Source organism: Lissotriton helveticus, chromosome 5_1 (genome assembly GCF_964261635.1).
Source record: "Lissotriton helveticus chromosome 5_1, aLisHel1.1, whole genome shotgun sequence".
NCBI lineage: Eukaryota > Metazoa > Chordata > Amphibia > Caudata > Salamandridae > Lissotriton > Lissotriton helveticus.
The window spans coordinates 1,225,898,675-1,227,052,107 of NC_136065.1; the positions used below are offsets into that span (position 1 = coordinate 1,225,898,675).

At 46.0% G+C, this 1,153,433-nt stretch overlaps 2 protein-coding genes and 1 long non-coding RNA gene across 6 annotated transcripts; 2 read left to right on the forward strand and 1 right to left on the reverse strand.

Moving 5' to 3' along the window:
• Positions 1-16,825: 16,825 nt before the first annotated feature.
• PLEKHA1 (pleckstrin homology domain containing A1) lies at positions 16,826-503,273 on the forward strand. 4 transcript variants are annotated; one of them, XM_078643949.1, is made up of 13 exons: positions 16,826-16,962; positions 132,725-132,885; positions 152,410-152,466; positions 184,158-184,203; positions 214,445-214,542; positions 244,091-244,219; positions 245,555-245,695; positions 281,732-281,800; positions 306,757-306,821; positions 365,246-365,309; positions 412,072-412,161; positions 447,188-447,258; positions 499,914-500,273. In XM_078643949.1, the coding sequence occupies exons 2-13, from the start codon at positions 132,745-132,747 to the stop codon at positions 500,122-500,124; spliced, it is 1,182 nt and encodes a 393-aa protein (XP_078500075.1). In that variant the 5' UTR covers positions 16,826-16,962; positions 132,725-132,744; the 3' UTR covers positions 500,125-500,273. The 4 variants fall into 4 exon arrangements, with proteins under 4 accessions (XP_078500075.1, XP_078500076.1, XP_078500073.1 ...); XM_078643950.1 differs by lacking the exon at positions 499,914-500,273 and adding an exon at positions 499,836-499,869; XM_078643947.1 differs by lacking the exon at positions 447,188-447,258 and having other exon boundaries at positions 499,914-503,273.
• On the reverse strand, positions 111,003-115,525 carry LOC144753556 (uncharacterized). The gene is made up of 2 exons (XR_013594410.1): positions 115,077-115,525; positions 111,003-113,470 (listed from the first exon to the last, which is right to left on the reverse strand). It is a non-coding gene; the product is annotated as an uncharacterized LOC144753556 (long non-coding RNA).
• Positions 503,274-765,004: 261,731 nt separating the features above from the next.
• On the forward strand, positions 765,005-1,090,354 carry HTRA1 (HtrA serine peptidase 1). The gene is made up of 9 exons (XM_078643951.1): positions 765,005-766,165; positions 880,168-880,267; positions 887,563-887,779; positions 1,000,734-1,000,928; positions 1,002,584-1,002,616; positions 1,012,002-1,012,116; positions 1,017,116-1,017,173; positions 1,025,051-1,025,146; positions 1,089,441-1,090,354. The coding sequence occupies exons 1-9, from the start codon at positions 765,718-765,720 to the stop codon at positions 1,089,607-1,089,609; spliced, it is 1,431 nt and encodes a 476-aa protein (XP_078500077.1). The 5' UTR covers positions 765,005-765,717; the 3' UTR covers positions 1,089,610-1,090,354.
• Positions 1,090,355-1,153,433: the final 63,079 nt, after the last annotated feature.

The following is a 1,153,433-nucleotide window of genomic DNA, read 5'->3' on the forward strand; positions in this document are numbered from 1 at the left end:
GTGCTTTTCACACAGACCCCTTTTCCCGTAAAAACTCCAATAGATGTCTGGAGTGGGTAAAAGGTTAATATCCGCCGGAACTTAGTAGGAAGAGATTCCCATGTATTAGTTTTTGGTTTAGTCAACGTTGAAGGATACAGTGTTCCAAAATATTGTGCACCTAATCTTTGTTTCCTTGAAACTTGCTCTGCAACAAAAAACTTTGTGTCAGTAAAATGGGGGAAAGTGAAGATGAAAGGGAGAGAGCTAGAATAGCAGCTCAACTTCTAGCGGATGACACAAGTCTCCACAATGAAGACCCGAATGCTATAATCATTCCGGTAAATGTAAGAAAAACTATAACTATTAAACTTATAGAAAATGGAGTATCATCAAGAGGTGGTACAGTCATATTTGTGGTAGAGGCCCACGAATATCGGCACACAGAGGTATTCTATTCATGGATACATTTTCCTGAAGCAAATCCGATAACACACGATTATTACTATTACAAAATAGAGGAATCTCCAGAGGAATACGCCCCTTTCGAGGATGTTGAAATTCCACTAACATACCAGGAGCACCTGCTCTGGTTTAATGGCGCCCTAAAACATCAAAATCACATTACCAGGCTCGGTCCACTAGCTAGACCAGGAGCCACATGGCCGGTTCTAGCCAGCTACACACCACATCCCGACATTGAAAAAATGTCAGACCGAGAAATTTTAGCTCAGCTAAAACAACTAATTAAAATACATAGACAATTGGTCCAATATGTCATGCGGACTTCAACAGTCCAACCAGCAATAAGAATTCCACAACACACCCCTCACCAGTGGAACACAAATAAAATTACACCACAGAACATACAATCATGTCTTGGTAAAGTACCCGCAAAACGGGAACAAATCCATTCTGGTTAGCTCAGAAAATCCTTCAAATAGAGGCAGTATTTCCTGATACTACACATCATGACAAACACAGCATTCTGACTATCTGTCTTCCAATGAGGATTGCACCACATGTGAAGGACTGTGACACTTGGGGCACAGTCTTTGCTTCGATTTACACAAAAACACATGGTGTTCCGTCTATGGCGGTTATACCAGATATACTAAGACAGATTCAAAACGAATACGGTCCAGAACCTGCTTTAACTCTAGGTATGAAATTACTGAAAGACTGTAAGCAAGTCTCGGCTATACTACTAGCCAACATAAAAGGAGAAGCAGCATCTGTGGCGATCCGCCAGAAATTGAAAGAAACAGATATAGGAGAACAACCTTTTGAACTTGCCAGAATCATAGAAAAATCCTAGGAAGAACTAGGTAGAGATAGTTTGGGTGGGAAACCACTAAAACCCCAACTAACTGAAAATCCTGAAAAAACCTTTATTAAAAATAATCTCAATACTCCAAAAAAGAGGTGGGAGGGTAATAAACAAACCACTCCCAATGAAAAACAGTTTCAGTCCAGAGGAAAGTCTCCTCAACGAAGAGATAGATCTCCAGAACGAGGAGGCAAGTCTCCCCACAGGGAGCCCTCTGAAAAAAGATATAACTTTAGAAATAGGGACAATTTGAGAAAACCTGATAGATATCAAGATATTGATACACGTCCCTCTCGATCTTTTCAGACTTCCTCACAGAAATCGGAAAGAAGAGGACGGTCAGAACACAAAGAAGAGCACGTCAAGTCCAAAGACAAGGAACCTGCTCATCAAAGTAAAAAATTACAATATCCAAAAAAGAAGGTAGCTAGTATTAAAATAAAACATGCCAAGGATTCTGAGGACACAACTGAAAAACGGAGAATGGGCCCAGACAATGCTAGACAGCGCAGCAGAAGTGACCATAGCTCGCAAGATCCTGATGAATCTTCTGGAGACAGTGGACACGAATGAATACATTCAAGTGGAAACTGCAGACACCAGAGTTAGCATACCCCATGAATTATATGAAATAACATTGCGTATAGAGAGGGACTAGACTAGGAAAATAAGGGGTCTCTTTTGGGATAACCTTTCGAAAGGCTATGATATCCTTCTAGCAGAAAAAGACTGGTCACCAGAGTTTGTCAGGGAGTGCCCACATGGCGAAGAAATGATTATGCCTGCCTTCTCAAATCAAATTCCAATTCATAAAAAATACACATTTGCTAGAAAATGGGCAGTAGCTCAAGCCCCTGCATTATATAAAAATCATGTAGGATGGGATGAGGATTCTCCTCACCATAAAATTCAGTTAAAAAATCAACCTACTGCACAGAGGCAGTATCTTGTTAAGCAAGAAGCTAAAAAGCAAGTCAGGGAGATCTTAGATCAACTTGAATACCATGGGGTGATTGAAACATGCACCTCACAAATGAACAATCCTTTGTTTCCTGTCTCCAAGCCAGACGATTCATATCGTCTAGTTTTGGACTACAGACACCTAAACTCCTGCTGCAAAACATTTGCAGTACAAAACTCACACAGTGCAGCACTAATGAATAACATTGTGCACAAAAAATATAAAACAACATTAGATATTTCAAATGGTTTCTTTTGTCAAAACATAGCACCTGAAAGCAGGTATTTGACCGTTTTCTCAACAATGGGGGCACAAAAACAATTTTGCCGTCTCCCACAGGGATTCAAGAATAGCCCAGGATTATTCTCAGCCAGGGTAACAGAGTTACTACAAATATATGATGATGAGGCATTATCTTATGTCGATGACATCTATCTTACAGACGACGACCTGGAGACACACTTGAAAAGAGTGAACACCATAATACTTGGGTTCGTAGCAGAAAGGTACAAATTCAACTTTAAAAAGTCAGGAATTACCCATCTAACTGTCCTATTTTTAGGATATGAATTATCAAGTGAAAGCAAAAGCCTAGCAGACAACTTCTTAGAGAAGTGTGCAGTACTCCAAGCTCCAAAAACGCTGAAGAACTTACAATCAATACTAGGTTTCCTGAATTTCGGAAGAACATACATTCTAAATTATGCAGAGAGGGTTAAACCTCTCTATGAATTAATAAAACCTGATTTCAAACCAATTAATTGGACTCAGAAACACACAGAAATTTTAAGATCATTACAAACAGACATGTTAAGTTAAACAAAACTGCAAACACGCGTAAACGTACGCAACCTTGTAATACGAGTCATCCCAGGAAGATGCGGATTCACGTACCTGACCTCTAATGAGGGAGAAATGGTACCAATAGCTTACAAATCACACTTGTACACACAAGCTGAAATGAAATTCAGTTCAACTGAAAAAATTCTAACTGCGGTTCAAACTGCTGTAGCAAAAGAAAGAGCCCGCGCACAAGGTAAACGAATAATAATCGTTACACGGTACCTGCCCTAGAAGCAGTAACAAGAGCAAGCATTCTGAATGCTAAGGCTTTACATCCGAGATGGATACAATGGGTTAATTCTCTTGCTGCATCGGACGTAGTATACGAATTTGATCCTAACTTGAAAACACAAGAATTTCTCCAATACGAATATGAATGTCCTCTGCCGACCGAAATCCTGCCTCTCGAACATTACGGCTGTATAATATATACAGACGTTCAGCACAACCCGCAGTTGGGGGTAAACAAGCATACAGTGCTGCGTGCGCGATTGTTAAAGGCCGTTGGCTCGAAGGAAAATTCAGACCACTGGTCACTAAAACTCAATCTCTGGGAGATTGTACAGCTCAGCGAGCTGAACTACAGGCTTTTAAGATGGCGCTTGAAAATACCGATCGCGAATTCCCCACACTAATAGTGTGTGATTCATATTATTGCGTCTAGTCTTACAACGAATACTTGCAGAACTGGGTTCAAAACGGTTTCAAAGATGCAAAAGGTGGCACAATCAAGCATGCTTTGGGAACAAGTAGTTCTTTTACAGAAAGAACTACAAAAGACTCACGTGATACATACACTGAGTCATCAACGTGATGGCGTTCACGTTGCAGGGAATTCATTGGCTGATGAGGCCGCGAAGGCTACTGTGCAAACGGCTTCCGTAGCTGCCATCACCCTGTCAAAAACAAAAATAGACAGCGAGATAATGCAGGCTGTCCGTGCTTCAGTAAAAGACAGTGGTACGACACTCCCAAAAGGCTTTCCAGTAAAGTACTCATACATAACTGATGCGAATAATGTTCCTTTTGCTCGAATCCCTGGAGTGGGGGATAGGGCAATTCCAAACATGGAACACAGGTTAGGACTAATTTTAGCGGCACATGAAGGGCTCGCTTCTGCACATGCTGGTGTTTCCGCCACAGTATCATTATTAAAACAGAGATATTGGTGGCCGCGCAGGAGAAAACAAACTAGGAACTATGTTCTAGAATGTGAAATATGCCAAAGAATGAAAGTATCAACAGTGAAAGGACCAGCACAGACGCCCCTTCCAATCTCAGATAAACCGTTAGGGTGTGTTTACCTGGACCACTGTGGTCCCTTACAAAGGGATGGCAACTATAAATATATCATGGTCGCAGTGGATTCCTGCACAAGATTCATTTGGATGTGGCCCCAGCGCTCGGCTGACGCCAGAACTGTTATAAAAGATTTGCGAGCACATACGCAATTGGCATGCTACATTCTGACCAGGGTCCTGCGTTTAGCTCTCGGGCTTACAAAGAGGCCACGACCAGCATGGGCATTGCATTGCGGTACTCTAGTCCATTCCATCCCGAGGGAAATGCGGTAGTGGAAAGAAAAAACTGTGACATAAAACAATCTATAACAGCGAGGGTATTAGGTTCGGGTGACGGGTGGGTCAAACATCTAATAAGTGTCCAACGTAGTCTTAATAATCTGCCAAGAAATTCTCTGGGAGGTATCACTCCATACGAACTTTTGTTTGGTACTAGAATGATCATCCAGGACCTAGATTGTCAGACTTCAGAGGTGAAACAAAATACCTTTGATATCAAAGATAGTTTGGCTGTTTTACAGGACTTAAATGAAACAAGAAGAAGTCTAAGTAACATAAAGCTAAAGCCAACGACCACTGAAGAAAAACTAACTGTCCCAGCAAGACCTGTCTGGATTCCAAAGATTGGGGATCTGGTCAGAGAAAAGATCGCGGTGAAGAAGGAATTTGGGCCTTCTTACAGAAAAGCAGTACCTGTCTTAGCTGTCAGCGGAACAAGATCAGTAGTACTACCGCCCCTTGCTGGTAAAAAGGAGAACAGAGTTGTATCCATCGACCTGGTAAAACCACAATCATGTGAACAATAATAAGTAGTAGGCCCAGTGGACTCCCAAGAAATAGCAGAAGACCAAATCTTGCTACAATCCAAGAGGTTCAAACTGAGAGACTAATCACATTTGATAAACCTGCAGTGAATAAAAAAGGACTATGCAACAAAGCCATGGAACTTGTGCCTCTTGAAACCCAAATTGCAACAGTTCGTCAAGAAAAACCTGTCTACAACGATGTAGCCTCGGACTATGCTAATGAAACAAAGAAAGATCCAAAGAGTAATAAAAATCCGGAAGCGATTCCTACAATTGACAGAACTGCATCTGGCTACTTCATCAATTTCGATGACTTTTCTGATGATCCAAGTGAACATGAAGAAACACCAGCAACAAAAACTTTCAAAGAAAAAATGACTGAACTCTTTCATCAACTCAAAGAAACATATCTGATTTCACCATGGATTGAATTATGGATTGTGTTAGGTGTACTTTTCCTCCTGCTGTGGCTCATCATGATTTTAAGTTTGGGTAGATTTATTGATGGAAAATATAGTACAATGGACACAGCAAGTCAGAACATCAACTTGGTCCTAAAGCCTCACAGATCTTCACACATCGAAAAAAGAGAACTGTCATCAGTGAACATCACAGCCAATCCTATACCTGGGGGTGTAGCATGGGACAAAACTGATTACGAAATCTATGGCCCGATTGAGCTCTTGAAATATCCACATTTGTGACACCAAGTACTTTCTCTGATGATTGGGACTGACAATATTAATAATATGATGTCAGATTTAGAAATGTCAGCAAAATTCACAGAACATGATTATTTGCAGGGTTCATCAAACTATGAAGAAATGTACTGTTTTAACCACTATGATCATCACTATTTGCATAAATTTACTAATCCTAGAAATGTTTTACTTTTAACCAATGGGAACATTGTCCAACACCGCCAAAATGCAGCTCGAAAACATTTTATGAGAAATTTCCATACTTCTCAGGTTTTAATAACAGTGACCCAGAAACGTTTTATTTTAGAATGTTAAATAAGACAGGAATGAAAAACATGTTGACAAATACTAAATTGATTTATTCTGAAAAATGTTATGAAAAAATGTCTACATTTGGTTTTGAATTTTGGAAAAACAACATTGAGACAAAAACCATCTGGGGTACAAAAGACTGGCAGGTACAAGGTCTAGAATCATTATTTAGAGCCTGCATGATCCCAGAACAGATCATATTCCTGAATGACACCATTCAACAGACAACCTGTCTTGGCCTAGCCAAGATAAAAGACTTAAACAAACCGTCTATTCCAAAGCCCATGCCTGATAGTAATAGCACTACAGAGGTGGAGATAGACGTATCCCATATTTTACACCAAAACAGAACAAATCCTGATTGGAAAAAATTGTTGATTTGGCCCACAGACACTAATAACTGTCAAGATAGATTCCTGAACAAAACACAGGGGTTCAAACAGACCAGGCCAGACCCAAGATATTCCCGGAGACAACATCCAGGGATAGTTACAACATATAGTGTAGGAAAACTATGCCTCGAGTGGCTACAGAAATCCACACTGCCTGAAATTAAGCAACACTTAACTTTCCTTAAAGAAGGTGCTGACTTGCGAGTTTTCATACTGGGACCTCGCAAACAGCGTCAAAAACGTTTCATATACGCCGGTATATACGCTGCTTACAACGAAGCTTGGAAAGTGACGCAAATCAAAACTGCAGAAAAAATACGAGAAATTGATCGTATTCATTTGGAAAAATCACTGTCTGTAGTGGACAATGGGTTAACGACTCTGTCCTCCAGAATGTATTCACTGGACAGCATTGTATCATCTGCTATTGATATAATAGATCAGGACTTGCTAATGTTACAACATGGCCAGTCCCAATTGCGTTCTATTGTACAGCTAGGCTGGACGTTGCAAAACCTGCGTTCAGGCTACGTGCCATGGCGTCTAATCAACATAACGTCATTATTTTCTATCTTTAACCTTACTGATAAACAAATCAGTTTGGCACAAAAAGGAGCAGACTATACGATTCTGAGCATTGAAAAACTTGAGAGATTACCATTGACAATGTCAGAGAGACCTGTCATTGAATGGATAATACATGGAACAATTACAATTCCGATAACAACTTTTCAGTTTTAGTATTGCCAAAAGTATATACCAGCAGGCCTGTATGAAAGGTTGGGTAAAGGATACATCAAGTCAACCTGGAATTTACCTTATACACATAAATGTTATAGTGAAGGGAAAAAAGAAGTATTTCTTAGTGGTAACAACTGTAAAAATTCACTAAGCGGTACACTTCTGTGTCAAGGTATTAACTTGCATGGAGCCTGCGAAGGTTCATCAAATAACCTTTCATGTCACCTGCACAGCACCCCTGCAACACAGATAGAGCCTTTTTTCAGACAGCTTTCCAACGGCAGCTATGTTATAATAAGTGACCACAGCTGTTGTGGCTGGTGCCAGGAATAGCCTATCTCGTGAGTGTTACTTCCAGGGTCATTTTCTGTATGCAAGTATTGTATCCAAACAGCAAACCAGACAAGGAGGCAGCAATATGGCCTTCTCTGAATATCTCTTCTATTCAAATTGATACTTTAAGCAGAATGAAGTGAATGAATGAATGAATGAGTACGCTCTTGTATAGCGCATGGCTACCCTGAGGCATCCCAGCGCTGCAAGACCACGGACAGAAGAAGACAATCAGTGGAACAAAAATGTCTTCAATCGCTTCCTGAATACGAGATGATTCATTTCCAGCCTGATGTTATCTGGGAGTTTATTCCAGCCCTTGGCTACATGGAAGGAAAGCTGGCGGCCACCCATACGGGCTCGCTTCTCTCTGGGTACCACCAGCAAATTTCGCTGATTAGATCTCAAGGATCTGGCGGCATGATGCCAGCAAAACAAGGGCTGGAGGATGGTAGGACCAACATTACTTATAGACTAGTGCGCCATACAGAACGTTTTAAACAAGATCCTTTCCTGGATCGGGAGCCAGTGAAGTGACCGAAGTGCCGCCTTCGCCGAACAGCGTCTGGGGAGATTCATAAGCAGCCGAGCTGCACAGTTTTGTACTGATTGAAGAATTTGGATAGAACCAACTGGAACTCCCAGATTAACAGCATTTGCATAATCCAGACGCGATAAATTCAGCAACTGGACCAGCACGCGTCTGGCCTCAAAAGGTAGGAAGGACAGGACTTTCCTGAGGACCCTAAGCAGTCCATAACAGATCGCCGCCACCTTCTTGGCCTGGACCTGAAACCCCAAGGTGGTGTCTAGCCAGACCGCCAGGCTCTTTATTTGGGTCTTTGGAGTGGGAGGGGGGCCCAGACAATGCGGCCACATTGGGTCGAGGTTGATGGGAGCTTTATAGCCCAGGAGCATGATTTCAGTTTTGGCCCCATTTAGCTTTAAAAACGACGTCGTCATCCACTTCAGAACCTTGGTGAGACAGGGGGTCAAGTTGTTACTCCCCTGATCCCCGGCGTCATCCCTTGCCAGGGAGACGACCAACTGCGAATCATCGGCATAGGTGATAAGCTGAATTCCCCAGGGAAGCACGACCTCAGCCAGTGGACTCATGTAGATGTTAAACAAGGTTGGACTGAGAGAGGAGGCCTGGGGAACACCGTGATAAAGTTGCAGTTGGTCGGATGACACCTACTCCTCAAAGACGGAGAAAGATCTCTCTGCCAGAAAGGACTGTAGCCATTTAAGGGCCATTCCTGAGATCCTTGCCCGATGGAGGCGCTGAAGCAAAAGTGGATGATTTACAGTGTCGAAGGCTGCTCTGAGGTCCAAGAGGACCACTGCAGCGCAGCCCCCGGAATCCACTATACTCCTAGTCGCCTCCACCACCGCCACCAGGGCAGTCTCCGTACCCTGTATGGCTCTAAATCCCGTCTGAGAGGAATGGAGGGCGCCTGAGGTCTCAGCAAACGAGGAGAGGATCTGATTGACGTATTTTTCAGCAATCTTACTCAGACCCGGAAGCAGCGAGATAGGTCTATAGTTAGCTAGATCTTCTGGGTCCAAGTTTTTTCTTTTTAGGAGGGCTTTCACTTTTGCCATCTTCCAAATAGGGGGTACCACACCTGACTCCAGGGACAAACTAATCACCTGCATGATAGCAGGGCACACCGTCCTTGAAACCTGTTTAAGAGCTGCAGGAGGTGCAGCATCCAGGGGTGAACCCGATTTGAGGCCATCAAGGAGTCTTTCCACAGTGGCCAGGCCAAGTGGTGGAAAGGCGTCGAGACTTTCGGAGGCATCAAAAGGAACCTCTTCTAGAATCCCAGCCAAGCTTTCCGTAGGGTCAGAAGCCTGTCCGGCTGACTCAAAGCCTGCATAGATGTCAGACACCTTGGCAGCAAAAAAAGCGGCCAAATCATCACATCTTTTCTGGGGGTCAGGGGAGGCCATAGTGGCCAAGAGGGGGGTGACCAGGGCTTGGAATATTTTAGAGATTTCTCTTGGCCTGTTAGCTGCTTCTGCAATTTTGACCTGAAAATACGCCGACTGAGCAATTTTTAGTTGTTTTTTATAAGCCCTTAGCTCTAACCTATATTCATTTTTGGAGGAAGTTGCAAAATCTTTCCTCCACTTCCTCTCCGCTCTTTTACAGCGCTGTTTTTGCTCCTTGAGTTCCCTAGAGTACCAAGGCTGTTTGTTGGGGCCAGTCCTGTGTTGGACCACTTTTTTTGGGAGAGTGGCATCTAATTTTGAGGTAAGCCACTCATTAAAGGCTTTGTTGGCGACAACGGGGTTATCGTGAGGGGCCGGGGGGGACCTCAACAAGGCAGCCCCCCAGTCCTCCACTGAAAGCCTCGACCAAGTTCGGCTGACTTTATTTGATAGACTAGCTATAGGATGATTTTGGTCTCTAGGAGCCCAGACAAAAGGGAGCAGGGCATGATCTGACCATGGGACAAAACTAGGATGGTCATACCTAATGTTGCTAAGGTTGGTGAAAAAATGATCTAATAAGTGCCCTGCTATATGAGTATGGCCAGTCACAATTTGCTCCAGGTGCACTACTCCCAAAGTGTCCAGGAGATACACTGCGAAGCAGCGTCATCCACCTCATCAAGATGTATATTGAGGTCGCCCAGGATTGAAAAATTGGGTGAGCTACTAATGGAAACTGAAATCTTGTCCAGTAGATTGTTGCAAAAGCCACGGTAGTCGCCCGGCGGCCTGTAGACCAAGATGCCTCACATAGTACAGGAGGGAGAGAAGGCAATTGAAAAGCCCAGGCTCTCGCAATCCAGAAGTGGACTTTCAGATGTTCTACATATAACAGCGTTTTTAAAGATTATGGCCACTCCTCCTCCACGACCAATTTGGCGGTCCTGCCTAATGATTGAGTAGCTAGGCGGTAGGGCCCTGACGACATCCAAATCTGATGCCTCAGTAAGCCACATCTCTGTCAAAAACAGGGCATCTAGATCTCGTTCCTCCAAAAGCATGCGAATTTCCACTGCACGTCTCGGGAGGGAGTGACAATTTAGTAATGCAAAACAGTGATGTTTCGCATTAACAACTGCAGGCCTTATCTGTTTGCAGAGTGGGCACGGAATCCCTACCTCCTTTGAAGGGGAACTGACAGGGCAGCTGATGATAGCGCTGCCTCTAATTGCCCTCAGCTTCCTCCCACTATAGCGTAGGGTATCCATAAGGGGAGGTATCACCAATTAGTGCCCCTGGCCTCGACCTGGCCCGTCCTGGCATGGACAGGCACAGACGGGCTTTCCTTGGGCGCTCCTTCGGCGCGATGAGGTGCGTCCGCTGTCGCATTCACTGCGCGAAGAGAAGACCTCCCAATTTATGGGCTTGAGCGCGGGATCGGCGCTTCCTGCCCCAACGACTGCAGCATCAACCTGCCTCCTCCCAATATGGCCGCTCTGCCTAGCCGGCCACCTCCAACCCCTGACCCCAATTCAGCTCCTAAATCGGCTGAAATGAGGGTAAAACAGTTGACAAATGCGGCGCTAGTAAGTGTGGCTAAAATCACGAAGTATATCTAAACAACAGAAGAGTACCTTAATAATACAGGAGACAGAAAAGAGATAAACTCTCATTTGCCACCACCAATAGTTTAGGAAAATAGAAGGAATAAAGTGGGGTTTAGACAAAATCAAGAGAAAGAAGAACCCTCAGGCACCAACAAAAGTCGCTTGCCAGTTGTCTTCATTGGGTTCTTTTGGTGAGTACGTGAAAAACTACGTAGTAAAGGAAAAAGTGCATAGTTAAAAAGAGTATTGGCTACTCCCCAAACCAGAATTTTAATGTGGGGGTAGTCCTAACTCTAATAAAAACAGTAGTGCAGAAAAGAGGACATGTGTATGGTTAAGTTAATTCGAACCAAATGTCCTGATTAAAATCACGAAGTGCAATCAATTTTTATTAAAATAAGTGGCAAGGTAAAATGTTTTTTAAAAATGTGCAAGTAAATCGCTCTAGCTCCCGGCTTCCACCTCAGGAGTGAAATACTGTCCCTAGGTCTATTCTTTTACAGACAACTGTGCCTTTAACCTCGTCCAAAGAGACGTATGATCTGCAAGTTGCAAGGACAGCAGCAGAGATACATACCCTATTATCGACAAATTGCCCTGTGCATTTCGTAGAAATGTTAAGCCAAATTCTAAACATGTCTGATACCAGTGGCATCGCACATGTATTTAAGACAATTTTTTCGGGACTGTTAGCACCCTTTGAAACAGTTCTGGGCATCTTCCCGAATTTTGTGCATTCTGTATTCGGCGGCCTGCCTCTTCTTTTGGGACTCTTAGCAGGAATTTTATTTTTGTTCCTTCTGCTCCGATATGGCAAGTCAAGCCACAGACAAAACTCAGGCTACAATGGAAGAAACGATCCTGGCTATAAGTTACCGAGAACGGATCACTAAAGTCCTCGGCTTTGCCCGGCTAAGAGATCTGAGTACTACCTGGTTTCTTTCATTCAGACCAATCTGGCAAGATTGCATCTTACCTGTGCTTCGATGTCTGCTATGCGGAGAAGAATGTGTGTTGGACGTCTGTCTTACACTACCATCAGCAGTACCTATGGATATCGATACTTTGCTTGGTTCGGTAACGGCTCATGCAACGTGTTGTCCCCAGCGGCTACCTATTCTGATGACAGCATTCGTTGAGACTTCATCATTACGATTAGGTAGCGGTGAAGTACGAGATGAAAGCAGCACCACACAGGTACAACCTTCTGTGAGCATTGCTGATCCAGACATCGATGATGGCAATGATTCTCACATTTGCACTATTTCAGCTTTTTCGAACTTGGTCGAACTTTCACCTACTGTTGTAGACCAATTTTTCGCAAGCCCGTCTGATTTAATGTTCTCTCCTAACAACGAGAATAACTTTTGAAACAACGAGCACACAGCGTTCCCTGAACTCTGAATTCGGCCTTCAGTTTTTGATAAACAACACTTCTGAAAACAATTGGAACTATTTTTTCCCCTGTAAGCGAAATTATTTTTCCATTTCCAAAATATTTACCTTTTTTCTGGCACATGGTACTCTGCTTAAAGTAGAACTATTCTTAAAGAACAGAACTTCTATTTTTAGAGACTCTAGAGACAATATTTTGACTTAGCCTCTAGCACATGTACAGTATTGTATAAATATGTGATGAAATGGTCTCGACCTTCTCTTCTGCATTAAGAGCCATTTCATAAATGTAATTTTCGCAATTCATTCAGCCGATATTTATATATGCATTATCTGAATGATACCACTACTTGAACGACGTACAGTATAAATACTCATTTTCGTGTATATACCATATACCATTTCAAATGCAATTTATGTAATTTGGGGTGGGTTGGAAAACACATGCATCGTTATATGTTTAGTATTGCTTAGCATTTAGTAATGATGTACATTATACGTGGAGTGGGTGTTGTAAACGTATCTAGGACCCTAATTAAATATTCCAGATTCATGCCCTTATGTGGTTATAACAAATAATATCCTTATAAAGGCATAAGAATCATATCCATATTTAGTCATAGCCAATGCAGTCCAAATACGGCAAGGCTACTCCCATAGACTCCTAGAAAGTACAACGCGTTCTTTAAACAAACCAAGCCTCCAGCAGCCCGGGAATTCCCCCTGTTTTTGTTTTGATTTGTGCAGGAACTCCTGGAGTCCAGAAAGAACTGTAAGTTCTTGGTGACGTCTTATGTCCAACCTTACGTCAAACTCAGCACCTTCAGGTATAAATATACCAGCATTTGCCTTAAGCAAACACACGGTGGTTTGGAGCAGAGCGGCTATCTACTTGCCTGACGCCCAGCTGATGCGAGTGCTGAAGGAAGCCGACCCTCCCATTTGACGCACTGAGAGAGGCGCTGTCTTTTCTCCTGCCGAGAAATCCAGCTCCAGTGTTTCCAGTCACCATTGCGGGTTGCTGGGAGATCGAGTCCTGAGAGAGAGATACAAGACCTCCTTCATTCTATAAACAAGGTACGGAGCTGATTAGATCCTTAGAGAATTCTTGATGCAGATTCTTGGCAAAACTATCTTAACTTACTTACTCCTTCCCACGTATTAGGCTTAGGTCAGGTACACCGGGGTAGGCGTATTTTAGAAACACCAGTTGAGCACGTTTAGTCAACTTTTATAATTATATGTATTTTATGTATTTTATCCGTTTTAAGTATCATATGCTCCGAAACCATATCAATGCTTTTACAGTATTATTTCATAATACTCCTTTTACTGTACGCACTTTATTTTATAACAAGTATTGCAATTGTAGCAATTCACTTCTCTTGCATGAGAAAGAGGACTGCTCAATAAATAACAACTTTTATTGAAAACGACCGTCTCTCTATTTCTCTGCACTCTGGTGAAACTAAGCATGCACGATGATTGACTGAGTGAAATAGCTGTCTATTGTTTTCACACGACTCTGGAGATATACTCCTTATTCTGGAGGGAGCAAAGTTGTCATGTTTATGCGGTTGTCAGAAACTGATCCCTTCTTGTCTATTCAGGAAAGTTAACACCTTCTTGTTTACTCGAGAAAGTTTCTAGTGACCTCTGAGCTAGCTGGCATTCATAATTAAGTCTAACATATTCAATAGAGACCTAGTCGACCTCAGTCCTACGTCTAAACTATCGTTTATGTTATTCCAATGCACAGCGCCTATTGGGAATATAGGAACTACACTACAACCCCCCTCCTGAAAGACCTACACTGGCTCCCCGTCAACAAGAGGATCACCTTCAAGCTCCTCACCCACGCACACAAAGCACTCCACAACGCCGGACCAGCCTACCTTAACAGCAGACTCAGCTTCTACACCCCCACCTGCCAGCTCCGCTCCGCCAGCCTCGCCCTCGCCGCTGTCCCCCGCATCCAAAGAACGACCTCCTGCGGCAGATCCTTCTCCTACCTCCCTGCCAAGACCTGGAACACCCTCCCTACCCACATACGGCAGACCCAAGACCTACTCGCCCTTAGAAGACTCCTCAAGACCTGGCTCTTCGAGCAGTAGCAGCACCCCCTCCCCTCCGCGCCTTGAGACCCTCACGGGTAAGTAGTGCGCTCTACAAGTACTTTGATTGATTGATTGACCTCTCTCAACCTCTCTCTACCCCTCTCTCTACCCCCTCTCTCTCTACCTCTCTCTCTCTCTACCTCTCTACCCCTCTACCGCTCTACCTCTCTCTCTACCTCTCTCCACCTCTCTCTCTACCCCTCTCTCTCTACCCACCTCTCTCTATCCACCTCTCTCTATCCACCTCTCTCTACACACCTCTCTCTTCCCACCTCTCTCTCTCTACACACCTCTCTCTCTCTCTCTCTCTCTACACACCTCTCTCTCTCTCTACACACCTCTCTCTCTACACACCTCTCTCTCTACACACACCTCTCTCCCTCTACCTCTAAGTGGCAGCCGGAGCCTGATAGCAAAGCTTGCCCTTAAAAAATAAATAAAAAAAGCGTTGGCATAGCCAATAGGTCGCTCCTTTGGGGCTTTATAAGTGTTTAACCATGCAACAGTTAATGTTGTTGCACCAAGGATATTGTGCTGCATAACTAAATACTTATAAGGTCCCAAAAGCGAGACCTATTGGCTATGCCAATGCTTGTTATAAACAGTACACAATCACAAAAACTATTGCAGGGTTAGCCACGAATGTCAGAAATCGTTCGTACAGTGATGCCTATGTAGTTACCACTTACTGCTTATACTTTATGTGTCTTTTTTAGTCTACTCTGCTTCATTTGATATGATACATTGTACAATACCCTGGCTAAAGCTCTCTGAATTGGGAAATGCTTACTCCCTCCTAAAGCTATCCAAATGCTACACTGGAAAACATGAGTTTTTGTCAAGTTCGGCGATGATTAAAGTCACTAAGAGGATCCCAATCATGCCTTACACAGGAGTGCAATACTTGTCCCTTTATTACCCATTTTATACAACGTCTGGAATTGAATCATCAGGGCTTAAAACATTTCCTTCCAAAAAACAGGCGATCAGCACGTCCCTCTCCAATTGTATACGGATGGTATAGTCATTTTAGATCGTATTCCCGTTGGACTATAAAGATCATTATGTGCTATTCACGCCTATTGACGTACAAATAGCAAATGTGACTAAGATCAAAGTGATAGAATAGTATGAAATCAAATGTTCACGTCAAGGCTGGGAAACGTTCAATTAACATACTCAGTTGAGTTATCTACAAGTCTAAAAAGTGCTAATCTATGGCCGTGTTTTACGGTGACACGGCCAAAATAAAACAAATAATGCAAATGAAGATATGTTTTGGAATAGAAGGAAGCTAGGCGAATAACGGCCTTCAATTAATGGCGTTTATTTTCTGCGACTTTTTGGACAGCTCCCAGGAGTGTATGCGTTTTGGTTTGCATGAGTGTTATTTTTATACTGCTTAGGATGGTTTAAATAATCTACAGTAAAGCATGTTGTTATTAGTAGTGCATGAAATGAAAGTTAATGTATGTAACGCACACTACAAAACTCAGTTGATTGCCCCCTTCTGTCTTGAATTGGTAACACACGCTAAATCACTTCCGGGTCATTAAAGTTATTTAAGCTCTGCGGCTCGTTTCCTGGTTCCACTTATATATCTGGATCACTTATTTCAATTCCTGACCTGGCTTTGTAACACAACTTGCCCCCCTTTTTTGTCGGTGACAGGCTCAGCCAACTAATCGTTATACGGGAGAGCGCCGTGAAATACAGTTCTTTGCGTGCTTGAACGCGACCCAAATAACCGCCCCACTGTAATTTACTTCGACCATCCCAAGTTATTTTCCGCTTCGTAGATGGTACTTTTCTGTACTCCTACCTGTTATCCCATTTTCTTTAACTGGACAAGAGCCAACCTGAATGAATATTAGATAGTTGAATCCCGAGTGGGAGTAATAAAAAGTCGGAACAATAACATCAGTATACAAAGAATGGTTCCTCGAAAATAGGCAAGGCAGTCTAGTGTAAGGTCGTGGTGTCGAAAAATGTATAAAGCTGTTACTTATAAGAATGTAAATGTTAGGACATTTACATTGGTAATTAACACATTGTAAAATGCAGAACATCTACACTAAAAGATGGCCGCCACGCTTTACGATGGTTGCAGCGAAATGTTTCCCAGCAGGCAAAGGTGAAAACGGCAAAGGAGGGGCTGAAGGAAAAATGTACGATGGAATGAGAGTGCTGGACGACGAAAGTGGTAAGAAGAGGTACGGGGGAAGGGGAGGTGCGCCAGAGTTGGGAAAAGTTTAATGCCATGTCAAAGGAGGCAAGCGCATTGCACGTTTGCCGGTGAAGTTGCCTCTGCCCACCAAGAATGGTGGTTTGAAGGCGAACGGGGCTGGTGCAAGGGACAAGGATACTAGTTCACCGCCCCATTATTAAAGCTACAAAATAAAAGGGACATAATAGGGGAAAGCATAAAGGAGGGAAGCAGTAGGGTGGTCGGGGGTGTTCACCTTCTAAACATACACACAAGGAAACGCACAGCGACCGGAGTTTTAGAGAAGAAGGAAAAAAGTAAAATCCAATCCCAAAAATATAAGCAGCAGTGATATAGATGCAAAAATGTATTTTGTTTATCACAACTATTGCCTTAACATATATGGAAATGTGTGATAGACATGAACAGCGATCAACTTGGAGTGATTACTTTTTTTATTACTTGTATGTTTTCGATTTAAATGTTTGTGTGCAACCGTGATCCCCTTGACGCAGAAACATTTCTGTCTTCCAAACTTGCTGACTTGCATCACAACTATCAGAATGTTCTTCATATAACTACAGCACTTCAGCTCTCTTGCAAATTTTTATTCTACATTATAATGAGTGGCTTTTATGGGATTTTCCCTAAGTTTCACAGTAGGTGACGGCTTGCGTTCTTTTGCATCAGTGTCGCTTTGATTCCTTCCTGCACTCGGTGTAATTGACACTGACGTCGAGCTCCCATACTCGTGAAAACCAAAGTCTGTGGAAATGTGTCCTCCTTTCTTAGCCCAGAAATAGCTTTTTCTTTGACTCTTTCTCTCCCTTCCTTTCTAAATTCTTTCTTTTCCCCTTTCTGTTTCTTCCTTCCCTTTCTCTCTTCCCTTCCTCTTTACCCCCCCCCCCCTCTTTCCTCTCCTCCCTCCTCTTTTACCCTTCTTATACCAGTGGGATGAAAAAGTGGATGGGATCTCTAAAAAGAGGTGGGTGCCAATGTCGTTAAGGGTGTCTCTCTTTAGACTACATTTCTGTGGTTTCAATAGCGTGTCATTCACCCAACTGGTATTTTTGGTACCCCTCTGAGCTTTTTGTTACTGCACCATATGTATAGCACAATAAGTGACATACATATAAAACCTGCCAGGACTATTGTCTTTGTCAGTGGCTGTAGCGGTCTACGATAAATTAGAAACAATGATTTTCTTGTAAATAATATTGAAAATGTTTCAATTCTGAAATTGAAACTGAATGAAACATTACCTAGGCCTGTTGAAGGTGTTGTGATCTTCAGAGTCTCAATCACTCACATGTTTTTGTTTAAACTGTATTTGTTGATTTTTTTTTCAAGCATTGGCACTGCAACATTTCCAAATGTACTTTGTCAGCCTAGATGTTGGTGGTGTTACACATTGATGGAGCATACCATCGATTCAATTATACATCTCTGCTTGTCCGTTCAGAGCTTTATAATCATAGCATGTAAACAATGTCATAACCTTGATATCTATTGCACCTTCGTGCTTCTAGATAGTTCTCATTTGCTGTTCGTCCTTCTTTCCTTCCACCTCCCTTAGACTCTAGTACAACGCCTAATACTACGAGTGTTGCTAATAAGCTGACATAGAAGATGTGCTGATGGAGCTGAGTAATTCACCCATGGGCCCATATACCCTTCCTGCCTTGGTCACATAGCGGTCTAAACCCTCAGCTGCTCCCCAGTTTCTTTATTCAGGAAGCTGTCAATACTTCCAACCAGAGTTCAGCAATGGTCTTTTTGCGGAATCCCCTTTGCTCTTTTGCAGAGCTGCCCCTTCCACAACAGCCCAGTTTTCCATGTCCTCAGTCGACTTCCAATGTAATGCTATATCCCTCCAGGCTACAGAATGGGCCAAGATTGTATTTCTCACATTCTTTTGCTTTTTCTGGCCGGTGCAGACATAAGCCATGAGACATATTTCCACTTGGAGTACATTTTGTCTGTTGAGTGTGCACTCTACCGCCTCTACCACTTAGAACCCAAATCTCTCTATCAATGGTCAGGTTCACACGAGAGGCACACATTCGCCATCTAACTGCACAGCGGGACATCGTATCAGCTTGTTTCATTATATTTAATCTGAGGGGGAGGTATGCTATGAGTAAATAATTAAACTGCGTATACTTGTATCTGGTGTTCCGATAGACTTTGTGTACTTGTTCTAAAGTTTGTTACCAGTTTTTTTTACCTGGAATTCCCTTTTGAGCTGTCCCTCCCATCTGTCGCGGAGCATTGTCAGTTCAGGGAGAGCCACAAACACAGCCATTTTGTAAAGCAAATATATTAATCTACTTCCCTCTCGAAAAGTGAGCAGTGTCTGTAATAAATCATCCGTCTGTGGTTCAGAAGGGGGAGATCCCCCACATCTGAGATATCGTTCTCCTTAGCATAGGTCAGAATTGCGTTTGGGGTAAGCCATCCTCCTCCATCATAGTCTCCATATTGCGGAGTCCCTGCCCACTCCCTCATTCTTTGTTTGGTGAAGAAACCCCTTTGGAGATAGGAAGGCTTTTCAATGGAAGTGAAGGTGCATAAAGCTTTATCAAGCTTATCCTGCCAAGTTTTTAAGGTCTTGGCTAGGCAGCGCTCATGCGTTGCTCTAGGAGATGACCTTTAGAAATTGGTCAGCTCTTTTTCGAATACTCGAGCTTGTGCTGGCATCCACCTTGCGGGAGCGAGCAGCGGTACGTACGCTAATTGAAAACAGATGGCCCGTGTGCCGCTGCTCGCACCCGCAATGTGGATGCAAGCACAAGTGCTTGAAAAGAGCTGTTAGCGACCTTGTGACGAGGGCTCTCAACTCCTCCCCTAGCTCTTGGATCGCTGCAAGGCACAGAGGGCTTGATCGTATGACGAGGGCTGTCCACTCCTCCTCTCCCACGCGGATTGCTGCAATGCCCTTAGGGCTTGATTGCGTGATGACGGCTCTCGACTCCTCCCCTAGCTCCGGGATCGCTTCAAGTTTCTTAGAGCTTGTTATTTAATTGTTTGTCTTCCTCGGCCCGGCGCACACGCCCCCTGTGCTGTGTGCGGAGCTCAGCGTTTCAAGAAAACCAGCGCTGGCGTTCATGCAGGGCAGCGGATTATGGGCTCATTGCCTTGATGTGGAGTTGCACACATTGTGTAAGACAGGACACAGTTTAACTCCTGATGCTGTAATCTGGGGCTGCGATTGAAGCAATTTCGGGTGCCTTGAATTTCCGGTGCACCTGGCTGGTGTGCAGCTTTAAATAATTCCTGAGACATTTCCATTTTAGTCTGACCTGTTGCCAAGTGGTGTGAAAGATTTATACAAGGCCTGCCTGTGAGCCAGGGTGCTGTAGTTGGAAAGGAGGGGTGCATTTACCATGCTGCTTCCTGCAAGTATCCGGCCCAGTTTGATTCTCGGATGGACCTCAGCATCAAGAGGCCGTACCAGAAACATACTGTGTGCTAAATTAGGAAATATACTGAATTCGAAAATATACCAGCATCCATTAAGAATATGCTTTTTTGTGTGTTTCTTTCAGAATATTCCTATAGTGCACGTCAGACCTTAGTGACTGATCACCAAAGATCTCAAACAGCTTAGCAGCCAAAACAAGAATTCGTGGAAGTAGCTCTAAGTGTATTAAGGGGTTTGCCTTAGCAAAGACTGTGGTTGTTTGAATGTATTCTGTGATGCCAGTGTTTACAAACTCTATTTGAGTCTTTTTATGAATGGGATTTCGAGGGGGGGAATAATAATATTCCGACTTGTATAGAATTGACTCTTCTTTGTAAGTGCACTTGATGGGCGTGTGGAGTTTGCAAGTTTATGCCTACGTGCACTTTTAGACTTCCTGCTTGGTTGTCCTGTGTTGGTTTGTGCTATATTTTTAGGATGTCCACATTAGATTCATTTGTGTATTAGTGAGTTTAAATAGTTGAGCACCCTAGAGCAATGTCTCTCTTCCCAGAAGAAGGGGATATCCAAGCTATGAGCACGATATGGTAACAGTTAATAGAAAGGATATTGCCGTGAAGTCTTCTTGCATTCGCCCGTAGCCTGTCACCTTTAGTGAAAGTGCCTTTTTAGCTGCGGAACTAAATCGCAAAAGGACTTCTTGCTTAATGTTGGGTGAGTGCGGGTACCTTACTGAAAGAATAAAGGATGTATGGAGAAACCAACATATGCTCCCATACTCGTTTGTCAGCCGAGACACTGGCCTGGTCTGTCTTGGGAAAACCCCTTAAGGATAGTGGCTCGCACTAGCCATGCTGGTGCAAGGAGGGGGTCACCCAAGGGTAAGTGATGGCTTTTCATCCTTTTAAAATAGGCTTATCTATTCATCCTCTATTCTTTCTACTTAACTATCTTTCAGCAAGGAGCACTTTTGTTACTTAGTTACTGTTTGAAGGATGTTGTTCATCTTTACTTTATTTCCCTCCACGCTACTGTTGTGTGGCCAAGGATGGCTTTGAGTTTGGGAGGCCGTGAGGAGTGCTTTGTCTCACTTAGTTTTAGAGGACAGTGGTGTCTGAACAACACAACGGAATGTGTTACATTGAATGCATGTGCTTGACCTACAGTAGAAGAAAGTAGATCATGTAACCATTTTGATTTCATAATCAAACTCTAGGGCTTTCCAAGCGTGATGCCTCTGGAATTGCATTCTTTCCATTTTTTTTAGATGTAATATGTTATTGGACCTTTCTACATGTGGAATTCTATAGAGCTGGCATTTGAAGATGAGTGGAGAGATGGAAATTATTTGCGCCGACCAGCATCTGGACACTTACTGGATTGTTCACTGTTGTTTACAGCTCAACAAGCACTTTTCTCCACAAAAATCGTGTTAAGCCGGCAGCTATGTTACTAAGACCCTTGGAAAGTCGAAGTCAGTGCTTACCTATAAAGTAATTAATGGAAGACCCCTTCTCGATCGCAAGTGTGTGTGCCACATTCTGCATATAAATACTTTTTTGGGTGACAAGCTTTGCAAACAGGTTTTCAATATTGTTTTAGTTCGTGGACACATAGCCACATCAATTTAACTTGAATCCTCTTCATGTCAGTGGGTGTTAAAATCATGTTTATGAGTGTCCTGTCTTTGTTTATTTATTTTTTAGGCTAAGCCTAGCGGTACATTACAAAGCATGTTTCTGTCAATGACACACAGGGATCACGTCCTTAAACATCATAGGGCGTAAAATTGTGTGGCCGGATTATTAACAGGATGATGTGCTGCATGGCTAAACACTTATAAGATCCAGAAGGCGAGACCTATTGGCTATGCCAATGCTTGTTTTAAAAGCTGCTTTCCAGCAATGAGACGGTATAGTGAACGATATGGGATGACCTACATGTTTCAGCTTCACTCCAAGAAGCATTGCAGTGATATCCACCATCTTTGGGGGGGGGGGGAGTCCCCTGCATCCCCCAGTTCTTTCCTGTTTAGGCCCACAGGCACTTGTGTCCGCCAGTGCAGTTGGGTAGACAAGAATATGTCTTGAAGTCTTGGGCTCCCAAGCCCTCCAACGCTGTTGGGCGCTGCAATACTTCGAGGGAAACCTGATGCCGACCTCCATATAATATCAGCTGTTGGAGCAAAGTGTTTAGTTCCCTAAGCCATAACCTGGGAACCCAAATTGGTAAGTTTGCAAAGTAATAGAGAACTCTCGGTAACATCACAATTTTCGATAAAGTAACCTGTTCCATGATTGGTAGTTTCAGTGATAGTCAAAATTGGACATTCCCATTCAGAGCCTTCAGCACAGCTCCCAAATTCCATTCCCTGATGTCTGTTGCATCATGGTAGATGTTAACTCTCAGCTACCGAAGTACTCAATACTCATTACTGTGCCAGAGTTTCCTGCATCACCCTAAACAGTCACATGAAGTTATGGGATGTGTTGTGCTGAGGCATGAAGTCTCCTTGATCCAGATGAATTAATGTTGTCTAATGTGGTTGTATGCAGTTGGCCAGTATTTTACTCAGGGTTATAGTCTAAATTAAGCATGGACAAGGGTCAATAGGCAGTTTCAGGCAGTGCTTCTCCCTGGGGCTTAGGGATGGACATTAGAAATGCCCTGGTAGTGTATGGCAGCTAAGGGGGGCCACATGGTCCACTTATGTTTGGTAAAGCCCGCTGACTAGCCATCTGTCCCAGGCGCCTTGCTGCATGCTAGCTCTTTACTTGTCTCTTTAACCCCTCCCATGCTGGTGACGAACCCCAGCCGTCACGCCCCACGGTGGGCGTGTGCTGATGACGGCTGGGGTTCGTCACGGCCCCGCCCTGTTCGTGTGTTTACAGCACACAGGGGAAATCGCGGCCGCAGCGAAGGGGTTAATTTCCGGTACTGTGATCTGTCCATCCAGTCACTCAAGTTATGTTTACTTAATGTTAGACCCTCTTTTTCTCAACACATCTCATCCATCGCATCTCCTCTGTTTCCTTTTCCTCTTTTCACTCTCTCATGAATGCATTACCTCGCATCTCCTTCACTTTCAGTCCCCAAGCACACAACACACTCACCTGAAGCACTATTTTTTTTTAATTTTCGTCCCTACAACTGTGTACCTCCTTTACACACATTTGTACGGAATTTCAACTGCAACATGGGACCATTGCTCTGAGCTCTTTGCAGAGAGGCCAAGGATGTATGAGGATATATTCTGAACACCTTTTGACCCACTAACAACACTGTGAGAAACTCACTGGCTTCAGCTTCAATTCCCGAGCTCTCAAACGTGGCCCATTATAAGCACCTGTAGGCAGCTTAGTTCAAAGTATGCACTGTATAACAGCAGTATGCTACACGACAGAAAATACGGAAATATAACATCATGGAAATATTTTACTTAATCTTGCATTCCCTGAAGGGTTAAACATGTGAAATATAAACAGGAAGTAAATCGGTGATATGGATTACCTTAACATTTATTTCTTTAATTTTTCAGAAATCGATCACAGTTTTTGCTAGTAAATATAGGGCCCAAAAGGGACCAATTTCATTGTCTGTATTTGAATACTAACTGATCTGAGATTTGGAGGGACCTGGGCCGCCTAAAGCCCTGCCAGTGTCACTTGCTTCAGGCTGCTTTAAATCAGTCCACAAAAAATCATGAACTGAAAGTCACTCAAACTACCACTCATGCTAAAGTTCTAAACATCTGTGCACCTAAAACCGAAGAGATACTTCCAGATGGTCATTATGGCTCTCTCCTCAGCCTTTGACACACAGCCATAACTGATCACCAGACTGTAGTTTTGCCTGTGAGTCGGTTTCTCAAAGACAAATGAGAAAGGTGAGTGGCTTTTGTTATTCCTTTCTCTATCTCGAAACAGGGATGTTAGTGGTAATAACAGGCTTCTTGCACATCCGACCTAAAATCTACGGCAAGTACTGATACCACAGGAATAATATGTGCTACAATGGACCAACACTATGCCACCTCAATAGTGTACACAAATATGTGAAAATCCATACATTAACAAATTATTAAGAAATCCAGGCACTACTCAAGTATTGTATTTTTGGTCTGCCAGTAAAAACAGATCCGACTTTTAATTTTCAAATCCAAAATCTGTTGACACGAAGATCAGTATCAGATGAAAGACACCCGACATGTGTTTCGTCGAAAGGACAACTTTTTCAAGGCTGTTAATTTAAAAGGCAATCATTACATATTTGTATAAACACCTCAAACTATTTTCTTTACATTATCATAAAAAGTATACAATGCTTATAGCCCAAAAGAATACATGGGGAGACATTCCTCCATGCTTGTAAAAGCTCTTTCCACGTGTGGATACAAGAACATCATATCATAGTTACACAGCAAGGAAACATGCAAAATAGTTGTATGCGTTTCCTGTAGCTGGGAAACATGAGGATTCTCTACCCTCCAAACTGACCTCTTTTAAAAAAAAATATTTTTTTATAACTATGCAGGATGTGGATCGGTTCAAAAACCGAGCAATCAAGTGACGGGCTGGCTCCTTTGGAGGAGGCCTGGGGCTACGAGAGCAAGCTCACAGTTCAATCAGGAACGGTAAAGATGGAATTCTTTGAACCAAAGGCCAGATGTATGACCATTGGCATTTGCGACTCGCAAATTGCAAGTCTCAATTGCCAATGTACAACAGTGTCTGAGAGACAGTTTGCGATTCCCAATGGGGTCGCAAATTGCATGCCTCATGCATATTAATGAGGATGTCGCAATTTGCGACCCCATTGGGAATGGCTGGCACTCCCAGGGATGGTGTCCTGCTGGGGTCAGCAGACCTCCATGTCTGGGACTCCTTTTAAAGAAAGAAGTTTTTTAGGTCCAGCCTGAGCCAGGCGCATGTGCTGCTCTGCGAGGCTTCTTGTGGCTTCTCCGGCTTTCTCTGTGTGGGTCTGACTCCTCCCACACATTGTATTGGCCTTTGCTTGTGTATTTCAATAATGAAAGCACACAAATGGCCAAAGGCGGGTGCATGTCCCACCTCTTCTCCAAAGGTTCACTCCACCTGCGTTTTTCTCCCGGGAGCGAGCAGCGGCGTACAGGGTGGCAGCTGCATTCCTGGTGGGTCAGGTTACACGAAACTCGCCGTGCTTTTGCTTATTCCAGTTTCCTCCTTGCGTCCACTACTTTGTGAGACTCCCCCTTTGTGGTGGCTTATCTGCATTGCCAAGGATCTCATTGAATGCTTAAGAAGCAAGCTTTACGTGGTTTATTTAACATTTCATTTACTCCTTTGGGTTTTATTGTTATTTTCATCTGTTGCCATTTTATGACTGTAGAAGGAATTTTGGTCTATCGTTGGAATTATCTGTTTGTTTTACTTTTCCTGGTATTTATTGTTCAGGTGCGGCCTCCACTCGTCTGTTTGAGCGAGCCGTCTCAGCTTTCATTTCCTCCTTTATGCTTCTTTTGACTTCAGTAACAGGATGCATTCTTGTGATCACGGCATAGATTCCTTTGCAGCGACTTAGTCAGGGGATTTCACCCCAAAATCAAGACGGAAGGAGCCGTTTTTGCTGTTCACGTTTTCACCAAGGGTCTCGCGCACGCCCTCAGAATGTTACGTCATACGCATCTGTAACCAGGCAGGCATTTATTTATCCAATATGTGCAGGAAGCACAACCGGGCTTCGCAGTTCATTTTAACATTGTTTGCTGGTTCACTTTTTAACTAGCCCCCTTGTTTGTTTTTTCCCTCCCTCATCATCTGTTCCTGTTTGTCACGCTTTGCTTCCGTACCCTAATCTTCTATCTCTTTACAACAATGGAGGTAACTTTATTTTAGCAGTTTTTCTCAAAATTGTTTTGCACCTTTTCGGTCTAATCTAACAGTCAACAGTTTTCCCATTTTTACGCCTTCATTTTGCTTTGACCTAGATTACGCCAGCCCTCTACACCCATTGGGTTCAAGTGCTGTTCACATTTTGCTTCTCCTCACCATAGCATGGGGCAGTGGGTCAGTGTACAGCTCACTCCAGCCTCACTGAGTGACAGCATTTTGGTCTTTCGCATGACCTCTTCCACATCTGATGAGTAGTTGCCTAATTTCTGCTTTCACGCTTTTTGCATGGTTGATTTTATACTTGCTGTTTTTAGAGTATTTTTTGTGTGAACATGCAGAACACTTGCAGAATAAGCACATTTAAAAATGGAAAGCTTGTTAGTGCCGAACTTAAAGGCTTTGCCAATGCTTTTTTTTATTTCGGTTTTCTGGTCTTATATTGGTGCCTGACTCAATTCAATTCAAAGATAGCTTTATTCGATTTAAGAATAAATCATAAAAGCACAAATATAGCACATTCTTAAAATCATTTGCAGACAATTACATATGAGCTTTAAATAAGTATATCAGATCCACATCATTAAAAAACAGGATTCCAGTTCCACATTAACTTTCTGGATTTAGTGACATACTTAACATGTAAGCTTTAGATAAGCACATCAAATCTGCATGATTAGGTACCAGAATTACAGTTCCACATTGATTTCCTAAAATTAATGACATTTAAAAAAAAAAAGAATAGACTGCATAAACATTTCATTATCCAGAGTTTGTAGTGCCAAAAATGCTATACGACATTGTCTTCGTCCCAATATTTCCAAAATGGGCTTTGTAAACCTTTTTCTAGGGATTGAATACAATTGACAAAATAAAAGAATATGCAGCGTGGATTGACATGATACATCATCACATGGGCAGGCATCCAATTTGCGAGACCAGTCATTTGTGACTGGTAAGGTAGTGAGTCTGTGAAAAAACCCCAGACGAAAACGAGTCAAAAGCATTCTATCGTAGCTTCCTAACACCTGAACTAAGTAAAGCTGGAAGCCGTCACATGTTAACATCAACTGATTGTCCATGACTGTTGGTTTAACTCTCTGCTTAAAATATCTAATTGATTGTAAGTGAGCAAGACAATCTGCTTTCAGTGTCATTCTCAGAATAGATACCATGCTATCAGGCCTTTCAAAGTATTCAGGATGTCCAATGTCGCTCATTACTTGTTTGATGTATCTAAACCAAGGAATAGATGAAACCTTATCTAACTTTAGGCAATCATTGATGATGTCCCGGTCAAAACTGGTCTCATTGGTCCCCCCTCCCTCCCCCCCTCCCAGCTTCCATTAAGACTATCGGCATTTAGATAATATTATTGACTAAGTCTCCGTCAACCAACTGACGCATAGTCCCAACATGCAGTGAGTGTGTAGGTCCTCCACCAGAGTCCCCGGTCACTGTGTCAATCAAGGTGTCTCTCTAACCATTATGGTCTGGATGTCTGTGGAGGGTTGATCTTTGTCCTCTGGCTCCAATAGCACCTGGGTCATGACATCCCGAGAAAGCATAGCATCAGCTACCTTTGCTTCTCTCCGAGTTCTCCGTATGTATGCCTCCTCTGCTGCCGCCCACTCTAATCCATCTCTCTCCCATGCCACCCTTGTGGAGGGCTTCATCACCAGCCAACTCATAGCTATATGTCTTTTAGCCGCTATGACGCCCAACATTGTAAATCATTTGCTCAGCTTCCATCTAGGGTTGTGAGGTAGGAGCCCCTATAAACATTGGTTAATTGTATACAATACTTCCCACCCAGATGCATGGCGGAGTTGTGGCAACACTTGATATTTGCAGCCACCTTCACACTCCAAGGACCTCTGTGGTCCCTACTGGGGTATATGGCATGTAGTCTCTTGGGTGTGAGTTAAGCCTTGTGGATTATGTTGAATTGTATCTGTTTAAATCCGGCACAGGCTGCCTGTCTGGATGCTTATGTGGTGAGCAGGATGACATCTGTAGAGGAAAGGGAGATCAACAGTGGCTCTCTAGGACCAACCAGATGTGATTGTGGCATCTCTGGTGGGTCTGCCACAGCAGCCAGTGGCTTGGTGATCTTACTTAGTTTCCCCTGTTTGGAGGCAGGTCAGAATTTACCTTTGGCCATGGAGGCACAGCTTTCCAAACTTTTCATATTGGTGACAAACTTTTTAGAAATGAAACATTTTGCGACATGGTAATGCAAGCAAGCGCAGCGAGCGCACCCGAACCAACTACGAAGGGTTGGGGGGGAGGGCGTTTCTCCCCACAAGAACATTTTGAAAAAAGAGTGGGTAAATGGTGCATTTTCAAGCAAATTTGAGAAAGCAGGAAGGTTAATAAAGCAATTGAGAATCTGTTCTGACAAAGACAGTGACTGGCAAAACTGTCTATCCATTGCTTGTTCTTCCTTCTGGAACTACATGATCCGCATTAATGGAAAAGTATCTTCTGAAATTTGTAGTAGCCTGGTCAGCCCCAGGTCTGTTAGTGTTTGTTAGGCATAAATGTGCAAGATTTATAGATGAGTTTCTGTGAAGCACTATGAATCTCAAAAATGTTCAATCGGTTGAAGATAAGAAGGATGACTAATCCCAGCAATGACTGTGCATCTGTTTAAAAAAACATAATATTCTATGGATCTTTACTTTTATCTTTTCACTCTTCTGTAACTATACTTTTCAATCACAGTTCAAGTTGGCAAATGATAACGACAGATACAATGAAGGAACATAATGCAGAGTCGTCACAGGCTTTGAACTTGGAACACAAGCATTTTAATAACTGAGGTAGAAGTACATTAAGCAACATAATATTAGCCCTGGGTCTATGACGCCACTTCTTTTATTAACAGATGGGATCTCAGAACTAGAGCCCTGCAAGTTTTTTGGAACACAAACCTTTTACCACTCAGTTCTGATACTAATTGGGTGATTAGCATTCATGCATTCAAGAATCCGAGTTAAGACTTTCAGAACACAAGCAAGCTAGAATTAACAAAGGCATGCATAATAGGAACACCTACACAAGCCAATTATTAGGGCTTAGAATTCTAGAACACTGGAATATTATATCTCACCTCAAATTCCGGTATAGCAGTTATTCAGTTCTGCTAAACTTTGAGGTTTCTTCAAATATCATTATAGGTCTTTTTGCCTCTGAATAATTACTGTATTTTCAAGTTGATAATGTAACATACTCTCACTGTTTGTGTACCCAGCTCTACAAGCCCACACACTGTGAACACAGAGGTACACTTCTGGCGCCACAAACAGTAGTAAGCATCTGACACTTAAGCATACTGATCATTGCCCCACACATCGCAAGATGTCAGTCCATGCTCAACAAATCTGCATTTTGCCCTATCAAAATAACACAACCACATCAAACCGAGACACAGCTACTGACATTGTACACCACAATTGTGATCCCTTAGTTAAGCATGTCATTTTAACACTTCTGAACAGACTTTACCTTATATAGCCCACCTACAGCAGGTCGGTCAGGCAGGCCTGGACCTCCTGGTGGTGGGAGCGCCCGGGTGTCTCCGTGCTCCACGGCACTAACAGACAGCATAGCCCGGCTCCCCCCAGCAGTCTCCGGGCAGTGCTTTCCCGACGTTATTCCTCGTCTCCGGGCTGCCTCCACTATTAAAAGTGCGCCATACCGGGCACCTGGGATGGGGAGCAGAGGCGGCTCCGTGGACTCACTGCGCATTCAACGTTCAACGCGTGCGGCATAGGGAATCGAGGCCGTGACCACACGCTCGCCTAACGCCTCTCCTTCCTCCACATCACTGACATGCGCAGACCGTGCTGCTAATAAAATGAATTCACGAAATGCAAACATCTAAGAGCATTCTCCCTAGTCTGCCCGCAGACTTCATCGTCGTGCGACACTCCCACACATGGCAGGCGACACAGGTCCGTGTCACGACACAGAGTTTGGAAAGCTCTGCATGGAGGGAATCTGTTCAATGAGCATTCTTTAGTAAATAGCAACTATCAAGTGCACAGGAAGGTCACTCGGCAAGGTGAAACAGTTACTCACTATGTACTTTTGCTTAGCAGTAAGCACCATCTGTGTGTACTATAATTAATAAAATTTCTGACTTGGCAGTCTCACTGTGGTGAGTGGCATTTTCAGTCAGTAGTAAATATGCTGTCTTCCGTGAGTCCTGCTGTACATGTTTCAGGACCCTGATAAGGGCCTTCTGTCATTTGCTGTCCTCTTATGTGTGACTCTTGACATACCCTGTGGAGGAGTACCTGCTGCAGTGTTCTCACACAGATAGTGGCAGTGTACCTTGGTCATAGGGCGCTTTTGGGGGTCGCGCAGTTCCACATGTAGGGCCCGGTCTCTTATTTACATGCCTTCGAGCTGTCAGCAATTCCTTCTAGTACCATATCAATCTGCAGTGTTCATTATCCAATATTCATCATATCCTGTTTCACAGTGGGTCAAGATTTGTGGCTGTGTTGTTGGCCCCTGGGTGCCGCAATGAGGGCCCCTAAGTAGGAAAGAGATGAATTTGACTAAATGATACCTGCAGCACCACACCGGTGTCCAACCGGCTGAATCTCTTTGCCACCACTTCCCTTGCAGCCAATCAGGGCTCTAATTACTGGATGGGGTGAGGCACGGGACTATGGATTTTGTCAGGCTCCCGCTATATTCAAGATTGCTTTGCCCCACCTGTAGATTGTCATATGGGCAGTGTGCCTTGGCACCCACTGCGGAGTCTTCTAAATTTCTGGACACCCACTGACTCCCCCCAACAGCAGCTACGGGATGGGCACTGTCGCTGCCTCCCGGGATGGAATTCTGACTGAATCTCGGTTTTCCAAAGGAGCAGTCGCCACCACTTCAAGGCCGCTGTCTGGCCTCTGCATGGGTGTTTCCAGTACTTCATTCCTGCTTCCAGATCCGTTCTCTGTTCCATCTGAGGTCTCATTCCCAGGCCAGCTTCATGGGCCTAAGTCTAGCACAGGATCTGCACGACATGTCCAATAGCTCTGTTGGAAATAATACCATCGGAGTACCTTGCCAGGCATTCATCATGCTAAATCACTGTAAACAAGAGAGCATGAGCCACTATATTCTTTAGTCTCTCAATGTGCCTTGCCCTGACCTTAATGTTTCTGAACATGAACATCTCTCATTTGCCTTCCCAACTGTCCTTTTAAAATGAGTGCAGTGGCGTAACATTAGCCCCTTCGACTCTGCGGTGCAGGGGTTGAGGGAGGGCAAGAGCTCCAGGGGGCCCCCTCAGCAAAAGTGGTAGGTCGTGGGCTGGTGAAGTGGGCCCTCTCAATGTACTTTGTAGGGGCCCCCCAAGTTTCGTTTTGCCACTGACTGAGCAGGTACTAATTTAGCACCTAATAGCCGTTATATGAGAACATTGTCTTATATGTTGATCGAGTGGGCTCCCATACAGACAATATAACCACGATTGAGGAACTTTTCCAGCCCAGTGATATTTCCAGTTCTTTTTCCTGCTTAATATACTGAATCACTCGTGCACACATCACTCCTAATCGAGAATGTTTCTTAAATCATCCCTAACAGATGGGTCTGTTTTCATCTGCTAGTGGTGACGTTTCAAGCTTGGGACTTGTATAGCAGTGCACCATTAAATGCTTCCCTTGTGTGAGCAAAGTGCCCTAATTCCTTCATACCAAAATTTAGGAAAATGGTTGTTAAAGTGTGACACATATACTTGCAAGTAAGAATTTCATCCCTGCCAGGATTTGGTGAGCAGAAACGTTCTGGTAACATAACATCTTCTTCCTCTGGTAATTTGATCATTTTGCTAACCATGCACATGCATTGGTTTTAAAATCCAGCATGTTGTCCACAGGCAGCAGCAAGGTCCTCCCCATGAAGTTCAACTTAGTTCCCGGACAGGAGGAACAAGTGTAGAGGCCATCCTTGGTTATCTTGGTGATTCAAGGTATGTGTCCTGACAAGAAAGGTCCAGAAAGAAGCAGCACTGTGGACCTCCCACTAGTAGCGCAGGGCTTGATTTCTTATCCCATTAACAAAGCCCAGGTGCTGTTAGCCCGTTGTCCATGGAGTCAGCCTACGATGGACTACTATTAACCATATAGCAGATATAGGTACCATTCTTCTGTCAATCATTGACCAGACCTTCATCCTTTGATATCTCAGGTAAGGGCTTGACCCTTGTAATGCCCATTTCGTTAGGTCTGGGCGAGGCTTTAGGGGTATCACGCTCTGTTCTTTGAACATCCACTCCTTGCATGACTCTTCTCACCCCTGGCACTGTTATCTTTTTGCTTTCTACCTGTTACTGGCAATGCTTGGGACCCGTATTTTACCAGCTGTGGACCGATATGCTGCTGGATACTGTTTAGGCCTCCACTCACACTCCTCGTGGGTCAGTGTTAGGAAGGAGCTTTCCATTCAAAGATTGATTGGGTAGAAACCTTGCAGTTGATGTGTGGTATCAGTCTGTGATATTTTGAGCCTTTGGTAGTTGGCTCTCTAGGTTGAGTGTGCGATGTCATATGTTTCCTTTGGTGGTCCACTTTTCCAGTTTCTGGTCATCCAATATGTTTAATTTTTTAAACACTTTCAAAGCACCTTTCCGCCATTTGTATGGTTCAGTTGCCGGGGTGTCTATAATTGTTCTGGGATTCCTACTGGCAAGAGTCAGTTGTCTGCATCAGGACACAATGCTATATCACTAGAGTTTTATTTGGGCTTACCCGTATGTCAATCTGGGCCGCAGTTTGTTTGGAATTTGTTCTCCAGTGACAAGCATAGTCAGTTAAATGACACGGTCTCAGAGCAAGGATGACTCCACCAGGATCCCAAAATTTTCATATTTGGCATGAAATTAGGGTACATGAAGGGAGAGTAAGAAAAATTAGGGTATTACACCTAAACATGTACCTCTTTAATTTGAACATTTGAAAATCCTGGGCAAACGCGGATCATACAATGTATTCTAAATTAATTCCCACACTAATCTTAGAACCATATACTGTTGAGCAGATTAAGAAGAGCTCTCCTCAAGGAAAATTGTTAGCAGAGAGAAAGAGAGCGAGCAGGAATATTTGTTTGGCACGTCTGTAATCACAGTGAGGTACAAATTCCAGAGATTTGTGCTATACCCAATCCTTGAGATAGGACATATATAGCAATGTGCAATGTTATTTGCAGATGATGTCATTACTGTCATGCAGCCCTAATTCACGTTGTTTTGGTCCAGTTTTGGATAAGGAGCATGAAACACTGTACTTTTAAAAGTAGTAGTGCTGGGTTCATCCACTTGCTAGATGTGACATACAGTTTATACCAAGATTTGCCAGATTATTATCAGGCGCTAAAACGTCTCACCTGTGTTAAGGTGGAGTAAACACATTGCGATGAACTACGCTTGTTTGGGAAATGTCACTGTCTTGGGCTAGCGTTTTTTTTAAAGCATTGTCAGCGGCACATAGATTGTTTTTCTGCATTTTTTCATTTTTGTTTTGATAAACACAATTTTATTGGTTTGACAAAAGATAACAGCCATTCATTACGACACCAAGAAAATACTGGAGCATAGTCAACTGTTCGATTGTACCATATTACAGAGACGGAAGGATACAATGCTAAATACATGTGGACATTCCCTGTGAGTCTATACCATTCCCCCATGCCATTTCCCCCAAACGCTTCGATAGTTTTTAGGACAACCTCATGCTCATACATGTTTTTTTCTTGTGTGGGACACCAGTCGTCCCGGTCCGCCAGCGTCCAACGCTAGGGGGATGAGGGCACTTCCAAGAAGCCGCTATGTCCCTCTTAGCCACTACCATTGCCGTAGTAAAAACAATTTTTCGTTTCTGGACCCATCCAGCCTATCAGTAATGCAGAGAATTGTGTGTCGTGGAACTTCCCACCCCAGTATGTCTGTGAGTTCCTCCTCAATGTCGCCCCAGAACCGTGTCAGATGGGGGCATGGCCATACCATATGGAAGAAGTCAGCTGGTTCATGGCCGCACCTTGTGCAAGCGGGGGTCGAGCAAAACGTGCCCGATGAAGGCGCACCAGGGTCAGGTAGGGTGCATGTAAATAGTATAGTTGAACCATAAGCAGCCTGTCAGAGGCGGTAACCGTCCTGGGGGGCCATAAGAGCTTCGCTTCAGTCTTCCTACTCCAGTGTGCCCACCCATTCCTCCCATTGATTGCGGAGTCGATCTAGTGACGTTGGGGTGTTATTGACCAATGTCCGATAAATGCGGGAGAGGCCACCCTTCTCCAGGTCTCCCAGCATAATCTGTGCCTCAGGCGGGCTGTGGTCAGGGAGCTGCGTGCCTACTGTGAGGTGTGCATGGAGAGCGTGGCGCAGTTGTAGATATCTGTAAAATTGACACTGATGCAGGGAGTGTCTGGCTTGGAGGTCCTTGAAGGAAAGCATGTGGTTGCATGCCCACACATCTCCCAACTGTGAGATCCGTATAAGGTCCCAGGTTCGGAATCCCTGTAGCCCACTAACCTCTCTGAGCCAAGTTTTTGTGTCCACCTAGTGTGTCGCAGTGCAGCCCGCCAGGCCTACAGCGCGGGACGGAATAGGATCCCCATACAGCATAGGTTGGACTCTGGTCAGACCCAACTCACTTAGCTCAAGCCTATAGGCCGGGTCGGACCAGCCCCATTGAACCAGTCGTGTATGGATAGCAGGCATGTGGCTAAATTATACAGATATAAAGGGTCATCCCTGGGCCCCCATCAAATGAAGGAACCCTCCAGATGTTTATAGCCATGTAAGCCCTCCCTTTTCCCCAGAGAAACTAGAGGCCATACTATCCAGTTCTCAAAACCAGGCCCTCGGGAAGCAGAGGGGGGTGTTTTGAAGAACATAAAGGAACCTGGAGAGAATCAATATTTTAAATAGGGCGACTCGCCCGATAGGGTTCAGGGGCAACGTCTGCCATTTCTGGAGACCTGCCTTAGCCTTCTTCACTAGAGGAGTAACATTGAGGGCCCCGTTGAGCTCAGGGAGCAGTCTCACCTATATCCCCAGATATTTAAACGATTGGCGACGGAGCGGTATGTTGGACTGCCATTCATAGCATTCTCTAGTCAGGTGGAGAGGGACCAGGACCGACATATCTGGGTTCAGCCGGAGGCCAGAAGCTTGTTCAAAAGATTGTAGAATTTGGAGGCATTGAGGGCCGGATCGGGCGGGGTCCGCTAGGTAAATGAGGACATCGTCCGCGTAAAAAGCGATCTTGTCACCCTCCGCATTGGGCCAGTCCCAACCCTGCACATTTCCGTCCGACCGTATCTGACCGCCAGGGGTTTGCATTTTTTCATTTTTATTATGTCGCAGCCTACAAGACAGCACAGCTGTCTGGTATGCGAAAGACATCCTGGGGAGTTCCTGAAAGTAGACCTGGGAATAAATTCTACTCATTGCTTGCCATTGACTTTGTGGTATGGAACTCGCATTTTCTTGCTTTCCATTTGATGGCATAGGCTCTCCAGGTTCACTTTGTCCCTACTGATGCCAAAACCTTATTTACCAGTATCCTTCCAAGAGCTCCCTTTCTGTAAACCAGACCTAATCTCATCGCATTTGCTGTGCATTCAAAGACAGAGGTCAAATGTCAAGCTGTGTCTTCGAGAGAGCCTAGTGTCTACTTTGCTTTTGGCTGACTTCAAGTGAGAGCGTTTATAGGAAAGAGGAATGCAGATTGCTCTCCCCATGGAGTAGGGGTGTCATGGTTATTTAAGCCCCTTAGCTGCTGAGCCGCCACCTGTGCTTAGCCCTTTTTTGGCTATTTGGGATAGTTCTCGCTTAGGGTTCCCTAACTTTTTTTTTTTCTCACTGTGGTACCCACACTAAATTTGTCTCCCGACCCCCCAAACATCCTTGGGAGTCAAAAGGTACCCACGGTTTGTGGATTCCCCTGAAGGGGACTGAGAAATTAACCAAAATAGAGCAGCATTTTGGGCTTTTTTTTGCGGTTCTAAAATTGCAATCTTCATAGCTTTCAGGAATAGGAGACTAGAATTAGAAAACCAATTTTTTGGGCATTATACTGAAAGAAGCCCATTTTCCTATTTTTTGTGTGCTTTGAACCTCCTCCTAGTTTGTGGTGGAAACGGGTGTGAAACCCATTGTGGATGCTGGAAAGCTATACATTTCTCACCGATCTGCCCTTCGTTTCTGGCTCGAGGAACTGCTCCCCTGCTCACGTATCTCACCGCATTCCCTGTGGCTGAGGTCGGCTGGTGGGAGCGTTACTGCATTCGGCGGTAATCCACCTCGCTCTCAGCGCGACCCGCCCAGGTTGTAGTGCAAAGGTTGTGCCCTGGAAAAGCCTACCGGGGGACTGCGAGGCCCAGAAACCACCGCTCCTTGCAGCAGGCGCCTCTTCCCCCGGCGGCCACGCCCATTGATCTGACCAGCGCCTACAAAACCTTTCGCGACACCCGCTGCGCGGGTGCCGCTCACCGATCTGCCCTTCGTTTCTGGCTCGAGGAACTGCTCCCCTGCTCACGTATCTCACCGCATTCCCTGTGGCTGAGGTCGGCTGGTGGGAGCGTTACTGCATTCGGCGGTAATCCACCTCGCTCTCAGCGCGACCCGCCCAGGTTGTAGTGCAAAGGTTGTGCCCTGGAAAAGCCTACCGGGGGACTGCGAGGCCCAGAAACCACCGCTCCTTGCAGCAGGCGCCTCTTCCCCCGGCGGCCACGCCCATTGATCTGACCAGCGCCTACAAAACCTTTCGCGACACCCGCTGCGCGGGTGCCGCTCACCGATCTGCCCTTCGTTTCTGGCTCGAGGAACTGCTCCCCTGCTCACGTATCTCACCGCATTGCCTGTGGCTGAGGTCGGCTGGTGGGAGCGTTACTGCATTCGGCGGTAATCCACCTCGCTCTCAGCGCGACCCGCCCAGGTTGTAGTGCAAAGGTTGTGCCCTGGAAAAGCCTACCGGGGGACTGCGAGGCCCAGAAACCACCGCTCCTTGCAGCAGGCGCCTCTTCCCCCGGCGGCCACGCCCATTGATCTGACCAGCGCCTACAAAACCTTTCGCGACACCCGCTGCGCGGGTGCCGCTCACCGATCTGCCCTTCGTTTCTGGCTCGAGGAACTGCTCCCCTGCTCACGTATCTCACCGCATTCCCTGTGGCTGAGGTCGGCTGGTGGGAGCGTTACTGCATTCGGCGGTAATCCACCTCGCTCTCAGCGCGACCCGCCCAGGTTGTAGTGCAAAGGTTGTGCCCTGGAAAAGCCTACCGGGGGACTGCGAGGCCCAGAAACCACCGCTCCTTGCAGCAGGCGCCTCTTCCCCCGGCGGCCACGCCCCTATTTCATCCTTTATAATTAGCCAGCCTCCAAGCGCCGCGGGTCGCAGCCCGGGGCGAAGACCGGGGCGAAGACCGGGCAAAGACCGGGCAAAGACTGGGCCGTTTTAGGCCGTTTTAGGCCGTTTTAGGCCGTTTTAGGCCGTTTTAGGCCGTTTTAGGCCGTTAGAGGCTGGTAGAGACTGGACTGGGCCACCCCTCTGACATCTGTACCCGGACTTCCCCCATTATTCCACAAGCGAATCCAACAAGGACAATAATGGTTCTTACGAGGGGAACTAAAATCAAAACCAAAGCCCCCAGCTCCGTGGGTAAATTGCTTGGCCCTATGGACGACTTCCTAGCGAAGGCCAACACACTCATCGATGAAAGCATCTTAATGATAGAAGAAAGGGTCTCCTTAGATCTGGCATTCGCCAAAAGATCCTCATTAGGTATCTTGGCGGAAGCCAGATCCCCAGCACTGGGAGCCCCAAATGCTGTGATACTGCCAACACGTGAGAGACGCAGTTTGCCAAATACTGTTGATCTGTCAGTATCCCAGTTTGCGGACTCTCAGATCAGCTCTGACTTAGAAAAACCCCCAGAATTGCTTCCGACAACACCTTCACAAATTACCTCCACAGATAAAAGAATAGAAAGGGGCAGGAGGGAGGGAGCAATTAGTAAGAAAAGGGCGCCCACAAATCCCTTTACACCGGAAAGTTTGGTGTTACCATCTAGCACCCTGCAAAACCATGGTGATAGGTCAGTACAAATAGAGATTCTAGCGTCAGCCCATCAGACAGAGAAGGAACCAGCCCCCCCGAAAGCCTCGGACCGTCACTCCAGTGAACAAGCCCAAGTGGACTTGAACGTTACGGAGGCTCAGGAACTAACCCTCACCAGCATAGCGGATATAGTTAAACAGGCAATACAACCCCTAGAACATCGATTATTAACTATAGAGTCACAAATCTCCAAACTCCTAAAAAACCAACAGCTAATTCTTCCATCATGCTTACAAAAAACAGGAGAAAATAATATTAAAAAACCAACCTCTACTAATATAGCTAGTGCTAATCCATCTTTGCCCAACCTACAACAAAAGACTCTCCGGATAACTACACCAAATGCCCCCATTAACAAAAACACGTTAAATCCAACCAAAATAGCAAACACTGCAATAGCCTTGCCTACCACCAATAACTCACTGCAGACAATTACTCCAACCTCTCCACGAGTGGCATCCACAATTGCCGCCACCCCGGCAGCACCAAGTAGCTCCGCCAATAAAACTTCAGGCGAGAATGCAAACAAACCAACAACAAAAACTTCCTTACCTCCACCCCCACCACCAAAAACCCCTTCGGACAGGCCCAAGAGAAATGCCGCCAGGAATCCTGGTCCCCCAAGACCACCAGCAGATTTCCCTCCTGAGGCCTCGCCCTATGTGGTGGTTATGGCTGGAGTACCTGAACTAACAGACCTTACTTCAGAACCGAGCTGGTCCTTAATAAATAAGGCCCAGCACTGGCTCCAGACCAACCGCCCGATTCCATCTTCCTGGCGCGGAAGAATTAGATCTGCTGTCAGGGTGCCGTGGGTGGGCAGCACGAGAAAAACCATTCCCGGGGATTGCATCACAATTACATTTGAGGACCCACGAATAGCACACTGTCTCCGCATGGGAAGATATCACTCCAAATGGAGGAATTAAGATCAAGCCTCTTTCCTTCTTTTATCCTTTTAGGCAGGCGGGTGGCTTTATACAGGAGCAGGAGCCTCCCTGGTCTGCCCCATTCCCCAGGCAGGACGACTTATCAATTCCCAGTTACCACGGCCCCCCTAACTTATATGAGCCAGATTATCCCTGGCACATAGTAAGACAACGCCATCAGGGTGGACGATGGGATGACAGAAGGCCCTATACTCAACGGCCCCCTCACAGAGACGAATCTCGGTGGGACCCATGGTACAACATCCCGTTACACAATAGGTACAGTGGCCTAGAAATGGTCGACTGACCATCAACAGAAACTTCCTTAAGCGAGCTTCATGTATCTCCCTCTCCACAACCTCTCATAACCTCTCCAGTTCCCAGAAATAAGGAACTTACAATCCCAATAAAAGAATCTAATGATGACTCCTCAATAATCGCAGTACTTTCTTGGAACACCGCAGGCCTCCGAAATAAAATCGAGGATGGTTCCGCGCAGGAGTTCCTAAATTCATACCAAGTAATTTGTCTCCAGGAGACATGGTCCGTAGAAGAATTACACCTACAAGGTTACAAAACCTATTCTGTTCCAGCACTAACTAGCCCAATGGGCAGACCAAAAGGTGGGCTATCAACTTATATCTCAAATACTCTACCTCTTAATAAAGTGGCCACACTTTCCCAGGATCCTAACCATCAAATCCTTTCACTAACCCTTGCAAATAAAGAAATAATCATTCTGACTAATATTTATAATAACCTATCGGAAGAAAACTTCATAATTCTTCTTACCACCCTATGTGACAAATTAAAACAGATTCATCACCGGAGATCCGCAAATAAGGTAACCCATCTAATCTGGGGCGGGGACTTCAATCTCCACCCCTGCACAGCCTCCAACTTACTGTGCTGCGGGATAGTGGACGAATTTAACGCCCCAGTAGCGCATTTTGCCCACAATAAACTAGGAAATCTTATTAACACAGTCCTATCGGACTTGGATCTCCACATCGTAAACCACCAGCAGGCAGATCCAAATAAATTTACTCCGACATACGTGGGAAGAGGGCATCAAACCACAGTAGACTTCATATTCCTTTCTCCAAGTCTTATGAATAAAGTTAAAGATTTTAGGGTCATTGTCACTCCCCTCAGTGATCATTCCGCTTTAACAATAAAAATAACTATGCCATCCAACTCCTCTCATAAGTTGGAGATGGCGACCACTCTCACACAAAACAAGATCCAGGTTGGTAAACACAATGGCTTCACAATCAAGTGGGCAAAAATTAATCCATCTGAAATACTGAAAAAATTAATAACTCGGACCTACCCTAATATTGTGAAGTGCCTGGATCTAGCATCAAGTCATAAGGAAGTCCTGACAAACTTTATATTAATTTTGCACTCTATAAAGGACCTACTTACCTCAAAACCTAACCGAAACCGTTCGACAAAACCGAAATGGTTTAACCATGATTGCACTGCTGCTTTAACAAAACTAAAATCCGCACTTCAAAAGAAACCGCGGGACGCAGCCCAGATCCAACTTTTAAGGTGCCAATACATAGGGGAAAGAAAGCTGAGAACTGCCCAACTCAAGCAAAAACTATGGGAAGATCTTCATAAAGGTGCAGTCTTAAAAAACAGTGAGCTTTTCTGGCGTACAGTCAGAACCCCTTATCTTACTCCTAAAGGCACCCCAAAAATAGAAGTTGCAATTGATGAACACACATGGGTCTCCCATTTCGAAGAGATCTTTAAAAACACATCATTAACAGAATCTTTGTCTCCAAAGCCTCATTATCCCATTTTGGTTCCTTTTGATATCCCAGATCTCATGGATGCACTCCAGAGTAGTAAATCAGGCAAGGCACCAGGACCGGACGGGGTCCCAGTGGACTTCTTTAAAAACAACCTAGACCTCTGGGCCCCCATCCTAACTAGAGTCTGCACAGCGGCAGTGAATGAGGGAATCCTAACATCCTGGACTAAATCAATAATGGTCCCCATTTTTAAAAAGGGGGACCGTCAAGATGCAAAATGCTACCGGCCCATATCACTGCTGGACTCGCTCGGTAAAGTAGTGGGGAGAGTGATCCTAGAGCGTCTCCAGCAGTGGAGCGAGAACCGGGGCATAATCTCCGATATTCAATTTGGCTTCCGCGAGGGCTTTGGCACTTTAGAGCAAGCCCTAAATCTCACCTTAATAATGGGTAAATACACCCAGGCTACCCCCACTAAGATATATATGGTCTTTGTCGACCTATCCGCAGCCTTTGATTGCGTTTCGCACGCAAAGCTGTGGAAGGTCTAAGCTCAACTGGGAATAGATTTACCCCTTTTAGACCTTCTATACCGGAGCAACAGCCAGAGTGCGTTTTGGTGTAAACGTAGAGCTGACGTCGCCGTTTGGGATAGGGCGTGGGGTCAGGCAGGGATGTGTCCTGGCCCCCTTCCTCTTCTCACTCTACACTAACGGTTTGGAGGAGGAGATGTTGAGGGGGGCCCAGGACCTCCCGCGCATAAACCGCCGCCTGATCCCAGCCCTGCTCTACGCGGACGACGCTGTAATCCTCGCAAGAACTCCCCGAGAACTCCAGAAAGCACTAACCAGGTACACTTCATTCATGGGCAATCTTGACTTAAAGGTGAATGTAAAAAAAACTTTTGTAATGATAGTTGGCAGAGGCCAAAAAAGAATAAATCCCATACTCCTCAATAATCAAAAGCTTGAAGCTACCCCTCAGTACCCTTATCTAGGGGTCATGATAGATGATCAACTTAGCTGGAAGCCAGCAGTGAACACAAGGGCACATCTATTCAGGAGGGCAATTGCCGCCCTAACAACTTTTTCCCAGAGACTAGGCAAAAGACCACCAGTAGAGCTCCTCAAGATTTACAACGCCAAATGTCAGGCAATCGCAACATATGGCGCGGGAGTTTGGGGCTATACTGAAATTAGTCCCATCCAGAAAGCTGAAAACGCCTTTTTAAGATTTTTGCTAGCCACCCCCAAAGGCACCTCCTACCTATGCAATGCATCTAGAATTAGCCATACCTTATATAGAGGACCTAATTAAAATAGAACCGCTGATGCTGTGGCGCCGCATTTGGAACTCAGACAAAAATGCCCTCACACAAGCCATTATTTCAGATTCAATGAACTTGGACAACTCCACAAAAATAAAATGGCTTTTTTATGTTAGAAATTTTTTTAACGATCTAGGCGCTGAGAACTACTATTTGGACCCGGTGTCAATAACAGACATCTCGAAAAAAGATCTTAAACAGAAAGCATTAAGACACCTGGAATCTCTAAGACTTGCATCCATTCCCTCAAAAACGGCAGTTATCCACGCAAACATGATACAAGTAGCCTTTGACATTCACCCGTATTTGGCACTTCAAATAACAACCTACGAGAGAATGCTAATCACAAGATTCAGGCTAAATACCTTTTTTAGAATGGTTACTTTTCCATCACAAAACTGTTGGAATCCTACACTCCCCCCGTGTCCATGTGACGGTCTGTCAACGCAGTCTAACTTGCATGTGATCCTGCTTTGTAAATACCATCAAGCCCACAGAAAGATCTGGCTTTTACCGATATTAAGAACGTGGGGGCTGAGACAATGCAGACCCGCTCTCTTAAGATTGCAAATGCTGGAAACGGAAAATGTCTGTTATTTTGTTAGTAGTTTTCTAAAATGTATTATGAAACATAGAAAGAATCTCTAAAATCCCCGTTAGTCTTAATTTGAGCGGCTCTCTGTACATTCTTGTATATTTTTGATTAATTTTTTTACTGTGAAATGAATTTTATATGAAATTTTATGTAATATATGTATTTTTGCATTGTACGATATTTTCTGCTCTTTTATGGTTTTTCCACTGCGAATAAGCCGAATAAAGAATTTATTATTATTATTATACATTTCTGAAACCTAGGCAAAAGTCTGAATTCAGCAAGTGGTCATTTGTGTAGATCCTTCAAGGTTTTCCTATAAAAAGTAACAGTTGTAATTAAAAAAATATGAAATAGTTACAAAAACAGCCATTTCTTAATATTGTGGCAGATTTTCTAAAGCATTATACCACTGCGTCTGCTGGACCCTTCTGGTTGCGGGAATATATAGGGCTTGTAAGTTATCCAAGAACCCGAGGTATCCAGAGCCAGCAACAGAGCTGTACCGAACAATGGTTTTTCATTGTACACTGACTATAAAGCAATTTTTATGGTAAATTATAAAGAATGAAAAAAGGGTATGAAGGAAAACTTTGTATTTCTGAAATGTACACCAGATACTGAATTTACATTTGAAAAGCACAAACCTAGAGCCATTCAATTGGTTATAACGAATGTACTACTATTATCTATTCCCACATGTCTTCCAATAAAAATGGTATCTCACTTGTATAGCTGGGCCTTGCGCCTGCGACACAAAACACCCCAAAATGTGACTTAGGAGACATTGTTTCGCCCAGCAGAAGCTATGTATTTTAACAATGTGGCCACTTTGGATTTTGGGCCCCAGCACAGACGGCACCTAGGGAAACCTACCAAACCAGCACATCTTTGAAAACTAGACACCCAGTGGAGTCCAGGGTGGGTTTACTTTCGTAGCTCTCAGCAGGTCTTTTTTTCACCCAGGATTCTGTGCAAAGCGCAAATTTGGCTTAAAAAACATTTTTCTTGCATTTCTGTGAGCAAAAATCTTGGAATCTGCAGGCAGTCGCAAATTTCCTACCACCCAGTGTACTCACAAGAAAACGGTGGGTAGGCCAAGTGGCATAGTATTTTCATCGTGACAATTAGGGGAACACTGGGTGGTAGGGATTATGTGGATCCATGCACATTCCTGTAGTTTATGTCACAGAAATGCACGTAAAATTTGTGTTTTTATTCAATGTACATCTTTGGAGGGTATTCTGGGTAAGAAAATGTTGGGTGATCCATGCAAGCCACACCTTCCTGGGCTCCCCCGGGTGTATATAATCAATATATATAATCCATAATCAACGCCTCCCTCCAACAGGGCTCTATTCCTGACTCACTCAAAGCTGGCCAATTTGTTCCTATACTAAAAAAACCTACCTTGGACCCTGCTTCCGCTGAGAATTACAGACTCATATCCAACATCCCACTCCTTGCGAAAGTTCTAGAAAAATGTGTACAACAGCAGCTGAGCCTACACCTTAATAACTTCCACCTGCTAGATGACTTCCAATCTGGTTTCAGACCTGGACACAGCACAGAAACCACCCGTATCCACATCGTGGATGACGCCCTCCAAGCCCTCGACCAAGGCAAAACCTGTCTCCTAATCCTCTTAGACCTATCTTCTGCCTTTGATACGGTTAACCACGAAATCCTCCTTGAACGACTCAAACTCAGGATGGGGTTAGGTGGCACAGATTTTGAATGGTTTAAATCCTTCCTCAAAAACCGCTCTCAGAGAGTCCTCATCAACGGCAATTTTTCCGCCCCCTCTACGGTCCCGGTTGGAGTTCCCCACGGATCAACCCTCTCCCTTACTCTCTTCAATCTTTACCTCGAACCACTAACCGAGGTGTTACGTTCCGCCAATATCTCCTACCTTATGTACGCAGACCATACACAGATCTATATCAAAATCTCCTCTGAGGACATTCGCTCCCTGAATGAGGCACTAAAGCGGACAGGCCATTGGCTCACCGCCAACCAGATGAAACTCAATGCAAACAAAACTGAATTTCTCCTAATCGCCCCATGCAAAACCAACCCGGAGATCCAGGAATGGATCAAGAGCATCACAACACTAAATTGCCCTCCCACCATTGTAGACTCTGCGAAATCCCTTGGAATAACCCGCAACAGCAACCTGAACATGCGCAACCATATAAACTCGATGGCCAAGACGGCCAGATTCCACCTGAGCTACCTAAGAAACCTAAAACCCTTCCTTGAGGTTTCCGACCTCAAAACGGCAACCCAGGCTCTAGTCCTTTCCAGACTAGAATATGGATGCTCCACTCTCGCAGGGCTACCCAAGAACTCCCTGGCCCCACTGAAAGCCTGCCTCAACACCACCGCCAGACTCCTAACTTGCTCAAAGAAATTTGACCACATTTCTCCCCACCTCAAAACTCTGAACTGGCTTCCCCTAGAGGCCAGAATCAAATTCAAACTGGCCTGCATCACTCACAAAGCTCTCTACTCCAATTGCCCTGCTTTTCTCGCCCATAAACTTGTGATATCAGGAGGAGTCAGAAACTCCCGATCCGCCAAAGACCTATTGCTGCAACTAGCCCGCTTCTGCAAGAAAAAAACCTACAATCTGGCCTTCTCTGGGGCCGCTCCAAGAATCTGGAACTCCCTCCCACCCGCAATTAGAAGACTTCCATCCCTGGCACATTTTAAAAAGGAAACCAAAATCTTCTTAATGGGCAAATACCTCGTCTGATGACTATATCGCAATCACCGGAGCGACTTCTTACCACCCTCCACCTTGACATCATTCACTGCTCTGCAAAGGACTCCTATGACTGCACCCCTGGATATCCCTCCTAAGAGTTGAGACTGCCGGCCTTATGTCCTAAGTGTCTTACTATTGCTATCTTTTTATCCTGATTGTAACCTGAAATTTAAACTGCTTACTTTTTTTGCACAGTGTATAATGTATCCCCATCTTACCTTAAACTGTGCCCTTTTCTTGTATAATGTATCCCCCAACTTACCCTACTGTTTCCCCTCCCTTCCCTTCTAACGCTTTGTATGCCCATCTCAACCTGTAAAGCGCTCTGATACCCTCACGGGTCTGGTTTGCGCATTATAAAACCTTAAAATAAATAAATAAATAATAAATAGAAAGGTCTGGGTTTAATAGGTTTCCCTAGATGGTCATCGAGCCCGGGATCCAAACACAGGTGTCCCCCTTGCAAAACCAGGTCGTTTTGTGATAGATAATTTTAACGCCTCCTCAATATGTTTTGGGCCCTTCCTTGTCACGGGCACTTGGCCCACCCACACAAATGAGGTAGCATTTTTATCGGGAGATCTGAGGAAATGCTGAGTGGTAGGAAATTTGTGCCAGCCCGGTCATCCCACAACTCTCCCACACAGAAATGTGAGGAAAAAATATGTTTTTGTTTATGAATCAAATTTACAAGGAACTCTGGGTAAGTAAACATTGTGGGTTCCACACAAAACTTACCACATACTTTTCCCTTGGTGACCTGCTTCCAAAAAGATGTGTGGGCCGAAGGTGTTCACTACAGAGAGAGTATTCACTGACGGTAAAAAGCAGGAAAAAACACCTAAAGATTATTGCACATGCATCCACTAGTCAATGACTGCTTTACTGGTTGGATTTGGCACAAGGGTAATTAAATGGTTCATAAAAAAACTTTATTCACCAATGACTTCACGAAACAAAATCAACAAAAGTCATTGTTAATTATTTCAACATCATATCATAGAACCACTGACTGGGCTGTAAAGCCACAGCAAGGCATCAACTGCTTTACACTCCATTCACACGCCTTTCATGCGTTACACACAGAAAACCATTCACACTGCCAGCTGCAGTCCCCACTCAATACAACACTTATATTTACAAGCAGCTCCATTCTCGGGGCCATCACTCTCATAAGGCAATAGGACTAACAAACCAGTCACACCTCAAGCAAGACAATACACATACTGGTTACAAGCCAACACACCGCCAGTCTACGCACACCACCAGCTAAGCACCAGTCCATGCACACTGCAAGCCAAGCGCTAGTCCACGCACGCCGCCAGCCAAGCGCTAGTCCACGCACGCCGCCAGCCAAGCGCTAGTCCACGCACGCCGCCAGCCAAGCGCTAGTCCACGCACGCCGCCAGCCAAGCTTTAGTCCACGCACGCTGCCAGCCAAGTGCTAGTCCACGCCGCCAGCCAAGCGCTAGTCCCTGCATGCCGCCTTCCAAGCGCCAGTCCACACACGCCACCAGCCAAGCGCCAGTCCACACACGCTGCCAGCCAGGTGCCAGTCCACGCACAGTCATCTCCTAAAGAAAACTCAAACCAATTTGGAGAAGATGAAAAACTAAATGTGACTACCAACACAACAGGTCTCACTAAATACATCAAACGACTGCCAAGAAGCACTAGTGTTTGGGGCGGGGATCACCTTCTTGGTGAACGAGCTGACCCCCTGTTGGGCCCTTATTGTTTTTTGGGGAATGTTTTTTTCCTTTGGTGCGCCCCTGAAAAGGGTGTGTGTGTGTGTGTGTGTGTGTGGATGTGTGTGTGTGTGGATGTGTGTATGACTGTGTGTATGGATGTGTGTATGTATATCTATCTGGATATCCTATGGAAAAGCAGACCTAATTATACCTACCTAGAGGGGACTGCCACACACATACACCAAGTGACGGTCGCCTCTAGTTGGTTATAGTTAGATCTGCTGTTCAATAAAAAACACAAACACATCCTCAGGGCCCCTGTTGGTGGCCACCTTTGTGTCTTAAGCTTCAGAACTGTGGGCTGTGAAAGGCAAATGTCTTGAGAGATACAAGTGGCTGCCATTATTCTGAAATCCAGACCATTCAGGCAGGAAAGTACACACATTAGTTGAGGAACTTCACTAGAGCAGAGGAACATTGTGTTTTAGAAGCCATCACTTACTTTCTAAGGAATCTAACATGCTGTGATGAATACTTACTGGTAATAGCATTACTCTGAGTCCTTCTCTCACAGTGATGACTCACTCAGTGAAGCCCCTTTGTCTCCAATCACAATCCTTTCTCACAGATAAAAATCCCTCTCACCCTCCATACTTCCTGTTCCGTACCAAAGCACCACAAGTAATTACAGTATTACCCCTTCGTCCCTCTCGCCGTGATGATTCGCTCAATGAGATGTACCAAAGCCAAAATGTGGCCAGGACAATCTCACAGAAAATGCAAAGTGAGGCCAAGCCACAGGCAAAACCAAGGACACGACGGAAGCCAGCACCGTGGAACCCAATAACCCGCACCCACCAGACGCAAAACCACCCCCAACAAGGAGACACGAGGCAGCCCCAAAAGGCAATCCAACAGAGTGCCAGCAAGAAGCAGAAGAAAACAAAAGAAAAGGAGACACCACAAGAACAAGCTTAGGCACCACCAAGAACAAACCAGGCCACAAACACCAGCAGTCGGGAAATAGAAAAGACAAAGAACCAAGAGCAGTCCGCCTGCAACCAAAATAGCACCAGCAGGGTGACAAGACAGGCCTCACAGACCCCAAAGGCGGGAACTAAAGAGGCCTCAAACCAAGATGCAAAGCCCACGAACACAGCACTAGAGAAGACGGAGACCCGAAAAACCTCCCCACAAACCAGGCCCGGAAAGACCACCAGATCCCTGCAAGGGGACTGGAATCCAGAAAGGCCCCGACGGAGGAACTCCGCTCCGGAGGCAGAGAAACAACAATCGGCACCCCACTCGAACGTGCATAGCACACCAGGATGACACAGAAAACCCAGCACTGTCAGCACAAGGGACATGGCATTGGAGAAGAAGCCCCCGTGGACAAACAGCCGACAAGAACAGGCAAATGGAATGCACCACAGAAGAACAGCCAGCAGAGAAGCCAACCCACAGGCACCAAACCGGAGACTGGGATACAGGCCGTACGGCAGGAATAGGAAATAGCAAAGCATGACTCAACAGCGAAAACACAGAAGTGCTGAAGACCAGGACACATGGGCAGTAGCAGAAACTCTAGCAGGCAAGGCCCAGTGAGACAGTTGGTTGCCAGAGAAGACCGGAGGACAGATGACCGCAGTCAACCAACCACCAGGCGAACCACGAGACCCAAAGGCAAACAACCCCCAGGAGAGAACGATGTCCAGCCAAGAATATGAGCCAAAAGAAAACAACCCTAGAGAAGGAGGCAACAGCAAAACCCCAACTTCCCAAGCAGAGGACAGCTGAAGAAAGTGGGGACCCTGGAGGCTATTGAACAGCGTGGCGCCCCCAAAGGCAACTGAGGACGGGCAGCCAGAGTCTTCTAGCTGGCCACAACCAGAGAAAACGACAGGAGAAGGGGATGTTACAGACACCCGAACAAGAACAGCAGGTACCAATCCAGGAACCCATCATGATGCGACAAATGTACGTGGACATCCGACACACATGCCCCACCGGCACAGCCTGAGGCAAAAAATGCTGACCCAAGAAGCAAGCCGTCAAAGCCCCACATGAGGAAGACCGGGCACAAAACCAGACTCCAAGAATAAGACCGACAGGCCACCACCCACAGGCGAACCACCGGTTCTGAAGGCAAAAAGCCCCAGCAAGAACGAGCAGCAGTCCACGGGTGGGTCAATGAAGGAACAACCAAGTATGAAAGTGGCAACAGAGGCACCCCTCTGATCAGCGAACAGGGGAAGCCGAAGACATAGACCATCACCCTACCAAAGTGGGAGAAACCCCACAATGGAGAAGCCACCAGAGACGTGCAACAGCCCAAACAAACACCGATGCACTGAACAGGGACCCTGCCTCGAGTGCAGTAGCCCACAGAGACACCCACCACCACAACCCCTGTGAAGCTAAAAACCGCGGAAGCGCATAAACGCAGGTGAAGGGCAGACATGAGACACTGCCCAGCATCCACCACAGGAGCGCCACAACCTGTGGACGCCAAAAGCTGCTACCAACATCCTGTTGCACCTCGACCAGGAAAAGAGATGCATCACCGTACCAGTCCATTGGAAACGGTGACGGCGCACAGGCACCTCAATGCAGAGGCGCAAACTGCACAAACAGGTAGCCGTTGCATCAGGAATGACTGCCCAGGAACATGCACATGCAGCACGTCGACCAGCCAGGGCGATTAACGGCAGGAAATGAAAAGGACCGAGCAGCACAGCGGAACACCGGAGCCCACACCTCTAGAGGACGGGGAGCACGGCACCAAAAACGGGATGGGAGGACAGCAGGCCACCAGGACCCCCAAGCAACGCCAGCGGGGACACCAGAGGATGGAGCCGCCAGCAACACCTGAAAAGTAGGCATGTCAACAAACTGCAGAGGTGCAGCAGACTAAACACAGGTCTTTCACGTCACAAAGCGGATCTGAACCCCAGTAGGCCTGAAACACATCAGGCAGGCAGGAAGAGACCCAGCAGAAGAGAGGACAGGACCGGAGGCCTGCATCCATGAGAAAGGACACACGGAACCAACAGAGCCCGAAGTCCCCAACCGGCAACAACCCAGACCACAGACTGAGAGCGCAAGCCCAAAAGCACAGGCATCATGAACCAGACCATCCAAAAGACCAAACATGGAAAAGGTCGGCAGTAGGCCAATGACGCACAGGCAGGACACCCAGCCCAATGCAGCAGAGGGCACTACAGCACACCAGAGGCACAAGGAGATGCACGACCAATCCAGAAGCCAAATAACAAAGAGGTAGAGGACGCCGTAGACATGCACAAGCTCCAAGCCAAAGCTGCACACCGGACACAAAGGAGTGCCCGAGACCCAAGGAGAAGCAGGAGCGAAATGCAACCGCAAAGCCGGCACCAACCAGCGCACAGCAGCCAGACACATACCCAGCCAGCCGGAAGGAGGCACCGCACTCCCACACCCATAAAAGGAAAAACCAGGAGGAAAGCCCAAGCCCGCGGCACAGCAAGCAGGCAGCCGGACAAGGAACCGGGCACGTAGCCCACTACAAAGACACCCACACACTCTGAGGCCCCAAAGGTAACAAGCCAGGAGCAGAGCCCGCCAGACAACCAGGCCCATGGTAAGCAGCCTCCCAGCCAACAAGCCCATAGACGCGGCGGCAGAGCAAAGGCCAAGAAGGGAAAAAAAACAGACAGCAGAGGAAGAGGCATGAGAAGGAAAATCGACACATAATCCTGCCCCACAGCAACATGCGGGCATGCAAGAAAACAGAGCTTGCAGCCCCCCAGACTGACCCCCACAAATGGAGGCCAAAAGCGGCCTCAGCCAAAAGGCAAGCAACGCGTTCACCACCTGCCAACGCATGCAACATTCGGGAAGGCAGCCACGTGTTAAGTGGTGTGCCGAAAATTTAAGTATACCCCGGCCGGATAGAAAGCACCACAGATCTCCGACCGGGCAATCCATGGCACATAGCCACGCCCACCCTAGCCGTGGGGAAGCAAAACAGGACTCTGGCTGGGTGGCCCAACTCCGAAAGTCCAACAGCAACCCCAGCTGGATCAAAGCCCTGCAGACCTCTCGGATGGGCAACCCAGCAGGACACCGCCTACGTGGAACCCGCTGAACCGGGAGCAGGAACAGACACAACTTGGAAGCCGGGGAGAAACGGAATACCCAGGCCTCAGCACACCCACAGAACACTCACAAGGAGAGAAGTGGAGCACTAAATTCGTAAGGGGAGTAACTCCCAACCCGCTACATCCAGAATAGCACTTCATGATTCTCGAATTTGCAACACGAAAAGATTAACCTCTGCAGGCCCCGTCGATGTGGAACGACAGTACCCTATCTCCCCATCATCATGAAAACAACACCATGTTTACCCATCACAGTATCCTGCATCGAAGGTAGTACAGGACGCCCTGTCTGGCCACTACTGCAGACACAGAGCGGAGTGGAACCTGAAAGCCCCCCGCGGTGGGTGATAATCAGGGGGAGTAAAATTAACTGTACATCACAGTCCGCAGAGCCGCACATTAACGATGTAAACTCAGACTGATTAGTAAGAGTGGAGAGTCACCTTACAGCTTGTGACGTTTACAAGTAATGGCAAAAAGAAACGGGAGTTCAAAGTAAAAACTTCAAGCAAAATACACCATGTTAATGAGGAGTACTCCCAAGGAAAAAGCATTTCAACTATCCCTGCTTCACAGACAGTTGAATCCATTAAACAGGAAGAGCCGAACCAGACTGCAACGCCACGGCTAGCAGAAGCAGGCACAGCCACAAGCAAGCAGGCCAGGGAGACACCGTCTCCCCAGCAACCACCCCACACCCCCAGCCAGCCGGAGGCAAACACCGCAGACCTCCGGTCCGGCCCAAAAATTTAACGTACGGGCGGGGGGAGAAGGCACAGACAACTGGAGGGTGTGCAGGGGGGGAGAAGGCACGGACAATGGGAGGAGGGGGAGAAGGCACTGACAACGGGACAGGGGGGAAGAAGGCACCAAAGCATGTTGTGCCTGCGGTCGGAGAACCTCATTAACGAAAAGAGTGCTCAGTCTAAATAACACGTACTGTATAACAACCGAAGTAAAGGGGCCAGTCGCCATGGGAGGTGACAAATGAAGAGGAGGCGGTACTAAGGAAGGACTAACACGGCTGTTGACGAATCAAAAGCCAGTATTTAGGACAGACAATGACACAAGCCAATGGCAAATATTGGCGGAGAGTGGGCGGGGCTTCTATTCCCTATTCCTCTACAGCAGAGTTCTTCAACCTGTGGGGCGCGACCCCCAGGGGGGCCATGGAGTCCTGAGAAGAGGGTCGCGCATTTTCAGGCATAACTGCTTCCTGGAATACAAAACATGTGCTCTTCCTTTTGAACTAAGACGACCACGATCGTTAAAATGCTTCAGCTGAAGTAAATTGAGCCTCATGTGCTGTAAAACCGAGAGGGCCAGCAGACAGGTAAAACAATTCTTCAAACAAGCCTTCATGCCAGGGTGCCTGCTTGCCTGAATGAAATGCAAATGTGCGCTGAGAGTTAATCTGAAAATGTAAGGATGATTGGGAGCGGTTCTGGCTTTAATTGCTCGAATCACTCCAAGCATTGTGATGGCAAATATGTTGATTTCTTTTTGTTACTTGGTGGTTAACAACTAGGATGTGAAGTGTGGGCTTTTAATCATAACTGTATTTATAAAGCGCTTAGTACCGCTGAGGAGTGGAGGGACAGCTATGGAAAAAAAATGCATTACTTACGTTCAAATATTACTCAAATCTACATTTTGGAAGCTACATTTTATCCTAAAACTATTTGCACAGTTTGCAGCAGTCTATCTTAAAATGTTTATAATGCAAGAATAAAATAATACCTTACACAGTCACAGTGCTTTCTGTCACAGGCTGTGACCTCATAGCACTAAAAATACACAACTCCCTATTCTCCAATGCCCCAACCAAATATAATTATGTGGCTCTCTGGTTATACACAGACCTCTGCAGTGCATTAAGTAAAAGAGGTTTCATAATGTACTATATGGTGCATTTCCCACTGAGTAACAACTTTTTACATTTATTTTTCATTTAAGCTACCCATTATTTTATATGTACCTGATGGTGAAAGATCTAAAAAACGAACAAAATATTTTGGGGCTGATTTATGAGATGCTTGTGCCCGCCGGACCGTCACTTTTTTTTAAAGCTTTGGCGTCTCAAGCTTCTCAATCATATCTATGAGGCGAGGCAAAGTCGCCCTGTGTGGCTTTACATGGCCTCATAGATATGAAGTAAGGTAAGGCAGCGCAAGTCGCTGGGCTCCCTTACTCTAAGTCAAGTTGGCGTTTCATAGGCATTGCAGTGGGTGTTCCCATGCACACCCAAGGATTTTGACGCTGCCCCATATTTGAAAACCATGTAAACCTGGGCAGCGCCAAAACCTTATGCCTCCCCACAGCAGGCGTAACGAGGAAAAATGTTTCATTTCTCCTCTTTCTTTTCTCTTTCTATGTGTGCGCACACATAGAAAGAGATAACCCCCTCTCAGGATTGTTTTTGCGCAGGAAGGTGCGTCTTCCTGCACAAAAACAATCCTGCCTATGTTAGCGCTTGGCAGCAATTTTTGCGGCAACTCAGAGGGAAAGGACAGGAATGCACCATATTTCATAAATAAGGTGCATTCCTGCTCTTTCAGATTGGCGTAGGGCAGCTCAGCAAGAAGACTTGCGGCACTGCCCTACACGAATGTTTCATAAATGAGGCGCATTGTTTTTAGCTAAACCTTTGACCACGCCCACTGACCTTCGGTTTTCTAAACATTGTTACATTTATTTCCCCAATGTAATAATGATTTGGTGTGGGAATGACAACATTTATGGTTGTCGATAGTTGATAATGATGATGAGGACCAAGTTCTAGAATTTTTTGTTAGGAGGGGGTCCTTACACCTAAAATCTTTTGACAGGAGGGTCTCGGCATCAAAAAGTTTGAAGACCTATGCTCTACAGTAAGTCTCGCAGAGCAGCGCGTGTGCGCTGGCTCTAGGTTCAACCTAAAAAGAAACAGAAGTATGTGGCGCGATTTTTGTCTATGGTAAAGGAGTGTGATTGGAGGCGCAGGGGCCTCATTGAGCGAGTCATCACGGCGAGAGAGATGAAGGTGTAATGTTGTTCTTAAAACTTTATCAGATAGCAATGCAGTTGTTACTTATTTGCACACCCCATGAATGTGTGTTAGACTTGTTAATACCTAGTTGGTAATATTTAACTAACTTTCGCTTGAACACTTTTTGTGCAGTTTTTTTAATAGTGCAAACCTGACTGTTTGTTATGTGATTAATAGTGCAAACCTAACTATGTTATGTGATTGTGATTTGCACAGAATAGGAGTTCGAACCTGGTAACCCATGTTCCAAACTCAACAGTCCTGCCATTGGGCCACATCTCCTGCTATATGTTCAGAAATGTATAAAACTTCAATATGAATTCACAGTACAAATGTACATGATGATCACAATGTTTCAGAAAAAGATAGACCTCTAACACTATGAAATCAAGGCAGGCTATTAAACAAAAAATGTTCTACAGTTGATACCATGCTTATGCAGAATTGCAGTTTTTTATTTTGTATATGTCCATAATAATGTATTTACTTTCTCAATGTCCAATAACAACTTTATACAATTATACACTAAAGTTTGCACAAAATTGGTCAGCATTTTTCAAAACCTCTTTCACATAAAGTATTGCAAACAACCATTGGCAAAGCCAGCAGCTTGCTCTGTACCTGCATATTAAAAGCAAGACCTATTGGCTTTGCTGGTGCTTGTTTTAAAACTCCTCTTTCTGTGTATGTCACAGAAGTAGGCAACGGCTGACTAATGTCATGCATGTGAGCTCTAGAGATCATATTCTAGGGCAGGGTTAGCTCTTGACTGTCGCCCGGCTTGCAGAGGCATGTTGGAAACCGCTTCTTACCTCAGTTTTCGCCGGTTCATGTCACAGCTCGAGTGTGGTAGGTGCTTCACGATTCGTAGACTATGAATGCTTTGCCTACAGTCCTTCAAACATGGTACGCAGGATCGTAGGGTTGAAATGCCCTAAAGCTCAGGTTGTCATTATTGGGGAATGCGGTCTGTGCTGTCATTTCGGCGGTATCGACTATTGTCTTTAAAAAGCATTTCTCCTGCTCCTGCTTATCAGTAAGTTGAAAGTGCCAGGGAACCGTGCTGTAGGCATTTGCAAATGTCTTTATTTGCTTAAAGCAGGATTCTAGTAGGCTATAATTACTAATTTTAGCATTTATGTTTTTGGGTGTGCAAGAGCCGCGACTTCTCTGCGCATGGGTTGTGTTTAGAAACTTTACGACGAGGGAGTTATATTTCATGCTCTGGTCGTCATTGTGTAGGTTAGTACCGAGCCTTTGTTCGCTCCGCCGTGTAGTAGACGCAACCTGAAAGTGTGCAGGTGAGACTGGTGATGACGTGTGTGTGTGTTTCCGCTGTTATTATTTTAATTGATTTGTCTTGGTGTAATTGTTTTCCACGGTATGCGAATGTTTGGAAACATGCTTTAGGTCGATTTTCCTTTTTGTGGTTGTTATGCCTTTTTACACATTGTTGTGGTGCTTTTGAACTCCTTGGGATTAACGTATAGGAGTAGTATTACAAGAAGCGGACCACATAGAAGGACGTAGCTGAATACCCCGCATATCACTGCTTTGCCATTATTCATTATATATTACTTCCGTAGATTCAACAGGGGCGGCTATCTACAGTCCTGTAAGTGCGATGAAAAAGGTGGGATCTCTTAAATGGGTGTGGCCAAAGAACCGTGAGTCCTTTCTAACAGGCGTGACTTAATACAAGAGCTAGAAATATTGACCAACGCGTAATGGTATTTGGGAACCTCGACCTCTTTCTGTAACTCTGATGGTGCATCCAAAAACATCACACATCAAACATATGACCGTAAATCAAGACCGACCTTTTGACGTTACAGCACTTTTGGCCGTTTGTTGTTGTTTTTTAATTCATCATTACCTACATGAGTAACAAGTCCAATTGTTTCCCCCTTAACATCACGTTCCTCTCTAATCTCCCTCTCTGCATGTTCCGTTTTTCTCCACGCATCGTTCTCGTCTGCCTGTCTCACCCACATCATCTATTTCCTATTCATCGCGTTTTATTTACTCTCCTTCATGTAGTTCCTTTCATCTCCCCAGTTCACGGCCCTCCTCTCTCTCTCACACACACACACACACGCGCTGTATTTTCTTTTCCTTTGATGCTGTCCATATTTCTACAGCTTTATCCTCCTTTCACATTGAATCACAATTACAGGTTGCACGTATATGACCGTTGTTCCCTGCAGAGAGACTTTAGATGAGCCATTATTCAAAAAACCTTTGACAGATACTTGCGCTGCTTTAAGCCTTCACTCCAGAACTCTCATTCGTGCCTAGTCACAAACACCCATCTATACCTAGAGGCAACTCTAAACTCTTGTTTCTCGTAAAAACAAAGATACAGACACATATTTGGGAAAATGAAATCCTGACAGGAAATAGGTACATACCAATCATCAGGAAGTAAAACGTATTAAATGTAATAGAGGGTGCATCACTGACTTGGAATCTCCTTAAGATTTTTGCATCTCTGTCCAAAAAGAATGAAAAATGTCCTAGCTATCGTAACAGAAAGTTTCAATTCTATTAAGGACTCGGAGGCGAGGATTATGCCTCCTCTCTTAGCTTTTATTTAACAGCAGCCATCAGTAAACCACAATATAAAACTACGTTTCCCATTTACACTTGGGACAAATGTAGTAGCAAAAACAATGTACAAAAGTAAACAGTTCTATAACAACCAATCAGGGGCCCATCAGCCCGCCACATAACCTGTACAAAGAGGAAAAACGGAGGGCAAACGAGACGCGGGAACACTGCGCAACAATACAAGGGCAATACAACCTGTAAAAGAAAACTTTTTAGACCAAAGGAAAAGAAAGCAACGCGAGAGAGCCGTGTCCATAAAGCAGCATAATTTTTAGCAAATGAAGGAAAGCACAACACAAGGTAAGCGCCACAGCCTGCTAGAACCCCAAAATCATCATAGAAGATAGTATGAGGTACTTATCTCGGCTGCGCAGCAGCGAAGAAAGAGAGTGAAGGGCCAGTGAATGAGGACTATGTTGGGGCTGATGGACCCCCCTCATTGGTTGTTATGGAACTGTTCCCTATTGGACATTGTTTCTGCTACTGGATTTTTCCCAAGTGTTAATGGGAAACGTAGTTTATGTTGTGTTTTAATGATGGCTGCTGTTGAATAACAGCGAAGAGAGAAGGCATAATCCTCGCCTCCAGTCCTGACATAGTATTCAGTATTTTCGCTTGTAATTAAAAAGAAAATGTTTATGAAAACTTTTATTATACTTTTTTCCATAAACATAGACTGATACAATCAGGTAAAACTTGGTAATGAGCCACTATAGCAAGTATCACAATGCATCCTTTCTATTACATGTTGACTATCATATCCGTAATTTATTTTGATTATTTTGTATTCCGCTATCTTAATGCTTAGATATTTATACTATATCTATCAAATACGAGCACCATATTTGTCGGTGGGGGGTTATTGAAATGCATGTGTGTTTCCCAGGTGGGGAGCGGGTAATCTAGCTGATGCATTTGTCTTACTATCCTGATAAGAGGTGGCGGTGTTTACCCTATTTAGAACCAGGTAATGTCTCAAGGGATCCCAAAAATCATGTGATCTGGCAATTAGATGAGTTGACATGGAGTGGGCATATATTTGATCATTACAGTGTCTACCAAGCAGTCTTTGTGTTGTGGTATACCACCGCCCATCCATTTCATTGTGACTCTTCTTTTAGCTAGGATTGCGCCATTGCTACAGATCTTATGTTTTTCTTAGATATGTCTGATGTATACCCCCGAAGGATAGATACAGGTGTTATAGGTATATTCATAAGTCATGAATGAAGGTCCAGTAAAATTTTCCAATATTGTTTAACTGTATTGCCGTTTCAGACTAGGTGCAAACATTCTGCACCAGCTTTCCGACAGCCGGAAATTATCTACTTGTAAAGTTAAGGAGATGATTATGGAGCATGCTGGGGACCCGTTTCAGTGTCTGAGCACTGGCAGGAGCCCTCCTACTTAAATCCCTCTCATTGATAACTTTTATGTTGAAGGAAACTCTGCTAGCTTTGAACACAATTTGCTGCTTTGCCTAAATTTAAATGTTCATTTGGTTCTGGTCTAGTCTTTCTTCTGTTTCAAGTATTGTGATAGAATGTTTGCACTAATATTACGCGTGTTGTTCCTATTTTTTAAGTGTGCGTGTGTAAGCATGCACTCCTTCAGTCTTTTTATTGGGGCCACTGAATTATGTGATTATGCGGCTCCTGCGTTTCTCGCATAATTACAGATCTGCCATATAATCCATCTGCTGCATAATCTGCAGATTTTAACAAACAAAATTGTTTTAAAGTTATTAAAGTTATTAAAAATGCAGCAACACTTGTTGATGCGCAGTGGAAGATACTTTGCAAAGGTTGACTTGTTGCATTTCTGTGGCCTTTTGGTGTGTTTGGGTGTTAAACTGGTACTAATTAAGTACAACCTGTGCCCAGACAGTGTTACCAAGAGTTAAAATGACAAAATAATGGAGTAATACCATCAGAAAATGTGTTATAGTGCGCAGCATAATTTGCCTTTTCTTGCTGCACAATTTAGTTACCCTGCTGCATAATTAGTCCCTCCATTGCTGCATAATTCCATTGGCCCTGCCTTTTATTTATCATCATTATGTCTTCCTAAAGTCCTAGTGAGTAGAATAGGCTAGTAAGCGGTAGAAGGAAGAAGAAAAATACCAAGATAATGCATTTAAAAAGCTGGTTCATCTGCTATAAATCTTTGGGAAGGGATTCCATAGAGCACATGCAACGAACGGAAGCAATATTTTTTGAGTTGTGTGATGGAACCAAAAGAATTTCTTAGCTGACCTCCAATGTGCTTGCCTGGCGATACAAAAGCATTGCTTTGTATTTCATGGTGCAGTGCAGAGGATTTATTGGTTAGCATTAGAGCTGGTAATCCGTTCATCTCTCCTAGATGTTGGGAAATACGTGCCTTCTTAGACATATAGAGAACTTCACTTGCTTCAAAATTCAGCACCGCCTGCAGATTGTTTACATTTACTTTTGAAGTTCCTGCAACTAGATTGCATCCATAGTATACTTTTGCTCCAGTTACAGCTCTGGATGTGCATGATCTGCTTTCCTGTGGTAACGGAAATCATGATTTACATGGAGACATGAGAATATATTTGGAAAACTCAATCACCTGGTTTATCTGTACTTTAATCAGTGATGATTCCCAGGGTCTTAACCTTACTTTTGACTTGCATTTCAGACTCGTAGTGTTTGGAAGGAGCTCTGACCAGAATTCTTAGTTGCTAACAAGTAGAGTGTCTACAAATAGGAACCAAGTGTTAGCTGCATTAAGCACCAACCTTCTCTCCTCCACTTTTGATTGGTAAAGAAGAATCAACAACTTTAAGAAGATCTACATCAGGATCACCAGGGAGATGTAGCACAATCTTTGTGTCCTCTGCGTAATTTTGAAAATCAATACCCAGATTAATGAATGGGTCATGCAGTGGCTGGACATGCATATCAAATGGGAAAGGGGAAAAGGCAAGAATTCTGAGGTAAAATATATTGAGTTGAGATGGTCTTAATAGTTTTCTGTCCTATCAAAAATGATAAAATCTTCACAAAGAGGTCCCTGACATCCCACCATCTTAGCCAGTTTTATTTTGTAGTGTGTAGTGATCAAGGTTGTCAAAAGCTGTGGACGGGTCCCAAAACAAAACAAGTGCATGGTTCCCTGAATATAGCATGCCCAGAAATGAGGAATGACGGATTAACAGGGCTAGTTCTGTTACTGCATGTGGACAGAAGTAAGGCTTTTTGTCTCCAGGGATATTATTCTAATAGATAAACACTTCCAGCTGTATTGTGGCTGTTTTCCCCCACAAATGTTAGAAGCAGTGATGGAATGTTGTAAATTGGTTCGTAGTTTTTCAGTTACAATATATCAAGCCCAGGTTTTTATTTAGAATATCCCTTTTAAAGGGAGTCAACAACTCAAAAACCCTTGACTAATTTTGCATGGCAGAGGTCACCCATACAAGATGTACGTTTATGGTCCTCATGATTGAGATATTTCCCTAATGGAAACCGTTTCAGAGTATAAACCTTTGACAGTGCAGTTTGAAAAGGGCCATATGCAAATTAGATTCTGGTGGTACATCAGTTGTTTTGATTGACCACCTAATCACATCTACTTTATCTTGAAAGTGATCCTGCATGGTGTTAAACCAATTGGGGAAATGACGAGCAACCATTTGAGAAGTAAGGCTGGCTATTTCTTTAAGGTTTTAAAGAGTGCCGTCATAGAGCTAGATGGTACCCTTATATGTTTACTAAATCACCCCATTTTGACTTAAAGAATTACATTGTACAGTTTCCTAGTTTTTGCTAACTGGCTGTGAATTATTAGAACTTTTGTGCTTGGCCTGGTGCAAATTCTTCAACCAGTGGCTGAGTGGATCTGTTTAGCACATTTTCCTGCTGTCAGTGTGTAGTGTGACATGGTACACCTTGCCTGCCTGTGTTGAACATCGCTGGGAGCAGCTCCCTACATGTCCAGGATTTTGTGTGAGCTGCACGGGGCGAGCTGCTGTCACGCATTGCCACTGGTTACTCCATCACCCACAACCCCCTGCAGGACCATCAGCTGTCTCCAAATAACGTTACTTAAGGGCCTCACTGTCCCACTGCGCAGGACGAGCCCTGGCCAAGGGCGGGTCCGTCCTGCGCCCATCAGTGCCAGGAGGAGATGGGGATGGGGATTGTTTTTGTGCCGCAATGATTTGACTACCAGCGGTAAGACATTTTGTTTCCTGCTCATTGCAAACTCCCTGGACTAACTTTGCCTTTATTACCGTGTTTGTTTGGGCTTAGGGAACGGCCTTAAATTGGTGCTCGCAGCACGTTTCCTTTCCAAGCGTAGAATTTTGTTTCTTCCTATCTTTTGTCCATATCTGCGTAGCCCTACATTTTTTTGCAATATCTTTGTGAACCCTGTATGACATCAACTGTCAGCATAGCGACTACCTCGGCCAAAAATGGGTAAGTGCAAAGCAACGGAAACTCACCAGGGGAAAAAGGGTCCAAAATCATAAATGTGCTGAGCCCCCTGCACTGATGACCCAACAGACAACTTAATCTTTAGGGATATAGACAAACTTCTAGAAGAAGTTGAAAATCTTCTGGGATGAGGTGACCCCCACGTAACACTCAGCTGAGGCAAACCCCGAAGAAACTACTGTCTATCTTTTTAAAAGAAGCGGAAGGCTAGTGCAACTCAGGTTCCACAGGCTCATTCAATTCAATTCAAGAAAAACTTTATTTAGTTATCACAACCATAAAGCATTATACTAAAGATACATTTTTTGTTTTAAAATCAATTTCCATAATTTAAAACTAAGTTCATTAAAAAACACTTTAAAATTAAAGTTTTTTACAGTTCATCCATATTGCCAACTCATTTATAGCCTAGTTCATTTTGTTCTATCTTCTTTACATAAGAGGTTGTTAATCAAAGTAAGAAATGTAACCCTTCGGCAAATAAGAATAGTTGATGCGCCCCCCAACCAACTAGTCACAGTTTCTCTACAGGTGCGGATGTTAAGATCCATTAAGATTGGTTTTAAAAGTCTCATTCTTGCTTCCTTAAAAGAGGGACAAACGCACATCAGGTGACATAAAGATTTGGTGTGGTATCCACATAAACAGTAGTGTTCATTTGGGAATTTTCCTTTCCATGATTGTCGCAGATCCTTTATTTCATATTCTCCAAACCGATACTTCATAAAGCTGTTTTTTAAAAACAAGCGAAAATGAGCCTCCAAATAAGCTTGCGGTTTTAGTTTGAGATAACTGTCCAGGAATGTTTGGGTTTTACCAAGGCTCTTGTATCTTCAACAAGGGACAGATTTTTTGCAGCACAATTACACGTTTTATTAAAAGCTGCCCTTTCCATCTTAGCCCTAGCCCTGCCTCTGCTCAGACTTCAACAATGGCCGAAGTGCGTGAAAGTGACCCAGTTACCATTTTGCCGAAATCTGTAGTTAATGACAATGTATCTGTGCCTGTGCCACTTTATCCTCTGAAAACGTGTGTAATAGATTGTTGCCCCTTGCAAGCTCAATCTCGACCCTGGGCTCCTTAGAGGGCCTTTCAAAATTAGATGGGACTCTCCCTCCACCTTCCTCGCACACATCCCCCTTGTATGCGGCTATAATGGCAGATAATGTAAGGTGGGAGTTGGGCCTTGCAGATGTAGATTGCATGTTGCAAAACCTTCAGCAGAGGTGGTTGACCTGAGATCTAAGATCACCCTACTAATGACAGAAATTGGGGAGCACGGAGCTCTTGCCAAGCCACCCTGTTCTACAGTCCTCGCCCAAGGGGCTGCTAGTCGTGATCATACCTCACTGATTGACTCAAACAAATTGTAAGAAAAATCACAGCATCATGAAACAGTGTGTATCTAGTTCCATTCCCCCCCTTAAAAACCCATCTCCCACTGGCTTCTTGCGCCTGAGCCGACGTATGTATGTGGGTGGATTGTCCTCTTCTCATAAAAGCCAGGACAGTAGGGCCCCCTATGGTTCTGATCTAAAGGGGGGTTGAGTGGTGCCTAATCATAAACCAACAATGCCGCAGTCACTAGACAACCCACCTCTGTTCTATAAGTTAGAGATCCCCTTGTTGCCAAAACAAGCTTTGAAGATGAAGTCACTAATAAATAAATGTACACACCCTATACTGTCAGTCTATAACTGTCTTTCTGGTATTCCATCACATATGTTGCATGCAAAATGCTTTCCTGACCCCTCTGACCCTGCAGGATGCTTTGATTAGGTCAGCCTAGAGTTGAAGGGAAAGTCACTAGTGGAAGGTTTAATCAACCGAGGTATGCACAGAGATTTATCATCTATCTCATTGATTAGATTTAAACCAACTCTTCCATCCCCCTGTGACTTACCAGCTAAACGGGATGAGATATCTCTGTCCACGATCTACTAGCTAAACGAGAGGTGACACCTTGTAACCAGGCAGGAGACCCGAACACCTCCATGGTAGATTGACTAGATACAAAACAACAATAGGAGAGGCAGGGAGATTAAGGAACACTCTCTTAGTCCCCGGTTAAATGCAAATAAACAAGAGAAGAGAGGTTAAATAGGTCTCAAGAAGCCACAGAAACGGAGCGAAGCAACTGGGGGATCACACACCCACTTTGGGTGGAAAAGAAAGCCCTCACACACCGACCTGGTCAGTGTCATGCTTCATCATAGGGCCCCACCAAAGAGGCCGAATGCCTCTTTGGTGTGCTACGACGCCAGAAGACTGCGGAGCTGGTTGTGTGAAAAGGGCGTGCTGTGAGGTTTAAAATTAAAGGTGCCTAAAGGGTATCTACAAAAATGTTTAATGGTTGATCCCTAAGACACGAATAAAAGGGTTATGTGTCTGAATTTACTGCCAAAGGTAATGGATTGGTTAATTCAGAATATACATTAGCAGTCAACATGTATCAGCCTTATCAGTGGTTTAAATTTACCTAGGCATTCATCAGGACAGAATTAAACCCCGGCGGTATGGACTCTCTAATCGTCCACCCTGACCTGGGGGCGTGAAAGTGAAAAAAATCAAAAAAGTGATAAAGTGCATAAAAAAGGTGGTGGAAGAGCAGGTTGCTCATTCCAAAAATACTCCTAATTGCGGAGTGTTTCTGCACCTGTAAAGCAAATAACACAGACAAACACAGAAGACATACACACAATTAGTTGTGAATATAGGTCATTGCGTTTGTCCAGGGTGCTCCATAGTTGTGGCATAAATTGTGTTCCCAAATAAACACTAGAATTAACACCATCCATATAGCCCTATAGGGATGATACCACTAACTCTGGGAAGTGAAGTGGAAAAAGGTGTTTAAAACACACAAATTAGCTAGAAAGGGGTTAAAAACACGACACAAGTACTCCATAGGAGGGATCAATGGACCAAAGGTCTGTGACCCCACTGAAAGGTTCATAAATTCAAATCATATCTCACTTTAGAATATGGCGTTAACTGCACCATGGGTCTCGGGAGGGGGGTTGGAGCGTACCTGGCACATCCTGAAATTAGAAAGCAGAGGCTTGAAATACACAGGATCGGGTTTTACTTAGCTCGATCTTGTCGAAATAGGCAGATCGTGGTGGTGGTGTGACTCACGCCCTCAACGCTCTCAGCCCGCTTATGCACCTCGCATAGCCTCAAAACCGGACCCCGACGATGGAGAGCGGGGCCGGTAAATGGGTTTAAAAAGCGTTTCTTCGTTCTTCCGCACCCTTCCGAGTGGGCGTGTCCCGTGCAAAAGCGAGGCTTGGAGCGCGCCGGCCCTGGTTGGAGGGGCGCGGCGTGTATCCAAACCGAGGTATGAATGTCATAACCAATAGGGAGGCCCAGCGGATTGAATGTAGGTAGAAAGCTTTATGCGATCATAACACTGTTCAAACACAATGCAAGAAACGATGCGTGGGTATAAGCAGCCATAGGGGCGAAGCTGCGAGTCATCAAATGCTAAGAATTGCATAAGTCTAAACACTGGGTGGCACGGAGTCCAAAAGTGCAGACCTTGTGAAAATAAAAGCTATTGGTGAAAATAACCCCGAGTGTCAAAAACGCTCAGAATTGCCAAGAGAATGAGTATGAACAAGGGGTGTGCAGATAATAAAGCTGCGTGGGAGATAGGAGTTTTCGCAACCATTGATGTCAAAGTGCATTATACCATAAATACATTGTGGGGCAAGGCTGCCTAGACTGTTCAAAGCTGGTGGGGGTTTTCAAGACAATGGTCATAGATATGCACACATTATGACAAAGGGCGCGAGTATGCAGACATTGTGACAATAAGGCTACACAATGGTGGGGATGTCATTCGTTTAGAGAGTGACCATTTGGATGGAAAAAGAGTACTGTGTTTAGTTTGCAGATATAGCTGTACAAGAGCATAAATAGAGACTATATGGTAGTTGAGACTATCTTGTTAACCCAGAACCGTATTCCACGGGATGTCATCATTCAGCCCAACGGTGTTGGTGCCTAAACGGTACACCCAGCGCTGCTCCTTTTCAAAAAACCTGCTTGTTACATTAGTGGTACCAGCGATTGCCTCAATAATTGTCCATTTCATGTCATTGGTGGTATGATTGGAATCCAGAAAGTGACGACTCAACTTTGTTGTTGCTTTTCTGCACCTGATATTACTACGGTGTTCACAGATACGCTGTTTCACTTTGCGTGTCGTCATGCCAACATAACGTAAGGCACAGGGACATGTGATTAAATACACCACATTCATTGAATTGCAGTTAGTGTGTGCAATCTGTGTCCAGGTTTTTCCTTGTTCCAACGAGAGTGTTTTTGAAGCCTCCGTTAGGTGGCATACGCTGCAGTCTGAACAGGGGTAGTGCCCTATGACTTGAGGCAAACCCCATACCGCTGTGACTGTAGGGATTTTGGGGGGTGTCTTTTCTTTTGGACGGGTGTGGACTAAGGCATCCTTCAGACTACGACCCTTCTTGAAAGAGAAGAGAGGCTTTTCCCAATCCTCTTTGGAGGATGTTATGATACTCCAATGTTTGTTTATTGTCTTCTTCATGAGGTTAGATAGGCTGTTATATGTGGTTACACATGAGTGGTACTGCTTCTTGGTTATTGATTTTTTTCTTCCAGCAGGGCCTCTCTCGGCTGGTTTCTTGCTCTCTTGAAACCCTTGCTAAGGGTTGATACTGGGTACCCCCTATCTCTCAGTTTCTCAGTTAGTCCAGAGGACTGTTCTTTGAAGTCTGTCAGTGTACTGCAATTTCTTCTCAGTCTTAAGTGCTGCCCATAAGGAAGATTCTCCTTCAGAGGGCGGGGATGAAAGCTGCTGAACTCTAGTAGATTATTTTTAGCTGTTGGCCTGTGATGAGTTTTTGTAGTTAGACACGTGCCGGAAACAGAAATTACTACATCGAGAAAGACAATGTCAGTTTTGCTGGTGGTGTTAGTAAACCTAAGGTTATGGTCAAGGGTGTTGATCCACAACAGGAATGACTCAAGGTCACTATCACTGCCTGTCCATAGGAGCAAAATATCGTCAATGTAGCGCTTCCATAAAAGCATGGAAGGCGAGAATTCTGCGGTTGGCGGCAAGATGTATTTGGCTACAAAATCTGCTACATAGAGTCCGGCCACACTAGGGGCAAAGGTGCTGCCCATAGATGTACCTGAGCATTGGAGGAACAGCTTGTTCTTGAAGGAGAAACAATTCTCTTTGAGTGCTATAGTAGCACACTCGATGATAAATTCCTTGGGTGTCTGATAACTCCACTCAATTGAGTTGAGTGACTCACCCAGGACTTTGATGGTGTCGTCCTGGGGGATGCTAGTATAGAGACTTTCAACATCCAGTGTCACCAGAGTGACTGAGTTTTCTTCGAAGGTGATACCTGACGGGAGCCGTAATAGGCTCTTGGTGTCTTTAAGATAGGTCGGGTTGACTGCACCAAAGGCTTTAAGAATTGGTCACAGAATCGTGAAAGAAGCTCCAAGAGGGAGCCTATCCCTGACACTATGGGACGCCCAGGTGGTGGCAACCGATTTTTGTGCATCTTTGGCAGTGTGTAAAAATATGGTATGACATCACTGTTGCTGTTCAGAAAATCTGCTTCATTTTTGGACAGGTGTCCTCTTTCTTCCGCCTGTCTTACTAGGGTAGTGATCTTTTTGGTTAGGTCAGCAGTTGTATCTTTAGTCAGTGGAGTGTAGTTCCTATTGTCTCCTAATAGATACTCACAGGTTTTATCATAGTCTATGGTATTTTGTATGACAATCCCTCCACCTTTATCCGCCGGCTTGATGGTTATTGCGGTGTCGCTCTGCAATTGTTGGAGTGCTTGGTATTCAGCAGTGGTGAAATTGCCAAACGTTTTTTGGTTCTGGCAGGACTCCAGGTCTTTAAATACTGCCTGTTCAAAGGCGGTAATAGCCGCTGGTACAGTATGTGGAGGCGGGGTGAAAGTCGAGTTGGGTCTCAACCCGGTATCACCTTTCCGAACACAGTACTCTTTTTCCATCCAAATGGTCACTCTCTAAACGAATGACATCCCCACCATCCCCACCATTGTGTAGCCTTATTGTCACAATGTCTGCATACTCGCGCCCTTTGTCATAATGTGTGCATATCTATGACCATTGTCTTGAAAACCCCCACCAGCTTTGAACAGTCTAGGCAGCTTGCCCCACAATGTATTTATGGTATAATGCACTTTGACATCAATGATTGTGAAAACTCCTATCTCCCACGCAGCTTTATTATCTGCACACCCCTTGTTCATACTCATTCTCTTGGCAATTCTGAGCGTTTTTGACACTCGGGGTTATTTTCACCAATAGCTTTTATTTTCACAAGGTCTGCACTTTTGGACTCCGTGCCACCCAGTGTTTAGACTTATGCAATTCTTAGCATTTGATGACTCGCAGCTTCGCCCCTATGGCTGCTTATACCCACGCATCGTTTCTTTGATTGTGTTTGAACAGTGTTATGATCGCATAAAGCTTTCTACCTACATTCAATCCGCTGGGCCTCACTATTGGTTATGACATTCATACCTCGGTTTGGATACACGCCGCGCCCCTCCAACCAGGCCCGGCGCGCTTCAAGCCTCGCTTTTGCACGGGACACGCCCACCCGGAAGAGCGCGGAAGAACGAAGAAACGCTGAAACGCTTTTTAAACCCATTTACCGGCCCACTCCGTCGTCGGGGTCCGGTTTTGAGGCTATGCGAGGTGCATAAGCGGGCTGAGAGCGTTGAGGGCGTGAGTCACACCACCACCACGATCTGCCTATTTCGACAAGATCGAGCTAAGTAAAACCCGATCCTGTGTATTTCAAGCCTCTGCTTTCTAATTTCAGGATGTGCCAGGTACGCTCCAACCCCCCTCCCGAGACCCATGGTGCAGTTAGCGCCATATTCTAAACTGAGATATGATTTGAATTTATGAACCTTTCAGTGGGGTCACAGACCTTTGGTCCATTGATCCCTCCTATGGAGTACTTGTGTCGTGTTTTTAACCCCTTTCTAGCTAATTTGTGTGTTTTAAACACCTTTTTCCACTTCACTTCCCAGAGTTGGTGGTATCATCCCTATAGGGCTATATGGATGGTGTTAATTCTAGTGTTTATTTGGGAACACAATTTATGCCACAACTATGGAGCACCCTGGACAAACGCAATGACCTATATTCACAACTAATTGTGTGTATGTCTTCTGTGTTTGTGTTATTTGCTTTACAGGTGCAGAAACACTCCGCAATTAGGAGTATTTTTGGAATGAGCAACCTGCTCTTCCACCACCTTTTTTATGCACTTTATCACTTTTTTGATTTTATTCACTTTCACGCCCCCAGGTCAGGGTGGACGATTAGAGAGTCCATACCGCCGGGGTTTAATTCTGTCCTGATGAATGCCTAGGTAAATTTAAACCACTGATAAGGCTGAAACATGTTGACTGACTAATGTATATTCTGAATTAACCAATCCATTACCTGTGGCAGTAAATTCAGACACATAACCCTTTTATTCGTGTCCTAGGGATCAACCATTAAACATTTTTGTAGATACCCTTTAGGCACCTTTAATTTTAAACCTCACAGCACGCCCTTTTCACACAACCAGCTCCGCAGTCTTCTGGCGTCGTAGCACACCAAAGAGGCATTGGGCCTCTTTGGTGGGGCCCTATGATGAAGCATGACACTGACCAGGTCGGTGTGTGAGGGCTTTCTTTTCCACCCAAAGTGGGTGTGTGATTCCCCCAGTTGCTTCGCTCCGTCTCTGTGGCTTCTCGAGATTGACTAGATTGACTAGATAGCCAAGAGCAGACATCTATAAATAGTGATAGGGCACGTTTTCTCCCATTCCTATAGGGAATCCCTATCACTGATACTGTATCTCTGGTTTCAAATGTTGAGGCCCTTTCTAGATCTGCCCCCTTATTAATATCCTGTCATGGAATAAACTAATCCTTTATGGGTTCCGGAGAAGTCTGCTACTCGCCAGAAAAGTGCTTCAACACCCCATCAGGGGTAACAGGCGCTATATGAATGCAAACCTTTCTTTCCCTTCTATCCCTCCGCTATCCTTCTCACTCCAAATTACTGTCCACTAATCCTTTATGGGTTTCCAGAGTAGCGTGCTACTCGCCCAAAAAAATGCTTCAACACCCCATCAGGGGTTAGAAGCACTATATAAATACAAATCTTCTTTCCTCTTCTATCCTTCTGCTATCCTTCGGAATCCAAATAATTGACTAACATATCCATCACTTAAAATTTACTTGCATGTTTCACTATAATAATTCAACACTCATCCTCTATGGGTCCCGGAGTAGCGTGCTACTCGCCGAAAAAGCGCTTCAACGCCTTGTATGGGGTAGTAAGCGCTATACAAATGCAATTACAATACAATACAATAAGCCATAGCCTGAAATTTGAAATCTGTCTTTGAAGACAAAGCTAATATGCCAAGATAAAAACAAGTGTAAAGGGCTCTTTACTGCTCATTCACTTTCTGAATTGCAGCATGGTCACAGGCATACGACTGACAGAATAGTAAGGCCAGAGAAAAGTGGAATCAGTAATGCAGAAAGAAAAATCTATGAGATACAGAGAGCTGGTAGAGACAAGATGGCGCCTCTGTGAAAGACCACAGCAGTCACTTTCCCGTTCTCCCGCTGATCGAGGCTCTTGTTGGGGAGCGGAGCATTTAGGCGGTGTTGCGCCCTCTGAAAGAAAGCTTGCTGTTGTCTGCTGATTACTTACCTGGAATTTGGAACCGGCATCGCTGGCTCCGCTGTCCGAGTAGTTACCGGAGTATGGGCAGTCCCTCGGAGCTGCTGTCGGATTCCAGGCTGTGCGAGTTGGCCCGCCGGCCCTGGCAGCACACGGCCTCGAAGTGCATCAAAACTTCCTCCCAAGTCATTCCGCTCCGTTGAAGAACGGAGAGGCGAAGTGGGGCAGGCTGGGCTGGCTGTGGTTGCCGCTGGCCCATGCCCCCCCAACGTACTAAGGAGGCAAAGACGGCCCCCTTGGAGGAAACTAGATTGCTCTTAGGGGAAAGAAGGGCTCAGAGGCCGCCTTCTTTAAGAATGCCGCAAATGAGGATAAAGAGGTGCCGGGACAAAAAACAGTCTCACCTCAGCAGCAACTGATCACAGAGTTACCCCCCACCCCCACCCCCACCCTCGACAACGGCGGCACTTGGAGTATTGCAGTTGACCTTCACCAATGAGGTACGAGGAGGGGGGGGGATCATCGGTCTTCAAACCAAGGCGAAGACATGATCTCCAATGACTCTGCCAACCCTGTGGGGAGTGATCCTGGTTCAGCGCAAGTGAGACACAAATTACCTGAGGAGACACTTCCGGAGGCCCTAACATGATGATTCACAGGTAGGACAGGAGTGGGGATCATAGATCACAGTAAGGTCACGCCAGAGGTATGGGTCCCCCCCACCCTGTAATGGGGTAAATCTCTAAACAAAGGCTCTAATAAAGATGGTCGTAGGTCTCAGGACTCTATAGGATTCTCTGGATTTAGGGGGTAAATTATTCTCCTCGACTGATGGTTCTGATAGGAGTGCAGCAGAATCCGAGGGTGCAAGTGTGTCGCTGTCCTCTAGTTCTGGTCCCAGCAGCCAGTATGATGGTCCTGATACAGTGGTTTGTAGGAAGAAAAGGTGAAGCAAACAGGGTGCCCCTCAGGTTCAGGATAAGGATGGTTCGAAGAAACAAGCAAATGTTGCTCTAAAATGGGATTATACAGCCACGAAAAACCATTTGAAGAGTCCAATACGGAGGTTAAAAAGGGACAAAGTAATCAAGAACCTAAGGAACCAACCCTGAAATTGATATACAACTTGATTAAACAGCATCAAGAAGAGATGTGGTTGGATGGCAAAAAAACCCGCCTGGCGACAAAAAAGCTTCAAGGGGCTGTCAGAAAGGTGGCGAAAGCCTGTACTCAGATTGGTGAGAGATTAACTGCAGTAAATGAACGAACAGCAGGCCTAAAGAGAACGAGGTGGCTAGAGGCCAAAGACAGACAGAGGCTGAATGAGCACAAATATAGGACATACAGTGGAAACTCAAAGATTTTGAAAACCGCCTAAGACGCAATAACCTGAGGATTTTAAGCATAGAGGACGGCATAGAAGGGGGTAACATAAGAGCCTATGTCTTAAAGCTGTTAAAAGGGGCTTTTCCAAAGGTCCAACACTGGAACTGGGGCATGGAAATTCAGCTGGTTCATTGTCACCCTCTTATGCTTAAAAACCCCATGCATGCCCACCCTCGAGATATGCAGCAGTCAAGAGCCATTACAGTGTACTTTGTTCCATCAAGCTCGCTCCGATTCCAAGCAGACCTACGAGGAGCAATCATTTTTCACTCTGCCTGCTTTCTGCCATGTAAAGGTGGAAATACAATGGCACCTAAGGCAATTGATTCAGCCATGTCAAGCACAAGGTGCAGAGGCATACTTGTTAAATTCAGCTTGCCTCAAAATAATCCATAATAACAAAATGAGAGTTTTCACATTAGAAATAAAGGAATATTTGGAAGAGATATGGAAATAGAGATTGATCAAGAATAATGAACTGAATCTGTCATTTGTGATAACAGGATACATTGGGGGTGGTAAAGCAGTACTCAGTCCGATGCTCCCTGACGCATGGATTGGCTAGCATAAGTATGGGCACTGAACAGTGGGGGTGAACAAAGTCTCCATCGCCCAGACCTCACTTGTCTGTTTGTCTCACTGTATGGGTGGAGGGGTGGAAGGTAAAAGGGGAGGGGGAGGGCTTCGGGGGAGTGAGGGTTGGGTTGGGAGTAGAGGGAGAAAATGGGGCACAATAAGAACCAGGAGATTTCATGACAGAGTAGTTGTTAAATGCAGGAGGAAGAGGAGCGGAGCATTCAATAAAGGGGAAGGTATAACTGGAAGGCAGAAATAGGCCTACCATGATTAATTTACGAATAGCGTCAGTAAATATTTGTGGCTTAAATGATCCTGGTAAACGACGCAAGGTGGCAGAGGATTTAAAAATGTTACGTTACGATATTGTTTGCCTCCAGGAAACACATTGTGAGTACAGATAAAAGAATACTAGAGCAGCTGAGGTAGAACCGCATAGCCCCCACCACAAAAGGTACTAGAACAAGAGGGGCGGCCATTTTAACTCGGGAGAAGGTGATTATATGTAAAAGGCAGCTGACTGAAAAATACGGATGCTGGGCTATTACAGAGCTATATAATACTACATTTTCCTTCACTTTGTGCTCATTATACGGGCCAACGGGGGACAATCCCGAGTTTTTTGACTTCATGAATTAGTAGGCGGGTAAACCTCGATTATAATGTGCGGGTACTTGAATATTAATGGGATCGGTGTGTCATAGGGTGATAGCTCAGGATTGTAATCAGCTCGCAAGCCCAGGGTGTACAGAGCTCTCACTCATTTGTTTGAGGGTAATGGGCTTTTAGACGCATGCATTTAAAGGTGGCAGATTCCGACTAGGGAATCACCTTTTTCTCAGCCCCATATAAAACAATTGCCCAATTGGATTACTTTTTTGTTTCTCAAGGTATAATGAGGAATTGCTGTATTGAAAAATATACCTGCGTAATGTCAGACCATAACCCCCTTGTACTAGTAATAATATATATGGGGGAGAAAGTATACAACAAAATTGGACCTTTGAAAGGGGGTAGCTGGCTGGTGAGGGCTATATTACCTACATGAAGAAATAGATAGAGGACTTCTTGGGAAAGAATAGAGGCAGTGCCCGAATTGCTATGGTTTGGGACGCCTTTAAGGCAGGCATTCGCGGGGAGACATTGAGTTTTAGTTTGTACCATATTAAAAATCAACTTCAGCAGCCAAGCGATCTGTACCAAAAACTAAGGGCAATAGAAGAGGAATTAGTTGGAACAACAGAGGCAGGGAAGAGTATAACGGGGAGGCTCGCCCTAGCCAATAGGGAACGTAACCATAACAAAGGTGACTGAGAAATACATCATACAGCGTGCAGAATGCTAAGAGTTCGGCTAGGGCACACACTAGCAGTGCGTACTAGGAAGAAAAATGTGCATAGTGAGATAACAGCAATACAAACTGAGAGAGGGAACTTGGTAACCACAGCTTCGGGAATCCGAAAGGAAGTTCATGGGTTCTACAGGAAATTATATGACTCAGAGGAAGTGGAGGAGAATGCAATAAGAGAGTATCTAGTCTCCAACAGTGAAGAGAAATTCTCCACGGAGGACTGAGAAGCCATGGAAGCCCCTTTTACATCGGAGGAAATAATTAGGGAGCTTAGTGAACTCTCAGTAGGTAAGGCGGCAGGACCGGACCGATTCCTGCTTGAGCTTTATACGTTCTTTTGGTCATGCCTTGGGGCAGATTTTATCAGTACCCTCGGCCAGGTTCAGATGGCGGAGTCTTGGGCACAGGACAACATTGTCATATTTTTTAAGAAAACGATGCCGGACACAGATTCAGGGTCATACCGCCCAATTACTCATGAATATGGACGCAAAAATATATTCTAAGGTTTTAGCAAACTGGTTGAGCCCGGTTATCGGGCAAGTCAACTTGCCTAGGCAGTACAGATTCATTACCTGGCAGGGGGACTACGAACCATGCAAGAAGGGTCATTACACTTTTTGATGCCGCCTCGGGCACATGAGACCCTATGGCACTCATACTATTAGATGCAGAAAAAGCATTTTATAGGGTCTCCGGGGACTTCCTGTGGGCCTCTCTTGAAAGGCTAGGGGTTGGAATGGGCTTTATTAAGGCATTGTGTGTGCTGTATGCATCGTCCACAGCTATACTTCTAATAATGGGAGGGCAAACAGAGGAAATCAAGAGGGACCAGGCAGGGCTGTGCGTGCTCTCCATTACTGTTTGCCTGTTCCATCGTTGCTCTAATACGCAGAATTGATGCTAATCCAGGTATAAATTCCATATGCTGTCAAAGGTTTGAAATTAAGATTTTAGGGTATGCAGACGACCTAGCGGTCGTTACACCGCTCCCGGGGGTGGCACTGCTAAAAATCACAAAAGAAAATCTGGCTTTCAGGAAAATTTCAGGGTATTTACCCAATTATCATAAAACCCAAATCTTAATCAATGAACACCTTGGACTAGCTGACCCCAGGGTTGTTCAATCGGCAACCTATCTAGGGATAAATATATCATCCAACACAGAACAAATTGTAGAAATGAATTTAGCTCCCGTTATATAGAAAGGGTTGTAGGACTTACACAGGTTGAATAACCTTAGTTTGTCACTAATCAGCTGCCGCAATGTTGTTAAAATGATCTTTCTTCCCAAAGTCCTTTCCTTGTTTAGATCAATACCTCTGGTATTTAAGATATAATGGGATAACAAGTTAGAGGGGATGGTCAATAGATTTAATTGGAGATATGGAAAGTCAAGGCGGTCCTTGAAATTTATGACTCTCCCTAGGGAGGCAGCAGGATGGGCTGTTCCTGATTTTAGATTATACCATCTCGCATCGGCCCTACAATATGTGTGTGGACTAATTGGGGAAATCCCTTGGATACCTGGAACTGGGGTAGGGTGCCGGATATTTATGAGTTATTGGTAAGGAAAGATGCTAAAAACCTCTTTTTGAGATTTACCGAGCCTAGCTATTACAAAAAGGTAAGGTTTAAAACTCTTGTTGGGTATGACGGATTTTTCACGATGGCACAATGAAACGGTGGAGGGACTTAGGGATGGAGAGGCTCGGGGACATGTTCAGTATAATCGGAGTCTAGTCATTCACCGATATTCAAGACAGCTATGGGGTCGACAGGAAAGATTTCTTTAAATACCTACAGAAACGTAGTTTCCTTGTAAAGAAAACTGGGGGTCCAAAAGGGATAAGAAGTCATTATGGATAGGATGAGGGATGTAGAATGTTGTACTATTAGTCGAATCTACAGCGAGTTGATCACCATGCGGCCAGATGATATCAAGAGGCAGGTGGATAAATAGGATTAAAGGCTTGGGTTAAAGGGATCGGGGCTTCCTTGATTGTCTAAACAAGGCACAGACTATATTGTGCTCATCAAAGCTACAGGAAGAGCATTTGAAGACAATTTTAGATCTTTATTATACATCAGGAAAAATAGCAAAATGGGGCGGGTTAGTGGAAAGCCATCTTGGCAGTTGCCATCGCTGCCAAGCCCCTAGGGCAGACGTGGTTCACATGTTCTCAACTTGCCAACAGCTTAATAACTTGAAGAAAGATATAGAGACATTTCTAGAGCTTTCTCTGAAAGTGAAAGTAGTCAACGCCTGAATTAATGCTGCTGGGGGTTAGTAGCTCAGGATCAGACGGAGCCCAACCATATTTTAGGTTTTGGCCATGGCAGTGACTAGAATCTGCATTTCTACAGCCTGGTTGGATCCCATGCCCCCCTCCTTTTCTCAATGGCTTGCCTGACTCCTTTACATTTTTAATTTGGAGAAAGGAATTTATGAACGAAGAGGCACAAAGGCCCAAAACTGGGGAAAACTATCTGGGCATCAATTTATCAGTGGAAGGCTGAGGTCGGGGGATTCTGAGGCAGTATGGAATGGTTTTATTGTACATGAAATCAATGGTGTTTTATCAACATGCAAAAGCTTTTAAATGTTCTATTCCTATGAAATCTCTTTTCGAAACTATTTATGTATGAAGTAATTTATGTGCCCCTCTCTATAATTTTTCAATCAAAATATTTGAGAAAAAAGAGAAACAGAGAGCTGCTTGACACAAGAATGCGGACAGAAACTTCCAGTGGCCTGTCATGAGTGGTGGGTTTAATATTATGGATATTAGATCACCCTTGTTGCCAAAAGTGTAGCAACACACATAGGATGTAGGAAACCTTTTCTTATCAATACAGTACACGTATTCCAACCCACCGAGCTGCAGCAACTGCTCCATGAACTAGCATACAAGGGAAACAGCTGACAACACAAGCCCTCTCAAGTAGTGCCTCACAAAAAAAGTTCCCGGAAAGCAAGCACTCGTGGAAGAAAACAAGGAGCCAGTCAGCGAGGTGGTAAAGAGGGCTAGTCCCATGGAAGAGATGAAGACATGGACAGCCTAAAATAAATAAAGCCAGCGAACAGAACGCAAGCAAATGCAGGTTACAAAACACAAAGCAAATGGTAAGGAATGGGAGGAATGCATTCCTAGGTAAGCTTTCAACATGTCGCATAAAAGGTCTGACACCTCCACGGAGTCCAGATACCCTCTATGTTAAGTGCTTTTGTTAACCAGGGCTACCCAGATGTTCTGGGTACAAATATGCCTTGATGAAAGCTTGACATCTGCCCCAAAACATTAATTTGGGATCCCATATTTCCTAAATACTTGGATAATTTACTGTCTATGAAAACTTGGGTGGGAAAGGGCTCTGGCAATGATCTACTCCTTGCCAGCATGGACTCTCATTATATTATCAAATATTCAGATTGTATCATGCAGAGAGGCAAGGTGTGGGTCTTGCAGTAGTGTTTTATAAAAAAATATCAGCCTCACACCCATTATGCTCCTATTAAGACATCTTCTGAATACCCTATTTTTCAGTTTTATTTCACCTATTGAGTCCATGATGATGATACTTTATTGATAACCTAAGGCTGGTCCAAAGTTTGACTACACGTTTATCGACATGCACCTACTACTGTTTCATCCCAATTCTAAAATGGTCACTACCTGAGATTGTTATTTATGATATGGCAAGCGGTTGAATAATGTGTTGACCAGCTTACATTTACACTGGAAGAGTTTGGTATTCAACGGGCCTTAGGGCTACATACAACGAAGACTATATCTTAAGAGAGGTTGTTTAACTTGAGATTGGCTGTTACAATGGAGTTAATTGATCAGACCATTTCCTTCTTTTGTTTCTTGTAGGAACAGGTAGAAGGAAAAGAAGCAAGCCAAATTGAATCTCTTATCATAATTATAAAGCCTTATTCTTGGAATAACTAAATCAAATTAGGTCAATGAAAACCTGTAATCGGCCTCACCGTGGTAATAGCTGGTATGATGGTACATTATCCATCATCTTATTTTATTCGGTATTTTTTTAGCCATAAAAGTACAAAACACATATATAGGTACAGAAAAATAACATTCACAAAAAGACTCTAGCAGCGAGTCTCAACACGGGTTATAATTTCTGACCTGTAAAAGAATGTATAAATTCACGGAATAAAAATTCTCGTGCTTAGTCTCAAAAATAGGTTAACTAGGACCCATATCTGCAGATAAATGAGAACTTTGAGTATCATAAAACAGGGTCTCCATAAGTCAAGAAGGAACAACAGTTTATAAAAGTAAAAACTGTATATGTAAAATTGAGAAAAGCCATGATTACTCATTACTGATAGTTAATTGGGAATCGAGACTCTAGGTATTTACGTTTTTACCTTTGGAAAGGTTCATGCCATCACTCTGCATCTAATGCACCAGTTCTAATACAAATATTTGGACACTGTCCAGAAAATAGTCTGCTTACACTTTGCAGAAGCCATAGTGCATCCTGGTGCAGTCTGCAGCCAAGCTGTTTACATACTGGAATAATCCAGGTTTTTCTGGGCCAAGCATAATAGGGGGCAAAGGACAATATGTGCCAGGGATTGCTTGGCCTTCCGACATGTTGGACATATGGTGCTCGGACAGCAGCGGGGATTCCATTTTGCTTGAGTTGACAGCAATGTCATACGGAACCTAGGATATATTTTCCTAACTGCTGGCGGGTTTATATAGACCAGAAAGGACCCAAAGGCTATATCAATCTTAAAGTCTAAGAAATTGCCAACAAGAGTCCCCTCAGGGACATTACTTATTTTGGCAATGTGCATTCACTGCCAAAATGGCTTCTTGAGAGTGGCCCTGGAAAGCTGATTCGCAGTAGGAGGGGAGAACCAGAATTCACCTTGAGCAAGTTGGTATAAGAAATGTTTAACATTAGACAGCCACTTGATTTTACCAGACATGTCATAAGAGGCTTCATCCTGAAAGGAACTGTAGTAGTTCTTCAGGTCTGTCAAATACTTAAGCCATCGCCAGAACAGGAATGGTCTAAGTTGAACTTTATGAGTCATGGGCTCTACACCTAGGTCTCGTCTAAGGAATCAGTGGGGTGTTTTGGGGGAGATTGGGTAGGGTGCTTAAAAGCGTATTCTCAGCCACCCCCAGCGGGGCCAGGTTTGCGCCTGACTCGCCCTATAAAGTTTTAAAATGGCAGCAGAGTGTTGGGTGAGATTCAAACTACTCCTCTCCACCTGGGGCAACCAAGACATCGAACTAGTTAGCTTGATACCCAAGTAGATTATCTCAGTGACCCTATCCAGCGGTCTGCTTTCCAGATTTATTGAACACCTAAAAGACTTACACTGACTGATTACCAAATACTTTGTTTTGTAATGGTTGATCACCAATCCTCGCTGCAGAAAGTCCACTATAAAAGTTGGAGGCCACTCAGAGTCTTTGAAATCATAAGAGTATCATAAACGAATAATAAAATGAGGAATCTTGTGATCGGTCAGACGAGGGCATCGTTTTGGATGTCTCTAAATGAAGTACGTCATTTAAGTATAAAGAGGATAGGACCCTTGGCGGACTCTTTTTTAAATAGGTATTTGTTCAAGCTCCCCGTCCCCATTTAACATGAGCATATGTATCTTCGTGTGGGTGTACTAGAACATCCAGGAGGTCGTATGGAAGCCCTTTGTTCTTGAGGGCCTCCCAAAGCTTTCCTCGCAGGACTAGGTCGAATATAGAATTTAGGCCTACAAAAGACCAGATAAAGGTGCGCTTTTTGGAGGAGAACTGCCTTCCCATAAATTAATAGAAATCTGAAAACCTGGTCAATTGTACGCACCCCTTTTCTAAACCCCGCCTGCGAGGGGGAGAGGGCCTGGAGGTCCTCAATCCAACCTTCCAAGTTCCCTAGGATTTGCCTCCTGAAGACCTTTTGGGCAACATCGATAAGGCTAATCGGCCTGTGGCTAAGAGGAGAGTCTCGTAGGACCGGATTATGAATGGGGACAATTCCAGCTACAGGGAATACTAGCACAAGGGAAGATGCAACTGGATAACATATTAAAATAAGAAGCCCACCCATTAATGTCTGCAAGAAAGAAATCGACTGGGTCACCGTCAGGCAATGCCACTTTACCCATTGCAATGGCTTTTATTGTAGAAACGGTCTCAATCCGCTCCAAGTTAAGGAGCCCAGATGGAGATAAATTGCCCACCCTTGGTTCAAACTTTCTATCAGCATCCAACCCCTATTTATAAAGGTCCAAAAAGTGGGAATGCCATAACTCAGGAGAGATGGAGTCCACCAAAAGCTTAGCTGGTCGTTGATCACCATTGGCAACTAATGTCCAAAACTTTCTGTTGTCATTACGAGCCGCAGCTTCATATGAGTTTTCCCATGTTTGTTTCTCCAAGTCATGATGTGTGCTTATTTGGATCAGCTAGTAGTACTCTTTCCTTTTTACCCATATTAAATTAGGGTCACCACAGGCAAATGCTTGACAAAGCTAGTCTTTCTTGTCACTACAAGCCTTGGTACACCAAGTGCACTCTGGCGAGGGTTGGGCAGGACCATAAAGGTGCAAAAAGCACTCGCCAAGCATCTTAAAGAGGTCCCCATTGAGTTTTCCAATGTATAACCGCCAGGATTAATTCCTGGTCTGAGCCGAGATTTAATTTTCTAATTGGGATTCGGCATGGCCTAGGGCTTAGTCATGTGGTCTTTGATGCCTATGTGGGAAACGTCGTTTACAACGCGGTGTTTACACCGCACGACCTTTTCCCCGCAGCTATTACAACGCAAGTCGTTACTACGACTTGCGCTGGATGGCGCTGTGGGATAAGGAATGTTTTAATTTTATAGTCCAACACCTTCCCTACTGTTACGGGGACTGGTGTTGGAATATAAAATTAAAAAATTCCTAAATCCGCGCCCTCCAACGCAAGTCGTTGTAACGACTTGCGTTGTAAAACCTGCGATGTCAAGTACCGCGATCTAAAAGATCGCGTTGTACTGACATACATCCTGCCTATGTTAGCTGCTACTTTGTCCCATTTAATTCTGCACTTGTCATTTGAAGGCACCATGTTTGTGCTTAGAGACACTGAACCTTCACCATGAAGTTAAACAGATCTTTTAGAGAACAATGAAAGGCACTGTGATCGCTGTCCTACCTAGTACCTTCAGATCGACTAGATTACCCCAGAGGTGCAAGAAGATTAAAAAAATAATCAATTCTACTTGTAAGACCAGGGCGGTATGGAGGTCCAAAACTGTGCGGCCATTACAGGTCCTCAAACCACATGATAGGGTAAATGACATAAGCTGATAAGCAGCACCTGTCCAGCATTTGACTGGATTAATATTAGCTGTAGTAATTCCCCACGTATCATCTTCCTCGCTAATAGAGGACCCACACCCCAAATCCATCGGATCGCATGTAGTATTAAAGTCACCAGCAATGATGAGTGAGTTGTGTAGGTCAAGAGCGGCCCAATGGGGCCGGGGATCGCGTAGTACCAAGGTCTCTCTCCCTCCCTCCCAGTTACACGATTTTAGACGCTCTGTATATATAGTAGGTACAAGCATCTGCCCTGGCAATAGATGTTTTTAAGAAGATGTGTGAGATACAAGGCTGCGCAGATATTTTAACATCAAAGGACAGTTTGATCCAGATAAGGAGACCACCAGACGGGAGGCTCCCTACAGAGGTGGCTGGTATGTTATGAAGCCTGATCTGTGCAATGGATCACATGACCATATTTCCAGCAAGAGGAAAAGATCAAATTCATCAATGAAATTCCCCCATTTCGGATCACCTAGTTTGGACTTAAACACTGGATTAGTGTTGAAAATTAGTATAGTGAAATATGAAGTAACTTGAGTGGTGGATATGTTAGTCAGTTATTTGGATTGAAAAAGGTTGGGGAGGGGTAAAAAAGGAAAAAAGGTTTGCATTTATATAGCGCTTGTAGCCCTGATGAGGTGTTGAAAAACGCTTTGTTGGCGAGTAGCACGCTACTCTAGAACCCATAAAGGATTAGTGGTGAATTAGTATAGTGGAATATGGAATTAGAGAAGTGAACATGCTTGTCTGTTATTTTGATTGAAAAGGATAGTGGAGGGCTAGAAGAGTGAAGGATTTCTTTTTTTAGGTCATAGCAGTAGGAGGAGGCTTTTGGATGAGTAAAAAGCGTTTTTGGAGGCGAAGAGTCAGACGGAAGAGTTTAGAAAGGTTTGTATTGGGGATCTGTATAGTAAAAGAGGTATCAGATGATGCAAGGAGGGGTAGAGTAGAAGAGAGTCCAGAAAGGGTTATTTTGGGGAACATAATAGTGGTATGGGGTTTGGGATAAATGAGAGAGTGGGTGATGGATGTATAGGGTGAGAGATAGGGTTGTGAATTGGAAAGATTAGTAGAAAGAAGTTTGAGATGAGTCAGAAAGTTGGGTTAGAAGATATATTGAGATAAGTATAGTCTGAGAAATAGGGTAGTGCATTGGAAATGCTAAATTAGAAGAAAGTAATAAATATATAGATCCATAAGTATATTAAAAGTATATAGATGTATAAAGGAGGTAAGTATATGCAGATTAAACATATTGATAGAGGTAGCACATGAGAAATAGGGTAGTGCATTGGATATGCTTTTTCAGGAGAAAAGTAACAGACACACAGATCCAAGTACATGGAGGTACATAGATGCACAATGGAAGCAAGTACATGTAGACCAAAGATGATTTTTTTTGTTTTTTGTTTTTATAAAACAATAAATAAGAGAGAGGGGTCCTACTCTGCCAAAGGGACAGGACACCAACTATAGACACTTCTGTAAAACGTAAGGATCCCTTTGGACTCTTTATAAAGCATACAACAATATCTTGCTCACATCCACTCATAAGCCTCTTGACAGCATCAAATAGAAGCCAAAAACATAATATAAAAATATTTTTATATTATATTTTTGGCTTCTATTTGGTGCTGTCAGGAGGCTTTTGAGTGAATTTGAGCAAGATATTGCTCTTGCATGCTTTATAAAGAGTCCAAAGGGATCCTTACTTTTTACAGAAGTGTCTTTGTTTTTATAACAACATTGATTTATTTCTTTTGTTTGTTTTTATAACAACATAATTATTGTACATGTTTAAACAAAGCAATACACAAAGATAGGCACATATCTATAATGAAAATAAATGCTTATATACAGAGGGACAAATATATAGGGTGGGTATTAATGAATGGGAAAATGGGCAGCATTCCTGGCCCCAGCAAGTCTTGAACCATCTCAAATTAGCACTCATCCTTGTCCTCGACACCCAGGCTGAGACGCCCTAAGCCTTGGCCGTTCATAGCCCTACTAGTCAGGTGACCCCTTTATCCAATGGGAACCCTAGCCCTAACACTATCCAATCACAGCACTAGCCCTAAAATCTAGAACCAATAGGAGACGAGGACCTTACAGCCGCTCTTAGCCCTTGTCCAATCACCCAATCAGTTTCAAAAACCTTGATCTCTATGTCCAATAGAGGCCCTAGCCCTACCAGTAGTCTCAACCCTAGTCCAAGCAACCACTGGCACAGGAAACCGTAGTCCCTACTTCCAATAGGAAACCTGACCCTACTCTTAGTCCCACACCTAGTCCAGCAACCAATCACACACCATAAACCCTAATCGTTATTTCCAATTAAAGGCCTAACCCCAGCCCTAGTCCCAACAACCAATACCACAGGAAGGCCTAGTCCCTAATTCCAATAGAAATCCTAGCCCTAGTCCCAACCCTAAATTGATTAAATCACAGACCCAGAAACCAATCGGAACCCTCAAATACCCAACCAATGAGGACACTTACCCTAATCCAATAGAAAGATCAGATACAACCACCAGTCAGTGTACACATGTACCAAACAATATCAGAGTATATAAGGTCCCAGCTACCTCAGACAAGGTTTGCTGGCCAGGGAGTTGGAAGCTGCTGCTCTATTCAGAAAGCAGCTAGGAGGCAGACCGGCTCAATCCCCAGTTTTAACTTCTGCAGGTAAGTCCCCAACAAACTTTTCCTGTAACAACACTATTTGTGTAAAACTTTACTCCCTCTCCTGGCCAAAAAACGAAGTGCACAGTCCCTATTAAACATAATTTAAATAGTTTACAGGAGATTACTGCTGCCTCAGGAGGGAAAGGGGGGGCTGGTTTCACAGACTTGTTAACACAAAATGGTCGCTGGGGGTGCACTGCTTAACATACAGGTGTTAGCACAGAGCAAAGGAGACATTTGGAGGGAAAAACTGATAGTGACTGGGAATGAGAGGAAAAAACTACAGAGTTTGGACTGCAAATCCCACAATTCAACTGGTTAAATGGAAGCAGTCACAGGCAGGAAAAACCACAAGTTTAAACACAAGAACATGGGATACATTATGCAAACACTGGTGGGTTAAAACTACAATTTTAAACTGTAACAACCACAGGCAAAGGCAGTTCAAGAAATTTAAAAAGAAAAAAATAAGATAATGCAATCACAGGTAGGGAAAATCGTTTTTTAAACTTTTTTAGGAAAGAGACAGCACTAGTCTGCCTCCTTACCACTTCCTGGACTCTGCTCACTGCAATCTGAGGCACAGGTAGGCTGTAACTCACAAGATGGAGGAGAATTATTTGGGGTGTACCCAGCAAAACCTTAACGGGCCTGGGCAGTTGTGAGAGGAGGGCTCAGATTTGCTTGGAGCTGGGGAAAAACCAATAGCAATCCTAGGTCTGCTGGCCTGGGGGTGGGGGTGGGGCTGGGACTGGGACTTGGGAGCTACTCTATTCACAGATCTCCTAGGAGACAGACAAATTCCTGTTTATTTTTTTGAAAGAAAGTTTGGTGTTTACTTTTGTTTCTCTGACAGCAAAACAAGAGGGTTTTCTAAAGTGAACTAAGTGACAATCTTCCTGTATGAAAGAAGTGTGAAAGGAAAACCTACAGGGGGTCCTTTTGTTCTAGCACACCGCAAAATTTAAATACTTGTAAATGAACAATACAAATATATCCGAATATATTAGCACTTACACGAAAGCACAAATAAAGCACATTTTTTGTAAATCTGAATTGTGGTGGAAACAAAGATTTTAGTAGGAACAAAACAAATCCATGCATTTGGTGATGCTCAAATGAAATATTTGCAGAAGCCCAATTGTCGTTTGTGCGCCATTTTACCAGTAAAACCGTATGTCTGTGCAAGTTTAGTGGTAATTCCAAAATTCCAAAATGTACCAGGAGCTACATATAAACCCATACCACTCTCCTACTGAATTGATTTGCTAGACTTGTTGTTTGTGTGACACGTGGATTTTTCCCAATCCCTATGTCTTCACTGATGTAACATTAATGGCAGCATCCCCATTCCAAAAACTGTTCCAATACCATTCTTGCATGAATCCTTGGTGGTACACTTGTCAACAATCCTGTTTCTATGCAAGTTTTGAAGTAAGCGGCGTACTGTAATTTAAATAACATTTAGTCAAATATCTGGCACGCGCTTCTCAGCTTTTACTTCAGTAGGAAGTATTAACATACAAGTGCTGAAAGACTAGTTTTGATCAAGGAAGCCTGTACAGAGATTAATATATTAAAATCTGTAATCCACATATCAGCAAAGCAATATAGCAGATGTTAATAGGACCAGCTGAAAACAGTGCAGAGACACATTCAAAGGACTTTGCACCAGAATCTAAAAATACACTGTGATATAATCATAAGCAATAAAGGACGTTTGCATGAGCATTACAAAGAACAATCATTAGAACCACCCTGTATACTCCATTTATCAGCAACATTTGTAGGGCAAGTTTCGACAATGAAAGAGGGTTAAGGAGGTTTTAAAGCACTTGCCACCTTAACTGAGCCCGTTTCCAAGAATTTCTACGTTTTAAAGACCGAGACTAAAGGAGTAAGGAGATTGTGACGGTTAAGATATTATTTCATTCCAATTCAGTAATCAAGTTACTTCCTTTGCATAATTGGCTCACTAAAGGTAGCGATAGCAAACAGAGAAGGCCTACCATACTTTTTTGGTCCCTGGGAAAATGTTTGCAAGTTCTCATTGTGTGCAGTAACACTAAAGAAAATTGGCAAAGCCAATATATCCCGTAAGCGAGACCTATTGACTTTACCAGCGCTTGTTTGTAAATGGCATGAGTGGCTAGTTATTAATGCTTTATTGGTATTGCACAGCAGCGGTATGGGAGCCATATCTGGAGGGACATAAGAGGTTAAGGTTGCTGCTTTAATGGTATTGTACTGTCCAAAGAACTCAAAAATTTTCAAATATTAATTTATAATGTGCCTTAACCTATTAGGGCGAGAAAGCAAAAGACACACAATTGATGAACGGAATGCTGATCAAATCAAAACATTCACCCCCAGTCAAGAGATCTGGGTTAAATCCATCATTCTTTTGCTCACATGCCACCCCAGTGTAGACCTGACCATATGCAAATCAGCCTTTTACCCTGTGCCTCATGGGAACAGTCCAGCCCGAACTGCCAAGCCAGGTCCTCCCTGGACCGGAAGCAAGCATCCTAGGACCGGTTTCGGGCTTTCAGCCCTCAGCAGCCATGATAGCTTGATTCCAGTGGCACAGTGAGCCCGGGACCCATGTCTAGGCATACCCGGCGCACTTAGGGGGAGAAAGCAAAAGACACACAATTGATGGACGTAATGCTGAACAAATCAAAATATTCACCCCCAGTCAAGAGATCTGGGTTAAATCCATCATTCTTCTGCATACCATGCCACCCCAGTTTAGACCTGACCATATGCAAATCAGCCTTGACCCTGTGCCTCATGGGAACAGTCCAGCCCGAACTGCCAAGCCAGGTCCTCCCAGGACCGGAAACAAGCACCCTAGGACCGGTTTCAGGCTTACCTTAAATGACGTGAGCAAAAAAAGATGAATTTAGGCCCAGATCTCTGTACTGGGGTGAATGTATGACAATGTTCTACATTCTGTCCATCAATTATTGTTTTTGTATTTGTCACCCCGAGTGGGACGGGTATGCCCAGATGTGGGTCACGTGCTCTCCATGCCACTGGAGTCAAGCTATCCTGGCTGATGAGGGCTGAAAGCCCGAAACAGGTCCTATGATGCTTGTTTCCAGTTCAAGGAGGACCTGGCTTGGCAGTTCGGGCTGGACTGTTCCCATGAGGCACAGGGTCAAGACTGATTTGCATATGGCTGGGTCCAAACTGGAATGGCATGGTGAGCAAAAAATACAATGGATTTAGGCCCAGATCTCTGTATTGGGATGAATGTATGACATTGTTCTGCATTCTGTCCATCAATTTTTGTTGTTTTAACCGATTAGGCATCTCCATGGAACAATTGTTCACCACGCCTAATGACACAAAAATGTAGATAGTCAAAACTTGGCTCTGTAAATTATTGGTAAACCTTTTAATTTTAAATGACTGCACATTGAGTCCCTTTTCTCTAGGCCCTGCACTTCTGTCGTTCTATGCAACCTTGCCCACATAGGCCCAAACATGTGCACGTATAGGCGCTGCACTGCCTCTTTGTTGCACCCGTCTCATCTGGGTGGTGCAATACGCATCCTGATGTATGGGTATGAGGACCAGGAGACTAGTGCTGGGCATTGCAGGAGTGACCTAGGGCTCTCTCTAAGCAGACACATCCCAGAAATGATGGGGAGCACACATGAACCAACTCAAGGTGCAGGGCCTGTGGACTCCAACAGATGCGATCAAGCACATCAACTACCTGCAACTAAAGACCGTGTTCCTCACCCTAAAAGCCTTCCAGAAACAACTTTATGGGCAAAGAATGTTGATACAAATTTGCCTACGCTTTTCCCCCCGATACCACTGATCCACAGGGTAATCCGCAAATGCAGAACCAGCAACATGACGCTGATTCTGGTGACACCACAGTGGGCCAGGCAGTCATGGTTCTCACAAATAGTGGAGATGGCGCAGGAACCACCTCACAAGTTCGGGAAAAGAAAGGACTTACTCTCCATGCAAAACGGAGAGGTATTCCACCCAGAGCCAGGGATCCTCTGCCTAGCAGCATAGCTCCTGAAGACATAGAGTTGCACACCTGAAACTGCCGGAGAGCACACTGCGGGTGCTACGAGAGGCAAGGAGACCTACCACGCGGAGGTGCTATGTGGCAAAATGGAAAAGATTCACACAATGGTGTATCAAGAAAAAACTTCACGAGAAGATGACAAAGGAATCAACGGTGCTAAAATATTTAACACACCTGCTAAAATCAAACCTAAGTTCTACCTCTCTGAGCGTACACCTAGCAGCGATAGTACCCTACACAAGAGGATAGACAGGAAAGAGCTTCTTTACATCACAAGTAGTAAAAAGATTTCTGGAAGGGGCTAAAAGGATAGCACCACCCAAAAGGATGCCGCCACCGGCATGGAACCTTAATTTAGTCCTAACAGAGCTTATGAAGGCGCCTTTTGAACCCATCCATAAGGCCTCACTACAAATGCTCACGATGAAGACAGCCTTTCTAGTGGCAGTCACCTCGCTACGCAGGCTAAGCGAACTGCAAGCACTAACGCTACAAGAACCTTACATCCAAATACACAGGGTGGTGATGAGAACGGACCCACACTTTATGAAAAAGGCGGTGTCAAAGTTTCACATGAACTAGACAATACAATACAAATACCAAGCTTCTTTCAGAAACCATCCACAAGCGCAGAGAGGGCGCTGCACACTCTGGACGCTAGAAGAGCAGTAATGCATTACATGAAAGAACTAAAGAGCACAGGAAAACAAAGCAGTTGTTTGTGTTCTTCGCATGCAGTTTCCGGGGTAGACCAGTAACAAAGGGCACCATAGCACGACAGATCGCACAAATTATACAATTCTGCCTCAAGCAGGCAGGTCAAGAACTAACAGAGGGGGCACACGCCCACTCTACCAGGAAAAAGGGAGCAACAATAGCCTTCCTGGCTAACACACCCATTCAAGACATATGCCTGGCGGCAACATGGGCTTCAGTGCACACGTTCACTAAGCACCTCTGCGTGGATATACAAATGAACAAGGAAGCACAAGTAGGACAGAAAGTGCTTCAACATGTATTCAACAACCAACGCTCATCTTCCACCCAGCCGCCACAAACATAACAAACCGCTACAAAGTCTATGCACAGCATAGTGAATCCAGAAAGCTTCACGCTACAAAACGAATAGTTTCTTACCTGTCGGTGTAGTTTTGCAGCTTGAAGATCATTCTCGATTCACTAGCAAACCCACCCACCTCCGCCAGAAAGAGGAGGCAGGAGAAGAAGGTGGAAATACAAGGACAATATACAAACAGATACCTTAAGAGACAAAGTGGAAATTCATTTACTTTCAAGGAAGAACTTTAAAACATCGCAAAAGGATTCACGAACATAACACAAAAACAAGAAAAAAAAATCCGAAGATGGCGCCCAAAGGTGGGAACTTCCGCTGGAAGCGTGCCGATGTCACAGGAAGGACACCAAAAGGTGGGACGTCGACGCCCACCTGGGCTACGGAAAAAAAAAAGAGAAAAGACTACGATTCCGGACCCAACCACTAGACCGCGGAATAATGCACAGCATAGTGAATCCAGAAAGATCTTCAAGCTGCAAAACTACACCGACAGGTAAGAAACTATTTGTTACTCCAGCCAGTGTCCATGTGAAAAATGATGAAATTGTTGTCTCCATAAATTTTTCTCTAAAAGTTTTTTTTTTCTTATTCACTCTGCACATGAGCACTTTTTTTTAACCCTTTTACAGTAACTGATGATTGATATATTGTTGATATTTATATGTATTACCTATTTGCTATTCACAAAATAAGAGAATGTATAGGTGATTTTTCTCTAAAAATAAGCGTTTGTGTCTTTCTCTCTCTGGTGTATAAAGAAGAATATATTTTCTCTCTTGTATTACAATTACTTTGTTTAAACTACTCAGTGACCGACTCAATAGATTTGGGGGTCATTGTCTTTTTGGTCTATCCAAGAAGGGCCATCAAGAGCATCCTTTATCTTTATCACTTTATACCCAGGTCCTTTGGCGTTTTGTGGGTTACCCCATTAGTTTGTAATGGTTAGATAGCCTCTGGGAGAAAGAGCACTACCGATGATAAGTAACTTGTTCTTTTATACCAAGAAAGGGATGGTTCTTTTTCAAATGTTTCTCAAACCTCCTTTGCTCTTACTGTTTATGTTTTTGAGAAAGAACACACTGCTGTGCTCTACCTTTTCTTTGTGTTTGAGGGAAACTTGCAGCACCACTACTACTATATGTTCTTTCTGGAATGGAAGTTACCTGTTGGACTATTGCACCTGTGTTGTGTGTTAGACGAGCTTCATAGCACCTGTGAAACTGGAAGATTTTGAGTATGTTACCTGTTTGTTTCTAAAGCTCCTGCATGAAAGGAAACCTTTCTGTGCATTACCTCCTCTACCCTATGCCCCTAAAGCGAAAGGGGCACTTTTCAACTTGTTTGTCGAAGAGGTTTGAAGTTCTAACTAGTGATTTTTAGCAAGATCGGTCTAAAAACATTAGGAAATCTCACAGGACTTTCATTCCTGTGGAGGGAAATCCCTTGGCAGGCTGACTTTTCATTTTAGTGTAGTGTCTTGCATCGCTAATAGATACTTAGTGTGGGTGACCCTCATTTCAAAGAGTAACATGCTCTCATATTCATTTGCTTTTCCAACTCCATTGCCTATTAATTTAAACTGCTGGTAAAGGTTCTTGATTTAACAGGAGGGACAATCCCTTTATCGATGCCGAATTTGTGTCTGTTTGAGATTGCAATGTTGTACGTCTTCCCATCTCTCGCTTGAGAGTGCAGATCATTATTTCTAAAACACAGATTTTTGGGCTGGTAGATGTGAGTGAGTGAGGGAAAAAGCGGACTGTGTTTTTGTTTGACTCAATGCAATATTGACAGGATCAGCGTTGTCAATATCTGATCTAGTATTGCGTCACCGCAGCCTTGCTTGAGAGTTTCTTGGAGGCTCTTGTCTTGGATCATTGTAGTTCCACTGTTCTCAGGATTCTTGGACTGCGGGTACTCCGTTACCATGGCTTTTGGGGAAAAGGCGTACAGGACCTTTTCAGCCTTTATTTGGCAAATCTATATTATAAATTTGACTTTCTCACTTCAAGTCCAAATGACCATGACTTGCCTCATATCATTCCACATTATTTTGTACCTAGGAATGTAATTGTAATTGCATTTATGTAGCGCTTACTACCCCTAAAAAGCCGTTGAGGAGCTTTTCAGCGAGTAGCACACTACTCCAGAACCCAAAAAGGATTAGTGGTAAATTAGTACAGGGAATTATGAAATCTATTTGAGCAGTGGACATACTAGTCTGTTATTTGGATTGAAAAGGATAGTTTAGGGCTAGAAGAGGGAAGGGTTTGCATTTATATAGTGCTAGGTGAGCACTATATAAATGCGTGAGGTTTTTGAAGCGCTTTTCGGCGGGTAGCACGCTACTCCGGAACCCAAACAGGATTAATGGAGAAATAGTATAGGAAAATATTAAATGAATTTGAGCATTGGACATGTTGGTCTGGTATTTTGATTGAAAAGGATAGTGTCGGAAAAGAAAAACGAAGGGTCTATAAAGTTTTTTTCGGCCTCTGGTTACTGTCACCTTTACGTAGTCTCACTCTAGGTCGGATTGCTTTGTGAACTTCGTATTGCATGTAAACATTCAGACAACAATCCACTTGCATTTTGCTGACCCCAAAAGATACTCCGAATGGTACACCTAGTCCATTCACATTGCAACATCATCCTTACTGTTTGGCCCACCCGAACTCTGATCCTAATGCAGGCGAAGAATCTGGATAGGGAGAAATGCTCTTAATAAAGTGAAAATCTCCATTCACTGATGTATTTTTTTCTTTAGATGACTAGTGCGTTAGCCAGCGGAGCGGTTTCCTTTTATAGCGGGTCCTTTACCCACAGTGCTGACATTGGTGGCCAGCCAGAGGTCCGCTACTCTAGTGCAGAAGGATGTTCTCAAGTAGGCGACTAAGATATGCCACTAATTCCAATTCATTGGATCTCTCCACATGAAGGTGTAGTAAAATCTTCCTAGAATCAATCCCTAGATTAATGCAGACAAGGGTTTAAGCATGTAGAGTTGTAAATGCAGAATACAATTCGATATTTCAAAATGAAATTCCTCCCAAAACGGATAAGACAAATAGTTGTGATAACCTTGCATGTTAGTTTTGTTTCGCCTTAGGGTTGGTGTGACTCATGTGGATACATCAAGCAAAGTCTCCTGGTTCCAACACCCCCGTTTTGTTTTCGGGGTGGAGATGGAAGTTATGGCTTTTTGCTGTTCTGTCTACCTTTCCTTTTCCCCTATTCAGTTTTATTTTCTAGCTTATCTACTCCTCCATCTTACTCATTTCAGTAGAGAACTCTAGCAGTGTAAAACAGTATATGATAGTCTTCTGATAAAGGTTTGCAGCCACTCGGCACAGTATTGTATTCCTATACATTAATGTACTTTTTGTTGAATTTGTGTTAGCCTCTTGCTCATACTTGGATGGCTTTCGTGTATATGTTGGTACCCTATGCCTTACTCAATGGCTTTCCTCCCTATTCTTGTGTTTATCCCACCCTGAAGTATTTCTTCTTCACCATAATTTCCAATTGGATGAATTATATGCTTCAATTGCTGTTGAGAGGGAAAAAATGTCGCATACTTTTGACACTCCATGGGAGCGCATTGTTTTCCTTGCTCTCTGCCTAGTCTCTGCCTTAACCCTGCTCTCTCTTTCTGCTCACTCCTCCACACAATTCCTCAACTCTGGCTTTGATGCTTTCCACACTTGTCTTGCTTAGTTTTAAAATTAAATATTGCAAGCCCTCGTCTGCTGCACAGTGCTACTCTTCTACCCCATTCCATCTATTACGCGTGAATGGTAAAGGAAGTTTATAAAGCATGACAAAAATATTTAAGATGGCCGCTGGTGCGCCAGCAAGCGTGCCCACGCGTTTATCCTGGAATGCTTTTTCTTTAAGGAAAAATCTCCAAGATGGCTGTCAATAAATATGCATGTGTGCTGAGGCACCAATGACCACCTTATAATTGTTTTTATTATAGAACATTCCATGATGCCACTTGTGTGCTGTATAATTTAAAAAAATATTTTTTGCAATGCCAAAATAAAGAAGCAGTGGCAAAATAGTAACTCTGAGCTTGCTTATTATACATGCCAATTCTTGTTTGATTTGTCGTTCCAGTAGGTTCTAGAGATAGTTTTCTAGTGCAATAAAATATCACCCGTGGATCTAATGATGGGCAAAATAGTCAACATACAATTTATTTAGAATATTCTTTTTCTGAACTTCAATGCGGACCAAAGTAATCCCTTTTCTTTATTATAGTGTCAAAGAAAAAATAAATTATTTCTTTCTGTAACTCAGGATAAAATAAACCGATAAATCAAATATTTGATTTTATTCTAATATTGAGAAACTGTTCTGGCCATCTGCCTGTTGCAGACTCCTACTTGTCCAGAATGCTGCTGGTATGATCTCTGGATCGTGAGGCTTGGATTCTGTCTCATATTCTTGCTACGTTGGCTGCTCATTAAAATTAGCTTCTTGTTTAAAGCTTTAGGTATTGTTCATCGGGTTATATTTATTCATAGCTCTGCTTCCTTCTTTGTGACTTCAAAGTTCCATATTCACACTCCGCAACGTGTTCTGCTGGCCAGTTTCTGCTCGACATTTTCAATTTTAGGGCTGCCTGCTTTTGGAACCTGGATTTCTCCGTGCCAGCATTGAGAAAATGCAATAAGCTTCGCATTGATTTTTCATGCTCTGTTCTCTCACAATATTTAGGAAAAGACTGAAAACCTTACATAATAAAACTGCATTCAAATTTTCCGAAAAGTCAAATGTATTTTGCATGTTTTTATGTAACGTTCACTCTTTGTCCTCTGATTACCTATATCGGTGTATGTGTGCTTAAGAAACGAACTATACCCCAACATAAAGTTTGCACTGCTGCATTCCATACTCAATCCTAAATGTGGTGTTAGCTCGCACTACGGCTGCTTGTATTGTAAATGTTGTCTAAGCTGGCGAAGAGATGGCTTTCATATAATGTTCTATATTACTATGATGATCGCATTCCTTTGCTGCCTGCGTTCTGGGTTTTGACAACGCTTGAGAAAACAAACGTTGTGTCTGTGCTTGTTTCAGTTGCATTTTTTGGGCTAGTGGATAGATAAGAGGATAGTGGATACCCTGTAATAAGAAGAAGGCCCGAGGCAGTGAGTGTTGCAGAGTGCATTCCATATGTACAGCCAACAGAATTCTTATAGACTGGTCTCAAATAACGTCTGCACAACGAAGGAAGACCTGCATGGGAACCAATAAACTTTTTCAGCAGCACAGAAATTGCTTTCTGACAGTATATGCTCCTTTCCAACCGTGGGAACATCGAGAGCTAGAAACAATGTGCAGACGAGTAAGCAGCGCTCAGCACATCTTTAGTTCCCTCCCCCCCACCCCCCGAGTTTGCATACGGTTGTCCCTGCTTAGTCTTGGTGCTAAATTTAAGAAGAAAGTGTGACCCTGCAATCACTGGGTAAAAATTTCCCAGCCGCGCCCTTTCATCCCCCTGACTGACATATATTGTTCTTCCGTCTCTTCCTATCCATGCTAGCTGAAGTAAACTCACTTCTAGAACCTCTGATCCTCAAAAAATTTAATGTGCCCTCTTAAAGTCTCAATGGTCATTGCCGCTCCGCCATTTAATGAAGTGTATGTTCTGTGAAAATGTGCAATGAAGCATAGCCTGTATTTTCATACTACAGAATAAAAAATATTGTGGCTCGATTATAATAACATGAGAAAATAGTGTTGCACTATAACATGCGCAGTAATGTAGCCCCCTGAAAAACGACAACCGTATTACCCAAAGTCCAGCTCTTTATTGGGGGAGCTCACCCCCAGAATCAAATCGTAGTCAGACCGTGTAGTTATATAGTCTTGTATTAGCTCATCCATGTTACAACTTCAGAAATTATTTTTTTTCCTTTGAGTGAGGTATGAATAGGTAACTCAGCAGGCGGCTGACCTTCGTAGCATAGATCCCGGTGGGAGGTGGTGCCTATAGTCACACTTGCGTCATGGTCTACCGCCTGCTGGGTTACCTACTCATACGTAGCATAGATCCCGGTGGGAGACGGTGCCATAGTCACACTTGGGTCCAGGTCAGCTGCCTGCTGAGTTACCTACTCATACCCCGAGTGAGGTATGAGTAGGCAACTCAGCAGGTGGCTGACCTTGACGCAAGTGTGACTATAGGCACCGCCTCCCACCGGGGTATAGGCTATTACAAATATTTGTGCTTTAAAACTTACCACATCCACTGGGGAAACTCCTTAAGTTACGCACCTTAAAAATCTATGCACACCTTAGCGTGTGTCCATAGTTAATGTATGTTCAGGGTTTGCCCTGAGCCGCAGGTCCTGAAGAAAGCCAATCAATTGGACACTCATTGGCTGAAACATGTAGACCACTTCACTTGGAACACAATTTTTTCACATCCTTGAAGAGACGTGTGAGATCATACTCTCTTGTTCACTTACAAATATCTAGTTTTTAACCCTACCTTAGGGACCACATAATAAAGAATTTGGTACCATGGAGGTAGTTTTAACTTCTCAATCTCACGGCATTCACTACTCACTTAAACCGAAACCCATTAAAAAGAAACGCTCCGCTGTAATCAGGCGTCGAAGCACACCTAAGAGGCACTCTGTTTCCTGGGTGGGAACCCAATGCTGGAGCATGCCGCCAACTAGGTTGGTGGGTGAGGGTTCTTCTACAAATCTAATGGGTTCCCTGCAAGGGAGACTGTTTTTCTGATGCCCCTGATGACTGGATTATTTGAAGTTTAGTTTTGAGGTCGTTCTCTTTGTTTGTTGGTTTGGATTCAAACATCATCCCTTTGAAGGCTGGGAAAGTGGTCTTAAAATGAATGAGGATTAAAAAATCGCCTTTAAAAATATTTCTACTTTTGTATTCAAGCCTCTTGAGCTGGGTGTGCCAGTATGGAGTCAGATTGTGTCTGCTGGATGTGCCGCGCCTTGTGGATTCCCTAATGTGCGGCACTTTGTTGTTCCCCCAGATGGATTGATCTGGGTGTGTATTCGCGAACCCCATGGGGTCTAAGTTTGTTGTTCGTTGTGTTGAAGGTGACCTTAAGTGCCCATTTAGTGGCTAGTTGAGGCAGTTGTAGGTGATATTTCCTCGGATTTCATTTGTGATGTTCTCTCTCCTTTGTTTCTTCTGATAAAATGAATTAGGTGTATGATCAGTGGGGTTTCTGAGGCCAGTGTTGTGGTTGTATTTCTAACTAAACCTAACGCTGGCTGTAGTGTGTGTTTAAGCTGAGCTGTTTAGTACCAAACATCTTGGAATTCGGTGAAGTAATCATGGAGCTGTGGAACTCTTAGAGACACGCTACATGCACTCAGTATGACTTCACTGTGCAAATATAATGTCTAAGAATGGACTTGGACACTGTAGGGGCATATCTGCTCATGCAGTTATGCCCTGACATGAGGTATAGTGCAACCTGCCTTAGAGCTGTAAGGCCTGCTGTATGGGTGACTTACCTATGCCTCCTGCAGTGCTGTTAGGCCTGGCACACAGGGATGTGTGCCAGGTCGACTCTTCACTTTTATCTGCACTAAAACACACAGGCTGAAGTGGCAGTAGGCCTGTGTTGGCAAGAGGACTCTTATGGGTGACACAATATATGTTGTGGTCATTAGAGACCCTCTCTGGTCACACGGCCCTTGGTACCACTGGTTCCGTTTACAAGGGACTTATATGTGAGCCAGAGATGTGCCAATTGTGGAAACAAAGGTACAGTTTTGGGAAAGAACACAGGCCCAGGGAACGTGCTTAGCAGGAACCCTGTGCACCCTCTGTCGAAGGTGCATCAGATTCAGACATAAAGTGGGGGGTAACCATGCCAAAAGGGGTACTTTCCTACAATTGCCATTCACATTCATGTACACACACTACCAGAGTTAATGTGTCTCGAGTTTGCCATACAATTAACCCTGATTTGTATGTATCCTCAGGAAATCCATGCCACGTAGTCAATCCTCTGTTTTAAGCATACCATATTCTCAATTATATACAGGCTTTTGAAGTCTTTTGGGGAGAACATGTTACTTTTCTTCCCAGAAGAAAATCATTAAATGCCCTGTCTACAGAATATTTGTTGAGGATTCATGCTCAGGATATACAATACCTTAGCCAGTACATTTATTTATATAACATTGATTTCCCCCCTTTTACCCATATTCACTGTAGACCACCTGCTCTCCTCTGAATCTGCATTACATTTTCCAATTTCCATGGCATATTAAATCTCGGATAAATTAACAGACTTTTGACTTGCTCTGCATTCTAATTATAATTTTAAATTTCAACAATTAACACAATGACATGGGACTGTTCTGTTTTCATTGATAAGATAACAATTGTAGGAATGTAAGATTCACGACGATTAGTTACTACTAGTGACATCCCAGCGCATACAATTACTGTGCGCTTTTGCTCAGTGACTACTAGTCCCTGAGTGACGTTATCACTTCCTAGAATGTCATCTAAGACCCTATTAGTGGTTATTCTATTGTAACATTCTCAGGCGATGCTCTTGTACTAATCTTCTGGTAGTGTAGGTCTGCTATTGAAAATTCAATCCATAAATATGAATGGATCTCCTATAGACATATTTCCTTTGCTTACAAACTGGTGGGCCTACATTGCATTATCAAGTGCCCTCTCTGCCAAATTGCCCCTCTTTGAAATCTCGCACTGAGAGGCTAGTCATTGCAGTCTTGTATTATCTTGTGGTTTCTTCCCTCTCAGGAGTTCCTACTTGTTAATCAGGACTTTGACATTTTTTCTTAGTCTCAGTCCCAATTTTTCTAAATATCCCCACATCAGCTCCGGCTTTAGAAATTTCAAATGCAAGCTCTGACTAAAGTTCCATTCTGCAGGTGTTTCTTTCAGCCACAACATTAGAATGTAGAAATCCAAGTGTGCAACACTCCCTGCCTGGCTTATCCTCTTATATTACCTCTGCTGACATTGTCACTATTCTACGTGTATGTGCACCAGATGCTTACTGATGTTGCCTACTTGTCTTTTGAATGTATGCTTTTTTGTCTTTTTTAAACACAGAGATTTATTCAAAAAGCCCTTCAGATGATAATGTATTAACATGAGGGTCTAATTCGAATTAAAACCACATTGACAAATGCACAGCAATCGTAACTTCTCCCTGCAACCCTTATTAAACCATTTCTAGCCAGCAATAAGCCACTTTTACATAAGTTTATTCCCTCTAGTTCATGGATATTCTAGAATTCTAGTAGTGTGGATTCGGACAGGCCTCTGAGGACTGTCATGTTTATTCACTCCAGTAGCCCAGTACTCTGGATCATGTGTTGAACACCAGGAGCTCATGGATTCCTTAGGGCCACCCCATCCACACCTCCATGCCATGTATTGTATTCATTTTCTGTAGAACTTTCTTTCACTGTTGTAGTGGCGCCTTTTGTACGTTCTTGGTCTCCCCTGGAGCGGTGCTTGGTGATTGAATATCCTGCTTTGCATTGGTGATGTAATTGGGTGACCCTCTCTTGCTGGGTGACTCATTCCCATGCATGACTCAATCTATGGTCTTGAAATGTATCCCTCGGTAATGCTCCAGATGCAGTATGGCTTCCAGATTATCCGTAGATCAGTTGCTCATGGATTTGGCTAGTGTTCGTTTTTGGGTGCAAAAAGTGAACTCTCTATAACTTCTAAGTGTACCCTGCAATGCCCAACACGCTTGTAGGTGTTTTCAGTCTACTGTCCTCCGCGCCGGAGGCGAGAAACCTCCTACTTATGTGAATGTTGCTGTCCATTCCCCATGACACCTTGCACTCTCTTTATCTATGTTGCTGTTGTCCCTCCTTGCTGACTGCAATAACATTGGCTGCTTCTTTGACAGCATTTTCTTATGCGTAGTGTTTTACCTTTTGTCTTTCGTCTGAGCTTCTGCATCAAACAACTTTTCATTTTACTTTGTTCACGCTATAGTATGCTTTTCTTTCTCCCCCATTTCTGGAGCTTTGCTGTTATACTTCCCACGCTACCCCATGTTTTTTGACAGAGACTTTAAGCCGAGACCATTATGTGGTCAGAGACTTCTTGAAATATGTTAGGTGCATTTTATTCCATCGTCTCTTGAGTTGATCTAACTTAAGATAAGGTTTGTGTGCTGTTGACATTTTAGTGGTGTGCATCTAATTTGGAAGGATGTGTTAAAATGAAAGTCGTTTTTCCTTGGCTGTTACATTGTGTGCTATTGTCTTTGTGCCCCAACATTCTGTTGAGATGTCACATATATACTTGTACTGTTGGGCGATTGCATGTTTGCGATTGCTTGGTTAGTCAGTGCAACGTATAGAAAAATAGTGCCAGATATTACTAACCACTGGCCACGACTGTGCTGCAGTCTTTTTACAGACTACCTTGTTTACCAGAACTGCAGTTTATTTTTGGAGAGGTCGGGTTTATAGTCAAAATGATGCCATTTGCCTCATGTTTTTAAATCTGAAAAAAATGGCCAATTTCAAACATATAAAGCTGTTCAATTGTTAATATTTCATCTTAGAAACGGCTAATGCTATGTAGAAGGCAGCCTTTCATATCACGCATGGCGACAACTAATGCTCAAAAGTAGCAATATAAGGAGGGAATGATGCGTTAATGTAGTACAATCAATATAAGTAGATTGGTCTCATTGGACAAGCATGAATTCTGAATGGTCTCCCATGCAATAAATGTGTTACAGTGGCAGGCGGCCCTGTGAATGTGACTGGATGCTGAAGATTCTACTCAAGCACGTTTAACCAGTTATGTGGATCAAGCATTTCTTTCCCTTGTGATACCAACCTGTTCGGGGTTTCTGTGCATGCCCATTATCATGTCCAATTGTCACCTTTTTTAGGTCTCACCTAGGTAGCCGTTGTGCTGTCTCTTCGGAGACATGCAGTATTTAGTGTATGGGCATTAAGCTCCTCCTATGTTCCACTCCTCTTTCCAATTGGCTCCTCTTCCTGTCCTTTGTAAATGATGGGTTTATATTTGTCAGTAGGCTTAGTAGTCCCTCCTTAGTACCTCCGTTTCTCATGTTACCTCCCATAAGGACAGACCCTCTTACATGTGTCCTTACTCTGTTGCTTTCATTAGCGTGGTTCGAGAGAACTATTTACTTAATTAATGTACAAAGCTATTGGGTCTGCCAGCTTAAGCAATGGCGGACGCTTATTGTTTTGGTTGACTTTTCTTTTTCCGTCTAACAGACTTGGCATTTGCGTTTCTTGCTCATCAGACGCATTTTAATGGTTCCTGTGCGTTAACTTCCCCTCCTGTGTTTTTGTTTAATTTGTGGTTGGCTTGTTTTCTTTGAATTGCTCAGATTCCGTATGATACAGATTTGCCACTCTTTAAATTTATTTGTTAGGAGTTTTAATTTTATTTATTGGAATTGGCATGTTATTTGTAGAGCCGACGCAGATACTCTAATCCGGTTTCCCAGGCACAAGGTCGGTAGCTCTATAAGCTATGCCACATCGGTAGCGTGAAAAGCAACCTTTTTTTGTACTTATCGAGAACTCGGCAGCTCACAAGACGTTTTTGTATTCAAAGCTCTCAATTGAAAATGGTGACTGTAGTGTTGCTCATTGTCTCATGAGACTACGGGATCTGCTGACACTTTCCTTCAGTTTATTTCTGTTTTGGTAAACATTCCAAATAGGAGGGGCTGCCTATATTCGGCTTAGGGTGACCAACTGTCCGTAAATTTCACAGACCGTCAGTCATTTTGGAGTGATGTCCGTTGTCCGTAATCATTCCTTTTACGGGATGCCTTTTGTCCGTAATTTTGGAGACTAGTTACAGCGAGCTGTGCTGGTCCCCTGCGAGAAGCCCCAAGAGATTAAAAGTTCTCAAGGGCCCGCTCGCACTTCTCTGTTGAATGCCAGAGGCTGCTGCAGCCCCTCACTGAGCTCGCACAGACTGAGATAGACCATTGTCATTCTGACTGAGGTTGATTATCCTCTTTCGAATGACAGTGCGTATATCATGTGAGAGTGAGTGCCTTGGAGGCCAGTGACCCACTTGGAGACAATAGATCGTAGCTGGTGATTACAGAGGAGCTTTCCCCAAAGAGTACTGTGGGAAACTTGCGGCCTTGTGTAATTTGTCAATGTTGTTCGCTGAGAGTGATAGGGCTGGAGCGGTGACAGGGCAGTAGAAGTGAAGGGGGCCAGAGCGGTGAAGGGGGCCAGAGCGGTGCGGTGAAGGGGGCCAGAGCGGTGAAGGGGGCCAGAGCGGTGAAGGGGGCCAGAGCGGTGAAGGGGGCCAGAGCGGTGAAGGGGGCCGGAGCGGTGAAGGGGGCCGGAGCGGTGAAGGGGGCCGGAGCGGTGATGGGACAGGAGAAGTGATGTGGCAGGTGCTGTGGTCAGGCATGAGCAGGAGCGGTGACAGGGCAGGTGCTGTGATCAGGCAGGAGCGGTGACGGGGCAGGTGCTGTGATCAGGCATGAGCAGGAGCGGTGACGGGGCAGGTGCTGTGATCAGGCAGGAGCGGTGACTGGGCAGGTGCTGTGATCAGGCAGGAGCAGTGACCAGGCAGGGGAAATGACAGGGAAGGAGCGGTAACTGGGCATGGGAAATGACAGGGAAGGAGCGGTGACTGGGCAGGAGCAGTGCCTGGGCAGGAGCAGTGACGGTACAGGGGAAATGACAGGGAAGGAGCAGTGACTGGGCAGGAGCAGAGACCGGGCAGGAGAAAGTTACCGGGCGGGAGAAAGTGACTGGGCGGGAGAAGTACTTGTATTGCATTGGATATGCTTTTTCAGGAGAAAAGTAACAGACACACAGATCCAAGTACATGGAGGTACATTGATGCACAATGGAAGCAAGTACATGTAGACCAAAGATGATTGTTTTTTTGTTTTTGTTTTTATAACATAATTATTGTACATGTTTATCAAATCAATACACAAAGCTAGGCACATATCTATAGTTAAAATAAATGCTTATATACAGAGGGACAAATACATAGGGTGGGTATTAATGAATGGGAAAATGGGCAGCATTCCTGGCCCTGGTCCCGCCCAGTCCTGAACAGGCTCAAACTGGCACTCACCCTTGTCCTCTCCACCCTTAACAGGCTCAAACAGTCACTCACCCTTGTCCTCTCCACCCTTAACAGGCTCAAGCAGGCACTCACCCTTGTCCTCTCCACCCTTAACAGGCTCAAACAGGCACTCACCCTTGTCCTCTCCAACCTTAGCTTCGACGCCCGGGCTGAGACACCCTAAGCGGTATACAACCTTTACAACGCAACTTTTACAACGACCTACCATTACCACGCATTTTTTACAACGCAGGATCCATTACAACGCATACCATTACCACGCATGTATTTACAACGCAGGTACCTTTACAACGCATACCATTACAACGTAAGTATTGGTAAGTATATTATTTTATTAAAAATATTATAAGTTTGCGTTTTTGGGTAAAGGGGTATTTTTAGGGTTCAGGGTCAGTTTTGGGTTTTTGGGTAAAGGGGTATTTTTAGGGTTCAGGGTCAGTTTTGGGTTTTTGGGTAAAGGGGTATTTTTAGGGTTCAGGGTCAGTTTTGGGTTTTTGGGCAAAGGGGTATTTTTAGGGTTTAGGGTCAGTTTTCAGTTTTTGGGTAAAGGGTATTTTTAGGGTTCAGGGTCAGTTTTCAGTTTTTGGGTAAAGGGGTATTTTTAGGGTTCAGGGTCAGTTTTCAGTTTTTGAGTAAAGGGGTATTTTTAGGGTTCAGGGTCAGTTTTCAGTTTTTGGGTAAAGGGGTATTTTTAGGGTTCAGGGTCAGTTTTCAGTTTTTGGGTAAAGGGGTATTTTTAGGGTTCAGGGTCAGTTTTCAGTTTTTGGGTAAAGGGGTATTTTTAGGGTTCAGGGTCAGTTTTCAGTTTTTGGGTAAAGGGGTATTTTTAGGGTTCAGGGTCAGTTTTCAGTTTTTGGGTAAAGGGGTATTTTTAGGGTTCAGGGTCAGTTTTGGGTTTTTGGGTAAAGGTGTATTTTTAGGGTTCAGGGTCAGTTTTGGGTTTTTGGGTAAAGGGGTATTTTTAGGGTTTAGGGTCAGTTTTGAGTTTTTGGGTAAAGGGGTATTTGTAGGGTTCAGGGTCAGTTTGGGGTTTTTGGGTAAAGGGGTATTTTTAGGGTTCCGGGTCAGTTTTGGGTTTTTGGGTAAAAGGGTACAAGGTAAAAATTAAATATAATTAAATTTAAATTACATTAAATTAAATTGATTAAATTAAATTAAATTAAATTAAATTAAATTATATTATATTAATTTTAATTAAATTAAATATTAAAAAATATTATATACTTACCAATACTTACGTTGTAATTGTATGCGTTGTAAAGGTATATGCGTTGTAAATACATGCGTGGTAATGGTATGCGTTGTAATGGATCCTGCGTTGTAAAAAATGCGTGGTAATGGTAGGCGTGGTAAAAGTATGCGTTGTAACGTCATACATCCCCCTAAGCCTTGGCCGTTTATAACCCTCATAGTCAGGTGACCCCTTCAGCCAATGGGAACCCTAGCCCTAACACTATCCAATCACAACACTATCCCTATTAGTTTCAAAAACCCTGATCTCTATGTCCAATAGAAGCCCTAGCCCTACCAGTAGTCTCAACCCTAGTCCAACCAACCAATAGCACATGAAGCGCTAGTCCCTACTTCCAATCGAAAGCCTAATCCTACTCTTTGTCCCACACCTAGTCCAGCAACCAATCACACTAGAAGCCCTAATCGCTACTTCCAATTAAAGGCCTAGCCCAACTCGAGTCCCAACAACCAATAGCACAGGAAGCCCTAGTCCATACTTCCAATAGAAATCCTAACCCTAGCCCTAACCCTACATTGATGGAATCACAGACCCAGAAACCAATCAGAACCCTCAAATACCCAACCAATGAGGACACTAACCCTAATCCAATAGAAACATCAGATACAACCACCAATCAGTGTACACATGTACCAAACAATATCAGACTATATAAGATCCCCGCTACCTCAGACAATGTTTGCTGGCCAGTTAGTTGGAAGCTGCTCCTCTATTCAGAAATCTCATAGGAGACAGACGGGCTCCATCCACAACTAGGACTTCTGCAGGTAAGGCCCTAACAAACTTGTCCTCTAACACTATTTGTATAAAACGTTACCCCCTCTCCTAGCCAAAAAAAAGAAGTGCACAGTCCCTATTATACACAGTTTAAACAGCTTATAGCAGATTACTGCTGTCTCAGGGGGGAAGGGGGGTGCTGGTTTCACTGACTTGTTAACACAAAATGGTCGCTGGGGTGCACTGCTTAACATACAGGTCTTCGCACAGAGCAAAGGAGACATTTGGAGGGAAATACTGATGGTCACGGGGAATGAGAGGGAAAAACTACAAAGTTTGGACTGCAAATCTCACAATTCAACAGGTTAAATGGAAGCAGTCACGGGCAGGAAAAACCACAAGTTTAAACACAAAAACAGAGGATAAATTATGCAATCACAGGCAGGTTAAAATTACAATTTTAAACTGTAACAACCACAGGCAAAGACAGTTAAAGAAATGTAAAAAAAAAATAGGATGATGCAACCACAGGTATGGAAAATCGTTTTTTAGACTTTTTTAGGAAAGAGACAGCACTAGTCTGCCTCTTTACCACTTCCTGGACTCTGCTCACTGCAATCTGAGGCACAGGAAGGCTACAACTCACAAGATGGAGGATAATGATTTGGGGCGCACCCAGCAAATCCTTAAGGGCCTGGGCAGGTGTAAGAGGAGGGCTCCGATTTCCTTGGAGCTGGGGAAAACCAATAGCAGGCCTAGGTCTGCTGGCCGGGGGTGGGGGTGGGGCAGGGACTGGGACTGGGACTGGGACTGGGACTGGGACTGGGACTGGGACTGGGACTGGGGAGCTGCTCTATTCAGAGATCTCCTAGGAGACAGACAGGCGCAATCCACACTTTGGTAAGGCATACCTTTTGTCCCCAATTTTTGTCCTGAATTTTCACCCCCTGGTCTGAATTTTTACACTTGCTGTCCTGAAATTCCACCCATGCCAGTTGGCCACCTTACTTCGGCTGCTTACAGCGAGCTTTGCCTGTCCCTTGTTATAACCAATGATCGCCGAAAAAGTGCGGACGCCGGTAAACTTTGGGTAGCCTGAGTTGGGTAGCCTACATTTACTTATTGTTGTTTGCATTGGATTAACTGAACTGAAATATTATGTTTGTTTTGTGCCAAGTCTAAATACATTTGTGTGATGTAAGCTCAGCTCCCCCAGTGGGAACGCCTTTGGAAGCCACGCCCACTTCCAGAGGAACCACATAGTGTTTGTTTTAACACCTTCCGTGCGGGGCTGTTTCCCCGCGCTGTGCTGGGGGGCGGGGGGGGGCGGGGGGACGAGTACACCGCCCCAGTGCTCATGACGAGGTCAGCTCGTCATGAGCCACGGCGCTCTGGTGCTCATGACCAGCTGAGCTCGTCATGGCCTCACCCGTTCCCATGGAACGCTCAGCACAGCAGGGGAATCAACCCAGCCTGCGAGCTTTCCACGGAACGGGCGCGGTCATTGCGAGCTCAGCTCGTCATGAGCACCGGAGCACCGGAGCGCCGTGGCTCATGACGAGCTGACCTCGTCATGAGCACCCAAGGGGTAATAAGCACAGGTTGTTTGTGTCACCATACAGGGACCTCTAGTGGAGGATATTAGCCTGACGTGGTGCTGGCAGCCTCCTCTGTGGCCTCTATGTATCAGCAGCGGCAGGAGTAGAACCAAAACCAGACAACGGGGAGTGTTGCATTCCCACAGGGCATATTACAGGCAGTTATGAAGGGGAACGCCTGAAGTATTTCAACATTTTAGGGTCTTCAGACTACCATGATGCAATGTTGTCAGTGCCGGAAACAAAACGAGCCGCGCACAGCACTTCAGGTATTGGTAAATGTAAAAATCAGTTACTGCCTGACAGAATAGGTTCGAATGAACAAAAATGTCCCTCGAAAATTATGTGAGAAAAAAGTACAAAAAGTGATGCACGGGAGTCTTGAATTAATCTCGGCTACTGGTAATTACTGTGCACAGTATCCCAGTAAATTTTTCCTGCCTTTGCCCCTACGGACAGAGGACCAAGCATTCCATTTATTATTGTGTTTCTTTTTCTAATGTAAAATTATATTCATGGAAAATGGCATCTATATGAACTACTGTACCAAGACACTGATGGGCTGAGAGAAAATAAAAAGACCGTGCCATTTTCTGTTCAGGAAAACACAATGCCATCAGCATTGATGTTGTTGCCCTCTGACGCAGCTATGACATTGCAGGGTACGTCCGATTTATATTTTAGCATTGGTCAAATAATAAACAATGAACTATGTCAGTCAATTGCTTAAGTATTCAAGTGTGCTGCTGATATCTATGTGCCAGCATGCCAAGGTGCTGCTCAAAAGTATATCCGCCTCCTTGAGTGATCACTGGAGTGCAAACAAATTAGCAGGGTTTGATGTGCCAGACATCTGTTTACTGGGTCAGGGCCAGTAGCCTAGCCATTGTGTCATGGGCCCTAGTGCAAGGAAAGAAATGGACCCCTGGCTGCAATTTAAATGTTAAAAGACAGTAATAATCTGGGTTCAATCGGCCCCTGTTGCACCAATGGACGTTACACCCCCCTGGCCATGGCACTGCTCATTGTGCCAGAACTGGTGCAGGTTTCCTTTTCGCTCTCTGGATATCAATCATACCAGGTCTTGCCTCAGACAGCAGAGCCTTTAATCATCTTGCCGATTCTGACACGATACAAGTGTACACATAGCCCCAGGTGTAACCCACATGTTGGTGTGCCAGTTTCAAAACTGCCTGGTATGCGAAATAAATATTACCTTGTGAGGCTGACATTGTGTACAGAAGAACAGGGCGGGCGGATACCCAGGGCACCAAGACCGAGAGAGCTGTACAGAGCCTCAAATCAAGTTCGAGAGAGCCCTGCATTAGTTCCTCATGACTTCCTGGCTTATCATACACACCACCATTCTGTTAATCCTTACAACACTTACTTCTCCTCCCCCACTCACCCTCACGATCTTTACGCTCAGAAAGGCACGATTGTCACAAAGTAGGAATAGTGGCGCTATTTTCCGGGCCCCTCATTTACATTTCTATGCCTGGCTATGCACAGCGTTACTGTATCTCTGAGTTTTTGTAACCAAACAAAACAAGCATTTGCAGTACAATAGGTCTCGCATTACTGAAAGTTTGAGCTATTAGTGTTGCAAATTATATTTGACATAAAAAATATTTAACAAACATTATTCGCATCGCCGATAGCTCAAACGTTCAGCAATACGAGACCTATTACATTACAAATGCTTGTTATTAAAATGTTGTGTGTTTTAGGGTATGGACACCAATATGAAAATATATCTTGCACTCTGCGGACCACTTTTAATCATTATTGGCATGATCACACGAGTTGTTATAGCACAGTGTCTGCGAACAAGGTGGAGTTTCTGGTATTGTACAGCAGTATATTATTTGTTTGGGGATAGAGGTAAGCACACATTATGTCTGAAAGCAAATGTGGTGTCTCTTAGAGTTGTACCGCCCTGAATAATGTGCTCAGGCACAGATGTTGGAGCATGTTGTGCCTAAGAACTTGCTGTTAAATGTAAGTGTGCATGACACGTGAATGTGTGTAAAAACAGGATCTTTTTAGCAAATTAGATGTTTGCAGTTCATTATGAGTAAGAGAAGGAGGTGTAGTCCCAATCTGTAACACCTCCCTGGCCTGCCCTGAATCTCTAGTTTTACAAATCTTTATGGGAGTGATAGATTTACCTGAAGCCGGAAACACTACCTGCCACCTATTTCAACTTATTTTGAAATTGACTGCTCGAAACCTAAACTTCACAAGGTTGCAGTTTTGGCCCGTTCCTTCTCTGTAAGATATGCCTGCCTGCACAAGTGGGGTAACTTTTTGTATTGAAAGAAAGACAGAAACGGATGACAGTTCAATGTTTAGTGACTATAGTGAATTCTGTTTTTTACTTCAAACGTGTAGGCATTGTAGGGGGGCTTTAGTTTTAGTTTAATGTTTGTAGGGCACTTCGGTAAAATAAATGTAATCCACACACTTCACAGCACACTGGCTTCCATTGGATATTGGGTCATTCCTTCTTTTTTAGCACTAGGCACAGCCACATGTGAGGTACCATTTTAGGTCTCACTTAAACAGTGCATGCGCTGTGCTTGTAGATGTATTGTTTACAATTCAAGGGGCTTGCAACCCGGCTACAGAGTGCCATTAGGTGTTTTCATTGTCACACTCATTTGCTTTCTCTCAACTGTTTAGCTCAGGATGCTTCCCTTCCTTTCTTTTGTTAGTCCCTCCCTGGAACATTTACCAAGAACATGTGTTCTTCGTCTTTTTGCAAACGCACTATTTATTTTTTATTTCATAAGCGGTTTGGTATTATTCCTGGACGTGCAATGTGCTTTCCACCTTTTAACATAGGCATACAGCTTCTTATTTATGTTGCTTATACTCATATTTGCTGTCTCTATTGACACTTCAATTTCATACACCCACACTGTTCTACGCTATGCCACTCCACTCAATGCCACTCCACAGCACTCTACTCCACTCTGTTTGAAGCCACTCCACTGTAAACCTCTATACTCTCTTCTATGCCCCTCCATGCCACTCCACTAGGTCCTACGCTCTACTCTTTGGCGCTCTACTCTTTGGCGCTCTACTCTTTGGCGCTCTACTCTTTGGCGCTCTACTCTGTGGCGCTCTACTCTGTGGCGCTCTACTCTGTGGCGCTCTACTCTGTGGCGCTCTACTCTGTGGCGCTCTACTCTGTGGCGCTCTACTCTGTGGCGCTCTACTCTGTGGCGCTCTACTCTGTGGCGCTCTACTCTGTGCCGCTCTACTCTACTGTCTTTCTGCTCCACTCTACTCTATGCCACTCCATTCCTCACAGTGCTGCTTTATGCCATCCTACGCCACCCTATTCTACGCCACTCTTCTCTATGCCACCCCACGCCATTCTACTCCACCCCACTCTATGCCACTGTACTCTACCGATCTACTCTACTCCAGTCTGTGCCACTCCACAGTGTCACTCTGCTCCACTCTACCCCGTTCCACTGTACACTACGTTACGCCATTCCACTGTATGCCACGCTGTAATCCACTGTACTCTATGCACTCTGTGCGGCTATACTATACACCACTCTATTTATTGGCAATCTACGTTACACCATTCTACTTTGTCGCTGTACTATATGGCACACTGCGCCACTAGTGTACACCAGTCAATTCTATGCCATGCCACTCTCCTCAACTCTGTTGTACGCCTCTCTATTCCATTCTCCTCTACACCACTCTATTCCATTCTCCTCTACGCCACTATCCTCTTTGCCACTCTACATCATGCCACTAACCTTTAGCCATGCTGAACAGCAGCCCTGCTGCTGTACAACAATAGCTCTCCCATAGGTGAGACCAATTGACATTTCAAATGCTTGTTTAACAGGGGAGGAGAGGTTTGAGGCAGTGCAGATTGATGAGACATTTGCTGTCATTTAGTTTATACATTAGTTTAGAGTTACTACTATAAGTAACTCTAATTTTAAAAGCAATCTTCAACTGCCTTCTAGTCTTATGTCATTATGAGAAGGGCCAATTAAAAGTCAGAGACACAGATATTTCAGCTGTAAACTTCAGATTTCGTGGCCTTACTGATTTTAGACATTTAACAATTTTTTCCCTGAGTCTTTGAAAAATTTCTGTTGCTTCATATGTTTGTAGCAGGCCTAAAGTATGCAGTAACATAATAAAGGAATGACTAAGGACTTGAAACTGTACTGGTATCAATTAACATAGACTAGCAACACTGCAGGCAGTGACTGCGGTACTCATAGATTATAGTAGCTATTGAGCTGGTTTGCACGTTGGGATGAGCAGTGGCATGGTTTTTTATATTACCACATCCCCTGCCATTCCATCGCCTGTGATATTACATCTGGGGTGGAGGGCTGTGCTTTAAATGGGCAGGTACTGTCTGGTACTCAGTACCTGCACTTCTTTAAATTAAAAGGGAGAGTACCAGCTCTTCTCAGTGGCAAGCGGGTCCTTTGGAGAAGAGCGTATCTGCACTTTTCTATTAACATTTAAAGCTGTGGTTGAGGGAGGTGTATAGAATTCCTGACCCATCCATCTTTTTTAACATTTAATTTACTCATAACCTATTCTAATAAAATAACCCTTACCCTTTTTATAAAACCTACCTTTTGACGTCGTGTAGAAGGTGTGTTAGTGGGGATGCACCATGGATACTTGCATAGTGGGTCTTTGCAGTGAGTTTGTGCTTCCCAAGTCACGTAGTCACACAGCGACTCTGATACTCTTTAATTGTTTGCAGGAAGTATGTGCACACTGCAATGTGTAAAATATATAAAAGGAGTCCCAAGAAAGAGTGCGTGAGTGTTACTACTCTGTTATCAGGAAGGAAGAAGGTTGTGGAGAGAGGTGTGTCTGGTATAAGTGTGAGGTAGATGACGATCTTGACACCAAAACTCACAAATGGTATTTGGAGAGGACAGAGAAACTGCTCAATGTGGTTGCATAGTTGCAGGTTTACACATTTCTCTAGTAGCTTTTAGTAGCTTTGCTAGTTATCAGTATGTTGGCAATTGGCCGGAAATTGTTGAGGTCGGACAGGTCAGCGTTTGTGTATTGTTTTTTAGAATTGGTATGACCTGTTGTGGTGATGTTACTGGAAGAACATAGAAAGCAGTGACATCAATAAAATGTCTGATGTGGGTCTTGGAGAGGTTGACTCTGGCCATTCACGATAGCAGCAGTTTAGACCACATCATCACCAATGACCTAGCTGCCGTCATTGCTCAGCCTAAATTTCCCTGCAGTACATAGTTAGGGTCCTTGTGTGGAAGTGGGCTTATTATCTTTTTCAAATCTTCCACTTAGATACGAAAGAAACCCAGAAGTCTGAGGCTATTGAATATACAAAACACTATTTATTTTGCTCGAGCATGTGCACCACTTCACAGCACCAAGATGGCCATCAAAGAGTGAACCATGTACAAAGGCTTCACAAGTTACTCATATATTTACCCCAGACTGAGTGCATGTATTACGAGACCAGAGGTTAATCATAGGAGCCTGGGGTTTACAAAGCAGACACTGACAACACATTGCTCATTATGCAGATAAAACATTTGCAGCCGCAAGGCAGGTCACAGATCACGAGGAACATTTCTCGGTAATTAATTCTTGTCACACAAACATGAACAACAGTCAGCAAGAATAAATGGGTGAAATGTCCCAGCTTGTTCCAACAAAGCAAAATGTCGGTTTAAAGGACAAAATGACAGAACTGATGTAAATTTTAAAATGCAATTTTCCACAAACGACCCTTGGGACATAAGTTCAACATTTTGTTCCAGAATTTGCGATATAATAAACAAACTTTATACATTCCATTGGGCAGCATGTGGTGTTTGATCACTAAGGACCTTCATAAGATAATATTCTCTCATCTATCTGCGTTAATTTATCTTTCTCCTATTTCTGCACCATTGCTGCATTAGTCTGATGTATGGATGTTGGGGTGGGGCAGCAAGCAAAAGCTAACATGCTGCAGCATATGGATTAGCACTGTAAACATAGACAACAAGCCAATATGCTACCACCTATTACAGCCGCTATAATTATTAATTTCTAGCCCCATTGGGTAAATATTCCCCAAACCCATCCTGAACTGGTCCATTTATCCTGATTAATTTCAGATTACACTTTATGCAACTTCTGTAATGCTAACTTTACATTAGGTGCATTACCGGGTATATAAGCACAGCAGGAGGTACCTATCATGCGACACATTCCTCCTTTTTCAGCTAACATATCTAAAGCCATGTGATGCTGCAAAGTCATAAGTCTGTTGGCTTGCATTTCCACTGCTATATTAGGTAACGCTCCTACAGTTTCATTTATTACAGCTTCCACCACCCTAGTCTGTCTTAACTCCCAGCTATTTATGCTAGATCCCTGAAATGGTATTAAACCCTTCAATGCATCCACAAACTGTTGCCTAGAAGTATCAGTTTGGTCGTACTCCCTTTAGTCAAATGGTGGTCAGAAGGTGCAAGAAAACTGGTGGCAATATGAAAGCTACATAAATCGTCTGGACCACCCGATGGGCAACCATACATAAGCATCTTGGCCACAAACGAAATAAGTATTTGATGAGGCAGTGAACAATGGGCTGAAGGACGTATTCAATTTTACTACTTTTTCACAGGTACTATTTCCAGATGTCACCATCCCTTGAGCACAACGGGAAGCGGGAATGGTAACATTCTAATGGCCAGACCATTGTCTTTGGTGCCATTCCTCTTTCTAAAAACCTTTGTCTTTGAGGAGGTTTTGAAATGCCTAAACTCATACGCTTACTTCTCTGTTCCTTCAGACCTGCTGCTCTGCCAGCAAACTGTGGTCTTTGTTAGATTACGGGGGTTTACCAGATTGTGGAAAGGCCTCACAAGGTAAAATCCGGTTTTGTCAATATCAGTGCCAATTAGTGTCCCCCAATATTTCCAGCATTGTTTGAAGCAGTCTGAGAAAATGGCAAGGGAACTAAAGGCATACTATGTTGTACAGCTGTTGGTAATAATCAGCAGATCGTTCTGTTAGTTCCCTGGTGAGTTTCATGCAAAGTCTGAACAAAAGTGTTTTCGTGGAAGGTTATTCTATGGGATAAATGTGATGAGTATAAGGTAAAATGGAAGTGCTTTGGCACAGGCGTAGTTTTGGGTATTATAGAATGTACAGTGTAATTTCCTTTAAAATACCATGTTAAAGCAAAATCATAATTGAAATAACTAATACAACAAAAATAATTAATAGTCTTCTCTTTCCCCTCACAGCATTATTTACCGGTAGTAAAACGTGTATTTCTTCCCTCTCAGCAGGGGTCGTAGGGTGGCCAAAGGGATGGAGCTCCATTCTTGCAGTTGATAGTCTGCAATGTCCTTATTTTACTAACCTTACTGCACAAGTTAGTCCATTAAAGGTGGCACTCTTGAGTGCCTGGCAGTTTGTGCTTGTTCCGTCCTAAGCACTTTCCTATCTAATCCTTCAAATTCCTTGGTCGTAAGGTATACCGTTGCGCAGTTGGTTGTGGGTCAAATCTTTTTGCAGTGGGCACTCAACAGTTATGACTCAAGCTGTCTCCTTCCGAAGGTTACTCAGGCCAAAACGGTGGGGCTCTTTTGACGTTGGACAAATGAATCCAGTTCTTATGACTATCGCACCACACTGCAATTTGTGTAACCAACAATATTTGTACCGGCCCTTTCCATCTGGGCTGGAGACTTTTTCTTCACAAAATTCTTGGTGAGCACTCAGTCCCCTGGCCTTATATTGTGTACTTCTCCTTCCAAAGGCAGGACCCAAATGTCTCTGACCTGTTGATAAATAGCAGAGAGGCATTGGTCAGTTCCTTACAGTATTCCAACAATGCAGAGTAAGACCAGTTACGAAACTTAGATGGAAATGCAATCCCATGTACGTTGGCTGGTCTACCCATTACCATCTCTAAGGGAGATAACCTATTCTTTATTTTCACTGTATTTCTCATTGTGCTAAAGGTAAAGCAGCCACCCAACTCAATTTACTAGATGCACATATTTTTGTCAATTTACTCCTCAAAGTGGCATTATATCTTTCCAGTAAGCCTGCTGCTTTTGCATGATATATTGAATGAAACGTTTGTCTAATGCCTAAACCTTGGCACACTAATTCCATTATTTCATTTGAGAAAGGTGCCCTGTTCTCACTCCAAAGGCTTCTGGGCAATCAGAATCTCGGAAAATATCCCTTCAACAATACTTTTGTGGTTTTCATAGCTGCACCAACCTCCCTAAATTGTGGGCCACTCTGAAAGCATACTGGATATCAGTATATATATTAACTCAATCCCTCTGGCAATTCGCATGCGCTGGTCAGTGCTATTGATTCGGCAGCCTAATACCTTTGAAAGTGTGACGAACGTTTTTCTTATTTTGGGGCCCGTTGTCCATCTATGTGTGTCCCATGTTCTTATTAGAACATTGTAATGTTGGAAGCTCCATTGAAAACAATGGAGTAGCTCCGGGCTTAAAGTGGCTGGTATAAGCCCGGAGCTTCAGCCTTCCAATGCTACTTTCTCACGCACATCTAATTAAGCTCTAGAAATTATTTGATGATCCATTTCGCATGACAACCTCTTAGTCTGGTATTTCCCTCTTTCGAGGAATATTTTTGGGGGCACAGGGTAGGCGAGAACCCCCCTTTGGGGAGGGAATGTTGAGGACGGTCCTCATGTTGCACTGGAAGGAGTATAGTTTGGGGTACTAGATCCAGACTGTGATGCAAAGGGTGTATGGGCAGTAGACAAATTCTGCACTAGGGGTGTCGAATTGGTCGGTACGGGTAGTGGTACCTGAGGTGGTTGTTGTGCAGGTACTGCTCCTGGGAGCATATTAAGCATGGGTGGTGGATGCTGCGCAGTATTATACGGGGGCTGTTGGTCAAGCAGTTTGTCCAATTATGGGTCTCCCTCCTTATTTTCACATTTCTTTTTGGGATACAAAACATTTATCTGTTCCATACCTTCTTGTATTTTTTTACCATCATATTCTGATGCCTTAGCCTACAAATTTTAAAAACCACAGACATTGAAGGGGAAACCTTTTTGTGCATGACACATTCTTGCAAATACTGTAATTTCCCAAGATCACAAGTTCAATTTATGGGAAATTGCAACTCTTTATTTGCCTTGGTATATTTATTCCGTAAGTAGTTGTATACGTTCATAATTACTCCTTTTTTTTTTTTTACCATCAAATCCAGCCTGGGCTGTCTTCAGCAGGATTCGGTACAGCTTCATCTAAACTCTTCCCTGAGCCTACACAACAACAACATTTTTTAATGCATTTTTTCATCTTGGTACTAATCATTCCCCATTTATATTATCTATATTCCTCTAAATTAGCAATCATTCAAAAGAAAAATGCACAAATACAATCTCACCAATATATAGTCTGCCTTTATCGTCTGACTCAAGCTGGGAAAATGCCTTTTCCCCCAAAAAAACTCAGCTCGGGGTCCTTTCCCAGGGAAATCCTGTTGTCGTGAGGCCTGAGTGGGACTTCAGATGGCAGCTGCAGAGAAACTTTGTCTCCTTGATGCACAGCGCCCCTCAATCAGTTGGTCCCAGGTCGCTTCTCCACGACAAATCTCAAAGCTGGTGGATGTCCATCAGAGTGGTCCCATCTTGAGTGCCAGTTGTGGAAGTGTGCTCATTATCGTTTCCAAATCTTCCACTTAAATTTGAAAGAAATCCAGCTGTCAGAGGCAACTGAAGATACAAAATGCTATTTATTTTGCTCGAGCAGGTGCACCACTTCAGAGACTAAGATGGCCATGAAAGAATGAACCACTACAAAGGCTTCTCAAGTTACTTAGACATTTACACTATACTGAGTGAGTGTAGACCAAGTCCAAAGGTTAATTATAGGCGCACCTTGGGTTTGCAAAGCAGACGCTGACAAACACATTACTCATTATGCGGATAAGAACATTTGGAGCCACGAGGCAACTCACAGATCCTGAGAAACATTTCTAAGTAGATAATTTAGAGTCACACGAACATGGCAAACATCACCTAGAATACATGGGTGAAAGGTTACAGCTTGTTCCGATTAAGCAAAACGTTGGTTTAAAGGACAAAATGACCGAACAGATGTTAATTTTAAAATACAATTTTCCACACTTGTTTATTATTCTAACCCCTAGATATCTAAACGCCAGTGGTGCTAACTTCCGTGCCTGCAATGCCATCAGATCTATTCTCTCTGCTCCCTTTGAGTTGGTAGGAAGAGGCACGACTTGGCCATGCTTATTCAGAGACCTGATTGTTCCCCCGAAGCCGTGTAGTTTATTTACAGTAGTGGCAGGCTCTCCCTGCATTCTGTCACATAGAGTAGAATGTAGTCTACATATAAAGAGATGGCGTGGGTAAAGCCATATATCGACCAGCCATCCTGTTTTCCCAACCTGGTCATATGACACACCAGAGGTTTCATTGTCCACGCAGAGTGCAGGTGAGAAAAAGGACTTCTCTTGCAGGGGATACTCATCAATAGTCCTACGCACTGAATAATCCTGTCCCATGTGCGGAGACCCCGGAGCATTTATAAAATTATATGCATATAAATATATATATTCATGCATGTTTTACCAAATCTAAGGACTAGTCTGGTGTTAAACATATATATATATTTATATAATGCATAAATACATATGTATACATACACATATAAACGTGCAGGCTAAAACACCAAATCATGCTTAAATATGCCAATATTGCATTGTATTACATTTAAAATAAAACATACATTACAACATTTCCATGACATAGAGAAATGTACTCTTAACTTGTTTGAACATAGCCTTTATTTTTAAGGGCATAGGCAAGGAAATATCAGGCAGATTAGCCCAGAAGGCTGCATATAGAACACTCATCAAAAACTGGCGCTGCGCCTTAAAGACCTCCAGGCTCCCATCGTGCCCTACAGGTGACAGTTAGGTCAGTTCTTTTTTCTGGCGCCTTCTGTGAGTATCCTGGAGCATTGAGCTTGTCAGTTAGTGGATTTCTCTCACTAATTGTTTTTGTGAAGCTGAATTCTTTTACTTCATTTGACATTTTATAGTACTAGCAGTACTATTCCACCTTTTTCTGACTTTACTGGGTTTTTTTTTGTCAGAAATTCAATTAATGTGTCACCATATCACCTTGGTGACATCCCTGTGTTTTGGGCACACCTTTGATACTTGAACAAGCAAGCTTCTACAACAAAGATGATTATCGTAGTTTATTTGAGTGTCATCATTAGTTTCATGATGTAGAAAATCTTTTTTCATGCATTAATTTTCATCGTTTTTCCATGTTACATATTTCGAAACTGCTCCAATGCATTTCGGGTAGTGTACCCTTCGTCCGGGAGCTCTGTGGGTAATAAAAGATATAGCACTAAGTATTGGGGTCGTGTTTTAGGATATCGTTAGCGTAGCATGCAGGTGGGGGTCAGTGAGGTGTGTTTATCAGGGTGACCGGCATCTATAAGAGTGCAACGAAAAGTGTGGTGGAAGTGACATGATGTTGAAACAATAATGTGTTTGTTGGTATTTTAAGTCCCTAAGTACGAGTGGCAGTTAAAAAGGCGTCAAAAAAAACAAAAATATATACCAGTGATGTATATAAAAAAAATATAATAACGAATTTGTTTTATTTTATTTTTTATATTTTTTTATATATATATATTTTTATATATATATATATTTTTATATATATTTATTTTATATATTATATATTTTTTTATATACATAACTGGTATATATTTTTGTTGTTTGTTGTTAGCTCAGGATACATTTGCTCGTGAATACTCAGTTCCCACCCCACTACCATAAAGAGCACACACGTTCACCCACACTTCACTGGTATTCACCCAACATGGCCGCCATATTATAGTCCTATCTTTCTATCTATTACACCTTCTCCTCCTTCCATATATCCCCTTCCGGGTTAACACCAGAATCACGGACGCCGGAGAGATGTCTAACAGCCACGGAGCACACTAACAATCTAGTAAGTCAGCAATAGTATGCCGCTGCCTATTTAACTTATGTATAAACGCGCATCTAACTTATGTTTAAACGCGCATTGCCAAACGAATGCGGGCAAAGTGGACCTTAACGCATTCTCTTACAACTCCTTATGTTTAGATAACCCGAACGTCGGATGACACGTGAGTGTTCAAGACGCCTTTCTAACTCCCACTCGTACTTAGGCACTTAAAATACCACCGAACACATTATTGTTTCAACATCATTTCACTTCCACCACACTTTTCGTTGCACTCTTTTAGATGCCGGTCACCCTGATAAACATACCTCACTGACCCCCACCTGCATGCTACGCTAACAATATCCTAAAACATGACCCCAATACTTAGTGCTATATCTTTTATTACCCACAGAGCTCCCGGACGAAGGGTACACTACCCGAAATGCATTGGAGCAGTTTTGAAATATGTAATATGTAACATGGAAAAACGATGAAAATGAATGCATGAAAAAAAGATTTTCTACATCATGAAACTAATGATGACACTCAAATAAACTACGATAATCATCTTTGTTGTAGAAGCTTGCTTGTTCAAGTATCAAAGGTGTGCCCAAAACACAGGGATGTCACCAAGGTGATATGGTGACACATTAATTGAATTTATTGCATAGACGTGTGCCAGGACGGACACGCCACCTGTTTAGTGCACCCAACCTCCGAATACAGATTTCTTCCAATTCACAAACAGACTTTGCCAAGCCAGCTGTGCGTCCCCCACCTATTTTTTCTAGTTTTTGTCAGAAATGCCAGCCTTGTTTAATAAGTGACCTTCTTGTGGGAAGAAAATGGCAAAATCCGACCCACACTCTGTCTGGATTGTGTGCTTGCCATCCTCACACAGACCTGACAAGTGTTACTACTGCCAGCAGTTCTCCAGAATGACCCTTTGTGGAAGGGAGAAGATCAAACTGCATGCCATGCAGGAGAGAGTAAAGGCATCTGCAAGTGGCCTGGAAAGACATCCTCCTAAAGAGCCCTCCTCTCAAGTAAGGTTTGAGCATAAGAAAAACGGGGAAAAAAGGAAACATCGGTCAGATTCATCATTGACAGGGAAAAGATTGCAGTCGAAGGTACCCTTATGCTCGCCGTTGGCTTCTAAGTCGTTGACAGGAAGACCTTTATCAGAGTCGACGCCGAAAGAACAATTGCCATCAAAGCGCACAACGCCAGGATTGGCAAGTAAGTCTAAGCCTAGACAGGCGTCAGTGATTCACCGGCCAATGTTGACTTTCTCTTCGACGGTCTAGGTCCACTTCACATACGATGGTGGAGAGCGCAGACGCTCGACGTTGAAGACGCACCAACATGGGCGGTCGCCGTCGAGGTCTCCAGTGCCGACGTCTAGGACACCTCAGAGGTCGAAAACGCCACTGACATTGAAGACTCCGACGTCGAAGACTCCACCGACTGCAAGCCTTGATCAGACGCTCGGCTGCACCGTCACTGAAGGCAGGGCGAGTTCGATCAACGTAGAGGACATCGCTGCGAGAAGAGCAACATTGAGACCTCTGTCCTCCCATACGTCTCCACCAGCTAAGAGGCAGATAATGACTTGATCACCTGTACCGGCGCCAAGAGATCCTTCGACTTTGAGGGAGATTCAAGAGGTGGAACCTCAGGATTCAACGTCTAAAAGGTTGACGTCCAAGAGTGTTCATCCTCCCCAGGCTTGAGAATTGTTTAAATTACTATGGAGCGCTCTCCGGTTCGAGAGCAGCATTCACCTTCGATCAACCTATCCCTGAGATGGATGAGGAGTGTGAAGGAGTAGAGAGTGCCAAGACGTAGTCCATGGTATGATTACTCTCAAATATAATCTCCATCTCGTACTTCTGAGGTGCACCCACCGACACCAACCACAAGGTCGCCTTGGATACAACAATCTCCAACTGCAAGGAGATGTCGATCGCAAGATTGCCTCTTAAGCGCTCCCAATCTAGATCTCGACTGTCTCATTCACCAAGACCTCAAGACTATAGACGCAGGTCTCCATCAGGGTCTACCAACTCCTCCAGATCTTCCTTGTCGTCCACTCCTCCCACCAGAGTAGAACCAGTGGATGATATCATGACGTTCAATGAGGTCCTTTGTGGGGGGGGCTGCAAAACTCAACATTGAGATGCCTTCCACGACTCCCTCGGCTTCTGTCATATTCGAAACCCTCCATCACAGGTCTCCCACTAGACCTCTGCTCCCTTTGGTTCCTCGACTTCTAGAACCAGCACTTCACACCTTTCTCACTCTTGCGTCAATTGGAGCAGTGCCACCATGCATAATCAAGAAATGCAGAGCTCCAGAATAGGATCCACTGTTTTGAGGTGCGACCCACCACCGGACTTGGTCATGGTATCCGCAGCAAGGAAAGCGCTCGTAGGGGCTTCCTCCTCTGCAGTCTCTAGTGATAAAGACAGCAAATCCATGGTCTCTAGGGAAGAGGATGTGTAACACCTCAGCCTCTTACATTAAAGTTGCTAGCGCTATCCCTCTCTTGGGACGATATGACCGTTCATTATGGGACTCTCTCTCAAGGTTTGCTGACAAATTGCCAAAAGAAGATCAAAAGGATTTTCAAGAGATCCTGCATGAAGGAGGGCTCGTAGCAAACCAGATCATAAGCGCAGCAGCCGATGCATCAGATCTGACAACTCATGGCTATTCATATGGCATCTGCGCTAGGCGATCTTCCTGGCTGAGACTCAGGGGCCTAAAACTGAAGGCCCAACACAGAATTCTCAACCTTTCTTTCAATGGAACTTCTCTTTTTGGCTCTCATGCAGATGATATGTCCAGAATGAAGTCAGAACTTGACACCTTGAAGGCAGCAGGGCTGGAGAAAAGGAAGGACTTCAGATGTCTATATCGTCCTTATTGCCGTGAATAGCAACAGAGGGTTCAAACCCCTCACTGGTCATCGCTGCAACATCTTGCTAGATTGCATTATCACCAGCTCTGACCTGGAGAAGGATGAGGGGCCTCCAGGCAAACAACCCCTTCGGCAAAACAGCAGCAGAAACAGTGATTGCTTGTTTCCCCTAACACTCTTGTAACATTGCTTGTTACGGGAAACGAGCACTCACTGTTACCCAATTGGGGGGGTGGGGGGGGGGGAGTATAATGTTTCACTTGGGCGAGTGGCTCAAAAAAACAAAGGACTATTGGATTCTCAATATTCTGAGGAATGGGTACTCAAACCGATTCAAATCCCCACCAGCTGCCATACCCCCTCGTAGATCTTCAGTACATCAGCTCAAGCTGATTCGAGCAGAGGTCTCCATCTTGTTACAATAACACACCATCAAAAAAGTTTCCTGGCTACAACCTTGACAGGGGATTTATTCCTGTTACTTCTTGGTCCCAAAGATATGTCTACCCAAGGACTACAGGCCGATACTCGAGCTCAGACTCTTAAATAAATTCGTTCTCAAAGGAAGATTCAGGATGTTGGTACTACACCAAATTGTTCAACAAATCCATCAAGGAGACTGGTGCTCCATAGACCTTCAGGACGCTTATTTTCATATCCCAATGTCTCGTAAGCACCGGAAATTTTTACGATTCAAGATAGTCCGAGCACTTCCAGTACAAAGTCCTTGCTTTCGGACTCAAATCAGCCCCCGCACCTTTTCAAAATGCATGGTGGTTGTAGCAGCTTTCCTGCGAAAGCAAAAGATTTTAGTCTTTCCTTATCTAGACGACTGGCTGTTCAAGAGTGCCTTTCTCAGTTGGGTCTGTGCGTCAATTACAAGAAGTCTATTCTCAATCCAACTCAGAGAATCCACTACTTGGTCGCGACCCTAGACTCCGCAAACACAAGAGTGTTTCCTTCAAAGAAGAGACTATCCTCAATTCTTCCTCATGCAGTAAAGGTCTCACTATGATAGTGGATGCAGAGTCCTCTTTTGTTGAAAGGAGTCCTGTTCCACCAGGAGGTCCCCAAACTTGTCACAGATCCAAGGCTGGGGAGCTCACATGGGACTTTTGCAGATTCAAGGGATGTGGTCGTAAAAGAAGAAAACGTACCACATCAACATGTTGGGACTCAGACCTGTACATCTAGCGCTCAAAGCGTTCTTTCCCTCCATAAGGACCCGTTCCCTGTTGGTTCAGACGGACAATAGCACAACTATGTTCTACCTGAACAAACAGGGAGGGACCAGGTCCAGACCACTATCTCTGGAGACTCAAGCCATTTGGAAATGGCTACTGGCGGGGAACCTGTCCATATCAGCTATTCACCTCCCAGGTACCCTCAATGTGCACGCGGATGATCTAAGCTGCAGCTTCGTCGAAGTGCACGACTGGGTGCTAAAAGACGAGGTAACACATGACATTTTTCGGAGATGATGTTACCCAGAAATCGATCTATGTGCAATGCGGCAAACTCAAAATGCCGCACCATCGCATCCAGGTACCCTCAACAAGGCTCCAGAGGGAATGCACTTTTGATTGATTGGTCAGAGAAATTACTCTACACTTTTCCACCAGCCCCTCTCATACCACTGGTGATCAACAAACTCCGGGACCAAGATGATTCTGATTGCGCCAGAGTGGCATCGCCATTGGTGGTATCTGGACCTTCTACATCTTTCTAAGATGTCACACAGGAGATTACCATGCCATCTGGATCTGTTAACCCAGTTTGGAGGGAAGGTCTGTCATCCCAACCGTCCATCACTGAGATTGACAGCATGGCTTCTGAGTTCCTCCAATATGGTCATCTAGGCCTCTCGCAGGACTGCATGCAGATTTTGAATAAGCGAGAAGGCCATCTCCGAGGAAATCATACGCTTTCAAATAGAAGCGTTACTATCTGTGGTGTACAGCCAACGGACATAATCCCATTCTTGGCAAAGGACAGGTGATTCTATCATTCCTTTTGTACTTGGCTAAAGCAAAGATTCAGGCCCTATGTTCTACAGAGCCTTAACTCGTTTTCCATGCTTTATAAGTGTTCAGCCATGCAACAGTTGATGTTGCACCAATGATATTGTGCTGCATAATTAAATACTTATAAGGTGCCAAAGGCGAGACATATTGGCTATGCCTATGCTTGTTTGTAAAGCCCCTTTGTTGAAAGGTCACCTCAAAACACTACAAATTGATATTAGAAATAGCAGGTCTGATCTGCATAGGCATGGCCCGACATAGTCCTGCTCCAAGAAACACATCTAATAAGGAATCATTATAAGATCCTTAATAGATTTGGTTATACGCTGAGGGCGCATGCCGGCTTTACCACAGGCTCGAGAGGTGCTGGGATACTAATTAAAAATTCCCTTCCACTGGTGATCAGACAACATTGGGTGGATCGCCTAGGGCGCTATGCAGCTATCACTGGACAATGGGAGGGCCTGACCCTTAATATTTTTTCACTCTATGTTCCCCCACGATTACATGGTACTGCCCTTCCCGATATTGGGAAATTGCTCCTAGACATGCCGGCGGGCATCCTGCTTCTGGGGGGAGACATGAATGAGGTTATGGCAGAGGACATGGATAGGTCATCGGGTTCGGCATCCAGAGGGAGGGTGGGTCATCTCAGAGATTTTGTGCAGGCGATGGGCCTGGTTGGACCTCTGAAGGGCACACAACCCCCACACTCACTATACACACATATCTGCGGCGCATGGGTCGGGTTCTAGGCTAGATTACCTATTCACACAGGTTTGGGGTATGAACTCCTTTCACGGTGGGAGCCATAAGGCCAGAGGCATCTCGGACCACTCCCCAGTGGAGGTACAGCTACTGGGCCCTGGGAGGGATTGGAGTGCTCCCCCTAGACTCAACACTTTCATGTTCAAAGATCAAGAGTCTATGGGGTAATACAGATGACGTCGGCCCGACCGAACGTCCCTGCGGCCCTACTGTCGCTTGACGCTCATATGGCATTCGATAGTATAGAATGGCACTATATCAACGCGGTCTTGGCCAGGATGGGGCTTGGGGACAAATTCCGAGCGTGGGTACGATTGTTATACACCGAACCACTGGCGAGGGTCAGAGTGAATGGATCCTTGTCTAAGGAGTTTCAGTTAGAGCGAGGCAGGGCTGCCCGCTCTCCCCGACCCTCTTCGCCTTGACCCTGGAGCCTTTGGCGACCTGGGTGCGGGCGGACCCACTGGTGTGGGGAATAGACCTGGGGGGCGGTTGGGAAGAGCGTATTTCATTATACGCTGACGATGTCCTGCTGTACGTCCAACGTCCTGAGGCTTCAATCCGGAGACTGTTGGAGATTCTCCATAGGTTTGGCGCCTTCTCAGGCTACCAGATCAACTGGGGTAAATCCCTGGGTCATGTACTGGCAGGCCCTACGCCGTGCATGACGGGTGAGTGCGGCGGGCTTGTATGGAAAGAGGTGTTTCGGTATCTGGGGATCTGGATATCGAAGACAGAGGCGGAATATATGCGCCTGAATGTGACGGCTCAATTGGAGCATCTGCCTGGCGATGGTGTACACTGGAAGACCCTCCCGCTGTCCCTAATGGGCCGCACGGTCTTATTCAAGATGATGGCCCTCCCTCGTCTGCTCTATGCGTTGCAGAGCGCGCCGTTCATGGTGCCAGAGCAGTTCTTTCGAGCAATTGAATCGGAATAGCGTTCTCTGTTGTGGAGCGGGGGCTGTCCTAGGTTAGCTCTCAAGAAGTTACAGAAAGGGGTGTATGAGGGGCGGCTCGCGGTCCCAGACGTCCGCCTGTATTACTGGGCATCCCAGCTAGTAAATATTAATGGTTGGGTGTTCGCATCTGTGGAGGAACCGGCGTACAGGGTGGACCGCATGGTCTTTGGAGACGCGACCTACCTGGCTGTCCTCTACCATAGAGGAAGATGCCGTAGGACTCTCCCGCCTCAGACGAATGCAGTGGTGGAGGTGTGGAAGAGAGCGACGAAATTGCTGGGATGGGGAGCGAAATTAACTGCCCAGACCCCCGAATGGTCCAGGAACTTTCTCCCGGCAGTGGCCAAACTGAAAGGCCTTCGCTCATGGAACCTTATCGGCATTGATAGACTAGGGGACATTTGGAAGAGAGGAGACATGATGGCATTTGCATCCCTACAGACGGAATTTCAGATGGGAACTGGGGAGTTCCTGCATTACCAGCAGCTTAGACATGCCATCCTGGGGCATTTGCGGTCGGGGGACCACCTTCCGGAATATGCCCCGCATGAGGACCGGTTGTTGATGGATCCAATGATAGATAAAGCAATCTCCCTCACTTATAAAAAACTGATCAATAATCTGACTGACCCCCTGGGCCCTCTGAGGGAGAAGTGGGAGACAGACGTAGGGCTACTGGAAGAAGACGACTGGAGAGAAGCATTGCAAGGCCCAAGGGAGGTGGCGATTCGGGTTCGGTTCAGGCTGGTCCAGCTTCGTATATTACATCGCTCTTACACCCCACGCACGACACAACACCGGATAGGCTACGCAGATTCAAAGTTTTGCCTCCGGTATAGTTACCAGTACATCTGGTAACTATACATTGCCTTCCATGTCACCTCGCTTTTAGGTTACAACTAGGATTGGCGGGTCATCGTGCTCGCATCCGTGAAGAGTGGTAGGTAGGAACCCCACCACGTGTAGATGGTTTTGCACTTAGGTCCTGATGCAATGCAATGGATCAGTATTGGGCGTGATGCATGAAACATGTCGACCACATTGTAAGAGTTGAGCTTTGCTCCACTGCACCATTAAGCCAGAGAGCAGCCACTCCACTTCTCTTTTAATAAGGTGGATAACCACCCTAATAAAAAGTTTACTCGGGTTATCCATCCTCATTTAACACCACTCACCACCCCACATCTACACTGTCTACTAGGGCCCTCACACCACCATACAGCAAGGAACAAAAGATCTCCGCCAAGGAGCCCCTTTATGGGTGTCCGTCGGGTATTGCAGCACCGACCTGACGAGGAGCAAGTCCATATGATGAAGCATGACACCTAGCTTGCTGGGTGTGTGAGGACTCTAGTTCCGAAAAGGAGATTCCCTTCCTCCTGCCTCTTGAACACTTTGTCCACATATTCTTTGGGGAACAGCATACTCTTTATGTAACGTATTGATGAGTAATCCCTGGAAGAGAAGGATAATTTACTTACCTGTAATCCTAGTTCTCTTCCAGGGGTATACTCATCAAAGTCATAAGCAACCCGCCCTCCACCCCAGACGAATACCATGTTTATAGCAGCACTCTATTTCATGATGATCACTATACAATATAATATGCTGTTAAAAAGATCTGAACTTACAGTCACCTGTGGGGCATGATGGGAGCCCTGGAGGTCCTTGAGGTCTTAAAGGCACTGCGCCAGTTTTTGATTGTTTTTTATGCAGCCTTCTGGGCTAATCTGCCTGATATTACCTAGCCTTATCCCTTAAAAATAAAGGCTATGTTCAAACAAGTTAAGAGTACATGTGTATGTATATATATATATTGATGTATGTTTACACAGGACTATTCCTTAGATTTGGGTAAACATGCATTAACATGTATATATATGCATATAATTTTATAAATGCTCCGTTGTCCCCTCACATTGGCGGGACTATTCAGTGCTTATGACTTTGATAAGATCCCCTGACCTTTAAGTAAAAATTAACAAGCATTGGCATAGCCAATAGGTCTCGCTTGTGGGACCTTATAAGTATTTATTTTTGCAGCACAATATCCTTGGTGCAAGAAGGATATTGTGCTGCAAAACTAAATACTTATAAGGTCCCACAAGCGAGACCTATTGGCTATGCCAATGCTTGTTTTAAATTGGGTAAGCACAGTGATTGCAACAGTCCTAGTGTTCAAAGGGAAGATGTTTACGCATGGAAACATGAAGGCAGGAAAGTTAGAGAAAGAGGGGTGAGGGGTGGCGAGGTCTGGCAGGGAACAGATGGCCTGGCCGTGAAGCAGGGGGCGGGGCAGTGCTGGGGAAGCATGTGGGACGGTGATTGATGCCTTTGATGTGGGGAGGGAGGAGAGCCTTTTGCGAGCAGATGTCTGGGAGGTGTGGGATGAGTGCCTGATGCGCGTTCACGTGGTTCACGTGAACTGCATGAAAACGCCATGAAAACGCCAGCAAAAAGCTGGTGGTTTCATGATGTTTTCGCTACTTGAATTCTCGCTCCGCTCGATGCGCATGCGCGCATCGATAGGTCGCGAGACCTAAAAACTGATCTTTTTGTGTAGTGATAATCAGTTAACCCCTCTTGACTCCTCGGAGTAGCTGGGCACTTTATAAAAATAAATAACATAACATAAGTATACCCCTGGAAGGGAACTAGGATTACAGGTAACGTATCCATCCCTGTCCCATCCTCTCTGAATAGGCCAAGAATTTAAAATCACCCTGACTAATTTAATATGGACCGTGTGCGATGAATTTAGCAATTTTATCCATTTCGTGATAGTCTCTCTAAAGCCCATAAAATGCATTAGCAGCCACAGATAATCCCATTCCAAGGAGTCATTAGCCTTCTCTAGGTGTATGGAGGTACCTGGTGCTCTCAGCCAGTCAGGATGGACACTGCGGATAACATGGAACAGCGTATGTAAATTGGGGTTTTCCCAGACAGGAGCAAGAATCTACTTACCGTTTTACAGTTGGGGTTTAGTAATGAGAGCTGGCTATATGATCCCATTTCAAGGGGGCCACGGTCCTCTTTGTGGAGCACTACTGTAACTGCTTTCTTAATGGTAGGAGAAAGTATACCCCTCGTTAGCACTGCAAGATAGGGGTCCTGAAAAATATTATGAAACTCCAGGGGAAACCCATCACTCGCTGGCGTTTTGCCCGTAGGCAACTACAGTGGGGCCAATTTTATTTAATCTAATGAATTTTATATTTCCAGGTCCTCCACCTGTTGTGGTACCAGCCTGGGCAGGCCGGCTTCCTCAGTTCAGCACTCCGTCTCATTGTGTTGTTTAGTGTGTTTAGGATATTGATGCTGGTAGTAGACTGTAAACGAGGCAATTATGTCTGCTTGGCATAGTGCAATCTGTCAGTTGGTACAATGGATCACTGTCTTGTCATGGGAATGCTGCACGAAACATTATCTCCAACCTGTGTTCTGTTTTATCCTCTTCTGATTGTCTTTGTGCCAATTATTCCTTGTAATCAAAGAGAGCCAGCCACTCCCAAAAGTCCCTCTGTTTTGCTGTCAGTCTTTCGAGACTCTCCGGTTGACCCATCACGGGGTGTTCCAGTAATATTAATTTATAATCGGGATTATTAGGCTTTTATTTAGAGTATTTCTTAATCCAACCATGTTAATAATTTTTATCCCCCTCCTTAAAATCTTTTTAGGTGTCCCAGATCACCAGCGGGTCATTAATTGAGCCTGAGTTTGTGGTGAAAGGCTGACTAATTTCTTCACTTAAGGTGTGGCTGAATACTGTGTTGTATAGCATAATTGGCTGAAGCGCTGCATGGGGATCCACACCGGAGCGTTTCTGAACTGCAAAGTGGCCTTTAGTGGATGGTGGTCAAATATCGATTTTGCCAAATACTCCGATCTGAGCAATTTAGTCTTTACCCCCAACATATAAGAGAAAAATTACGTCCGTTTGATTTCGAAATGAAAAGTTATGAAAGCCTTAATGTGAGAATCAAGAGTTGTCCCAGTTGTCAAAAAGGGCTTAGCTCTGACTGGGGGACCTTGAAGACTTAAGAGTTTAATAGAGGATTGAATACATGAACATCTGGTACGAAGTGTGTGTATGTGTAACTGGAAACCCAGTTGCAAACTTTTTGTTAATGGTAGGACAAGCACCCCTTTTGAGGAGCAAGGATTTAATGTTTCTCAGATTAGAATTTCTGGATTATTAATTTTGAGCCTAAATCGGTACAGTTTTAACTATCAACTGATTGTATTGAGGATTGTCCTTCGATTGACTGTGTTTTTGTAGTCTCGATCTACATGGAGTCTGATCTGCGTAAGGTGGGTGTGAATTTTGAAACCGGTGGTTTGATGTATATGGTGAACAGCTTCTGGTTTATAGATCCTTGTGGACATTGCTTGTTTATATTATTTTGTTTTTTTGTTGTAAAGAGGAGCAGGTTGGTATGGATAGTTATTGGAAATAATGATTGAGCATATGCTCAAGCAATAGGTTAGCTACGCCTTTAAGTTGATTTGCTGAAGGCATTAGAGTACGACATCATAGTCAACTCTGTCAAATGCTGCAGTGAGTTAAGCAATCATTAACATTTTGACATACTTACGATCTCTTGATTTGCCTATAGTAACAGAGGAAAACAGAGCTGGTTTGGTTCCTTATTAGGGATCCTGTCTCTTGTTCTAGACTCTTATTTTCAATTGAGTTGTTCAGTATTTTAAAACAATTCATTTGATAAATTCCTTGGAACCTCTACCATTCGCCGCTAAACAATGCACTATCATTTTCATTGAGCTTGCATTCCATGTCCTCTGGATGTAGCTGGTTCCAATATTACTACGTGGAAGTATATTTTTGTTATTTTTCAAACCTTTAAATCGTACATCAACTCTTAAACCAATTTTCTTTAAATCTATTGTTTAATTTCCTCAATTCTTCATTATTGCATTTGCAGTTTGTTTGCCTAACCCCTCCTATTTGGTCTGACATTGTGCGTTGGGACATTTTCATGAAATAAGAAATAAAGCAATTTGTTCTTGAGAATCCAGAAATGTACATTTTGAGGAAAAATCAAGAATCATTACTTGTTGAAGACCTTGCTAGGCATTCCCAACACTCACAGACCACGCAAGAAATCTAGGATTCATCCTAGATGACATGCTCAACATGACTGCTCAAGTCAATGCTGTGTGCACCTCCTTCTTACACATTCTACTCATGGTACGAAAGATCTTCAAATAATTGCCTCTGAACACTAGCCAGGCCATAACACAAGCACTCCTCACCAGCAGACTGGACTCCGCCAACAGTCTCTACGCCAGAATTTCCACACAACTCCTACAAAGACTAAGACCATCCACCGCCGCAAGACTCTTAATCGACCACCCACGTCACACTGCACCTCAGGAAGCTCCATTAGCTCCCCATTCAAATGCGCAGCCAATTCAGTCTTCTCATGCACACATACATAATCTTACACAGCACACGACCAGAATACCTGAACAGCCACATAAACTTTCACCAACCCTCTAGACACCTACGCTCTCCCTCACACTCGTTTGCACACATTCCCGCATCCACAAAAGCAAAATTGGAGGTTGCTCATTCTGCTAAATCGCACCCAAGACACGGAATAACCTCCCTCATCAGAGCTTCCTCCTCATTTTTTGAGTTCTGCAAGAAGCTGAAGTTCTGGCGCTTTGTATAAGCACCTTGGGGACCCCACACCTATACTCCTGCGCAAGCGCCTTGATGCCCTCTCAGGTGATTAGTCCGCTATACAAATTAATTTAGCATAACATTACATACCTCAACTTCTAACCTATTTAGAAACTATTCCGCTTTTTACATGTATCTGGGTGCCAACAGTCAGGCGGGCAACTAGAGCCAAATTTCGGGCGGGGACTGACCAATATTTCGGGGGCGGGGCTAATTCTAAGAGTGGGTGTAAGAAGGGCTGAAAACATAAGAAAAGTCTAATTTACATGTAAATTGTCGTTTATTGACCTGTTAACTACTCGGGTGCGGCTGCAAACAGACGGTGGCCAGCCCGCAAAGCTGTGTCAGCCCGGGCTAACACACACACGACGGGGGGGCTGAAGCCCGGTGAGCCCAATGGGTGTTGCGCGCCTGCCAACAGTGTGCTTTTGGATGGGCATTCCATTGCGTATGTTCAGCCCAACCACTAGTGATGGGAACCCACTGTGTTCCCTATAATGTTCTGATTGAAGTGTGAAAAGGACTTAGTCGAAATTCTCCATGGTGATAGTTTGAGGAAGGATAGAAGCCAAACCAGCATCCCACACCGCGTTCCCATTGCTCTGGTGTGAGATAACCCAAGGAAGTTGTATCTTTTGGTGTCCACTAACAGGGAGATGTTCTTTTTTTCCAATGTATCAGGAACACCTCTCAGCGCTTGTTCTGTAGGTGTTTTATTGCTAAAACAAACAGTGGCAAAGCCAATAGGTCTAGCATTGGCTACAAACTTTTAGCTTTGTCAATGCTTGTTTTTTGTGTGGTGTTTTTGTAATCGGTAGGTGCATGTTTTTTCATAAACATTTTCCTCCTAAATGAGGATTTCGATTGACAAATGCTGAAATGAAGCACCTACATCGAATGGTGCTTAAGTATGGAAATAGCTTTACCAGACGGCATTAGAGCCTAACGTTTTGATTGAACTGCTGCCTCCAGAACCTCAAGCAGCGGATGGCCTAGTCTGCCCCCCTCTTTACCCACCCCTGACTGCAGAGAGGGGCCACCTGTTGGAATAGCGATCGCCCCATGACTTAAGAGCTCTAGTTCAGCAGCACTTAGCAGTTTTGTGATGTCTGGGCTCCCCGTGGCTTCTGTGATGTGTTGCCCCGATAATAGCTAATAATGTTGCAGCTACGAACCTTGCATTGCTCTCGTATTGTGACTACCCGCCCCCCATCCTGCCTCTCAGGTTGAGGTTTCACTGAGGGAAGCGGTACAAGTATCCGAGTCATCCGCTGAGGCTGCACCGAGCCCTGCGTGGTTCTCGTGCTGTGGTGACACTGGAATGTTTCACGGAGCCCATATTGCAGATTTTGTCATCCAGGTTAGAGTTGGAATTCTGCATTCTATTAACAGCTTCTGTGCGAATCGGAGAACACATCGTAGGGTGCCAACCTTTGGAATTCCGGGTACGGGGGGTGAGGTAGTTACAGATTGATTTTTCCACGTTCCAAGGGTGGCGATTATCCCAGTGGTGCTTGTAGGCTTGAGACAAGACACGTCTGTCTGCAGGAGCAGCGTGGTTGAAACACATAATAGAGTGGTTGTTTTGAGAAGACAAGGGCAGTACAGTGTGCACTAGGAGTCGAGTAGTGTCGCAGATTCGCAGCACAGACAGTGCCAGGACTGGAGAAAGGCCTCGTGTGAGTGCCTCATTGGAATAGTCCCGGTTGGTGGCCTCCGTTAATTTGTGAGCTAGAGCCTGGGCTCATATTTTAGCCCAAGGCAGTAAAAGCTAGATACGTGCGATTCTGGGTGCAGATGCCCTTGGGAGCAAACGCTATAAACTTTCATCATGGCATCGTTGGCACGGTTGCTAAATTTCACAATAGACAGGTTGCGCTGAGTGTAAATGGCCTCTGAGAGAGTGATGATAGTCTCAGTGGCAAAATCTAAGAAGGCGTTCCGACGTCTCTGTGTTCATTAATCTAAGAAGTCTTGCCTGACATATGGACAGCCCATACAGGCGAGGCAGTACATGAAGATTCTAGGAGTTGAATTTTGAAATAACTAGTGAGTAAATCACGCCTAGATTCGGAAAAAAAATGTTAGTTTGGAAATAGTTCAGAAAAGTCAACTATATTGACTTGGACAGTATGTCTTCAGGTTACAGTAATTCAAAACCATAAGTGCCTTTTCTTTAATCAAATGAGAATCTCATTTGCTGTGATGTGCATTAATCTAAAACGGTTTCTATAGTATAGTTTTGTAGTTTAGTATAGTTTCCAAGTACACTTGCCTGCTAGGGAGCATCTTTTGTATTAAAATTATATGTAATGGTTAATCCTTTTCCAAGCATTTGCCTGTCATGTTATTTCTTTCAGCTGCGTATTTGTTCCCTTATTCATTTTGTGGCCTTCGTTTGATATAAAAAAAAATGTAAAACACAATATATAACCATCGTAGTAGCTTTCTATGGCTCGACCTGTTCACTTTGCAGTGCTTGTTCTTAAGTCCTAGATCCCTATGAAGTAGGGTAGAACCAGATTTTCAGGACGTTCTTTTACTTGCATAGTGGAGGCTTGCAAATCTTGAATAGTAGTGGTCGAGGGTAGAGCCCGTTCGTTTACTCCCAAGCAGACTCCTGTATCTTTTCACAGCCTCTTAAGTTATCTTTTTTGCCCCTGCAGGGTGATGTTCGAACTCTGCAATGCCTTACACGGATCGTCATGGACGGATCTGTGGATTTCTGGATATCGAGGAGCATGAGAGCAGTGGAAAATTTCTGCGGCGATATTTCATCCTGGATACACGGGTAGAAAGTCTTGTCTGGTATATGGATAACCCACAGGTGAGGCAGTACATGAAGATTCTCGGAGTTATTTTTGAGGGAACTAGTGAGTAAAACACACCTAATTTAAAACAAAAAATGTTAGTTTGAAAAAGGTTAAAAATGTTAACTACATTGATTGACTTGGATAGTTTGTCAAATCATTTGGTATGAAACTTTTTATTTTCAACCCTATCATTGAGTGTAATCTTTTCTCCTATCCTAACCCTAAACTTCTTGTCCCTAACTGTAGTTCTCTCCAACCCTAACCCATAGTTTAACACTAATTTGATGCCTAATCCTAATTTTTCCTTAAATTAAACATAGCTCTACCTCTGACGTAAGCCACACTGTAATTATAAACCCATCTACTTTTGTTTTCATACTTTTCTGTTCTCGCTGTTAATATTCTCACTAATTGCCTGTTCAAGTCATTGCCTTTGAACTACATATAATTCAATCTATTGATCAAACTTATTGCTAAACACAGTAAACAGCTATAGCAAGTGTATTGGTGCTAGTCTTATGGTATGCATCCCTTTGCTGGCATTAAAACAGCCCTTGTGGATTTTGGTGGGTGTCCCTCCCGGTGTTGGGCAGCATCTGATGGCAGGAAGGCCTTGAGTTAGTCCTTTAGCAGCAGCAGCCTTGTAGGTGAGGGCTCTTTGGAGCTTGGAAACTCAAACGTAGCACCAACTGACATGTGACCTGCTGTTGGAGGTAGGTCTCCTGATAGCAGATTGGCCTTAAATGGCTCATGACCCGAGGTAATCTAGCTGCAGAGGCAAGCCTGTCGAGGTAGAAGGCCAAATGACATCTGCAGCCCTTTTGTGATAGCTGGTACAGTTTTGGTCAGAGGAACTTCTTTTTCAAAGGCAAGCCAGCTGAAAGTGGCTGCTATATTATGGCAGAGGGAAACACCCCGAGGTAGTTCTCTGGCACTGGTTCCCCCAGAAAGGTTTTGAAGTAACTATTTGTTGCCCTGAAGATAGGCTTCAGATGTACTGGGTTGATTGCCTTTGGGACTGTGATGATGGAGGTTTTGAGAGGAGGATGCAAGGATACCCGAGCACAATGGCTCATTTTGGATAAGGACTGGTCACAATTAAGTACTCAACATATTTTTCCTCTGTCTTGGTTATCCCACTTGCATGCTGTGTGTGATAGGTGTGAATACTGCTTCTTCGTGTGTTATGTCCAATGTGCTGGCTCATTTACAAGCAAGGACTCAACAAGAAATTTCCAAACTTATTAAAATCACAGCCCAATTTTTAGAATGGCAAACTATTGCGACCCATCTAGCTTTAATGGATAAGGGAGGCCTATTTTCTTACCGTAAAAGAAGCAATTGTTTGTGATCCCCGCATCCTTGACTATACCATTTGATATCATACTGTTGCCAAGATAATGATCTGCCTATAAAAGTGGCAGATTGTGAACTAGCCTGGAGCTTGAACACTTTTCAGAGTGGGGTACTGGCCTTTGGCGTTGGTTCACTAAAATCACAAGGTTTCTGAAAAATCTTGTTGACACCAGTGAATTAGAAAATTTGAGAAACCCTTACTGCAGCAGAGCACTGTATTCATTGCTCTGAAAAATGTACTTTACATTGTATGATAACCGGCATCTTATCTCGTAGGATACTGGTTCTTAACCACCTGACCACAACAGTTGTTTTTACTGGCTCAGGTAGCACGCGGGAGTATCGATGGATCATCAAGCACTATAAAGACGTGTCGCGAACGTCGGATACACGGAGGGTAATCCGTGTTACTTCAGCGGGTATGCTGAGGTGGCTCACAGTAGTAACGCTGGGTGAGCAGGCACTGTGGCGGAGTGCCACGAGCGTAGACTGCACGGAGGATGGCCCGTGTCTCTTAAAGAGGGTACACTGTAGTGTTGCACGGCCTGAGTGCTTGAGGTGTCTCCTGGGATACCTGCTGAAGTAACACTGATTACCCTCTGTGTAGCCGACGTTCATGGCACGTCTTTATAGTGCTTGATAGTCCTTCGATACTGCTGCGTGCGACCTCAGCATACACGCTGTAGATCCACACGTCCTGCTAGGAACTCACGGCTACTTTTTCACAAAATTTTGACTGGATTTGCTACAATCTGATATAACTGTACGGGTTATATCCTTCACACTCTTTCACGTGAAGGATAACGTTAGCAGCCAGGTTGGAATTATCACCGGCAGCTCGTATAAACTAAGACTAACATTGCTACATTCAGATATCGTAAATTTGTTCGGATATCAGTCAGTCTCACTTAAAAGACGCCATTACCAGCCGGGTTGGAATTATCACCGGCAGAGTGTTTATACAAAGACTACAGACCTACAGCCCTGAGGAAGTCGCGGGATTACTCCCATTGGCGACGAAACACGTGTCGTGTCGGCTGGTTTTCTTTTTTTCGTTTTGAATAATAAAATCAAGAATCAATTTACTGGAGATGAACATTGACATTACTTTGAGAAATCCATTTTGTCATTTGACTAATACCTTGTTCACGTGTGCCCAGGACTTGTTTCTATAGTAAATTGTGTAGGGCCTTTCCCTGCACACACTTAGGGGTTTAGGAATATCCCCTTACCTGGTAACACCGTACATCAACCACATGTGCAATAACTAGAAGTAGACGTTTACATAGCAGAGCGCCTATATTCCTGAGTCACTAACAAGCCCTCAGACATAGCAAAGCATATTTCTTTTGGCAGAACATCTTCCAGGAGTACACAATCACATTTCGGGTCTGCAAAGTCATCAGACACAGCAGATACACAAATGGAAACTTCATCCTCAAGGTCTTCAACCATTTTTCAAACGGTGGGGCCACCCAGACATAGATCTGTTTGCCACACAAACGCAAAATGCCCAACCTTCACCGCCAGGTTTCCACATCCGTTGACCAAGGGCAATGAGATATAGATGAACTGGTCAGGCAGATTTGCGTACGCTTTTCCTCCACTCCCACTCATTCCGCTAGTAGTACGCAAGCTCAAACAACAGTCTCTCAAAATGATCCTAGTTTCTCCAACATGGGTCTGGCAACCATGGTTCACAACACTTCTGGAACTCTCAATAGTTCCACACCAAAAGCTACTGCTCTCCCCAAACCTGCTTACGCAGAACCATGGAGAGATACAGCATCCAGATCCAAACCAACTGAATCTAGCAATCTGCCTCCTAAAGTTCTAGAGTTCGATTACATCAACCTCCCACCAGACTGTATGAACATTATTAAAGAAGCCAGACGCCCTACTACTAGAGCGTGCTATGCAGCCAAATGGAAAAGATGTAACAAAATTGACCCACTGGATGCTTCAATTCAGAACATTATTGGTTACTTGCTGCATCTACAAAGATGTTATCTAGCATACACATCTATAAGATTATATCTTGCTGCCCTTGTCGATTACCTGCAAAACAGACAACATTTGCCATTGTTCAGGGTACCTGCTATCAAAGCGTTCGTGGAAGGCCTTAAAAGAATAATTCCTCCCACAAAACTACCGTCTTCATTGTGGAATTTGAACATTCTTACTAGGCTCATGGGACCTCCATTTGAACCTCTACACAAATGCGAACTGCAATTCCTTACATGGAAAGTAGCTTTACTTGTTGCAATCACCTCTCTCAGGAGAGTAAATGAGATCCAGGCTTTTTTTTTTAATAAAATCTTTATTTTTTGATTTCAAGAATATAAAACAGATACAAAGAAACAAGATCATGAGTGACACCCCAGGAATGGAGATTATATGTGGGCACAGCAATGCAGTGGGTAAGCACCAGGCAGGTCCAAAGGTCATGTCCAGAAGGCGATCAAGGAGGGTAGCCGGAGCGATAGCAGGCAGAAGCACGCCTCGACCGCTGGATCTTTTTCGTGCGTACCAAGGGTGTCATAACCCAGGATCAACCAACAAAGAACCCCCCCCCCACCCATCCCACCCCCGTGGTGATGACAGCCATTCATACATACACACAAACCATCTGCACAGTTAGAGTTGAAACACGTGGAGCGCACGCACTGAAGAAGGGCAGACCGCTGATGGCAACCCCCGTGAAAGAAATTTAACAAGTGGGCCCCAGCGGAAGATGAAATTTTTAAAGTTGCCCAGGAAGATGTCCGCAACCCGCTCCACACTCAGTAACCTCCACAATCGAGCGTGCCATAGAGAAATCGCACGGGCATCAGGTTTCTTCCAAGCTGCCGCTAAGGTGAGTTTAGCCGCTCCTAGACAGAGCCAGAGTATTTGCTTGTCGGCTCTCGTCTGGTGTTCGAGACCGGGGTCACGAAGCCCGAGGAGGACATGTTCTAGAGAAGCAGAGACTGGATAGCCTAGTATGTCTTTGAGGTGGAACAAAATCTCTTCCCAGTAGGGGCGAATGACCGGGCAATCCCACCAAATGTGGCGGAAATCCCCCAAGAAACCACAGCCCCTCCAGCAGCGGTCAGACGAGGTCGGGAAGATACGGTGTAGCTTGGATGGGTAGAGGTACCAATCCATCATGGTTTTGAGATGGGCCTTTCCGAAGAGCCACCGAGCGGTTGTGGGCCGTGATGTCTCGCCAAAGGCCCGCCCATTCCGCATCAGGGATGTCTCTGCCGAGCAGCTCCTCCCAGTGTCCCATATACCGCGGGCGGGGCGACACTGCCGTAGTGAGCAGTAATTTATAGAGAAAGGAGATGGCTCCCTTTATGGTGGCAGTTCGTAGGAGAAAGGCCTCGAAGACAGACGGCGATCTCGTGGCCGCATCCCCCACTCCGGGGGAGGCAGCCCAGTGGAGGAGCTGTAGATGGTGATACCGTTCAGATGGAGGGACCCCATAGTCTCTCATGCAGTTAGCGAAGGTAAGCGGGACGGTTCCGTGAAAAAGGTGAGTGAGTGCTCTACAGCCGCCCTCTCGCCACAGGCGGAAGGGGCCGTCCTGCAACGCCGGGGGAAAGGCCGGGTTGAAATGAATGGGGGTGAAGGGCGACGGGAACGTCGTCCAGCGGTCGTCGCCCGAGACCGTGTCCCATACTTTCAGCACCGTGCTGGTGGGGGTACTGACGTAGGCATTCCTGGGCCTATCACCCTTGGGTTTCCAAGCTAGGTCCCAAACTGACCGGCCCGCGATACTCATGTCCATATGCAGCCAGTGTTTTTCTGAGAGTTGCTGGGACCATTCCACCAGGACTCGCAGTTGTGCTGCCTTATAGTAGAGGTGCATATCAGGAAGACCTACTCCCCCCTCCGATCTCGAGCGGCGCAGTGTAAAAAAGTAGAAACGGGCTCGCCCGCCTTGCCAAATGAAGCGAAGCATCAAAGTTTTAAGGCGCCTAAAGAAATCCAAATCTAGGGGGATGGGAAGGGCTTGAAAAAGATAAAGAAACTTGGGGAGGAGCACCATCTTGATGGCATGTATCCTGCCGAGCCACGAGATGTATTTGGGCTTCCAGCGGGCTAAATCAGCTCGCATGGACGTCGGCATCGGAGGGAAATTGGCTGTGAACAGGCCACCCACCTTAGGAGTCAAGTGTACCCCTAAATACAAGATGGAGCCGGTCGCCCAGGATAGGGGGGGTCAGAAGCCGTACCTGATCCGCTTCAGTCGGAGACAGTGTAAGGTTAAGGATGTAGGACTTCCCAAAGTTAACCCTAAAGCCGGCAACCGTTTCAAAGTCGGACAGAACCTTCTGGATATTTGGAAGCGAGCTGGCTGGATCTCCAACCGACAGGAGAACGTCGTCCGCAAAGAGCGAGATCTTGTGTTGTTCCCCTGTAAAGGGGAGGCCCTGGATCCCCTCATGCTCCCTCACCACCAACGCTAGCGGTTCAATGCTCAGCGCGAAGAGCAGAGGGGAAAGGGGACAGCCCTGCCTGGTCCCGCGAGAGTGGGAGAAAAAGGGGGACAAGTGGCCGTTAACCGACACCCTGGAGCGGGGTGTACCGTAGTTCGCTCGAATCATCGTGATAAATTTTTCCGAGAAACCAAAGGCCGCCAGGGTGCGGAACAAAAATCCCCAGTCCACACGATCAAAAGCCTTCTCCGCATCCAGGACCACTAGGACTGCTGGGATGCGGAATCGGTTGGCCTTTTCAATCAGATGGATCACCCTCCTTAGATTGTCATGGGTCTGTCTGCCCGTGATAAAACCTGACTGGTCGGGGTGTATGAGGATCGGCATGAGATCCTGGAGGCGTCGCGCAATGATAGCGGAGTACAATTTCGCATCAATATTCAAGAGGGAAATCGGCCGGTAAGAGGAGCAACTGGAGGGATCCTTCCCGGGCTTAGGAATGACAGAGATCACTGCCTCGGCCATCGTGCCCGATATGCCTCCCGTCTCAGCCATCGCATTAAAAAGCCCAACCAGATAGTCACAGAGGTCGGCAGAGAAGGTCTGGTAAAAGAGGGCGGTGTACCCATCCGGCCCAGGCGCCTTGTGAGGTTTCAAGGCCTTGATGGCGTCCAGAACTTCCTCCCGGGTGAAGGGGGCCGTCAAAAGGTTGTTTCGGGCCGCAGTGACCTGGGGTAGAGACAGGTTTGCGAGATAACGCTGTTGCACCTCCGAGTCGAGGACATCACTGCTATAAAGGTCCGCGTAGAAACGGCCAAACAGGGCCGCCTTTTCCTCGTCCCGATGAAGCGGGTCACCCGCTTCACCGCGCATGCCTCCAATATATTCCCTCTCGCGCTTGTCCCGAAGCTGACGGGCCAGATGCCGCCCTACCTTGTCTCCCTGCGCGTATGCGGTATGGCGCAGCCGCAGGAGCATAAATTCCGCCCTATTGTTATAGTGGGCCCTCAGTTTCCCCCGAACCGCCGTAAGAGGGCGAAGAGTAAGGCGGGAGGGGTTCAATCTATGCGCGGCTTCCAGGGAGGCAAGCTCCACCTCAAGCTTCTCCCGCTCCTCTCGGCGCTGTTTGTTAAGATTGGCGTTTAAGGAGAGGCACGTGCCTCTCAAGGAGGCCTTGCAGGCATCCCAAGTATTGAAAATGGAGGTATCGGAGATGGGGTTCAGGGCCATGAAGTCCCGGATGGCCGTCCGCAGAGCTTTACACGAAGCATCATCCCGAAGCAGAGCAGCTGGGAAATACCATTTGCGCAGCCCGTCACCTTTCGCCGTCCAGCGTAACTCAAGCACCAATAAGCTGTGGTCTGAGACCGAGAGTGGGAATATGCTCGAGTCGCGGACATCCCCCCGCAGGGCCTGGCTGAGGAAAATGTGATCAAGTCGGGAGTAGGAGTGATGGACTGTGGAGAAAAAAGTGTAGTCTCGGGAGTGGGGGTGCAGCGCGCGCCAGCAATCAATCAAACCCAGGTCACCAATCATACTCTGTGTGGCAGAAGAAAATAAGCCGGCATCGGCCCTAAGAGTACCCGAACTATCCAGAGTTCTATCCCACACCAAATTAAAGTCCCCTAAGAAGATCAGATGACCTTCAACAAAGTTCTCAACTCTACGGAGCAGGCCCTGGAGGAAACTATTTTGCCCTGAGTTAGGAGCATACACCACCACAAACGTACAGAGCCTTTCGTGCAATAACCCCTTGACCATCAGCCACCAGCCTTCTCTGTCACTCTGCATTCCCAGCGGCTGAAAATGGAGGGCCGCTCGAAACAGAAGGGCCACTCCCTTATGTTTGGTGGGGGCCGAGGACCTATAAATAAGAGGGAAGTGCCTATGTTTAAGGCGAAGCTCATCCTTACGCGCCAAGTGGGTTTCCTGTAGGCCCACCACGTCTAACTGATGGTCAATCAGATACTGCCAAATTTTCGGGCGCTTCTGCGGAGAATTCAGGCCCTTCACGTTCCAAGTAGCAATATTAAGTGGCATTGAACCAAAGTAGTCCCCCCCGCCGTGCAATCATCTCATTCACTCGACCACTCACAACAGTCAGCCCATCAGCCCAATTCTCCCAGCTCCTCCACAACTCGGCAACATACATAACAGCCCAATCATTCCTGTCATCACCACCCCCTCGAACAGCCCGCCCAACCACCCCAACCCCCCACCCCGGTTCCCCCACTTCAACACCCCCGGAGGAATCCACCCCACTCCCACTCCAACCGCCCCCCACCCCACCTCCTCTCCCATAGTCCCCCCCCCCCCCACCCCAACACACCAAAACACCCATAGCACAAACAGTAAATGTCCCAAGGAAGTAGAACAGTCCGAAGGACTTCTTAGGGGACGGGGACCCTCCATAGGGCCTCCCAGGACCAAGGACCGGGGTGTCTTCTCAAAAAGTACTAACATACCCTCGGTACCTGAGTTCAAGGGCCCCTCCGACACCAGAAGGCCAGCAAGAAAGTTCAGGCCGCCCCGGAGCTCTGCTGGGAGGACATCTCCGTTACCGAGGCCACGGACGCCACCGCAGCCCCTCTCTCCTGCAGGCTAGTCGAGTGATCCGAACGTCTGCGGTTCGCCTCCGAGCCCACTCTGTGCCAAGAGGAAGATCGGCGCCGTCGTTGCGAAGGCGGGCTACTAGTCCCGGGTGCCGGGGACTCGTCTGCTATTCCCAGAAGCTCCTTTGCCTCCTGGAGAGAGCGAATCTGTGCCAGTCTGTTTTGCCATCGGAAGACAATGCGGAAGGGATGGCCCCAAGAGTAGGAGATGTTATGTTCCCGCAGGTATGCGGTCACCGGTCGGAAGTCGCGTCTCTTTTGGAGCGTCGTGGCCGCCAGGTCCTGATACAGCTGAGGTCGATGCTCCCGGAATTGCAGGGAAGGAAGGTCCCGCGCCTTCCTCAATATTCGTTCCTTCAGCTGGAAATCATGGACGCACACTAAGATGTCCGGGGGCGGACCGCCCCCACGTCTAGGCAATCCCACCCTGTGCACTCTATCCATTCTGATCTCTTGCAGGTCCTCCTCGTCCAGAATCTGCAAGAAGAGTGCCTGCACATATCCTCGAAGGTCGCCCGCCTCGCCATCCCATGGGACCGCTCGTATCCGGATGTTGTTCCTTCTTGAACGGTTCTCCAAGTCCTCCGCGTGGGCTTGCAGGTCCAGGTTCTGCTCCATAAGGCGCAGCACATCCTGCTGCAGAAGGTGAACATCATTCGCCATGCTCAAGTCGTGGTCCTCTAATGTAGCCACACGTTCTCCGATACTATCGACATCTCTGCGCACTTCGCGTAGATCTGACGCTAGCTGAGAGCGAAGCTCCGATATATCTTCCTTGATAGAGGCGAAGAGCTCCGTCATGAAGGCCTTGGTGGCAAGAGTCTCATCGTCCTTCTGCCCTTGCGAGGCACTAGGGCCAGGAGATGCCGGTGGCTGGGATCCCTTAAGCTGGCTCTCCTTCCCGGGTTTCCCTTTGCGCTGTGAGACAGACATCGTCGCTATGCCCTTGCCCACGGCAAGGCAGGCAGGCAGCACTATGCACCCACGGGGACCCCGTGAAGATGGCCGCCCCCGGGTGCAAGGGAGGGCGACGCTCCCCCGACCTCCAATGGCGACAAAACCCCCGCAGCAGAAGCGGAGGATCCAGGCGGGGCGTGCCGTCCCCCGTTCGTGGGCCCAAGACGTAGATCGCCCAAAGCTGGAGGGACAGGGCGCCCCCCTATCAGGTACTGCTCAGCAGGTCAGCCCGCTCGGTGGATACCAGACGCTAAGGCAGGACGGCACGGAACGGGTAGAACCCACTGATCTCTCCAGAGTCTTCAACACAAGGTCTGGGACAGGCTGTCCAGTGACACCACAAGTAGCTATTGTCTCTACAGCTGCTCTGGGGCCTCTCCCCCTAGTCGCTGCTACTCCACCTCCGGGCAGGGCACATGCGGGAAGCAGGGGGGGGGGGACAGGCGGCTCCTCGATGGTAAAGCGCTCTCACTTCACTGGGGGGAACCCCCAGGCACTTACGATTCAAGCCGCCGTTCTGCTGCACCTCCGCGCGGCCCCTCGTCCGTCCTCGGCCATCCAGACGCGGCCGGCCTCTCAGCGGGTGCACTCAATCCCACGTGGTCTGCTCCGTGGTTCGTGGGGACAGCTCTAGGCACCTCCAATTCACCGCAGTTGTGCTGGGGGCCCAGGAGCCCGGCCACACCCGGCTAATTCACGTTGCCTCCAGGGCACCGCACCCCGCTCTGATGATCGTGCCCCCGGAGTCAAACGTGTCCTTACTGCGGCCTGAGTGCTGAGCCGGGCCGCAGCGCACCGGCAACTGCAGCGTCTCCAACGCGGGCTCAAGCTGCGCGGCTCCGCATCCACGCCTAGGCCTCAAGCCCCGGACTTGCCTGCACTGCAGTCCGGGGGCGGCTCTCCACACGCCACCGCTCTTGCTCCGCCCCAGGTCCGGAGGCCGCCGTTCCCTCGATCCGGCAGAGGGGGGGGGTCGCCTCTCCACCGCAGGGGACCCCGAGGTCCGCTTCGCCCCCGAAAGTTGCCGCAGCGCACAGACGCTCTCCCCGTGGGCGGCGCTCCCCGGGGCCGCTCGAAGTCGCAGAGCGGCCGCCTGCGAATCCGCCGCAAGCTCTGCTCCGTCGCTAGGCTTCGTCGCGTCCGCTCCGGCCAGGGACCAGCCACTGCTCTCAGGGGGACTCCAGGGCACTCAGGAGGTCAAGAAAGAGCCCGGGGCAGAAGCTGGACAACGCTAAGCAGGGCCCGGCGCCGGAGGGATGAAAAATACGTCTTACTCCGCCGCCATCTTGGCCACGCCCCCGAGATCCAGGCTTTAACCATACAAGAGCCATTCTTACAGATACATCGTAACAAGTTGGTTCTGAGAACAAATCCAAAATTCTTTCCCAAAGTAATCTCTGCTTTTCATCTTAATCAATCTGTAGAGTTACCCGTTCTTTTCCCATTCCCAGATTCCGTAGCAGAGAGCTCTTCACACACTTGATGTTAAAAGAGCTATACTTTATTACATCAACAGAACTAAATCTTTTAGAAAGACAAACCAACTGTTTGTAGCTTTCTCTCCACCTCATAAAGGAAACCCCATATCCAAAGCTGGAATTGCCAGGTGGATAGTTAAATGCATTCAAATATTCCACCAAAAGGCAAAATGCACATTACCAATTCCCCCTAGAGCGCGCTCAACACGCAAACTAGGGGCTTCCATGGCATTCTTAGGGAACATTCCCTTAGATGTCATTTGTAAAGCAGCAACATGGGCTATGCCACACACCTTCATCAAACACTATTGTGTAGACGTTCAGGCTAAACAGGCTTCGGTAGACCAGGCTGTTTTTAAAACACTTTTTCAAACCCCTGCAACAGATTCAGGTGACCATCGCTATGGGAGAGCACTGCTGTACAGTTTATGCAAAAGTATGAATTCTGCAGTTCATAAGCCTCGAACGGAATATTCTACTTACGAGTATGCATCTGTTATAGGTATGTAGAGCTGCAGAATAACATACGCCCACCCGCCTCCCCGGTACCTGTATCTGTTCCAGTGTTATCTTACTTAGATACACTCACATGGACATTTTTTCTGTTTCTACCAAACTCCATCATTTCCCATCATGGCGAAAAACAATCTGAGGATGGAGTCAATGCCCATGCGCACTAACGTCCAAGGGAGGAGTCACCTAACTCGTGACTACAAAGACTTCTTCCAAGACAACAAAAAACTGCAATCATCCAAGCCCAACACAAGATGGTGATCTATGCTAAAGTATGATATTCTGCAGCTCTGCATGCCAAGAACAGATGCATACTGGCAAGTAGCATTTTCCTTACATATTTATTATTTGTTAAAGATAACACATTTTAGTGCCAGGTCTTTGACATTTGTGGTTCATGAATCATGTAGACTCTTTACACCACCACCGAGCATCAGGCCATAGCAGAAAACCATCTCAACACCATAAAACACCACTTCAAGACTTACAAACTCAGTGAATGCCAGACCAGTGAATGTCAGAGGACTACCTTAAATGTAACTCCTCCAAACCACAAATAATGTCTTATATCAACATTAACACATAATACCTATCTGCATTGGAAGTTCGGACTCCCACAACCTTATTGACTGAAATAAGAAGGTATTCACTTATTGGACACAGTGTTAACAGTACAATGTATCTTCCCTTAAACCCTTTTAAGTGCCCACATCCCTTTCTAGTCCTAGTGATACAGTGTCATAATTATGCAAGGGGACTTCCTAGGTATAAATTGTCAAACTACAATGAATCCTGAACACTGCAACCAGACACTGGTTGCCAGCTTCCTCAATATCCCTCCGCTTTACACCCTGCCAGTCTGTAGAACAGGGCTAGTCTTATCAAAAGCTATCAAGATTGGACGCACCTTTAATATAAATAAAAAAGAATTCATCAGTAGGAGTCCTTTTTCCATAAAGACATGCACGTTCTGGATCATGCTGCAAAATGAATAATAGATCATCCAGAGCAATCTAGAATTCAAAAATGGAGTAAAGTCCTGGCTGCTCCAAAAATCAGGACTCAAGTGACTCTCTGGGTACCAATCGCTCTGGTTTGCATATGGAAATGTATAAAGCTATCCCTCACACTACCTTAGCATGCCACTCTGTGCTGCTACATTTTGTGGTGCATTCTTTGAGCCACATGCAAGACACAGAGACAACACTTAGAAATGACACTTCAAGCAATGACTCTACCACCTGCATCTTTGACAATAGGCTGATGTTTAACAGCCTAGTCAACCAAGTAACCACCTACGCCTTCTACACACTAAAAATAATAAAAAAAATCTTCCCTTTATCCCTTCCAATCTCCCAAAAACAATTCTTTTCCAAATTAGACTATTGCAATGCGCTGGACATCAATATGCAACAAAAACTTCTGACCAAACTACAGACTTAACAAAATACTGCAGCGCGTCTCATGTTTGGACTCCCAAGCTACAAATCAGCATCCTGTGCTTTTAAACAGCTGGCCTGGTTACCTGTTAGAAAAGCAATAGCCTTCAAGGCTTTGTGCATTTCCTTCAAGGCATTATACAATATAGACCCTGAATACCTTAGTCAAAAATTCTCTTGTTAAGTTCCAAACAGGTCATTACGCTCCTCAACATCAAAAACGTAACTGTCAGAAAGTTTACAAAAACTCTTTGAGAAAAAAAAAGGTTTGTAGTTGGAACAGCCAAACTGTGTAATACCCTTCTACAGGATTTGAAAAATGTGTCCATTCTACTGCACTTTAAAAGGCCCTCAAAACATGGCTTTTTACCCAAAACACCTAGCCTGTATTTCACCTATGTATTCCAAGCTATACCGTTTCTCGCCCTCCTTTGTTCAAGGCAGCGCAGACAAACCTATGTGTATACGAATACTCTATAAAAAATAAATACCTTAACCCTGCCTCTACCTCATACCTGTTCCCGGCCATACATCTCTCTGCATTTACTTCTAACGGCTTTCGCGCTCATTGCTCCTTGTATGCACAGTTATTTGCTTTGCGCTTGTTTTCCTGAACGCTTTTTATTACTGTGACACCGCAAGAGCGTTCTCGCTCCTACGCGGTGTGTGCTGGTGTTCTTACTCGGCGCCGGGGACCTCTCGCCGCTAGGAGGCGAGAGAGGAGGCGCGGAGTGCAACGGAAAGCTTGCATTACTCGCAATCTTGGTAATTCAAGCATTGCACATGCATTCCTGAAGCAATCCGGTCTGAGGGAGAAGCCCGGCTGGGTCCGTAAGCGGCCGGGATGCTATTAATAGCTTAAAGCTGCCGACTGCTTGGTTTTGAACTTGACGCTCGGTTCCCTGTGATTAGTTAACGTGGGGGCCGGAGTCTGTACTTTATATTTACTTTAAACCTTCTGGGTTTGTATTAGACCTGAAGGCCTTATGTGGTACACTACCCAGACCGGCTCCCTTGCTATAGGGACGATTTCGCCCAATATATATTTCCTTTCACCAGCATTCTTGTGTCCCTCGGGCTAGAACCCCATTGAATTCGCAGAAAATCTGCATAAACATTTTAGGCTGACACCCAGCCCCCCAAAGATTCGGGGCCCTGTTGTGAGGCCAGGTGAGCTGATAACTAGACACCTTTAAATTAGGTCCCAGACCTCCAATAAGTAGATTATGAAATATCACGAGGATTGTCAAGTGGAGGGCCCTCTGGCTGACCTTCCCAAGGGTGATGCCTTCTATGAGGCTGTCGACACCTCCATCTATCGAGCAGTGGAGGAAGCCATGACTCCTGTAGAAGAAAGGCTCTCCCGTCAGATCGCTCAGGCCTTTGACAGGCTTATACCTCGAGTCCCTACCACGCCAGCTGCCACAGAGGGTCCAGGAACCCAGGGCTCACCGCCATCTAAGCGATCCCGAGATTCTGGGGTGGATCTGGACGCTTTGCCAGATTGAAAGAAGCTTTTCTGGATAGTCAACCCACCCTCCCAGCAGGGAATTCCCTCCCTCCTGGGCCAGTTGACCTAACACTAATCCTAAGGTGGCAGGAGGCGCAGAAGAGGAACTGTGTCTTTCCAGAACCTGGCTTCCAGCCTGTTCTTCTCAGGCCCCTCAAAGCACGTCAGACATGCTCGACCCCGACAATATCGTCCACCCACGCTCCTCAGAGGGAGCTCCGGCCAATAAGGTGGCTAGCTATGTGGCGGGGTGCATCCGTAGACCGCTTGAGAAAGAGACCCGCAATTGCCTCCAGGCGGAGTGCCCTTGCCCGTCCCTGGATGAGAAAGTGGCCCTTACCCCAGATATTAAGGGATCGACAGGTCATGGAGGGCATGTCAGGATAAGCTCCTGGATGCCCTGGGCCCTATTTGGACATGGACGAAGAGGCCTAAGAATCCAGCTCAATGATTTCCCCAGAAACCCTCTCAGGATGCCTAGAGGGCCCATCTTATTTTTTGAGGCAATGCAAATTCTGCCCTTTCAACTCAACGCCACTGTTTCCTGCTAACTAAGGTTGACCCGAAATTGGGGGATCTGGTGGACTCGGAGGCAGACGATGTTGCCCAGGGAGGTCTCTTTGGCGAGCCTTTTGTTAAAGAGCTCGGTACATTTGTTAATACTTTCATATCATTAGGTAAGGCTCAGGCCACAATAAAAATAGTGTTCCCTCACGTTTTTCACAGGGCTGGCAGAGGCAGGAGTAGCTCGGCCGGTCGTCATCCCCACCAAGGTGCGCAAAGGGGACAAGGCTCCAGGCAGTACCAGGATCAGTCCAGTTTCGGGAATTTCTACCCAACGAGAGGCAGTCATGGCAAGGTAGATGCTTCAGAGGAGTAGCAACCACCTCAAGTCCCAGTGAGTGTTCTCCCTTCTTCCCAACTAAAAATAGGGCCTGGATTTCAATCACGCGCGCCTTGTGGGTACTGCAGCCGGTGCAAGGGTTCCGCATAGAGTATATAAAAGAACCAGTTCAGCTTTCCAGGCCCATTCAATTTTCGCTTCAAGAGGCCGTCCTTGTGGACGAAGAAGTTGCATCCCTCCTCCACAAGGGTGCCATCTCCCTTTCCTCTCCTCACCCAAGGGGCTTCTTAAGCAACATATTTTTGGTCAACAAGACCGACGGGGGCCGGAGGCCAGTCATAAATCTAAGCAAATTCAACGAGTGGTTGGTTTACCGCCATTTCAAGATGGAGGGCATCCATCTTCTCCGGGATGTCTTGCGGCCTCTAGATTGGATGGTTCAGTTAGATCTCAAGGGTGCTTACCTGATAATCCCAATCTTTCCTCCACACAGGCACTTCCTCCAGTTTTTCTGGCGCCATCAAACTTACGAGTTCTCCGCTCTTCCATTTGGCCTTTCCTCAGCTCCCTGGTGTTTCACCAAGGTCCTCAAGCCATTGGCGTAGTTCCTGACAGCTCGACGCATTCGGATGATCGTGTTCCTGGACGATCTCGTACTAATAGACTCTTGCCCTCGTCAGCTATCAGCCCATCTTCAGATGGCGGTGGACTTGCTTTAGAGTTTAGGCTTTGTGGTGAACGAGAAGAAATCTCTGTTAGTGCCTGCTCAGTCCATTACCTTCCTAGGATTCGTAATAGACTCCGCTTCATCCACCCCGAGCCTTCCCTCCAGGAAAGTGACCAAGATTCGGCTCAAACTGAGACGTTTACTTTCCAAACAGGTGTCTCTCAGACAGCTAGCTCGGGTGGTGGGCCTTTTTTGGGCGTCAATCCAAGCCATCTTCCCGAGCCCGCTCCATTACCGGACTCTTCAGCGCCTAAAGGCTTATTTCCTACGCAAGGGTAACCCTTACTCTTGCAAGGTCTCCCTGTCCAACGACGCCCGGGAGGAGACCCAGTGGTGACTGGACCACATGGAGGCCTGGAACGGCAGCGCGATTTTCGGCTCTGCACCAGATCTGATTATGGAACCCGACGCCAGCAGAATAGGCTGGGGCGCCAGGTGCGGAGACCTCTCTACGGGAGGATTGTGGTCTCACGACGAACAGAAGTTGCATATCAATTGTTTGGAACTTCTGGCAGGATCCTTTGCTGTCCGCTGTTGGACAGTCATATGTCCTTCTCAAGATGGAGAACATCTCGACAGTCTGGTATATAAACCACCTAGGAGGGCCAAGATCCAAAGCCGTCTCTGACCTAGCTGTAAGTTTCTGGCAGTACTGCCTGGACAGCCAAGTTTCAGTCACAGTGGAGTACTTACCAGGGCGCGACAATCAGGTGGCGGATTTTCACTCACGAAATTTCAGAGATTCCAGTCTCCGGTTGCTCGACCAGGGCATTTTTGCAATGTTGAACGACCGCTGCGGTCCCTTCTAAGTGGACCTGTTCGCCTCGAGATTGGACCACCAGCTGGCCCGCTTTTTCAGCTGGAGCCCGGATCCCTTGGCGGTAGCCACAGATGCCTTCCTCCAGGACTGGAGCTTGAAGACTGGATACGCTTCCCTCCCTTCGCGATGATCACGAGACAGTGGCCCATATCCGCAGACAGTCCGCGGAACCCATTCTGATAACCCCCCTCTGGAGATCGCAAATCTGGTTTCCAGTTCTTCTAGAACTTTTGTGGGATTTTCCAATCCTACTCTCCCACTTTCCGACCCGCCTCTTGAGTCCAGACAAAGTTCCACATCCTCTGGTGTTGCCAAACTCGCTGTGACTCGGGGCGTGGCGGATTTCAGGGGACAATGGGAAGTCCAAGGCATTTTGCAGGAAGCACAAACCTTCATCCCCAAGACTTGGGCAGATAGCACTGTCAAGAGGTACAGATCCGCTTGGGGCAGATAGTTCTATTGGTGCTTGCGACAAGGTTTTGATCCCCTGGTCGCAGACCTTGTAACTGGCCGCTAATGTCATGGCATACGGGTCAATAAACACTTTTCGTTCTGCCATTTCGTCTGGGCATGTGCCAATTAATGACATGGCTATTGGTGAACACCCAATGGTTTGCAGATTGCTACGTGGCATTCAACTCTTTTTACCCCCTGAGCCTTGTTACTCAGCACTTTGGAATGTGAACCAAGTCCTCAACCTATTCCTGTGTTGGTAACTGAATAGTTCTCTCCAGAAAGGAGATTTCCGCAAAATGAGCCATGCTCCTCTGCTTCATATCCTGCAGGCGTGTTTCAGACGTCAGGGCTTCGGTCATTACTAGTAGGATGTTTACTCCTGATGGATTGACTTTAATCCTTCTCAGACGAACAAAGGGCCTGATTCACAGAACTAACTTTAGACAAAGTCCTAAACTTACTACCATGTTGGTATTCACAGAAGGCACTTACTCATTTCGGTATTCACAGAAGTTAGGAGTCCTAACTTTAGGACTCCTAAATGCCTTCTGTGAATACCAAAAGTCTTAAAGTTAGGATTTTTCTCAGTTTAGGAGTCCTAAAGTTAGGAGTCCTATCTTCACTACTCCTAAACTGATAAAAATCCTAACTTTAAGACTTTCAGTATTCACAGAAGTCATTTAGGAGTCCTTAAGTTAGGAGTCCTAACTTTACTACTCCTAAACCGAGAAAAATCCTAACTTTAAGACTTTCGGTATTCACAGAAGGCATTTAGGAGTCCTAAACTTAGGACTCCTAACTTCTGTGAATACCGAAATGAGTAAGTGCCTTCTGTGAATACCAAAACCAGGAAGTGCCTTCTGTGAATACCAAAATGGTTGTAGGTTTAGGATTTTGTCTTCAGTTAGTTCTGTGAATTGGGCCCAAAAAGTCATACCAGAGTGATTTCTTACCCCAAATTTCCGGATTCTCCAATATTGTGTGTTGTCAGATGCCTTAAGGCATATGAAGAGATGACAGACGAGTTCCGTCCTCCTGGAGAAAGCCAATTGCTCATTGCACTTAGGAAGCCCTTTAAGGCGGTGTTGTCGTAGACTATTGGTAGATGGGTGATGCAGGAGGCAGGCATCAACCTTCGGCAATTCGTAGCTCATTTAGCTGGAGGAGCAATGGCCTCTAAAACATTAGGCTTGGGTGCCCGCTTAGAAGATAACTTCAATGCAGCAGACTGGCCTTCGGACTCCACGTTTAAGAGATTCCATTTCAAGCCGGTGCTGAACATGGCTCACCTCATTGGGAGCAAGCTTTGAACTAGCATAATCCTCTCCTTCAGTCGGGACTTAGAATGAAAAACTTCCTAGCTAACGTAATGGAAAGTTTCAATTCTATTAAGGACTCGGAGGCGAGGATTATCCTACCCTAGGGTCCAAGAGACAACCCTCACCGTACTGCAGTAAGTAATCTTGTTTACATATGTGGGGTTGCATTGGTTACTTTGGCCTGTTGTGCTATAACTGCTTTGCTGCTTTTTTGCAGGCTGTGCAAGTTGAGGCGCAAGTGTTAATATATCTGTCTTAACAGGATCTGATGCTAACAAACAGGATGCATGAAGGTGATCCCATGGCTGACTTTGCGCGACGAAAGAGGGCGAAGGGACTCTGACAGAGGACTATGTTGGACTTTAAGGGCCCCTGATTGGACAGTGTTACTTGGACTTGATTGTCTGTTGCTATGCGTTTTTCTTTACTACCTTTCCCTAGGGGTTCATGGGAAATCTAGTAACTTTTTAAAGAGCTGCTATTAAATAAAAGTGAAGAAAGAGGCATAATCCTCTCCTCCGAGTTCTTAATATAATTGAAACTTTCTGTTACGTTAGCTAGGACATTTTTCATTCAGTATTGGACCACGATCAACTCGCTATCCAGCTGTTAAGCATGCACACCATCAAGGGACTATTGAAAAAGGGGCTTTGAGAGTCCTACTCCAGTTCATTTAGGTCTGTCTTTTACAGCTCAACCTGAAGTGGGCATATCAATTTAGTTTGATTTCTTTAAAGCCCCGGCATACTCCCTACTCTACTGGCTATAAAACTCCCTTGTAATATAAACCTGTGGCTAAAACTGTATAGAACAGGTTTTAATGTAATAGAGAATCAAACCGAGTTCTTGCACACTGGATAGAAAGTTTTTTGCAACTGACTGTGTAAGCTAAAGCTCAGACGTGACTCCTAGGAAGGAAGACCGCATGAGAGATGTAAATATGTCCTGGTATTCTGCAATGAATCCACCAGTGCTTGTTGTACGAGAAGGGATGTCTTCAAATGTCATGCGGGTTTGATTGTTAATGAGGCTTTGCAATTGTAATTTAATTATTTTCCTCTTTTACCCTTCTGCTGTGTTTAGAACCTTCCTGAAGGATCACCTCCAGTCGGGTCCCTTAAACTCACTTACATTTCCAAGGTAAGCACTCCTCGATCTTCTAGAGGACATTAGAGTAAGGCAACTTGATAATATTAATGAAGGCAATTGATTAATAACGATTCATGATGACACCCTTTTTTTGCACTAACACAATTCGGATTGCATTATTTCCCAAAAGAGTGATGCTCATTTTATGAATTTGTTTAATGACAAGTTGCAAACTAGGCCCCCACCAGAATTTAAATGTTTGAAATGCAATCGAGATTGAAGTGATGATAGATTACTTTGAACCCAGTATCTAGCTGTTGCCTACAAAGCAGGCTTCAGATTTTTTTTTTTTTAACCCTGTTTATTTTTTGGAGTTTTATGTAGCTCAAACATGGCTCAAGGGCATTTAAGAGCTTTACATGAAATCCAGGCTTCAGTGCAGGTTCTTTTTAACATGAGATTAAGGGCCTGATTAAAGATTCGCTGAAAGGATACTCCTTAACAAACGTAATTGCTTTATTACAAGTGCCAAGGATGTAATGCACTTCTATTAATGCGAACAGAATATCTGTAACGTTTGTGACCATGTAACTCGTCCGCCAAACTCCAAATCATGACGTAAGTGGCTTCCCTAGCATTACAGGTTGTTGAGCTGGGACTCAAACCTGGTTCCCTGTTTCCAAGTCGACCACTCTGACCATTAGGGCACATCTGAGCTCTCCAATATTTCTATTCTGGCCACTAATGGAACTTATAAACAACTTGTGTGTGTATAGTAGCTCTTCCTGAGCAAAGGAAGCTGTCACATACTGGTAAAGAATCTTGCAACTTTAGGGAGTATCTCAGCATATATTGTCTTTTTGTATTGATCTTAATTCTTTTCCCTTTTTCATTGCGCATGCAACCACCTAATTATTTGTATGTCTTCCCTCTACATGGGCCATCTAATTTCTAATGCTTTCACACTTGATTCCCTGATGGCTAAACATCTTTAGTCCTTGGCCACTTCTTGAACCTTGCCTCCGGACAGTCTTTTCCTTATTGACTGGAGTGTTTTTCTTATTTTACAATACCAATTTTTCTCACATTTTTCCCCACAGTGTCTACCTTTTTACTGATAGACAAAGGTGTTCTCATGTTTAGCATCCTTTAAAGTGATGGTCTTTTAAAAGTTATTGTCTGCATCTGTTGTAGATACTGTATCATCGAGCCATAAAGTAAAATTACATGAGCATTGCTACTGTATTAAGCCCAAACGTTTTTGTTGAGAAAGGTAGATCACCACGATCCTCAGCAACTAGTAGTTCCTTTGATTGAGCTATCACTGCAGAGGTATTCTAGAAAAAAATGACAATATTCAAGAATATGAGCCCAGATCTGACTCTTCCCTAGTTGTACAAATTTGAGATGATTGGAGAATTGGCACACCTTGTGGAATATTTCTGTCATACATTTCTGTAAAGCTAGTCTAGTGTTTTTGTGTGGCTTACCCCAAAGCCAGCTGATGGTAACTCCTTTAACAATCAGTTAAAGAAAAAAACTTGTTATTATAACTTTGTTGACTGATCAGCTTTTTCCTACAAGCTAGATATTCTTTGTTCTGATCAAATTATTGCCACAGATCATTCTTTCCCAAACTTGCTGACCGCGTCTATTGCAAGATGCAGGTGTACAATCCATACTGTTTTCACCCGTATTTCTCCGTATAGCAGTAGATGATGAAGTAATTTTTAAAATAAACACAAAAATTTATTTTCTAAACAAGAAAAAAGTAGATTGGAATTCTTTGAATATTTTTTTAAAAAAAGACTAGTAATGTAGAAAATGAGCAAATGAACAGTTTGTTTCACAGGCATCCCTTTTCTTTTTCTGCCTGAACCCCAAAGAAGAAGTACTGGCAAATCAAAAAGGTATCACTGTTATATTGCGAGTGTCGAGCTTTTGGCTTTGCCATTGTTTGTCTATAACGTAGTGTTAAAAAAACAAAGTAAAAGAAAAGCATTAAAAAAATACTGAAGGAAAAGCAAACCCATATCTTAATGTATTTAAAAACTGTACACAGAGTTCAACATTTTCAGTCTTTATAAATGGCATGGTTTATTTTTCAAATATTTTTTAAATATTGTTCACTCAGGAAACTGAACAGAATTAAAAAAGAATAAGAAAGTGTCCAATGTAAAATGAAACGTTTGCCAAGGCCTAATTTATCTACCATAGGTTTTGTCATTTTGGTCCTCATTGGTTCAGGGAGCAGGTTTATGGGCCTCAAGGAGAAGTGTCATGCCTTGTGCCTTCAGACACCAGCTTAGTGAGTACCTCACATGGTCCATTTTCCTCAGCACCATAAAAGCCTTTATGTACCAAAGCTTGTGCTTTCATGCAATATGTGGCATGCAGACGATACAAGAAAAGCAAACCTCAAAGTATACTCTGCAGCAATACACCCACATCAATACCTATGTTACTGTGCTTTTACAGATAAACTGTGTGGGGTGGGGATCAATATAGAACAAAGCTGAGTACTTTGTGGTCAAGGGAGGGGAAACACACAAGGGAGAGAACTTAAAAACATGTGCCTTCATGGAGTGCTGCATGAAAAAAGCAGTTCCTTAAATGTGAGCAATGGAAGAATACAAGTCAGTCAGAGGCATGGTAAAGAGGCTATGCTCCAGGGTAGAGACAAACACAAGATAAGGAAAGCAATCTATCTAATAAGAAACTAACACATGTCAGTGGGTAGGCTGTAAGCCCACTAATAGTTCACAATAGGTCTTTCGTAGCCAAGCAGCTTGAGTCCTAAAAATGAAGAAACATCGATAGCATTTTACAGCAAAAGAAAAAAGCATTTGCAATGCAATAGGTCTTGCATTTGTTAAAGTTAGAACTGTTGGCGTTGAAAATAACAATGTTTTTTACTTTTTTTTTTATTTGGAGTGGAGTTCATATATTTGCATAGCACTATTGCCAATGGTATAAAAAAGAAGCAAAAGTAAAAAACATTGTCATTTTCTACGCCAACAGCTCTAACTAATGCGAGACCTATTGCATTGGAAATGCAATCGGTCTTGCATTTGTTGGAGGTATTGGCATTCTAATTGCCAATGTTTTTTACCAAGCCATGTTGCAGGGTGCAGTACCATATGTGGTCAAAGAGGTCCCTTTTGACCACATATGGTACTGCACCCTTAAGAAGATATGGCAAATTCAACTTATCCATAGTGCATTGCATGCAAGACAGTAACACGAGTACATTCAAATATATATGTCCTTGTATACAATTAGTAGTTTGAAATGTGACAAAAGAATTATTATATCAATTCCGGATTAGGTTGTATTCTGGGTGGAGCTGATGAATGGAACGACCAAGCGCGTGTTCTTCCTGAAGCCCTTTGAGAAAATAGTGCTCCGAGGCTGTAATGAAAACCTAGGGAGTAACAACACATGTAACGGTGGGTGTCGTCAGGGGAGTTTATAAAAAGAGACTAGGGTTTACTAAGGAGGGACTACTCAGCCTATTGACCAATGAAAAGCCAACAATTACAAAGGACAGAAGCCAATTAAAAAGATGGGTCGGAGCTTTGTGCCCGTATCCTGAATACAGCGTGTCTCGAAGAGACAGCAGAAGCGCTGCCTATGCGAGGCCTAAAAAGGTAATGAAAAAGGGCAGTGAAACATCAGCTTACCTTGCCTTTGTGTTTAGAAGGTGGGGTGTCGGTTAGCATTAAGAGCTGAGTGAAGTTTCTGACCACAACATAGAGCAGTTTCCATTCTGAAAAAAGTGTGGTACAAAATGGATGTTCTGAAAAGATTTCGTCCGTTAGGATCACACTTCTGAACTGAAAGCATACATTCTTCTCTTATATCACAAAAGTATTAGAGGGTCAGAATCTAAAAGGTGATTACCAAGAACAGGGGTGGTTACCAAAAAGCCAATCAGTGAGAACTATAGCAACCAGGTCAGGTTTGTGTCCGATCTCTGGCACCCATCAGTCACCACTCGGAACCGCCCTTCATCATTTGGGGCTCCGAGGACAAACACCATACCTATTATTTGCTCCGACAGAGAAGGACTGGCCCTCCTGTGGGGCAAGGATGGTTGATGTGAGTTAGAAAGATATATACTCACAACGTGGCTGCTGGGGTAAAAGAGTGCAGTGCTAGGGATAAGTAATACCAAGAGTGATAAGGAAAGTGAGTAAAATTGGTTTGAGGAGCAAAAAATATTTTATTAAAGTACAGCTCCTGACACCAAGGTTAAAAAATAGCCAAGACAGGGGAATTAATAAACTGTCTAGCGGTGGAACGTGGTCGACATGTTTCAGCAATTGTTGGCCCTTCGGCCTTGCTTTCTTCAGGACCTAAATTTTAACGCTACTGCAAACAAAAAACCCCCTAAAGTGAGATAATGTGTTCTATACAAGAAAAGAAGAATACTGGAACGATTTCATTGTTAATTTTAAATGTCACCTGAGCCTTCTAGGTGTACTCGTTCCGATACTTCTTACCAATTCAGTAATTGACTGAAAAAGAAAGACATGGCATAAATACAGCAACCACCACCTGTCCACCACAGTAAACTACCTTATACACCATCGTACATTCTTAACGTAGGTGAGATCTGTATCCAAGACATTCAATCATTACACACTGTATTGTACTAGTATCATCCATTTAGATAGAATGTGAAAAAGTTGTGTACAAATTTCACGGACTACTTCTTACCTGATTCGTAAGAAGTAAAGACCTCACCCCACCTGGCTGCGGCTCAGGACAAAGGTGAAGCACCGCTCTGAAAAAGGTGAATAAATCCAAAAGCTGAATCACTCACCAAAGTGTCAACAAAAGATTCAATAGGACGTCGCCGAGACCCAATGTCATAGTATTAGGCTGGGGCACACAAGAGTATGGTAATGTGCTAGTGTGACCCTGCTGAACGGTATACTCGTTGTCATGCCCATTCACAGCCCGTTCAGTCAAGTGTCCATAAAAATGTCCACTCATAAACATGGGATAATTCCTCAGTTTACCGCCAGCTCTCAACAGACTAAGTATTATTAGGTTAATTAATCCTACTGCCAAATGTGTTTACCACGGCAGTGATGCCACATAAATGCATACATGCAGTCGCAATAACTCCTTCGTTGTTTGTAAGAATGCCAAGAGTTTAGCGGTGCAAGCTAATATGCAATGGACCCATTATGCCAGAGAACTCGCTCAGTGTCAGTCGGCAGCCCGAAGTGCTAAACCCTGTCATCAAGCGCCGATTCAGTCGGCAAAACAGAATATTGTGCCCCTTAGTAAAGCGAAAGCCAGTGGCATAACGAAGGAAAATACTCTCGCGTTCACCTTACCTAACCGTCGGTATTCCAACGCGGCATCTGTGCCGTCTGGGGAGGTGCCGGCAGAGTGTTTACACGCTCTATTTGATTCCTGGCAGTGGATTGGCCGAATCCGCCCACGTGATGTGGGGAAGGGATGCGTCATGCGTCGGTTGTAACAGACGCGCTGTGGTTGGTTGGACGCTCCATGGAGCAAAACTCTAGCGTGCAGGGATAGGGTCGACGCTGTGGGCAACCGACCAATCTATGGCACTCCCCGCGTTGTTATGGGAATACTAGGTAAATAAAGGTAAATAAACACCGAGCTGTGGTGTTGGCCTGAGGCCAAGATAGTAGGAGTCCCCCTGAGATCAGAACATCACCAGAGCAGTAGCAAAGTGCCCTGTGATCTAGGATTACCTCTGATCTCAGGGGGACTCCTACTATCTTTGCAAGTCACAGAGGGACGATGGCTGGCTCCCGTTAAATACTATACAGACTTCCAGCCAGGTAAACACTGCAGTTCGGTGGTTGTTTATCTTCAACGTTCTGGTCAGCGCTGTACTTACTTGCCATCCGGTAGAGTTTTGCAGCGCTTGACCGCATTTCTGAGTGGCAGTAGGCATGTTCTTTTACGAACATCGCATTGACCTGCCTCAGGCCAACATCACAGCTCGGTGTTTATTTACCTTTATTTACCTAGTATTCCCATAACAACGCGGGGACTGCCATAGATTGGTCGGTTGCCCACAGCGTCGACCCTATCCCTGCATGCTAGAGTTTTGCTCCATGGAGCGTCCAACCAACCACAGCGCGTCTGTTACCACCGACGCATGACGCATCCCTTCCCCACATCACGTGGGCGGATTTGGCCAATCCACTGCCAGGAATCAAATAGAGCGTGTAAACACTCTGCCGGCACCTCCCCAGACGGCACAGATGCCGCGTTGGAGTACCGACGGTTAGGTAAGGTGAACGCGAGAGTATTTTCCTTCGTTATGCCACTGGCTTTCGCTTTACTATGGGCACAATATTCTGTTTTGCCGACTGAATCGGCGCTTGATGACAGGGTTTAGCACTTCGGGCTGCCGACTGACACTGAGCGAGTTCTCTGGCATAATGGGTCCATTGCATATTAGCTTGCACCGCTAAACTCTTGGCATTCTTACAAACAACGAAGGAGTTATTGCGACTGCATGTATGCATTTATGTGGCATCACTGCCGTGGTAAACACATTTGGCAGTAGGATTAATTAACCTAATAATACTTAGTCTGTTGAGAGCTGGCGGTAAACTGAGGAATTATCCCATGTTTATGAGTGGACATTTTTATGGACACTTGACTGAACGGGCTGTGAATGGGCATGACAACGAGTATACCGTTCAGCAGGGTCACACTAGCACATTACCATACTCTTGTGTGCCCCAGCCTAATACTATGACATTGGGTCTCGGCGACGTCCTATTGAATCTTTTGTTGACACTTTGGTGAGTGATTCAGCTTTTGGATTTATTCACCTTTTTCAGAGCGGTGCTTCACCTTTGTCCTGAGCCGCAGCCAGGTGGGGTGAGGTCTTTACTTCTTACGAATCAGGTAAGAAGTAGTCCGTGAAATTTGTACACAACTTTTTCACATTCTATCTAAATGGATGATACTAGTACAATACAGTGTGTAATGATTGAATGTCTTGGATATAGATCTCACCTACGTTAAGAATGTACGATGGTGTATAAGGTAGTTTACTGTGGTGGACAGGTGGTGGTTGCTGTATTTATGCCATGTCTTTCTTTTTCAGTCAATTACTGAATTGGTAAGAAGTATCGGAACGAGTACACCTAGAAGGCTCAGGTGACATTTAAAATTAACAATGAAATCGTTCCAGTATTCTTCTTTTCTTGTATAGAAAACATTATCTCACTTTAGGGTTTTTTTTGTTTGCAGTAGCGTTAAAATTTAGGTCCTGAAGAAAGCAAGGCCGAAGGGCCAACAATTGCTGAAACATGTCGACCACGTTCCACCGCTAGACAGTTTATTAATTCCCCTGTCTTGGCTATTTTTTAACCTTGGTGTCAGGAGCTGTACTTTAATAAAATATTTTTTGCTCCTCAAACCAATTTTACTCACTTTCCTTATCACTCTTGGTATTACTTATCCCTAGCACTGCACTCTTTTTTACCCCAGCAGCCACGTTGTGAGTATATATCTTTCTAACTCACATCAACCATCCTTGCCCCACAGGAGGGCCAGTCCTTCTCTGTCGGAGCAAATAATAGGTATGGTGTTTGTCCTCGGAGCCCCAAATGATGAAGGGCGGTTCCGAGTGGTGACTGATGGGTGCCAGAGATCGGACACAAACCTGACCTGGTTGCTATAGTTCTCACTGATTGGCTTTTTGGTAACCACCCCTGTTCTTGGTAATCACCTTTTAGATTCTGACCCTCTAATACTTTTGTGATATATGTAATTGGGGCGTGTATTTAGAGCTGGTCAATAAATTGCCCTTGGGTCCCCCTTAATTATATTTGTTGTTGATGTACATTCTTCTCTTGACATATGTTTATTACTTTGGTGTACATTAACAGTGTTACGAAAATGACCACTTAATGAGTCGTACGTATAACTGGAAATCTATACTTAATTTCGATACTGCATCGAAAATTGAGAATAGAATGCAGATACATTAGTTTAGTGCTATAATTTGTCCTTAATAATAATGAAAGCAATACCAATAGTAGATGTATTCATATCTTATCTTAAGGGGATTTTCTATAGCGCTCTGACACCATAAGTTTCCTGTCGCGAGGAAGTCATCACCTCCAAATTAGGAACCTAAATGCAAGGACCAAGTTTGTTTATTGATCTGACACTTGTGCAGGTAACTGTAGGTGGGTTTAACGAAATTCTGAGTAGGTAACACATCAGTAGATTATTCATCTTTTTCTGGTCCTGATGAATTCCATTGATTCTGTTAGGGACGAGAAAGGCAAAAAACAGGTTGACCATATATTTGTAAATTTTGGAAACATCATTATCGTAACTGTCCTCACTTATTTTTAACCCTTAAAAAAGGCCCCTGTAATATTAAGGTACTTTGGGACCCTTTTGTTAATTTTATGCCCACCCCATCCCCCATCCCCCTCTGTCTAATCTACCCTTCACATATCCTTCCTCCTTTGCTTTCTAAATTCTGAGGGCATTAGTCTAGAACTCCAGACCTCTAGGCAGAAGAAATAGATCTCCGGCAAAGAGCCCATTTGTGGGGCCCATCAAACTTTTGCAGGGCCAGCCCGATGGGGAGCACAGTCCATTTATGAAGCATGTCATCTTCATGTTGGTAAAGGCTTGTCCTTCCTACAGAGGATACCTTTGATGACCTTAGTTGGTCCTACTTCCAGAATTAAATTAACTGGACTATCACTTTGGAACTGCAAGCTCATGTTCGAATATGTATTTCTAGAGAGGACGTGCCCTGGACCGGAATTCCTCTCCTTCCCCCTAAGCCCCAATTTTTGGAATATATCTATGATCAGAGTCGGCCAGCTTTCGGGGATGACAGCAGAGATGATGGGGATTATGACACCCTACCTGGATTTGCTGGGGGCCAGTGGGTTGGATGCTTCCCTGGACAGGGTGTTGTTTTCTACCTCTGGACCATCATTGGAAGAGAGGGCTTCCTTTGCTGTGGTGATAATATGGACAGCAGAGATATTAGACTAACAGTTGCCATTTATGGAAGTTAGGATGAATATGTTAACAGAAGATGTGCAATGTGGGATAAATTCTTCTGAGCCTTTACTGTTATTAAGTGAAGCCCTGATAGATAACTTAATTGGCACCTGGTTTAAACCTTGTTCCTGTCCACTGCTGAACTGGCATGTTTAAGGTGCCACATGAAGTGTCGTGGTTCAGGCTTCCACCAGCAAGGTGAACGCCAACTCATTCCCTTTGAAACCCCAGACAGATAGTCATATCTTGGTGGTCGAAAAGTGGGGCCTTGAGGTGGGGTGGTGTTAGGGCATATGTTTATCTAATTCATGTCCCAAACTCCTGTTCGGTTCATGGGAATATAAGGAGTCCCTGATGAATAAAATCAGTTACTGGTTCCGTGAAAAAAGACTTCTATTCAATCATCAGGAGCTATATTTTAAATGTAGAAAGGCTTGCAAGCCCAGATGGTATGCAATATCTAATTTGGGTTTCTTTTGTAATTAATGACCTAGTGGAGGGACATCTGGCAATTGAAGCCCATGCAATCCCTAAGGCACATACTTCTGTACCACTCACATTTTGTGCCCTGACAGATCCCCTGAAACCTCATTGTGCGTGTGACGAGATTAGTGGAGTTAGCAGGGACTCCCAGTGACTGGAGCCCACGATTCCGAGCAGTATGTATGCTGGTGCTGTGATGTGGGGAGAGAGTTTGAAGACACTTCACTCCCAAGATGAGAAAGATCTTAAGGTTAGGGAGATAGATCCAGGGCCATAGGCAGGAATTGACAATGGTAATCAAATCCCATTCTGAGTCTACTGATATACACTTTTATGCTAACTATATACCGTTGGTTGCTGAATTGACATCGGAAATGCTGGAAAGGATTGCCTCATAGAATGTAGCAGGAATAGTTAAACTACTGCCTCACGCCGAGTGGGGTAAATTAGTTGACGCCTTTGATATTTGCCTATTTCAGGAAACGTGGTTTCTTACACCTTTCTATAGAAATGGGTTTACAACCTTTGTGTTGAGGCAACTAAGACTGCAAAGGGAAGGCCCTGAGGGGGGATTGGGCATTTGGATTAAAACCACATTTCGATGCATTATTAGCATTGTACCCTGTGACTCCAAATATATCCTAGCACTAGACGTTTGTTTCCTTCTGGCCTCTCTCTAAAAGTATACAATGTATACAAAAGAAGTAGAGGGTGGAAATGAAGAAACAACCACAAATTACCAACTGGAGCAATTGCTTTTTAAACACAGGCTAAAGATCTTACCTTGTTTGCAGGGGATCTTAACTCAACTTTCGAACCAATGGCTGCTTCCCCACATGATCTAATTGGTGAGATAGACAACCAATGGGGGTATACCTCACTTGGCACTACCTAAAGTAAGATGGACCCCAAAGGCAGGCCAGTTGCTGGCATTGACACTCAACTATGATCTTACAGCCATTAATGGTACACGTCCCTCGTATTGCCAGGGCAAATTTACTTTTAATAGACTGAGCCATTGCAGAAGAATAGACTCTTTTTTTGGTACAAGTTGAGCTTTGGCCTGCTATTAAGGATATGGAAGTGATTGATTGAGCAGATAGCAACCACAACACCCTTAGTTTGACACTATGTATTAAAACAACTTTACACCAGGGGGGGGAGAACTTCAGCCCACCAGTAACCTTAGATATATCAGGTGGGATTGGGTTGTTAAAAACCCCACTGCCCTCAATATCATCAAGGAAAACGTTATTGCAGAATATGAATATCGGTCTAAACTTCCTAGTGAACTGAGAAATGATGCGATGATAAAAACTCATGATAAACTAGGGGTGAAAATAAGGGATGTCTTGGGAAACCCAAGAAGAAAAGAGAAACTGTACCGAAAATCCGAATCTTGGTATAATGATGCCTTTAGACGGGCCAAAGGTGAGCTTCTTGCCTCTATTAAAACCAGATCACAAGTAGAGATTGCCAAATGAAAAGAGGGAGTGGGAAGACCTGCTATGGCTGACCCTGCATGAGGCTCTGGGTAATAAGAACACCAAAGTATTTTGGAAAGTAGCAACGTTGGCCTCAAGTGGGAACAAAGCAATGCTCGACTTCTGTATCCAACCAGAAAAGTGGGTAATACATTTTAGCCAACTATAACAAGGCCAGCATGGCGAATGACCGTGGCATCTCATTAGATAGTTAGGTTTTGTTTAAGCCCAACATTTTGGAATTTTCGCTAAATGAGACTGTAAAGCATATCAATTCCGGTGCAACCGGACGTGCCCCAGGGCCTGATAGGATAGCCACTGACCTATAGAGAGAAAACCTTGAAATTTAGGGTCTATATATTAATTTGCTCTCTAATTGTATTCTTTTACTCATGAAAATCCCCCCATTCATGGAAACTAGCAGAAATAGTTACCATCTTCAAGAAGGGGGATTGTGCACTCCCAGCAAACTACAGGCCTATCAGCCTCATAGATTCTCGGCAGAATTTCTTTTGCAAACAGGTGCTCGATCATCTCCAGGATTGGATTTGTGAGAGGAATATCATTTCAGAGTGGCAGGCAGGTTTTAAATAACAAGTGAGCACCACAGATCCGATTATCCGTTTTATTTGTATTTACTGGAGGGAAGTGATTGTCAACAACGGCAACCTATACGTGCCTTTGTTGATCTTGATCGTGCAGCCTTTGATATGTTCCCGAGAGAGAAGCTATGGGAAGTCCTATAAGGAATGGGAGTCCCAGCCCCCCTCTCGATTATTTTAAAGAGGCTGCATACTGACACCTTGGCCCAAGTGAGGTGAGGGGAGGACGGGGTACTAACTGAAACAATCCATATTGACAAAGGATTAAGACAGGGGTGCGTATTAGCGCCCACTTTGTTTACCCTATATATAAATTGTTATAAACTTTTTGAGCAGAGATGGTTGTGACGCACCAAAAATAGGAGGACAGTGGGTCCCTGCTCTCCTCTTTGCAGATGACACATTGCTTATCTCCAAGTCGCCACAGGGGCTCCAACAGCTGTTGAACGACTTTCAGGCATTTTGCCTGGAGTGGGGTTTGGCGCTCAATAGCTCCAAAACCAAATGTATGTTCTTTTCCGCGAGATCAATGACAAAGTGCAAGAAGCAGTTGTATGTGGGTGGTGCCCCTATAGAAGTAGTGGCTGAGTTTGATTATGTTGGTTTGAAAGTCACAAAGAATGTATGTTGGTTACCACAGATGGAAAGGGTACCCCTGATACAGCGAATACAGTAAAAATCCATAGGAAAACTGTATCCAGAAAGATGGGACCGGTGCTAGATATTTATAATGTAAAGTCTCTAGGAACAGTATTATATGGTGCTGAGTTATGGGAGCTCAAAACCTAGTAGCTTGTCAGTAATTGAACATACATTTTTTAGATCTCTGCTAAACCTTCCTGTGAGTACTCCGCGGATTCCACACTACTTAGATCTGGCCCAGGAAACAATTATTCACAAAATCACGTCCAGAGTGCTTATGTTTTGGCATCAGCTATGGTCTACTGCACCACTTGAGTTGTATGGGGTGGGCTTCCGGGAATTAATGACATCAACATGTGTGAGCAAGATCTTGTGGTTGCATACTCTTAAGAAGCTGCTACACAGGTCAAATCTGAAATAAACAGGTTAGTGTTAAATTCCTTACCTTAGAATATCCCCAGGCATCAGGCTGGATCCGGAAAGTTTTCGTCAACAGTACCCCTGCGCGTCGCTAGGCGTCGTCTGCAGCTCCGCGTCCGTCGTCGTGAAGGCCGGAATTATGTCGTCGGAGTACTTAGACGCCGCCCTCGCTCGCTGACGTCAGTTCTTCTTTTCTTCGTGCCAGCAAGCGCAGATCCGGGAAGAGCAGTACTCTAGTCAATCTTTGACTGTTTTGATCTCGTTTGATCACTTTTCGAGTCGACTTCGACTCGTGGTGCCGCTAGGGATGCCTGGTTTTAAACCTTGCGAGGCCTGTCACTGCCTGATGTCGGTGACCGACTCCCACCGTCGGTGCCTTTACTGCCTCGGGGCCGAGCACGATGACAAGTCGTGCCCCGACTGCAGGACCTTGACCTCGAAGGCTAGACTGGAGCGGTCCCGTAAGCTGCTCGAGATCCGGCAGTCGGCTCCGTGCCACTCGAGGTCCCGGTCAAGTAAAAAGTCGAGGGACCGGTCTTGGAGCCGCAGTCCTCGCCGCTAGTCGAGTCACCACCACTCCTCGGGCTCCAAGTACTCCGGTAAGTCGAGGCATTCGAAAAAAAAAGTCGAAGAGGCGTCATCGCTCTACCGACTCCCCCTGACACTAGCGCGACATGGCCAGGGGTTCGGGTGACACCGTCCGCGCGGCTCCTCCGGAGCTGCGTCCAGCTCCATACCCGCCGGTCCCTGGGCTGCACGGGACGCTGGAGGAGATACGTGATTTCCTCATGGCCATGAGGACTCCCTTCCCCAAGTTGGACCCTCTCGAGGTGCCTTCGGGCCCCGCGGGTCCGACTGGGAGCTCTTGCGGATGGGCGGCTTCGGCCCCGGTGCCGTCGGGTGCTTCGCCCCTGGTGCCGTCGGGTGCTTCGTCCCCGGCGCCGTTGTCCACTCCGGTCCCTACACCGCAGGGCACCACAGGATCCAGGCCTGGATCCGGGTCGTCGCGAGTCGACCTCACGACTCCTCCGCTTTGTCCAACCCCGAGGGTGTCGCTCCCGGTGTGGTCTTCGGACGACACCGGCCCGGTTTCAGTCCCGGTCCGGGAGCGGCGCCGTCTCCGACGCCGATGGGTGATCACTTCACCTGCGACTCGGCTCCATCATTTTTGCCTGGTTTCCAGGAGATGGAAGACGAGGAGGACTGGGAGGGGTCTGAGGACGACAGTGCCAGTTAAGCCAGGACTGGGCAGATGAGCTGGGGGAGGCCAGTGGTCTGGACACTTCGCCTGACACTGGATTAATCTCTCCTCCCTCCGTGGCTTTGGAGGAGGGGGCTATTTATAGTGTGGTGTTGAACAGGACGGCCAAGGCCTTGGCTCTTGAGCTCCCTGTCGTGGCCCTGAGGACTCAACTCCTCACTGAGGTGCTCAAAGCGTAGGCAAGCTCCTCGGAGCCTCTACTGCCCTTTAACGGGGCCATAACGGACGTTCTGATGGGCACCTGGTCCAGGCCCTCTACAGGCCTCCCTGTGGATCGGAACGTGGCCAGACTCCACCACCTGGCTCCGGGCGACCCCTGCTTTCTGTCCGTTCACCCCACCCCCGAGAGCCTGGTGATCCAGGCCTCTACGTCCCAGACCACATTCCCGACCGCTCCTCCGGATCGGGAATCCAAAAGGTATGATCAGTTTGGGAAGAAACTGTTCTCCACTCTGAGTCTGTCAACACCGCCTGCCTTTTGGGGCGTTACACCCACTCACTGTGGGATACGGTTGCGGACGTGCTGTCACAGTGTCCGGAGGAGGCCCGGACACGGCTCGCCCAAGCCCTGGCGGAGGGGTGGGATGCAGCACGGTACTCCATTAGATGTGGACTCGACACCACGGAGTAGCTGGGCAGAGCGATTTCCACGACGGTGGCGATTCGTCGCCACGTCTGACTACGGTCTGCCAACTTCTCGGGGGATGTCCAGGCCACGCTCATGGATATGCCCTTCGATGGCTGTCGGCTTTATGGCGACAAAGCGGACAGTGCGCTAGAGCGTTTTAAGGACTCCAGGGCTACGGCCAAGTCCTTGGGCCTAGGCCAGCGCCAGCAAACCTCCGCTTTTCGCCCCTTTTGTGGCAAAGGAGGGGGCACCCCCACACGTCCAGCCAGCCACAGGCCGCAAAACCAGTCTCAACGCGGTCGCGAACGTGGTTACCGCCGTGTCGGTGCTGGGGAACAACAGCAGGGTCAGTCCACATCCGCCCCCGCAGCATCTGCCTCTAAGCCTTCCTACTTCGGCATTTCAGGCCCATTCGCCGCCAGTGGAGGGCAGGGTTCGCCATCACCTCCTCCACTGGCGTACCATCACGTCGGACAGGTGGGTGCTGCAAATCGTCTGGAGGGGCTACTCCCTCACCTTCGAGGCGACCCCTCCAGCCATGCCACTCCAGTACCACCGCATGTCGGGGGATCACTTGCAACTTCTGCAGTAGGAAGTTATGGCCCTCTTGGCCAAGGGGGCCATCAAGCGCGTTCCTAGGCCAGAAGTAGGACGTGGTTTCTATTCCCTCTACTTTCTGAATCCCAAGAAGGGCAACCCCTCAAGCCATGCCACAGCAGTACCACCGCATGTCGGGGGATCACTTGCAACTTCTGCAAGAGGAAGTTATGGCCCTCTTGGCCGAGGGGTCCATCGAGCGCGTTCCTGGGCCAGAAGTAGGACGTGGTTGCTATTCCCACTACTTTCTGGTTCCCAAGAAGGGCAAAGGAGGCCTACGCCCTATCTTGGACCTCTGGAGCGTCAACGGCTTCCTCCGGAAGGAGAAGTTCAAGATGCTGACTTTGGCTCATGTCCTAGCTGCCCTAGACCCTGGATGGTAGCGTTGGACTTGCAGGACGCGTATTTCCACATCCCCGTCCTCCTGGCCCACCGGCGCTACCTGCGGTTCACGGTAGGTCATGAGCACTTTAAGTTTACCGTGCTCCCCTTCGGCCTCACCAATGCCCCTTGGGTGTTCACGAAAGTAATGGCGGTGGTCGCAGCTCATCTGTGCAGAACAGGGGTTCCCGTCTTCCCCTATCTCGACGACTGGCTGTTGAAGGCGGGCTCGCCCCAGACAGTCATCTCCCACCTCCAGACTACGGCCGACCTCCTGCACCAGCTGGGGTTCTCCATCAACGTGCCAAAGTCACACCTGTGTCCCTCTCAGAAGCTCCACTTCATCGGAGCGGTTCTGGACTCTGCGCAGTTTGGGGTTTATCCTCCTGAACAGCGGGTTCGGGATATTCAGGCTCTGATTCCGATCTTTCAGCCTTTATCCCGGGTCTCGGTCAGGTTGACGTTGCGGCTTTTGGGGCTGATGGCTTCCTGCATCCTGCTGGTGCATCTCGCCAGGTGGCGGATGCAGGCTCTGCAGTGGGACCTGAAGTTTCAGTGCGCCCAGCATCAGGGCAACCTGTCAGACCACGTCCTGATCTCTGAGGGCACTGCGAGACTGCAGTTGGTGGCTCATGGACCGCAATTGGGTCAGCGGCAGATCCCTCTCCCTACCCCAACCGGAGTGCGTAGGGATGGGGGGCCACATCAGAGAGGCGGAGATCAGAGGCCTCTGGTCTCGGGCATTGTCCTGGCTCTGTATCAACCCTCTGGAGCTGCGGGCGATCCGGCATTCCTTGCCTCTGTCGTAGTGTAGTGCAGGTGTTCACGGACAACACCACCGCAATGTGGTATTGCAACAAACAGGGCCGGGTGGGGTCGTGGACCTCTGCGCCTCTGGACATGGCTGGAACATCAGGGCATCACCCTGGTGGTTCAACACCTGGCAGATTCCCTGAACACCAGGGCGGACGAACTCAGCCGCCGGTGTATGATGGATCACAAATGGCGTCTAAACTCTGGCGTGGCGCAAGGTCTCTTTCAGCAGTGGGGAGTGCGTTGGTTAGATCTATTCGCCACCGAAGAGAACGCGCAATGTCATCAGTTCTGCGCGTTGGAATTTCCAAGGCGGCACTCGCTCGTTGCGAGTGGAGCTGCGGTCTGTTGTACGCCTTTCCGCCTATACCACTTCTGCCTAGAGTGCTGATGAAGATCAGGCGAGACCAGGCCCAAGTCATCCTTGTGGCTCCGGACGGAGTACGAAGATACTGGTATCCCGAGCTCTTCAGGAGGACCTTCTGTTGTAGCAGCAGGGGACAGTCCTCCACCCGAACCTGTCCAGTCTCCACCGTGGAGATTGAGCGGCGACAGATGAGGCCATTTGACTTGCCTCCTGATGTCTGTGATGTGATTCTTAGAGCCAGGCATCCCTCCACAAAATCGGTATACGCCTGCTGGTGGAACAAATTTGTGGCATGGCGCACAGCAAAGGCTGTGGATCTACTTTCTGCCCCTCTTTCAGAGGTTCTCCTCTTCCTTCTTTCTCTTGCCCAGCAGGGCTCTGCTCTGGGCACTATCAAAGGCTATCTCTCGCCCATTTCAGCCTTCTTAAGGCTTTCTTGATCAGCCTTCTCTTTTCAAGTCCCCTGTTGTAAATAGATTCTTGAAAGGCATCACACACATGTTCACTCCTGTTCCTTTCGTGATGTCACAGTGGGACTTGAACCTTGTACTGACTTATCTGATGTGCTCTCCCTTCGAGCCACAACTGTCCTCTTCGTCTTCTGACTCTTAAAACTGCATTCCTGGTTGCCATCACCTCTGCCAGGAGAGTGAGTGAGCTACAGACTCTATCTTCTAAACCTCCTTTCCTCTCTGTCCATCCGGACATGGTTGTTCTGAGGACTCGTCCTTTTTTCCTGCACAAGGTGGTTACAGCCTTTCATATCGGGCAGTCCATCACCTTGCCCACCTTCTTTCCGCCTCCGCATTCCTCGAAAGAGGAAGAGAGGCTCCACCGTCTGGACCCAATACATGCGCTCTCATTCTATATGGTCCGCACATGCCAGTTCCGGGTGGACGACCAGCTCTTTGTTGGTTACGTGGGCGCTAAGAAGGGACGGGCGGTGCACAAGCGGACCATCTCTCGGTGGGTCGTGTTGTGCATCATGGTCTGTTACTCCTTGGCGAAAAAGGAGTCTCCTGTTGGGCTGAGGGCCCATTCCACTTTGGCCACGGCGGCTACTACTGCCCTGGGTAGGGGAGTCCCCTTGCAGGACATCTGTCAGGCAGCTATGTGGGCCTCGCTGCACATGTTAGCTAAGCACAACTGCCTGGACAGTCAAGTCCGGAGAGATTGCTTTTTCGGCTGTTCCGTTCTCCAGGACTTTCTGGTGTGATCTTGGTTCTCAGACCCACCATCGGGGTTGGTATTGCTGGGGTATCTATTCTAAGGTAAGGAATCTAACACTAACTGTTTCTTTCAGATGCACAAGTTACTTACCTTCGGTAACCATATATCTGTAAGAAATAGTAGTTAGTGTTAGATTCCTTACCGCCCCACCCATTCTCCCCGTTCTGCGAATCGATATCTAGGGTTAAGGTCATCCCTTTCAGGGCCCTAGTTTTATGGCACCAGTGTCGGTTTCTATCATGGCTCTGCGTTCCTGGCGTGGAAAGCTATGTACAGAACTGACGTCAGCGCGCGAGGGCGCCGCCGAAGGTAAGTAACTTGTGCGTCTCGACATATGTTGGGGCCAACCAGACACCCTGTGTCAGTTCCATAAAACTAGCCTGAAAGCTGCTTATTGGGCTATTGCTGACCCTGACCTCATATTAAACTGCAAAGGGTCGCATAGGGCTGATTTTATCAATTTTAAACCAACACTGTTATTTGAGGATACTATAGATTAAATGAACCTCCTTTAGCAAGGAAGCTATACCTACAGTTTAGGTATGGGTGTCTACCGGTAAAAACTCTTAAAAGGAAATGGTGTAAAATAGGGGACATGGTGGATGAAAACTGCACCTGCTGTCAAGGTGGACCAGAGTCAATTGAGCATGTTTTATTTTTTTGTACTTTGTACAGTCAGTCTCGAGCTAAATGGCTTGTTCCTCTTTACAGAAAGCTGGGAGTAAGAAAGCACAAGGAGGCGTACAGAATTCTGCAGTCGGATACATCTCGTTTTATCATATTTTGTACAGCCACGTTTTTAATGGCAATGTGGATTAGGCATGCCAAATGTTCCCTTGATAGTTTTTAGGATGCCACTCATTGAAGGGTCCCTCCAAATGGTATTATGTCACCTGGACTATTCCCGGCGGACTATATCTTCATATATTATCATAGATATTTATTATATTGGATTGTTTTTAACGTATTTTTATGATGAATTTCTCTGGTCTCTTTAAATGAAACTTTAATTGCTTAATTGTGCTGCTAAGGTAATGCACCGGAAATAAGTATTTTAAATGTTTCATGTCGTTATTTGTACTTGTTAGTGTCTTATTCTATGTTCCACTTTTCTGATCTATAGAGATCGAAATAGTCTTCTGAACCAAACGAATAGTCAAAAAGAATTGGGGTGTCAAAGTACTGATGTTTCTGTCGTCCAGTCTCACCCTCCGGTCAGTCAGTTCGAACTGTTTGCTGGGAGATATTCCTACCCTTTATGGGACATGGTGTGAGATCTTGTCGGCACTCCCTGAGTAATTTACAAGATGGTAAGGATGTAGCCAGATGCATTATCTGTTCTAGACTGGACCGAAGATACTGCTTGGGCAGAGCAGTCAACACTAGTGTGGTGCTTCGGCATCAAACATGGATGATCTCCACAGGCTTCTCTGGGGACGTGCAAGCCTCCCTGATAGATATACAGTTCAACGGACTTCACCTTTTTGGCGAGATGGCAGATTCTGCACTGGAACACTTCAAAGAAAGCCGGCCCATGACAGGTGCCTTAGGCCTCTTGACCCCTGCAAGACAATACCCACAAAAGGTCTGTCTCTTTAGAGGCTCACCACCTATGCAATAGGCACTTTTGGGGTTTGCAGTTCAAGCATACTACATCCAGGTCACCTAGGGCAGTGAACTTCCCAGTTCCCACTCCTGCGGCAGTAGCTTCCAAACAGCTTTAGTTTGCCCTGAGCGGCACATGACAACCCTGTGGTAGGCAGGATTAGACATTTCCTGCAACCGTGGCAAAATGTAACTTCCGTCAAGAGGGCCCGTCATCCTGTATAACAAGATTATGTATGCCCTGCCATTCTTTTTCTTCTTGCCGCATCTTTTGCCCATATCTCTTTTTTTTTTTTTTTGGGTTACAAACTTTTATTCATTGTTCAAATGCAGTACACCGCTATTCAGCCAACAACCCGGAGGCAGGCAGCATCTTTAGTTTCTTGTTGACCATATCTTGCGGTCCAGTACCATTATCATATGCAAGGATCATGTCAGTAACTTTTCAAGTAACCTATACAACCAAACCAACAACGCTTTGCCATTTGTCATAAATTATTTGTCAACATAAAGGGCATTTTTGACACTGTTATTAGGGCGATTTTCAAGTAGTTAACATCAAAGAAGTCGTAGGGGGAATACGTGCATGCGGTGAACAGTCTCACTTGTGAGGGGGGAACTGCGCAGCACCCGAACTATTCAATTCAATCAGTCCAGTTGCACTCACATAGTCATACGTTCGATTACCATTTTTATACAGCCAAAATCTTAGTAATGTTCCTCTAGTGAAATCTCACGCCATGCGTGTCCAAACACCATGCACCCCTCATCCATCGCTATCAGGCATCTCCAGCCTCTCACACCCAGTGTCACTCGTCTATCTCTGCTCCAGCCAGCCAGGTCGTAAGGGGCAGCCATATATCAGTAGGTCTAGACCGCGGTGGTTGGAGCTCCCAGTATGTAGTCAGTTGATCTCGACAGTATAGGGCCGAATTTATCCACCCTGTCGTCTTCGGAGCAGTTTTCCTTTTCCAATGTAGTGCAATTTGCCTTTTCGCCAGTAGGAGTAACAAAGCAGCTAATTTCCTTGAGGCACTGGGTATGCCAGCGACATATCCCAGTAGAGCCACCATTGGGTCAGGAAGCAGTGTTTCTCCTAGTATCTGCCCTAATTTCGAAAAAACCTCCACCCAATAGTGCTGTATCGGCGTGCATCTCCATGTGAGGTGAAAGAAGTCCGCCTCTCCAGCCCCGCATCTCCAACAGCGAGAGTCAGGCAGTAATCCTATTTTAAAGAGTTGCGTAGGCGTGCGATACGTTTTATGTAGGAAATTAAAGTGTATCAATCGCAGCCTATAGTTAGGTGATAGGTTCTCTAACTGGTCACAGCAGAATTGCCATTGTTTATCAGTTATGTTTATTCCCGCCTCCGTCTCCCATTGCGATTTCGAGGTAGGCCGCACCCATGGCGTCGTGTCTTGCGTTATTTTATAGATCCGGGTGATCAGCTTTCTCGGAGAGCTATTGGTTAGTACGTTCTCCAGCGCCGGAAGCGAAGGCGGCACTGCCGGGAACATCGGGTATCTGGCCCTACATGCCGCTCGTAATTGATAGTATAGCAGCAATTCAGAGGCCATAGGGACTTCTGATTCGCAGATGTCCCTCAATTCCACAAATGTGTCGTCTGGGTATAGGTCACTCGCCACCACCAGACCACGCTGTCGCGCCCTCTCAGAAATCGCCGCATCTGTCAGAGGACCCAGCAAGGGGTTGCCGCTCAGCGGCATGGATGGGGCATACAGCTCAGAGATGTCTGCCCGGTTTGCGATGCCCTGCCAGGCCCATCGCACTGTTTCCACCGTGTTTACGTCATCCGGCGATCGTTTGTATTTGTGATAGAGCGTCGTTTTTAAAGGGGTGGGTGCCGACACATCTATTTCGATCGCCACGTGGGGCTGATATGGGATCGGGTGGTGCCAGAAGTGTAGATATTGAGCCTGGGCGCAGTAGGCATATAACTCGGAAGTCAGGAGCCGCCAGACCACCCTGACTAAAAGGGAGCGTCAATACTTTCCATTGCACTCTAGGCTGTCTGCCCGCCCACACTAGCTCCAGTAGGGCCGAGCGTACGCGTTTGAAAAAGGATTGCGTAAGTGGCAGGGGCACATTTGCAAATAGATACAAGAACTTTGGCAGTACAATCATTTTTGTTATGGCTATACGCCCTGTCAGTGACAACGGCAGAGTAATCCATTTTTTCACCTTTGTCTCAAGCCATTCCACTGTGGTGCCATAGTTTAAAAGCCATAGGTCCTGTATCGAGCGGCTTATATGTATACCCAGGTATTTCACCTCACCGTCTACCCAAGTGATGGGGAATTCGGTAGGGCAATGTGTCGTACCGTCAGTCAATGGCAAAAGCGCGGACTTGGACCAGTTGACGTTAATGCCGGTCAACCCGCTGTATCGCACTAATTCCCTCATCAGGGGGCCAAAATTGTCAACCGGGTTTTGCATAAAGATTGTTATATCGTCCGCATACATGGACACTAATAAACCCCTGGAGGTGAATCCTATGCTTCTCTGGGTGTTATGTTGTCTCAATCTCGCCGCTAACGGCTCTGTGGCGATGGCAAAAAGCAGCGGCGATAACGGGCATCCCTGCCTAGTCCCCCTAGTGATCCTTATAGGCTGTGAGACTTTTCCGTTAACTTTCACTCTCGCCGTGGGGTCACTGTACAGGACGCAAATTTTTTGGATAAACAACTTGCTGAACCCCATTCTAGTGAAGAGCGCCTGTAGGAACTTCCACTCAAGAGAGTCGAATGCCTTAGTTGCGCCCAACAAGGCAGCCGCGGCCTGGACTTTTGGGTCTAGGTAGTGAAGCAGACCAAATATCGTGCGTAGGTTGTGCGACGTGGATCTGCCCGTAACGAATCCGGACTGATCCGAGAGCGCTATTTGGGGTATCATTGGTTTCAGACGTTCCGCCAGTAGCTTAGCATAGATCTTGGCATCTAGGTTGATCAGGGACAGCGGCCTATACGAATCCGGGCACGTGGGATCCTTGCCCGGCTTTAGAAGTGTAATTATCATGGCCTCTCGGAGTGACTGGGGAAGGCTCCCAGTCTCAATCGCTTCCATGTATACCTTGTGCAGCCGTGGAACCAAGATGTCTGCATATTCTTTGTAGAATGCAGCCGTTAGGCCGTCAGGTCCAGGCGCCTTACCCAAGGGCATGCCGGCGATGGTCAAACGTATGTCTTCCTGCGTCAGCGGCAAATCCATATATTCGCGTGATCCGTTATTGAACCACGCTAGCGCCACCGTATCTAGGTAATCTGTTATCATATCATCACTCGGCCGCATTTTGGAGGCGTACAGGTTCCCATAGTATTCTTCCATAGTGTGCAAGATATCACTCGGCGTCCGAGCTATCTCGCCAGTTTCGGTGGCCAGTTCCAAAATATAATCCGCTCCTCTAGGTTTTCTGAGCATTGCGGCCAACGACCTCCCAGGGCGGTCTCCCTCCCCATATCTACGGGCCTGAGCGTATTTATGTATGAATTTCACCTCCCTCTCTGTTTCTTCCTGATACTGAGTCAGCTTCGCCCTGAAGGCAGCCCGGGCCTTATCTGTAGGCGATCCCGTAATCTCGGCTTCCAGCGTCGCTAGTTCTTTTTCGAGCGTATCTAGTCTGCTTCTAATAGATCGCAGTACTCCAGTCTTTAGCGCCATACAGTGCCCCCTAGTCACCACTTTACAGGATTCCCAGAGTGTGCCTGGCGAATCCACAGTTCCTTCATTGAGCTCAAAGAACTCCTCTATCTTTTGCCCATATCTGAGGAAGAGATCAGGACTCTGGTCTCTGGTGGAGACTTGTCTACACATCAGCCTGTTGGAGATGTAGGCCGTTTGCCTGGTCTTGAACGTCTTCCTACCATTCATCAAAGGGAGACTGGTTCAGATTCTCACAGACATCACCACATCCATGTGGTACTGCGGCAATGCAGGGTGTGGGTGGTTGTCTTCGGTCCTGTGCCAAGAGGCACTTTGTTTCTGAAACTGTCTGAAGGGTCCGGACAGTTCCCTGGTCGTGAACCACCTTGTGGGATCTTCGAATGCCAAGGCAGCTGGGCCCAATTCATTCTAGTGGTTTTGGATTGGGCGGGGAGAGTGTGGTAATTGGAACTTTTGGGCATGAGCATCTGTCCTCTGAACAGTCTCCTGTTGCAGCATCACGTCCGAGCCCAGCAACCTAACCTACGCAGTCTGCACCTCCATGTGTGGAAATTGATCAGCTGCAGTTTACTGCTTTCAAGCTTTCTCCAGAAGTTGTGAATGTCTTTCTTGCTGCCATGCGTCCCTCTACTAAGTTTGTCTATGCTGGGACAAGCTTGTGGACTGGTGAGGCACCTTTAGTATGGACATGTTGAGGAAAAAACAGCCCAAATTACAACCGATGCCCAGGCTGCTGGCACAAGACGCCTCTTAGTTCCCATTTTGATCAGTTACCAAATAAAGAGACGGGCGCTGGAAGCGGGAGTGCAAGAACAGATTTTTATTTCTCATGAGGAGAGCCTGTCATTTCGGACACGCGCACAATGTCTTCAAGAGGTGCTCTAACAAGTTTCTCTGAGGCTCCGTCTTTTATACACAGGTTTATGATGCACAAACATTCCTTATTGCAATAAAGAAAGCTTGAAGTACGAAAAGGCAGTTTGGAATCCCAGCTTCAGGCCTATTCCCACGCCTGTCGCTCGGATGTCGTTTCCCCTCCCAAATGTAACATGTGATTGTAATCTTGCAGCCGGACATTCCAACAGGACACGAGGGCAAGAGGGGGTGGTCAGATCTAACGTTGGGCAGGCGATAAGATCGGGCACTTCGGTTGGTGTATCACGTTTTGCTATGCGGGGCCAGGGGGGGTACATCCATGAGGCTTTGTTTTATGACTTGGGACCGGGTCGAGAGGCCAGGTGTAGCCGGGGGGGGGTTATCAGAAGAGGGGAAGGGTGTTTCTGGGAGGAATGCAGGGGGTGTCGGTCAGGCAGGGGTGTCACTTTTAGAGTAGGGTCGCGCAGAGGGAGAGGGTTTTATGGCCTATGCATGAGAGAGCGGGGGTGTTCAACGGGGGGGGGGGGTGCTGGGGATTTAACAAACGGGCAGAGAGGCCTTGGTGCCTAAAATGGCTGTCGTGTACGTGCGTGCATGGGCCTATGCTGGCGGGATGATGCGGTCAATGCTTCGCGGTATTCGTTCTGCTTACAGCGAGGGGTATGGTGAACACAAATAAACGCCGCTTATGTACATATACATTGTCATTTTCCACAATGTTGTATGCAAAATTGTGAGAAGTCTTGTTTCTTTTATCTGTAGTCCAGCAAGGACTTGCAGGGAATGGTTCTTTCGGCCTTTTTGAGTCCGTCCGACCAACCATCCTTGTTCAAATCATCTGTTGTGGTTAGATTTATGAAATGTTTAACATGGGTTTACATCCTAAAACTTTGATTCCACTGTGGGAGCTCAGTGTACCCCGTTCAACCCAGTACAGAGCTGTCCACTACGATTCCTGACTCTAAAGACTCTATTTCTGGTCATAATAACTTCAGCTTTTTGAGAGTGAATTCCAAGCTCTGTCAGTGCATACGTCTTACAACTGCCTTTTTTTCAACGGTCCCAGCTCCTTTTCACATTTGGCAATCCATCATTCTTCCAACACGCTTTGCTCCGCCTCACCCCTCAAAAGAGGAGGAGAGCAAGAACGCTTCCGCCGACTCCTTTGACCTAAAAAATTATCCCTGCTCCCTACCCAGCCAAGTACTTGAGAAAGCCATCAACCAGCAGCTCATCAAATTCATGGAACACATCCACCTATTGGACTCCTCATAATAAGGATTCTGGGCAAACCACAGCACAGAGACTGCTCTGGTTGCTGCCACCGATGACATCAGATTACTCCTAGTCCTTGGAGAAATGGTGGCCCTGATCCTCCTTGACCTCTCTGCGGCATTCAACACCATCTCCCACAACACTCATCAACAGACTCCACAACATAGGCATACAGCAAAACACCATTGAGTGGATTGCCTCTTTCCTCACAGAACGCACACAGAGCATCGGATGGCCTCCCTTTCCCTCCTCACCCAAAAACATCATATTCTGCGTACCTTAAGGATCATCCTTCAGCCCCACCCTGTTTAACATCTACATGATCCCCCTCATAGACGTCGTCAAAGTCCACAGACTCAACATAATTTCCTACGACACTCAACTGATCCTCTCGCTTTCCGATGATTCTCCAATGCCAAACCAACTTCTGCAACTCCATGACCGACATAGCCAAATGGATGAGAGACAACTGCTTCAACCTCCACTCCAACAAAACTGAAGTTCTGATGTTCGGGAAGAACATCTCTGCATGGGACCACAGCTGGTGGCCTGCAGAACTCGGACCCACACCCACCGACCATGCACCCACAACTGACCATGAAACAGCATGGTAATGCAGTCGTCTCCTTCTACCACACACTTCGCATGCCCCGCAGAATCTTCAAATCCAACCAACACCAGAAAGACCGACATTACGGCCCTCGTCACCAACCGCCTCGACTATGGCAATGCCCTCTACGCTGGCATCCCCCCTCAGCTCCGCAGAAGACTCCAGCCCATACAGAACACCACAGCCAGACTCCTCCTGGACCTCCCCCAAACAAACCCACCTGCCTACATCAACCATCTACTAAGCCTCCACCAACCCTCCAGACACCTGCACTCATCACTCGATCTCACCCCCCTCCCCTCGCATCTGTCGCAGCCGCCACAGTGTCGGCTCCTTTTTTTCCTACATCGATGCCAAGACCGGGAGCGGCCTTCCCTTCCAGCTCCGTACAGCCGTCTCCATGGCAGACTTCAGAAAAAGACTCACACCCTGTTTCTTCAACACAGCGCCCAGATTCCCCAGGGGTGACGGTGTACGCTTTACAAATACTTGATTATTTGATTGAGAGACTTCATCGGCTGTACCCCAAAAGATCCTTGAGCTTTTACATCAATCTCGCCAAAGACCATCTGGTGGACGATCAGCTTTGTGTTGGGTTCTTTGGGGCACAGAAAGGTAAGACAGTGCAGAAAAGGACTTTGTCTAGGTGGATGATCCTTAGCAGGAAAACCTTCTACACATTGGCCAAGAAGTTTCCTCTAGAAGGATTGACGGCCCATTTCACCAGGTCCAAGGCTGCTAAGACTGCGAGGATACATGGCTTGCCTGTTGTTCTCTATCAGGCCTCGACGTTAGCATCAGTGCACTTGTTCATGAAGCAACACTGCCTTGACAGTCGTGTCCTGCAAGACTTATTAATCTGAGCCATTCCACAGAATCACCACCTTGGGAGGTTCTGCTTTGTCAGCTATTCTACAGGTGAGGAATCGATGGTTAGCCGTATTTCTCAGATATACAAGTTACATACCTATGGTAATTCTCTCTGGTGGATACTCTGTTTACCTGCAGATTCCTCCCACCCTCTCTCCTCCCTCTTCTGTGAAATGGTCTCTTCCATGTAAAAAGTTCCAAAATTAGAGATTTGAACACTGGCACCTCTGAATATTGTTATGCTCTGCGACAGAGGGTATAGGAAGCTGGCTCTCTAAATAGTGCACCAAAATATGGTACACTGTGCAGAGAGTCCAGGCGACCATTATTGGTTTACGGGGGTTAATATAACACTTCCTTTTGTGGTAGTGTAGGCGAGCAGTTTAGGCTTATGAAAGGATAGTGTTAAGCATTTTTTGCAGTCACAAACTCAGTAAGCGAGACACACACAATAAAGAAATCGGACACCAATTTATACAAATAACACAAATTTTTATATGAAGTTAGACACCAAGATCATCGTAATCAAGTAAGTACTTTATGAGATGGTGATTTTTTTAAGATTTAGAAAATGCACTTTATTTTTAAAATGTTAATGTTATCCTATGGGGGGAAAACATATACTGCATTTGGTAACACTTACAGGCCTGTTCTGCTGGACTTAAGGTAAGTATGGAGCAAGGTCCATGGCAGCACCAACAGGTCACCTTGGTCAGCTCTGGGGAGTCCAGGTGCTAGGGTGCTTTTCGGTGTCGGGTGTCCCGTTAAAATCAAAGGGAGGCGTTCCTGTTGAAAAGATGCTGCAAGCAGGAACTAGGGGACTGGGGGGTGGGGGAGTCTGGTTGAATCCACGGGGGCTTATGTCTTGAGGGTCTTGGGCACACAGGGACATTGTCATCCACACTTTGTCTGGCAGGTTTGTGCTGTTGAAAACTCTCCTGGTTCTCTGTGCTTGCAGAAAGAGGCTGCAGGCGGCAACTGGGGGACCAGTCTGGCTAAACTCAAGGGTAGGCTTAGCTCCTAAGGGTCTCAGGACAACGTTTGCACTGTTGCCTCCCTCGGACTCGGGCTGTGGAGTGTGGGTGCAGGGGTGCTTTGAGACATCAGGTTGCAATTGTTCAGAGGCTCTTTTTGTGTCTTTGGGACCTTGTCAAGAGGGGAAAAAGGGCAGCAGGGCTACCTTCGTTGTTGACCTTGTGGATCCTGATGTCTCTCGATGGTAGGTCCTGCTTTGTGTTGTTGGAGTCCTGACAGGACTACCACCAAACCTTGGTTGCTGAACTGCTCCGGTACTCTGGGTATTGGTGCTGGGCAGCTCCTAGGGGATGTGGCATCTCCAATCTTGGCAAGGAGACGAATCTGACCTCCTGGAGCACGAATACCTTTCTGCTGTTGCGCTGCTCCTTCGTAGAGCCAATGGCTAGCATTACGGTGGACCGTCAGATGCTTTGTGGTGCCTGCAGAGGAGCAGCTCCCCTTCTCCAAGGAAGATCTTTCATGGTTGTTGAGGGGCTGGGCAGTCCTCCAAGGGTTTTTGGAGGGTGGGGAGGGAGTTTTATATAGCGCGAACTAGACCTAATTAATCGGGTATCAGAGCGCTTTACATAGCACCAGTTTCGTTTCACAAGGACACATAAATTTTTTCTTAGGCACGGGGAGATTAAGTGATTTACCCAGAATCACAGGGTGTTGAGCATCGTAGCCGAGACTCGAACCCGGTTCCCCAGCTTCGACGTCGACCGCTCTAGCCGCAAGGCTCTTTGCGAAGTTGGTCCAAGTGATAATCGAAGTGCAAGCAGCATGGCATGATTTTGTGCAAATTTAGGTGCAGGTTTTAAGTACTCGCTCGCTTTGGTCCTTCTTCTTTCATCCTTGGTTCCTAGTCGTTGAATCTGGTGTGAGGGGGCAACCTAAATACTCAATTTCAGGGTGTTAAGGGGAGTGAAGGGTAGTAGCCAATGGGCTACCTACCCCTGGGGTCACTATACCCCCTGAATGACCACTTCCTGAGGGGAGTGGGCAGCACCCTGTCTCAGAGTTCCTAATTCCACCACACACAAGCTAGTGTAATTCTCTCTTTCGTTTTCACTTCAGGCTGCCCACCTTAGGGGTGCGTCTAGCCTGGAGGGGAAACATGCCACCTTGCATAGCTAATTTACCACCTGTCCTTGTGTCAAATGGGCCTCAGCGCAGGGGGTGGCATCTTCCAGGTCTGGGGAAGCAAGGCTCCCATATCAAAGGTTGTTTGCTCTTTGAAGCTCCCTACCTTGAAATGCTAATTTACTTGACATCCTGTTGGTGGAGGAGTTAACACCTCCTGCCTGAGTTGGCATTATTTCTGACCTGAAAGCGGGACTCTCACCTCCTAGAGGGTCAGAAACTCATCTGTGGTGGCAAGCTGGACAGGACCAGTCAGACCGCACACTAGAGGTCTAGTAGGGTCCATGGGGTACCTCTTGAGTACCCTATGGATGCATGTATTAATAATTCATAAATTCATCACTGAAATCAGTCTGGGTTTATTATGATACCAAACACCATAGGTTTCAGTGAAGCCATTGTGTAGCTGGGAAACTTGTTTTGACCAGTGCCCAGTACATACCTTAAGATGGCTTTCCTACTCAGTTGTAATTTCCAGCAATGGAACTAGACATTACAGGGGCGTATGTGCTCATGCAGCTATGTCCTCACATGTGCTATACTGCACCCTGCCTTAGGCCTGCTGTAGTGGTGACTTACATATAGCCCATGCTGTCTTTGGCATGGCACACAGGAATGTGACATGTCGTGTTTTCAAACATGGTTTGCACCATGTCACGCAGCCTGCAATGCCAGTCTGTGTGGAATTTGTGCCTGGGTCCCATAGGGAGGCATAAGATTTGCTGCACCCCTTAGGTACCCCCTTTAGTACCCATGCCCTATTTACAACAGTACCATTTACTAGGGACTTACGGGGTGCTAAACGCCTTGGCCAATTTTAAAACAATCTGACATCACTCAGTTTTAAGGAAGGAGCACTGGCACTGAGGTCTGGTTAGCAGGCCTCAGTGTACTGTCAGAGTCTCAAATCAGTTTCCAGTGGCTATAAAGGTGGCAAAAAGTGGGGGGACAACTGCAACAAAGACCCAGCTTCCTACAGAGGTCGTGGCCAGAGGCAAGAAAGAAACTGACTTTGAAGCGCAGGGGAGGCTCATACATGCAACAGCATTGTTCTTTCCGAGGCAGAGTGAAGTCAATGCGAAGCTGCACAGCATCATCTGACACACAGCTGTCAAGGCTTCTGATTGCTATGTGTGACATTTTCATAATTTCAGCCTAATTATGAGTGACAATTCAACGACTACGAGTGACACTTTCTCGTGGGGAAAATCTAGCAATGAAGAGTTCTTGGGCTCGCTCCAGCCCCTGCTGCAGACTGCACTGGGCATGTGCAAGCCTCAGGAGAGTAAGGCTGAGGCACACACAGTTCTTAAATTAAAAGAAAATTGTGTGTGCTCATGGTCATAAAGTCTATTGCCCGTTATTTTGTGTAAATAATAGAAGCTGCCCTCAGTGCAGACACGTGGGACACTTGAATGAACTGGTTTTAATTGTTCAAATCAACTAGAATATTGAAGTCACTGCTCCCTTCTACCACCACTCCTTTCATCATTCATGCACTGCGCTAATTCATAGGTACTGGCAGGCTCTGACCAAATACATTTTGCAGATGACCGTTCATACATGCACTTAATCTGTCTGCACACAACACCGGAGAAGAGGTCGACTGTAGCTGCAGCACACAAGTGCATGTATCTGAAGTGAAGTGAAGTCTGTGTGTGGTTGCAAGTGCATGTGTGAGTGGAACCTACTTAGAGGAAAGCTGAAGCGCATAATTTGGAACTTTTTTAACGCAACTAACTTGAGCGTATAATGATTTTAATGCACCTGGCCTGATTTAGACTCTGCCTAGGCACACACTTACTTGCTTGTATTTGTGACTGCGCCGGCAGCCAGGTCAGTGAGAGCAGCTGCATTTAGTCTCTGTGTGCCTGCTGCTCACATCAGGCTTGCTCAAGCTAGCTCTCATCTGCAGTAGTCCCAATCATGATTACTGTAGCGCCACCAGCTCAGGATGCAGCCTTCTGAACTGCCACCTGCCCACTCCGTGGAAGGGTGGCAGCTTTTGTAACGACCCATAACTGTGAGTCTGACAGAATTCACTGTCTGACTCTTGACCTCACCCATGTTTCGGATGCACCCATTGACAGGCACTGACTTTGACGTCTGTCAAATATGCCGCGCCGTGGTGATTGAATGGGAATCCAGTGTTACATTGTAGTGAGGCGAGCCCAGCCCCACCCCACCCAAGAAGTCTGTGCTACCTGCGTGTGTCACTGACTTGGTGTTATAACAACAACCAGGGATCGGGCCAGCAGCGCATGACAGTCAGTCACAGGGGCTAATATGCGTGACCTTGCATTTTAGTAGTTATGCGGACCACCACACTGAAATGCGTCAGTCTAACGCCTGATGAGTGGCACTTGGCAGGGCTGCTACCAGTGCTGGACAAATGCTGTTCAAATCTTCTAGGACCAGTCTGGCTCCTGGGGGTATTTTTTTTTTTACTAAAACAGATCAAATTTCTCCAGATTTGTAATTTGTCTGGCATCTACTGGGCTGTATCGCTGTATTTCAAGAGCTGCCATCTTCTGTAGTATAATATTAGAGCTTCTGGTTGCTGTCTTCCATGAACTTAAGTAAATGTTGGTTTTACGTCCCATTCATTCACAATTGCCTGTATGCACTAAATATATGTACGAAGTCTTTTAAAGCACACCCCTGATCTGTTAGACATTTTTTTTAAATCATCCTTTTTATCATTTCCTACAGGTTAGTGATGCCACCAAACTGAGGCCAAAGGCAGAGTTTTGTTTTGGTAAGATACACACATTCCAAAGATTTAATAAACAAGTTTGTTGGATTTAGGGTGTCATTTTGCCCATGTCACAGAATAAAGCACTCTCTTAGAAGTTTACCACATGAACATTTAATGGCAGAGTTGTCACGTTCGTCACGTGATAAATGGGTTTTCTTGTTTGTAAGCAGTGTTTTCATAGTAGAAATAAGTAGACTCTCAGGGGCAGATTTACAAGCCCATTGCGCCACTTTTGCGTCATTTTTAACATGGGAAAAGTGACGCAAAAGGGACGCAAGGGGCTTGTAAATTTGCCCCTAAATCTTCTTACTTTTCAATCTGCAATTTAAAAAATAAAATGATGCTGACCTCCTGGTTGACGCTGTAAGCGAAACTAGATCTCCTTTTACACACCAAATAGAATTAGCATTCACCCAGGAGCTGTTCCCCATAATGTACTGATAGTAAATGTTGAGATTGGAAGCAGTGGAACTATTCTTTGTTAAGTAGAATTTAAAATTCTCAATGTGTTCGATGCTTTGTTACAGATGTATTAAAAGTACACACCTTAGCTTATATATTTAATGCTACATGGATAAGTGCCTAAACCATATCTATATCCCTAGTAATGGTTGTCTTACTAGTTGCCATTCAAAAGCATAATTTTACTTCTAATTACATCTTTGTGAAACAGAAAAAGATGAAGGAGCACACTGCTTTTGTGCTGGATTCTTCTAATTCTCCAGTTTATATATCTATACATACATCTAATCAAAGAGCATCCTGCTTGTCTCGTTCTTTTTTAATTGTTGTTCCAGAAATGAGAGTAAATCCAGTCTTTACCGAACAAAGTGCAAAAGAAAAAAAAAACTAAATTTTCCCACACCTAGTCTTTTCTAGCCTAACTTTATAGTTTGGTACAGTAGTATATCAGTTTCAAGAAAGACTAACTTTGTTTTGTATGTTAGAATATTGATCTCCAAAATAATCAACTTATAGATTAGAGTCGAGTTGAATGTAGATTGTCTATTTTTACTGTGATAATATTTCGGGTGTTAATGTTATTGTTAAGATAGATCTGTAGGTTCCACCAATTTACCTGCATTACCCACCACTGTGAGCTTCTCAGTGTGCCCACACGTCAAAGCTTTTCAAACAGAATACCTGTGCAGGTTCTTTCCAATGCCCGCCAGTTTATCATCAGCTTTATTTCGTTTAATAGAATTAACTATAAAAGCATAAAATGCAAAATTAAAAAAACAGGTCATCATAAAATCCTTATTAGATTGTAAATACAATCATAAAAGCACATAAAACCATAAATTTATCTTCAGCATAAAATACTTATTAAAAATGTAACTACCGTAATATACAGATGAAAAAAGTAGCGTTAAAACCCTAACCCCATTAATCGGGCCTGGAACACCTAGATCTTACAACATCATGCAAAAAAAAAGTCTAGGAACCTGGAAGCACCCAGTCTCCCCATAGTCAATCTCAACGCTGCAATGCAGCATTTTGATTGGCAACCCTAAGCAACACTGCCATGCAGCTTTGTGACTGGTCTGATCACCGTGGTTCGGTGCTGAGATGGGGACTTGCGGCCTGGGCATGTTCCCCGCAAGGCTATGTAATGCAGCCTGGTGGGGAACATGCTAAGTGCGCAGACCCAGACGGCCGGCCAAGCTTACATATGCAATTAGTGTGCACAAACCACTCCTACCCCTGTGCCTCCAGCTCGCCACACCTTAACCGAGCCCGCAACTGCGAAAAATAAAATGATAATTACTACGTTGTCCGTTTATTTTTCATGCTCTAAGAGCAGCAGGGCGACGCTCCTCCGCCTTAGCAGAGGATCGTCCCTGGTAAATACATGAAAAGGCTTGGGCAAAATCCATAGCTTTCAGAATTGGTAAAAGAAACAGTTTCTTAGGAATGCTAAAATATTTAAACAGCAATACAAAATGGAGGGTACCCTGTGGAAACATATTGTCGCAGCCACAGGGCTCTAATGTGCTTGGCTAACCCAGCCACTCAGAGAGGCTAACTGGTGATGTAACAAATGAGACACCATTGCCTTGGAAAATACTGGGACCCCTGTGTATAGGATGAAATTAACCATAACAAGGAATATATAGACTGAAAAAACACACCTGGGCAAGGTATTTAAACTATTTATGCGGGCGAAAAGATCTAGAACATGTTGCAGACACTTACAGTTGTTATATAGGAAAATAAACAACATTGACTGATATCATTCAATTATTTATTTATCATTTTGTTATGTATCAAAAAGATTTTTCACTTTGGATAGAAACGTTTTTTTATAAAAGAAATTGTCAATTTTCGTTAAATAAGTTTGTTGGTTCTCATACATGTCCGTGAATACATGAAAAATTTGTTCATGGATAATGCATTCATACAAAAAAAGCACTAGATGTTTATAAAAGCTTCTATAAAAGTTAGCACATCGATTAAGAATGCATGATCATTGATTGTTGATAATACACAGTACAAGTATCGAAGAGATGTGAAGAAACTGGCGGTTTGTTGACAAATGAGACACAACAAATCTATCTCTATCGTTGGATAACTGGGAGAGATAATGTTCTATGCCCTGCACCTACTTTAATAATAAATGCTCTCGGACCATAGGTTTCCCAATTCCAGCTGTTCACGTTGCATGGAGGCACGTGCAAAGAATAGATCCATTAGCCGTTTTTTCTCCACTGGAGCACAAGGAATAATGATTATAAAGCACGTCTGCCCTCCCAAGGCTAGTTAAAGTAGCCTTTACATACGCTAGGCAGGCGATTTTATGCATTTGGTCAAGAGATAAACAGTCCAACAAAAATGACCTGTTAAGCTGTAAGCCTTCGCCAATCCATATCTTAACCCAACAAAGCAGTGGCCTAAGAGCTATAAGATCACTAATGTATCTGATACCCAGCTCCTCGTGCACCTAGAATGCTTGGGTGCTTTGCAGCACCTGCAAGATAGGCCTCAAAAAGGTTTTTCCGCTATTTGAAACCTGTCCACCTATCTGTGGCCTCGAACATCACTTCCACCTTGTAGATGCACTTGGTTTAATTAAGGTACCCAATGGCTACGAGCCCAAATCCTCTGGGCAAAGCTGGCAACCGCACCAGTGATCTGTGTCAAATCACAGATCTTGCCTTCCACTAGAGGATTCCGGATCATCTTGGCATCAAATAATACCCCCAGGTAAGGAAACGCTGCAACCTTAGCTTGAGTATGAATCACAACCCTTAAGGTTTTAGAACCTGTGGACCAAGGGACCATTACTAAGACATATGACTTTGAAAAATTAACGGTCAGGTCCAAACTATCCATATATGTGGTGTACTTGTCCAACAAGGACATCAAACCCACCGCTGTGCATGCCATAAGCACTGCATCGTCGGTATATAACAATACCGGCAATGGTCTTGTACCTACTCTTGGGCAGTCCACCTGTGCTGACACCAAGGCTTGTTCCAGCCCATTAATATAAAGGGTGAACAAAAGAGGTGTGAATATTCAACCCTGGCGAACACCCCTATTGGTGACAAAAGACTGTATGCTCCATCCCGGAGAGGACCTTACCGCAACGGAGGTGCCTGCATGGAGATTTGAGAGGAGAGAAACAAATTCTGGGTCCACCCTTATCGATAGCAGCAGATCCCAGAGCTTACTGCAATTTACCCTGTTGAATGTGAACGTGAGGCCCATGAATGCTAAATGCAACAAACTGGGTTGAGCAACAGTGTATTTGTTTATAAGTAGGTATAGGCTGACACGCTGAATAGTGGTCAACCTACCCAGCTGAAAATCATATTAGATTTGGTCTGTCCACGAGAGGAGCCCGTTTAATAGGATTCTCCCCAGCACTTTAACAATAGCATCTATGAGCGATATTGGACAGTAGCACTGTGGATTATCCTTGGCCCCCTTTTTAAAAATCGGTACAGTGATGGCAGATGACCACAAAAATGGAGCTCCCGCCCTTATTGCAGCATTTAAAACCAAGGTTAAAACAGGCCCGCAGACATCAATATCTCAAAATAGATCAGGGACTATCATCATGGCCTGGGGCTTTATTGCAGGATAGGGCCAAGGTACCCTGAGAATCTTCATCCAGGGTAAAGACCAGGTTAGCGCTTCCCAACGCAAAGCGTGTTTGTTCTGCTATACCATCTTGGAGGCCTACATTATATAATCCCTTAAAGTGAACCACCCACTGCTGGTCCCAAATATGATGGCACAAAGCAGGACCTGATGGCTCAGTAAAACCAGGCTTATTGATCACCCTCCAGAAGAGAGTGTTGTCTTTCAATTTGCACACCTGGGCTAAGTCCTCCCAAGCAGGTTTACATAAAATCTGTTTACGATATTAGAGCCATCTTATAGTCATTCGGACATTTAACAACAAGCTCCTTTTCTCTAGGAGACTGTTTAAGAGCATCTTTCAGGAGGCGAAGGCTCTTAGAACAGGCTTGGTCAAACCATCTAGGGTGTTCAGAGTTACTTGCCTGCTGGAACCATGAGCAGGACTGAGACCTTCGGTGCAATCCCTTTAAAATCTCCTCATCCAAGACACCCAGATCCGGACAAGTGGCGATCTCCTGCCGGCATTAGCTAAAGCGTGCCTAGAGGTCCACAAGAGACCAGTTTAGCCTTTTCCCTTCATCTACGATGCTGCACGCAGCCTGTGTTGCTGGTATTGGGTTGACCCTCCACTTAACACCCTCAATGCATAAAACCAAACGATTATGATCACTGAAGGGGCTGTGCATTATATCAAAACTTGAAATGAACAAAAAAAAGAGGAGTTGAAACACAAACGAAATCTATAATTGACACACAACCCCTCTCTTTGAATGCTGGGGTAATATGGGGGTTATTTGAGTTTACCAGCTTTTCTAGGGCAAAGACCAAATTATGTGTATGTAAAAAAAGTATTAAGTGCACTGCCTTCGGGTGTATGTGCCATATGGAGACCCTCAATCGTGGATCTCCAACTCACATTGCCAGGATCTAACGGCTACCACATAGGTGACAACTAAAATCACCTACCAATACTAGCTTCTCCAGTCCCAAACCCCACCCATCCAGAGAATTAATTGCCGAACATAGGCTATGGAGATTAAATAACCCACTTGATGTTGACTTTGCGTTATAGAAATTAATCCAAATAGTCGGAATAGATCCCGTAACAAACATTTTGAGGGCCTGAAATAAATGAGTCCCATTTTAAATCATTAACATATCCACAGAGTTCTAATATCACAAAGATAACCAAACCGCCCTTTGCCCTCCTCAATGTTGACGCTACTTCTGCAACACAAAAAGTTTTATATCCTTCAAGAATGAAATAGTTATCTAGTTCAAACGTTTCCTGTAAACGAATCACCTGGTATGTCTTAACAAACGGAACCCAATTTTTATCGTCAAACTTTGTGGACAAGCCCACAATGTTCCAGGACAGCAACCCCAATGCCTCATGATTTTGACCATTGTTATACTGATCAGCGGGCAGAGGCGCAGCCAGGTCTGGGTGAATCGCAATAGCTGGATGTCAATCACAGGAATCTTAATGACTCAAGGGAGCAAACCTGTTCTTAAAAGGCACGGAGAAAGGGCCCATTGAGCACTGTATGGAAGGAAAAGGACCCCTTGAACCACATTTTTTGTGACCCATGGGGTGTTGCGTATAATATTTGGCTTACAGACAACACGTAAGTGGAGCGCTTTGATTTCTGTCTGGGTGGGAGACTTGCTAAAATCAACAGTGATTAGAATGCGATAGAGGATTATTAAAGTGTACCAATATGCAGTCACCTGCCCATCTCTTTATTTATTTATTTTATTTATTTATTTTATTTATTTATTTATTTAAACTTATAAGGCGCGCAGCAACCCACAGTGGGTTTCCCGGCGCCAAGGGATAGACTAAAGAAGGAAAGAACTGCCAAATAAGCTTGCTAAAAGCACTGCTCTAATCACTGCTGAAAAAGCCAGCTTTTTAGTCCCTTGCGGAAGGTAAAGAGATCCGTTTCCGTCTTTAGAGTCACAGGCAAGGCATTCCAGGATTTAGGACCTAGATGAGAAAAAGATCGACCGCCCATCTTTACTAGCTTAAATCTAGGAATGATGAAATCGCCATTACCTGAGGATCTCAAGGAGCGCCTGGGCTTGTAGGCCTGAATGAGACCCTGTAGGTACTTAGGGGCTGTGCCTTGTTTGATCTTAAAAACTTGGCATAGAGCCTAGAATTTAATTCGGCTCGTGATCCTAAGCCAATGAAGATCGTGAAGTGCTTGAGAAGCAGATATTCTCCGAGGAATGTCACGAAGAAGCCGTGCAGCCACGTTCTGAACGACTTGAAGTTTATTTACTGTTGTCAAGTCAGCTCCAAGGTAGAGGACGTTACCGTAGTCCAGGCAGGAAGCAACCAGTGCCTGGACTACAGTCCTCTGTGTTGAAGTAGGGAGCGTCCACGGGATTTTTTGAAGCCATCTTAAGGTGGCAAAACAAATGGAGGCCTCCTTTACTGCCTGCTGCCGCATCGTGAGCTTTTCATCAATGAGGAATCCGAGATTGCGGACCTGAGCAACGGGTTGGGGGGTAGGGCCCATACCCTTATGCCAATGTTGAGGACCCCATAGATCTTTACCCTTGCCCAGGATCACAACCTCGGTCTTATCCCCATTTAGCTTGAGGAAATTGCTCCGCATCCACTCGGAAACACGAGTCAGGCCCTGCTTCAGAGCCGAGATTTTATTACCTTCCACATTAGAAAGGGAAAAAATAATTTGCGTATCATCGGCGTAAGAAAATAATGTAAGACCGGCTTCCTCCACAATAGTGGCCAGGGGTCTAACATAGATGTTAAATAGTAGTGGGCTGAGGATAGACCCCTGGGGAACGCAATACGCCGATGGATGGATTATAGAGGATGCTTTAGCGGAGAAGACTTGGAAAGTGCGACCGCTTAACAAGGAAGCTATCCAAGCTAAAGCAGGGCCCTCAACTCCTAGGGACCAAAGAGTTGCGAGAAGGATGGAATGTGACACGGTATCGAACGCCTAATCGAGAAGAATGAGTGCAGATGTTTCACTGCGATCGATACCATGGCGCAATCTCTCGGTAACTCCTAAAAGTGTGGTTTCAGTGGAATGGTGCGCTCTAAAGCCTGATTGAGACGGATGCAGGAAGCCTGAACTCTCTACAAAGTGAGTCAACTGTGTGTTAATATGTCTTTCCAAGATCTAAGAAAAAATGGGCAGCAGCGAGATAGGCCTAAAGTTGGATAAATTAGAAGCATCAGCTCCAACCTTTTTCAGAAGAGGAATAATCATCGCATGTTTCCACTCCTGTGGAACATGTGACTCTGTCAGGGAGGAGTTAAGGAGTTTCATCACCACACGGCGGGAATCCAAGTCAAGTTGCTTCAGGATCTTAGCCGGTAAAGGGTCACGTGGGGAGCCAGATTTGATACTTTCCAGACAGTGAGCAAAAGAAACATCGTCAAAAAGTGACCAATCAGTCAGTTGGACTACCAGGGAGGGCAGACTGTTATGGGCAGACACTGACATAAGAGGTAATTCCTCATCGGAGGTTGAAGGGCTCAGAGAATCATAGATACGTTCCACCTTAGCTATGAAATTTTCTGGAGTGGAATTACATTGTGACTCGTCCAAAACAGGGGGGGGCAGGGATCGAATCTGCTCCTGTCAGCTTTTTTACCACAGAAAAAAGTGTGCGGGGGCAGTTCTGGGCATGTATTACAGTATTGGCAATATAAGCAGCTCTGGCCATTTTACACTGTTTGTGATAGTCTCTAAGGGCTTCCTTATAGGCCACTTTGCAAGACAAAGAGTAAGAGCGTCTCCATTTCCTCTCGAGAGCCTTGCATTGAGACTTCATGGTCTTTAAATTTTCCGAGAACCATGCCGCGGGGGGACGGTGGTGCAAGGAGTGCTTAGGTACCAATGGAAGAAACTTATCTACGGCAGCACTCAACCATTTGGAAACTGCAGCATCTAGGTCAGATAGGGACGAGTCAACATCTGGTAAGGTATCAGACAGGTGCAAGTTAAAATTTGTGATGTTAAGTTTGCCCCAACGTCGTAAACTCTCTTCCATGTCACCGATACCAGTGGCCATAGTCTTAGTACAATGCAGAGTGAATTGAACAGCGAAATGATCAGACCACTCCAAAGGGCGGGCAGCTGGTTCGCAGTCATGTGGAAGGTTGGAAAGGACAGGATCTAATAGGTCCGAGAGGTATGGGCCTGATGTGGGAGGGGGAATTGCTAGCCGTAGAAATTATAGGGATGCAGATACCAAAGACCTGGCCGAATGTAACGGTAAGGCAGCAGCCTGTACCTGCATCATTTCAGGGCAATGAAGCCTTGCTGCATCATCTGTCCAAAATCCTTATGATGAACATCAAGGACCTTTAATTGATCTCCCAGCTGCCCAATACTTGCTTCAATTTATTCCAATCTCCGGTAAATAGAGTCTAGCTGCGGGTCCCTGACGGTTGATTACCCCAATATTGGCATCCGGCCCCCGGATAACCTGATCCGTCAGATGCGTACATTTCAAAAGTTCTGCTGAACCCCAACAGTAACTGAAATAACGTTTGATTTGGAAACCGCATTCTTCCTTCTGCACTTACCCCATGGCTAATAGTTGGGCTGACAGCAATAAAAGAGTCCAACAAACACCCCTCGCTAATGGTATATCCTGTTATAGCACAGGAATCATTATGGAACATTCCCTCACCATGCCCCGACTACAAGCAATCGACACAGTATGTGAATCCAAAGATGAGATCACACTGTCACCCCTTTGATCCCTGCAGTGAGAGAAACCAGAGGGTACTCTTCCCCCGTCATGGAAAGTCTTCTCCCTGCTAATTCAATCTCTTTAGAAACAACCTTCACAGCCACCCCCCCTCCTCCTTTTCTCTTCTTCATCTCTGAAAAATGTGGGCAGAACTCAACAAGATGATCAGAAACCTAGTAACACTCTTTAAAATTGTAAGCAACAGCTGGTCCCACCAAAAAACAGATTAGTGGTGTGTCCCACAGGTTGGCAGGATGACACTGCTTGTGTTCCTTGAACCAGTCACCCTCCTTCTCCGTACCAAAGATGCACCAAATCATAAGGGGGCACCACAGAAGGACACAAAGGTTGTTTAGGCTTGGCGAAAGGTCCGTGTCAGCTAAATGACATTTTAAATAAGTCTACTAAGGGCTACTAGCATCGCCATGGCGTGGGTGGGTACATTTCACGTACCCGATACAGAGCACCAGAACACATCAGGTAGATGTTTCCCCCAATATCGGCCTCCTGGGTCCAGGGGGTGGCCCCACCCTGTCTATTCCTGGCGATGACGAGCAGAAACCTGCATGCTGCGGGATAAAAGGCAAGCACTATATAGTGCATCACCCGCATCGTGTCCTCTCAGGCAGGCCCCTTCTTATGTGGCAAGTGAAGGACTCTGGGACTGCAAATCTTGCAGACCCCAGGCAACCGACAAACAGCTCCTCAAAAGTGTCCCCTTTCTCCTGATTATGGGATTGGGTGAGGAACAGTTCCCCTGGTGGCCAGGATGGCAGGCAACACGGGGGTATGTCAGGGCCCCTATGTCAGGCGCACTGCTACTTTCATTGCTGTAGGTTGAGGTTGGGGCCCTCTCTGGTCCTGGCAGTACAATGCCCCTGGCAAGTGGGGCTTCTCCTGCGGCGTGGAGATTCAGCCCAGGAGTCGCCCAAGCCCAGGCCTGCATTTTCTGGGAGCCACCCTACTGCCAGCACCGTGGTTCTTCCCTGCTCTGCAGCACCACTTCCGCACCAGATGGCTAAGTCTATGTGATTGGGCAATCTGTGGCCACCAGCAGGGCCGCCCTTCGCTCCTACACGTTGCCGCCCTCCGCTGGTCTCTGATACTTTTAGTCATGGGCCACCGTCATTTTGGTGCAGAACGAGAAGTGCCCACTGGTTACAAAGAAGTAGTAGTTAAAAGGAGGGGGGCTGTTGAGCTTCTGCTCAACCCACTCTGCTGCAGGTGAACCTGCTCTGCCGCTTCCTGAGGTCCCAATTGCGGGCCGTGACATCCTCATCTCGGGAGCTGCTCTCGGAGCAAGACCTCCGGCGGCCTCAGGCATGAGTTTCTTGGGGTTGGTCCAGCCCCAGGTGTTTCACGGTGTTCACCAGGTTTCCTGGTGCCCATGTAGCGCATCCAAAATATTTAAAAGCATTGACATGCAGCATAATACAGATACTAAGCTGCCCATCAATTCAACACGGCAGACAAAAAACAGCAGCCATAAATATAAAAGGCGAGATAAAACGAGCACATCTTGCCATTTGTAATCTAAGAACATGACATGAAGAAAGGCACACAATGCAAAACCAAGACAGTCAGTTTAAGCAATAAAGAAAGCTTGTGCTGCAATGCATGTTTAAGAAAATTGGCCACGGCAAAGCAAACCGCTGGGTTGGAAGTGACTGTAAATACAGATGGGCAGGGTTATGTCGGGAATGTGGGGTACATCTCAAAAGTGGAATTTGAAATATCCTGGCATAACTGTTTATAAAAAAACCTGCAAAAGAAAAGAAATTGTGCTAGAGTTTGCAGTGATTGCTCATCGCAAGGGCAGACCAAGATTCTCTTCAGTACAAATTGGTCCAGGAGGAAGGAGAGTTGGCACTTAATCAGTCTCAGCTTAAGCCTTGTGAGAAGGACCCTATCACCTCCTCTTAGCACCATGGCCAGGTAAGGTTTCATTTCGGGGGTGGTTTGTACCAACAGATACTCTCAGTTAGCAGGCTTCTGCAGCTCAGACTCTTCCCCTTTTCTGTTCATATGGTCTCTAAAAGAGGTTTTTACCCGACTATTGTCCCTTGCGTGATATCACCAGGTGAGGCTAAAACATTCGATCTACCCAACTTATTACAGATCTCCCTGACATAACCAAGAGACGGGATATGGCGACCCATGCCACAACCAAGGCAAATAAGGCAATCCAAGATAATATCCCTATTCCAACAGTTATTGCTCTTCACAAGGCCCTGCAGTGCCCACCAATTAAATATTATTTCTGTGCACACTGACACAATACATTTACATTGCCCTTCAGTGACAAATACTTGCACCAATGCAGGATCTTCATAATGCTCTCCATTGTCTGCTCCTTATCCTGATCGTCCAACCATCACGGTTTTAAGTCTGTAGACCATCTATGTGTGAAAATAATTTTCATATTGGCCCGAGGCATAGTCTACAGCATGCTACTGCATTTGTAGCCACACATATGTGTTTTTTTTCCCCCTATGTACCTAGCTCCGCTGCCCCTTCCTATCGTTTCGTATACTTCTGTATGTCTATGCATTTTTGTTCACATCTGTAAACTTAATTTTTTTCAACCTTGTAAATCACTCTGATACCTCCCGGGTTAAGTTTGCGCTCTATAAAAAACTAAAACTAAAAAATAAAATAAATAAAAATGCGCCTGCTCAATGTGCAACTTTTTCCTTCATGTAGGCCGCATATTCCCCTTTATGTAACTTCTACCTTTCACAGATTTACAAAGTAAGAAATGCAGCCTCTCATATGAAACATGTTTCACCTTCTTAGGTGATAATTTGCAGCCCTTAACCATCTGTATATGGTAAACCTTTTCAAGTTTGCTGTTTCTTATGCCAATATATGAAGCCCTTTTCCGGTCTTTTGACTTCAAATGCTGCAACCATTAACCCTTTGAGCTACCTTTTCCAGAGGTGTAAGAGTGTTGCGAAGGTAAGGTTTTCCACTCTGTGCTTTACTCCGTTGAGATATATTTATATCTATATATATATATATATATCTATATATATATAGATATATATATATATATCTCCACACAGAAGTTGCCTGGAATGAGTCAGCCCGCACATGTGAGTAAAGTAACCTTTTTAGTTCAAGGAGGAACGGCACTCCGTTCACAGCGCTAGTGCCTCGCATAAAATATGAGCCATGTGAAGCCCGACGCGTTTCATGCCAGGAAGCATTTCTTCAGGCTGACTCATTCCAGGCAACTTATGTGTTGGTGAATAGCGGCGCAGCCTGAGCCGCGAGTCAAGCCTCACTGCATCGAGATGTAGCCCCGCAGTGATGCCAAATCGAAGCCATTGCACAAGGCACGGGTGCACCACAAGAAGGAATATACTTGTGCTTCATGAGCAACGAGAGATGTACTTCGCTAGAGTTCAAACAATTGGTGATTTGAGAATCTGGCACAGGCAACTCTCATGAGGTAGGTTTTTTTTAATGCTTTATTTTTCAGTTGTATGCATACATGAACAAAGTATACAGTACATTGCGGTAAATAGCAACGGCAGTTACAGAAAGTATATGCAGTAAGATATGTAGTATATGCTACATTTAATGGTGCAGGTGATCATTGGAATGTGGGCAGAAATCGAAGACATATAATAAGGTGTTTAACAGAGTAATTTACAGTACATGGAAATCCACAGTGTGAGTGGCGGAAAATAAAGACTTTTCAACATCATGAACATTTGTCCCACACAGTGCCTCAAGCCGACCCCCTCGGGAACGATACTACTAGCTATCAGTGATTCATGTTCGGTTTGTTTCTTAGCGATGTAAGTCTTGTATGGACCCCAAATGTCCACAGGTCTCGAAGAGCTAGGGGCTAGTGCAGAGTACTCCTCTCAATTAATATTGCAGAACGCTAAACTGCGAAGCCATGACTGTAGTGAAGGGGCCCTCTTGCTACCCCACAGTAGAGCAATCTCCCGCTTAGCTAACAGGAAACCCAACGCTGCCAATTTCCTGACCTTCCTTGGGAAATTAACCACGTAGCCCAACAGTGCGATCTCAGGAGTGGGTTGTAACCACATGAAGAGTATGTCCCCTAACGTGATGTGTATCCGAGTCCAGTATTGATGTATTTTAGGACATATCCAGGAGAGGTGGGCAAAGTTGGCAAATGGAGCCAAGCATTTCTGGCAATGGTGGGGTCTGGTACGGTCTATCCTATGGGATCGTGCAGGTGTGTGATACATTCTACGGAGAAACTTAAAATGAAGCAACTTATGCCTGCTATTCAGTGAGACCTCTTTAGTTGCCCTGCAGCATTGCTCCCACTGGTCGTCTGTAATAGGCCTGCCCAAATCCACCACCCAAGCCGTGCGTACTTTAGCATTCGAGAATGGTCTGGACGTCCCACATTGTTTGTATAGTTTTGAAATCGAGTGTGGGCCTGTCGAACTGTTGATAAGCAGTGTCAGTGGTGGGGCCGGCTCCGGGGCCGAGGAAAGGAAGCGAACGTGGCCCGAAGCATGGAGTACATGCGCTTCAGTACAAAGGTGTCCATAAAGGAGCGTTCACTGAAACGAGCTTCCTCTGACACCGAGAAGACATGATCATCAGGAAAAAGGTCGCCTATCGTGTGAATGTGTAATTTCTCAAGTGTGCGTTAAATCAAGACCTCCCCTGTTATGGGAAGCAATGAAGGGTTTGGCGGGGGTAACTCCGGAGAATATAACTGAACAAGGCCGAACAGTCTACGCAGCCTGTCCCATGCCCAGCAGGTGGTGGAAACAGTATGGATGTCACAGGGGTCTCTGGGGAAGCCCTTGGGAAGGATAGCGGAAAGTTTCCGTGGGAGTAGTAGGTCAGCCTCCGGCTTCAATTATGGGACATGTGCGTCTGGGTGGTACCAGGCATATGCATAACAACATTGTGCTGTCAGGTAATACAAATACATGTCCGGAACCCCAAAGCCACCTCTTTCATACGGCAGGGTCAAGGTCTGCCAGTTCACACGCAGTGTCTTGTTCCCCCAAACGAGACGCAAGAGGAGTGTACGCAGCTGAAGAAAAAAAGTCAGAGTGAGAGGAATGGGACTATTGTTAAAGCGGTATAAAAACCGGGGGAGGACCACCGTTTTAATTATAGCCACTCTCCCGGCCAGTGATGGCGGCAACCGCAGCCATTTCACAATCTGCGATTCCAGGGAGCTAATAGCCCTACCATAGTTCAATCTGATCATAGTGGCAGTGTCTAGATGGATATAAACTCCGACATACTTGACTGTATCTTGGCACCACTCAATCGGGAATTCGCAGTCCCAAGAAGTCGTGCCAGCAGTCAACGGGAAAATAACCGATTTGTGCCAATTGACGCTGAGACCTGAAAACCTACAGAATCGAATGATTTCCAGAATCAGGGGTTCGAGGTTAAGATGGGGCAGCCTAACATACAAAATGGTATCATCCGCATAGAGTGAACCCAGAAGAGGCCCAGTGCGAAATTGTAGTCCGCGGTGTAAATGTTTTTCTTAAAAGTGTCGAACTAGTGGGTCCATTGCCAATATAAAAAGTAATGGGGACAATGGGCATCCCTGCCTCATGCCGCGAGATAGAGTAAAAGGATCGGAAATAGTACCATTCAGGCGTAGTCTAGCTATTGGTTCGGTGAAAAGGAGAGCAACCGTAGAGACAAAACATTCGGGCATACCCATACAACGCATGACAGACAGGAAAAAGGACCATTCAAGGGAGTTGAATGCCTTCTCGGCGTCAAGGAGTACGGAGGCGGCAGGCGTGACGGGATCAATCCTGTGCAGCACCATGAACAGAGTCTGCAAGTTAAGTGACGTGGATCTATGAGGCACGAAACCCAATTGGGCCGGAGAAATGTTGGATTCCATTAACAAAGATAACCGTATTGCGATTACCTTTGCCAATATTTTATAATCCAGATTCAGTAGGAACAACGGTCTATAGGAGCCACAAAGTTTGGGGTCTTTGCCCGGTTTGGGAAGAAGAATAATGACCGCTTACCTGAACGTTGGAGGCAGAATACCCACTTCTAGCGCCTCAGCATGAACCTCCACCAATCTTGGGACCAAAATATCTTTATACGCTTTATAAAAATCAGCTGAGAAGCCGCCGAGACCAGGAGCAGAAGAGCCCAGCAACGCCTCGATTGCCTCTAAAATGCTGTCCTGAGATATGGGAACGGACAATCTTGCATATACCGCTCTAGGTAGACCATTGCAATTTCTGCCAAATATTTCCCCTGGTCCCGCATGTCTCCAGTGACTCTGGAGGTGTATAATGTTTTGTAATCTGAAAGGAACGTGTTGCATATGTTTGGGGTAGAGTGCAATGGAGTGTCGTTTGGCCCTCTGAGCTCCGTGATGTAAGGTTTATCCTGCGGAGGGTGTGCACTAGGATTCTGGGTCTTTCGCCCTCTCCATATCACCGAGCGACATGCTGTTTATTAAGGAACAATAAGTCTCGTTTCGATGCTTCTCTAATTTCGAGCAGCAAAGCTAAGCACCGGGTTTCCCCGGTCCCGAATACCGTTACCATTAAATCTCGGTCCAGGGAAGCGATATCTGCCTCAATGCAGTTTAAAGTGGAGCGTAGATCCCGTAGGACCCCAGCATGTTTAGCGATACAGGCTCCCCTGATATGGGCTTTGAACCCCTCCCAGAGTACCGCCCAGGTGTCCACCGACCCAGTGTTTGTTTCAAAGTAGTCCTCTATAGCCTGTCTGATTTCTTCCTGAAAAAACCTGATCTAAAAGTGCGCTTCCAGGAAAACGCCACTGTCTCTCATATCCTCCCGGTCTGGGAACGTTGATTTTAAGCACGACCGGAGAATGGCACGAAAGCGTGCGTGGTAAAGTAAGCAATCTCCCAGCCAGCCGGCAACTCCCGGGGAAACCAACCGGTAGTCTATCCTGCTCCATGTGTTATGAAACCCAGAATAGTGTGTGTACTCCGGAAGATGTGGGTGCAATTTGTTTTCAACATCTAGTAAAGAAAAGTGGTTGCATATGTCGTTAAGCGCCTGTCGTGAACGGGGTTTAGTGTCTGGGGATGTGGAAGTGCTATCCCTGGCTGGATCCAACAATAAATTGAAATCTCACCCTGTTATCAGAAGTCCGGGGTCTAGTGTCAATAGCCGCACCTGCAACTCATGAAAGAAGTCCGGGGAATCCACATTAGGACCATACACACAGACTAATGAGATCTTGTGTCCCATCAGTGAACCAGTAATAATCCGGGATTGGCCCTCTCCGTCCGCCAACATCTTGTGTAAGGAGAAGGGGATTCTTCTATGTATGAATATGGCAACCCCCCTCGCATATCTACTGTAATTGGAAACAAATCTATGGGAACCCCAGTTCGCTGCGATTGGAGTGTGATCAGAGTTAGACAGATGTGTTTCCTGCATGAACACAATATCAATGTTATGTCTAGCGATATAATAAAGGACTTGCCTTCGTTTTCTAGTGTTGTTTAAACCTCTAACATTCCATGAAATCCGAGAAAGCCCGGAAGGACCGGGCTGGGGACCTAGCTGTACCATTTGGAAACAATCACCTCAAACGCACCGTAAAGCACATCAACCTCATGCCGTATACCAGCAACCTGTGCAATGACTACAAAAGTAACATGGAAGCCAAGCAAATATCCCACCCAGCCTCCTACCAACCCCTGCGAGGCATACCCCAACTCCCCTAGCCAAATGACGGTGCAATGAAATCAACCACATCAATGTAGGAAACAAATATACACACCGCAAATTTAGCATGTGAAGCAAAGAACCCTTGGTATTCACCATGAGGCGCGCAACGCCACGCCGGTTGGGCAATACGGAATGTGATAGTATTAAACAGGATATAGATGCATTCAAGAAACAAACACAGCAGTACACAAAAATAAATGCAATGACAATTCAACCAGTCCCGGGATTAGAGAAGAGTTCCACGCTGGCTTCGGACCCACTTTGCGGCGGGGAAGTGGAACGCGGGGTGGACGTCGCCCCAGAGTGCTTTTTCTTGTACACTTGACAGAACTCCTGTGCCTCCGCTGGTGTCTCAAATATGCGGAATCTGCCGTCCACATCTACTTTTAACCTCGCCGGGTAGAGCATGCTGTACTTAAGACCCAGATTTTTCAGGGTGGTCTTGACTCCATGAAACTTTCGCCTCGCTTCCTGGACCATGATGGTGAAGTCGAGGAAAAAGGACAACTGACTCCCCTGCCGTTGGATTTCCCCACAGTCACGACCAGAGCGGAGGGCCGTATCTCTGTCCCTAAAATTCATGAGTCTAGCGATGATGGGTTGGTGCAGAATGCCCGGCCGAGGGCCCAGCGACCTATGAGCACGTTCCACTACAAATCCCTGCGTGACGTTTTCTCTACCAAACAACTCGGCCAGTAGTTGCTCCACAAAGGTGTCCATGCGCCCGGTGGCGGCAGTTTCCGGCACGCCAATACGGTGCTACATACTTGATCGTGCACTTCTCCCTCAAGCCAAACTGCTCTCCTCTTCCAATATTGAGTGTCCGGGAGGGGGAAGGGAAGGGGGAGCCGGCTCGCACGATGGGGCCCAACGTCAATGTGGCTCCCCATAAAGACAACAGGGCCTCCTCACTAGCCCGCCTCACCCCCGCTAGAACCTGCACGTAGACCCCTGGCGCGGTAACTCCCACAAGGCCTACGGAGCCCCGCAAACACTCCGCACACAACGGGACCCAGCGAGCGGCCACAGTGGGGGTGACGGGGAGGAAAGCCAGTCAGATGCAGCGGGAGGAGCTAAAATCGACGCCAGACACCCGCCAGGGCCACTCTCACCTCAATCTTCGTAGCCCACTCCTTAACCGGGGAAGGCCGCAGGTCTGCGCCCGCTCTCCACGCAGGTCCGCCGCATGTCGGTCCGGCCTCGCGCAGCGAGCCGGTCTGGGCATCGGATTTTTCAGCTCGTTCTCCCGGGACAAATGGAGGGTGTCTGCCGGTGTATAATCGCCCCTACATCAGGAAAAGCAGAGTTTGTGGAGCCCGGCTGGCGGAGCTTCAGGCAAAGGCGGCCATCTTGGTCGCCTCTGTGGCCACGCCCCACATGAGGAAGAAGGTTAGCACTACAAGATCCAGAATGCCACGGTGGTGGCAACGCCCACATGGGCGGGGACTTAATAACTTTAAATAGTGACTTGCCGAAATGTGATGTTAATGATCTTGTTCCACGCCTGCAGCCCTTGAAGAAATGCTTCCTGGCATGAAACGCGTCGGGCTTCACATGGCTCATATTTTATGCGAGGCACTAGCGCTGTGAACTGAATGCCAATCCTCCATGAAATAAAAAGGTTACTTTGCTCACCTGTGCCGGCTGACTCATTCAAGGCAACTTCAGTTTTGAGATATATAGATATATATATATATATATATATATATATATATATATATATATATATATATATATATATATCAACACAGTTCACAGGTCTCTCTGCCTCCAATGGCGGCTGGCTTGAATGAGGGTGCGAATCCTTCGTAAATACAACAAATTCCACTGTCACTTGACAAACTTTGCTCAAGCCCAATTCCCTTCACGTGAGATTGTTTATTTCAGCATATGGCAAGCAAACACCCGATGCCTTTCGGTGCAGCCGCGCCTTGGTCACTGGTTACGGATTGTTTGTTGCAGGCAATTACATATAGTGCATTTAAACCAAAAATAAACGTAGGGCTACATATCCCAAATGCTTCATTACAGAAGGGAAAACTAGCATCCATTTTGAAACGGTGAGACTCATTTCGATTTCACCTATTCTTCAGGATTTCCAACCATACTGAATAGACAAATAGAATTACCCATGATTCGGTATTGAAAGATAAATAAATAAATTAAGTTGTGCTGCCAAGCCTCCTGGTAATCTATGACTGATTAATTCATCAGCAAAAACAAATCACAATTCTGCCCCAGTTGGCTAATGCTTTTTACAATCGTGACCAGCACTTTTTCAGACAATATCACGTATCTACGCATCCAGTTAATGGCACATATTAAGCCCCTGTGGGCCTAAATTCATAACAAATCAATACACTTCATGTTTCATATTCAGTATCCATCCATCATAATTCATTAGATATTTGTAGCTATCTTGTTTTCCTCCACAAAGCAAGCTGATATATCCTAGTCTCCTACAACAAAAAAAACAGTGCAATCAAAAATAAAAATTCTTTAATCGTTAAAAACAAACATGGCCTACGATACATAATTTTACATGAAAGATAGACATACATCGCCAGCAAATATTACTATCCTAGATGAACCGACAATTCTTCGTCTTTGTTCAGTCCCATCGGATGTACAGTACCAAATTTGATAATCATTCTAGACTCCAAAAGTCTAAATTCCTTCACTCTGTTACCACCTCTTTCTGTTACTGGAATTCTATCTAAGCAAAAGAAACAATTGATGGACGGAAAGCTGGACAATGCAAACATTCACCCCCATTCGCAAGGATCTGGGTTTAATCCATCATTCTTTTGCTTACCACACTACCCCAGTTTGGACCAGCCATATGCAAATCGGTCTTGACCCTGTTTCTTGTGGAACAGTCCAGTCCGAACTGCCAGGCCAGGTCCTCCTGGACCGGAAACAGCATCCTGGGACCGGTTTCAGGGCATCACCCTTCATCAGCCAGGCTAGCTTGAATCCAGTGGTGTAGTGAGCACGGGACTCGCGTCTGGGCATACCCTTCCCACTTAGGGCGATATATGCAAAAGAAATAATTGATGGACGGAATGCTGGACAATGTAAACATTCACCCCAAATACAAAAAACATCTATGTACCTGGCCCAGAGGATGACGTGTTGGCTGTTGGCTGTGATGTTACTAGCCACCTGCTCCTCCCACCAGCCTAGGTACAGCCCCACGTAGCTGGGGGCGATGCAGGTTCCCATCGCCGTTCCCTGAGGCCCTGCCTGTGGCCACGAGATTGCAGCGAGTAACTGCTTATTGGGGTGGTGTCCCACTTTGGAGATAACATGTACTACCAGTCCTAGAATTCACAGCGCGACTCGCCTGATGCGCATCACGTCACGTATGGCGTCAATAAATAAGGGGAAGTTACTAGCAGTTATCGTTTGCCCTTGGTTGTTTGGCTGGCCATGAAGAAGGGCGTGTGCCCGAAACGCGTTGGCAGATACCAGAATGCATCTCCAGACAGCCAGCGCTTGCGCTAGGACAGCAGAATCACCCCGTGAGTGCATCTCAAGAAAAGACAACTTTGATATGCATTCTGGTATCTGCCAACGCGTTTCGGGCACACGCCCTTCTTCATGGGCAGTTAAAACAACCAAGGGCAAACGATAACTGCCAGTAACTTCCCCATATTTATTGACGCCATACGTGACATATATATATATATCTATATATATATATATATATATATATATATATATATATATATTCACTGAAAAAACCATAGGTTTCACACCAGTTATAGTTAGGTGGAAATTTTACTCGCATAAAACCATTGAAATTCCCACGTTATAGTTAGTTGGACTCACTATAACTTGCGCGTGCAATGCACTGCTGATGACGTCACATATTACATCACTCATGACATGGTCAGTGACATCACTCATGACATCACTGATGACATCTCAAATGACATCACTGATGACAACATCCTTGTGACAAAGTGGCAGACCTCCTATCAGCATAAAATAACCTTTGACACACACATTCAAAAATAGAAACTAACATTTTCTTAAAAAAGGAGAAACCTATACCAATTACAACAACTTATTGGGTAATTCCAACATCTACATACACATCCACTCATTCACCAACAGTTCTATATAGTCACTCATGCATGTACTTACTCATCATATGTACTCATACACCTATACATCCTGTTACACACTAATACTCATCCATATACTTACTCACACACAAATTCACACATGCAAATAAACTATCAAAAAAACATTTACTTGATTATACTGCTACACACCACTACACATACTTCTACAGAAACGGAAACATATTTACTCTCTCAAACAATCAATTATAAAAACACATACTCACTAACCCATCCATACACACAATCATCCACCCATACAGTCTTGCACACATGCTGTCTTCAAAATACATACAAATAGTGAGTCACTCATTCATGCATCTGTGCTCTAAGTAATATCCCCCACCGAACCATACAGACACTGATACTGATACTCAAAAAAACAACTAATAACCCATATACACACTCATGTAGCTACTCACCAACCCATGCAGCCACTTATACACAAAGTGAGACACAGATACAGATATTTAAATATTTAAACATTACTCGCTAATATATGTATTCACTAAGATACATTTAATAAGTCAGTTAACCAATCAATTTTACACAAAAAAATCCATTTAGACATTTACCCATTTATTCTTCCATCAACCTTTAGATATACATATATAAAAAATATTTATTTTTCAGAAAGATACACATTCACTGGATGATGTCATCAGTGATGTCATTTGAGATGTCATCAGTGATGTCATGAGTGATGTCACTGACCATGTCATGAGTGATGTAATATGTGACGTCATCAGCAGTGCATTGCACGCGCAAGTTATAGTGAGTCCAACTAACTATAACGTGGGAATTTCAATGGTTTTATGCGAGTAAAATTTCCACCTAACTATAACTGGTGTGAAACCTATGTTTTTTTCAGTGAATTTAATAGGTTTTTTAAATGCTAATTCCTAACTATAACTGGTGTGAAACCTATGGTTTTTTCAGTGAATATATATAATATAAAATTTCTATGGCAAAATGAAACCCCTCATTTTGTTCCTTTTCAAATTAAATGTATTAAGTGGTACCACTTTATTCCAATCAAGATGACTTCAGGTGTGCCATACTTTTGTCATAAGTAAGACTGTTAGCGTTCTAGTTGTTCTTTAGAAACACTCTGGGACATTCTGTCATTGGGCTATAGTTGGGCTACATCTGGCTGATATTTGGGCTACATTTGGTCTCTTTTGTCTCTGGTGGCCATCTTGGGAGACTGCATATCAGAATTTTTTTAATGAAATATAAGAGGATTTGAGAAGTCACTCAAAATGTGCCCTAATTTTTCTTTCTTCAGCCCTAATCATAATTTCTATGGCAAAATGAACCCCCTCATTTTGTTCCTTTGCAAATTAAATGTTTTAAGTGTTAACACTTTATTCCAATCAAGATGACTTCAGGTGTGCCATACTTTTGTCATAAGTAAGACTGTTAGCGCTCTAGTTTTTCTTTAGAACACTCTGGGACATTCTGTCATTGGGCTATAGTTGGGCTACATCTGGCTGATATTTGGGCTACATATGTTTTTTTTTTTCTCTGGTGGCCATCTTTGGGCTACATTGGGCTACATTTGGGCTCTAACATATATATAGCCCAATGTAGCCCAATATATATTTTTCAAAGTTAATTTTCGTAAACACCACTGGAGCATATTTCTTGAGACATAGCAAAGGCACATCGGGGTACCAGTCCCTACAATTTTGCCAAGTTTGGTGGAAATCCATTCAGCCGTTCGGGCTAAAAGTGAGTCCAACCGCCCTATGGAAATTAACATGGGGAAAACACGTTTTGGGACCCCCCTTTTATCTCGGCCCCCGCTTGACGGATCCCCCCGAAACTTTCAGGGAAGGAGCGGAGCGCAGCGAGGCAAAGTTAAGGAAAATTACAGGCAGATCCCTCATTCGGCGCCAAAGTTATTCCCAATAGAATGTTGCGGATTTCCTATGGAAAACGATCCTAACTATAACTACCTACTGGCGACCGCCAGTAAGTAATATCTATCCCAAAGAGTGCCCCAGGTCTCAAGGACGTGACTCCACAGAAGATGGTTTGTTCCCAAACATTTTATTGATGAAACCATCACATTAGTTCTGATTATTTCAAAATCCCTGACGGGTTTCGGAGAACCTTTTTCCTTCCTCATAGGGCAAAGGCTGACAATTACGGAAACACACAACCTTTATTTCCACTGATTGCATGCGTATATATATATATATTCACTGGAAAAAAAACAAAGGTTACAGGGACATTATTGTTAGGCTGACATTTCACTTGTACAAAACTTTGACATGTCATGAGTGATGTCACTAACTATGTCATGAATGATGTAATATGTGAGGTAATTAGCAGTGCATTGCAGGGGTGCGACTTATAGTTAACTCAGCTAACTCGAACTGCTGAATTTCTCTATTTTTGAACATTTGAATTGTCAACCTAATTAAAAGGTCCCAGTAACTTTTGTTTTTTTCAGTGAATTTCAAAAGGTTTTTCAAAATCGATTTCCTAACTATAACGTCCCTGTAACCTCTGTTTTTTTTAAGTGCATTTCAGTTTTTTTCATTACATTTCATAACCATAACGTCCTTGTATTTTTTCTATAATGAGATGTTGAATATTGGAAATGCATAGTGCACCAGTTATTGTTATGTTTGTGATCTGTTAATGTAAAAAGTACATAATCATCTTATTTCAAGATATTTTTCATTTAAGTGGCTATCTCGCAATTGCAGAGGAGACCGTGAAATCCGTATGTTTTTGACAAAGTGTAAAACACAGAGACATATTTTACATAGTTTGAGTCTAGTTGTTTAGTAAGCTATTGATTTAACTTTTTTACCTTTGTAGTCATTTGTCGAAAAAACTACTCTTGAAATGGATTTTCCTTGTTCGAGGCGACACCGGAAGTCGTGATGATTTTGGTAGTCTTGAATACGTTGCGAAAAGTACAAGCAGGAATTTAATTGCCACCACCACATACAAAACATATAACTACAGATAGATTATAACCAACACACTAAACACATTACTATCTAAAAGCCCTTATAATACCATCTGTAGCTTTTTAATATTTCTATAACAGTGTAGAACTCTTTCAGTGGAACCTGTGGCTGCATAAATCAGTGAATCAGTAAGTCTCTCATTCACTGTATAAGTAGTTCAGTGGATCTCTGATATGGTGCATCAGTCAAAAAATGGTTCTTTAATGAACTGTGTAACTGTCTCAGTGCATATATGACTAGGTGCATCAGTGTCTCAATGGGTCTGTGATTTGGTTGCTTGAGTCTCTTGGTCGTTCTGTGGGTAGGTGCATTAGTGCCTTTGTAAGAATATGACTGTCTGACTGGATCTGTGAATGGATACATGAGTGTCTGAGTGGGTGAGTTAGTGGGTGCATGACTGTCAGAGTGGATCTGTGAGTGAGTGCATGTGGGCCAATGACTGGGAGCGTGAGTGTCTGAGTGGTTCTATGAGTGGGTGCATGGGCCACTGGGACTGTGAGTGGGAGTGTTAATCTGAGTATATCAGTGACTGGGTGCATAAGTCACTGAGTGAATCTGTGTGTGGATGTGTGAGTGACTATGGGTGTGCGAGTATCTGAGTGGATCTGTGAGTGATAGAGTAAGTCTGAGTGGGTGAGTGAATGGGTGCATGCATGAGTGAGTGGGTCTCTGACACTCATGCATATATACGTGAGTCTTTGAGTGGGTGAGTGAGTTGATGCGTGTATATCTGAGTGAGTCTATGAGTGGGTGTGTGAGTCTGAGTGTATGAGTGACTGACTGAGTGCATAAGTCTCTAAGCGGGTCTGTGACTGTGGGTGACTATGGGTGTGTGAGTGGATCTCTGGGTGTATGAGTGTCTCAGTGGTCTGTCAGTGGCTGTCTGAGTGTCTTGGTGGATCTTTGAGTACATACGTGAGTGGGTATGTACATGAGTGCGTGACTCTCCAAGTGAGTCTTTAACTCCCCACTGCACACAGAACCTACTTTGACTTTTTTTTGGGAATTTTTTTTATGAAGATTGGTCATACGATGCCAAAGTTATAGTAAAAAAAATGCTTTTCCTATATCTATATCACCTACTGGAGGTCGCCAGTAGGTACTTAATATTAGGACCATGTTTCCATAGCAAAAGCGTTTTTTGACTTTCCTATATCTTGCGCTGTTTGATGAATCTTAACAAACTTTCCCTCCAACAAGTTCCCCGGTGATTCTAGTTGTGCATGGAAAGTTTTGGGGTGATCTGTCATGCAGGGGCCAAGAAACGGGGCGGGGCATTTGCATTTACATGTTAATTCCCATAGAGTCTTTACACAGGCCTGCTGTCCAACCTGCAGACAGAATTACACCAAGTTTGACAGAAAGGTAGATTTTGTTCCCGGAGATTACACTTTTTGATATTTGGTGTACAGTCGTTTAGTAGTTTTGGAGGTATTAAAGAACAAACTAATTTGTATATCTGGGTGGAGCCTAAGCACAGCTCTCATCATGGGATCTGATTGGCTGCCACCTCTATAACCAGGAAATGTTGGCAGCCATCTTGGGACCAATATACATGATATCACCCCATAGAAATGCATTGTAGTGAATGTCAGGTTTTGAGTATCACAAAATCGTATAAAGGGTGATAACAGATTATAGTTACAACATAAGTCATTTGTTGAGGGTACCATAAGTTTAGGATTTGTGGTATGTTCTAAAGTGACTGTACCCTGAGGAAAAGCAATCTGCTGGGATTTCATGAATCATATGCGAAAGAAAACTGTTTCCTCATGATTTTCCCACACAGGTTATGGAAGGTGCTCTACAAGCTAAAATGAGAGCATATTTTCAGTAAATTCACACTATCTTTTTCAGCCATATAAAAATAAAGTCTCACAGTCTCAGTAAATCATGTACTTCCAACAGGAGCAGCCAATCAGTTGATTCCCTTGAGTTCCATTGCAGCCTTCCAGTGTGTTTTAAAGAACAACTAGCGTGCTAACAGTGCTATTTATGACAAAAGTATGGAACACCTGAAGCCATGTTGATTAAATCAAACTGGTAAAACGTAAAACTTTTAGTTTAGAAGGGAACAAAATGAGGGTGTTCAGTTTGTCATAGAAATTATGGTTAGTGCTGTATGAAAGAAAAATTAGGACACATTTTAAGTGAGTTCTTCATCTTCTCTTTCATTAAGACGTGCTGACATGCAGACTGAAACATGCACTTTCAATACCAGCAGCAGACTGACAGTGTACTCTCTGGTAATCAGCAGCTTTACTACAGTATTATAATGAGCAACTGGAGTGCTAACATTCTGAATTTATGCCAGATATGTGGCACGTCTGAATGCCATCTTGATGGAATCGAAGTAGAAAACTAAAAGCATCATCTACTGGTGATATTGCAACAAATGAGGAAATTATGGAGTTTCAGAACAAATAAGTCTCCCATGATGGCCATCAGTGAGAAAAAAACAACCAAATACAGCAAAAATATGACCCAAATGTGGCCCAAGTATAGCCCAATGACCGAAGTGTGCAAAACACTTAATTTGTTTTTTTGCAGTGCTTTACGTGAGCATCTGTTACATTACAGAAGGACACATTCATTTTGGTTTTAGACAAGGGGAGATTAAGTGATTTTCCCAGAATCACAGGATGTCGTGCTGACTCCGAAACTCGAACCTGGTTCCCCAGTTGCAAAGTCTGCAGCTCTGGCCCTACGCCACATCCTTTCCCTTAAGTGTAATATATAATCAAGTGATCAGCTGGATAAAAATAACAAATTATTTGAAAGTGATTTTACCCTATTTGGTAACTCAGAAAATATGTCCTCATTTTAGTTGTTTAGAGCACTAACCATAATTTCTATGGGAATAGGACCATCTCATCGAGGAAAATTCATAGGCAACAAGTTGACCACGCTGTGCATGCAGGAGGGGCAGTGGCTGCACAACAGACTATGAAGTGCAGGGGAAAGGGGGGCAGACGCAACAAACCAACTGTAGAGTACAAGCAAGAAAGGCTGTGGCAATATAAAAGACCATTGAGGGGAGAAGGAAGAGGCAGTGGCATTACAACCATACATGCAGCCAGACCTGATTCAGACACGAGACTCCTGATGTTTTTAAGCCAAAAAAGGGCTTTATTTTATCTGTCTTCTGCCTAAAATAGTCTCTTTTTAATTGTATGTCAATGGGAAAAATCCTTTCCCTAGGTTTTTTTTTCCTTCCAAATGTCCCTCTTACCAAGTTCAGAATGTTTGCAAGTAAGGTACATTGGATCACAGAGGGCAGGAGGCATGTGGTAGGGAAATGGACAAGGATAAGAGAGGGCAGCGGCACCGAATGGACTTACAGGGCAGGCATCAGGGGTTGCAGCAGCACAATTCACCACACAGAGCAAGTGGGACAGCAGTGCAGCACAACAGACCAAGGAAAGTAATAGGGAGGGGACAGGGCTATGCACATAGACAACAAAGAGCAGAGGAGAAAGAGGCAAGGAGAGCAAGCTGACCATACCGAACAGACAGGAGGAACAGTTGCCGCATAACAGACCATGAAGGGCAGGATGGAGGGGGCAGGGGCACGACAGCAGACCGGGCAGGAGAGAGGGGATAGGGGTATGCACATGGACATAAGAGGGAAGGGGGCAGGGCAGGAACAGCATACTGACCATTGAGGGTAGGCAGGATGGGTACTGGAAGCACAACACACTATGGAGGGCAACAGTGAGACTATAATGGCATACAAACAGACAAAGGAGGGAAGGTGGGAGGGTATCAGGGGCAGCAAGCTGTAGTCACAGAGCAGATGGGAGGGACCGTGGCAGCACAGAAGACCATGCATGGCAAGTGGGAGGGTTTGTGGCAGCACAGCGGCCATGGTGGGCTAGAGGGAGGGGGCAGGGGCATGCACAAAAGACCATGGAGGACAGAAGGAAGGGGTGGGGGCTGGACACAGATAAAAAAGGGCAGGGGAAGGAGCTTAACAACAGACCACGCAGGGCAGACAGGGAGGGAGCAGTTGCAGCACAAGAGAGCATGGAGGGCAGAAGGGAGTGGCAGCAAAATGGACCATGGAGGATGGGAGGGAGGGAATAGGGGCATGGAACTTGGACAAGCAGGGTGGAGGTGGCAGGGACAGGCAGCAGCTATCCGACCATACTAAGCAGCTCAAGAGTAGATAGGGTGGCAGGTCCATGGATCATGGTGAGCAGAAAGGAGAGAACAGGGCCATGAACATAGACATTGAGGGGCAGGACGTTGGTGCGTAGGGGCAACAGGCTAAGCACAGGCTAGGCAGAAGTGCTGATGGGGCATAGCATTGGGGAACGGAGTGCAGGACAAGTGGGCAAGTACATCAAGCTAAACTGAGGGCAGTGTAGCACATTGGACCATACAGGGCAGGGGGGAGGGGATGGTGCATTGACTCGGGCAACAGAGGGTAGGGAGGAGGTGGACAGGGCAGCAAGCTAACTGTTTAGGGCAGGGGGTAAGGAAGTGGAAGAAAAATGGCCATGCTGCTGTAATGAGGGAACAGGGTTATGGACTTGGATAATGGATGGGAAGGAGGAGGGGGGCAGGGGCTGCAAACTTGGGTGGGGGCAGCACATTGTCAGGCCAGGCTCTGCCTTCAAACTGCCCCCCTCCATTATTCATTGCAATGGTCATCTTAATCTTAGCTAATGTTAAAATAAAACTTCGAAATTCACCAAAAAAATCAAAGGTTACAGGGATGTTATAGTTAGGCTCAAATTTCACTGTGAAATTCAGCAGTTATAGTTACCTGAGCTAACTATAACAATGCATTGCGTATGACCTCACATCTTACATCACTAATGACATGGTCAGTAACATCACTCATGAAATCACTGATGACGTCTCAAATGACATCACTGATGGCATCATCCACAGAACAACTCACGCCACTATACAGCCTTTCATACACCCACTCAAACACCCACACAACCACTCACCTACCCATTCACAGACCCATACAAGTACACAACCACTCACTTCTCCATAGAGCTATTCACACACCCACTCACTCAGCCATACAACCACTCATTGCCACACATCCATACAGCTACTCACACACACTTATTCACCTATACAGCAACTCACACGCACTCACTCAACCATAGATACTCACTCATGCACCCACACAACTACTTATATACCTGTTTACACATCTATACAAGTGCTCTCATATCTGCTCATTGACCCATATAGCCATTTACACACACTCGCTGTCAATACAGCCACTCACACAACTCACTTACCCAGACACCCACTCAGCTTCTTACCCATACATCCACTTAGCTTCTTACACATACGTCCACTTACACACCCAGTTGCTCACACATACAGCCGTTCAGACACCCACTCACCCATATAGCCACTCTCACACCCATACACCCACTCACACACCCATACAACCACTCATGCATCCATACAGCCACTCACACACCCACTTGCACACCCATATAGCTACTCACACACACACAAAACCACTCGCACACCCACTCACACACCCATACAACCACTCAGAAACCCACTTATTCACCCACACAGCCCCTCAGACACCCCATCAACCACTCAGACACCCTCTCACACACTGATATAGACAGTCACACAGCCACTCAGATCACATGTTTCAAATAGGATCACTCATTAGTAGAACAACTAGTATACTAATCTAACTTTTGTAGTAGGGTAGTATATGTTTTTATCACTCATAAATTCTTAGAAAACACTTACACTTTCTTGAGGTCATCTGTGATGCAATTTGAGTTGTCATGGGTGATGTCACTGACCACGTCATGAGTGATTTAATATGTGAGGTCATAAGCAGTGCATTGCGGGGGCGTAAGTTACAGTTAGCTCTGGCTACTATCATTGCTGAATTTCACTGGTTTTGTATGAGTGAAATCTGAGCCTAACTATAACGTCGCTGTAACCTTTGGATTTTTCAGTGTTTTTTTTCAGTGATTTTGTAAAAACTTTTTAAAATCTTATTCCCTAGCTATAAAGTTCCTGTAAACTTTGTTTTTTTTCAGAGAGAGATAGGGAGAGAGAGAGAGAGAGAGTGTGTGTGTGTGTGTGTGTGTGTGTGTGTGTGTGTGTATATATAGGTCATGTGATCAAGGCCGATGGAGCGGACTAATTTGGTGGCAATAAAGAAACTCTTCACTTACTTGGGTCCTCGCTCATTTTTCTAGTCTGGAGCAGAAGTTGTAAGTGAGACATCCAAGATATATATATAATTGAAACAAACAAGGGATCTTAATGCACATGTTCACTTTAAATAGATGTTCTAGACAGCGGGACTCTATAGTCCAGTTGAAGGCAGGAGCCGAAACGCATTGACCGTCCACGCTTGCATAAATGGTGTACTAAATAAACACTTTTTTGGGTGAAAACTACCTGTAGTCTTTCTCTCCGGTGCCGTGGAACTTTCGTAGAGTGGACGTGTGGAGTTTTGTTGAAGATATATATATATATATTTGCAAACGTATTTCTTACTATAACATCGATTTCCCTAAAAACTAATTTTTAAATTGCTGTTGTCTTTTAATTCTTGCCCTTCTAGTTATGAACACTGGGATGCGGAAATATTACTTGCAGGCCAACGATGAACAGGACCTCGTGGAGTGGATCAATGCCCTGAACGGGGTGGCTAAAATTACGGTGAGTACTCTTTAACACAAAAATGCACCACTTTAATAGCTCGTCAATCACTTCTCAGAGATACCACCCAAATCTAGCCTTGCATTCAAGAAATGGGTGAACGATTTCTTAAAAAACAAACCATGATCTGAACAGCAGATTAGTCTTGCCCACTCTAGTCTGCATCAAGACAATTCGTAGCAACTGTTAAGCTGAAATTGTTTCTTCCCTCAGTGGGTTTGAAGATTCTCTTGATGTTACAAAACAGTGTGGGAAAGCCTGATACTCTAATCTCTTCATTGTTTTACCTTTTATATTAAATACCTGTAAACAGAATTATTTTAAATATAATGCCTTCTACTTATGTGTCGGTGTATGTAAAGTGCTGCAACTTCAAAGTTGGAGTGTTGCATGCTATGTAAACCTCCAAATAAAATATATCAGGTTCCTGAATAAATGCATGCAGCTCAATTGTGCCCTGAGTTACAAAACTCCAGAGTGTTGTGCCCCGCTGCTTAACGTCCTAGCCAGCGAAACATAAAGCTGCATAGTGTTCAGGTCTCAATGAATCCTATGGCTTCTCTTGCCCAGGTGTTGGAGGACTAGAGTGATTCCTGTTTTTGCCTATTAAGATTTGACAAGCACCAATTTATTTATTTATTTATTTATATGCTTCTATAACGCAGGAATCGACCCCAGAGGGGTATCTCGGCGCTTATGATCTTCCAAGATGCCAGATCGAAATCATAATCATAAAGTGCCCTAGATCTTACGCAGCCGGGAACAGGTGTGTCTTCAGGGATTTCTTGAAGGCATAAAAGTTAGTGATTTGTCTCAGGATGAGGGGCAAAGTATTCCACAGAGTAGGGCCCTTGTGATTTCCTCCAAGCTTTTTCGAGCTTTCTACACTTCTGTTTCTCCCCTCTAAGCTCTTTAGTATACCATATCTCTTGTTTAGATGCTGGATACTGTTTGTGTAGCTTCAGAGGGGCCAGTAGATCCACTGCTTCCAAAAGAGCTTTATTATACTTGGTTAAGCCGGGCTCAACATTGTCTATCTCTGTAATGATGGGCTCCTTCCATACCCTCTGTAATTCGTCTAATGTTACTTTATGCCACGGTCTCCGCAAAATAGCGGGAAGGGATTTTTGATGTGGTATGGCAAGACCACAGAAAAAGAATTCGACCATATGATGGTCAGACCAACACACTTGAGACGTTGACCAATATTTAATTTTAGGACAGTTGGTCAAAATTAGGTCCAAAGTATGTCCACCGATATGTGTGGGACCCTTATTTTGAATCTCCAACCCTAATATTGTGAGATCTGAGAGTAATGATGCAGTATCGGGGTGGCTAGGGAGGTCTGCATGAACATTAAAATCTGCAAGGAGAATAAAATCTTCTTTGGCTTTTAAATATGGAGCCAGAAATTCCACGAGAGAAAGTGAGAAGCCCGCACTTGGCCCCGGGGGACGGTATACTAACGCCCCTTTCCAATGAGTTCTTGAGGTGGAATTGATCTTAAAGACCATGATTTCCATCATGGGACAACTTCTTTGTTCTAGTAAAGAAATCTTCAAACCTTCTTCTCTATATACTATAGCAACGCCTCCCCCGGTTTTGACAGGGCGATCTAGTTTAAGGACCTTATCTCCCATCGGAACCGCTAACGTAATGGCGGGAACTGTGTGGGGTTTTAACCAAGTTTCTGTGAGGAAGCAAATATCTGGATTTACGGTATTGACCAGATCCCAGAATTCAAGATGGTGCTTTGGTAGGGAACGAATGTTTAAAAGAAAACTTTTTAAACTATTCACTGGCGGAGTTTCCTCAGTGTTCAAGCCAGTGGAAGAGTTGGTAGAAGATGTTTGGAAGCAAGGCCTAATAGGTACCTTAATTTTCTCGACATTACTACCAATAACCGGATTAGTAAAGGATGCCTGAAAACAGCAGTGTAGGCATGCAAACGGGCCTTCGGGGCATGACCGAGAGCGCACGGCACAACCTACCAGAGGTTCTGGCTGTAGATCTTTAAGCGCCTGGGATGAGTACCGGATACTATGTCTCATAATTACATCTCTGTCCTTTGAGACAGAGCCCATGGCCCCTGGCCCCGGCCGGTCGCGGACGGGCGCAGACGGGCTTCTCTTCGGCTTGTCTTAGGCGCGTCCTTAGGCGCACCCCTGCGCACGACCGCTGCGCGCTCAAAGCAGAGGGGGGGAAGTGTGTCTGGCTCTTACCTGTCCGCCCTCCGCTCAATGGCACTAATTGCCGAGTCGGAACGGGGCGGGCAGGCTGGAGTATCAAGCCCAGACTTCCCTGTGTTGGAATGAGCCCCTGTTACCCCTTATGGTACTAGGAGTGCGGCGTTAGGAGCGTAAAGGGGACTGAAGCAGTAAGTGACAGCAAATGTAAAATTCACAGATTAAAACGTATTTTTAAAAAACTAATTTCCTGGCGTCAGGTAGACAAACGCTATAATACAAGCGTGTCTGACACTCACATGACAGCTATGCTGGCGTCAAGCGGGTTGGGGAGACTCTGCCACCGTCCTCCCTACCGCAGTCAGCCGGCGATTATCTGCTGTCTAAATAGCCCGTCCTAAGAAAAGAAAAGAACGCTAACCGCTGCTCCAAACGGAAGTGTGTCTGGCTCTTACCTGTCCGCCCTCCGCTCAACGACACTAATTGCTGAGTCGGAACGGGGCGGGCAGGCTGGAGTATTGAGCCCAGACTTCCCTGTGTTGGAATGAGCCCCTGTTACCCCTTATGGTACTAGGAGTGCGGCGTTAGGATCGTGAAGGGGACTGAAGCAGTAAGTGACAGCAAATGTAAAATTCACAGATTAAAACGTAGTTTTAAAAAACTAATTTCCTGGAGTCAGGTAGACAAACGCGATAATACAAGCGTGTCTGACACTCACATGACAGCTATGCTGGCGTCAAGCGGGTCGGCCATGACATTTGGATTCATGTTTCAGTCTGCATTAACAAGTTCTTTGAGGACAAGATCTACCAAGACATCAACATCATTCGTGGGAGTGATGTGATGTTTCCACAAAGATCCCATCCAGCAACCTATCCAAATGATCATCTTTCAACAGCTCCTCTCCAGATGACTTGTCAAACATACTTCTGAGCATGAAGCAACCTCAAGAGGACTGTTATGTTGTCATCAACAGTGAAGGAGTTCGGAGGTAACCTATTACTGAAAAACATCAGCACATCTTCATGCAAGAAACCTTGAAGGATGTCATGACTGGAGAGACCTTGCAACCTAATGACCTTGAAAATTGTCACCGTCACCCACTAGTCATTCCTGGCAAGATCAGGAAGGCTCTTGTAACTAAACTTCACGAAAGAATAAGAGCACTTACCATTTTCAAACTGAGACCACAATGCAGCATGGAAACAGCTATCATTCAAGTGGTCAAAGCCCTTCTGTCCTCTAACAATAGCGACCCGCTTGATATTTGTGCAGCATTTGGCATCATTAACCAGTGATCCCTGATTGACACCCGAATACTTGAAATTGCCTTCATCGTCCTGCAGTTGTTCAGGTTATGCAAGGAGACGGAGCCAAGCTCTATAAAACAAGAGGTACCTCAAGGATCCATCCTTTCGCCAGTCATTTATTTTTAGCTTGTTGAGGGTTGTTTCTGGCAGGCAAGGACATCATCATTTAACACTGGGTGAATGGCATTCAGCTTTACCTGAAGCTTTTATCTGTGAAGCATCTACTGATGGAGTGCCTTGCCGCCATCAAAGCTGAATGCAAAATTTCTCAGCTACCGTGAAGTAAAGTTTCATTTTCATTCAAGCCAAGAAAGTGAGTATTATGCATTATCGTTCATTTTATTCCTTAGCAGGGACAACACTATCAAGCACACCTCTGTATAAGATAAACATTGACTGAAAACAAAAGCAGAAAACATTACAGGACCACATCACCCTTGATACATGGTCCCTTTAGGTGTTAAGGCACCTGTTTATAAATACCCAGGCAAAGAACTCCCTCTTTCTTCATGCAAAATCATAAGATGGCCTTTTTTATGTTCTGTCTAGATATCGCTTTAGCTGTCTTGCTAGCTTCATGTTTTTCGGGAATATTTATAATAAAATACATATAAGTTTATACAGCGGCGTTCAATCAGCTGTATTCATCCTTTATTCTGCTCAAGTGCAATCCACATTTTTCTTCCCACCACAACAGACAGCATAGGGCAGTGGGCCAGCCCATATCATAATTGGCTGTCTAGCATTGTGAGTAATAGCGTTTTGCTTGATCACATATGTAGATACCTGAAAAGGAGTCCCCCTCAGTGCCATGGCCAATGATTTTGTATGGGTTAGCCTAAGTTTATTTATTTGTTTTTTACACATTTTATGTGTTTGCAGAAAAAAAGTAAAACATTGGACACGTTTCCTTTTCATGCATACACTGAGCTTTTATGTACAATCACAGTACTGTGATTTTGAGTGAAATCTGCTGCTCCGGGCAAGATCAGTGTACCTGGTGCACACTGTCTCCTAATATGCATAGCTCGTCCCTGTTCCACATTCACTTAAAGCATATGAATCCAGGTACAGCCCTCCTCCTCTCTCCTTCATTCTTTTTTTTTATCCAGACCCTTACCCAGGCAGGCTTAGTGCTGCCAAACTATCAGCAGTTGCACCTATTCACCCGTGTCCCTGGCATGAACCATATGGCAGTATGATATGAAACGTTGCAACAATATTTTAATATTGGTTTTGAGTTTAAATTTCTAGTATGGACGTAAAGGTAGTGCATGTCAGCAGAAACCATTGCTTCAAAGCAAGCCGTTGATTTTGTACTGTTAGTAAGGGATGAATGTTTTATGTCTATCTCAGATCTGAGTGTTTTTTTATACCTGCTCAGCCCTTCTGCACATGCTTGGGCTCCATTTGTTCATATCCTCCCCAGAGACACTTTGGTAGTTTAATGGCATCTTTAGTGAAGGCACAGTTGTGCATAAAAAATTCCAAGAGCACTGGTTTGAAAAGAGTCATCATAGCACTTGAATTCAGTATGTGTGACGGAAGAGAAAACAGATGTCTGCTGAAGTTTGCATTTAGGATTGCATAGACATGCAGTTTGTGTAAACATGCATCTCTCTAGCAACACCAACAAAGCATCCACTCCTCCCACCACCAGGGACATAGCTATCAATAGTGTAGCAGGTGCAGTGACACAGGGACGTAGGTGGTCCATTGCACGAGTTATTGATGGCTTCTGCTATCAAAAAGAGGATGGGGAGTCTAATTTGCTTGTATTAGGGTCCATGACACCTTTGGTGTGCCACTGCTCATCCCAGAGGGTGGGGGGTGCTTTTTGCATGTCTGTATCCTATGAACTTTGTACAGTTCAAAATCCTCAATAGATAATACTACTACTATTAGAACGTCACTGAGTTTTTCTTGCCCACTTCAGGAAGAACGTTGGAAGCAGCTGACTGTCATGAAGAAGAGCTAAAATAGCTAGTTGTTTGACCATCCTAGCTAATTTAACACACACAATAAGGGGGTTATCATGCAAATTAAGCAGCTGTGTTTTTGCCCCAGGTCTGGTCTTCTTTTTAGGGGTAGAATTAATCCTGTGCTTTTCTCACCACACAAAAGATCCAGATGTGTATTCAGACTATAATAGCATAGTTCCCAAGTCAAATCTTAAAGGCCAGATGCCACATGAAATGTGTGGCTTTTAAAAAGAAATCCAAATGCACTTTTCTTCCTTAATATAACTTATTCCATTCCTAAATACTGGCTTAAGGCTAAGCACCCATTTCCTTTAAGATTAGGTGTTTCCTTTATTCCAAGTCCCTTTTTCATCTGTGCATGTATGTTTGTGTGTGGTATTTATAGTGTGACCCTAGCTGCAAGGCAGTGTAGTTTTCTACAGGGACAAAGGCAAAGATACAATGTGTGATCTGGGGGTAGCAGTTTTTTAAGAGTGTGTTATTTAAACTTTACTAGTGTTCTTTAAGGTGTGTTTTAAGCTCTTTCCTAAATTTCAGCAGGGTTGGGCAGACCTGACGGATACAGTGATGTCATTTAAGATCCCAGGTGAATGGAAGAAGACCTGTTGCCTTCTAGTTTTATTATTTAGGTTATAAATTGTATGTTTCCTTATTTTGTCTGACCATTGAGCTAATTTACTTCGAACTATAGGTTCGAGGCATGTGGGCTGCTGAATTCATATCTTAGCATAGATCGCCGCCTAGTGTTGGGTCCGGATGTTTGCACCTTGCTGTCTTGGAAGAGTCTTCGAAGTATCACTAGATAGGTGACTCCTCCCATGGACTAAAGTGCGCATGGGCATCTTCTCCATCTTCAGATTGTTTTCTCCGCCATTGGGTTCGGATGCACTTCAACAACTCCAACTTCGGGACCGAAGTATTCCAACTTTCAAGGGCAAAAAACGTATACTTGCGACGGTATTGTTTCTGCTCGGTATCCCTCGACTCGACAACTCTTTCCATTTATCTCTGGTAGACGACGCGGGCCATTGGGCCTTTTCGACGCCACGTGGGCCTCCTGCCGATGGAAAGGACCCCGTTCAAAAGATGCCCACAATGTCGATCCAAGTTTCCACATAGCGATAAGCATACAGTATGCAACAGGTGCCTATCTCCGGAGCACAACGAAGAAAATTGTTCAGCTTGTGCTCAGTTCCGGTCGAAGAAAACTATCCGGAACCGAAGAGCTGTTCGACAAGAGATGCAGCGACAGGCACCAGAACCGGAGAACATTTTCTACGACGAACATGAACTCCCAGAGGCAGCGGACTCCGACCTAGAGCTAGTCACAGTAGAAGACCAGTCGGACTCTGATCAAGACATCCCACCGATGCAAACCGTGAGTACCAAAGCCCCTACCCTGCCTCCACCTCCAGACAAGGCTCCGGTCAAAGCATCGCCTAAAGGCCTTAGCCGCGACCGAAACACTGCTTCAAAAGCCCCGCCTTCCGGCTTGGCTCCGAAGACCATACCAAAGCATTCCGGTACCCCGGGACCGAGCAAATCACTTCCCAAAAAGGCCGTTGACTCAAAAACGGCCTCACAGCCGAGAACGGGTGCCGACACTAAAAAAGTCGTCCAGCCAAAGAAGGTCGTCGATCCGAAAAAGACCGTCGACCCAAAAAAGGTTGTCGATCCGAAAAAGACCGTCGATCCAAAGAACACTGTCGACCCAAAGAAGGGCGTCGATCCAAAGAAGACAGTCGACCCGAAAAAGGTCATCGTGCCGGAAAAGGAAATCGATCCTAAGAAAGTCGTCGACCCTAAAAGTGCCGCCAAACCGAAAAAAGTCATCAAGCCGAAAAAACACATTGAGCCGAAAAAGGCAGTCGAGCTGAAAAGACAGTCGATCCGAAGAAGGCCGTCGAGTCACACAAGGCAGTCAAACCGAAAAGAGCCGTCAAGCCGACAAAGGACGGCGAGCCGAAAAAATCTCTACAGAAATATAAAAACAAGCAAGCGCCCGATCCGAAAACTTCGGTGCCAAAGCCACGGACAGTAGAAGAAGAACTTTTTCATCCTGATCTAGTGAACTCAGATCAAAACAGACTGTATATAGATCCTGATACAGGACATATAGCAGTTTATAATAAGAACAAAAGAAGACTGGACACTGAAGCACATTCTTCTGTTCCTCCAAAGAAAAAGGACTTTGGGACATACCCTTCTAGGCCTTTCACACCTCCTCCTTTCACTCCTAACATGCCTTATGTTCCATATTCTCCTACACCTCCACACTATGATGAGGTAGAAGACATGGGTGAAGATCCTCAACAGGACTTTATAGACCCTGATGACCAAGGAAACCAAGATGACACATGGGACGATCAGAATGACCCTGATGACCCATACGATTCACAACCCATTCCCGATACCTCGCCATACCCCACAAAGCCGTCTCCTACTGACAACACTGTCGCTTTTAAACAGCTAGTAGACAGAGCGGCTCAGTATCATGGCGTAAACATGCACACTGACCCTATAGAGGAGGATTTCCTATTTAACACCTTCCCAACATCAGAAAAAAGTGTACGTATACTCCCTATGCTGAAAGGAGTACTAAAGCACGCACCAGACATTTTTAAAGACCAAGCCAGGGCGTGTGTCCTCAATCCAAGAATTGAAAAGAAATATAAACCAGCCCCTACAGACCCCTCTTATATCAAGTCTCAGCTACCACTAGTCTCTCTAGTTGTATCTAATGCGAGGAAAAGGGCAAATTCGCAAACAGGTGATGCCCCCCCTCCCGACAAGGAGTCAAACATTTTAGAAGCCTCAGGGAAAAGAGTGGACTCTCAGTCAGCAAATACCTGGAGAATTGCCAATACACAAGCTCTCCTAGCACGCTACGACAGGGCACACTATGATGAACTGAAGGGATTATTACAACACCTACCAGAACCCTATAAGGCTAAAGCAAATGACCTAATACAGGAAGGGAAATTCATCACTAACGCATCCATAAAATGCGCCCTTGATGCAGCTGATACAGCCGCTATGTCTGTCAACACTAGTGTGTTGCTACGCCGGCATGCCTGGCTCCGCATCTCTGGTTTTAAGAACGAAGTGCAATCTACAATTCTCAATCAGCCCATTAACCAAGATTTCTTGTTTGGACCTGCAGTTGATACCATCTTAGAAAAGATCAAAAAAGATACTGACACTGCCAAGTCCATGGGTGCACTTCAATTTCAACAATCTAGGAGCTCCTTTCGTCCCTCCTCTTTTCGAGGCTCAGGCAGAGGCAACACATCCCAAACCTCTTCATCATTTAAAAGTACTACTCAAGGCACCTTTAATAAAGGTTCCAATAGAGGAGGTTATAGAGGAAACAATAACAAGGGCAGAGGATGTGGTGGTAACAACACCAGAGCCTCCACCGCCAACAAACAGTGACTTCACCACACTCCCTCCAGACCACCTAACACCAGTCGGAGGCAGAATAACACAATTCCTACCAGCCTGGAACGCCATTACAACAGACAGGTGGGTGAGACAAATTATCCAGTATGGTTAGTGCCTGGAACTCACTTCTACTCCACCCAACATACCACCCAAACACCGTCCAATGTCCAAAGAACACATCACGCTGTTACAACAAGAGGTACTATCCATGCTAGAAAAGGGTGCCACAGAGCCAGTCCCTCTCCAACATTAAGGGACAGGAGTATACTCTCTATACTTCCTCATCCCCAAAAAAGACGGATCCCTCAGACCAATATTAGAGCTCAGACCTCTGAACCAATACATACTCTCAGAGCATTTCCATATGATCACTCTACAACAAGTACTCCCACTACTCCAGCAGGTGGACTTCCTTGCTACATTAGACTCAAAGATGCATACTTTCACATCCCTATACCTCCAGCTCACAGGAAATACCTCAGGTTCACAATAGAAGGTCACCACTATCAATTCAAAGTTCTCCCCTTCGGGGTAACTACGGCACCAAGAGTTTTTACAAAATGCCTTGCAGTAGTAGCAGCACACCTCAGAAGGCAACACATCCAGGTGTTCCCCTACCTCGACGATTGGCTCATAAAAGCCAACTTGTACGCACAATGTGCCAGCCATACCTCACAGACAATCCAGCTGCTACGCAGTCTGGGATTTTCAATAAATTACCCAAAATCACATCTGCAACCCTTCCAAATACAACAATATCTGGGAGCAACTATAGATACCTCAGTGGTGAAAGCATATCCAAATCCAGCCAGGATAGCCAACATACAATCTCTCACTCAAAGATTTCTGCCACAACACTCCCTGACAGCTCGAGTGTTCATGCAGCTCATAGGCATGATGGCCTCCTGCATATTCTGTAGTGTGTTTATCTAGGTGCCTATATTGATACTCCTATTTCTGACCCTTGTCCGGTTATTAATTCACTAGTGTCCATACAACGGCACAGAAACCCGTTTTCAGATTAGGTCATAGCGCATGCTGTCACATTAAGCAAGCACTATCCATCCAGCCCCCTAGAAAGCACACCAAGTTCTCAAAACAAATCAAACCTCTAGCAGACCTGGGAAATCCCCCGCAGCTATTGTTTTGATTTCGCTCGAGAACTCCTGCAAAGAATGTAAGAACGACCAGTCCTTATTACATTCTTACTGACGTCCTTATGTCCATCCTTACGTCAAACACGGCACCTTTCAGGTATAAATATACCGACGCTGCCCTAAGCTAACACACGGTGGTGACGAGCTTGGAGCAGCGCTACTTGCCGGAGAGCCCAGCTGATGCAGAAAAACCCACGGACGCTGCCCCTCCCTTTTGACGCGCTGAGAGAGACGCTGCCTTTTCTCCTGCCGAGAAATCCAGCCTCCGGCGTTTCCAGCCGCCCTCGCGGGTAACTGGGATATCGAGTCCTGAGACAGAGATACCAGCCCTCCAGCCTTCTAAATCCCAGGTACTGAACTGACTAACCCCTTACAGAGAATTCTTGAGTCAGATTCTTGGCAAAACGAACTTAACTTAAACTGCTACTTATTTACTCCCGCCCAAGTATTAGGCTTAGGTCAGGTACACCGGGGTAGGCGTAGTTAGAAGCACCAGTTGAGAACGATTAGTCAATGTATATATGTATGTATATCTTTTATCCATTTTAAGTGTCATATGGCTAAGAAACCATATAAATGCTTTTACCGTATTATTTTATAATTCTGTTTTTACTGTATGCACTTAACTATAAGTATTGCAATAATAGCGATTCATTTCTCTTGTATGAGAAAAGAGACTGATCAATAAATAACATCTTTTTATTGAAGCACGCCCATCTCTTATTTCTCTACAAACTGGTGAAACTAAGAATGCACGTACTGACTGAGTAAAATAGTTGTCTTTTGTTTTCACACAACTCTAGAGATATACTTTTGATTAGGGGAGAGCAAAGTTGTCATGTTCTATGGTTGTCAGAAACTAAATCCCTTCTTGTCTATCCAGGGAGGTTAAACTCCTCCTTGCCTATTCGAGAAAGTTTCTAGTGAACTCTGAGCTAGCTGGCACACATAACTTTAAGTCTAATATCGTCAGTAGAAGACCTAGTTAACCACAGTCCTACGTCTGTACTATTGAAGATATTATTCCAATGCGCAGAGCCTATTGGGATAATAGGAACTACACTACATGGCGCCCAACGGTTTGGATAGGCGATAAATCTAACGCAAGACATTAGAGTAACTCAGTCGTGCTTTTTCACACAGACCCTTTTTCCCATAAAACTCCAAAGACGTCTGGAGTGGGTGAAAGGTTAAATCCGCCAAACTTAGTAGGAGGAGACTCCTATGTATGGTTTTCGGTTTATTCAACATTGAAGGATACAGTGTTCCAAAATATTGTGCATCTAATCTTTGTTTCCGTGGAAACCTGATCTGCAACAAAAACCCTTCTTGACAGTAAAATGTCAGAAACTGAAGAAGAAAGGGAGACAGCTAGAGTAGCAGCTCAACTCCTAGCGGAAGACACAAGTCTCGTACAGCAAGAACCGGATGCAATACTCATCCCGGTCAGCATAAGGAAAACTATAACGTTAAAACTTATAGAAAATGGACTGACAACAAGAGGTGGTACAGTCATATTCGTAATTGAGGCACACGAATATCGGCAGACAGAGGTATTCTATTCATGGATAAATTTTCCAGCAGCAAACGCTGTAACAAAGGAGTTCCATTATTACAAGACAGAGGAACCTCCGGAAGAGTACACCCCTTTCGAGGAGGTGGAAATACCACTCAAATACCAAGAGCACCTGCTCTGGTTTAAAGGCGCCCTAAAACATAATGATCACATCACCAGGCTCGGTCCACTAGGTAGACCAGGAGCAACGTGGCCGGTTCTAGCCAGCTACACACCACATCCAGACATTGGAAAAATGTCAATACCAGAACTTTTAACACAGTTAAAACAACTGATTAAAAATACACAGACAACTAGTCCAATATGTAATGCGGACTTCAACAGTCCAACCAGCTATTAAAATTCCACAGCTGAACCCTCATCAGGGGAACACAAATAAAATCACACCACAGAACATACAGTCCTGTCTAGGTAAAGTACCCATTAAAAGGGAACAAATTCCATTCTGGTTAGCACAGAAAATAACTCAAATAGAGGCGGTATTTCCAGATACCACCCCTGTGGAGAAACACAGAATTCTGACTATCTGTCTCCCAACGGGGATCGCACCACATGTGGAGGACTGTGACACTTGGGGTACAGTCTTTGCTTCCATTTACACAAAAACACATGGTGTTCCGTCCATGGCGGTAATACCAGAGGTGCTAAAACAGATTCAAAATGAATACGGTCCAGAACCTGCTTTAACTCTGGGTATGAAATTACTGAAAGACTTCAAGCAGGTCTCGGCAATATTACTAGCAAACATAAAAGGGGAAGCAGCAAATGTGGCGATCCGCCAAAGATTGAAGGAAACAGATATAGCAGACCAACCATCTGAACTTGCCAGAATCATAGAAAAATCCTATGAAGAACCAGGAAGAGATAGTTTGGGTGGGAAACCAGTAAAACCCCAACTAATAGAAAATCCTGAAAAGGTATTTATTAAAAATAATCTAAACACTTCAAAAAAGAACTGGGATGGAAATAAACAATCCACTCCCAGAGAGAAGAAATTCCAGTCCAGAGGAAGGTCTCCTCGGCGGAGAGAAAGATCTCCGGACCAAGGACACAAGTCTCCCCAGAGGGAGCCCTCTGAGAAAAAATACAACCTTAGAAATAGGGATAATTTGAAGAAACCTGATAAGATATCAAGATATTGATACACGTCCCTCTCGATCTTTTCAGACTTCCTCGCAGAAATCGGAAAGAAGAGGACGGTCAGAACACAGGGAAGAGCTCGTCAAGTCCAAAGACAAAGAACCTGCTCATCAAAGTAAAAAGTTACAATTTCCAAAGAAAAAGGTAGCCAGCATTAAAATAATCAAACATGCCGAGGATCCTGAGGACTCAGCTGAAAAACAGAGAGTGGGCTCAGACAATGCTAGACAGCGCAGCAGAAGTGAGCATAGCTCGCAAGATCCTGATGAATCATCTGGAGACAGTGGACACGAATGAATACATTCAAGTGGAAACTGCAGATACCAGAGTTAGCAAACCTCATAAAATATATGAAATAACTTTACGTATAGAGGGAGATAAGACTAGGAAAATAAGGGGTCTATTTTGGGATAATCTCTCCAAGGGCTATGACATCCTTCTAGCTGAAAAAGACTGGCCACCAGAGTTTGTCAGGGAGTGCCCTCATGGCGAAGAAATTATTATGCCTGCCTTCTCAAATCATATCCCAATTCATAAAAAATATACACTTGCAAGGAAGTGGGCAGTAGCCCAGGCTCCTGCACTATATAAAAATCATGTGGGATGGGATGAGGACTCTCCTCACAAAATCCAGTTAAAATTTCAACCGACGGCACAGAGGCAGTACCCAATTAAGCAAGAAGCTAAAAAACAGGTCAGGGAGATCTTAAATCAACTTGAATACCAGGGGGTGATTGAAACATGCACCTCACAAATGAACAATCCTTTGTTTCCTGTCTCCAAACCAGATGATTCATGTCGTCTAGTTTTGGACTACAGACACCTTAACTCATGCTGCAAAACGTTTGCAGTACAAAACTCACACAGTGCTGCACTAATGAATAGCATAGTGCGCAAAAAATACAAAACATTAGACATCTCTAATGGATTCTTTTGTCAAAATATAGCACCAGAAAGCAGATATTTGACCGCTTTCTCAATAATTGGCTCACGGAAAAATTTCTGTCGTTTGCCCCAAGGGTTCAAGAACAGCCCGGGATTATTCTCAGCGAGAGTAACAGAGTTACTACAAATATACGATGATGAGGCATTATCTTATGTCAACAGATGATGACTTGGATACTCACTTGAAAAGAGGGAACACCATAATACTTGGGTTCGCAGCAGAGGGTTACAAATTCAACTTCAAGAAGTCAAGAATTGCCCATCTGACTGTCCTATTTTTAGGATATGAATTATCAAGTGAAGGCAAAAGCCTGGCTGACAATTTCCTAGAGAAATGTGCTGTAATCCAAGCACCTAGAACACTGAAAAACTTGGCAATCAATTCTAGGTTTCCTGAATTTCGGAAGAACTTACATTATAAACTATGCAGAGAGGGTTAAACCTCTCTATGATCTAATAAAACCAGATTTTAAAAGAATCAATTGGACTCAAAAACACACAGAAATTTTGAGATCTTTACAAACAGACATGTTAGTTAAAACAAAACTGCAAACACGCGATAACACACGCAACCTTGTGATTCGAGTCATCCCAGGAAGATGCGGATTCACATACCTAACCTCTAATGAGGGAGAAAAGGTACCAATAGCTTACAAATCACACTTGTACACAAAAGCTGAAATGAAATTTAGCCCAACGGAAAAAATTCTAACCGCGGTACAGACTGCTGTAGCGAAAGAAAGAGCCCTTGCACAAGGTAAACGAATAATCATCGTGACACCAATACCAGCCCTGGAGGCGGTAACAAAGGCAAGCATTCCGAATGCTAAAGCACTACATCCGAGATGGATACAGTGGGCTAATTCCCTTGCTGCAACAGACGTGGTATACGAATTTGACCATAATTTAAAAACACAAGAATTTCTCCAATATGAATTCGAATGTCCTCTGCCGACTGAAATCCTGCCTCTAGAACGCTACGGCTGTATAATATATACGGACGGATCAGCACAGCCCGCAGTTGGGGGTAAACAAGCTTACAGTGCTGCGTGCGCGATTGTTAAAGGTCGCTGGCACGAAGGAAAATTTAAACCACGGGTCACTAAAACGCAATCTGTAGGAGATTGTACAGCTCAGCGAGCTGAACTACTAGCATTTAAGATGGCGCTTGAAAATACAGATCGCGAATTCCCCACACTCATAGTGTGCGATTCATACTATTGCGTTCAGTCTTACAATGAATACTTGCAGATCTGGGTTCAGAACGGTTTTAAAGATGCAAAAGGTGGCACAATCAAGCATAAAATGCTTTGGGAACAAATAGTTATTTTACAAAAAGAACTACAAAAGACTCACCTGATACATACACTGAGTCATCAACGTGATGGCGTTCACGTTGCAGGGAATTCATTGGCTGACGAGGCCGCGAGGGCAGCTGTGCAAACTGCTTCCGTAGCTGCCATCACCCGGTCAAAAACAAAAATAGACAGCGAAATATTACAGGCTGTCTGCGCTATGGTAAAAATGCGATAGAAACACTCCCGAAAGGCTTTCCAGTAAAGTACTCATACATAACTGATGCTAATAACGTTCCATTTGCTCGAATCCCTGGAGTGGGGGATAGGGCAATTCCGAACATGGAACATAGGTTAGGACTCATTATAGCGGAACACGAAGGGCTTGCTTCTGTACATGCTGGCGTTTCAGCCACAGTATCATTATTAAAACAGAGATACTGGTGGCCACGAATGAGGAGACAAATTAGGAACTATGTTCTAGAATGTGAAATATGTCAAAGAATGAAGGTATCAACAGTGAAACGACCAGCCCAGACGCCCCTTCTAATCTCAGATAAACCATTAGCCTGTGTTTACCTGGACCACTGCGGTCCCTTACAAAGGGACGGCAACTATAAATATATCATGGTCGCAGTGGATTCATGCACGAGATTCATATGGATGTGGCCCCAGCGATCGGCTGACGCCAGAACTGTTATAAAAGATTTGCGAGTCTTTATCGGCACATACGCAATTGGCATGCTGCATTCTGACCAGGGTCCTGCGTTTAGCTCTCGGGCTTACAAGGAGGCCATGACCAGCATGGGCATTGCATTGCGGTACTCTTCATCCTGAGGGAAACGGAATTGTGGAAAGAAAAAACCGTGACATAAAGCAATCTATAACAGCAAAGGTATTAGGTTCGGGAGCTGGGTGGGTCAAACATTTAATAAGTGTCCAACGTAGTCTTAATAATCTGCCAAGAAATTCTCTGAGAGGTCTCAGTCTGTACGAACTATTGTTTGGGACTAGAATGTTAATCCAGGACCTTGATAGTCAAACTTCAGTGGTTAAAAAAAAATGCTTTGATATCAAAGATCGTTTGGCTATTTTACAGGACTTAAACGAAACGAGAAAAGACCTGAGCAACATAAAGTTGAAACAGCAGCCAATAACCACTGAGGAGAAACCACCTGTCCCAGCAAGGCCTGTCTGGATTCCAAAAATCGGGGATCTGGTCAGAGAGAAAATCGCGGTAAAGAAGGAATTTGGGCCTTCTTACAGAAAAGCAGTTCCTGTCTTGTCTGTCAACGGGACAAGATCAGTAGTACTACCGCCCCTTGCTGGTAAAAAGGAGAACCGAGTTGTATCCATCGACCTGGTTAAACCACAATCATGTGGCCGATAACAAGTAGTAGGCCAAGTGGACTCCCAAGAAGTAGCAGAACACCAAAGTTTGCTACAAACACAGAAGTTCAAACTGAAAGACTAATCACAATTGATAAACCTACAGTAAAACAACAAGGACTATGCAACAAATCCATGGAACTTAAACCTCTCGAAACCCAAATGAAAATCTTAAATCAAGAAACACCAGTCTTAAATGATGTAACCACAGACTATGCTAATGAAACAAAGAAAATTCCAAAAACAAAAAGGAATCCAGAAGCAATTGAAACAATTAACAGAACAGCATCAGGCTACTTCATCAACTTCAATGATTTTTCTGAGGATCTAAGTGAACCAGAGGAACAGCCGACAACAAAAACTTTTAAAGACAAAGCAAAGGAACTCTTTCATCAACTAAAAGAAACCTATCTGATTTCTCCATGGATTGAACTTTGGGTGGCACTTGGAGTATTCATCCTCATACTTTGGCTCATCATGGTACTATGCTTGGGACATTTCATTGAGGGAAAATATGCTACAATGGACACAGCAAGTCAAAACATCAACTTGGTCCTGAAACCACACAAGTCTTCACACATCGAGAAAAGAGAACTTTCTTCAGTAAACTTCACAGCCAATCCTATACCCGGCGGGGTAGCATGGGACAAAACTGATTACGAAATCTATGGTCCGGTTGAGCTCCTGAAGTATCCTCATCAATTCAAGATTTCATTAAGTGACTTTGTAAAACCAAGCACATTCGCTGATGATTGGGACTTTGAAAGTATTAATGATATGATGTCTGATCTAGTAATGTCAGCTAAATTTACAGAACATGATTATTTGCAAGGTTCATCTAATTACGATCAAATGTTTTGTTACAACCATTATGGTAACCATTATCTGCATAAATCTACTCAACCTAGAAATATTTTAAATTTTAACCAATGGGAGCATTGTGCAACTCCACCAAAAGGCAGTTCAAAGAAATTTTTTGATAAATATTCATACTTTTCTGGGTTTAACACAAGTAATGCAGAATCATTTTATTTCAAATTGTTAAATAAGACAGGAGTGGAAACCATGCTTACAAACACTAAATTTATATATTCAGACTCATTCTTCGAAAAAATGAATACATTCGGTTTTGATTTCTGGAACAATAACATTGAAACGAAAACGATCTGGGGCACAAAAGATTGGCAAGTGCAAGGTATAGAATCATTATTTAGAGCCTGCATGATCCCAGAACAAATTATATTCTTGAATGATACAATTCAACAGACATCCTGTCTTGGCCTAGCCAAAATTAAAGACTTGAATAAACCGTCTATTCCAAAACCAACACCTAACAGTAATAGCACTACGGAGGTTGAGATAGACGCATCCCATATTTTAAACCAAAACAGAACACATGCTGATTGGAAACAATGGTTGATCTGGCCCACAGACACAAATAACTGTCAAGACAGATTCCTGAACAAAATACAGGGGTTCACATTGACCAGGCCAGACCCAAGATATTCCCAGAGACAACATCCAGGGATTGTAACTACTTATAGTGTGGGGAAACTCTGCCTTCAATGGCTACATACATCCACACTGTCAGAAATTAAGCAACACTTAACTTTACTTAAAGAAGGTGCTAACTTGCGTGATTTCATCATGGGACCACGCAAACAGCGTCAAAAACGTTTCATAGCGGCCTCTATATATGCAGCTTACAACGAAGCTTGGAAAGTAACTCAAATTGAGACAGCAGAAAAAATACGGGAAATTGACCGTGTTAATTTGGAAAAATCACTTTCTGTTGTGGACAATGGGTTAATGACTCTGTCTTCCAGAATATATTCACTGGACAGTATTGTATCTTCTGCAATCGATATAATAGAACAAGACTTACTGATGTTGCAACACGGTCAGTCTCAATTACGTTCTATTGTACAGCTTGGCTGGATGTTACAAAATCTGCGTTCAGATTATGTGCCTTGGCGTTTAATCAACACAACGTCACTATTTAATATCTTTAACCTTACTGATAAACAAATCAGTTTGGCACAAAAGGGTGCTGACTATACAATTCTGAGCATTGAAAAACTTGAGAGATTACCATTGACAATGTCAGAACGACCTGTCATTGAATGGATAATACATGGGATAATAAATATACCCCGATAACAACTTTCCAGTTTCAATACTGCCAAAAGTATATACAGGCAGGCCAGTATGAAAGGTTGGGTAAAGGATACATTAAGTCCACATGGAACTTGCCCTATACACACACATGTGTCAGTAATAATGGACAGAGTGTATTTCTTAGTGGTAATAATTGTGAAAAATCACTAAGTGGCATACTTCTGTGTCAGGGTATTAGTTTACATGGGGCCTGTGAAGGGACTTCAAATAACCTTTCATGTCACCAGTTAGGCACACCTGCAACACAAATAGAACCATTCTTTAGAAGACTTTCGAACGGGAGTTACATTCTAATTGTAGATCACAGATGTTGTGGCTTGCTGCCAGGAAAACCTTATCTTGTAAACGTGACTTCCAGGGTCATGTGCTGTGAAAGAGTATTGTTCCCGAATGATGCTCCAGACAGGGAGGGAAGGTTATGGCCCAGTTTAAAAATCTCTTCTATTCGAATTGATACTTTAAGCAGAATGAAGACTGTGCTCCTACAGACGCCAACTCAGTTGACGTCATCAAGAGAAACGTATGATCTCCAAGTTGCAAGGACAACGGCAGAGATTCATTCAATGTTATCAACAAATTGCCCCCTACACTTCGCAGAAATGCTGAACGAAATCTTAAATATTTCTGATACAAGTGGTATCGCGAGTGTATTTAAGACAGTTTTTTCAGGAGCTTTAACACCATTCAAAGCGATCCTGGGTATTTTTCCAAATTTCGTCCATTCCATCTTTGGCAGACTTCCACTCCTGTTGGGACTCGTAGCAGGCATTTTATTCTTGCTACTCTTGCTTCGTTATGGCAAGCCATGTCACAGACAAGACTCCAGCAACAATGGAAGAAACGATCCTAGCTATCCGCTACCGGGACCGCATAACTAAAGTCCTTGGCTTATCCCGGCTACGAGATCTAAATATGACCTGGTTTCTTTCATTCAGACCAATCTGGCAGAATTGTGTTATGCCTGTATTAAGGTGCATGTTATGCGGCGAAGAATGCGTGTTGGACACCTGTCTTACACTACAATCAGAAGTACCATTGGATGCAGATACTTTGTTGGGTCCAGTAAAGGCTCATGCATTGTGCTGTCCCCAGCGGCTACCTATCCTGATGACGGCATTCGTGGAGACTTCACCACTACGATTGAAGGGTAGTGAAGTACAAGATGAAAGCAGCATCGACCAGGTACGACCTTCTGTAAGCAGTTCTGATCGAACCATCATTGAAAGCAATCATGCGCATGACTGCATGATAGCGACATTTTCCAACCTAGTCGAACTTTCACCAGAAGCTGTAGACTGTTTTTTCGAGAGTCTGTCTGAAATGATGTTTTCACCGGAACAGAGAGAATGATTTCAAACAAACTTGCACTCGACGTTCCCTGAACTCTGAATTTGGCCTTCAGTCTTTTGAAAACAAAGTAACTGTGAACTATTTTTTCTCTTCTCCCCTGAATGGCAAAAACTTTTTTTCCAATTCCAAAATATTTACCTTTTTGGCACTTATCTTCTGCTTAAAGTAAAACTATTCTTAGAGAACAGAGACGTTACTGTTGTATTTAGCCTGTCTTCTTTCTACCTCTGGGGATTTCATAGTCACTCACATGATGTCACCACTGGAACCTTGGGTGACATCATGGAGTGTTTGGGGCTTGACCTGGTGACAGCTGGCAGTTGGAACCAGGCAGGCTGAGTGGCAAGCTAGTCACTCCTGGTGGGTCTTCTTTGTAACTTGACTTAATATCCTGAAGACTTGAATAAAGTAACCTACATGATACCAGGCTCCAACATCTATTTACAACATTTTTGGCGACTTTAAGAAATTTTGGAGCGTATTTACAAGGTGCAGAAAACGGGAACAAGAAGAAAAGAACCCTCAGCGCAAAGTAAAAGCAAGTATAAAGGAACTTTTCAAGAAACTTCAGACTGTGTGTTGAAAGAACTTCTAAATTAAAGAGAGTTTGAAGCAGAAGATAAGACATCCACCCTGGTAAGTCCCACCAGTGTCCTGTGTAATCGGACGGCCTGCAAACCCAGGGTGTAGATCTGCATGTACTTGATAATGTGGCAAAGTAGACGAAGTTCACTAATGTGTAAAAACGCAGACATCAATATTACGTACATATAGCCATTGGAAAGCTGTTGTTATTTTAATTCACCAAGCATGCTGTTCAAGTTATCTTAATTCAGCAAGTGTACTGTTCAGGACTGTAATTACTGACTGTCATCGAGCGGCTGAAAGGAGAAGCACCGTGAGGTTATAAAAAAAAAAAAACGAGCATCAGTTTCAGCTGTCACTTCATAAACTTGGATGAATTAAAAGTGAACAACACACAGCAGATGTAATTTTAAGCAGTTTGAGCTGTCACATTGTGTGCCTGGAACATTTCAAAGTGAAGAATACGCAGCGCATGTATTTGTAAACTGAGCGCAGTCATGCAGAAAGTGTCTGCACGTACTTTGGGAATGTTATCCATCAACATTACTCAAACTGCGAGATGAGAAATGCGCGATTTGAAATGCGCCACAAACACTTTAACTGTCTTTATGTTTTTTTTGAAAATCAGAGATACGTGTGAAACTTACCTTCGCGGTGAAGTTCTTTGTGACGTAAGAGAGTTTTCTTTTTATGCCGCACTTGCACGTTTAAAGCAATAACGTGCCCAGAGCCACCCAGCGCTACGCAGTTTGCGTGCCTCCATTTTAGCGCTGTCTTTGTTTAGGAACATTACACCGAGTCTTCATATCGTCACCATGGAAACGACTCTTGGGACTTACGAGACTCTTTACCACACGTTTTTAAGGTTAGTGAAGAGAAAAAATTGCCATTTTTGCGTTGAGGTTACCATGGCAATATGTGTCACATCGCGAGACAGTTATATTTGAGGGCTAAAGCAGTGTAACTTTTGAAGAATGTGTAACTCGTTTGCAACTACATCGCAAGAGAATTAAATGAACTCTTAACAGTCAGTTTCATTAAAGGATTGAAGCAAACATTCTGGATGTGAAATGGGAGTTAAGCCCTGACGATGAGGGAAGTATTATCGGAATGCTGTTTTTATGAAAGACGTCGCGAATCTTGCCATATTTACAGCATTTCCTACTACTAAAAAGAACTTTAAGGAGAACTCGGGTGAGAGACCGCTCACCGGAGCATGGGACTTTATTTAACATTATATTTTGCTGGTCATTTATAGTGTTTGTCTCGTGCTTTCTGGGAGTGGTACTCAATGAGTGTATGTTTCAGGGAAGAATGTGTTTTCTTTATGGTTTGGTTGGTTAAAAGTTAATGGCGTGTACAGTGAGTACCTGCGTAGTGTTACGTTTGGACTGCTGTGAGCCGCGTGGAGTATTTTCTGGTGTCGTGAGTGGCGTGTGAGTCGAAAGTGTCGTATTATTGTGCACCTACAGGGTGGTGTGCATTTATGGCTTGTTGTTTTTTTGGGTCAGGAGGGCCCTGTACAGTTTATTATAGGAAGAGTTGTTCTTAGAATCTGTATACATGGATTCCATGTGTGGTTGAGTGTTGGGAGTTATAAACTTATATACTCCTATTTTAAAGATGTGTACCCTGTCTCTTTTGTGGTTTTGGGATTATGATTGTATCCCAGTTATGGTTCACGGGGAGAGCTGTACCCCGTTACGTTGTAGAGTTTGTTCTTAAAATTTAAGGGTGGTGAGTACCCCATTAGGGAATTGGGGGCGGAGCAATGGTTGCTCCAGGGTGCAGTTCATGGGGAGAATTGTACCCCGTTGAGTGCCTCAATTTGGAAGTTGGGGACGGAGCAATAGCTACTCCAAGGTGTAGTTCACGGGGAGGGTTGTACCCCGTTACGGAGCTAAGTGGTCTCCATTAATTTTTTTCGTCTAATTTAGTTTGTGTTTGTGTTTCCCAAGGAAAGGGGATGGGACTTGGGACTAGTTGTGTTTGGGATGTGTTGTCGTTGACTTGTGTTTGTAACTGTTTAGGATGTGTTTGTTCTCCATCTGTGGAATGGATGCTATGTGTACTTTCATATGGATGTGTACACACATGCTAATTTTATCTATTGTATTTCCACCTTGTTGATTTCCCTAAAGAAAGGAGATGTGTTGTATTTAGCCTGTCTTCTTTCTACCTCTGGGGATTTCATAGTCACTCACATGATGTCACCACTGGAACCTTGGGTGACATCATGGAGTGTTTGGGGCTTGACCTGGTGACAGCTGGCAGTTGGAACCAGGCAGGCTGAGTGGCAAGCTAGTCACTCCTGGTGGGTCTTCTTTGTAACTTGACTTAATATCCTGAAGACTTGAATAAAGTAACCTACATGATACCAGGCTCCAACTTCTATTTACAACAGTTACATTACCTCAAACCTCTAGTTTATATGCAATTAATTGTGTTTATATGTGATGAGATGGTCTCGCAATTTTTTTTTCTGTATCAAGAGCCATTTCATGTGTTATTTCGCAAATCATTCATGCTGATATAAAATGTGCATCTCCTTTTGAATGATTATACTTCTTGAATGCATACAGTACCTATACTCATTTCGTGCATTTTGCATACGCCATTTTTCAAAACAAACGAAATTATTTTTGGGGTGGTTCGGTATACACATGCACTGTTAGTTATGTTTACTTTTGCTTAGTTTAGTAAATATGTACATAAATTCGTGGAGTGGGTGTAGTGTGTTTATCTAGGTACCTATATTGATACTCCTATTTCTGACCCTTGTCCGGTTATTAATTCACTAGTGTCCATACAACGGCACAGAAACCCGTTTTCAGATTAGGTCATAGCGCATGCTGTCACATTAAGCAAGCACTATCCATCCAGCCCCCTAGAAAGCACACCAAGTTCTCAAAACAAATCAAACCTCCAGCAGACCTGGGAAATCCCCCGCAGCTATTGTTTTGATTTCGCTCGAGAACTCCTGCAAAGAATATAAGAACGACCAGTCCTTATGACATTCTTACTGACGTCCTTATGTCCATCCTTACGTCAAACACTGCACCTTTCAGGTATAAATATACCGACGCTGCCCTAAGCTAAGACACGGTGGTGACGAGATTGGAGCAGCGCTACTTGCCGAAGAGCCCAGCTGATGCAGAAAAGCCCACGGACGCTGCCCCTCCCTTTTGACGCGCTGAGAGAGACGCTGCCTTTTCTCCTGCCGAGAAATCCAGCCTCCGGCGTTTCCAGCCGCCCTCGCGGGTAACTGGGATATCGAGTCCTGAGACAGATACCAACCCTCCAGCCTTCTAAATCCCAGGTACTGAACTGACTAACCCCTTACAGAGAATTCTTGAGTCAGATTCTTGGCAAAACGAACTTAACTTAAACTGCTACTTATTTACTCCTGCCCAAGTATTAGGCTTAGGTCAGGTACACCGGGGTAGGCGTAGTTAGAAGCACCAGTTGAGAACGATTAGTCAATGTATATATGTATGCATATCTTTTATCCATTTTAAGTGTCATATGGCTAAGAAACCATATAAATGCTTTTACAGTATTATTTTATAATTGTTTTTACTGTATGCACTTTACTTAACTATAAGTATTGCAATAATAGCGATTCATTTCTCTTGTATGAGAAAAGAGACTGATCAATAAATAACATCTTTTTATTGAAGCACGCCCATCTCTTATTTCTCTACAAACTGGTGAAACTAAGAATGCACTTACTGACTGAGTAAAATAGTTGTCTTTTGTTTTCACACGACTCTAGAGATATACTCTTGATTAGGGGAGAGCAAAGTTGTCATGTTCTATGGTTGTCAGAAACGAAATCCCTTCTTGTCTATCCAGGGAGGTTAAACTCCTCCTTGCCTATTCGAGAACGTTTCTAGTGAACTCTGAGCTAGCTGGCACACATAACTTTAAGTCTAATATCGTCAGTAGAAGACCTAGTTAACCACAGTCCTACGTCTATACTATTGAAGATATTATTCCAATGCGCAGAGCCTATTGGGATAATAGGAACTACACTACAATTCATCGTCCCTCATGCTCGGCTTCAAATGCGTCAATTACAGGAATTCCTAGCACGGCAGTGGTACCAAGCTCAAGGACAAATAAAAGACCTAGTGTTGGTAGACAGCCGCACTTACAACTCTCTGCAGTGGTGGAACCCACAACACCTTTCCATGGGGCGATTGTTCCAAGAGCCAGTTCCACAAGTAGTATTAACAGCGGACGCATCACTGACAGGTTGGGCAGCCCATCTCCTTCATTACACAGTACAAGGTCTCTGGACAGCCAAACAAAAGACACTACATATAAACCACTTAGAGTTACTAGCAGTATTTCTAGCAATGAAAGCCTTTCAGAGATACTTGCGCAACAAGGCTGTGTTTATCCGGACAGACAACATGACAGCCATGTGTTACATCCAAAAGCAAGGAGGGACACACTCTCTGCAACTATCTCACCTAGCACAGAGCATATGGAAGTGGGCAATTCCACAAAACATTTACCTCCTGGCAGAACACCTCCCAGGAATAGACAATCAGATAGCAGATCTACTAAGCCGACACAGTCAACAGATACACGAATGGGAGATTCACCCTCAAGTTCTCCAACCATTCTTCCAAAAGTGGGGACATCCAGAAATAGATCTGTTTGCCACAAATGAAAACTCAAAATGTCCGTCCTTTGCCGCCAGGTTCCCACACCCGTTGTTACAAGGCAATGCGATATGGATGAACTGGCCAGGCAGATTTGCGTACGCTTTTCCACCAACCCCACTGATTCCATTAGTGGCACGGAAACTAAGGCAACAGTCACTCACAATGATCCTGGTTGCTCCCACATTGGCAAGACAGCCATGGTACACGACGCTCCTAGAACTCTCAGTAGTTCCTCACCAAAGACTGCACCTTTCGCCACAATTTCTAACACAGAACCGTGGAGAAATCAGGCACCCAGATCCCAATCAGATGAACCTAGCGATCTGGCTCCTGAGGTCTTAGAGTTCGGATATCTTAACTTGCCTCCAGACTGCATGAACATTATCAAGGAAGCAAGGCGTCCCACTACCAGAGCATGCTACACAGCTAAATGGAAAAGATTTGTAATTTATTGTAATAACTAAATCAATCCATTAGATGCCTCTATCCAAAACGTAATCCATTACCTGCTACATCTTCAAAGATGTAACCTAGCATACTCATCCATAAGGCTACACCTGGCTGCTATAGCAGCATATCTGCAAAACAGACAACATGTGTCCCTATTCAGAATACCCCCTATCAAAGCTTTTATGGAAGGACTTAAAAGTATTATCCCTCCAAGGCATCCACCTTCTCCAGTCTGGAACTTAAACGTAGTACTTACCAGACTCATGGGACCTCCCTTCGAACCACTTCATTCATGTGAACTACAGTTATTAACATGGAAGGTGGCATTTTTAATTGCCATTACCTCCCTCAGGCGAGTGAGTTAGCTCCAGGCACAACGTGGAGTGGTGTGGCTCACTGGTTAGAGGCGGCAGACCCGGAAGCAGAGGACGGCCCGGGACCAGGGTAAATTCCCGACGCGGCAGGGTCGTGGACCAGGGTCAGCGGAATCGATAATTCTCGCTTCGGTACCTACTCTAAACTGGGATCACACTCGGCAACTCTGGGCATTAGCTTGCTTCATCTCCACAACGGCCCCCCACATACACCGGGGATGCCTGGTTTCACCTTGGAGATACCCAGCAGGGATCATCTCACAGGGAAAGCCAGGATGGGTTCCCCAGTGGTCTACAGCGCTTGGACGCCCCATTGCTGGTGTAGCCATGAGCTTTAAAAGACAACCTAACATAACACTAACCTTTCAGGAACCTTTCTTGCAAATACACCATAATAAATTAGTGCTTCGTACAAACCCTAAATTTATGGCAAAAGTTATCTCCACTTTCCACATCAATCAGTCCATAGAATTGCGGGTTTTCGTTCAAAACCCGCAATCCGTGTCTGAAAGAGCTTTACACACACTAGAAGTTAAAAGAGCTATGCTATATTACATTGACAGAACAAAATCATTCAGAAAGACAAAGCAACTATTTGTTGCTTTTTCACCACAACATACAGGCAATCCCATTTCCAAGACAGGAATAGCTAGCTGGATAGTTAAATGCATTCAAATATGCTATCAAAAGGCAAAGCGCACTTTAACAGTTCCCCCAAGAGCCCACTCAACGCACAAAATGTGGGCATCCATGGCTTTCCTAGGAAATATTCCCTTAGAAGACATATGTAGGGTAGCTACATGGTCTACCATACACACTTTCACTAAACACTACTGTGTTGACGTGCAAGCTAAGCAACAAGCTGCTGTAGGCCAGGCTGTCCTTAAAACTCTTTTTCAAACCTCTACAGCTGATACAGGCGACAACCGCTAGAGGAGAAACTGCTATACAGTCTATGCTAAGATATAAATTCAGCAGCCCACATGCCTCGAACGGAAAATGCTTCTTACCAGTATGCATCTGTTCTTGGCATGTAGGGCTGCTGACATTCATATCGCGCACCCTCCTCCCCGGTGCCTGTCACAGCTGCAGGGTTATCTTTTTACATACATTTACATGGTCATCTATCACTTTCCTATACTCCATCTTTGCCACAATGGCGAAAAACAATCTGAAGATGGAGAAGATGCCCATGCGCACTGTAGTCCAGGGGAGGAGTCACCTATCTCGTGATACTTCGAAGACTCTTCCAAGACAACAAGGTGCAAACATCCGGACCCAACACTAGGCTCGATCTATGCCAAGATATGAATGTCAGCAGCCCTACATGCCAAGAACAGATGCATACTGGTAAGTAACATTTTCCTTTAATTATTTTGAACTGATTATTGCATCATTTGCTGCGGTGGGGCGAGCCTTGTGCTCAGTCAGCTACCCCGCCCTTGGAAGCAAGCGCTTATCACCCCGCTTTTAAAGAAACCCACGCTAAACCCAGAATGTTTGTCCAATTTCCGCCCCATATCACTCCTGCCTTTCCCGGTGAAGGTGCTTGAACGCTGGGTTAGTAAATGACTCTCAACCCACCTCGAGCAGCACCACATTCTGGACGAATTCCAATTTGGTTTTCGTCCAGCCCACGGCACTGAAACTGCTGTGCTCACTGCCATGGAGGAGCTTCGAATGCGCGCAGACAGGGGCCAAGCTGTGGCCCTGATTTTATTAGACCTGTCTGCCGCATTCGACACTGTTAATCATGGGATACTGCTCCAGCGGTTGAGAGAGGCAGGGATCGATGGCTCAGCCCTGATTTGGTTTCACTCCTACCTCAGCGAAAGAAAACAAGCTGTATCCCTTCCCCCCTTCCAATCGGTCCTTTCCCCTGTCCCGCACGGTGTTCCCCAGGGCTCCTCTATTAGCCCGATTCTTTTTAATGTCTACTTGAAACCATTGGTCATGCTAATTAAATCACATAACATGACCACAGTAAACTATGCGGACGACACCCAGCTCCTCTTCTCTTGGGAAGGCCAAGATTCCATCCCCTTGCAAGCCTTCCATGACTGTCTAAGAGACACTGCGAGCTGGTTGCACCAGAACTCCCTCCAGTTCAATGCCTCGAAAACCGAGGTATTGTTCTGTCCCGCGAGTCGGATACCCCGCCCTCTGCCCGCTGAGTTCTGGCCCCCGGAAAATTCCAACAACCCGCCACCTGTCACCAATGTCCGCAACTTGGGCGTCATGCTAAATCACCAACTGAGCATGGAAACGCAGGTCTCAAGAACAGTCGCCACCTGCTCTGGCCTTATGCGCTCACTGCGCAAGATCTTGCCTTTGCTACCTTCTTCCGCCAGAGCATTAGTAGTCAGGTGCACTATTCTCAGTCGCCTTGACTACTGTAACGGCCTGCTGCTTGAATCTCCCGCGACTTTACTGGACAGACTCCAACGAGTTCAGTCAGCAGCAGCCAAACTGGCTCTCGGCTGGACCAGGAGATCCTCGGCCACGGCTGCACTGGCCGAGCTGCACTGGTTGCCCTTGAAGCAACGCATTGCCTTCAAGGCCCTCTGCCTGGTCTTTAAGGCACTACATGGTGCAGGACCCAGACCTCTTCAACGTCTGTTCTCTTGGTATACCCCCACCAGAACACTCAGGTCTACAACTGCCTGCCTGGCGAGAGTGCCCAGATATAAGAAGGCTAGGATGGGGGGAAGATCGTTCAGAGTAGCTGCTGCCAAGTTGTGGAACAGTCTGCCTGTCGACATTCGTCAAATCCCTCACCTTCTCCCCTTCAGGAAACTAATCAAAACATGGCTCTTTCCTTCACCCCTCTAAACAGGTTAGTCATAATCCATCCCCCCCCCCCCGTCAATAAACCCCAGGAGTAGCTAACAGCGCCAGGATACCTGCCAGGTGACAGTCGCGCTCTATAAATGTTTTAAATAAATAATAAATAAAAATGCTAGTCCGGGAGAATTGAGGAAACTGGGCTCACCGTTGGGAGCCATTAGCCAAGTCCCAGTTCATCTGGACCTTTGGTTATCTGCCCATCTAAGCCCCATACCAAATTTCCCTAACGGGAAAACGTGTTTAGCCACCACACTTTGTGACTGCTGAAACTGTGTTTAGATGAGACACTCTTTGACATGTACTCCAACACAAGTCTCTATGACCATTCTCAAATGATTGAGGCACCCATAGTATACGCCCCTAGATGAGGCATACATTGACTGACACTCTCAGATGAGAGTGAGACTGACGTGCAACCCAGATGACACTTATCGACACTCATGGTTTACCCTCTGGAGAAACCCCTGTTTTTGTGCATCTTCTGCTGATCTTACCCACTTTATTTAGAGAGGTTACCTATCCGTCTCATGCCTTCCAACACCGCTGACTCAACTACTTCCAGTCTTCAACCCTGCCTTGCTCCTATGTAAAATAATAGGTTTAAAAAAATCAAAACATTTACAGTTCTTCTCTTGCTTAGTAACTTTTATTATTTATCCATCAGGTGCCAAAGCTGTGTGATCAGAATACATTTGACAACCAGAATCGAGCCACAGACAATATAGGGGGAAAGAAACAAGTATCCTACAGGACAGATATCGTTGGTGGGGTACCCATCATTACAGCTACACAGGTGAGTGCTAGATTGGACACTGAAGGATTGTAGGGTTCAAGATCTTACTCAGGCACTCAAGAATATTGGATTGATGAAAGGTATCCTTAACATCATTGATACATTGCTTTCAGCACACAAAGGTGAGTGTTGGGTTAGGTTTCGTTTTCATTGCATCATTATTTTCATTTTAAGTACAATCATGTATATCCCGTCATAGAAAAGAGCGAAGCCCTTACGTTCAAATTATAATAAATACATAATTATGGTGATGAGAGTTCTCTTCTAAATTGCCAGTTTGGGGATTGTTATTTTTGTGCTGTACGTATCACAAGTGGAGGAAGGAAGCTGGTAAAATCTAATGTTGCAGATCCTCCATTGAAAGAGGCATGTCCATCCTTAGGAGAATGAAAAATATGTTGTGAGAAATTGGAAAGTTTACAGGCTTATCAAAGAAGCATGTTGGAGGTTTTGCATATCTTCATAAGCCTTGTTAACTAATACATACTGGGTTGAAACCTCACTGGATGCTAGTGCTGTCTCTGTGGTGCTTAAGGACTTCAGCACATGTCTGCATCTGAATTCCAGTGCTGTCCTGTTCCATCATCACATGCTTAATTTCAGGCTCGGCCACGAGTACATTCCCATAGTCTGAAAAGTGAAATAAATCTTATTATATAGATATTGTGAAAGAAAAGACATTTCCAGCAAGCAATGCTGTTGAAGCAGGAAACCTCTAGGATGAAAATGAAGGCACCTCAGATGGCTGGGCCCAGAGAAGTAATGTTATCTAAGTTGGGTCTCGGTAAAAAGATAAGAAGGTTAGGTGTATTTCCCTGCTTGATAACTCCTGTTTTGACCTCGAGGGTAACCCTCCCCAAAGGGGTGGGGGACACTCCTTAACATGCTAACTATGGATACATAATGATAGCAGTAGTACACCCAGGACAGCAATGTAGAAATCCAGTTACGTTTGTTTGTGACTACTTCAACTTAGCCTTACTTCACACAGGTTTCTTCAGCCAATGCTGCCCACGGGGTAAAACCCAGATTACACTCCTGTTGTGGAGTGTACAAATTTTGTATTGCTTCAGACTGATCAATCATGATTCCAAAGTGTTTTTGAAGGGCCTTGTGCGAGGTGACATACTACATCTCTGGTATGCCACTGGTTATTTCCATTTCAGTAGCAATCTAAGAACAGAAGTAAGAAATAAGCTAGATGTGTATGTAATCGTTTCAACCAATTCATAAAGAATTGAGCACCCAAAACCTCACAAATGTATGTTCTCCTGTTAAACTTCCTTGACCACATCTCTATTCATTCAGTTGATTTTTCTGCCATTTCCATTCTAGCAAGAGCTGGATGAATATGCCGAAGATGGTGAAAGAAATAACTTGAAATGTTCCCAAACTCAGGCTGCATGCTTGGCAACCCGGCAGCTATCAAATGGCTCTGTGATCAAAGCGGGATACTGTGTGAAACAAGGAGCGTTGGTAAGTGACCTTTCGGCGAACGGTTAGTCTTGAATGGGAGATGGGCAGGCACATAAGGCTTTAAAATATATGCCCTAAATGTATGGTGATCTGAATTTTAACCATTCCTGTAAGTTCAAGGACCTTTAAAGCTGCAACTGGAGAGTAGTAGAGGGAAATAATCAGAAGCTTGGTTGTACTGTTTGAGGATAGCTTGCATGTTTGGTTTATGAAAGGAGAGCTGGTTTGTCTGCCCTTTTTTCATTTATGCACATATGGGTGGGAAAACCATAGTGATGAAGGCTGGATGTACTGGCACACAAGCCTTCAGTCCCCCCCACTTTATCAGTTGCTTTTTGTCTCTTGTAATTAGCATTGTGTGGCCAGCAAAATCTTCTCATAAGTGTCCTTTATTTTTCTCAGTTCTGATCTGATCCTGAAGTGTGTTCTTCTCCTAGCTGAGGACTGACTCACTGTAGTCCTCCAAGTGTATACACAACTCAGGTTTCTTTGAAAATAGGTCTAATTTCTGATACAGACTTCTAACCACAGAGTTGTCACTTTGTGAATACCCTGGGCACTAGACTGGACCCAGAGAATTTTCGATAGCAATTCCCTTGCACATTGGTAGGTGTTATTGTGTGACTCCGTGTTGGATATGTGCCTTCCTGGATGAGACGTCGGCACTATAGCTGCACCACCTTTGCATTCTGTTGATTCCTTTTCCCTCCAAGTCTGCCCGGAGTGTTTCTGTGAATTGCAAACCAATTTTAATCTTGCTCCTGATGCCCGGGTCTTTGGCAATGCCACAACTTCTCCATGAGCTGAGAGTGACCATGGACCAGATTTTTGGTATCCGTCTGGATCCCCCTGGCAGTCCTGGGGCCCTAAGAATCAGAGGTGACCTAAAGCTGTATTACCTCCAGCGGATCTGAGCCGACTGTGGCACTCTACCTTGCCCTGAGGCCAGCCCTTTGCTCTAGCTTGGCTCTTCCGACTCTGGCCCCAGTGCAATGTTCAACATAACAGGGTCACAAACAATACATCTGTACTCCCATTTTAACTCTGAGGCACGATTTGATCACAATCATGCTGATGATGACAATTCTAACAATGAGCACTTTTTCTTGATTTACAAGATGACAAGTGGCCTAGATACTTCTCCAAATGTTAGCCTTTCCTCCCCAAATCCAGCCATGGCAACTGAGGAACTTGCCTTCTTTGCAAATGTGATAAAAACAGCAGCAGAAGTAGTAGACTTCACCTTATACACAGCAGAGTTCAAACCAAATGTCCTGCCTAAGATGCTTAATCCAGGAAAGATGAGCCAAGAACCTCTGAAGCATCCCACTGGGAAGCTTAGTGGTACGGGTTTTCGTAAGTAGGATTATCCAAAATGCTTCTTTAACTTCCCCCAACTACCCTCGGATAGGATGTCCAAACGCATGGGAATGTTTGCTACATTTCATTTCCTAGCCTTGTCCTTCGGTCAGTCAACATCAGCTGCTTCCTGAGAGGTAGTCACATGTGTTGTGAGATCATAACGGACATCTTGCCAGCTATCCTGGTGGACATTTGTACAACCCTACAAGCTCTTATGTGACACAGGACGTCCTGGCCATAGACAAGGTGCCGGCATCCGATATCTGGACTGGCTGTTTCAACTTTTATTTCCTTGTGCTGATAAGATGGAGGCCTCCGTTTTATCCTTGATCTTTGCCCTCTGAACTTTCGCTCTGGAAGGGCAAGTTCAAAATACCCACCCCTGGCACAAGTTCTGTCTGCCCTGGATCCAGGAGACTAGAAGGAGAGGCATTTGATCGGCAGGATGCCTCTTGTCTCATCTCTGTCCTGCAATTCCACAGACATTACCTATGGTTTCAGTTAGGTGAAGAGCACTTTCAGTTCTTTGTGCAACATTCGTGAACTACCTCCAGACAAAGTCTGACTTGTTGACAAACTCTGACTTTTCCATCAACATCTAGAAGTCACATATGACTTCTTTACAATGACCCCCATTCAACTGAGCCATCCTGTGTACTGTGCTCTTCAGAGCATTTTACTTGCCTCAGTCTGTCCAGGACATTTGGAATATGATCCCTGTGTTTCAACCCATGACCTCGGTCTCAGTTAAAGCTCTGAGGCTTCCTGTTTTCCTGTCTTCTGCTTATGGACCATGAAAGGTAGCACGTACAGGCCTGCAGTGGGATCTGAAGTCTCTGTAGGATCAGCGCCAAAGGAACTTGTCAGAGGCCATCCAGGTTATTGTATTGTATTGTATTTCATATTTATAAAGCGTGCTGTAACCCTACGGGCATCCTGGCGCTGCGGTACAGATACTCCAACATCACACTTCCACGCTCACTGGTTGCTAGTCTTGGCCTGTACTCTAGGGAAAAGCCAAGTTTTACCTTTGCCCCTGAACTTCATCAGATCCTGCATCTGTCTTAGCTCAACTGGCAGACTATTCCAGAGGCGTGCTGCCGCTTAGCTAAAGGTTCTTCCGCCAGATTTAACATTCTTAATCTTGGGTATATTCACCAGATTAGTTGAGGAAGACCGAAGGCTCCGTGTGGGATTATACCAGTTGAACTTTGACTGCAGCCGTATTGGTCCCATCCCATGCAGTGCCTTGAAGACGATGCACAGTGACTTAAATTTAATCCTCTGGAGTATCGGAAGCCAGTGCAGCTCCTACAATGCCATGGTTGTGGATGATCGTCGTGGTCTAGATAGGGCGAACTTAGCTGCAACCGTCTGTCCTCTCTGGAGTCTCCCAATCAGGTACCTAGGGGTTTCCAGCAGTAGCGCATTTCCATAGTCAAGTCGACTCAGAATAACGCTCCTTACTACGTTTGCTCGCAGAATCTTCTGAAGAACCCTGATAAGCGAAAAACAGCTTACCACTATTTTATTAACTTGGGTTTCAAGGTTCAGTTTATCATTAAAACTGACCCCAAGATTGGGTACCATCGTGACAGATAGCAAAAGTATCTCTGTGGGAATGGGCCAAAAACCTGAAGGGAGAGAACAGGCGATTTTACCTTCTGCTCAGCAGAGTATCTCAGTTTTTTCACAATTAGATTGTAAGGAGTTGTTTTTCATCCAGTGCACCGTTTCTAACATACAGGCATGACGTTTTTCCAGCGAGACCGCTTGGTTTCCCTCCAGTGATACAATGAGCTGTGTATCGCCAGCATAGTTTACCAAGCTGGCCCCATAAGACTTAAAAATCGAGATCAGGGGGCTCATATAGGTGTTAAATAGTATTGGGCTGATCGCAGAGCCCTGGGGGGACCTCATGCCTAATCTCCGTAAAGTCCGAACAATAAGGGGGGAGGGTCACAGCCTGTTGTCTGGTTGTCAGATATGATCGAAACCAATCCAGTGCTCCACCTCCCACCCCTACTGTTTCCAGCCTGGTCATGAGAGCTGTGTGGTTGACCGTATTGAATGCGGCAGACAGGTCCAGTAAGATCAAAATAGCTGGTTGTCCTCTGTCTGCCCGCATTCGAAGGTCTTCCAAAACGGTAACCAGAGCTGTCTCTGTCCCATGACCTGGGCGAAACCCAAACTGGACATCCTCCAGCTTGTTTTTACACTTCAAAAACTGGGAGAGTGCCCTGCTGACCAAACGTTCTATGATCTTTACTGGATATGGGAGTAGGGATATGGGTCTGTAATTTGTTGGGCATGCTGGATCAAGTGTAGGTCATTTCAACAAGGGTGTAATTATTGCTTGTTTCCAGCTTGCCGGGACCTGTCCACTGCTCAGTGATTGATTGCACAGCTATCAAAGTATTGGAAGCAATTCACCTCCCAGCTCCTTCCAAATTTTAGGAGGGAGGGGGTCCAAAGGGGAGTCTGAAGAAACTCCTGAGGCTATCGTATTAAACTCCTCCTCAGAGGGAAGCTCAAAATTATCCAAATAGACCACCTGATCCTCCGGCTCAGCCCCTCTTTCCCAGCTCTTTTGCTTACCCGTAGAAGGTTGGCCATCTATCTCGCCGGATATACCCATTTCGTCAATTTCCAACCCTTCTATGTTTTTCCTTTTTTGTCATCAAAGAATGTAGCTAGGCTATTACATAGCTCTTGACTAGGTGGGATGCTATTATTAGTGCATTCGGGACTAGCAATGTCCTCCATAATTTTAAAAATAGCCCTAGTGCTGTTAGGCGCCAGGTGTTGAAGGAGACCTCAAAAGATCTGCAGTGGTGGCTGCTCGAGTGCAATTAGCCCAGCGACAGAACCCCCTACCTACTTCACCCAGAGTTGATGATGGTGATGGATGCCTCAATGCTGGGTCGGGTCATATGGGAGAGGTGGAGATCAGGGGACTCTGGTCTCAAAGAGATCAGAGGGCTCTGTTTTAGGGCAGAAACTCACTTCCACATTTGCTGGCTGGATTTGCAAACAATTCACTTGGCACTGAAGGCATTCCTTCCTTCCATGAAAGGAGGAATTGGTACAGGTTCTCATGGACAGCATGTCCAACCTGGGTTCATGGGTACTTTGCCAGAAGTGCCTACGTCTCTGTAAGTGACTGAATGCTCAGAGTACTTCCTTGATCACACATCACCTGGTAAGATCTTTATATGCCGGGGAGAACGAACTCCGCTGGAATTGCCTAGCAGATCATGAATTGCAGCTACACTCCAAGGTGGCACGGGTATCTTTCAACAATGGGGAGAACCCTGCCTCGATCCGACCCCCACAGCAGAGAAAGTGCAGTGTCCACATTTTTGCATCTTGGAGTTCCTAATGCAGTTCTCACTGGCAGATGCTTTTCGCCGAGATTTTGTCTCAGGACTACTGTGTGCCTCCCTGCCCAGAATGCTGAGTTAGATCAGGCAAGACCGGGACCAAGTCATCCTAGTGGCACAGCACTGAATGAGGAGAGTATCCTGAACTTCTGCCCATGAGCATTTTTCCTCCGATCCGGCTGCTCCTTCTAGAGGACTGCCTGTGGCAATTGCAATGCCGGGTTCTGCATCCAACCATGCACAACCTAAACCTCCATATGAGGAGATTAAACAGCGACAGTTGATGTCTTTCCATCTTTGTTCCTAAGTGGTTGGTGTCATTCTGGCAGCCAGGCGCCCATCCATGAAAACTGTATTGGCAGGACACTGGGAGAAGTTTGCTGTCTGGTGTTCCTCCCTTGACATTCAAACTTTACAAACAAAGTTGTCTAACATCCTATTGTTTTGCCATTCCTTATCCCAGTATGGCATTGATGTGGCAACAGTTGAGCATTACCTTTCCTCCTTCTTGCCAGATCAGCCGTCCCTTTTCAGATCACCTGTTGTGATGCGTCTCTTAAAGGGACTGATCCACTTGTAGTGGCCAGCAACGCTTGTGATGCTGCACTGGGACCTAATTTGGTTCTCACCTACTTGATGTGCACTCCTTTTGAACCTATTTACTGTCCACACCGATTGTGATGCCGCAGTAGGACCTTCATTTGATTCCCACCTACTTGATGTGCTCTCCCTTTTAACTGATATAAAGCTGCTCTCTACGTCTTTTGGCTATAAAAAAAGTGTTCCTCATCATCCACATTTTAGCATCTTGGAGTTCCTAATGCAGTTCTCACTGGCAGATGCTTTTCGCCTAGATTTTGTCTCAGGACTCCTGTGTGCCTCCCTACCCAGAATGCTGAGTTAGATCAGGCAAGACTGGGACCAAGTCATCCTAGTGGCACAGCACTGAATGAGGAGAGTATCCTGAAATTCTGCCCATGAGCATTTTTCCTCCAATCCGGCTGCTCCTTCAAGAGGACTACCTGTGGCAATTGCAATGCCGGGTTCTGCATCCAACCATGCACAACCTAAACCTCCATATGAGGAGATTAAACAGCGACAGTTGATATCTTTCTATCTTTTTTCCTAAGTGGTTTGTGTCATTCTGGCAGCCAGGTGCCCATCCATGAAAACTGTATAGGCAGGACACTGGGAGAAGTTTGCTGTCTGGTGTTCCTCCCTTGAAATTCAAACTTTACAAAGTTGTCTAACATCCTATTGTTTTGCCATTCCTTATCCCAGTATGGCATTGATGTGGCAACAGTTGAGTGTTACCTTTCCTCCTTTTTGCCAGCTCAGCGTCCCTTTTCATATCACCTGTTGTGATGCGTCTCTTAAAGGGACTGATCCACTTGTAGTGGCCAGCACCGTTTGTGATGCCGCAGTGGGACCTAATTTGGTTCTCACCTACTTGATGTGCACACCTTTTGAACCTATTTACTGTCCACACCAATTGTGATGCCGCAGTAGGACCTTCATTTGATTCTCACCTACTTGATGTGCTCTTCCTTTTAACTGATATAAAGCTGCTCTCTATGTCTTTTGGCCATAAAAAAAGTGTTCCACATCGTCCTTGCACTTGCCCGGCTAGTGAGTGACCCAGAGGCCTTGTCAAAGCAACAGCCATATACATCCTTCTTTCCAGACAAGCAGTTTCTCTGGACAAAAGTGAAATTCCTGCCAAAGGTATTGATGTCCTTACTCGTGGGCAATATCCATCACCATGCTTGCTTTTTAGGCTATGTGTCACCCCTCTAAGGTGGAAGAACGTCTCTTTCGTTAGGATCCGTAGAGAGCCCCCATTTTCTATATTGATTAGGGCCAGAAACCATCATTTGAATGATCAACTTTTTGTGGCCTTCTCTGGAGCAAAAAAGGGGGTAAAAGTGAAAAAAAAAACTTCTTACCGATGGACTGCTGTATGCATTAAGATGTGCTATTGTCTAGCTAAAAAGTAGCGCCCAGAAGGCTTGCATGCTCACTGCACTAGAGTGAAGACTACTCCCACTGAGCTGGTTTGCCAGTTTTGTATATCTACCAGGTTGTTACGTGGGCTGCTCCTATGCTTTCATAAAGCACTGCTGCTTGGAGAGCGAGGTCTGGCAGGACGAGCACTTTCACCAATCTGTCATGCAAGATTTCCTGGTCTCACCCACCGCCTCAGGAAGTACTCCTTTTATATATATTCTTACTCTAAAGAGGTGGTCTCAATCAGAAGAACAAGTATCTTAGCTTTGGTAACGCCTTTTCTGGTTGAGATTCTATCTAACTGCAGATTTCTCAGCAACCTACCCTCCTCCCAGTTCTGTGGAATAGACCCAAATAACCATTAAGAAGATCTCAATCTAGAGATCTGCACGCTGGCATTTGCTCATTACTATGAGCTTTGTGTCTTATGGTGCAGACAGAGATCAGAAAGAAACTGATTTCATGGAAAGAAGATGGTGCCGATATTGTTACCCCGATATCACGTCTGGGTTGGGACGTATCCAACTTGGAGTCACATGATGCCACCTTCCAATGCGCTAGGGAATTGCTATTGAAAAATTCTCCTGATCCAGTCCGATTCCTGGGGATAGTCACAAGTTGAGAAATCTGCAGTTCGATAGTCTCTAGCACAAAAGATGTTACCGAAGGTAAGCTCCCCCCACCACAGGTCTGCATACCTCAAACACCGCCTCTCCTTCTACACTCCTACCAGACATCTCTGCTCCACCTAAGTGCCCCTGTCCACCACCCCACAGATCCGCAGGATCACGGATGGAGGAAGATCCTTCTGGTACCTCACTGCGAAGAACTCCTTGCTCCTGCACCTCAGGCAATCACCATCCTCCTGCAATTCAGGAAGCACCTCAAGACCTGGCTCTTTAACCGAAGCGCAGATCCAACCCACCCCTCCCACGCTCAGCGCCTTGAGACCCTTACGGTTGAGCAGTCACGCTTTATAAGAAACTTGAATGATTAATTTAGTTGGCAGAGGTGGGCACACCTCCTATTCTAGGTTTTCTCGCCGTTTTTCCCATTCAAGTAGGGAGGTGTAAACCGGTAGCTGCCAACTGCTGCTAGCAGCAGAGGTTGGGGGTCACATTACAAAGGCGGCAGGCCTTTGAGGCTTCCACTCCGTGTACTGGCTCTTCTTGGGGAGGTGTGCCACTTCTGCCTGCCCAGGGTTTGCATTGTTTCTGGTCCCAGAGAGCAGAGGCTCTCCATCCAGGGAGCCAGAAACATGGATGTGGGTGACAGACTGCCTAGAGCCAGTCAGTGCCCACATCAGGGTCGGAAGGTATTCAGAGGGCCCCTCTGAGGTGCCCTCTGAGTACATGTTTTAATAAATCTCACTCTGACATCAGTGGGGATTTATTACAAGGATCTGTTTGGTACCAAACACTCCTGGTTTCAGTGAAGCCATAATGGTGCTTAGGAACTTGAGTTGTCGAGTTTGCAGCCCTTGTACTCCTTATGGCTTCCCGGCACTTTCAATACTTAAGAATCAATCAATCAGGGTTGCTAAAGTGCAGCTACTCACCCGCGAGGGTCTCATGGAGCTGGAAGCAGATCTTTTGAGTGCTGGGGTTCTCAGAAGAGCCAGGTCTTGAGGTCCTTCGTGAAATAGGGCAGTGTGGGGGCTTGCCACATGTGGAAATGAAGGTTGTTCCAGGCCTTGCCTGCGAGGTAGGAGAAGTATCTTCCTCATGTGTGGTCTTGTAGATGCGTGGAACGGTGGCCAGAGAGAGGTCGGCTGATCGGAGGTGCCTTTTGGGTGTGTGGAAGGAGAGGCAGTTGTTCAGGTACACTGGTCTAGTGTTGTGAAGGGACTTGTATGCGTGGGTGAGGAGTTTTATGGTTATTCTTATTTCAACTGGGAGCCAGTGGAGATTGCAGAGGTGTTGGGTGATGCGGCTGGGGATGTTGAGGATCAGTCTAGCTGCGAAGAAGTTTCTAGTTAATTCTGGCGTAGAGAGCGTTGCCATAGTCCGGTCTGCTACTGATGAGAGCATGCATGACAGTTTTTCTGAGATCCATCGGTATGTCTTTCGAAGCATGCAGAGGGTGTTGAAGCAGGTTAATGATATGGCGTTGAGCTGGCGGTTCATTGTGAGCAGTGAGTCTAGTATGATTCTGAGATTTCGTGCATGGTCTGTCGAGGTGGAGGGATTTCTGAGGGCGGGAGGGGCCACCTGGAGTCACCCCATGCGGAGGGGGTGGAGCCAAGGATAAGGACTTCTGTTTTCTAGTAGTTGAGTTTCAGGCAGCTGTTTTTCATCCAGGTGGCGACGGCTTTCATCCCTTCTTGGAATTTGTGTCTGGTGATGTTGGGTTTGTTGGTGAGGTAGAGGAAAAGCTGGGTGTCTTCGGCCTAAGAGACGATATTGAGCCTGTGGTTCCTGGCAATGGTTGCGAGGGGGGCCATGTAGATGTTGAAGAGGGTAGAGCTGAGGAAGGGACCCTGGGACACTCCACAGTTGGTCTCTGTTGGTTCCGAGAGGCAAGGCGGGAGTCTGACTCGCTGAGTTTTGCAGGTAAGGAATGAGCATATCCAGTTGAAGGCCTTGTCGTGGATGCTGGTGTCGTGGAGTCTGGTGGCTAGGGTGTGGTAGGAGACAGTGCCAAAGGCAGCCTAGAGGTTCAGGAGGATGAGCGCTGCCGTTTTGCCCTGGTCCAGGAGGAAGAGGATGTTGGTGGTGGCGTCTAGGGTGGTCTCTGTGCTGTGGTTGCTGCAAAATCCTGATTAGGAGATGTTCAGGACTGCAACTAAAGCAGACATTGTTAGCCTACAGGCTGCATTGTAAACCAATAGCATAGAAAATGAAAGCATTTTGATACAAACCTGGCACCGTGCTTTTAAGGCAGCCATGACCTCTAGCTTCCCATCATGCCGCAGGGGTGACAGTTCAGTCAGTTGTTCTTTCCGGCTCCTTCAGTAAGGACCCTGGATTCACAACCCTTCCTTTTTTGACTTTGTCAAAAAATATCTGATATTTTTGAAGATTTTGTGCTTTCACTCAGCGTCTTTTTACCTTAGAGTGAGAGTGAAACCTTTTTTGAGTTCCAGAGAAGGTTTATTTCTGTCAGAAATGCCTTATTTGAACCTTGCCCTGCCTGTGGTAAGAAGGCTAGATCAGAGACACACCCTGTGTGTATCCTCTGCCTCCCTGATTCGAACTCTTCTGCCACCTGTCATCATTGCAAGACGTTGTCGAGAAGGGCCATCAAAGACAGGGAGTGAATTCGACTTTATGGCCTCTCTGAAAGATGTAGGTCTCCAGTGAGGCAGCAGAAAAAGAGAACTTGGTGGACGTCGAGAGGCAAGGCCCCGACCTGTTCTTCATCGACGTCTGGATCAATGTCGAAGCTGCCGACGGCGAAGAAATCATCGTCGAAGACTACGGTGTTGCCGGCTCATCATTCTTCTAAGAAATTGACAACGCGCTCAACCTTGATGAAGATAAAGGAACCTCCCTTGTTGTCAACCAGGCGACGATCAACTCCGAGGAGCAAGTCTCCGTGGACGCTGGCTAGGCGATCGATGTCGAGACGCAGCACTCCGTTGTCGCCACGTCAACGGCGTCGAGGCAAAGGTCTCCATCGAGGTCTGTCCGAAGATCTTCGAGGTCGAGGTGCAAGACTCCATTGCCGATGTCGAGACAGAAGTCTCCGTCAAAGTCACTCCAAAGATTTTTGACGTCGAGGCGCAACACTACATCGCGGACGTCGAGGTCAGTGCAAAGATCTTTGGCGTCGAGGCAGAAATCTCCGTCGACGGCAGCATAATGCCGGTCGACGTTGAGACACCGGTCTTCAGAGCAGCAGCGGCTGATGTCGAAACATGGTACTCCGTCGGTGTCAATTAGACGTTCGACATCGAGAGGCCGGTCGACTGCAAGATTGAGTCCTCCGTCCAAAAGGAGAAACTCAATGTCAAGGCAGGCGTCTCCGTCGCCGAAAAGGCAGGAGACGTTGAGAAGGCAGTCTGTTTAAAGACGTTCCAGCTCAACATCGAGACACCAGTCCAAAGAGGCCTCACTTCCGGTAAGCCTGTCCACGTCACCGACGTCGAGAACAGATTCTCCCCGGTCTCACAGAGGCTCAACTTCAAGATCTCCAGAGTTTGTGATCTCGACGTCCAGCAGTCCAGTGTGCAGGGGACACTAAGATTTGCCGACCAGGCCTGCACAGAAACAAAGAACTCTCCTCCTCCACATTCTCCTGAGGGTCGAGAAGGGCTTCACCAAGATGGAACAGACTCTTGCATCACTGGGCCACAACTCCAGCCACAAGGCCACAGCATTACTCGAGCCCCTCTTCACAGGTCTCCGTTGGCTCGACCGGTACAGGCTTTGGATAGAGAGCGTACTCCATCAAGAACCAGGGATCATAGTCGCACTCCTGTGCACTCTCACAGAAGGAGATCTAGATCTAGATCCAGGAAACAGGAGGAGAAGGCACAGATCTCCAACACCTTCCTCCTCTTCCACACACGTCACACAGACTATTCACCTACTCTGACAGCCCGCCATCGAGGGTCTCTCCAGTGGATGACGTTGGCACTTTTCAAGATGGGCTTGGCAGAGCGACGGCGAAACTAAACATCCCTATGCTGACTCAACAGAGTTTGTCCTCTGTTATCTTTGAGACTTTACACCAAAGGGCAGCATCTAGACCTCTGCTACCATTGGTACCAGGCTTCTTAGAACCAGTCATGGACATTTTCCTTATGCTGGTGACACTCAAGACCGCGCCGGCTAGGATTTTGAAGAAGTATCGTTCACCGGAAGAGGACGGGCTTTTCCTTAAATCTGACCCCCCCACCAGATTCTGTGATAATCGCTGCAGCAAAAAAGAATCATGCTGTTGCTTCCTCCTCTACTGTTCCACCAGATAAGGAGAGTAAGACACAGGATTCGTAGGGAAGAAAGGTATGTGGCACATCAGCCTCTATGATGAAGGTATCGAGTGCATCAGCTCTCTTGGGCTGGTACGACAGGTCTCTGTGGGACTCCCTGCAAATATTCACGGAAAAGTTACCACAAGAAGATCACAAGGACTTTGATGAGATCTTGCATGAAGGCAGCTTGGTGGCTAACCAAGTTATCAGCGCTGCAGCTGATGGAGCTACTCTTTCGGCTCATGCCTATAAGCATGGGATATGCGCTAGAAGAACCTCCTGGCTCCGTCCACATCACTCAAACCAGAGGCACAGTCTTGGATCCTAAATCTTCCCTTTTCCAGCTCATCTTTGTTCGGGGCACATACAGATGAAGAAATGTCCCGCATGAAGACTGAGCTAGACACACTAAAGGCCGTGGGTCTAGAGAAGATAAGAGTTCCGCAGGCCTTATAATCAGCGTTCCACCCAACAGAGGGTTCAAACCCCTCATTGGCAGAAAAAACAGGATCAGCAAGGACAACAAAGGTCTCCATATCAATGCAAGCGTTCCTCCAGAGGAAGAGGAAACCAGCGTCAGGCTAACACCGCCACCAAGATGCAGGCCAAACAATGAGTGACCACTTCAGCCGTCGCCGTTCAACACTCTAATGGGTGGAAGTATTGCAAATAATTTCAAAGAGTGGCGAGCTATCACAAACAAGTGTGTGTTAGCTACGCTGCAGAATGGGTACTCTACTTTTTCGACGCCATCCTAGGTCAATCCCTCCAGGTTCAATTATCGTGTCACCAGATGAAGATATTGCAGAGCGAAGTTGCCACCCTTCTGTGAAAATCAGCCATCAACAAGTTGCCAATATCTCAGAGGGAGAGGGGTCTATTCAAGATACTTCTTAGTAAAGAAGAAGGGTCGAAAAGCAAAATACAGACCCATTCTGGATCTGCAAACACTCAACAAATCAATCAGAAAGGAGAAATTTTGCATGTTGCCTCTCCATCTGATATATCCACATCTCAGGCAGGGAGATTGGATGTGTTCGCTGGATCTACAAGATGAATACTTTCACGTTTCGGTCAGTCATCATCAGAGACAGTACCTGAGATTCCTGATGGGGTCTTCTCACTACCAGTTCAAAGTACTACCCTTCGGGTTGAAGTCAGCTCCCCGAGTGTTCACGAAGTGTATGGCAGTGGTACGCCGCAGAGGCATCTTCGTGTACCCGTACCTGGACGACTGGCTGTTGAAGGGTCCCTCCCCCCACAGTGTAAGGAGTCATTTCGTGCAATGCCTAGAGTTTTTTCACCGGTTGGGCCTTCATGTAAACTTCAACAAATGGACTTCACGACCCACACAGAGAATCCATTATCTAGGAGCTCTGCTAGAGTCCGAGGTAGGAAAAGTGTTTCCTTCGCGGGAGAGACAGTTTTCCATCATACAGAAATGCAAACTTGTTCTGGTCAACAGAATGCTGTTGGTTCGTCGGATTGCCTCCCCGTTTGGGTTGATGGCATCCTGCATCTTCCTGGTCCCCAATGCCAGGCTGCGAATGCAGCCTCTTCAGCAGGATCTGGAGGACAAGTTGGACCAGCAAACAGCTCGCTGGGACTACAAAATAAGTCTCTCAAACGCAGCATGAGCATCCATCCCATGGTGGATGAAGAAGGAGAATATGAAAGTAGGGATACCTTTTCATCAAGCACCGCCCTCTCAAACACTGATCAGCGGTCATATCACATAAACATGCTGGAGCTGAGAGCAGCTCACCTGGTCCTCAAAGCTTCCCTACCTTCGATTCAGGCAAGTTCAATCTTAGTACAGGTGGACAATATCACCTCCATGTACTACCTGAACCAACAGGGGGGAACTCGCTCACGCACACTGTCTCAGGAAGCTCAAACTCTCTGGCATTGGCTCCTGGCACAGGAGGCTGCCGTGCAGTCCGGACCTGCTGTCCAAGATGAACGGGAGGATTCATCATCCCAACCTTCACTTTCTGAACTTGGCACCTGAGGTCCTCCAGTATGGCCATTTAGGACTGCCACAAGACTGCATGTCCATCTTTAAAGAAGAAAGAAGGCCGTCCACTAGACACTCATATGCTTGCAAGTGAAACGTTTTTATATGTGGTGCGTTCAAAAGAATTGTAACCCAACCAAAGGACAGAAATAGGTCATTCTACCATACCTGCTTTACCTGGCAAAAGCAGGCTTGAAGTTTCCTTCCATTAAGGTGCACTTAGCAGCTGTCACTGCATATAGGCGCTCTCCTTCTCAGCCTTCTTTCTTTCAGTTAGAGGTTGTAAAGACTTCTTACAGGGTCTGAAAAATGTCTACCCTCCGCTCTGGCCTCCTTCACCACCCTGGGATCTAAACCTGGTGCTATAAAAGTTGATGGGTCCACCTTTCGAACCTATCCACAAAGCAACCTTGCAACACCTCACTTTGAAGGCGGCTTTCTTGGTAGCGATCACGTCAGCTCGCAGAGTGAGCGAAAAAAAGGCCCTCTGCTCTAAGGAACCTTATACTGTTTTCTATCTTAATAGGGTCCTATTGAGGACTCATCCCTGTTTCCTCCCAAAGGTGTTGTCAGATTTCCATGTGAATCAGACCATCTCTCCGCCCACGCCCACCTTTTTCCCTAATCCCTCCAGTCCAGCTGAGAGGGCTTTACACTCTCTGGACCTAAAAAGAGTTATAAAATTCTATCTAGATAGGTCCAAGTCAATGAGAAAATCTGATCAACTATTTGTTAACTATGGGTCGATCAGAATGGGTTTTCCAGCTTCAAAGCGGTCCATCACCAGATGGATAGTTTCATGCATCAAGTTAGCTTCTCAATTAGCGCAAAGGCCCCTCGGGCCTACTCCCAAGGCGCATTCCACGAGAGGAAAAGCAGCTACGACTGCTTTTCTTCATAACATGCCTATCTCTGAAATCTGTTAGGCGGCAACTTGGACTTCCGTCCATACATTTACGAGACACTATTGTCTAGATTCAGACACCAGGGCAGACACTCAAGTAGGCCAGGCCTACTTGAAGAATCTGGTCAGCAGCTAATGACGGCTGTTGTATGTTGGGTAATTCACTCTCATTTGCCTGCAGGTGGAAGAAGAAGGGCCTGCTATTCTATTCAGTGCTTATGACTATTGATGAGGATCCCCTGGAAGAGAAAGATAAGTTACTTACCTGTAATCCTAGTTCTCTTCTAGGGGTATCCTCATCAAAGTGATAAGCAACCCACCTGCCTTCCCAGGCAAATGGAATTTCCTTCATTGTTAAACGATATTTTTGCACCGTGATCTTCAGGGTTACGCAAAGAACAACTGACCTAACTGTCACCCCTGAGGCATGATGGGAAGCTAGTGGTCATGGCTGCCTTCAAGGCACGGTGCCAGTTTTGTATGAAAATGCTTTCATTTTCTATGCTATTGGTTTACAATGCAGCCTTAGGCTAACAATGTCTGCTTTAGTTGCAGTTTTCTTCAAGAGGTTTACTCATTAAAAACAGAGTTTAAGTGCTCCTTGCCCTCTTGTGTTTTTATATATACATATATTATGTATTCTGCAAAAGCAGTTTATGCGTTTATTACATTGTTTAGCCTCCTAGATAGTGCTGATGACTTTGATAAGAATACTACTGGAAGAGAACTAGGATTACAGGTAAGTAGTTTATCCTTGTCGTAGATCATCCTAATCTTGAGGTGGAAGAAGGTGTTGAGTCTGTTGCAGAGGTCTTGGAAGGGATGGAAGTCTGTTTCGCTGCAGGGTTTGGCGAATTCCTTGATGATGGAAAGGAGTTCTTTGGTATTGTGAGAGTTGGTGAGGAGTCTGTCTTGGGGGGATTTCTTCCCTGTAGATTTGATGAGATGGTGGTGTGCATTGGTGGTTGCTCTCTAGGCGGCGCGTGTTTCTGGGATTTTGTTGTTCCTCCATGTCTTTTTGAGTCGTCGCAGGAGCGTTTGGATTCTTGGAGTGCAGCGGTGATCAGCTTGCTTTCTTGATGTGTCTTCCTGTGGCTTGCTTGAAGGGGTTGATTATGATGGCGCAGTTTGTGACCAGCGGTGGAGGTTGCGTACTGCGGTGTTAGCGTCCGGCGTAATCTGTGGTGGGGTGCTGATGAGCGCGGAGGTGAGCTGGTCTTTGGTGACTTTGTTCAAGCTTCTACGGTGAGGCAGTGGATGTGCTTTTGAAAGGTGGGTTTTTTGAAGGAGAAGTGGAAGCAGTGGTGATCTGTCCAGAGGAGTTTCATGGTGTGGCTGTATTAGACGCTGTGTCCCTCTGCGAAGATGGGGTCAAGTGTCTATCTTGCTTTGTGCATGGGTACAGTGACCAGTTGCTTCAGTCCTATGTTGGGAAGGTTCTGTAGGACGGAGCTGGTGTTTGGTTCATCTTGGTTGTCCAGGTGGAAGTTTAGCTCTCTGAGTAGGATGTAGCCCGTGGAGGCAAGGGTGTGGGGTGCGATGAGGTCGGTGATGGCGTTCGTGAAGGGAGCACAGGCCGGGTGGCCTATAGAGGAGGGTTCCTCGGAGAGTCGTTTTGAGTGTTGGTCTGGATCTGGAAGTGTAGGCGCTCCATGAGGGTTGTTGTGTCATTCGGGGTGGTGATCATCATGCCGAGGGTGCTTTTGTGAACAATGGCGGTGTCTCCTCCTGGGTGGTCGTTGTGCAGTATCATGTAACTGTCGGTAATGGCGTTGGCGATGTCGGTTGCAGAGTTGGCGTTGGTCCAGGTTTCTGTGAGGAAGGCGACATTGGCAACGTAGGTTGAGGAGGATGAAGTTGAGAGGTTTGTGAGCGGTGTGGTCCGGAAGGCTGGGGGCTGCTGCTGGGGTATGGAAGGTGCAGCAGCAGTGTAGACAAGAGAGAGGGCCTTGGGTGGTGTTCAGCATCGAGAGTTGGCAGTTGTTGCTTCGACCGGGGTTGAGAGTGTGGAGTGTGCTGGTGTCGTGGCGGCAGTGGGTCGGAGGACTAGGGTCCCTGGCGCTGGTCGAGTCACAGACGAGCTTGCCTTTGGCGCACCAGTGGCACTGCCGAACAGCGGTCACCATTAAGTAGGGATCGGGGGGGCGGATCAGCTGGGAGGTGCAAAGGACACAGTGGAGTGGTCACTAGGGCAGTAGCGGCGGAAACCGCAAGAGTAAGAGAAAAGAGGACGCAGAGGAAAGAGGCAGAGAGGGAGAGGAAAGGTAAAAAAATAAGAGAAAACGAGGAAAGAGGCAGGGGAGGTAGAACAGCAGAGTGCTCTTCCACTGGGCCACCAGGGATGAGGTGCAGGCAGGATCCTGTGGGTGGAGGAGGGCCTCAAACACCCTGCAACAGAGAGCTCTGGGCTCAAGGAGCAGAACTCTGTGGTGGAGATGCCCTGGGGGAAAGCAGTTGTACTGACAAGTACTAAAGAATAGACTTAAGTACTGTAGGAGCATATCTACTCGTGCAATATGCTCTCATCTGTTGTCCGTGGTCTCGCACTTCTTTCCGCTCAGCAGCAGCCGTTAAGTAGGGATCGAGGATATGGTGGGTCACCTGGGAGGTGGGAAAGACACAATGGAGGGGGCTGGGGTCACTGGAAAGAATCAGTGGGGGGGAAAGCATGGGGAACACAAACAGTAAAATAAAAAAAGAGAAAGGAAGAGACAAGAGGGCACAGAGGAAAGAGGCAGAAAAGGAAAGGTCAACAAATAATACATAAACAAGAGGCAAGAGAGGTAGAACAGCAGATGAGCAGAGTGCTCTCCCACTGGACCATCCGGGATGAGGCGCAGGCAGGAGCCTGTGTGTGGAGGAGGGCTCAAACACCCTGCAACGGAGAGCTCTGGGCTCAAGGAGCAGAACTCCGTGGTGGAGATGCCCTGGGGAAAGCAGTTGTACTGACCAGTACTAAAGAATGGACTTGAGTACTTAAAATTTTTTTTAAACAATCCGTATTCATTTTACAATTTACAACCCCGACAAACACCTCCCTCCACACTTTAGACCGGTATAATTATAATACACGGCTAAATCACAAATATTCATTACAACATTTCATGATGTACAGTAGGTTTATCCTGTTAACTATTACTTTAAACAGTACATGTAATCCAATTGACAGTCTACAACTGCTTTCCAGGCAATAAAAAAATATTTACTAAAGTGACGTGCAGCGTCTTTCCCTTATAGTATAATACAATGTATGTTCTTTCTGCCTTTTTGTTAAAACCCAGATGGTGGGATACAAGTTCTTATTGCATTAAACCCCACTTTGGGTTTGAATCCACGTAAGTAGGGGATTCCAAATTTTCAAACCTTTTCTACGCTAGTTACTTCCTTTTAAGTTTATAAACGGCTGTTTCCAACATATACATAGCTAACAATCTGGCGAGCCATTGTTGAAATCCCGGTTCGTTGGAATCCATCCAGGCAGATTTAATACACATTCTTAAAACTGCCATAGCAATAAAAATCAATTCATGTCCCACTCTTACAAGATTAGCTTCATAGTCTTGTCAGAGTTCATTTTCAGGCGGCTGTTCGTCATCCATTGGGCGATGGCTTTCATTCCTTCGTGGAAGTTGGATTTGGCGGTGGTGGGGTCCTTGGTGAGGGAGAGGATCAGCTGGGTGTCGGCCCATGTGGTGATGTTGAGGTTGTGCGATCTGGCGATGTTGGCGAGCGGTGCCATGTAGATGTTGAAGAGCGATGGGCTGAGGGACAATCCCTGAGGTACGCCGCAGATTATCTTGGTGTCTTTAGGGCGAAATGGAGGGAGGAGGACGCTCTGGGTTCTGCTGGTTAGGAAGGAGATGGTCCAGTCCAGTGCTTTGTCGCGAATCCCTGCGTTGTTGAGGTGTGAGTCGAGGGTGTGGTGGCAGACAGTGTCGAAGGAAGCAGAGAGGACCAGGAGGATAAGGGCTGCCATTTCTCCGTTGTCCATCATGGCCCTGATGTCGTCGGTGGCGGCAATGAGGACTGTTTCGGTGCTGTGGTTGCTTTGGAATCCCGATTGGGACGGGTCCAGGATGTTGTTCTGTTCGAGGAAGGACAGTAGTTGCCTGTTGATGATCTTCTCGATGACTTTCGCCAGGAACGGGAGGAGGGAGATGGGCCGGAAGTTCTTGAGGTCCTTAGGGCCTGCCTTGGGTTTCTTGAGTAGGGCTTTGATCTCTGTGTGCTTCCAGCTCTCCAGGAAGGTGGCGGTCTCAAAGGAGCTGTTGATGATCTTGCGGAGATGGGATACAATGGTGGAGCTTGCTTTGTTGAAGAAGTGGTGCGGGCCCCGAGATTTTTTGAGATTCATGTTTGAGTAAATGGAAGAGAGTCGGAATTGATCGGATTGGTTGCTTCTTTCCCCCACTGGCGTTCGATCCTTTGAAGACCTGAAAAAAGATTTTACTTTAGATTGGCGGGATTTCAGTATCTCCAGATTAGAGATTTTCTGTTACGGAAAGGCGGCGGACGGGCCAAATTTGAAAAGTTGGACTTAAATACTGTAGTGGCATATCCACTCGTGCAATATGCCCTCACCTGTGGTATAGTGCACCCTGCTTTAGGGCTGTAAGGCCTACTAGACGGATGACTTACCTAAACCTGCAGGCAGTGCTGGCTGGCATGGCACTCAGGCAGGGTGCAATGTCGAATTTATTGTTTTTCCCCTCACAAGGGCATGCAAACTTCAGAGCTGTGGGATGGTACAAATGAAGGGATCACAAGGGACCCACTTCATCTCACAAGCCCTAGTTACCCAGGGTACCACTTGCTAGGGACTTACAGGGGGTAGAAGTACCAATTTGGGATATGTTTTTAGGGAAGACGCACTGACCGGCGGCATGGGGGGCCCTGGCTAAATTTAAGGAGCTTGAAAATTGCTCTCATAGAGACAATATAAGAGTATAGAGCCTATCAGACGCAGAGGGCACAAGGAAATCCACCTAAAATAATGCAATTGGCCCGCAATAAATGACAAGCTACCTTTTAGGACTACGACTGTCAACATTGTCACTACCCTACAACACAGGCAATCGATAAGACCGGTTACTGACAAACTCAAAGCAAAAAAGGTTAAGTATAGTTGGCCGTTTGCATACACCGTGGAAGGAAGAGCATATGTCACCAGTACACTAACAGAGAAATGCGAATGAAACTTTGGGAATACTGTTGCATGAGAGCTACCTGAGCAAGAGACCCCCACACTGCGATGAAATCTGCTACCTTGTGGCACCATGGTCACACAATGGATTAAAACCAAAGCACCAATGCGCCGAGAGTCCAGTCAATAAGACAAAATTAAAACTGGATCATCCATCTTTCTGGCCGTCTTGCCGTCTATCCGTTGGACTTCAAATTCCCACTTCTGCAAGGTGGTACAAAGAGCCCCTGCAATCTATGGACATTTAGCTCTCTTCGGAAAATGGTTGGTTGTGGTGAGGGCTGAAGGAGCTGGTTTCCCTCCTCTCTGAACTGGGATGTCATTTGTCGGCTATTTTGAGATATGGCTTTAGGGGGCGGACATACTTATGATTTGCAGTGGAACTCCTGAGGGAAGTAAGGGTTTGCAGTGTGAGGGTGGGGATGTAGCAAGCAGGATGCCTACAAGGCAGAAGTGCTGTTTGTATGCTCTACGCTATACCTTTGACGCTTGCCTATAGATATACTTTTTAGAATTGCATGAACAAACTCTGTTTTATTTATGTTTTAATCCTGACGCATTTGCACGATCTTTCAACTTGGCACAGCATTTACTTACACATTCTTTTAAAATACTCGCTAACACTTTTTAGACTTGTATAGACTGTTTTTACCTTTGACAGACCCTCTCTCAGCTGGTTCTTGGTTCTGTCGCCCCTCCCCGGTCCACCACGGGTGACGTCCCGTTTGAGTGGAGGGAGGATTAGGCGACTTCCGATCCAAGGGAGGTTAGCGGTCTTGTGGCCGTTTTTCCCCTGAATAAAAACTGGATGCCCTGCTCGACGCGCAGCGGACACGCGCAGTGGGCATGCCCCGCCGAAGTCAAGACTGTCTACATCCGGAACGCGGCCAGGGCCAGAAACACTGCCGTTTTAGGACCAGACCGATCTACATACATTAGAGAAGAACTTTTAGCACTCAACACAATAGCTACTATCTGCCTACACATATAGAAAACATTAAAGGTCCTTTCTCCTGCCTTGCATGTAAATATACGTGCAACTACATAGCTGAAGAGACTGTACAGAACAAGGGGGAAATACAATCCAAGCAGCTACTCTGTGGCCTGATAAACGCTAGATCTCTAGTGAAAAACGCTTTGCATGTCCATGACATGCGGAGTGTTTGGAACTTCGATTGCCTATTTGTTACGGAAACATGGCTAACGACATGTTCCAACCCTGATATAGAGGAAGCGCTTCCTTTTTGGTTATACCATCTCCAGACTGGATAGAAACGGGCAGAAAGGAGGTGGCATAGCCATAATATACAAGGACCACCTGAAGTGCTCCATCTCTGATACCATTGGACTAAAGGAAGCAGAAAGCTTCTGTTTTAGTTTCCAATTAGATAGCCGTACCATGTTTGCATGGGCCCTGATTTACAAGTCTCCGGGCTCCTCCTGCAAGTTCTTAGATACGTTGGGCGAAAGCATAAGTTCCTTAGTTTCCAGATATTCAAACTACACCTTGTTAGGTGATTTTAATCTACACCTTGAAGCAGCAGGTATACCGAACACCAATTCCTTGTTAGAAACTATGAATACACTAGGGCTAAAACAGATGACAGAAGGGGCCACTCATCAAGCGGGACTCACCCTGGATGAAATATGCACCAATGCAGCCAACCTAATCACCTCTCCTCCAGTGGCCATTACTTGGTCAGAACATAAGGTAATCCCTTTTAAGCTTCACCTTAAAAATGTTCAACAAGGAAAAAACCCTGACAAACCAGGTTTCACACGGAAATGTAAAAATTTGCTCTCTAATCCTAATCTGCAGAACATAGCAGAAGCTGAAAAACCTATTCTCACGGGGGAGCCCTGAAATAGACAATCTATTTAATGGATGGATGCTATCAGTGGCTGACACTCTGGCTCTCCTAAAGAAAAACAATAGAAACAAAAGGTCAGCTCCTTGGTTTACCCCTAGTTTAAAAGCCTTGCAGGGAAAATGTAGAATACTAGAGAAGCAATGGCGGAAAAACTACAAAACAGAAGACCTGGTGATTTTTAAATCAGCCCTCAGATCCCACCACCGTCATATTAAAATAGAAAAAAGACGTACTACTCAAATTTAATTAATAAAGCAGATCATCAAAAGACTATTTTCAATATAGTAAAAACATTTACTAATCCTAAAAACCTAGAATCAGAAATCCCTCCCTCACAAGATCTATGTGATCGTATCGCCAACTTCTTTGATAATAAAATTCTGGACTTCAAGAAAGATTTTACAAAAACACTCACCCAAATGCAAAAGGTTCAGATCACAGGAAAAAGAAAAAAGGAACTGATGTTTTAAGGAAATCAACCTAGAACAATCTAGGCAAGTTATTCTCTCCTGTAAATTTGGCTCGCCTTTTGATCCTTGCCACCTACATGCTCTGGTGGATACTATCAACCCATCATTAATCAGATTATTAATGCTACTTTCAGACTAGCAAAAATTCCCGAAGCTGGAAAACCGCTGCTGTGAAACAGCTTCAAAAAAAGAAAATTTCAGATCCCACGACCCTTTCCAATCTCAGGCCTATCTTACTGTTGGCATGTTTGAGTAACATCGCAGAGAAACTTGTTATCAACCAACTCAATGATTTCACGCAGGAGGCCAACATCTTACATCCCTAGCAATCTGGCTTTCGACCGGGTCACTTAACCGAATCAGTACTGCTGCACATCACTGAATCTCTAAAATTTGCTATGGATCAGGGAAAGAATGCGGTTCTGGTTCTGTTAGATTTGTCAGCGAGGTTTGACACGGTCTCTCATGATATTCTGAGAAACAGACTTGCATGCAGTGGAATCACTAACAATGCATTGGCCTGGATTACATCCTTTTTTTAGAACATAGGCAACAGATTGTAACACTGGGATGCTAGAGATCGCTAGAAAGAGGGCTGGCATCAGGGGTCCCTCAAGGATCGGCCCTGAGCCCAACTCTTTTTAATCTTTATATGGCACCACTGCTTTATCTGATGGACACTTACGATGTGGAGTGCATCGCTTATGCAGATCACACTCAACTGATCCTTACACTAGATACAAATTCGACAGTGGTTGAAGGAAGATTTCACCACTGTCTAACAGCAGTGATGGATTAAATGAAACTAAACCATCTGAAATGTAATGGCTCCAAAACAGAGATTATGCTGTTTGGCAAGACCAACGTTTTCAGACCGGACCCATGTTGGCCATCAAATTCGGCCCCACCTCTTATTACAGTAGACATTGTAAGGAATCTGGGAATATCATTTGTTCACACATTATCCTTCCACAAGCAAGCCCTTGCTGTGGCAGGTACCTGTTTTCAAGTAATAAAAATCCTCAGAAATGTTTTCGATCTTCTCCCAATGCCAGCCAAAAAGATGGTGGTAGCAGCCTTAATTCTATCCTGTCTGGACTACTGTAATAGTCTTTATGCAGGAACAAATAAAAAAAGTCCTACGAAGACTACACGTGGTCCAGAATGCTACAGCGAGGCTGGTACTCAATTTGCCTAGCGGCGACTCCTCAGCAACAGCACTAAAAACCCTCCATTGGCTGCCCGTCCATAAGAGGGTTCTTTTTAACGTTCTGACCATCATTTATAAAACAACAAATACTGGACCAGAATATCTTCATGTCAGAACTAAGCCATACACCACTCAACGTATTCTACAGTCAACTTCAGAGGAAATTTTAACAACACCCAATTTTAAAGTTAAAACCAGGGTTGGAAAGACACTGGCGGCCATAGGGACCAAAGCCTGGAACTCCTTGCCAACTCAACTCAGACACACACAAGCTGAACTCAACTTTAGGAAGTCCTTAAAAACATGGATTTCTGGTATTCCAGATAATACTGATTGGTCTCTTCTCTGAAACTCTATCATCTGAGTCTGTGCCAGCTCCTTCTCCTGGTAGGTGCCCTTCCTCTCTGCATACAGCACCAAGATACTCCTTGGAGTGAACGTTGCGCTATATAAAAGCTCTCTCATTCATTCATTCATGCTGAGGTATTTGTCACTCTCCTTGCCTGGGTGTTCCTATGAGTAGGGTGAATTCAATCCAGAACTCCACTTGAGTCAGGGGACGTTCCTTCCTCCATGCCACTTAGTTATTACACCTTTGTGGTCTCGGACCTTAGACCACAAAATATTTATTTATTTGGTTATGGTTTTAGTTGATGGTTTTGTAAATTGTCCACCCAGACACTGTGTGCCAACAAACATCATTTTTAGATCCTGGTACCAGTAGAGTCTATGTTCTTTAGAGATTCCCATTGTATGGGAAATGGCATATCCCCAGACTCGCACATCAGACAAATATGAGTGACTGCACCATGTGGAAACAGTTTCCAATGTAATAATGTTATCGAAGGGGCAGTTGTTAATCACCCACAGAAACGGTCATCACATCAAACTAAAGCACAATGGTAATTGCGACACAAAACTGTATTTATGTTCTCAAATGCCCATGTGGCTTACACACGTGTTGTCTGTGTCTTGCTATGTATGAACAGTTTGAAAATCAGTCACTTTAGATCAAGTGAAAGTGTTATTAAATTCCACTTTCCAACTTTACAAAGTTTTTGTATTACTCTTTCCTAGTTAACACATCTAGAAGCTCAGTGAAAGAAGAGATTGATTGTCATGAGTTACATAGTAGTATCTCATCGAGACATCTAGCTGCAGATTCCTCACCTTTGAATTTCCCAGGCGTCATACTGGATCCAGAAGATTTTTCTTCAAGCAATACCCTTGTGTGCCAGTAGGTGGTGTTGGACTGCTCCTCGTGTTGTTGGTGGTGTTGTCTCCGCAGTTGTGATGTCTGTGTCACCTATGTAAGCGCCACCACAACGCGCTGACGCCAGTTCCTTTCTTTCTGCGCCAGCCAGTGCAGATCTGTAAAGAGAGCTACCCTCTGTCACTTTTTTACTGGCTTTTTTCTGCGTTTTGTTGAATATTTTTTGATGTGTCGTTTTTTCCAGCATGCCAAAGAAGACTCCTGGATTCAAGCCGTGTGGCGCATTTCTCTGTGCCATGCCAGTATCGGATCCAGATCCGATTGGTCTTTGGTGCCTGGAGCGCTACCACAACTCGAAGTCGCACTCCGACTGCCGGACCATGGCTCCGAAAGCTTCGGGGGAGCAGTCCCTAAAGCTGCTTGTGGCCCGGCGCTCGGCACCGCATCATTCACACGGGAGGTCTAGTTCTCGGTCCATGTTGAAAGTAAGGTCCGGCACTGCCCTGGGGGTCCTAAGTCCTCGTCCTCCCACTTGAAGTCCTCAGGTAAGAAGCATAAGAAACCCAAGAAGTCGAAGAGTGCTTTGAATTCTCCCTGTCGGTCGACCGACGTAACAGAGGAACCTTGAAACGCTAGGCTTCGTACTGCCGAACATGCGCCTGGGTCAGCTCCGTGATTCCCTGAGTACCCAGAAGCCACCCACCTCAAAGAATTTTCTGGTGCTATGTGCCTCATAGTTAGGTAGCCTGATCCTCCGAGTGCGCCTTCATGCCCTGGAGGCTCCGAGGAGGCTCTACTGGGTTCTGCACTGGCAAGCTTCCCTGGCCCGAGACTCCTGAAGCCGTTGGTGCCCCTCGGCAGTGCCAGCACCATTCTTATCCCGACAACCCGGAGAAGGATTGTGCCTGCATCGTTGAGTCCGGTGCCGACAGAACTCTTGGGGTCCTAGATCGGTTCCTCAGCCTTATTGAGAAGGGCTAGGCATGGAGGAAGATTTGGAGGGGTCTCTGGATCATTTACAAGACTAGCCTGAACACAAAATGGACTGGTATGAATAATTGGGTGAGGCCAGTGGACTGGGCACCTCTCCAGATTCTGGCTTGCTTTCTCCCCCTACTGTGGCTACGTAGGAGGGAGCTTCACATGCTATGGTGGTAAGAAGGGCAGCTGATGTCCTGGACCTTCAGCTCCCTTAGGTGGAAGTCAAGGCGAACATTTTGACAGAGGTTTTGCAGCCAGGGGTCTCCTCCTCAGAATCCCTCCTGCCATTCAAAGAGGTCTTGACTGATGTCCTTCTGGGAACCTGGTCCAAGCCCAGCACAGGGGCTCCTGTGAATTGGACAATCACCCGCCGCCATAGTCCTGCACAGGGCGACCCAGATTTCCTCACTAACAGCCCTACATCCGAGAACTCGGTTGTCCGAGCCTCTATGTCTTAAGGCATGTTACCTTACGCATCTCCGGACAGGGAATTCAAAAGGCTGGATATATGGGGTAAGAAAATCTTTTCTTCTACCAGCCTTGCATTGCAGTCAATGAACAACTCATGCCTGTCGGCTGTTATTCCCACTCCCTGTGGGAAACAGTTTTGCAAGTGTTGCCACAAGTCCCATAGCCGAGTCACAACACAATATTAAATCACAATATATCAATCACAAAAGTGAGTGAGCTACAATGTTGGGCTATGAACGAAAAGTACTTCGAAGTACATAAATAATAAAAAGGTGATGAGAACTAACTCTAAATTCATGCCCAAGGTAATAATTTAAGTTTCACATTAACCAAACTTTCCAATTTCCTGTTTTTTTCAAAGTCTAAAGACACTAGCAGAAAGAACACTGCACTAGATATCGGGAGGGCTATCTTACATTGCGTACAGGCCGCTAATGACATTAAAATGTCAAAGTTTTTCAAAACCTAATGGAATGGATCCAGTTGTTTTATTCAGTGGCAGTTATTTTAATTTAATCACATACTACATCCAGCAAGGCAGGAAGTTGGCTCTTCTGGCATATAGGTTACATCATCATCTCATTAAAGGTCATATGCACAGCTGCAACATGGTCCTCCATACACACCTTAACTAAGCACTATTGTCTAGACCAGGGGCGGCTGGTGACATTTGAAGGTGGTGAGGCGTGGAGATCCGAGTTGAATGCCCCGGGGGGTGAGGGGGCTCGGGAGGGTTAAACTGACATCTGCCAAACAGAAACAATGTCTGATGCCTCCTTTCGGCTGCCAAAGCTCAACTCTGCGCGCACGCAAATCCATAAATTAATCCACCCAAGCCACGTTCGGGAATTTCTGTACTGTACTGTACACGCGCGCTACTCTAAGACTTTTGCACTGCAGTCACCACCAAGATTTTTCACATTCGCACCGCCTCTCAAAACTCTAATTAAAGCCTGGCTAGCGCGAGAATGTAATAGCGCAGAGAAAGTAAATCATGAAAAAGATCATTTAGTGAGAGAAGAGGGCACGCTTGGCATTGAGGCTGTTATTTACCCCATGCAGGCATGCCATATCTGTCAAAACATAATTGAAACTGTGAATGTTATGCCACATCAATACTGTTGTTCCGAGTATTGACAGCACAGTTATGACGGTTCCCTCAAGAGGAAACCAACATTTTTTAATTATCTTTGGCTCAAATTTAATCCATTGACGGAAGTCTAGGGAGTAAACGAGCCTCGGGTACGAGAGTCTAGGGTGATGGGTAACTGTAAGTCTAGTTAGATACATAAGCCTGGGGTAGCAGTACATAAGTCTAGGGGGACAGGTGATAGGTGCGTATATGGGGTACACAAATCTGCAGTAAACAAGTTCAGGGGATAGATAAGTGTAGGAGGATACTTTGGTACGAGAGTCTGGGGTGATGGGTAAGTCTAGATAGATACATAAGCATTGGGGTACACAAATGTAGGGGTACAGGGGATAGGTACATAATTATGGGGTATAAGAGTCTTGGTGATAGATAAGTGTAGGCGGATACATGTGTGGCGCCGCGGCCAGGGCGACTGACTCTGGAATCTGGGGATAAGGGTTCGATCCCCGGCTCCGGCGGCAGGTTAGCCCAGCACCATGTGACTCTGGGCAATAGCTCGCTTAATCTTCCCGACGGCCCCCAGCGCCTAGAGACCCTTACGGGTGATTGTGCGCTTTACAAATGTGGACTTTACTTTACTTTACTTTACATGAGGTTGGGTTTAGACCATTTGTATTTATATATTTTAACTGTTTTGTATAGTGCTAGAAAACCACGGGTATGAAAGCGCTTTACAAGAAACAGGGAGGTTTACATTTAACAAAACCTAGATTGAAGAGGAAATCACAATGTCAGGAGGTCATGGAGGCAGGAGTGAACGGCTGAGAATGAATGAGTTACCATAGGAGTGACTGTAGAAAAGGGGGGCAAGGATGGAGGGAGAGCGAGACAGGGTGAAAGGGGAGGGGTCAATGCGGATACTGGAAAGGGAGCTTAGGGTACAAGACTTCTTGGGTCTGCTCTTGGGGAGCGAGAGAGAGGCTGGGGGCAGTAACTCTGGAGGGATATATACATCGCATCGTAAAGCATTTTTTAGGTGGAAAGAATATTATTACAACCAGGGAGGGAAGCCTAGAACTCGCGTGCTTTTTGCCAAGTGACAACAACTCTGCAATTGATTATTATATAGGTAGCTCAGAAAATAAATAAAGCAGACTTACTCCAGCTTCATTATGGATCGCCATGCCCCAAGGCTCGAGAATGACTACGTGTGAGAGGCTGGAGGGCGAGAGTGTTCTGCAGTGACTGTGGCCGGTGTCTGCCCTGAACAATGCACAAGCTCCCGCCTCCCATTGTCCAATCAGGAGGCCTGGGACTAGCGCGAAGGCAAGGGGAGTGCTCCGGTTGTTGCCACCCACTGCCCTGACCCTTGCCATTGATTTCAGTGGCGAGCTGCTGAAGACGCCTGGGGCGCAGCATAGGCGCCCCATTTGAAAGCAGGCATTTTCCGATTTTTTTGGCTACTCCCTTCATGATGACATCACTCTTGCGCATGTGCTTCCAGGGCGAGCAATAATCCTTGCCCCGGCCAGCACATGCGCAGGAGGTCTCTGACCTTCTGTGACCTCGTTGTCGCGTCCCTTGAAGAAAATAAAACAGATTCAGACAGAATTTAATTTGCGATCGACACATAGGGCAGTGAGCACTTCATTTGAGGCTGCTGCATTGCGTATGGTGTCTCTCTTGTCTTCCTCTCCGATCCCCGATCCTCGTCCCGAGGCTAGTGAGGCAACGCCCCATGCGTCCCTAAGCACCAGCCGCCACTGGAGACATTTAAGCAAGCAAAGAAGGTAGCACATGTGGGACAGTCTGTAATAAAACATATATTCAGTACTGCTCATCCTGAACGCTCATCTGTATTAGAGGGAAGAAAGTGATATGTAATCTATGCAAAGTATGTGGCTCTAGAAGAGGTTCGCATTGCATAAGAACCTGGTTATTTACATGCAATAATAGATTTGCAGCATGGAACAGTTCTATATTTACATTCTACCACACCCTGTGCCCCCCCAACCTTCCTGTCAATGGGGGGAGGAAAAAAAGCAAGTGCAGGAATAGGCTGCAAGGGCAAAAAGAATATGAAAATTTGAGCAACGAACCTGGGCTTTGTGGATATGCTTAGTTCATAGACTTGCCCTGTGCTCCATCCTCTGGAAAAAACACCTAAATAAGACAGTGTTTCTAAACCCAACAACTAGAATAGTGGAATTATGCAAAGCATGCAAAAATGGAAGAGGTCCATGCTGTAAGGCTATTAGTACAGACAAATAACCATTTGGTTACGCTTTGAACTGCTTCTTTGTCAAGCAGCTAACCTTACAGAGAATCCTGAGCCACCTTGGATGACTTCAGTAGAGCAGATGTGCGGTCCATCATCAGAAAGGCCCATGAAAAAAAAACTACAAGTTGCACAGACTATCACACCCAATTAGTTTAGAGGACCCTATATTTGTTTAAAACATGCATTGTTTACTAAAAACCATTTCACAAACGCTACACAGATAGGCACCGCTCTGCAAAAAGTATTAGAGTATTAAGGGGTTATTTAGAGGTAGACAGAGTAGGAGATTCAACAGTAATCAGCTTATCTCCACCCTAACAAACCAGCAATTCCTCCCCTTCATTCAGAACCACTGAGACTGCCAGGTTTCTGGCATTGGTGGCTCAATTGGTTCCATCATGAGCTACATTTGCTTAGAGATCCATCCACCATATGGCAACAATGCTCGCGATGATTCACCCAACAAATGGAAGTTGGGTTATACTTATATGACGGAAGTTGGCATGGTTGACTGCATCTACTGTATGCTCTTTCAGCCGAAGAAAATCATTACTGTCTTAAGGCTGCCTGAGAAGGTGCCCTGGCCTAGTGAGGCGTTATTGTGAAGACATTGTTTGAGGGCCTTACTTTGCAGAGATAGATGAGAGAAGCATGCTATCTTTGTAGGAGGTGAGTTAAGAATGTTAGATAGGTCTCTGTGGGAGATGGTGTTAAAGGATGAACAGTCATCACCTGCACCCAGCAGCCACAGTTAGTGGTGTCGCAGCTGGGTATAAGCGAGGACAACAATAAATTGATAATGTTATATACGATTTTGCTGATTTTCTCCACGAAGAAAAGGCCTGATGGCTGATGGTTGGATAGCAAGTGCTGGGATTGGATTGACACAAAGTTTGACAACCTTAAAGAGGGCTATGTTTTATTTATTTGCTCTGTTGATGGAGGTCTTATGCTAAGTGGCTTTAAGTATGGTAATGATGTATTGACTGTTAGGATGGAGTGCTTTCACAAGCGAAATAAGGTCTCCTGGCATTTTAACCTTCATTTCTTCTCCTGTCTTCTTATGGTGTGCTTATTTTTAGTAAGTTCTCAGAGTTACCAGGGTGCCGGCTGCTTAGGCTTGGAGGCAATCATTTTAGAGGAGCATAGTGTTCTACGTGATTCTTCAGAGTGGTGTTGTATATATTTTGATGGTTGTTGACATCTGCCGAGGGCTGGCAGTGTTTGAGTAGGCTGATTGGCTCTTTTTTGAGTTCTTCTAGATAGGTGTCCATGAAGCAGGGAAATGTAACGTCATTCTTTCTTTGCTGCCCATGTGTGGGGGAGTAGCTTGTTTGTTGATGAAGGGACGGCAATCTGATCAGTCATTTCAAGGAGAATGGGGTGGTTACCAGTTTAATTTGTGGGATGTAGCGAGGAGGAGTCCCGTGTGTTGCCTATGAGTGAGTTGGGTTGGTGATGTAGTGTTCTATTGCTAGGTTGTTGAGTAGAGATTTGAGGGCGTCCTTCCTGGTTGTAATGCTGATTGATGCCTCTGAGGAAGGTGTGGAGGGGAGTGTTGGCTGGAGGCAGAGGTGATGAGGCCAGATATTTGTTTTCTGTGAAGTGTCTGCAAATTCCAGGTAGTCTAATCTAAGTGAGTAGAATTCTACTGCTTTATTACAGTTACAATTTTCAAAGCAATTAAAGAAAATGCTGAAAAGTATACTTGATGTCTTGGCAGGCATTATTATGATAAATAAATTTAAAATGTTGTGAAACCAGCAATTGCAAGTGTTTGCAAGAAGAGTGTGACATAATACAGAAGAAGAAGCTGGATGACCATAACTCCGAAACAGTGGTGCTTATGCTCACTCCGTTTTCATCTTATGTTAGACCTAAAAGTGAGAGTGTGGGTGTATGTGTGAGGGCTTGCTTACGCGTCTGTCTCTTTAGTGCTCTTCTCTGCCACAGTAGTCAAAATAGAGAGGGGGCAGAGTAATTCCAACTGACATTTTTTATTGATTCAAGGCCAATCATAGTTAGTGGCAACACTTTTTAATGGCTGTGCACTATTCTCTTTATTTGACTTTATTTAAACTATGTAGATCTAGTCTGCTGCTCTATAATTCGAACCACTCAAAATATAAAATTCTTTCTCAGACCCATTAATCTATGCTTTTTTTTATCTGAGAAAAAATTGAAATTCCTTTTTGTCATTAATATCTTAATGTGCCGTAATATCTCAGTGCAGCTTAAAATCATTTGATAGTTTTAAGTGGCTTACCTTTAGTTATATCTCCGTTCTCAGAGTTGGTCTTGACTGCACTTTACTGCAGTTACTCTGCAACAACAGTTCACCTATTCACTAAAACACTTAGGGCTTAATTTATAGTTTGGCAGATGGGTTACCCCGGCAAAAATGTAACGTATTACCTTTCTGCCTAATTACATGTGCATTATATCTAAGCCTGGGTGATATTTAAATTCTGCAGCAATAATTTGCGTAGTTTTGTGAGTTTCATGTTAGTCTTGTTTAGCAAAATTCCACTATTATGCTACTTTGCTTAATTATGTTATTTGTGGTAAAAATGTACTATGAACACTCAAACAGCAGAACGCCAGTGACTGTTATCGTGGTGCTGTTTTTTTGGGTGTATTTTTTGCACAAAATGTGTTATCTAAAGAATTGATGCTAGGATTTTTTTGTGCTAAAATATAGCGCTAAGTGACAGATTTACATTTTGCAGAAATGTGTAATTTTCCCAAAATGTCATGTTATTGTGCAAAAACACGTTATATGAATTTCACACACCCCTAATTATATCCTAATGCCCCAGCTCTGTTTGCCATGGCCCTTCCTTGTGCCGCATCACAGCTGTTTAATGTACCAGGAGGCAACACAGAAAAAACAGACTCTGAAACTTGCCATTCATATCAATTTGACCAAGTACCTTTCTTTGCAGTGCAGTGTTGTTTATTTAAAATGTTTAAATCCGACTTTGTATGTACGTGAATATTTATATCTACATATACTTATTATACAGTGGTGGTCACCACTGTGTATTTGTTTGGTCAGAGTTTCCGTAGAAGGACTGTTTCTTTTTCATTAATAACTGGTGCCATTTGACAAATCTTCACTATCACAAAAAAAGTTCATCCACTGGGATCTTCCCCGTGGGCTGGTTCTGCATATGCGTGGTGTTATTGCCAGGGCGAGGTCGACGGAGCGGAGGTTTCTTTTGGGGACGTGGAAAGATACTCTTTTGTTGAGGTATTTGGGTCCAATGTCGTGGAGGGATTTGTAGGCGTGGGGGGGGCTACTTGAAGGTTACTCTCTTCTCAACGAGGAGCCTGTGGAGGTCTCGCAGGTGTTGGGTCATGTGCTCGTGTCGTGGAGTTCTGAGGAGGAGTCGGGACGCGTTGTTGTGGATGGTCTGGAGTTTGTGGAGGAGGGATTTGTTGATATCGGCATAGAGGGAGTTACCGTAGTCCAGTCTGTTGGTTATGAGTGTGTGGGTGACAATCTTTCTGGCTTTGGGGGGGGGATCCACTTGAATGTCTTGCGGAGTGAGTTGAAGCAGGTGGAGCTGATGGCATTGATCTGGCGGGTCATGGTGAGGGAGGAGTCTAGGATGATGCTGAGGTTCCGAGCGTGGCCCGTCATTGTGGGTGGGTTTCCGAGGGCAGATGGGCCCCCAGGTGTTGTCCCAAGCAGGGGGGGGGGTTAGTCCAAGGATGAGGACTTCTGTCTCCTCCGAGTTCAACTTCAGGCAGCTGTTGCTCATCCAGTTTGCGACGTCCTTCATTCCTTCCTGGAAGGTGAGTCTGGTGTCTTCATGATTCTTAGTGAGGGAGAGGATGAGCTGGGTGTCGTTGGCGTAGGATACTATACTGAGCCCATGTTGTCTGACGATTGAGGCAAGGGGGGCCATGTGGATGTTGAAGAGCGTGGGGCTGAGCGATGATCCTTGGGGTACTCCGCAGTTGATCTCTGTAGGTTTGGAGAGAAAGGGTGGGAGTCTGATCCTCTGGGTTCTGCCGGTGAGAAAGGAGCGGATCCAGTCGAGGGCGGTGCCACGTATGCCGGTGTTTTGGAGTCTGGCTGCAAGAGTGCGGTCGGAGACGGTGTCAAAGGCTGCGGAGAGGTCTAGCAGGATGAGGGCTGGGGTATGGCCCTGGTCGAGTGGCATGCGGATGTTGTTGGTGGTGGCGAGGAGGGCTGACTCAGTGCTGTTACTGCGGAATCCAGACTAGGAGGAGTCGAGGATGGCGTTCCCTTTGATGAAGGTGGTCAGCTGGGCATTGACATTCCTCTGAGTCTGTGTGAACTTTTTGCACTGGAACAGCTTGGCATCCACCTGGGACATGATTTGCAGATGCTGCTTTCTCACTTGGGTCCTTGCTTTCCTTACTCGTGACTGAAACTGATAGGCAAGTAAAGATGTAGGATTTTGTTTTCTTTACCAAGCACACCACATGCGCAATGAGTGCTAAGATTCATTGGTATAAGAGCTATATGCAATGTACTCCAGAGGCAAATGTTAGCTAAGCTGCAGGCCTGTGATTAATCCGTTTTCATATGTTCATATGTTCAAATGTCTACACAAGTGGTGGCTGAAAATAGATGTGCTTACCCACCATGCACTAATAGGTCAGTCACCACCAGTCGTTCTACTTTCTCATTGATTTGAAAAGTTTTATGAGACAATTGAGCGACTATGAACTATTGTAATTTAATTTTTCAGTGACCTCTGATATTTTTACACCTTACTTAGATTTTAGAAAATTCTTGTCCTTTTTCCATGGTATGGGATGCATGTTATATTTATTCCATCTTTTTCACTGACTTTAAGACCATTAAGTTCTTTGTATTTAGACTGTTTTCTTTTTCTTTAATTGTTTTACACATGCCACATGCAATTTCTCCGAGTGCTCCTTGCTGTAAAAGCCATATTACCAAAGATGAGCTGAGGGTACTTATTACAAAAAACAGCAAGCGTCTCTTTACCCCTTATAGGAGCTCAGTTGCACCTCACATGAGAGACTGAGACTACTCCTTCCCATAAGTTAAAATTCAGATGGAGTACTATTCAGTACCACAAACATCTAGTGGGGTTTAAACAGTAGCATTACATTACTTTATTGTTTAGGGAAAAGTCGATTTTCTCAGAATCATTGAGTTTTGGTGGTTCGCTAGAGACCGCCTTAATTGCCATAGCTGGTTTTTGCAGACAGCTTTGTAACCAATAGTTTCAGATATATACTTGAGTATGCTTGATGGCCTTCTTGTATATTTCAATTCCATGCTTCTGATTTGATGGCTGTCCTCCCGATTTTTGTATTTGTCCTGCCCGAGCTGTTTTTAGGTCACCCCCCCCCTCCCTTTTGATTGATTCAGTGTATCCTTCCATTGCTGGTGTCAAAAAACGATTTTCATTTCTGATATCTTTTTGTGTTATTTAAATTTTAGCATTTGATGGGAGAGTTTTTCTCTTTCGCTTTTTCCTTCTCTTCCTCTGTACCCAACCACTCATCCTCAGTTCCTGTTACCCTTGCTCCCATTGACAACCACTCCTTCATATTGCGCATTCCGCCTACTTCGTCTCACTGTCTCCTCACTGCCTACAATTCCAGATAGCTGTTATTGGCTTTGCTAATGCTTGTAAAATTGTTCAGGTATTAGCAACGTCAGTAAAGGAAGGTGGCCATCTTGAAATGTTTATTTCTGTATTTCCAAGATAAGTCATGTAGCATATAGACGCAGCATAATGGCCATCATAGAAGCATAGAAAATAATGCTTCAAGATGGCGGACAGCAGCTGTTGCCAGTGCCTGTGATGCCGTTTTACAAGCAGTGGCAATGCAGGTGCACATTTTCAAATGTTACTTTCTCTGCTTCCAAAATGGCAAAAAGTTTGAGTTCACTTGCTTGTTAATGGCTATTTTTGGATTGTAGCTTAAAACAATCCAAAATGCCCCTCTCCTGTTAAAGCTTTTCCAGTTCTTGCGCAGCATTAGAAAATATTGACTTTGCCAATGCTTGCACAGCATTGACAAAACTAGTACTGTTCAACCATCAAGCATTGGAAAAGTGAGACCAGTCGGCTTTGCCAATGCTTTTTGATACGTTTTCTGTATGCTATGCTGTGCAAGATCTTTGCCTACTGAAGGCCTTTCAGCTCCAACAGTCATTGTTAATGTAGCTTGAATGGCTTGCACACACTGAGTCTCAGAAGAGGTTCCTTGAAAAGCAGTCATGTTAATAACATATGTCCCTGTGCAGAATATGTTGGGCCACTGTTTCACTGTGGAGAGAGGTCCCTTGCATATAAAAGAAGAGTGCAATAATCTCCACAGTGAGTACATTGGTGTTATCAGACCAGTGCATGGTCCCATTTCAAAGGTGTAAAATCAGTAAAGATGGAGATAAGTGACAGACTAGAAAATAAATGTTCACTACCAGATGGCGAAGGTAGGCTTGTGATAATTTAGGACGGGTCAGCATTAGAGGTTATGGTACTAACAGAGCAGGCAAACGGCAATTCTTTATGGGAGTTTCTAGGGATGTCTGCAAGGCAGTGTTGAGGATGGCAGTTGTGGAATGCAATATGAGCTGATCTGTTCAATCCTACTCAGAAATAGTTACAGATGTTTCTTTTCTCTTCTACAGAGAAAGAACTGGAAGAGAAGATACTTTCAGCTCGATGACAACTTGATCAGCTACTTCAAAACCAGCACGGTACTGTCCTTTCTCTTAGCACACTTTTTTGAGACTTCACAGCTTGATGTTTAATGTGGTTGTAGAGAGGAGAAATCTGAATGAAGAGATGGAGGCAAATAAACTGTAAACCTGATGCATTGATTAACATACTGTTATATGGAGCTTTATGGTTTAAATCCTTTCCACATATTTCGTGCCACAAATGACAAAGCAGGAAATACTGACCGAAGTCAATCCTTTTTGCTATTTTTTCTCTAGTACATTCTTTTTTCAGCTTGGTTAGGTTTTGCTTCAGTACTCCAACCGAGTCTTGTGCATAGAGTAATTGCAGTAGCTGACCAGCGTAACCTCTGTCTTTCGACGGACATTTGGCCCCAAGGAGGTGAATCTCTTGAAGCATTGAAACAGAGGGGAGAAAGCGGCGAGTGTAGCGCAACACTGTGGAACATTGTGGAACATTACACTGTAAGGAGTCATGGAAGGACATTGGATGTCAATGTGGACTGAAGCAGGGAACCCACTGGTCCTGTGCACTAAGGAGGGCAGAGCTTTACAGGAGAGGAGTCTAAAGTATTCAGTGTCTGTTGCCATTTACACATTATCAGGCCAATGCTACAATTTAAGAAAGAAACAAGGCCTAAACGGAAAGTATAAACCAAAGGTGGTGATGGACGGAGCGTTGACCATACAAACACTCACCCCCCAGTCAACTGATCTGGGTTTAATCCATCACCGTTCTTTAGCTCACTCCGCCACCCCAGTTCAGAAATGGCCATATGCAAATCAGTCTGACCCTGTGCCTCATGGGAACAGTCCAGCCCGAACTGCCAAGCCATGTCTTCCCTGGACCGGAATCAAGCTTCCCAGGACCGGTTTCTGGCATTACAGCCGTCTTCAGCCGGGCTTGCTTGACTCCAGTGGCAAAGTGAGCAAGGGACTCACGTCTGAGCATACCCTGCCAACTTAGGGCGAACAAAGAAAAACCAAAGGTGGTGATGGACGGAGCGTTGACAATACAAACACTCACCCCCAGTCAACTGATCTGGGTTTAATCCATCACCGTTCTTTAGCTCACTCCGCCACCCCAGTTCAGAAATGGCCATATGCAAATCAGTCTGACCCTGTGCCTCATGGGAACAGTTCAGCCCGAACTGCCAAGCCATGTCTTCCCTGGACCGGAAGTATAACAGTAACATTCATGTATATTATATTCAACCCCTTGTCTCCCCCCCGCCACCCTATTCTCCATGTGAGTGCGCTGTAAACTCTGTGTGTCAACCTGCCTTCTACCCCCTCTTCCCAAACAATCTGGTTCCGTGAACTCAAGCATTCTTACTCCCAAAAGCAGTTATTCCATTCCACGTTGGTCAAACCATCACCTTGCCGGCATTCTATGCTCTGCCTCAACCCTGAGCTTTTATATCGATCTTACTAGAAAACACAGAGTGGGTGATCACCTATTTGGGGGGTTTGAAAGAGTGAAGAAGGGCAAAGCTGCACAAAAGTACCATTGCAAACTGGATCGTGCTCTGCATTAGCAACTATGCATTGGTCAAAAAGAAGCCTCCTGAAAGGTTGCATGCTCATTCCACCAGAGCAAACGCTGCAAGCACTGTGTTGCCACACGGAGATCCTGCCCTGGACAACTGCCCTGCAGCTATGTGAGTGTCCCTCCATCCATTCACAAAGCATTACTTCCTGACAGCCAGGTTTGCCGTGAAGGGCACTTCGCTTGCATTGTCCCACAGGATGTTTTGAGTGGAGCCTACTCAGACCCACTGCTGAATAGGTATTGCTTTGGTATCTGTTCTAAAGGTGAGAAATCTGTTGGTAGAAGTCTACCAGAAGAAGTTGTTACTTATCTTTGGCAACACTCTAGTAGAGACTAACAGCAGATTTGTCACCGACCCTCCCAGCCTTCCTGTTCTGTGAATTAGGACTCTATCCATTAATAGGATCCCATGTCCAGAAATATGCACACTCGTCACAACCACTTTGCTATTTGGACTCGGGATGTTGGGGCATAATGGTTTCAAAAACAGCTGACATCAGCTCATGGGAGTGGTTCTATATACGCCATTTCTGGAGCAAAACTGCGTCAGGGTTGAGCTGCATGGCACCACTTGGCAGTGTGCAGAGATACAGCAAATCAGTTTCCGGATCCATTCTGACGCCTGGGGAAATATTCCAAAGGTGAGGAATCTCAAGTTAGTCTTTTCCAGAAAGAGCATTACCAAAGGTAAGTAACTTGTTCGTCTCGCTAAATGTGAATGGTGTTTCAATTTGTTTCCAATTCACAACAAAAAGGTCAGAAGGGAGTCTAATCCTATACACCCATTTGACTGCTCTTGTCCCCTTCGTTGTACCATCTCACAGCACATTCAATCTTTGAAACTATGTACTGTAACTCCAAAATCTTTAGTGCAAATTCCTACTGTATAGGCATTTGTCCATCCAAATAGTGTTCATTTTGTTCTGTTTGTAGCCACTGGCCTTACTCTGCCTGAAGTACATTTTGTCTCTGTTTGGATGGCTAGCTTGTTCCGACTTTAGCAAACACTCTTTCAAGAGTCCTGGAAGATCCCTTTAAAAAGGTATGGTTTTGGGAACTCAAAGTAGATTCTTGGGGCCTGACATTTTCACTTCATTTTCACTTGTAGAGCGAATATTGAATCTCCTGCATCAAGTCTGTCTACATATTTCTGGACATGCCATTACATAATTTTGGATTTCTTTACACTGTTAGGCTTCCGGCATTCTGCATTCATGTAGCCTTCTTTACAAAACTGAGAGCTGGAACTATTCAGCAAGATATAGCTCAATGGTTGTATAAGTTTGTAAGAAATGGGGTTATTAGTTGTCCAGGATGTGAGTATCCTAGAATGCCTCCACCTCTGTCCCAGCTATCCGGCACAGCATTCTGGGACAATCCAAAATGACACATCAAGTTTTCTCTGTAAAGAGTTTTTTTAGGGCCTCTGCTAGCAGACATCACTGCCAGATACTTTTTCACAAAATGTTAAAGAGCAGCCCCTCCGGTGTTGGCTCCAGACATCTGAGCTTCCTCCTTCGTTCAGATGGCCTGGAGTGACCCACCCCAGATGCAGTGTGACAGCTAATTTTCAGATGCAGATTTTCCACAGGCGGCTGCTCTCTCCCAGGAACTGGGCTAAGCACTGATAATTGCTACCTTTGTGTGGGGAGGGCTTTGTTCCTCTGATGGGAGGCAGAGTAATTAACTTGGCCAAAGAGGTGGAACAAAGTCCTGGAATCTCAATATGAGCTGAGCAAGACAAATATGACAATTCTTGACCACCCATAAGAGGTATGTGTGGGTTATTGGCACTTTCAAAATCTACCTAAGGATGCATGTTTTACCCTAGTTTAACACTTCGCTTGAGTGAGTAGTCCTAAGTGGAGTGAAACTTCACTGTACTGCAGATTTCATCGGTGTATAATACTGTGAAAGGACTAAAGATTTTCCAGCAAACCCTACTTGCCAATATTTGAAAGCCCACTAATTATAAGGCCTAACCTAGGTCAGCACTTATCCTTGCAGCGTATCTTCTGTGCCTGGTTAACTGTGCACAATTAGTGGGCTGTGCACGACGATAGTCTCACACGCTCAGTCAGCGTACATGCACACATGCATGTGCACACATGTTTACATCTACCTTGCCTACTACCTCTCACCCTAGCTGCACCTGAGCAGCTTTATTTTAAAAGAAGACACTGGTGGTAAACATGCTCAGTCCAGTTACTGTGAAATTACAGTGAGTGAAATGGTGGTAATGCTTGCCCACAGTAAAGGTCCAAACACTGGGTGATCAGAAGCGCACAATTGGTGGAGGAAATGGATAGAACCGATTTGCAAAGCAGCCAGTGGAGCTAAAGTATCTCATGGGGCACTCCTCAGTAAAACATGTATTCATTAAGGGCAGTTTTGATTTCAAATCTTTTTATTTTCCAGAGCAAGCATCAGGCAAAGGACTGAATGTTACACAGCGTTAAGCCTACAACCCAATCAGGGCCGACCGCGTTACTAGACAGTACAGCGCTAGCTTTAGAAAGCCCCACACTCAGTCCTATTGTACACAGCGTTTCGCCCACAACCCTTGGAGCCAGCCGCGTCATATGATATCAAGCACAGGCCATTCAGTCTTGCAGAAAAAGCCCGACCCCTGGGGTCAAATACAAACAGGCAACTAGCCTAAATGGAATAGACGGACCAGCAAGGTCCAAAACCCCACAAGATATTGGAAAGAGAAGCAGTAGGACAGAGCAGACAGCGGGAATAAGTAAAGAGGGAAGAAGAGAAGACAGCCAGAGAAGATGGAGCGTGCGCAGGGTGGAGGCGTCTACGGACGTCAAGTTCAGGCCAGCATTCTTAGCAACTAGGGCTTAATGCTCGGGGGTGCCTATGGTAGCAGCCTATCTGGATCAGGGGGGACAACAGCGTCCTCAAATAGACGCAGCGTCCGGAGCTTAGCAGGTATGTGCGCGCATGTTTAACGGCACATATATATTGTACTAGGGGCCGCCAGACAGCCTAAAAGCGCGTGTCCCGGGCTTGCAGCCGAGCTGTAAAGAGCTCCATCGTAATAACATGCCATAAGCGCACGAACCAGGCCGCGATTGGAGGGGCTTCAGGCTTTTTCCAATACAGGGCTATAAGCTGCTTGACTGCTCCCAGCATTTGAAGCGCCAAAGTCCAATCGCTCCGAGTCAGTGCCCTAAGACCGGCAGGTTTGATACCTAGTAGGAGTGTGCTTGTGGCTTCAGGCAGAGGGAACCCCAACACCCCCCTGATGTGGCTTAAGACCTCCTTCCAGAAGAGGGTCAGCGACGGGCACGCCCACCAGATATGAATAAAATCCCCCGTTGCAGACCGGCATCTCCAGCATGTAGGAGAGGAGCCAGGGAACATCTTGTGTAGGCGCTGGGGCGTGTAGTACCACTGGGTCATGAGCTTATAGGCATTCTCCTGCTGTGGGATGCTACAATGCACTTTGGGGATATCCTGCCACAATGTCCGTACCTGGTATTGACTGCCAACGTTGCTGATATGGATGAGAGGGTGGCGTCTTTGGATGTTGCAGGATCTGGTATATCCGTGAGATCACGCCCTTAAGGGCAGTTTTAATATGTTGTTTATCTCCTGCCACCATCTGGTCACTTTCAAGAAAGTAATGAGTACAAGAAAGTTAATAAACTTCAACTGAGAACTTTTGCCATTGGCAAATACTTCAGTCTAAAATAACTATGTGAAAACGTGTTGTAGGATGTGTGACTATAGATACACATGCTCTGTATACTCCTGCCATCCAGTTTTAGCCTCAGGCGGTTGCAGCCAGTGTTTCTGCAAAGAAGTCACTGAGTCGCCAGGTCTTGGTGACTCCTCAGTAGTGAATGTACCTGGGCACCATCTCCACTATTTTGCTCCGCATCGGGGTTGACCATGCCCCGGGCCTCGATGTGTTTGACGCTAACCAGAGCTTGCTGCCTTTCCTTCCTATCACCAAAAAGATATTTCGATGAGTAAGCAGTTCCTTCGAGCTTCTTTGCTTGAACCGCTCCAGACAGTCATCGAAGAACCGGGGCAGCCTCGCCCTTTTGGGCCACCCATCCTCCTTAATGACACCGGAGAATGAGGGCACGCACAAGGTAGCAGAACTGAAGCCTTTCAAGACATTTCCTCAGTGCTACTCAAAGTAGAGAGACAGGTGGTGGGCCCACAACAAAATATGGCAATCATCCTCAGAGATGCAGGGCATCTTTAGCAAGGCAGACACGCTTGGCTCTGACGAATAGGAATTTAGATAGTCACCAGACTTTCTGTCCCACCAACCCAGCTCCGAGATCATCGGATCCAACTACTCGGAGCCTTATGAAGAAGTTGTTCAAGAAGAGGAAGAGGCGCCTGAGGAAGTCCCATCTACCTATGTTGACCCCGGTTCTAACCTAAAGACAGAGACGAGTGTGTACAGTCCACACCAAAACCTCTTCTAAGACACATAAGCGGATGCACATCGAAGCCTAGAACTGCCCTTCTGGAGGTCAGCCATTGAGCCCCGTGCATAAGCCACTGTCGGTTTCGTGTGCGCCACTGCACTTGTGCAGTGGTCAACACTGAAGTAAGGTATCTGAGCCGATAGGGGATCCAGCCAGAAGCCTCAACCCTCATTGGCCGACGACTCGTAAAACATGTGCCGGTCCTGACGTTTCGGAGTTGACACCTCTGACGAGGCCAAAACCGGCTTTTGCAATCTAAACCCCACTGGCTCCAAGGCCATCCACAGCCAACAGAAGCTAGATGAAAGGCAACTGCACATTATCATCCACACATGCACAGGCAAGAGCTCTGCTTCAAAAAAGACTTTGCCTAAAAAGCTCAGACTCGCCTTTGAGGACACTGCACCGCAACTGCAACCACCCCCCCAAAAGGCCAAGGGACAAGGCTGTTGGCCCTGCTCCTACTCCTCCTCTGCCTCGTCACCTCCTCGTCTTCCTCCTTGCCCTCCTCTACCACCTTGTACGACTTCCCACTGGAGCGACATAGGTAGCTCTAACCCCCTACTCTCTAGCAGAGGATTTTAGTGCTCCAGTCAACCCTTAGCCCACCGTTGATCCGTGAGAGGTATATGACGTGAATCCTGTCGGGACCCTGAGCATGTCCGTGTTATGGCTACCCCTCGAGACTCCATACCATGGCATCATCCAACATGAAACCACCTACCACACGGTGGATTTCTATGTCACCCAGGAGGATGATGAATTTCTGGTGGAGACTCTCTCCAGAACAGAGTGCTCCCTCCAGTATTTGCCTATGCTCAAGGTGATGGAAAAATATGCCAGTGAGATCTTTAAGGAGTCTTTGAAAAACCAGGTGGTAACACCCGTGATTGAAAAGTTCAAGCTGTCACCCTTCAGATCCACTCTACATCAGGGGTCACATCCCACTGGATTCCCCGATTGTATCCATCTCTCCGAAAAGAGGGCAGCCAAGGCCAGAGGTGACGCCCTTCCTCCTGGCAAGGAGAGTAGGTGAATCAACACCACTGGCAGAGGGTAGTGGTCGGTATCATCAGAAAATTCCATAGTCCTCCAGTTTTGCTACAACAGGGCACAGTGGGTAGAATTAGAGGCCCTACTCCAATATCTTCCTGACCAATACCACAAAAAGGGGTAGGAAATCCTAAAGGAATGGAATGCCATTCCCAACAACCACATTAAGGGGTGTCTTGGATTCAGCATATAGAGCTTCTAGGGGAGTGTCTCTGGGATCAAGCCCGAGGTCAACAACGTCTGATCAACCTGCCCTTCGACGGTGAACACCTATTCAACCCGCAAGTGGATGATATGTGAAAAAGATAAAGGAGGACACCAACACCCTTAAGTCCATAGATGCCCTTCAAGGCCCTTCCACCAGAGTCTGCTTTTGGAGGCAATAAGCGAGGGCTGATTCCAAGACCACTTCCCGAGAACCAACCCAGTCCTATCAACGATAGCAACAGGGTTACTACAAACAAGGAGGTAGAGGGGCACCTTTAGAGGTAACCGCTTCATGTGTCAGGTCAGAGGGACTCCCGCCCAGAGAGTCTGTACCTCAAAAAATTGACTTGCTCCATATCCTCCAATCACACTACACCTGTCAGTGGGAGACTGCAGGGATTTCTGGGAGAATATCAGCAGATACTGCTGGGTTCTATCCATCATCGGTCATGGCTCTGGCTTCAAGCTTATTTCAACCCCTGAAAACAGCCTATACAGCACATACAAGCTCAGCCCAGAACACCTTGCTCTACTACATTAAGAGTTTCAGGAGCTCCTCAAAGGAACCATAGAGCCAATGCCCCTGCAACACCGGGGGCAAAGGTGTCTGCTATCTGTACTTCCTCATCCACATAAAGTTTGGTTCCTTCAGTCCCATCCTCGATATCAGCCTCACAACAGATACATTCTGTGAGAACATTTCCACAGTGTCACCCTACAGGATGTCATCCCCCTGCTGCAGCAAGCCGAGTCTAATCTGGCCATGAAGATTTTCCATTTTCACATCCCAATCCATCCGGCTCATCTGCGCTACTTGTGCTTTTTGCTAAGTGGTCAGCCCTATCAATGTGTTACCCTTCGGAGTCACCATAGCAGTGGTAGCTGCCCATCTACCCCTACCTCGACGACTAACTGATCAAGAGCACAAGCAGACACAACTGCTGAGCCCACACCCAAGCTACAATCTCTTCTACACAGCCTGAGATTTACAGTCCGTGCCACCAAATCTCATCAAATGCCACTACAGGTTCAACCCTTCCCGGGGTTAGTTCCTAAATGCTGTCCTAGGCAAAACTAACCCTAGCGACCAAACGGTGGTGGCATTCCATCAGCTTCTGCTTCTTTTTCAGCCACTCCCTCCTTTTCACAGTTCAAACAGTAATGCTCCTCTTGGGTATAATAGCCTAATGCATAACCAGAGTCACTCACGCAAGGCTATATATACTCTCACTTCAAAAGTGTCTGTTCGAGGCATATGGGCTGCAGACCACACACTACTGCATAGATCGCCATTTGGTGGTGGGCCCGGATGATTACACTTTGTTGTTGTCTTGGAAGAGTCTTTGTTTGGTAGATGACTCCTCCTGTAGAGCGTTGTGCGCATGGGCATCGACTCCATCTTCAGATTGTTTTTTTCCGCCAGTGGGTTCGGAAGTGTTTATCGTTCGGTCCCTTTACCGATCTCCTTTCGACTTCCAGTCCTACATCATACCATCGGTATCGTCTTCAATCGTGATTCCCGTTACCTGCGTCTAAGAAAAGCTTGCGCTTCTCGATTCCAGCGTTCGTCAGGGCCGTCGGTCCCGACTGCGACATTGGACCTTTGGCTCATGAAAAGAACACCCTTCAAGAAGTGCCCTCAGTGTGGACACAAATTCCCCCACACTGACCTACATGAGGTTTGCAATCTGTGCTTGTCCCCAGAGCATGAGAGTCGCGATTGCCAGGCCTGTGCTTCGTTCCGGTCGAAGAAAACCATCAGAGACCGTCGAGCTCGAAGTGTCATGGCGCAGTCCTCTTCATCGACACCAGACCTCATCATAGACGAGGCTCCAATCGATCTAGAGTCCGAAGAACAACAGCATGACGAAATAGTTTCCAAAGCAGAGGATTCAGCTTCTGGAGCCGAAGGACAATCAGAAGACGACTATCTTCTTCCAGCTGGTCAACAGGTCGTGAGTACAAGCGTTGACCCTGTTCACACTCCCATACCGGGACAGGCTTCGGTTCCACCTCTACCTCCGGGTCCAGGTGCACACCGACCAAAACCTTCAGATACCCCGCCTTCTGGCTCGGCAGCGAAGAACCCAAAAAAGCCTCCAGTCGACTCAGGCTCGAGTCAGTCTGTCGGTCCTGACAAGCAAAAGGTCCTAAAACCAAAACTAACTCCGGCACCTATGCAGCCCTCTGTACCGAAACCGGTCGAGCCGAAAACAAGCTCAGCACCGAAGGCAGTTCCCAAGCCTATCGAACCGAAGACAACTCCGGTTCTGACAAAAGTCGATGCGAAGCCCTTCTCGGCACCGAAACACACTTCGGCCCCAAAGGCCGACAATCCCAAACAGGCTTTGGGACCAATAATTCCGGATCCGAAAAGCTCCGATCCGAAAAAGAAACACAACACCAAGTCTTCGGATCCGAAACCAAGATCTGCTCCAAAGACTGCAATAGACACTGTAAAACCTTCCAAACAATTCGGTCCCAAGCAAGACAAGTCGGCACCGAAAAAGGATAGTTACACAGAAGAGCTTTTCCGCCCAGATCCAAAACAAAAGAATCTTCAAATTCATCCAAAGACTGGACATATAATTACAGTGCCTGAAAAGAGGAAAAGACTCCCCCAAGCCACCTCCAGTTCCTCTAAAAAAATATGCTCAAACTTCCCCATAAGAATACCTTCACCATTGCCAGAGATACCACTTGACATTTCCCCTGCGCACTCACCATGCACCACGCATAGTCCTATGCCAGAGGAGGATGATGATGAAGAAGAGATTTATTCACAGGGTGTAGGGTGTAGAAAGTGAGCAATACATAGATGACATAGATGACCCAGACAATATCCCTGGGCCATCAGATGATCCCTGGGAAGATTATAACGCGCCAGATGCACCAGATCTGCCACAAGATTATGCATACTCTTCTAGACCATCTTCTCCACATGACACGATTGGGTTTACGCAGCTTATTCATAGAGCAGCCACTTTTCATGGGGTGGATTTACATACAGATCCTGTGGAAGAAGACTTCCTTATGGATACATTGCTGTCATCACACAAAACCACAACCACATTACCAATACTTAATGGAGTGGTAAGACATGCACCAGAGGTATTCAAAGACCCCGTCAGAGCCAGGGTAATCAGCCCCAGACTAGAAAAAAAGTATAAAGCGGCTCCCACTGACCCAGCATACATCAAGGGTCGGCTACCATTACACTCATTAGTAGTCTCAAATGCAAGGAAAAGAGCTAACTTGCAGACAACAGGGGATGCTCCACCCCCTGATAAGGAGTCCAAGCTTTTAGATTCCTCAGGGAAACGGACCATCTGACAAGGAGCCAGTGTCTGGAGAATCGCTAACACTAAAGCTTTGTTCGCAAGATATGATCAAGCTCATTATGATGAGCTAGAGACACTCATGCAACATTTGCCAGAACAATATAAAGCCAGGGCTTCTGACTTAATACATGAAGGCAAGGTCATTACCAATACCTCAATCCGCTGTGCGTTAGATGCTGCCGACACAGCCTCTAGAGCAATAAATACAGGAGTTCTGATACGTAGACATGCCTGGTTACGCATCTCTAGGTTCAAGCCAGAAGTACAGGCCAGTATCCTAAATCAACCTTTTGACCAGCAACATCTTTTTGGTCGTACAGTTGATAATGCACTAGAGAAAATGAAAAAAGATACGGACACGGCAAAATCCATGGGCGCCTCTAAAGGTTTTCAAACAGGCAACACCTCCTCTTCTTATAAAGCGCCCACCCAAACCTCGCCCAGTAGAGGTTATTACAGAGGAGGATATAGAGGTAACAACAATAAAGGTAGAGGCAGAGGCAACAACAACCGCAATGCCTCCACTCCCAAACAGTGACTTCCCTCCCATCCCCCCAGACCATTCCACTCCTGTCAGGGGGAGATTACAACAGTTACTAACTGTGTGGAACTCCATCACCACAGACAGGTGGGTAAGACAAATAATTCAGTCAGTTTATTGCCTGGAGCTCACTTCCACTCCTCTAACAATACCAGCCAGACAGCGTCCCATGTCACTGGAGCATCTCACTCTCCTAAAACAAGAGGTTGCTTCTCTACTGCAAAAGAATGCAATAGAACCAGTCCCAAAATACCATCAAAACACAGGAGCTTACTCCCTATACTTTCTCATCCCCAAAAAGGACGGTTCCCTCAGACCTATACTAGATCTGAGGCCCCTAAACCTTTACATACAGTCCGACCACTTCCATATGGTCAAATTACAGCAGGTTCTGCCTCTGTTAAAACAAGGTGACTTCCTTGCCACATTAGATCTCAAGGACGCCTACTTCCACATTCCCATCCATCAAGCTCACAGAAAGCACCTTTGGTTCGTACTAGATGGTCAACATTACCAGTTCAAAGTACTCCCTTTCGGAGTAACTACAGCGCCTCAAGTTTTCACAAAGTGTCTAGTAGTAGCAGCACACTTAAGAAGGAACAACATTCATGTCTTCCCATACCTAGACAACTGGCTAATAAAATCCAAGTCATACCACAAGTGTGTGCAGCACAAGCATCAGACCATCTGCCTGCTACTACACAAGCTAGGATTCACAATAAATCAAAAAAAGTCACATCTCCAAACATCCCTGTCTCAACAGTATCTGGGTGCCACAATAGATACCTCCAAAGCAATTGCATCCCCCAATCCAACAAGGACACAAAGTATGCAAGCTCTAATACAAAGATTCCAGCCACAACACTCACTACCAGCTCGAGTGTTCATGCAATTAATTGGACTGATGGCATCTTGCATCTTCATAGTGCCACATGAAAGACTCCAAATGCGCCCCCTGCAAGAGTGCTTAGCAAGTCAATGGAATCAGGCTCAACAACAAATAACAGATCTGGTGGTGGTGGATGACCGGACACATCGCTCTCTGCACTGGTGGAACACCAAAAACCTTTCCAAGGGCCGGCCGTTCATAGAGCCTGTTCCACAAGTGGTGCTAACCACAGACGCATCTCTCACAGGATGGGGAGCACATTTGAAAGAACACACAGTACAGGGCACATGGACACTGCAACAAAAGCTACTCCACATAAATCATCTAGAGTTGCTAGCAATTTTTCTAGCTCTAAAATTGTTTCAGCATTACCTATCAGGTAAGGCTGTATTAGTCCGTACCGACAATGACAGCCATGTATTCCAAAAACAGGGAGGAACACACTCCTTACAGCTCTCCCGGCTGGCACAGAGCATATGCAGGTGGGCCGTTCCTCAAAAAATATTTCTGTTAGTAGAACATCTACCAGGAGTTCACAATCAAGTTGCAGATCTGTTAAGTCGTCAAAGACAACAGATACACGAGTGGTAACTTCATCCTCAAGTCCTTCAACCTTTCTTTCACAAGTGGGGACAACCAGAGATGGATCTGTTCGCCACACATCGCAACTCCAAATGCCCAAGCTTCGCCGCCAGATATCCACACCTATTGTCCAAAGACAGTGCGATATGGATGAGTTGGTCAAACAAATTTGCGTACGCTTTTCCACCTCTCCCACTAATTCCATTAGTGGAACGCAAGCTACAACAACATTCCCTCACATTGATTCTCATAGCACCAACATGGGCAAGACCACGGTGGTACACCACACTACTAGAACTCTCAGTAGTACCACATCAAAAATTAAAACTCTCTCCACATCTACTGGCACAGAACCATGGAGAGATCATGCATCCGGACCCAATGCAGCTCAACCTAGCGATTTGGCTCCTGAGCTCTTAGAATTTGGATACCTCAATCTTCCGCCGGATTGCATGAATATTATAAAAGAAGCTAGACGCCCACCACTAGAGCAAGCTATGCAGCCAAGTGGAAAAGATTTGTTGTGTATTGCACAAATAACATTAACCCACTAGATGTTCCTATACAAAACATCATATGTTACCTGCTTCATCTACAAAGATGTAGTTTAGCGTACTCCTCAATCAGATTACATCTTGCTGCTATAGCAGCTTACCTTCAAAACAGACAACATCTGTCATTATTTAGAGTACCTGCCATCAAAGCATTTATGGAAGGACTCAAAAGAATAGTTCCTCCCAGGATACCACCCTCTCCGCTATGGAATTTAAATATTGTTCTCACTAGACTTATGGGTCTCCATTTCAACCATTGCATAAGTGTGAATTATAGGTTCGAGGCATGTGGGCTGCTAAATTCATATCTATAGCATAGATCGCCGCCTAGTGTTGGGTCCGGATGATTGCACATTGTTGTCCTGGAAGAGTCTTCGAAGTATCACGAGATAGGTGGCTCCTCCCCTGGACTACAGTGCGCATGGGCATCGACTCCATCCCCAGATTGTTTTTTTTCCGCCATTGGGTTCGGATGTGATTTCGACGTCTCCTGTTCGGAATCGTGATAGAATTTTTTCAAAAGGCCTTCTTTGCACCGTCGGTATTGTTCGCGTTCGGTCCCGTATATCTTCCAGCTCGTGGAGTCGGATATCCGGGGGGTCGTGTGACTCTTCGGTGATCGGGGCCTGGTCGACGCAGCAAGACTTCGACGGCATGGAACGGAGTCCATTCAAGAAATGTCCCGTGTGTGGATCCAAGTACCCACACATTGACGTCCATCCTGTGTGCAACAAGTGCCTGTCGCCGGACCACGACGAGGCCAACTGTATGGCCTGTTCCAGATTTCGATCGAAGAAGACGATCAAGCTTCGGCACGTGGCGCGCCTTGAGGCCCAGCGATCGGCTCCGGCACCGGTGGACATCTTTGACGACCCCGAAGCAGACGAGCAAGTGCGTCACCTGCAGATTTTCCCTACCCCGGTGGAGGTCGAGTCCGACGACGGAGCGGACATCCAACGTCCAGACATTGAGGAACTCGTCGAGAAGGTAGGGGACGACGACGAAGCATATGGGGCCATGGAAGGTAGCTCGGAGGAAGAGCTATGCCCCGTTCGTACTCTTACAAAGGCTCAGGTCACGGGATCGCCACGCGGCCTTACCCAAGACCTTACACCTCGATCCAGGGCCCCGCCTTCCGGCCCGGCTACGGACACCTCCGCGGAGCCGCCATTACTAAAATCGAAACTGAAACCCTCGGTATCGATGAAAACAAAGATGGCCGACACGCCATCGAAACCGAAGACATCTGCTCCACCACCGACGCCGTCGTCTTCGGGGGGCGCAAAACCGATGCAAGCTGTCGACCAGGCAAAGGTGCCGAAGGTGGTCAAGGAGCCAAGCTCAAAGAAGGCCGTCGAGCCGGTGTCAACCAAGGTGGACAAGCCGACATCCAAGAAGGCTGTCGAGCCTACATCGGGACAGTCTGTCGCGCCAAAGACCAAGGGGCCCGTTGACGCGAAGTCAGTGAAGGGCGCAGAGCCAAGGTCTGGGGTCGTTACTCCTAAAGGGAAACCTGTCGATCCGAAGCCGTCGGCATCGACGTCTGCAGCCGTGGACGGTGATCGAAGCGCACCAGTCAAGGGTGCTCCTGCGCCTCCACCAGACAAACACAAGTCATCCACGCTCGGGTCTTCCCCTGGGGGCGGACCAAGGACATCGGTCGGATCGACGAAACCGTCCGCTTCCTTTACGAAGCAGGTCTCGAACTCCCTCAAGCGCCTTAAGGACAAGGCTTTGGCGTCGGAACCGAAGACTCCTTCCGCACCGAAGCCGGCAGACCCACCGAAGACCACGTCGGCGCCGCTCCTCTACACGTTGCCGCCTAAGGTGGCGCCAAAGGCCTTTGCACCGCGGTCGGTGCCCAAGGACACTGTGTCGAAGTCAACTCACCCGGCTGGGACTTTGGGTCATCGACACCCTTTGGTTGAAGAATGGTCGGAGCATTTCATCGATGCCGACACCGGGAAACTCACGCTATACAAGAGGAAGATTACTTCACAGCCTTTGCAGTCGTTTACCATTCCTCTAAAACGGAAGAAGCCTGCACCAGAAACACCCGTTCTGGTTGAGCAGATTCTTCCTCAGCCTGGGAGGAGTACAACACCTTCACCCACATACTCTGAGGGGGATGAAGGGGAGCAAGATGAGGAGTACAATTTTCCTGCTCATACGGAGCCTGATGAGCAACAAGACTCATGGATGGACACAGGTGATCCAGGGGACCATCAGACGGTCCAGGATCCTCAGGTTTATACCGTCAAGCCGTCTCCCACTGAGGACTCTGCGGCATTTAATGCCTTAATTGAAAGGGCAGCTACAAACCATAAAGTGGAAATACATGCTGACCCCGTGGAGGTGGACTTCCTTTTTGACACTTTCTCTACTGCTGAAAAAACTGTCAAGACTCTCCCAATGTTGAAAGGGGTCCTTAAGCATGCGGCAGACATTATCAAGGAAACCACAAGATCACGGGTTGTCAACCCACGCATTGAGAAGAAATACAGACCGGCACCTGGCGACCCGACCTACATAAGGGGCCAGTTGCCTTTGGACTCTTTAGTGGTCTCTAATGCCCGCAAGAGGGCAAACTCCCAAACAACGGGTGAAGCTCCTCCCCCTAACAAAGAGTCAAAAGTGCTGGAGGCATCTGGGAAGAGGGTAGCAGCTCAGGCGGCCAACATATGGCGCATCTCAAACACGCAGGCTCTGTTGGCCAGATACGATAGGGCACACTACGACACCCTAGAGCAGCTGTTACAACACCTCCCAGACCAGTTTAAGGAGGGAGCTGAAATGCTTATCCAGGAGGGGAAGCTCATCTCCAACGCTGCTATAAAGTGTGCGCTAGATGTTGCGGACACAGCAGCGAGAGCGATCAACACTAGTGTGATGTTGAGGCGTCAGGCATGGCTCCGCATCTCGGGATTCAAGCCAGAGATACAGACTACTATCCTCAACCAGCCCGTTAATCCAGACAGGTTATTTGGCCCAGAGGTGGACACCACCCTGGAGAAGATCAAAAAAGATACCGAGACTGCCAAGTCCATGGGAGCTCTCCAGTCACAACAATTTAGAGGGAACACTTTTCGTCGCTCAGGCAATCGAGGTGTTAACAGAGGGCACATGTCGCAGCAGACGCCATTAAATAAAAGTGGTGTGCAATCCTCCTACAGCAAGCAGGGCAGAGGTGGATACAGAGGAAACAGTGCCAAGGGTAGAGGCAGAGGCAACAACAGTTCCCGTTCCTCTGCCGCCAACAAACAGTGACTCCCTGTCACTGCCCCCCGACCATCCAACACCTGTCGGGGGGAGACTCCAACAGTTCCTGCCAGTCTGGAAGTCCATCACCACAGACAGGTGGGTCAGGAAACTTATCCAGTTCGGCTATTGTTTGGAGCTGACATCCACCACACCACCCATGCCCCCAAAACACCGTCCTATGTCAGCAGAGCACTTGCACTTATTGCAGCAGGAGGTTCTGGTGATGCTGCAAGAAGGCGCAATAGAGCTCGTACCAGTGGAGGAGGAAGGCACGGGTTTATTCCCTGTACTTCTTAATCCCAAAAAAGGACGGCTCACTCAGACCGATTCTAGACCTACGCTCCTTAAACCAGTACATTCTTTCAGAACACTTCCACATGTTGACACTGCAGCAGGTTCTTCCCTTATTACAACAGGGAGACTTCCTCGCAACCTTGGACCTCAAGGATGCTTACTTTCACATACCACTCCACCCATCCCACAGAAAGTACCTCCGGTTCACCATCCAAAACAGGCATTACCAGTTCAAGGTACTCCCCTTCGGAGTGACCACTGCTCCCAGAGTGTTCACAAAATGACTGGCAACAGTAGCGGCCCACCTCCGGAGACAGAGTATACATGTCTACCCTTATCTGGACGACTGGCTCGTTCAGGCAAAGTCAGCCCAGCAGTGCGCCGCAGATATGTCCCACACCATTCACCTCCTTCACAGTCTAGGATTTACACTGAACTACCCGAAGTCGCACCTTCAGCCGGCCCATGTGCGGCAGTATTTGGGCGCGACGATCAATACTCTGGCTGCCACAGCTCAGCCAAACCCAGCGAGGATCGACAACATCCAGGCGCTGATCCAAAAGTTCAGACCGCAACACTCACTCCCAGCGAGAGTGTTCATGCAGTTGATAGGCATGATGGCCTCCTGCATCTTCATAGTCCCGCACGCGAGGCTCCATATGCGTCCGCTCCAAGAATGCTTAGCGCATCAATGGACTCAGGCTCAAGGACAGTTAAACGACCTAGTGTCGGTGACGGGTCGGGCATACAGCTCTCTGCATTGGTGGAATCCACACAACCTTTGCAAGGGCCGACCGTTCCAAGAGCCTGTGCCACAGATTTAACGACGGACGCATCTCTCCAGGGATGGGGGGCTCATGTGCTCCACTACACGGTGCAGGGACAATGGACAACGCAACAAAGGAAGATGCACATCAACTACTTAGAGCTGATGGCAATCTTCATGGCTCTCAAGTCCTTCAAAGTACATCTGTGCAACAAAGTCGTGTTGATCCGGACGGACAACATGACAGCCATGTACTACGTTCAAAAGCAGGGAGGTACGCACTCTCCACAGTTGTCTCATCTGGCTCAGAGCATGTGGAAGTGGGCCATTCAGAGGAACATCTTCCTCATGGCGGAACACCTCCCGGGCACGGACAATCAGATGGCGGATCTGCTCAGCAGGTACAGCCACCAGATGCACGAGTGGGAGTTACATCCATCAGTACTCCGCCCGTACTTCCAGCAGTGGGGTCATCCAGAGATAGACCTGTTTGCCACGGAGGAAAACTCAAAATGCCAAAGCTTTGCTGCTAGGTTCCCTCACCCACTATCGCAGGGCAATGCAATATGGATGAACTGGTCAGGCAGATTTGCGTACGCTTTTCCCCCAGCGCCTCTCATTCCGCTGGTGGCAAGAAAGCTAAAGCAACACTCGCTGACGCTCATCCTAGTTGCTCCAACGTGGGCGCGACAGCCGTGGTACACCACGTTCCTCGAACTCTCCGTGGTACCGCATCAAAGACTGCACCTCACGCCCCGGCTCTTAACGCAGAACCGTGGCGACATTCAGCATCCAGATCCGCAGCAGCTCAATCTGGCGATCTGGCTCCTGAGGTCTTAGAGTTTGGCTACCTTGATTTGCCCCCTGAATGCATGGACATCATCCGGGAGGCAAGGAAGCCCACTACCAGAGCTTGCTATGCAGCGAAATGGAAGCGGTTTGTCATCTACTGTACAGAGCACGCTATCAACCCGCTCGATGCATCCATTCCTAATATCATCTGCTATCTGTTGCATCTTTACAAATGCAATCTAGCATACGCTTCCATTCGGATACACTTATCCGCCATAGCGGCCTATCTCCAAAACAGGCAGCATCTCTCTGTCTTCAGGGTGCCTGCCATTAAAGCATTCCTGGAAGGGCTGAAGCGGGTCATCCCTCCCAGGACCCCGCCAGCTCCTGTGTGGAACCTCAATGTGGTGCTCACCAGATTGATTGGTCCCCCATTTGAACCTCTGCATTCATGTGAGCTTCAGTTCCTCACATGGAAAGTGGCTTTTCTCATTGCCATAACGTCTCTAAGACGTGTTAGTGAGCTACAGGCGCTCACAATCCAAGAGCCATTTATACAAATTCATTCAAACAGGGTGGTGCTGCGCACTAACCCCAAATTTCTCCCGAAGGTGGTGTCGCAGTTTCATGTCAATCAAACCATCGAACTGCCCGCATTCTTTCCAAACCCAGAAACAGTAGCAGAAAGGATGCTCCATACGCTTGATGTCAAAAGAGCGCTTATGTACTATATTGACAGAACACAACCTTTTAGAAAGACACAGCAACTCTTGGTTGCCTTTGCAGCCCAGCATAAAGGCAACCCCATTTCCAAAGCAGGAATAGCCAGGTGGATCGTTAAGTGTATTCAGATTTGCTATCAGAAGGCTAAGCGCACTTTAACGGTCCCCCCCAAGGCGCACTCCACACGCAAATTGGGGGCCTCCATGGCATTCCTAGGTAACATTCCTTTGGAAGACATTTGTAGGGCAGCCACATGGTCTACACCACATACGTTTACTAAACATTACTGTGTAGATGTGCATTCAAAACAGCAGGCAGCTGTAGGACAGGCTGTTCTTAAAACGCTTTTTCAGACTTCTGCAGCTGGCACGGGCGGCCGCCGTTAATGGAGGGACTGCTATGTATTCTATGCTATAGATATGAATTTAGCAGCCCACATGCCTCGAACTGAATATGCTACTTACCAGTATGCATCTGTTCTTGGCATGTAGGGCTGCTAACATTCATATCGCCCGCCCTCCTCCCCGGCGCCCGTAGCGGCTGCAGACTTTTCTTGCATTTAATCTCTAGCATTGCCATCGCTTACACGGTTAAACTCCATCTTTGCCACAATGGCTAAAAACAATCTGGGGATGGAGTCGATGCCCATGCACACTGTAGTCCAGGGGAGGAGCCACCTATCTCGTGATACTTCGAAGACTCTTCCAGGACAACAATGTGCAATCATCCGGACCCAACACTAGGCGGCGATCTATGCTATAGATATGAATGTTAGCAGCCCTACATGCCAAAAACAGATGCATACTGGTAAGTAGCATATTCATTCCTTACATGGAAAGTTGCTTTTGTAGTTGCTAATACCTCACTCAGAAGAGTAAGTGAGATCCAGGCATTAACAATTCAAGAAACATTTATACAACTCCATCGCAACAAAGTGGTTCTTAAAACAAACCCAAAATTCCTTCCAAAAGTCATTTCACCGTTTCATCTCAATCAATCTATTGAGTTGCCAGTATTCTTTTCTCAACCACAAACAGTTGTGGAAAGAGCTCTACATACATTAGATGTAAAAAGAGCGCTCCTCAACTACATTGATAGGATAAAACCATTTTGTAAAACAAAACAGTTGTTGGTGTCCTTTTCTCCTCCACATAAAGGTAATCCCATCTCAAAAGCTGGAATTGCAAGGTGGATTGTTAAATGCATTCAAATTTGTTACCAAAAGCAAAACACACTCTATCCATCCCCCCCTAGGGCTCATTCCACCCGTAAATTAGGGGCATCTATGGCATTTCTAGTAAATATACCCCTAGATGATATCTGCAAAGCAGCTACATGGTCTACATCGCACACATTTACAAAACACTACTGTGTAGATGTGCAGGCAAAACATGAAGCTACTGTGGGCCAGGCTGTACTCAAAATAATATTTCAAACTACTGCAACAGATACTGGTGGTCGCTGCTAAGGGAGAAAACTGCTATGCAGTCTATGCACTAGTGTGTGGTCTGCAGCCCATATGCCTCGAACGGAAAATGCTACTTACTAGTATGCATCTGTACTTGGCATGTAAGGCTGCAGAGCCACACACTCCCACCCGCCTCCCCTGCTACCTATATCTGTTCCAGTAATATCTTAGTTAGATATACAAGACATGGACATCTTTTTCTGTACTCTTACAACTCCATCATTTCCCCAATGGCGAAAAACAATCTGAAGATGGAGTAGTTGCCCATGTGCACTACGCTCTATTGAAGGAGTCATCTACCAAACAAAGACTCTTCCAAGACAACAAAGTGTAATCATCCGGGCCCACCACCAGATGGCAATCTATGCACTAGTGTGTGGCTCTGCAGCCTTACATGCCAAGAACAGATGCATACTGGTAAGTAGCATTTTCCTTCAGATTAGTGGTCTCAAGCTGAGTGTCATTGGGAGGACCTATTTCTGATAAGGACCAAACCCATCACTCTATGCAGTGGTGGAAAGCCACAATCTGTTGTGGGGCAGTTCAGACACATGACTCGCTGGATGGGGGAGGGCACATCTGAATGACATGACAGTCCAGGGACTGTGGCAACCTCATCAACTGGTTCTCCACATTAACCATCTAAAACTGTTAGCCATGCACCTAGCCCGCAAAACTTTTCTCTCTGAACATTCAGAGGGAAGTGGTCCTTGTGCGGACTGACAACATGACCGCCATGTTTTACGTACAAAAGCAAGGTGACACACATTCTCCTCAATTGTCAGCACAAGTGCAACAAATTTGGCATTGTGCGGTCTACCACTAAGTACACTTCCTGATGGAGTATCTCCCTGGGTGGACACCAATTTTGTTGACTTACTCAGCTGGATGCAGCAACAAGTCAATGAGTGTGAACTCCACTCGCAAGTCCTACTCCCTTACTTTATTCGGTGGGGACCCCAAACAGACTTTTTCGCCATGTGCAAAAAAGCTAAATATCCAAACTTCGCCTCCAAATTTCCACACCTGCAGTCCATGGGAAATGCTCTGTAGGTAAACTGATCAGGGATCTTTCCATACACTTTTGCTCCTCTCCACGTCTACTATGCGTGGTAAGGAAACTCCAGCAAAACATCCCTCCTGAAATGTCATTTGCCTTATACGAGAATCTCACCAACAGGCTGGATCTTCTGAGACAAAATCAAGGCAGGTTAAAACACCCAGACCTCAGGCACCTGAAGCTATTGATTTGGCTCCTGAGGTTCTAGAGTTTGGTTACCTAAACTTACTTTGAGTGCATGGATATACTGAAGGAAGCCAGCAGACCTACCACACACCTCCTATAATGCTGAGTGGAATTGGTTTGTCAACTACTGTACCTTGAGCCACATAAACCCTCTCATACCTAAAACACAAGAAAACATTTGCTCCTTCCTAAACCTGCAAAAGTCAGATTTTAGCCTACACCTTGATTCGGGTGCACTTAGCTGGTATTGCTGCATACCTGCAGAACAGGGAACACCTTTCAGTCTTCAAGATCCCTATTATTAAGGCCTTTATCCCATCTAGAGTGCCACCTGCCTCAGTCTGGAATATGAATAGTGTACTCCTCACACTCATGAACCACTGTATTCTTGCCTATTGCAGTTTCTCTCCTGGAAGGTCACCTTTCAGGTAGCCATGATATCCCTTAGGAGTATTAGTGGGCTACAGGTCCTCGCACTACTGGAACCATTCATCCAGGTCCATAATGACATAGTGAATCTTAGCACCAACACCAAGTTGCTGCCTAAGGAGGTCTACTCATTCCACCTTAAACAAACAATTGAGCTCCAAGTCGTCTTTCCACAGCCTGACTTAGTAGCTGAGAGAGCACTTCACAGACTTGACATCAAACGTGCTGTCATGTATTGTATAGATTGGACCAATTCCTTTTGTAAAACACAGCAGCCCTTTGTTGCCTTTGCACAGCCTCATAAACGACACCATGTATCCAAGGCAGGTGTATTGCCAGTTGGATTGGTAAAAGCATTCAGACCTGTTACATTAAAGCCAAAAGCACTCCACTCGCAAGAAGGGTGCCATTGTGGACTTTAAGAGGACTATACCCATAGATGACATCTGCTAAACTACCACATGTTCCACTCGACAGACCTTCAAAAAGTATTATTGTGTGGATATTGTTACTAGGCAATGAGCTAGAGTTGGTCAAACTGCCCTGAGGTCTCTGTTTCAGACCTCTGCACTATCCACTGCTTAGCCATTGCTAAGGAGAGTACTGCATCACAGTCAATCCAGAGCATGTGGTTCTACAGCCACTCGTGCTACAAATGGATTGTTACCCTTTAAGCACCGGTTTGTTGCATGTAGTGATGTAAATTCACATTCGCCCACCCTCTTTCCCGGAAGCCAGTGTTTGCTACAGATCTCTTCAACCTACAGAGTTATTTGTATTACACAAACGGACACTGTCCTATCCTACGCACTACTCCAGATTTACTCTCATCCACTGTGTGGAAAACAATCGTAACAATAGTTTCAGTGCCCATGCACATTCACTACCAGAGGAAGAGTCGCAAAGATCTTGTAACTCGAAAGACATCTTCAAAACAGCGGAGTCCAGCAGTAGATAGCAGGAGTATGCAGAGCATATAAATAATAATACCAGCATTTGTAAAGCGCGCAGCTACCTCAGGTGAGGTGTCACAGCGCTGGGGGCCGTCAGGAAGATTAAGCGAGCTTTTGCCCCGAGTCACAAGGTGCTGGGCTAACCTGCCACTGGTGCCGGGGATCGAACCGTGAGCCCCCGTGATCCGGAGTCAGCCGCCCTGTTTAAGGCATAAGTAACAATCCTTCTGAGTGCACATAGTATGAATATAGAATAATAGAGTATTATGTCTTCATTGTGTCCAAAGTAGCCTTTGGAATGCCAGACAACATTAAGACGGGTGGAAAACCAGTTTAATACAGGGCCAACATTATTTCTGGTGGCGATCTGCTTAGCCCCATGAATCTGTCAATGTTCCTACAGACCGTATCCTTTGAATTGAGTTAGCAGGAGAATAAACAAGTTAATTGAGAATCGCAAGAGCATATTTTTTCAGCGTGAACTGGTGGGGTCACGGATTAGCTGGGATGCACATTAAAAAATTCTAAAAACATTCAAGTAAGCTACAAAGAGTGCGAGCAAGGAATTAAATTGTGTGGGGTTTGCTTGTCGGTGCTGCATACGTTGAAAAGCAGAAGCAAGAATATATTTCAACAATTGTGACATACTTGAGTAACTCTGTTGACAAGTTATTTTTTGAGAAGGAAGAATACAGTGAAACTCCATTTGATGGCTTACTCATCTAGCTTTCCGTTAGGTAGTCGGATCCTCTTGGTTTTATTCATGCATAAGCTCTCATATTCCATGGCGTCTTGTGACATTGACCTAGGTACTTTACCTGAAAGGCCGAATTTCTGGTGCAAGCTTTCTACGTTAGGATAGTTAAGTCTGCAAGCTTTGTCTTAAGCAAGACTTACATATGAGCTCCTGTAAGAACATGCTTCTTCTGCCATATTATTGTTTCAAAGGTAGTAACAAACTTGCATCTGACCTAGTAAATATTCCTTGCTGTCATATGTAGATCACATGCCTCCTCTGTTGTGGAGTTATCACATCAACTTGATTCCTCCACGGGGTGTAAAATTCTATTTGGCGATAGTAAGCTCTTTCCAAGCTCTAGCTCATACATTTTATAGGTATGGGATACTTACCTCTGTCATTCAAGTGACAAAAGCACCATTGACAGAGGTATCATTCTTTTAATGTTATGGCATTTGAAGACTTCTTTGCTCCACTGATACTTTACTGTTACTCCACCAGACCAAAGACCGTATCAGTGGTTCATAAAAGACATACCCATTGCAGATAACTGCATAACAGTTAGCTGTATTATATTTTTAAGCATTGTTCTTTTCATGCATCTTCTAGGAAGGATACATGTTTCAACAAGGAGTTCATATGTTGCCTATGTACTAAGTCTGGTTGGGCATGTGCGCCTCCCACCCCCCCAATCCCAGATTTCCGTTTTCCGGAATTAAGAACAGTAGGATGACAAGGTAAAGAAATAACTACCTCCATAGTGACTGCGCTTGTCCCTCCTTATGGACCATTTATACACAATATGTTTCTCTCCAGGCAACTGTGAAGAGTGCCTTCCTTTAACCAAGTATGTTGGAACTGGAACTTGGTGGGAAAAGTTAGTAATGCATGTCTATGAGTCATGGGTTGGGGTGTGGAAAAAACAGTGTAGCCATCTAAACTGTTTAAGTGACTACTTTCTTTAAGCTGGTAATGTCCACAGTTGCAAACAACTGGAAAGTGGCAGAAAAGGACTACAAGTGCCCTAATCATCGTGAACTTTTTTCCCTTATTTGGTTACGTGTTTTCAAGCATGAAGCCCCTAAGTGCACAATAATTGTATTTGTTTGTCTCCTTTCCTATAGGACAAGGATCCTCTTCGGTCGATACCACTCAAGGAGGTGCAAAAAGTACAGGAGTGCAAACAGAGGTGAGATGCCACATTCTAAGGATATATTTAGAGTATGGCTACTGGTGAAGTCCACATATTCAAATGCTCTTGTAAGCCTCCCTGTTATAAGCATACTTTTGTATTTAGAGCTCCTGTTTTAAACATTTTCCCTATTGAGACCTCCTTCTTGGTGTAGTCCCTAATCAGATTTCCATTGAAGCTCTTTCCACTTGTCAGAATTCTCTTGCAAGCTCATTATTCTCTGTACTTATGTTACAAACATATCTTTTCAGAACTCCTGTTGTAAGAATGTTCCTCTGATAATTGCAATAGTCACTATTTTAAAACCACTCTTGAGGGTGGCAGCTAATTCTGTGGAAGTTTGCCTTAGTACTGTCCCATTTCCCTTGTAAAACCTTTTTCACAATGTCCCTATCAGTTTTAATTTATTCCCCTTAGTACTTCCGCCAGTGTACCTTTAGTTTAAGTGTTTTCCTTCCAAATGTTCTCCAGTATAAAAGTATTTATTTGATAGTGTCTCATTGTTGGAAATTTTCCCTTTCTGTAGAGTCTCCCTGTTTTTTTTTTCCTTCTGAACTCTGTTTTTGCTGGCTGTAGAACTCTGTGCATTTTACCCCTGCGTGGGCTCCTCATTTCAACATGGTAAATTGGCATACACCTTATTGGTTTATTAGGTCTCTCCTGAGTCGGCACATGCGCTGCTCTGTCGAGACTTTTAGTAAGCGGCTTTTTGAAGTTCTCCCAAAGCGGCCACCAGCTGGTGGTCACGCGCACAAGCGCGCGCGCCCTGCTCAGCCTCTCCAATAACTGCTGCACGCGCATCCCTCGCGTGCTTTAGCGCGTCATCGCGATCACTTTAGCTTTCAATGCGATCGAGATGACTTTCGCTTTCATGGCCGCGCTGCGTTACTTTTACGTCAGCGCGGCCAATGCTTGTTTTCTTAGTCACACAAGTAAACACCAATAGGGTCACCAGGCCCTGTTTCCCTTTCAACGTCTAATTTTCATGTTTGTTTTCCAAGCGAGGCAGCCTGTGCCGAGACGGTGAGCTTGCAAAGCAAACACTTCTTGGAAGCAAACAGGAGTTACTAATCTTAAACTGTAAAAAATATATATATATATATATTTCTTTGCACGTATTTAAATCGGCGAGCTAAAGCTTAGGTAACGCCGTGATTCAGTAATTACTTTGCTATGATCCAGATTTTTGCTTTTCTACACGAGTAAATACTAACTTGTGGGAACCCTGTGAATATCAGGTTTTCCGCATTTATTGGCAAAGGAGTTACTTCCAGTTTTCACAAAGTAATGTGGTATTACCGCATTGCTCTGAATAAGTGGAACTTGACAAATGTGTGTTAATATGATTTAAACACAATTAACATTTTTCCCAACGATTCTGCATGAACAATTCTTTAACATGTTCTGGTTGTATTTTGCAGCAACTGGTGTAAAATAGTCCTCATTATATGCGTCCTGGTATCTTGTGCGATAATTATCGCACACAAAAATATAATCCGACACAAATGTGTTCAGATTTTAAGGTGTATGATAAGTACAAGTTTTGCCCACACAATGGGGATAAATGGATTTTTGGGCTTGCGGCACCAAAATACACAAGTCATGGTATGTTCCAGGCATAATTTTCCAAATGTCACAGATTTAACCTCCTGAAATGTATCCTGGCGTTGTGGATGTTATCAAACCCGGTATTTACTGGGTCCTATAGAATCCCCAGAATTCATAAATCTGATATGTGGGGTCCCAGGATTATGACCGGGGCTCGCAACTCGGCCCCATGTTATGTGTTGTCTTGTAGCGAGCATATGCTAAAAGAAGTGTGATGCACTGCCGTGATGCTTCAAACTTCTGGCTGAAAAGCAAGGCGGACACTTACAAACTGTGTACACTGGCCCAAGTTGCTGGACTGTAGGTTTTGTGAAATTTAAATGATGGGAAAAATCAAGTTGATTCTAGTTCTACCTTTAAACCCGGGGCATCATCAGGAAAGAGCTATGGCAAGGAGGTCCTGTTAGCCAACCCCTTTGTTCTCATCGCCACAACTTAGTAAGTAGTATCTCTGTAGGATATTGCATAGGCTTTCAACTTTGCTCGACAAGCCCAAGGGACCCACCATTACTTTTTTTGTCACTGTTCTGAACATTTTTAGCCATGCAAGAGTTGATGTTCTTGCAGCAAGGATATTCTGCTGCATAACTAAATACTTATAAGTGCCCAAAAGCGAGACCTATTGCCTATGCCAATGCTTGTATAATTTGCTTGTAAGTCCCTCTTATATGGTATCAAGTGTAGTCCGGGCCGGTAAATTGAATGTTGTCAGTGGGCTTCAGCTTCATTGTGCTACTTAAGGCAGGAGCACTGTAAAACCTGTCTCAAGGACTACCAATTTTAGCCAAGATGTGCAGATTTAAAATTGCTAATTCTTTCTGTCAAAATGAACTCTTAGGACAGGCCTAAACCTTCCTTTGAAAGGGTGTTACTGCCCTTAAAAGCAGGGTGCCTAGTATTTAAAAGTAGGATATGTGCAAGTTTAATGTTAAATTAGTACTTCATTATTAGCACCTTGTTAGACCTGTCAGCCCTTTGGGTGGTCCCTCCTGTCATTTATTTATTTTGTCCCCTTTTTGCCCCTCATATCCCTTTATTTTTATGTCCACTGGAATTTTTGGGTGTTGACCTAGGGGTTAGGCACTCCTTGACCTTATAGTTTTTTTTTCTATCCTAGGTGCCTCTCTGACTGAAACTAATAGACCCAGAAAATGGTGGCTTCCAACTGCCACAACTGTTACCTTAGAACCCGGTGACATTGGGTATAATGAGGAGTTCCAGAACTTTCTGGTCCACCCTAGACCCTCTGGACCTGGGCTATAAATATTGGAACGTTGTGCGGCCATTTTGAGTGGAGAAAGGAGAGTCAGAGAACACACCGGGTGGAAGCCAGCTAGAGTCCAGGCTGAGGTCTGAGGAGGTGGGCGCGTGAGAGAGGACCTGACAGCCTCTGGGGGCTGCTTTTCCTTCACTGCCTGACGCCCCCCCTTGACCATAGATCTGACCTGGCGGAGCTGACACCTTACATCCTTCGTGAGGTACCTGTGAAGGGTGTCCTATCCTCCAGCAAGGAGCGCTGGACCAGAACCCAGTGAAGCTCACAAGTAAGAGTGGCAGGACCCGTCTAAATATCGGGGAGTATTCCCAAGAAGTCGGGCCCTTCTGAGGAGACAACCCCCCCCCCTAACTGCTAGACTATAGTGGCAAAGCAGTGGGATTCCCTCAGCGACTGGGATCTCTGCCGTATTTCCCCTCTCTCTTGTTGACGCCTGGAGCTCGGGCGCATCCAGCCACTCAGCTGTCTTAAACGCCTCTCATCAGAGCTTACCTCCGTACTGGGCATTGTGTGGGTTCATCGCCCCTGGGCTGTCCCGCGCTCTCGGCGTCCCTAATGACTCATCGCAGTCAGCCCGGGTCGAGCCTCTGAGGAGAATGTGCCGCGGGTGCCGTGTGAGCACTAGTCCCCCTGTCGTGAGGTTCCTCTGCGCCGGTGTTGACAGAGGAAGGGGGGGGGGGGAGAGCGCCGCCTCAGGACTGGCTTTCCGTTTGCAGAGGCTTGAGCGGAGCGGCCGGCTGGCGTTGAGGAGACGAGCGCCAGAAGTTGTGAGGCGGGGCCGGAGGAGCTGAGGGTGGAGTTGACCCTCAGTGTGGGCGTGTGGGGAAATTGCACGGAAGCCGCTGGGAAGGTGGAAATCAGAGCGCGACCTGCCTTCAGTGATCCAAAGCCTGACCGAGCTTCACGCTTAAAGTAAGCAGGGCGCTGGGCTCAGTGGGAGGGGAGGCATAGCGCTCATAGCCTCTACCGAACTCGAACTGGACAGACCCCCTGGCCCCGGAAGGAAAGGGTGAATGGTGGGCCCAGGGAAAGGAGACCAACAGGGGTACACCGTGGAGTCTTCCTGACTACGCAGGTTCTGAGGGCTGAGGAACTTTCTCTGGCTGACTGCTGCTGTCTGGAACTGGCATGATGGTTGGTAACCCCTTCCATGCTGATGACGAGCTCAGCTCGTCATGGAGTGCCCATTCATTTCAATGGAAATTACATTGAAATCGTTGGACATGCCTTAGCATCCAAGTGGTTAAGGAAGAGAAGAGCTAGGCTTATCTAACTGTGTGAATCATAATACACTGTCAAGTTAACCCTTGAGCTGCCCTCATTTAGTGAATGAATTGCACGGATGACTACATGCTAACGCTTCTAGGCATTCTTCTGCTTATTATTTACTGCATATAACTGCTTGGTTTTCTAATGTGTGAATTGTTACAGAACTGCTTATACAGACTATGGCTCCCATTTTTGTATGGAAATAAGTCTCTGATGGAAATGGATTTTCACAGTTACCTCTCATATTAATGCTATATCAAAACGAGGTCTGCTTTAATAAGGAAATCAAATGACATGATATGCTGTTATGATTAGAAGTGATCCAATAGTAACGTCTAAAAATGTTAATTTAATGACTTGAGAAGCAATTGAGAACCTAATTAAAAGAGAACCTATTAACTGCATATTTTTATAAAACAGCCCGTATTTTTCTAAAACTGGTGTAGTGTCTTTATTTTTGAGTGGATGGACGTTATGTTACTGAAGGGTGTGACGCAAACTTTACACATGTGCCTTTGGGATAGGCCGTCCTACTTTGTGCCAAGCTACCCTATGTAGACTGATAACCCCAGGTCCAACATAATTGGTGGCAGCGGTGGGATTTGAACTGCGTTTGCGTCCACTCTAAAGTAACAAAGTGTACTCCACAGGCCTACACCTGGAGTTTTCTCCTGGCGGACTCCCTAATTATAATTTTGTTTTTCCAAATTTACTCCTGGTGGTGGGTGGAGGAAGCGTCTAGTTACCCTCTGAAATTATTCCTTCTAAGTGGCTGTCCCGCACTCTTTGTGGCACAATGGAATTCGCACTGGAGGAGTTAGAAACCTATAATATGGCTCAACTCTGTGAATTTTGTCAAAATATGGGAGTGTTCTTCAAGCGTGGTGCCAAGAAGGGGGAGCTTCAAACCAGCTTGAGGGCGTGGGTGGCAGCCCACCCAGATGGGAAGGAGGAGGAGGAAACAGACTGGGAAACTGTCATCGGGGTAGATGTGCTGTTCCAATCTGAGAGGGAGAACTTACTGACAGGTCCCAGAACACTCTCAAGAGAGGGCAGCAGTGTCTCCGCGAGAAGCTTGACTGAAGCCGAACTAGCGGACAGGAGGGAAAAAAGACAGCTAAAGTGGGAGTTAGCCAAGTTGGAAAAGGAGAAAGAGGAGCAGAGGATGGCTCACGAGTTGAAACTCAGAGAGTTAGATCTCAAGGCCCTACAGGCAGGGACTCCCAGTTCTCCAAATGGTGGCAGCGAATAAAAGGATGTGACCAGGGAACCCAGACCTTACCTACCTAAGGATGTAGTCGCCAGCTACAGTACAGGGGATGACATCGCCAAGTGGCTGGCCGCCTATGAGGTCTCGTTAAGAGCCCATGGGATCCTGGAAAAACACTGGGGGGTGGCTTGTAGAAATACATGCCTCCTGCAGGGAGGGATACACTTTTAGCTCTAGACCAGGAAGAGCAGACCCACTACCCCACCATGAAAGTGGCGCTGATCAAGAAGTTTGGACTGACTCCAGAAAAATACCGTCAAAAGTTTAGGGGTAGTCACAAACTAGGCACACAGAATTGGGTGGATTTCCTGGACTACGCAAAGAAGGCATTAGAGGGCTGGGTGCAAGGCAGCGAGGTGGGGGACTATGAGGGGTTATATGACCTTATACTCAAGGAGCACCTACTCGAGAAATGTTTTCCCGAGCTGCGTCAACACCTGGTGGACAGCAAGCTAACCAACCCCCGGAAGCTTGCAGAGGAGGCGGACAACTGGGCAAGTACCCGGGTGTCCTCAAAGGGGACTGGAGGGGATTCCCAAAGGGTCGGACAGGGCGCCCCCCAGAAGAAAGAGGGGGGAGATAAAAAGAGGGAGTTCTCCAAAGGCCCCCAAAACAGTTTCCAGGGAAAGGGAACAGGATTCACCCCTAAGGCTAATCCGCCCAGAAACCCTCATCCTGGCCAAAGTCAGCAGCCAAGGGTTGGCCACTGCTTTGAGTGTGGTGGTGTTGGACATTAGAAGGGACCACCCCCTCCCACCGGAGGAAAAGCCCCGGGAGTAGCTAGTGTAGTGCTCGGGGAGGAGTTGCCCTTAGATAAGGGGGGTGAGTGGGCGGGTGTCACCTTGGTGTCCCTGGGAGATCGGGAGATGGTTCCTAAGATCCAGGTGCCCTCAAATACTGTAAAGTATGGGCAGTGGGTCACCATCAATGGCCAAAGAGGCGAAGCTCTGAGAGACACAGGAGCCAGTATGACTATGGTAAGGAGTCAACTGGTGTCTCCAGAGCAGGTGATTCCACATGTACTCCGCCGCGATGGCTGACGGCAGATTGGGCCACTACCCTGTGGCCGAGGTTCCCTTTGAGTGGGAAGGGCAGTCACTTCGAGTTGCCGTAAGCCCTGCCGTGCCAGTCGATTGTCTGTTGGGAAATGACATGGAGCACAATGCTTGGAAGGAGGTGGAATACCGGACTCATTCGGAGATGCTGGGTACACCTGACTGGGCCTGTGCAAGCACAAGGTCTGCGACTACCCGGAGAGGGAGTTCGCCTGGGCTGGAGCCTGGAACAATGGCCCAGCCCGCTGCCAAAAAGGGAAAGACCCGAAGACTGGAAAAGCCTGCTTCGGCTTCCACGCCCCATGAGACAGATCGGCCACATGCGGTGGTGGGCCAGGAGTCCGTGGAGGGGGAAGTAGTCTCCCTGGAGGACTTACCTATCCCTGCTGAGTGGCATGTGGAAGGAGGGCCTACCAGGGAGGAGTTGTGTAAGGGCCAGAAGGAGTGCCCTACCCTTGAGGGACTGAGGCGACAGGCCGAAGCCCAGGCAGCAGGGAACGTTGCAGGGCACTACCATATTTACTGGGAGGACGGACTCCTCTACAGTGAACCCAAGGTACCTTTGCCCGGTTCATCACGGGCCTTGGTAGTCCCACAACGATACCGAGCCTTTCTTCTAGAATTGGCTCATGAAATTCCCTTGGCAGGACACTTAGGACAGGACAAGACCTTTGCCCGGCTTGTCCCCCACTTTTACTGGCCTCAGATGAAACTGGCATCCGACACATACTGTCGGACGTGTGTATCCTGTCAAGCCAGTGGGAAGACAGGGGTGAAGCTGAAGGCTCCCCTGGAACCACTTCCTGTCGTTAGCACCCCCTTTGAAAGGGTGGGCATCGACATTGTGGGGCCATTGGATCCACCCACTACAGCTGGTCACAGGTTTATCCTGGTTCTGGTGGATCACGCCACGCGGTACCCAGAGGCAATTCCTCTGAGGACTGTCACTGCACCTGTAGTGGCTAGGGCCCTGATGGAGATCTTTACCCAAGTGGGTTTCCCCAAGGAAGTTGTGTCCGACAGGGGGACCAACTTCATGTCAGCGTACATGCGGGCTATGTGGAAAGAGTGTGGAGTTACCTACCGGTTTACCACTCCTTATCACCCACAGACCAATGATCTGGTGGAAAGGTTCAACAAGACCTTGAAAGGCATGATAAGAAATCTGCCTGAGAGCCTGCGGAGGAAATGGGACGTCGTCCTACCCTGTTTGCTGTTTTCCTACAGGGAAGTGCCACAGAAAGGAGTGGGCTTCAGCCCCTTCGAGCTTCTGTATGGGCATCCTGTGCGTGGACCTCTCAGCCTGGTGAAGGATGGATGGGAAAAGTCTCCCAGAAAGCTTCCCCAGGATGTGGTGAGCTACATGCTGGCCATCCGGAGCCAAATGGCAAAGTTGTGGAAGCAAGCTTCTGACAACTTGGAAGCCAGTCAAGCAGTAATGAGAGTGGTATGACCACAATGCTCACCCTGTGGAGTTGGAGCCTGGCCAGAAAGTGTGGGTGATGGAACCTGGAGAGCTAAGTGCCCTCCAAGATCGCTGGACAGGCCCCTTGAGGTGAAGGAGAAGAAGGGTAAGGCCACCTACCTGGTGGACCTTAAGACCCCTCGACAGCCCCTACAGGTGCTGCATGCTAACCGCCTCAAACCCCACCATGAGAGGCCCGAGGTCATCTTGATGATGGTGACTGATGGAGCAGAGGAAGCAGAAAGCGAGCCTCTCCCTGATCTCTTTTCGTCTCAGGAAAAGGATGGGTCGGTGGACGGAGTGATTCTTTCCCCATCCCTTACTCCTGAGCAGCGAGAGGACTGCCGCCAGGTCTTGGAGCAGTACTCCTCGCTGTTCTCCCTTGTTCCGGGAAGGACCCACCTGTGTACCCATGATGTGGACACAGGAGACAGCCCACCAGTGAAGTCTAAGACCTACCGGCTGTCAGACAAGGTGAAGGCCAGCATCCACGGTGAGGTTACCAAGATGCTGGAGCTGGGAGTCATTGAACCTTCTAGTAGCCCCTGGTCCAGTCCGGTGGTTCTAGTACCAAAAGCTGTCCCACCAGGTACCACTCCAGAACTGAGGTTCTGTGTGGATTACCGGGGACTGAACTCAGTGACTAAGACTGATGCACATCCGATCCCTAAGGCGGATGAACTTATTGACCGGCTGGGAGCTGCCCAATACCTGAGTACCTTTGACCTTACTTCAGGGTACTGGCAGATCTCCCTTACAGATGGAGCAAAGGAGAGGTCAGCCTTCTCCACGCCTGAGGGCCACTACCAGTTCTGTGTGATGCCCTTTGGGCTCAAGAACGCCCCTGCCACTTTTCAGCGGCTGGTGAACCAGGTCCTTTCTGGAATGGAGGCTTTCTCCGGTGCTTACCTGGATGAGATTGCTGTCTTTAGCAGCAGTTGGAAGGACCATTTGTGTCACCTACAAGCTGTTCTCCAGGCCCTGAAACAGGCTGGCTTGACAATCAAAGCCAGTAAATGTCAGATCGGGCAGGGGTCGGTTGTGTACCTAGGCCACTTGGTGGGCAGGGGAGCGGTGCAGCCCCTCCAGGCAAAGATTGAGGCAATCATGGCCTGGGAACCCCCAATACCCAAACTGAGGTACGAGCCTTCCTGGGCCTCACAGGTTACCACCGTCGCTTTGTGAAGGGGTATGGCACTATTGTAGCGCCCCTCACTGAGCTCACATCCAAGAAACAACCGCGACGGGTAGTCTGGACAGAGGCTTGTCAGCAAGCCTTTGAGAAGCTGAAACAAGCAATGTGTGCAGCACCGGTCCTGAGGGCCCCAGATTTCTCCAAGGAGTTCATCGACCAGACAGATGCATCAGAGCATGGCATTCAGAGCATGGCATTGGGGCAGTGTTATTGCAACTAAATGAAGAGGGTCTGGATCAACCTGTTGTCTTTCTATCTAGGAGACTGCTTCCCCGGGAACAGAAGTGGAGTGCAATTGAGCGGGAAGCCTTTGCAGTGGTATGGGCTCTGAAGAGGTTGCGGCCATACCTGTTTGGCTCGCACTTCATGCTTCAGACCGACCACCGACCCCTTCAATGGCTGATGCAAATGAAGGGAGAAAATCCCAAGCTGTTGAGATGGTCCATCTCCCTACAGGGAATGGACTTCCGGGTGGAACATCGGCCTGGAGTGGACCACGCCAATGCAGACGGTCTCTCTAGGTATTTCCGCCTTAGTGATGAGGACTCCGAAGGGGTTGGGTAGCTCTCCCCACTTTCAGCTGGGGGGGGAGGGGGGCGCGTGTTAGACCTATCAGCCCTTTGGGTGGTACCTCCTGTCATTTATTTATTTTGTCCCTTTTTTGCCCCTCATATCCCTTTATTTTTATGTCCACTGGAATTTTTGGGTGTTGACCTAGGGGTTAGGCACTCCTTGACCTTATAGTTTTTTTTCTATCCGAGGTGCCTCTCTGACTGAAACTAATAGACCCAGAAAATGGTGGCTTCCAACTGCCACAACTGTTACCTTAGAACCTGGTGCCATTGGGTATAATGAGGAGTTCCAGAACTTTCTGGTCAACCCTAGACCCTCTGAACCTGGGCTATAAATATTGGAACGCTGTGCGGCCATTTTGAGTGGAGAAAGGAGAGTCAGAGAACAGACCGGGTGAGAGCCAGCTAGAGTCCAGTCTGAGGAGGTGGGCGCGTGAGAGAGGACCTGACAGCCTCTGGGGGCTGCTTTTCCTTCACTGCCTGACGCCCCCCCTTGACCATAGATCTGACCTGGCGGAGCTGACACCTTACATCCTTCGTGAGGTACCTGTGAAGGGTGTCCTATCCTCTAGCAAGGAGCGCTGGACCAGAACCCAGTGAAGCTCACAGAGTGGCAGGACCCATCTAAATATCGGGGAGTATTCCCAAGAAGTCAGGCCCTTCCGAGGAGACAACCCCCCCCCCCCCCTAACTGTTAGACTATAGTGGCAAAGCAGTGGGGTTCCCTCAGCGACTGGGATCTCTGCCGTATTTCCCCTCTCTCTTGTTGACGCCTGGAGCTCTGGCGCATCCAGCCACTCAGCTGTCTTAAACGCCTCTCATCAGAGCTTACCTCCGTACTGGGCATTGTGTGGGTTAATCGCCCCTGGGCTGTCCCGCGCTCTCGGCGTCCCTAATGACTCATCGCAGTCAGCCCGGGTCGAGCCTCTGAGGAGAACGTGCCGCGGGTGCCGTGTGAGCACTAGTCCCCCTGTCGTGAGGTTCCTCTGGGCCGGTGTTGACAGGGGGGGAGCGCCGCCTCAGGACTGGCTTTCCGTTTGCAGAGGCTTGAGCGGAGCGGCCGGCCGATGTTGAGGAGACAAGCGCCGGAAGGTGTGAGGCGGGGCCGGAGGAGCCGAGGGAGGAGTTGACCCTCAGTGTGGGCGTGTGGGGAAATTGCACGGAAGCCGCTGGGAAGGCGGAAATCAGAGCGCGACCTGCCTTCAGTGATCCAAGTAACGGCAGTCATCGAGGAGCTCTGATCCCTTGTGCACCTGACAAAGCCTGACCGAGCTTCACGCTTAAAGTAAGCAGGGCGCTGGGCTCAGTGGGAGGGGAGGCATAGCGCTCATAGCCTCTACCGAACTCGAACTGGACAGACCCCCTGGCCCCGGAAGGAAAGGGTGAATGGTGGGCCCAGGGAAAGGAGACCAACAGGGGTACACCGTGGAGTCTTCCTGACTACGCAGGTTCTGAGGGCTGAGGAACTGTCACTGGCTGACTGCTGCTGTCTGGAACTGGCATGATGGTTGGTTTAAGGAAGAGAAGAGCTAGGCTTATCTAACTGTGTGAATCATAATACACTATCAAGTTAACCCTTGAGCTGCCCTCATTTAGTGAATGAATTGCACTGATGACTACATGCTAACGCTTCTAGGCATTCTTCTGCTTATTATTTAATGCATATAATTGCTTGGTTTTCTAATGTGTGAATTGTTACAGTACTGCTTATACAGACTATGGCTCCCATTTTTGTATGGAAATAAGTCTCTGATGGAAATGGATTTTCACAGTTACCTCTCATATTAATGCTATGTCAAAACGAGGTCTGCTTTAATAAGGAAATCAAATGACATGATATGCTGTTATGATTAGAAGTGATCCAATAGTAATGTCTAAAAATGTTAATTTAATGACTTGAGAAGCAATTGAGAACCTAATTAAAAGAGAACCTATTAACTGCATATTTTTATAAAACAGCCCGTATTTTTCTAAAACTGGTGTAGTGTCTTTATTTTTGAGTGGATGGACGTTATGTTACTGAAGGGTGTGACGCAAACTTTACACATGTGCCTTTGGGATAGGCCTTCCTACTTTGTGCCAAGCTACCCTATGTAGACTGGTAACCCCAGGTCCAACACACCTCAAAGCTATTTTCATTGTAGCAAGTCTAGCTTCAGGAAACACTGTGATGCAATATTAAAAACCAATACTGCATCTTGGGAATGGAACTAGCTAGAAAACAACTATTTTGCATACTTATTAAAAATCCAAATACATTGTGAAGTTAGATTTTGGTTCTGAATATTAATGACAAGTAATGTAATTACCTGTCTGAAGTCCCTGGAAGATAACTCTGTTTTGCTTTATCCCTTCTGCTAGCCAATAATTAACATTTCAGGGGGTGTGAACTTGCTCCCAAGGGCAAAGCAGTAGGCTGACTTGAATGGTCAGATATTACCCCACTGAACCTAATAGAATATGCAAGGGGACTGGGGGGATCCTTTATGACATTCAATTGTCAAATCCTGCTTGAATATAATTTCCTGCTTGACACTTCTGCTGGGGCTTTTCATATGACACTTGAGGTGCACCTCAAAGAGGCCTCCCCTGTCACAGGCAAATGTTAGCTGACACTTAGGCAGGGGCTGTCTGTTGTCTCTCCAGACAGGCCTGCCCCAATTACAGTGGGCCTCTTCTTTCCCAACAAAATATTATTGATTTTCAAATAACAAAAGCCAGAACAAGGCCCGGAAGTCCGTAATTAGGATGCAATATGTATAACAATATTTTGGGGCCTCCTAATCTGCTCACCGTCGTTCACCCAAACCTGGTTCCTTTGCTGAATGTACTTTCCTCTGTGAAGATAATAATGCATTATCTTTAGCATATTAGTCTGGCTGTTATCCATTATCCATTTCCCTTTTCTAGGTAGTGAGTTGGAGAGACCGTAGTAGAGATTTGAGGCCACCATACACAAAGTTCTTCTCTTACAAATATTTCACCAGTGGTTGCCACATCTCTTCATATATCTCTTATATTTGTTAAGCCACCAGTTTAATTTTTCTGTGGCCAATAGTGCCCAGAGCTTACCTACCCATTCTTGTATAATTGGAATAATGGGAGATTTCTATTTGGGTGCAATTAATTGTTTTGATGGCAAAGTAACATTTATCAGTCTCCAATATACCTCATGTAGGTGTCTGATCTGAGTTAGTCTCTTGTCAAGTATAATAGTAGCAGTGGATATCCCACCACCCTCTTAAAATGGCTGACGGTTTCTTTACAAATAGTGTTAGTCTGGGGCAAGCCCACCATACATGCAACAAATCTCCCACTTGCCCATACAGTTGCCAACAAAGTCTGTCTGTCTTACCAGACATGTTTCAGTTTTACTGGAGTGACATGCCAGCCCATCTTGGTTTTGTATAACAGTTCTCTGTTCTGCACACTTTAACAGAATGAAGGGATGTCAGTCCAAAGCTTTTGCCATTGGTTTAGCAAAATGTGGGTTCCCCACGCATCCGCCCACTTCCCTGTATAAGTTCACTCCAGGCCGATGTCCACATCTGTTAAACTGTTGGAAATTTGATATAAAGTCTTTGGTCCCCTCATACATGGTGAAAAGTTTCTCCCAGGATGTTAATGGTCTAATTGCTGCTTATCCAGTATTGGGGTATCTGTCATAGATTCACATGCCTGAATCATTCCCTGTTGCTGAGGCGGGAGTCCCACAGTAAATACAAAAGTAGTGCCAAAAGTAAATAATGTTAGTAGGCTAAAAGAAAAAAGCCTAAGGCCTAAATCTTAGTAGCCTATCTACATCATTATAGTAAATGAACCAAATATTGGTTCCAACCAATCAGCTACCAGCACCCTCTAGAACCTTCTCAGCAGAGGCAGTTCTCTTCAGATTTTCACCGCACGTCGTGTGGAAGGGAGTCTCCCTGAGTGCCACTTAGTTCTTCTACCTTTTCTTCAGAATGTCTGACAGGAAAGCTCTTTTCAAGCCCTGCAGGACCTGTGATGAGAAGAGGGTCCATGTGGATGACCAACATAATGACTGCATTTATTGCCTTTATCCCAAGCATGAGGCAAAATATTGCAAGATCTGCTGTACCTTCCCTACCAAGACCCTTAGGGATAGAGAGGCAAGACTGCTTTTATGGCTCAAATCTTCTTCGGCTGAAGAGGATGACAGAGCTTCTACTTAAAGCAAAAGAGCCAGATCCCATGACAACTCTTCAAGTGAGGGAAGAAAACACCTTAAATCTTCCCATGATGTTTCTGACCTTTCACAGAGGTCACCAAAACTCTCCTCTGGGTCAACGCTGTCTCCATCATCTACAGCAGGCAAGGAATCAAAAAAGGCATCTACTTCAAAAACTGTAAGTAAAAGCCATATTAAATCAGTCACGGTGACTACTTCGTCGACTATCTCTGTGACAACTTCTTCTGCCTCATCATCTACGGCTACTATCTCTACTACAGCCATTAAATCGCCTATTCTGTCTATAAAAATCTCTATCTCTACCAAGAAACCAGTTCTTGAGGAGTCGTTGACGAGAAAATCGAAATCACCGTCGACTACCATATCGACGTAGAGTTCTTCAACAGTGCAGTCGACGAAGACGACCGTTCCGTCGTCGATGACAACATTGAAGAGCCTGTTGACGACGAGCCCGTCTATGAGAAGCCCGTCGATGATGATCCCGTCGACGCAGAGCCCGTCGACACAGAGCCCGTCGACGAAGGATTTACCTATTAAATCTACAGTTTCTGCTGGATTAGCTTTACCTGCGCAGTCCACGCCTAGATCATCTGGTCTTTACCAACTTAAAACTTTTCAAAGACAGCGGGATTACACTAAGGTTTCACCACTTATGCCTTCACATCTCCTAGACACTTACGTTGAGGATGACGACAAAGAGGATGAAGGACCTTTTGGTACAGCTCACCATCCTTCTGATTTAAACATCAAGTGTCAGGATGACGACGAAGATGACGTCTACCAAGATCAATATTACCAGGAAGACATTATTGGTTTGAGGCATGTGGGCTTCTGAATTCAAATCTGTGCATAGATCGCCGCCTAGTGTTGGGTCCGGATGATTGCACATTGTTGTCCTGGAAGAGTCTTTGAAGTATCACGAGATAGGTGGCTCCTCCCTCGGACTACAGTGCGCATGGGCATCCTCTCCATCCCCAGATTGTTTTTCTCCGCCATTGGGTTCGGATGTACTTTCCTACTCTCCAAGTTTGGAATTAAGAAAAACTTTTGAAAAGGCCAAAAGGCCTTCGGATCCGTCGGTATTGTTCAGCGTTCGGTGCCGATACACTTTTTACAACTTTGTTGCACTCCGGTCGTCGAATCGGGCCGTGAGGCCTTCTCGACACCACGTGGACCGACCGTTGATGGAACGAAGTTCATTCAAGTACTGCCCGCAGTGCAACTCGAAATTCCCGCACACAGACAAGCATCCAGTGTGCAATAAATGCCTATCTCCAGATCACAATGAAGATAGTTGCCTAGCCTGTACCCAGTTCCGATCGAAAAAGACTATTCGGAATCGACAGGCGGCGAGGCAAGAAATGCAACGGTTGGCGCCTGAGCCCGATAACATCTTCGACGATCAGGAAGAACTAGCGAGCGCCGAAGACTCAGATCAAGACGAAAGACAATACTCGGAGCCCGACTCCGAATATTACCTCGAAGAGGGAGAACTAATCGTCGATCTCGAGGAATATGATCAGGACATTGTTGCAGTTGAAGACGACTCCGATGACGACGAGGGGCGAACCGTGAGTACACCGCCCCATATAGACACTACACCTCTATCAGAGACTCGGGTCAAGGCATCGCCAGCAGGCCTTAGCCGAGATCAATATCCTCATTCTACAGCCCCGCCATACCGCCCGGCTAAGAACATACCAAAAGAGCCCTCTGAGACAGAACATATGACATCGGTTCCATCGAAACCGAAACTAGTCGACAATACAGTCTTCGGACCGAATTACATCGAACCGAAGGTAACTAAGCCGAAAGACGTCGACCCGAAGGACACAGTAACAATACAACCTTCGAAACCAAAGACCGTCGAGTCGACATCGAAGACCAAAGTAGTCGAGTCGAGCTCGAAGTCGAAGGCCGTCGAGTCAACCTCGAAGCCAAAACACGTCGATTTGACACAAAAACAAAAGCACGTCGAATCGACCCCCAAGAAGCACGTCGAATCGAGTAAAACAGCCTCCGGTATCGACAAGGGGAAAAACACGGTCCCGAGAGCACAAGGCCTACGCCCAAAGCTACCGTCGAACCGAAAGCGAAACCAAAGGTGGACGAAAGAAAATCGGTCGAGCCGAAGCCCATCGAACCGAAAAAAGGCGTCAACCCAAAACCGTAGGCTCCAAAAAAAACTAAAGGCACTGTCGAACCGACAAAACCGCTCGGTCTGAAACAGGTGGTGAAGCCAGCCAAAGACGTTCAACCGACAAAACCTGTCGAAAAACAGCCTAAACCGATCCAACCACCAAAACCGATCGATTCCACAAAAAGCATCGACCCAAAGAGACAAAAACCAAAGGTTACAGCACCAAAACCAAGGACTGTGGAAGAGGAGCTTATTCACCCAGATCCCTCCACAGAAGACCAGTCAAAACTCTATATTGACCCAAAGACTGGTAAAGTGACTGTTTATACCAAAAAGAAAAGACCTCTGCCAACTGAAGACCTTTCCAGAATCCCCCTAAAGAAAAAGAGAGACTGTGCTACCTCTCCCATATTCTTTGAACCTATCAGTCCAGTTATGCCTACTACTCCTTATGCCCCAACCTCACCTGCACGCCCTGACTACAACCCAGATGAAGATCAGGACGCGGATGTAGGGTTTGGTTTTCCACAAAACCCACTTGCAGAGCCAAACACACAGCCATGGCGTGGAGGAGGAGAACCAGACACTGAAGGGATTCTGCCCATTACAGACCCTGCAGTATACCCCACTAAGCCATCACCCACAGAGGATACAATAGCATTTAATTCACTACTGGATAGAGCAGTAACCTACCACAATGTAGATATGTACTCTGATGCTATTGAGGAAGCCTTCCTCTTTGATACACTAACAACATCTGAGAGACACGTCAAAACACTCCCAATGTTAAAAGGGGTATTAAAACATGCAAGTGACATTTTTAAGGACACTGCTAGAGCACGGGTCATAAACCCTAGAATTGATAAAAAGTATAGGGCTGCACCTATAGATCCTACATACAGCAAAGGGCAGCTACCCCTAGATTCCTTAGTGGTCTCCAACGCACGTAAGCGTGCAAACTCCCAGACTACTGGAGAAGCCGCTCCACCAGACAAGGAGTCTAAAATCTTTGAGGCATCAGGCAACAGAGTGGCGGCTCAGGCAGCAAACTCATGGAGAATAGCCAATACCCAGGCCTTGCTGGCCAGATATGATAGGGCGCACTTCGACAGTTTGGAAGAAATTCTCCAACACTTACCTGATCCCTACAAACAGCAGGCAGATGAACTTATACAAGAGGGAAAGCTCATCACCAATGCCTCAATTAAATGTGCCCTAGACGGGGCAGACACAGCTGCCAGATCCATCAATACAAGCGTGCTGCTAAGGCGACATGCATGGCTTTGCATATCAGGCTTTAAAAATGAAGTCCAATCAACAATTCTTAATCAGCCAATCAACACTGACTTTTTATTTGGTCCAGCAGTTGATTCAATTCTGGACAAAATGAAAAAGGATGCAGAAACTGCAAAGTCTATGGGAGCTCTTCAGACCCAACAACACCGGGGCTCCTTTCGTCGCTCCAATTATAAAGGAGGAGCGCGAGGGACATCACAGCAATCCTCCAACTACAAAAGTAACACACAATCCACATATACCAAAAACACCAGCAGGGGTGGATATCGAGGAAACAATACTAAGGGAAGAGGTCGTGGAGGCAATGCAAATAGGTCCTCCACTAACACCAAGCAGTGACTTCTTGGCACTACCCCCAGACCACATAACACTAGTCGGGGGAAGAATACAACAATTTCTGCCAGTCTGGTTAAATATCACCACAGACAAGTGGGTCAGGCAAATTATCCAACATGGCTATTGCCTCGAACTCACCTCCACACCACCCAACATACCACCCGTGCACCGTCCAATGTCACAGGAACATATAAAGCTACTACAGCAAGAGGTCATCAGTATGCTGCAAAAGGGGGCCATAGAACCAGTCCCACTACACCATCAAGGAACAGGAGTATACTCCCTATACTTCCTTATTCCAAAAAAGGACGGGTCTCTCAGGCCAATATTGGACCTCAGGCCCCTCAACCTGTACATTTTGTCGGAGCATTTCCACATGCTCACTCTCCAGCGAGTCTTACCATTGCTTCGCCAGGGAGACTTCCTAGCAACCTTGGACCTCAAAGATGCACACTTTCATATACCAATACACCCTGCTCACAGAAAGTATTTGAGGTTCACCATTCAAGGACAACACTACCAGTTCAAGGTCCTACCATTTGGGGTGACAACAGCTCCAAGAGTGTTCACCAAATGTCTAGCTACAGTGGCATCACATCTCAGAAGGCAACACATCCATGTGTACCCTTATCTGGACGACTGGCTAATACACGCGCCAACAGCCCAGCAATGTGCCGACCACATGTCAAAGACCATACATCTCCCGCACAGTTTAGGATTCTCACTAAACTACCCAAAATCACATCTACAACCCTCCCACGTCCAACAGTACCTGGGAGCAACAATAGATACACTGGCAGCAAAAGCATATCCCAACACAACACGGGTCGAGGGAATGCAAGTGTTGATACAAAAGTTCAGACCCCAACACTCATTACCAGCTCGAGTGTTTATGCAACTAATAGGCATGATGGCCTTGTGCATATTCATAGTCCCTCATGCCAGAGTACATATGCGTCCGCTACAAGAATGCCTAGCAAGGCAGTGGAACCAGGCTCACAGGCAATTGAAGGACCTAGTGTTGGTGACCAGTCGGGCATACAACTCTCTGCATTGGTGGAATCCACAAAACCTTTGCAAAGGACGACTGTTCCAAGAGCCTGTCCCACAAATAGTCCTGACCGCAGACGCATCCCTAGTAGGATGGGGAGCCCATGTCCTACACTACACAGTACAGAGACTCTGGACTGTACAGCAAACGAAAATGCATATCAACCTTCTGGAGTTGATGGACATCTTTCTAGCCCTAAAAGCTTTCACGACACACTTATGCAACAAAGCTGTGTTGATCCGGACGGACAACATGACAGCTATGTATTACATTCAAAAACAGGGAGGAACACACTCACCACAGCTGTCGCACCTAGCTCAAGCAATGTGTAAATGGGCCATTAAGAGGAAAATTTTTCTCATGTTAGAACACCTCCCAGGCAAGGACAATCAAGTTGCCGACCTACTAAGCAGGCACAGCCAACAGATGCACGAATGGGAAATTCACCCCAAAGTGCTCCAACCATTCTTCCGGAAGAGGGGACCCCCGGAGATAGACCTGTTTGCCACAAGCGAAAACGCAAAATGCCAGTACTTTGCCGCCAGGTTCCCACATCCGCAGTCGCAGGGCAATGCGATCTGGATGAACTGGTCAGGCAAATTTGCGTACACTTTTCCCCCAGCTCCATTAATACCGCTAGTGGCACGCAAAATGGCGCCAACATTCTCTGACGCTAATCCTAGTTGCTCCCACGTGGGCGAGGCAACCATGGTACACAACGTTCCTAGAACTGTCAGTGGTGCCTCATCAAAGACTGCGACTCACACCCAGTCTTCAAACTCAGAACCATGGTGAAATCCAACACCCAGATCTGCAACAGCTGAACCTGGCGATCTGGCTCCTGAAATCCTAGAGTTTGGATACCTCAACTTGCCTCCCGATTGCATGAATATTATCAAAGAGGCAAGAAAAACCACTACCAGAGCATGTTGTGCAGCAAAGTGGAAACGTTTCGTCATTTACTGTAATAACAATGACATTAACCCACTTGATGCTTCCACTCAAAACATCATTTGCTACCTATTGCACCTACAACGTTGCAATTTAGCCTATTCATCCATCAGGATACATCTAGCTGCGTTAGCAGCATATCTGCAAAACAGGCAACACCTTTCACTATTTAGGGTGCCAGCAATTAAAGCGTTTATGGAAGGACTTAAACGCGTAATTCCTCCAAGGCACCCACCTTCACCAGTCTGGAATCTAAACATTGTTTTAACCAGACTAATGGGACCACCTTTTGAACCACTACACTCATGCGAAATACAATTTCTTACTTGGAAGGTGGCTTTCCTCATTGCCATTACTTCTCTTCGAAGAGTTAGCGAGCTGCAAGCCCTAACTATTCAAGAGCCATTCATTCAAGTACATGCAAATAGAGTAGTTCTTAGAACAAACCCTAAATTAATGCCAAAGGTAGTATCCCATTTCCATATAAATCAAACTATAGAACTGCCAGTGTTCTTTCAGAACCCACAGACAGTAGCCGAGAGGGCCTTGCATACCCTAGATGTCAAGAGATCTCTGCTATATTACATAGACAGAACTAAGACATTTCGGAAAACAAAACAATTGTTTGTTGCCTTCTCACCACAACACAAGGGTAACCCTATTTCAAAATCAGGTATAGCCAGATGGATAGTTAAGTGCATCCAGATATGTTATTTAAAAGCAAACGCACCTTAACAGTCCCCCCTAGGGCGCATTCCACACGCAAGCCAGGGGCATCCATGGCTTTCCTGGGAAACATTCCTTTACACGAGATTTGTAGAGCAGCCACTTGGTCAACCACACATACATTTACAAAACACTTGTGTAGATGTACATTCCACACGCAAGCTAGGGGCATCCATGGCTTTCCTGGGAAACATTCCTTTACACGAGGTTTGTAGAGCAGCCACTTGGTCAACCACACATACATTTACAAAACACTATTGTGTAGATGTACATTCCAAACAGCAAGCTGCTGTAGGTCAGGCTGTTCTCAAAACTCTTTTCCAGACTGCTGCAGCTGACACAGGTAGCCACCGCTAAGGGAGATACTGCTATACATTCTATGCACAGATATGAATTCAGCAGCCCACATGCCTCGAACGGAATATGCTACTTACCAGTATGCATCTGTTCTTGGCATGTAGGGCTGCTGACATTCATATCGCCCACCCACCTCCCCGGTCGCAGCTGTAGCATTCACTCTTTGCATGGACATCTCTTACTGTACTATACTCCATCTCTGCCACAATGGCGAAAAACAATCTGGGGATGGAGAGGATGCCCATGCGCACTGTAGTCCGAGGGAGGAGCCACCTATCTCGTGATACTTCGAAGACTCTTCCAGGACAACAATGTGCAATCATTTGGACCCAACACTAGGCGGCGATCTATGCACAGATATGAATGTCAGCAGCCCTACATGCCAAGAACAGATGCATACTGGTAAGTAGCATATTCCTTCCACATCATAGATTCCATCACAGGGAAGTATGCCAGAGGGAAATGAGTCACCTACCTTCAACGCTAAGAGGATGAAGGACCTTTTGGTACAGCTAACCATCCTTCTGATTTAAACATCAAGTGTCAGGATGACGACAAAGAGGACGTCTTCCAAGATCAATATTTTTTTTTTTTTTTTTTTTGAAGTTCAACACTGCTTTATTGTGTATGATGATAAAGAGCACACAGCTTTTCGCGCCTACAACCCGGAGGCCGGCAGCGTATTTATAATAAGTAGAACACAGCCTTGTAGCCGGCATCCCTGAGGCTCGGCGGCGTGACATATTTTTGATCGAAGGATAAAGCTCAGCCGGAGTTGCAGGGCACTGGAAGGATGAGCAGCAGCAGAACAGCGTTTTCAAAGGTAACGTTCAGAGTCATAACAGTAAAAAAGAACTCCCCAACCGTGAAAAAACACAGAGGCATTTCAGACATCTTTGGAAAACAGAAGGTATCAAATCAGTGAGGCATCCCTGAGAGGCAGAGCTGTGCATGTCACAGTAGTAGCAATATGGTACTTTCAACAATCAAACCATCGTGGCTGTCTACAGCAACAGGCGAAGTGGCGTGAGATGTGATGTGGTGCACTAGAGTAGGAATGTGAGGACGTGTCTATTGCGTTGTATGGGAGCCCGCTCTAACAGGGGGGGGGGGGCAGTCGCCATCAGGAGGAGGGCTTCCAGTGTCGGGCACCGTGTGGTGTACGAGAGGCAAGCCAATGCATCCCAGCCCGGGGACAACAGGTCACGGCCAACACTGTCTACAAGGAGTGGTGGGTGTAGGGTCCGGATCGATGGTCAGCGTCAGGGCCATAAGGTACGCCGTCAGACAACACCAGGGCTCCCATCAGGCGTGCCCACATCTGACCGTGTTAGGAGATAGCCCACCAGGGGACCCCATATGTCTCTGGGCCGACTGGATATAGGTAATAGTTAGGCGAACGTGGTTTATTGGTCCTGACAATGGGTCAACTCTGCTAGCCAGTCCTTGAACTTAGGTGCCCTTCCTCGGCCCCACCGACAGGCCACGTGCCGCTTGGCCAACAGTAGTGCAGTGTCAACAAATTTCCGGCATGAACTAGGGATCTGCGGAGTTTATCCAAGAAGTGTCACCAAGGGGTCCATGGGCACCTCAGTCCTCGTCATGTCCTCGAGGGCACCCGTCACCTGTTGCCAGTATAGCGCCACCTGAAGGCACTCCCAGGCCAGATGTAACATATCCGCGTGGGCGGCACGGCAGCGATCATCCTCTGCCAAGCCAAATCTATGCTTTTTAACTGGCGTATAGTACAACCGCTGTAAAAATTTGTAATGTATGATTTTCAATCTGCTACTGGCAGATATGCGGGAGGTGAGTGCATAGCAGTACAACCATTGTTCGTCCGTGACGTCAGTGGCCAGCTCAGTTGTCCAACGCGATCGAGCACTAGATTCCGGCATCGAGGCCGCGCCCCTGAGCTGGCGGTAAAGGCCAGAGACCAGAAGGGTCCCATCTTGGGAGCATAATAGGAAATGAAGCGGGGGTAGGACTTCAGGTTCGTCAGGGAAGTTAGGTAGGATGTCTCTCATCCCCGCACGTAAGCGCACATAATAAAACAACTCCAAGGGGGTGTGGACATGTGTCGCAAAGAAAAGGTCCGCCGTTTTAAACCGACCGTTAGCAAACAAGTCGCCCCAGCAGGAGACATGTATCTTTGCACAGAGGTTACGGAATCCCTGTTCCCACAGTAGGGTGAGATTAGGGTGATAGGTAAGCGGCAGTTTCAGTGAGTAGGGCAGGTGGCAGGACAAACTCTTAGCTATCCGGCGCCATGCATCCATTGTGCACGAAACCGAGGTATTTGGTGTGGTAATGGATGACTCCGGACAATGTAGTAGTCCGCTTAATGGAAGGGGGTGCACTATCCAATCTTCCACCGCTATATGTGGCATATAAGGCGTGGGAGCCATCCAGTGGTAAGCGAAATGCGCCTGCGCGCATTGATAATACTCCACGAAGTCCGGGATATCGAAGCCTCCCTTGTCGTAGGGTAAAGTAAGCGTGGACCATTTGAGTCGGGGGCTCTTGCCTCCCTAAAAAAGCCTGCGCAGTTCCATCTTCAGGGTCTTAAAGAAAAAAGCTCCCGGGAAATAAGGAATGTTAAGAAATAAGTAAAGAAAACAGGGAAGGATGACCATTTTGATAAGGGATGCCCTTCCAGCCATGGAGAGCGGTAGGGTGATCCAGCGATCCACAGTGGCGGTCAGTTTGGTAATTGCCACTCCATAATTGGATCGCAGCGTCTCCTCCGTATCCCGGGATACACGAATCCCCAGGTATCGAAGATCCGTCCGGCACCACTCCAATGGATAGTCAAGGGGAAAGTCATCCACCGCTACCGTCAAGGGGAAGAGTTGGGATTTGGACCAGTTAATATGCACACCTGACATCCCGCCAAACATAATGAACTCCCTGAGTAAGGGATTTAGGTGTAGCTCGGGGTGCTTAACATATAGTGTAATAGCGTCTGCATAGAGGGACACGTCTATTTGTCGCTGTAAGCACTGTACCGCCCCATCCTGGTGTAGTTGACGCAAGCGGCAGGCGAGAGGTTCAACCGCTATGGCAAACAATAAGGGAGAGAGTGGACAGCCCTGACGCGTGCCTCTGGTGATGTCGATAGGCTGCGATAGGCGATTGTTGACCAATATTCTCGCCGTGGGGCGAGTATAAAGCAGACGAACCCAAGAAAGAAACAAGGCCGGGAATCCCATGCTAGCCAATACCCAGAATAGGTAGGGCCATTCGACTGAGTCGAAGGCTTTGGTCGCATCCAGAAAGACGGCTGCGACAGGTATGTCAGGATGAACTGTGCGCAGGAGAGAGAACAAGGTACGGAGGTTATGTGAAGTAGACCGGCCAGCCACGAATCCAGATTGATCGGGCAGTACAATTCTAGTCATCAGCAGTGATAGCCGGGTAGCCAGAACGTTAGCGAGTATTTTCACATCGCAATTTAGGAGGGAGAGTGGGCGGTAAGAGTCGCAGGAGCAGGGGTCCTTACCAGGTTTCAGGAGGGAGGTGATGACCACTTCACGCATGGTGCCAGGAAGGATGCCATCGCCAAGGAATTCCGAGTAGATCTCGCGTAGGACAGGAGCCATTATATCAATGTAAGCTTTATAAAACTCAGCAGGAATTCCATCAAGTCCAGGGGCCTTACCATTCTGAAGGGACATGATGGCGTCGCGGATCTCGTCAAGTTCGAAAGGTGCCGCCAGGAATGCCCTATCGCTGAGCCAACAAAGCGCTACGTCCTTTAGATAGTCAGTATATGACGTTTCGGACCCCGCGGCGGAGGTATATAGCGAGTGATAGTGTGTAGTAAATGTGGTGAGAATCTCATCCGAGTTCCTGATTGTGGTGCCATATGCATCAGTGAGTTCAACAATGACGTTGCGGCCCCTAGGAGTCTGCGTGAGTGCGGCGAGTACCCTCCCAGGCCGATCTCCCTCGCAGTATTTTCGGGCCTGCCAGTGTTTACCACGGAACCTGATTTCCCTAGCAGCCTCCTCCTCATACCTGGAGAGCGTCTCCCTGAAAGCAGCATGTAGCGCAGGGTCAGTCTCCTCCACCATACGACGTTCCAGGTCCCTCAGTTCCCCCTCCAGTGTGCTAATAGTACGGAGGATGTCTCGCAGAACCCCACTACTCTTGGAGATGCAATAACCCCTGATGGTGACCTTAAAAGCCTCCCATATGTGTTCAACCGAGTCTACTGATCCCTTATTTCTGGGGAAGAATGCAGCTATCTCTTCTCCTAGTTCAGTTCAAAACACAGTGTCCAGCAATATGTCAGGGCGGAGTCTCCAGTGTGGTCGTGGGTTATCCCACCCCGGTATGCGGAGTCGAAGCATGACAGGACTGTGATCAGAGTATGTTCTGGGTAGGTGCATCACCCCTATTAATTCTGATGCTATCTCTTTGGTGACCAAAATATAATCCAAGCGTGCCCACGTTCCCGTGTGAGATGTAAAATGTGTGCCTTCCCTCCTGAATGGGTGCAAGTGTCTCCAGGCATCTAACAGTTCACCCTCTGCGAGTACGCCCTCCAGTGCCTCTCGCGCTCTAGGTTTATATGTGCAAACTCCGTCCGCCCTATCTAATTGAGGCACTGTTGCCAGGTTGAAATCGCCTCCCCAAATAACGTGGCGTGATCCTACAGCCATGACCTTGCCCCGTAGAGTGGAGATAAAAGCAGGTTCGTCTATATTCGGTGCATATGCAACAACAAATGTGAATGTGTCTCGACCTAGTCTACCCCACAGCAGTGCATACCGCCCCTACCCATCCACCAGCTCCCCACATTTGTGAAACAGGACATTGCGGGCTATAAGGATAGCCACCCCCCTCGCATATGTAGAGTACGAGGAAAAGACACGGTCTCCAGCCCACCTGCTCGCAAAAGTAGTTCTAGTACGTGGTGGCAAATGGGTTTCCTGCAGCATGGCAACCTGTACGTGATGTCTATCTAGATAGGCGATGACACTGCGACATTTCTTAGCATTATTCAAACCACGAACATTCCAAGACAGGTGAGTCAATTGAGAGTTATCATTCAGAGGAGCCATAAGTAGGTCAATAGCAGAAGAGATAGTACGACCAAAGCAATGAGTCCGGGTCTGCACCACCCCACCAACCCAGGTGCATAAACTGTCGTAGATACTGCATACATATTCCAAGTGATAATTGCCTCTTCGTAGAACAACCCAACCCCCCTCCCACCCCAGCATCCCAATCATGCCAGTAGCCAATGAACCCCACCCAACCTCCCACCCCCCACCCATCCACTCCCAACCCCTGCAACAACATCAAAAACAGTAGTAGTCTTGGGGGAACACCCTGTAGGGGTAAGGCATAGAGTACGCACAGCCCCCTCTCGGTCCATAGCTCCTGTCTGTACCGCCCTCGGTGGAGCTTAGGGCCAAGAGAGTGGTCCTTGGTTTACATTACCACAGGCGTGTCGAATCCGTGCAGATCCGATGCAGGTATTCATCTCAGTATCCACATGTAGGACGATGAGTGTCATGCAATCTGTGTGGGAAAAACATCCAACGCAGTCTGCTCAGGTATTCAGTGGTCGTCTGGCGCCGGCGGCGAGCCTACGTCTTCTATGTCCGCCTCAGCATCGCTCTCTTCCCTGCGTGCTCTCCGAAGCGATTTCAGGAAGTCCTCCGCCTTCTGCGGATTCGTGAAGAAGCGCTGTGTGCCCTGATGCGTGATCCGCAGCTTCGCCGGATACAGGAGAGCATAATCCACCTGGGCCTCACGCAGCTTCTTTTTCACTGGGAGAAATTTGCAGCGTTCTTCCTGCACCATCGGGGTGAAGTACGGGTATATGGAAAATGGGATACCATTATAATGCAAGGTCCGTTGAGTTCGGGCCGCTCTCAATGCAGTGTCCCGGTCACGATAGTTCAATAATTTGGCTATGATGGGTCTGGGCGGCAATCCGGGTTGGGCACAGGTGCCAAGGAACGGTGCGCTCGCTCAACAATGAATTGGGGAGAAAAAGCTTTGTCACCGATTGACCCCTTAAGCAGTTTTTCGACGTAGAGTTCCATCCTGTCCGTGGATTCCGGCACATTCGTAATGCGTATATTGTTCCGGCGGCTGCGGGCTTCCAAGTCCTCGTTTTTAGCCGCTATAACCCTAAGCAGATTGTCCATTCGAGCTAGCTGCGTCGCGTGAATTGCGGCAGCATCCGCGTTATCGGAGACACGTTGTTCCGCGGCCGTTAGTCGCTCCTCATGGCGATCCACCTTGTGGACCAGTGCGTCCAGTCGTGCAGTTACGCCGTCGACCTTTTCGACAACCGTAGCGAACCCCAGTCGCATCTCCTGAAAGAGGCTGTGGAGGTCCAGGTCCGCTGGCGGGGGTGCATCGGCTTTCAAGGGCGCCTCGCTAGGACCGGGGCCAGCAGGTACGGACTTCGCGCCTTTTTTGGCGCCTTCAAAGCTCAGCTTCGCTTGACGGTTATCCAGGCGACCCATGATGTTCTTTGTATCCAGCTGCCGCGTATTTCGTCGGCGTTATAGGTATAGCGGTCAGGTGGGCAAGTAGTGAGGTAGCAGATGAGTCAGGACAAATACTGAAAGCCGTTACCGTGGCAGCCCTCGATGAGGACGTCAAGGACAGGAGGCAGCAGCTATCGGGGGAAGGGCACGGCGCCCAGATGCCCCTCAATCTCTCATATACACTCGCAGCTCCAGGGTACAACGTCCAGGGGGGGCAGCGATGAAGAAACTCCAGCCTCCCAGTGGATCCGGTGGGTCCCAGCTACGGGCCAAGGATCGGTATGTCGGCCAACCGTCACCCAGGACAAAGGGGGGGGGGGGCAGCCACCAGTATAATCTCCGCCGGAGTCTGGCGGTGGAGTAGGGCCCAAGTACAGGAAAAGCTGTGTAACAGCCAGTTCAAGGGGCCCAGCCCAGCTCCCGGTGGTGCTAGTGGGTGTGCATGTGTTCATCAGCCCGCCGACGGGCGAAATCCAGGCGCCTCCCGGTTGGGCCGGGCGCCGCGGTGTCCCCCGTCCGGGGAGTCCTAGAGACGATCCCGGCCGCCACACCAGGACAGTCTACGGCCTCTGCCCCCCCGCCGAGTGGCCCGTTATGTTGCCGACCCCCAGCCGCTCGGGGAGCGCTCCTCCGCTCAGCGCCTTCCCTGGCGGGAGAGGCGGCTCCAGAAGTCCGCAACGATAGAAGAGGGGGGGGGATAAACGCAGGCGACGGGGCTCCCGCACCTCGCCCCCAACCGCCGGCCCCCACGCAGGCACTGTTTCGGCGCCGGGCGGGCGTCCAAGAGTGCGGCCCAGTTCCTTGTGGTCGACCCCGGTGTTTCGTAGGGCGCCTCTGCCGGGTCCCCGTGCCTACGGGCTCCAGGCCCGCTCCGGTGATTGCAGGATTGGCGATAACTTTGGACTCGCACCGCGCAGCAGCCCCAAACTTGGGACGAGTGTTGAGTTCACCGTCCAATACCTTTTGATGGACTCGTAGGACGGATCGTCACCCTGTGGCGAAGGATATATGCAGGATAACTTGCCAAGGCGCGGGAGCTACCAGCCTAAGTAGCCATTCCGCTTGTGCGCCCTCTAGCACCCCTCCCTCTTCCAAGATCAATATTACCAGGAAGACATTATTGTTCCACATCATAGATTCCATCACAGGGAAGTACGCCAAAGGGAAATGAATCACCTCCCGCCAACGCTCATTCAAGATCTACAGGCCATGCTGACAGATTTACCGACAGAGATTTCCCCCACAACAGGCAGTTCCAGAAAACCCACCCATGCCAGCGGTGGTTCACGTTCCATTTACTCAACCTGAAGCTCCTGTTACACCGGCCCCTCCTTCCAGTCCAGCTGAACACGTGCAAGATGACACTACCTCCTCCGAAGATGAGGTTGAAGAGGGTGAATTACTTGACAATACTAACGGTACGGATCACTGGGGTGTTAATGTAATTCTGATGCCTTCTCCCCCTGAGGACATCGGCGGCTTTCATAATTTAATGCAGTGGCTGCAGCTAGATTTCAGCTGCCAGTTAGTCGAACAGACAGAAGGTTTCCTTCATGATTTCAAGGAAGCGTCCAGGAAAATCATGAGTTGTGCCTGTAATAGACTATATCTGGAATGAAGGGGTTAAGATCATGAAGACGCCTCCATCTATTCCGGCGGTGCTTCCACGCATAGAGAAAAAATACCATGCCCCTGCCAACAGCCCATCCTGCCTAATTGGTCACCCACGGCCAGATTCCGTGATTTCACTGGCTGCCCAACAGCGATCTAAAAATCCTGCAACACCTATCACCACACCACCGGATAAGGAAGGACGTCGTCTGGACCTTATAGGCAAGACATTTTCTACCATGGCAGCAGCCTCTATTAGAGCTGCCAATTCTCTAGCCTTTATCGGCCGTTATGACCATCAAATGTGGTCAGACATGGCGGGTCTCATTGACCTCATTCTGGAAGACCATTGGCAGGATCGGCAAGGAAGATTCTGCTGGAGGTAGAACGTGCTGCATCGGAGACTATAGATTGCGCTTTGTACATCGTAAACACCAACCAAGGGCCTGCGGTGCTTAGATGCCAGGGATGGCTTAAAGCCACCAATTTCAGACCTGAGGTACAAACAAAGATTATAGACAATGCCTATGACGGAGAGTCTTTGTTTGGTAAACACAATGATGAGGCCCTCTTAGCCATAAAAACTGACACAGATACCGCACGATCATTGGGCATTCTTCAGTACAGGCGCGAAAATTTCAGAGGCGCAAGAGGGCGTGGTTTTTCATCAAGAGGAAGATACCAAAACCAGCAGAACAGGCAGTATCAATCCCAGTATAGACAGCCTTACAGCCAGTACTCATACCGTCAATCGTCCTCGGCTAGTTTCTCTCGTCTAGGTGGTCGAAAAAGATCAAAGAATCGAAGCAGAGACACTAGCAGGAAGCAGTGATCTCAACAGGGTGCCAGCCATATTACCCTCCTTACCCGTGGGCGCGAAGATTTCAGCTTTTGTTCACAATTGGCAGGAAATTACTTCAGATCGATGGGTTCTAGACCATGTAACCAACGGCCACACCCTCGAATTCATCAAACAGCCACCTACTACTCCGCCCAGGGGTCCCCCTCCCCCTAACTTATTATTCAAGGAATCCTTAACGATGCTCCTCAAATATGCCTTAGAGAAGGTTCCATCATCTCAGACAGGATTTCTATTCTCGTTTCTTCCTGATCAAAAAGAAGTCGGGAGAATGGTGATCGATTCTAGACCTCCGCAAGCTCAACAAATTCCACAAGAAACAAAGTTTCCGAATGGTCACACTTGCCGAGATTTTAAGTTGTTTAAATAAAGGAGATTTTATGGCTTCTCTGGATATGGAAGATGCATATTTCCACATACCTTTGCACCCCAAATATCTTCGCTGTTCAGTGGCTGGCGCCCACTATCAGTTCAAGGTGCTCCCGTTTGGGCTGAAATCGGCACCAAGAATCTTCCCGAAGTGCTTGGCTCCAGTGGCAGCATTGAGATCTCGAGGAATAAAAGTATTCCCTTATTTAGACGATTTGGCTGCTCAAAGGTCCTTCAGAACACGAAACAAAGGTTGCCACAGCAGAATGTATACATCAGTTCTCTTCTTTGGGGCTGAGCCTCAACGAGAGCAAATCACAGTTACGTCCTCTCCAAGTCATGCCTTTTCTCGGAGCAAGGTTAGACACTTTCCAGTGCAAAGCATTCTTGTCACACGACCGACAGCTTCGTCTTCAAAAGTTGGCAAGGCTAATTTCCAAAAGAAAGTCTGTTTCAGTCCGAATGTTTGCTTTGCTCCTCGGAATTTGTTCTTCAGCTATACATCTCATACCCTTAGCACGGTTCAAAATGAGAGCTCTTCAGAAGGAGCTGCACCTTCAATGGCAACAAGCCATGGGTTTGTTCAACGATACTTTCAAGGCAACACAGCGCTTGATAAATTCGCTGCATTGGTGGTCACAGACCGAGAATTTACCCAAAGGCCTCACTTTCCTACAGACCATTCAAGACTTCGTTTTTACGACTGATGCCTCCTTTGAAGCATGGGGAGGTCATCTGCAGGATTTTAAGATTCAAGGAAGATGGTCTCAAGTACAAAGACAACAGCATATCAACAGACTGGAACTCTGCACCATTTTCTGTCTCTCCAAGCTTTCCTTCCAAGGATTGGGGGTTCTTCAGTGCCAGTCCGTACCGACAACACCACCAGCATGTATCATGTCAACAAACAAGGAGGAACACAAACAGTTACGCTCTCGCGGGAGGCAAAGGAATAGTGGAAGTGCATCACACTTCACAAGATAACACTGAAAGCCGAACATGTCAGGGGTCTCCACAATACCCTGGCTGACACGTTGAGCAGGTCTCAGTCGGACTGTCACGAGTGGGAGCTAGAGCAGGAGCAGGCGTACACAGTGTTCCAGGCTTGGGGCAAACCTGCACTGGACCTATTCGCAACGAGGGAGAACAAGAAATGCTGATATTATGCCAACAGGTTCCCTCAACAGGGATCAAGAGAGAATGCCCTGTCCATGCGATGGTCAGGGATTTGTGCGTACGCTTTTCCCCAATACCATTGATTCCGAAGGTGCTCCGCAAGATGAAGCTCGAGGGTTGCTGTCTGATACTGATTGCACCCCGTTGGCCAAGGCAATATTGGTTCCAAGAACTTCTCCTATTGTCTCAAGACAAGCCCATTTGCCTTCTTCCAACGCCTACAATGTTATTGAGGGACAGAGGGCAAGTACTTCATCCGGATCCACAGTCTCTGCACTTGCTTGCATGGCTCCTGATTTCTTAGAGTTCAAGGACCTCAACATTTCTCAGGACTGTTGTGAGATTTTTACCAAATCCCATGCCCAAAGCACAATCAAGACTTATCGCCTCAAATGGAAGCGATTTTGCTACTGGTGTGAGGCGAATAATATTCACCCAATTCAAGCTCCTGCAAAGCAAAACTCCCGTATCTGCTTTCTCTTGCCAAGTCTGGGCTTACCTTTCCATCAGTCAAAGTACATCTTGCTTCTCTTTCCAGATTCAGAAAATGCGCAAAACTTCCTTCTCTCTGCTAGTCTTCCCTTGAAAAACAATTCACGAAACGTCTTTTCCGAGCTTTTCCTCCAGTGCGAACACCCCCTCCAGAGTGGGAACTCAACACCGTGCTAGCGCAGTTAATGAAGCATCCATTTGAACCGAGCCATAAAGCAGATCTCAAGTTCCTCACGTGGAAGGTCTCCCTTTTACTGGCTCTTACCTCTGCGAGATGGGTTAGAGAGATCCAAGCTTTCACTTTCAAGGAACCCTTTTGGCAGTTTACTCGGGACTACGTAACCCTTCGGACAAATCCCAAGTTTATCCCTAAGGTACCGACACAATTTCACTTGAATGAACTGGTGAGATTAAGAACATTCTTTCCGGATCCATCCACTCCAGCTGAAAGAGCATTACACTCTCTGGATGTTATGCGCTGTTTAAAATTTTACCTACAGAAAACTAAAGACATCAGACGTTCCAACCAACTGTTTGTGGCCTATGGTCAAGCAACACTTGGAAATGCAGTAACAAAGGCAACAATAGCTAGATGGCTTTCATCTGCGATTCATTTCTGCCATGACAAGGCTAACAAACTTTTGCAGAGGAAAGCCAAAGCTCATTTGACAAGAACCGTATCAACTTCTACAGCTTTGTTTGCTGGAGTGACTCTAGAAAATATCTGTTGTGCTGTGACATGGAAAAATATACACACGTTCACGAAGCATTACTGCCTTCAATCTTCGCATCAAGAAGATGCAGCGATTGGACAGGCTGTCCTACGCCATCTCTTTCATTAAGGAATCTGATTCAGGTACTTTTCTCTTTTATATATCAGTCCATTTCTTTCAATATTCATGCAATATACAGTTTTATATGTCTGCAAAGTTGTAAATATTTCTGTATACTGATATATATTTATATAATGTCTTTTACTTAGCTTTTCCTTTCTTAAAGGCTTGGTATTTAAAAATCAAAAAAATATATTTTCAACCATTGTGGATGCTATTTGGGAGTTTATGACCACGTGTCTCCCACCATCCGCTAACAACAATATATTGGTATACTGCTTGCTACTCTGATTTAGGCATTTGAATCTATGAAAGATACCCCAATACTGGATAAGAAAACTAGTTACTTACCTGTAAGTACAGTTACCCAGTATTGGTATCTTCCATAGATTCACATGTACCCACCCTCCTCCCCGGCGAATCAGTTCTCTATAATTTGGGATAATTACTTCCCACTTGTGCTAGGAAAATCTGAGGAGAACTGCCTTTGCTGAGAAGGTTCTAGAGGGTGCTGGTTGCTGATTGGTTGGAATCAACATTTGGTTCTTTTTACTATAATGTTGTAGATAGGCTACTAAGATTTAGGCCTAAGGCTTTTTTCTTTTAGCCTACTATTATTATTTACTATTGGAACTACTTTTGTATTTGCCGTGGGACTCCCGCCTCGACGACTGGGAATGATTCAGGCATGTGAATCTATGAAAGATACCAATACTGGATAACGGTGGTTATAGGTAAGTAACTTGTTTTCTTCTTTGTTCTCTGGGTAAAGGGCCCAGTGCAGTAGTTGAAAATAGTGCACACTGCCAGCTTCCCATAGCTTATACTCATGTCTGTGCTGTTTAAAGGGCTTAATTCTCCCCCTCTGGGGAAATGTCCACCTGAAGCATCTCAGACTTTTCAAGATTCACCTTGAACCCAGAGTTTTTCTCATAAGTTTCCATATCTCCCTAGCGCTGGGAATAGAACGTTCCAGTACCACCAGGGTGAATAAGGCATTGTCAGCCAACAAGTGTATTTTATGCTTCTCGCCCCCCATATCTGCACTGACCTGTGAGGAGGAATTATTGGTGGCGAGATCCTGACTAGCGCCTCAGCGCTACAACTTGCTGCACCTGCTTTGCGGGTGCCGCTGCGCCGTGCCCTTTAACATCCTCGGCGTTTCATCAGGGCCAGCTGTGTTAGGAGGACTGTGGGCTGCTGGAGGGGCGAGGAGCAACGCAACGCGGCAGGGACTCAATCTCCCAAGAGTCCCTGCCTGATCACTGACACCTGGTCCAGCGATCCCGGCGAGCCCCGCCCACCGGCCCCTGCACGGCCATAAACCCCTTGCTTCCTTCCTGCCAGTGGGAAACCTTCCATATCCGCACTGACCTGTGAGGCGGAATTATTGGTGGCGAGATCCTGACTAGCGCCTCAGCGCTTCAACTTGCTGCACCCGCTTTGCGGGTGCCGCTGCGCCGTGCCCTTTAACATCCTCGGCGTTTCATCAGGGCCAGTTGTGTTAGGAGGACTGTGGGCTGCTGGAGGGGCGAGGAGCAACGCAACGCGGCAGGGACTCAATCTACCAAGAGTCCCTGCCTGATCATTGACACCTGGTCCAGCGATCCCGGCGAGCCCCGCCCACCGGCCCCTGCAAGCACTACAAACTGGACATTAGCTACCGCTGCGCGGGAGCGTCCCGGGAGAAGCCCGGGACAAGGGCGGGACCGTCTTAGGCCGTCCGGGGCTGGGCGGGACCACCCCCATAACCTTTCCCGTTGTGTGTGTATAGGTAGAGTATTGTTTGCACACCAATTCTTGTAATATAGTAATTGGTTGTGCTTGCGCTTCGTCTAATTTAAGCACGGATGCAAATGTCAACACGATCTGGCAAGGGAAAGGGGGCTGGGGGAGGCTCTGTTATTGGTACGATGGATCAATTTATTACTAGAGCAGTGTCGGCAATTGATAAGGAGATTGCTAACACTGAACGTCGTTTTTCCAAAGAATTGTGCAACCAGAAGCGCTCATCTTTAGATCCCACTGGTTTGGTAGTATCTCCCGTACAGCCAGCTGCTGTTCCGCTGGCTGAAAGCTTCCCTGCTCCGGATCTAGCAAGAATAGAGGCCATTAGAGCTAGCCTTGATAGGCTCAATGCCCTAAACTCTAGCACATATCCGATCATTCAGCCCTCTTCAGGGGTTGACTTGTGTATGCCAACTAGGGATCAAGCCCTCGAGAGTACTTATATTTCTCCAGATCATACCCCGGTACAGCCAGAGGTTGCACCCCCTAGTAGACCCAGATCTGTGTCCCTTAAGCGGAAAAGAGCTGTATTCCTTTCAAGGCCACACTATTTAAATCCTTCTAAGAAGTTCATGAGTAAGTACTCGAAGATATGTAATAAATTCTCAGGAGGAAGGGTGGGAGTGAATTATCAAATCATTGCTCCCTGTTCCCCTCCTCAGGGGGTCTCCCCGCCCAGAATACAGGCGCCAAGTACCATGAATAAGTCAAAGAATGGGGCGCCGGCGCCCTCTAGTACACCAACTCATCCTGATAACCTCCTCTCTTTGGCCCAAATTGAAAAACTGCTGAAGTCATTAATTCTTCTGGTCATTGAGAGAATAAAGGTTTAATCCCTAATTAAATTACACACCAAAATTAGGAGAGGGACACCTGTAATGTCAGAAGCAATTCAGATGGACTTAACATCTCCGGTTCCAAAGGGGCCATTAACAAATGAGGAAGTATTGAGACCTACTGCGGGCAAAAACCCAACTATTCAGGAGGGATCCACTGAATCCAATGTCCAAGCTGGTAAGAAGTCCGGTGTGGACAAGGGACCCAGGGGGCGTCCTGCAAGTTTGACTGTTCAGAGCAAGCCCACCAAAACCACCGTGGTTCGTAGTGAGGGACAGAAGGGTAATGTTCTGGACCCAAATAAAAAAGTCACTGTAGCTAATTCTGATACTGTCCTTCCCACCATTAACCTTCCCCCTGACTGCCAACCATACGTAGTTGTCCTTACAGGGATACCCCTCCGTAAACCAGGCACTCAGGAATCGTATAGAGAACTTATGAACAAAACGATGTTTTGGCTATCTGAAAATAGACCTCTGCCCAATTCATTTGATGGCAAGGTTCTTCATGTCCGAAGAGTTGGTTGGGTTGGGAATAGGCCCTAAGATCTGTCAGGGGACTGTATTCTGGTTAACTTTAGTGACCCCAGGGTGGCCAGATATATCTGTAACCTTTTGCCCACCAAGGGGAACACAGGGATTGGCACATTTGAACTTAGCCATTTTCAAACTGTTTTGGCGCCCAAATCCACTGCTAGCCTGCATTCCAGGGGTTGGAGGGATAATTGGTTTTATTCCAATCTGGATTTTGATCCTTACCAGCACTATATGCCCCTGGCCGGCAGAGCTGTTGCTAGGCCGGATTATGGCTGGTGACACAATCCTTATTCCTCTATTAAGCCTGCTGAGTCCCCTGCAAAGGATGATGGTTTGTCCGGGTGCAGGTCGATTCCCGTGGACCCTGATGGTAGTTCTTACAACGAACTTTGTGCTGCCCCCCCTAGCTCGTGAGAACATCAGCGGGTTGGAGGAGCAGGTGATCCCCTTAGTGGAGATTGGTGCTGAGAGTAGTATGGAGGGTTCCCTGCATATTCCAGTGGTGGCTAACTTGAACAGTGACATAAAGATCTTGAGCTGGAATATAGCGGGCATCGCTAGAAAACTAGATGTTCCAGATTGGAATTTATTGATTGAGTCCTATGGAATTTGTGTGTTTCAGGAGACTTGGAGTACGGAACCCTGTCATAAGGTTGGTTACTCCACGTTCTTTGTACCAGCTATTTCTCCTCAAACTAGGAGAGGTCGCCCTTCAGGAGGTCTGTTAATTTGGATTGACGTCTCTTTGGGCTGCCAAACCAGACTGCTTGCTTCCAAATCTCCAGACATTTTAAAAGTGTCAGTGAGGGGTCCGGACAGAGGGCTCACTATTGAGATATTTAATATCATTACCATCTTGGGAGAAGAGCTTAGTAAATGCAGCAAGCACGTAAATGTCTTGGTCGCAGGGGATTTGAACTGTACCTTCGAACCCCTGGCGGACGATGACATTTTGGGCATTAGCGATGAGGATGGTAGAAGGGGCATTCCTGCCCTTACTATTTCGCCAATTAAGAGATGGTCCCAACGGTCCATCCAGCTCAACATCCTGACTCTAGAATTTGGCTTGAGGGCAGTGAATGGGAGAACATCTTCAGACCCTTCAGGTGCCCACACATACAACAAGGTAGACCATTCCTCTCGGATAGACTACATTTTACTTGACCTAAAGCTCTGAAGTTATCTGAGAGATATGGAGGTTCTGCCAACGGTGGACAGTGATCATAATCCCCTATCTTTGAGCCTAAAGTCTTTGTGGTCATTCCTACATGTTGTTCCCAAACCACAAGCTAAAATAACCTCAGATGTTTGTCCATCGAACGGAGGAAGGCGCCTTAAATGGCGCGACGCTGTCCTTGATGATGGGCTGGTGCAAAATCTAGGGGACGTGATTGAGGAGACAGTATCCAGGCTGGACTCCTCTACTTTGGCCCCGTCTGAGGTCCTCGGCCTCTTCTGTAATACCATCGATGCCTTGGGAAGCCTACTCATTAAACCATGTAGGGATTCTTATGACAGGGCGGCCCAGAAACCGAAACAATCCGGGGTGGTTTACCAAAAAGTGTCAGATGCTAAAAACTGCCTTGGTGAGGGCTGTTAAGATAAAAGATCTCGTGTTGATTCGATCTACTAGAAAGAATTACAGACTTGCTATTAGGGAAGCTAGGAGGGATTGGGACAATCACTTTTGGTGCGACCTAAAGGCTGCTAGTGCAAGGAGGGATGCTGGAGGTTTCTGGAACCTGGTAAGGACCAGGAATAGGCCAGATTGTACTCTTATTACATGTAACATCACGGAGCAAGCTTGGTATGATCATTTTTTATCTCTTTATTCTACCAACCCTGTGGAGAGGTTGAGGCTGCCACCTTCCCCGGTTCAGGGTGTCTCCGAGACAAGCGATCTGGTATTCTTCTCACCGAAAGAGGTAGAAGCTGTGATTAATTCCCTAGTGCCTAATAAAGCAGCTGGGCCTGACGGGCTACCGGGGGACTTACTCCGCCGGCACCCAAAAGATTGGGGTAAGCTTATAGCAACCTTGCTCAATGCCATTATGCACGGTGCGGCGATCCCAGTCTCGTGGAAGGGGGCAGAGGTCGTCCCGATCTTTCAAAAGGGCTGTAGGGACGACCCAGCGAATTATCGCCCTATTAGTCTTATAGACTCCACACAAAAGGTAGCCGGAAAGGTTGTCCTAGAGAGAGTTCTCCAGTGGGAGTCTGAGAACAAAATCCTCTCAGAATTTCAAGCAGGCTTTAGGTCTGGCACGGGGACCATTGAACAGGTCTTCAGACTGATGCTCTTTTATTGGAAGGTGGTAGTACTTGGCAAAGGCAGTCTTTACCTCGCTTTTATCGATCTAAAGACTGCCTTTGACCTGGTGCCTCGGGACCGCTTGTGGGGGGTACTTCTTGACCTGGGGATTCCTGCATATATTTTGTCCCTACTGGTTAAGATGCACGATGGGAATTATGCGCAGGTGAGGTGGGGCCTCCAGGGTCAGAAGACTGCTAAAATTCCAGTGGATAGGGGCGTGCGCCAGGGGTGCGTCCTTGCCCCCACCCTGTCTTCATTATATGTGAACGGGGTGGTGGAGCATGTCTTAAATCAGCCATCTGACGCCTCCTCTTTGGCAGGAAAGAAAATACCCATGCTTCTATTCGCGGATGATACCCTGCTCATTTCGAAGACTCCGATGGGCCTACAGAACCTCCTGGACAATTTCCAAACCTTTTACAATAGTAGGGGCCTCAAGATTAATACCGACAAAACCAAGTACTTAGTACTGAATCCCCCAAGGAAGCTTGGTTGTCCTCCTCTCCTAAATTGTATACCCCTTGAAAGGGCTAGGGAATTTGACTATTTGGGCATCCGCCTATCTGACTCAATGCAGTGGGGCCCCCACCTCCAACAAATGTTGTTGACACACAATAGGGTTGCAGGGACACTTATCAAAGAGCAACGCTCAACCTCTTCTAGGCCTATTGCCCCAGTCCTAGACATTTACAAAGCAAGGGGAGTTAGCGCAGCGCTTTATGGGGCTGAACTGTGGGGACTAGGTAATATTGACCTCCTTTTAAAATCTGAAAACACATTTTTAAAGGACCTAATGTCCCTTACCCAGAGCATCCCTACGCTCCCATTGTTGTTGGATATGGGTTGTCGTTCAATAGGTGATCAGGCCAAATTGCGCCCACTTTAATTGTGGGCCCGACTATGGAGAGTTCCTGAACTCTCTAGCTACGCAGAGGGGCTAACGGAAATATTGTCAATGCCCGGGTGGTCTTGGATTGGGTGGCTTACCAATGTTAAATCACTGCTTGACAACTTGGGTCTTGGAGATGCTTGGGTATCTCCCCCCAAACAAGTTCTTAAATCCATTTATTGGCAGTGGGTAGCTAGTAAACTAGATTCGAATCCCAAGCTCAGTAGAACATCCATTGAGTTCCTTAGGGTTAAGGATGTCCCCCTATGTGAACCCTTTATGGATCTGATTTCCAAATCCTTTGATCGTGCACTGTATTTTAAATTCAGGCTGGGCCTACTTCCTCTGAGAGAATTGACTGCCCATTGGAACAGTCCTGCACAAACCTCTCCTTTCTGTATATTTTGTTCCCTTAGAGTGGAGTCTGTGGCCCACTTTTTATTTGAATGCCCGGCCTATGACTCCCCTAGGTCTTTGTGGCTCAAACCTGTATGCAGGGAGCTGGGTACCAGATACCACATTGTCGCATTGCGAATCCTGAGGTCGGACACCCGGCCACTGTATGTTTGTGGAATGGCCAAATATCTAGGCTGGGCTTGGTCAATCAGATGTAAAAGGATAAACTGTATAGTTTAATTGTGGTCTTGTATCGGACCTTCTTATTTAATTTATTGGAAAGTGTCATACTTTTTATCTGATGGTTATTGGATTTTATGCTACATGGTTTTATTGTAATGTTTTTATGTAATGCTTTTATGATACTTTTACTATCGAAATAAAGCTGATTGACTGACTGGCTTCTCGCCCCCTGAAAGACATCTGGATCTGGATGTTATGTTGTAGTGGCCCCTAAAGCATCAGTTGCCAAGGCAAATTAGAGGTACTACGTCCCTTTCTGCACAGACCGTTTATAGCTAGCTGCTATAAAAGTAATCTTGTTGGGGACCAGGTAGATTTCCTTTAGAACTTTAAAAAGTAATACCCAGCTAACTCTGTTAAGTGCCTTTTTTCATCATCTATAGGACAGCAAAGTTAATCCTTCCAAAGTGGGCTTTTTTAATTTGGCATAGAACACAACAGATGTTGCCTGCAGCCTATCTTAATGATACAGAGCATGACCGATCAGTATCAATAGGTTAAGGCATATGTGGCATCAACCTACTAGCCAATACTTTAGTAAAGATTTCTGCATCAGAGTTTAGGAGAACTAAAGCTTGATATGCCTCATGTTCATTTGCAGGTTTACCCGATTAATGGATTAGAGTGATATTTTCTGTCACCGTTAGAGAATGTCAGAAGAAATTAAACACTAAGTGTCAATCCAGGTCAGATTAAAATTTCTTGTAAAACCTATTAGTTAACCCATCTGGGCATGATGCCTTATCATGATGAAAATTGGATATGGCTCTCATGACCTCCTCTCCACTTCCTCAATAGGAACCGGTTCTTCATAATTGAATGCCCCACAGTATATTCTATAAAGGCTCTTATTTAGTCAAGCTTCCTGCTGAGAAGCTTGACTAAATAACCCTGGTTCCCTTTGTGTTGTAATTTTCCTTTTAGCTAACTGTTGTCTTAGCCTTCTTTTCATTTGTGAACCATTCTTGTTGGCTTGTTTATAGAAGCTTATCGGCAAATATAATAGGGCTTTTTCTGACTGTTATGTGGCCAGAAGAGTGTTTGGACTGTTCAGTGAGGTCATCTTTCAAAGGGCCTTCAAAGAACCTGTGAATATCTGATGCTGTATTGCATCTTTCAGCTCTGTTTGAAGACCACCTTAAAGGTGTCCCAGACTGTATTTGGGGGAACCTTGCCCAAAATCCTGTTCACCAAAATATTGTGTGATCATTTCCCTCCGAGTTTGTACACAAAGTCGCCCTTTGAGTAAGGCTGTATTGAGTTTCCGCTACAGCCTTGATGTCCATTCCATTCCAAGATCAACATAGCATGATTCGAGACTGCGATTGTACTGTGTGTAAGGGAGATTGTTGCCTCCACCAAGGCATGGGTACCCCATGTTAAAAGTCGATCCATGAATAGAAAAGATACATTTCCTCCTGGTTTTAACTCTACATAAATATATCAGTACTAGGCATCCAGTCTCCACTCAGAGAAGGTTATTTGGATCACAATTTCTTATTTCCGTCAAAAAGTTAAGTATATACTGCTCTTGTCCTTGGTTAAGAATGTAGAAGTTGAGTATGTTCAGGCCAGTTCCCTGGTGTCTACCCTTTAAGTATATATATCAGCCATCTGTAGAATCTGGTGTACCTCATATTGATAGTCTTTGTGCATCTCAGTCATGACCATCCTCACCTTCTTTGTATTCGCTGCTTTATAGTACTGGTCAGGGTAGAGTACATGCCTCATAAACTGAGGATTTCAGCTGGGCCTCTTGAAGACACACTACATCCGGGAGAGCCTGCCTAAATTCTCACAATTCTTTCTGGTGCTTAACCAGAGAGTTCAACCCCTTCACATTCCATGTTATGACTTTAACCATAGAATAGATTTTATACAATAATATTCTGATTCTGTTTGAGCTCAGAGCCCTCCCAAGGAAGTACTTTAAATTGCTAAATACTAATTATGAGGCCTTCACTAAAAAAAAACACATAGTGACCCATCAGTCCTCCATCTGGAGTTCCGTCAATCTCCCTCCCCTCTCCCCCCCCCACCTCTCCTACCGACATCCTCTTCCAACCTTGGTCATACAGGGGAAGGGGATAGATGCATCTCCCAAGCGAAGCCGAGTTGTGATGTAACCTGCCATTCTGCCCCCCTGACCGTCATCCATGGTAATGTTTAACATTTTTGCAAGAAACCTATTGAAGCTAAAAAGAAACAATGCCCAATAAATCCACAACATCATTTTCACCTCCCATTGAGCACCCAATATATTCCCTTCTTACGCCTTTTGCAACAGCTGGTTCCTCACTCCTCTGTTCAAAACATTTTTAAGAAGCCGCAAGCATCCCAACTGGGCTACAAGTTAGCAAGTTATGTTGTAAGTGTTCCGATGATCAATAACAAGAAGTTGGAAAAAGCTGAAGAAACTTCCTCACGGTCTGGGTCTTTTTTTTCCATTTTCCATGTTGTCTGGCATAGTGCACTTACTTTCACTCGCTTTTCTTCTTGCTACCATAGTTGGTGTATCTGTTCTGTCTTCAGTGATCATTTGGGACATACTCATCTCATGTTGGTGAATGTAGGCATCTGAGACCATTAGTTATGGATTCCTCACCTTAGAATTACCCCCAGGCATCAGACTGGATCCAGAGAATTTTTCTTCAGCAGTACCCCTGCGCGTCGGTGGGTGGCGTCGGTCGACTGAGTTCGTCATTGGCATTGTGGTTGGCGAAATGATGTCGGGGTATCTACTTAGACACCCCCCCTGTATGCTGATGTCAGTTCTTTCTTTGTCCGCGCCAGCCAGTACCAGAGAGAGCGGTACCTCGAGTCACTTATTGACTCTTTTTGCCGACTTTTTTTCGAGTTGTTCGACTCCTGTTGCCGATAGGGATATCTCATCCTCGAACCGGCTTCAAGGCTTGTACTCCTGTCACAAGCTGATGTCGGTTACGGATCCGCACCTTGTGTGCCTTTGGTGTTTGGAGTGCGACCACGACCCGAAGTCGTGCTCGGATTGCCGGGACATGCATCTGAAGTCTATGCGGGAGCGGTCAAGAAAGCTTCTCGAGGCCTGGCACTCCACGCCATTCGAGCTCCCGGTCGAGAGGGATGTCGCGGGACCGGTCGTGGAGTCATCACCATTACACCTCGTCGAAGTCTTTGTCTTCAGGTAAGTCGAACCACAAGAAGAAGGCTCTTCGCGTTCTCCCCATCTGTCGGCCGACACTGGAAGCGGAAGGTAGTCATTAGACTCTGCCTGCGCAGCCTGTTGGGTCGACCCTGGCCTTTCCTCCCTTCCCGGAAGCCGGAGAGACACCTGCCCAACTTCGTAGCTTTTACGAAGCCCTCCATTCCATCTTTCGGCAGCCCGACTATGCTGGTGTGCCTTCGGGCCCCGCGGACTCAGCTTGGGGCTCTAGGCCTTCGATGCCGGCGGCTTCCGGTCTGGCACTGCAGGGCTCCCAGGGATCCAGGCCTGGATCCGATTGGCGCCGGTTGACCTCGTGACACCTCTGGCGCGAAATCCAGTAGCGACACCTCCGCCCCCTCTGATGCCGGTTGTTTCTCCAGCCGACGTTGACCCCGGACTCCCCCTCGATGTGGACACGGAACGGCGTCAATGGATACTGGCGCCGACTGGTACTTTTGTACCACTGTTCTCCCCTGGTGTTCTGTATCACCCTGAGTGGCCCCTTTGGCAGACCAGTTGGAGGAACCGGACTGGAGACAGGAGTTGGGTGAGTCCATTGGTCTGGACACCTCCAAAAACTTTGCTTTCTCTCCCTACATTGGCTATGGAGGAGGGTACATCTTTCGCAGAGGTTGTTGCGTAGTGCGGCTGAGGCCTTAAACCTTGAGCTTCCTATGGTGGCAGTTAGGACTAACCTCTTGACCGAGGGGCTTCAGCCGACAGCAGCCTCTTCGGAGCCCCTGCTGCCGTTCAAGGAGTCCCTGGGAGACCCTATTTTCGTCTCTCAGCATCCCACCCCTGAGAGCTTGGTGGTTAAAGCCTTGACTTCCAAGGGGTATACCCTACTGCACCACCTGATAGGGAATCCAAGAAGCTGGACCACCTTGGGAAGAAGATGTTTTCTACCTCCAGCTTAGGGCTGCGGTTGGTTAACACCGCATGTCTCTTGGGCCGTTACTCCCACTCGGTGTGCTGCCACAGTACCCAGAGGAGGCCCGGGCAGTGCTCTCCCGTGCAGTTGCTGAAGGGAGAGACCCAGCGAAGTTCCCCATAAGATGTGGGCTGTACACACCCGACTCACTAGGCAGGACGATTTCAATGTCAGTAGCCCTGAGATGCTATGCCTGGCTGAGGTCCACTGGCTTTTCGGGTGATGTCCAAGCAACACTTTTGGACATGCCCTTTGATGGCCATCGCTTGTTTGGCGACAAGGCAGACAACGCGCTTGAGCGCTATGGCCAGATCCTTGGGCCTTGTTATCACCTCCCGCCCAGCACAGTCTGCTTTCCACTTATTTCGTGGCTACGGAAGGGGTGCCCCGCCACGTTCCGCCCAGAGCCACAAGCCTGCGCAAGCTGTCCAGCATCTGCGCGGCCGGGGACATGGGTCCCACCGTCGTGGGCCAACCCAGGTCCACCATTCACCAGTCGGAGGCAGGATTTACCATCACCTCCCCCAATGGCTCAACATCACGTTGGACTGGTGGGTTTTGTAGTTATTCCAAAGGGGCTACTCCCTCCCCTTCGAGATTAACCCTCCCTCCACCTCACCTCAATTCCATTGCATGTTCAAGGATCACGTGGCCCTTCTCCAACAGGAAGTTACTGCTCTGTTGGCCAAGGAATTCATTGAGCGATTTCCTGCGCCAGAAGTAGGTTGTGGTTGTTATTCGCACTACTTTCTGGTGCCCAAGAAAGACAATGGCCTGCGTCCTATCTTGGATCTCCAGAACATCAACCGCGTCCTCCGGAAGAAGTTCAAAATGTTGACTCTGGCTCAGGTCCTGTCTGCCCTTGAACCTGGAGACTAGATGGTAGCGTTGGACTTGCATGCCGCTTATTTTCACATCCCCGTCCTGCCAGCCCACCGGTGTTACCTATGGTTCATGGTAGGCCACGAGCACTTTGTTTACCATGCTCCCCTTTGGCCTTACCAGTGCCCTTCGGGTGTTCATGAAACTGATGTCGGTAGTTGCAGCTCATCTGCGCAGATCAGGGGTTCCAGTCTTCCCTTATCGTAACGATTGGCTGTTGAGGGCGGGCTAGCCCCAGGCTGTGATCTTCCACCTCCAGACTACGGCGGACCTCCTGCATTCGCTATAGTTCACCATTAACGCGCCAAAGTCACAGCCAAATCCCTCTCAGAAGCTCCTTTTCATCAATGCGGTTCTGGACACAGCACAGGTTCGGGCTTATCCTTCCGAACAGCAAGTCCGGGATATTTGAGCTATGATTCCGATCTTTCGGCCTCTATCCCGGGCTTCGGTTAGAATGACCCTGAGGCTACTGGGCCTTATGGCCTCCTGTATCCTGCTGTTGGACTATGCCAGGTGACCTATACGGGCTCTGCAGTGGGACCTGAAGTTCCAGTGGGCACTGCATCAAGGGAATCTTTCTGATTGCGTTCAGATCTCGGAGGGCACTGCACACCAATTGCATTGGTGGCTCACAAACCAAGATAGGGTCAATGGCAGATCCCTCTCCCTTCCCCAACCAGAGTTCACAGTGGTGACAAATGCATCACTTCTGGGGTGTGGCGATCACAGGGGTGAGGCAGAGATCAGAGGCCTCTGGTCTCCGGCACAGTCTGGGCTCCACATCAACCTTCTGGAGCTTCGGGCGATCCGTCTTACACTGAAGACATTCCTTCCTTCTGTCAAAGGGAGAGTAGTGAAGGTGTTCACGGACAGCACCACCGCCATGTGGTACTGCAACAAACAGGGCGGGGTGGTGTTGTGGACCCTATGTCAGGAGCCACTTTGTCTCTGGAAATGGCAGGAACATCAGGGCATGTCCTTTGTGGTTCAACACCTGGCAGGTTCTCTGAACACCAGGGCGGACAAACTCAGCCGCCGTTGCACGATGGATCACGAATGGCGGAAATGGTGCAAGGTCTCTTTCAGCGGAGGGGAGAGCCTTGGTTATATCTATTCGTCACCAAAGAGTATGCACAATGTCATCAATTCTGTGCATTGGAATTTCCAAGGCGGCACTCGCTAGGCGACGCTTTTCATCGCGACTGGAGTTGCAGTCTTCTATACGCCTGTCCCACTTCTGTCCAGAGTACTGAAGAAGATCAAGTGCGACCGAGCCCAAGTCATTCTGTGGCTCCAGATTGGGCACGAAGAGTCTGGTATCCCGAGCTTTTGCACATGGCCATCAATCCTCCGATCAGACTGCCTCTTCGGGAGGATCTTCTATCGCAGCAGAAGGGGACGGTCCTCCACCCAAACCTGTCCAGCCTCCACCTCCTTGAGTGGCGACAGTTGACAGCTTTCGACCTTCCTCCCGAAGTCTGTATTGTTATCTTGGCAGCCAGGCGTCCCTCCACCAAAATGGTATTTGCCTGTAGATGGAACGTATTTGTGGCATGGTGTGCAGCAAAGGCTGTGGATCCCCTTTCTGCACCCTTTTCAGAGGTTCTCCTCTTCCTTTCTTTGGCCCAGCAAGGCTCTGCTCTTGGCACCTTGAAAGGCTATCTTTCGGCCATCTCAGCCTTTCTTCGACTTCCTGATCAGCCATCTCTTTTCAAGTTTCCTATTGTAAATAGCTTCCTTAAGGGCATTCATTACTCACTTGTTTCCTCCAATTCCATTCGCAATGCTCCAGTGGGACATGAACCTGGTTCTGACCTATGGACTTGTAAGAGGCCTCTGGGCGTGATACTTCCCGGAGACAGGATTTGACTTGCCAGCGATGTCTGAGCCACTTCTTCCTTTTAGTGAGTCTCTTACTGATACCTTGATGGCCACTTGGTTATAGCCACGTTCAAGACCACAGGTGAAGAGGCAGGTGGCCAAGCGTCACCGACGCCGGTCAATACTGATTTGCTTACTAAACATCCTACTTCCATTTGTGACTCCAAATTCATTCCCCACGACTCCTCCGTATTAGGAGCTCAAAAGATTTCAGGCTTTTGGCAAAAATATGTGTTTGAGGCATGTATGCTGTAGATACACATGCTTTGCATACCCCTGCCATCTAGTGTTGGGTCCTGATGTTTGCAAGTTGTTTTTCTTCGAAGAGGTATTTTCTAGTCCTTTCGGTGATAGTGCGCATGGGCATCAACCCCATTGTTAGATTGATTTTTTCCACCATCCGGTTCGGACCTTGCTAGGGGGTCAGTATGAATAGGCACGACGTTTGTGGATTTAGGGAAGGTTTTATTTAACGTAGCACAGGTGTCTTTCGTGCTGCCAGATTGTAAACATGGTACAACAAAAGTTATGGGGTGGTCTTTGGTTCCCAGAGTCTTTTCCCGTTCTAATAGCGTCTTCTAGGCATCCCTGTGGTCTTCTATGGTTCCCACCTTGTTCCAGGACGTGGGATTGCTCGTGTCAAAGGAAAGGAAAGAAAGTAGGTCAGTGTCAGGGTTGGTTTATGTGCTCTGGGGTGGGGAAGTGAAGGAGCACCATCCACCGAGTGACGAAGCCTAAATATAGGGTAGTGGGAGTGAGGGGTTGGGGTAGTGCAACACACAGGGCTCAGCTCTGAGGATATGCCCCTAGGCGTCCGGTTTCTCCCGCCGCCCTACCCAGCCCAGGAACCTCCTGCGTACCTGGGTTAGCCATGCTCCTCCGGGAGCGTGGCTGGGCGAAGCGTGGTCCTGGCAGTCCCTTGGCTCTCCTGACGTCTTCGGACTCCTGACGTCTTCTCCGCCTGATGGTGTTCGCGTTCCTCCCTCTTCGGTTCGTCTTATGCTCTCTTCACTCCGTTGCTCCTCAAGCTCCTCTCGTCCATCGCTGTAGAGACACACCCTCTTTCGGGGTTTGTCATCTCTTGTTGGTGCAGCTCCTGCCACGTCATGCCAGAGGGCAGCCATTTTCGGTTTCGTCCCAGTTAAAGTTGTAGTATCCCGAGCCAGCGGGGCTGCCCGCCACTCGTCCTGCTGAGTAGAAAAGAAAGGCGAAGGGTCATGTTGGGCCTTCCAGCAGTCTACCCAGGAACTCCGGCCCTGTGGCAGACCTGTATTGCTGCACTCCGGTTCAAAACCGTTCCTCGTGTTCTCCTTGTCACACAATCCTCTCTACCATCGACAATATTGTTTTCGTATGCGTTTCCACTTCTCCGCGTATCGTTTCGACATAGGAATCGACCTTTCATCTTCGTCTACTGCCTTCGATGCCTAATCGTGCCCTGTCAGATCTCTGTTGATGGATCGGACTCAGTTTAAATTCTGTCCTCGGTGCCAAGCGAAGTATCCGTGCACAGACTCACACAAAGTGTGCAACCTGTGTTTATCTCCTGAGCACAAAGAAAAAACTGGCGCTTGCAAATCATTCCAGTCAAAAAAGACTCTCCGCGACCATCAGGCTCGACGTTGAGAAATGCAGCGTCAAAGCATCAAAGACACACTGGACATCATCGGTGAAGACTCCGGCCAAGAAGACATAGAGGCATCAGCAGCAGAAGAGGAGGAAGCTTTCTCCAAATAAGACTCCAACTCGAAGCTTAAGATAGACCTCAACGCCAAAGAACTGTCGCAGGGACAAGGTGACGTGAGTACCGAAGACCTCTTGCCCCCTCAAACGCGATAAAACAAGGCTTCGGCACCACCTCCGCCTTCTGGCCAAGCTCAGCATAGAGATGATGTTTCTAACGCGCCCGCCCTCGTGCCCGTCTCTGAAACAGCCTGTCAAGTCTTCCAGCTTCGTACCGGTCCACCAAAAGTCTTCTTCGGAGCCGGAACCCTCTAGTTCCCAGCATAAGTCAGACTCTGAGCCGAAATCCTCCATGCTGAAACTCAAGCATCCTTCGGAGCCAAAGCCTTCCACGCCCCAAGGCCATCCTCTGTCTGCACCGAAAAAACACCAGCACAGAAATCACTGGCACCAAAATACAGAACCCCTTTCCGATCCGAAACAGGACAATGTTCTGTTACCAATAGATCCAAAGCAAATGAGGCTACCCATTCGATTATCAAGGAGAGAGAGAGAGGACTGGGTAGCCAATCCGAATCCCCAAAGTGTTTATATGTAATCAAAAATGGACTGGTCTAACAAGATTCAGTACAGGACTCAAAACTGTATGTATCGGGGAACAGAATGTGTTCCTTCATGAAGCCCTCACCCACCAACTTAGTTGGTGGCATGCTTTATCATCTGACCCACCCAGTGACACCAAATGGGTTCCCGGTGTGCTTCAACACCTGTGTTACAGCGGAGCTGGTATGTTACTGAGAGTGCAGTGGTGGTGGAGTGACACATGAACAGGTTAAAAACTATCCAGTGGTCCCAGTGCCCGCAGGGGCTATCTTTTAATATCTGGGCCTCTGGTAGCGTTAAAAACGAGGCAGTGGATGTAGGTGGAGTGGTGATTATGAACTCCTGCATCCGGTGGTAGGGCTACATGTTTCAGCCAGGCCTTTTCTTAAACTGGCTTTCCTCAGGTCCAAGAAACTGTCAAGGTGGACACTACACTAATAGTGAGTGTGTGGTTTAAAATGTGTTGCACGCGCTAAGGTGCCATACGTGTGGGAGGGGGATTCCCTCTCCAAGCATAACTGTGCACACAACATAAATGACACACAAAACATACAGGGACGAGTCTTAGCATAGTTGCAGTAAAAGCAGCACAATAGTATCATTTCTGGTGATGATGTGCATATAAAGCGGGTAATATGCGGTTATTTGTGTAGCCATATTGGTGGTACAGATAGGTGATTTTACCAACGTATGCGCTGACGCGTGTGGTGAGCTATATCGTAAAGCACACACACACATAATTAAAAGGCGGATACTTTGTAGTATATTCTTACTCTAGCGTATTGTAGCAAATGCCCCTATAGAGAAGTCCGGCACAGGTATGGACCCTGTAAGAAAAAAGTAGTAAATTCCTTCCCGAAGTAGTTTCTGCCTAAACCAATCGTTTAAGTTACCAGTGTTCTTCCCTCAACCTGATTCAGTTGCAGAACGCACTTTTCACACGCTTGACGTTAAAAGAGCTTTAATGTACTATATAGATAGGACAAAAATCTTTCACAAAACAACTGTTTGTTGAATTTGCTCCACCTCACAAAGACAATCCTATCTCTAAATCTGGTATTGCCAGATGGATTGTTAAATGCATTCAAACATGCTATGCTAAAGCTAAAAGAACTTTGACTATTCCCCATAGAGCGCATTCCACTCGCACAATAGGGACCTCTATGGCCTTTTTAGGTAACATTCCGCTAGCTGACATATGTAAGGCAGCTAAATGGTCTACACCACATACATTTACCAAACACTAGTGTGTAGATGTGTTAGCCGCCGCTTTGGGATTATACTACTTTATAGTCTATGCAAAGCATGTGTATCTAAAGCACACATACCTCGAATGGATAATGTTAGTTTCCTAGTAAGCATCTGTTCATGGCATGTAGAGGTGTAGATTCACATGTGCCCACCCGCCTCCCCGGGTACCTATAGGTGTTGCAGTTCTTCATTATACATTTATACGCATGGACATCTATATACTACCCTTTCTTACTCCATTCTCACCCTCTTGTGGGAAAACAATCTAACAATGGCGTCAATGCCCATGCGCGTTGTCACTGAAAGGAAGAGTCACCTTACCTCGTGACTAGGAAAGACTTCTTAGAAGAAAAACAAATTGCAAATATCTGGACCCAACACTAGATGGCAGGAGTATGCAAAGCGTGTGAATCTACAGCTGTGTATGCCAAGAACTGATGCTTACTGGGTAAGTAACATTATCCTTTCCTTCACCAGTCTAACATTGAGGTTGGTTGAGTCTGCCAATGGGGTCTCCATATGCATGCCCTGTGGATACTGGCGACGGTGCTGGTGGACATTGAGGCCACTCTGGGTCAGACAGTTCATGTTGGACAAGACCTAGCCAAATATGTGAATGTTCTGACATAGATACTACCAATTGCTTGGAAAGGGCAGTTGGTAGCAGCTTTGTGCTTTGCTAACACAAGTGGATGTGCTCCACATGATGTTCCAGCAATGTACAAGCCTTTTGCATGGAGAGAGTAAAGTCATGGCACACTTTCGGGGTCTTTGGACTCCTGCCAAGCAGTTTCTACTCCAGTTCAAAACATTCAGGGCCTATTCGAGCGGGTTGGCGTATAGACAGCAACTGTCTTCCCTACCAGTACAGCAGTCACCCTCAGTCCTTTCAAGGCTGTGGGCATGGTCTGCCCCTTCCCTGTGGCAACAGCCACAAAACCACTAGTGACACATGCCAATACAATGTGAGGCAGGATTTAACATTTCTTCCCAGGTTAGCAGTTCATCATGTCTTTCAGATGTATCTTACAAACTGTTCAGCAGGGCTATGCCTTACGTTTTCTTTATGCGCCACCAAACTTTCCTCCATATCGGAGAGGGTTTCAGAAGTTTATTTGTCCATTCTTCTTCCGGAAGTGGGAGTGTTTCTGTCCAATGGAGGTATAAAGAGTATATTGAACTTTGAAAGAGGAGAGGGTTCTTATTGTTGTTTTTCCTTGTGCCAAAAAAGGATGGGGGGGGGGGTCTCTGACCTGTTTTGGACATTTGACCTCTGAATGCCTTTCTGTGGAAGCTTATAGTTCGAGGCATGTGGGCTGCTGAATTCATATCTATAGCATAGATCGCCGCCTAGTGTTGGGTCCGGATGATTGCACATTGTTGTCCTGGAAGAGTCTTCGAAGTATCACGAGATAGGTGGCTCCTCCCCTGGACTACAGTGCGCATGGGCATCGACCCCATCCCCAGATTGTTTTTTTCCGCCATTGGGTTTGGATGCATATTGGTTCACTCTAGTTCGAATTCAATAGAAACTTTCTTTTCGGCCCAAAGGCCTTCCTGTATCGTCGGTATTGTCTTGCGATCGGTGCCCAGCTCGGTTCTGGCTCAGTTCCCGAGTCGGACGTCCAGAGGAGTCGCGTGGCTCTTCAGTGCTCGAGGCCCATTCGACGCAACAAGACTGATTCGACGAACCATCATGGAACGGAGCCCGTTCAAAAGGTGCCCCGTGTGCAACTCCAAGTATCCCCATATCGACGTCCACCCGGTGTGAAACAAGTGCCTGTCGCCGGATCACGATGAAGCCAACTGTATGGCCTGTTCTCGTTTCCGCTCCAAGAAGACGATTTGACGTCGGCGCATAGCGCGCCAGGAGGCCCAGCAGACGGCAACTGACCCGGTGTACATTTTCGATTGCGAGGGAGAAGAGGCAGACGAGCAAGACGATCAAGAGCCGATTTCCAATCCAGCGGCAGAGATCGACTTCAACTACGACGCAGACGTTGAAATGCTCGATGCAGAAGACATCGTCGACGAGGTAGGAGACGACGATGGGGCCTATGGGGCCATGGAAGATAGCTCAAGCGAGGAGCTCTGCCCCGTTCAGACAATTGCTATGGCTCAGGTCGAGGGATCGCCACATGGCCTTACCCAAGATCTTGCACCCAGTTCCACGGTCTTGCCTCCAGGCCCGGCTACGGACACTTCTAAAGAGCCGCCATTGGTCAAATCGAAACCGAAAGAGAAAGCTTCGGTCTCGACAAAACCGAAAGTGATAGAGGCGCCGTCGAAGATGAAGGCGCCTGTCGCCCTGGTCGGCTGCACGTCTTCTGACCTGTTGGTGCATTTAAAGCCAAAGAAGGTTGTCGAGCCGGTGAAGTCGCTCAAGAGCGTCGAGCCGAAGACTGGGACACCGAAAATGCTTGTCACGGTCAAGGTCGTCGACCCGAAGACTTCGGCGCCGAGGGCCGTCGGGACTCGGAACTACAAAGGTTGTCGATCCTGCGCGTCGGACAGAGAAGGCCAAAAGTACTGCGAGCTTCGAGTCCGCGCATGGTGGTGGCGCGAAGGCACCTGTCGAGTCGACACAGCCGTCCGCATCCTTCACTAAGCAGGTGTCGGACTCATTAAAACGCATCAAGGACAAGGCTTCCGCTGTCAATCCGAAGTATACTTCCACGTTGAAGCCTGCCGCAAAACCGCAAAAGTCGACGGCGCCGATTCAGTTCACGCTGCCGCCGAAAGTGGCGCCGAAGGCGTTTGCGCCCAAGAAGGTCGTCGAGGCGTCCATGAAGGTGACCACGGGGCCAAAGCCTACCCCCGCAGTTGTAGGCACAAAGCATCGACAACCCCTGCTGGAGGAGCAGTCGGAACAATTTATCGACGCCGACACCGGTAAACTTTCCATTTACAAGCGAAAGATCACACCAGCACAGCCTATGGAGTCCTACACAATTCCTTTGAAGAAGAAAAAGGATTCCACGGATTCCCCTGTTCTTGTTGAACTAATAACTCCACGTGGTCAGGACACTGCCCCAATCTCACCCACTTACTCAGATGTGGAGGCTTGGGACGGTGACTATGATGAGTATAACTACCCTGCCGACACTGATCCTGAAGATCAACATGACACATGGGCAGATGCTGCAGACCCAGGGATCCACAAACTGCCCCAGACACTCAAGTGTATACTGTCAAAACCTCACCTACTGAGGACTCTGCGGCATTTATTGCGCTTATTGAGAGGGCAGCCAAAAACCATGACGTCCAGCTCCATGCTGACCCTATTGAAGTGGACTTTCTGTTTGACACATTTTCCACCTCTGAAAAGACCGTAAAGACTCTACCTATATTGAAGAGTGTCTTGAAGCATGCTGCAGACATTTTTAAAGTACCCACACGTGCCAGGGTTATAAACCAAAGAATTGAAAAAAAGTACAAGCCGGCGCCTGGCGACCCTACCTACATCAAGGGCCAGTTGCCATTGGACTCTCTAGTTGTTTCTAATGCCCGGAAGAGGGCAAATTCATAGACTACTGGTGATGCTCCTCCCCCTGACAAAGAATCTAAAGTGCTAGAAGCATCAGGGAAGAGGGTGGCGGCTCAAGCAGCCAATATCTGGCGCATTTCTAACACTCAGGCACTCTTGGCCAGATATGACAGGGCATATTACGATACCCTTGAAACCCTGTTACAACACTTGCCAGATGAATATATAGGGAGGCAGCAGAGATGCTTATTCAAGAAGGGAAACTCATCTCCAATGCTTCTATTAAGTGTGCACTGGACGCGGCGGACACCGCGGCCAGGGCCATTAACACAAGTGTAATGCTGCGGCGTCAGGCCTGGCTCAGAATCTCCGGGTTCAAGCCGGACATACAAACCACCATCCTAAATCAGCCTGTAAACCCTGATCACTTATTTGGACCTGAGGTGGACAGCACCCTGGAAAAAAATCAAAAAAGACACCGAGACTGCAAAGTCTATGGGGGCTCTCCAGTCCCAGCAGTTCAGGGGTAGTTCTTTTCGTCGCTCAAGCAATAGAGGTGTTTCCAGAGGCCAGCTGTCCCAGCAAACACAGTACACTAAGAGTGGAGCGCAAACCTCATACAACAAGCAGAGTAGAGGTGGCTATCGCGGAAACAGCGCCAAAGGCAGAGGTCGTGGAAACAACAGCTTCCGATCCTCTGCCGCCAACAAACAGTGACTCCTTGTCACTGCCCCCCGACCATACAACACCAGTCGGGGGGAGACTCCAACAGTTCCTGCCAGTCTGGAAATCCATCACCACAGACAGGTGGGTCAGAAAGCTTATCCAGTACGGTTATTGTCTGGAGTTAACATCCACTCCACCCAACATACCCCCAAAGCACCGTCCTATGTCCACAGAGCATTTGCACTTATTGCAGCAAGAGGTGCTCGTCATGCTGCAAAAAGGGGCAATCGAGCTCGTACCACTGGACCAAAGAGGCACAGGTGTGTGCTCCCTGTACTTCTTGATTTCCAAAGAAAGACGGGTCCCTTCGACCCATACTGGACCTTAGTCCCCTAAACCAGTACATTCTATCAGAACACTTTCATATGCTCACACTGCAGCAAGTTCTTCCGTTGCTCAATCAGGGGGATTTCCTCGCAACATTAGATCTAAAAGATGCATATTTTCACATTCCACTACATCCGTCACACAGAAAATAACTCCGATTCACCATTCAGAATCAGCATTACCAGTTCAAAGTCCTCCCTTTCGGAGTAACCACAGCGCCCAGGGTGTTCACAAAGTGCCTGGCGACAGTGGCTGCGCACCTCCGGAGACAAAACGTGCACGTCTACCCTTATTTGGACGACTGGCTTGTCCAAGCGAAGTCGGCCCAGCAGTGCTCTGTGCTCTGCCAACATGTCCCACACCATTCACCTTCTTCACGATCTGGGATTCTCACTAAATTATCCAAAGTCACACCTTCAGCCCGCCCATGTGCGGCAGTATCTAGGCGCGACAATAAACACTCTGGCAGCCACCGCGCAGCCAAATTCAGTGAGGATCAACAGCATTCAATTGCTGATACAGAAATTCAGACCGCAACACTCGCTTCCAGCACGAGTGTTCATGCAGTTGATAGGCATGATGGCCTCCTGCATCTTCATAGTCCCGCACGCAAGACTACATATGCGTCCGCTTCAAGAGTGCTTAGCACGTCAGTGGAATCAGGCTCACGGACAGTTAAAGGACCTAGTGTTGGTGACCGGTCGTGCATACAACTCTCTGCATTGGTGGAATCCACACAACCTTTGCAAGGGAGCCTGTGCCACAGATCATCCTAACAACGGACGCATCTCTCCAGGGTTGGGGAGCTCATGTACTCCACTACACAGTGCAGGGACTATGGACAACGCAGCAAAAGAAGATGCACATCAACCACCTAGAGCTGATGGCAATCTTCATGACGATGAAAGCATTCAAGGTACATCTGTGCAACAAGGTCGTGTTGATCCGGACGGACAACATGACGGCCATGTACTACATTCAGAAGCAGGGAGGTACACACTCTCCACAGTTGTCTCATCTGGCTCAGAGCATGTGGAAGTGGGCCATTCAGAGGAACATCTTCCTCATGGCGGAACACCTCCCCGGCAAGGAGAAGCGTGGCTCAGTGGTTAGAGGCGGCAGACCCGGAAGCTGAGATCGACCGTGGACCAGGGTTCGATTCCCCGCCTCGGCGGGTCTCGGGCTCAAAAATTCCACGGACTCGACAATTCTCGCTCTGGTGCCTACTCAACTCACGGGGTCACACTCTGCGACTCGGGGCAATAGCTTGCTTAATCTCCACTAGGCCCCTCGCGGCGGGATGCCTGGCTTTCACCTTGTGGACACCCTGCCGGGGCTTCTCACAGGGGAATACCAGGACGGGTTCCCTAAGCAAGCGCCGGGACGCTTACGGGCAGCCGTGCGCTTTACAAGTCCAATACATTTACATTTACATTTACATTTACAATCAGATGGCGGATCTGCTCAGCAGGTACAGCCACCAAATGCACGAGTGGGAGCTACATCCATCAGTGCTCCGCCCGTACTTCCAGCAGTGGGGTCATCCAGAGATAGACCTGTTCGCCACACGGGAAAACGCAAAATGCCAAAGCTTTGCCGCCAGGTTCCCGCACCCACAGTCGCAGGGCAATGCGATATGGATGAACTGGTCAGGCAAATTTGCGTACGCTTTTCCCCCAGCACCTCTAATACCGCTGGTGGCACGAAAGCTAAAGCAACACTCGATGACGCTCATCCTGGTTGCTCCAACGTGGGCACGCCAACCATGGTACACCACGTTTCTAGAACTTTCCGTGGTACCGCATCAAAGACTGCACCTCACACCCAGACTTTTGACGCAGAGCCATGGCGACATTCAGCACCCAGATCCGCAACAGCTCAACCTGGCGATCTGGCTCCTGAGGTCTTAGAGTTTGGCTACCTCAACTTGCCTCCAGACTGCATGGATATCATACGGGAGGCAAGAAAGCCCACCACCAGAGCATGCTATGCAGCTAAGTGGAAGCGGTTTGTCGTTTATTGCGTAGACCACAACATAAACCGGCTTGACGCGTCCACACACAACATCATTTGTTATCTATTACATCTTTACAAATGCAATCTGGCATATGCTTCCATTCGCATACATTTATCCGCCATAGCGGCTTATCTCCAAAACAGGCAGCATCTCTCCCTTTTCAGAGTGCCTGCCATTAAAGCCTTTCTGGAGGGACTCAAACGAGTCATTCCTCCCAGGACCCCACCTGCTCCTGGATGGAATCTTAATGTGGTGCTCACCCGACTAATGGGTCCACCTTTTGAGCCTCTGCATTCATGCGAGATTCAGTTCTTAACATGGAAAGTGGCTTTCCTGATAGCCATTACGTCACTGCAACGTGTTAGTGAGCTCCAGGCACTGGCTGTACAAGAGCCATTCATACAAATTCACTGCAACGGGGTGGTGCTGCGCACTAACCCTAAATTTCTTCCAAAGGTGGTTTCACAGTTCCATGTCAATCAGACTATTGAACTGCCGGTGTTCTTCCAAAATCCAGAGACAGTGGCAGAGCGCATGCTCCACACTCTTGACGTCAAAAGAGCTTTGATGTATTACATTGATAGGACCAAAGATTTTAGGAAGACAAAACTCTTTGTTGCCTTTTCCGCACAACACAAAGGCAGCCCCATGTCCAAAGTGGGTATAGCCAGGTGGATTGTTAAGTGTATTCAGATTTGCTATCAGAAAGCTAAGCGCACTTTAACAATCCCCCCAAGAGCCCACTCCACCCCCAGGTTGGGGGCCTCCATGGCTTTCCTTGGAAATATCCCTTTTGTAGAGCAGCCACATGGTCTACCCCACACACATTTACTAAACACTACTGTGTAGATGTGCACTCCAAGCAGCTGTAGGGCAGACTGTTCTCAAAACACTTTTTCAGACTGCTGCAGCTGGCACAGGCGGCCGCCGCTAATGGAGGAACTGCTATATATTCTATGCTATAGATATGAATTCAGCAGCCCACATGCCTCGAACTGAATATGCTACTTACCAGTATGCATCTGTTCTTGGCATGTAGGGCTGCTGACATTCATATCGCCCGCCCTCCTCCCCGGCGCCTGTAGCGGCTGCAGCACTTACACTTACTCTTAGCATGGTCATCGCTCACACTGTTACACTCCATCTTTGCCACAATGGCTAAAAACAATCTGGGGATGGAGTCGATGCCCATGCGCACTGTAGTCCAGGGGAGGAGCCACCTATCTTGTGATACTTCGAAGACTCTTCCAGGACAACAATGTGCAATCATCCGGACCCAACACTAGGCGCCGATCTATGCCATAGATATGAATGTCAGCAGCCCTACATGCCAAGAACAGATGCATACTAGTAAGTAGCATATTCATTCAAAATGCTTACTCTGGCCCAGATCCCGTCTTCCCTGCTTGCGACCTAGGCAACTGAAATGTGTCATTGGACTTGCAGGACACATATTTTCATATACCCATTCTCCATTCCCACAAACTTTACCTGCGATTCAGGGGAGGTGTACTTGCCACAGTCAGTCGTAGGCCATGGCCAACCTCACACCACCTACTTGAACAATTATTGTGTCCTAGACCTTGCTGCCATGTGAGAGTCAAATGCTATTTGGGAATTTAACACTTGACTCTAAGTAGCAGTGCATTAGAATTGGGGGCCGATGACACCACTAGACCGCAAACTGTTACATTTTAAACCCAGCGAGATTTACAGGTTTGCAGCATTGTCATCTTCCTACTACACTCTTTCTCTCTCTTGTGCCAGTCAGCATTCTGAATGCCTTAAATATCATCTCTCTTTTCTTACAGTGACATCATGATGAGGGATAACCTCTTTGAAATTGTGACGACTTCCCGTACGTTTTACGTCCAGGTATGATTTTCATCTTCGTTTGTGACGGTTGGCTGCATAGTCAATGCAGAGGCAATACTCAGGTCAGTGCATTTCCCAATTTGAAACACTGAGGGCCAGATGTAGGACCTGCCAAATACCGCCTCTCAAATTGTGTGGTGCTATTTGGCATGTACAACAGTGTGTTTAACACTGTTTGCAATTCCCAATGGGGTTGCAAATTGCAAGGCTCGTGTACATGAATGAGCCTCTCACAATTTGCGAGTCCATTGGGAATGAGAAGCCCTCCAACGGATGGTGGCCTGCTGGGCTCAGCAGACCACCATGTCTGAGACGGATTTTAAATAAAGCTGCTTTTTAAAAAAAAAAATGCAGCCCGTTTTCCTTAAAGCAAAACGGGATGCATTTCTTTAAAAAACGAAACGTTTTTGTTTAATTTCTTGAGGGCAGGACCACTGCCTGCCCTTAAAAAATAATATTGCATGCATTTGCAAAGGGGAAGTGGACCCCTACTTGAAGTAGGTGGTAATTTGCGATTGTTTTGCAATTGCAGTCGCAAAACATTGGTACATAGCTCTGCAGCCTCTGTTAGGAAGAGAACGTCCCTTCCTAATAGCGAGTCTCAAAACAGTATTTTGCTTGTCGCAATTTATTTGTGACTCGCAAAATACTGTTTGTACATGGTCCCATTCTTTTTAGCATCCACAAACGGGTTTAAGACCTGTTTGCGCACGGTAAAAAGCGTTGTACATCTTGCTATGCAACTCTTATTCTAGACCAGTCATAAGTGGCACATCCATGTGAAGTTGTATGCTGGTCCGTCATCACTAATGTGTGTGTTTATGTGTGCATATAAACGGAAATCCAAAAATTTATGGTGTGAGCAAGGCCATCCCACATTTGTTTTGTGGTCATTTTATATGTTTACATTCTGGTCTTAAAAGAGATTTGAGAGCTTAAAGCAGTGCAAGGTTGAGTCACCCAGTGAATTAAAAAAAGTGAAGCCCAGAGTGAAAGAGGTTAAGAGTACCTTTAATTTCTATATTTAAACAGAAAATTATTAAGAAAATGTGTAAGCAAAGATCCTGTTGTCTGCAGATCAGTAAAGAGAATGTAGAATGCACCATAGGAAATGTGTTCTACTGTGGGCTGTTACCTTATGGAACATGGTTACTTTACAGATAGTGCTTGCAGTACACATCCGTGTCTCAGGTGGAGAAGTTCTTAATGATGCATTCTATTGGTATGTAGTAAGATTTTGCTAGATATTGTGAGAACAAGAATAGCAGAGGCAACATACAGCTTTTCTAGGTTTCATGTTAATGCTTTGTGATAGAAAGCTATCTGCAAGAGACCATTAGTTATAGATGCCTTACCTTAGAATTACCCCCAGGCGTCAGACTGGATCCGGAGAATTTTTCTGTAGCAGTACCCCTGCACGTCGTTAGACTCTGCATCCATTGTGGTCACCGGCATGATGTCGCAGTGTCAACTTAGACACCGCCCCTGTGCACTGACGTCAGTTATTTTTTTTTCCGCAGCAACCAGCGCAGATCCAGAGAGAGAGCGTGCCACTTGGTCAATTTTTGAATAAACATTTTTCAACTTCTTTTTTGAGCGTTCAACCCCTGGTAACATGAGGGATGTCCCATTGTTGGACCGACTTCAAGCCTTGTGACTCCTGTCACAAGTTGATGTCAGTCACGGATCCGCACCTCGTGCCTGGAACGCAACCATGACCTAAAGTCGTGCTCCGACTGCTGGGCCATGAATCTGAAGTTTTTGCGGGAGCATTCCCAAAAGCTCTTGGAGGCCCGGCAGTCCGCTCCACGTCGTTTGAGGTCCTGGTCTCGGAACCGGTGCGGAGCCACCACCACTCGTCATCGAAGTCTTTGCACTCCTCGGGTAAGTCGAAGCACAAGAAGAAGGCGAAGAAGCATCGTCGCTCTTCGCCTTCTCCCTGTCCGTCAGACGACGCAGTACCCGGAGTGGGGTTGCTCTCCAGCTCCGTCTTTGGAGCCTGCTTCTGGGACAGCTCTGCTCTTGCCTCCACTCCGTAGGTGCGCCTACGGGGCCCACGGACTCGGCTGGGGGATCTGGGCCTTCTATTACGGCAGCTCCGGCGCCAAAGGTCCTGGGAAGATCCAGGCCTGGATCCGGATCTGCACTGGTCGATCTCACGGTACCTTCCCCTGTGCAGATTTCAGTGACGACGCTCCCAACGCCGGTTGTGCCCCCAACCGACGTAGACACTAGCCTTACCCCTGAATTTGACCCAGTGCCGGACCGAGGTCGGTACTGTCGCCGTTGGGTACTTTTGTACTGCTGTTCATCCCTGGCGTTCCCTATCACCCTGAGTGGCAGCCAGAAGAGGGTGAATAGGACTGCTGACCAGCTTGATGAGCCGGACTGGAGAGAGGTGATGCCAGTGGTCTGGATACCTCCCCAGACCCTGCAATGCCCCCCTCCCGAACTGAGCCTATGGAGGAAGGAGCTTCTTATGCACTGGTGTTGCATAGGGCGGCTGAGACCTTGGGCCTTGAGCTTCCAATGGTGGCGGTCAGGACTAACCTCCTGACAGAGGTACTTTAACCGGCAGCAGCCTCTTAGGAGCCCCTGCTGCCTTTTAATGAAGCCCTCACAGACATCCTTCTGAGCACTTGGTCCAAGCCCAGCACAGGGTCTCCTGTGGATAGGATTGCTCGATGCCACCGCCCGGCCCCAGGCGACCCTCTTTTCCTCTCCCATCACCCCACCCCGAGAGCTTGGTGGTCCAAGCCTAGTCTTCTAAGGGAGCATTCCCTACTGCTCCCCAGATAGGGAATCCAAGAAGCTGGACCACCTAGGGAAGATGTTTTCTTCCGCCAGCTTAGCGATGCGGTCGGTGAACACTTAATGCTTATTGGGCCGTTATTCCCATACAGTCCACCCTACAGATCCAGTGTTGCTGAACCTCGCCTCAACCGAGACCACAGGCACACCTGCCGCACCACGCATTCTTACGCGGACCGCCACGGCCTCAGTTACACCCTGGCTTTTCACTACCGCCATTACCCGGCGCTTCTACCCCGTCTCCAGCGCAGCCACTGGACACCTACTCACTCAAACTTGGGCGCTACACGCTCATCGGCCGCCACCGCTCATCCGCTTTGGCCGCTCTAACTGATACCACAACCTACGAATATTATTCTGGGGCCCCCACGGTCCAACCGCATCTTGTTCTTGATGCAGGATTTCTCGCCGACTCAGCGCCACCCCCAACGTCCTCCAATTCTAGCACATCGCATACCCCAGACCGGGTTGGAATTATCACCGGTTACATGGGGTCTGCTCTCCTACTTCTTCCAACTCAGAACAGCCCTGAAGAGTCACAGGATATCTCCTTGTGACGAAACATGTGTCAGCTGGTTGTTTGGTTCAATACAGTCGTTGCCTTGTGATTAAAAAAACTTTTTCAAAACCTACACTGGTGTCGACTTCCGCTTTGTCAAAATTGTGAAAAACATTTATACTAACTCTATAATACCCTCACCACGTGTGCCCAGGACTGTGCTCACAGTGTGGGATACTGTTGCGCATGTGCTGCGGCAGTGCCCGGAGGAGGCCCAGGCCGTTCTCACCTGCGCAGTGGCAGAGGGTCAAGACGCAGCTAAGTTCGCCATTCAGTGTGGGCTGTATACCGCAGACTCTCTAGGGAGATTAGTTTCCACCTCAGTAGCCTTGCTGCGCTACTCCTGGGTGAGGGCATCTGGTTTCTCTGGGGATGTCCAATCCACCCTTTTGAACTTGCCCTTTTATTGGCCGTCGCCTGTTTGGCGACAAGGCGGACTCAACACTCTGGTGCAGACGTGGGACCCAGGGACGAATGTTTGGGGTCCAGCGGGTGGGCCAGTCGACCCATGCCCCCCTGCAGCAGCCTCCAAACCCTCCTATTCCAACGTTTCAGGGCCACCAGAGACCAGTGGACGGCAGGATTTGCCATCACCCCCCCAATGGCAATGCATCGCGTCAGACAGGTGGGTTTTGTAGGTAGTCTCAAGGGGCTGCTCCCTCCACTTCGAGACTACCCCTCCCTCCATGCCACCAACACTCCATTGCATGTCGTAGGATCACTTGGCCCTTCTCCTCCAGGAAGTTGCAGCTCTCTTGGCCAAGGGAGCTATCGAAAGGGTCCCTGTGCCAGAAATAGGTTGTGTGTTACTCCTACTGCTTTCTGGTACTCAAGAAGGACAAAGGCCTCATCCTATCTTAGACCTCAGGGCCCTCAACTGCTTTCTCAGGAAGGAGAAGTTCAAAATGCTCATGTTGGCTCCGGTCCTGTCTGCTCTCGATCCCGGAGACTGGATGGTTGCGTTCGACTTTCAGGATCACTATTTTCAAATCCCCGTCCTGCCAGCCCAAAGGCGTTACCTATGGTTCACAATAGACCACAAACATTTTCAGTGTACCGTGCTCCCCTTTGGCCTAACCAGTGCCCCTCGGGTGTTCACTAAAGTGATTGCGGTCGTCTTAGTTCATCTGCGCAGATCAGGGGTTCCAGTCTTTCTCGATGACCCAGACTGTTGTCTCCCACCTCCAGACTACGACAGACCTCCTGCACTCAGTGGGGTTCACTATCAATGTGCCGAAGTCGCACCTGATTCGCTCTCAGAAGCACCTTTTCATCGGAGCAGTTCTGGATACAGCTCAGTTTCGGGCTTATCCTCCTGATCCACGAGTCAGGGATATTCGAGCTATGATGTTTCAGCCTCTATCCTGTATTTCGGGGAGATTGATCCTGAGGCTGCTGGTCCTCATGGCCTCCTGCATTTGGCTTGTGGATCAGGCCCTGTGGCAATATGCTGGCTCTGCAGTGGGACCTGAAGTTGCAGCTGGGCGTAGCATCAGGGGAATCTTTCCGATGTCGATCAGATCTCGGAGGGGACTGCACGTCAATTATAGTGGTGGCTCACGGACCCGAATTGGGTCAGCAGCAGATCCCTCTCCCTTCCCCAACCAGAATTCACAGTAGTGATGGATGCCTCACTCTTGGCATGGCCACCTGGGGGAGGCGGAGTCCGGTCTCCACCTCCACCTTTTGGAGCTCTGGGCGATCCGTCTTGCACTGAAGGCATTCCTTCCTTCTGTCAAAGGAAGAGAAGTGCAGGTATTCAGACAATACCACCACCATGTGGTATAGTAACAAACAGGGCGGGTGGGGTCGTGGACCCTATGTCAAGAGGCCCTTCGCCTTTGGACATGGCTGGAACATCAGGGCATATCCCTGGAGGTTCAACACCTAGCAGGTTCCCTGAATGCCAGCGTGGACAAACTCAGCCGTCGGTGCATGATAGATTACGAATGGCTTTTTCTCTCAGAGGTGGTGCAAGCTCTCTTTCGGCAGTGGCAAGAGCCTTGGTTAGATCTGTTCACCACTGACAGAACGCGCAATGTCAGCAGTTCTGTGCGTTGGAGTTTCCAAGGCAGCACTTGCTCGGCGACTCTTCATCGCAAGTGGAATTGCAGCCTCCTGTACGCCTTTCCGCCTATACCACTTCTGCCTCGAGTGCTGAAGAAAATCAAGCACGACCTGGCCAGAGTCATTCTGATGGCTCTGGACTAGGCAAGAAGAGTCTGGTACCCCGAGCTCTTGAGCATGGCCATCGATCCTCCGATCAGACTGCCTCTTCGGAGGATCTTCTGTCGCAGCAGCAGGGGACAGTCCTCCACCCAAACCTGTCCATCCTCCACTTCCTTGCGGGGCGATTGAGCGGCCCCAGTTGACAGCTTTCGACCTTCCTCCCGAAGTCTGTAATGTCACCTTGGCAGCCAGGCGTCCCTCCACTAAAATGGTATACACCTGTAGATGGAACAAGTTTGAGGCAAGGTGCACAGCAAAGGCTGTGGATCCACTTTCTGCCCCTGTTCAGAGGTTCTCCTCTTCATTCTATCTTTGGCCCAGCAGGGTTCTGCTCTGGGCAATCTTAAAGGCTACCTTTCGGCAATCTCTGCCTTTCCGCGTCTTCCTGGTCAGCCTCCTCTTTTCAAGTCTCCGATTATAAATAGATTTCTAAAGGACATTACGCTACTCTTTCCTCCCTCTCCTTTCGTAATGTCCCATTTGGACTTGAATCTTGTTCTTACATTCCTAATGTGTGCTCCCTTCGAGCCACCACATAATTGTCCTTTTCGTCTTCTTACCTTGAAGACCACTTTCCTGCTTGCCATCACATCTGCTCGCAGGGTGAGTGAGCCTAAGGCTCTTTCCTCCAAGCCTCCTTTTTTTGCAGTTCATCCGGACAAAGTGGTCCTTCGCACTAAGACCTCTATTCTGCCCAAAGTGGTTACCTCTTTCCACATAGGTCAGACCATCTCATTGCCCACCTTCTTCCCACCCACCACACCCTTCCAAAGAAGAGGAGATACTTTTAAATGTATAAAAAGGGGACCCCCTGTAACTAGTGGGAGTTCCTAGGGTAGGGCAACAATATTTTAAATATTAAAGAATTCCTAGGCAACTCAGGCCCTGAAGGATGGCAGGTACAACACAACAAATAATAACAGAAACTACAGTGTACTAAGCTAATAACGACAAAATGTGTAAGAAAATATTATTAATTTATTATTGTTTAAAAATATATATTAAGAGCCAGATAAAAAACAATCTGATTGTCAAACATTGAAATGATCAAAACACATACCAAATGTTGGGCATAAAATGATACAAAACAGTATTTGAGGATCAAATATACATTCAATAATAAAATACAATACAGAGAATTAATACAACAAAAGTGGGTAGGATGTAGATCTCAAATCCCGGAAATGACGGCTGGAGCCACGTATAAGCAATGCCCAAATGCGCTGATGTCAGTTCCTTTCTTTCCACTTCTTCGTACCCTAATCCGAAGCTAGCCCCTAACTTTTTATCAAAATTCTTCTCCAGTGTGCAAGGGAACATGTTCCAATTAAAAATACAGTGTTTAAACCTTACATGAACTGTCACAAGCAAGTTTCTGTGACCGATCTCCCTTTGGTGTGTCTCTAGTGTTCGGTTCAGGTCACGACTCCTGGTTGTGAGAGAAGTGCGCCCTGATTCTTTCTAAGGCCATCCAGGATCACATACCCAAGTTATATGTTGTTGAACACCATAAATAGTTGAGTAAACCTGTTTCTCCTCTAACTCAAGAACACAGATACATTCCTGTTCTCGAGCTGGGTGAGGGGGGTGGGGGGAAGGGGGGCGGGGTCTGGTCATTGTGACAGTCCAAGTCTTTGGTCATAGTCGAAAAAAGTCCAATCAGGCCTTGTCGCAACCTCACCACTATCCTTCCATGAAGTTGCAAGGACTTCAAAATGCCTTTGGTCTCGGTCCAGGTCCCACACCAAGGAACCGATTCGACAGTTGATCCTGATCACCAAGAATTTCCGGGGTTATCTGCAATGCCACAACAAATTGAGGCATTTTAGAAGACATTGCTATGAATCTTTAGCACCCTGCTGGCTCCCTCTAGCATGGCTTTGGGCCCCAAAGATCCGCAGATCCTCCTGTCTGGCTACCACCGTCAGGTCTGTCCTCAGTGGCGTCTGTTCCTTCTGAACTCCCTTCGATTCTGATGTCAACTCTGTCTGGCGCCATGAATCGTGCCGTTTTCTGCGACGTTGATGCCAGAGGAAGAACTGAATCTGTTTCTACGTCTACCAAAGTCGTGTTCAGGAACAGTTCCAATGTGCCCTGCCCCAGCCCATTCTGACTATGATAAAACAGTGCCTTTGCCTAGGAATCACCATCCAGTGCTCCAACAACTTTTCAGATCGGACTCTGACCAGAGTCAAACAGCTTTAGTTGAAGATAGTGATTATGAGAAGGAATTTCCCCCACAACATGTTTACTGATTTTCTTTGGATCTACAAGAGGCCAGTGGATTTGGTGGTTCTCTGGAAATGAGGTTGGGGTCTCCCCTGACCCTTCAATGGACGAAAAAGCCTTGTTCACTGTAGTCATGAGAAGAGTGGCTGAATTCCAGAACTTACAATTACCATCTGTTGAGGCGAAAATTAACATCCTCATTCAAGTCTTACTAGCTGGGCAGAAATTGTCCGAGCCTTTGTTGCCATTGAGCAAAGCCCTCACTGACACCCTCATGGCTAAACACTTTTCCTCCCCAACAGTAAATAGACTGGTAGGATCATGCCACAGACCTACCCCAGGTGGCGGTGCCTTCTTGATACAGCATCTTTTTCTTGAGAGCCTGGTAGTTCAGGCATCTACTAGCAGGATTAACCCACATTCTTTCCATGCAACCCCCTCCAGAGAAAGACTTGAAAATAACTGAGGCATGAAAGAGGATGCTTGGTCAGTCTCCATCTGATGTTTGCTTGGTAGGTATTCCCATTCATTATGAGTCATGGCTGCTGAGATTTTGCCAAACGTCCAAGAGAAATTTCACAACAAATTGGTGCAGAACAGTCTAGGATGGCTAGGACACAGCCATATATGTGATATGGTCAGGGTTGGACATAACCGGCTATTTAGGTAGAGCATTGGGACTAGAGTGGTGCACTGGCACCATCAGCCAGTGGATAAGATCCACTGGCTTCTCGGACGACATCCAGCTGTCATGTCACACATGGATATCCCTTTTGACGAGTCTCGCCTATTCGGAGAGAAGGCCAGCTCCGCCTTAGAGTTCTTTAAAGAAAGTAGAGCCAGAGCACACTCCCTTGGTCTTTCCACAAATGCAAACATGGCGGCAGCTAGCTAGGCTGCCGCAGTGCTCCGGAACGAGCTCCCGCTAAGGCTTGCCCCGCAGTATTAATGTCTTAGTCGAGCGGAATCACAGCCGTAACACTCGGAAAAGAATTTGCCCCTTTTTTGGTCCCCTTTGGAGGAAAAAACCTACCTTTCTCTCTGGAGCCGCGGTGGGATGCGGGGCTGCTTTCTTTCATCGGAGGTCTCCTGCCGGTCAGTCCGCTCTCTATGCCTATGCGGTTGTGTTGGAGACGGGATCGGGGACGGAGACCGACGGGCTTGCTGTTTTCATGTTGTTTGTCCCGTGGGCCCCGCTGCTCAGAATTTTCCACACAAGCTGCCGTGTGACTTTTCTACCGTTTTTTCTCCACGGGAGGCTTCTGAATTCTCCACTGGATTCTCACCGCAGGAGTCCCGGCTAGAGCCGCAGCTGTGGTTCATCATTTGCAGCAAATTCACGTCGCGCAAATAAGGACTCTCACACAACTCTGAATATAGTATAAAAGGTCACCTTTATTACAGGACAGCCAGAGACAGACCCGCAACATAACTTTTCCAACCAAACTTTATCTTTATTTCTTCTCCAAACCTTTTACATATAAACCATAACGTTTTCCAATTCTTTCTATTTCCAATAACCATAACTTGTTTTAATACCATCCTTGTGTTTTCCTTCTTCTTTCCATCTCTTCCCCACCTACCCTCCCAAGCCCTCCCCCTTAGAGAAAGGATGAATCCGCTCTAGATTATCCAATCCCCATCACACACGCCAACGAAGACAACAAAAAAGTCTGCCTGAGTAGTCCTGAGGTGACATCCTGACATCTCGACTTGTAGCAAGATGTATATATGCTTGCCTAGTTTTTTTTTTTTTTTTTAAATTTATTTATAATTTTTTTTTTTTTTTTGAACATGAAGACATGACAGACGACAAAAACCAACCCCCCCTTTGATTTTGCAACCAGGGTGGGTGGGTGGGTCAAAAAGCGACACCACCGTTCCTCTCACTCGCTCAGAGTGACGTCAGCCCTCCCTCCCCTCCCTTCCTTTGGACCTAGTCCCTCCCACCACCCAATCAGGTCGCGTGAGGTCGTCCCTCGCGCGAAATGCCCCAGGGGGACATTGGCTTTGCCAAGTGCCCCTGGGGGCCCATCGCGCAAATAAGGACTCTCACACAACTCTGAATATAGTATAAAAGGTCACCTTTATTACAGGACAGCCAGAGACAGACCCGCAACATAACTTTTCCAACCAAACTTTATCTTTATTTCTTCTCCAAACCTTTTACATATAAACCATAACGTTTTCCAATTCTTTCTATTTCCAATAACCATAACTTGTTTTAATACCATCCTTGTGTTTTCCTTCTTCTTTCCATCTCTTCCCCACCTACCCTCCCAAGCCCTCCCCCTTAGAGAAAGGATGAATCCGCTCTAGATTATCCAATCCCCATCACACACGCCACCCAGGAAAACCCTTGAGTTTTCCTGCCCCACCCAAAAAATCCCTCCCCAAATCTAGAAAAAACGGACTGCTCAAGTCAATGAAGAATAACTGTGAAGGAAAAACTGTTCCATTGCAACTCATTTTGCCGGTTTGGAGCACCACAAGTCAACACACCAAAGGTTTGCCAAAGTATCTCTTAGTTCCATTAAATAATAGGACTGACCCATCTGTGACAGATACACCCCGTCGCTCCGTAACAAATGCAGCATGTCACCATTAAAATGTTCGTGTGCAATGACCGTAATGCCCATTGCCACGCAGTATGACTTCATTGCTTTATTAACCTTTTTGCGGGCCCTCTCAACAGCTGTCTGAACTCTGGCTCCTTTCCATTGGCTCCTGTAAAGAAATTCAGTCCAAACTACCCTGGTCCCTTCCCATCTGTCTTTGATGACAGCCAAATCCAGTTTCATCTGCTTGATTAAAGCCAGCCCTGAACATTCCAACAAGTCATTTTCCCCTAAATGCAGGATCAACAAGTCTGGAATGCCCCACACCTCTGCCATTTTATTTAAGACCGAAAACAACTCCCCCCATTTCATCCCCCCTAAACCCCTCCAAATCACCTCATGGTCATTACCATACAACCCCAAACCTCTACCACATAGCTGTTGTTCGGCAAAGTTCGCCGCCCACTTCACGATGGAATGGCCGACGATCCACGTCCTCTTTTTTCGAGGAAAATCTGCCACTCGACCTGTGATGGAAAAAACACTATAACTAACTGGCCATATAAAGCGGATGGCATTGCTGTGTTTTTTTTTTTTTTTTTTTAAAACCTAACATATTTAAAACAACAATTGGACTTCCATCGGCCAATGCGCTGTAACTCCTCTGCCCCCCAACCCAACCTCGCAGCTTCGGTAGCCGCACCTATTCTGAATGAATGTGTCCCAAAACAATGTGGATTTTCCCCTGCTAACGTTAATGCTTTCCGCAAAACTGCTAAGAATTGAAAACAAGTTAACTGCGTTTTATTTTCATGGCAGAATATATCACCATCCCGAAAAACCTTTGAACTCACAAATGCCTCCCATTCCCCCACTGGACAGCAACCCATCACCCCGCTCCTGCCAAGACGCACCAATGACCCTTTACCTGCTTGATCCGTCTTTGACCTTCTCAACTTGATCTGCAATATATCATTATCCAAAAGAACAATATCAGACGAACGTATCCCACCCAGATTTCGTAATCCCAGTAATTCTGATATCCTAAAGGCACCGAAAAACAACCATATCATGCCTAACCTGAACCTGTAACATTCCCATTCATCATAGCAGCATGAAGGCAACACACCCAACAATTTATGTAATAAGTCAAAAGTAATAGGGTCCCTCAACCTTGATGCTTGACCAAAAGACCTCCCAAAACCCTTCAGCATTTTCTGTAAACGAAAACCTTTTTGAACCTCACACCCCAATTCCAGTTGGCTATAAAAAGAAATGCCTGCTAACTTGCCCACAATGGTGGACGGAGACAAACCTCTGTCTATTAAACTCAGCACAAAGCCCAACATAAATTTTTCATCTCTCACCGCTGTACCCTCCCTGCCATGTTGAGCCGTCTAACCCAAAAAACCAGACCATGCCAGCTGATAGCTGCGTCGTGTAGATTCTGACAGGGATTGCTCGACAAACTCAGCCATTCTCAATTCCCCAGGTCCCATATATTCGGCGGAATCGGTGTCTTGCAATGGTCTGCTCCCGGTGCCAAATCCCGAAACCTCTGCCACTGACAACGAGACAAAGCGTCGGCAATTGAATTGTTGACACCAGGGATGTGTTGCGCTTTAAATACAATATTCAGCTGCAGCACCCGTAACATGTAAGCCCGCAACAACTGCAATACTTTCAGATCCTTTGCCCGCTGCCCATTCACCAGATAAACCACCGCCATGTTGTCGATATGAAACAACACACATCGGTCTCTGAACTCCTCACCCCAAATCTGCAGCGCCACCAACAAGGGAAAAAATTCTAAAAAAGCAATGCTGCGACCCTGATGTAACCACTGTGCAGGCCATTGCTCCGCACACCACCGTCCATCCCAAAATAAGCCGAAGCCTAAAGCCCCGGCCGCATCAGAGAAGATCTGCACTGGCCAGACAGTGTCTTCCGATACGAAGTTAATGGACACTCCATTGAACTCATCCAAAAATCGCAACCAAATGTTCAAATCCTCCTTAATTTTTGCTGTCATCCGTATGTGATGGTGCGGCAAACTCGCCCCAGCCAGCGCAAATCCCAGCCGCCTGCAAAAAGTCCTGCCTGCCCTGACAACTCGACAAGCAAAATTCAAATAGCCCAAAAGCCTCTGGACTTGTCTCAGCTGCACACGCTTAGCTCCCAAAATTTCTTGTAAAAAAGACCTGATCTCCTGCACTTTCTGCCTGGGCAAACGAGCCACCATCTCTTTTGTGTCTATTTCTATGCCTAGAAATGTCAAACTGGTCGTTGGACCTTCCGTTTTGTCCTCCGCCAAGGGGATACCAAATTCCTCCGCCATGTCCTGAAAGCAGGCCAAAACTTTAGCACATTGCTCCGTCCCTGCTTTGCCCACAAACAAAAAATCATCCAGATAATGACATACAGCCACATGATCTGAACGCTGGACCACACACCACTCCACAAACGTACTAAAAGTTTCGAAAAGTGAACAAGAGATAGCACAGCCCATGGGTAACACCCGATCCACATAAAATTCTCCTTCAAAATACATGCCCAGCAAACCAAAATCCGCCGGGTGAATAGGTAACAGGCGAAAAGCGGCTGTATGTCACATTTAGCCAGCTCAGCTCCCATCCCCGCCTTGCGCACCAATTCCAAAGCGTCATCCACTGACGCATAAGTCACTGCTGAATCAGAAGTAGAAATAAAGTCATTAACTGACTGCCCTTCCGGCCAAGATAGGTGATGTATCAGCCGAAACTCACCTTTTGCCTTCTTTGGGATGACACCAAGGGGCGATACAATGAGGTTTGGCAAGGGGCAAAACTCAAAAGGGCCAACTACTCTGCCTAAATCCACCTCCTTTTGCAATTTCACCCTTACCACTGACGCCATCTCCTTTGCTGACTTCAAGTTATCAGCCCAGCGTGAAACCCTGGGTCCTTGGTAACCAATCCGAAAGCCTAGTCGAAACCCCCAAAACAACTTCGCCGCTCCTCCAACATCAGGATACACCTCCAATGCGCTCAACATGGCCTGTAATTTAATTGGAGTAGGCGCCCTTTGGCATAAGAGGTGGTACAGATCCTCTCCCCCCCCCTCTGCCCCCTAACATGTTCTCCCGGGTATTGGTTGGGAAAGCACTGAAAGACAGCATGCCTGCCCCCGCATTGAGAGCATTCATGCTTAAATTTACAGTACTGGCGCACACAGGAACCTCGGTTAAAGCTCCAACATGCTCCAGTTGTGGGCAACTGTCCCCGCCCAACGCCACCCGCCCCCTGTGTGGCGGGACGCTGAGAAAAGGGCCGGTAAGGAATCGGCAACCCACTTGCTGTATGGATCGTGTTGGCAGAAGAATGACCCGACATCCACTGTAACCACAGCTCTTGATCAACCTCACCCCATGGCTTATCGTGGAATAAACTCATTCTCGCCCGAAACTCTTCATCCTAGTTCAGCCACGCATAACCCCCTGCCTGCAAGTGAGCCCTTCTAATGACATCTACATACTTGAAAAGCGAAACTGCCCTCTCTGGGTAGCGTTCACAATAAACACTGGCATTGATCAAAAATGCCGCTGTCCAGTTCTCTATTGTTTTTGGGACTTTGGGACGACGGGACAATTCAACCTCCTCCTCTTTAGAACCTTCCTTTGCTTGCAGTTCCCTATGAAGGAGCCTGAACACATCCACGTATTCATGGTCCCAAATCCGCTGCCTAAGTCTGTTCGACAAATGTATGCCTAGTGGCATTGACACCCCCATGTAAGGCAGTTTCGAACCACTCAATTTGGGCGTCACACTCTGCTCTGAACTAGAAACCGATGAACCTGGGCTGGAGTTCCCCGACCTCCCCACCTTCACACCCTCACCTTGTTTTGACCCCAGACCATCCCCCTCATCCCCCCTCCCTTGACCCCCTCCAGCAGGCGCCCCACCTGAACCACCAGCCAACGGCCGTGTCCAAGCAGCCCACCAGTCTGTCTTACCTGCTGGTAACTGCGCAGCCCGTTGCCGAAAGTCTTCCAGACCATCACGCCGATGATGTCCGCTCTGATTCCCCTGTGCCGGTGAGAGAACCGCTCCAGAACTCTGTAACACACTGGCAGAAGTTAATCTCCTCCCACACCTCCCTGCCCCAACTTTCCCACCTCGAGACAGACCACCTCGTGTCTCATATTCATTTTCTTTATTATAATCATCCTCATTAACCTCAACGTGCTGATCATGTTCCAACATTTGAAAACTCTTACCTGGCCTAATGCCAGGTGCCAAGTCGCCAAAACTATCTTGAAAATCCGACTCAGGCCTCCGTGTAGAGCGCCTAGTCGTTGATGGCAAATCCGCACCAGATCTGTTTTCAAAGCCCGCACCCTCCCCAAGCACCGCACTCCGCGGCACCGCTTGAGAAGAGCAAATCAGCTCATCTGGTAACAGATCAGCCGCCACAGAGAGGTACTCGCCGCTCGAGCGAGGACCCGCACCATACTTACCTCCTAACTGAGAAGCAGAGGTACTCACCCCCTCCGGCACCGACAAAACTGTGTTGTCCACCCACACCCATTGGCCTTGCGAAACCGCAGACCCTGCTGCATGAATTACCTCAGGAAACCCCCTAACGGTCCTTTCATTAGGGAACACTGTAGTGGCTTCTTGCCCGTGCCCCCCCACACCCCTGCCACCCATGCCACCCCACCTCCCGCCCCTGAACTGCCTGGCGCGAGGCATACACCTCAAAACACCCAACCTACGATCAACCTGTGGAACAAAAAATTCATATGTGAAATCAGAATTCAAATCCTCATCAATCAATTGTCTCGGAGGGCCTCTAGAACGGGGAACCAGAATGCTCTGGTAGTCCATGACATGACCCTGTTGGGTTTGTCCCTCTATACCTGGCTCGCCTTCCCCATCAATGTCAACTTCTTCAACATCTGACAAATCCCCTTCATCAGACTGACTATCGCTGGAATAATCCACCAACATAGCGCTCCGCCTGTCTGCCTCCACTTCTGGCGCTATGTCAATCCTCCTGACCATTGCCTGCTGACCGGCTGCGCGCAGGAGCTCACTCGCAGGCGCTTCCACTCTGGGACGGGACACCGACTCATCAAGCACTTGTGTGGTAGCGACGCGCATTACTTCAGCAGCGCTGGCAGCCCCACTGTCAAGCAGCTGTACATGTGACACTCGCGTGTCAAAACCACCGCCAGCATTGCCTCCACGCCTGCCAGCTCTACGCTTTGGCAGTGTCCCACTGACAGAAAGGCCCCCCTGAAACTCACTGGGGGCCGATGACGAGCGGGGGGGCAGCTGCTTCTTACCCCGACTTCCTCTGCTCGTCGAGCGCGCTCTCCGTGCTCTTGTTGCCGGCATCCTCCTGCCTTCGTCTTCCTCATGAGGAGTATGGTGTGCCGGTTGACAGGCTGCCACAGCTCGTGACACACCTTCAGCTGCCAGGCGGCGCGGACGCTTCACCGACACCTCAGAATCTACCACAGCGCCCGGCCGCAGCAAGTCGCTCCGTCCTACCGCCACCAAAGCGCGAACCGCCTCCAAAGTGATATCTGCCACCGACATCCTTCCTTTTGTGACAGAAAATTCACCTCGAAAACCTTTTTAACTCGCAAAAAACGACAGCTCTGACAGAAAGTAAACAGGGCGCCTCAAAAAGCGACACCACCGTTCCTCTCACTCGCTCAGAGTGACGTCAGCCCTCCCTCCCCTCCCTTCCTTTGGACCTAGTCCCTCCCACCACCCAATCAGGTCGCGTGAGGTCGTCCCTCGCGCGAAATGCCCCAGGGGGACATTGGCTTTGCCAAGTGCCCCTGGGGGCCCATTGCGCTCCGAGTAAAGCATCTTTCAAAGAAGGTCAGAAACAACCTCGGTCATTAACGTCTACAGCTGCAACGGTGGAGGGGCTAGAGGTTTTGGAAGGCGGTAAGGATATTGTGTGTGTTGACAACTCTTCCACCGTCGTCTTAACAGCAGGACTACTAAAGTCACCAGGGACGACAGCTCACCACACTACATCTGAGCCTTTGTTACATACTCCCAGCAAGGGCGGCAGGTGGGGGCGAGAAAAGAAAGTGGACTCGTTTGGGGGTAAGTCTGTTGAGTCTGTCGAGTCTGTAGACCCTAGCTCAGAGGTGCCGGCTAGGAAGAAAACCTCATCTTACTTAAATACATAAGTAAATTCCAGAGGTGCTAAATATAAGGCGAAGTCCAAGTCTAAGACCAAAGGCCCTAAAGTGGTATTATCTACAGGGTCAAAAATTACCCCATCGCTTCGCTCCTACTTTAAAGTAGTCCCTCAAATACTGCACCTATCGGAAGACCGCACTATGGCATCTGTCTCGGATCCTTCCTCCACCACCCTTGAGATATCATCTCCCCTACCAGTGGTAGCTTCTGAGGCAGAAGTCGGGGCGATGATGTCCGTCGCACCTACCTTTGCTCCTGGGGGAGAGGAGGATGTACAGGAGGAGGATGTACAGCTTCCTCTGGGAATTGGAGCAGTTCAGGAGGAGGGATTGCGGCTACAGCCCCCTCCGAGTACAGGAGGTCAATGTTCTCTGGAGCTGGGCCTCTTACGTACTCAGACCCTGGCTATAGGGCTGGCTTCTGGAACCCCCTTAGCAGTCCTACCAGGGATGGAAGTTGGTGCCACAGGAAGAGAAGGGGGTGACGCGGATATTGCTAGTGAGCAGCAAGAAGACTGTTTTATCCAAGCCGACTCTGGGGCTGAGCACTCTATAACTGCAGCTTCCCTACTGGGAATGTTTTCTGCTCTTACAATGGAGATAAGAAAAGGTTTTGCTGAATCTTCTGCGAACCAAGTAGAGATAAGGAACTACTGTGAATCGCTGGATAATTAGATCGATGGGCTTACCACTTGGTTCAGGCGAAAAGTGATATTCAGAAACTCTCCAGGGAAGAACAAGCGCTCAGCGAAAGGATGCAGTCGCTGGAAAATAATGCGAGGCGTGGGAATATTCGCATACTTAATGTCCCAGAGGGATCAGAGGGCTCGGATATAAAACATTTTATTACTGTTTTGTTGAAGGAGGCCCTATGTTTAGAGCACTCAATTGAAGAACTGGCTATGGACATCTCTAAGCCGCATAAAATCTTAGTCAACTTTCACACTTATGTGTTGAAAGAACATATCCTCAACTTGGCGCTAAAACAAAAGTCATTGGCCGGGAAGAGGTTTACTTTCCTAATTAGATCGGATCTCTCCAGAGTTACCTTGGAGAAACAGTGGGAATTCGGCAGGCGTTTGGATGCTTTTAGGAGGTTAGGTGCAACAGCCCAGCTCATGTTTCCGGCGGCTCTGAAAATTATGCATAACAACAGAATGTTTAACATCAGATCGGTTCAGGCAGCCGATGAGTTATTAATGAAGCTGGGCAATGAGAGTAAATAGAGATTGAAGCATAAGTGAATGATTATTTATGCTTAATATTTCTTAGCCAACCGCAAACTAGTGACGCCTCCTTTTCCTTCCTTTATAAAATATCCTTACTCTTTCTATATTTTTTTCCTCTTTTATTAATCTGCTGTGTTAATAACCCTTAAGGTACATGGTAATTTTCTATTCCCTCTGTTTCTCTTTACTTTTTCCCCTTCGGGGAAGTGGCGGATGCATCTCTGCGGGAGCTCGCGGAGGGGCGCTATCTACTGGACTATGTTCCGGTTAGATATCGCAAGGGTTTTCCAAGGGGTGGGAGGTGGGTGGGTGGGGGGGCACTTGGGAAGGGCTGGTGGTGGAAGGTGGCAAAAATGTAAAAATGTCCTCAGTAAGCAAAGATGTGTTAAAGGGGATGGTAACAGGCAATTTTTTGATAAACATTTAGGGCAGAAATTGACACTCAAAGCTTCACTTTTTTTTCCCTTCTTCTCTTTTTAACAAGGTATGGGTAGCATAAAATATTTCTCCTGGGATGTTAATTGCCTCCGTACCAAGCCTAGAGCAAATCGAATCATGCAATATTTGCGTGACTTGGATGCGCAGGTCATTATATTTCAGGAGACTCATTTAACTCAGTCGGAAATGCTTGCCCTTATCAAGAAAAATATGTGGATTGACTTTGCAGTATCTACTAGCCAAACAACAAACATTAGAGGGGTTTCAGTTATTTTCAAAAAAGGGGCCAAAGCTAGGTTGGTATCACAGGTGGTTGACCCAGGTGGCAGATGGGCCATCGCGTCAGTGGTTATAGCTGGTTCACAAATTACAGTCCTGGGATATTATGGCCCGAACCAGGATGACCCGTCTACTTTGGAGTCCATTTTTTCACACTTGCTTTCTTTTCCTGAGCCTACTAATATTGCCGGTGATTTCAACGTAGTATTGGATCCCCTGTTGGACAAATCTTTTAATAGTCGCTCTCTAGTTCTTTCCAAATCTAGATCCGTATTTCAGAGTGCGATGAAGCAATATGGATATGTTGACATCTGGAGAGAGAGGTCTGGGCAACAACAAGGGGTTTCCTTTCGGAACTATAAGTACCATCACCAGTCCAGGATAGATTTTATTTTAGTTGGCCTGAGGCTGGTAGATTCTGTTAGGACCATCGACTACCTTCCTTTACATCTATCGGACCACTCTGCAGTCGTATTGGAACTGGTTCGACCTACTAACAGGTCTCCCCCTAGATGGTCCTTTGACCGGTCTCTTCTCTCTTACCAGAGGACATTGCTTATCTCAAGTCAGAGGCCCACAATTTTATGTTATCTAATAACGGCTCAGCGACTACTAGGAATATCTGGGATTCGTTCAAAGCCTTCTTGAGAGGACTTATTACGGGGAAAGTCTCCTATCGTAGGAAGCAACATAGGGAGGAAATTACCTCCATTGAAGTAAGGATACTCCAGATCGAATAGGACATAGACATCAATCATAGGGCTTCTGGCTCTGTTCTTAATCCCCTTCGGAATGAATTGTTGGTCTGGAGAGGTAGATTGGGCTCAGTATTAAATCTCAGACTCCAACAGAGATGGGAGGCCAGCAAGTTGGCCTATTTAGAATATAGTGAAGGTGCAGGGAAACTATTGGCATGGAAGACCAAAGTAGATCAGGTCCGAAATAACATAGCTGCTATCACGGTGGACAATAACACCTTTTCATCAGATGAGGATATTAGGAAGGCCTTCAGAGTTTTTTCAATCTATCTATATGGAGGACAATAATATCTTACCAGAGTCTGCTGAGGGCTGGCTGAGGGATATTGATTTACCTTCTCTTTCCTATGAGCAATCTCAATTTTTGGATAGTACTATCACTGAAGAAGAGGTAAGGTCTGCCATAAAAAAAAGTAAGAAGGGGAAGGCTAAGGGGCCCGACGGGTTGCCGGCTGAAATTTATAGAGCTCTAGAGACAGAAATAGTCCCCTTTCTTACTATGCTTTTTAACCAAATCTTACTTGAAGGTCATCCCCCTCCTACATCTTGGGATAACGCCTCAATTACCCTCATTCTGAAACCGGGAAAACCAAAGGACGCCTGCGGATCTTATAGGCCAATATCAATCTTAATTGTGGACTACAAGATCTTCACCACAGTTCTTGCTTCTAGGCTGGCCTCGACTGCGCCCTCGGTCCTCCATCTTGACCAAAAAGGCTTTGTGAAGGGGCGACAGTTATATGAGTTAACGTATGATCTGATAGGCGCCATGGATATGGCTTTGGCCGAGGACCTTCCGCTGGCCGCCCTCACGTTGGACGCAACGAAGGCCTTCGACAGGGTCAATTGGGTATACCTCTCGTAGGCCTTGGCCAAGTTTGGCGTGGGTGTGGGGTTCCGCCGGGCGGTCGGCCTACTATATCGTAATCCAAAGGTGTCCTTGTTGGTTAATGGAGACCTGTCGGATCCCTTCACCATCACTACGGGGACACGGCAGGGCTGCCCGCTTTCCCCCCTACTATTCGATTTTTATATCGAACCCTTCGCTAAACAACTGAAGGATGAGGTCACCATCAAACCTTTTTCTTTTAGAGGGTGGGAGAGGAAAGTGGCTCCATATGCCGCTGATGTGGTTATCCTCACGTCAGAGGTTAGTACCGCACTCCCCGCAATTCTAGAAATCGCCCATGAATTTGGTTGAATATCTGGGTATGAGATCAATGTTGCAAAGACTGAGATGCTCGTCTGGAATGATGATGGGAGAATTATGGAGGTAAATGCAGGCTCTTCAATGCGATATCTAGGCTTAAACATTGTCAAAGATATTAACAAACTCGCCCAAGTTAACCTCTCAGCTGTAGCTAAGGAGTGTCGAAAGTTATTGCAATCATGGTCTTACCTCCCACTGTCCTTAATTGGGAGGGTCAATTTAACCAAAATGTTGATTCTGCCCAAAATCTCTTTCTTATTTAACACCATTCCATTATATTTTGATCAATCCTGTTTAGCTAAATTACAGTCAGACATCACATATTTTATTTGGAATAACCACCTGTCGAGAATAGCCTGGAAAAAACTCAGACTGCGATGGGACAAGGGGGGCTTGGCTGCCCCGGACTTAAAATTATATGCCTGGGCTTTTCAACTGTCCCATACTCGTATGTTGTTGAAAACACCCACCGATTATGGGGTGGGCTTAATGTTTTCAGCCATGTTGGACGGGGAACGCGTCAGTCAGTCGGGCTTTCTTTTTAAATTTGGTAACCCAAATTTTTTTAAAAAGATTAAACTGAAGGTCCTACAAGGACTGGCAAAAATGTGGGCTGAAGTAACAAAGTCTATTAAGCAGGGGTATTTCTGTGATAGAACTCCGCTATGGGGGTTACCTGAAAGTCCCGCATGGCTAGGAGATAGTTTAGCGGTGCCCTTGAGAGAGGCAGGCCTCGAAGTGTGGGGAGACCTATTTTTTGAAGGGGACCTGCTGTCATGGGAACATCTTCAGATTAAGATCGGCCCCAACCTATCAAGGTTTAAATACCTGCAAATGGCCAGCTGGACTCAAGCGTATAAAACTTTACCCCCTAGAAGGAACAAGTTTGCACTTGGAGGTTATAGCCTATTAATTACCAATCTAGTGAATAGCGGGCCGACTAAAAAAGAGATCTCACGGTGGTACAAACTCATACTTGAGGAATCGAACGGGGAATTCAGTTTACCGGACCGGCTATGGGGTCCTTTAATTACTGGTTACAACTTGCAAGAGCTTTGGTCCGCTTCATTTGGGCTTTTAGGGAGCATTGTGAAGCCTTCATGGTTACGCAGAAATCACCTCTATACCCTGCATAGGGCGTACTACTCTCCTCTTAGACTATCTAAATTTACCATAGGTAATTCAGTTGCATGTGCTAGGTGTGGGCTGGTGGCAGCATCGGATACCCATATGTTCTTCGAATGTCCCCGTCTAGCTTCATTTTGGGAAGCGATCAGTAACACTCTTACAACGTCATTGGGTGCCCCGGTTACCATAGACTTGCCTCTTGGAATTTTTGGGATTTTAGAAGTAGTACAGAGCGCAGCTAAAAGCTTAGTGTTTTATGCAGTGCTGTTGGCAAGAAGGGAGATCTGCAAGAAGTGGAAGGACCCCTTACCTCCTTCCATCAGGGACTGGCAGGCTTCCGTCTTGCAGATTGCACGTATGGACCTCGCTAGGTCTGGCAGCCAGAGTAAAAGGACTTATTGGCATCTGTTATCATGGGTGCAATGAAGCGTCCAGGTTTTTTTTTTTTTCCCGGGTCCGATGATTACATTACTATGGTGGTCTTTTTCTCACGCCATTTGTATAGCCGTTGTCCGGTCCTAGCCCGGTCCGTGTTGGCTGTTACTTCTACCAATGGTTACCGTTGGGTAGGTAACCGGTGTTATATGCTCCACGATGTAGCCCGTAACACCTGAGGGATGCCCCCACTAAGTTCGCTCCTATCCCTGCCAGTTTTAACTAACTGAGACAGCTGGTTGTAGGCTTATTCGGTCTGGCATTGATACCATGGTGGTAATGAGGACAAGAGGAAAAAAAACAACAAATGCAAAGCAGGATTCCTAACAGTTGCCCCTTTAAAAGCGTGCCATGGGTTTTGCTTTTAGGCAAACCCAAGGCCCACCACACAACAACAGCAGCCCTGTCTTTTCAGCTGTGGGATAGGGGATCTAGCAGACCGTGTTCAGGCCTGCAGGGACAGCATACCTCTCAGTCTCTTTCACCTCTGGCAGGAGTATAAAAGCTGCATTAGTTTACCCATTAGCAGAAGAAAATCACCCCCTGAGAGGCAGAATCAATCATTTCATCTGCAAGGTGGCAGGCCATAACGTTCAACAGGGGTGTTCTGCAGATAGTTCAATGATGCTACTCCCTCCTATTCCTTTCTGACCTGACACTTCTTCCACCTGCATCAAAGGAGTACCACTTTTCCATTTTGATGCAGGATGTTAGGCTCTTTTGGTTAAGAGGGTCCTAGAGGGAGTATTGGACTCGTAACTTAGAACTAGATTTTACTCCCATTATTTCCTTGTGCCGAAAAAGGATGAATGCCTTTGTTCTATTTTAGATATTTAACCTCTAAATCTTTTCCTGTGGAAGGACATAATCAAGATGCTTATGTTGGGCCAGATTCTATCTGCCCTGGATCCAAGAGATCTGGATGGTAGTGCTGGACTTGCAGAATGCCTGTTTCTATGTTCCCATCTTGCGGGCACAAAGGCGCTACTTGGGGTACAAGGTGGGCCATGAGCATTTTCAGTTTGCTGTGCTCTGTTTCGGCTCCACCAGTGCACGTTGGGTGTGGTTGCACCACATCATGGCAGGTTGTGTGTACCATTCATCTCCTGCCGCAACGACTATTAATGTTGGGCACGTCAGTAGTGGGCAACCCCCAGGTGACAACAAACCTTGTGAAATCTTTGAGGTTCACTAGCAAAGTTCCGAAGTCACACCGGACTACTTCACAGAGACTCCCTTTCATCTGAGCCATTATGGATGCAGTGCCTTACTAGGCCTTTCCTTCAGATCACAGCCCAGGACATTCAGGCTATGATCCAGATGTTTTAGTCTCTACCCTGGGTCTCAGTAAAAGTGACTGAGGTTTTTTGGACTATTGTCTTCCTGCATACTGCTGGCCAACCCTGCCAGGTGTAATCTGCACGCTCTGCAGTGAAACCTTAAATCTCAGTGAGCCCTGCACCCAGGGAAATTTGTCGGATTCCATCCAGGTGTCGAAGGAGACTGCAAAAGATCTGCTGAGCTGTGTGCTCGACTGCTATTTGATCACTGGCAGACCCCTTTCCGACCCCACCCAGGGCTGGCAGTGGTGACAGGTGCATCACTACTGGCTTGAGGAGGGAGTCTGGGAGAGGTAGAGATCAGAGGTCTCTAGCCGTGACCCATCTCCACATTAATTATTTTCTTTAATCAAATCTTTATATTAAACCAATGTCCGATACAGTATACACAGCACAATTCCGACCTTATTTGGATAAACATACATTAAGAGGTATAATACTTTGAGCACATAAATTAACAGTTGTTCAGGATCTTATCCACTTGACCCCACAAGAGCTCTTAAGAATCCCCATTCCCACAATCTTCTAAATTACGTGCTAATCAATCTCCACATTAATTTGTTGGTCTTGTGGGCCGTTCACTTGGCATTAACAGCCTTCCTATCATCATTGAAGGGGAGTCTGGTTCAGGTACTCACTAACACCACTACCATGTGGTAATGCAACAAGTAGGGCAGGGGTAGGGGAAGTGGTCCTAGGCACTGTGCAAGGAGACCCTCTGCCTCTGGAACTAGCAGAATCATTGGGGCATTTCCCTGTTTGTTCACCACACGCCATGTTCTTTAAATATCATGGCAAACAAACTCAGCCGGCAATGCCTAGTGATTTCACATTTGGCAGTTACACCGAAGGTGGCACAGGGCATCTTCAAGCAGTGGGAATAACCCTGGCTCGATATCTTCATCACCTTCGAGAACATACAATGGTAACTCTTGAGGGCTGGAGTTCCCAATACGGCTCTCTCACAGGAACTCATTCCAGTCTAGAGTGAAGCGCAAGGGCTCCTGTGTGCCTTCCTGCCACTACTTCTCCTACTCCGAGTTCTGAAGAAGATCAAGAACGACTCTGCCCAAGTCATACTAGTGACTCAAGATTCAGCCAAGAGAGAGTGAAACCTTGAACATCTGAGAATGAGCGTTTGCCCTTCAGGAGGATCTTCTGTCACAGCAGCATGGCAGGGTTTTATCGATTGTAGTTGGCTGCTTTCAATATTCCTTCTGAAGTAGGGGATGTCATGCTTGCAGCCAGGTGTCATCTTACAAAGTCTGTTTCTATTAGACACTGGGGCAAGTTTTTATTGGCATTTTTAGAATCACAGTTATCATAGTATTGAAATTCTGGTAACCACAAGGAGAAACATCTCGTAAGTACCACTCCCACCTTCCCTCTCGCTACAGCATAATCCCAGCACATTTAACCAATACAGTGCATTGATGTCAGTATCCCTGGGCCGGTGCAATAATGATGGTCCACTAATATTGGTTACACAACATAGGCTATATTTCTTTACTCTAACTCATTTTTATAACCCACTCATTTTTATAACCCATCTTTTCCTTTCTCAGATTTCTATATATCTACGTTGGCTGCTCATCTGGAGGAGCCATCAGTTCACAGAGCATTGCTGCGCAGGCCTGCAAATAGTCCGCTAGTTTATTGTCTTTGTGTGTTTTGTGCATAAGGCGTTCATCTGCATTCACCCACTCAGACATGTCTCTCAGCAAGTCTGTTAAGTTAGGCGCTATCGGTGAGAGCCAACCTATGGCGATCCTGCGCTTTGCCTGTACCGGCCCCGGATGAGAAATATTCTGCTCAGTTTTTTCTTTTTCTTAATGCGCATATGCCCTAGCAAACAGTGGCTCTCCTCCCTGGGGATCTTCCATCCTGTGTCGCTACCCAGCGCAGCAAGGACCGCCTTTCAGTATTCAACCAAGGCCGAACATCCCCAAACCATATGTATAACGTCCAGGGGAGTGCCCTGGGTATATTACATGGAGCCTCTTGGGCATGAGATTAACTTGATATATTACATTATATTGCAGTCATTCAAATTGCGCATTGGTAGATGTGGACTTTACTCCTTCATTTATACCCTCTCAGTTCTTCTGGTATAGGGGTGTCATAAGATCCCCTGCCACTTGTGTTGTCTTAAGAGCTCTTTCAGGGCAGCGTCTTCCCACAGAGCCCAATAGATACGGAAATCTGCCTCCTTCCACCAGCCATGACCAATATTGTATCTAGTGTTTGGGAAATCTGTGGGAATCTGGAAAGGGTGGCCTTATTTTACACACTGTTGCTGCGATTTTAGCGAACTGAAGGAGTTGTCCCAATCTCAGTTGAAATTTATCAATGGTGTCCTCTAGGGTTAATGAACCTAACCTCTGGGTAGAGGTATCGCAGAGTAGCACATGCCCCCCCCCGCCCTCCATTTATCAATGGACATGGTTTGTTCAATAAGTCTAAATGAGCGTAGCATCCAGATGTTCATGTCTGGCACAGAAGGAGCCCTCCTCAGCACTGTCTTGACCACTTGGCCAGGAGCTTCGTTTCCAGGGTGAAAAGTAAGGGCAATAAGAGGCACCCCTGTTGTGTCCCCCGACTCAGAGTAAAGCATCTCGACATAGTGCTCCCCACTCTCACCTGCGCCGATGGGGCACAGCATAGTAATTGCACCCATTTAATATAGGACCCTCGCAATGCTGATCATGCGCAGTACCTCTTGTAGAAATTCCCAGGACAGGGAATCAAATGCTTGTTCGATGTCCAGTAGCTCCAATGTATACTGGGACCGTCTCCACGAGTTACAAAGGGTGTTCCTATGAGGTATAAAACCGCTCTGATCTTCAGCGATCAGCTGGTGAATGTACTCCAGCAGATGGTGGGCAGTACTTTACTAAGTATTTTTACATCTGCATTGAGCATTGATAAAGGGCGGTAGGATTTCACCTCTGTACCATCCCTGACAAGTTTTTGGAGCCTGACTATAAGTGCCTCCCTCATGTAGGCGGGGAGTATCCCCCTGTTATATGCTTCATTGTATACTTACAGCAACCAGTCAGCCGTCCTCCCCCCCCGGTCTCCTTAAATAAAATTCTGCTCGGCAGGATGTCCCCTCCAGAGGCCTTGGCTGTCTTAAAGCCTTGTAACGTGGCCATGATTTCTTCCCTGGTGATGCGGGCATCCAAACAGTCTTCCCCTCCTGGGACAGGGCAGCCATTTGAATATCTGTTAGGTAATTGGTCCTCTTCTGACTGGTACTATCTGGTGGTACACTGTACATCCCCTGCAAATTTTGTGCAAATACCACTGTGATGCCCTTCTGTGAATTGTGTGGAGCCGTTGCAGGCCAAACTGTTGGACGTTTTGTTGTTAGTTTTATCTTTGGGCCAGCAAGGACTTGTAGTTTATCTGTTGGCTCTTTTGGTGTTTTTGCGTTTATCGGGGCAACCAGCCTTAATAGAATGTCGTGCTGTGATGTGATTTCTCAAAGGTGTACTCCACATGTTTCCTCCTAAACCCTTTGTGATGCCACAGTGGGACCATAATTTTTTGAGCCATTGCACAGCTGTTCTCTAGGTCTCCTGACCCTGAAGATGGCATTTCTTAATGTGGTGACTTCAACGTGAGTAAGCTTCAAGCTCTGTCTGTCCAACTACCCTATACTATCTTAATTCCAGACAAACTAGTGATGAGGACTAGAGCAGCCTTTCAACCAAAGTTGTTCCTCCCTGTCATGTCGGAAACGCCATCATACTTACGATGTTCTTTGCTCCAACTCACCCTTCCTAAAAGGAGAGACTCCATTGTTAGGAACCCGGACGAGCACTGAGCTTTTACATTGATTGTACCAAAGACCATCAGATATACAGTCAGACCTCTGTGAGGTTCTCTTGGTCAAAGAAGTCAAGGCTGTGCATAAGAAGACTTTATGCATGTGATAGACATCAGCATTAAGGAATGCATTGCCCTAGATGCAGCCTCAAGAAGGATTTTTAGGGTCAATTCCACAAGGGCTCAGGCTGCTAGCACTGTACTGCTGTGAGGACTGCCTGTCCTGGATATTTCTCAGGCTGAAACATGGCCATCAGTTCCCCTGTTCTTGAAGCATTATTATCTGGGCAGCAAGGTATGATGAGAAGGACATTTCGGCTGTTCTGTCTGTGTGGACTCTTTGGTCTGAGTCATTCAATACACCCACTAATTGTGGAGGTACTATTTTGATACATGGGATAGTTGAAAGTAATCTGCAATTATATAGAGTATCCACCAGACACAAAAGTGTTACTAAGGGGAAGAAACGTATTCTTTTTGGCCAGTTCATCTATACTCCATACTTTGTGTTAAGTTCTTGTTTTCTTTATTCATTTTTCTTATCATTATAAAATTTTGATCTGTAGTTCCTCCACTTAAATAGTTTTAACATCAGTGTTGATATTGTGATCCTCAATGCATTTCGGACCTGACAAAAGCCCTTTGTCAGGTGACAATTCCTTAAGTTCTGAAACCAATGAAACAGTGCATAAGCATCTCACCTAAGGTTTAAATACATTTGTATGAACATTACTATTTTTTTTTTAGAGTTTATACAAAAACAAAATAATATAATTTCAAAAACATCTTTACAAAATTATTTTCTGATAGAGACTTATAAATGCAGGAAAATCTTGAGCATACCTCTGCACGCTGGCAGATTGTTTCGATTGGCTCCGTGTTGGCATCGTGTGCATTGGAAGTGATGTTGTGGTGCCCTCATAAGCAATACCACAGCGCACTTACATCTTTTCTTTTTGTGCCAGCAGTGAAGATCCGGAGAGCTACATCCGTCACTTTTTGACCTCTTTTTTCGACATTCTTGTCGACCCGTTTTTTTATATTTGCTTGCAGTGTGCCTACTGGTTTTAAATATTGAGGACTGCCACAGACAGTGTCAGTGATGAATCCTCACTTGGCAAGTTCATGCACCTCAAGATGATACCGAGTGGTCAATGAAGCTCCTTGCGGCATTGCAGTAAAAGGCCCCACACCGATCTCGGGGCTGTTACCACGTACGCTTGTCTTCTCAGTGCCAGACATCCTCTTCGAAGTTGGGTAAGTGGAAGAAGCGCAGATACAAGTTGTTGAATCGTTCTCTCGCTTCCCCCTCCTGACCTCTTGCTTCAAGGCTCCACTCACATGCACCACCTGTGGAGCTGGCTTCAGGCCTTGCTCTGCACTTTACAGAGATTCCTGAGGCCGAAGCGACTTCTGCTCATTTTAAGGACTTATACAATACGATTGGTGTAACCTTTTGGGCCACTGACGTCCTCTAGTGTGATTTCGAGCCCCATGGAGCTGAGATGAGTGTAAGAAACTGGGTTTTTGTTGCAGTTGCCCCCCCCCCCACTTTTTGCTCACCTTTTTAGCTCCTAAATGCTGATTTCCGACTCTGATAGTGTACTGAGGACTGCTGACCAGACCTCAGTGCCAGTGCTCCTTCCTTAAATCAAAGGGATGTCTGACTATTTCACAATTGGCCAAGGACTTTAGCACCCCTGTAAGCCCCTAGTAAACGGTACCCCAGGTAGCTAAGGCATGGGAACTGAAGAGAATCCTTAAGGGTTGCAGCATATCTTATGCCACCCTAAGGGACCCACACACAAATTCCAGACGACTGCCGTTGCAGGCTGCGTGACATGGTGCAAACCATGTTCGAAAACATGACAAGGCATACTCCTGTGTGCCATGCCACAGACACTGCGTGGGCTATATGTAAGTCAGCCCTACAGGGTGCATTATAGCACACGTGAGAACATATCTTCCATTTCTGGATATTAAAAGTGAGCAGGGAAGCCATCTTAAGGTATGATATGTACTGAGCAGTGGTCAAAACGAGTTTCCCGGCTACATCATGGCTTCACTGAAACACAGGGTGTTTGGTATCAAACACCTCGTATTAATATACCCACACTGATTCCAGTGCTGGATTTATTAATACCTGCACCCAGAGGGTACCTTAGAGGTACCCCCAGAAACTTCCTAGTCCTCTAGTGTGCTGGCTGACTTGTCCTGTCCAGCTTGCCACCGCATGACTAGTTTCTGACTCCCTAGGAGATGAGAGCCCTGCTCTCGAGGTTAGAAACAATGCCTTCTCTGGCAGGAGGTGTTTACATTTCCTCCAGCAGGATAGCTAGTAAATTAGTTTGTCAAGGCAGGGAGCTTCAAAGAGCACACCGCCTTTGATATGCAAGCCTGGCTTCCCCCAGACCTAGAAGATGCCACCCTCTGCCCTGAGGCCCATTTGGCACTAGTACAGGGGGGAAATCAGCTATGCATGGAGGCGTGTTGCACCTCCAGGGTAGTCACACCCCTAGGGTGGGCTACCTGAAGTGAACTCAAAAATGGGAATTTCACCATCTTGGTTGTGGTGAAATTAGGAACTCTGGACTAGGTGATGCGCTCTCCCCACAGGAAGTGGTCATCTAAGGGGTTTAGTAACCCCAGGTATAACTAGCCCATTGGCTACTACCCTTCACTCCCCTTAACGCCCCTAAATTGAGTATTTAGTTGGACCCCTTACACCAGGAAAACATATTCAACTTCTGGGAACGGAGATAGAAAGCGAGAACTGAAGGTCTGCACCAAACCTTGCCAGGTTGCTTGCATTTCGATCATCGCTGGATCGACTTTACTAAACGCTGGACACCCTCTGCAAAACTATTGGAGGACTTCCCTGCACCTCAACAACCAGGAAAGATCTCCCTTGGTGTAGAGGAGTTGCTCCCCTGATCTGCAAGCATGCAAAGCATCTGCCAGTCCACCGTGTTGCCAGCTATCGGGCTCACTGATGGAGCAGTCGGACAGTAGAAAAGTGTTTGTGCTTCTGGAGGTCAGATCTGTCTCCTTTGGAGACGCCAAAACTTCCATGAGCCACACAGCACCAATATGGTGAGTACCAGAGCAGTTGCAGCAACCATGACTTGTTGGTGGTCAAAAGCAAACTCCAACAGCACAAAACAAGACGTATTGTCTAGGGACGTCAGGATTCACCAGGCCAGCACTGAGAGTGGCCCTGCTGTACTTTTTCCCCTCTTCACCAGGTCACCCAGACTTGCAGTAAGTCTCTGACGACCGGTACCCAACACCTCAAAGCACCCTTGCACCTGCGCCCCACAGTCCGAGGGAGTAGACTGTGTCAATGTTTTCCTGAAACCCCCAAGAGCTGAGCTCAACCTTGGCTTTAGCCAGACTGGTCCCCCAGTTGCCTCCTGCAGCCTCTTAGTACAGAAACCGAGAACCGCAAAAGCCTAAATTGCTCACCCACACTACCACAAATGAGAGCATTTGGGATTATTATTTTACCCCCTGTAAACCAGTAAAGGTTGCTTGGACTTTGCACTGTGTACCTCATTTTATTGAACTACATAAAAAGCCTATGATTATGGTTAGAGAGCCAGCTTCCTTAAGGTACCCCAACTGGGCTAACGCCGGAGGGTCCACCCCAGTGCCAACTGGGCCCTCTGGGTCCGCCACCGAATTCGGATTGATGCCACATTGGGCGCTCTCTTCCACCTCGGCTCACTGTCCACGATGCCACATGTGCCAAATGACAATTAGCCCATCATCTTCTACTCTGAGCTGCATCGTTCGCCATTGATGCTGACGCCATCCAGGCCATACCACCCTTAGAGACACCCTTCTTTCCAATAGAAGGAGCTAAGGAGGAAGAGTTTGGTCTCCTAGAAAAGGACGCTGAGCCAGAAGAAAACTGGTATGAGGAGCTGAGTGACACCAGTGGCATGGACACTTCTCCGGAATCTGGGATTCGTTCCCTTCTGGCTCTGTTTCAAAGGAGGGTGCATCCTTCACCACCGCGATACGCAGGGCAACGGAGGATCTTGACCTACAGCTGCTAGCAGTCGAAGCAAAGACCAAAGGCTTAACAGAGGTGCTTCACCCTGGAGAGGGCTCTGCTGATCCATTTCTCCCCTTCAATAAAGCCCTCAGCGACGTTCTCCTGGGGGTCTTTGTCAAACCTTACACAGGGACTCTTGTGCACCGTATGACTGCCCTACACCCCTGTCTCAATAGACCCAGCCGTTCTCTCCCAGAACTGCTCCCCTCAGAGCCTGGTTGTGCAGGCTTCAACAGTCAGGATCAACCCAAACGTATTCCCTTACACTCCACTGGAAAGGGAATTCAAGAGGTTGGATACCTTTGGGAAGTGCATGTTCGAGGCATATGAGCTGCAGATTGCACACTGTGCATAGATCGCCACCTAGTGTTGGGCCCGGATGTTTGCAGTTTGTTGTTGTCCTGAAAAGTTCTTTGAAAGTCACGAGATAGGTGACTCCTACTTAGGACCACATTGCGCATGGGCATGGGCTCCATCCCCAGATTGTTTTTTTCCGCCATCGGGCTCGGATGTGTTTCCTGCGCTCCAGTTTGAAACCGATTTTCCTTCGGCGCGCAATCCTCACCCAGTTGGACGGTATTGTTTCGATCGCGCTACATCGACGCGATTCTCTACCACTTCGAAGTCTTCGATTTTGTTCCTCGACGAAGGCCTTCGGGCCTACCTAGCCCATGCTTTCTTGCTGATGGAAACGCCATTCAAGAAGTCCTCAATGTGGGTCGAAGTTTCCCCACACCGACCTACATGAGGTGTGCAACCTATGCCTTTCACCGGAGCACGAGGCCAAAGACTGTTCGGCGTGTGCCTCATTCCGCTCAAAGAAAACCATTCGGGACCGACGAGCTAGGAGAATTATGGCTCGCTCGTCAGCTTCGATCCCTGACGACATCTTCGAAGAAGGCGTTGATATGCAGAACACCAGCACGCCGAAGAGAGTATCGGATCCTCAGATGCCGAAGACGCCGACGTCTAGGACATCACTCCAGCTCAACGGGTCGTAAGTAAGACCGTCGACCCCAACCCTTCCTCGACACCCTCAAAAAAGGCTTTGGTCGCACCCTCACCTTCGGGCTCGGGTGCACTGGCTCCCCGTCAGCAAGAGGATCACCTTCAAGCTACTCACCCACGCACACAAAGCACTCCACAACACCGGACCAGCCTACCTGAACATCAAACTCAACTTCCACACCCCCGCCCGCCAGCTCCGCTCCGCCAGCCTCGCCGCCGTACCCCGCATCCAACAAACAACCTCCGGCGGCAGATCCTTCTCCTTTCTCACCACCAAGACCTGGAACACCCTCCCCACTCTTCTGCGGCAGACCCAGGACCTGCTCGCCTTCAGGAAGCTCCTCAAGACCTGGCTCTTCGAGCAGTAGCAGCACCCCCTCCCCTCAGCGCCTTGAGACCCTCACGGGTGAGTAGTGCGCTTTACAAATTCACTGATTGATTGATTGATTGATTGACACTGCTTCCCATGCCCCGCATTTGGGCCCGGCAAAGAAGCCCACTAAGCCTTCAGGCGTCTCGAACTCGAGCCAGCCTATTCCCGGTGCCAATCCTATACCGACACCGTAGAAGAAGCCATCTCCCTCTACTACGCCGCCCGTTGCTCCGACACCTAAGCACACGGCGCCGAAGACTGGCAGCAGCTCATCGATGCCGAAACCGCACTCGGAGCCGAGTAAAAAACCGCCCAAAGCACCAGATTCACACACGTCTGAGCCGAAAAAACACCCGGAACCGAAAAAACAGGTTCCAGTAAAAGACATTGCAAAAGGGCACACTCCTAAGCCAAAAGACTCGACACAAGCTACCGACTCGGTGCCGAAAAATCCTACGGAGTGGAAAACTTCGATGCCGAAGGAATTGCCCCACTCAGAAGAACTTTTTACACCAGATCCCAATCGAAAACTCTTGTAAAGGATCCTAAAACCGGACAATTGACTCTCAGCTCCAAGAAGAGACCACTTGAGGCGCCAGCACCTCCTCCCCCTCCAAAGAAGGACATTGCAACCTCTCCATTAGGGTCCCTTCTCCACCACCTCCCCATATTGTTCCTCCTCCTACACCTCCTCCACCACATCATTCACCTACACCATCTACTAATCTAGATGATGATGGAGAAACAGATTCTGATGACATAGGTGGGGGTGCACACGACCCAGCAGGCACCAATAGTCCCCCTCAGTCACCTAATCCATGGGATGATTACAACACCCATGATGTGCCTTACGTCCCACAAGGTGATGTATACCCTTCCAGACCTTCCCCACCAGAGGACACTATAGGGTTTAACCTACTAGTCCAAAGAGCTGCACAATATCATGGGGTGGACTTACACCCCGATGCAGTGGAGGAAGATTTCCTATTAGACACTTTTGATAACACACAAAGGTCTACTGCCATTTTACCAATGCTTAAGGGTGTCATCAAGCACTCAACAGAGGTTTTTAAGGATCCTGTCCGGGCTAGGGTCCTCAATCCTCGCATTGAGAAAAAATATAAAACTGCCCCTACAGATCCAGTTTATATTAAAAGTCCAGCACAATTAGATTCTCTAGTAGTGTCTAATGCACGTAAACGTGCTAATTCCCAGACATCAGGTGAGGCCTCACCACCAGACAAGGAATCTAAGCTCCTTGACGCCTCCGGCAAGCGAATATCGGCACAAGCAGCTAACATCTGGCGCATTGCCAACACCCAAGCATTGCTGGCAAGATACGACAGGGCACATTACGACGAACTAGAATCCATAATGCAGCACCTACCAGACAAATACAAAAACAGGGCTAATGAACTTATACAGGAGGGTAAAAAATCACGAATACTTCCATCCGTTGTGCCCTAGACGCTGCAGATACCACCTCAAGGGCAATCAGTACCAGCACCCTACTACGTAGACATGCCTGGCTACGTATTTCAGGTTTTAAACCTGAGGTACAAAACTCCATCCTTAATCAGACATTTGATGAGACGCATTTATTTGGCCCAAATGTTGACGTGTCTTTAGAGAAAATGAAAAAAGACACCGATACAGCAAAATCTATGGGAGCCTTGCAGCAGCAAGCTCCCAGACGTTCCTTTCGTCGCTCACCTTACAGAGGCAACACAAGAGGCTACTCCTCAAAGTCCCTCCACTTCCTACAAAACCCCTGGTCAATCCACATTCACTAAGGGCTACCAGAGAGGGGCTTTCAGGGGTAACAACAACAAAGGCAGAGGCAAAAACAACTCGCGATCTGCCTCTACCCCTACCCAATTACTTTCCTCCCCTTCCCCCCCCCACATTCCACTCCTGTGGGGGGGAAGACTTTAACAATTCCTGCCTGCCTGGATCAACATCCCATCAGACAGGTGGGTGCGACAAATTATTCAGTCAGGTTACTGTCTAGAACAAACATCTACCACCCCAAACATACCACCCAAACAGTGTCTAATGTCACAAGAACATCTATCTCTGTTAAAGCAAGAAGTAGTATCCCTGCTAGAAAAAAGTGCAATAGAACCAGTTCCTCTGCACCAACAAAACAAGGGGGTTTACTCTCTATATATTCTGGTTCCAAAGAAGGACGGCTCTCTAAGGCCTCTTTTAGACCTCAGACCGCTAAACATATACCTACTGTCAGACCATTTTCACATGGTCACACTCCAACAAGTCCTTCCGCTCCTGCTGCAAAATGACTTCCTGGCTACTCTAGATCTCAAGTACGCATACTTCCACATTCCCATTCACAAGGTTCACAGGAAGTATCTCAGATTTGTAATAGACGGGCAGCACTATCAATTCAAAGTACTCCCATTCGGAGTTACAACAGCACCAAGAGTATTCACCAAATGCTTAGCAGTAGTAGCAGCGCATCTACGAAGACAACACATCCATGTCTTCCCGTACCTCGACGACTGGCTCATAAAAGCCAGCTCATACAAACAATGCATGGAACACATTCATACCACCATCAAACTGCTCCACAACTTGGGGTTCACAATAAACCACACCAAGTCTCATCTACAGCCATCCAAAGTACAACAGTACCTCGGTGCCACAATGAACACCTCAACAACGCTAGCTTATCCCACTCCAGCAAGGATAGCCAGCATGCAAACTCTTCTAACAAAGTTTCAGCTACAACACTCCCTCCCAGCACGAGTGTTCATGCAACTCATAGGGATGATGGCCTCTTGCATCTTCATAGTACCCCATGCAAGACTTCAGATGCGTACTCTCCAAGAGTGCTTATCACGTCAATGGAACCAGGCTCAAGGTCACTTAACAGACCCAGTGTTGGTAGACGGTCGGACTCATCGCTCTCTGCCGTGGTGAAACACCAAAAATCTTTCCAAGGGACAACCGTTCCTAGATCCAGTTCCTCAGATAATCTTGACTGCAGACGCATCGCTCTCCGGCTGGGAGACACCATGTTGCATGACTGAAACACACCATGCAAGGCAGATGGACACGGCAACAAAAATTACTCCACATCAATCATCTGGAGTTACTAGCAATATTCCTAGCACTAAAAGCTTTCCAGAAGCAGGTAGCAAACAAAGCTGTGTTAGTCCACACAGACAACATGACAGCAATGTACTACATACAGAAGCAGGGAGGCACACACTCCCTGCAACTCTCTCAACTAGCACAGGACATATGGAGGTGGGCTATACCTCAAAACATAAAAACAGGATGCCTATTGCACACAACCAAAGAGTAATTTCTTCTCTTACAGTAAGTCTGTCTCAATGGACAATTGAAAAAAAAAATTAAACAAATACAGCTTTCAGAGAAAGTACAACTTCTTGAACTCCATTGTAAAAAGTATGTTCTTCTTTAATAACTTCAGCAGCCAGCCGACACGTGTTTCGTCACATAATAGTGTGACTCCTCAGGGCTGGAGAAGATACAAAGAAACATACTATGGAGTATACAATACTTAAATACCAACATATTTTTTCCCCCCTTTAGGTCGGGATTTAAACAATATGGTGAAAAATTAACCTTGTTGTGACGTGAAGAAATAACGCGAACGATGATGCTTAACGGATATTAGGGTGGAAACCAAAGATGCGCCTTTTTGTGGCGACAGTGATGGTGACAAAGGTGCAGCGGGATAGGTGATCTGGAGTGGAGATTTATCAGTGACTATGATAGAGGTCTAGATTTGTAAATTGAGAAAGTCGCAATACTCCCAAACGATTGCTGTGACTGTGTGAATGGACCTCTATTAACCAGTGATTAAAGTGAATAATAATTACGCAGGCTTCTATGAGTGGGTATACGTCTCACCGAAGGTGAATTAATAAATACCCACTCATACCTGTATATACTTTGCTTAAAGGAAGAAAGGTCTGTGAATAGAAAATAAATATAGACAAAGAAAAGCGAGAGAAATGGAAACACAGGAAAAAAGATATGAGACTGCGTCTCACGGTCAAGTGAGGCATAAATGAAAGAACAGTCCTTAAACGGTGGGAGGATTTGAAAAATTGTTCTCACCGCTTAGCCGGTGATACTTCCAACCCGGCTGGGCTCTGGAACAAATGATAAGAGTTAATGTCAGCAAGGAATGCGCCGGGTTCTAGTATGAAAAGAACAACCATGAAATGACAAGAGAAAATAAAAAAGGAAAGTTGTTTTGGAACGTGGTATCATATAACCAAATACTACATCACCTGTGACATGATATTAAAGTAAGGTGATGACTACATTGAAAATAAACAGGGGGCTCACCCGATAAAACTCGTGTGAGTAGATATCGAGTTGCATCCAATGTAGTGTTGTCAAGTATCTAAGAAGTTGCCTCATGAAGATAATGTATCTTGAAGCTGTGAATTTAAAGTTAAAAGGGCTCGTTCAGTACCGTTAAATCATGAAGTAAAAACACAGACACAGATTTACACGATCTGTCAAGAACATTGACCGTTTCAGTGTGAGCATGAAAAAGAGCGATACCTAGAGGAGGAACATGCAAGAGAGTTTACCTCATAATGGAGGATCTGCTGTAAGGATAAACGTATTTACAACAAGGGGTGGTGATGGACAGAGTCTCTGAATTAAGCAGAATACTCTCACCCAGTCAAGAGATCAGGGCTAGATCCAACACCGTTTTTTAGCTCATTGCACCATCCCAGTTTCAGAACCTGGCTGTATGCAAATTAGTCTGTCCCTGGCCCAGTGCATCATGGGAACAGGGCAGACCAGACTACAAAAGCCAATTCTTACACTGGGAAGGAAACAAGCTTCCGGGGACCGGTTTCTGGCATTTCAGCCGTCTTCGGCCCGGCTTGCTTGAATCCTGATGGTGCAATGAGCAAGGGACTCACATCTGAGTATACCCTTCCACGCTTAGGGTGGACAAAAATATTTACAACAAGGGGTGGTGATGGACAGAGTCTCTGAATTAAGCAGAATACTCTCACCCAGTCAAGAGATCAGGGCTAGATCCAACACCGTTTTTTAGCTCATTGCACCATCCCAGTTTCAGAACCTGGCTGTATGCAAATTAATCTGTCCCTGGCCCAGTGCATCATGGGAACAGGGCAGACCAGACTACAAAAGCCAATTCTTACACTGGGAAGGAAACAAGCTTCCGGGGACCGGTTTCTGGCATTTCAGCCGTCTTCGGCCCGGCTTGCTTGAATCCTGATGGTGCAATGAGCAAGGGACTCACATCTGAGTATACCCTTCCACGCTTAGAGTGGACAAAAATATTTACAACAAGGGGTGGTGATGGACAGAGTCTCTGAAACAAGAGAGTTGGTGTGGAAGGCCTGGCACTCTCCTGGCTAACATCTTTTCTGACTCAGCGGAACTATCAGATCTGGGAGAAGAACGCCCGCTCCTCCGAAATTCCCCTCCAATGTGGAGTGCCTCAGGGCTCCTCCCTGAGCCCAACATTATTTAATATCTACATGTCCACATTGGAGGAGGTTATCACCCCGTTCGGAGTAAGCGTTGTAAACTATGCTGATGACACTCAACTAGTGGTGTCACTATCCCACCCCAGACAACAATCAGCAGACTTATTCAACTGCCTCACGCAGGTCCACTGCTGGATGAACAGCTCAGCCTTGAAATTAAACGGGACAAAAACTGAGGTCCTGCTCCTTGGCCCGAAAGGACTTACACTCTCCCCGAACATCTGGCCAGCCTGCATGGGCCCCCCCCCCCTGACCCAAAGGTAGAAGCAAAAAGTCTGGGTGTGTGGCTGGACAAAGACCTCTCATTCACCACACAGGCAAAAACAGTTGCGGGGACCTGCTTCGGGCTCATGAAATCACAGAGGAAAGTCCTGCCCCTCCTACCCCCCAACTCCCAAAAATTGCTAATCCAAGGGCTAATACTCTCAAGGTTGGATTACAGCAATGTGATCTATCTGGGCGCCCCCGAAGCGACGCTTAACAAGCTCCAGAGAATCCAGAACATGGCGGCGCGGATTCTCACAAACACCCCTGCCAGAGTCTCGGCTAAACCGGCCCTAAAACTCCTCCACTGGCTCCCGATAAGGGAGCGGGTCAAATTCAAAGCCCTGTGCCTGGCCCATAAATTGCTACGAAATCAAGGCCCCCTTGTCCTCAGGAAATTCATCATACCCTACAAACCTACAAGATCCCTTCGCTCGGACTCGGAAAATTTTATCATGATCCCCAGATACAAGAAAGCCCGCTCAGGAGGAAGACGTTTCTCGGTCCATACCGCACGTCTCTGGAACTTGCTTCCTCACAACCTACGACTGGAACCGCAATATCTTCGCTTTAGGAAGCTGCTTAAAACTCACCTTTTTCCCCAATGATTCACTCTCGCTGTAACCCTTCTGTCTGCCCCCATCCCTCATGTTCCCCCCTGGCCCACTGAACTTAGGAGATAGGGTCCACCAGCGCTGGGATACCTCCTGGTGACTACGCGCTCTACAAAAATAAATAATAATAATAATAATTAAGCAGAATACTCTCACCCAGTCAAGAGATCAGGGCTAGATCCAACACCGTTTTTTAGCTCATTGCACCATCCCAGTTTCAGAACCTGGCTGTATGCAAATTAGTCTGTCCCTGGCCCAGTGCATCATGGGAACAGGACAGACCAGACTACAAAAGCCAATTCTTACACTGGGAAGGAAACAAGCTTCCGGGGACCGGTTTCTGGCATTTCAGCCGTCTTCGGCCCGGCTTGCTTGAATCCTGATGGTGCAATGAGCAAGGGACTCACATCTGAGTATACCCTTCCACGCTTAGGGTGGACAAAAATATTTACAACAAGGGGTGGTGATGGACAGAGTCTCTGAATTAAGCAGAATACTCTCACCCAGTCAAGAGATCAGGGCTAGATCCAACACCGTTTTTTAGCTCATTGCACCATCCCAGTTTCAGAACCTGGCTGTATGCAAATTAGTCTGTCCCTGGCCCAGTGCATCATGGGAACAGGACAGACCAGACTACAAAAGCCAATTCTTACACTGGGAAGGAAACAAGCTTCCGGGGACCGGTTTCTGGCATTTCAGCCGTCTTCGGCCCGGCTTGCTTGAATCCTGATGGTGCAATGAGCAAGGGACTCACATCTGAGTATACCCTTCCACGCTTAGGGTGGACAAAAATATTTACAACAAGGGGTGGTGATGGACAGAGTCTCTGAATTAAGCAGAATACTCCCTTTTCTGAATCGTTTTTGGCCACTATAGGTGTGGCAGGGTATGCTCAGACATGAGTCCCTTGCTCACTGCTCCATCAGGATTCAAGCAAGCCGGGCCGACGACGCCTGAAATGGCAGAAACCGGTCCCCGGAAGCTTGTCTCCTTTCTGGTGAAGAATTGGCTTGGTAGTTTGGTCTGCCCTGTTCCCATGATGCACTGGGCCAGGGACAGACTAATTTGCATATAGCCAGGTTCTAAGCTGGGATGGGGCAGTGAGCTAAATAACGGTGATGGATCAAGCCCTGATCTTTGGACTGGGTAAGAGTGGTCTGCTTAATTCAGACACTCTGTTCATCACCACCCCCTTTTCTGAATCGTTTTTGGCCACTATAGGTGTGGCAGGGTATGCTCAGACATGAGTCCCTTGCTCACTGCTCCATCAGGATTCAAGCAAGCCGGGCCGACGACGCCTGAAATGGCAGAAACCGGTCCCCGGAAGCTTGTCTCCTTTCTGGTGAAGAATTGGCTTGGTAGTTTGGTCTGCCCTGTTCCCATTATGCACTGGGCCAGGGACAGACTAATTTGCATATAGCCAGGTTCTGAGCTGGGATGGGGCAGTGAGCTAAATAACGGTGATGGATCAAGCCCTGATCTTTGGACTGGGTAAGAGTGGTCTGCTTAATTCAGACACTCTGTTCATCACCACCCCCTTTTCTGAATCGTTTTTGGCCACTATAGGTGTGGCAGGGTATGCTCAGACATGAGTCCCTTGCTCACTGCTCCATCAGGATTCAAGCAAGCCGGGCCGACGACGCCTGAAATGGCAGAAACCGGTCCCCGGAAGCTTGTCTCCTTTCTGGTGAAGAATTGGCTTGGTAGTTTGGTCTGCCCTGTTCCCATGATGCACTGGGCCAGGGACAGACTAATTTGCATATAGCCAGGTTCTGAGCTGGGATGGGGCAGTGAGCTAAATAACGGTGATGGATCAAGCCCTGATCTTTGGACTGGGTAAGAGTGGTCTGCTTAATTCAGACACTCTGTTCATCACCACCCCCTTTCCTGAATCGTAAGGATAAACGTGGCAGCCGCGATGAAAAGTGGGACGAAAGAAGCGGGTGCACTTCCTACAGTGTCTGTCCTAAAACGGTACAAAAACAACGAAAGAGCAATTGGAGCGGTTGCTCTACGTTATAGCGAGGATCATGATGGTAAGATTAGGTCTAGTTCCTGAGTTATGGGACACTTACCGAAAATATGATGATCCAGTATATCGCGGACTGCATCTCAAGGCCGAACGTTGTCTGTTCCGGATGCGGACACGTGACTCTGACCCGGAAGTGTTTTTGAACAAAAGTGAATGGGACCCGTATCTTGAAACACTAGAGCGAGAGCCATCAAGGGTAGTCTAATTAAGCTAGGTTTAGATAGTCTACGATAATGTGTGTGGTAGAAGTAGTGATTATCCCAAAGGCGAACTGAAGGTACATGTATTGATAGCTTGATAGGGCTATGGAATTGGGGATAGAATGGAGAAATAAGGTAAAGAAAAAAGAACAGCGAAAGGAGCGGAGGGAGGGGGGAAACAGAATGCGGAGAGAAACGAAATTGCCGCTTGTCAAAATATTTTTGTCCCGAGCACTTGCAGAGTCATGCAGTGCCTATGGAGTAGATCTGTGATAGCAGTGAATATGTAGCAAGATAAACAATAGTGGTGCAGCAAGTCTTTGTTGTAAGATCAGTATCACCTCCTCATAATATATTTTTACTGGATTCAAAAGGCATTTGGATATGCATTCATAGTAGTTCAATTAGAATCATCAATCACCATTGATGTCAAGCAGACTTTGAAAGTAAGGATTTCTAAAGAGGATGGCAGACAATCCAAAGTAAAAAACCCTACTGGTGTCACATATTCTATAGATTCCCAGTTCCGATTAATTACACAAGAAAGATTATGTGTCATGTTAAGATCAGAAAGTGTCTACAGATAGGTCATATTAGAATTAGTCGCCCAAGAAGTATTGCATCTCGTGGTCGAAATTGAGACCCAGTTCCACTGAGAGAAGACGAAGTATCCAACTTGCTTCTAGGCATCTCAGCTTAAGTTCTCTATTCCCACCTCGTGGGCTGATGGGTGCAGTGTCAATGCCAAAGTAAGTAACTTTTTTGTCCAACAGTTGGTCCCCACCTGCAGCCGCATGGAGTGCCATGGGATATTTTGGGTCCTGCTTGTGTATGGCCCGCATGTGTTCCGAAATCCGATCTTTGAGTGGGCGGATTGAACTGCCCACGTAGTATTTGCCACAGTTACATTCAATTATGTAAACTACAAAGCGGGTAGTACAGTTGATGTTAGTAGGGCTCTGAGAATGGTCTCAATTTCGACCACGAGGTGCAATTCTTCTTGGGCGACTAATTCTAATATGACCTATCTGTAGACACTTTCTGATCTTAACATGACACATAATCTTTCTTGTGTAATTAATCGGAACTGGGAATCTATAGAATATGTGACACCAGTAGGGTTTTTTACTTTGGTTTGTCTGCCATTCTCTTTAGAAATCCTTACTTTCAAAGTCTGCTTGACATTAATGGTGATTAATGATTCTAATTGAACTAGTATGAATGCATATCCAAATGCCTTTTGAAACCAGTAAAAATAGATTATGAGGAGGTGATACTGATCTTACAACAGACTTGTTGCACCACTATGGACATTCAGTGTTGCAAAGAAATGTAAATACATGTTATAGAATTCACCTCCCGAATTTGTGAGGAATTCTACTTGTCATCTAAATGTATTCCAACGACTAGAGTACCGTACTTATGATTTTTAGTCTTGTAAATTTTTGTTTGCATTTCTTGCTGTATGACATTGTTTATAACTTTAAATGTATTCTTGTGACTTTACGGGATAATCACCGCCCACTAGTGTTTATCCGGCTACATATTCACTGCTATCACAGATCTACTCCATAGGCACTGCATGACTCTGCAAGTGCTCGGGACAAAAATATTTTGACAAGCGGCAATTTTGTTTCTCTCCGCATTCTGTTTCCCCCCTCCCTCCGCTCCTTTCTCTGTTCTTTTTTCTTTACTTTATTTCTCCATTCTATCCCCAATTCCATGTCCCTATCAAGCTATCAATACATGTACCTTCAGTTCGCCTTTGGGATAGTCATTACTTCTACCACACACATTATCGTAGACTATCTACACCTAGCTTAATTAGACTACCCTTGATGGCTCTCGCTCTAGTGTTTCATATACAGGTCCCATTCACTTTCGTTCGAAAACACTTCCGGGTCAGAGTCAAGTGTCCGCATCCGGAACACAGTGACAACATTCGGCCTTGAGAAGCAGTCCGCGATATACTGGATCATCATATTTTCGGTAAGTGTCCCGTAACTCAGGAACTAGACCTAATCTTTACCAGCATTAACCTCGCTATAACGTAGAGCAACTGCTCCAATTGCTCTTTCGTTGTTTTTCTACCGTTTTAGGACAGACACTGTAGGAAGCGCACCCGCTTCTTTCGTCCCACTTTTCATCGCGGCTGCCACGTTTATCCTTACAGCAGATCCTCCATTATTAGGTAAACTCTCTTGCATGTTCCTCCTCTAGGTATCGCTCTTTTTCATGCTCACACTGAAACGATCAATGTTCTTGACAGATCGTGTAAATCTGTGTCTGTGTTTTTACTTCATGATTTAACGGTACTGAACGAGCCCTTTTAACTTTAAATTCACAGCTTCAAGATACATTATCTTCATGAGGCAACTTCTTAGATACTTGACAACACTACATTGGATGCAACTCGATATCTACTCACACTCGAGTTTTATCGGGTGAGCCCCCTGTTTATTTTCAATGTAGTCATCACCTTACTTTAATATCATGTCACAGGTGATGTAGTATTTGGTTATATGATACCACGTTCCAAAACGACTTTCCTTTTTTTATTTTCTCTTTTCATTTCGTGGTTGTTCTTTTCATACTAGAACCCGGCGCATTCCTTGCTGACATTAACTCATATCATTTGGTCCAGAGCCCAGCCGGGTTGGAAGTATCACCGGCTAAGCGGTGAGCACAATTTTTCAAATCCTCCCACCGTTTAACGACTGTTCTTTCATTTATGCCTCACTTGACCGTGACACACAGTCTCATATCTTTTTTCCTTTTCTCTCGCTTTTCTGTGTCTATATTTATTTTCTATTCACAGACCTTTCTTCCTTTAAGCAAAGTATATACAGGTATGAGTGGCTATTTATTAATTCACCGCCAGTGAGACGTATACCCACTCATAGAAGCCTGCGTAATTATTATTCACTTTAATCACTGGTTAATAGAGCTCCATTCACACTTAGTCACAGCAATCGTTTAAGAGTATTGCGACTTTCTCAATTTACAATCTAGACCTCTATCATAGTCACTGATAAATCTCCACTCGAGATCACCTATCCCGCTGCACCTTTGTCACCATCACTGTCGCCACAAAGAGGCGCATATTTGGTTTCCACCCTAATATAATCCGTTAAGCATAGTCGTTCGCGTTATTTGTTCACGTCACAACAAGGTTAATTTTTCACCATATTGTACAAATCCCGACCTAAAGGAGGGAAAAAAATATGTTATGTTTTAAGTATTGTATACTCCATAGTGTGTCTTTTGTGTATCTTCACCAGCCCTGAGGAGTCACACTATTATGTGACGAAACACGTGTCAGCTGGCTGCTGAAGTTATTAAAGAAGAACATACTTTTCACAATTGAGTTCAAGAATTTGTACTTTCTCCGACAGCTGTATTTGTTTTAATTTTTTGTTCAATTGTCCATTGAGACATAGACTTACTGTAAGAGAAGAAATTACTCTTTGGTTGTGTGCAATAGGCATCCTGTTTTTATGTTCATACACGTAGGTTCCCTGAACCAACGTTTTGAGGGGTTATAGGGCTTATCCCCTCGCTTATATGCACCAACGCTTACCAGTGACCATTTCAGTGATCTAGGCGTCGATAGTAGCTGAGCGCCCTTCACCCTCATTCTAAAAACCCTGTTTTTGATAGATATACCTCAAAACATATTCCTCCTAGCCCAGCATGTTCAGGGAGTACAAAATACTATAGCGGATCTGTTAAGTTTTCAAACGCAACAGACCGACGAGTGGGAACTTCATATGCAAGTTCTTCAACCATTCTTTCAGATGTGGGGACAACCTCAAATAGACTTCTGTAGTAGGGGATCTCTGTGTATAGTCATAATCTAGTGAATAGTCCCGCTCATGTGCGGGGACCCCGGAGCAATCAAAAATAATCTCTGAAGCTGTCTTCAGTGCAGTCCTGCATAGACACTTAAGAGAAAATTGAAGACAAATAATGCAGCCTATACCTGTAAGGCTACACTGTCCAGTACTTCAACTAGAAATGCAAAGGATATTCCACCAATGATATTCCACCAATATCACATTCAGCACAGTCTGCCAAGTTTCACCGATAGAGAAACTTCCCCCTTCACAAAATCCTTGAAATGATAGAGAGGAAGGGATGGACAGACAAGCCCCCCATAAGCTGCCATTATGTGGCTTAAAAAAAGGGTACCGTGCCTTTAACCCCTTCGACGCTCATGACGAGCTGGGCTCGTCATGCAGTAGCCTCCTCGCACGCTCATGACGAGCCCAGCTCGTCATGTAAAGTGGTATCTGTCAAATTCCAGCACAGGGGAAAAATCCCCATAGCATTCAAGGTGTTAAGGAAACTTTCCAGAACTCTTGGTATCCCAGAATGCACAGCAACTCCCTTAACCTTCGGTTCTTTTTGGAGGTGTATAAAGCTAGACCTGTAGCATTCCGTATTTCATCCTTTTCTCCACCGGGGAGGAGGGCGGGCGCTTATGACTATAACTGAGATACCACTACTACAGAACTGGAGTTACAGGTAAGAAACTACTCCTTCTGTAGTAGGGGATCTCTGTGTATAGTCATAATCTAGTGAATAGAATGGCAAGCTCATCCCCACAAGAAAACCGGCGGTGGAGGAAAAAGACAACACCACTACTGTGCAAACAGATTTCGTAACGAAGCCTGCCCAACCTGAGCATCTGCCCTGGCATCGGGGTCCAGACAGTAATGCTTGGCAAAGGTATGGACCGACTTCCACGTGGCAGCCCTGCAGATCTCTGCAATGGGAACATTACGTAGCAAAGCCGTTGTAGCCGCTTTGCCCCTGGTGGAATGAGCCTTAGGCTTACCTCCTAAGGTCTTATTAGCCTTTAGATAACACAACTGGATGCAGGACACAATCCACCTAGAGATGGACTGCTTAGAGGTAGCAAGACCAGTCCTGACCGACCCATAGTTGACAAACAGTTGGTCTGACCTACGAATATCCTTGGTCTTATCCAGATAGAATTTCAAAACCCTTCGGACATCCAGGGAATGAAGAGACCTCTCCGCTGGAGTGGAAGGATTTCCTGTAGGCAGTCAGCGCAGCGAGATGAACCTTAATAGAATGGAAATTAAGGCCAGACTGCGCTTACTTAAACCTTCCTCTTTATCACCAAAGTATAACATGTTACGTTTCAGCATTCAGATGAATTTGATTTGGATGTAATCTTTGCCATTCTACAATTATCTTAACTCTGTTGGAGTGGCGTTCCTGTTGGTACTTGTATATGGAGAATCATATGTTTATATTAGGTTGATGACATCTGTATGAGGATGGTTAGGTCTGTGCTTTGAAAGTATTTGGAAGTGTTGTTAAGTGACAGACACCATGTGCTAATTAATGTCGTGTACAGGAGAATGATGATTGTGTTAAAAACATATCTTCTTTTTATTCCATTGCAGGCGAATAGCCCTGAAGATATGCATGGCTGGATAAAGGCTGTATCCGGTGCTATCGTGGCACAGCGTGGACCTGGCAGATCGGCAGCCTCTGTACGTCCACTCTGGGCTTCTAACACAGTTGGGCTTTGTAAAAGGAATGGGGTGTCTTTGCACTCACTTTCGTTGTGCAGAGGGTGTGTGCATGACCTGTTACCTTGCTCTGCAATGTTTGTCTGCTATGTTGACGTTTGTGGTCAGGTTAGCCCTCTTGTTGTATTACTGTGATGGTAAGGTCGGCATATTGGTTGTCGGCGAAGGATATACAACAACTAAGTGTTCTAGATGACAAGGTAGGTGACTCCTCCTTTCGGTGATAATACGCAAGGGCATCAACTCCATTTTTAATTGTTTTTTTCCGCCATCGGGTTTGGATGTTACTCGCTGCGCTCCGTTTCGACACTGTTCCTTCGGTTTCCCTCGGTGTGCAAGACACTCAACCTCGATGGTATTGTTTACAATCACGTATACTATTCTTCGCGTGTCGGATTTTCTGGTTAAAACTCACTTTCGATCGGGAAAGTTCATGGTAGGCCATCGGGCCTACCCGCTTCTGTTCAACTAGCAGTCGATGGAACAAACTCCCTTTAAATTCTGCCCTCAGTGCCACGCAAAATACCTGTGCACCGACTCACACAGCTTGTGTAACCTGTGCTTGTACCCTGAGCACAGAGAACAGGACTGCGACGCATGCAAAGTGTTCTTCTCCAAGAAGACACTTCGCAGCCGTCAGGCTTAACGTCGTATCATACAAAGTCAGCGCACAGCCTTCATTCCGGACCTCTTCGGACCTCAATCAGATGAAGAAACCGAGGACGCTATCGGACTTAAGAAGACCAGGAACCTATCTCCGTTTCCGAGTACGGCTCCGACAAGGATGATGACATCCCACAGGGACAACGTACTGCAAGTACAGAAACTCCCTCGCCCCGACATCCACCTCAACCCAAAAAGAAGGCTCAGAACCAACCGCTCCCTCAGGCCGCAGTCGGCCCTGAGATCACACTTCCGACGCCCTGCCTTCGTGCTCGGCACCGAAGCCTACCAAAAAGCCTTCCGGCTCCGAAAGGCCCCAGTCCAAAACAGAAACCAAGACGACACCTTCGGGATCAAAATCTATGCCAGGCTCCGACTCCCCACCATCGGCACCGAAACACACTTAGGATCCAAAAACACCAGCGCCAAAACCATCTGCACCGAAACCTTAGGCGCCAAAACAACCGCAGGCACCGAAGTCACCAACAAAGCACCGTTTCGATGTTCCGCTCATTAGACCCGACCGTCTGCTGCAGATGAATAGGATTTCTTCCCTGAAGAAAGTTCTGGCTCCGACCAGGGGATCGAGTATCTTTCGTCCATCCCAGCAGTCCATGAGTACAGCACCCTCTTGCCCTTGACACCACCCTCAACCCGTGCAGCTTGCAGCTAAAGGGCACTCAGCCACTCTAGAGCACCAGAGACAGGCATTTGGACCATCACTGTCTTCGGGCCATGGTTGGCAAAAACCGACCACTTCAGACACCCTGCTCAAGCTTGGTGTCGAAGTCGCATGCAAGACTAACTGCTTTGATTCCTGCTACTCCAACACCTAGCAACACAGCACTGACTAGATCCTTCTCTGCGACGATACCGAACCTACCCTCGAAGCCGAATACCTTTCTGTCGACCAGCAAGTCCCACACCGGCGCAGTCAAGATGATTCTTCATAAGTTACTAGAGTAGCTGACTCAAGGCAGAAACATTTGCTCATTCAGCCCCACAAAGGCCGCATCTTTGCCCACATTTTGGGCCTTGCTCCACCCTCGAGACATCAGCTAGCCTTCGAAGAGGCCTTGTCCAGTCCAGTTCCAGCAAAACAATGCAGGAAAGCGGATAAGGCTACCAGCCCTTTACCCCTTGTACAACCATCCCCTCAACCTGTTTTTCAGCCCTCCCTGCCTTCCTCTCCAGGTGCCCCTCTTGACATCACACCTCAGGGGTCTCCACACGCTGACAAGGGTGGGCGTGGCGTGATATGTGATTCTCCTCTGCTGGGTGACCCATGGGACGTTTACAATGTAGACCCACGAGGGCACAAAAAACCTGACCTTTTTCATTGCCCACCTCTCCAGATGATTCCACATCCTATCAGAACTCATTGATAGTGCTACCTCCCTTCATAAGGTGAAACGCCATCCTGAGCCCTTATAGGAGGACTTTCTCTTTGAAACCCTTGTCTCCACTCGCCGCACCACTCAGTAACTCTCCATGCTCAACGGCATGCTATGTCACACTCCTGACATTTTTAAAGACCCTGTCTGAGCTAGGGTTTTAACACCTAGGATGGATTAAAAAAGTATAAAACCTCCCCTTATCCCCCCCCATCTATATTCGTGGTACCGCTCCTGTCCGACTCTTTGGTGGTCACTACTGCTCATAAGAGAGCTAACTCCCAGGCCAGCGGTGACGGTCTACTGCCAAAAAAGGTTAGTAAACTCATAGTTGTGGCAGGGAAAAGGGCGGCTGTGCATTCAACCAAACAATCCTGTGATTCTGTCGCCCTTGTAACAAGATATGATTATGCCCACTAGGACGAAGTGGAGGAGCTCCTCCAATACCTCCGAGAGGAGCATAGAAAAAGGAGATGATATTTTTTTCTGAAGGCAAGCTGATGTCTAACACCTCCATATGTTTTTCCCTATACACAGCAGATGCAGCTGGGAAGAGTGGAGGGGGGCAGGGGGAGGTAAACTCCAGTGCCTGGTTCCTTATCCCTGGCTTCGATCCAGCAGTTCAGCAGAACCTGCTGACCATGCCCATTGATGGTCAGCTTCTCTTTGGTTCATGGGACCATTTCAGACACCCGCTCCCCTCTGCTCCCCTTACCGTGGAGGTTCAAAGACCACCTCCCCTGATGCCTCCATGTCCCGTCAGAAAACACAGTGGCAGCAATTCTCGCCCAGGGCGTATTTTAGCGGGTACTATAGGGGCAATAATTACAGAGGCATAGGCATGGGTGACTCCCCAAAAGAATCCGCAACCGCCACCAAACCCTGACCTGCCCCTTCTTCATCACGACCATATAACATCAGCCGGGGGCCTCTTACAAAGCTTTATTCCCACTTTGAAAATTATCACCTCAGACCAGTGGGTTTTGGATATTATCCAACATGGTTATTGTCTGGAGCTCACTTCAGTGCCTCCCACCATTCCACCTCGCAAATACAGACTCACCAGAACACCACAGGCTACTCAAGGAGGTCAAACCTCTTCTCTTCAAAGGGGCTATAGAACCCATCCTCCGCCATTAGCAGGGCACGGGAGTGGGCTCTCCATACTTCCTAATACCCAAAAAAAGACGGGACCCCAGGCCCCTAAATGAATACATCCAGTCAGAGCATTTCCACATGGGTTACCCTTCAGGATATCATTCCGCTTCTGCAGCGGGACAACTTTATGGTCGCGCTTGACCTGAAGGATGCCTATTTTCACGTACCAATACATCCTGCTCATCATCAGTATCTGAGGTTTGTGGTGAGCAGAATGCATTACCAATTCAAAGTACTCCCCTTTGGGATCACTACTGAGCCTCGGGTGTTTACTAAGTGCCCTAAGTTGGTGGCCATGCACGTGCGCAGACAGAACATCCACGTTTTCCTATATCTGGATGACTCGCTGATCAAAAGTGCCACCTGCCAGCAGTGACGCGAACATTCACAGGTCACAATAGAACTTCTTCATCACTTAGGGTTTACTATCAACACCACAAATTATCACCTCTAACGCCTTCAGCTCCAACCCTACATGGAGGCTGTTCTCAACTTGGAGGTAGGCATAACCTATCCAAACCCTGCCAGGATCCAGTCTCTTCAGGCACTGCTCCCTTTGTCCAACCAAATCAACAACTCTGTCAGAATATTCATGCTAGGAATGATGGCCTCCAATTCCATAGTGCCTTTTGCCAGGCTTCACCGTCATCCTTTGCAAGACTGCTTAGTGCAACAGTGGTCTCAAGCAGATTTTCATTGGGGCGATCTAGAGTTGTTCGGGTGAAACAGCAACAACCTGTTGCAGGGGCAGCCTTTCCTCAACCAAGTTCCTCAGTGGATTGTTACAACGGATGCCTCCCTTATGGTTTGGAGTGCACACAAAAAAAATCTGACTGTCCAGGGTCAGTGAGAAGCCAAGCACCAAGGCCTCCACATCACCTACCTGGAAATTCTATCAGTTCACCTAGTGTTGAATACTTTCCTACCTCACCTGGTAGGCAAAGTTGTTCTGGTCTGGATGGACAATATGACCACCATGTATTACCTTCAGAAACCAACGTTAGAGCGGTCGACCTTGAAGCTGGGGAACCAGGTTCGAGTCTTGGCAGGGACGCTCAAGCAGCCTGTGATTCTGGACAAATCACTTAATTTCCCTGCGCCTATAAATTAACGTGCCCACCTGTACTGCAACTGGTGCTCATGTAAAGCGCTCTAATACCTTCGGGTCGAGTTCTCGCTATATGAAACTGCAAACAAAATAGGAGGGGGAAGACACTCTCCTCAACTCTCTCAATTATCCCAGAGTATTTGGTGTTGCGCTGTTGACCACAACATTTATTTACTTGCAAAATATCTTCCGGGGATGGACAACGATTTTGCCGACCTGCTTAGCAGGATGCAGCAACAAGTCCATAAGTGAGAACTCCACCCACAAGTACTTCTTTGCTACTGTCACAGATGAGGCATCCAGCTAGACCTGTTCACAACAGCAGAAAAAGCTAAATGTCCAAACTTCGCCTCCAGGTTCCCATTCGAACAATCCAGCAGAAATGCACTTTGGATGAACTGGTCAGGGATATTTGCCTATGCTTTTTCCTCCTCCTCTTCCCTTTGCGGTACGGAGGCTTCGTCAGACATCCCTCATGCTCATCCTGGTGGCACCCACATCGGCCTGCCAGCCTGGTTCACGACTTTGCTCGAACTCTCTCTAGTTGCGTACCAGAGGCTCTCAGCAAGCTGGACCATCTCACACAAAAGCATGGAGAAATCAGGCACCCAGATCCCTGATCCCTCAACCTTGAGATTTTGCTATTGGGGTCATAGAATTTAGAGACCTTAGTCTACCACCTTGATGAATAAGCATTCTCAAGGAAGCATGCAGATCCTACCACCCATGCCTGCTATGCAGCCAAATTCAAATGATTACTGGCACTCAAAAGATATTGCTCCTTTGAAAGCCACAGTACAAGACATTGTCTGCTACTTACTTCATTTGCAGGTTTCTGGTCCTGTCATACCTCCATATGATTACCCCTAGCCGCCATGGCTGCCTATGTTCAGAATAGACAGCACATCTCTCTTCTCAGGATAAATAATAATAATAATCCTGTATTTGTAAAGCGCACAGCTACCCGTAGGTATCCCGGCGCTGGGGGCCGTCGGGGAGATTAAGCAAGCTAACGTCCAGAGTCACATGGTGCTGGGCAGACCCCTGCCACCGGTGCCGGGGATCGAACCGTGATCCCCGGTATCCGGCATCAGTCGCCCTGGCCACTGCACCACACCTCTTCCTGTCAGTAAAGCTATCAGAGGAGTTAGCCTAACGGCTAAGGCGCTCAACCTCGGACCTGGGGATCTGGTTTCGAGTCTCGGTAACGACGCCAAAACCTCCTGTGATTCTGGGCAAATCACTTAATCACCCCGTGCCTAAAAATGAAAGTGTGTGTCCTCATGTAAAACGTAACTTGTGCTATGTAAAGCGCTCTGATACCTGATTCGGTTCGGGTCTTGTTCGCGCTATATAAAACTCTACAAAAATAAATAAATCATGAAGGGTCTCAAAAGTGCCATTCCTCCCGAGGTACCACCAGCACCCTCCTGAAATCTCAATATTTTACTCAGACGAATCCTGAGCCCTCCTTTTGAGCCCCCTCCACTCCTTCCCCTTCACTACTTCTTTTGGAAGTGGCATTTCTGGATACTTGACCTCACTCAGGTATGTCATTGAGCTTCAGGTATTAACCCTGGAATAACATTTCTTCCAAGTACATAGAGATTGGGTTGTTCTCTGCACCATTCCCAAATTCCTCCCTAAGGTAGTGTCTCACTTCAACCTTAATCAGTCCATTGACTATTATGTTTTTTTTTCCACAACCTGATTCAGTTGCGAAACAGGCTCTCCAAACATTGGACGTAAACAATCCCTAATGTACTATGGTGATAGATCCAGACCATTTAAAAAGACACAACAACTTTTTGTTGCTTTCATCCGACCCCACAAACGAAAGACTCTATCCAGGTCCGGCATTGCCATGTGGATAGGTAAATGTTATCCAGATATTCTATGCTAAAATGAAGAGAAGTCTTCCCACTCCTAGAGCGCTCGCTACGCAGAAGAGAGGAGTCTCTATGGCCTTCCTTGGGAACATCCCTTTGGCTGATATATGCATAGCAACCACCTGGTCCACACAGCTGTAATATTTACCTGACAGTTCTCTGTACACTCTTTAAATCTTCTGCAACACCCAATGACTAGCCACCGCGTTTTGGGAGGACTTTGTGTATCTACAACCACACATGCCTCAAACGGAAAATGGTACTTATCCTGTATTTGTTTGTGACTTGTAGTGCTGTAGATTCACATGCACCCACCCGCCTCCCTGGTCACTTGTGTCTATTGCAGTATCTTTCAATATCTCTTTTTCCTCATCTTCCTATTTATACATCGCTTCACATTCCATCCTCACCCGCCGTGCAGGAAAACAATTTAACAATGGAGTCAATGGCCATGCTCATCATCACCAAGAGGAGGAGTGTCAGTATCTGGAGGCTCAAAAGACTTTTTCGAAGAAAAAACAACTTGCAAACATCCGGGCCCAAAACTAGATGGCAGGAGTATGCACAGCATGTGACTCTACAGAACTACATGTAACAAACAGATGTTTTCAAGGTACGTAACATTTTCCTTTTTGGTGGTACTTGTGGCTGTGAACGAGGTTTTTGTGAATGATAAATTCTACATTTCTACTAATTCCCCCATACAATGGTGAGGCCCAAAACGTTTCAACCTATCAGGGAGCTTTCCATAATAAATGATTGTGGTAAGGAAAGGTTCGAGGCATGTGGGCTGCTAAATTCATATCTTTTGCATAGATCGCCGCCTAGTGTTGGGTCCGGATGATCGCACATTGTTGTCCTGGAAGAGTCTTCGAAGTATCCGGAGATAGGTGGCTCCTCCCCTGGACTACAGTGCGCATGGGCATCGGCTCCATCCCCAGATTGTTTTTTTCCGCCATTGGGTTCGGATGCGGTCTCGACGTCTCTGTCGGAACCGAGAAAACTTCCTTCTTTAAGGCCAAAAGGCCTTCGTTACCTACGTCGGTATTGTTTGCGTACGGTCTCGAGTTTCTCCCGTCTCTTCGAGTCGGAATCTGCGGAGTCGAGTTACTCTTCGGACATCGAGGCCTTCTCATCGCAGCAAGACCACGACTTTTTCAACATGGACCGGAGCCCGTTTAAATACTGCCCCGTCTGTGGGTCCAAATACCCACATATCGACGTGCACCCGGTCTGCAATAAATGCCTCTCGCCTGCCCATAACGAGGAGAACTGCATGGCCTGCTCCAAGTTCAGGTCGAAGAAAACGCTCAAGCTTCGGCGCGCGGTGCGCCTCGAGGCCCGGCGGGCGGCCCCGGCACCCGATAACATCTTTGATCGACCCAGAAGAAGAGGGCCTGAGCCATCATCTTCAAATTTCACCACCGGCGGCGGAGGTCGAGGCCGATCCCGAAGAAGACGACGGGGACATAGGCCAAAACCTAGAATACGTCGACGAGGTAGGGGACGACGAAGAAGTTTATGGGGCCGCGGAAGATAGCTCAGGGGATGAGCTATGCCCCGACAGTTACACAGATCAGGCTCAGGTCACGGGATCGCCACTCGGCCTTACCCAAGACCCTGCACCGCAAGCCACGGCCCCGCCTTCAGGCCCGGCCACGGACATACCTGCGGGCGCTACGCAGCACGTATCGAAACCGAAACTGAAACCATCGGAATCTACTGCGCCTAAAATGGCCGACGCCAAATCGAAACCGAAACTACCGGATTCGAGCGCAACTAAGATGGCGGACGTTCCATCTAAACCATCAAAGCCTGCTACCTCATCGGCTCCGTCGACCTCCGGGCCACCGAAGACGAAGAAGACTGTCGACTCGACAGTGCCGAAGTCATCGGCGGGGGATGCGTCCTCAAAGAAGGTCGTCCGTCAAGGGTCGACCGGGGCGGCGCAGGCGAAGTCCACAAAAGTCGTCGACAAACATTCGGTGCCGACAGGGGCACCGTTAGACGGACGCATGGTCGAGGCGGAGTCTACAAAATCACTCGGATCCAAGAGCGGAGGCTCGACTCATAGGTCCAAGGACTCTGTGTCTGAAGCTGCGGCATCGACGTCTAAGCCTCCAAAAGAGCCACAGAACGTCGGGGGCGACGGCCCGCTGGCGGCCTCCTTGTCGGCGCCAGGTGCCTCGGCGGGTGGCGCATCACAAATCGCTAGTTTACTGCAAAGGATTCGTGAGAAGGCTAATGCGACGTCGGCTTCCGCGACGTCGCATCAGAAGTCGCTAGACATGCCTGCAAAGCCTGCTGCCAAGCTTCTATACATTCTGCCACCTAAAGAGGCACCAAAAGCCTTTGCACCAAGGTCGGCGCCAAAGACATCGGAATCTTCAACGTCTGGTGGAAAATTGGCTCAGCAACACGACTCAGAGGGAGAATCTGAGCGTTATATCGACGCGGACACAGGCAAATTGACCCTTTATAAGAGGAAAATTACTTCCCAGCCAGTGGACTCCTATGTAATTCCACTGAAAAAGAAAAGGCCTGCACAGGACATTCCTGCCCTGGTTGAACCTATCCAGCCTCCGCCTAGTAGGAGTCCAACACCTTCCCCCGACCAATCAGGGGGAGAGGAGGGGCGACAAGATGACCAGTACAATTTCCCCATCAATGACCCTGATGCACAACAGGATTCCTATGATGACACTGGTGACCAGGGAAGCCAACAAGTGGGGCAGGACCCACAGCTTTTCAGTGCACGTGCATCCCCAACAGAGGATTCTGCAGGTTTTCATGCACTAATTGAGCGGGCAGCTGCTAATCATGACGTGGACATGCATGCTGACCCAGTGGAGGAAGATTTTCTGTTTGACACTTTTTCTGTCTCTGAAAAGACAGTTAAGACACTTCCTATGCTCAAAGGTGTCCTTAAACATGCTGCGGAGATCTTTAAGGAGCCTACCAGGGCGAGAGTGGTCAACCCACGCATCGAGAAGAAATACAGGCCGGCACCTGCAGACCCAGCATATATTCGGGGACAGTTGCCTCTTGACTCTCTTGTGGTCGCAAATGCCCGCAAACGGGCGAACTCCCAGACGACGGGTGAAGCTCCTCCCCCGGACAAGGAGTCAAAAGTGCTTGAGGCAGGGGGCAAGAGAGTGGCTGCGCAGGCTGCCAATTTCTGGCGTATAGCAAACACACAGGCGCTATTGGCACGTTATGATAGGGCGCATTACGACACCCTAGAGCAACTTTTTCAACACCTACCTACGCAGTTTCAGGAGGGTACCAAACTGCTCATAGAGGAGGGAAAACTCATCTCCAACGCAGCAATAAAGTGCGCACTTGATGCCGCAGACACAGCAGCTAGGGCTATTAACACTAGCGTCATGCTAAGACGACAAGCGTGGCTACGCATATCAGGGTTTAAACCAGAAATTCAAACAACCATACTCAAACAGCCCGTCAATCCTGATAGACTGTTTGGTCCTGATGTTGACACCACCCTCGAAAAGATTAAGAAGGACAACGAGACGGCTAAATCTATGGGGGCCCTTCAGTCACAACAGTTCAGGGGGAACACTTTTCGTCGCTCAGGTGCACGCGGTGTTACCCGGGGACAGATGGGTCAACAGTCACAATTCACTAAGGGCGGCGCACAGTCCTCGTACCCCAAGCAAAATAGAGGGGGTTATCGAGGAAACAGCACCAGGGGACGAGGCAGAGGAAACAACAACTCCCGTTCCTCTGCCGCAAACAAACAGTGACTCCCTGTCACTGCCCCCCGATCATTCAACACCTGTCGGGGGGAGACTCCAGCAGTTCCTGCCGGTCTGGACAAACATCACCACAGACAGGTGGGTAAGACAACTTATCCAGTACGGTTATTGTCTAGAGTTGACATCCACTCCACCCAACATTCCACCAAGGCAACGTCCTATGTCCGCAGAGCACTTGCACTTATTGCAGCAGGAAGTAGTGGTGATGCTGCAAAAAGGCGCAATCGAGCTCGTGCCAGTGGAGGAGGAAGGCACAGGAGTCTATTCACTGTACTTCCTTATTCCAAAGAAAGACGGCTCCCTAAGGCCCATTCTGGACCTGCGCCCCCTCAACCTGTATATTCTGTCAGAGCATTTCCATATGCTTACACTCCAACAGATTCTTCCCTTGCTGAACCAAGGGGACTTTCTCGCAACCTTAGACCTCAAGGATGCCTATTTCCACATACCACTACACCCGTCCCACAGAAAATATCTCAGGTTCACCATCCACGGCAGGCATTATCAGTTCAAAGTCCTACCCTTCGGGGTGACCACCGCCCCCAGAGTGTTTACCAAGTGTCTGGCGACTGTGGCGGCGCACCTCAGGAGGCAGAACATACATGTCTACCCCTACCTGGACGACTGGCTCGTTCAAGCGAAGTCGGAACAACAGTGCGCCGCGGACATGTCCGCAACCATTCACCTCCTTCACAGTCTGGGCTTCTCGTTGAACTACCCAAAGTCGCACCTTCAGCCAGCACATGTGCGGCAGTTTCTGGGTGCAACAATAAATACCCTGACTGCTATGGCTCAGCCAAACAAGGTCAGGATAGACAGCATCCAGTCTCTGATCCAAAAGTTCAGACCGCAACACTCCCTTCCAGCGAGAGTGTTCATGCAGTTGATAGGCATGATGGCCTCCTGCATCTTCATAGTCCCTCACGCAAGATTGCATATGCGTCCGCTCCAAAAATGTTTAGCAAATCAGTGGACACAAGCTCGGGGACAACTAACAGACCTAGTGTTGGTTACCGGTCGGGCATACAAATCTCTGCATTGGTGGAATCCACACAACCTTTGCAAGGGCCGACCGTTCCAGGAGCCGGTGCCACAGATTATCCTAACAACGGATGCATCTCTCCAGGGATGGGGAGCTCATGTGCTCAATTACACAGTGCAGGGACTATGGACGACGCAGCAACAGAAGATGCACATCAACTATCTAGAACTGATGGCAATCTTCATGGCGCTCAAGTCCTTCAAGGTACATCTGTGCAACAAAGTCGTGTTTGTCCAGACAGACAACATGACAGCAATGTACTACATTCAGAAACAGGGAGGCACCCACTCGCCACAGCTGTCTCATCTGGCTCAGAGCATGTGGAAGTGGGCCATTCAAAGGAACATTTTCCTCATGGCAGAGCACCTCCCGGGCAAGGACAATCAGATGGCGGATCTGCTCAGCAGATACAGCCACCAGATGCACGAGTGGGAGTTACATCCATCAGTACTCCGCCCGTACTTCCAGCAGTGGGGGTCATCCAGAGATAGACCTGTTTGCCACACAGGAAAACGCAAAATGCCAACACTTTGCCGCCAGGTTCCCTCACCCACAGTCGCAGGGGAATGCGATATGGATGAACTGGTCAGGCAGATTTGCGTACGCTTTTCCCCCAGCACCTCTCATACCGCTGGTGGCAAGAAAGCTAAGGCTACACTCGATGACACTCATCCTAGTTGCTCCAACGTGGGCACGCCAACCATGGTACACCACGTTTCTGGAACTCTCAGTGGTGCCGCATCAAAGGCTGCGCCTTACACCCAGGCTCTTGACGCAGAACCATGGCGACATTCAGCATCCAGATCCGCAACAGCTCAACCTGGCGATCTGGCTCCTGAAGTCCTAGAGTTTGGCTACCTTCATTTGCCTCCAGAATGCATGGACATCATCAAAGAGGCAAGGAAGCCCACTACCAGAGCATGCTATGCTGCAAAATGGAAGCGTTTTGTCATTTACTGTACGGCCAATAACATCAACCCGCTAGATGCATCTATTCCTAACATCATTTGCTATCTGTTACATCTTTACAAGTGCAATCTAGCGTACGCTTCCATTCGGATACATCTATCCGCCATAGCGGCTTATCTTCAGAACAGGCAGCATCTCTCTGTTTTCAGGGTGCCTGCCATTAAAGCCTTCCTAGAGGGTCTGAAACGAGTCATTCCCCCACGAACACCACCAGCTCCGGTGTGGAACCTCAACGTGGTCCTCACCAGGCTGATGGGCCCACCTTTTGAGCCACTGCACTCATGTGAACTCCAGTTCCTCACAAGGAAAGTGGCTTTTCTCATTGCTATTACGTCACTAAGGCGTGTCAGTGAGCTGCAAGCGCTCACAGTCCAGGAGCCATTCATACAAATTCATCCAAACAGGGTGGTACTACGCACTAACCCCAAATTCCTTCCGAAGGTGGTGTCACAGTTTCATCTCAACCAAACTATTGACCTGCCCGCATTCTTTCAAAATCCACAATCAGTAGCGGAAAGAATGCTCCATACCTTGGACGTTAGGAGGGCGTTGATGTACTATATTGACAGGACACAACACTTTAGAAAAGCAAAACAACTTTTTGTTGCCTTCTCACCACAGCACAAAGGCAACCCTATTTCCAAAGCAGGAATAGCCAGGTGGATTGTTAAGTGCATTCAAATCTGTTATCAAAAGGCAAAACGCACTTTAACAATACCCCCCAGAGCGCACTCCACACGCAAAATGGGGGCCTCCATGGCTTTCCTGGGAAACATTTCTTTGGAAGACATTTGCAGAGCAGCCACATGGGTTACACCGCACACGTTTACCAAACACTACTGTGTCGATGTGCATTCCAAGCAGCAAGCAGCTGTAGGACAGGCTGTTCTCAAGACACTTTTTCAGGTTTCTGCAGCTGGCACGGGCAACCGCCGTTAATGGAGGGACTGCTATGTATTCTATGCAAAAGATATGAATTTAGCAGCCCACATGCCTCGAACTGAATATGCTACTTACCAGTATGCATCTGTTCTTGGCATGTAGGGCTGCTAACATTCATATCGCCCACCCTCCTCCCCGGTGCCTGTCGCAGCTGCAGATACACTCTTGCATTCAATCATTAGCATGGACATCCTTTACACTTTTCACTCCATCTCTGCCACAATGGCTAAAAACAATCTGGGGATGGAGCCGATGCCCATGCGCACTGTAGTCCAGGGGAGGAGCCACCTATCTCAGGATACTTCGAAGACTCTTCCAGGACAACAATGTGCGATCATCCGGACCCAACACTAGGCGGCGATCTATGCAAAAGATATGAATGTTAGCAGCCCTACATGCCAAGAACAGATGCATACTGGTAAGTAGCATATTCAATACTAAATTGATAATGGAAGTGTCTTCCTTCATGTCATCCTCATGTGGAGCACTTTTAAAGCAATTTAGTCAGTTATATTTTTCTTTTTCAATCTTATTTTTTGGTAGTATTAAGAACATTCAAGTATAGACTGCACTGAATAATGGCCAGTAGTGTTAAGGCCAGCAGCCCTGCAGTAACAACAAAGTTGGGCAGCTGCCACGGTCACTCAATTACACTTTTGTAGTCCACCACACAGTATACCACAACGTTGTCTTGGGGTCGGATCTTGGGCTAGAATTCATTCTCTTTTTTCCCTATGTTTCATGATTTTTCTGAAAGGTAATAACAGAGGATGCACACTTTAAGTGTCGCTCTGATTTATCAGACCACAATATTGGGAACAGTTTTTAACTTTGGAAGTCAGTGAACCTCCAGACACTCCGAATTAGGGAAGAAAGACCTCTTCAGGCTTAATCTAATATTTCCTTCCTAAATTGCCCTTGTTTTCTAGCTTTTCTGGATCTGGTTTTCTGCCACAGAAAGGGAACGGAAGCAACCTGTGTTTTAAGCTGCTCCTAGTGACACAAGAAGTACGTCATTGTGCTCGATTAGCTATGACTGTCCGTATGTACTCCCAGGAATCACTGTTAGGGACACCATTTTCATTGTTTGCTGTCACAGTAATATTGTTCTATATGTATGCATCAGGGAAACTGTAGACCCTTACCACCAGGTTGAGAATGACAGTCTCTATGCACACTTTTGAGATCAAGCTCTACCCTCTGGCACGAAAGCTATGTGCTTCAGTGTCGAAGTACTCTACCCGGACTTGTTCCTCATTGAGATATCAAGCATCTGCAAAGCGATTGGTATCCAGGTCTCACGATCTGCTACTACCAGTAGCATAACCAACCTCTGTTTCCACATTATTTTTTAAAGCTTTGTAGTGAGAGGCACCCAGCCATTGTAGTAGGCAATTAATTTTGAATGTGGTGCTGCCTAACTTTTACTGAATGAAGCAAGGTAGCCCAGACCCCCATCACCTTCCTATCCATTACCCATTAGAGGCTGTATTCTTCCAAGGAAACGTTTAGAAACAATGGGTCTGTCTTGATATGCATTCAAATAATGTATCTAAAAATGGCAAAGATGTTTGCCAGTTCTGAAGGAACAGTCATGAAATTTTCTGTATTGAAATAGTCTGCCAAGCAAGTGCAACTTTGGTGTCATAATGGAGGATTTAATTTGCAGCTCAATTTCTTTTAATTTTAGCTAAAAAATTAAAACAAAATAGTCTCAGTGGAATGCCTTCAAACATTTCAACTACTGGCAATTGCTTGAGCTGCATTGCAGCCCATCATTCTTTTGGTCATTATTCCACTTCACACGCTGAGTAAGCACATGCAACTCAGCCTTGGTCCTCCTCCAATAGGAACAGTCCTTCCAGGCTGCCAGGTCATGTCCTCTGTAAACGGAAGCTCGAGCATGCCCACCTACCTTCATACTTTTTTGATTTTGTTTTTGAGAGTTCATAGACTTAATAACATACAATATTATCGTATGCAAATACATATTCCAAAATATTGAGAGAGGAAGGGATTGCTTAGACTTTAAAATTCAAAATATTGCAATCCTATAAATGGACATTTAAAATACATCATAGTGCAATCGTAATATATCCATAATACAGAAACAGATCCTAGTAAATTAAACTGCAAAGTGCTAAGTCAAGGTGTATATATTTACCAACAAAAAAAAAAAACTATTTAGATTAAAGTGCAAAGTGCTATATATCCGAGCAGATACCTATACATGTATATTATCCTTTTAGATCCACCAAAAGATGTTATCTTATCTTTCAAACACACTCCAATGTTCCTAATACTTTCTTATTGTTCCTGAGGTATACAACCTTTACAACGCAACTTTTACAACGACCTACCATTAGCACGCATTTTTTACAACGCAGGATCCATTACAACGCATACCATTACCACGCATGTATTTACAACGCAGGTACTTTTACAACGCATACCATTACAACGTAAGTATTGGTAAGTATATTATTTTATTAAAAATATTATTTGGGTTTTTGGGTAAAGGGGTATTTTTAGGGTTCAGGGTCAGTTTTCAGTTTTTGGGTAAAGGGGTATTTTTAGGGTTTAGGGTCAGTTTTCAGTTTTTGGGTAAAGGGGTATTTTTAGGGTTTAAGGTCAGTTTTCAGTTTTTGGGTAAAAGGGTATTTTTAGGGTTCAGGGTCAGTTTTCAGTTTTTTGGGTAAAGGGGTATTTTTAGGGTTCAGGGTCACTTTTCAGTTTTTGGGTAAAGGGGTATTTTTAGGGTTCAGGGTCAGTTTTCAGTTTTTGGGTAAAGGGGTATTTTTAGGGTTCAGGGTCAGTTTGGGGTTTTTGGGTAAAGGGGTATTTTTAGGGTTTAGGGTCAGTTTTGAGTTTTTGGGTAAAGGGGTATTTTTAGGGTTCAGGGTCAGTTTTGAGTTTTTGGGTAAAGGGGTATTTTTAGGGTTCAGGGTCAGTTTTGGGTTTTTGGGTAAAGGGGTATTTTTAGGGTTCAGGGTCAGTTTTGGGTTTTTGGGTAACAGGGTACAGGGTAACAATTAAATATAATTAAATTTAAATTACATTAAATTAAATTAATTAAATTAAATTAAATTACATTATATTAATTTTAATTAAATTAAATTTTAAAAAATATTATATACTTACCAATACTTACGTTGTCATTGTATGCGTTGTAAAGGTATATGCGTTGTAAATACATGCGTGGTAATGGTACTTCGTTGTAATGGATCCTGCGTTGTAAAAATTGCGTGGTAATGGTAGGCGTGGTAAAAGTATGCGTTGTAACGTCATACATCCGTTCCTGATCGTGTTGCATATTTCTTTTCTGATTCCTGTATTCTGGACAGTTTTACCCTCCACGCATTAAAAGTAGGTACCTTCTCCGATCTCCACAGTTGAGGAATTAAAGATCATCCTATTAGAGCTGCAATAAACAAGCCTTCCTCGTGTGTGGTGGGAGCCTGAGAGCAGCCAAAAACTGCCGTAGATTTATCAAGCGAGATGAGGGGATTGATTATACATTTAAGATATTTCTCAATCTCCATCCAGAAGCTCTGTACATTTGGGCACTCCCAAATATTATGCGACCAGGTTCCTTTATCTGCACAACGGAAACATTTGTCTTCTATTTACGGATATATATTGTGAAGGAAAAAAGGTAGTCTATATATCAACCGTTTTGAATAGTATTGCATGCGTTTGAAGTTTGCCCCTCTAAAAATAACTGCATTGAATTTGTTAAGCCTATTCCAGGTTGATTTAAGAATCTGTATATCTTCCCTTTTCTTCCATCTGTTTCTAGCTTTTTCAAAATTTTAATCCAATTACTAATTTTCCGTTGTACGGGGGAATTAAGGGCTTTGCTGATAGTAGTTTTATCATACAGGCTTTCCCTATCCAGTTTTTCCAATATGAGTTTCAATCTAACAAAGGAGCATTTTAAGATTGTACTTGGCAATTGAAGCCCCGCTTCAATCTCCACCCAGGTTTTCCAACCGTTCCCTTTGGTAAAATCCTGGATCTGGGTATACCCGTTTTCTTCCCAAATCCTTAATATATTATTCCCTAACAAACCTGTTTCCCCCATATATATGTTCGAAAGATTGTGTTAAAAGCTGAGTTTTTTTGTTTTAGTAACCATTTTAGGGTCTTGTAACGCACTGTAGGGTACTTAGTAACTCTGGTGGGATCTTAACATCTTTTGCATGAAAAAAATTATCTACCTCTTGAGGATCTAAAAAGACAAATCTAAAACTGTGATGTGCAAATGTCGCGTAATAATAATTTTTTTTTTTTAATTCAAGTCGTTTTTATTGAAATATAAAACCAAAAGCAAAGACAATACAGTAATTCTTCCGTTACAGAGATGATTCGATTCAGTTATCGCTGAACAATTACAAAAATGCAAATCATATTAAGTAAAACAACTTTGCTTGCATCATTGATGTACATACATATACATAATACTCGATGTATGGAGGAAGCGATTTAGGCTCCAGTGTATGACAACAAATGTACTGTCAGAAGCCACAGTCTAATGTGCGTAATAATAATTTCTAATATTTAGAAGAGATAATCCTCCATCAGCTACGGGAGAATTTAAAGTGCTAAGTCCTAATCTTGGTATCTTATTTGTCCATAAGAAAGAGGAAAACATACTGTCTATTTCTTTAAAAAAGGAAGTCTGTATTGCACAGGGAGCCGCGCTAAAAAGAAAATTAAACCAAGGGAGAATAGACCTTCGAATTAGTGCAACTCGTCCTATTATTGACAGCGGTAACTGATTCCATCGTGCTAACTGTAAGTTCACCTTTCTTAAAAGTGGAATATAATTTTGTTCAAAAAGATCGTCTACTCCCTGAGTTACATAAATCCCTAGATATCTCTTTGGATTGGTGTTGTACATCTGTCTAAATTCCACTAAAAGAGAATTTATGTCGCAATTGCATAGTAGAATTTCTGTTTTGGACTTATTGATCCTATATCCCCTATTTTTTCAAAGTCTGCAAAGATTCTCATAACTTCCATCTGAGTATCCATCTTTGAGTTCAGAAAGAGAACAATATCGTCAGCATATAATTTAATGTTAGTCATTCCTTGAACGGGTACTGTATGGGATTTTATTTCCCTTATTGCAATTGCTAATGGTTCTATAAAAAGAGGAAATAAAATCGGGTAGAGGGGGACAGCCTTGTCTGGTACCTGTATTTATTTGGCATGTCCCTATATTCACAGAATTGATTAAGATTTGGGCCTGCGAATTCATGTAGAGTTGTTTCAATAAAAATATAAATTCATTTGGGAAGCCGATTTTTTCTAAAATTGTTAAGACAATTCCAAGAAACAAGATCAAATGCTTTTTCAGCATCTAAAAACCAGATCTGTGCTTCTACCATATTAATGTTAAAAAAAAATCCAACGCCTCTAATAAAAAATTTTTATTAATATAAAGCTGTCTCCCTGCTATAAAACCGCACTGATCTGTCCCGGTGAGTAATCCCACTATTTTGTTTAGCCTATTGGCAAGGAGTTTAGTGAACATTTTGTAATTAGTATTTAAAAGGCTTATTGGCCTGTATGAGTTCACATTTTCACTATCTTTATGACCACAACTGCCGTGCGGAAAGTTGCAGGTGGGTCACCCCCTTGTAATAAATAATTTGCAAGACTTAAAAATTCGGGACATAGTGCTGTAGAAAATGCTTTAAAAAATTCTGCGGGAATACCATCCTCTCCGCAAGCTTTACCGTTAGGCAAAGAGCTGATAACCGCATCCTACTCTTCCTTTGAGAATTCGGCTAGTAGCAGCTCTTTAAAGTTATTTTCTAGAGTTGGTATTGGCAGTTCCCGTAGAAATTCATTAATCATTTCTAGGGAGACCTGGTGTGGTGCCTGATAGGTATCTTTATAATGTTCGAAAAACACCTCCCCTATTAGTGGCGTAGTTTTTACTCGAGTTTTAGTTGCTTTGTGCTGGATGCATTCGATTCTATTTCGGACTTGCTTTTCCTTTTCTTGCCAAGCTAGCAATCTTCCCGTATACTCACTATTTTCATAGCTTGTCTTAAGATATGTTCTAATTGCCCTATCCCCTAAATCATAATAAAATTCTCTCATTCGTATTTTTACATTCATTATTTCTTGCCTATTATCCGGGGTCTTGATTCTGAAATATTCTTGATTTTCACGGGCCAGTTCATTTTCTATTGCTATTCTCTCTGATTATGCTTCGCAGTGTAGCTTTAAAAGCGTCCCATATGACGTTAATAGGGGCAGACTCCTTATTTATAACAAAAAAGGAACTAATCCCCTTCTCTAAGTCTGCGCACCATTGCTTATCTGCCAGATTGTTTATTAAAATACCACCTTCTTGATGTTTCTACATCTTTCTTCCCTAAAAGGGTTTCCATCTTGATGAGGGCATGGTCTGAGAAGGCATTCACTATGTGTTCATATTTGCTGACTTCCAGATTATGGGAGGTTAGCAAAAAGGCTAGCCTTGATGACGAGTCATATTTCGCAGAATAGCAAGAGTACTCACGTTTATTTGGATTGTTAAGACGCTAATTATCTGAGATATCTAAGTCTGTCTTACAACTCAAGAGCTCTGTGGCTACTTGGGGCTTATTTTGTCTTTGGTCTTTTTTTGTAGAATCTACCACTGGATTTTGTAAGAAATTGAAATCGCCTCCCCATATGATCTGACCAGGTATACCTGAGAGAGCTTGTTTTAACTGTAAAATGGGGAGCGGGTCATCCACAACTGGTGTATAAATTGTAGCAAGTATCACATTTGCATGGTTTATTTTCCCATGTAGGAATGTCCACCTGCCCCTCGGATCTGAATGAGATGCTTCAACCTGCAATTTGACATGCTTACCTATATAAATGCTAACACCTCTCTGGGCTGTCCCTGACACAGCGGCGCACTGGAAACCCGCCCAGTTTTTAATCATATTCCCAGCATCCACTAAGGCTCGTAGATGCATCTCTTGGAAAAAGATCACATCTGGACGGTGACCTTTTAACCAGCTGTCTATTGCCGCGGTTTTACGCCTATTTAACCCGTTGAAATTCAGAGACAGGATTGACAGTTTACTTCTATTCATATTATAATTAAAGACAGAAAGATATAACCTGCCTTATCCCTACCCCCGAACATCCGGCCTAAAGTGCAGCTTGTGCTATATGTGCAAAATGCATTTCTAAAGTGCAACTCGTGTGGATGTGCAACCTGCATAGATAAATGACCACTTGCTTTATCAAGCCTTTTCTCCCAATCCATGATGTTAAGTTGTACCGGTTCCGCTGATCTACCATGTCCAGTATTACACTTGTGCAAATCATAACCAAGAGTAAAAGACTCACATTTAGCTCAGCTTGCTAGAGTACTGTTTGTATCAATTGTATCAAGAGCTATTAAAGTGCAAATTCAAGCAGCTATTAGACCAATCAGACCGATATAGTACAGTGCAATTGTAGCAATTATGCATTAAAGTGCAGTATTGAATGTGCAATATTTGCAATACGTACAATAATGCATTAAAGTGCAATATTGAATGTGCAATATTTGCAATAGGTGCAATACGTGCAATAAATCAATTATGTAAGACAGTATCTTTCCTTAGCAGCATTTCGTATCCCTTTCCTTATCTTCTTCAAGCAGCTATTAGACCAATCAGACCGATATAGTAGAGTACAATTGTAACAATTATGCATTAAAGTGCTATATTGAATATGCAATATTTGCAATAATGCATTAAAGTGCAATATTGAATGTGCAATATTTGCAATAGGTGCAATACGTGCAATGGATCAATTATGTAAGACAGTAATCTTTCCTTAGCAACATTTCGTATCCCTTTCCTTCTTAAAAAAAAAACATATTTCTGTCTATGAACTCTCTTTTCCTAACTACTTCACCCCCATCACATCCCCCCACCCCACCCTCCCTGGGAGAAGGAAGTCCCCAACTTGTCCCACTGTCCTTCCTTCTTCCTCCCGCTTTGTATTGGAGGCCATCTTGTTGCATCCTGTGGCGTCCCCTGGTTTGCCTCACAACCGCCTTATAATTACAGAGTCTCTTATTCCTTTATACAGCTATGAGAGCATCCAAACATTTTTGGGCTTCCAATACTTCTGTAAAGATAAAAAATAAAAATAAATCCTTTGGCTATGACTTTTAATTTAGATTGTTGCACAATCATCGCCTGTGCCCCTTTAGCTTTAAAAGAATCAATCATTTTGACAAAATCCATTACGTCTATGGGCGGAGGCTGCCGACATATCTGAGAAGATTTTTTTTTTAATTATTTAATTGGTTGTGAATGATCTCTTTGATATTTCCAGATTTAGGATCTGCTCTTTGATTATATAGTCAGAGAGGTTTATTAGGATAGTTCGTCGGTATCTAGAGTTCCCCGGTTTGTGCTCAGGCACCCTATGGGCTCTCGTGATTGTGAGGTCTCCTTGCAATTCTGGTATTGCCTTTTTCAAGAGGGACTCAGTCCATTTAACCGTCTCCGCGTTTTCCAGGCCCACCTAACTTCATTCTTGCTGCACTTCATTAGAAAGGTGTATGTAGGTGCCACTCTCACCTTGAATGTCGAGCAGTAGTTAGGAGAAGTGCTCGACTCTTTCTGTCCATGAACCTTTGTGCCCTCCAATGCGAGAGGCATATGTGTGCCTTAGGAAAGTAGGAAGTCTGAGAACCAGACATGGCAAGACTACACTGTGGCGAAGAGAATGACCTGTATCTCTGATTGTCTGCGAGTTTGTGAAAGACTCCTGGAACGCTGAAGGTCAAATGCTTAGTGGGACTTTCCTTTAGAATCTCACTCTGAAACTTCGCATACAGCACAGTCTACCTCAGGAAAACCAACCAATTGGTGCTCCAAATGACTTACTTGCTCTTAATCTTCTCTTGGCAATAGTGAAGCAATACTATTTATCTTTTTTAATCTATTTAATTTTTTTAATTTTATTTACATGGCTAGGAAGACTGCTTGTTTTTTGGACATTACTTAGCATCTTGAAGCAAGTAGGGCGAGAAGAAGATAGACGGTCTGGTAGAAAACGTGCATGGTAAATAATACAGTGTCTTCTGTACGAGAAATTGGCTTTTTTGTTGCATGGGTAGGTATGTTTACTACCAAAAGCATACAATTGTTAACACGATGTAGGTTTACTGCAATATGAAGAACCGGTAAGAGGAAGCTTGAGCAATAGTTTGCAAGTATTTATGCGGCTGTTGTGATTGGTTTCAGAAACTGATCTCGTTTAATATCTGGCAGAAGTGCTGGGTTTTCTATTTCATGCTGGAAGAGCAAAAAAAGTACTTTTATGTGTTAAGAGAATAAATGTTGTTCCGTCCATGGCCACTGGACACTCAGTGGGGTGACATTACCTTAATTTTCCCTGTAGCTGCAGACAACTAAAAAAAACTGCACTGCATCTGGAAACAGGCTGGTAAGAATTTAATGAGCATTTTGGCCAGGAGTCATGGATGTGTGTTCGGTATTACAGGCTCTCAGCCCAAGATTGTAAACACAGCATATGTATTTGGTATGTCCAGGCTGCAGACTGTTTATATTGGCAATACACTGTAATTCTGGTTCAAACGGGAGTGTTTACTCCGTACTGTCCATGTTCCTTGTAGAAATGAATGATGCAGGCACACTAAGATCCACATCTGGAGGGGGCTCTGTTGGTAAGGAAAACATTTTAGTCATGCACATAATTATTACAATCCGAATAGAAACAAAAAAAATCCAGATCAAAGCACAAATGTATTTATTTTCACTGAACTCTTTGGTTAACTTTAGGCGTCTCAGTATCGGAGATCCACCTCTTTTAATCTCCGCCTGCAGGAAGCATACTAGTATTTCAGTGTTGGATATCAGATACTTTCACGTGTCGTTCTGCTGTGAAATATTATGTTCGAGACATATGAGCTGCAGATCTCACACTGAGCATTAGATCACCACCTGGTGTTGGGCTCAGATGATTGCATGTTGTTGTCGTCTTGGAAGAAGTCTTTGTAGTCACGAGATAGGTGACTCCACTCTTGGACGATAGTGAGCATGGGCATTGACTCCATCGTTAGATTGTTTTTTTCAGCCACTGGGTTCGGATGCAACTTTTCTACTCCAGTTTGAAACCTACTTTCTAAGTAGTTCAATGAGTCAAAAAAGTTACTTAAACTCTTCTAAACAACTTTCAACATCAAGAACCATCGACTCGAGTTCATCAGCTCGGTTCCGGTCGTCGACGCGGGCCGTTGGACCTGTCAACACCGTGAGGCCTACAACTCATGGAAAGGACGCCGTTCAAGAAATGCCCCCAGTGTGGAGCAAACTTTCCGCACAGTGACCATCACAAGGTCTGTAACCTGTGCTTAACCCCTGAACACGACGAGTCCAGCTGTCCAGCCTGCACATCCTTTCGATCCAAGAAGACTATTCGAGATCGGAGGGGCCGTCGACAAATCATGCAGAGGTCAGCTCCAGAACCAGAGGACATCTTCAACGAGGGTCCAGATGTCCCTGAGGAAGATTCGGAGATCTCAAAATCGTATCTGGGGCAGACAACACCGATGACTCCATACCTTTGGGTCAACGCTTGAGTACTACTGCCACTGCCCCAACCCCAACACCAAAATAGGAAGGCAAAGGTCAACACTCCGCCTCCAGGGCCCAGTCGAGACCGAAAAACTACTTCAGAAGCCTCTCCTTCGAACCTGGCTCCGAAGAAAATACAAAAGCCTTCCGGTAGCTCGGGACCGAGCAAACCGCATGTGCCGGTACCACCAGCTCCCTTGGCACCGAAACCGAAAGAAGTCCCGGTTCCGAAAACAGCTCCGAAACAGTCGGCTCCGAGTGACAGACCGGCTCCGAACACTGTAAAGCCGGTTTTCGACGCTTCTAAGCCCACTAAACCAGCTTCGGCTTAAAAACCAAGGTCTACGGAGCCAAAACCAACGCCAAAGGACTCTGTTACAACTCCTAAGGCTAAGGACAAAGAAAAGAGACAACCACGCTTGGAACTGAAAAAATCTCCACCGAAAGCAGTTCCTGAAGAAGATATTTTTCACCCTGATCTTACGCAGAAAAAGCTTTATATTGATCCAAAAACAGGACATGTCTCTACTGACAGGAAGAGGAAGTTAGATACAGCACCTCCACCTCTAGTGCCTGTAAAAAATGACTGTGCAACATCACCTCTACACCCTTCTTCTCCTATACCTCCCTCTATTCCACCTCCTCAAAATTCTCCTACTCATTTTTCACCACAACATACACCTCCTCATAACACTGATGATGATGATGACATTATGGGGGTAGGAGATGACCCAAATGACCCTTTTATATACCCAACAGATCCACTTGACTGGGAGTATCCAATCCCACCAGATGTCACAACAGACATACCGGACATCCTTGATCCATACACATATCCATCCAAACCATCACCTCCAGAAGATAATATTGGGTTTGGACACTTAATCAATAGAGCTGCCATCCATCATGGGGTCACAATGCACTCAGATGAAGCAGAGGAAGATTTCCTACTAGACACTTTTGAGCAATCCCAAAAGTCAGTTCAGATATTATCTATGATCAAAGGGGTTATTAAGCATGCTCCAGAAGTGTTTAAAGATCCTGTATGTGCTAGGATCATAAACCCCAGGATAGAAAAGAAATATAGGCCTGCTCCTGCAGATCCTGCCTAAATTAAGGGACAACTGCATTTAGATTCCCTTGCCATTTCAAACGCAATGAAAAGAGCAAACTCCCAAACATCAGGTGAAACGTGACCTCCTGATAAAGAGTCAAAGATGATAGACGCTTCAGTTAAAAGAATAGCTGCCCAAGCAAGTAACACATGGCGCATAGCAAATACTCAAGCCTTTCTCGCAAGATACAACAGGGATCATTATGATCAGCTAGAAACACACTTACAGCATCTATCTGATCAATATAAGGCACAGGCTAATGACCTTATCCAAGAAGGAAAGTTAATTTCTAATGCTTCTATCAAGTGCGCACTTGACGCAGGAGACACTGCTTCTAGAGCAATAAACACTAGTGTCCTCCTTAGACGTCATGCATGGCTACGCAGCTCAGGATTTAAACAAGATGGGCAAACCACCATATTAAATCAGCCATTTAACCAACAGCAGCTTTTTGGCCCAGCTATAGACACAGCACTTGAAAAAATGAAAAAGGACACTGATACTGCCAAATCAATGGGAGCTTTTCAGTCGCCACAAACAAGAGGCTCCTTTAGTCGCTCCTTCTATAGAGGAGGCTTCAAACAAGTTGGAACAGACAATTCAGCTTCCTTTAAAAGCAATACACAAACACCCTCCAATAGGAGATATTTTAGAGGAGGCTACAGAGGCAATAACAACAAGGGTAGGTCGAGTCAATAACAACAATCGAACCTCTCCCACCACAAAACAATGACTTCCCTCCGTTCCCCCAACAGCATTCCACTCCAGTAGGGGGGAGACTAACACAGTTCCTACCGGTCTGGACTTCCATCACCACAGACAAGTGGGTAAGACAGATTATCCAGTATGGCTACTGCCTAGAACTTACAGCTACCCCTCCACATATACCACCCAGACAGCGTCCAATGTCTACTGAACATCTTACGCTGCTCAAACAAGAGGTTCTATCATTGCTTCAAAAGGATGCAATAGAAATAGTCCCAGTACAATATCAAGAAACAGGGGTTTACTCGCTGTACTTCCTAATACCCAAGAAGGACGGGACACTGTCTTTCAGTTAGGATATGAGTTACATTGTATTGGGAATGGAGATCAATTAATTGACCTTATTTTTAAGCATGTACAAGTAAATGTCATCAAGACCATTTGTACAAGTACATTTTATCGTTGGAGATAGATAACATGTGGAAGCAAATTGCTAATAGGACAGAAATCTGTTATCTTGACTTACAGTGACAGTAGGTTATGCAATATGTTAAATACTACCTTATAAACCAACCTAACAGAATTGTATCTCTTTACTACTGTACAGCAGCAGTCATCTACAGAGCTTACTATGTAATTTACTTTATTTAATTCTGGAATGTTCCTGAAGATAAGTGAGATTTTTTTTTAAAAAGGACACTTTTTGTTTTCTATAATCAAATATGATTTGCCAAAAAAGAAAATCATCACTAGAGGTTACCTAAGAAAGGTGGTCAAACATGCCAGGAAGCAGGCATGGTGCTAACAGAGAAACACTTCCATGCAAGAGCAAACAAGTCAGGGTTGCATGATTTGTGTAAGCACCTTTTCCTGCCCAGCAATGTGATTTATAGGATTATTCTCCAACAGTGGACATAGTACAGACTGTGACACCATAATGACCACACTACAGACAGAATGTGAAGTATCATGTAGTTAAAGTGCAAAGAGTACCTCTATCCATTACTTTGGCTTGGGGCTCGCCTCCAGTCATGGAGCATCACAGATGTGGAAAATGCCAAGCATGCAAAATCTCTTCCAATAAAAAAAAAAACATTCTAACACAAGGAACACACAAATACTATGAATGGATTTTCCAAAAGCAATATCATAAATGTGACCGATCACATGAAATTCCTCTGCTCGCTGGCTTGTGATGGTCACACATTACAAATGGTAAGACAGACGATTTGCTAGAATCACAGCACGATACACTGTGCAGCACCTAGTGCACACCTCCTGAGTGACATAGATCACACAACTTGTTTTACGAAACATAATGGATGTAATATGTAACCCTCTTTGTAGATATTGCTCCCCTGATTATTATTTCCTGCACATTTTCTAATGCTTGTGGGGGCCATCCAATAGTATTCTATTTGCACGTTTTAGTCAATCCTCTATATTTCAGTATGCCTCCGCTCATCTGGTGAATAATCCTTTTAGCTTCGGCCCGCTCCAGTTTGACCTCGCCATTATGGAACAGTAACGTCATCACTTTTTGTCTTAACTATTCTCAAGCACTACTCCGTTATTAAATATTTCCCTCGGTAAATCTTCCACCATCGAGTACGTGGCCCCCACTACTGCGCATTAGGACCTACATAGCCTTCACTTGTTTGATAAGCAATTCCTTTCTCTTTGACATGCTGCCTCTCTACCCTTCTAATATGACAAAGTATCCTGATGATTCTCTAGTTGCATTGTGACTGATTCACACCTCTGCAAAAGAATACTCCTTAGCCCCTAGTGAGTTCTTTCATCCACATGATTTTCAGTCAATTCGTTTGTACGTTTTTGGACTGCTTTCGGCTTGCATCTGACGTAATCTGTAACTGTATGCACAACTACAGTCTTCTACCTGGTGATGTGGGATTTGCTTACATCACTTTTATATTTTTTATGGTTTCTCTTCACCCTACTACTCATGTTCACATGATTTACTCTTCCTCTTTTTCATAAGCCATGTTGAGAGAAAACAAGACGGACTTCTCATTGACCATTTTCTTTGTTTTAAGAAATGTAATCTGACAAACTCCCAACCTGTTTATTTATCCTGAGGAAACCCATGGACAGTTATCCAGCCACACAGGTTGAAACATCAACAATAAGTACCCCAGTTGACTGAATACACACGGATGTTTCAAATTAGATTCCTTTTTGACACATTCCCCATTTGCCATTTTCACTCGCTATGCTCAACTTTGGGCACTGGGTTGTAAGCATCATTTGTCCACTTATACACCTATATTGTAATTTCTCACAATATTCATTATCATGAGCGAATGAATGTTTAGCATGCATATGACTCATGGTGGTGTTAACTGCTATACAAATGTTGGCATTACATGAATATAAGAAAATATGAACTTCTAGGTATGTGTGCTGTAGGTACATATCCTTTGCATACTCCTGCCATCTAGTGTTGGGTCTGGATGTTTGCAAGTTGTTTTTCTTCGAAGAAGTCTTTCCTAGTCACGAGGTAAGGTGACTCCTCCTTATGGTGATAGTGCGCATGGTCATCGGCTCCATTGTTAGATAGTTTTTTTCCGCCATCGGTTCGGACGTGTATTGCTGCCCTCCGGTTCGAGACCGTTCTTCAGTTTCCTCTCGACGCGCAATCCTCTCTACCCTCGAAACTATTGTTTTGTATGCGCTTAACACTTCTCCACTTATCGTTTCGGTCAAAGGAATCTACTTTTCAATTGGAAAGCTTTATGAGCGGCCTTCGTGCCTAACCACGTTGGTTCAGCTGTCTGTTGATGGAATGGACATCGTTCAAATTCTGCCCTAAGTGCCACAGGAAGTATCTGCGCACTGACTTGTTTCTGGAGCACAAGGAAGAAGACTGCAACGCTGGCAGATCGTTTCGATCGAAGAAAACTCTTTATGATCGTCTGGATCGACATCAAGACATGCAGTGTCAAGCATCGAGGACACGCCGGACACCTTTGGTTAAGATTCTGGTCAAGATGATATTGAGGCATCAGCTGCAGAGGCAGGAGGAAGATGCCTTCTCCGTGCAGGACTCCAATTTGGAGCTCGAGATAGACCTTGACGCCGAAGAACAGCCGCAGGGACAAGGTGGCGTGAGTACGGAACACCCCTTGCCCCTCCAAATCACTAACAAAAAGCACAAGGCTTCTGGCCAAGGTTGGCACAGAGACAACGTTTCCGATGCCCTTCCTCCAGGACCAGCTCTGAAACAGCCAATCAAGCCTTCCGGCTGGTTACCAAGTCAGCAAAAATCGTTGTTGGAACCGAAGGCCTCCGGTTCCAAACACAAATCCACCTCGGAGCCGAAATCCTCCATGCCGAAAGTCAAGCAGCCTTCGGAGCCAAAATCGGCATTAACCAAAGTCCAACCCACGCTGGCACTGAAAACGCTGGTGCCAAAAATGCCGGCACCGAAACTGAAAGATGTTACTTCGGATCCGAATTTAGACAATGTTCCACCGAAAACGGATCCCAAGCAAAAGAGACTGTATATTAACCCTGAAACTGGTCCTATTCATACCAAACTACCTCAGAAACACAAGCTTCCTGATGAGGACCCTCCTTACAAGAACCCTTTAAGGAAAAAGTCTGTTGCTGCCAGTCCTTTTCATCCACCACCATCATCCCCTCCACTATCTCATTCTCGACCTTCAAATCCTTTGCAAATTACACCTCAGGATTCACCACAATCTCATCATGATGACAATAATGTTGATGGGGGACACATTTACCATTAGATCCCTGGACAGATTATACAATTGATCCTCCAGCAGATAATGACCCAGACCTTGACCCAGCTAAGCCATCTCCTCCAGACGACAATGTATCCAACCAGGAACTCCTTGCCAGGGCTGCATAATATCCTGAAGTGGCACTGCACAAAGAATCATTAAAGAAGATTTTTTGTTTGAGACCTTAGCATCCACACATAGGCCATGACAAACACTTCCTATGCTTAAGAGCTTGATGAGACACGCTGATGAAATTATTAAGGACCATAGTGTGAGCACATATCTTGACTCCTAGGTTTGACAAAAAGTATAAAGCCTCCCCAACACACCCAGTATTTATCAAGGGCCAGCTGCCACTAGATTCACTGGTAGTGTCTAATGCTCGTAGGCCGCCTAATTCCCAAACATCAGGGGATGCGCCTCCTCTGGATAAGGAGTCTAAGTTAATAGACGCTTCTTGCAAGAGCATAGATGCAAATCAATGGCACATTGCAAATACACATGGCCTTCTAGCCAGGTACGACAGAGCACACTGGAATGAAATGGAGCAATTGCTTCAATATCTTCCAGATGAGCATAAAGCTAAAGCGCAGGAATTAGTAAATGAGGGTAAACTAATTTTAAATTCCTCCATAAAGTGTGCTCTAGATGATGCGGATACTGCTGCTAGAGCGGTCAACACTAGCATTTTGCTTAGGAGAGATTCTTGGATAAGGATCAATGGGTTTAAATCCGAGGTCCAACAATCCATTCTTAACACACCATTTGACAAGAAACCTCTTTACGGTCCTGAAGAGATCAGGCATTGGAAAAAATAAAAAAGGACACTGAAGTGGCCAAGTCCATGGGACCGCTCCAATTTCCTTCAAACAGAGGCTCCTTTCGTCGTTCGTTTTACCAAGGGAGGTTCCAAAACCACATCCTCAGACCAGAATACCTCCGCCTACAAAGGTAACAACCAGTTCTCTCCCTCAAGAGGCTTTTTGTCGAGGAGGTTATAGAGGGAACAACTTTAAAGGTGGGGGTAAGGGCAACACACCCCGTAACTCCCCTTCCCCAATTAAGCAATGACTTGCCCACACTTCCCCCCGACTATACCACACCTGTCGGGGGAAGACTTCAACAATTCCTCCCTATTTGGCAATCTATAACAACAGACAAATGGGTGATTGAAATTATCCAACATGGTTATTGCCTGGAGCTTACCAGCAATCCTTCAAATATTCCACCTCGACCTCACAAATTGTCTCCAGAACACTTACAATTGCTCGAAGAGGAAGTGCAATCTCTCTTACTGAAAGGAGCTATAGAGCCGGTTCCAACACAGTACCCGGGCTCGAGGGTGTACTCTCTGTATTTTCTCATTCCCAAAAAGGAATGTTTCCTAAAACCTATTCTGAATCTCAGAGTTAAACCATTATATACTGTCAGAACACTTTCACATGGTGACCCTTTTACAGGTACTTCCACTTTTACAGAAGGCTGATTTTATGTCTACTCTAGACTTAAGACACATATTTTCATGTTCCAATTTATCCGGCTCATCGCAAATACCTCAGATTTGTGATAGCAGGCAAGCATTACCAGTTCAAAATACTTCCCTTCGGAGTGACTACAGCGCCCAGAGTATTTATCAAATGTCTGGCAGTAGTCATGGCTCATCTCAGAAGACAATATACTCATGTCTTCCCCTATCTAGACGACTGGCTTATCAAAGCGAGCACTTACCAAAACTGTCTACAACACACACAAATCACAATAGACCTACTTAATCAGCTAGTCTTAACGGTCATTGCATGAAAATCTAACCTACATCCGTCACAGATGCAGTCTTACCTAGGAGCCACTCTAGACACAATCAAAGTTCTAGCCTCTCCCAATGTAGCCAGAATTCACAATATTCATCCTATCCTACTACAATTTCAGTTAAACAAAGCCTTACCAGCCAGAGTGTTCATGCAACTGCTGGGAATGATGATGACTTCACATGCGTCAGCTGCATGAGTGCTTAGCACATCAGTGGAATCAATCGCAGGGTCAATTAACCGATCTAGTGTTGGTAGATGGCCGTACCCATCGCTGTCTGCAATACTTTGTGCTCACAGCAGACGCCTCTCTGACAAGTTGGGGTGCTCATCTCCAAGATTACAGAATACAAGGCCTGTAGAGCAACAAACACAAAAGCCTCCACATTACCTATCTAGAGCTTCTAGCAGTTTTTCTAGCACTCAAAGCTTTTCAAACTCACCTCTTAAGCAAAACTGTCCTAGTCCAAACAGACAACATGACAGCAAGGTATTATGTGTAAAAGCAGGACGGGACACACACTCTCCAACTGTCAAGACTCGCTCAAGCCATTTGGAATTGGTCAATCCATCACAGGATTTATCTTATGGCAGAACACCTCTCAGGAGGAAACAATCAAATTGCCGACGTTCTCAGCAGGAGGAGACAGCAAATTCACAAGTGGGAACTTCATCCCCAAGTTCTCCTTCCCTAATTTCAACAATGGGGATTACCACAGATAGACTTGCTCGCCATAGCAGAAAATGCAAAATGCTCAAGCTTCGGCTCCAGGTTCCCACACCCACTCTCAAAGGGCAATGCCCAATGGATGAACTGGTCAGGGAAATTTTCCAGTTCTTTTCTGCCTCTCCCGCTCATTCCATGTCTGGTTCGGAATCTCAGGCAAACATCTCTCACATTAATTCTAGTAGCTGCCAAATGGGCCCGTCAGCCGTGGTACACCACCCTGTCGGAGCGGTCTCTAGTTCCACATCAAAAGCTAAACCTCACCTCCAGTCTCCTCACACAAAACAATGGAGAGGTCAGACATCCAAAGAACTGAACCTAGCGATCTGGCTCCTGAAGTCATAGGGTTTGGTTATTTAAATTAACCATCAGACTGTATAAATATTCTAAAAGAAGCAAGAAGGCCTACCACCAGAGCTTGCTATGCAGCAAAGTGGAAAAGATTTGTTGTATACTGCAATAACATCAAAATCAATCCTTTAGACGCTTCTATACAAAGCATTATCTGTTACATGTTACACTTAGAACAATCTGCACTAGCTTATACATCTATTTGTTTGCACCTTGCAGCAGTAGCTGTGTGTTTGAAGAACAGGCAACATCTGTCACTATTCAGAATTCCAGTAATCAAAGCTTTCATGGAGTGGTTGAAGAGAGTAATACCACCAAGGATTCCTCCTGCCCAAGTTTGGAATCTCAACGTTGTTCTCACAAAGCTCATGGGTCCACCTTTTGAACCATTGCATAAGCGCCCCTTGTAATTTCCCTTTTGGAAAGTGGCTTTCCTCATTGTGATCACATCACTGAGGAGAGTTGGTGAACTATAGGCATTACCCTTAGAAGAACCCTTCTTCAGCTACACAAAGACAGGGTAGTTCTACGCACCAACCCTAAATTCCTTCCCACAGTGATTTCTGTTTTTCATATAAACTAATCAGTTGTTACCATTTTTTTTTTCCTCAACCTGATTCTGTAGCAGAGCGTGCTCTTCACACTCTTGATGTTAAAAGAGCTTTATTGTACTACATAGATTGAACCAAAGATTTCTGCAAAACAACTGTTAGTTGCATTTGTTCCTCCTCAGAAAGGCAATCCCATCTGTAAATCTGGTATTGCAAGATGGATTGTTAAATGAATTCTAACATGCTACGTTAAAGCAAAAATAATTTTATCCATACGCCCTTGAGCGACTTCTGTGGCCTTTTTAGGTAACATTCCTCTAGATGTTATATGTAAGGCAGCTACATGGTCTACACCACACACATTTACCAAACACTATTGTGTAGATGTGTTAGCAAGATAACAAGCTAATGTAGGCCAAGCAGTACTAAAAACACTATTTCAGACAACTTCAACATCTACACTTTAGCTACCACTTTGGGAGTATACTTCTTTGTAGTGTATGCAAAGCATGTGTATCTACAGCACACATGCCTCGAACGGACAATGGTACTTATCCAGTAAGCATCTGTTCTTGGCATGTAGAGCTGTAGATTCACATGCCCCCACCCGCCTCCCCGGGTACCTGTAGTTGTTGCCGTTCTTCATTATGCATTTATACGCTGGGGGCATCTCTATACTACACCTACTTATTCCATTCTCACCTTCTTGAGGGAAAACCATCTAACAATTTAGTTTGTGACCATGCATACTATAACCGAAAGGAGGAGTCACCTTACCTTGTGACTAGGAAAGACTTCTTCGAAGAAAACCAACTTGCAAACATCTGGACCCAACACTAGATGGCAGAATTATGCAAAGCATGTGAATCTACAGCTCTACATGCCAAGAACAGATGTTTAGTGGGTAAGTTACATTATCCTTCAAATACATTCTTTCAGCTGATGTGTCCTTTAGTCATCTAAAAGCAAGGCTTGAAAGAAAGTCCAATGTATTGATTTTCTTTCCCCTTATGTTGCATACAATGTACCCTGTAATCAAATTGAAAACATACAGTTTGAATGACTCCACGGAAATCATTGTTCTGAATTTCATATTCCTGGGTTTCCATTTGGAATAATTGGCCCTGTCCATTTTGTGAGCTTTAACAGTAAAGCAACTGATGTAAAAGACATGTATTTATAGAAGTATTCAGTTTTTTTTTTTAAAGTTGTCAGCTGGTTGCCTTTGGCTCTATTTTAGCACGTCTGTCTCTACAGAACTATGACAGATTGTATGGGTTACGACGGACTGGTTGTGATTTGAATGTCACATTCACGACTAAACAATGGTTTGCTGTTGGAAGCATGGTAATGTGCTCACGATGGTAAACAAAATTGTAATGCCTAATGAACGCAATGAGAAAGACCCTAGGGTGAATGTCTGGTCATCTCTAATTTGCTTTATTGCTGTGAGCTGATCACTTGAGGAAAATTAAGGTGGGGAATAAGTTCATTATCAAAATTCTAGATTGAAAGTTTTATTTTTTATTTTTATTTTACAAAGCGTCATTTATAGTTCCTGAATCGTAGAAAATGAGCTTGAACTCCAGAGTCTAAAATCAAGTTAGTTCTACAATTTTGGTCCTGTTGCTTTCAGGGACCTCCTGCCATGTTTTCTCGTCTTGCCAATTGCAGGAGAATATGGGTGGAGCTTTGGGCTCTGTTTGAAATATAGTGCATTGGCAGTTTCAATAGGCCCTTAGGACTATTTCCTTAAAAGGTCTTGCACTAGGTGCAGAGGTTCTTTAATTCAGTTACATTTTTTAATTGTCTAGGATCAAGTGGCGGCTTTTCAGGGTTGTTGATGACATTTTGATGTCATTTTTTTAATCTTCTGAGCACTGTGCTGCAGGACCTCGTATTTCTCCTCTTTTCCATCAAAAGGTTGCACTACAATGAGCTGCTCAAGGAAGGACTTTTGGATTAAGCCATCAATTTTCATTCGGCTACTTGAAGAAAAAGTGGCCAGATTAAAACATACCCAAAACAATAAAGCGCCTTCTTTTGACTGGCAGAAAAGAGATATTACTCCATCAGTCTTGAAGTTTTACTGACTCCCAATCTCAGACTATTGCATTCAAATTCCTAAACCCTGTTTTTAAAGCTCATAAAGGTTTGCGTTCTCGTCAACTCATCTCTTGTCATCTGTCACTTTTTTCTTATTTATTCTTTAAATTCCTGTCTCCCATTTTCTGTTCCTTTTCCTCAGTTTTTTCTCCTTTCAACTTAGTGTTGCTTCCTTTTTTGTTATCCTACCATTTGCCTGTCTTCTATTTCATTTCCGACTCTGTCTGTATCCTATTTTTGTCCCCTTCTCCATGTCTCTCCTCCACAGAGCTGCCTCTAATTGACTCCACTGTGTCCTTCCAGATGCGGCAGGCCAGAAGGCTGTCAAACCCTTGCATTCAGCGCTACCCAGCCAGAACGGGAGAGTGCAGCACGTACGTGGTCATATTGCCTCTTGAACTGAGGCACCAGTCTGCTGCTCTACATATGCACTGCCCATCCCTGCGCCAACACGCCCCATAACTACCAGCATCAAGCACTAATACATTCATTCACAGTATAACACCACGGCCGTCACAACATACTAACCCATTACCCACTTCACTGCAGCCTTCCTGCTCTTTTCCCAGGCACCTCTCACATGCTTGCTGAGACAACATGAGAATGAAGTACAATGTTTTTAATGATATTTAATGGACTGTACCAGCAGGGAATTTGTGTTTGAAGGACCTGTGACGTTTCACCTCCTGACAGAACATGTGAAACAGGACCCCTGTGGCCTAGTGCCATTCGTTTTAGGCTGCTTCAGTGTGCAATTGCCAAGACCTCTGTGTTGGCGGTAAAATGATGTTCGAGGCATGTGTGGCTGTAGATACACATGCTGTGCATATTCCTACCATCTAGTGTTTCGCATCAATGAGTGCACGTTTTTGTTTCTTCGAAGAAGCCTTTCGAGTCACTAGGTACAGTGACTGCTTGTCTTGCTAACAATGTGCATGGCCATAAACTCCATTGTTGGATTTTTTTCTTTCAGCAATCTGGTTCGGATTCGGGCGTGTGCTTCAGTTAGATACCCTTGCAGTGCTCTTTGTTGGTTCACATAGGTTTGTTCCTTCTGTCGACATTGTTCTTGATCGTGTCTCACTTCTACCTCTGTCTCGGGTCGAGGATTGTTGCTTCTCTTGAGCGACTTTCGTGTCGCCTCAGTCCCTTGTTGGGCCTCGCTGTTTGAGGCCTACACCGTCTCTTGACCGTGTTTCTCCAACATGCCTCTACTATGATGGAACAGACACCATTCTGCTGCTGACCTAGCTGTCACGTGAAGTACTCTTGGACTGATCTCCATCAGGTCTGTAATTTATGTCTTTCACCAAGCACAACAAGGTTGCCTGCGACGCCTGCTGCTCCTTCTGCTCCTAAGTTACCCTCCCCGACCATCATGTCCGCCATGTCATGATGTTGCATAGGAGTGAAGATGACACCCAGGACCTCTTTGGCACCGAAGACATCAAGGGGGAACACCATCCACAACAGTTGCCAGCAGACCTGGAAGCTTTCTTCCCCATCAACAGCTCTGACTCCAACCTGGATATAAAGGCTATTCCACCAGCTCAGTCAGCTTTGAGTATGGTACACCCTCCCCCTCGACCCCGTTCGCAAACTAAGCTTCCTTATTCAAAGGGTCATCCAGCCAATCTGAAACACCACACTTAGGCCGCCTGACCACCACTGCCTTTCGGCCATGGTCTTCACCAACCACCAGCTGATGCCAAAGAAACTATTGGGGCCACCTACTTTGGCACCAACTGCTCCCACCTCGGTGCGGACCTGACCATCAGGATCAACACCTTTGGGGTAGAGATCAAAACTGGCCTTGGAACCAAAGCCCTCGGCACTGACCAACAAGACCGACCTCGGCTCAGGTGCCATCAAACCAATCCTCCCTAAACTTCAAGAGCAGATCGATGCTCGACAGAGACATTTGGTCATTCGTCCCCACACAGGCTGCATCCTCATCTGCCCTCCGGGGTCTGCTGCTCACCCATCCAAATGTCAGCTGTCCTTCGAAGAAGACCTGAACATGCCAGCTCAACCTAAGCAGCACAAGAAAGCAGACAAGCCTTTCACACAACCATCACCTAACCCTGCTCCCCAGCGCTCACCTTCCCCCGCCTGCTTCTCCAGGAGACCACCTTTCCTTTACACCTCGGGTGTCACCTCACTCTGACATCCGGAGCACTCCACCACAGGGCGACCCCTGGGACTCCTATGATGCAGACCCATCGGGGAACACAGACCCTGACTTGCACCCTTCCTTCCCTTCCCCTCCACAAATGCATTGGTAGGGCTACCGCTTTCCATAATGTGGATCTCCACACAATGTCTATAGGAGGACTCTCTATTTTGAGACCCTCTCCTCCCCCCACCGCACTACCCAATACCTTACCATGCTCAGTGGGTATTCAGTGCCATACCCCGGACATTTTTCAAGACCCCATCTGCACTAGGTTCATTACACCCAGGGTGGACAAGAAATAGTTGGCCTCCCCTCCTGACCTCATTTACGTTCATGGCCAGCTCCTACCTGACTGCTTGGTTGCCACTACGCCCATAAAAGGGCCAACTTCCAAGCAACTGGTGATACCCCTCCACCAGGTAAAGAGAGCAAATGTGCATATGTGCTGCCGGTAAAAGAGTGGCCGTGTAATTGGCCAACTATTGGCATATTGCCAATTCATTTGAGCTGCCCTCCAGGTATGACAGTGCCCACTGGTATGAGATGGAGGTGCTGCTCTGTCATTTCCCAGAAGAGTACAGGCAAAAGGGCTATGAGATTGTGTCTGAGGCCAAACAGATCTATAACACCAATGTCCGCTGTGCATTAGATGCCACCGACACTGCTGCATGAGGGGTAACTCCAGTGTCCTCTTGCATAGGCATGCCTGGCTCCAAATCTCTGGCTTCAAGTCTGTAGTCCAGCAAAACTGTTCAACCTGCCATTTTGATGGCCACCATCAGTTTGGACCGCAGTTTGACCAGATGCTAGAATTGTTTTTAAAGATACAGAGACTGCAAAGGCTATGGGCGCCCTCCAAACAGTTGCTTTTCGCAGCACCTTATGTCTCACGCCCTACTGTGGAGGCTCGAGGACCACCTTCAGGCCACGAAAAATCTGCTCGCTATGGAGAGCCATATTTTATCAGGTCAAGCTATTTTTAGGACCCACTGATCCGTTCTAGCGAGTGAACTTAAGCTGGAAAGGATCAGGTGTTCTGCTCATTCATAAAGTGAATGAGCAATAAAGATGCCTTTAAATCTTGTTTTTATCTTGACACATTTGCTGCTTGTTGAAGGACAGAGGTCAAATGTCAGTTTCTCTTTTTACTAATTGCTGCTTATCTTATCATGGAAGATGGTGTATAATTTTTTTTCACTTGCCACAGTTGGAGATTTTTGTCAAGTGAGCTGTCTGACAATTATTGTGAAACAAAAAGCTGTAAGATGTCAGTTTTTTTTCAAACGCACAACAATTAAATAGCTTGTAATTGAATGGTACAAATATTTCAAAATCTATCAGGAATTACGGAAGCACAGTTTATTTGTAATTCAGAAGTGTGATGGAAAAAGATGTAAATGGGAGCAAAATAAATCAGAATACTTTACTTGTTGATGTACAAATGACAAATATTAGCAGAAACTCTATTTCCAAACAGTATATTTTGTACACTATGTAGTTCTATCAGTAAAACCGCATGTCATTGAGAAATTCTGCGCCATTTCAATGGAAAATCTGCTGATTACCAATGACAGTGCGCTACAACTTCATTTTGTAGTGTAGTTATGCATTTATTAAGTGATAGATTTTCAACATGATTTGAGAAACATTCTTGCCCCCGGCCCTGAGGACAAAGATGTTAATGAACTAAGAGGTAAGTCAGGAGTCATGTGTATCCTATATGTGACTAGATTTGTATTATATATGGAGCAAAAGTTAAGTCTATTAAATCAAACAAAGGTTTTTTGTTCAGCAGACAAGCTGAACTTGCGTAATTGAAGGTGCTCTCATGTGTGAAAATGAAGAAAATGGCAGCTCAGTGAATTAAAATATTTACTGAGGATTACATCATTTGAAACTTGTTTATGGGTCAGGAGCATTACAGTTGGGTTGAGAACATTAATCTGAAAGAGACATCTAGCCGCAGGTTCCTTAACTTGTGAATTCTCCCCCGGCATCAAACTGGATCTGAAAAGTTTTCCCCAGCAGTACCTCTGCGCACCAAGGGAGAGGGGCGGGGAGGAACACCACATGGCTCCGTATGACAGCTCCGGATATGGTGTCAATGGAGCCATATAATTCCCCTACGGCGCACTGACGTCAGTTTCTTCTTTTTCATTCTACACGCGGATCCTAAGTAGCATATCTAGCTGTTTTCTGCCTGCTGTGACAAGCTTTTCTCATTTGAACCAGAGTGCTAAATTCCTATGCCCTCTGGGTTTAAATCCTATGCTTGCCAAATGTCGGGTACGGAACCACACTTGGGCGAGCACCACGACGCCGACGAGTGTGATGTAGTAATTGAAGCCGAAGGCTCTGCGGTAGCGGGGCATGAAACTTCTGATGTTGTGGATCACAGTCTCTGGCTATCTCTCATGGTAAGCGATGTCGTAAGAGATTGAAGTCCAGGGTCTTTGTAGCTCGATTGTGGAGAGCCTTTTACTTCCGCACCAGCGTCGCTACCGCGCCACCCATCTTTTCTTGGAACCTGGGTGACCTGGAACCAGATGCAGGAGTACTACAAGGCTCACCATCTGGTCTTTGGACCCTCATCTCCCTCTGGTGCACCTGCGGGCCCCAAGGATATCGGAGGCGCAGTAACTATGTCATTGCGTGCGGGTTTGCCCTCAATGGCAGTTCTAGTCTCGGGCACAGAGGTGTTGGTGCACGGTCCTTCGGTACCTCCACTACTGACGTCAGTACACTTCGACGCAACACCGGTTGCCCCGCTGGTGCATATTTCCACGGTGCTGGAAGATTCCGAGCTGGAGTCAATGCACGACATGGCTGTGCACTTCGTAGGGTTGGCTTCGCCTCAGCTCCTTGCCGATGTTGACCATCGCCTTTCACCCTTCCCAGGCAGATGTCGGTACGGCACCCGGTCCGCGCCCGTTTTAGAGCCATTTTTGACGCAGATGGTTTCTGTAGAGGTTTCTTAGGACCAGCTGGGGGGAGATTGTGAGGGGATAGCCCCCATGGAGCATCCAGTGCTGTGGCTCCTAATATGTTAGGCAGCTGGATAGCTGAGCTGGGTGAAGCGAGCGGGCTAGATTCATCCCCTGCTTTCTCTCTTTTATCGCCTCCTGGCCTCGGAAGCCAGTTCTTCTTTGGCAGGAGTTTTGAAAAGAGGGCTGTCTTACAGCTCACACTACCTACAGTGGAGAAGGTTACGGACACTCTTATTGAGGTCCTTCATCCTGGCCAATCGAGGGTTGAACCAGTACTTCCTTTTTGTGAGGCACTGTCTGATATTTAATGGGGGCATGCGCAAAACCTGAGTCAGTAGTACAAGTGGACCGTGCTATTGCTCACAAATACTGCCCTGCCCCCACTGGACCCAACCTACCTTATTCGACAGCCGACCCACCGTAGCTTCGTGGTCCAGGCCATTGCGCCGTCCCCTGAGATGGAGAACCTTCCTCATTTTTCCCTTGACAAAGAGTTCAGGAGGCTGAATTCTTGTGGGAAATGTTTTTTTTTCCTCCTCCAGTGTAGCATTATGCTCCACCAACACGATTTGCATCCTTAGGCGTTTTCTTCATGCCTTGTGGGACATCTTGGCACAGCTTTTGTTATCGTTATTGTTAATTTTGATTTGTAGAGTGCCTAATACCAAAAGGTCTCTAAGAGCTTCAAGAAGAGCAACGTCAGTTCCAGGGAGAGTAGCATACAGTTAGGCCTAAGCTCCTGTGAATAGAATGGTCTTCAGTTTTTTTCTGAAAGGAAGAAGGCGGCTTTCCGCACGAAGCGGGCCAGGCAGCCTGTTCCAAAGTGTGGGTACGAGGATTGAGAAAGCTCTGCCCCCTTTAGAGGCGTAATTGAATCGTGTGCATTTTAAAAGGTCCTCCGTGAAGGACATTAGCGAGCGGCCAGGGCGTATTTCTCAAGTCGTTCTTTGATGTAGATAGGTGCTTGGCCGTAAAGGTCCTTATGTGCAATGCAGAGGCCCTTAAATATGGCCCTCTGCTTTATGGGTAGCCAGTGGAGTTGTTGCAGTAGGGGTGATGCCCGCGTGCGCCTAGGTAGTTTGAAGATTAGCCTGGCGGCGTCATTCATCACTATCTGGAGTTTACCCACCAGTCAGGTAAACCGGTGTAGAGCGAGTTGCCGTTGTCCAGGTGGGCCAGAATCAGAGCAGCTACGACTGTCCTCATGGTTGAGAAGGAGAGGATGGGGGAAGAGTCTCCTTAATAGGCTGAGTAGGCCCACGCAAGTTCCAAATACAGAGGAGACTTGATAGGCCAATGAGAGTTTGGCGTCAACTTTTATTCACAAACTTTTTACCACTAGAGCTGGGACTGGAGCCTCACCCAGCTCATGAGGCCAGTAGAGGGAGTTCCAAGGATTGTGATCATTGGTCACGGCCAGGACCTCCGTTTTGTCCGGATTAATCTTGAGAGAATTGGCCGTCATCCATTGAACCGTGAATCGCAGAACATCTTTCGCCCGGGAGTAGGCCTGTGGGGTGTTTTCTATTTGCAGAATGATTTGTTAGTCCGCATAATTAAAGACTTGGCAGTCCATTTCCGCAAGGGCATTTATCAGAGGTCTGAGATATATGTTAAATAGGAGGGGAGAGTGAGCCGACCCCTGTGAGACTCCACAGGGGATCGGCGCCCTCTCTGAGACTCAATCGCCCATCTGGATTCTCTGGGTGCTGTTGGTCAGGAATGAGGTAAACCATTGGAGAATAGGCTCACCAATCCCAATATGTCTTAATTATTCCAGGAATAGAGCGTGATTGACCGTGTCGAACGCTGCCGACAGGTCTAGGAGAACTAGGACACATGGCTTATTGTTGTCAGCTGTCATCCTAATATCATCGAGTACTGATAGCATCACCAATTCTGTGCTATGGTGCGCACGGAAACCAGCCTGCCTGTCCCCCAGAAGGTGGTGGTCCTCCATGTACCTGGATAGAGTCTGCAGGACATATTGTTCTAAGATTTTGGCCAGGAATGGGAGTTGGGAAATGCGTCGGTAGTTTTTCATATTGGAAGTATCCGCGCCTGTCTTCTTAAACAGGATTATTCTGGCTTCCTTAAAGTGTCTTGGCACCTTCCCAGTCTCCAGAGAGAGGTTCAACAAGGCAAGGATATCTCCCTCAATCTCTGGGAGAGCCAACTTAAAAATTGTCAGGGGCAGGGATCAGCGGGTGAGCCAGATTTGATTTTTGTAGCAATGCATCGGAGGGTCTCAATTTTAAGTGTTGGGAAGGAAGAGAGCACCTCTACCTTCTTTCCCTGGGTTGCCTCCTCTTCAGAGAGGGATTGTTTAAACAGGGATTTGTCAATCTCAATCAGAATTTTTTATATTTTATTGGAGAAGTATGTAAGGAATTGATTACACTGTTCCTGGTTGGATGGTGTCACCAGAGACTGCTTTTGGCTTAATTATTTCAGGATTTTAAACGATTTTGTTGGTTGCTACTAAGATCCTGTTTTTATAGTATGTAAGTGGAGACTAGCTCTATACTCTACGAGAGTCTGTGGCTCATAGTCTTTACGTCACTGTCGTTCGTGGTGGCGGAGCGTGCGTTTCAAAGCCCTGAGCTCTTCCGTAAACCACGGTGCACCCTTGCCTTTGTTACCAGTTTTTATTTTTTTGACTGGAGCTAATTTATTGATGGCAGATAGAAGCTGGTCGTAGATGGCTTCAGCCCAATCATCAATATCAGCTGTCTCCGGCCTCCTGACAGTGTTATTTCTAAGCCTGCTTTCTAGTGATGGGCCCTCGATTTTTGACCAGCTACGAACATATTTCCAGTCCAGCACTGGGCGTGTAGTGCGTCTAGCTAGGGGGAGTAGAAGGTTGATACAATGGTGGTCCGACCACGCACAAGGGGTGATAGCCCTTAGCGTCACCAGAGGGAGGGTAGACCAGACCAGGTCAAGGGTATGTCCTAGCTCATGCATAGAGGTAGTTACTAGCTGTGTAAGCCCAAGCGTGGTGAGCGTCTCCTCTAGCTGTCGGGCCTGTGCCTCTCTGGGTTGTTGGTCCCAGTGGTAGTTGAAGTCTCCTACCACCAGGAATTGTTGAAAGCGTGAGCGGTTAGAAACCCATTCGGTTAGGAGGTCTAAGAAGCGAGGGGGGAATTTAGGTGGGCGATGGACTACCATGATTACTGGACTGGATGAGTAGCGGCAGACCTTAATTGTTAGAATATCAGCTCCTTCTAGGTTATCTCCTGACACTTTTTCAATGGTCAGGTGGTTTTTATACAGAAGCGCTACCCCACTTCCTCTTTTTCCCATTGGCCTATTATGCCAGAAGACGTTATAGCCATCGGGTAGTGCTGCCGCGATGGTCACTGGGCCTTGCTCACTTGGCCACTGGATTCAAGATAGCCTGGCTGATGAGGATTATGAATCCGAAACCGGTCCCAGGATGCTTGTTTGCGGTCCATGGAAGACATGGCTTGGCAGTTCGGGCTGGACTGTTCCCATGAGGCACAGGGTCAGACTGATTTGCATATAGCCATGTCTGAAATGGGGTGGCTGAGTGGGCTAAAGAATGGTGATGGATTAAACCCAGATCAGTTGACTGGGGGTGAGTGTTTGATTTGCTAAACGCTCCGTGCATCATCCCCTTTTGAATCGCCGCGATGGTGGGGCCAGAGTCTTCATCAAGCCATGTTTCAGTTAGAGCTAGTATGTCCGGGTCATCATCTTGTAGGAGCGTGAGGTTCTCAATAGCATGTTTCTGTAATGAGCGCGTGTTCAGGACCAAAAGTTTCAGGATATCATTGCCGCTAGGCTTGTATTGGCCACGGTTGTATACCGGGGTGGCTCTCCCCCCTGTGGGATGAGGAGGCCTTCTTTCTTGAGTGTGATAATCGTCTCCGGTTTTAAAGGGCAAGGTGTGAGATCACAAGATCTTAGTTCATCACCCGAGTATGCTCGAAATTGGCCAGGGGTCCTGGCCCCTGGACCCGTTCGGGCGCGGGCGGGCTTGCCTTAGGCACGCCAGCGGCACGTCCGCTGCGCGCGTCCGCTCCAGCGTGTGATTTAAAGCCTCACGTGACCCCTGGCCCCTCCCCGCCAATCAGCCCTGCTGTGCAGCAGCTGACACCCTCACGGTCGCTAGACCAGGTGAGAGCGTGCGGGAAAAGGAGGGCAGGACCGGCCAAGTGGGGTCTCCGGTATGTAGGTGAGTAGTGCGGCAAATGCAAATAACACGCAAATGGTTTAAAAAGTTAAAAGCGCGGATAATACAAAGTTAAGAACAAGGCTTTAGGACACAACATACACTGCCTGGGCTATCACGTCTTCTTTTCTTTGTTCCAGAGGCTAACCAGGATGAGTTGACCCAGTGGATTATCGATGGTCGCCAGGCGGCCAAACTGCTCATCAGGGTTGGAATGGACTCCACCTATTCCATTGATCAAGCCAGCGTTGGCTGTAGAATTGCACCGACATGCCTGGCTTCATACATCTGGATTTTCAGAAGCAACCCAGACAGCCTTGCTTGAAATGTAATTTGATCGTGTTCATGTTTTTGGAGCCCAAGCAGATGTGGCCTTACATAGGTTTTGGGCTAGTCGGGGAGGGCCAGACCCTTAGCTTGCCCCTCCTCCCATTTTTTCCACTTGTTATTGCGGTATGTGCGGTTCGAGGCATGTGGGCTGCTGAATTTATATCTATGCATAGATCGCCGCCTAGTGTTGGGTCCGGATGATTGCACATTTTTGTCCTGGAAGAGTTTTCGAAGTATCACGAGATAGGTGGCTCCTCCCCTGGACTACAGTGCGCATGGGCATCCCCTCCATGCTCAGATTATTTTTCGCCATTGTGGCAGAGATGGGGTGTGATATAGTAAGTGATGACCATGCGTTATAATAAGTGTGAATGCTACAGCTGCGACAGGCACCGGGGAGGAGGGCGGGCGATATAAATATCAGCAGCCCTACATGCCGGTCTAGTGGTCCAGTCCTCTATTGTACACATTGCAGACTCCCCTGCCCCTTCCAGTACTCCCGTAACCACGTTCCAGTGACTGCAGTTAGCCTATCGATTAATTGGATACATGCCTATCGTCCTTGGCGTTGGGTTACAACTGGCGTCTGTGCTTTGTTACCACCATGCCTGAGGAAACATGCTCCTTACTCTTGGTGCATATTCCTTGCTTGCATTTTTGTTGTGGTCATTACCACGTTTAGAAGAGAGCTCTCTCTTCCTTATCCTTTCCCACTGAGGTGTGGCCGATCTTAATCTCGGTCAGCCGGTCCTCCTGAACCTCTTGTGGGATTGGTTCACAGAACCTGCTCCTAGAGAATATGGCAATGGTATCTAATTCACAAGTTAAGGAATCTGTGGCTAGATGTCTCTATCAGATGAACAAGTTACTTACCTTCGGTAACGTCGTAACTGGTACAGATATAGTCTAGCTACATATTCCTTAACACCCCGCCCATCCTCCCCGCTCTGCGAATGACCTAGAGTTCTGCTCTTGGCGTTTTTAGTTCACTTACTTCCGGATTTTATGACCTTTGACGTGGGAGTGATTTCCCCTTTTTCATTTCTGCTTTTGTTGTGATGAGGTCCTCCAGTTCCACTGGTCTGGTCTCCTGACCTTATATGAAGCTTCCCCCTCCTCCCCCCACCCTTTTTTTTATTCTTGGTATATCGTGGAGGGAGTGCCACCTTTTCCTCCTGGTATATGGGGTGTATGAGGTATTTCTCTTGTATATCCTTCATGTGCCTTTGCGCAGTGTTGCACATGACTTTCATTGACTTTTTGACCTTTTCCTTATCATACCCTTTCTTTCCCCCTTTTTCTTTGCTGTGGTAAAGATTTTTCCTCTTTTTTTAGCACACTATTTCTTCTGCCAGTTTCTGTGTGTCTCTGTGTTTAGCATAAGAAGCGGACGTCAGCGCGCCAGAGGGGACTTATATGGCTCCATTGACATATCCGTAGCCGACGTCATCTGGAGCCATGCGATGCCAGCGACCCCCCCACCCCCCCTTCCCAGTGCGCAAAGGTACTGCAAAGAAAATATTTCTGTTTCCAGTCTGACGCCGGGGGATAATTCACAAGTTAAGGAATCTGCGGCTAGATTATGTCTACCAGATACATCATTACCGAAGGCGCCGAGAGATCCCCTTGGGGATGATTCGTGCGGGATATAAATGACCTAAATAAATAAATAACTTGTTCTTACAAGTCTAGGAACATTTTTATGATTTTTTGAGACCTGATCTCGCCTGACGCCTCTACGCCTTACCAGCGTCCGCAGATCCAGCAATCCTCTTCCAGGGGTTACTTTAAGTGATCCTACAGAGGCAACAATTCTAACGGCAAATGCCAAGGTGGCTCCCCAAAGGAGCTTCCACCACCAAACCCTGACTTGCCTCTCCTTCAAGAATATACACAATACCTGTCATGGGGGGGAACCTTCAACGGTTCTTTCCCTCATGGCGGATAGTCACCTCTGACCAGTGGGTGTTGGCTATTACCCAACATGGTTATTATCCGGAGCTCACTTTCACACTTCACTCCCCTCCTCCCCCCCCCTTTCCTCCTCGCAACCACAGACTCTACCCAGAGCACCAAAAGCTGCCCAGAGAAGAGGTCCAAGCGCTCCTTCTGAAAGGGGCTATAGAAATCATCCCCCATCATCACCGGGACATGGGATTTTACTCTCTATACTTTCTTGTTCCCAAAAAGAACTCTTCCCTCAGACTTATTCTGGACCTCAGACCCCTAAACAAATACATTCTCTCAGAGCACTTCCATATGGTTACTCTTCAGGATGTCATCTTGCTTCTGCAACAAGGTGACTTCATGACTGCGTTTGACCTGAAGGATGTCTATTTCCAAATACCAATATACTCTGCACATCACCGATATCTCAGGTTTGTAGTCCGCAGAAAGCATTACCCGTTCAAAGAGCTCCCTTTCGGGGCCACCACTGCACCCTGGGTGATTACTAAGTGCCTTGCGGTGGTGGCCTCTCATCTGCGCAAACAGTGCATCCATGTCTTCCCCTAGCTGGATGACTGGCTGACTGATCAGGAGTACCACTGCCAGCAGGTCCTCGAACACACATAAATCATGAGAAACCTACAACGCCATGAAATCCCACCTCCAAACCCTCCAAATCCAACCCTATTTGGGGGCATTTCTCAACTCAGAGGTTGAGATGGCCTATCAAACCCTGCCAAGATTCAGTCCTTTTTAAGCACTAGTCCCTCTTTTCCAACCAGGCCACCAGTTCAAAGTCAGGACAGTCATGCTCCTCCTCTGCATGATGGCCTCGTCCCTTGTTTTAGTACCACATGCCATGTTTCATATGCGTCTATTGCAGGAATGCCTAGCACAACAGTCTTCTCAAGCAGAAGGTCATTGGGACGATCTAGTGTTGATCGTCAGCCTCAAGTGTCGCTCTCTGCAGTGGTGGAACACCAACAACCTGTCTAAGGGGTGGTCTTTCCTCAAACCAGTTCCGCAGAGGACTGTTACATCAGACACCTCCCCTTACGTGATGGGGTGTAATTACAAGACCTGACTGTCCAAGAACAATGGGAGCCCAGGCACCAGGTCTTCCACATCCGCTACCTGGAGCACGTAGCCATTCACTTAGTGTTGAAGCCTTTCCTACCTCACCTGTCACGCAAGGTTGTTCTTGTCTGGACTGACAATATGACAGCCATGTATTACCTTCAGAAACATGGCAGCACCCGGTCTCCCTAGCTGTTGCATCCAGCCCATTTGGCACTGGGCTAGCGGAGTACCATCCGGGAATAGACAACAACCATGCCGACCACCCCATCAGGATGCAGCAACAAGTCCACAAGTGGTAACTCGACCCGCAAGTCCTGCTCCAGTACTTCTGCCCACGGGGTGTTGCAGAAATAGACCTCTTTACCACTGCAGAAAAGCCAAATGCCCAAACTTAGCCTCCAGGTTCCCACACCCATATCCCAACAGCAATGCACTATGGATGACTTGGTCAGAGATATTTGCTGAGACTTTTCCGCTTCTCCCACTATTTCCATTTGTGGTCTGGAGGCATCTGCAGGTGCTTCTCACCCTCATCCAGGTGGCGCCCACATGGTCCTGCCATCCCTGTTTCACGACTCTACTTGAACTTTCACTAGTTCCACCAGAAAGGGCTCCCCAGCAGCCCAGACCTCACACAGCACCATGGAGAAGTCAGACACCCAGGCTCCAGGTCTCTCAACTTTGCGATTTTATTCTCAAGGTCTGAGAATTTGGGTACCTTAATCTTCCACCTGAATGCATCAGTGTTCTCAAGTAAACACGTAGACCACCCATTCCTGCTACGCAGCCATGTAGTAGAAGTTCATATACTACTGTCACTCAAAGTAAATTGACCTTCTAACAGTCACAGTTCAGAACATTGTCTATCTGCTTCATTTGCAGGTTTACAGTCAGGTCATCACTTGTATACAGCAACACCTGGCTTCTGTGGCCACATATCTTCAGTACAGATAACACATCTCTCTCCTCAGTATTCCAGTCATTGAGTCTTTCATGGAGCGTCTCTAGAGAGGGCGAGGCATTCTCCCTTGGGTCCAACCTGTCCGGCTTGGAACCTCAACATTGTACTAACAAGACTCATGGGTTTTCCTTTTGAGCCCCTCGACTCCTGCCCCCTTTCAGTTCCTCTCTTGGAAGATGGCATTTCTGGTTGCCGTAACTTCACTCAGGTGTGTCAGTGAGGTTCCGGCACTAACATTAGAAGAAACTTTCTTCCAAGTACATAGGGATGGGATAGTCCTCCGCACTAACCTCAGATTCCTCCCTAAAGTGGTCTACCAGTTCCACATGAATCCATGGACCTCCCTGTTTTCTTCCAGCAACCTGACTCAGTTGCTGAATGGGCTCTCCATACTTTGGATGGGAAATGAGCCCTTGTGTACAACATTCACAGACCATTTAGGAACAAACATCGACACTTTGTTGCTTTCTCTAAATCGCATAAAGGGAAAGCGCTGTCCATTATGCTAAAGCTAAGAGGACTGTGCCCATTCCTCCTAGAGCCCACTACACTCAGGAGTAAAAGGAGCCTCTATGGCCCTACTTAGGAACATTCCAATAACTGACATATGCTAAGCAGCTACCTGGTCTGCACCACACCTTTTTGCAAAACATAAGTGCATGGATGTACTAGCCCGCCAACAAGCCGTACAGTTTTTAAATCTACTGCAACACCCACAGGCTAGCTATCACCTTTGGGAGGACTGCTTTGCAGTCTATGCACATAATATGTATCTACAGCCACACACGCCTCAAACGGAAAATGTTACTTACCCTGTAAGCATCTGTTAGTGGCATGTAGTGTTGTAGATTCACTTGCTGCCACCCTCCTCCCAGGACACCTGTGGCTGTTGCAGTGCCCTTTACTAACTCTTTTGCATGGACATCTCTCTTTACATCACTTTGCTTCACATTGCATCCTCACCCATCGTGCAGAAAAACAACCTTATAATGGAATCGATGACCATGTGAATTACCGGCAAGAGGAGTCACTATGCATCGTGACTCGTAAAGCTTCTTCAAAGAAAAACAACTTGCACACATCTAGTCCCAACACTAGATGGCAGGAGTTTGCACAACATGTGAATCTATAGCACAACATCCCACAAACAGATGCTGCAAACGGGGTAAGTAAAATTTTCCTTTCTGAAGATCAGGCCCGGATGGTGTACCTTAGCGCTAGCCTGATGCACAATGTCTGTAGGGGTTGTGCTGTGTACATCTTGTCCCAGATATATTCCTATCTAATTCCTACCAAGCTCTGAGGACTTAGTGTTTGGAAGACAAAGCGAAAATTCTTAGAGTAAGTATGTGTAGGTTATCTGAAATGTATTATTGTCATTCCATGTGGCATCATAGAATGAGCAAGGTCCTGTAATGGCTATTGATGATTTGAAAAAGTTGTTTTCCTTTTTCTAAGCAATTGAGTATGTAGCTGAAATTGGGGTATTCATGTTGCATTTTCTTTCTTTGGAAAAGTGTGCCAGATGCAATAGCAACAGTATCTCATGCAGATACCAATCCAGTATGCTTCCTACCTGCTCACAATCAGTGATATATATATATATATATATACATTAATGAAAAAGATAGACTTCCCTCAACCCAAAGTATCGGTTTCAAAAAGTGAATAAAAAAAAAATTAGATGCAGACTTCTGCAAATCCCCTGCATGGACCTTCAAAATGTAGGTGCTGTAGGCCACTTGGGGCAGGTGTGCACCTCTTGCTTAGCTCCAAGCTCCCCTGCCTTTCGAATCAAATTCTTCTTTGATAGAACACTTGGCACACACTATTCATCTACAGCCTGGAATTCTGCCCTGCACTTCCAAATCTAGCCACCTTTGCCTTACGAAGTGTGCGGCTTCGCTGCCTGCGTGTGTGCTTAGGTATAGGCCCCTCATATATGCTTTGTAACTGGTATGCAATGGAATAGTGATGTAAATAACATTTCTGTTTATCCAGATGTCCTTGCCTGATCAGTCTAGCCTCGTCCTTGAGTACCATTAAATATGCTTCTTTACCATCTTTTATCTACAGTGTGTTGAAGACTGTGAGGTTTGTAACAGTTTTAGTTGGAAGGACTTGTACATTTTTTCTATGTGATATTTGAGCTTTACAGATGAGCCATTAGTATATGGATATCTGTATATTTGTATAGTACAAACCTAGCTAAAAAGCAATAAAGTGTTGACAGTAGTGGGGGAATGCAGTGCAGAGGAGTGTGGGTGGCAAGAGGGTGAACATTGGCTGTTAATATGAGACGCAGCCCACATTGTGCATTATGATCTGACCAAGAGGTGTAATTATTGGACACGATATTCCAGCTGCAACCTACTGTTCGAAATCTACAAAACCTCCAAAATACCCTAAGCTCTGTTATTTTTGAAAGACAATTAACCTTTTGGTCCAAGTCTCTAAAGAATCTCACAGAGTTCCACCAGCTGCTCCATGTTGGGGGGCCCGCCAGGCGCCAATTCTTACATATTGCCCTTGTTGCTAAAAGGATCCAGTAAAAAACAAGTTTACCCTGGAATCCCGAAAGGCCATCCGTTTCCACAGGAGGCTGCACAATGCCAAACAAGATTAAGGGAGGGCTTACCTCAACTTCTTTTCCCAATGCATCTGACAAGGTCTTACCCACATTATTCCAAAACTATTTCAGCAGCGAAAAGGTGGTAAACATGTGGATATTGTCTGCTTCCTGGGGGACCAATAGATCCTATGGAGTGTAAAAAAGTGGTTTCTCCTTAGTGTGGCAGATTTAATCAGTGGGTAAAGCATGTCTAGAGATACTTGCCATAAATTTTTCAGCTCCTCGTCGGGCAAGAAATTCTCCCAGACCAGATGAGGGTGGTTCAACTTTCTGTCTGATGCCGCAAGTAAATGTCCATACCAAAGTGATACTTCCTTTTTTCTTGGATTTGATTCTTGTAGGTCTTCCTCAATTGAATTATCAGAGGGAGAGTGCCACTCCTGGTTGCTACACCAGGTTGAAATTTGGTAGTACTTAAATCTGGATAGTGTGTCATTGGTCATGTTTCTCCAGGTATTCCAGGGCACACAGCTATTTCCTGCCACTATGACCCCCCATCGTGTGACGCCCGCTAATTTCAGTGGTTTTGCTAGGGCGTCTAAAAGGCACTCAGGTGTTCTGGAGGATTACCACACGGGGGCCCATTCGCTGTAATAGGGTATGCCTAAACTTGAAAGGCAGTCAAACCATAGTTTTGCAGCAGCATATAAGACCTTCAGACTAACTTTTTTAAAGGATTTGGGGGCACCAAATGTGTACATAAAACCCTCATCTGGACTGTCCACCAACATAGCCTTAAACATGCGACCAACCAAAGTGCCGTCTGGCCTATGGAGAAGCATCCTACAGTTCTTTAGCTGGTATGCCCAACAATATAGTTGAAGATCTGGGAGACCCAAACCACCATGTGAAAGCGTATGTCTTAACTTTTTCCAGGATAGCCTGATCCCCTTGCAAGCCCATATAAGTGCGGAGATTCTTCCCTGTATTGTAACAAGAAGACTCATCTAACACCAAGGTTATATTGTTGAACAAATAAGCAAACTTGGGCAATATGCACATCTTAGCCAAATTTGTCTGCCCATACTGTGTGAGAGGGAGATTCTGCCATCTTTTTAACATGTCAACTTCCTTAGAGACTCTTATTAAATTTACTTTAGGCAGTTCTTTTAAATTTTGCGATATTACTCCTAAGTATCTTACCTCTTTTAACAACCTAACCCCATGAGCTTCCAAATTCGAGGCCATAACTTCCGTCTTGCCACTGTTAACCTCATAGCCAGAAATGTTCCCAAATGACTGTACTTCAGTAAATAATTCTGGAAGGGCTTGATTAGCATCGGATGTAATCAGGATCAGGTCGTCGGCATATAGAGCTAGCTTCCTAGAGAAGCCGCCTATCGTAAAGGGAGGTATGTCCTTATTTTGCCTTAGACTTTGGGCCATGAGCTCGTTATATAAGTCAAAGAGAATGGGAGATAATGGACACCCTTGTCTGGTGCCTCACCCTATTTGTACAGGGGCTGTAAGGTTAACATTTACTACAATTTGGGCTCAAGGAGCTTTATACATTTTTTTAAGAACCTCCCTAAAGGTCTCTTCAAAGCCAAAAGCCTTCAATTATCTACCCAGATAATGCCAGTTGACCGGATCGAAGGACTTTGCGGCGTCTAGAGTGATTATCGATAGTGGAGCACTGTGTGTCGTGGCAAGGTCTGTTGAGTCAGTTAAAGTGTGTACTAGGTCTTTCATCTGCCTCCCCAGGAGAAAAGCCCTTCTGGTCTTCACGAATTATCGGCCCCACAATTTTACTTAGTCGAGCAGTTAATAACCCAGTGAAGATTTTATAATCACAGTTCAATTATGATATTGGGAGATAGGACTGACATTGTTGTGGGGTCTTTCTCAGGCTTTAGGAATAATGTGATAACAGCCGTTCCAAGAGTCTGGGAGTGGGGAGATGCCCCTTAATATTTCATTAAACAATTTTATCCAAATAGGAATAATTTCTTCTGCCAGTAGTACATAAATCTCATTAGGGATCAAGTCTGGTCCTGCTGCTTTCCCTTTCTTAATTTTATTGAGAGGGGTCAGAATTTCATTCCCTGATATGTCCTGATTAAGAGATAGTAAACTATCTGTGTTCAGCCTTGGGAGCTGTTTTTTTCTTTTTTTTTTTAAAGCCACTGGTCCAGGGCGACCTAGTCTACCACTAAATCCTCTTGGTACAAGTCCTGAAGAAATGTATTAAAAGTCGACTCAGTGCCTTCTTTATCCTCAACAAGCTGGTCCTTGTTTTCCAATTTGATCTTCCTGATGCAGTTATGAGACCTAGCCATTCTACTCTTCATTGCAAACAATTTCCCACAATTTTCCCCCTGATCAAAGTCTCTCATTTTGCTAACCTCCCATTTCTTCAGCATGATCCCTTCTATCATGAGTCATTCGTGTTGCAGATCTTCAACTCTCCCTACTAAACTTTGTCCGCCCCCTGAAGATGCCCGGACTTTAGATTTGCTTCTGATGTTGTTAGCCGCTCTTCCAGTGAGGCAATTTTTCTTTTTTCTGATCTGACCCAGATCGCTGAGACACACTTAAAGCCCCTCTTAACCAGGCATTAAAAGCTTCCCAAAGCACGTGCCGTGGGGTAGACGCTAAGTTCCGGTTAAAAAAAATCAGCTTATCCCTTTTTATCTTACTCCTAATATCTGGTTGTAGAAGTAACCTTCTATACAAGGCCCATCTTCTAGGGGAGGATCTTAAAGCAAGTTCGATTTTTGACCATATTGCTCCATGATCTGATAGGTGGATGGGTAAATAATCTATGTTTGTTAACCTTTCCAACTTCTGGGAGCTCCATAAATATATATTCAATCCTAGAATAGTGACCATTCTTTTTGCTGAAAAAGGAATAACCCCTAGAGTCACCATTTTTCTTTTGCTATACTTCACATAGGTTTAGATTATCTAACATAGAAAAAAGGCAAGCTTTAACTCACGGTGTAGTAATTTCGGTATGAGACGAAGATTTATCTAATTTGTTATATAAAAAAATATTAAAATCCCTGCCAATTATTAAAGGGGCTTCAAAGTCAAGCAAAGTAGAACAAAGATTATTCAGGGATGTGGTATCATCTTCGTTCTGTGTATAAAGTAGCACAGCTTTTGACTTCCGCTACCACCCACCGCCCACTTTCATCTGCCTGTGATTTACGTAGTTGTGTTGCAGAGTTTGCATTAATTGTTATGGAAACCCCCGTAGAACAATATTGTTGGTCTATGGCTATAACCTTGTCTACCCATCTTTGCCTGTAATAATGCTAAACATTTGGCCGTAAAAGGTGCGTCTCTTGGATCAGGAGAACCCTAGCAGGGCTTTCTTTCAGATATTGAAGAACCAAACACTGTCTCCTTTTAACCATTAAGCAGTTCACGTTCCAGCACAACATCTCCAGGAACTCTCCTCCCTGTGGTCTCCCCTTATCCCCCATCATCTGTATTCGAGATCAGGCTGCATCTGTTAACCCCTATTATGCTAAATTAGGCCAATTGTTTTTTGTTTCTCTTTTTAACCCTATGCTCCCCACCACTTGTGCTCCCCCCACATACCCCCTCCCCTCCCCACCCCCCGCCCAGGAACCCTCCCTTACTACCTATTGGCTGATGCCAATTCGAGCTGCTCTCCACCAACCAAAAATTATTCCCGTATAAACTTAGCTTTCACCATAAAGAAAATGATGGGTACCTTAACTATTTGCTGGCTGTATTGCGGGCCAGAAAACTATCTGCCTCGCCTGGAGATTGAAAATTATACATTTTATCGGCCCACATCACTTTATGGAATGCAGGAAACCTCAGCTGAACTTGGGCGCCCATTTCTTTCAGAAGGTCTATCCGCTTTCCCATCTCCCACCTTCTACTGTCACCCGAGAAATATCAGAACTTATTTTAAACAATAGATCCTGGACCTAGATAGTTTATTGCTTTGATGACAGCCCCCAAACGTTTTTCCTTAAGAGTTTAGGATTGTATATTCACCAGAATTTTCCTGGGTTTCTTCCGACCGGGTTAATTTAAATGGGTCACGGTGTACCTGTTGGATTTCAGCTTCCAGAGTTGTGATGGAGACAACATGCGGGAAAGCTTTAGTCAAAATATCTATTACAAATACTTTAACATTGTCCCCTGGAACCCCTTCCTTAATATCCAGGATCCTGATATTGCTCCTTCTGGAATTATTTCCAATCTGTCTGATAAGTCCTTCTCTCCAAGTCTAGGCCGGACCACTTCCTGAGTGTTATCTTTTACATCCGACCCTAACTCCTGAACTTTATTTTCCAATACCTCCATGCGTTGTGTTAATGCCAATAGGTTCTCCTCCAGACTACTGCATGTAACATTTTGTGGATGAGAGGCAACATAAAAAAGACAAATCACATTTACATATTCAGACTGACGAAATCGGTCTTGTGGCCTTATTCTTCTTTTATTGTCAGATGTATTTTTGGTATGCACAGGAATGAGATCAGCCAACGCGTTTCGCCCAGAGAAAGGGCTTCTTCAGGGCAAATAATGTAGGTAAGACAGATAACTCGTTGAAGGTATTCAAGATTGCGTAAATAATAGAATCTGGTCCAAAGGTAAGAAACTCCCGTGTTGGAGAGAGTGTCTTGAGGAGAGCAGAAAGACCTATAACTCGCGGTGTGAGGGTCTTTGATCAGGAGCCGTGTCCGGTATATGTCTTTCAGTCAGCGTTTCTGGTGTGCAATGGATCTCAATTTATACCTTATACCAAGTATAACATTACTATCAGGGTTAACTACTGGGTAGCCACACTTATGTTGAGCTGTTAGCCCGCTCACTTTAACTACACTCCTTACCCTCGAGTGTATGGGTAATGAGATCCATAGGTGTGGGACCAGCATCATACTTCTGCCTCTTTCTTTTCCTGCTTTCCCTGTTTCAGGGCACTAGGGTGAAGGTCAATATTTGCGGCGCAACCTCTCCCACAAGGTAGAGCAGCCAGAACAAGTTAACTGCTGCCCGCAAACTCCACACAGCTTCCCCGTGTTTTTTCCACGAAGCTATGGCACTCTACCAAGATCAACCCTGGAACTAGAACCAGGGCTTCCTGGGTGGGGGAGGACGCGACGCACCACTCGAAATTCACAGAGCGCGTCTGCAGCCCTGAGCAACGCCAAGCCGATGCACATCAGCGGGAGTCCAAAGCCGCCAAACAGTTGCACGTTCTGTGGACAAGACAAGAAGGATTGGGCAGGAAAATGTCCATTGCAAGAGAGGAAAAAGCAGCTACTAAAGTGAGGTGAGCAGAGCGAATCGCAGAGTTCTAGTCATGCTGGTGGTGAGTGCCTGAAACAGCGGCGGGTGGAGAGCAGTTCCCGGCTGCCTTCTTAGCGGGCCGCCCATGTTCCCTATCCTAGACCGATCCAGGCCACTCTACTTCTGTTGATTCTGTTTCGCTGCAGACTGTAAATATCATTCAGTTTGTTGCATCCTTAATGCAGAGAGGTCTTAGAATTGGTGTGGTGAAGGGTTATTTATTTATTTATTTTATTGAATTTATTTCCCAACTTGTATATTACCCTAACGTACATTTGCGGGTACTATACGCAGTCCAGAAACCATAAAATACTACAATGAACTCCGTTTAGAACATCTGCATGAATTCCCGACTTCCATTTGCCTGTCCCAGTAGCGAGCCTGCCTGGTGGAGCACGTTTATCCATCACAAACACATATCTCACTATCCGCATATTCCCCACCCCCAGCATTTATAATCTTTGCAGCTATAGCACAATGCCCTATCATCTTTCAGGCAGTAGGTGTTATTTCGCACTCCATGTACCCCTGGTTGGTCGTTCCCTACTGGGTCTCTTTCCTGAGTATCCATCTTTGGTCTAGCATAATAGATCCTTGGAGAGCCCATATATCTTTGGCCGTGAGGTAAACAGCAACTTCTTGGCGGTCATTGCATACTGCAAGATCCTTGAGCCATTCTTTGATTGCAAATCTTTTCCAGTGCAGGGCCACCCTGCGCTTGTCCAGTAGCCATTGCCGTCAGACCACCTTGGGGGAGGAAATGTAGAGGTGAGATTGCCCACATACCCCAGAAGCATTGTCTGGCATCTAGGTGTTCATCCGTCATCTCTTCCAGAGCTGTCATGACAGTGTGCCAATAGTTGTGAATGGTGGGGCAGCCCCAGGTCAAGTGTAAGAATCCAGCTGCTACTTCCCTACAGCAGTGAGAGCGTGTTGGTTCAATTCTATATTGCCGAGTCGGAGTAGTATGAGCCATATGCAGAAATTTAAAGTGAAGTAGTTTGTGCTGGAAAATCATGGATATGCACCCAGTCTGTTCCCAGAAGTACTTCCAGTGCACATCTGTTAGGGGCTCACCTAAGTCTGTTTCCCATGCCTGTTTGGACAGTTCTGCTGTGCTTGTCAGACACTGTGACACACAGGCATACAGCCTAGGCACCCAACCCTTCACATCTAAAGTACTGAAGAATTGGGTGAGTGCTGTAAATTTGGTAGGCTCCGCAGGATATCCTGGAAACCTATGCGTAACAATGTTTTGGACACTAGCCTATTAATAAAAGGTATGGTGTAGTGGGGTTTCTCCGAGATAGATATTGCTCTATTTTAAGGCTACACCCATCTGTATATAAGTGACGGAATACCAGTAAAGCCACTTTGAGCTATGTCCTCTTCACAGTATGCTTTATGGTTAGTGGCGTTAGTGGCAGCATAGGGTTGTGGTAGAGTCAAAGAGCCAGTGAATATAAGAATGGTTTTCCTCCCTTATGGCACATTACGCACTAAGCCCAGATTGTAGTGGCCACAGTTTGGGCTTTTATCTGTGGCTTTGGCAAACCCATCCCAAGTACGGATGTTAGTGGAACCCCTTCCATTTGATCCTGTTCGGGAATGTGGAGGTAGGTATCTGGATGGTACCCGTAGGCAGTGAAGTGGCACTGCACCATGTAGTAGTAGAGTTTGAGGTACAGGACCTCAAAACCACCATAGTCAAAAGGAAGTGTCATTGTGTTCCAACTTATCCTGGCAGAACTGTTGGCCCAGAGCAGCTTAATCATTTTATCTTTGAGAGTGAGAAAGAAATGTCTGTTAAGGAGGGAGGGAATATTCATTAATAGATCAACTTGAGAAGAACCGCCTTTTTAAGCAGTGCCTCTCTGCCTGCAATATACAGTGGGAGTTTAATCCAGGTGTCAACTTGCCACAGTAAAAATGTGTCCATGGCAGGATCATAGTTGAGCCGAATGATAGTCCACCTCTCTATGTAGCACCACCCCCAAGTATCTTACAGAGTCCGTAATGCACCTAATGTGTTAACCCCAAAGGGCACATCTTCGTGTAGTCAGTAAGGCAAAATATATTCATCTTATCCCTGAATACCATCCAAATCTGATTATTTCCCTAAACAGAGGGTAATATTAACCTCTGGGTTCCTAACTATAAGCAGGATGACATCTGCATACATGAACATCAATAGTCTACCAGCGTGAAATGATAGCCCCCTATGTTTGTCTTGTTCTTGGATCTGTTGTGCTAAAGGTTCCATTGCCAGTAGGTATAGTAGGGGGGACAAAGGGCATCCCTGGTGGGGACCTCAAGCCACTTGGGAGGGGTCTGAAATCAGCCTTTCGATGTTGAACCTGACCATCAGCAATACATAATTTAACTTAATGCCACAAAGCCATTCGGAATGCTATACCACTGAAGAGTGTCCATAAGAAATGGCAATTCCAAAATATTGAACACTTTTTCGGCATCTAACAATACCACAGCTGCCCTAAACTCGGGATATAGTTGGTGCAAGACTAGTTGGTGCAAGAGTGCACACACACTAAGTAAATTGATCGCTATGAGGGACAAAGGACAAAATGCACAGAGGAAAATGATTTTCTCCGGCAGGAGGGACAATCCAGGAGAAAGCATGTACTACATCCCACCTAGGTGCAATGTACGCCATATAGAGTACCTGCCTAGTCACTTCACCACTTCATTACAACACAGCCGTAGCAAGGGTGCAAGAGATCAAAGTAAGGGTACCTCCTTTTCGAAGTGATTGTCATCCTCCCCATAAATTTGTTTTGATCTGGGAACGTAGATTGAGTTGCTGATTCACATATTGGTAATGAGGAACCTTTGGGATTCCTGAATGTTTTGAAAAATGTGGCATCATCATCCATGGTTGAGAACCGGTATGACTTCACCTCTATTTCTACTTTCATCCAGGCTGGATACAGCGTGGCATATTTAATATTGCGTCTGCGCAGTATGTGTTTAACATTCAGAAATTTCTGGTACCCCACCTGCACTTCTGCTGTAAAATATATACGTTGAACCCTGATGTGTTAATGGGCCTTCTTCCCGCTCTAGCCGCAGGATAGTATTGTGGGCATGGAAGTTCAACAGGCGTACAATTATTGGCCTCAGGATGCATGAGGGAGTGGCCGCGGGCCCAGCGAACAGTGCGCTTGTTTGATGAAGAACATGTTAGAAAGGTTGTTGCACCCCAAAATTTCAGTGAGGAGTTTTTTTAAACATATGTAGTCACCCTGCCTGTGTCCATGGCAAACCCAAGAATTTGCACGTTGTTTCGTCTCAACCGCAACTTCATATCTTCATTTTTCATTACCACCGTGAGAGTCTGTTTCGTTTGCTTGTCTAGTTTGGCTTTGGCTTCTGCCAAGCTGCTGCCATGTCCAAAATCGTATGCTCCTCGCCATCCAGCCAGTTTTTGTGAGAGCCTGTCCATCCCATTAGTCAGGAGGTCCAATCAGTTTGCTGTAGCATCTGTTTTAGCATCAATGGATTGGAGACTGTACTTCAGGTGTAGTAAAAGGGCATCGGTAGGTCCAGCATGTCCCAAGTTGATGCATTGTTGCCATCTGTTAAGGGGCCAGTACAACTTGGGGTTTTCCTCGCATCAAAGGACAGTTCGCCCTGCCTGGTGTTGCCTTTTCCCATTGTGCCTGGCCATGACGCGCAAGGCCCAACTATGCGGACAGGCAGGGCAGGTTCCAGCCAATGGTTTGAGGCCACTAAGTGCCCAGGCTCACCACCTCAAGTGCTTTCCAGATAGTCTGGATAGGGGTGGGGACTAATTGGACACATTATCATGAGTCGTGCGACTTACCCACTCCTGGCAGTAGTCATTAAAGCCTCCACAGTGTCAGTGAGGATTCTTGGCAAACAAGGATAGAGGCCTCATAGCACTGCCCCGCCAATTGAGCGTCTCTGCAAGACGTGAGAGATTAAAGTAAACTGTTGCGTCTTGGCTTCAGTGCCAATGCAGAAACCAGATTGGAACTGACAATGCCATCACCAGCACGCTTTATACATTGATGTGATAGTAATTGGATCTCATGCAGCTCCAGAGTTGCCTTCATAGAGCTCCACCTGGTGCTGGTTTGTGGGTGTCACAGCAATGACGGATGCATGTATAGTGTCCTTGTAAGGAATCTGTGAGAATCGGACTCATAAATGAGAAGTAACGCGTTCCTTAATATAAGTAAGATGTTTGAAACTCTTAAAGGTCATTCCTCTAAAGCTGCCAACATATTTACTTTTAATTATTTTTATAAAAAATTTCTTTACAAAAACATGGGAAAAAACAGGCAGCATGTGTTCACCTGTGCAAGCAAAGGCAGACATAATTCAATGCCTTTGTAGTAGAGGCTTACAAAAAAGTAATAGATGGCCACCTACGGTGCGCTTGGTTGCACATGCTAAGAACTGGCAGTCATTTCTGAATGGGTTAAAAGCCCATTCCGACATGGGAACCAGGCTGGTGTATGTACATTTTAGAATGGGTTGTTTAAAGCACGTTCAGAAATGAATGCTGTTTGCAGTGAGCGTGGGGTGCGAAGTGCTGCAACTAGATGTAAAGGCCTTGTTAGCTGTTTTTTGGGAGCAACTGGCCCTCGCAAAGTGAAAAAAGTGGATAATGTAAAGAAAAAAATAACATATAGTTCCATAAGTCCTGGCCTCTGAAGGAGACTAGTTTTTTGGCAGCAGTGCACCTTATGCACAACAGAAGGCCATTACTCACTGCGGAGGGAGACAGTTGCTCAAAAGGGTTGACCAATTGTCCCAAACTGTATACTGTAGTGGGCAGAAGCAAAACATGAATGAAAGTTGAAGTAGGCTAGTGAATGAAGAGGGCCAGGTGTAAGCCCCTATTCGTAATTCTATTATATATTTATAATTTTACTGAAATCAAATAGTCTTTGTTAACCGCAGAACAAAAAATGACTACTAAGAAAAGTTATTGCTAATTCTATAGGCAATTCCTCAGAGCAGCAAAAGTTAAAGACTTTAGGGTAACTTCTCTGTATGTGTCCTTTTACAGAAACAGAATCCCTGTATAATTCTATTTACTAGTCCGGAATCGTGCGCACGATGGTGCTCGATATTCTGAGCAAGTTCGCATTCACATTGAACTTTCACAAGTTTCTTAATTTTGACCTATCAGGCCCACAATCTGTCTCACTCTGGAACAATTTTCCTTGACATCTGAATGGACCTTACTCTTGTGAGACTGAGTGTAAGGAAGTACCTGATTTCTGTTTTAGCCCCGCTCAAAAAGTTTACATTAAAAAAAAGTTAAACAATATTTCATGCATCTTTTGTAGGAAGTGGAATATGCTTCTACAGACAGATGTATAAACATTGAAAGTACTCTTTCATTACTTAAAATAGTGAGAGCATTGGAGCTTTACAGCAACATATACCACCATCTCTAAAGTCTGATGTGCTTCCAATAAAGAAGGCAAATTTCAGAGTGCAGGATGTTGTGGGTATTGCGCTCACCATGGATCAGCTTACATGAGGTACAAATGGAGATTATGATGTTCATACATATGTCTATCATGACGCCCTGGAGTATAATGAAGGTAACCAGTTTGACAAATGTAAACCTGATTTAGAAGACTCGAGCTGGTTTTAGTGAAACTTCACAATTTTCGTCCCACTACAGAAGGGGAATTTACCTTCTGGCCTTCACCGCTAGGTGACCTGTAGCTTCTAACAGTCTAATACAAACAGTTGTGTGGAAATGAAACTTTCAAGTGTAACTTTATCTTGATATCTTCCAGTATTGAATAGTTTCAGTACAAGTTTTTTCTTCACACTCATTTCAGTTCGTATGTAGGCCTAAGAAAAAGCACAGGGCTCTCGCAGAAGTCCCTCATCATGTTAGAGTTGTTTTATAAATGGACTCGCTAATTCGTGTTCCAGTGGGCAAGAAAATGAAGAAATTTAAGTGATTATTGAGAACTGTTTAATCACCGTGCTTGTATCTGAATAAAACGGAGGTCAGCGGGAACTGATGCCTGTTTCAAAAGAAAAAAAGCAATCTAGTGTTGCTTTTGTAAACTAGTTTTAAAAAGCACCCAGTATTCTGGCAACTTTAGATGTGGAATGCTATGGTAGTGGATAAGTGGTGACCGATATTTCTTTAAGAAGACATTTATGGCTGCAAATTTCTTGCATCCAGCTTGAGGGTCTGCTGGATTCATTGTCCTACCCATTCCTCACTGGATAGATTGATATTGTTCCAGGCGTCAGATGGGGGATAGATACGTTTTCCCCAGGGGAGGGTCTCCAGGCCATTGAGACTCCTCCCACCAGACATGACATCGGAGTATAGCAGACGCCAACCAGCACTCTGCATCAGTTAATGTTTTTCATGCCCCATCAGTGTACAGAGTAGGTTAGAAACACTTTTTGTGCTTTATCGAAGAAATTCCTCAGCATTTTATGAGCAACTATGTTAAGAGTCTTAAAAACATTCTGGGTTTAAACCCTATGACAAATGGGTATATAATTATCCTTGTAACACAAAAACATGGCCTCAAAATCCTGCACTTCATTGCACCCAAAGGCCTAAAGGGAGCAGGAGGCTAAGATATAGATTTTTGTCCAAGGCCTGCAGGGATATGACACAGTGATTTCCCTACACTTTCAAGTAGGTCTCCTGCCAGGAAACAATTCCCCAAAAGATCTTCCATCAGAAAATACAGAAGGCATTGTGAGGTTCAGGAGACCATGTATTTCCATACTTGGACAACTGGCTAGTGCAAGCTGGGTCTCAGACACCTGTCAAGATACACCTTCAGTGCGCCTTGACTGTACTCCACAGTTTGGTCTTTACAAAGAAGGCCAAAAGCGTGTCTCACTCCATCACAGACTAACCTTCATTTAAGCGGTGCTAGACAAGAACTGCATAAAGGCTATTCTTCATCAGATCAAAGATATACATGGGATGATTCCAAGATTCCTAACTCAGACACCACTCCCAGTTCTGCATGTCTTAGGTCTGCTTGGCTGAATGACCTCATCCATCTTGTTGTCAAGTAGCAGGTTGTCGGATAGGGCCTTCAGTGCTTGCAACGACAATGGCTCCAGCATCAAGGTAGCCTTTCTGTTGTGCACATCCACTAATCTATTCATCCAGATTAGCACTAGTGGATGCACCCCTCTGTGTGGTGGGTCTTTTCTCCAGCCATTCGCAGACGCGAGCTACCACAGTCATAGATGCCTCCTCTTAGAGCCTGGGTGCCCACAATGGCATTTAGTTTGTGTCTACCGGTGTCTACATGTACATGTGGATATAAATTTAGATGCAGGTGGTCTGGCTTGCCATAAATACAATTTTCCTTCCTTCTTAGAAAGCTCCATTCGGAGTCTGTTTGACAGCTCCATTACATGAAGAGATATGGCAGAGTGAGGTGGTGGACCCTATTTAACTAGGGGGGATATTGGAACTTGTCCCATTGGCGGCTTATCTTGCAGGTTCCTTCAGTTGATATTCTCACTTGCTTCTCAGTGTAAGACCACAAGTGAAGAGTACACCCCAGAGTGACTGAGGTAATCTTTTCGCGATTGGGGTTTGCATACATGGATCTTTTTGCCAAAGCCCAGAACAGGAACTGCCCTCAGTTTTGTGCCATGCACTTCCCTCTGAATAGTTACCTGGAAGATGCTTTCAGTGCAGCTTCTTGCTGAGCCTGCTGTACTCATTACCACCGATTCTGTTTCTGTTGAAACTATTGCAGGAGTAGGAGGACCTAGCACAACTGATTTGCCCAGATGGGCAAAGAGAATCTGTTATTCCAGTTTGTTGGCATTCATCATGCAGCCACGTCTTTTTCTTCCACATAGGGATGACTTACGGTGGCAGCAAAATTATCATTCACCCCAGTCCCAAAATGCTTCAACTGCATATGTGGACTCCAGTAGTTTGCCTGGACCAGTTGTTTAATGGAGTGAGCTGGAAAGCCTGGATGCTTTGAAATATTGCTTTGCCAATGTCCTGCTATTTACTTCTTTTACGCACCCGGGTTTGAAAGTGGTTACAATTAAGGACTCTTTGGCCTGCCTTGTCTGCTTTCATGTGTCTTCCTTACCTGCCGTCTTTGTTTAGATCACCACTAGTGGCACTTTTTCTGAAACACTTCCTTAATTTGTTTCCTCCAATACCAGTCACTGTTCCTCCCAAGGTTCTGAACCTTGCTTAAACTTTCTTAATTCCAATTAAATCGATACACAATAATCCAGTTGACTCCCCACTCTGAAGACATTATTGTTGGCGGCAATAACTTCAGCTTAGTAATATGGCCTCCAATTTCATAGGGTTTTGATAGTTTAATTTACTTCTTGAATGTGTGTAAGCACTCTAGAAAGCTTCAGTGCTATTCAGACTGTGGAATTTTTCATACATGTTTACTTTCCGTAACACATGAAGGGCCATCTGAGAGTACATATATAGTAATAACATAGCTCGTAACTGGAAAAAGAACCAGGAGCTCTGGATGTACTTTAATTCCAGTAGTTTGATTTTCAGGGAAATTTGACACTAACCTTTTTTTAGTTAATAGATTCATTTTGTACCAGTGCACTAAAATGGTTTCAGTGTACATTACAACAAAAACAATAGAAACATATAGAATGCAAGTATATAAGCAATATACTAAGTTGCCGATTGCAGTACGGATTTAAATCAGAACAAGGCAGAAAAGATGAGAATTCAACAGTTACTTGAGTGAGAGAAGCGTTGGTTCTGTTCTTATGTGAACCACTTGATAGTCTAAGAAGAGTTTTGCTGTATACGTAAAGGTAGAGTGTAACGCTTAGCTGGTTTTAAATCACAGTGATTCCAAATATAAAGAGTTCTCTCTTCGGAGACTTCCATATATAGTTAAAGTGAAGTAGGTTGGCTAGATATGGTGGTTTACCTAGGTGACTGGCTTCATGCACGAGTCAGTGATTTTAGGTTTGATCATTGTTTCAATAGATAACCTTTGTCAGTTTCTAAGAAATGCAGAGAACATTATTAAATTAGTTTGTGATGATTGAGGGACACCTCCTCGTATGGTGTTAACGAAGTCCAAACGAGATGAACTGAATATGAGCTTCTATTCTTAGTTTGTCAAGGAACAGTAGAAACTCCTTGTTCAAGGCACGTGTGGCTATAGATACACATACACATACACAAGCTCCCACCACCAGCCAAGCAGCGGAAGAAAAACAACATGGCCTCCAGTCCTCTTACTGAGTTTCTGCTTCCTATTCCCTCAACCACATCACCCACGCCTCCCATCACCACCATCCCCACCTGCTGCTCGGCCTCCCCACTTTGCCACAACACTCTGACCTCTGAAAGCAAGGCAGGGGGGAACCATTCAACATACCCCCACAAGGAGACGCAAGGGATTCTTATGGTGTGGATACCTGAGGCATACAGATCCCTACTTCTACCCTGCCCAGCCCTCCACTTCAGATGACACTTCTTCCTACCACGAGGTACTAGACAGGGCTGCATCATACCATAGGGTAGACATGCACAAGGAATCTGTTGAAGAATACTTCCTCTTCAAAACTCGCTCCTCTGCCCACTGTTCCACGCAGTACCTGCCCATGCTGAAGGGAATGCTCAAACCTGCTCATAACAAGGAGCTGGTTACGGCCCCTGCAGTCACCCTTCAGAGTCAATAAGAAGTATAAGGCTTCACCTTCAGATCCCCTCTCCTCAAGGGGTCAGCTCCCTCCACCGGATAAAGAAAGCAATCGCATAGACACTGCTGATCGGCGTGTCACAGCTCAGTGTGACAATGTTTGGTGCAGCACCAACTCCATTGGGCTTCTTTCAAAATACCACCAGGCCCACTGGAAGGAGATGGAGGAGCTCCTCCAAAATCGCCCAGGAGAGCACAATAAGAGAGGGCATGACCTGGTCACGGAGTGCAAGCTCATCTCAAACACCAATGTGCTGTGCTTTAGGTGCTGCTGACACAGCTGCTAGTGGCTTCAACTCCAGCATGCTCCTCTGTAGACATTCCTAGCTCCATGCCTCAGGCTTCAGGTCGGACCTTCAATATCATCTTCTCAACCTGCCCTTTGACGGGGAACATCACTTTGGGCCTCAGATTGATGAGATGTTGGAGAAGATAAAGGATACTGAGACAATGAAGGCCATGGGCTCCTTACAGACACCCATCCCTCGCCAGTCCATTTGCCTTTGAGCTTATCTTGGAGGCTCCAAAACCACCTCCCCTGAAGCCTGCATGTCCTTTAAGCGTCAGCCAGCCCAGCAAACCTCCGCATAGGCTACTTCAGAGGTGACTACTGTGGTAACAGCGCCAAAGATAGAGGCAAAGGTGGCTCACCCAAAAGGAGCAGCCTTACCCAAGCAATGACTTGGCTACTACTCCCCACCAAACCCCCTGTTGGGGGAACAACTTCAACTTCAGATGTTCTTCCCCACCTGGCAACATATCACCTCAGACCAGTGGGTATTAGGCATCATTCATCATAGTTACTGTCTAGAGCTCACTTCCACACCACCCAACATACTATGCCACAGACACTTCCTTTCCCCAGAACACCAACACCTTCTTCAGGAAGAGTTTGAAAGGCTCATTCTCAAAGGGGCTATAGAGCGTGTACCACAGAACGTATAGGGCTCAGGGATGTATTTCCTTTACTTCTTCAGTCCTAAGAAGGACTTTTCCCTCAGTCCTATTCCAGACCTCAGACCCCTCAACCAGTACATCCTGTCCGAACATTCCTACATGGTCACTCTCCAGAATGTCATTCCACTGTTACAGCAAGGCAACTTCATTGCTGCATTCAACCTCAAAGACGCCTACTTCCACATCCCAATACATCCACTGCATCGGCGCTACCTCCAATTTGTAATAAGTGGCAAACACTATCAGTTCATAGTCCTGTCCTTCGGGTCACAACCACACATCAAGTTTTTACATAATGCCTTACAGTAGTGGCTGTACATCTGTGCAGATACAGCATCCATGTATTTCCATACCTGGGGGATTGGCTTATAGAGCGCAATGCAACAGCAGTATCACATACACACCCAAGCCACTATAAACCTGCTTCACGAACTGGGCTTTAACATCAACACTGTAAAGTCCCACCTCCAACCCATTCAAATACAACTCTATTTAGGGTCCATCCTCAATTCAGAGGTCAGTAGGGCCTTTCCCAGTCTAGTAAGTGTCCAGACCTTCCATGAGTTGTTCCCTCTTTTTCTGCCTGATCAACAGGCTCAGTCCTGATGGTCATGTACCTCCTTGGCATGATGAACCCCTGCTTTGCCATAATTCCTGATGCAAGGTTACACATGCACTCACAGCAGGAATGCTTAGCTCATCAATGGTCTCAGGCAGAGGGTCATTTGGAAGATCTAGTCTTGGTCTGCCGCCACACATCACTCTCTGCAGTGGTGTAACACCATCAATCTGTTGCAAGGGCGACCTGTCTTCACCACCTTCCTCAGATTACCATTACAACAGAGGCATCTATCACCGAGTCGGGTGCATATCTACAAAACCTGACTGTTCAAGATCTGTGGGACCCCAGTCACAGGGGCCTTCACATCAATTACCTAGGGCTGTTAGCTGTCGATCTAGTGCTTAAGGCTTTCCTTCCTGGCATAGTGGGCAAGGTAGTCCTCGTCTGGAAGGACAACATGGCAGCCGTGTATTGCCTACAGGAGCAAGAAGGCACTCGCTTTCCACAGCATTATCAGCTAGCCCAGTTAGTCTCCAACAAAACTCCGACCTCCTCAGCAGGATGCAGCAACAAGTGCACGAGTTGGGAACTCCACCGGACAGTCCTCCTACACTACTTCAGGTGATGGGGATTTCCAGACTTGAGCCTCTTCGCCACTGCAGAAAACACAAAATTGCCAAACTTTGCCTTCGGATTCCCACACCCACAGTCCGTGGCCGATGCACGATGTATGAACTGATCAGGGATATTTGCCTATGTTTTTGAGCCTCCCCCTCTTACCATTTGTGGTTTGGAGGCATTTGCAAACCTCACTCTTTCTGGTGGTTCCCACCTGGGCAAGACAGGCCTGGTTGACCACTCTCATCGAGCTTCCAGTGGTTTCTCAAGAGGAGCTCCCCTACAGGCTGGTTCACACAGAACCATGGAGACAACAGGCACTTCGATCCCAGGTATCTCAACCTTGCAATTTGGCTCCTGAAGTCTTGGAATTCGGCTACCTTTAATCTATCTCCAAATGCATGAATATGCTGAAAGGGGCACGCAGGTCTACTACTCGTGCATGTTATGCTGCTAAATGGAAAGGATTCATCTGCTACTGCCTCTCAAATCATATTAACCCTTTATCAGCTAGTGTCCAGAATATCATCTGCTATCTGCTACACTTCCAAACCTGTGGACTAGTCTTCACCTCCACCCGGCTATACTTGGCTGCTGTGGATGCTTATCTCCAAATTTAGTAACACTTTCCCTCTTTAGGATCCCAGGCATTAAAGCTTTCATGGAGATACTCCAGAGGGTTAATCCTCCATGGACCCCCGACCTCAATGTGGAATGGCAACATTGTCCTTACAAGACTCATGGGTCCTCCATTTGAGCCCCTCCATTCATGCCCCCTTCAATTTCTATCTTGAAAGGTGTCTTGTGGCTATCCCTTACTCAGCCCTGTCAGCGAGCTCCAAGCATTATCACTCGAAGAGCCCATCTTTCAGGTTCATAGAGATATGGTAGTCCTTTGCACTAATCCTACATTTCTTCCTAAGGTGCTCTCTCCTTTCCACATTGGTCAGTCTATTGAACTCCCAGTTTTCTTCTCTCAACCTGACTCAGTTGCAGAATGGGCCCGTCTTACCCTTGATGTTAAACATGCCTTATTGTATTATGTGGACAGAATGAAGACTCAACAACTTTTTGATGCTTTTTCTGAGCCGCTTAAGGGGATGGCTTTATCAAAGTCAGGCATAGCCAGATGGATAGTTAAATGTATCCAAACCAATTATACAAAATCTAAAAGGGTACCACCTGTTACTTCGAGAGCCCACTCTACCAGAAAGATAGAGGCCTCAATGGCCTGCCTTGGGAACATCCCCATAGCTGACATTGGTAAAGCAGCTTCTTGGTCTATACCCACACCCCTTCAGTAAACACTATTCTGTGGCCATACTAGCTCACCAACAAGCCAAGGTTGGTCAGACTGTACTCAGTTCCCTGTTCTTCTGCTACACCCAAAGGCTAGAGACTACTTATGGTAGAACTGCTTTACAGTCTATGCGCAGCATATCTATCTACAGCCACACATGCCTCAACCAGAAAATGCTACTTACCCTGTAATCATATGTTTGTGGCATTTAGGGCTCTAGATTCACATGCAACCACCCTTCTCTCCAGAAGCCTGTGGCTGTTGCAGTTATCACTCTTTCTTTCTTATCTTGCATGGTCCTTTCTCTCTCTTTACTGTATCGCTTTTCTCCAGCTTTATTTTAAAAACTGTTTTTTTTTTTTTTTTTAATTCTCACTGTCCTGAGGCGGAAAGCCGGGACCTGCCCTCAATTCCTGAAGAATATCTCAAAAACCGATATTAAGGTTTGGAAGGCATAGGCATTTGGTCACTCACCCGTCTGTAGCCGAGTAAGGGCTACTCGGGGCCGCCATCTTGGATGAGGAGAAGGTTGGTGGGCTAGCATTCGAGCGCTCAGCCCCGCCCGCCCTCCCGCCCTCGAGTGAATAAAAACAATCCATTTCCATTCTCTACTGATTGCGAGTGTGAGTGGATGGCGTTTTTGAGCGCGTGAAGGCGTTCATGGTATTTCTAAATTGTTTTTAAACTCTGTCATTGCACTGCCTTAAATTATTTGCACAGACTTCCAGGGTACTTTTAAAAACTGTTCGTTTTTTTAATTCTCACTGTCCTGAGGCGGAAAGCCGGGACCTGCCCTCAATTCCTGAAGAATATCTCAAAAACCGATATTAAGGTTTGGAAGGCATAGGCATTTGGTCACTCACCCGTCAGTAGCAGAGTAAGGGCTACTCGGGGCCGCCATCTTGGATGAGGAGAAGGTTAGTGGGCTAGCATTCGAGCGCTCAGCCCCGCCCGCCCTCCCGCCCTAGAGTGAATAAAATGGCACCCTTATACAGGAGGCGCAGCGGGGGCGCCTAAGGCAAGCCCGTCTGCTAACGTCCGGGGACAGGGGCCAGAACCCCTGGACTAAACGAGTCCAGAATATGTTGGAATTCACAGCAACTGTGGGACCTGTGCCCCGACCTTGCTAAAGACTGCTTTCACAGTCTCAATGCAGAGGATACAAATAGCTGCAAAGTCTGTCAATATACGTGGCTGACCAGAACCCCTCCCAGGGTGGAGCACACCAGGCTCACATGCGGGTTACTTAACATCAGATCCATGAGGAAACATAGCCTCGATATTTATGATCTACTATTAGACATGAAACTCGATCTATTGTTTCTCACAGAAACCTGGTTGGACTCCAACTCTGGGCCGGACATAGTTGCTTCTCTTCCTGCGGAATATACTATGGTCCATTTGGATAGGGCAGGAGGCAGAGGTGGGGGGATAGCAATTATTTTCAAACAGCCATTGACTTGCCAACTTGAAGCATTTCCCATCGCCGAAGGCGAGATAGGAGCCTTCTCCATCAAGGCTAACACGGGGAATATGGTAAATGGCCTATTGATCTATCGCCCTCCGGGCCCCTCTACCCAGTTCATTACTTGTTTAACTGATGGCATCACGAAACTGCCCTACGAAGGGATACGTTTCTGCTTCTAGGCGACCTTAACATCCACCTAGATAATCTAGCAGATAAAGCAGTTACTGACTTCCACCAGCAACTTCTATCCCTACAACTATCCACTGAATCTAAAGCCCCCACCCACCTAAAAGGCCATCTGTTGGATCCTATATTTGCCAACTGGGATGGTGTAAAAATCCAGTCTCCTATCCCTGTCCCATGGTCCGACCACTTTGTAGTTCCCTTTACATTAACTGTCCCTATAACTAATGCCCAAAAACCCTATAACGCCAAATACCTTAGTCGGAAATGGACTACATTCTCTAAAGCTAAATTTGATTCGGCCCTCACCAAAGGTGGCAGACCAGGTGGGGAAGATGCCGTCATAGCTTCTGACAGACTTGATGAGCGCATTACCACGGCACTGGATGCTACAGCTCCCCTCTGCCAAAAAAACCCCTATAGCAGACCCCATAAATCGGCCCCTTGGTTTAGCGATGAACTCCGCCTAGTCAAAGCGGAATGTAAGAAACTAGAAAGATAATGGAGGGTGGCGTACCTAGATCAAGCTACATTGAAATATACAGGCAGACGCAGGGAATATCACAATCTAAATTAATTAGGGGAGAGGGGTTGGCCTAACGGCTAAGGCGCTCGACCTCGGACCTGGGGATCTGGGTTCGAGTCTCGGTAACGACGCCAAAAACCCCCTGTGATTCTGGGCAAATCACTTAATCTCCCCGTGCCTAAAAAAAAAAAAAATGAAAGTGTGTCCTCATGTAACGTAACTGGTGCTATGTAAAGCGCTCTGATAACTGATTCGGTTCGGTTCTAGTTCGCGCTATATAAAACTCCGAAAAAAAAAAAAAATTAGACGCGCTAAAACCAATTATTTTTCAGGCAGGATTGGTGAAGCCCATAACTCCACCAAGGAGCTATTTAAAATCTATAAGGAAATCTCCTTGTGCAGCTCCTCTGTCAATCCTCCCTCGAGCTCAATTGAGTCCTGTAATCGCATCGCCACTTATTTTTCTGATAAAGTGGCTAACATCTACTCTGCCTTTACAGGGGGCAAGGAAAAGGCAATAGAGTTCAGGGAGCACCTTAAATTAGATGAAGGTACAAATAGGTTAGGTAATTTTGTTACTCCATCCTCGAATGAATTGCAGGGGATCTGCCGCTCTATCAAATCTGGGTCCCCTTGTGACCCTGCATCGCCCAAACTCCTCGGAGGAAGTATCGAAACCCTAGAACCGTACATCAGAGATGTTCTTGACATCTCTTTTAAGACCTGCATTGTACCTAAAAAGTGGAAGCAAGCAATTGTACTTCCGCTTCAAAAAAAATCGAACCTTAGCTGGGACAGGATGGACAACTTGAAACCTATTTCCCTTCTTCCTTATATGGCCAAGGTGGCAGAAAAGGTGGTCAATCTCCAACTTATGACAATTGTGGATCAATCCAATCTTCTTCATCCCACGCAGTTTGGATTTCGCCCGCGCCACTCCACGGAGTCTGCGCTGCTCCTGGCCACTGAAACCATCAGGCAAGGAGTGGATGAGGGACAAACTATGGCACTCATCTTGCTTGACCTAAGTGCCGCCTTTGACACTGTAGCACATTCCATCTTGCTACAGTGTCTTAACAAGGGTGGAATCAATGGGAAGGCACTTAGGTGGATACAATCCTTTCTGACGGAGAGAGGCTTTCAGGTTAGACAGGGTGAACACTATTCCAGGCTGTTCAATCTTGATCAGGGGGTTCCCCAGGGCTCTGCCCTAAGCCCCACCCTGTTCAACCTGTATGCCTCTCCTGTAGCCACTATTGTGGAAAGATATGATATCCAACTTGTATCCTATGCGGACGACACGCAGTTGGCCATCTCCCTATCACGAGCGCCCGGAACTGCGGCCGCCAACTTCAGTGCTTGTATGCAGGAGCTAGCCTCCTGGATGTCTAACAACTGCCTGAAGTTGAATGGCTCCAAGACTGAGGTGCTCGTGGTGGGGGGGGGGGGGGTCCATCTGTGTGGTCCTCAGCATGGTGGCCGAACTGTCTGGGCCCCACTCCTGCGCCATGTCAACAGGCCAAAAACCTAGGGGTCCTATTCGACTCCGAACTGTTGTTTGCGCCCCAGATTAATCGGGTAGTGGGAATGTGTTTTGGGATACTCAAGACCTTACGTAAGGTCCTTGACATGCTCCCTGTTGGAGACAGACAGACCCTTGTGCATGCCCTGGTAACATCAAGACTCGATTATGCCAATCTCCTTTACCTGGGCAGTACGGCCAGCAGTCTTAACCGTCTCCAAGTATTGCAGAATGCGACAGCTCGGCTGGTGCTGAGGCTCCCTAGGCGAACGTTCTCTAAAGCTGCTCTAAAGTCCCTTCACTGGCTGCCAATCCGTGAAAGGATCAAATTCAAAGCCCTCTGCATATGCCACCGCATTTTGGGAGGTAGAGCACCCGCCCCCCTAAACTGTCTTATCACCCCCTACAGACCAGAGCGGATGCTTAGATCTTCTGGCACTGGTCTGGTCGCAGCCCCCAAAATCCTTAGAGCCCGCATGGGGGGCAGATCGTTCCGACTTCTCGCAGCCAAGAATTGGAACTTATTACCAACTGAACTACGCCTTGAACCCTCTGAGGCCAAATTCCGTAGAGCCCTCAAAACACACCTGTTTCGCCTAGCACTGCCTTAATTTTCCACCCTCTCACCTACTCAATCTCAGCGCAGGGACACGCCGGAGAGCGTAACTAAGCGCTTTATAAAATTCCAAAATAAATAAAATAAAATTATCCTCAGAGACCGTTCGGAAATCAGTCTAACAATGGAGCCAATGACCACGTTATTACCAGCAAAAAAGTGGAGTCACATTACCTTGTGACTCGAAGTCTTTAAAGAAAAATCATAAAGCCAAAGAGCTTAGTGATTATATTGTTAATGGGTAAAATTTTAGGGCAATTTGGAAGCCATTTGTATATTGATGAATGTAGACATCTACCCTATCCAACAGTAAACCCAGCGGCTCAAGATACAAGCTCCGAGGAACACCCCTCTGCATCACAGCTCTTCCTCAGATGTACTTTCCTTTGTTCACCCAAGTTATATCAATTTGCTTAGAAAAGAGGAGAACCAATGCAGGATTTTGAGCAAATGTACTGTTCCCCGTTTGAAATTAGGCTATAGTGATCAGCTGTGTCAAATGCTATTGAGAGAGATGGTAAACTGGAATCTCCCTTATTGAATATGTAGCACACATTAATTCAGTTTGGCTATTTTGGTGCTACAGTCAGAGTTCAAACCAGAACCAGATTGATAGTAGATGTTTTTTAGGGATATTATCAACACACCTCTCAAATTATTCCTTAAGCCTAGACTTATTGGAAACAGGTCTGACCACTTTGTAGCCGTTCAGGTAAGATTTCCAGGGTGAGTAAAGCATTGATCAATGAGCACCAAGCTGATTCAAAAAGGTGTTGGTTTGTTTTGATATGTGCAAAAATGACATCAGAGTAGTAATCAGTAGGTGTGAGGTGTTCTATAAGGCTTGAGAGTGTGTGTCTGTTAATGAGAGATTTGGTCCTAGTGTCATTAGTTTTAAAATAGGGTGCTTCTATGGGTGTCCAATTGGAAGAAATGTGTTTAATGGAGGAGCTGATATTTCTGAAAATTAGAAAGAAATATGTTGCATTTAGACAGATGGGAGTAAAAATGTTTTCAAATGTGGAATTGTATTGGCATGAAAGTACTGAAATAAAAGTATAGCAGGCTTTAGGGTGGTGTCATTTTGCTCATGTATGTAGTTGGCTTTAGCAGAAACTGCTATTTATACTCTTATCAGGACTTTCAGCTTGGGCAAACAATATGTGATTTAGACTTCCTGTACACATTTTCCTTTTATGTTTGGTCTTTTTTTTCTGGAGAGATGCCGTAAACCAAGGCTGGCTCAGTTTAAGTTATAGGTTTAAAGGGAACTAAGCAATATGATTAGCTACTGAATGGTTCATATTCTTGTATTCCTTTAATTTATCGCTGATGCCAGCCGAAGCATCAAGTTCACTAGGGAACCAATGGAAGAGGGTACAGTAGATAGCGTGCAAGAGAATGGGACAGTGGTACCTTAGAAGGAAGTGTGCTGATAGAGATTGTGTAAGTGCAAAATTCTCTCCAGGATGACAAAAAATTACCCTTTGGCATTTATCTTGACAATCTTTAAATCTCCTTTGAAGATAGTGTGTCCTGAGTTTCATTCTCCAGGTCAAAGATCAGGTCAGTGACACTGTGTAAAGCCACTTTCTAGTTCTTAGTTTTCATTTCAGAACTGTTTCTAAAGTCTAGAAATTAGGAAGTTATGGTACAGAGTTCAGCTGTGGATAAGTGATCCCGAAGAGTTTTCAAACTCATGGTGTTCTAGAATTTTGATTGACATCACATGGTTTGGTTGTAGACACTCCTAGGAGCCAATGACCATATGTTCTTTTTTCAAACTCTGGGAAATAACAACAGGCTCAGCTACTACATGGCAGAGTGCCAAAATGCATTTTAAACTATAAAATAGATCATACGCAAAAGTCAGTATTAGAGCTCAGTTCCTTTGACCTTCTGATTATTTCACCTATGTCTGATAATCCAGTGCCAAGATCTCCTCTTGATTGGTGGTGTTAATATTGAGAGGGATCTGTAAAAGGTGCATGGTTTAAGCTTAGCATGTTGCCTAGTGTATGTGCAGAGATTTCACTGCTGCACATTCGGAGAAGGCATATAGCTGCTGTTTCCTCACTGACTGTCACGGTTTGACCACCTGCACAACTTGATGACCTCAACAAGGGTCAAGATTGCTAGAAATAAATGCACAAGAGGGACTTGATAGAGAGGTAAAGACGGCGGTGGCATTCTTTTTGAGGGCACCCCGCTGACCCCTTAAACAGCATGCTAGCTGCTAGAGGCAGAGAAGGCTGGGGCAGTGGATACACATGGTGTAAAGACTCTTCAATGAGGGACCTTAGTAGGCAGCATATTGAGCATCAGGACCAGCACTAGCTGCTTTTCTTCTATAGTGAATGGTTCTTGCAAAGGACTGTACATGTGTGCTTGTATAACAGAACATCTTTATGCCCTGTATAGACACTAAGTTAGTGGGTAGTCACTAGGTCTACGAATCAAGCTCCAGTCAAATTATTATACAGAATACCAATGAAACCACCTCCAAACAAATTATCATCTTGTCACATGAAACACATTGCTGAGTCCATTGTCTCCACTCCACTATTCTGACTTTGAAAAATCAGCCCCAGCAACATTGTCTGTAAGGTATTGACTTGCACAATATTGTCGAGGTAAGTACATGTTGTGTTAGAATAGTAAATCCACACTTACCTGTCTATGATTACATTGACGATATTGTAGAAGGCGATATGTTGCAGTCTGTATTGATATTTTGGCGTGCTATCCCCCGACAGTTAAAAGAGATGCCCACTCATAACTGAAAGCATGTCTGAGTAACCAGAAAGGGACGGTTGTAAGTTTCTCTCCGTTCCTTCTTCTATTCTAGTTCTCTTTATTGTTTGGCATCGGGCCATTTGCTGGAATAGCGGCATCTTTGTGTCTGCTTGAAATTTGTTTGTTTTTTCAAAATGTAAGCTGTTAGTTCCTCTTTACCTGACTGTTTAAGATACAATTTGGTTAAGTTGTGAACCTTTGCACAGTTGTTTTGTAAAGCCCAACTAGTACAGCCCATCCTCAGCTCAGTGCTAAACCCTGCCTCAGGGAAAGTCTATCCTAACCAGCAGTGGGTGAATACATTTCAGCACCTGCTGCCTCTTTTTCAGGCCGACTGTAATGGAGCTGTTGGGTATTATGGCTTCTTGCATAACAATTATGGCACACGCTAGACTGAAACACCCACTCAGAATGTCTATCCAGGCAGTGGTCACAAGAGGAGGAACATTGGGAAGATCTGATATTGCTAAAGGTCAGCACTCAATCCTCGAAGGGATGGTGGAGCACCAACAACTTTCTCCACCACAGGCATTTTTAAATCCATTTCCCCAGGTGACCATCACTACAGAAGATTCAGTCACCAGATGGGGTGCACATCTTGCAAACGTGAGTGCGCAAGGAACATGGACCCCTCAAAATCTTGTTCGAAACATTGCTTACCTAGAACTGCTGGCATCTGCCTAGCCCTCAAAGCTTTTTTCAAGCCTATAGTGGGCCCTATACTTTGTCCAAAAGCATGGGAGTACTCACTCGTCCTAGCTATCTGTGTTGGGGATAGTAGATCTGGCATTGGGCAGTCCGCAACAGGATTCCATCTGTTGGCGGATCACTTGTCGAGGCTGGACCGCTCAATGCAGGATGCATCAACAAGTACACATGTAGGAACTCCACCGACAAGTACTACACAGGTACTTACACCTTTGGGGAACCCCACTCATTGACCTCTTTGCCACTCCAGAAAATGCAAAATTAGTCAATGGCCAGTGCAATGTGGACAAACTGTTCAGGGTTTGCCTACTCTTTTCCTCCCCTCCCACTCATCCTGTACATGGTGAGGAAGATGAGGCAGGGTTCTATGACCCACATCCTAGTGGCCCCAACCTGCGGCAGAAAGCTCTGGTCCTCAGTGCTCTGAGGATGTCCATTAACCACAGAAAGCTACTGAACAGGCTAGACCTTCTCGGACAGCAACGTGGCCTAATCAGGCACGCAGACCTCAAACAGCTCAACCTAGAGATCTGGCACCTGGGGTCTTTAGAGTTTTGCTACCCAAACCCCTCTCAAAGTGTATGGCCATAGTGTGTGGAGCTCATAGATTTGCTACCCATGTATGTTATGCAGCAAGTGGAAGCAATTTATCCACTACTCCATATAAAAGTCTTGTTTGAAGACATCACCTGCTACCTTCTCTACGTACAGAAGGTGCGACTTGCATACACATTCATAAATCTTCACCTTCCTGCTGCTGTTGCTGCATACGTGCAGAATAGGGAGCACTCCTTGCTCTTCAAAATCTCTGTGATTGAGGTGTATGGAGGGACGTAAAACGGTGCTACTTCTAAGAACACCCCATCCCTGTGTTTGACCTTAACATGCTCTTTACAACATTTTAACCCCTTCACTCTAGCAACCTTCTTTTTATGTCCTGGAAAGTGGCAGTTTTAGTAGCCATAACCTCGCTCAGACTCATCCGTAAATGCAAGCACTCCCGATTCAAGAACCATTCATTCGGGTGTACAAGGTAAGGCTGGCCTTTAGAACTAATCTAAAGTGCTTGCCCAAGAAAGCCTCACCTTTCCACATCAACCATACTATTGAGCTTCCCATGTTTGATAGCGCGAAAGGCACTGCACACTGTAGACCTCAAGCAGGCATACATGTGTAAGACAGTGTCCCTTTTTGACATGGTCACCCCCACTTTTTGCTAAGTATTGATGTAGTTTTGACTGGAAGTGCACTGGGTTTCTGCTAACCAAGTCCTTGGTGCGAGATCTTTTTCCCAATTGGCAATACCTTTAGTACCCTCTCTAAGGCCTTAGTACATGGTACACCTGGTACCTAGGGCCTGAAGTACTAAAGAGGGTTCCCAAGGGCTGCAGCACATCACATTGTGCCACCTTAATGGACCTTTCACCAAGCACCCACATACTACCACTGCAGGCTGTGTGTCTTGTTGCAGACCAAAGTGAAAACACAACATGGCACACATCCTTGTGTGCCGTTTCTGCAGACACTGCATGTAGCATAGGAAAGTCACCCATAGAGCAGGCCTTACAGCCCTAAGGCGAGGTGCACTATACTACTTGTCTGATCATAACAGCTTGAGCAGATATGCCTCTCTTCTGGCCAGTTCAATTACTGCCAGAACAAGTGACCAGGGAAGCCATTTTAAGAACATGTTCTGGACACTGGTGAATACGTGTTCCCCAGCTACATGATGGCTTCACTGAAAAGGGAGATGTTTTGGATTTATTAATGCAAGCACCCAGAGGGTAACTTAGAGATTGCCACTGAAAACAAACTACTACGTTGCCAAATGACTGGTCTTGGCCAGCCTGCTTCTTACCCCCAGGGGTGAGGGTCTTTGATCTCAGAAAGGCTGCTACAAAGCCTGCTCGGGCAGAGGGTGTTTACACCCCTTCCTTCAGGGTGACCTGCAAATTAGCATTCCAAGGCAGCTAGCTTCAAAGAGCCCGCTGCCTTTGGTATGCAAATCTGGCTTACCCACACAGGAGAGGATGCCGCCCCCTGTTGTTCAGAACTCATTTGGCACCTGGACTAGAGGGATAATACGTAGCCAGAGAGGCATGTCCACTTTCAGGCTAATATCAGCCGTTAGATGGGCTACCTGAAGTGGATACGTTTTACAGTCTGCCATCTCTGTGATGGCAAATATAGAAGTTCTGGGATAGGGTTCTGCCCACTTCCCACAGGAAGTGGTCATATAGCATGGGAAGTGACTCCAAGAGCAGGCAGCCCATTGGCTACTACCCCACACCCCCCTAAAGCCCCATCAATTCAGTAGTCCCAGGAGCCCCTGGCACTAGACAATCCGATCCTGCTGACCTAAAAGGAGGAGGAATGAAGAGCTGCAAAAAGCAAGAAATGTGGAAGGAGCAACTGACTTGGTGCCAACCCTGCCAGCCTGTTTGCTGTTCCCGACAACTGCACCAAAGTCAACTTATCCTGTAAGCTGCTCTGCCTCCAAAAGCCTGAGAGAGCTGCCAGCAGATCGTCCAAGACTCAGGAAATTCTGTGGGGCAGCGGAGCTGCTTCCCTGCAGGTACCAAAGAAAGAACTGTAGGGACTCTGGACCATGTAATGCTGACAACGGCCAGCCCCACAGCACACATTTCCCAAAGCCAGCGTGGTACCTTGGCCCTCCAGAGAAGAAGCCTACCTTAGGTTTGCTAGGAGAGGACTCCTCAACGCTGTCTACAGCCTCTTGGTGCAGCCTCCCCTGACAGCAAGTGTCTTGGTTGTGAAAAACCTGATGCCTCGAGAAACCTCAGCACCCGTCGTTCCCGACCTGAGTGGAAGTGGACCAAATCTGTCCCCACGTTCCCAGAGCATCGTGAGACCTGAGCCCCCCTCTTGGTTCAGCCTGACTGGTTTCCCAGTCCAAGCCTGCATAATCTTTTCTACTGGACCGATCCCCATAGGATAACATTGGACACCTGATGCTGAAAAACACCTCTGCACCCAGCCACCCCCGTTCTGCCCGAGGTGACTGGTTGGTGCTGCCTTAGACCTTGCCCCATACTTACCTTAAGTCCAGGTGATTGGTCCCGTAAGTTGCTGTGAAGTGCCCGAATGCAGTACTTTTTTCCCTGTAATATAATATTGGGCACCCAACACTGAAAAACACCTATGCACCCGGCCTTCCTGGTGCTGCCCAAGGGGACCTGTTTGTGCTGCCTTGAACCTTGCCCCATACTTACCTTAAGTCCAGGAGATTGGTCACGTAAGTCACAGTGAAGTACCTGTATGCAGTGTATGTCTCTCCTCCATAGGGTAACATCACTGCTTTAGAAATTGCACCAAGTATTGATTTTTCATAAGACGAGTGATTTTTATAAATTGGTGTGGATCCTCTTATTGAGTTGTGTGCGTCATTTATTGACTTTGTGTGTATTTGCAGATGTTTAACACTCCTCTCTGATAAGCCCAAAGCTGGTTGACCACACTACCCCCTAGTAGAGCACTTTGAGATTGCTAAGCAAGCCCCTGTCCGCTCATAAGGGAATACCTGGATTCTTTGCGCCGTTTACCTCTTTTGATATACTATGTAAAGAGTCAGCTTCCTACAACATGTACTACATTGACAGGACCAAGTGGTTGTGCACAACTAACCAGCTGTTTGGAGCTTTTGCTAAACCCCACAAAGGTCCCCCCATTTCCAAAGCTGATATTGCAAGATGGATTGTCAAGTGTATCCAAACTTACTACACCAAGGCTGAACGTGTAGTCACTGTACCTACCAGGGAGCACAGTACATGCAAAAAGGGGCAACCATGGCTTTCCTAGTTAACATCACATTAGCAGACATCTGTAAGGCATTTCTCCACACCTTAACAAAGCACTATTGTGTGGACGTACCCCATCAGCAGTCTATGGTTGGCCAGTTATGGTAAAATTATTACAAATGTCTATCATCTGCACTCTAGCCACCGCTTAAATGGTAAAAATAATTCCAACAAATGCATTGCCTGTGGCTCTACACTTGACGCATGCTTCAAACGGAAAATGTTACATTGTAAGAACCTGTTAGTAGCAATACAGAAGCTCTCCCTAGCGAGGGGAACTGGGGCTGCGAGCGTCTGAAGAGCCAGGACAAAATACGATCCTATGCGCATTGTTTTAGCCATTGTTTTAGCCTTTATAAATATACTTTGGAGCGTTTTTTAATGTTTGGTAATTCCGCCGTATTTTTACCATGGGGGCTGTTACTATAAGGGGAATTGAGTAAACAGGCACACTGACACTCTACACACCTTCATTTCCTCTTCTTTCAGCCCAACCGCTTTGTATTTCCCATCACTCGGCGGTGGGCGCCATCTTGAGTGAGGAAGGCGAGGTCAGCGCTCAAGTCGGGCCGGCCTCCCACCCTCCTCCTCCTATATCATGTGTCACCCCCCCAGACGGCGCAGCAGGGCTGGCGCAGCGGGCGCGCCGGATGCGCGCCGGAGCCGCGCCAGAGCCAAGCCCGTCTGCGCTCGTCCGCACCGAGGACGGGCCAACGGCCACCCCCCTTGTTACTCCGGTACCACGGCCTTCTACTTACACGATGAGATTAACCTACTCCACCGACGAACTACTAAGACTGAGGCATTTAGCGGCCCTACCACATACACCCCCGCACTTAAGCTACTCTAATCATATCTTGGGCCCACTCTTATGTCCTACTTGCAACAAATGCACCGGGAAACCTTCAACAAATAACCCACCATTAATTCAAGCAGCATTAATAAACGCCAGATCCCTCCCCAAACACAAATTAGAAATCGCGGACCTGATCGACGCGCATAATCTGGACCTACTGTTCGTCACCGAGACATGGGGCGATGACGCCTCAGGACCTGACTTTGCAGAAGCCACTCCAATCAACTACAATGTTTGTAGATTAGACAGACCATTAAAAAGAGGTGGCGGCATCGCCATAATTCATAAAAGCCGGTTCAAACTCACGACCAAACCATATACATGCCCAGAATATGAATCGCTCATCTTTACTCTAGGCCTATCAGCAAAATCATCCTTCAAGGGAATGCTGATTTATCGCCCTCCAGGGTCAAGAGCCAAGTTCTTAGCAAACATAGGTAGTATAATTGAAGCAGCTGCTGACGCCCCTCATTTTACACTACTAGGTGATTTCAACTTTCACCTTGAGACTTCAAATAACCACGATACCATGCAGCTTCTCGCAGACCTTTCAGCTGCAGGCCTAACGCAACTTATCAACTCCCCTACGCATCAGGCAGGTCACACACTGGACGGTATATTTACTAACAGTCATCTTCTAAATATCACCCAAACAATTCCACTAATCTGGACAGACCACTCAGCTATTTGTTTCACAGTACAAACAAACTCCACTAAACCGAGCCTCACTGCACTAGCTCGTTCAACATTTAGAGACTGGAAAAACATTAACATAACCCAATTAGCAGAGATGATGCAGGATAATTATACCCCCAATGAGCATGACCCCACCAAAGCATCCTCAAACTACCTGACAAGCCTAGATACGGCCTGCGTCAAGCTAGCCCCACTTAAACCATCACATCGTAATAGAAAAATACATTCAGCCCCATGGTTCACTGAGGCTCTACGCATGCAGAAACAATACTGCAGGAACCTCGAAAGACAATGGCGTCGCAACTACAGCCCCATAGACAAGTCCAACTATAAAAATGCCCTCTCCATCTACAAAAGAGCGATAACCACTGAGAAAAGTCATTATTTTGTCACTCAAATCAATCAGGCAAAGAACTCGTCAGGAGAACTATTCAGGGTAGTTGCCAATCTATCCAACCCTCCTACGCCGCCCTTAGAAGGCTCTCAACTACTGGCAGATGCCTTGGCCAGTTTCTTCGAGGAAAAAGTTAGCTCCATCTTCCAGACTTTTTCTCACTCTGCCCCCCTACCATCTTCGAGTCCTCTTCTCACCAGCACTCACCCAACCTTATTATCTTTCAACTCCGTGGACCAGGATCACATTCTACGTCTGGTAGCCAGCACTAAATCCGGATCCCCCCTTGACCCATGCCCCCCTTCCATTCTCAATCGGATTCCGGAAGCAATTTCCCCTCCGTTGACGACCATATGCAATGCTATGTTCGCAACGGGTATATATCCCTCAGTCTGGAAAGAGGCGATCATAAAACCATTGCTGAAAAAACCAACGCTAGACCCTCTCATCCCAGCAAGCTATAGACCCATCGCCTGTCTCCCATTTCCAGCAAAGATTTTTGAAAAGTCCATGAACACGCAACTATCAAAATTCATCAACGACAACAACTTGCTAGATGACACACAGTTCGGTTTCAGGCAGGGACACGGGACAGAGACAGCATTATTGAAAGCCGCAGACGAAATCAGAACAACCATGGACAAGGGAGGATCGGCCGTCTTGATACTCCTAGATCTCTCCGCTGCATTTGACACGGTCGATCATACCACCCTGATCGACCGTGTCGCAGCTCTGGGAATAGGAGGAACAGCTAAAGATCTGATTGCTTCGTTCCTCGCCAATCGTCCACAGACTGTCAAAATGGGTTACTTCACCTCCCAGACCTTCTCACTTCCCTGCGGCGTTCCACAGGGCTCCTCGCTAAGTCCGACGCTTTTTAATATCTATGTATCGGACTTAGCGAGGGTGATAAAATCCTATGGTATTGCCATTACCACTTACGCCGACGATACGCAACTAGTATTATCGGTGTACAATAATGGAGCTAGCGTGGCAGCTAACTTTCAGGAGGGAATGAAGGCAATAGGCTCCTGGATGTCATCAAACTGCCTTAAACTTAACTCCGATAAAACGGAGGTGATGACATTCGGGAGCTTGAGACCAACATGGTCCCCACAATGGTGGCCACCGGAGCTGGGATCTCCCCCCCAACCGGTGGTTAAGGTCCGCAACCTGGGGGTTACTTTTGATACTAAACTGACTTTCCACCATCACTCCAATGCCGTCGTATCATCCGCCTTCTACACCCTCAAAAAAATCAAGAAAATCCTCCCTTACCTACCACAGTTAGCCGGCAAAACACTTATTAGCTCTTTAGTGTTTTCAAGAACTGACTATTGCAACTCTTTGCTTCTCAACGCTCAGGAAGGAGTGCTCAACAAACTCCAGACTGTGCAAAACGCGGCGGCCAGAACCTTACTTTCCATCCCCAAATTCACATCTGTTTCCCATCACATCAAAGAGCTCCATTGGCTCCCAGTCAGGAGCCGAATAAAGTTTAAGGCTCTTTGTATAGCCTATAAGACCCTTAACAACTCAGGGCCTAAGTTCCTAAAAGAAGCTCTCCGCCCACTGGAGCAACGCAGAACCCTTCGATCCTCCACAGCTTTCATGCTCTATGTCCCTCGGACAAAAAAGGCCACTTGGGGAGACAGGTGCTTCACCACAGCCACTGCTAAATTGTGGAACACCCTCCCACTCTATATCAAAACTGCCCGCACGCTCCTTAAATTCCGAAAGAGCCTCAAGACTTGGCTTTTTTCTTCTGCCTAACCACCCCTTTAAAGTGTAGGGAGCTTCTGTGATCACCAGCGCCGAGACACCTGTACGGGTATTTGCGCGCTTTAAAAATAGCAAAAAATAAATAAAATAGTTCTGTAAATTCACATGTATCCACCCTCCTCCCTAGAAGCTGGCAAATTGTGACGTGTCCTTTTTACTTGATTTGCATCTTATAATGTACCTGACACATCACAGTAATCTTACAGCACACTCCATCTTCCTATTTCACCAGCTGAGCGGAATAACAGTCTTGAGTGGAGTCGGTGTCCATGCACATTGTGGTCTAAGAGGGGAGTCACAACATCTCGAGACTCAAAACTTCTTTGAAGAAAAACTATTTTTAATGTCCAAGCCCAACATTAAATGGCAGGAGTATGCAGAGTATGTGAATGTGCCGCACAACATGCCACAAACAAATGGTTTAGGGAACATTTTACTTCCTTCACGCTGAGACGTTTTAAGGCATGGGCAAAGTGGGCTCTGGCCCAGGGCCCCAGTTTTCAGGGGGGCCCCCAATAGAGCCAGCTCTGTTCTGCTGGGAGTCTTGACCTGATGACCTGGAGTAATTCTTAAACAGATTGTTTTAAATGCCGTTTTCCTTTCATTTATTTTTAATGTGGATGATGTGTCAGTCTATTATAGACATTTTGCAGAGAAGTGCTGTGTATGTTTCATCCAACATCCATAAAAAGGTTCTTTTAGATCAAAACAGGACCGCACAAATGAGAAAAGGGAGGGTGTCGTCTAGAATATTTACAAAATTAGTGAGGTGCTGCTGCGTTACAATATTGAAAACACACATCAATATCCCTGAATATTACATGTAAACACATTTACTATGTGGACCAGTGTGCCTGTGCACTGTCGGTGACTTGGCCAAAGAGGGCATGAAAGAGCTGAAACTGGATCATAAATTCAAAGGTGTATGAACAGCCCCCCCCCCCCCACCCCTCCCCCCCCAAAATCCTTAAGATGTCCCTCCCTTCACTTGCCAAGATGAAATATGTTCTATTACATGAATCATGACATGTATATATACGATTGTTTGGCATATAATTCTATCACAAGTAAGCATTAAAAGTAAAAATTAAATGCTTGCATACAGGAGAGCTCTAAAGTGAGAAAACAACCTTTCAGTAAGCAGTTTTAATGGTCGTCCTATATGGGCTCTGGAAGGGACGCCCCTCTAGCATATCTTGCTGCAAAGATTTCAAAAGTATGAGGGCAACACAGAATTCAGCACAAGGAGGTGTACATGGTGAACTTTCGGTACTAAATTATCCTGATCCAGCTCAGAGGGCCAATGTTTCCGCTAAAATATTCTGAAGGAAATTTGGAGTCACAATTTTAAATAGGTTAATTTAACCTTTACGCCTTCTGATGCTGTAACCTTCATTTGGGTATTTCAAACGTCTGTTAATGCATAGAAGCTCAAACACATTTAGCTTGATTTGACCTCAAATTAAACAAATTGGCTAGGAATCCTGAGATCCCAGATATCTGACGCAATGAATTTGAGCAAAAATGGTAGTGAGGCAGTTTCCGAAGGGGAAATATTATTGGCCCTTTGGGATACAAGAAAATACCGTTTCAAAGTGAGCCCTTGCCCAGGGTGGCTGCATTGCTTCTGTACTGCATTAAATGATGTTTAAAGGATTCTATTCTTTGTTTCAGGGATGCTGGTACTGCAAGCGCAGATGCAATTTTAAAAGGTCTTTGTTTGGTATAGCACACCTGGTTAAAGGTTCTATATAGCCTGGGAGTGAATGAGTCTCTAAGCCTCTGTAGCACATGGTGTAGTAAGGAAAGCTGTTGATATTTGCCAGCATCACCCTGTTAAAGCTCTGATAAGCCACAACCTTTTATGAAGAAGTTTGTGTTGGTGAGGAAGTGGGGGGAGAGACATATGCTTTCCGCTTGGTTGGCATATCAATGTATGGACCACATGCTGCTTTCTGCTCTATGTTCTTGGTATCATATTTGCTGTGACCGATCTAGGAGTGGTTTATGCCGGTATCTTTGTATGATGTATAGCATAACAGCAAAGTGTTTGCAGTTAGAAGAAATGCTGTTTTTTGCTATCGAAATGTTACTGTCTCTCATAGGCAGTGCCTGCCAATTGCTGCTAATATTGCATAATGCCTACAGGTATCAGCAGACAACAGGTGAGATGGAACCAAAGAGTGGTGTTTGCTTCTCCACTGTGTTTTTCATGCAGAGAAAATCAGGATTGAGGTTTAGTTTGGTCTGACTGGTTCTCTGTTTTATTCCAGCACACAGCAGGTTTTTAAATGGCTGATAGCAATGCATCTGCTTTTTTCCTCTCTTATTATCCATTGTACTCTGTACTATTCTTGCAGTGAACATCGAGCTGCAGGTTTTGATGTTTGATGGAGGTGTAAGGGAGGAGGTGGGCGAAGTTGTTTCTTGCTAATCAGCATGGTGCACTGTGCTGTTCCCTGCAGTGAACAATAGCAGGTTTCATTATAGAGTGCTGGAGATAGCGTTTGCTCTTTGCTGCTTTGCCTGGTCATCTGTATTATCCCTGTGTGGAACAGGAGGCTGCTGGTTTTGGTGGTGTTCGTTGGTGGGGAGGGGTAGGGAGGGTTAAGAGAGTAGGTCTTTGCTTTTTGCTGCTCTGTGCCAACCCTGCAAGGGGATAGAAGCTCACAAGTTTCAAGGGGTGGTGAGGGTGGAACTGCTCCATCTGCATTTCTGCAGAGAGCAGCACGGTGCAGGTTTTGTTGTGGGGTGGGGTGGGATAGTGTCTGCTTCCTGCTGCTCTGCCTGATGCTCTGCTCTCGGTCTTTCTTTTTGGCTTTTTGTTTTTCAGAGAGTAAAGTGTGAGACTGAGTTACTAACTTGCCTATAATGACTTGAGCACGTATCTCACCAACACTCCCCTTTGCAGGAGCACCCCATCTCTTCCTCTGAAAGCAGCTCATCGTTCCGCACCTCTGCCTCACATTCCACTTCCGCCCCCCACGACGGCACACCTTGGAGATCCGATGCAAGAAACTCTATCTTGGAGAAGAGAGGATTTCACCAGTCTTTTACCAAGACCCAGCCAGGCTACCCCAAGGCCGAGACTTTGTCTGCAAGAGACAAAATCCACCAAGTGACTGCTCCTAGCCACACTGAGAAACTGAGTGGCACCTGCGCCCAGGAATCCTCCTGCCATGTGGATCTGGATGATGACAGTCTTCCAGTCAGCGATGTGTGATGACCTGGCACAGACTGAAAGGAGTTTGTGTTGCGCTTGGTCATCTACAATGGACAAATGACCACTTTGTCTTTGAAGCTCATGTTGGGCTTCTAAGACACGATGAAGCTGAGCTTCTTGAAAACTGTCTTTTACTACACCCATGCGCCTTGTTGTTCAAGAGTTATGCCTCCCATGTTCGTTATTGTATGTTGCTTTTATTTTTTATTGAAAGTCCTGTGTTCCTTCATGTGCCAGTATGGTTTCTGGTTGAGTTTAAACAAATGCCAAATGTTGCCGTTGTCGCACCAGTTGTAAGCCAGAAAGTGACTTTGTGTGCTGTGAACCATACAAGAACATGTCTGCATTCCTCTTTGTGCCATGAACCTCCGTGGAGGTGGGACAAAGCACAAGTGCCTGCCTGCCCTTCCATTTGACTTACATCACTGATACGAATATCAATTTTAACTTGATGCTTCACATATCCTGATGTGTATGCCCTGAAAGATAGATTAAATTGAGAATAACCTTCACAGATGCAAGCGGAAATGTCTTCCACACAGAAACTGGAATCCCATTTATGGTAAACGGAGAATAAGCTGGGAAATAATAAATCTGAGGTCTCTATCTTTGTAGCGAAAGCTCCAAGGCATTTTACATAACTAACAAGCACAGTAATTGATGAACGTTTTCTTAGGTTACTAACATGCCAAAACATCTTTATTTTCTTGGAATAACTAATTTGTGCAGGAAAAATCATCTTGGGGCCTTGGCATATATATATATATATATATATATACATCAGATTTTCGCTCAATGAAATATACAGAGCCCCCAGCCCTGTTGTTGATATGTCTAATAACGTAACTATGGGAAACTATAACGTTGATTTTGTTACAGTCACCTATTAAAGCACAGTGTTTGAGGAAAGTATTTTACAGACTCTGGGTAAGGCCTGTAAGTGCACCCTTGAGGTATAATAACCATTCTCTTTGTCCTAGTGTTTGCTTTTAGTGGTTTTCTTGAAATAAGACATTTGTTATGTGAAAATTAAGATATATAGTGACACCACACAAAGACCCATTTCTTAGGCCCGATAATGTGTTTGACTGTTTAACATTTACATGAACTACAAGCAGGAATCATCATGCTTCTCCTGATTTCGTGTTTAGACACTGAGAGCATGGGATAATATGACAGGTATATAATTTCAAGTTCTTTTTTTTGGTTGTAATTTGTGACTCTTTAGGATAAGTTAACAGACTTCCATGGCAAGAGATTTCAGATTAGGATTATTGCATGTGTTCTTCATCAGATGGAAGGGAAGATGTGCTCGATGAAGAGCTCCCTCATCTGAAAGTTAGCCTTTGCAAATGCCTCTTTTGACCGTACGTCAGAGTTGGTCAGCTCTTTGAGGTACGTAAGACCCGTACGGTTAAGAGGGGAAGTCACTTGATCTGATAGCTCCGCAGTATATTATTTGTTTAATGCTTCTCTCTCCACATCCGAGGATCGATCAGTGTTGGGATCATGGCTGCAGATACCCCCATCTTCTAAAGATAGGCCGGTGTATGGTCACATGCGTTTTCTTATAAGCTTTGCCTGTAAGATTGGTGCAGGCTGCTGAATCATACAGGCAGACACTAATGAGTACTATACTGATCTGGTTAGAAATTTTTTCATTTGAAAAGAGGTATATTTCTACTTACGTATGAAGTAGAACTAGTGCCAGGTTCTTTGGCCTGAACACATTTTGGTTCTGGCCTTGCACTCCAAGACGGCGCCATAAAAGGGATCCAAAATTTCCCTATTTTGTCAACTTCTGCCCAGTGCGTTGGGAACTGGACTATTGCTTTTCCTCATATGCCAACATCTCCAAATGTCCTACTGCTGCCTAGAATATTGATTGGAGATAGTAGTGCCTCATGAAAGTGTGCATTTACTTCCATGTTGTTGCATTAGGAAAAATCTCTCAGTGGGGTTCCTGCATTAAGGCAATTGTGGCCTCCATACCAAAAGTGAAGTGAAGATCTTTTTTTCTCTGCAATGGCCTAACAACCTTGGTGTTAATTGGAGTAGTTAGTCTTTCTTCTGCTAATTGTCGGCCATTAGTGTTGCTGTAATACAACAATATGATTGCCTGACGTCTTTAGTTTTACCTCTGTAGAATTTCAAACATCATTTGATATCCAGAGAGTGGAGCGGGACCTTTCCTTTTTGGTGAAACTATGTGCTTAAATAACCTGTGACATGGTTCTTTTGATGGTAAGTGTCTGAAGGTCTCCAACTTGCTTTGCTGAGGTGATTAACTCGCAGAAGAGCTGTTTTCCATCAAAAGAATTGGCACCCAATATACAGAAGTCTCTTTAGGGCCCCTAACTCAGTGGGTAAATCCCAGAGTGGCTACCTATCTATGGGAAAATTCAGAGCAAGTCTTTCCTAAAGTCAGTAATGACCACTTGAAAACGCTGATTGCTTTCCACTTAATATTTTTTAACAAGGAATTCCTCTGGTACTTCAAAGAAAGCGCAGTTGTATGAAGGTTAGAGAGGAGGTGGCACCCAATGCAATGTGAAGTACAAAATATGCATTGTACTAACCCCCTCCACTCCCCATAGCCTTTACTAATGGACTGCACACCTGGATCAAGATTGAAGCTGAGAGCATGCACATTGCTGCTATGAAACACTCACGTTTTAGCTAACTCCAAACAATTGTTGGCAATATGGGTTCCCAAACACCTTATGTTCCATCCTCATACTTCTTTGGCAGAAATGTATTGATTAAAGTTGAGATTGGCATGTGCATAGATTAACACAATCCTTTATCACGATTCTGCACTTCCTTTGGTATTCTAATTGCTCGTGCAAACCATGCTAATGTTGGCCTTTGAATACTAAATCTGTTTACAAATGGTCTGCGAGGGACATGCAGCGGTTTTGCACCTGTACGATTTTGTGATTGTACATACAAATAAGGGTGGTTTATTTTTGGGGCTGCAGATGTGTCTTCAGGAAGAAATTTTACCTTGTGATTTGTGGACTTAATAAACATATTTTATACATTGTCCTAGATTGTGTTACAATACATTATTTTTTCATAGAAAGCCTGTTTTAGCAGCTGCTAGAGAGTGTTTATATGCGATTGGCTCTTTTATAATATAACTAGTCCATTGGCTCCTCTTCCTTCACATGCAGATGTTTATACTTTAAAGGAAGGTGACTGAAACACTTTTTCTAAAATGTAACAGCACTGTTCAAGCCAGGGTATATGCTGGCCCTTTATGCGGTGTCCCCTCCTGTCGCCATCCTGTCTGCCTGCCTAGTTGTTGTTGTCACTCAGCTCCTGATATCTTCATTCATGGTAGGCTGTGTATGTTTTCTTTCTCAGGAGATGTTTGCCACACAATCCTTGAACCGTGCTCAACAAATAATTCTCTTGTACTATACAGTGGCACTGTACTCTTCATGAGGGCTTCTGCCCCTATGTCAAGGCAATGATATACCAGGCTGTTGCTGTCCGTTAATTGTAATTATGTGTTTGTGGCATATGTAGCTGTAGATACACCTGCTGTGCATGGAGAACGACCTTTACAACGCGGTCCTTACATCGCAGTATGTTAACATCGCTGGCATTACAACGTAAGTCGTTACAACGACTTGTGCTGGATGGCACTCTAAGCTAAGGAATAGTATGATTTACTGTTCCACCACCTTACCTACTGTTCCGTAGGCTGGAGTTTGAATAGTAAATCATACTAAGTCCAGCGCCCTCCAGCGCACGACTTGCATTGTAATGAACGTGATGTAAAATACTGCGTTGTGAATGTATGCGTTGTAACGTCATACATTCCTGTGAATACTTCTGCTATCTAGTGTTGGACTTGAATGTGTGCAACTTATTTTTGTTTGAAGAAGTCTTTATCGAATCATGAGGTATAGTGACCCCACCTAGCTCTGGCATTGTTCATTGACATCAGCTCCTTTATTAGATTGTTTTTTCTCCGCAGTCTGGTACAGACGTGTCTAAGTGTGCTCTGGTATGATGCTACTGGGTGTTTTAGCCAGGCCCTCGGATCCTTGTCACAATCTCTGTGGAAGACTTCCTCGAAGCCTTGTGTGTCAACATCGACCACCTTGGCATCAGATCTGAAGACACCCTCTAAGGCCCAGTCGGAGCCAAGACACGCAGTGCCGAAAATTTAGGAGCCCTGACAACTAGAGCCAAAGCATTTGAAGCCGAGATTGAGCGAGTCAAGACCCACTTCAGTGCCGTCTACCATCCTAAGCATATTCCAGGCCACTGTCTACAGCTGCATTGTCTGTGGCATTTGAGGATCTTGACCACTGATCCTCCAGCAGCTTCAAGAACACCTCGACGCCAGGCAGAAACCCGTCCACATTCAGCCTGGCATTGGTCAAATCCTGGCCGAGCCTCCGCACCAGCCTAACGACTCCAAACCTCATAAGAAGAAATTGACTTTTGAGGAGACCACAAGTCTCAACACCATGACAGAGGTGCCTCTCCACTGCTTCCTGTTCCTTCCAGTCTTCCTCCTACTCACCCCACCCCCCAACCTATTCCTACAGCTCCACTGCTACCTGTGGGCTCTCAGTCACACTGACCACACGGTTCTGCACATTCAGGGGGGGGGACAATCCGGGCTCTTCAATGATCCACCCTACAATCTTTGGTGTCCTGACTCCTGGAATGGTTATAAAGTAGAGCCACCAGCTGACACTAACTCTGACCTTTATCCCGCAAAGCCCTTGCCCACAGATTATACCACCTTGCACTGTGAGGTCCTACACAGAACTGCCACATGTATGTATGTATCAAGATGTGCTAAAGGGTATGCTAAACCTGCAGGGGCATCTTTAAGAAGCCTATGAAGACGAGGGTAGTCACGGCTCTGGTGGACAAAAAGTTCAAGGCTTCTCCCTCCGACACACCCTACATTGGGGGCCAATTACCTCTGAATCTCTAGGGGTGTCCACAGTGCTAGGAAGTGTTCTAATTCACAGGGTATGCCCCCCAAGACCCAGAGAGTAAAAACGTGTTGTGGCACAATCTGACTCTTATTGGGGCATCTTCAATTTTATAGGGCTTCTGTCCCGGTACGACTGAGCTCACTGGGACCAAATGGATGACTTCATCAAGATAATGTCCAGCACCAACATCCTCTGTGCTCTAGATGCTGCAGACACTGCTGCTCACAGCATAAATACCAGTCACCTGCTACACCACCGCACCTAGCTGTGTGTTTCCGGCTTCAAGCCAGAGGTCCAACAACACGTCCCAAATAAGCCCTTCAATGGGGAGCATTGCTTTGGACCCCAAGTTGATAAAAAATAAAGAAAGAGACACCGCCACAGCCATGGGGCCCCCCAAACACCAGCTTCTCGCAACTTCTTTTGCCTCATCCATTATCATGGTGCAGCAAAAACTCCCACCCGGCAGCATCCACCTCTTTCACCAGACAACAGCAGCAGACTCCCTCAGGGGGTTACTTCAGTGGGGGCTACATGGCAAATAATGGTTGGGGTAGAGGAAAGGGCACCGCCTCCAAAGGGGCTTCCCCTAGAAAAGAGTGATATCTTGCCCTTCCCCACTGATCATACCACCTGTTGCAGGAACACTGCAGGGTTACTTGCGCCGATAGGCAGAAATCACCTCTGATCCGTGTGGTTCTAGGCATCATACAGGAAGGGTACTCTTTTGAATTCATGCACACACCACCAAATATTCCACTTCAAAAACACAGACTGTATCCAGAACATCAGTGTCTTCTCCAGGAGGAGATATATGTGCTACTCGCCACGAGGGCCACAGAACCAGTACCACAACACTGCTGCAAGAGGTTGTACTCCCTATACTTTCTAATCCCCAAAAAACTATTCCCTAAGACCCATTCTTGACTTCTACCCTCAACAAGTATCTTCTGTCAGAGCAGTTTCACATGGTTACACTCCAGGATGTCATCCCCCTGCTACAACTAGGTGACTTCATGACAGCTCTTTATATTAAGGACACCTACTTTCAGAAAGCCTTCCACCTGCCTCATCGTAAATACCTGCAATTTGTGGTGAGTGGCCTTCATTATCAGTTCATGTTGCTGCCTTTTGGGGTTATGGCAGCCCTCAGGGATTTTACCAACTATCTAGCCGTGGTAGCCTCTCTCGTCAGGCAGAGCTGCATTCGCATGGATGTACAGGAGCACCACACATCAATGCCTAGCACGTACGCAGCAATACCAAAGGGGCGATGGACGGAGCGCTTGAGCAAATCAAACACTCACCTCCAGTCAACTGATCTGGGTTTAATCCATCATCATTCTTTAGCTCACTCCACCTCCCCAGTGCAGACATGGCCATTTATTATTTATTTATTTATTTATTGGGCTTATTGAGCGCGACAGCTACCAAAAAAGGGTTTCCCGGCGCTAAAAAGATACTGAATCAAGAGGGGAGAAAGAAAGACTCTGGAAGTAGACATGGGCTGATTATTGGTTGAAATGCCAGGTTTTAATGGCTTTGCGGAACTGAGTGTATCGAGTTTCCAGACGAAGGGGTTGCGGGAGGGAATTCCAGAGCTTGGGGCCTAAGAGGGAGAAGGATCTCCCTCCCATCCTCACTCGGCGTATTTTTGGGACGCAGAAAAGGCCTTGAGTAGAGGATCTCCGGCATCTAGCCGGCGTGTAGGTTTGCACAAGTGTTTGGAGGTATCTGGGAGCGTTTCCCCATTTTACTCTGTGCATGAGGCTAAGAGTTTTAAATTTGATCCCGTTATCGATTCTCAACCAATGGAGCGCCTTTAGATGACTGGACATACGTTCCCTCCTATGACATTTGCATAGCATTCTGGCTGCAGCATTTTGCACCAGTTGAAGACGACGCAGGACTGCTTGTGGTGCCCCTAGATATAGGACATTACCATAGTCTAACCGGGAGGTGATGAGTGCGTTGACTACAGTCTTTTGTGTGTCGTCCGGGAGCATCCAAATGATTTTTCTGAGCCATCTCAGAATTGTAAAGCAGGTGGCAGTGAGATTGTTGACTTGGGGCTCCATAGTTAGGCCATTGTCGATGGTAATACCAAGATTACGGACTTGTTGCGACGGGATAGGTAGAGGGCCCATTTCTGATGGCCAATGTCTAGGATTTCAGAGATTTTGGTCTGGACCCACTATTAGGACCTCTGTCTTACTGCCATTAAGTTTTAGCATATTGGTGCTCATCCAGGTGGCAATATTCCTGAGGCCCACCTGCAGGAGGGATGGGGAGTCATGGACACTGTTTGAGAGGCCATATGCAAATCAGTCTGACCCTGTGCCTCATGGGAACAGTCCAGCCCGAACTGCCAAGCCATGTCTTTCCTGGACCGAAAAAAAGCATCCTGGGACCGGTTTCTGGTTCATAACCCTCATCAGCCAGGCTATCCAGATTCCAGTGGCAGAGTGAGCAAGGGACCCACGTCTGGGCATACCCTGCCAACTCTGGGCGAACAAAGCGATACCAAAGGGGATGATGGACGGAGCGCTTGAGCAAATCAAACACTCACCCCCAGTCAACAGATCTGGGTTTCCATCATCATTCTTTAGCTCACTCCACCACCCCAGTTCAGACATGGCCATATGCAAATCATTCTGACCCTGTGCCTCATGGGAACAGTCCAGCCCGAACTGCCAAGGTATGTCTTCCCTGGACCGGAAACAAGCATCCTGGGACCGGTTTTGGGTTCATAACCCTCATCAGCCAGTCTATCATGAATCCCGTGGCAGAGTGAGCAAGGGACCCACGTCTGGGCTTACCCTGCCAACTCAGGGCGAGCAAAGCGATACCAAAGGGGATGATGGATGGAGCGCTTGAGCAAATCAAACACTCACGCCGAGTCAACTGTTCTGGGTTTAATCCATCATCATTCTTTAGCTCACTCCACCACCCCAGTTCAGACATGGCCATATGCAAATCAATCTGACCCTGTGCCTCATGGGAACAGTCCAGCTCGAACTGCCAAGCCATGTCTTCCCTGGACCGGAAACAAGCATCCTGGGACCGGTTTCCGGTTCATAACCCTCATCAGCCAGTCTATCTTGAATCCCGTGGCAGAGTGAGCAAGGGACCCACGTCTGGGCATACCCTGCCAACTCAGGGCGAACAAAGCAATACCAAAGGGGATGATGGATGGAGCGCTTGAGCAAATCAAGCACTCACCCCCAGTCAACTTATCTGGGTTTTATCCATCGTCATTCTTTAGCTCACTCCACCACCCAGAACATCAGTGTCTCCTCCAGGAGATGCATGTGCTACTCACCACGGGGGCCATAGAACCAGTAGCACAACACTGCTGCAAGGGGATGTACTCCCTATACTTTCTAATCCCAAAAAAGGACTGTTCCCTAAGACCCATTCTTGACTTCTACCCTCAACAAGTACCTTCTGTCAGAGCAGTTTCACATGGTTACACTCCAGGATGTCATCCCCCTGCTACAACAAGGCGACTTTATGGCCGCTCTTTATATTAAGGACACCTACTTTCACATAGCCTTCCACCTGACTCATCGTAAATACCTGCAATTTGTGGTGAGTGGCCTACATTATCAGTTCATGTTGCTGCCTTTTGGGGTTATTGCAGCCCTCAGGGTTTTAACCAACTATCTAGCCGTGGTAGCCTCTCACGTCAGGCAGAGCAGCATCCACATGGATGTTCAGGAGCACCACACATCATCAATGCCTAGCATGTACGCAGGTCACCATACAACTCCTTCACGGTCTAGGTTTTACATCCAATACAACCGAATCTCACCTCCAGCGCCACCAAGTGCATCCCTGCCTTGGGGCTATTCTCGACCTCTGTATAGGGAAAGCTTACCCCAGCCCTGCAAAGGTGCAAGCATTCCAAGTGCTTCTGCCTCTTTTTCAGCCAGATCGTCGGGTAACTGTCAACACAGTAATGTGCCTACAAGGCACGATGGCATCCTGCATTGCCAAAGTTCCTCATGCCAGGTTGTACATGCGTCTGTTACAACAGTGCCTAGTGGCTTAGTGGTACCAGGCGAAGGGTAATTGGGTGCATCTAGTCTTGATATGGGGCCGTATTCCCACTCTGCAGTGGTGGAATCAAACAGTCTGTTGCAGGGACACCCTTTCTTGACCCAGTTCCGCAAGAGACGATCACCACGAATGCCTTACTCACTTGATGGTTTAGGACCTCATGGTTCAAGGGTTATGGACTCCTGCGCAATGGAAATTGCACATCAACCACCTTGAGCTGTTAGCTATACAAATGGCCCTCAGAGCATTCCTTCCTCTTATACAGCGAACAGTAGATCTGATCCGGACAGACAATATGAGTACCATGTTCTACATCCAAAGACGTGGTAACGCACTCACTCCAGTTGTCTGTGTTAGCTTAGGGAACTTGACGTTCGGCGATACATCACATGGTGCATCTGTTGATTCTGTACGTTCCTGGGATGGACTACAGCTTGGCAGACCTGCTCAGCAGGATTCGACAACAAGTCCACAAATGGGAACTCCAGCCCCAAGTCCCCCTCCCCTACTTCCATTGTTGGTGGTTCCTGCAGATAGACCTATTTGCCTCGTCTGAAAACGCAATATACCCATGCGTCGCAACCACACTCCTATAACTACAGTCCATGGGCAATGCACTTTGGATGAATTGATGAGAGATCTTTGCTTATGCTTTTCTGCCTCTCAGCCTGTCCCACTCCTCCCATTCGCAGTTTGAAAGTTGAGGCAGACATCCCTCATTTTTATCGTAGTAGCTCCAACCTGGGCAAGCCAGCCTTGCTTCACCATTCTGTTTGGACTCTTCCTAGTTCCTCATGAAAATCTCCCTGACCGGCTGGACCTTCATTCTCAAAGTCAAGGCACTCTCAGGCATCCCATCCTTCTCCAGCTCAATTTTGCGATTGAATCCAGAAGTCTCAGAATTGGGCTACCTTTATCTCCCTGCAGAGTGTTTGACCATTCTAAAAGGAGCATACCAGCCCTCAACTTGGGCCTGCTATACTGCTAAGTAGAAGAGGTTTTGTTCATTAGTGTCTCCCTAGGCACGTTGACTCTCTCGCTGCTTCTTCACAGGACATTCTGTTAGCTTTTTCAATTAACAGAAGTTAAGTCTTCCCCGTTTGTCTACCAGGCTTCATTTAACTGCAGTAACGGCTTACCTTCAAAATCGTACACTTCACTTTTCAAAATCCTGTTGTTATCGCTTTCATAGAAAGGACTCTGTTAGAAACGGGATCTCTGGCTGGCCAAGGCTTGCGCCAGAGTCAGTCAGAGACCACCACTTCCACGTCAGGGCAAGGGAGTCACACACCAAGATAACCCCTGCTCACCCTCTAGGTAACGTGACGCGAGCAGCCAGGCTAAACTTGGAGGCTATGTAGGTTGTGTTTGCGCGCGCACCCAGCAACAACTCCCAAGGCCCACCACAAAGGAAACTCCACACAAGGTTATATAAAAATAGCCTTTGTATTATACCAAAACACATTAGATAAGAACACACATTTTACAATGTGCCAACAGGCACGGGCAGAATTTACAGGGGATATGTACAAGACAGGGCCACATGGACCACTGTCAGGAATCATCACTTTTTAGGAATAGTAATTAGCACATAGAACACTTTTAGAACCAAAAATAGAAAATGTAACACAAATTAGCACACAACCAGTAATTACTGGTAAAGGGTAAGTACCTCCTACGCAACCCTAACCACCTTAGGAAAATATTGCGCAGGGAACCAAGACCTCACTAGCAACACCTGTACTAGGAGAAAAACAACCACCTAAGTATCACCAACATTTAGGGATATAAGCATAGGAACATTACACATGATGCATTAACATTCAGCGGTGTAGGGAAATAAAACACATGATGCATCAAAACACATTCAGAGGTGTAAGGAAAGAAAACACATGATGCAGAACCTACATTCAGCGGTGTAAAAACAAGGAACAACACATGATGCATAAAAACACATTCATAGGTGCAAGCACAAGCAATTGCGCAAAACTCACATGAGCCACAACCTGTGGCAGTCCCTAGGCCCTCTGGCCTTGTTGGGGCTAGGACGCCCTGTGTCCCAATGTCAGGGGCCTAAACGTGGCAGCTGCCCACAAAGTGCTGGGCAGCTGAATCATCAAGGGGCAACGTTGGAGCCTCGTGGGCTCAAGAACAACAGGATGGCCCTCCAGAACCTCTCTGGAGCTCTAAATAATAATGTGCCCCTTCGTTGGAGCCCCCCTCCTGGGGACTCGAAACACTATGGCCCCCTCGAGCCTTCTGTGGGCTCGCAAAATCACTGTGGGCGTGGAGCCTCTCGGGGCTCGAAATACCCAAATTGCCCCCAGGAGCCTCGGGGCTCCTAAACACAGATGTGGGCTTTGTTGGAGTCCCTCACGGGGGACTCAGGAACTAATACAGATGCCCCCAAGAGCCTCAACCGGCTTCACACTGACGGGGAGGGGCGGGCACCGGCAATGCGCCCCGACGCCCTCCTCCCCGATTCTGCACTCCCGGGCCCCACTCACCAGCTGTCTCGTTGTCGGGACGGCTCTCCTTTCTGGCAGCGCGGGGCTCCTCTTCATTCGGGGAGCCTCGGACACGGCCGGCTGCTTCTCTCCTTGCAGCGGGGGCGGTACTTCCGGTTCGCCTCTCCCGGGCCGCGCAGCGATTGGCCGGCCGACCCAGCACTTCCGGGTCTTTGTAGGCAGCGTGGCGGCCCGGCGGGGGCTGCAAACACTCCTGTGCTGCGGCGGTGATCTCGGGGCAATGGGCACCGGCTTTTGCATACATGGATCTTTTTGCCAAAGCCCAGAACAGGAACTGCCCTCAGTTTTGTGCCATGCACTTCCCTCTGAATAGTTACCTGGAAGATGCTTTCAGTGCAGCTTCTTGCTGAGCTTGCTGTACTCATTACCACCGATTCTGTTTCTGTTGAAACTATTGCAGGAGTAGGAGGAACTAGCACAACTGATTGCCCCAGATGGGCAAAGAGAATCTGTTATTCCAGTTTGTTGGCATTCATCATGCAGCCACGTCTTTTTCTTCCACATAGGGATGACCTACTGTGGCAGCAAAATTATCATTCACCCCAGTCCCAAAATGCTTCAACTGCATATGTGGACTCCAGTAGTTTGCCTGGACCAGTTGTTTAATGGAGTGAGCTGGAAAGCCTGGATGCTTTGAAATATTGCTTTGCTAATGTCCTGCTATTTACTTCTTTTACGCGCCCGGGTTTGAAAGAGGTTATAATTAAGGACTCTTTGGCCTGCCTTGTCTGCTTTCATGTGTCTTCCTTACCTGCCGTCTTTGTTTAGATCACCACTAGTGGCACTTTTTCTGAAACACTTCCTTAATTTGTTTCCTCCCATACCAGTCACTGTTCCTCCCAAGGTTCTGAACCTTGTGTAAACTTTCTTAATTCCATTTAAATCGATACACAATAATCCAGTTGACTCCCCACTCTGAAGACATTATTGTTGGCGGCAATAACTTCAGCTTAGTAATATGGCCTCCAATTTCATAGGGTTTTGATAGTTTAATTTACGTCTTGAATGTGTGTAAGCACTCTAGAAAGCTTCAGTTCTATTCAGACTGTGGAATTTTGCATACATGTTTACTTTCCGTAACACATGAAGGGCCATCTGAGAGTACATATATAGTAATAACATAGCTCGTAACTGGAAAAAGAACCAGGAGCTCTGGATGTACTTTAATTCCAGTAGTTTGATTTTCAGGGAAATTTGACACTAACCTTTTTTTAGTTAATAGATTCATTTTGTACCAGTGCACTAAAATGGTTTCAGTGTACATTACAACAAAAACAATAGAAACATATAGAATGCAAGTATATAAGCAATATACTAAGTTGCCGATTGCAGTACGGATTTAAATCAGAACAAGGCAGAAAAGATGAGCATTCAACAGTTACTTGAGTGAGAGAAGCGTTGGTTCTGTTCTTATGTGAACCACTTGATAGTCTAAGAAGATTTTTGCTGTATACGTAAAGGTAGAGTGTAACGCTTAGCTGGTTTTAAATCACAGTGATTCCAAATATAAAGAGTTCTCTCTTCTGAGACTTCCATATATAGTTAAAGTGAAGTAGGTTGGCTAGATATGGTGGTTTACCTAGGTGACTGGCTTCATGCACGAGTCAGTGATTTTAGGTTTGATCATTGTTTCAATAGATAACCTGTGTCAATTTCTAAGAAATGCAGAGAACATTATTAAATTAGTTTGTGATGATTGAGGGACACCACCTCGTATGGTGTTAACGAAGTCCAAACGAGATGAACTGAATATGAGCTTCTATTCTTAGTTTGTCAAGGAACAGTAGGAACTCCTTGTTCAAGGCACGTGTGGCTATAGATACACATACACAAGCTCCCACCACCAGCCAAGCAGCGGAAGAAAAACAACATGGCCTCCAGTCCTCCTACTGAGTTTCTGCTTCCTATTCCCTCAACCACATCACCCAGGCCTCCATCACCACCATCCCCACCTGCTGCTCGGCCTCCCCACTTTGCCATACACCACAGGTGTCACAACACTCTGACCTCTGAAAGCAAGGCAGGGGGGAACCATTCAACATACCCCCACAAGGAGACGCAAGGGATTCTTATGGTGTGGATACCTGAGGCATACAGATCCTGACTTCTACCCTGCCCAGCCCTCCACTTCAGATGACACTTCTTCCTACCACGAAGTACTAGACAGGGCTGCATCATACCATAGGGTAGACATGCACAAGGAATCTGTTGAAGAATACTTCCTCTTCAAAACTCGCTCCTCTGCCCACTGTTCCACGCAGTACCTGCCCATGCTGAAGGGAATGCTCATACCTGCTCAAAACATTTGCAAAGAGCTGGTTACGGCCCCTGCAGTCACCCTTCGGAGTCAATAAGAAGTATAAGGCTTCACCTTCAGATCCCCTCTCCTCAAGGGGTCAGCTCCCTCCACCGGATAAAGAAAGCAAGCGCATAGACACTGCTGATCGACGTGTCACAGCTCAGTGTGACAATGTTTGGTGCAGCACCAACTCCATTGGGCTTCTTTCAAAATACCACCAGGCCCACTGGAAGGAGATGGAGGAGCTCCTCCAACATCGCCCTGGAGAGCACAATAAGAGAGGGCATGACCTGGTCACGGAGTGCAAGCTCATCTCAAACACCAATGTGCTGTGCTTTAGGTGCTGCTGACACAGCTGCTGGTGGCTTCAACTCCACCATGCTCCTCCGTAGACATTCCTAGCTCCATGCCTCAGGTCGGACCTTCAATATCATCTTCTCAACCTGCCCTTTGACGGGGAACATCACTTTGGGCCTCAGATTGATGAGATGTTGGAGAAGATAAAGGACACTGAGACAATGATGGCCATGGGCTCCTTACAGACACCCATCCCTCGCCAGTCCATTTGCCTTTGAGCTTATCTTGGAGGCTCCAAAACCACCTCCCCTGAAGCCTCCATGTCCTTTAAGCGTCAGCCAGCCCAGCAAACCTCCGCATAGGCTACTTCAGAGGTGACTACTGTGGTAACAGCACCAAAGATAGAGGCAAAGGTGGCTCACCCAAAAGGAGCAGCCTTACCCAAGCAATGACTTGGCTACTACTCCCCACCAAACCCCCTGTTGGGGGAACAACTTCAACTTCAGATGTTCTTCCCCACCTGGCAACATATCACCTCAGACCAGTGGGTATTAGGCATCATTCAACATAGTTACTGTCTAGAGCTCACTTCCACACCACCCAACATACTATGCCACAGACACTTCCTTTCCCCAGAACACCAACACCTTCTTCAGGAAGAGTTTGAAGCGCTCATTCTCAAAGGGGCTATAGAGCGTGTACCACAGAACGTATAGGGCTCAGGGATGTATTTCCTTTACTTCTTCAGTCCTAAGAAGGACTTTTCCCTCAGTCCTATTCCAGACCTCAGACCCCTCAACCAGTACATCCTGTCAGAACATTCCTACATGGTCACTCTCCAGAATGTCATTCCACTGTTACAGCAAGGCAACTTCATTGCTGCATTCAACCTCAAAGACGCCTACTTCCACATCCCAATACATCCACTGCATCGGCGCTACCTCCATTTTGTAGTAAGTGGCAAACACTATCAGTTCATAGTCCTGTCCTTCGAGTCACAACCACACATCAAGTTTTTACATAATGCCTTACAGTAGTGGCTGTACATCTGTGCAGATACAGCATCCATGTATTTCCATACCTGGAGGATTGGCTGATAGAGCGCAATGCAACCGCATTATCACATACACACCCAAGCCACTATAAACCTGCTTCACGAACTGGGCTTTAACATCAACACTGTAAAGTCCCACCTCCAACCCATTCAAATAAAACTCTATTTAGGGTCCATCCTCAATTCAGAGGTCAGTAGGGCCTTTCCCAGTCTAGTAAGTGTCCAGACCTTGCATGAGTTGCTCCCTCTTTTTCTGCCTGATCAACAGGCTCAGTCCTGATGGTCATGTACCTCCTTGGCATGATGAACCCCTGCTTTGCCATAATTCCTGATGCAAGGTTACACATGCACTCACAGCAGGAATGCTTAGCTCATCAATGGTCTCAGGCAGAGGGTCATTTGGAAGATCTAGTGTTGGTCTGCCGCCACACATCACTCTCTGCAGTGGTGTAACACCATCAATCTGTTGCAAGGGCGACCTGTCTCCACCACCTTCCTCAGATTACCATTACAACAGAGGCATCTATCACCCAGTGGGGTGCATATCTACAAAACCTGACTGTTCAAGATCTGTGGGACCCCAGTCACAGGGGCCTTCACATTAATTACCTAGGGCTGTTAGCTGTCGATCTAGTGCTTAAGGCTTTCCTTCCCGCATAGTGGGCAAGGTAGTCCTCGTCTGGGAGGACAACATGGCAGCCGTGTATTGCCTACAGGAGCAAGAAGGCACTCGCTTTCCACAGCATTATCAGCTAGCCCAGTTAGTCTCCAACAAAACTCCGACCTCCTCAGCAGGATGCAGCAACAAGTGCACGAGTTGGGAACTCCACCGGACAGTCCTCCTACACTACTTCAGGTGATGGGGATTTCCAGACTTGAGCCTCTTCGCCACAGCAGAAAACACAAAATTGCCAAACTTCGCCTCCGGATTCCCACACCCAGAGTCCGTGGCCGATGCACGATGTATGAACTGATCAGGGATATTTGCCTATGTTTTTGAGCCTCCCCCTCTTACCATTTGTGGTTTGAAGGCATTTGCAAACCTCACTCTTTCTGGTGGTTCCCACCTGGGCAAGACAGGCCTGGTTGACCACTCTCATCGAGCTTCCAGTGGTTTCTCAAGAGGAGCTCCCCTACAGGCTGGTTCACACAGAACCATGGAGACAACAGGCACTTCGATCCCAGGTATCTCAACCTTGCAATTTGGCTCCTGAAGTCTTGGAATTCGGCTACCTTTAATCTATCTCCAAATGCATGAATATGCTGAAAGGGGCACGCAGGTCTACTACTCGTGCCTGTTAGGCTGCTAAATGGAAAGGATTCATCTGCTACTGCCTCTCAAATCATATTAACCCTTTATCAGCTAGTGTCCAGAATATCGTCTGCTATCTGCTACACTTCCAAACCTGTGGACTAGTCTTCACCTCCACCCGGCTATACTTGGCTGCTGTGGATGCTTATCTCCAAATTTAGTAACACTTTCCCTCTTTAGGATCCCAGGCATTAAAGCTTTCATGGAGATACTCCAGAGGGTTAATCCTCCATGGACCCCCGACCTGTGGAATGGCAACATTGTCCTTACAAGACTCATGGGTCCTCCATTTGAGCCCCTCCATTCATGCCCCCTTCAATTTCTATCTTGAAAGGTGTCTTGTGGCTATCCCTTACTCAGCCCTGTCAGCGAGCTCCAAGCATTAACACTCGAAGAGCCCATCTTTCAGGTTCATAGAGATATGGTTGTCCTTTGCACTAATCCTACATTTCTTCCTAAGGTGGTCTCTCCTTTCCATATTGGTCAGTCTATTGAACTCCCAGTTTTCTTCCCTCAACCTGACTCAGTTGCAGAATGGGCCCGTCTTACCCTTGATGTTAAACATGCCTTATTGTATTATGTGGACAGAACGAAGACTCAACAACGTTTTGATGCTTTTTCTGAGCCGCTTAACGGGATGGCTTTATCAAAGTCAGGCATAGCCAGATGGATAGTTAAATGTATCCAAACCTCTTATACAAAATCTAAAAGGGTTCCACCTGTTACTTCGAGAGCCCACTCTACCAGAAAGATAGAGGCCTCAATGGCCTGCCTTGGGAACATCCCCATAGCTGAGATTGGTAAAGCAGCTTCTTGGTCTATACCCACACCCCTTCAGTAAACACTATTCTGTGGCCATACTAGCTCACCAACAAGCCAAGGTTGGTCAGACTGTACTCAGTTCCCTGTTCTTCTGCTACACCCAAAGGCTAGAGACTACTTATGGTAGAACTGCTTTACAGTCTATGCGCAGCATATCTATCTACAGCCACACATGCCTCAACCAGAAAATGCTACTTACCCTGTAATCATATGTTTGTGGCATTTAGGGCTCTAGATTCACATGCAACCACCCTTCTCTCCAGAAGCCTGTGGCTGTTGCAGTTATCACTCTTTCTTTCTTCTCTTGCATGGTCCTTTCTCTCTCTTTACTGTATCGCTTTTCTCCAGCTTTATCCTCAGAGACCGTTCGGAAATCAGTTTAACAATGGAGCCAATGACCACGTTATTACCAGCAAAAAAGTGGAGTCACATTACCTTGTGACTCGAAGTCTTTAAAGAAAAATCATAAATCCAAACAGCTTAGTGATTATATTGTTAATGGGTAAAGTTTTAGGGCAATTTGGAAGCCATTTGTATATTGAAGAATGTAGACATCTACCCTATCCAACAGTAAACCCAGCGGCTCAAGATACAAGCTCCGAGGAACACCCCTCTGCATCACAGCTCTTCCTCAGATGTACTTTCCTTTGTTCATCCAAGTTATATCAATTTGCTTAGAAAAGAGGAGAACCAATGCAGGATTTTGAGCAAATGTACTGTTCCCCGTTTGAAATTAGGCTATAGTGATCAGCTGTGTCAAATGCTATTGAGAGAGATGGTAAACTGGAATCTCCCTTATTGAATATGTTTCACACATTAATTCAGTTTGGCTATTTTGGTGCTACAGTCAGAGTTCAAACCAGAACCAGATTGATAGTAGATGTTTTTTAGGGATATTATCAACACACCTCTCAAATTATTCCTTAAGCCTAGACTTATTGGAAACAGGTCTGACCACTTTGTAGCCGTTCAGGTAAGATTTCCAGGGTGAGTAAAGCATTGATCAATGAGCACCAAGCTGATTCAAAAAGGTGTTGGTTTGTTTTGATATGTGCAAAAATGACATCAGAGTAGTAATCAGTAGGTGTGAGGTGTTCTATAAGGCTTGAGAGTGTGTGTCTGTTAATGAGAGATTTGGTCCTAGTGTCATTAGTTTTAAAATAGGGTGCCTCTACGGGTGTCCAATTGGAAGAAATGTGTTTAATGGAGGAGCTGATATTTCTGAAAATTAGAAAGAAATATGTTGCATTTAGAGACAGATGGGAGTAAAAATGTTTTCAAATGTGGAATTGTATTGGCATGAAAGTACTGAAATAAAAGTATAGCAGGCTTTAAGGTGGTGTCATTTTGCTCATGTATGTAGTTGGCTTTAGCAGAAACTGCTATTTATACTCTTATCAGGACTTTCAGCTTGGGCAAACAATATGTGATTTAGACTTCCTGTACACATTTTCCTTTTATGTTTGGTCTTTTTTTTCTGGAGAGATCCGTAAACCAAGGCTGGCTCAGTTTAAGTTATAGTTTTAAAGGGAACTAAGCAATATGATTAGCTACTGAATGGTTCATATTCTTGTATTCCTTTAATTTATCGCTGATGCCAGCCGAAGCATCAAGTTCACTAGGGAACCAATGGAAGAGGGTACAGTAGATAGCGTGCAAGAGAATGGGAAAGTGGTACCTTAGAAGGAAGTGTGCTGATAGAGATTGTGTAAGTGCAAAATTCTCTCCAGGATGACCAAAAATTACCCTTTGGCATTTATCTTGACAATCTTGAAATCTCCTTTGAAGATAGTGTGTCCTGAGTTTCATTCTCCAGGTCAAAGATCAGGTCAGTGACACTGTGTAAAGCCACTTTCTAGTTCTTAGTTTCCATTTCAGAACTGTTTCTAAAGTCTAGAAATTAGGAAGTTATGGTACAGAGTTCAGCTGTGGATAAGTGATCCCGAAGAGTTTTCAAACTCATGGTGTTCTAGAATTTTGATTGACATCACATGGTTTGGTTGTAGACACTCCTAGGAGCCAATGACCATATGTTCTTTTTTCAATCTCTGGGAAATAACAACAGGCTCAGCTACTACATGGCAGAGTGCCAAAATACATTTTAAACTATAAAATAGATCATACGCAAAAGTCAGTATTAGAGCTCAGTTCCTTTGACCTTCTGATTATTTCACCTATGTCTGATAATCCAGTGCCAAGATCTCCTCTTGATTGGTGGTGTTAATATTGAGAGGGATCTGTAAAAGGTGCATGGTTTAAGCTTAGCATGTTGCCTAGTGTATGTGCAGAGATTTCACTGCTGCACATTCGGAGAAGGCATATAGCTGCTGTTTCCTCACTGACTGTCACGGTTTGACCACCTGCACAACTTGATGACCTCAACAAGGGTCAAGATTGCTAGAAATAAATGCACAAGAGGGACTTGATAGAGAGGTAAAGACGGCGGTGGCATTCTTTTTGAGGGCACCCCGCTGACCCCTTAAACAGCATGCTAGCTGCTAGAGGCAGAGAAGTCTGGGGCAGTGGATACACATGGTGTAAAGACTCTTCAATGAGGGACCTTAGTAGGCAGCATATTGAGCATCAGGACCAGCACTAGCTGCTTTTCTTCTATAGTGAATGGTTCTTGCAAAGGACTGTACATGTGTGCTTGTATAACAGAACATCTTTATGCCCTGTATAGACACTCAGTTAGTGGGTAGTCACTAGGTCTATGAATCAAGCTCCAGTCAAATTATTATACAGAATACCAATGAAACCACCTCCAAACAAATTATCATCTTGTCACATGAAACACATTGCTGAGTCCATTGTCTCCACTCCACTATTCTGACTTTGAAAAATCAGCCCCAGCAACATTGTCTGTAAGGTATTGACTTGCACAATATTGTCGAGGTAAGTACATGTTGTGTTAGAATAGTAAATCCACACTTACCTGTCTGATTACATTGACGATATTGTAGAAGGCGATATGTTTCAGTCTGTATTGATATTTTGGCGTGCTATCCCCCGACAGTTAAAAGAGATGCCCACTCATAACTGAAAGCATGTCTGAGTAACCAGAAAGGGACGGATGTAAGTTTCTCTCCGTTCCTTCTTCTATTCTAGTTCTCTTTATTGTTTGGCATCGGGCCATTTGCTGGAATAGCGGCATCTTTGTGTCTGCTTGAAATTTGTTTGTTTTTTCAAAATGTAAGCTGTTAGTTCCTCTTTACCTGACTGTTTAAGATACAATTTTGTTAAGTTGTGAACCTTTGCACAGCTGTATTGTAAAGCCCAACTAGTCCAGCCCATCCTCAGCTCAGTGCTAAACCCTGCCACAGGGAAAGTCTATCCTAACCAGCAGTGGGTGAATACATTTCAGCACCTGCTGCCTCTTTTTCAGGCCGACTGTAATGGAGCTGTTGGGTATTATGGCTTCTTGCATAACAATTATGGCACACGCTAGACTGAAACACCCACTCAGAATGTCTATCCAGGCAGTGGTCACAAGAGGAGGAACATTGGGAAGATCTGATATTGCTAAAGGTCAGCACTCAATCCTCGAAGGGATGGTGGAGCACCAACAACTTTCTCCACCACAGGCATTTATTAAATCCATTTCCCCAGGTGACCATCACTACAGAAGATTCAGTCACCAGATGGGGTGCACATCTTGCAAACGTGAGTGCGCAAGGAACATGGACCCCTCAAAATCTTGTTCGAAACATTGCTTACCTAGAACTGCTGGCATCTGCCTAGCCCTCAAAGCTTTTTTCAAGCCTATAGTGGGCAAAGTGGTCCTCATAAAGATTAACATCATGATGGCCCTATACTTTGTCCAAAAGCATGGGAGTACTCACTCGTCCTAGCTATCTGTGTTGGGGATAGTAGATCTGGCATTGGGCAGTCCGCAACAGGATTCCATCTGTTGGCGGAACACTTGTCGAGGCTGGACCGCTCAATGCAGGATGCATCAACAAGTACACATGTAGGAACTCCACCGACAAGTACTACACAGGTACTTTCACCTTTGGGGAACCCCACTCATTGACCTCTTTGCCACTCCAGAAAATGCAAAATTAGTCCATGGCCAGTGCAATGTGGACAAACTGTTCAGGGTTTGCCTACTCTTTTCTTTTCCTCCCCTCCCACTCATCCTGTACATGGTGAGGAAGATGAGGCAGGGTTCTATGACCCACATCCTAGTGGCCCCAACCTGCGGCAGAAAGCTCTGGTCCTCAGTGCTCTGAGGATGTCCATTAACCACAGAAAGCTACTGAACAGGCTAGACCTTTTCGGACAGCAACGTGGCCTAATCAGGCACGCAGACCTCAAACAGCTCAACCTAGAGATCTGGCACCTGGGGTCTTTAGAGTTTTGCTACCCAAACCCCTCTCAAAGTGTATGGCCATAGTGTGTGAAGCTCATAGATTTGCTACCCATGTATGTTATGCAGCAAGTGGAAGCAATTTATCCACTACTGCATATAAAAGTCTTGTTTGAAGACATCACCTGCTACCTTCTCTACGTACAGAAGGTGCGACTTGCATACACATTCATAAATCTTCACCTTCCTGCTGCTGTTGCTGCATACGTGCAGAATAGGGAGCACTCCTTGCTCTTCAAAATCTCTGTGATTGAGGTGTATGGAGGGACGTAAAACGGTGCTACTTCTAAGAACACCCCATCCCTGTGTTTGACCTTAACATGCTCTTTACAACATTTTAACCCCTTCACTCTAGCAACCTTCTTTTTATGTCCTGGAAAGTGGCAGTTTTAGTAGCCATAACCTCGCTCAGACTCATCCGTAAATGCAAGCACTCACGATTTCAAGAACCATTCATTCGGGTGTACAAGGTAAGGCTGGCCTTTAGAACTAATCTAAAGTGCTTGCCCAAGAAAGCCTCACCTTTCCACATCAACCATACTATTGAGCTTCCCATGTTTGATAGCGAGAAAGGCACTGCACACTGTAGACCTCAAGCAGGCATACATGTGTAAGACAGTGTCCCTTTTTGACATGGTCACCCCCACTTTTTGCTAAGTATTGATGTAGTTTTGACTGGAAGTGCACTGGGTTTCTGCTAACCAAGTCCTTGGTGCGAGATCTTTTCCCCAATTGGCAATACCTTTAGTACCCTCTCTAAGGCCTTAGTACATGGTACACCTGGTACCTAGGGCCTGAAGTACTAAAGAGGGTTCCCAAGGGCTGCAGCACATCACATTGTGCCACCTTAATGGACCTTTCACCAAGCACCCACATACTACCACTGCAGGCTGTGTGTCTTGTTGCAGACCAAAGTGAAAACACAATATGGCACACATCCTTGTGTGCCGTTTCTGCAGACACTGCATGTAGCATAGGAAAGTCACCCATAGAGCAGGCCTTACAGCCCTAAGGCGAGGTGCACTATACTACTTGTCTGATCATAACAGCTTGAGCAGATATGCCTCTCTTCTGGCCAGTTCAATTACTGCCAGTACAAGTGACCAGGGAAGCCATTTTAAGAACATGTTCTGGACACTGGTGATGGCTTCACTGAAAAGGGAGATGTTTTGGATTTATTAATGCAAGCACCCAGAGGGTAACTTAGAGATTGCCACTGAAAACAAACTACTACGTTGCCAAATGACTGGTCTTAGCCAGCCTGCTTCTTGCCCCCAGGGGTGAGGGTCTTTGATCTCAGAAAGGCTGCTACAAAGCCTGCTCGGGCAGAGGGTGTTTACACCCCTTCCTTCAGGGTGACCTGCAAATTAGCATTCCAAGGCAGCTAGCTTCAAAGAGCCCGCTGCCTTTGGTATGCAAATCTGGCTTACCCACACAGGAGAGGATGCCGCCCCCTGTTGTTCAGAACTCATTTGGCACCTGGACTAGAGGGATAATACGTAGCCAGAGAGGCATGTCCACTGTCAGGCTAATATCAGCCGTTAGATGGGCTACCTGAAGTGGATACGTTTTACAGTCTGCCATCTCTGTGATGGCAAATATAGAAGTTCTGGCATAGGGTTCTGCCCACTTCCCACAGGAAGTGGTCATATAGCATGGGAAGTGACTCCAAGAGCAGGTAGCCCATTGGCTACTACCCCACACCCCCCTAAAGCCCCATCAATTCAGTAGTCACAGGAGCCCCTGGCACTAGACAATCCGATCCTGCTGACCTAAAAGGAGGAGGAATGAAGAGCTGCAAAAAGCAAGAAATGTGGAAGGAGCAACTGACTTGGTGCCAACCCTGCCAGCCTGTTTGCTGTTCCCGACAACTGCACCAAAGTCAACTTATCCTGTAAGCTGCTCTGCCTCCAAAAGCCTGAGAGAGCTGCCAGCAGATCGTCCAAGACTCAGGAACTTCTGTGGGGCAGCGGAGCTGCTTCCCTGCAGGTACCAAAGAAAGAACTGTAGGGACTCTGGACCATGTAATGCTGACACCGGCCAGCCCCACAGCATGCATTTCCCAAAGCCAGCGTGGTACCTTGGCCCTCCAGAGAGGAAGCCCACCTTAGGTTTGCTAGGAGAGGACTCCTCAACGCTGTCTACAGCCTCTTGGTGCAGCCTCCCCTGACAGCAAGTGACTTGGTTGTGAAAAACCTGATGCCTCGAGAAACCTCAGCACCCGTCGTTCCCGACCTGAGTGGAAGTGGACCAAATCTGTCCCCACGTTCCCAGAGCATCGTGAGACCTGAGCCCCCCTCTTGGTTCAGCCTGACTGGTTTCCCAGTCCAAGCCTGCATAATCTTTTCTACTGGACCGATCCCCATAGGATAACATTGGACACCTGATGCTGAAAAACACCTCTGCACCCAGCCGCCCCCATTCTGCCCGAGGTGACTGGTTGGTGCTGCCTTAGACCTTGCCCCATACTTACCTCAAGTCCAGGTGATTGGTCCCGTAAGTTGCTGTGAAGTGCCCGAATGCAGTACTTTTTTCCCTGTAATATAATATTGGGCACCCAACACTGAAAAACACCTATGCACCCGGCCTTCCTGGTGCTGCCCAAGGGGACCTGTTTGTGCTGCCTTGAACCTTGCCCCATACTTACCTTAAGTCCAGGAGATTGGTCACGTAAGTCACAGTGAAGTACCTGTATGCAGTGTATGTCTCTCCTCCATAGGGTAACATCACTGCTTTAGAAATTGCACCAAGTGTTGATTTTTCATAAGACGAGTGATTTTTATAAATTGGTGTGGATCCTCTTATTGAGTTGTGTGCGTCATTTATTGACTTTCTGTGTATTTGCAGATGTTTAACACTCCTCTCTGATAAGCCCAAGGCTGCTTGACCACACTACCCCCTAGTAGAGCACTTTGAGATTGCTAAGCAAGCCCCTGTCCGCTCATAAGGGAATACCTGGATTCTTTGCGCCGTTTACCTCTTTTGATATACTATGTAAAGAGTCAGCTTCCTACAACATGTACTACATTGACAGGACCAAGTGGTTGTGCACAACTAACCAGCTGTTTGGAGCTTTTGCTAAACCCCACAAAGGTCCCCCCATTTCCAAAGCTGATATTGCAAGATGGATTGTCAAGTGTATCCAAACTTACTACACCAAGGCTGAACGTGTAGTCACTGTACCTACCAGGGAGCACAGTACATGCAAAAAGGGGGCAACCATGGCTTTCCTAGTTAACATCCCATTAGCAGACATCTGTAAGGCATTTCTCCACACCTTAACCCCTTCCACGCTCATGACGAGCTGGGCTCGTCATGAGGTAGCCTCCTCGCTCGCTCATGACGAGCCCAGCTCGTCATGGTACATGTGTTTTTGCATTTTCCAGCACACAGCGGGAAAATGCATAGCATTGATGTGGTTATCAAAGCACTAGTGTGTGGACGTACCCCATCAGCAGTCTATGGTTGGCCAGTTATGGTAAAATTATTACAAATGTCTATCATCTGCACTCTAGCCACCGCTTAAATGGTAAAAATAATTCCAACAAATGCATTGCCTGTGGCTCTACACTTGACGCATGCTTCAAACGGAAAATGTTACATTGTAAGAACCTGTTAGTAGCAATAGTTCTGTAAATTCACATGTATCCACCCTCCTCCCTAGAAGCTGGCAAATTGTGACGTGTCCTTTTTACTTGATTAGCATCTTATAATGTACCTGACACATCACAGTAATCTTACAGCACACTCCATCTTCCTATTTCACCAGCTGAGCGGAATAACAGTCTTGAGTGGAGTCGGTGTCCATGCACATTGTGGTCTAAGAGGGGAGTCACAACATCTCGAGACTCAAAACTTCTTTGAAGAAAAACTATTTTTAATGTCCAAGCCCAACATTAAATGGCAGGAGTATGCAGAGTATGTGAATGTGCCGCACAACATGCCACAAACAAATGGTTTAGGGAACATTTTACTTCCTTCACGCTGAGACGTTTTAAGGCATGGGCAAAGTGGGCTCTGGCCCAGGGCCCCAGTTTTCAGGGGGGCCCCCAATAGAGCCAGCTCTGTTCTGCTGGGAGTCTTGACCTGATGACCTGGAGTAATTCTTAAACAGATTGTTTTAAATGCCGTTTTCCTTTCATTTATTTTTAATGTGGATGATGTGTCAGTCTATTATAGACATTTTGCAGAGAAGTGCTGTGTATGTTTCATCCAACATCCATAAAAAGGTTCTTTTAGATCAAAACAGGACCGCACAAATGAGAAAAGGGAGGGTGTCGTCTAGAATATTTACAAAATTAGTGAGGTGCTGCTGCGTTACAATATTGAAAACACACATCAATATCCCTGAATATTACATGTAAACACATTTACTATGTGGACCAGTGTGCCTGTGCACTGTCGGTGACTTGGCCAAAGAGGGCATGAAAGAGCTGAAACTGGATCATAAATTCAAAGGTGTATGAACAGCCCCCCCCCCCAAATCCTTAAGATGTCCCTCCCTTCACTTGCCAAGATGAAATATGTTCTATTACATGAATCATGACATGTATATATACGATTGTTTGGCATAGATGAATAATTCTATCACAAGGAAGCATTAAAAGTAAAAATTAAATGCTTGCATACAGGAGAGCTCTAAAGTGAGAAAACAACCTTTCAGTAAGCAGTTTTAATGGTCGTCTTATATGGGCTCTGGAAGGGACGCCCTTCTAGCATATCTTGCTGCAAAGATTTCAAAAGTATGAGGGCAACACAGAATTCAGCACAAGGAGGTGTTCATGGTGAACTTTCGGTACTAAATTATCCTGATCCAGCTCAGAGGGCCAATGTTTCCGCTAAAATATTCTGAAGGAAATTTGGAGTCACAATTTTAAATAGGTTAATTTAACCTTTACGCCTTCTGATGCTGTAACCTTCATTTGGGTATTTCGAACGTCTGTTAATGCATAGAAGCTCAAACACATTTAGCTTGATTTGACCTCAAATTAAACAAATTGGCTGGGAATCCTGAGATCCCAGATATCTGACGCAATGAATTTGAGCAAAAATGGTAGTGAGGCAGTTTCCTAAGGGGAAATATTATTGGCCCTTTGGGATACAAGAAAATACCGTTTCAAAGTGATCCCTTGCCCAGGGTGGCTGCATTGCTTCTGTACTGCATTAAATGATGTTTAAAGGATTCTATTCTTTGTTTCAGGGATGCTGGTACTGCAAGCGCAGATGCAATTTTAAAAGGTCTTTGTTTGGTATAGCACACCTGGTTAAAGGTTCTATATAGCCTGGGAGTGAATGAGTCTCTAAGCCTCTGTAGCACATGGTGTAGTAAGGAAAGCTGTTGATATTTGCCAGCATCACCCTGTTAAAGCTCTGATAAGCCACAACCTTTTATGAAGAAGTTTGTGTTGGTGAGGAAGTGGGGGGAGAGACATATGCTTTCCGCTTGGTTGGCATATCAATGTATGGACCACATGCTGCTTTCTGCTCTATGTTCTTGGTATCATATTTGCTGTGACCGATCTAGGAGTGGTTTATGCCGGTATCTTTGTATGATGTATAGCATAACAGCAAAGTGTTTGCAGTTAGAAGAAATGCTGTTTTTTGCTATCGAAATGTTACTGTCTCTCATAGGCAGTGCCTGCCAATTGCTGCTAATATTGCATAATGCCTACAGGTATCAGCAGACAACAGGTGAGGAGATGGAACCAAAGAGTGGTGTTTGCTTCTCCACTGTGTTTTTCATGCAGAGAAAATCAGGATTGAGGTTTAGTTTGGTCTGACTGGTTCTCTCTTTAATTCCAGCACACAGCAGGTTTTTAAATGGCTGATAGCAATGCATCTGCTTTTTTCCTCTCTTATTATCCATGGTACTCTGTACTATTCTTGCAGTGAACATCGAGCTGCAGGTTTTGATGTTTGATGGAGGTGTAAGGGAGGAGGTGGGCGAAGTTGCTTCTTGCTAATCAGCATGGTGCACTGTGCTGTTCCCTGCAGTGAACAATAGCAGGTTTCATTATAGAGTGCTGGAGATAGCGTTTGCTCTTTGCTGCTTTGCCTGGTCATCTGTATTATCCCTGTGTGGAACCGGAGGCTGCTGGTTTTGGTGGTGTTCGTTGGTGGGGAGGGGTAGGGAGGGTTAAGAGAGTAGGTCTTTGCTTTTTGCTGCTCTGTGCCAACCCTGCAAAGGGATAGAAGCTCACAAGTTTCAAGGGGTGGTGAGGGTGGAACTGCTCCATCTGCATTTCTGCAGAGAGCAGCACGGTGCAGGTTTTGTTGTGGGGTGGTGTGGGATAGTGTCTGCTTCCTGCTGCTCTGCCTGATGCTCTGCTCTCGGTCTTTCTTTTTGGCTTTTTGTTTTTCAGAGAGTAAAGTGTGAGACTGAGTTACTAACTTGCCTATAATGACTTGAGCACGTATCTCACCAACACTCCCCTTTGCAGGAGCACCCCATCTCTTCCTCTGAAAGCAGCTCATCGTTCCGCACCTCTGCCTCACATTCCACTTCCGCCCCCCACGACGGCACACCTTGGAGATCCGATGCAAGAAACTCTATCTTGGAGAAGAGAGGATTTCACCAGTCTTTTACCAAGACCCAGCCAGGCTACCCCAAGGCCGAGACTTTGTCTGCAAGAGACAAAATCCACCAAGTGACTGCTCCTAGCCACACTGAGAAACTGAGTGGCACCTGCGCCCAGGAATCCTCCTGCCATGTGGATCTGGATGATGACAGTCTTCCAGTCAGCGATGTGTGATGACCTGGCACAGACTGAAAGGAGTTTGTGTTGCGCTTGGTCATCTACAATGGACAAATGACCACTTTGTCTTTGAAGCTCATGTTGGGCTTCTAAGACACGATGAAGCTGAGCTTCTTGAAAACTGTCTTTTACTACACCCATGCGCCTTGTTGTTCAAGAGTTATGCCTCCCATGTTCGTTATTGTATGTTGCTTTTATTTTTTATTGAAAGTCCTGTGTTCCTTCATGTGCCAGTATGGTTTCTGGTTGAGTTTAAACAAATGCCAAATGTTGCCGTTGTCGCACCAGTTGTAAGCCAGAAAGTGACTTTGTGTGCTGTGAACCATACAAGAACATGTCTGCATTCCTCTTTGTGCCATGAACCTCCGTGGAGGTGGGACAAAGCACAAGTGCCTGCCTGCCCTTCCATTTGACTTACATCACTGATACGAATATCAATTTTAACTTGATGCTTCACATATCCTGATGTGTATGCCCTGAAAGATAGATTAAATTGAGAATAACCTTCACAGATGCAAGCGGAAATGTCTTCCATACAGAAACTGGAATCTCATTTATGGTAAACGGAGAATAAGCTGGGAAATAATAAATCTGAGGTCTCTATCTTTGTAGCGAAAGCTCCAAGGCATTTTACATAACTAACAAGTACAGTAATTGATGAACGTTTTCTTAGGTTACTAACATGCCAAATCATCTTTATTTTCTTGTAATAACTCATTTGTGCAGAAGTGCAGGAAAAATCATCTTGGGGCCTTGGCATATATATATATATATATATATATATATATATATATATATATATATCTATCTCAGATTTTCGCTCAATGAAATATACAGAGCCCCCAGCCCTGTTGTTGATATGTCTAATAACGTAACTATGGGAAACTATAACGTTGATTTTGTAAGTCACCTATTAAAGCACAGTGTTTGAGGAAAGTATTTTACAGACTCTGGGTAAGGCCTGTGAGTGCACCCTTGAGGTATAATAACCATTCTCTTTGTCCTAGTGTTTGCTTTTAGTGGTTTTCTTGTAATAAGACATTTGTTATGTGAAAATTAAGATATATAGTGACACCACACAAAGACCCATTTCTTAGGCCCGATAATGTGTTTGACTGTTTAACATTTACATGAACTACAAGCAGGAATCATCATGCTTCTCCTGATTTCGTGTTTAGACACTGAGAGCATGGGATAATATGACAGGTAAATCATTTCAAGTTCTTTTTTTTGGTTGTAATTTGTGACTCTTTAGGATAAATTAACAGACTTCCATGGCAAGAGATTTCAGATTAGGATTATTGCATGTGTTCTTCATCAGATGGAAGGGAAGATGTGCTAGATGAAGAGCTCCCTCATCTGAAAGTTAGCCTTTGCAAATGCCTCTTTTGACCGTACGTCAGAGTTGGTCAGCTCTTTGAGGTACGTAAGACCCGTACGGTTAAGAGGGGAAGTCACTTGATCGGATATTTGTTAATGCTTTTCTCTCCACATCTGAGGGTCGATCAGTGTTGGGATCATGGCAGCAGATACCCCCATCTTCTAAAGATAGGCCGGTGTATGGTCACATGCATTTTCTTGTAAGCTTTGCCTGTACGATTGGTTGCAGGCTGCTGAATCATTCAGGCAGACACTAATGAGTACTATACTGATCTGGTTAGAAATGTTTTAATTTGAAAAGAGGTATATTTCTACTTACGTATGAAGTAGAACTAGTGCCAGGTTCTTTGGCCTGAACACATTTTGGTTCTGGCCTTGCACTCCAAGACGGCGCCATAAAAGGGATCCAAAATGTCCCTATTTTGTCAACTTCTGCCCAGTGCGTTGGGAACTGGACTATTGCTTTTCCTCATATGCCAACATCTCCAAATGTCCTACTGCTGCCTAGAATATTGATTGGAGACAGTAGTGCCTCATGAAAGTGTGCATTTACTTCCATGTTGTTGCATTAGGAAAAATCTCTCAGTGGGGTTCCTGCATTAAGGCAATTGTGGCCTCCATACCAAAAGTGAAGTGAAGATCTTTTTTTCTCTGCAATGGCCTAAACAACCTTGGTGTTAATTAGAGTAGTTAGTCTTTCTTCTGCTAATTGTCGGCCATTAGTGTTGCTGTAATACAACAATATGATTGCCTGACATCTTTAGTTTTACCTCTGTAGAATTTCAAACATCATTTGATATCCAGAGAGTGGAGCGGGACCTTTCCTTTTTGGTGAAACTATGTGCTTAAATAACCTGTGACATGGTTCTTTTGATGGTAAGTGTCTGAAGGTCTCCAACTTGCTTTGCTGAGGTGATTAACTCGCATTAGAGCTGTTTTCCATCAAAAGAATTGGCGCCCAATATACAGAAGTCTCTTTAGGGCCCCTAACTCAGTGGGTAAATCCCAGAGTGGCTACCTATCTATGGGAAAATTCAGAGCAAGTCTTTCCTAAAGTCAGTAATGACCACTTGAAAACGCTGATTGCTTTCCACTTAATATTTTTTAACAAGGAATTCCTCTGGTACTTCAAAGAAAGCGCAATTGTATGAAGGTTAGAGAGGAGGTGGCACCCAATGCAATGTGAAGTACAAAATATGCATTGTACTAACCCCCTCCACTCCCCATAGCCCTTACTAATGGACTGCACACCTGGATCAAGATTGAAGCTGAGAGCATGCACATTGCTGCTATGAAACACTCACGTTTTAGCTAACTCCAAACAATTGTTGGCAATATGGGTTCCCAAACACCTTATGTTCCATCCTCATACTTCTTTGGCAGAAATGTATTGATTAAAGTTGAGATTGGCATGTGCATAGATTAACACAATCCTTTATCACGATTCTGCACTTCCTTTGGTATTCTAATTGCTCGTGCAAACCATGCTAATGTTGGCCTTTGAATACTAAATCTGTTTACAAATGGTCTGCGAGGGACATGCAGCGGTTTTGCACCTGTACGATTTTGTGATTGTACATACAAATAAGGGTGGTTTATTTTTGGGGCTGCAGATGTGTCTTCAGGAAGAAATTTTACCTTGTGATTTGTGGACTTAATAAACATATTTTATACATTGTCCTAGATTGTGTTACAATACATTATTTTTTCATAGAAAGCCTGTTTTAGCAGCTGCTAGAGAGTGTTTATATGCGATTGGCTCTTTTATAATATAACTAGTCCATTGGCTCCTCTTACTTCACATGCAGATGTTTATACTTTAAAGGAAGGTGACTGAAGCACTTTTTCTAAAATGTAACAGCACTGTTCAAGCCAGGGTATATGCTGGCCCTTGATGCGGTGTCCCCTCCTGTCGCCATCCTGTCTGCCTGCCTTGTTGTTGTTGTCACTCAGCTCCTGATATCTTCATTCATGGTAGGCTGTGTATGTTTTCTTTCTCAGGAGATGTTTGCCACACAATCCTTGAACCGTGCTCAACAAATAATTCTCTTGTACTATACAGTGGCACTGTACTCTTCATGAGGGCTTCTGCCCCTATGTCAAGGCAATGATATACCAGGCTGTTGCTGTCCGTTAATTGTAATTATGTGTTTGTGGCATATGTAGCTGTAGATACACCTGCTGTGCATGGAGAACGACCTTTACAACGCGGTCCTTACATCGCAGTATGTTAACATCGCTGGCATTACAACGTAAGTCGTTACAACGACTTGTGATGGATGGCACTCTAAGCTAAGGAATAGTATGATTTACTGTTCCAACACCTTACCTACTGTTACGTAGGCTGGAGTTTGAATAGTAAATCATACTAAGTCCAGCGCCCTCCAGCGCAAGTCGTTGTAACGACTTGCATTGTAATGAACGTGATGTAAAATACTGCGTTGTGAATGTATGCGTTGTAACGTCATACATTCCTGTGCATACTTCTGCTATCTAGTGTTGGACTTGAATGTGTGCAACTTATTTTTGTTTGAAGAAGTCTTTATCGAATCATGAGGTATTGTGACCCCACCTAGCTCTGGCATTGTTCATTGACATCAGCTCCTTTGTTAGATTGTTTTTTCTCCGCAGTCTGGTACAGACGTGTCTAAGTGTGCTCTGGTATGATGCTACTGGGTGTTTTAGCCTGGCCCTGGGATCCGTTCCTCATCGGTTGACTCTACAATCTTCCTTACTCATCGTTCCACGTCATGGTTTTCCTCCAATCTGTCCTACAATTGTCAGCATCTACTAGTCGGGCCCTGCCCCTCTGGCTTTACAGCACTTCGAAATCTAAGAATGCCCACATAATGGAAAGAACTCTATTCAGGTTCTGCCCAGCTTGCCACCCGTAATACCCGAGAACAGACTTACACAAGGTTTGTAACCGCTGCTTGTCCCCTGATCATCGAGATGACTCCTACGCCGCGTGGCTCATGTTCCGTAATAAGAACACGCTTTGGACTCGATAGGCGCGGCACATCGCTTCAGCATCCAACCCGACGTCCTTGTCACAATCCCTGTGGAAGACTTCCTCGAAGCCTTGTGTGTCAACATCGACCACCTTGGCATCAGATCTGAAGACACCCTCTAAGGCGCAGTCGGAGCCAAGACACGCAGTGCCGAAAATTTAGGAGCCCTGACAACTAGAGCCAAAGCATTTGAAGCCGAGATTGAGCGAGTCAAGACCCACTTCAGTGCCGTCTACCATCCTAAGCATATTCCAGGCCACTGTCTACAGCTGCATCGTCTGGGGCATTTGAGGATCTTGACCACTGATCCTCCAGCAGCTTCAAGAACACCTCGACGCCAGGCAGAAACCCGTCCACATTCAGCCTGGCATTGGTCAAATCCTGGCCGAGCCTCCGCACCAGCCTAACGACTCCAAACCTCATAAGAAGAAATTGACTTTTGAGGAGACCACAAGTCTCAACACCATGACAGAGGTGCCTCTCCACTGCTTCCTGGTCCTTCCAGTCTTCCTCCTACTCACCCCACCCCCCAACCTATTCCTACAGCTCCACTGCTACCTGTGGGCTCTCAGTCACACTGACCACAGGGTTCTGCACATTCAGGGGGAGGGGACAATCCGGGCTCTTCAATGATCCACCCTACAATCTTTGGGGTCCTGACTCTTGGGATGGTTATAAAGTAGAGCCACCAGCTGACACTAACTCTGACCTTTATCCCGCAAAGCCCTTGCCCACAGATTATACCACCTTGCACTGTGAGGTCCTACACAGAACTGCCACATTTCACATTTTATGTCTGGCACAACGAAGAATACTTCCTCATGGAGACCCTCTCCTCTACACAGTGGACCATCCAGTACCTTCCCATGTTAAAGGGTATGCTAAACCTGCAGGGGCATCTTTAAGAAGCCTATGAAGACGAGGGTAGTCACGGCTCTGGTGGACAAAAAGTTCAAGGCTTCTCCCTCCGACACACCCTACATTGGGGGCCAATTACCTCTGGGTGTCCACACTGCTAGGAAGTGTGCAAATTCACAGGGTATGCCCCCCAAGAGCCAGAGAGTAAAAACGTGTTGTGGCACAATCTGACTTATTGGGGCATCTTCAATTTTATAGGGCTTCTGTCCCGGTACGACTGAGCTCACTGGGACCAAATGGATGACTTCATCAAGATAATGTCCAGCACCAACATCCTCTGTGCTCTAGATGCTGCAGACACTGCTGCTCACAGCATAAATACCAGTGACCTGCTACACCACCACACCTAGCTGTGTGTTTCCGGCTTCAAGCCAGAGGTCCAACAACCCGTCCTAAATAAGCCCTTCAATGGGGAGCATTGCTTTGGACCCCAAGTTGATAAAAAATAAAGAAAGAGACACCGCCACAGCCATGGGGCCCCCCAAACACCAGCTTCTCGCAACTTCTTTTGCCTCATCCATTATCATGGTGCAGCAAAAACTCCCACCCGGCAGCATCCACCTCTTTCACCAGACAACAGCAGCAGACTCCCTCAGGGGGGTTACTTCAGTGGGGGCTACAGGGCAAATAATGGTTGGGATAGAGGAAAGGGCACCGCCTCCAAAGGGGCTTCCCCTAGAAAAGAGTGATATCTTGCCCTTCCCCACTGATCATACCACCTGTTGCAGGAACACTGCAGGGTTACTTGCGCCGATAGGCAGAAATCACCTCTGATCCGTGTGGTTCTAGGCATCATACAGGAAGGGTACTCTTTTGAATTCATGCACACACCACCAAATATTCCACTTCAAAAACACAGACTGTATCCAGAACATCAGTGTCTTCTCCAGGAGGAGATGTATTTGCTACTCGCCACGAGGGCCACAGAACCAGTACCACAACACTGCTGCAAGGGGTTGTACTCCCTATACTTTCTAATCCCCAAAAAACTATTCCCTAAGACCCATTCTTGACTTCTACCCTCAACAAGTATCTTCTGTCAGAGCAGTTTCACATGGTTACACTCCAGGATGTCATCCCCTGCTACAACTAGGCGACTTCATGACAGCTCTTTATATTAAGGACACCTACTTTCAGATAGCCTTCCACCTGCCTCATCGAAAATACCTGCAATTTGTGGTGAGTGGCCTTCATTATCAGTTCATGTTGCTGCCTTTTGGGGTTATGGCAGCCCTCAGGGATTTTACCAACTATCTAGCCGTGGTAGCCTCTCTCGTCAGGCAGAGCTGCATTCGCATGGATGTACAGGAGCACCACACATCATCAATGCCTAGCACGTACGCAGCAATACCAAAGGGGCGATGGACGGAGCGCTTGAGCAAATCACTCACTCACCTCCAGTCAACTGATCTGGGTTTAATCCATCATCATTCTTTAGCTCACTCCACCTCCCCAGTTCAGACATGGCCATTTATTATTTATTTATTTATTGGGCTTATTGAGCGCGACAGCTACCCAAAAAGGGTTTCCCGGCGCTAAAAAGATACTGAATCAAGAGGGGGAGAAAGAAAGACTCAGGAAGTAGACATGGGCTGATTATTGGTTGAAAAGCCAGGTTTTAATGGCTTTGCGGAACTGCGTGTATCGAGTTTCCAGACGAAGGGGTTGCGGGAGGGAATTCCAGAGCTTGGGGCCTAGGAGGGAGAAGGATCTCCCTCCCATCCTCACTCGGCGTATTTTTGGGACGCAGAAAAGGCCTTGAGTAGAGGATCTCAGGCATCTAGCCAGCGTGTAGGTTTGCACAAGTGTTTGGAGGTATCTGGGAGCGTTTCCCCATTTTACTCTGTGCATGAGGCTAAGAGTTTTAAATTTGATCCCGTTATCGATTCTCAACCAATGGAGCGCCTTTAGATGACTGGACATACGTTCCCTCCTATGACATTTGCATAGCATTCTGGCTGCAGCATTTTGCACCAGTTGAAGACGACGCAGGACTGCTTGTGGTGCCCCTAGATATAGGACATTACCATAGTCTAACCGGGAGGTGATGAGTGCGTTGACTACAGTCTTTTGTGTGTCGTCCGGGAGCATCCAAATGATTTTTCTGAGCCATCTCAGAATTGTAAAGCAGGTGGCAGTGAGATTGTTGACTTGGGGCTCCATAGTTAGGCCATTGTCGATGGTAATACCAAGATTACGGACTTGTTGCGACGGGATAGGTAGAGGGCCCATTTCTGATGGCCAATGTCTAGGATTCCAGAGATTTTGGTCTGGACCCACAATTAGGACCTCTGTCTTACTGCCATTAAGTTTTAGCATATTGGTGCTCATCCAGGTGGCGATGTTCCTGAGGCCCACCTGCAGGAGGGATGGGAAGTCACGGACACTGTTTGAGAGGCCATATGCAAATCAGTCTGACCCTGTGCCTAATGGGAACAGTCCAGCCCGAACTGTCGAGCCATGTCTTTCCTGGACCGAAAAAAAGCATCCTGGGACCGGTTTCTGGTTCATAACCCTCATCAGCCAGGCTATCCAGATTCCAGTGGCAGAGTGAGCAAGGGACCCACGTCTGGGCATACCCTGCCAACTCTGGGCGAACAAAGCGATACCAAAGGGGATGATGGATGGAGCGCTTGAGCAAATCAAACACTCACGCCGAGTCAACTGATCTGGGTTTAATCCATCACCATTCTTTAGCCCACTCAGCCACCGCATTTCAGACATGGCTATATGCAAATCAGTCTGACCCTGTGCCTCATGGGAACAGTCAAGCCCGAACTGCCAAGCCATGTCTTCCATGGACCGGAAACAAGCATCCTGGGACCGGTTTCGGATTCATAATCCTCATCAGCCAGGCTATCTTGAATCCAGTGGCAAGTGAGCAAGGGACTCACGTCTGAGCATACCCTGCCACACTTAGGGCGAACAAAGCGATACAAAAGGGGATAATGGACGGAGCGTTTGAGCAAATCAAACACTCACCCCCAGTCAACTGATCTGGGTTTAATCCATCACCATTCTTTAGCCCACTCAGCCACCTCATTTCAGACATGGCTATATGCAAATCAGTCTGACCCTGTGCCTTATGGGAACAGTCCAGGCCGAACTGCCAAGCCATGTCTTCCATGGACCGGAAACAAGCATCCTAGGACCGGTTTCGGATTCATAATCCTCATCAGCCAGGCTATCTTGAATCCAGTGGCAGAGTGAGCAAGGGACCCACGTCTGGGCATACCCTGCCAACTCAGGGCGAACAAAGCGATACCAAAGGGGATGATGGATGGAGCGCTTGAGCAAATCAAGCACTCACCCCCAGTCAACTTATCTGGGTTTTATCCATCATCATTCTTTAGCTCACTCCACCACCCAGAACATCAGTGTCTCCTCCAGGAGATGCATGTGCTACTCACCACGGGGGCCATAGAACCAGTAACACAACACTGCTGCAAGGGGATGTACTCCATATACTTTCTAGTCCCCAAAAAGGACTGTTCCCTAAGACCCATTCTTGACTTCTACCCTCAACAAGTACCTTCTGTCAGAGCAGTTTCACATGGTTACACTCCAGGATGTCATCCCCCTGCTACAACAAGGCGACTTCATGGCCGCTCTTTATATTAAGGACACCTACTTTCACATAGCCTTCCACCTGACTCATCGTAAATACCTGCAATTTGTGGTGAGTGGCCTACATTATCAGTTCATGTTGCTGCCTTTTTGGGTTATTGCAGCCCTCAGGGTTTTAACCAACTATCTAGCCGTGGTAGCCTCTCACGTCAGGCAGAGCAGCATCCACATGGATGTTCAGGAGCACCACACATCCTTAATGCCTAGCATGTACGCAGGTCACCATACAACTCCTTCATGGTCTAGGTTTTACATCCAATACAACCGAATCTCACCTCCAGCGCCACCAAGTGCATCCCTGCCTTCGGGCTATACTCGACCTCTGTATAGGGAAAGCTTACCCCAGCCCTGCAAAGGTGCAAGCATTCCAAGTGTTTCTGCCTCTTTTTCAGCCAGATCGTCGGGTAACGGTCAACACAGTAATGTGCCTACAAGGCACGATGGCATCCTGCATTGCCAAAGTTCCTCATGCCAGGTTGTACATGCGTCTGTTACAACAGTGCCTAGTGGCTTAGTGGTACCAGGCGAAGGGTAATTGGGTGCATCTAGTCTTGATATGGGGCCGTATTCCCACTCTGCAGTGGTGGAATCAAACAGTCTGTTGCAGGGACACCCTTTCTTGACCCAGTTCCGCAAGAGACGATCACCACGAATGCCTTACTCACTTGATGGTTTAGGACCTCATGGTTCAAGGGTTATGGATTCCTGCGCAATGGAAATTGCACATCAACCACCTTGAGCTGTTAGCTATACAAATGGCCCTCAGAGCATTCCTTCCTCTTATACAGTGAACAGTAGATCTGATCCGGACAGACAATATGAGTACCATGTTCTAAATCCAAAGACGTGGTAACGCACTCACTCCAGTTGTCTGTGTTAGCTTAGGGAACTTGACGTTCGGCGATACATCACATGGTGCATCTGTTGATTCTGTACGTTCCTGGGATGGACTACAGCTTGGCAGACCTGCTCAGCAGGATTCGACAACAAGTCCACAAATGGGAACTCCAGCCCCAAGTCCCCCTCCCCTACTTCCATTGTTGGTGGTTCCTGCAGATAGACCTATTCGCCTCGTCTGAAAACGCAATATACCCATGCTTCGCAACCACACTCCTATAACTACAGTCCATGGGCAATGCACTTTGGATGAATTGATGAGAGATGTTTGCTTATGCTTTTCTGGCTCTCAGCCTGTCCCACTCCTCCCATTCGCAGTTTGAAAGTTGAGGCAGACATCCCTCATTTTTATCATAGTAGCTCCAACCTGGGCAAGCCAGCCTTGCTTCACCATTCTGTTTGGACTCTTCCTAGTTCCTCATGAAAATCTCCCTGACCGGCTGGACCTTCATTCTCAAAGTCAAGGCACTCTCAGGCATCCCATCCTTCTCCAGCTCAATTTTGCGATTGAATCCAGAAGTCTCAGAATTGGGCTACCTTAATCTCCCTGCAGAGTGTTTGACCATTCTAAAAGGAGCATACCAGCCCTCAACTTGGGCCTGCTATACTGCTAAGTAGAAGAGGTTTTGTTCATTCGTGTCTCCCTAGGCACGTTGACTCTCTCACTGCTTCTTCACAGGACATTCTGTTAGCTTCTTCAATTAACACAAGTCAAGTCTTCCCCGTTTGTCTACCAGGCTTCATTTAACTGTAGTAACGACTTACCTTCAAAATCGTACACTTCACTTTTCAAAATCCTGTTGTTATCGCTTTCATAGAAAGGACTCTGTTAGAAACGGGATCTCTGGCTGGCCAAGGCTTGCGCCAGAGTCAGTCAGAGACCACCACTTCCACGTCAGGGCAAGGGAGTCACACACCAAGATAACCCCAGCTCACCCTCTAGGTAACGTGACGCGAGCAGCCAGGCTAAACTTGGAGGCTATGTAGGTTAAGTATTTGCGCGCGCACCCAGCAACAACTCCCAAGGCCCACCACAAAGGAAACTTCACACAAGGTTATATAAAAATAGCCTTTGTATTATACCAAAACACATTAGATAAGAACACACATTTTACAATGTGCCAACAGGCACGGGCAGAATTTACAGGGGATATGTACAAGACAGGGCCACATGGACCACTGTCAGGAATCGTCACTTTTTAGGAATAGTAATTAGCACATAGAACACTTTTAGAACCAAAAATAGAAAATGTAACACAAATTAGCACACAACCAGTAATTACTGGTAAAGGGTAAATACCTCCTACGCAACCCTAACCACCTTAGGAAAATATTGCGCAGGGAACCAAGACCTCACTAGCAACACCTGTACTAGGAGAAAAACAACCACCTAAGTATCACCAACATTTAGGGGTATAAGCATAGGAACATTACACATGATGCATTAACATTCAGCGGTGTAGGGAAATAAAACACATGATGCATCAAAACACATTCAGAGGTGTAAGGAAAGAAAACACATGATGCAGAACCTACATTCAGCGGTGTAAAAACAAGGAACAACACATGATGCATAAAAACACATTCAGAGGTGCAAGCACAAGCAATTGCGCAAAACTCACATGAGCCACAACCTGTGGCAGTCCCTAGGCCCTCTGGCCATGTTGGGGCTAGGACGCCCTGTGTCCCAATGTCAGGGGCCTAAACGTGGCAGCTGCCCACAAAGTGCTGGGCAGCTGAATCATCAAGGGGCAACGTTGGAGCCTCGTGGGCTCAAGAACAACAGGATGGCCCTCCAGAACCTCTCTGGGGCTCTAAATAATAATGTGCCCCTTCGTTGGAGCCCCCCTCCTGGGGACTCGAAACACTATGGCCCCCTCGAGCCTTTTGTGGGCTCGCAAAATCACTGTGGGCGTGGAGCCTCTCGGGGCTCAAAATACCCAAATTGCCCCCAGGAGCCTCGGGGCTCCTAAACACAGATGTGGGCTTTGTTGGAGTCCCTCACGGGGGACTCAGGAACTAATACAGATGCCCCCAAGAGCCTCAACCGGCTCTTCACACTGACGGGGAGGGGGGGCACCGGCAATGCGCCCCGACGCCCTCCTCCCCGATTCTGCACTCCCGGGCCCCACTCACTGGCTGTCTCGTTGTCGGGACGGCTCTCCTTTCCGGCAGTGCGGGGCTCCTCTTCATTCGGGGAGCCTCGGACACGGCCGGCTGCTTCTCTCCTTGCTGCGGGGGCGGGACTTCCGGTTCGCCTCTCCCGGGCCGCGCAGCGATTGGCCAGCCGACCCAGCACTTCCGGGTCGTTGTAGGCAGCGCGGCGGCCCGGCGGGGGCTGCAAACACTCCTGGGCTGCGGAGGTGATCTCGGGGCAATGCCGGGTGGGCACCGGCTTTTGAATAATTAAATAAACCGGGGCAATGCCGGGTGGGCACCGGCTTCCAATTAATATATCAAGCGAGGTGGGCACTCGCTCGGCCAAAAATCAGCAATTAAAGCGGGCAAATGCCGGGTGGGCACCGGCTGTGCACAAAAGCGCTCCCCAGCGCTAGGACCAAAAATAAAGCGCTCTCAAGCGCTAAAGGTAAATAAAGCACTTCCAGGCGCTCCAGGGAAGGTCCAAAGCGCTCCCAGGCGCTGGGAGCACAAGCACAGCACTCCCAGGTGCCCTCAGCAGGGCAGAGTTCCAGCAAAGTCCTTAGGTAGGCAGGGGGGGCGGCACGGCTGGGCCCAGAGCCAGCTCACTGGGTCTCCAGGCAGGGAGACAAACCAAGTGGCGGTCCTCTGGCCCAGCAACAGCAGCAGCCCCCTCAGGCAGGATCCTGGAACAGAACCACTTGTAAGGGGACACAGCCCCTTCTTATACAGGTAAATCCTTTGTCTCAGGGTGCAGGGTGGGGAGAAACCAGCCGCAGCTGGTTTTGGAGCACCCTTGATGGCCCAACCACCCCTTTCATTCACTGAGGAGGCTAAGGTCGTTAGACGCACCACAGGGGGGCGGAGCCAGCATTGTGTGGGAAAAGCTCAGCCCCATCAGGAACCAGGTGTAGCCCTCCCACACATCACTCATGCTGATCTCTCCACTCACTCCTGGGCAGACCCATCCAGACTTCCTGGAGCCAGGCTTGCCAGCCAACTCCAGCCAATCACGCTCCAGCACCGTCACTGCACACACACATCAATGTCTAGCAGTGGCATTTGTACACAAGACACAATCATGCCACATACATCATTGCGAAGCATTCACTCTCACGAGTTCGTGCATACCAAATTCGAGCCTGCACTCCCCACGCATCAGGAACTACCAGGGACACACACATTCCCCATGCATTCTTATGGGAGGGCAGGCCAGCCATACTACACGCACGCACTTTACTCTGGGGAAAAAGTGCGCCAAGCCAGAAATCATGAACACCAGGTCGCCATCAAAAGCAAAAAGTTCAGGGGTGAACCAGCCACAAAGGCCCGGGTCCAACACAACCCCCTTCCAGCCAAAACGCAGGGTAGACCGATCACCACCGTGATGGGCTTCCCTGCTTTGGGTGATAGAACACGGACCCGCCACTGCCGGGACACCGTCCTGTTCCACGCCACTGTGAACCCCTGGGATTCCTTCTAAAACCACCATCTGGAACAACTGGGCTACCCCACTGGTACTCCCAAGCTGTCCGCGGCCAGGACCAGGCCCTGGGCCACCCAGGTGCCACTGGTTCCTGCCTACTCACAGAGTGGGGGGTAGTAACCCCTGGCACATAGTAGCCATTCTCCACTCTTCCTGTCTGCAAGACAGGGCTAGACTGCCACTGGTTCTCCAGCCTAGGGCCTACACCCTCAGGCGGACCAGGAGTCTCAGGGAAGGCTCTCCTCCCCCTACCTCTTCTTCTAGGGTTCCTCCACCTCCTGCGAGGGGTAAACCTAGAACGCCATTCCAACCCAGGGTTTAACCCCTCAGGTTGCACCGGGGTCAGAGGCGGGCTCTCCCATCCTCTGCACCCTCCCAACTGGAGCGGTACCCCTGGAAGAAGCACTGGCTAGGACTCTGGTTACAGACGTCCCACCCTTCAGGTCAGGCCGATCCTGAACCTGGCCTCCCAACCTTCGGTCTAAACCCCTAGGTGGGATAATTGCCTGGCACTCCAGGACTTCTGGGGACTCACTCACCATCCCCCTGAGGCTAACACCTGACTCATGTGCTCTGTGACTGTCTGTCTGGCGCAGATCTCCCGTCCCCTGTCCACCTGACAGTGCGGGAAGATCCCCCAGAACAGAAGTGGTGTCACCATGGTCACTAAACGGGAACTTCGCCCAACTGGGTAGTCCCTGACCCACTGGTTCTCCCACTGGGGAACACATCCCCCATTCACTCCTCACTTCGGACTTCTGTGCCCCCCCAACGGGAGTGGCACTGCCGGACACTAGAACCGCTGCAACACTATTTAAAGATACTCCAGGTTCTCTAGACACTAGGAGATCCCCCTCAAGGGGTCTAACAGGACAGCCTAGGTCCCCAACCTGGTGTTCCCTCAAGAAACCATCCAGGTTCTGAGACTGGGTTTCGGGCACCTGGGAACACTCAGTCCCCCACTCACTCTTATTCCACTGAGACAAGACGTGAGCCCCTACACCCCTCTCGCTACACTGGGACCTAGCTGGGCTACTCTGAGCCTCTTCCACCACACTGGGCTGGAAGATACTTGACCCACTACTCTCGGGTTCACTCACCCATGACGTGTCAGAACCTCTGGCATCTTCCCAGCGGTCTGCTTCCTCTGCCAGCTTCCAAGGACTAACATAGTCACCCGTCGACAGGTGTTGGCACAACTCTGGCGCAAAACAATTGAGCGGCTGCTCTCTGATAACCAGGTTGAGCAGTCCATCAAAATCAGGTTCCCTGTGAACCTCTAACCAATCAATCAGCGCATCATGACAATCATCCGCATAATCCCCCCAATCCTGGTGAGGCAGTCTCCTACTGCCCCTGAACTTCAACCGGCACTCGTCCTCCCTGGAACAAGGTACTATTCTTTGGAGAAGGGGACTGGGACCTCCTGCACTGAATTCTCTATTGCTGCCACCACTGAATCCAACCCTCCCTGGGGGATCCAGAAAACTATAACTGAGGTCAGGGGATAACCTACCCTCTAGGGTTATCTTCTCCCTGGCCAAGGCCCTCTCAGCCTCTAAAATCCTCTCCTGCACACCCAGCTGCGCTATCTCCTTGGCATGCTCTAACCTGAGCTTCTCCATAGCCAGCTGGTGCTCCCTCTCTTCCCTCCTATCCAACCACTCCTCTGAGGACAGGGAAAGGGATGGGGTGCTGCATCTGACACTGGACCCAGCAAGGGACTCCCTATCTATGGGGTCCTTACCATCTGCTGGTGCCCATTCACTGTCATCCTCATCCTCCTCTTCAGACTCTTCAGGGCTCCCCTCAGACCCACCACCCTCATGGTGCGAGGCTCGGGCCCTCTCTCTCACACTGTGCTCACATTCCCAGTCATCCTTCTGCCATAGGATCAGGGTATCCCTAAGCTTGGACTGGGTGTCTGACTCATTCACTGCGATGTCTCTCTCCTCACAAAACTGTACCAACTCATGCGCACTGTACTTAAACAGACCACAGAGGGTAAAAGAAGATTCCATCTTGGCAGGATGCTCACAGACACGTGCAACACAGGGGGACCTAACAGTCTGAGCTGAAGCAAAAGTACACAGTTCAAAGTATTTCAGCAAGCTCTCTACCCCAGAGAACTCACACTCATGTGTCCATGGAATCACACCATTCATCCACACCCCCCCCTCGGACCGGTAAGGCAGTTTTTACCACCCCTGATTTCTCAACCTGACCACACGTGACACAGGTACCAAACTCTGGGAGCAGGATGGGGAACAAATGTACTGCACACTCTTTGGAAAAGAAATACTAGAACTTCAAAGGACAATAATCCCCAACATGTAATTATCTAAAATGCAGTTTTGTAGTGTGGCCTGTCGCCACTGCGGTACAACGCAAACACAAATCCGGATCCTCACCGCCTGCCACCAATGTTAGAAACGGGATCTCTGGCTGGCCAAGGCTTGCGCCAGAGTCAGTCAGAGACCACCACTTCCACGTCAGGGCAAGGGAGTCACACACCAAGATAACCCCTGCTCACCCTCTAGGTAACGTGACGCGAGCAGCCAGGCTAAACTTGGAGGCTATGTAGGTTGTGTTTGGGCGCGCACCCAGCAACAACTCCCAAGGCCCACCACAAAGGAAACTCCACGCAAGGTTATATAAAAATAGCCTTTGTATTATACCAAAACACATTAGATAAGAACACACATTTTACAATGTGCCAACAGGCATGGGCAGAATTTACAGGGGATATGTACAAGACAGGGCCACATGGACCACTGTCAGGAATCATCACTTTTTAGGAATCGTAATTAGCACATAGAACACTTTTAGAACCAAAATAGAAAATGTAACACAAATTAGCACACAACCAGTAATTACTGGTAAAGGGTAAGTACCTCCTACGCAACTCTAACCACCTTAGGAAAATATTGCGCAGGGAACCAAGACCTCACTAGCAACACCTGTACTAGGAGAAAAACAACCACCTAAGTATCACCAACATTTAGGGGTATAAGCATAGGAACATTACACATGATGCATTAACATTCAGCGGTGTAGGGAAATAAAACACATGATGCATCAAAACACAATCAGAGGTGTAAGGAAAGAAAACACATGATGCAGAACCTACATTCAGCGGTGTAAAAACAAGGAACAACACATGATGCATGAAAACACATTCAGAGGTGCAAGCACAAGCAATTGCGCAAAACTCACATGAGCCACAACCTGTGGCAGTCCCTGGGCCCTCTGGCCTTGTTGGGGCTAGGACGCCCTGTGTCCCAATGTCAGGGGCCTAAACGTGGCAGCTGCCCACACAGTGCTGGGCAGCTGAATCATCAAGAGGCAACGTTGGAGCCTCGTGGGCTCAAGAACAACAGGATGGCCCTCCAGAACCTCTCTGGGGCTCTAAATAATAATGTGCCCCTTCGTTGGAGCCCCCCTCCTGGGGACTCGAAACACTATGGCCCCCTCGAGCCTTCTGTGGGCTCGCAAAATCACTGTGGGTGTGGAGCCTCTCGGGGCTCGAAATACCCAAATTGCCCCCAGGAGCCTCGGGGGTCGTAAACACAGATGTGGGCTTTGTTGGAGTCCCTCACGGGGGACTCAGGAACTAATACAGATGCCCCCAAGAGCCTCAACCGGCTCTTCACACTGATGGGGAGGGGCGGGCACCGGCAATGCGCCCCGACGCCCTCCTCCCCGATTCTGCACTCCCGGGCCCCACTCACCGGCTGTCTCGTTGGCGGGACGGCTCTCCTTTCCGGCAGCGCGGGCTCCTCTTCATTCGGGGAGCCTCGGACACGGCCGGCTGCTTCTCTCCTTGCTGCTCGGCTGCGGGGGCGGGACTTCCGGTTCGCCTCTCCTGGGCCGCGCAGCGATTGGCCGGCCGACCCAGCACTTCCGGGTCGTTGTAGGCAGCGCGGCGGCCCGGCGGGGGCTGCAAACACTCCTGGGCTGCGGCGGTGATCTCGGGGCAATGCCGGGTGGGCACCGGATTTTGAATAATTAAATAAACCGGGGCAATGCCGGGTGGGCACCGGCTTCCAATTAATATATCAAGCGAGGTGGGCACTCGCTCGGCCAAAAATCGGCAATTAAAGCGGGCAAATGCCGGGTGGGCACCGGCTGTGCACAAAAGCGCTCCCCAGCGCTAGGACCAAAAATAAAGCGCTCTGAAGCGCTTAAGGTAAATAAAGCGCTTCCAGGCGCTCCAGGGAAGGTCCAAAGCGCTCCCAGGCGCTGGGAGCACAAGCACAGCGCTCCCAGGTGCCCTCAGCAGGGCAGAGTTCCAGCAAAGTCCTTAGGTAGGCAGGGGGGCACGGCTGGGCCCAGAGCCAGCTCACTGGGTCTCCAGGCAGGGAGACAAACCAAGTGGCGGTCCTCTGGCCCAGCAACAGCAGCAGCCCCCTCAGGCAGGATCCTGGAACAGAACCACTTGTAAGGGGACACAGCCCCTTCTTATACAGGTAAATCCTTTGTCGCAGGGTGGGGGAAACCAGTCGTAGCTGGTTCTGGAGCACCCTTGATGGCCCAACCCCCCCTTTCATTCACTGGGGAGGCTAGGGTCGTTAGACACACCACAGGGGGGCGGAGCCAGCATTGTGTGGGAAAAGCTCAGCCCCATCAGGAACCAGGTGTAGCCCTCCCACACATCACTCATGCTGATCTCTCCACTCACTCCTGGGCAGACCCATCCAGACTTCCTGGAGCCAGGCTTGCCAGCCAGCTCCAGCCAATCACGCTCCAGCACCCTCACTGCACACACACATCAATGTCTAGAAGTGGCATTTGTACACAAGACACAACATCATTGTGAAGCATTCACTCTCACGAGTTCGCACATACCAAATTCGAGCCTGCACTCCCCACGCATCAGGAACTACCAGAGACACACACATTCCCCATGCATTCATATGGGAGGGCAGGCCAGCCATACTACACGCACGCACTTTACTCTGGGAAAAAGTGCGCCAAGCCAGAAATCATGAACACCAGGTCGCCATCAAAAGCAAAAAGTTCAGGGGTGAACCAGCCACAAAGGCCCGGGTCCAACAGACTCAATCAGGTTAACCCACCATGGGTGGTTCCAATGTGGAATCTCTTAACTTAACACTCACCAGACTAATGGGTCCTCCTTTCGAACCACTTCACTCTTACCCACTGCAATTTCTTTCTTAGAATATGGCCTTCCTTGTGGCCATTACTTCCCTCAGGCGTGTCAGTGAAATACATGCTCTCACCTTAGAAGAACCTTCCTTCCAGGTGCAACAAGGAGGAGTGGTTCTCAGAACCAACCCTAAATTCCTACCCACTGTAGCCTCTAGTTTTCATCTCAACCACACTATTGAACCGGTGTTCTTTAAACTTTGGATCTGAGTGCTCATGTGCTACATTGATAAAACAAAACCCATTCATTAGACAAATAGCTCCTCATGTCTTCTTCCAGACCACACGCATGCTATTTCTAAAGCAGTGGTTGCACGCTGGTGTGTTACGCCAAAGCAAAAAGGAGTCTACCTGTCACTCCCAGGTCACACTCCACTCACAAGAAAGGAGCTTTCATGGCTTTCTTAGGTAACATACTTCTAGCTGACATTTTCAAAGCAGATACATGGTCCACCCCTCACACATTCACAAAAAATTGTTATGTGGATGTCTTGGCATGTCAAGAAGCTTATGTTAGGGCATGCTGTATTACACTTTTTTAATCTTCTGCAACATCTTCAGTTTAGGCCACTGCCTTTGGGAGGACTGCTTTACAGTCTGTGCACAGTATGTGTTTCTACAGCTACACATGTCATGAACGGAAAATATTACCCTATAAGCATCTGTGTGTGGCGTCCAGTGCTGTAGATTCATATGCGCCCACCCTCCTCCCCATTCACCTGTGGTTGTTGCAGATGGTATTCGCCTTTACTTTGCATGGTCATCTTTTTCTGTATTCTCTATGATCCGGCGACATCTTCGCCCTCCGTGCCGAAAGAACCTAGCGCATTACCAGATATAGGTGGAGTCACTATACCTCGTAACAACTTTTTCTAACAAAAGAAAGTTGTGCACATCCGAGCCCAACACGAGATGGCAGGAGTATACACATAATGTGAATCTACGGCACTACATGTCACGATCAGATTCTTTCAGGGAAAGTAAAACGTTCTCTTTCAACCATGTTTCCTGTATACCACTAGGATTTACAAAATAGCAACTTGCGCCTCGAAATCCCACACTCAACTCAGTCCCGAACAGCAGTCCAGTATTGGTGCGTTTCCAAGGGATTAACTGCTTTACATCCCTAACCCATTCCAAACTGGTAGGTCCTTAATTTACAAAACTTGGTATTCAGTCAGTATTAATCATAAAACCATAATACCATTTATTCATATGTCAAAACGTGTCGACTGCCACTGAATTGAGGGAATTTTTTTACTGAACTTTGATGAATTAAAGAGATGAAAAAAGACATCCCAGCTTGAAGTATACTCTTTTTTTTTTTAATATGATGTTTTACTAAGAATGAACTTGTTTCATGTATCGGCGTGTTATGATTAAAACAGAGTGCATACCAGGTTTTGTAAATAAACTCACTAGGATTAACTTTTGGACAACTCTGGAAAATCCCCTTCAATCTGTAATGACTGTGACCCTTAACACAGTGTATGATGTATAAATATGTATGTGTGTATATGTTGTAGTCTCAAGGTGGTGAGTTGCCATCTTTTTGACAACTGCTTTACCCCACTGGCTGTCCCTGCACCGCTCATTCATCTCCATGCACAGGCCTGTGTAGCTCTGGGTTTTGTGTGTCTGGCTTGGGTAAACATGGTATAATAGAGCAGAGATGAGCTGTCTGTGCTTACCTCTATCGGTTTGAGGGTGTTCCAAAGTTAAGCTTGTGGCTTACTAGAAGCAACATGTGTAAAAAAAGGCTAAATGCAAGGCTACTTGTTCTGATCTGTGAAAAGACATGTTCACTGCCTTTCCTGAATTCTATAGTTTGCTCTGGCAAGAAAGTGTTAGAAAGTGTCCGATTCAGCAGTCACTTGCGTTGAGTTTTCTGATAGAGACTTCTAACCGCAGATTCCTTATCTCCGCGCCAACAGTTGTAGGTCTGGAGAACTACCTCGATCACTTTGACCAACCTGTTTTTCTGCATTTGTTGACCCATTTTTCCAAAAATGTTTCTAATGCTCTAGGGACATGTCCCTTCAGAAACCTTCGGTGAATGTCACATGTGTCTATGGTGCTTGTAGTCAGGCCACAAGTCAAAATCCTGTTCAGACTGGCTTTATATGCACCTAAAGGTGATTATGGAGAGGTCGTTGAAGCTTCTTGCAGCTCAGCAGTGCAAAACTCCATGTTGTTCCTGCCCTCAAGGATGGTCATAGTCCCTTGAATTAGGGTAGAGGATATAGCCTTACGGTTAGAGCGGTCGACCTCGAAGCTGGGGAATCGGGTTTGAGTCTCGGCAACAGCGCTCAACATTCTGTGAACATCTTAAGTGCTAAGATCAAGTCGGGTTCGCCGGCTGACCCGCTGGTGGCGAGTCATTTTCGCCAGCTTCTATCTCTTATCTCCCCGGTGGCTAGAACTGGCTAACCTCTCATTGAAGTCAGCCTCCGTCCCAAGGGCGTGGAAGCATGCTAAGATTATTCCATTGTAGAAAAAGCCTTCACTTGACCCGGACGACACAGGCAATTATCGCCCCATGTCTCAGCTCCCTTTCATGGCGAAAGTGGTGGAGGCACATGTAAATTCCATCTTATCTAATTACATTGATGAGCATAACATCTTTGACCCATCCCAACACTGGTTTCGCCCCTGCCACAGCACGGAATCTGCTCTTCTGGCGGTCACGGAATCCATCTGTAGTGGGTTGGATGTAGATGATTCTGCGGCCTTGGTCCTATTGGTCCTATTGGATCTAAGTGCCGCATTTGATACGGTGTCCCATGAGATTCTTCTCCAACGTCTCTGGATGGTCGGCATTGGGGATGTTGCCCTGGAATGGATCCGGTCCTTTCTGGCTGGGCGGTCGTTCCAAGTGTCCGTACCGCCGTTCCATTCTCAGGAACATGCCCAGGGCAGGGGGGTTCCTCAAGGTTCCATCTTGAGCCCACTTTTATTAAACCTGTATGTGGGACCTTTGGCGGAGGTGGCCAGAGGCCGGGGGTTGTCCTTCGGGTCGTACACTGACGACACCCAGCTGGTGATCGCTTTCTCCAAAAAATGCCGTACCAACCTGAAGAATTTTAAGGAGGATTTATCGATTATCTTGGACTGGATGAAGGCTAATTGACTTCAATTAAATGTTGGCAAGTCCGAGATTCTATTGTATGGGAAGGACCAGGGACTGGTCAGAGCAATGGTGGCCTGATCATCTGAAACCCGTGCCGTTGCCGAAGGAGACGGTGAAGAACCTGGGTGTTTGGTTCGACACCGGACTAACATTCGATAAGCAGACAAGAGCAGTGGCCGCAGTCTGCCTTGGGCTTTTGAGAGGATTAAGGCCCTTGCTTGGCTTCTTCCCTCCTAGAGTATGCCAGACCATCCTGCAGGCTTCCATCCTTGCGAGGCTCGATTATGGCAACGCCTTATACCTAGGTGCCAATAAAGCTAGCATTAAGCTCCTGCAGGGGGTCCAGAACGCAGCAGCACGTATGTTAGTGGCACTCCCAAGATCTAACTCAGTGGCCCGGGTGCTTTTGAAGCTGCACTGGCTGCCAATCGAAGCCCGCATTCAGTTTAAGGTGCTATGTATTGCATATAATATTTTGCGGCTCCAAGCCCTTATGGGGTTATTAGGTCTATTGAAGCCATATTTGCCTAGACGCGCTCTGCGTTAGGCTAACCAAGGTCTGGTCGGTGTCCCTCGAGTTAAGAAAGCGAGGGCAGGGGGTCGTTTGTTTGGCCTCTTGGCGGCCAAACTGTGGAATTCCCTTCCAGCAAGCATCCAAGCCAGCCCTAACCTTCTGACGTTTCCGAAATCCTTGAAGACCTTGCTGTTCCCCACTATCTGATATCTGTTGCTCGCTGTGTCTCCCTGTTTCCTGTCTGGTTTCTGGCTGCGCTGGGACGCCTCGTCGCTGAGGCAGCCATGCGCATTACAAATCCTGTAATAAATAAATAAATTCAGGGCAAATCACTTAATCTCCCCGTGCCTAACAAAAAGGAATGTGTCTATCTGTAACGAAACTGGTGCTCATGTAAAGAGCTCTGATACCCGATGTCTCGGGTCTAGTTTGCGCTAAATGAAACTCTAAAAAAATATATATATATATATATCACTGGCTCACTTCCTGGGCTGTTCCTGTGACCGTTCATCCTCCCAAGTCGAAGTTGTAATCCGTTAAGTGGAAAAAGGAAAAAGTCAAAGCGTCACTCAACTTCACTGTGCCCTTCCAAGTCCTCAGAATGAGCATAGTTGGTGCCTGTTCCTCTAGAGCCCGCTCCCTCATACCTTCCACGAAGAACGTGCTGACTCCTTCTCTACATCTCCCACAGTTTCTCTGAGCTACTCCTACTCAGCATTAGGATTTTTATGAGGCCATGACCTATATCTTGTGGCACCAAGGAGGCGAGAGGTGGCACACCTTGGTTACCAACTGTGTAGTGCCCCCAACCATAGCACAATTGCTGCTGCATGTGCAATGTATAAACCAATATTCGTCATTTTAAACTTTTTCAATCCGTACTTTTACATTATCCAATCCTTGTATTCATTAACCGTTTACAATCCACATGTAGGATAATGCCAATTTTCTAGGTTTCAAGTATTCCTGATGGGCCACCTGAACCTCTTCATTCAAGAATATGCACTGAAGCAGATTTCATTAAAATAGCAGTTTATTTGCAAACCCAATGCATTTCGGGCCTCCTTGGGCCCTTTCGTCAGGGGTAACTAGAAAATCAATTAAATTGGTGTTACAATACATTTTTCCACATAATATATGCTTTTTACATTTTTATCCATTGTTAACTAGTCTACAGACATCATTAATAAACTCTGCTCTAACGCATTGTGCTTAACTGTGACCTCTTGCTGAACCACTGGTTTATAACATCACAGTAATCACTGAATTCATGTCAGCTAAAAGTACATTAAACATGGCGCTTACAACATCAGCATTCATGTCTAATCCGTTCTAACTGTTATAAACCCTCCTCGTAGTGCGACTTGGATCCATATGCTGAGTGCCATCACTTGTATAAATGAAACACTTTTCCCGTGGCCTGCTTTAATTCTACATGCTAACAAAACGTCTACCCTCCCCGAGCAATTAATGAAAATATCATACTTTGTTGGTGTTTACTTAACCTAACATCCACCTTGCAAATTACAAAAAATTGCTCTTCACAACTTTCTAATGCTCTTTTCAACAACTTTGCTCAATTCCTTTCTTTCTAGTTGTAAACCCGTGCCTGTCCCACGTACCTGCTAGCTCATTGCTGGAATTCACTTTAAAATGCCAAACGAGTCTCCCTCAGTTTTCCCCGGACCTTTAAAACTACCTTACGCCCCTCCTCCCAATTGAACCCACCTGTTGCGCACTAGCGATTTTTTTCTTATTTTTTACACTACGTTACCCAGGATGCATGGTAATGATAAAAAAACATTGTGTGTTATGTATTTGAACACAGTAGCCCTATTACAGCGTGAACTAAGACCATTAACGTAGAGTCAATATTCCGGTGCGTAAATGAAAAAGTCTGTAGACATAATCCCATGTTGTGCTCGTAAAATTCAAGTTGCTTCTGACTCATTATTCAAAAAAATAAACTGTTTGTATGAAATCAGATGTTCCGCCTGACATGTGGTACGAAGCTGTGTCTCCGTTTTTTAGAGCTTGTTTTCCATTCTTAAATTGGGTGCAAACCCGATGGGGCCAGTAATTTTAAGACATCATTGAAAAATGGGATGCACTCCTTGTTTTTCCAAGTTTTCCATTTTGACTTAATCATCCTTAAATTACGCGAAGCGTGCTGACTGGTCACGTGCCCAGCCCCTGTGGCACGTAAAACAATGATTCGCAACATTGGGACACTGTAGTGCCCCCAACCATAGCACAATTGCTGCTGCATGTGCAATGTATAAACCAATATTCGTCATTTTAAACTTTTTCAATCCGTATTTTTACATTATCCAATCCTTGTATTCATTAACCGTTTACAATCCACATGTAGGATAATGCCAATTTTCTAGGTTTCAAGTATTCCTGATGGGCCATCTGAACCTCTTCATTCAAGAATATGCACTGAAGCAGATTTCATTAAAATAGCAGTTTATTTGCAAACCCAATGCATTTCGGGCCTCCTTGGGCCCTTCGTCAGGGGTAACTAGAAAATCAATTAAATTGGTGTTACAATACATTTTTCCACATAATATATGCTTTTTACATTTTTATCCATTGTTAACTAGTCTACAGACATCATTAATAAAATTTGCTCTAACGCATTGTGCTTAACTGTGACCTCGTGCTGAACCACTGGTTTATAACATCACATTAATCACTGAATTCATGTCAGCTAAAAGTACATTAAACATGGCGCTTACAACATCAGCATTCATGTCTAATCCGTTCTAACTGTTATAAACCCTCCTCGTAGTGCGACTTGGATCCATATGCTGAGTGCCATCACTTGTATAAATGAAACACTTTTCCCGTGGCCTGCTTTAATTCTACATGCTAACAAAACGTCTACCCTCCCCGAGCAATTAATGAAAATATCATACTTTGTTGGTGTTTACTTAACCTAACATCCACCTTGCAAATTACAAAAAATTGCTCTTCACAACTTTCTAATGCTCTTTTCATCAAGGTACGTGGGACAGGCACGGGTTTACAACTAGAAAGAAAGGAATTGAGCAAAGCCTTTGTTCTTTGTAGAGCTTAAGGAGGACGATATGGACGAGGCCTCTGACCCCAATGATGACCTCGCCTAATCCTTGCCGAAGGAAAACTGTATTGAGGAGTTGGGGGTGACGTCAGCGGGCTGGACACCCCGCCAGATGCTGGGTTAGTCTCCCCACCTGAGCCAGCCTCTGAAGTCTGCATTATTCACAGTGATAAGGAGGGCTGCTGAGGCCCTTGATCTCTAACTCCCTCTAATATCTTTACGGAGGGACTTCTGCCAGGGCACTCCAGTGCAGAGCCCCTGCTTCCTTTTAACAGAACGTGCATGTGTTACCATCCATGCCACATGTGACTCCGCATTAGTCAGTCATGTTGCCTCAATCATGCTGTTCCCTTTTGAAAAGGCCTTGATTTCCATTTCTTGCCCCTTTATTATGTATTCCACTTTTGGGAGCACTTATTGGTTATGCTCTTGGGGATCCTCTTGGTTGTGAGGCTTGAACAGCCTTTTAACGTTTCTGAAAAGAATAAGTTCATTCTCAAATGAGAGGATGATTGAATAGAAATGGGCTCATGTATTCTGTGAATTGGGTGATTTAAACAAATGTTACATATATGAACGAAACACGTTAGTTAGATTCCTTACCTTAGAATAACCCCCAGGCTTCAGACTGGATCTGGAAAATTTTGCGTAGCAGTACCCTTGCGTGTCAGTAGGCGTCGTCTGCGACTCCGCCTCCGTCGTCGGCGTCGTTGGCGCCGGGATGACGTCGTCCGAGTACTTAGACATCGCCCTCACGCGCTGACGTCAGTTCTTCTTTTTTCTGCGCCAGCAAGCGCAGGTCCGGAGAAAGCAGTACCTTAGTCACTTTTTTACTAAACTTTTTTGATAATTTTTGATCTCATCTCGAGTCTTCACAACTCTCGGTGCCGGTAGGGATGCCCGGGTTCCAGCCCTGTACCGACTGCGCCCGACTGATGTCGGTTACTGATCTCCACCGCCGGTGCCTGTATTGCCTTGGGGCCGACCACGACGACCGGTCGTGCCCCAACTGCCGGGCCTTGACGTCGAAGGCTAGATGGTAGCGGTCCCGTAAGCACCTCGAGCTCCGGCAGTCGGCCCCGCGCCGCTCAAGGTCCCGGTCCAGCAGGGGGTCGAGGGACCGGTCGCGGGGGCCACAGTCAACGCAGCTCGACGAGTCGACACCATTTGTCGGGCTCCAAGTCCTCAGGTAAGAGGCACAAGAAGTCGAAGAGACGACATCGCTCTTCCGACTCTCCCCAACGCTCGCACAAAGGGTTCGGGCGACACCGGCGCCGCAGGCGCCACGACCAGCTCCATTCCCTCCAGTCCCTGGGCTGAATGCGACGCCGGAGGAGATCGAGGCCTTCCTCATGGCCATGAGGTCCCTCTCTTCTCCATCGGGTCCCGCGGTGCCTCGGTGGGCCGGGTGCTACGGCCCCGGCGCCGTCTGGTGCTTTGGGCCCGGCACCGTCGGCGACTTTGGTTCCGACGCCGCAGGCTCCCTCCGGGTCCGGATCCGTGTCGCCGTTGGTCGACCTCACGACCCCGCCGGCGTCGACCCCCAGTGAGTCGCCCCCGGTGCCGTCCCCGCACGGCGGCGCCCCTGATCCCTCCCTCGGTCCGGATCCTGCGTCGGACTGGCGTTGACCGACGCCGGCTGAAGAGCATTTCTTCTTTGATCCGGCTCCATCCTTTGACCCTGAATTTCAGGAGATGGAGGACGAGGGGGATTGGGAGGGGTCTGAGGACCCTCTGACACGTGAGTGTCAGTCCTTTCAGGACTGGTCAGAGGAGCTAGGGGAGGCCAGTGGTCTTGATACCTCTCCTGACACTGGCTTTGTCTCCCCTCCTACCGTGGCTACGGAGGAGGGGGCTGCTTATAGTGTGGTGCTGACGCGGGCAGCCAAGGCCTTGGTGCTTACGCTCCCCATCGCTACTGTGAGGTCGAACATCCTCACTGAGGTCCTTAAACCGCAGACAGGCGCTCCGGAGCATCTGCTGCCATTTAATGAGGCTCTCATGGACGTCATGTTGGTTACCTGGTCCAGGCCCGCTACAGGCCCCCCTGTAGATAGGAACGTTGCCAGGTGCCACCGCCCATCTCCGGGCCACCCTAGCTTTCTGTCCACCCACCCCACCCCCAGAGCCTGGTTATCCAGGCCTCTGCTTCCCAATCTGCATTCTCGACTACACCCCCAGATCGGGAATCCAAAAGGTATGAACAGTTTGGTAAGAAACTCTTCTCATCCCTCAGTTGTGGGTTGCGGTCAGTCAACACCGCTTGCCTTTTGGGCCGTTATACCCACTCTCTGTGGGATACGGTTGCGGCCGTGCTGCCAGTGTGCCCGGAGGAGGCCCGGGTGAAGCTCGCTCAAGCCCTCGTGGAGGGACGATATGCAGCTCGGTATTCCATACGATATGGGCTGGATACCACGGACTTGCTGGGCAGGGGGATGTCGACGACGGTGGCGGTTCGCCGCCATGCCTGGCTGAGGTCTGCCAACTTCTCGGCCGATGTCCAGAACACCCTCATGGACATGCCGTTTGATGGCAGCCACCTCTTTGGTGGCAAGGCAGATCATGCGCTTGAACGCTTCAAGGACTCCAGGGCTATGGCCAAGTCCTTGGGCCTCTCGGGCCAGCGTCAGCAGCAGTGTGCTTTTCGCTCCTTTCGTGGCCAAGGAAGGGGCGTCCCTTCACGTCCTGCCACCCACGGGCCGCAGTCTAACATCCAGCGCGGCGGCAGACATGGTAACTGCCGTGGCGGTGCCAGGGGACAACGGCGCGGCCAGTCTACATCCACCCCCGCAACATCCGCCTCAAAGCCCTCCTAGTCCGAGCTTTCAGGCCCATTTAACGCCAGTGTGGGGGCAGGGTCCGCCATCACCTCCCCCACTGGCGCACCATCACTTCGGACAGGTGGGTGCTGCAAATCGTCTGGAGGGGCCACTCCCCTTCGAGGTGACCCCTCCAGTCATGCCACCGCAGTACCACTGCATGTCGGGGGATCACTTGCAACTACTGCAAGAGGAAGTGTCGGCCCTCTTGGCAAAGGGGGCCATCGAGTGCGTTCCTGGGCCAGAAGTAGGACGTGGTTGCTATTCCCACTACTTTCTGGTTCCCAAGAAGGGCAAAGGGGGCCTACGCCCTATCCTGGACCTACGGAACGTCAACGGCTTCCTCCGGAAGGAGAAGTTCAAGATGCTCACTCTGGTTCAGGTCTTAGCTGCCCTGGACCCCGGAGACTGGATGGTAGCGTTGGACTTGCAGGACGCGTATTTCCACATCCCCGTCCTGCCGGCCCACCGGCGTTACCTGCGGTTCATGGTAGGCCACGAGCACTTCCAGTTCACCATGCTCCCCTTTGACCTTACCAGCGCCCCACGGGTGTTCACGAAAGTGATGGCGGTGGTCGCAGCTCATCTGCGCAGGTTCGGGGTGTCAGTCTTCCCCTACCTTGACGGCTGGTTGTTGAAGGCGGGCTCGCCCCAGACAGTCGTCAGCAACCTTCAGACTACGGCCGACCTCCTGCACTTGCTGGGGTTTTCCATCAATGTGCCGAAGTCGCACCTGTGTCCCTCTCAAAGGCTCCTCCTAATGGAGCGGTTCTGGATTCGGCGCAGTTTCGGGTTTATCCTCCCGAACAGCGGGTTCGGGATATTCAGGCTCTGATTCCGATCTTTCAGCCTTTATCCCGGGTCGCGGTCAGGTTGACGCTGCGGCTTCAGGGGCTGATGGCCTCCTGCATCCTTCTGGTGCATCACGCAAGGTGGCGTATGCGGGCTCTGCAGTGGGACCTGAAGTTTGTGGGCCCAGCATCAGGGCAACCTGTCCGACCATGTCCTGATCTCCGAGGGCACTGCGATACTGTTGCAGTGGTGGCTCACGGACCGGGATTGGGTCAGCGGCAGATCCCTCTCCCTTCCCCAACCGGAGCACGTAGTTGTGACGGATGCGTCCCTCCTGGGCTGGGGGTGGGGGGGCACATGGGAGAGGCGGAGATCAGGGGACTCTGGTCTCCGGCGGAGTCCCGGCTCCACATCAACCTTCTGGAGCTGCGGGCGATCCGGCTTGCACTGAAGGCATTCCTTCCCTCTGTCCAGGGAAGTGTAGTGCAGGTGTTCACGGACAACACCACCGCCATGTGGTACTCCAACAAACAGGGTGAGGTTGGGTCGTGGACCCTATGCCAGGAGGCGCTGCGCCTCTGGCAGTGGCTGGAGCATCAGGGCGTGACCCTGGTGGTTCAACACCTGGCAGGTTCTCTGAACACCAGGGCGGACGAACTCAGCCGTCGGTGCATGATGGATCACGAATGGTGTCTGAACTCTGACGTGGCACAAAGTCTCCTTCAGCAGTGGGGAGAGCCTTGGTTAGATCTATTCGCCACAGAAGAGAACGCGCAATGTCATCAGTTCTGTGCGTTGGAATTTCCAAGGCGGCACTCGCTCGGAGATGCTTTTTGTGGTGAGTGGAGTTGCGGTCTGTTGTACGCCTTCCCGCCTATACCACTTCTGCCCAGAGTGCTGAAGAAGATCAGGCGCGACCGGGCCTAAGTCATCCTTGTGGCTCCGGACGGGGCACGAAGATACTGGTATCCTGAGCTACTCAGCATGTCAGTCGATTCCCCCGATTCGTCTGCCTCTTCAGGAGGACCTTCTGTCGCAGCAGCAGGGGACGGTCCTCCACCCGAACCTGTCCAGTCTCCACCTCCATGCGTGGAGATTGAGCGGAGACAGTTGAGGCCATTTGACTTGCCTCCTGAAGTCTGTGATGTAATTCTGGCAGCCAGGCGTCCCTCCACAAAATCGGTATACGCCTTCAGGTGGAACACATTTGTGGCATGGGGCACAGCAACGGCTCTGGATCCACTCTCTGCCCCCCTTTCTGAGGTTCTCCTCTTCCTTCTTTCTCTTGCCCAGCAGGGCTCTGCTCTGGGCACTATTAAGAGCTACCTCTCTGCCATTTCCGCCTTCTTAAGGCTACCTGATCAGCCCTCTTTGTTCAAGTCCCCCGTTGTAAATAGGTTCTTGAAGGGCATCACTCATATGTTTCCCCCTGTTCCTTTTGTGATGCCGCAGTGGGACTTGAACCTTGATCTGACCTATCTGATGTGCGCTCCTTTTGAGCCGCTTCATCACTGTCCTCTTCGTCTTCTCACTCTTAAGACTGCATTCCTGGTTGCCATCACCTCTGCCAGGAAGGTGAGTGAGCTCCAGGCTCTTTCTTCTAAACCTCCTTTCCTTTCTGTCCATCCGGACAAAGTTGTGTTGCGGACACGACCCTCTTTCCTGCCCAAGGTAGTCACAGCCTTCCACATCGGGCAATCCATCACCTTGCCCACCTTCTTTCCGCCTCCGCATCCCTCAAAAGAGGAAGAGAGGCTCCACCGTCTGGACCCAAAACGTGCGCTCTCATTCTATCTGGATCGCACACGCCAGTTCCGGGTGGATGACCAACTCTTTGTTGGTACGTGGGCGCTAAGAAGGGACGGGCGGTGCACAAACGAACCATCTCTCGGTGTGTCGTCTTGTGCATCAAGGTTTGCTTCTCCTTGGCAAAGAAGGAGCCTCCTGTTGGGCTGAGGGCCCATTCCACTCGGGCCATGGCGGCTTCTACTGCCCTGGGTCGGGGAGTCCCCTTGCAGGACATCTGTCAGGCATCTACGTGGGCATCGCTGCACACGTTCGCTAGACACTACTGCCTGGACAGCCAAGTCCGGAGAGATGGCTTCTTTGGCCGTTCCGTTCTCCAGGACTTTCTGGTGTGATCTTGGTTCGCAGACCCACCGCCAGGGTTGGTATTGCTGGGGTATCTATTCTAAGGTAAGGAATCTAACTAACGTGTTTCTTTCAGATGAACAAGTTACTTACCTTCGGTAACGATATATCTGTAAGAAACATTAGTTAGTTAGATTCCTTACCGCCACACCCATCCTCCCCGTTCTGCGAACCGATATCTAGGGTTAAGGTCATCCATTTCAGGGCCCTAGTTTCATGGCACCAGTGTTGGTTTTTATCATGGCTCTGCATTTCTGGCGCGGAAAAGCTGTGTATCAGAACTGACGTCAGCGCGTGAGGGCGGCGTCTAAGTACTCCGACGTCATCCCGGCACCAACGACGCCGACGACGGACGCGGAGCCGCAGACAACGCCTACCGACACGCAAGGGTACTGCTACGCAAAATTTTCCGGATCCAGTCTGATGCCTGGGGGTTATTCTAAGGTAAGGAATCTAACTAACTAATCTTTCTTACAGATATATCGTTACCGAAGGTAAGTAACTTGTTCAATAAGACAGTAACATAGCCAATGAGTTTAAGAGAGTGACACCTTGTTTTTGCCCTCCTATGCTTATAGCCTTTGACCGAACCCACTTCAGCGACCTGAGACTAGAAACCTAGAGTTCAGGACATGAGAACACGGTACCAACAGAGAGGGAATCCAGACACCATCTCTCTCTCTCTCCTATCCTCTCCTATCCTCTCCTCTTCCTCCTCTCTCTCTCTCTCTCTCTCTCCTCACCTCTCTGCCCCTCTCCCATCCCTCTCTATCTCCTCTCTCCCTCCCCTCTCTCTCTCCTCTCTCTCCTCTCTCTCTCTCCTCCCTCTCCCTCTCTCCCTCTCTCCCTCTCTCCCTCTCTCCCTCTCTCCCTCTCTCCCTCTCTCCCTCTCTCCCTTTCTCCCTCTCTCCCTCTCTCCCCCTCTCCCCCTCTCCCCCTCTCTCCCTCTCTCCCTCTCTACCTCCCCTGTGCCTGAGAACTGTACTCACCTGAGTTGTGCATGAAGGAGCAGAGTTGCCTATTGCTCCTGCAGAGGTTCCTGAACATTACAGGTGAATGGCAGAGCATAACAGAAAGTGGAGCAACAATACAAACTCTGCCTGATCGATGGATTCAGATCAGATTGAAACACAAGATTTGGCCCAAGCCCTAGCGGAAAATAATTCCCTCTATAATTAATGCTTTGGTCAGGGCTTTAACAACAATCCAAGGAGGAGTCCAAACCCTAAAACAGGACAATATAGAGTTCTAAAGCGAACTTTAGAGATACAAGCCATGAGTAAATCCATGGTCCTGGAAGGCAGAAGCAACACCCAAAGAGACTCCACCCCTTTTACAACCACCAAAACCTGCCCCCTTGATTAGTTCACAACCACTAAATGTTACTGAGGCTATGTCCATTCCAGGGTCGCTGGCCCCCGAACCCTTTTTTGCGACCCTGCAAAACAAAATGTCTTTATAAATCAGTGCCATTTATAGACCTTGTGTAGGCCAAGCGCATTCTCTAACAATTCTGCTAAGGCGGCCTTTATCTTTTTGAACCTTGAGCAAAGCGCAACCAATTGGTCGAATCCCTGGGTGGAAAACAATGACCCCTACTATATGATTTTCATAAATTCAAAGAAGCCATGCGTAAACTGTTCGCTAGGAGTGTTTGTTCAAGCTATTGACAATGAGTTATTGAATCTGCATCAGGGCAGTAAGGACCTGTCCTACATAACAAGTTCAATCAACTAGTTGCTGAGACTGTCTGGCTTGAGGAAGAATGTACATTCCTTTTTTAGAGGAGATTATGGGTTAAGATGAAAGATGTATCTGACAGCGACATCTTGCCACAAATTAGTTACCTTTAAATTTCCCAGGTGTCACACTGGATCTTGGAAGATTTTTCTTTGAGCAGTACCCTCTGCACACCAGTAGCTGGCGTTGATCGGCTCCACATGGTGTTGCCCACGCCACCTATAAAGGCGCCAACTCAGTGCTTTGACATCAGTTCTTTTCTTTCCAGGGCAGTCAAGAGCTGATCCATCAAGAGAGCTAATCTATTTTGGTTTTTTGGCAGGATTTTTACAACTATTGTCAAACCTTTTTTTGAATTGTAGGAGTCATCTCATTGAGGAAAACGGGTTTTAAGCCTTGCGGCACATGTCATTAGACCTCAGACCTTGTCAGTGACTGACCCACATTTGGTTTGCCTGTGGTGTCTGGTGCGCGACCACCACTCCCAAGTCGTGCTCAGACTACCCAGTCATGGCATCAAAGGCTTTGCGGGAGCAGTCCCTGAAGCAGTTTGTGGCCTGGCAGGTGATGCCGCGTCAGGCTCCTCGGAGATCTCTGTTATAAGAAGGTCCTGGAACCTCTCCAAGAGTCCCAAGTCTTCTTCATCCCACTCGAGAAAGAGACACTCCAATAAGAGACACAAAAATGATAGTATTGTTCTTCGCCTTCTCCCTGTCCGTCTGCCGACGCGACGGAGGAACATCGAAGTTCTAGGTCTTGTTCTCCGGAACCTGCACCTGAGCTGAATCTGTGCCACCCCACTTTTCCAGTAGCTGTAATGACCCCGCTCAAATTAAAGGATTTTATGAGGCCATGTGCCACATTTTTGAGTGGCCTTACCCTTCCTGCATGCATCCGGTTCTGCCCCAGTGGGCCCCCATTGATCGTATTGGCACCTGTCATGCCACTGCTACATTCACTGATGCTTGTCCCAAAGCCAATGCTCCTGGTGGCGCCATCCCCATTCTAATCCCAGAATACAGGAGCTGTGTTCACAGATTCCGGCGCCGACAGGACCTTTAGGTCTTGGGTCATTCCCTGAGACTAATTCGGAGAGGCTCGGCTTAGGAGAAGAATGGGAGGGTCACTGGACCCTTTAGAATGCTATAACTATGAGCAGGAGATGGTATGAGGAATTGACTGAGGCCAGCGGACTGGCTACTTCTCCAGATACTGGCATGCTTCCCCCCTCCTGTGGCTACGGAGGAGCGAGCATCTTATGCAGTGGTGGTGCGGAGGGCAACTGATGTCCTTGGCCTCCAACTACCCTCCGTGGCAATCAAGACAAACATCTTGACAGAGGTGCTGCAGCCAGGAACCTCCTCCTCTGAACCCTTTCTCCCGTTTAATGAAGCCCTCAAGGATGTTGTACTGGGAACCTGGTCCAAACCCAACACACGGGTTCCTGTTGACACCGCGATTCCCCCGCTGCCAACGACCTGCCCCAGGCCACCCAAATTTCCTCACTAACCACCCCAACCCAGGGAGAGCTTGGTAGCTCAAGCCTCTACTTTCCATTGCGCATTCGCTGCCGCTCCCCGGGCAGGGAATCTTAGAGGCTGGGCAGTTGGGGCAAGAACATATTTTATTACGCCAGCCTTGCATTGGGGTCCATTAACACTACATGCTTATTGGGATGCTTTTCCCACTCTCTGGGGGAAGCGGTGGCGCAAGTGCTGCCACAGGTCCTGGTGGAGGCCTGGGCCATCCACCACAGGCAGCATTAGATGGGAGAGATGCAGCATAGTTGTCAATTAAATGTGGGTTAGCCGTGACCTACTCGTTGGGCATTCCGATTTCTTCAACGGTGGCTTAGACGCCATGCCTGGCTGGGAACATCTGGCTTTCAAGCGATGTCTTGTCACACCTGAAGTGGGCCAGGAAAAACAACTCTGGCCCCTCGGAAGGGAAGGAAGAGATATCCCTATAAAAGAAAGAGGGAGGAAGAGGGCATTCTCCCCTACGTAAATCCTAAAAACAAGGTATTCCTCCACCACTAAAAGGCATCGGATTTCTTTTCTGTGCAGAAAGAACAGAGAGCTAAAGAGAATAATTGCTTTATTTGTACATGACCCTCACCCACTCTTAATAGTGGCATGCTTCATCATCGGGTCCACCCCAACCCCAAAAAGCCAGGGCGGGCTCAACCGTATCTCAGGGAGGACTTGAACATAACCAACCAGGAGACCTTAAAGATAAAAATGCCTCACTTTGACCAAAGGTATCTCTTTATTCACGGTGGGAATAGGTTAAAAAAGTATTAGGGGGATCACTAGGATATTATGTTCCTGAGACCCTCACTTAGCTGTCGACATGTTTCAGGTCCCAGGTTTTCATCAGGATGTGTATCAACACACTACCAATGTCAGTAAACACATACAACTCCAGTCAATTTCATGCGAGGAGTATCTAAATTTGACTTACTCTAAGGTTGGGCAGGACCGAGGTACCAGTTTGTGGGTTACCACTCAGTTTCTCAGGAGGGCGGGGAACCCGTGCCCCTTTAGTCACACAGTAGTCAAGGGTAGTACGCCTCTAGGCTACCGATTCGTGCACTGCTCTCTCCCGATTTTCAAGGAATGCCCAGGCTTTGCTCATGGACATGCCCTTCAATGACACCGATCACTTTGGAGACAAAGCAGACTTGGCGCTGGAGCGTTTTCAGGACTTGCTGGCTACAGTCAAGTCCCACCCCCCCATCATCCCGTCTTCCTTTCGCGGTAACGGAAGGAACTTTCAACCACGCCAGCCAAATCTCTCAGACACCACATCCAGATCTCGGAGGGAACTGCATGAGACCTGCATTGGTGGCTAACGAATTGCAATTGGGTCAGAGGCAGACCCTGCTCCCTTTTCAAACCAGATGCCGCAGCAGTGACAGATGCATCACTCTTGGGATGGGGCAACCATCAGGGAGAAGTGGAGATCAGAGGACTCCGGTCTCCGGCGGAATCCGTAATCCACATGAACACACTGGGGCTCTGAGTGATTTGATTGGCATGGAGAGACCTTCTACCCTCAATCAAGGGAAGGCTAGTTTAAGTGTTAATGGACAACACCAATGCTATGTGGTACTCCAACAAACAAGCCCGGGGACACTTTGTCAAGAGGCCCTGCATCTCTGGAAATGGCTGGAACAGCAGGACATTTCCCTGGTGTTTCAACACCTGGCAGGTTAGCTGACTCTAGGGCAGACAAACTCAGCCGTCGATGCCTAGTGGGTCATGAGTGGCATCTCAATTCGGAGGTGGAGCAAGGTCTCTTTCAGCAGTGGAATAAGCCTTGGTTAGATCTGTTCGCCTCTGCCCAGAATGCTGGAGTATCCGAGGCGGCTCTCGCTCAGAGACGATTTTCATCTTGAGTGGCACTCAGGCCTCCTGTATACCTTTCCACGCATACCACTCCTGTTCAGAGTTCTCAAGAAGATCAGGAATGACCGGGCCCAAGTCATCCTTGTGGCTCCGGATTGGGCACGAAGAGTCTGGTATCCCGAGCTTCTACAAATGAGCATTGATCCTCCGATCCGGCTGCCCCTTCGGAGGATCTGCAGTTGAAGCAGCAGGGTAGGGTCCTCCACCCAAACTTGTCAACTCTTCGCCTTGTTGCGTGGAGATTGAGCAACGGCAGTTGATAGCTTTTAACCTACCTCCCGAAGTTTGTAATGTTATTCTGGTAGCCAGGCTTCCCACCACCAAAACGGTTTATGCCTGCGGATCGCAGAAATGTTTGATATATTGTACGGAAAAGTCTATTGACCCTCTTTCTACATCCCTTTTTCATGTTTTCCTTTTTATTTTGACCCTTGCCCAGCTGGGCTCTGCTCTGGGCACCCTGAAAGGGGTTCTTTCTGCTTTGTCTGCTTTCCTGAGGCTGCCAGACCAATCTTCTTTATTTCTCACCCATTGCACATAGATTCGTTAAAGACCTTGTACATATGTTCCCACTTTCCCCCTTCATTATGCCTCATTGGAACTTAATATGGTTCTCCCCTTCCTGATGCCCACTCCTTTCAAGCCCCTGCCTAATTGTTCCCTCAGCTGCTCACCATCAAAACAGCCTTTTTAGTGGCAATTACATCTGCCAAAAGGGTGAGTGAGCTGTTGGCTTTATAGTCCAAGCCTTTTTTCTTGACTAACTTCCCTGACAAGTTGATGCTTCACAGTATGGCCCGCTTTACTCCCGAAAGTGATGACACCTTCCCATATGGGACAATCTATCACCTTGTCCACTTTCTACGCTCCTCCACATCCCTCTACAGAAGAGGAGCAACGCCACCGTCTGGACCCAAAGGAGCTTTGTCGTTCTACCAGGACTGCACAAAATAGTTCCAGGTGGACGGCCAACTCTTTGTGAGGTAATATTGGTGCAAAGAAATGTCTAGCTATGCAGAGAAGGACCATTTCATGCTGGGTTGTTCTTTGCATCAAGATATGCTACTCTCTTGCAAAGGAGCAGCCTCCTGAAGGCTTAAGAGCTCATCCCACCTGAGCTAACGCTGCTACCACTGCGATAGCACGTGGAGTCCTAGTCCTGAATATCTGTCAGGCAGCAACACAGGCATCCCTGCACACGTTTCCATGCATTACTGCCTGGACAGCCAGATCCACAGGGATGGCCATTTTTCCCATTTGGTCTTGCAGCACTCTAGTCTGAAATTTGTCCGCAGTCCCTCCTACAGGGATGGTATTGCTGGGGTATCTAATCATAGGTAAGGAATCTGCAGCTAGAAGTCTATGTCAGATGAACAAGTGACTTACCTTTGGTAACACCTTATCTGGTAGAGACAGTTTCTACGTCCAGACTGCTTATTGACCCACCCATTCTCCCCGCACTGTGGATAGCTTTCTAGGGTCAAGGCTGAACCTTTTAAGGGCCCTCGTTTTCAAACACACCAATGTCAGGGCACTTCATAGCTCCGCGCTTCTGGCGTGGAAAGTCGTGAAAAGTAACGGACGTAAGCATGATGAGGTGGCGCCTAGATAGGTGACTCGAACGTCACTTCTGCCACGGTAACACCTCATGGAGCCAATCGATGCCACCTAGAGGCACGCAGGGGTATTGCTTTAAAAAAAATCTTCCAGATCCAGTCTGATGCCTGGGGAATTTAAAGGTAAGGACTCTGCGGCTAGGTATTGTCTCTACCAGATGAGGTGTTGAAGGTTACTAATTAGTTTTTTTTTTAATCTCAGATTGTTAACCCCCACCCCGATGAATGCTCAGAATTTATTGATCTTGTGGTGAAAATAGACCATCGATTACATTTAAAAAATGGAGAACCTTCCCGGGGTGATCCCAAACTACTCGTACCCATTCAATATAAGAGGGCTTCAGCCTTCAGGAATGCAATTCGAGAAAGAGGGAAGAAGAAAACGGACCTTGTACTTTTATTGTGGAACATCGGGGCATTTTGCCAAAGATTGCACGGCTCAACCGAAAGTACCCAAAAGAACCTCGCTATGGTGGAACTTGAAGCTTCCCCATCAGAAAATGAACTGACTCCACAAGGAAAGAGATTGACTTAAAGGAACATTCGTAAACCGTGATCTCGCAACACCTAGTAAACACTGGATCTAGCATCCCCAGACATCTTACCATACCTGTGAGCCTGGTGGTTAAATCTTAGGTAAGGAAATGTTCCCCGAACTACTGGATTCAGGAGCCACAGGATGCTTTCGTGACCTATCCTTAGCAGCAGATTGGGGAGTCCCCAACGTTCAAAATCCTTTATAGGAACCTGTACGGGCTGTCAAAGGGTCCGCTTGTTCTTTGAAGGCATAGTATTTCAAACAGAAACCTTGATATTGGTCTGTGCAAACAGACAGAACGAAACCTTCATGTCTGACTTGATTGACACCCAATGTTTTGGGGCAATTCTTGGGAGTCCCTTGGCTGCAGCAGTACAACCCTAAGATTAATTGGTTCCTTCATAAAGTTATCTTGGATTCCAGATATTATTTAACTTCCTGCTTATCAGGAGGCTTTGAATTTTTCTTCATCTCTGCTTTGGGGTGTGGAGTCCATAAAGCCAGACCTTTCCTTGCCCAAGTGGTATAGGAATTTTGAAGATGTCTTTAATGAACAGGAAGCCTATCAGTTGCCCCGCCAAATGGCGTATGATTGTCTCATAGACCTGATCCCATGGGCCCAATTAGTCTGTGGTAGGATTTATTTCTGTCTGAACTGGAAATAAACCATTTATCTTTATCTAGATGATTTGCAGGAAAAGGGTGATTGTGCCATGTGTAGCTGTAGTTCTGTAGTAGGGGATCTCTGTGTATAGTCATAATCTAGTGAATAGTCCCGCCCATGTGCGTGGACCCCGGAGCAATCAAAAATAATCTCTTACAGTGTCAAAAAATGCAGAAAATGCATAGACACTTAAGAGAGAATTTAAAGACAGATAATGCAGCCAAAAGGCTACACTGTCCAGTACTTCAACTAGAAATTCCACCATAAAATCCACAAAACAGCAAAGCCTGTACAGATTTCCCTTGCTTAACAGCAAAATCCCTCAGGAATGATAGAGAGAAGAACCTGGACAGACAAGCCCCATAGGCTGCCATTATGTGGCTTAATCAGGATACTGCGCCTTTAAGGAACCTTCCAGAACCTTCTCTCAGTATCCCAGAATGCATAGCAGGTCCAACTTAGCCTCAGTTCTTTTTTCCGGCTCCTGCAAGCAGGACCCTGGAGCATTGAGCTCTCCCTTTTCAAGGGTTTTGTTGGTGTTTTTACACTGAATTCGATTTTTGGTACTTTTAAAGTACTTTGGTGACTTTCTTTCTGTGTTTCTGCACTCTTTGTTTGTCCATAATGCCTGCATTATTCGATAAATGCCCTGAGTGCTCAAGAAAGAAGGCCAGGTCAGACTCCCATGAGGTCTGTATTCTCTGCCTTCCCTCTTCCCACATCCCTGAGGAGTGTGTGATCTGCAGAAGCTTCTCTGGAAGAACCCTGAAGGAGAGGAAGAAAATCAGGCTTCAGGGACTTGAGGAGAGAAAGCTGAAGGCACGAGGTGGGTCAGGAGGGGCTCCTTCTACCCATGCTGAGGCCTCTGGGGGGCTCCCCAGGGGCAGGAAGACCAGCCCTCGCCCAAGGTCTCCGTCTGGGTCAGTTGCGCTGACCACGACGTCGAGGGGACGGTCAACGGCCAGTTCCAGGTCTCCCCAGGGCTCTGGGTCGAGAAAACGTCGCCCGTCGACGTCGAGGAACGTGTTCCGGCCGCCGTCGAAGCCGGTGTCGATATCCTCGTCGTCGCTGTCGGCGTCGAGTGGTCGACATCGGAGGGCCCGGCGTCGGCGCTCGCCGTCGAGGCGACACCGCCGGTCGCCGTCGAGGACATCGTCGTCGAGGGGTTCCTCGTCGTCGAGGTCGCCGTCGAGACGGAAGGCGTCTCCGGCGCCGAAGAGGTCGACGTCGAAGCATTCCAAAAGACCGACGTCGAGACGGTCAAGGAGATCGACGTCGAGAAGGTCAGAGAGGTCGACGTCGAGGAGGTCGACGTCGAAGCGATCCAAGAAGTCGACGTCGAGGCCGGCGAAGAGGTCGAGGTCGCCGTCGAGGCACCATCGCCCGTCGTCGAGGTTTCGTGGCTCGTCGATCTGGTCGGGGTCGACGTCGAGACGGAGACACGGTTCGACGTCGAGAAGTGTGATTCGGTCGACGCCGAAGGACCGTTCGACGTCGAGGGGACATCGGTCGTCGTCTGGACACCGGTCTTCAGCGTCTGGAGGTCCTAAGGACAGGCCCAGGACTGTGGGGGGCTCCCCACGCTCGGGAAGAGATGGTGGCTCGCCGGGACCGGCGCATTCCGGGGTGGATACTCCGATGAAGCCGTCTACACCTCCTCCGCGGCCTGCTATACCGAAGGGTCCTCCTCCGAAGGCCCCTACCCCGCCTCCGAAGCCGGCTCCGCGGGACCCGCGTCCGGTTGCTCCTCCACCCCCGATCCCACCGAGGGCGGTGTCGATGCCTAAGTTCCCGACGCCTCCGAAGAAGACTCCTAAGAAGCCTAGAGCTCCTGACCCTGGGAGGCCGAAGGAGCGTCCGAGGCCCAAGAGGTCGAGGTCTCGCTCGGGGAGACGGGACAGATCAAGGAGTGGCCGTGGATCTTCCTCACGATCCAGGCGTCATCACAAGAGACGTCGGTCCAGGTCGCGTTCTCCATCTGGGACCCGTTCCTACTCGCCCACGCTGTCCGATTCGCCGGAGACTAGGGTGTCTCCGATAGACGATATTAGCACATTTCAGGAGGTTCTCCTGCGTGGTGCGGCGAAGTTGGGCATTGAGGTTGAAGCACCTTCGGCTTCTACCTCGGTGATATTTGAGACTTTACACAAAAGGCACTTGTCTCGCCCACTGTTACCTCTGGTGCCGGGGCTCCTTGAGCCCGCCGAACAGCTATTCCTGACGCCGGCAACGGTGAAATCTGTGCCTTCCAGGATCCTCAAAAAGTACAGGGCTCCGGACTCAGACCCAGCCTTCTTGAGGAAGGACCCGGTACCGGATTCAGTCATCGTGACTGCTGCTCGGAAGCTTCATGCCACCTCCCCTGCGTCCACTGTGCCTCCGGACAAGGAGAGCCGGTGGATCGATTCTGCTGGTCGCAAGGCGTGTGGGACATCCGCCTCGTCCATGAAGGCCGCCAGTGACTCGGCTTTGCTGGGACGTTACGACCGGTCCCTGTGGGACTCGATGGAGCAGTTCGCAGACCTCGTCCCTCGAGACCGCAAGGAGGACTTTGTGGAGATCGTCAAGGAGGGGATGCTGGTCTCTAATCAGGCCATCGGCGCCGCGGCGGACATATCATTGCTGTCCGCGCACGGATATTGCCACGGGATTCACCAGAGACGCCATGCTTGGCTCAGGTTGACGTCATTGAAACCGGAAGCACAGCAACGCGTGGCGAATCTCCCGTTTTCCGGAGGTACCCTCTTCGGGAAACACGCGGATGATGAGATGGCCAGGATGAAGGCCGAAGCGGAGACCCTGACGGCAGTGGGCTTGGAGAAGCCCAAGGAAAAGAAACCCTTCCGACAGTACCAACGTCGGTTTGGGTCGCAGGGTCGTGGAAGGGGGCAGTCTGCTGGACAACATCAACAGCAGCAGCAGCAGCAGCAGTACAGGCGGCCCTTCCAGAAGCGACAGGGTGGTAGAGGTCGTCAACAGTCCTCTACCGCGACCAAGGGCCCGGCCGGGTCCCGTCCCTGAGCTGTTACTTCCCCCTCGTCCGTTACCCGCTCCGGTGGGGGGAAGCGTTCAATTTTTTCTGGCAGAGTGGAGAAAAATTACTCAGGACAAGTGGGTGCTGAATATTGTTTGCAATGGATACAGTCTACGTTTCACCAGCCCTCCTCCATCGATTCCTCCCGTCAGCTCGCAGTATCAACTGCACGAGCTTCAGGCGGAGGCGGACGTTCTGCTAAGGAAAAGGGCGATCGAAGACGTGCCTCTGTCTCAAAGAGGAAGAGGTCTGTACTCTCGGTTCTTTCTTGTCCGCAAGAAGGACAAAAACGAGTTCAGGCCCATTCTGGATTTGCGGCAGGCAAACAAGTGGATTCGCAGAGAAAAGTTTCGCATGCTGTCGTTGCATCAGATCTACCCTCAGCTGCAACGAGGAGACTGGATGTGTGCCATAGATCTACAGGACGCATATTTCCACGTGCCCATTGCATGCAAACACAGAAAGTTTCTGCGCTTTCAAGTCGGCACCAATCACTATCAGTACACGGTGCTACCCTTCGGACTGAAGTCTGCACCCAGGACTTTCTCAAAATGTATGGCAGTGGTAGCGGCGCACCTGAGGAAGAACAAGGTGTTTGTCTACCCGTACCTGGACGATTGGTTGATCAAAGCCTCCTCCTTCTCGGAAGCTCAAGCACACTTCCAGAAGACGTGCGTTCTCTTGAACAAGCTGGGGTTGCACATCAACATGTCCAAGTCGGTCCCGATTCCGGTGCAGTGCATCCAGTACTTGGGGGCCTCCATCAATACGCTGTCAGCAAGCGTGTCTCCTTCGGAAGAGCGACGTTTATCACTCGTTCGGAAGGCTCAGGCTCTCATGAACACTCCGTCTACGACTGTGAGGACGGTGTCTTCTCTACTGGGATCGATGGCCTCTTGCATCTTTCTCACTCCTCACGCACGGCTACAGATGAGACCTCTGCAGGAGTGCTTGGAGGATCAGTGGGACCAGAGGAGAGGTTCTTGGGACGACAGGATACGACTGTCTCTACATGCTCTTCAGTCTCTGAAGTGGTGGTGCTCAAAGGAGAATCTCCTCAGAGGCGTTCCCTTCCACAAGGACATTCCCACGCAGACCATCGTGACGGATGCGTCTCTCCAAGGTTGGGGGGCGCATTCCGGAGACCTGCAAATTCAAGGGACGTGGTCCCCGACGGAGTCCACGTACCACATCAATTTCCTGGAACTGAGAGCTGTTCACTTGGCACTGAAGGCCTTTCATCCGTCCTTTCAGACCAACTCTCTGCTTGTTCAGACGGACAACACGACGACGATGTATTACCTCAACAAGCAGGGGGGCTCGAGATCGCGCACTCTGTCGCAGGAGGCGCAGGCGATCTGGCACTGGCTTCTGGCTCGAGGACTGTCGATTACGGCTACCCATCTGCCAGGTGTGCAGAATGTTCAGGCAGACGAACTGAGCAGAATCGTGCAGGAAAACCACGAATGGGTCATAAACGACGAAGTACTGGGAGAAGTCTTCGCAAGGTGGGGAACTCCAGACGTAGATCTGTTCGCCACCGCCGAAAACAGCAAATGCCGAGGCTTCGCCTCCAGGTACTACCAGCCAGGGACGCTGGGGAACGCGTTATGGATCAACTGGTCGAACAGCTTTCTGTACGCTTTTCCACCAATTCCCCTGATTCCGGCGGTTCTCATCAAGTTGTCTCACTCCAGGGCGAGGATGATTCTGATTGCCCCGGAATGGCCCAGACAGTGGTGGTTCACGGACCTACTTCACCGATCTCTCCTTCCTCACATGAAGCTGCCGTGCAGGCCGGACCTTCTCACGAAGTTCGGGGGGCGGATGGTGCACCCCAACCTCTCGTCTTTGAGTTTGGCGGCATGGCTCCTGAAATAGTACAATATGGCCATCTGAATCTTCCAGAGGATTGTATGGGCATACTGAAGGAGGCTAAGCGACCTTCCACTAGGACTTCCTATGCTTACAAGTGGAAGAGGTTTTGCATCTGGTGCAAGTCTAAGAACTATGACCCTACGTCATGCAAGGAGGATGTCATCCTTCCATATCTGCTTCATCTGGCGCGGTCGGGCCTTAATGTCCATTCCATTAAGGTTCATCTGGCTGCTTTGACTGCCTACAGGAAAGGACCTTCACAGACTTCCTTTTTCCAGATCCCTGTGATCAAAGATTTTTTGGAAGGCTTGAAGAAAGTGTTCCCTCCTGTCAGGCTTCCTTTGCCTTCATGGGACTTGAATGTGGTGCTGTCCAGGTTGATGAAGGAGCCTTTTGAACCCATCCATAAGGCTTCGTTGCAGCACCTGTCCTGGAAGGCGGCGTTCCTCGTGGCCATTACATCGGCCCGCAGGGTGAGTGAGATTCAGGCATTGTGTTGCCAAGAACCTTATACTGTATTTCATAATGCTAAAGTTGTTATGCGTACTCACCCTAAGTTTCTTCCCAAGGTTGTTTCTGATTTTCATATCAATCAGACTATCACTTTGCCTACGTTCTTTCAGAACCCTTCCTCTCCAGCGGAAAGGTCTTTACATTCCCTGGATGTGCGGAGGGTGCTGAAGTTTTATCTTGATAAGACTAAAGATATTCGTAGGTCAGACCAATTGTTCATCAATTATGGCTCAGTCAGGACAGGTCTTGCTACCTCTAAACAGTCCATCTCGAGGTGGATTGTGTCCTGCATTCAGTTGTGTTACTGCAAAGCTAATAAGTCCTTAGGGGGCAAACCTAAGGCTCATTCCACCAGGGGCAAGGCTGCTACGACAGCTATGCTCCGTAATGTTCCCATTGCAGAGATCTGCAAGGCGGCCACTTGGAAGTCGGTCCATACCTTTGCTAAGCATTACTGCCTGGACTCTGATGCCAGGGCAGACGCTCAGGTTGGGCAGGCTTCGCTGCGGAATCTGTTCGCACAGTAGTGGCGTTATTTTACTCTCCACCGCCGCTTGGTGTGGGGATGGGCTTGCCATTCTATTCACTAGATTATGACTATACACAGAGATCCCCTACTACAGAAGGAGTAGTTTCTGTCCTGTAACTCCAGTTCTGTAGTAGGGGTATCTCTGTTATAGTCATAAGCGCCCTCCCGCCTCCCCGGTGGAGTGTTGTTCATGATCATAATGCTACAGGTCTGGCGTTTTCTACGCCTTCGAAAAGAACTGAGGCTAAGTTGGACCTGCTATGCATTCTGGGATACTGAGAGAAGGTTCTGGAAGGTTCCTTAAAGGCGCAGTATCCTGATTAAGCCACATAATGGCAGCCTATGGGGCTTGTCTGTCCAGGTTCTTCTCTCTATCATTCCTGAGGGATTTTGCTGTTAAGCAAGGGAAATCTGTACAGGCTTTGCTGTTTTGTGGATTTTATGGTGGAATTTCTAGTTGAAGTACTGGACAGTGTAGCCTTTTGGCTGCATTATCTGTCTTTAAATTCTCTCTTAAGTGTCTATGCATTTTCTGCATTTTTTGACACTGTAAGAGATTATTTTTGATTGCTCCGGGGTCCACGCACATGGGCGGGACTATTCACTAGATTATGACTATAACAGAGATACCCCTACTACAGAACTGGAGTTACAGGACAGAAACTACTCCATACACATGCTATGCATACTCCTGCCATCTAGTGTTGGGCTTGGATGTGTTCAACTTGTTTTCCTTTCAAGTCACTCTCATGGACACAATATAATTGCTTTTGCAGTCTGTCCGTCTCGGTCCCGTCAGATCCGTTCATTTATATTTTTAGTTGCTTTAGCCCTCTCGGTCATTCTCTTTGGCCACCTGCTTCGAGAATGTACAGGCCATGATGGAAAGGACCCCTTACCAGTATTGTCCACAGTACCATTCTGAATACTAGTGGCACGATCACCACATGGCCTGAAACCTCTGCTTGTCATGGAGCTTGATGAGGCCTCCTGCTCCGATTTCCTCACATTCTGGTCCAAGAAGACCTGGTACCAACGCAACTAGAGATTTGCTAAGAGCAAGACGTTACAGCGGCAAGATGACGTTACCCCCAACATCTTCAATGCAGATATTGAAGAACAAGTGGGCGCCTCCGAATCTGCAGGGCAACCAGCCAGTTTCAGTCCAGAGCCAAGCCCTCCTTCGATCTCCATGGGTATCAACCAGCCACCCTCATCGGCGCAACGTCAGAAGACTCCTGACCGTGAGTGCTGTGTCCCATCACTCACATTACTGGTGAACCACCGCCCTTCATTGGGACTGGCGTTGAGTCCACCTCAGACCCAACAGTTTTCCAGGCTGGCTGCTGCATCCTAGTCTGGGTTGACACAGACACAAGGCCTTGGAGATTCTTCGGTGCCGGCAGAGCCATCAACACCTTTCAGTTCTTCTGTCCTGGCGAAACCTTGATATTTCGAGCCGAAATACACATTGATGCGGAGACAGGATATGAAGTTGAAAAAGCCATTTATGTCTGGACCAGCTTCAGAGTCGAAGCACCTGTCATTGCAGAATCGATCATCCAAGGTGCGTTTTTGAACAGACTTCGAGGACATTGAGGCTCACATCTTACAGTGCCTCCAGGAGGTGATAGACAGTAGGTAGAGAAGAATTTCTGTTCCTCCTCAAATGGGTAAAATTGTTGCTAAACCCCACCGAAGGTGTAGGGACAGTCTTCCTCGCAAAAGGAGGAGCAGTTTGCAGTGGAGCCGCCACTTCCTCCCAAGCCCAAGAAACAATGACTTAGGGGCGCCAGCCCGCTGCCTTCTCAATCTCCTCCCCACCGAACTCAAAAACTACCGCCCCATCTCGCTCCTTCCATTCCCGGCCAAAGTCATCGAGAAAGCTGTCAACAACCAGCTCGCCGCCTTCCTCGAAACCAACAAATCCCTCGACTCCTCACAGTCCGGCTTCCGAGCAAAACACAGCACTGAGACCGCACTCATCGCAGCAACAGACGACATTCGAACTCTTCTGGACAATGGAGACACAGTCGCCCTCATCCTCCTTGACCTCTCCGCAGCCTTCGACACAGTTTGTCATAGCACGCCTCAGAAACATCGGAATCCAAGGAAAAGCTCTAGAATGGATCACCTCGTTCCTTGCCGGAAGAACTCAGAGAGTCCGCCTCCCGCCCTTCAAGTCAGAGGCCACTGAAGTCATTTGCGGCGTGCCACAAGGATCTTCACTCAGCCCCACCCTCTTCAACGTATACATGAGCCCCCTCGCGGCCATCGCACGCCAACACAACCTCAACATCATCTCCTACGCTGATGATACTCAACTGATCCTCTCACTCACCAAAGACCCTAACACCGCCAAAACCAACCTACATGAAGGAATGAAAGAAGTAGCCGAGTGGATGAAGCACAGCCGTCTGAAACTGAATTCAGACAAAACAGAAGTCCTAATCTTAGGTACCTCCCCCTCCGCCTGGGATGACTCTTGGTGGCCAGAGGCCCTTGGAAAGGCACCCATCCCGACGGACCACGCACGGAACCTGGGCGTCATCCTGGACTCCTCACTCTCGATGACCAGACAAGTCCAACGCCGTTTCATCATCTTGCTTCAACATTCTTCGCATGCTCAAAAAAACATTTCGCTGGATCCCCACCGAAACTAGAAAAACGGTCACCCATGCACTGGTTACAAGCCGCCTGGACTACGGAAACACCCTATACGCCGGTACCACCGCAAAACTTCAGAAAAAACTCCAACGCATCCAGAACGCATCTGCCAGACTCATACTAGACATCCCGCGTAAAGACCACATTTCTGATCACCTGAAAAACCTCCACTGGCTCCCCGTCAATAAGAGGATAACATTCCGCCTCCTAACCCACGCACACAAAGCACTTTACGAACTTGGACCCGAATGCCTCAACACACGACTTTCCTTCTACACCCCCTCCCGCCAGCTACGCTCCTCCAACCAAGCCCTTGCTGCCGTACCTCGCATCAACAAAACCACCATGGGAGGAAGATCCTTCTCCTACCTGGCAGCTAAAACCTGGAACTCACTTCCTATTCACCTTCGCCTCACTCAGAACCACCTAACATTCAGAAAGCAACTTAAAACCTGGATATTCGACAAGTAACTCCCCACCCTTCTTCAAGCGCCTTGAGACCCTCTGGGTATGTAGCGCGCTATATAAATTATTTGACTTGACTTGACTCCCTCTCCCCCTCCGCTGCCTAAAGCACTTACTGTCCCTCCACCTCATGGGCCATTTCTACCAGTTTCACCAGGGGGTCCTAACATTCCTCATTAGGGGAGGGTAGCCCGATAGATCCTGTGGAGCCATACGATGCCCCATGTGACCCAGAGCCCGGGATTCTCCTTGGGGTGATTATGGAGTCGTTCCTACAGGTGCAATGACCCTGACCTCTATCCAGCAAAGCCTTCCGATCCGGATGATACTACTTTGTATAATGAGGCAAGTTACAGGTCGATGGACTTACATACCATCACTGAGGATGACATTTTATTGAAGACGCTCTCTCACACACATCGCTCAACCCAATACCTGCAATGTTCAAGGGCATGTTCAAATCCACCCACAGGATGTTTCAATAGCGGATTAAGGCTCGAGTAGCCACACTCAGGATTAATTAGAAGTGAAAGGCCTTCCCTTTGCATCCCTCTAATATTAGAGGGCAGCTTCCACCGGACTGTAGTGGTGCACAATGCCCATAAAAGAGCAATTGCCCAAGGTACTGGAGATGCCCCACACCGAATATGGAAAGCAGGGAAATAGATGCGGGAGGCAAAAGAGAGAGCACACATTGGTGTAGCTCAAATCGGTAGGCCTCTTCTCAAGGTACGACAGCTCAGTGGGCTGAGTTGGGGGAATTTAATCCAACATATCCCAGACCAATATAGGCAAAGGGCTCAGGAGCCTGTGGCTGAGGGCCAGATTATCTCCAAAAGCCCCATCAGGGCTGCCCTGAATGCAGCAGACGCTGCCTCCAGGGGTATTAACTCCAGCATCCTAATCTACCATCATGGCTGACTCTGTGTCTCTGGCATTAAGCCGGAAGTCCAACAGCATCTGATTAACACGCTCTTCATTGTAGAACACCTCTTTTGGGCCCGAGTTGATCATATGCTTGAGAAAATAAAAAGCAGACACGAACAATGCCAAGGCACTCCAGACCCCATCACTATGAGGGTCCTTAAGCCACACCCAATTTCGGGGTGGCTCCAAGACTACCTCTCTGGAGGCCTCCAGCTCCTAACAGAGGCAACACCAGCAGCAGCAAGCCTCCCATTGGAATAACTCAAACAGTAGTAGGAGAGATGACGTGGCAGAGAGAGCAGCTCTCTTCTGTTCTCCGATCACATTTCACCTGAAGGGGGCCACATACAGGGGTTCATCACTTAGTGGCAACACATCACCTGTGACCAATGGGTTCTGCCCATCATGCAACACTGCTATTGTTTGAAACTCGCTGCTCCACCAGCAAACATTCCCCCTCCACTAATACTCGACCACCAGTTCCTCTTCCAGGAAGAGATGAACACATTGCTGCTCTAAGGGGCTTTAGAGCCTGTCCCACAGCACCACCAGGGCAAAGGGGTACACTCCGTGTACTTTCTTATCCCAAATAAAGATAGGACACTCTGGCCCATCATCTGTTTCAGGCCTTACACCAAATACATCCTGACAGACCACTTCCATATGATCATGCTCCAGGATGTCATCCCATTGCTGCAGCAAGGTAACTTCATGACTTTCCTCGACCTGAAGGACACCTTTTTCCACATCCCAATCCATTCTGCTTACCGCTGCTGCATCAGATTCATGGTCAGGGGGCAGCACATTCAATTCAAAGTGCTGTACTTTGAAGGAACTACAGCACCCAAAGTCTCTATACCAAATGCCCTGCATGGTTAGTCGCTCATCTCAGAAGGAGGGGCACCCACTTAATTCCATACCACAATGACTAGCTGGTAAAGAGTGCAAGCAGGGACCAGTATCGTCTCTGCACTCAGATCACCTTAGATCTTCTCCATGACCATAGCTTTAGTATCAGAGTGGGAAAATCCCACCTCTTCAGATATACCCCATTTTGGGGACAATCTTAACTTCAGTCACCAGGAAAGCTTTTCCCAACCATGCGATGGTCCAAGCCTTCCAGCATCTGCTGCCTCTTTTGCAGCCAAATCGTCAGTTAACGGTTAGGGAAGTGGTGTGTCTCCTCAGTTCGATGACCTCTTTCATCGCTCCACACGCACGATTGTGCATTTTCATTCAAGGAGTGCCTAAGTGCTCATTGGTCACAAGCAGGGGGTTTCTGGGAGGATCTAGTGTTGATTTGGACTAGCACCCATTGCTTTCTGCAGGCCCTTTTAAGACCCATCCCATGAGTGACCATTATAATCATAATAACATTTATAGAGCGCAAAAGTTACCTTGAGCAGAAGTGTCCCGGCGCTATCCACGGACGCCTCCCTCATGGGTTGGGCACATCTACTGGATATGACTGTCCAGGGACTTTGGGCACCCTTTCAGCAGTCCTTCCATATCAGTCACCTGGAGGTGCTGGTAGTCCAGTTCTCCCTCAAAGATTTTTACTGCCACATACGTCCCAAAACAGTCCCAATCCGAACAGACCACATGACTGCCTTGTATGAGTATCTGGCATTGGGCGATGCAGCACAGGGTTCACCTGCTAGGGGAGTACCTTCTGGGAGTGACAGCGAGTTTACAGATCTGCTCAGCAAGATGCAGCAACAAGTCCACAAGCTGGAACTCTTCCCCCTCCACCCCCAAGTGCTACTCCTGTACCTCCAGCGTTGGGGTTTTCCGTGACATAGATCTCTATACAATCACAGGAAATACCAAATGCCCAAGCTTTGCATCCAGGTTACCACTCCCGCAGTCCATAGGCAATGCACTGTGGATGAACTGGTCAGGGATATTTACCTACGCTTTTCTGCCTCTGCCTCTTCTCCCATACATGGTATGTAGGTTACGACAGACCTCTCTCAACCTCATACTGGTAGCTCCCTCATGGGCCAGGCAGCCGTGGTTCACAACCCTTTTCAAGCTGTCAATAGTCCCACGCAAGAAGGTTCCTAATAGGCTGGACCTTCTCACACAGCATCAGGGTACAGTCAGGCACCCTAACCCAAGGCAGCTTAACCTCGCAATCACACTCCAGAAGTCTTAGAGTTTAGGTATCTCAATTAGTCTGCTGATTGCATGTCAATACTTAAGGAGGTTTGGCATCCAAGCCTGCTATCCGGAAAAGTGGAAGAGGTATTTGTACTGCTGCCTGCCCAAGCACATTGATACCTTAAAACCCGCAGGACAGGACTATAGTTGCTATCTTTTACAATGTTTAGGCCTGCATTAGAACTCCATTCACTTACATTTGGCTGCGGTGTCCTCACCCTTGCAAAATAGAGAACAGTCTTGCCTGTACAGAATCCCTGTCAATAAAGGCTTTAGGAAGGGACTGCAAACAGGGTGTCCCTCATAGAGTGCCACCAATCCCTTCCTGGAACTTCATTGTAAGCTTCACTAGACTCTGAGACCACCATTCAAGCCCCTTCACTCGTGCCTTCTCCAGTTCCTATTGTGGAAGGTAGTGTTTCTAGTCTCTATTACATCCCTTAGACAGTCAGTGAGATTCAAGCCCTCACCCTGGTAATCCCTTTTTCAAGGTTCATGCAGATAGTGTAGTCCTCATGACTAATAAGAACTAATATGAAGTTTTTGCTTTAGTGGTCTCCCCTTTCCACTTTAACCAAGCCATTAAACTGCTGGTGCTCTTTACGCACACAGACTCAGTAGCGGAGAGAGCTCTGCACATGCTAGATGTTTAGAGAGCCCTCATGTACTACATTGGTAGGATGAAAGATTTCTGCACCACTCCGCAACGGTTTTTCGCCCACAGTAAACCATACAAAGGTAGGGCTACTTCTAAAGTAGGATTTGGCGCGCTGGCTAGTCAGGTGTATTCGGGCCTGCTATGTTAAAGCCAAGCGTAAACTCTTTGTTCCACTCAGGCCCCATTCTGTACAAAAGAAGGCTGCTTCTATGGCTTTTCTGGGAAACATCCCATTAGCTGATATCTGTAAGGCAGATACTTGGTCTACACCACACATGTTCACGAAGCACCACTGTGTGGATATCCTAGATTGTCAGCAGGCCCGGGTGGGTCAGGCTGTACCACGTACACTTTTCAACCCTCTGCAACATCCTCTTTACAGTCTATGCAAAGCATGTGTATATACAGCCACGAATGGAAAATGTTACTTATCCTGCAGGCATTTGTTTATGAGATGTAGTGCTTTAGATCCACTTGCACTTTTTTTTAAAGTATTTAGATGTATATACATATATCCTCTACATTCTTTACTCTTCATACACACTTTTTCTTAGTCATCACATGTAATTTTCTGTCCCATCTCCATCCTCAACTGCTGTGCGGGACAACGATTTAACAATTAAGACAATGATCACCTGCAATACCAGTCATAAAAGGAGTCACCATACCTCATGGCTCGAAAGAATTCTTTGAAGAAAAATAAGTTGTACTGATATGGGCCCAACACTAGATGGTAAGAGTATGCAAAGCATGTGACACTACAGCACTACATGTCACGAACAGACACTTATAAGGTAAGTAACATTTCCCTTATCTTTCATTCTTTCTCACCAGTCTCCTCCTCGCTGTCCTTCGTCCCTCAAAAGAACTACAAATTGCTGGCATCTATAGATTATTGTATCCTTAACAAGGCCAGCATTGAAAATACATATCCTTTACCCTTGATCCTGGTGTTCTTGGATCAAGTACGCCATTCCAATGTATTTACCAGTTGGACTTGAGAGGAGCTTACTACTTGATCAGAGTCCAAAGGGGCGGCGCATGGAAGACAGTATTTTGGACTAAAATCAGTCTAATTGAGTATTCTGTCATGCCCTTCACGCTGAAAAATTTCCAGCAGCATTCCAGTTTTTTTTTTATTAATGAGGTCTTTCAGGAATTCCTTGACATAATACTTATAGTCCATTTAGACAATTTATTTATTTAATCTCAGAATGAATCAGACCTTGTGAACTATGTAGGGCATTTTTATATATTCTCCCATGAACACCATCTTTATGCCAAATTAAAGAACTGCTCCTTCCATACATCTTGTGTAGAATTTCTCAACTACATCCTGTCTCTAACTGGGATCACTAAGCACAAGAAAAAAGTACAAGTAACACTTGATTAGGCATTCCCAATACCTGTAAAAGTAGCGCAGTTTATTGGGTTTTGCTAACTTTTACAGTTGTTTTATTACCAATATCTTAGATATAGTTACACCCATCACCAACTTACTGAAGAACATAGCCTTCCGATGGTCAGAAGAAGCTTTAAAGCCCTTTGAGGCGCTAAAAGAATAATTCATTTCAGCCCTGGTTCTACACCATCCGGATCCATCCCAACCGTTCTTTGTTGATGCTGATGCCTCTCAAGGTGCCCTAGGCGGAGTCCTCAACAGGATTCCATGACAGGCATCTTCATTCAACAGCCGTTTTTCCCCAAAATTGTTCCTGATAGAACAAAATTACACTATTGCAGAGAGAGTGTTGTTGGCAATAAAGATGTCTTTCTAGGAACAGACACAATACCTTCTGGGGGCCCGACATATTATAACAATATATACATACCATACAAATCTGCATAAAGATCTGGTGGATCTCTTTATCCAGAACATTTTAAGACTACATGGTTTGCCTACTGCAATTTTCGCCAACTCGCACCCCAGTTTGCATCTACATTTTGGCAAGGATTCTCTGCATCTTTAGATATGGAACTCCATTTGCCCTCGGCCTGTCACCCACAATATGATGGACAAATGGAGCGTGCCAATCAATCACTGGAACAGATTGTTTACTGTTGATTTACTGCTCAGACAAGTGATTGGGTCAAGACACTTCCTTAGACTGAATTTATATACATAAAAAGTACTCGCAGGAACTGAGTATTCCCCTTTCTTTTGTGTAATTGCCTTTCACTCCAGGATTGTATCCCTGGAACTCTCTTGTCCAGACACTCCTATACTTTCAGTCAATGATCACTATTCTGGCTTAACACGAACACTGATGGACTTGAAGCAGAATGTGTCCCAATACCACTCAGGTATGAAAGAACAGGCAGATAAACGTTGTTCCCCACATCTGGCCTATTGAAAAGTTCTGGTATGGCTGTCAGTCAAGAATCTCCCATTAGAGGGAGTCTGGAAATTCCACCCTAGATTTACCAGTCCCTTCCCGATTGCAAAACGTCGAAACTCTTATCTGTCAAATTTGCATTACCCAAGGAATACCAAAACCACCTGGTATATCCTGTCTTCCTGCTGCATCCTTACCGTCCCTGCACAAGGCCTGGAAAACTACCATCCCATTTAAAGTACTTAATCAATGTTAGTATGGAGTACACAAGATACTCCGTGCTAAATGTGTATGTGGAACACTATATTACTTGATTGACTGCAAAGGTTATAGTCCGGAGGAACACTCTTGGGAACCACTATCTGTGGTCTATGCCCAAGATTGCTTTGCCACTTTTACTTGCTGCATCACACTAAACCACACTTTCTTCCTTGACCTTTGGAGGTGAGGCAAATCTCTTGCCTCCTATGCCATTTGTGCCCTCCGCCACTCAACATTATTTAGTCACATTGCCCCTCAATCATGTTGTCTGCCGTTAAAAAGGCCTCCATTTATTGCCCCTTTTTTATGTGTGCCACTTTTGGCAGGGCTTCTTGGTTATCCTCTTGTGGGCCCTCTTATCCTTTTCCGTGGAATGTGGCCTTGTTAGGATGACCATCTGTGCAAGGAGAATGATAGAGTTCTCACAGATACAATGAAATCTCGACCACGTGACGTGACTGGTAGCCATCGTGGCAGGGGCCAGAATAAATGCAATGCCCTAGCCATGAGGCAGATGCTCAACTTTGTTGTAGCGGTAAGGAATACGTTCCTCTCACTTGAAGTTTCTTGCAAGAAGTCCTGCTCAGTGTTCTGCCATCTTTTTCTGTAAACACAGCACTCACGACTAGGCGAGACTTTGCACCTGCAAAAGAACAGATTCAACAGGTTAGTGTTTCTGTTTTGAATGAAAGACTCAAAACACTTTTCAGTGAAATCAATCTACTACTCTTCATGGTCAACAATACAACAAAGACCTCAACATAGGTTGTAGATTCGTACAACCACTTCAAACCTAAGACTGTTAGAACCCTAACTTGGCGATAATTATTGTTACTTCAATAAACCTTTGTTACGAGATTGTGTGGCGAGAACAGCCTTTGAACATTTCTGAAAGTGATGGGATAATTGGATAGACTTGGGGCTTGTGTATTCTGTGAATTGGATTAGTTAAACAATTGTTGTTACATGATAAGACTGTAACCTAGCCTAATTCTTTAATAGAGTAACACCTTATTTTTGCTTTCCTTTGACCTAACCCAGTTCAGTAACAGAGACTAGAATTTACAACACAAGAATGTGGTACCACCAGAGTGGTAATCCAGATGCTGCAGGGGTTCCTGAGCATTGTAAGTGAGTGGTAGAGCATAACACCACAGACTTTGTCCTGAAGGCTTGGTTGAACCCCTGTTCCGGGAGCACAGTCAGTTGTCAGGTAGCCATCAGCCCTGTCATTCGCCAGGGAATCCTTCATTCCTCAAGCTGCACCCTACCCCCAAGAGATTGGTAGGACAAGCTGTGAGAAGTTAGCCTGGCATATGATGTCCACTATTCTAGTGGGCACCTTGCCCCAGTCTAAACGACCCTTATTGATGGTGGTTGTAAAGTCAACCTTATAGACAAGCTATCCTAGTGGTAGCATGGACCAGCAGTCTTAGGCTAAAACTTCAGAGAGCATGTGGAGCAAGCTGTTTTACCAATTATAATCCATTGAATACCAAATGAAAGGATACCACACAAGGTATATATCAAATATATATGTATTTATTTCTAACACAACCCCTCTGCACTCTTTATGAGGTCAGAGATCGAAGTACATCACAAGTTACTCAATTAGCATACGATAAGTTGCACTAATACAGTTATGCCCTAGGGGCCTCACAAACCATATACTAAGTAAGTGGTATAAGAACCACTTCAGAAATAGTGAATAGGGCTAGGGCCTAGGGAATCGCTGGGGCTACACTAGACAACCAAAGGTTAGGAAGTAGGAGACCCACGGGAGACGCGTGCAGTGTCCAAACACAGTCGCGAGTTACCATTGACTTATAATGGAGAACGAAGAAGCTACAAAGTTACTGTTTAAGGGCACATCTAGATGGACTACGACAAAACCCCTTTAGACTAGGACACTTCGAGAGTCAAGACCCACCGGAGTACTCGTGTTACCTCACCCAGGGAAGCCGGGTGCATAGGTGCCTTTTGATGTCGGGTTTCGTCAATGCTTTCAATGGAGATCAGCAAAAGAAGTGCTGCAGGCGGCCAGTGGAAGAGTGTCCGGGTGGATCGAAGCTGTGAGGAACCTGAAAGCAGAGGGGACAGAGTATGGGTCACTAGCCAGTGACCAGGAAGGAACCAGGCGGTCGCAATGATCTCAGGTGAAGAGGTGAAGCTTGTGTCTGCAGCCACGAGGACCAGGAGGTGTCGACTATGACCAGGAGTTGAATTCGAGCTGTCCCACGAAGGATCTAGTTGACTGCGGTGTCGGTATCCAGACTGGACCCAACAAGCCTTGGCAAACGCAATCCACGCAGGAAGTGAAGATTGGCTTCGGAGCAGACCAGCAAGGTCTGAGGAGCTTCTCCTTTGTAGGGAAGCTGGAGCAAGCCTGGAGCAACCAGGAACGCAGTTTGGTTTCATAGGGTTGTCTTCAGGGGGCTCACTAGCCAGCGGGCTAGCAACCACGAAGACGTGTTGAGCTGAAATGCAAGAGCGGGCCCCACGCGGCACTCGTGGAGTGTGGAGTGCTGAGCAATTGGTGCAAATGGCGTCTGGGGTCTGGGGCTTCTCGTACCCCAATGCAAAACTGCGAGTTACCTCATTAGTCAATGCAGTTAGCAAAATGCAGGATGTCCAGGGTGTCCGGTCCCACGTCTCTCGTGTTCACTACGGGTCTCAGCTTTGCTGTGGATGTGGGTCGGAGTCAGAGAAGTCTGAGAGTCCAGTTCCTGTGTCGCTGAGTCTTCGGGTTCCGGCGGGAGCATCGACAAAACAGATCGGCAAGTTACTGGTGGTGCCTGTTTGCACAGGGTGGTCACTCCTTGACCACAAGGGAGATGTCTTCACTCTTCTAGTCAGAATAGAACGTCTAAGGTCCAAGAGTTTCGTTTCAGAATTTCGTTCCAGGATAATCTAAAGTCCTGGGTACACTGCACCTATCTTTATACTAAGAAAATGGTCTGGATTACCTGCTAGGTCCCTCCTATGGGTGGACCTGATAAGGGGGTGGTTACACCCCTTTCCCTTTGTCCAGTTTCGCACCAGTGCGGGGCTGGAGTGCCCCAGCAACTGGTTTGAACCGGGCTATGCATGGAGCACCTTGTGTGCCCCAGGCAGTGTCTGGAAAAGCAGCTTTCCATTCAGCCCACCCTGCCCCAATACACTACAGGCTGTCTGGGGAGGTGCTGGCACCTCCCTCGACAGGAAACCTATTGTCCAGGCCTCCCTTGCTGGAGTTTCCCCCAGCAGCAGGAGGTCAAACTTGTGTTTAACTTTAACCGGGTAAAGCAGTAACATACATGTCTTTTCTTTCTAGAAGGGTGGAATGCTACCCCCGCCACCAGAATTGGCGGGGGGGTGGGGGTAGTATTCCAAAGTGTTTGACACCTTACACGAAATGTTTTGATAAAGCCAAACCAAAGTTAGCATTAACCGCAAGGATTATAATGCACTTAAGAGTATATGGTATGGCTATATCATAGAACAGCTATAAGGAGATGGTTCCGAAAAGCTGCAGAGGGGCTCAGCTCCTGCTAGGGCACCCTCTCCCATAAAACCAAGCACTCTGCCTCCAGGATTGTCGAGGCCTACCATAGGAGTGACTTATAGGTGCATATGTGTCTATATATAAGGTAGATATAGATATACTATATCTAAGTAAGGGGTGATTACACCACCTTACCCAAGCTGAGTGATCAGCCTGTGGTGTCAGTTTGGATGGCCAGCCAGGGGTGGCATAATACATGCTACAGCCCCTGGTAGGCCTTGGATGCACCTATGCCCTGGGTACCTATGGTACACTATACAGGGGCTCACAAAACCACTCACAAAGGTGACCCAATACCCAATCAGCTATGTACCTAAAGTACATCGTATCAATTTAGAAAGGGGGACAGCTGGGCTGTGGGTCTAATTAGCAGGCCCACAGCCACACTAAAGTCGAAAAACCAGAAAATCACAGCAAAAAGTGGGGGTGACCATAGGAAGCAGCCCCTACTCTCCTACACAAGCATCAACAGGGAGTCATACCAAATGCCTTCCCTACTAGCGCTCCTGATAGGGAATCCAAACGGTTAGAGACCTTTGAGAAAAAATTTTCTTCCACGATCCTGGCCTTGCGGTCTGTCAGCACCACTTGCCTTTTGGACAGATATTCTCATGTTCTGTGGAACTAGTTGACACAAATGCTGCCATGGTTTTGTGGAGCCTTGAGCCATCCTGACAAAGCCATGCTTGATGGCATGGATGCAACAAGATTCCCCATCCAATGTGGATTGAACACCACAAACTGAGCAAGTCGATAGGTTCCACTGTGGCTCTTAAATGCCATGGTTGATTGCGGTCAACTGGCTTTTTGGTGGTTGTCCTGGTGAGCCTCAGGGACATGCCCTTCGATGGGTCTCCCCTGTTTGGTTTAAAAGCAGATGGAGGACTGGAGCGCTTTAAGGTTAGCAGGGTCACAGCTTGCTCCATAGGGCTGATCATTGCACTTCTCTAACTGAATTCCTCATTTCGCCCCTCCTATGGCTGCTGTAGGGGACTCCAAGCGCACCAGTACCAACCATACCCGCAAGGCCTGCAGGCTTTTCAACACTTTACTGCCCAGTGCTCCACACCTCTCAGCCTCTTTAGTGTGCCTTTCTCGAAGCACAGTCATCTGGTGGGTGACAGAATACAGCACTCTCTACCAGAATGGTAGTCTGATAACTCCAACAAGTGGGTGCTGCAAATCATTCAGCTGGGCTACTCCCCTCCTCTTCTCAACGGCTGTTGAGCCAGGAAGTGCAGGCTTTTTTGGACAAGGAAGCCATCGGCAAGTAGGTTCTTAGCCCCTATATCACATCACAACCTATGTGCCTAAATCCAGACTAACTCAAAGTGCTTTACCTTCCCTCCTAACCTTTCAGAGCTCCAGGAATGTTAGCACCCCAGAACACAACACTTTGAACCCTCTCAGGGGTTGCGATAACAGGTCATCACCTTTTGTTCTATATCTCATACGTGTCCACAATAAACAGAAAAGAGACATGAGAAAGCTTACCATACTTATTGAAACTATTGTGCTCTATCATGTAACAACTGTGGTGCGATTAGAAAACATGCAAGTCAGCAATGTGATTAGCGTGATTAATACATTTTACACAATGAAAAGCCTTGTCACAGTGAATGACAACTCTGCCAATGCCTACCCTCACTGTGGAAGCACAGTGATATATTAAAGTTCTCTGGGATTAGTGCCGGACTCTATACCTGACAGTCATAATCAGCTGGTCTACATCTCAAGTGCAGATCTCTCGTCTCAGGACCTTTTCTCTGCAAGCATCTCCCCTCTCTAATTTCAGAAAGACAAGTCTTGGCTTATATAATAAAAATTGCCTTGTTCTAAAACACCAGCTGGAATTTTCTTTTATGTCAGGTGTTGGTGTCCTACCACAGAGAAAAACAGGGCCCAATGTAGTTTGACTTTGTACGAAATGTTCTGACTGAACCCCAGCATCAGAGCTGAATAACAAAACATGTACAGCTTATTTCGAAAATAAAAGTATGGCACAAAAACAAGCATGTTACTTTGTAACGTGTGCCAAGCAAAAGTGGCCTACTATATGTGCAGTTAAGCTAACATAGGGGAGAAAATACAGTGGGCCCTACAGGGAACTCATGCCACTTTCGCTACCATCTAGTGCCGAAAAAGGGCATTGCCTTCTGCTGTATTCTAAATCTGCACCCTTTCAATGCATTCCTGAGGAAAAAGACGTCCAAGATACACACCCTTTCCCAGATCCTGTGTGCCTTAGTCTTTGGACAGTGGATGGTAGCATTAGACTTCAGAGGACTTATTTTCATGTCCGCATTGTGCAGTTGTACAGACTTTATCTGTGGGCCAGGAGCATTTCTAGTTTGTAGTACTTCTCTTTGGACTCTCCAGTGCCCCTCAGGATGGCACTGGTGGCTGCTCATCTTTGGAGGTTAGGTGTTCCATTCTTCCCCTACTGTCTGTTGAAGGCGGGCTCGCCCCAAACAGCTGTCACTGACCTCCAGACGACGGTAAACCTTTTTCATTTGTTAGGGTTCCACCCCATAGTCACAATTAACTGCTTTTTAGATGCTCCCTTTCATCTGAGCTATTCTGGACACAGTGCAGTTTTGTGCCATTCATCCAGTTTAAACATTACCTTGCGTGGGCTTGCAGGATGTCCTCCTCTGTATCCTGTTTCCCCTTTGTCTCTGCTGCAGTTTGATTTTCTCAGACAGGTTTCAAATTTATTTAATTAATATTTGATTTATGCTAAACTAGACAAACTTAAAAACCAAATACAATACTTATATTTATTCATAGTTCACACTAATAGATGTTTTCACAGTTCCTTAAAAAAGGTAAATAAAAACCATGGCTCGAAGGCCTGCAGTGACTGCTTGTCGATAAACCTGAAGGCCCTCAGGGAACATAAGGGAAAAGACTGTCACCAAGCATAAGAAGACTCTGTAACATGATTGTTGCAAGGCTTTTGTTTTCAGAGTTGTTGGAGCTCAAGCCCTCAGGTAAGCATAAAAAATACAAGTCAAAACAAATTTCACTCCCTCGCGCCACTCACATTTGTTGAAACAGGCGTGGGGGGGTGACACCACCCTAATTGATATAGACTTAGAACCCAAAGGTGCGAGTCTTTGAAGCTGATTCCATAGCTACTTCCGCCACAACCTGCGTTTCTGGGGCCTTCAGCCAAGCTGCATCAGATCGAAGAGTTCAGGACAGCCATAATCTGGATCAGGTGTGGGTTCGGGCCCCGAGGAGCATTGAGCCCTTTCAACTGGAATACCTCAGTTTTTGAGCGCATGTTCTGACTGTTGCAGGCAACATGGCTCCAGGCAGGGCATGAGCGCGTTGAGACCGATGTCAACTTTGCTGGCTAAAGTAGCGGCCCCAATTGTCCTTTCTGAAGCCGGCCCAAGGTTGCGCCTCAGGTGCCACTCTCCCCACTTGACTTATAGAAGGGTAGACCACATTCTCTCTATTTCCCTTTTAGGACTAACTCTGATAATAGTTATGACACTGTGTAGGAAAATAGAGTTCTGTGCAGTATCCCCCTACTTTTGGCATGGTATACGATGCAACTTTGACTGAGTTTGTGCTGGGTTCCAGCTAACCAGGCCCCAGAACCTGTGTATTCTTTTCCCTAAACTGTACAATTGTTACCACAATGGCACACCTCTGGCACACATACAAGTCCCTTGTAAAAGGTACCACTAGTACCAAGGGCCTTGTGACCAGAGAGTCTGCATTATGTATTGTAACCCTCAGAGACCCCTCACCAAACACATGCACACTGCCATTGCAGACTGTGTGTTTAGGTGCATCTAAAACTGAAGAGTTAACATGGCACACATTCCTGTGTGCCATGCCTAGAAACCACTGCCTGTGGCATAGGTAAGTCACCTCTCCATCAGGCCTCACAACCCTACGGCAATGTGCACTATACAAGTGAGAGCATAGCTGCATGAGCAATATGCCTCTACAGAGTAAATGTAAATGTATTTGAGCTTGTAAAGCGCACTGCTCCCCGTCCATAGGTTTCCTGGCGCTGTATAACTCTGGGGAACCCGTCCTGGCTTTCCCTGTGGGATGGTCCCTGCTGGGAGTCCCCATGGTGGAGCTAGGCATCCCCGGAATTGATGGGGCCGTTGTGGCGATTAGGCAAGCTAATGCCCAGAGTTGCCGAGTGGAACCCCTGATTAGAGTAAGCACCGAAGTGAGAATTATCGAGTCCGCTGACCAAGGTCCACGACCCTGCCACGTCAGGAATTGAACCCTGGTCCCGGGCCGACTTCTGCTCTCGGGTCTGCCGCCTCTAACCAGTGAGCCACACTACTCCACTACCAGAGTGTTAGTCCAATCATAGACATTGTAAGTGCAGTGAAGCCATAGTGAGTACATGGGCTGGGAATTTGTCATTACGAACTCCACAGCTCAATGATGGCTCTACTAAATGCTAGGAAGTTTAATATCAAACTTCTTAGCAAAATAAACTGACACTGATACTAGTGTTGGATATATTGTAAAATGCACCCAAAGGGCATCTTAGAGATGTCCCCTGAAAAACAAACACCTCTCTGGTGTACAGCTTACTTGTCTGTACTAGCCTGCCACATTCAGGTATGTTTCTGACTCCCTGATGTGGGAGCCCTTGTGCTTTCGTGGGTCAGGAACAAAGCGTGCTTGTGGTGGAGGTGCTTCACACCTACCCCATGCAGGAATAGCAATTAGGGCTGTTAGCCTCAAAGGCTTCCTGACCTTTTTTATGCTGACCAGGGCCTCTCCAGCTACTAGAGTTGTCCGCCCCTTTGACCCATCCCCACTTTTGGCAGCAAGGTCAGCAGGAAAATTAGTAGTCCGGAGGACCACCCCTTTGGTGTCCCGAGCTGAAGTGACCCCCCCCCCCCCCCCCCGCCCGAGGAATTCCTCCATCTTGAAAGGATTTTAGCCAATAGGATCAGGGAATGCTCTCTCCCCAAAGGGAGGGTACATACCGAGGGTGTGGTCACCCTAAAAAATAAGTAGCCCATTGGCTACTACCTGGCAATGCCTGTAATGCCCCTAAATTCAGTATTTAGTATCTTGATCCTCCAAGTCCTGTGGCCTAGGAAGAAAAGGACAAAGAAGACGCTGTACATCCGAGCCTGAAGATGACTACGGATTTGGCTGGCCTTCTTCTGCTCAAACACCCTGCAAAAAAGACGATGCCTGTTCTCAGGTCAGTGACTTCCGAAACACAAGGAAGACTGCCCACGCTTCAACAAAGACCAGATCTCCCCAGGTCTGCAGTCCTGTCCAGAAGAATCCAACTACAAGAACTCCAGATCCAGTTGGTACCACGATCCCTGCCCACTGTGCACCTGACACCCACTGCCTGAGTGGCTCAATGTCCAGTGAAGTTAACCCAGCGATCCTGACCTCGAATCCAGCACTGACTGACCTATCCTGGACTCCACAAAGACACCTGCAGTCTCATCTTGAAGGGTCCCCCTTGACCGCGACCGGCTCTGGTAAAAGAAAATCAGACACTAAAGGGCACCCCTGCATCCCCATCCCCCTGACTTTGAAGAGCCTAGCTGACTGTGCCCAACCCTACTTCTTTCAGCCTCCTGGTCCTAGCTTGCAGTCTCTCTGTGTGACCGAGATTCCCCATTGAAAAGCATTTGGCTCCCAATGCTGATTTGCACCCTGCACCCAGCTGTCCCTGTGCGCTGGTGGTGCAGTTCATACCTTGATCTGACCCTTGCCAATTGATAATCCCAACCCCTGAAGACTGGACGTGTAGTAGAGTATTTACCTGAAACTGCATATAGTTGTTTTACCCAACTGCCAAGCCAGGTCTATCCTGGACCGGAAAAAAAGCATCCTGGGACTGAACAAAGCAAACACAGGGTCGAGACAGATTTGCAGATAGCCAGGTCTGAACTGGGGTGGCAAAGTGAGCTAAAGAACGATGATGGATTCAACCCAGATCTGTGACTGAGGGTGTCTGAAAAGTTTCAGCGCTCCTTCCATCATCTCCTTGTGTTCGCTTTGTTCGCCCTAAGTTGGCAGGGTACGCCCAGACATGGGACGCTTGCTCACTTTGCTATTGAATTCAAGCTAGCCTGGCTGATGGGGGGTGTTACCCCGAAACCAGTCCCAGGATGCTTGATTCCAGTCCAGGGAAGACATGGCTTGGCAGTTCGGGCTGGACTGTTCTCATGATGCACAGGGTCAAGACTGATTTGCATATAGCCGGGTCTGAACTGGGGTGGCGAAGTGAGCTAAAGAACGATGATGGATTCAATCCAGATCTGTGACAGGGGGTGGGGGTCTGAAAAGTTTCAGCGTGCCGTCCATCATCTACTTGTGTTTACATAGTATATACAGAGCCAGCTTTCTACACCCGGAAGATGAATTAACTCAGCCCTACCCAGATGACAATTGATACAAGGACTTACAGAAGGCTAGTAGCTTTGATACCTACATGGCAAAAAGATTTATTTTCTTCTCCGGTCCAACCAGAGATAAAAATAAGGCTGCCTAGACTATGATAATGCATAAGTCTGTCGAAGGTCTTAACCTCCAGCTCCCCACCTTAGAGTTGAAAAATAATATCTTGATGGAAGTCCTCCAACTGGAGCGAAAGCCTTTCAAGCACCGTCATTTCTTTAATGAGGCTTTGACTGATACTTTATTGGGCATGTGGCCCAAAACTTGCACAGGTCACTGAGTAAATAGACAAATTGCCAGAAGCCATCGCCCTGCTGTTGGCAACCCAGCTTTTCTTTTGCAGTACCCCTCACCAGAAAGCCTAGTGCAAGCTTCCACTAGCCGCTCTAATCCCACTCCACTCACCAGATAAGGAACGTAAGTGAGTTGAAATATGCAGAAAACATCTCTTTTACTTTACCAGCTTGGCCTTCTGATCTGTTTACACCAGCTGTTCGTTGGGATGCTAGTCACATGCCCTTTGGGATACAGTGGCCCAAGTCCTCCCTGGTGTGCCCGGAGATCTTCATGCAGGACTGCTATCGGTTGAGATCACAGGCCTAGGGTCTCCAGCTGAGTCCCATTGCCAAATCAACCTTCTGGAGGTGACAGCCATCAGCTTGCTGGTGAAAGTTATTCTGCCATCCATCGAGGGGAGGCTAGTATAGGTGTGTACACGGACAACAACACTGCCATGTGGTGATAATGCAACAAAGAGGGCAGGGTGAGGTGCCAGGAGGCCTTGCCCCTCTGGAGCTGGCTGGACCGCCAGGGATTCTTCTTGGCGGCAAATCAGCTGGCGGGCTCATTAAACGTTGGGGTGGATAAACTCAGTTGCTGGTGCCTAGCGCATCGTCAGTGGCAGTTACAGTGAAAGGTGGCACAAAGTCATTTCCGCAAATGGGGAGACCCTTGGCACGATTTGTTTGCTACTGCCGAGAACACGCATTGCCAGTACTACTGCGCGGTCGAGTTTCCAAGGTGTCCTTTGCTAAGAGAAGCATTCCTCCTCAAGTGAAACTCTGGACTCCTGTATGCTTTTCCGCTGATTCCCCTCGTGCCCCGAGTTCTCAAGACTCGGACAGACTGGGCCCAAGTCATCTTTGTGGCTCTGGACTGGGCACAGAGAGTATTGTATCCATAACTCTTGGGCTTGAGATCTGTTCTCTGATCGGGCTTCCCCTCATGGAAGATCTGCTGTCATAGCAGGAGGGCCGGGTTCTCTACCCCATCACTAGCAACCTCCACCTTTATCATGAATAGTGATTGATGACAGCTGAACACCTTCGACCTTCCTCCAGTAGTAGTTGATGTCATCTTGTCAGCCAGGCATCCCTCAACCAAAATCACATACTCCTGTTGTTAGGACACATTAGTGGATTTTTGTTGCACGCGGCAGGCCTCCTCCTGGCCTAGACTGTCAGATGTTTTATTACTTCTTCTGGCTCTCACCCAGCAAGACCTTCCTGTGGGCACAGTTAAAGGTTACCTTTCAGCCATCACTGCCTTCTTATGGTGCCTGATCGGCCCTGTTTGTTTAAATCACCTGTTGTGATGCACTTCTGGAAAGGGCTTATAGGAAAGTGCCACTTTTTGTCATGTCACCCCCACTTTTTGCTCACTGTTACTGATATTGAGTGGTAGTGCACTGGGTCCCTGCTAACCAGACCCCAGTACCAGTAGTCTTTCCCTAAAAATAAGACAAATGCTAAATTATAACCCAATTGGAAAGAACATCCACACTCTTGTAAGTCCCTGGATCCCCGGGCATGGGTACTAAGGAGGGTTTCCAATGCCGCAGCATGTATTATGCCACCCAAAGGGACCCATACACAAACTGCATGCAGACTGCCATTGCAGGATGCGTGAAATGGTGCAAGTCATACCGAAAACATGACATTGCCCACTCCCTTTGTGCAATGCCCAAGTACTCTGCATGTACTATATGTAAGTCACTCCTACAGCAGGCCTTAGAGCCCTAAGGCAGGGTGCACTATATTACATGTGAGGGCACATCTGCTTGAGCAGACATGCCCCTGTGATGTCGAGCTCCACTGCTAGAAAGGCACGTGGTTAGGAAGCCATGGTAAAGGTGTGTACTGGACACTGTTCATTACGAGTTACTGAGCTACATAACGGCTTCACTGAAAATACTGACTTTGGTGTCAAGCATCATGTCTTAACCCCTTCGGTGCGTCGGACGGCCGGGAGCCCTCTGACGCACCAGTGCTCTTGTGTGTCGAACGGCCCCTGGCCGTTTGATCAAATGGCACAGGGAACACCTCTGGTGCGGGCACCAGAGGGATTCCCTTTTCCCCCCCAACAGCCTCGGGAGCTGGGGAAGAGCTTCCCCAGATCCTGAGGCTTTGTGTTTTGTTTCTGTGCCGACAGGCTCATTTCAGTTTCACTTTCTACGTGCTGAGGGGGCTATCTCAGCCCCCTGAGCACGTAGAAAGTCAGGAGAGATCATTGGAAAGGGGAGAATCTCCCCTTTCCAAAGTCGATCCCTGCTTGGGTTTGCCCTCCCGGATCCACCTACTAGCCACCAGGGAGGGGGGAGTGGCCCCTTGGTCAAGGTCCTTTGCTCCCCCCAAAATTATTTGGGGGAAATCAGTCTTCAGATGGGGGCAGTAGACCTTAATCTGCCCGCCCGGGGGAGCAGAAAAGCCACTAGATGCCAGGGAATTTTTTTGCATGACATTTAGGGGTGGGGGCTGCCCAAGATGGGCATTCCAATGCCCCACCAACAAAATGACAGTCTTTCTGCCTCCCATGGGGGGCAGATGGGAGCAATAGCCCATAATCTGCCCCCACCCCTCCCCCCACCCCCCCGGAGGCAGAATGGCCACTAGGGATCTTTTTCTTTGAATTTAGGGGTGGGATTTGCCCATGATGAGCATGCCAATGCCCCACCACCCTCCAACAACATTCCTGTCTTTCTGTCCCACCCCCAGAGGCAGGTGGCGCAGTAGACCCCCAATCTGCCCCCTCCCCAGGAGAGCAGAAAGCCTATTAGATGGCAGGTATTTTTCTTTTATTGGATTTAGGGGTGGGGCTGCTAGAGATGGGCATGCCAATCCCCCCACTCCCACAAAATTCCACAGTCTCTCTGCACCCCCTTCCTTAGGAGGCAGTAGCCCCCAATCTGCGTCCCCCCCCCCCTTTCCCGGGAGCAGAAAGCCCACTAGATGCCAAGGATTCTTTTTTTAAATTATGTTTAGTGGTGGGGCTGCCTAAAATGGGCTTGCGAATGCCCCCACCCCAAAACACAAATTCCGCTGTCTTTCGCCCCCCCTCCCCGCCCCTAGGCAGATGGGGGCAATAGCCCCTGATCTGCCCCCAGGGTGGGGGTAGAAAGCCCACTAGGCACCAGGGATTTTGTTTTATACGTAGGGGTGGGAGCTGCTCAAAATACCCATTTCAATGCCCCCAACCCCTAAAAAACAAATTGCTGTCCAATCCAAAATTGGCAAAAAACGTATTTTTAAAAAAAATTTAGCACTAAGAGTTTGCTGTGCTATACCCTTCATCCCTATGTTTTCGGCCCTTCCCAGTCACAGGCCCTTGGCCCAACCACACAAGTGAGTTATCCTTTTACTCGGAAGAACAAGGGGAACGCTGGATGGTAGCACATTTGTGCCGGCATGGTGATCCCACACAAAAATGTGTGGAAAAAGTGTTATCTTTCAGCAAAATTTGAGGTTTGAAGAGGACTCTGGGAAGGGTAACGTGGGGAATCTACGCAAGCAATCCCTCCCTGAACTCCCCAGGGTGTCTAGTTTTCAGAAATGTGTGGGTTTGGCAGGTTTCCCTAGATGGCCCGAGCCCGGGGCCAAAAAACCAGGTCCTCCCCACCCCAGCAAATCCAGATTGTTTTATGATAGGTAATTTTAAAGTCTCCACAATACGGTTCGGTTCAAAAACTTTTCCCCAATACCAACCTTTCAGGGAAGTTGAGGCTCGATAAGTTTAATTGATTTCACAATTGTGTCTAGTGGCTATTTTCATTATGTTGACAAGCTTGAGGTAATCGTAAATGCTGCCAGTGATCACAATCCTCTAATGTTATCCCTGCTTTGTCCTGTTAAATCCAAACATCCAGTTTGGGAGCAACCCATAAAATATAACAGGAATCAAGGCATCATCCTTAAATGGGGTAAAATAGATGCTGTTAGCCTAGAGGCAGAGATCTTAAATGCTTATAGCTCTGAATTTGAGTCATGTCTATCGCCTACAGCCAACCCTGAAAAAGTTATAGGGAATTTTGAAATTTTATGTGGGCATGTAGCTGACCGTCTCAAAAAACCAATTGGGAAAAATAAATTAAAGGGCCCCAGATGGTTTGATGCCGTGTGCTCTGCATCGCATAGATCCTTAAAAATGGCATTAAAACAAAAACCAAGGGACATAGAGTTGATAAGAACGTCCAGATTGGCCATCAAATTAAGGAAGCAGGATTTAAAAAACCTTGCATGGGAAGACCTAGAGAAGGCCTCGGAACTAAAAGATAGTAGGCTCTTCTGGGAAGTAATTAATCGTCCACTTTTTACGAGCGATGCTAAGGATAATATTGTGATGCAGATCACAGGTGAATCATGGGAAGCCCACTTTGAAAAAATCTTTAACCCAAATGCACTTCAATTTCAGGGCTCACTGGAGGACACTAGGGATCTGGTGGCCTCACCGATATCTTTGTCTCTGAGCTCCTCGTTCACTTTGCAAGAGGTGGAGGAGGCCTTGAGGAAAGGCATATTATTAAAAGCCCCTGGCCCTGATGCAGTACCTTTGGATTTCTTTAGGCACAACACCAAGGTATGGGCACCTTTACTGCTAAATGTGTTTAGGGCAGTTGTTATTGGCCGTATCCCGGCATCATGGAAGGAGGCAGTGGTGGTGCCGATTTTTTAAAAGGGCGACAGATCTGACCCCCGATGCTATCGCCCTATATCATTAATTGATGCATCATGTAAACTGTTGGGTAGGGTCATTTTAGCTAGATTGGAAACATGGGCAGATTCGGTGGGCCTCATTGTGAATTCCCAATACGGGTTCAGAAAAGGAAAAGGGACGGTCGAACAGTGTCTGAATTTGGCACTAATTATAGGCAAGTACATGAAGGCAAGGAATTCTTCCATCCACCTTGCCTTCATGGACCTCTCGAGTGCATTCGACACTGTGTGTAGAAGCAAGCTCTGGCAAATGATGGGTGATATGGGCTTTGAGGAATCTTTGGTCACATTGCTCCGTAGACTGCATGAAGCGACAACTGTAGCCATAAGGTTTGGGCCAGGGGGGGAAAAGACAAAATCTATCCCCTCAACTGAGGGTGTACGACAAGGTTGTATATTAGCCCCTTTTTTGTTCCTTGTGTATACAAATGGCTTAGAAAAATATCTGTTGGACCATTGTTGTGACTTCCCGAAGGTTAATGGCAAGAGCATACCTATGCTTTCTTACGCCGATGACACGGTACTTATGACCCTCACAGGAAATAGCATGCAGATCTGTCTTGATGCTTTTAATACCTTTATGTTGGACCTGGACCTTAAGGTAAACTTCACAAAATCTTTTGCTATGGTCTGTGGCCCAAAGGGGACTAAATCTAGAAAGTTCATGGTAAATAATTTTACCATTGAAAAGGTAGAACATTTTAACTATTTGGGAAACCTTTTTAATAATAAATTGAGTTGGGCCCCATTAATGAAGACTCGAGTCCAGAGCGCTAGTCGCTCCATAGAAGGGCTATTCCGCTTCTGTGGTAAGTTAGGTCAAAAACCTGTTACACATCTAAAAACCTTGTACAGATCTAAATGTCTCTCTGTGGCCACCTATGGGGCATGGGTTTGGGGGATCGAAAGCTCTGCCTCGATACAAGTCATGGAGAACAAATTCATAAAGCGTGTACTAGCAATTCCATCAGGATCATCAAATAAATTTGCTCATGACGAAATAGGATTGAGTTATGTGAGTGATACCATCCGTCTTTCACCTTTATTATTATGGGGCAAAATATGGTTATCTGAGGATCTTCAGCTCTCTAGAGATATTCTTCAGGACTGTTTAAATCAGGAATATGGGAAGCAGATCCCTTGGATATCATATGTTAATGAAATGCTTCATAAAATAGGTTTGGGAGACATTAAAACTGTTATCAAAACAAGTTACTGGAAATCCTCACATGAACACTCCCTGGTTAGGCCATCTGGATGTATGGTTAAACTACACCACCAGTTTTATTTAACTTTCACAACTCATGTGCAATGGCGGTTTTATCTCACAAGATTTAGGCTAAATATTCTGCATTTTCTTTTTGCTTTCCCTAAACAAGGGGGTTGGGGTGAGAGGCTGCCCCCTTGTCCTTGTAATAACAAAGTTAGTCAAAGTAGTATGCATGTTGTCCTTTTTTGTTCCTTATATAAGGATCCGAGAACTAGGTTTATTAAGCCTATATTGAAGGGGAAGCAACCATGTAACTACAAAGAAGGTTATGACTATTTGCTATCGTTGTCATCTTCTGGAGTGTGTTGCGCCATGTTAAATTTTATACGAGTGTCTCTCCTGATTAGGAAACGATATGGTTAATTTGGCCTCAGACCTGTTTGCTCTTGTGGGATGTCGTGTTTTCTACTTTTTTGCTTTTTTGATGGTCATTCTAGTATAAATACCCTATGAAATAACACCTGTTGACCTAAAGTGATCGGTATGGGTCCTATTGTCTGTATGTTCCGCCATGTTAAACTATTTGTGAATATATTAATTAATGTCTTTATCTGCTCTATGTGTAATTTTAGATTGCTTTTTTTTAAAAACATTTGTAAATCATCCTTTGTACTTTTATGATTCTTTCTGAATCGAATAAAGTTTTTTAACCGAACTCTCCACAATACGTTTTGGGCCCTGCCTGTCGTGGGTACTTGACCCACCCACACGAGTGAGGTACCTTTTTTATCGGTAGACTTGGGCGAATGCTGGGTGGTAGGAAATTTGTGTCAGCCCGGGGATCCTACAACTTTCACACAGAAATTTGAGAAACATTTGATTTTTTTCGGCTAAATTTGAGGTTTTCAGGGGATTCTGGGTAGGGAGAAGTTGGGGGATCCATGCAAACCATACCCCCCTGGACTCCCCAGGCTGTCTAGTTTTAAGAAATATGTGGGTTTGGTAGGTTTCCATTGATGGCCGCTGAGCCCATGGCAAAAAAAAACAGGTGCCCCCCCCACTTGCAAACCCAGGTCATTTTGTGATGGGTAATTTTGATGTCTCCACAATACGTTTTGGGCCCTTGCCTGTCGTGGGTACTTGACCCACCCACACTAGTGAGGTACTATTTTTATCAGGAGACTTTGGAGAATGTGGGGTGAGTGGAAAGTTGTGGACCCATGCAGATTACAGAACTTTCCATCACAGAAATGTGGGGGAAATGTGTTTGTTTTTTTACAAAGTTTGAGGTTTGCAAGGTATTCTGGGTAACAGAACCTGGTGAGAGCCAGACAAGTCACCCCCTCCTTGATTTCCCTGGGTAGCTAGTTTTTAAAAAATGTATAGGTTTGCTAGGTTTTCCTCAGTGCAGGCAGAGCTAAGTTTAAAACCAACAGCTAGGCACTTTGCAAGAAAAGGGTCAGTTTTCACGGTAAAAATGTGGTGTGTCCATGTTGCGTTTTGGGTCGTTTCCAGTAGCGGGCCCAAGGCCTACGCACACAAGTGAGGTACTCATTTTATTGGAAGACTTTGGGGAATGCGGAGTGGGTGGAATTTTGTGGATCCACGCAGATTCCAGAACTTTCCATCACAGAAATGTGAGGAAAATGTGTTTTTTGTTTTACAAAATTTGCAGTTTGCTAGGGATTCTGGGTAACAGAAGTGAGAGCTACACAAGTCACCCCATCCTGGATTCCCCTCAGTGTCTAGTTTAAAAATATGTATAGGTTTCCCTAGTTGCCGGATGAGCTAGGGTTCAAAATCTACAACTAGGCACTTTGCAAAAAGAAGCATCAGTTTTCACTGTAAAAATATATTGTTTCCATGTTCCGGTTTTGGCCATTTCCTGTAGCAGGCACTAGGCCTACTCACACAAGTGAGGTACCATTTTTATCTGGAGACTTTGGGGAATGCAGGTGGGTGAAAGGTTGTGGATCCACGCATATTCTAGAACTTTTCATCACAGAAATGTGAGGAAAATGCTTTTTTAATTATTTTTTACAAAGTTTGAGGTTTGCAAGGGTTTCTGGGAAACAGAACCTGGTGAGAGTCACTCAAGACACCCCATCCTGGATTTCTCTGAGTATTTAGTTTTCAAAAATGTATAGGTTTGCTAGGTTTCCCTAGGTGCCGGCTGAGCTAGGGTTCAAAATCCACAGCTAGGCACTGTGCAAAAAAGGGGTCGGTTTTCACAGTAAAACTTTGGAGTGTCCAAACCAAGATGGATCGGTTCACCACCACGGACTCCGGGGCAACTGGTGGTCCCACGGACAAAGAAAGTCCTGCTGCGGCGGACCTCTCTATCATTCTCCAGGCTATCCATACATCGCAATCCTCGGTCAAGGGTAAGATTGCGGAAGTCCGGGTGGACATGACCCTGATCCGGCAGGACATCAGCGATGTAACTGCCCGGATTAAAGAAACGGAGTCCCGCATATCTACCGTGGAGGACGACATCCATCAGCTCAAGATCCAGGTGACTCAACTCCAGTCCCACACGCAGGAGCTGCATCGGCGGGACAAGGACGCTGAAAACCGGTCCCGTCGCAACAACCTTCGCCTGATTGGATTTTCGGAGGTTGTGGAGCAGGCTCGGGCGACGGACTTCGTAGAGCTTGCTCCCCACCGCAGCCAGGTGCCCCTCCTAGAATGATCATCCTGCGCATCCTCATCTTCAAGGACCGGGACGCTATTTTGACTGAATCCCGAAAAAAGCAACCTCCTAAATATGAAAACCTGATGATTATGGTCTTTTCTGACTACACCCGAGAGGTCCAAACCCAGTGGAGAGGTCAAGCAAAAACTATGCTCGCTTAACATCCAGTATAAGCTCCTCTTCCCGGCTCGTTTGCGAGGAGGCATGGACATGGGCAACAGAGGAACATTCGTTGAGGCTAAACGCCCAGAACCCAACCCCATCCAGCGGCAGTGGGGGTGCCCGGCGGGGCATGCCGGTCCGCCGACCAAGAAGCAGGCGCTCTGGTAAACGCAGGGGCCAGAGGCGCGCATGCTCGGACTCTCCAATGGGCCCTTCACAGCGACTCATGCCCGAGCCACCTGGTGAGACCTCCCCTTCCTGACGGCGCTCCGAACCCGGAACTGCTTCACCTCGTTCATCTTTGCTGGACCTACCAGACACTGATCTCTCCCACAGCCCTACGCTCCTCCCAGGGCCTGCTTGACCTTTTGCTGAACCTTTCTTTTGTCTCTTCAGATGTTGGCCGGCTTCATCCAGTGCTAGCACTCTGCCTAATGACTAACTTGTCACCGATGGCTACAGATAATGAACATCCTACTACGAGGAGGGGTCCTCCACGATTTCCCTGTTCCCAAGCATTTTAGTTTAGTTCCTTTGCTTCACTGTTTATTATTTGTGCGACAGATTCTTCCATTCTTGAAATATAAGGTGGGGGGTGTGGGGAGGGGTGATGGATTGGGGTTGCAGCCTCTGTTTGTTCTGTTTTTTGTTTCTTTTGTTCTTTGCATCAGTCTTGCACCTCTACATCTAGGTGAACACGTGCCACCCTACACCATGACAACATATCCACTAGCTCTAGACGTAGTCCCACTTCCACGACCTCTTCTATGCTCGCCAGCTGCCCGGCCCCTTACACGACTTCCCCCTGTCCGGCGATTCTAACAGGGCGTCGTCGCTCCATATAATGTCCTGGAATGTTAATGGCCTGCTAGACAAGGTCAAGCACGCAGCTGTCCTGCGATATGCCCAGCATCAAGCCGTATACATACTCCTGCTTCAAGAGACCCACTTGATGGGCAATCATTGCCCCTTCCTGGCGCGGCATGGCTATGGCAGAGTCTTGCACTCTGGATTTAGTAGGGGGTCAAGAGGAGTGGCTATACTGGTGCGTTGCACTCTTCCTCTGGTGGCACGTAAAGTGATGCACAACGCTCAGGGTTGCTTTTTTCTCCTGGAGGGGAACCTCGGAGATCGCCCTCTTAATCTACTAGCTGTCTATTCCCCTCCCACCCTGTTGGCCTCCACACTCCAGAGACTCACCTCAGAGGTCGCTGCCCTGCCCCTAGGAATGACCGGTATTGGGGGTGACTTCAACGCAGTTAAGGACCCTGGCCTTGACACCGCTTTGCCCCCATCCGCCTCCAGGACTGCCCAATTCGTCCTCCTCTCAACATGGGCTGCCAGCCTGGGTCTCGGGGATGCCTGGAGACTTTGGTACTCGACAGCACGACAATACACCCATACCTCGGCCTCTCACCACACACATGCGTGCATAGATTATGTTTTCCTGCTGGCCCAGGATTGCCGGGTGATTTGAACGAGTTCTATGCTCCCCAGTGGCTTGTCGACCATTCCCCGGTGATGCTGCACATAGGCTCCCTTCCCCCGTCCTCGCGCCTAATCTGGCGACTCAACGCCTGGATTTTCCAGAACGAGGAGTTCAAAGACCAAGTAAATGCTGAGCTTTGCCTCTACTTCACCACTAATCAAGGTTCAGTATCCTCCTCTCGTACCCTTTGGGAGGCCGGGAAGGCCACCATTCTGGGCTTCACCAAAGGCCAACTCAAACTCACCGGTGCCGCGCGTGACTCCCAGCTCACACTTTTTGAGGCACAGGCCGCCCAGCTCGAGACACTGCCCCCTGAAGACAGAACTGATGCCCACGACCGGAGGCTTGCGTTCCTAAGGGATGAAATCAGACAAACCTCCCTGGAGGTTGCCAAATTGCTTTGGCGATCTTCCGTGGCCCGAGTGTATGGTTGAGGAGATAAAAATGGGAAGCTCCTCCATCGCCTCGCCACTTACCCTATGGCCAACAGTATAATACCAGAGGTAGCTGACGCGCGTGGCGAGATCCACCGCGCCCGACAGCGGTGGCCCAATGCTATGGCGCTTACTATGCCACCCTCTATTCGGCGCGGGCGCCTAGTCTTTCGCTCTCTGAGCTCCTCCAGCGGGAATGGTTCCCCCTTCCACGCCTTAGTGAATCTGATGTGGAGGCACTGGACCTCCCGATCACCCCTGAGGAGGTGTCAGATCCCATATCACGCATGGCAGCCGGTAAGACGCCGGGACTGGATGGGCTCTCCAAAGAATTTTATGCATCTTACCGAGCCACCCTAGTCTCACCAATAGTGGTGATGTACCGTGAAGTGGTGGATTGCGGCTCTTTCCGCCCAGCGACGGACCTAGCTACCATTGTAGTGATCCCTAAGTCTCAGCCCCCCTCGAGCTGCTGTTCAGACTACCATCCCATATCTCTTATTAATATTGAGCTTAAGATCTTTGCCTCTGTCCTAGCCAACCGCATAAGACCACACGTGGCTAGTTTGGTTCATCCAGATCAATGCGGCTTTATGCCTCTCTGAGGGACTAGACATTGTCTTGGATGCCTTCATCTTGCTCTTGCGAACCAGTACTTGCTATTCCCTTATTTGTCTCTCCTTCTTGTAGATTTTGAGAAGGCTTTCGATTCGGTTGACTGGGGTTATTTGGAGGCAGTGTTGGAGCAGATGGGCTTTGGAATCCCTTTCCGCAACCTGGTGAGGACGCTGTATTGTCGGCCCCTGGCGCAGGTCCTTGTCAACAGGCTCTATCTCGTCCCTTCCCTTTCAGAAGAGGTACGTTGCAGGGGTTCCCCCTCTCGCCAATCCTATTTGCTTTAGCAATGGAGCCCCTTGCCTGCCTTATTCGATTTGACCACTCTCTCAATGGATGGAGGTGGCCCGGCTTTGAAGAGGAAAAGATCGCGCTCTATGCAGACGATGTGCCGCTGTTTCTGGCTGACCCGGCCCAATCGGGGCCCAGATGCCTTCGAGCCCTGGACCTCATTGAGCACACCTCCGGCCTTCGGTTAAACCCGGCCAAGTCCGTTTTGGTTCCCTTCACTTGCCACATGAATGCTTTGATTGGCAGTCGACGATCTCCCTTCGACGGCAGTCCTTCAAGTACTTGGGGATCTGGGTGGCCCTTCTCTCCGACCTTGCATGGTCACTCAGCGTCACTCCACTGGTTAAGCGGGTCCGGGCTGACCTCCTTAAATGGCGTATGCTACCCCTAAACCCTCTGGGCAGGATAGCCCTTTTTAAAATGTTGATTTTACCTCGCTTTCCATACATGCTTCAAAATAACACCTTCCTTTTGCTAAGTCCTGGTTCCGTGAGATGGGCTGTTTGGCCACTAAGTTTTATGGGGGGGACAGCGGCCCAGGCGGCCCTGGCCCAATGCTGAATCCCGCCCTTTGATGGTGGTCTTGGGATGATGAGCCTATATCTCTATTATGTAGCGACTCAGCTCCTTACGGTACACAATTGGTTTAACGGTGGCTGGTCCAACCCGGCGTACTGTCTGGAACTGCACTCCCTAGGTGTTTCCACTATCCGGGATGCTGTACGGGGACGTTGTTCCCCATGCTCTCCCTGAGGTCACACGCAGAGTACTCCTGGCCTGGCGGGCTTCCCTGCGTCATACCCGCTGGTTGGACAAGCTTACCCAGTATTCCCCCTTGTGGTGCGGCACCAGGCTCTGGGAGGTTGCTTCCCTTTCGGGATTCCGGCCCTGGGACCTCATCGGGATTTCCCTGCTGGGCGATGTATGGAGCGGTACCCATCTACGCTCCTTTCAGGATTTGCAGGCCCGACACTCCTCTCAGTTTTTCCGATACTTGCAGCTACGCCATGCCCTCCGCCCCTATATTTCAGACGGCACTTCTTTGCCCGAGTATAGTCCACCTGAAGCTCAGGTCATGACCGGCGTTCTGGGAAGGGAAGGGATCTCCCGTATTTACCTTTCACTCACCAACAACACCCCCAACTCCCTCTCTCAACTACGGGACAAGTGGGAAGGTTGGCTCAGGACTCTGGAAGATGCTGACTGGAGAGACGCCCTGATGGCTCCTAAAATAATTGTGGTCTCAACGAGTCTTCGGCTAGTCCAAATATACTTCCTACATGCTGCCTATCTTACACCGCTGCGTCTTCACCGTTCGAGGATTCTACCTGATGCCCTCTGCCCCCACTGTCCCCACTCCCAGGCAGACATTTATCATATGGTATGGCTTTGCTCTGTGATACAGGGGTATTGGGAGTCCGTAACGGGGGAGCTCATGGAGGTCTTGGACTGGGAGGTTCCTCCTGACACATGTTCTCCTGGCCATCACCGAGGGGCTGGATGGCAACAGGGCTGAGAAACTCTTCCTTAATACAGCACTAGCAGTAGCCAAGAGGGACATTGCAGCTCACTGGCTGAACTCTACCGCACCTACATTGGCACGTTGGCGCAGAGGGATGGACTGGTGTGCCCCGCAGAACGGCGTCTTTATGTGGCATGGGATTGTCCTAAGAAATTTCACCGAATGTGGGGCAAGTGGATCGGAGTGATAGAAGACTAATTTGGACTGATACGATATCCAGATTGGAAGTGGGTTTGCCGATATTGGCCCTATGTACGTCTATCTTTGTATGCCAATGTGATATGTTTGTGTCTTGGTCTTGCCTTTTAAGATGTATTCCTGAATGGTGCGGTTGTCTTTGTTGCAACCAAAAATCAATAAAATTGATTATCAAAAAAAAACTTTGGAGTGTCCATGTTGCATTTTGGGCCATTTCCTGTCGCGGACACTAGGCCTACCCATACAAGTGAGGTACCATTTTTATCGGGAGACTTAGGGGAATACAGAATTGTGGAGGAACTGTTACTACCTATTGACTTTCTATGCATTTCTGCCTTCCAAATGTAAAACAGTGTAAAAAAGAAGTCACTTTGAAAAATGTCCTATAATTCACATGCTAGTATGAGTACCCACAATTTCGGCAATATGCAAATAGCTACTGTTTCTAAACTCTATATTTTGTTCCCATTTCGGAAATGCATAGGTGTCTTCCATAACTATTTTTCACTCTTAATATTTTACCAAATGAATTGCTATATACCCAGTACACAATTAAAAACCAGTGCATGACGCTGCTAAGTTATTGGCTCTGGGTTCCTCTGGTTCTTGTTGAACCTACAAGTCCTATATATCTCCACAACCAGAAGGGTCCAGCGGATGTAACAGTATATTGCATTCAAACATCTGTCATACTTAGAAGAATTTACAGGTGAAAACGTTGGCACACATGGCTGTATTTTCCAACTCATTTTCAATTTTTCTTATTTTTAACTCTTAGTTTCTATAACAAAGCCTTGAAGGATCTACACAAATGACCCCTTGCTAAATTCTGAGTTTTGTCTACTTTTCTGAACTGTATAGCTTTCCAGGATCCATTATTGCTTTCATAGCTGTTTCTACCACTAACTGGAAGGAGGATGAAAGCACAGAAAATAGCAAAAATAGGCTATGTCCCAGTAAAATACTAAAACTGTGTAAAAAATGTTGTTTTGTTTACAAAAGTCTGTCAGTCCCTGAAAGCTGGGAAGATGGTGATTTCAGCACCACAATCCTTTTGTTAATACCATTTGCAGGGAAAAAAACAGACACTTTCTTCTGCAGCACTTTTTCCCATTTCCCCCACCCCCAAAAAATGTAGCTGTATTTTGGCTAATTTCTGGGTCCGCTTGAGGGGAATCAACAAACCCTGAATACCTTTAAAATAGCCATGATGTTGAAGAGAAGGGCGCAAATTTGGTGTGGATACCTAATGTGATCAAAAAGTTACAGGGGCCTAATCGCGAACTCCCCCAAATAGCCAAAGGTTCATCTTTGGGGGAGGCCTAGCAGCGAAAGGGTGAATACATACTGATGCTATTTTCGGATTTATAAAGACCTGCACCTACATGTGTAAATGGGATACTTCGAGATGCCCCATGTATCCCTACTAGTCATTTAGTGTGCTGGCTGACTGGCATCTTCCAGCTTCCCATCACAGACGATTTTCTGACCCCCTGCAGGTGAGAGCCTGCGCTCTCAGAGGTCAAGAACAATGCCTGCCCAGCAGAAGGTGATCACACTTCCTCAAGTAGGATGGCTAGGGAATTTAGCATAGTTAGGCCAGAGGCTTCAAAGCCTCTGCCACCTTTGATTTGCGACCATGGATTCCCTAGTCCTGGGGAATGCCACCCCCTGCCCTGAGGCCCATTTGGCACTGGAGCAGGTGGGAAATTAGATATTCAGGAAGCGTGTTGCCCTTGCAGGCTAGGCACTCCCCTAAGATGGGCCACCTGAAGCGGACAGCCAGAGGAGAGTTTTACCATCTTTCTTTTGGTGAAAATAGACAATTCTGGGTCAGGGTTATGCCCACTTCCCTCAGGAGTTGACCATGTAGGTAGTGTAGTCACTCAGTAGTAGGTAGCCCATTGGATACTACCCTATACTCCACTAAAATGCCCCTACAGCAGACAGACCAATTCCTCTACTTGGGAGCAGAAGAAGGACAAATAAGAGCTGTCACTGCTGGAACTGAGGACCTACACCGAACTTGGCACAAAACCCTGCATGGCGGCATCCTCCCTAATACTTGGAGGAATGTACAGTACTTCACCAACCATCAAACATCTACCTTTGGGTGGAGGAGCCTTCCCCCTGCATCCACAGGCGTGAACCTTACCTGTCCGGTATACTATTTTTTTGACCATCAGGCCTATCGAGTTAGCCGCACATCACAAAGAAATCTTCGTAGCTCTAGCGGGTCAGCCCCGTCTTTGCAATGTTTGGAGAGGCTAGATCCTCCAGGAGCCCACCTGCACCAATACCCTGAGTACCAGAGCCCCTGCTCCAGCCAAGGCTTGTGTGTGTAGTCAGGACACCACTGCAGTGGAAAACCTACCTGAACGGTGAAGGACTTCAGGACAGATGCGATTAAAAACCAGAATGGTCCTACTGTCTTTTTTCTCCCTCCTTTGCGGAATCAACCGTCAACCATCAGAGCCTCGACCTTCACTGGCCAGCCAGCCAAGACCCTCTGCACCCGAGCTCCCCACTCTGGAGCCATGACTACTGACTGCGTCCTCTTGGCCTAAGGTTCCTCACAAATGTAGCACCCCTTTGGGTTCACCCGGACTCATCCCCAAGTCCCCCCTTGCAGCTTCTATGTTTTAGGTACTATTGAGTTCAACCATGTGGTGCTTGAGGCTACAATCCCGATAAGCAACTCTACACCCATACACTCCAGGGCAGGTAAACCCAAACTGCTGGTGGTTCTTTGGACCGTGGCCCCTAAGCCCTTTAAGTACTAAAGATCACCCCCGAACACTGACTGCAAGTGTATGTTTGCCGTGTATGTTTTTCCTCCTGTAGTATAACATTACTGCATTCGAGGCTCATATCTCAAAAACGTTATTTGAGCATTTGTACTGCTTCTTGTAAAGTCAATTATTTCAAAAGTACTTACCTGATTTTAGTGTCTAAATTAGTGTGAAAATATGTCATTTATTCTTGAGTATATGTCTCATTCATTGACTCGGTGGGTACAACAAATTCTTAACAGTCCTATTTGATAAGCCTAATCTGCTCGACTACACTACTGCAAATACAGCACTTGGGAGGATTACAGTAAGCTCTGTAAACCAATAAGGGCTGTCAGGACTTTGTGCATGGTCTGTCTTTATATTGCCTCACTACATCAAAAACCAGCTTCTTACAGGGCTGCAATATATGCTTCCCCCTTCTTCGTTTGTGATGCCCCAATGGGACTTCAATCTCATCCCTGCTTCTCTGATGTGCACTCCATTCAAGAGGCTCCACAACTGTCCCTTACGACTTCTCATCATCAAAACTGTGTTCCGGGTTGCCATCATCTCCACACAGCATGTGTGTGAGCTTCAGGCTCTGTGTGTTCATCCTTCATGCACCACCTTCTTCCCCGATAAGCTGAATCTGTGAACAAGGGCATCCTTATTACCGAAAGATGTGATGCTGTTCCACGTCAGCCAAAACCCCCCCCTGCTGGCATTCTGTGTTCTGCCTCATCCCTCTAGGTGGAGGACAGACTCCATCGCTGGGACCCCAAGAGAGCTTCTACATCAATCACACTAAAGACCACTGGGTGGAAGATCAGCTCTTTGTGGAGTTCGCCAGAGCCAAATGCAAAGCTAAGATCTGCTATGCATTGGTAAAGAAGCCAGATGGCCTGCAAGCCTATTCCACCAGGGCTAAAGCTGCTACCACTGATTTAGCGTGCGTAATTCCTGTCCTAGACATTTTCCAGGCAGCTACGTGGGCGTTGCTCCATACGTTAATGAACCACTATTGTTTGGACAGCCAGGTACGCCAAGAGGTGAACTTTGCCTACTCGGTCCTGCATGATTTTCTGGCTTGGGTCCATCCACAGCCAACCTCCCTTATGTACTGATTTGGTATTTATTTAAGAATCAAGTAATTTGCAGACTTAATTTGGGGCTAGAAGAACAAATTACTTCTCTTTGTTAACACTGTGGTAGAGACTATCTAGCCGTTGATTCCTCCCCCCCCCCCCCTCCCCCCATTCTCCCCGTTCTGTTTGGACTCAACCTGTTAATAATATCCCAATACTAGGATTTTGCACACTGCCGAGCAGTGCCCTTTTCGGGGCTCTGCATCTGTTGGTGCGAACAGTCTGGAGGTGCGTTTATACGCTCTGCACTCCATCCCTGTAGTTGAATGGCATCAAGGAGGAGCCACAAGGGGCCACCTTCCGGCATGCAGAATCATGCCTGAAAAGTTTCCGCATCCAGTCTGTGGCCTGGGGAATATTCAAAAGGTGAGGAATCTGCTGCTATATATTCTCTACAAGAAAGGGCGTCACCGAAGGTCAGTAACTTGTTCATCTATTTCTTATGTCCTAAGTGGAAGATCTTCATTCAGCAAATCTTTGCCAATTGTTTGAAGATAGGAGGAGCAAGCTAGTGTGCAATATACCCACCACTAACCTTTTACCTGCTACAATCAAATCTTAGAGGAGTTGAAAACATGTTAGTAGCATGTGTGGCTGTAGACACACATGCTCTGCATACTCTTGCCATCTAATATTGGGTTTGGGTGTTTGCAACTTGATTTTTTTCTGAAAAAGTATTTTGAGTCATGAGGTATTAGTGTCTTCTTATCTGGTCGTGAATGCAGACAGGCAACATCTCCATTGTCAGATTGTTTTTCTCTGCTCTCGAGTTTAGACGTATCAGTTTTGCTCCTGGCAAGTTCGACATTTCCCATCACTGCCCCGGAGCCCGTTGCCTTCGTTCCTGTCACGAGAATATTTTCAATGCCTTTTTCACTTCTTACGACACCTGTTCCACTCTTAGAGTACATTGTTGTTCATCGACTCAGCCCTCAAGACCCTTCGGGCTGTGCACCTGCCCAACTGAATGCAGAGAATGACCACGCCCATGAGTTTATGGACATGCGCCCTTCAAAAGATGCCTGCGGTGCCGTTCCAAATACCCCTTGGCCGATCTCCATATTGTCTTTAACTTGTGCCTCTCGCCAAAGCATGAGGAGGTGGTGCAATTCCTGTTTAGCGTTCAGGTGCATGTATACCCTGCGTCAGTTATGTGACACAAGGTGGGCACACAGCAGTCCTCTTCGGAAAAGTCACGCATCTTTGGTGTAAAGTATCTGCTCGGCACTGAAGAAGCAGCATCAGTTCTGACATCTCAAAGTCCAAGGAGGACAAACATCTTGAGGGTTGGAGGCCCCCGATGACATTTTAGCCACTTTTGTCAACCTCAGAACTCACTTGAAATTCACATTACATGTAAGTACACTCAACATCCAAGCCTCTTTCACGCTCCAGAAATGTCTCACATTGTGGAGGACGGCCTTTGAGCTGTGCCTAAGTCACCACCGCATTCAGGAACACCACTGCCCTTGGGCCCTGGTCGACACCAAAGTAGACTTGCCTGCAAAGATGTCTGCGCCTCCATGGCCAACCAAAAGAACCAGGTACAAAGCTCTGCTTCTCCACCACCTTTTTCTCCACCACCGCCACTTCCTTCTTCTTCATCACCTTCTCCTCCACTACAACCACCTATTCTCTCACCTCCTATGACTTCCCCTCGGGATCACCAGAGTCCTACTCCGATACAGGCAACCCTACTCTCTTATCTGCAGCTGAAGACCTAGCCCCAGTTTCCTGCTTCTCATGGTAGACCCTTGGGAGGATTGCGTTGTAGATCATCAGAGGAATCCAGATCTCAACTACGTTCCTGTCGGGGCCCCCACCAGTTGACATCATGGTGTACCACAGAGTTATTCAATGCACTGCAGCGTACCTTAAGTTGGAGGTGTATGTCCTCTCCAAGAATGATCTCTTTTTTTTCGTTCAGCTTTCCAAAGCAGAGCATTCTATGCTAAACCTCTCAATGCTGAACAGGATGATGAAATCTGCCCCTGAGAACTTCAAGGACCTGATCAAATCCTGGATGGTAACAACCCTGATTTGAAAAAAAATAAAATACAAACCGGCACCCTCCGATCCCTTTTCCATCAGAGGCTGATCCCACCGGACTCTCTGGTTGTCACCACCACCAGGAAAAGGGCAGCAGCCCAGGCCATAGGTGACACTCAGCCTCCTGACAAATAGATAAAGTGGATTGATGCTGTGGCCACACATTGTTTCATCGCCAATCCGGTAGGCCTTTTCCCTAGGATGATAGTTTTTTTTTTTTTTGAAAAATAATTTTTATTGCAGACATTTAATACCACAGTATCATCACAGAATTAACACCTTTTAGCTCCATCACTCTTCCGTCTCCCCCCATTTCTATACACAGCCTGATGGCCCACAACCCGGAGGTCGGGCGGCGGTAAATAGACGGATTCTCGAAGCCTGGCAGGGCGTATCTGGTGCAACCCTCTTTCCTGGAAAGGTATTTGTCCGCTTTTCCTCTTCACCCCGCTACGGAATCACCCAACAGTTACTAACTATCCCCACCGTCCCATCCCTCCCCCCCTCCCAAATGTCCACCACCTACTCAGAAGTATTCCCTAGGATGATAGAGTTCATAGAGTTCATTGGGAGGTGATGATGGGCCTCCTCAACATGTCCCTGACCAATAATGTAAAAGAGGGGAAGAATTAGTTGAGGAGGAGAAAGCCATCTCTAACACTGCCATCTGGTGCACCTTGGATTAATTACACATAGCAGACATAGGGAACATGTGAGTGATTCTCTGGTGCCACACTTCTGGCATTGTGTGTCCGACTTTAAGATGGAGGAGCAGCAGCATCTTGGCCACCTGCCTTTTGATGACAGCACTTGTTCGGGCATCAGATTGACAGTATGCTAGAGAAAATAAAAAAGGAAATGAAAACCGCCAGCATGATGGATTCCCCCCAGATTTCTTCTGGCAGGGATTCCTTTCTGTGGCAGCAGGCAAGATGCAGGTCCACAGCCACTTCCACAGAGCCAGCCCAGTCCTACCAGTGGCAGCCACAGGGCTATCAACAGCAGGGTGGCAGAGGTTATGCACAGGAATTCTTCAGAGGGAACAGCTCCTAGGTCTGGTGCAGAGGCATCGCTGGACCCGGACAATCTTAAGAACTTTAGGCCTATTTCTTTATTGCCAGCCCCGGCAAAAATGCTAGAAATGCATCTTAATACATATCTTTCTATTTTTCTTGAGACTAGTGAATACCTTGATAGCTCGCAGCACGGATTCAGAAAACATCATAGCACTGAATCCGCTCTCACTGTTGTGGTGGATAATATTCGCCTCAAACTTGATCTTGGCCAAACCACAGTACTGGTTCTATTAGACCTCACGGCTGCGTTTGACACCCTGTCTCCCGCCATTTTAACATCTCGGCTTAAGGAGGCAGGGGTCACTGGACCAGCCCTGAGTCTTCTTAACTCCTTTCTCCATGACAGAGAACAGAGAGTTATGCTTGGAGATTTCCTCTCCCCTGCCAAGTCATTGCAATGTGGGGTGCCACAGGGGTCGGCTCTTAGTCCGACCCTATTTAACATTTATGTGCCCCCACTTGCAAGACTAGTAAGATCGCAGGGGATGGAGGTGGTGTCTTACGCCGACGACACCCAGATCATGGTGTCACTGGCTCACTCTGTCAGTACATCCGCATTCAGCTTTAGGTCATGCATGCAACGCGTGGCGGAGTGGATGATTCTCAACTCCCTAAAGCTGAATGGCGACAAGACAGAGGTCTTGGTCTTTGGTAAAGACCAAGACATGTGGTCGAGCGAGTGGTGGCCTTCAACTCTTGGCATCTGCCCCACTGTCTCCCAATCGGCCAGAAACCTAGGCGTTATTTTTGACACCTCACTTTCCATGACGCTCCAAGTGAATAGGACCGTGGCCACCTGCTGGGGTGTTATCAAGATCCTAAAGAAAATCCTCCATTATCTCTCCTTCCAGGCGCGCAAACAGATTGCAATTGCTCTTGTTGGATCCAGACTCGATTATTGTAATTCTTTGTATGTGGAGTCCAACAAGGGCCTTATCCATCGATTGCAAACTGTACAGAACGCCGCTGCGCGCTTCGTCTTGGCTCTTCCTATAGCATCATCTGCCACTACTGCTAGGAGAGATCTCCACTGGCTCCCTGTCCAGTTTAGAATTTCCTTTAAGCTCCTATGTCTCACATATAGAGCACTTGAGGCTGGCCCTGTAGACGCACTTGGTACCTTGCTTACCCGTTATGTACCCACGAGATGCCTGCGATCAGCCGGGTTACATCAATTGGTAGTGCCTCGTGCTAGACTGACCAGATGGGGAGCAAGAGCTTTTTCTGTTGTCGCTCCCCAGCTCTATTCCTATTTTGGGCATTTGTAAAGCGCCTGGTGACGCCACTGGCGTGTCCCCGCGCTGAGGTAAGTGAGAAATGACCGCCCTCCCTCCCATTAAGAGTTACCTGCTGAAAAGGTGAGTTTTGAGCTTTTTCCTGAACAGGGTTTCAGATGGTTCAAGACGTAGTTCTGGAGGCAAGATATTCCAACATCTGGGAGCGAGAAATCTAAAAGATCTCCCTCCCATACGGGCCTTCCTTACCCTGGGAACCGTCAACAGTCCGGTCTGAGAAGACCGTAACTTACGGGTAGGCTGGTAATGGGTCACCAGATTCTGAAGCGGTACAGGGGCTTTACCGCTCAAGATACGATGACAAGTGGAGAGGGCTTTAAACTCAACCCTCTTCTCCATAGGAAGCCAGTGGAGGGCTTGAAGAGCAGGAATTGATGGTGATCTCCTGGGGAGCCTGAGTACAAGCCGTGCCGCGGCGTTTTAGAGGACTTGAAGGCGGCCCATGACCTTTTTCGTGGCCCCCAGATAGAGCAGATTCCCATAGTCAAGTCGCGAGGTGACCAGGGCGTGCACCAGCGTCCTTCGAGCAGAAATGGAACTCTCTTCCGTTGGAAATAAAAATCTTACCCTCCATCGATTTGTTTAAAAAAGCCTTGAAAAACTGGTTTTTCACCAGAGCGTACCAATGAGATACTGCTGTCTGATCCGGCTTGTTTCTGTATTTGATTTAGGCGCCTTGACGCCCATTGGGCTAAGTTAGCGCGATACAAGATACAATTCATTCATTCATTCATTCAGGCACTCCCAGTAAGGGACCCTCTCCCCCCACCCCCTTTGATCACCCTACACTTGTTGGAAGGAGACTTCAAGGATTTCTTTTCCCTGTTGGAAAGGGATCACCACAGATAGATAGGTTCTGTCCATCATCGAGCATTGCTGCTGCTTGGAGCTCACTTTAACCCCACCAAATATCCCACAACTTCAGACCAGAACATCTAATTTTGCTATAAGAGGAGGGTCAGATGCTCTTACTTAAGGGAGACATTGAGCCAGTGCCCCTACCAAACCAGGGCAAAAACATCTATTCCTTATACTTCCTCATTCTTAAAAAGAATGGCTCCTTCAGACCAATCTTTTACCTCTGGCTTCCCAACAGATATATCCTGTCGGAATATTTTCTACAGAATGTCATCCTCCTGCTGCAGCAAGGCGACTTCCTGACCACACTAGACTTTAAGGATGCCTGCTTTCTTATATCAATTAATCAGGCTCACCAGTATTACCTGCGTTTCATGTTATGTGGTCAACACTGCTGTAAGAAATAGGGTTATTGGTTGACTGGGTTGTGAGCCCTGATCAAGCAGCAACCACAATCATATTCCGGGTATGGCAAGCTAACCCTAAATTAACCTGTGATCATCCTTCTGGTAGCCTGGCACAGAAAAGTCAAGCTTAACTTAAAGGAGTGGTCTTCAAACTGCGGAGCGCACCGCCCCTTAGGGGGCCTCAAGTGATCCCAAGGGGTGCGCCAGGCTCTGGCCAAAGCAAGCATTATGCTGATGACAGTGAATTCTTTTAAGCTGGAAAAAAATATGCAGTAAAACGCGGCACTGTAATGGGCCATCACTAATATATTTGGTCATTTAAATCCTAGCTGGTGGTAGGTGTCAAAAGGGAAGGGACTCCAAATATTCTTCAAAACACCCACCTCCATTTCTAATAATTATACTGTAGATACTTGTCCATGTTAGTAAGGCCTGCCTGACCAGAATAGTATGTTTGGCAATCATGTATTTGATTGCATTTTTAAAACAGTAGCAGAACTCAACTGCAAATTTTAAATAAGTCAAATAAGATAAACACGCCCCAAATCATATGTACAAATAATATCCTCAGCTGTGTTGCCAGGTTTCACATTAAATCTTCATTCAAACTTAATGCACAGACTCCATTTCATTTTTTTGTAAATGTTCTTTTTATTCACATCTTCTCTTTTTTCTTTTAATAAAAGTGTTTTTCCAGAAAAAGCCAAAAATAGCCAAAGCGTTTAGTCTCCTACATGAGACTTCTTCAGGGCTACAGAAATAGAGACAGCATATATACATTAAAAAACGTTCACGCCCACAAGACATTTTTCTTCCTGCAAATAATATCATGAATCCATTTAATAAGGCCTTGTAATATATATCCTCTGTGCACTATACATCTGATATTTCTTATCAAAAGACAACTCGTTACAGATCAGGATAGACAATTAATACACAATTCAGTATTTTTTTCTCTATACACATCTTTTCCACAGTAACATTGGTAAGTCCTTATTGATTAGGGTTCCTGGTACGGATCGACGCACCCAATAACCGTTCTAGTCTGTCAGTGTGTCCTAAGTCCGTCTTCCCCCTTGATTCGGTACTCGTATGAATGACACAACAATTATTTGATTGAGCACTGTGTTCCTTCGTAAATATAATCTGTTAAAGGTAATCTGTCTTCCCCCTTGCTTTGGTAATCGTATCTATATCACAAACATTATTATGAAGCATTTATTGCTTATCCCTATCCACAATAGTCTTGGCATTACACTTGACTCTTCATTATGGCCCTGTATATTTACGCTCCCTATCCGTTATGGGCTTTCCGGTTCCCTGTTACTGCAACCAAAACGGACTTGTTAATGTGTAGAAAGTTGTGCTTCCTAAGTACTCCAAACCTCAATTTCCCACAGGTGCAATGCTACATACCAATATGTTGCAGCAAGCTACCTAATCGGATTACCCAAAACAAATGCATTCATGCTACACCCTATGTCTGCAGCATTAAATTGTTGACTACCTATCAGAGCGAACAATTATCTAAAATGATGATGATGATGATGATGAACAATTATCTGTAAGGACTATAGATACGTAGAAAATATGAGAGGTACCCCTTAACAAAAATCAAGGGAAGTAGGGTTAACCAACCAATAAAAAGGAGAGATTCCCTTGAGCAAAAGTACAATTTATAAAGCTTTATGGTCAAAAACAATTACAAGATTCACAGATGAGAAAAAGGACCACAGTTTATTGATCATACAGTAATTAAAAAAGTGGACAATAAAAACCACTTAACACAGATTTAAAACAATTTAAACCATAAAAAAACCTAAAACAACTGACATTCAATGTTGACCAGCAAGATTGATACGTGAAGACAGAAAACAGTAAGACATAAAACTTGTACAGTACTAAGCGTATATCCAAACTCTATTTCTGACACCAATGTTATGTACACAACAATGCAGTGTATCCACAGGGATATCCGAGTCAAGGATTATACTGGAGAATGCGTCGACGCGTTTCGGTGGTTTCTCACAATTCTATCCACCTTTGTCAAGACTAAAAATGATATCTGTCGCATTCTCCAGTATAATCCTTGACTCGGATATCCCTGTGGATACACTGTATTGTTGTGTACATAACATTGGTGTCAGAAATAGAGTTTGGATATACGCTTAGTACTGTACAAGTTTTATGTCTTACTGTTTTCTGTCTTCATGTATCAATCTTGCTGGTCAACATTGAATGTCAGTTGTTTTAGGTTTTTTAATAGTTTAAATTGTTTTAAATCTGTGTTAAGTGGTTTTTATTGTCCACTTTTTTAATTACTGTATGATCAATAAACTGTGGTCTTTTTTCTCATGTGTGAATCTTGTAATTGTTTTTGCCCCTAAAGCTTTATAAATTGTACTTTTGCTCAAGGGAATCTCTCCTTTTTATAGGACTATAGATACCACAGTGCATTTCGGCACATCACATAGTCAATCTAAGACATGAGTGGTCAATAACAGTAGACCACATTGCTCATATATTCCCAACATCGATCGATTTAGACCATAACTGGTCAGTGACAAAAGACCACATCGCCCATATATTTCTAACATCGTTCAGTTCACCATTCATTTTGTAAATGACCCAAACCGCAATTTAATTTTCATTGAATGCTGCATGTCGCTAGAGCCACAACACATTACCCCGTAATCAGTTTTAAAAGAATTTGCCACTGGTATTTGAACTCTTATTGATGGCTATGCATTAATGTCTTTCGATATAGTCACGGAACTAAGCTGTTGGTAGAGTCCCAATTGGTAAGTAACCAAATCCCAAATTCTTAACAGATCTTTCCCGTGTGTGGCATGTTCTGATTAGCGACGTCTATAAAGTTCAGTGGGAAATACGTCCTCAAACTTTCCCAGTTAATTTACGCAGATCCACTCAATCAGTCCTGCCTGTGAGTATGTTCCAACTCTACCCGATAACCCCGAATTGTACATAACGCACTTTGGTCGCACCATCTTAGGTGTACTATGTACCGCCGATCAAACACAAGTTATTCTTAACCTATGAAGTAAAAGTATCCAAAGGCACCTCAATGGCGCCCATTGGATGACTACCTATCAAACATATACTCTATATTGATCCCTTAGAATCAGATGTATTTCCTATTAGAATTAGATTCAGATGCTCCTACCGCAATGTCATTACAGTTACTTATGACTGCCGCATCTTTTTGTGCTGATCTTTTTTGATATAGTGTGGAGTTTGACTCCGTTATGGAAGGTTAGGGGTATTATCTTCATGATCGTTGCACTGCCTACATTTGGACATTTAAGAAGTCACTAGATGTGATAGGTGCGGTTTGCTGTAGCTCAAACTAATTTTTTTGTGAATCACTGCATACATTTTAATTATTACTAGACATATTTAAACATTGCCAATTTAATAGAATTATGAAAAATTCTGAGTGAGGCCGCACTGATTTTTTTTATTACCACAGGGTGGCGGGGGCATGGCATTAAAAAGTTTGAAGACCACTGACTTGGAGGCAATGTGTCATGTCTTTGTACAATATTTCAAACAGTAATAAAGTGAAAACACCACACAAAAAGGATCCCATCCCAGATTAGTCGAATCGCGCAATTTTTAATAAATAAAACAAGACCAAAACGGCAAAAATCTAGTCAGTAGAACTGGAAATAATTAATTTTAAAGATTCTAGTGAAAATAGCTACAAAAAGCAGAAAGCTCCAACTGTGCTTATCTAATCGCACCGGTCCGGGACACAGTTACAAGTTCATGCTGAATGAGATAGAGCAGGAGTAGTTACAGGGACCCAGTTAGGGCTGCTGAACAGAGTGCCTTAAATCCGGGTTTTCAGAGCGTTATGAGGGTCCGCATTGAAGATGTGTTGCACAGCCGAAGCAATGCGTTGGTTCCGAGATGTAGCAAGGATGCGGTGTGAGGGCCCACGTCATCGTCTAAGATTCCTTTGACGAGGGCTTGCGATGCTAAGTCCAGCGTCGAGGATGCATTGCACATCTAGGCTGAAGCATCGTTCCAAGGAGCTGCAATGCAGAGTCCTGCATCGTTATTGAGGTTGCTGTTGATGGGAGATGCAAGGGATGCGTCATGCAGCGATGCAGGTCTTTGCAAAGTTTCCGATCCATGCAGCAGCAGTGATATGTAGGTTGTGCTCGGGGTTGTGCCGCACAGCAGAGGATGATGCGTACGTTCCGCTGCATCCACAGGACCTATCTAGCACCTTAGGCCCACTTCTAACGCTCCAGGCCTGGGGTGGCACCACTTGGCAGGGCAGATTCACAGATGGCAGAGTCTAGGTGCAGGGGTGTTGGAAGCCTCTTATGTCCCTGAGTCTTCAGAGCAAGAGGTCAACCAACTAATCCTTATAGTCACTCTGGTGTTCTGGGTTCAAGAGATGCAGGTCCAGTCCTCACTCAGGCAAGAGGGTAGCAGAACAGCCCAGACAACCAGCAGTCCCTTCAGGGCATCAGTCCAGCAGAGTGGCAGTCCTTTCAGCAGAACTGCAGTCCTTCCTCGCAGAGTATTCACCAGTCCAGATGTGCATTGAAGAGTTGGAGTCTGAGGTCCAGTATTTATACCCAGTTGTGCCTTCGAATTAGGGAGAATCATGTACAAGCAGGCCTTTGAAGTGCACAGGTGCCCTGCCTTGCTGATCCTAGCTTACTGCATTGGGTAAGCAGCCCTTTGTGTGGAGGCTGGACATAGGCTATTCAAGTGTAAGTGGGCTGTGCCCAGCTCCTCTCCCCATCCTGCCAGTATTTACGCATCCAAGGACACCTGAGCTGCCTACTGTGTGTGACTGTCTAGGAGGAGTACACAAAGCCAATCTGTCAACTACACCCAGTCATGTGACCATAAGACAGGCTGCAGGCACCAAATGACTTGTCGCAGGGTTTCTGTTCTCACACAGAACTGTGCGCAGAGGAGTGGAACCTCGGCGAATTAGGGTGACCCAAAACTCACCTCAGTACCCAACTCACCCCTTACCGAGCTAGCTACAGTGTCTCATTGGACATATCAAACTCCCAATGTTTAGACAAACCAGTACATGAACTTACTGTACCTCAGGGTACGTGGAACTCATGAACACTCTTTCGTTATATTATCATTACAAACCAGAACATGGAGTAAAGAAGACACATGTGCATTTGAAATGTTTATTTACTAACGCCGTCTTCTCAGGCGCAGTATCTTAGATAATACAAGTATACTTATTATCAGTAGCAAAATTACCAGCATAGTTACTAAGACATAAAAAGCGAATGGTGACAGCATGTCAACATACTGTAATGAATAAGAGTTAACAACACTTATATCTCACCCTCCCTAACACATATATTATATTATTAGCTAAGAAGGTCTCTTTGGGTTGTTTTAGGGCGGGCCCATACCTTAGTGTCCTAGCATGAAGGAATCACATCAGCATACAGCAGCTCTCTCTGCATGTGCACCGCATCAAGTGTGTTCTATGTGCCTCATGCAAAGCAATATCAATCCCGCCTGAAGCCAGAGTTGGCAAAGGCTGCACTTGTGTTATGACTATGAAGGCGTGGAGATCAGACCTCATAACAATTCCATATCGTGTTGTTCCTGAAACTTCAGCACTCTTCGTGCAGACATAGTTTATTAAGCAAAGCTGATATCAGAGCAATAACATATTATTCTCACATAAACCACAGCAAACTACTAGGTTGAAAGCTAAGTCAACAATTAAGTGTCGTGTGCAGAAGTTGCAAGAATGAAAAATGGCGTTTAAACCTCAAATGTACCTATGCTAACTTAACACGATATAAGGATATACAGGAGCTACATGACACCCCCCCATGATCCGAGAACGGACTAAATATGATAACAGAAGTGCCATCACATGAGAGCAGAACTCAACAGTAAACGAGCATGATCCGAAACCAAACATTAAAAATTAATGCTAAAAAATAGCCCAAAAATATAACGTGGCTCAAGCCAATAGGCACGGAAATAATAAAAAATTATTTGACAAATAAGTCAATAAAAACAATGAAATGCTATCAATCAACACGTCAATCCGAGGCAGTGTCTATGATAAAACTGTATATGAAAAGTAAGCAGCAACAGCCTCCAATAGGAAATCACTGTCCTCATCCGAAAACAGTTCAGCCATCCAATTTAAAAGATGAAAAGAACATACGTGTTCTTCCAGCACCGGATCCTCTATAACCATCAGAGGACAGCTCGGTGGGTTTTCAAGAACACTTAAGTCCAAGAAATTCTGTGCTGCCGACCATATATCCCAGGGACCCATTAGTCCATGCGCCACTGCTAAGGCCATAATCCTCTCGTCAGAACAAACCAACTCGTGAGCAATGATAGGACTCATCAGCTGATTAAAATCGACGTCAGGAGAAACCGGTCCGGACAGACACAAATCAATGGCCCAATGGAAATCACAGGTCAGGCAGTGAAATACAGGCTGGACACAGGTGAAGTAGGAGAATCGAAAAGATAATCCATATGCCGTGCTCAATGTTGCCAACGGCAGTGTGCCATAATAATCAAGCATGCGGCTGCGAAACCGCGTCAGTAGCTGTTGCGCGGGGTCTTGCACAGGAAGGACATCCATATTTAAAGAGACAAAAAACCACTAGTGCGCCAGCTGCTAATGCAAGTAAAAACGGGAACCCTCCAAACAAGGATGAAAAAATAGAATGGAAGAAAGCAGGAATGACTCCAAAAATCTTTTCAAAGGAAGTCACGAGACCACTGCTAACAACTTTAAAAAAATGTGCAAGGCCTTTTGTGGAGGATGCGTTAAAGATAGTTCGAACCATCGCTCCGAAATGCAAAGGCAAATCAGTATTCAAAAGAGCCTGAACCTCTGTACGGGTGTTTGCAATGTGAAGCACGAAAGTTTCACGGGCCGAGCTCAAGGCCACCTCTTTCTGGGACAAAAGAGCCCTTATTCTTGCCATGCCGCTGAATTCTGCTCCCAAGGTTGGTATCTGTGGCCAGATGGAAGACTCCCTATGTTCACGTGTGGGAGAATAAAGCACATTTCTGCAGCAAATAACCCGCTCACTTACTGTTACTATGAAAGCTATACCTTTAATTAACCCACAACAGTTTTCATTATTGAGCATTAAATAACTACCATTCTCTAATAATTTAAACGTGGGGATGATAGCAGGAACTGGCGTGCCATGTAAAACGCAAGCCATATTTGGTCGGTCCTTGTTGCATGAACCGTGTAACTGTATGTGTCTACACATTAAAGAATGATCTGGCGTCTCAGTGCACTCCTCCCCTGTCAGATAAACTTCCTGGTCATCCTTAAAACATCTGTATGTGTATGGGAGTGACCAGACTTCATGAAGGAAACCGCTACCTAAAGGTTCATAACGACCTATGGGCACATATTTCATACAATTTGAAAACTTATATAAAGCAAAAGGCAGCGTTATTAAACCGTGGATAAGCCACGTTGCAGCAGTGGCTTCAGCCACGGAAAAAGGTAAAGATTCTATCCTTTCAATATGTAACATAGAAAAGGAAGCATCACGCATTGAAAGTAAGCGTTGTTTGTCAGTCAAATTAAACGGTGCAAATAAAGAAGAAACGTTCATGTACCCCCAGGGAACTTTACCCATTTTTAGAGTTTGAAGGGTCCATGCAAACTGCATGATTGATCGTAATTGATTTTGACCATGGTATAATACTGACACTTCATCATGTACAATATCGACGACTGACGACACAATATTATCCAATGTGTAAATTCTAGAGGAAAGCACATTAATGCTATTGTCGACAACTGCAAGCACTTTCTCAAGATTTGCTTGATCAATAGCCCTAAGGCGTGTAGCAGCCTCAATCTGTGATAGCTTCCAAATTTCATTGTAAACCCCATATAACCACCTTTTCGACCTGCCACTAGCCGGGCCTTTAATGAAATCATTCAAGTCCACGTCTGCATTTAGTTTAGAAAGGTGATCCTTAACCGCAGGTAAAGTTGAATGTTTCAGCCAATTTTGACACAATTTGCCTACAGAATACGAGGTGACAGTATGACCTAAGTCAAATCGGGGATCAGATCTAACAGTTTTAAAACCGTCAGTTAAATTCAAAAATCTATGTTGGCAAGAATCAGCACTACGGTGCCAAAGCAGCCAACCCTTAGGATTCATACTGGAAATGTTAAAGGAGGAATTAAGAAGTAGAGTCTGTAATTCTCTAATGGACAACTGAGTAAAATTACTCCAACCATCATATTCCTCCAACTCCGGGAAAGAAGGAGCGTTTAACTTTTTAGAAGTAGCCAATCCAAAGCATGTGGTCTGGGAAATCGTTTCATTCAGAAACAACATATGATTCGGGATGAGACATGCACGGTGCAAAGCCTCAGTGCCTTGTACCTGCCAGGCCCTTGAACCCCAAACTGATTTAAGGTCTATTGTATCCTTCCATAACTCATAGCCTCCAGTAACTAATTGATCAAGGAAGGCCTTCGAATACAACAATTTAGTATCGGTAAGTCTAACCTTGGACATTGGCATTTTTCGAAACTTAAAATAAAAGCACTCTGGATTGGACTGATTAAAGTCAGTGAAGTATGTATACTTTTTCAGAAATGTTTCAGAACTCCCCTGATGAGGCGCTGGGCAATGTTCCCACTGAGTAAAGTTAACAGTATCCCTTCTGGATGATGTTTTGTGTAAGAAGTGATTGCCATAATGTTGGTAACAGAATAATTCACCATAATTAGCAGATTCTAAATATAAATCCTCAGCATCAAATGCAGCATAGTACTGCAAATCAGAAAATAAACTTTCTACAGCATTGACATCCCAGTCATCAGATCGAATGTTTTGTTTCACCACATCCCCCATATTTACTCTAAGTACATTAGGTACATTAACGACTTCCGTTGGGCCATGAATCTGAAACCGAACTGCATCCCACACGATTCCATCAAGGACAGGCCATGCTGTGATGTTAACCAAAGTCAAGTCTCTTTTAAATCTGTGTGTAGAATGGGATGAGGAAAGCGGGGCCAAAGTTCCATTCATGATTCGAAAAAAATAAAACACAAAACCAATTGACATAAAAAGGTAAACTGAAAAAAGGACCAGCCAAATGTATGTCCAAGGGGGTATCAAAAAATGTTTTTTAAACAGGCTAGCATAAACTGCAATTCGAGAGGGTTTCTTCGAGGCAAGAGAAGCAGAGTCAAATGAAAATCTGGATTCCGTGGCTAAATGTGCTTGCAGGTCAGGCATGGACAAATCAGTGGGGTAGGTATAGTCTATCTCATCAATGTTAGTTCCGGGTAAATTATTTAATAACAGACTGGAAACAGCAGGTAAATCGATGGCCACTTCAGGTTCAACATTAGAAGCAGTGGGCATAACTGAATTTCTCACAATGGAAGGACAGGAAACAGCCGGTGTCATGCTAAGAAGAATTGGCCACTCTGTGTATCTTGACATTGTCAATTGAGGAGGAGCCAAGCTCGCGTCCGAGATGGCCGCGTTTTAGCTCGGCTCCGTTCGCCTGCCTGTTTTTATCGTCTATCCTGCTGTTATCCTGCCCCGGGAAGCCCTCTTTGTTGTGCTGTAGTGCTAAGACGCCTTGCAGGCACTCACCTTTTGCTCCGGTGGTCCTCGCGTGCCGTGGATCCTGTACGGCGCTCCCGCTCGCTTCGGGCCTCCGGAGCGGGCTGGCCTGGACCTTCTTGGCGGCGCCCGGACGGGGCGGAGCAGGATGATCGGCCCTTGATGGCGCAGTGGACGTGGTCGTAGAGGCCGTTGTGCGTATAGGCCGGCTGTGGCTTGCTGGCCGGCTCCGGTGGGCCGGAGGCCTTGGGAGGAGGCTCTGCCTCCCGTTGACGGGGCTAACCGTACATTCGGCTTGCTCCCCCTTTGTTCTCCGGTCCGGCCATTTTGATTTCCTCCGCCCGGACCCGGGGAACGGGGCCGGCGGCACTGGGGAGCCGGCGATTCCCCATCTTCTGGTGGCCCCCCTTCCTGCCCTGGAGTGCCCTGCTGCCGGTCGGCTGGTCTTCATTTGCCTCGCTGCTACCCGGACGGAGGTTGACGGCCGCCGCGGCCCCGCCGGGCCTCCAAGATGGCGGCCGACCCTGAATGTCTCAGCTGGGCCTGGACGAGCGCTGGAGGCCCGCCGCATGACCCGGGTGCCGGATGCTGTGGAGGTTTTCCTACACTTAAGGATATCCTGGATGCCCTACACTCCTGGCGAGCTTCTTTGGCCGCACCAGTCGTCACCCTGGAGGTGGATCCTCTCTTCGGGCCGTTCGGGCCCCCGAAACTGGGTGCGGCTTCACTGTTGCTGGGTGCGGCTGGCCCTATCCTAGGAAACATGGGCCCGGCGACTGCCGCGTCTGTTGGGGTGCGGAGTTCCGTTGCCCTTCATCGTCCTGTGCTGTCTCCTCTGCCGCTGGTCCGGGAGCCGGATCCCGTCTGGACTGGACTCGATGGCTCTTCCTGCCTTTCTTCGCCTCGACTGTCCGACCATGGCTCCTGTGCCGGCCCAGCTGGGTCGGCCTTTCTCGAACTGTCCCTGAAGTTGTGCCTGCATTGTGTGCGATGTTCTATGACTTTTCTGGATCTTCCGGGTCTTATTCCACGTGTCTTGTCTGGACTGCCGTTTGATCTCCCTGTTCTTTGCCTTCTGTTCTTCGCGGTCTGGTTCTTAGTGAATCGGACGGCCACGACTTTGGACAAACAAGGACAGGGCTGATACAAATTTGCCTCTGTGTGCGGTAGTCTTGTACTGGTTGGATGATCGGCATGCAACGGTATGATTATGTGTGATTTTACGGTGCTCCTGGAGTGTATCCTGATGTTTTTTGACTTCCCGAGGGCTCTGCCCTTTTTTTTCGCAGGCGGGTGGGTGGGTGCAGGCAATTCATTTCCTAGGCCCTCTCCCGTGTGTTTTCTCCCTTTCCCCTTCCCCTCCCTCCTTTTTTGTCTTCTGTTTCCGTCTTGCCTTTGCTCTTCTATATTTCGGGTTCTAATTAGGGCGACAGGCACGCTGCTGGGGGTAGGCCATAGCCTTCTGCAGGGGTGCAGGGTGGGCTTGAGGGGTGGGTGGGGGGGTCTGTCACTTTGGGGGGTCTTTTTCCCCCCTTTTTTTTCTCCCTTTTTTGTTCTATGGCTCTTGAGTATTCCCTTTTTCGGGACTCCCTCTCGTCATGTGTCCCCCTGGGGTGTCTCTGATGCATTGACCTTCCGGTAGTATAGTGATTATGGCTCACTACGTATTCCGTCATCGATCTTTAATGGATGCCGTGTGCCGGTTTATGTTTTCCTGCTTTGTCGCCGGGGGGCGCGTGGTTGGGGAGGAGTCCCTTCCTGTTTCCTTTTTTCTTCCTTCCCCCCCCTCTTTCGTGGGGATTTCCTTCCTTTTATTGGGGTGTGTACTGTATTGCTTTCTACGATGGGATCATTTTTACTCATGTTTGTTAAGTCGGGTTGTTGCTGTGGTGGGTGGGCGCTGGCCGGCGAACGCCATATCCTCTCCTTGTGGTGCCTCAGTTGGGATTGTATTTATCGATATGTTTGGTTCGTGTTGGATTTATCCTGTAATTTCTATGATCGCCGAATCGCGGCTCACCACGGCCCCTCCCTTGTTGCTTGACTCACTGCCCGTCATGATCCTGTACTCCCCGTTCCCAAAACAGAAAATCAACCTTCATGTATCCTGTCCCTGCTGATTGCTCTATGGCTTTTGATATGTCTCCTGTGTTCTTTTTGTCATATCCTGTGGACACGTTTGTATTGCTAATTCGGCTTTTGCTATGTGGTGGCCAGCCCGTTGGGTTGTAGGCCCGTATTTGTGAGCACTCTTTGTACAATAAAGGTTTAAAAAAAAAAAAAAAAAAAAAAGACATTGTCAATTGAAATAAACCTGTTTTCCTTACGACCAGGAAGTGGTGGTAAAATGACTGTTCTTGTGCCCTTCACTCCAAGGACTGGAACCGGAGCTCGATAGGAAGGACCAAATTCTTTCTTGTTATCGATCTTCTCGCGAACCAGTTCGCCAACTCGGGGTAGCCAGCCAACTACCGGGATCTGCAACGCATCATCCGACGTGGAGGGCAAATGTTCCTTTGCAAGACTGTCTCTGGTCTTTTGTAGATTCTGTAAAACATTGCAATGTTCATCTGCGTCAAAGCAAGTGGCGCGAACCACACAGTCTAGACCGTCAAGGTCAGGGACGTACATCTTGATGCCAAAGAGCATTTCGTATGGGGTCCGCCCACCCAGAGACCTTCTAGGGAGATTATTAAGAGCACGCTGCACGCCATAGAGGTGAGCCAGCCAGTTTCTGCCAGTGCCTATAACTCGGGCTGTCAAAGATTGCTTTAAATCACGGTTCATTCGCTCAACTACACTGTTACCCTCAGGTCTGTAGGGAGACGAAAACTTGACTTGGACCCCCAACGAAGTCATGGCATCCTTATACGCCTTAGAGGCGAAAGCCGGACCCTGATCCGAATGGAAGGTACCACAGGCAAAAATCCCTATAAAGACACGCAAATCTCTAATGACAGGCCGTGAATCAGCGCTGCGATGTGGCCATACCCACACAAAGCGTGTGCAGGAGTCAACTGCTACTAAGATGTACTTATACGCAGTATCAGATGAAAAAGGACCGCAGTGATCTAAATAAACACAACCTAGCGGTTTATTAGAAATGTACAACTGAGTCTGTGGCGGACGCGTAGCAGTTGAAGGTTTAATCTGCTGGCATATGTCACAAAGAAGGACATAATCACGCGTCTGTTTGTACAGTCCCCGCCACCAGAAACGTTGTTGTAATTGAGTTACAGTGGCCGAGACGCCCGCATGCGCAGACGCCACACCTTCATGTGCCGCTGTAATCAAGTCTGCTCTGCGATCCGAGTTGGGAATCAGCCGTTCCCCAACGTCAGGAATTGTCACAAAAGGAACCTTTTCGGGACTTAAGTGGTATTTGTACTTCGAAGGGAATCCCGCAGGATGTTTACTTCCCTTCTCAGAGGCAGCAACTGCCGCCAAGATGTCGCTATCAATCTTGGTTTTCGATCTAGTAACCGCTGCAACTAAGTATGTAGATACTGCTGATTTCGCCGCTTCATCAGCAAGCGAATTGCCAACAGCGTGTACTCCCACGCGCTGATGACCGAGAGTATGAATCACATAAACGAGTGGCAACATAGCCTTAAGCTCTGCCACTCGAACCCAGATCAATTTATGTTTTATTGTGCTACCCTTGGAATCATGAAAATCATTTTGAATCCACGAGAACAAGTTCTCATTGTAAGACTGGACACAGTAGTAAGAATCACTTACAATCAGAGTAGTAACACTTGGATCCGCGTACTCCAACGCTAGTAAGAGAGCACGAAGCTCCGCCAATTGTGCGGTGCAATCGCCCAGGGGCAACGTGTGCACTTCCCTGGAAATGAACTCATCATTCAACATAGCACCGACCACAATGGCGCATGCGGAAACGTAGGCATGTTTAGAGCCATGCGCAACCTGCGCTGACCCATCAGTGTAAACGATGCAATGGAAGTCCTCCAAAGGTCGCATAGCCAGAGGAGCAGGATGAACAAATTCATACTGCAAGTACTCCTGCGACCGTAAGGAAGCGTCAAAAATAAACGTGACATCCGTGGATGTCAATGACGCAGCCCACTGAATCCACCGAGGGTGCAAAGCTTTTGAATTTGGTACACTGGCTTTTGTGACTGCCTCCAAATGAGGACAGGGTGTTACCACTAACATGCGCTTCCCCTGTGACAGAGCACGTTCTTTAAGAATCGCCATCTGTACAGCAGTTAAAACTTTCTCCACAGTGGGAAACCGCAATTCAGCTGATGTGTACAAGTGTGACTTGTAAGCAATTGGTACTGTGTCACCTTCATTAAAAGTCAGGTACGTGAAACCCACCGCCCCTGGAATTATTCTTATCACCAGGTTGGTGTGATTATCACGAGTCAGTAAGTATTTAGAGGCGAGCAGATCAGCCTGCAATGATTGCAAAATGGCCGAATGCTCAGGCAGCCAGCATGATTTTGAGAAAGTTGGTTGTATCAAAGCATACAAAGGCTTGATACGCTGGGCATATTCCGGAACGTAAGTTCTGCCGAAATTCAAGAAGCCCAGCAAAGACTGTAATTTTTTCAGTGTTGTAGGAGCGCGCAACTGTGCGCACTTCTCCAAGAAGTGAGGAGCCAATCCCCGACCTTCATTGTTCAGCTCATAGCCGAGGAACAACACTGTGTGTTCTGCAATGTGCGATTTTGCAAAATTAAATTTGTAACCCATATCTGCAAAATTACAAATTATTGAATTCACTCGACACAGATGCATCCAAATTTCGTCGTCTGTGAGATAAATGTCATCCACATAAGAACATGCATCCGGATCGATACTCTCCAATAGAGTGAATATTCTTGAGGTGAAGACTCCAGGACTATTTTTGTAGCCCATCGGGAGTCGCCGGAAGCGTTTTTGCACACCAGCGGACGTAAAACTTGTCCATTGGGAGCTAAAGCTATCCAGTCTGTGGGCATAAAAACCGTTGGATATGTCAAGCGTTGTCTTGAAACGCTTACGCACTAGACTATCCACTAGCGCAGAGCCGTGAGTATTCTGTACTGCACAGTTACGGCAATGCGAGTTCAAATGCCGGTAATCCAATACCAAACGATATGATCCGTCAGGTTTGGTCACAGTAAAAAGGGGATTATTCATCGGTGACACACACGTTTCAATAACTCCCTGATATTCCAATTGTTCAAGGATTTCTGCGACGGCAGCTTTAGCTTCCCGCCGTATGGGATATTGAGGCTGAGGCTGCGGCTCAGACCGCAAAGGAATTTCGTGGCAAGGGGACAATTTGTCCCAACCACATTGGTTGCGGTACAGAGCCGGCGCAAGAGCCCGAGCCCACTCTTCTGCAAAATGCTGCGCATGCTCAGTTGAGACAGTGTGCGCGAAACTGGGAAGGATCACCTCCTCCCCTCGCGGCGCCGCGAGCACAAAAGGTGGGGGCCAGTCAGCCTCAGAAAGTAAAATGTCGTACGTCGACGATAGGTTCTCCCAAAATACCCCTCTTACAGTACGCTGTATGTCACCTTCAATTAACAGGACAATTTCAAAAAGTCTTTCAGGGGGAGCTAGTCTCGTATTGGCTGTTTCAATTACAACGAACACTTCAGTCGCTGTCACCCTCAGTAGTGGACGGAGCGCCTCTCTGACTATGGTAATCTCCGCCGCGCTGTCCAGCAAGGTCAGAGCCCACGTCAGATTCCGAAGCCGCGTTCTCACTATCTGTGGCATATCTATGCGCTGTCAAGGCTGCGACTTTCTTTTTCGCAAACTGCGGTCGCTTAGGCGTAGATTCCTCCTGCTTCACTGCGCCGTCCGTCTGGCGGGACTGACCACGTCCCTGTTGGCCACCACGTCCCCGTCCGCCTCCTCCTCCACCGGTCTTCGGGGCCGATGTTTCCTGAAAGGAACGAGGAGAGCGTTGATCAGAACCCTGAAATCGATCAGGTGATTTAATCATTGCGCGATCACGCAAATCATAAACTTTCTCTGTCGGCGCAGGAGCCTGTAGTGCAGGAAAAGAATCCTGAGTCTGCTTAATTTGCTTCCCCTGTATCTGTTTCTTAGGCCAATTCTGTTTTTTGGACTTGGGTTGGACATCTGCAACTGCAGATTGTCCCTGAGGTTGTTTTTTCTCCTTTACTGAAACATATTTCAGACCTCTACTTGTGCGGCCAATTGTCTTATAAGCGGCCACAACAATCTTTGCTAACTGACGGGGTTTATCGGCATCGGGCAGAGCAGCCAAAGCGTTCGACACCTGAAAGTTCACAGCATCTCCTTTAACATTGGAGAGTATGAGATCACTTACAATCTCAAAAGAACCACACAGGCGCATACCCAATTCAACCGCTGCCTCTGGACCGTGATCATTCTGAACACGTTTAATGATGTCAGGCAGGGCATTCATAGACGGGGTGCCGAAGCACCTCGTATAAACGGCCGCAAATGTTTTCCCCCAGCTTTCACAGTCAACAAGTTCAGGAGTTAAATCCTTCGGTAAAGTAATCGTCAACATTCTATGCTTATCAGCAGGAGTAGAATTCGGAAAAACCGCCTCCAGTTGATCAAACTTCTCTGCTAGCCAGAACGGGAAGTCATCGTTGTCAACTGGACGTGCACCAAAAACCGAATTTACCATCACTGGATTGAGACGCATACCGCCTCGATCCATGGGAACGGCCGCACCCCCCCTGGGGACCACCAGGTAGATGGCGACCGATGTATTGCACTAATGCTCGAATCACGGAAATGGAAACAACATGTAGCCTACGAATTTCTGCAAGGGTACAAGCGCCGTGATTCGGGTGCGGGGTAAAACCACCCAACGCAGGCCAGTTTGTACCTGGAATTGAGAGTGGACCTAACCTCGCAGCGGACAAAGAGTGGGGGAGGGCGCCATCAAACCAAACTCGATGCTGCCAATGATCAATAGGTATTTCCAGTGCCCTGTACGGTGTATACTCAGCCGGGACAGCTGAGGCGGTGTAGGAGTGGAACAAACCAGAATTTGCGTCCACAGCCGGAAACGTAACCCAAGAGTAAAACAACTCGAAAGGGAACGCCGGATCTGCACCAACCACTAAAATCACAGCCATCCCATCCACGGGGACTTGGTACGTCTGAAGATGTGTGCGCACCGCCACGCGACTATGCTGCTCAATGGCCACCGCCGCCATGACAACACTGGAAACAAGAAAATACAAAGAATACTTTGTAGCACAACTGGGTAGTAATTCAAAGAAACCGTTTAAGAAAGAATCAAGCTTGAATAAGACCTATTTAAAACAAGCATTGGAAATGCAATAGGTCTCGCAGCATTAGAGTTAGTGCTTTTAGAATTGTTTATGGGTTTTTTTTTTAAATCTTTAGCATTTTTGTTTCCTGTAGGCAATGCTAAAGAATTACAAAGAAAAAAAGCCATAAACAAATCTAAAAGCTCTAACTCAAACGCAGGAACATTAACTAATTCTCCCACAGTCACAGTATACAGAAAGCCTGTGCGGTTTCCTTTTAGTATAATGACTCCACCTTCTGAGTTGTTTGCGTTGCGCCAATACCACGAAGAAAGCCTTAGCACTCTTGAGGGGACGCAGCTATGTAGGTTCTGGTAGACCGAACGGTGGATCGTGTCATTATGGCGGCGTTTTTCCCATTGACCGTGTATTGTGAATCCACCTTTAACTGTACCGGGGGGGCCCCGAGAAGACGCAGCTATGTGGGTCTTGTTGATCGGGGATCGGTGTGATTAGGGCAGCGCATTTACAATTCACTACGATGTCATATTGGTTTTCCTAGGAGTGGTTCAGGGGTGGCCAGCTGTTCTTACGTTTTGTGGTCAGTGCCAGGATTACAAGGTATGCAGAGATTGAACTAGGGAGTGGTTCATCAATATTAAACTGGCAAGGCAATGCAGGGACGGGGCTGGCCAGAGTGCAGCCACGTGACAGGCAGGTTGGGTGCCGGGAGAACCAGATGTCTTAGTGAATGTCTTACTGAATCGGGGTGGACACTTCAGTTCTGTCTGTGTTTCCAGCAGACGGTGACTGGCTTGCACATAGTGCAGCCACCTAGCCGGGGCACTGGTGCACTTTATTTCATAAATTGGCAAGATTTCCTCACAGCTGCTTGCGTTTCTTGAGAATTCTGCACGTTACTTAAATATTGCTTAGGAAGCTCTATCTTGCGACTGTGAATGGAAGGGGAGGGAACCCTGACGTAGCGAAAATATTGATAGGCTGAAAACTGGTGTTTATGCTAATTGGTGGTAACAACTGCAGGCAGCAAGAACTAGGCAGTTCGAGATTGGTGTAGACAGAGCACAGAGGTAGTCGTTTGCAAAGGTCCGAAAGGCGGACAGTAGGGCCTTCAGCTGTAGCGGTCGTCAGGGTTGCTGAGGAGCAGGGTTTGAATTTCGGCGGGAATGCTCGACATTGTGCGACTCTGGGCAAATCACTTAATTCCACAATGTTGGTGTGCCGTTGTGTAACGTACTGGAGCTCGTGCGAGGGGCTCTGATACCACATGGCTAACCGGTTAGTGGTAATATTGTGACGGGGGCGCGCAACATCTTGCAAATCTGGGGAAATCACTTCATTCCTGCATGGTGACGTTGCTAGTGAAGCCATCAGGTTTGGCACACCAATGAAATAGGGGTAAACCCGTTTTGGGGGTCGAGTTTGGCTGGGTCGTTCAGCATGTTGGGTTTGGGCCAAAGCACTTGATTATCTCTACTGTTGTGTCGGTCGATAACGCAAGTGACGGAGGCTGGTGCTCTGATACTCCCATTGCCAATCAGTTGTAATCTAACAATTGGGGCGAAGTGGTTGGTGTTAAATTCATCTGAAGACTTTTAGTGCAATAAGTGGCCCTAGTGCGCGCTTAGAAGGGATGGTGGTGCAATTTGTATCTTAAGCCTCGGTGCAATTTGTATCTTAGGCCTCGGTGAGGGGGCGTCACCAGCATCGGGATGGCATCTATTACATGAGGTGGGAGAAAAGGATGGGGGTGGGCGGGGAGCGTAGGGACGGCTCAGAGGCCTGAGGCAGAGCGCACCATATGGAGAGGGAGGGGGGTGGCAGTGGGAGGGTGATTGATGGGCGGGGCAGTGCTGGGGAAGCCTTTGATGTGGCCTGGCGGCCGTGGAAGCCGGGCCTTTGAAGTGAAGCTAAGCTTCACTTCAAAGGTGTCGGAGGAATGCGGGCGGCTGTGCACGCGCTTTTAAGCTCAATGCGCATGCGCATTGAGCTTAAAAGTCACGGGCACTGCAAGGAATCGCCACGATTCCTTGCAAGTTAGATAAAGAGTAGATGAGCCCCTATAGTCTCGCTTGCTCGATGCGCATGCGCATCGACAGGCGAGACCTAAAAATAGGTAGGTTTCACCGACACCCCGCTTTCCGGAAACGGAGGTGAAGGGGTTAAGGTATGAACGATATACTACTCGAGTGTCATGATATAAGACCACCGAAACCGTTGGGCGCCATGTCGCAGGGTTTCTGTTCTCACACAGAACTGTGCACAGAGGAGTGGAACCTCGGCGAATTAGGGTGACCCAAAACTCACCTCAGTACCCAACTCACCCCTTACCGAGCTAGCTACAGTGTCTCATTGGACATATCAAACTCCCAATGTTTAGACAAACCAGAACATGAACTTACTGTACCTCAGGGTACGTGGAACTCATGAACACTCTTTCGTTATATTATCATTAGAAACCAGAACATGGAGTAAAGAAGACACATGTGCATTTGAAATGTTTATTTACTAACGCCGTCTTCTCAGGCGCAGTATCTTAGATAATACAAGTATACTTATTATCAGTAGCAAAATTACCAGCATAGTTACTAAGACATAAAAAGCGAATGGTGACAGCATGTCAACATACTGTAATGAATAAGAGTTAACAACACTTATATCTCACCCTCCCTAACACATATATTATATTATTAGCTAAGAAGGTCTCTTTGGGTTGTTTTAGGGCGGGCCCATACCTTAGTGTCCTAGCATGAAGGAATCACATCAGCATACACCAGCTCTCTCTGCATGTGCACCGCATCAAGTGTGTTCTATGTGCCTCATGCAAAGCAATATCAATCCCGCCTGAAGCCAGAGTTGGCAAAGGCTGCACTTGTGTTATGACTATGAAGGCGTGGAGATCAGACCTCATAACAATTCCATATCGTGTTGTTCCTGAAACTTCAGCACTCTTCGTGCAGACATAGTTTATTAAGCAAAGCTGATATCAGAGCAATAACATATTATTCTCACATAAACCACAGCAAACTACTAGGTTGAAAGCTAAGTCAGCAATTAAGTGTCGTGTGCAGAAGTTGCAAGAATGAAAAATGGCGTTTAAACCTCAAATGTACCTATGCTAACTTAACACGATATAAGGATATACAGGAGCTACATGACAGACTAAGGCAGGAAAATGACAACTTTCCAAAAGTGGCATTTTCAAAATTGTAATTAAAAATCCAACTTCACCATAAGTTAGGATTTTACCTTGCAATTCCAAAGACACCAAACATGAACCTGTTACCTTTTTGAACGTACAACTTCTTAAATGTAATAAAGTAAATCCATTGTTATCCCACAGGAGAGGTAGGCCTTGCAGTAGTGAAAAATGAATATAAGAGTATATCACTACCAGACATGTAAAACTTAAAAGTAAATGACCTACTTTTTTATTAAATACATTGGACCCTGCCCACTGGGCTGTCCAGGGCCTACCCTAGGGGTTACTTATATGTATGAAAAAGGAAGGGTTTGGCCTGGCAAACGGTTTATTGCGCCAGTGTGAAATGCCAGTTTTAAACTGCCCACACAATCACAGGCTGCAATTGCAGGCCTGAGACATGTTTAAAGTGCTACTTTGGTGAGTAGTACAATAAATACTTCGGGCCCTCTGGTAGCTTTCTCAGAAACAAGCAGGTACTCTGATACGGAGTACCTGCACTTCTATTTTTCTATTTCGAGCACTGCGTGCGAAGGTAATAAAACTGAATAAATTTAAACATGGCGTTCCGAGAGTGACTCGGAACTTGTTCCGGGATTTTTTACCAGTCTGCACCTGGAATCTGGCCCCTAAATCTACCTCCTACTTCTCCCAGAGCTCTGTCAGGGGAAAACCAATATCCGCTCTGAGAGCCCGATAGAAGCACATGGCAGCACTATGAGTTCATGTGGATATGCACATAAAATGACAGCTCTGGTGTGTAGGGATTTTGTCACCCCAGTCCCCCAATGCTTCTTAATTGTTGCTACCACAAACCTATGTAACACAAGCATTGGCATAGCCAATAGGTCTCGTCTTTGGGACCTTATAAGTGTTTAGACAGAGCTATTGGCTTAGTTAATGTCTTTAAGCTGTGTTGTAGAGCATTGTGAATGTTGTGCAGCATGTTGAAAAGTTATAATAAAAAAAGTGTTATAACCATTTTTGTCACTCTATATATCACCAAGAAAACATTATATACAACAGAACGACCCCAATAAAAACAGAATTAACACAAAAAATATGTTTTAGTATATTTGTCCATGCAATGCTGGCAACTTTTCCCTGCCTGTTCTAAAGCTTATTTATTATAGATGTGTTTGCTACGGGGGAAGGGGGACATAAACAACGGGAGGGTGGAGGTTGGGAAATAGTACCTCAATTACAATAGGAGCTGTGGAGGGACACTGGGGGAGAATCAACATATGTCATATTCCAAGGGCAGAGTGAGGTGATGCGGAGTGATGCTAAGGTGGTGGTGAGCTGGGGCGGAGGTGATGCTCAGGTGATCCTGAATGATACTGAGGTGATGCTGAAGTGGTGATGGTCTAGTTCGGAGGTGATGCGGAATGATACTTTTAATTTTTTTGCAGTTTTATATAGCGCAAACTTCACCCGCAACCGAATCGGGTGTCAGAGCGCTTTACATAGCACCAGTTACGTTACATGAGGACACACATTCATTTTTGTTAGACACAGGGAGATTAAGTGATTTGCCCAGAATCACAGAATGTTCAGCGTCGTTACCGAGACTCGAACCCAGTTCCCCAGGTCCGAGGTCGAACGCCCCCCCAGTTCGACCTCTGACCTGAGTGATGCTGAGGTGGTGCTGAGTGATGCTGTGGTGATAAGTCATGCTGAGGTGGTGGTACTCAACTGGTGCTCAGGTGGTGCGAAGTGATTCTGAGTTGGTTCTGTGCTGAGGTAGTGCTGCGTTAGTTCTAAATTGCTGCTGCGGTGGGTCTGTGCAGGTGCTGAGGTGGGGCTGTGCTTGTGGTGGTGCACTGATGTGCAGGTGGTGCTGCGCTAATGCTGAGATGGTGCTGTGTTGATAAAGATGTGGTGCTTCACTGCAGCGGAGGTAGTGCTGCGCTAATGCTGAATTGGTGCTGCACTGATAGTGGCGGTGCACTGATGAGGAGGTGGTACTGTGCTGATGCAAAGATGGTGCTGTGCTGATGTGGTGCTCAGATTGTGCTGAGAAATGCTAAGGTGCTGCTGAGTGACACTGTGGTGGTAGTGAATGATGCTGAGGTGGTGCTGAGATTGTGCTAAGTAATGCTGAGGTGTGTAATGTGCTGGTGTTCAAGTGGTGCTTAGTAATGTGTACCTGGGTCTGCGCTGGTGGTAAGGTGATGCTGCGCTGGGGAGATGTTGTGCTAATGCTGAAGTGGTGCTGACTTAGTGATGAGTTGCTGCTGAGGTGGTGCTGTGCTAATTCCATGGTGGGGCTGAGTTGGTGCTGGATTGATGCTATGCTGATGCTTGGATGGTGCAGCACTGGTGCTGAAGTTGTACTGAGTGATACTGAGATGTGGTGTGCTTGTGCAAGGTGGTGCTCAAATGGTGTTGAGTGATACTGAGGTGGTGCAGTGTGATGCTGATGTGGTGCTGAGTGATGCTGTGGTGGTGCTGAGTCATGCTGGGGTGGCGCTGAGTAATGCTGGGGTGGTGATGAGGTGGTGTTTTGGTGATATTTAGGTGACGCTGCGCTGGTGATGTGTTGGTGCTGAGTTGCAGCTGAGGTGGTGCTGTGGTGGGACTGCTCTGGTGCTGGGTTGGTGCTACGCAGGAGGTGGTGCACTGATGCGGAGGTAGTGCTGTGCTGAAGTGGTAGTGTTCAGTGATGCTAAGTTAATGCTGCTCTGGTGGTGCTGAGTGATGCTGTGGTGGTGGTGCGCTGATGCTGAGGTGCTGGTGCTGCGCTGATGCTGAGGTGGTGCGGTCGTGCTACACTGGTGCAGAGGTGGTGTGCTGTTTGGACATGGTCTGCGCTGGTGCTGTGTTTGGGCTGAGAGATACTGCGGTGGTGCTGTGCTTCTGTTGGTGTTGTTGGAGTGCAGTTGCGTGCAGTGGCGTTGCGTAGATTACTGGCTTGAAGGCAAATATGCTCATAAAATAACTATGTAGCTATGAAAAGAAGAGCTTTTCTTCTATGATATACCATCATAACCTTACCCTAAAAAGTTAATGTAGTGAAAAAGGCCTTCACACAATTGCAATACACCATGCAAAGTATTTCATTTATCAAAGTCAAAAAAGGTTGGCTTGTGGAGCACTCCCTAAAAACTTAAAAATGCATGTTTTCCCTTTTATGGTTATCTGGCATCACAGATACGCTGCTCTCTTACCTTGCACGATGAAAAGAGAAAGTGGGAAACCCAGAGAATGGCAGAGAACAGTTCATTTGTGAGATAAGGAAGGTTTTATTAGACATGTCTAACACTGGCATTTTATATATGCAGATTACATTAGGTTCATGCATAAAATATAAGCATTTTGATCTATAGGTCATTGAGTAGTGTCCTAGCGCATCATGGGTCACACAAAAAATGCTACAACTTTCTATACCATCTTAAATGTTGCTTTGGGTGTGTTTAGAATTAACTTTTTTGTTTTTTGCAAGGAAAAAACGTTTTGGTTTGATCCAAACGCATCCGAAGAAGGCAAGGGTGCGGAGGGCACGGGAAGCACTGGCAGTAGGCTCTGCATGTCTTTGCGAGAGGTCCGTGTATTGTAATTTAAAAAAGTCTTATTACTAAAAAACACAGGCATTTGCAATGCAATAGTTCTCGAATTTACAAGTGTTTGAGCTTGGCGTTTTAAATGACAATGCCTTTTATTTATGTTTTTAAAAAAACACATAAATAAAAGGCATTGTCATTTACAACGCCAATAGCTCAAACTCTTGCACATGGAGACCTATTGCATCGTAAATGCGTTAGGAGAGAGCGTGTCCTGCTTTTCCTGCACCATGAGCAGGCAGGACAAATCTCTGAGAAAATAGTGCTCGGAGGCTGTAATTAAAGCCTATCAAGCAACAACACTTGTAACAATGACACAAGCCAATGAAAAAACTGGGCGGAGAGTGGGCAGAGCTTCATGTCCATACCTTAATACAGCATGCCTTGCAGAGCAGCGCATGGGCTGCCCAAGCTCGACCTAAAAAACTGCAACCCCCTCCCCCCCCCCCCCCCTCCCCCCCCACACACACTCTCTGTAACCCAAACTTGAGCTGCAGGTCCTCAAATAGCAGCAGCTCGCCTGATTGAAACAGGTCTCCCACCTGGGTAATACCAGTGGCTGCCCACTCCATCAGCCCCTGCCAATCGCCACCATGTCGCACCACCCACAGCCGCCACTAAGGCAAATCAGGAGATTACTGGAACTGCATGTGTGTTTTTTGCAAGCACCAAAACCAACAATGTCTCATAATCACTAATTACCCAAGACCCTCGGGGAAAGCCGCCAAGGATCCAGAAGCAATTGAAATAACTCCTGGGGCATAGGGACAAATGTGCCTGCTTCTCTCCCTGGAGCCTGCCGATAATCTATCCACTGTGTGAACCATTGCATTTGCGCCAAGTAGTAAGATTCAAAATCCGGGTTCACCAAACTTCCCGCCACTATGGGTGCTGTAATTTAGCCATTGCCACCCTACACCTGCCTGAACCACATACAAAATCAGTCAGTACTGACTCAAGCTCTTAAAACACACACAGATGTACAAGCAGCGACAGAACCAAGAAGAAGTCAAGCAGCCAGGGAAGTGCCACCATTTTAGCAATCGCAATTCAGCTGGCCACTGAAACTGGCAACGAGTTTCAAAATTCCATACTAGACCTCAGGGCTCAGATATCCGCTCACACATTACCCTCAAAGAGGTTAACGAGGCATGGTATATTTTGACCCACAAATATTGCAAGCTAGTGGTCGTCCATAGCAATCTTTCTGGGTCGGCCGTAGTCCCCCACAAATAGAGAACAAGCTAGACTTCAGTAAGTAATACATAGGCCTGATACTTTCCCAGACTGATCCAGTAACTCAAAAGCTCCAGCTGGGTTTGTGTGTGCATAGTATAAAGACTATAGCATATCAACAACATGTAAGGCAATATGGTGAACCGATCCACGGACCTCTAAGCCGCAGTAGTAAGTACTGGACCTTGCCCTACAGGCCAAAAGCTCCACCGTGAGTGCAAAGAGCAACTGAGACAGCTGGCATCCCTACTGGGTCCCTCGTCCCATTGCATATGCCTCTGAACTCACACTGCCAGTCTTCACACGGGCCACTGGGTTTGAGTAAAGAAGCCTAGTCCTGTTCACAAAGCCGTGCCCCAAACTCATACCATCGCCCCGCTCAGGGTAGTTAAAATCCGGGAAAGGGCAGCCCCAGCACCATGGTATTCAGAGAGAAAGAAAAAGCTACATGTAGAATCAGCGAGAGAAAATGGAGGAAAACTAAACTTGAGGGGGATAAATTGGCCTATAGAACAACACCTAGAGCTTATCTAAATGGTTGCAACATAGCCAGAAGAGAGCAGTTTGGCACTCGAATCTCTGAAGCAAAGAGCTCTTCTAAAGAGCTCTTTAAGATTCTTAAGGAGTTTACCAACCCCAGAGCTAACAATTCTTCCCTCCCAGCCATGCAAAGCTATGTGACGACTTAGCTAATCATTTCAAACAAAAGATTTAAAAAATGTATAGCTCTTTTGGTTCGGAAAAGGCTCGTAAGGTGGTAGCACTGCCCCTGGTAGCCCCTCTATCACCCATCCTAGAGTCTTTCTCAGCCATCAACACTGAGCAAGTACTGTCCATATTAGCACATACTGAATCAGGCTCCCCGTTAGACCTGGTCTCCCCTTACATTATCTCAGATCTCACACCGGCCTTGTCCTATTCGCTTATTGAAGTCTGTAACATATCACTAGCCACGGCCACATTCCCTTTTAAGTGGAAGAAGGCGCAAATCAAGCCATTGCTGAAGCAAGCACTAGCTGATCCTTCAGATTTACAAAATTACAGACCCATCTCTCTTCTCCCATGCTGCTCCAAAATTATGGAGGCACTGATTAATAAACAACTCTCGGGCTACTTGGAACAAAATAACATACTTGACCCTTCTCAGTCGGGTTTCCGTGCATGCTATAGTACAGTCTGCATTGACTGAAGTAACTGACACGATAAGGATGTCTCTGGATAAGGGGACTCCCACGATGTTAGTTCTTCTTGACTTGTCAGTAGCTTTTTGCACCATTTCTCATTGAATCCTTTTGGATAAGCTAAGAGAGATTGGTGCCAGAGGAACGGCCTTAAAATGGTTGCAAAGCTTCTTGAGGGGTCCCCTCGGGGATCAATCTTAAGCCCTACCTTGTTCAATATCTATGTATCTTCTCTGGCCACTATCATTAGATCTTGTGGGTTCGATACGATCTCTTATGCGGATGACACTCAAGTGATAGTCCCCATAGAGACGGATCCCGCTCTGACCAGAGCAAAGGTTAAGAACTGTATGCTAAAAATAGCCACATGGATGAGTAAGAACTTCCTACAGCTCGACTCCAATAAAACTGAGATTTTGTTGTTTGGGAAAGCTGAGGAGTTATGGTCCCCTGATTGGTGGCCTGTAGAACTAGGGGAAGCTCCTACACCAAAAAAGGGGGCGAAGAATCTGGGCATCGTAATTGATGCAGGCTTTCCATGAAGGAGCATGTGAAAACTACCTCTGGCACCTGCTTCGGTATGATGCGAATGCTGATAAAAATCTTCCCTTGGATTCCCCTTGCGGCCAGAAAAGCCCTTTTAGTGGTGCTTCTAGTCAGTAGACTAGACTATGGAAACTCATTACTGGTAGTGATTAGGGAATATTTATTATCAAGGTTGCACGTTGTCCAAATTACAACAGCACATCTAGCTCTCAACAAACCTGCACGTACTCCGTCACTAACCCTTTTGCGACATCTGCACTGGCTCCCTATCAGGAAAAGAGCAGTCTTTAAGCTCTTGTGTTTAGTGTTTAAATCACTTCAGGGAATGGGTCCCGCCTATCTAATGAAGAAATTGGAACCTTCCTTTCCCGTGCGTCAACTGAGATCGAGCAACCGAAAACTGCTCTGCACTCAGAGAATCGAGAAAGCCAAAATGGGCGGTCGTGCTTTTTCTCACCTAGCCCCCGCCCACTGGAACAGACTGCCGGATGATATCCAAGCCTGCTCCAAATTGTCTCAGTTCAAGAAACTGCTTAAAACCTGGCTGTTTTAATGAGCACTTTTCAATATGTTGTCTGCTACTCAGGCACCAAGAGATCCCTTCGGGATGATTCGCTACGCATTACAAATGAAAATAATACTAATAATAATCTTTTCCATTACACTATAGAGAAACCCCTATTCTATCCTATCAAAGGCCTTCTAGATATCCACCGCCATCAGTGCCAAAAGTCTCTGGATATTGAGCACAGTGTTGTGCCCTGGAATGCATCCCACTTGATCCGCGTGTATCAGCTGAGTCATCAAGGGCACAGCCACATGGCAAGAGCATGGCTAAGAATTTTATAATCGATATTAAGCATCAATAGTGGCCTATAAGCCCTCATATCCTGGGGTGAGTGGTGAGGTTTCAATATCGGACTCACCACCGCTTCACAGATAGAGGCGAAGGTGCATAGGCGTAGAAGCATTGGGCCACCAAATAATACATTTGTAGATCCGGGACACCGTACCGTCCTCTATCAAATCTGAGGGTGAGCACCTGCCAACTAACGTGTGCCTGCTTGCCACCCCAGACCAATCTGATAAAGTGTGTCCGTAATGTAAAAAAAAAAAACGTTCAGAAGGGGTATGGGGATATTGTTAAAGAGATATAAACATTTGGGGAGCACTACCATCTTAAGAATCGCAACTCTCCTGGCAATTGACAATGATAAGCGCAGCCATCTCCACTTGAGCCTCAAGGGTGCTAACTGCTTGTCCATAATTCAAGTGGAGGATCTGGGCAGTGTCCAGGTGAATATGGATGCCCAGATACTAGACCGAGTCAGTGCACCATTCAAGGGGAAATTCACATTCCCATGTAACCGTGCTGTATGTTAAAGGAAAGATCACCTACGTGTGCCAATTAATGCGCAGGCCAGAGAAGTGGCCAAATCTGAGTATTTCTCTAATAAGCGGCTCTAAATTTACCTGGGGATCTCTGACATAGAGGATAGTGTCATCCACGTAGAGCGAGACTAGGAGGGGGCCAGTGTTGAAATGCAAGCTTCTCTGTAAATGCCGTTCCTGGAAATGGTGGATTAAAGGTTCCATGGCCTGGATAAACAATAGGGGGGATAGGGGACAGCCCTCACGTGTGCCACTGGAAAGTGAAAAGGGTCGGGATAGAGTGCCATTCAGGCGAATTCTCGCCTTGGGCTGGCTGTATAGTAATGCGGTTGTGGCTATAAATCCCATGGGCATGCCCATTCTGCACATAACAGAGATGAAAAAGGGTGACTCCAAGGAATGAAAGGCCTTTTCCGCATCTAACAGGATTGCGGCAGTGGGGACCTCCGGTTAATTCTGTGGAGGACAGAAAAGAGCGTACTAAGCTTCAATGTGGTGTATCGGTGGGGGACGAAGCCCGATGATATGATAAATTTCATCAACTGTGAGAGTCAATTGGCGATGATCTTAGCTAAGATTTTATAATCTAAGTTTAGTAAGGACAGAGGTCTGTAGGATCCACATAAGGACGGGTCTTTGCCAGGTTTGGGGAGGAGTATAACGACCGCTTCCCGAAGCGTGGGGGCAGTATTTGTTTCTCAAGTGTCTCTGCATAAACCTCAATCACCTGCGGTGACAGTAGGTCTTTGTATGCCTTGTAAAAGTCCCCTGTAAAGCCGTCCAACCCGGGGGCCCAGGAGCAGTGGAGGGTATCAATGGCTCCGAGGACACCGGCCTCGGATATTGGTTCTGCTAAGAAGTCCTGCATATTTTTTTCAAGATAGACCAGTGCAATCTCAGACAGATAGGCTTCCTGTGCCGAGGGGTCGCTCACTACTTTAGTAGTATATAGGGGCATGAAATAATCCTCGAATTTGTTACGTATCTCTGAGGTGGAGGTGAGTGTCTTATTCGTGGAAGAGCGCAGTTCTGTGATGTAGGTTTTGCAGTATGGGGTCCGTAGCATCTGCGCAAGCGCCCTGCCAGGTCGCTCTCCCTCTCCATACCGCCTGGCAGTCTGATACTTGCCTAAGTAATATATCTCACGGTCCGCGGTCTCTCTGAATTCAACAAGAGGGCCAAGCGTCGTCCCACCGTGCCCGGGTCGAAAGAGTGAAGCGTTGTGCTATCTAAGTCTGCAAAGTCACGCTCAATGTGCGAGAGTGTGTTGCGAAGATCCTTAAGTACTCCGGCATGTTTGGCAATGCAGGCGCCCCTTATGTATGTGTTGAAACCGTCCCATAGGTCTGCCCATGTATCAACTGAGCCAGTATTAATGGTGAAGTAGTCTTCAATGGTTCACCCACTTCTGCATTAGGAAGATCATTGTTGAGGGCGCGGCTCAGGAACCGGCATTGCCGTTCAAATCCCTCAGGACGAGGGACCCTTAGGTGAAGCTGTTCCCAATATGTCCTCAGTAGTGTCACAAGTGACTGGAACCAGCCTGAAATGCCAGGGGAAACCAGCCAAAAGTCGATACTAGTCCAGGTGTTGTTTTGTCCGGAATAATGTGTGTAGTCTGTGAGGGCAGGGTTGCGCAGGCGCCAGATATCTAGAAGCGATAGCTGCTCACAAAGATCTAAGAGAGCGCGGCGTGCCCATGGTTTTGTGTCTGGAGATATGGCATTGCTATCCAATATGGGGTTAAGGAGCAAGTTGAAATCCCCCCCGCCCCCACCAAGAGCAAACTGGGCTCTAACCTTACTAGCTGGGCACGCAAGGAGTGAAAAAAGTCGGGGGAGTCAGTGTTCGGGACATACACATATACAAGTGCAGTGTTGTGTCCCAGGAGGGACCCCGTGACGATGGTGTATCTACCCTCACTGGCCCCTACAACAGAGCAGAGGCTAAAAGGGACCCTTTTATGGGTAAGGATGGCTGTGCCCCTGGCATAATTGCTGTAGTTTGCAAAATACCTGTGCGCTCCCCAACTAGCGGCAAAGCGGGCTGAGTGATTTGGGCAAATGCGTTTCCTGCAAAGAAGCAATGTCCACGTTGTGTCTAAGTAGATAATGAACAACCTGCCTTCTCTTGCGATTGTCATTAAACCCCCTGACATTCCAAGACATCAAGGACAAGCCAGAGGGACCGCCAACATTACCCAGCTGAGCCATCAGGAGGATGTGTCAAGCATGTCATATACAAGCAGCGACAAAAAGGGAAAAACTGCGACAGTGAACATTTCTGCAAACAAGTATAAATGTTTAAGAAATAAGAATTGTACCCCCCTATCCCCCACCCAACCTCACCACAAACAAAGCAAGGCAGTTCCATAACAAAAAGCATAACGTGAAGTACCAATTGACTTCACACTGAAGTGAGAAACCCCTAGAACGGTACATCCGTAAGTTCAAGAACAAACCCAAGGTATACACCGTGAGGGGTGGCTACGCCACGTCAGTCTGTCAGCTATTTGAAACATCGCAGAAGTATGAATGACATTATCCCCGTGTAGTCTTACAATAATGAAGAAGGAGAAACGCAGCAGAGTTAACCAGTGCCGGAACCAGAAAAGCGATCAATACTTGCGTCCAAGCTGCCGTGTGGGGGGTTATTTTGTTTGTAGGCATGACAAAATTCCTGCACCTCGGTAGGAGTGTCAAAAATGCGAGCCCGACGACCCACATTAACTCTCAACCTCTCAGGGTACAACATTCCATATTTTAAACCCAGTTTCCTGAGGGTGGCCTTGACCCCATTATATTTACGGCGGGCCTCTTGCACCATAACGGTGAGGTCCGGGTAAAAGGATAGTATAGAGCCCTGCCATGTGGTGTCCACACGTTCCCTAGCGAGGCGCACTGCACTGTCGCAGTCTCAAAAGTTCATAATACGTGCATTAATAGGTCTAGGGGGGCATCTGGGATTAAGCCGGGGCCCAGGGGCCAGTGTGCATGCTCTATTACGAACCCAAGGGTGAAGGACTCCCTCCCGTACAGGTCAGACAGCAGAGTCTCAACAAAGAGGTCCATTCGGCCAGTGGCGGTGGTCTCTGGTACTCCCAGGATGCGGATGTTATTGCACCTACTTTGCGCTTCAAGGTCTTCATTCTTGATTGCCACCTCTCTAAAGATGCGCTCGACGTGCTCCAATTATTTTAGGAACTGTGCCATACCATCCTCAATATCTGAAATGCGCCTCAGCCACATCCAGGCATCTGTCATGCACTTGGATTTTAGCCCCCAGGCTAGCCAGACTCTTATCCAGTGTGTCAAACAGCCCGTCTAGTGCCTTGAAGCCAGCTCTCATCTCCCGTATCATTGATGGGGACAGGGTGGGGATGTCGTCCACATGATCCGCACCCTGTGCACCCTCCGCCATGCTGGGGCTTTCCTAAGGCGTTATATATAGGGGGTCCCAGACCAAGAACACAATTCTTATTTTGAAACACACACTATTTAGATGAATTTGAAAAACACACTAAATGAAGGTGACCAGTGTTTTTAATATTCACTTGGTACAGTGAATATTAAAAACACTGGTCACCTTCATTTAGTGTGTTTTTCAAATTCATCTAAATAGTGTGTGTTTCAAAATAAGAATTGTGTTCTTGGTCTGGGACCCCCTATATATAACGCTATTGATCACCCAGGTCCCATTGACTATATGGGTACAACCCCCCTTGTATAACAACGGGGCTTTCCTAAGGAGCCTTTTCTGCTAGCTTTCCGAAGAGGAGGGTCTTCTGTTTAGGGTCTTTGCGGCCCATGCTGCGGAGCCGCAGTACAAGTGTAGCAGTGGAAAAGCAAAGCATGGCTGATTACTATGTGAGTGCCGACCCAATGCGGAGATCAAGCAATGTGGGGAGCAGTGCAAGGGTTCAGGGTGCTAGTGGTGTGAGCGGCGCTCGCACTTGGGCTGCTTGAAATGAATGGTTGTGGGCTCCAGGGAGTGGATGCAGAAATCCAAGCGCCCAGACAAGGTGCGGCAGACAGGTCTAAGTCTTGTCTTTCAGGCTGCAGTGGCCTTGCTGCAGGACTGGGGAGAGCCGATTGTAGATGGGGCCTGGGGCTCAGGTCCTCCCCCCCCCCCCCCCCCCCACTAGGCTGATGTGCAGGCCTGGTGTCTTTATGTTGGGCAGTGGCCCGGCCAGAGCCGCTACGTTGCAGAAAAAGGAAGCCCCCCGAGGGTGCGCGCAGGAGGTCAGTGGTAGACATCGAGCCAGGCGTAAATGGTTAAGCGGGGGCCCAGAAGCAGGATGGAATGTGTCCCCATGCTGTAAGGAGATGATTACCAGCAGCAGGCTCGCGTGGGCCTCCTGGGCCATTAAGTGCCAGGTGATGGGCCAAAGTCTCTCAGGCCGTGCAACAGCGGGGCAAAAGGGAGAAGGCGTCATGTCACGGGGCAGCCGGGCGCAGCCCCCTGCTGCCGCCCGCGTCTGGATGGGCGCCTCCCAGGCTCACAAGCAACAACTACAACAAATACTGGAGGCCATAGCAGACATGAAGGCAACCCTCCACCAGGATATCTGTACTGTTGCAGTGGGGCTTGGCCTACTACGGCATGAACACGAAAGCTCTCGGAGAGGGTCAAGAAAACTGAAGTTAGTATTGCAGAGCTGACGCCGGCACAGAAGGACATGGCACAGCAGATGAAGGCCCTAACGGACAGGGTAAATGTTCGGGAGCGCAAAGCCGAAGATGCAGAAGGACGGAATCTGAGAAATAACATCTGGGTATTGGGGCTTCCGGAGGGAACAGAGGGGGGGATATGGTGGCTTTCCTGGAGACCTGGTTCAGGAGTGTTGTAGCCCCGGAGGGCCTCATTGCCTTCTAAACCCTTGAAAGAGCCCACAGGGTACCAGCCAAGCCGCAGGCCCCGGGGTGGCCTCCGAGACCTGTGGTGGCCCGCCTGCTCCATTTTTGTGATAGGGACTTACTCCTGCAAAAAGCAAGAATGGATGGCCCCTTCACTGTGGATAACGCTAGGGTTCCGCTGTTTCCGGACTATACATTGGAGGTACAGAGGAAGCAGGCCTCCTAAGTGGCAGTTAAGATAGCACTGCGAGGCAAGGGCCTCCAGTACTCTCTGATGTTCCTGGCCCGCTTGCGCATCACACTAGTTGGGAGCACTCACTATGTTGACTCTCCTCAAGACGCCTGGGACTGGCTAGAGACGTACAGAAAAGAGACACCTTGAGGAGAGAACTCCGGGGATGCGCAGGATCGAGCCTTAAACCGAACTTTAAGATCACGCCGTCGCCTCCGCAACAGAACCCAGAAGAAACCCACGCTCTCTCAGACTGCTCGGGAGTGGGCGGAGGCACTGCAAGCTGTGGTGGCGCGGGTACAGGAACGGACTGCAGTGTCAGAAGAAGGAGAAGCTGACACTACCGGAGACTCTGTGGGAAATGACTCAGACACGTCACATGCTAGCAGGGAACAGATACCTGAGGTGACACAGCAAACGGCGGTTGGCATTATCTGAGGGAGGGTGGTAAGATATAGTGAGCAGGGTGCCTAGAAGAACACTTAAGCTGTTAAGGCCTGGCAAATGTCCCGGATTGTCTTGCTTACAACGGGGCTCATGTGCAATGATTAGTGAAGTCCCAAGCCAGCTACGGTCCCCAGAACCTCTGTACTCGACAGAGGACTTAGTGTGCTTTTTCTTTTTATTGGTTGGACGGGTACTAGTTTAACAGTAGCTGTCTTGGGTAGGAGGAGGTGGGGATGTTTCTTAGTTTTGGGGTTTGCTAGGGCTAGAGAAGTTTTCAGGGTAGGTTTACCTACACTATTGAGATGGGTGCCACCAATGATTTGAAGTGTATATCATGGAATGTGCAGTGCATGCACTCTATGTGGCGCCAACATAAACTATGTGCATATTTAGTCCACAGGGGGGTCCACATAGCGTTTCTGCAAGAAACCATTTACAGGCGCAGGAAGGAGCAGCGTTACAATGGCGCTGGCGTGGCCAGGTGTTCTATTCAGCCTATTCCGCATTTGCTAGGGGAGCATTGATTTGGGTGCGGGTGGGGGTGCCCTTCCAGTGCAGGAAAAAGCTTATGGACCCGAAGGGTAGATATGTAGTGGTACTTGGGAAACTAGACTGGTTTGACATAGCTCTGGGGAGCATAAATGCTCCCAACACGGAACAACCTGCCTTTTTTTTGCAGCTGTCAGGAAAGCTAGCACCCTATCTCACTGGATCAGTATTGCTTGGTGGGGACTTTAACTGTATCTCAGATGTGATTTTGGACCGCTCGCACCCCCCACTTCCTAATGCGCCCACTCATAAGATTGCGGAGGCGATGCGGAATAGGCAGAGCTGATGGGGACTAGTGGACACTTGGAGGGTTCAGCATCCTGGGTAGCGCGACTTCTCTTCTTTTTCAGCATTGCATGACCTCCATGTGCGCTTCGATGCATTTTTTGCACTCCGGACGTGCATGCAGGAGTGCAGGGCAGCGAATATCTCGCTAGGACATTGTCAGATCACAACCCCATTTGACTCCAGATGCAATGGTCATGGGTACGAGCCAAGATACCGACTTGGCGATTGCGCCCGGAGGCATTGGAGGACCAAGTGTTTTGCGACACGGTGGGCACCTCCATAACTCAGTACTTTGGGCACAATGAGGGCTCACCCTCAACATCCTTAGAGGAATGGGACGCTTTTAAGACTGTGATCCGGGGTCGTAGTATTGCTGTGATGGTGGGTGTGCGCAGGGTGCTGTTCGCGGAACTAGAGGACGCGGAACACCACCTTTGGGAAGTGGAGAGAGATCGTCCTGGGAAGACAGATAAACAGTGGAAGCTAGAGGAGGCGCGGGATGCAATGGCGGCACAAGTCGAGCGGTTACGATGTTTCGATCACAAAGCTGATATCACACGCACCCACGTAGAGGGAGACAAATCCCGTGCTCTACTGGCCTGGTTTACTAACCCGTTGTGCAGAGGCTCAATGATTCTGGAGATCCAGGACCTCCGGACGGGCGCTTGCTACACACAAGAGAGTATAAATGAGTTGTTTTACTACTACTACATGGACTTATATAAGAGCAAGACGACCCAGGCGGAGGATGACTTGCATGGGCTTACACGTGAACTCCAAATCCCACGGTTGGATGGCGATCAGGCGGAGTTGTTAGGCAGAAATATTGAGATTAAGGAAGTGAGGACGGCTATTAAGCATATGGCACGGAATAAAGCACTGGGATTGGACGGCCTCCCGATAAAATTCTATTTAGCCTATATTGAGCAGCTGGCGCCATGACTGGTAGCGCTCTATAATGATGCAAAGCGCCTGGGGCAGCTTCCAGTCTCGACGAGGGAGGCAGTTATCATCCCTCTCCTTAAACCTGGTGAGCCGGCATGGGACAGATCTGCATACCGTCCCCTATCCATGCTTAATACAGATTACAAAATACTGAGTCGTATATTAGCCACTCAACTTCTGCCTATCATGTCAACCATAAAACATCAGGATCAGGCTGGATTTATTCCCGCTCGGAATACAGCCTTAAATATTCGGAGCTTACTGTGGATATTAGAAGCAGACTCCAATCCGAAAGATGCAGTCACGGTATCTGCTGTTGATATAGAAAAAGCATTTGAAAGTCTGGAAAGGCCCTAGCTGTTTCACGTCATGGCCAAATTTAGACTGGGGGACCAATTTATAGAGTGGACAGCTTTACTCTACAAGTGCTCCACGGCATGGGTTAGGAAGGGTGGGTTGACATCTGACGCTTGTGAGGTAGGCCGGGGTACGAGGCAGGGATGCCCTCTATCCCCACTCCTATTTGCGCTGGCCATGGAACCACTGGTTACGAAGGCCAGGGCGGGGCGATTCTACCAAGGCCTACAAGCGCATGGACAGGCTCACCACATAGCCCTATACGCCGACGACTTGCTCATGTTCTTGGAAGACACGGGGCAAACCACTACTAGGGGCGAAGGCATTATTACACAAATTGGGAGTGGTGTCGGCCTTAGAGTAAATTGGGCTAAGTCATGGCTGTTCCCAACAGTCGGAGACAAAGATGAACCGCAGGACATAGCAGGGGTTCAGTGGAAATACAGGTGCCTCCCGTATGTAGGGGTTAAGATATACCATGCACGAGCGGATATGTTGGAGGGCAATATTGTTAGAGCAGTGAGAGGTCTGGCGAGCAGTTTTGAGTTCTGGGGGTCACTTCCACTATCAGTTGCTGGGCCAGTGTCCCTACTTAAAATGGTGGCCCTCCCCATACTATTATATTACTTTGGGACCCTGCCGGTCTGGACACTGGTGAAGATTTTTAAACAGCTTACGTCCCTGGTTACAGGCTTCCTGTGAGGTACAGATAGAAGGAGAGTGGCCTTGACTGTATTACAGCGCTCAAGATCAGAGGGAGAATGCGCAGTTTCTGATTTTGAAACCTATTATATAGCAGCTCAGCTACAATGGCTTTACTCCAAGAGTAGCGACACGGCTGCGTGGACCATAGGAGGAAAGAGAGAGAGCCCCGGCATTGGGATTACTCTCTCAAATTGTACTGGACCTTTCTGACCGGGCTGGTGCCCTCCCAGAGGACCTTAGAACAGCAAGGCAGTGCTGGGAACTGAGCCTAAAACGAGCAGACATTGCAGTGCCATATGTCCCTGATATTCTGCTATCCATGTGCGAGGTGCTGCCCCATGGAGGCTCATGGTGGGATTTGGTAGATTGGGGCAAGAAAGGGCTGACTACTATAGGGAATCTGTATGAAGATGGTAACATGCTGCCTTTTCAAAACTTGCAGGAGCGATTCGTGAGCACTGAAAGGAGGACCTAACCGAACCGGGCACCACTCTGGTCTGTCAATATATAGTAATTGCGGCTTGAAAGTTTAAAGTGGTCACGTGCCTGTACAAGCGTATGACGCAGGAGAAGCTAGAATCCCTAGATGTCCTTAAGTGCAAGTGGGAGGCAGATATGGGGGAAGAGACACCAGATAGGGCCTGAGCCGAGATGGTGGAAAGAGCGTGGAAGACCACCAGGAAGGCAAGTTTTCTACTGGTGCACTTTTACATCTTGCACAGAGCCTACCTCACTCCAGCAAAGATCAAAACCTACTTTGCACTGATTCAGACGAGTGCCCGCGCTGCCAGGGGGAGGGAGCGGACTTTCCTCACATGATCTGGGGGTGCCCACAACTAGCTACTTATTGGACTGAGGTAGTGACCTTGTTGAACGTTGTAACGGACAGAGAACTGGAGCTGGCAATGGGGCCTTGTGTGCTGCATTTGTTTCCACATACAGCTAAAACTAAGATGACTAGCAAATTGTTAGATATAGGCCTTTTACTGGCTACAAGGGAAATCATGATGCATTGGAAAGCACGCAGGGCCGCCAGCATAGCTAGGTGGAAGAAGGAATTCAGCAAATGGGTGGAATGTGATGGGATAGTGCGGTTCCAATTAGCAAAGAGAGCGGGTAGCGAGAAGACATTGGAAGTGGCCAAAGCATGGGAACGCTTGGTGGGATTATTAAAGGACCCAGACACTGATAGCGATGAAGACAGTGAGAGTGCCGTACCGGAGATAGGGCATTGAAATGCTACCACCTAGCTGCAGCGGTACTGCCACCCCTAGCACCAACATGATATACGAGCACAGGGTAGAGGCGAGCAACCGACCTCACTATTAGCCTTGGTAAGCTACCTATAACTATACATAACAGATGTGTATTGAGTGTACTGTACAGAATTAGAAGTGACATGCCTGGGAGGAGACTCGGGAGTTTAGTTAGAGTAGTAACAATGTGATTTATAATGCAATTATAGATCAGGGAAGTCACTAGTTAGTGAGGACTATTCCCTTTATTTCTGTTTAGTTCTCCACTTTGACTCAGTCATTGCGAGGCAGAATACCGATATGTACAGTAAACTTCAATGTATATGGCTTAGTGCTGTATGTTTCTAATGATCATCGAGCTGGGAATTATTAGGAAACGGATTTTGATATACTGGTAATTGCTGTTGACACGGAAAAACTCAAATAAAGTTTGTTCACAATTTATTTTTATCAAATAGTCATTATCAAAGCAGCTTGATATGTTTTAATCAACATTTATTTACATGTATATATTTTCTCTGGTTTACAATGTATTTTATTGCATGAGGTACAAGGCAGTTCTCTCGTTCACTCGGCTATTGCGCTTAGAACCAAGTTAAACATGTTCACAACAACATAATGGTACAGCACCCCACACAATATAACTTTCACAATAACATTAAATACAGTGTTATAAAGAAATGCTGCAGTAGGACTTGAGGTTCTTTTCTTGCTTTTATTAACAATCTTCCAGTTTAAAAAAGAAACGTAGCCAACGCGTTTCGTCCGTAGGACTTCTTCAGGGCGAAAGGTATTCCTACGTGTTTTTTCAGAGTTTTCATTCAGAACCTTTTTTATTAAACGTTTTCAGATACAGCTGTATCATTAGTGGCCTTATTATTTGTGGCTGTTGCATAGAATCACTTTCTATTACAATTTTTTAATTTTCTGAGCATCAACAAAAAGTGCAGGGCATGAGTTGCCTTGTTGTGAAGGATAGCAGTCAAATCCTTCAGTGTGTCATGATTATAGGGCCAATGAGGACATATATATTCGCTGTCCACACCCCATCAGTTCTGAATCACTACTGTAACTAAACTCTTTTTCACCCGAGTTCTACTCTGAAAGAAACAGCACGCCAAAAGATAGCAGGATTTGACTGCTATCCTTCACAACAAGGCAACTCATGTCCTGCACTTTTTGTTGATGCTCAGAAAATTAAAAAAATTGTAATAGAAAGTGATTCTATGCAACAGCCACAAATAATAAGGCCACTAATGATACAGCTGTATCTGAAAACGTTTAATAAAAAAGGTTCTGAATGAAAACTCTGAAAAAACACGTAGGAATACCTTTTGCCCTGAAGAAGTCCTACGGACGAAACGCGTTGGCTACGTTTCTTTTTTAAACTGTTAATAAAAGCAAGAAAAGAACCTCAAGTCCTACTGCAGCATTTCTTTATAACACTGTATTTAATGTTATTGTGAAAGTTATATTGTGTGGGGTGCTGTACCATTATGTTGTTGTGAAATTGTCGGAAGTCTAGGGGTATTTGACTTCAGGTCAACAGCACCCACAATTGATCTACTGGACCACAATACATAGGATAAAGTGCAGTTCTTTTGGCCCGATACCCCTGTTCTAGTGTTCTGCAAGTTAAACATGTTGTCCAGCTCACCCCAGCAATTCGCTGGCTTTACCACCTCTAATTTAAGACACCATTTACTCGCATACCCACATGGTCTGCTTTTTGCAATTCATTACATCTATCAAGCATACTGTGTAAACAAATTGGTTTCAGAATGGTGACTAATCTGAATTCAGTTACGTTTTTTCATAACGACAAGGCTCTTTTTCATTAAAAACATATAATCACAAAATCCTACCCCAAAAAAGTTCCACGGTTAATAAAAAGTTTACAAACAAGACAGCCATAACGCAGAAAGACGTCGTCTATAGAACAATGCACACAATTTTTAACTGCCTAAGAAAAAGCAACAAACCGAAATATTTCATACACATAAAACTTACCAAACACATTCAAACTCATCTCGAAATAATAACTTTCCGACACGTTTTATAGCCACCTTTTTAAAAAAAAGCTTTATTTCTCTTTACCCAACAGACTGATCCCTCAATTCAACATTGTTTACTGAACAACTGAAACACTTGACATCTTTCTACAAACTACAATAACTGCTCATCAGAACACTGACTTTAAGCATCAAAGTTTGGTAAGTAAGTAAATAAAACATTTTAACTGTGACTTTTTGAGCCAAAAACTCTGTAAAATTCTGAAACCTACATTCTAATACATTTTGGAAGAAATATATTGGATATCAAAGTACACTAAATCAAAAACGGAAAAGTAAATACTGTCCTGCAAAAGTTTTATGTACCACAAGGAAAGTAGTACAGAATAAAAAAACAGAATGGAAATAAGGGCATAGTTGTTGAAGAAGCAGTCATTTAAACATAGGAGCTTAACTCTGCATCAATTGTATAAATCGAATTCATGGAAAAAAATGCAAAGAAAGGATATTGGTAGTACCTTAAATGAGTACACCAGCTCATTTGTAAATATTGTCAAAGTACACCTAGAACTGGTTCCTAAAATGTCCCTATTATAGGAAATGTAAATAAAAAAAATTAAATAGACAGAGAAGTCAAGTGGAGAAAAATTACCCAAAGTACAGAGTGAAGAGACTTCTCCCTGGACCTCTAGTGTTTGTCTGCTAGCAAGCATTCTCTACATACCAAGCAGAGAATATAGTTAACAGGATAAAAAGGCAGTACACAATGGTGTCAAAACTAAGGAAACAGTCTTAAGAGAGGCTAGCCTTTCTATCTACTTATAGCACTGAACACAATAAGTTATTCAAAGCTTTAGGCAAACATTGGGATCTTCTTATGGGTTTTACTGGATTAACTGACTCCATTTCCTACAGACCTTTGGTGACATATAGGAAAGGCCCTACGATTGGTAGCAAAATCACCAGGAATTATCTGGAACTGGTAAGAGAGTCTATTTCTAGCTGGTTGCCCGCTACAACTGAAGGGTTTCTACATATGTAACTCATGTAGTATCAGCGAGAACAGGCTCAATAGATTAAAGGAGTTTGAGCATATAACGAGCGAAGCGTATGGCATAAATGAATTAATCAACTGTAACAGTTGTTTCATGATATATGCCATTGTGCATCTGTGGAAAAGTGTACATTGGGAGCACGAAAAGAGCATTGAAAATGAGGATTCGGGAACATCGTAGATCCATTGCTAATGATGACGCAAGATCTTCTATCCTGCAACACATGAGGGACTGTCATTCAGATAATCTCAGGTTCAAATTCCATGGGATTAAAAAAATTGACAAGGATAGGAGAGCTGGTAACATTGAACTGAGGCTGAGCCAGGAGGAGGTTAGGTGGATAAGTCGACTCAGGCCAGTGCGATTTGGCATCAAAGCAGAGAATGAGTTGCTTTACTTCCTATAACATTTAAATGTTGGCTTTGGATGGAGGTTTCACAAGCGAGTGGACCATCCTAGTAAGATGAGAGGTGAAAGGCTGGGAAAAGAGGGTACCTGATTAACAGTATATAGTTGGAGAGGGTGTCCGTATATGTCACGGTATAAAACGCTTTTGCTTCCGGTGTATATGAACCGGCAGTTTAATGGAAGGTTGGTGCTCTACACCAGCAGTTTAAGTGATGTGGAATTATTTTAAAAGAGTTGGCTGAAGTATATAATCTTTCTGGTGGAGTAAATTCTGGAGCAGAATATTTTATTTTGTTGATGAGGGCATTGTGTCTTAGTAGAATACAGGGTGTCCGCACTGGTCTGGCAAACCTGTGATTGGCAGGAAGAAAAGTTAGACTTAAACACACACACAAAAAAAGACACTTGCGATTCAATCTGTTGATGCCGGCATCGGATTGGAGGATAGCTAGTCTTAGTAGAATACAGGGTGTCCTCTCTAGTCCGGCAGACCTGTGATTGACTGGTAGAAAAGTTAGACTTAAAGACACACATAAAAAGACATTGGAGATTCAAATTGTTGATACCGACATCGGATTGAAGGATAACTAGTCTTAGTAGAACACAGGGTTTCCTCTGTTGTCAGTCGGACCTGTGATTGGCTGGTAGAAGAGTCATAGATCATGTGACAAGATATCCTATGGAGGGCTCCGCCTTTAAGTGACTTAAAGAAACACACAATAAAAGACACTTAAGGTTCATATTGTTGATGTCGCCATCGGATTGGAGGATAGCTAGTCCTACTATAATGCAGGGTTTCCTCTCTGGTCCGGCGTGGCAGTGATTGGCCAATATGAGGGTCTGAGCATAAAAATGGGTGGTCGACACTCTTTAAAATATGCATGGATTTTGGCTTCGATGAAACAAGTAATGTGGTTGGTGCATTCATATAATGGACCAGAGAGGGAACAGGTTTCTCAGAAGGTTGTGATTGGTTGAGAAACAGGTATAAATAAGGTGGCTTAGATAACCTGAAAGCTAGACATGAACTCAGAGGACATTTGAACCAGGAAGGATGAAGTTCAGCACTGGAAAGGCTATCACCCTGGGTAGATTGCCTAGACTATTAACTGCAGGATCCTTTAGTGGTGTTCTTAAACCCATTGTTTGGTGAAGGTGAGGTCTAATAGTGCTTGTGGCTCAACTGTAATGTGGCTACTACCTTATTCTTTTTGAAAAGGAATTTATGTAATAGACTAGTTGAAATTGATGTATTTTTTGTTATAATTTATTTTGTCTGTAATTGAAGGTTGGTTTGAAAGGTATGGGGGTCCATGAATCAATATATTTGTTTGATGAGGAGAATTTTGTCATTGAGGGTATTAAATAGGATACTGAACTAAATGTGTTTGTTATAGATAAAATGGGAGTGCAACACACCATCTAGTGGTACAAAATTGTATCTATGAGGATTTATGAGATAACAGGAGCCAAAAGTGGGTGGATGACAACATGGATATATTGATCAAGTGAGTGATACAATTTTCAGGCCGGGGATTTTTACCTGGGAAGAAGGAGGACAATATAGATTATGGTTATCCTTAAAAGTAATTTTTTAAATGGTCTGTTCTGGAATTGGGAGAGAGGGATTTGCAAGGATAGCATGATATTACCCAACCTCCATACACAGTCCAAGTGTCTCCTTTTAATGAGAACTTTATGGTATATAAGGCCACTGTCACCTGATCTCCATACACAGGCCAAATGTCTGCTAATGATGGGAACTTTGTGGGATGTGAGGCCACTGATGAAATTATCTAATACATTTGTGAATTTAATTGTTTCGAGATGGTTACCTGATCTTTATACAGAGGGCAAATGTCTGTGAATAATGGATCACTGGGGGCGGTTAGACCATTGGTACAACTTGGGTGATGAATTCAAGAAATTAGGGGTTCTAAGAATGTATTAACTTTGATTGTATATGGACTATGACTCACACTGGGATGGTGGAAACACCCAGTGAATGGATTATATTAGTATGTATATAGGTAGGCTGGAGTGTGTTGTAATGTTTTTTGTGGGAAAATGGTTACCAGGTGAATGGGTAGTGTAGTACAATTTGTACGTATAAAACATCATTGGTGATCTGTATGTTTTAAATTTTAGGCCCTGATGAAGTCCCACAGGGACGAAACGTGTTGGCTGGGCCGAATGGATTGCTGCTGTCAAATTTGAATAACATTGGAATCAAAGCAACTCGCAAGACTCCTGAGTAACTTGTATTTGTCTCATCATGACTACTTGATTGAATGCTGAAGATCAGTTTAACCATCTGTTGATTTTGTAACGGATAATCCTGTTTAGAATTGAACGCTCCTTTTCATTTGTTATTTCTTGACCTTGTGTTGGGGTGGCCTCTTGAATGGTATAACAAAAGTAGAGCGTTGGAGGAAACAGAATTTGTATTAATTACACACCAATGCGCCGTTTGGAGCCCACACTGCCAGTGTGCTTTTTTCTAGCATTCTGTACAGAGGTTAAAAAAACTCTTCACCTATGAGTCCATAAATCACTGGTATTGGAACACGTCCATGTTATGTCACAGAAGTCATAGAGATATTGAAAAATCTAAGTGTTACCCAGAACAAGTGTTCCAAATGAGCCAAGCACATTCAGCAGAAGAGAGGTATGGGAGCAGTATGCGTCTATATGTGCATTTTGGAGCACACTGTCCTGAATATAGTGTGGTATGGCAATGCCTTTAACAAAGAGCACATTTTTCATTGGAATGGCCTCTCAAAAGGCCCCCAGATTTGCATCAAACATGCCGTTTTACTGCAAAACGTATGTGGAGCACAAACGCTAAACTGTGGAAATCAGGTTTTAGTTCATATTTATCATTTGCACATCACTCAGAAGTTACAGGTTTGTTTTGATCCTAATAAAATATTTGCTTCTATTGCACTTTGGAAGTACAAAATAATCCAACATGCCTCATTTGTACATTATTTACTGCTAATATGTTTAAAAATAGTTGCATTGTTCATTTACAACTCTTTAAATTGCATTGCGTATGAGAAAACAGCTAATATTTATACCCTCCCCTTTCAGGCTTTTTGTACCCCAACAAGATTGTCACTTGACACAACAGCGGCTCACTCTTGTATTGCGTTTAATGCAGTCATAACACTTTTGTTTGGCCTCCGTTTTACTATTCGTGTCAGAAACAATGTAAGGTAACCTTAAAACCTTTTTTCCACTATGTAAGAGGTTTACAGTCAGTATATATATCTAAGTGTGAACCCTCAAATATATCTTTAGACTCTCCACGGCCCACAGTCATGCTACCTTTCTGTGTTCTTAGTGCTATGATGAACATCTAAACCTTTGAATGTATGTCAAACACCACATTTTGGGCTGTTGGGTTTGCCCAGCCACTTAGAACCCTTCCTAAGCCAACAGAACTTACATTGACAGCACATTTGTATTTAGCCTCACAGCAAACAGCCTGAGGGATGGAGCGTTAAAATCAATTCTTTAATTTATTAAAATTGGTTGCCTTCTCTCCAGATACATTTCTCTCTTTAAGATTACTCTCAAATGTACAACAATCGAGGCATAAACCTGTATAAAATGGATATAATCTGTAAATCCTAAGAAGGTCCTTAAGACATGTCTATATATTGGAGGGGGGTGCTTTTCCGATGGCATCCCTTAAGGGTTTGTGCCAGATAGTTATTGTGTATTCTAAGTAGTCAACTGTCACAGGTAAAATCTTGCACTTATCTCTGCTAGTAATCACCCCTCTGTCTTTTAAGAAGGTTGAAATGTGAACTGATCTAATATTATGATCTTGAGTAGTGTTCCTAAAAATGAGTATGTCATCCTAAAATGACTGAACAGCATCCATGAATAAAATAACCTTCAGTTTTTTTAACAAACACACCACAAGGAAGTTGATTTCAGACCGAAAGGTAACTGCAAATTGGGGTAGGCAGTAAAGGTGTGACAAGAGTTGTAAGGTCTTGTGGCTCAGTTGCTAACACAAGTTGATGGAAAGCTGATTTTAAATCTACCGAAGAAAAATACTTAGCTGTGGTATCATGCATTTATTTTATTGTGTTCGGCTTGGGGAGTTTGTGATGTAATGGTGTTACTCTCCTATTAGATGTTCATTTATTCTTAGTTGGAATCTTACTGCTTTCTTATGAGCCCAGTGTCAGTTGACTATGCCTGCGCTCCATCCCTGTAGCTAACTTCCTTCTGTGCACTATTACATTTCTATCTGCAAACTAAAGATGCTGTCTCGTCGTGTTGATTGACTTCACATTTGTTGATGAGTTGTTTGAAGGGGTTTAAAGAACCTTTAGAGACTGAACTTAAAGAAGGTGAAGTCCAGGTACTTTGAAAGAGATTGTTCCGAAAGTGCTTCGCCACTGTATTTGAACGTGTTGTGGTGGCCCTGGAACCTGATTTATAGACAAATATTTTTTGTTCTGTTATTGCTTGGAAAGGCCTGCTGGCTATACTCCTCTTTTCTTGATATTAAAAGAGCGCTCCAGAGTCTATTAAGGCTTTACAGTGGCAAGTGGGCGGGTCCTTTTTGGGTTTCGCCTGCCGAAGGCTGCGCTCCGCGCATCTTTTCGGCGCAGGTGAAATCCTTTGTTGACAATAAGGACTTCGGGAACGTCCCCCGGCTCTCATTGGCTAGCTCCATAAATGGAGGCTAGCCATTGGGTGCCGGATCTGTCCGTCAAGGCCGGACCAGATTCGGGGGCGTTCCCGAGATTTTTTCCCTGGGCGGAGTTACGTTTTTCCCGTTCCCTCCCCTTTCACTGAAAGTGATTTCAGATGCGCTGTCCATTCTCGCCCCCTCCGTGTGCCTCCCCCTCGCTGTCCTGTGCACGTTTCCCGCCTCCCTCCCGCCGTCCGTGTCCCCTCCCCGTCCGTGTCCTCTTCCGCCGTCCATGTCCTCTCCCGCCCCCCTCCCGCCGTCCGTGTCCTCTCCCGCCCCCCTCCCGCCGTCCGTGTCCTCTCCTGCCCCCCTCCCGCCATCCGTGTCCTCTCCCGCCCCCTGTGTTTTTGGGTTCAGGCGAGACGCTCCGGCTCTGCTGTGAAATTATAATTTAAAATATTCAGTAATGCCACTTTTCGGTAAAATATAAGCACACCAATCTCCTAAGGCGCTTTGAAAGTATATTTTGGCTCCTGTGTACACAAGCATTGGACAGTTACAAAGGGGCTGAGCTCTAAGGCTCCGAATCGGGGATTTAGTTATAAGATAAAATATTCAAAAATAAACGTGCACCGCCCTCCTCTAGGCGCTATTAAAACCATGATGTTTGTCTCCTTTTAGAAACAAACCTTTGGCGTACATACGGGGCAGAGAACAAAAGCTGCAGTTCTTGTATATTTTATAAATTGAATAACATCAGAACATCAACAGCGCAGCTGAAAAAAAACATGATGTTGTGGTTCTTGTGTACATACGACTCGGACATACATAGGAGCCTGGAGTCCAAGGCTTCAGTGCTGGGGTCCGCTAGAATTTTAATATATCACAATATAAGCATGGAAACATCCAGAGGCGGTGTACATATATGCCCGGCTCCTGTATACACAACAAGCCTCGCTCATTCACACGGGGCGAAGGGGCGGCTCTCCGGGGCTGGGGTCGAAGTATAATGTATAAATTACATATTATAAGCACGATCGCCTGCCAAGGCGCTATAAAAATGTTAGGACATAGACACTGGGGTTGAACTATAATTTAAATATTCCACAATAGAAGCGCACCAATGTCCTTGAGGCGCTATAAAAAATGTTCGGCTCGTGTAACACAAAACTCAGAAACGGAAACGGGGGATATGTCCAGAGCTCCGGTTCTAGAATGTAATTATAATGTAAATATTCAATAACATGAACAGCCTGCTTTGACCAGCCGCTATTAACGTTTCTTTGTGCCTTGTTATCGCAGGCTTCGGACCCAGATACGGATCTGGCATCCCACGCTGCGGTGTTGGTATGAAATTATGTAGATATTCAGTAATATAGACCCACAGCAATCGCCATTAGGCGCTAGGTAAAAAAAAATAAAAAACGTAAATACGTCTAAGAATACATACTCAAAAGGCCGGGTCCGATCTCTTCCATTCTGGTATACAATTTACATTTAAATAGTTAAAATACATGTCCCGGGGCTCTTGTAAACCCTAGGGTTAGACATAAACGCAGGGTTGGGTCCTGTTATGAAATGACAGTAAATATTCAATGATTAAAGCGCACCACCCTCCGCCAGGCGCTATTAATAACGTGTTTTTAGACTCCTTTAAAAACAGTCTCAAACATACAGCTGAGGCGGGGGTCCAGCGCTCCAATCCTGGAAGTAAATGTAATTTAATTATTCAGGAATATAAACACTCCAACCCCCACGAGGCGCTACAAAAACCTGTTTCTGAGAACTTGTAAACAGAATTATGAATCATAATTACGGGCTCAGAGACCCGATTCTTCAGCATAATTAGAATTGAAGTATTCAGTAATATAAGCACACACATAGCCATAAGGCGCTTTTAAGACATGTTCTCCGGGCTCTTGCAAACACAATCCTCAGATGTGCACACGTTCTAGTGTGAAACTATAATGTAAAAAATCATCCACATAAGCACACCGATCTTTCTAAAGCGCTATAATGTTTTCTGCACTCTTGTAGTCACAAGCACACGAGCCTAGAAGTCCTACGTCCGATTCTGATATAAAATTATGATTTAAATATTCAGTAATCGAGGCACACAGATCTTTGTAAAGCGCTATAAGACCATGTTTTCAGGGCTCTTGCAAACACAACCATTAGATACACGGGCTCAGGGGTCCTCCTCCGGTTCTGAAATAATTATATTTTAAATATTCAGTAATATAAGCACACCGATCCCCGTCAAGCGCTGTAAAGCCACGTTTTCTAGGCTCTTGTAAATACACGCATTAGAAGGATACAAGGGCTCAGGGGTCCAACACTACGGTTCTGAAATGAAATTATATTTTAAATATCCAGTAATATAAGCACACCGATCTCCGTAAAGCGCTGTAAAGCCACGTTTTCTAGGCTCCTGTAGACGGGGACACGGGCTCAGGGATCCAACACTCTGGATCTGGGATGAAATTATATTTTAAATATTCAGTAATATAAGCACACCGATCTCCGTAAAGCGCTATAAAACCATGTTTTCTAGGCTCTTGTAAATACAAGCATTAGACGGATACACGGGCTCAGGGGTCCAACACTACGGTTCTGAAATGAAATTATATTTTAAATATCCAGTAATATAACCACACCGATCTCCGAAAAGCGCTATAAAGCCACGTTTTCTAGGCTCTTGTAAATACAAGCATTAGACGGATACACGGGCTCAGGAGTCCAACACTCCGGTTCTGAAATGAAATTATATTTTAAATATCCAGTAATATAAAGCACACCGATCCCCGTCAAGCGCTGTAAAGCCACGTTTTCTAGGCTCTTGTAGACTCAAGCATCGGACGGATACACGGGCTCAGGCCAGGGGTCCAACACTTCGCGTCTGAAATGAAATTATATTGTATATATTCAGTAATATATGCACACCACTCCCTGTCAAGCGCTATAAAGCCACGTTTTCTTCTAGGCTCTTGTAAATACAAGCATCGGACGGATACACGAGCCCAGGGGTCCAACACTACGGTTCTGAAATGAAATTATATTGTAAATATTCAGTAATATATGCACACCAATCCCCGTCAAGCGCTATAAAGCCACGTTTTCTTCTAGGCTCTTGTAAATACAAGCATCGGACGGATACACGGGCCCAGGGGTCCAAGGCTCCGGGTCTGGGATGAAATCGGAGGCCGGGAGGGTGCGGGGATGGAAGGATGCGCGGCTGGAGGAAGACCGACAGGCTGATGAGTGAATGGATGAATGATTGATGTGGTGTGTTAAATCAAGAGCATTAAGGTGTGGTCATTAGTGTAAGGTGTGTGAGCTCATGCCAGAGTCTGACGACAGAACAGACAGCCCCAAGGAGATTCGATATTATTGAGTTGTAGGTGACTAGTTTCAAAGAAGGAGAGGTTGGGGTCCATCCAATGAGCTGCAGCCAATATGCGGTAATACAACAAAGGCAGACCAGGGATTCATCTATTGTTAAGTATGATTGTTTTTGTTAGTGTTTTGACGGCTGGCTGAACGTTAGTAATTCTTTCTATTGTGTTTTTAAGGTGCTTTTCATGCCTTATGTCTAGTTTCGTGTTAAGGCCCGGGATTTAAAACAGATTGGCAAACTACTGTAATTAATGTATTGGTGATTAAATATTTCAATTAGAAGAGTTTTAAAAGTCAACACCAGTACTTTTGTGCAAATGCGCAAGCACAAAGTGCGGTGAGCCGTTGTGTGATGTTATTTAGCATGCCATTACAAAGCATGCCTTTTTGGGTTTCGCCTGCCGAAGGCTGCGCTCCGCGCAGCTTTTCGGCGCAGGTGAAATCCTTTGTTGACAATAAGGACTTCGGGAACGTCCCCCGGCTCTCATTGGCTAGCTCCATAAATGGAGGCTAGCCATTGGGTGCCGGATCTGTCTGTCAAGGCCGGACCAGATTCGGGGGCGTTCCCGAGATTTTTTCCCTGGGCGGAGTTACGTTTTTTCCCATTCCCTCCCCTTTCACTGAAAGTGATTTCAGATGCGCTGTCCATTCTCGCCCCCTCCGTGTGCCTCCCCCTCGCTGTCCTGTGCACGTTTCCCGCCTCCCTCCCGCCGTCCGTGTCCCCTCCCCGTCCGTGTCCTCTTCCGCCGTCCGTGTCCTCTCCCGCCCCCTCCCGCCGTCCGTGTCCTCTCCTGCCCCCCTCCCGCCGTCCGTGTCCTCTCCCGCCCCCCTCCCGCCGTCCGTGTCCTCTCCCGCCCCCCTCCCGCCGTCCGTGTCCTCTCCCGCCCCCTGTGTCCTCGTAGGTGCTTGTTGTTCGCTTTTTGACGACTTGGGCTTGTTTTGGACTGCTACAACACAACTGAGCAGATAGAGGGAGAAATTTAGATCTGTGACATCAACGTGAGTGAGGAAGGTGTGTGCCATGGACACCAACATAGACGCAGGTCAGTGTCTTTATATTTCAGAATGAATTTCCGCATACACCACTGATTTAAACTGCAGCACCAATGACACAATGGAAAGCAACCCCAAACCTTTACTTTTGTTTTCGATTTATTTCGCATCGTCTAACTAAAATCACAGGACAATGTGCAGTCAAAGAAACGCACGTGTAAACTCCCCGTGGCAAGCCGCGTGTAAACAAGAACGGCAAATTCCAGTTTTATTTAAAAAACGAAAGTAACATGGAAATAAAATATTTACAGCGAAGTTCACGTGAGATTTGTGTATAAAATCCGGAGAACCCAGTGCCGTTCCCGTGCGATGGCTCAGCTCTTTCTAAATATACCAGTGTAGGGGAAGGAGGGCCGGCTGCAGGCAGAGGGAGTCACAGCCAGAGTCGAGGCTGTTTCTCTTACCAGCTGCAGCCGCCTGGCAGTCCGGCTCTCTCCGAGGCTAAGGGGGACGTTTTCCTCTCATCTTTCCGCATTACGCAGACTCGCGGTGGACAAAAATCCGCACTTGTTCGACCGAAGTCGGCGGAGACAACAGACAGCCTTTCAGAGGAGAACCATCAAAATAACGAACAGAAACTCCGCCTGCTGCTGTTCTCCACCCGGCAAACATGGCCGCCCCTGCAGCAGCCGCCACAGCGCAGGACGAGCTGGGTGAGTGCGAGCCCTTCCCGGCTCCTGTCCACGGAGCCGCTGACAGTGTGCGATCTGATCTGGCTAAAGCCCGTGTTTTGTAGATTGGATTTATTTTTATGAAGGTGCCCGATCTGTGTGACAATAACCCCTCCCATATCCGGCTCAGGGCTCTGTTCTGTGTGTGCAGCGCACTTGTTACTCTGAAGCTTTTTAGTCGTAACGGTTGCGTGTTTCCTCCGCTGTCCAGGTTGTGCTGTTGCGGGTGGGTGTTATTGGGGGCGCCCTTGGGCCTGGAGGTGTGCTGAGGCCCCAGGCCTAGGCATGGGCAGCGGCTTTGCACTGTCATGTTACGAAACTGAAAGCTCGCTTCTCCTTCCGTGTCTCACTCCGGCTGATTTTATCACTCGACAGCAAACGCACCTCTGAATCCTTGCAACGTCTTGCGCCACTGTCTTGCCACTGATTCGCGATGCCAACGTTTGAGGACATACGTTACTTTTTTGTGTTGCGTTAATGATGTAGGGAGCGGGTAATGACGATGTGAAGTTATAAGCTGTTGAGTGAAGCGTTGGCCTGTGTAGTCTAATATTGAGAGACGAGTCCGTAATTGAACTAAAGTAGTAGTCCTTGAGCTAGGAGGCGCATTTCTATGGTGTTATTTAATTTGCACTGTCTCAACCAATGAGATGATGAGGTTGGTGGATGGGCACATGTGAAATGCGTCCGCTGGCTCTTGCCTGAGTCCAGACTGTCCTTCTGAGACACCCCGAAAGGTTCAGGGTGTACAAGTTTATTTTTAAAATGATTAAGAACAGATCTAATTTTAGATAATGATTACTGCCTCATCGGTTCCAACTTATGATCCTGTGCAAAGTCAGTGCGCCACTGGTGCTTTGTCGTGTTACTGCATATGAACGCGCCTTGAAGCTGTCTCACAGGTGACACCTGGTATTTGTAAAAACCCTATTCAAAGGCTATACAAATAGAACGTGATCTCCATGTAGCAATAGAGCATTGAACTGGGTGCAGTTGTGTTACGGCATACAGATGCACTGAGCTACTGTCACAAAGCTGGTGCCTGGGATATATAAAGTTGCGGTCTATGTTTATAAAATGATTGCAGCGAATGCATAGGGCACACCCCTGTGTCTTATGAACTTAATACATTGCTCCTCGCAGCTCAGTTTATGTAACAGGGTCCAGTTTTTAATTCTATCTGTGTATGTGTGTGGCTCTGGATATATATGTGTAGCTCAAAGTGTGTATGTGTGTGTGGCTCTGGGATGGTGTGTGTTTGGCTCTGGGGGGAGGTGTTTGTAGCTCTGGGAGGAGTGTGTGGCTCTGGGGGGGGTGTGGCTCTAAGTGTTCATGTGTGACTAGGGAGTGCAGAGTGACTAGGGAGTGCAGAGTGACTAGGGAGTGCAGAGTGACTAGGGAGTGCAGAGTGACTAGGGAGTGCAGAGTGACTAGGGAGTGCAGAGTGACTAGAGAGTGCTGAGTGCTAGATAGTGCAGAGTACTAGGGAGTGCAGAGTGCTAGGGAGTGACTAAGGAGTGCTAGGAAAAGACTAGAGAGTGCTAGGGAGTGCACAATGCTAAGAGGTGCGGAGTGACTAGGAAAGCTAGGGAGTGCTAGGGAGTGTAGAGTAACTAGGGAGTGCTATGGAGTTCTAGAGACTGCAGAGATTAAGCTAATAGCAATGTAAGTGACAATGCCATTTATTTATCTGTTTTCAAAACCAACACATAAATAACAAGCATTTACAATGCAATGGTTTTGCCTTTGGAAAAGTTAGAGTTATTGGCATTGTATATGCCAAAATTTGTATTTATGTTTTTGTTTCGAAAACAGATAAGTAAATGGCATTGTCATTTACATTGCCATTACCTTTTTTTTGCAGTCACTTGGCACTCTCTAGCACTCCCTAGTACTCTTTATGCACTCTGCATTTCTTATGCACTCTGCATTTCATATGCACTCCCTGTGCACTCTGCACTCCCTATGCAGCACTCTGTATGCACTCTGTACTCTATATGCACCCTGCACGCTCCACTTCCTATGCACTCCCCATGCACTCTGCACTTTTTATGCAGCACTCTGTATGCACTGTGCACTTTGTATGCACTCCACACTTCCTATGCACTCTGCACTCCCTATGCACTCTGCACTTATCATGCACTCCCTATGCACTCCCTATGCACTCCCTATGCAGCACTTTGCATAGAGAGTGCAGAGTGCATAGAGAGTGCAGAGTGCCTAAAGAGTGCAGAGTGCACTCCCTATGCACTCTGCACTGTCTATGCACTCTGCACTCCCTATGCACTCTGCACTCCCTATGCACTCTGCACTCCCTATGCACTCTGCACTCCCTATGCACTCTGTATGCATTCTGCATTACCTATGCACTGTGCACTGTCTATGCACTGTGCACTCTGCACTTCTTATGCACTCTGCACTCCCTATGCACTCTCTGCATTCCTTATGCACTCTGCACTTCCTATGCACTTTGCACTCTCTATACACTCTGCACTCCCTATGTACTCTCTCTGCACTTTGCACTGTCTATGCACTCCCTATGCACTCTGCATTACCTATGCACTCTCTATGCACTTTGCACTCCTTATGCACTCTGCTCTCTTTATACATTCTGCACTTTTTATGCACTCTCTCTCTGCACTCTCTATGCACTCTGCACTCCTTATGCACTCTGCACTGTGTATGCACTCCCTATGCACTCTGCATTCCCTATGCACTCTGCACTTTGTATACATTCCCTATGCACTTTGTATGCACTTTTTATGCACTCTCTCTGGACTCTGCATTCCCTATGTACTCTGCACTGCCTATGCACTTTGCACCCTCTATGCACTCTGCACGCACTCTGCACTCTATGCACTCTGCACTCCCCCTGCTCTATGCACTCCCTACTCTGCACTCCCTTTGTTAAAGTTTGAGCTTTTGATAAATGGTGTTTTGTATCTTCATTGAATTATGTGTAAAACGTTGATGTGTTTTACTTTACACAGAAATCTGGAGTGCATTTATAATGCAATTATTTGCAGAGAGAGGGAAGGGATGAAAGAGGCCAGGAGTAAGAAAGCTCAAAAGGAAGCGAGTGCAGGATAGAGAGGGAGGGCAGGAGGGAAGGAATAGATGCAGGAGAGAGGGAGGGCATAAAGGAGTGTGAGGGCATGAGGGAAGGTAGGAAAGTGTGAGAAAGGCAGAAAGGAGAGGGCGGCAGGTAAGAGAGGGAGGGCGGAAAGGAGAAGGAGGGCTAGAGGAGGAGAGAGAGGGAGATGGAGGACAGGAAGGTGAAAGAAAGAGGTGGAAAAGGGAGGGCAGTAGAGACTAAGAAGGCAGAAGAGAGAGATAACAGAAGAGAGAAGGGCAGAGGTAATAGAGTGAGAGAAGGCAGAAGAGATAGGGAGGGCAGGAAAGAATAGAGCAGGAAGGAGGGCAGAAGCGAGAGAGTGTTGAAAGAAAAGATAAGGAGTGCGGGATAGAAAGTGAGGAGAAAATGTAGATGGAGAGTGAAAGGCAGGAGTGTGAGAGATGTAGAGGGAGGGTGAAAGGAAGTGAGATTGAAACAAAGGAGAGAGAAAAAAGAGATTGAGGACAATAAAGTGAAAGAGCAGAAGAGAGGTGGAAAGGGAGAGAGTGGGAGAGAGGGAAAGGGAGGGAGTGAGAAGGAAGGATGTAGGGCAAGAAAGAGAGAGGGTAGAAGGGAGAGAGGGGGCAGGTATTAGTGTAGTAATGTAGACAGAAAGAGGAAAAAAATGTGTGAAAAAGTTGACAGTGCCTCAGGAAAGCAACACCATTGGAGTGTGCAGATTTGTTCTCATCACATAAGGAACACCATTGGAGTTTGCAGATTTGTTGTCACCTGCACTCACTTTCTCATCATAAGCACTGGTCAACTTATAGCCTCTACACATGCCCTTTTAAACATGCACTATTTGCACTTGATCTCTCTGTACTTGCCCTGTATGGAAAACACCCTCTCTGCACAGGCCCTCTTTACTCATGCCTTCTCTTCACTTGCCCTCTCTACACATGGACCTGTGCAGAGAAATCATATGGAGAGAGGCATGTGCAGAGAGGCCGTGTGTAGAGAGGCTGTGTGCAGTGATAGCGCATGTTGAGAGGGCATATGCAAAGAGGAGAGGACAGGATACAGAGGTAGTGCAGGAATAAGAAAGTGCAAGAAGTAGTGGGAGGGCAGAAAAGAGTGGGAGAGCAAGAGAGAGGGCAGAAATAAAAGGGAAGGGATGAAAGAGGCCAGGAGTAAGAAAGAAGAAAGGTCAAAAGGAAGCGAGGGCAGGATAGAGAGGGAGGGCAGGAAGGAAGGAATAGAGGCAGAAGAGAGAGAGAAAGGGCATAAAGGAGTGTGAGGGCATGAGGGAAGGTAGGAGGGTGTGAGAAAGGCAGAAAGGAGAGGGCAGCAGGTTAGAGGGAGTGCGGGAAGGAGAAGGAGGAGAGAGATGGAGGACAAGAAGGTGAAAGAGAGCAGAAGAGAGAGGTGGAAAGGGAGGGCAGTAGAGACTAAGAAGGCAGAAGAGAGAGAGGGATAACAGTAGAGAGAAGGGCAGAGGTAATAGAGTGAGAGAAGGCAGAAGAGATAGGGAGGTCAGGAAAGAAGAATAGAGCAGGAAGGAGGGCAGAAGCGAGAGAGTGTTGAAAGAAAAGATAAGGAGTGCGGGATAGAAAGTGTAGAGAAAATGTGGATGTAGATGGAGAGTGAAAGGCAGGAGTGTGAGAGATGTAGAGAGAGGGCGAAAGGAAGTGAGATTGAAACAAAGGAGAGAGATAAAAGAGATTGAAGACAGTAAAGTGAAAGAGATCAGAAAAGAGGTGGAAAGGGAGAGAGTGGGAGAGAGGGAAAGGGAGGGAGTGAGAAGGAAGGATGTAGGACAAGAAAGAGAGAGGGTAGAAGGGAGAGAGGGGGCAGGTATTAGTGTAGTAATGTAGACAGAAAGAGGAAAAAATGTGTGAAAAAGTTGACAGTGCCTCAGGAAAGCAACACCATAGCAGTTTGCAGATGTGTTCTCATCACATAAGGAACACCATTGGAGTTTGCAGATTTGTTGTCACCTGCACTCACTTTCTCATCATAAGCACTGGTCAACTTATAGCCTCTACACATGCCCTTTTAAACATGCACTATTTGCACTTGATCTCTCTGTACTTGCCCTGTCCGGAAAACACCCTCTCTGCACACGCCCTCTTTACTCATGCCTTCTCTTCACTTGCCCTCTCTACACATGGACCTGTGCAGAGAGATGATATGGAGAGAAGCATGTGCAGAGAGGCCGTGTGTAGAGAGGCTGTGTGCAGTGATAGCGCATGTTGAGAGGGCATATGCAAAGAGGAGAGGACAGGATACAGAGGTAGTGTAGGAATGAGAAAGTGTAAGAAGTAGTGGGAGGGCAGAAAAGAGTGGGAGAGCAAGAGAGAGGGCAGAAATAAAAGGGAAGGGATGAAAGAGGCCAGGAGTAAGAAAGAAGAAAGGTCAAAAGGACGCGAGGCGCCCAGCTCACCTCACCATACACAGGGGTCTCAGAGCACACACTCGCACGTTTATCTACGGCTGATGGGTCAAGTAAGGGCACACCCCATGATGGGGACTCGTTGGGTGGATTGCGTTCTGCTGACGTCACTCTACGGGTTGATGACCGCTCTCCAGCATTGCTTGCGTCACCTAGTCCCTGTGGCCTGCAGTCCGCTTAAGATGCGGCTCCAAGGTCAATTCAGCAAAATGCCTGGGGTAGCGGAAGTGCCTTTACATTCCACTTGACCTTCACTTACACATACATATTTATACATATACAAACACACACTCTGCCTACTCATTTACACTCTTACATAAACACACTTAAAACTGCCAGCACGCACACAACATACATATATATAAAAGCATTTTTCCCCTTACCTCAGCTGCGAGGGAAAAGCATTCACCAGCTATAAATATGGGGTCGTTGGAGCCCCCCTCTGGGGCTCGACGTCCTGAAAAATGGCCCCTCTGAGCCTCAACAGGCTCTCTTCAGCGTTGGGGCAACCCACTGCCATCCGGGGCCGCCCTGACTCTCCATTTACTTCACCAAATGCCCCCCAGAGCCTCTCAGGGCTCTAAATACAAAAAAATGGGGCGGGGAGCCTCTCCGGGCTCTGTGCACGTTGGGGCGACCCACTGCCAACCGGGGCCGCCCTTGAAGCCCTCGTGGCTTCACACACCCAAGGAACGCGAGCTCGCGCTACTGCGGGGGAGGGGCTTGACCTTCACTTACACATACATATTTATACATATACAAACACACACTCTGCCTACTCATTTACACTCTTACATAAACACACTTAAAACTGCCAGCACGCACACAACATACATATATATAAAAGCATTTTTCCCCTTACCTCAGCTGCGAGGGAAAAGCATTCACCAGCTATAAATATGGGGTCGTTGGAGCCCCCCTCTGGGGCTCGACGTCCTGAAAAATGGCCCCTCTGAGCCTCAACAGGCTCTCTTCAGCGTTGGGGCGACCCACTGCCATCCGGGGCCGCCCTGACTCTCCATTTACTTCACCAAATGCCCCCCAGAGCCTCTCAGGGCTCTAAATACAAAAAAATGGGGCGGGGAGCCTCTCCGGGCTCTGTGCACGTTGGGGCGACCCACTGCCAACCGGGGCCGCCCTTGAAGCCCTCGTGGCTTCACACACCCAAGGAACGCGAGCTCGCGCTACTGCGGGGGAGGGGCGTACACCGGCAATGTGTCCCGGCGCCCCTCCCTTTCGTCGGCTCACTCACCGGCCGGCGGCTCTGTCTTCACTCGGGGCTCTCCCTCCAGTCGGGGAGCCTCAGGGGGGGGGGCAGGCACCGGCAATGTGCTTCGCGCCCCCTCCGCTCGCTTCTGAAGGCCGCTCCTCTCGCCGCAGGGCTCCCTCCGCTCACGGGGGCCCTGCAGTCCAGCTGCCATCACTCTTCCTCTTCTCCCCGGACCCGGCGGTGATTACCCGGCACTTCGGAGATTCCCTCGGCGAGGACGGGGTCGAACGGCTGACTCGGCTTCCGGATCCTCGCTGGGGCGGCTCCACTGCTGCGGCCCAATCCGGTCGCGGCTCTGCGAGCCTCCATACACGCCCAGCTTCTGCGGGCAAGGCATCGAATCAGAGCGCGGCTCTCGGGACAGGCCTACTGCAAACGGCCAATCAGAGCGCGCCTCCTGTCAACAGAGGACCAATCAGGTCGCGGCCCCTTCGTTTCTCTCGCTTCAGCTTCTGATCACTTTCAGGCCCCCGGGCCGCAGCGGTGAGAACACGGGGCAATGCCGGGTGGGCACCGGCTCTTCAGTTAGTTAACAATCGAGGTGGCCACTCGATCGGGCCATAACAGGACAGCGAGGAGGGGGGACAGCGAGGAGGGGGGAGGGGGGACGGCGGGAGGAGGGACACAAGGCAGGACAGCAGCAGAGGGGGCGGGAATGGACAGCGCATCTGAAATCACTTTCAGTGAAAGGGGAGGGAACGGGAAAAAACGTAACTCCGCCCTGGGAAAAAATCTCCGGAACGCCCCCGAATCTGGTCCAGCCTTGATGGACAGATCCGGCACTCAATGGCTAGCCTCCATTTATGGAGCTAACCAATGAGAGCCGGGGGACGTTCCAGGAGTCCTTATTGACGACATAGGATTTCACCTGCGCTGAAGAGCTGCGCAGAGCGCAGCCTTCGGCAGGCGAAACCCAAAAATGTTGTCATTAACAATGCCAATAGCTCAAACTTTTCCAAAGGCGAAACCATTGCATTGAAAATGCTTGTTCATGTATCGTGACTCTGTGACCCTTGTCACATTATTCTCATAGGAGTTGCTGGCCTCGCTCACGGAATTGATGGGGCAGGGTTTTGAGAAAATTAAACCTGCTCGGATTGACTCCTCAGAAACATTTACTAACAGTGTGCTGTGAAAATAATGCGCAAAAACACGAAAATATGGAAAAATGCTTTGCGAATGCGTGCACTAATGTGGGAACTAATGCACGAAAGACAAGGCCGCATTTGCATTCTGCTTTAAAATAATGCCGCTTTGCACATTAATGCTTTTACTAGGAATATAACGTGGGATAGTGGTGCAAAGGTGGGTGGTAAACAGTGAGAAGTACATTTCGTAATATTAATAATGTCTGTGTTTTTATTCATTGTAGTTGAAGCACGCATGGCCCTACATTTCTGCATGACAGTTGAGAGTTAAAAAGAATAAATACCAATAAATAAGCTGCAAATCGAGCTCTGAAAGAGAGTGGAGGAAGGCAAAGGCTGATAACCTTCAAGGAGTATTGTATGACTGCCAAATAACAGAAGGATGGCTGTGATATCGAATGTAAGTGTACAAACTTCTTCCGCAGCAGTGGCAGAGATTAACAATTGAAGTGCAGAGACTTGCAACATGTTGCTTATTGAAGGAAATGTGTATTCATGAATCGTGGTTAACGTAATGTGAATTGTGAAGCACAAAGAACACTGTGAAGATTATGAACGTGACATGTTGGTGTGCTGATAGATGCCTAGCTATTTCCTGTTCCTGTCCTGTATCCAGTATCCTGATCTAATGTTTGTTCCCTGACTCAGGGGACCCCCGCTATACCGCCAGGGGGTGGTATTTCACTGATCTGAATCTTTTGGGTTAGTATAGCTAAATGATCTTTACTTTGCATAATTATTTGCAAATGTATTTTGTCTCTGAAACTTTGTCTCAATGCCTATCCACTCCTTCATTTGCATTTATTCATTGTGATATGAGTTTGACGCTGTTTGCATTGCTAATGTATTCTCTCCTTGTGAATAATTCTTTGTTTGCCTTGTAAACCTGTACATTATGAGCATTTTATCTTCACATTATTTCTTGATAAATATTGTTAACCTTACACTGAGTTTGTGATTATTTGGTAATATAGATAGATAGGTAGTACTAATTATTACCATCAACTTCTCAACTTTAGGTCCATCGATCAGAGAAAAGAGAGTTGACATAAATCGGTTCAGTTATCTATTTAGAGTGTCAGGTATGAGCCTGTATTAAGAACAACCGATTTATATTCAAACTTGAATCACAGCGTAAATCACAGGGATTTACATTTGAGCTGGGTAAATGAGTATGGGCCTGTATGTATGTTGTTATTGATTATCGGTCCCTGATTGGCGCTGGATCAGCAGCGCACATTGTGGAAGCTGCTAGGCCTGAGTGTACAGTGATAGACTACTTCACTTGACTCGCACAGGGCGCACTTCAATGAGATTTATTTGATCCGGATTCTACTTTCTGAGAGTCGTCCAGTAGCAACTCGAAACATACAAATTTATTTACAATTAAATGAGAACTCAGTGTGTCAGTTGGAGATCGGCTTGTTCCCCGGTTGGTTCTTGATGGCTTCATTAGATTTTGTCATTTCCATGGCAGCTTCTGTTATCGTTATACCACCTGGTGGGTGTATTTATTTACACTGTTTTTTCTCTTTTGTATGGTACTTAGACTTTGACTGCAATAATTGATGTGGCATTTATTTTGGTGCAATTTTAGTCACGTGCCCACAGCTATTGGCATGGTTTTAACTATTATTATAAGAAACAATCATTTGCAATGCAATGCAATAGGTTTCACATTTACGAGACTTTGAGCTATTGGCACCGTAAATGTCAATAGCATAAATTCTCGTAAATGCGAGACCTACTGAATAACAAATATTGTTTGTTTCCAATCGCCCCATGCCACACTTGCACTTAATAGAGGCCACGCACCTTTCTATAGACAAGAAAGGGACGTGGCCTATATTAAGGGCAAGCGCTGCATGGGGCACTTGGAAACAACCCACATATAAAATATTTGTAAAGCAATAGGTGTTGCATTTGCGAGAGGTTAAGTTATTATCATGTACGTTGCCAATAGCTCAAACTCTCCTAAATGTGAGACCTATGGCAATACAAAGAAGAGTCCGCCATTGTCCCGACTGCTTGGAAAGTGAAACCACGCATAGCCGCTGAATATTGCTTCAAAGCACGTCATGCCTGCACTGCAGTAAGACAAAACTCACTAAAGAAAAGAGTGCTTACAGACTATAGAACACAGACGGAGTAACAACAGAAGTAAAGGGCCAGTCCTCATGGGAGGTTACAAATTAAGACAAGACGGTACTAAGGAGGAACTAACAAGTCGATTATTGAATCAGAAGCCATCATTTACAAAGGACAAAGACACAAGCCAATGAAAAATATAGGCGGGTAGTAGGTGAAGTTTCAAGTGCATACTCTAATACAGCATGTCTCGCAGAGCCGCACATGTGCTACCCAGGCTCGTCCTCAAATGGAGATAACTTAATTCATGACATTGTATTGCGCATTAATTAAAAACAACTTTTTAATTTTTAACAGCTACTAGCAGTTTTGTGCTGATTTCAATTATCCAAAGGAATTGACACGCTTTTGTCAACTACAAGGATAGTTTTCAGTTTAAACAGTTTTAGAACATTACTTAACAGTTCAATTTTTTTCTTTTTTGGTTTGCTTGTTTTTATCATTATTTTTGCTAATCTTTGTGTGGGTATTCTTTATTTCAACATGCATTCAGTAGCCGCACCAACTCTATTTCTTGAAGTACCTGGAGAACCTATTCCTAAATGGAGGTTCTGGTTCCATTTTTTTCAGTGCCTATTTGGGAGCTATTGGTGGTCAAACGTTTAGGGCGGATAGGAACAGAAACTTGGTGAGTCAAAATGTTTTTTTGATCACTTACCTGAATATACACCTGCAATACATGAGGTTATGGGTGAATATCAAGTAGCTGTGAAGCAGCTTGAAATGCATTTTGAAGCTTAAGTCAAAATTGCATATCCCCACTAAGTCAGTAGATTCATATATTGCAACATTGAAGGTTTTAACTTCATTTTGTGATTTTGAAGGTTTTACGCGTCAGCTCATACGTGATCAAATGTTGTCAAGATGTCATTCAAGGGAGGTGCGAGTAAGGCTTTTGGCTTATAATAATCCTACATTAAATGAGGCAGTTGCTATAGTTAAGAGCATTGCAAGTTGACAAAAAGATGCTAGACATCTTGAGTTCACACCAGTGGAGGCTCCTCCGCTATGGCAGGTGAAAAGCCAGCTCACAGAAGAAAAATAAAATGACAGTAAATCTATGTTCTTGTTATTTTTCATTTCTAGTCCGCAACTGCGAGTCTGGGGTAGGGCGGGGCCATGTCTCCACGTCAGCAGGGTGGGAGTGGTAGTAGGCACTGAAAGTGCGCATCTAGGTTTGGTTGGCCGTCCACGGCCGGCCAAACCGACATGTGCACTTAGATATCTCCATACTGTTCCTAGAAGTTATCCTCAGGGCACAGGCTCCCAGTCCTCATAGAGTGTTAAACTAGCCCGCTCTGCCCAATCCCAGCACTTCTCTCTTGCTGGGAATAATTGCTTGAGAGAAGTGCTCGGATTGCATAGGGAGTCTGAGACCCTGTGATCCTAGGGATTGTAGTGCCAGGAGCAGCGGGTGCGGCACTACCAGGGAGCAGAAGTACGCGGGCCCTCAGAGAAAGGTAATTGTTTAAACTTTTTTTTTTTAACTGTTTCCCTGCTCTGTTAAGTCAGATTGGCAGCAGCCTCTGCTGATTTACACATTCTACAATGCAAGTTGTTGTAGTCAATAAAATGAATACTTCCAACCAGGGTATCATTAACGATAGAGTTAGACACTGTTTTAGTTCTGCAGGTATAATTCAGTGCTTTAGATGTGGTTCAAATACTCACACTTCAATTGTTAAGAACTCTTCTACTTTAGGACAGAATTGTTGGAAATGTACCAGTATTGGTCACTTTGACAAAGTGTATAGAGGTGGAAAACAGTGCATTAAGACATTATGCACTTATAATGAGGACAGGATGTCGGTCAAATTTGTGGTTGAGCACCTGTCTGACAAACTCTAATTCAAGACCTAACTTACTTATTCTAGAATTCATTGCTGGCTCAACAACGACACCGCTAATTTTAGCAGTGTTGCCTAAAATTGAGCTTTTACAGATGTTGTAGAAATTACCAATATTTTATGTTTTTCAATGGTAGGGAAAATGCTACTTGTATGTAAATGTAACTCAGATGCATTCTTAAACCAAAATTGTTGCCTTTCCTAGGGTCAATCAATCAATCAATCAAAGACATTTGTAGAGCGCACTACTTACCCGGAGGGTCTCAAGGTGCTTGGGGGGGGGGGGGCGCTGCTACTGCTCGAACAGCCAGGTCTTGAGCTTCTTCCTGAAGGAGAGGTGGTCTTGGGTCAGGCGCAGGTCGGTCGGGAGGGAGTTCCAGGTCTTGGCGGCCAGGTAGGAGAAGGACCTCAATCAATCAATCAATCAAGGACATTTAAAGAGCGCACTACTTACCCGGAGGGTCTCAAGGCGCTTGGGGGGGGGGGGGGTGCTGCTACTGCTCGAACAGCCAGGTCTTGAGCTTCTTCCTGAAGGAGAGGTGGTCTTGGGTCAGGCGCAGGTCGGGAGGGAGGGAGTTCCAGGTCTTGGCGGCCAGGTGGGAGAAGGACCTTCCTCCTGTTGTCGTTCTTCGGATGCGGGGGACGGCGGCGAGGGCGTGACTGGCTGATCGGAGGTGGCGTTTGGGAGCGTAGAAGTTGATGCGGTTGTTGAGGTAGCTCTGGCCTTGATCGTGTAGGGCTTTGTGTGCGTGGGTGAGGAGACGGAAGGTGATTCTCTTGTTGACGGGGAGCCAGTGCAGGTCTCTCAGATGTCCGGAGATGTGGCTGCGTCGGGGGATGTCGAGGATGAGTCTGGCTGAGGCGTTCTGGATCCGCTGGAGTCTCTTCTGGAGCTTGGCGGTGGTTCCGGCGTAGAGGGCGTTGCCGTAGTCCAGTCGGCTGGTGACGAGGGCCTGGGTGACCGTCTTCCTGGTCTCGGTGGGGATCCACCGGAAGATCTTCCGTAGCATGCGCAGGATGTTGAAGCATGACGAGGAGACGGCGTTGACTTGTCTGGTCATGGAGAGGGAGGAGTCCAGGATGAAGCCCAGGTTGCGTGCGTGGTCTGTCGGTGTGGGTGCGGTGCCCAGGGCGGGGGGCCACCAGGAGTCGTCCCAGGCGGAGGGCGAGGAGCCCAGGATGAGGACTTCCGTCTTGTCTGAGTTCAGTTTCAGGTGGCTGGTCGTCATCCACTCGGCTACATCTTTCATCCCTTCGTGAAGGTTGGCTCTGGAAGCGGCGGGGTCGTTGGTCAGTGAGAGGATCAGCTGGGTGTCATCGGCGTAGGAGATGATGTTCAGGTTGTGTTGGCGTGCGATGGGCGCGAGGGGGCTCATGTAGACGTTGAAGAGGGTGGGGCTCAGCGAGGATCCTTGAGGGACGCCGCAGATGACTTCGGTGGCCTCTGACTTGTACGGTGGTAGACGGACTCTCTGTGTTCTTCCGTCGAGGAAGGAGACGATCCATTCCAGTGCCTTCTCCTGAATTCCGACGTTGCTGAGGCGCTGCACTAGGGTGCGGTGGCAGACAGTGTCGAATGCCGCGGAGAGGTCTAGGAGGATGAGGGCCGCTGTTTCTCCGTTGTCCATCAGGGCTCGGATGTCATCGGTGGCAGCGATGAGGGCGGTCTCGGTGCTGTGGTTGGCTCGGAAGCCAGACTGTGAGGGGTCGAGGGATCCATTCGTCTCGAGGAAGGCGGCCAGCTGTTTGTTGACGGTCTTCTCGATGACTTTGGCTGGAAACGGGAGGAGCGAGATGGGGCGGTAGTTCTTGAGTTCGGTGGGGTCCGCTGTTGGTTTCTTTAGTAGAGCGCTGAGTTCGGCGTGCTTCCAGCTCTCCGGGAAGGTGGCGGTGTCGAAGGAGGTGTTGACGATGTCCCGCAGGTGGGGTGCGATGACAGCGTCGGCCTTGTTGAAGACGTGGTGAGGGCAGGGGTCGGTCGGAGATCCGGAGTGGATGGAGTTCATCATGCGGACGGTGTCATCGGTGCTGATCGGAGTCCAGGCGCGGAGGGTGGTGGTGGGCGGCGTTGCTGCGGTCGTTGTGTGCGATGGTTGAATGCTGAAGCTGTTGTGTATGTCCGCGATCTTGTTGTGGAAGTAGGAGGCGAGGGAGTTGCAGAGGTCTTGCGATGGGGTGATGTCGTTCTTTCCGGCGTTGGGGTTGGAGAGCTCTTTCACGATGTTGAAGAGTTCCTTGCAGTTGTGTGCGTTGTTGTCCAGTCGGTCCTTGAATGCAGTTTTCTTGGTGGCGCGGATCAGTTGGTGGTGCTTCCGGGTGGCAAGCTTGAGGGTGGTCATGTTGTCCGGTGTTGGTTCCCTTCTCCAGACTTTCTCGAGGGCTCGGCAGTTCTTCTTGGAGCTCTTGAGTTCGTCGGTGAACCATGGGGCTTTCTTGCTGCCGGGTCTGCTGGGCGGGGTCCTCAGAGGGGCGAGTTCGTCCGCGCAGTTGCTGATCCACTTCGTGAGGTTGTCGGCGGCCTGGCTGGGGTTCGCTGAGCTGGCTGGAGGGTGCTGACTCAGGGAAGCGGCGAGCTGGTCGGCTGTGATCTTGTTCCAGCTTCTTCGGGCAACCTGTTGCTGGTGGTGGTGGGTCGTCGTTCTTCTGAAGGTGAAGTGGACGCAGCTGTGGTCCGTCCAGTGGAGTCCTGTGGCGTGGCTGAAGGCGATGTCTTTGCTGGATGAGAAGACGGCGTCGAGAGTGTGTCCGGCGAGGTGGGTGGGGGTGGTCACCAGCTGCTTGAGTCCCAGGTTTGCGAGGTTTTCCAGCAGGGTGGTGGTGTTGCGGTCGTCGTTGTTCTCCAGGTGGAAGTTGAGGTCCCCGAGGAGGATGTAGTCGGCTGAGGGGAGGGCGAGCGGGCTGATGAAGTCGGCGATGTCCTCGCTGAATTGTGTGCGTGGTCCCGGGGGTCTGTAGATGAGGGTGCCTCTGAGGGTGGTCTTGGGGTTGACGTGGATCTGGAAGTGCAGGTGTTCGGCGGGTGCGATGGTGTCGTCGGTGTTGGTCGTGATGCGGATGGTGTTCCTGTGAATGATGGCGATGCCTCCTCCTGTCTGGTTGACGCGGTCTCTCCGGATGATCTTGTAGCCGTTCGGGATGGCGATGGCGGTGTCGGGCGCTGAGGAGGCGTTCATCCAGGTTTCCGTGAGGAAGGCGACGTCTGGGGCTGTGGTGTCGAGCAGGTTCCAGAGCTCGACGGCGTGTCTGTGGACGGAGCGGGTGTTGAGCAGGATGCACTTCAGGTGGGTGCTGCTGGAGTTCGGCTTGGTGGGTGCTGGTGCAGTGCAGGTCCGGGTGCAGGAGAACTTGCAGGACTGGCAGATGAAGGGTCCGTGGGTGCGTCTCGGGGTGGCTCGGTAGCATCCAGGGGTTCGGCCGGCGTTGAGTGCGTTGAGGGTGGCGGCATCGTACGTCCGGCGGGTGGGCTGGGGTCTGCGAGGGCCAGGGGTCCTGGCGCTGGGCGCGGTCCAGGCACGGACGGGCGCAGACGGGCTTACCTTTGGCGCACCTTCGGCGCTCATTCGGTGCTCCCGCTGCGAGCGTCCGCTGCGCGGTCGCTCTGGGGACGTCATAAGATGGGAGCCGGTCGGGAGGGTCTGCGGGGAGGCGGGAGCGCGAGCCAATCGGCTGTCGGGGGGGCGGGGCCACGGGCTGGGGCGGCGGGAAAAGCTGGTGTGGGCTCGGCGGCCCTCGGGAGGCTGGGGCGGCGGGAAAGCTGGTGTGGGCTCGGCGGCCCTCGGGAGGCTGGGGCTGCGGCAGCGGCAGCAAGCACAGGAGCGTGGGGGTGACCAGGCCGTAGACGGTAGGGTGAACAGTGCACAAATGTGCATTACTGCCCTCCTCATCTGCTGCTAATATATTTGATGATGACATAGCTCATTCTATGTATTTAGCAATATCCGAGATTTCTTCTAATGATGGATTGCAACAACTCAGGAGCCTCGCTTTGAGTTTTTGAATAACACTTGATAGACACACTGATCACTTTAAATAAATGTCAAGATGGTCCTCAAATTTACTGGTAAAAGCTAAAATATGCAGTGTCACAACATACTCTTCTGCAGATTCAAGACTGGCCTTTTACCTTTTGAGCAACTGTCTTTCAATAATTATAGCTGGTTTGGTTGGGAAACGTTTTTCAAGGTGTGCTATTGACTCTCTGTATTCATCCCAACATCCAAATTTAGATTGGAGGTTCATTCTCGGGTCGGTATTGAAAATGTGTTGGCTGGCATCTCCGACGTGATCAAATAGCAAAACCCTTTTCCTTTCTGCATCAGACGTCTTTCCCATCAGCAGTTGCTATATAGTTCTCAGATCTAAATAATTGTTTCTATTTTGATAGTGGTTTTCCTGGATTTTGTAGAAAGAACATTGCTTGTGTCATATTTTGAGGAGTTGACACACAAAGTGCTGTTAAAACGTTAAGAAAAGTATTTGTCTAGGTTCATTTTTTATGGCTTCAGAATGCTAAGTTCATACATAGCACAAAAAAAGTTTCATGCACTACCGTATAATTGAAAAACCAATTGATGTGAAAACTACCGCTTGACATGTCATATGTGTTAGAACTGGGGGTCTCTAGTTGGCAGAGGTAGGTACCACTGTCCAAATAGGGACCCTTGCTTCTAGTCAGGGTAAGGAGGAAACCCTCTAGGTAGCTTGGCACGAGCAGTCTAGGCTAACCAGAGGCAATGTGTAAAGTATTTGTACCTACACTCACAGTAACACAGTGAAAACACCACAAACTGACTCCACAACAGTTTAGGAAAATAAAGGTATTTAATCTAAACTACACAAGACCAAAACGACAAAAATCCAACATACACAGTTCAAGAATATGGTTTCAAAAGAGTTCTTAAGGTTTGCGATAGAATTCTCTAGGTTGCGATAGAATTCTCTACAGATGCGTGAAAAGTTCACAGTTAGGTCACGTTTACTCACAGTACCTTTTAGTTGCAACAAAGTTTCAAAAGCAGAAGCTGGTGCGGTGGTAAACAAGCGATGCGTTGCTCCTGAGACCCTGGGGAGGCGTTTGCGACAGCCCCGCTGCAGCAGCGGGTGTGTTGCGACGAATCCGGTCTGTATGGGGAGGGAGGCCACTTGTATGGATTCCGGTGCGTAGGTTCCGTAGGAAGTTTGTTCTCGCAAAGGCATGATGCGACGATCTCGTAGGGGCTGCGACGATCTCCGGGGCGACGATGCGCGATCCAGCGGTGATCCTCTCTCTCGCAGCTCCTCGATGCGATGGCTCTGCGACGATGCTCGCAGTGACGTGATGCGGTCCGCAAGCAAGCGGTGCAGGGACCTCACCCAGCGACGACAGGCTCTGCGACGATACTCGCAGCGATGTCCGACTTTCCCGCACCGGTCGGGTGAGTCCCGCAAACGAAGGATGCGACGGCGCTGCGACGATCTCGACCTTCGTAGCGGCGGGAATCTTCTCGCACTGTCGGGGATGCGCTCCGCAAGCGAGCGATGTGACACTTTTCAAATGCAAAAGTCTCTCAAGCTTAGTTTCAAGCTTCCCAGCACAGGTACAACTTCCAGAGGCCCCACAACTAGATCAAGCACTCTAGGAAGTACAGAACTCTCTCAGCAGAGTTCAGGGAAGCTGGGGGTGAAGTCCTTTTGTTCCTGGGACTTCAGAACAGGGAGCCAGCTCTCCTCAGGCCCTTGGAGATTCCTTCAAGACAGGGGACACAGCACACTAGCAAAGTCCTTCCCCTCTCCTTGGCAGCAAAGCAACAGGTCAGTCCAGCAGAGCAACAGCAGGACAGTCTTCCTTCTTCAGTTTCAGCTTTCTCCTTGGCAGAGGTTCCTTCTTGATTCCAGGATGATCTAATTTTCTATTGTCAGGGGTCCTGTACTTATACCCCTAAAAGTCTTTGTTCTCTTTGTGCAAGTGGGCTCTAAGCCCCGATCTGAACCAGTTCTGGGTGTCTCCTGAGTACTTTAGCCTTACAATAGTGAAAAACGAAAATGGCTGCCATTCACTATCAGAGCATGTCACCTGCACTAGTACATGCTCTACCTTTTACATACACTGCACCCTGCCCAGGGGGGTACCTTGGGCCTTCCATAGGGGTGACTGATGTGCACAAGAAGGGAAGGGTTAGGCCTAGTCAGTGGGGACCCTGACCAGGAGGACATGGCAGTTTCTAAACTGCACACAGGCACTGCAGTGGCAGGCCTTAGACACTACTTTAGAGCTACTCCTGTGGGTGGCACAATTAGTGCTGCAGGCCCACTAGTAGCATTTGTCATCACCAGCCCTGGCACACCCAGTGCACTTTACTAGGGACTTCATGGTGACACAAATATGCCAAACATGTCTATCCAATCAGAATAACAATTTACATAGGGAGCACTTACACTCTGGCACTGATCAGCAGTGGCAGAGTGTCCAAAGCATCTAAACCAGCAAAAACGAAATCCAGCACAGCATCAAAAATACAGGAGGTAGAGGCAAAAAGATAGGGGAAAACCACGCCAAAGATGCCAGGTCTAACAATATGGTTGCAGGTGCACTTGTTCTGTGTAGTTGTGTTTCTATAAAGACTGCTTCTCAGAGTTCTGGAATGTTTAGCCTTGAGGAGTTCTGAGAAGTACATTTTCTGGAAGGATGCAGAGGAGCAAGCTGTGTCTGCCAGGGCCTAGGGGCCGGTGTTCTATTGAGTAATAAACTTATCTTCAAACTCATCTTTGCTTAGTAATGCGCAACACCCCTGTACGGAGAAAAAACTCACACAGGAAACCTATATTGGTTAGTACCGGATGCTATTCTGTTTCATTACAGAGCTCTCATATGCTAGACTGGTATCATGTAGAAGAGCTGCAATACATCCAATTTAGTTCCCAAGCCCAGCATGATGATATAGAAGACTCCTAATGGATAGGACATTTTGTATCTAAATGAAAACATGTATTGTGATAAAGCAACTAAAAAACAGATCTGCTGGAGAACAATGACTGTGCTATTGCTTTATCGGTTGGTAAGCAACAATTGAAGAAGGCGCCAGCAGCATTTAGAAAACAAAAACAACAGCCCATTGTTATTGTGGGCTTGAGTGACTTCTAATGGTCACCCCTACAGCCCATATAGTACTGCTAAAAGTGTCAGAAGCTGACCTTATTTTCCTTCTCATACCAAGTTGATCATATATGGTGCATCGAAGACATGGTACCTGCAATTTTACTCGCCCCCCAAATGTGGTGAATAAAATGGGTTGACGACCAAGCAGTTTTAGTAGTGTTTTCATTGAAGAACTGGTGCTCACAAGAAGCAGGGCACCGCTGCATCCAGGAGACTTCCAACTGAAACTACAGCTGACTTTCCACAGCTACATCCGAACATTGAGAAACTTAAAGCACAACATTCACACAATACAGTTCCATAAATGCACATGACTACAAGAGCCATAATGTAAAATGGAAAACTTAAACGAGTTAACATCACATTAAAATAAACTCTGGACTAACTAAAGAAGCTGTGTCTCCAACATTTTTTTTATCCACATGCGTTAAGTGTTATGGAAAAATACGTATCTAACTGAATTTCAGAGGTGTAGCATAGGTCCTACCCACCCACATACAGGGGCACTACCAAGAGCCGAAAGAAGGTGCATATTACTGAGAAAATTAGCATATTTTAGCTGCAAAAGGCATTCTGGATTTCCACCATCCATACGGTACTTTTATCAAACCTTCACAGAAGAAGACACAACTAACCAACACCACTGTGGAAAGATGGTACAATTACTTTAGTTAGCTACTCTATAGGCAGAAGACATCCTTCCCGACACAATTGCCTAGACTGCTTGTGAAAAGAACAAATATTCCAAGAAGACAAAGACGAGCATGTTAGGTAAGTTTTAAGAGCAGGAGGAAAACAAGGAAAAAAAGATGATTTACATAAACACTGAGCAATTTTGTATAATCAGTGGAAACGAATACTTAATTATTATGTAGACCCTATAACACTAAATGCAAAACACATGACAACAAACATCATAGCCTTCAAAAACAACACCCTTCAAAATACTCTTTCCCTTCCTTAAAAAAATCCTATAAATACCTTAATAACAATTAATACGTTAATATTGCGTATTTGCAAGAAGCAAAACCGAATATTAATCAATTGCTGGTACAATAATTATTAAAACTTAATTCCAGTTTTGCTGATCGTACTTTCTTGCTCCTTATCCCTAAAATTAATTCCTACAGAAGAAAGATGAAATCAACATCATAAAAATGAAAATCCCCCACCACCTCTCAAAAATCACAAAAACATGGAAAGTGCACCACGTCAGTGGGATTTTTTGTGCACCCTTTTCTTTTTTTTTTAATAAGAAATTGCACAACATGGCACAGTTTCCAAAAGCGATGCGTCTAAAACAGAACAAAAATAGCTATACTTATAAGATCTACAGTCTATATTCCAGACCAACAAAGTCCCCACAAAATACCCCCCCCAAAAAAAATATCCAAATGCCAAGTTAAACTACAGCTCTCCTTCGAGCTCATGTTCTTTTATTTTCCATGTGCCGTCTAAAAATAGAATTACAAAAAGGGGGTGGTGATGGACAGAGTATCTGAGTTAATCAGAACACTCCTACCCAGTCAACAGATCAGGGCTTGATCCATCACCGTTTTTTAGCTCACTGGACCATCCCAGTTCAGAACCTGGCTATATGCAAATTAGTCTGTCCCTGGCCCAGTGCATCATGGGAACAGGGCAGACCAAACTACCAAGCCAATTCTTCACTGGAAAGGAAACAAGCTTCCGGGGACCGGTTTCTGGCATTACAGCCGTCTTCGGCCCGGCTTGCTTGAATCCTGATGGTGCAATGAGCAAGGGACTCACGTCTGAGCATACCCTTCCACACTCATGGTGGCCAAAATAATTACAAAAAGGGGGTGGTGATGGACAGAGTATCTGAGTTAATCAGAACACTCCTACCCAGTCAACAGATCAGGGCTTGATCCATCACCGTTTTTTAGCTCACTGCACCATCCCAGTTCAGAACCTGGCTATATGCAAATTAGTCTGTCCCTGGCCCAGTGCATCATGGGAACAGGGCAGACCAAACTACCAAGCCAATTCTTCACTGGAAAGGAAACAAGCTTCCGGGGACCGGTTTCTGGCATTACAGCCGTCTTCGGCCCGGCTTGCTTGAATCCTGATGGTGCAATGAGCAAGGGACTCACGTCTGAGCATACCCTTCCACACTCATGGTGGCCAAAATAATTACAAAAAGGGGGTGGTGATGGACAGAGTATCTGAGTTAATCAGAACACTCCTACCCAGTCAACAGATCAGGGCTTGATCCATCACCGTTTTTTAGCTCACTGCACCATCCCAGTTCAGAACCTGGCTATATGCAAATTAGTCTGTCCCTGGCCCAGTGCATCATGGGAACAGGGCAGACCAAACTACCAAGCCAATTCTTCACTGGAAAGGAAACAAGCTTCCGGGGACCGGTTTCTGGCATTACAGCCGTCTTCGGCCGGCTTGCTAGGGACTCACGTCTGAGCATACCCTTCCACACTCATAGTGGCCAAAATAATTACAAAAAGGGGGTGGTGATGGACAGAGTATCTGAGTTAATCAGAACACTCCTACCCAGTCAACAGATCAGGGCTTGATCCATCACCGTTTTTTAGCTCACTGCACCATCCCAGTTCAGAACCTGGCTATATGCAAATTAGTCTGTCCCTGGCCCAGTGCATCATGGGAACAGGGCAGACCAAACTACCAAGCCAATTCTTCACTGGAAAGGAAACAAGCTTCCGGGGACCGGTTTCTGGCATTACAGCCGTCTTCAGCCCGGCTTGCTTGAATCCTGATGGTGCAATGAGCAAGGGACTCACGTCTGAGCATACCCTTCCACACTCATGGTGGCCAAAATAATTACAAAAAGGGGGTGGTGATGGACAGAGTATCTGAGTTAATCAGAACACTCCTACCCAGTCAACAGATCAGGGCTTGATCCGTCACCGTTTTTTAGCTCACTGCACCATCCCAGTTCAGAACCTGGCTATATGCAAATTAGTCTGTCCCTGGCCCAGTGCATCATGGGAACAGGGCAGACCAAACTACCAAGCCAATTCTTCACTGGAAAGGAAACAAGCTTCCGGGGACCGGTTTCTGGCATTACAGCCGTCTTCGGCCCGGCTTTTTGCAAAAGTCTAAAAATAGAAAGCAGATAAAGTTAAGTACACATTATTAATAATTGCAGGTATGACTAATTACTCTAACTAAATATGAGTAATATCTTTAATTAACCCAGGTTACACAAAGTTTGAACAGTCATTTTCTTAAAATGTACTGTTAAAAGGCACCTCAGAATGGGAAGTAGCTCTCTTATGGCTATGATACCATGGACAGGTACATTAAGACATTTAATCTCTGTGGATATGAAAGTAGCCCAGCTTTCAAGCACCCTCTCCAGAAGTGCAGTCAATCATGAGCACCTTGATACTCTATACACCATCCTTGGAAAGGTCAACTTGGGGCCAGGTACCAATGCGTGTCCGCTTCCTCACTCCCTTCCTACAAGTAAAACTGCGTAGATATACCACCCTCCGCCGCCGATGGAGAGCGTCTCTCACAAGGCTGCCTCCCACTACCACTATGGTTGTGGGGAGAGATAGTGGTGGAGAGAGATAGGGATGATAGTTTGTGCTTTTACTACTACTTGGCTTTACTCACTCCTAACTCGAACTGTTTTATTAGACAGTTAGAGAAAGGTGTGCTGTCGGATGTTTTGTGGGTGTAAGAGTGTGCCCACGAGCCTGAAGGAAGCGGGCAGTCACGGTAAGAGTCACCACTGCCAGTGACGTACTTCTCCAAGAACGCACCATCCTTGTCTTGGGTACCGATCTGTTCGAGCACCTGAATTGACACGTTGGTTTCTTCTTAGTATGACATGTTTTTTACTTTTACATAAATGTCTTCACTTGAGTCACTGCTCCTGCATATGTTGCACCTTTAAATTAGAGAGAAACTGTTTGTACATCTAAGAGCTAAATGAGGCACCTGCTGTACTTTCGAGCCCGGGATATTTTCTCCTGTCTGGTACGGATGTTTGCACACTTCACTGTGAGCCACTGATTTCTTTTATGCCGCGCATTAGAAAGATTTAGTTTATTTCAGAAACGAAAGCATTTTGTCTCTATTGCTTCGTTGAACTAGGGGTTTTGTAAACTTCTGAAGACGTGTTGATCCAAGTGATTATTGCTGTAGTGTCAGCACCTTCCTTCACATGCTGAACGGCGTCAGATATGCAGCAGGTGTGTGATCTTTCCAGCAGCCTGCACAGACCATCTGAAACAGACTCCCCCGAGAGTTCCCACCCTACGTCACTTCAGACAGGAGGGCCAGTGTCACCTGATCCTCCATCCATTACTTTGAGTCTGGAACTTTCGCCTTTGTTGCGCCTTGGTATTGTCATATTGAACCACGTTAATCCTCTGTAAACAGAATTCCACTCCCTCAAGCGCGTGACAGATCAGGGAGGACCCTCTGATTAGAAGCTAGGATCGCCCCGTCCCCGTAGCTCGGGTTTCCATATCCAAGGCTGTAACGTACAACACGACAGAAAAGTAAACCAGATAATTTCCTTTTTTTTAAAATTGTTTTCAATATGTAACAAAAATACATACAATCCAAAAAACTCAATCCCGGCATTGACAGTTGAAACAATGGGTCAGATCACCCTGTCACATACACTCATTTTTTTTTACTCATAGGCATAAATCCGGTTTACTAGGAGCATCATGTTTACAATCGTAGCAAAACTGAGAACAGTATAGTCAGTGGTTACAGCTCGACATTCTACTTATAGAAACCTTGTTAGAGAACTAACTTTTAAAAGAGGACAGAGTTAATGTGAGCCAGCTTCCACCCCAACGGGTCCTCTAACGACTATAGCCCTGACTCTGGCAACGACACCTCCTCAGCTTCGAAATTACCTCGCCAGTTTTACTTAACAGATAGGTTTGGTATGGTCCCCAGTAATTCCTAGGACGGTTTCGGGGAGGTAGTAACTCACTTTAGGTATCTGCCTGAGTATTAAAGTACAACATGTCTGCATGCCATTCTGTGATTCGTGGAAGTGGGCCCCTCATCCATCGCAATGCCACCCGCCGTTTAGCAAGCAATAGTCCAATGGCTAACAATGGACGCAGTTTCTTGTGTATCGTGAGATCCCATCCCAACAGTGTCATTTTAGGGTCAGTTCCAGATCCGCACTAATAATAGTTCCTAGCTCTTTAAACAGCTTTTCCCAATATGCATATATCCCTGGGCACTGCCAGGCTAGGAGCCAGCTACGCATGGGCGTAAAATCCGTCCCGCTCGCGGATTTTGCGGATTTTCGGCAAATTCGCAATCCGCGAACTCTCGCGAACTTGCCGAAAATCCGTAAATCCGTGCGAAGCAGATTTTTTGCTTGGTCGCACTTGCCAACTAGAATACTATACAATTTCGCGGGAGTAAACACTTGCGAACACGTAGATGCGGCGGGCAGCGACAAGCTCGCAATTGCGAGATTGCAAAATTTGCAATTTCGCACAAGAAATCCACCAGCAGGCAGCATAAACCTTTAAAATTATGATTTTTCTCAGAATAACTCCTCAGGTTGACATTTGCCTGCACTTTTTTTTTTTGCAAGGAGTCCATTTTGGGGGGGGGGGGGGGAGGAAGGAAGTGCCCCACAGTCTCCAACTTCCTGATCCTGTCCGGCAGGCTCCTCCCAGTGCTTTCTTCATGTGCTGGTCACTTTGATTTGGATCTTGACCTGGAAGGATTACTTTTTGTGGATGCTGCTGGATATTTGGAATTTTACAAAACTGAAAGCACTCAGCAGGTGCAAAAGTTCAATCTTATCATTAGTAACCATTCCCTGTAGTGCTTCCTGAGAGGCCCCTTCAGAGTTCGGTTGCCTACTTGCAACTATTCTATGACCCTGCTCTGACCTCACAGCAGGCTCAGAGAATAGCTACAAGTATACAACAAAGGTCTTGTTAAAAAAATTACACTGCAACAGAAAGCAATTACAGACAAAACTGAAAGCACTCAGCAGGTGCAAAAGTTCAATCTTATCATTAGTAACCATTCCCTGTAGTGCTTCCTGAGGGGCCCCTTCAGAGTAAAGTTGCCTACTTGCAACTATTCTATGATCCTGCTCTGACCCTCAACAGAAAGCAATTACAGATAAGGAAGCAGGTGCCAGCCTGGAAGTTCAAATTCAGTGACACATTAATCAGCCCCTAATTCATTCATGTCAGTTGAGGCAGGGCAGGTGTGCTTTTCCCCCCATAAACACAGTGATGAACTAGAGGGTGGCATGGGTGAGACCAGAGGGTGGCATGGGTGAGCCAGAGGGTGGCAGTGGTGAAACAGAGGGTGGCAGTGGTGAAACAGAGGGTGCTGTGATGAACCAGACGTAGAAACAACATGGTCGCGACCGTTGCTACCCGACAAGTAAGTTCGCGTTTGCGAACTGGTAAAAAACCCTTGCGAAATGGCAGAAACACTTGCGAACACAAAAAAAAAAAATCCGCAAAATTCGCGAGAGTTTGCGGATTTTGCGGATTGCGAATCCGTAAATACGCAATTTCGCGGATTGCCAATTCGCAAAATCCGCCCATGCTTAGAGCCAGCATCCTGCTCCTTCAATACAACATCTATGGCAACAGGTCGACTCTGCTAGTCCACATCTAAACCGGTGTTCTGGGGCGTAATAAGCCCTGTGCATAAACTTAAAGTGGATACGTTTGTGTCTCCCATTAAGAGAGACCGACCGGGTGTGGGAGCAGCGATAATACCATTCGTTATCACTTGGGGGAGTACCCAAGTCACGCTACCAATCTAGCCTCACCCTCAGAACTTCAGATCTGCGCGTACCCTGTAGGCTAGAATACAATTTAGTGATTAACTTTTGCGGTTCCCCATCCTTTATTAATGTGGAGAGTGCCTCCATAGCCTGTGGTTCCAGTAAGTCATCCCCAAGTAGGGCGCGCCAGGTCTGCCGAGCTCTATAATAATGAAATAATACCATACCCCCGGTCTCTTATCTGGTTCCTGTAGTGCCTCCCAGGTCAATAACACACCATCTTTAAAAAACTGTCACCTATTGTGATAATGTCTATAGATTGCAGTGCTAGTCGTGCTCCTGTATCTTGGCCCAGTGGAAACCACATGCACCACTGACGTGGCATTTCCGGTGCATATATGAAAGCGCCTCCTTGCATGTGTAAAAGTGTTTGCCAGGCTTGTGCAGTGACTGCAATGGAGTAAAAGACACGATGCCTCCTGGAAGCCGATCGAGTGAGCACTTGAGGAAAAATGAAGGGATGCACCGCATTTCTTTCCAGATACAAGAAGGGCGTTTCATGCGGACCATGTATCCATTAATGAGCGAATACACTATTTGCGGCCTTGTAGTACTTCTCCAAATCAGGAGCTCCAAGACCCCCCCAAGTCATAGGGCAAGGTTAGCGAGTTCCATCGTATACGAGGTTGCTTACCAGCCCAAGCTAAGCATATCAACTGAGTGCGCCAGCATTTAAACATGTGTTTTATTTCATTTATTTAAGCAGTTTTATAACGCTCTCTATTACTACCAGAGTATCCTGGCGCGAGAAAAAGAGAAGAACAAGCATGTGGCCAAAAAAGACAGAAAGTGATCTAAAACGCAGATCTAAAAAGGTGCGTTTTCAAAGCTTTCTTAAAAGGGACAAAGTTCTGCATCGATCTCAAGAACAGCGGCAGAGTGTTCCAGGCTGAAGCTGCCAGGACGGCAATTGACTGGCCGCCAAGGCGAGCGCGCCGAAAGCGGGGTATCTTCAGAAAATTCCCATCCGCTGAACGTAAAGATCGAGTAGGAATATACCGGCTGAATCTTTTTTTGAGGTAAGCAGGCCCAAGATCGTTAACTGCTTTAAATGCAAATGTTAGGATTTTAAAAGTAATCCTTTGAGACACCGGAAGCCAGTGTAGTTCCTTCAGATGACTGCGTACGCTCTCTCTGCTAGGCACATTGCACAAAAGTCTTGCCGTCGCATTTTTAATGATCTGTAATCTGGCGACAAGAAAGGCCGGTGTGCCACTAAGCAGAGAGTTGGCATAGTCGAGCCGAGAAAGAATTAGAGCCCTTGCAACCGACTCTCTTGCAGCTGAAGGAAGATAAGGGAAGAACTTTTGCATGGCCCTAAGGGATCCGAAGCACACCCCGGTAAGTTTTTGTATGTGTGCCTCGAATCTCAGATCCTCTCCAAACCAAACTCCCAGGTTCTTAGCCGGGATGGTAACTGAGCTTGGCAGGGGAAAATCTGAGGGCCACAGTAGTTCTCTGAAATTAGGTGGAAAATGGCCATACAGTAAAATTTCAGTTTTGTCTTCGTTGCATTTCAATTGAGCTGCAGCCAACCAATTAAAAACCGAAGAAAGACAAGACCGAATGACCTCCGTGTTGAGTGCTGTATCAGGCCATGTAAATAATAACTGCGTATCATCTGCATACGCGATAATTTTGGCCCCCATTTGTTCCGCCAGCACTATAAGCGGAGTAAGGTACACATTGAAAAGTAGGGGGCTCAAAGTAGACCCCTGGGGTACCCCTGTAATAAGTGGCTTAACCGAAGAGGAAAAAGGGGGAACCCAAACTTGCTGAGACCTGTCGGACAGAAAAGATTTCACCCATTCTAGTGCAGACCCCAGCACCCCAATCTCAGCCAATCTAGTCAGAAGAAGTGAGTGCGGGACAGTGTCAAATGCGGCAGAGAGGTCCAATAAAATTAGAGCTGCTCTGCCGCCACTGTCCAAACACTGCCTGATTGCCTCTGTGATCTCCACCAGAGCTGACTCCGTGCTATGTGCTGCACGGAAGCCCGACTGGGAAGGATGGAGGGCTTCCGAGGATTCCACAAAGGCATTCAGCTGACGAAAGGCAAGTTTCTCTCCAATTTTAGCCATGGCTGGAAGCAGGGAAATGGGTCTGTAGTTGCCCGGCAAATCAGGGTCAGCCCCCGTCTTCTTCAAAAGGGGAAGAAGCTTTGCCTGTTTCCATTCCAAGGGCACCTCAGAAGTATTAAAAGAAAGGCCTATTATTTGCGCAGCCTCCGCTGCCACTGATTCAGCAACTGCCGCCAACACCCGAGCTGGGCATATATCATCAGGGGCACCAGATCTCAGAGACTTAATCACAGACAGGGTGTCTTCCACTGAGGGGGGGGTAAATCTGTCCATGATATGAATAGGCGGTACTGTATGTCTAATAATATCACCAATCCTATTCTCGCCCGTAACCACTCTAAGACTTTGCTGTATAATAGCAATTTTTGTTAGGAAAAACAAGGAGAGATTCTCACACCATTCGGTAGAAGGCTTCACCGCAATTTGTTCGGCGCAGGGAGAGAGAAAGCTCCTGACAATGGAAAAGATTTCCCGACTATTGTTATTAGCCTTCTCAATTCTTCTGGCGAAATATTCCGATTTAGCCCGTTTAATGCTAGCATAGTACTCCCTCTGAGCTGTACGGAAAACTACCTTGGCTTGGGGGCAATACGCTGTCCGCCACACTCGCTCCAGTTTCTTACAAGCAAGCTTAAGTATTCGTAATTGAGGCGAATACCCAGTCTGCGAGGGGGTCGACCTATCTCTAGCTGATTTAGACCCTTTCGATGAGGCGGAGATCCCCGCTCTCAGCCACCCGTCGAACGCCTTAAGGGCCGAATCCAATTCAGTACCCAGGATAGGTCTATTTTGATCAAGCCAGGCAATAAAATTGCCTACATTGATCTTCGGGGGGAGCATGTTCCGACCAGACTTGGGCGTTTCTTTCATGGCCGACCAAGTAAATCTAATCAGCCCATGATCAGTCCAAGTCAAAGTTTGAGGAACATCTACCTTCAAAGGAAAGTTGGAGCATATAACATCTAGAGTGTGCCCCCCCAAATGAGTGGGGTAGGACACCCATTGGGTTAATGAAGCCATGTGAAAGGAGTCAAGTAAATTCTTGCTTTCCTGAAGAGCAGGGCAGTCAACGTGGATGTTCAGGTCACCAAGCAGAAGAAAACGTGAAAACCTCACTGCTCGGGGAACCAAAGTCTCCAGAAGGGCTTTAAGAAAAGGGCCTGAAGGGCCTGGCGGTCGATAGATGAGAGAGCCACCCAGTGTAAAATGAGGGGACAAAATTAGAGAGAAATTCATAACCTCCTATATCATCCGTATTTTCAATATTTATGACCCAAGCCTCCCTGAAGATAACGGCAACACCACCTCCTCTGCCACTGGCTCTGTCTTTCCTCAGTATTTTAAACCCTCTGGGAATGGCCAGCTCAATATCGAGAGCCCAAGAGCTGTTAAGCCATGTTTCTGTAATAAACAGCAGGTCCAATGAACCCTCTTCCAAGAGAGAAAAAATTTCTGCAGTGGGTTTACACATTGAGCGGGCATTAATTAAAGCAGCCGAGATAGACCCTAGGTCTAGAGTAGGATCCGATGGAGTAATCTCGTTAATACTGCATGAAAAACCACAAGCAGAGCAGGGGTTAAGATTAGCAGGATCTATTTTAACACAGGATAATCCCACAACAGGCGGCGGGCGCAACGCCAGCAGACTCGATCGAGTAAACCCAATCACGGTATTGTCAGTCCTCCCCCTCTGTAAGGTAGCCCGTCCTGCGTTTGCCGTGTCCGAGGCGCGGACGGGCGCAGACGGGCTAACCTTTGGCTTACCTTCGGCGCGCCTAAGGCGCGCCCGCCATGCGCGACCGCTGCGCGCTGATGAAGGCATACTAAATTTATGCCGAGTCCTCTCTCCCCCAGCTAGAACGCTGCCACCAGTTCTGCTGGGGAGAAGGACTACTTGTAAGATGGCCGCCAACCCTCGCCATGACCGGAGCACCAGCCGAGGTGAGAGGGGCCAGGAGAGGCTTTAGAGAGCAAGTGAAGGAGTTAAAATACCCCCGCAATAGTCCTGCACAACAAAAAAGATTAACAGAGTAAAATGCACCAAGTTTTTAAAAAAACGATCTTTGCATGATAAAATTCATTCAATAGCTTTTTAATATATGTACTGTTCGGAATTATGGCCACAAGCAAAGCGGAGGAAAAAGGGAGCTGCCACCACCCAAAGACACCGCAAAGACTAATAGCCTCAGCTGAATTTATGCCGAGTCCTCTCTCCCCCAGCTAGAACGCTGCCACCAGTTCTGCTGGGGAGAAGGACTACTTGTAAGATGGCCGCCAACCCTCGCCACGACCGGAGCACCAGCCGAGGTGAGAGGGGCCAGGAGAGGCTTTAGAGAGCAAGTGAAGGAGTTAAAATACCCCCGCAATAGTCCTGCACAACAAAAAAGATTAACAGAGTAAAATGCACCAAGTTTTTAAAAAAACGATCTTTGCATGATAAAATTCATTCAATAGCTTTTTAATATATGTACTGTTCGAAATTATGGCCACAAGCAAAGCGGAGGAGAAAGGGAGCTGCCACCAGATGGGTATGTTTTGAAACAGAAAGAGGAATCACTGTAGAATAACCATCTTTATTTTATTTCAACATCTATTTTATTAAGTCCCATTCAGAGACACTCAGAAAAAGGGGTGACACTTACACAGCGATAAGCCTACAACCCTCAAGGGGCCGGCCGCGTCATATAACTCGTTGCGCAGTTTCTGCGTGTGCTGGCATGTTCAGTTATTCTCGTCGTCTTACACATCAAGGTCAGTCCTTAACCCAATCAGGTCGCTCATTTGAGAGATCAGTAAGTGCCTTCCACCATGCCCGATTGATACCCCGCCTTATACGCCACCTCGAGAGGTGAGCAGTTACAAATAAGTCAAACGTAAACAAACATCGGACCGTAGTGGCCCAACACCCAACCAGAAGCCTAAAAGGAGGCAACAGAAAGAGTAGAGACAGAAACTAGAGGGAGCAGAGAGGAAGAGAGGAGGGGAAAAAGGAGACAGCCAGGGTAGCGGAGGCAAGAGGGCCCAGGGGGGGGGGAGGCAGCCAGCAAGGTACAGTTCAGAAGGTCCACTCTGGTGTCACAGGTCAGCACCCCAGGGCGCTGTGAGGAGTAAAGGGGATCACCGCATCCTCCACTAAATGCAGCGCTCGCAGTGCCGGGGGCATATTCCTAGCATATTCGCTTCTGCAAAGATAAGTCACTAAAGGTCGCCAAACCTTCTCAAACCGAGTCGTGCGGGACTGCAGCCTAGCTGAAAGCATCTCCATAGTGATGACCTGCCATAGTCTGCCAAACCATATAGCTAGGGGGGGGGCTTCCACTTTCTTCCAATACAGGGCAATAAGTTGTCTGGCGGCACCCAGCATTTGCATCGTTATAGTCCAGTCACTACGAGTTAGGGCAAGCAAGTCAGCAAATAACCATCTTCATAATCGAAATTCTCCCCATCAGCGAGAGTGGGAGCCTGACCCATTTATCAACATTATCTCTGAGCCTTTGTGTAGCTTTACCATATTTTTCCAGCAGCACTATCGCAGGATCCATGTGGAATTGGATGCCCGAATAGCGAACCGCATCCGTGGTCCAGCGCAGTGGGAACTCCATGGTCGGTTCCACAGTGCTGGGAGTGAGGGGAAATATAATACTCTTGTCCCAATTGATTCGTAGCTCTGAGTGACTGCCAAACTGCGCCACCTCGCGTAGTATTGGGAATAAGTTTACTTCCGTATTATGTATATATAGTAACTAGGGCTCCCGGTTCTATGGTATTTACATTTTGGCCATTTCCTTCTGTATTTATCCATATTTATTTTTTGACCTTTTTATCTGTATTTATCCATATTTATTTTGTGTTTTGCATATAAATGAAGTTATAAAACTGTACATTTCCATATCTATTTAACTGATAGACGTGCACTCATACTTTGATGTCTGTTGTGTTTTAGCTATTTAAGCTGCCAAATAGTACATGACAATACATCCACTGGTAAATACTAGCATTATACCAAAAGTTTATATTGACATATGCCGTTATTTAGCGCGGCGCAAAATCCGCCCGCTGCGGGCGTTCTATTGCGCCGGCGGGGCCTCGTCGGCCAACGGACGTGCTCTGCACTACCGAGGTAGCGCTCGCAACGGCCGTTGGCCGACGGCAGCAACGAAGGGGTTAAAGAAATTTCATCCTGTTTTTGAATTTCCCATGCTGTCCATCTGCTCAGCTGCTGGCCTATAATTCATGAAAGACAGCATTAAAAGTCACTTAAAAGAAGCTATTTTTTTCGTATTTATCCTCTTTAAAAAATAAATGCAGACAGAAAAGACATTGTTTTCTGTCTGTATTTATCTGTAAAAACCGAAAACAGGAAGCCTTAATAGTAACGTATCATCTGCATAGGCAGAAATGTTCAGCGTATACTCGGGGAATCTCAGCCCTCTGTGTACGTGATACTCGAGGATGGCACAGGCCAGCGGTTCAGCGACTATCGCGTACAATAGTGGAGACAAGGGATAGCCCTAACGTGTTCCCCTACTGATGCTGAATGATTGAGAAACTTTGTTTTCCGATCCTTACCCTAGATGTAGGCGATGCATATAGTACAAATACCAGACAGAGATACATGTCCCCGACTCCTATCTTGCGGAGTACCGCAAAAATGAAGGCCCACTTGACCGAGTCAAAGGCCTTTTCGGCATCTAGGAAAACTACCGCCGCCATGACCTCTGGGTGTACGCTTTGCACTGTGCCAAACAATGTCCTTAGATTTTGGGACAAATTACGATTAGGGACGAACCCTGCCTGCTCTGGGCGAACAATACCAGGAAGCAAGAATGCCAGTGTTAGAAATGGGGTAGCCAATTCTACGGGGGGTAGCATGGTGCAGAGCGGGCAGGCCAAACTCCTGAGGACATGTGCGAAGCATCCACACAGTACGCACAGACGACACACCAGGCACACCACAAAAAGAGACACAGCACCAGTTTTGGGTGAAAAGAATAACTTTTGTATTGTCCCCAAATCTGCAAAAGCCAACACAATAATCACAATGCTGCGCCAACTGGCGCCAGGGCAATATTTACAAGGGGGATTATCTACAGGGTGACTGAAAAGAAGAAAAGGGTAAGTCCCTTAGGGTCAATATTGCAAGGGAAGCGTAGGCAGTAACTCTTGGCATAACCTTAGCAGTGGGCATTCAGCATAAGATAAAACATTAGGTATAACAATGAGAGAGCGCCATTTACAGTGAAATTTGTAGGGGTGCAGCATATGTACAAGTAGTCAGCACCCGTATATATAGTGGATTTTTAATCATGTTTAGATGCAATGTATGACAAAGTACTAATGTAAATTGGTATCAGAGAATGTGCAGAGCCAACGTTACAAGGTGCAAATTCATATTTGCGGCAGTAAGAGAGATGCTTTGAAAGGAAATCTTTCACTCTTAATAAGAAGGTTTAATTGATTTGCTAATATGCCTTCAGATGGACTAATTGAAATGTAATCATGCTTTATGTACTCAATAATTAGTCGAACATAGAGAAGAAATGCATTTGTCGTTAAGGTTGGAGGCCTAGTGAACCCAGAGAATTGCTCATTTAAACGTAAGGCCTAAATTCTAGCCTAGGCCTAGTTCATGGAAATGGCGCAGGCCTGTATGAAAATGTTTGCTTTACATATAAACGGTATAAATGCTTATGAAAGAGGCTTTAGAAAATGTTGCAACATTATTAGACTGTGAGCCTATTTGCGTATATTCTTTTGCAGGTGCATCACCCAGTAGATTGTAGAGTAGAAGGGCCCATTGTGTATGAGAGTTAGAAATGCTAGACTCAGACATGGAGGAGTAAACCAGGAATTTGAAGATACAACTGGAAGCGACAGAGAGTCTGAGACCCAAGGACGTTTAACGGACAAGGATGCAAGAAGGCCAAAGTGGAAAACTTAATGTAATCGACACCTTGGAGAGGGCGTACCTGAAGGCGTGTCATTCACATTTTGGGGTTTCGTATTAGGGACAGCACCCCGAGGGGGGAGGCAGTGCAGATGGGCTGAGGAGTCAGAGAGAGTGGTTGGTCTTGGTAAATAGCTTAGCTATGACTGAGGATTCTCTAGTCTTGGAGAGAAGTGAGTGAACTTCATTGAAGTCACCACTGCTGACACCTTTGGTTAGGTTGGGCTATTGTTGAGTAGGGATGTCACTTAGAGTAGTGTAGGGACAGATTAACCTTGATTTATGTCCTTTATTCCGATGAGTACCAGAACCCAGGTTATAGCTATTCTGTTCAGTCTGATGGTCCTGGAATTGATCCTGGTATTGTTCATCAGTCGCCTGAGACTTTTCCGTAGGATTATGTTTGTATTAGTGCCTGTTTACCTTGCTGAGGTGTTTGTACCTGCAGTTATTTTTGGTTATGTAATAAATCTTTCAAACTTAGTTTGGTCAGTGGTTCTTGGGGAAAGCAATTGGGATTTCTAAATTGTTTATTCTCTTATGACAGATTGCCTATTTCACTCTATGGCAGGTAAAAAGGTCTAGTCGACCTGTGACGGGATTCTGGAGAATGACAAGCAGACTCTAGAGGAAAAATCCTGCCTTTCCAGTTGGTAGCAGAGTAGGAGGGTTTACCTCCTAGAGTGAGGGTAATCCAGAAGTAGGTTGAGATTTCCCCGAGGCCCATAGAAGCAAGGATGAGTGTCCAGAGAATCGCGGATGGTGGACGGCGTTCCACGAAAACTGACGGAGAGTGACAGTGCGGCAGAAAGCAGCAGGTCGAAGGAGAGTGAGTATGAAAAGGGTCATGCGTTGCTAGATTGCGGTGTTATGTTGTATTGTGTGTTGTATTGTCTTGCGGAGTTGAATGCCTGTAGTGTGAAAGAGGAACAGGTTGTGAGCGCGCGCAACCAGTGAAAATCTTGGGTTCAGAGAGAGACCAAGTGGTCCGGGTGTATCGAACACCCATAGTAATTGTCGACCATTGTTAAGGGGGTTATGAGGTACCATTAATCGCCCGCAGGACCGAGATAGGGGGGAACGAATGTGTGAGTGCGTGGGTAACAGACGCTGGTCGGAAGTTGCCGTGAGTTTGTAACCTATCAGTGAGGCGATTGTCCGGTCGTTCGCGGACAGACATTTGCCAGCTCTGGTGACAATTACAATTAGACTGTGGCCGTACAGTCAGGGAAGTGGTTGCTTGGTCGGAAGTAATAATTTTCAGTGTATGATTGGGACGTATGCGAGACCGCGAGAAGTACGGAGAGAGGAGGGGAACTGCTGCGAAACGGAGGCGAGTGACATCAGAAAGAGCCGCGCTGAGATTGGTCGGTTGGCGTGGAGCCGCGCTGAGATAGGGCGATTAGTGAGAAGCCGCGCTGAGATTGGTGGATTGTCATCAGGAAGTAAACAAGCGCTGTGGAACAAGGAAACATTTTGGGTTTTCATCATGAAATGTTTTAAGGTGTTGCAGAAATGTTTCAAAGGCGAAAACAAGATAGAACCTCGGGGTGGGAAGGAGGCTCCACCCGAGGATACCCCAGCTCATTACATGGCTACGAATGTTGGGTTACATACCATATTGTGGCTTGATACCTGGTGTAAGATGACAGATGGAAATGAAGAATTGACCTTCCCTAAATACGGGACGTTTAGGCTAGAAGTGTTGTATCAGCTGAAAGCGATTATGGCTGCGTTGCGACCTTTGCCCAGACCAACACAATTTGAAGCGCTAAATGCATGGATTAGGGCAGCCCATGATAGGGGCAGAGATAGGCGACAAGAAAGGGTGAAACAATCAGTTAAGGCGGTCCAAGATGCGAGATGGGATGCCATGGAGAAGAGATGGAGGGTACAGACTATAGAAGGGGATAGATTGTAACCGTTACTAGATGCACAGAGGTGAAATACAGAAGACGAGGATGAGGACAGCGAGACAGACGATGGCCTGATAGAGAGGATGTTGGCAGAGAGACCACCTCCATACAATCCTGAGTTGGGGGGCACGCCAATGTCAGCCAAGTGCGGGGAAGCGTCTGACGGGGATGGTGGGGTCAAAATGGTGAGTGAGTTGAGCACCTCAGGGGACCTGTTTTGTCCAGTGAAGGGAGAAAAAGCACCTCCCCCTTCCCCAGTGACGAGAGTAGTGGGGTGATTTACAGTACAGAAGGTTCGGGTGGAAGAGGGTGTCCACTCACAGAAATTGCCAGATGCGCTTACGGTGCCTGTTACCATAGGTCCCATAGTATCAGTGTACAACCCAGAGCAGAAACAAGTCGAGAATCCGTTGCAAAGGGGGAGTGAGAGATGCACCAGTGAAGACAGGAGTAACTGGACAGAAGAAGGGTGGAGGCAGTTGCCAACGCCAGTAGACAGAAGTACTCCTTTGGTGGCATCGGCAGACTCCTCGGAAGGACAGATGGGTTGGAGGGGACCGATGGATCTGAGGGGACCAAGGCCGAGGTCGATGAGAGAATTAAGGCCAGACTTGAGAACGTGGGAAACGGTTGTGGACACTCAGAGTGATAGATCCAGGAATGTCTTTGGGTCTGACAACCAGGAAGATAGGATGGTGTCCCACTGTGCGCCTAGTGAAAGCAGGCAGGAGTGGGAACGAGAAGGGGTGGGGAATAGGGGGGCGTCTCATCACACCTCTAGCGATAGTAGACAGGAGTGGGTTCGAGAAGGCTGGGAGAACAGAAGGGTTCCCCCTAACACACCTGAGGAAAACAGACGAGAAATTCAGGACAGTGGCGGGAGAGGCTCTAATGGAACTACTAGCCAAGGTAGATTGAGGGCTGCGATAAAGGCAAGAAGAATAGATGTGCTGAGGCTGAAAACAGAAGTGGAGGAAATAGTGGAAGGTACATTGCCACTAGAGAGAATTGAACTATACGAACCGGATGAGCTACTGTTTGTAGTGAAGGATGTTACACGGAGGGCTAGGGCTGCTCATGAGAAACTCTCGGAATTGGCAAATAAATACAGCGTAGATTTGAAAAAAACAAAAGCTTTGCAGAGTGGCCACCGGTTACAGTATTCAGATCAAGATCTAGAAAAAAAGAGGGTGATCGGATTGAAAACTCACATCAGGGAGCTGATTGTGGGAATACAAACGTGGTCCCCTCTGGAGAAATGGGAGGAAAGGTGGTCAAAAAGAAAGAGTGTTAGAAGGTACGCTCTGGAGACATCTCCGGGAGGAGGGTTGATGCATGCAGAGGCATACCCCTTGCGGGAGGTGGCTCATGGAGGCTATGTACACGTACCCTGGAGTAGGGGAGATCTGGCTGCCTTTACGAACACATTCCCAAAGTTGAGAGAGAGTCCAGTGGAATGGTACAAACAGGTGGAGAGGTTTGTTAAAATCTCAAAGGTGCTGTGGATTGATTTGAACACACTGTTTGACATTGTGGTCCCAAGTGACTTGTGGATAGCGTGCAAGGTTAGTGTTGAATGGCCCACCGCGGAGCCAGAACGAGATTCTGCCACGAATGGGCCGTCACCCAGGGTGATGGCAAAGTATGAGCAGGCGATCACGTGGCTGAAGACTAAGGTACCACCACAGGACATAGACTGGGTGAAAATAGATCGGACTAGACAGGAACCAAAAGAGACAGTGCATGAATACTACGAGAGGTTATTGCTGATCTTTAAGCACTACAGTGGGTTAGATGTGATGGACCCAAAGGATATGTGACAGTTCGTATCCAAATTTGTCCTAGGACTAAGGCCTGATATTTGCCTTATGATACAGCAACATCTGATCTGTTGGCAAAATAAACCCCTAGATGAGATTTTGAGGTATGCGAGGTATTGCAGTGACCAGATAGACTCGAAGACAAAGAAGCTTAAGGACAAACTGATGTTAGTACAGATGCAAGCGGGAGGACAGGGTCATTCAGGCAATGGCACCATGGGAAGGAGATCAGGGGGGCAGAAGAGGGACGGAGAGGAAGGTCCGAGACCTAGGATAGATATAGAGGCCCTGAAAAAGACGACCAAGTGCCATCAATGTCACGAGGTGGGGCATTGGAGACGCGAGTGTCCCCATAACCCTGACAATCAGGTACAGGAGGAGGAGGAGGAGGAGGAAGTACAAGCCCCTCCGGTACGGAGGGTGACAGTGACCAAATCCCAGATGACAAAAGGGGGGACGTCAGCCCCTAGGGCTCCAATTCCCCAGGCACCGAAGATTTCAACAGGAAGCAAGGTATATAAGCAGATGCCTTTCATAGTGGAAGGGGACGAGTGTTACCAATTTGATCCAGTGACAGGACGGTACGTGAATGGGGAGGAGGGCTGTACTCTAGGAGCTGGACTGGAGGTAGATCAGAGAGGACCTTTTGTAGAGGCAGATGTAGATGGTCATCCCACCACATTTCTGGTTGACACTGGTGCCTCTCGCTCCACTGTGCGGTCTGCGGTGGTCCCCAACTTACCCCTTTCAGGACAGACCATCCAAGTTGTAGGAGTTGCAAACAGAAGAATGACAAACCCCCTGACTGAGCCAGTCCCTGTTAAGATTGGAAGTTTTAGTGACCGACACCAGTTTGTGGTGTGTGATTCCAGTCCTGTGTGCCTGTTAGGAAGAGATCTTTTGTGCAAACTTAATTGCACCATCTATTGTACCCCAAAGGGAGTGGAATTACAGACTAACGATGATGATGCTGATTTTAAGGTTGCAAATACGCATACGTGAATTGAGTTGTACCCTGCTATAACTGTGGAGGAACTCCCTTGGGACTTGAGAGACTCGGTCTCCCCAGAAGTCTGGGACTTCACAGGAGAGGAGATTGGACTGATTAAGGGGGTAGAGCCCGTCAGAATTCAGGTGAGACGGAATGTTGAATTTCCTCGAACTCCCCAGTACAAGCTGACCCCAGAAACACTTGAAGGTATAAAACCTGTGATTGAGTCCATGGTTAGACAGGGAATTCTGAAGGAGGTTATGGGAAGTCCCTGTAACTCTCCGATAATGGGACTGCAGAAACCAAGTGGGAAGTTCAGGATTGTGCAGGACTTGCGAAAAATTAACAACTAGAGGCCAGATGTAGGTAGGCATTTACCGGTCGGTAACGGCCGAATTCGGCCGTTACCGACCGGTAAATGCAATTTGAGATGTAGGGCCCTGTATTTTACAGAATCGGTAAATTTACCGATCGGTAAATTTACCGATTCTGTAAAATACCGAATCGGTATTTTTACCGATTCGGTAAAATTGATATGTAGGTGGGACTCTTCTGAGTCCCACAAGCATTACAAAATCGGTATTTTACCATCAAATTCTATTTGATGGTAAAATACCGATTCCGGTGTGCATGCACATGTGTGCATGCACACCTGTGCCATATGACAGGCAGACCTGCCCTTAGGGCAGGTATGCCTGCCACATGGCACCCGAACCTGTTTTGGGGGTGCTAGAGGGTGTCAAAGTGACACCCCCTGCACCCTTGTGAAAATCGGTATTTACCGATTCGGTAAATACCAAATCGGTAATGCCCATTCATTCCTATGGGCTTCAAAGCCCATAGGAATGAATGGGCATTACCGGTCGGTATTTACCGAATCGGTAAATACCGACTTTTACCGATTCGGTAAATCAACATCTGGATTTACCTAAATCTCGGAACTTCTATTTTACCGATTCATAAATACCGAATCGGTAAAATTCGGTATTTATGAGTCGGTAAAATAGAATTACCAACATCTGGCCCATAGTTGTTCCATGCTGTCCAGTGGTACCGAATCCATAAGTGATACTGTTTCAGATACCGTTCCAAGCTGAATGGTTTTCTGTGATTGATTTGTGTCAGGCTTTCTTTTCTATCCCATTGCACGAGGAGAGCCAATTTCTTTTCGCATTTAAAATAGAGAGTCGCATTTTAACATGGTGTCGTATCCCCCAAGGGTATACAGAGAGCCCATCGATCTTTAATCAATTGCTGAAAAGGAATCTTGAGAGTCTAGTACTACCACAGAACTCCGTTCTTGTGCAGTACATAGACGACCTCCTTGTTGCGTCAGACACAGAAGATGCTTGTAGGATTGATACCATTGCTTGTTGAACCATCTGGGGAAGAATGGACACAAGGTATCTCCCAGTAAATTACAGTACTGCCTTCAAGAAGTGCAGTATCTGGGTCACAGAATAGAGAAGGGGAAGAGAAAGGTGTCACCTGACAGGATTGAGACTATCATGAGAATGAGTGTGCCCTCGACTCAAAGAGAGGTCAGGATGTTCTTAGGCATGGTTGGCTACTGCCGACAGTGGATTGCTAACTTTTCCACTGCAGAAACTGACGCACAAGGACGTGAGTGATCCGGTACCATGGGACACAGATTGTATGATGGCCTTTTTGGAGCTGAGAGAGGACCTGTGTCGCGCTCCAGCTCTGGGAATGCCCGATTACACCAAATCATTTGCATTGTTCTGCTGCGAGAGGGAGGGGTGTGCATTGATCATGGAGGAGTCCGTAGACCAGTTGCATACTTCTCGGCTACCTTAGATCCAGTAGCCGCAGCGTTGCCCGGATGTCTCAAATCCGTTGCTGCAACAGGTGTCAGCATTGAAAGGTGTGAAAGTATTGTGATGGGATATCCACTGACAGTGCATGTACCTCATTCTGTGGAATTGTTGATGACCAGGACCAAGACGCAGCACTTGACAAACAACAGGCTCACACGCTACGAGCAGGTTATACTTGCTGCAGAGAATGTGACTCTCAGGAGGTGCTCTGTCTTGAATCCTGCTACTTTGTTACCATTACCGAAGGATATAGAAGATGATTGGGAAGACCATGATTGTCTTGATGTAACTGAACTATGCACCAAACCTAGACCGGATATTGTTGATGTGCCATTAACAGACCCTGATGAAATGTATTTTGTGGATGGCTCATGTGTAAGAGACAATACTGGTCAGTTGAGAGCAGCCTTTGCTGTCTGCACTATTTCTGGAATAATTGAAGCAGCCTGCCTGGAAGGAGTACACTCTGCACAGCTGGCTGAGATAATTGCATTGACACGCGCCTGTTGAGCAGCCAACAGCATTAAGATCACCATATTCACGGACAGCCAGTACGGATTTGGGGTGGTTCATGACTTTGGCCAGTTGTGGTCCCAGAGGGGTTACATGACATCATCGGGCTCCCCAATCAGAAATGGTGAATTTATCAGGTTATTGCTGGAGGCCTTGCAAAGACCTGCAGAAATAGCTGTGGTAAAATGCACAGCACACACAAAGGGAACGGATTTTTTGACACAAGGGAACCGTTATGCTGATGAAGTTGCACGCTATTGTGCAGAGCAGGGATACTCCTTTACGGAACAAACAATTGAGGGACCAAGGGAAAGAACCGAACTAAGCATGATGCTTGAGGTGGCAGACACATGGGAAGAGCTGAGAGACATGCAAGGACAGACATCTGATTATGAAAAAAGGGTGTGGGAATCGGCTGGCTGTGTCAAGGGAGATTTGGACATGTGGGTTTCAGCTGATGGAAAAGCTGTGTTACCGAATGAGTTGGTGAGTGCAATGGCACGACAGATACATGGTCCTGTACATTTGGGAAGGGATGCGATGGTGCGTGTATTCAGGCAAACGTGGTACAACCCAAAATTTAGACAGGCCGCAGAAGCAGTATGTCAGAGATGTGTAACCTGTCAACAGCTGAATGTTGGGAAAAGAACACCTGTTACATTGAGTCACATTGGGAGGTCTGGCAGACCTTTCTATAGGATGCAGATAGATTTCATCGAGATGCCGAGGTGCAATCGCCTCAGGTACGTCTTGGTGATTGTGTGTGTGTTTTCTAGATGGGTTGAGGCATATCCCACTCGTAGGTGCGATACACTCACAGTAGCAAAACTGTTGTTGAGGGAGCTAGTGCCACGATTCGGGGTTCCGACCTCTTTGGAATCGGACAGAGGAAAACACTTTAATAGCGAAGTTGTGAAGATGCTTTGCTCTGCCCTGAACATTGACCAGAGACTGCATTGCAGCTATCGACCAGAGGCTTCTGGCATAGTGGAGCAAATCAATGGGACTTTGAAAGCTCGAATGGCAAAAGTGTGCTCATCCACGTCCCTGAAGTGGCCCGATGCCTTGCCATTGGTACTAATGAGCATGCGTAGTACCCCAGACAGAAGGACAGGGCTCTCGCCTCACGAAGTGCTGATGGGGAGGGCCATGAGACTGCCATCTATTCCTACAACTGCCTTGATGAATATCACAGACGATGTGATTCTTGACTATTGCAGAGGACTTTCTGATGTCATACGTTCTGTGTCTCTTCAGGTGCAGGCTGCTGAAATTCCGGCTTCTAGCGACCTTTGTCATGACCTGTGCCCTGGTGACTGGGTCCTGGTGCGGAAGCACGTCAGGAAGAGCTGCCTGGACGTACGTTGGAGAGGACCTTTCCAAGTGATCCTAGTCACTACTACTGCTGTGAAGTGCGGTGGATTGCCAAATTGGGTCCATGCTTCTCACACCCGACGAGTCCCAGCACCCAAGGAGAGGACAGCTCCTCTCGTAGATGAAAATAATAACGAAGAAGAGGATTCATCAGAGGGAGCAAGTCAAGCTGTGGGGGTGCCTGTAGAACTTGGGGACTCCCCTGATCAAGCAGGAAACGGCCAAGACGAAAGTGACACGGAATCTGCCTCAGAGGGAGGAAGTGGCGGAGAAGGCGATCTGAGCGCAGAAGAGGTCGACAGTGGAGACGAACAGGGTGTGCGAACGAGAACTAGAAGGGCAAGAAGTGCAGGGGATCATTGGCCCGAGAGACAGAGGCGAATGAATGTGAGATTGGCTTCCGAAACAGATCTTGCCCCTGTGTCCGAAGAATCAGATCCGGAAGAGGGAGAACGAGGAGCTGAGCAAGGAGGTCCGAGAAGGTCAAGGAGGGTGAGGGTACCTTGCCAAAGATACGCCACTCCAGAGTGAACCTACCCTTTTACAAATGCCAGGAGTACTGAGGTCCGGGAGGGTGAGGTCAGTAGCAGTGACCAGTACGATCCAAAATGTTAAGCTGGAAGTGATACTGTTGGTTCCTGGGCTTGAAATCGAAGTTAAACTGACACTCACCATTCCCAATCCCCCTCTCCTGAGCAAGATACGTGATTTACTGCTGGATAGACTGATTTTTCCTACGTTTGTTCCCGACATGCAAGTATATGATGAAGTTGTGCTCCGCATGGAACTTTTAGATTATGTGTTGCAAGCAATTGGATCAAGTATAATCATAGACTATTGAGAACTTTGAACTTTGAATTGCTTTGAAAGACTTTGTGAAAAGACTTTGTAAATAACTGTTGAACTTAACCTAGAGCCGAGTGGACGAAGAACAAATTTAGGGACTTTCCCCCGAGGACGGAGAAGGGTTAAGGTTGTCTTTCGTTGAACAAAAGAAGAACTGAAACGGGACTTTCCGCTTTTCAAGGTGGTTCGAGAGACTCAAATAGCACTGAAAGAGATTTTTGGGTGCTTTCCGAGACCGAACTACTTTGTACTGAGACCATGGCGTCTGGAAACCCGAATCGTAGAGCCAAGTGCATAGTAGGCACTCTTTTAGGAGGAGTGATACTCCTTATAGCTATAGTAGTTTTCGTTTCTTATTTTGCACCACACGAACAAGTAGAGAAGGCTGTGGGGACATCGACACCTACCACTCCTAGCCAGAAAGAAGAGAGAGAGCGAAGAGAGAAAGCCATACTGGCTGCAGAAAGCCGTAGGCTACACACTGATCTGTCTAAAGGAAATTTTGGGCAGAATGCTTATGCAAAGCTGTTGTATGAATACATTGAGGCAATGGATGCGAAGGACTGTTATGTGTGCATGCAATTGCCAGCTTCAGTAGATGAGGGTATTAGATACCATCACCTTCCATTGACATATGGAATATCCTGTAGTTTGCTGATTAGTATCCTATATGGGCGAAATCACTTTGAATACTTCTTTTCAAATTATGATGCTGTGTTACCAGAAGTCCCGAATTACAAGCATTTGAACAAGTGGGACTATTATAAGTCAGAGGACAGACTTGGATATTTTTTCATTCCCACTCAAGAGCTAGAAACCCCGTATGCACACCGACCCAACTTGACATGTTTGTTGTCAGATATAGAGAAGAAGTTCAATGAACAAGTAGAAGATAGGTACACGAAACAGAAAAAGTTGCGAGATTCAGGGCAAGGAAAGGTAGATTGGACCGAAGAAGAGAAGCAACATAAGTCAAGAGGGAGTTATGGACCAATAGCTCTAGATGAAGTACAGAAAGGGAAGTTGTGTCTGCACAGACCACAGACGTATTATGAAAATGTGTATGTGGGTCAGACTACGTGTGACCACACCTTCACCTTAGAATACTATACAAAGGACTTCTTGAAGAGTGTGGTTCAGGTGATTCCTACTGTGTATTTTGTCTGCGGAAGGAATGCGTATGTGACATTGCCAGAGAAGTGGTATGGAACTTGCTACCTAGCAATCATCTTTCCCAAGATTTATCATACGGAAGATTTTGCACTCTTAGAGGGAGGGCCTCAAAGGAGGGTTAAGCGAGGGGAAAGTGCTGGAGCAATTGTGGGAGATGTGTTTGGAGCAGCGATACCTATGTTGGGTGTCATTTTGAATGACATAAAGATACAGCGGCTGGCAACTGTTGTGGATGAATTGTCAATGAATACTGCCAAGTCATTGGTGTTGGTTGAGGGTGAGATGTTGTCGATCAGGACAATGGTTTTACAGAACCGTCTTGCTCTTGACGTCATTCTAGCAAAAGAGGGCGGGGTCTGTAAACGTTTGAAGGTCCAAGAATGTTGCACTTCTATACCAGACAACTCTAAGGATCTGGAGAAATATATCAGCAACATTACTGCAATCCATTATGAAATTGAGGACTTGACGCAAGAGAATGCGTGGGAGACGGTTGGCAAGGGATTTGGGAAGGTTGGAAGCTGGTTTGCCAACTTAGGAAAGAGTTTTCTTGGATTTGTACTGAAGCCCCTTAGCATAGCAGTGGCATGTGTGATTGGATTGTGGGGTTTGGTAAGATTGTACAAGTGGTACAGGTCCAATAGGTTGGCGAGATCAATGAGAGCTCAAGAGATGCGAATGGAAAGGCTGCAGGATAGTCAATACCGCAGCCTGAGAGCGTTGGAATCATTCAAGCGAGGGAAAATGGCCACAAGCTCAGTTTAGTTGGTTCTTACCCTAAGGAAGATGTGTGGGTGGTGATGACACGGGTCATCAAAGGGGGGAACTGAGAGAGCGCCATTTACAGTGAAATTTGTAGGGGTGCAGCATATGTACAAGTAGTCAGCACCCGTATATATAGTGGATTTTTAATCATGTTTAGATGCAATGTATGACAAAGTACTAATGTAAATTGGTATCAGAGAATGTGCAGAGCCAACGTTACAAGGTGCAAATTCATATTTGCGGCAATAAGAGAGATGCTTTGAAAGGAAATCTTTCACTATTAATAAGAAGGTTTAATTGATTTGCTAATATGCCTTCAGATGGACTAATTGAAATGTAATCATGCTTTATGTACTCAATAATTAGTCGAACATAGAGAAGAAATGCATTTGTCGTTAAGGTTGGAGGCCTAGTGAACCCAGAGAATTGCTCATTTAAACATAAGGCCTAAATTCTAGCCGAGGCCTAGTTCATGGAAATGGCGCAGGCCTGTATGAAAATGTTTGCTTTACATATAAACGGTATAAATGCTTATGAAAGAGGCTTTAGAAAATGTTGCACCTGCAAACACAACAATGATGGACAGAATGTGGATCAATGTCACACATTCACCCCAGTCCAAAGATCTGGGCCCAAATCCATAGTTTTTCCACTCCACACCACCCTGGGTTAGACAATGGCGATATGCAAATCAGCGCTGACCCTGTGCCCCATGGGAACAGTCCAGTCCGAACTACAAAAGCCATGTCCTTCCCAGAACGGAAACAAGCATCTGAGGACCGGCCCGGTTTCGAGGTAACACCTAGAAAATGTTGCAACATTATTAGACTGTGAGCCTATTTGCGTATATTCTTTTGCAGGTGCATCACCCAGTAGATTGTAGAGTAAAAGGGCCCATTGTGTATGAGAGTTAGAAATGCTAGACTCAGACATGGAGGAGTAAACCAGGAATTTGAAGATACAACTGGAAGCGACAGAGAGTCTGAGACCCAAGGACGTTTAACGGACAAGGATGGAAGAAGGCCAAAGTGGAAAACTTCATGTAATCGACACCTTGGAGAGGGCGTACCTGAAGGCGTGTCATTCACATTTTGGGGTTTCGTATTAGGGACAGCACCCCGAGGGGGGAGGCAGTGCAGATGGGCTGAGGAGTCAGAGAGAGTGGTTGGTCTTGGTAAATAGCTTAGCTATGACTGAGGATTCTCTAGTCTTGGAGAGAAGTGAGTGAACTTCATTGAAGTCACCACTGCTGACACCTTTGGTTAGGTTGGGCTATTGTTGAGTAGGGATGTCACTTAGAGTAGTGTAGGGACAGATTAACCTGGATTTATGTCCTTTATTCCGATGAGTACCAGAACCCAGGTTATAGCTATTCTGTTCAGTCTGATGGTCCTGGAATTGATCCTGGTATTGTTCATCAGTCGCCTGAGACTTTTCCGTAGGATTATGTTTGTATTAGTGCCTGTTTACCTTTTGAACCTCTTGCTGAGATGTTTGTACCTGCAGTTATTTTTGGTTATGTAATAAATCTTTCAAACTTAGTTTGGTCAGTGGTTCTTGGGGAAAGCAATTGGGATTTCTAAATTGTTTATTCTCTTATGACAGATTGCCTAATTCACTCTATGGCAGGTAAAAAGGTCTAGTCGACCTGTGACGGGATTCTGGAGAATGACAAGCAGACTCAAGAGGAAAAATCCCGCCTTTCCAGTAACACCGCATGACTTGCATTAGCATCTCCTGCAAAATGAACAATAGGCGCACAACATTAACATCAGGCCTAGACATACAGCAGACCTAAATCATGAGGCAGGAATCCATCCACCGGGGGCATCATGCACCTGGGGCATGGCATAGCACAGGGCCTAGAAACCTTCTTAAGTGGGAGCACATTCAACATCACGCATGTTTCCTGCTCAAGGGCAGGCTGCAGAGAACACTCCCCTAGCCAGGCGTTAACTTTAGCACCAAAAGAAAACAGTATCAAGGACACAGGCCACTTCAGGGGGCTAAAACAGTGTTAATTTGAGCAGTCTCAGGCCCAGTCCAGCATTGGGCAGTACATTCCCCCTCTTACTTAGTTCCTCGGCCCGACCGGCCAATCAGGGGGTTAACCGGGCCTCCCGAGCCCAGCTGCAGACTCCTGCGGGGAGGGGCGGTCGCGGGGCTACTTCTCTTTTCAGCCGAGGCTCCTAGGCAGCCCCCGCGTTTTCCTGGGACCTCCGCCCGCCCCCAGGGATGGTTCTGAAGTTGTCGGCCCCTGGTGAGGCCTTCGCGGCCCAATTCTGCCCTGGGGCACAGTGGGGGCCGGTCGGAGGGGGGGGCTCGCGCTCTCCAGAGAGTCCTACGCCGAGAGTAGAGCTGGTCCTGGGCCCTTGTAGGGCTCCTTCTGCCCAAGACACGGCTTGAAAGGGGGCATAGAGCTCGGGGCCAATCCGAGCCCGGCCTCCGTAGGCTTGGCGCCAGCCACCAATTGCAGTGCGGCACAGAAGCGGGCGTGGACGATGACGCACCAGCACCCCCGTCACGTTGGTAAGTCGGGTTCGGCTTCCTGGGCCTGGTGTGGCCTACTGCGGCACTGCGGTGGCCCTCCTCTTCACCGGGGTCCCACTCCGAGGGGCCCGGGACTTCGCGACCTTCCCGCTGGGCTCTCCCTTCCACCAGGGAGCCCTGCCGTTCACTCGCGGTGCTTCCCTGGAGATCCCCGGGCCGCAGCGGTGAGCTCAGGCGGCAAGTATGCGGGGTGGGCACCCGCTCATAAATTATTCCCGAAGCGGGGTAGGCACTCGCGAAAAGGCACTGCAGGCTTCCAGACAGCACAGATGACGCCGGGCGGCGGTGACGGGAGCAACAGTTGGTGAGCTCTCTGGACTCCGCAGCCCCTCGGGGGCACTGCGCGTTGACCGGCAATGGCGCTTTACGAGGCACAGCGCCAAGAAGCAACAGGACTGCAATGGGGCACGCAGATAAGACCTGGGCTGCAGCGGTGAGTCAGGCAAGCAGCGCTATAGGAATGCAGTGCTCCAGAGTTCCCAGGCACAGTCTCTTAGCTTCAGTTCAGGCACAGTTCTGGGCAGGACAGCGCAAGGAGGTTTTAGCGCTGAGAAGACGACAGTCCTTTCCCTTACACACAGCGCTTTGGAGGCAACAGCTCTGGACCAAGTAGCGCGTAGGGAGCACAGCACTTTTAACTCACTCAGTCCTTCAGGTAGGCAGACAGTCCCAACTGCAAGACTCAGGGGCCCCAGGGTAACACTGCTCACCTCCTGGGGGGGGGGGGGGGGGAGTCCAGTCCAGCCCCTCAGGCACTTTTAGATGTAGCGCTCACGTGGCGCCAGGTCCCACCAGTCTCAGGGACCTAGGATGGCACTCCTTCCTCAGGGGCCAAGGGGCTGAGCAGCAGGCACTACCGGACCAGGTCAGCAGTTTGTGGGAACTAATCAAAACAGGGCAGTAGGCCTTAACCATCCTCCACTGTAGCGTGGCCCTCCTCCTATACAGCAGCCTGAACTCCTGCAGTGGGGCTTCCACTAGCGCTGGGGGACAGCAGAGGGGTTTTAGTTAGGTGCAGGGTCCCGCACACAGGCCCAAGTGGCGGTATCCCCTGGCAGCAGGTCCCCTCACATTCCTGTCCCTGCTCTGTCTCCGCACATGTTGGCACAGCCCTCTTTTTTATATGCCCCTCACCCCACCTACCAGGCAGTGCCAGAGCCTTCTAGAATTATCTGGGGAACTAGTTCAAACTGGCTCAGGGGGAGGAGTAGGGCACTCTGGGTGCCAGGCTTTCCCTCCAAAAGCTGGGATGGCTGGGTACCAAACAATTAGACTGCTAAACCACTGTAGCCAGGTGGCACAACAGACAACCATGGCATCCATTTTAAATGCGACATTTCAGTAAGGTGCATTTTTATTATGGTTGTTAATAAGTGCACACACCATTGCATTACATTACACATTGAACAGGTCATCTCATACCACACATGGCCTATACAACTTCCTTTACTATGGGGGAGACATCCCAAACAGGGGGGTGAAAAGCGAACATTTTTGGGAAAATGGGCCAAGTCCAACAGCCAGTCTATTGTGGAAAAGAAATTCGGCCTTCATTGTAATAGAGTACACATGTCAATGCATTGCTTGATGCATGGGGCATAGCTATAATTTGGCAGAAGATGCAGTGGCACCAAGGCCAACTGCAACCAATTATGGTTTTTACTACACTGGGGGCGATCCAGGTGTGGTATTTTTCTTCATCGCTTCAGGGCTCATGTCATTCTTACTACACCATTAGCCAGACAGCAACAAGAATCATTCTGTTATCCTTCATGTCTTGTGATAATGATTTATTACATGAGACCATGTGCCTAGAGTAGAATATGCCCCATACAATGTATAACACCTTCAAACAGTTCTTGTGTTTTAGCCAGGAGAACTTTTCATTCTAGTCCTTGTTTTTTAGTTTTCACGAATGTAAGCTTAGGCTTAAAAATCCAAGTGTTCAACACACAGCTGGACACAAAACGTATGACTGTCTGAATGTATGACACATGACATGGGGCACATAGACATTTTTTATATTTATGGTTTCTTTGAACACAATAAGGTTATGTGCTAATATGGTAATTGTAGTTTTACTGGGTGAGGGTGTTCTTTGTTGAAACTAGAAACACTCAAATCCCAATCTTGCCATATACAAACAGTTAATGGCACCTTTGTGGTCATAGGCAGCTTAGTGATGACCATGGGCCATACATACATATGGGGACAAACACTAACTGTTGTGAAATTAAAAGAGGTGAATGGCAACTCATCGGACTACTACATGTTTTTTTTAGTGTGCCAGCCAGAACTAGCTTTGGATTCTGTATAGAATAACTTGAAGGGTCCACTCCTGACTAGTGCTTAAAATGGAAGTTTATAAGTGGTGTTAATCTCTATACACCATTAAAAGTATATCATCCCTGATGAGAAGTGCAGGAATGCTGCTTTTCAAATTAAAGAGTGCATGCACTCAGTACCCGACAGTACCTGCCATTTAAAGCACTGCTCATGACCGAGGCCAACTGGTACACCCAGAACACACACCCTGCACAACCCTGGAGAACATTAAAGCACTTATTAACACTAGCGGTGGGCAAGCCCCTGAATCCTTGAGCTGTGGAAATATACTTCTTAATGAGCACACCGGTGCAGGGGTCACCTTTCTCTGTCCACGGGTCCTTAGACCAACAAAATAGAGATTGGCACTGAAGCTGGAATTCAAATAACAAGTTTATTAATCACTCATGAATGAGACCCCATCCATACAACACCCTCAAGTGTTCCAGGAGGTAGTACCTTGAATACACAGACCATGGTGCTTATATACAGAGTTTGTTGCAGAGTAAGCATGTAGGTATAAATAGAAGGTACAAGCATACACAAGAATAACTACTGACAAACATGGACAGATGGGAGATCACTTAGTCAGCAAAATGGGAGGGGGAACAAAAGTGTTTATGGCAGCACTAAGAGATTGACAGTTGAGTCTGAGACCAGGTGTTCTGGCAGCTTCAAACTCTTTAGCACGCATATTGCTTTTAGCTGAGTCAGGAATTCAACTAAAATTGACAGCACAGGCAGGGAAAAAGACAAGCAGACGAGGATGGGAGAGTTACAAAGCCAACAAAGTGGATGCCACAATCAAGATAGTTTCAGCTTATGCTAACAGAAATTATTCCAGATTTCCACAGACGACCCTATTAGCATATGCTGAAGACATTTTTGTATACTTTTGAAGGAATACGAAAAATATCGCTGACATCGATCTGCATCATTTCATTAATTTCTTGATTACTTGCTAGTCAGGCATTTACATTCTTAACATTCTGTTTAGTCGGTATACACAAGGTGCAAGTAGAAACACAAAGGGAACAAAGCATCGGGACGCATTGGATACATAGGCAACAATTGAAAAGAATAACAACAAATATACATAGAGCTGACAGTAATTTCCAGCCCCATAAAGTAAACCTGTTCCATAGCCATCCAGTCAAAGTCTAAGTCCCTGAATCCTGTTGGATATCAGTGGCTATTTTGTGCATCCAAGAGATTGCATCAAAAACAGAAGGGCGTGGTCAGGGATATAAAAGCAGCAGCTACTTCCGATGATGCGACATGCTCCACCACGGTCAGCCAGGATGACATTAAGGACCATCCTATTTTGGAGCGTCATAATTCTCGCAATTTGTAGTTCTTCTGTGATATTTCCAAGCGCTACTGCTGTCTGATTGGTTAAAGCCTCTACAATACATGTCAAGTGTTGGATCTTTCTGCTGTTTAAGGCTGCACCAACAAAGAAGAATAATCCCAAATTAAAGTCAATATACTGCTGCAATGCAGTATCAGTTTGATCCACCTCATCATTGTTTATTGTCCTTTTAAATTGACTCTTAGAAATGTCATTATACAGTTTATAGTCTTTAAGGTAGGACGCAGGTGCCAAAAACACAGGTGGAAGCAAAAAGGGCACATAGCAGATGCCGGACCAACCAACAGGTAGATGATAATAACCTTTACTTCCGCAAATGAAATAGGTATTGTGTGAGGACAAAAAACTGCTATTGTTCATTCCAGTAATATTTAACACTAAAGTACAGTAATTTTTTCCCACAGGTATACTGCCAATACTGCTCACACAGAGATCCGCTCGAGCTCTAGTGACAGCAATAACAGGAGGCCCATTTCCCTTGGTTGTTCGAGTGTTAGGGAAAACACAGCATGCCGAGGAATTTCCTCGCCGATACTCCTCCATTTCCCATACCGCTCCGTTAGCTTGTGGATCTCCTTCCTCATCAGGGTAAACAACCCTATTCAATTGAGTATTTAGTCCTCCTACATCAGCATAAGTAATGTAAGCAACTTCAGAAGCCCACAACAATGCAAACCAGGCTCTGCAGGCGCCATTAAGTGGCAAGGGAATAAAAGGCGTTCCTCCCTTTTTCTGATGAGCTGGCATCATTCAACATACCCAGCAGTTGGTAACATTTGTAGCATTGTGTGTATGGTGCAACATATGAATGAGTGTTATTTAGGTAGGACATTCTGTGCTTCTGCTCATGATAAGGAAGAGTGAAGTAATGATGTTCAATAGGGACAGGAGTAGTAGCAGTCAGTAGATTTTGGACTGGGGTTACTTCCTCTACAATCCATGTTATTGCATGTGACAACAGTCAAAGTGAGTCCAGTAACAATCATTGTTCTTTTGCTACGAACTCTTGTAGCAGTTGGTTTCTTCTCCTTAGGTATATTAATTTCGTCGACAAACAACAAACCAGATGGTGCCTTAAGGTCCTGGGCAGGTGTTGATTTCTTCACTGAGGTTGAGACGAGCAGTCACTAAAAGGCTACCCCCCTTTGTCATCAGGCTTTAACCACCCAGGACAGTGGCTCAAACAGTCTTTTTCAACGATGAAGTGTCTTTCTTCCTGGGTCGCAACTGATATCGGGATGTACCAGGAATCGTGTGGTCCGGGAAGACTTCCTCAGATCCTTCAGGTGACACAGCTTGTCCTTTCTCGGTGACCAAGATGTCGCAGTGATCTGCCAATGCAGCTGGGCTCACTAGGTCTTGGAACACTTTTCTGCAGTGTGTCGCATTGACCCAGTTCTTCCGGTTCGTTACTCGAACTGCAGTTCTGGTAGCCAATAGCACCTGCTCAGGGCCTCGCCATCTCGGTGCTAGGGAGCTGGTCCCCTGGAATGACTTTATGACCACAAAGTCACCAGGCTGTAAACAATGGCCCTCACCTTGCGACCTGTCTGGAAGAGTCTCCCGAACCTGTTGATAAATAGAAGACAAACTGTCAGTCAACTGGGACAAATAATCATTCATCAATACATAGGGTACATCATGTATAAGGCGTGGCTTAGGAATCCCCCAAATATTCATTGGCCTTCCGAAAAACACCTCCTACGGTGTGAGGCTAGATCGTGTATGTGGTATCTATCAAATAGATAGCAATGCTAAGGGCAATGCATCAGGCCATTTCAAAGATGTGGAAGCCTGTATCTCAGACAATTTCAATTTGAGGGTAGAGTTGTAATGGCCCATTAGTCCTGCTGATTGTGGGTGAAAAGTAGCATGAAACTTCTGCTTAATTCCCAACCCTTTCATGAGATACTCAACAAGTTTCCTAATAAAATGGGGTCCGTTGTCACTCCAAAAAATCCGGCAAATGCCGAATCGGGGAAAGAACTCCTTTAGGAGCACCTTTGCTGTAGTAAGAGCAGTATTATCTTTCGTAGCTTATGCCTCCACCCATTTACTAAAAGCGCAAACCACTACCAAGACATACTTTAGGTTGTTACAATGCTCAAGCTGTATGTAGTCCATTTGCAGGACCTCAAATGGTGCAGTAGGTATTTCAAACCCTCCTGTTGCAGTTCGTATTCCCTTTCCAGGATTACACTGGAGACAGATCAGACAGGACTGGACTATTTTCTTAGCCTTACCGGCAATATCTGGATGATCCCAAACTGGTATAAGTTGCTTTGCTATTGAGGATGCTCCAACATGTGCCGGCCCATGTACCATATGAATCATAGTGTATAAATAGGCTGTCGGTAACTTCCATGTTGTCATTTCTTTATTCCTCCAACAACACTCATCATCCAATGCTCCCTCCTTGGACCATTGTCTAATTCATCAACAGAGGCAAATTGTTGCATGTCCAGGACTACTTGCCTGGCATTATGCCAACGTTCAGCCTGTGATTTAACTACATACATAGATGGGGTACTTCGCTCCATTGCGGTCTCCCGAACTGTGTAATCCGCAAAGGCATTGCCTGCTCCTATTTTATCAGTCACTTCCTTGTATGCGCTACATTTAACAATTGCCACTTTCTTAGGATAGGTCAAGGCAGTAAGGAGATTATGTACTAATTCCTCATGCACTATTTGTGTCCCATGTGAAGGGAGAAAGCCTCTTTCTTTCCATAGCTGGCCGAAGTTATGAGCCACGCCAAAGGCGTATTGGCTATCAGTGTAAATGTTAACAAGCAAATCTGTACTAAGCTCACATGCTCTTGTCAGTGCTATCAACTCGGCTGCTTGAGCTGACATCTGTGGGCTACGAGCTGTCTCGACTACTGTCTGAAGTGTTGTGATTGCATAAGCAGCAGATGTAGTGCCATTAGGCACTTCAGGCAAGACCCATCAGCCCACAATTCCCCATCAACGTTAGAAAGAGGTGTATCTTGTAGGCCAACACAACCCTTTGTTAGTTCTTCAGTAAGGGATGTACAGTCATGTAACTCTTGTGACTGAGAAGCTGGAAGTGGCAATAATGTTGCAAGATTCAGAGTCTAACATCTTTTCAGCGTGATATGAGGGGCCAAAAGTGTCAATTCATATCCTGTCAAATGGTCACTAGTCAGATGCTGTGTTTTCAATTGATTTAGCAAGGCATCGACTCAATGAGGTACTAACACAAACAATCTATGTGACAAGACTATTCCCTCACTCTTACGTATAGACACAGCTGCTGCCGCCACTGCTCAAAAACAACCAGGCAGCATGCGGGCAACTGGATCAAGGACAGCTAGGAAATATGCACAAGGACGATGTTTATCACTGTGTATCAGTGTTAAAACCGAGAGGGCACACAATTTCCTCTCGTGTACATAGAGTGTGAAAGTCTTAGTGTAGTCGGGAGTTCCTAATACTGGTGCAGAACAAAGAGCTTGACGTAGCTGTTGAAAGGCATTCTGGCATTCAGTAGTCCATGGGAGAGGCATGGGAGTGTCTTTAGTCAAAAGGGCCAACCAGGGTTTAATAATATACGAAAAGCTAGGGATCAACTGCCTTCAAAAAGAAGCAAGGCTAATCAATGCACGGACATCCTTCTGAGTACGGGGCACAGGAGTGTCTAAAATGGTCTGAATGCGATCTGGTGTGAGTGCACGTCCCTCCTTAGACAGGAGGTGCCTAAATAGGTAACCTGCTGTCTACAAAATTGCAACTTCTTCCGAGAGACTTTGTGATGATGAGAGGCGAGAAATGATAACAAGGACAGTGTTCCTTCTTTACACTGTTCAGGGGTATCGGCAGCCAACAAGATGTCATCCACATATTGAATAAGAGCCTTTTGGTACAGGAAAAGAATCAAGCTGCCTTTTTAATGTCTGGCTATAAATGCTAGGACTTTCTGTATACCCTTGTGGAGCTCTACAGAATCTGTATGATCTATCATTCAAAGTGAAGCCAAACAAATAACGGCTATAAGGATGAATAGGTATTGAAAAAAATGAATTTTTCAAATCTAATACACTAGGGGTCCGATGTAGGTAATCTCGATTTACCTACTCTTAAATACCGAATCATACCGATTCGGTATTTAAGAGTAGGTAAATGGGATGTAGGTAATTTCTATTTTTAAATTACCGAATCGGTAAAATTCGGTAATTACCGAATCGGTATTTACCGATTCGGTAATTGCCATTGAATCCTATGGGCCTTGAGGCCCATAGGAATCAATGCCAATTACCGAATCGGTAAATACCGATTCGGTAAAATTACCGAATTTGCAAGGGGGACAGGGTGTCACTTTGAAACCCTGTTGCACCCCTCAATTGTGCATGGGTGCACATGTTGCTGACATACATGCCCTTAGGGCATGTATGTCTGCAACATGGCACACATTTTAAAGCAAAAAAAATGTTTTTGGAAGGGTTTTCATTATTTACCACCAACTTCTAGTTGGTGGTAAATAACGAATTCTTAAACCCTTGTAGCACTGATTACAGTGCTACCTACATGTTAAATTACAGATTCGGTAATTTTACCGATTCGGTATTTTACAGATTCGGTAAAATTACTGATTCTGTAATTTGACATGCCCCTACATCTCAATACACAAATACCGGTCGGAAACGGCGAAAATCGGTATTTTCGGCTGTTTCCGACCGGTATTTACCTACCTACATCGGGCCCTAGATGTAGTGGCAGTAGGAGGAGCCATAGTAAGGAGTGTTGTGATGTCAGAGACTACTGAGTATTGGGACACCACCATTTTATTAACTTCTCGTAAGTCAATAATGAATCTGTAAATTTTAATATCAGTGTCCCTTTTCAAAATAGGAAGGATAGGGCTATTACAAATGATATAAGGAACTTCTTCCACAACCCCCACCTTGATCAAATCCTGAACCATGTGCGTCAATGCTTCTTCGCCTTCCTGAGATATTTTATATTGGGGAAGTTGGAGCAATGAAGCACCTTCCTTCACTTGAATATATATTGGTGGGATAACCATTTGTCCCATATCGGTATCTGATTCAGCCCACAAAGTACTAGGTAAGGATGCCAGAGCGATATCCTCTTTAATGGTACAAGACCTCTCAACCATTAGATAGTTATCATTTAAAATACCTAGCACACCCTCTGGGGAACAACATATTGTAGCCTGAAAATATTTGGGCATATCGATACCCACAATATGGATGTATGACATTACAACGCATGCATTTACATCGCATGCCTTTACAACGTAAGTATTACAACGCAGTCCATTACAACGCATAGTGCTTTTGGGCGCTGGATAGTGAATAGTTTAATTTACTATTCCAACTCCAGTCCCCGTGGACACTAGGGAAGGTTATTGGATAGTAAATTAACCTATTCCCTATCCTAGGGCGCCCCCATAGCAATGCGTTGTAATAGTTTGCGTTGTAATGGTTGCGTTGTAAAGGCTCTGCGATGTAAAAGATGCCTTGTAAGTGTTGTTCACCCCACAATATTATCTGGCGTGTTAGAGGAAAGCAAAAATGGACATTCTGCAGTGAAGGCTCCTTCCACTTCTTAATTGAAAGCTGCCGGATTTTTCTGCGGATCAGTCAAAGCAACCTTAAGAGCCATAACGTCTGCTCTACTCCAAGGAGTATAGACCCAATTATAGACAAAATATCCCTTTGCATCATCTGAATCTTTATCGGCACTTGTTCCTGCACCCTTCGGAGGAACATACAAAGGCGCAGCTTCACGCATCGGTTTTACAGTAACCACATTATCACTGTCCCCAAAACTTCTACTTTTTGCACTGGGGTTTGAACTGTTTGTGCAGTTTTAACTTTATCAGCTGATTTTATCTCCACTTTTAAACGTAGTGTATCAAGTCTTAATTTAACTACTCGCCTAATTAAATCAGGTATATTTGAAAAAGAAAAGTTCCATAATTTAATTGTAATCAGAATGGATATCAGTGGGCTCTAAGTTTTTAGAAACGTTTCTAAAACCAAGTATTACCTCCCAGGTAAAGTTCTCTGCAAAATATAACTGCTATAAATCCTTCCACTGCTGAACCATCGCTACAAGGTCTGGGGCAGAAGTAGTCCCATGAGTTTCTTTGCGAGCAGTGGATCTGATAGTGGCTTTTTCATCAACAGTCAAAGTAGAGCGAGTCTGCCGCCCATCTTGCTTATCTAACTCTTTATCATCTGAAGAAAGATGTTTGTTTTCAGAAAGATCATTCTCAGGGGCAGAGGGAAATTTATACAGGGCAGAGGTCGATCTAATAAGATGTAATCATCCTGAGGTTTATTAAGTATGGGATAAATGGGGCGCCTAATCGGGTACTGGCCAGTTACCTCTAAACAATTCTCCCGTTCCTCTTTTTCTTTTATTGCCTTCATCTCTTTATTTTTTAATTACAGTGCTTTTTGATATATTGTTTTACACTGTTCTTTTTCTGCTATAGCTTCTTTTTTCCTCACTCTCACACTTTTTTCTCCCACATTCGTACAAAATCAAACACATCTTGTTGACTTTTTCTCTTGAATAAACACTGCTCTACATATTGAATCTTTTTAAAGTCAAATGACCCATTAACTGGCCATTGTAGATCAGGATCCTTTTTCGTATATTTGTTCCACAGTGTACTGTACATTATGGAAGAAATACTGTATTTGACATACATATGTCTATTAGGTGTTCGCTCTGGGGGAGCCGGATGACTTTCTTTCTTTATCCGTTTTGGTACAACCAAGACAGAAACACAGCCTATGAAGTGTGCTGGAAACAGGCATGCTACCAAATTTTTGTAAAATATTACTGCTCCAAAATATTCAAAAGTAGAGAAAAATCTCCACATTACCTTCCTTTATTTTTTTGCAAAAAATAAATCAAACAAACAAAACCAGAGTCTTGGCCAAGCAAACAAGAGTGCCACTTCAGCGACCTTACAAACGAGACTCTCCAACCTCCAACTGCCAGTCTCTTGGTTGACCTAATGGTCACAGCAAAAATAACGCCAAAGGATACCTCTGTCGGGACCGGCCAACACCTGGATGGTCAAATCAAGAAAACCGGAACAATCACTTCGGCTGCAAAGACAAGGGTCTCCTCATGCAGGACTATTCCACTATTCCGTCAAGACCACTCCTTTGGACAGCCGCGTCTCCGATGAGGACCCACATGTCAGGCGCGAACTGTGGAAATGTACACAGCGGTGAAGGAGTCACCCTTCTCTGTCCACGGGTCCTTAGACCAACAAAATAGAGATTGGCACTGAAGCTGGAATTCAAATAACAAGTTTATTAATCACTCATGAGTGAGACCACGTCCATACAACACCCTCAAATGTTCCAGGAGGTAGTACCTTGAATACAGAGACCATGGTGCTTATATACAGAGTTTGTTGCAGAGTAAGCATGCAGTTACAAATAGAAGGTACACGCATGCACAGGAATAACTACCGAAAAACAGGGGCAGATGGGAGATCACTTAGCCAGCGAAGTGGGATGGGGAACAGGAGTGCTTATGGCAGTACTAAGAGATTGACAGTTTAGTCTGAGACCAGGAGTTCTGGCAGCTATACACTCTTTAGCATGCATATTGCTTTTAGCTGAGTCAGAAAGTCAACTAAAATAGACAGCACAGGCAGGGAAAAAGATGAGCTGCAGAGGATGGGAGAATTTCAAAGCCAACAAAATGGATGCCACAACCAAGATGGTTTCAGCTTATGCTAACAGAAATTATTCAAGATTTCCACAGAGCCAGGCTCGAGCCTGAAGCCTGGCTCTAGCTCAGCTCGAGAACCTCTTGGAACCTTGAGCCCATAACGAGCGGAGCTTTCAAGTAGCACTTGCTTGCGTCTCTCTGCCTCTATCCAGGATGCGTCATTATGGCCACAGCTGCCAACCTTGACACTGGGGAACCTGTTTCGAGTCTCTGTGTCAGCCCAACATCAAGTGAATCTGTTGGTATCAATTAATCTCCCCTGCCTTAAAAACATGAATGTGATCTTCTGTAATATAACTGGTGCTCATGTAAAGTGGTTCGATATTTTCTGGTTGAGCTCTTGATATGTAAAACTGCAAAACAAATTGTGTGTTGACCATCACAGTCAATTTGCCTATAGCTCAAGTCAGAACTAGCTTTGGTCCATAGCTTTCCCTACGTGTGCTGGATCATATTGCACTACCAAGGATGCTGCAGTATAAGAAGTGTGTGAGTATTTCATACAGTCCAGCAGGGCCATTGTTAAACAGTGGATGACAATGAGCCAGCACAGCCTGTGATGTTCTTATATGGCTTCGCTCGCAGCTCACTGCTGGAGGAACAAGCCTGGTGGGGGATAATTGGAGGGCATAGGGGGTAGTGGAACAGAAAATAATAAAGACAAAGCAGAACATCAAAAAAGAGATAAAATGGACTGAAAAGAGGTGGCAGATAAAAAGAAAAACAAGCATTTGCAATGTAAATTGGTCTTGCATTTGTGAGAGTTAGAGATATTGCCGATTTAAATGACAATGTCTTTTACCCATCTGTTCTGGATTGGAGTGGATGTATGTACTGTGGAGTGGAAGTATGTGGGTTTGTTAGAAACATTTAGATCACAGGTTCTCCACAACTATACTGCTTGATATATTGCTCTGGAAGACCTTCCTTTCTTAGGCTGAAACTGTCAAGACATAATTTTTATATTTGCAACTACCATGTATTGCATGGAGGCCGGGAATATGATAAAGAAATGTCCACTTGCAGGAAGAAAACTGTCAGCTCATCTAGGGCAATTGTTTTTACAGAAACAAACACCACTTTTGGTGTTTGTATTTGTAAAACACAAAATTACCAATTAGCTACCAGAAGATGGCAGCCTTCCTTGCTTTTCATGTATTCATAAGTGCTCCTGTAGTGCCGGCAGGAGCACAGTCTGAGAAAATGGCTATTCTTAGAGGTACCATTACACAGTGCAGTTTTTAATTGAGGGAAGGAGAGAGTCATTACTGGGGTACACGTTTGTGCTCCCTACTGTAGGTTATCACATGTGAGAGCCACACATCCCAATGTGTGGGTAATTACCTAGGGCAGGGTTATTTGAGGGATAAAAAATAGATTTCCCATGCATTAGGAGTATCTGACCTAAATTATGTTAGCATGATGCATCTATATGTGCCCTCTTTAACTTACAAATATATATATTTATTTATATGCGCTTGCACGGGGAAAAATGTTTATTCGCTCCTTGCGTATATATTGCTAGCAGAGTAGGACGAGAACCATACAGACGCCATTTTCCGAACCCATGCTCGAACACGGGCTGTGATCATGTGTTAGTCTCCGGCAGTTGTCAGGCCCCAGTTCATCTGAATTACTGAGAGCAGCTGAACGTAGGCTGTCTACTCGACTGTCCTGAGACTCAAAGTCGCATCTGGCTTTGGGTGCGATAAGCGCATTCCTGGAGGCTCCATGCCTACACTCCCATGGAAACCAAGATGAAAGGGAGTCAACCCTCCTGACCTTCCCAGTAATAAATAGATAAGCTTTGAACTAATCATGTGTGCCATATATGGTCTTTTCCTGGAGCTCGAGGGCCAACTGGTGTTTTTCCTTTTACAGTGATTATATGTGTTGAACTGAAAAGTATATAACCTCATGTTTGAATGTAAGCCAACAGTCTTCTCCGCGCACCTGATGGGTGAGGGTTGGAGAGGCTCCTCTATAGAGTATTTTGCTTAATAAATGATTGAACTATTCTTCACTGCCAACTGACTGATGATTTGGTCATTGGGCTATTGGTGGGTATAGCCCTTTATGTTATTTTTTAGTACTTCAGTTGGCGACTCTGGTGGGACTCCGTGATAGGGTCGTCCTCCCCGTAATCGGGTAAAAAGGACAAAGAAAGGGGAGCACTGGTTGAGTGGGTGGATGGACCAACATTTTTTTGACTCACTCCGCTCTCGCGATCAGAGTGCCCCAGCTGCTAGGGACCCATTGCCTGTGTCCTACGGACGTAACCCAGGAGCTGATCGTGTTGGTCTTCAGGAGTTGGCAGTGGAGAATACCCAATTGTACCTGCATGCACCAGGTGAGTGGATTGTTTTTGGTGTCTTTTGGAACGCGCTGTTGAACAGCGCTTTTGAAGCAGTTAACTGTGCATGATTTGGTGGTCGGTGTACCACGGAGAATCTTGGGGGTCTGACGCGGCAGCATTGTGGCTGCACAGGTTGATGTTCCACGGACTTGTTTTGTAAACAATAGAGACACCGATTGGACGCCCTGGTGTGGCTCGTGTGGTGCGCACCCGGCCGGACTGGTCTCGGAAAGGCCTGTGGTTGTACCTGGGTAGCCTTGGGGACATATCTGAAGCGATGCTAAGGAAGCAGTCAGAATAGTCCCAGGGGTGAACCAGGAAGACTGCAGGATGGTCTGTAGGACAGTCTGTGGTTATACCTGTCCGACGGTCTCTTGGTAGTCTTTGGACTGCTTGATTTTGGTATCTGTTGGTCTGGAATCTGAATTGATTGATTCTCCATGAACAGGAGTCGACGGGCTCTGTTCTTTGTTTGGAAAGATAGAAAAGAGACATGTTGTTTTGAATATCCTTGTATGTATATATATTATTGTTCTGTGTGTGTTCGAATAAGAGCGAAGTTGAATGTGTTGTGAATGTTTGAACATGGCCATGTTTGGAAGTACGTTTTTATGATTGAATGAGAAATACGTGACAACAATCACTATGCCATGTGTTAGCAAATTGAGTTGTTTTGGATGTTGTTGCCGCCCTAATGATACGCGCTCCGCTGAAAGTCAACCTGCCCCGCCTGAGGGCAACCCGAGTTATGATATGTATGTAAAGCATGGTATTACACCTATCTTGTTTAACACACTATGGTATAAATATACTAAGGATAATGTAGAGTTGCAGTGGCCTTTAACCAGGTCTTTTGATGAGAAAAAGATACATTTCCTGCAGGATCAATTGTTTTCTAAACCTAGTCGACAGTCAATGTTTGATTCCCTAAACCTATAGCAGAAGGAGGCAAAGCGTAGACGGATACGGGAGGAGAAAGTATGCAGAATGAAGTGAGGTCAGACGATTACGCAGAAAGCCATTGCCTATGATAAAGCTAAAACCGAACAAGTAATTGATTGTGCAGATAGGCAATTCAGATTGCAAGTGGATAAGACCTATGTGGCTAGGACTGAAGCGGAGGATGAGATGGAGGATTTATTGGATTCTCATCCCCTTCCACCTTATGCCCCACAACGTATATATCCTGTTGTTCCCCCAACTCCAGTACAGGTCCCTTTAGCCTTTGCCCCTGTTGTTTCCTCTTCCCCTGTCTCTCCGGGAACGTCCTCTGTTTTATCCCCCTCTGTGTCTGAGATGGCTACTTTATGGTCTGTTACATTGCCGTCCTCTGTTATGTCCACAGCTGTTTTGTCTCCCCCTACCCTTGCGTGGGCTTCCCATTCCGCGACCACGACCCCATCCTTAGCTGTTTCAACTCCGTCTCGTGTTCCGGGGGATTTCGACAGACGAAAGTTGTTTACTCATTCGACTGTAGGATTAAATGAGAAACAGATGATTGAAAATCAGTCATCCCAGTGAATGTGACAGCCTATTTATACTATAACTGATATATGGAACACGCTTGGAGACTTTGAGCCTGTTATGCAACAACATGCCCTGAAAAAAATGGCCACATGTCTTCTTACTTTATGGGAACAGTGTTTTGCAGGAGGGATGGCCCCCCAAGTGATGTATGATATTCAGGACAGGGCTCATAAGTCTGAACTTAGACCAGAGGAAGTGTACAAAAATGTTGAGGTTTTATTAAGTTATCGAGAGCGGATGCACCAAAAATGTTCCTCGTGGGACTCTCAGCACCCTATGCGAGAGGTCCATCCTATCTTTCATCCTGAAGTACCCGAATTAAAAAATGATCAGGATGTAGTGACTAGACCTCGTGTAGAGGCACGAGTGCAGGAACAATGGGTTTACAACCCCTGGGAGAGGAGTGAGGTCCTCTCGTTAAAATCACAACTACCTGACCCCCGTAAGAATCCCATGGCTTATTATAAAGAACTCACAGAAGCGGCTTCCTCAGCGGTTATGCCCCTAGCTGACATAGAGCTATTTTTTGCATTGCTAGTCCCTGTTGATGTATGGCGTCAGGTGCATGATCAGAACCATGCTCAGGAGTTGGGCGGAACATGGGAACAGATAAAAGATTGGGATAAGGAACGTAAGCCTGGTGATAAACCAAAAACCGAACTATTGGCGTTACCTGGCCGTATTATTACTTACATGCATTCCTTAATTCCGCCTCGTAAGGTGGATTGGGATAAATTGACAGCATGTAAGCAGAAGAAAGACGAAAGTGTTTCTGATTTCTTCACTAGATTTGAAGGCGTATTCAGCGATTTTAGTGGACAGGATTTATCATTGGAAGGTGGTATACGATTATTTGGTAATCGTTTTGTGACCAATTTGTTACCGGAAGTTTCTGCGCGGCTACAAGCCGCTGAAAGTACTTGGACTACGTCTACGCCCTCGGTAATATTGAGTATGGCCCAATATTACGAACATAGAGAAAATGAGAGTAAGGATAAGACTGAAAAGAAAATGAAAGATCTTAAGACACAGCTGTTGTTACGACAAGTTGTACGAGGACGAGGCAGAGAGAGAGGCGGTAGAGGGTTCGTCCTGAGGGGGGCGGGAACCAGACGAGGCGGAGGGCCGGCTGTTGTTTTGGGAATAAACCAGTATGCTTACTGTAAGGAGGAAGGGCATTGGCGGTTTTAGTGTCAATTGTTGCTGGCTCAGAATGGGGCTATGAGAACAGGTGGAAGAGGTCGAGGTGGTGTGGATCGCAGTGATATGCGACGTGAGGAGGCAACGCACGTCGGATCAGAAAATAATTATTTCGATAATCCGAAAGGTAGGTAGTACTATAATGAGGACTGTGCGATGGATGCAACCGAAGGGTATGGCTATACATAGGACAGCCAAGGACAGGGTGGGGGCCAGGTGTCAGTACCCGTTGATCAGCAAGGTCCTTATGTAAAAGCGCATTTGATGGGGACATCTGAAAGGTTTTTAGTTGATACGGGTGAGATGAATAGTTCTATTTCTCGTTCTCTGGTCCCAGGGGCTGCTCTGTCCGGGCACAATGATTTTTCGGTGGGATTCTCGGGAATTCCGGTGGTAAGCCCCATTTCCAAACCACCAGGTGCTATACGAACTGGGGGTGTGCTGTTATCGGGCTCTACACGACAGAGATCGGACCTTTTCTTTTAGCCCTCCTCTCGCGAGTCGGCCGTGGTCCAAGGAAGGGTTAGAAATACATACTAAACGCCGATCGGAGTCACTACTTTACAGATCAGGTTAAGGTGCACAACCTTTGGATGGTGCACCTTATATAAACTTTTCTCTGTCCAGATTAGACAAGATTTCTATTGTTACCTCTATACTAAGGTGAATACTCAAGCCCAGCTTCTCTCTAATTCTGAATTCGGGATTCGATCAATTTGGAGGATAGAAATAATAGGAAGACCTCCAGTTAATCTTTTTTAAATATTTTTTTAATCGATTCAAACTACAACAGTGATCACCATACTCTTGCCTTCGCCGTACGACCGACCACACCGTCGAGGAGCTATCAATTTATTCTTGCCCTGAAGAAGTCACATCCGGGACGAAACGCGTCGGCTGTTCGTTTTCTATTGGAATAATAAAAGAATCAACCAAAAAAGATTTTTGGACATTACCTTTTGTGTCTTTATAATAAGTTTATTGTCTTTTCACAATTTTGATATATGGTGCACCTGTGCTTATAAATTTAATACATGTTAAGTTCTGTATAGGACTATCACTGTGATGGTGGGTTTTGTATCAGTGTGCACATAAACCCCAGTCTACCACTTAAAAGGGGAAATTATTGTTGAGGTTATTGTGGGTCAGGTGCATTGCTATGAAGGTTCCGCCATCTGCCAGTTTTCTCCCATTTCCAAACCTATTCCGTTCACAATTGGTCCAGTTACAGTAGACTCCATGTTTCTTTTGACTTCCCATTGTGGCGAAAATTTATTGGGCTTGGATTTGTTGAAGAAATTACATGCAAAAATTAATTGTTCACCTGATGGTGTTTATTTGACTATCAATCCCCTGGGCAGGCATACTTTGCAGTGTTTCACCAAACTGAATGACTCCCTCCTGAGTTTGCTGCTATCCCATGGATGCTGTGGGCCACTGGAGACACAGATGTAGGATTATTAAAGATTCCACCCGTTTCTATTACTCTGAAACAAAATTCTCTGCTTCCACGTATACCTCAGTGCAAAATTTCTCCGGCGGCCGAGAAAGCTTTGCTCTCCATCATACAAGATCTGATCAAAAGGGGTGTGGTGGAGGAGACGGCTGCTAATGTATGCAACAGTCCCATTTTACCGATCTTAAAAAAGGCCCCTGTTGAAGTGATCCTGACTATGTTGATACTTATCGTTTTGTGATTGATTTGCGTGAAATTAATAAAATAGTGGTGCCTCAATACCCGGTGGTTTCTGACATCACTACTATTCTTACTATGATTCCTCCCACTGCAACATATTTCTCTGAGATCAATTTAAAGAATGCTTTCTTTAGCATTCTGATACATCCTGATAGCCGCCATATTTTCGGCTTCTCATTATCTGGTTGCAGCTTCCGGTTTTGTCGCGCTCCCCAGGGGTAAACGGAGAGTCCTAGTATTTATAGTCAAGCTTTGAATACATTGTTGGATGATTTGGTCCTACCCTCTGGTAATGTGCTTTTGCAATATGTCGATGATTTATTAGTGGCCTCTGATACTGAGGAAGGTTGTACGGAAGCCACTGTACATATTGTCTCATTTGGCAGCTAATGGCAATAAAGTATCTCTTTCTAAATTCCAATATTGTCAACAGGAGGTGACCTATCTAGGTCATCTACTGTCAAAAGAGGGGAGGAGACTAATCCCTGAGCGTGTGACTACCATTTTTAATATGCCTGTACCTCATACTCAGCGTGATGTCCATGCATTTCTTGGCATAACTTCTTACTGTCACCAATGGATCCCTAATTTTTCCCTTCTCACTAAACCTCTCTTGTATTTAACCACTAAAGATGTGCATGAACCTTTACCCTGGACTGATGATTGCCAAAATGCTTTTGATTCTTTAAAATCTGCGCTTTGCTCTGCACCCATTCTTGGTACCCCTGACTACCAAAAACCTTTTGTGCTTTATGTACACGAGGTGGACGGTTGCTCGCTTTCTGTGTTAACACAAGGATTTGGTGGTAAGCAGAGATCTTGTGCTTTTTTCTCGGCAGTGTTGGATAACGTCGCCAGGGCACTTCTTAGCTGTTTAAGGGCTACTGCTGCGGTCGCAGTGGCTATTTGACAGTTGGAAGGGCTCATTCTGAACACTGATCTCACAGTGATGGTACCGCACGCTGTGGATACATTATTGAGCAAAACAAAGACCCAGCACCTTACGAGTGCCCATCTTACAGGTTACGAATTGACTTTGTTTGCTCCTCACATTACAATTAAACTATGTGCCACTCTGAACCCTGCCACGTTACTACCCCCCCTTCGAACGAAAAGAACAATGATGTTCATGATTGTATATTTTGGACGGAGGAAGAGACGAAGGGACGGGTAGACCTGACAGACAATCCTCTATCTGATCCTCAAGGGGAGTTGTATGTCGATGGCTCTTGTTTCAAATAACCAGATGGCACGGCAACTGCTGCATATGCGATAACTACTCTTCACACTGTAGTTGAGGCTTCTCGAGTACCCTATCAATCAGCTCAGGCAGCTGAGTTAGTGGCATTGCTTCGGGCCTGTGAGCTAAGTGAAGGATTGAGAGTAAATATTTACACCGACAGCCAATACGCCTTCGTTTTGGCCGACTTTGGGCTGAAAGAGGTTTTCTCACTTCCCATGGTCAGCGAATACAGCATGGCCCCTTGATTTTGCGATTGCTGACAGCATTGACGTTACCAGAGATGGTGGCTGTAGTTAAATGCAGTGCATACAAGGCAGTGGTTGATGCAGTAGGTGAAGGTAATGCCTTTGCTGATCAAGTAGCTAAGGAAACTGCGAAATCCAAAATTACCTCAATGTTTGTGACTAGCTCTGCTAGGTGGGTGGCTGAAACAGATATGTTTAATAACACCATGGAGAGTGTCCGAGAAATACAGAAAGAAGCTACCCCTATTGAGCTGGCTCACTGGAAAGAGAAAGTGGGGAAATTAGATGCAGATGATTGTTGGATTGATTTGACAGAAAAACAATGGTGGTTGTTGCCCAATGCATTAGTGAATGCGGTGGTAACAATGGCACATGGTTCAACTCATATTGGGCCGAAGGTATTTGTGCATTATTAGATCCTGTATGGTACAATCCCAATATTCCAAAGACCGCTGCTCATTTGGTGCAATATTGCATGGTTTGCTTACGACATAATCCCGGGGGAAGGGAGCCTGTTCTGAGTGGAAACTTTGTACCACCATCTTTGCCTTTCGAGGTGCTCCAAATGGATTATATCCAGCTGGAGCGCGTAAATAATTTGAAGTATGTCCTGGTTGTGGTGTGCGCTTTCAGTAAATGGGTGGAGGCATACCCGACCAAAGAAAATACTGCTTTTGCCACGGCAAAAGCATTGATAAAGGAATACTTCCCACGCTATGGATTGCCTCGGGTGATCTTATCAGTCAGATTTGTAATAGACTACGGATTAAGCAGAAATTCCATGCGGCTCAACACCCCCAGTCCGCTGGGTTGGTTGAGTAGTATAATTGAATACTGAAGCTCAAATTAGCAAAAATTCAAGAAAGTACCGGATTGAAGTGTTTAGATGTTCTGCCACTGGCATTAATGTCAATACGGGTTACCCCACATTCTCGTTCTGGATTATCTCCGTATGAGGTCATTTTTGGACGCCCTGCTAATGTTTGGGGCGTCCCGAGACCCAGAACATTTTGTGATATAGAGTATCCTTTGTTGACAGACTATCTGTATGCTTTGACTAGAGATCTCCGTTCCATTCATCAACAGGTCTCAGCAGTCTTGCAGCCCCTGCCGAAGGGTCCCGGGCATCGCTTGGAGCCAGGACAGTGGGTTCTGGTCCGTAATTATCAGTGAAAATCCAGCCTGGATCCCTGTTGGTCTGAACCGTTTCAAGTCTTATTGGCCACGCGGATGGCAGTAAAGCTGAACGGCAAGGGACACTGGATCCATGTGTCACATCTGAAAAAACGACCCCTCCCGCTTCCATATGGTCAGCAAATCCAGGAAGGGGTTCTGACCCAGGAAAGTGAGTGAGTTCCTCGTTTTGTCCCTTTTTCTGATGCCAAGGTAATTGGAGAAGGGCAAGGAGAAGGTGTTTGAGGCTCGGAAGGGCTCTGTCATCAGCACAAGTGATTGACCCAGATTCTGTGGCCCCTACAGTCGAACAAGAGGCTCGCAGAACCCCTATTTTAGCGGATTCATCATCCTCTGTTCTGTTCTCTGATCAAGAAGTGCCTGGCCATGCTCGATACAACCTGCGGCCCAGAAAAACACGCGGTACCCCAGGTGAATATAGTAGGAGGTAGGGAGAGACTTGAGTGTTAGGGTACAGATCTGCTCCACGAATGTCTGTTAGATGCGCTTCTGGGGTACTGAGCGAGACACTGGACTGAACGCGCTGAGAGCCTTGAACATTTGCTTGCTCTGTTCAGAAAAAAAGACTGAATTTCTCTTTAAAGAGGCCCAGGTTGTGTTATTTTCAAGGGTTGTGTGAGAACATAACTTCAATGTGAGGAGCTTGCTTTGATATTATTTGAGATGAACGATAGGAGCCTGCCTGTGAGGCTCTAAATGGACGCAGGAAAGAAGCACCCTCTGGCAGGTTGGACTGCAGCGCCCAAGTTTATTTTTGTACTTTTAGTTAGTATGTATCCCTTTGCTCATTTCGCTCCTGAAGAGGAACGTCCTTTTGTACCGTGTTATTTCCCTGCATATATGCCTGTCTTTTCTAGTTGGACCCAACAAGTTAAAATTGCATTTATAGTTATTATAGCAATATTACTAATCACATTGCTGGAAGTATTCATCTATTTAGAATTTCACCACCCTATGCATACTGTTTTAGGAACAACTGCCTCACAACTGCCTCACCTCGGGAACATGTGTTTCATACTTTAGCCCCACATAAGGAAAGGCATCGTCAGACTTATGTGAAAAATGTATTTGTTGAAATGCTTCACCAAACACACAGTGCCACCAATGCTACAAATTTTTGGGTTTGTGGTCTTTTGCCATCTGTTATGCACAAGCACGACTTATTCATATCCCTACCCTTGTCTCATCTGGGGAGTTGTGAGGCTTGGTTTAAATTACTTTCAATGATGTATATGCATTATACTGTGGACACTCAAAGGTTTTCAGAAAAGGATTATGAAATGAGTTTAGCATATATTGAGGTTCATCAAGGATTCGGCCCAAAGGGGAATAATGGAGAGGGAACCTTAGAATATGTATACAACACATGAAAATATCACTTGGTTGAAAAATGAGATTTTGGATTTTTTTGAGTTTAATTTCACTCAGTATTTTCGACATTTTCAAGACCGTAATGTTACTGAAGATAGGGCTATTTCTCTGCCTATACTAAATAGTACCTCTGTGTTCAGGGAGTAGGGTACATATCAGTAGGAGAAAGACAATGTAATTACACTTATCAGTTATGTACTTTTAGCAGCCCTCCATTGTTAACCCCTTCTAATGTATATTTTGTTTGTGGAGAAAATGCCTACACTTGCACAAGGTTGGGCTGGACGTTGCTACCTGTCATTCCTGTACCCACCAGTCTATATTGCCCCTTCTAATTATCAGAAGGACCACCGCTTAGATAAACGAAGTTTGCCTGTTAAGAGAAATAAAAGAATGATAAATACTACAGATATAGATCAGACAGATACTCCTGAACAGCATTTTACCGACATTGTAAAAGCAGTGTTTCCCATCTGGGGGCCTATAATCACCAGCAAAGAAGTACGCCATTTGTCCAGAGTAGTTGAAGGGGTAATTAACACCACTGCCGGAATATTGACTAATATAACCGTAGAGCTGCCAGCGACTAGACTAGTTTCGCTTCAAAATCGTATGGTTTTAGACGTTATCTTGGCAGATCGAGGAGGAGCATGCCGTGTGATCAGCAGTTCCTGCTGCGTTTATATTCCTTACTCCGCCCCCTCCGTTCATTTGGCTATCCAGAAGCTACATCGTTTGGCTTCCGAAATACATGTAGAGACTGGTACATGGTCCCTCTCTGGTTGGTTCTGGGGTCTGTTGTCTTCTTGGGGATGGGAAATTCTGATAGTTCTGGCATGTATAGCCGGTATCATATTCACGTGCTGCCTTTGTGTACAAAGCGGGCCTGCATGTTGCTCTTAGTGTGCAGCTAAACTCACCTTCTCCGTGGCCGGTCCATCCCCAGCAGCAGTAAAGGCTCAATTGGTTCAGCAGGAGCTCAAAGCTTTAATGTTGATTGATGAAGGAATATTTGAAGATTGAGCTGTTTTAGTTAGCTACATCATGCTAAAAGGGCCTTTCTGAGGGATAAAACATAGATTTCCCATGCATTAGGAGTATATGACCTATATTATGTTAGCATGATACATCTATATGTGCCCTCTTTAACTTACAAATATATATATTTATCTATATGCGCTTGCACGGGGGAAAACGTATATTCGCTTCTTGCATATATATTGCTAGCAGAGTAGGCCGAGAACCATACAGACACCATTTTCCGAGCCTATGCTCGAACACGGGCTGTGAACACGTGTTAGTCTCCGGCAGTTGTCAGGCTCCAGTTCATCTGAATTACTGGGAGCAGCTGAACGTAGGCTGCCTACTCGACTGTCCTGAGACTCAAGGTCGCATCTGGCTTTGGGTGCGATGAGCGCATTCCTGGAGGCTCTGCGCCTACACTCCCGGGCACCAAGATGAAAGGGAGTCACCCCTCCTGACCTTCCCAGTAATAAATAGTTAAGCTTTGAACTAATCATGTGTGCCATATATGGTCTTTTCCTGGAGCTCGAGGGCCAACTGGCGTTTTTCCTTTTACAGTGATTATATGTGTTGAACTGAAAAGTATATAACCTCGTGTTTGAATGCAAGCCAACAGTCTTCTCCGAGCACCTGATGGGTGAGGGTTGGAGATGCTCCTCTATAGAGTATTTTGCTTAATAAATGATTGAACTATTCTTCACTGCCAACTGACTGATGATTTGGTAATTGGGATTGGGGCTATTGGTAGGTATAGCCCTTTATGTTATTTTTTAGTACTTCATATTTCAAATTCCCAATTTCAGTCGGCAGGACCTAGATTATATCTATAACAATATACAGGATGGCCTTGAACACCCTGGGTGTAATGATGCATCATCGACCATCCCGCACTCACCAGGGAATCCTCTAGTGGCCGGCAGGCCCTCACGATACAGTGATATGCAGGGATAGTCCAAGAAAAATGGGGAAAAGGATCTAGAATAACAGTAACAATCCCGGTCACCTATCCAAGGTCATTTTTATTGGAAGGGGTGGTGAAGGGCTGATTAAAATAAATATGAGGACACGTGAGGTTCCTTTATGTGGCTAATGTTCAAAGGGTCAACATGTTTCAGCTCTGAAAACGACTCTTGGTGGGGTCCGGAGCTTTCCACAGGGCCGGAATCTGTTTTTTCCATATATATCTCTGGCTATGTCATCCCACACATTTTAGGCACATACAGACTTACAATGCCAGTTCCTAAATCCTGGTAGCAGCAAAGGTATTGCTCTTATTTAGAACTATGGCTGTGGAAAGACAAAACATATACACAAAACCATATTAGAGCACATTTATAATGAACTAGACATAATGCACACGAAAATAAAAACTGTGACATGTGTCGAACAAAGGCCAGGAAGAAAATTGCTGGTCTTGAAGTTCATGCTGTGCCACTCTTGTGCGCACTCGCAATTGTGTGAGAACACTGAAAACAATTCAAAAGGTGCTTGTGGGATCCAATACAAGCATACAACATGAGCTAAATCTTTGCGTAATAGAGTCATGAACTAACAAGCATACAAGGCTCTTAAGCTGCCCCTTACCCTAACTGCGGGAAAAACATGCCCCATGGAAGAGAAACCGACGGTGGCCTTGTAGTCACACAAGAAAAAATAAACTGGATTTTTGAGTATTCGACCGCAGAACCCTATCCAAAACACTATGGACAGTTGTAAAACAGAAGAAGAAACGCACTTCATCAAAGGTCTCATCCTACTGCAATACCTATTTGGGTGTTTGTGGTCTCCTTCCGATGTTACTGTGCCTAGAGTGAAGCCTGTGTTTAAGTGTCTGGGTTCGGGGTATGGCGGTGCGCTCGATGATGCGTATGCGGAACCCCTGTATGCAGGGGGTGCTGGGAATTGTAGTCAAGTGCTGTCCTTCACCATACGAGCGTGTAGTGCTTTTGGTGAACCTGTAAAGACTTTATTAGGGATTTGGGTGGGGCGTACTAATGATAAAGCAGAGTCCACAACAGTATTGAAGGGATAATCACTTCCACACCCATTCGTATATATGAGATGGTGGAAGGTTAAAACATTTGTTGAAATTCGGTTCGCAGGGAGTGTTAACAAGCTGTAACCAGCAAAAGCTTTAGTTGGTAGGGCAGTTCCTTTGCTTTCCGTTAAAAAAAAGCAAAACGGAGCAAGCGAAAAAAAAAATGATGTAATACTCAGTCTGCAAAATCTGCCGCTCGCACAAAAATGCCTAAAAGCGGTCAGTTCAGCCCTCATTTACAAATAGCCACAACGGAGGAGGGGCCATCACACCCTGGACAGTGTGATGGCCAACCAAAATGTTCTATGAGTGGAATTGCCGGTAAGAGAGCTAAACACACCAAGGAGGGATTTTTGTAGAAATGCACCAATAAGAAGCCAGCATTTCTGAATGCCACAGACAGTAACCCGTGGCAATTGGTGGGTTTGCTAAACCCCACAAAAGAGATATAACAGGTTGATCAAAGCTCGACCTAAAAACTAGAGTTTGTCCAGAGGGGCAGAGAAGAATAAAGAACAGGGACTGAAAGTTTTAAGAAAAACTCAAAAGCGTGCAGTTTAAAATACCCCATCAGTTCAGCAAGAAGATTGCAAAGTTCTGTGTTTGATCTGCAGGACACAACTTTGAATCCTGGTGAAATAGTTCAATTAGCTGAGATTAGGTGTAGTGTGCATGCCACAGATTCCTCTTCCTTATCTGAACACTATTGGTAAATTGGGCTGATGGGCAAATTGGTGTGTGTATCCTGCCACCCACCGATTCTCATTCCATTCAGATATGCCATTTGGTTTATTTACCCAATGGAGCAAATGTGGCAAATCACTTAATCGCCCTGTGCCTATAAAAAATTAATCTGATCTTGTGTAATGTAACTGGTGCTCATATAAAGTGCTCCAATACCTTCAGGTTAGGTTTGCACTATATGAAAACTGCAGAGTAATACAAAAAGAGGAAAAAACTAATCGTTAACATAAACAACAGAAAGAGAAGTAGATGCTCATTTAGTGTCTGATTTGTACAAAGTGAAACCAGACAACATAGGTAAATCGTGGCTTCCCTGCTAAAATTGTGTGATCCTAGGCAAATATTTTATTTTGCCACAGCTCCTTTTTTTCAATATTGCGTTTTTAAAACACTTTTAAATATGTGAGTATAAAACACTAGTTGTACAACAAACTATTGTCTTTGATTTAATATAAAGTAATGTTGTTCTATAATAACATGGGCCACCTACAGGGTTTTACATGACGACTGTCTTGCCTGGTTAGCTCCCTAATGGCACTGTCGCCAGTGTAATCACTTTTAATAAGTACTTTTCAGTGCAGTGCTATTTTGTGATGTGTTCATGTCACAGCCTTACAGACTTTAAAGAAATACACTATTTTGATTTTTGAAGAAGCTGTATCATATTTTAAATGATGTTTGTTGCATAATTTACATACCAAACACTTTTAGAGCTCAGCCCGTACACGGGCTGTAAAAGCCAAGCCAGAGCCTTAACTTGGCTCTGGCTCAGGCTCAGTTCTCCCTGTTAATTTGTTGGCTCACCACCCTCTAATTACTGGTGAGGCAGACGAAGGGGGTGGTGTTAACGGAGAGAAGAGTCTGAGACACTGCAGGAAGCCTAGGAAAAGGTTTGTTTTCAGACTTTTTAGGGCTCGTCCCTTTTCTATTTCTCAGAAATAGAACAGGGGGAGTCCTTATGTCGCTGATCCACTTCTTTCCCCAAAGGCACTCTTCAGGCAGCTGATTGGGTCTCTTGAAGGAGGATTCCCAACAGTTCACGAGCTCGTGGACGAGCTTGCCTGATCCTTCCCCCTGCCAGCAGCATTTGGCACATCAAAGGCTTCGCTGCCCCGCCCCCTGCTCCACGGCCATGCCTCCCTTCTACTTCCCCAGCTAAAGGCTTCCGCTGCCCCGCCCCCCGCCGTCACTTATTCACGGCCGCAGGCCGTGCCTCGCTTCTACTTCCCAGTGCTTGAGAACAGCGAAACCCCCCCCCCCCCCCCCCGCCGTCACATATTCACGGCCGCAGCTTGTCTAGACGGCCAGTTGCTTGCCTTTATGTTTGCACATTTGTCATGTGTGCTTGAGCGCGTCTGTTTTCAGACCCCGTCCGTCTATACTTCAGCTGTGAATAACTCCCCGTGTGAGCTTGCCTGTCTCTCTTGTCTCTACTCACACACAGCGCTGCTGCCTGTCTTGTCTTTCTGCCTGTGTTTCTGCACCTTTGGGCCGGTTTCTGCGCTGTTTTACATACGTGCATTTAGTTTTCGCTTTTTGCTGCTTGTTTGTATAGGTATACGTAGGACTCGTTTATTTCAAACCCTTTGTCGAGCTTTACAGTTGCTGAACATCTTTTATTATTCGTTATGGGGTAATACTGCCACATCCACAGCACTTTGTCATGTCTCTTTCTCGTGTTATTTTGATTCACCGTATATTTACTCTTGCCTGACATTCCACGTGCTTCATTTTGGCTCTCATCAGAAGCTGCTTCTTCACTGGCCATAGACTGCTCAGCTCATTGTATTATCACAATTGTCTGCTTATGGTTTGTATTTTACTGATCCACAGTCTGCCACCTTTGTGTTGTGTGCATAACGCGTTAATTGGCCTTCCGGCATTTGGCAGACCAAGCCTTCAAATTCACTTGTAGCTGCTAATCCAGAAAGCGCTGCCCCGACCAGCTCCATTAACACGTGAACTCCTGTCTTGAACAAAACGTGCAGCTTTACACTGCAGCATTTCTTCCTGGAACGAAAAGACCCACTGAATTTTAAATGACATCTTGAAATGCGCCTAATGCTTGGTCTGCTGTTGAATCCCTACAGCTTAACCCTTCCTTGTCTCTGTGATGTCCTGTCACCTGCCGTTCCCAGACCTGTAGTCACATTTGTGTTTCATTGCACCAATAAGATTAGTGTTTTGTTTCTTGTAACTGTCAGCGTAAACTCTTTTTTAGTACATAGACTGACAACAATGTAACTCACGGGGATCCATTTGTAAATAAGATAAAAAACTATTAATAATTGTAACAGACAAATGTTTTTATAGGAGGGCCACTGCTGGCGCCGTCGAATACTTACATTTAAACACCAGGGTTAGTCTTGATTCCCGCACATGCCACTTTGTCCCACGGCCTGCGCTTACTGCCTGTAGTCCACTCTTACAGCTTCGTTTTCATTCCTGCTTTCTTATCTTTCTCTTAGTCTTTACTTATCTCGTTCCTTCCCTTTCTCTCGCTTGATGTAAATCAAAGTGTAATGTTGAAATATACATTCTGATCTCTAACAGCGATAGCCTGAGCCTACACTTGCAAACACCGGCACAAATTAAGCAGCGAATGCTGGTAGCTAGTAATGCATTCCCTTCTTTCATTGCTCTTTCATTTGTGTTTTCTTTCCCGTAGAGTTCTGCCCTCCCACAACCTCCTTTTCTATTCAACTTCACAGGACTAGAAACAAAGAGCTAGCAGTCTCGTCACCCTTCCTCCCTTGTTTAAATGTGGTGTACCGTTCGGATGTTCATGCGGCGCTTTGAAGCTTGTATGCAACAGAAATTCTTAAGGTCGTGCACCTATAATCTGGCCCTTGATGGGTTTTACACTTCTGGTCTTTTGACAGCAGCGATGTGACTGTGTAGCAAGAGATGAAAGCCACAAGTTTCTTTACCGCAATTTTAACACAATATTTATTTCCCGTTTTTTTTCCGGGAAACTATAAGTGCCGAGGCTTCCCCATTTGGAACTGGTACGGATTTAGCCTCTGTTTTAAGTATCTGCATTCGCATTGGGTTGGCCTGTTGGGTTCACCTTCGAACATACCGTGTCAAAGGATTACTGACAGTCATATAGTACAGACATCTTGATGCGGATGTTTGTGTTAGAAGCAAAACGTATTCCCTCCAGAATAGTAGAGGTACGTCTTATAAAAGGACCAACATACATACATGCGCACAGACAAACAAGCTCCCTTTCACACGGACCAACAAACATACATGCGCACAGACACAACAGACACACAGGCACCCTTGTTTTCCGTTTGTCTGTTGGTTCCCCTTGTCTCTCCCCCTTCTTCCCTGCATAAAGCACAGCGTGGTACAAGCCTCCGTTTCTGGAAGTAGTAGTGAACATGTATTTAAATTGTACCCGTAGCTGTGTATCCTAGTTAAGGTCTGGAACTCAAAACCAAACTCTGTGGCACCTCCACGGCCTTTGTGTTACTAATCTACTTAATTGCAGCCATTGAGGTGCTGGCCTAAATGACTAAGCCAGGGGAAGCAAGTTATAGTACCGTAAAAATACAGTGCTGTTACTTGCTGCGCTGCTTCCCTTTGCACTTAACTTTACTTTGCTAGACTGCCTTACTGGTTTCCAAATATACATGTTTTGCTCATTTGGCACTATAAAATTTTACAAACTTTTTTAGAAATATAGTTGTAATATACTAAAGGGGAATTTCAGAAAGCCCTCCTCATCTATTGGTGTCTTGTAATTCAGGGTTTCTCCCGACCACTACAGCGCACAACATGGGGCAATGGGTCAGCCCATTTTAGCCATTAGCTAACTTGTCTGTGAGCGATAGCACTCTGCCATTTCAGAAGGAGCATATTTGCTTCCAAATAAGTTTCTTTTGTGTTAGGGACAACTGTGGCAATATCTGCTCTTTAAGACAAAACAATATATTTAGCTGTTAGCCACTTTTTGATTGGATTGTTGACGGCACAGCAGCTTCCCCAACAATACAGTTTTACAAAGAGCATGACAAAGCAAAGTATTGACAAATCCAAACATCCTCCTGGAATCATTTATTGGGTTACATATATCGAATTATTCTCCATTTCAAAGTCCTGCAGGTGAATTGCATCAGATGTATTTTCTTTTGGGGATCTTTACTAATACCAAATTTCTTTTTTGGGAGGGTATGAGGTACTATACCGCGCGCTCTCTCTCTCCTCTGACTCTGCTGGAGCTCTCTCTATGACTGTCTGTCACCCCTCCCACCTCGCGCACTCTCTCCTCTGCAGCCTGTCTCTGCCCCACTCCCCATGCCGCAGTCTCTCCCTTTATCTTTCATTTATTTATGGCAGAGGCGCCGCCAGCCAGAACCAAAACAAACCGCAGAAATATTCCCTGTTTCTGTCTCTCCTCCTCTTTCTCTCTCTTTCGCCGCTCTTTCTCCTCTAATATATCTGCCTCTCTCGTGCCCTCTTTTCCACTGTCTATCGCTCTCTCTCTCTGTGCCTTTGCTTCTCTATCTTTTCCACTGAGCCTGTCTCTGCCTCTCTCTTTTCAGCTGTCGCTATCTGCCTCTCTCTGTGCCTCAGTCTGCGCCCCTCTCTTTTCCACTGTCATTCTTCGCTTCTCTCTATCTTTGCCCCTGAATCTTTGTCTTTTCAATTGTGTCTGTCTCTGTATCTATCTTTGCACAGTCCGCCTCTACCTTGCTCTGTGTATCAGCCTCCCTGTCCCTGTGATTTCCACTGTGTCTGTCTCTGCCCCTCTATCGTTTCCCCTGTATTTCCCTCCCTCTCTGATCCGCTCTCTGTTTCTGCTGCTTCTCTTTCTTTGTCAATGTGTCTGTCTCTGCCCCTCTTTCTCTCTTCCCTGCCTGTCCCTGCCTCTCTCTCTTCCACTGTCTGTACCAGCCTCTCTCTCTCTGACTGCCCGTCTCTCTTTCTGTCCTGCTGTCTCTCTCTTTTCTACTTTGCCTCTCTCACTTTTCCACGTTCTATCTCTTCCCGCTCTCTCTTTTTGACTTGCTCTCTCTGCCTGTTTCATTGTTTCTTGCCCTGACTGTCTCACGCTTTCTCTCTTTGAATGCCTGTCTCCATTTCTCTTCCGTTGACTCTGTCTGCCTGCCTTTTCTACTTTGCCTCTCTCCTTTCTCTCTTGTGCTTCTATCTGACTCCACTGCTCGTCTCTGCCTCTCTCTCACTATCCACTGCCTGCCTTTGCCTCTCTCTGTAACTGCCTCTCTCACCCTCTCTTTTTTTTCGTGCCTTCTTCTCCTCTGATTGTACTCGTTTTTTTCATGCCTTCTGCTCCCCTGATTTTCTTGCCTTCTGCTTCCCTGATTGTACTCGTTGTTTCTTGCCTTCGGCTCCCCCACTCCATCCATCCTCCCACTCCATCCATCCATCCATCCCACTCCATCCCACTCCATCCATCCATCCCACTCCATCCATCCATCCATCCATCCATCCCACTCCATCCATCCATCCCACTCCATCCATCCATCCCACTCCATCCATCCATCCATCCATCCCACTCCATCCATCCATCCATCCATCCATCCCACTCCATCCACCCATCCATCCATCCATCCAACTCCATCCATCCCACTCCATCCATCCATCCCACTCCATCCATCCATCCCCCGACTCCATCCATCCCCCCACTCCATCCATCCGTTCCCACACTCCATCCATCCATCCATTCCCGCACTCCATCCATCCATCCATTCCCGCACTCCATCCATCCATTCCCGCACTCCATCCATCCATCCATTCCCGCACTCCATCCATCCATCCCACACTCCATCCATCCATCCTTCCCCCCACTCCATCCATCCTTCCCCCACTCCATCCATCCCACTCCATCCATCCATCCATCCCACTCCATCCATCCATCCATCCACTCCATCCATCCACTCCATCCATCCATCCATCCATCCCACTCCATCCATCCATCCCCCACTCCATCCATCCATCCCCTCACTCCATCCATCCATCCCCTCACTCCATCCATCCATCCCCTCACTCCATCCATCCCACTCCATCCATCCCCCCACTCCATCCATCCATTCCCGCACTCCATCCATCCATTCCCGCACTCCATCCATCCATCCCCGCACTCCATCCATCCATCCCCGCACTCCATCCATCCATCCATCCCCCACTCCATCCATCCCCCCACTCCATCCATCCTTCCCCCACTCCATCCATCCTACTCCATCCATCCATCCATCCCACTACATCCATCCATCCCACTCCATCCATCCATCCCACTCCATCCATCCATCCATCCACCCCCCACTCCATCCATCCAGCCCCCACTCCATCCATCCATCCATCCATCCATCCCCCCACTCCATCCATCCATCCCACTCCATCCATCCCACTCCATCCATCCCACTCCATCCATCCCACTCAATCCATCCATCCCACTCCATCCATCCCACTCCATCCATCCATCCATCTCCATCCATCCCACTCCATCCATCCCCCCACTCCATCCATCCATCCATCCATCCATCCCTCCATCTATCCCACTCCCATCCATCCATCCATCCCCCCACTCCATCCATACATCCCCCCCACTCCATCCATCCATCCACTCCATTCATCCATCCCTGCACTCCATCCATCCATCCCCGCACTCCATGCATCCATACATTCCCCGACTCCATCCATCCCTCCCCGCCCCACACTCCATCCCTCCCCCGCCCCACACTCCATCCCTCCCCCGCCACACACTCCATCCCTCCCCTGCCCCAAACTCCATTCCTCGCCCACACTCCATTCCTCGCCCACACTCCATCCCTCGCCCACACTCCATCCCTCGCACTCTTGCCCTGCCTCTATCTCTCACCCTGCCTCTATCTCTCGCCCTCCCTCTATCTATCTTTCGCCCTCCCTCTATCTAACTATCGCCCTCACTATCCATCGCATCACCACAGCATCACTCAGGGGCACCACAACATCACTATGCGCTACCACGGCATCACTGAACGCCACAGCATCACTCGTCGCCACCACAACATCATTCAGAGCCACCACAGCATCAATCTGTGCAACCATTCAACAACAACTGATTCAAATATGTTCTCTCACTGTTTCAAACTTTATTACAAATGTCACAAAAAATGTTAATATTTCACTTCTGTTGTTGTATTTTCATCACAATAAAATACACTAAACATAATCTTCCAAAAAGTTATTTGAAAAAGTTTAAGCTATTGCCATTATAAATTACAATAACTTTTATTTCAGTATTAATTATTGAAAAAAATACAACCTATTGTTATTTTTAATATTAATACATCTAAGTCATGTAAATACAACACATATTGCATTACAAATGCTATAGGTGTCACGTTTGCAAAAGTTAACACTATTGGCATTGTAAATGACAAAGTTATTAATTTCGCTATTTTCAAAACAAAAACATAATTAAAAAATTTGTCATTTACAATACTAATACCTCTAACTTTACTAATGCGAGCCCTATTGCATTGCAAAGGCTTGTTCTGTACTATCTTCTCATCTTTGTCTTATCTGAATAGGATATGAGTGTATGCCCTCTCTACAGAATGTCTGTGAAATCAAGCAAATATGATTTGCTTACAGCTTGGCTGCCTCTTCTCACACATGCTTCCCTCTGCTCTCTTTGTTGTATTTCTCTGCATCTGCTTCTCAGCTATCTTGTGTCTTGTTTCTCCCCACTGCAGGGATGTCTAGTGCCCCTTTCCTCCTGACTCTGTCTTGCTTCTGCACAAACTGTTGTCTGTCCCATACTTTTTCTTCCAAATGTTTTAGTTTCCCTGCAGTTTCGGATCTATGGATGTCATTAGTCTATGCTCTGTTTATTGCATTGCGTTCTTTTGTTTCTGCACTTTTTGCTGCCCGCCTGTCTGTCTTTGTCTCTGCTGTGCCTACTACATGCCTGTCTCCTGTCAGGTTGAGTTGATCTGTCTTAGTCAATGAGCTGTGAGTGTGTGGTTTTAGGTTCTAGGTCAGTAGACACTGATTGTGGCCAGCGTGATAGTGTTAACTACTTTTCTTCTCTGTTTTTCCAGATATATGACTGTGGTTTGTCTTTCTGTTGTCTCTGTTCTAGACCGGCCTCCAGTCTGTGTTCTTCGTGAGAGAGCAGATGCTGAGGTCGGAAGGAATGGAGACAGGGCTCCCTGTGGAAATTCAGTGAGGCCCTCATTAGGAAGGGGCTGCTAATTACTTTTTCCTGAGCCCTGCATGTTGGCAAATGGGACGCTTGAAGAGTGGGACTAGAATTTCTATTTCTTAAGTGTGCAAGTTCTAGGCAGAGTCTTTCCTTTCATCTGTCTGAATACTGTTACAAGAAGGCTGAATGAGAGCTATATGCTACATCTTGTGCTTATGTTGTGGGTGCTCCAGGTTGGAGGTTGAAGGTGGGCTATGTGGAGAAGCATTACTTTACACAAATCCACTAAAACAGACTCTGTTCTTCTTCATCACATCTTGATCATCAGAGGGGAAAGAGGAGGTGCATTTCTAGCATAAACATTTAAAGTACAACTTTCCTATTTTGTGTTTGCCTTAAATCAGATTTTATGGGGAAATTAAACCATATTTATTTTAATAGTATTTACGCACAGGTGATGGTGTTGTGTGTGCACAGTGGTGTTCTCGTGCCCTACAATGATATTGCAACACATGTAAATAATGTTATTTATTTCTATAGGTTTGCACAGTGTCTCTAAAGGCCTCCACAATCTTCCTAAATCTGCATTAAAACTGACTTTGACTTAAAACTTCCAACTCTTGACTCTCCTTTTTCTTTAAAATGACTCTCTCCTCCCTATCCATCCTCTTCATGCCTCCTCTCTCCTGCAAAGCCCACTCTAGACACATGCATGTTTGCCTCAATCCTTACCATTACATCTATGCAAATTGCCCACACCTTATTTCAAAGATCACAAGCTCTCCTTTAAAAGTCATACCCTACACCCCACCAATACCTAATTTGCTGTGGCTTATCTATTATTAACTGCCAACAAATGCATGTAACTCCTGTATCCCCTTAACCCACTAAAGATCACACAGAATGTCTACTAATGTAATCCTCAATATAGTAAATGAATAAAATGGCTCCTGTAGAGCACAAGAATAAACCCAATAACTAACAATAGCTGTGAAAAAACTCTCTAACTGTCTGACCTAGAGCAGTGTACTGACCAGCGTAAAAGCACAAAAGTGCCTTGTCAGGAGTATTAAGTGCTATATAATATATAGGATTCAGTAATGCCTGTATAAATGGCAGACTTTAATTTCTGAATAATGCATGGGATTCTGCAATTCCTGTCTAAACAGCAGTCTCTAATTTCTTTATAATCAGCAATTTGAGAAACACCAAGTCGCAGATTATAAAGAAAAGATGGCAGAACTTGACTATTATAAGTTATTACACTTGAGCTCTGATGTCACAATGCCTGCTGCGAGAGCTAGCAGCTAGGTAAAAGGCAGGTTGAAGCAACAAACATAACGCTGCTTTTCTTTCTTATAGTCTATTTTATTAGCTCACAATGACAAGCAGAGAATGTGCCTATTTTTTGCACTCCTTAGATAGAGAAAAGCTAGAATCTTTCTGCATGTTTCTATACATTCAAGGTACTGCAGGTTCTTTTACATTAAAGAAACTGACATGTATTGTACTGTTTCTAATATCTTTTTACAACAAATACCTAACCTGTTTTTGATGTGTTTATTTTTATTCTTCATGTTTGCAAACATGCTATTTATTTCACGTGATAGAGCTGTGCACCAATGTTTTAATTGGTTTGTGGGAAAGGTGATGGTGTGATCATGTATTGTATGGGATGAAGTACTCCCTGGCGTACATGAAAAGGATATTGCAAGTGACCTTGCAGTTCCATAACCTTATAAAGGTTTTCAGCCTCATTCCTCTATATGGTTATGGAACTCCTTGGTGACTTGCAATATCCTTATCATGAATGGCAGGGGGTACCTAATCCCTGATGTAATGCAAATCCAATATAATGTATGACTCACACTAAAACTAATACCACAACACTCAGCTGTATTTCATACAGGCTGCTTAATAATTCCCTTTTCCTGCTTGGCAATCTTACACTGATATAAGACAAAAGTGCTAAGGCTCATATCCATCACAAAGCACTGCGCCATTCCACAGCAATAAACCACCCATCACCTACTGAACAGGCACAGAATAACTGAAGAGATTTGCCATATACTGCTGGCCAACAGAGGACTCTAATTTAGTGCTACACTGCAGATCCCGACTAGCAACATTCTATGGACCTTTCTTGCATTTCACAATGACAATCAGATATGGGCTAATATTAACAATCCACATCCCAGCAGCTCTCTCCACCACTTCTCCCTTTAACCGATGCCTGCTCAGGACAATGACCATTAAACAAAATATCTCAGACTGGACAACCCAGTCCAGTAACCAGCTAAATGGATTACGGACATAAGAAATACTACAAAGGGACTGTGTGCCTGTCTATCACACTTCTGCATTCATCACACTGCTAAGCACTGTGTCCTATACCACAATAACCGCACATCGTTGATCCTCACACAAAACATGGAAACACTTCCCAACAGGTTCAAACAAAGACAACACACTTCTAACCAGACACCATACATGGTGTAGCATTCTACCATATAAATCCAAGCGCTTCAGTGCCCCATTTGGGGGTAGGAAGCGCTATATACATGTTGCAATACATAAATGTTGCTCTGTGGTCTGCTTGCTGAATGACTGTGGGTGTTTGTTTGCTCCCCATGCTGTTCTGCTATCAACAATCTCTGGACCCGCTCTCTGATGTATGTCTTAGATCTGCACTCCATGCCTGTTTCTCCATTCCGCGGGTATAACTAAACTAAAGCTGTCTCGTTGTCGCATTCCATGCTACGTGGATATTTGCACTCTATACTCTGACTGTCTCTTGTCTCCACGCAGCATGTGATACGCCAATCTCTATATTTCCGGCCTTATTGCTGCATCTTCTCTCCGCAGTCCATACTGTGTGTCTGTCTCGTCTCAAACCCTCCATGCTGCTTGTCTGTCTCTTCTAGTTCTTCCTAAATTACTCACATACCTCTTCTCTTCGGTCTGATGCCTCTTCGGTGTCATCTCCGGTGCACAGTGGGCTGGGGACAGGTATTTATACCTACCCCCCATCCACTGGCCACCCTCATTGTCCCCCGCTGGATACGATGTGTCCATGGTTGTTGCCTTCGCTGTGCCGCATCGTGCCGTTTGCCAGGGAGACGTGTCAGTGATTTCTCGCGGTGAGTCCGGGACATACTGGGGCGCTCTCAGTGTCCGGTTGTGACTCATTGGTGGTGCACAGCGAGGTGGAGGTTGGAGCACATGTGTTTGTGTCAATTTGTCCTGCCCCAAGCATTTTCGGGCACGCCTGGGCTGGCGAGGTGTTGGTTCGGAGGACAATATGAGCAGCACAGGCCAGGAGCTGCAGCTCCAAGGCAAGGTTTGTGGTGATTGGGCGGCGCCATTTGGGCTTGTTGGTCCTGCCCGGGACGTTTTGGGGCACACCTGGTCTGGCTTGGCATTGGGGAACAGCGTAAGCGGCGCAGCCCAGAAGCTGTGATGGGGTTGCTGCATGCTGGTGGTGTGTGGTCCCCGCCCTCATGAGTGACTAGGTCTTGTGGGTGTTGTGTCAGGCTTACACGGAGCTGTGGCTCAGAGGCTGTTCTGTTGGTCACGGAGGTGTGGATCCAAGTGTCCCCGCTTTCGGTGATTTGTGGGAGGGCCTGGGGGCTCGGGGTTGTCCCGGGTCTCAACTTATGTGTAGGCAAGGGTTGTTCGGCGCTGGCCTACATCTCGTCGGGTTGGGGCCGAGCTGGTGGCTGCGTCTGCCCTGTTGTTATGCTGTTTTCCAGGTGAGGTGCAGCCTGGTGCTATGGAGCAGAGGAACAATTAAATGTGTTAATTTACCGGTCCTGCGCTCAACGGGAAGGAGGGATGCAAAAATATACCGGTAGCTTTTAATGTATATACCTGTATATAAATATGTTTTGCTTAGCTCATTCAGCAGAGTCTGGATGACCAGCACGCTGTCTACCTTTTTCGAATGAAAGCTACGTCCTGCTAGGGCAGAGATAGTTACAGCATTCCAAAAAAACACTCAAAAATAATTGTTAATCAAGTCTCTGTTCTGGAAAAGGGAGATAAAAATAGCACGCAAGCTGGGCACATACACCTGCCGCCTGCTCTTTCCAGCGAGAACTTGTTTGGCACTCTGCAATGTCATACCAAGATACAGGTCTCGGTCTCTGTATTACCTACTGGGGGTAGTTATAGTTAGGACCTATTATCCATAGGAAATCCGCAACATTCTATTTGGAATAACTTTAGCGTCGGTTGACGCATTTTCGCAAAATTTTCAAAACTCCTGGCCCGTTCCGGTCCGTTCCTATCCTAAAAGTCTCGGGGTGATTCGTGAAGCGGGGGCCGAGAAAAAATGAGGGTCCCAAAACGTGTTTTCCCCATACAATTTTCCATAGGGACCTTTAGTCGCAGCTACAGCCCGACCTGCTGAACGGAATTACACCACATTTGGCAGAATGGTAGACCTTGGTCCAGAGTTGTGCCTTTTGCTTAAATGGTGTAAATCCGTTCAGTAGTTCCTGGCAAAATCAAAATCAAAATCACATATATAGCTATGGCTGCGCTGGATCGGCGCACCCTGAGCGCACCGTGAGCGCACCCTCCGGATCACGAGCTGCATGTTAATTGGCTGTCAACTGTCTGTCAACCAGGAAGTGTTGGCAGCTGTTTTGTGCCTCGATAGAAGCGAGGCTGAAGAAATCAGTGGAACTAGTGTGTAAAACTTATAAAGGGGGCAGGGTAGAAATACCCTGACCCTCTAGACCTTTTTAGGGGGTCCCACAAGGACCCCCAGGGCCGTAAATTGTTTTTTTTTATAAACGGCGAAATACACGCAGAGTGTGCAGACCCTGCCGTAAAAAAAGAAAAAACGAAGTGTGGGCATTAATAATTAGCCCCCGGGGGGCAAAATCCCAGGGGCAAAAGTTTTAAATTTTATGGGGGCCCCAGAGGGGCTCCCCAGCCCCGGGGACTGCCACCCCCGGGTCTACAACAGAAATGGGTGGGAGGGCTCAACCACCACCCCCCCAGCAAAATAGATGGGTGGGGGGGCTCAAAGGCCCCCCTGCCCCAAGGGACTGTTACCCCTGGGGCTTTCTCAAAAATGGTTGAGGGGGGCTCAGAGGCTCCCCAGCCCCAGGGACCGCCACCCCGGGGCTTTTTATGTTGTGGGAGGTGGCCGCGTGGCCCCCCTCCTGGAGCCCTCGAGGGCCCTGAGGACCGCCACCCCCCAGGGCCGGCTCCTGCAGTGCTGTGTGCTATGGCAGGGCGAGAGCCGTGGCTCCCGCCCTGTCATAGCAAACTTGGTTTGGATTTTGAAAGAGCAGGGAAACCCATTTTGCTTTTCCACACGGGAGCTGCATGTTAGCAGCTCCCCGTGTGGAACAGCAATGCCGGCTCCCGAAAGACGCGGGGAGCCGGCTGGGACCATGGGGGCATTGGGGCTCCCCCCACGGTCCCCAGTGCAACTCCAGCGCTTTGTCTGCACGCTTTCTCTAGCGTTGGGTGCGCGACTCACGTTGGGAGCAAGACTCCATGCAAAAACCCCTATTTTTTTTTTCAGATATACATCAAGATTATGTGTTTAGATCTTGGGTGGCTCTAAAAAGAGCTGTTGTGTTTATTGGCAGATTTTGGTACCTACAAGTAAGTACTGATGCAGAGTCTAAAGTTGATGAGGAAGACTCTGTTACCCTCATCTGTAAAATGTACACCATTTCTCCTATAGATGCCATCCATATTGAAACGCAAGTTGTGTGGTAAATGGACCCCATCCTATAATCTCAGGGAAAAGCAGAAACAGATTTATTGACATGTTTCCTAGCTTTCTCAATCTCTGGACTAAATTGATTGGACCAGTTCCATTTCTGCCTTTGGCATATGTTAGAATAGACAAAGGCAGTTTGGGGGAAAAGTGACATAAATTCTCCAAAGGTGTCCTTCATAAGCATAAGCATTTCCAGACCTACCCCAGTCAACGTGCCTAGGTCATTGCACCACAGTGCACAATTTTGAGGTCAGGGTGTTGGAGATGTAAAAAGGATTTAACCAGTGGCATCAATTGGTGCCACTTTAACCCTCTCTGTCCAATCCATTTAATGTCTACATTTGGCAAAGCTAGGTCTTTGTCAATGCCTCTATGTATTTAAACATAATATAGGTTTATTAAAAGTAAAAGTATATCATTTTTATGATCACATCAGATAATGTCTTGTCCTAATATTTATATTAAATATATATATATGTTTTTAGACATTAAAACATTTTGCGGGAGTCGCACACCCACTGCATCCAACACGTCTATGCGTCACGTAATGTAATACGTACATGTCGTGTATGTGCCAGGAGTCGCGTACCGGTTGTATAGCGATCACGCAAGAAAATGCGTACCCGTCGCATACCCTTCGTGGATCCTACACAACAATCCTAACATGTCGGCTAGGTTCCGCGCAGTGATCGTTAAAGGTACGCTTTGGGTGCGCGACTCCCCAGAAAAATTTGGAAAACAAAATAAGGAAAATAATATAAATATATTTACAAAAATATAAAATAAAATCAATGTGGAATTTAAATATTTTTTTTAAATGTGTTTTAATTTTTTATTAAAAGTATGTAATGTGATTTAAAAATTAAGATATCTAAAAATAAATATATTTAAAAAATGTAGTAAAACAATATGAAAAAAATAAATATAACAATGCATTTAAAAATTATCATTGAAAAAACCTTAGAAATTCACTGAAAAAACCATAGGTTTCAGGTCCGTTATAATTAGGAATTAGCATTTAAAAAACCTTTGAAATTCACTGAAAAAACCATAGGTTTCAGACAAGTTATAGTTAGGAATTAGCATTTAAAAAACCTTAGAAATTCACTGAAAAAAACATAGGTTTTAGGGGTGTTATAGTTAGCCGGCCATTTCATGCGTACAAAACCACTGAAATTCCTCCGTTATAGTTAGTTGTACTAACTAATTCGCGAGCCCGCAATCCACTGCTGATGATGTCACATATTACATCATTCATGACATGGTCAGTGACATCACTGATGACATCTCAAATTACATCACTGATGACATCATTCGCGTGACAATCTGTTACACCTCATCATACATTAGTATAACCTTTTATCACTCACTATAAAATATAAAGTACCATCTTTAAGAGAATGACACACCAAAACAACTTCCTAAAAACCCACTCAATGATTTGTAGATCTACACACACATCTAAACACTTACCTATAGATTCACTCATACATGTTGACAAACATCAATACAACACTATTAAATACACTTATACACCTATATTGACATTACACAGCAGCACACATCCTATTCAGTTATGCAGCCATCTTTCTCACTTATGCAAACAAGTGATCATACTTACATTTACTCACCTACACACTTATACAACACTTCTTTATTCATTCATATACATAGAAAGTCATACTTAGTGTGTTATAAAATCACTATTACAAGTATACAGTTTTCCATTCAGTCACTTATACAATCACTGAGTCTTATATATACTTATTTAAATACAAGAACTGTCACATACACTGCCTTTTATATTTCTATTTTGTTTGGACATGTATCATTGAGAAATATATTTACTCATTATCTCACCCATAAAGATATTCACTCACTCAAACAATTATTTCCACATGCAGTCATAACCTCATATACCTACTAAATCAACTATTTACAAGTCTTTGGACAACCACACACCTTCCACCCAACCACACATACATTCACTCTCCCATACAAATAGTCACTTAACTAATTAAAAACGAATATAGAGTTTCACATAGGTAGTAACCAATGTATGCAGTAGTTTACACAACAAGACACAGATTGATACAGATATTCACACACTTTAATCACTATCCCATATATTTAGTGAGAAACTTTAAATTAGTCATTTAGACAGTCAATCACACTACTAGTAAATTCTTCATATAGACACTAATACTTCCACTCATTCTTCAATGCAGATTCCCATATATACAATACTTATTTAAATATCGAACCAAACCACATTCACTGGATGATGTAATCACTGATGTCATCAGTGATGTCATTTGAGATGTCATCAGTGCTTTCATCAGTGATGTCACTGACCATGTCATGAATGATGTAATATGTAACATCTTCAGCAGTGCATTGCAGGCACGCGAGTTATAGTCAGTACAACTAACTATAACGGAAGAATTTCAATGGTTTTGTACGAGTAAAATGGCCAGCTAACTATAACACCCCTAAAACCTATATTTTTTTCAGTGAATTTCTAAGGTCTTTTAAATGCTAATTCCTAACTATAACACCCCTAAAACCTATGTTTTTTTCAGTGAAAAAAAAAGAAAATATATATATATATAGATATATATGCTTCTGCAGTGACTGCTCACAGGATGTGCCCCGATGCAGCTTATACTACAAAGCTGCATCCCTGGTGTACGGCGGAGAGTAATGCTTGGTAGGGGAGGCACTGTGGATTTACCTTGGATGTGTCAGACCCTTTTCTAAGAAGGAAGGGGTATTGGTTTTGATGTTATGGACGGTATGCTGACACCGTTCTACTGACACCCCCTCCCGGTCTAGTGCACCGCGTCAGATCAGCAAGTTTTGGTGGAGCATGAAAGTGCAAACGCGGAGCCCCCCCTGGTACCAGCGCATTGTCGAGTGGCAGGTGTGAGCAGCGCACGAAACTGAGGTAATACACCCTTAAGAGGAGTGAAGGGGCCGTGTCTTCACCGTGAAGGAGTGATGACGAGAACATTCAAAAGGACCCCAGGTGGAACTGTTCTATCTTGAAACCGCCACTAAGGAAAGTGGAAACGCGTCTGCCTGAAGTTTCATCCATTAAGGACATTGCGCTTTGTATTTTGGTGAAGATTTAAGCACTGTGGATTTACCTTGGATGTGTCAGACCCTTTTCTAAGAAGGAAGGGCTATTGGTTTTTATGTTATGGATGGTATGCTGACACCGTTCTACTGACACCCCCTCCCGGTCTGGTGCACCGCGTCTGGTCAGCAAGTTTTGGTGGAGCATGAAAGTGCAAACGCGGAGCCCCCCCTAGCCGTCTAACACCACAGTGTGAAATACTGCCTGCCAAGGGGAGGGAGTGAGAGGAATCTCCCAGTAAACTCACCGTGCGGATAACATCGATCAAACACTGCTGCTTTGTTCAATGTGCTGTGGGCTGGTTAACCTGTGTTGGGACACCACTGTGTGTCGGGCATGCCAATTACTGAATGGGCGCCCTTGCTGGTACCAGCGCATTGTCGAGTGGCGGGTGTGAGCAGCGCACGAAACGGAGGAAATACACCCTTAGGAGGAGAGAAGGGGCCATGTCTTCACCGTGAAGGAGTGATGACGAGAACATTCAAAAGGACCCCAGGTGGAATTGTTCTATCTTGAAACCGGCACTGAGGAAAGCGGAAACGCTGAAATGCGTCTGCCTGAAGTTTCACCTATTAAAGACATTGCGCTTTGTATGTTGGTGAAGATTAAAGCACTGTGGATTTACCTTGAATGCGTCAGACCCTTTACTGAGAAGGAAGGGGTATTGGTTTTGATGTTATGGACGGTATGCTGACACTGTTCTACTGACACCGTTTTACTGACACCCCTCCCGGTCTGGTGCACCGCGTCTGATAAGCAAGTTTTGGTGGAGCATGAAAGTGCAAACGCGGAGCCCACCCTAGCCGTCTAACACCACAGTGTGAAATACTGCCTGCCAAGGGGAGGGAGTGAGAGGTATCTCCCAGTAAACTCACAGTGCGGATAACATCGATCAAACACTAATGCTTTGTTCAATGTACTGTGAACTGGTTAACCTGTGTTGGGACACCACTGTGTGTCGGGCATGCCAATTACTGAATGGGCGCCCTTGCTGGTACCAGCGCATTGTCGAGTGGTGGGTGTGAGCAGCGCACGAAACGGAGGAAATACACCCTTAGGAGGAGAGAAGGGGCCATGTCTTCACCGTGAAGGAGTGATGACGAGAACATTCAAAAGGACCCCAGGTGGAACTGTTCTATCTTGAAACCGGCACTGAGGAAAGCGGAAACGCTGAAACACCTCTGCCTGAAGTTTCACCCATTAAGGACATTGCGCTTTGTAAAGCACAATGTACTGGCAGTAAGAAACCCAAGCACTTGCTCTCGGGCTATCGTCAGGGGGTGTTTTAGCCACCGGGTGGCACTGCCCCACTGTTATGTTTTACATTTGGTTGATGGAGTTTTGATAGTTTGGCATGTGGAGCCTACTGTGATCAAAGTGGGACAAACTGCAGCCTGAAAGTTTAGAGTCATGCGTGATCTGATAGGCCTCAAAGTGTAGCTGCACTATTAGAGGATCTCTGGTAGAGGCCCAACTAGGTATTATGCCAATCCATACTGAACCCACCCGCCACCCTTGGAATGAGCCGGTTGTGAGCCTCTGCTTCTAAGGAGGGCCTTGGTCACATGGACAGAGGTATTAGAAGGCCTGTTCACTGGTTATCCCCCACATCCCTCCATCTGTGGTACTTACGCGGAGGGGTTTTCTTGTGTGCGGAGAACCCACATTACCCCAACCCCTTCCTTCGTTCCAAGGTCCGGTTTGAATCCCAGTAAATAAAACACTCTATTGCAGCCAGTGTCATCCCCTGCCCCCCAAGACATATGGTGACGAACCAGATGCGGGTTGGATGGGGACAAGGGCCTGCATTTTGCTACAGAACCAGGTCCTGTGATAAAGAGTTTGGGGTGTACTGCAGACGGTAATTATGCAGTTTAGAAGGCAAGGCTTCATGTCCTGGCAGTGGCAGCAGTTGCATCTTTCTTGTGAGTCTTCCTTGGTTTGCATTTAGGTGCGACAGAGGACTTTTGCTCTCCATCGCAGATTGCGCTAAAAGGCAGGCATTATATGGTAGTTATGTTGCGAAGGAGCGCTGAGGCTCCGAGGTTGGATCACTCCTTGTCTTGCTCGTATCACATGCCCATGGGACTCAGGGTTATTGCCTCAAAGGTGCGAGGTTGGTGGCCTTGTTGGGTCTTGAACTAACATCCCAGCCATTGCTTGCCATGGGGAGATATTAATGGGTGGATACCTTGTTGAGGCTTAGTAAGTGTGTCACTAATTTAACTCCTTGCCTCCCACAGGCAAAAGGACTGCGCAGCTCTTAGGATAGAAGTGGAAGGGGGCCTTAATAAACCTATGGTGGGGCAAGTTTGTTAAAACTACGGGTACATCATAGTGTGTGAACCTTGTGCCCCCAGCACCTGTAATAGACGAGATGTTGGATACACACACCATATTACAGGTGCTGGGGGCTCGTCTCCTAATATTTCAAACGTGACATTAACAGAGTGCACGCCGCTTCTGTTATGTGGGAGTGATACTTTCTCCCACTCGTTGTTCCAACGGTGCCACACTAAAGGCAATGACGACTATGACCTTTGAAGTTGGTGTACTTTGAAAAATTGTTGATACCTTGGGCTGATACCTTGAGACTTGGGCTACAAATATGATTGAAATATTCCTTCAACAATCCAGCTTTCCTTTATGATTGCGGTTGTGTAAAAGATACGGCGAGAACTGTGCGATTGCCTTTGACTATTCCGAAAATATAGGAAGATATCTATCCTTGAAGTACTCACCGATACAGATCATATTACCAGGTTTCAGATACTGCGGGACCTATGTGTTCCCCATGGATTGAATTTTAAATATATGAGGACACCTACGTTTGAAGTTTTCACTGATACGGATTGTTTCTCTAGTTTAAGACTGCGAACACCCGGGACAACTTTACCCTGGCGGTATAGTGCAGTAAGGACTCTCACCTAATTGATGGAGACCACTATATCAATGGTGCTCTCTGCTTAAGCCCTGACGAAGTTCCTGTGGCATTAGGGGAACGAAACGCGTTGGCTGTGCCCTTTTTATGAAAAGAAGAATTGTGAATAAAGAAAAGAACTTCTAAAAAACTTCTTGCTCAATTGAGGTTATTGGAGTGCACCTTCCTTCTTCTATGAGCGCTTTGGTCTCTTGTACACCTTCTGGCAGCGGGTGTTTGGAAGTGGCTGCACCACCAAATATTTGAAACAGACAGAATCAATGTGCTTGACCTTGGTCTGCTGCTGTATCTTGTGTATCCTTTACATCTATAGCTGGTTAAGCACCAAGGGTCACAGCTGTTTAGCAGGTAGTGTGTATCTGTGAAGCAACTGCAAAAGGGGTGCTGTGACGGCAAATGGGGCACAATACAAGCATTCCCTCTAACCAGATTTGACACCATTATGGGTTCACCATGGTTTACCTATCAAAAAGGTCTGTGCAAATGTCTGGTCAAACTCAGCAAAGTATGTGCATTCTGGAACCAAGGGCATGTTACAGGTTGCTTCAGTTAAGCAAAGAATTCCCCTCCCTGATAGCCACAGTAGCTAGGCTGGTTGTGGAAGCTGTCATCTAACGAGTGTGCTGCTGTCCCAAAATCTGGGGAAACAAGGTGTTAAAGCACACAAAAAGCTGCAATGTATTAAGAATATTTGGCTTGTCCATTATTCAAGAAAATTCAAATTTGGAAGGAGCAGGTAAATTTACAATGCTGGTGCAGTACACGGTTATCAGTGTGACCCCCTAATTTTGGGAATAATCAAGTATACAAGGGTGTAATCAACCCTGAATGTTAGGCACTATATTATTATTATTATTATTATTATTATAATTGCATTTATTGAGCGCGCAGCTACCCGAAGGTTACCCGGCGCTGTAGCAAACGGAAGATGGAACAGTGAAGAAAACCAGGGCATGGCAGTTACATGTTAAAAAGCCAGGTCTTAATACCTTTGCGGAATGTCATATAACAGACTTCCGAGCGCAGGGATTGGGGCATAGAGTTCCATAAAGAGGGGGCCAGAAAGGCGAACGAACGTCCGCCCATCTTGGCTCGCTTAACACGTGGAATTTGAAACTTGTTTTGGGTAGATGATCTTAAAGTGCGGGATGGGACATAGTGCTGGACCAAGGAAGATAGATATTTCGGGGCTTTGTTCATTTTTATACGGTGCATAATACAAAGGGCTTTGAATTTTATACGGCTCTCAATTCGTAACCAATGCAGTTTGTGCAGATGGGTAGTAGCCGAAGATCTAGCAGGTAGGTTACATATCAGGCGCACAGCCATATTCTGAACAACCTGAAGTTTCTTTAATACCTCCTTACAGGCGCCCAGGAGTAGTACGTTCCCGTAGTCCATCCGGGAGATGACAAGGGCTTGGACCACGGTTCTCAGGGTATCCACTGGGAGCATCCATGTGATTTTTCTAAGCCACCTGATGATGGTAGTACAGGTGGCAGAGACCTTTACCACATGTTGCTTCAATGACAACTGGTTGTCAAGCAGAACCCCGAGATTACGGGCAGAATCTGAGGGGGTAGGTAAAGGGCCCATCTGCGGAGGCCAATGTTGCGGGCCCCACAAAGGTGCATTGGGACCGAATAGGAGCAGCTCCGTTTTGTCCCCATTGAGCTTTAATTTATGTCTCTGCATCCAATTGGCGATCTGTTCCAAACCTGTCTGCAAGGAGGAGGAAGGCGAGTGATTCTCGGTGGAAAGTGAATAGACGATTTGAGTATCGTCAGCCTAAGAATATATTGTGAGACCCGCTTGCTCTGCCAAGAAAGCAAGCGGTCTCACATAAAGATTAAAGAAAATGGGACTAAGAATCGACCCTTGGGGAACACCGTGAGGGGAAGAGTAGATAGAAGAGACAGAAGTAGCAGAAAAGACCTGGAAGGTGCGATTAGAAAGAAAACTAGCAATCCAAGCCAGGGCTGGGCCAACAACCCCCACGGATTGCAAGGTGGACAATAAGATGGGATGGGAGACGGTGTCAAATGCGGCACTCAAATCAATATAGTACGCAGTGCACAATGGATTAATTCAGACAGAACCAGGGTTACGAAGAGCAGTAGTTTTGCATTCCATTTTGGTAAGAATTCTGGTTGGCGTAATACTCATGTACACGAGGAGGCCAGCTGTCAGAGAGAATGGGATAGTGTTGGCCACAAACAGTAACTTGTTAACAAGGACACTGTGGGTCTGGGAGGTGAACTCCAAAATGTTTTCCAGCGCATTCTGAAATCAGTGACTGGGCCGTGTTGGATAATGCACAAACTGGCAATACCTAACAAGTAGGCCCGTATTGGCACAGTACACCTTAGGGTTTTCACCCTGAACTGCGGTTAAAGTAGAGAGAAGTTATTTAAATTCCGGGCAGGCCATCGAACAAGCCTATGGATGGGTAAATAAATCTATAGCTAAAACATAAAAGTAGTCTCCAATTTAAGTGGAGGCTAGCAGACTTGCCTTCGATGGGGTAAATAGGCCATGCACAAGCCCATCAAGCAGGAGGGCTTAATGCAACTTGAATTCAAAATCAAATAAAATAAGATGGGCTTGGTAAATAAGGCATGGTCTCTTGAGTGGATACGCCACTAGCTTTCCCCGATAGGGATGGGGTACACCTGCAGAGGGGAATGGGAACTGTCCAGCTAGAAGGCCTGGGAACCGTCAGAGGTAGATAGGAAGTGTCCAGCTAGGACTGGTAATCACACGTTGCAGGAGGTTATGAAGCCTGGTGGGGTGGAGGCCCTGGATATGACGGAGCCCACATCCAGGGCTTTGGCGGACATACAGGGCAATCCTGAGGCTGATTGGTAGGAGGGGTACCCTTACAGGAGCACAATAAGGCTTCATTATGCCAAAATCCCAGGTGTCTTTACGGCAGGACCCTCATTGAGAACGACAGCGCCCCACGAGTCCCTAGGCGGTTGTAAGCCTGAGCAACCGGGGGCTTGCCTGGGTACGCTCTGCCCCTAAAAAGGCGTGAGTAAAAAGAATGGACTGGAGGTCCAGGATATATAAGGGGCATAAACCACCCAAAAAGGTAGCACCGATTGGATTCGCCATGGTGCAGTTGGCTCATCAGGTGGGCAGGGTAGCTTAGGTGAGTCACCTCTGCCTGCCTGTAAGTTAACCCACCAAGTTGGCATACTCCTTGTATGTAATAAACCTGCAGCAAACTTTTCCCAACAAAAACTTGTGTGGACTGTATTATTTTGCGCAGCGTGACTATTTAGCTGCTAAGCGGGGGTTGCCGATATCGGCACTAGGTTTGTTGCGTGGCTGTCTCTTGTTGGTCTGTTGTATGACTGTCATTAAACTCTATTTTGTATGAAAGTCTTGTCTTTTCCCAGCCTATTATATGAATGTCTGCAGTCTCTGCACTCTGAGCTGCGTGTCCGTCTCTGAAATAACTGTCCTGTTGGTGACTTGTCTTTGTTACCTGCTCTATGTCTGCTTTTCTTGCTGTATGACCTTCTCTCATCTCTTCGCTGGCTATTGTTCCCGTTATTCCTCCTGTGTAATTGTCTCATGTCTCTCCCCTTTGTACTCTGACTGTCTCTCCCTGTCACTAGATCATTGTGTTATTACTGCCTCTTATCTCTGTCCTCTCTGCAGTGCTGTTGTCTCTTGTCTACGCACTCCTTTTTACATGCCTTTATCCCGTCTCTGTCTTGTCTTCAGTCTGCTCTGTGGCTGTCTCTGCACGCCCTGCCTTCATCTTTCCCTCAGGTCTCCGGGACCTCAGCAGCTCGGCTCCGCCTCTCCCTTCTTTGCACGAACTCTTGGATTCATGGTTTTTGGTGTTTTTCCAACTATTAAGGAAAAAAATCGCCCTGGTGTGCTGCGGCCAGTGATGGAGCCGTCCCAGGGCCCCGCCTTCCTCCAGCACAGCGCTGTTATATAGGAGAGAGAGATTCCAGTCACTTCACCTCACACTGCAGCCTCGGCTCCAGCCGAGCACACACACGCACGGCCGTGTCCAGGATTTAGGGCTTCTTCCAAGTGGTGCACAAGACGGACTTTTTTGCCAATCCCTGTAACCTCGGAGTGCCCCGCGGGCCGTCCGGCTGCCCCTCAGAGTCCAGAAGTACAGGCCCCACCCTCCGACCCATTCCTTGGATGTGCAGATCCGAGGACTGGCTCAGCTACTAAACATATTTAACGGGGAAGGAGACTGCATGCTGGCCCCGGTCCCTGTACCTACCTACTGTCTGTCGCCTTGGATCTCGGGCTGGCTCTTTAGGACCCAGAGCAGGGAAGTTTTGACACATCGTCTGAAGCTGCAACTCCTGTTGATTTCGGGGAGGGCTGGACCCGTTCCCTGCTTCCCTCTTGGTGTCCCGAAATTCCAGGCCTGTAGTTCAGAAGGTCTGATACTTGCTGTCCATCAAGGCTCACCATACCCCTTTATTTCCTCATTAAGTGTGTTTCCCTTCCTTGCCTCTATGTACACCCTCCCAAATCTGTGGTCCCAACTCTTCCACTAATGCCCTTCATCCTCTTTTTGACAATTACGTCATTTGGTCTTCCTTCTCACTTCACCCCCTTTACTCGGTGCTGCCACTTAAGGCATCTTTGAGGCATTTTGTCCACTTGGTGCACTTTATTTATTTTTCCTACCCAGAGCAGGAGTGTGGAAGATGCCGCCCCTGCTCCCTCTTGCGCTGCTATTCCTCCTTGCCACTATGTCCCTTGTCAGCCCCCTCCCAGACGCCGGTTGCCCCGACAGGTGTGACCCAACATCGTGCGGCCCCAGCCCGGCTCCTGAGGTCTGTGAGTCCGGGGAGACGGTGCTGCACTGCAACTGCTGCCCGGTGTGTGCTGTCGGAGAGGGCGGTCGGTGCGGCTCAGGGCCAAGTGGAGAGGCCCCGAAGCCCTGCGCCTCCGGGCTTCGGTGCTCCTTCCCGGGCTTGCGGAGGAGACTGGCGCACACCAGCGGGCGGTGCCTGTGCGCCTCCAGCGAGCCCGTGTGCGGGAGCGACGGGAAGACTTACAGCAACGCTTGCCGGCTGAAGGAGGCGAGCAAGGCCGCGGAGCTGAGGCAGGAGCCGGCGGTGATCCTCATCCAGCGAGGGGCCTGCGGGCACGGTAAGGAGCAGCGGCGCGCGCTGGGGTGAGCCCCAGGACAAGACGTCACCAGGGCAGACCCAATCACGTGCAGCACAGGGCATCAACGGAAGCGTGCACACAACTCAATGCAGGGCTGAGCTGTGAGGAGGATACAGCTCCACACACTATCAAGCCGAGACTTACATACAGGGCGGCACACAAACCGCTACACCACGAGCAAACACGAAATTAAACACAAATGTATCATGTAAATAAATACAAAGGTAGTAGTGGTAATACAGGCATAGCTGCCAAGGTTTTAGATTGCTATGTGTGACATTTTCATAATTTTAGTGTAATTAGGTGTGATATTTCATTTACTATGAGTGACACTTTCCCGTGAGCAAAATCAAGCAATGAAGACGAGGGAAACATATAAATATTAGAAATTAGACCCATCCGAGCAACAAGAAACTCTAAAAAGATCTTAAAAGTGCTGCTAGACACCAGAAATGGAAGGACACTAACCAACATGACACATAGAGAGCCCTGTCCCCAACAGGCCACTTGTTACTGGTTGGAAGTCTTAGCTTCCATGCTCAAAACAATACCAGAGGGCACAGTAGTGTTATTGAAAACCTTAACTGAAAGTACAGCGATAGGCCAATAAGAACAGGGCAGCTCTGCAGCCAGCGAGCACTTGACTGTAGCTCATGTAACACTACACAACATTCGGAATGACATAATATTGCAGATGTAAAACAAAATAGAAAACAAAAGATAATGCTAAGTTTCTTCTTATTCTTCCATGTATTATGATGGATGTGATGAAAATATTTCGTAATGGAAAAGGTTAAGAGTTTGTAATGTAAATAAATATATTTCCTTCGGAATATTTAAGTTTCACTTGTCTTCCATTTTGAAGTGTGTGCTCTGTATTTTTTATGCAGTTTAAAGTGAACACTGCCTGTACATTACACTTGGACACTGTGCACACTGATGCTGACCAGGCATGACAGTCACGACGGGTTGAGCCAGGCGATAGCTGTAATAATCTTCTAACTGGGGCCATACTTCGGGATCACAGGGGTGCAGAGTGAGGAAGAGCTGCTCTTACGCTTGGACAGACAGTGTTCAGACACATGGCTTTGCCCAGGAGCATGATCACCTACAGGCCCCTGTGCATCGTCAGTGATGATAATACCCCGGCCCGGCCCACACTGCTACGGTGCTAAGGATGACGAGACAGAGCAGCCCTACAGATTGGATCACACATGAGATCTGCAGTGCCGAGTGTGCGTGCCGTACTGCTGACATTATAACGAGGTTAGGTAACATAAAGACAACACTGACTACTACTATCTCGGGGCTGCCTGACCAGCAGCCAGCCCGCCCTGCATATTAGATCACAAGACCTCATGATCAGATGATCTAGAAAATGCCGCGCGGCCTGCTCTGCCACCTATAGACGGGGCCTAGCTAAGTAAACACGACATGGCCTGCAGCCTGCTCTGCCACTATAGAAACAGCTCAAATTGTGACAAATTCGCCTGTCAGCAGCTCAGCGTGATCCATATGCCAGCAGGTGTTGGGTTATTGCGCAGACTCATCTACAAGTTGTTGGAGTGACAATAGACACATATCAGTGCCGCGAGTGCATGCTTTTGTGCTACTCACAGAGCAGTAACTGCATAAACAAACACAGTACTATCATCAGGGTGCCTACGCTGACCAAAAAAAGTACTTACTTGTACAAGTTAACAGTCCTGTGTCCAGTGCAAAGACTATCGCTCTATGCCGGGGGTCCGGCAATGATCCTCCTCAGCCCTCTGATGATGCCGTGCCGGAAGCCCGGCCATGATGATGCTGACCAGATAGACCAGTCTGAGAGACTAGTGACTAGTGTAGTCACTGTCTCAGGTCGATGCTGTGCGGCCCGTCCGGTCCTGCCGCCGGTCGGAAAAACGGCAGGTTAATATTAATTATATATTGTGGCCCTCCTGCGCAGGCAGCAGCGCTGTATCACGTGCCAGACTGAGACAGACACTGGGGCCGCACGGCGTCGGAACAACGACACACACAGCACAACTCCACTCCAGTCGTCCATGGCACAGCTTCTCCAACTTCATTTCCTTTCAGGACGGACGTGAGGTCACGGCGCCACTATGTCTGAGAGCTATAACGCGGCAACAGCTCTGCTGGGCATGCCACTCCGCACCCGGGGTCTCCAGGCAGCAGCCACAGCCAGATTTTGTTATATTGTTGGACTGCAGAGCAAGCCACTGACTCAGAGTATCGACTGAGCGGGCAGGCCGGGCGCCGGCCGGCCCCCCTGCAGACTGCACAAATCGCTATTCTCTAGTTTTCAGGGCAACAGGGTAGGGAACATCAACACAGTCGTCGGACTCTAGCAGGCAGAGCTGAGCAGAGAGATACATTGTAGCGCGGCCGGCGGCGCCGCTCACGAGCTTAGAGAGCTCAGCTGCAGTCAGGTTTCTGTTTAGGCACACTAGTCGGGCAAAGCAGCACTCTCAGAACTGTAGAGAGCCCGGGCACACAGGAGCTGCTGCCGGTGCGCTGGCACAGGTGGCAAAAATGCGTGACAAATGCATTCAGTGCGGTGATGCGGATCACCGTACTGAAATGCGTGAGTGTCACACCTGTTGCGTGACGCTTGGCAGGACTGTACAGGGTTGCACATCCAATTACATCAACATTAAATGTGGGTATTTGGATAACACATCAATTTAGAAAAGAATACTATGGTGCTAGCAGATATAGGACACCCTACTACCAATGGTGCCAAAAAGGAGTGTTGATGAACATGTCCATCACTTCACATATAAAGATATCGGAGCACTCAAAAAATAGTGGTACAAAGTAATACATTTTGTCCATTAAATCACATTGAAAAGATGTTTGTTCCATGCTTGTTTATTTTCCAGTTTTTTCCTGGAACATCAGTTGGTACATCCAACGTCACACAGGTAGAGCTAACACGTGTTCCGTCACAAGGCTCTGATCATAGTCAATATTTTCCTGAAATAATTAGTCAAATATCCTCAATAAGAGGCTGCCCAAACCGCAAAGAAGCTATTCACATAGGCAAGAAAAAGTTTCACTGATCTAGTAGTTGAGATGATAGTTTTCCACAAATCATCAATGCCAGACGTCGTAACTCCTATAAATCGAGGCTTGTGGTTGGCGATAGTAACACAACCATCAAGAATAGCATAACCAGTTAACAAGAGGTAAAAATGTCCCTGCAGTTAGTTCGAGAACCAGTATCCCGGTACCGATAACGCAGCCAGTTCCTACAGATAGGGAAGAAATTACCATTTCTATCGTATTTGTCAGAATTGGCTGGATTATTGGTGCCAGGAATCTGGTTCTTGAACTAAGTATGTTGGTTGCCAGGACATTTTTACCTCTTATTAACTATGCTATACTTTTACTATACAGTAAAAGGTTGAGTCGTAAATATGATGCAACAGAGCTTAACACTACTTTGAGTACACCTTAACACAAATCAAGACACAGCCCAAAAATGATCACATCCTGAGTCTGAACATGTCTACACAAGGCCAAAACATGATTACAATTCAGCACAAATCAATACTAGTCAGTGCGTGAGCATAACAGAACAGAAAGACAAACAATCAAACCATAAGTATAGCTGAACACAAACCAAAGCATGAAAGTATGATACAAAGCTTGAGACAAGGCCGAGCCATATGTGGAACTCATTTCAAGAACAATGCATAAGAATAGCAGAACAGGTTATGTTGTACTGTATTCTGACTGAAATATTGGCTTTGATGTAAACGCCAATCTGTTGTAGCCACTACTTTTTTTTATCCACATTAAGCCCTGTCTTTTCATAGTCCTACAGGGCCTTACCATTTCAACTCTTTTTTTAGGCAGAGCAGTCTTTAGCTGTCTCCCCGGGGCTTGCTTCATTTATAAAGAGAGCTGCCAAAGGTTACCCCCCTCATCCATAGGTTGTTGTGTCATTCGCATATTGATCAACCTAGGTTTATCAGTCATTGCTTGTTTAGAATTCTCACCGCTGACCTATTGAAGCTTTCCTCTTCATGGGCATGTTGTCATTTCATTGGGGCAGTAGGTTTGCAACATGTGCTGTTGTAGATCACATGTTGTGCTCCCTTCCCCTAGGGAGAGATGTTTTCATTCGCCCTGCAGTGTTTTGCCAGGACGTTTAAGAGGAGCATAGAAAGCCCGAGCGCTTGTACTGAGGATGGGGTGAGACAAGCCCTGGTCTCTTGTGGGTGCTCTGTTACTATCCAGTACCTGCTCCTGTGTGGTGCTGGAGTTTTCCACCCCGGCGAGGCAGGCTCTGGCGCCTTTCAATCAATGTGCACGGGCCAGATCTTGAAAAACCAATTTTGAGACTGGTGGTCAGACATAGATGTAGGAATACAAACTGGCAGATACCATCGGCACCAGGGCCGGCCTAAGGCATGTGCAAGCTGTGCACCTGCACAGGGCCGCCAAACCCCAGGGGCCGCCACGCCAATATATATCCTTAGATACATATTTGCATGGCGGCCCCTGGCAGGGATTTGGCGGCCTCGTGCCCCCTACCTACACTCCCTGCTCAGGGCCTCCGTGAGCCTAGAGCCGGCCCTGATCGGCACAGAAGAACTATAAGACAGCACCTATTAACATAGAGAATGAGTGCGCTCAGTGCATGGAAATAGAACCAATGTCACATCAATCAATGATGGTTGTTTCAGTCGTTATGTAGTTTGCTTAATTTCACCACATTTTCATTAACATACAGCTCTCAAGTAGCCACATAACATGCATTAGTGGATTATTCAGTACTGGTCTTTACTTACCATTTTGGTACTTGTAGCTTTGTTTCGTATTATAAATGGCTATGACTATATCGATGCTTTGCAAGCATACATCGATGGAAGGACAAAGCTGTAGGTTGAATGTATGTGCTGATGGAGGGATACGTATGTATGAGTCACGTGAGTGAGTTAGTAAATAGACAGATCAGGAGGTGAATTATAAGAAGATGAACAGCCCACAAATCCACCAATGCAGTCAGTAATTTTTCACTCACTCATCCACATATGGACCCATTTATCCATCCATGCATTCATTTGTTTACTCATGCACTTATCCATTAATGTATCCTCAGTTCACTCATCATTACATCCTTGCATTGTAAATGTTTTTGTACTTGTATAGCGCACAGCTACCCAACAAGGGTCTCCCGGCGCTTGTACTCTTACCGCTGAGGAACCCTTCCTGGCTTTCCTTGTGAAGTGTCCACTCCTGGACACCCCCATGGTGAAACCAGGCATCCCCAGCGCTGTTGGGGGCCGTTGTGGAGATTAAGCAAGCTATTGCCCAGAGTTGCAGCGTGGGGCCCATGATTAGAATAGGCGCTGAGGCGAGAATATCAGGTCAGAGGAATTTATGAGCACGAGACCCGTCGACGCAGGAATCGAACCCTGGTCCCGGGCCTGAGCTCTGCATCAAGGTCTGCCGCTCTAACCATTTGAGCCACACTTCTCCACACCATTGCATTCCGCCATTGACTGATTCAGCCTTTTGTGCACTCACTTGATTTCAACCATTGAACCATTCTTGCATTCATTCACCCATATGATCGCAGACATAAAGTCGCCAGTCACTGAAAAGCACTTTCATTTATCAATAAAAGCCAAACTAATAGGCTTTGTCAAAGGGTAGTTCCACTCTCAACCAATGTTTATGTACTCCCTTAATATCTTTTGTCTAACCCACGCTAATGGAATACAAATTCTACTCAATTTCAGGGGTTAAAACGGTGTATTTATAATTACCCAATAGAACTTCTTTATTCGCAACCAAACACAGTAACCATGAAATATGTCAAATTAAATCCAGGCAAGACAGAAATAAAAGCTTCTAAAGGTCCACGAAACCTGTAAATGACAATTCTTGGCCTGCAACTGTGAATTTCTGAGCGTTTGACTTTACCAGTCAGGACTTCTGGACCCCTTATCAACTCTAACTGTTGCTTAATAGCACTAATGGCTACCATAGAGAAAAATTTAATATCAACGTTTAAAGAAAATCTTTTTTTCTCGCAGTACACACATCTGATGTTATGGAGTCCTCACACGTGGAATACATGTTGAGACTACTTTTTGAATGTTTTGAAAGTGCACGCAAACTCTGGCAACCTAACAGCTGACATTTTGTGCAGTGACTATACCGATATCGGTAACATATACTGAAATTTAACCAGGAAGAACTCTGCACAAAATTCTAACCTAGTGGCTTATGACAAGTCTTACAATCTTGTGCCCTGAAGAAGTCCCTATGTTGTGGGACGAAATACGTCGTCTGTGTCCCTGTTCCATTCCTTTACAAGTGGAAGTAAAGACATAAGCAATGAATATCAAGAATATATGTGTCTCATGATGTTTTTTGGACTAGTTGACTAACTATTTTGTGTAACTGTATGTAGATTCCTTTTTGGGATATTAAGCCCAGTGCTAAATGTTTCCTGTAGACTCATAGTAAAACTAGGGTGCTTCTTCTGCTTGTTGTGATTTTCCTGATTTAAAGACAATCTACCGTCTTTTGCACATAGCACAGTACGTACATGGATACACCCATACTAGATTTTGGTTACACCATTAGCTTGGGTTCCCCTTATTGTAAAAAATGACCTTCGTATATCATGATGGCATTTTGTCATGTTTGCACTCCTCCCATGAGCCAGGCTGCCCTCCTTTGTGCCAAGAAATTGTTCCAATGTACAAGTACCAACACTACCTCTAGTATGCCACTAACAGTATTTTACCATGGGTGCTTACAATTCCAAGAATTGCCTCCAATGTGCTGCCCGGATTTTGTCACATGTATCTGTCAAGCTATGAATTGCGTCAACTATGCCAGTGCCATTATTTTACCCCAGGCTGTCTCTATAAGACAGGAATTACGTTTAGTACGTCAGGGTCTAAGGCAGTTTTGCAAGCATAACATCATGTTCTCACATTCAATTAAATTCACTCACACACAAAATCGCTCATATATACTCTCACCCGCAATCAAGCACACACGCACCATACATTTACATGCATTTTTTACTTACCTTAGCTGCGAACAAAGGTCATTCCAGGTAACTGTGCTCCATTTTTTTATTACACTATTAATGACTAATGAAATATTATTTACTAATAGTATGGTGAAAAATGAACAAAAAATAAGGAGCCTAGCCTCACCCCTGTGTTTCTGGCACTGATTTTACCACCTTTGAGGCCATGGGCCGCAAAGGCAGTACCAGGTGTCCCAGAGGGCAAGCTAGGGGTCACAGCTGGAACCCCTGGCGACCCCTACATTACCTCCACGGGTGGGGTTGACAACATCAGCCTCAACATAAGTATGCAGCTGAAAGCGTGTTGGGTGGTACCAAAAGTGTGCAAAGTGTGTTGGTGCACGTAAAAAAATGTAGCTCAAAGTCAGGAGCTGCTAGCCCCAACCCCTCCATCCCATATTCAAACGAGAGTGTCAATATTTCCTAGCGTAACCATGGTTGCTTGCAGGCCAAATTCAATTTCATCATACAGGAACCAAATCTTTTGAAGAACTGCTGGGCCAGAGGTATTAAGCTATTTATGAATAAGTACAAGAACCGAGGCAGGACAACCATCTTAGACATGGGCAACGGCATCTTTATCCATCTGGCAACATGATCTTCTAGCTTAGTTACAGCAGTATCCTAGTTCTCCCATAGTACCATTTCATATCTCTACCAACATGGATCTTGAGTTAATTAAATGCCCTAATGCCCCACTTCAAAGGGTATTCGGGAGCACACACACGTAAAGGTTGTGAGTGTGGAAACACAACTGTTTTAGACCAATTGCTTGAAATGTCTTTCAGTCAATCAAATCCAAGCAACTAGTGGATTGTTAATGAGATGTTGGTCGCAGGATCTCTGGAAAAAAAGCGTGATGTCATCAGTCTACAAGTCTCATAAGGCTACAGGCAGTGAAGCTGAGGTCTCAGTGTGAATGATGTTGCAATGGTCTGCAGCTAGTGGCTCCATTATAACCGCAAATAATAAAAGAGATAGAGGGCAGCTCTGCCTAGTCCCTCTAGATATAGGTATGGAATTCGACATTAACCCATTCTGCCTCATAAGTGGGAAGGATTTGTCTATACAATAGCCAACTGAATTAAAGCTGAATTAAAGTTGCTGCAATAGTGCATAAAAGGTACTGCTACTTCTGCGTATCAAATGCCGTAGTGGCATCTGGGAAGACAGCTGCTGCAGTCAGCTTGGGTTATAAATTATAATTCATGAAGCACAGCAGCTAAAGCACAAAGATTGAGGACCATAGATCGCTGTGGTATAGGTCCTGACCTAACTGGCCTTATCAGGTTCTAGAGGATGGGCAATATTCAATTTGCTATCTGATTAGCTAGCATTTTGTTGTTTGTATTTATAATTGTGGGCGGGTGAAAAGGTTTCCATCGCTCAGTGGGTTTACCCTGTTTCAAGAGGCTGATGATCAAGGCCTCAAGGAGCGAGGGTGGGAGGGCACCTGTTCATCTACATTACTCCATGGTGATCATGTGGTGAGAAGGAGTAAAGTCCCTGAGCTACCCCTTTAAACATGGTTAAATTGGTACTCCCTCATAGACATGTTTAACTTGTCTACAAATCACTAGCATATGGTGTAGAAAATGCACCCAGAGCCTAGAGTTAAATGCCACCTGTGGACTAAACCACCTATTATGGCATCCACAGAGTAGACCTGTAAAAGATAGCTTCTGGCTTACCATGTGTTGTTTTGAATGTCAGTAGCCTAAAACCCTGCTGTTAAATCTGTCAAAATAAGCCTTTTTCATGAGTGGGAAACCCTGTTTTTAAATATTAATAAGTCACCCCGAACCACACCTTGTTGCCTACAAGGCAGGGTACCAATGGGCCTATTATGTAAAGCGGTATCAAGGGGAGTTAGGTCCAATGGACCAGGCTCTGGCTCTGCCATTTATAAATGTGTAACAGGGAAGTCGGCCAGGACCTGTTTTATACTGACGTTTCCGAGTTAACGCTAGACCAAACTATTTCATTTCATTTGATCTGGTACTTTATTAATTTTTTTTTTCAAACTTTTTTTGAAACTTTGTTGCATATTTGAAACAGAAAGAGACAATAAAGTCTATATACAGACAATACTTATGTACATGTGAAACACATTAAACAACAAAATTGTGTTCTGACTACACAATCTAAATAAACGTTAGTGTGAAAAATCATTAGTGTGAGAAATCATCAACAAAACATCCTAATATCTTAGAAGTCTTATGTTATATATTGCATCCATGACAAAATCCTATTTTACATATAGATATGATTTCATTAATATTATCACTGACAGGGCTGTAGCTTAATTATACAAAATGTCAAAGCACAGACTATGCATTTTAATCTGTAACCTTTGACAGGAATCGGCAACAAAAGTTATTCAGATAATATTTAAAAATATATACCTTATTGATTTTGAAATATATCGTTATACAACAAAACACAAAAAAACATTTCAGTGATGCCCAACTCTCCCCCCCATCCCCAAACTGACTGGTGGCTCATATCACCAAGGACAGATGTTTGTCAAATGCAGGTAGAGATACAGTAGGTCATGGCAAGCCAGTTCCAAATAGCCATGCCACCAATCCTTCTGTCCCTTCCCCCACATTCCCCCACCCATTATCCACCTCTTGATTCCCTTACCCTCTTCTCCTATGGACCATCCCTCCCACACTCTCTCAGATTTCCTTGGCCAGGCCGACCATCATACACTAATTTCTCTCGTATTTAACACACTTTCATCTCCCAGGCTCAGTCCTGTAATTGTGGGCTCAATGCACGCCTAGGAAGGAAGATCTGAGGTTCCTACAACCGCAATAATATCACTGGGGCCCAGTTCACCATAGGCACTCTAAAGGCTGTCTCTAGCTGAGCTTTTACCCCCTCCCAGAATGTGCATTCTTGGGGCACTCCCACAACATGCCAAATATAATTGTTTATATTTATTAAAAAACACATTTAGTGGTAAAGTTGGATTTTTAAGATATATATTTAAGAAAATAAACTTTTAGAGAGTTACCTTTTAGCTCCCTGAACCTCCAGTTGGCTAATTAGCATTAACCTATTGACGGCTGGTCTGCCAGTGTTTGACCTTAATGAGGTGTGAAAATGATGTCCCAGAGCTGAAACAATGGCCTGGGTGTGGTGAAGTGTGTTTCATCCCCATGTAGGAAGGCCAGTTAGGATGCGCCCAGAAAATTCATTAACATGGAATGTAATGGGCCTGCCTTTTCTCAAGTAAATGTGAGGTGAGACCTGGGGAAGACAAACATTTTCCCCCCAGCCAGGCTGGCTGAAACCCAATGGGAGGGAACCTACCCCTAGAACCAGTTTTGAGTGACCACAAAGGAGGGGGCTATTCGTTTTCCTGGACACACTTCTGGATGAGCTCAGAAGTTCTACACAAGGGAAAAAGGGTTTCCCGCATATTGGATTGGAGGTGTAATGTGCACTGTGGGATTGTTTGCAGTAGGGCAAACAGGAACTGTTGATAAAGTTGGCAGGATTGCCCCTGGGAACCTTTGCTCAATTGTTTAGGGAAGAGCGAGTAGTCACCACCACTCTCTAGCGAATGCCAACCATTAATGTGGCACCATAAGTCACCCTCCTCGGAACATTTTCTAGACATGCAGAAAATCACAAAAGGACTGGTCCCTGCTTGCTGTAATCTAAGTGGATCACTGAAAGACTGGATCTGTTCCCTTTTCTACCCAGGAAAAACAGGTGAACTCCGAGGGTCAGTGGGCTGGGATTCCTGTGTGGTTACAGGGACAAGACAAGCTGAACAGTCACTATTTTCCTGGATGATCAGTTGCCCACTCAAAACTGGACCTGCACTGGATAGATCATGCCAAAGTGCTTAGTTGAATGAAGCCTGGAAGTCAGAAGAGCCCCCATGAAGCTTGGGAGCCTTAGGTGAAAGGGTGAGGAAAAGGAGCATGCCACAACAAAGTTTAGGGACTTAAAAAGATTATGAATTCCAGCTGACGGAGGTCCTTGACCGACCACCAGAGCCAATTTGATGTAGGTGCACCACGCTGGGCTGAAGAAACTAGTTTGTCCCTCTTGTGGTTTCTCTGCACCAACAAATTTGTTTTAGTGGGCCATTGGCGAGAAGGTATCCAACCCTGTGGTGCCCTCTTTGGATACAACCTTCTGCATTGTCCCTTTGGAGAAATCGAAGCTCCATTTCAGAGATTAAGGGCCTCATTAGGATGGCGGTTGGACTTTTGTCTGACCCCCATCCATTTGGAAAAGGGACCGCCTGACTACAAGTTGGTGCTATCGCAGTCCGAATAAGGATGCGACGATTACTATTTTTTGTATTATGGCAGGTTCTGTGGGCTGCAGCACCCGCCGCAGTGCATAAAATATGCCTGAAACATATCCCTACACTACGTGCACATGGTGCAGGGATAGGTATGGTGCCCCCTAAACCCAGGCCCAGGGGGGCCCGCTATGGGTCCCCAATGTCCCGTTCTGCTGCCTATTCATGGCAGGTTCACCGTCATGATAGGGTCCTCGGAAAGGAATATCGTAATGCCTACGGCGGTGCCCTGGCAGGCACTTCCACCATTGTAGGCATTCGGATCCCTGACAGTCGGTCTGTCTGACTGCCACACATCCGCCCGCCATCCAAATGTGGTGGTCAGAAAAAATTATTGCCGATGGCGGTGGGACCACCAAGACAGACGGGCTGTCTTGGTGGTACCACCGCCATCGTAATCGAGCCCTAAGTTCCAAGGTAGAAATCTTGACTTGGTGAAGGTGCTGAAAGTACCTTACTGATGTGATGATGGCTTAGGGTGCGAAATGTGATTTTTCCTGGCAAAATCAATAGCTTCAGCTGGGCTTCACTCAGCCCTGATCCGACTTTGTTGAGACCTTCCCAGACACAGCCTGCTGCCTTGTCCTACTGAGAGAATCTGACTTCCATTTTGAAGACTAGGTACAAAGGTAAAACCCTTGAGTGGCCTATTCCGCTTGGTGTATCTGAATTCTAGATCCATCACAAATTGTACCAAGGTGTACCACGACCATAGACTGTGCTTGGTGCTTAGTGCTTTTTGGCGTTATTTTCACTGAAAATGTTAAAAACTCATATTACTCGTTCACCTTATTGTATTTTTGTTGTTTTGGTGTCCTTTTATGAAATTTGCTCAAATTTTCTAATTTTGTTTGGGATTTTTATCGTTTGCTGTTTTGACTTTATTACTGTTTTGGCGCTGAATACATTATTTACACATTCCTTTAGTTAAGCCTGTCTGCTTTGTGTTATAGCTACCAGAGGTTGAACTCAGGCTAATATAGTAACTGTTGGGGTTCGTCCTCACAGGATAGTTTTATGATTAATTGAGGTTGGCGACCACCCACCCCAAATAATTATCCATTTTCTTACAGATACCAAGGCCACAGTTGATGCCAACGCAGTTCCTGTCTTACTCTGTTCCTTTATATTGCCTCCCAAAGTTCATCATTCTTTACTTGTGCAACGCTTGTTAATATTGCTTCTCCAGTCTTATGCAAGAGCTTGTTTATAGGTTACTGAAGTTATATCAGTACAAAGTTTAAAAATTCTGGTTTTACTAGTATTTCGAGGCATACGGGCATTGGAGGCCATTGTATTCACTGGCTGTGACATGGAGCCGTTCTTGATATTAGTGTTACCCCTTTTGTCTATTGCATTATGCAGGTACTAGTCTAAGCATAAGGATGGTTACATCTATGAGTGCTTGCTTTGGTTCACATTGGTGGCTATGCCGGCGTGCAGAAGGTGCCTCCAGCTGCAACTGGGTCTCAGGCATCCTTTTTACGCTAGAGTTGTATGAGTGGACGAATCCTATAGCTATATCCAGTGGGTTCTAACTAGGGCCATTCTAAGTAGCACAGCGTCTCGTGATTTCTCGTTCGGTCTTTCATGCAGCCTGGACAGCCTGAGCAGATTTTTAAGATGAACAATTTCCTTCAACGTACTTAAACCTTCATCGCCAATTCCTGGTAGGGGATTAGAAAGAAGGACACCCTGAATGAACATTGACCCCTCTTCAGCCTGCAGGGAAGGCTTCAGGCGATCATGGGAGTGGATAACTTTTCTCTCAAGACAATCCAACGGAAATTCCTTTTTCAGGCACATGTTGTAGTGTGGAGTGTAATACCATCACAGTCTAAGGAACTGTTGGCCTGACTATTTGGGAGCATACCTTAGTGGTGGTTCCATGTTAGTTTATAGCACTTGGTTTGTGTGTGATATAGTACATAATGATTTATTTTTATTTTGTCTTTCTACTTCCAAGCTGTAAAATCATCGCAGCACCTTCGTGCACGCCTGACTGAATGTAGGTGTATAGCAGCTGGTGTGTTTCTTCCTTTTATGTGTTTCACACCTTGAGTGTGGTATTATTCCTTCGGTATAGAGGACCTATTGTGCGATAATGTGGTTCATGATTTATGGTTGCAAACGTCACATTTCATGCAGTGATACCATTTGTGTAGGCATGGGGCTTTGTTTCGGTATCTAGCATCATGATTGGTGTCTCCAGGAAGGTGTATTGTACATCGTTGCTGTATAGTACCAGTATAGCATAATATTCCTTGCCATGGAGCATTGGTGGATGTTGCGGCTCCATCCACTTAGGTGTACTGCGCCTCCCTGTCCACGGGGTCGTGTCTGATATTGTGTGCATTGCAAGGTGCATAGCACCCCATGTGTGATATAGTGCTCAATTATTTATGTTTCTCAACATATTGAAGCATCATCTTTGCCAGACAAAGGACATGTAGGAATCTGAGAAAGGCGAGTTGAGCACAGGCCTTGCCCAAAGGCCATGCTCTGCTCCCAAACGAGGCTTGGGCAGTGAAAATCAAGAGCAGTCATCTGTGGAGGGTCAGGCTTCTTGCGAGCACGGCTGCGTGCAGAACGAGTGTGTTACTTGCAGTAAAAGCTGGCATCCGTCTCAGCAGCCAAACTAATTCAACCCTAATCCTCTATGGGTCCCGGAGTAGCGTGCTACTCGCCGAAAAAGCGCTTCGACGCCTCGTCCGGGGTAGTAAGCGCTATATAAATGCAATTACAATACAATAATACTCAAGTACGTGTGCGGCCATGAGTGATGTATTGGAGGGAGGTATTGCGTTGTTCACCATAACAGCTGAATGTCACGGGTTTCTATGGTATGTACTGTGAAACTTGGCCCTTTCAGCTAAAGTCTTTTAGGAGAGTGTCAACTTTTTACTATGACGAATTTTACTTCTTTTCAGAATTAAGAAAAAAATAACAAAATCTGCTGTGGCAAAGTGTTTTCAGTTTTTAGCTTGTCAATAATATATGTAATGCATATGTATTGCCGAGGCAGAATCAATGCATCTAATGTTATGCTTGACATAATACTTCGCAGGAATAGCACAGTTTCTTCATGAATAGCTTTGCCACTTCCTCACCTAGAAGAAGGAATACCAAGTTTTGTTGCAAAATTGTAGAAAACAAGCCGTTGACAAAAGCATAAACTCTGAGCGGGAAACATTGTTTACAACGCGGGGATTACATCGCGATGCCATTACATCGTGGTTTTTACAACGCAAGTCGTTACAACGACTTGCGCTGGATGGCGCTCTAGGACAAGAAATTGTATAATTTACTCTCCAACACCTTCTCCACTGTACGTAGAGGGGAGTTGGAATAGTAAATTATACTACTCCTAAGTCCAGCGCCCTCCAACGCAAGTTGTTACGACTTGCGCTGTAAAAACCGTGCTGTAATGTACAGCGATGTAAATGTATGCGTTGTAACGTCATACATCCCTCTGAGCATAGCATTTTAAAGGTTAAGGCTTTCTGATGCACATACTGTATTCATAGTAACACGGGAAAGAATGTGGACAACAACACAGAATTTAAGTTACCAATGTCAGTGGACGAAATTGCAAACACAGCACAAAAATGTGTTAATGAGGTATAGCCAGTAGCGATAGAGATATAACAAAATGCCAGGCAGTCACTGTAGCGAACACCCAATGGAATATTGAAATATTTGACTGAACATCAACATGTTTTCACCTGTACATGAATTCTTCAGTCTAATTGAAATAAAAGATCAAACAGATTAAGCTTTAGTTTCGCCCACCTTCCCTGTCGCAGCCTGAGAGAATATCTCACAGTAGGCAAACTTCCCTCAATCAAATATATCTATCGAATAATGGGTAACTGTGCAATAAGATCCAGAAATGCCAGCAAAGGGTTCTGGTAGCGAAATAATCCACAGGACCAAAAGCTGCATTCTTGGCACATACTACTAAAACCTCGAGACTACACTATCGGGCCATAATGCTCATATTACCTCTTGTGTGTCAGATTCTCGAAACAAGTAGTACATCTGCATCCGTAGGTTTACAGTAAGTGCAGGTTTACTTCTTTTTGCTGTTGAACAATATTCCTAATAGTACAACTGGAAAGCTGCAACAGAACTACATTTTCAGCGTTTTACCAGTGGGGCTGCACCGCTAAGGCTGAGAAGTGTCGCCCCACTGCTCTTTGAGCAGTGCAAAAAAGAAAATGATAATAACAAGACATTATTACAATTTTCTTTTTCCGTGCCACTCAAAGCAATGTTAGGGCGGGGCGGGCTGAGCTCGCTGCCGTCAGAGGAAGCAGGAGTGGTTCCCTAAGTGCACATGACTGTTTGGCCGGCCAAACAGTCATCCGCACTTAGCATATTCTCCACCTGGCTGTGTTGCACAGCCCATTGGAGAACATGCCCAGTCTCCCATATGCTGCCTGTACAGCCAAACATTACAAATATAGGGTTGACCCAAAAGTACTGGGACCTTGGTATATAGTGTTACATAAATAGGGGTCCCAGACTACAGTCTCCCAGGCGCTGCCTGTGCAGCCAAACAGGCCACTCAGACCAAACACAACGCTGCTGATGCAGTGTCGTGATTGGCTGGGAGAGTTCGGGAGCATGGTACCTCCGGTGTGCAGCAGAGTGAGGACGGAGGAGAGGTGTGCAGCGGGGAAGGTACGTTTATTTATTTCTTTTTTTCTCATCCTCCGCTCCACCATCCCTGTTCAGAGGCAGCTGCCACTGCGTTCTACCTGGTATGTCAGTTGACTCTTCTTGCATGGTCCTCATACCCTAGTGCAGATTTCTCTATAGTGGAGAAGTTTATACAGGTGAAACGGCGGCCCATGTGCAAATGCACAATTTTGTTTCTCTGTGGAGAAGAAGTTTTTCCCTGTGGAAAAAGCCCTTCCCCTACATCTTCACCAAATGTGGGAGTGAATTTACATCATCTGGATTTGCGGACAAAACCCTTCTCCAGTCGTCCGTCTACCACTAGGCCGCTAGATCACAGTGACAGTTGCCTCAACTAAGTGCCTAATTTGAGCCGGTGGGGTCCACCGGCACTCATTTTTGGGACTGGCACTCATATTTTTTCCAGTGACAGCTGCCTCAAAGCTAAAGTGGCGGGGTAGGGGTTTAGGGGAATAATCCGTTTAAAAAAAATCTTACCTATCCCTGCCAACCCCCCTCAGTGCTCCTCTCCTCCTGGCAGTCACTAGGGCACAAAGCACAGGCTCCCCACCCAATTCAGACACTGCTCTCATGTTATACCAAGTATGAGAGAATCACCTGGATTGGCCTGAATGGGCTGGTCTGACGTTCGAACATGCCCAGGGAGGCTGTGTCTTTTCTCCACCCGGCTGTGCAACACAGCTGGGTTGGAGAGATGAAAGTGCGCTTGTTGGTTAGGCCGTCCTAAGATGTCTGACCAAACCGACAAGCACATTTATAGTGCCCATCACTCCTCTTCCATGCCATGTCCCCGTCCCATCCTGGATTTCGTGGCTCAGTCAGTCAGTGGAGAATTAATTGATAACATTGTTTTATTATCATTTTATTTTTCGCTAACTGACTGAGCAGTGGGGTGACACTCCTCTACTATTACGAAGGAGTTGCCCCTGCATTTTTCCTCATCTGATTTTGACCCAGAGAAGGAGAGAGAAAAATAACACAAAGATGAAAGAAGAAGGAAGAAGGAAGAGAAAGATGGAAAACAGTGCAAAGGAAAAAAGCAGGGATGAAACAATCCTGAAAGAGTGAGCTAAAGGTGCACAGAGGTGTACGGAGTGTCTGCTAGTCGATTAAAGAGGCCTGAGGTGCATTCAAGACTGAGCAGTATTTGGTACCCTGACCTACAATAGCGCTGGCCACAGACTTTGGAGCAAAACTTTGGGCCCTGGCACTTTTACAAATTAGGCATTGTCCCAGCCTATTTAGAAGGAACATCCATCACGCATTTTCCTGCTTGTGTTTGATATATGAGGCATAGGGAAATGGGGCATGGAACATTCACAGTGGAGGTCATGTGCATGGAGACTACTTTCATTACATCAGGGCTTTCACTATTTGTGTTAGTGAAACAAACTGTAGCTTTGTGGCTAAAGCAAAGATGTGTCATGGCAGCTGGTCAGCATACTCATCAGCCTTTACCTCCTCGTCCGACTGGTGGATGCACTGAGGGCAGCAAGATTCGCACCTGGAAGGCAGGGATCTCATAAAAGTACAATCTAAGTCATCCCCAAACTAAATGGTGGGAAGGAAATCATATTAAAAGTAGGCCTCTCTTTGGATAAAATCTATAAGTCATGCGTATCATCTCATTTTATGAGTTATGAAAGATAATTCACAGGTATCACATCAGCCCTTTGAAATTTGGGTTTTGAAATGTGTGCTTTGTGAAAATAAATGTGACCCAATAAAACAATGGAAACAAGTGTAGTAATAAACACATATTTGCAGATATATTACTGAATTGTGAAAGTCAAATTCCCCTTTTGTGCTCATTACTATTGCAAGCCAAGAAGGAGTCTCTCAGTGTTTCAATAATGAAGCAACTGGTTGTGTAATTAGAAGTCCTTCCACTCTACTTTTGAATGCACTTAAAACAGCATGCCTTAAATATATATGCAGATCCACGGAAATAATATGCTGTTGCAGAAGGAAGGGCATAATAACATACTCTTAGGTGTGTTTGTATGTGTGCGTGTGTGTACACATGTACACACACATGGTATAAAATATGTTAACCTTTGTTTTTATCAGTTAATATGAATGAAATCTGACCCTAACTGTAACCTTTGTTTTTTCAGTGAATATATATGTCCACACAAGGAGACGATAGGCGGAGTGCTGAAACTTTTCAGACACTCACTCCCAATCACAGATCTGGGTTGAATCCATCATCGCTCTTTAGCTCAATTTGCCACCTCAGTTCAGACCCAGCCATATGCAAATCAGTCTTGACCCTGTGCCTCATGGTCACAGTGTAAAAACACAAGAGTAACCCCTCATAGCCAAGTGCCAGGGTACAGTAATCAATATCTCAAAACAACTACTCTTGACAAGGTAATAATCAATATATTCAAACAATCACACCATACAACTTCACCAGTCTGGGAAAGGAAAAACCAAAAGAACATGTATGTATACCAAAAATGTAATTAAAACATCATCAGAATGTACATTACAATAAAATTATTAAAAATTTGTCATACAATGATTCCATGTGTTAAAAAAGAAATCATCAAAGAGAGATAAGAACAACAGACATGATAATTTGTCATTGGTATTGGTAATTCCAAAAGAATCAATACGTTTCGGTAGTATCAGAGCAGAATACGACCACCTTCTTCAGGCAATGTATAAACTACCCCTCTTCTTTTATAAGCAACCTCTACCATCAAGGTGACTTTCACTCTAATGGACCGTTCACACTAGGATATTTTGCAAATCGGACCTATTCCCATAATAGGAACCCTTAATTGTATAGATTGTTCCATGGGCCTCCTCTTCTGTTCATTTAGAGACTAGTAGGCCGGTCCTCCATGTGGACCCTTCGTTGTGCAAGTCTGTAATAATCCTTTGTCCGACTTATCCACACTAAAGGTAAAAGCATTGAAACTCAGTAGGTACCGCTGAATGGTCGGTCCTAAAAACAAATAGATCAGATTTCTAGTTAGATAAGTGAATGCTTGGGCCCGGTTTTTTTGTATAGCATTCATAGAAAGGTTTCCACAGAAATCGGAATACAAACGTGGCATTTAAAAACTGTCTTCTGAAATGCAGATAATCTCTGAGTGCCGGTAAACGCTGGATCTTTCCTTTCCCAGGCTGGTGAAGTTGTATTGTGTGATTGTTTAAATATATTGATTATTATCTTGCCAAGAGTAGTTGTTTTGAGATATTGATCACTGACCTCATGGTAACAGTCCAGCCCGAACTGCCAAGCCTGGTCTTTCCTGAACAGGAAACAAGCATCCTGGGACTGGTTTTGGGGTAACACCAACCATCAGCCAAGCTAGCTTGAATCCAGTGGCAAAGTGAGCAAGGGACCCAACTGCCACCTTAGCCAGGCTAGCTTGAAACCAGTGGCAAAGTGAGCAAGGGACCCAACTGCAAACTGCCAACTTAGGGCACACAAAGCAAACACAAGGAGATGATGTACGGAGTGCTGAAACTTTTCAGGTACTCACACCCAGTCACAGATCTGGGTTGAATCCATCATCGTTGTTTAGCTCACTTTACCACCTCAGTTCAGACCCAGCCATATGTAAATCAGTCTTGATCCTGTGCCTCATGGGAACAGTCCAGCCCGAACTGCCAAGCCAGGTCTTCCCTGAACCGGAAACAAGCATCCTATGACCGGTTTCGGGCTAACACACCTCATCAGCCAGGCTAGCTTGAATCCAGTGGCAAAGTGAGCAAGGGACCCACGTCTGGGCATACCCTACCAACTTAGAGGGAACAAAGCAAACATAATGAGATGATGGACGCAGTGTTGAAACTATTCAGACATTCACCGCCAGTCACAAATCTGGGTTGAATCCATCATCATTCTTTAGCTCACTTTGCCACCTTGTTAGAAATGGGATTTTTGGTTTGCTAAGGCTCGCACCAAAGCCAGGCATAAACCACCACTCTAGTCAGGGCAAGGGAGTTACACGCCAAAGATAACCCCTGCTCAACCCCTTGGTAGCTTGGCACGAGCAGCCAGATTTATCCCGAAGGCAATGTGTAAAGCGTATGCGCAACACACACACATAGCAGCAACACACTAGGCACACCACAAAAGAAACTCCACACAAGGTTATATAAAAAATTGCCTTTGTATGCTCATAAACACATTAGAAACATAATCACACATTTACACTGTGCCACCTGGCATGGGCAATATTCTCAGGGGACTATATACAGGACCAGTCCAATCGGGCCACAGACAGAACCATCAGGACAGGTCAGTAAAATGTAAACCACAACCAGTAATTACTGGTACCATAATGACCTAAGCATTATCACATTAGACATAAACCCACACTAGTCCCCAAACCCCATCAGCACAAACACATTACGCACTGGGCCTCACCAGCATAAACACATTATGCAATACCCTCCTAAGCATAGACACCCTAGGTACTCCCTCAAACATCATAACATGACATTAGTCAGTAACACATTAGGCCCAAACCTTCCTGAGCATAAACCCCTTACGCACTAGGACATCAGCAGCTCACACTAATTATGGGGCATAAATCACATTAGGCATAGATCATCATAAGTATGAACGCATTATACCATCTCATTAGGCCTAAACAACAGAAAACTCATTATGCAAGAACCTCATGAACATAACCATCACAAGAGGCATAAACCAAGGTGCATAAATCACAATGGGACATAACCATCCTTTTGGCAACACTCCTAGTAATAGACACATTACGCAATTCGGTAGCGACTGGCGCTCTACCAATGTCACCACAACTGCCCCCCAGGCCAACTGGCCTACTCAAAGGGGCTTGAATGCCCTATGTCCCAAGATGTCAGGGCAGCTGCCAATGCAGCAGAAGAAAGTGCGCAAAGGTACTGCCCTAAACGTTGCAGCTGCCCACTAAGTGCTGGCCAGCTGGTAGAATGAGCCCTGGCACCGGCGTGCCTCCAGGGTCCCCACTGGGACTCTACCAAAACAACTGGCCCCAAATGAGCACCTACAATGTGCCCCGATCGGCACCACTGTGCCTCCTGGACTGCCCACAATCAAAAATGACCCGAAAGGACTGAGCACGGGCACTGACGTTGCCCTCTGGAGTCCCCACGGGGACTCTACAAGCAAATGTGCCCCAAGTCCCACTCAGGGACCCTACTACAAACAAATGCGGCCAAAGTTACAGCTGCCCACTGCCAGACGGGGCAGCTGTGAGTGTATAAAAAGTGAAACCCTCACTCACCAGGCTTCGTGGATACTCCTCCGGTCCTCCAGGCGTCGACTTCCCACTCCTGGGCTTCTCTTCACCCGGTCCCCATTCCTGGGACCAGGACTTCTTTCACCATAGCCCATGGCGGGCAGCAACATGCCGGGGTCTCTCCTTGCACGAGAGCCTCACCTTCACTCCGGCAGCCTCCAGGCAGGTGGGGTGGGCTCCCGCCTGCCAGTGACTTCTCTCGGAACCGTCCGGACCCCGGGACTTCCCTGTGGAGCCCGCAAGGCTCCAGACTTCCCGCTTCCGGCCATGTCTCCGCCCCGGGTCAGGCAGCTCGCCTGGCTTCCGGGTCGTGCTGCTGCAGCCGGCGGCCTCTTTTGCTTTTCTTTTCCCCCTGGTCGCCGCGGTGATGCGGGGTGGGCAACAGCTATTAAAAATCAAATAGCGGCCATGCGGGGTGGGCTCCCGGTCGGCCCTCACAATGCACAAAGCGGCAAAGACGCGGGGCGGGCACCCACTGCCAAAAGAGGTACACAGCGGGGTGGGCACCTGCAATTCAAGCATGCCACAAGCAGGGTGGGCACCCACCATTGGAGCAATAATAAAGCGGGGTGGGCTTCCGCCATTTGAATCAAAGTTTAAGCGAGGTGGGCACCCGCATCTAAGGCATTACGGGGGAATCCCTTGGCTGGGGATTCCCTCGCACCGGGGCTGCAGCTCAAGCACTGCGCAGCCCACGCTTTTCTGCTCCTCCTCAGGAATGAACGCATAGCTCTCACAGGGCGCCATGGCCACAAGGAGTCCTGGAGGATGCCAGGAAAAGCCCAAGGGTCCCAGCAAAAAGTCCTCAGAGATGAAGGGGCAATGCAGGGCCCAGGGAGGCAAGCCTTCATGGCAGCTCCCCCTGGGCCCCAGCAGCAGCACGCCCCGGCAGGATTCAGGAACCACGACTGCACACACTCATGGGGTCACAGCCCTTATATTTATATCCAGATTCTCTTTGTCTGTTAGTGCAGGGCATGGGGGAACCAGATGCAACTGGTTCTGGGGGGATTTGGAGCACTTTGTTTTGGAAGCTCTTCTTCCTCTTTGTCAGGTGGGGGCTCGTCATCAGACACACCACAGGGGGGCGGACCCAGCATTCACTAGGGAAGACACCCTCCTATTGAGAGTCAGGGGATTACCCCTTCCACTACTCTTAGCCTAGGTGTCCCATTCCGCCTAGCGCTGACTCACCCTGCCCCTCCTGGAGCCACCCACACCTCTCAGCCCCTGTCACTCACAAGCCAGACATGCAATTCACATCAGGCAGGCAGACACATAGCACGCAGGAATGCCAACATCTAAAAGTGGCATTTCTCCACCAGTCATCATAAATCTGCGCATATCATTGCGCAGCATTTATTCTCACGATTCATACATACTAAACTCGCCTTGCCGCTCCTTTCATACCAGGAATTGCCACGGACAAACATCCCCAATGCATTCCTATGGGAGGGCAGGCCAAACTCACCACACGTACACAGAGAGCGCACACACTTTACACTGGACCACAGTGTTAAAGTGCCCAGAGGCCTAAAATCATCAACACCAGGTTACAGACAAGGGAGAAAGTTCAGGGGTGAACCTGCCAAAAGAGCCAAGTCCAGCACACCTCCATTCAGACCAAGCCATATGTAAATCTGTCTTGACCCTGTGCCTCATGGGAACAGTCCAGCCCGAATTGCTAAGCCTGATCTTCCCTGAACCGGAAACAAACATCCTGGGACCGGTTTCGGGGTAACACCCCTCATCAGCCAGGCTAGCTTGAATCCAGTGGCAAAGTGAGCAAGGGACCCACATCTGGGCATACATTGCCAGCTTAGGAAGAACAAAGCAAACACAAGGAGATGATGGACGAAGTGCTGAAACTTTTCAGACACTCACCCCCAGTCACATATCTGGGTTGAATCCATCATCGTTCTTTAGCTCACTTTGCCACCTCAGTTCAGACCCAGCCAAATGCAAATTGTCTTGACCCTGTGCCTCAAGGGAATAGTTCAGCCTGAACTGCCAAGCCAGGTCTTCCCTGAACTGGAAAAAAGCATCCTGGGACTGGCACAGGGTAATGGCTGATTTGCATATGGCTGGGTTCAAACTAGAAAGGCATGGGGTGAATGTATGACATTGTTCTGCATTCTGTCCATCAATTGTTCGTTTTGCATTTGTCACCCCAAGTGGTTCGGGTATGCCCAGATGTGGGTCCCGTGCTCTCCATGTCACTGGAGTCAAGTTATTCTGGCTGATGAGGGGTGAAACCCCGAAACCGGTCCTAAGATGCTTAGTTCCAGTCCAGGGTGGACCTGGCCTGGCAGTCGGGCTGGATTGTTCCCATTGGGCACAGGGTCAAGACTGATTTGCATAAGGCTGGGTTCAAACTGGAATGGCATGGTGAGCAAAAAAACGATGGATTTAGGTCCAGATCTCTGTACTGGGGTGAATGTAAGACATTGTTTTGCATTCTGTCCATCAATTGATCTGTTTGCATTTGTCACCCCGAGTGGGACGGGTATGCCCAGACGTGTCCCAGGATGCTTGTTTCCGGTCCAGGGAAGACATGACTTGGCAGTTCGGGCTGGACTGTTCCCATGAGGCACAGGGTCAGACTGATTTGCATATGGTCATGTCTGAACTGGGGTGGCGAAGTGAGCTAAAGAATGATGATGGATAAAACCCAACTCAGTTGACGGGGGGTGAGTGCTTGCAATGTTCAACACTCCGTCCATCATCCCCTTTGGTTTTGCTTTGTTCGCCCTAAGTTGGCAGGGTATGCCCAGACGTGGGTCCCTTGCTCACTTTGCCACTGGATTCAAGCTAGCCTGGCTGATGACGGATGATTACCCAGAAACCGGTCTCAGGATGCTTTTTTCCGGTCCAGGGAGGACCTGGCCTGGCAGTTCGGGCTGGACTGTTCCCATTGGGCACAAAGTCAAGACTGATTTGCCTATGGCTGGGTTCAAACTGGAATGGCATGGTGAGCAAACAAATGATGGATCTCTGTACTGGGGTGAATGTATGACATTGTTCTGCATTCTGTCCAACAATTGTTCTTTTTTATATATATATATATATGTTCACTGCAAAATAACATAGGTTACAGGGACGTTAGGCTCAGATTTCACTTCATCAATGAAATTCAGCAGTAATAGTTACCTGAGCTAACTGTACCCTACAACCCCACAATGCACTGCTTTTGACCTCCTCACATGGTCAGTGACATCACTGATTTTTTTTTTCAACAAACTTTATTCACTTTTCTCATTTCACAGAAGTGCAATATTCATATGATCTTATAGAGTACATTAGAAGCACATAATCCTGCAGTCGGATGCATTCATATCAAGTCATAGACCCGCATCTCAGTAGTTCCTCTAGTCCGTCATCTCCTTCTTCGCAAGGAGAGTAGTTAATCAGATGCTGGAGTCATATCCCATCTGACTTGTGGCGTAGCCCTGCGGGGATGAATCGTGTTACCCCAGGATTATGCAAGCACTGTCGACACCTATTCACCGTATCAGATAACAAAGAACGAACCCCCCCCAACTCATCCCCCCCCTTCTCCGGTCCCCTCCCGTTAGCTACACCTCCCTCCTCCCCTCAGACATGTCGCTCTCCCTAACAGTGCACTTGTTGCACTATATGTATTTCTCACATTCCGTTGGATTCCCTGTGGCAGTGATCCATGTCCCATCTAGGAGGATGCACCCATGTTAGTCGTCTCCCCACCTATCGTCTCACCCTGTGGCCTATGGTTGTGTTCTCATGTAGTGAAGAGTGTCCCCCATACCTGGAGAGATCAGTCAGCGTCATCAGTCGGGTTTTAAAGAAGATCCACCATCACCACCCGGGCTCTTGCCGTGTCCCACAATCTGTCATTGTCAGTTCTCTGAGCCAGCTGGAGCCAGAGGGTCCCCTCGCAGTCCCCCCACTTTATAAATTCCCGCAGCCTGCGTGCAACACTGGGGGGTGTGACCGCCTTCCAATGGCTAGTAATTTATCGTTTGCTAGGACTAACCCCAGGTCCAGGAACCTACTGGTCGTTCCCAAGTCAGCCTCCCATTTAGTGCGCAGCTCCTGTAAAGGAGCCCTTAAGCCCTGCGTCAGCCTCCGATACAGACACTTAACCGCCTTGATCTTACCCGTGGAGGTGACCACGTATTGACGAGTGAGGAAGACCTGTGGTTCCTCCATCCCTTTTTTCCAGTGTTTGTGCACCGCAGCCGTCACTGCCGCATGCAGAAGAAAGTCCTGAGCCGGCAGTTCGTGTCTTTCCATGAGGTCTTGAAATGGTAAGGGGGTCAGTGACATCACTGATGACATCATCCACAGAACCACTCACACACCCACTCACAACCCCGCAAAACCTCTCATAAACCTACTCACACCCATACAACCACTCCCACACCCACTTACTCGTTTACAGAGTCACTCACACACCACTCACTCACACAGCCACTTGTTTACCTATACATCTACTCACATAGCCACTCACTCACATATCCACTCACCAATAGTTATGCACGCAATCAGTCACTCACCCATACAGCCTCTCAACAGAGCCACTCAAACACCCACACAGCCACTTACATACCCATTCACACAACCATACAAGCACTCACATGTCTACTCACTCATCCATACAGGCACTCACACAGACACTCACCCTCCCATACAGCCACTAATGCACCAAGTCACTCACTCATACAGCCACTCACACCCATATAGTGACTGATAACCCCACTCACCTACCCATACAGTCATTCACACAGGAAACTCACTCATCAATACAGCCACTCACTTATCCATACAGCTACTCAGATACCCACTTATTCACCCATACAGCTATGCATACACCCACTTATTCACCCACATACATCCCCTTACACACCCACTCACACACCCATACAGCCACTCATACACATATACAAACAGTCACACAGCCACTCACATAATATAAGTTAGAAAAAGTATCACCCAGTACTACCCAAAGGATACTAATTTAACTTGTGTGGTATCTTAGTATTTATGTTTTACACTCAGAAACTTTTAGAAAACATAATCACTGGATGATGTCATTTAAATTGTCATCTGTGATGCCACTGACCATGTCATGAGTGATGTAATATTTGAGGTCATAAGCAATGCATTGCGGGGAAGTAAGTTATAGTTAACCAGGTAAGAGTGAAATCTGAGCCTAACTATAACATCCCTGTAACCATTTGTTTTGGCAGTGAAAAAAATAAATCATATATATATATATATATATATATATATATACATATATATATATATATATATATATATATATATATATATATATATATATATATATATATTTCAGCAACGCAAAGAAACCCCCAATCCTCGGGATTCAAAAATGAGAGCACTCAAAGCCAGTATGGCGTAGGTTCGCCAGATAGTTTATTCACAGAACCCCCGCAAACTCAGTTTACAAACGCGTTTCGGCGTTGCCGCCTTCGTCAGTGTAAACTGACGTTTGTTTCCACCATTACTTAAATGAAACCGTGGTTACCATATGTCACGTGTTTCAAACAAAAATGAAAATCAACATAAAAGAAGGCACATCATTATAATTAATTCATTACTTCCACGGCGGCCATCTTGTAACAGCTAATATACTAATGACAAATCATCAAATGCAATGCATTGGGAGCTCTCATATATATCAGAATGTTAGTTCAGTGTAAATCACAACACAATCACATCTGAAATTATGTTTTTTACCAGCTGACAGCATCCTATGCTGCTTATTTGAATTCCGTGGCGCCTATGTTAGTTGTGCCTTAGAATCGTGGTGTACACTTATGATTTCTCAGTGAACATCACGAGAGGTTCACAGTTTCATGGCACATTAAATGACAAATCATAATTATTGAAATCAAGTACAATCAGGCCCTGAATGGGCATAGCGTTATACATTGATGCATTCAGACACCATTATTTAGAATTGTCAGTGTGATTCGCCATGAGCAAAACGAATTCTTTTTTAAAAAAAAATAGGTAAACAGGGTAGCGGAACAGACATGTCTGACTAGAGGAAAACAGTATACATGTCTATTTTTCCAGGTTCACAGGAAGACAGAGTTAGAGACTGGAAGGGATTGTTTAGATGTGAGTCCCCATCTCTTCCTCATTATTCATCCCTCCCGGGGTCTTGGTCTGTAACTGGATGATAAATCTTGATTCTAAGGTTCTTAGTATTTTCACCCAGTTTCCCCCTCTTTCTGTCCTGACTAGTTGGTCCAAAATGAAATAAGTCAAAAGATTACTGTTGCTGTTGTGTGTCTGCTCAAAATGACGGGCTACTGGGTAGCTCGGATCCTTTGAGGTGATTGCCCTCATATGTTCAAGGACCCTGAGTTTGGTTTGTTTTACAGTACTCCCTATGTATTTCTTCCCACAGGGACATATCAGACAATAGACCGTATAGTCAGAGTTACAGTTTACCAGTTTAGATATTCTGCCCTTCTTTTTATTGCCTGGAATTGGGTATTCCTTGACCTTTTGAGAGTTTCTACAGGCCTTGCACTTCATACAAGGAAAGAAGCCTGAGACAGTAGGTTTTTTCTTTCTTTTCTTTTCGTAGTGACTGTTCACTAAATGGTCTTTAAAAGAATTCCCCTTTCTGTATGTGATGAGAGGATAGTCAGATATCGACTTTCCAATTACGGAATCAGATTTTAAAATCTTCCAGTTTTTTCGCATTATATTAAAAACTTCTGGAGACTTTTCCGAGTAATCGGTAATTAATCTGATCTTAGAATCTGGGGTGCTCAATTTGTCAGTTAGCAGATCTTTTCTCTCCACTAGATTACTTCTCATTTCCGCTTGATCTAGAATTCCTCTCCCATATCCTCTCTGTGAGAATCTTCTTTTAGACTGTTCCTTAGCTTTTTCAAACTCCTGTGTGGTTGAGCAATTGCGTTTCATTCGCAAAAACTCTCCCAAAGGGATGTTATTTATGACACTGCGGGGATGATAGCTGCGTGAGTGCAATATAGTATTGCCCGCCATTGGTTTTCTATACACAGCGGTTTGTATTGTGTTATTTTCCACATAGACCCGAAGGTCCAAGTAGAATACCTCACTTTTGCTAACATTGCTTGTGAAACTGAGATTCAAATTGTTTTTATTGAGTTCAGCAATATATCTCTCAGCCTCATTCCGTGGTCCCCGCCACACCAAAAACAAATCGTCGATGTAGCGGGTCCACAGGACAATGTTGTTCATCCACCTGTCATTTTTCCCCGCCCAGGCCACGTGCTTCTCCCACCAGCCCACGAATAAATTTGCGTAGCTGGGGGCGAAGCACGTGCCCATCGCGGTCCCCTGCAGTTGTAGGTACAATTTCCCTGCAAACAAAAAGATGTTATTTCTTAAACAGAAGTCAGTAAGCTCCAACAGCATAGCATTGTGGCTTCTGTACTTTATCGGTCTAAGATCTAGGAAGCTTTTCATTGCCATGAGACCGTCTTCGTGTCTAATGGACGTATATAAGCTGGCAATGTCCAATGTTATTAGGATCATATCCTCTTCCCACTTGACATCATGTATAATTCTCAAAAAGTCCTTCGTATCTTTGAGATACGAACTAAGATCTTTCACAAATGGGGCAATGAAGCTGTCGATATAGCTCGAAGTTTTCTCCAATAGGCTGTCTTTGGCAGATACGATGGGTCTACCAGGTGGCCATATTTTACTCTTGTGCACCTTTGGTAGGTGATAAAACGTTGCAATTTGAGGGAAGTCACATTTCAGGTTCTTCCAATCCTTGAAGTCCAAAATTCCTTTGTCCTTCCATTTCTCAATTAGATCACTGAAGGCTTTAATACTCTCTGTATATTTTATCCTCTTTATCTCAACATAATGTTCTTTGTTGTTCAGTTGGGAAAAGGCCTCGTCTTCATATTGGCTACGTTTCAGGATGACAATATTTCCCCCTTTGTCACTGGGTTTTATGATGATATTTTCATCTTGTTTTAGATTTTGGATAACAGCCCACTCTTCCTTACTCAGATTTTTCCTTTTACAATTAAAGTTTTCAGCCTGTAGGCATTTCAATTCTTCAATGACTATTTCCTGAAACGTGTCAATTCCAAAAAAAAAAAAAAAAAAAAATATATATATATATATATATATATATATATATATATTCCTTTCAATGCCTGTTCGAACAATTTGTAACAGACTCCAGCACGCTCGGTCGCTTCATGGAGATTTTAATACAGCCATATAAAACCAGGTAACGCGTTTCAACCATCAAACCTGAAGTCGCCGCCATTTTTGTACATATTATACTAGTGCAAGTATTTTTTTTTAAGTAACAGTGCAACATTGTTAATAAAGTTTCACAATGAAAAAATAAAGTGACAGTGCAACATTGTACCAACCAAAAGTGATATGTGCAATCAAAGTTTCACAGTTTCCAGACCAAATGGCCTATATGTTGTGCAAATGAGCGTTACGAATACCACATTAAAATTGTCATAATATCTAGCAGCAAACAAACTGCGTCTGTTCATTTTCGAACATTGAAATGCATTTAATAAATAATAATTTAAAGTGCATTAAAAATATATGTGACTAGTTTCAATCACCATGTCTCAGGCAAGTGCCTGATTAATGCCCCTTTGTATTGCCAGACCCAAACTCCCAGGCATACTAAACACTCTATGTACATTCACAATGAAAAGTGCTTCGTGCAATGTCTCTCATACAGTAAAGTGACCTGTGCCTTGTGCAAATAACACATTAATATTCAAAATGTCATAATAACAAGCAGTCTCTTCCGTTGAACGATTATGTGCAAATGCCATGAAATATGAACAACGTTCAACTTTCCCATAGTTGTTCAATCAGTTATTGCTCCCCACTACTTTGGGCACGTGCCCTTGATTCTTTAAAAGACAATAAGGTCGGTCACACACAAATTAAGAACTACAGTGCTGTGCAAAAGAAACTATGTGCAACAATTTCAATAGTGTAACATGGAGTGATTTAAAATGCAAGATTCATAAACTTCAATCAATTGCTTATTACTGCGAGAGCTTCAGATTTTTTAGTCTTGAAGACACCATGTTCTAACTGTCTCATCTGGCAATCAGTCAACATATATCTCTCTACAGATGGACATGGAGATCTTCCTCAGTGTTATGTCCATAGGGGATCTTACTGTTGAAATGTAGAATGTATCTTGATTTGAGCTGCCTGAGGCACCTTTCTCTGTTACCCCCTCTCAATCTTTGTGGCACTTGATTTAATACATTGTATCTCAGATCATCCAACTTATTGTCATGAAACTGCTGGAAATGTCTGGCCATGGGGTATGCCTGATCCCTGTTGTTAATCGCTGTAATATGTTGTAAGATACGCTGATGCACTGGGAAAATCGTACTGCCTATGTACAATTTAAAACAGCTACATCTTAGAGCTTATACTACAAATTGGCTCCTGCATGTCAAAGGCTTCATGACCTGCCACTTCTTATCTGTAAACGATAAGGGTACCTGCATGCCTTACACTTCCCTGTGCTATTTATGACTAAAGCCTGCCGCAATGATCACGCGGGAGATTATTAGTGGCCCACCTTTTTAGTGCAAAAGTTGCAGTGATATTATCAATGATGCCATAGAAAATGTTAGAACTGATTTAATATGTGGGGTAATTAGTTGTACATGGCCAGAGCATGAGCTATACTTACCTTAGGACGCGAGTTATAGTTTCCTCAGTTAAGTATAACTATAACTGCTGAATTCCAATGGTTTTGTGTGTGTAAAATCTGAACCTAACTGTAACGTCCCTGTAATCTTTGATTTTTTTAGTGACTATATATATATTTTAAATGCAGTATTCCTTGGAGCTTGGTCCTGCATTCTAAAAGTGTTGTGGGCACTTCACCCCAGATCCCAAAATTTCCATGTGAAATCTCTCTAGCCACTGCACTAACTTTCACATATACAGAGTTGGTATGCCTTTGAGGTATAATCTCCATTGGTGAACCCTAAATGAGCTAGAGACCAGTGCACCAGCTGTGGGAGGCACCACAGTCACCACTCATCGGAGCTCAGCGCTTCACTGGGTTTCTGACATCCTTCATTTTATTACTTCCAAACTTTGATTATCATGCTCCTCATAGGTGTGCTATGGTATGATCATTTGTATGTCACTTACTACCACTAATCAGGTACTTACTGAAGCAATCAAGCAGATGAGTAACACAGTACTGCACGGGAGCTCAGTGTTAATTGTCTGCTTGTACATGGTGGTTGTGGTTTATTCTATTTTGATTCAATGTCATACATTGCAATATTCATCTTATACAATGTTATTGTCAGTCCTTATAGGTGGTAGTTGAATCGTGATCAGTTCTTCATGCCATTAGTTGTGGGAGTTGAATACCAGGATAAGAGCATCATAGCATGGCCGGATAGTCTCATAAATATGTCTTGTATTTCACAATATTGATCTTGTGTAAATGTATTGTATATTGTAATGTTCATCTCAAGCAAATGTAATGTGTAATTCCTTGTATATGGAGGCTAAATTGTGATCAGTTCTTTATCAGTTAGTTGTGGAAGTTTAATAATGTATAGGAATGATGTTATTGCCAATTAGTCTCATAAATATGGCTGTACTCTCGTTTGCTCTTCCGTTCTGCACGCTGGGTGCTAATAGGAAGACAGTGAAGATACTAGGTTCAGAGGATCAAACAGTGAGTCTCTGAGATACTGTGCCCCTTCTTCAGTGCAGAGCCTGTCTTAGCCCAGCCCTTCTGCTGAGATGCTGGAAAATCGCAGCTTTCAGTCATTAAAAGATATGTCTGGAGTTCCCCTTTAATAAATAGCAGCATGATTGGTGAAGCCATCACTGAGCTCGGTGTCATTGCCTCAGCCCGTGCTAGCTGGGAGTCGGCCACTGCGTGTTTGTTGTCACTCTTGCACTTTAAAATGGATTCAACACGATATATTCCCCTATATGTTAATAGAGCCATTCTGTATGGTTTAGTGTTGCTGGCGCTGTGGTCTGAATCGAAACATTTTAAGCTTGTGGAAACCCTCAGCCTTCTCTTGCATGCCTCGTTCCCTCCCTGGCTGAGGCCTCGGTGGGCGTGTCTCTTGTGCGCTTGCAGGGTAAGCGCTTTTGCCTGTTCTGACTGTGTCTTTCGCTAGCTACATCGAGCTTTTCAGGAGCGTCGTCAGCTTTTTTATCGGGCAGTCTTTTGCCAAAACTCATAGATTTGATCTCTTGACGCGGTTCTGAGCGCCTGTTCAACAGGAGCTGGTGCTCGCGCCGGGTTTCCGCTCGCGCTGCCGCACGTGGGTGGAGAGGAGGATGCGGTCTCTTTGATTCGTGGAGAGCATTACCCGCTTGCACTCTCAAGACTCGGCTACTGTGTAGTCTCAGGAAACACGAGTGCGCAGCGTACATTTCAAAGTACACACCGAACCATTTCCCTGGCCGGGTGTGAACGATTCTTGGCTGAGTTCATTCAGCTTGACAATTATACAAAGATACACAGTGCTAAACACCACGACCAAGTGGATGCCTCATTTCAGATGCCACGCTGAACTGTAAGTGGCTAGCTGCTCGCCTCTGAGGGTGTGGCGGGGTAAGTTGGGGTGGTCTGTGGTCGAATGACTGTACCAGCTATGTTCAGCAGCATCTATCTGTCTCTAAGGCCCTTGCAAGTCTAAGCAAAACACAAAAATACAAGGGAAGCAGCACTGTCCAGTTTAGTAAGGAGTCAGCCACATACCTGTGTCAGGTCTTTTTCTCAGGCTTTGGGGCACGAAGCCACCACTGGCCAAGGGCTGCGGGTACTATTACACACAAATACCCTCTTTGTAAAATTGACGTCGAGCAGTAGCGTGGTTGAGCAGTCAACTCGTGCTCTAGTAGGCAAATTATGTTTGGTCGCAGGGACAGTTTAGCACAGTAATAACGCAAAGTAAAGAGCAATGTGCAGTCAGAATATTCAGAAAAAGGTTGAATTCAACAAACCAGAAGGACGCTGCATATTGGGGAGCTCAGATATTACCACTAAAGCAATACTAGTGCTTAGAAACAAGTATTGGCTAAGGTACCTGCTCTGCTCTTTGGCTTTATAGTATGAATCTGGGAACCATTTGACTCTATGGGCATGTCAGCGAAGGTTTGGCTAGGCCTTTGAGTAGTAGTATGCTTCTCCCACGTCACCCATAGTACCAAGGATGGAGATTGCTTATATGTGACATTTTCATAGTTTCAGTTTACTCATGAGTGACATCCAACGACCAATGTGTGACACTTAAGAGTGAAACTTTCTAGCGAGTAAAATCAAGCAATGAAATCCATGGAAGCAGATTAATACCCGTAAATTACACCCACATGACCAAAGAGAAACTGTAAGAGGACCTTGAAACTGCTGCAAAACACCTGTAATGGAAGGGCACTAATCTCCCTTTCATGTGTTTAATTTATTTTATAGCACTCATATAGCATCAGAGCACTTTACATCATGCACACATTATAGAGAGACAATGAATGATACGTGTGTAAATCAGTCTAAAGGAAATGGTACATAGGAAAGTGAGGATTACAGGTTGTAGAATCACATGTCATCCTTACAAGTAGGCAGTATATTTTAAGAGTGTTTGGTCCGGAGAAGCAGAAACTCAGGATTTAAAACGTACCACAGTGGTTGGTTTTACTGAAAACAATGTATTTCTACCCAAACTAAGCCTTTTAGCAACTACAGGATAATGAAAGCTTGGGGGACAAATAACAATCTAACCTATACCATGCAGTTTGAATACAGGCTCTTCATAGCAGTTTATAAGTAATTGTGTTATATTAGGATTGTAACTCATGAGCTGTAAGTTATAAAACGATCTCTGTGATAAAAGCAGTAACCCACTGAGCTACCCACATAAACTAAACTTTAGTGATCTGCATGTACAAGTTCTTTGCAGCAGGCATATTAACCATCTGTGCGACTTCAGGATGGGTGAAAACTTCCACTAAACAAAACGTGGTCTTGCTCCAGACGGAACATTATTCACAAGAGTATTCTTGACATGATTTTAATTGTTGCCAGAAAACTTCTGGACACACAAGGAATTAGGCAGAATTTGGATTGTATTTGTGAAAACGAGGCACCTGCGGGGGGAAACATCCTTTACAACGGAACCGTTACAACGCTGTACCATTACAACGCAGGATTTACAACAAAAGTCGTTACAACGCTGGAGGGCGCTCTAGGATAGGGGGTAGTTTAATTTACTATCCAACACCTTCCCTACTATCCACGGGGACTGGAGTTGGAATAGTAAATTAAACTATTCACTATCCAGTGCCCCCCAACGCAAGTCGTTGTAACGACTTGCGTTGTTAAACCTGCATCGTAAAGGTACACGTTGTAACAGTACGCGTTGTACCTTCATAGATCCCGTGCGGGGATAGGCAGTCCCCATATCGTTATAGTTAAAAGGGCCGATTCCTATGTCCTTCTCACTAGTGGGGTATAATAGGGGGGGGTTGTACCCAAAAGTAGTCCCGGGGACCTGGGTTAGTTACGTATAAGGGGGAAGGGGTCCCAGGGAATGAGGAACACAGAATATAACTCAATACACTAAAGCAATCACATAGACATTGAATCTATTCTCCATGTTTTAATCACAGAGGAGATGTATGACAGATAATGACAATAATCACGTAATAGAGATAGTGGTGGAGCAAGGCCCCAAAAGGGGGGGAAGGGGGGGTTGCGTGATATTGTGAGGATGTAGTGATAAGGAAAGGGTAAGGTGAACGAACAATCAATACTTTAAACCACAATAAAAATGGTTACATATAATGTACAATACAGAACAAAAGTACTTTGGATATCAAGTTAAACTGTATCATACTCCACATAGTACAACATATGAACAGTAAGGCCATGGAGTTGACAAAATAAAAAGAACAATGGTTGTCGACGTTTCGACCCTCTTAAATATGCAGGTCCTATTAAATCCTTGCAGCGGGGTCTTCTTCAGGACTGGGGAGTTAGGGCAGACCACCTTGCTTGGTGCAGTATGAAATCTGAAAAAGATAATAACGGGGACATCCTGTTCGATGTTCCCCGTCGGTTTAAACAATCGTTCAGAATTCGATGCGTTCGTCAAGTATATCGAGGGCTGAATGAATCAGGCACAAAGTCCGCTCGAAACCGCAAATCAACCCCCCCTTCCCCCCCTTTTGGGGCCTTGCTCCACCACTATCTCTATTACTTCTCACTAGTGGGCGGAACCAGTAAAACAAAAGTAAGCAGGCCCAGCACTGACTGCAACTGCTTACAAATACACAGAACACACCTGTTCTGCACTGCATGAAGTAAAGTAAAAGCAAATGGAAAACACCGCCAGGCGAGGGAAACCTGGCGCATGCAACATGGGGGCCCCTACACCACAACACCTGAAACAAACTATACTCTTATTAAAAGAAAAACGGTTCCTACCTTACAAGTTGACCCAACAATAAAACTTAACTTCACAGAAAGCCAGGCCCATAGTCTTACCAGGGCCGGAATGGCCATAGCGGGCACCAAGTGTTTTCCCAGTGGGCCGGAAGGGTGGAGGCTGATTTTTAACCGGTGGGGCCTTTTTTGTTACTGGGGGCCAGTTTTGCAGCAGTGCTGCTATATCGGCAACCTGTAACAAAAGCAGCAGTAGTGTTTCCCACCAACACCTCCCCCCCCCCCCGCCCCCGGGACCAGTCCGACTAAATTGCCAGGGGTGGTTTGCGTTCCCGGTCCCTGAGTCTCACAAATCTGTGCTGCACCGTCCTGCTGCTACAGGCTGCCCGGAAGTGTCCGTTGAGCTCAGGGAGGACAGTTAAACTCCGGCAAACGGTAGCAGTACCTGGGGGTCCAGGTCCATTGGCAGGAAATTGTAATAAAAAACACATCATTCTGAAGCAGCCTGTATTGACTCTGGGCCTTGCAGAGTAGTCATAGTCTGTTCATGTGCACTTACCTGACAGGCACCTGCAGCCCCACTCTGGCAGAGGGCGACAATTCAAGATAGAAGGAAAAGTGCCCATTGTGATCCTCTGCAGATAATGCCGCAGGCGGCCGCCAAAAGGTGTCAGTGGCACTAACCGGGAGTTGGTGGGGTGGCGCCAGTTGCTGAAAAATAGTAACACAGGGAAGGCACCACCCCTGATTCAATTGGCTGGCTCTGCACTCACTGCTACAAGCAAGATGGAATTGCAGACCACACGAAATGGCTGCAGCAGGCCTCAGCTGTTTACAATGTAGTCAGCTGAGCCCAGCCCATCGCACCAGTGGTGTGAAGGCACTAAAATGTGTGGATCACCACACTACAAATCATTCGTCTAACGCCTGATGGGTGGTACTTGTCAGGACTGATCACCCTAGGAATGCCATAACAAATCTCAGGTCTCTGACTGTCTAAACGATTTCTTGGGCTGCACATCAGACGTTTTCCAAAGCAACTCAGGGGGCTAAACTGAAGCTGCAGAGATCAGCCTCAAAAAGCATCCAAAATTTACCAAAGGCAAAAGCAGAAACAGTGAGAGCGTTCGGATGGTACACGCTTTACAAAGTGGATCAAAGATGTGTCCAGTGTGTTGTAGCTTCCAATTTCACGGTAATGGGCATCAATAGGGTATGAAATGCAAATGGGTTATAAAGCTGATCAGGCTACAGTTTCGGTGCCAGGGGTTCTGCCATTAATCTCGAGTACCTTGTCTTATTTGTTGCAGTCAAGATGTGCTGGTGGCGATGGTCATTCATGGAGGAAAAGGAACTCAAAAGGCTTCATGGGTGCCTAGATTCAGAGCAAGGTTCCACAAAAGTTAACTCTAAAGGATTTTTAGTTTGAATTTCTTTATTTCGGCATAAATGCCATAAAAGAGTCACAACACAATTCATTACATTAAAATAAACTTTTTGTCAAGAAGAATTTAAATACATTAAAAAATACATTTCCTAATACAAATAAATCGAAGCACAACCGTTTATAAGTACCAAAGATCCCATTACTAGGGCACATTCTCATTCTGTTCTTAAGGATATACTTCAATTATAACTGTTGCCCCTTTTTTTCCTTAGGAAAAAGATTGAGTGTAAGAATCGACTAACACTAAATATTATTGTTTGATTTGTGTTTGTTTTAAGTATTCTCAGGGACTGGTTACATGATCTCAGGCCTAACAATAGGCATAGTGGTTTGATCCATCTTTTTCTAGACAATGCATAGGCGGGGCAGAAAAAGAAGATGTGAAACTCATTTTCAATCTGGCTGCAATCACACATAGAGCAAATTTCATCTGCCACTGGAGGTGAAACATTAGGCCTCCTTGACCAACGTGCCAAAGTTGTTTTGGTCAAAAGATTCCCATATCTTAGTTTTAAAAATAGGGTTTTGGCAAGTGGGGGCTCTATCTCATCAAGAAAAGTTTCAAATAGTGGCTCATCCTTGAAACTAAGAAAGTTTGTAACTAAAGTTCCAGCAACCGAAACATTTGTTGCCATGCTGACCATAAAACTCCAAAAGGCCCTTTTTAGAATTAGTTTTGGGTTAGACGGTAGATGTTCTGGGTTCTCCCAAAAATGCTTTAAACCTAGTTTAGTGAGCCAAATTTTAACATGTTTTAGCCATGGGTTGGTTTTTGAATTATCCAACCCCATGATTTCTTTTAGACCATCTCTGTAGTCATGCAATTCAGGCACCCGCTCAGTCTAACCCATAACATCAATGGGCGAATTATGGTGTAATGGTCAGTTCTTTTGACATTTAAATCCAGTTGAAGGGGCACTAAAGGAGTGCCTCTTGGGACCCTTACCAGACTTCTCATAATATTATTGTCCAGGACACAGAAAGTATCCCTTGACCCTGGTCCCCAAATTTCTGCACCGTACAATGCTGCTGGTTGGACCTTAAATTTAAAGAGTTCAACTACCGGAGACACTGCTTTACTAGTACTCAAACTTTGTTTCCTAAGAATTGGCTTTGCATTCTGAATGAATGCCAGCTTACTTTTTTCCATTTGGGCTCTCCAGGAAAAGTTAGAGTCTAAAGTAACCCCTAAATATGAGAAATGTGAGACCGATTCTAGTTTAACGCCATTCAGTGTTAAACAGCCTTTATTAGTTTTTGGTGGATTGAGGGTCATACATTTTGTCTTTTTCCCATTTATTGCCAGTCCTTTCTTACTACAATATTCACTAAAAGAATTAAGTAGTGCCTGGAGACCTTTCTTGGTTTGGGAAATCAAAATAGTGTCGTCAGCAAATAATAATGATGTTACCCTTTCTCCATTCAGTTTTGGTGAATCATTTATGCACCCCTCTAGATGTGTGGGGATGTCACTCACGAAAAGGGAAAAAAGTGTGGGGGCCAATACGCAGCCTTGGCGAACGCCACACTCAATAGGAATTTTTTGGGTCAATTCCCCACTTGGGCCCCATCGGATTTTCGCAAAGTTCCCTTCGTGCAGCTCTTTTATCTGGACCAATAGACTATTCGGCAGCCCTACTACGCTCAATGTTTTCTATAAAAGATTGTGTGGCACTAAATCGAACGCTGCTCTCAAATCTACGAAAGCAATGTGTAGATGACCCTTTTTGACATGTACGTATTTCCAATAAAGGCAGCAGAATCTAAATATCTGATCTATTGTGCTTACTTTACATCGGAATCCAGCTTGGAATTTGGTTAAAATTGCGTTCTCCTGCAACCAGTCACTGACACGAATTAAGATATGTCGTGAGTAGATTTTCTGGAGAATGTCCATCAAGCTGATTGGCCGGTAATTAGAGGGGTCCATCCGATCCCCTTTTTTAAAAATTAAAACAATTTCAGCTCCCCTCCAACTTTCGGGGAAATCTAAGCTAAGGGATAACCTATTGCACAGGTAGTTTATATATGGTGCCCATACTTTTAAATCATGTTTGTATAAGTCCCCAGGGATCTTATCTAGGCCTGGAGCTTTGCCAGTCTTAGCTAGGTTAATTGCCAACTCGGTTTCGCCTAGTGTAAAGTCCAGGCAATCAATAGGGTGTTCGAAGCATGGGACATTCACATCAAATTGGTATCATCATACTTTTTATAGAGGTTAGTAAAGTGGTTAACCCATGTTAGCTCGTCCAAGTAGACGTCCTTAACCACTCTCCCTTCATGGTTCCCATTAGCTACTAACCTCCAGAAACCTACGCTATCATTTGTTTTAACAGCTAGCAGCATGTCAGCCCATTTTTCTTCCTCCCAGGCTTTTTTAGAAGCCTTGTGTACTGTCTTGTAATTATTCCTTGCTATTTTTATATCAGATAGTGTCTTAGATTTAATAGCTGATAAAAGCGCCCTTTTAGATTCCCTACAGATTCTATCATACCATGGTTTACTATGGGGCAGATTCTGGGTCTTTTGTTGGTTTTTCTTGGGCATTTTAGTAACTAACATTTTTAAATCCATAAAAAACAAATTTGTGGAGTGACATAAAATGAGTAGGATTTTCCTCATCTACTATGGAACCTATGTATGAGCCAAAGGTCCCTGCAAAAAGTGTGTATATGTCAGCGAGGATCTCGCCATGGTCCAATATAAATGGCCATTTGAGTACTCGTCTGTTATTGCTAATATGTATCTCAGCGTTATCTCCATTGTTTGCATCTGCTGATAACGGGCGCACTACTCCCTGAAACAAAGAAGCCTCCATTAAGAGGCTCAAGGGAAAATGGTCACTTTCTAGCCTGTCCTTTACCTCGAGGTCTAGGATACTCGACCAAATAGGAATAGAAACAATCACAAAATCTAAATTGCTTTTGTAATTATTTCTACTGAAGGTTGGTCTTTTCAGACTATCAGACGGAAGCCGTCCATTACAGGCCCTGAGACAATGCTCCGCACATAATTTTGTTATTTGGACTGCCAAAACCGAACATTTAACCGGGTTGGCATTCTCCAATGCTGGAATTTTGTTAGCTTGGTCCTCGTCTTCGAAAATGTCGCTGAGCCCCAGGACTGGTTCGTAATTGCAATTTAGGTCACCAGCCAGAATAACATAGTCCTCTTTACCATCCAATCTGCTTAGAAGACGGTCTAGTTTGGCTAGTGTGGGTGATTCTTTGGATAAGGATATTGGTCTATTGTAGACATTTATTAGAAGGAATTTTTTCCCTTCACATGTGGTAATTTTTAACGCTAATATGTCAGGAGAGTTTGCGTCTACCACCTCAATCTGTATCCTCAGATTTACTTTCACCCAGATTAATAAGCCACCCGAGGGCCTTCCACTTTTGGATGGGATGGCGCCTATTCCAAAAGACTTAAACCCTAGTCTATGTGGTGTTACCACCGCCCAGGTCTCCTGTAGCAGACAAAAATCATTGGTATCAATGAATCTTACCCATTCGGGGTCCCTTAGATTTTTTGAGACTCCGGCTATATTCCAGGAGACTAGTTTTAGAGGCTCCATCATTCCGGCTAGGATCTCAGATTGGGCCACCAATGTTGTTTCCTCAATTGTCGACATTCGTATCGGCATTTCGTCTGCTTCTCCTAATGCATTAGGACCTCTTCTGCTCTCCCCCTGAACACCTTCATCCCTCACTGCCATATTGGCCATTGGTGAATTTACTGCAGTTGGACACCCTGGGATAGGTCCTGTGACCTGATCATGACAATACCCCAAGGATCCCTGGTCTCCAAACTCGTTGGGGAGTACCATTAGGGCCAAGTTATATTGTAAACAACCTTTCCCATGTAAGGTTGGGGGACCTGAGTGCTCATCGCACCCCATAGGCCTCTGGAAATTGTCAATCAGTCTTAGGGCTACCGTTTCTGTTCTTCCAATCAGACTACTTGAGTTTATTGCAGTAGTTAAGAAGTTGACCCCAAAAGTCCCCAACTCTTCAGCTCAATTATCAATACCCTTCATACTGAGGGTATGAATTCCACTTCCCTCAACCCCTGGACTCACAAAACATCAATCACAGTCATCTAGGCCGTTAAATATGTCGAACCTATTTGTGGTCTCCAATGGTGTAAAAGGTTTTAAGTGGTCCATTCTCCTGTTGGAGGTAGTATTGGACCTAGTTGGTACAAAGTTCCACCCATAGGGATCAGGGACCGGCATGGGATAGGGCGCATATTGAGGATTCCTGACATTTTGTATGATCGGAGGGTGGGTATTAGGATGAGCTTGTATTTGCATATGTTGAGGAAGTTGGTGCTGAGATGGGAACACCACTGATCTTGGATAGAAGTACGTCAGTGGTCGGGGAATAATGCGATTGTTGGCATTACCTGGGGGCCAATTTAATATGAAATAAACAGCATTTGGATCCCTAAAGTTCACATCACCCTCAGTGTCCTTGGGTCTGCCCCCCAACCACTGAAGGCGGCGAACGTGTACAATTTCACCGCTGATGTTGCTTGAAATTGGCCTATATAAACTCAGCCAGTGCATGATCTTATTCTTCAGTTGAGCAAAACCCTCCCGCTTATTCTCTTCCAACACAGGCCCCCCTGTAAGGACTACAACGAAAGGTACTGCTTCCGGTGGAAGTTCTGGAAGTGGGGCCCGATTTGGTCTCCCCCAGGTATGCCTAGTACTTTCCGCTTCCCTTGTTGGTCTCCCCAGTGATGTATTACCCAGGCCCTTAGATGGTCTACTGGCTGAAATAGCCGGGATCTGGTCGGGTTTGCTTTTTGGCAAATTAAGAGGTGGATTTTGCTGTTTGTTATTTTTATTGTCGGGGGGTTTCGAAGTAATTGAGTTCATGTTTGAAACAGGAATCGGGGCAGATGTAGTGCGTTGAGTAGACAGTGTAATGATTTGCGTAGCATTATTTACAGCTGTCTTAATAGAGACTTCCTTTCTTCCCAGTGCCTGCTCAATTTCCCCTAGTCTTTCTTCCACCTTGTTCAGTCTCTCTATGATTGCTAGGGAATAGCTCCTAATTAAGCTTTCAATGCTATCCAATGTAACAAGGTTTTGGGCTACTTGAGGCACAATATCTGCTGGGCGGATATCAGTGCTAACCTCCCTATCTATATGCATGGTAGGTGAGGGTAGGGGCGTTGTATTTGTAGCCTCATGTGCAGCTATTGGGGCCTTATCACTCCCAGTGGCAATCCTTGCCCTTTTGCCAAAGTCAGTATGGCTCAGCTTTTGTTGATGGGATTCCCCCCTTTTCCGCCTTTTTTTGTTAGGGGGTGGGCCATAAATTCTGGGCAGCGGCGTGATTTTTTTCGCCCTGTTTCGTGTAATTATACATGGCATAGGTGCAGTGGTAATCAATGCCTTAGTTATACTAGGAGTGCTAATGTAATTGGTGGGCAAAGGACCATTCGTAATTAACTTTGTGCAGGTACTGGGTGTCAACGGACAATCTCTAAATACTAGAGGTAAGCTATCCAATAAAAGTACACTTTCGTTGCCATTTTGGCTCCCTTCATCAATGGAAGCAACCGGTAAGGGTGACTGTGTCACTAACCTATTCTTCATACTTTCTACAGAACGGCGGCGTTCCGCTCGTCGTTCTGCTAAAGCAATTTCCTTGGGGACATCAGCAACAGTCTTTATAAAATAATTATCCAGTGTTCCGTTAAAAACACCCCCTGACTTGTCCGACATGGCTAGGTCTGTGCTTAACGGTGGCAGTGACATTAATGAAAAACAACCGGCTATTAATGATAGAACAGGGTGGTCTTACTCACAACGTATACAAGGATAAAAATCGGTCAAGGGATTGTGCCGATTCCCGTGTCCTCGGGCCTCTGAGGGTCTCAGAGGGTCCGCCCTTTGTCCGGGCTTCGTCCCGGATTTCGTCCCGCACACGCGTCCCGCTCACGCGTGGGAGTCCCAACTAATATACAGCTAGCAGGCTGTAGGGGAGGAGACACGGGAAGAGGCAGCAGGTGTACGGGATGTTCTGTCGCACAGCCTGGTGGGCCTCGCAGTCCCGGTCTCCAGCGGTATTTCAAATCTCCAGGCAGGGTTCTCCTCCGGCGCAGGCGGTCACAAAGGCAGGGTTCTCCTCCGGCGCAGGCGGTCACAAAGCAAAGTCCCAACTCGGCTTCGAGCGGCACCCGAGGAGCGGGGGCCGCGAGTCGACTTTAAAGGGCCAGATGGTGAGCAGTCAGAGGGGAGGAGACACGGGAAGAGGCAGCAGGTGTGCGAGATGTTCTGTCGCACAGCCTGGTGGGCCTCGCAGTCCCGGTCTCCAGCGGTATTTCCAATCTCCAGGCAGGGTTCTCCTCCGGCGCAGGCGGTCACAAAGGCAGGGTTCTCCTCCGGCGCAGGCGGTCACAAAGCAAAGTCCCAATTCGGCTTCGAGCGGCACCACTCTAAAGGATTTGGCCAGCAACATTTCTGGAACAGAAGCTTTAAGAGAATGGTTAAAAGTGGTCCACACTGATCTCAGGCATGGCGTTTGAGCGGATGGCGCACCAAAGGTACTGCATACATGAGTGAAGGCCAGGCGTTCCTACAGACTGATAGCTATTGTATAGTGGCACGCTGAAGCCAAAAGGGTGTTCACCTGATGCTAGGAGACCTGGCAGAACAGTCAAGAGGAGGTTATTGCCTTCAGTCTGCTTCTTGTGCACCCTGGATTACACACCCAAGCCTTGCTACCAGCCAGTAGAATAGGTTAAAGGGAACTGGGAATTGCTCCAACTGACAAGGTAGTTGAGAAAGTGTCAGTGTTTTGGGGGCACCTGTAGATCTTTGGGTATCTGGCAGATGTTGACGGTCCTTCTCTTTTCATGGAATGTGCCATCAACATCTGGACTGCTGTTCTCCATTGTTGGCCATGCAAACATTCTCAGCACCACAGTTACCAGACTGTTAGATCACAGCTGAGTCTTGCTTTTATTCTCGTGTCTTCACCACAGAGGGAGCTCCAGCAACCAAACATGCTCATCAGAGGCGTTAAGGCTCTTTGAAGAAACTCTGTCTTTGGCCCAGCCTCTGGGAAATCAGCAACAAAATGCTGGCTCTAATACTCACTCTGAGCTCTCCTGTTGAAGTTGTCCAAAGTCTAGAGTGTTTCGAGGATCTTCCTCTTATGTGCAAGAATATATCAAGCATTGGGGGCACTGGATGGAAACAAGGATTCTCTTGAGCATCTTGTATTCTTCAAAAGTGTCCTAGAGGCAAATGGACATTTGTTTCGCTACCTTCCTTCTGTGCTTGCTGTATTGAAGGTGGAGTGCCGGCAGGCTGAAGTGGGCCAGTGCTGGTTAGATTTGTCTTGGACACACCAGGCCAAATACTTGCAGTACTGCCTCCGAGGAAACTATGGGAAGCTGCTGCCTGCACAGGGTCAGATCAGAGGGATTTACCCATATCAGGTAAACTGCCATTTTGTGAAAGCTACACAAACACACACATTTGTACATGCACACCAGATATTTGGGGAATGGGAGAGAGGGTGTAAGACACCCAGCCACGGCCCGTGTAGGGCGTGCCACCAGGCGGTGACGTGGAGCGGGGGAGGGACAGGGTTGGGGGTTGCAAAAAGCAGCAAACGGACGATTTCAGGTAAGTAACGGAAAAAAAATGTTATTGCGCTCGCTGCATCGCATTTGGCAATGCAGCGAGCGCAACGAAATTCGTTTTTTTGTTACTTACCTGAAATCGTCCGTTTGCTGTTTTTCCAACCCCCCCCCCCACTATGCCCCTCCCCCGCCCCACGTCACCGCCCGGTGGCACGCCCTATACGGCAAAGAGCTCTTCAGCATCGTAAAAGAACTCTCCAACCCCAGCACCAATGACATCCCGCCCTCACAAAATCTGTGCGACTCACTAGCCATCTACTTCCACCGCAAGATCGCTGACATCCACGACAGCCTCAACACCACGATCACCCCGACTACACCAGACTCCACCTCCCCTGTGAGCACCACCAGCGCCATCCGCCTGACTTCCTGGTCCAACGTCAACGACGACGAGACACGCAAGGTCATGAACTCCATCCACTCAGGATCTCCGTCAGACCCGTGCCCACACCACATATTCAACAAAGCAGACGCAGCCATCGCACCCCAACTACGGAAGGTCATCAATATCTCCTTCGAAACAGCGACATTCCCGGAAAGCTGGAAGCACGCCGAAATCAACACCCTCCTCAAGAAGCCCAAAGCAGACCCCCAAGGACCTCAAAAACTTCCGGCCCATCTCCCTGCTCCCGTTCCCGGCAAAGGTCATCGAGAAAATCGTCAACGGACAATTGACCCGCCACCTGGAAGACAACAACATCTTGGACCCATCCCAGTCCAGATTCAGACAAAACCACAGCACTGAGACAGCCCTCATCGCAGCCACTGACGACACCAGGCGTCAACTGGACAACGGCAAAATATCAGCCTACATCCTCCTGGACCTGTCGGCCGACTTCGACACGGTCTGCCATCGCACTTTAAAGACACGATTCATAGAAGCCGGAATCCAAAAGAAGGCCCTTGACTGGACCACGTCCTTCCTCTCCGGCAGAACCCAGAGCGTCCGCCTACCACCCTTCCGATCCGAAGCCACCGACATCATCTGCGGTGTCCCCCAAGGCTCATCCCTCAGCCCGACGCTGTTCAACATCTACATGGTCCCCCTCGCACAATTGGCTCGCCAATCCAACCTCAACATCATCTGCTACACCGACGACACCCAGCTCATCCTCTCCCTCACCAAGGACCCACACACTGCCAAACCCAACCTCCACGAGGGAATGGAGGCCGTCGCCAACTGGATGAGGAGCAGCCGTCTGAAGCTGAACTCGGACAAAACGGAGATACTCATCCTCGGACCCACCCCCTCAGCCTGGGACGACTCCTGGTGGCCGACCACACTGGGAACAGCACCAACACCCACCGACCATGCACGCAACCAAGGATTTATCCTCAACTCCTCCCTCTCCATGTCTAAACAGGTCAACGCCGTCTCCTCCTCCTGCTACAACACCCTCCGCATGCTCCGCAGAATCTACAAGTGGATCCGAACCGAAACAAGCAGAACGGTGACACAGGCCATCGTCAGCAGCAGACTGGACTACGGCAACGCACTCTATGCGGGAATCCTAGCCAAACACCTACGACGACTACAACGCATTCAAAACGCCTCCACGCGACTGATCGTCAACGCCCGCCACCGCAGCCACATCACCCCTCACCTGAGAGCCCTACACTGGTTCCCCGTCGACAAGAGGATCACCTTCAGGCTCCTCACCCACAAACACAAAGCACTCCACAACGCCGGCCCAGCTTACCTGAACAGCAGACTCAGCTTCTACACCCCCACCCGCCAGCTCCGCTCCGCCAGCCTCGCCCTCGCCGCTGTCCCCCGCATCCAGCAAACGACCTCCTGCGGCAGATCCTTCTCCTACCTCGCCGCCAAGACCTGGAACACCCTCCCTACTCACATACGGCAGACCCAAGATCTACTCGCCTTCAGAAGACTCCTCAAGACCTGGCTCTTCGAGCAGTAGCAGCCCCCCCCACGCCTTGAGACCCTCATGGGTAAATAGCGCGCTTTACAAGTACTCTGATTGATTGATTGATTTGATTGATTGATTGATTGATTGGCTGAAGACACCCATTAATCGGGACCTGAATAGATTCTACTGATAAGACAACAAAGGTCCTCTTCCAGGACTGCAAATAAAAAGCTATGCATCCCTGACTATTAAATTATGCCTAAGAGTGGTACATTACCTGAAGTGTGTAATACTGTGCAATGCATGCTGGATAAATGCATGTACTGGCTGTATGTGTACCTGTGAGGTGTAAAATACATGAATAGCACAGTGCATGCATGTTAAATGCATTTGCTGGATGTATGTGTGCCTAAGAGTGGTACAGTACATGAAGGATACAGTGCTGTGCAGTGTTTGTAGGTTGTATAAATGCTCTGGGAGTATATATGCATGTGCATGGTACAATACATAGAGGGCCTTGGGTTCCAGTTTGAGAGACTCAGATGTGCATGGTGAAACGTGAAGAGGAGGTAGAGAGATCTCTCCAGACAGATTTATGTATTGCTGCATTCCTGTAAGTTGGGTGGGATTCACACCGGAGAGGGAAGAGCCACGCTTCCCATGGACACTTCAAGCGGTGCTCTTTGATTCAATGAGAGGTCAAAAAGAAAGGGGCCTGGGCACATCTCAGAAAAGAGATACAGCTGATAAGAGAATCATAACGAGTAGGAATGGAGGCTCTGGGCTAACCTTTTGATGCACATATCACTGTGATTGCCATTCAGGTGTGAACTCTAGTCACTCTATAGCCTGTGCTGTGGGACTATCAGCTTTGGCGACACTCCTGCTGTGATAGACTGCTTTTCAAGAGGAAGAGAACGCAGAGGAGTGGGCACTTCAAAAGAAGCAGACCCCCAACATCAAACTTCAAAGACTCAGACCCTAAATCAAATTTGGTGTCTGCCAATGGACTATAAGAAGGAGAGTTTGAATCCCCAAAAATGGTCATCTGCCAAGCAGGTGGTCGGACTGTGTGAAGCGGGGTAGCTCTGCCAGACTTCTGTCTATGTCCAGGACTGGTGACCAAGGAAACATCAGTGGCACAGAGCTGCACATCACAAGCTGAATATTCTACAGCAATTGTCAATCTTTTCTCCGTGGTGTCTTATTGACGCTGGTAACTGCATCACCCACTGCACCATCCCCTTAGGTTCCTTCCCACATTCATTCAATCTCTGTATGGTTTTGGGTGCTCACGAAGAAAGTGTTGCACTGACAGAAAATACTACCCTATGTGACTGCGAAAGTGTGCACCACGTTTACCTCCCTCACACCGCATCCCCTCTTGTTTCAGACTCTACCTTTTCCTACTCAGCCTGGCACACCCATTCAGCCTAACTCGCAAGTTTTTTCGGCTCCTCATTGTATGCACCAAAATCTATGTGACTGCCTTTTCCACAAGCAAGGCATAAAACCTTTGGCTTTCTTTTCAAGAAAACATGCAGACAAGAGAGCAGCTCTCATGCAGCTAGATCCAGCAAGGTCACCGCTTTTAAGGTCCAAACGTCGCGGTCTGGTGATCTATATATATCAATATGTTCAGTGTATTGGGCAGCATTTATGACGGTGTATGTGCTCCCCTACTGCTGTTTTTTGCACACCCTCTTTTGCTTGCTTCCCCCTCCTGTCATTGTTGCTTGCTCTCCTGCCCTTATTTGCTACACCTACCCCTTTCATCATGGTTGCTTGACTCACCTCTTTCCCCCTTCCTGTCGTCATTGCTTCCGACCCCTCGCACCTTGGGTTGCCACTTTTCTAAGAAAAGCATACCTGCCATGTGTTGTTATTTCAAGAGTCTGTAAAGGCCTGGACGTGATACTAAATAGGACTGCAGACAAAATTGTATATATACATTTGTAACAAGACTTTTCTGCGTTTACTTTAATAGTCAAGGATCATCAACGCAGCTTTTGAAACACATTTTAACCCCCTGGCTGCGGCCGGAATTCTGCACCTGTGCAGCACATTCCGATCGCGGGCGTGGTCATGACGGCTCCCGGCCGTCATCAGCACACGCCCACCTTAACTGATGACGACCGGGAGCCGTCATCAGCACCGAAGGGGTTAAAGTGATTTTTGTTTATATTGCTATTTGAGTTTTGTACAGATAAAGGCTAAAAATACAGATTTTAGGTGATTTTGCTAGCTTTTGTACCGACTGGGACAACCAAATACTGGTGGTGCTGGTAGAAAGCAGTCATATTGCAACCCCACTCACACCCCTTCCTCCCGTCGTAGCTTGTCACTTAACTTCTTCACCTTCCTCTCTCCTTTCATTGCTTACCCCTACCCCCTATCTCCCATTGTTGCTTGTCCTTCTCCCCACCTCCTCCCGCCAGAAAAAAAGCACTGTGACGCAGCCATATTGCTTTTTTAAACTAGGCATTAGCAAAGCCAATAGGTCTTGCCTATGCAAGATCGGTTCCCTTTGTCAATGTTTTTTTTTACCCATGTTGTATAGTAGCTTGGCTGCTGTGCAGCATGCTTGATAAAAAAAAAAATCACTATGACGCGCCTTTGTTGATCGCCTGACAATGCTTTTTTTTTAACTTTCACTTTCAGCCATGCTGTGCAGCAGGCGTGCTGCTGTACAGAATGGATTAAAACATTGTCAAAGAGAATCTGAAAGACCTTTTAGCCTTGCCAATGCTTGTTCTTCAATATAGACTATGCTGCTCAGTCCTCACCCGTGTTCTGAAATGAATCTGAAACGGTGTACTATTCTGAAATTAAAACATGCTAAAGTGCAGTAAAGTGTTTCGAAGTGGCTGCAAGTTGACATGTTTGGCGCTATCCAAAGCACCTTTCAAAAACAACGAAGAACATATATACAATTTGATAAATTGTACAAGTTACAAATCTAATCTACTGAATACCGTTTTATTGACGTCACGTTGCACTTTGTGTTTGTCAGTCGTCCTGCCTTTTTCAGCTCTGGAAATTCTATATTTATGTTGTAGTCAGAGCCGTGCCGGTCTTGCCGGAGGGCAGGGATGTTTAAGCAACCTGTGAAGTGGCAAACATCTTGCAACATGCCCTTGAAGAAAGCAAAGCTCTGTTCGACACGAGTGCGGCCTGCCACATGCGCCGCGAAGCACAGGCTTGTGTTTAATAGAAGGGTTTTATGCTGCGGGGCAGGTAAAGCAGAGCTTCCGACAATCTACAGCCACGTGCTGTCTCCAAGTTAAAACTCAGGCAGACTTTGATGATGTTTTATGTTACTTTACTGCGGATTTTGCAATTACAACGTCTGGTTTTTTTTTTTTTTGCAGAGAAAGGGGTTCCTTTTGGTTCCGAAAACTCATGCTTATTTGTATCCTTATGTATTTTATTTTTATACAAAGTACCTTAGTTATCGTCATCCCACCCTTTCATAGTTGGACTGTTTGCTCCTTGGTTTCACTGATGTTTGGGAGACATAGGCATAGTTTGCCCGGCCACCTTACCCTGAAACCAACATCCAGTGTCGTGTGTTTTTCGAAATAGAGCATGCCGGCTTCACTATGCAGGCAGATGTTTTCAAGCTGCTGTTTACACGCGTTGTGTAACTTCTTGAAGTACCATGGCCTCTGATGGGTACAGGGCCTGCCCACGTGCTGCCTCAGGGCATCGTTTTTTTGGTCTCTTAAAACGCGCGCTTTCCGGATTCCAATTGTAATTTTTATATAACAGTCTGAAGTTTTTTTTTTTGCATAATCACTATTTACATTTATATAACACTTGCTCGCACTGGTTTGCCGAACAGCAGATAGTACTAATACCGAGCAGACAGTTCACTGAGTTTTTGCAAACATAAGCAGAGTTTGCCTGGCGACCTTATCCTGAAACCAACATTCAGCGTCGTGTGTCTTCCGAAATAGAACATGCAGGCTTCACTGTGCAGGCAGATGTTTTGAGCATCTGCTTACACGCGTTGTGTAACCTCCTGAAGTATACCATGGGCTTTGATGGGTACAGAGCCTGCCCCACATGCTGCCTTCGGGCATGGATTTTGTGGGCTCTTAAATAACGTGTTTCCCGGATTCCATTTGTAATTTTTATATAACAGTCCGAAGAATTTTTTGCATAATCACAACTTGCATTTATATAACGCTTGCACTCTTTTGCCGAACAGATGGTACTAATACCCCTCCTAGGCAGCGAGTTACCTCCCCCTCCCTTAGGGCCAGATGTAGGAAGCCTAATACCGGTCGGTAAAGGCCAAAATTACCGAATTTCGGCCGTTACCGACCGGTATTAGGCATTTGAGATGTAGAGGCCTAATTTAAGGATTCGGTAATTTACCGAATCAGTAAATTACCAAATTCTCAAATACCAATTTGGTAAATTACCGAATCCTTAATGTAGGAAGCACTCAAGTGAGTGTTTTTCACTTGTAAGGATTTGTTATTTACCACCAACTAACGAAAACCGTTAAAAAAGCAATTTTGTGCTTTTTTAACAGTGCCATGTGGCAGACATGTATGTCTGCCACATGTGCACCCATGCACTATTCAGGGGTGCAACAGTGTGTCAATGTGACACCCTGCCACCCTTGTGGGTCTTCCCCCTCTTACCGATTCAGTATTTATCGATTCGGTTCGGGAAACAACCATTACAACGCAACTTTTACAACGCACTACCATTACAACGAAACTTTTACAACGCAAAAACCATTACAACGCATGTATTTACAACGCATGTTTTTACAACGCAGGTACCTTTCAACGCATACCATTACAACGTAAGTATTGGTAAGTATATAATTATATTTTAAATTTTATATGTTTGGGTTTTTTAAGGGGTATTTTTAGGGTTCAGGGTCAGTTTTCAGTTTTTGGGTAAAGGGGTATTTTTAGGGTTCAGGGTCAGTTTTCAGTTTTTGGGTAAAGGGGCATTTTTAGGGTTCAGGGTCAGTTTTTAGTTTTTGGGTAAAGGGGTATTTTTAGGGTTCAGGGTCAGTTTTCAGTTTTTGGGTAAAGGGGTATTTTTAGAGTTCAGGGTCAGTTTTCAGTTTTTGGGTAAAGAAGTATTTTTAAGGTTCAAGGACAGTTTAGGATTTTTGAGTGAATGGGTATTTTTAGGGTTCAGGGTCAGTTTGGGGTTTTTGGGGTACAGGGGTATTTTTAGGGTTCAGGGTCAGTTTTGGGTTTTTGGGTAAAGGGGTATTTTTAGGGTTCAGGGTCAGTTTTGGGTTTTTGGGGTACAGGGGTATTTTTAGGGTTCAGGGTCAGTTTTTGGTTTTTGGGGTACAGGGGTATTTTTAGGGTTCAGGGTCAGTTTTGGGTTTTTGGGGTACAGGGGTATAAGGTAAAAATAAAATAAAATTAAAATAAAATTTAAATTAAATCAATTAAATAAAATTAAATTAAATTAAATTAAATTATATTATATTATTTTCAATTATTTTAAATTAAAAAAATATATATATACTTACCAATACTTACGTTGTAATGGTATGCGTTGTAAAGGTACCTGCGTTGTAAAAACATGTGTTGTAAATACATGCGTTGTAAAAGTTTTTGCGTTGTAAAAAATTCGTTGTAATGGCATGCGTTGTAAAAGTATGAGTTGTAACGTCATACATCCATTCCCCATTCATTCCTATGGGCCTTCGGTATTTACCGAATTTTACAGATTCGGTAAAAATGACTGAATGAATACCTACATACCATTTACCCATTCTAAAATACCGATTCGGTAAAATTCGGTATGTTAGAATCGGTAAATGGTATTTACCTACATCTGGCCCTTAGTCTTTTCCCAACTGCGCCCCTTTGAACACATCATGACAACTTGCTTGGTGCCAAAAAAGGTTGCAGTTTATTAAACACTTACACAACATTTTATACATTTGTTTCTCATGGTGATACATAAAGTCCATTTTTAGTTGTTACCTGCTCTTCGGATAGATCACCTTCTGGAGGGGGCCCCAAATACCACGGCTACTGTTGCCAAGGGGTTAGTCTTCAACTTTCTACTGACTTGGTGGGTGTCTGCCCGGCTTGCCTGGGCCTCAAGTGCCTCCCCGCTTGCCTTCAGTGCCATCTTGGCCTCTCCCTGCTATTCTGGGTCTCTGCCATGTGGCATCCCAAGTACCTCATGTGAGCATCTCATCTATACAGCCTGTGGCTGAGTTCTACCTCTCGCTCCTTTGGTACCCCTGCCCTGAAGTATCCCAGGGGCCCTGTGGGAGCCTTCCATCTACTCTCTCCATGGCTACTGGCCACTGTTTGCTCCCTCCGTGTCCCTGACAGGGGCATCCCAAGGAGACTGCGTGAGCCTTCCATCTACTCCTATCAATTACTCTTCCTTTCTTATCCTTCTAGGTTGTCTCCGGCCACATTATCTACGGTCACCCCGACCTTCTTTTTGTGGTGGAGGGTAATGATTGCTTGAGGGGGCTGCTTGCTCCCTTCTTAGGCTTTCGCCCTGCTTCCCTGATTGGGGGAGGCCGAGTCCCATTTGGGCGACCAATCGTGGTTGCCCCTCTTTTCCCAGGCTTGCTCCGGGGGGGGGGGGGCGCGAGGCCTCCCGCCCCCGGGTTGCGTTTGGTCAGGTCTCTCTTGGGTCTGGCTTTGCCTTCCCTGGCCCAGGCTCCGAACAGTGGCAGCTGGTGGGGTGTAATACCTGCCACAAGGTCACCCCATTTTAAAAAAAAATTGACCTCACTCATACTCGCTGTCACATTTACTCTCATCCCCCTCACTTACTCTGACTCACATTTTCTCACTTACTAATTCTCATTCATACTCACTCCCACTCACTGTTTCTCACACACAAACATACTCATACTCACTGGCTCTCATTCTCACTTACGAGCACACTCACACACACTCACTGACTGCACCATTGCTAGCTACATCCTTGACTCACTTCCACTCCCTCTCACAATCTCCAATCACTTACTCCTTCTAATGCACTCACACTCCTTCACTCACTCCCTTGCACTCATTTTCACTTATTCATACACATTGTCAAACTCTTATTCTCACTCACTTTCATTCTCATTAATACCAGCAAACACACTCACACACACACACTTTCACCCAATGTGGTTCCCCTCTGAGCTTCTTGAGAGGAATAGAAGCACAGCCCAATAAAAAGCTGACACACAGCTGGGGATCCTGTTCCTGGTGCTCTGTGTTATGTTATGTTATGTTATGTTATGTAGCTTTTATATAGCGTACGGCTACTCAGCAAGAGTGTCCCGACGCTTTCCACCAGCAGCTCAGAGTCAAATAACACAACACAGCTAAAAACAGAAGACATCAGGGAAAAATAATAAAAGCAATAGGCAGTAACAACAAACTAAGAATTAAAAAGCCAGGTCTTCAGGCCCTTCCTAAACTGGAGCAAATTGGCAGTGCTGCGGAGTGGAAGTGGAAGCAGATTCCAAAGCTGGGGAGCTCTGCAACTGAAAGACCGCCCTCCAGCACGGGCCTTCCTCACCCGCGGAACCACAGCTTTAAAGAGGGATTCCGAGCGGAGAGAGCGGACTGGACGATAAAAAGTCAGTCTCCGCTGCAAATATCCAGCCCCTGATCCATGCAGAGCTTTATGCATCAGGGTCAGGGATTTGAACTGGATCCGCTTCCTGATGGGGAGCCAGTGAAGCGTCTGAAGCAGCCCGGAAGCTCGAGCTCGTCTGCCTAGGCCAAAAATCGCCCGGGCAGCAGAGTTCTGCACCACCTGAAGGCGCTGGACCAGGTAATCAGGGAGGCCAAGAAAGAGGGCATTGGCATAGTCTAGCCTTGAGCCGACAAGAGCCTGCACAGTAATCCTCCTGTGCTCCTCAGACAACAAGGGCAAAAATTTGCGGAGCGTTTTCAGGATTCCGTAGCAGGTGCCGGCCAGGCCGAGAATGTGAATTCGTAGCGACAGCTGGTTGTCAAGCTTGACGCCCAAATTTTTGGCCACCAAGGAAGACTGTGCTGGAGGGTTCATGTCGGACGGCCACCAATGCTGCCACTCCAGGTCGACAACGCAACCAAAAAATAAAATCTCAGACTTGCCCGAGTTGGCCCTCAGACTGTTCCGCTGGAACCAGTCGAAGACCAGTGCGAGGCAGTCCTGGATTCTCTCTCCATCAAACTCTTGGTCTTTCCCGCATGTGAAGAGGAGTTGCGTGTCGTCGGCATAAGAGACGATCTGGGCCCCGTAAGCCTCCACCAAGGCCGCCAAAGGGGACATAAAGATGTTAAATAACGTGGGGCTCAACACAGAACCTTCTCAACAGAATGGCTTCTCATTGGCCTGAGGGATGCACTGACGAGCGCACTTAGCAGATAAACTGTACTGCCTGAGGCATGCACAGTATGTCTGCTAAATTAAATGCATTGAGCCTGTGTGAAGGGACCGTAGTTGAACTGCGCCCCTCGGACATCCGTCATCCAGACATCTACATACAGAGTGTTGTGTTTTAACAGCCTTCTCAGACCCCTCCTCCTCCTTCAGTCACCATGCGCCTGGAGGAGGTCGAGAGCACTGAGCTGCATGCTCTGTTCATGAAAACAAAAAAACGCTTCTGTAGTAGGGGATCTCTGTGTATAGTCATAATCTAGTGAATAGTCCCGCCCATGTGCGTGGACCCCGGAGCAATCAAAAATAATCTCTTACAGTGTCAAAAAATGCAGAAATGCATAGACACTTAAGGGAGAATTTAAAGACAGATAAGGCAGCCAAAAAAGGCTACACTGTCCAGTACTTCAACTAGAAATTCCACCACAAAATCCACAAAACAGCAAAGCCTGTACAGATTTCCCTTGCTTAACAGCAAAATCCCTCAGGAATGATAGAGAGAAGAACCTGGACAGACAAGCCCCATAGGCTGCCATTATGTGGCTTAAATAGGATACTGTGCCTTTAAGGAACCTTCCAGAACCTTCTCCCAGTATCCCAGAATGCATAGCAGGTCCAACTTAGTTCCAGTTCTTTTTTCCGGCTCCTGCAAGCAGGACCCTGGAGCATTGAGCTCTCCCTTTTCAAGGGTTTTGTTGGTGTTTTTCACTAAATTCGATTTTTTTGTACTTTTAAAGTACTTTGGTGACTTTCTTCTTGGGTTCTGCACTCTTTTGTTGTCCATAATGCCAGCATTATTTGACAAATGCCCGGAGTGCTCCAGGAAGAAGGCCAAATCAGACCCCCATGAGGTCTGTATTCTCTGCCTTCCCTCTTCCCACATCCCTGAGGATTGTGTGATCTGTAGAGGCTTCTCTGGCAGGACCCTGAAGGACAGGCGGAAGATCAGACTTCAGGGACTTGAAGAAAGAAGATTGAAGGCTCGAGGTGGGTCTGGAGGGGCTTCTACTGCCCATGCTGTGGCCTCTGGGGGGCTCCCCAGGGGCAGGAAGTCCAGCTCACGCCCAAGCTCTCCGTCTGGGTCAGTTGCGATGACCACGACGTCGAGAGGAAGGTCCACGGCCAGTTCCCGGTCTCCCCAGGGCTCTGGGTTGAGAAAACGGCGTCCGTCGACGTCGAGGGACGTTTACAGGCCGCCGTCGAAGCCGGTGTCGATCTCCTCGTCGTCGCCGTCGGCGTCGAGTGGTCGACATCGGAGGACCCGGCGTCGGCGCTCGTCGTCGAGGTGACACCGCCGTTCGCCGTCGAAGTCATCGTCGTCGAGGGGATCCTCGTCGTCGAGGTCGCCGTCGAGACGGGAGAAGTCTCCGGCGCCGAAGATGTCGACGTCAAGACATTCAAAGAGATCGACGTCGAGGCGTTCCAAGAGGTCGACGTCGAGACGTACGAAGAGGTCGAGGTCGCCGTCGAGGCACCATCGCCCGTCGTCGAGATTTCGTGGTTCGTCCATCTGGTCGGGGTCGACGTCGAGACGTAGACACCGGTCGACGTCGAGGAGTGTGGAACGGTCGACGCCGAAAGGCCGCTCGACGTTGAAGGACCCACGGTCGTCGTCTGAGCACCGATCGTCGGCGTCAGGAGGTCGTAAGGCCAGGCCCAGGACTGTGGGGGGCTCCCCACAGTCCGGACGGGATGATGGTTCGCCGGGAACGGCATATTCCGAGGTATATACCCCGAAGAAGCCTTCTGCACCTCCTCCTCTGCCTCCTTTACCCAGGGGTCCACCTCCGAGGGCTCCGACCCCTCCTCCTCCGTTGCCTCCTTTGCCGGCTCCGCAGGCCCCGGTTCCGGTTACTCCCCCTCCCCCGGTTCCACCGAGAGCGGTGTCGATGCCCAAGTTTCCGACTCCGCCGAAGAAGACTCCTAAGTCGAAGCCTCCGAAGCCTAAGGCTTCCGAACCGGGGAGGCCGACGGAACGTCCCAGGCCCAAGAGATCGAGGTCTCGCTCGGGTAGAAGAGACAGATCTAGGAGTGGACGCGGATCTTCCTCGAGATCCAGGCATCGCCATAGGAGGCGTAGGTCCAGGTCACGTTCTGCCTCTGGGACCCGTTCTTACTCGCCTACGCTGTCTGATTCGCCGGAGACTAGAGTGTCTCCGATAGACGATATTGGCACATTCCAGGAGGTCCTCCTGCGAGGGGCGGCGAAGTTGGGGATCAAGGTTGAAGCGCCTACGCCTTCTACTTCTGTGATCTTTGAGACGTTACATAAGAAACACATGTCTCGCCCCCTACTGCCTTTGGTGCCAGGACTCCTCGAGCCGGCTGAACAGCTCTTCCTAACACCGGCAGTGGTGAAGTCCGTGCCTTCCAGGCTCCTCAAGAAATACAGAGCTCCAGACTCGGACCCAGCTTTCTTGAGAAAGGACCCGGTACCGGATTCAGTGATTGTGACGGCGGCTCGAAAGCTTCATGCCACCTCCCCTGCATCCACTGTGCCTCCGGATAAGGAGAGCCGCTGGATTGACTCTGCGGGACGGAAAGCGTGTGGTACGTCCTCCTCCTCGATGAAGGCCGCCAGTGACTCGGCGTTGTTGGGACGATACGACCGCGCACTGTGGGACTCTATGGAGCAGTTTGCGGACCTTGTTCCTCGAGACCGCAGAGAGGACTTCATGGAGATCGTCCAGGAGGGGATGCTGGTCTCTAACCAGGCCATCAGCGCCGCGGCAGATATCTCCTTGCTGTCTGCGCATGGATACTGCCACGGGATTAATCAGAGGCGCCATGCTTGGCTCAGATTGACGTCACTTAAACCGGAAGCGCAACAACGTGTGGCGAATCTTCCGTTTTCTGGAGACACCCTCTTCGGAAAACACGCTGATGACGAGATGGCCAGGATGAAGGCCGAGGCGGAGACCCTGACGGCGGTGGGCTTGGAGAAGCCCAAGGAAAAGAAACCCTACCACCAGTTCCAACGGCGGTTCGGGTCACAGGGTCGTGGAAGGGGACAGTCTTCTGGGCAACATCAGCAGCAGCAACAACAGCAGCAGTACAGAAGACCCTTCCAGAAGCGTCAGAGGGGTAGAGGGACTCAGCCGTCCTCTGCCGCGACCAAGGGCCCGGCCGGGTCTCGACCCTGAGCGGTTACTTCCCCCTCGTCCGTTACCCGCTCCGGTGGGGGGAAGCGTTCAATTTTTTCTGGCAGAGTGGAGAAAAATTACTCAGGACAAGTGGGTGCTGAATATTTTTTGCAATGGATACAGTCTTCGGTTCATCAGCCCGCCTCCATCGATCCCTCCGGTCAGCTCGCAGTACCAACTGCGCGAGCTCCAGGCGGAGGCAGACATCCTGCTAAGGGAAAGGGCGATAGAAGACGTACCTCAGTCTCAAAGAGGAAGAGGTCTTTACTCTCGGTTCTTTCTTGTCCGCAAGAAGGACAAGAACGAGTTCAGGCCTATTCTGGACTTGCGACAGGCAAACAAGTGGATTCGCAGAGAAAAGTTTCGCATGCTGTCGTTGCATCAGATCTACCCTCAGCTGCAACGAGGAGATTGGATGTGTGCCATAGATCTACAGGATGCATACTTCCATGTGCCTATTGCATGCAAACACAGGAAGTTTCTGCGCTTTCAAGTCGGCACCAATCACTATCAGTACACGGTGCTTCCCTTCGGGCTGAAGTCTGCACCCAGGACATTTTCGAAATGCATGGCAGTGGTAGCGGCACACCTGAGGAAGAACAAGGTGTTTGTCTACCCGTACCTGGACGATTGGTTGATCAAGGCCTCCTCCTTCTCGGAAGCTCAAGCACACTTCCAGAAGACGTGCGTTCTCTTGAACAAGCTGGGGTTGCACATCAACATGTCCAAGTCTGTCCCGACTCCGGTCCAGTGCATCCAGTACTTGGGAGCCTCCATCAACACGCTGTCAGCAAGCGTGTCTCCTTCGGAGGAGCGACGTTTATCACTCCTTCGGAAGGCTCAGGCTCTCATGTCTACTCCATCCACGACAGTGAGGACGGTGTCTTCTCTGCTGGGATCGATGGCCTCGTGTATCTTCCTGACGCCACATGCGCGGCTGCACATGAGACCGCTGCAGGAGTGCTTGGAGGATCAGTGGGACCAGAGGAGAGGATCTTGGGACGACAAGATACGACTGTCTCTACATGCTCTTCAGTCTCTGAAGTGGTGGTGCTCGAAGGAGAATCTTCTCAGAGGGGTTCCCTTCAACAAGGACATTCCCACACAGACTATCGTGACGGATGCTTCTCTCCAGGGCTGGGGAGCGCACTCCGGAGACCTGCAGATTCAAGGGACGTGGTCCCCGACGGAGGCCACGTACCACATCAATTTCCTGGAACTCAGGGCTGTGCACTTGGCGCTGAAGGGTTTTCACCCGTCCTTTCAGACCAACTCTCTGCTTGTTCAGACAGACAACACGACAACGATGTATTACCTCAACAAGCAGGGGGTCTCGAGATCGCGCACTCTGTCGCAGGAGGCGCAGGCGATCTGGCACTGGCTTCTGGCTTCTGGCTCGAGGACTGTCGATAACGACTACCCACCTGCCAGGTGTGCAGAATGTTCAGGCAGACGAACTGAGCAGACTCATTCAGGAAAACCACGAATGGGTCATAAGCGACGAAGTTCTGGGAGAAGTCTTCGCAAGGTGGGGGACTCCAGACGAAGATCTGTTCGCCACCGCCGAAAACAGAAAATGCCGAGGCTTCGCCTCCAGGTACTACCAGCCGGGGACGCTGGGGAACGCGTTATGGATCAACTGGTCGAACAGCTTTCTGTACGCTTTTCCACCAATTCCCCTGATTCCGGCGGTTCTCATCAAGCTGTCCCAATCCAGGGGGAGAATGATTCTGATTGCCCCGGAATGGCCCAGACAGTGGTGGTTCACGGACCTGCTTCACCGGTCTCTCCTTCCTCACATGAAGCTGCCGTGCAGGCCGGACCTTCTCACGAAGTTCGGGGGGCGGATGGTGCACCCCAACCTCTCGTCTTTGAGTTTGGCGGCATGGGCTCCTGAAATAGTGCAATATGGCCAACTGAATCTCCCGGAGGATTGTATGGACATACTGAAGGAGGCTAAACGCCCTTCCACTAGGACTTCTTATGCTTACAAGTGGAAGAGGTTTTGCATCTGGTGCAAGTCTAAGAACTTTAACCCTACGACATGCAAGGAAGATGTCATCCTTCCATATCTACTGCATCTGGCGCAGTCGGGCCTTAATGTCCATTCCATTAAGGTTCATCTGGCTGCTTTGACTGCCTACAGGAAAGGCCCTTCACAGACTTCCTTCTTCCAGATCCCTGTGATCAAAGATTTTTTGGAAGGCTTGAAGAAAGTATTCCCTCCTGTCAGGCTTCCTTCGCCTTCGTGGGACTTGAATGTGGTGCTGTCCAGATTGATGAAGGAGCCTTTTGAACCTATTCATAAGGCTTCCTTGCAGCACCTGTCCTGGAAGGCGGCGTTCCTCGTGGCCATTACATCGGCCCGCAGGGTGAGTGAAATTCAGGCGTTGTGTTGCCAAGAACCTTATACTGTATTTCATGCTGCTAAGGTTGTTATGCGTACTCACCCTAAGTTTCTTCCCAAGGTTGTTTCTGATTTTCATATCAATCAGACTATCACTTTGCCTACGTTCTTTCAGAATCCGTCATCTCCAGCGGAAAGGTCTTTACATTCCCTGGATGTGAGGAGGGTGCTGAAGTTTTATCTTGATAAGACTAAAGATATTCGTAGGTCAGACCAATTGTTCATTAATTATGGCTCAGTCAGGACAGGTCTTGCTACCTCTAAACAGTCCATCTCGAGGTGGATTGTGTCCTGCATACAATTGTGTTACTGCAAAGCTAATAAGACCTTAGGGGGTAAACCTAAGGCTCATTCCACCAGAGGCAAAGCTGCCACGACAGCTATGCTTCGTAATGTTCCCTTTGCAGAGATCTGCAAGGCGGCCACTTGGAAGTCGGTCCATACCTTTGCTAAGCATTACTGCCTGGACACTGATGCCAGGGCAGACGCTCAGGTTGGGCAGGCTTCTCTGCGGAATTTGTTCGCACAATAGTGGCGTAATTTCATACTCTCCACCGCCGCTTGATGTGGGGATGGGCTTGCCATTCTATTCACTAGATTATGACTATACACAGAGATCCCCTACTACAGAAGGAGTAGTTTCTGTCCTGTAACTCCAGTTCTGTAGTAGGGGTATCTCTGTTATAGTCATAAGCGCCCTCCCGCCTCCCCGGTGGAGATTTGTTCAGGTGCATAATGCTACAGGTCTGGCGTTTTTTACGCCTTCAAAAAGAACTGAAACTAAGTTGGACCTGCTATGCATTCTGGGATACTGGGAGAAGGTTCTGGAAGGTTCCTTAAAGGCACAGTATCCTATTTAAGCCACATAATGGCAGCCTATGGGGCTTGTCTGTCCAGGTTCTTCTCTCTATCATTCCTGAGGGATTTTGCTGTTAAGCAAGGGAAATCTGTACAGGCTTTGCTGTTTTGTGGATTTTGTGGTGGAATTTCTAGTTGAAGTACTGGACAGTGTAGCCTTTTTTGGCTGCATTATCTGTCTTTAAATTCTCTCTTAAGTGTCTATGCATTTCTGCATTTTTTGACACTGTAAGAGATTATTTTTGATTGCTCCGGGGTCCACGCACATGGGCGGGACTATTCACTAGATTATGACTATAACAGAGATACCCCTACTACAGAACTGGAGTTACAGGACAGAAACTACTCCTTTTTCATGAACACAAAATAAAATAACGCACAGTGTCAGGACCTGGAGAGGCAAGGGGCAGAATGTGGGGCCTCACTGTAGGCGGGGGGGGGGCACTGCAGCCGGCGCAGCCCCTGACAAGGAGCCGCCACTTATTTTATTTTTATTTATGCGTTTTTATATAGCGCGGACTTTACCCGAAGGCGTCAGAGCGCTTCACAATAGGAACAGAAAATTACAGGTGAACAACTTACGAAAGCAGACGTTAAGTTACATGAGGTACAAGTGACAATTGTGAGCAAACTAAATACATGCGGTAGCAAACAGTGCATTACAGGAGGAAAAAGTGACAAGTGTGTAGGTTACAAGAGAAAACAAAGTACAATTAGAGGTAAAATACTGCAATATATGCTAGACACTCAGGCACAATAACAAATGTTACGTAGGCAATGGGGGCGCTTGTGCAAGTATCAAAGGCAAACAACATGTGAGAGGTAGCAAACAGTGTGTTAAAAGAGAAAAGTGGCGTGTGCATGTTACAAAAGAGTACTAAACACAGGTACAAGGATAATACTGCAATAAATGGCAAACACTCCAACCACAAGAACACACTGGGAAGGCACTTCCATAGTCATGGAGAATAGAGTTTTCAGTAATGGGAGGTCTTCCTGCGCAGTGCAGAACGGTTGCCTTTACATTCATGTGTTAACTGTATCTTCTTTTGAAGGTACAGAAGCATGGTAACCATTCTGCTCGAGCTTGGGCTCTGGTGGGAGGAGATGTAGCCAGCTGCCTTTATGAAACAGGCAGGAAAATCAAAACAGTGGGGCAGATTTATGTTAACTGGCGCATCCCCAGGGATGCGCCAGTTAACATGCGCCACAGTGCGCCACAGCTCCGCCACCCATGGCGCGCCGCATTTATGATGCGGCGCACCATGGGGCAAAAACGGCACAGATGCGTGACGCATCTGTGCCGTAAAGGTGACGCATTGCTGGAGTTGCGTCGCAAGCGCGACGTAGCTCCAGCAAGGCTCGGGGGTGCCCCATCTCCACAATGCTGCATCAAGACCTACGCCTGCTTCAAGCAGGCGCAGGCTTTTGACGCAGCATTGGCCTGAAAGTGACTGAGTGAAATCTTATAGATTTCACTCAGCCACTTTTGCGAGGCGCACCTGCCCCGGAACGCCCACCCTGCGCCGGAACGCCCACAAGCGGCGCAGGGCTTTACAACGTGACGCATCTGCCTAGATGCGTCACGTTGTAAATCGTCGATAGGGATGCGCCACGTTTACGCCGCCTTGCGTGACGCAACAGCGGCGTAAACGTGGCGCAAGTGCCTCATAAATCTGCCCCATAATATGTTGTCTATATATTTACAATATGTCACAAGACAGAAATAAAAAGTAAACAAGAAGTTCACATTTCAGGGTGGAAATGCCCTGGCATGTGTTCTGGTGTTGTTGGGTTAGTGAACTTGATTTAATAGTCAAAAAGTATTACCTCATAGTATGATACTAACAGTTAAATATTATACGCATGCTGCAAACAAACAGTAAAAATGTATTGGATGACAGCAAATGAACTGTAATTAAAATTCAGCTTAATAAAGGTAGAATGTGTTCTGGCTGCCTGGTAAAACCCATAACAGGTTACGTCCCACCCCCTCACTTGGCGATCAAATGGCACATCAGTAAATACCACAGTAGGGTGCGCGTCTCTTTCCAATCCTCAAGGATAAGTTGATGTACATTTTTTATGGTTTTTTTTCTTTCAGCAGACCACCTATGTAACCTGATGTATCAGGTGTGACTCATACTATAGTCATATTGAATGTCCATTTTTAACCCCTGTTATAATCCCAAACAAAGGTGACAATCAACATTGATGCTAAAACCGTGTAATTACCATGATTTTGATAACTGTGGTGTTCCATTTTCGAAAACAAATTCACAATGGTAGACATCCTCACATCGTATTCTGGGAAGTTACTTTCCTTCCTTCTCCTCCCATAATGTCCATACTTGCTCTGACGTAACAAATACCAAATTACAAGGGTCTCTCATACTTCTGAGTGCTTTTTCACCTGTTTCCAATGCGCATCCCACAGATGACATATCTCTGTTCACTTATAGCTCTAGCTTTATCCATAATGGACGTTGCACACCTCAATATGGTAACACCGAGGTGATTCTGGGTAATTAACTAATTCCCACTGCTTCTACATGCTTTCAATTGCTTCTAGGTGCTATTGCTGCACACTTTGTTCCACCTGTTTGCTTGCTATCGTTTCTAACATATCTCTGCTCTTGCCATTTTTGGTAATAATGTAGAGACCATTGTCTGTGTACTGGGAGAAGTGTTAATCTATCACACAGAGCCTTTGCCTCCCCGTCCTGTAAAGGAGTAGGCTTCTCTGTTGCTAATCCTCACCTTCTCATGACATTCTTATTCCAGCATTTGACCACATCTTGGCTGAAATTAATAAAGGCCTATTTCGCCCATGTTCTCCTAAACCCCTACCTGCACTCCAGTGGTTTGATGACATATGTTCTAAGGCACTCAAGAAGCTCCATTGTGCCCTAAAAGTACAACCTAGGGATAGAGCATTGGTAAAAGAATAGCGACTAGCTTATAAAGATGCAAGAACTAAGAGGATCACAGCCTTGAAAGAAGAGGCTTCAGAAAAACTTTCAGAGGCGGCAGTCTTAAGGAATAGCAGTGACTTCTGGAATATTGTTAACGCCCCTTTCCTCAGTGGTGATCCAGAGATTACAACTGACTCTTATGTCACAGAGGAGGCTTGGGTGATGCACTTTGGCGAAGTGTTTGGCCTGCCAGGTAATGCCACCAAGGAGCCACTGGCCCCAAGGATGATTATCTCTGATGTACACCTACATTTTGGTCTGGAGGAGATGACACTTGCTTTGAATCAATTTAATAATTCTCGGGCACCCTGCCCTGATGGGGTGCCTATTGACTTCTTTTTAACCAACTTAGAGCTTTGGGCTCCACTAATTACGAATTATTCAACGCTTTAGCCAAGGTAGGACATCCCTTCTCCTGGAAAAAAACAATCATAATTCCAATATTCAAAAAAGGGAATAGATCACTGGCAATAAATTATAGAACAACATCTTTGTTAGATAGCACTGCTACATTAATGGGCAGCCTACTTTTAAATAACCTTGAATCCTGGGCCCAGAAAAATAACATCTTATCTCGTTCCCAAGCTGGATTTCGGAAGCGAAAAAGGACGATTGATCAGTGCCTTAATCTAAATTTACTCATTGCTAAATACACAGCGGTCAAAGGAGTGCAATTATACATGGCTTTTATGGACTTGTCCATGGCATTTGACCTGGTAATTCATATCAAACTATGGTCAATCATGGATCTGGGTGTTGAGAAACCTATTATTGACTTTATTCGAGGAATGTATGCAGGTGCCTCGGACTGTGTTCGGTACGGTAGAGCAGGTGAAACTACTAGCTCCTTTGGGATAGCTCGTGGGGCCCAACAAGGATGTGTGCTTGTCCTTTTTCTTTTTTTGCTCTACACCAACAGTGTCGAAGCTACTTTAGCATTATCCGCTAAAGACGTTCCATTAATTAACTCCATCTCAGTGCCAGTACTTCTCTATGTGGATGATGCAGTCTTGTTGGCTTGGACTGGCAAAAGACTTCAGCATCTGATTGAGACATACACAGGTTTCATGAACAACTTGGACTAAGAGTTAATGAAGAAAAATCATTTGTGTTAGTCGCAGGCGAGTGACCAAGGAAATCTCAAGATGGAATATTGAAGGAAGAAAATTGGAAGTGGTGGATTCCTTTTCCTACCTTGGGGTTCTCTTTGATGGCAAAAACACCTGCAAAGCTATGGTGGATAACAGGAGGCTTATGATGGAAAGAAGTATAGGGGCACTGTCCATATTTTTTCAAAGGTGGGAACATAGGCAGTGGAGGTAATTAAAAAGATATACGAAGCAAAAGTCACATCTGTTGCAACCTATGGGTCTGCTATCTGGGGGAATTGCCAGTTCCGAAGCTTTGCAACAAAACTGAGGATTGTTTTTGGAAGCGCTTGTTAGGCCTCCCTAAGTCTTGTTCTTCATATATCTGTCAACTGGAACTGGACGATCCTTTTATATCAGACCAGATCCATATTGCTCCTCCACTTTAGTGGCACTTGGTATGGAGAAGGGAAGATTTAACACTCACACATGACATATTAAAAGAATCACTAAACCTTGATGGCGTAGCTAAAGTTAAATGTTTACAATATACAAATAATTGTTTTTATTTGGTTGGGCAAGCCAATCTATTTGATGATCCCCTTGCATGTAGAGCTATATCAAGAAGCAAGTTGAAGGGCTTTCTTTTGACAAAAGAGAAGAATCTAAGAAATTACCTTAATGCTCAAAAGCCTATGGCCAATTTATATCATCTTGCACCCAGACCAAGCATGCAGGATCACACCTACCTGAATTTTCAGATGAATCTTAAACATAGATTTCTATTAGTTAGGTTTTGTTTGAATTGTGTTCCCTTAATGCTGGGCTACCCTCCTAATACATTTTCTATGGAGGCACTCTCACTCTGCCCTTGTGACTCCCGTTCATCCCAATTTGATTTACATTTTTTATTCTTTTGTAGATTTTATTGGGAGGAAAGGAATAGATATATATTGCCACTCTTGCACAGAATTACTTTTAGACAGTGTCGCCTAGCTCTATCCCTTTTTAAAAGTTTACCGGATCCTTTTATGTGTTTTTGTCTGGCTTCCTTCATACACTGTGCTCTAAAAAGGAGGAAACAGACTGTCATGATGAGTTAATTTGAGCGCGCTTTCAGAGTTTTTATTTGTTTTTTTTAACCATCTGTGTTTTTATCACGATCTGTAACTAATATTGCTTATATGGAAATAATGATCAATGTAATTTTATAGAATGCATTTTATCTTGTATTTATATAGTATACTTTTTATGCAGTTGTTCTATTCACACTGGTGAAATAAAGTGAAGTTTATTGATTATCATTCTTGTCTTTGTAGTCTGGTTTCAGCTGCATTCCCTGCAGACACTGCTACTGCATCTTTAAGTTTGAGGGGTTCCTGGTACAAAACTGTTATTGTTTCAGATGTATCGTTACTAATCTAAATGCATTGTCGTATGGTTCATACTTTCTCAGTAAAACTGTGCGTTTGATGGACAACATAAATGTCAAAACTGCACATGACCGAGTTCATGTACATCTTCAGGATATGTTGGCCCAAGTCTTGGCTGGCTCACAGTGCACTATCTGTACCCCTCACCTAGCAAGGTAACAGTAGACATGTGCAAACTCAGAACATGACTATCCCGATTCCCCAAGGAAATCATAGAAACAGATCTAAAGCCCTTTTGTTTGGTATCTCATGCATGCCCAAAGAGAGACACAAGAAATACTCGAATTGGCATTTCAAATATGTATTGAAGCAATAAGATTCTGATGTGAAATACGTGTGCTGCAATTATCAATAGAAGCAAACAAAACAGAGTAACCAGCATAACAAGAATGGTAAAGAAAATGAACAGTACAGCCATTGTGCTGCTACATAAAATATATGCTTGCATATAAGTATAATTATAGTTATTCTCCTACCTAGCGCTCCCTATCCTAGTGTGCTTGGGGTGGATGAATCTGTCCGAATCCCTTTAGGTGATCTAACTCCCCAGTTGCCTGTGGATATTTTTCATCTGGGAGCCTGTACTGGTGTACAGCTGGGCACCGTCCATCTCAGGAGGTAAACAGGATGCAGCAAATATTTATTGAAGTAATAAGATTCTGGTGTAAAATACGTGCACTGCAATTATCAATAGAAGTAAACAAAACTGAGTAATCAGCATCACAAGAATGGTAAAGAAAAATGAACAGTTCAACCACTGTGCTGTTATAGTTATGCTCCTACCTAGCACTCACTCTCCTGGTGTGCCAAGGGTGGGTGAATCTGTCAGAATCCCTGTGGGTGATGTAACTCCCCAGTTACCTGTGTTTATGCTTTCTCTGGAAGCATGTCTTGGTTTTGAGCTGGGCACCATCCTTCTCAGGAGGGAGACAGGATTCAGCTGGGCTGGAATCCCGGCATGGGGTGACCTCAACATTGTCAGCAAATGCTTCTCTAACTAAACAAAGGAGTGATGTCATTTATATAATAAACTTCACCCATGTTGCCATGCAGAAGCTCGTTGGGCTGCCATTATTGATTCTATCCGGAAGGAGTTGTCGCTGAGCGAACAATAACAAACAACATTTTACGCAGTTAACTTGAGCTTTCTTACAAAATGTTCAAGGCTGTGAACATGTGTAAATGTAACCAAAGGTATTTCAATCAATCAATCAGGTTTCTTGAAATGCGCAACTACTCACCCGTAAGGGTCTCTAGGCGCTCAGTGATTGGTGGGGTTTGGATCAGCAGTTCAGTCTAAGAGCCAAGTCTTGAGGTCCTTCCTGAATTGAGGCAGCAACAGTGATTGCCTGAGATTTAGAGGCAGGGAGTTCCACGTCTTCGCAGCAAGGTAGGAGAAGGATCTTCCTTCTGCTGTGGTTTTGCGGATCTGTGGGATTGTCACCAGGGCCAGTTGGGTGCAGCAGAGATGTCTGGTGGGCGTGTAGAAGGAGGGGCGGTGGTTGAGGTATGCAGGTCCAATATTAACAAGCTGAAGTGTGGGCTTTTAAACTGTAGATCTGCCAGCAAACATGCTACTGATATTTTCAATCTCATTTTAGATGATGATTTAGACATTATGGTCCTCACGAAACTTGGCTAAATAGCTCCTCATCTCCCATTCTCGATGTATTGGTTCCTCCCTCCCATGACCTAATCCGACTTGATAGGATTGGGAAACTTGGTGGAGGGGTAGCCCGCATTTATCGTAACTCACTATCAGTCAAACAAGCGGATTCCATTGAGCTATCCTCGTGTTATTATCTATGCATTAATATCTCAGATGCTAAATGTATCACCAGGAAATTACACATATTTTACCACCCCCAGGTGATAATTTGACTTGCATTTATGAGATTATGGAGATCATGGCATCCAATTCCAACTCTCTAGTTCCTCATATTTTCTTAGGTGATTTCAACCTCCATTGGAACAATGCAAATGATCATATTGTAGGCTGCTTTAAAGATTTTCTGTCAGAACAGGATGGTCTACCAATTCTGTAACAGCCCAATGCATAACAAGGGAGAGACATTGGACCTCATCATTGCAAAATCAAACATCAGCCTACTTGAATCCATCACCTTATGCAATTGGTCTGATCATTACTGCATCCTCTTCTCCATCAATATGGAAGTTATTCAAAAAAGGGGACAACCCTCAAAATCAAGGCAATGGAAACTGAATCTACAAAATATCAATCCCATCTCCTTGGTAAACCAGTGCAACTCCGCTTTACCCTCATGACAGACATAACTGATGTACATGACCTTACAACCTTCTACAATGACACGATATCGAAACTCTGGACTCCACAGAGCCGCTACATGAAAAAAATGTCTCCTCTAAGATTTCCAAGCCTTGGTTCAATGAAGATCTGAACTTGGAGCGTAGACAGCTAAGAGCTTCTGAACGTCTTTGGAAATCGGCTCCTAACACTGATAACCTGGAGCACCTTAGAAGTTTAAGGAATTCTTACAATAGGAAGATTCTTAAGGCAAAGGCAGACTTTTTCCAAACTCTGTTGAACCAAGCTAGCAACCGACCCAAAAAACTCTTTGAAATCGTCAAGCAACAATCATGCAATACAACTAACTATAGTGAGTTAAATGACCTGGCCACTCCTACATGTGACGTGTTTGCCAATTTCTTCCATGAAAAGACTAGGACTATTGAGCTAGATATCCAATCAAAGTTGGCCCCCCTCAACCTATGGTACAAGACCCCAAATTGGGCGCTTTATTCGAAGTTCATTGTAATAACCCAAGGGAAGTCACTAAAAATAATGCCTCTCGGCACACCTTCTCGCCAATCTCTCAACAAACTATCGACGACATTCTCCAAGCAATCAACCCCTCCAATAATTTCTCGGACCCTTGCCTCCTGCCCTGTTCAAGATTTTAAAAACATCTATACTACCATTATGGTCTAAAATTGTAAACGACTCCCTGAGTCAAGGTGTCATTCCGGATTGTCTTAAAGTAGGACAGGTCACTCCTATACTAAAGAAAACCGATGCCTCCCTATCTGATCCTAACAACTACTGTGCAATAACCAACATCCCCACCTTGGCTAAATTACTGGAGAAATGTGTTCAAATACAATTTTGCAATCACATTGAGAACTTCAACCTCTTAGACTGTCACCAATAAGGCTCCCGAAGAGGACACAGCACAGAATCTGCACTCACACACATTATGGATGATATACTAACTATGCTTGACCGAAACGAATCATGCCTTTCGATACTTCTTGACCTGTCCTCCGCCTTTGATACGGTCAAGCATGACAACCTCCTGTCTCTATTGGAAAGAAGGATGGGTCTCTTGTGCACTGTGCTGCAATGGTTCTCCTCCTTGCTGAATAACAGATCTCAAACAGTCAAGATGAAGAATTCACTCTCGCAACCTTCCATGGTCGCACTTGGTGTGCCTCAAGGATCTTCCCTCTCACCCATTCTTTCCAATCTCTTAATGGAGCCTCTGGCAAATGCATTGAAATCAGCAAACATTCTATATCACCTGTAAGCGGATGTCACCCAGTCATACCTGAAAATCACCTTGCCAGATGACTTCATTGCTCTTAACACTACGCTTCTGAACACGCAAAGCTGGCTCACTAACAACCACCTTATGTTGAACACCCAAAAAATGGAATTCATTCTCATTTCACCTCCAAACCACACTCCAAAGATAGACCTCTGGTTAAAACACCTAGCCGCCTTTGACTGTGTCCCCTCATCTTAGACTCGGCAAAATCCCTAGGTGTCTCCATTGACAAACATTTGAATATGCTGTTGCACATCTCTATTGCCACCAAGGAATCTAATCACAAGATGAGTATATTAAGGAAACTCAAACCCTTCCTCCCTCAGGCTGATCTGAAAATTGCAGTACAAGCACTAGTACTGCCAAGATTAGACTACGGAAGCACCACCCTCTCTGGTCTCCCTAAATACAAGCTTGCACTGTTGAGAGCAGCACTGAATGCTGCGGCTAGACTGGTATCAGGAACCAAAAGAAACAGTCACATTTCACCAACCTTGAAAGCACTGAATTGGTTGCCTTATGAGGCAAGAATACACCATAAAGTGGCGTGCATGATGCACAAAACAATTCACAACAATACACCCAGTTACTTGGCGCTACAGTTGGAAAAATCTGGAGGCTGTAGACAACTACGAAGTGCGAACACTTTCCTTCTGAAACCCCAATCCTTCCAGAAGAGGAGAACAGGCTGTAGAGCTTTCTCAGGGATTGCACCAAAGATTTGGAACTCTCTACCACCTCTAGGGCGTGGATTCACCTCCTTTACTGTTTTCAAAAAGGAATTAAAAAGACTACTAATTAACAAATTCATGTCCTAAGTTTAAGTATGGGATGTATTTGAGTGTAAGACTTTTCATCACAACCCTTGTTGCTCTATAATTGTATGCAGCTTAATGCTAAGCTGACTGTTGATCCGCTTGATCATCTATACTTTTTATATATCTAGTATTAATCGTTCAAAGTTATATGTACGTCTAATAGCACAATTTCCTAACGTTCAGTAACTGTCTAATGTACAACCTTCTTCAGAATCTAATTTTGGTCCTCTATGTTTGCTATGTATATACTTTTTATTTCTATTTTTACAAACTGGCAAATTTGTTTTGTGTAGACTACCTCCTCCATTTATATTCTTCTATTGTAAAGCGCTCTGATACCCTCGTGGGTCACGTTTGCGCTATATAAAACTCTATAAATAAATAAATAAATGTGTGAGGAGCTTGAAGGGAATTCTTTTGTTACTAGGTAGCCAGTGAAGGTCTTTTAGGGGACCAGTGATGTGGATGTGGCGGGTGATGTTCAGGATGAGCCTGGCAGAGGCATTCTTGATGTTCTGCAGTTTCTATAGGTTTTTGAGTAGTGCCGGCATAGAATGCATTGCCGTAATCGAGTCTGCAGCTGACGAGCAAACGGATGACCGTTTTCCTGGACTCGGTGGGAATCCACTTGTCGATCATCCAAAGCAGGCGGAACCTGTGGAAGCAGGAGGGCGAGATAGCGTTGATTTGGCGTTTCATTGAGAGCGAGGAGTCCAGGATAATACTGAGGTTTTGTGCGTGATCCATAGGTGTGGGGGGGTTCTGAGCACTGCTGGCCACTAGGAGTTGTTCCAGGTGGTGGGGGTGGAGCCTAGGATGAGGACTTTGGTTTTGTCTGAGTTGAGGTTGAGGCAGTTGTCCTTCATCAAGTTGGCAACGCCTTCATTCCATTGTGGAAGTTGCTCTTGGCAGCTGTGGGTTGGTCTGCGAGGGAGAGAACCAGCTGGGTGTCGTCGGCGTAGGAGACAATGTTACGTCTGTGGCTTCTGATGATGGCTGGATATTTTCATGGAACATTATCCCATACAGGCACGCAAGCAAATGTGTGTCAAATGTCAGCGTTCAATAAAAGATATCAACTTTAAATGTGAGCATGTAAAACAGTGGTGTTCTTGCTTGGGCCAAATGTGACCACATAACAACCACTCCTTCAATGTGAGACAACTAAAAAGTTTCCTAATTAACTAGGCTAAAAATATAGATTTAATCATGTATTATATCTGAAATCATAAAAACAGTGTGCTTCTTTAATAATAAAATGAACCAACAAAAAACTGCCAACACTGATGCTCATTCAGAATTTACATTTATACCAGCAGCCAAACCAACCAAATACTCTGGTTGGAAAAAATAAATGTTTTATTTTCGTTATCAAATATTTTTTAAACATTCTTATTTGTTATCTTTGTGTTGAAAAAATAGTTGTTTTTTGGAAATTTCAATAATCCAAGTGGAATATAATTTAAACATACACTGAAGACACAACAACACTTAACACAACAACAGAAAAATGTTATACACAAGAAATCAAAGTCTCAATACAATAAACCAATAATATGTACAGCTCCTGGTCTATACAAATTTTGATCTTCACATTTTTTTAAACAATACCTCTGAAACTTTTTAATTATATACATTGCATTTTTGTTTTTTGATTCAGAGGTCAAATCCAAATGGTGGACCAACTGAGCTCACTGCATATTGTCAGAAAAATATACACATAGTTAATAGTGAGAATCCTGTGGTCTACCCATCTTAGTGGGCACCTATTTGGTCAGAAAGACAAACAGTTGACGCGTTTCAAAACCTTAGGACATGAATGTGGGGTTCTCCTCAGGACGTACAACATCAAGCTAAAAAACAAAAAAATAAAATTCTTACTGTCAGAAACATTCAGACATTCAAATTCTCTTACTTCTATTTGCTCAAACGGAATCCACTACCTTTACCTCAATCTTGTCTTTCAAACAAACCCCAATCTCCTTGTTCACCAGCCGGAGAACAAAGTAATCAAAAGCAACCTTTGAAAAAACCAAGTCTAAATATTGTGTTACTATCAAGGACATCTAGAAATCTAAGTTACTAGTCAACCAAATCTGGTCATAACAGTTCTTACTTTTATGACTTGAATTTGTTGTGCCTTCTCATATTCATTTTTTGTTCATATCTGGAGTCAATTTCAAAAAATATCTGTTGGTGAAAATATTGTAAGTCAATGTGTTAGCTTTCAATGGTTTGAAAAGAAACAATTCTTTAAATGCCTTGGAAGCCACTAGAAAATGCAATCCATTCTTGTGTGCTATTAGTGAGCTGCATGATGCGAGAAACCGAACTTGCATCGGTGTCTGCATGTGTCGTTCGCAGTTTCTTTTGAAACGAGCCCAGTCTCTCCTATGAGCCAAAATCTATAATGAATGTGCCATTCGTCATTTTGTTAAAAAAAACATAATTATATTTCATTACCCTACCAGAGTTCTAAAAAAGGCGACATTCTTGTTATATGCAACAAAGCTTGTAAGCACTATCCATAGCTTAGTTGTTGCGCGACGTCAAAAGTTTTAAACTTGTATATTCTTTGGCAAGTCCTCAGCTGCGTTATGTAGCAGCGTCTTCTTCCATGGAATCACTTCCAGGTCATTGTTGGAACATTGCTTCTGGAGTCCGATTTTAACACGTTTTCGTTAAAAAGTAAAAAAACGTTATTGAATACTGACGGCAGATTTTTTTTTTTTCACAACCGTATTTATTAGAAGTTCAAGCAGATCAAGTGTACAGTCCTCCAAGAGCAGCAGAACACGTCAGCAGGCAAAATACAGTAGAATATACTTATAGCTCAAACTTTTGACTAGCCCCTACCCGCCCCATTATCCCCCCCACAACTGCAACATTTCCCACTACCCACCCCTTATCCCGCCCTAACCCGATGCACGTGATCACAATCAGCTGCAGTATACATAAGGAAACACAGCTAAGTGTCTTGGAGCTATCCAGGCCCCGAGGTCTCAATCAGCGGATAGACCATCTTCTGTTTCAGCGGGAGGGTCCAATGTCAGGTCTCTATAGTCCGCCCACCGCTTCCAGATCTTGTAATGTTTCCGAGGGCAGCCCCTGGCTTCAAACACTGGCAATTCCAGCCCCATGAGGAAGTCTAAGCCCGCCTTCCAGGCGCTAAGCGGGGGGGCGCGGTCACTCTTCCAGGCCCTCGCTAGATCCCTCTTGGCCACAACAAGGCCTAGCAGAAGGAGATGGCGCTTATAAATGTTACCACCCACTTGATCTAGGACATGAAGAAGACCCAACCTAGGTGTACGAGGTAGATCCCATCCCAGCACCTCCGATAGGCAGTCCCACACCCCACCCCAGAACCGGACCAGGCCCACACACGACCACACAGTATGCACCAATGTGCCTCTCTCGGCCCCACAGCGCAGGCAATCTGGGGAAGCAATAAGGCCCGCCCTCCACAGTCTCTCTCTGGTGTAATAGGCCCGATGCAAGTATTTATATTGTATGAATCGCAACCTCACTGCTATAGCCGTGCCTCGGGGGGATTCCAGCGCCTCCCGCCAGTCATCCTCATCCAACGGACCAACATCCACCTCCCAAGAGGCCTTCAACGACACCAGGGAAGAGGAGCAGTGAGTGACCAGTGTTTGGTAGATTTTTGAGACTTTTTTATCCCCCAGGTCTCCCATGAAAAGCTTAGCCTCCACGGGGCTAAAGTCTGGAAGCTGGTCCAGCTCCACCAGACTCGGCGCCAGAGCATGACGAAGCTGTAGATATTTAAAAAACTGGGTCTTGGGCATGTCAAACTCAGCGCTGAGCGCTTCAAAGGATTTAAGGGTAGTCCCGGTAAGTATATGACCAAGCGACGAGATCCCTATGGAGTCCCAGCCTCCAAACCCTTGCAATGAGGCCAGTGCAGGGAGCCGTCCGTTGTTCCACAGCGGAGTTTCGGCTGTCAGTCTTCCCCACCAGCCCATGCGACGCAGTGCCTGCCTCCAAATCAGGAAGACCACTTGAGTCACATGTGGCAGTGTCTTACGCCGTCCTGCCGAATACAAGAGTGTATGGAGCGTGGCATCTCCCATCAGAAAATGTTCTAGGGCATACGCCGGATCGTCACGGCCACCGTACCACCACTCATTTAAGACCAACAAATGAGAGGCTTGGTAGTATGACAAGATGTCTGACGTCGCGAGACCTCCACAGTACGTGGACAAAAAGCAGGTCCGCAGTGCTACCCTAGAAGCACCCCCAGCCCATAAAAACCGGCCTAGTAAGGAATTTACACGCCGGAACCACTGCGGGTCCACTCTGTACGGATGGTTTTGTAGCTGGTATAGTAGTCTAGGGAGGGCCACCATCTTAAAAATAGCAGATCTGCCATAGATATTAAGAGGCATGCGTGACCACGTTTTGACGTCGGATTGAACCCTGTCCCACACCGGTTGTATGTTACGCTCCCACGCAATAGCGGCAGACTCTGATAGGAAGACTCCTAGATATTTCAGGCCACCAATCGCTACCTGCAGATCCGCTGCCCAAGGAGACACCTCGCGCCGGCCCCCTAGCACCCAGAGAGTCGATTTGTGCGGGTTAAGGTAGAGTCCCGAGACGTCCCCGAAAATGCGCAATATCTCCAAAATACGCGGGCCCGAACGATCAAGGTCCGTCAAAAAGAAAAGAACGTCATCTGCATACAGTGCGATCCTGTCTGTGAGGCTCGCACTCCATACAAAGCCACGAAGCTGCGCGTCTATGCGCACCCAGGCAGCCAGCGGCTCCATGACTAGCGCAAAGAGATACGGGGACAGGGGGCACCCTTGCCGGGTCCCCCTAGCAACCGGGAATTTCTCCGAAATGGCTCCCGAGACACGTACCGAGGCTGTGATGTCGGTGTACAATAGTTTGACGTACGAGACAAAAACTGGACCCAAGTTGAGGCGCGGTAACAGAGCAAAGTGGTAAGTCCAGCTGACAGAATCAAACGCTCTGTCGATGTCTGCCAGTAGGAGCGCCGCCCGCTCCCCAGTCGCCCCCATCGCACCCACCGCTACCTGTGCCCGTCTGATGTTGTGCCTTGTCGCTCTGCCCGGCATAAATCCCGCCTGATCCGGGTGGACCAGATCTGCTACATATGGGAGAAGACGATTCGCCAACACCTTAGCCAATAATTTGGCTTCAAAATTAATGAGAGAAATCGGGCGATACGACTCGTGTCTGTCAGGGGGCCTGCCCGGTTTCTGGAACACCACAATCTCAGCCTGACGCCAGTCTACCGGCAAGCAACCACCCTCCCGAGCTGCTTCCAAAGCCTGCCGATAGTGCGGTCCCAGCTGCAAATGAAATTTCTTGTAAAATTCACTGGGAAAGCCACTTGGTCCAGGCGCCTTACCCGTGTTAAGTTGTCCTAGCGCGTCGCCCAGTTCCTCCGCCGACAGGGGAAGGTCTAGAGCTGTCCTGGCCTCATCCGATATCACCCGGGGGGGAGGTCAGCTATAAATCTGTCAATTGCCTCCGGTGGGAGACAATCTCGCGAAGCGTATTGTACCCTATAATAGTCGGCAAAACTCGCCGCAAGCGCAGCAGGGTCCGTCATGGCAATCCCCTCCCCGTCCGTGAGGCCCGGCAGAGCGATCGGCTGCAGAGTTTGCTGACACAACCGGTGGAGCATAGTGCATGATTTGTCGCCCCATTGGTACACTCTACTCCGCGTGGCCAGCCAGGCTTGTCGAGCCTCGTCTAGTAGGATCGAAGCATATGATCGCTGTGCCTGGAGGAGTAGCCTGAGCGCCACATCGCCTGTATCTCCACTACACTGCCCCTCCAAAGCTCTCACCCTAGCCGCAGCTGCCACAGTGGCCTCCTGACGCTTCCGACGGGCGGCAGCACACCAGGCGATGTCTACGCCCCGCAGCGTGGGTTTCATGGCCTCCCAAACCGTCACGCTGTCCATGCCTTCTGTCAAATTCTCCCGCCAGTACTGGGCTATTGCTCCGCGCATGTGTGTCGTATAGTCTGTCCGTTGGAGATGCCACGAAGACATCCGCCAACGGAACGGCTGATGTGGTTTACGTAGTGCAATCCGTACTGCGACCGGGGAGTGGTCCGACAGACCTCGAGGTTGAATCACGGCCTGCTTCACCCTATCGAGGAAGGCCCCGGGTACAAACACACAGTCCAACCGGGAGAAGGAGCCATGCACTGCTGACACATACGTGTATTCACGCGTCCTGGCATGCAGATGTCGCCATGCGTCCACCCAACCCAACCCATCAATCATCGCTTTCAGACGTGTAGGGGTAGGCGCCACTGCGGCCACCTGCATTCTCTGCCTGTCCAGACCCACATCCACCACATCATTCCAGTCACCCCCTATCACAGCCAGGCAGTCCGGGATTTCGGCCCACAATTCAAACAGGCGCTCCGCCAGAGACCATTGCAGGGGAGGGGGAGCATACACACTGCCAAACACTACAGGTTCTACACCAATCATGCCCTTGACAAACACAAACCGACCCTGGGGATCAAGCCAATGGCGTTCGTGAGTATAAGACAGTCGTCGATGAATGAGGACAGCTACCCCTCTCGACCCCCTGGTAAAGCCTGCATGGAACACCTGGGCATAGCCAAAACGTTGTAAACTCAGTACTTTCGTTCCTAACATATGCGTTTCCTGCAACAACATGACATCCGCCGAGTCTCTCTTACCCCAGCGCAGTACTGCTCCTCGTTTAATTTTGTCCAGCATTCCCCTGACATTCCAACTAAGAATTCTCATGGAGCCACTAACAGGCGCCGTCTCTGGGGAATCACCCATAGTCTCGGTGGGAGAGCATCTGGAAACCCTCGGACCGAGCCCAAGCACCTTGCAGTATAGAAATCACAGCAGCCAAAATCACGTGCATCCCTACCCAACTACCCCGCACCCCCACCTCCCCGTTCACCAACACAACATCCCCAACTACCAAACCCCCGCCTATCCCCCCCTCCCCCACCCCTATACCTCATGGAACAGTGAAGTACCTGTCGCGGCATAAAGAGCCTCGGGCCCAAAACAGAGCGCCCAAAGCCCCCCAAGCCAATGGATCCCCCTACACTCCCCAACTAACAGTACCTCCCCTTAGGGCCCCCCTCGAACATGAGAGGAATAGGCCGCCCATGGGTCAGCACCCCGAACCCCATTAATCACATGTGACCCACCGCCTAAGCGCAGCGGGACAGAACTACAATAGACATTACGCCCCTCCTGTGTCCAGCCATGGCCTAGACCACACCATACCATGCGCCGGCCCATCAATCAGTAGTGTTACCCCTATGGCCACCAGCAAAGGCCAGAGACGAATGTCGCTTAGGAGACAAGAGGGGGGCTCCACGGCCCTCAGGTCCCAGTTCCAGACTGAGCAGTGTCCGACTGTGCACCATCCAGCAGGTCACCCCCGGATTGGGAGCGTCGCCGTGACCTAGACTTCCTGTGTCTCCTGCTCCTGTTGGAAGATTCGCCCCTCTCTTGCGACGACCCACGCGATGCTCCGGAGTTCAGGCCCGGCTGGGCATTCGGTCGGATCCTGACTGTCTCATCCGTCCAGCTAAACACCGCCTCCGGGGTGTCGAAAAAGTGGGTCTTGTAATGAAACACAACACGCAGACGAGCTGGGTACAACAGTGAATATTGAATTTTCAGTCCACGTAACTTGGCTTTCGCATCTTGGAAGGATCGGCGCTGCTGCTGCACCAGCTTGGTATAATCCGGGAAAATCATAATCCTGTGACCCTCGAACATCAAGTCCTCCTTTGCTCTCGCTTCTCGAAGAATAACATCCCTGTCATGAAAGTTGAGGATTTTAGCGATGACTGGACGTGGTCGCTCTCCTGCCGGCGGTTTCTGCGCCAGGGCCCTATGGGCGCGCTCCACTACAAAGCAGCGCGACAAGACGTCCAGGGGAAGCCAACTCTCCAACCAGTGTGTCAAGAATACATCCATGGACCCCTTCTCACAATCCTCCGGAAAGCCCACAAAGCGTAGATTATTTCTTCGCGCCCTCCCTTCCGCATCCTCGACACGGAGCGCTAGCCCCTTTTGGATCCTGGCCATGTCCTCCACTTTCTTTTTCAGAGCCACCACATCATCCTCCACCCCTGTAATCCGAGTTTCGGTTTCCGTGATGCGGGCCACAGCATTGCGGAGATCTTGACGCAGCAGCATGACATCGGCGCCAACCGCCCCAATTTTGGCATCAAGCATGTCTCTGGACTGCGTAATGGCGGCCATCAGGGCCGCATTATCAGGGCCTGTGTTCTGGCCACCTCCGGAGGCCCCAGATCCTCCGCCGGGCCCTGTGAATTTATCGATCGGCCCTTGCTTGGTGGACCCAGTGCCGCCCCCACCTCTCGTCATGTTCAGGGGCAAGGGAGAGGGCCTCACTGCCCTTGGGGTGGGCCCCTCGTCTACAGCAATTCAACAGTAGCGTCCACTCGGGGGGGCCACGGAAACTCCGTCGGGACTTGCACACCGTCCCCAGTGGGCACCCCTAGACCACAGACACCACAGCCCAGCTCCGGGCAGCAAGCCCCAGCGGGAACGTTCAGCAGGATAGTCTCTTCACCAGGTTAGGGCCTCCAGGAACCCCGGTCCGGACCTCGCCCAGGATCTGCGAGCCAGGACGCGCCCAGGAATGTCTCAAGAACTTGGGACGTCCAGCCCCGTCGTCCTCCTGGCCACCCCACACCCCACTCGTGTCTCACAGCAGCTGATGATGTAGGGCAGGCACTCAGGTCTTCAAACTGACTAGCCCAGATCACCTCCCGGGTCACAAGTCCCGTCACAGCGCCCTAGCGTAGGTCCACCTGAGGGGAGGAGGAGGGGGGGGCCACTCACTGTTTGTCGCGGGCTATCCGTGGGAGGCTTCCACGCACCATCCGGGCAGTAGGCTCGTCCCTCCAGGCAACACCAGTTCCAGCCCTCCAAGTCCGATGTGGCGTGCAATTCTCCAGCTCTCCAGCTGCACTGAGCCCACCTCCCCGACCAGGAGCCAAGGAAAACACCGTCCGGCTGAGGCCCACCAAACTTGAGGCCCCGGCGTCCCCAGGGCCAGGCAGGCTTCAATGTCACTCCAAAGCCCCAGCGTTCGAGGCAGGATCCAGCGGGGACTCCCTCTGTCGTGTCACTGGCCCCAAGCAGTCCCGGGAACTGGCCAAGGGAGGCGCGCCCCAGAGCGCACGTTATGGGCAAAATACGAGGCCACCGGGCAGTCCGGCCCGAGCCGCGACTCACCCCCTCAGGGTCCTCCTGGACGTGTTCAGCGGTCGCCGCGCACAGTAGGTGCCACACCGACACTAGGAGCAAGCCTCAGCCACCCCCGGTCCCTCTGACTCGGACCGGCCCGGGGTCGCGAAACTCGAGGCCCCGGTCGCCCGGGGTCCGCACAGGCCGCGGTGCCCCCACTCCGTCCCAGGAACACCCCGGTGCAGCCTCTGACTTCCCAGGTATCCCCAGTGGGTCTCGTGAGCTCCGGCGCCGATGCTTCTGGGCGGGGAATCCCCCCGACCGGCCCGACCACTGGCCGTCGGCCCCGGGTCCTGAAAATTGAGGCCCCGGCTCCACTTGTGGACAGTAGGCCGCACCGCGTCGCCAACAATCGCGGATCACTGGAGCCGCTGATGAAGCTGGGCGGCACACCGGACAGGTCTCGGTGCCACCCGGAACACTCCCAGCACAGGTAGGGCAGTTTGCGGGGCTCGGGGGCCAGGATAATAATCGGATAATGTTCGGGCCGGCGGGAGCTCCTCTAAGCTGCGACCGCCATCTTCGCCCTCCAAGCCACGCCCCTACTGACGGCAGATTTGAATGAATCCTTCTTTCCGAATGAGGGGGAATGTGTGTTCATTTCAAATCAGTATATCGTCAGGCAAGTCTTTGAAGTATTAAATGGAAATGTAATTCTGGTAAAAAACGATAGAGCGCACTTAGAACGTTCCCTTTTGAAGAGTGATTATTTTAACTGAAAGTTAGGGCGGCCCAAAGTTCGCACAAACTAAAAGTATTGTTTTTTTAAATCAATTTGACTGTTTAAGTTTGAACCGGTAAACCGGTCCCCATATTTGGTTTTTTTATGCACCGGAAAAACAGGAGATACATCATATGAATATTTGTCCAAGGTGCACAGATGTTAATTCAAATCAGCACATGTGGCAGGGATGGCACAGTGCTCACAGGTTGTGTACTTCTGTTTGCTCATTGAGCCCATTTTGGGCTGTATTAAATTTGATGATAAGGAAGGCCTCTGGTTGATTTAGTTTGCGCTCTAGGTCACATCCTCGCTCACCCAATTCGATTGAGGATACCACCGTCCATCTCAACTCTGTTTCAAGGTGTTTTTGTTCATGCCAATGAGTGACCAGGGGTACTGTCTTTATGTGTTTTCGTATTTGTGATTTATGTTGACATATTCTTTGTCGTACCTCTTGATTAGTCTTCCCGATATAAAGTTTGTCGCAAGAGCAGGCAATATCACGTACAACGTTTTTATGTTGTTATGTTAAAAATATTTATACCGCGCTCGGTCACCAGACGGTTTCATGGCGCTCATAGACAATTGCGGGGGGAACAGGGCAGCAGAATAACTCAATAGGCTAGCTGGAAAAAGTGAGTTTTGAGTAATTTGCGGAAGCAAACATAGCTAGGGCAAAGTCTAAGGGAGATAGGGAGGGAATTCCACAAAGTGGGGGCCAGGAAGGAAAAACACAATCCTCCATGCTTTTTCCGTTTGTACCTTGGAACAATCAGCAGGTTGTGGGAAATGGACCGGAGATCTCTCGAGGGGGTGTAACGCTGAAGACTGGATGTAATAAAAGCAGGAGCTTGATCAGTAAGAGCCTTAAAAACAGTGCAGCCAAGTTTGAACATACAACGGTAGGCCACGGGGAGCCAATGCTTGTTTGTGAAAGTGTCATGTTTCCAATTAGTTGTTCTGTGGGAGAACAAATTCCCTTCCATTGTTTGGCTGCAGCATGCACACGTCCCACATTTTCGATGTCTTTGATAGGTGGTAAAATCTCTGGAAGCCACGCGTATCTAATCCTGGTGATTGTCTTGGGAGGTGGGCTGTCACTAGTTGATTTTTTAAACTGCTTTCTTTTTTAAAAGCAAATAGAGGTCGTTTGAAAGTGTTGTCCCAATTTGAGATTATAAGCTATTTCTGAGTCATAATTTTCTTGAATTTGTTGGATTTAGTGCAGAAAGTAGATACACAGACTAACTGATCCAATTTTGTTTTATTTTTCTTCTTTAACAACTCTTCACGTGGCTTCCACCACACCCTTTTCATTGATCCCTTTAGAAGCCTTTTGGAATACCTGAGATCCTTTCATTTACAAATCAGATTTTCTGCATGTTTTTGGAATTCCTTTTTATCTGTGCAATTCTGTCGAATCCTTAAAAACTGGCCATATGGGAGGTTTTCCCTTAAGCTGACTTTGAAAATGCAGAGCCTCATTCCTATCCGTTGGTTTTACAAACAATGTGGTTTTCAATGTACCTCCTGATGCGTATACTTTCACGTCCAAAAATGTGATGCATTGATTATCTTGGTGGATACTAACTGTAATATCCGGTGTGCAATCGTTTAGCCAATTGTAGAACAGAAATAATGTTTCTTTGGTACCAATCCAGACAAAAAATATGTCATCAATATAACAGACCCATCATGAAATCTGTTGAAAAAAATGGGTTATTATGAACACAAATGTTTCTTCTTATTTAGCCCTATAAAGTAGAGCAAATTCAGGAGCAAAGGGACAACCCATCGCTGTACTTTTCACTTGGCAAAAAAAATCATCAACAAATTTAAAATAGTTTCATTTTAGGCAAATATTGGCCAAATTCACAATAAAACTAGTTGGCACCAGTTCAGGCTTTGATCTTGAATCCAAATATGACTCAATTGCCTCCAGTCCATCCTGCTGAGGAACTTTGGTATACAGGGACACCACATCAAATGTGACTAATATCTGTGATGTCTCTGTAAACTCTGTGTCTTCAATCTCATTAAAAAAATGCATGGTATCTCTGATACGATGGAACTTCCTCCAAAAAAGGTTTCAGAAAGTAATCAACATATTTTGCGAACAAACAAACTCAGGTGGCCAGTCTTTTTCAGCCAAGAGAATGCCGTAGCCGAATGACAAGTTGAAAATACATGGTATATCCCCCTCCTTCTTGAGTTACAGTTCATATATTTCACTTGAGACCCTCAGTCTCTGGTCCAGTGTTTCCACCTGGACGTAGTGACTCGTTGCTACTGCCGCCAGACACTCCATAAGATTGCGGCGAAGTATTGTGACTTCTGCCGTGCTGTTCAGCATGGTCAGAGTCCACTTCCCTTTCAATAGCAGAGTTTTCAATATATTTGGCTAAGACTGGTCATTAATCCCCCTCATTACTGAGGGCATCTAGTCTGACATTTTCTAATGTATGTGGTAGGGCACCTAGGAACCAGTTTATGTATGTCTGATAAGTGAGTGGGACTTCTACATCCTCATATGCTCTGTATTGATTTGGTACTGCTACTTCAGTGTATGTGTGAAAATTCTCTGAGTTGGCATTTACTTCCAAGAATATGACCTATGCATAGAATACCTCTGTTTTTACGCTTTGGGCCTCTACCACAAAGGTAATATCCTCTCCCATTTGCGAGAGCCCATGTTGTAATAACATTTGTGTTAGTGCATGTCTGCAGTTTAGTGGTAGAACCACCTGCCCTGGGTTAGCCATAGAAGTTTTTGAAATATTTGGAATTCAGAGTGGGTACCTTTATGGGTTGATCCTTTTAAAGATTCAAGCTTGAACAACATACAGCCAGAAATATGGGTTCCATACTAGCTGAGGAGGATGTTTTCCCTAACCCCACAGATGTCTCTGGTTAAATGGTGAGTAGGGGCTTTGGACACACAAAAGAACAATTACTTAGGAGCCCCATTAAATAAGTACCCAAGCTAAACGTTGGTGGTGCCATGTCGTATGGTTCATACTTTCTCAGTAACACTGTGCGTTTGTTGGACAACATAGATGTCCAAACTGCGCGAGACTGATTCCACGCACACCTTCAGGATATGTTGGCCTTAGTCCTGGCTAGCTCACAGTGCACCATCTGTACCCCTAACCTAGCAAGGTAACAGGTGGCATATGCAACCTCAGAACATGACAACCCTGACTCACCAAAGAAATCATAGAAACAAATCTAAAGCCCTTTTGTTTGGTTACGAATGCGTGCCCTAAGGAAGACACAAGATATACTCGAATTGGCATTTCAAATATTTATTGAAGTAATAAGATTCTGGTGTAAAATACGTGCACTGCAATTCTCAATAGAAGTAAACAAAACTGAGTAATCAGCATCACAAGAATGGTAAAGAAAAATGAACAGTTCAACCACTGTGCTGTTATAGTTATGCTCCTACCTAGCACTCACTCTCCTGGTGTGCCAAGGGTGGGTGAATCTGTCAGAATCCCTGTGGGTGATGTAACTCCCCAGTTACCTGTGTTTATGCTTTCTCTGGAAGCATGTCTTGGTTTTGAGCTGGGCACCATCCTTCTCAGGAGGGAGACAGGATTCAGCTGGGCTGGAATTTTGGCATGGGTGTGACCTTGACAGTGTCAGTAAAATGCTCCTCTAACTAAACAAAGGAGTGATGTTGTTTATGTAATAAACGTTACCCATGTTGCCATGCAGAAGTACCAGTCAGGATGCCATTATTGATTCTATCTGGACAGAGGTGTCGCCGTGCGAACAATAGCAAACAACATTTTGCGCAGTGAACTTTAACTTTGTTACAAATGTTCAAGGCTCTGATAATATGCATACGAAGATGTGTACATGTAAACAAAGTTATTTAATGGAACATTTTCCCATACAGGCATGCAAGAAAATGTGTGTCAAATGTCAATGTTCAAGAAAATATGCCAACTTTGAACATGAGCAAAACGGTTGTGTTCTTGCCCGGGCCTAAGGAGACCACATAACAGCCTCAAGTCTGATTTTTATTGGCTTTGTTCGACCTGTATAAATTAAATAAACTACATCTTTGACATGCAGGTTAAAGACTAATGACATGCGGGTGTATTAAAAGGACCGCCTCGCCCCGCCCCCATCTGCTGCAAAAGGGGCTCGGACTCACTACTTCCTGGGACACTGCCACTGCTACTGACCAGATTGGACGGCGTTCGTGACAGCGAAGGCTCGCTCATCTACCCACGCCTCGCGGAACCCGCTCCGCGGGTCCCGCTTCGGATTCCCTGCGTTTGGTGCTTCGGTGGGGCTTGAAGGCAAAGGGCTGCGAGCGGCAACCGGGACTCGCATTCCCAGGAGTCCCGGTGTGCGTGAGTGGCCGAGTCACCTGGCCCCGCTCTCCCTGACCGCCTCGCCCCACCCCCTTTAACCTAGCTGATTGGCCCTTTGGACTCACAAATACAAGGCTACTCCGCTGCGCGGGAGCGCGCGGGAGCGACCGGGGCGAAGACCGGGCAAAGAGCGGGCCGTTTGAGGCCGTTCGAGGTCTGAGCGGTCTGGTCTGGGCCCCCCCTCTTTCGCCCGTTCCCCGTAGGCCCACCCCTCCTGGACGCCAAGATAACCGTGGAAAATGCCGCTAAGATCAGGGAAGGAACGTTCTGTCCAAATCAATACTCCCAATGGCGTCGTTTCTGGTCCCTTGGATGCTTTCATAACACGGGCTACTGGTATTTTAGAAAAGGAAATCGCAATGGTTGAGAAAAGATTGTCAATAGACTTAATCAACGGGAAGCGATCATCATTGGGGGCCTTAGCCACATCTATCTCCCCTCCACCCTCTGTACCACATGCTGCCTTTAATTGTGTCCACACCATCTCTACGGACGCAATAGTCCATTCAGAAAATATTGGGGATAGCCGAGATAGGGAAAAAATGAATAGTGTAAATACTTCCAAAGATACTCAGGGGGAGGGGGCGGAGGATAATGACTCGTTGATCAGCGAGGAGCAGGATTTTAGCCAGCTTACTGGAACTCCTCCCCTCAACCAGTCCAACATGTCAATATCATCTGAAAATGTTTACCCCCCTATATCTAACTCTGGCCCTAATACTAAAAAAAGAAAACGGGATACTGGAATGACAGGGGGAAAAAAGCTAAACATTGGTGAAGTAAATAAAGTTCAAGGGGAATGGGGCCCGGGGCCCGAGCCTCATCCAAACCCGCCAAAACCCTCGACACATAACAACATGCTATGCCCCACCCTTTTGGCTTTGGGTTCCTCAACCACCTGTCCCATGTGCCTCAATAGTGACGAGGTTCTGCTGGCAAAAATGGAGGCCATGTTTAAAACATTACTCATACCAATCATTGAGCGGACCAGGCTTATGACCACTAAAATTGATAGCATGGTGGATTTGATCCATTCAAACCATACGATGCTTCAAGCATTATCTGGTTTGAATAATATGGGTGCGATTGCTGTACCAGCACCCAGTAGGGTCCCCAGTAATAACAACAATATGGATAAGGGTAAAATTGCCCCCAATAAAACCATAGGAATGAATAACATCACATCTAAAGGGGGCAAAACAACCAACACCATCCCTATTAACTCCTTAGGAGCTGGTTCGCAAACTCAGGTATTAAAGCCCCAATCAAAACCAGTGGTTAAAGAAAACACTGGTGGGCGTCAAACTATGGGTCCTCCTATACAACCTAACTTAAATCTCCCTTCTCCAAGTAACTCAAGAGCCCAACGTACTGCTTCTTCCAATCATTGGGAGAGGGGGCGTAAAAGACCAAATACTCCCAGTGTTGATCTTCCACCTGAAGCAGCCCTACATACCATCGTTTTGACCGGCGTAGCCCCATTAAAACCAGGTGCAAGGGAATCTTATGGCGATCTTTTTAATAAAGTCACTTTTTGGCTGAACAAAAATCGCCCGTTACCCCCTTCCACCCCCACGGAGATAATGTATGTGAGGAGAGTAGATTGGGTTGGGCCGGAGGTAAAAGACCTAGAAGGAGATTGTATCCTTATTTCGCTTAAAGACTCATGGGTGGTAGATGTTATTAAACGAGAACCTAGGTTCGCAAGGCAGGGGGATGTACAAACTTTAGCATTATCTTATTTTTATCCGCGCAGGCAAATACCCTTCCAATCTTTCCCACTGTTTCGTAAAGGTCCTGCTGCAAGACATCCCCCGGCATTAACCCCGCTTGACTACCAGCGCCCCTTTCTTTTTAATCGTTTTGGCCCCCTCTCTGGACTAGAAGCTGTAGATTGACTTAATGATTCTTCTAGTGAGCCTCTGATTGGTAGTGTGACAATGCTAGAACCCACTGATTTTAACATGGTGTGCCCAACTGAATTACCCAATCGAGTAGATGGGGTAGGAGACCGAACAGTAGTATTAAACAGTCCTCGACCATACCTTGCTACCCAGGGGTCTTTGATAGGCAATAAAATTAAAAAAATTATTGACGCTCCAGTAGAGCGTGCCAATAAACTAGTGGTTAATGCCAATACAGGGGTCCCTTATGGACCTGCTCAGCCCCTACACCCTCTGTTGCCAGATAACCCGAAAGATTGTTTAAAAATTCTGTGCTGGAACATAGCGGGTATTAAGGCGCGCTTTGCGTCTACGGATTGGTTAAACTTTATGGACAACTACGATATTATCCTGTTGCAGGAAACATGGGCAACTGAGCCTGTCCATAAGTTGGGTTATATAAATTTTTTCAAACCCGCAATCAAAGGAGGCAAAGGGCGGGCTGCAGGAGGCTTGTTGATCTGGGTAAAACAATCCCTGGGCCTCTATCCACTGGAGCTCCCGGTAGAGAGTTAAGATCTTCTCGCTATCAGAATAAATAAAGGGAGCAAGCAAATTATGAACATTGTTAACATCTATGCAAGAGGCCTGCCTGGTGGTCGAAGCCCACCCCTGTTGAAACTCGTTGATCATATGATAATGAAAATGGGTGGTGGTATTACTACCATTCTTGCTGGCGATTTAAATTGCACTATAGAACCAGTGTTAGATATGGGAGACCCATGGATTATGGAAGATGATGCTGTATGGGGTGTTCCAGATTTACAAGTGGAGAAGAAGGCTAAAGTAACAGAGGCTGCAGTGTCCTGGATGGCTTTTTGTTTACAAAATGGGTTCCGTGCATGTAATGGCCGCTCTGCCTCGGATGTGAAGGGAAATTGTACCTTCGACAATGGCCAGAGGCAGAGCCGCATTGACTATATTTTATTGGACATGGAACATTGGGCACTGCTAATCGACATGGTAGTATTAGAGCGCCCGGAAAGCGATCACAACCCACTGTCCTTGTTACTAAAGACACCGGATTTAAACAGACACGAGGAACCATCTCTTACTCATACAGGGGATGTTCATCTTACCAACGACAGGAGGAGATTGAAGTGGTCACGGGTTATGGAAGATGAGTGTTTACTAAATAATATTAATGTCGTAGTTGAGAATGCACTTAATGAAATGTTGCAAATAGATATAACGGGGGTGGATGCTGAAGCAGCCAATAGTGTGATGGGTGTTCACATTAATTGTTTTGAAAATGTAAAGACCCTGTTATCTAAACCATGTGGAAATGTTGCTGTTAGAAGTAATTGTTTGCCCCAAAAATGGTATAATAAGGAATGTAGAGAGGCACATACAGCTCTCATTTCTGCCATAAAATCTAGGAACAAGGTTGGAGTGAGAGCTGCTAGACTCTACTATAAAAAAATCCTTAGTAAAGCTAAACGGGAGTGGGAGGATGAATTTTGGTTAGACCTCCTGGAGGCCTCCAACACCAACAATCAAAAAAAGTTTTGGGACTTGGTTAAATGGGGCAAAAAAATAGATTCTTCCACTCCGGGAAATAATGTGCCACTTGAGGATTGGGTTTTATTTTATTCGGCCCAGTTTAAAGGTGGCAACGATGAGAGTATAAACCGCTTATGCAATGTACCCAGGCTGACCCCACCAAGTGAAAAACTTACCTTTACGGTTGCTGAGGCAGAGTTGGCATTGGCACTGACTCTCCGAGGTAAAGCCCCCGGTATGGATTTGATCCCTGCTGATCTGTTTAAATCTAATCCCACCCTGTGGCTGCCGTATATTACTAGGATAGCTAATATACTGGCCCATGGAGCTTTAGTCCCTGGATCTTGGAAAGGGGCCGAGATCGTCCCAATTTACAAAAAGGGTGATAAATCCATCCCGGGCAATTACCGCCCTATCAGTTTAATCGATTCGATTCAAAAGATAGTGGCGCGTATGGTCCTGGGACGGGTCCAGGGATGGATTGAAATGGAGAATATTTTGTCACCCATGCAGGCGGGCTTCAGATCGGGAATGAGCACCATAGATCAGGTTTTTAGATTCTGCCTGATCTATTGGAAGGAGGTTTGGTTGGGTGGTGGCACCATCTATGCTGCATTTATCGATCTGAAGTCCGCCTTCGATCTGGTGCCTAGGGATAGGCTATGGGGTGTGCTGAAAAGTCTGGGGTGCCCACTGGAATTATTGGACCTCATTGTAAGATTCCATGAGGACAATTTTGCGAGGGTGAGGTGGGGGGGTCAGGGACAAGTGACAGAAACATTCCCAGTAACCCGAGGTGTTCGTCAGGGGTGTGTCCTGGCCCCTACCCTCTTCCTCCTTTTTATCGACCAAGTCGTTAAGTTTTTCATGGACACCCCTACTGACGCACCAATGCTGGCAGGGATGAGGTTCCCGCTACTTGTCTTCGCAGATGACACTTTAATCCTCTCGAAGACACGTGGCGGGCTCCAGCGGGCTTTGGACCGCTTCGAGGAGTTTTGTGCCACCAATAATTTGGTAATTAATGTGGGGAAAACAAAATTTATGGTTTTTACAAAGAATCGTTTAATTCGGAGTTCAGTGAAGTTGAATGGAGCAAACCTCGAACAGGTGGATACAATGACCTATTTAGGGGTTACCCTTGATAGCCGTTTAAGATGGAAAGATCAGATTAACACGCAACATCTTAAACTCGCCAGGCTGACGGGTTGTCTCGTCAAAGAGCAGAGGGAATCAATTACAAAACGGGTCCTACCGGCCCTTAAGATCTATGATGTTAAAATCTCTACAGCCATTTTATATGGCGCAGATCTATGGGGCCATATGGACTTGTCTAACTTATTCAAAATCCAATGTAGATTCCTTCGAAATTTGGTGGGCCTCCCACAGTCTACACCTTTGCTTCCCCTTTGCCTGGACCTTGGTTCCCCTCCTATTAACGAGATGGCAAGATTCAGACTAGTGGCACTGTGGAGACGGATATGGACATCCCCAGACCTATCTCTCTTTGCAGACGCACTCTCGGAAGTCAGGTCTATCAGGGGTTCAGCGAAAATCCCATGGTTCTCTGCTGTCAAATCCATTCTTAAAGATATGGGTTTGGAACACCTCTGGATATCCCCACAATCAAATGTTTTCCCACCCAAAGACGAATTTAAATCCTTATACTGGGCCACTATCCGCCTAAATAGAGTCCTGTTGTCCAATAAAAGTGGCCTTACTGGCAGGTTTTTAACATTCAAAGTAGATCTATCGAGAGAGCCATATTGGGATGTAATATCTCGACCGTTAGATAAGAAACTGTACCATCAGTTCAGAGTGGGCGCTTTGCCCTTAAACATTTTCCTGAATAAACGGTCCACAGGGATATCGCCCTATTGTACATGCTGCCCAGGCCATATTGAATCAGAAGGCCATTTCTTCTTTGCCTGCCCAAGGTACGGAGCACCCCGAAAGAAATGGTTAAAACCTTTGTTTAAAAAATTGCCATTTAAAACAGTGATGGAAGCAATATGGGCGCTTAGAACTAATACTTCAGAACTCTTTGTGATAACCTTGGCTAAGTATCTGGGATGGGCTTGGCTTCTAAGGCTTAAAAACATCATGCCTTAGCACCAAGTACAAAGGCCATTTTGCAAATTGGTCATAATCTGTTTAGTTTGAGTATATAGCTGCTAAATTATCCTACGATTACGCCTCATCATTAGTGTCCATTGTCCGCAATTTTGTGTTGTGAAGTTGACTTTTTTTATGCAATGAATTTTTTTATAAAAATATTCAGGTCTCTTTACTTATCGATTGAAATTTAATCCTGTTTTATCCATTTGATATGAAATGTTTGTTCTTGTCTTCCTTTTATTGTAATCAAATTGGTTATATTCTTTTGTATTTTTAAACTATTTTGTCTTTTATGATTTGATAAATCGAAATAAAGACTTTAAAACCTGACCTGAAAAGGCAGCTAATAAAGAAGTATGTGTAAGTTTCAGCTGAAATATGTGACTTTTTTTTTAAGTCTGATAACATGTAGAGTTACTCAGTAACACAGTTTCTTCAGGACACAACTTTAAATTCCTGAAGTCCCCTTTTACAAATATGAACTTTATCAAACCTTCAATTAACAGTATGGATTGATATGTCATCTCGAAACCTGGACAAGATACAAGGTATACCAGTGATGTGGAGTCATCTGGTAACCCTTATTAAATTGTTACAATTGAATTGGATAACAATGAATACCGATAATTAAGGGTCAAAAGCAATGTATTTGCCATTGTAGGATAGAAATATGAGCATTAACAGTTTAATTAAAAACAACAGACCTACAAAGTTTACATGTGTATAGGGTTTAAGAAACTTGAATGGTTCCAATCTCAGTTTATTGCTTGTCTAATGTTGACATGTTACTGTATCTTTCTTTGTTTCCTCGATGGGCTTCTGCATCTGGAGATTATGTGTTTTCATATTCACCTGGGCCCTCTTTGGGCTTCAACAGCATATCCCAGCCAGCTAACAACTCAGAAGGAGTGCTTCATTTTGCCATCTTCTTATACAGCAGCTAGAGCATAAGAGAAATAATAGCATGAAAAGAAACAGACTTGCAGTCGGTTCCTTAATAGCAAGTCTGCGTCGTGAATAGTCAGATGCTGATTGCTGAGCGTGATTGGGCCTTCCCTAATGTGACCTAACCTTATTTCCTCCCAGGGTCTTGGAAAAAGGACACAACTCCTGCAGTTGTGCTCGGTATGCACAGAGATTGTGGGCCTTCTCGGCAATGTTTAATTCAGAATACAGTACGGAAACACACATGTTTGCAGTAATTTGCCATTTGATAGGAGAAATCTAAGGATAGCGTGATAACGCTGCCTATAATGAGTGCCTAAGTGTCAGGATGCTCCTAATCGGCAACATCGGAGTCTATTCCCATACAAATGAATTTAGGGGCCAATCTTTCTGTAGGATATAGGCTGAGTCAGAAAAAGGACTCACCAGAAACTTGAAAACGTACACCATTGATGGTAACCAATTCCTTAAAAGCATTATTTTTAATATAGTTCCAAACCATCACGAAACATCGAATGCCTCAATCTCTCCCTTGTGCAGAATGTCTTCCCCTCACCCCTAAATACAACTGATTTATTTAAAGAATCCCTAAGAGACAAATTGCCTGTGGATATGACACAAATATGGAGACCGTTAGGCGACAGACTCCTCGTGTTTATTTCAGTAGCGAATACCTTTATTTATAGAAGTCAGACCAAACCTGCCCAGTTTGGCTATGGATAGCCTGGCTCAACAGAAGCTCACGGAGGGAGATTGCTCACCATTATCCATCTCATGGGTGGAGGTTGTCTGGGACTTGGGAAACCATTACTACAGTTATGGCTCCTATAAATGTGCACACCCATTTTGTTAACTTGTGCCTTGTCATACTTAAGAAAGTTCAAGCATGCTACTGCTGTGTATCTTGCGGCTGGAATACTAAGGTCAGAATAAATAAAAACACTCTCAAAGGATGGATCAATTGTTCATTAATGCGTAGACCTTTAATCACAAGCATTCTTCTGATAAAACCCTGTCTTCCTTAGTTAGGAGCTCATTGTAAGTAACTTTGTTGTTTGTTGAGAGGGGTGGAAGCCCCACTCAAATAATAAACACAGTCATTGTTAGGGTGAACCACAAAAATCACTAACTTCACCAGAGCTTAACCCTCTGGTAGCTTGGGACAAAGCAGTCCGGTTTAACTTAGAGACAATGTGTAAAGTAATTATGCAGCTCTCAAACAGCAATAAAGTGAAAATAAAACACAAGAAAATTCCCAAATCAACTTAGCAAATAGAGTAAAATGTAATCAATAAAATGATAGAAAATCTAATCAGTGGAAACTGAGGTATGAGTTTTTAAAGATTTGTGGGAAAATAGAGAGAAGAAAATCACAAAGTTGCACTTGTGGTCATCTAGTTGCACTGGACAGTGGAAAGTCACAAGTTCAGGCTGACCACGATGGAGCATGACTCAAATACAGGGACCATGTTCATCCCACTGAAGAGTTACCTTCTCAAGTTTGCACAAAAAGTGGATTCACGTTGGCGAGGGCTGTGAGAAGGACGTTATCGGCATAAATAGCAGGTTGGGCATTGCGCACGGTTGCTGCTGTAGCGCGAAGGGACAATCATTGCCGGAGATTCACATTGCCAGTCGACATGTAGAGCAGGTCTCATGGGTGCTTCATATTGGTGGTCATCATGGGCTTTCGTCGGCATGAAGAGCAGGTCTTGCTGGAGTTTCGTGTTGCCAGTTATCGCAGGCGGTCGATTCACAAAGAGGTCACTTCATGGCCCTGAAGAGCCCAAAACTTCTGCATCTTCACCTTTTCTTCAGGAGGAGTACACTCTGATGCCAACCAATGGTTCAGGACATGGGGGGCACTTCTTGTGGGTATGGGCTAACTCCAGCAGAGGCCAGCAGCAGGGCTCAGACAGGTTCAGGCAGATTAACTTTGGAGTCCACATCTTTATCCTGGGTACAAGTGGGAGCAGGTCCAGCCCTTAGGATTCTCCTTATAGGTCATGACAGTAGGTAAAGTCCTTTCTTCTGTCTTCCAATGGTCCAGAAGTGCTCTGAAAAAAGGCACCAGGGGGACCACATTTATGCCTGCCACTAACTTGTGGGTGGGGGTGATTCCATTTCCCTCCCTGACCAATAAGGTAAAGGTTCCCAGTGCTAACCCTACCCATTTGCAGCATTTCCTGTATGCCTTACTGCAGACAGTCCCACTGTGCCCTTCTCTACCTAAATCAAACATGGCAGAATATTTCCTCCCTTGTGCAGTTCTCCTATCCCCACTCTAGAGGCGTGCCCATGGAAATGAGGAATCCTACCCCTGTGGTTATTCAACACCGGTTCTGGTGGCAGCTCCTCTCACACTGGGAGTGCTGCCTGGCTTGCTGGCTAACAGGGAATAGGGGAGGCAGGTCCAGATGTGAGCTACATCTACCTGTGACCGGGCTGGCTCCTTTGAAAATAATTAGGTTCATGGGCACTGTGAGGTATGCTCGAAGAAATAAACAGGCAGGAACAAAGTTGAGAAGGTCTTTATTGTAACCTCTAAGTATGAGACCTCATCCTCCAAAGTCCAGCATACAACTGACTTTGGTTTGAGACCAAACATTCTAACAAAGCTACATTCTACAGTAGAACATAAAGCAAGTGCATGAGCCATGGGAGACAACTAGTGACATTGACTCAGCTTATGCTGAGAACACTACACACTGCCCAGATGGTCATTATTTTAGCGGAACAGCACACCTCCTCATAGCCAAGCCCTTTGTCTCAGCTCTGGGAGCCAATTCACACGTAATCAAGAAGCTATTCAGTTTCTGTGTGGCAGTTTGATTCTCAGAAGTGGACTTCTAGAGTTGTTAGGCTGGCTGAAAATAACTTTTGGAAAGTACCTTTTGTGAAATGTTTGTTACAAATCCAACTTTACCAATGAATTGTATTTGTAGTAAATGTTTTCAAAAGTCAAAGAAGTAACTTTTCATCAGGCTCTTAGGGATAGATACCTTTATTTACTTTAATAAAGTATCCCAATGCTATCCTACAGAAAATATAATCCTACTACTGTGGAAGCAGTTTTAGGGCTTTGTCATTATAAGAACATGCTTAACATTTCTGTTTTACATGTCCTACCTTTAAATATCGTGCACCCTGCCTCATGTAGAATTAAGGCCTATTTAGGTGTGACTTCTTCATATTTAAAAAGGAGGGTTTCAACCTGTCAAAATTGGCTATTTTGTCAGGTCGAATTTGCAGTTTAAACCTGTACAGCCAGATTACTGGTAGCATGCCTACAGTCCTATTTTGCATTATCACTTAAGTGGCGGAAAAATATGTAATGTAGTCCACCAGTGACATTTAACTTTGAGGCTGTGGGTACACTTTGTAACATTTACTAGGGATTTATGGGTAAGTTAAATATGCCAATTAAGTGTACACCAATCAAACATGATTTTAGAGTTCAGAGCAAATACACTGGCCATTGCACAGCAGTAACCCAGTGTGCAAAGTCAAAAAACCAGGAACAAAACCTTGCAAAAAGTGGGGGATTACCACTCAACAAGGAGCTATAAGGGGCATTATCCTACACTATGTTTATTATTATTTTTATTATTGTTAATAACAATAATTTTATTTTGAAGCGCATGATTGCCCTAAAGGCGTATTGGCTCTAAACACACTTTGAAATGCTCAGCCACACACATCACCAAGGGTTACATGGTTAACAACCATGTTTTAAGTGACTTTCTAAACTTGCCATTGTCTGGTGCCTTTCGCAAGGAAGTTGGAAGGTTATTCCATAGGCTAAAAGATTGTACCAAAAAATGCTCTACCTCCTACCTGAGAGAGTCTGTATTTATACTATGCTGTATTTTGAGTAAATTGTGTTAATTGCAACCGGGGTCAAGGGCAATATCTCCAACATTTATTTTGCCAATAGGCAGGGCCTGTCATATGAAAGGCTCTGTAACCTAATGGTAGCCAATGGAGCTTTTTCTGCGCTAAGGAAGTTGATGTTGATGAGATCCATGGAAAAAACAAGGCCAAATGCACCACTGCATTTTGTATACGAGCCAGACATTTGATCAGCATATCTGACGCACCTAGAAGTTGTGAGTTACCATAATTTAACGGACTCAAAACAGTTGTTTGTACAATCAAAGATCGATGTTCACCTAGAAGAAAAGGTACAAGCTTCAGCAACGTTTTAAGCAATGAAAAACAGTTGAATGATAATCTATTTACATGAGTTATCAAAGATAGATGGCTGTCAAAAATGACATTAAGGTTCCTGACCTCCATAGAAGCCACCTGTGGAAAATTAGTCTGAGGAGGCTAGAAGTCCACCGGCAGTGCTTGCGGAATCTTATTTTCAGAACAGCAGAGTACCTCCGTTTGACCCTCATTAAACTTGAGATAATTTGATGTCAACCAATTGGTTACTTCCTGCATACATTGGAGGTGCCTGTCATACAATGCAGGTGTTTTTTGATCCATCAATATTATAAGCTGGGTATCATACACATAGTTCAGAAAGACTATCCTCTCCTGGTAAAGCAATTCAGCCAAAGGCCTCAAGTAAACATTAAGTAGGGTTGTGATCAGTGAAGTACTCTTGGGTTCCCTCTGTTTTATAGCTCTGGGTTCAGAGTGATATGGTGGGAGACAAACGTCTTAAGTTCCATCCTTCAAATAGGAGGCACACCATCTTAGGGCTGTACCCTCTACACCAATTTCAGATATTATCAGGATATCATGAGACACCGTATTGAAAGCTGCTGACAGGTCTAGTAATGCCAAGGCAACACAATGACCTTTATTAACTGTCGCCCTCAGATCATCCAGAACAGAAACAAATGTGGTCTCTGTTCCACACATTGGGCGAAACCCCAACTGAGCCAGATCCAATAGCTCATTACTCTCAAGATGTCCTACTAGAATGGAATTCCCATATTTTTTCTAAGATTTTCACTGGGAAAGGAAGCAGTATACTGTGGATATTAGCATCCGCTGTTGGTTTCTTCAGAAGCTACACCCACATGCTGTTTTCACTCACATAGAACTAACCCTGAGGCCATAGAAGCCATCACATATGGGACGTAGAACTACTGACTATAAGTCAGATAAAGAATGCCACACTCTGGGTGGCATCAGATCATTGGGTGAACCGGATATAATGGATTGTGCTATTTCTCCAAAGTGTCTGTCAGATATCTGATATTCGAAGAAGACTGGAGTGAGAAGTGATACACGTGTTCACTCAACTTCTGAAACATCGGACCATTCGAAAGCAACAAGAGAGAACCCCAACCATGCTTAGCCTAGCTCTCTGCTATCTGACACAAATCTCTCAGCAATCCTGTACGACTTCCAGTTCCATCTTCATCTCCAATTGGAGAATCATCAACTCCCCTAATCCTAACGTGCTGGTCATAATTCTGAGGGAAGGGTTACACTTTTGTGTCCTACAATCTCTTCATTTTGTCTTCAATGTATTTCAATGAATCCCTTTTGCATTTGTATCATAGCACAGGCCCAGTCTTCATTGCAATTTACATGTCGGAAAAAGTATCATCTTGTGTAATGAGATATGTCAACATTTATTGATGGTGGCACTTGATACCACCATTCTCCTGTTCTGAAATTCTCTTACTTGCTGGTCCTTTCATTGAGAAGCAAATTACATAAGGAAACGCTTGGGTAGGTTTTAGTCAAAGCTTTCTTTTTTCACTGTTGAGGAATCAAACCAGACTGGGAACATCTAGAAAATAAGCAAAGAGGTGGAGCAACAACCCAATTCAAAATAAAAGATGGTCAGACAAGTTGAACTCTATAACTGCAGCAATTTTTATGCCAAAATGGGGTTTGATAGACTTAGACACTGCCGAAAAACACGACTAACCACATCACTCTCTCTCCCGTAGACAAAACATGTGCACAAGGGATAGGAGGGCACTCTAACCAATCACCATCCAAATCAACTCAGGCAGTGGGAGGGCAGCGATATTCAGACTTTTCATGCTAAGCCCCCTTTTGGGTAGAATATTTTGGCCCTACCTCACCCCCAAATGAGCCAACAGCGACTTTTTGTTTAGCCTTGATGAGCCAAAGATAAATATTATAAGCAGTATTCAATATGTAAAAAAATTAAAATAATAAGTTCTAGGGCCCAAATCCTTTTTGGGGAAAATGTCTCTTTTACTGTCCACTACTGCCTTGCTGTCACTTGAAATGGACGCTCTTGGCTATAGCTATTGCCAGTTCTGTTCTCACTGCTAGATCCGCCTCAAGACACCAATGATAGTTTTAGAGCACATGCCAAAAATCAGACACACCTGACAGCATATTACAAGCCAAAATATGACAACAATGTACCAATCACCCTTTTTTAGGTTTCGTCTGCACTGTGCTTGCACTGTTTTTGGGAACTCTATTGCATTTAATATCAGTCTTAAAAGGGGCTTACAACCCGCTCCTACTTTTTATTGGTTCACATGCTTGCCACTTACTTTTCCTCTGTTTCATTGGCTGTTGCACACTATTTCCTGTTGTTCTGTGTGTGTTTGCGCTTATCAGTGTCCTAAAGCCCAATTACTCCTTTTCATCTGCCGAACTTCTTTGTGAGGCTGCTCTCTTGATTCCAACAAAGGTCAGCAATCTAGTGTTCTTGCTCTCCAGTGTGCACCTCAGCTGCATGGCATTTCCTGTTGTTCGGCCCTTCGTTTTTAATGCAGCGAATTCACACATACGCCGACTGCTTTTTTTTTAAAACTATTTCCTAACACTTTTTTCATTGCTGTCTTGTTTAAATCTGTTTTGTCCTGCAGTATAAAACTTAGTGCCGCAGCTAAATCACATACTCTAGTTCTGTGATTATCACATTTAATTTCTTTTACTTGCCGCTGATTTACTCTGAAAAACAAAAGGACTGCAATTGAAAGAATTCGAAGTGTTCTGAAATTGACCTCAATGAGGTGGCCATATTTGAAAGCACTAAGCAATGTCATCAGTGTATATTCAGAGCCAGCATTACTATGCCAATTAATATTCTTTCCTCTATATTCTCAGTAAAAGTATATTTGTCTATGTTTTTATCTTTTTTCTCACAATGAAGAAACATTTTCATATGCATACACTACACATAGCGATACACATACAGGTGTATTTTCTCACACTGATTATTCCTCTTGAACTTCGTACATAGCACCATTGTCGGTCTTTTTTAAATGTGAAGTCTATGTCTCCACAACGTTAAATGGAGATTGAACACGCTGCATTTGAACATGCCAGTCATTTCTCTCAGCACAACACTACATCGGCTCGTGTGCGCTCTTCGAGTTCTACTGTCTCTATGGCGCTAGCTGCATGATCACTCTGGAGACCCATCAACAAATTGAGCTTGTGATAGAGTATAATTGTGCACTGCAAGAAGGGAAAAAGGAAAGTGATAAAGGAAAGCAGACCAGCCCGAGTTATGGTAAGATTTGTGTGTGGATGTAAGGTATACCGGTATGGTTGTGGCAGGCATCGGGGAAGACTATAGTTTCAAGCTCGGCTATACTCGAGGCAGCAAACAGCCCTCGGACAAAATCACTTACCACAGCCACATTAAACTTAGAAAGATCGACGGTTGGGCCGGGGTATTCTGGAGCCATTTACACACAATTTCCAAATAAGATAAAAACGCAGGTTAAAGGGCAATGTAGCTCGAATGAGAATCATATGAAATATTAATACGCCTTTCATGAACCATGCTATGGTTTCCTATCTAACCTCGTGTGATGGGTTTATGGAAACTGAGGAGCTGGGGCATTTCTTGGCTGGTGCACAAATGCAGATTTCATAAACTTTAGCTCCTATAAGCCATGTGGGTGGAAGGACAGGGATTCCTTCTTGCCAAATAAGACTATTGTATAATAGGCGACACAGAAGGGACTATACTTCTTCTGTACATTTAGTCCTATCTTAATGTCACTTACTGCAAAACGGATGAGTACTAAACACAATACCATACGAGCACGCCACTCATGGGCACTTGGCATCTTTCCGCACACCAAGAAAGCTTCACCACACTTTTCCTGGAACTTCTCAACTAACATGAGCCACTTTTTGATTTTCACTAAACAAGCTTTTAAACTGAAAGTTTTATGTTCACGTTAATATGTGTGACAGAGACCAAATTTAAATTAAGGATGGTGACCTTTGCATGAACTACCAATGGTAATTTTAGTTCTCAGCATCCGTGTAACGTTTTTTCTTGAACACCAAACGGTATTATGACAAGAAGCACGATTGAATATCTTTTTTTTTAATTCACGGACAGCTTTCAGACGCTTAATTTCGATTGAGCATCAGACTAATGAGGCAGACGCTTGATATTTGTTTCTTTTCAACACTTGCACAGTGAAGTTGTAACACGCTTTAATCGACATGCTGTATGTTAGCCTTTCCAAATAAACAACTCATAACACTTTAACGGAATTTCAGTAACTTCTATTGCACAACTGCTCACTAAGCTACAATTTACAACAAAAAACAGCTTATAATTAATCACATAGACGAAACCTAATGTATTTACCAATGCTTGTTCGCTAAGAGTGGCTACAGCTCGTTTACATGTGCTATTGCCATCTCTTTGGGAGAGGATGTGGTGTTACACCCAGAGCTGCCGACTATGGAACTGGGGAATCATATTGCAGTCTTGGTGTCGGGTTAACCTCCTGTGACTCTGGGCAATTCATTTAATATTCATGTGCCTAAAATAATTAATTTGACCTCGTACGACCACAATGTAAATGGTGGTCATGTAATGCGCTCCAATAACTTTGTGTCAAGTTTGCCCTATATAAAACTGCAATGCTCCCTTACCCTCTCTTCCTTCTGACTGTCCCCAGCTTTTCATTTCCTCTTTATGTCCCATCATTCTCAAGTCTCTCTATCCTCAGCGTGACATTGCCCCCCTCTTATCTCTCCATGGCTTGCCCTTTCCTCTACCTGCTTTCACCCCCTTTCCTTTCTTCTGAATGCTCTCAACTCTTTCTTTATTCTACGTGTCCCCATCACTTTGCCAACCATCTGACTTGCCCACATCATGTTCTCTTCCTTCTCCCTTTAAGCTGTGCCTTTTCCCCACTGCCTTCTCTTAGACTGCTGTTAGTTTTCTGTTTCCCCTGTATGTTTCATCACTCTTTCTTTCATTGACTGGCCTCTGCAGTCTCTTCTTTCTGCCCCCTGCTAAAGCTTTCCTTTACCTGTCCCTCCCCAAGCCTTTTGCATGTCCACATTACTCTCTTGCGCTCTTCTGTCTGAGAGTCCTCATCTTTCCAGTGCCATCTACAACGATTTCCCCTTTCAACGCCATCTCTCTCACTCTTTGTGATCTCTTTTGTTTACTGCAGGAATAGAGTGAACACACTGGTTTATTTTGCTCTGTAGACAAAAAATTAGTAATCCCAGCTGCAAGGAGTGGGAAAGGAATTGATTCCATTTGCTTTGATGCAAAACTTAACGACGGGATCTCTCTTGGTAGACTCCCCCATGTGCACGTATCCTTAAGGTGCTTCGCCTCGTCATTGGCACCCATCACACCGAAGCACAGTCACTCTTCTGCTTGAGCTGCTAGAAAGGAGGTCTCCAGTTCAGGCTCCTGAAATTGGTGAGTACCTCCCTCTGTTGGTACTAGCTGTTCCTGACTTTTCAGAAGAGTGTTCTATCAAGTTTGTTTAACTGGTGTATGCGGACACCTCTTTGTACATGTCTACCAAGCATGGGATCCATTAAGCATCAAACCCAGCATTGCTGTTGGAGCAGGGCACCCACAGACAGCGTCCCACAGAACCTGAGATGGCAGGAATGATCCTACTCCTCTAGGAAATATGCTAGGTTTGGAGATGGCTTATCTCAGTGTGGATTCCCTTTTCGAGAAGATGTGTCTCCCAACTTGAGCCGCTACCTCGGTAGTTGATGGTGTCCGCTCAGACGCGGCCTTTCATAGAATTCTAGGCCAGAGCGGGCTGCTGCCATGCAGGTTGGCACGGCACCACATTGCTTCCAGACAACGCGGGTCCTCATGCTTAGACCCTTGTCTCCTCTGATGCCAGTGCCACGACTTAACCACTCTTCTATGGCCTCTCAGCGCCTGGTGAGACCAGAGCCGCCTCACTGCCCTCAAACAGGTTCTCAGGTCTGACAGCCCTTGACACCACCCAGCTCCGACCATTGTCACCACAGTGAAAGACATCATCAGTCCACCCTCGCCGTATCTCCACAGCGAAACTTCTCTCAGGACGTGTGGGAATGTAATCAGTGAGAATGGGGGTGGGGTGGTGGGGGGGAGGGGGACGTTGGAGAAAAAATTCCCTTCTTGGTTCTCGAGGTGCCATGCTGGCCATAGGATAGTTATATTAAGGTCATTCATGGGATGGTGAAGCCCCGCCCTCGTGTAGTACTGCCTCTAACAAAATATTACTTTGGCAAAGGAAAGAAAGTGAAATGTAAAAGTGCGAAAAATGGTAGGATGTGTGCAATTAAATTGTCTGAATTACTGGTATCACGTATGGCTTCTTTGCACACAGAAACGGTTCACTCCACCCGGGCGGACACCCACTGCCTTCTTGACAACACCTTACACCTAAATGTCATCTGTCCTTGTCGCATCCTCACCCGCTCGTCATTCGTTTGCCTGGCCCTGGTGTCGCTCTTTCCACGTGCGCCCCCTCTTCTGGGCACATTGTTCGCAATTTCACAAAGAAGCCAGTGCAGTCAGAGGGATAGAAATACCCTCGTCTCTTTCATTACAAACTGTACACTAATGTGACTATGTTATACCCTGGCCACGGCGCTCAACGTGTTAAATTGGCCCTTTTAGACAGATATTAGCCGCGACACGGTTTGAATGAGTCAGTCCGCTGGTCCCTTGTTGAACAGCGTCGTCATTGTACAGGCCGCACTGGAAAGATGCCACAGCCAGGAGGATGAGGGGGCGAGGCAGCCCCTCCCCGCCGGCCAGCCGGCCGCAAGACGGAAAAGAGTCCGAGCAGCAACGCAGGCTGGCAAGGGAGTCTCTGGTCAGACTCGGCGCTTCTGGCAAACCCGAGATGAGCAGCTGGATGCCTGTCTGAGAGGACGCGTGTGCGCGCGGAGAGGTCGCCAAGACTCGCCCCCACACCCCCATAGGCTTCCCTCCACACTGCCACGCGCACACAGTCCTCTCCTTCACATCCTGTCCTCTCCACGCTTCCCTCCTATCATTGGCAGCCTCACCGTGCCCCCGTTTAACAGCCGCGCACACCCGGCCTTCCTCCCCAGCCGCGTTAGATTTATTGTTTTTCTCCATCCCCTGGCGTCCCTGGCGTCCCTGGCGTCCCTGGCGCAGCGCCTGCTCGTCTCGGGGAGGGAGAGGTGAGAAGGGAAGCAGCAGCATTGACAGCATCAGTGTGATAGGGATGTCTCGGGTTCAGCTCTCATCAGAGGGCACCAGGCCAGCCCCATAGCATGTCTCTGGCGTGGGAGGCCGTTCAGTAAGAGGGAAACTAGACTCGAGCTGCGCCCTGAAAGAAGGAAGCCATTAGTGTAGAGCAGTGCTGGAATTTGAAAACATTTACTTGGGGAACTCACACATTGGGGGCCAAGCAGGTCTGGTTCCAGGATTTGGGTTCTGGGGGGGCCGTGAAGACGCATGGGGTGGGCCACAAAGATGAATGTGGTTGTCCAGAGACTCCCAGATGTCTGAGAGTTGGGTCTAGGCATGCGGGATGGTCTTGTACGGGTGTGAGCTGCATACTCTACGGTCTACCTACTGACAGGTTCTAATAGTTTACAGTGACCAGTAGGTCTTAACCTTTTCACTTCTGTAGACACCCATTTAATCATTGTGGGAACCCGGAGACCCCCACTGAATCATTATTGGAATTCGCAGACCCTCACTGAGTATTCCTGGATCCCAGAAACCCTGGTCTAAACATTTTCGATGATTTGAACCGCAGAACAATATACAAAACATACAGAAACAAGCATTCATCCAACAAACAAGTACGTGCAAGTCATGGGTCTAATTCCTTACTGTTGTTTTATGTATCAATCTTTTGTTATTCTATGATTTCCTGTACATTGTTGTACACCGTTGTATGATTTATTGTGCATCTGTGTGTGATACAAATCACTCTTACACCCTACATTTGGATGAGTAGTGCCAAAAAGGATTTAATTAACAAAATAAATTAGTAGGTGCCATGTAAATCGTTATCTGTGTAGTTTCTCCTACACACAGATAAATGTGTGCATTCTTACAGTGCATGCACATCTCTTACATGGGTGGGTTGAACAAAGTTAAAATTCTGCCTCTAAGTCATCGTTTCTGTACAGTACCTGTGACGTGGTGATGATACTTGAAGAAAAGGGAGGCTGACAGCCCTTTAAATCATCTCTTTGTTTTGGGTCCGGCTGCAAGTGAAAACTAGAAACACCGCTTGCCACCTGCAGGTTGCTGCTCCGACTGGAATGCAGACAACATGCGGGCACTGCTTAATTATGCCCTGGCTTTTGGAACAATAATGAGTTATTGGGTAGATGCACAGCTAGATTGTCTTTCCCATGAGGGAAAAAATTCTTCAAACCACTTCAATGTAAGTTGAATGTATAGTTCATTTAATACGCGTATATATCTTTCATTATTTCAAACTTCGTAACATTTTCCATTTGGATAATACTCCTATGTATTTCAGGCAATGTCATTGTGTGTTATCCAATGCATTTCGGGCATTTCTCTCATGCCCTTCATCAGGGAATTGACACTGAAAAATAAAATTTAATACTGCTTACAGAAGTGGAAATTAAAAAGAAAAAACATGATCATGCATAAACATCAAATATAACCTCGTATGTATATGTCATATACAAAATCTTGCAGGTATCATGACATGATTCTGTGGCTAATGGTTGTATTGCGTTTACACATAGAGTGTACATTGATATGGGTGGTTTTACGAACTGGCTGAACTGAAAAAGTTAAACTGCAGTTCACTTACAAGCCTTTCCTTTGAGAGTTGCGGTGATGTCTGTGGGAAGATGTGAAAATGCGCGGTTAGTGTATTGCCAAGCGTTAGACGCATGAAGTGTTTTCAGGGGGCCGGCAGCCCTACCGCTGTTGTGAACTAACCTGGTAAGTTGAGGATACTCCTTCAGGATGGAATCGTCAGTCGCGGGAAAACCGGCGACCGTCAGTGATGTTTACTATAAAGAGGAACCTCCGATCACGTGACCATGAACGTGGTAAAAAGACTATGGGGTGTATCCGAACAGTGTAACTGACGGAGAAATGTTTGAAGAGAGGGATACAATGCTAAGAGACGAATATTGTGTGTATTAAGGATAATACAATTAAACTGATGAAAAAAATGTTAAACTGATGATAAAAAACGAAAACCGAAAAAAACGGATGAAAATGTGAACTAGATGCTGGAGTGATTCGAACCTACATAGGGTCGTGATAATAATATCAGTACTCTATGAGTGGAGCTAAAGTGAGCGCGAGTTAAGATATGAGTGAGATAGTGTCTAATGGTGGGTGAATCTCGCACATTCTAAACACAGTACAGTCATAAGGTTAATATTTACAAGTAACATGCCAGTTCAATTCTGTCATTTAAACCAGCCGGTTTCTGGGTAGACAGTCTGTAAATCCAAAAGTTCTCTCTTTTCAGGAGGTGTTTGGTGTTATCTCTCCCTTCTGTTTTCTGGGCTGTCTCCAGTACAATGAACTTCATTTGAGAAATATTATGGTTTGCTCCAATAAAGTGCGCTGATAGTGCTGACTTGGTGTTTTTCAGTCTTATGTTCGACTTATGTTCGGTTAGTCGCACTTTAATTCGTCGTTCTGTTTTGCCAATGTACATTTTGCCACATGGACATCTTATGCCATAGATCAAGTTGCTGGTATCGCACGTTGCATTTACCTTCAGTTTTATTGAATGACCTTTCATAGGATGATTGATTGTGTTTCCTCGTATTATACTATTGCAGTTACCGCAATTTAGGCAAGGTTTGGTTCCAGTGTATGTGATAATTCCAGGAGTCTTATTTTACAGGAGTTCACCAATATTCCTAGCTCTGGTAAATGCAAAAAGTGGTGGATCTTTGAATGTTTGTTTAAAATCAGGTTCCAAATTTAGTATGGACCAGTGTTTCAAGATCGCTTGTTTGAATTTTTTGCTTGCTGTAGAAAACTTAGAAACTGCCACAATGCGGTTTTGTGAGGATTTATTTTTGGGTGTTAACAGTGTTGGTCTGTCCATTTCTGCAATCTTGGTTGCTGTATTTTCCATCAATGTTGGAGGGTACCCTCTATTGATGAATTTCTGAGTAGTTTCTTTGAGTCTGATCTTGAGAGTATGTTCCTCTGAGGTAATTCTTTTAACTCTGGCCAACTGTGAGAAAGGTAAGTTTCTAATCAGATTAGGTTCATGGAAACTTGAGTATGCCAGCATATTGTTCCTGTCTGTTGGTTTGACATAAAGATCTGTGAGGAATCCATGCGGGGTTACTGTGACTTTAACATCCAAAAAATTCACTGTGGTGTTTGACATATCCCAAGTGAGTTGGATTCGTGGGTCTGTGTTGTTAAACTCAGTCAGTTGTGTTAATAATTTTTGTTCTGTGTTTGTCCAGATGATGAATAAATCATCTATTTGTGTGCCTTAAAGGGATGAGATTGGACATCGTCCGATCTCACATCTATGTAATTATGCCCTGGCGTCAGAATATGACTCCAAGACAAATTTAGCATGTTTCCCTGGGTCGGCAGGATGCCAGATCTGGCCCAGAAATAGCTGCCATGACCAGGATCTTTTTTTTAAAGAATGGTAAACCCAATATACCCTTGTAGGCTTGGGCAGTAAATTAAATCAAAGTGAAAGTGTCTACAAGGGATTTTACTGCCTATCTAAAATTGTTTAGGTGATTTTAACAAAAATCAAAAGTCAGTTAAGGTAATCGGACTCAAATGTGTCCAACTGGACAAACACAAGTAATTCAATTACAGTAGATAGAAAAGGGGAAAAAAGGGGAAGAAAAAAGAAGAGAGTACACAAAACACAGAGAGTGTCTAGTTATAAAAATAAATTTTATATGATTTTAACCAGCACTTGAAAAATTGAGAAGGGTACAGTTTAAACACAGTTGATACCAGCAACAGTAGTTATGACAAAGATGTACATCTGAATTTAGGCACACAGTGTATAACTAAAACATCAGCTCCAGAAATTTAGTAAGCAGATATTATCTTCAAAGTCAATAATTATTGCTTAAAGAAGGTGACTTTTTTATGGAGTTGACGAGATTGTCGACGTTTCGGTCTCTTTCGTTTCAATCTATGAGACCATCTTCAGGACAGTCGATTTTATGCAGGATATAGAACCTTCTGTGAACAACACAAGGGGCAAAGAGTCCAATCCTTGACAAAATGTGACGATATGTACAAGTAGCTGATCTGTCACTCTTTTAATTGAGTGGACAATCGCAGAAGGGTAAAGCCAACATCCGATCTTCTTCTATTCTTAGAAGGTATTGAAACCACTTTCGTTTATTTGTTTGGCGGGTAACTCGTGTAGCAGCAAATGCGACCACGGTGCAGCAAGGCATGACCAGGATCAGAATCTGGCACAATCCCCCTACTTAGCAGTGTAGGTGTACAGTGGGGGTAAGGAAAAGAGCATTGCTCAAACACTGCAGCCCTCATTCTTCTAGAGATTAGACATGGAGACATCGGTTTCAAGATGCAACTCAAGAAATCTGACTTCAGTCAGAGCCAGTACTTTAAATGAGAATATAAAAGTGCTCGTATTCACTATCTAGAGTACCTGTTTGCTCCTGAGAAGTGCCAGTACTCCACCATTAAATGTATTGCAGCACTGCAGAGAACTGCAGATACTCCCCCCTTTCAAATGATAGAATTGCAAGTACTGAGTACCGGACAGTACCTGTCCATTCAAAGCACTGGTCGGAGCTATATATTTAAAGTATCACACATTTAATTACAGCAGCAATGCACAACACTATAGGACCGAAGGAAAACACAAAAATAGACAAAAAAGAGAATGTCTTAGCACCTTCAGGCACCAGGATACAACCCCAAATAATTCTAGAGCATGTATGTGGTAAGATGCTACAGTATAAAATAACATGGGTGTCTGTGTGACTATGCTCGCCAATAAGTCAAAGACTATGAAGTTCTCAGCTGTCTTAGGCTCTTCGAATCAAAGTCCTCTTAATAAAGCTTTATTTATTATGCCCATTCAGTAGAACAAAGGTGCCAGAAAGATTCCTACAATGTATTGAGGACTGTGACCAGGATATGTCAGCTGTTTGCACTAGTTTATCATCGACTGAGCTGCACATTGAGGCCAGCCACATAAGGATCTTTGAAAATAGCCAGGAAACACTGTGAGCCTGATTCACAAACCACACTTATGCATAAGTTTACTACTTTTCTGATTCACAAACTGTACTTTTGTACTGTAACTTACACTTTTTTAGTAAGTCCAGCACCACATATGGTAAACCACTGGCACTGCTACCTCCATTATTTTCTGTGGGAAGGAGTTTCAGTACCACCGGTTGGCCATGTGTACTGTTGGAATTTCTACTGGTTTCTTTTTAGTAGTAACATACTTACATTAATAGGTTGTGAATACAAAAAAAGTAGTAAACTTATGAGATGGTCTTGTACGTGTGTGAGCTGCATACGCTACCGACTGCCAGGTTCTGTCTAACCCGACCTTAACAATTTTGATGATTTGAACGGCAGAACAATACACGTTTTGGATTGTTTCTGGTGTGTTGTTTCTGTAGTTTTTATAGTGCATTTTCCCCCAGATGCGTGGGATTTGCAGGCCTGTTGCTGGTTTTTGCTGGTTTTTGTACCGCGATTGGCCTCATCACAAGATTGTATCCGTTCCCGTTTCACATTTTTGTGGCATGGCATTGATTTTAATGCGTACATTTGACGTGTTATCTGGGGACTATCGCATGGTACCACCGTGTTGAGAATGCTTGGTTAACAAGGTGTACTTTTCCCACGATAGACTGCTATTTTGGAAGTTGCGTTAAGTTACTTTTGCGATGGTTATCACACGTTCTTGAGAATATGCCCCAGAGTTTTTAGTAACTTGTGATCCATTTAAGACGGCTTTTTGTTAAAATCTCCAAATTTGGCAAATGTGACAAATCCATAATTACATGTAAAACGCTGCAGGTGCAGAATCGCGTAATTCCAGTGGCCCTGGCTATAATCCTGTTCTGTCTGTGCATTTGACAAAATGAGAGAAGTTGTTGGGAGAGAATAAATGCACAGTCACCAGTGCCTCAAAACGGGTGTCTGTTCTCTAAGTTCCTTCTAATTATATTAGCAAGCTTCACCTTCTGCGAGCATCTCAGGAGATTGAGACGAGGCAGGACAGTGGCAGGACATGATGGCAGTGCTGCCATGGAACTGTTGCCAGTGCTTTTCGTTGCATTATAGACTCTTGCACTGCTCCTTCCTATTCCGTATCAGCGTTGTATTAGTGAAATTTTACAAGTATTTTAACTTAAGAAGAGTCAAAATGTTGCTTATGTCAGTGTTCTTTTAAAATCAATATAGTGCCATAAGCAGGGCCACTAGCATTACGCAATTATGATTTTGCAGGGTATTCCGCATGATTACGGATTTGCTACATTTGTCACATAATCCATCATCTACTGCATAATTTGCAGATTTAAAAAAAAATATTTTCTAGCTCAAATGGATCAAAAGTTCCTAAAACGCAGTGACACATGTTGATGCACAGTGGAAGACCATTCACAAAGACTGACTAATCACTTTTCAGTTGCCTATTGCTGTAATATGATGTTAAACTGGTACTAATGAGGTGTAACCTTTGTCAAGACAGTGTTAAAGTATACAAATCTAAAAATAATGAAGTAATGTCTTCAGAAAATGTGCAGCATTATGCAGCATAATTTGGCTTTTCTTGCCACATAATTTAGTCAATCCGGCAGCGTAATTTGGTTTTCCCCGGCCACATAATTACTGTGGCTACGGTCATAAATTAGGAATAGCGTCACATCAGAAATAAAATAAAATAAGCCAATACAAAGCGATATATCCTGCTTGTATTCACATTTTCACTTACTTTTCTTGAGATGGCAAAATCCTTCACACTATTTGTGTCAGAAAACAGTTTTCAACTCTTACTTACAGTGTCACGGTAGCTTGCAATCTCAAATAGTGGGGGTATCTCAATTACACATTATATTTACAGTTGCACAGTAATAGTAATCACTCCCTGTGACCTCGCCCCTGTACCCAGGCACTTATGGTAGCCAAACGCATTGGGATTATACATGAAAGCTCCATAATTAGGTTTTGCTAGTGAGGCTGCTCAGGGGCGGCTCTAGGCTCATGGTGGCCCTGGGCAGGGAGCGTAGGTAGGCGGCCCGGAAGAGGGGTCCGGGCGGGGCGGAGCGTGCAGGCCAGTAAAGAGGGGAGGGGGTCAGGGTGTTTAGAAGTGGAACAGAGCCGGAGGCCGCCAAATCCCTGCCAGGGGCCACCACGCAAATATGTATCCATCCTCAGAGGATTAATATATTAAGGATATATATTGGCGTGGTGGCCCCTGGGGTTTGGTGGCCCTGTGCAGGTGCACAGCTTGCACATGCCTAAGGCCGGCCCTGGGCTGCTCTGTGGTATTTTTTATTTGGAAAAAGAACATGGAATTGTTTTCTACTTGTGAATGGGCTTTTGGTGGGTCACGGCTGTTTTGGGAGGGTTTGGCCCACCTGGCCCACCCTCTTTAACCAGGCCTAGGGTCAAGGTGTAAGTTCATATAGGGTCAAGGTGTGGCAGAGGAAAGGAGATGGAGTCATGAGGAATGCAACTTGCAAAACACAGTATGACAGACAAGGTATATATTTCTGTAAAATAAAGCCTCCTGCAATTAAATTGGCAAAACGGACAAATGTGACAGTAAATCTGTTCTTGCTCTCTTAATGGGTCCCAAAGAGGAGGATTTTAAAATATCTTGCAAGGTTAAGACACCTGCTGCAGAGGTCTTTGCTTTCCCAGCAATTAGCAATAAGATACATCTGGTGGTTAATGCAGTCCTGGGAGAAATTTGTGTTGTGTCCAGTCACAGTTTTGACTCTTAAAGTGCCATAGAGGGTTAATGTGCCTGCTGCAAAGCACATTGTGTAACATATAGATGAAAGATGTGTATTTTATGTTGATAGGTGGGTGAGCTGCTGCTTTTGATACTAAGATCATTTTAGTATTTCCAGTTCATAAACTTCAATCCTAATATAGGACACAGATCTATTTACCTGCATCAAGGAGTTACATGCAAACTGCAAGTTATGAGTTTAATTCATTATTGTTGTTTTGTTATGTATTTACCGTTTGTTATTCTATGATTTCCTGTACATTGATGTACACAGTTGTATGATTTATTGTGCATCTGTGTGATATAACGCACTCTTACACCCTACATTTGGATGAGTAGTGCCAAAAAGGATTTAAATAACAAAATTAACTAGTAGATGTCATGTAAATCATTATTTGTGTAATTTCTCCTGCACACAGATAAATGTGTGCATTCATACAGTGTATGCAGATCTCTTACATAGGTGGGTTGAACAAAGTAAAAAATTCTGCCTCTAAATCATCGTTTCTGTACAGTACCTGTGACGTGATGATTATACTTGAACATAAGGGAGGCTGACAGCCCTTTAAATCATCTCTTTGTTTTGGGTCCGGCTGCAAGTGAAAACTAGAAATCCCCCCTTGCCACCTGCAGGTTGCTGCTGCGACTGGAATGCAGACAACATGCGGGCACTGCTTAATTATGCCCTGGCGTCAGAAACTGACTCCAAGACAAATTCAGCATGTTTCCCTGGGTCGGCAGGATGCCAGATCTGGCCCAGAAATAGCCAAGACCAGGATCTGGCACGATCCCCCTACTTAGCAGCGAAAGTGTACAGTGGGGGTAATGAAAAATAAAAAGAACACTGCTCAAACACTGCTGCCCTCGTTCTGCTAGTTATTAGACGTGGTGATATTGGGGTCAGACCCAGCAGTACAGGTTAAATTCTGCATGTGTTTTCTCATTCCTGGATCATTTCCATGCACATTGTGTCCCTGCTTTCAGCAGGAGGGAAATATGCACTAATAAACAAGTTTGTTTTTACCGGATGTGTTTATGCACCCAGTAAAACTTGAAATTGGAAAGGCAGTATCGTATCCGCCAGGGGTCCCCACTCGGCCACAGCTGGAATGAGGGCCTAGCTGTCTTATTTAAAATGATGGACAGGAGTTAATTGATCTAAAGCAGCAGTGAAGGGTGGTAGTTTGAACCCACCGGGCGCATCAGGATGTCACTTCCAGCAATCCCCTGCATCTCATGCTCCCCAATTGCGGGGAACTATGGAGGGTGGAGGAGAAATAGCAAGGTCTCCACAGCCAGAAGAAGTTAGGGCAGCACAATGGCGCCCGAAGCCTGTCTCTATCAAACACCCAGCCTCTCCCTGTCCCTAGCTGGAATCAGAGGTTGTGCAAGTGGACCGCAGTGCAGCTGGCTGGTGTGCACATTTCCACTCACGGGAGTCTGGATCCCTGGCACTTGCGATGGATGAGTGCACCACTGGGAATGCCTGAGTCATCAGACTGTCAGGTGCGGTTCAGAGCAATCTGAACATGTGCTAATGATTACTGAGTGATGGGCAAACATGAACTTGTCCAAGCCTTATTGAGCGGTGGTGCCATTCTGATGATGCCCAAAGGTGAGTGATCGTACAAATTTGGCCATGCAACCAAAATGTTTAAGTGAGGGCAGTCTGGACCAGAATTTAACATTCGAATATCAGCCGGAACAAATATGTTTCATATTTTGTTTCATTTACACGTTGTAAGACTTCAAGAAAATGTTTATATATTCTATTCTTTGTTGGCTACAAAGATGGCTAATCACATTGCATTTTTGCTCTTACTGTGATTTGCTGGAAACAAGTTATCATCTGCAAAAGACCAGCTCGTCCTTTCATCCTTCCATTGTTGAGAGTCGAGAAAACTACTAGATTAAAATGCCTTATAAACAAGCTATTGTCCCTCAAACATCGCTCATAGAATTTAGTTTGTGGTCTAGTGCCAAGAGTGTATGTAAAATCGAATGGAAGTAAGCCTTTTGCTTTATTCCCACCTACACAAGAAGGCATAAAAAAGCATTTGTCCCATATTTGGTGCATTGTCTATGCTACATCGAATACACTCAATCATTTATTTCCGGTAAATTGGATGAATAGCAAGCAACACCCCTTTTTGCAGCCTTCAAAAGTAGAGGTCAGTAATACTCAGTGCAACATTAATACTGTTATAATTTGTGCCCCCTAATTCTTAGTCTAGTTTGCAAGATCATGGCTGCTCCATCTGCTGCTTATAAGAACGGCTGGTTTCAGGACTTTGTACTGGAAGACGCAGCTCACGCCCTTGTGTTTCATTCCACAGGCTCATTAAGACGTAGAGATAAAGAGTAATTCTTGCTGTTTTCTGCTTCCGTTCCCAGGCCAGGACGATCCTAACAGTCTTCGACATAAATATAACTTCATTGCTGATGTAGTGGAGAAGATTGCCCCCGCAGTGGTCCACATTGAACTCTTCCGCACGTAAGTATTGCCTCATTAGTCTACTCAGACCCTTCAGCTTTTTGCACTCACCCTTTACCATGGGATATTGGCTCTTTCCTTTCAGATGATCCTCTACACATGACAATTTCCTTCTGACTTTGATGATGCCACTCAATCCCCATTGCCTCCTATTGACGACTACCTTTGACCTCTTACGTTTGCATCCTGCCTCTGATGACTGCTTTTTACACTGAATTATTGACTCCTCCGTCTAAAGATGACCGGCTACCCTGACTATTGCCTTCTACCCTTGACAATCATGTTCTGCCCTGGACATTTGCATTTTGTCTGTAATAATACATTTATTTCACGATTATTTCCTCCTATCCTTAAAGATGACCTTCTACGCATGACTAGCTCTGCTACTATTAGTGACCTGCTTTTACCTCTGGAAACTGCCTTAGACATTTGATGATCACATTTACCCCCTTACCAGTTAGCTCGTATCTCTCCCAGAGTCTGTTACTGAAAAGAGCCTCCTATATCTGAAGATCACCTTTTACAACTCTGTGATTCCTGCTATCTTCTATAATGACCTTCCATCTTGGATTTTTGCCTCCTACCTGTAATGTTCTCTCTTACCTCTAAATAAATTCTGCCAAGCAATTGACTCTCCCCTTTTCGTCCAGAAGGACCAATTCTTAGCAACATTTCTTGATTCTCCTATAGGCCAGTTCCGCCATCTATGTTTCCTCCTTACCTGCTTGCGCTATTAAAACTGGGGAAAAAGGTCTCCAGGAAATACTGCAGAAAACCCAATATCACAAAGATCAACACTAAATCTTGTAATGTAATTCCGAAACTGAGATCACAAACAGGCTTGAACTACATGCTGCTCAAATAGAGGCTGATCATGCAGGCACCCTATTTACCTGGAATTTATTTTTACAGCAATACACCTGCTTAAGTGGTTTCTAGAGATTCCAACCTTCCAAAGGGCTGGTTCCTGAACTAATGGTTCCTAGACTAGTTTCTAGGTATAGCGGGTGCATGCACAAATCTGTGAAGGTTTTGGGGAAGACGCACACAACCTGCTTTGACCTGATGGTAGACTATCTCTTTAAATGGGTCTTGGACTGTTGGACTGTACAATTAAAACGTTTTAACACCAGTGAGTGCAATGTCTACTTTGGTGCACTAACTGGGTGCAGTAGCTGCTGTCACCTATGTATACAATAGTACCTTGGAAGTTAAACATTTTGAGAGTTTCATAGATAGCTTCCACGGAGGTTAACGTTTGAAAAACGCTTTTAAGACTGCCGAAAACCTGAATAACAGAATTGGCGCCATATTACCGCTGCAGCTCATCTGTTGATGACCCATCGCACCCGTCATGGACTCCCAGGACTGACTATGGATGCCCAGTTTATTTCCTTCCTGATTTGTAAATGCTCTCACCATTGGAACTATGGGTGAACATCAGCCATGGTCTGCTGCTGCAGACTTCTGTGAAGTTTCTGGCATTACAGCCCTCACTGAGAGTTTAACGGAGAGGGTATTCTGCCACAAACATGGTGGCGTACCCTGCACGCTAAACTGAGAGTCCGCCTTCCCTGTTTAGAGTTGGATGGACTCTCATGTTTTGAATGGCACTGTCGGCCAAAATCTTCCACTGACAACCAAATGGACGTCTGACCCATATAGATGTTTTGCCCCAGCACGTTTAGTGTAACCTTTTACAGGTTTGTGGCATCAGTTGGAGTGGTCAAAAGTTGTTTCTCTTTAAGGCATTTCTCCTGTTTTAGGTTTAAAGCAGTCCTTGAATTTCCAACTCACTGTCATTTCAAAATGTATTCCTCATTCCCACTTTCTCGTGAGCCTTTGGTTCACACTATGTGAACCTCATGAGTGGAGGACAACATTTATGTAAATTGGTGACTTGAATGAATTAATTTGGACAAACTTAGCTTTAAAAAGTACTTTTTCCTTTTCCCAGAAGATGTGGCAATAGTGGTTTGAAGTTGTTAACTCATACATGTACGCTTTAGGCCAGATTTTCTTTTTATCTCACTAACAAGCTTTAGTTCTTACAAAATGCAGCGCTTAAAATTAGGGTGAGCCTGTCCACTGGGCACAGTGCCAGCAAAATAACAATAATATTAATATAGGGCAGAAACACCCCCATTCCAGTAGAACCCACGCAAACATTGCCCACTGGGTACCTGGAATGGTACGGACGAAGCCTTTCCAATGACTTATAAACACATGGAGGTTTTTTTTTTAAATTACTCTGCGACTTCATAACTAATCTTACTGAATTTGGTATATGGTTTTGGTAGACACGATTTTTTCTGATTTCAGCTCTGTGTTTATGTATATCATTAATTTGTAGAGTGCTCTGATACCCTTGGGTCATGTTCACGCTTTATAAAACTCCAAAAATCAAATAAAAAAAACTAGATTAGATTAGTCTGGGCTAAGCAAGAAAGATCTAGGGCCCAATGTTTGAAATGCTTTTCACTATTCTAATTACTGTTCTGCTCTGTTTCAGCGTTTGCACAGGTGCAAACCCAAATTGCAATGCATTAAAATGATATTTTAAGCCAGAAATGTCTTTATGATGCACAATGTCAACATTTCTGATGTTGTGACTCCTTGCAAAACGCAAGGGCTCGACAAAGAGGCACTGGTGCCCCTTTCATGCAAGTCTCAATTAAATGTACAAAAGCCTTGTGACCGCTTCGGTGGTCAGAAAGCCTTGAAAATTTAACGACTGCCTGCCTTCCTGTGGTAGCCATTCATACAGTAGAAACTGTCTGTAAGAGAAAGCTGCTAGTGTGTGCGAATGGGATGACTAGAAAGTAACCCTACAGACCAGGCCATTCTTCCTCAATATCATTTTTGCAATTTTGTGATGTGGAATTTTTCCTGGCATTGCAGCTTCCTCCCTTTAAGGGCGTTGGTTGTAATACTGGCATCCTGCACATGCAGAGATGGGGGTCTTCTGTCTGCTGCATGCTTCCATTTTAATATTCAGAGCTGGTCCCTAGTATTTTCAGAAGGGATCTTGTCTCAAGACTATATATGCGGAAAGATTTTTTAAAATCCTTGCAACCTGATCCCTTGGTCTGAGTCCTATTGATCCATCTAACACTGAACTAAGAAATGACCAGGTGTTGGAAATGGTTACTGGTTGATGGAGGTCACATCTTACTCAAGCAGCAACCACAACCTCTATCAGGGTGGAACACAAGCAAACCCCAAATTAATGTGCTCAATCCTCTGGTTGCTTGGCATAAAAGCAGTCAGGGGTAACTTATTAGGCAATGTGTAAAGAATTTATGTAGTACTTCAAAGTAATAACGTGAAAATACAACACGAGAAATACCACACCAATTTAGAAAATAGTGTAAAATGTAATAAATTATTGACACCAAAATGACAAAAAATCCAGTTAGTAGAACCGAAGATATGCAATTTAAAAGATTTAAGAATCACTTTTTTTTAACACTCTTTATTATCGACTGCAAATTCGATCATGATATTGACAGGTACGTGCAATCGAAACAGTCTTTTATGATTTATCTCCCCCCCCATTGCATACAAAGCATATCCATATCACCTATGTAATACAAAGAAACTTGTCAAGAGATAAGCTGAGCATCCTAGGCATGTTTTGACATATCATTAGAAGAGTAATTCAACACAATTTAAGCAGAGAGATAATAATTTCCATTTTTAGAACTAGATAAAACCCCCAATCCAACACCCACCCAAGATTTAAGAATCACAATTGTGATTATCTGGTTGCGCTGGACCGGGACAAAGCCTCAAGTTCAGTCTGACCGCGATGGAGTACAGGCCGGGTACAGGGACCAAGTTACGCCCGCTGAACAAGAATATCTGAAATCCTGGTTGCGGGACGGTGCAAGATCCCGCATCTCGGACGCATCGTACAAGAATTTGCGGGGCATCAGATTCAGAGCCCTGTCTCGTCATTAAGGATGCCGTCGATGAGGGGCTTCTGATGTTAAGGCCTGCTTCTGGATGTGTCTCGCAGTGGCAGTTTTGGGGAGACTGTGGGCTGCTATGTTAAGGTCTGTGTCGGGGATGTGTCACTTACTGGCGGTGCCGGAGCGGGGCTGTGAGGAGATGCATCGCGCTGTGTCAGTTCTGTTCACAGCTGAGCTGGCAGAGCACCTTCAGGACTAGGGTGGCACCATTTAGGGGAACAAGACTCCCAGCAGACTGAGTCCAGGTGCTGGGTTGAAGGTGGTTGGAGCCTGTTCTGTCCCTGAGTCTTCTGATGAGGAGGCCAGCCAACTTGCCCTTGAGGTCACTCTGCTGGTCCTGGGATCAAGATGCAGGTCAAGTCCTTCATTCAGGTAGTAGGGCATCAGAGTACCAGTCCTTCCAGCAGATTAGCATGGCAGTCTTCTGAATCTTTCACAGCTCCAGAGGTGTACCAAAGAGTTGGGTCTGAGGGTCCAGCATTTATACCTGGTGCCCACTTTGAAGTAGAAGAAGGTTCTGGAGGTTCCCACCCCGAGGTGTTTGGAAATTCGTGCCTCCTTGCCCTGGTCCCAGATTGTCTGAAGTCACAATAGACTAGTGGCAGACCCTTTGGGAGTGTGCTCAGGTAGTGCAGTGTGGTAGGTGACCAGCTCCTCCATCAAGTCAGAGATGACTCATCCTTCCAACATCTATTTTCCCTTTGTCTCGCTGTCTGGGAGCAATACACAAAGACCAACTGCCAGCTGAACCTACAAATATGACCCAAGATACAAGCAGCAGACACCAAATGGTTGGGACAAGAAAATGCCAACTGTCTAGAAGTAACAATGTTATGAAGGATTTCTTTAACATCTTGTTAACTTGCGAAGGTTCATAATTCAAATGAAAGCATCCAATCTTTTGAATATTATCGACCCAAACCACACATAAACCATACCTAAGGTTAAGAAGGAGGAACCATCAATGTTTCGGTCTCTAGCTGCCAAAGAGTCAGCGAGACCATCATCAGGACTAAGTGTTGAAAACAAATATAAACCAGAGAGGGAAAGATACATCATAAACACGTCTCAAATCAATAGGCCATGATCAGCAAAATGAAGAATATAGGACACTGCAGTCATCCACTTAGAGTCACAAAATACGTTTGTTGGGGCTCTTAGCGGGTGACTGCAGCATATGGTATTATATGCTGCTTGAGTCCTTAATAATACGATAAAACATTGGATTCTTTCATATGGATTATGAACCTTCGCAAGTTAAGAGGAGTCTATACCTCTCCAAGATCCTGGATTTAACTCCACATGAACTTTGTCTATGTGGGATCTTATTCTTGAGGGGTATCGGTGTTGATAGCATTACTTTATTTTCTATGGAATGCTTTAAATATGTGGTTCTATGTAATACAATCTATATACAACAAAGCGCTTTCTCTAACGTGAATTTATGTGTTTTTTGTTAACACTGTTTGATCCTATGACCAACTTTAAAGAAATTCTAAAAAAATCCTCCAGGAACATTGGTTCCTTGGTTGTTTGGGGAAAGAAGTTCTCCTTAAGACAGGTAATATTATTGCAGTGAATACTTGCCGAAGTGGGGGGAGGTAAACACTCCCCTCAGCACTAGTGTGTATTGAGTGATCCGCCACAACATCTGACTTTTAGCTGAGAACGTTTGGGAGTTCACAATGACATAGCAGAGTTGCTCAGCAGGGTACATCCAGTCCGTGAGTGGGAATTCCACCTAGAAGTCCTTCATCTGTACGTCCACCTTTGGAGCATCCTACAAGTAGACCTGTTTGCTATCCCTGCACATGCAGAATGTCCCAACCCTGCTTCCAGGTATCTGCACTCAGTTTTCTTTTGGCAACTTTATTTAGCATGAACTCAGCATGAGTACCAGTTACACAAGGACAGAATTTTTTTTTTTTTGGCACTGGAGCTGGCCTAATGGCTAGGGCAGTTGACTTCGAATTTGGGGAACTGGGTTCAAGTCTCTTCAATGACACTGAACATCCTGTGAATCTGGGCAAATCTCTTAATCGCCCCGTGTCTAACGAAAATGAATGTGTCTTCATGTAATGCAACTGGTGCTATGTAAAGCGCTCTGATACCCGATTCGGGTCAAATTTGCGCTATATAAAACTCTGTAAAATAAATAAAAATAATAATAATAAAATAAAATAAAAAAATTGTTAGTTGCAACTGATGTACCCAGTTCCCTGGGGGGATGCTGGGTTGCCCTGTGTATGTTTAGCAACCCTCTGGAAGTGGCGTTTTTAGAACTACGACTTAAATTCTGACTTTTCCATTAAAAAGTGCTTTAATATACAAATCATTAGACACCAAACTTGACCATTTACCTCCTCAAAATTGAAAGTGATCACTTATAAATGTAATAAGTTAACCCAATGTTATTCTATGGTAGAGGTATGGCTTGCAGTAGTGAAAAATGAATTTAATTGTTTTTCATTACCAGTACATTTAAAAGTTGAAAGTACATATCCAGCTTTTTAAATACAGAGCACCCTGCCGTCTGGGTTGTTTAGAGCCTACCATAGGCGTAACTTATATGTAATAAAAACCATGGTGTAGGCCAGGCAAAATACTTATTTTGCCAGGTTGAAATGGCAGTTTAAACTGAACACCCAATCTGCAATGGCAGGCCTGAGACATGTTTTAAAGACTGCTTAAGTGGGTGGCACCGTCAGTGCTTCAGGCCAACTAGTAGCATTTAATTTACAGGTCCTGGGCACACGTAGTACCACTTTGCCAGGGACTTACAAGTAAATTAAATGTGTCAATTGGGTGTACGTCAATTTTACCATGTTGAAATGAGAGAGAACTTTAGGAATGGTTGGTAGTCATAAATTGCACAGAGTCCCTAGGTCACAAAAATTGGTCAGCAAAAATGGAGGAGTAAGGCAAAAAGTTTGGGAGAAGATCACCTTAAGCCTGTCAGGTCTAACACCAGTTCACTCCAGACACTGCAAAAACAGCACCTGAAAATACGGCTGGCCTGTAACACAACCAACCCAGTGTGTCTGGCCTCTAAGACCTTCTGCTGGAAACCATTTAGGGACAATATTTGTTTTAAACAGGCCTGCTGGTTACATTTACTTGCTGTAGCTCCAGCATATTTCACATCCAAAGTGTTTTAAAAATCTTCAGGTTCCATTAGAAGCTTTGGCTTGCTTTTTTGTCATTTAGAGATAGAAGTGAAAAACATTCTCATGCTAGGAAAACACAGTGCTACAATAACATGTACACTTATATATGTATGGTGACTCTTACTCTGAACCGTGGCTCTCCTCTGCCCCTCAGGTGGTCATTGTCCTTCCCTTTCCCAAAAAGGGACGTGCCGGTGGCTAGTGGCTCTGGGTTTATCGTCTCCGAGGATGGCCTGATCGTGACCAACGCCCATGTAGTGGCCAACAAGAACCGGGTGAAGGTGGAACTGAAGGATGGCAGCACGCACGAGGCCAAAATCAAGGACGTGGATGAGAAGTTGGATATTGCACTCATTAAAATCGATGTTCAGGTGAGACGTCCGAGGGAAAGCGCAAAACTTAGCGTGAAATGTGAATTTACAAAAAGTGTACACAGACTAAAGAGGACCTGCACAGCTTCTAGTCTGACTATTGCACTTTAAGTCTCTCTTTACAGCATTTTCTTCATTGACCAGTCTGCGACAAAATGTACAAAAGACTTGTGTGGGAAACAAGGTTTGTACTAGAAAAAGGAGACAAAGGCATACAATTTCGTAGAATATGGCATACATTGTGTCCTTAACGAGAGAGGTATTATCATTGAGTGTATAATGATTATCATATATTTATAACATCTCTTCGATTTGTTCTGCCTCCTGAATTGTCTAACACCAGCTGCATAGTAAACACAACGGAGAGGAAGGGTCAGAGGGAAAATGTTTAAAGACCTACCCAGGGTGGAGTCCCCCAACCAGTAAATGCAAGAAACAAAAAAGCACACACTGGGGGTCTAAAGCTGGGCCTAATACGCTCCAGAGAACAAACTAACAAAAAGACTGCTCAACAAGTTAGTGGACGTTTGCCAGTGCTGTGTAACAAAAGAGTTTACGGGGTATTTACAAAAAATGACCTATGCAGAGGGATTCACTTCAAATATAGATTAGACCCATACAGAGAAGAGTAGGATGTCCATCAACGTCAGATGTAGATCATGTATTCTCATTTGGCCATCCAAAAAGGAATGGTGTGTCCCATGATCATTGGGACTAAGCCATAACCTAAACTTGTCTGGGTCTTATCTCCAGATGCAGTGAACACCATATGAGTGAAAGGATCGTAATGGAATCCCGTGCAGTGCAAAGAAAATGTGTGGTGAGATTAAAAAAGGGTAGTGAATCAATACAAAAACTTTAATATCACTTGATCACTCCTTTAGTAAAAACAACAGGAACAGTGCAAAAATGCAGTCTAAACAAATAACTGCATATATTCGGCCAACATGTTTCAGCCTTGAGGGAACCTAATCCCGCAGCTTTCTTCAGGGCCACAGTCCTTAACGTTTGCTACTGCGTGACAAAACAGTGAAAAGTAACTGAATCAATTAAAGGATACAACTGTGTCATGATAAATATCTTTCAAACCTCTGTGTCTGTTTTATCTGTTTATGGAAACAAAACAAAGATATTTTACGTGAATCCCAACAAAAATAGCTTCTAGGTCACTATTCTGTATTAAAAAGTACTATAGTTTGATAACCATTTAGTACTAACCTGTGTTGTACAGGGAGTACACCTCACCTCTCCTGGAACCTGGCTCAGGGTAACATGAGGCCCCGCTCTAGAAAAAGGTGAAAAAAGGGATGAGGAGCGTAGGGTAACAATCACCTGGTGTACCTCTTAACTTCCTGAATTGGTATCCCTTTGAACTTTACACCTTATCGAGCAAAAGCTCAATCTCAGACTGATAAACAAACAGGCCCCTCATCACTATAGTCAGCAGGAACCCTCTCCAACTCTTCCCTGCTATCTTTGATGTAGATAAATGTATTTCATCCGATTATTCAACTAACCAGGATGTCTTAAATATGAGAGTGAAAGCAACACTCTGTGTATTGAAGGACAACTAGTCGATAACAACGCCCTCTCCGTATCTGTTGTCTCAAGTTTAAAAGAATTAACAACGCGGAGAAAGAAAGAGCAGTTCGCTGCTGTATTTAGCTTAGAAACCAGTGCTTTAAATGGGCCGGTACTCACCGGTACTGAGTACCGGCACTTCCTAAATTTATCACTTTGAGTACCGGCACTTCTCTACTGCCCGAGGAGAGTACCGGTACTCATGAAAAGGTCTGCTCATGGCTGTGCTGGTGGGCCGGAGTGGGACATGTCACTGGCAGCCGAGTCGCCGCTTCTGCAGCCCCCTCCCGCCCATCAGAGCCCCAGCTGAGCTATTCAGCAGGGCTCTTTTAAATAATGTCCGATGCTCGCCGTCATGCTGTGCTTGACAGAGATGGGTGGAGATTCATTTTACCTGCTAGTGTGCGCGCGTGTGCTTTTCAAAGCGCAGCACTTAAGGTAGTGAAAGAAAGTCAGTGCAGGGTATACGGCGGCGGAATTTCACACGTCCTTTCTCTTGATGTGAGTGTTAATGCCCAACCCTACAGTTAGATTGACGCTCCAGGGGCCTCTTCGATCGCATTGTCTTTGCGATCGAAGAGGCCCCTGGAGCGCTAATCTAACTGTTTTCTGCACTGAGGCGCCCACCTTCCTAACGCCAAATGCCTCAAGGTCTGTTTCTTATATGCCCAGGCTGTGGCAGGATGTTGCCTTTCCTGCCAGCCAGCCGGCCCCAGTGCACCCATGAAATTCCCCTGATGCATGGAGTTGGAATTTAATGTGCAAAATAAAGGCTACGCCCTGGTTAAAACACCACAAGAGCTTTTCTTTCCTGAGAGCCCGCTGGTGCCTGTTGTGGTGGTGGATGGCGACTTGCACGTTGTGCTCCTCGCACTATATTTATACTGTGTGAGGAAGAGCTGGCAGCGAAAGACTGCCTCCTTCCTAAAAGAAATGTAAATGTGGTGAATACGTTAAAGCAAAGCTAAAGGTCTCCTGGAGGACACTGTATGGCTTTGGTTTGGAATGGAAACGGTTACAAAAGGCTTACACTAGTTTCCAACCATGTTTGGTAATGTGTTTGTGTTCTGGATTTTACGCGACACAGAGCATTTACCATATCAGCAGAAGAGAACTCTAACACTAGGATACTTGCAACCTGCAGAGGGTCCGGGTTCAGCACCTGCACACCTCCTCCTGACCTCTGCCCCAGACTCACCACGCCATTGTGAGTCTCATGGTGGGAGCAGAGAGCACAGGCAGAGACACTGCACCAGGGCTCGCTGTCTGACTCCCTGAGGAAGAGACAAGCTAGAGATCCACGCGGTGCCAGGCCAGCAGCTCCTCGGTCCATCGTTCTGACAGCTCTAAAGAGATAATTTAATATTCTCCTGCTGCTGACATTTAAAATGTTTGTTACGAAAATTATTATGGGGCTCCAGCACGGCAGGGGGCCTTGCAAATGGGCACACTAGAGTCTGGGCTTAATATGCACTACGTTTTGTCTAAACTAGCAGTTTTGGCAATCCCCTGGCAGTGGCAATTAAAAAAGCCATATTGAAGAGTATAACATGGCTTTTAACATACCGAAATCTTTTGTGTGTCTGCTTATGTTTGTCTGTTTGCCTGCATTTGTAAGCCTGTTTTTTTAAAGCAAAAAAAGTGAGAGAGAAAGAATCAAGAAACTCTCAGGAGTTATTTTAAAGAAAATGGGTGGCCCTTTGTGTGAACATGTCTGCTCGGCGACAAAGGTTCATAAATAACAGTAGGGAGGGTTGGTGAGTGAGTGAGTGGATGGGTGGATGAGTGAGCCAGGGTGGATGTGCAGATGAATGGATGGATGAGTGAATGGATGGGTGAAAGAGGGTGGATGATTGGATATAAGGGCCGATGATGGGTGGGTAAGTTAAATATTGGATGGATGAATGAAAGGTAGAGATGGATGAAAGGGGGATAATGGATGAGTGAAAGGAGGGATTGGTTGAAAGGGTGGATGGAATGAAAGGGCGGATGGTATTAAGGAGTGAAAGGGTTGATGGATAGAAGAGCCAAAGGATTGATGGATGAGTTAAAAGGTGGATAAAGAGATGGATGAGTGAAAAGATTAATGGATAGGTTTAGGGAAGGATGGATAGGTTTGGATATGAAGGGTGGACAGACGGAATGGTGAAAATCAACTGAATGATGGATGAAAAACTGAATAGACAACAGAATGTAAATGGTGAACATCAGCAGGTAAATGGTTGGATGAAAGGATGAATGGCTAGATGGATGGAAGAGACAAGAGATATCTTCTGGGGAGGGTCATGGTGATTTGCTTGGTGCCATAAGAGCTTTGGTTCGAAGTGGGGATATTTTCAGTTTCTTCCTACTCACTTGCTCAAAAATATATAGTATTGTGCTAAACAACAGCAATTGACAGTATGACATTAAGAAGGTGTAACTATTGCAAAAAAAAGGAAATGTTAACATATTATTGCATTTCTCTTTCATTTTGTGTAATGAGTTAACCTGCTTTGTTTATATAAACACATTTATCATGTGTTTTGCTGTGTGATGCAACTATTATAGAAGTCGTTAAGTATCATCATGTCCTGCCCTTAGCCCCGCCCCTAGCCCCGCCCACTCACTACACCTCTTGCGCATTTTAATGAGTACCTGCACTTATTTTTTCCCATTTAAAGCACTGTTAGAAACAGGTAGTATACCTGGTTATCATACTAGCCAGGGTATCTTAAGTCAGAGGGTGCTAGTAAAGAATCCTCCCTGTATTCTAAACATGGGAAAGCTCCCTGTAATTGGACGGATAACAAGCTGCATGGCAGGGATTGTGCATCATTTCGGATGCAGCATCAGAAAAGCAAACCCATTGAAACATATCTCAAAAAGTGCAGGTAATGTCTGAGCCAGTGCGTCTTCAGTACTGTGTCTCTCACCTTTATGACCTAGAAGGCATTTTCCGCTAAGAAGGATTGCTTAATGCATTTCCCTGATGGTTTAGTGATCACTTCTAGAGATTTCTATTTTGAAAATCTTCATTGACTTGCTGTGTGTGTTTAGAGGTACTTTGGGGTGGTGAAGATTAGCACGCTCTTCTACTAAGGTAAATATTCCAAACTGTTTTACGTAGGAAAGCAAGAAGGTTTGACTCTACAATGCTCATGCAGGTGTGGTTGCATATACACTTGCACACACACACACACACAGAGAGAGGCTCAGAGGTACTTGCAAACACATCTAAACACCAACATACCTATTCGTGCACACACATGAACACGCACACACACGCACACACACATTACAAACACACACACACACAGACACAAGCCCACACATATACACACACTTGTACAATTCCTGCCTGACGGTCACAGACTTTAAGCCTGATTACGAGTTTGGCGGATGGGATACAACGTCACAAACGTGACTGATATCCCGTCCGCCATATTACAAGTTCTATAGGATATAATGGAATTGTCATTTGGTGGACGGGATATTCCTCATGTTTGTGCGGAGCAACCCTGTCTGCCAAACTCATAATCAGGCCCTTTGTGTCCTGCTGTATCCAGAGCTTGAGGTCAGACTCCATGTTCGGCAGCTTTCCAAACTCAGAGGTCACATAAACCAGGTGCCACCAGTGGTGGCCGGCATGGCTCGAGGGAGCAGCACTGGGGTGGGGGAGGTAGGGTGCACAATATAAAAAATAAAAAAAAACGTACCTTACCGTCAGGCCCCGCATCTATGCTCCTGTTCTCCTCATCTCGGAATAGGAAGCACAGCCAGGCCCCACTGACTAATCACAACGCTGCTGCAATGCAGTGTTGTGATTGGTCAGGGGAGTCTGGGTGCTTACCAATCACAACGCTGCAATGCAGCATTGTGATGGATCTGAGCGCCGTGACATGGCGCTCAGCCCGGGGCTGTAGGGGTGGGCATGCTCTCCATGCAGGCTGTAATGAAGCCTGCATGGAGAACAGGGAAAGTTTGCATGACTGGTTGGGCTGACCAAACAGTCATTGCGCACTTAGGAGTGGGCAAACCACTCCTTCCCTGCCCTGCTCCGAGAGCAGAGCAGCCCACCCGTCCACAAAGCAGCATGAAGCATAAAATGGCAAAATGATCATAACTCAAAGTTATTATCATTTTATGTTTCGTACTTTGCTCTGCTTAAAAGCAGTGGGGCAACGCTCCTCTCACCATAGTGTAGGAGCCACCACTGGTGTGCCACTCACTGCTCTGTGCGTGTGGTACATCCTGTGGCTATTAATATCTGGAGGTCACAGCCTCTGCAAACTGGTGCCTTCAAGTTTTTTGGGGGGATAGATATGGCTAACGTGCTAGATGTGAAACCAGAACATGTGCTAACCAATCATAACCAATCATTACGACATAATGTGAAAGTTTACCTTCACCTTCCTGTCCCTTACTTTTCTTACCTGCCAGAACTAGAAGAACCTTGAAACGGGATAGAGGGAAATAATAAGCGCTACGCAAAATCTTGCAGATTTACACTTAGTGCAGTAAAAGGTTTGTTCTCCTCTCTGATCTTAGACGTTTAAGGGTTATGAAGGTTTGCAGCAGCAAGTTCGGGCAGAATTGGACAGACCGTTGCTGCTGATTCATGGTTGAAGATGGATGCCTGTATCCCTGAGGGATCGGGATGTCTCGAGGTGGGCTGGACACACTTTCCGCCTCCATCTCGCCTGCCAAGACTGGCAACTTCTGGTGTTGCTCACTGTGGCAGAAGGAACACTTTAAGATCCGACCCTGGGGCTGCCAGTGAAACATCCAGCTCCACCCCTCCACCCAACAGCATCCTCAGGGCACAGGAAGAGATGCTGCTGACTGAGCCAGCAGTGTCAGCTCTGCGGTGGAAGGAAGCTCTCATTCGGCCCAATGTGTCACTGGTTGTCAGTGGGCAGGTTGGATCTGGCCAGGAATGTTGGCTCAGTTCTGAGCATAAGGTTTCAGTAGAATCTCATGGAATAACTCACCATCCTTAGGGCTTCCAGATGCAATGATTTTCCCTTGGTTCATTTGAACAATTTGCAGCGGCTGATGCGCTCCTGCGTGCCAGTGTGTAGATACTGTAGGGACACCGTACACAACACATTGAGGTATCTGCAGGCCTGAGGAATTTCTTCCATGTTGATGGTCTCCACTTACATAGAGTCTGCTGACAGCAGTAGGGCATAGCAGCCAGTCCCACTGAGTCTGCCTGCTGAATAATGAAACAAAGATCTGTGGTCCATACAAAGGCAAAAATAATGGCTACAACAGCACAAATCCAGGAATAATATTGAGCGCCCGTGCTCTGGCAGTTGCTCAACCGAAGACCACACATAAACATGGACAAAGTAGACCATAAAAGGCGGGTGCCTCATTTCATAAACCTCATGGAGGGAGGTCTGGTGTGCTCTGGAATGAACATGGAGAAAGTAGAGCCCAGAATAAAACTGGGACACTTTGAAGTTCAATGTGCAGAACGTTTCAGTTCGACAGAACCTGCTACTTCTCATTGCTCCTTCCTGTGTGTGCATTTCTGGGTGTGTGCATGAGGTGTGTGTGTGTGTGTGTAGAAGCATGAATAGGAGTGTGAGACTCTGACTTCTCAAGAGATGCTGAGGACAGGATCTGTCAAGACTCTGCGCTACCTTAGCAATGCACTGCGAGAAAGCGCCAAAGCACAGTTCAGATCAGGGATTTGCATTAGTCAGGGTTTTTCTGCTCTAACTGAGTTATCTAATGTTTACTGCACAGCTGTTCTCAATTCACTGTTCTGCCAGCTCACAGGGCACGCAGTCAGGGTGCACAAAATGATTTGCACTTTAGAGGGGGAACGCCCCAAGTAGGGAAAGAAGGCAGATGACTACCTATCCTCCCGTGGTAAGACCAATTAACTCACACCCATCTCCATTGAGATTGGGAGGTGCCTTCCCTGGCTGAGGGTCATATTCACCAGCTAGAGGACATAGTCAGCAGGGACAGTTCAGTATCAACTTTATTCGATCTAAATCAATTAGACCATAAAAGTGCAATAAATAGATCAGCAGGGTGAACAAGAGTGTATGCACGCAGTTGGGTTGTAGAGTTTGCCTGAGAATTCTGAGCCCTAGAGATTGATGGGCATCCTGCGACTTCTTATTGTGCCAGCTTGACTAAAAGCTGAGTTTCTGCAACATCACAACGTGTGACTTGCAGCATCTCAGCAGAACCTCCACCAAGCATCATCAGTCATCTTAGACCCCACTTTGAGTGCTTAGTGGATAGCCTTTGTGGCACAGATGGGCTCATTTGATCTCTCGACATTAGTCGATTTTACCATTGATACTTGCTATTCTGGTGATGAGTCCTGTTCTGTGCAGTTTTGATGAATAACAATATCGTTTTTGTATTGTATTAGACTGTGTGATCTCTGTCTTCAATTCAGCTTATCGTGGGACAGTGGCGTAACCAGGCCCGGACTTGCCGTAGCGGGCACCGAGCAATCCCCCGGGGCGCCGCACAGGTGGGGGCCGGTTTTGGGCCCCAGGCGGCCGTTTTTGTTACAGGGCACTTTTTGCAGCATAGCTGCAAAATCGGCCCTGTAACAAAATCGGCCGAAAACCGCCCATATCTTACAGATATTCATTGGCCTCGGGCTTAAATAGGGCCCCCTTGAAGAAATAGCCCCCGCCCCCCCGCCGACACAGGGGCAGCAGGGGCAAACACGCATTTACTATGCCCCCGCCCCCCCCCCCGCCGACACAGGGGCAGCAGGGGCAAACACGCATTTACTATGCCCCCGCCCCCCCGCCGACACAGGGGCAGCAGGGGCAAACACGCATTTACTATGGCTCACAGGAAGGCTGGTGTCTAACAAGATGGAGGACACGTGCTGGGATAAATAAACTCAGCACACCACACCAGGCGCATCCTGCGTACTCAGTGCCTCTGAAAAGCTACCCTCTCCTGACCCGGGATATTTTGTTTTTAGAAACCTGTACTGCTTGTAGATTTGTTTCAGTGCAGCCTTTACAGAAGAGAAACTCATGCCGTTGCTCAGGGCAGAATTACCAGCTGCCTCAGACATCAGAAGTCCAACTTTCTCGCTCGTCTTGATTCTCCTCCGTCTGCATCCTCCTCTGTTTTCACTACTCTCTCGCAGTGAGTGAGTGATATGTTGATGCTGCTAGCAGAGCAGGACCTCATTCTCTCCTGGGATCGAGTGATGGCTGACATTGCATCTCTTTGCTGAGGGTCAGCTTTCTTACTGTCCAGAGTCCACTGTCTCTAATACTTGCTTCTTCAATGGCAGGGCGGTCTCCTTCCTCTACTACTGTTGCATCCTTCTCGCCCCTTTCAGTCTCCTCCTATATTACCAACATCACAGGTTGTTTCGTCCCCTGCCCATGCTTATGCCCCTTGTGCGGTCAGTCAGTTTAGTATTTGGGTTGTTTCACAGATTACTTCCTGTCATGGGGTGAGTCTTCTGGCTCCAGCAGCCCCCTGGACTCTCTGCCGCTGACCGCGCGACACGCAGGGGAGCATCGGCGGGACAGCGCCCTAGTCCCACACGACGGGCGAGCAGAGCTTGTAGCGCGTCAACCCCTTTGAGCCGCCCTCCTCGCCAACAGCCAATAGGGAGGGCTCACCTGGGGAAGGGGGCGGGGCGTTCCTTGGAGTATAAAACAGGCCCAGCAACTATGCTCGGCCTCTTTTTCCCGTGCCTGGTTCCCTAGGCTCGCCCATGCTCTCCTCCCGCCTGGGCCCCATCACTTTGTGCCTCAAGATAGTCGCGTTAGCTCTGGGTCACTGGGCACATTTGGCAGGCCATTGAGGGTCTTGGCCTGATGTGCCAGAGCCCCCATTACGGGGGACACTAGCAATTTCGAATATGGCGCCCACATGTACGAGGCCCCGCCTCCACCCTCGGGGCCACGAGTATTTTATATATGGCGCCCAATTTTAAATAATGCCCGCAGTGGACCCGAGGTGTGTTCGGGGTAGCGTGTTGGTCGCAACTCTATTAACTTTACCTAGAGTGCAGTAGCTGGCCTTGTGTACAGAGGAGGGCAACATTTTCCTGTATTGTTATTTACTCACTTAGCTTCCTCTGCTGTTGGCAAGGGATAGGTCGAGCTCGGACTGGCTGATTTCAGTGTGCGTTTCTCAATTTTCGCCTACGCATTGCTGCACATTTTGCGGATCCCTCCCCAATTAGATCGGGTGCGCAAACATGTAGGATCTCATGTGCCCGTAATTTCGCCTCCAATGGTTGCACTGCTGGCACGATAGCTCGGAGGGTTCTGCGTTTTGACAAATATAGTGGCACCAGTCTGATCTGCTATAATATCAATTAAGCATTTTGATCACCAATTCTATCAGCCAAACAACAAATTCGTCTAGGAGCTCTTTCGTTTTCCTCTGTTAGATGTAGAATTTGTGGAAAGTCCTAGCCGAATTTTCTGAATCACCAAATATATTCTATAAACTCGGCTTTGTTGCTACTTGTATACCATGTCCCTGCAAGCAGCGATACAGTGGTTCGTTTGATCCGATCGCGCAGCATAGAATTCTGTCACTGATGCAGGCAGGGAGTGGAGTTTACTGAGCCCAGCATGAGCTGAGACCTAGACATGTGGTCACCCATTGTCAAGGCCGCTTAAGTATATTCGGTTCTCGGGGGCGGCGGGTGGAGAATGCAAGTGATGGTCGTTCACGTGTTTTGTATGCATTTTTGGTACTGTCTGGTTGAGTGACATGACTTAAAAGCCTTTCAGCTTTCTGGGTCATCTCTAGGGCAGACTTATCATAAGGTACTACTACGTCGTTGCGCTCTTACCTGTACAGGTGAAGGTAGTGTTTGCACAATAAACCGTGCGCATTGTGGGGTGGAGGCTTATACATTGGGCTGGGACAATCTGAGCTTGCCACCCTTGTGGGCGCAGTGGTCAGAGCGGCTGCAGCTGATAGAGCAGAGATAGTCGGGCAGTTTGAAAGAGATGGGTGTGTACAACACACAGTTTACAACTGAAAACTTGTGTGTAGGGGGATGACATTTCAGGCTGATTACTTATCTTTTGAAAAATGTAGTCGAGCATGCCCACCTGTTTTGCTGGAATTCATTCTGTACTCCACGCTACGACCTCTCGTATGCGATTATTTCAATATCTGTTTTCGGTAACAGGCTCCTCCTCTCATATGCCAGAGGAGGGTAAAAGTTGATCCATCTCATTTGAGCGTTGTTGGTGAGCAAGAATTACGTCACTGAACGGAAGTCTAGTTGGTGTTCATGTAGCTTGCGACTCATCAAAAAGTAAAATCATGCCTGCGGTTTCTATTTTATCAAGGGTACCATCAATCGGATGTTGCTTCCTGCCCCTTCACATGACTGCTAACAGTTTGCTGCCTATTGGTGTGATCGTTGTAAACACAGTGCTTAGGACTGTGGTATATGATGTTGGCAAATGTTTATTATTGCACACGGTTTTCTGTTCTTTAGAGTGAAATTGCTTCATTTATGGAATTTAGCATGAGTTGCCGATAAGATCCAAGTATGACCTGCACTTTCATACTAGGAATAGAGGTTTTAATTTGCACCTTGTAAATTCTTGTAGTTGATAGGTGACACTAGTCGCCATATCGTACATATATCGGGTTTCTATAGCTTTATACTATAGCTTTAAACTCTACTTCCAATGCAGCCATTGTACTCTCTTACCAAGCGATAGACCAGTGTTGCGGTAGTGAACTACAATGGTGGGTAGGAGTATGTCATCAGCATAGCATGTGATAGAACTGGTCTAATAATATTACAGCTGTCTACACATTGAGGACAGAGTGATCTAATTAAAAGGGGGATGCAAGGGACACTCGCTATGATGCTGGACCAGAATGCCCATTCCGGCCAATAAGAGCCCCGTGCCACTCCATTGACAGGGGGCTTTATTGACCATTGCCTTCAGCAGAGCTCTCGACAGTCCTGTGCGCGGATTATATTTAAAATATGTGAGGGTGCTCAAAGGTGTGTCGAAAAAAATAAATAAAAAATAAATAAATAAATAAATCTATTTCGCTGCCCGCATCGTGTCCTGCGCGCATCTGCAACAGCGGGTACATTATGACGTGAATGTGTTTATTTTGCAGGGTTCATACATTCAATGTATGAACAAATGAATAGCGCGAAAGTTTTGTTACCGCAGTTAAAAGGGAGTAACGAAGTTGTTAAGTTCTGGCTTCTCCTCCAGGATGATGGATGCACCAGAAGCAGAGTGGCACGCAGCAATCCGGGCGTGCTCGCAGAGGCAGGGGGCAGTTTAACGTGCGGGTTTCGCAGGTCCAATTGGGGAGCAGGATTAATTTTGACGACAGTCATACATAGCCCGAGGGGGGGGCGTGGCACGGGCCGTATTAAATTACGTCTGTTCTGTTGTTTTCCTACACCTGCCTGTGGGCACACCACCTTCTCTCGGTGTCAGCGGCCTTCAGCATTCCCTGGTCAGTGTGGGGTCGGCGTGCAAAGGGTGAGGACATGCACAGAGTGTCATCCAGGGCAATGAGTGGGGCCCCTTCCATGCTGCACTGCCCACGGCAACCCTCGTGATGAGGTTGGCACGCCATGCGGCAGTTTCGGTTCCCCGTGCCTACCGAGGGTGGTAAGAGGAACTAGCGGTTCAAATCACGTGCAGATAGACTAGCTTTACCTAATTTACATCTTTGCACCTCCTCCCTAAACAGGAAGGAAAGAGTAAAATGCCCTGACAGTATATTTGTGGGTGGTGCAAGGACTGCTATAAAACTACTCATGTTACTCAATCTTAAAGAGGACAAGATTTTGGAATGATTTCCATTATTTACAATTATACTTGTAACTCACAAACTTGAGTTTGCACTGTGTTGGGAGGGCGGCGTGTGCCAACGTGCTGGGTTTGATAACGCGAGCCCCGGCCTTCCAAGCACATGAGATCGCAGGTGCGGTGCATTCTGGGACTGAAGTACAACGCGGCGTTGCCTCAAAACATGCAGCGGTCCAAAGACCCACATACAAAACATACGAATACTTGTTTCTTGAAAATGTAATGTTGCCCGAGCACAATGAGCCCGCTGAATGCGGCCCAACCAAGGGAGCACGTAATCACCAGCAATTCTAAGTCATTGACTTCCCAACTATGGCGAGGCGCTTTATCGTGGTACTATAGTTCATGCACACCTGAATATCCAGCCTATCCCCTGGTACGTCGCGAGTGATGATTGCTGCACACCGCAGAGTGAGGGCTTAAGTGTGAATTAATGCGTTCAGGAGCGATGGTCATTACTAAGTATGTCTATAATGTGTGCAACCGCCTGTTAGCTGATGCGTGCATCAGTAATTTTCCAGAGGTCGCAAAATCGAGCGGTAAATCGCGGGGCCCCTGCTTTACAAATATTTAAGACGTGCTGGTGCCTAATATATCCCAGCATCCTGTTCCTCGCAGTGGCATTGGTACCTTGAGTCTCCCAAATCGTGTTTATCGACCTTAGCCCTTTACGCTTATGTTCAGCACTTTGCCGAACAATACTACACATATATTTGCTATGTTATTCTTTTAATAGAAAAATGGTGTAGACTTATAGCCATTTTCAGTTCTAGGAATAACAGGCAATTATATATGTGGTCCATCCCTTGAGAGAGAGTATTTAAGTTAGAATGCAATAATGACATGATTGAGTATGGAACCCTGTTGCTGTGTGGCGCCTGTATTCGGTTTTGGACCCGATCCTTGGTGCTGTGGAAATAGAATGACTCAGCACCCCAGCATTAGATTAGTGAATGGTTAAAGGGGTTCTAATGTTATGCCTTGGGTTTTAACCGTCCTTGGCACCGCCAATATACAGGCTTATGTGGGGCTAGGCAAAGCTGCAGCGTCTATGGTCGGAACAGTATGAGGAAAGAAGTGCCACAAGCCGCTAAGCATGAGCACAACAAATTGCTAAGTGGTTTGGGAATGCAACCAAGTGAAGCGTTATTTCATTAAAAGCGTAGTTTCGCGCGGTTCGGTCCGAGCACTCCAAGGACGGACACAGACTTGTAACGCTCGATGCAGGTCGGTCGGACCAATCCAATGACGGACACAGACTTGCAATGCTCAGGCAGCATAAAGTTAAGTTTGGTATAATTTATACTAAGGTCAGTAACACAATTACTAAGACTTCTACTATTGATTTGCTGTAATGTGAGATGACGGTTGTGGCCTGTGCCCTTAACATTCAGGCGCCGAACGGAGCTGGAATTAAGGCAATGAATAGTAACAAGCGAAGTGTATATGGCAATTCAGGCTAGCTTATGTGTCTTCCTAACTAAGAGAACCATTACTGACTACGTCACACATCTGCTGTAGTTTTAATTTAACAGTTCCATCGTTAGGTCGGAGCGAGTTTATGAATACATTGAGAATGCATCCATTCGTGGGAGTGAGCTCTGGTGGTACATACATGGCAGAGGGTGCGGTGGAGTGACATGGAGCGCACAGTGACTGTATACGTTATGTAACAGATTATTAGTTAATATATCTGGTTGTACTAGCAGGCACAGACAGGCTCATACAAAGTTGGAATTATGGTCATATTAAAAATGTCGTTTAGGGCGCCAGTCGAAACAGCCCCTTAACTTGTTTCCATCAAGGAAGCAATACATGCACGACAAGGCTTCGTGGTGAACAACTATAATAGCTCACTGTCGCCAACTCTGGCTATCTGGCTATCAGCCCCTTACAGAGAAGGAAATTGTTGTAACACACTTATATTCAAATATGATAGTAAAGATTCTGAACACCAAGTGCTCTAGCAGGCCGCACAGCCCCTTTAATGGCTCTCACTATAAAAATCGATTATGCAATGCATGGTCGATAAGCACGTCATCCTGAATTTGCTCGAGGTCAACTTTTGTTCATTTAATCAATTATGCGTTTTTTATATAGCACGGACGTTACCCGAAGGCATGAGCTCTTCACAATAAGTACAAGAAATGACAGGTAATAATCGTACAGTGCATTGCAGAAGGGATAAGTGATAAGTGTGCAGGTTGCAAGGGAGACAAAGTACAATTGGAGGTAAAATACTGCAACATGTGCTAGACACTCAGGCCTAGAACAAACGTAATGTAGGCGATGGTGGCACTTGTGCAAGCAGCAAAGGCAAACAACGGTTACAAGGGAAAATACAGTATAATTAGAGGTGAAATACTGCAATACAACAGAGAACTGGGAATGACGTTTGAAGGTTAGGGCATATGCTAGTTTGTGCCCTAAACAATCTCAAATAACGATCTTGCAGTGATTTGCCAGGACATTCACTGTCATGATTTTTTTTTTTTTTTTGGTGCAAGACATTTATTATTTAAATAAAAATAAAGAAGGAGACGAAAGTTACACTGCGTCACGCCAACAACCCGGAGGCAGGCCGCTATGAAGTACACATTCCACGACAAGTAGTAAAGCATTCGGGGGAACACAACCCATCGGGCTGCGGAACCCCCAGGAGGAGCATACAATACAATATAGTCATGTACATGAGCAGTGCAACATTAGCATGTTGAGTGGTCTTACATTTTTTTCAGTGCCATAGACAACCAGATGGATCTAAAGGTTACAAGGCTGCCACGGAGCGAGCAACAGGACGCAACCTGCTGAAACGGCAGATTGAAAGGATACGTCCACCGGCACTGTTTTCACCCAACCTGTCCCAACAAACAAAAGAAAAGCAAGAACAACAAACATCGGTGCAGTTACTTAATACCAATCACACAGTACCCCACTCATACACAGGGCTGTGCGCTCTTGCGCTGGGTAACTGTTAAAGAATGTCAATCAGTGGTAGGGGTCGTAGCGCGGCGGGCGCCAGGTCTCCACCGCGGAGATAGAGGGGGGGGGAGGAGGGGAGGGAGGGGGAAGCCGAGGCAGGGCGATCCATAGGGTCATGTGGCTTTAAGGAAGATGGAGGTGGCCAGGGCATGCAACACTTAGGAATCCAGTAGGACATCAGGACCGGGACATACCGCAGCCTTAGGGTAAACTTGCACCGGCACGGACCACCAGATCAGCAGCAACACGCCCCCTTATTCAAATCTCTCATCCCATATCATCCGAAACACCTACGTCAGGTGAACCTCCTGAAGCATCCGAGCCCGCACGCTCCCTAGTCCATTGTAGGAAGGGTTCCCATATATCGTTAGGCCTGGAAGCGGTGGGCATCGTCTCCCAATAATGAGTCAACTGTGCATGGCCATATGTCACATCCCTAACCCACGCTGTGAACGAGGGTAGAACTCTCCGGCCCCAGTGTAGTGATATTTGTCGTTTGGCATAGAGGAGGAGTAGTGCATGTAGTTTCCTATCACAAGATTCTGTATCTTTGACATATCCCAACAAGCCCAGAAGCAGTGATGGTGTGTCAGTCCTGTGTAGGATTTGGTTAATGGCAGTGAAGACGTCCGACCAGTACTCATCCAGCCTAGGGCAGCTCCATGCCACATGAATAAAGGACGCATCCACCCCTCCACATTTCCAGCAAGATGCATCCGTGCGGACGCCCATGCGGTGCAGCAGCACCGGTGTACGATAGTACCGGTGCAAAAATTTAAAGTGGATGAGCCGCAATCGATAATTCGGAGACAGCGCAGAGAGCTGCTTACAGCAGTATTCCCACATTTCGTCTGTCAAAGGGTCGACCAGGTCGGCAGCCCAAGCCTGCTTGGCCGTAGATACAGTAATTGGGGCTTGCTCTTGCATGCAGTTGTACAGTCTTGACACCAGTTTTGTGGGGGAGGGTCTCGAAAGCAGATTTTGGAGGGCATCTAGTGTCGGCGGCTCCTCTGGGAATTGGGGCCCCAACTTCCTACAGGATTCCCTAAGGGAATGGTATAGCAGCGCGTCCGCAAAGGATTCAGGCTGGTCGTCTTCACCCGCGTTCAACTCCCCGAAAGTGCCATTCGGAGATATGTCAGCGAAGGTGTGCAGTCTCTTACCGCGGATTGTGAGGGTGTCACCTCTGGCACTCAAGCAAGGTAACATCGGGTTTCCCCGTAGGGGGATAGCTGGCGCATAAAGCAAGGAGAGTCCCGCTCTATTTCGCAGTTCGCGCCAAGACCAGCGAATCATCTCCACAGTGTCAACATCTTTCGAAGGTCGCGCGACTTTACCATAAAGCGCCACGCGCAGTGGTGACGGGGCAACAACAGCTAGCTCCACCGCCACATGTGGTTGGTAAGGGGTGGGGAAGGCCCAGAAATGCAGAAATTGGGCCTGCGCGCATAGGGAGTATAACTTCAAGTCGGGAGCTCCGAGGCCACCCTGCCGCAGCGGGAGCGTGAGCAGGTCCCAGGAAACCCTCGCCTGTCCCCCGGCCCACACTAGATTCAGTAGCAGAGAGCGGACACGCGCGTGAAAGTGTGCCGTCATGGGCAGCGGAACATTTATGAACAAATACAGGAATTTGGGGAGAACCACCATTTTCGCCAGCGCTATCCTCGCAACCAGGGACAGGGGTAGTCTGTTCCAGACCGCGATCTTCCTCTCCAGCCAGTCCACCGCTCTGCCAAAGTTGAGAGACCACAACTCTTGCATATCCCGACTGACCCAGATTCCCAGATATTTAACAGCGTCAGTTTCCCAACGTAGGGGGTAGTCTGGTGACGGCTGACTGGTCCCGTCAGTAAGAGGGAACGCAACAGACTTAGACCAATTTATGGACACTCCTGCCAGGCCCTCAAACCGCACGAATTCGCAGAGCAACGGGTTCATGTTATCCTTGGGGTTGACGATATACAAGGTGACATCGTCTGCATATAACGAAATCAGTAAACTCCGGGAGCTGAACCCAATTCCCCTCGCAGTGTGGTGTTGTCGTATCCTGGCCGCGAGCGGCTCCATTGCAATAGCAAAAAGGAGAGGAGACAGTGGGCACCCCTGTCTGGTTCCTCTAGAGACGGCAAAGGGTTTGGAAACGAGGCCATTCACACTCACCCTAGCCCTAGGCGCGTCATACAGTAGCTTGATGAGAGTCATGAAATTGCGACCGAATCCCATCCTTTCCAAAATTCTAAACAAATAGGGCCACTCCAAGGAGTCAAACGCTTTGGTGGCGTCAAGGAACACCACCGCCGCTTGAACAGAGGGGTGCAAGTAATGTAGGATAGAGAAGATGGTCCTGAGGTTGTGCGATGTGGCACGGCCAGGGATAAACCCGGACTGGTCAGGGAGTGCGATGATCGGCAACATCGGCTGTAGTTTGTCCGCAATGACCTTGGCATAAATCTTAGCGTCCACATTAATCAGGGAGAGGGGCCTATAAGAGTCCAGGAACAGTTCGTCTTTGTCAGGCTTCAATAGTGTAATAATTAAGGCTTCACGCATAGAGTCTGGAAGGGAGTTCAATTCAAGGGCCTCAACGAACACAGAATGTAGTTTCGGCGCCAGTTCCTCTGCATATGTTTTGTAAAAGGTCGTTGTCAGGCCGTCAGGGCCAGGGGCTTTGTTGGCCGGCATGCTCTTGATTACCTGTACGATATCTTGAACAGTTACAGGGAGGTCCATGTACTGTCTGTGGTTCTCATTAAACCAAACCAGGGCGATAGAATCCAGAAAACCCTCCAGAGAGGCTGGGACCCTGGGTTGCCTGGAAGTGTAGAGGGACGTGTAAAAGTCAGTGAAGGCGTGTAATACTGCTTCCTGGCCGATGACCAGGGACCCCTCTTTGTCATGAATGGTGTGTATGTAATGCGACTGTGTACGTGAAGCTATCAACCTAGCTAAGGTCCTGCTGGGCCTGTCCCCCTCCCCATATCTGCGGGCCTCGGCCTGTCTCCCCAGGAATCTCACCTCGCGTTCCGCCTCCTCATTAAAGGCAAGCAGCTTGGTTTTTAAATTGCCAGCAGTCTCTAACGTCTGGTCACGGCAGAAGGCCACATCTAGATCCCTTAGCTCCTGCTCCAACCGGGCTAGTGTTCTACGGATGGTTCGTAACACTCCCGCCTGCCGCGCTATGCACTGGCCCCTGATCACCGCCTTAAAGGCGTCCCACTCAACAGCCTCCGATGAAACGGAACCTACATTCTCTGCAAAATATTTGAGGATATCCTCCCTGATTTCCTCAACAAATACTGGGTCCGTGAGAGCGTGTGGGGGCAGACGCCACGTGAACGCCCTGTGAATAGCATCGGGTAGGCACAACTCCAACATACACGGGGCGTGGTCAGATAGTGATCTAGCCTGGATTTCAACTCCCGTCACCCACGTCGCCACCTCAGGCGACACTAGCCAGAAGTCCAATCTGGACCAAGCAGACTGGTGGCATGTGAAACAAGTTCCCACTTTCTCCCCAGGATGCCTAACCCTCCACACATCAGAAAGCAACCCCTCTCCCATTACATCAAGGACAGCCTGACGCGCTCTAGCATGTGTTGGTCTACTCACACCTCTCCGATCCATGTCATCATTCAGCACAACATTAAAATCGCCCCCTATAACAACCGATTGGCAATCTAGCAATGCAATTTGCGCCCAGATATTCCTAAAGAAGTCTGGATCATCTACATTTGGACCGTAAATGGCAGTCAGCACGATCGGTCGCCCCTGCAAGGAACCATGTAATATAACATACCTCCCATCCTTATCTAGCACGCAAGTGTGTTCCCGCCAATCCAGCCCTCTGCGTACAAGTATAGCCACCCCTCTTGCATAATTAGAATAAATGGCAGAATACACAGTTGACCATCTGGAATTCTTCAATCTGGGCGAAGGGATTGTATTAATGTGAGTTTCTTGCAAAAAACAAATGTCCACATTATGTCTGGCCAGCATACCATGCATCAACCGGGCTTTCTTGTAGTCTCCAAGGCCCCTAATGTTCCAGGTCCACAGCTTAACCCCCCCCATATCGGAAGTGCTGTAGAAGTAGCAAAGTCCCCAACAGGTCCCACCCCCCAGATTTGCTAGGCCCCGCACACAGTACACACATTGACCCCTTGCGCAAAAAGGAAAATATAGGATAGTCCAGAACGCACCATGTCGTAACTAAAAACAACAAACCCCCAAACACCCCCCACCTCCCACCTCCCTCACCAACCCCCCAATGACATACCCCGTAGAAAGACACGCAAAGCGTGATATAAAACCAACATCAGAAACAATGGGAGACACCCCATGGGGGCGTGGTGCACCCAGCTTACACCACCGTGTTAGCGGGGTGGCTACATTCGGGAATAAGGCTCCTTGGCCCCAACGGTACCCCCGTCCCAGGGTCGACCAACTTCAACCCAGCAACATTCACATAAGCACCAGGGCACAAGCAACCACAGATGGGCATCCGGAGACACAGCAGTTCTTACCCCTCTCTCTACCAGTGCAGGCATAACAGCAGTTGGTGCTGGGGGCCTCCGAGCACCGATGCAAGACTTGAATGAAGCAGGCATGTAGCATCTCAGAGCTTGCAACGGCAGCTCACCTAGTCATTATCACTGAGTTGCTCAGCAGTATCTTCCAGCCTGGGCGATTTCCTTCTGGCCCCTGGGCCGCCGACGTGTTTGGCAAACTTGAGCGCGGACTTCGCATCTGTGAAGAAGTGTGTGGCGTTGTCGTGGAGCACCTTCAGTTTCGCCGGGTATAACAGGGAATATTGTACCCCAGCTTGCAGCAACAGTTTCTTAGCCGGCAGAAATTCCTTACGGGCCGCTTGCACCAGGGGGGTGAAGTCAGGATAAAAGGAGATGTTCCCTTTATGCGTAATCTTACCCTTCTCCCTGGCCAGTCTCAGGATGAGGTCTCTGTCCTGGTAATTGAGCAGTTTAGCGAGGATGGGACGAGGTGGTGCACCCACCGGCGGTTTTTTCCCAAGCGATCTATGTGCCCTCTCGACCGTAAAGACCGACGATAGTGCCGGGTCGAAGAGTTCGTGTAACAGGTCTGTCACAAACACCTCCATCTTGCCAGTGTTTGCCGTCTCCGGAATGCCCGTAATACGAACATTAGACCTACGGGAACGCGCTTCCAAATCATCCGATTTAGCACGCAGGTTGTCCAGCTCTCTCTCCAGAGTCGTGATATGCTTCTTTGCCTGCTGTTGGAATTCACAGCATTCAGTGTGCCTGTTTTCTAAGCAATCCAGCCTAGTTTCATGAGCGTCCACTTTGGTCTTCACTGACTCCAGCTGAGAGGACATGGCGTCTAGTTTAGTATCAATGCTCTTCAAGCTGGAACGTACTTCCATTATAAGCGCCCCAAAGTCTATGTCCGCCGGTGCTCCCTGTGACAACGACTCACCCCCGTCCGTCTCAGTTGCAGGGTGCTTCGATAGTCGCTTGTTGTCAAAGCTTATTTTGGGCTGCCTAGCCTCATTTTTCCCCATTTTTGTGGCGATGATGTGGCAACTAGTGTTTTGTACAAGCAGCTACAGCAAGTAGGCTTTATGCGTGCTGTCTGGTGCGTTGCCTAAGCAGTAGGAGCAGAGTCTGGGGGTGCAGATTCACAGACTGGTCTCCCAGGTCACAGGCGTGCAGCCCCACAAGGCCCACGTCTCCAGCAATGTTTAGCCCAGAATGCTCGCAAGCTCCAAAATGGCGGAAGCGTCAAGCTCGGCTGTATAGCCACTTAGCGCCGAGTCCGGCTCAAAAAATCGCCGACGCCGGGGGCAGGGTCTTCAACGGAGGCACCCGGTCTCCTCGGGCCACGTAGGTGCAAGCATCGGTCCAACCCCGGTACAGAAGGCCAGAATCACCACCTCGACAGAGAGGTATGTCCGTGAGGGGTTCCGGTAGTCCTCTACCCCCCCCCCGCAGATCTTCTCTTCACCCCACTCAATTCAGGTGGTAGCTGCACGAGACTGGTCACAGCTCCCCAGCCGGGCCCCGGCAGCGCCGATCAGCAGGCGTCAGCCTCAGGAAGATGGCCAACCCGTCGCCAGAGTTTCAACAACATTTACCGCCCAGGAGGGGGATCGGCTGCCTCCCACGCCCCAGTCCTCTTCCCCGGTGCAGCGGGGACTCACCGATCCCCGCCGAAGCTGCGGTACCGCAGATGTCAGGGTCTCGCGCTCCCGTCTGCAGGATCTCCAGAGGCCTAAAAATCCACGGCCTGTAGTAGCCTGCAACGCCCAGGTTCCGGCTCCGCAGCTGAGGGTCGCAGCAGACGCGCAGGTCGGCAAGCCCGCAAGTGGTGTCAGCTCCTCGATCCGGTGAGCTATGCGCACCAAACTCCGGCAGCAGGATCAACTGGGTGTCCGTCGCCGATTCCCAGAGACAACGGGGGTCCACAATGACCTGGAGGAGGATTAGTGCAGGATTAAAGAATGTAGCCGCCGGAGCTCACTCACAGAGCGGCCATCTCGCTGCTCGGCTAGCCAGGCCCCCCCCACTGTCATGATTAGTACAGCACTGTACATGACTTTCATAAGCCCACCACCTTGCTTGTACAAAGATCACTGGTTTGCCAGTATCAGCAGATACAATAATGCAAATAGTCACCTGCAGATCCCCCGTATAATATGTCCGGACAAAAACAACTAACCGCCAAGGAATCTCGAGGTGGGCTTTTTAACTAAGGGCATGGCCTAAGAACCGTATCTACGCAATCCCCATTAGAGGTGCGGCTTATGTAACTAAGGGCGTGTCCTAAGAACCGTTCTAAGAAATCTCCATAGTGGTGTGGTGAAGGGGACTATGATAGAGGTGCACTAAACAGCGTCAGAAAGTAGCTAGGTGGGTGGGGGGCTCTGTCATCGACGGGGGCCTCCTCCAGAGCTGTGGCTGACCGCGCGACACGCAGGGGAGCATGGGCGGGACAGCGCCCTAGTCCCACGCGACGGGCGAGCAGAGCTTGTAGCGCGTCAACCCCTTTGAACCGCCCTCCTTGCCAACAGCCAATAGGGAGGGCTCAACTGGGGAAGGGGGCGTTCCTTGGAGTATAAAACAGGCCCAGCAACTATGCTCGGCCTCTTTTTCCCGCGCCTGGTTCCCTAGGCTCTGCGCTGATCCCACCCTGAACCCTGACCCAGCTGCAGAGCGGCAGGCGAAAGTTGTGAATTTGTTAATGGTCATGTTTTGTGTTGCAGGCTGAGTCACAGGGCGATCTGGAAGCAGATGGACAGTAGGGGTACCTCTGCGGCAGAAGGATACAGTCTAAATACCTCTGCCTGGCACAGTAAGGGTGCCTGAGCCAAGAACCTGGAGCCGAGGGGGTTCCAGGAAACAGCGTCGGCGCCCTGTTAGTCCTTCGGGTGGTCTGGGGGCCTGAACCGACCGGGGGTGTGCCTCATCGCTCCGCCCTGACAGGGGGGGCGGGAGTATAACGAAATAAAATGGGAATTTACTGCACCGTCAGAGCATCGACTCGCCGTGCAAGATGGCTCCTTAGGCATGCGGGTCAGCGAGGGGCTGCCGCATTGGATCGCCTGTAAGATGACCCACCTTATCAGCTACCTGTTGTACGAAATAAACCTGCAACAGTGCTTTCCCACAAATATGTCTCGTGAGTTTTCCTTGGTATATAAGTGTTAATGTGCGCAGAGCGGAGCAAGCGCTGGCGGTGTGGGCACTATGCCTCATGCTCCCACCACCTTGCTAACTGCGTGTCGCAGCCTCGTGGGCTATGATCTCCAAGTCTGGTGGGGCCACTTCCATGGTGCATGGCTGGTTCTTTGCTCATGTGCTATGAAAGCAGCTCTGAGTCAGAGCTGGCTGATGACGTGGACACCGCTGGTCTGGAGACTGCCATGCACCACACCACTGCCACCCGCGTCCTTTACTGCATGCATTTACTAAGACCTTCCTCTGAGGCTACCCTTACTGAGCAGTCCCTCATTTTACTGCAAGGCTCCACACACATCCTATCCCTGATATACTCTTAAGAGATATGTACACCTCCTCTAAAGGCCCCTTTCTACATTGGTGGCCTGCGTGTGTCAAGTTTTTAAATGTTGATTAATGTGTAAATGAGCATAGTAACTGTGCTTTGCATGCTAAGTAAGCAGCAGGGCCGGACTGGGAACCACAAACGGCCATGGCAAAGTGCTCGGCCGCTACCCCCCACCCACCCACCCTCCCTCCCTCCCCACTTCAGGGGGTTGTGGGTGCCGCCGAGCTCTTTGCCAGGGCCGGTTTTCGGCCGATTTTGGTACAGAGACGATTTTGCAGCTGTGCTGCAAAATCGGCCCTGTAACAAAAACGGCCCCCAGTGGCCCAAAACCGGCCCCCAACCTTGCGGCGCACCAGGGGATTGCCTGGTGCGCGCTATGGGCAGTCCGGCCCTGGTAAGCAGTGTGGAAAATAACATAGAAATGGTACTTTGATGTAAAAGGACATTGGTAAATCCATTTTAAGATTTATTTGCTTAGTATATTAAGCCTTTTCATACTGAGCAAAATGGAAACGTACCTAGTGGTTGTGCTTCACAGTAAAACTACACCGCTATGTCGAATTTCCTCAGAGTATGCTATGGGAGTAGTGCCCAAGTTAGATAGAGCAGCACTGGCATAGTTAAGCGCCACACCGAGTAGGTGGGCAAGTTGAGCATCATTTGTACCTGGTTTCGAGAGAGCCCTGGGTGTTATATCTCCTAGCACAGGATTCAAAATTGGCGTTATTTATGCCTCATAGCGTTTACTATGGGTAATTGTTTCCCGGGCGATAAGCACTGCTTGCTCATCAGTGGCACAAAATGTTCCTGTAGATACATACAACTGTGATGCTGGAGAGAAAAAGAATGCTCCTGAAATGTTTGTAAACTATATACATTTCTTTTCAAAATGTTCTGCAAAACCTATGACTGTTAGGTTATACTTGGAAAAGTTTGCAATAAAATGGACTGTTTGCACACATTGTATAAAGAAGTTGTTGTGTGGAGATCCCCACTCCAAGAAGACTATTGGGCTTGCTTGCACGGTGCTGTATGAGGCATTATTAAAACAATTCCATGGCTGTTTTTGATTCTCAATCAATGGTGGGCATAATGTCTTTGACCAATATCTAAAATTGATGTAATTTGTCTTTGCAAAAGGTTTTTTAGTTTCCATGTTGTATGGTGTGGCACAGTGTGTCAGAATGACACTGATTCTTCTGTGGAACAAATGAACAATGGGCATTGAGTTTTTGCATAATACTTAATTTGCGTAATTTCTCCTGATATAGGGTTTTTGATTCCCAAATTGGTGGAGTTGGATTTTAAATTCAATTTTGGCAAATGGCACTTTTAGAAAGTTGTCATTTACTTGCTTTAGCTATTTGATGTCGGCTGCCTGTCTCTGTTCAGTCTGGATTGGGTGTCAGCTCGGCTTTGTGTGTGCCCTCTAGACAGCCACACACAAAAGGAGCTTTAGTGTGTCTTGATGTGCCTTCCTGGGAACTGGAAGAGAGGAACTGGGCACAGCCTCACACTTACACTTGAATAGTCTGTGTCCTATCCACGCACAAAGGTCTGCATACCCCCCCTGTAGTGAGTCTGGAGCCAGGGCAGGAAGGGATGACCTCTGTACACTTCAAAGCTTTCTTTGATGTCCCCCCCCCCACTTCAGAGGCACAACTAAGTAGAAGTCCTAGACCCTTGACACCATGACTTTAGTAAACTTCTGGACCTGTGAAGACTCTGCCAAGAAGAAGAACTGCTGTGCTGCTGAAATGACTGACACTCTACTGGACTGCTGCTTTGCTGGACTCTTGCCTTGCTGAGCTGTCCTGCTGCCTGCTGTTCTACTGCCTGGGTGAGAAGGACTGGACCTACCTCACTTGAACCCAGAGTGACTCCAAGGGCTTGCTGGCTTGCCTCATGTTCTACGTCTCAGGGACATCAAAGAATTCAGCTCATCTGCCCTGCCAAGTTTTGCCAACTCACTCCGGGGCCCATGGAAGTGTGTATAAGGTGCTGCTTCAACCAGAATCCATGCATTCTCATCAGAACCGGTGCATCTTTGCCTTTGTGTGAGTTGGAACCAGTGCATCCTCATCGTTGCATGGAGCGAACCTGGTGCATCATGTTCTGGACCAGAGCATCACCTTTGGAATCAATGCATCACCTACTGGAGAGCAGTAGCCGTGCATCGCATTCGGAACCAGTGTGTCGCATTCGGAGCTGAGGCATCACAACAGTTGCTGGGGGAAAATCAACACATCTTGCCCACTGCGTTGCTTGACAACAACGCATCGATTCGGATGCACCTCCCAAATGCGTCGAGGATGGCGCATTACGGATCAAGGTACTATGTTTCAGCGGGCCCAAGTGGGTCCATGTATTCGGCCTGCACACCATCGCGGTCTGCCTCACTTTTGACTTTGCCCCGGTCCATTGCAACCAGATATCCCATTTAAGCACTCATTGCTTCTAAGTAGTATTTTACCTTTATTTGTAAAAATTCATATCTCAACTTTTACTTATTTCAATTTTCTTGTTTCGGTCTTGTTTATATATAAAATTATGCTCTATTTTTCTAACCTGCTGTAGAGTCTTTGAGTGGTGTTTTCACTGTGTTACTGGTTGAAGTGTTGCACAAATACTTTACACATTGCCTCTTAAGGTAAGACTGACTTCTCTATGCCAAGCTACCAAAGGGTGAGCACAGGATAATGTAGGGTGTGTTGTGACTTACCCTGACTAGGATTGTGGTTCCTGCTTGAACAGGGTGCATACCTCTGCCAACCAGAAACCTAATTTCTAACAATAGATCTCTGTTTCTGGCTAGTTGGTTACTTGCTTACAGCCTTGTTATGACAGCTTGGCTTTCTTTTACATTACTATTTTTGGCAACATTTCCTATTTTTGGAATTTTCTTTTCTCAATGTTAGGTTCCTTGTCCCGCTAGCAGGTGGCTGGTGCTTGATGCAGATGCTGTAGTGTGGAATGTAATTCCCTGCTCTTTGAGGGATGGCCTACTGAGAGGGTGGGCAACCTGACTGTGGCTTGGATGAAAAGATCTTTAGGAAGTCCCTCCAGGGAAGTTTGCCCAGTGTTCCTACTTAACAAAAACATGAATGTAGGATAGTGACCTTCAACGAAGGGTTCAGAGATTCTGGAGTGAACAGGCAGGTAGATGATGTGGCTGGAAACATGCAACCCATCAGCGCAAATGTAACTTTTTCTACGCAAACACCCTAGATTAATATCAATCTTTTTCCTTTCTCAACCAAGTAAACATCTTTATCCATCATATACTCGGAGACCAACCTTGAGGTATTGTGCAGGCCATTATCCATTTGTTTCTATACAAATAGCCCTACTCACCTAGAAGTCTGGGAAAATGGTACCCACCTAGAGGTTTTCTTTCAATTGTAACTCCGAAGCCACCACCTGTAATTCCATATGAAATCCTCTAATTGTATTCCTAAAGTTTTACTGCATTCTTATATTAGAACCTCTCCAGTTCTGGTCTCATGGTGTGGAATCTGGTCTGCTTGTTTACCACTCAAGATTCATATTGTTACCTCTAAAGTTAACTCGCAGTACCCAGCCTCTTATTGTGATCTCAAAAAATTTCCAGAGCCTCGTCCTCATCCCAGTTTCTGTTTTTCCATTCCTAATCTTAGTCTGTACCCCAGGGCCGGCTCTAGGGTGGTGCGACCAATGCAGCCGCACTAGCGGTGATCTCAGAGGGTGCTGTTTTGAAAATAATTTATTAGTTTGAAAGTACCTGCTGCAGATCTCATTGTGTGTGGGACAGTTTTCAAGCAACAATAATAATGTCAAGTTAAATCTGATGATTAGTATTCCTGCTGGAGAGAGATTAGTTTTGTCTTGGTTCAGTTCTGACTCCTCATAATGTAGCTCAGAGGGTTAATATGCCTACCGTAAAGAAAGTGTATTTTATGATCACAGAACTGTATTTTATTTGGATTATAGATAGCTCAGTGGGCTACTGCTTTTATCACAGAGAATCTTTTGTTACCTCAGTTTATAAATTACAATCCTAATGTAGTACAGTGAGCTATTAACTGTCATCAAAGAGTTGCCTGCAAACAACAAGGAATTGGATTGGAGCCTTATGTTTTTCCCAGTCTTTCATTATCCTAATGTTGCTAAAAAAAGGCTTAGTTTGGATAGAAATGCATTCTTATTAGTAATGCCAATTCCAACCACGGTGATATGTTATGAATCCAGAGTTTGTGTTTTTCCAGACCAAACACTCTTAAAATATATTGTCTGCTGGTTTGGTTGACATTTGATTGCCACACCTGGTAATCCTGCTTGTCGTATGTAACATTTTCTATAGACAGATTTACACACATATGATTCATTGTCCCTGTGTAATGTGTGTGTGTGTGATGTTAAGTGCTCTGACTCCCTACACTGGTATGAGTTGCGCTATAAAACAAATGAAATGCATGCGAGAGACTGGTCTTGAAGAGATGAGGGGCACTGTTGGAGGGTGGTAAGGTGAAGGCTATAATTGGAGGGGCGCCAACAATGATTGTGGCACCGGGCAAACACTAGTTCTAGAAGTGGCCTACGCTGAAAGCTCAGCATCTCGCGCTAACTGTATTCTTTCTAGGAAACTTTCCTATCGCTCTCATATCCCAGCTGCTCTAGTGTACACATGATTAGATTGCGTAGTCTGCCCTTATAGTGGAGAAGTGTGGCTCAATGGTTAGAGCAGGCAGACCTTGATGCAGAGCTCTGGCCAGGGACCAGGGTTCGATTTCCGCCTCGGCGGGTCTCCGACTCATTAATTCCCCTGACTGGATATTCTCGCCTCAGTACCTGTTCTGATCATGGGTCCCACGCTGCAACTCTGGGCAATAGCTTGCTTAGTCTCCACAATGGCCCCAAAAGCGCTGGGATGCCTGGCTGCACCTGGGGGGTGCCCAGGTGTGGACATTTCCCAGGAAAGCCAGGAAGGGTTCCTAAGCGGTATACGGACAGCGCCGGGACACCTCCGGTGGAGGTAGCTGTGCGCTTTACAAATTCCGACATTTACATTTTATTTTTTAGGACCCGTGACTTACACATCATGTTTCCTTTTTAGGCAACACAATGTGCCCCACCCCTTCTAGACCCAGGGTCTCTGGCTCACTCTCAAGGGAAATAAAACGTTGTTTTCCCAAGTTGATAAAACACTCATTGCTCAGATTTATGAAGCAAACACATGCCAAGCCGGCCCTTCCAGCGACAGAGGTCACTTTATTCTGGCACGTTTCAGAAGGCAATGATAGATGAGAACTTGCTCACACTTGGCCGGCTCTGGGAAAGCTGCAGCTCTTGTACATGAGTTCACATCCCATCTTTTCATTTTCTCACGTCCCTTCTTCATTCGAGGCTTTCTCCTTTGCCCTCAGCCTGGCAGTGGGACAGGACAATGGCGAGGGATTGCAGGGTGAATGTCTCCATTCCTGGCTGCAAAACTTCTGCAAGTCAAAACACTGGAGGGGTGACACCTCAGAACCGGCCTCTCTGGATGAGGAGCAGGTGACAAAACAAATACAAACCATTCAGTAGTGACATATGGAATTATACGATTCTGGCACGGAACTTCACAAAAGCATAATATACCCAAAATGCATTGTGAGGTAGATGACAGCCAGGGTAAAACCAAAGACTTCATAGGGTCTTCAGGGCTGCTGCAAGCTAGAGTGGAAGGGAGCAGACCAGAGAGGCTCTTGACCATGTTTCTGTCCTTGTCTTCTCTGAATCTATGCATACCAGAAATGCATCATAGTACGCTTCTGTGCATCTATACATACAGGGACTGCACCAGAGTATACTTTTGTGAATCTCTACATACCAGGACTGCATCAGAATACACTTCTCTGAATGTATACATACTACCACACCAGAACACACTTCTCTCAATCTATACATATCAGGACTGCACCAGAGGACATTTCTCTGAATCAATACATACCGCTGCACCAGAGTACACTTCTATAAATCTATACATACAAGGACTGCACCGAAGTACATGTCTATGACTTCATACACACCAGAGTACTCCTCCCTGAATCTATACATACCACTGCACCAGACTGCACTTCTATGAATCTATACACTGCATCAGAGTACCCTTCTATAAATCTATACATACCAGGACGGTACCAGGGTACACTTCTCCGAATCTACATATACACTCCACCAGATTATACTTCTGTGAATCTATACATACCTGGACTGAACCAGAGTACCCTTCTCTGCATCTGTACATACAATGCACGTGTATGAATTTATATATACCAGAACTGCACCAGAATACACTTCTCTGAATTTATACATACCAATGCACTAGAGTGCACATCCATGAATTTATGCATACCAAGACTGCATCACTGTACACTTCTCTGAATCTATACATACCACTGCTCCATTAGAATGGAGCAGCGCCCCTGCCACCATCAGCAAATAAAACGATAATAAAATGGGGTTTAAACCCGTTTTATTATTGTTTTATTTGAATCCCCTGGACCAGCCCCCAGGACTCTTAGAGACTTGGGGTCAGGGCCAGGGGAGGATACTGCTGGTGGGAGAGTGATTGACACCCCCTTCACTGCACATGAGGGTTTGGCCGGCCTTCTCAGGCCAGCTAAACCCTCATGCGCAGCGAAGCTCTCTCGAGTCCCAGCTGCATTGCTGGGGCTGGAGAGAGCAGGCACAGGCTCCCAGTCTGCCTGGGAGCACAAGTTTTTTATTTTTTTTATTTTATTTTTCATTCTGATCAGGAGACACACATATTACAAGTTCGTATTAGCAAATAACACAATATGGCAGGTACATTCTTTAATCAAATTCGTATTGTCCATGAAACTCAGCATTTCTAAACACACATAACGGGGTATTTAATCAACAAGTGCATAATACCGCACTCAAGCTCCTCCCTCACTTATCCCTGCTCTGCATACTGTCTCCACCGCAGACAATGACATGTATGCATTGCCCCCCCACCAGTACGGGACCTGATCCTCGTTCGTATACCATGATTATTCAGGGGTGTTCTTCAAGTAGGACGTCAGCGGTTCCCAAAAATCTCTGGGTCTAGATGTCACTGGTAAGTCTTCAGCATAGGCCTCCAGATTCCCTTTACAGTACGTCATGTCGGTTATCCAGTCTTTTAGTCTAGGCGGTCTCTTAGGACCCCATCTTATCGCTACTCTGCGCTTTGCCAGAAGCAGTGCCACTGCCAGGAACTTCCTCTGTCGAGCTTGCTTAAGTTTCTTAATCCCCAAAAGACATACCTGTGGTGTGTTCTGGATATGTTCTTTCAGCATAGTTTGTAGTGTTTCTGTAACTGTGCGCCAGTAATGTTGCAGGCCTGGGCAGGACCACGCCACGTGTAGAAAGTCTGCACCAAGTGCACCGCATCGAACACAGGAGTCACTATCTCTCAGCCCCAATCTATACAGTTTTGTGGGTGTGTAGTACACCTGGTGTACAAATTTGAAGTGGAGTATGCGGAGATTACAATTAGAAGTGAGGATTGTAAGCTGCGCGCAGCTATATTGCCAGTCCTGTTCATCTAGTGGCGCACCCAGCAGTCTCTCCCACCTACATTTTGGCTGGGCATTTTCTGTAGCTTGTTCGTGTTGTGCCATGGTGTAGAGCCTTGTTACCAAGTGCGTATGTGTCGGGGCCATTAGGAGCGCATGTAGCGTCGCCAGTTGCTCCGGTTCGTTAGGGAATGTGGGGTACAGTGCCTTCATTGCCGCTCGTAAACCCAAATATGCAAAGTTTTTCATAGGGGTCTGGTGTGCCCACAGGGCAGAGTCAGACCAACGGAGAAACGTAGCGTGTGGAAACGCTTGCCCCATAGTGACATAGCCCATTTCTTCCAGTAGGGCCTGCATTCTTGGTTTCTGTGTTACTGAGAGGTTAGGGTGTTTAGCCGTTGGTAGGGCTCTTGCATATATTGGGGTTTTATTTGCCCTTCGCGCCAATGCATGCCACGCCCTTGAGGTGTTGTTTGCAGTATTGATTTTATCTGACGGTGTGTATGCAATGGGGTTAGCAAGCAATGTCAGTAGCGGCTTTGGAGAGATGCTGTCATATTCTACTGCAACGTGGGGTATAAATGCATGCGGTCTCGTCCAGTAGTGCGCATGTTGAGCTTGTGCACAAATATAATACAGTTGTAGATCTGGCGCCTCAAAACCTCCTAGGCGATATGGCTGGGTTAGGACCTTCCAGCTCACTCTTGCCTGCTTGCCCGCCCAGGTCAATCTCTTAAGCACAGAACGTAGTTTTTCGACAGCCATATTGGCACATTCCAGAATAGATATAGGAACCTGGGTAATGTGATCATCTTTTGGAGGGCTATTCTGTCAGCCATGGAAAGAGGCAATTTTATCCATCTCTCCACTTGCACTTCCAGTGTGGTCACTGCCGTCCCATAGTTTTCTCGTAGGACTAATTCCGGATCTCTGTGAACCCATATCCCCAGATACCTGACTGGGTCGGTGCTCCACTTTAAGGGGTAGTCTAATTCCGGCTTCTCAGTTATTACAGTAAGCGGGATAGTTACCGATTTGTCCCAGTTATTGCTGAGACCGGCGTACCGTTCATATTGTACATATTCCCTTATTAGCTGGTTGAGGTGTCTATCCGGGTGCGTGGTGTATAGCACCATGTCATCAGCATATAATGAGATGTTGATTGGTCTAAGAGTAAATTGTAGGGCCGTGGCGGAGTGTCTCTGCCTAATTTCGCAGGCCAAGGGTTCAAGTATCAGGGTGAATAACATAGGCGATAAGGGGCACCCTTGTCTTGTGCCTCTGGTGATTGATATTGGGTCCGATGATAGACCATTTATACGTACTCTTGCTTTGGGCACTGTGTACAAGAGTGAGAACCATTGCAGGAAGGGTTCCGGGAACCCCATTTTGCGCAATGTAACATTCATAAACCTCCACTCCACAGAATCAAAGGCCTTTGCGGCGTCCAACAAGGCCGCCGCCGCCGGCACTTCCGGATCTAGTTTGTGAAAAAGTGAGAAGATTGTACGTAGATTTTGAGCAGTAGATCTCGTTGGCATAAAGCCAGCCTGATCCGGCAGCAGCAGATTGCAAAGAAGTGGTTGTATTCTGTTAGCTATTACTTTCGCTAGGATCTTCGCATCCATGTTAAATAGGGATAGGGGTCTATAGGAGTCACATTTCTGGGGATCTTTATCTGGCTTCGGCAGCACCACCAGCAAGGCTTCCGTTAGTGTGTCCGGCAGCGTACCCTCTTCATAAGCTTCCTCAAGCATTTCAGCGAAGTGTGGTATGAGTATTTCGCGATATGCCTTATAAAATTCTCCTGGGAGACCATCCAGGCCCGGGGCTTTGTTGTTAGGTAGTGAGTTAAAGGCCTCTATCAGTTCATCTTTGGACACTGGGAGGCATAGATATTCACGATGTGTGTCAGAAAGCCAAGCTAGGGCTACGTCATCTAAATACTGCCATATATCATGATCCGGAGGCACTTCTCGGGCCGTGTATAAATGTGTGTAGAAGTCAGTGAAGCTGTTCAATATAGACGGCGTATCATATACGGGCACGTCCACCTCAGTCCTCAACTCAGTAATGTGTGCCTTTGTCTCTATGGGCTTAATTTTAAAGGACAGTGCTCTCCCTGGCCGTCCTCCCTCACCGTAGGACCGCGCTACATATCTGCGGGATATATATTTCACTTCGTCCGCTGCAAACTCGTCATATTTGTCTATTTGTTTCCGTATCTCTGCTAGAGTGGAGTCAGACGGGTCCGCTGCAAATCTGCTTTCCAGCACCTTAATATCTTTTTCAATTTTCTCTAATTGCCCTTGAATATCTTTCAAAATACCCGCGTGTGCACTGATACAATGGCCCCGGATGGTTACTTTAAAGACTTTAAAGGCTTCCCATAGAGTACGGGTGCTTGTGACTGAACCAGCATTAGTCTCAAAGAAGCTCTCTATGGCCTCTTTTAGTCCCTCCCGAAACACTTGGTCTAGCAGTGCCGTGGGTCTCAGCCTCCAGGTAAACAGTCTAGGCGTGTGTGTCAGTATTTCCAGCGTGAGCATAACCAGGGCATGATCTGACAATGTCCTAGGCATATGAGTCACTGCCGTGGTCCAGGTGCAAACGTCCTGTGTTACTAACCAGTAGTCCAGTTTAGACCACGTTAACCCTGGGCGTAGTGGGGCTTCGCGAAGCTACGCGAAGTGGGCAAAAAACTACGCCCACCCAAGCACTTCGCGTAGCCCCACTACGCGCCATCCGCCTCCCTCCCGCCCTCCCTAAATGCTTACATGAATATATAAATGAATTATAAAACCACTTACCTTGTCCGCCGCGTCCCCGGGGCTCCCGCTCGTCATCGCGCCGCCGACGCGCGCGTCTTGGATACTAATGCGCATGTGCGGCCGCCCGCGCATGCGCATCTCTCGTGAGAAATGCGCATGCGCGGCCGCCCGCGCATGCACATTAGGATCTAAGACGGCGGCGCCGGCGGCGCGATGATGAGCGGGAGCCCCGGGGACGCGGCGGACAAGGTAAGTGGTTTTTTAATTCATTTATATATTCATTTATATATTCATTTAAGCATTTAGGGAGGGCGGGAGGAAGGCGGGTGGCGGGCAACTTCGCTACGCGTAGTGTTGCCTGCTTCGCCTACTTTGCAAAGGGCGAAGTAGGCAACACCACGCCCACTTCGTGGGCGTAGCGAAGTTGCACGCCCAGGGTTAGACGACGTGAGGTGTGTGGACGAATAGCATGTGCCTTCCAGTGTACTAGGATGTCTATGTCTCCATATATCTAACATATTCCACTCGGCCATCCCTTCACGTAATACCTTGGCCGAACGTTTGCCATATCTATCTTGGCCTGTGGATCTATCTAGTGTGGAGTCTAAGCAGGTGTTGAAATCAACCCCCCAGATTATTGTGCCAGGCTGTGTGTCTCTCAATGTAGACCATAATTTGTCATAGAAGACGGGGTCGTCAGTGTTTGGACCATACACATTCACTATGGTCAAGATCGAGCCTCCAAAGTTGCCCTGCAGTATCGCGAACCGCCCCTGATCGTCACACACCGACTTAAGGTGTATAAAAGGGACCGCACATTTCACCCATATCAAGACCCCCCTGGCATATGACGAGTAAGAGGATGTCAGTCGGTATGAGGCCCAGTGATTTCCAATATTGTGTTCACGTGCGTCTGTGAGGTGTGTCTTTTGTAGACAGGCTATATCAATTCCATGTCTGTCTAGGTATGCAATCATCTGACGTATTTTCCGTGGGTTATGAAGCCATGCACATTCCAGGTGAGGAGTTTGAGCGGTCTTTAATCTTTAAGTGGACCCCCCATGTCGTGTGCGTGTGTCCAGCATCAGTATCTCATGTGTGTATTCTCTGAAACTATCAGCGCCAAATGTGTCGTCTGTTAATCTGCCAGTCAGAGTTTTCTGTGCCCCCCTACCACCCCCACCCACTCCACCGCCCCAACTTCAGTGGAGACATCCCCTAAAGTATATTGCAATACATCCCCCATTCAACCTAAGGAAAGAACATCAAAAAAGTATACAATGTCAAGGTCATGCGATTCACGCGAGGGGGTCAGAGCTGCCTACTCGTTTCTTGCAACTAACCGTTGCATGAGTCTGAGCCCACCGTGAGATATTTACCCCAACACCCGCACCCCGCGAGTCTGTTCAGCTATGAAACCTAAAACACATTTCAAAGAACTGCAGTACATTTTCAATATTATACCCTTTGAATTGGCAATCATTATGCAGATTACATGAAATATCTAAGCAAGTGTCCACTTATCTGGGCAAAGCATTCGCCGTGATCAGGAGGCCCAGGTGCTCATTGTCCGCCGTAGCCAGGATAGCCAACATAGTCCAAACGCACCCCGCCCCCTTTTAAGGCCCTAGTGTAATCATACATTAGTTATTCCACATCCGACATGGTAGGCTGTTCTCCATGTTCACTTCTCGGTGATCTTCTCCTCACACTGCCTTTTCCTTTCTGTTTCAAGAATTTCTGCACCACCGAAGCGTCATTAAAGATTTTAGCCTTGCCCTCAACTGTGATCTTGAGTCTCGCAGGGTATAGCATTGCATAGGGTATTTGCATCCATAAACTTTTTTCGCGCCTCTTATACCGTCAAAGTAAAGTCCGGATATAGTGAAATGGTCATGCCTTCATGGGTTAGTGTGCCAAGTTCCCTTGCTTTCCGTAACGCGGCATCACGGTCCCTGTAGTTTAGTAATTTTGCTATTATAGGCCGTGGTCTGGAGCCCTCGGGCGGTCGTGGGGCCAATGACCTGTGCGCTCTCTCCACTATGAATACTTCCGAGAAGGTATCGCATCCCAGCATAGAGATGAGCAGCTTTTCTACGTATTGTTCCATGGGGCCCGTGTTCGTGGTCTCCGCAACTCCCATCAGGCGTATGTTGCTCCTCCTAGATCTTGCCTCCAAATCCTGGGTCTTGGCAGCCAACATCTCTAGCTGTTTTCCCATCTTGGTTTGTTTGGAGTCCATCCATACCTGAGAGTCTTCGGCCTCGGAAATCCGTCTTTCCGCCATGTCCAGACGCTCCGTGTGCTTATCCAGACGTTCGGACATCCTGTCGACTCGGTATGTTAGGGCATCTATTTTCCCATCTATATTTGTAAGTGAAGTCTGTATTGTCCGGAACATTGTTTGCACTGCGTCATTTGTAGTTGCCCCCCTGCCGATGGCGTGGTTTTAAGGGGGATCTGTGTCTCCGCTCCGCCATCAGGTTATTTTTTGGTCTGGTCAAATGTTATCTTGGGTTGGTTACGATCTGGCTTCCCCATTATCTGTCCTGTGTGAGGCGTAGGCCACCAATAGAGAGTAACAATAAGGGCTTTGTGGTCGCCTGGCTCACGCAAAATGGCATCCCCGGTCTGCCGGAAGAGTCAACACAATTAGTGGCGGCACCGCCCCACCCTCGCAGCACCGGCTATGGGGTACATCAATCGGGTGCGCACCACCAGACTCAATTCAGCAGTGGTCTGCTCTCCCGGTGTCCCAGCAGCGCCAATCCCATCCGCCGCATCAGCGTCGCCGCCAGTCTACAATTGCGCCCGCAGCCCCCAACACGGCCAGGTCTTAGTATCCCGTGAGCCACTCACTTATGGTCTGGTTCTCCGTAGTTTGTTCCTAATTTGCCAGCCCACAGTCTCGGGGTCAGGTCTGCACACCCAGCCGCAGCGCGGCCCCCCAAAGGACCTCAGCGGGTGTCCAATGAAGCACTAGTCCGACTGGGAAGCTTCGCACCTGCTCGCCAACTTACATGCGTCTGCCTTCCAGTCGATCGGCCCACCTCGCCAGGCCAGGCGGACCGTCACCGATGCTGCCGGTTCCCGCTCCCCACCTGATCCGCAAGACGGGCCCCTTCCGGCTCTGGGCATCAACCACAGCTCGATTCTGCCCCGTGTGGTCACCGCGGCGGCATCCGGGGTCTCACCTTCGGCGCGGCCGCCTCACCCCTCCCGCATCGCGGGTCTCCTCCGCACGCGAGGCCGCTGCTTCAGGCCCGTATCTATGTCACCAGGCCTCCAAGCGCGCCTCAAGGATCGTCGGCGCCCCGGGAGCTGCGGTCGGCATTTTCGGCGCTTCCGTCTCCTCTCCGCAGTTACGGCAATGTCTCGCTCGCGGCAGCACGGTGTTAGTGGGCATAAAGCATTTAGATGCAGGATTGTGTAGGGCTCAGGCGAGGAGCTCGCTCAAGCAGCGGCCATCTCGTCCCGTGGCTAGCTCCGCCCTCCCTTGGAAGCACAAGTTGATGGCGCTCACGACAATCCTGAAGCTGCTCTCATGCCAGAGCAGCTTCAGCACTGGCCGCAGGGCAGGCTTGGAGCCTATGCCCAGGGCCAGAAGCAGGAAGAGGGCAATGCGGCTGGAGAAGGCGGCGGAGTTAAAGTAAAGGATTTTTTTGTATTTCTTTTTTTTTGCCTCAGAACGAAAAGTTTTTTTTCGTAGAGGACTAGGTGGGTAGGACCTGAAGGAATAGGCATATATCATATGGTCTAACAGCCATGAACCCCTTCTTTGCCCTTCACCGATCTCTCAGTAAAAGAAGGACCCGTGTACATACCACAACTGTCATGACCACTGCTGCAGGGCGTTCCCTAAAAAACCCTACCCATACACTCAATGGTCATACAAATGACTGTGTGAAATAGTTACAAACAAGCACATCTCGGCTGCGCAGCCTCCAAGTTTTGTGGTTTTCAAAAACACACATTTTTGGTATCCCAGTTCTGAACAATCCTTAATCCACTTTATCCTTCAGAGGTTGTGAACCTGGGAACTGCTCACAGTACTCCTGCTACACCCCTGGAATCTGAAACAATATTTGAGATGCAGCCTTACCAGCGATGTGTGCAGTTGTAACAAAATGTTTGTTTTATCAGCTTCTGGCTTCATCCCCACCCCCTCAATTCCTCTTGATGTCCCCACGACCATGCCATATTGTATACGCACAGTGAGCTCTTCTCATATGTTAACCCCATGATCCCTTTACTGTCTGGGGTGTATTATGTAAAATAATGTACCTTCCCTGTTTCCACCAGGCTCTCCATCAGTTTGCTCCTACCAAGGCAAAAATCTATCTTTCAAAGTGAGGGTTCTGCAGAATTTTTTGGGGGAGGCAGAGATCCTACCAGAGGCAAATGTAGTCTGTGTGGGATGCCTAGGTCGGCCTTAGGAACCCCTTAACCTCTCCCAAGGGGTAGTCTCAGGTGCGAACTGACTGTTCGCTACTTCATATATGACAGAATAATTATACTTCCAAACGCCTGTTTGTCCCTCTTCCTTTGTTTGTAATCTATTGTAGGTGCAGAGGCATTCCCTCATTTGCATGTGTGCAACTAACAGAACACCCACTTGGGATCGTACCTGCGCAGAAGTTTGCACCTACACAATCTGTATTACAGAATGGCTTGTCCAAATGTTTGCAGCCCCTTTTGTAATACCAAGTGCTTCGGAATATAATACCAGAATATCCTTGTCAGAATATTGTGTCCTAATTATTGTTTAAAAGCATATCACCACATTGGAGTTACTAATAAAAAGTCTATGACCAAAAGGATGTTATTTTTGGAAATGTTTTTAGGACACAATATTTATGTCCGAAAAAACACCTGTTGCTCCCTGGGGTACTGTCCTAGATGCTAAGCTTTTCTTCAAGAAATCACGTGCCCTAAGTGGGTACCATGGCACTTAGTCTCCCACAGATCTCTAAGTAATAGCCAATGATCGTATATTTTAAAACGAATTATGTGTTTGTGTATATCCTATGCAGAAAGACAATGTGCGATCAGAGTCCAATTAAAACATAGGCACAGAGCCCCCTACAAGCCTGCCGGTACATAAGCAGGTCCTTTTCAACACTGACCTGGTTTTTAGAGCTTTTCACTTTAGTATCTTCCTGACCAATTCATTCATTGTAGGACAGCCTACAAATTGAGATCTTCTAACTTAAATTTTCTAGCCATCCCTTCTTTTAGGTGTGTAACAAAAGGAGGAAAATCTTTCACTATATTGGGTTCCAGATATCTGGAAGCCAGCTTACTAACTCGTTTAGATTCATAGATAGTGAATTTGTTTTTAAGAAATGCTTAAAATCTGGCTTTTGCCCTATCTGCTTATTTCTGTAAACTGTTCACTGAATGAGCTTTTAATTCCCAACCTACTTTGTTGTATAGACTTTTATGTTTGAATTTTTCTGTAGGCGTTAGCAACCAGCTCTATGTCTGAAATAGCGCCAAGACCAAGATGCTCCGTTCTGAGTGGCAGTGCGCTCTATAAGTACCCATTCGTTCATTGGAGTCACAGCCCTGCGTGTGCTCCTCACTCCTTCAATTATCTGAGCTGTGGCTGTTAACAAATGGCATTCTTTTGCTTCTGGGAACACCTGGTTTCACATTGTGCCTGATAATTAAAAAAAATCACACTTGCAAAGCAGACAGAATCATTTACACGGTTTATTGCCCAATGTAAGTATTTTATCTGCGCCATATGCACTTTTGAAAACTTTTTTTTCGATAAAGTTTCATCTTTTCTAAGTCTTATTTTTTTATGTTTGATGAATTTTAAAGAATATCATAGGAAGGCACTCATATATTAAATGCATATCTGTCACTTTGTGATGAAGTGAGGTTTTGGTATTGGAGTGTTCATTCCACTGTTAACACAAAATAAACCCCACTTCGATCATCATTATGCACGTTTTTTTTAAAAATGGTCCTTAACAAAAAGAAGTGAATATCTTTTATTACAAGCTGTTTGTACGTATACAGAGCTTTGCTTCCTGTTTAGGACAACAATGCATTAGTTATTCTTGCAGTTGAGGGTATAAGGCGTTTTCTTCCACAAGCCCCCTTCCTTCGGCGTGCCCTGGTCAACAGGTGTGGCAGACGTAAGGTCACAACTTAATGCGGACTCTCAGGGTTCTTCTTTTCTGGCCAGGTGTGATAGACTGCAGTATTTGAAACATACACTTCGGATAAAGTGAAATTTGAGCCCCAACTGAACAGTCCTTTAAAATTCTAACAGTAAATTTAAGAACAAAAAATGCTGAAGGTACTACTGCTAGAGGACCTACATAAAGAGCAACACATTATAAAGAACAAAGACACATGTCATGCAAGGGCAGTATAGCTACATGGAGCAGCAATAATCACTCCATAAAGTATGTGAGATGCTACATGACATTTCTTCTACAACAAAAAAAATGAAAACGAACGCACTGAAAAGAAGCCCTAAATCTGAGTGGTAACCTCAGAGTACCTGTTGTTTTGTGGGCAGTCGAAAGGCATGCCCTCCAAGGAGTTCCTTAGGAGGAATCCTCCACTCCAACCTATCTCCTCCGGGAATGTGCCCCAAATTCCTGATCTGCTCTGACCCTTCTTTTTACATTCCACCAATGGTGTCCTCCTACACCACCAGGCATTTCCCCGGTGGGCTGGAACCCTTGGGGGGCCAGTTTTGAAAGGCCAGGACTGATCCTCTGTACCTTTGTCACTTTCCGCTGCTCTCCGAGGTTAACTGCAGCAGGCACATAGAGGCTTCAAGAGAGAGACAGAGAGAGAGAGGGAATGGGGAGGTAGAGTGGGAGAAGAAGGAGAGAAGGGAAAGAGAGAGGAAGAGAATGATTGGCAGGAAAGAGAGAAGCTCAAGGAGGCTAATGGAACAGGACTGGTTTGAGCATTTTTGCCAGGGCCGCTTTTGGTTCCCAAGGCCAGCCCTGACTGACAGTACTCCAGTGAATCTTGTCAATCATTACTGCCATCTTTTCTGATCTGGCACACCCTTTTTTATTATTTCTGCCAGTGGAATTGGTGGAATTTGGCATCTCCACATTACTCTAGTAATGGGAAGTACTGGCCAAATTCGGCCAATCACCTTTTAGAAGATTTGTTTTCATGAGGCTCCAGAAAGCGGACGAGAATTGATGTCCACCAGTGACATTTTTTAATGCGGGTGGGAGCTGCCACGGGGCTGCTTCTCTAATAGAGTTACTGACACTCTAATAGATTTTCCACTTGAGCGGCAGCAACATCAACTTGAATGGCCAGCTGCTCTTGTACATCGTATGGTGCCCTTCTCGCAAATTTTTCAGGGCTGCTCACACTACTGGCACTAAATTGCAGCGCGACATCCATATTTTCTGCCTGTTGGGGGTAACTCTATGGAGTCTCGTGGAGTTTTTTTTGTAACTTTGCGGATTCTGCTGAGTGATACTCTGTGAGTTCCAGCAACCCCTACTTTTAAAGCACAAAATATCCCCCACCTGAAACAACATCATTTTTCGCTTTCTTTTTTTTGGTCAAACATCCGTTTCTGCCTCTTCTGTGCCTCTGGCACACTAGTCCTCACCAAACTTGCTAGCTCTTGAAGCGAAACACCTTCTTCATCCATCCCAACATCCAGGAAAGGCTGGGCAAAGCTTTGATGATGGATTCCTGTCACATATCAACTCAAAAGCGAAATCTTCATTCACTGAAAGTGGCGTGGTGCAACAGAAGCACAGCATGGACTCTGTGGCACACGACACATCTCACTTGTTTGTGAAAGACCATTAAATGCATTCCCTCAGTACCCTGTTCATTTGTTCCACCTGATCAGCCGTCTATGAGCATGGACACCAATTGAGGGTTGTTAGGAGTCGCAGCTGCGACCCCTGGCTTGCCCTTAGTGACCCCTGGCACTGTCTTTGTGACCCTGACCTCAGAGGTGGCAACATTGCCAAGAACACAGGGGCAGATCACCCTATCGACATTAGTTTGGGTACCACTCTCCTTTTTTTAATCCGTTTTTTTATTGCACTAATAGTGAATAATATCATAATATTCACTATTGTAATAAATGGAGTACAGTTTGCTGGGATATGACCCAATCTGGCAGGTAAGGCAAGTAAAAAATGCTTTTGAATATATGTTGTGTGCGTTCTTGGAGGTGAGAGTGCGCTCATATAAGCAAGAGTGTGTGTATGACTGAAGGGGTGTGTATTAATGAATGCAAAAATTAAATAGCGTGTGCTGTTACTTCCGCTACCCCAGACATTTTGGTGAATTAACGTCCATGTTAATGGGTGATTAAGGGAGTTTGTTAAATGTCTCACGCTAACTGATTCTTAAAATGACATAATACGCACACTCACAAATTGCATTTCATTGTCTAGTACCAAGAATTCCGGAAAACCGTCATGTGAGAGGCATCTGGCACTATCTAGTGGCCTAGCCTCAGAAACTGCCTAATTATTAATGAAGATGGCAGGCTTGTTTACAACGACAAATATCTAAATATCTGATTGCGGGTCCCTGGAAAGCATAGAGCATGATGCCTCATCAGCCCCTCCACCCCCTCTTGTGACGACCCTGCTGCTCTATCAATAGCAGTGCTTTTCTAAGATTCAGGAATTAACGAGCACAGCCATAGGTGAGGATTGCCATTGTCTTTAATAGCTAAAATGATCTCAGGATCTAGGAAGTATATTCTCTTTGTGTATATTATTATAGGTCAAGAGCTAAGATAGTGCTTGCAGTTTAGAAGAGTGCATGTCTAGGTCTCAGCCTGCTAAAGACTGCGCACATGCGCAGTTGAGCTGGCGAGACTTAATGAGATAGAGGAACTTTCACTAGGGAGGTTAAGCCCTGCCCCTCTTCTCCATTGGCTGGCGTCCTAAATAGTGGCCAGCCATTGGAGAAGAGGTCCTAGTGACGATCTCCTTTCTCTCTAAGCCCCGTCCTTTTCAGACTTGCTTACTTGACTTCCTTCTGCTGTAAAAGATTTGTTATCTTTATGGGGCCTGCCCCATAAAGATTAGAAACATTTTACAGCAGAAGGAAGTCGGGGGAAGAGAAAGGCTACGTCAGACAACAGCTACGCAAGCGCTTGTTCTGGTTGGCTTCCACCACCCCACTTCGACCACTCCATTTTCTGCTTGCTAAACAAGCATAACTGCTTTTGCTGCCTAAAGTTAAATGCATAATGGTAAAAGACACCCGCCTATTGTAATGAACAGTATTATTTTAATGGCCCTTTACCATGGAGGCAATATTGTGATAAGGTGCCGATCGCCTCTCAAGTTGCTCGCTCTTTCAGTGGACGTGGATAGTGGCAGCCATGTTGCAATGGGATCCGTGATTACCTAGCCATTCGGTGTGAGCCACTTTGTTTTTTCCAACATGAAAACTAATATCATATAAAAGCACTGCTGCTTCTACGATGTTAAATGCATGCCGGAGTTAAATGCTACAATACCAGTTCTGCAGCAAAACCAAGACTTGTGTCATCCACTTCCGGTTTAGAAGCCGGCCTGGGCCCCTCCTTCTTCCCTTTACCCTTACCGCGACAGCGAGGTCAAGCACGCTCTCATGAGGTTTCTCCCTCTTCCTAGGCCGTCGCTGAACGAGGTGGGTGCCAGCGACTAATGCCCCACAACGTTTTGCTTGTTTTCTATTTTTCTATATTTTGGATCAGGAAAAATCACATTTAAGTAGCGACAGGCATTGGAGGTCTTGCTGATGCTAAACTGTGATCTGCTGGTTTAGGATGATGATGAATTGTGCTGCTGCCTCCGGTGATAGGGAGCGACCATTGAGGAATGGTGTCCGTGCTGCCTTATTACTTATCATAAGGGCCTCAGCCACAGGGTTGTATGCGCGGCCAGTGTTCTCGTGTCACTACTGGCTGTCTCTGGTAACCTGGCATCCCGTCTTGGAAAAATTAGGTTTTCTATTATCTTTTGTAAATTTGTTTGGAATCCGATGTACTGTCCTTTTGCAGACTTTGCACTTTCTCGTCCGTGCTGTTCCGAAGTATCCCAAGCTGTAGCGGAGGCAAGTTGAAGAAGCCTTTCTGGCTGGAGATTAGTAGTAGCTGACTCTCGCTGTACAGAAACGCCCGTCATATCCGACTGTGGCCCAGTTAAGACATATACCCTTGATGATGTTTTTTGTTCGAACTATGCACAGTGCTAATGGTAGGTGTGTTTTGATGAGCGAAATCCCTCTGCAAAGTTAGACTACCAGTCTGACCAGAAACGGGACATACTGGCCTTTCATCTAGTGGTTATGTCGCGTTGTTATACCAAAAATGTTAAGTAACGCGGTTGCCTGAGCCAGTTATGGCTTTCTGCTCAACAGGTGGGGTTTTTGAAGTTTGTTGTTTATTTAAACTGGATTTGTCTCTGAATTTAATTTATGCCGTCTAAAAACCCACAAGTAGCATGGTGTAGGCTGTTTATTTGATGGTAATGCAAGTTTAACCTACGTTACCTATCCCGAATATAATTTACGTTCCCGCACATTTCATGTCAATGACCATGACGCGATTTTCTCATATGTAGGATTATCCTCTAAGTACTACTTTCGCTATAGGTTTGTATTTCCTTGTCGTCTCCAATCCCTAGCTATGCCATTCTCCAGAGCAGATACGTATTGCTCTGTGTATGTGTGTGTGTGGCTCTGTGTGTGTGTGTGTGTGGCTCTGTGTGTGTGTGTGTGTGTGGCTCTGTGTGTGTGTGGCTCTGTGTGTGTGTGTGGCTCTGCGTGTGTGTGGCTCTGTGTGTGTGTCTCTGTATGTGTGTGGCTCTGTGTGTGTGTGTGGCTCTGTGTGTGTGTGTGGCACTGTGTGTGTTTGGCTCTGTGTGTGTGTGGCTCTGTGTGTGTGGCTCTGTGTGTGGCTCTGTGTGTCTCTGTGTGTGTGTGTGTGGCTCTGTGTGTGTGTGGCTCTGTGTGTGTGGATGTGTATGTGTGTGGCTCTGTGTGTGTGTGACTCTGTGTGTGTGTGTGTGTGGCTCTGTGTGTGTGTGTGTGTGTGTGTCTGTGTGGCTCTGTGTGTGTGTGTGTCTGTGTGTGTGTGTGGCTCTGTGTGTGTGTGGGGGGGCTCTGTGAGTGTGTGTGTGGCTCTGTGTGTGTGTGTGTGTGTGTGGCTCTCTCTGTGTGTGTGTGTGGGTGCAAATGCAAATTAAGCTATTGGCATTGTAAATGACAATGCCACTTATTTTTCTGATTTCAAAACCAACACATAAATAAAAAAATTCTCATTTACAATGCCAATAGCTCTAACTTTTGCAAAGGCGAGACCGTTGCATTGTAAATGCTTGTTTTGCAGAAGGCAGGGAAACCCAAAGCTCGTCTGCATGTTTTCTTTCGCTCTCTACGATGCTTTCATTGTCTCATTTTATCACTTGTCCAACCTGTTGTTCCTATTAACTGTAAAGTTCTATGGGGTAGGCGGGTTACACAAAAATTGTGCCAGCACCCCCAAATGTATATTTTCTTTACAGAGTTTTATATAGCACAAACTTGACCCGAAGGAATCTGGTATCAGAGCTCTTTACACGAGCACCAGTTGTATTACATGAGGACACCTTAATTTTTTTTTGTTAGGCACAGGGAGATTAAGTGATTGCCCAGAATCACAGGATGTTGCGTGTCCTTGCCAAGACTCAAACCCGGTTCCCCATATTTGAGGATGACCGCCCTAGCCGTTAGGCTACATCCTCTCCCCCATCCTCTGCCACTGAGGAAAACTGGTATGAGGGAGGAAATGGGACTGTGGTCAGAATGGAGAGCAGTCATAGTTATATGTCCTGAAGTGAGGTAAGTGTGCCACTGTTTTTACTGGCTGTTGTCAAAAAACATATTGTGGAAAATACCAGCAATTATGGTGGGCTTCGGGACAGCCCACTGCTTATTATTGCTTGGGTTTCTACAATCTCATTTGCTTGCTTCTTATTTAGTGGTTTCCTTCCTCCTCGTGGGGTTTCCCTTCCACTAGAGCAGAGCTTTTATTACCATACATACAATTGTGTTACCTGCATTCTCCCCCTGCTTACATTCAAAGAACTACTTTTTATGTATTTTGCTGAGACTTTTTGTTTTAAAGGCCAGCCGCCCCTTGCTCATATCAGCTAGGTTTGTTGTCTGTCTCAGTTGTTTGCTCTTGTTTCCATGACTTTCCTCCCTTTTTCCCACCCAGGAGCGTTTCACAGTATTCTGAGATGATGAGTTGTATCAACTGCATACCTGAGGGACTATTTTTTGTTTTAAATTCAGGACTCAATGGGAGTGCATAATTTGCTCTCCCATTCTGCTTTTCCTTCCCTGTGCACTCCTTTCATTGATTCATTTAGCTGCGATGGCCTCGCAGCTAAAAAAAAGTGTTGCTGGGTCGCTTGATTTCTTTTTTGTGTGTGTACTGATGCATACTTTTCTTTTTTTCCACTCTTATTGATTTACTGTTTTAACAACATTGTCTGATATGTAGGAACTGTAAATAACAAGCATTAGAAATGCAATTGGTCTTGCATTTAGTTATTGTTATAGCTATTGGCGTTGTTAATGTCTATGTCTTTTACCCTAGTGTTCTGGATCGGATGTATGTGGTTTGAGTGGAATTATGTGAGTTGGATTGGAATTGTTAGTTGTGGAATTTTGTGGCGTGGAGTGGATTTGTGAAGTGTAAATATGTGGTATGTGTGCAGTGGAAATATGTGTACAGTAATTATGTTATGTAGAGCACAGTGGGGTAGAGTAAAGTTGTGTATAGTGGCACTGAATGGCGCTGCATATTTTGCAGTGGAATAGAGTGCAGTGAGTGGTACACATTGTAAAAGAGTGGCTTATAGTGGTGCAGAATAGAGTGTAGTGACGTAGAGTACATTGACGTAGAGTGAAGTTGTATAGGATAGAGTAGTAAAGAGTATAGTGGATTGGTGTAGACTGCAGTGCCACTGCAGCAGTCTTTAATACAAACAAACTCAATCATGGGTTACGTTACACCCTAAAATAAACAATGGCAACGCAAAACTAATTATGGCTAAAGTTATTCAGCTTCTCTTTGATGCTGCTTGTTCTCTGGTTTCACCTACACCCAGCCCTAGCTTTGCTTATTGTGACCCACAGTTAACCTGCTGGATGCTTCGCTGTTGGAAATGTCTCAGAGAAACATGCTTTTTATGCTTCACCTGAGTGGAGAAGTAGGTGGGCAGGGGGAAGAAGGATGTGCCACAGTGGCCATTGGCCAAACAGCCTACTCAGATCCGAGGAACAAAGGGTTTGAGTCTCAGCTATTGCCTCAACAACATCCTGTGATTCTTGGCAGATCACTTAATCAAGTCTTATTAGTAAGGTCATTGCAAAAACAGGTTTTTGTCAAAGTGCTTTTCCCTAGTTGTGTGTCCTACAGAAAACAAAGACGGCTAGTAACAACAGCCATGTGCGGACACGTTTTCACTTGTAGAAGCCCTGGCATTTCATTCAGTCCGCACCCCCGGTGAAGTCTCACTAGTGTGAGAGGAGCTAAAAGATAGACAAGAGCTGCAGCACTGAAACATTTCAAGTGCTTGCAGAGGCTGATCGGAGTTTGCTGCACCAGTGAGGTGCAAATCCGGTCAGCTAAAAATGTTCCTTTGGTGCAAGAGAAACCAGGAGCCAAGCAGACCCATCTAGAAGAGCTGTACACTTTTTGTAACGCCTCACTGGAGTGTTGCTATCTGGAAGAGCAAGCATTTTTCCTAAGTGGGATTTGTTTTGGTAATAAAGTGCAGTACGGCGGAGGGAGCATAACAGTGGTGAGGGGCGAACAGCACTGACTGTGGGAGGAGGGGGGAGAAGTTAAGAAGAGGGACTGCAAAGATGCACGCAATAAAAGTAGGAATAGATACAGTAGTTTCCTTGTGTGGAACTACATAAATGTTGCTGATTTCAGGGAGTAGAAATACGTGCAATAAACAAAGGAATTGACAGTTCCAAATCTAAAAATAAGCTCCAGTCGGATGTGCGTTTTGTGCTAAATGCACAATCACGATTTACTGTGTAAACAACACCTGAAAACACGATAAACGAATGAAAGCTTCACTGCCACAGCAGAGATTTAAAAGAAAGCCATGGAACACATCGCACACAACCTTTACGAGAAAAACAATCAAAAACAAGTCCTATTCCAATGCCGACTGTTAGAAACAGACTGTCAGAGTTTCAACGGCGGCTCCTGAAGTTTGAAAGTGGTGGGGTGGGCGACACAGTGGGTGAGGGCACGACATGGAGGGTTGGGGATTCCCCTGTGTAATCTTTTTTTTTTAATGGGGTAAAATTATGCATTTTTCAGCATAATCTTTTAAAATGAAGAGAACAATAAGTAATAGTTTTCATAGTAGACAAACATTTGCAGTGCAATAGGTCTCGCATTTGTGAGAGTTAGAGATGGGTCTTGGTCTGGAGTGTAGTGGGTGTATGTGGTGTGGAATTATGTGGGCTGGATTAGAATTGTTAGCAGTGGAACTGTATGGCATGGAATAGTGTGAAGTGGAATTATGTGGCATGGTTTGCACTGGAATTATTGTATTGTATTGTAATTGTATTTATATAGCGCTTCCTACCCCTGACGAGGCGTCGAAGCGCTTTTTCGGCGAGTAGCATCCTACTCCAGTTGTCAGTTATTTGGATTTGGAATGATAGCAGAAGAATAGAGGAGGAAAAAGGTTTGTATTTATATTGCGCTTGTTAACCCTGATGGGGTGTTGACGCACGCTATTCAGGAAACCCATAAAGGATTAGTGGTGAATTAATATGGTGAAATATGAAGTAATTTCAGTGGTGGATATTAGTCAGTTATTTGGAGTGAGAAGGATAGCGAAGGGATAAAAGGGAAAGAAAGATTTGCATTCATGTAGCACTTGTTACCCCTGATGGGTTTGAAGTGCTTTTCTGGCGAGTAGCACGCCACTCCGGAACCCATAAAGGATTAGTGTTGAAAATTAGAATAGCAAAATATTAAGTAATTTGCTATACTAACGCATCGGCAATAATCCATAAAGATCTCTGGCGGGTTCCTCTGAGCAATTAACTCTCCAGAGAAGTGCAGGTTGGTACTTGAACTCTGCTTTTAGTTTATTAATTCTAGAAATCTAAATGTTGTCAGTAGTGCCACAAAAGAATACAGATACTCATTTAAGCGCACAGGTGATCCGCCAGGAAAGGTCTAACAAGGTCTCAGTGGAAGCACATCTTTCCTTTTTTTTCTATGTGGGTTAAAATGTTTACAGGGTCTTCTATGTGATTAGTGAACACCATACTCAAGAAATAATCTATCATTCTAGCCAAACAGTAACAATTAGTCATTAGACTACAGGGTGAGATGATCAGCTTTCTTACCTGGAGTCATGTTTATTCGCTTTCTTTTATTACAAGATTCGCCTCCTTTCTCAAGAGGAATCTCTGACACCATTGGACCACTTGCAAGCAAGTGTAGTGTGCCATGGAGCGCAATTATGTGGATTGTTATTTTGTGTTGGGATGTGATATCTATTGGAGTTTAATTATGTGGTGTGCTGTTGAATTTTGTGGTGTGATGTGGAATTCTGTGGTGTGGATTGGATGTATGTTGTGTGTTCTGTAATTGTGTTTGATTTGAATTATGTGATTTGTTGTGGAATTATCACAGTCCTCGTGCTGTGAACTCATCAGCCCGGCAAATACTATAGTCTTCGCAGGCAGATGTTATGCATTCGCCAGCCTGAACAAGACAAGTGCGATTGGTTAACTGCAGCAGCCCCCAACAGCCTGTATCAACAATCCTGCAATACTATTATTAAAAATATGAATGTATTTTCACCTGCTCTGCACCCATGCTGCGAAACAGCCCCTGCAGAGTCTATTATAGGGGAAATATGCTGAACAGAACATTCCTCTATAAAACAGCCTGAAGGCCTAAAACGATGTTAATAGCCTATACTATAAAACTACAGGTTAAGGGCAAGACTGCAGTTGTGATCTTGCGATATAAGGAATATCCATGTAGTTGCCAACATCAGAGCTGTGGCCAATAAGTGGATGGTGGTAGGGTGTGCAAGCAAGTGTAGTGAGAGGGGTGAGCAAGTGACGTTCAAGGCTGTAGCGCCATCTGGTAACCATGCTTTACGATGGCCAACCAGGAGGAGCTGGGGACGTGTTGGGGAGGATAACCTGAAGCAACAATTACTGAAATCACCCCGGCGTGAACCAAGCACCCAAGGGCAGGAGAATCAGAAACAATGCACCAGTAAAAACCCCGCCTTTCTGAATGGCACAATGTTGTAAATCATCTCTATGTTATTTGTTATTCATGATTGTATTCCCCTCTTTGGTTTCATCTCCCATATTCCAGAATGCCTTTACGTTCTGACTCCACAACTGATGTTCCATACTATTCAGTTAGGAGTCTGGTCAGCAGGTGTTGGGTTGACTGTTCCTGTCCTTGTTAAAATAAACTAGCGTTACTTACCTGAAGAAGTGCCCGCAGTTTCTTTTCAACATTTTGGCGACGATCATCAACTGACCGGACTCGGGAGACTGCACCAAGACTGAGGATTCATTTTCTGCAGCATCACGTTAATTACCGTGGCAGTGAGCAGAACCCTTCGCTGGACAACGAGGAACCCATTCCGTGTGAACCTATTCCCTCCTGCTATCTGCGGAGTAGTGAAGCTCGCTTGGACGAAGGAAAGTCCAATTTGCAGTGTTTCCTTGTTTTTTTTCAATGACATCAATTAACCGTGAGTAGTGTGTGCAGCATCCTGGCTGTGTGTGTATCCTAGCAACACACAGCAGATGCACCATTCAAATCCCGAGGAGTTCTCTTGTATGCGTCATTTAGGATCCATCCCATAAGTCAGTGCGCAAAGCTCAAAACGGAAGTCTCGTTGGTTGCTCTGCGTCAAACGTGCGTTCCAAGCCTCATGCACGGACGCGAGTGGCCATCTTTAAAAAAAAATGTTTTCTTTTTTGGAAAAACAGCGCAAACGAACATTGAGCATATTGTAGCAATATACAAGGCAACTATATATATATTCACAGCGGAATTGCGTTTTTACTGACAGACCATCTACAGGTATGCAGCTTTATGGTTATTTGGAAAACACAGCAGAGCGTATCGCAAAGTGACATTTCTTGTTTGGATATTTTTTTTCTCAAAAGCAATATATTTCGAAACATAATAAATTGGAAAGGGACATTCCTCATTTAGCTTGTTGTTTCCATGGTTTAATTAGTGGAATATGCCAATTTTCAACCTTAATCAGTTTTCTCATCAATAACTTATTTACACTTCTACATTGGATTGTTTTGCTGCACAACTTTTACTTTGTTTGTGACTTGTTTTGCTTATTTCACCCATGGCTCAACAATTGAATGTTACTCTGCCCACACCATTCTTAAATGAACCCGGCAATACCCCAATACCGTGGGAGGATTGGTTTATCATTTTTGACAATTACTTAAAAGCTCTTGACCGGCAAGAATTTTCAGCAAAACGCAAAAAAGCAATTCTTCTTAGCACCTTAGGAAAAGAAGGTTGGCGAGTTTTCAGATTTCTCCCTCAAGCATTGCAGGCAAATGGGCAAGCTATGCCTGACGAATACAAGGAGGCCATTTGCAGGTTAGAGGTGAGATTTGCGAAAGAAGAAAACCTTGTAATGAATCGCTACAAATTCTATACACATCATCAAAAAAGTGATGAATCCATAGATGATTTTGTAGCGCATCTGAGAGAATTGTCTGTCAAGTGCAAATTTGGGGCTATGAATGACGAACTCATTAGAGATCAACTGATAGTGCAATGCAATAACAGAAAGATTCAGGAAAGACTATGGGCGGCAAAGAATCCTTCTCTAAAAGTGGCTATTGAATTGGCAAAAGTAATTGAAGAATCTGAAAGTTGCATGAAGGCCATAGAGACACAAAAGAAAAGCAACTCACAACAAGATGTTTCGGAAGTTTCTGAAAAATGCTGTGGAGACGAAAGTGCACCATCCTTTGAGGATTCTGTTGCAGTCGTGAAAAATAAAATCAAACAAACTACGAGGAGAAATTCCTATGTTAACAAGTTTTGTTCACCATGTGGAAGTAACAGTTATACATCAGAAGCCAGATTTTGCTTTGCATCCAATAAAGAGTGTCTCAAATGTGGTCGACTGGGCCACTTTTCTAAAATGTGTAAGACTAAAAACAGACAGAAAATAGCAGTCGTTCAAGACTATACTCAAGAAACTAGTCAGGAGAGAGACAGACTTTTAGTGATTAATGATATTGATGTTGTTGGAGAGGATGATAGAAGGCAAAACAGACCCAAAACAATGTTCAGAATTGATGGATGTGAAGTATCACTCATGGTTGACACTGGGTCAAGATATACAATTATCCCTCAATCACTTTTCAACAGTCTGTGGAGCAACAAAATGTTGTCTAAAAGTGACATTTCTCCAAGGGGTTTTCAGGGTGAAACCATTGACATTGTTGGTTATTTTGAATCAAATATTGTGTTCCAAAATAGATCCACCTTGGGTAAAATGTATGTCTCATTTGGTGGACTCCCTATACTAGATTGGGTTCACCAATATGATTTACATATTATTATCAACCCAAGAGCTGCTAATCAGGTCATGGTCGTTGAGGAACACTCTGTTGATGATATTCTAAGTGAATTCAAACCTGTTTTTAAAGATGAATTAGGTGAACTTAAAGGTTATTCACATTTCATTCAGCTTAAACAAAATAGTATACCAGTCCAACACAAACTAAGAAGGGTCCCACTCTCAATTAGACATGAGGTGAAAGCTTTGATAGATGAAATGTTGCAGAGTGGTGTAATAGAACCTGTTGAGGCATCCTCTTGGGTGTCTCCGGTTGTAATTACAAAGAAATCGGACGGAAAATTGAGATTCTGTGTTGATCTAAGATCTCTCAACAAGTGTGTAGTGGCAGATACTTTTCCATTGCCAAACATTGGAGAATTGGTTTCCACTCTTCAAGGTGCAAAGTTCTTTTCCAAGTTAGACTTGAAGAGTGCGTACCACCAAATTAGACTTCACGATAGTTCTAAACATCTCACTGCTTTCACAACATCTGAAGGTATCTACCAATTCACACGTCTTCCATTGGGGTTAATTTCAGCAGCCAGCGTGTTTCAACGCATAGTTACAGAGATTTTTAAGGGGTTACAGAAAGTTGTATTTTTCCAAGATGATATTTTGTTTTTTGGTGATTCCATAGCTGATCACAATCACATACTTCAAGATGTTTTGCACAGAATTATGGATGCTGGACTTACATTACGTAAGGAAAAGTGTTCCTTTCTGGTGCAATCTATAGAATACCTTGGTCATGATATTTCAGCGTTAGGAGTCAAACCAAAGAAAGACCTTCTGGAAGCCGTTCGTTCTGCCCTGTATCCCACTGATAAAGATCAACTTAGGTCATTCATGGGACTAATTGAATACTATTCAAAATTTGTTAAAAAAAAATCTGACAAGACTGTACATTTAAGAACTTTGCTCAAAAAAGGAACAAAGTTTGTATGGAGTGTTGAGCAAGATTCTTGTTTTAACCTCATCAAAAAGGAGATTTGTGAAGTAAACATTCTTGCTCCTTCTGACACAAAACGGTCCTCTATTGTAATGGTTGATACGAGTGCCACTGGTGTTGGGGTTATTCTTATGCAGAAACATAGCAAAGGGGAGCGTGCAATTGCTTTTGCTTCCCGTACACTTACTTTAGCTGAACAGAATTATTCTGTCATTGAGAAGGAGGCGCTAGCAGCCACTTGGGGTGTGCAATATTTTCGCACATACTTGTGGGGCACAAAATTCCATCTTAAAACAGACCATAAACCTTTAGTTCGCATTTTGTCTCTTGGTGGTGCGATTAAGGGTTCACCCAGGTTAGCAAGATTGTCAGCCAAACTCTAAGAGTAGCATTTTGAAATTTCATATATTCAGGGTTGGCACAACTTTCAAGCTGACTGTCTTTCTAGACTTTTAATCAAAGGCAAAGTCGTGGGTGAAGACTCTCTTTCTTTGGAAAGTGAAGATGAAGCTGTTGCTTGGGTCCATGATGTGTTGTCAGTATATGAAGGATCTTTCACACATGATGAGTGGTGCAAAGCCATGCTCAATGATCATATTTTGCGAGAAGTTATTTGCATGGTTAAAATGGGTCCAAGACGTGAAAGTTGCTTACATGTATCTGTTCGTCCCTTCTTAAAAGTACTCAATGAATTATCAACCTGTGGTGATAATGTACTTATGCATGACGATAAGTGAATTCCTCCTTCTGAGCTGAGGACTAAGTTAATAAATATCGCCCATGAAGGTCATCTGGGACAAACCTTGACTCAGCACAGATTAAGGGCCAACTTTTGGTGGCCTGCAATAGATGATCAGGTGTCTTCATGGGTTGAAAAGTGTCCAACATGCAAAGAAGGGGAGAAAAGATTTAAAATTGCTGTTGGTTCTTCCATGGGAAAATTGTCTTCTCCCAATATACCATGGCATACTATTTGGTTAGATTTCATTGGGCCAATGGAGGAACTACCGTTATCTCAACGATTTGCAATAGTATCCATTGATGTTTTTTCTATATGGCTCAATGTAGATTTTGTAAAAGACATCAGCACTGAGAGTACAATAACATTTTTAAAATCCCTCTTTCAAGAAGAAGGATACCCCAATGTCATTATTACGGATAATGGAACACAACTTGTGTCACACAATATGTGTTCCTTTTTATCTTGTTGTGGAATTTCACATCATCGTACTTCCCTGTACGATCCCCAAGGAAATGGCTTATGTGAGAGAGTCAACAGACTTGTTTAAGGTACCATTCAGTTGGCTCACTCCAAGGGTGTTTTAGCTATTGATCTCGTTCAAGACATGATTTGTGCTCATCGAGCAACAAATCATGGTTCCAGTGACAAGTCACCTTTTGAAATCATGCGTGGCAGATTACCTAGTACAAAACTCACTCCCTCTTGGATAAAAGAACTAGTCTCTAAAGGTGGTGAGTTAAATTCTCAGAATACAAGTATCACTTCAAGTTCACGCATTTCAAAAGAAGACCATGTTAAAGTAAAATTTGTCAGGATTACTAAAGGTTTATCCACATTTAGAGGTCCATTTTGTGTTCGCGAAGTTCCTCATTACATAGTTCTGACAAATGGCGAGAAATGGAACCTCAGAAGAGTTGCTTTATATCAAAAGCAATCTTTGGTTTGTAAAGATGAGATTTCACTTAAATGTGTTGATTCTGATTGTAACAATAGAAATAGTGGCTACATGTTATCTTCTATAGCAGATTCCACTCCATCTTCTTTTCCAGCTAGCAGGAGGTGTGATGGTGGAGGTGATGCTCCTGACACAAGCAGTTCTTGTCTTTCTAACAATGTTACCGCTGATTCTTCAATTTCTGAAAATGTTTCTTTACCTGCTATTTCCAGAATTTCAAGGTTTCATAGACCACCAGCTTATCTTAATGATTACTGTTGTGACTAATATTCTTTCTAATTTTATTGTATTTCATCATCCTTTATCATCTGATTATTTCATTTCGTTTCTGTTTCTAAAGGAGGAAGATGTGTTGTAAATCATCTCTATGTTATTTGTTATTCATGATTGTATTCCCCTCTATGGTTTCATCTCCCATATTCCAGAATGTCTTTAAGTTCTGACTCCACAACTGATGTTCCATACTATTCAGTTTGGAGTCTGGTCAGCAGGCATTGGGTTGACTGTTCCTGTCCTTGTTAAAATAAACTAGCGTTACTTACCTGAAGGAGTGCCTGTAGTTTCTTTTCAACACACAACAATGAACGAATGTCAATTCATGGGCGTGCCAAAAACCCACAAAGGAGATACAACAGGTCTTGCAGACAGCGCATTTGCTCTGCATAGGCTCGGCCTATAAATGGCCTTTGAGCATTAACACGCATGTGTGCATCACGATGTGTGAATATATCACAACGCACATTTGCACATGTGTCACAATGCTTGTGTTCACATCAAGGGTTAGCTTGGAATAGGTGGAGCATTGCCAGTCATGCCAGTGCACATGTCTGATGCATGCGTTCAAATGGGAATAGAAAAATTATTGGCAAAGCCGACTTTTACTTGAAGGGCCCGGCAGCTGCATTTGCTATAAAGACGCGCTTTTCCCAAAACTCACTTTTGGGCACCTTTTATATAACTTTATTTTAGTTTACTGCTCCAATGGAATCTGCCATCTTGCAACGGTAGATGGAAAAATAAAATGACCGGCTCTTCATGACCTAGGTGCATGCATACTTGGTGATACATGCAGGCATATGATCATCGTGGCGCGGGTGCCATATATCTATGAAGCATACTTCAGTGATGATGTACATGTGCATATACATCTTTGTACTTTTTTTTAATCAAAACCATATTTTGCCCTTTTTCACCGAAGCATTGATAAAAAACATTGGGAAATCCATTAGATCTGCATTGGCAAAGCCAAAAGGCAAAGATTTTTGGCTTTAAGAATGCTTGTTGATATTGTTGATCCTGTGGGTTTCTATCTATAAGGTAACAACGGAATCTACAAGGAGAAATTAGGGAAAATGAAGCACCTATATTGTTATGTATGGCTTCCACTGGAAACTTCCATTGTGAATACCAGATTCTACATCTGGTTAGTCACTGTAATGACAAATCAACAGTGGGAATCAAAATTTGTTTCTCACTGTTGCTACAAAAGTTGTTTCCCTCTGTTGCTATTTCATAAAAGAATTCTCTACTGTTCTGTCTGGAATCTCAGAGAGCCTATTAGCACTGGTGCTCTGATCCCATGTAGAGCAGAGACGATAACTTTGTGTAGGTAGGAGAAAGGAAAGCACAAAGGGTAGTGGAGGGGGCTGGTAAGAGGCCAGGCATTTTTCTTTTTACATTTTGGGCAGGACAGAGAGGCCATCTTATCTATGGGTTCTCATTACTCTTCAACACTTGCATAGCAGCTGAAAGCAGGAACAGATGGTTTTCGGGCCAATAACAACAAACAACTTGAGTTTACTAAAAAATGAATAACTGTACTCCATTACTGTCCTGGGTAATTGTCCGTGGAATATCGAATTCATAGGCTGGGTTCTTAGTTTTTGACTCATGAATATGTTTGTTGGATTTTGGCGGGGGCAGTGTGCCATACATCTAGATGCACTGTAATGTTGTCTACCTGTTTTGATAAACTCAAAATAAAGATATTAAAAAAAAGAATAACTGGGATTTTTTCACCTCATGGTTCGAGGGAGATCATGGACAATTCAGGCTTTACTCTCGTTGTCTATTTGTGGCCTTCAGAACCCCTCAGTGAAAAACATCCTGGTTATTCACCATTACCCGTCTATAATTCTATCTGCTAAATATGGGTCCTATAGCCATCCACTAAATGAATAGGCGTTTCAACGCCTGGTTATTCACTTCATTATCTCGCAGCAGTGGAAAACAAAATGTGTTTTCCACTGTTGTGATGTGACAGTGTTTTGCCTGACAAGTTCTGTTTATCATAAGGAAAGCAAACATCTTTGTTAAAATGTCAAACAACTAAAAAAAATAGTAAAACAGTAACAGACCTCTAAGAAGCCCTGCATATAGTATCCAGTATGCAACTTTTCTTAACTCACATTTGTTGTTTATAGTCAAATCAATTCAGTAATATCCCCGTCACACATGTTTTCGTAAACAACCGTATTGATATCGGTTATTCACTGCCGTGGCGTAACATCAGTGGGTAACTGCCTTCTCCTCCTGTCTGTGTAGGTCTGCCTGCCAGTGTTGACAGACTCAAACAACCTGAACTGACATGCGGCTCTCACAGAGTTGCTGTGGGCATACGACCATATCAGAGAGTTCAGTTTTAGGCAGTTTGGGGCAGGAAGGCTGTGGGATGGCACAGAAGGAGGCAGTGGTTGTTGACAGGAGGTCAGGCATTTTAATTTTAAATATTTAGATTGTGTAAGGTTATTTTCAAAGGGTGGTGTGGGTAAGTGTCAGAAAGCTAGGGGTTTATTTTACACTTTGGGGGATGAAGAGGGTACATTTCGAGGTTGGGGGAGTGGGTAGCAGGAGGCAAGTTCTTTTTTAACGGTTGGCAGGCTTTATATTTGGCTCACCCACTAATCCTCCCCCCAAGTCATCTGCCCATGTGTGGTTTGGAGGCTGGGGGCATATATAACATAACGCTGTACATTACTAAAATGGGAATAACAAGAATGTTTTTCACTTCTTGTGTTTTGTGACTTTATAGACAACTCGAGTCTCTCCTGTCTATTTGACAACCAATCAGTGAAAATCATGCCCTAGTCGGAGTTACCCATTTGTATTTCCATATATTATGTTAATGCCAAGCCTAGAATTTGACAGATTGTTTTCCAGACCTACTGTGATTTCAAATGCACCAATATGTCCGAGCATTGAAAATGACAGGCAGCTTCTCAGACCTACCACCATGTATGAGCCACTGACGTCATCTGACACAAATGCAACTCTCCTTTGCCCCAGCCCTGCAGGCCTTTAGAAACACCTGCCTGTTCAAGACTGACTCTGCCCTTGTCTTGCTAGCCTTTCTGAAATACTTACATATCCAAGCCTGATACATGACTGATTCTGCCCCAGCCCTTCCAGATTTTCCTTGGTCGCAAACCTAACGTGATGGCCGCCTTTCATAACTGCTCTTTCTCTTTCTCCTTGCACGTGACTCAGCCTAGTTGGGAGAACAAGAGACCGTTCCTCGCCCGTGACTTTCCGCCCAAGGCGATGCTGCTTTTGGAAAATAGTCTCTGCAGATGTCTTTGTGGCAAAGCCAGCTTTTGTCTGAGTCATCGAGGGTTCTCCCTTGTCCAACTGTTTTTAAGTAGCATCTTTCTTTGTGAGAATGCAATCTGTGAACAGGACTGTTAGTCATTGGTAGTGTGGCCGCCAAGGAATGAGCAGCCAGCTGTCTTCACTTTCCATCTTCCTTGGTCCTAACACGAACATCCTGCCTAGGGTCAAAAACAGGAAGCGGCCGAGGAGATGCTGTGACAAACGCACCCCTAGCAGCACACAATGCAGGCACTTGTCCTCACCAACAATTTTCTAGGGCCGACTGTGGGGGCATGCCTGAACGCTACCCTTCGAAGCGAATAGTATTTCAGGACCTCTGTCTCCAAGGACACAAAATAAGGGAACATGCCACAGACCTATCCCATTTAAGGAAACAAGCACTGGCAAATCTAATAGGTCTCGCCTATGTTAGAGCTGTTGGCTTTGCCTAAGTCTTTTAGCCATGATGCATAGCAGCATGGCTGCTATTCTGCATGGATAAGAATTAGGGACGTGGAGTAAAATGGTGTAGAGGAGAGTGACATAGAGTGGAGTGAAGTAGCGTGGCGTGGCACAGAGTAGAGCGTCTCAGACTTGGAGTGGAGTGGCTTAGAGTAGAGTGGCATATAACGGGGTGGAGTAGAGTGGCATGGAGGAGAGTGGCGTGGTGTAGAGTAGAGTTGAGTTATATAGAGTGGTGTGTCATAGAGGGGGTGATGTAAAATGGCATAGAGTAGGGTAGGGTGGAGTGGAGTAGATTGGCTTACAGTGGCGTAGAGTAGAGCAGGGGAGTGTACAGAAGAGTGGCGTTGAATGCTGGAGAGTGGCATTGTGTGGAGTGGTGTGAGTGGACTGACGTAGAGGTTTAGTGTGTAGTGGAGTGGAGTGGAGAAGCGTGGCTCAATGGTTAGAGCGGCAGACCCTGATGCAGAGCTCTGGCCCGGGACCAGGGTTCAATTCCCGCCTCGGCGGCTCTTGGACTTAATCTCCCAGACCTGATAATTCTCGCCTCGGTGCATAGTCTAATCATGGGTCCCACTCTGTGACTCTGGGCAATAGCTTGCTTAATCTCCACAATGGCCCCAGCAGCACTTGAATGCCTGGCTTCACCTTGGGGGTGCCCAGGAGTGGACATCTCACAGGAAAGCCAGGAAGGGTTCCACAGCGGTATGAATACAGCGCTACGAGACCTCTGGGTAGAACTTCAAACCTCAACCAAACTTCAAACCCCAACCAAGCAGCCATTAACCTCACTCAATGGCTATCCAACAGCGCCGACAACCTAGCTCCCCTGAAAAAACGTCATATCAAAATAGGCAGCAAAAACGCCCCCTGGTTCAACGATGATCTTAAGAAATCCAAGAAACTCTGTCGCTCCCTTGAGAAGGCATGGAAAAAAGACCCAAACACCAACACCAAGGACGCCTTCAAAAACGCCACCCGCGTACACCACCAACTGATCCGGACTGCCAAGAAAGCCGCTTTCAAAGACCGACCTAACAACAACGCCCACAACAGCAAGGAATTATTCAACATTGTCAAAGAGTTTACCAACCCCACTGCCAACTCCAACGACATCACTTCCTCTCAAGCCCTTTGCGACTCCCTAGCTTCGTTCTTCCACGACAAAATCGCAGACATCCACAACAGCTTTAACAACCAACCCGGAGGCCAACCCACCCTACCTTCTGCCGTACCGTCACCCCCCTTGAGCATCCTTAACCCCTTCCACGCTTATGACGAGCTGGGCTCGTCATGCAGTAGCCTCCTGCTACGCTGATGACGAGCCCAGCTCGTCATGAATAATGGGGTTCATGGAGTTCCAGCACAGGAGAAAAATCCCCATAGCATTCAAGGTGTTAATGACTGGAACCCAATCTCCACTGAGAACACCATCCGTCTGATGAACTCCATCCACTCAGGATCCCCCACAGACCCATGCCCTCACCACATCTTCAACAAAGCAGATTCCATCATAGCACCACACCTCCGAGACGTCATCAACTGCTCCCTCAACTCCGCCACCTTCCCGGAAAACTGGAAACACGCCGAACTCAGCGCCCTTCTAAAAAAAAACACAGCTGACCCCACCGAACTCAAAAACTACTGCCCCATCTCGCTCCTCCCATTCCCGGCCAAAGTCATCGAGAAAGCTGTCAACAACCAGCTCGCCGCCTTCCTCGAAACCAACAAATCCCTCGACTCCTCTCAGTCCGGTTTCCGAGCCAAACACAGCACTGAGACCGCACTCATCGCAGCAACAGACGACATTCGAACTCTACTGGACAATGGAGACACAGTCGCCGTAATCCTCCTCGACCTTTCCGCAGCCTTCGACACAGTCTGTCATAGCACCCTGTTACAACGCCTCAAAAACATCGGAATCCAAGGAAAAGCACTGGAATGGATCACCTCGTTCCTTTCCGGAAGGACCCAGAGAGTCCGCCTCCCACCATTCAAATCTGAGGCCACTGAAGTAATTTGCGGCATGCCACAAGGATCCTCACTCAGTCCCACCCTCTTCAACGTATACATGAGCCCCCTCGCGGCCATCGCACGCCAGCATAACCTCAACATCATCTCCTACGCTGATGATACTCAACTGATCCTCTCACTCACCAATGACCCTAACACCGCCAAGGCCAACCTACATAAAGGAATGAGAGAAGTTGCCGAGTGGATGAGGCAGAGCCGTCTGAAACTGAATTCCGTCAAAACAGAAGTCCTTATCTTAGGCACCTCCCCCTCCGCCTGGGACGACTCGTGGTGGCCAGAGTCCCTTGGAAAAGCACCCATCCCAACAGACCACGCACGGAACCTGGGCGTCATTCTGGACTCCTCACTCTCGATGACCAGACAAGTCAACGCCGTCTCATCATCCTGCTTCAACATTCTTCGCATGCTCAAAAAAACATTTCGCTGGATCCCCACCGAAACTAGAAAAACGGTCACCCACGCACTGGTTACAAGCCGCCTGGACTACGGAAACACCCTATATGCCGGTACCACCGCAAAACTTCAGAAAAAACTCCAACGCATCCAAAACGCATCAGCCAGACTCATACTAGATATCCCGCGTAAAGACTACATTTCAGGTCACCTGAAAAACCTCCACTGGCTCCCCGTCAATAAGAGGATAACATTCCGCCTTCTAACCCACGCACACAAAGCACTTTATGAACTTGGACCCGAATGCCTCAACAGACGACTTTGCTTCTACACCCCCTCCCGCCAGCTACGCTCCTCCAACCAAGCCCTTGCTGCTGTACCTCGCATCAACAAAACCACCATGGGAGGAAGATCCTTCTCCTACCTGGCGGCAAAAACCTGGAACTCACTTCCCATTCACCTTCGCATCACTCAGAACCACCTAGCATTCAGAAAGCAACTTAAAACCTGGATATTCGACAAGTAATTCCCCATCCTTCTCCAAGCGCCTTGAGACCCTATGGGTATGTAGCGCGCTATATAAATTAATTGAATTGAATTGAATTGAATATATAAATACAAACACATTTACATTTAGCATAGACTACCACAGTTGTGGGTGTAAGTAACTAAGGCATCAATAGGGTTGGCAGTTAGGCTGAAACCAACATAAATAAAAAGCGGTATGCCTGTGTTAAAAGTAGCAAAGCACATTGCACGTCCACAAGCAAAGTCAATATACTTATAAAATTAATAAAATTGGTCTATACTCCAGGGAGGAGCTGACATGAGAAAGGAAGGGAAGCAGACGGGAGCTAAGCAATCGAAAGATTACAAAGGAGAGTGACAACGAAAAAACGAATGGTATGCTGTTGGCTAGTTGTAAGCCCACTGAATTGTACACGATATGTCTCGTAGCACAGTGAATGCACTGTGTAGATGAGACCTAAAAATGAGGGCACATGCATACTCAGTCAAAGAACTCAGAATGACTCATGCTAGACTGCTTCAATAAGCGGAGGATAGCATAAACAATTGCCACTCCAAGGGCACAAACTAGGTAGCATGTCTGAACAGTGATGTCTTCAAATGTGCAGAATTGTGAGATATGCCTAAACATCAAGCTCAACATGGGCTTTGAATTGGAGGGTACAACTGAATTACAGCTCTAATTTTTAGTTCTTGTGTTAGCCAAGAACCTTTGGTTTCACTAAAATTATATTTTTAATATACCTATAAGGGCTTTCAACAGCCCTCTTCATCCAATGGTTTGTTATTGTGCTGTTCACTGATTTCCTCTGACCCAACAGCATACAGCTAGGGGCAATGGGTCAGCCCACTTCAGGTATTGGCTACCTAACTGAATGAGTGAAATACTCTGGCACAAACCTACCCCCTGAGAACACAGAATAAGGGCAATGCCTTCACACTCCCCTTTCTGAGGACTCGGGGTAAGGACACTACTGAACACTATCATGCTATCAGTGCAAACAGTGGATGAAATAGCCTATCACTATTGAGTCCAATCCGGGACACTCATTGTGGAAATACTCATGCATTGTTATCCCCAACCCAACTGAATACAGAATTGGGAATCAACACCAACACTATCCACTGCTCAGGACACTACAGAATTAGGGAAATATCCCAGGACTACCAGTGCATTCTATACGTTAGTAGTAATGTAGTGTGCCTAGGTCCTCGTGGGTCTTCTTGAGTAGGTCACAGAGAGCATTGAGAGATCCATTGCTGTTTCCTTCTGTTAAACATTTCTTCATGAAGCCCCAGCATTTTAATGCACCCCTGGTCTGCCTGCATTGTCAGACACAATGCTTGCATTGCCCAATTTCCACAGTACCTTGCGAGTCAAGGCCGGCAGTGTTGTAGAGGGACAGCAGATCTCAGTGAAGCTGTAGTCACTTCACCCTTGTAGGAAATTGGCTTGAATGAAACAGTGGCAACACGAGCCACACTTTTTATAGAAACAGTCACGGTTCTAAGGAAGATGAGGGTATAGGAAATATTTAGGCTACCAGGTCCTTTCACCAAGCTTGTCTCTCTAACCTCCGCAGATCAAACAGTGGGCTCCTGTTAATAGCAAAGATAGTAAACAGTATATACGCTGATGCATTCCCACTATATAAAAAATGTAGGTATTAAAGCGAAAAATTTCTCATTACGTCATCCTTTTTTCATGACAATCACCGTATTTCAAGGGGGAGTACCTTACAGTGCGCTGTAGCATGATGGACATCTGTAAGACTGGTCGTAGGTCCTGATGAAGTCATCACACCACACCGAAACAATATGACAATGTTGATACTGATCACAGTTCCAAAGGGATCTCATTGGAGTACACTGAAGTAAAGAGGGCAGTGAGGGGACAGGTCTCAGTGTCTGGTGGAGTGCACTGCATCGCCCCAGAGCAAGGAGAGCAATGGATCTAAATCCTGAGGCAGCATAAGTTAAACAAGGGGGTGTAGGTGTAGGGGCACTCATTGGCTGAAGTACATTTAAAACCAAGCAGAGAAATTCAAAGTGAGCCCTGTTGCGCTATAGGAGAACGCTGTTTTCAGACTGAGCATTTTAGGGTAGGAGATTACTCATGGGATCCTGAAAGAGGTGCAAGCCCCTTGGAGGAAGAATGAGTATGAATGAGGGTGACAAAGGAAATGCTACATTTGGCAGCTCCAACAGTGGGTTCCTAATAAATATTTAGGGTCCATGCACATACTTTTGTGTACTATTAATCATTAGTTTCCATGTGGCACATCTTGGGCTTTTCCCAAAAGATTGCTCTGGCAAAGTAATATTTCTTGCTACATTTATCTTACATGCCCATTTTTTTATCTCTTTTGACACTTAAACCCCCAGCTCAATCTGAAATGTTTCATTCTGGAATCTCATTTTATCATCAATGAGAGAAGATGATAAAACTGCTCCATTAAATACCCCCCACTTCCTGCTCCTGGTGCTCCGCATACCTTTCATGTTTTTCCCTTGTCTCAAACCCCTGTAGTGTCGGGCTACCAATAAGGACACTGCACAATATATATTTTATGCGAGCTCTTTATTCTAGCGCTGTCCTGTTCCCCGTCCCTACTCTAACTGCCCCTTTCCTGTTGCCGCTCCTCCTCTTCCTGTGTCCCCCTAACTCCACCCACCAACAACTAGACTGCACACGTTCTTACATCTCCCCCTTTGTTAATAAAAGTGAAAAACAAAGTCTGACTTGGTTATAGTTCTTCGATCAGCCGCACAGGTCGTCGAATATCTCGTCCGGGTCGTAGGACCACACCTCCCTCTTCAGATTCAGCTTCTGTCTGAGTCTCAAGTCTCTGTACTGCAGCTGCACTGACAGATCTCTCTGTGCCCAGTCGTGCAGTCATTTTGTTGAGGGCATCCTTGACTGTCGGGGTGCACCGTTGAAAGTGTGAAACATTCCTGGTAATTCTCCTGTTCTCCGACTCAGCTGTTATCATGGTACCCTTCTGTTGAGTGATCATTAGAGGTTCAGCTCTGAATTTGCAATCTGTCTTTTTCTGCTGTTCCTGCTTGACCAACACACAGTCCCCTTCATGCAGAGATGGAGATCTGGCTCTCCTCCGAGTGTCAGCGTAGGACTTCATTTTGTTCTTGCGCTCACGGTCACCCACCATTAGCTCCTTATGTGCTCTTGTAGGCGACACCGGTCGCAGGGCCCCTTCCCACATAGGTATCCGTGTTCTGATCGGTCGTCCTAACATGAGAGTGGCAGGACATTTCCAGGTAGTGGCATGAGGTGTCGTTCGATATGCTCTCAAAACTTCATTGAGAGCCACTTGTAAGTCCTTCTTGTCAATGGTGGCCTGCTGGAATGTCTTCTTTAAAGTTGCCTTAAATCGCTCCACCATGCCATTGGCCTGAGGCCATAGGGGAGTGATCTTGCGATGCCTAAAATTGAGGTGCTTCGCAAATTCTCCAAACTCGTGCCCATTAAAGGGGAGGGCGTTATCCGTCTTGAGTTCTTTAGGAACACCCCATGCAGCAAACACTTCATCCAACACAGCAATGGTGCTGGTGGCACTGGTGGATGCTACAAACTGTGCTATCGGAAATCTGGAGTACTCGTCCATTATCACTAGGACGTATTTGCCCGACTGAAGGGGTCCATAAAAGTCCATGGCGAGCTCTTGCCATACACTGCTAGGTAGCTTTAACATCTGTAGTGGTGCTGGAGGATCTCCTTGATTGACCAGTTGGCACTGGGGGCAGTCTTTTAGAGTAAGCTCCACCATCTGGTCAAGTAGTGGGAACCACACTCGCTCTCTGAGCGCTCTTTTTGTAGCAACCACTCCACGGTGACCCTCATGGGCCAGAATGATGACACCCTGGCGGAGTTGCATAGGAATGACGATCCGTTGATCCCTCAGTAGGAGCCCCTCTTAGGTGGCAGATAGTTCTTCACTCACATGCCTGAAAGCCTGCATCTCTTGGCGGATGTGTGGATCGCACCCTTCCTCCTCACTGTCATGGCGCCATCGATTGGTCCGCAATCGGCGCATCACCTTTTGAAGGATGTCATCTTGAGCTGTGGCTTCACATATTGCCTCCAAGGGAACCGCCAGTGGTCTGGCTTGGTCCACTACGAAGTGTATGTACTCTTCTGCCACAGATGGACGTGACGCCTGTGATGCTTGAGGGTGTCTCGACATGTAATCAGCTGGATTCGCTGATTTTCCTGGTTTGTGCACTATCGTATAAGTGTACTCTTGTAGACGCAAACCCCAGTGCTCAATTCGAGGTGGCATTTTGGCTCTGGGGTTTCCGAAAATGGTAGCTAGCGATTGATGGTCGGTCACTAGCGTGAAGTGCTTGCCATATATAAAAATGTGAAAGTGCTCGCACGCCCACACAACTGCAAGGCTTTCCTTTTCCGGTTGGGAATAGGCCTTCTCGGTGTCCGATAAACTTCTGCTGGCATAGGCCATGATGTGCCTCTGGTCTGTCTCATTGTCAAATTGAGCCAATATTGCACCAAGTCCCACTGGGCTAGCGTCAACGGTGATCTCAGTATTTCTCTTGGGGCTGAAGTATGCCAGGTTGTCCGCTGACTCAACGGCATGTTTTATTTCCTGGAACGCCTGCTCACATTGGGGAGTCCAGATGAATGGCTGCCCTTGTTTGGTAAGGGCCCGTAACGGGTGACTGATGGTGGCATAGTCCTTTATGTATCTGGCACAATAGCTTGCCATGCCCAGAAAAGATCGAATGTCACTCACGTCTTGTGGACTTTTGGTATCGTTTAGGGCTATCACCTTCTCAGGATCAGGCTTCATCCCGGCTCCAGGAAACATGTGTCCCAAGAATTTAAGAGTGGACTGATGGAACTCACTCTTGTCTTTGTTGAGGGTGAGGTTGGCCTCCAAAAGAGCATGGCACACCCGGTCTAGCGCTTTTTCGTGTTCCTGGACATTCGAACCATATACTAGAATGTCGTCACTATAGTTTAGTGTGTTTGGTATGTGGTGTATGGTCTGGCGGATGGCTTCTTGAAAAATCTCCGCAGCAGATGAAATTCCAAAACTAAGTCATTTGTAGCAGAACAGCCCTAGATGAGTGGCAAATGTTGTTATATAGCGCGACTTCTCATGTAGTTCCAACAGATGATATCCTTTATTCAAATCTAATTTGGAGAAGACTCTTGCGCCATTTAGAGATGAAATCATGTCACTTAAATGGGGTCCTGGATGACGCTCCCTTTCGATGGCCATGTTGGGAAGCCTCATATCCACACACAGGCGCACCTTTTCGGGTGTGCCCTTCTTTGGCACGATGACCACTGGCGACACCCAGGGTGTTGGCCCTACTGTCCGCTCGATAATATCAGTTCGTAATAACTCCTGAATTTCATGTTCCACAGCTTGTTGAAGGTGGAAGGGTACTCGCCTGTGATGTTGTGCGACGGGACGTATTCGTTTATTGATGTGCAACCGGATCTGGCACTTGTTCATTTTTCCGAGTCCGGTGAATAGTTTAGGGAACTTGTGTATGATGTCCGGATCATCGCTTACCCTGTATAAAATTTCTACCAGCCGAAGACGCTCCGCGGTGGGCAGACTGAGGAGACAGTCAGCTTCAGGGCCTTCAATTACATGTATATATGCCGGCACAGAGGTGGTCTTGTGCTTGAGTGTAGTTGCAAATTTCCCCAGGCAGGGGAGAGGTTTCTTCGACATCCACGTGAACACTCTGACATAGGCTGGGCTCAAGGTGGGTGGCGGTTTCATTTTCTTGTATTCAGTCACAGGGATATAGTTCTGTGATGCCCCACTATCCAGTACAAACTTGGTTGCATGGGTTCCCACACTTATGTCCAGTTTGGGGTATTTTTTTAATTGGTCTGGATCAGCTACCATGCAGACATATTCATCAGTGTACATCGATTCCCGAGATGCTGACTTGGATCCTCTGGATGGGGACCTTCTCTCCCATTGGGACCTGCGAGACTCTCTGCTGGAGTGTGAGGAAACAGAGGATGACTCTGGCCGATCCTGGACTGCCTTCGCATGATGCCGCCTTGTGTCAGGGCGAGACGGTCTTGTTGTCTCTTTCATCTTTTCTTTGCGATATTCTCCACACATAGCCTCAAAGTGATTTTCTCTTCCGCATTTTCGACACTGCTGACCAAGTGCTGGACAAACATCAGCATGCGGAAAGTCGTATCCGCACTGATAACACTTTTGTGGGCGATCTCGTTTCTTGTCTCCACAGCCAGGCTCATGGCGTCTGCGCCCTGTGTAATGTTGGCAGGACGACGGCCTGGCTGTCCGCCGTCGATCTCGAGAGTGTCTGCGAGTGTCCTTAGCTTGTACGCGATATGCTTCTTCCCGTCTTTCACCATGCCCCGTATCCATTCTTCTAGCATGTTCCTCTGCTTGATCATGTATCCGGGGCATCTCCTCAATCTTATCAAGGTTATGACTTTTCCGTAGTAGCCGCTTCTGAGAGTTTCCGATTGGCAAGCTTCAATTATTCGCAATCTTATGGCATCTTCCGTGGAAAACGTATCAAACTCACAATACAGAGACAGTCGTCGTAGTCTCATTATAAATGTACTCATCAATTCCTCCTTTTCTTGACGGGCTTGGTGAAATATGTACCTTTCATAATCCACATTTCTTTTATGTAAAAATCTTTTATTTAAAGCATCATCCTGTTTCGGCAGTCGGCAATTCCTTGATTAACTTACTAACTTCTTTCCCTACCAGATTACGTAATGCAATTAGTTTTTCCTCATCTTCCGTGACTTTCGATCCTTTCATGTAGTCCTCAAAGTCCTCGAACCACTCCTGCCATCTGGGGCCCATGGCCCCTCCAGCTATCAGGGCCAGTGGTTCTGGGGCCCGCAAATATGAGACGCCCGCTGTGCTTGGTGTGGTTGCCGCTGTACCCGCGACATTTCGGTGTGGTGACGTCGACATTTTGGATCGTTACTTTATCCCTCTGTCTTTGCTTGTGTTTCCTTGTCTTTCTTTTATTACTGTCTTTGTCTTGGTTTATGCTTGTTTTCTTGCTTCACCTCTTGCGCGAAGCGGAGTGGAGTTCATCGGCCAGGCTTACTGATAATACTCGATTCAGTCAGAGCTTTTTTGTTGATATTTTCTAGCCGGCTCGGGTCACCCAGAGCTCTCTAGTATCAGCAGATTCATGCAGAACTCTGCTCCAATAATGCCCAGAGCCCTTTACACTCACACCGGAGTTTCCTATTATTAACAAAAACTAGCACAATCATTATGTTGGTTCCACAGTCACTTAGAGATCTGCTTTTGAAAGTACCTACATTCAATACTATAGTCTGGCAATGTTCTCACACATTCAGAGCTCTGTTCTAATTAAAAGTTAGAGGGGCATATTATCAAGAAAGGGCGTTACATTATCGCCGCTTTTATCGGCAGGAAACTGCCGATAAAGCGGAGATAATGGGCTTGATAATATGCTCTATGAATTTCAATCGAAGCCCATGTTAGATGTGAAGACAGAGTTTCTCAGAGACTGCCTACTAACAATATCCTGATTCATTCAAAGCTGTTCTATTTAAAGTCTCATTCAGAACTCTTAAAATTACTCAGATGTTTGTTGTTGGTATTAGCTAGACTGGCATCAATATTGTGCACAGGCACCCGAAAGCTCTATTTTTTTGATAAAAACAAACTCACCTAGAGCTCTGGTCTTCATAACAATGAGTTGTTCAGAGGTCTGATACAAACTTATCCCAAACAATATTGCTAATAATATTTACTCCGAACAGATACTGGTTTTTGAAAGCACACCACAGGGTAACCACAAGATTGCCAACACGTGTTTCGTCAGGCAAGTGCGCCAATCGACTTCATCAGGGCAAAATGGTAGATGCTTAGTATTCATAATCACGATTATTCCAAAGTAAATCGAAAAGAGCTCCTCCTATAATGGAGATCACCGCATCACGATCAGTAGTCAGAAGGATATATGGAAAAACAGGCTCAAGCTAGACGCCGATAGAAAATACATGCTGTTGGTCGCCGTATCGATTCACTTAAGGATTGAATTCGGTTTATCACGACCGAGGTCTGGGAGTATGAGCCTGTTTTTCCATATATTCTTCTGACTACTGGTCGTGATGCGGTGATCTCCATTATAGGAGTACCTCTTTTCCATTTACTTTGGAACAATCGTGATTATGAATGCTCAGCGTCTACGGATGTCATACTGCTGTTTTAAAGGAACCTGTCTTGTTTGAATTTGCTGTTCATGGGAAGATTTTTTAAACTGGCTTTTTCATTTGTTCCTTTTGTCCTGATGAAGTCGATAGGCGCACTTGCCTGATGAAACACGTATTGGCAATCTTGTGGTTACCCTGTAGTTTGAAGAGCACCCAACACGAATTGTAATTACTAAAGATGCTATGAAAACGGAATAATAAAGGAAAAGAAAGAAAACCAATCCATTGGAGAGTTGTGATTTCATATGAACTTTTAAGCTTACAATTGTTGCTCAGGCTTCTAATTTGTTAATCAGTCACAGAACAGGTGGTCACCGTGTGTGTGACTCCTCATCCCCCCTAGTATTGTAACCCACTGTAACCTGAGCATCTTGCTTATTGTAAAGCACTCTGATGCCTTCGGGTCATATCCGTGCTATATAAAATTACAAAAATAAATAAAATAATATAACAGCAAGTACAACATGTGGAGCAGCGGAAACAGATTCCAGTTGTGTGGGAAATCAGCATCTGCTGCAGCTACCCACGTACGGCCTCTTCTGGCCACCCCTCAGGCTTGCCAATTTCCTTTAAATTTGCCCCTCATTATACGTTTTCCAGTTTAAATAAAAATGCAGTTTCTGTAAAGTACATTTCTCTATGTTATGCGTCTGTAAGGCGCTGGCTTGTGGCCCTTGGGGTGTAGTTGTCAGGTGACCTCATGTGCTCTCAGCTGGTGGACTGCGACTGAATGCGCCATAAATACCTTTCCACTAGTAGCATGCGAAAAATAATGCAATGTGCATGAAACAATGTTTACCTATTTTAATTTACTTTTATGCATGTCTTCACATAGAAGTTAAAAGCCTTAGTTAATGATTTTGTTGACGCCTTTTCGATATTATATTCTAAATAATCCTAGTACATTGGTCAGTATGGAAGAGACTGGAGCAGCACTCTCATTAGCCGCTGCGTGCCAGTTAAGGGCACAATTAGCTAGAATGGTGTGGGCATTTACCGACTACAGGTGGCTGCCATGCAGACCCCAGAATACTTCAATTAGAATAAAATATGAATGTCACATATTAAAGTGGCTCATGAGGCAGAACGCCTGTCTTTGATAGCACAACAATCATGGCAGGCTCAACTGAAAATTATTCAAAAGAATGCTTTTAATATTGTTACAAAACACAATGTAAATTGAATTATATTTTTTAAACTAACTTGGGATTCTGACCCCATAAAAACAGACCTGACAACTCACATGGTGCCACCGTGTGGCGCACGATATCGGCTCCCATCGCATGATCACCCGATGAGGAGCCGATATGTGGCACTTTGACACTGGGTCAGGGAAAATGAGTTGAAAACCACGGTAAATAGGGGATTTCCAGCTCATTTTCCGTGGCTTTGATCCCATTAAGGGCTGAGAAAACACCACAGGACATTGGCACCAGCCTCAGCTAGCTTTTTTGTTTGTTTTTGAAGGAGGGGTCTTGGGGGCCAGGGTGGGGGCAAAAGTGCCTCTTAGGTACTTCTCGGCATGAGGCCCCACCCCCTCCTCACACAGTGAGATTTTAGTTCAAGTTGGCAGGTATGTAATCAATTGGCCTCATTTGTAAGTCATCTGTTCTCAATATGTTTTGAAATATTTGAAAATGTTAAAAAGAACACTACTAAGTGATTTTTGCAGTCTCATTAGACATTCCAAGATGGCCACTCGCCTCTACTGTGTCACAATTGTACAAGCATTGGGATAGCCGTTAGCAGCAGCAAATGAGCATTAACAAAGCAATATTGGGTGGTTTCTCTGATGCTTTTTATATTTATGTAGTCCAGGAACATTTTAGCATATACATTCTCTTCTAAATCTCCCCTGGAGAAAGATGATGAAATAGGAAAAATTTCACTAGAACTCAAAGTATAAGGGGCTGACACTGTAGATCTGAACACATTTTTTTTTGTTTGGGGGGGAATCTTTTTATTGACAGTACAACAATCAAAGACAAAAATGCAAACCATAATTGAGTACTGACATTGAAGCGAGTACGTATACAGTGTAATACTCAGCTGTTGATCCAATACTTCCTTCCCACTACTTGAGTTGATCAACAATAATGTGGGGTACAGTGAGACCTGGTCGCTATTCCATCAGGCCTGTGAAGGCAAAGCCATTACAAATGTTACCTCAATATGCATTTCATTTCCCCCGTTTCTGTGAGCAGATACATCCCGTTTCCAGTCCCCCAACTGTTGTGCCTGTTTCTCTCTCCATATTCTCGCTCAATTACATTTTGCTACCGTTTAGTCCCAAAGTCCACCTCGTCTGTTCAGTGCAGTTGAAGTCGGATGCACTCCAGATATTGAGGAGACACCATTTTACTGTAGTGGTCATTGCACACTCATGCATCTCATTCATACAGGCCACTACTACTGCCCAAAAGACCTGTAGCACTGGGCATTTGCAGACAATAAGATATGCCAACTCCCCCACAGCCTCGCCGGCAAGTCTCCGCCACTGCTCTACCCAATTTACCTAGCACCGTCTGGGAGTTATAAGATTGATGCAGGATTATTAATTGGATTAAGCAGAAACCTGCCCATATGGCCACTTTTTTCAGAGATGCCAAAACCTCCACTCATTCATCATCTTGCAGCGGTTTTAGATCCTGGGCCCATTGCTCCCACAGGTGTTGCTTAGTATCAGGTAAGTTGTTAATTAATCTTGTATTTCAGAGACGTGGCTTTGTGTGGTATATATTCATCCAACAGCCGGTCTTCTGGGGGCGGGGGAGAGATTCAGGGATCTCTGATCCCCTCGATAACAGTGCTTTGATTGGGTGTCATATTTACAAATAGTGGAATACCTTGGTGGGGGTTAGTTGATAATCCTCCTGTAGATCTACCCTCGAGCAAACATCGCCTTCAGCCCAGAGGTGTCCCATCTGGGAAAGGCATATTAAGTCCCAATTATCAACCCCCCTCTGGCCTCCTAGAGTAAATGTAAATGTAAATGTAAATGTAATGGTGTATTTGTACCGTGCAACAGTTGCTCCAAGCAGCATCCAGGCACCGCTACTGACCCTAAAGATCTAAACACTGGTCATACTGCTTATGGTGGTTCATCCAGGCTATCACACTAGTGCTCTAACACAGGTATCCGGTAAGTTAAAAATCCACGTTTTCAATGCTTTTCGGAAATCTACTTCCCGCTCCAGGGTCCAGAGATAAGGGGGAAGAGTATTCCAGGCTTTTGACCCTAGGACTGGTAGAGATTTACCACCTCTCGTACTTAGTCTGAAAACAGGGACAGACAGAAGGTTGGCTTTTGAGGACCGCAGAGTACGTGTGGGATGATACCTGGAAAACTTCCCCCATAGATACTTTGGACCTCGAGAGTGGAAGGCTCTAAAGGTAATAATCAGGATCTTAAAAAGGACCCTTTTGATTATTGGGAGCCAGTGCAAGGTGTTTAATGCTGCGGATGCTGAAGATTTCTTCGGCCATTTCAGCACCAGCCTGGCTGCTGCATGTTGCACCATCTGGAGTTTATGTGTGACCACTTTATTAGTCCCTGCATAGAGACTGTTACAATAATCTATCCTTGATGTCACAAGGGCGATTGTTACCATTTTCCTAGCCGCCAAAGGAAGCAGGTCAAAGAATTTCCTCAGTCCCTTGATGATATTGAAACAGGTCCCGGCTACTGTCAGTGCCTGTTGTTTGAATGACAGAGTGGTGTCAAACTTTATACCCAAATTACGAGCTGTATTGGTGGTGTGGGGCGGTATCTCAGCATTCTACGGCCACCATAGTTTAGGGACAAAGTCATTTTGTGGACCCATTGGCATAATCTCCGTTTTGCCCGTATTACACTTCAAATGGTTCTTCCCCATCCATTCAAATGTTGCCGTCAGGCAGCATTTAAGATTTTCTTCCCAGTCCTGAGTGTCTTTATCAAGGACTAGGATCAGTTGAGTATCATCGGCGTATGCCACCACATCGATGCCAAAAGACGATTACAACCTGATGAGAGGGGTGGTGTACACATTGAAAAGTGTCGGGCTTAGACAAGACCCTTGCGGTACTCCAGTCGTAAGAGATTTTTCCTTCGAACAGAATTGACCCAAGGTGACCACTTGCCGCCTGCCACTCAAAAAGTTCTTAATCCATTCTAAGACCCTTCCTGTTATGCCAGATGTTATTAGCCGGGAAATCAGGATGGTATGTGAGACCATGTCGAAGGCTGCCGACAAATCTAATAAGATTAGGACAGCCTTCTTACCCAGGTCCAGGGCCATTCGGATGGTGTCGGTGGTAAACAGGAGAGCTGACTCGGTGGAATGTTGTGCTCTAAAACCTGATTGGTTTGGGTGCCATGCCTCGCTATCCTCAAGAAACTTGGTAATTTTTTATTTACAAAAGACTCTGTTATCTTACATAATGCAGGGAGCAATGAGATTGGTCGAAGGTTGGATAAAATGGTGGGGTCAGGCAGCTGTTTCTTCTGCAGTGGTTTGACCGCCGCCAGTTTCCATTCTGAGGGGATGTTAGCCGTGGCCAGTGATGCATTAGTAATATTACTAATTGCAGGATTGACAATGTCGACGATCATATGTAGGAGCGTGGGGGGGGCACGGATCAAACGGTGATCCCGATTTGATCACCAGTATTGCCCGATGAGTCTCCTCCAGACTAATTGGCCGAAAAAACGCCAAATGGTCCACAGGACAATTCCCCATACTACCACCTTCTCCTAACTCTATGATAGGTACTGCAAAGTCTTTCGTGAGGCCCTGTACTTGTTCCTCAAAGAAGTCTGCAATTGTGTTACAGAGATTTTTCCGAGGGCGGAATTTCCTGCACTAATATTTTAGGGTTGTTAAAGCCATTTACGATTTTAAAGGTCGCTTTTTGTTTGTTGTTCGCATTTCCTATTGCTGCAGTATAGAATTTGATCTTTGCTTGTTTAATAAGTGCATGATATGAGCTCCTAGCTATTTTATAGTTACAGCGGTCCTCCTTGCAATATTCTTTCCGCCATCTACGTTCGGCTCTCCGTACCTCCCCTTGTTTTGCTTTCAGTGTCTGGTCGAACCAGGGGGCAGACAATCTCTTATGGCATGGCCTGTTTCTAATTGTAACCGGTCCTGCTTTGATTTTAAGCTGAGACATCCACTCCTGGAAGGCGTTATTGTCCGATTCAGGATTTCCTATCATGAGGGGCCTACAGTCACTGGCCATCGCGATCAGTTCCGGGTGGCTCATGATTGCTTTCCATCCCTCATTTCTGGCCTGAGTGCTTTTACCAGACTGCTTGCCTTTCACACTCCCATCCAGTGAGAGGTTGAAAGGCACCAGTGCATGATCTGTCCATGTCTGGGTTCTGGGGAGATTGACCTTAAGTGTGGCGAGATTAGAGCAGATGCAGTCTAGAGTGTGACCTGCACTATGAGTGGAGTTAATGGTAAGTATTGCTAGACCTAATACATCCATAGTGTCCCTAAATGCGTTGGCTGCCGCGTCTATGGGGGAATCCAAGTGTATGTTAATATCCCCAAGTACCGTGAAGTTCGAGAATCGAAGTGCCAGAATGCTAAGTGTATCCCCAATACTCTCCAGAAAGTCCTTATGTAGGCCCGGGGTCGATAGATCAGAGCACCCGCAAACGTGAAGGTGTCATTGACCTTGATATGAAAACTCATCCCTTCCGCCCCTTTGAGATCATGCAATTGAGCTACAGCACAGTTGAGAGAGTCCTTATGAATAACTGCCACGCCTCCCCCCCGTTTTTCCCCTCTGTCCGCCCTTTGGATATGATAGCCTAGTGGCAGGGCATGCACTATGTCGGGGTTGCACCATGATTTGAGCCATGTTTCCGTGATAAAGAGACAATCTAGATCGTCTTCAGTTAATAAATCATGGATATGTAATGCGTGTTTAGGCATAGATCTTGCATTGATTAGCCCCCCCCTTCAGAACATTACTGCCAACTGTAAGTGTGGCAATATGTGAGAGATCAAAAGCTTTCTTACATTCCCAACAGCTAACGGGGCCCTTCCAAAGAGATATGTCTAATCGATGCGGACAGGTTTGGGAGATGGTTTTTAGTAATAGGAGCTCCTCCCTACTAAATTTCCTGATGGTAGCTGGACACGCAGCGTTTCTGGCCCTGCGCCCGGCCAGAGCGCGGATGGGCGCAGACGGGCTTACCTTTGGCGCACCTTCGGCGCGCAATTGGTGCGCCCGCTGCGTGCGTCCGCTGCGCGTCGACTCCATATGCACTTTAAATAGGAGGCTGGGTTCGGTCCTGTCAACAACTGGCCACGTATGGTGTGCCCCGGAAGTGAGGATCTCGCTTCCTCTGTGCCGTGCTGTCTCCCTCCGCACAATCAGCACTTGCTGCGGTGGAACGGAGAGCAATGGGGCGGTGAAACGGTGGTGGTTGAAAAGGTGTGCACAAGAAACAGGTAAACAGAGTGTTAATACAATTTAAAACTTAAAGTCACAATATTAAAAAGAGTGCTCGCTGCCACAAATCTATCTCATTCATGCAGCGCCCTCCACGCAATTTCAATCTCAATCTAGATCCTGAGCAGAGACTTGTAATCAGTCAGGCTTCTTACTAAGCAGTAGCGATTCTGCTCGCGTCTTCCCCACACGCCCTCTAAATAGGAGGCTGGGTTCGGTCCTGTCAACAACTGGACCGTCAGCCTCAGCCAAGATGGCCACGTATGGTGTGCCCCGGAAGTGAGGATCTCGCTTCCTCTGTGCCGTGCTGTCTCCCTCCACACAATCAGTACTTGCTGCGGTGGAACGGGGAGCAATGCGGCAGTGAAACAGTGGTGGTTGAAAAGGTGTGCACAAGAAACAGGTAAACAGAGTATTAATACAATTTAAAAATTAAAGTCACAATATTAAAAAGAGTGCTCGCTGCCACGAATCTATCTCATTCATGCAGCGCCCTCCACGCAATTTCAATCTCAATCTAGATCCTGAGCAGAGACTTGTAATCAGTCAGGCTTCTTACTAAAGCAGTAGCGATTCTGTACCCAACCAGGCTGTATCCCACAGAGGTGTGGCTTGTGTGAGTGGCTCTTTCCAACCTAGGGTGTTCATGGCTGGGTGCCAAAGAGCAACTATGGTTGCTGCCGGTCCATAGAGGGCCGTGCTGCTATCCTTACCAAAAAGCGCCACGAGGTAGCCCCCCAGCTGCATTATCAGCTGAGGGATCGTGGGGGGGGGAACAAAAAAATCCAATTGTTGATGGTGGTGGGTTGTGCAGCCAGTAAAATGTTTGTATATCAATCAGGGTAATCCCTCCATAGTGCCACCCACTAGTGAGTTTTCATAGCGCGATCCTCTCCTGGCCCCCGTCCCCTAAAAGCTTCCTGAGTTCTAATTTCCCCTTTAATGGCCTTGAAGAATGTACTGTAAAGGATGTGTTGTGTAGGGCATATAGAAGTCGGGGCAGGGACATCATCTAGAAGAGGGTAGCTCTTCTAAGGAGCAACAGAGGCAGAGACCTCCTGGGCCGCATTTCCCGTCTCAGCCTATCCAGTAGAGGGAGAGGTTTTTGTGGAAAAACAAATCTGGATCAGTAGTGATGAATATATTCAGATAGCGAAACCCGTCCCTCACTATTGTAGCCTCACATTCATGGGACAATCAGGGCACCCAGCCCTTCAGGAGATAAATTACAGATTTTTTCTAGTTAGTAGTATAACTGGAGTCCTGGCCTAAACTAGTTATGATCTGCATCAATCTATCCGGTGTAAGAACCAGGTCTGTCTTTTACATAGAGCAGACTGTCTTTTTCCAGGAGAAAATTAATGCGGCATCTTGCTCGTCTAGGGAGACTTTCCAAATTGTAAATTTACTTTTGAAAACCCTAGAGCCCACACGTTCAACTGACCCCGCAGATAACCACTGTGATAAGCTGGCCATGTTTTTTGATCAAAAGATTCAAAACATCATCCAGCAATTCCCGCCAACCACCCCTTTGGATTCACCATCTACGCCCCTAGTGCAGGCCCAGAACATTAACACGAGACTGGAGATATTCACTCCCATAAGTAGGGATACCTTATCCCCCATCTTCCAATCTCTTAAAAGTGGCTCACCGTCTGACCTTGCCCCAGTTAAAATCTTAAAGCTGGCAGCACCCACTATCCTTGGTCCTTGGTAAATTTAATCAATTCCTCCTTAGCAGACGGAGTGGTGCCCCCTAGTTGGAAGAAGGCGAAGGTTAGAGCCCTACTTAAAAAACCCAACCTAGACCCCCTCAATCTAGCCAACTTCAGGCCCATATCTCTCCTCCCCTGCATCAGTAAGATTACAGAAAAATTTATAAATGCCCAGCTGTCAAATAATCTTGAAACTAATGAACTACTCAAACCCTCACAGACAGGTTTTCGCCCTGGCCAGGGCACTGAAACAGCGATGGTGACGGTGGTCGAGGAGGCCAGGAAGATCATCGACGCAGGAGGATCAGTGGCAGTGATCCTCCTGGACCTGAGCGCGGCCTTCGACACGGTCAACCACCAAATTCTGGTCCAGCGACTCAGAGATCTTGGGATCACAGATACCGCCCTGGCCAGGTTGAAATCGTTTCTCCATGACCGTTCATTTCAGGTGATTGAGGGTAGTTTCATATCCAGGGAGACCCCTATACGTTGCGGAGTGCCACAGGGCTCCTCCTTGAGCCCCACACTCTTCAACGTGTACATGTCTCCTTTGGAAAAAATAGTCACCCCTCATGGCATCAAACTCCTAACGTATGCAGACGGCACCCAGCTGGTTGTCTCTCTCTCTCAGGAGGGAAATCCCTCCGTCGATCTTTGCTCCTGCTTGAGAGACATAGTCAGCTGGATGGATAGATCTCACTTGAAGCTCAATAGCGACAAGACGGAGATACTGGTAATGGGGAATCAGTCTCTCTTTCGTCCGGACTCTCTATGGCCCCCATGTATGGGTAAACCCCCAAATCCGAGATTAAAAGCCTCGGATTATGGCTGGACCAAAATCTTACCATGCACACCCAAGCCAGGAAAACGGCCGGAGTCTGCTATGGGCTCCTGCGATCCGCCCGGAAAATTCTACCACTGCTCCCTTTTCCATCAAGGAAACTCCTGATCCAGGGCCTCATTCTGTCACGGCTGGATTATGGAAACGCACTGTTTCTGGGCGCCCCGCAGAAAGTAACCCCTAAACTACAGGTGGTGCAGAATGCGGCCGCACGGATCCTTACCAACACCAAAAGTCGATGCTCGGCCAAACCAGCCATTAGAGCGCTTCACTGGCTGCCCGTGGTGGAAAGAGTGCAATTTAAGGCGCTTTGTCTAACGCACAAAATTCCCAACGGGAAAGCCCCTCCCATCTTCAGAGACCTGGTAACTCCTTACACCACCGCCAGACCTCTCCGATCCTCTAACGCCCATTTAACTTTGCCACCTAAGATCAAGAGAACAAGATCGGGAGGTCGGCGTTTCTCCTACAATGCCTCTAAATTGTGGAACTCTCTCCCCCCCCGATATGCGTGCACAGCCCAACCTTCTGGCATTCCGAAAATCTCTGAAAACCTGGCTGTTCCCATGAGCTCCCCCCTCTGACTCTGCCTGTACTTATTCAGCGCTGGGACGCTCACGGGCAGCCATGCGCTCTAGAAATCTTGTAACATTAACATTAACAACATTAACATCAGCATATAGAGAGGTTCTGCCCTCCCAATGATCATCCCAGTGTAACCCACATACTAAAGGGTCCTGTCGGACCCAGGCTCAAGTACTAAAGCAAAAATCAGCAGCAATAGCGGACAACCCTGACAGGTGCCTCTCCGAATGTCAAACATGCAGAAGCTCCTCATTTACTTTCACCTGTGCCAACGGGGCTGTATATAGCAACCTTACCCATTTGATGAAGCGCGAGCCGAAGCCCAGCCTGTTCAGGATTTCAAACATGTAGGCCCATTCTACCGTGCCGAATGCCATTCTGGCATCTAATAAGAGCACTAAGGCATCTTTCTGAAGTTTATTCGCCTGGCACAGGACACTGTGGAGGCTTTGGAGATTAAATGTGGTGCTGCAGCCCAGCATAAAGCCTGACTTGTCTGGGTGAATTTAGCATGTAATTACTTTAAGGAGGCGATAGAACAACAGTAAGATTTTGACCTCGGCATTGTTGAGTGAAATTGGCCAGTAAGAGGCCAATCACCATGTGGTTTCCCTTCCTTGTGAATAACTACAATGGTGGCTAAGTGCTGGTCCCTCGGCAACACTCTGTGTTTCAGACTCTCTGTAAACATACGCAGCAGGCATAGAGCCAGCTTCAGGCCATAATTGTATATAGTTCTATTGGCATTCTTTGGGGGGCGACTGCTTTGCCAGAATTTAGATCGTGTATGGCTGGCATTATTTCAGCTTTTGAGAGCTCTTCCTCTTGGAGAGCTCGATCGAAGTAATCAAGTGTAGGAGAAGAATATCAGACAAAAGCTCCATGGAGTCTTCTGCTGTGGCCCTGACAGCCGGGAGTATAATTATGTGTAGTAGGCTGCAAAGGCATCAGCCTACTTTGTTTAACCCTCACCACTGTTCCTTGGTCCAACTACACCTCCAACACCCAACAGCTGACTTGTTCCCATCTATAAAGCCAGGCCAGGAGGTTTCCTGCCTTGTTGCCCACTTCGTAGAAGTAGTGTTGCATGGCTCTGCGACTTACCCCAACCACACTGGTGGCCTCATCTTTATACTCTTGATGGTTTAGTCTCAGAGCATGGTGGGCATCAGTAGGATCCCACATGACCAGATGCTTTTCTAATTCTAGTATGTCACCTTCACACATTTCTAGCTGGGCCCTTTTATCTTTCTTATGGCCAACAATCAGAGAGAGAGGGCCTTTCCTTTGATAGCTGTTTATATGCCTCCCAAATTATCTGGGGTGAGGCAACTGACGTCTCGTTCTCAGTGTAATAATGATTGGTGTCCTCGGTGAGGCCTACCTAGTCTAATACGTGGCACTTTGAGGTACCTGGGATTGCACGATTTCTCACAGTGCTCAGGGCCCTCGTAGAGACCAAAGGTCGCCAAGAGTGGGGAGTAGTTTGAAATTCTTCGAGCTAGGTGTTGGATTGCTGAGTAATCGTGTTGCTGGTGCATGGGAGTAAAGAAATGGTCAATACAGAAGAGACTGTCATTCGCCCCAGAGTGGAAAGTATAATGTAGGAGCTCAGGATTGTGAGCGCGCCAGAGGTCGGCTAGACAAATGGTTGAAGGAAGTCGTTTAGGGAGCGGAGGGATGTTCCCGCCACGTTCCCCTTCACAGCACCGAGTTGAAGTCCCCCACCCCCTTCAAGTTTTGCCCCTAAGTCCAGCGTTGTTAAACACAGTTCCTTAACTTGCTTTTGTGTGGTTGCAGTGTCAACCCTAAGAGTCGTGTGGGAGCCTTCTGCGTTCTTCGACCAGGTATTCATGTTACGGCGGTCCAACCGAACTAACGTGACCTCCGTGGAAATTGTGTCAATTTTAGTCTCTAAAGATCCCCGGACTCCCCATCATAATGTCTTTGAGTGTAAGGATCTCGATGTCGGAGGAGAGCTGTGTCCAGTGGCGGCTGGTCGAATTTGGAAGTGGTGAGTTGTAAAATCAAATAACAAATTTAGCCATGAGCGTGAGCTCGACATTTCTCGGGGTGGGGTTTGGGGGGTTCTCCCCACAAAAATGTTGTAAAAATTGGTGTATCTTGGTGCGCTTTCCCTCACGATTGCAATCTTAAATGGACTAATCATCCAGGTCCAATTTCTGGTTTGCAAAATCAAGGAGCACAGTGCTAATGACTTAATTAGCACACTTGAGCCTTAAAATACATAAGTTCAAGATGAGCACTGCATAAAAATGGTGTCCTTTGTGGAAAAGTGCACATTCTCAGGTCTCTTATTTCACCGTGCTCTCATATGTGCAAACGACCATTAGAACATATGAGAACATCTTGAAATAATTGAGATATGGATGTGTGCTGTACCAAGAAGCAAGTAAATATGTTGCTCAATGTCACCAAGCTGTGTTCTTGGCTCACTGAATTACTGCTCTGTTAGTCGACTAGTACCACAAACAACATAGTAATCTGACCACATATGATAGTTAAAATAATAAACTAGCTGAAATGTCCCTCTAAGATGTTTTAAAGACTGACTCAACAAATAATCCTGTTCACAACATAAGTGAAACAATGCCCAACAGAGAGCTCCGGTTGGAATCGTGCAAAGAATGTGACTCACTAATTGTGTTTGCTCAAAAAATAACAGCAAGTGTTCTTTGAAATGTACCTTTAAAAGCTTGATGAAAGTCTTAATTAAAAGCAATTTTCATCTGGACATCAAGCGTAGCGCGATACAAAGGTTATCAAAGAGCGCATTGAACATTTCAGTTTGAAAGAAAATTATGTGTACCTTGCTCTGAGAATTTTTTTTTTTTTTGCTGCAGTTTTATATAACGCTTTACATGAGCACCAGTTATACTACAAAAGGACGAATTCACTGTTTCTTGTAGGCACAGGGAGTTAAAGTGTTTTGCCCAGTATGACAGGATGTTGAGAGACGCCGACATTCGAACCCGGTTCCGCAGTTCTAAAGTCAGCAGCGCTGGCCGTTGGGCCACATCCTGTTTGAAGTGTACAGTTGAAACTCATAGTTTAGTTCTGAAATGATGCAACACAAGTTGCATATAAAAGTTGCAAAGTTTAAAATGAAAAACAATGAGAGTGTTCAAATTAGCAATTCCTGCTGTTATGGAGACCTGCTGCTGGCTAAATTGTTCAATAAAGCAGAAGTAAAGCTGCATACAAGGTTAAGGAAAGATCACATAAACCATTTTATCTTTGAAAACAGTGGCAAATGGGATGCTGGTTGTAAGTTGAGTGCAAATTAATAAGTGTAACTAAGGGCATCGGAAGATCTTTTAAAATTAAAGTCAACATAATAAAAAAAGGCTGAATAATCTGTGCCATCAGTGCGGCTTTTATTTAGAGCGTCACTTGAAAAATACAAATGAAACATCTGTGGATTGAAAGCTCATACTTTGAATAGCCAAACAAGATTTTGAAAAATGGCCTGCATAGCAAGGCTATACATCGTTAAAAAAATACCATTACAAACACCTGCTCTAAAGCGTGTAGTCCACGTTATATATTGCGTGCTTGTTTTCACAAACCCCGGTCACTCCACCCTTTCCCATCTCGTCACAGGGTGGGATCTGTGGTGCTTGCTGACACCACCATGCAATGACTTGTTAACCCCTTCCCTGCTAGGCCTCCCCGCGCTAAGCCTTTTTAGGTCACGCCTATGCAGCAAGCGCATGCGCTGCATAGGTAAAAAGACCTTTAGCAATGGCTAAGGCTTTTCAGCCAAAAACGTGCACGTTTCCCATTGCCTTCAATGGCAACGCGTGCACGTGTGGCGATTCACTTGTGGGAGCGAGCGCCGCCATATGGTAGCAATTATCGCTTTCGCAAGGGAATCGCGTAGGCCCCCCTCCTCCCCCCTGCTGCTGTGCGCGGCGCGCGTGTGCTTGTTTTTTTCCATTCCATCCATTTATAGGAAGGCAATTCTTGGGAAACATCACGTCTTAGCTCTCGTGCATCGGTGAATGGGGCCTCCAGCAGTGCGGTGCTACCTTTGTGCAGCACTGCACTGCACTTTAGAACGGGCCGGTATATTGTCTTACATTAGGGGGTTAATAGAGCACAACACGGATATTCTGCTGCCGCCTGCCCAGGAGGTGCACAGCTGCCGCCTGCCAAGGAGGTGCACAGCTGCCTACAAATGAACATTAATGTTGTGGAACGGAGCGCGGTCCACCTCATTGGACAAGGCATTGAAAGAAGGAATGGAGGCGTGAAACTGACTGAAGCTCTTTGTGCAAAGCTTTGCGCTTCTAGGCACTGAAACTGCAACTGTGTGCTGAATGAATTTGGTTCAATACCATGAAGAGTGACACATTAGGAATTGGCCCCACCCAACACCAATGCCAACAACTGCACCCCAGAGAGTGGAACCTCGGCCACAGTTTCCGCTTTGCATAAATGCTGGGCAGTTGCTGATGCAATCTGGTGCGGTGGCAAAAAGAGGTGAACGGCCATTTGGGGCCCGTTTTCACACACTGGAATGTAAAGGTTTCCATGGCGTCCACTGCTGCTCACAAATCAACTGCAAATTACAGTGTACAACCGTGCATAGCAAATTGTGACCTTTCATTTGTGAATACAGCTGCATTGCACAGGAACCAGGTTTATCTCTATTTTCCTTTTAAGATCATGCATGGTTCCATCTATAACAATGCGTTAAATGTCAATATTCCCCAAAACTCTTTTTAATAGACGAAGCTGGAATCTGCAGATTTACAGCAATCTCTAACATATTGTTCATCCTTTTTACTATTTTTCTCAACTGCCCCCGGTGTACTTCTAATCTCCATCATGCATTTCAAACACCTTTAAATATCATAGTTGGTTATCTGCTGTAAGGAATGTTTCATGCATTAGAAGTGTTTTTAGATTCATTCACGTTTAAAGCTAAAATAAATCAACACTTGCAAACTCGTGAAAAATTAAATGAATGTAGTTTCTGGGTGATACTAAATGTTCGTAATTGTAAAATGTTGCGATCCATGCCCTACAATAGAGATCAAAGAATACAGGAAATAAGCCTCTTGTGTCCTGACAAAAAGTACCAGTCAGAGAGATGTCGGAAGACACAGACTCACTGTTGTATCGCTAACAACATTAATCAGAAGTGTGCACCATGGCGACAGAACGCAATATCGCTTGGTATTCCAATGCCAAGCGATAGTTAAAGGGATACATCACTCACCCTTAAAATAAGAACGTCACTCTCGCCCTCAGCTGTGATTAATGTACAAAAAGATGAGGAACACAGAACACTTGGTTGCCCAGGAGACAGTGACGTTCTGCGATAACCCACTGCTTAGTTAAGATATAGTCATTACCTCAACCTCTGCTAATAATGAGTGGCACTGTGGCGTCAGCAGTGATGTTACAGTTCAGAAGGAGGTCTGGAATGTGAGATGATGGAGAATCTTTGCAAAGCCCACAGGGTTGAAGACTGACACACCAGCGTTGTAGAGATGTCCTCAGAGCAGCAATGAACAAACAACTGCGACAGTACTCGGTCTTCTGCGGAACCCGAAACGCATCACTAACCTGCCTTTAAGACTTGAATCAGAGCAGCTGTGAACTAACACGTCTGTGTTCTCTGAATGACATAACAAATCACTGACTTCATAAGCATCATCTGCTACAATATCAAAGCGGCGAGGGCAATTTACTGACCAGCGGCCCTATTTAAGGTGGGAGCACGGTTCGAGGCTGCCAACACTAGTATCAGATCGTCCTCGGGGAGTGACAGCAACAGTACCAGGTAAGGGAGAAAGGAGTTGGCTTAAGGGCTAGGGCATCTACTTCAAATCTCCGGGTTTGAGTCTCGGCAACAACGTGCAACATCCTGTGATTCTGTGCAAATAACTTAATCTCCCTATGCCTAACATAACTTAAAGTGTCATCGTGTAACGCAACTGCTGCTCGTGTAAAGCGCCCCGATACCGTCAGTTCAAGTTCACGCTACATAAACCTCCATAAAAAAGACAAGCATTGACATGACCAATAGGTCTCGCCTTTGGGACCTTATAAGTGTTTAGCCATGCAACAGTTAATGTTGTTGCAGTAAGGATATTGTGCTGCATAACTAAATACTTATCAGGTCCCAAAGGCGAGACCTATTGGCTATGCCAATGCTTGTTTTTGCTATTTTGGGTAGTTTGCGCTTAGGCCCCTGTAACCACCTTGTCCACCTAAGGTATCCATGCCAAATTTGCGTCCTTTTCTTCCAACATCTTGAGGATTCTAAAGGTTCCCAGGGTTTGTGATTCCCCTGGAGGGGACCGAGAAATTGGCCAAAATTTCACTCATTTTTGTTTTGTTTAGGAAAAATGGGAAAAAGTGCTGCAGAAGAAAGTGTCTGCTTTTCTCCTTCAAAAGATATCAAAAAAGAGCTTGAGGTGCTTAAGTCACCGTCTTCCCAGCTTGCAGGAACAGGCAGACTTTGCTCAGAAAACCAACATTTCCTACACAGTTTTGGCATTTTACTGGGACATAGCCTATTGTTCCTATTTTTTGAGCTTTCAAACTCCTTCCAGTTAGTGGAAGAAATGGGTGTTAAAGCAATAATGGTACCCAGAGAACTATACCTTTCTGAAAAGTAGACAACATTCTAAATTCAGCAAGCGATCATTTGTGTGGATCCTTCAAGGTTTTTCTATAGAAACTAACAATTGAAATAAAAAATATTGAAATTGAGTTGGAAAAAACAGCCATTTGTGCCAATGTTTTCACCTGTAACTTCTAAGTATGAAATGTGAAAATGTGAGGAAAATGTGTTTCTTTTTACAAAGTTTGAGGTTTGCAAGGGATTCCGGGTAACAGAACCTGGTGAGAGCCACACAAGTCACTCATCCTGGCTTCCTCTAGGTGTCTAGTTTGTAAAAATTTACAGGTTTACTAGGTTTCCCAAGGTGACGGCTGAGCTAGGGTCCAAAATCCACAGCCAGGCACATGGCGAAAAAAGGGTCAGTGTTCAATGGAAAAATGTGATGTGTCCACGTTGCATTTTGGAACATTTCCTGTCGCGGGGATTAGGCCTACCCACACAAGTAAGGTACAATTTTTATTGGAAGACTTGGAGGAATACTGGGTGGGTGGAAGTTTATGGCTCCCCTCTAATTCCAGACCTTTCCATCACAGAAATTTCAGGGAAATTTGTTTTTTATTGACAAAGTTTGAGGTTTGCAAGGGATTCTGGGTAACAGAACCTGGTGAGTGGCACACAAGTCACCCCATCCTGGATTTCCCTGGGTATCTATTTTTAAAAAATGTACAGGATTGCTAGGTGTCCCTATGTGCCAGCTGCCCTAGGGCTCAAAATTCTTTGCTAGGCACATTGCAAAAAGGTCAATGCCTAGTGGGCTTTCTGCCGCCCAGGTACCAGGACGGAGATGGCTTTTGGATTCTCGGGACGCAGGAAACTGTTTGGCTGACAGTTCACCTTCTGCAGATTAACACAACTGGGCTGACCAACCACAGCGGCTTTTTCTTGATGATCTCCTTCGCAAGGACGTGTGATTTATTCCATCCATAGTAATCCATTGCTGCATCCGTTCTCTCTACTGTGGAGCCTATGCGCCCACCTCACCATGATAAACTCGCCGTGAATAATTCTTTCACGGTACCCTGCCACCCCCCCATCCTCCTTGTCCTGAGGAAGACCCCCATTAAGGTTTTTACAGATACCTAGAACACTCTGGGGTTGAAACGTTGACAACCTTCAAATGTGCCAGCCTGCGTCTCAGCCAGAATATGTTCGCGAAGACGTTATAAGCATGGCTATGTAAAAATTCCTGCCATTTGTTGCATTTACTGTGGCTCTGTATGGAAGCCACTGATGATTACATTCCTGTGATAAGGGTCACATGGTCTGCACTGTACTCCTTTCCTAATACCCATAATTTCTTGCACACAAACTCACCTACACCCTCCCCCATCTCTTCCCACTTACTTGTTGCGGCACAAATGTTATTTGAAAAAGTGATGCAATGTCTATACAAGATATAACCTACAGGTACATTGTGATTAAATAACAGTGTACCTTATCAATCGTTTGACTTTGTTTATGCTTTCTAAATATTTTGTACCCATTTTTTTCTTTGTTTTAATGAACGTGTACTGGGACCCCTTTCTCCATGTACTGCTATACACCCAGGTCCCAGTGACACTAATTGGGTATACCCTTTTCGGTGACGCCCTGGGGGGGCAGATCAGGGGCTATGCCCTGATATAACCCCAAGGGGTGGCAGAAAGACTGTGGCCATTTTTTGGGGGGTGGGGGCATTGGCATTCCCATTATGGGCAGCCCCCACCCCTACGTATAATAATAAAGCATAATCCCTGGCACCTAGTGGGATGTAAAGTCGGTACACAAGAATAGTATTTAGAAAGATTTATTGCAAGACCACAGGAGCAAGGTAGTTCTTCTCCCACTTCAACAAACTTTGAATAAAATTCAACCATCCCTAGGAACGACTGGATTTCATCTTTGTTGGATGGAGGAGGGGCATTTTTTATAGCCTCTACTAATTTGGGTTTAGTTGCTACACCATCGGCGCATAAAACATGACCAAGGTAGGTAACGGATTTGACAGCAAATTTACATTTAGAATGCTCTGCGGTCAAACCTTTTTTCCTTTAACACACTTAATACTTTATTCAGAACAGAATCATGCTCAGTGCTATCTTTCCCAAAAATGAGAATTTCATCTTGGAAAAATCTCACCTTGGGATGCTTGCCAAACAATTGATGCATAATACGCTGAAAATGGCAGCGGCAGATGCCTAGCCGAAAGGCATCCTTTTGATTTGAAAGCACCCCATAGGTGTAATGAAAGCAGTAAGATGTCTGCTCCCCTCATCCAGTGAAATCTGATGATAAGCCGATGACAAATCAATCGTAGAAAAAAACTTAGCATCTTTAACTCAGGTCAACATTTCGGAAATTTTCGGTAAAGGAAACAACTCTATAACAATGTTTTCATTTAAATGACGAAGATCAATACATAAGCGAATTTTACCATTAGACCGTCTGGCCACGACCACTGGCGAAATCTATTCTGAGGATTCAATTGGTTCTATGATGTTCTCTTTAACCAGCTTATCCAACTCTTTTTCTACTTCATTGCGTAATAAAATGAGAATGTTTCTCACTTTGTGAATCTTAGGATTGGCGTTACTTTTTAACACAATGCGGTGTGTAAAATCTTTGAAATTGCCTATTTTCCCACTAAAAACCTTTTCAAATTTGGTTAACATGGAATTTCCAATTCCACTCCCATCTTCAATCACCATAACAGGGTCAGGGCTATTGGGATTCAAAATAATGTCAAGATTTCCTTGATCCTTCCATCCAAGGACGGAAGGTCCTTTTTTTGCGACATATAATTTTCCTAATGATTCCCTGCCTTTAAACCTAAAATTTAAAATTCTAAACCCAATCAAATCTATTTTCTCTCCAGAATAACTTTCTGGAGAAATGTCTGAAGCATACAGTTTGTTACCTAAGAAATTCAAAAAGTTTGAATTCCATACATCCTTGCTTACTATAGTATAAGGGGAACCTGAATCTGCATATATGTCAATGGAGATTCCACCTATTGACATATTGCAGATTGGTTTCTTTTTCATGGATTTGTTGGTAGGGTCACTGATGTTGAATAAAAATTGTTTTTCCTCTTGAATATCGTCCTCGACAGAGCAATGTACCATTTTCTTAACAACAAATTCATCCTCACTTGAAGTAGAATGATAAATGACTTTAACTTTCTTATTTTTCTTTCTGTAACAAGCTTTAGAATAATGCCCTATCAGACCACAATTCGAACATTTTTCCTTAATAACGGGGCACAATTTGTTATTCGCCAAATGGGAGTCACTACCACAACGGAAGCATTTAAGAACAGCATCTTTTTTAACCACAACAGCTTTGTTTTTAAATTGTGATTTTTGTTTGAAATTCTGATTGTTTTGTACCTTAGAGACTACTTATTCAACGGCTTCCTTACTCTCATTTTTAATAGCTTTGGCACTACGACCCAAAGGTTCAGCCTTTCTAACAATGGCTAAAACATCCTTAAGATCTGCATCCCCATTTATCAAAAGTCTATCTTGGATCGCTGTATCGTGAGCATGCATAACAACCTGGTCCCTAATGAATTGTTCCTGAAGATGATCAAATTTACAATCCTCTGCAATTTTCTTCAATTCAGCAACGTAAACATCAATAGTCTCACCTGGTTGTTGTTTTCGGTGGAAAGAATTATACCTCATAATGCCAATACATACTTTAGGAGAGAAATGGTTATCAAAGTCTTTTAAAATATCGGAAAAAACATCAGAATCACCCCCACCAGTTGTTTTAGTCATTTTGTCATAAATCTTTAAGCCACCAGCACCAACTGAATGCAAAAACATTTTTTTCTTTCTTTCTGGTTTCATTTTACCATCCTCGTCAATTGTCTCAAGTCCTCAGCTTGAAAGAGCTTGTTAAATCGTCGGAGTCTTAAGCGTGAATCAGGTAGAAAACGTAGTCAAGGAAACTTTCAAGATGGCTGTGGTGAAGAACCGGGTTTTAGAACCCAGCGGTGCCAGGGACATGCCCAAAGTCTTCGGGTTCTCCTGTCTTGGCAAACAGAGACACGGAATACTTCTAGGTGGCGTCAGAGATCAAATTTATTAGCTGCAGCTAGTAACAGTAATCCCAGCAATACAACACGGTGTACAACTCAAGAAACTGATCAATTTTCATAGAGCAAGACATCAGTATTTATACACAATATTCTCATTATAAATGTACACCCACTGCGCAAAATTCTGACCAATAGGACACATTTTCTAACTGAGTATCAGATTAACAAAAAGCCAATTTACAGTAACCCAACACAAAAGTTAATTATTAGGAATGTCCCAAATTCAATTTCCACAAGCCGGACAAAGCCATAATTGAAAGCACTACACATGTAATGAAAAGTCGTAAGGAAAGAAACAATTCAGATGCTGATTAGGATAAGATATGTGCAAGGAAACTAAAAGTTAACGAGGTCCTGAACATTGATTGGCAATCTCAGACAAGAATCAAATCAAGGGAAATTGGCTTCGTGAAGGGTCAGTTTCAGGTGAAGAGGTCAGCGTCCTGCAGTTCACTCACAAGTCAGAAAGGGCAAGTTAATATGTACATGGACAACGAAGCCCATGCAACTTTGTTCGATCGTTTACTTCCAAGGCCTACGTGAGGGCAACATAAAATGGCGTCTCGAGCAACGCAAACAAAATGGAGTCCGGTCCCGAAAACCACGGAACCTCAGACCCTCCTTTTGCCATTACGTAGGCAATGACCTAAACTCACGTCAATCTGAATCCAGGTCTATATCTATTCTCATCAGGTCATCAAGGTGTTGCTGTAACATCATCTTATTATCCTTCGCTTCTCTCGGGACTGGTCTTCTCACACAGATTGTAGCACAAAGACTACAAATGGCGGGACCACACTGGATGCATAAGCAACACGAGAAAAAGATTACTATAGCCATACCAAGAAACATCAGAATCTTCCATCCCTATTTGGACAGCAGTTCCCAAAAATATCCCATCAATGACCAGTTCCCTTCGTCTACATGCATAGACTCAGCGGATTTATGTAACCTCAAGATGGCTTGGTACACTGTCGGGGCGTTATCTGGTATGAAAACACAGCAACTAGACCCGATTAATTTACATACTCCACCTCTATCTGCAAGTATAATGTCTAAAGCAAAGCGGTTCTGTAATGTCATAAGGCGATCCGCTTGAAGCTCAGCTGTAATATTACTAAGGGCACCTGCAGTCTCATTTATAGTGGCTTTGACCACTCTCGTAAGCTGACAAATTGTCCTACCATTAGCCATAGGACCCCAAAAGGGCAGGAAACCCTTAAAGAAGTCTCCAACTTCTTGTGCGGCAGTGTCTTTCGCATCGATAACACCTCTACCGTATCTTGTCTTATGGTAGTTGAAAGCAGCTGTGTATGTAGGGGGAAGCAAAAATGCCACATAACATGTGCCTGAAAAGTCAGAAGGCAACCATGTATATGCTCTATCATAACAAACAAAATACGTGCCTTTGGCTGGCACGAACGGTGGAGATTTCTGGGACGTATAGACATAGGTGTGAACACACACACTCTTACCAAGCTGAGCTCTCAGATTCTGACCATTACCTTGCAGACAAAAATGACCTCGTGGGGTACAATCCAATCCAAAAGACCTTTTTCGTCTCTCCTTCTCAGTCAAACTAATGCTATATTCAGTCTTGTTCCAACCAATATATGCTCGTACATCATCTTTAGGGATTGCATTATATGCATCAATATCTTTGACCATATCTACTATTCCCTGTATCAAGGCATTATTATTCGCATTATCTTTGACAGAACGTACAGGAGATGCTTCATTCGCATAGATAAACATTGATTGGAGTGCCCATACTGACCCATTAGGCGAAAAAGGCAAAACCAAATATGACATTCCCTTATCAGTCGTATACAGCATAAGACCACACACCCAACAATTTGTGGTATTTACAACTAGCTGATGCTGATGTAACATCTGTATAAACGAATTGTTCACAAATTCTAATCTTCTTGTCTGTTCATGTTCAGGCAACGTATGAAACTCATGTGGGGAAACAGTAGGAAAAGAAAGAGTAGGTTGGGAGGTAGATGCAAGTGTCTGTTGTGATGCATAGAAAATCCAACCCACACAAACCAACGTAATGTTCAAAAGCATAAGAAAACACATTATTACAAAACATTTGCTATGAACCAATATACACATTTGCAATCTGAAATCAACTCTTTTAACATCCTTGTCGGATTCAAAAGACTCCATCCTCTAACGTGCTGCTCACGGCAATTTTCCTTCTTCACTTAAGTGTGCGTCAAGATCGTACTAACGACCCTAAACCACAGACCTTGTGTCAATACGAGGCTCACCCCTTAAGAATTTATACAGTGACCCTGCAGCTGAGTCCGGATGGTGACTCGAAAAAGAAAAAGTTTAAAAAAGTCTCTTGATCTGACAAGGTGTAATTCACTACATAACATTTTTTAGATTTATTTGTCCATTTCAAACGTCCTTTTTCGATCTCAGATTGTAGCGCTCTTTGCCAGGCACAGTCTGATCCTTAAAGAGGAGTTCAGGATTCGTCGTGTCAAGTCTCAGAGACGGAGGCACAGCAGCTTGCAGAACATCATCATCCTCGCGTTCCGACTGAGTCCATGTCAAATGTGCATCACTAAAAGGCACAAATCTAGGGAATTTCTCACAATCTGTGTCAGCTATTCCATCCCTCACCCACTGATCATACGGTAAAGGCAAAGGAACTTTTTTCGTATGGGTGCCATGCACCCAGTTCTTTTTACCAGCTACTCTAACAGCAGTTCTAGTGACCAGCAATACCAAATAGGGACCAGTCCATCTCGGCTCCAGATTCTTGGATCGCTGAAAATTCTTCGTCAAGATAAAATCACCAGGTTGGATCGTGTGCCCTGGATCTGCAGTAGCTGTCGGCAAACTGTCATAGACCTGTTGGTGGAGAACACGTAATTTAGCAGTCAAGTCATGTAAGTAATCCACCAACATAGGGTACTCAATGTCGCTGTATTTCTTAGGACGAGGCACACCCCAAACATTCGCTGGACGACCAAAAACTATTTCGTATGGGCTAAGTCCCACACGAGAATGCACTGTCGTCCTTGTTGACAAAAGAGCCAGCGGCAAGGCATCCGGCCATGTAAGACCAGTGCTCGCTTGAATCTTAGCGAGTTTCAGCTTTAATGTGCCGTTTAGGATTCGACAAGACCTGCTGACTGGGGGTGATTCGCAGCGTGGAACTTCTGATTTATCCCTAATCCCGCACACACTTTCTTCATGACTCGACCCACAAATTCACTCCCATTGTCCGACCATACAATTCTCAGCAAACCAAATCTAGGGAAATGCTCTTTGAGCAAAACCTTAGCTGTAGACAAGGCAGTATTATCCTTTAGGGGGTAGGCCGCTATCCATCTGGAAAAGGCGCAAACAACCACAAGGACATACTTCAGATTATTGCATCTCTCCATGTGAATGTAATCTAGCTGTATCACTTCAAATGGATACGTCGGAGGAGCAAAATGACCAGCTGGAGTTGGAGTTCCCTTGCCAGGATTATACTTCAGACAAATCATACAATGCTTCACAACATTCTCAGCACATTTCGGAATTCCAGCATTCTGCCATACTGGAGCCAACAACTTGCATATTCCCTTCGAACTAATGTGAGCCATTCCAAGAGCCATAGTAACCACTGTGAGCACATACGCATCTGGCAACAACCATCGCTGGTGTTCTGACAACTCAACCCAACAACCTGTCGAATCCAACATACCCGTACTCTCTCTCCACGTACTCACTTCTTTCTCTGTAGCTTCAGCCTGAATCATCTTCACACTTTCTATTGTGTCTTCACATATTCCACTTTCCACAACCCATCTTGCAGGACCTGTCACATACATACGGCCCATCATGTCTCTCGCCGTTTCCTTCGTAACTTCATCCGCAAACGCATTCCTTCGACCTACATCGTCCACAACTTTCTTATGCGCACTACACTTCACAATTGCAATCTGCTTTGGGAGAGCAAGAGATTCCAAAAGTTCATTCACTAACTGCCCATGCTGAATTTTTGTGCCATGGGAAGTAAGGAATCCTCTTTCTCTCCACAAACGTCCAAAACTATGGGCAACACCAAACGCATACTGGCTATCAGTATAAACATTCACTCACTTTCCCTCTGACAATACACACGCTCGTGTCAATGCAATCAACTCTGCTGCTTGCGCAGAATTATGTGCTATGCGTGCTGTCTCAACAACTGTATGTAAAGTTGTGACTGCATATGCTGCAGTCGTTTCACCATTCGGAAGCTTGAAACACGAACCATCTACCCATAAAGTACCATCAACATTCTCAAGAGGAGTATCTTTTAGGTCAACTCTAGCCTTCGTTTCCTCCTCTGTACGAAGAAAACAATCATGCTGTTCTTGAGCATCCGTCTCTGTAGAGATCGGCAACAACGTAGCTGGATTCAACACATTACATCGTTTGATGTGAACATGGCTAGCTAAAAGAGTCAGCTCATACCCTGACAGACATGCACTAGTAAGGTGCTGAGTCTTGGTCCTGTTTAATAAAGTATCCACTGCATGTGGGACCATCACAATCAACGTATTATCCAATACCAAACCAGCAGACTGTCGGATAGAAACAGCCGCTGCCGCTGTAGCTCTCAAACAGCTCGGCAACGCTTTAGCTACCGGATCTAACGTCGCTGAAAAATACGCACATGAGCGTTGCTTATCTCCGAACTGTTGAGTCAACACTGACAATGCACAACCTTCTCTCTCGTGAACATACAACGCGAAAGGTTTACTGTAGTCCGGAGTACCCAATACCGGAGCCGAACACAATGCATCACGTAATTCAGAAAAACTTTTCTGACACTCATCAGACCAAGGGAGAGGATGCGGAGTATCTTTAAGAGTCAGCGCCAACAGAGGTTTCGCTAGCAGGGAAAAATTAGGGATTCATTGTCTACAATACGAGGTGATACCTAAGAAAGCACGCACTTCTCTCTGTGTGGATGGCACACTCATTTGCGCAATCGTTTGAATTTGTTCTGGGGTCAACCATCTTCCCTCCTTCGACAAGAGATGATCTAAGTAGGTTACTTCTTGGCGACAATATTGCAACTTTGAAGGTGACACTTTATGATGAAGGTCAGACAAATACCGCAACAGAGAAAGAGTAGCCTCTTTACAAATCTTTTCGTCATCAGCAGTAATCAACAAATCATCAACGTACTGGATAAGAGTAGCACCAGTAGGCAACACAAAGCTATCAAGCTGAGTTTTCAACGCTTGACTATAGATGGAGGGACTTTCATAATAACCTTGGGGAGCTCTCTTAAAGCGGAAGCTTCGTCCTCCTAAAGAGAAGCCAAAAATATCCCTACTCTCCTCAGCAATCGGAATGCTAAAGAAAGCATTCTTCAAGTCGATGACAGAAAACCAGGCTGCCGAAGCAGGAATCAGAGTCAACAAAGCAGTGATATCAGGGACCACAGGAAACTGTGGCACCACAATCTTGTTGACCTCTCGAAGGTCGATCACAAACCGGTACACAGGTGGCTGAGAAGCATCAGTACGCTTAAGGACAGGCAAAACAGGACTGTTACACACATTACCTCTTGTTTCTTCAACTACACCCTTCTCAACCAAATCATAAACAATCGCCAGAAGAGCTCTCTCGCCATCGCTAGATATTTTATACTGTGGGATACGAGGTAACCTAGCATTCGATTTGAGGGTGACAACATAAGGTGGAATCTGCAAAAGACCAACATCATTAGGACCTGTAGCCCAAAGTGTATCAGGAAGAGAACGCAACTCCAGTGGAAGACAATCTTTAGACAAATACATCGGAGAAATCACTTTCTTACCTAGGGTAAGATGTACTCCTGAAGGAGAACAATGTAATGTTGCATACAATCTTTTCAGCAAGTCCAAACCCAACAGATTCTCATTACAACCAGTCATCAAAATAAGAGGAGCTTCCAATTCACAAGGGCCAATAGAAAGGGGCAAAGGATTAAAAATCCGGTTACAAACTGGGGCGCCTGAAAATCCTACAGAAACATTGGTCAAGCCAGACAAAGGTGCGCCAGGAAGTTTAGAGTGCATAATAGAACTCTTTGTTGCACCAGTATCCAAAAGAAAAGGTTCTGTCACACCTGATGTAATCACTTCAACATAAGGTCCACTCTGGTCTACTGGAACTGACACTATTCCCTCTCTTTGCCCATGGCTGTCCTAACTATCATTATAACCAGCACTCTCACTCTCGACATAATAATCATCAACATAGTACTGTGCAGACTGACCACTCGGAACATTCTGTCTGTCAAAATAATTCGCAGAGTTCTGAAGGGAAGAGGAACACTCATTCTGGGGTAACACACCACGTCCCCTACCCCTAGGAGCTTGCTGGAAACCACCACGACCTCTCTGACCAGATACGCCATTTGCACGCTGTAACAAAGCCGGGCAACTATTCTTAAAATGACCTTCCTCTCTGCAATAAGCACACTGATTAGGACCAGGAAAGAATCGCGGAGCATAAGGCTCAGGCTTCTGTAACAATCTCTGAAACTGTGGGGGTTGCTGAAACTGAGGCTGATTCTGATGAGGCGGATAAGCTTGCTGCAAAAGAACCTACGTCTTTAAATCTTTAGTTTTCTTCTCTGCTTTATCCTTCTCATCTTTATTCCTATTCTCATAATATTGTGCATTAGCAAATATCTGGGCCGACGAAGAAACAGCCCATGAACTCTCAGAGTCCTTTAACTTATTAGAAAGTTCTGGAAGTAAATTAAAGACAAATTTGTCCACGAACAACCTTTGACCACCTTCCGTACTCATGTCCTGACCACTATGATCGATAAACGTTTCTTCAAACCTAGTGAAGAAATCAGACATACTCTCGTCTTTCTTCTGTTTGCATGCTGCTAACTTTTCCCAATTCACTCGTAAAGCAGGCATCATAATAGTTTTCATTAGATTAATAATCCTACCTGGTAATTCTGCAACTAAAGGTTCAGGTTTAGCACCTCCCACCTGCTGACCATCTGCATCAACAATATTAGCCCACGTATCTCCTAATTCTGCCGCATGATTCTCATGACGAATCTTCGCCCACAAAGGTTGAGGAACTACATTACCCATTAACATATCTATGTCAGCTAAATTCATAATACACGCTTCAACTGTCTGGTACAACTCCTTGTAATAACCAGCAGGATTCTTACGAGGGTCAGGTAAGGTCTGCTTAAGAGCCAAGACCTCTGCTCTCTTCCAAGGAACATGTACCCATACTCGCTTAAAATGGGCTTCTGCAGCCTGAATACCCAAATTAACATTAGCAGCAACTGCCTCTCTCCATACAGGGGGAACTTCTCTCATAGGATACTGCTTCACTTTCCTCCTAACAGAAGGATCAGGTTCGTACAATGGCTGAGACGGGAGTCTAGTTCTGAAGGCAAGTATCGTCTCTACAGCATCAGTAACATCAGATTCCACTATCGTCCCTTTAGCAAATTCTGACTGAACATCAAGCACTTCCTGCGGAATCGGACCCAACTCATTGTCTTCCCATTCCTGCCGCAGAAAAGCACACATCACATCAAAAACATACCTTTGCTTAGGCGGCTCCCACTGAAAGAAAACATCCATAACTGCTGGCAAATTATACCTGAAAGCATTTAAAATCCATCTACGAGCCAACAGATCCAACACTGCTCGCTCTTCGGAACTAGGAAGCTGACTACGTCTCTGCTTATGTTCCGAAACAGGGGTCATACTCAGTGGCCCAAACAATGGAGACAACAGATTAACGACAGTTTCTGTCATTTGTTTTCGAGCAGAAGGAGAAGAAGTAGGTGTAAAAACAGGAAAGTTAAAATCTTGAGACAAAGTAGGAACAAGAGCAGTAGGAGTCTGAGATGCAGAAGCAGAAGGCAAAGGAGTTTGAGGCAAAGCTGGAAGCAAAGCTTGCGACCCTAGAGTGGGTTGCGCGGTAGGAGGCAAAACCATCTGTGGAGCACCGGGTGGCTGAACAACAGCAGGAGGTTGAACAACAAAGGATGGAACAACCAGGGGTAATGGAGGCGCAGTAGCACCTTGCACATAAGGAGGTGGCAATCTCAGTAAATGAGACATCAATGATCTTTTTCAGGGTCTTCCGTCACTTTCGGAGGAGAAAACGGCAAGGCCGGATAACATTTATCTATGGCCATGCAACGTTGTCTATCTAAAACTTCACACACTCGATCTTCCTCATATATCTTAAACTGCCTAGCAGCTTGTAGTACTGACATATTCTTATCTTTCCTATCTCTCTTTGCTTGCTTAATTTCTCGCTGTTTGGCTTCCTTTCGCCAAAGGCGGAAAGAGTCAAACATTGCCGGCCAGGCTTTCTTCTTAAATAGCACAACTTCCAGATTATCTAAAGTATTTAATTCGAAACTACCATGTTGGGGCCATCGTAAGACACCATCCTTTTTAGTATAGCGGACCCACACTTCATTATAAGTAATAGGACCCACTCCATGTTTTGAATAGAGCTCATAAGTCGGAGTTCCAACCGGAGGTATCGGACACGAATCCTCCAATCGGGAATCCCTTTTGCAACCACAACTAAACTATTTCCTAATTTTGCTAAGACCATGCATCTTATAGCTCACTAATCTAGCTTCAAACTTCAAGGGGTTATCAACTATCGATACACTCGTAAATATACGAGCCCCTCGGCTTCGATTTTTGCAAAAATCAAATCAAACAAAACCAAGAACCAAAACAAAGTCGTGGGAGCGACCCACTTATACTTCACCAAAGTATCTGTCACGCCACCAGAAGACCATCTATCGTCTCGCTTTACAAAGGATCAATCAAGAGTCCAAGACAGGGCGACAGTCAGGGCAGCAGTCCTTCGTAGCCGTTGGAAAGCGGGAAGCCTCGCAGAAAAAATCTTCGGTCCACGTCGACATGCAGGGGTCAAAGAAGTGGCGGCCTTCCTCCAGAATTTCATCACGTGGCTCCTCACGATCCTCAGGCTTGGACCGGTACCGCTGAAGCCGCCCCACGTTGGGCGCCAACTGAAGAACCGGGTTTTAGAACCCAGCGGCGCCAGGGACACGCCCAAAGTCTTCGGGTTCTCCTGTCTTGGCAAACAGAGACACGGAATACTTCTAGGTGGCGTCAGAGATCAAATTGCTAGTAACAGTAATCCCAGCAATACAACACGGTGTACAACTCAAGAAACAGTTCAATTTTCATAGAGCAAGACATCAGTATTTATACACAATATTCTCATTATAAATGTACACCCACTGCGCAAAATTCTGACCAATAGGACACATTTTCTAACTGAGTATCACATTAACAAAAACCCAATTTACAGTAACCCAACCCAAAAGTTAATTATTAGGAATGTCCCAAATTCAATTTCCACAAGCCGGACAAACCCATAATTGAAAGCACTACCCATGTAATGAAAAGTCGTAAGGAAAGAAACAATTCAGATGCTGATTAGGATAAGATATGTGCAAGGAAACTAAAAGTTAACGAGGTCCTGAACATTGATTGGCAATCTCAGACAAGAATCAAACCAAGGGAAATTGGCTTCGTGAAGGGTCAGTTTCAGGTGAAGAGGTCAGCGTCCTGCAGTTCACTCACAAGTCAGAAAGGGCAAGTTAATATGTACATGGACAACGAAGCCCATGCAACTTTGTTCGTTCGTTTACTTCCAAGGCCTACATGAGGGCAACATAAAATGGCGTCTCGAGCAACGCAAACAAAATGGAGTCCGGTCCCGAAAACCACGGAACCTCAGTGGGGCGTCTTACATCATCACGCTTAGAAGCATGTGACGCACTTGCATCATAAGCCCCAATCGTCAATGCGTCAAGCGGGAATTCAAACAAGGACACTCGGAATGCTGCTGGCTCTTGTCACACCCCAATGCTTCTCTCGTCACGTTCCAATGCTTCTCTCGTCACGTTCCAATGCTTCTCTGGTCGCGCTCCAATGCCTCTTCAAAGATGACGGTAAGAATATTTTGAAAGATGCACAAGTGGCAGCCCTCGAGACAACAACCAATTTGAAGTGCCGAAATGTATTTAAATAATAGATCCAAAGTCATGCTCTCGCTCTCCGTAAAATAAAGAAAGTTACGAGTAATTAATTCCGTTCCTCGTTTAACAAAAAGCAGACTTCCAAGAGTTTCCGATAGAAAGAAATAAGTCAATACTCACTTTGATTCGCACACAGAAAACAGGTTACTCCTTATTTCAGAAACTGCACATGGCGAAGGAATAAATACCTGAAAGCCTCTGCAGTTGAAAATACTTCTATTTTCCATGTGGTACAGGTTTGGAAGTAGTCAACGGAGAAAGATATCCAGAAATTTTAAAGGGTTCAGTGGTTTCTTAGTGTTCTTTGCAGCTCCCTCGTCACCAATTGTAAAGTCGGTACACAAGAATAGTATTTAGAAAGATTTATTGCAAGAACACAGGCGCAAGGTAGGGCGCAGCCTACACAGGTCTTCTCCCACTTCAACTGCCCTCAAAGCCAAGCATCTAGAACCTAGCTGAGGAGCACGAGGAGGAAGAAGGTTGAGAACATACAATTCTAAAATAAACAAGTACATGACATGGGATCTCCGCCCCCTCCAGGGGGAGAGGGGGCAAATCAGGGGCTATTGCCCCAATCAGCCTCCCAGGGTAGGCAAAGTTGCTGTGGCTAATATTATTTTTTTTGGGGTGGGGCATTGGCATACCCATTCTGGGCAGCCCCCACCTGTACGTATATATATATTTTTTTATCCCTGATGCGTAGTGGGCTTTTTGTCCTCCCAGGGGCAGATAAGATGCTAATGGCCCCATCTGCCTCTGGGGTGGCAGAGAGACTGTAGCAATTATTTGGGGGTGAAGGCAATGGCATGCCCATTCTGGACAGCACTCACCTCTATGTTTAAAAAAATAATATAATCCAAGTGGGCTTTCTGACGCTCCCAGGGGAGCAGATCAGGGACTCTTTCTCCCATCTGCCTCCTGGGGGGGCATCAAGACTGTGGCATTTTTTAGGAAGGTGGGGACGTTGGCATGCCCATTCTGGGTATTCCGCACCCCTGACCTATAAAATATAATAATCCCTGGTGTCTAGGGGGCTTTCAACGCCCCCTGGGGGGGGAGGGGCAGAAAGACTCATAATGGCAATTTGTTTTGGGGGGGGGGCAAAGGCCCTTGCCCAAGGGGCTGCTCCCTCCTCCCTGGTGCCTAGTGGGTGGATCCCTACTTGGGGATCACCCTCCTGGGCAGATATGCTTCCGTGCTGTCTAGTTCAATTACTAGAAGGTACAATTAAACAGGGAAGCCATCTTAAGTACATGTACTGGGCACTGGTCATTACGAGTTCCCCAGCTACATGATGGATTCAATAAAACCTATGGTGTTTGTTATCAAACACCTTGTCTCAATAAATCTGTACTGATGCCAGTACAAGATTTATTATGACATGCACCCAGATGGCATTTTAGATGTGTCCCTGAAAAACCTACCACTATCTTGTGTGCTGGCTGACTGGTCGTGGCTAGCCTGCCATCACAGACATATTTCTGACCACCTGAAGGTGAGAGCCCATGCTCTCTGAAGCCAGAAACAATACCAGCTCCAAAGGTAGGTGCTCACAACTCCTCTAGCAGGATGGCTACTGATTTAGCAAGGCCACAGACTTCACAGCCCCTATAACCATTGATATGTGAGCCTGGCTCCCCCGACCTGAGTGTTTCCGACCCCTGCCCTGAGGCCCATTTGGCACTAGGACATGCGAAAAATTAACTATCCAACTAGGCGTGTTTCATTACCAAGCTAATCACCCCCCCCTAAGGTGAGCTACATGATGTGCTCCATGAGGGAAGGGTTCCACTATTTTGTTTCTGGTGGAGTTAGGAACTCTGGGACAGGATTATGCCCACTTCCCAAATGAAGTGGTCATATAGTGGGTGTAGTGACCCCAAGGGTAAATAGCCCATTACCTACTACCCTTCACTCCCCTTAATACACCTAAATTCAGTTTTTAGGTGGCATTCTGATACCAGGAACTCATATCCACCTGACCAAAGAAGAAGGACAAAGAAGAGCTCAAGAACCCAAGACCTGTGTACTTTTTGTGGACTTGCCGTCAAACCCTGCCTGCGTACTCCTGTCTCGACAATTGCAAAGACCCGATTCGTTCTACAGTTGTACATTCTCCAAAAGGCTTGAATAGCTATCAGCACTTCACCAACCTATCAGCATTTCTTTTGAAATGGAGGGGCAATTTGCCTGCAGGCACCAAGCGCATCAACTGGTTCACCGATCTGTTGACCACAGGGTCCACTGATGCAGCAGCTACCCAGGAGGAGGTGGCCATGCTCCAGGAGGTCTGATCCATCGCCCCACCAGGTTTGTAGATGCCATGACCCACAGGAGCTGCCCTGCACCAATACCCAGTGTACCGGATCCCTTGCAGCAACCAAGGCTTGTTAAGTGTCCAGCCCTTACACCAACACCACCAAGACTGACCTACTAATGTGGGACATCAGCATCAAAGAGACCATCATCAGAGTGGCCCAGCTGTTGTGTTTTGTCCTTATCTCCAGGTCGACCCCAAAAGTTTAGAGCCTCCAACGGAAGCAACTCTCTTGACAAAATACAGCTGCACCCGAGCCACACAGACCGAGTATGAGCCTACTGACAGTGCCCCCTTGCTCAAGAGACCCTCAAGAACTGAGCATCCCTTTAGGTTCCGACAGACTTGTCCCTAATTGTGACTTTTTTCTGTTACAGATTTTCTCCATAGACTTCAGCTGTAGCGTTCGAGGCTACCCTTGCGACCAGCACCTCTGCACCTGGGAACACCAGGGCAGGTAACCCAAAACTGCTGGTGAGTCTAAGGACCTTGGCCCCTACTTACCTTAAGTCCAGAAGAACTACCCTGTAACTCGATTGCAAGTACCCCTATGTAGTGTATGTTTCTCCCATAGGAGAATCTGACTATTGTATTTTCTGTGTTTCTGCTAAACTACAATGTACTTACCTAATCTCGTAGATCTAGTTGTCTAAATTAATGTAATATATCTGTGCTTTTTCTAGATAGGAATCGGACTTCCATATTGAGTGTGTGGCTGATATATGAACTCTCTGTGTACTACAAATGCCGAACACTCCCCTCTGATAAGCCTAAGATTGCTCGACCACATTATCCCAGATAGAGCACTTTGGGATTGGTAGAGAAAGCCCCTGTTCACCAATAAGGGTTACCTGGACTGTCTGCACAGTGCACCTCATTTTGGTACACTATATAGAAAATGTAGGTAAAGAGCGAGAGTGGTTGGAATAAGCCTATCTTAATCTATGAATGAAGATTAGATGCAGGGGAAATCCTCAGATTTGAAGAATTGCCCTCACACTCCCGTTAAGGTGTCATGCTTCATCAATGGGCGTTCTGCTCCTCGTGGGGGTGGCGCTGCAGTCCCCCAAAGGCCCCGCGAGAGGGCTCTTTGTCAAAGATATTTTTAGATGAACGCCGCTGTGGTTAGGGCAATCCTTCAAATCTGAGGATTTCCCCTGCATCCAACCTTCATAGATTAAGATAGCCTTATTCCAACCACTCTTGCTCTTTACCTACACTTTATGCTGCCGAATGGGTGAGCACTTACTCATAGGAACAGTTACCCTTTAGTGATTAGACATACTATCTTGGGAGCACGGGTACTGGACCTCTTTTTCTGAGCCCCCTTTTCCTCTCTTTGTGTATTGAACATTATATAGAAAGCAAGCCTCCTACACAGATTTTGGGACATACAGGCAGTGGAGGAAAGGAGCCGCTTTAACAAGCATCCATTACGATCGGCGGTTGCCCACACCCCTGCTCCCAGACCTAAACAAATCTCAACGTAGGCCTTCTAGATAATAGTAGTAGTCTGTAAAAGCCAGTTACGCTTCTTCATTATCTAAACTTTGACTGTCTCTGAACCCAACCTAGAGGCGGTAAGGGAACACAGATACAGTTTACAGGCATCTTACTGTCCAGACTCCTTGTTTATCCCTTCAAGCCATGTGGAGGCAGCAACACCCGGTATATAAAGTTCAAGTCCAAGTTCAAAATTTGTATAGCGCACTACTCACCCAGAGGGTCTCAAGGCGCTTGAGGGAGGGGGGGGGGGTACGTTACTTGTCGAATAACCAGGTTTTTAGTTGTTTTCTGAAGGAGAGGTGGTTCTGTGTAAGGCGGAGGTGGGTGGGGAGAGAATTCCAGGTTTTGGCCGCTAAGTAGGAGAAGGATCTCCCCCCCATGGTGGATCTTAGGATGCGTGGAATCGCGGCGAGGGCTTGATTGGACAATCGTAGTTGGCGGGTGGGGGTGTAGAAGGTCAGGCGCGTGTTGAGGTATTCGGGTCCTAGGTCGTAAAGGGCTTTATGTGCGTGGGTGAGGAAACGGAAGGTTATTCTCTTGTTGACGGGGAGCCAGTGGAGGTCTTTCAGGTGACCGGAAATGTAAGCTTGGCGGGGGATGTCTAGGATGAGTCTGGCTGAGGCGTTCTGGATGCGTTGGAGTTTTTTCTGTAGTTTGGCTGTGGTTCCGGCGTACAGGGTGTTTCCGTAGTCCAGACGGCTTGTGACTAGTGCATGGGTGACCGTCTTTCTTGTTTCGGTGGGGATCCAACGCAAGATTTTTTTGAGCATACGTAGGATGTTGAAGCATGATGATGAGACGGCGTTGACTTGTTTGGTCATAGAGAGGGAGGAGTCCAGGATGAAGCCCAGGCTGCGTGCGTGGTCCGTTGGTTTGGGTGCGTTTCCTAGGGCCGGTGGCCACCATGAGTTGTCCCAAGCGGAGGGGGATGATCCTAAGATGAGGACTTCGGTTTTGTCTGAGTTCAGTTTTAAACGGCTGTTCTTCATCCATTCTGCTACTTCTTTCATGCCGTCGTGTAGTTTGGTTTTGGCGGAGTTTGGGTCTTTGGTGAGGGAGAGGATTAGCTGGGTGTCGTCTGCGTATGAGATGATGTTGAGGTTGTGTTGGTGCGCGATGGATGCCTGGGGACTCATGTATACGTTGAACAGGGTGGGACTGAGTGATGATCCTTGTGGAACGCCGCAGATGACTTCAGAGGCTTCCGATTTGAAAGGGGGGAGGCGGACTCTCTGGGTTCTACCAGCGAGGAATGAGATGATTCAGTCCAATGCTTTTCCTTGTATTCCAATGTTGCTGAGGCGTTGTATAAGGGTGCTATGACAGACTGTGTCGAAGGCTGCGGAGAGGTCGAGTAGGATGAGGGCGGCTGTTTCTCCGTTGTCCAGTAGAGTTCGAATGTCGTCTGTTGCTGCGATGAGGGCGGTCTCGGTGCTGTGTTTGGCTCGGAAGCCGGACTGTGATGGGTCGAGGGAGCCGTTGGATTCGAGGAAGGCGGCAAGCTGGATGTTGACGGTTTTCTCAATGACTTTGGCAGGGAAAGGGAGGAGCGAAATGGGGCGGTAGTTCTTAAGTTCAGTGGGGTCTGCTGTGGGTTTCTTCAGGAGGGCGCTGAGTTCGGCATGTTTCCAGCTTTCCGGGAAGGTAGCGGAGTTGAGGGAGCAGTTGATGACATCTCGGAGATGGGGTGCGATAATGGAGTCTGCTTTGTTGAAAATGTGGTGGGGACAAGGGTCGGTTGGCGATCCTGAGTGGATGGAGTTCATCAGGCGGATGGTGTCTTCAGTAGAGATTGGGTTCCAGGCGTAGAGGTTGTTGGTGGGGGGTTTTTGTTCGGAGGTGGGTGGGTTGGACTGGTCGCCAAAGCTGTTATGAATGTCAGCGATCTTGTTGTGAAAGAACGAGGCTAGAGAGTCGCAGAGGTCTTGAGAGGGAGTGATGTCGTTGGTGCCGGCAGTGGGGTTAGTAAACTCTTTGACGATGTTGAATAGTTCCTTGCTGTTGTGGGCGTTGTTGTCGAGTCGATCCTTGAATGCTGATTTCTTGGTGGTTCTGATCAGTTGGTGGTGTTTGTGGGTTGCGTTCTTGAAGGTGGCCAGGTTGTTAGTGGTTGGGTTTTTTCGCCATGCTTTCTCAAGGGTGCGACAGATCTTCTTGGATTTCTTGAGGTCATCATTGAACCAGGGGGCTTTTTTCTACCTTGTATGATTTGATGGTTTTTCAAGGGTGCTAATTCGTCGGCGCTGTCGGTGATCCATTGTGTGAGGTTGATGGCTGCTTGGTTTGGGTCCGATGATTTGGTAGGAGGGTTATGGTGAAGCGATGTGAAGAGCTGGTCGGTGGTAATTTTATTCCAGTTTCTGCGGGGGATTGGTTGTGGGTGGTTGTGGGTTGTGGTCTTTTTGTAGTTGAAGTGAATGCAGCTGTGGTCCGTCCAATGGAGTCCTGTGGCGTGGTTGAAGGAGATGTGTTTGCTGGAGGAGAAGATTGGGTCGAGCGTGTGCCCGGCATAGTGGGTGGGGGTGTCAACAACTTGTTTGAGTCCGAGATTGGCGAGGTTGTCCAGAAGGGTGTTAGTGTTGCTGTCGTTGTTCTTTTCTAGGTGGAAGTTGAGGTCTCCCAGTAGGATGTAGTCCTCGGAGGAGAGGGCGTGTGGGCTGATGAAGTCGGCGATGTCTACCTACTTTAAGCGCTACTGCATCTCCAAGAGGTAAAACCTCAGGGACGTGAGGTCATATTTATGACTCTGTCATTGGCACACAGATGAATAGATACTGCACAATCATCCACTGGACCGTGCAGGGACTCCATAGAGATACTAGAGTTAACTGGTAACAGGATGGGTGGATGGTTTGAAATGCCTACTGAAAAGTGTGGCTCATAACTTGGACAGACACTTGTTCCTTCTTGCTGCAGGTTATTCTTGGACCTCTTTAGACTTCATGAAGATTTGTGGGTTCCACATGGTTTACTGTGGCCACAGGAGCTTTGCCTCTCTAAGTCTGTTTTGGAGACATTCAAATCTCCTGAGAACATAATGTGCAAAGTGAATGTCTCTTCTGCAGAAGACCTTCCGAGGGTCAGGCCCTCACCGGGCATACACCTTGCACTACTCTGATGGTCAAGTAGAGAAATCATGAGTCGGAATCAGTTATAGCGCTGGTGAATTCCTTAGTAAATTTCACTCTAGTGAGTTTCTGAGCGATCCCTCTGAAGTTGTTTAGCCTGTGTCTCTCAAAGGCTGTCCACACAGACTCTGCAAAAAAGAATATGAAGAGGATGAGGGTATCACTAGTGCGCAGGCCCATCAAAGTCATTATACCTAAAGCTCACTACCACACATGCACTCTGCTGGGCTGCCCCATTCTGTAGGCGGAGAAAAACAGGGTTCAGGGAGAGCCAGGGGAGACAGCACCACGTTGGGTCCAAAGGATGCATGACCATTTTCAGGTATCACTAGATTCACTAGACACAGACCACAAATCTACTAATCAAGGAGAAACAATTAAATGTAATTTGAGAGTGTATGACACTTATGCTTCATTCCAGAGTTTTCCTCTGAATCAATAAAAAAAATGCAGATGTTGAAAGATCCGGTGATATTAGCTTCGAGCACCAAGATTGTGTAGCCATTCAAGGGTAGGCTGAGACAAAGTCGTGCATATGTTTTTGAAAATGGTAGCCAGGTCCAGGGGTTTCATTGTAAGGATGGGAGAGGCCTGCAAATACAAGGTCTCTGCTCCTCCATGGACGCCGTTGAGGCTTGGGAAGGGGGTCGTGCTCGTCATTTGCTATAATAAAATGTCCCAGATGTTCATTAAAATGCTTTACCTGGAGTTTTATTCAGGGACTCTCCTGTGCTGGGAAATGGAAGCATGGCCGACATCTAAACACACCTTTCTAGCAGTGTGTTGCCGGCCTCAAAGAAATGCAAATGTGCACGAGTTAATCTGCAAATGTAAAGGATGTGCAGATTCTCGTTGACTTCTCAGGACAGGAGAGTGCTGTTGCAGTTAATAGATAATGGCCTAATCAAACCTGAGGGGGCCACCCTGGAATATATGCTGAAGGGGTCCCCTCACATGCGGGGGCCTTTCTTAGGCCTCTGGTTGATGTGAGTAGCATACGCATCTGCCAAGCAAATGATGGCAGCAGTGACCACCGTTCAGTCTAACACTGCACCGAACCCCACATCCTTATATAGGATTTTTTTGTGCGTTCAATATTTTGTGATTAGAGGAGCAATCTTCTGTATGCTATTTATTTGAATTTGGGCACTTCTAATGCGCTATAGCCAGGTAGGTACCTCAGCACATTTTTTAAAGACCATTTCTGCAAATCACTAACCAGTCATATAAAACCATAGGAGTCTTGTAGTGGAAAAGCCAGGTGATTAATCGCTCTCTAGTCTAAATCTCAGCACAGAGTGTTCTCATCTCAGATTCAGTGTAAGCCAGTTCTAGAGCATTGCTGCAGCCCTGAAAAACATCTTTCCCCATAAAGTTCTCTGAAACTTGGGAACGGTGAATAACCAAGCTTTTTCTGGGCGCAGACTGCACTTGGGGGTATAGAACCTAGATTTGTGGGTAAGAGGGTCTTTGTCTGCCGCCATATAAAGCTTTATGAACTAAGCAAATGTATTTAAAGTTAACCCTCTCAAAAACCTGAAGCCAATGATGTTTATTTAGACACTTTGAGAAGGACATGTGGTTTTTAATGTTTAGAATGAGTCACGTTGTGACATTTTGTACTAATTGCGGTTTATTCAAGGCTTTTGTAAGAACCTTCATATATACAGCATTAATGTAATCAAACCTCATAGTCACAAAAACATTGAAAATCTGTATTCTTTTCTGGATGTTGAACAGAATCCTAACCCATTTTAGTACTCTTATTTGAAAAAAACAGTCCTTAGTCATTGAGCAAATCTATTAATACACGGGTAGGTCAAAATTAAATTTGCTTACAAGATTCTTTATCAAATGTAAATGGGGGGACTCTGATCTAAAGATACGAGTCCCACACTATTCACACAGGAAGTGGTCCCAAAATTTCCACCTGGTTTCCCTACTATTCCTGTTGCCCAAATCTCGTCTCATGTTTTGTAAACGCTGCACAAAACGGTACTGTAGCTCAGTGAGTTGAGTGTGCATTGCATTCACAGCTGTGTGACCTGTAAATTGCTAGATAAAAGCAAGGAAATGTAATTCAGAGTTTCATCCATCTACGTTTGCTAAAGGCAGTGACATTTTAAATGGGAAACACTATTTGTTTATTAAAATTTCTATATAAAAGTGCAGAAGAATTAGCAGATTGTTATTCTGCTTTGTGATAATGAGAAAGGAATGTCTTTGTATGGTAATCCGTTCATATGTATGTCCTTCCGAGCATGCACCTGACGTACCGACATGGCAGAGTTAATAGCAAATTGTAAAATTGTAAAATAATAATTTCCGACTAGAGAGGAAGAGATTGGTAATTTAAAGAGGCTATGTATTGTGGTCAGTCGTCCTGGGAGGCACGTTATTGATCCATGCAGAGTGAGGAAGAATTGGAGGGTTACCCAGAATGTCTGACAAAAGGGAAGCAGCTAATGCTTGTTTTCAAAGGTGATGGCGGGAGAAGACCATTTAGGCAGTGGAGACTTAGGTGACAGACTGACAGACGGACAGACAATGTAAAACACTAGCTATAGGAGCTCTGAACAAAAAATTCACTTGTTCCGTACAAAACAGAATGAAAGGGGCGACAGCACGGCCAATAATGGTGAAAAAACATTTGCTCCTGTTATTCCGCATCACTTACCACCAATGCTGTGATCAGATGCTAGTCGACTGATAGCCAGCAGTAATATTATTGGCACTCAGGTGATTTTACTTCTGTTATTACCTCAGGTGACGCTAAAATCTACTGATTACATGCTAGAAATACGTTTTTCCCCCTAAAATGACCTAATTTTAGGATAGTCAGTGGAGACCAAGCTCTTAGCTGCTCTCATGTATTTAAACAAAATATTTGAAAACAATTGTAATTTAACTATTTTGAGCAGACTTGTAGATTTTTAGAACGCCCTAACAACAATATTTTGTGAAACACTTAAAAAACACATAATAGCTGGCCTTTAATTAAGTGGTCGGTGCCAAAATATTGAAGCGCTGTAGCTCAGTAAATAACACATATTACTCAATTCAGTGGTATTCAATTACAATTTTACAATTTTATTAAACACACTTCGGACATTCTGACCTTCAGCACTAGTGTAAACAAACTTGCGCCCCCCCTGCAAGCTACATGGAGGACCCCCTCAGGACTGTCAGGAGCTGTCATGCCAGGGTACTGTGCTAACGGGCCCCCCACACTGCGGGGGCGGTGGGGGCCTTTGTTATGCTCCTGTTCATAGATCAAATCATTTGAAGCTTTTTGAGTGGTAGTGCACAGAGTTTACTGAGCTGTGAAGTTCTTATTTTTAATTGTCATTGTATTTACATAGCGCTTACTATCCCTGAGGATGTGTTGAAGGGACAGTTATGTAAAAAAAAAACTGCATTACACAGGGTCGGAATATTACTAAAATCTATGGGTCTCATTTTACAATGAAATAGTGTAGGGCAGCTCCTCAAGTATTTTTGATTAGCTGCCCTATGCCAATTCAAAAGGGCAGGAATGGACTGTATTCATAAGATACAGGGCACTCCTGTCCTTTCTGCCGGCACAAAATTTGATGCCTAGCGCCAACGCAGGCATCCTTGCACCATGGTGCAAGGGTGTCTGCATTGTTGGCAGGATTGTTTTTGTGCAAGAAGGTACACCTTCTTGTGCAAAAACAACCCATTGAGGCCTTTTCCTCTTTCTCTGTGTGCTACACATAGAATGAGGAAACAATTGAGGAGAAAAAATGTTATTTCTCCCCGTTACGCATCCCCTCGGGCAGCGTACAGTTTTGACGCCTCCTCAGATTTACAGACCCTTGTAAATCTGGGAATGTGTCAAAACCCATGGGAAAACCCATCGCAATGCCCATAGAAAGCCCCCTGGCGCAGTGTAAGGCAAAGCACTGACTTGCGCTGCGTTGCCTTGCACCAATCTAGGAGGCCATCAAAAGCCACGCAAAGTGACTTTGCGTGGCCTCGTATATATGGGTCTGCTCTCTGCGCAATCAGAGCGTCATAGAAAATTATGCATCAGCAGCGCAAGGGGCTTATAAATAAGCCCCTATATTTTGGAAGCAGCCTGAATATTTTGGAAGCACCATTTTATCGTAAAATGTTTTGCACATTTTGTAGCGGTCTATCTTATACTGTATGTTATGCAAGTATAAAATAAAGACTTTCTATTCACAGTGCTTTCTATCACAGGCTGTGGCTTCATAGCACTAAAAATACACAAGTCACTATTCTGCACTGCACCAACTACGATTTAATTCTGAGGCTCTCTGGTTTCACACAGACTTTAGCAGTGCATTACTAATAGAGGTTTCATAATTTGCTATAGTGTTCCCACTGAGTAACTTTTTAAAATGTATTTATTTTTCATTGAAGCTGCCCGTCATTTTATATGTAGCTACGTGACGGTGACTGACCTAAAAAACGTGCATATGTTTTAATTATGATGAATGATGTTTAGCTAACTTGAGTTACATGCAGCTGTAATTGCCAAGCTGTCAGCATCCCATGAAATATAGTATGATTTTTCACTAACGCTGTGCATTAAAGTTGCAGCCCATGCATAACAGCTATTATACCAAGGGCCACTGGAATTATGTGATTGTGCGGCCGCAGTGATTTTAGCATAGTTATAGATTTACCGCATTTGCCACATAATTCATCATCTGCTGCATAACCTGCTGATTTTAACCCCCAAAAATGTATTTACTCAAGTTAGTAAAAAGCAACACCAGGTGTTGCCGCTCTGTAGAAGGCCCTTCGTAAAGCTGTACAGGTCCCCTTTTTGTTGCTTATTGCTATATTTTGGTGTTAAACTGGTGCTAATGAGGTGCAACCACAGATTGACCGTTTCTCTGTAGAACATTTATGGTTGTCACAGATAAGGGCTACCAGGTTCTAGAAATGTTGTCAGAAGGGGGTCTTTACGCATAAAAAAACTTTGATTGGGTTCTCGGCATCAAAATGTTTGAAGATCACTGCTGTAGAGTAATTAGAAGCTCTATAGAGATGATGGTCCTTGTTCAGAGATGGTAGGGGTTGGGCAGTGCAAATCACTAGGTTTTCTGACAGACTAGTCCAAACCTTGGGGCATTCACTAGTTGTTGAAATTCGTAGACTGTTGTTTATATGGTGCATTCTAACCGTATCTCAGTGCTTGGTTTCTTGATCTGTGTCTTTGTGCTGTAGGAAAATAGGCTACTTCTGGTATTCACATCCCGCAGTGTCTGTTACCTTTTCTATAGTACACCTTTACTGAAGACTATCCTGGTGCATTCCATTGCAGGGTAAACTTCCTGTCCTATTGCTCGGCCGATCTGAGGATTTAAGGCCTGGAGAATTTGTGGTTGCCATTGGAAGCCCATTTTCCCTTCAAAACACTGTGACGACGGGGATTGTGAGCACGACACAAAGAGGTGGGAAGGAGCTGGGACTGGTGAACTCGGACATGGACTACATCCAGACAGACGCAATCATCAACGTAAGTACAGACGAGGGCCGCCATTCATGTTGTGTGTCTCAAGTGTGGGCAATGAGCAATGTACCAAGGTCGGTGACAGCTTAGGCTATCATTATAGGTACCTGTATTAGAAAGAGTTGCTTTTCAGCCATATCCACTGTTGCAGAGTTGCCGTCAAATGCTCACTGCCAATACATATCAGTATACCACAAACAAGGCTGCCAGAATGCACCCACTTCCGGCTTACATGAGAATACTCACCTGTACACTGCTCGTATGTACCCACTAGTTTCTCGATCAGCGCCAAAACTATCAGGAAAACCATCACTGCCAACCACTACCATTATACAGACCAACACAATGTGCAGTACATCCCCTTTGCCAGTCCATCCCATAATATCAGCTTCCACCACTGCCCGCAGCCTCTCCGCTGTTAGCACTGGTAAGCATGGGCACTGCTGCCCTACATGCCGTGAACAGCTTAGCCGCCACTGTCGACATTTCCAGTCCAGACCAACATACATCATGGCCGGCTTTAGGGCAGTGCGACTGGTGTGGCCGCACTGGACACTGATCTGGAGGGGGGGCACTTACCTCAAGGGGAGTGGGGTTCTGTGTATAGCAATACGGTACGATTTAGAGTTCCTTGTGCGTCCAGCTTTCAGGCAGCAATGAAAATGTCATGATAACACTTATGATTAATGTTCCTGCTAGAGAGAGACATCTGAGTTTTTTCTAGTGGCAGTTTTGACTCGCCATAAAGACCCGCATGGGGTATGTATCCCTGTTGCAAATAACAGATCTGTATTTTATGTGGATAGCTGAATGGAATATTAAAGACAGCCTTTACCAGCACTTTAAAACAAATGATGTATTTAAGAGAGGGGATAGGGATACCTGAGGGGCACTTTTGCCCTAGTGGTAGTCAGTGGTGGTGGCCGCCACAAACAAAGGGTGGTGGGCAGGTGGAGAGAGGGGGGTGTCACGGTCGGGTGGGGGTTATTTGTTAGAAGAAATAAATTAAAAATTAAAAGAACCTACCTGAAGTCATCGGCCTTCTCCTGCGATGCGTCGTGCCTCCTTCTTGGTCCCAGCAGCCCATTGGGACAGACTCCCATCCAATTCCAGTACTGCAGAGCAGAGCAGGGATTGGCCTGAGAGGACTGGAAAGATGCTCCGCTCAGGCCAGGGAGTCTGTGGGGGTTTCTCCAGCCCAGCTGTTCAATGCAGCCGGGCTGGAGAAACCTAAGTGTGTATACACATAACACTCCTCCTCCCATGCCCCACCCCTCCCTGCACAAGCTGGCTAAGAGCTGGCAAATGAAAAATAAAACAATGCTAGAACATCGTTTTATTTTTCCTTTGCTGGCTCTGATCCAGGCAGTGGGGCAACGCTTCTCCGCCATTGCGGAGGAGTCGCTGCTGGGGGAATCCGAAGAGGCGGTCATATGAGGGAGACTGCAAGAAAGATTGTTGCACCTGGTGCCTCAGGGCTAAAGCTGGCGCTGACATACATACTATTAACACTGCCAGTGCCAGCACTGCTGAACTATACACCCGGTGTTAACACCACCAGCTGTCATTGCCAACACTGAGCACTATCATCACCACAGCTGGCACTGCCAGCCCCAGTTACCCTCCTGCTTACTCTCTTTTCTTCTGCTCTTTCTTTACAGTACGGCAACTCAGGAGGACCCCTGGTGAATCTGGTAAGCGACCATGTTTTGATTTGATTATGCAAAGTCTCATCATAATCCACTGTTCATTTTGGCTAACATAAAACAATATCTCTAAGGGTGTAAGACAGGAGTACATTTTTGGTAGCACAATGAATTGCTAGGAGCGCAAGGGAAAGCAGGGAGACAAAAAAATCCAATGAGACACCGTACATTTGTTATATAGATAACTTCATATATTTGTTATATAAATAACCATATATTTAAACATGTATGAGAACAGCACTGCATTACATTAAATGGCATGTAACCTGTGGATGATAATATACATTCCGATTAGGACACCCAGTATCGCTTAACGTCCCTGTCATAGAAATAACTGTAACCTGGTCCTGATGATGGCCTAAAATTCCTACAGGCTGAAATGCCATCGACTTTTACAGCCAAAATTACAGCGCCAGTCCTTCGAGGATACCCATCTTAAATTCCCCCGTATATAACCATATTTATTGTTTGGGTATCCTCTTCGATGTAAACTCTGTCACCAACTGTTTTGTGTTTGCGCCCCTTCATGTCACTGTTTATACATCCTCACGTGTCACTTGCGTCATTCACCATTTCATGAGCACTTGTGCACAGTATCCCACAGGTTACATGCCATTTATTGTAACGCAGTGCTGTTCTCCTACATGTTTAAATATATGAAGTTATTTATATAACAAGTATATAAAGTTATCTACATAACACATTTACGTTGTCGCATTGTATTTTTTTGTCTCCCTGCTTTTCCCTTGTGCTCCTAGCAATTTATTGTGCTGCCAAAAATTGACTCCTAACTTACACCCTTAGGGACATTGTTTTATGCTACACATGATGGCCCTGGTCTCTATAGGCTTTATGAGCTACCTCCTGTAGTCCGATATTGCATTCATTCTGGCTAAACACACTGGCATGGCTGAAATTGTGAGAAATTTTCAACCAATGATAGCCACTACTAATCTTTATTGCTAACCTTCCAGGACAGTAGTACGTACACGGGCAGTAGTACGAACACTCATAAGGCTGAATAACCAGCGTGATATCTTTGTAAAAGAGATTGTGCTGCCCACGGTTCTGTGCACAGGAGTTTTGGCCCTTCATGGGATGTGTTCAGACTCTGCCATGCATTGGCACACCCTAGTCTGCCTGCGCGGGTGTGTGTTAGGAAGATGCCCGAGTGACTGTACAGATTCTTGCCCTCTGGCCTTTTCTACAGAGTCCCCTTCCATCGGCCTGTAACTGACCTCTGGGATCAGGCGATGCCCTCCATGAGACCGAGGATATGAACCTTCCATCCAAGAGCCGAGGGCATGAACCTTTCAACCAGGAGCTTCAGAAAACAACTTCCATCTAGGAGCCCAAAGACCCTCCGACTAGGAGCCGATGACACAAACCTTCCACCCAGGAGCCGAGGACATGAACCTTCCATCCAGGAGCTGAGCGCATGAACCTTTCACCCAGGAGCCGAGGACACAAACCGTCCACCCAGGAGCCGAGGACACGAACCTTCCATCCTGGAGCCGAAAACACGAAACTTCCGTCCAGGAGTCGAGGGTCTTAACCTTACACCGAGGAGCCCAAGGACATTAACCTTCTATCCAGGAGCCGAGGGCATGAACATTCCATCCAGGAGCCAGAGGACTGGAACCTTCCATCCAGGAGCCCCAGGACACACACCTTCCATCTAGAAGTCCAAGGGCCTTCCATCCAAGAGCCGAGGACACAAACCTTCCACCCAGGACCCTGAGGGCAAGACCCTTCCAGCCAGGAGCCCAAGGACCCTCCATCCAGGAGCCGAGAACATGAACCTTCCACCCAGGAACCGAAGATACGAATCTTCCATCCAGGAGCCGAGGACCCGAACCTTCCATCCAGGAGCCAAGGGCATGAACCTTCCACCCAGGAGCCCAAAGACATGAAATTTCCATCCAGGAGCCGAGGGCATGAACCTTCCATCTAGGATCCCGAGGACAGGAACCTTCCATCCAGGAGCCCAAGGACATGAACCTTCCAGCAAGGAGCCAAAGAACATGAACATGAGGACACAGAGGGCACAAACCTTCCACCCAGGAGCCTGAGGACAAGAACCTTCCATCCAGGAGCCCGAGGACCCTCCATCCAGGAGCCCAAGGACAGGAACCTTCCATCCAGTAGCCCAAGGACAGGAACCTTCCAGCAAAGAGCCCCAGAACATGAACCTTTGATCTAGGAGCCCGAGGACCCTCCATCCAAGAGCTGAGGACACAAACCTTCCACCCAGGAGTCAAAGACATGAACCTTCCATCCAGGAGCCGATGGCATGAACCTTCCATCCAGGAGCCCGAGGACCCTCCATCCAGGAGCCCAAGGACAGGAACCTTCCAGCAAAGAGCCCCAGAACATGAACCTTCCATCTAGGAGCCTGAGGACCCTCCATCCAAGAGCTGAGGACACAAACCTTCCACCCAGGAGCCTGAGGACAAGAACCTTCCATCCAGGAGCCCAAGGATCTTCCATCCAGGAGCCCAAGGACATGAACCTTCCAGCACAAACCTTCCAGCAAGGAGCCCCAGAACATGAACCCGAGGACCCTTCATCTAAGAGCTGAGGACACAAACCTTCCACCCAGGAGCCGAAGACATGAACCTTCCATCCAGGAGCCGTGGGCATGAACCTTCCATCCAGGAGCCCAGGGCATGAACCTTCCATCCAGGAGCACGTGGACCATCCCTCCAGGAGCCGAAGACATGAACCTTCCATCCAGGAGCCTAGGACAGGAACTTTCCCTCCAGGAGCCGAGGACACGAACCTTCCACCCAGGAGCCGAGGACATGAACCTTCCATCTAGGAACCTTCCATCCAGGAGCTGAGGACACAATCCTTCCATTCAGGAACAGAGTGCATGAACCTTTCATCCAGGAGCCGAGGACACAAACCGTCCACCCAGGAGCTGAGGAGATGAACCTTCCCTCCAGGAGCCGAAGGCATAAACCTTCCATCTTGGAGCCCGAGGACCTACATTCAGGAGCCGAGGACACAAACCTTTCAACCAGGAGCCGAGTATATCAATTTTTCATCCAGGAGCCCGAGGACAAGAACCTTCGATCCAGCAGTCCGAGGATATGAAGCTTTCACCCAGGAACACGAGGACACAAACCTTTCACTCAGGAGCCCAAGGACACAAATCTTTCACCCGGGAGCCAGAGGATAAAGGAATGCTATCAGGAGTTCGAGGACACGAACCTTCCACCCAGCAGCCAGAGGAAATTAACCTTCCATCCAGGAGCTGAGGACACAAACTTTCCACCCAAGAGCCGAGGCCAAGAACCTTCCATCCAGGAGCCGAGTACACAAACCTTCCATCCACGAGCCCAGTGCATGAACCTTCCATCCAAGAGCCCAAGGACATGAATCTTCCACCCAGTAGCCGAGGACATGAACCTTCCATCCAGGAGCCAAGGGCATGAACCGTCCACCCAGGAGCTTGAGAACACGAACCTTCCATCTAGGAGCTGAGAACAAGAAACTTCCATCCAGGAGCCGAGGACATGAACCTTCCATTCAGGAGCAGAGGGCATGAACCTTCCATCCAGGAGCTGAGGCCATAAACCGTCCATCCTGGAGCCCGAGGACCATCCATCCAGGAGCTGAGGACTCAAACCTTCCATTCAGGAGCTGAGGACGTGAGTCTTCCATCCAGGAGTCAAGGACACAAACCTTCCACCCAGGAGCCGAGGACATGACCTTCCATGCAGGAGCCAAGGGCATGAACCGTCCACCAAGGAGATTGAGAACACGAACCTTCCAACCAGGAACCCGAGGACCCTCCATCTAGAAGCCAGTGGACACTAACATTCCTGTGCTCCCCTCTCCCTGCACCTGTGCACCCCTCTCCCTGAGCCCCCCTCTCCCCGTGCCGGGGCGCCCCTCTCCCCGCGCCGGGGCGCCCCTCTCCCCGTGCTGGGGCACCCCTCTCCCCGGGCCTGTGCACCCCTCTCTCCCTGGGACTGTGCACCCCTCTCTCCCTGGGCATGTGCACCCCTCTCTCCCTGGGCCTGTGCACCCCTCTCTCCCTGGGCCTGTGCACCCGTCTCTCCCTGGGCCTGTGCACCCCTCTCTCCCTGGGCCTGTGCACCCGTCTCTCCCTGGGCCTGTGCACCCGTCTCTCCCTGGGCCTGTGCACCCGTCTCTCCGTGGGCCTGTGCTCCCTTCTCCCCGGGCCTGCGCACACCTCTCCCCGCACCTGTGCACCCCTCTCCCTTGGCCTGTGCACCCCTCTCTCCCTGGGCTGGGCCTGTGCACCCGTCTCTCCCTGGGCCTGTGCACCCGTCTCTCCCTGGGCCTGTGCACCCGTCTCTACCTGGGCCTGTGCACCCCTCTCCCTTGGCCTGTGCACCCCTCTCTCCCTGGGCCTGTGCACCCGTCTCTCCCTGGGCCTGTGCACCCGTCTCTCCCTGGGCCTGTGCACCCGTCTCTCCCTGGGCCTGTGCACCCCTCTCTCCCTGGGCCTGTGCACCCCTCTCTCCCTGGGCCTGTGCTCCCCTCTCTCCCTGGGCCTGTGCACCCCTCTCTCCCTGGGCCTGTGCACCCCTCTCTCCCTGGGCCTGTGCACCCCTCTCTCCCTGGGCCTGTGCGCCCCTCTCCCCGCGCATGTGGCAGATTCCGTCCTCTGTGGACAGATGCCACACATGATTCTTTTTACACTAAATGCTGACTTTGCTCGGGCGCTGCCTGGAAGCCTGTGGTCTCCCTCTACCATGACACATCCCCGGTTTGGCACCCCACAGAGGATTCTATTTTTGGTCGCCGTTTTATGTTGTCTGGAAAAAATGTGACCAAAAACCTCCATCATATTGAACAGGTCAAGGACATCAAAGTCGGCGAATAATTATTTGATACAGTGAGTTGGTGCACAAAGAAAATCTGCGCAGCAGCGATCTCTTCATGCTGCCTGCAAGGCGGTCATCCGAACATGGTTTTTAAATCTCAAAGGTGGACGGTCCTCAAGGAAAATGCTCGGATTCCCAGCAAAACTGCATTTTTAAAAGACTGTGGTAGGGCTGGGGCAGGCTCAGTCCCATATCTGGCCTGCATCGTGATATTCTATTGTGTGTACTCTGTTCACCTTGCCAACGTAAGCCACCGTGGACACAGTTTTTTGGGGGGAGGGGCTGCTGTTAAGTACAGCACCCCTGAAACTCTACTACAACTGAATACCATTTCAGAAGCTCTCCCTCTGGCACCTTATGGTTCTTGTACCCAGATTATCATGCCTGGGTGACAACCACTCTACACATGCTTAACGACACATACCTAACCCTCCACCGTGACAAACGTGAATCCCTGAGTAAAACCTCTTGTTCTTGGGCTGTGTCTTCTCAGCTGAAGGGATCCGTTCAACCTCCGAAAGTGAGGTACATTAAGAGCATGGATTCTCCACAGAATGTACCAGAAGCTTGTAACTTCCTGGGGCTGGGCAACTATTACAGCTGTTTCATCCCAAAACGGTTCAGGATGCTACTAAACAAGCAAGCAAAAAGGCGGCACTAAAAAACCTCAGGCTGCCTACAGCAAACTAAGGATTGCGTTCAAGGAGAGACTAACATAACATAGCCTATTTTGACCGTCAAAATGAGTTTAATCTCCTAGTGATAACTAGGTGATGTTTTCTAGGGCAACATCAGTGAGAAGGCACCATTTTGGCGATAGTAAATGCAAGCTAAGTCCTCACAGAATACAAGCAGTAGTATTCACAAACAAAAAAAGACTGAAATGAACCACTGGGGCTGCGGATACAGTCTCTATGTAGTGAGTGATCCTCGCTCTCAAAAATAAATCTTGCTAGAAGAAAATATTAAAATGTATTATCCAGAAGCAGACACGTTTGGTCAGTCACCACACAAGCCACGGATTAACAAGTGAAGATGGTGGGGGAGCTCAGAGCGGGCTTGCAGGAGGTGGTTGAAAAAGTGACGACATATCTGGTCTTATAAGTCAAGGAATTCCTTCAGAATATGTAGAAAATCACTTTGGAAGGCTCGCACCAATGGACACGGGAAGTAGATAGGAATGTAATGCCATTCTTAATATCGGTCAAGAAATAACAGTATCTCCAGAGGGACTGGTGCTGAGAAGTTGCCGGATTATAATGCCCACTTCCCCGAGACGCTGCGGAGCACAGCTGGCTGGCAGCAGCCACCAGGACCTAGTGGTAAAAAAAGATATCCACAACTGCCTCACGTGCCAGGCCAAGAAACCCCTGGAGAGACCTTCCTAATAGTGATGGACCCGCTGTGCATGTACTAGCTCTGATACCAGAATTCCACAGCCTCTCCACTGGGGCAGAAGCTAATCACCTTTTCAGAAGTTTCCAAATTTGTGGGGGTGATTTAGCAGGGGTGGAGAACTGAATAAACAACCTGGCCCAGGACCTCTACTGGAAGCCATGCTGACACTATGAAAGCAGATGTTTATTGACTCAGTTACTGACTTGGGAACCTGGGCTTTGGGTTTAAATTCCTGCACAAGACAAAAAATCCTGTGATTCTGTCAACTCTCATAGGATCCTTTAGACATGAATGCCTCATCTGCCTCATGTCACGGGTCCGTGGCCGTGCATAGTAATGGGGCACTGCTTGATGTTCCACTGGCGGACCCTCATCTGTCCCCACCGGCATAAACCTGTGACCTGACGGTTTGTCTCCCACTGGGGAACCAAATGTTCCCCAGTGGGAGACATGCTAACCAAGACAGGGAAAGCAATTATTGTACCCCACACGGAAGGGAGAAAACTCCCCGCACGTAAGTGCCATAGACTTTTTCATTTTTAGAAATAAACCCAGCTTTAGAGGTTTGTTTCTGAAAAGCAAAGAAGAGTGCCTAGCAAGTAAAATAACAAACACATGGCGCTTGCACTAAGGGCTGACTCTAGGGCAGAGTGACTGGTGCATCCGCACCTGATGAAGTGTGGCTCAGGGGTTAGAGGCAGCAGACCTGAAAGCTGAGATTGGTCCTGGACCAGGGTTCGATTCCCCGCCTCGGCGGGTCTTGGGCTAAAAATTTCACGGACTCGATAATTCTCGCCCCGGTCCCTCCTTGACTCACGGGTTCCGACTCTGGGCAATAGCTTGCTTAATCTCCACAACGGCCCCTCGCGGCGGGATGCCTGACTTTCACCTTGTGGATACCCTGCTATCTCACAGGGGAATACCAGGAAGGGTTCCCTAAGCAAGCGCCGGGACACCCACTGCGGGTAGCTGTGCGCTATATAAGCTCAACTACATTTACATTTACATGCCAACCTTGGGAGGCGCCATGTTTAGAAATAACGCAGGTTTGAAAAGCACTTGCTGCAGAGTTCCTTGTGTGTCTAGAAGTTTTCAGGCAACAATAAAAATGTCAATATAACTCTGGTGATTAATATTCCTGGTGGAGAGAGTTCTTTTGTCTACTGTCGGTTTCCACTCATGCTAAAGGAGCAGATGGTTAATATGCCTGCTGCAAAGAATGCGTGCCACGCTAATCACCCGAATGTATTTTATGTGGCTTGGTCAGTAGGTTACTGTTTTTGTCGCTGAGATCCTTTTGTTACTTGCTGTTCATATGTTACAACCCTAATATAGGATAGTGTGCTATAAATTGTCACCAAAGAAGTGAATGGAATAGGTTTCCTCCAGTCTTTCATTATTCCAATGTGGCTAAAAAGGGTTCATTTGGGTAGAAATACATTTTTATTAGTAAAGCCAACCACTGTGGTATGTTTTAATCCTGAGTTTGTGCTTCTGGCCAACACAGACTACACCATGGGGCGATGGGTCAGCCCACTTCTGTCATTGACTACTCTCACTATGAGATTTAAAGAAAATGAAGAGTTGGTGTGGGCTCCTTCAACAAAAGTTATATATTTCTTACTATAGGTATGCTCAGTTTTCAGGTCAGGGTATGTGATCGTAGAGGAGCTAAATATATACAAGGTGATTCCTCATGCTGCTATGTCCCTGTATTTTCACCTTAAAGAATCTATGCATTTCCATCACTTGATAGAAAGTAAGACATTTCTCATCCCATTCCAGATATGGTTAATAACCAGCCATGCAGACCCTAACCATCAACAGAGAAAAAAAAGCTGTGGTCTCTGTTCACAAGAGTAGTAAAACTGTATCCATATTAGTGCGCCCATGCATGGGTGCAGACCCTTACTTTTGGGAATTTACCAGCCTTTCCAGCAGTGCACCTAAAAAGCTGTGCCAAGAGCAGAATTCCAGGGGCTTTATGACATATAGGGCACACTTTCCCAGCTTGCACCACAGTGCACCTTTAAACATGGAAAGTGCACTTTATTATGCTGAATGCGCTGCTCTCAGGGCCTCCAGAGGGCTGCCACCAGGTGACGCACTATCAGTGCGCCCTATTTTTGTGGTGCACTGTCAGTGCGCCTCCTTTCCGCCCGTGTCTACGATACATTGCAGGCGCAGAGGTAAAGAGATTCCTTCATTTGCATGGGGCCACACCCCGATGCAAATAAGGGACCACCCACCTGAGATAGCGCTGGGGCTACATGTGCACCACTGCTATCTGTATAATGGAACGGGCCACCCAAGCGTCTGCGGCCCCTTCAGTAATACCAGAGGTGCCTGAGGTGCACAAAGCGGGTGTACATGCCCGTTGTGCTGAGTGGCACTTTCCATAATACGGCCCCTGGTGTCCTACTGGGAATGTCATGTGACATCCCACGCCCTCATGTTCCACCTGTGCAGAAATTTACACTGTGCTGATTTAAGCACAGAGGGAATGATGTCCCCTGTACAAATGCATGTTTTTTTCTTTTTTATCTGTAGGGAGAAATATTTTGCAGTGAAGGAAGCCTTTCATCGGTACTCTACATTGCAAATCAGAGTATGATCAGTTCCCCTTTCCATCTTGGAAGGGGAGCAATTCCAGCCCTTGCCTGGAGTACATTTTTAATCCTTTCCATATTTCCCGCTGTGGTTAAAGGGCAGATTTCAATTTGTGAAAGCTTACAAATGTATGAGTTTGTGAGTGTCCTCAAACTTACAAGATTAACCATGCCTTGTAACAGACTTGGCTTATACTTTTCGAATCAGAAAAGGACAAATCTATTTAGACAGATGCATATTGAGTGCTACAAACCTCTATCACTTCTTGAAGGAATAATGCATTTCTTGCTTGCCCCTGGAGTCCTCAAACACAAATTATTGCTGGTACAATAGCCAACGCAAATTGAGAATTGTGTGATTGCTATGAACAGGATTAGACGTGACCTCCTTGGTATATAGTGAAACATAAATAGTAATGTCTACTAGAAAGGTATATTAGTATATTTATTTTCCTTTTCAACACCAGTCTTTTTCCCTGCTATTCATTTTACCTCTGTATGCAGGATGGGGAAGTTGTTGGCATTAACACTCTGAAGGTCACAGCTGGAATCTCTTTTGCCATACCATCGGACAAAATAAGGAAGTTCATGGCCGAATCCCATGACAGACAGGCCAGAGGTATGGATTCAGAGGCTTCCTGTCCAATCGCAGCATGCAGAAAGGGCATGGTAATGTGCACATGAAAAAACAGATATGTTTAAGGTACTCCGCATATGAGCAAGATGCAATGATGTGTGTTGGGCAATGTGGAAATGTAATTGAGGTAGGAAGGTCTGAAGGACAATTTGCATTGATAACATGACATGATAGGAGCATACCAGTGTGAATTTGGACAGGATGAAGGAGCAGGGGCATGTTAATGTGCCAGTTGGTTCAACGAAGGGGTATGTACAGAGCAATGGATACATATGGAAAAGATAAATGAGCAATTTAGTGAAAATACACATATTGTTATTTTTGTAATTTTTATAAAGCATACACTCTTGTCATTTACATGAGCTTTCGCAGTGGAGGGTTGTCAAGAGAGGGTGTATATTGGGATATTTTTGTCCCTTGGTTCACATAGTATGATCTATGAGATTTCTGGGGGTTACATGTACACGGTGGGAGCAGGATGACATGGTGAACTAATTAGTGGATTAAAGTAACTGATTGGTTTCCCTCTTGGTTGATGAGTGTTACTGGTTATTGTGTTGCAAGATGGTCAACTTGTGGCAGATGTCTTGCTTTGCCTGATGGAATAGTCAGATTTTCACAGGTTTTCTACAGTTTAGATGCTCATTGGTGATAGATATGTTTGGTGAAAGAGTGCTCTAAGTTCTGCTTATCAGTCTGCTAATGAATGACCTCCCATTTGGAGTTTTATAGGTGGGCGTAATGAGAGGATTGGCGAATGCTCAACCAAAGGTATGGGGGTGTAGTGTCAAAATTTAGGTTTCGCAAGGAATTTGCAGTTTTTGAGTTGGCTCCTTGTCGCAGAGTGAAATTTGCTAAGAAGATGTTACTGTTGGTATTTGTGGTCTTGTTGATTACACAGAAATGTGCTATCAAACAGGCAATTCCTTGCTGTGAAGTTAAGGTTCAAGGTTGATGATTTCAAGTGAGGAGGCATGGTCGCTCTGTCTCGCTCATGACTACCCAAAAGAATATTAGTGAAGCCTTGGAACAGTAAAGTCCATGATGGTAAGAGAGGAGCAAGTAAACCATTTTTCAGTTAAAACTACAGGGTTAGGTCATCATTGTTATAAATATCTGCTATTATAATGTTGTTACAACCGTGGATTTGTAGCTGTGTGGTGAGAGTATTTATTAAAACATTTCTGACACTTACTTTAGATTTTTCTGATTGCACATCAAGGGGGAGTTACATTTACCCATTCACTTACCTCTGAATTAGTATTGGTGCCGGAGAGGGAAAGTGAAAACAGAGTAATACATATAGATGAGTTTACTGTAAATCAATAGACACCCACTTGAATGTGAATAATTAGCATGTGTGCCCTCAGCTCCTTTCCCTCGCAATAGCTGGAATTTTGTACAGGATTATGGACAAGAAACACTATTTCCAGCTACACCGTAGCACCTTTTTTAAATCCACATTATTTGCAATAGAGGCCGCGATCAGCTAGTTACAAGAATATTACATCATTTGGGAGCCTTGAAAGATGGTACGTTGTGTTCCAGATCCTCCCATCTCTTGCAGGAAGACAATCAAGATATATATATATATAACTGTATGTAACTGACGAAGGCGTACCGCCGAAACGCGTCTGAACTTCATTTCTTGTGTGCAATAAATCCGTTCTGGATTTGACCCCCGCGAGTGCAGTTTCTTTGTTCGTGTGCAAATTATATATATATATATATATATATATATATATATATATATATATAGAGAGAGAGAGAGAGAGAGAGAGAGAGAGAGAGAATTACATTGTCGAATCAGTTATATCCTGCAGTTGAATTTCATAAACCAAAATGTCTTACTCCATGAATGCAATTAAATGCCATATTACACTCATCCTCCCTTTAATCCAGAATTGATTATAAGATCCTTTTGTGTCCAATTTATTAGAAATGGCTACTACTTGAATTTGATCCACCAACCATCCATTCAATATTGCGATATTAATCATACTCAGGGTAATGATACATGTTTTCTCTATAGTGAATACAACATAACATTGTATATTATCAAAAACGATAGCATGGAAAAATAACATACATTTTAAATCTATTCAGGTTATTAATTTGGAACGAAAATAATAACAATTACTTACAGGAGTAGAGAATCACAGTGATGATTTGGGAAAAAGGAAAAATGGTTCTGAACTATTTTACTTTTCATTCACTCGAATAAGAACAAGTGTGGGCCAATTTTATTTGCTTTCATGAGGCTGAATGTGTACTATTTTGTACCAGCCTTTGATGCCATAATGAATAGCGACTGCACAGATTAACAAGGATCTGCAGTCATTTTGGCTAAGACTGTTTGGTAGACCCTTCCTCTGCACTATTAATAAACCTTTTTTTAAATAGGAAAGCGTCATGAGTTTATAATAATTAAGCTGATCAGAGACAAAGAATCTCAGAATGGAAAAGTAAGACCACAGAATTCAACAAAAGATGGCACATGGCATTGGTTGTGTACCTGTCTTTGTGCACAGCTGGCAATTCTACTGACCTAATAAACAGGTGACTACACTTGCGTGCAGAGGTGTGGCGGCCTTAGGTAACAGCGGAGTATACAGCAAGGCAACAGTCCTCAATGTAAATGCCAGACAATGCTTGGCAGGCTCTCTATTCAATAGCAAACATCAATATGTAAGTCACAAAGGCCCCTACAATCTAAGCATGAAAACAGAATAACATTCTTTTCCGTCGCAAAGACAATAGGAGCACCAGCTGGAGACAGATGATCGAATACATCCATTATTAAGGAATCCCTCAATATGTTTATCTGGGACATCTTGCTCCTTTCCTATTAATGCATACACCTCTCCTTAGGTATACTTTTACCATGTACCAAATGTATAAGAGAATCATAAGGGAAATTGTATTTTAAATTGTATACAAGAGGTTAATTATTTGTATAGATGATTGTACACCTGCCTTTACATTTAACACCAGTGTATTAGCTTGAGCTTGTGCAAAATGGACATCTTAAAAATTGCTGCTGCTCAAAATGAAGCAACACCAAAACCTTTCATTCAGCATTAGCAACTTACTTTTTAGAACATCTCTTAATTTCAATGCTTAGTCCTTTCATTCCTTCAAGACACACTTAGTGTGTCCTCATAAAGTGCCCTTTATTCCTGGATATCCGATGACTATGTTTGTCATCATAAAATCAGTCAGGCAAGGGATATCCTAGCTGTCTACCTTTCCATTAAAACCCGTATTATCCTTTGGACATTGCATTGTTAATACAACATATTTTACCTGCTCTGTAATAAATGTATCAGTTATTAGAAAGTCTCTTACGAGGCTGCCTTACCTTCTGTGTTCAAAATTGTCATTACCATGAACATTCCAACCCAGATAGCATCCAAATGAGTAATACATTAAATGATGGCTCTAGAAGGCGACCATCGACATGTCAAAAATGTAATGGTTTATAAACTGTCAAGAACCCAGTCCACTGAAGCAGATGGTGATCTTAATTCTCAAGTAGCCCTTCTCATGAAACAACAGCATTGGCAGGCAAGTCTTAGTCAAAGAGAGGGCAACTCCCACTTGAGAGTATTGAGGTGCATTTTGTTGCAAGACCATGTGCAAACATGTCTCTGCTGGTGGCTCCTCCAGTCTAACGCTCTCCTCTGCAGTGGTTCGAAGATTGGCTGGTGGATTAGCCGTCTGTTTATGCCACGGAAATAGTGGCTGACTTTCAAGAAAATTGAAGTATGCTATCCCTAACATTCTAGCTAAATCCTGTGCACACATACATGGTAAAACAAGTAAATACAATTGTTGACATAAGCAATCTGTACAGAGTTCTTGAGTGTAGCTGAAAGTTCTTTATTGTGGTGAAAAACGCAACCAGCCAACACGTGTTTCGTCAGGGAAAAGTAGTCCCTCGACTCTTCAGGGCATATTACTGGTACTTGTAGGGAGTTGCGTGAACTCTGTAACGTCCCAAGGCCGGTGATAATTCCAACCCGGCAGGGTACGCCTATTACAAAGTAGGAATTCAAAGCAGCAAAACTTGAAGCATCTGTCAAGAATCTGAGTGATGCAACGTATGCGGAAAGCCGGTGATAATTCCAACCCAGCTATCCTGATGCGTATTCAATGATATAATGTGAGTAGATTGTGGTAATCTTAGTTAAAAATATAACAATTTACAGGTGCGTTTAAGATGTGTGAGATCTGCTATGCTTAAAGAAGTATTTCCACTGTTACTGGCATACTTTATTAGAATACAAATTAGCACAACATGCTGAATTGTTGCTGATGTTTGCAATCATTTTGCAATGGTATTTTTGCAAAGTATCAACTGATGCTGCCTCTGGCTACCCCCAATTGGCATCCATGCTGAATGCATGAATATCTGTGATGTAGAGCATAGAGCGATCATATGTAAAGACCTGCCCATGGACATGAGATCCAGAAGAGGAAAGTAACACTTCAGTTTGGTGTTCAATAGTGGAGTGACTATAATGTACCTTTACTTTCTAAAAGGCAAAATGGTTGCATGGTTTGGTTATGTAGATACATGTTCATTGATAAAGGTTGATGATCATGATGTTTAAGATTTGAGTGATTGTATTACAGTTCTGTTCATCCATCTTTCCATCCATTATTTCTGTCCTACTATTCATGATTAGTTTGCTTTCCGTTCGGATTTCGTCCACCAAGCCCACCCCAACAACCCATCCGCCCAGATCCCATCCATCAATCCATCCATCCTCCATCTATCCATCCATCTATCTGAACCTCCTTCTAACCCTCCTCCATAGCATGTTTCCCATCCATCCATGCATACCTACTTAACTGTACGCCCGTCACCCCTCCTAACCTTCCTTCATCAGAGGTAGCCTGGCATTATGAATTTTATCAAGCACTTAGTGTGATATCTTTGGAATATTTAATAATCTTCATTTTATTTCCATAATAGGGAAGACGATAACCAAGAAGAAGTACATTGGTATACGCATGATGTCCCTTAGCCCAAGGTAAGATGCTAGGATGTACATCAATGCATTGGTCCTATCCCGAGTTCTATTTCAGAGATTTGAATTCACATCAGAAAGAGGACCGCAGGCTTCACCAGAGTGATAGTTGTCCGCATACATCGCAGGAGCAGCATTCTACAGCCAACAGAAATTGCTGGATTCCATATTAATCAAAGGGACACACTCACCATTCATCACAGAGAGCTGCTTTGCGCCTCAATTAAAGAGCTGTTTTCCACATCCAAGATGGCCGCATTCACATCCTTTAAAAGGCAGCAGTCAAAGTCCTTCAAAGAACTTCATTTCACATTTCTGAAAGGGATGCATTCTACATCAGTGAAAGAACTCCAATCCACAAGCAACAGATGACTTTATGCCACATCCTTTGTAGGGCAGCATCCCACACCTCTCTTTCTCTCACAAGGTATCAATCCCCACAACTCACAAAGGGTCACATTCTTCAAATCTGAGTGTGTGGCACTTTCCGTTTATCAGAAGCTTGCTTTCCATTTACATACATGATGTGCATTCCTGTTTCATGACAGTAGAATGTATTTCAATCAGAACCTCCATTCCATGTTTTTTTCCTCATCCCTTAGAGGTCTGCTTTGCACACCACACATCAGATGTCTGTGTTGAACATACATCAGAGATCTGCATCTTACATCCACTGGATGGCTGCTTCCCATTTCAATGCAGAAGGTTTATTCCTCTTGAACCAAAGTTTTTCACTCCACATCTACCACAGAGGGTGCGGACAGCAGCCACTGGAAAGAGAGAGACATTTCACATCTATTAAAGGCTGCACTGCATATCATTAGAGGGTTGTGCTCTGCACCTTACAGAGAGCACCGAATTCTCCATCCATCAGATTGTGGCATTTCCCCTCCATCAAAAGGCTGCACGAAAAGGGTGCCGCTCGAGTGAGGAGTTTGTTTTGCTATTCGTTTCTGCTCGCCACAGGAGTGGTTGGGAGCCAACGCTGTGCTGGGGAAATTCTTTCAGCAAGTCCGGCCGCAGTGGAGGTGAGAGGCGGAGGCGAGCGGGACTGCGAGGACCAGCAGTCCATCTGGCAGCGCCAGCTGGTTCCTCTTCCCGCCGCGCCTCGCGCCCCCTCCCAGTGCCACGCCCCCCTGCCTGAGTGCTCTTAACTCCTCGCGGCCCCCGCTTCGCGGGTGCCGCTCGAGTGAGGAGTTTGTTTTGCTATTCGTTTCTGCTCGCCACAGGAGTGGTTGGGAGCCAACGCTGTGCTGGGGAAATTCTTTCAGCAAGTCCGGCCGCAGTGGAGGTGAGAGGCGGAGGCGAGCGGGACTGCGAGGACCAGCAGTCCATCTGGCAGCGCCAGCTGGTTCCTCTTCCCGCCGCGCCTCGCGCCCCCTCCCAGTGCCACGCCCCCCTGCCTGAGTGCTCTTAACTCCTCGCGGCCCCCGCTTCGCGGGCGCCGCTCGAGTGAGGAGTTTGTTTTGCTATTCGTTTCTGCTCGCCACAGGAGTGGTTGGGAGCCAACGCTGTGCTGGGGAAATTCTTTCAGCAAGTCCGGCCGCAGTGGAGGTGAGAGGCGGAGGCGAGCGGGACTGCGAGGACCAGCAGTCCATCTGGCAGCGCCAGCTGGTTCCTCTTCCCGCCGCGCCTCGCGCCCCCTCCCAGTGCCACGCCCCCCTGCCTGAGTGCTCTTAACTCCTCGCGGCCCCCGCTTCGCGGGTGCCGCTCGAGTGAGGAGTTTGTTTTGCTATTCGTTTCTGCTCGCCACAGGAGTGGTTGGGAGCCAACGCTGTGCTGGGGAAATTCTTTCAGCAAGTCCGGCCGCAGTGGAGGTGAGAGGCGGAGGCGAGCGGGACTGCGAGGACCAGCAGTCCATCTGGCAGCGCCAGCTGGTTCCTCTTCCCGCCACGCCTCGCGCCCCCTCCCAGTGACACGCCCCCTTGTTATACTTAGGAGAACCTCCTCACGCGCGCAGCGGGACGCGCGCGGGGCGAAGACCGGGCAAAGAGCGGGCCGTTTTAGGCCGTTAGAGGCCGGTAGAGACCGGACCGGGCCCCCCCTCTGACGCCCTGGTTAAATTTCCCCACTACTTATTCCAGTATGGCATCCAGAGCACTAAGGAGTAAGTCCGCTCAACAAGGCGCAAGCACTCTGGAAAATTTTTTCCCCAAGGCGACCTCCCAAATTACTAAGTGTCATTCATCCATGGATTCTCACCTTGAGATGGGCCCTGAAAGTGTGTTTTTGGACCTTGGGGAATCCGCCTCAAATGATGTCAGTACTCCCATCACTATGGACGCTACCCACATGTCTTTACTGGACAGCATTGACCAGACTATTGAGTCGGTGCTTCGACAGCTAAGAACTCCTGTATCGCAGAGGGATCAGGATTCCCCTCGGCCGCTGGGGACTTCTGACCATTCTGCTGTCCTGGACAATATGGGCCCAAACACGCTGGAAGCGGGCGAAGTGGTCCTGTTACCAGACCCTGTAGGTAGTGGGGTGGTTCAGCCTTTAAAAAGGAAAAGGCCGGATGAATTAAAGAGGGTAAAAAGGGCAAGAACTGTTGCATCTGATTCATCCCTTGAAGAAAGCATAGATATTTCGGTCTCACCAGAGCTTATCCTATCTGGGTCTGGGTCAGATCATGTGGCCTCGCCAGCTTCCGTCCTACCACCAGCGGCGGCGGGCCCATTTATCTTTGGTGGGGTATCATCTAACAGTCTAGATTTAGTAATTACATCGCTTACAGCTATTATTAAGAATCTGTTAACCCCCATCTCAGTTAGACTAGAGGCAATAGAAAATCTACTCCAGTCCCGGGAAAATAACCATACTAGGAATAGCCCGGGTATAGCTGTAAATGCTCCTATAGCTATCGGGGAACCACCTGGGAATAGTTTACTTTCCTCCACATTGCCCCAAGTTTCCAGTAGGGTATTCCCTAGTGTAAATGGCGCGTCCATCCCTCAGACGTGCACCTTGCCACCTCCAGCACCTAGGCCCCCTGTTCCGGCCCCCAGGAGATCTAAGTTACCCCCTGCGCCGCAACTCGCGTCGCAGACAAGGGTGACAGTGGGTTCTGTAAATGCCCTGAGCGATGGTCTTGTCCCCCCTTCTGATAGACGTAGGGTGGTCAACCTGCCCCCAGAGGCTGTCCCTTTTACGGCAATCATGGTGGGAGTTCCTGAACTAACTGGTGGCGTTAGGGAGTCTCAAGACTCCCTCCGCAATAAGGTTATAAGCTGGCTCAGCATAAATAGACCGCTGCCTCCAAACTTGAAGGGTGAGGTCCTGATGGTAAGGAGGATCCCGTGGATTGGCCCTACTGCAAAGAACAGGTCAGGGGACTGCATTGTCCTAAGTTTTAGGAGCCCACACGTTGCAAATTACATCTGCAACTGGCTTGTAAGGCCTGACAAGTCCAAAATAGAACTTGTACCCCTCTCCTATTTCTATCCTAGTGGCACCAACATGGTGGGAGGGAGTGAGAAGGGGTGGACTAGGGTGGGCTATGCTGTAGATGGCTCCCGCTATAGATCAAGGCACCCCCTACTAACTGCCCAGGCAAACTTCATACATCACAACAGGTTTTCCTGTCTGGACCAGGTTGATTGACCACAAACTAGGTCAATCCTGTCTGGTCCTGTGAGGATGGTGGTGGATGTGCAAGGTTGTGTGGGATCGGGTGTGGTCCCCATGCTGGAATCAGCCCGGCTGCACACTGCTCACGAGTGCGTGGCTGACACGGACGATACCCTGTGCCAACTGGGTCCTCCACTTGACATCGGATCAGCCCATATTCTGCAGGCAGGGGCAGTGGAGAGGGCCGGCTCTGCTGCCATTGCTGTCTGCGGAACCGGTTCCCTAGACGTTGGATCACCCATGGCCACCCTGCAACCTCCTGCTGGAGCCCAGGGCACTCTATCACTTGCTCCAGGATTGAGGATTCTCTCCTGGAATGTGGCAGGTATTGCGAACAAGGAAGGCTCGCCTGAATGGGATTGCCTGGTAGGTGGATGTGATATACTTCTCTTCCAGGAGACTTGGGCGAGGGCCGCTCAGTCCAGGAGAGGGTTTGAGGTATTCGAAATTCCTGCCAAATGGGCTGGGAGGGGGAGGCCATCTGGAGGCTTGGCAATCTGGATTGCGAGTCACACTGGGTGCCAGGCGGAGCAAGTACATACATGTTCGCAGGACATCCAGTGTGTGCGGCTCACTTGGCCTGACAAATCCTCGTGGGCCATTGTCAACGTTTACTCGCGTCCAGTGGCCTCGCCAAACGAATCACCTACCCTGACTGATCTGGCCTCATTCTTGGGCCAACTTCCGGGTGACCTCAAGGTGGTGCTTGGAGGAGACTTCAATTGCCACTTTGAACCTCTGGAAGGCTTATTGGATGGTGCCCTAACGGCCGAGGATGACCACTGGGGGGTTCCACCCTCGTCATCACCCCACCCTAAAGCCTGGTCTCATCTAGCACTACAGCTCATGTCCCTTACCCTGAATTGCGCACTGAGGGCGTGTAATGGTCGCACCCCTTCCGATACCCCCTCAGTCTGTACTTTCAATAGGAGGGGCCATGAGTCGAGGCTTGATTACATCATGGTGGACATCTCACTTTGGCCCAAAGTACTTGACTTTAGGGTAATTAAGAGGTCAGACAGTGACCACAATGCCCTTTGCCTAAACATCATGTGCCCCCTGCCCATGACGGACCCTTCCCCGGCTGGTCAAGGGGCTGATCTGGGGGGTCTGTCCCTGACTACAAACAGGCGCCGGGTCAAGTGGGGAAAGCTGGTGAGCTCGGAAGAGTCCATCAAGAAACTATATGAGCTGGCACTTCCCAGCTTTATGGACGTGGATGCTCTCCTGAATGATCCAAGAACCCCAGATTATCACGAGAAACTGGGAAACATTCACCAGGATCTAGTGAGGGACCTGGCCGAGGTATTCCATCCGGAGGTTCCAACCCGGAAGAAAAGGACCGTGGTTCCCTCCTGGTACACCCAAGATTGTAGGGCGGCAAAATCAGAGCTCATTGTAGCAATAAAAGAGGGCTCAGATAAGGCCAAAGTACGTGACCTCAGGAAGCACCATAAATCAGTGCTGGCGGCTGCAAGGTCCGAGTGGGATTGGACCCATTGGCAGGATCTTTATGATGCACTCAAAGCTAGGGACTCCCGGAAATTCTGGGCCCTAGTGAACAATGGGACAGGGGAACTTAGCAAAGCGATCGAGCCAAATATAGCCCCTGCGGTCTGGGAGGCCCACTTTGGGGCTCTCTACCAAGATACTAGTTCCTGCCCGGCCACAGAGCTGCAACTGCCCATGGGTACTCAGGAGCATGGAATGGATCTATCCTTGGGGGAAGTGGAGCATGCCCTCAAGCGTTTAGCAGTGGGGAAGGCGCCAGGCCTGGATAGGCTACCCGGGGATCTGTTTAGGCACCACCCGGACATTTGGGGCCCATACCTTCTTATTCTCTTCAATGCCATTCTTGAAGGTATGGCGATCCCTGGGTCGTGGTTGGGGGCGGAGATCGTACCCATCCACAAGAAGGGTTCTACTCTGCTCCCCTCTAACTACAGGCCTATAAGCCTGATAGATGTGCCCCAAAAGCTTTTTGCGCGCCTCATTTTGGACCATCTCCTAGACTGGGCCGAGGTCAATGACATCATGAGCCCCCTCCAGGCTGGCTTCAGGAAGAACACGTCGACCATGGACCAAATTTTTCGCCTCCTTCTCCTGTATTGGAAGACGGTCACGCTAGAGGGAGGTCGACTGTACATGGTCTTCGTGGACCTGAGGTCAGCCTTTGACCTGGTCCCGAGGGGGAAGTTATGGGAGGTTTTGCAGAAGCTAGGAGTTCCCCCCCACCTCCTTAGAATCATCATTAGGCTGCATGAGAACAACTTTGCGGTAGTGAGGTGTGGGAGGGATGGTAAGCCCTCGGGTAAATTCCCGGTCTGCCGAGGTGTCAGGCAGGGCTGTGTTCTGGCTCCGACACTGTTCTGTCTGTACATAAACAGCGTCATCCAACATCTAGACGCTGTTGGGGACAATGACGCCCCGGTCTTGGCAGGAAGGAGGGTCCCGGCAATAATGTTTGCCGACGACACCCTCCTCCTTTCCAAATCACCTATGGGGATCCAGAGGATTGTGGATGGTTTTGGTCACTTCTGTCGACAACATGGGTTGGAGGTGAACACGGGAAAAACTAAGTTCATGATCTTCAACCCCCCGACCAAGACCAGACCCAATCCAAAACTGGGGGGAACTAGCCTTGAAAGGGTCTCCACCTTCACATATCTGGGGGTTTCACTTCAAGAAAATCTGGCATGGGACTCCCAGGTAGCAAGATCCAGGCTGAAACTTTCCCAGCTATCGGGCGCACTCTTGAGGGTGTCTAACAAGTCCACCTTCAAGCCTGTTAGCCCGGCCCTGGAAATGTACAGGACTCAGGCGAAGGCAGCTGCCTTGTATGGCAGTGAACTGTGGGGACACAAAAATGGGAAGGTCATGGCAGGGGTGGAAAATTGCTTCCTCAGGCGTTTACTTGCCCTCCCGCAAGGTACACCACTCCTCCCCTTAAGACTCGACTTGGGCCTTCCGTCAATTGCAGAGGACCTACGGTCGAAACCACTGAAGTTCTGGCATCGGGTATGGTCCACCGAGGAACTGCATCACTATAGGCAGGACCTTATACACGTCATCAGGTTGGATGTTAATGGCAAGATCCCTTGGCTGGCATTTATTAGGTCGGAATGTTCTAACCTTAAGTTACCAGACCTATGGGATGATCCTGCTCAAGGATGTAGAAGAATATCGCGCAAAACCCTCGCACAGCTCTACAAGAACAAAAACCTTGCTGACATGGACAATGCCTATGACAGTGGCACCCTGACTGGATGTTTTATAGTATCCAAAAATTCTTATGTCTTTGAAACTTTTATGGATTTTATTTATCCTCTTTTGGCGAGGAAACTGTTCCTGCAATGGAGGTTTGGCACGCTCCCTACTAAAGTCTTCACCTATAAATGGTTGATAGGGGGCGACAAGCTCTGCCCATGCTGTAAAGTTAAGGATGAAGATGATTTGCACATAATGTTTTGTTGCCATGCCTACCGGAGCCCGAGGAGGCGCTGGCTAGCCCCTCTATGCCGCAACCTGGGCTTCAGTAACTATTTACAGGCCTACAGGGTTATGAAAACTAGTACCCTGGGCCACATTGTGTTCGCGGTTTCCAAATTCTTAATGGCAGCTTGGATAATAAGGAAGAAAATGTCTGGTTAAACCATTTTTACTTTGTATTTTCTAAACACTGCAGGTCCAGTTGGTTTTTATTGTATATATCATCTTTTATCTGTATGTATTTTTACTGCTTCTTTTATGGCCTATGTGGCCGAAATAAAGAATTTTTGGATTGGAAAAGGCTGCAACCCACATTCATCAGTGATACCCATTCTCTTAGGATGAGAGTAGGTTGCATTTCACATTCACCAGTGGGCTTTATTATACATCCATCATGGAGGGCTGTATAAAACATCAATCATGGAGGGCTCCTTTACATGTCTGTCGGATAGAGGGATCCATTCTCCATTTATCATCGGGTTTTATCTGTGTTCACATACAATTACTTCTCCAAGCATCACAGACAGCTGCTTCGTCCATCCGCTAGAAGACAACATTCTCCAAACTACAGAGGTCTGCAGCCACCTTGTATCAGAGTTGCATCCATCACATAAGGCTTACTTCTGGGAGTTCTGACAACACACACTGATTTAACATTGTGCAGAAATATTAAATGACCCAGAGTGATGGCTGCATATTATGTTCACATGTTTATGTTTCAGCTGCTGAAGATACAATGACTTGTTTTTCTTTTCTTATAGCAAAGCCAAGGATCTTAAGGAACTCCTCAAAGACTTCCCAGATGTCACTTCTGGAGCATACATCATCGAAGTTATCTCTAATACACCTGCTGCAGCGTAAGTTGAGTGTAACGCCTTCCTGCCCTTTTGTCAGGGTGCTACTTCCTAGTGTTTCCTTGTGAACACCAGCCATGCTTTACAATTATAGTGGCATAAACGTGGAATGAAGATACCAACAACCGTACCCATATAGAAGCATGCTACACCTGAGCCCAGAGGAAGACATACTTCCACATCCCAGCTCCCTGTCACAATGAGGACAGATGTACTTCTTGTTATACGCAAAACAACCTCTATGTGCTGCACTTTTGTTTCACACTTCATGGGCTCTTCACTAGAACACAGCAGGTACTGAGGGCCAAACCTTTTTGCAACATAACATTGAAAAGACTGTACCACTTAATTGTTCATCACACAGCATGTTACTGCAAGGGCATCTCCCACTGGTGCATAGCCAATGGCCCTGGGAATCAATGTATGCAAAACAGCCTCCATGTGGCCTCACTCAGCACAGTACTGACACTCACCAATAGCCTTCCACTATGGGTTTCAATTGAAACATGACTCAGATGCCCTCACAGTTCATTCTGGTCAATGTGGTCCATCCTCACAAAGTTCCAATTGTTGTTACTTTCTTTACCTACAGTACCTATTTGCTTTCCTGATTTGTCCTTTCTGTCTCACATTCTTCAGTGTGTCCAAGTGATGGTGACTGGCCCTTCTTTATAATGATATCAACGAGTGCACTCTAAAGGCTGCTGGAAATTATCACCCTTTGCTCCAGCTTAGTACACAAACCATGGATGTATGACATTACAACGCATGCTTTTACCACGCATGCCTTTACAACGTGGTATTTACAATGCATGCCTTTACAACGCATAGCGCTTTGGGGTGCTGGATAGTGAATAGTTTAATTTACTATTCCAACTCCAGTCCCCGTGGATAGTAGGGAAGGTGTTGGATAGTAAATTAAATCTATTCCCTATCCTAGAGCGCCCCCCCCAGCGCAATCCGTTGTAATGGTTTACGTTGTAAATACCGCGTTGTAAAGGCACTACGTTGTAAAAGTTGCGTTGTAAAGGTTGTACACCACAAACCATAGGTAGGCACCAAAGCCAAATTGTTTAATTTGAGACATTCTCCAGCGTGGCGTCCCCTGGCCACAACCTCTCTCTAGACTACCAGGGATTTATCAAGGATACAGAAAAGGAGCATATCTTCCAGCACCTTTGCATTGCCTCTCTCTCAGACAAGGAATTCTAGACAGACCATGGAATCTGCGAGGAAAGGATCAGTGTTATAAGTACAAGCATTTCTCCCAGTGAGACTTGTACTCTACCCTTTTCAATTGTAAACTATTTCACACACAGTACAGGAAACATTGAGATCACAAGTGACAACCACTTGAACACCAAGGATAGTTTATTACTACAAACACCCTAAGAACATGAAATTCCACTGCCTGAACTCTGCCCTTTATTTATGAGTCCCAGATCCGAGGGGGTCATGGTTCGGACCAAAAGGCTTTGTGATCTACTCTCTTAAAATACAGATTTTTGAGCCCCTAGACTTTAGCCACAAGGGCCAGCATCAACTACCTCATTGATGTCATTAGAGTCTCCATCATGAACGGCTCTTATTCACTGAACTCACTCAATAGGGTTGCACTAAGGGACCGCACTTACATGTCCAATGATTTCAATAAAGCCGCACCAAGGACCACATTCAATGGGTACAAATATATTAATGTGTCCAGCCCAAATACACCCAAACACTTAAATGGTGTCTCGCTAAGACCTGACTTTGTTGGGCCTATGCATATCAGTGGAATCGTTTGAGGACTTTCATTGACAACCATGCTTCGTAGAGCAAAAGATTTCTACCTGAGGGATAGCCATAATGTGCTTAAAGGTTCAATGGAATTTCACTTAAACCAAGACCCACTGATCACATTGACTTTCACAGAGTTTCTCCCTGGCCTATTCTTATTTGCACTTATACCCTTGGAATTGCACGGAAAGCGGAATGTGAGTTATTTGCCTACAGCATTTCAATCAAATACTATAGACCATAATTCCCCAGTGATATACATTTTTCACCAAATGTTGCCACTCTTACCTTCAAGCAGTATAGTGAATGAATCATTAATGACACGTCGAGTTGCACTGTGCACTCTAACGGACTGGTGTACCTCTAACTCCTGACAGCATGTTTGTTTCATTCCACAGGGTTGTTTTGTTGCATCCACTTGCAACTGCAAAAGCCCCTTAATGTAATGTCATGGTCCTTTCTGCCCAGGCCGGCTGACCTCTCCAGCCGCTGTCCTCTAGGAGCCCAACCCTATTCTTCTCTTCCCAAACCACCTTAAGACAGAAATTGCACAAATCTCAATTTCAGTTAGTTTCTCTTTGATGGTTTCAAGCACTAGATCTAACACCACCAGGGAAGTACTAACCCCAAGAGAAGTAACTATTTTGGAAAACAAGTACTTATTTACATCAAGTTAAAGCTCTGGCCTCTATAAGCTGCGTTGAAGGGTCATCGTCACGGACCTGAAGTCACTTCAGAGAGTGGATAGGATGAGTCTTTTGGTGGGTCCGATCCCAAGCATTGCCTGTCTGATGTTGGACACACCTTTCAGAAAGGCACAAAATGGACGCTAAAAAGTCATAGGAGGATCAACAAATAAAAGGAGAGTACTAGGGTTTGATAAGGTAAAGTGCAGTTTGTCGCAGTGATTGTCCATAAGCTTGCTCATACCCAACACTGCAACATTTTCACCCAAACCCTACTGCCACCTACCAATCTAAATACAAAACTAATATTTCTCAACTGATAACTCGTCTGACACACGAAAGCCAAAACTGTAGAAAGGAAGGATGTTTAACCCATCACTTTAAACGCATTTCTCTGTTGTACCTGCATCAGGTCCTCCTCTTCATTCTCACAAGTGCTTCAGCAGCAGTAATCTGTACCATAACTGAATCTAAGCTAAATTACACAAATATCGAAGAAAAAATCTTTATGAATATTGGAAACAGACCTGACATCTCCTCTGTTAGCTAGTTCGAGAATACTGGGTTACCTAGTTCTAGAATCCAGGAGGCACAACATAGGAACCCTGGGAATGCAATTCTCCAAATAAATAAGGAGTATCTCAGAAAGAATACAGGAGATACCAGACTTTATTTTGGAAGTTCCAGTTCACTGGAATGAGTCCACTGAATCAAGAGTTGCCATTCAACAAGGTCATTTGATATTCTTCAGGTTATAATAAAAATCTAGCACCTGTTTTGATGTTCTTCTGGCCCTTGATTGGCTGGTGTTTTCCGAAAAAGGATGTGATGTCTTTAAAAAATGCAGTTATTGACGAAGGTCGCTGTGAACATTGATTTAGTATGCAGTGTTTGGCCCCTCCGGATGATGTACTATATTCCTATGGTTGAGGCTGACAGATTTGATATATCCCTCCAGTTACACATGGAGTGATGTTCTCCATTGAGTGATGTGATGGGCTGCTCATTTGCTAGATGGAGCTGGAGGGGTTGCTGCGAAGTAGTTTTCTGTTTCCAGCAGGACCTAGTTGAAGTGTGTATTTGCAGTTGTTGATTGGGTGTTGTCTACAGACAACGGCTGGAGTGGCTACCTTATCTAGGTGGTTCAGCACCATTTTACATGTTTGATCTTTTCTATCTTTTCTCTATTGCTTAAAGTTAAAAGCATCAAAGTGCTTGGTACAACAGGTGGTCTTTTACAGTCAATCTATGATTAGTAGAGAAAGGCAGAGGGAGCCTAAGAATTGAGTAGGGGGGATGTTGGTAATTTTTGCTCCCTATGGCCTTTTTCCATTTAGGTCCCTACTTTATCCTGTGTGTTCTCATTTAATCCCATCCCCTGATATACCGCCGTAAAAAAATTGTTGTCCAGAGATTTTCATTTTTGATTTGTGTTTTTGGAGCAATAGAGAAGTAATTTAGCTTGGGTAGACATTGCTGATCCGGGCCACATTTTTCTGGCCGACATTTTTAAAAATGGCGTATGTGTTGCAGTAATGATGTAATATTTCAAAAGCCATGAGACCTATAAATTATATTTTGGTGTCAAAACATAAGGGTTCAAGTAGTCTTGTAGAGACAGAAAAGAACTCCTCAGAGCAACCCTTACACCATTTTCCAAAATAGCAGCTATAATAGAGAAATAAGAGACATATGTTGAAATTAAACAAATAATAATGTTTTTTAATCCTTTTATGGATACACCAAACAATGTTTATGATCTGAATATGAAAACAAAATAATGTTTATTACTCCAATTTTAGACACATTTTCATAGTTTACTTTATTTATTTATTTTGGCAATCACTCGTGGTACATTTGCAGAACGTTGAACATTTGAGAAGAGCATATCAACAGGGATATCTTTTTGTAATACAGGTTTTGCAAGTACATGTACGTGTAAGTTCTGTGGGTAGTGGCTTTAGAGATTTTGTAGGCGTTAGCACCTCATCAATATCTTCGCAACCAAATTCACACTAATCTTTCTCTACATATACACAAACCAAAACATTTACACATCTTCAGATCAAGTAGAACGCTCTTTTAATGTGTCCACACACAGAATATGACGTCATTGGAAGGTCACTTAGTGGGACTGATCTCTTGAACTCAGTGTACAGAAAATCATCAAATGTGTGACAGTCAGAACACGTGTTTCACACACACACAAGGTATTTTTTTTAACAAAAAATTTTATTTCGTCAATTGTCACAAACAATGCAGAGCTCTGTAACCCAGAGACAACCTGCCACTTATTACACACAGCATATTGCGTTGGCGTTTAACATAAACATGATGCACTGCAAAAAAACTGAAATTATAAGAAAACATAACCCCGCACTGCCTTTGCACACCACCAATGTTTGCACACAGTCACCCGCACATGAAGAACACCATTTGTAGGACCCAACAAGCCCAGAACCACAACCCCTGCCCATCTCATCCCTCAAGTGCCACATCTCTCACAACAGGAGGCTCCAGATCCAAGCTGCGATATACCACCCACCTCTTCCAGATCTTGTAATGTTTCATCAGGCACTCTCATGTCTGAAAAATGAGAACCTCCAAGCCCATATTAAAGTCCAACCCATTTTTCCATGTCGAAAGTGGAGGTGGAGCCCCAGCCTTCCACCTACGTGCAATGTCCTGTTTAGCCAGCATAAAGCCCAGCATCATTAAATGGTATTTATAAATATTTCCCCCACCCCCTCCATTACATGTAACAATTTTGGGGAGTAAGGGAGCTCCCACCCCAAGACCTCCGCACGGCAGGCCAAAACTCTCCGCCAAAGCTTTTCTATCACCGTGCATTGCCAGATTTTGTGGAAGAGAGTACCATCCTCCAAGCCGCAACACAGGCACACCGGGGTCTCTATCAAGCCAGCCCTCCACAGCCGGACACAAGTGTAATACACCCAGTGGAGATAGTTAAATAGGATCAGGCGGAGACTCATGGCTATCGCCGCTACTCGAGGGGACGCAAGCGCTTCAGTCCAGTCCTCCTCCTCCATGGGACCCAGGTTATCTTCCCACCTCCCCCTAAGTTTATCTAGCGTGGTGGGACTATTTTTCACTAGGGTATGGTATATCCTAGAGATGTTATGCTCGTGCAGGTCCCCCATAAATATTTTGGTTTCAACGGGGCTAAACTCGGGTAGAGCATCCAACTCTGTGACACTAGGGAGAAGGGCATGTCTGAACTACAGGTATTTGACAAATTGTGTTTTCGGCATCTGATATTCCCACTGAAGGTCCTGAAAAGATTTGAGAACTGTGCTCTGCTTAACATCTCCTAGGGTAGAGATCCCCATATTGTCCCAGTCATTTAAGCCCCCCCAGACCAGCAAGCTGCGGCAGCCTGCCATTAGACCACAGGGGAGTCTTCCATGTCAGCCTGCCCCACCAGCCCATCCCGTGCAGGGCCCGCCTCCACAACTGGAAAACTACGCTCGTGGCGGACGGCATAGTCTTACGAATAAAGGCCGAGTACAAAACTGTGTGCAGGGAATAGGATCCCACCTGGCACCATTCCACTGCGTATGCCGGATCCGAGCGGTCCCCATAACACCATACAATCAATATCAGTAGTTGCAAGGCAATACGTCGACTGGGAACATATTCGGAGCGCCACTCTAAGTGTTTTCCCAGCCCAAAGGAACTGTCCCAGAACCGAAATAAACTGGCAGAACCAAGAAGGCTTAACAGGGAAGGGATGATTTTGTAGCTGATACAGCAACTGTGGTAACAAAACCATTTTAAAGATGGCCGACCAACCCAGAAGAGAAAGGGGCATGCGAGACCAGGTTCGCAATTTGTCGCACACCCGTACCCAGATTGGAGCCACATTTCCGTCCCAATACTTGCCTGCCGAACCAGATTAAAAGACACCCAAAGATTTCATGCCGACTGTGGTGACCTGCACCGCAGAGGCCCAGGTGCCCAGTTCCACCGGACACCCTATGTCCACAACACGAACTTACCCGCGTTCATGAACAGGCCGGAAGCCTCTCCGAATATTTCCATGATACGTAGCAATCTGGGGCTCGTCCTGTTAATATCAGTCAGAAAGAAAAGAACATCATCCGCGTTGATACGCGATACGGTTCGACAGTCCGGGCGCCCATTCGAAAGCCTGCCACTTGTGCGTCTATCCACACCCAAACAGCCAATGGCTCCATCGCAAGGGCAAACAGAAAGGGCGACAGCGGTCACCCCTGCCTGGTGCCCCGACCAATCGGAAAAGTGAAGGATAAAGAAGTTTTAAATAGGCTAAAAAGCGTGGGCCCAGATTCAAATTGTCTAGGAGCGCAAAAAGATACGACCAACTAAGAGAATCAAAGGCCCTATCCATATCCACCAGCAAGAGTGCTGCTGGGACATCCAGTCTCCGAATTGTGTCTATGGCAATGTGCGCCCGCCGGATGTTGTGTCGTGTAGCTCATTGGGGCATGAAGCCCGCTTGGTCCATATGGACAAGTGAAGTGATATGGGAGCGAAGGCGAGTGGCCAGCACCTTGGCCTAGATCTTGGCCTTGATATTCAGCAGCAAAATAGGGTGGTATGAAGAATGCTGGTCTGGAGGGTGGCCTGGCTTTTGAAAAACGACCACCTCGGCATATCACCAGTCTCACGGCAGGCACCCTTGCTCACGTGCCTCCTCCACCACCTGCAAGAGATGGGGTTCCAGTTGCGAGAAGTATCTCTTAAAGAACTCACAGGGGAATCCGTTGGGCCCTGGGGCCTTCCCGGAGCTCAGCACACAAGGCATTTTTCCACGTCTTTAAAGTCACATTCTTCTTCTGTCTCAGCAAATCCTTGTAGAAACTTCACAGGTTCAGTAGTTAAAGCTTCAAGTCTTATTTCAGTTTTGCTCATAGTGTCTTGACCCGTAAGAATATGTGCCTTGATAGGAACACTGGGTATCTTTGGGCCAAATTTCTTGTACTGAATATGAAGCGGGATTAAGTGTCCTTCCTAGCCTGTTTCATAACTCTGACACTCCTTGACTAATGAACATTCCCACAAATCTAAGCAGCACAAAAATAACATCTGTGTCATTTGACAGTACAATTGCTCGATGGGAACCATTTCGAACAGCCCACTCAACATGTGGCACAACGCGAAAGTCAGCTTCCTCCAATTTGCTGTTAAGTTTTGAACAATATTTCCCGTACCTTTTGAAAATATCTCTGCAGGCACCAACTCCTCATTGACAATCGTTTCACTTGCAGGAATTGGAAAGTCACTGTTCACTGAATCATTAGCAAAGTTTTAGGGAGTTAACATCTCAAAGTTCATCTTGTTCGATGTTGATGACCAGAATTTATCAAGTTGCACAGGTATAGGTGTCACATTTTTGATGCAGGCAAGGCCAATTGTTCCACTCATAGACTTTTATCTGATTCTCTCAAATTCTTTGACATATAGTTCAAGATAACAGTCAAAGACAATGTGCAGATTTTGCAAGATGCACACTTACTTTGTTAGATGTAGAACAGTCTGAACAACCTTAGCAATTTTGACATTCAGTCCACAACAACAGTCGTTTTCAATGAGGACACCTTTTTGAATTGATATCCTTCAGGTGAATTTGTTTTACAGCTCTAGTATGAGTTTCTGCTGCACTGGGTTGGTTGTGCATCTCTGTCAAATAATGCGTTTGTTGGAAGAAGATCATGCAACAGAATGTCCTTGACAAATTCATTCCTTTCTTTTGCTACATCCATCTCTTTATGTGCTTGTGTAGGTTGTTTTTTTGTAACCTGTTTTGTAGTGGCTGGTTGGAGGAAACTCTTACTATGACAATTAAAGCGTGGGGTTTAGCTTTAGTGGGGAGGCATCGTTTACATCGAATGCACTACAGTGCATCGCATTAGAAGGTGGTCGTTACAACAACTGCGTTGTTACAATACGAACCATTACATCGCAAGTTATTTCAACGACTTGCTGTAGGGGACGCGCTAGTGTTGGATTTACAATCCAACACCTTTTCTGCTGTTGCACAAACTGGAGTAGGAATAGTAAATTATACTATTCCTAAGTCCAGCGCGCCCCCTACAGCAAGTCTTTGTAATGACTTGCGATGTAATGGTTCTCATTGTAATGGAATGCGTTGTAGCGCATTCGATGTAATGAGATATATTCGCTTTAGTGATTATGTTAAACATTTTTTTCTCTTTCAATACAAATCTCTCCTGCTATGGTTGTTAGCTAATAATCTCCAGGTACCGTGGGGTTAATTTGGATGGGGCAAAATTGCCTACGTAGATTATGCACCACCACCTCTTTTCAGATCTTCAAAGCAACCTTAAAACTCTTCTCTTTCAAAAACTGTTTGATCAATAACTCTCCTCTCCAAGCTCCTCACCAGGCATACGCCATCACATACACCATCACATTCTATGGCACGACCCTGGTTGTTACCTGACACTCACAATAGCTATTATGACAGTCCACTTCAACTCTGTAGGTATATAATATATATTTGTGCAACCCTAATCGCTCTAACTTTTCTTAATATGTAATCTTTAGTGAAGGTGTAATTTGTATTCTTGTAACATTCACCATGATTAACCGTAGTAGCTATACCTATTGTCACCTATGTTGCAGTGGAAGCCTAATACACTTACGAACATAACAGCAACTCTCCTACTGGGCCCATACTGGTAGGATTTTACTGAGATTTAATATTTTACCTTAGAGGCGATGGTTCACCGATGGTCCTTTCTCTGTCATAGTGAGGGGTGAGAAACAGGATGTTCAGTTGTCAGCTACCAAATGAGGACCAATAATTGGTAGCCAACTCACAAATTGATAATCAGATTCAGGTAAATTACTCTCAAGGCCATGTTATAGAAGTAAAGTATGGCAAATGGTAGAACAAACCTCCTAAAGAAGTTTAGTCCAACAAGAATCATGCAAACGCAAAGCTCTGCTTTGGCTACACAGAAAAAGAGCAACAAAAAAACGGATGTTCTGAAAATAATCTATGACTGTCTCTATTATACATTTAGAAATTTGCACAGTTTCTGTATTTAACATCAGACACAATGAGACCCGGATAACTTTAGAGAAATGTTTTTTGTAATAAAGATACAAAATCACTTAACAATTTAAGAAGCTCAGTCATAACTCTAACCGTTCGAAATATAAACTCATGCAGGACAGAACTCAGGCTTCCAGTGGCTGAAGACTTTGCAAGGTTCTATCTTGGTCCTGCTTTCAGACATGATCTTTTTCTCTGACTTTTAGCAGGAAAGGGTTATCAGAGTTGCGATGGAAGGCACCTGGATTTACAGAATGTCAAATAGATTTTTGAAAAGAGAATGATCTAGTGCTCCTTCAATGCTCTAAGAGACAATAATTTGGCAAGGTAAACTGAAAGGATGAGCAGACATCAGCAGATGAATCTTAGCCAGGTTTATTTGGGCAGACAGCTTCCCTCCCAGAGAGCCTAGAGAAAGTCAACTCCCACTGCCACAGCTCCGTCCAGCTGCCACTGAACGCTCCATTCTAAACATACTGTCCACGACTGATGACACACCCACCCTTCTGGTGCTCACTTCACATATTGAGTGTATTCACCTTTCAAGAAAATGGCACTCTTCACACCCCCACGCTTTTTTCTGTGCCTTCCAAAATACTGATCTCCTCCTCATCTCCTTCCTCTCAAGGTTCCTATTTTCTTCCAATTTACAGACTAGTTATTTTGGTCTAGATCATTACAATTTCTGATTCTCCCATGATCCACTTATCAGCATTTCGCACACTTTTATCTGCCTTGATGAGGCACAAACCAGTAATAAACACCTTGTCCAGCTCTAATAATGCGGGTAGAAACCAAATGTTTCTTTAAAAAAAGTGTTCTCACTTCTTGCTTTCTTCTTGCTTCCATCAAATCTCTCTTTACATTTTTGGTCTGATTTAGGGAAGGGTGCTAAACTGTGAGCTTCAGAAAACGAGTTGGAAAGTAATTTTCTACATCAACGCAGTTTTCATTGGGCGATATTCTACTGGAGGAATTAGCAGTGCTGTAGATGTGCTTTAGCCTTTCCATGTGAACACTTCTGACAAAGAATCCTCCATAGAAATTACACCTGTTGGTAAAAGTTCCTTACTACTGCTTTTGGATATTTCCCTACTGTGGTCCCTTGGTATGCAAATTGTCCACTGGCTGTTTCACCGCAGAGTTGTACCTAAGAGGCACAACCTGAGCACTCGGGACAAATTCTGGCATCAGATTTTCACTGCTGGAGGAGGATTCTTGAATCTACATGCATGCCAAAACCCTCTCATTCACTTGGTCCGAAACAGACCTGGTTTTCCCAGAGATGCTGGCGCCCTGATGCAGGACATGTGCAGTTGAAAGTGCACAAAGCAGTGGCACTCGAGGAACAACAGGGGCAATTGCAGCCACGGATCTTTCTCCTAAGAGGCACCCCTCCCAAACGGGAGTCAATGAAGCCAAGAGGGGTCGGCCGCCAAATATGGCTCAGAGGTGTGAGGAGCTGGTACATTGTGGGACCTTGTTTCATTGTAGTTGCTCAGGCTGACCCTTCTTCTGTCTGGCAGTGAAGGGCAGGTGGGAGCGGGGCGCGCACAAAATGGTTAATCATGAGTGTCATTACTCATGCGAAGTCATGAATATGTATTTCTTCTGAAATAAAACCACTGATTATCCCTCTCTGACATGTAAGGACTGAGGAGCCCCTGCCCTCATCTCTCCTCCGCCGCCACCGACCCCAGGCCTCCAGTTCAAGGGTACTGCCAGGACAGAGCCCGGCTTGAGTTGTGCGCAGTCTCGCCATCGGGCAATGCCTGCAGGGCCGGACTGGTGCTTTCGGGCACCGGGCAATCCCCCGGTCGGCTGGAGGGGGTGGGGGCCGGTTTTGGATCAGGGGGCCGGTTTTGTGTCTGGGGGCCGATTTTTGGGCCGACCGTCACAGCGTCAGTCACTCTCACTTCAGAGAGAAGTCACGAGGTTTTGTTTGACTCGTAGCGCCAGCAGCCAAGCCTAATTGACCGGTGAGGTGACAACCTAAACAAACTTTTCAGGAGGAGTGGAGGAGGAGGAGGTGCCTGTGCGCAGCGCGCAGAATTATGCCCTGCCTCCTCCTCCGGCGCGTCTGCGCGCCTCTAGGGTGCGGCTGATGTTCCCGTATGCGCATTGGACAATTAACTGCGCAGTCTGCCCTACACGTTGCAGACCCAGCATCAGGAGTGACGAGAGCGAGAGGAGTAGAGACTGTCACCGGAGCAGCCGGCCATAATTTAATTATTGGTACTGGCTAGCCCGCCGAAGTAGCCCCCCTGTGTCTGCCACGACCAACAGCAGTGAGTAAGTGTTTCTGCCCTGGCCCCGGTTACGCTACCAAATCAATTAATCATGACCTGTTCATGACTCATGAATGACTGTCTTAAGGTATTCACAAACATTTGGGGGGCGGGGCGTCGCGCTGTGGTGGTGGTCTGGAAGGAGGGAGATAAAGATAATGATTCCAATCCGACCGCGTTACCAGTGTGTAACATACAGAGCTGTGCTGTGCATATACGGCCACTCAGTGGTAAGTTACCACTGGCCGTATATGCACAGCACAACTCTGTATGTTACATGAGGCCTCTCGTCAGCTAGAGCCTTGTTCAGCCTTGCCCTTGCTGCTTGCTTCTTCAATAAGCTAGTTACATTCTCTGCATCAGGCAATGCTTATGCCTTCATTGTCATCTCCGGGTCCGCCTTGGTAGTCTTACTGTACTTCAGCTCTGGCGCAAGTCCTTGGCTGCAGAGGTGTTTCCCAAAGTACGGGAGGAACATCTACTGCGGAGCACTGCCTGGAACTGGGCGCCACAGATGTGAAACACTCTGCAGACTTGGCCGGTTAACAAAATCTAGCGCCTAGCTTAGAGGGAATCCAGTCAGGTTATCGAGTGAGTGTGCTGTAACAGTGCAGTGATTCTTGTGAAATTAGCATGTGACAATTGGCCGAGGTCTATGCCCGCAGTACAGGAATGCACTAGTGTTACTTACAGAGTGGAACCGTGATTTAAACAGTGACGTAACAGAATTCAATTAATAATCCAAACAATATTAAGGATGTTTAAGGAGTGCGAATGTTAAGGCTGCGTTTAGTGTTATTCAAACAGCCTGTCCACGTAGGAAAAAGCACATGCTTTTATTTCTGCAATAATATAAATAGATATTTTTTCATTTGTTTCATAAATAATTATCTTTTTCACAGTGGGATATAACCCAAGATTGAAGTAGGAGTGTACACACTAGTAACAGAGTACTCCCATTTTCAACATTCACTCATCTCTGGACACGCTCGAGTTCCCTACAGCGAGACAGGAAGGTACGGTCTAGCGCCTAAATTGTGGACCGCAGGACAGGGACGCTTGAGCTCTGTCAGCTGCTTCCACACTTCACATTTTCACAAGCATTTTGTGCTATTGGTCAGATTACTTTACCCTCTATGCCTTGTTTCATTAATTGTATATAGCTATATACCACAACCAGAAACGCTTAGAAACGGGCCGAATCTAGTACTGTGCGCTATGTGAATACTTCCACGTCTGAAACCCAGAAAGTGGACAGGTTGCTCGTGTACAAAGCAGACGGTAACCCAGCCTAATGAAGTATGGTGGTTCTCAGATCCGGAAACAGTAACCGGGTGCCCGCAAGTCACATGATTGCCCCAATTCGGTTCTGAAAGGGCTCTCCTAAATCCTAAGGACTTAACTAGGGAAAAGACGTTTTTAGGATGTGCTTGCCTCTGAGCACTTCATAATGACAAACGTGGACAAACAAAACAGTAACCCGCAGATTGATATCCACTCGCACAATACAACCCCTCAATACATCTGTGCCCTGCCAAACCACCGCCATCAGTATTCACTATTCACACCTGCCCCATCCCCTGCACTCACCGTTCCAGCCTCCTTCATGATGAATGATCCTTTTAACCTGCACGATGCGGACTCCGAGGCTTCTTGTCGGGGCTCATGCTACCAATCTGACTTACAGCAGCTGAAGACGGCCTAATGTGTAGAACTGTTGAGATACTACCTATAAAACAACATCCTACAATGGTTCTGTGCTGTGTTGCTACCTCGACGGTCACTACATCAACCTGTTAATGATATCAAAATGATCATAATTTTGACAAGGCCACTGCCTCGACCTCCCTTGATGATACCTGACCCCTGACCTGTCACCTGGCAATTTAAGTGATACTATCTACATCTTCACTAAACTTATCTAAGATGGAAAAATATAGAGACAATCTCGCCTGTGAGAGGTATTGGCTTTCTCAACGTTGTTTAGCCATGTCACACAGCAGTGTGGCTGCAGGGCAACATGACTGAAAGTAAAAAAAAAAATAAAGCAATACGACATTGTGCTTTTATTTTTGTGAGAGATAGGGCAGGAAGCGAGACAACATGAGGGAGGAAGGATGAGCATGGAGGGCAGCATAGACAATGCAGGGTGTGAGAAAAGAGTGATAGGATACGGGCAGCAGCGCCAGCGTTATAGTGCTTTTTTTTTTTTTTAATGGTGGGTGGAGGAGCAAAACAGACAACGGAGGAGCAGGCACAACATGGACAATGGAGGTAGAGTGGGTTATTATGGCTAACGTGCAACAGAGAGAGGGCAGGTGAGGGGTTGAGACATGGACAACAGAGTGCAGTGGCAACACAGAAAATGGATAGGCAACACAACCATCAAAGTGGAGGGTGTGTTGGGGGTCAATACGGAGAACAAGGGGCTGGTGGGTGGAGGGCAAGCAACACAGACTGAGACAAGTGAGGGAGGGTGGACTGGCGCAGCATGGACAATGAAGGGAGAGCAGGTGGGATGAACATGGACATTGGCGGGCGAGCAGGTTAGGGCAACAATGGCAGTGGACAGAGGGCGGGTGGGAGGTCAACACGAATAATGGAGGAAGGGCAGGTGCACACATAATAAAAATAACAAAATGTAAAGTTTTGAAATAGTACATAAAACAGCAAGTAATCCAATCGATTTTTTAACATCGGTTCAACTATGAAATAAGATCTGTACCGTTGCTGATCCATCCCAATATATGATCTGTGCAAATCACAAGCCTGGGTTGTGTTACAAAATGGTACGTAAATATCTAATGTCCCAGAGCAATTTTTAAACATCAGAGCAACCATAAAATAGGATCTAAACCAGTGCAGCTCCCCCTCAATATAGAATCTGTGCAAATCCCAACCATAGGTTATGTGCAAATAACAGAGAATACTAGAACAATTACTTCATGAATTTTATAAAAGATTTGAAAAGATTGAAAAGAAAGTTATAACTTTTTGAGAGAATTAAAAGATGTTTAATAGGATGAGCGTAATCTCTAAACTACTGCTTGTCAAATTTTGCTTGTCTTGTACCAGACAGCCTGTAAAACCTTGCTCACAGCAAATACAGTTGTGGGGGCAAATGTTGCTTTTTAAAATGATGTGAGCCAAATGAGAGGGGGTATACAATATTAGTCTCAGAGCTCCGACCTCTAGCTAAAAAAGTGTCACCACTGTGCACCAGACACTCTTAGTCCCAGAGCTCCTTCAGCTGCAAAAATGCCACCACCGTGCACCAGATCCTCTGGATCTCCAACAAGGAGGTGAACAACTACCTCCTCTCACCAGCAGTGACTACTGTCTGCCACACTGTTGGCAGTTTCATGGCAGAAGCGCAGGTGGCAAACAGCTCAAAGAGGTCATTGGGGAGCTGGCCCCTTTGCTCAATCCAGGGCCACTGTTGGGCCACGGGAGGTCAAAAAAAGGCTCTAGACTGTCACATAGCCCCAAGCAGCACCAGGTGCGGGCCAAAGTCACTGCGTTGTGCGCTCAGCTCAGGAATAGGTAGCTCATTGAAGCAAGACTGAACAAGGCGCTAGCAGGCGACTGGCATCAGCATGCCCTACTCCTCCTCCTGCATTTATTTGATTTCATAGCTCAGCGCAAGGACTGACTGCCTGCTTCTGGAGTGTTAGAAAAACTTGTAGTGTATGTATTGCAATCCATACTGTTCCTTACTAAAGATATTGATTTGTTAACAACTAAACTGCAATATGGCTAACACATCAGTGTGACTGTAGACTGCGCAGGAGGGGCGAGGAAGGGATAGAAAGAGCCAGGGGGGTGGGGACTGGGAGGTGACAAAAGAGAGTGGGAAATGTACACAATGAATATACATTCCTCGTGGGAAGGAGCATGCCTGAAAAGAAGCAGTGGGGTAGCTAGGGGGGTGGTACAACACCCCGGCCGGCACGCGTTTTGGGGGCAGCGGCATCTATCATCTGCCGGCAGTCTCGGGGCGGCCACACCCCGCTCCTCAATGTGTTTGCCTCGAGGGGGCGGCAAAGGGCGAAAATACTCACCATCATGTACACACATAGCTGTGCATATATGGAGGGGGCCCGTGCCCCTCAGCCTGAGATGTGCGCTCAGCTCAGCCTCTCACAGGACTCCTGTGACAGGCTGAGCTGAGCGCACAACTCAGGCTGAGGGGCTCGGCTCGGCATGTACACAGCTATGTGTGTACACGCTGATGACAGGACCGTCGCGGGTGCAGGCAATAAATCAAACATTTGTAATTATGATGATGAATCAATCATTATCATGATTACAATTTTTGCTTTGGTGCACATGGTGCGGGCGGCCAGGTCGGCAGGCCACGATTAAAGTAGGAGAACTGAACTAAGCTAATGCAGCAGGCTGGCTGGCTGATTTGTTCGTTCTCCTACTTTAATCACGGCCTATGCATGAGTTGGATTAATATTAGTGATCAGCAATTGCTGTAACTTTGAGGGATTGGGCATGGAATCTGTAGGCTGCACCGAGCTATTTTTGCTCTTAGTTTGAGAAACTATTCAGTGAGATGCAGACACACTTTATTGTTGCAAATCACTTGCAGAGCCAGAAAGGCCATCTTTGTAGTACAATTGTACACGGTGGCGCAGCCTGCAAACCTGACCCCATGGTGTCCATTGAAATTGCCATATCATGTGCCTTAGTGATAACTCCTAACAGTGAAATCTACTTATTTTTGACTAAAAACCCAGTTGTGTTTAAACCTTGGAGTTAATCGTATGATCACACATTTGTTTGCACTTTGAGGCCCTAAGGAAAGTGAGGCTGACAAACGTGATGTAAAAAAAAGTTGTCGCTTCCTTTCGATCAGCTGCAGTTTACAACAAGTATTGAAATGCAGAAGTGTCCAAGTTTGGTCCAGGAAGGCTGGATCCTTGGCTGGTGTTGGAATAAGCACAGACTGTGTAATGTGTTCCATTTCAGACTCAGTGGATGTCCATTTATCTCATGTCCATAACCTTAAAACGTCTCTATGACTATGGACCTTTTGGTTTAAGTGTTGCCTGCTGTCAATATTGGAACATATAGGTAGCACAGTCGTGCTCTGTCTGGCATGCATGTTGCCTCATAGGTGGCTGAAGCGGAGCCAGTTGGGGTGTAGAGATGAAAGGAAGAAGAAAAGACAAATGCGGACAGAAAAGGGAACAGTGTGATCTCTCTCTCGTTCTCTTATCTCTTTATCTCTCTCTAGCTCTTTATCTCTCTCTCTTTCTCTCTATCTCTCTCTCTCTCTCTCTATCGCTCTTTCTTTCTCTTGCGGCTTTCTATCCTTGTATTTCTCTCCCCCTTTCTCTCCCCCTATCTCTCCCCCTCTCTCTATCTCTCCTCTCTCTATCTATCTCTCCCTCCCACTTTCTTTCTCTCGCCCCTCTCTCCCTTTCTCACTCTCCCTCTTGCTCCCTCCCTTCCTCCCTCTCGCTCCCTCACGTGCTCTCTATTTATCCCTCTCACTCTCTCTATACCTATCCCCCTCTCACTCTCTCCCCTTTTCTCTCCCTCCCTTTATCCCCCCTCTCTCCCTCTCCATCCCCATATCTCTCTTACTCTTTATCCCTTTCTCTATATCCTTTTCTCTCTCTCCCTCTCTCTATCCCTCCCTCTCTCTCTTTTCTATCCCTGTATTTCTCTCTCCCCTCTCCCTCTCCCTCTCTCTCCACCTCCCTCTCTCTCTTACCTCTCTTACCTCTCTCTCCTTTCTCTTCTCTCCCTCTATCTCCCCCTCCCCCTCCCTCTCTCTATCTCTCCTCTATCTCCCCCTCCCTCTCTCTATCTCTTTCCATCCCTCTCCCCATCTTTCTGCCATTCCACTCGTTCCTCTCTCTCATTCTCTTCGTCTTTTTCTCCCTCTACTTCTCTCTTTCTCTTCTTCTGTCTCCCTCCCCAGTGGGTGGGTAACCTGATGTTCTTTAAGGTCATCATCTACTGTTTACTGTGCTTTGAAAGTTGATACAATTTGAATATGTAATGAAAAATGTGCTGTAAAATTCACCATTTTGGTCTGTCATTTTCCAAAAATTTCTAGGGGGGAGACCCCCCAAACCCCCCTATTAGCCATCGGCCTCGCTCGCTCGCTACGCGCCGGACAGGGGCTGGCTCGCTGCGAGCCGGATGGGGGCTGGTCTGGCAAAATTTGCCAGGGCTGCTTTCAGTTCCCAGTCCGGCCCTGAATGCCTGTCCGTAATTCGCTTTCTTATATGCGGTGCATTCAGGTGAATGAGTTAACTAAATTCTTTAACGTCCTATGACCAGAAGCCCCTCGGCGGGCATTGTGTTTGTTGTGGCTGAAGGCTTCCTTTCCCACGTCAGTTCAGATGCTTTCCTGGGACGACGCTTTCACATCTCACGCTGGAGTTCGCGGCAATTAAACTGGATAAACCAATGCCAAAGAAAACTGGGGCACTGCGGCTCGGGGAGCAGAGCCAATCTGTCCATAGCACGTTCACTGTGGAGGGGAGAGATGAGGCTGCAGCATTCTTGTGGGACATTTACAGCTGAACTCATTCATACAGTGCTTTCAGCAGGGCCATCCTTGATGGGAAGAGCCCAAAGGTGTCAGAAAGCGGTCACTTTCACACAGGTGGATGAACCACTGTTTTCTGACATGCAGAATTCTCAGGGCCATATTTATGAAGGCTGTTGCGCAGGGCAGTGCAGCAAGTCAGCCTGCTGCCCCGCCATGCCCTGCGTCACAGGGAAAGAGCAGGAAGGCGCTGTATTTAAGGCATATGTCACATTCCTGTCCTTTCCCGCTGGGCTGGCGCACAATGGGCTGCCTAGCACAAATGCAGTCACCCTTGTACCATGGAGCAAGGGATACTCTGTTGCATGTAGGATTGTTTTTGTGTAGGGAGGGACACCTTCCTGCACAAAAACAATCCTTAGAGGCATTGCAGCACGCATAGAAAGAGGAAGTAACAAGTAGAAATAAAGATATTCTCCTTGTTATGCCTCTCACGGGGAGGCATATAATTTGCCGCATTCTCAGGTTTACCAGGTTTGGAAAACCTGGGAATTCATAAAAAACCACGAGAGTTTCATGGGAACACCCACCACAACGTCCATGGAGCGCCTTCCTTTTGCAGAGTAATGCAATGCAGTGATTTGTGCTGCATTGCATTACCCCGTATTTTTAAGCCATTGTGGCTTTGCGTGACTTTAAAAATATGACTTAGAGGCCTGTGTCACGCATGCACCACGTTGCGTGGGACAAGCATGACTCAAAGCTTTAATAAATAAGCCCCTCAGCTTTTATGAAAAGCAAAAGTGCACTTATACAGATTAGGACACACCTAAATCCAGTGCCCATTTTGCCTGTCAGCCCTAATCACCACACACTGTGCCGTGGAAGTACTGTGTTCTCTTTCGAGGTTGAACACAAGTGGGATTCCAGGTTACATCTCTGAAGTCGTGGGGAGGACTGTTGTCCACAAAAGCAATGTGACCTGCAAATCCTCCCACCCGCACCCACATTCCCTGCACTACCACTGAACATTATGAATTTACGTCATCTCCATGGACCCAAAGCTGGACCAGGGACTGGAAGCACTGGCTATTGCACAGAGGTGTATGTACAAGGCACCATACTGTCCACTCTTGTTTAACTTAGAATGTAAGATACAGAGGAAAGTAACGGCAAACAGAATTTCACCTTTATTGCATAGACCCAGAGCAGTTGTTATAGAAATACATCTGCAAATGTTAGATGACTCTTATGTAATCAGGCCTGGACTCGGGACCTACAAAGCAGTGCTGGCAAAAATGCTCAATAACAGCTGTGCTCCCTTCATCTCCTCGCGGAATATCTCTGTTTCCATCCTTCCATTCTCTCTCTCTCTCCTTCCCTTCTTTCTCTCTTCTTCATCTCTGATCTATTTCTTTCTCCTTCCCTCCATCCTCTCTCTCTCTCTTGGAGCCACCTATGATGGCTGCAATTAACCTCGGGGAGCTGGAGAAAGTGACCGAGGCACACAGAGTGGCCCTGGCCTTTCATCTGAGGCACCAGCCCACTGGAGAAATGCCCAGTGGAATAAAAGGTCGTGTATGTAATGAATTAGCTTACAGAAGAAGCCTTCCTCCTTGCAAATGCATCAAGTTGACATGGAAAAGGTGTTAAACACCTTAATTTGTAAATAATTATTGACTATAGTACAATTAATGGGATTTGGCGTGTGAATAATGGGATGGATTCACCTATTATAGTCCATCTCAACAGTAAGAGTGAAAACTGGGAAAATCATATTGGTCTCTTGGCCACTATGATACATAACTCGCCTGGAATGCCCTCGTCTATGCTTCTATTTGCTCAGGCAACGGAACGTCTGATGGAACTGTTCCACCATGAGGGGGTTAACAGAGCTATCCAAATAGAAGCTTGTGTTCATAAGATTTCTTTGTATGTCAATGATATGGTATTATATTCTAAAGTGATCTGAACCATCGATGTCTACTGTCAGCTAACGTAGCTGAGGTATCTTGGGATTGAGCATCAAATTGGAGAAGTCCTGTCTCTACCCTTTTAAATCCCTGGTATAATTCAGGATCCATGAACCAACTTTGCTCTAACTTCAGAACGAGTTACCTTCTGTTGTCTGGGAAAATCAGATATCTGATATGGATTTAGAACTCATTCATGGCAATCTCACAAAGGCTATATATAGCGAATGCCCGTGAGTCATAAGCATTCTGCAAGTCTGCGTAAAACAACTATAATTCAAATCATATTTCTGCCGCATTTCTTTTAATTTGTTAATATACAACTGTTAGCCTCAGGGGCGTCCGGCACAGCTCGTGGGGTGGGGTGTGGGCTCGCAGGGGAAAGGGGAGCACAGGCTGCATTAAATAAAAATAATAATAAAGAACAGTTACCTTTCTGTCGTTTGGTCCCACGTCTTCTCTCCTGCTCACCAGTGTCCGACTCTAGGTTGGAACAGGAAGCAGGCAGCCATTCTCCCACCCCTAAGCCAATCACAATGCTGCAATGTAGCATTGGGATTGGTCTGAGCATCGTGACATGGCGCTCAGCCAGGGGCTGGAGGGGTGGCCATGTTTTCCATGTAGGCTGTAATGCAGCCTGCATGGAGAAAAGGGAAGTGCGCATGACTTTTTTGGGCTGACTAAACCGTCTTTGCACAAGGAGTGTTCTACCACTCCTCCCCTGCTCTGCCACCCCGCCCACCCCCTCACGCTTGCTGCTTCAGCAGGAAGACAAAATAATTGATAATAACATTCTGTTATTATCATTTTATTTTTCCTTTCTTTTTCTGCTTCCTTGCAGTGGGGCAACGCTCCTTCGCCGTAGCGGAGGTGCCACCACTGGTTAGTCTATCCAAGCAGTCACACCACGTTTTGGACTCCATACTTGCTGATCGCATATGGGGGCGATGGGGCCCAGTCATGGGTGTAATTATAATCACTGGTGATGGAGGGTAGACGGGACTCCAGGACTACCAGCTGTGCTTCTCACCTGCAGCGGGTAGACAAGTGGTTTGCAGATGTCATTCGGGCTCAGTACATGTGGGAGTTGACAGAGGGTAATTTAATATTAATGCGACTGTTCAAAAGAAGAACAAAGGCGGCCGCCTTGATCAATTAACTAAGCAAGCTAGACAATGTTGGAGTTGAGTCTTGTTTTGTACGGGCATGAAAAAGGCATATGCACTATGGATGCAAATACCTAGCTTTGAGAAGTAGCAGTCTCGAATAATTTCCCTTGGAGATCACTAATCTACAGCAATTTCCTTTAGCAATCTCGCTGCCAAGCATACATACTTCCAACCAGTCTTGAAAGGGCTAAATGTTGAAAAAACACTTTATGTCTCCAAGTTTAATAGTTAATAAAATCACACATCAGTAGATCAATATTATACCCAATATCAAGAATTCTTCCAAGATAAAATGCATAAAAAGAAGAGGAGCGATAATACATAGGACAGTCACATTTGTCATTTAACAACGTTAATTCGTAGGAAACAGTACAAGAAACACATCGTAGAAACACATTTTTTTTCAAGTATGTGAAACTGCGTTCCCAAATTTAACAACCAATAGGCATCAACGCGTTTCGGTAGGTAACACCAGATATAAACCACCTTCTTTAGGACAATAAGACTAATCCCCCCTATCGATAATTTAGCATAAAAAACGGTGTTAGGACTCGGGTGGTCTAGAAACACCTCTATTTGTCCATTGTATGGTCTAATACAGCCACCTCAAATACCTTTATATGTATGATGAGGCTGCTATAATTCTAATTAAAATCGCCCAGCGACAGAGAGTCGCTCAAGGATCTCCATATTAGCGTAGTTAAACTTCAATGACTAATTGCTTTTACACCCCTCTATATCAAATAATCCACCATCCAATGGTAGGGGACAAATGAGGCAGTTTAAGAACCGTCCACTTGAATATATCCTGAGCAGACAACGAATATGATATGTCTGTCCCAGTTTCTTACAGAACACGCGCTACCGTAAGTACATCTGTTCCGTTGTATCTTCCACTAAGGACTACCAGTAATTCAATATTAATGCAACTCTTTGCAAAGAAGAGCAAAGGCCTTGCCTTCATCAATTAAAGGAGCGAGCTAGACAATGCTGGAGATGAGTCTTGTTTTGTACTGGCACAAAAAAAGCCATATGCACCACAAATGCCAATACCTGGCTTTGAAAAATAGCTACATTATCAGATATAACCGTATGGCAAGGGCAGGTATCACAACAAGGGGGAGGGGGACCTATGTGAAGGTGACAAACAACTTACATTTTAGAGACTGCAGTAAAAGTGTATCCCATTCCACCAAGACAGTGCTTCATTTTTGGCTCAAGGATTAGCGGTATAAATAGGGTTTTGGATTGCAATTCTAAAGTGCCCCACACACACGCCAGTGCTTTTACATCTAGAAATGAGAGGGGGCAAAGGCTGTTCCAGCTATGTCATGCTATATTGAACAAGGTAAGAACTGTTGAAGGCTTGGGTGAAAATCTACTAGAACTGTCCAATGTGGATTGGAATCAGTAGTGGGATACCTACGTGTGGTGTCTAGGAACACTAGGCTTTAATTGATTGCACCATACTAAGTTGATCCTGAGCGGCTTACACAAAATATTCCCATAAATTGCAGTCACATGTTTGACTAAAAACACTCAGCGTCACTTTTTATGACGCTCTGGTGGCACAGGCTAATCAATCATATCTATGAGGCCAATCAAAGCAACCCTGCTTGGTTTTCCATGGTCACTGACTCTCTAATGAAGGGTTTTTAGCAACTAGGGATTATAGGCGCACTGCTGTATAACACAAATATAATTATGTCAAAAGGGTCTGATGGCCCCTCACACTTTCTAAATTTTATCCAAACCTAGGCACACATCAAGGTAAAATCACATTATGTATATTCACTACAAAAGCTTAAATATCTTCAAAACAAAAATCCATCAACATATAGGTGCGGTGTTGCTTTGTCTTTAATTCGGCTTTCATTAAGTCAAAACCGAAACCAGCCGACACGTGTTTCGTCGTATGTGGAAATAGTTCTGCGACTTCCTCAGGGCTGGGAAAGATACAAAGTGTATGTATGGCACATATATTTTTGAGAGATGTGCAAGAGAGGTGAACGGACACGTCCACACTTGTTAATGACATTCAACTACCAGTGGAAACCCTAAACACCGAGAGATTGTGCGACAATATTCCATGTTTATACAATTGACACGTGACAATTAAATGTATTTCATTTAAAATCTCAGACCCTTAATAGTGACATTGTGAGTGGTGCCTATGTAAGCAATGATGTTACAAATATCATCAAAATCAGCACTACATTAAAATAAAATCATGAATGTAAGTGATGATATACAGTACAAATCGCTAGAATACATCCTTAAAACAGAGAAGAGATTGCTATCTACCTGAATGGTGAAGAAAAAGTCTTTGCAATCTAAAAATGTAAGTGAAAGAGAGGGATGGAGGAGAAGAAAAAAAGAAAGAACCATAAGCATACTGGCTCCAAGGCATTAAAACCAGTGAACAGGATAATATTGTTTAAGAAAAAAAGGGTGACAGAAATAAAAAGAGCACTTACCGCGCTGTCGGTGATAATTCCAACCCGGCTGGGCTAATCACTGAGAGTGGTTGACAATCTTTATCAAATAGAACGTCTGAGGATAAAGTGAAAACACTGAATAACTACAAGTCTGCGTGTCAAGATTAGTAGTACGTGCGAAATATAACTAAGAGTGCGCTTACCGCGCTACCGGTTGAGTTATTCTCAACCGGTAACTCAAAGCTGTATACATTTGAGTCCATTTCATCTATCTTCAACCTATTGTAAAGATGCGCCTTATAATAATGACAGAGGCCTTTATGGTGATGAATAGGCATTTATTAATTAACTAATTTGGCACACAGAGCGCCGAGCGCGTTGCCTGCACACAGCTCCGGCGCCCGACTGATCGCGCTCGGGGACGCGCGATCTAAAGATGGCCGCCGTTCACACCACATCATCACGTAGCGTGAACGACTAGAGCGGCGACTCTACATATCTCCCCTTTTTTGTCCAAACAAGTAACTTAGTCTGTGTTGGTTTCAGAGCCCATCACCCATATCATAGTCCCGGAATCTGGAGGGCCTCACCACCAATCGCCCACCTCTGGTGCACCTTACCGGAGTGGATGTTGTCTCCTTCTCCCCCAGTGTCAGGGACGCTGCCTCTTTACCTTTGTGGACATACGATCTCTCACTGTCCCCTGGCTCTTCCCCTTCTCGTCTTATCATCCTTGTACGTGGGGTTTCTCTGCCTTCTTGTTCCAACCCCGGTTCCGTGCTTTCCGTTTCTCCTTCCAGATTATCTGTTTCATTTTCCGATGTGCACTGATCCGTCACTTCGGGTTCGCGCGCCTCTGGGGCCCATTGCACTATCTTGTTGCATCGAGCCATGCGATCCTGGGACCACACATTCCCATCACTCAACCTAGCTGCTCGGCCAAGGACCTCTCTAACTTGGAGCGGTCTGCTGTAGTTACTGTCCCCTTTTCGTTGAAGTGTGGCCAGTTTGACTCTCACCCATTCTCCTTCTTCTAACTGCTTGTCCTTTGCATTCCTTCTCTTATTGTAGTGCTCCGAATATATCCTCTGGGCCCTTTCTAAATTTGCTTGTACTACCGCTGGAGACCACTTGCTGGTCACCGTCTTCTCTTTCCACGCCAAATTGTCCTTGGTAAATGGGTCTCTTCCTCTAAGAATCTGGAAAGGACTATACCCCGTCCCAGTGGGAGTGATGCGATACACCCAAATCATGTGTAACAGTTCCTTTTCCCAATCCTTCCCCATCATGATGGCTGCTTGAATGGAACCCATCAAGACCCTATTGAATTGTTCTACTTGTCCATTTCCTGCAGGATGGTATATGGATGTGTGTTTGGAGGAAACTCCGTTCCTTTCCATGTACTTTAACCATTTGTCGGAAGTGAATTGTGGGCGGTTATCACTTAATATAGATTTGGGAATGCCTTCCCAGAGGAAGATGGCAGTGAGGAACTTAGTATGGTGTCTGTGTCCATCTCTTCGTTGACATGTACTTCTGGCCACTTAGAGTATTTGTCCACCAGGACACATAGATTATTCGGGGTCCCTTGCTCATCCAGGATAGGTCCCAATATATCAATGGATAGTTCTTCCCATGGATTCCTCGGTGCGTCAAATTTTCCTATGGCCGGCTTCAATGGTGTCATGGTCTTATAAGCTTGGTGACATTGGTTACACTCTCTGACGTGTCGTTCCGTTTGCGTGTCCATGCCTGGCCACCAGTAACCCTGTTTGGCTCTCAGTTTGGTCTTTCCAATTCCTAAATGGCCTTCGTGTAGTATTGCTAAGAGTCTAGAGATGAGTCCTTCTGGGGGTACTACTTTGTCCCCTCGGTACATAAAGACTCCCTTGTCGCCGAGCGAGAGCTCCTCCCTCACTTTGAAGTATTTCCTCATCTCTCCACTCAGATGTCTCTTTTCCGGCCAACCTCCTGTGATGTACCCTTTCACCTCTTGAAGGCTCCTGTCTGCCTGATATGCATCTTTCCATTCTTGGTTGCTTATCACCTTCTCCGGGTCTTCCATCAATGCCACCATTTCGTCCCCATCTTCCTTTTCTTTTTCCGCAATTTCCATAGCTGCTGCCCTGCTTAAATAGTCAGCAACTTGTTTCTGCTGCCTGGGATGTATTCTACGTCATAGCGATACTCCAACAGTTTTAGAGTCATTTTTGCTATTCTCGGGGTGGCACTCGCATGCCCACTGGACGTGAGGACCCGCACCAACGGCTTGTGGTCTGTTCTAAGCTGGAACCTTGTGCCCCATAGGAACTGGCGAAATCTCCCCATTGCCCAAACCACTGCCAGCATCTCCTTTTCAATAACACTGAACTTCTTCTCAGTGTCTGTCAGGGCCCTGGACGCAAAACTAAGGGTCTCCATCGTTCCTCCACCCCTGTCTTGCATAAGGACCGCGCCGAGTCCTTTGTCACTGGCATCTGTTGTTACCACTGTCCGCCCCTGTGGATCGTACCCTTGGAGGGGTATGGCTTGGGCCACATCTTTCTTGACGCCTTCAAACTCCCTCTGAGTTTCTTCCGTCCATGCAAACGTCATTTTCTCTCTTGTCAACAGCCGCATGTGGTGGGTCTTGGAAGCAAAATGTTGTATGAATTTGCTATAATACTCGGCCATGCCTAGGAAGGACCTTACTTCCTCTTTGCTAGCAGGCGGTGGAGCGTCGCATATTGCTCTTATGTTTTGCTTCTTCGGTGTGATCCCTAGTTCACAAATTTCGTGCCCCAGGTAGGTGACGGATGCCATGCCTAGGTGGCATTTCTCCCACTCAGCAGTCAGCCCCTTGTCTTCCAGCACTCTCAGTACCTTGGCCAACTTGGCGTCGTGGTCTCGTTGATCACCTCCCATGACCAAAATGTCGTCTTAGAAGTATTGGACCCCTTCCATGTCCTTGAAGAGACGATGCATAAGCTTTTGAAAGACCGCCGCTGCGGATGCTAGACCAAAGGGCATCCTGCAGAATTGGTAACATCCGAAGGGGGTGATGAATGAAGTCAGCCTCCTGCTCTCCGGGTGTAACGCTATCTGGTGGTACGCCGACGTCAAGTCGATGGTGGAGTACCATTTCTTTCCTTTGGTCTTCGCTAGCATTTCCTCAATCTGGGGCAGCGGGAACTTCTCCACTACGATATTTTTGTTACGTTCGCGCAGGTCCACGCACAGCCGGACCTTGCCGGTTGGTTTCATGACCACCACCATGCTGATGACATTCGCTGTGCGAACTGTATGCTGAAGTGCTACATGCGAGTACGCTGTGTAATTTGAATGGATAAATGCACTGCTGAATTTTAAAAAGACTAAGGGCTAGATGTAGGTAAAGCATATTTACCGACCCTTAAATACCGAATTTTACCGATTCGGTATTTAAAAGTCGGTAAATATGAAGGGGGGAGATGTAGGGAAATCCAGATGTTTATTTACCGAATCGGTAAAAGTCGGTATTTACCGATCGGTAAATACCGACCTGTAATGCTCCATTCATTCCTATGGGCTATGAAGCCCATAGGAATGAATGGGGCATTACAGGTCGGTATTTACCGATCGGTAAATACAGATTTTTGGCAAGGGTGCAGGGGGTGTCACTTTGACACCCTCTAGCACCCCCAAAAAAGGTTCGGGGGCCATATGGCAGGCATACCTGCCCTAAGGGCAGGTCTGCCTGTCATATGGCACAGGTGTGCATGCGCACATTTGCATGCACACCTGAATCGGTATTTCACCATCAAATTGAATTTGATGGTAAAATACCGATTTCTAAGGCCTTGTGGGACTCATAAGAGTCCCACCTACATATCGATTTTACAGATTCTGTAAATATACCGGTCAGTAAATTTACCGACCGGTATATTTACAGATTCTGTAAAATTACCTATCGGTAAATTTACAGAACGGTAAATTTACCGATTCTGCCCCCTACATCTCAAATGCCTTTTACCGGTCGGTAACGGCCGAATTCGGCCGTTACCGACCGGTAAAAGCCTACCTACATCTGGCCCTAAATACTTGTCCCCGCTGACCAGTGCTGAGAAACAATTTGAGGTTCTGAGCGCGACATTATTTAAAAAAGCGCCGTGCCGATTGATTTCACTAATTGCACCGTGTGTTGACTTTTTAAATACTTTTGTTCATCCTTACCTTTAAAGCACTTGTAGACCCTGTAGCCCCGGTCCACCGCAAGCGCTAGGCTTGTTTGTGTGGAGGGTGCAGGGCGGTACCTTCTTCCGGCTTCCTGGCTGGGGCAGGCACTGATTGGGCGAGCGAGTGTGTAGAGGCAGAGCTGATGAATAGCCCGTTCTCTACATAAACCGGATGCCCTCTATGACGCGCAGCGAATACGCGCTGTGACCGCGCCATAACCGCGCCGAAGACAAGCCTAAGACCAGCCCGTCTGTGCCTTCCGGGCCAGGCCGGGGCAAGGGGCATGGAAATATACTCCTCCGGCCCGACAAACCACAGGTATGAACTCCAAACAGTTAAGAGCCCTTCGTCCTGTAAAACACATTGGCTGTACCGTACTAATACCGACAACAATTACCATTTGCCCTATATGCAACTTTTCCCTTACCAACTTCCAACCCTACCCTGACCCAAGATGTTGCAAACCAGCGCAATCCCAGCGGCTCAAACATGCATCTTGCGACTTTTCCTTCTTTAGCGTTAACTGCAGATCTCTACCGCAGCACAAACTTGACATCTTTAACTTTTTATTCAACAGTAAACCCAGCGTTTTATTCCTAACAGAAACATGGCTGCATGAAAGCGCAGGCCCGGATATAGCAACTGCTCTTCCATTAGACTATGCCATTGTCAGGCAAGATAGAGAGGGTAAAATAGGTGGAGGTATCGCCATCATTTTTCGGAAAGAACTTACTTGTAGTGTGGAGCCAGTTAATATCCCTGAATGTGAAGTGGCATGTTTTAAAATCAGCCTAAACCCTAACTTCACGTTCTCTGTACTCCTAATCTATAGGCCCCCCGGGAATGCCAACACCTGGGCGGCAAACCTGGCAAATTTTATTACTTCTTTCCACCTTGACTCCAAAAATTTCACTCTAATTGGCGATTTAAATCTACACCTCGATGAGCGCACAAATCTGGCATGTAGTAACCTACTTGATGACCTAGCAGCACTAAATGTAAATTTACTCAATTCAGGACCTACTCATAAGGCAGGACACCTACTAGACCCCATCTTTTCAAATATTCCCGATTTAAAATGACTTAAAACCAGTCCCATATCCTGGTCAGACCATTATCTCATTCACTTTTGCCTAACACTGCCAGTACTCCACCAAACCAATAGGGCCTGGCCTGTCACCTCCATGAGAAATTGGAAGCTACTCGATGCTGGGAAATTAAATCAAACTCTGGCCACTAAACCCCCTATCCCAGCCTTGGATATGGAAAGTATTGCTGACGCAACACATTCCTGGCTGACAAATGCAGCAGACGGATGTCTTCCTCCATCCCAGACAAAAAGGAACGTCCACCGTCCCCCAGCCCCCTGGTTTAGTGAACTCTTAAAAATCGAAAAGCAAAATGCAAAGCGCTTGAAAGACAGTGGCGGAAGGACTATACACAAGAAAAAAAATCGATATATCACAAAGCCAGATATGTGTATCACTCTGCGTGCATTAAGGCCCGTGCCCTTTATGTAGCAAATACCATCAACACAGCCTCCAACAAGGCGAGAACACTCTTTAACACGGTCAAAGATCTCGCAGGTGCACAAACCACCGCAATAACCCCCCCTAAACAAAAAACAATGCCAAGACCTTGCCTCTTTTTTCATCAGAAAAATCGACAGGATCATCTTAGACATCAATTCTAACACCTCCGGGAACGGCCCACAAGAGGACATCCCCTTAAACTCGGCCAAAACAAACATCTTAGATCACTGGCCTCCCATTACTGTAGACTCTCTTAAGTCCTCCCTCAAAACCATCAAATCAGGTTCCCCACGTGACCCACTACCCGTTAGTGTCTTGAAACAGCTTGATACCTCATCCCTGACCATAATAGCCGACACTCTAAATTCCTCCCTTCAACTTTCCACAGTTCCTTCTCTCTGGAAACACGCCATGATCAATCCACTTTTTAAAAAAACTTCAGCCAACCCCGAAATACTTGCTAACTATCGACCTATATCCTTGCTTCCAGTCTTCTCCAAACTCCTGGAAAGACTCATTCACTCTGTCCTCTCCCTCTTCACCGAGGAAAATGCCCTCCTTCACCCTTCACAATCGGGTTTTAGAGCGGGATTTTCCACCGAAACCACCTTGCTGGGAGTAACTAAAAAAATCAGGAACCTCCTCGACGAGGGTCAAACAGTCGCACTCATTTTACTAGACTTGAGTGCGGCTTTTGACACCATCTCACATAACAAACTCCTGGCCACACTTGGGAGAAATGGCATTTGTGGCGATGCATTAAAATGGATTGAGTCTTTCCTGACACACTGGACGTTCCAGATCACACCCCCCTTGCCTGCTCTGATAAGTTCAGTGCTCCACATGGAGTGCCCCAGGGCTCCATTCTAAGCCCTTTGTTTTTTAACCTTTACCTCAGACCCTTAGCTGATTTAGCCGACAGCGTAGGACTCACCCTCATGACCTACGCTGATGACTCTCAGATCATTTTTTCACTGTCAAACTCTAACCCTCTAGCTCCATCCCTCCTCAAACAGGGGCTCCAAAAAATCTTCAGCTGGATGTCTACCAACCAGCTGAAGCTAAACAGTGATAAAACTGAGATCCTCCTCTTGGGAAAAAAACAAAGATCTATGGAACTCTTCCCACTGGCCCTCAGAGTTAGGAAACCTCCCTACTCCTGCAACCCAGGTAAGAAACCTAGGGGTTATCATCGACAATGCCCTGTCCATGAAACAGCAAGCCAACAAAGTGGCAGGCATCTGTTTCACCATTCTGAAGTGGTTGAAAAAAATACTATGGATGCTGCCCCTCGCTAGCCAAAAGACCGTAGTCAATGCACTCGTAACATCTCGCCTAGACTACGGCAACATTCTTTACCTGGGCTCAAATCAGGCAGTCATTAAAAGGCTACAACTCGTTCAAAATTCAGCGGCAAGACTCCTGTGCAGAATTCCAAAAATGGCCAGTGTGTCGAAGCACCTGAATGACCTGCATTGGCTCAGGGTGGAAAACCGAGTTAGGTTCAAAGCCCTGAGTTACATGTTCAGGATCAAATCCGGAACAGCACCGGAATACCTGCAATCGCTAGCCACCCCCTACATACCAGGGAGGAGTTTGCGCTCTCAAACCGCATCAAATTTTGTGGTTCCCAGGTTCAGATTGACAAGAATGGGAGGAAGGTCATTCTCTGTCCTAGGGCCTACTCTCTGGAATGCACTCCCCCCTTACATTCGCAAAGAGGAAAATTATGCCAGGTTTAGGAAGAACATTAAGACCTGGCTCTTCCAGAAATAAATCTATTAAGTAAGCACAGCTCATACAACCAATTGTCGTCGGCGCCGGGAAACCCTTTTTGGGTAGCTGTGCGCCATACAAATGTAAAAAATAAATAAATAAAATAAATACCAGGGGGGCCAGCCACTCCGCACATGTGATGGGTTCAATTGTGGTAAATAAATAATTAATTACCGGTTCTATTTTTGACTGGATACAATATAAACAGATAGCTCAATAAATAAGAGTCAAGATACGAGGTAGCTAGAGTTGACAGGCTTTAATTAAGCATAAAGGACTGGAACAAGACAGCCTGTACGGGGATGGGATGGCAGGGCCCGACAGCTGCCGGGGCAGGATCTGAGAATGGCTAGCAACTTTTAATAACAGTGCACAATATTTATAGTTAAACAATAGCATTACAGTTAATACAGTAGGCGTAGCAGTGGGCGGAGTTCGTAGCAGTCGCGAAAGATAAGGCATAAAGTGGGTGTAACAAGAGGTGTGTACAGGGCGTATACATAGACATGTGATGTAAACGTAACAGAATATGTCATAAAAGGGGCGGAAACATGGAGGGGGCTACCTGAGCAGTTAGGACCTCTAACCTAGTGGTGCGCGCAAACTGACAATGATGTGTTACTAGGGAGAACTGGGGGGCTATGACTTCTGCGCTAGAAGAGGAGACGAAAGTCTGGAGTGTCAGAGCGACATGTACCCAGGCATATCTAGTATCTGTTGTTTAGAGAACATGTTGATAGAATCCAGAAGTTATCAGGGCAAAGGCTAACAGACACTAAGACTGGTGCATGCATTATTCTACATGTAGTGTGTGTGTGAGGAATATTCTATGAATATGAATACAGTATTTTCTTACATGGAGACATAAAGGCTAGACCATGACGGAAACTATTGATGCGATTCAGTAGCTTAGGAATGCAGAGAAGGAGGGCTGGACTGATAACTAGAATCATAACATACTCTTGGCAGACTAAGAGGCAGAGCCAGGCCGAGCCGGGCACTGTGAGGCATGAAAGTAAGCTAAGGGTCAGGGATACAGGTGGGGGCTGTATCGCTCCTCGGAGAGGGTTCAGGAGACAGGAGCTGAATCTGAGTCCGGGCCCTTTTGAGGCCTAGAAACGGGGATAATTCAATGAATTAACGTGCACACTGTAAAATGTGGCAACGTAGCTTTACATAGGCCTGATATTCGTTGTATTCACGAGAACTGGAAACTGACATACTAGAGATGGACACAACTGTAATTGAGTCTTTAATCGATCAGAGGGGAATACATGCATATCGATCATGCACATATGACATAACATGGGGAACACGTAGGCACATATAACATGGCAAAATTTACTTTTCCACATTCCCTCCTTGTGCTCTACGTTTCCATCAGGAAACATCAATATTCATGATACCATCTATCATTTCATATAGCATCATTTGCTCGTCTCGAATTGTCTTGGAACGGGATTTAGGACTAGGAATACAAGAGGTAGCACAAATGCCGCAAATCGCAGGGCCACATTGTATACAGAGGCAGCAACTGAATATGATCGCTACTGCAATACCTAGAAATGACAATACTTTCCATCCCCAGGCAGATATAATACTCCAGAGCCAACTGGACCATGTCCAGGTGCCTGGATTCTGGTGTAACTGATGGGCAATTTTATGAAGTCTGGTTATAGCTGAATAAACAGACGGCGCGTTATTAGGAATGAAAATGCAGCAACTAGATCCGATGACTCTACATGCTCCTCCTCTATCGGCCAGTATGACGTCAAGAACGAGACGATTTTGGAGCACGACAAATCTCATAGCAGATTGCTCTTCAGTTAAGTTACCTAGAGCAGAAGTAGTCTCATTCACTACTGCTTCAAGGGTTCTGGTTAATCTACGTATTAACTTACTATTCTGGATAGGGCCTATAAAGAAGAAAAAACCTTTATTGAAATCTTGATATTGTTCTAGAGTAGTTTCAGTTTGATCGACAATTGGGGACTCAATCTCCCTTCTATGTCTGACGTGTACTAGATGTGTGTTTCTGTGATAATCAGATGGGGCTAGAAAAACAGGTGGCAGTAGGAAGCCAATGTAACAGGTTCCATCCCAATCGAGGGGCAGACGAACATATGCGGTCTGACCACAAACAAAATAAGAATGACGTGAGGCTTTGAAAATAGATTTCCCACTGTCACTATACTCGACAGTAGTAGTACAATCACTATGTCCTACATGTGCGGAACCATTATTTCGGACACATAATTCGCCTTTGACTGGTAGTACTGAAATGGCAGGTAAGTCTGGAGTAGTATCAGACTGAACATTCAATACCATAAAATTCGAAGAATAATTACCTAAATCATAAACTTCATTTTCTAGATCTAACCCTGTTCTATGGGGTAGACCTTGCTTGTCTGGAAAACATGTTCTATTCAGAAGGGACATATCATTGGAGGATGACGTTAACGTGGACCATGCTCCACACGAACCATTATGTGAAAACGGATAAGGAAAGAGTGGCAGAACTCCCTTCGGTGTCTGGAAAGGGGGAAGTCGACCACACACCCAACAATTAGTAGCATTGCTGGTCTGGTGTGAATAGTGTAACATTCTGATGAATGTGTTATTTCTCATAGCAAGACGATAGGATAACTCGTGAGGAGGCAGATCACTAAACGTGTGCTCTACTGTAGCATTAGGAAACTTATTTACATGAGAAATTGGAAAACATAAATGAAATGCATAACTTGTGCAGGTAACCATCAAACTTAGAAACAATAGAAAACTTAGAAAAACGATACATCGGATAGAGTTTTGACTAACTCTCTCACTATGGGGGTCTATCTCATACATGTCAGATACCTGTCTAACCGTTTCACCCGAGGGGGACTTAGACAATTAAACTGGCTGACTTATTTTACTAGACCGGAGCTTCTTTTTATACTCCTGCTGCGGAGTTTCCTCTAACAGGGGAGGCTTGGACTCAAAGTTTGTAGCGGGACAGTCCTTGAAAATAGGGCAGTCTTTGGAATTCTGGCAGTCCTTAGAAATGGAACAGTCCAATGTTTTTATGCGACATCCATGGAATTTCTTGACGTGGGACAGGTGCACCCAGCCTTTGCGGCCTTCCAACTTCACGGCCGTGCGGGTGGTCAGAAGGACTAGTTGAGGTTGCTTCCAACGGGGCTCCAGCGGACTTGAACGATCAAAGTTCCTCACAAGTACAAAACATCCTGGAACGATTTCATGCGGTTTCACCTCGGTATTGTCTGGAAATGCGGCGGCAACCTGTGAACGACAAGAGTGTAGGGCAGACATCAAGGAAGCTAGGTAATCTGTCAGCATATTACTTGAAACATCTGTAATACTGCGGGGTCTAGGTGTTCCCCACATGTTTGGGGGGCGGCCGAATACGACCTCATAAGGAGACAGACCTGATCTGGAATGTGCAACCATGCGCATAAAGAATAAAGCAACTGGCAGGGCAACTAGCCAGTCTACACCTTTCTCTTTACATGTCTTGGCAATACGGATTTTCAGGGTCTGATTATGTCTCTCTACGAGACCGGCTGCTTCAGGATGGCGCACACAATGGAACTTCCACTGGTACCCTAACAGAAGGGAAACATGTTTCATGAGCTCAGATGAGAATGGCTGGCCGTTATCAGAATACACGACCCTAGGGAGTCCATAACGGGGGAAGAATTCACGAACCAACTGCTTGGCAGTGGTCGCTGCTGTGTAATCTGGAACTGGATATGCTTCTGTCCACCTGGACAAAGCGCATACAACTACAAGAACATACTTGAAACCTCAACATCGCTCCATCTGAATATAATCCATCTGGAGGACTTCAAAAGGGTGGTCAGGGGGTTGGAATCCACCTTGTTCCACCGGGACACTTTTACCTGGATTGAACTGGCAACATATCATACAAGTACGGACTTTCTGCTTGGCTGCAGCTCGTAAGTGCTTGTTGAACCAAAGGTTCTGTATACTGTCTAACATGGCTTTTTCTCCTAAATGTGCTGGACTATGTGCGGTATTGATAATGACTTGAACCATAGAGTCGGGGAGAAACCATGTGGCTTTTCCCTTCGTCACCCATCCCTGATCTGTCTGGACCCCTCCTTGTTCGGACCATTTCTTGATTTCTTCAGGAGTAGCATGTAACTGTATGTCTATGACATCTTGTGTAGGGTCCTTAACTGTCATACATGTAGTCTGTTCTGGAATGAATGTTGGTGTCTTGTTAACTGGAATGTCTGGTGTCTGAGCTGTAAGCTTGGCTGTTCGATCTGCTAGATCATTACCTTGGGAAATAATATCAGTAACTTTCGTGTGTGCCTTGCACTTCATGATAGCGATAGCTGTCGGTAAATGTATTGCATCTAACAGAGCTTGAATGAGGAGACCATGCTGAATCTTGGTTCCATGAGAAGTCATGAAACCTCTCTCCTGCCAGAGTACTCCGAAGTCGTGTACAACTCCGAATGCGTAACGTGAATCTGTATATATGTTCACTTTCAGGTTCTTGGCATGTATGCAGGCTCGGGTCAGAGCGACTAGCTCTGCTGCTTGAGCAGACAGGGTGTCAATACGATGTGTTTCAATAACTTCAGTTTCAGTAGTCACTGCATACGCGGCTACTAGTTCTCCTGTACTGGTTCTCATACATGAACCATCCACATAAAGTGTCAGGTCGGGATTAGGTAGTGCAATGTCTGTCAGGTCTTGTCTTGGCTTAGTCATAATGTTAACAACTTCCACACAGTCATGTGTGGCAGGATTCGAAGTAACTGACGGTAACAGTGTAGCAGGATTTAGAATGTTGCAGCGTCTGATTTCTATGTGTGGCTGGAACAGTGTCAGTTCATAACCTGTTAAACGTGCAATGGTCAAGTGCTGGGTCTGTGTTCGGTTTAAAAGAACTTCCACGGAATGTGGAACTTGTACTGTCAGGGAGTGTCCTAATACTATGGAATCACTTTGTCTGATTGCTAGAGCTGTGGCTGCAACTGACTTGAGGCATGCAGGCAAAGCCTGGGCTACTGGATCTAATGTGCTCGAAAAATAAGCACAGGGCTTGTATTGTCCTGCTTGAACTTGTGTGAGAACAGATAATGCAGTACCATCACGTTCTGTGACAAAAAGTGTAAAAGGCTTACTGTAGTTCGGTGTAGCTAGAACAGGTGCTTGGCATAAGGCTTTCTTTAATTCATTAAAACTAAGTGTATGTTCCTGGGTCCAAGGGAGGACAGTCGATACGGCTGCCTCCTGTGTCGTTAACTGTATCAGTGGCTTTGCTAGAAATGCATACTGAGGAATCCATTGTCTGCAATAAGAAGTAAGGCCAATAAAAGCACGTACCTCCTTCTGTGTCTTGGGCTGTGGAAGACTCGCTATTAACTGGATACGGTCTGGTGTCAACTGCCTACCCCACTTGGACAGTAAGTGGCCTAAGTAGATCACTTGCTGGACACAGAATTGAAGCTTCGAAGGGGACACCTTGTGCCCCATCTCGGCTAGGAAATACAGAACTGTAAGTGACGCTCGCTCGCAGTCACGCTCAGAACGGGCTGTGATCAGTAGATCATCGACATACTGGAGCAGGGCAGTGTCTGTTGGCATGTGAATATTGTCTAGTTGTCTTTTAAGTGCTTGACTGTAAATACTAGGACTTTCTGTGAAACCTTGAGGAGCTCGTGTGAATTTATAGCTCCTTCCATTTAAACAAAAAACAAAAAGGTACTGGCTGTCTGGATGAATGGGGACACTGAAAAATGCATTCTTGAGGTCTATTACCGTAAAAAATATGGCTTCAGAATCAATGGCTGTCAATAGGGATGAAATATCTGGGACTACTGGATACTGAGGTATGATACATTTATTAAGTTCTCGAAGGTCAATCACTAATCGATATACTGGAGGTGCATTTGGATCAGTACGTTTCATGACTGGAATGATGGGAGAATTACATACATTGGAATCAGTTTCTACAACCACTCCTTGAGCAATGAGCTCGTCAATAATTTTGGATAAGGCTGCTACAGCCTCAGGTGGCAATCTGTACTGTCTGATTCGTGGCAGGACAATACCTTGCTTGAGGGTCACACGATGGGGTGTGATTTGCATACAACCTACATCAGTTGGACCTTGCGCCCATAAATGCTGCAGAACCTTAGACAATCTTGGATCAAAATCTCGTAATACATAGTGACCTTTATAGTCCCTTAAAAACAATCGTATTCCTTCTGGAGAGCAACAAATTACTGCACCTAATTCTTTCAATGTTTTAATACCTAACAAATTTTCTGGACATGATTTCGTAAGTAACAAATCAGTAGTTCGGGACAATGGACCAACTTCTAGAGAAACTGGTTTGGAAATCTCGTTAACAATGGGTTTTCCTGAAAATCCAAGGGAAACATTTTTAGAGCCTGAGAGCGGAGCCCCTGGAACCTCGTCATGACTGATAGTAGTCCTACTTGCCCCTGTATCAATCAAAAACTTTCTGTCTTTCCCTAATACTTGACTGTGTACATAGGGACCCTCTTGATCTACAGGTATCTCGATGAGAGGCAAGCCTACCTCCCTCTCTAGGCTGTTTCATGAATACTGTTGATACTCTGGATACTCTGTCTGGGCATACTGGTACATCTGCTGTGTAACATGCTGTGTTGCAGCTATAGGCTGCGGTGCTGGAACTGGCTGTGGTGCATTCTGTGGTGACTGAGAAGTCTGTGAAACTTGTTCTTGTCTAGGCGGACGTGGTCTTTCTTTAGTCTTACCAGTGGCTATGTTGTGTTTCAGAACTGCACACTCGTTTATAAAATGACCTGGCTGTTTACAATAATTGCATGTCCCTTTAACGGGAGCTGCAGGATGACTGGCTTGATTCGGACCCCTTTTCTGACTGTCTTGTGGAACAGATTGTGCAACTAGTACTTTCATTTTCGTATCTTTCATACGTTTCCTTTCGTGTTCTTGCTCTTCCCTGATTCTATTCTGGTGATACTGGAGCATCTGGAGCATTTGGGACGGGGTATTAGCTTGCCAAGTACTTTCGACTTTCAAAACTCGATTTTTAACTTGTGGGCTTGAATTCTCGACTAGTTTAGTAACAAAAAGATGAGGGTATGACTCGCTACCTGTCCTCAAACCACTGTTAATGATAAAACATTTCTCGAATCTAGAATAAAAATCACTAGTATCTTCGTCTGGTTTCTGTTTGCATGCTGAGATTGCGTCCCAGTCTTCCTTTTTCGTGGCTAGTAATCTTGGCAAAACTTGTATTAACAGTTCGGGCAATTCTTTACATTTTTCTCCTAGACCGGTACCTGGTACACATGTATTTTCTTCAGCTTCTAGAGCTGCCCAATCTATCTTTTTCTCTCCCACCTCCCATTCTTTTTCTTTGAGTTTTTCATATATGCCCGCAGGCAACAGGACCTTTAACATTTTAATTATATCTGGATACGTGTATTCTCCCATACGGAGCATGTCTTTTAATTCACGGTGGAACCCTGCTGGATCTTTGTCGTGACAGGGAATTCATTTCTTCATCTCTAAGAGTTCCATCTTGGTAACTGGGGTGTAAACAAATACTCTTTGCATTTCACCATCCGGTGTCCTAACTGGGTGTACTTCTCGTAACGGATGCTGTCTATCTATGTAAAACGGTTTACTTTCTGGAGGTGAGACGTAAACGAAATGCGGATTCAGAAACGTTCTATATTTGTGGCGCTGTTCTAGAATGACACTAATTAAATCAGTACCTAAACCTTTCCATTTATACTGGAGTAACTCGTTCAGAACATCATGTAACGGACCTGGATCAGAATGCTGACCCTTATACAGTGTAATGAGGTGCTGGATCATATACATACCCACCAGTCGCTGCTCGGCTGGGGGCAGTTTCAGAAACATTTGTGCCACTATTTCATCTGGAAAAGTGGTAGAATCAGTAATCCATCGAACTGCTGATCGGGCTAGTTCTTGTTCATGCATGGTACTAAGTTCACTATAAACGATACGTGATTTCAGAATGTGATCGGTAGCTTGAAATACTTGTTCCAGAGAACCTTGTTCTGGTGCTGGGGGATGAAAAACTTTCTTGTGTTCTAGGCGTAAATGTCGGTCGGGAAGTCTAGATTTACCTACATACGCTATTCTGGTGGGATTCTCGTCGTCTACCTCTTCAGTAGAAGAGTTGTCTTCTTTCTCACTTACTTGTGCTGCTTTACGATTGTCGTGTAACCTTATTATTTCCTTACGAATTTTCTTGTACATACTTTCTATACTACTGAGTGTCTTGTGTCTTCCCTCGGCTATATTATCACTCCACCTTGTCAGAACTTTCATTTCGGTCGGATCTTTAGTCGGACAATCTTGTTCCCTTATTAAACAATTGATTAGAAACTTTAATAGCATGAGCTGGGTCTCAGCTTTCCTTAGAGACATGATTTCGCCAATACTTTCTGGATCGTCTCCTGTACGGATGAAACGATATATTCTGTCTAGATCTTCTTTCATATTTGGTAGGGTGTCCAAATACTCGGTCACCCGTCTTACACGCAATGAATATATAACCATATTATCATCGCCTGGGACTGGATCATAACGGCATTCGGTAAGAGCTCGCCTGATATCTGCAACGGACTGATGTTTGGGCGTACGCTGTAACGCACGTTCATGTAACTCGACTAACGTTACACGTTTGTGTGGCGGCGGGGTACCAGGAGGACCTCCTCCCGCGGCCCCTAAACTGGAATCGTCGACTGATATTCTTCGTGCTGGCAGAGTGACTGATGTTGCGGGTACTTGTACTACGGGCTGGACCGGGGGTACCGTGACAGGTGCTGTAACAGGTGCCCCGGTGGCTGGAGGAACAGGAACTACATTATTTACAGGAGCTGGCGGAGCGGGATTTGCATATTCTGGAACTGTGTCGTCCAAATAGGACGAGAGAAAAATATCAGCTGCGGTCGGTTTGTGACGTAGCTTAATCGGAACTAATGGCGGCGGAAAATTACATGGTGCTTCCGGGGTTGCTTTCGGCAAGCCCTCGGCAAGAAGAGGATACATACCCTTAATGAGGGCATTTCTCTGTCTGTCTGACTGTTCGGCTTTAACTCGTTCACCTATTTCGATCAATTCCCTTTCTTGGGCTCTTTCTGAGGATTCTCTACTTAACTCTGACTTTCTGATTTCTTTCTCTGTTCTCCTGTGAGATTCTTTGCGCCATAACTCGATGGCATCTTTCTGGGACTGTCTGGATTTCTTTTTCCATAATACTTCTTCTACTCGCATGATGCACTCGGCATCCCACGTACCTGATACAGGCCATCTATATTTTTCCTCTAATTCCTTGGTGTACTCCACCCATAAGTCTAGATATAATATGGCACTTATGCCATGCTTGTGATACATAAAATGACCTGGACTGTCCCTAGGCGGGACAGGAACTGCTTCCTCGAGCAGACCTTTTCTAGTTTTTAACTGACGTAACTTAGAGAACAGAGGCATAACTAGGCTGGAGTCTAGACACAATACTATATACAATGAACACAATGATTACTTGAAAAACAACTCATTCATACCACGACATTGAAAACACATGAAATAACATTTAAAATAACAATTCGGACAGAATACTACCTGGAATACTGAGAACAGAAACACATGAATTTCTCGAGAACAGAACAGAACTTACTGGAATGACTAGATGCACTGCTAAAACAGTACGAAACTTACCGGTCTCATAAAGAGACACGTCAGGACCCGCATCCACCTAGATGGACACTTCGTGTTGGATCTGTGTACCCAAACCCACGGACCAGAGACAAATTAATTGACCCTGTCTAGATACTACCCCAGCAACGGTACTCACCGGGCAGCAAGAACGGAAGGCCTCGGACTGGACTGGACTGCTACGACGACGGACGACGAACTTCGAACTTCAGTTACAGGTGGGCCTCCGGATACCTCGGACCTTGGACTCTCGGCTTGGGCTCTGGTCGGGACTCGCCGCGTTCCTCCACCGCCTCGTCTGGATGCTGGACCGCAACCTCCGTCTCCTCCGTGGACCTGAGGGATACTTGAAGCAGAAATATCTGAACGTGCACGGTATGGTTCCGTCACGGCTGCAGAGGATCAGGGGGCCTGCGTGGCTTCTCCGGCGCGTGGGGAAAGGGCAAGTCCCTGTTCGGGCGCCATTATGTGGTAAATAAATAATTAATTACCGGTTCTATTTTTGACTGGATACAATATAAACAGATAGCTCAATAAATAAGAGTCAAGATACGAGGTAGCTAGAGTTGACAGGCTTTAATTAAGCATAAAGGACTGGAACAAGACAGCCTGTACGGGGATGGGATGGCAGGGCCCGACAGCTGCCGGGGCAGGATCTGAGAATGGCTAGTAACTTTTAATAACAGTGCACAATATTTATAGTTAAACAATAGCATTACAGTTAATACAGTAGGCGTAGCAGTGGGCGGAGTTCGTAGCAGTCGCGAAAGATAAGGCATAAAGTGGGTGTAACAAGAGGTGTGTACAGGGCGTATACATAGACATGTGATGTAAACGTAACAGAATATGTCATAAAAGGGGCGGAAACATGGAGGGGGCTACCTGAGCAGTTGGGACCTCTAACCTAGTGGTGCGCGCAAACTGACAATGACGTGTTACTAGGGAGAACTGGGGGGCTATGACTTCTGCGCTAGAAGAGGAGACGAAAGTCTGGAGTGTCAGAGCGACATGTACCCAGGCATATCTAGTATCTGTTGTTTAGAGAACATGTTGATAGAATCCAGAAGTTATCAGGGCAAAGGCTAACAGACACTAAGACTGGTGCATGCATTATTCTACATGTAGTGTGTGTGTGAGGAATATTCTATGAATATGAATACAGTATTTTCTTACATGGAGACATAAAGGCTAGACCATGACGGAAACTATTGATGCGATTCAGTAGCTTAGGAATGCAGAGAAGGAGGGCTGGACTGATAACTAGAATCATAACATACTCTTGGCAGACTAAGAGGCAGAGCCAGGCCGAGCCGGGCACTGTGAGGCATGAAAGTAAGCTAAGGGTCAGGGATACAGGTGGGGGCTGTATCGCTCCTCGGAGAGGGTTCAGGAGACAGGAGCTGAATCTGAGTCCGGGCCCTTTTGAGGCCTAGAAACGGGGATAATTCAATGAATTAACGTGCACACTGTAAAATGTGGCAACGTAGCTTTACATAGACCTGATATTCGTTGTATTCACGAGAACTGGAAACTGACATACTAGAGATGGACACAACTGTAATTGAGTCTTTAATCGATCAGAGGGGAATACATGCATATCGATCATGCACATATGACATAACATGGGGAACACGTAGGCACATATAACATGGCAAAATTTACTTTTCCACACAATAATGCAATTTCTTTCCAAGTTACGCAGCTCTTGCTGCACCGCCTCCCTCACTGCTATCGGTACATTCCTCACTTTATGTGACACTGGTGTGGCATCCATCTTGAGGATGATCTTTTGCGAAAACTTCTCCAATTTCCCGACCCTTCCGCCGAATACCTTGGGGAAGTCTCTCTTCCATTTCCTCATGTCTGGCCACCTTTCAGGTTCCGTCAACAGTACTTGCACTGCTCCACCAGGGTCCACCTTAATGCCTAAGTCTCCTTGGTCCATCCAGCCTAATGCTGATGGGCCTTTCTCCGTCACATATAGTTTGCAATCTGCGCTGCGTCCTCTGAATTCGAATGTCAGTGGACGGTATCCTGCTATGGGGATGCGGTTTCCCAGGTAGGTGACCGGTCTGATGTCCGGTGGTTCCAGATGCGGGCCTAAATGGGGCATGAATTTCTCTGTCTACACCGCTCTTTGTACCAAAGTGTACGGTGAACCTGAGTCTGCCACGATGCTTATCATTACTCCACCTATCAGCATGTCCAGCACAGGTTTGTTCGATCTCCTGGTGCCTACGCTCAAGACTTGTTCCTCAATGCACAGTACTTCATCCTGTTCCGCTTGGCTTCGTCCTTCCCCCTCTTCCTGGTCCATGTCGATGAATTTCACCGTGTTGCGGGCCATTTTTCTCCGACACACCTTTTCGTAATGTCCCATCACTCCACAGAACATGCACTTAGCCCAGAAGGCCGGGCACCTTTTGTCATTCGCCTCATGGGCCCAACTGCCACACCGGTAGCATGAAGTCTTACTTCCTTTCTTCTGCCTCCCCGGCTTTCCTTGCCACTTGTTGGGTCCTTTGTGGCTTGTACCAGTGTTCCTGCTCCCGACTTTTGGGTCTTCGTCCTCTATTCTGTTGACCATGGGCTTTGCCGCCATTTCCCTTTTCGCCGCATCCGCACATCTTCGTGCTAATTCTGCCTTCTTCACCATCGCAATCGCCTCTTTCAACGTGGTATCACCGCATGACCATAGCTTGTCCTGTACTGATTTCATTGTCGTGTGAATCACTATTTGGTCTTTGATGAAATCATCATGGAGTGTTCCAAACTGACACGTGGACGCCAACTTTTTTAATGCCGCTACATACTCATCGATAGATTTGCCCTGCTCTTGCTTCCACTGTTGGAAGTTGTACCGGTCTATCGACACACAAACCGCCAGTCGGTAATGTTCGTCGAGTTCTTCCAGGGCGTGGGCATACACATCGTCATCACTTGCTTGTCTCTGCTTGGGTACCAGGTTCTTAAACACTCTGATTCCCTCCGGGCCCAAGTTGTGTAGCAAGATTCTTCTTTTTCTGACGCTTGTGAAGGGCTCTTCATTTTCGTCCTCCAGGACTTCAATGTAATTTGTGATGTATTCCTTCCAAACCTCCCACTTCATTAGGGGTTCTCCCGGTTTTGGGAGGAATGGAACCGGCGCCGTCGCCGCGGATGATTGAGCGCACATGGTTTCCCGCCTTTTGGCGCAACACTCTGGGTCTTGGGGCTGCCTGGTGCGCTGTTCTCCTCTCCTTCGCCTGGCCGGGGCTGGGTGTCTCCCTCTTCACCACTATCTATGACTCCTGGATCCGCCAGTGCTACTATCCAGCCGGTTCTCCTGCAGGATGTGGCTCCTGTACTGTCCTGCCGTCCTTCTAGCATGTGGCAAGCCTCGGTGGTGCCCCTCGTACCTCAGTTCGTCGACCAATATGTATTGGCACAGGATACAACTGCCTCTGCCGCGCTCTGTGTTTTTCACTGCGTGATACCCTTCTTCTCCAGTGGTGCAGTGTGATGAGCAGGCCTCTGTAGCTTATGGTAGCACTATGGAGAGATGACCCAGGATCGTTTTTTCCTCTTATTCTTGTGGGTCCACGTTAGTTTCCTGTTCACCTCGTCGCCATTGTAAAGATGCACCTTATAATAATGACAGAGTCCTTTATGGTGATGAATAGGCATTTATTAATGAACTAATTTGGCACACAGAGCGCCGAGCGTGTTGCTTGCACACAGCTCCGGCGCCCGACTGATCGCGCTCAGGGACGCGTGATCTAAAGATGGCCGCCGTTCACGCCATGTCACCACGTAGCGGGAACGACTAGAGCGGCGACTCTACACCTATCACCAGACAATCCCAGTCTCTCTGACTCCTGCACAATCTTTGTCGAATCAGCTTTCTCCCTCTGTCACCGTTTTCCCTCCTTTCTCTTCCCCCTTCTTTCCCGCTTTGAGTTTTCTCCCTGTTATTCAGGGCCAAAGTGTGCTGAGGAAAAATAAGTACTCAAAAATAAGTGCAAGAGGGCCCCACCAGCAACCACAGGTTCAAAATAAGCACTGCAGATATCCACAAACCAGCCAGCTGATGTGAGCCCGCACATCCACCACGGCATTACGGGATCTACACTGGCTGCCTGTTCATCAGCGGATCCTTTTCAAAGCATCCTGTCTGGTTTTTAGAGCTTTGCATGGACAGGGCCCAGTTCTGCTGCAGAACTTATTCACATGGTACTCTACATCTCGGGGCCTACGCTCCTCCTCTGCGTGTCTGGTGACGGTTCCCAGAGTCCAGAGGATAAGGATGGGAGGCCGATCGTTTAGTTTTGCGGCCGCTAGACTTTGGAACTCTTTTCCGTTCTCGCTAAGGAGTCAGAGTGAATTCCTAGCCTTCAAGAGAGGGTTGAAAACCCACCTGTTTCCAAGAGCAGTGTGATTTCTGCATCAGTGGTTTCGGCTTGCTGAGTCAAAGCGCCAGGATACCCTCTGGGTGGCAGTGTAGCGCTATATAAGTATGCAAATACATACATACATACATACATCCACAGTAGGTCTATGCCTGCCTGCTGTTGGCATTCCTCAAATGTACATGGCAGCTGCAGCAAGAATTTGCTGCTGTCGAAGACATTCAAAGAGGAAACTCCTTATTCAGAATGCAAAATAGCACATGATTGATAAACATTCCAGTGATTCATGATGGGCCTGCATCAATAACTGTTTATGATTATACATATCCATAGTGACCTAAGACAATCTCCCACAGTGATTCCTGTGCGATGACTCCATGTCTGAAACGCACACCGCAATTAAATTACTCACTCACCCATTATTCTTTGAGATACACATGCTACACTTTATTACCTTTATTCCACCACTGTAGTTCGAACATTTGCACCCCGTCTTAAAAGCCCTCTAAAATTCACAGGTTTAAATGTATCTAACTTTCATGCAGCGCAAAGCAGCAGACACCCTGCTGCACTGTTTTGAGTGAAATGCGCCTTATCTATCAAGATATGGTGCATTCCTGTCCTCTGCCTGCGCTGACGCACAATTAGCAGCTTAGCACCATTGCACGCCCCCTTGCGCCATGGAGTTAGGGTGCCTGCATTAAGGGCAGGATTGTTTTTGCGTATTCCTCTTTCTACATATGCTGCTGAATTGAGCACACTTAGAAAGAGAAAACAACGAGAAGAAATAAAGATATTTCCCCTTGTTGAGCCTCTGGTGGAAAGGTGTAGAATTCCTAAGCATTTCCAGGTCTACTAGTATTGGTAAATCTCAGAATAACTCAGAACACATGGGTAGATGTGTGGGAACAGCCACGCTCCACCCATGTAATAACCCCACCACGTAGAGTAACATAAGGCAGTGACTGGCCCCACCTTGCGTTACTCCAGACTTACCAAGTCACACAGGGCCATGCAAAGTGGCTTGCGTGGCTTAGTAAATCCTATCTAGCCTTTACTTCGCTCTTGCGTGACCTTGCGTGGCACAATGTAGATGCAAAATTTGGATAAATCTGGCCTACAATTTAGAGGTTGACACAAGGAAGAACTAATGTAAATCAGTGGTTCTCCAAACCTGCCAAACTCGCGGTTCCATCTCTGTATTTAGAGGTGAGGGATCAGTGGGTTTTCCATGGTGGAGCGACAGCCGCAGTAGTCCATCTGCCACAGCGCAGCCAGCTTCAAAGAGTCCGAAGGACTGACCTATTTAGGCTGGACCAGCGTTTAATCTGAAGAATAAATGTTGGGTCCAAGGTTTGCTCTGAAGCCCACGGCCGGCGCTATTGAATGTCCGCGTAGGGAGCAGGAAGGCTACCTCACCTCATGCCTTATTAAATTCACCACCAGACGCTCCCTGCCCCTTTATCTCACTAGTGTGGTTCTTTTCGTTTCTGCTTACTCCTTTTGTCATGGTTTCTGTCTTCCTTTTTCTCTACCTTTCTTCCTTGTGTTTTTTCCCTCTTGATCTGAGTCAAAGTCTAATGAGGAAAAATAGGTGCCAGTCCTCTAAAAAGGGTGCTAGCTACCACCGGCTCAATTTATGCACTGGGTTGGCCTTCCACTGCATTTTTTTCCCGTCTGCAACCGCCAACCTGGTACGACGGGATGCTCAGGAAAATGAAACCAAGACCCTTAGGTACAAGGAAGAAAAAACTCCACATCTGGTTCTGGTCGCACTAACCTTGCCGCCTGCCAGTATTTCATTTTATTGTTAAAAGTGCTTCCTCTAGATCAGTGGGAGCAAGCTCACCAAAATGATTACTGCTGACTCAGCAAGAACTCTAACTGTGGTGAGTGGTCCTTTGCCAATAGGGCAGAAATTATTGCTTCCGAAGGTTAATTCCTTAGGTCTTGAAAAATTCCTTGCACCTCAAACACTATCTTTTCATTTTTTTTTTTGGGGAAATATGTTTTTATTGCAGGAAACAAATAGAATCACAGTATTGGCACCTGGTAAGTTATCTAAAACAATGTCGGCGGCAGTGGTAGAAGCTCTATACACGGCCATTCAGCCCACAACCCGGGGGTCGGGCGGCGTGTGCCACTAGTTTGCAGTGAATATCTCCCCGTTTCGGCAGGGTACAACAGGTGATAAGAATAAGTCTCTTCTGCTTTTCCAAACAACCCAAATGAAATACCCTCCCGTCCCCAAACAGTCCTACCCCCCCAGAGGAGTGAATTGTCAGTCTCGCTGGTACAGAACTCTGATGCTTGATGAAAGCGAATGGCGCTCCCTTTCCTCTTTCCCCCTCCCTCCTCCCCTCTCGTCATCGGCAGTCTATCGTATGGTCGAATAGTATGTGATAAGAGACTTAGTTCTCCTTATTGGGTATAACTCACCAATAGCATGTTATTGGGATCTAGGCTGTTCCTCATCGGCACTATCTGAGTCAGTATGTGTGTTATGGTCGCGCAGGGCCTGTACCAATGTCTCCCAGGCTTGCGCCGCCTCTAGTGCCCGCTCATCTCGTCGTCGCCTCGCCTGTTGGTATCTCAACGTGCTCTCACTCCCCGCCCACTTGAGAAGTTCATTGTGCCACTTAGTGCCTGTTGGACCAACTTGCGCCTTCCAGTGTCTGGTGATTTCTCGTTTGGCCAGAAGCAACCCTAAATCGATAAATTTACTAGTAATCTTATTTTTAGGGGTATGTGGAAACCAGTGTAGAATCCCTACAGCTGCATCCAACTGCAACGATCTTCCAGTCACTTCGGACAGCGTGTCTCCCACAATCAACCAGTAGGAGGTCAGCATAGAACAGGACCATAGCATGTGAAAAAGGTCCGCTCCGGCTGTCCTGCATCTAGGACAGGCTGCCGTCTCCAGGTCGAAATATTTCTGTAGTTTCTCCGGGGTCAAATAGGCTCTATGCAATATATAGAAGTGGACCAGTTGGAATCGGGCACTACGCGTGCCCTTCCAGGCCCGACGCAGCAGCTGGGCCCACGTGGCTTCCGGGATTTCCTTCCCTATGTCAGTTTCCCATCTGGCCTTAAGAACCGCTAGGGGGGTCAGTCTCTCATCTATCATTCTGGAATATAAGCATAACACTGCTTTAACCGTTCCCGCGGACATCATGACGTACTGACACGCCACCGACAGCTGTGGTTCCTCATGACCAGTTTTCCAGTGTGCCTGGAGTGCCCTTGTGACCGCCACGTGGAGCAAAAAATCGCCTCGAGGGACGTCGTAGCGGTCCAAAAGCACCTGGAAGGGCAGCAACGCCCCGTTCTCGTAGAGGTCACCTAGGGTCTGTACACCCACCTCCTCCCAAACTCCCAGTCGAGACCAGTCGCCGCCATGGGGCAATGCAGTGAGCATTCCCAGTGGGATCTCCGGGGCATAGGGTCGTGGCCTTCCCAGTTTGCGATGCACTCGGTTCCAGCACGAGCGTATGGTGCGTTCCTTCTGGGTGAGGTCCCTCAATTCGAGCCTCTGTTGCAGCGCAATATATGATAAGACATGTCTGGGTATGCCACTGCCCCGAGACTCTTCCGGGCCTCGAAACTCACGCGCCACCTCCTGGGTATAGGTTTGTAGCTGGGCAGCCAAATAGTACGTCTCAAAGTCGGGCGCCGCCAGCCCCCCTTCCGCCTTTGGTCTCAATAAGGTCCTGAGCGCCACTCTGCGACGGCCCGAGCCCCACAGGAACGCCACTATCATAGAGTCTAGGCCCGGGAAGCTAGATCTAGGGATCCAGATCGGGAGTGTCCGGAAGTAGTACAGTAGGCGGGGCAGTGCCACCATCTTCAGTAGTGCTATTCGTCCCGCCACTGAGAGGGGTAGGGTGGACCAAAAGGACATGCTACCTTTAAGCGCCCGGATGCCTCTCGAGATGTTACCCTCGAGTGTGGCAGCAGGGCGATGGTAAACATGCACCCCCAGGTACTTAAAACAAACAGGCTCCCATCGGATCTCTCTGTGAATGTCCGGCTGGGGACTGTCACTGTGGACCGGAAATAGGCAGGTCTTAGCCCAGTTTACCCGGAGTCCCGACACCTCACCAAAAGTCGTGAACACTGAATCAGCTCCGGCCAGGGCCGTCCTAGCGTCTTCAAGGAAAAGCAGTAGGTCGTCAGCATATAATGAAATCTACTGGTGGCCCAACGGAGTTTGCAACCCCCTGTAATGGGCCCCCGTGCGGATCGAAATAGCCAGCGGTTCTACTGCAAGGGCGAAATGCAATGGGGATAGCGAGCAGCCTTGTCTCGTGCCTCGTTCTACGGGGTATTGTTGAGAAATCAGCGGGCCCGATTTCACCCTAGCCACCGCCGAGGTATACAATACCGTGGTCCATCTCAGGAATCCCTCACCCAGGCCAAACCGCTCAAGGACCCTGTGGAGATAGATCCACTCCAGGCTGTCGAAGGCTTTCTCCAGGTCTATCGAGAGGATCATGGGATCGGGATCATGTGTGTGATCACCCTCTAATAGTCGAAACAAGCGTCGGATGTTCATCGTGGTATTACGCCTGGGGATGAAGCCCGCCTGGTCGGTATGTACTAGGGAACTCATGTGTTCCAGCAGTCGTGCGGCTAATATGCTGCTCAAGATCTTATAGTCGACCGTGAGCATTGAGAGCGGTCTATAAGATGCTGGCTCAGCGCCCTTGCGATCGGGTTTAAGTAGAGGTATCACCAGGGCCTCTCGCATCGAGCCCGGCAGGCGTCCCAAAGTCTTCGCTTCTTTGTAAACCCGTAGGAGTTTGGGGGCCAGGAGTTCTATGTATGTAGAATAAAACTCCACTGGGAGTCCATCAAGGCCCGGAGTTTTATTTCGCGCCATTTTTTTAATGGCACTTCTGATCTCTCCCAGCTCCACATCTCGACCCAGGTCCTTCGCCTGTTCCGGTTCCAGAGTGGGGATCGGCAGATCTCTCAGGAAGGTGTCCGTCGGGGTAGTATCCGGCGGTAAGCGACTGCGATACAGCATCTTATAGTAACTCCAGAAGCAATTAAGGATCTCGGGCTGAGTATAGACCTCTCTGTTCTCCGCAGTCCGCATGGCCACAGTGGGCGAGGTACGTCTCGTTGGGTTGGCAAGCCAAGCCAGTAGCGTACCCGATTTGTCGCCCTCAGCCAACGATCTAGTCAGGTAAGCTTTGTGGTCATAACTTCGCAGTCGCTCAACCTCTACGGCCACCGCTTCCTTTGCCGCCAGGGTCTGTTGTTGGAGCTCCGGGCGGCCAGGGCGGGTGATTTCCAGTTCGCGGAGGACTTGTTCAGCTCTAGCCAGATCCTCTAGGAGTACTCGGCGCACTCCAACTCTCTGCGTTATACAATAGCCTCTAACCACCACCTTAAAGGCGTCCCATTCCGTGGCTCTCTCAGCAGTCGTGCCCTCGTTTATCTCAAAGTATCCCGTGATCTTGTCCTCTAGGTCCCTGCGGAACACCTGGTCCTCCAGCAGTTCGGGTCGCAATTTCCAGGTTGGCACACAGGGGGTGCACTGGAGCCACCGGAGATCAATCAATAACGGATTGTGGTCGGAGATAGTCCTCGTCAGGTATTCAGACCGCACCGCCGAAGAAGCCACTACTCCCGACCCCAGCAGGCCATCTAGTCGCACATGTAACTCGTGCATACCGGAAAAATGGGAGTAGTCTCGGGTATGCGGGTGTTGTGCCCGCCAAATATCCGTCAGTCCCCACTTAGTCTGCCAGTCTAACCTGCCCCTGGCCACCCGATGTGTCGGGGAGTCCGGTTGGGGAGGATGAGATTTATCCAGGTGAACGTCGAGCACCGAGTTAAAGTCGCCCCCTAATAGGACGGGTCCCGAGAGGTAGCGGGCCAAGGAGCCCGACAACGCAGTTAGAAAGGCAAGCTGGTCCGTGTTAGGCGCGTAAATGCAGCAAATGTTTACATCTCTTCCCCCTAGTCTCCCTGCTATTGCGACGTACATACCCTCTGGATCCACAGTGTGACTATCTACCTGTAAGGGTACCCCCGCTTTTATCCATATTAGCGCGCCTCTTGCATAAGCTGAGTACGTGGTGTTGTATACTTGCCCTCGCCATCTACGCTGCAGCGCTAGTCCCTCAGATTTGGTGAGGTGTGTTTCCTGCAGTAGTGCAATCTGTATACCTCTGCGCACTAGATAAGCGTGGACTTTATGTCGTCTGGACATGGTGTGCAGGCCCGCACATTCCAGGTGATACATTTCAGAATTGAGAGATCAGCCATTGTCCCATGTCGCGTCTTCCTGTCTCTCCGAACACACTACAGGCATAGGCAAGCATCCAGTGAAATCCGTACCGACGACGAGTCCCCCCCTCAACAACAATAAATCAACTTGCAAACATGAATCCCCTCTCAACCCCCCCAGAACAGGTTCCAAATAGTACCATCTAGTCCCCATCCAAACTGTACCCTCCAAAAAACCCCCTCCTACTAACCTGACGGTAGCCACCGTAGGTGTGCCTTAAGGGCAATATGGGGGCCGAGCGTCGATGTGGGGTCCCCCCACTGCAAGCTGCAGTGCGATCGAGCCCTATAACATCAGGGTCTATATATGGAATCCCTGCAACCCTCCACGCAGTCAGTGAATTAACAGTTCCCCTGATGAGTCCCATCTCCCCCATGCATTTGCCCACCCCTCTGCCCCCCGACCAGAACTGGCTCACCCGAAAGTTTCATTGTTCATCAAGTAGATCTTCTGCTGTCTCTGGGGTGACCACCGGGAGCTTCACGCTATCTGTTTCAGAACCCTCCGTGTTCGAGTGGCCCCCACTATCTCCAGGTTCCGATTGTGCAGTTCCATGTTCTCCCTGAGGGCCAGAAATGGAAGAGACCATCTCCAGCGCACCACGCCGCTCCGCCTCAGTCTCTACCGTAGAGGGACGAGCAGTCCTGCCTCTGCGATGTCTGAACCTCTTAGGTTTCCGCTGTAGAATATCCTCCATCGTGGACTGGGAAGAGGTTCCAAAACCATCCTTGCCAGCCCTGTATAATTCAAGCCAACCACACGCATCGTCCGGGGTGTCAAAGAACTTGGTGGAATCGTCTATGATGATGCGGAGTCGTGCCGGAAAGAGTAGGGAGTACTGGATACCCTCAGCACGTAGTTCTCGTTTGACGGCTAGAAAGGAGGACCGACGTCTCTGCGTCTCGTAAGTATAGTCCGGGAAAATGTTCACACGGCTGTTGTCCACCTGATAAGGTCCCTTCTGCCTGGCGGCCTGCAGTAGGAAGTCTCTGTCGTGGAAATGGAGCAACCGCGCCACCACCGGACGGGGGGGTCGGCCCTGCAACGGCGGTTTGGCCGGAAACTCTGTGCGCACGTTGCAATGTATAGAAGGGGGACAGCCCCTCCGGCGCCACCGTCGTCCGTAGCCAATCTTCCAGAAACGCCACCATATCCCCACCTTCAATTTTTTCCGGAAGGCCCACTATCCGAATGTTATTTCTCCTGTTGCGCCCTTCTGCATCTTCCGCACGTTTCTCTAGGGCTTCTATTCGGGACAGAGCGTCCTTCACCGTGGCGTCCAAAGCTTTTTGCGCCGGTTCCAGGTGTCGCACCGAACCCTCCACCTCCTTCACCCTGTCCGAGAGCCTCCTGTGATCAGCTCGAAGCAATCCCAAGCCAGTCGCAACTTGAGCAATGTCTTCTCGGAGGGCCGATCTAGTCTCAGTGATCGCCAACAGGATTTTGTCAAGTTGCTCCTGAATATGTGGATTCCCTGGTCCTTCTAGGTGGAGGCGCTCTTCGTTGTCAGGCGGATCCACGTCAGAGGCGGTCTGGGCGCCTCCCTTAGGCCCCCTCGGTTTACCCATGGTTCGCAGGGTCTACGGGAGGGTCGTAACAGGAGCGGGGGACGATCAAGCCGGGGGTCGTCGTCGATGCGGCGCAGCCGCCAGATACGGCGTCGCTCAGCAGTCCGTTCCCCCCTGGCCACCAGCAGTCTCCCGAGAAGAGCAGGTCCCCAGATGGCGGTCAAGATGAGTGTCCGCCGGTAGGCCAGTCCGGGACCAAAGGGCAGAGCGCAACGTCGGCGGTTCAAATGCACCCCACTTCGTCAAAGTGTTGAACAGACGTATGCTCCCAGCCCCAGCGTCAGGGGCAGGGGAGGCCTCGGACAGGCGCGCAGAAAGCCCGGGGAGCAGCGTGCCCCCAGAGCGCCCCCGGCCTCCACCTCGTTATTCAGCTTCCCAGTGGAGTACCTCGGCACCACGCAGTGTGTCCCTTGCAGCTTTGGGGTGATGGGGCCGTTTCACAGAGCTCAATGGTGACCCCAGAGCGGTCCCCCCTCCGTCAAATCAGGGGCCAGAGCGAGAGCGGCGGGCCGCCTCGGCAACCTCTGTGCGGCAAGGAACGAGCCGCTTCTCCTCCTCCCCTCGTAGCACCTCAGCACCAACTTGTGGCAGCGGACCGGGGCCTTCCACGGCCGGTCACCGGGCGTCCCCTGTCCCCTCAGGGGTCGTTCCTCAGCGAAGCGCCATGGCGCCATTCATTGCGTCCTTGCTTCAGGGGGGTGGCGAGGGCGCTCCCCAGTTTCCCCTCAGCGCCTCCAGAGCGGTCCGCTCTCCCGTAAGCTGGGAGCCAGGTTCAGTGCCTCGGGCCTCCACGGCAGCCCCCGCACGGTGACGAACAGGCCGATCCGCCCCTCCCCCACGCAGCTCCTCACCAACGTCTCGCGGCAGCGGACCGGGGTTCTCCCCGTCCGGCCGCCGGGCGTCTTTATCCCCCCCCTAGGGGTCATCAGGGGGCAGGATGTATGGTGTCTCCCCAGTGGGGGAAGGATCGCCTGTCCCGCTGGGGGTGTCGGGGCGTCTGTCGCCGTCGGGTCCCCGGCCGTCTCCGAGGCAGTCAAAGTGAAGCGGGCGCCATCTTGGCCTCCGCCGCGCAGTCCTCTCGCTCCGTCCTTTCCCCGTCCCAGAGACCGCCACGGACCTCCAACCGCGTTGAGAGGTGTCCGGGTCACAGGGGATTTCTTTGTAGGGTTCGGGTTTCCCAGGGAGCCCCCGGGAGCAGGATTAATGAAGGCTCGATCGCGGAGCCGAGACGCTAGGCGACCTCCACCATCGGCGCTCAAGCCACGCCCAAACACTATCTTTTCATATTACTCACATTACACACCTGCCCGGGTGCTTACAGTGCACTCCGGTATTTCTCACTAACAGTAACCCATTAATACAAATGTTCCCTCTAATTTTTCTTTCTTATGTGTGGCAATAGAATGTTGATGTGAACTCTTTTATTGCCTTTGTGCGCAACTGAGTGATGAGATGTGCAACAAGGCAAGTCGATCCGCTACCACTTATAGGTAAATAACAAGCATTGGCACTATTAATAGGCCTTGCTTTTAATTTAAAGTGACTTCTTGGTCACTAATTGGTTTAAGCACTGAATAAGTCATCACACATGCACCCTGTCAATCATCCTTGCACTTGTGCATCCATAAATTGCTTAGGGCCATATGTATGAAAATCTTCTTTTGCGATTCTCAAATAGCGATTTTTTGTGAATCGCTATTTGAGAATCGCACAACACTATGTATGTAGGATTTGCAAATAATTTTGCGAATCCTACATATTCCTAAATTGCGATTCACAATTAAGGAATCCTTCCCCATTCATTCCTGGGAAGACATTCTCAATTTGCAATTCTCAATTAGAGAATCGCAAATTGAGAATGCAATTTCAAGGGTGCCAGGGTGTCAAAAGGACACCCTATTGCACCCCTGAAATGTGCATGTGTGCACATGTGGCACACATACATGCCCTAGGGGCATGTATGTGTGCCACATGGCACTTTGAAAAATGCAAAAAAGTGTATTTTTCAGAGAAATCGCAAATTACCACCAACTTGAAGTTGGTGGTAATTTGCGATTCCTTAAGGCCAAATTGCACTTTTCTGTGCTTCTTACATTGCATTCAAGGAATCGCAATTTGTGATTCCTCAAATGCAATTGAAAAATAGGGAATTGCACATTTTGAGATTCCTTATTTTGCAAGGCAGTTTTCCTTTCATACATACCACTGAACCCAAATGCGATTGCAATTTGGAATGATACATATGGCCCTTATTCATTCTTTCATTCACCAACTTACACAACCACAATATAGCACATACACAAATTGAGCCACATTTGCAAGATAAATTGAAAGAATAAAAGTAGAAAAAATATAACATGCTATCGGCTAAAATGGCAGACATTTGTGTGCAATAATAAAGTTAAACAAAGCAGCTCATTTCTTGCCCTCTGTTTGTGCCTTCTCCGCCCATTTCTTACCCTCTTTTTGCCTTTTCTGCCCATTTCTTGCCCTCTGTTTCTGACTTCACTGCTCGTATCTTGCCCTCTTTTTGCCTTTTCTGCTCGTTACTTGCCCTCGGTTTGTGTCTTCCCTGCTCATTTCTTGCCCTATTTTTGCCTTTTCTGCTCAACTATTCACTTCTGTTTGTGCCTTCTCTGCTTGTTTCTTACCCTCTTTTTGTCTTTTCTGATCGTTTCTTGCCCTCGGTTTGTGCCTTCTCTGCTCATTTCTTGCTCTCTTTTTGCCTTTCTGCTCAATTCTTGACCTCCGTTTGTGCCTTCTCTGCTTGTTTCTTACCCTCTTTTTGGGTTTCGCCTGCCGAAGGCTGCGCTCTGCGCAGCTCTTCAGCGCAGGTGAAATCCTATGTCGTCAATAAGGACTCCTGGAACGTCCCACGGCTCTCATTGGTTAGCTCCATAAATGGAGGCTAGCCATTGAGTGCCGGATCTGTCCATCAAGGCTGGACCAGATTCGGGGGCGTTCCGGAGATTTTTTCCCAGGGCGGAGTTACGTTTTTTCCGTTCCCTCCCCTTTCACTGAAAGTGAATGCCGTCCGTGTCCTCTCCCGCCCCCTCCCGCCGTCCGTGTCCTCTCCCGCCCCCCTCCCGCCGTTTGTGTCCTCTCCCGCCCCCTCCCGCACCCTCCCCCGCCCCCTGTGTCCTCGAATGGATCTCCCGCCCCCTCCCGCCGTTTGTGTCCTCTCCCGCCCCCTCCCGCACCCTCCCCCGCCCCCTGTGTCCTCGAATGGAAGGAATCTCTCTGAGGGAGTGAGTAATTTCAGGTCCCGCCCCCCTCCCGCCGTTTGTGTCCTCTCCCGCCCCCTCCCGCACCCTCCCCCGCCCCCTGTGTCCTCGAATGGATCTCCCGCCCCCTCCCGCCGTTTGTGTCCTCTCCCGCCCCCTCCCGCACCCTCCCCCGCCCCCTGTGTCCTCGAATGGAAGGAATCTCTCTGAGGGAGTGAGTAATTCCAGGAAATTAACCCGCCGCTCACAACTCAGCACATTCCGGAAGCATAACAACAGAGCGGGCCTCACCCCCAGAGAGCGGGGTGCGCGGGAGCCTACACCCGATCCTTAACCCGGTAAGAGAACGCACGCAGTATTCACCGTGGTGACTCTTGTATTCTCTATTTCGTTACAGAGCTAGGGGTTGTCTGTGGGGTCCGCTGGGGCCCAGAGATGACCCAGATCTTGGACCACTCTCCTCGTAGGCCGCTGTACCGCCGCAGACATTGGGAGGTCCACTCTCCTCGTAGGCCGCTGTACCGCCGCAGACATTGGGAGGTCCACTCTCCTCGTAGGCCGCTGTACCGCCGCAGACATTGGGAGGTGGGCCGGGCGAGTGGGGGGTGAGGGTACTGGCCTCGACCTTTCCACTGGTGGCTTCCACTTTGCCCTGACGTAGGGGAGAACGGACGCCGAGCCTTGCCAGCCCTTTAAGGGTTGCAGGAGGTCGGTTTCGAGACACGTGGTGCGGCCTGGGTGTGCCCGGGTTAGTGGTGGAGGCACATCTCCGCAGTACACACATTCATCTTAGTTAGTGGTAAGTGCTGTTTTACTATGTTTGGAACCCGTAAAGTGAAGGCCTCGTAATTATCTCTACTGCTAGCCCCTTGATGGATATGCAGCAGTTAGACGAACCCCCTGAGCCATTTCACCAGTTGGAGCACGCCCACTCCTGTGTAACCCGTTTTACTAGTTGATCAAATGCGATAAATGTAACCCCCCCCCCCCCATGAGACGGCCAGGATTTCCTAGTTCAATGCGTGCAGTCAACTGTCTGCTCGTGTTTATTTTAGGAATATGATCGTCTGCATACAGGCCCTTTCAAAGTTGAGTGCAGCTAGTTATTCCTGGGCAGCGTCTCTACATTTTATGCAAATCCGGAATTCTAGCGACTTGTTGAGGCTTTCCTGGTGAGCAGACTTCCCTCGGTGGAGTGACAGGGCACTTGACACAGTAAAGGGGAAGTGTCGCCCAACGGTTTTATTTTCGGTAAAAAGCTTACCAAAGTGACTGCAGGTATCTTAGTTTAAAAAGTACGTATTCGTATACCATTTTTTGATTTTTTTTTTAAAGCAAGGTTCCATTTTGGCTGTCGGTCTCTGGTTGAACCAGTGATGCCCCTCGGAAGGGTGGGGCAGGTCGCTTACAGTCTGAACTGGAGGTGGCCTTGTCTTCTTATTAACCTCCGTCTATTACAGGGACTTGAACCTCAACTCACGGTACTAGTAATGTTGACCCCTGCGCCGCTGTCATGTTTTAGACCCTGGTCAACCAATTCCGCCGCTGCCTATATGGCCCGTTCATCTGAACTCATTCCGTCCTTATGTGCAGGCCTCACCCTAACCTTATACTCGCCAATCAACTCGCCGTCACTTAAAGGGCGTCACCTTCTTTGAATCTTCGCCCCGGCGGGGCCTACCTACACTCTGCTGCTGTTATTGCATGCCAAGATGTATACATTGCACCTCTCAGCCTCTACAGAGCGAGAACATCTTGCTCCAAAAAAGAGAAAACTCTTGCTCCAGGGGCCTCCAACCTATTCTGTAGCAAGACCTACTTTTATTAAATGAAAATCATCGTGAGCTATTAACAACTTTGTCACAGTGACCCCATCATATATGATTACTTTAGGGGCCACGTTATGCAGGCTTACCAACAGTGATCCATTCCATGCATCAAGAGGGTTACCAGCAGTACTGTAAAAAAAAAAAAAAATTGTCAATTTGGAACGCTTTTACATAGCTAATACATAACCGGCATAGCTGCAATGCCTGATCATCAACGTAAAACTGTCAGTAATATGTCTCCCAATCGCCCCACGATTTATCACTCCAACATCTGCTTTAAATATATTTTGGAACGCCAACCATTTACTCCAGCTGTCAGCTTATGAGTTCTGAAAATACACACATTTTTGTCTCAAATACACGTTTTTATTTTGGTTTCCACATATTCACCCAACCAAAAGCTTCAAATTGAGTAGGCTGGGCAACACACAGGAGAGCTACTTACAGATAGCTGGAGAGTAGGAAGGCTGGAGAGTAGGAAGTGTGCAGAGTAGGGAGTGTGCAGAGTAGGGAGTGTGCAGAGTAGGGAGTGTGCGGAGTAGGGAGTGTGCAGAGTAGGGAGTGTGCAGAGTAGGGAGTGTGCAGAGTAGGGAGTGTGCAGAGTAGGGAGTGTGCAGAGTAGGGAGTGTGCAGAGTAGGGAGTGTGCAGAGTAGGGAGTGTGCAGAGTAGGGAGTGTGCAGAGTGACTAGGGAGTGCAGAGTGACTAGGGAGTGCAGAGTGACTAGGGAGTGCAGAGTGACTAGGGAGAGCTAGGGAGTGCAGAGTGACTGCCGAGATTAAGCTAATGGCAATGTAAATGACAATGCCATTTATTTATGTTTTCAAAACCAACACATAAATACAAATTTTGTCATTTACAATGCCAATAGCTCTAACTTTTCCAAAGGCGAAACCATTGCATTGTAAATGCTTGTTGTCTTTTCTGATCGTTTCTTGCCCTCTTTTTACCTTTTCTGTTCACTTCTTGCCCTCTGTTTCTGCCTTCTCTGCTCATTTCTCACCCTCTGTTTGCCTTTACTGCTTATTTATTTATTTATTATGGAATTTTATAAAGCGCTTAGTTACGCTCTCCGGCGTGTCCCTGCGCTAAGAGTGAGCATGTGGGAGGGTGGAGAGTTTAAGGCAGTGCTAGGCGAAAAAGATGTGTTTTGAGGGCTCTGCGGAATTTGGCCTCAGAGGGTTCAAGGCGTAGTTCAGTAGGTAGCAGGTTCCAGTTCTTGGCTGCGAGGAGTCTGAACGATCTGCCCCCCATACGAGCTCTACGGATTTTGGGGACAGCGGCCAGACCAGTGCCAGAGGATCTAAGTATCCGCTCTGACCTGTAGGGGATGATGAGACAGTTTAGGGGGGCGGGTGCTCTACCTCCCAAGATGCGATGGCATATGCAAAGAGCTTTAAATTTAATCCTTTCACGGATCGGCAGCCAGTAAAGGGACTTTAGAGCAGCTTTAGAGGACGTTCGCCTAGGGAGCCTTAGCACCAGCCGGGCTGTAGCATTCTGCAATACCTGGAGACGGTTGAGACTGCTGGCCGTAATGCCCAGGTAAAAGAGATTGGCATAATCGAGTCTCGATGTGACCAAGGCATGCACAAGGGTCTGTCTGTCTCCAACAGGGAGCATGTCAAGGACCTTACTTCTTGCTCTCTGTTTTGCTTTTTTTTGCTCGTCTCTTGCCCTCTTCCTGCCGTTTTCCTCCTCCCGCTGCCCAGCGCCCCTCCTTCCCCACAGGACACCTTCCCTGGTGGAGTTCAGAAACAAACTCTAAACTTGGCTTTTTGACAGAGGCCTTGCATCCCAGCTTCCAGATATCCTTAGGGGTGACAGCGATGCACACTAAAAATGCTGAGTGATTGATCGCTTCAAATAAAGATACTTTAGGTTATGATTGTTTAAAAAATGTTGATTTGCAACGTTTCTAATGGAGGTGAGTGGGAGAACTTGGTGAACTGGTTTGTGGGCAAAGGCCTATTGTTTGGGAAATCCACTGCCAGTCCTTGCTTTCTGGCGCACGTTCCGAAGTACTTGACGTTTGTTTTTATTATCAGATAAATAATATTACAAAATCAGTCCTCAAATGCCCCTAAATGCCATATGACCTTTTAAGTACTTAGTGCCTGTGCAAGTATTTTCAGTGGCCACTTAGAGTGTACTCTCTGCTAAGCCTAAAATGTTTGCCCTATTTGTTCATCTTTTACTTTGTCATGTGTATACAGTTGGCAATACCCTGCTTCGCTAATAAAAGATATTAAAAGGGCACCCACTTGTTCCTAATCTGTCTGGGGCCCCAAAAACCCTAGACCTAGCCCTGCTGCTGTGTGTGTAATCGCTGCCTAAGTGTCAATGACACAAACTGCAGAGCTCCTGGCATTTTTGAGAAGTGGAATGAAAAACTAACATATTGAGCAGTTTCAGGCGGGAGACACGAATGTGAATGGCAAAACCCAAAAGTGGAGTGGTGCACCATCCATATAAGTAAAGAGAGTTATTTTCAATAAGTCTTCTAGTCTTTGTTAAGTTGTCTTAAGCAATCCTTTATTGCAAAAATCCAAATGTAGGAAATTCTCAGCCAATGCGTTTCGTTCATAACAATGAACTTCTTCAGGGCATATGTATTTGAGGCTTCTGAGTAGGCGTAAGCATGTACAAAAAAGGCTGCAAGAGCCTCCTTGATAAGGGCCAGCCTGCGGTAAAATCTGTAGAAAAAGTGAAAGCAACCGTCAGCTCCGTCGGTCTGTGTGGTCAGTAGGTGAGCATTTTAGGAGACACTGCATATGTAACTGACTAACAATAACAACTGAAGGTGTTGTATTGAATGGAAGCATCTTACAAACAGTAAAAGCACATGTGAAGCCAGTGATCCCACATAGTGCAAAAAATAGAGAAAAAATAGAGAAGAACTAGAGAAATCAGGAGGTGGCCTGGTCGAAGGCATTGATGTAAGGTGCAGCACGCTGGTGAAGAGCGTTTAACAACTCACTGCAGAGGTGAATGGGCAACAAAAATAGCAGAGGCTGCTGAACTGAGACCAACCACCATGCTGACTGATAAGACCTCAGACAAGCATGTGTGACACCACAGCCAGACACAGAAGGAGAAAACAAAAGGTTGAGGCAGCTCTGTCAAGTACCACGCATCAGGCGTTAGACTAACGCATTTCAGTGAGGTGATCCACATCACCGCACTGAAATGCAAAGTCAAGCATTATTGCGCCTCAGCTGCAAAGCTGAGAGCGCTGCTATAATTATAAAGCACCATACAAGCTGCAGTGGCGGCGCCCGGTGGGCGCTGCTGCCGGCAAACTAAGGGTGCTCTTTGGCTGAGCTATAGCTTAGTTCAGCTCTACAGAGTGGTGTGCTACAATGTTACAAAGTTACAAATACACCAAAGTGCCGCGATATCCCTGACGTCAGAGGCGGACGGGTCAGAGCCCAATTGCTACCTAGTGTCTTGATTGGCAAGTGACTTTAGGCGGGCCTGGCTCCAGCTTCCTGAAGCGGGAGCGGGTGGGCCGCCATGCAGATCAAAGTTGGCTGATGGAGCAATCGTGATACCGTCCCCATGGCTGACTGCCGCAAACAATAATGGCTTACTTTTAGTAGCTTGCACACCTGCGGTATCCGGCAGCTGCTACCGGACCCGGCCCCACCGGGGCCATCATGGATACATGTGTGTAATCAGGGCTGAGCAGAGAATCATTGCCGCAGGACTGAACCAGTCAGTCCACGGTACTCAGCATAATCATTGCTTATGGCCAGCGGGGCCACCAATTGACATTGTCCGTGTTCCCAGTCAGGTCAGTGTTTATTTTATATGGATATATCCTCATGGCCAGTGTTCCACTGCGCCTTGGGTGTCTCTCTGTGGAGCCCTGGGAGAGTGGTTATCTGAAGCTGTTTGTGGCCTGTGTTATTTCTTGATCAAGGAGCCCCCCGCCCCGTTTCTTGACAACACCAGGTCTCTCCTCCTCACATGCAGAGGGAAAAAAGTCATAAGCCGCATATGAAGGTGGAATCTTCACTTAGTTAAACCCGAAACCCTCAGTCTGCACGGCCGGCCAGATCAGCTATCACAGCACAGCAAACCATTTCCCATAGGGATCAAATATTTATTAGAACGTCTTGTAAAATAGCGTAGGCTGTGTCTGGTTTAATCTTGGTGCCCAATTAAATGACACAGTTTACTTTCGATTTATTAGGGCATCTTCCTAAAATACAAAGAATTTCAAGCAATTATTCTAATGGAAATGGACAGTGCAAACATAGGTGAACTGCTCACCCAGTTTACGTGTAAAGTGTGGATCATGTCAATCACAGTGCCTTCCCATAAAGTACAGCTGCCTGCTTAGTTGTGACCTAAATGCGTGTCTTCCACTCTCAGCTTTCGAATGCAGCTGTGCTTACTGCTCATGTCACTGTGTGTGAGTCTGCGAGTCACGCAGCTTTCAGTGTGCCTTATCTTTTATCTGCAATTTTGGCTAGAGTCTGATAAAGCGAAGTTGTTTATATTTCTTACGTTTTGCAGCAGTTTACTTAGTTTCTTGTTGCTCAAATGGGTGATCTTTCTGATATTTATGTGTTGCTCTTGTCTTCATTGATTGATTTTGCTCACGATAAACTGAATTAGTTTAGGAAACAATAACACCTGTTATATAGAGACGTGAGAAGCACCAAAAGTGCAGTGAAAAATGCTATATAAAAATCAACGTATTATTATGAGTTCTCTAGCAAAGCACATTTAACTAGTTTCCTTTTCAATGTTGTAGGATGCTATATTTTTTATTGGATCTAAAAAATAAGTATGGTGTTGCATCTTAAATACATGGGCTTTCACACCGCTCTACTTCTTAATGCCAAACCAGTAAAATTAATCACATACGAAAACGAACACGCAGGCATCATTTTCAGATCAGTCGGGCGACAAAAAAAAACGTATCTGATACAGCATGTAATGCTATCGCTATCTGTTACATGAGAGCGATTTAGCAATACAAAATTTTTGGATCGATATAGATTTTTGGGTATAGTGGATAAAAATCTTTAGTTTTAGTTTCTGAATGTAATCGATTTCGGTTAAGGGCACCGCTGTCCTGATTAACGGCAGTCTAATGATATTTTACACCTCCTTTTACTTCACTTTAAAAGCTTGAAAGATTTCTCATATACTTTCAGCAAAAAATATTCTCAATTTTATTTATAATGAAATTCTCAGTGTCACTCAGTCATTGAAATACACTCATAATTACTCTAAAATTACGAAGATGTCACACATGGCAATCTGAAACCTTGGCAGCTATGTGGAGGAGCCAGAAGTCCGTGGACTTTGCAAACGGGACTCAGGTTGCAGAGAATGCTCTGGGAATTCTCTCCTGCTGTTTAATGACTGCGGTGCAGGCATTTAAATGTCCCCTATTAGCATTTCTAAAGATGAAAAACAAGTCTTTAGAAATGCATTTGGAAGCGCAGCAGCATCACCATGAGCCACACTTCAGAGGCTCCACTGAAGTCTTTACTGAATGCGTGGAATCCTTTGTAGTGCGCGCTGATTGTTGGTGTCTGCGCGGAGGGAAACCTAGGTGTGCGCGCCCGCTCAGGCGCACAGTTTAAAGGGAACCATGGTACATACTGCATATGATTAAAACTGAAACAATACTTCACAATCTCTATACCCTTACACTGTGCTCCTTTGTTTCCAATGATATCACCTTAAACCATGTTTTTCTTAAGCTTTCTCCTATCATGGTCATGCTATTGGTTTTGTACCCACAAACTACCCCTTTAATATCTTCTGCATTCTTCTCTCCTCTAGGGCTGGTCTGAAGGAAAACGATGTAATCATCAGCATCAACGGAAAGACGGTGGTATCATCCAATGATGTCACAGATGCCATCAGGAAGGATGGTACCCTGAATATGGTGGTGCGTCGAGGAAATGAGGATGTGGCACTGACGGTGGTGCCAGTGGAGATCAACCCATAGGTTGTGTCAGATTTTATCTCACATTCAAGGACCTGGTTCCTCTCTTCATATTACTCAGGGCTGGTGCCGGCAACAGCAAACTTGACCTGCATTAAGGCTTCCTCAGGGGCAGGGCCTGGAATGGCAATGGAACTGAATTAGGGAATGGAAAAAAAGAAGCAGAGGTGGGTAAGGTATGGGCATACATTGGTGTAGTAATGGAGTTTAGTCTAGGGACATGTATGCTTGTAGTGAAAGAGTTCAGTATGAACTTGCATGGGTGTAATATTGAGTGGACTTTACAATGGGGCATACTTTGATTCAATGTTTTATTAGGGGGCCCTTTAAGGGAGTAGTAAAGTGGCCTATTGCAGAAGGGTTGGTGTGGTCTACCAAGCATTATTAACATGGGTGGCCACACATGGGTCCACTGTTGGAAGACTGGTAGTAGCAGGCATGGGAATATGAAAGAGTGGGTAGACATGGGTCAAGTTAGGGAGGCTGACATAGGGCCGTAGTGCGGGCTTTAGGGTGGGCTGTAAATTGGTAGAAATAGGTGCCGCAAAGGAGGACTGCGAGCGGGCACGCAGACCCCATGCCTTGGTGGATAGACAATTGTGCTTCTCAACTGGATTTCATCCACGCTCTGCAATCTCTGCCGGATGCCAAACTAGCCTCACTTTTCATATGATTATCTCACATACTCCGCAGAATTGTCAGCAAATGTTACTGGTAACACAAAATAAAATTTGCTATGAAGATGAAAGACAGACTCTGCCTCTTGCTGGAAGTGACTGGGGTGATGCAGGGGGAGGAATCTCTACGCTGTTGTAACCTGAGCATGCTAGAAGCGGGGAGGCTACTTGGGGTAATGCAGGCAGTCTCTCCTCTGAGTACATATAACCACATTTTGAACTATGTGTGAACAACTCTTTCAGAATCTTACAAAATCACTGATTTACAAGGTGTAGGATATCTGGAGTCCAGACACGCTTTATTACCACCTGCCACTGGGCATCATTTCACTTGAATGAGCTGGACTAACCGTCCTCACACTGAGCTCCCTATTCTACAGCCACATGGAAAGAGTGACCAGTTTGCAGTCTGTTAGGCATCTTCCAGCACTCCATGGAAATATAACTTAAAGGCAATTGTGTGTAGGAATACCAAGCACAAAAATATTGCGCAGCAAAAGTATCATGGCAGGTTATCGACTACTAAAATACAGCGAAACATGAAGGTAATTATAAATAGGGTAGTATTGAATTGTCAATTTTTTGACTCCACGTCTACATACCTGTGATGTATATATACATCACACAGTTTTATATATATCTATCTATATCTATCTATCTATCTATCTATCTATCTATCTATATATATATATATATATATATATATATATATATATATATATATATATATATATAAGCTCCAACACACCATATCGTGAGTCACTCTCAGGGCGGGTGCCGCGTAGCGCGATGGTGTTCGCGTCCCATATGACAGCTCCAATTTCCCAAAATACCCAGCCGGGTTTGTAGAAACAACAGCACTCACACGGGCAACAGCAATCTTATAGCAGGGCGGTTTATTTACAAAAGGCAAACAAACGCGTTTCGGGACTAGAAATCCCTTCGTCCGTGTTATCATTTGGGCGCCAAACTTTTTTTCTTTTTAAACACTGTTCATGCCCGCTATTGACATAAACAAAGGACTGATGCATTGCGTCTATAGGGCGCGCCATCTTTGAACGCCTTACATCTTACACATTTCGTCTTTATGGCTACATACAAAGCAATATTTCTGTTGTGTGAAAAAAACGTCAATCAAGACATCAGTGTAATAACACTTAGACACATCTCGCCGTGTATCGGCATGTTTCAATTCATATTTAGGATCATTTCATTCCCACAATTGGCCTTATACCTGAGAAACAACGCATTACTAAGAATGCACAATTAAAGCAAAACATCGCTGTCTTTATAAATAACACTATATTAGACAAATCTTGCCGTGGATCGGCATTTGCAACCTAAAATCAGGTTGCATAATTCTCGGGTCACAGGCCATAGAATCAACACAACAGTATATATCATTAAGACGACAAAAAATTAATTGCACTATATACATTTTCAAATAACATTCCTGATACATATTCTGACACACTCCAAAAACATTACGGACCAATACCATCTAATAAGACACATTTCCCATGATATTTAGCCCAAGTGAGAGGCAAGTTCCTCCCCCATATTTAGTCCCTTCGGAGCCTTGGTCTCAAGGTCAATGATAAATCTAGACTCTAATCGTCTCAGGACCTGCAGCCGGTTACCACCTCTGGGATTCTCAGCTGCTTGATCTAAGCAGAAATATCTTAGTAGAGTCCTATCACTTTTATGCTTTATGGCAAAATGCCTTGCTACCGGGTAGCTAAAATCCTTATTGGCAATTGCCCGCATGTGTTCAAGTATCCGAAGTTTGACGGGATTGATGGTACTGCCCACATACCTTAATGAACACGGGCAGATCAGGCAGTAAACTGCGTGATCTGTGTGACAGGACATAAACTTAGTGATTTTTCTGACTTGACAACCAGGCACCTCATATGTCAACGTTCTTTTGCTTGCTGAGCAAGCTTTACATTTCCCGCACGGGAAAAACCCTTTGGCATCTTTTAAAGTTCCCAACTGTTTCCTTTCAGTTGGCAGATAGCTATGCACTATCTCATCTCGCAGTGACCTTGCCCTTCTAAAAGTGATAGCTGGCACAGCTGGAATGTCAGGGCCCACAATTGGATCCGATTTAAGTATGTGCCAATGTTTGGACAAGATTGATCTCAATCTGAAAGAGTTTGCAGCGTACGGTGTGATCATTCTGAACTGTACTTTTTCAGATTGAGTCAGTACCTTCTTTTCAAACAGTTGACTGCGAGGAATTTTTCTAACTTTCTTCAAGGTTTCATATAGCTTATTAGTGTTATAGCCTCTATTCTGGAACCTAGTTATACTGTCACTGGCTGCTTTTTCGAAATCTTCATTATGGGTACAATTGCGTTTTAGTCGTAGCAATTCCCCATAGGGGATGTTGGAGATTAATTTGCGGGAGTGACTGCTTGAAGCGTGTAAAACGCTATTTCCCGCAGTTGGCTTACGATAGAGTTGGGTGCTAATTTTTCCGTCCCTCACACTTACTTCTCACAATTACCTCGACTTAGAAGTAAGTGTGAGGGACGGAAAAATTAGCACCCAACTCTATCGTAAGCCAACTGCGGGAAATAGCGTTTTACACGCTTCAAGCAGTCACTCCCGCAAATTAATCTCCAACATCCCCTATGGGGAATTGCTACGACTAAAACGCAATTGTACCCATAATGAAGATTTCGAAAAAGCAGCCAGTGACAGTATAACTAGGTTTCAGAATAGAGGCTATAACACTAATAAGCTATATGAAACCTTGAAGAAAGTTAGAAAAATTCCTCGCAGTCAACTGTTTGAAAAGAAGGTACTGACTCAATCTGAAAAAGTACAGTTCAGAATGATCACACCGTACGCTGCAAACTCTTTCAGATTGAGATCAATCTTGTCCAAACATTGGCACATACTTAAATCGGATCCAATTGTGGGCCCTGACATTCCAGCTGTGCCAGCTATCACTTTTAGAAGGGCAAGGTCACTGCGAGATGAGATAGTGCATAGCTATCTGCCAACTGAAAGGAAACAGTTGGGAACTTTAAAAGATGCCAAAGGGTTTTTCCCGTGCGGGAAATGTAAAGCTTGCTCAGCAAGCAAAAGAACGTTGACATATGAGGTGCCTGGTTGTCAAGTCAGAAAAATCACTAAGTTTATGTCCTGTCACACAGATCACGCAGTTTACTGCCTGATCTGCCCGTGTTCATTAAGGTATGTGGGCAGTACCATCAATCCCGTCAAACTTCGGATACTTGAACACATGCGGGCAATTGCCAATAAGGATTTTAGCTACCCGGTAGCAAGGCATTTTGCCATAAAGCATAAAAGTGATAGGACTCTACTAAGATATTTCTGCTTAGATCAAGCAGCTGAGAATCCCAGAGGTGGTAACCGGCTGCAGGTCCTGAGACGATTAGAGTCTAGATTTATCATTGACCTTGAGACCAAGGCTCCGAAGGGACTAAATATGGGGGAGGAACTTGCCTCTCACTTGGGCTAAATATCATGGGAAATGTGTCTTATTAGATGGTATTGGTCCGTAATGTTTTTGGAGTGTGTCAGAATATGTATCAGGAATGTTATTTGAAAATGTATATAGTGCAATTAATTTTTTGTCGTCTTAATGATATATACTGTTGTGTTGATTCTATGGCCTGTGACCCGAGAATTATGCAACCTGATTTTAGGTTGCAAATGCCGATCCACGGCAAGATTTGTCTAATATAGTGTTATTTATAAAGACAGCGATGTTTTGCTTTAATTGTGCATTCTTAGTAATGCGTTGTTTCTCAGGTATAAGGCCAATTGTGGGAATGAAATGATCCTAAATATGAATTGAAACATGCCGATACACGGCGAGATGTGTCTAAGTGTTATTAAACTGATGTCTTGATTGACGTTTTTTTCACACAACAGAAATATTGCTTTGTATGTAGCCATAAAGACGAAATGTGTAAGATGTAAGGCGTTCAAAGATGGCGCGCCCTATAGACGCAATGCATCAGTCCTTTGTTTATGTCAATAGCGGGCATGAACAGTGTTTAAAAAGAAAAAAAGTTTGGCGCCCAAATGATAACACTGACGAAGGGATTTCTAGTCCCGAAACGCGTTTGTTTGCCTTTTGTAAATAAACCGCCCTGCTATAAGATTGCTGTTGCCCGTGTGAGTGCTGTTGTTTCTACAAACCCGGCTGGGTATTTTGGGAAATTGGAGCTGTCATATATATATATATATATATATATATATATATATATATATATATATCTATATATACATATATATATAGATAAGAGGCATTGATTTGTTTTCTGCAGTCCGACCAATAAATGGACTTAAAATCACGTTGGGTGTGGCGCCTCACTTGAGAGCTAGTTTCTTCGTTTATATATATATATATATATTCACTGAAAAAACCATAGGTTATAGATCATATATAGTTAGGAATTAGCATTTACAAAACCTTGAAAATTCACTGAAAAAACCATAGGTTATAGACCATATATAGTTAGGAATTAGCATTTAAAAAACCTTATTTTACTCACACAAAACCATTGAAATTCCATATATAGTTAGTTGCACTAACTATATATCGCGCACCCGCAATCCACTGCTGATGATGTCACATATTACATCATTCATGACATGGTCAGTGACATCACTGATGACATCACTGATGACATCTCAAATGACATCACTGATGACATCACTGATAACAACATCCAGTGATTTTATGTTTCTGTAAAGTTTAAATATGTCTTACATATTGAAGAATGAGTGGATGTATAAGTGTCTGGACGAAGGATTTAGTAGGTGCATGACTGACTGTATGAGTGAGTGATTAAATGTGTCTCACTGAGTGCATGGGTTAGTGACTAAACTGTCTTAATTTGTGCATCATTATGTCTGTTGTTCTGTAAACTGTTGCATGTGTTGATCAATAGCTATATGAGTACCTATATGGGTTATTGATTGATTGTCCAAGTATTTGTATGGGAGACTGAGTGTGTGTGTGGCTGGCTGGGAGGTGTGTGACTCTGTGCAGATCAATGTGTACTTATATCAATGATTGTATAACAAGGTAAGTATGTGTTAGTATATGTTTGAAAATATAAGGTGCTCTATGTTTAACTGTATAGACAAGAAAATGGAAGTGTGATTGATTCTTTACAGGACTGACTAGGTGTGTGAGTAACTCCATGGATGAGTGGCAGAGTGTGAGTGTCTGTATAGGTGTATGAGTGCATATGATAGTGTTGTAAAGATGAGTGATTGTATGTATGAATGATTGTATGGGTGAATGAGTGAATGTGTGTGTAGACGTAGGAATCAGTGAGTACATATGTAGAAACTAGTATTGGTGTGTCAATGGTTTCAAAAATTATACTCTGTATTTAACACTGGGTGAAACAGAGGTTATATTAAAATATGAGGAGATGCATTGTATTGTCACATGAATGATATCATCAGTGATGTGGTCATTGATGTCAAATGAGATGTCATCAGTGATGTCATCAGTGATGTCATTTGAGATGTCATCAGTGATGTCATCAGTGATGTCACTGACCATGTCATGAATGATGTAATATGTGACATCATCAGCAGTGGATTGCGGGTGCGCGATATATAGTTAGTGCAACTAACTATATATGGAATTTCAATGGTTTTGTGTGAGTAAAATAAGGTTTTTTAAATGCTAATTCCTAACTATATATGGTCTATAACCTATGGTTTTTTCAGTGAATTTTCAAGGTTTTGTAAATGCTAATTCCTAACTATATATGATCTATAACCTATGGTTTTTTCAGTGAATTTCAATGGTTTTTTAATAGCAAATATCATAAGCTGTCGAATGTCAAGTACGTGGTAAGTGAAAACATTTTCGTGTTTATGCACACTGATCTGCTTTGAATGGTGCCCCCCCCCCCTCATTTCTATTAGGAGTACTCTCTCTTTGCAGATAGTGAAAGGTAGTTAACGCAGGCCTTTGCCCCCGTTGTAATCCGTCGTGCCTGCTTCTCTCTCCATTTGATTGATTGTTATCCAAGTATTTACTGTTTTAGAATTAGTTCTCTTTGGTTCATTCTCTATTTGCAAACAAACACAGAGTCGCAATACTCTGTTTAGTCTTTGCAGATAACGAAAAATCGTGTAAAAAAAAAGAAAAGGAATCGAGCAAAATCAGTAGGCCACTAATGGGATCTCTTTTTGACCTCGCTAAAATAGAAACATTAGGAACAACCCCTCATGACAAATACAAAACTAGTGAGATGAACTGAACTCCACACAATGATGGCTGCAAAACAGCTCGGCTCCGCCACCCACCCCGCCCAAAATAACGATAAAGAGCGGCTGCCATGATTGGTTGCGGAATGGCCACGACGGAGCTACGAAATGGTGCTGCTCTCATGCTAACCCCAGCTTCAGTCTGAAACATCCAGAAACACTGTAGACTACCAATTCGATCAGTTCCGGTAGCGCCCCAATGTAACCCGGTAGAGAAGAACTAGCCCTCCCCTCTTTGACTGATGGTTCTTGTTGCCTGTCCCTTCTGTTGTCATTTAACAGAACTATTTAGCCTGCTGAAAGGGGTTGTGTTCCGACCGCTGGTTGGTGGAGACATTTTGACTATATTCTGGACCTGCGTTGTCGCGTAATGCGTCATATGACGCACCGCGTTAGCGCATCCGGAAGTCATCCGGGGCGCGCAGCGCGTAACGTAAGCATAACAAGTCATGTGACTTGTTAATAAAACTTTTCATTGGTTCATTTTAATTTTCTTATTGTAATGATGAAAGGCTTGGTCATATGACCTAAAAATTACGCTTTTCATTACTTCCGAACATTATTTTTTCTTAAATATATGTTATAATGTTCCAGGCTAATGTACTTTCCCGGAAATTTTACAACTGTCCTGCAAGTAAAATATATTCTTTTTTCGAGAAAAAGAGCGTTTCTTCGTCCCATGACGGAGCCGTTGAGCAAAAGAGGGTCGACCTGCTGTCTTAGTCGCCGATACGCCTGAATATGAGATTCTTATCGATCACTTTATGTTGCAGGAATAGAAAACACAACAGCCCTTGACCATTTATCTTTACTGCGTTCCTTCGTATTATACCTTTTACCCTTCATGTAATTGGTCTGCTTTATTTCACTTGCCTTTTAATGATTCTAAAACAGTCACTATTATTAAAAACTTTACCAATGTATATACTACTACCATGTTTTCTTTTAAAAACCTTTATTGTGAAAATTTCATTATACAAATACGAGCCTATAACCACGTGGGCCTGCCACGGAGCAAACTGTAATCGTATATGATGAATAGACATTTACACTGTAGAGGAACGTAACGGGCGGGCCATTAGGTTGCAAGAACTAAGGTGTCTAACAGTTACGGAATCGGTGGACGTACATTTTATAATTAAAATACGACAGGGCCAGTTACAATAAAATTATCTAGATATACATTTGCGGGCAAGTACCATGGGTGACGTTAATTCGAACTTTCAACAGTACAGTAATCAATAACACATCAGAACTTAATATCAATAGGGATGTCGAAATATTCAATCAATTCTCGTCCCCGCCCGCCATGTGCTTCAAAACTGCATACGTATCTCGTGATTTCAAGGTTCTGCAACCAGTACACAACAAGGAGTTACGAGTCCCATTTATTCCGGCGCCATTTTGGGCGAGGACGGGCAGGTCCAGGATATAGTCAAAATGTCTCTACCAACCATCGACTATGATGATGTTCATATGCTGTATTTATTAGAGTAACACTCATCTGTCCACATGAAATTAATTTGCCACAATCTAAACATGTCATTTTAATCTTTCCAAAGTTCTTCTAAATATTTGGGACCGTTTCCCTTGCCTCTGAAGCTCTCAGTGCCACTTCTTTGATGAATGTACTAGCAGGTCAGGGGTTCTCCTCCAAATCTCTCTTTTATGCAGCACTATAATTAATTGGTGCCACCTCTCCATATGACGATGCATGGTATAGTTACCACAACTATATTTTTTTTCGGTTCCTCTGGAGAGTTCATCGTGGCAGATGAAGCGTGTAACGTACCGGGCATTTACCTTTTTTTGCATGTACAGGAAAGGAAAAAAAAATCGAGCGTCCGAGTTCTAAGGTGTCCCAGGGCCATTTTAGTGGACCAGGCCCAAATCCAAAGAACAGGCCGCCATTTTGAGAGTCCTCTTGCAGCCGCCTGTCGCTGTAGCATCAAGAGCAGCCGAAACTCAGCTGAATGGCAACTGAAACGGTAAAGGGGCGCCCCACTACAGCAGACGAGCCTCCACCTAGGAAGGCCCATTCACGCCGGCTCCCCCCCCCTTCGGGCACCCCACGCCGTTATTCGGAGCAGTATTGTAGGATGGCCACACCAGTGCGGCAACTTGCTAGACATCACCTCGGTGGTAACCGAATCTCAATGCCTTGTGGTGTCTTCTATTCAGAAAACATTGTTATGCTGCCTTCGACCTATTCGCCGCAAGTGCGCACACAACTCAACTGCATAGCTTGCTAGACACCACCTCGGTGCCATCCGGATCTTGGAATGTCAGCACCTTTTGGTGTCTTCTCTTCAGAAAATATTGTTGCGCTGCCTTTGGCCCCATTCGCACATCAGTCCGCTACTGACGCCATCTCACAGGCTAATGGGGCGCCCCACGCCGACTTTCAGCATTGTAGAATGACCACACCAGTACAGCAACTTGCTAGACATCACCTCGGTGCCATCCGGATCTCGGCGCCCCACTACAGATGAAGTGCCTCTCAACTATGAAACCACCACGGTGACATCCGGATCTTGGCGCGTTGTGCTGCCTTCGGCCTATTCGCACATCGGTCCGCTACTGACGCCATCTCACAGGCTAATGGGGCGACCCACGCCGAGTTTCAGCATTGTAGGATGACCACACCAGTACAGCAACTTGCTAGACATCACCTCGGTGCCATCCGAATCTTGGCATCTCAACGCCTAGTGGTATCTTCCATACAAAAAATATTGTTACGCTGCCTTTGGCCCCATTCGCACATCAGTCCGCAACTTAGACATCACCTCGGTGCCATCCGGATCTTGGCATCTCAGCGCCTTGTGGTGTCAGTCAGAAAATATTGTTGCGCTGCCTTTGGCCCCATTCGCATATCAGTCCGCTACTGACACCATCTCACAGGCCAACAGGGCGCCCCACGCCGACTTTTACCATTGTACGATGGCCACACCAGTGCCACAACTTGCTAGACACCACCTCGGTGCCATCCGGATCTTGGCATCTCAGCGCCTTGTGGTGTCTTCAAATCAGAAAATATTGTTGCGCTGCCTTTGGCCCCATTCGCACATCGGTCCGCTACTGACGCCATCTCACAGGCCAACGGGGCGCCCCACGCCGACTTTCAACATTGTAGGATGGCCATAGAAGTGCGACAACTTACTAGACACCACCTCTGTGCCATCCGGATCTTGGCGCGTTGTGCTGCCTTCGGCCTATTCGCACATCGGTCCGCTACTGACGCAAACTCACAGGCCAACGGGGCGCCCCACGCCGACTTTCAGCATTGTAGGATGGCCACACCAGTGCACCTTACTAGACACCACCTCGGTGCCATCCGGATCTTGACGCATAGTGAAGCTGCAGCAGCTGCAAATAAGCTTCAGACAGTGTTACAACCGCTGCTCAGAACTCTCAACTATGACACCACCTCGGTGCCATCCGGATCTTGGCGCGTTGTGCTGCCTTCGGCCTATTCGCACATCGGTCCGCTACTGACGCAAACTCACAGGCCAACGGGGCGCCCCACGCCGACTTTCAGCATTGTTGGATGGCCACACCAGTGCGGCAACTTACTAGACACCACCTCGGTGCCATCCGGATCTTGGCGCGTTGTGCTGCCTTCGGCCTATTCGCACATCGGTCCGCTACTGACGCAAACTCACAGGCCAACGGGGCGCCCCACGCCGACTTTCAGCATTGTAGGATGGCCACACCAGTGCTGCAACTTGCTGGACACCACCTCGGTGCCATCCGGATCTTGGCGCGTTGTATTGCCTTCGGCCTATTCGCACATCGGTCCGCTACTGACGCCGCCTCACGTGCCAACGTATTTTCTCCGCATTTTATACCCTATGCCGCATAACAGGTCATGTGACTTGTTTATAAAACTTTTCATTGGTTCATTTTACTTTTGGTTTCCTAATGATGGAAGGCTTGTTCATATGACCTAAAAACAACACTTTTCATTGGATGAAAACTTTTCTTTTTTCCCAAACGATGAAAGCCCCACCTTGTTTCTGGATGTTTCAGACTAAACTGGCGTCAGCATGAGAGCACCACCATCTCGTAGCACCGTCGTGGTCATTCCGCGAGCAATCATGGCAGCCGCTCCCCACCAGAAGCCTGCAGGAGTCGGGGCCCCCAAAACTTTTGATGAATTCTCAAGGCGGAGGGGACGCTTTCGAGAATTGGGTCCAAGACCTAGCAGACAAGCGTCCGATTTCCAAGGTGTCCCAGGGCCATTTCAGTGGACCAGGCCCAAAAAGGAAAGAGCCTGCCGCCATTTTGAGAGTCCTGTGACAGCCGCCTATCGCTGCACCGCAAGAGTGGGCGCAACTCAGCTGAATGGCGGCTTTTGACACAGTGGACCAAAAACAGACGGAATGGCAACTGAAACGGTAAAGGGGCGCCCCACTACAACAGATGACACTCCACCTGGAGAGGCCCGTTCACGCCGCCTCCCCCGGGGCGCCCCACGCCGTTATTCGGAGCAGCATTGTAGGATACCAAAACCAGTGCGGCAACTTACTGGACATCACCTTGGTGCCATCGTTCTGCTGCCTTGGAACTATTCGCACAACAGTTTGCTACTGATGACCCACCCCCCGCGACGCCCCACGCCGTTATTTGCTGGGTGGCAACTTACTAGACATCACTTTCGTGTCATCTAGATTTCGGCGCGTTCTGCTGCCTTGGAACTATTCGCACAACAGTTTGCTACTGATGACCCACCCCCCGCGACGCCCCACGCCGGAAATCTGGACGTTGTGCTGCGTTGGGACTATTCGCACAGCCGACCGCTACTTCGTTGTTTTTCCCTAAAAATGTTTATATGTTATTACTATTTTTTTTTCTTGTATATATTTATAAATTATTAAAGTTTTATAATCTTACTACTTTGTCGGAGTGCTATATATTTTTAATGTGACACATAATTGTAAAAACTTTGATGTACAAAGAGTCATCCCTGGAATCTTCCGCTTCACGCTCGGTCCCCTCCCCAATCACAATACAGGATGGTTTTCAGATAATAGCAACGCTTCTGCTGTGACGGATCTCATCGAGTGTGGGCCTTGATCTACTATAACTCCTTTGAAGAGGGGTGATTCTTTACAGCTGGGGCCATAAACTACATCTGCAGGGCTAGCTGATAGCCTAGGACCGGCCTGGACAATCGGACACAGAGGAAAAGGAGTGTCAGAGGGTGCGGTAGTGAATAGGGCGAAAGGGAGGTGTCGGGCGGGCACAGGGTGTGATTCTCAGGGAAGAGCAGCGCAGATGGGGGGAGGTTTATTACCCATGCATAAGACAGAGAGCGGGGGTGACCACTGCCTGGGTGAGATGCTTGCGAGGGTGGGGAGCCATGCTAAGGATCGACAGCGTGCACAGAGTGGGTCTGGTCAAGGCATCTAAAATGGCTGCCGTGCACGACAAAAGTGTGGCATTTGAAAAAAGACAAGATGGCGCAGACAATGTTTTTCAACACTTCCTGATTTCCTTCGAATCGAACGTTAACAGACGTTGGGGCATATTACCAAAGTTAAGCGATATTTATCCCTAACGATGCATTGCAAAGATTTTTTTACCGTCAGAAATTATCGCAGATAAACCTTGCTATTATCAAGGTTTATCGCAAATACGATAAAAAACGACCGCAATGCATTAATATCGCTGAAAACTCAGCGATATTCATGCATTACCGAGCTAATGCTCTTAGCCATGTTATCCACCTCCCATTGGATAACATGGCTAAGAACTGCTCAGGGCAGCTGTTACTTTTTGGAGATATTCGCGCTTATCTCGAATATTTCCAAAGTTGATAATAGGAGATAGCGATGTTAGCGACTGTTTCCAGTCGCTAACATCTTGGCATGCCCACTTTGCATGTCATTAGTGATAAATATCACTCACATGCAAAGTGGGGCCCAAGATGGTCGCTATCTCCTACTAGCCGTCGCTAACTGGTGTTAGCAACAGCTAGGTAATACAGATATAATTTTATCTCCGCGAAGCGTAGCGCTGTTACAGATATATATCTTGTTTTTGAACGTTAATTTCTCAAAATGCACTGAAGCACATATATTGAGACCTAGCAAAGGCACATCGGGCTACCAGTCCCTAATATTTTACCAAGTTTCGTGCAAATCCATTCAGCCGTTCGATTATTATTATTATTTTTTTTTTTTGCCCCGCGGGGCCCTTTTAAAACCTCCACATCAAACCTAGGGGGTCAGCGAGGATCTACTGTGCCCCCTTATGGTCATTTGCCCCTTCGCTTTGGCCTCCTCTTGTCTCTCGATCCTACCGAGAGACAAGATGGCGGCCGCTACGGACTGTTTGGAATGTTTACAGACACCGGAGAGCCAATCAGCTTCGCTTCGCAAAGCTCCGTAACGCGAAAAGTACGCGAAGCGGTGCGCTGTTACAGATATATATCTTTTTTTGAACGTTAATTTCTCAAAATCCACTGAAGCACATATATTGAGACCTACCAAAGGCACATCGGGCTACCAGTCCCTACAATTTTGCCAAGTTTCGTGCAAATCCATTCAGCCGTTCGATTATTATTATTATTTATTTTTTTTGCCCCGCGGGGCCCTTTTAAAACCTCCACATCAAACCTAGGGGGTCAGCGAGGATCTACTATTCCCCCTTATGGTCATTTGCCCCTTTGCTTTGGCCTCCTCTTGTCTCTCGATCCTACCGAGAGACAAGATGGCGGCCGCTATGGACTGTTTGGAATGTTGACAGACGCCGGAGAACCAATCAGCTTCGCTTCACAAAGCTCCGTTGCGCGAAAAGTACGCGTCCTGGAGCGCTGCCCGGTCCGCTGTTACAGATATATATCTTTTTTTAAACGTTAATTTCTCAAAATCCACTGTAGCACATATATTGAGACCTACAAAAGGCACATCGGGCTACCAGTCCCTACAATTTTGCCAAGTTTCGTGCAAATCCATTCAGCCGTTCGGGCTAAAAGTGAGGCCAACCGCCCTATGGAAAACTCAATGTTAAAAACACGTTTTGGGACCCCCCTTTTTTCTCGACCCCCCCTGGACGAACCCCCCCCCAATTTTCAGGGGCTGCTCAGAAACAAAATGTGCCATTTTCCTGAAAATTTCAGCCAATTCCGTCCACAAACGCCAAAGTTATTAGACATAGAATTTTCAAAAAACCCATAGAGAAAAAATCCTAACTATATATACCTACTGGCGACCGCCAGTAGGTAATATATATATATATATATATATATATATATATATATATATATATATATATATATATATTTTCACTGAAAAAACCATAGGTTATAGACCATATATAGTTAGGAATTAGCATTTACAAAACCTTATTTTACTCACACAAAACCATTGAAATTCGCATATATAGTTAGTTGCACTAACTATATATCGCGCACCTGCAATCCACTGCTGATCATGTCACATATTACATCATTCATGACATGGTCAGTGACATCACTGATGACATCACTGATGACATCTCAAATGACATCACTGATGACATCACTGATGACATCTCAAATGACATCACTGATGACATCACTGATGACATCACTGATGACATCTCAAATGACATCACTGATGACATCTCATTTGACATTACTGATCACATCACTGATGACATCATTCATGTGATAATACGATGAACCCTCTTCAGACTCTAATATAACCTTAGATACACTCAGTGTAAACAGACACTCACAGACTGTCACTCATCCATGGAGTTACTCACACACCTAGTCAGTCATGCAAAGAATCAATCACACCTCCATTTCCTCAACTATACAGTTATACACACCTTACTTATTCAAACATATACTAACACATATTTACTCTCTTATACAATCCCTGATACAAGTTCACAATGATCCATACAGCCACTCACACATTCACTGGCTCTTATGCACAGTTATTTATATATGTCAACTCTCACATGTACTGTGTTTTACATATGTACTTACTTTGACATGTAGCACTGATATATCCATTCACTCACCAATACACTCATGCACACAGTCAACCGCCCATACAGCTGTTTCCACATGCACTTTTGAACCCATACATCTAGTGAATCAACTGCTCACACATCTATGCACAGAGTCATACACCTCCCAGCCACCCACACACACACTCAGTCTCCCATACAAATACTTGGGCAACCAATCAATAACCCATATAGTTACTCATATAGCTACTGATCAACACAGGCAGCAGTTTACAGAACAACAGACATAATGATGCACAAATTAAGACAGTTTAGTCACTAACCCATGCACTCAGTGAGACACATTTAATCACTCACTCATACAGTCAGTCATGCACCTACTAAATCCTTCATCCAGACACTTATACATCCACTCATTCTTCAATATGTAAGACATATTTTAACTTTACAGAAACATACAGTCACTGGATGTTGTCATCAGTGATGTCATCAGTGATGTCATTTGAGATATCATCAGTGATGTCATCAGTGATGTCACTGACCATGTCATGAATGATGTAATATGTGACATGATCAGCAGTGGATTGCGGGTGCGCGATATATAGTTAGTGCAACTAACTATATATGCGAATTTCAATGGTTTTGTGTGAGTAAAATAAGGTTTTGTAAATGCTAATTCCTAACTATATATGGTCTATATCCTATGGTTTTTCAGTGAATTTTCAAGGTTTTGTAAATGCTAATTCCTAACTATATATGGTCTATAACCTATGGTTTTTTCAGTGAATTTCAATGGTTTTTTAATAGCAAATATCAAAAGCTGTAAAATGTATTCTTCTTTTAAAGGAAAAATATATTTTATATGTATTTAATATAATTTTTTTATGTATATACATTTTTTGAGGGAACGAATTTATCAACTATCATGCTGAAGAAGAGTGTGGGGAAAAAAAACCAAAGAGGAGGACTAAGAGGAAAGAACAATCAGTTCAAAAATACAATTGCTTTAAAGCATGAAGTGCTTTTCCACACATTTACATTTAAATAACCCATATTAGAACATACAAAATATCTACAGAGGAGACGGTGTACATTGAATTTTAGACTCTTCATTGGTACCTACATGTTGGTACTTACATCACCCACACAACACAACAGCTCTATTCAGAGCTACCCTACCTCAAAGCACTCTAAAATATTATTTTAATATTTCCCTTGGTTTTCCCCTTGTTACGCTTTCCGGAACGCTACCCGGTGCGCGGACCGGCGCTAACCGTGCGAAAATTTGAAAAAAAAGTTGTTTTTTTTACATATATGGGCCTCCTCAGCCACCCTCAGAAAACCTAGGGGGTCAGGATATGTCTCCGGTGCCTCCTTATACCCATTCCCAACATTGTTTATCCTCCATCTTGTGACTAAATTCATCCGAAACACAAGATGGCGGACTCCCGTTACGCTACCGGTGAGCTACCCGGTTCGCGTACCGGGTAGCGCTTCCACCGCGAAAAATGGAAAAAAAATTATTTTATTTTTTTGCCCCGCGGGGCCCTTTAATAGCCCCCACATCAATCCTAGGGGGTCAGGAGGGGTCTACCTTGCCCCCTTTCATTCATTTACCCCTTCATTTATTTCCACCTCTTGTCTCTCGATCCTACCGAGAGACAAGATGGCGGCCGCTCCGGACTGTTTAGAATGTTGACAGTCACCGGAGAGCCAATCCGCTTCTCCTCGCGAAGTTCCGTTACGCATCTGGTACGCGAACCGGGGCGCTAACCGGGACGCTGTCACAGATATATATATATTTTTTACGTTAATTTCTCAAAATCCACTGGAGCACATATCTTGAGACCTAGCAAAGGCACATCGGGCAAACAGTCTCTACAATTTTGCCAAGTTTCATAGAAATCCATTCAGCCGTTCGAGCTAAAAGTGAGTCCAACCGCCCTATGGAAAACTGAATGTTAAAAACACGTTTTGGGACCCCCCTTTATTCTCAGCCCCCGCTTGACGAAACCCCCCCAAACTTTCGGGGGACGCTCAGAAACAAAATGTGCCATTTTCCTGAAAATTTCAGCCAATTCCGTCCATCAACGCCAAAGTTATTCAACATAGAATTTTCAGAAATCCCTATTCAAAAAAATCCTAACTATATATACCTACTGGCGACCCCAGTAGGTAATATATATATATATATATATATATATATATATATATATATATATATATATATATATATATATATTACCTACTGGCGGTCGCCAGTAGGTATATATAGTTAGGATTTTTTCCCTATGGGATTTTTGAAAATTCTATGTCTAATAACTTTGGTGTTTGTGGACGGAATTGGCTGAAATTTTCTGGAAAATGGAACATTTTGTTTCTGAGCAGCCCTTGAAAATTTGGGGGGGGGGGTCGTCAAGGGGGGGCCGAGAAAAAAGGGGGGTCCCAAAACGTGTTTTTAACATTGAGTTTTCCATAGGGCGGTTGGCCTCACTTTTAGCCCGAACGGCTGAATGGATTTGCACGAAACTTGGCAAAATTGTAGGGACTGGTAGCCCGATGTGCCTTTTGTAGGTCTCAATATATGTGCTCCAGTGGATTTTGAGAAATTAACGTTTAAAAAAAGATATATATCTGTAAGCGCGCTCCGGTCCGCGCCCCGGTTCGCGGACCGGGGCGCGTACCGGAACTTCGCGTAGCGAAGCTGATTGGCTCTCCGGTGTCTGTCAACATTCTAAACAGTCCGTAGCGGCTGCCATCTTGTCTCTCGGTAGGATTGAGAGACAAGAGGAGGCCAAAACAAAGGGGGAAATGACCATAAGGGGGCATAGTAGATCCTCCCTGACCCCCTAGGTTTAATGTGGAGGCTTTAAAAGGGCCCCGCGGGGCAAAAAAAAATAATTTTTTTTTTGTTTTTTTTGCGTGGGTAGCGCCCGGTACGCGAACCGGGAAGCGTTCTGGGCAGCGTACTACAATGAAAAAAGAATGAGAGACTTTTCAAATGCAGTATGTTAATTGATTGTTGGTTTTGTTGATTATTTTTTATTTTCTTTATTTTTTAAGCATTTTTTTTATTGTGATTGTGTTTCATAATTTATTAAACTTTCTAACATTTCATTGTCAGAAATTTCATAATTATCATGGAATATACATTGTAGTCTCTGAGGGTGTAAAATGTCCTCATTTGCAAGGAGGTTATCTACTGCTTGTACACATCGCAGTAGTTCATTGTCCCAAGTTTCATCGAAAAATTCAATGTCAATTTGATCAATTGTATCAATCAATTCTTGGCTGCTCTCTTGCAGGTCCATTTCAAAAGAAACTTGGTTTTCGCCTTCCATTTTGCCTGAAATTTGGATTAAAAAAATATATATTAGTAGAGATAGGGCAATGTTGGGAATAATTTTAGATAGGCATTTTTTATCAGTGAATTTATCTTTGGGCAGTGTATAGTATCAGAGTGGAAGTAGGAATTTAAAAAAGTGTATGTGATTTAACGTAAGTAAATTCATAATTATACAAGAGAAGCCTAACTCCATCCATAACTATAACAGAGAAGTCTCTCTAAATCTATAACTACTACAGAGGGATAGTATATATCTATCAGAAAAAGTTTACCATATTAACTTATAGTGCACAATATACTTCAGTTTTAAAAATAAAAACTTACCTTTAGAAAGAAGTTGAAGGAATTAGTGAAAATACTATTGAAATGTACAGCAAGAAGTAGTAGTCAAAATGGCTGTGTTTTCTTCTCTTCCTTTATATATATTCAGGTATATAACCAATGAAATGTCAGGTAAAAAAAGTAGAAAATGAAAGTAACATTTTCATTGGTTGTCAATTCCAACACTTCAGATGTGTTTTGTGAAGTAATTTACCTCAGGGTATTTAGAGAGGTCTACAGGCTAAATGACTAAATGGAATTCCAATCAAATTTGTGAAAATGGTAGGGATTGGTATGTAGTATGAGCTAATCTATATTTGGTGAAATTGTCTCCAGTGGCTTTTCTGTGAACTACTTTCCCACCTTTTTTGATGGTGCGCTTCCCAGGGAGCGACCCGGTACGCGAACCGGTGAGCGCCCCGGTACGCGAACCTTAAGCATTACGGGAGTCCACCATTTTGTGTTTCGGTCGAATTAAGATACAAAATGGAGGGCAAATAATGTTCAGAATGGGTAGAAGGGGGCACGGTAGACTTATCTTGACACCCTAGGTTTTGTGAGGGTGGCTGAGGAGGCTTATATGTGCGGAAAAAACCCATTTTTTTAAAAAATTTCGCGAGGTTAGCTCCCGGTTCGCGTACCGGGTAGCGCCCCGGGGAGCGTACTTTGTTGAAAATTAGTGAAAAATGTTAGAGTAAAATAATAATTGTGAGTGATTAGATGTAGGGTAGCTCTGAGAAGAGCTTTTGGGTTTATGGTACATTTAGGTACTTATAAGTAGGTACCAATGCACATTCTTAAATTCAGAGTGAAAACTCTGTTGCCCTCATCTGAGAAGTGAACTCCATCTCCTCTGTAGATATCTTGCATGTAGTAACGCAAGTTATTGTTGTACAGGGAGCCCATTCCATGGTCTCTCATGTAAGCTGAAACAGATTTGTTTACATGCTTCCTCGACTTCTCAATTTGTGGACAAAATTGGTTTGACCACCTCCATTTCTGTCTTTGGCATATATTTGAATATACCAAGGCAGTCTGAGGAAAAAGTGCCATCAATTGCTCAAAGGTGTCCTTTAAAAGCATTTCCAGACCTACCCCAGTCAAAGTGCCCAAGTCATTACCTCCACAGTGCACAATTAACAGGTCAGGTTTGGGCAAATGCATAAAGGTTTTCACCAATGGTATCAATTGGTGACATTTTAATCCTCTGTGGCCAAACCACTTAATTTCCACATCTTGTAAATTGAGGTTAGGGAAATTCCTGTTTTCAACGTACCTTTGAGCCCAGTGAATATAACTATGTCCAACAATCCAGACAGAAAACATGGTGAGAGAAGGTTCTCCTGCAGTCAGATGAAGTGTGGCAATGAAATGGCAGTTGAAAAAAAGAGAGTTTAAAATGAAAAAAACTGTGGAGTTTCTGTGTTCATGAAGCAGTAACAGTGATTGGTGGATTTTGATTGCTGAAAACAGAAAGTTAGGGTGCACGGATGTGTTCTTTGAAAGATGTATTTTGAATGGTCAATAAAAAATCATTAAATGAAAGAATGCACTGGATATGCAGGTGCACTGAGAGTTCAGAGTTCAATTGCAACAAAGTTGTGTGAACTTGCAAACACCAGAAGTCTTCCAATGAGGTGGTTGCCATGCAGAAAAGGCATGAAATGGCAGAGGGGGGAAGGGTTTTCATTTGAAAAAAAGTGAGGGAAGAGTTTTGATTGGGTGACATGAGAGATATGTGTGAAGATTTACAGCATTTCTGTGCTTTTGATAGCTGCAGACTCTGGAGTGCATACCTTTTGCTCTGCTGAAGACAAATTGGTGTGTTTCTGAGACTGTTTTCAAACTCAAAGTATTTGCTAAGGTGAGAAAATAATTCTTTAATTTAGATAGAGAATAGTGTGCTTTAAGGAGAAAATTATGAATTATGTGGCGCAAATTGCTTGTAAATATGATCCCACATGTGCATGGAAAATTTAGATTTTGAATGTTTGTGTTACATAGCCATGTTAAAAGTGATACAAACATGCTGCAAAGGCAATCAAAAAACGCTTTTATGTGTCTTAAGGACATTTTAAGTAATTTTCCCATGTGCAGTGTTTTGAAATTATGATTTGAAAATCGTTTTTGGGGAAAAGGAATTGTTTTTAAATTTATGACAAGGACATAATGGTGTATGCTTCTTTATACGGCAATTGACTGTCCCTGATGTTATTTTTCCCATTTTAATGTAAGACCTTTCTCTGTGGCGCAAGTTGCTTGTAAATATGCTCCGACCTGTGCATGGGAAATTTAGATTTTAAATGTTTGTGTTACATAGCCATGTTAAAAGTGACCCAACCATGCTGGAAAGGCAATAAAAAAACACTTTCATGTGTCTTAAGGACATTTTAAGTAATTTCCCTGTGGGCAGTGTTTTCAAATTATGAATTGAAAATCGTTTTTGAGGTAAAGGAATGTTGTTAAAATTTATGTGCGCCATATGCCCACAAATTTCGTTTTCAGGGGTGCAGCAGGGTGTTCTTGAGACACCCCTGCACCTTTGGAAAAATTCCTAATTTGCGATGAGCTAATTGCTAATCGCAAATTGCACCTTCATTCCTATGGGCCTCCTGCTCCATGGAAATGAATGGGTAATTTGCAATTAGCAATTTGCTCATCGCAAATTAGGAATGGTAAAGAATCGCTATTTATTCCTTAAAATTCGCTATTTTGGAAATGCAAAATAGTTATATGATACATATGGCGGTTAATGTCTAACAAGATAAGAAGCTTAGGGATACATTTATGATGACTGGCGCAATGAAGTGGACATCACTTACTTCATTGGTAGAGCTTTACATGTATTATGTCCTCTGTATTCTTCATCAAGCGTAACTTTAATCTGCAATCCTGAGTAGGCCTCACCTTAAACAAACCTCTGGATAGGCCACACCTTATCGTCATCCTGAATTAATCATTTAAAATGCTAGGGACAGATTTATGATAGGTGTATGCCTCTTTTGTGCCACTTACAAAACACTGTCCACGGGGAAATGACTTAAAATGTCCTTAAGACACATGAATGTGTTTTTTTAAAGCGTTTGCAATTTTTTGGGGTGACTTTTAACATGGCTATGTGACTCAAACAGTCAAAATCTAAATTCACCATGCACAGGTGGGAGCATATTTACAAGGAATGTGCTCTATGGGGAAAGGTCTTATAATGTAATATGGGAAAAATGACATCAGAGACACTGAAATGCCTTATAGAGAAGCATACACCATTATGTCCTTGTCATAAATTTTTAACCATTACTTTTCCCCAAAAACGATTTTCAAATCATAATTTGAAAACACTGCACATGTGGAAATTACTTAAAATGTCCTTAATTCAAAATTTGCTATTCCTTATTTTGCGATTGCACTGAAGGATTTGCAAATTTTGCGATTCCTTAAATGCAATGTATCAAACAAAAAATATGTAAAAAATTATATTAAGGATTTGGAAACTACCACCAACTTCTAGTTTGTGGTAATTTGCGAATTCTTTTCAAAAAGCATTTTTTTCCAAAAAACAAAAGGTGCCATATGACGCCTATACATGTCCTTAGGGCATGTATGTGTGCCATATGCCCCCAAATTTCTTTTTCAGGGGTGTAGCAGGGTGTTCTTGAGATACCCCTGCACGCTTGAAAAATTTCCTATTTTGTGATGAGCTAATTGCTAATCGCAAATTGCAACCTTCATTCCTATGAGCCTCCTAGCCCATGGAAATGAATGGGTAACTTGCAATTAGCAATTTGCTCATTGCAAATTAGGAATGGTAAAGAATTGCTATTTATTCCTTAAAATTTGCTATTTAGGAAATGCAAAATAGTTTGATGGTACATATGGTGGTTCATCTGTAACAAGATAAGAAGCTTAGGGATACATTTATGATGACTGGCGCAATAAAGTGGACATTACTTACTTCATTGGTAGGCCTTTACATGTATTATCTCCTCTGTATTCTTCATCAAGCGTAACTTTAATCTGCAATCCTGAGTAGGCCTCACCTTAAACAAACCTCTGGATAGGCCACACCTTATCGTCATCCTGGATTAATCATTTAAAATGCTAGGGACAGATTTATGATAGGTGTATGCCTCTTTTTTGCCACTGTGCGTCACTTTTATGATGCAGCGGCGGTGCTAATTTGCAATTAGCAATTTGCTCATTGCAAATTAGGAATGGTAAAGAATTGCTATTTATTCCTTAAAATTTGCTATTTAGGAAATGCAAAATAGTTTGATGGTACATATGGTGGTTCATCTGTAACAAGATAAGAAGCTTAGGGATACATTTATGATGACTGGCGCAATGAAGTGGACATCACTTACTTCATTGGTAGAGCTTTACATGTATTATGTCCTCTGTATTCTTCATCAAGCGTAACTTTAATCTGCAATCCTGAGTAGGCCTCACCTTAAACAAACCTCTGGATAGGCCACACCTTATCGTCATCCTGAATTAATCATTTAAAATGGTAGAGACAGATTTATGATAGGTGTATGCCTCTTTTGCGCCACTGTGCGTCACTTTTATGATGCAGCGGCGGTGCAAAAGATTTGCTATGAGGCGACAACATTACAAATTGATGCATTTAGGCAGATATGTCATGGTGTAAAAAAAACGTACCACATGAAACCGATGCAGCAGTGATGCAAAAGATGCACCATGTCGCAAGACAGGCCTCACGCGGGGCCATATGTATCAAGCTAATTAGCATTCGCAAAGATCAAAATTCTACGAATTTCGGCCTTTGCGAATGTTAATTAGACAAATGGTATGTATCAAACAAGTTTGATGCAAAATAAGGAGTAGCAAAATTTGCTATTCCTTATTTTGCAATTGCACTGAAGGATTTGCAAATTTTGTGACTACTTAAATGCAATGTATCAAACAAAAATATGTAAAAAATGACATTAAGGATTTGGAAACTATTGTGGTAAATTGGTGGTAATTTGTGAATTCTTTTCAAAAAGCTTTTTTTCAAAAAAACAAAAGGTGCCATATGACGCCAATACATGCCCTTAGGGCATGTATGTGTGCCATATGCCCCCAAATTTCTTTTTCAGGGGTGCAGCAGGGTGTTCTTGAGACACCCCTGCACCCTTGGAAAAATTCCTAATTTGTGATGAGCAAATTGCTAATCGCAAATTAAACCTTCATTCCTATGAGCCTCCTAGCCCATGGAAATGAATGGGTAACTTGCAATTAGCAATTTGCTCATTGCAAATTAGGAATGGTAAAGAATTGCTATTTATTCCTTAAAATTCGCTATTTAGGAAATGCAAACTAGTTTCATGCTACATATGGCGGTTCATCTGTAACAAGATAAGAAGCTTAGGGATAGATTTATGATGACTGGTGCATCACCAGGGATGTGTCAGTCATCCTGCGCCGCTGTTCCGCCACCCATGGTGTGCTGCATTTAGAATGCGGGGCATCATGGGGCAAAAATGGCACAGATGCGTGACGTATCTGTGCTGTAAAGGTAGTGATTTCTGGAGTTGTATCGCAAGTGCGATGCAGTTCAAGCAAGGCTCAGGGGTGCCCCATCTCCACAATGTTGCGTCAAGACCTATGCCTGCTTAAAGCAGGCGCAGGGTTTTGACGAAGCTTTCTCCTATCTGATTGTAAATACGGCACACCATGGGTGGCAGAGTAGTGGTGCACGTTAACTGGTGCATGCCTGGGGATGTGCCATTTAACATAAATCTGCCCCTTTACATTTAAGTATGTGCAGGACACACAGAGTCGGTGAGGCTTATCCAAGGTTAAGAAGAGATGAGTCCTGTTCACTGAAAATTTAGACATAGTCTTCACCTGCTCAGCATTGATGGACATGGCTAAATAATAGCTGCAAAATATTACTCTTGTTAAACAATTTTACTATTATAATCTCTGAGATTTGTCTCTTACTCTGCAACATCTCATTGTTGTTATCTTTCTTTAAAGATAAAGACAACCTCAACATGAGCGACAATCTGCAATCAGTTGATTTTGACCTCATCATTGAACTTGTAATTGAAACATCAGTGGATGTTGATCCCTTGGATGATTTAAATCCTGAGGATGAAGAAGAGCGTGATGAGGATGCAGATTTGTCCGAATTATATGACATAGGATGGGAAGCTGACCTGCTTGAGCCTATGGAAATATAAACATTTATTTTTAAAATTTATAATTAATAAAAAGTAAAAAGGTAAACCGTTTAATTTAAAAATAAAGACACCTTCAAAAGCAGGTTATGTGTAGTGTCTTCAATAAAATATTAAAATATGCTCATAAAATTAGATCAGATTCACATATAAAATAGCACAGGTAACATAAATATAAATGTCATTTCTTTTCTGCTATTTCTGTATTGTAAATTTGCAAGGACTAAAAAATCTTCTATTTAAAATGTCAAGTAGTGTGTTAAGTTTTTGATCACTGTTATTGTTTTACTGTTTGGTAATAATGGTTAATAACATTTTTTATTATATTTTACCACAGATTCAACTGCAGATCATTTCAAGATTTCACCATGCCAACAATAGAAAGACAGAGAAAGGCTGCAAAACGTCAAAGACAGCAGGTGAAAGAAAATAAGCAGCAGTCCTCTAACAAAAAGATTTGTCAAGTCACGAAGAAAGCACCGGGTAAGAGCACAAAATATTTCATAAGAAATATGTGTAGTAAAAAAAATATTACTACAGAAAATGTTTCAGTCCATAAAACGAGAAGGAATTCAAATGGAAAGGAAATGCCAATGAAAAATGTTACTGCTAGAGCAAGAGATAACTCTGTGCATGATAGTAGAAGGAAACAACAGTTTAGGGAGATTCGTAAACGAATGTTCCGCAACAGGATAATTGGCAATTTGTTAAAAAATATTAAGAAAGGTCAACAGAAACTGGTTTTTTATAAGAGAAAAAAAAAGTTGAGAAAGTTATTGATCAGGCATTTGAAATTAAACGTAAGTTATTTATTTTGATAATCAATAGAATTAGGAAGCTAAACAAGGCAATTTATGATTTCAAAAGAAATAGTAGATGGAAGAGAATAGTTAATCGTAGTAATTTTTGTGAAGTTTTTTCTGGAGAATGGATGCATAGTTCAAGCTGTGAGGCATTTTTTAATGAGGAGAGTTATTTCCAGGATAATGATTTGGTGCATGCAGTTGACACCAGTGGTCGTGCTTATGAAGTGAAAGATGGTTGTCCAGTTGAAAAAGAAAAACTTGTGACAACAGAGGCAGAAGAGGTGTTAGGTAATGAGGTTTTAGGAAGACGTGCTAAGGGTCCTGTGTACACCTGGAAGTGTAGTAGTATTTGCAGTGTGCGACAGGATTCCATCAATTTGCTTTGTGATTTTGTACGGTCATTTAATAAGAAAAGTTTGAAGCAGAAAATAAGGTTGTTGCAAGAATTAGATCCTTGCAGAGTAAGAGAAGTGACAGGTTTGCATGGTCATTCACTGGCTTGTCTTTCCAGGAGAGTATGCCAGAGTGTTTTTCATCATTTCAGGATGCTAGCAGTGCATCATAATAAAGTGAGGAAATTAGTTAGAATGTTGTATTATGCTAAGAGTCCAGCAATTATGCTTAAACAATTATGCGCTGCTCTTTTGCATGGTTCTGAAATAGATGTGAAGAATATATGTGAAGAAATTGAGTTTTGTTACTTTGGAAGTAAAGAGGAGAATGTTGAAATTGAGCAAGAAGAAGAGGGTCATGTGGAAGATAGTGTACAGGTTTCCAGTACAGATAATTTCCAGAGGGAAATTGCGACGTTTGAGGTGAAATCAAGTGAGAGGCCTAATTTCACTTGTGTGTGTTGTCGACGCACTTATTATAAGAATCAGACTAAGTTAGTGGATTTATATGCAAAAAGTGAAAGGGAAAATAATAGTGAATGGAAGGATTTCGCAACATACTTGATGGTAGAAAATTGTTTTGATTTGGGATTGGATCAACGTGTGTGTAGTTATTGTTGTTGCAAATTAAATCAAAACCAGATGCCTGCTAGAGCAGTTCATAATAATCTGGAATTGGTTGAGATTCCTTCTGAATTGAAGGATTTAAATACTTATGAATCTATTTTGATTCAAAGTATCCATCCCTTTCAGGCTATTGTAAGAATGGAGCCAAAGACAGGGAAATTGCCTCCATCAGATTTACAGAGAGGATTAAAGGGAAGAGTTGTTTATTTGCCTCTAGATTTGAAGAAAAACATTAACACAATTGGAGTAGAAAAAGTGGAAGAGGAACCTCTGGTTATCTTAGTTAATGGGGTTCCGACAAAGAATAAGAAAATATGGCAAGATTTAGTAGATGTTAGGAAAGTTAAAAAGGCAACATTGTATTTGAAAAAAAATAATAAATACTATAAGAATGTATATGTTGCAGAAGAGGAAGTAAGTGAGGAAGAGGATAGCGATTTGTGTGCTGGTCAAATTGAGAAAGTAGAACCCTCTACTAGTGAAGAAATATATGAACATTATAGTGTTCATCCTTTGCATTCCAAGGAAGTCATGGGGAATGCTATTGAGTTGTTTCAAATGAAACAAGCCAAAGGGAGTCCCATTAGTGTTTGGGAGGAAAGTTTGGAAGCTCGGTGTTTCCCACAGCTTTTTCCAACAGGTCAGGGAGGAAGATATGATGAGCGACCTCATCAAATTCCTGCTTCTGAATACCGGACTTTGCGATTGCATGCAGGAGATGCTAGGTTTCGACAATGCATTCCTTATTTGTTTCATCTCCTGTTTGAAAGCGATCTGTCTGGACTGTCATATGCAGTGAACCACATCTTGAAAAGTGGTATACACATGCAAAACATCTCGGCAAGTGACTTTATGGATAAAGTCAATGTCCAAGACAGTATTTTGGATTCTCACCTGATTAATCTCATGGCGTGTCAGCGTGGTACTAATGAGTACTGGTACCGTCGTCATGGTGATTTAAAATGTATGTTGAGGAACTTAGGTACTCCCACATGGTTCCTCACTCTGAGCTGTGCCGAGTATGGCTGGGAAGACTTACTTGAATTTCTACGAGAGGCAAATGCTAACGTAGATAACATCGAATTCAAGACACCCGGAGAACTGTGCTCTTTGGATCCAGTCAATGTATGTAGGTACTTCAATCATAGATTTGAAGCTATGATGTCTTTCATCATGAATAAGAAGAATCCACCTCTTGGAGAGGTGTTGGATTTCTTCTGGAGAAAGGAGTACCAAGCAAGAGGTGCTCCTCATATACATATGTTGCTGTGGATCAAGGATGCACCTAAATTTGGAACGGATCCAGAAGACTCAGTGATGAGTTTCATCCAACAGTATTCTACGTGTGCTGTTCCAAACGCAAAGGAGAAGAAAAGCCTAAGAGAAAAAGTTCTGCGTTTCCAAAGCCATCGATGTGGAAAGTACTGCCGTCGTAAATTCCGAAACAAGGACAAGTTCTACACTAAATGTCGTTTCGGCTTTCCACGACCGGTGATTTCTAAAGGAAGAGTAAACAGTTTGATGTCTTCGCTGCGACACAATGTCATGAAGAAATCACCTAAAAACACTTACAATTTGAAGAGGAACGAAGAGTCCAAGTACATCAACGACTACAACCCGGTGATTTTGTCCATGTGGAATGCTAACATGGATATACAGTTTGTGGCTGATAACTGTATGGCTGTGGCTCGGTATGTGACGTCTTACATCACCAAAAAAGAGAAGACAGAATTGAAGGATATGTGGGAGGACATTTCCCATGAAAAGAGCCTCAGCAAGAAGTTGTACAGTTTCAGTCTGAAGATGTTGTCGCATCGAGAAATCGGAGCGTACGAATGTTCTGACCGGTTGTCTTCAGCAAGTCTCTATGCCAAGTCCAGGAGTATCGTTTGGGCGAGTCTTGGTCTTGCAGCAACGCGTAATCGAGTTCTCAAACCTGTGCGGGAAATTGAGTATTTGGTGGAAAAGGAGCCAAACAGTACCGACATTTTGAAGACAAACATATTGGATACATATTATCCAAATCGAAGCAGTCACCTCGAGAATGTTTGTCTGTATGAGGTTCTGCAAAATTACATATTCAAGAGGAACATCAAAGAAGATACTGAGAAAGGAGTGTATGCTGTAATAGGAAGTGAGGGATGTCTGGTCAAGCAAAGAAAATGCCACTTGGTAAACCATCGAAAATTGAGTGGCGAATCTCCTGAAAAAAAGGAGTTTTTCTATTTAGCACTTTTGCAACTTTTCAAGCCTTGGCGTGCAGAAGAGGAACTGCTTGGAGATTTCCTCTGTTACGAAGACTCTTTCAATGCCGCCAAGGAGACCATAGAATGTCCTGCTTTTCCCAAATATGTAGAAATGTTGAATGCGGAAATTGAGCAGGAAGCAACGATTGCAGCCGAGATTGCCAGAGACAGTTCTCAGGACAGTCAGAGTTCTGCTTCATTGAGTCAGGATCCACTAGGAGGACCTGTTATTGAAAATGAAGCTGCCACTGCTATGAATGAAGTGGAAAGAGCCATGGCACATGCTCAAGAGGATGCGGTTAACTTAGAAGAGTTGGAAAGACAACTCAACGTTGAGCAGAGGAAAATATATGACGAAGTTACCATGCAAATTGATCATGGATTAAGTCATGATAAGAAAGAGTGCTCATGTACGTCGTTGAAGCCTGTCCGACTGTACGTGAGTGGAGAAGCGGGAACTGGAAAAAGTTTCCTCATTAAAGCAATTTCATGCTATTTGCAGGAAAGGACAGAGTCATCGCTGTCTTGTGTTGTCACTGCTCCAACTGGACTGGCAGCACATAATATTAAAGGGATTACTTTACATCGTTTACTGATGCTGCCAGTGGAGCATGACAACAAATTACAATATCACAAGCTATCTGGAGATGCTTGTTTTGAAGTTTCAAGAATCTTGAGGAAAATGAAACTTCTTATCATTGACGAAGTAAGCATGGTTTCCAATGTCATGCTTGCCTTTGTGCATTTGAGGATGCAAGAAGTTCTCAAAACAGAGTATGATGTGTTATTTGGTGGCAAACACATCATTGTTTTCGGAGATCTTCTGCAGCTGACACCAGTGAAAGGGCAACCTGATAAAAATGCTCACGCATGAAGATACCAGGAAGTGCCTAGGCAGCATTGGCAACGTCAATATATGGTTAAACTTCAATTATGCTGAACTGCATGAAAATATGCGTCAGGCGAAGGATGAAGTTTACAAGACTATTCTACAAGATGTTAGAATTGGAAAAGTGACCGAGCATGGGAAAGAAGCTTTACATGCACGATTACTGTCAAATTTATATCCAGAACAAGATGTTGTGCCTGAGAATATTTTTCAGAAAATTACTGAGAAGAAATCTGGAATATGTTTGATGCCAACTCTTGCAGAATGTGCCAAATTTAACAACAAAATGTTGCATTTAGAAAAGCAAGAGATTGTGAAACTGGAAGCTATTGATAGAGTAGAGCATATGGGATCAACAATTATTTTGTCTGAGAATCTGAAAACAAAATTGGATTCATTAGAGAAGAGTATATCTAAAACTGCAGGTTTTGAAAAGACTCTGAATGTGTGCTTGAACTGCCGTATAATTTTAAGAAGGAATTTACATGTTGAAAGAGGTCTGGTAAATGGATCAATGGGTAATGTTGTTGATTTTGTGAAATACAGAAATAGAGATGGAATTGAATTTTTAAAAATTAAATTTGATGGCATTGAGGAAGTACAGCTAATTGCTCGTTGTTCTGCTAGATTTTTGCTTGTAAAAGACTTATATGTTCGCCGTAAGCAGTTTCCTGTTTGCTTGGCATATGCGGTGACAATTCATAAATTGCAAGGTTTAAGTGTAGACAGTGCATTGGTGAATATTGGCAGTTCTGTGTTCAAGGAGGGTATGGCATATGTGGCATTGTCACGAGTTAGAACTTTATCGGGATTGTACTTGATTGAGTGTGATGTCACAAACATTTGTGCGGATCTAGATTGTGTTAAGGAATACAATAGGTTAAGAAGAGAGTATGCGCCACATTTGCCTCAGTATCCTTTGTTTGAGAAACGTGTGGTAGGCCGGAAACGAAGAAATGAGAACAATACTGGGGAGGTTGTAGCAAAAAGACAAAAAGTCAATGAACCTAAAATTACAAGCAGAAACAAAAAGGATTCTGTTGAAGATGTTGTTGGTTTTCAGTTTGAAAACAGTTCTGGTGTCAACTGCTATGCTAATGTAGTGGTTAATGTTTTGTTTTCTCTAAAAAATGTAAAAGAAGAGATTGTGGTCAATTCTGATCAAAGATTTTGCAGTTTGTTAAATTCTGTGTTAGAGAAATGTAGCACTGATAGAAGAAACATAGAAAGTGTGTCTGAAATTCGAAATCTGTTAGACAGATGTTCAGGCCAAACACAATTCTCTCAAAATATTCAGCAAGATTGTCAGGAGTTTTTAATGTATATGCTTGATGTATTACATGCTGAAGGTGTAGATGTAGATCAGCTGTTTGGGCTTTCTTATCAATGGCAGCATGACTGCGAGAACTGTATGGTATCAAGTACTACTAGTGTAGACTCAGAAAGATTTATATATTTAACTTTGCCAGACAGTAAATCAGTCTCCTTTAATAAGCTAGTAAAAGCAGCTGATCACAACATGGAGTGTAGCCAATGTAAATCTGAAATGATGTCCACATTATTTATACGAACATATGGCCAGTATGTCATTTTAATGTTCCAACGATGTAGGCCTGATGGAACAAAATTGACAACTTTAATAAAACATTTTGTAGCTTCGCAGTCGTCAATATCAGGAAGGACTTTTGTAACTGCAGCAATTATATATCATGACGGCCCTTCAATAACATCAGGACATTACACAGCTTATTTAAAGTCTAGAAATGGCTGGTCATTCTGCAATGATTCTGTTTTAATTTAAAAAAAAAAAATTGCCGTATGACCTTAAAAACTCTTACCTGGTGTTTTTAAAACCAAAATTTTAGGGAAATAATCTCGGGATGTGCTCTGTAGAATTTCAAGAAGTTCTAAGTGGCTCCTACACAATTTGGCCTTGAGGATAAGTGTAGTTCAGAGACATAACTTCTAACCATAGGACTGGACGTCATGGAGAAATACGTGCACTTTCAATGAGTTCAGAAAAACTGTTTCTTTTTATAAGCTAATTGAAGCAGCCAATCAAAACATAGAGTAGAGGGAATGTAAGTCTGCAATGCTGTCTACTGTTTTACATTGCTTTGTGATTAAAAGTGATGTAGAGAATTAAATAATTGTAGTAGTCATAGAGGTAGTGTAAGTCTGCTTCATAGTAAGCAGTATCAGTGTCATAGGAAATGTAGAACATGACTGAGCAAGAAGGGGAAGATATTACTATTCCAGGATTGTGAAAATGATCTTCAACATTTTAATTCTGAAAGTTGCGGAAATGCCAAATGACGGGATTGGCTTACAAGAAATCCAAGAGTTATAAATGGCTCTGACCAGATTTGGCCTTGTGGAAAATTGTGGTAGAGAGCAAGAAGTCATTTATTGCATGTAACGTGTTTTTAAAAACGATGGAGATTTTCTTTCAGAAAGTGGCGGGCTGAAAGTAATAACAGCACAAAAGAGTGTAAGCTGTTCATAGGACATCCTTGGACGTCATGGAAAGTAAGTTAACTTTAAGGAGTTCTGAATTTTGATTTCTGATGTTGTATGGGTTTTTTAAAAACAATCATTTTGATTGTGTTTTTTTTTCCCCGCTGTTACATGATGAATACCTTCAAGTCACTGTTTTTAGTGAATTTTGATACATTCTGAGAACAGCAAAAATAAACCATTTAACATGTATAATTAATTCTGTACTATTTGCATTTATGATGTATATGTAGAACTGTGTAGGAGGCATGGAGAAGGTGAGGCTTCTGTAAGTGTCAAAGTTGTTGCATGCAGTGCTGCACTTCTGCGTATTCTTTCATATGCTGGACTACATCTGCACAATGAGATACCTAAGCAAAGGAAACACAAGTGATGTGATTGTGAAATGAGCAAAATAAATTGCACGTATTTCATTTACATCACCTGTGTTTCCTATCATTACGAATCACATTGTGCAGATCAAGTTTAGGTCTGTCCAGGGAAACATAGGAGGTTTGAACTTTGTTGAAGAGTGCAGTGGACATGACTCACTTCATTGGTAGACCTTCACATGTATTATCTCCTCTGTACTCTTCAACAAGTGTAAATCTCATCTGCAACCCTGAGTAGGCCTCACCTGAAACAAACCTCTGGATAGTAGACATCTTATTGGCATCCTGAAGCAATTATTTAAAATTTTAGTGTCTTGCGACACTTTTCTGAAACAACAGCAATGCAAAAGATGCACCATGTTTTAAGATAGGCCTCACTTCATCTGCATCAAGATACTGTTAGTTTAAAATGTATATCTTTAGGACTGTGTAGGGGGCCTGGAGAAGCAGAAGCTTCTGTAAGTGTCAAAGTTGTTGAAAAACTGTTTGTCCTTCAATCTTTTCCCTTGTCTTTTCTAATTTTTAAATACATTTTTTAATATTTTTCAAATGTTTGTTCTCTCTTTCACAGATTGAAAGTATAAAAACAAAAAGTGAGTAATTTAACGACAATTATATGGTAAATATTTTGTACTGTTTTCGTTACATTTCTATCACATTTAACTACTATTAGTTCCACTGCTTCATTTCTTTAACCCTCAGTTTCCTGCCTTTGCTACTTCCCTCATTCCTTTCTCTATTACCTACTTACTCAACTCCTTCCACTCTTTTTCTCAGTCCCTCTCTTCTCATAGTTCCTCACTCTTGTTCACTCACTGCGTCTCTATTACTCTTAGTGTCTTTGACTGATCACTCTATCACTACTTGTTCATAATGCTTTCTCTGTGTAGTTGAAGCACACTAAGGGGAATATTATGAACACAGCCAATAAAATTATTGCTCTTTTTATTGGCATAAAACTGGTGCAAAAGTGGTTTTAGTGGCAGTTTTCTGCCACAAAAGCAGCTTTAGCGACACATTTCTGCCAATAAAAGCTGCAAAACTTTTATTGCCTATGTTGATGATATGGCTCTATGTTAATTACATTTCTTTGCTGTTTCAATTAATCTTTTTCTGTTATTTTTTGTTTTCTGTTTTCTATTTTTTCTCTCTGTTATTCCTCATGTTTTAATCTTATTTTGAACATTCACTCGCATTCTCCAAGAAACTCTTCTTTGTTAATGTTATACTCTCTTTTTTTTTCTTTCACTTCGTTATCTATTTTGTTTTTCACAATTATACCCTCTTCTGTCTTTTCTTCGGTAAATAGATCTATTAAACAGTATCTCTTCTTTACTCCCTATAGCTGTCTTTCTTTTAACATCACTCTCTGTTTCCTTTCCTTATACTTACACTTTTTTTTTTTTTTTTTTTTTTTTGGTTAGCTCCCGGTCCGCGTACCGGGAAGCTAACCCGGAAGCGAACCAAAAGAAATAGAGCTTGCCAGAGTGCTAAACATTCTAGCAATTTTTTTGGAAAGGGAAGGTAGTTCTGAAAAGAACTTTTTTTTTAATATTTTTGTTGTTTTATATTTTTTTTTAATTTTTTTTTATTTGTTGTTTTTTTTGTATTTTTTGAACGATTTTATATTTTTTTTGGTTTTTTTTGGGGGGGGGGAACAACAAAAAACAGGCGTTGAAAAGGGCTCAACAGGAGCAAAAAAAAATTACTGGGGGCGGTTAGGGCAATCATGGTGTTCATACGCCAGGTTGAGTGCATTGATGCTCATGTTGCCACAAGCTAATAATGCACGACAGTGCATACATAAGTGAATCATGTGCCCAAAATTTTCTTGAATATTTGGCACAGTTTCCCGTGCCTCTTCTGGTGTTAGAGAAACCGGTATTGTTGGTCTGGCCACAGGAGTTGGTCTTGGATTGTCGTGCATATCCCTTAATTCCGCCCGGCTGTAATTTAGGGGATGTTTCCTCGTCATGTGCCTGTGCATTGTGTGATTTCCAAAGCTATATTTTTTGTCCGTCCCTCTGGACAATTGTTCCTTGCATATCAGGCAGGTGACATACCTCGCGTTGACTTTTTTTTGGCCACGAGGTATTGAAAAACACTGCCAGATGAAACTGGCTTTCTTTCTGGAAACCCGGGGCAACTCTTCTAAAAATTGTGGTTCTTCTCCCTCCTCATCCATTTCTTCCTCTTCCTCCTCAGTGTTGGTAAGGACCTGGGGAGGTGGTCCTCTCTTCCCATGAGGAGGTGGTGGTGGTGGTGGGGGTCCACCAGCTGAAGCTACCAATGAAGCCATTTTCCAACAAGCAAAATAGGTCTTCCTCTCACAATGATGAAAGTCAGAGTGAGGAAAGAAGGAGGGGTTTTCATCATTTGGGAAAAAACAATACTTCTCAACCAATGAAAAGTGTTATTTTTAAGTCACCTGACCTAGCCTTCCATCATTATGAAACCAAAAGTGAAATGAACCAATGAAAAGTTTTATTAACAAGTCACATGACCTCTCACGCTCATGTTACGCGCTGCGGAACGCGCCCCGGTTAGCTTCCGGGTCGCTAAGCTTCGCGCCCCGGTCCGCGCCCCGGGACACTTCCGGGTGCGCTAACGCGGTACGTCACAGGACGCATTACGCGGCAACGCGATACGTCGCGCTTTCGCGACGCGCCCCGGTTAGCTTCCGGGTCGCTGAGCTTCGCGCCTCGGTCCGCGCCCCGGGGCACTTCCGGGTGCGCTAACGCAGTACGTCATAAGACGCATTACGCGGCAACGCGATACCGTCACTAAGTTGATTTTTTACCAGTTCGCGGACCGGGTCGCGGCATCAAATTGAGCTAACGGGAAGCTTCCCGGTTCGCGGACCGGGAGCGAAACAAAAAAAATATTTAAAAAAAATTATTAATAAACATATAAAATATATTTTTGGATTTAAATAAGAATACATTTTATAGCTATAGATATTTGCTATTAAAAAACCATTGAAATTCACTGAAAAAACCATAGGTTATAAACCATATATAGTTAGGAATTAGCATTTAAAAAACCTTGAAAATTCACTGAAAAAACCATAGGTTATAGACCATATATAGTTAGGAATTAGCATTTAAAAAACCTTATTTTACTCACACAAAACCAATGAAATTCCATATATAGTTAGTTGTACTAACTATATATCACGCACCCGCAATCCACTGCTGATGATGTCACATATTACATCATTCATGACATGGTCAGTGACATCACTGATGACATCACTGATGACATCTCAAATGACATCACTGATGACATCACTGATGACATCTCAAATGACATCACTGATGACATCATTGATGACATCATACAGTGACTGTATTTTTCTGTAAAGTTAAAATATGTCTTACATATTTAAGAATGAGTGGATGTATAAGTGTCTGGATGAAGGATTTAGTAGGTGCATGACTGACTGTATGAGTGAGTGGTTAAATGTGTCTCACTGAGTGCATGGGTTAGTGACTAAACTGTCTTAATTTGTGCATCATTATGTCTGTTGTTCTGTAAACTGCTGCATGTGTTGATCAGTAGCTATATGAGTAACTATATGGGTTATTGATTGGTTGCCCAAGCATTTGTATGGGAGACTGAGTGTGTGTGTGGGTGGCTGGGAGGTGTATGACTCTGTGCATAGATGTATGGGTTCAAAAGTGCATGTGGAAACAGCTGTATGGGCGGTTGACTGTGTGCATGACTGTATTGGTGAGTGAATGGATATCTCAGTGCTACATGTCAAAGTAAGTACATATGTAAAATACAGTACATGTGAGAGTTGACATATATAAATAACTGTGCATAAGAGCCAGTGAATGTGTGAGTGGCTGTATGGATCATTGTGCTCTTGTATCCAGGATTGTATAAGTGAGTAAATATGTTTTAGTATATGTTTGAATAAGTAAGATGTGTATAACTGTATAGTTGTGAAAATGGAGGTGTGATTGATTCTTTGCATGACTGACTAGGTGTGTAAGTAACTCCATGGATGAGTGACAGTCTGTGAGTGTCTGTTTACACTGAGTGTATCTAAGGTTATATTAGAGTCTGAAGAGGTTCATCGTATTATCACATGAGTGATGTCATCAGTGATGTGATCAGTAATGTCAAATAAGATGTCATCAGTGATGTCATCAGTGATGTCATTTGAGATGTCATCAGTGATGTCATCAGTGATGTCATTTGAGATGTCATCAGTGATGTCATCAGTGATGTCATTTGAGATGTCATCAGTGATGTCATCAGTGATGTCATTTGAGATGTCATCAGTGATGTCATCAGTGATGTCACTGACCATGTCATGAATGATGTAATATGTGACATCATCAGCAGTGGATTGCGGGTGCGTGATATATAGTTAGTACAACTAACTATATATGGAATTTCATTGGTTTTGTGTGAGTAAAATAAGGTTTTTTAAATGCTAATTCCTAACTATATATGGTCTATAACCTATGGTTTTTTCAGTGAATATATATATATATATATATATATATATATATATATATGTATATATATAACATTTCTATGGCAAAATGAAACCCCTCATCATGTTCCTTTTCAAATTAAATGTATTAAGTGTTACCACTTTATTCCAATCAAGATGACTTCAGGTGTGCCATACTTTTGTCATAAGTAAGACTTTTAGCGTTTTAGTTGTTCTTTAGAACACTCTGGGACATTCTGTCATTGGGCTATAGTTGGGCTACATCTGGCTGATATTTGGGCTACATTTGGGCTCTTTTGTCTCTGGTGGCCATCTTGGGAGACTGCATATCAGAATTTTTTTAATGAAATATAAGAGGATTTGAGAAGTCACTCAAAATGTGCCCTAATTTTTCCTTCTTCAGCACTAATCATAATTTCTATGGCAAAATGAACCCCCTCATTTTGTTCCTTTGCAAATTAAATGTTTTAAGTGTTAACACTTTATTCCAATCAAGATGACTTCAGGTGTGCCATACTTTTGTCATAAGTAAGACTGTTAGCGCTCTAGTTGTTCTTTAGAACACTCTGGGACATTCTGTCACTGGGCTATAGTTGGGCTACATCTGGCTGATATTTGGGCTACATTTGTTTTTTTTTGTCTCTGGTGGCCATCTTTGGGCTACATTGGGCTACATTGGGCTACATTTGGGCTCTAACATATATATAGCCCAATGTAGCCCAATATATATTTTTCAAAGTTAATTTTCGTAAAAACCACTGGAGCATATATCTTGAGACATAGCAAAGGCACATCGGGCTACCAGTCCCTACAATTTTGCCAAGTTTCATAGAAATCCATTCAGCCGTTCGAGCTAAAAGTGAGTCCAACCGCCCTATGGAAAACTCAATGTTAAAAACACGTTTTGGGACCCCCCTTTTTTCTCGGCCCCCGCTTGACGAAACCCCCCCCAAACTTCCAGGGGACGCTCAGAAACAAAATGTGCCATTTTCCTGAAAATGTCAGCCAATTCCGTCCATCAACGCCAAAGTTATTCAACATAGAATTTTCAGAAATCCCTATTCAAAAAAATCCTAACTATATATACCTACTGGCGACTGCCAGTAGGTAATATATATATTCACTGAAAAAACCATAGGTTTCAGGAGTTATATAGTTAGGAATTAGCTTTTAAAAAACCTTCGAAATGCACTCAAAAAACTATAAGTTTTAGTGGTGTTATAGTTAGCTGGACATTTTACTCATACAAAACCATTGAAATTGCTCCTATATAGTTAGTTGTACTAACTATATTTCGCGCACCCGCAATCCACTGCTGATGATGTCACATATTAGATCATTCATGACATGGTCAGTGACATCACTGATGACATCTCAAATGACATCACTGATGACATCACTGATGACATCATTCAGTGAATGTGGTTTGCTTCGTTATTTAAATATGCATTATATATATAGCAATTTGCATTGAAGAATAAGTGGATATATATAAATAAATATTTGGATGGAGGATTTAGTGACAGTGTAATTGACTGTTTACTTGACCAATTTATAATGTCTCACTAAATATAGTGGATAGTGACTAAACTGTGTGAATATCTGTATCACTTTGTCAGTTGTTGTGTAAACTGATTCTACAGTTGGTTACTAGCTATGTGAAAGTCTATATTAGTTATTGATTAGTTAACTGAGTATTTGTATGGGAGTGTGAAAGTGTGTGTGGTTCAGTGGTGGGTGTGTGACTGTCCAAAGATGTGTGAATAGTTGATTCAGTAGATATATGAAGTTAAAACTACATGTTCTAACAGTTGTTTGGGTGAGTGAATATCTTTATGGGTGTGGTGATGAGCAAATATATTTCTCAATGGTACAGGTCCAACAAACTAGAAAAATAAAAGGCAGTGTATGTGTCAGTTGTTGTATATAAATAAGTATACATAAGACACAATGATTGTGTGAGTGACTGTATGGATAACTGTATACTTGTAATAATGATTTTATAATTCACTAAGTATGACTTACTATCTAAATGAATAGAAGAAGTGGTGTTTGTATAAGTGTTTTGCTAAGTAAATATGTAAGTATGATCCATTGTTTGCATAAGTGAGTAGGATGACTTCATATGTGAATAGGATGCGTGCTGTTGTTTAATGTCGATATAGATGTATAAGTATTTTTGATAGTGTTCTATTGTTCATTGACAGCATGTATGAGTGAATCCATAGGTAAGTGATTAGATGTGTGTATACATCTATGAATCACTGAGTGGATTTTTAGATACTTGTATTGCTGTGACAATGGATTTAAATATGATACTCTGTATTTTACAAAGAGTGAGGAAAAATTGTAATAGTGTATGAAAAGGTGTATGTGATTGTCACGTGGATGATGTCATCAGTGATGTCATCAGTGATGTCATTTGAGATGTCATGAGTGATGTCACTGACCATGTCATGAATGATCTAATATGTGACATCATCAGCAGTGGATTGCGGGTGCGCGAAATATAGTTAGTACAACTAACTATATAGGAGCAATTTCAATGGTTTTGTATGAGTAAAATGTCCAGCTAACTATAACACTACTAAAACATAGTTTTTTGAGTGAATTTCAAAGGTTTTTTAAAAGCTAATTCCTAACTATATAACTCCTGAAACCTATGGTTTTTTCAGTGAATTTCAAAGGTTTTTTAAATGCTAATTCCTTACTATATAAGGCCTGAAACCTATGTTTTTTTCAGTGAATTTCAAAGGTTTTTTAAATGCTAATTCCTAACTATATAAGGCCTGAAACCTATGTTTTTTTTCAGTGAATTTGCAAGGTTTTTTTAAATGCTAATTCCTAACTATATAAGGCCTGAAACCTATGGTTTTTTCAGTGAATTTCAAAGGTTTTTTAAATGCTAATTCCTAACTATATAAGGCCTGAAACCTATGGTTTTTTCAGTGAATTCCCAAGGTTTTTTAAATGCTAATTCTATTAGCGGATAACGTTTTTATATATTAAAATGTTTTTTAAATCTCAAATGCCTGCTTTGCTAACAGAGTTTTTAAGCACAGGCTCTTTTGTCTCTGGTGGCCATCTTGGGAGACTGCATATCAGAATTTTTTTAATGAAATATAAGAGGATTTGAGAAGTCACTCAAAATGTGCCCTAATTTTTCTTTCTTCAGCACTAATCATACATTCTATGGCAAAATGAACCCCCTCATTTTGTTCCTTTGCAACTTAAATGTTTTAAGTGTTAACACTTTATTCCAATCAAGATGACTTCAGGTGTGCCATACTTTTGTCATAAGTAAGACTGTTAGCACTCTAGTTGTTCTTTAGAACACTCTGGGACATTCTGTCATTGGGCTATAGTTGGGCTACATCTGGCTGATATTTGGGCTACATTTGTTTTTTTTGTCTCTGGTGGCCATCTTTGGGCTACATTGGGCTACATTGGGCTACATTGGGCTACATTTGGGCTCTAACATATATATATAGCCCAATGTAGCCCAATATATATTTTTTCAAAGTTAATTTTCGTAAAAACCACTGGAGCACATATCTTGAGACATAGCAAAGGCACATCGAGCTACCAGTCCCTACAATTTTGCCAAGTTTGGTGGAAAACCATTCAGCCGTTCGGGCTAAAAGTGAGTCCAACCGCCCTATGAAAATTAACATGGGGAAAACACGTTTTGGGACCCCCCTTTTATCTCGGCCCCCGCTTGCCGATCCCCCCCAAACTTTCAGGGAAGGACCGGAGCGCCGCGAGGCAAAGTTAAGGAAAATTTCAGGAAGATTCCTCAACCGGCGCCAAAGTTATTCCCAATAGAATGTTGCGATTTCCCTATGGAAAACAATCCTAACTATATATATATATACATGCAACATTCTATTTGGAATAACTTTGGCGCCGGTTGACGAATCTTTGTGAAATTCTCCAAGAAGATGGCCCGCTCCGCTCCTATCCTGAAACGTCCCAAAACGTGTTTTTCCCATGCAATTTTCCATAGGGACCTTTAAGACTGGCTACTGCTCGAACTGCAGAACAGAATTACAACAAATTTGGCAAAAGGGTAGAGTTTGGTACGCAGATGACGCTTTTTGTTAAATGGTGTAAATCCGTGCAGTAGTTTCTGAGAAAATCAAAAGTAAAATTATCGATATATCTATAGACGAAGTACCGTCCGAGGATTATACGCGTACCTTTACGAGCACGAGCTATGTGCTAATTGGCTGTCAACTGTCTGTCAACACTCGAAACCAGGAAGTGTTAGCAGCCTTCTTGTGTCTCGGTAGAACCGAGGCACAAGAAAACTGAAAAACAAGTGTGCAAAAGGTGCAAAGGGGGCAGGGTAGAAACACCATGACCCCCCAGGCCTGCTCAGGGGGTCCCACAAGGACCCCCAAGGCCAACATTTTTTTTTTTTAAACCGCGGGATATGTGTAGGGTACGCATATTACGAAAAAAAAATGAAGCCAGAGAAATTTGTAATTAGCCCCCGGGAGGGCCAAATCCCGAGGGAAATGTGTTTTATTATAATGGGGGGCTCACGGCCCCCCGCAGCCCTGGGGACCGCCACCCCGGGGCTTATTTCTTTTTATAATAATGAGGGGCCCCCCAGCATTGGGGACCGCCACTCCCTGGGGCTTTTACAATACTTATGCAGGGGGACCAGAGAAATGTGTAATTAGTCCCCGGGGGGGCAAGTCCTGGGGGCAATGTGTTTTATAATGGGGGGCCCAGAGGGGCCCCCAGCCCAGGGGACCGCCACCCTCGGGGCTTTAATATTACATATGCGGGGGCTCATGGCCCCCCCGCAGCCCTGGGGCTGCCACCCCCAGGGCTTATTCTTTTTATAATAATGGGGGGCCCAGAGGGGCCCCGACGGTCCTCCCCAGACCTGGGGACCGCCACCCCTTGGGGCTTTTACATTACGTATGCAGGGGGACTCACGGCCCCCCACACGCCCCAGGGACCACCACCTTCCCGGGACGCTACATTTTTAAATTTGGAGGGTCCGTAATGGACCCCCCCAGCCCCGGGGACCACCACCCCCCAGGACTTTTAAATGTTGGGAGGGGGGCTGCGTGGCCCCCCTCCTGGAGCCTTGTGGTGGCCCTGGGGACCGCCACACCCCAGGGCTAGCTCCTGCAGTGTCCCGGGGTGCCCACGACAACCCCCTCCCAAATAGTTCACTTTAAAAAAATAAAAATGAAAAGGCCATGCCCCGAGGATGGGGTCCCCGGGGCGATTAAGGCCTCGGGAGGGGGGTCACGTGGCCCCCTTCCTATTTTTTTTAAAACAAAAAAAACAATAGGGGGCAGGCCCTGGGGATGGGGTCCCTAGGGCCCAAAACATTGAAAAAAGAAGGGGGGCTACACAGCCCTCCTTCTTAAAAAAAAGAAGGTTCCTGGTGGGCTAGTTGGCCCCCAGGGCCCCCCAGTATTCAAGGGGACTTAATCCGCCAACTTAGAACGTGCCACGGGGCGCGTTTACATAGTGGTGAAGGTAGGAGGCGGGGCTTGAGGTGATGTGTGTGCAAACACGCCCTGTGGCGCGTTTTAAGTTGGGGAATTAATTCCTCTTCAATCCAGAGGTCCCCTAGGGGCCAACTAGCCCACCAGGTACCTCCAGTAAGCGCCGCGGAGCTGCATTGCAGAGTGTTGTAAAAGGGGCGTGGCCTCTGAACACCTTCTGCAGCGCAGCTCTCTGGCGCATACTGGAGGTACCTGGTGGGCTAGTTGGCTCACAGGGGACCTCAGGAATGAAGAGGAATTAATTCTCTAACTCGCGGGGGCATAGTGATAAAGAAGTGTGGGGTGCCCAATCCCCCCCACACTGCCCCGGGGACCGCCGCCCTCCGGGGCAACGATACAGCAAAGCAAAGCAGCCCCCTGGCGCATACTGGAGGCTCCTGGTGGGTTAGTTGCCCCCCAGGGACCCCCAGTATGCAAGAGGAATTAGTTCCCCCTCTGCAAACACGCCCGGGGGCTGCGTTGCAGAGAGGTGTAAAAAAGGGTGTGGCCTCATTACACCTCTCTGCAATGCAGCCCACTGGCTTATACTGGAGGCTCCTGGTGGGCTAGTTGCCCCCCAGGGACCCCCAGTATGCAAGGGGAATTAGTTCCTCCTCTGCAAACACGCCAGGGGTTGCGCTGCAGAGTGTTGTAAGAAGGGGCGTGCCCTCTGAACACCTGCCTGCAAAAATGTAGTAAATCAGTATAAAAAAAATAACAATTAATACATTTAAAAATTGTCATTTAAAAACCTTCGAAATTTAATTTAAAAAAACATAGGTTTCAGGCCTGATATAGTTAGGAATTAGCATTTAAAAAACCATTGAAATTCACAAAAAAAACATAGGTTTCTGGCCTTATATAGTTAGGAATTAGCATTAAAAAAACCTTTGAAATTCATTGAAAAAACCATAGGTTTCACACACGTTATAGTTAGGAATTAGCATTTAAAAAACCTTGCAAATTCACTGAAAAAAACATAGGTTTAACACACGTTATTGTTAGGAATTAGCCTTGAAAAAACCTTACAAATTCACAGAAAAAACCATACGTTTCACACCAGTTATAGTTAGCTGGACATTTCACTCATACAAAACCATTGAAATTCCCCCGTTATAGTTAGTTGTACTCACTATAACTCGCGTGCCCGCAATCCACTGCTGATGATGTCACAGATTACATCACTCATGACATGGTCAGTGACATCACTCATGACATCACTGATGACATCTCAAATGACATCACTCATGACATCACTGATGACATTATCCAGTGAATATGTGTCTTTCTGAAAAATAAATATTTTTATATATGTATATCTAAAGGTCGATGGAAGAATAAATGGGTAAATAAGTGTCTAAATGGATATTTTTGTAAAAATGATTGGTTAACTGACTTATTAAGTGTATCTTAGTGAATACATGTATTAGTGAGTAATATTTACATTTTTAAATATATGTATCTGTGTCTCACTTTGTGTATAAGTGGCTGCATGGGTTGGTGAGTAGCTACATGAGTGTGTATATGGGTTATAAGTTGTTTTTTTGAGTATCAGTATGAGTGTCTGTATGGTTCGGTGGGGGATATTACTTAGCGCACAGATGCATGAATGAGTGACTCACTGTTTGTATGTGTTTTGAAGACAGCATGTGTGCAAGACTGTATGGGTGGATGATTGTATGTATGAGTGGGTTAGTGAGTGAATGATTGTCTCAATAGTATATTCATGTCTAACTACATATGTTTTAAACTAGTATATGTGAGTATTGATGTATATAATTGAGTATATGTGAGAGTGAGAATTTGGAAGAGTACGCTGGGTCCAGCATACCTGACTACAAAGTTCGTTCCCTATGTACCTTCCCGGACACTTAGGTCGAGCGAGCAAGGCCTCCTCTGTGTACCTAGAGCAAAAAAAGCCAGACATGGAACCAAAGCGCTATCTGTAGCAGGACCTTCCCTATGGAACAGTCTCCCAAAGTCCCTCAGGCTATCTGTAGAACATCTCCCATTTAGGAAACTGCTAAAGACCTTCTTATTCCAACACTAGAACGACTGCTAAACTGGCTCTTCCCCAAACATATTCTGTAGATGCTTAAAGGCGCGGAGATACTCCTCCGGGAGTCGAATCTAGCACGGTACAAACCTGCAAATAAATAAATACCTGTATTAATAAGTATGTGTTTTTATAATTGATTGTTTAAGAGAGTAAATATGTGTACGTTTCTGTAGAAGTAAGTGTAGTGGTGTGTATACAGCAGTATAATCAAGTAAATGGATTTTTAATAGTTTGTTTGCATGTGTAAATATGTGTGTGAGTAACTATATGGATGAGTATTAGTGTGTAACCGGATGTATAGGTGTATGAGTACATATGATGAGTGAGTATATGTATAAGTGACTATATAGGACTGTTTTTGAATGAGTGGATGTGTATGTAGATGTTGGAATTACCTAATAGGTTGTTGTAATTGGTATTGGTATCTCCATTTTGTTTGAAAATTGTAGTTTCCATTTTTGAGTGTGTGTATGTAATCAAGACACCGTGGGGTGACTGCATCTCCTTGAGTGCGCGGTTTTGCTTATGGGCAAACTTGGGAATTTTCATATATATATATATATATATATATATATATATATATATATATATTCACTAAAAAAACAAAGGTTACAGGGATGGCATAGTTAGGCTCAGATTTCACATGCACAAAACCAGAGAAATTCAGCAGTTATAGTTAGCTGAGCTAACTATAACTCACGCCTCCGCAATGCATTGCTTAAGACCTCACATATTATATCACTCATGACAAGGTTAGTGGCATCACTGATGGCATTTCAAATGACATCATCCGGTGACTAAAAATGTTATCAGTGTTAAATATATACACACACCAAGGTGTATTGATGAATCAGTGGGTGTATGAGTGCCTGTATTGATGATTTAGTGGGTGTGTGACTGACTGTATAGGTGAGTGATTATAAGTGTCTCAGTGAATGTATGGGTGAGTGACTAATTTGCGTGAATGTTCGTATCAGTCTGTTGGTGTGTAAGTGACTGTATGGGTTGGTGAGTAGGTACATGAGTGGCTGTATGAGTTATTGATTGGTTGTCTGATTACCTGTATGGGTGTATGAGTGTCTGTGTGGGTGGGTGCCTGCATGAATGAGTGAGTGGGTGAGGCAGTGGCTGTATGGGTGCATGAGTGCGTCTGTGAAGGGCTGTATGGGTGAGTGCATATGGCTGTGTCAGAGAGTTAAAGGATGTCTCAGTGGAACATGGGTGAGTAACAATATGTGAAAGGCAGTATTGGTGAGTGTTGGAGTATATAAGAGACTAGGTGTGAGTAAGTGATTGTGAGTGTGGGTGTATGGGTGAGTGTGTGCTTGTGTCAGTGATTGTATAGATGAGTGAATATGTGTTAGTATTTGTATGTATATGTGAGTTGATGTGTGTATAACTGTATAGGTGAGTAAATGGCTTTGTGATTAACTCTATAGATGTGTGAGTAGCTCTATGAGTGACTGACTGTGTGTAAGTGACTATATGGGTGTATAAGTGGATATTCAGTGGCTATATTACTGAGTGAGTTGTTGTATGATTGGCTGTATAGGTAACTGAGTGGATGTGTGTACACATATGAATCAGTGAGTGAGTGTTTAAGTACTGGCATGGGTGTGTCAATAGTTCTTAGAATGCTAGTGTAGAAGTTGAAGTGGGTGTATGAAAGGTTATATTGTGATGTGGGTGGTTGCATCAGAGATTCTTTGGATGATGTCATCAGTGATGTCATGAGTGATGTCACTGATCATGTCATGAGTGATGTAATTTGTGAGGTGATAACTAGTGCATTGCGGGGATGTGAGTTATAGTTAGCTCAGCTAACTATAACTGCTGAATTTCTCTGGTTTTGGGCGTGTGAAATCTGAGCCTTACTATAACGTCCCTGTAACCTCTGGTTTTTTCAGTGAATTTGTAAGTTTAAAAAAAATTATATTACCTGATTATAACGGCCCTGTAACCTTTGGTTTTTTCAGTGAATTTCTAAGGTTTTTAAAATGCTAATTCCTAACTATAACATCCCTGTAACTGTCCTCATGATTGTGCACTGTGGTGGCAATGATCTAGGCACATTAACTGAAGTAGGACTGGAAATCCTAATGAAGGATACATTTGCTGAATTGATGATGCTTCTTCCTCTCACTGTATTGGTGTACCCTAACATATGCCAAAGACCGAAATGGAAGTGGTCCAATCAATTCTTTCCACAGATTGACAAAACCAGGAAACATATTAACAAACTGTTTCTGCATTCCTCTGAGACCATCAAATGGGTTGTATCTATAACAACAATCAGCGTTTGACATGCATGGAATTTATAGAAATGATGGAGTGCAACAGGGCTTTTCCAAGTGGAAAGAGAGCAAAAGAACAACCCTGCCCTTGAGATATTATGGTCCCGGAGGGGATCCAACTAATAATAAAGGGGTGACATATCTAGGAGCCAGAACTGCACAAGATACACGGCAAGTCAATTTAAATATACATCGAGAGGATTTAATTTTTTGTACATTATTTATTAATTTTCCTTTGATTTTATGTATAAAAAAAACAGGGTACAAAGAGTAATTTACATTGTTTGAGTCCACATAATCTATACAACATCAAATATACATGATAAAAGGAAAAAGATAAAATAGAGAAGAATAGTCCTAAGTCTATAACAAACCCTACCCAGCAGTGTATCATACAACATTCATTCTTTCATACTCACTCATTTCATTTCACTCATTCTCAAGTTCTTATATACAACTTTCATTCACTAATATAATCCTGATATTTACAACATGGAGATGTTAGGTTTGTTCCATGGATCTAGGTAATATTCCAAAAGGGCACACGACATATAAGGAGATCCTGATGGGTACAAGGAAATCCTGATGAGTATGGATCAGTGTGTCGTTGTCCTGGATGCGCAAGCCGACGCGCGTTTCGGTGATTGGCCAGAAGGGCCACACCTTCGTCAGGGCTGGGAGATGTTAGCTGGGAGGGGGATAGGATCTGGAAGTAAAAACAGTATCTTAGATTTTCATACAATGTGCAATTTCAAGTCATATACATCTACATGTTCTAATTATTTAATAGGAGTATCCTCTTTAAATTTTTAACATTTGGTCGAACCATCGTTTCTAGTGGCTGTGCAGTACCGGATAGCCTAGGGGCACTCCCTGGACAAGACTTCCCGTTCGGTAAAGTCTATTTAAGGCAATTAGATAACCAAGGCGTGGTGAACCATTGAATGCGTATCACGTTTTTTTTTTCCCCCCCTCATATATAAGCTGGTGGAACTTCCCTCATACATACACACACTCAATCTGGAGCATATTTTACTAGGTTTTCCTAGTTAGAATATAGCTACATTTGGTTTTAAATTCTCAATATCTTCCATTTCCCTAGCTAATACAGGTTCATTTAAGGAGGCCTGATTAAACATCAGTCAACTGATCCAGAAACATCTTTTAAACTGACACAGTATTAGGAGCAACATAGAAATTACTGGCAAGGTTTATTAGGGGTCTCCTATTTGGCAAAGATGAACTGTTGAAGGAAAGAAAACATGAACATTTATCACATACTTTCTCTCAACATGGCACAATTTAAGCTAATGGATGGGAAAATAGTATAAGGATATATTACCTATCTAAGCGAACACATAGTGGAGGTCAAGTTAATCCATGGGGCAGGGTGGTGACACCATCTGGTTTTACTTGTGTAGTATAGGGATCTCCTGAAATCACAATGACATTTAATGAGTGGAGAAACGAGTCATTCACTGTTTATAGCCCCTAATGCACAAATAGTTCAGTCATATTTAAAGTTAAGGGGCGCAATGGAATTTCTACTAAGTAGAGTTCGACTCTATGTATATGTCTGAAGGTGGAATCTTATATATAAGTTCCATTCTTTTGTTTCGGGATATGAATCAGTGTTGAACCATCGTCTCTATGTCCCGAGCAGTTCGTAAATTTCTCCATGCAATTCGCTGCTTACCTAAGGAGATATTTCCGGTAGTCTTCCGGGAATGGTAGATATTTACTGTGTTTCAATGGATGGTACTCATAGTAGTCGCCAGGGGCACCTAATCAGGAAAAGAAAGGCTAATTTATGATTTTATTTTGTTTGTCACTTGTGTAGTTTAATTTAGGTATCCATTACTCGGATCTGTAACAGATATCCTCTATGTCTCTGGCTGCTTACCGAAAAAAGATTTTTTTTAATTCCTCTCCAAAGGCACAGTTCAGTACTAACAAGGTAGTTATGATTCCATGAATAATTTTTAGTAATGGTCAAACGGGGGACCTAATGGATGGATAAAGGATTAAGAGTTCAGTGATTTTACGTTCATGTTACACTATGCAGATCCATGGCAACACACTCTCTAAGTGACTAGTTGCTTACCCGGGCTACGAATCCGAGCAAAGATTCCAATTACTCTTCAGAGGCGGCGGACCGTGCTGGCGAACCTATGCCGCGATGTAGGATGTGGACAGGGGTCCTACCGTTAAAAAAGAGAGGAAGAGAAAGAAAAACCTGTTGTAATCAAATGTCGGGCTGCTGCGTTAGCTACCTCTAAAAGATAACACAGGACCGCCATATGGGCTATCTGTGAGAGCTTTCTTCAAGAGAGATCACCTACACCTATCAGGAAAAGCAGCTCTTACCTGGGGATGCCCGGGATTTGTCCTCCTGTGGGGTTCCGTCGACGCCGATCGGCCGACCAACTGCAACCGGAAAAGGGTGTCTCACAATTGTCGAGTCTGTTTGTATTTATATAGGCGGTCACTTGTGTGTCCAATGATGTTAATCAGCTGTGCTGTAATTGCTGAAAATAGATGGAGGACACAAATTCCTTCCACAGATGCACGGGGGCCATCTTGGAACGGTGTATTTTACTTACAATGATAGATATGAAAGATTTCAATTTATTCCCCCAAATGTTAGGTTTTCCTAGCGTTTGCCCGACATGAACTGAGAAACCGATAGGGTTATCATCATTTTATTCATTGCCACAATGTACGGTTTATTGCATATAAATAAAGGAGCCAGTTGAGCTAGACTGTAAATATTAATATACGGCATATATACTGCAAAAGGTCAAACGGTGGCAATCTGGTGACGGCGAGTTTCAGTTTCATAAACAGAAAATGAATATTTTCGGTCCACAATTTCATAAAGTCAACTGAAAACAAGATTATCCGGTCTATATTGAAAGATACCAGTTAAAGCGGTCATAATTTTGTTGTTCCCCATAGGGAGTTGGCATGACTGTTTGATTTGTAAACAGAAAACCAATTGAGACGGTCAAAAATTTGTTATTTCCCATACATAGTCGGTCTGATAGAACGGTCTCCAAGGTAGTGTGGTCCAATGATCAAGGTAGGTCGGGTATAGGACAGCAGTTAGTCTGACCATATACAATGTATATGGTAATGGTCCGAGCAAAGAGCAAGATGAGGCAATATTTTTTATAATAGTGCCTGGTGCCAAGGGCATTCTTCATTCAATCCCTTGTCCACCGCGTTCAGAAAAAATATCCAGAAGACCTCTCGTTTTTTTCGAAGGCTCACAGGGTCACTACCAGGTCCAGCTTTTATTTTTTCCAAAATGAACCAACGTAGTTCCAATTCATTGTGTTCTTTTTCAAGCCAGTGTGCTACAATGGGGGCTGCAGTTTTCTTGTTTCTGATATTTGCTTTATGTTCCCCTATTCGCACTCGACATTCTCTCCCTGTTTCCCCAACATAGGGGAGTTTGCATGGGCACAATATCAGATATATGATGTTACTGGTGCGACAGTTGGTCATGGTAGCATTACGTCGCACAGAAATAGTGCGAGTGTTGGTGCTGACATTTTCACCCACGATGGCTTGTGGGCAAACATGACATGTCCCACATTTATGGTTGCCATAAATGGGTTCCAACCCAGTAATGGAAATTTGGGTCTTCTCCGATGTTTCCTGTAATTTGCCTCTTACCAGATGGTTTTTCAGGTTAGGATTCTTTCTGAAGGCAAATATAGGTCTGCTCAGGTGGGTCCTGTCTTTTTCCAAATTAAGGATGTGCCAACTCGAATTAATGGCTTGTCGGATTTTGTGATTCATTTCCGAATGACGAGTGATGCAAACAAGTTGGTTTGTCTTCTCAGTATTTTTTGATCCAAACATTTCCTCTCTGTTTGTGTACCTCGCCCGTTTGAACGAGTCTTTAATCAATCTGGCTGGGTACCCTCGAAAGAGTAATTTTTCTTTCAGGATGTCTGCTTGAGCTAGAAAGTCACGCATATCAGAGCAGTTCCTTCTAATACGGAGGAACTGGCTGTATGGGATACTATCCCTCTGGCTCCGAGGATGGAAACTGGCATACTGGAGCAAGGTGTTTCGTGCTGTGGGTTTGGTATAGAGGGATACCTTGATGGTGTTCTCATGATGCTCGATCCAGATATCTAAGAACTCAATTTTAGATTTGCTGATGTGACTAGTAAATTTCAAATTGGCATCAGCCGCGTTCAGCCATTCAATGAATTCATAAAGTTCTTCTTGGGTCCCCTTCCAGACGAAAAAGATATCGTCAATGAATCGCTTCCAATACTTGACGTTCTCGTAGAAGGGAGCCATTTCATTGAAAATATTAGTTCTTTCAAATTCTCCCATATACAGACATGCTATACTGGGTGCACAGCTCGCTCCCATGCTAACTCCAGTAGCCTGTCTGTACAACGTTTGGTAAAATTCAAAGTAGTTCTCAAAGAGCACTACCTTGAGGCATTGCAGGATAAACTCACCATTGGTGATATCATTGTTTCTAGATAGTATGGTTTCAATGACCTCATAGGCACCCTCTCGAGGGATGTTAGAATACAACGATTCAACATCTAAGGTGACCATTATCTCAGCATTCTCAATAAATGGGGTGCCTTCCACCTGTTGGATAAAATGTCCCGTATCTCGAACGTATGACTCCAGTTCCATGACCATCGGATTTAAATATCTGTCAATATATTTGGACAGTGGCTCAGTGGCAGAGCCAATTGTTGAGACGATGGGTCGCATGGGTGGGTCAACACTGCTTTTGTGTGGTCTTCGGAACTCCATAAATAATGGGTATTTTGGTGTTGCTGGGAGTGAGGAATTCCGCTTCAGCCTCACAGATGTAATTTCGGTTGACTGCTCTCTGCACCATGGTCAATATGCGTCTTTTCAGAGCATTTTCAGGGTTCCTTTTGATAGGTATGTAATGGCCTGAGGCGGATAGGAGTTCAGTCATTCTCCTTTTATAATCAGAGGTGTTAAATAGGACAATACCGCCCCCTTTATCAGCGTTTGACATGCATGGAATTTATAGAAATGATGGAGTGCAACAGGGCTTTTCCAAGTAACTCTGCTTCCGGTCTTATTTATAGTAGTCATATACACATCAGCAACACAAAAGCTCTAGTCAGAGCTACCTTATTGTTAATTTTCTTAAAAAAGATCCTTTTTTAGTTTTTGGGGATCTTCGTGACGACATCAAGATCCCCGGGAATACGTTGTGAAAACGGAAAACAAAAGCAGACATTCAATGGCCACCAACACGTCTAAAAATAATACGTAACAAAATGCATTCTGAACATTGCCCTACACATATTACTATATACATACTTCTTTCAAACAATGTTTAAACTCATATTTTTGTACTAAGTTTCTTTATAAACCATCTTTCAGACCTATTTTCCATATATGCGGTTATTTGGGACATTGCGATGTAGTCGTTAACCGTGACGGTCATGCCTTTTCCATGAAGTAATAACATATATAGGCACACATATTACATTATTTTACACACTAGGGGTTTATTACTGTACATGTCAAACTCATGTTTTTCTTGTGTATTTGTGGTAAAACCATCTCTAAAACCTATTTTCCGTTTTTGCGGTGTGGCCGGAGATTGCGATGACATCAGTAATCGTGATCCCCGCGGTTACGTCGCAGAAGCAGAAAGCAAAAGCAGGAATTCAATAGCTACCACCACAAAAAATTATAACTATATAATTAATTCTAACCATCACAGTAGATAACTCACTATATAAATAACTCTGTAAAAACATTTATCAATATTTCTATAACAATGCATATTAATAATTCATTGCTATATTTTTAATAATATTCGCGATGATGTCGTGATATTTGAGATGTCCTCGAGATGGTACACGGGGAGAGGGCTGTGCTGGCGGTCGCCGCAAATATCACGCGCAGTTTTAAAAAATCCATTTTGGACACTGTTAGCGGGTTGGGAGAGAAGGACATAACAAGTCGATGGGTTATGTAAGGCTTTATTATATTTTGAAAAGACCGTCTACTGAGTTTCTTCGTAGAAGCCAGGATGCATGTACACATGACTCACCCTTCTTCACTTTTGGGGTTCTTCGGACTAACTCGCTCTTCTTTGCCTCTCGTCTTCCTCCTCCTTTGATACAGGGCTCGGATGAAGGAGAGAGAGAAGCAATCAGTGTCTGGCTCAGATACGTGCTCCAGGTGAGGGGAAGTGAGGGGACACCTTCCAGCGAGTGACAGTAATACAGACAGGGGGTGAGAGTGAAGGGTAGGGGGTTGTGCAACACTCAGGGCTCCGTGGGCCCTACACGTCCGGTGCTTCCCGCCTCCCTACCCAGCCCAGGAATATCTGGTTTAGCCACGCTCCTCCTGGAGCGTGGCGGGATGAAGCATGGTCTCTGCTTTCCAGTGGCGCTTCCGTATGCTTCGGGGTCTTGGCTTCTCCTTGGGTACTCGGCACTTCTGTTTCTTTTTCTTCAGCTGGCGTCTTGTCCTCTCGGCATTCCTCATCCGGATTCTGCAAGTCGGTGAAGAGACACCCCTCCTGTGGATCCTCCGTTTTTGTTGGAGCTGGCGGTGGTGCTGAGTCACGTCTGGGGGAGGGATAGGCGTCTGTTGTTTCCCAGTTAAAGGGACAGAAGCTGAGATCTCCCGGGCTCTCATCCTCATAGGATATTCTCCATTCGTCCTGCTGTTTAGAAAAATAAGGGGAAGTATCACGTGGGGCCTCCCACCAGTCCACAGTCTTTTGTTTCTCCTCCTCCCCTGCACTCTCAGTCCTGCGACAGACACATAACTTGTGTCACTAACACCCCTATTTCTCACCCATGGGGTCACCCTTTTGCGGGCTTTCACACAGATTTTCAGCCCCGGGAACCTTTCCTGATAGATAAAATAGCGGCTGCAACTTTTTGTTCAAGTTGCGTACAGAGCATTCCTGTTGGCACGTGCATTGCGATTCATTGTGAAACCACCGCAATTTATCAGTGGCCAGAGATATCACTATTATTTTAAACTGACATTTCTCAACAACTACGCACTATAAGCAAATGGCACTTCCTTGAACCGACATCTACCACCCTGCCAAATTTGGTGTAGGTCCGTTCAGCGGTTCGGGCTGTAGGTGTGGGTAAAGGTTCCTATGGGAATTACCATTACAAACTCAACCTTATTTCGCACCCCAAATTTTCGGTCCCCACTGCACGGATCACCCATAAACTTTCCATAACAATAGTCAAGTGACGCCAAAGTTATGGCCAAGTCAAAAAATGCTTTTCCTATGGAAACTAGGTCCTAACTATAACTACCTACTGATGAACGCCAGTAGGTAATATCACCCAGTTACATATAGGTATTGTTAACTACATTAAATCTATTTGTATCTATATATGCACCATGACCGTATTTTGGTGGTCAATGTTCTGGCAAAAAACAAATTCTGGCCCAATAAGTAAAACTTTGTATTCTTATAACATACCCTACATTCACCAGGCAAGTCAAGATGTTGTTTCACAAATAAAGATTTATTCCAAACACACACCATATTCTGCAGGTTAATCAAATAAAAACACATTCTACACAGTATTATCACAATTATTATATAGTTCAAAGTTCAAAAAGTCTTTACAAAACAGAAGAGTTGTTTTGAAAGTGTCGTGGTTGCACAATTTATTTAGGTGGCTGAATGAGAAAATGGGCATTTTGGAAAGGCTTTCTGATAATAAATCAGGATAAAAAACATTTTAATAAGTTTACAAGCATTGGCAAGCCAAAAACTCTGCGACCAGCCATTAAAGGCTAGACCTATTGCTTTGCCAATGCTTGTTTCTAACAGTGTTACAAGTAACAGGCAAGTTAATGCAGCTTCCCTCCACAGCTACAAATTAAAGAAGAATTGGCAAAGGTAGTTGGTCTGAACTAAAGCTGAAATTGAATCTTAATTGATTGGTAAGATTATGTCTGTAGTACTGTATATAAATGAGTGGGCAAATGCAAGAATGAATCAATAGATGAATGAACAGGTCATCCCAGCCGTGTACTCACTCAATCCTGCACTCAATCATTCATCAATTAGCCATGGACGAGGCCACTGCATTAATTCACCCACACTGGCAGCCATCTTTAAGTCTAATTTGTGAATGACTTCAAGGTGATGTGCCTCTTACACCAGAGTGGCACTGTCAGCCAGTTGGCCTGCAACACCTATCAGATGCTCCCATCACCCCCACCATAGGGCAAACCTTCCTTGAATGCACTTTAATTCTTCCTCTGAGAGACATGCAGCTGAGAGGAAGAGGTGCTCTTTGAATATCCTTTCCCCACACAGTCATAAAGCACATTTCCCGTATTGCAACATTTCAGTTGTAAAGCAGGGTTTCTTGAAGCAGCGGAGTTTATTTTTTTCAATTTTGAGAAGGTTGATATAAAAGTTGTCTGTGTTTCTGAGCTTGCACAGTTTTTCACGTCAGGACTTCTGCGTGAAAATCAAGACTTTGCAACATTTGTGACTGCCTGAATAGTAGAAAAATATATCAATATTTGGTGTTTAGAGGAGTTATGACCACCTTTGGCCCCAGTACCACTGCACCTATTTCACAATTCAAAGAATTACCCTATTGCCTGTAAGGTAACTGCACGTATGAGTGCCTGTTTATTAGTAAAAAATTGCAATGTTTGGTGTTTAGAGAGGCTCCTAGAGCTTTGGACCCTGTTGTCACTGCACCTGCTGCACCACTGAAATCATGTGCCTGCTAGATAACTGCACTTGTGACTGTCTGTTTAGTAGTAAAATATAGCAATATTAGGTGTTTAGAGGAGTTCGGACAACTGTTTTGCCCCGGTGTTACGCCACCTGCTGCACTATTCAAATCATGACCGTAGTGCCTGAAAGATAACTGCACTTGTGACTGCCTGTTTAGTTGTAAAATATAGCAATAATCGGTATTTACTGGGGTACTGGGAGCTTTTGGTCCAGGTGCCACTGCACCTGCTGCACTATTGAAATCAAGACCCTGGCGCTTGCTAGATAACTGCACTTGTGACTGCCTGTTTAGTAGTAAAATATAGAAATAGTTGGTGTTTAGTAGAGTAATGACACCTTCTGGCCTCGGTGCTTTTGCACCTGTTGCACCATTCAAATCATGACCCTGTTGCCTGCAAGGTAACTGCACTTGTGACTACTTATTTAGTAGTTAAATATAGCAATAGTTGATGTTTAGAGGAGTTCTGACAACGTATGACCCCTGTGCCACTGCACCTGCAGCACCATTGAAGTCAAGGCCCTAGTGCATGCTAGATAACTGCACGTGTGACTGCCTGTTTGGTAGTAAAATTTAGCAATATTCTGCGTTTAGTGGGGTCTCTAGAGCTTTTGGACCTGGTGCCACTGCTCCTGCTGCCCCATTTTAAATCAAGTCCCTTTTATCTTCAAGGTAGTTGCAATTGTGACTGCGTGTTTAGTAGTTAAATATAGCAATATTATGTGTTTAGAGGAGTTTCTGACAACTTCTGGGCCTGGTGGTACTGCACCTGCTGCACCATTCAAATCATGACCCTGTTGCCTGCGGTAACTGCACTTGTCACTGCCTGTTTAGTTTTAATTTTTAGCAATAATCTGGGTTTAGTCGGGTCCCTAGAGCTTTTGGCTCCGTTGCCACTGCACCTGCTGCACCGTTCATATCAAGTCTCCTTTAACTGCAAGGTAACTGCAATAGTGACTGCCTATTTAGTAGTCAAATATAGCAATATAATGTGTTTAGAGGAGTTCTGACAAGTTGTGGGCCCGGTGCTACTGCACCTGTTGCACCATTCAAATCATGACCCTGTTGTCTGCAAGGTAACCGCACTTGTGGCTGCCTGTTTAGTAGTAAAATATAGCATTTAGAATTTGATCATGATGACCAAATAGATTAAGTTGAAAAATCAATCCGATAATGCCTACAAAGCCCAAAGAAAGGTACATGAGGCATGAATAGGAAATGTCACAAACGTTCTAAAGCTAAAGCACCTGCTTTACGGGAATATATAATAAAAAATACAAGCATTCTAGCATACTGTTAGAAGCTGTCTCTCTTTTCCTTGGGAAGAGATCTTATCTTGACACTGAATGGAGCTTAAACAGTGTGAACAGCTTTTGTAGAAGTATTGTAAATGTGTCTAGCCAGGGGAAGTAACAAAAAAAAAAGTTCCACACAAAAGCGGATGTACACAGTAATTTGTCATTGGGAACTAATAAGAGCCCCCTTTTAAGATACATTAAATACAAGAGATATCACAAGCACAGCACAAGCACTGTGGAGGGAAAACCCCAAAAAGTAAATTCGGTCCTTTTATGATCAAATGTACCTTTGTGCATAGAATTCTTAACGTTCAATTTCTTCCATAATGCATAGTGCATAGAAAAGTGCAGCAAAATGTTAACTATTATTTTAAGAATGCATATATATTTTCCCAGATGGCAGTACATTGCAAATGTGCAAATAGAGTAATCCCTTTTAATGGGTTGCGTTTAGCCTGACTGCGTTCTATTACCATGAGAAAAAAACTTTGTGAGTGTGAAGGCAAAGGAAAACCGGTCTACTCTGCAACTTTGATGTAGGACAACGTGAAAAAAATAAAAAAAGCTTTCCATGTTTCTAGTGTGAAAGCAAAGAGAAGAGGAGGAAATGGTAATGTAAGAAGAACATTCAGTAGGTAACAGCAAGAGTAAGAAGTAGATTAAGGCTTCTAGAGGGAGATACTTTATTTAGTCCAGAACTCATGCAAGGGTCTTAACAATATATGAAGAAAAAAATTCAGTTGAGTAAGTACATTCCACATTATTCTATGAAAGCAGAATGGCAAGGCTGTAACTTCTCTCTCATATTTAACCATAACCTACCCTAGAACCTAAATTTCCCATTGTTATGTTCAACTTGTTGGAGTTTCCTTTAAAGGATATAGTATGCTCTTGCCGAAGGTATTAGTTGTGAATAAAATCAGAATTTGTATTAAGCCACTGAGTCTTTGATTCAGATCACGCCCCTCTGTAAACCAATAAAATCCTTGTTTTCCCAGGGAACACCAACTAAGGCCTCATAATCAAGGCACTGTGCCAACTGCTTGTAAAGCCTTATCAAGGCAGTGGGGATGACCACAACATAATTTGATTTTCTGTTTGCCCCCCTTATCATCAAAGAGCCTATTGAAATTGTTAGGAATAATAAGTTGGTGAAGGCCATCTGATCAACAGGTTTTTTCCCCCTAGCCAGTGGGAAGTACTGTACCTGCCACTAAAGACTGTTTTGTAGTCAAGAGTCAATTACATTTTTAGTTTTCTCCCATAATCCCTTACTCACTGGATTTGGGATGGTGGGTGGGTGGCTTTTGTAGAACCAGTGGTTTCAAAAGAGTCTTTTTTTCAATCATCCCTGAGCCCTGGTGATTCCAACAGGTGAGTGTCTGGTAAGGCTTTCCCTTCTATTCGACTTCTTACAGGTCACTTCATTTTACATCGGATTTGTTTATCAGAGCACCGACCACTTGTATGCTATAACTTGGTTCTTGTCTCTCATGGAGTGGTGTGCGTGACACGCAGCTTGAGGTCTCAGGCCTGAGTTCTTCGAATCTTCCACCTGGCCATCTATACCAAGAAAGCATTAATTGGATAATCTGGGATCAACTTCCTTGCAGATGAATTGACATCTGTTCTCCAGAAAGTTGCCTTCAGATGAGGTTCTTTCCTATCCAATGCTTTGTCAACATATCCATGACCAAGAACAAGGATTAAAGTTGCGACTGGTATTGAATTTAAGAATTATTCATGTTTATTTATTTACAACCATTTTATTTTGGAAGGCATCTTCCCTAGTGACGAGCTGCTCATATATATGGGATGTTTATTTGCCAGTTCCCATGGACAGGACCTTGGCAGTTGGATGTGGCTGCCCTGGGGAGGGGACCTTTGGAAGCTGATCTATCTTTCTTTCAGATGGTCATAGACTTCTTGAGTCTTCACAAAGATCCTGAAGTCAGTAAACCTATGGCTGTGGACGTGAGAGCTCAGGTTATTTGTGAGTACTCTGACAACATTGTCATGATTGCTCTGTACAAGTACTGTATGATGATGGCTATCACACCATCCAGCTCCTCTCTGCAGGCATTCGAGTACATAATCCACAGCTCACAATCTGTTCAAGATTTCAAAGATTTCAAAATGCAACGGAAAAATAACTTGCCTAACAGTCATTTAACAGAAGAGGTATTTCTTTAACTTTTTTCTAAGATTCAAAGGATTTCAATCTCTTAGGAGTCCCAAGGATAACGCTTTCTAGAGCTTTGTTCCAAGCATAGCAAACGGATAGTAACATTACTTTCCACTAAGTGTCTCTTGGAAAATCTTCATTTGTTGATGAGTCATTTTATTTGCTCTCATTTTAAGCATAACAAGTATTTCGTATTTGAAATTGAGATGAGCTCCAAGTATTCATTTCTTTCTTTGACTCGCCCCAGATTTATTGTGGTATTGAAGTGACTAAGCCAGCTCCTGTACAAAGAAGTCTCTGTCATCAATTAACTGTTCCAAGAAACAATCATTGTGTTGACTAATCCTCCTTAAGGGAGCATATTGCTTACACTCTGATATTATTTTTTTATTAGGATATTCATTCTTGACTTCTTGGATCCATCCTGCCATCTTTTCTGAATTAGCAGTGACTCACTTTGGTACAACAGGTTCTACAGTCTTCAGACAATTACTGAAAGATCTTTGCTGTTTACCCGTTGCTTTATTTCACCTCAAGTATCACTTAATATTTATACTTATCAGATGTTCTCATCAACAAACATTTTAACCTAAGACAATCTTTTCCAGCCACATTACCTTTATTGCAGCTCGGAAAATGAAAACTTTTTTTACAACATCCATCTTTTTTTTACATTTTGGCACACCACTGGGGTGAAATGTGTTGCTAATGGTATTTGGGGTTATTTTTGTGGAATGTGGGTCACAAATGCATCACATTTTGACTTTAGATTTAGAAAGAGATTCATGCCACATCACCTAAATGTGCAAGCACGAGGCACCGTTACATTTGTATGCACATTCATGTTGGCTCCCTTTGATGGCTGGTTTAGTTCACAAAATGTATTCTATCAAACACACAAAAGGTGATAGGAGGAATGCTTGTAATAAGTCTAACCACTGGCAATCACTTGGATAGCATTTCAACCCATTTTTCTTTTGCTCTCTATGCCACCACTTTTTGGACCCAGCCATATGCAAATCAGTCTTGATCCTGTTCCAATAGGAACAGTCCAGTTGGAATTGCCAGGCCAGGCCCTCCCGGAACCAAAACACAAGCAACTCAACACCGGTTTAGTCCTTATTGGGGATCATTAACCAGGTATAGCTAGGTTCCAGTGCCAGAGTAAGTATGGGACCCACATTAGGTCATACGCTTGCCACTTTGGGTGGTACATGAAAGGAGATGGATAGAATGCTTGCAATAAGTGTAACCACTGGCCATCACTCATGATAGCATTCCATCATGGCAATTCGGGTTGGCATGCATGGGCTTACCGGGCTGGATTGGAGCAAATGAACATGCATTAATATCAGCAAAGACTTGGACCATTGTTTTGTGGTCCTAGAGGGATTCTGTTTTCAGATTTTGAAAAAATTCCTGTTGGTGGAGTGTGTGATGGGCATTGTTACATTATAAATGCATAAGTGCGCCTGCCGATGAGGTTCCTATTCATCGCATTTGTATGGTTATGCATGACCCCCAAATCATCTGCCCCCACTTTGAACAGTTACGCAGGGGCAGAGCAGTAATGAGAGCCATGGATAACATTACTTTCCCCTCTATCCAAAGCATAAACAATACATAAGTGGCCTCCAGCCATCCATCCACCCCATCAGTTCCATCTTAGTTGCTCCCATCCTGAAATTGTGCCCTCTATCAGAGCAGAGAGCCAGTGCTGCGCTGACAGGCTCTCAAAGAGGCCTGCATGAGTAACCTGGAATTCCTTTATAAATGTGGCCACAGTGGGAAACAACTTTTGTCACACTCTGTTGCTGTGTCATACCATTGAACAACCAATTAAAAAAATCTGGAGTTCGTGCTAGTGGCTCTCAGTCATACATAGCAAGTTTATTTGTGATAAACGGTGAGTTGAACTAGTGTCCAATGCTTTTTCTAACACCAGAGGCAGCTCAACAGAGGTTTCAGGCCTAAGCCCTCCTACCTATGAGCATTCACATACAGCTTTTGCCTCTCCCACACTGCTCATTATTTAACGGAGCAGTGTACGTCATGAAAACACGATTTTTTTAAGGAACATTGTCTGTGTGTAGGGCAGCCGCCTGCACCAGACTCCTAATGATACGAAGAAGGAAGATGGCTGAAGCAAGATTAATCTATAGAATGTTGTTTAAAACTATAGCACTCTGTAGATGAATGACTGGATTGTGAATGTGTAGAAAAGTGGATTATTATTTGGGGTGGGCAAGAGTTCTCCTCAAAGGATAAGGCCACAATGTGCTAGCTGTTATACAAATTAAATAAAATAAACCTGTGCTCAGTCCCTGGTAAAATGACCACAAAGCAGCAAAGCTTAAATAAAAAAATAAAAAATTGAGAAGTATTAAAGCAGTAGATACACAGTAGAAAAAGACGCACAAGGCACAATAAAAATCCCTAACTAATGTTAAAATAAAGAGAAAAAAACTGTAAAATAAGACCAAAGTGCCAGAAACCCACTAAGGGGAACAAGTGATATTAATTTTTTTAAGATTTAAGAGAAAATAGTGCCAACAAGAGCAAAGCACCGATGACGGTCTATGGAAGCTGTTGATCGGGGCCTAGGCAGGATTTGAGGGTGACTACAATGGATCCCAGGCCAGATACAACAAGTGGATAAGTCCCAGTGAAAATCTGGAAGCCAATAAGTTCGAAAATGTTTTCAAGTCCCAATGCAGAATGGGAGTTAGTTACTTTTTTAGATGAATAATCCTCTCTGCGCAGACTGCCACTGAAATTGTAGCTGCAAATTCAATCCAAAGCTGTGGATCTGCCAGTCGGATACTTTTCCTCATAAGCCCTCCGAAGAGCTGGATCTCTGTAGGAAAGGTTTTTCAAAGTTCCCAACTTTCCTCCTGTACCTAAACAATCACAATAGGACACATCTAAAGCCCTCAGGACCTCAAGTGAGGGCACTTATAGACTCTCAAGGTGTAGGGCAGAGGCCAACAGCAAAGTCCAGTCCAGCTCCAGGTGCCACTGGTCGGCTGGATACCTTCAGGAAAAGGCTTCTTGCAACTTGTTTTGTTCCTGCAGCCACACAGGAGGTTAGATAAGTGACCCGTGGAGTCCACTTCTTTGTCCTAGATACAAGAATGAGCAGGTTCAGTCCTTCTAGGCTCCTATCATGTTACAAACAGCAGATCCAGTCCTCCTCTTATTTATTTATTTATTTATTTTTACAATTTATAGAGCGCGAACAAATGCCCGTAGGCGTCTCGGTGCTAGAAACAGTGCGTAAAGTTCCCACAGAGGCTAAATCGGCAGCTGTTATTGACCAAACAGCCAAGTCTTTACTTTTCTGCGAAATTTCATCAGGGACGAGCTTTCTCTGATGGCTACTGGCAAAGAGTTCCACAATCTAGGAGCGGCCACCAGGAAGCGCCTATCGCCCCAAGTGACTGTTTTGGTACGCGGTACCAGCAGAAGATTGAGGTTGTTAGATCGAAGCGATCTTGTGGATGAGTGGAACCTAAGATGGGCTTTCAGGAAATGCGGGCCGCAATTACGCAGTGCTTTGTATACTATACAAAGGGTTTTGAATTTAATCCTATTCCGGATCTTGAGCCAGTGAAGATCTTTTATGGCCTCCGAGATTGGCATGAACTTCGGGGTTCCAGACAGGAGACGGGCTGCGGCATTCTGAATTGTCTGCAGTTTATTAGTCATTTTGGCCTGGGCATTGATAAATAAGCCATTGCAGTAGTCAAGGGAGGACAACACCAGGGAACTTACCAGTGTCCTTCCTGCTGCAGCTGGCAAGAACGGCATAATTTTCTTAATCAGCCTTAGTTTATGGTAGGCAGTGGCTGCTGTTTTGTTTGCGTGGGCCATAAAATTCAGGTTCTCGTCAAAAATCACTCCCAGATTTCTAACAGTAGGGACCGGTTTAGGGGGGGTCCCATACGTGGGTGGCCACCAAGTAGTAGACCAACTGGGTGAGAGATGTCCGAAAATGACCACCTCCGTTTTTTCAGAATTTAGTTTTAGGCAATTGGAGGCCATCCACTCTCCGATCGCCCGCATGCCCCCTTGGAAGTTTTCTGCTACCCTCTCTCCATCACCATTAATGGCCAACACAAGCTGCGTGTCATCTTCCTCAGGTCCAAACAGTGTTCTGAGGAGGTGCTTTGGCATGCCACATCTATGCTTAGAACCAGCAAGGGGTGATTCTTGGGCATTCTCTAACCAAAGGGGTAAAAGTTCCCGAGGGCAATTCCTGTTTTCCCTACTGCAAACAATCCCACAATGCCCCTCACTTTCAAAATCCAAGATGAGGAACCCATCTCTACTTGTGCAGAGCTTTTGCACTCACCCAGAGGTGTAGCCAGGTTAATGAGAAGTACCCTATGTTGTCGCACAAAACTGGTTTCGGGCATAGCTTTCCTCCAACTAGGCTTTGTGCTAGCCTGATTATGGGAACAAAAGCTGGGAATTTCCACGTCCCACCTAATATTTGCATCTGACAGGGCAGGCTCCTATGAAGTTAATAATGTTCCTAGGCCCACTCCCACTGGGCTTACTGCCAGGGGACGAAATCACCTCCCCACCCATATGCCATTGTCTCTGCTCT

Excerpts from the sequence above, each read along its gene's own strand:
- PLEKHA1 (XM_078643947.1), top strand. The coding sequence starts at position 132,745 with ATGCCTTACACGGATCGTCATGGACGGATCTGTGGATTTCTGGATATC. Across the intron at positions 132,886-152,409 it reads GGTATATGGATAACCCACAG|AACCTTCCTGAAGGATCACC; the intron begins GTGAGGCAGTAC and ends TGCTGTGTTTAG. Across the intron at positions 365,310-412,071 it reads CCCGTACGTTTTACGTCCAG|GCGAATAGCCCTGAAGATAT; the intron begins GTATGATTTTCA and ends ATTCCATTGCAG.
- HTRA1 (XM_078643951.1), top strand. The coding sequence starts at position 765,718 with ATGCCGCCCCTGCTCCCTCTTGCGCTGCTATTCCTCCTTGCCACTATG. Across the intron at positions 1,000,929-1,002,583 it reads AGACAGACGCAATCATCAAC|TACGGCAACTCAGGAGGACC; the intron begins GTAAGTACAGAC and ends CTTTCTTTACAG. Across the intron at positions 1,012,117-1,017,115 it reads CCATGACAGACAGGCCAGAG|GGAAGACGATAACCAAGAAG; the intron begins GTATGGATTCAG and ends TTTCCATAATAG.